Source organism: Ambystoma mexicanum, chromosome 5p (assembly GCF_040938575.1).
Source record: "Ambystoma mexicanum isolate Mex_15411 chromosome 5p, UKY_AmexF1_1, whole genome shotgun sequence".
NCBI classification, from domain to species: domain Eukaryota; kingdom Metazoa; phylum Chordata; class Amphibia; order Caudata; family Ambystomatidae; genus Ambystoma; species Ambystoma mexicanum.
This window is the reverse complement of record NC_090930.1, coordinates 127,229,304-128,382,736: the sequence shown is the minus strand read 5'-3', so window position 1 is coordinate 128,382,736 and position 1,153,433 is coordinate 127,229,304. Positions and strand designations below refer to the sequence as shown.

At 46.1% G+C, this 1,153,433-nt stretch overlaps 1 protein-coding gene and 1 long non-coding RNA gene across 2 annotated transcripts; one reads left to right on the top strand and one right to left on the bottom strand.

Moving 5' to 3' along the window:
* Positions 1-278,722: 278,722 nt before the first annotated feature.
* OPHN1 (oligophrenin 1) lies at positions 278,723-1,012,657 on the top strand. Its single transcript, XM_069612518.1, has 24 exons — positions 278,723-279,798; positions 508,167-508,262; positions 573,302-573,363; positions 627,320-627,391; positions 703,792-703,893; positions 706,593-706,703; positions 719,339-719,443; positions 720,083-720,212; positions 728,353-728,453; positions 736,527-736,618; positions 738,308-738,386; positions 768,009-768,042; positions 769,759-769,821; positions 781,890-781,964; positions 805,677-805,761; positions 835,214-835,272; positions 858,868-858,973; positions 880,057-880,216; positions 970,775-970,922; positions 988,000-988,305; positions 991,277-991,442; positions 995,301-995,351; positions 1,002,104-1,002,148; positions 1,005,460-1,012,657. Exons 1-23 carry the CDS (start codon positions 279,645-279,647, stop codon positions 1,002,138-1,002,140), a joined length of 2,394 nt encoding a protein of 797 aa, XP_069468619.1. The 5' UTR covers positions 278,723-279,644; the 3' UTR covers positions 1,002,141-1,002,148; positions 1,005,460-1,012,657.
* Positions 635,153-649,062, bottom strand: LOC138480778 (uncharacterized). The gene is made up of 3 exons (XR_011274128.1): positions 648,857-649,062; positions 640,916-640,982; positions 635,153-635,313 (listed from the first exon to the last, which is right to left on the bottom strand). It is a non-coding gene; the product is annotated as an uncharacterized lncRNA (long non-coding RNA).
* Positions 1,012,658-1,153,433: the final 140,776 nt, after the last annotated feature.

Sequence of the window (1,153,433 nt, the reverse complement as noted above, 5' to 3'; positions counted from 1 at the left end):
TTTGTTGTGTTGATACTACAAGAACCAAGAGACCTTGGGGAAGGCCAGCGTGAGGGGTCAAGGTGGTCATACAAGGATTAAGCAAAACCCCTTTTACACTCAAAAGTCTTTGAAATGTGGAGGAAAACTGCAAAGTGAATTGTGTCCATAGAATTGTGTGTAGCCTGTCTGGGGGCTTTAAGGAACGCCTGACTGGGGGCTGAGACCAAGCCTTAGGTAGAGGGAAGAACATACGAGGTCTAAAGAGACTGTTTTGAGACTGTGGCAAGTGTGAACATGACAGAGGGAGGCCAAAAGAAAGCTAGGGGAAGGGAACCCCACTTTCTGATGAGACAGGCAAATTATGAACTGTGTTAGGAAATCATAAACTTTGTTGGAATGGCTATGTTTTCCTGACATAGATGGACCTTCTGTTTCCTGTCAGGCTGTGCCACCTTATAAATACAGATTCCTGTTTGATCCAGTATTTCATATGTCCCATGCCACTTAGAGACAAGCTTGTTTTCCGAGGTAGGTCAGAGAACCAATACTTTTTGTCCTATGGAAAAAGATCTTAAGCTTACCTTTTTGTCATAGGAAGATTTTTGCTTGATTTGGGCCTTTTCCATATGAGTATAAACTAGATTGCAAACAAGTGTCATATGTTCTCGCAGTCTGGTAGCAATCTGCAAAAGGGGAATGGGTGCTTCTTCTCGTTCTTCACAGGTCTCCCGGAGCATGCCCAAGACATCTCTAGGTTCTCTACGATAGAGTAGCTCAAAAGGAGAGAATGCAGTAGGTGCTTGAGGGGTTTTTCTCACTGCAAACAGTGTGCAGGGTAGCATACGGTCCCAGTCCTTCCCATCCTTATCTATCAACTTTCTTAGGATCATTTTAAGCGTTTTATTGAATCTCTCTACCAAACCATCTGTTTGGGGATGATACACTGAAGCTCGTAAGGTAGTAATATGTAGTAGTTACTTGAATTTCCCCATGAGCTTGCTCATAAAATATGAGCCTTGATCCATTAGGATTTCCTGGAAAATATATAGGAGGTGCTTTAGAATTTGTTAAGTGGTGTTGTTCCGCATAGTGAATGCCTTGGGTATCTGGTTGTGTAATCTACAATTATGAGGATATATGTTACGCTCACCTGGCTCCCACAGAGGCGTCGATCTGGACTGGACTGCTGTGGTCTCCACCAATGTGACGCGTAGGGCCGAGATGACGGACTGGACTGGCCCACCTAGCTTCATTTGCTTGGCCCGTAGGAATATTCTTCTGATGATTTGAAAAGATGAGCTCTCCATCCTGCATTGAGCGCAAGGGCGCGTAGATAACCAGTTGTTTCACTGGCTCGAAGGAATTGGTGAGTTTCAGGACAATATTGACTCTGATATTCCCTGCAAGACGCCGTAAGTATGTAGTTCGTAAGAGTTCAAATGCCTGACTTTCACTCTTGTCCGATTCCTTGCAGGTTGCAGCTTGACCCTACTGAAGAGTTCCTCGTGGCAACCGGTAATGTTCTGGTAAGGATTTGTATTATTCAACACCGTTCGATAAAATAATGTTCATATGTAACCTGTTGCTTTCTGCCTTATTCAGGGGCTGAGAGAAAGTATGAAGTCTCGGGGAATAATGCCTCCGGCGGTAAAATCAGGTAAGTCTTTTGTGGTGAGGAGGGTTCCCCTTGTTAGTCCCTTGTTTCACCTTGCTGTCCTTTTGTTTCCCCTTAGGGGCCGGGGTACGGCTAGGATGCAATGGAAGCTGCGCCGACCCGTGAAGAAGAATATTACCCCCGGTGGTAAAATCAGGTAAGTCTATGGGGGGTATTCCTCTGTGTATTCCCTTGGCTCACCTTGCTGTTCTTGTCTTCTCCTTAGGTGCCGGAGTGCAGCGGGAACATGCAGGAGGAAGCGGTGAAATGTGAAGATGCTGCGAAGGCCGGTGAGTTCAGCGCGGCGCTGCAGCAGGCGAGGCGACGCGCATAAAATAACTTCTTTCTTCCAGCTCGAAGGCGCGATGGATCGGGAATTCAGGTAAGGATCAAAGGTATTGCCCTTGTTCTAACCTTTTCTCCTTCTTTCTCCCTTTTTCTAGGAGCTCCAAACTTGAAGCGGGCGTGGCAGAAGACTGGATGCAGACTTGCAGACACGGTGAGCATTACTCTGCTGGATGCAGGATAACACGAAGCATGTGCTGCTCTTCGGATGTGGTTTAAATAGCCTCCAAAGTAGTCCCAAGTAAGTATTCCTCCCCAGCCCCACCCGAGTAAAAAAAGAGTCCCTAGGTAAAATAGTCCCTTCCAAGCCTCATTTGGCTTGGAGCTCTTGCAGCATGGTCTGCATCAGGTAAGTTTGCAGCATGATCTGCATCAGGTAAGTTTTAATCTATGAGCCTGGCGACTATGGCGCCAAGACTGATTCTCCATATGAGCCTGGCGCCATAGGCACCAGGACTGCACCCAAATAGCCCCTTGCGGGGGTTGTTGGGCTTGCTTGGGGTAACTTGATGCCTGCTTCCGGGGTTGCTGGACTTGGTCTGGGTCCCCAGGGGTAGGCATCATGGCAATATATTTGTTGCCCAGTCTAAATGTTTCTTAAGGTCCAATGGTGTCCATCCCAATTCTTGAAAATGCACTTCTATGATTGGCAAAGGATTCAAAGGGGCAGGCAATGGGATGTAATTACTGGTTTTCTGACATATTTCACACGTCTGAATAAAGGTTTTTATATCAGCATGAATTCCTGGCCAGTAAATCTTCCTGCTGATGTGTGCCTGGGTTTTAGATGGTTCTAAGTGTCCCTCGGGCAGATGGGAATGCACAATCTCAAGCATGATATTTCTGTGGGTTTTGGGTATCACCAACTGGGTTTTACTTAAGCCTTCTGTGGATGTTTCTTTTCTATATAGCAATCCTTGATTTAAGAAGAAGAAAGATCCTCCCTTCTCTACATCCTCTCCTTCGGGAATTACATGTAAAAAAGCCTCAGCGAGAACTGGGTAATTTCTCTGGGCGAAGGCTAGGTCGGGATAGATGGTAGGCTCTTTGCCCTTTTTCTCTTCAGTGCTCGATGGTTCATCAGCTTCCCCCAAAGCCTAAGGTACCTCTCTCCGTTCTTTCTGGTTCACTTTCTCTAAAATGGAAAAATAAAGCTTTTTCAGGAATCCCTTGGTCAATATTGTATCCTCGATGTACTTCAAATGGGATCTCTACATGGTTCTGTAAGAGAACCTTTATGTCTCCCCGGAACCCAGAAGTCGGGTTCGGTGACGCCTGCTAGAACGTCTATACTGAACTTCCAGGCCAGGCCAGATTTTTGGGCCAATCTCATATAACGCGCCATGAAACATTTACGTATAGGAGCGTTATAAATGTCATATTATATCATATCATATCACCCAGGAGGGGGTATCAAAACGAATTGTGTGGGAATCATTCCTCTTTTCGCAGGAGGGATAATAGCCTCTTTCCTGCTACTTTTTTATTTTTATTTATTTGTGTTTCGTTTAGTAAAAATGTAAACCGTTACAAAAGTTTACATCTTTGTTTACTATTTATACAAAAAAGAAAAATTAATTTGCAAGTGACAGATTTCGAAACAACTATATAATCACAGTCTTTAATAATTCTTCTCACCTGTCTTATTTACAGTCTGGTTTATGCTTATTCATCCTCCCCTCATCCCTGCCGGGACCCAATTTTTCCAGTGATCTAGTTTAGAAGATTAAAGGCCCTCATTACTTCCACTACTGCCAACGTGAGGAGAATTTCATGTCCTGATATCACTCCATTCCACAGATGCTCTGACGTGATTCTTTCCACCTCCCTGACAAATCTTCCCACTTTGTCTTGCCTCATGGTCAAGGTCCCTTCACATTCAATTAGGAGGTGATAAAGAGTGTGTTTCAGAGGGGTGGCGCAGATTTGACAGAATGTAGCCGCTTTGGCGCTCTGATTTCATGTTGCTAAAATTTCACCTGTGGGCACTAGGTTCAGCCTGATCCTTAAGAAGCTGTTCCTTACCTTGTGGTCAGGGTATTTCACCAGGTATCTTGGAAGGTATCCTCATTTTCTATCTAATACCAGAAAGGTGTTCCTTGGGACAGAGTTCTGGACTTTCGATATTGTCTCGATCTAATCTAATAGTTCTAGATCTCTCTTCATCCTTAGAGGGTTGGTGATGAGTGTTTCTGGATCTACTGTCATTCTTGCCAGAATGGTCTCCACTTTTTCATTTAATCTTCTCAAAAGTCTGGATTTTGAATTGGTGATCATTTTATTGATGTACTCATATAGAGACTTTGGTCTAGGATTTGTGATTTCTCCATACAGTGAGACTAGCTTCCATTCTGCCAGACATTCTAATGATTTAAGCCCTAGTTCGAACCGCAGGTTCCACCGTGGGGTACTTGATGGTAAGTTCAGGGCCTCTTTCCAAATTCTGCCTTCGATTTTTGACCAATTTTGGTTCCATAGATATGGTTTGGCTACAAACCGTAAAGCAGGATGGGGACCACTTTCATTGTGTAGTACTTGATCATAGGCAAAATGGAGAATTTGCAGTATTTGTTGTTATTTTTTTTTTTTCATATGTGGAACAATTTCTGCATTTTGTTTAGTATGTCCAGCTCCAGTTTAGATGCTGTGGGATTTGCAAAGAGTTTATACCCCAGGTATGTTAGATCCTCCACCTGGGGAATACTGTCCATTCAATGGCCAGTTTTTTAATTTAATTTTCTTCTATGGGTGTTTAAAAAGCAGGATCTTTGATTTCCCAGGATTTATTACCCGCTCATTTTGGATGGCATATTCTCCTAATTTTGTCAAAAGTCTTTACAGCCCTATGGCCGTCTTGTCCGGTATTACAATGTCGTCCATTTAGGACAGCCAGAATATATTTCTCTGATTTAATTCTGGACAAGCCAAGGCCGACGACTCTAGAAAGTCTCCCAGGTCCGATAGAAATAGGTTAAAGATTGGGGGTGCTCATAGGCACCCCTGCCTTACTCCCCTTTTAACCTGAATTGTGTCTAAAAGATGGCCTTGTTTGTCTAGGCGGACCTATACCGTAGTACCGCTATGTAGCTCCATCAGCATTGACAACAAACTTTCTGGTATTCCTTTTGCCCTGAGTTTAGCCCAAAGTTTCACTCTGTCAATCTGGTCGAATGCCTTGGAAAAGTCTATCCATGCACCATGGACTGGAGCTCCTCCTTTTCCTGTGGCTGATTCGATTGCAAGGTTCGGAGTCAATCCATTTATTGATGCTGAGAGACCTCGCCTGAATCCTGTTTGGAAGCGAGACATAACCTCATCATGGTCCAGCCATACATTAAGATAATTCAGCAGATATTTTATGAAGATTTTGCTCTCGATATCCTTGAGGGCGATAGGACGATAATTCTCCGGCTTTGTCCTATCGCCCTCCATAAAGAACGGGGTGATTAGAGCAGTTTTCCATGACAGGAAGACTTTCTTTGTCCTCAATATCTCCTCGTATAGTTGTTTTAGAAGTTTGGACCAAAGCTGTACCTCATTCTTGAGGACTTGGTACGTAAGGCCATTGGGGCCCGCAGCTTTAGATGATGACGATTTTATTATTATTTCTGCAATTTCTTCCTCCTTAATCACCGGCTTTCACTCCGGGCTTCATGGTCTTTGTTCTTCTACACCTTTTGGCTTATAGAAGATCTCTGTGAGATGTTGTACCCAAATCTCTTCTGGCACCAGGTTGCCTAAAGAGCTATATGACTGTGAGTCTAGTTCGCCCATTACTGACCAAAATGTCTTGTGTTAGTTTCAGCCATGAGTTTTAGCATTAGCTCCCCGTCTTTTTGAAGTCGTGTAATTTTATGTTTTTTTGACGAATGCTTATATTTATTTTTTACTTCTTGAAACTTCTTTTTTATATGTTTCTTCATTTAGGTTTGCTGCTTTTGTCCTGCTTATATCTTTTCTTAGTTCCCACTTCTTTACTGCTACAGATATCAAAGCCTATTGATTCTTTCATGGCAAAAGAGGGGTTGGAGGCTCTATGTCTAAGCTTCTGGAATTGTAGGGTTCCTCAATTTGTTTCAATTTAGTCACATCCCACTACTGACACCATATGTAAGGAAGGAATGGTATCAAAGTAAGACAGACACAAGTGACCACAGTTCAGGGGTGTTTATTGAACTTTATCAAGGGTGTGATAAAAGTTTATCTAAACCTAAATCTAAGATGGGAGCAAGCTACGACCATCAAATAATAATAATGTATTCCTAGTGGAGTCTCATCAAAATAAAAGGGTCTATACTAAAAAAAACGATTGCCAATCCTTACCGCTAATTTACAAATAATGTGGGGAAATTTTCACAAAGAAGAAAGAAGTGTTAACAAAAAATGATAAGTCAGGATGTTCAGGCCACTGGCCTCCCTTCGCCACATTTTCAGCACCCAAGTCTCTTAGGTTATCAAAAGTCTCTTGATTCAGAGGGCCTGATGTATCTAACAAACGAAAGGTTCCTTTCCAAGTATTCAAGTGGGGCGATTCACTCTTCACTCTGGATCCCCCTCAGCTGGGCTCAGATCTCTTTTACACAATTAGTTTCCCTCAGCCGGGCTAAGACCAATTTCAGTTTGTATATCATTTCTCGAGTGACTCACGGTTCACCCCGGATCCCCCTCGGCCAGGCTCAATTCCCTTTTCAAAATGTATCTCCCTCCACCGGGCTCGGACCAATTGCAGTTTGTCTTAGCTATCGAAGACATTCAAATGTGCCCAGGGTTTAGCTTGACGCACCCATTGCAGGACCACTTCAATTTCACAGTTCAACAATGTTACTCTTTCAGTTGCATACCCAATAGAGACCTTCAAATGAGCACCCACGTGGCTCTGAACCACTCTGTGTATGGCATCTATTTTGGTTTCAAAAGTTCAGTCACTTCTTGGATATTCAGTTATATGTGCATGGCTCATCACATACGCCTTACACTCTGTTCTTTGCAGATTTATTCATACAATGTACCTGTTTGCAACCTTGGTTCTAACACAGACCAGTCTGCTATCAGTCTCCCGGACTCACTGACTTTGCTGACTTTACTGGAGCGGTTTTGTTGTAGAAGCCAAGGACAGTACCACGCCAATCGCTCCTCCCCACCTCAGCTATCGATGCGGGAGTGCCCTGGGTACCTTCGACACACAATCAAACTTTCTTCAGCTTTAATTCCCGGTCCTATGTTTCTTCTTCTTGAGGGCTCGAAGTTGTGTTTTTCTTCTTCGGAAAAGGCCAAGGGCAATCACCTCCTTTTAACCCTTTCTGGTCTTGCTGTCTTTCTCCTCATATTAAACAGTCATCTTGCAACTACTGCTTCCTGGTGTGTTGTGCCTTGCTCAGAGTGTGATTTTCGTGCTCCGCCTTTTATCCGTGTGGGGAAGTGTGATGAAAGTCAGGTGTGTGTAATTATCAGTAATTGCCTGGCTCTGCCTGACCCTTGTGTTGGGACATGTCAGGTATACGGCTCTGGTGTTAGTCTGTGGTCGCTCACAGTGAACTGCCTGTGAGAAAGTGTTTGTGACGGAAAAGGGGGGGGGTGCCAGTTGAATTCCTAGGTATCCTACCTGGTAGGATGGGGAAAAGGTGTTACAAGGAAAGGGATACAGCATCTCACCCTCTGGTGTCCCACTTCCACTCCCCGAGGACCCCTGATCCATGTGATCCTCCCGCACTGTTCCACCCCCAGGAACTGGATCCAAAAGTGATCCAAAAGTTATGGCTGTGTCCTGGCCACCTGGACGACAGATCCCCGGGGACTAGCGGGTGAGACATCTTCAGGTTTCTTACAGGACAGAAAGCATAGTTGGGGAGACCAAAGATGATGCTGGCACAGTTGTCCAGTTTAGAGAAGACAAGAGTGATAAAGGGTTTTAGCAGAATTGACCTAAAAACATTTGACCTAAACATTTGATCGAATTTCTTTGACCCTTTTTTCGGTCAAATTTAATTAAATATATATACGGAAGGGTTGCAGGGGGTCTCCCCCGTATTTTAGGTCCAATAAATGTGATCAAATGTGATTAGGTCAAATGTCTTATTTCAAATAGACCCAAACCGTGATAAAGCGAGTGCCAGGGGACCACTCTGGTGGTGATAGTGCGCAGTATAAATATTCTTTAACATTAACTTAAAGAGATGCTTGGCGATGTTGAAAGGAAGGAGGTGTCTGATTTTCCTAATATTTAGGAGGTTGAAGCGAGCTGCTGTTCCAGTTTTGGAGATGAGTAGAGAAGATATGAGAAGGGTCATAGAGGACACAGAGATTTCTAACTGAAGAACAGTAGGGGAGAGTGTCAAGTGGGAACTGGATAGGGAGAGGAAGAGATGAGAGAGAGGTTTTTGCAGGGAAGACGACCACCTCTGTTTTGGAAGAGCTTAACATCAGAGAGTGCAAAGCCATCCAATATTTATTGGAAGAGAGACAGTTGGAAATGTTGTTAGAGAGATCAGAGGAGAGTTCTGGAAAAGAAGATCTGTGTGTCATCCACAAAGAGTTTGTACGAGAACACAAAGGAGGAGATTAGTGCCCCAATGGCAGATGTGTAGAATGTAAAGAGGAACTGAACCAAGACACAGTTTGTGGAAAACCAACAGTTAGAGGAGTGAGTTGAAAAGTTATTTTGCTCCAGGAGACAGTGACTTGGTGAGGTGCAAGGTAGGATTCAATCCAGGCAAGGGCGTGATCATGAATCCCAAGAAGAAAGAGTATTTACGAAATCAGAGTGATCAACAGTGTCAAAGGCAGCAGACAGGTGAAGGAGAATTAGGATAGAGGATAGGTTGGGGTGCTTAGCAGAGGCGATGAAGTTGGACACATTCATGAGAGCAGTTTCCATGAGGTGACAAGAGTGGAAACATGCTTGTAAGGGGTCTTGAAGGTTGTACATGTCTAAGAAATAATAAGGTGATTGAACACAACCCTTTCAAACACTTTAGAGTAGTGTGGAAGGAGAGACAAAGGGCAAACGTTAGCCATTAGGTTTGGGTCAGCCCCTTGCTTTTTTAGGAGAGGGATGACCGTAACTGTTTTGGAAACAAGGAAAGCAAGCAGAGTCGAAGGACAAGATGAAGAGTACAGAAAGGTGAGAGGCCACTAAAGGGGCAATAGGCTTGACTAGCTGAGGAGCAAGAGGGTCTGATAGGGCGCACAAGGTTTTAGCCTTCATCAGTAGGGATAGTACTTCATCAGTATTAGTGTGACTAAAGTGGGAGAAAGAGGCAAAGGATGATGGTAGAGTAGGCAGAGTGTAGAATGTAGGAGGAGAGAGTTTGAGGAATGTCAGGAGCGAGAATTTCTGAAATCTTTGCAGCAAAGTATTCAACTACGTCATTAGCTGTGAGAGTGGAGTTGATAGTCATAGATTTAGGAGGAGTGAAGAGTGAGTTTAGGGTGCCCTGTAGCCGGTGAGGATAGTTGGAGTGAGAGAAAATGAGGGTTAGGTATAATTCCTTTTTTTTTTTTTTTTTTTCGGTTTATTACAAACCTTTAAAAAATATTTTACAAACAAACACACAATTCCCTTTTGGCTCTATCAAGAGTGTACTTGAGAGAGTTCAGGGCAGAGAGGTAGAGTTGCAGGTTGTAATGTGAGTGGGTATGCCTCCATTTGCGCAGCAGCCAACGCATGTCTGTGCGGGAGAGTGTATGAATGGGGTCACCCATGGTTGAGGATGCTGGGATTTAGGGGTTAAAGTAAGCAGTGGAAGTGAGAGGAGAAGGCAGTGTTGGTGGAAGAGGCATCGGTGTGAAGGATGTGAGTCAGAGCTGTAGGTCGGAGAGAAAGAGGGAAATGGCAAAAGGTTTACAATTCCATTTATTTATAGGTGAAGCAGGTGGTTTGGAAAGGTCAGAGGGAGGAAAGGAGATGGTGGTGGAAACAATTGATTGATCAGATATGGATGGTCTGAAAGTAGTATTAGTGGTTGAGAAGAGGTGAAGATGAATAGGAGATCCAAAAAGTTACCCCCGGTGTAGGCTATGGATAGCGTGGAGAGCATGGTCACTAAGAAAACACTGAATTTCAGATTTCTGAGAAGTGGTTGCAGAGGGAATGTTAAAGTCACCTTAAAGAATTAGGTGATGTTTAGTGCCAAGATCATCAAAGAATGGTCCAGTGGGACCAGGAGGGCAATAGATGAAGATGATGTAAATCGAGCAAGGCAGATCACAGTTGAGTTGGTGATTTCAAATGAGGTAGGAGAGGACGTGTCATTGGAGATTTGTGAGGCATTGAGGCTGGAAGAGAGCAGGTGTCCGACACCTCCACCGCTGCCAGTCATTCGAGGAGAGTAAATGAGTAGTAGTTTGGAGTCATGTAGGTCCGCCAGAGTGGCAGTGTCAGATGGAGAAATCCAGGTTTCAGTGATAGCAAGAAGGTCTAGGGGAGGAAAGTTGGAGCGAAAGCAGTCAGTGATAAAGGAGGTTTTGTTGCATACAGACTGAGCTTTCTGGAGTGCAATGTTCAGTTGAAGAGGAAAGGACCATTATAGAAGGACGAGAAGCAAGGTGGATAGGTGCTAGAGGAGGTATTGTTAGCTTGTCTGCTTTGTTTGTTGGAAGGAGGTGGAGGAGAGAGTTTCGAGTTGTGGGTTTTATAATAGGGATAGGCAAGAAGGAAGATTTATCGTGATTGGAGAAAGCATAGGGAGAGGTGAGTCGGAGGAGGCGCAGAAGTGAATGCATTATAGGCGAGAAGCACAGTGTGGAGAGACTTAAACTAATGAGGAAGCTAGGGGTACTCACAGGTGCATGTGTATGCAAGGACGTTTTGTGGCAACCTGTGGAAAAGAGGGACTAACAGGGAACACAGAATGAAATAGAGATGGATAAACTAGCAACCCTTAGCTATCTTCCCTTTGCTCTGGGTGCCCAGGCAAATGGATGCCCAAAGGACAGTGCTCATATACCCAAAGTAACCCAGATGTAACTTTGTCAGATGCCACTGGGCAGTCAAAAAGAACAGGGGAGGCCATCAAAAAGTCAGTAAGGCTAAAAAACAAAGCAAAAGGATTGGGGGTCTATAAGAACTATGGAGGAAAAGTTGCCAAAAGAGAAATCTTTCTTAACACTGAACATTAGAAAACGAGACGCGGCTGACAAATTCTCTGGCCTGTTTGTGTCCTTGTAAAAGTTAATTGTGCAATCATGATTCGAGCTAACTAGCACTCTGACCTGCCTGATTTGGGGTTAGTCTAGGACCACAGCATTGTCCTGCTAGAAAATCCTTCACTCAACTTGGCCTTCTTGCTCCAAAGACGTCGCCTGAGTGCTTTTCAATCTGGGAGCCCATCTTATAACCTGGGAAACTTCACCAGGGAATCACAAAATGTTACCCTGCAGAAGCCCTGCAGTGAGAGAATAACCATTGCAGCATGCTTCTCAGCTGTACAGCCAGTCTGCTCTCTGGAGATATACTCCTAGAAGAGGAAGGGTGCAGTTTAAAAAGAAAACATTGCATGGGGGTTCCTGTCATGGAAGTTGGTACTTCAAAAGTAAATTCTTGAATGACGAAGACAGACATGGAATAGTGGGCTGATTTACCGCTTGGTTGGGGCACAGTTTAGAGCAGAACAATAGGGTCTAGAATAGGGTCCGAAAACAGATTTTCCATGCTAGCGTTTTGGAAAGCCATGACTCTAATAATTACACTGAGGCAAGTTATTTTGCTTCTCTAAGTTTAATTGCCAGACAACAGCATCAAATATAAACAACGTCAATATCAGTATAGCGTAAATTGGTGGAAAATCTCTGGTTTACCACCAAACTCTTTTAGTGATACTGGCACTCGGACCCGTGGGATTAACATAGGATTACAAGTGGTGTTATGGCAGTGTAAATCCCCTTCTTTGGAGTCCTTAGGAGTACATGGGGATTGTTGGCAGATTTACCATGAGTGGTAATACATTATTACAAATCCGCAGAGATTTTGAGGTAAAGTGGAGGTTTCACCTCCAGCGTTTTGTTGGAAGTGAATCATCCACCTTACCTCCAAACTGGGAATTCACCAGTGTGGTACATATGCCAGTAATTCCTTTACTACCAAAAAAGGGGTAGTAAAGAAATAACTGCCACATTTTTACTGCACCACCGAACTTGTAATGAGTCCCAAAACATGTGCAAAGAATTTCATTAAACAACTACCCTTCACTTGTACACAAAGGAAAGGAGTAACACATATTAGATGAGTTTAACAACCAATCACTGTTGTGAGAGGTCCGTAATGTGAGGCTCACACCAGTTTAATTTTCTCAAGGTTTGACATTTTATTTTCAACACAAACAATATATAAAAGTAAACCTACTCTACAAGGGTATTCCTACCTACTCTATGATCTAAGGGAAAACCTCATAGCATACACAAAATGAACCCTCATGCTAAACAACAACACATTCAACGTAAAGCATAAAGAAAATAAATAAAAGATCACCACATAACCAATGTCTTGAATGACTTCTACTTGTTCTGGGCAGATTCCGCTCCCCTAGAAATCCCCAAAGACATTTTCTCCAAAGGAAAACTAAAGTCTTAAATCAATTCTTGAAAAGTTCCAAAGAAACAAAAAGTCATTCAAACAAAAAATCCACGTGTAACAGTTTCTTCCTCGTTGGATGAAAACCTTCCCTTTCAAAGTTCTGGGCTTAGAGCCCTTTGGATAGCACACATGCAGTGGATGGGATGCAGAATAACTCCAACACCAAATAATCAAACCAACTCAGGAAGATGGCAAAGTTTTCTGTTTTAATATCAATTGTCTAAAACAGGTAGTCACAACGGACATCAACTGACATTTGCTCGAGTCTCTCAGTACATGTTACAAAAAAATCACATCTTTATACTAGAAAATTTGTCATAAGTGACGTCATACTACGTGGCAAATAAGAAAAACCTATGAGGGGTTGTGATAGGATCAAGGGGAACACCTAAGTATGCTTCCATACTGGGTGAGGTTGTGATTGGATGTCTACTGTCAGGTGAACAACGTGTGCCTACCTCTACTACAAGTCAACACTTATTATAAAACACAGTATATTATTGGCTCTCAAACTATACGACCCTTCGTTATTTGGCCCTCTATAATTGGTTGGCATGCTTGTGCCACGGCTGGAACATTCGGTTCACTTAGCAGCACGTAAGCTCATACCCAGGTGCTAGGAGGTGGACATGACTTTACCTCCCCACCCAATTAGCCCAACGTCTCTCATCACCCATGCCTTTTGCCATGAAGATTGTCTTTGATCTTGGCCTTGCAGTGCATTCTTGTCTCTGGGAATATAAGAGTGTGTGAGCACACACTATCGTAGTTCTGGAAGTCCATGCCCAACTCTATTTTGATCCTTGACCTATTTGACAGGAGACCATGATTCAAACCAGTTTGCAGCATTTAAAAGTCTTAAATGTATAAAACTTGACACGCCTTGTGTTCTTTCTTTGCACCTTAACAAGGCGTAATTCAGCTTCTCACGTTTTACTACCGTTGAGAATAGTTAACCGACCTTGGCTTACTTCAACTTTGATACTAGGCAAGACAGCCTCACCACTCATGTCCACGATCTGAGCTAATTCTTTGCTGTGACACAGCTCGCAGCCTTTCCTTTCTATGGGTACGGGCTTACTAATTCATGACACCAAATGTCCAGCTTCTATACAATGGCGGCTCCCTCTGCAGTCAATTCACTACGTAAAGGCAGCTTCTAAGATCACTTAGTTTACTTGCGTTGCTGAATGTGTGCAGTTATTGAACAGATTGCATTTTCTGGAGTGCATCACACACGTGCAATCTTCTTTTCCCATAAGAAACTTCACTCGATTCTTAACTTCATAATCAGTTTCTATAGGGTCCATGCATATTCTTGCCAGACTTCTTAGTACGTCACTCTTGGCTTTCGTGATGTCACCAGCTCCTCTTTTGCTCTTTTACATATTCCTTCGGGGAGTTCTTCCCTCAGATTGTCGTCTCTTCAGGAATACATCTGGTATGGTTTTCTTAGTGGATACCTTCTTTCGAATATTCTCTGAGGTATGGTCACAACTGCTGGTGTCAACCATGGAACAATCTCAGGCTCAAAACATACCGGAAGTAGGGTGGAGGGACTTCCTGCAGAGGCATGCAGCTGCTCCTCTACAGTTACACAAAGAAAACTGCACCAATGGTAATCCTGTATAATGTTCAAAACAAAAGTACCTCTTACACTTTGACAACAACTTTACTTTTGTGACTTCTGCAGTGTTTTGAATACAATTTGTGAGGATGTTTCTCTTATGGGAGTTGCTCTCTCCGTGGCAACTTCCTCAGGCCAATGTTACTGCGAAAGCAGGCTTCTCTGCCTCACAGACTTCAACTTCATCAGAATGCAAATGTTCTGACAGAATTCTAGACAATAACAGTTCTACTTCTTCTGCTGAAACTTGATATTGTGGAAATGTGTTAGGCAACTTTAACAAGACTCTTCGACCTCTACAGGTTGGCAAGGCAGTCTTCGTTCCACTATTACAAGAAAGGGAAACCCCTTTGCCTCACCTCTAAGTCTTGTAGCTACCACAAAATGTGCCTTAGCTTCTAACTGCCATAGTTTCAGCGTCACAGTTTATTGATTTTGTATTTTTACAAACACCCAGCTCCCTTCCCCAGCTTTATGTGCACCTTGTTGTTTTCAGGGTTTACCTCAGACCTGCAATGCCACTCTCCCAGTCTTATATAAGTTTCTCACCCCTGTATCAGAGGATTCTGGGGTTGTATTAACTTCAACAACTTCAAGATAACGAGGTTCATTTCTTAATTGGGCTGGTTTCCCATTTGACTTATTCTACTTGTGAGTTCTACAACTTCTGCAACAATTAAATATTTTTTTAGAGTGTTACAAGAGTCAGGGTTCACTTCAAAATCAGATTAGGCATACACAATTCCTCTTTGATGGTAAACTCCAACTTGCTACTTGCGTCACACATCATTCTTCTTTGACAATGATCGGGAAACACAATACTTCGTACGCGGCCACTCTAAAGTGAAATATTCATGTAACTCTTTGGGAAAGTCTGCCACAACTGATTAATCCATTACCGCTACCATTACCCCTATTATTAGGAGACAAGTGATATCTCCGGTTAATGATTTCTAATGTAAAAATCTGTACAGAAACATTTTCTTCACACGTGAGCACTTTAGCTGTTGTAGAATAAGCACATGATTTTCCCTTTGTTCAACAAGACTTCTCACAACTACAAGCGACTTCACTCACTTTACCTTCTATGCAAGTGAGTTTCAGTCGGTTACAGTTACCAGCAAGGAGTTTTGGATGCTTTGGAGTGTGGCACTTCATTTATCGGCTCCAGAGTTACAGCGAAGGCGGGCTGCTTTCACTTCCCGACTTCTCTTTCTCTGCTACTGCTACCACATAAACTCTCAGGATCCACACCCGTCTTCAGCACTGGTGTCTCGGATCTGGCCTCGTTAATGGAGAGTCTTCCTTTCTTCAGCTTCCCTCATCTGCTTCTGCACACGGGCCTTGGGTAAAAATACAGGACTTCAGCTCTGCATTCACGGCAATTAGGCACACCTGGAAAGACTGCCAGCTTCTCCCAGTCTCTTCCAATGTAGCCACAGCGAAAAAGTGTTTGTGAGCACAAAGCTACTCAGAGCCTGCAGGTGAAATCTGCTCTTCCTTTGTTCCGGCGTCCCTTCTGTCATCACACTCCCTTGTGAACTGCCAGCCTCCTGCTCTGTTTATTTTTCTGCTACTGCTGCCGGCCTTCCAGGGTATCAGGTAATAGTCTCCCCACCAAAAATATCACCGTATTTATGGTCGCTTGGAACTGCCATAGGTGCCATTTTTGGGGGGGGGGGTAATTTTTGGGGTTTTTGGGAGCAGGGGTTGCGGGGGTGTCCCCCGCTCCTTTAAAAATAATGCAGGGTTTACAGGGGTGTCCCCCGCAGGTCTCATGCCTTAATATCACTGCAAAAATATGGTGATATTTTTGTATCGCAATATTTTTGCAGGGATATTAACACATGGAACCCCTTCAAGCTCCTGCACCAGCTTCTTACTTCTGTTCCTCCCTGCTGCAGCCTTTTATACCCCTCAAGTGGGTTAATTGGCTTCAGGTGCAGGCTCTCAGTCTTAATTGCCTGACCTTGCCACAGGCTGTTAGGCTAGCCTGCCCGTTCTCTACATCTGCATGCCTCTGTAGCCCTCTTCTTCGTCACAGTCCCTGCGGGATTCTGGGATATGTAGTCCCTTTCAGGGAAATTCGCTTGTTCTACTACTTTGATGGTTTTAACAACAGTTTTAGTGCCCATGATATTTTTTTAAAAGCAGGATTTTATGACTTAACCAAAATAATGATAGATGAAATAGGAAAGGCTTCATTTCTGTCATTCCTACTGGTATACCATTGATTTGAAAGTGGACACTTAGGGAGAATTAGAATGGTTCTGGGGATATGACAGCTTTAAATGTTTTAATCCTGGGTTTCGTTAGCTTATTTTTAATAATAGGCTGAAATTCATCAGAATGCGACAAGCTATAACCTGTCTCGGAATGACCTTAGAACTATCCATGGACACATACCAAGTCTCACCCTGCGAAATCTCCCCACTCCCCCCGGCAGTACACCACCCCCTAGATTGGGATCAGGAAGCGTATGTCCCCTAGCTTTATAGTCTTTCCAGTTGATTATTTGTGGGTCATGGCCTTGAAAATTGGGAATATTGGCTACCAATGGCGACCTTGGCTATTTAAAAAAAATCAGTAGTGTGGCAATACAATACCTGTCGGGCTCTGTAGGGCATCGTTGTAGTCATCATGTCCAGCCAGGCAATTTTCTTAACTGGATGTGGTGCATCAGAGAGAGTTCCTTTATTATTGACCAATGCTTATTTCAATGGTTGACTACAATGACACCGTAGAGGGCCTGACAGGCATTGTATTAGCACACTACTGATTTTTTTTAAATAACTAAGGTCGCCTTTGGCAGCCAATATTCCCACAAGAAAGATAGTATGCACCTACCTGAAGAAGGGAGAGCTTGAATTTCAAAACGCGTAGTAGAAGCAGGAGCACCATTTTTTTATTTTTATTTTTTTTATTGGATATTTGTCAGGCGCCTTTACAACAAATGGTGTATCAAGGCTTCACAAGACCAAAAGGGGGAGGAGGCAGGGGAGAAAGATAATAACAATGGTCATGCTAGGCCTTGTGACATTGGGATTGTGCAAGTGCAGAATTGTACAATACATTATTGTCCACATGAAGCAACACTCTTGCAAAGTATTTATTTTAGGAATGTGTTGGAGTGATCCAACGACCAACATGGAGTAAAGACAGAATATTTTTGATTGCACATATACAAGGCATCTATTTTTCAGAGATCATCGGTCAAATTTCTTTAAGGTGTTTTTGTTGTTTGAAAATGTAAAGGATTACATGTGAACAGAATCATTGGTATATATTTGACTTTTGTAACTTCGTTTAACTACACTTGTGCAAAATAAGCACCATATATATTCAGGATTGTATCTTGTTTAGCTACATTGGGATATTCCCACAGGGGTGCCCGGGTATTTCTGCGAACATTTTGAAGAACCATATGTTCTCAGTATTCTGTGTCCCTAAATCCGGGGACACTTACCTGGCGCACCTGAAATATTTTTTCAACCATAATTCAATCCTATTGAAGTACATAATAACCTGTAGTGCGTCCCTACATCCATTTCTCTATAACTGAAAAGGTACAGGCCTTCCTTAACAGCCTCATGCAGACAGGTGACCCGTTCTTCTTCACTAAACTTTATTTTCTGGACTTTGACTGAATTTTCACACTCGTCAATGCACTGTCCTGAGCTGGATGGCAATGGATTGTGTGAGAAACCTGTAGGTGTCTCCCTAACTAATCCCCAGGGATCTGTCATCCAGATGGCCAGGACACGGGCATCGCTATTGGATCCAGTTCCTGGGGGTGGATTAGTGAGGGAGGATCACCTGGAAGAGGGGTCCTCTGGGTGTGGGAGTGGGACACTGACGGGTGAGACGCGGTCCCTTCTTTCAACACCTTTTCCCCATCCTACCACATAGAACATTCAAAACCACTACCCCGACCAGCTTTTCCGACTCAAACAATTTTGCATGACGCACAAGAGAACGGACTAACACCAGAGCCGTTTACCTGACATATTCCAATACAAGGGTCGGACAATTGGCAAGAATCACACACACCTGACAAAAACACCTGACAGCCCTTTCCATTCCCCACAGGTATAAAAGGTCGAGCAAGACAGCACAGTACCAACAAGGCGGACCGCATGACAAGACAGCTATCCAGACCCAGCAGTTCAAGAGGAGGAAACAGACAGCGATTATTGACAAGGAGAGACACGACCTTGCCCTTTTTGATGCAGACCTGCGAAACCTCTGCAGGGGGAATCATAAGACTGAGGACAATAACCCAAGTGTGTTGCAGAAGATTTCAGCGATACATGCAGCGTATGGACACTGATAAGCCGGAGTGAGGGAGATTTCTGCTACCGTGGTACCGTGTTACGCTTCAGCAGGGACCTTCTGTTCCTTTACTTCATACGTCTTCCTTGCAGGGTAACAAGCACTCCTGGACTTCCCTATGGCACAGATACAGGTTGCCATGGAGCCTGTTTAGACAACAGAGAAGGCGGAGTCAGCTGATACGTCCCCTGCGTAGAATACGTGCAAGGAAGCCCCGCCCACCTGCAGTTTAAATCCGGCATCTCCCGGTTGCCCTTTGCTGCTAATTGTGGCGTTAGTCACGTATCAACTTTTGTTCCCATTCCTCTCCTTCCTCGGATTATCCTCCTCGGAGTTCTGCTGATTTCCTGGTTCTTTGATCCCTGCCTAAGCTACTCGAACTGTCTTCGTGTTTTCCATTGGCTTTGATTAGATCGATACTTTGCCGAATCGGACCCCTCTTGGACTGCAATTGCATTTTCCCTCGTCTGCTGTTGTGATCTGGTGCCCGACTTCGGAACGTTTCCGGATTGCCTCACACGCGACGGGTGCCTCTTTTCTTCTCAGAGTGCACTGCATCACGTGAATTCCTCAGAGATCCTACGGAGTTCTTCAAACTTACCTGAAAACGTGAGTACTGTTCAGTGCTGATGTTGAGTTCTTTTACAAATGTTAAATTCCACTTACCTTCTTGGGATAAGCATTCTGCCTCAATGTTACCTTGACTGCTTCAGTTATCCTTCATACCTGTACTGGGATTCTTGGGTCATTTACCTGAAGTTGTATTTCTGGTTCTGCTGGGACATTTCTACTACGTGCATTATTCTGAACGCTTTCCTGTGTATGCACCAACCTGTACCTATTGCGTCCCTCGTGCCGCCTGGGTATATTTTTCCATACTAACTTCCCTGTTTATTATTTTTTCCTTCTGTTGTACTCCTTTCAACTAGAACCTTTTGGCCCCTTGCAATCCCTTTCCTCAGGTCAGTCTTGTGATTTGTTGACTATAGTGGGGTCCTACTGGGCTGGGTTAATAACTCATGGTATTGGGATTTGTTTCTTTGTAGGTTCAGGATCCATACCGTATTCAGCACCATTCAAAACTTGCCCTAGGTATTCCAATTAGTGCGTTGTTGCTTTGTTTCATTACATTCCTTACCATATCGTTTCTAATCATTTCTGTAATTCCTTTACAGCATTGGTTTTGGCGGTACGCGTTTTCCCTGCTCTTTTGTGTGATTGACACCTCTGCCTGTTTATACCCGAACGGCAGGGAGGTACATCGTAAAGAAGAGTCCCTCTTTCAGAGGAAGCCTGAATCTTAGAATTCAGGGGAGCTGGAGTCTTGGAGGCTGAACACTAATCTACTCAGTATACCACTCCTTTCGTCGAGGTCATATTACCAATGCCCCAACCAGTACACGGTGTGGTGAGTAACATACTGGCCTTGACTCCAGCTACAAGGAAAGCCAAGCGGTTCATCACAGCCGGTGAGTCGAAGGGAGAACCGATAAGAACTGGGCTGTGGTGAATGAAAGTCGCAAAATGGAAACATGAGAGAAGTTCAAGAACTGTAAAATTGTAAAGGGGAGACCAGCTGCAGAAGGGGACCAGCAACACATGCCTGCTGCTCTGCGAAACTCTGGTCAAGCCCCATCTGGGCAAAACTACAGAAACCAGAAGGCTGTAGGTGAGCCGCCAAAATAGGTCAAAGTGGTCATACAGGAGGTCAAGCAAAATCCCTGTACAGTCGAAGCCTTTGCCCTAAGAACTATAAAGAGAGCAAGGGAAGTGAATCCTATAAAACTTGAAAGTAAATGTGATGGTGAAGTTGGCAAGAGTGAACCCGGAAGAGGGATGCTGTTGAGAAGGGGGCAAAGTTTAAAGTCCCAAGAAACAGTGTGTTGACAAGAGTGAACCCGGCCGAGGGATGTCCACTGGAACTGTTTAAAAAGACATTAAGATTTGTGAGTGAAAGGACCAGCCATAGTGTACCCGGAGGAGGGAGGCTGAAAGTAAAGAGGGGTCAGCTCAAGAAGAGTGGGACCCAGAGGTGAAGAATCCTCACCCTAAGTAAAACCATGAAACAAAATTTCATTTTGTTGAAGGAAATTCTGTTTTGGTATTTGAAAACATCAGGCCCGCAAAGGCAAGAGACTTTCAAGAGAAAAGAGACTTGGCCATCGACAACCCTGATAGCCGCAAGCAGAACTGTCATCTCATGCTGGGGAAGCTCGAGAGTGCTGTGCTCCAAGATCCTACCTTACACCATGCTCAAAACGTGTGAAAGGGAGACCCGGGCTACTGCATCCTGGCATATTATTTGTGAACAAGTCATTCTTTTCTTGAAAACTATCACACACCCTTTTTGTATCAGTTGTAAGGTTTGGCAATAGGTTTCTTAGTATAAGCCCTTTTTATTTGACACAACGCCACCAGGACTGCCTTATTTTCATTTGATGGTCGATGCTGGCTCCCATCTTAGATTTATGTTTAAAATAGGCGTTTTGCCAACCTGCATACAGTGTAATAAACACCCTTGAACTGTGATCACTTGTGTCTGTCTTTACTGTTTCCACAATGAGCACTTTACAATTGTAAATCCTTAAATGGTTCTGCAACGAAAGTTGTAATGATTTTTGTCGAAATCGCATTTCTCATGTTTTTGGAATACTGCTACTGTGTCATGACAGAAAACTAGAAAATTCTGACTGCAGTTGGTTAGCCACATTTTCAGTCGGTGGAGGTGGTATTCATGTTGGGCGGTCTTCTTCTAACGAAATCTATCCGGGTAGCCATGTTGGGCAGACTTCTTCTAGGGAAATGTATCCAACCCGGAATGATCTCTTAAATCCTAAACAACTGCCCTCATCTCTCTGAGCTCTTTAACCTCTTGCACCCTCTTCTGGGCTCCACTCTATCTCCTTCAAATCTGAAACTGTCCTACCACTTTTGGGGATACCCTTTGCTGATGCAACCATCCCAGCAAGCTATCGCCCAGTTTCCTTCCTACACCATTGCGCAAAGGTCTTTGAGCGGGTGGTCTTCTGCCAGGTCACTAAATACCTTGAGGATGATGGCCTTGGAAATTCACTTTACTCTGACTTCCATAGTAAAAACCCCGCAGAGACTGCACCCATGCATGTATCCAACTTTTTCTCTATAGATCGCCACTCCAAACTCTCTTCTATACACGTCCTTTTGGATCTCTCTGCCGCTTTCGACATTGTTGACCACCCGTCTCTTCTTCTCACTTCCAAATCTGGGCTCGCCCTCATTGTTTCCTATCTGGAAGGTCGATCCTTTAACATCTTGCAGAACTCTCAAACCTCAGATCCAACCCCTCTCCATGTTGGCAACCCCAAGGATCAGTGCCTGGACGCCTGCTCTTCCACCTCTTTGCTATGAAGGTTTATATCATCCTCTGGATTTCATTATAACCTTTTTTGCTGCTAACACTCAAAATCTTTTTCTCCTCTACCCCCTATACTCCCGCTATCCCATGATGGATTTCCAATTGTCTTAGTGCAAAGGGACGACCTGGCGGCACAGATGCAGGCTCTTAGTCAGGAAAGGGATACCTTAGGCCAGGAAGTCTGCCACTTAAAAAGGAAAATGGAAGAAAATCACCTGGCCCTCCAGGGACTGGGTGACCTCCAAAAAGAACAACAGAAGTTGTTAGAGCACACCAGGAGGGTGGAGGATGCTCTGGCAAGAAAGGAGCAGGCCAATAGGGACAGAGCTCAGAAGGTAACCCTCCTGCAGCAGAGACTGGCCCAGTACTCCAGGACCAATCAGGAGGCACAGAGAGAGAATGAGGCTCTCTGCCAGCACAATGATAGGCTCCAGCAACAGGTAGCGATGCAGGAGAGACTGATAGAGTCTAGTAAGGCCTTAACTGAGGAACTGAAAGTGCAGGCTTTTGTATTGCAACAGGGAGCAGGGGCGGATAGAGATGAGGTTCGCTGGGAAAGAGAAACTCCTGAGCAGAACCTCAGAAGCCCTAGTACCAGAGGCCTTCATCTCTCCCAGTCTCTGGACTCTGCCACCCCCATGTCCCCTCGCGCACATGGGCCTAGGGCCACGGGGATGGCAGACTACTATCCAGCTAAAAGTATGGGGCTCATAGGCCAGTACTTCCCAGGAATGGATGGGCGGGCATCCGGGTACGGGCACCAAAGCACAGTGCAAATTAGTGGGGAACCCCAGGAGAGTAGGCCCATTAAGGGCATCCTGAAAACCTCTGCCCAGTTAGGTCAGTGGGTGGGGGTACCCATCAAATCCTGGTAGCAAGGAGGGATCTCAAGACTCCTCTGAGCATCACAGGACACAGGAGACCAGGTCCCCACATTCTGCAAGCCATTCCCAGGCTCGCAGAATCCGGGAAAACCTGGAAGATCAGACGGGCACCTCTGGGAGCAGTGCTTCTGAGTCAGAGGATGAATGGACCAGGGTTACCCGAACCAAAAAGGCCAATAAGGCAAAAAGGGCCTTCCTTAAGGACCCATTGAAACAAATAAAGGCAATAAGGAGTGTCATCACGCCTTATCATAAGAACGCCAAGTATTCTGTTTGGGAACAGTTGGAGCTCTATGAGCAAATGATGGAGACTTTCCATTTGAAGGACAGCAGTAGCTGCATCCAGTACATCAAATGGACCTTCTCACCAGAATACTCCAGTTTCTTTGCAGGGCTGGAGGATCAAAACCATTGAAGGTGGTCCACATACAGGGCGGCCATCTTGAAACATTTTTCTGTGCACAGAAATCCTCAAGAGGCTCGCAAGGCAGCCTACAATTTGCAATGTGGGGAGGATCAGGCCCCACAAGAATTTGTGCAGGAGTTAAAGCGTGCTTTTGGACAGACTACAAAAAGGGTGCGCACAGACAGCAAAGAGTTTGTTAATACTTTTTTCCATGCCTTGCCCAAATACATCATGACCCAGCTAGTGAGAGATTTTCACGAGAAGAGGTCACTAGATTGGGTCATTGAACAGGCTACCCGGATCTATGAGGTGCAGAAGCCCATCGAAAATAAAAATAATGCGCAGAAAAACCCCAAAACCAACAGCACCCCTGCTGCTGCCAAGGTGGCAGAGGTAAAGGTCACCCCCGTTTTGGATTTGGAGATGGGGGGGCATAAAAACCTACCTGCACCTAATAATGCCAAGCCCAGAAGGCCCTCGGGCCAGTCACAGACAGGGAGTCGAGGAGGTAGTCCGACAAATGGGGTCCCTCGCTCCCCTGATTATGTAAATCCCCGCTAAAGGGGAAACCGACCAATCCTGGGTTATGTGTGAACTCCTCCAGCCCAAGGGGGGGATCCAGCCAAGCACCTGACCCGGGGAACTTCCCTCCTAACTTCCCCCAGGAGGGCAGAAATTCACCAAATCCTGGGCAGAACTTTTTCCCCAGGTATCCACCCAATTTCCAGCCCCAAAATCATCCATCCTTCTTTCCCCAATTCCCTGAGCCCAGACAACCTAATCCGGGAGAGGGGAGGCCAAGGGTGGAGGGGTACCCAAATCTTCCCAACCAGGGGTACTACAAGAGAAGGCATAGCTACCCTTCCCGGGATCAGCCCAGGGGAGAAAACAGAACCCCGTATCAACCTGAGCGGGTTTCCCAACTTGAGCGGCAGGTCCAAAATATGGCACGGGATCTGGGTCACATACTGAGGGCTCAACAGAACCCTCAGATGAGCATGCCACCGCAGAATGCCCCAAACTCTGGACCTGGTGCTCCAGAACAATGACGGAGGCAGCACCCCGATAACCCACCGGTTCCCAGGGAGGAGGCACAAGGGGGTGGGGGTTGTAAAGCTTTGGAGGAAGCTTCCTTCCCAACTTGTAAACAGCCCCTGGAAAACCAGGAACCGGAAACAAAATCTCCTGCCCCTGAAAGTCTGCCACCGAAGGAGCAGAGGGGGGGTAGGAGAAACAAAGGACCCAAACAGACCCACTTTGTGGAGGAGGTACAGGTTTCCAATTTGAGGGAGAGGGATCCCAAGAGGATCCTGGGGAAAGGATCTTCTCCTTCAGAGATGGGGGAACTCCTCCCAAGGAAAAATGGGTCCAAAGGGATGCCAATTCAGACTGGGGAGATGTGGAGACTTAGCTACCGCCGCCCATCATCTCATCCCAGAACCGACAATACCAAAATCCCCTAGTTCAAACCCATCCTGGTGACTGCCTCCAAAAAGGGGGGGGCGGCCCAGAACCGGAACCAGGGGAACCCACAATGGCTCTGATTTCCAGTTGCCAACTTTTTCTTTCAGATTCCCCAGGCTCTTCACAGAATTCTGCCCAAATCTCTTCGCTAGCAATGTCCAAAACCAGAAAGTTAGCCCACCAGTTGTCCAAAAATGTGCATTATCTATGCCCCCTTGAGGAGAAGGAGGGAAGATATAATGCCCCGGTACAAGTACAGGGGAAGGGTACAATTTTGGCACTGGTGGACACTGGATCCCAAGCTACCCTTCTGTCCAAAAGGGCCTTTGATGAACTAAATGCTGGAAGGGGGAGAATTACCGTATTCCTCTCACCTATCTTCCTGGATAACTGCAGAACTTTGACGGGAAGGAAATTCCTGTCGAGGGGACGGCAGATTTGGACATCAAAATTGGGCGACACAAGGTGAAACACCCGGTCATAGTAGTGACTCCAGAGGGCACACCTTCTTTACTAGGGAATGACCTCCTTAGAAGGTTGTCACCCCTAAAAGATTGCGTAAACAAGGTCCTCTGGACCCAGACTAGCCGACCAATAAAATTAAAACAGAGTGTCAACCATGTTAGTTTAAACAGCACCTGCCACATGGTTGAACAAAAATCTGACCAAGTAGAATTTCACTTCCAGAACAACCAAATTCCAGACGTGACAGTAATAGCAGTAGGACAACAGACTGGTGATGGGGGGTCCTCTCTATTTCTGAAAATCAACCTTCCTTCCAGTTTAAAAACAAAATTGAGGTGTGCCGGTGTGGTGAGGCGCTGGGTTAGAACTAAATTTGAGAAGACAAACTAAAGTCAATGAGACCCTTACAAACCAAATAAGATTGGGTTGCTGCACGAAAGAGGGACCATCAGTCACCTCATAAACTGCTAATAGATACAAACACTTGAAATTGTCACCTCTAAATGATTGCGCAGCCCTGAGCAAATGGTAAATGTCCTATTCAAATTGAGTGTGTAACTGGACAACAGATACAGTGAAACAAAGAGTCCAAAGCAAGTAGATTCTTCAGTCAAAATACGCTGTTGATCCCATGTACACGCATAGTGCAAAGGTAACAGACTATTGTGCCAAGGATCAAAATGCTCATCCCTCATGCGCCTCATGGTGGTAAAATGTATTGTTACATTGTCACCCGTGTGTGATATAAATGTTTTACCGTATGTTATTCAAACTGCGTTGGAAAACCCAAAGCCCTCCTGGGGGGGCAGATATATGGGCCAATTCTAAAGTAGTTGATTCTCCTCAAGAAAATAAGCGGCAAATAACTGAAAAATACATAAACAGAGAAGCCCAAGGCATGAGTTGCCTTGACAAGAGATCGACTTATGACTTGAATGGGTTGTCAAAAAAATCCAAATGCGTAAAAATAATGGACAGCAATACCTGAAGCAGTCTCTGTTACTGATACAGTGTGGTACATTCCCAGAACATGGGAGTTTGTTCAAACGTTGCAACTGCCAAGGAAAGACAATGCATCAAAACCCAATCCCACAGATGGGTCAAATAACATGAATATTTGTGAAAATCGTTCTAACAGTGAGATACTCTGAAAGTACTGTCAAGCCCATACCTGTGAGTTCAGGGGCTGGTTCCCCACTGTGGCCAAAGTCCAAACGCTTCACGAAATCAGTGTTGTGCAGTTCATTCCTTCCATGTGTTTAGAGAAAAGAACCTAAAAATGTGTCACATGACTCAGTCATGTGGTTAAATTTAGTGCATGGAATTGTGGTAATGGTAGTCCTTGTATTAAATAAGGCAAGCGCTTGCATTTTATATGTGCCCTAGAGAATGTCTACATCCGTTAGCACAACTAATAAATATTAAATAAAAGTCTAATGCATAATAAGCTGTAATGGCAGTGTGCATGCAAATAGAAATAATAAAAATGTTTTAATTGGAATAAAAAAAAATAAAAAAAAATTGAAAAAATCACAAATCTCTCGAATATTCAATGACAGCAGTGGAGGGATGAGCAATTAGGAACTGGCAGCGATTCCTGACGATCTGGGTTGTTTAAATTTGACTAAAAGTGAATACATAAAAACAAACAGGGAATAATGAAAATGCAGTTACTGCAAGTATAGGAAATGTGCACCAGCATTTATGTAAAGCATTACAAAAATACATTTAGTTCTGTGTCCGTGTTCAGACCAAGACTGGTACAACGAAGTTTGGCGATGGTGCGTGCCTCAAGCTGGCGTAAAAGTAATTGACGGTCCCCGCCTCTTGGGTGGGAATGCGCTTGAATGAGCCCAATGAACTTAAGATCTTTTACTGAATCCATTTGATGATTCTGTTACCAATGAAGTGCAAGAGGCAGCTTCGGATCTTGACTCTTCAGGTGTGCAAAATGTTCTCGAATGCGAACTCGCAGTTCTCTTATAGTAGAACCAACATATACTTTGCGGCATACGCATAAAATAGCATACACCACAAATTTCGATTTACAATTAATAAAATCAGAAATGTGAATTGACAAACCATGGTGGCAACTAAATGTATTTTGAATAAGAGCATATTGGCAAAAATTGCATAGACCACATTTGAAAAAACCAACAGGTTTGGGTGGAAGCCAAGCCAGAGGCTGTGCATGAGTAGGCTTTGGTTGTAAAAATGAAGGGCAGAGTTTGTTGCGCAATGTTTTATTACGAGTAAAGATGAGTTTGGGTGTAGCCGAGACATAAGGCAGAAGCTCTGGGTCAAGTCTCAACAAATGCCAATGTTTGCTTAACAGGCGATAAAGCATACAATGGTCTTCTGAATATTTCGTTATGAACTGTACATACTCCAGACTTGGTCTGGTAGATTCTGTATTCGTAACCAACGTCTGATCCTGAGTGAATGTGTTGATACGATTAAACCCTTGCTTAATGCATTGACTACTATATCCACGTTCATAGAACCTCCGCCTAATCATGTGACACTCATGTTGAAAAGCCATGTCAGTACTGCAATTACGTCTCGCACGATAAAATTCTCCAAATGGGATGTTAGAAATGACAGATTTTTTATGGCAGCTGGAGGCATGCAACATAGCATTAACTGCGGTGGGTTTCCGAAAGGTTTGAGTTTGTAGTTCACCATTCACAATGTTTATCTGTAGATCAAGGAATTCCATAGACTGAGAGCTCACATGTCCAGAAAATTCTATGCCAAAATTATTACGATTAAGATATTCAGAAAAACCAACAAAGGACGAAGACGTCCCATTCCAAATGACCAGGACGTCATCTATGTAGCGTCTCCATACTATGAGATTCTGTTTATATGGGTGGTCTGTGTATATGTGTTTGTCCTCAAAAAAAACCATAAATAAGTTAGCCAAAGAAGGGGCATATTTCGCACCCATGGCTACTCCTTTCGTCTGTAAATAATATTGATTGTTAAACAAAAACTGGTTATGTGCTAACGCGAAATGCAAGAAATCTTTGATCATGTAAACATGTTGACTGTGTGATGCTGAGTGGTTGCGAAAAGTGTAATCAATGGTTTGAAGAGCTAATCGATGCTGTATCGATGTGTACAATGCTTTAACATCAAACGTGGCTAGAAGATAATTGGGGCACCATTTTAACTGATGTAAAATCTCCAGTGTTTGAGTGGAATCTCGTAGGTAGGCTGGTAATGCTGGTACCATATCCTTGATTGCAGAATCAATGTACTGGGAAAGTCCCTCAGTGGCCCATCCTAAGCCACTCATAATAGGTCGTACCTGGGGTAATGTTGTGTATGCCTTATGAATTTTGGGCAGAAAATACATTGTAGGAATGACCGGATTAGGTCTGTAAAGGAAAGCCTTTTCCTCATCTGTCAATGTCCCACGTGAGTGCCAGTCATATAACAAAACTTTCAATTCAGATACCGTCTCTTTGGTAGGGTTGCCAGGTAACAATTGATAACATCCAGGAGTACTCAGATGTTCATTAGCCATAGTAATATAATCTGCAGTATTTAAAATGACAATATTACCACCTTTATCGGCTTCTTTAATGACAATGCTCGTATCCTCAGCAAGATTTTTGAGAGCAGTTTTTTCGGAAAGAGTGAGATTGCTCTTGGTTGACTGAAACTGGGAACGATCTATTTGTTTGTGTATATTGTGTGGATTGCAACTTGTTGATGGAAATACTTTTTAAGTCTAAGCTTGCGAATAAATTTGAATAAATCTTGCATTTCGCGTTAGCACATAACCAGTTTTTGTTTAACAATCAATATTATTTACAGACGAAAGGAGTAGCCATGGGTGCGAAATATGCCCCTTCTTTGGCTAACTTATTTATGGGTTTTTTTGAGGACAAACACATATACACAGACCACCCATATAAACAGAATCTCATAGTATGGAGACGCTACATAGATGACGTCCTGGTCATTTGGAATGGGACGTCTTCGTCCTTTGTTGGTTTTTCTGAATATCTTAATCGTAATAATTTTGGCATAGAATTTTCTGGACATGTGAGCTCTCAGTCTATGGAATTCCTTGATCTTCAGATAAACATTGTGAATGGTGAACTACAAACTCAAACCTTTCGGAAACCCACCGCAGTTAATGCTATGTTGCATGCCTCCAGCTGCCATAAAAAATCTGTCATTTCTAACATCCCATTTGGAGAATTTTATCGTGCGAGACGTAATTGCAGTACTGACATGGCTTTTCAACATGAGTGTCGCATGATTAGGCGGAGGTTCTATGAACGTGGATATAGTAGTCAATGCATTAAGCAAGGGTTTATTCGTATCAACACATTCACTCAGGATCAGACGTTGGTTACGAATACAGAATCTACCAGACCAAGTCTGGAGTATGTACAGTTCATAACGAAATATTCAGAAGACCATTGTATGCTTTATCACCTGTTAAGCAAACATTGGCATTTGTTGAGACTTGACCCAGAGCTTCTGCCTTATGTCTCGGCTACACCCAAACTCATCTTTACTCGTAATAAAACATTGCGCAACAAACTCTGCCCTTCATTTTTACAACCAAAGCCTACTCATGCACAGCCTCTGGCTTGGCTTCCACCCAAACCTGTTGGTTTTTTCAAATGTGGTCTATGCAATTTTTGCCAATATGCTCTTATTCAAAATACATTTAGTTGCCACCATGGTTTGTCAATTCACATTTCTGATTTTATTAATTGTAAATCGAAATTTGTGGTGTATGCTATTTTATGCGTATGCCGCAAAGTATATGTTGGTTCTACTATAAGAGAACTGCGAGTTCGCATTCGAGAACATTTTGCACACCTGAAGAGTCAAGATCCGAAGCTGCCTCTTGCACTTCATTGGCAACAGAATCATCAAATGGATTCAGTAAAAGATCTTAAGTTCATTGGGCTCATTCAAGCGCATTCCCACCCAAGAGGCGGGGACCGTCAATTACTTTTACGCCAGCTTGAGGCACGCACCATCGCCAAACTTCGTTGTACCAGTCTTGGTCTCAACACGGACACAGAACTAAATGTATTTTTGTAATGCTTTACATAAATGCTGGTGCACATTTCCTATACTTGCAGTAACTGCATTTTCATTATTCCCTGTTTGTTTTTAGGTATTCACTTTTAGTCAAATTTAAACAACCCAGATCGTCAGGAATCGCTGCCAGTTCCTAATTGCTCATCCGTCCACTGCTGTCATTGAATATTCGAGAGATTTGTGATTTTTTCAATTTTTTTTAATTTTTTTTTTTTATTCCAATTAAAATATTTTTATTATTTCTATTTGCATGCACACTGCCATTACAGCTTATTATGCATTAGACTTTTATTTAATATTTATTAGTTGTGCTAACGGATGTAGACATTCTCTAGGGCACATATAAAATGCAAGCGCTTGCCTTATTTAATACAAGGACTACCATTACCACAATTCCATGCACTAAATTTAACCACATGACTGAGTCATGTGACACATTTTTAGGTTCTTTTCTCTAAACACATGGAAGGAATGAACTGCACAACACTGATTTCGTGAAGCGTTTGGACTTTGGCCACAGTGGGGAACCAGCCCCTGAACTCACAGGTATGGGCTTGACAGTACTTTCAGAGTATCTCACTGTTAGAACGATTTTCACAAATATTCATGTTATTTGACCCATCTGTGGAATTGGGTTTTGATGCATTGTCTTTCCTTAGCAGTTGCAACGTTTGAACAAACTCCCATGTTCTGGGAATGTACCACACTGTATCAGTAACAGAGACTGCTTCAGGTATTGCTGTCCATTATTTTTACGCATTTGGATTTTTTTGACAACCCATTCAAGTCATAAGTCGATCTCTTGTCAAGGCAACTCATGCCTTGGGCTTCTCTGTTTATGTATTTTTCAGTTATTTGCCGCTTATTTTCTTGAGGAGAATCAACTACTTTAGAATTGGCCCATATATCTGCCCCCCCAGGAGGGCTTTGGGTTTTCCAACGCAGTTTGAATAACATACGGTAAAACATTTATTCATTCTAACATTTATATCACACACGGGTGACAATGTAACAATACATTTTACCACCATGAGGCGCATGAGGGATGAGCATTTTGATCCTTGGCACAATAGTCTGTTACCTTTGCACTATGCGTGTACATGGGACCAACAGCGTATTTTGACTGAAGAATCTACTTGCTTTGGACTCTTCCTTCCCGTTTAAGGTGGTATTCCACACTGGAAGGAAACACCCTGAAATTCTTTACTAATCCACGATCAGAAACTCCCACTCCGATAGTCCAGAAAGATGTGAAATCAGCTCAGAGCCTGGCTGATATTCAGCAAATTGGAGAGCAGTTGTTCATCCCTGTTCAGTTAAATGATGGGAAGGACTCTGTTCTCGCTTCAGTGTGTGTGAACAACGGTAAGAGCTTCATCAGCGAAGCCATGTTCCGCCAACTCCCAAAAGATCCAGCCATTCCCACATTCAAACTGCTAGACAAATGGGAAATGGACCTGGAAGCACCTAATTCCAAACATCTCCTGCCAAGCAGGTGTATGCTCAAAATCTCCATTGGCAACAAGAGCATAGTCCATAATTGTTGGGTCGTGCAAGACGTCACTGCCACCTTTTACTTAGGCAGTGACATTCTCAATCGCTTTGCCATTAGTTTGGACCTAATAAACTTCAAAGCTTGGTCCCGATTAGCGGATAATCCCATGGGCTTTGATGATCCAGAAAAAGCATTTAGGCCAGCTCAATTGCTACCTTATGCAGTTGAAATTCAGATCAAAAGAGGAAGTCACCATCCCAGAAAGGACCCAACAATTCTCCCTGCAAGTGAAGATTAAAAGAGGACAAAAATTGAAAAACCTTGATGCTTATATTTATCTAAATGCTTCTCTCCAACAGCAAGGGTTGGGGGTAAACCCAACACCATTAGTCAACATAGAACATGACACCATTCCAATAGAGGTGGATAACAGCGATTTACAGAGTATTACTCTAGCCGCAGGCACCATTATTGGAATGGCGGTTGATGACCGACATTTCTCCATTGATTTAGGAAATGGACTGTTGGGACCGATCCCCAAGGACTGTTTTGACAGTGACAGTGAGGACAATACAACACCAGACAGGATTTTCACCCGGCATGGGGGGAACTTCCTGGTCTACACTTCTTGCCCTTATGGTAAGGAAGATGTGACTTGTGACTTCAGAGGGGACGAGGTGATTTTCCAGGTCCATGAGGGCTGCCTTTCCCACCTGAAGCCTCCAGTCCAAATCAGCACTCTGACCAGGGACTTCTCCACCCAGCTGGAGGAGGCCGCTGAGATAGCAAAACCAGAAGTCTTTCCAGGCTTCAGGCAGATGGTGGAAGAGAGGGTCAGCCTGGCTGATGCCTGCGTGACTCTGGAACAGAAGCAAAAGTTGAAACAAGTTTTCTTGGATTTCCAAGATCTCTTTGCGGTAGACTCATATGACTGTGGTCGCACCGACATCCACACAACAACAATTCCCACGGACCCTGGCAGGACTCCAGTGTTTGTGAAGCAATATCGCTTGCCTCTCACATCCATGGAGTCCCTTACTGAAATAATTAAGAACCTTGAGTCCCGGGGAATAATCCGTCCAGTCCACAGCACTTACAATAATCCGGTGCTGGGAATATTGAAGCCAAACGGCCAGTGGAGACTCTGCGCCGACCTTAGGGAGCTCAACAAACTGGTCCATACTTCCTGATGGTCTCTGCCCTACATTGGACAAGGGCTGGCCCAGATTCAGGGGTCACAGGTATTCACAGCAATAGACCTGACCAATGGATACTGGACCGTGCCTGTCAGTAGGGAGGACCAATACAAACTGGCTTTTACCTTTGGGGGCCAGCAGTACACATGGACCCGGACTCCCTTCGGATACCTCAACTCCGGCAATTAATTCAACATTTTCCTACATAAGGCCATGCCCGACCTGGGTGCGAGGGGTAACCTGGCTTATGTAGATGATGTCCTCATCATAAGTTCATCTGTGGAAGAACACATAGCGGAGATCCGTTATGTTCTGACACAGTTGAGGGCCGCCGGAGCAAAACTTTCCTTTCAGAAAGCACAGTGGTGTAGAACCTGTGTTAATTTCTTGGGGCATGAGATTACTCCTCAGGGTCTCTGTCCCCAAGAAAAGAAAGTGGAAGCACTTCAGAAGCTGAAAGACCCCACAACTCTGCGGGAACTAAGGAGCGTCCTTGTACTGACTAATTACAGCAGAAAGTTCATTGAAGGCTTCGCAGAGATCACTAGACCCCTGATTCATCTCTTGAAGAGGGGGGGGGTCAAGTGGGAATGGGGTCCAGAACAATCCGAGGCAGTAAGACAACTCAAAAGAAGCCTCTCACAAGCGCCTTGCCTAGCTTACCCTGTCAGAAACAAGGAGTTCTTCCTGGAGACAGGGTTCTCTAATACGTGCTTGACGGCAGTATTATACCAAAAGCATGTCAAGGTCAATAAAGTAATCTCCTATGCGAGCAAAACTTTATGCTCTGTGGAGGAAAAATTCAACGATTGTAAGAAGGCACTCCTGGCAACGGTGTGGGCATTGAAGAATTACCGCCCGTTTATCCAGGGGGAACACATCATAGTGGAGACTCCACACCAGCCTCTGCAATATCTCCAAAGTGACAGAATCCGGGCCGGAAATGTGAGTAATTCCCGAATCACTTCCTGTGTTCTGTCAATGCAAGGCTTTCCTGTGGAGGTCACATATGGCCAAAACAAGAAGAGTCCCCTCGCACAAGGTCTGGCTGACTTGCATGATTGTGCCAGAGAAAACTCGAGGACGAAAGTCTAAAAATCAAGGACAACATGGAGGCATACCTTAATTCCCCACACAAAGTCTTTGAAGAAGACAAGTGTGAGGGAATGCCCACTGTCTATGTGGATGGATGCTCTTACCATGTTGACAACAACGGGGAGAAAGAACTGGTGGACGGCGTAGGGAATGCATGGGTGAAGGAGTTTCCAGAACCCTCCGCTGGTTACGAAATAAATTGGTCCCCGAAGTAGTCAGGTGGCAGAATTGATGGCTGTGCATCAGGCCATCCTCACTGCTGTCCAGCATCAACTCCACGAACTGGTCATAATCACAGATTCGGATTATCTACGGAACGGGTTCGTGGAGCACCTGGTCAACTGGAAAACCAGAGGCATGTTATGTGCTAATAACAAACCCTTGAAACATGGGAAGTTAATCCAAAATATTGATGATCTGGTCACATCGAATGGGATGACCATCTACTGGAAAAAGATCAAGGGTCATTCCAAAGTAGAGGGACCAGACAAAACTGGAAATGACTTAGCTGATCAGCTGGCCAAAACCGGGGCCATCCAAGGGGATCTAATAGAAATAGAGTCCCTATCGGGGGAAATCCAGGTCACTGCTATCACTAGGTCCCAGACAAATGCTCACAATGATCTTTCAACTGCACAATGGAGTAAGGAGACCCCTGATGATGATTTAATTACAGCTCAGAAGGGAGATCCAATTATTGGTAAGTTTTACCAACACCTTGAGGACCCTGAGAACATTCCCCTGACGGATACCGATTACATTGGGAAAGAGAACCTAAGAGTGTTGATGAAATGTCCAAAAATGTTCCGAATCCAAGACGGTTTGCTGGTAAGGAAATACAAAGCTGGTCACGATCAGTGGGTGGTTCCTATCTCATTCCGAAGCCTGATGTTAAGTCACGCCCATGATGCGGCCACCGCCGGTCATAGGGGGTTTCACACAACACTTAAAATCTTAAGAGAGGTTGCATACTGGCCACACATGGGCCAGGACCTCAACCAATATTTGAAGGGTTGTCTTGTGTGTGCACAATTTCAGCCAACATCCCTCACACACCGGGTGCCCCTCCAAAAGAGGGGAATGACACTGCCATGGTCAGATTTGCAAATTGACTTTTTGGGCCCTGTAATTCGCTCGTCTAGAGGAAACAAGTACATGTTGACCGTCATATGCTTGTTTACCAAGTGGGTTGAATGTCTCCCAGCCCCAAACTGCAAGGCAGAAACAGCAGCTGCCCTGATGATTAACCACATCTTTTCCCGTTTTGGTCTACCTCAAAGGATTGAGTCAGACAGAGGTAGCCACTTCACCAGTGAAGTAATGACAAAGATGTGGGAGATACTGGGGGTCAACAGGAAGCTACATATTGCTTACAGGCCAGCTTCTTCTGGAGCAGTAGAGAGATACAACTGAACCATTGTGAGCATCTTAAAAAGGTTTGTGGCAGATTCTGGGCCAAGTTGGGATATCCAACTACCTCTGGTCCTAATGGCCATCAGATCTACCCCTTCATCTGCAACTAAAATGTCACCATTTGAGTTGATGACCGGACGCAAGATGGTGCTTCTCCAGCATCTGCTCTACAGGACCCAAGAGCAGACACTAATAAATGCCTCCACAACTCATGAGTATGTGGAGAATTTAAGGAAACACCTTCAGCATGCTTTTGCCTATGCTCAGCGGAATCTAGAAAGATCAGCTGATAGCATGAAAACCCACTACGACCTGAAGACCACCAGGAAGGAATATACTGTGGGGGACCGGGTCTATCTATACAATTTCCAAAGGAACCAGGCCAAACAGCAAAAATGTTTGCCTACATGGAAGGGACCGTTTGAAATTATAGACAAAATCTCCCCTGTGGCCTACAAGATCCGCATCCCCAAAGGCGGTTTGGCAGAGGGGGAAGACAAGTGGGTCCATATAAATCAGTTAAAGTGTTGCCATCCCAGGCACACTCTGCAACAACTGGAGGAGTCCTCTGCAATACCAGAGGGGGCCGCTCCAGAGTAAGTCAGTTCAAACTCTAAAATATTCCACATATCAAAAATATAGTAACGTAATGCAAATGTTCCCTGTTATATATTGTTTTTAAAATCAGACTGCGAAATGCATTCGGATGTATAAAATGTACATGTTCGCCACACCATAAACTGCCATGGGTCTTCCCCATAGTGCCAAGGCCTTTTTGGTGATTTCAGTATTTCACCATGCAAAGCCTTCTAACATTTTCTCCTTCATTAAAAATGGTGGAAAAATGTCTAGGAATATGTATTGCCGCTTTTGCTTTATCATCCTAGGAGAAAGGAAACCATGGAGACTGACCATGGAGGACGATCGATGACCGGGAGCAGAGACCCGAGGGGCCCGGGGTACCGCCCAATCCTCCCATCAGGACCAGCAAGGAGAACTGATTGATCGACTGAAGGGAGGAAAAGATGCTGAACTGTGCCATCTATGGAATTGGAAGAAGAGGAGGCGAACATCCCAGATCTTGCGAGTTCCATCAGTGAAAGGACAGAATGGCCATCGCAAGAGGGGGGGGGCTTGTGGGATGTTTTTACCCATGCATCCAAGCCCTACCATAAAACTGTGCAGTACTGGCATGGAAAACATCATGATGGCCAGAACTCCCCAGAGAGTGCAGAGGGAAAACATGAAGAATAGGCTGCCACCCATTTTTGCCTATGTTGTGAGCACAGGAGGGCACTAACTAAAACCACCATTGGGCTACACACACAGTAGCCTGAAACCATTGGGAATCGCAATGCTGATTGCCAAAAAGCAACTCAGAACTGTGGGGAATTCCTTTTCTTAATCCCAAAAATGGTTGCAATACCGGTACTCACCACTATCAGAAAGCCGGTGTTTTAAAACCACCAGACTTTTGTGTAAAACTGAACAGAGGAACTCAAACCAGGCCAAGGAAAGACTTGCTAAGAGGTGGAAACAATGTAAAACTATATTCTGAAATGACTTGAAGGAAGTAATTATTTAATGTATATGTAAAAATTGTAAGTTTGATTTAAACTGGGAACTAAAGTGACATTTAGATGAATTCTGTCTGACAACTACCCCCGACAGGAGAAACCTGCCCAGCCACTCTTCCCAGGCCTAGCTGCATCCTGCTTCCCCACCAAAAGGAGTTCACACCTCTCTGATTAGATTAGGGGAGGGGCACTGCAGGAAACTGAACAACGGACTCAGGCAAATGTTATATTGGGGGGGGCCGTAAAGTGGCTTCCTCTTGGGAGAAGTGGGAGGAGAAGTGCCTGTGAGAGCCAGGTCAGCTTGGGGGAAGTGGATAAACCAGTTCTTCCACCATGTGATGTGGGAAGCCACACCCCTTTTTGACCAGGGCATAAGTTAAAAAGATAGATAACTCATAGTGCGGACTGGTCAAAATTATATAAGTAATATCATTATTCTTGTGATTTTTCTGTGCACGTTTTAAGAGGCGTTAGGACCCTGTGGTGTATTCTGGGGGGGTTGCTAGCGGAAAATAGGGTCTTACTCCAAATGTCTGCATGTTAAAAATCTGACACTTCATCAGTTAATGTCCATACTCCTTGCGCACATGTGTGTAATTCTTGGTAAATGTCCGATATTGGTAAACCAGTCAAAAAGCGCAAAATGTTGTCATTTTTGAATGCAAGCCCCCAGGAAGATCAGAGGCGGACAAGCATGGACCATAAGGAATATATAATGTGTACATGTAATTTCAACAAATTGTGTATCTGGGAAATATGTATTTGAATCAAATATAGATTTGTGGGCAAATTGACCAGGTGAGGATCCCCTGACCCATAAACAGACCTCATCATGATGACAATCCATTTCCTTCTCCCAATCATGGGAGAGGGGAGAATTGGGCCAATGACAAGTAGAGAGGGGCAGGCTCAGTTATGCCACACACACACCCACTTCCAAAACACATATAAAGAGACTGCTGGGACAGGTAGAGACATTCAATTACATTTTCTGCGGGACGCTCGGCCGGGAGACTCCAGACTTCACATCCATCAATCTTCAAAGACCAGAACTTTACTTCAGAACCTAAAGCGAGGGCCTAAACCCACAAACTGAGAACTCTTCTCAGCAGGCCTCAGCATCTTTAAAATCATCTGCAAACTATTCCGCGAGCTGTTTGAATTCTGTGCCAAGAACTTTTGCCAGAACCGCAGACCTGACCCAGACCGCTGTGAGCAGAACCAGAGATCCGGATCGCTGTGAGCAGAACCGGTGCCTGATTGACCCGCCGAGCAGACAGAACCGCCGCCGGACGTGTTGACCAGATCCGTGACGAGGCCTAGTTCAAATTTATATTGTGAGTACCTAGCAGAACTGGGCAAAACCAATCTCTTAGTTAAAATAATCTAATCCAAACTATTTTAACCTAAGTAGAACTGCCTCCTAGAAATCCTGTCATATGTCATTCTAAAGCTGCGAGCTGTCATCTGTCATTCTAAAGCTGCAAACTGTCACCTGTCATTTTGAGTTTTACTTTAAATCTGAAAATCTACCTACTCCCTATCCTTTTTCCGCAATCGCGATTTACGCACTCGCGAAATTTACCGCGATTTGCGATTTTGGCTCAATTTCTCCGCTTGTCAAAATAGCAGCTCCATTCTTTCCTTTGTTAAAAATCCATTTGCAACCTGGTAATAACTCATGGAGCATTGCTAAAGTGAGCCTGAACTAATACCAACAAGCATCTCTCACTCACCCTGAATCTCTAGAGGGAATTAAAATCAGTTAGCACATTTTCCCATCCATTGCCATCACATATAAAAGCATTTCGGGCCTGTGTTTCTGTCACGTTTGTCGTCTTCTTCTGAAGAGATGACAAGTTCTCCCCCTTCCCTCAACTCCTCACCTTCCTCTTTCTGCTTAATCCTTCTGTCCTTGTGTTGTGGAGGCTTCTCTTTTTTCTTGTGAAGATAAGGACGCCCTCGATAGGATGCCACCGTGCCACTAGATAGGGGCAGCGGGGGCACTCCTACCGAGAACGCCTCACAGGGGGAAAAAAGCCGGAAGGCACAAAAAACCCCTGAACGTGGAGGATCCCAGGAGGTGAGTAGCTGAAGATGGCGCGATCCGATGTGCAGGCACCGAATCGGGAAATAGGCGGATCCAAACGGTAGACCAGGATATGGCAAAAGGTGGTTTCAATGCGGAGATACTAAGGAAATCACAGGCAGTCCGGTAGGCAGGCAAAGGGTCTGGCAACAGTTCAAATAGGATATAGGGATATTCACAGGCAGTCCGGTAGGCAGGCAAAGGGTCTGGCAACAGTTCAAATAGGATATAGGGATATTCACAGGCAGTCCGGTAGGCAGGCAAAGGGTCTGGCAACAGTTCAAATAGGATATAGGGATAGAAAAGGGGAAAAAACAACAAGGCAAGAAGGAAAGGAAGGAAAAGAGGGAGAAAAAAGAGGCAGGACGAGGACGAGACCACGCACTGGGCAGGGTGGAGAATTTACTGCGAGGGAAGGCTGGCAAAGGATATGAAGAAGTCACGAATAATACACCGGGAGATGGAGCGGCAGCAACACAGGAAGGAACCCGGAAACGTTGCAACGCGTATGCGACCCGGAAGTGAGGACTTAAATACTTCCGGGTCAAGGACGCGTGCAACAACTAGAGCGGTAAAACGGATGACGAGTAGCGGAATGCTACGGCGGACAGAACCGCCAGCGATTCCACTTCCGCCAACCCTGCCGCGGCATGACAGTATGCCCCCTCCAATGGAGACCCCCCCCCGGTTTTCCCGGATGAGAGCGAAAGAACTTGCGGACCAACAGTGGAGCATGTACCTGAGAGGCTGGTTCCCAAGAGTTTTCCGACCAGTGATACCCCTTCCACCGTACAAGGTATTCCAACCTTCCCCGGCGGTACCGGGAGTCACAGATTTGGGCTACCTCGAATACCTCCTGGGTCGAAGTAGCAGGCAAGGGGGCTTTCTTCTTTTTGCGAGACCAGATGTCTGCAAGAAAAGGTTTGAGTTGTGAGGCATGAAACACCGGGTGGACTCTTTGAAGATTCTTGGGTAATTTTAGCCGAAAGGCCACCGGGTTGATGACTTGTGTGACTTCGTATGGACCCAGAAATTTAGGGGAGAGTTTGGAAGGGTGTGCCCATCGTGGTAGATATCTTGTGGACAACATGACTTGAGAACCTATTCCCCAGTCAGGCCCCGCTCTGCGATGTTTGTCGGCCTGGACCTTGTATCTCATTTGGGCCTTGCTAAGATTGTGTTTAGCCTGTAGGTGGACGTCTCTCAACACGGCGAGAGTGGAGTCGACTGTGGGCAGAGAGGTTGAGACATTAGAGACCGGTAGTATAGCTCGGGGATGGTAGCCATAGTTACAGAAAAAAGGGGTGAAACCGAGAGTAGACTGGAAAGAGTTATTGTAGGAGAACTCAGCCAGGGGTAGTAGAGAAACCCAGTTGTCCTGTTGAAGGTTCACATAACACCGTAGGTACTGTTCTAGTGTGGCATTTAAACGTTCCGTCTGTCCATTTGACTGAGGGTGGAAACCTGATGTTAGAGCTCTCTCTATGCTCAACCGGTTGCAGAGATGTCTCCAGAAACGAGAAGTGTACTGGCTACCTCGATCGGAGATGATCTTCTTTGGTATTCCATGGAGACGAAAAACGTCTTTGATGAGAGTCTCGGCCATGGTTGCTGCTGTTGGTACCCTTGGCAATGGGGAGAAGTGAGCCATCTTTGTGAAGTAATCGATCACTACCATGATACATGTGCTTCCTTCAGAAGGAGGTAAGTCCACGATGAAATCAGTAGATACCACTTCCCAGGGACTGTCGGGAACCGGAATTGGTCTCAGAAGGCCCAAGGGTTTCAGACGAGAACTCTTGCTGCGAAGACAGGTCACACAGGATTGTACGTAACTGGTCACGTCTTGGCGCATCCCTGGCCAATAAAAGTGCCTCTGTAGAAATTCTAATGTTCCCTTAATACCTCGATGACCTGCCAGCTTGGAGTCGTGACACCATCTTAACGCCATTCTCCGAAATTCCGAAGTAGGTAAGTATAATTTTCCTTTCACAAAGTATAGGCCTTCCTTGACTTCGTAGACGGGGTCTTGTGGGTGACACTCCGACTCAAAACCCCCCTTTGAAGCTTCTTTCACTTGTCTTAAGAAAGTGGATAGAACGCCTATCCTCCTCGTCAAGGGGAACATAAGATCTGGCGACCTGTCGGATTCATTCCCATAGTCTCCTCTGCGAGACAAGGCATCTGCGACTATATTCTGTGGTCCTGGGATGTAAGTAATGTTGAAATCGAACTGGGCAAAGAAGTGAGCCCAGCGGGCCTGTCTTGTGTTGTAGCACTCAAACTGTCGCAGAACTTGTAGATTTCTGTGATCTGTTCTGATGGAGAATGGGTGTTTACCTCCTTGTAGAAGATGACGCCACTCTAGACAGGCTGATTTCATGGCCAATAACTCACGCTCTATGACTGAGTAGTTCCTTTGGCTGTCATTCAATGTCTTGGAATAATAAGAGACTGGATGTTCCTCGCCTTGGTGTTCCTGCAAAAGAACTGCCCCCATAGCTGATGAAGATGCATCTGTCTCGATGATGAAAGGCCGGTCTTGGTCTGGCTGCAGAAGGATGGGGGCGGTACAGAAGGCTTCCTTGAGACTGTGGAAGCTATCCTCAGCTTCACTGGACCAAAGGAAAGGTTTGGAGCTCTTCTTAAGTAGTGTGGTGATAGGTACCATTCGGTGGGAAAAGTTGGATATAAATTTCCGGTAAAAGTTTGCCAGACCTAAAAACCTTTGTACCTCCTTGATGGATTTCGGTGAAGGCCATTCCAGAATGGCAGAAACTTTGCGGGGATCCATGGAGACACCCCGACTGGACAATATGAAACCCAAATATGGGATAGATGTTGCAGAAAATATACATTTGTCTATCTTGACTGAGAGGTGATTTTCTCTTAGTCTCTGGAAGACTTCTTTGACATGAGCCACATGTTCCTCAGGAGTTCTGGAATAAACCAGTATGTCATCGAGATAGACGATCGTGGTCTGACACAACAGGTCCGAAAAAAGCCGGTCCATAAAGCGCTGGAACACAGAGGGGGCGTTAACAAGTCCAAAAGGCATCACTTGGTATTCGTACAGCCCATAAGGGGTCCTAAAAGCAGTTTTCCATTCGTCCCCTTGGTGGATCCGAAGGAGATGGTATGCATTCCGAAGGTCCAGCTTTGTGAAGATCGTGGCGCCATGAACCGCTTGAATAATTTCGGTGATAAGTGGCATTGGGTATCTGTCTTTTATGGTCACCTTGTTTAGACCCCTGTATATTCTTGTAGATGGCGTGGAAGACAATGGATGAGTCTGGAGTCGTACACAATGTTAGTTTCTACAGTCTCGAACTTGGGTTCAGGTAGACATTCGGATCTACAATAGGTGCACTGAAAACTGAGTACGTTCTTCGCCCAGTCAATGTGAGGGTTGTGCTTTCGTAGCCAGCCTATCCCTAGTATGATAGGGAAATGGGCTGCTCGGATTATGTCAAACGAGATACTTTCGGTATGTTTTTGGATACATAATTGTAATTCCTCAGTGGTATGGGTGATCATGCCGGAAATCAGGGGTTCCCCATCCACTCCTTCAACCTTCTGATCCTCCTGTTTGGCCAGACGAGGTATACCCTTTTGCTTAGCCCACAAGGTATCTACGAAGTTGCCTGCAGCACCACAGTCTAATAAAGCCTGAGTTGGGACTTCGGTCCTGCCTATAGTAAGGGTTACTGACAGAACCATCAGCCTAGAATCCTCTAGTATACCAGACGAGGCTATAGACAGAGATGTATAAGGACTAGAAAAAGCCCCTCGGGAGTGCGTCCCCATACTCACCGAGGGCGCTCGTTTCCCGAACGCCTCGGAGGAACGTTAGGACAGTTCCGTAACAGATGGTAAGAGGCTCCACAATACATGCACATGTTGCCTTCCCGTCGTCTCTTCCGTTCTTCCGGGGTGAGTGGTGCACGAGCAGTACCGATTTGCATCGGTTCTTCCTTTCCCTGGCGTGAAGGTGGTTGAGAGAATGGTATCTGAGTCTCTAAGGGAGGGAGACTGTAGAGTTTGTTCTTTTTTCTTTCTGACCGTCGTTCAGTGAGTCGGAAATCGATCCGAAGAGCGGCCGTGATGAGATCTGAAAATGAGGCTGGACGGTCGATCCGGGCTAGTTCGTCCTTGAGATCCTCTCTCAACCCTCGACGGAAGATGGTATATTGGGCTTGTTCCTGCCAGCCAGCTTCGGCGGCTATCTGCTTGAACGTAGTGATGTAGGAGAGGAGATCGTTATTTCCCTGACGGACATCTAAGAGGTCCTCTGAGGCTAAAAAAGCACTTTCTGTGCGTAGGAATGTTTGTTGCAGCAGGGTCTTGAAGTCATTGTAATTCTGTAGCACGGGATCTGACTGATTTACCAAAGGGGTGGCCCACGCCAGGGCATTACCCGACATATGGGTAATCATGAATCCTACCTTGGTATGATCTGATGTGAAGGTCTGTGGACGGAAGGAAAAATGAAGGTTGCAGGCATCTAGGAACTCCTTGACTCGTTTTGGTGATCCATCGAATTTGCCCGAAACCAGAGGGTACGAAGGTAGGTCGGCAGGGGTTCGTTCCCGTTCATTCATTCTTAACTGTAACGCGGCGTTGGTGGTTTTTAGATTCTGGACCTCCATATTAAGGTTTTGGACTGCGGCTACTAGTTCCTGGACTTGCTGGGGGGTAGCCATCTCAGTTTCTTGTTGGCGTTGCAAACTGTCACGTTTGTCGTCTTCTTCTGAAGAGATGACAAGTTCTCCCCCTTCCCTCAACTCCTCACCTTCCTCTTTCTGCTTAATCCTTCTGTCCTTGTGTTGTGGAGGCTTCTCTTTTTTCTTGTGAAGATAAGGACGCCCTCGATAGGATGCCACCGTGCCACTAGATAGGGGCAGCGGGGGCACTCCTACCGAGAACGCCTCACAGGGGGAAAAAAGCCGGAAGGCACAAAAAACCCCTGAACGTGGAGGATCCCAGGAGGTGAGTAGCTGAAGATGGCGCGATCCGATGTGCAGGCACCGAATCGGGAAATAGGCGGATCCAAACGGTAGACCAGGATATGGCAAAAGGTGGTTTCAATGCGGAGATACTAAGGAAATCACAGGCAGTCCGGTAGGCAGGCAAAGGGTCTGGCAACAGTTCAAATAGGATATAGGGATATTCACAGGCAGTCCGGTAGGCAGGCAAAGGGTCTGGCAACAGTTCAAATAGGATATAGGGATATTCACAGGCAGTCCGGTAGGCAGGCAAAGGGTCTGGCAACAGTTCAAATAGGATATAGGGATAGAAAAGGGGAAAAAACAACAAGGCAAGAAGGAAAGGAAGGAAAAGAGGGAGAAAAAAGAGGCAGGACGAGGACGAGACCACGCACTGGGCAGGGTGGAGAATTTACTGCGAGGGAAGGCTGGCAAAGGATATGAAGAAGTCACGAATAATACACCGGGAGATGGAGCGGCAGCAACACAGGAAGGAACCCGGAAACGTTGCAACGCGTATGCGACCCGGAAGTGAGGACTTAAATACTTCCGGGTCAAGGACGCGTGCAACAACTAGAGCGGTAAAACGGATGACGAGTAGCGGAATGCTACGGCGGACAGAACCGCCAGCGATTCCACTTCCGCCAACCCTGCCGCGGCATGACAGTTTCAAACTTCTACCTGTTTCCTCTAAGCTTGCTGGCGGGAACTGAGTTCCGTATTGTATTTGATTGTATTCCTGAAGACTGTGTGTGTTACTTCCATCTCCTTGCATTGCATATAGGGGGGGTGAATTGCCACCAGGGGAAAAGTGAACATATTATCTCTTGTGAAACCATATCAGTTTATTTTCTGTACTACATTTATTCCACCTTGCATTTCCTTGAAACCATAAAGCATTTCAGCTACCTCATCCTCTATACTACTCCTAGGTAATCAAGTGTACCACTGTAACATTACCCATTGTGGATCCACATCATATGTCTAAGTGTACTATCAGATATTAATTTGTTATAAAAGTGTGACACATATATATTGTTTAATTTTTCAAATAAACCTTTTAATTTCCAAAACAAACCTACTTCTTGGCTCAGTGGGGTCAGGGGGATTCTAAGAGGGGGGTGTTATACAAGGGTTGTCATCCAGAGTACTGAACTGGACATAAAAATACATCAATAAGGGTTTTCCTCAGCATCCCAGACTAGGCATTGACTTAGCTGTAGTGTTGATTGAATATCGCTTACAAAAGATTACTCCTGGTGGGTCCTGGTCACTAGCCCCGTCATGTGTGGGCCCAAATAATTCTGCGATTAGTTGTTTCCAGGCCATAAAGGTTCCTGCTTCTTCCTCCCCCACAGCATTAATCGCCTCTTGCCATACCGCTGTTTCCACCTCTGTCCATTTTTGTAGATCTTTCCACCACGTTTCTATTCTTGGTCTGTGACATACTTTCCATCCCATTGCAATTTTCCTCTTTGCTAGTACATACACCAGATCTTTCAGTTTACTCACGTGCTTTAGCTTATGTGATCTAGGGAACCCTCCCAATAGGCAAGCCCATATTGCATCTACCTCTATTTTGATCCCTTTATCCTCCATCCTATGTGCTACTTCTCCCCAAAAGCATTATATTTCCGGGCATGACCAAAACATTTGTACCATTCCAGCATTTTCTTCATTACATTTGGGGCATGATTGTCGCCCTGCGTTTTTAAATTTAGCTATCCTTTGTGGCATCATATACACCCTGTGGGTGATATATAATTGTATCTGCTGTAGCCTGGCATTTCGCTACACTTTTTTGTTATATATCTGAGCGCGTTCCCACATCCCATCACTCATTGGGGCCCCCACTTCTTCTTCCCAGTCTTGCCTAAGTTGTACCACTTCCTTTCCCACCTTTCTCACTTTGGTCATCATCAGTTCATATATTCTTGATATTTCATGCCCCTCCTCTGCAATGTCTTATATTGTGTCTATTGTGTCTATGGCGGTATCCGGTTCACTAGATAATATTTCTTCAGGCCATGTCTCTTTGATCCGCTGCACCACCCTATTATATGTAATATACTGTCCTACATGTACCCCCGTTTCTTCCACCAGCCCCTCGAAATGCCATATAACTCCCAGAGTCACAATCCCCACAGGCTCCCAGTGCTTCCTAATCATTCATCTTAGTTGTTTTTCTTTTCCCGCCAGAGCTACCAATGGCACCTGCGGGGAACATGGGAACGGGTCATTCACCATCTTGCAAGCTCTCCGTCATATTTCCCACCCAAGTGCCATCATTCTTGGGCACCCGCCCATGTCCGATTTGGGCAACCACATCATCGCTCTAAGGAAAAATGGGGCACAATCCTGTTGGAACAACCTAGATTCTGAGGTCGGCTCCTCAGAAAGCCATTTTGCTACATACTGAAGTTGGCTTGCTATATAATAGATCTCATAATTTGGTAGTTTTATGCCCCCTTTCTCATGTGAGTTTTGCAGCTTCCAAAGGGCCATCCTGGTCCTTGTCCCTTGCCAGAGGAATTCCCTGCATATGCTGCTCAACTTAGCAAAAAATCACTTAGGTATCAAGTATGGGATATTCCCAAAGTAATGCAACAGTCTTGGTAGGACCACCATTTTAAGCATTGCCCCTCTGCCCATCATCGCCATGGGAAGTTTCACCCAAAATCTCATGCTATTTTCTATATTCCGTACGGCTTTCTCAGTATTGTGTTGGTGCTCTGCTTCACCCGTATGATATATGTCTATTCTGAGATATCGAAACGTGCTGACCTCCCATGGTATCTGGAGGATCGGTAATTGTTCTAGCGGGATGTCTTTATACCTCCCCAATGGAAACACACAGGACTTTTTGGGGTTCACTGCTATGCCCGAGAACCCAGCAAATCGGTCCAGCACTTCCAGGACATACTGTAGGTTTTCTTCCGGGTGGCACTTATACACCAACATGTCATCAGCATAGAAGGAAGTTAAATGCGGTTCTCCTTTAATGACGATGCCTATTGCGTCATATTGCTGCCTCAGATATATCACCAAAGGCTCTAAGGCCAGGATATACAACATGGGGGACCATGGGCATCCCTGTTTGGTGCCTCTACTAAGCTGCCACCTCTCTGATATAACTGCTCCTGTCTTCACTCTGGCCAGCGGTTCTCTTTCTAGCAATTTGGCCCATCTTAGATACCCCAGTCCTATTCCATAATTTGTCAAGGTATCAATCAACCATGGCCATTTGACCGAGTCGAATGCCTTTATTGCATCCAGCAACACAATCGCCATTTCACTTGTCTCTTCATTCGCATATTCAATGACTCGATGGAGTCACCTGAGATTGTTGGATATGTTCCTGTTAGGGACATAACCAGTTTGATCAGGATGTACTAATTTAGTAATGACTCTCTTTATTCTGTTTGCCAAGACCGCCGTCAGCATTTTGCTGTCCTGGTTCAACATCGACAAGGGTCTGTAGGAGCCGCACTCACCACCAGGCTTATTGGGTTTGGGGAGCGATATGATTATTCGACTTCGTATGCTTCGTTGAGCATTTCCAAGAGTGGTGGGAGTACCTCATTTTTATACATCTTATACAATTCACTGGGGAGTCCATCGGCCCCTGGGGTCTTACTAGTGGGTAGCTGCCTCACCACTTTTTCCAGTTCCTCTAGAGTGATTGGTGCGTCTAGCTCATCTCGTTCTTCAGGAATAATCTGCGCCAATCCTATATCCTCTAGAATTTCACTTATTCCCTTATTATCACTTTCCTCCACATCCCCATACAGGTGTGGTAATAGTTTACAAATTCTTGATTCACTTCCTCCTGAGTGTCTGCTATAATTCCATTTTCTTTCTCTATCGTCCTGATTACTGATCTGGGAGTCTCGCTTTTGTATAACCATGCCAGAACTCTCCCTGGTTTATCTTCCCCCGCATGCTGTCTCTCTATGTATTTTTTATAGTTTGGATTGCATATCCTTTCCCAGTATGCCGCGCATTTCTGTTGCAACCTAAGTATCACTCATTATCATCTTTGGTGCTACCTCCTTATTTCAATGCCTTTTCCAGCTCCCTTTCCGCTTCTTGTAGGTCCGCTACGATCCCTCCTTGTAGCCCTTTGGACTTGGCTATTGCTATCCCCCTCATCACTACTTTAAAGGTTTCCCAGAGAACACTTGCTGACTCCACACTACCTGTATTGGTCTCGAAATAGCTTATTATTTCCTCTCTCATGTTCTCCCTGAAAATGTTGTCCTTCAGCGCTTCCGCTCGGAGATGCCATGTCGGTATTTTTGCTCTCAGAGGTCGATACTGCCATGTCAATATCAGTGGTGAATGGTCCGATAGGACCCTCGCCTTGTATTCTATCCGTACTGTTTATGTTGTTAGCTCATGCGTGACAAACACATAGTCCAATCTGGTGTGTAGGTTGTAGGGGGCTGAATAATGCAAATATTGTCGATCTTGCGGATAGTGTATTCTCCATGCGTCCTCCAACCCGAAGTCCGTTATCAAGGACTGCAGTATCCTGGCTGCTGGGGTCGGTCTATCTCTTTTGGAGTCTGATCTATCTATCTTCGGGTCTATTACGCAATTAAAGTCTCCTCCCCAGATCACCGCCTCTCCCAGGCTCATGCTGAGTTTACTATATGGGGTTCTGAAATATGCCGCAGTATCCTGATTCGGGGCATAGGTGCTTATCACACATATCTCCTTGTTTTCCACCAATCCCTTTAATATTACCATCCTCCCATCTGCCTCCACTATAGAATGCAGTAGCTGAAACGGTACATGCGGTGCCACCCAGGTAATTACCCCTCTAGCATACGCCGAGTATGTTGCCCCACAACAGTCCCCCTCCACTTCTTCCGGACCACCTCCAATTTTTCTTGCGTCAGGTGAGTCTCTTGCAACAAGGCTATGTCTATTTTCTGTCTGCGCAAATACATCATAACCTTATTTCTTTTTAAATAACTATTGAGCCCTCTCACATTCCAGGTGACTACTTTAAGGTCTCCAATACCATTTCCGGGTCTCTCCTCTCCCTCCCCAAGTGCCCACCATTTCCATCAGGTCTCAGTTCTTCCCTTTGTGTGGGCTTGTTCCCCAATACAAACTTCTCCTAACTACTAACTCTACCCCAACTCCCCACCCTCTCCCACCCTCCTCCCTTCCCAACCCCATCACACTCCCCAGCTCTTCCCCAACTTCCCCTTGCCCTCCCTCCCTTGCCCCAACACACCCCGCCCCAACTGTTGCCCAGCTCCATCCCTGGATCTCAGGCACCCCCGCATCTAGCCCTTTCTGGCAATTGCCTTACTTGCGGCTCAGCAGGAAGATGTCGCCCTAGTGGCGGTCCTCCTAATCTAACTCTCGGGTGTAGGCTGTCTCCGTCTCTTGCTCCTTATTCGGAAATCAGGCTAATCACACTTTCCGCTATTCTTCTTGCATTACACATTCAATATTCCAGTCCAACATGTTCGAATGTCTCATATTACAGCGACCCATCACCCCACGTCGTTCATTTAACATTCATAGCTACTAGGCCACTTATCGTATTTCTCTCGGCCCTGCTCCTCGTCCTGCTCCGGACAGCCATGTGCGGCCAACTACGTTGCTGCGTCTTCCGGGGTATCAAAAAAGTGTGTTTTGTCTTTGTGGAGAACCTTCAGTTTTGCCGGGTACAGCAACATATATTTAAATCCAGCTGTGCGCATTTTTCTCTTGCTCACCACATAGCTATAGCGTTGTCTCTGAACTAGCATAGTGTAATCAGGATATGCGGTAATGGTGGCAGACGCTCTTTCTATCGTCCCTCCTTTCCTGAAGAACTCCAAGATCTTTTCCCTGTCTCTGTAATTCAGGATCTTCGCTATAATTGCTCTTGGAGGGGCTCCAGGTGGCGGATTCCTCATCAAAGCCCTGTGTGCGTGTTCAACCGCAAATCCTTGGGAGAGCTTATTTGCACCTGTCTCTTGTATGATCATGTTTTCCCAATAGTTTGTGGGGTCTTGGCCTTCTTCCCCTTCCGGCAGACCGACCACCCGTATATTATTGCGTCTCGCTCTTCCTTCTGCTTCCTCTGCTCGATTCTCTAGGTTGTTGTCCTTGCTAGTATCTGTGTTAATGTTCACAGCACTCTCCAGGCCACTGATCCTCTCCGCCAGTGCTCTTACATCTTGCCTCAATAGGTTGACCTCCACTCCAACCGCATCTATTTTTGTTTCTAGTGTAGTCCTTAATTCCCCCATGTGGCTTTCAGTTCCGTTATGGCTGTTAAAATAATTTGGTTTTCGCTTGATGTTGTCGCTCCTCCAGGTACAGTTGCCACACTTTGAGTTGGAGTGGTAGGCGACTGCTGCTGTTTCGCAAAAATATCCATTGTGGGCTGTTTGCTTTTGGCCTTGCCCCCTCTCACCGACATTTCTGTCTTATTATTAGCTCTCAGGGCTGGTGCACAAACCGTGATCCGGTCTATGTTCTTCTGCAGTCTTCCGCCTGGTTGAGGGTTTCACACAATGTGTCCCACCTCTATTTCCTTGTTGTCCACTGGGAGTCACTTCTCCGCTATGCCAGGCGCCTGCCTGCCTGCTCTCAGCGCTATTATTTACTTTAATAGCTCGAGGTCCCAATGCTGTTGCTATCAGTTTGCGGGTCACTTACCAGATCTTATCGTTGCGCTGTGTAGCGATGTCGGCACCTCTGCCTTCCGGCACTGCGATTGGGTTGGGCTACAGGAGCCTCTTTTGGAATCAGCTTTATGTAGATACTATGCACTCAGGCCCTGTAGCGTCCATGTGCAGCATCATGTTGTCCTAGCCACACGTTGTCTCAGCCCGCCCTTAATGGCGCATCCTTGCCTCCTGTGCAGTGCGCCTTTTCAACAGCCCAGTCACACCTTCATCCTGCTCTGGGCGCTGTACGCGGCTGTCCCTCTGTCTTTTAGGTCGTCTTGGTTTGATAAGGTATCTGCAATGGCCGCGTCAGCCTCCCCTCTGGGTCCCTGGCATCCGTGTCTAGAGGGGTTTCGGGGTGCGCAGCGCAGCTTGTATCCGTGCTTGTATTAACTTTGAGCATGCTCATGGCCGCAGGGTGCCCCTACCCAGTCGCCTCAACTCGGGCGCGCCAGGACAGTATTTGTAATGATTGTCTCATGTGCAGCGTATAAAAGTGTAGGCTCAAAAGGGCTTTTCAGTCTCTTGGAACCAGATAGTCCATCGCAAAACATTCAGTCCTGGGAGACACGTTGCCATCAGCAGAAATAGTTTCTACTTGCCTCATCCAGCCCTTCGGTGCACTCCAGTATCTTTCATGCAGTGTGTCTGATCTTTCTCGTGTCCATCCTGCTGCGCACTGCCATCATCTCCACTGTCTAGTTTGTTCCTCCCAGTGCAAGTTACATTCGTGGTGTGCACTCCATTCCACTTATGCGAGTCGGGATCTCTCAGGCTCTGGATGCCCACCGGTTCTCTGCAATATTCAGTCGCCGTTGCTCACTCGCTATCTTTAGCACCACCTTTGCCAATGCGCGGTGGAAGGATTGCAGCGTCCATTTCCATTGCTGCCTTTTCGTCGGCTGACTCTAATTATCAGCCTTCAGGTCAGATTTCAGCAGTGTTCCCCCTCTGGTTGTGCGCTCCGTCTGTAAGCTATATGCTTTTATTCACGCTCTTTCATTGTCGGCGGTCCCATGCGCTCCGTCTCTCTTTGTTACAATGTTTCCGGCACCGTGCTGTATGGCTTGTGTTGGCACCCGCTTGCAGTGTGTCGCAACAATGTGTCCGCTGCTCCACTGTGCACCGCTTTATTTATCCTTATTATGCTCTCGCCAGCTGCAACCTTCAGTCTCGCCGCCCAATCCATTCCGCTCGTGTCGTTTCAGTTCTGCAAGTCAGCTGTGTCAGGCAACGTCCTCAGCTCGCAGTTGTTCGTTCCAGCTGCGCTCCACTACCCCTTTGTTCTCGGCAGGGCGTCATTTTCTTTTTTGATCGGACTGCTTCTTCTGGTTTTCGCCATCTCAGTGCGCAGCTCTCACTGCTTTATTAATCCGAGGCTCAGTACCGCTGCATACCTGACATATTCATGTGGCTTCTCATGTGTTTACACAGCTCTCCATCGGTTCTGGATATTCTTTTTTTGTCGGATCACGGACGGATCAGTAGGAGCTCATGGAGATCACGTTCTAGCTCGCGGCCATTTAGCCACGCCCCCCCGTACAAGACTCCATTCTTAGTATAAGACTGTACCACCTGAATTCACAGAGCAGTCAGGCTTATTTTAGGAGGGGGAGAGGGCTGTAGAATCAGTACAGATAAAATTGTAATACAAATGGTCCAAAGAAACACTGAAACACTATGTTTTGTAAGAATAAATGGTTTATTTAAATACAAGTAAGCCAAGAAAAATCTTGTAGGAAATAACAGATCAAATAAAAACGTTATAACAAACACACCCCTATGCTTGCAGGTACACAGACCAAATCATATAATCTTATTTGGTCCACCTAACAGCAGTTCTAGGGAAGTCAAAGCAATAGTTACTTTTGGATTACTTACAGTTATACAGGGTAGTAGACCCTAGAAGTTCTACTGTGCCGCTCAGCAAATAATCACATATCAAGTCAACTGGGCAATATACTTTTCAGAATAGTGGAACACTTGTTCTAGGAACAATAAAAACCTATAACTCTGATTCAGGATAACAAAGTTAGATCTTGGGGTGTAATGTAAAATTTCACTTACTTTTCAGCCCGGTGAAACACAGTCAAGATCAGTAAGAACGTATTGCACTATTTTCAGATGGCTCAAGGCAGACCAAGGTTAGCTAAACCTATCAACATTTTTCAGGAATGGTATATAGCTATTCTAGGCAGGTAAAACATAATGTTGTAATATAGTTTTGCAGTTTGCTTTTTAGATCAGTTCAACACAGATTAAGGCAAGTAATAACTATTTAGCTTGTTGGAGGATGGCACACAGCAAACACAAGGTAAGTAAAACCTATACACTTTTCGAAATGAGCTATAAGCAACTTAGAGGTAAATATAACATACACCAGATTTATTCTGGACAGGTTAACAGCTAGTCAGAGGAAGCAAATCCCAATTGGGACACTCATACATTTATCCTAACAGGAATAATAAAGTGAAACCAGCATCATTACTTTTGGGAAGAGGGGAACCAAACAAGTGAGTAAGTTAACCTTCTATCTACTTTCTGTTTGAAGGGCGAGACCATTTTCTGAGGGGATTATGACTTTGAGAATGCTTATTTAAGAAGGCACACATCTTATTCAAGGTAAGTAAATCCTGTATATACTTTTCAGAATGGCAGAACACATCTAAGGTAAGTAATACGTTTTTGTAACTATTCACTCTGAGAGTTACAAGTTACCAACTAACTCTTTTACAAGTAAGTACACTTTTCAACACTTTATCTAGCCATTTCCAATTCTAGTACATAAGTTCTCTCAGAGGCAGAAGAAGGACCCTAGAGGTCTTGGAGCCAGCAGTAGGCAGGGTGAGATAGGGCTCAGTTGCAGGCAAAGTCAGAGTTCCTGAGGAAGGCTGGGCAAACAAGTAAGTAGTACACTTTGAAAGTTAGTGTCCATATACTTTAAAGAAGGCACCCTAGGAGGATTCCAGCAGTGGGCCTGGGTGAACTGGACGAGAGACTTCCCAATCAAAGTAGCACCCCAAGGATACACAGGAATCAAAAGAGACTGAAGTTAAGTAAATACCCCACGCAACACAGTACCGCAGCACAGAAGAAGTGTTGCAGCAGGAAGACTTCAGGATATAAAGCCAAGCACTGGTCGATGTATTCCTTTGTCTAGAAGATGGAAGACAGGACTTTGGAAGGACCTTTGCAGCAGGGATCCTGAAAGTAGGCTCCAGGCAAGATTTCCCTTGTGGCTGGATGTGGCGCCTTCTTCAGGAACACAGAAGACTACAGAATATCGATGATCGGATTCTCATTGTTTGCAAAGTCCAGCACTCTGATGAGAGTACTTTTTGGTCTCAATACATGTCTCTGGAGGTTCAGCAGGATACCCACAAAGTTTCAGTAATATTCGGAATTCGGAAGACCATGCACCGCACAATGGCTCGAGGTCCTAGGATATTGGGGTATTGCAACCCCACAAGGTAGCAGCAAGACGTGAGATTGCTCAAAATGCAGGTATGAAATGATATGATATGATAGTTTATTTATATAGCTCCTATACACAATGTGTTTCAAAACGCTTCAAGGCAAGGGAGGGAACAAGGGAAAATACAATGACATTCTTACAGGTCATGAACAGTAAGGATGTGAAATTAACTATCGTACTCGGCCTGACGACATTTCAGATAGTGCAAGAGCTAAGACAAGATAAGGAAGGGAGGGGGAAGAGTGGGAAGGAAATGGAAACAGCCTGAAGACATTTCTGGTAGAGCTGGAGAAAAACAAAAGTTGAGGGAGAGGGGTGCAGAAAGGGAGGGGAGGAACAAAACAAGTGACTATCGCACTAGGCCAGATAACATTTCAGACAGTGCTGAAGGAGGCGGGGGGGAAGGAGTGAAAAAAACACGAAAAGGGGGAGAGGAGACAGACCAGGTTGGTATCATACTAGATCCAGGGACAATTCTGATAGAGTAAGTGCATAGAAGAAAGTAAGGGGAGGAGGGGAGGAGATAGGAAAAGGGAGAAAGGGACAGGAGGAGAGAACAGAGAGTAAGCAGTCAAAAAGAGTGGAGAAGCAAGAGGGGAGAGTGGATACAATTGCAGAAGTCAGTAGTAACACATAATGTTGCAAGCCAGGACACAAGATGAAGATGGGAACAGCATGATTCAGGGCCACCATGAGTACAAGATGCAAAGGAAGTCCAGCATGAGAGTTGAGAAAGGATGACGCACTGTGAATCAATGAAGTCCATAAAGGTCAAATCCAACATTAGCCACAAGACGGTAATGCTCTTCTGGAATCTAGTAGGTCTCTCCAGGTTCTAGGTCGGGGTCTTCCGTTTCAGGACCCCCAGGTCAATTGGAAAGAAGCAGGCTCCGGTCACACAGCAGGCTCTCCGGTCACTGGAAATCTTCTCAGCCATGTTTTCTTCTTCATCCTCTTTGGTTTTGGTTCCAGTGGTTGACTTGTCAGTAGCTTCCAGGTTCGGAATATTTATAAAGAACTACAGCACATTCTCTTCATTCTATCCCCACATTGTACAGAAAGGAGCGGTCTGGCTGTCCAAACCAGGCAGCCAGCACCCCACTGGGAGTTGCTCCCTTTCAGGCAAGGTGGAAGACAAAGGACTGCAGAGTTTTTGACTCTTCCCTTGCTTCCTGCCTTTCCAGACACTCTGGAGCCTGGGACCATCACCGTCTTGTGGCCAATGCTGGATTTGACTTTTATGAACTTCATTGAGCTTCAGTGTGTCACCCTTTCTCAACTCTCATCCCGCCGAAGATAAAGTGAACACAAAGGATGTTCCCACCCTGGATATCAGGGGAAGGAACAAGAAAGGACAAGGAACTGTGAAATGGCAATAAAAAGACAGGGGCCATTTTGGTAAAATGAGCACCCATGGGTGCCTTTACCGGGGCTGTGGAAACAGTTGCGGTAAAGGTGCACCAAATTAATATAAAGGTTCACTGCTACCAGCCATTAAAGGTATGTTTGTCCTTGTAACATACATGTTACAGTTAAAAGGTAAAAAGGGGATACCCAGTAATCCCCAAACCTCCCAGCACTCCACATAAGGTGGGTGGGTTCCTGTCTCACCTAATAAAATGTAAAAGAGATCCAAAGATCATTTCTACCCATGGAAACTGTAGTTCTCACAAGGTTAGCCGGAGAAAGTAAAAAAGGGGAGCCCCAAGGACATCCCAGCAACAATAGGCAGTATGTGCCAAAAGTTGTCAAAGAGGATCTAATTACAAATACACTATAGAGAGTCTAAACATGACACCCATAATGAGTAAAAGACTCTGTGAGTGTGGAAAAAGCTTCCCACTAACTGAGGTATTGCTATGAAAATCTTACCTAACACCCGCGATCCTTTCGATACCCCACATTGAGATATTTCCTATTTTGCACCCTTTTCTTCCTTTCCTTCCCTGAGCGGGGAGGGGAGAGGTTTTGGACTTGTCATTTTGTTTTTCCTGCTCCTGCTCTTCCTACTGGAGTCTGTTTCGGTTTTCCTTTTCACGTTTCTCATGGTTCCCTATTGATTGTCAGGTGTGGTGAGCTGTTGTGTCCAGCTCCTGTTTGAATGCCTATTCTGTAAGCACTATTTCTACTTGTCCTTTGTCAGGAGTCGTATGCATTAAGTTATCCTCCCTTTGTTGTTACAGCCTTTCATGCTAGCTGTTTGATCAGCAGGGTTTGTGGGCTTCACTGTCATTTCAGGTGGTATATCTTGTCCATGTGACTATTGTCTTTAGGTTACCTTACAACATTACATAATACCATAAAGGGTGTTAGTTCACAGAGGCGGTCATTGCTTACCCTCTTTGCATTGGCATAATGCTGACAGCACCTGTAGCAGCAATTGTGGGTAAGTAGCTTGCTGACTTTCTTTGTGATCGTAAGGAGATTTGAAGCACTTACCCCACATATATTTGTATTCTTATCATTTTCTACTTGAACATCCTGTGTTTTAGTGTACATGTATCTTGGTTCCTGAGTGGATGTTGTTTGACACAAAGATATTCACTGTGTGATCTTGTGCACATTTCCCTTGCCTTTCCCATTGCCTTTGTCCTCTCATGACATTACCCCTATCGTCTAGGCTGATCCTAATCTTGGGTAGCCTAAAGGCTGTAGCCTTGTCTTTCTATCTCCTTCAGGAACTTCCTAAACTCGGGTAGCTTGATTGTCTTGTTGTCCCCTTCCTCTTGTGACAGTATTCCAGTTCTTAACCTCACTCTCTCCTGGCATTCCTCTCTAAATGTGCCAGTAGTCTCATCCAAGCCCTCCTCCACCTGCTGCACATTCCTCTCTGGTTTCTTGTTACTTTTTCACCTCCTGTGACCTTACCTAAACACCTTTCACTGCAAAATGACTTTCCTGGGTTTATATAGCCCTCCATTTCCTGTCTTGAAACGTCCTTAAATCTCCATTAGGTACTCAGACCAGCTTTTTCCCTGGGGCAATCCCAGGGATGTCATTAAGGGGTCACCAGAGGTTTTTTTGTAATGCAGACTCCTGGGCTGTGGCCAGCACCATGTGGCTCTTTACTTCTGGAGTGGCTGGCTTTCTAATTCAGGCCCCTTAAAAAAAATTAAAAAACTGAACAGGGCTGCCATAGGTCTAACACTTTCATCAATGACCATAAATAGCAAAGAATAGGAATACCAAATAATGTGTTTTTCTGGAATTCTATACAATAATTGCTAGACTCTTTAAAGGTTTATTTAAGGCACACTTCAGGGGGTGGGTCACTGGTTTTGTCTGTTCTTAAACACCTCAACTCAGCCTTTCATCCTTCTGAGGTTGATAAATGATAAATGAGTACAAACACAGGTTGGGTTATATTGGGTGTATATTTTTTCTATATTTAAGTGCTATATAATAACACATCATTATCATTTGGCCATGGATGTCTGCTTGCATTCACAGTAATCGGGTAATATGGTGTGCAAGAGGACAAGATATCCACTGACCCCATGGCCCATAGGTCAGTGCTCACCCTCTAGTACTTGTAAGACAAGATAGCTGCACCACGTGAGGGATGGGGGTGCAGTATTCACTTACTCCAACACGACTCAATAATGAGGACTCAGTAGTTTGGCAAAGGGAAGTCCGTTTAATGACAAGTACATCAAACAGGGAAGCAGTTGGGAATCAGCATTGTTGCGACCACCTGTCTCGCTCCGACTTCCTCGAACTTCAGTTGAACAGGAACCTTTATGCATAAAATACGACATCATTGACGTCTAATTCTACATAAAACTCGACGTGCAATATAATTGGTTAGGAAAGGTAACTTAATTATAGGTGCTCTATCTGCATATGATAATAGAGCATGCAGACTGGATAATTCTTATCGGGTGGGCGTCTACGCCCCTCCCTCTACATCACACGTGATAGACGTCACTGCAAATACGACGTCTCATTGGTTCTAAGATATATAGGACCCCATCAGAGTCCCCCGTGAGCTGTCCTATTTCATATATAAGTTTGGCCCGCTGTATACTTGCTGATTTCCCCCATTTCCAGGGTTGACTCCCCCTCCGGAGCTTGTGCCCTGCGACATTTGCGGTGGTGCCTGCTGGGATTGTCCTTGCGGTACGTTCCCCATGTGCGAGGGTTGAACCACTTGCTGCTTACCTTCGTGTGAGCCTGACACCTCCTGCTGGACTGTGTGATTTTGGGCACTGCCCTGGTATGGGGTGGCAGGCTGATTCACCATGCATGTTCCAATTCTTTGGCCATTTTGCCACATGCCTTGGCTTCCGCACATGCGCGCCACATGTCCTGTCATTCCACACAGCCAACACACTGGCGGTTGTCAGGCCATCTGTCCATCTGGCGTAGCTGGACTGCCCATCTGCAAGTTCTGAAAGCTGCCGTGATTATTCTGAAAGCCTCCCTGGTTACCTCGAAACCCACCCCGATTACTCTGCCATCCTCATCCTCCAAAACCTCTTCCCCTCGGGTAAAATCCTGCGCTACCCTGATTATTCAGCGATGGGTTAGTCGCTTGCTGTGCGCGCGGTTCAGCTGGGCTTGTTAGAATGGCTCCCTCGAGAGCATACTTTGAGAGTTTCTTTTGCACCAGCTTCGCCTCCTCACCTTTATGAGTTGCCTCCTTTTTCCGATTCTTTTCTTGCAACAATCTGCAGTAAAGTGCAATTGTCAACTGTATTTCAGCCAATGGTTTGGCTTCTATTCCTAACAATTGTCACGATTCCTGCCCCCTGCCCCTGGCATATCAGGCTCGAGCCAGGTCACGGCCACCTAGTCAGCCCCTAAGGGCCTCTCCATCTCCCCAGACACCTACTTGGACTCAGACTTGGCGCCTTTGGCACCAAGCTCAGACACAGTCCTGAGATCCACTTAGTATTGGACTTGCAATGTATTATGGGGCAATGGATGCCCCCATGTAATTCAGTTCCTTTAACTGGATGAGCGGTCTAGTCTTTCGGGTGTGCCTCAGCCCAGGGATACCTGGGATACCTACAGACTATTTAAATCACACCCGGCCTGAGAAACATGCTTTGCGTTTCTTTGCACCTGCAGCGTGACACTCACCGTGCTCGGATCTCCTGGAGATCACTTCTTTCCTCAGCGCCAGCGCACCTGCAACAATAAGAACTTTGTTGCCAATACTCACTTTGAAGAGCATCCAACTTCTGTCCAGCTCTTCCCAGTCTTGTGGATTCCTACGGCAGAGTCATCTCCATCTCGGCACGCCGCGCCCTACCAAAGGGGAGAAGAATAGAAGAAAAGACGTTAGTAAGCATTTTGCAATACTTAGCTCCCTCGAATTTGCAAATAGATTTTAATCCTTACCTGAACTCCCATCGATCAGACAACTTCTGCTCCGGAGCATCCCGCCGATCTGAAAAAGGGGAAAAGACACATCAGGTTAGCGCCGCACATCGCGCTTTCTCACTGCAGCTCATCTCCTCAGCTCGCTTCCATGCTGGGTTACTGCGGCACCTAAAAGGACACGGAAAAGACGAACATTGGTTAGTGCTGAGGAAGCCAATAAGCATCACGCTCTGCATTCCTACTTACTTCAGCAGCGCATCACCATCCTCAAGACCTTCATCACCTAAGGAAAGAAAGACACAGTATTAAAGGGACTGGAGCCATCAGAACTTTTGCAAGACTCATTCCAATTACCGGTCGGGCTGACGCCGCAGCAAGCCCCGTCCGTCGGGCCCGTGCCAGTGAAGCAACTAGGCACCCTCCAGCCCGCATCACCCAACGCACCCCTGCATCGAAGGCAGGACGGAGAGTGCCCCACATCAAAAAACAAGGTGAGGAGAGGTCCGGGGGAAGGTTGGGACCCAGGGAAGAAAAGGGGGGCCAGACAAGCAAGACCTATAGGGAATTGACCTCTGATAATACTGTGTTTCAGGCCCAGTGCTTGGTTGAGCAAGTCCAGGGAAGGGTTCGAAGTAGTTGGAAGTCCGGACCGGCTGAGTGGCGTCCCCGTGGATATCAGGTGAGCGTTACACCAATTTCTTGAGCTGTTTTTGCACTGGCTCGGGCAACCCTTGGCATAATATGTGGTAGAATACAGGGATAGATTTCGTCCATGACTCATGCGTTTCGAGCACCCATGCGTCTTGAAAATTCTGGATATAAATCAACGGATCCTCTGACTCTTTCATTTTCCGAGCCATTATAGCCCCCATATCAGAAGTGTCTGGATATAGCGTTTGCATCGCTTTCCACACTGCTGCTCTACAATTATTGAATGGCGCTCCATCATGGGAGGTGTTAATTAGGGTTACCCTAGGGTAGCCTGCCTGTTTCCATACATCATCTGCTCTTTCACCAAGTATGGCAATTAGGAGGCCCTTAATGTCCCCTATGGCTAAGGTGACTCCCCCCGTCATTTTCTCTAACTCATGTATCTATTTCCCGGCTCCCGATGTCAGCATTGGAAGCTTATTTTTTAAGTTCTCCCGGTCCATGTGTGGCAAGGGAATACATTGTGGTCTTGCTCCACCCTTTTCAAGCAGCGGGAATTGGAATGTGCAGTCTTCCTTTTCATTCCCCATAGCTCTCCGGTCTATCGCTGGGGTGGCATTTCCACCTTTCCGTCTCCCCGGAAATGCCCTTAATCTATCTGCATAGGCAGGTGCTGACGCCCCCCTCTGACCGTGTGGTGTTCCTTCATGTCGGCCGGACTCGCTAGCGTCTGACCATCGTATCCCTCGGTCCCCTGGGAGCCGTTTTCCGCACCCTCTCCCTTCCTCATGTGCTGCATCCTCCATTTCCCCACCAGAGTCAGATTCTGAATACTCCCAGTTCACACAACTCCTTACATCTTCTTCGTCCTGCCCAATCTCCAGTCTGTCTAAGGACAGTCCCCTGTTCCCACTACTTCGGGTGGAATCCTCTGTGTCATATAGCTGAGTGCTCTCCAGGCACTCATCTTCCCTTCCCCCATGGGATCTCTGTTCTAGCCCCATCTCACCGTATATCTTATCAATCGTTTTCCCGAGGCTTCTGGTGTCGAAGTCATCCTCAATATTTGTCCCACTCGTACCTGGTACCGAGTCATTTGCAGGAAAGAATTCTTCTTTGTCCTCCCACTCTACAACAGGATTGGGTTTTTGACTTCCCGCTCCAAATGTTCCAGATCCCATGCCCTCTGTCTGCGCTTACGTTCTGCTTCCTCATTTATTTCTTTGCGCTTCTTCGCTTCTTCTCTAGCCTTATCTATTTCCCTCATCGTTTCGTCTCTATGTTCCTTTGCCCTTCTAATTTCCTCATCTTCTCTTCTCTTCACTTTCTTCTCACGTACCCTTTGCTATTCTTCTAACCTTTGCTTATTCTGTATGCACTGGTCGTGGGCTGCCTTCTGTTTGCGATCGAGCTGTTTCTCTTGCTCTTCGCGATATAGTTGTTCTCGCTTTAGCCTATCCTTCCCTCTTGTCCTTTCACCCCTCATTTCCTTTTCCTTTCTCTCTCTCTCCTTGGCGTCTCATCAGAACTCTCTCTTGGCTTTTCATCATCACTTCCTTTTCCATCTAGTTTCAGCAATATCTGCCCTCCCATCCATTCGTCTTTTGCGAATGTTATCTCATCAGTTTTAACTTTATTTTCCTTTCGTTTCCTTCCCTCTCTCTCCCTAACGAGAGATGCACAACTCTGTGCCTGATCCTTTCCTTCGTCATTGTGTCTCTCCTTGTCCCTCGGGACTGCGGAGGCAATATTAGTTTCCTTGTCCTTTTCTTTATTGTCGTTGCTACTATACGTAGGCGACTCATGTGCAGGGTTGCTATACCCCGTGGCTGCCTTTAGTTCTCTTAGCGGGTAGAGCCCCTCTGTCTTAGTACCCTCGATGGCTGGCTCAGGCGGGGCCGGTGGCGCCGTAGCCGTCTCACCCCCCTCCGTGCATATGCTTAATATCCAGTCTGCAGGAGGCTCTTCCTCCTTCGTCTGCTCAAACATTTTCCATAGTTCTAGAACAGCAAGACGTTTCTCTAGCTTCTTGCCTTTATATGTGGCATGTAGATAAGTCGTCATGTGCTGTAAGACGGCTTATGATAGGGACCCATTCTGTGGCCAAGGCATAAACATCTTGTGGGCGGTACCCTTAACCCCCTCTGTGCTATACTTTTTTAATTTAGGTGCATGCTTAGGTAGTTGCTTGCATAGATGCGCAAGTGGGGTGACCTCCACCATTTCAAATCTGTTACCAATAATGTTTATGCAGTTTGTTATCCTTCTACTAGTACGAGCAAGCACCAGATATGCAGCTTCAATCCAATCTTTTCCCGCCAAAATGTATACTATCAATTAACTTAAAACCATCAATTCATTGGTGATTCCCTCTTCTTCACTGAATCGCGTAAAATAAAATTTCATCTCACACAATCAACAATACAGTTCTCTTACATTCAGCATACAACAGAACACATAGGACAGGCACTTGACAGACTAGACGGACACCAGCTGGTCATACATATACCTGCCTTCTAATCAATACCCTGTCATGGAGTTTAAACAAACTCCTTTAATGTGTCTTTAAACTTCCTCATAGTCTAATTGTCCCTTATTATATGGGCTCTGAGTTCACGTTTCTTCTGACCGCTGTATTAAAGCGCAGGAACAAGGCGAATCCTTACGTTTTTCTCTCGGGTGCCCCGCCCCCGGTAACCTTATGTTTTTCTCTCGGGTGCCCACCGGTAACCTTACGGTTTTCTCTCGGGTGCCCCCCCAGTACCTTTACGTATTTCTCTCGGGTGCCCCCCGGTAACTTTACGTTTTTCTATCGGGTGCCCCCGGGTATCTTTATGTTTTTTTCTCAGGTGCCTCCCCCGGTATCTTTACGTTTTTCTCTCTTATACTCGAGTTATTAACCCCTTATATATATACTGTCTTCTCTACTTCTGACTATTTTATTTTTTTCTCCGCCACCCTCCGTTACCTTTCCCTTGCTTGTTCTAGTGCCTACAAGACATTTGCCAAAGTAACGAGTTTGTTGTTTTACTCACCGATCACATCTTTTCCTCTCTGGAGCTTCGGAATGACCGCCCCTTCGTCTTCAGCCTCTTGCGGTTTTTCGTCCGATTGGCTGCCTGTGGGAATGAGAAGGTTATGCTTGGAAAGGCGGGTTCCTTCAGACCACTGCAGATTTTTATGGACTTACTCTATCATTGTCCACGGGAAGCTTCTCAGCCTACTCAGCCGGAATGGTGAAAGGACTTGTGATATTGCCAAAGCACTAGAATTACTTCGTGCCGTCGGTCTATAGGTGTCTTATAACTATATTAATCAATAATCCATAATCGATGGCCGAAACCATCCTCACGCTACCAAGTGTACAAGAGGACAAGATATCCACTGACGGGCCCATAGGTCAGTGCTCACCCTCTAGTACTTGTAAGACAAGATAGCTGCACCACGTGAGGGATGGGGGTGCAGGATTCACTTACTCCAACACGACTCAATAATGAGGACAAAGGGAAGTCTGTTTAATGACAAGTACATCAAACAGGGAAGCAGTTGGGAATCAGCATCGTTGTGACCACCTGTCTCGCTCTGACTTCCACGAACTTCAGTTGAACAGCAATCTTTATGCATAAAATACGTCATCATTGATGTCTAATTCTACAAAAAACTCGACATGCAATATAATTGGTTAGGAAAGGTAACTTAAGTATAGGTGCTATATCTGTATATGATAATAGAGCATGCAGAGTGGATAATTCTTATCGGGTGGGCGTCTACGCCCCTCCCTCTACATCACACGTGATAGACATCACTACAAATACGGCGTCTCATTGGTTCAATGATATATAGGACCCTAGATAACTTGGTTCATTTTGATTGGGCAGGTTACACCCCTAGACATAAATCTCTACTTTTAGTTAGCAGCATGCAGAATGGACACCCAGGTGCCTGGTGCCCCAAGTTTCACGCTGCCTCCCTTCCGTCAATCAGTATCTTGGGCTATGTGTCAATTAGTTGGCTGGGTATGGCTTCGAAACTGTAGCCTCTTATCAGGAAACGTTATGGCATCCTCGGGTTCTGGGTGACATCAGGCGGTGGTACCTCTTCGCGCCTGGTTGATCACGTGTTAGTTCACCATGAATCTGCTTCAGTTTCCAGCTTTTAGTGTATTCAATTCTGTTTCGGCCTCGCCACCTGCATGGGCCCCCCTTATCTTGACCTTCATGGGGCAGGCTGGTATGCTCTGAAGTTTGAGTCTTGTTAGCTGACGCTCTCCTCCCTTTCTCTGGATGACCTTGATTTCCTAGGCATGAGCCGCTCTTTGTTGAGTTTCGAGTCCACTCCTTCTCTTGACTCTGGCTGGGTTTATGAGACTTGGCCTGTTAGGCCTCTGGCAGCCTGGGGACTTTTCTGCTTTACAAAATGGAGTCGCACTTGTATAGCGTGCCTTATTGAGGTAGATATAGTTGGCACTTGCCTCTCTATTCCTCTACTAAGCATTGCAAGCAGTATCGTTTTCTTAGCTTCTTGCGGTCCAAGCCTATTTACACACGTATAACTGGTTGATTGCTTCCATCTTGTCTCATAACGTTTCCTTACGTTTTAACATCGTCTCTTTCCTGTGTCCATTACATTTATTTCCATAGCTACTCGCACTAGCGTGCTATCTTCGATAGCTGTTTTCGTTAATTCGCGAGTCTGTCCAGGCCCTTGTGTCATTTCCACTGGTCTTCCATTAAGGCTCTTTGGGTCTCTTCATGGACCGTTTGTAGGTACTCTTCATTTTGTCTCAGCGGCTGGTACAGCTGTGCAATAGGGTATTGTGCTGCCCAGGGCTGTCTGGTTATGGGCGCTTCAACAGGTATGGATCTTCTGATGTACACTGGGCAGAGTCCCAGTGCAGCTCTTTGTTGGTTCATCTGCTCCTCATACGTCACATACCTTGGTGAGTACTCTCCTGATACCTCGAAACGAGGGCAGGGGTGCAGGCCATGTCTGGGACCTTCTCTACAATGGGTCTATACACACTGATCCTAACGATACATATGGCGATCCTTTCTTTTATGAAATGTACATCACATTATAGTGATATCGTAACCATATTTTTCGTAGTGTACTTAGGAACAATGCTATGTGATGCCACTTCCTGTTTTGTCAAGGGGTGAAAGTTCATGTTCCATCGCTTCCCGGGATTTCACTTCAGGGTAGGGTCAAATTACATCACTTCCTGTGATGTCTTCAGAGGTCAAGAGTCATGTGATGTCACTTCCGCTACCCCTGGCATTTTGGTGAAATGACACCCTTGGACAATCCTGATGTTGTCTGTTTTCAACTCCTTCCATTTCCTCCGCTTATGGGCTAGAATTCTTAACAGAGGCCTTCATAGGGGATTTTAACCACATCCCCTTTCTAGCGGCCATTTCCTTCCAGCCTTCCGTTTGGTCGCTGGCATTTTTTATCCTCTGTTCTATTCCTGAATTGAGTCAATTATCACAAAGGTTTTGGGGGGTTTTCATTGGTCCCCCGAGAGCTGTACACCTTCCTCCTGGTTCCAATACTGCCATTGCTTGCCCATGCACTACATTAGTGATTTCCCTTTTCCGCTTCAAACTCCTGATGACTCCACTTCACATTGTTTCAGTATTGCACCAACACTGAACGTTTCCAAGAAGTACCAGTGTAGGAGTGCATGTAGTTCTTCTAAGAGTCACTTGGTGGCAGTGTTGCTTTAATATACCGAGTTGAGAAGGTAAAGTTTGAGGGATGAGGTGATTTGTATTTATTTATATTTATTTGAATAACAGGGAAGTCAATTTCGAGCAGAAATAACTTACAGTAACACATTTGCAGATAGCAAAGGCATTCTCCAGAAGACTGACCGTAAAATAGAACAAAGATAAGAACACCTGGTGTGCAGGTTGATGAGAGTGTGAGCAAAGTGGGACATAAATCAGGGAAAACACAAATACCGTTGGACGAGGAAGACAAGTGTGGCACACTAAAGAGGAGTACTGTGCAAATACATTCTGTCAATTGTTGCACCCCACTATCTGGGAGCTGCCCATACAGCGAACCTTTCCTGACCGCACCAACCACAAGCAACATAGAGACTTTCATATCAGCACACAGGTAACAAGTGCATCCGCCCTGCGTCCATCAGAAGCAGAGGTTTCTGCACCTGCCTTCCCACTATCTGTGATGAAGCCTGTGGAGTCCTTGCAGAATCCCTGCCTAAAGTCTCCTCCCAGGTGGCCAGGTGAACAACGCCACTGGCTGATACTCAAGCTGGGGGTGGAACTAGAATGGTGGATCACCTGGGAGGAGAAGGCCCCCAAGGGAATAGGAAGGCTTGACTAGGAAAGATGCAGGAGGTTGAGATAACCGTGATGCCAGAATACCTAATGGCTTTGTGTCAGAGTAGGGCTCTCCTTCCCAAAGGTATCCAACCCGTTAGTAATGAAAACCCTTATGGTCCACACAAGAATAGAACGTGTAAGGATCAGAACATCAACCCCATCACTTCTGAGAGATGTAATATCCCCTTTGGTTTGAGTTGTGAAATTAAGAACCCACCATTAATATCTTTAAAACCTGTATCTAGAAATGAGTCTTATAAACAGAGTGAGTTTGGTATAGTTAAAACCGAAACCTGTAAGGAAATGAAGGATAAAAACATTGGGAACTGCAAGTTCCATAATGCCATAGATACTGGGATGAGGAAGTGGGGCTCAGAGGCACAGAACTGCAATATGCAGTCTAGTGTTCCTGACAGCCTACACATGAATTGGAATGTTGCTATTTAAATCCTCCCCTCCACAGATGCAGGTAAGGAAGAGTAGCAGTGGTAGTCGTAGAAGTTATCAGCGGATGTGTTTGCAGCAGGGGCAGAGCGTCGTTGGACGCCGGGACCACCGCCATATCTGTAGTGGCTGATGGTGCTGAGAGAGTCGTGAGAAGGCAGAGCACGGAATTGCAGAGGTTGCACAGTAGGAAGCAGTGCTGTTGCAGGTACTCCATGGGAGGGAAGCGTACTCCATGCTGTGTGCCTGACTCTGGTGGCTGGTTAGAAGAGTAATGTGAGCTCCCGTTCAAGAATGCGCAAATCACGGGACTACAACCGGAGCTGTCGGAAGCTCTGAATCTGATGAGAAGAAATGGCAGCAGAACACAGGGATGCGCTGGGAGAGACCGGTAAATTGGCCTTTGACAGGTGAACCCAAGCGCTCTGTAGTGAACTGCTGACCGTTTATAGAGTTTTTCAATATCAAACTAATGAAAGAAGGTGTTTTTGGCACAATCCAAAGCCACATGTGAATGGGGAAACTAGAAGAGAATGTTTATAACTATCACTACGATATTTAAGAAAGGCTTTGTCTACCATTGCCCAAGAAAAGAGTGGGCAATGGTAAACCAAAATTGCCAGCATTGCCTAAGCCAAAGAAAGGTTATTGGAAGTAAAAGGGGAAACAGAGAGAAACCTGAATGAAAGACATTATCGACAATTACCTGCTGTGATCGTGGAAACCCAAAGGTGGTAGGAAAGTGGCCGTCCTTGTGGAGAGTGGCAAGGGGGAGAGGAACATAACATGTGCATTACATGTGGACAACCAGTCAGTGGAACAAACAGCATCAATGGGTGTTATATCCTTATGGAAGAAGTTGGGAATTGTACTCTTATTGAAAGTCAAAGACTTTATTGATGTTTGAAGCGAACCACACAGCAGAGTACTTGTAGTACTGTTAGGAGATCTATCCTGGCAGGCAAGGGAATGCTAGTGGTAGTCCAGGAAGAAGACATTGAAGTACTGCATTGTGGTGAAAGGTTGTGGTGGAATGAAAGTGGCAAGGCCACTAATGTGTTTGACGAACAGTGATAAAAACCATCCTGACAAAAACATTGGGCCTCATTATGAGTCAGCTGGTAAAAAAATCACAATTACCAGCATGCCAGTGTTACTGTAGTAGCACCGGCATGGCAGTTATACACCAAGCCTGCCGATCGGCCCCACACGGGCACCCTCAGTGCCGTTATTACCGTAACCGGAAATAACGTGATCGCCAGAACATGAAATGGACTGCCGGCCATTAACAAAACACAATCCATTGCAATCCTCTGTGCACAGGAGTGACAGCCACAACCCGAGCACAGAATATTTACCGGAGATATGTCTGCCAGGGTACCTGCCACAGAGAGGCGTGAGTCACGGTTCAGCTAGGTTGAACTGAACATGCTGGCTGACGCCTTAGTTGAGCATGTCGATGAAGTCTTCAAGAGCGACCTACGAAGGCAGGCACAAGTGTGCAAGAAGGCAATCTGGGAGGAGGTGGCCCGGAAGGTCATGGCAGTTGGGACAACACCCCGAACAGTCTGGTCCTGCCACAAAAGTAGGGACGATCTACGTCTCAGGGTGCGAAACCTCCATGGGCACAGGAAGCGGCCCTGCATCTCCCATCCACCTGCAACCATGGGAGGAGACATGCAGTAGCATAATGGATATTGAGTGAGTTGGTGGAGCGGAGGCTGGAGCTTTGACATCAGCGGAGGCTGGTGATTACCCGTAAGCCCAATGTCAGATGATACACCTTGTACCCTGTAACCAATAGAGTATTCAAAAGTGTCGATCATGTTGTGCCCAACGCCAGCACAGCCCTGCTGTCTCCCCCATAGACCTTGCACCCAAATCACATTCATACTACACACCACTCACATATAGACCATCACCCTGTACCGCCATCATAAGATGTCACCGCTGTGCTTGCACATGCACAAAGTTATGTCAGTATCAAGCACCTCCACCACCAGCAAATGACGTGCCTCACACACCAATGATACATGTGTTCCACTTGTCCCATCCACCACGGCCCATCCTGCAAAATCATCACCAACGCACTGCCATAGGCAGCAGTCACATGTGCAACACATCCATGTCACAACCAGCCACAACACCATATCATACAGCGTGTGTGGTACACCCATAACACCCTACCAGGTAAACACCAGTACAACACGCAACAGCCAACGCACACATCATGTTGGCACACGACACATGCACCCACACAGCATCCCTGACAAAGACATGTGTGCCCCATGCCATGGCCACCACCATATCCATAACACAGCATTGTTACCAGAAAGTACTAGCATTTATGTATGCGTCATCAATCCACACCCATCACTAATGCCCTGCCTTTTTTTTACCCACCTCAAGAACCTCATCTGGCAATGAGGCTGAACAGCCGAGTACATCCCGGCCACAAGGCCATGCTGCCGATGGACTGCCACTACGTCCACCGTCCACACAGGATCACAACGGCATCCTCCGGCAGACGTGAAAGGGCAACAACATCTGCCACATCTGCCACCCACCAGCCACCCCCCAACTAGGAGGCACTTGCACCCCAGCCTCCCTCAACCAGGAGGCACCTGCACTCCAGCCACCCCTCAACCAGGAGGCACATGCCCCCCAGCTGTCCCCAAACCAGGAGGCACCTGTGCCCCTGCCACCCCCCAACCAGAAGGCAACTGCACCACTACAGCAGGGACATCCACAAGGAGGCCCAGATGATAACCCTGGGAGGATGGTGGAGCAGAAAGCATGTAATCAGGGCACAGTTGCGAGGAGGCCATGGCCTTTAGTCACGTGGGCCCAATGAGCCGCCAAACCCTCCCCACTATGCAGTGTCATGGACATTGAAGGGTGTCTGTTGAGAATGGAACAAAGGCAGGAATCCCTGACTACCCTCGTCCATCAGCAGCTGCATGAGGCCCAACTCATGCGTGAGAATCTACAGGCCAGCTCGAGCGCATGGGCACTGGGCAGATCCTGCAGATGTCACGCTGCATGAGGGAGGGCAATAGTGTGATGTCCACCATTGCGGAGACAATTTCCATGTTGGTCTGGGCCTTAGTGGACCAAAGTCACCTGGCCATCCCACCGGCTCCCTCCACCAGCTCGACCACAAGTAGTTCTCTACAGGGACGCCCAAGGCATCACTCTGAGCAGTTGTCTCGGCATGCAGGAAGCCGCACCCCAGTACCCAAAAATAAGGGCCGTAAATAGACATTGCAACATGGCTGCCCTGTCTGGGTACTCTGCATATGTATACAGTTGTGCAGGACATGACATGCACATGGACACTTTGACGGTGACGGTGGATAGATTGAGAGTGGGAAGGGAAAGTTGGGGAGGGATAGGGATGTGGGGATAGTTGGAGGTGGGGGTGGGGAGGGCAACTTGGGGAGAGGTGGGGTTGTGGGGATAGTTGGGGGTGGGGTTGGGAGGGAAAGTTGCAGAGGGGTGGGGGTGTGGGTATAGTTGTGGGTGGGTGTGGGGAGGGAAAGTTGGGGAGGGGTAGGGGTGTGGGGATAGTTGGGACTGGACATTGGTTGTTTTGGTCTCAAAAAATTCGAGACCTTTCAACTTGATTACATACAAAGTTAAAATAGTACATTAACAAGATTACATTCATTTGCATAAAATAAATAAAACATGGCTCATCATCATTTTTCTTTTAAACAGAACTTATAACAGATAAAGCAATCATCATTTTGACACTGCAAAATTTTGTATGTTCAATTGATGCAAATAGTTTACAATAGCATACCTTACAGCCTTTCTTTTGGTATGAAATAATAAGTCCCATAGATCGTGTAGGGCTAAGACCTGCTGGTCCAAGAATAAAGGCTTGAAGTGAACACAACAAATTGATAACAGTTTATCGCACTCTGAACATAGATGTTTAAGGGTTTCTGTCTGATGTTTACAGAACCGACAATGCTGAGCTACATCACCACTGCTGCGTCTGTCAACACATCGTTTGTTAACCACAGATTTAGCCTAAATCTCATAAAGCCATTTCGCTGACTAGGGCTAGGGGACTTCACCATATAATCAGCTACAACATTATAACGCTTCAGTTCAAATGGATGAGCCTCAAAGTTCTTGTAGTTAGTACACGCAAGACGTGTGTGAATCTAGTCTGCTTCCCAGATTTTTGTTTTCGCTTTGTTTGGATTTTCCATTAGCAAGGTGTAATCTGTCTGGGCTTTTTCTAAAATGGGCGCCATGCTTTTGGAAAAGTATCCATTGAACTCCTTAGGTATTTCGAGATGGTGTTAATAATCCCTGTTGTAGATTGATTCATTAAGCATTTGCGGTACAGTGCACACATTTTCCATTTATAGATAGCATAGACTGAAATCAGGCCTAACTCATGTCTTAGAAGTGGTAAAGGTTGTGAATTTGGCAGATTTAGAACCTGCCTCCAGAATTGACCTTCCCTAAGGGCCCAATAGGAGTACGACATTATTCTCTGGGTCTCCGCACCATAGAGAATAACAGGCACCAATTTTAGCTTAAAGTAGGTAAGGATTGGTAACAAGGAAAATTTGCAGTATCTCGCCTTGATGATACGAGCTTGCGAAATGGACATTTGAAGCTTGTGAAGCCCTTGCTTGGTGTACTGGTCAGGAGTACACTGATTACAATTCAGCATGCCTAAATACACATAAGCAATAGTTACAGTGATCTTACAGTTTTGGAGTGGCCAATGTAACTGGGCAAGACTTTGTCTCCTAGTGCCAAATTGAATGATATTTGTCTTTGCAATATTGATGGTTATGCCGTTTGTTTTAGTATATACGTCCAGGGCACCTAGTAAGTGTCTCAAACCTTTAGGGGTATGAGACATTAGTACCATGTCGTCGGCATATAGTAACCACTGTATCTGAGCCCCCATAATTTTCGGAGAGTCAGATATCAGGTTAGCAAAGGTTTGACTAATATCGGAGATAAAGAAATTAAATAAGGCTGAAGCTAGCAAGCAACCCTGCTTTAGGCCTCTGGCGGTTGGAATCGGAGATGTTAATAATCCGCCATTGGTTAATCTGACTTGGATTGAGGTGTCAGTGTGCAATTGAATTATCCATTTTAGTATACACCATGGGCAATTAGCATCAACCAATTTCTTATATAAAAGCTCTCTTGGAACAGCATCAAATGCCATTTGGAAATCAATAAAGGCGAGATACAGGGGCTGTTTCCGTTGATACGCTCTCTGAATGAGACTTGATAAGATAATAATATTAACTCCAGTGCCTTTCCCTTGTAAGAACCCTGTTTGAAAAGGATCTCGAAGGTTTTTGTCCTGTAACCAGGTATTGAATTTTTTTAACAGCAATCTGGCAAATAGTTTACCCGGGCAATCTAATAGCGCTATCGGCCTATACAACCTCGTATTTTCACGATTACCTTTTTTAAAGATCGGAACAATGATAGATTTCTTCCAAGTCTCCGGGATAGAGCCAGACTTAAATACTTGATTAAAGATACGATGGAGAATATCTGCCCATTCATCTTTATGCATTTTTAACATAGCATTATCGAGGCCGTCAGGACCTATTGTGCGGGAAGTACTAAGTTTTGTAATACAGAGTTTAATGTCATCAATATCAATTGGAAATGCTTCCGGTGCTGTGATCGAACGGTGACACAATTGCATATCAGGGAAAGGAGTTCGATATAGTTTTTGAAAATAAAGTTGCCATGTCTCAGATGTTATCGAGTTTATCTGGGCAGTGATTTGATGGCATATCAGAGGTGTGATTAAGTAGAGCCCATATACCAGCCGTAGACTTTGACACAAGTTGCTTCAGCATAGATGCTCCCTCTTGTTCATAAAGCTTGGCCCTTCTTGTTCTGAACCATTTTTTATATCTCTGCTTTGCTGCTCTAATATTCTCAGCAGTATCAATTTTATTTAACTGCCTTAATTGCCGAATTTCATATCTTAAGTCAGCTTTTTTATATTTTATTTCTGCATCATGTGCATGAGTATGTCGTTGTTTAATCAATCCATTACCATTAGTAACTCGTGTAAATATCTGCATGGCAGCTGTGTAATCTTTACCCATGGGACCATGACTCGGATACATGTGTCTCAAATCATCGTCTAGTCTTCTCAATTTGTCTCTATCCCAGGACAATCGATTTCTCCCATTATTCACCACAACATCTGTTACATTTGTGTTCATCCACATTTGAGTTTGACCAATCTGCAATGACAATTTTAGTTTGTGACGATCACTTAAATCTGTCTGAATGATTTCCAATTTTTGAACATAGTTAAAACCTTTTGCACTAATATAAATATAATCTATTATGGCATGCTGTGCGCCCCTTTGCCAGGTAGCCTGAGCGGGGCAATCTCCATTCTCTTTTCCGTTTAACATCTGGAAGTTGCGCTCTGCCATAATTGAGGACCATAACATTTCATCTCCCGTTAATGTGATGTCCCCCTCTCTCATAAGGTGCAGATTCAGATCACCTAGTATTACAATATACATGAATCCATCATCCAGGGCTAAGGCATCTAATATTCCCACAAATTGACTAAAAATATCCTCTGATTTGAATGTATTGTTGCACCAATATATGTTGACAATTGCTATTTTTTGGTACCTATTAGAGAGTTTTGCCACTTGAAATGATGGAGATGGAGATTTGCAAGCGATCAACTCATACTCACAATTCTTTTTCACCGCTATTATTAGCCCACCTTTAGGTCTTCCAAAGGCCCCCTTTTCTGCTGGTGTAAATAATACGGAATGTGAGTTCCAAATCGGTGGCAGCAAGAGCCAGGTTTCCTGAAGGGCAACAATATTGATATCAGCCAGGTCCCCACTAGTTGTGAGATTGAGGTGGTTGTGCCCACGGGTGTTCCAGGAGACCATACTCAAGATTCTTATATCTGGGCATAGTTATGTAGGCCTATTGTAATCCGCTAACTCTTGGTGTGTGGCATTATTGCTAGCCGACGTGAAAATTCGAGACATATGGCCCTGTAATGTCGTTGGCCCAGGCCGGGATTCTTGTGTTATGCTAAACCCTAAATCAAACAAGACCATTCTAGCCTGCCAGAGAGTCTCCGCCACCAACGATCTAATGTATAATCGAGCTACGGACAGATCGGTATGATTTATAAACTCGATCTGATCAAAGTTCGCTGACGAGATAGCGGACAGCACTGGAATTTCTGCACAGATATTGAGAATACTCGATCGATTTAAATCATAGGACTTGAATGGGGAATCTCGGCATTTGATAATAAACCGATGATGTAATTGCCCTTGTTTTGTCTTGGTCTGAGCAGATCGTTCTTTTATCTGCACTACTGTTCTTACTGGGGATCGGGTCCGCCTTTCTTGGTAATCTGCAGTGGCCGGTTGAGGCCCCTTAAGTAAGGGCTTAAGTAAAGGGTACTCTTTTTCCGCCATTACATGTTGGTTGGACTCATTTGACTGCCGGACATAGGCTTCAATGGACGCTTTAATTTCATCTCTTATCTCTTGACGAGAAACTGGGGTCAGCGTAGGTGTTAAGACTGGAGGGATTGACAGCAGTGGTTGTATCTGCTTCGCCTTAGAGTTAGCAATGGTGTTCTGTGCCATATAAGTCTCAACTGGGTCTCTAACTTCATCCTGCAATCTATTTGCGGGACAATCACCTTTTTTAAGTGCATCATCGGGGACTGAACTCTGAACTCCATGGGCAGGCACTTGGGGGCCTTGTAAAGTATTAAACTGTGGTAATTGTAAACTAACTTGGCCGCCCAAACTCAGTGGTTGATGACTATCACCATGTTCGTGGTTTGCCATCTCAGGGAGCTTGTTTGGTAGGAGCTTTAGATGTGAATCAATGGATTTCTGAATTTGTGTTTGTATCGCAAGCAAAATGGGTGTGTTTTGGGCAATGGCAGTCTGATTCGGAGACTTGGCTAGGGGTATTGCAGCAGCTAAGAGAGGACAACGATGAGGGGATTTCTGGGGCTCTCAGCTGAGAGACCAGTTGTTCGTTGCTGCGTCCTACCATCTGCACTAAATCATCTAGTGGTTTATGCGGCACTATCGCCGCAACCATTGGAACTGCCTCTAGAGCCTACGGATCAGGATCAGATGTAGCAACTTGCACCTGGTCCATGGATGAGTCCACTAGGCTTTTCCGTTTTTGCCCCTTTCCTGGTTTTGGTGTAAAATTTTTGGATCTGATTAATTGCACTTTCCTCTTTTTATGTGGTTGTGAATTATTGGATTTGGCAAGTGGCAAACTAAATACCTCAAATACATTTTTTGGCACCAAAGTATGTGAAATCTGACATATCTTGAGATTTACGGCAGTCGCGGGAACGGCTGCACAAGCCGGGCCAGCTAGCACCTTTCCGGAAACAGTAACTGCATTCCCTAATATCTTAGAAGTGTTGACAGCAGAGTTTGCTTCCACCATAGTAGTAACATCTTGATTCACAAGCATACAAGACATGTTGGATTGTGCACATGACTGTAATGCAATAGGGGTGATAGGACTAATTTCAGGTGTTTGCGTGAATGCTGTCTGTGTAATTTTAGGACCCAATGGTTCACAAGTTTGAGGAGATGGTTTATATTGGAACTTGAATTTTGAGTACAAAGAGAGCAGTTGTTCAATACACACAGTTTGCTTAGTAACTTTTAAATCCAATCCTTCGTATAATTTAGCCACTGCTAACAAAGCTGTGTTCATAGCAGCTAATGTGTTGTTGAAGGCAGGGGCCTCTGGAAAAGAACATCTCTCCTTATACACTGGATTTAAAAAGAAGTCGGACACACGAGCACCCTGATCAAAGCGTGGTTGCCTAGGAGTGGGCGCTATAAATGAGACGGACTCATCAATGGATTCTATTGGGGGGTTTATGTCCTTTATATGGGAGGCTGTTGGCTCTGCTGTAGGTATTTCCTTGTGTGGTAGCACAGGTGACAAGATCTCATTGCTTGTGCATTGTTGACTTTTACTCTCTGATTCAAGCTGAATTAGATCACCTGTGTTTGAACAAATGTATAACACTTCATTAGAAAGTTCATCTGTTCGGTTGGTAAGATTCATAAATTCAATGTCCTCCTCCTCAATTTCTCCAATCATCGTCAGATGAGCATGGGCTTGTCTCAATTTTTGTTGGGCCAGAACAGAACATTGAATAGGATGTGGCATGGCATCCCCTTGTAAGAGTGCTACCGAAGGCCGTAAATCTCCTGCGAGACAGGCCGCTATTATTGTGGTGTCCGTAGGGGTACCATGCAAGTTCCCTCATTATTTACAGCATCAGAAGCGACTGTGTGATTAAGGTCAGAGAGCATAGGGGCAGGTGGTTGTGATACCGTGCAAGTTTCCACAGAGATGGAATCAATTTGGGTTGTGGGGAGCAATTGTGCATTATTACCCTCAACCTCAGATAGTGTTCTTTCACTTGGGCATAATTGAATATCATCAGAGACCGAGCGTGAACGCTGGGTGGAAATCCGACCAACACTCGGTAGTAGAGTCGTAAGCCGGGTTTGGTGACACACTTTTTTCAATGCATTATCATGTCCCAAAACACTCAATTTTGCTCAGGTCTCTATGATAGGTGGCATACTGGTGGTCAGGGTATAAGGCATCATTAAATATTCCTCTGTTGTGATTAGGAATAGATCAACAATGAGAATACACCTCAATATATAAATACCTCAAAACCCGACGACCCGCGAACAGCAAACAGTACTTGTAGTACTTGCCGGGTGCGCGTGCGGGTGCGCTATCACGTGTAATTATGTAGCAGCTAGGCGAGGCGTGCTCGCTGGGAGGTGGAGCCAAGTTGTAGCAAGATCTTTGAATGGATATAGAAAGAAAAAGAAAAAAAAAGAAAACAAGGTCGTATTACTAAACAACTAACAATGGAAGCTTGGTTTTACACAAACTCTGTGACCACTAGACGGTCTGCACAGCGTGCACAACGTGTGCACTAGATGGATGTGCACAACGTGCACAGAAACAGTCACTTTTTTTATTTCTTGCAGTCCAGGCGAAGCAAATGTTGCTGGATAAGACGTCCTCCGGGTGGACGCACAGCAGCGTGGTAGAAATGCTTCGCAGCAGAGAAAAAAAACGCTTCACAGTGAAATCGCTTCTGACGAGCGAAGAGTCGTCCAATTCTGTGTCCTCATGCGCGCAGACTGCCGGCACAGCAAACAGTACTTGTAGTACTTGCCGGGTGCGCGCGCGGTTGCGCTATCACGTGTAATTATGTAGCAGCTAGACGAGGCATGCTCGCTGGGAGGTGGAGCCAAGTTGTGGCAAGACCTTTTTTTATTTCTTGCAGTCCAGGTGAAGCAAGTGTTGCTGGATAAGACGTCCTCCAGGTGGACGCACAGCAGCGTGGTAGAAATGCTTCGCAGCAGAGAAAAAAAAACGCTTCACAGTGAAATCGCTTCTGACGAGTGAAGAGTCGTCCAATTCTGTGTCCTCATTGATCTTTCAGTGTGAGTGCATTTATTCATGTACAGTGCCCATTGCGCCAGACGTCCGGAGCTGTGTGTGTGACAGGTGATCAGAAGAGTGGTGTATGAGGTCTTCACGTGCAACACTTCAATCCATGCCATTGCAGCGTTATGCAATTACCAGCTCATCGACAGTGAACTACTCAGCCTCGGGTATAAATATTCTGTTTTCCAAGAGATCAACATGAGGCAGTGGAGAGCCATACATGGAAGTAGATCCACACAGCCTACCAGAAGGGACTTCCAGTTGTTTCTGCCCTCCCCTACTACGTCTCCCAGCAAGAAAGGGTTATATCCCATGCCCGCACCCCTAGTGAAGCTTCTGTGCCCACTGTGGAATCTTTTCTGGCTCAAGCAGCTGGACGAGAGGCCCCAGCCTGGACCAGCCCTGCCGAAAATCTCTGGGTTGCATACTTTTTACTTTGAATGCGGGCCGTTGTGCAATGTGGAATAAGTCCAGACGGATCTGCCAGTCTCCTTCATGAATTAATTCCCATCAAAGGATGCCGTCTGCTCCTAGCTTGCTTCTGAAATAGGCAGCCAAGGGAGCTAGGTTTCACTTCTCGATCGCATGCTTCTGTGCCTCTTTAAAGGGATGGTGCAGCTCCTGTTCCCCAAGAGGCATAGGAACCCTAAGCCCAGATCATCAAAATATCTAGATTCATGGATGTGCCATCAGAGTTTGCTACTTAGAACATCTACAGGCATAGCTGTGTCATCAGAATACTGGTGGATTTTGATGTTGAATTTGGCAATGAGTAACCCCAGTGGCTCCATGTTGGAATTCAAGAGGATGGATAGAGAATAGAGCCCTGTGGGAAGCCGCAGGTCATCGGACATTGTTGGGATCTTCCGGAGCTCATTTTAATGCACTATTGTCTGTTAGTTAAATAGGAGTCAAACCTTCTAAGGATTGTGGCATGCAATCCCATGTGGGAGGACAGGGTGTTGAGTGGCACTTTTGTGGTTGACCATGCCAAATACAGTAGAGATGTCGAACAGAACCAGGAGGTATGGGTCACCTTTGTTCTTGATGTGGAGTGCCTTGGAAATTACCAGGTTGCTATGTCAGTGCTGCATCTTGGTGGGAAGACCGACTGCTGTTCTTGAAGCTTGACAGTCTTCTGGAAGATCTTGCCAGTGAAGGGTTAACGGTTGATGGGTTGGTTGTTTAGTAGTTTGGTGAGTTGTCTGCGTCAAGTGTGGACATTTTGGTGGAGTATGATCTGGCGAGTTTTTAGTGCATTGAGAAAGATGCCTTGCATGAGAGGATCATTGATAGTGTGGAGGGGAGAAGTGAGAGCTTTTTCTGTGACGTTCTTTTGGTTGAGACTGGGATGACATCGTCCTCATCCTCATATAAAGTGGCCTTGAGTGAAGTGAGCATGTTTGCAAGTTCTTCCAACATTAGGGACTTGAATTCCTGGGACACCACGTGGTGGTATGGCAGGTTGTCAATGGTGGGTAGAGTAACTTTGGATCGTGTTGATAAGGTCTGCAAAGAACATGTTGATTGCATTGCATTGTTCTATTAATTTGGATTCTGTTGGCACTGATGCAGTATTTTATCGGCCTTAGAGAGGGCTCTGCTCTTGTTGGAGGCTTCTGTTATATAGTGCTGTGTAGGGATTATCTTTGAGGTGATGAGGGCGCTGCAGGATTAGCTGAGGTTTTTTAATGTAGTGAGATCTTCTTGTAGTTGTGTTTTTCTCCAGATCTTTTCTGGTTTGCAGGTAGATGGCTCTGGTACTGTCAGGGAGTTCTTATGCATACCATGGTGTGGATGGCTTGGTTTTGTTGGTTAAAAATTTCAATGGTGTCATGGAGAAAATCGATATTCTTTCAGTATTCAGTCTGGAGCATCTGACCTTCAACCTCGTGATTTGAAGGGGGGACCTTTATGAAGAATATTAGCATGGACCCAAAGCACAGTGGAGTTTAATTCCAACATAAAAACAGATTGGATCATTATGTAAGTGGAGCAGGAGTTTAAAACTAAATTAAGTGAACCAAGAAGAGGTTTGCGGACGCAAGAATGATTTGAAGCGCGGGTGAAGAGCACAATGCACGAAACACATGTTGGGACAAGAGTGTGGCTTGCAATGAGCTTTGGACGAAGGGCGAAGAGTTTAATACATGTATGGAAATGTGTTTGATTGTGTAAATTCTTGATAGGTTGGCACAGACACAACACCCAAGATATTTGGGGTCATTACGCACATGGAGGTCCGGAAATAAGGGTGCCGGTAGCAACGTACCGACACCCTTTCCAGACTGCTGTACTACAACTGTGCATGCCGGCGCCGTTGCGTGAGGCACGTCTGACCTGCCGGGCGCATTGGCTCTAGTAGGCACAGTTGTCACAGACGCACCGGCACCATTGGGACTCCACCAGAATGGGGACTAACATTTTCCGGTGCCTGACATCCCGGTCCGCTGGGCATTGTAATGTCCCGGTGACACCAGGATATCAGGTGCCAGAAACGTATTTACAGGCCGGCGGGTTACCGCCAGACTTGTAATGATCCCCATTGTCTTGTGTTGCATTACTTTGGTTTTTTGAGTTAAGTAGAAAAGTGGCTCAATCTTGGGGTGTTTATGACATCATAGATTACAATTAGCCAAGCACATGAGGCTCTGTATTTTCTTCTGTGACATACTGCAGTTGCATTCTTTTGACTCCTCTTTTCATCCAACTGTATTTTTCTCCTACAAAGACAGCCTCTGTAAACCACAAACCCCACTACTGCAGAACTGCTTTCTGGATCCAGTTATTAATCTCCTACCAGAGTCTTCTTTTTGGGAGGGCAAAAGGGCCATGTGCCCTGAGCCCGACCTTTGATGGGGCTCTCACATTGCTGCCTGATTGAAAGAAGTCAGTGCCCAATTTTAGAAAACATAAATACCACCTGATGATATTGTTTAATTTGCTGCTAATGCTCTGGGTTTGCTGTCTGGCTGTTGTTGACAAGAGTGTTCTGATCTAATCAATTCGTCCTATGATGCATTCTGTGTTCACTGTAGTAGCTACAATGTGTGCATTCAGTATAGCACAAGTGCAGTAACCAAAGTTGAAATACATATTAATACACTTGAATGTTACTACAGTTTAGAAGATAGCTCAGTAGGAGAAGCAGGAGGCTCTAGCTTCCCTGTGCTTGCCTCTAAACTATGGAACTCACTACCACTCGAGTTTAGATCCGAACCGTCCTTTCATAGATTTAGACACAGTGCCAAAACATGGTTACTGTCCAAAGAAATGTAAATTACCCATCTCTACCTTATTAGCACGCCTTCAGCCTGCAACCCATGTAAATTTGTACATTTGTAAATCGGCCTGTGCATTACCTGTAACTGTTTGATAATGCTCTAAACTCTCTGTATTGTCCACCAACGAACCATGTTGTATTATATCTGTATACCTGTAACTGCTTGATAATACGCTAAACCTCTTGTACTGTCTTCCTTAAGACCATTCTGTATCATACTGTTATGTTGTATTCATCTCAAGCGCCTGGATTCCCTAGGGCCAGGCGGCGCTACACAAATAATAAACTAAACTAAACTCAATGCAGAGATCAGCGTTTGTAGACCGGATCCAGCACCTAATTCCTTCTTGGCCGCCTCAGCATTTCCTTTTTGATTTTGATGAAACCGAGGGTGTGCACAAAACAGTGGACCTGCAACAGGTAGTGCTATATATCAGAATTATCATAGCATAAGTATGTGCAGGTATAGAGCTTGGTTCATCCAAATGGCTGTTGTAAATCTGATGCAATGAAGATTATAATGTTAGTCGGAGGAGTTTTTTAGGTCGCTAAATTCAAGACTATGGAACCAGCACTGAAGATCATATCCTAGCTTTGCCATCGGATGATACATAGATTCTGGGCAAACCATCTTATCTCTCTCTCTATCAGTGTGCTGTCTTATGTGAAAAGATTTGCTTTCTCACATGCTAGTTGCATTGCTTAGCCGGTGTCTCCTCTTCCTAGTTGAGTGATAGGGGTTGAAAATACACGAGACAGGCCAAGTGTCAAAGTCCTCTGGAGCACTTACATTCAGTTCTGCTTATTTGTCACAAAAATAGTTTGCTTTGTGTACAATTTCAGATGTTCTTCTACACATCATGAATAACAATCCACAAGCCTGTCTGCTGGGTGTATTGATAGAACATATTTGACTGTCTCCTCACAGTCAATGTCAAGGTTATGCAATGTTTTCCAAAGGAGGCCCAGAATAACCCCAAAATGGGGTCGGCAGTGAGATAGCCGCGACATGTTCCTCATCTCAAGTCATGCAAGTGTCCACAGCATGCTGCGCAACAGGGGCAGAGGACAGTTTGCTACCGTCCACCACACGCACGGCTTAGAACAACTCTTCTGGACTGCTGGAATGGAATGTGAATTAGAAAAGTCCAACTCCATGTAGTTCCTGGAAGCCCCAGAGCGCAGAACCCAGAAAGGCTCCTGGGCGGGCGTCAACGAGGAATCATATAAGGAAGGGCTCGTCCACGGGGTTCCCCCTCAGAATGGAAGTGACTATTTCCTGACCTTTGTGGTGGTTCCTCACATAGTGTCCACCTTTGCCATCGCATGAGCGTAGGTTTGCTTTGCCACATCTGTCTTTCTCTTCCTTGGAGTGCCACCAATCTGCATCGGTTCCAGAGAGGACTGGGAACAGGAAGTTTCATTGACTTCAGTGTGTAGAGAGGGGCAGCTTCTGCTGAACATGCAGCCTAGTCTTTGGGCCCAGTCACAGCTGATTGAATTGAGCCACATATGCCATTAAATCTATATTGCCCTTTAGTAATTCAACCAGATCTAGGTCCGTTGCTTGGCTCTTGGACTGGATCTTGGACTGGATTTCAAACACTCTGTCCGTTTCTGTTGTTAAGGCATCAAAATTATGCAATATCACATTGTTTCCTCAAGAAGAGGGTTTGCCCAGGCAGCAGGTACACCACCCAAACATGAGTGCACAAAAGTAGTCTTTAATATGGCATAGGAGAGCGATGCAGGCCGACACAAAACTCTAGCTTGCAATGGTTGCAGAACTTCTGATAGAATTTCGGATCCCCAAAAAAGCTTTTAGGTGGTACCAAAGGACACGTAACTGTGGTCACTACCTGTAGGATAGGATGGGCGGAGGATGCCCCCAATGCTTGAGCTGCCCCTAATGATTCTACTTCATGGGGTGGGCATGGGCCTGGATGTTAATTGTGAGTGAGTGGCTGACATACCGCTGCAGCGGGTAACTATGGCCTGAATCAGAGTCAGCCCTCACATCCATCTATCCAGGTGGAGAAAGAGGCTCTACATAATGTCAGGCTTGGATGAGCCCATGAGGATTGCCCCACAAATCTCCCTGCCCAGTGACAAGACCAAACAAAACGTGAACTATCAGCCCGGCCCAGGGTGAAGCCAGGAGGCTTCCCTAGATTCATTTCTCCAACCACCTCATACCCGCGGGCCGTGGCTTGGCTCCGCCCCCTCCCCATGGAGTACTGCAGCAGGTCATGTGATGGATCATGTGACCCTATATAGGAAGTTCTGCTAGGGCGTGTCTATCCCTGGACATCATAATCAAAGGATGCCTTTGTAAGAGCCTGACTATCCTGTTTGCGACTGGAACGATTTTTTCTTGTTTTTTACGGTGACCATTAGCCAGGAGACTCCCTCCTTAATTATGTTGCCGTCTACTAAATCCCCCCAACAGCCTCTTCTTGGCCAGGACTTGCTTACCCTTAAGAACTTGGCTTGGTTTCCCCACATTGGCCAATCATTGTACACAACATCTTATCAGTTCTTTATAGCTGTTACTGTTTTTTTCTTTCCTAGTCATGCCTGCTTTTATTCCAGTTCACTGGAGTTCTCGCCTCCCTATCCGTAATTCGTACAGCTATCGGCATTTTTTCCCATCTCTCATCTATTTTTCTTCACCAAGCCCCCCTCTTGCTATTGGCCTTCTTGACGTACACTCTATCTGTAATAAGATTAACCTCCTCCTTGATACATTTTTCTCTCTTAATTCGCCATTCTTACGTCTCACAGAGATCTGGATCTCTATTATTGACACTATTACCTCTGCCTCCCTGACCACATGCTCATCAAGTTTCACCCGTCCCCTTGTCTTGTTGGTACGGGTGCGGGGCTGGTGTACCCTATAACTCTTTCTTTTCTATTGCTTCTCCCTCAGTCTCTCTTCCTCTATTCCCCTCTTTCGAATACCATTTTATTTCCTTTTCAAAACCCATGCTTTGCCATTTCTAATTCTTTATCGCGGTCTGGCACTCTCTCATCTTTCTGTTCGCACTTAGACTCTCTACTTTCTGCCCTTCTCCTTCTTCCCTCTACTCTTTTTCTCTGTGCTGATTTTAACCTTCATCTCTCCACTATGCATTCTTCTTCTCCTTTTCTTGCCCTCATGGACTCCTATAATCTTTTTCAATACCCGACTCCTCCATCACACTCCTCTGGTTCTCTTGATCTTATCTTTTTCCTCCGTTCCCTCGTCTTCTCCAGTTTCTTTCCATCCTTTTACTCTTTCAGATCACCTTCTTCTTTCCTTTTCATATACTACTTTTATACCCCTGCCTGTCTTACCTCTAAGCAAACTTTTCTTCGTCTGAATCTTTGTTCATTCAACACTTCTATTTTTTACCCTACTCTTCTCTTCCCTCTCTGGCATCTTTTTCTACCCTCCCTGTTGATACAGCGCTTTCTACATTAAGTACACAGCTCTTTCTTCTTCAGGGGATGTACACTATCCATTATGCTCTTTCTGACCTTTGGCTAAAAATCCCCAACCGTGGTTAACACCATATCTCTGTTCAGTGCGCTTTGCGGTGAGCTGAACGAGTGTGGAAGAAAAGCTGCTCTCCTTCAGATCTCTTTGCTCCGTCTTGTATTCATACCTCCCATGACTCTGCTCTTTCTGCTGCTAAAAGACGGTATTTTTCCAACCTTATGGTCTCATATTCTCATCATCCTCGTTGTCTTTTCAAACTTCTTAACTTCGTTCTCTTTCTCCCCTCTCCCAAACCTGCCCTCTCCACTTCACTTCCCCCTCTGATTCTGCTAACTTTTTCGTTTCTAAGGTTGCACTTTTACGTCCTTCCTCTTCATCAACGGTTCAGACTCCTCCAACTATTGTTTCTCAGTCATCTTTTTCCTGATTCGTGTCTATATCTGCACGTGGAACTGCCCGCCATCTTGCACGTGCTCATCCTGCTGCTTCTCTTCCAGATCCCATTCCATCGATTCTCATCACTTAATGTTTACCTTGTTTACAAGCATATCTAACCTTATTAGTTAATCACTCTCTCTCCTCTGACACTTTACCCTTCAGCACGATTCTTCCACTTCTTAAAAACTCTGTTTGGACACCTCTTTACTCTCTAAGCATCGTCCTCTCTCTCTCTCCCTGCCCTACCTAAAACAAAAATCTTGGAACGGGTGGTCTAGACTCATGTCTCCTCTTATCTCGACAATGACTCTCTCCTCCCAACTTCCCAATCTGGTTTTCGCCCCTTCCATTCTATGGAAACAGCCCTTCTGTCCATCTCAAATTCTTTGCTTTGCGCTAGGCACGCTCAGCTCTCTTCTTTTATTCTTCTTGATCTTTCAGTGGCCTTTGATACTGTGGATCGCTGTACTTTACTTTCGACTCTACACTGTCTAGGTTTTTCTGGCTCCGCTCACTGTTGGTTTCAGTACTGTCTCTCTGATCGCTCCTTTTCTGTTTTCTGGGATGGATCTATGTCCCCCTCAATTCCACTTGCCCATGGTGTTCTGCAGGACTGTGTCTTAGGTCCTCTCCTTTTTTCTTCATATACTGTTCGTCTCTCTGCTATTGTCTCCTCTTTTGACATGTCTGCACACTTTTATGCAGACGACTCCCAGCTAGTCATCTCTGCCTCCTCCTTTTCTGATTCCTTACACTATGTTATAACTGATTGTTTACTTGCCATCTAAGCATGGATGCATGCTCATTTTCTTCATTTGAATGCCGCTAAAATTGAATTTCTCTTTTTCCCAGCCTCCTGTCTCCCCTCCCCCCCACACATGTTGTCCCCCTTCTATCAGCTTCCCATATGGTTTTCTTCCTTTCTCTTCTTCTGCTTGTATCATAGGCTTTCTTTTTGCTGCCGATTTCAACTTTTTAATATTAGGAAAGCTCGTCCCTTCCTCACATTTCATGCTACCAAACTACTGATCACTTCCCTTGTCTTGTCTCATCTTGATTATTGTCGATGTCTTCTTTTGGTCCTCTTACCTCCCATCTGGCTCCTTTGTGCTCCATATAAAGTTTTGTTGTCTGTACCCTCTGCTCTATTCCCCATCACTCTTCCATTTACTCTGCCATTCATTCTCTCCATTGGCTAGACTTTGAAGTTCATCTTGGATTTTGTTTCCTCTGCATTACTTTTAAATGTGTCCATGGGCTTGCCCTGGGTTATCTTTGCTCTCTATCTATATCCCATCTTGTCCTCTCTACTCTGAATCTCAATTTCTCCTTTCTGTTCCTAAACCCACGAGCTCCCAGTCCTGTTTCTGCTTCTTTGATCTGCTGGCCCCCCAAGCTCTGGAACACTCTCCCGCTACATATTCGGTCTATCTCTTCTTATTGTCTTTTCCACACTACCCTCAAATCCCATCATCTTGACTCTATGCCTTAATTCACTTCCTTTTGGCTTAATTTCTGTTTGATGCATTGATTGTTTATACCATATATGCAGCGCTTTGGCGAAAGTGCCTTATACATAAAAAATACAAATACAAGCGTGGGCGAGAAACGACATATGCTCATATTCTCCTCCCACCAACCTTGGTCCAGAAACCAGGCAACTCACTGTAAGGAACTCAAGGTGGCACTCATAGGACAGACACAAGTGATCCCAGTTCAAGGGTGTTTATTGAACATTATCAGGGTGTGCAAAATACCTATCTAACCCTAAATCTACGATGGGAGCAAGCTATGAACATCAAATAATAAGAATACAGTCTTAGTGGAGTCTAGTCCACTAAAAAGGGCCTATACTAAAAGGAAACTATTGCCAAACCTCACTGCTACGTTACAAAAGAGTGTGGGATAATGTTCACAAGAAAAGAAAGAAGTGTTCTCACAATGATAAGTCAGGATGGTATAGCTGGAGTCTCCTTTCCCCATGTTTTAGCACGGGACAAGGCAGGCACCGCACAATCCTGGGCCTCTCCGCACGAGTTTCACAATTTGTTTCCAAAATATCAGGGCCTTCTGTGGCCAAGTCTCTTTTACACAAAGGGCCTCATTACACGGTAGACGGTAAGGGTTTACAGGTACTGGTAATTTACCGGTACCGGTAAACCCTTACCGCCTTAGTACGAGGTCCCTTTGCGGGTTGGAGAATTTAACACCTGCTTTTTGCAGGCGTTAAAAACCAACCCGCAAAGGGACCAGGGAGCTAATTACGGCACCGCAATTTGCGGTGCCGTATTTAGCACCTTCCCCATTCCCATTATGCTCTATAGGGCAAAAATGGGAATGGGGAAGGGCAATGGGGGAAGGGGGAATTACCGCCCCAACAACCTTGGAATAGGGCGGTAATTCCCCTTTCCACCAATGCGGTGCCGGGATTTTACCGACTGTATTTTACTAATAGCACCTTGGTCCACCGCCGTCCGTGTAATGAGGCCCAAAGTCTCATGCCTCAGAGGACCTGATGTGCCATAAACAAAACAAAAAAGGTTCCTTCCAATAATCTTCACGGTGGGTGATTTCTCTTCACCTTCGGACACCCTCAACTGGGCTCCGATCCGTCTTGCAACGTTGACTTCCCTCATTCTTGGTTCACTACGGCCTTTCATTCAAACGTAACATTCAAGAATCTCAATGTCTTTCCATAACAACTACTCACTGGGGACATCCCTCAGTCAGGTTCACGCTTGTCATCACAATGTTCACGGGTGTATCACTGTTCACCCTAATTTGCAGGCATCCTCAGCTGGGTTCACTTTTGCCAATATCAAAGTTCACTTTGCTTTATCACAATACGGGATTTAGGTCTCTTAGCTTTTCCCTGGGCATCCCTCTGTCAGGTTCACATAGACATTCTAACACAGTTCATGATTTTCTAACACAGTTCATGATTTTCTCATCTCATTAGAAAGCGAGGTTCCCTTCTGCTAGATTTCTTTCGGCATCCCTCTCTCGGGTTCACACTTGCCACAGTTCACGAGACAGTTCTTTTAGACCCTTAGGTTCTTCCCTTTACCTAAGGCCGGGTCTCTACCCCCAGTTAGGCTTTTCTTAAAGCCCCCAGCCAGGCTTCACATAGTTCTAGTAATACATAAGGTTCCCCTCTGTCATGCTCAAACCTTTCTCAGTGGCTCTATTGCCTTGGCTTCCCTCTGTCGGCCTCGAGCTGCTTGGGCTTCCACTGTTTGTTGGGTCAGAGACATTCGAGTGTTACGCTCATCTGATCTCTGTGGGGACGTTGGGGCATAGTTGGAGCCCTCCCTGGACTTGGCTCCCTTGGATCCGGGTTTACCCCCAGCTGCTGGAGTGTGGACTGCTCTGGTCGCTGGCAATGCCCTTGGGAGAAGGTAAGAGGCAGTGAAAATGCTGCAGCTGAATTGCGATCCTCCTCGAACCCCTCATGCCAGAATGAGAGGAGCATGCGTTTTCCCATAAACTCTCACCTGTTGTTTTGTAAAGATGAGCTCTCTGTCCTGCTTCGCTTCAGCAGGGACGCTGTAGATATACCTAGTTGCTTCACTGGTCCGTGTACGTGATGGCCCAGAATGGCTGCAACCAATCCATTTTGGAGGTAAGTGTTCGTAACAATGATTATTGTCCGTATGCTTCTGCAATGTCTTTCCCACTGATTCTTGTCCGTAATTCTTATAATGTCTTTCCTTTTCCCAATAGATGTGAAGATGGCCACACTGCGTCGCGGTGTAGGAAGCGAGCCCACATGGTGCCAAAAGGGGAATGGAGCGGCCCCACTAGAAGGTACATAGGGTTTCAAGGTGGTACGCAATGCCTAGGTATTGCGCGGCCAAGCGTTAAATGTTTATGCAGTTTCTAACCTTGTGCATTCCTTTTCTCTTGCAGGAATAGCCTGGCGTCGGATGATGGAGAGCGGTTGTCCGAGAACCTGTCAGCGGCTGATAGATGGAAGATCTGTAAGGAAGCTGAACGAGAAGAATACTCCCGGGTCAGTGCGCTCGGACAGGTTAGGATGAGACGAGCTGCAGGCGATGGATTTGCAGACACATTTAAGATGCGTGCTGCAGATGCTGAGTTGAAGATAGCTGCGCTTTGAGTGATGGTGTGGCGGATTTAGGTAAGATGCGCGTCACAGAGGTTGAGTTGAAGCAGCTGTGCTGTGAGCGATGGTATGGCTGGATTCAGGTAAGATGCGCGGCATAGATGTAGAGTTGAAGTATCTGCGCTGAGAGCGATGGTATGGCTGGATTCAGGTAAGACGCGCGCTGAAGATGCAAGCTGGAATCAGGTAGGTGCACGCTGAAGATGATATCCAAGACCTGATGAGAGGCTTGCTGAGCTGGAAACAGGTAAGAGCCTCGGACGGCGGTAAGCGTTATGCTGCACACAGCAGACTAACGCAAAGGCTCTACATGTGGGTGGGGCTCGCTTAAATAGCCTGGCCCCAGCCTCTCCCCTTTAGCTCCGCCTTGTGGCCCCACCTCACCACTCCCATAGACTTCTGCACATGCCTTCCAATGCTTTCCAATTGCCACACCCGGCCTGGGTGCACATGCTTTGGACACAAAGTGTGCAGAGCTCACTTTCTTATGAGCCTGGCACCAAAGGTGCCAGGACAGGGTCCATTTGGACCCTTTGGAGGATGAAAGTGATGGCCCTTGATTAGTGGGCATGACATTGAGTGGGCGAGGAGATTTATGGGAACCCCAGCCTGACCATTCTGGCCATTATTCTGCTCTCATCATTCCTTTTGTACTCTTTCCTCAGCTCAGCTCGAGCTGTACTGGTATTCACATTTGCCCAATGCCTCTTGGGAATTGTAGTTGCTTTATATTTAATCAGGGTTTCCCTTTCTCACACTTGAGTACCCCTTCTGCTTCACTCCCCCGATCCAGCCACCCACACGCTTACTGAGTTTCTTCATCCGCTGTGAGACTTACTCGGCTAGCGTGGTGCTGGTGGGTAGCTCCCTGGGGTCTAGGCGGAAGAGTTCTGGTAGGTGGTCAGGGTCTCACCACCTGCCCCTCCTGCACCTGGACTTCCTTTCACATGTCCAGGGGAAGCAAGCTTTGCAGTAAACACGGCCAGCAGGCTGCAGTTTGCCTTCCTTAGCCCTAGGGAGGTAAGGCTCCTTAGCTGGGCTGTAGCCGCACACAGGTACCGGCTCAGCCCCTCACCCTTCCTCCTCCTCTGGGCACTCTCCACTGCTTCCTATGCTCCCTTGTGCTCCTTGGTGTGCTTGGGTCTGTGGTAGCCTTGCAGCCTCCCTCCTCTGCTCCCAAGAGCAACTGACCTTTCCTCGCCAGCAGCTTCGCTTTATACACCTGTGTGATATTAATGGGTAGCAGGTGTGTGATTAGGTTTGGGTCGGCCTGACCCTGCCTGCCTTCATTAAGGGGACAGCCTGCTGTCAGAATGCTGTAGTCTGTCGTCTGTGTCTTAGTGGGTTTTTCCACGGGTAATCTTCACTACTCGAGAACGCCTTCTTCGCAGATTTATGAGAAAATGGGGGGGGGTGATGTTATGTGTTGAAAAATACCCCAAAAAGACAGAGGGGTTGTGTGGTTGTGGATAATGGGTGAGAGGGGGATACCGTGTCTCGCCTAGGGTATTCCCATGAGAATGACCACAGACTCCCCTACCGCGGTGAACCCCCCGCACTGGTCCACCCCCATGGTCTGGATCCAAAGGCGATGGCACTGACTCCCTGGTATGAGTCCAGAAGAGGCAAATCCAAATCGAAAGGTAACAACCAAGTCCTCAGAGTAGACAGTCCCCGGAAGGAAAGAAGGATCAAGTCAAAATCACAGTGGCGTTGAGTCAGAAAGTGACTAGTTGGGGTGCTGAGTTCCAGTATAGAAAAGAGGGGCCTGTGAAATGGGAAGACAGGAACCAAAACATTTCCAGTAATCAATGTTAGGTAGGCTTTGTGTGGAAAACCTAGGTACAGGGCTAGATTAGAAGAGAATGAAGCCCTAGGAGGATGGGGCCAGGACAACTGTCGGCACAGTGTGGGATGATGGAGGAAGGAGTCTGACAAAGGAGTGGCATGACATGAACCCTCCATTATTAAACAACAAGGAAAAAAGGCCTCATGTTCCCTATTCTAAAGGGTATTCCCTACCTTACTAAGGAAAACTCGGGTGCTCGTCGTCAGGGTGGTTGTCCAAATGAAAATGCCCTGTTCTCTGTCCAAATCTACCTAACTCTAGCACTACCACTGTATACACAAACAACATAAAGAACACCAGGATAATTATTCTCTTGTGCTGGTTTGGTGATTGTGTTCAAAGAGTCTTAACAAAGAGTTCTTGTTCCACAAGGATATAGAATACCAGTAGGATGACTCCCTCCTCCTGGTCCAATGGTTAAATGTCTTGACAATATATTTGGCGACCGTTGTCCTGGTTTCTGAATCAACTTCTTATCAAGCCTTGTACTTCTTTACAGGCTTCTGAGTTAACAAACTGTGGGATATAACTCGGAGAATGCCTCCCCTCTCCTGGTTCACTTGACTTTGGATGACAATATATTTTAACAGTTATTAGTACCCAGTTAGAGTCAAGCAGAATGCAACATGCATTCTGATTGGCTCTAGCCGGGTCCTTACCCGGCCGAGAATCCTTTGATTCTCGGCTGGGATTCCAGCTGCCTTGTCCTCAGCTGGGGGCGTGGCAGCCCCTCAGCCATTGAGGAGGCTCGAAGCGGGGCCAGCAGCAGTTATGTCTGTACTGTGGGAGGTCAGGTAATTTCCTTAAAGAGTGCCCTGTGAAGCCGCCGAGGAGGACGGTAGGGGCCACGGACAAGGAAGATATCATCAATGAATCGGAAAACTCCCCAACCAGGCAAGTTTAGGGGTCCACTTGTCGAGCGAAGAAAGTGAACTACAGACCTCCGATTTTGCACTGTGGTCTTGATCAATCACCAACAACCATCTCGGATGCATGCAGTAAAAGCGTACATTGACAGTGGAGCCGTTGGGAATTACATCGACCAGGATCTTGTGGCAAGGATGGGGCTTCCGTTACACCCTAAATCAACCACCGACACTGTTACCACTGTCGACGGCACAGAAATAGCTTCTGGTCCAGTATCCCAATGCACTGTAGCTTTAACCCTTCTGTGCCAGGATGGACACCAAGAATCTATCGTTTTCGACCTCATTAAGGCACCACATTCCCGGATGATTTCGGGAATGCCATGGTTGGTAGCTCACAATCCTCGAATCGATTGGTGAGCAAAAGAATTGGCCTTTCCCGAGGCTTGCGCCCACACATGTTATCGCCAAGAGAAACAACCAATAGACACCAGAACCTCCACGCTTGCGACTGTGGCAATCGGCACCCTACCAAGTGAATACCAGGACTTTCAAGATGTCTTTCAGAAAGAACAGGCTAATACCGTGCCACCGCATAGACCATACGATTGCCAAATCGACCTGATACCCGGCGCAAAAATCCCTTGTGGGCGAATCTACGCACTCATAGAACCAGAAACCCAGCACCTGAAGGCCTATCTTGACCAATACCTGGCCAACGGGTTCATCCGTCCCTCGAAGTCTCCACCAGCCAGTCCTCTATTCTTCGTACCAAAAAAGGATTGGGACTTGAGAACGTGCATCGACTATCGCGCACTGAACCAGATTACCCTAAAAAACTGCTATCCCCTGCCACTGATCCCTGAATTGCTTGATCAAGTCAAAGATGCCCAAATTGACACAAAACTAGATCTGAGGGGGGCATACCACCTTGTTCGCGTAAAACATGGGGATGAATGGAAAACCGCTTTTCGCACCAAATACGGCTTGTACGAATATCAAGTAATGCCCTTTGGCCTTTGCAACGCGCCTGCAGCATTTCAATACTTCATGAACGATGTCCTACGGGAATTGATTGATATCTGTGCTCTAGTGTACATCGACAATATTCTAGTATATTCCGCATCAAAGCAGGACCACGTTAAACACGTCTGATCCGTATAGGAGAAACTCCGTCAACATCAGCTCTACTCTAAGCTCGAAAAGTGCTCATTCCATGTCTCCGAGGTGGAATTCCTGGGGTTTATTCTCAGCCCGAATGGAATCCAAATTGATGTACACAAGTTAGATGCTATCCTGAACTGGCCATCCCCAAATTCATTCAAGGGGATTCAAAGTATGCTGGGTTTTGCAAACTTCTACCGCCGGTTCATCCCAGGATTTTCACAAATCGTGCATCCCATCACGTCATTGCTAAGGAAAAGCAACAAAACGTTCCAGTGGACAACAGAAGCCGAAGAAGCTTTCCAGGAACTCAAAGCAAGGTTCACATCTGCCCCAATCTTACGCCACCCTCACCCTGATCTCCCATACCTGGTGGAAACAGACGCCTCAAGCATGGCTATGGGAGCCGTCCTCTCACAAAAGGACCCAGAAACGGGCCAGTTACACCCTGTTGCCTTCTGGTCGCGTAAATTCTCACCCCTTGAACTCAATTACGCTATCACAGACAAAGAACTCCTGGCCATTAAGTCAGCCTTTAAGGCATGGCGGCACTACCTCTTGGGCGCCAGACACACAATCACCGTAATAATTGACCACCGGAACCTCCAGCACCTAAAAACGGGAAAGGCCCAATCCTCACGACAACTACGTTGGGCTCTTTTTTTTGCTGAATATGACTACGTGATTACATTTCGACCAGGAGTGAAAAACGGGAAGGCCGATGCCCTTTCCCGTATGGGGGTGGAAGAGCAAGGGTATCAGACCCCTGACCCAATAGCAATCATCCCGAGTGACAAGCTCCTAGGAATCACAGCAACCATAACTCAGAAAGAATTACATGAAGAAATCCAAAACCTGATGAGTCCGGAGCAATTACAAGCGTGGAGTGCACAAGGAGAAAATTACATGATAAAAGATCAGTTGCCCTTCTTCAGGAATTGTTTATTCTTACCAAACCAAGAACTACGAGAACAAGTCATGTCCGGTTATCATGATTCCTTGATCGAGGGCCACCCCGGAATCGCTAAAACCCTAGCCAAGGTAACACTAAATTATTGGTGGCCCACAAGGCGTAAAGACATTATCCAATTCATCCTATCTTGTGGAGTGTGTTCTCAAAACAAGTCATCCAAGCAGAAACCGGCTGGGCTATTACAACCATTGAAAATCCTACCAGAACCCTGGCACACGTTGTCCTTCGATTTTCTTATTGATTTACCACCCAGTCAAGGGTTTAACACTATTCTTGCGGTCGTGGACCTATTTTCAAAAATGGCACATTTCATTCCTCTTAAGGGGCTCCCAAATGCTTCCACTCTGGCAAAGGTATTTTTGAAGGCATCGTACAGCTCCATGGGTTTCCTTCAGTTTTAGTCTCAGACCGAGGTACTCAATTCGTATCTAACTTCTGGAGAAAATGCTGCTCTATAGACCAGATCGACATCCAGCTATCCACCAGTCACCATCCACAAACGGATGGTCAAACTGAGAGGACAAATCAGACGCCCGAGCAATATCTGCGTTGCATGTTACACCAAGCTGAAGGAAGCTGGTTTGACCTATTATGGATAGTTGAATATGCTTATAATAATTCCCTACACACCAGCACTGGGCAGACACCCTTTTATACCATGTATGGCAGGCACCCACGTACTTCTGAGTTGGACGTTCGTACAACCCTGGAAATGCCAGCAGTCAAAACCTTGCAGACAACCATTTCTCAAACCTTGAAAAGGGCAGCTGAACACCTACTTCAAGCTAAGAATTGGCAAAAGAAGTTTGCTGATCAACACCGAGCAAAGGCCCCCAACTACCAAGTGGGAGACAAAGTCTGGCTGGTGTCTAAACACGTGTCCATTAAAGGAACCCGAACTTTCCTTACAAGATACCTGGGTCCATTCACCGTCACCTCCGTGATAAATCCTGTGGCGGTCAGACTAGCTTTGCCGTCAAACATGCAGATTCATCCTGTGTTCCACGTGTCTCTCCTTAAACCTTTTCAACCTGGGACCCGGGTAGCAACGCCACCGCAGCCAGTAGTAGTCGCCGGGGAGCCAGAATTCGAAGTCAAGGACATCCTGAATTCAAAGTACGTCAGATCCAAATTATACTACTTAGTAGACTGGAAGGGGTATGGTCCACAAGACAGGATATGGGAGCTTTGTGAGTACATCCATGCACCTCGCTTGCTAAGACGATTTAATCAAAACCATCCAAACAAACCAGGACCAGACAGAAGAGCCACCTTGAGAGAGGCCTTGGGGGGAGTGCTGTCATGATTCCTGCCCCTCATGTCCCCAGCCCTCCAAGATGTCAGGCTGGAGCCAGGCCACGATCACCTACATGGCCCTCAAAGGCCTCTCCATCCCTCCAAAGACCCACTTGGAGTCAGACTTGGCGCTTGTCGCACCTGACTCACTCACTCCCATAGGATAACATTGGGGATTGGACTTGTAGTGCATTGATGGGGACAAGATGGATGCCCCCACATATTTCGGTTCCCAGAACTGCATGTGCAGTCTAGTCTTTTGGGTGTGGTTCAGCCCAGAAACACCTGGGATACCCAGAGACTATTTAAGTCACGCCCAGGCTGAGCAACATGCTTTGTGTTTTCTGCACCTGCAGCGTGACACTCACCGTGTTCGGATCGGTCTCCAGTAGGCCTGCATCTTTCTTCTGCGCTCAGCTCCTGCAAGAACAAGAACACTGTTAGGGACAGCCTTACCTTGCGGCGCTTCTGTCCATCATTCATCGCTTCTTCTGTTCTGCGGGCATCTTCGGCAGTGTCATTCCCATCCCGGCACGCCGCTTCCTAAGGAAAAGGGAAAAGAACAGAAAAAGGCATTAGTAAGCATTCAGCAAATCTTCGCTTATTTTTAAAGACTGTACAAGCTTCAAACGCTTACCTGAATCCCAGCCGCTCTGGGGGAACTCTGTCTCTGGAACTTCTCACCCATCTGCAAGAGGAAAAAGACACTCCAGGTTAGCGTGGAAACATCTAGAGGCGCCACATACCGCGCTTACTCACCGGCTTTCTTCTTCATAACCGGCATCCACGCTGAAAACGTTGCAGCACCTAAAAGACACAGAAAAATAACTCAGTTCAATACAAATACGAAAGGGTCACATTGCGCATCGCGCTCTCACTCACCTTCAGTGCTACTCATCTCAGCAGCACGTCGCCATCCCCGGACGCCGGCCATCATCTAAGGAAGGAAAGGAACGAAGCTAGCGAACTGTTCAAAAGACTCATTATTCTTACCTGTCAGACTCTTGCCAGTGAAGTAACTAGGCAGCAATGAGCCCGCATCAATCAACGCACCCCTGCACTGAAAGCAGGATGGAGAGCACACTTTCCAAGAAAACAAGGTGAGCTGTGGATCAAAGGGAAGGGTTGGACCTCGGGGAAGAAGGGGCTCAAGCACATAGAGACAATAGGGAGTTAAACTCTACCAATCCTGTGTTTCAAGCCCAGTCTCCAGCCGAGTCGACTCCAGTGAAGGGTTCGAGGTCGTAAGAGGTCAGAACAGGCTGAGTGACATCCCCGTGGATACCAGGAGAGCGTTACAATCACACATTGCTGGGCCCCATATCCAGGATCAACTCATGACTCTTTGGTCCTACGGAACTCCACGCTACCACGCTATATGGAGCGACATGCTGGACGACGTGCCTGGCTGCTTGGTGGGTTGCTTGACTGGGCCATGGCAGTGCATCGGGGTTGTGAGGTGGGTGCCTGCATACTCCACCTGGGTGGAAATGTTGACACCAGTGCACGATGTGCACCTCACCGAACACTGTGCCCTAGAGCCAGTGAAACGGCACCAGACTACCAAATCCCACAGTGATGAAGTAAGGCCGACACTTAACACTACATGACTAACAGGTGACCAGGCCACATCCCACAATACATGCACCACTCATCGGCGGCCCTCACACACCGTAAGGGCATCTAGCACCATGCACTGTGTCGCTGACTCCTGCATATCACCACAATGGAGAGTCATCCCTGGGAGTGCATTGAACTGAGCCTAACAGGGATACCACAGCGTGGTATGAATATGCTACTGACAACAGCCAACACTCCCTACTACCAAATCTCAGAGAACACAACACATCAATGATTTCACTCCAACACTGCTGCATGCATATACGATGCACGTGCAACAAGATGTGAGTGCATACCATAACCCATCCTGCGGATGCTACCCACTCCATCATCCCATTGCACAGGACACATAGCGGTGTCAGAAATGGGGCCAATGCATCCAGAGACATGTGTGTATGGGCAGAAAATACCCACTGCCATGTATGACTAGTACAGTTGTCCGCCATGAATGTACAAACACTTACCTTCATTCCCCTCTCATGCAGGTGATGGTGGCTATCCCTTGAAGACCCCTGTCCGAAACCCACCTAACAGGCACGAGGAGGACTACAATCGTTCCCATACCCGTACACGTGTGGTGATTGAGCAGACCTTTGGCCTGTTGAAGGCACGATTTCGTTGCCTCAGCCGGTCGGGTGGGGCACTTATCTACAGCCATGAGAAGGTGGCCAAGATCACCATGGCATGTGTAATGCTGCACAGTATGTACATCCATCGGAACGTACCCCTGCCCCCTGACATGGAGCTGCTACCACCTGATGATGATGAAGGGGAGAAGGAGGAAGAAGTGGCAGGACAGCATCACAGTGCCGATGCACAGGAGGGACGTGCCGTGCGGCAATCATTGATTGGACAATATTTCTGACACACAAGTCAGCAGAGGGTGTGAGGATGTCAGGATATCGGGCACTGGGTGTGGGGATACATGTACACTATGCACTGTGAAACATTAAATGACACATGCGCAATGATAAATGTCCACTCTGTTGTTTTTTTGATGAACAACCGGTGTATTGAATTAGTAGGTTCAAACGTGAAAAACAAACCCTCCACCACCCTGCCCCCTCCCCCCGCAACTCCCAAACACACCCTCACTACCCTCCCCCTACCCCACAACTCCCAAACACACCTCCACTCCCCTCCGTCTCCCCCCACAACAACCACACACCAGTGCCATAAGGACCACATAGGCCACATGTGTATGCCAGCATTGTCACTGTGCGCTCCCAGAGCCAGGGGGAGCCATGCCCTGGCGGTGCAATGCACGTTGTGAGCGGCGGAGCGGGCTGGTGTGGGTGGAGGAGCATTGAAACGGTGTGTCCTCCTGCTGGGGCTGTCGTGCAGGAAATGCCTCTACATACTGTCAAGTTTAGCTGATTCCATGTGGTTTGACACTCAGATTTCTGTGTCAATTTCTTGGACCAAATGCTGTACATGGTAAGAGCTTTGTAGAGCTTTCAAGGCAGTGACTGGACAATGTTTATTTCCTGAAATAGTGCATGGTATGGTGACATTGCGCATGCATGCACATGCAACTCCTGCTCGGAGATGTTCTCCACAAGCAATAACGGTTTTCTTAACTACAATAGTATCCTCCACGTGTGAAACAGGGGAATGGCTTGTGGCCACGCCCTGTACCATCTGACAGTTTCAGAGCTAAAGAATAACCCATTTCAAAAGGCCAGAGATTCTCCCAGAGGCTGAAGTCCTGCCCATGATACAATGTTGCCAGTTTGCAGTTTTCTGGCAGCCTTTCCACTTGCGAATGATGCAGACTGTCACAGATGATGTCAAGAATACACAAACTCTCAAAGATGGTTGAAGGGTTTTTATTAAATATGTTTGAATAGGGTCTCACTAAGCACCATACCGCTCTCTCTCGTCTCCCATAGGCTTTTCATACTCTGGCCTAGACGTCCCTAAAACCAAGGAGGTTACTCGAGATCGGTAACCCTTAAAGCGTACAATCAGGCTGACTATTGGTGAGGGCCTAAAGGCAACCACCTATTCTCTCTTACTCCCACCAGGATATTCTATGTGGATCCTAACCATGGGCCCCACAAGAAGGATGGTCTTTTGAAGAGGTGCCCTCCAGGCACACAGGTTTCAGTCGGTCTTTTCCTCTGACACTGTAGCTGTGACAGTTATGAAGGACTGACTTGTGAGTAAGCCCGAAATGTATGGAAGACAACAAGCAGAGAGTGGCAGATCAGGGCCCAGAAAGCCTCCTCCGGGATCTGTACTGTCGGCATTCAAAACCAACAATCTTTTTCCAGTGTGTTGTGGACCGGTATAGTCATAAAGAGCTGCCAAAAGAATAATCCCAAAAAGCCCTGTTTCTATGTGTGTCCATTGTGCAAGGTAAACACGAAATTGTCCTTGTGTCCATTGTGATCTGCAAAACGAATTTCCCTTTGCATTTTTTCCTCACATTGCATCTGTCATCCCAATCCAAAACCTATTTTTCCATTGTGTGCTGACTAATATACTCCAAAGCCCTGCCTGTCCTTTTGGTGTAACAGAAAAACGAATTTCCCATTTCTTTCTATGCTTTCCCATTGTAACTGTGCTAGTTAATTTAAAACCGATTTTCCCATTCTGTTCTGACCATAATCCTAAAACCCTGTGTGTTATTGTCAGGCGCCGGAAAACGGATTTCCCCTTTCTTTCTCTCCTTTACCTTTACAGCTGTGCTAAGTAATTTAAAAAACGATTTCCCACTGGGCTCTGCAAACAAATTTTCCCCTTACCTTTTTGTCTCCCATATTATTTCTGTGAGCTTGACCATAAATCCGATTTTCCCAGTGTGTTCCCACTCCCTGCCACTGCCTTCCATTCAAAAGAGTTCTGCCTAATTGATGTTTGGAGGGTTGAGGGTTGCTGGGAGAACGCTTAACAAATCTGCTATCACTATGTATTGAACAGTTTTTTTCTTGCTGACATTGGGGGGTGATGTATAGGAAGCTATTGTCACTGCATAGTATAGTGTTATCTCTGTTTGGATACTTTACCAAAGTCATTTTGTTCTTGTGTTGTCACAACATTGGTGGCTGATGTAATCTGTTTGTTCTAATTTGACTTAAATAAATTAATTAATAAATATCTTATTATAAACACAGGACAGGTTCCTAGTCCATTGTGGCACAGGTATTTTTTGGGGTTGTGTGAGAGACGGGTTGGAGGCCTTACCAAAAAGGACCTGAATGATATAAATAAAAGCGTTTTTATTGCGCGCCACATTCATTGTAGGGGAATGAGATCCCTGACTTGCGTGTGACCGTATAATAAATCGTGTCAACTCCCATCTCCTCTGTACTTCCTTCTAGCTGATGCCTGTCAGCTTCCCAGCACCCCCTGAGAAATGATACGATGACCCCTAGAAACAAGGAGGAGTAGAAGCCATGAAACTTGTATTTTACATCAACTACCAGCTGCCAGAATCTGCCATTTCCTACTATTCTCTTAATTTACTTCCTGGCCACAAGAGTGTCTAGACCCCTCTTCCCCTCACCACCACCTATACAGGATCAGCCTGAAAATTAGGTTTAGATGATTTCCCTTACGTTGTTACTTAGAAAATCATGACACAGACCTCGGAAATTGTCTGTAAGGTATTTGGGCACCTGAAAAAGGGCCCTCTGCAAGTCCACCACCAACCTCTCTCTCCTGTCCCCTCCCCCACTTCTCTCTACCTCCTTGGCTCGATTTCACAGTTTTATATTATTAAAACTTTGTTCCCATTAGACTTATTAATTTCTCAGACCAATTCTGTTGACACTGAGTGCTTATGACACTACGGGGCTCATTCCACATTTCCCGTTATCCTGGCGAAGAATTCACCAGGGTATCAGCAAACCGAATTACCAGTACCGTCACTTGGTCCGGCAGAATTACTGCCAGATTGCAAGTGGTGGTAAGGGTTGTAAATCCCCATGCCATGGAGTCCCATTGGACTCCATGGTGGGATTTGCCTGTATTACCGGCACTGGTAATACCGGTGCCGGTAATACAGGCTATTTTTGCCTTACCTCTAGCCCTTGGCTCTTTACGTCATACTCAACCCAATCCAGAGGGCTTTCAACCTTGAATCATGAGTCCCTCAAGTTTACATTGAAGGGGACTCAGACTGACCCAGAGGGATGGTATCTGCTGGTACAGGGTGTGTTTCAGAGGGTTGAAGCCTTGCTTGTTAATACGTATGGTCCAAACACAGATTCCCATGATTTTTATAAGAACGTTGCAAATATTATTGATTCATATCCATTAACTCCTGTCGTCTGGGGGGGGCATGAACTACATACTAGATCAATGGATGGATCAGACCGTGACGGCCCCTAGGCTGCCATCCAGAGCTGCTCGCAGTTTGCAAAGTCTTATAGAGAGCCGTGAACTGCAGGATATTTGGAGAGTCCTGCACCCACAAGACCGGCAGTACACATTCTACTCATTAGTGTACAACATGTCTCACCATATTGACCTAGTGTTGATCTCACGACAATTGGTGGATAAAGTACAACAGGTGAATACTCTCCCCTGTACATTCTCACACCCCTCCCCCATTACTAGGCAGATCAAAAAGGGCAGGGGACTCCCAGCCAGGCAGCGTTGAGTTCAAATCTGAGGCACTGCAGGGCACAGTGTTTCGATCAGATATAGAAGACAATATCTGGACCTACTTTACCCATAACACTCCGGAGACCACATCACATGGCATGGCAGGCATTTAAAGCGTATTTTAGAGGAATGGCTATCTCAAATGAATTTGGGATTCTCAAGGCCATCCGACTTGATCTGGAGGTTTGTGTACTCCAGCTCAAAGACTTGGAAAATGCTTATGCCGCCAAGCCGGACCCAGCGGTTATGACAGAAATTAGCACTAAACATGGCTCTGGACCCATTTGCAAAGAGAAACCAAGTACTTCACAAAACCGTAAACTGCAAGGCGCAATGGGGAAGGAGATCGCCCAGGGAGGACATCGTCCCCCACAAGTTGATGGGATACTGGATGAGCAGGGACAGTATAAGTACTCAACCGGTAAATCCTGTTGGGCACTTTTACGAACCTCTTTATCGGGTCAGCCCACTTCAGGGGGAGCGAGCTATTCATTCCCTGTTGGAAGGCATACCAATGTCCAGGTTGTCGGCAAGCGCTAGCAAACAGATCAATACACCATTCACCATTCACCATTGAAGATGTTATGGGAGCAATCAGAGATCTTCCCAGAGGTAAGGCCCTGGGCCAAGAAGGGCTGACCACCGAATACTATGTAGCATACTGGACAATACTAGCCCCCCACCTCCTGCGAGTGTGGGAAGAGGCATTGGCTAATTCAGTCCTCCTTCAGTGACTCCGCGAGGCCACCATCACAATCCTCCTCAAGCCAGATACACCCGCCAATGACTGTGGGTCATACAGACCACTATCATTAATTAACGTAGACACCAAAATATTTGCTAAAATTATTGCAAACAGACTATTCCCCCTGATGCCACATCTGAAGCATAGTGACCAGGTGGGATTAATCCTGGTGTGATCTACTGCACTTAATGTCCGGCAGCTATACAATACCATGTCCCGCCTGGCTCGGGAGGCCTTTGCCATCCCTGTCGCTTTTGACATGCAGAAGGGCTTTGATATGGTCTTGTGGGAGTACCTGTTTGTAATCATAGATAAACTACACAAAGTCCGAAATATTTCCCCTGACAGATACCGTGACAAGGCCACGTGGAATACACCCTTTGAAGTGGGCGCCTGACAGCTTCAAATATTTGGGGGTTCAGATAACCAGGGACAAGGGGTCACTTCTTTCTCTAAACTGCAAGGCTCACGAGACCTATGTCTCTGACAAATTACTGAGATGGTGGAATGGTCCACTCTTAATGGCTGGCAAGCTGGCGTTGGTGAAAAGGATTATCTTGCCTAAACTGTTATGTCTGTTCACCAATGTACCCGTATGGCCGGGCAAGGACTTCTTTCGCAAGTTTCATGGTTCCCTGTTGCAGTTTCTATGGCATGTGGGTGCAGTTAGAAAAAAGCGTTTGGACTTGACACTACCATATGATATCAACTATTGCAAAAATGGGCATAGGAGCAAGAGGTTGAGATCTCTGATGAACAGTGGGGCAAAATTGTGTTCTTTGATCAAAATTGTATCACTAAACACTGGATTCAAACTAATTTGGTACAAAATATTGAATAGATTGCACTACACCCCAAGTAAACTTAAAACAATCTACCCAGATTCGAATGGTAAGTGCCCCCAATGCAAGGTTGCTGTGGAACTGCCATAAGATATATCAGTTTCGGAAACATGATAGATACGCTATCTGAAATTGTCAAACGCACTGTGCCAAATTCCCCCATGAGTGTTCTGTTTGGGCTTTGGTGGATGTTCCGGAGCAGAGGGTTAGATCCTTTCTCAACATTGGGTGCCTTATTGTTAAACGTTGTATACTGAAGTAGTGTAAAAATGTGAGTCCTACATTGGGTAAGGACTGGATGTCTGATCTAATCTGGGCTGATGACCTCTTTGTAAGCTGATCTGGGAGTGTCCTGGAAACCTCGCTATTGGTTTGTTTTACACAATGGAATTTCCACACAGTTTCTTGTTTTGTGAGTTTATTACGTGGGCTCCTGGTCCCAATGGTGGTCAGCCTGGTGGACTCCCAGATCATACTACAAAGCAGCTGTGGGCCTCACCTCAACCCAATCCTGTGACCTTGCACCTAAGAAAAGGACACCCCAACAAATAAACAGAGCTTAGCAAGGACGGTTCCAGACCTAGGGCCCAACACAGAATTCCTCTTTGTAAGCTCCCTGCATGGTACGTCCAAGCCCAAAGATATTTGGTGTGAATATCGCATTTGCCTGGCATGACAGCAAACAAACTAAAAAGTGCCACTGTGTTGTCTGCATGCTGGGCCTCTGGGCTGAATTATGTATCTGACCAAATCTGCTTTTCAATGTGATTGGTGCATGCTCAAATTATTGTAAACCATCTACGAAGCTGACCCCTGACTTGTGTCCCAATGAATGTAAAATCTGCTGTTGTATAACTGTTCAATTGTGTCTGCCAAGCAAAAATAAAGTTTAAGACAAGAGAAAAGACAACCTTTTACTTAAAGCTTCCTTTCCTACAAGAAGAGTATGCGAGCTTGGCCCAGCACCTCAGCAGAAGTGTTTTTCTACCAGATCAAGAACAAATAAAACTTAGGACATACCCATGCAATGTTAAGAGATGGTAACTATGCCAACACATGTGCACTAAATCTACTGTAACATCCACACAGAACTAAACATTACATATACAAGGGGTACACAACTGAAAATCATCCAATGTTTTATAGCTCTCCATGCAATGAATGGCCACAAGGAATGTATGTAGATGAGCTTTGTCGGGAACTACTTGAAAAAATGAACCTACAGTGATATACAATCTTAAACCAAAGAAGAGAAATGCCTGTGGGTCCCTACTTCACACAGGACATGCACACACTGCAGGACCTGTCGATGATGGTATTGAAAGGTTTTTCCCGAATACCACATACTTAAGAATGTTGCAGTTCAACTACTTGTAGATCTGCAACCTAAAAAAAGAATCTTGAACATAGATATATGATTTACGAAACACTCTGGGCCACTTTGAGACAGGGACTATTAAGGCAACCACATCGACAGTGCCAGAAGACTACATGCCAGCACTACCTCTCACCAATAGCCGTAGGACACTCGGTTCAGAACACCTAATGAGAGAGGAAACAGTAATGTATTTTATATTTGGAATTTCATGGGATTTTATTTCTGAACCCCATGACACAGTACTGTGGAGATTTGGGTGCTCTAAAACCATGCTTTCTACTTTCTACTTCACTTCCCTTCCGGATCCAGTCCAGGTTTGGGCAGACAGTATGCGTCTTTATTCAAAAGACTATGCTTGCAAGCATGCCTTGCCCACTGTTTCCTCTTCACCCTTGCAGGACAAGGTTGGGTGGAGGATACGGTACACCTGTGGCTGTGTTACGCTCACCTGGTCTCCACAGGGACGCCAAACAGAACTGGACGGTCCGATGTTGAATGGCTCCATGTGCCCCCTCTTTTGCACCTCGAAGCAGGTTTGCCTACAAATGTTTAACAAATGTTACCTAACCGTAAGGAGGACTGACTCCCACCTCCCGTAGCCTCCTAGTGCACCCCTCTGTTATGTTTCACCTTAATGTTATGAATGGCGGACTCTCCATCCTGCGACTGTATGCAGGGGTGCGTAGCAGTTCAAGGATCTAGTTACTTCACTGATTCCGAAGAGTTCCAGACAACTGTGACTCAAATGGGTAAGTCTTTATACCAATGATATGGCTTGCTTTAGAGTTCAAGTTGTCAATGTTCACTCTTGTGCCTTTTCTTTGCAGGTTTCCCTTTGGTACACAAATGAAGCAGTGCCCCTCATGTCCCCAGCCCTCCAAGATGTCAGGCTGGAGCCAGACCACAATCACCTACATGGCCCTCAAGGGCCTCTCCATCCCTCCAAAGACCCACTTGGAGTCAGACTTGGCGCTTGTGGCACCAGACTCACTCACTCCCATAGGATAACATTGGGGATTGGACTTGCAGTGCATTGATGGGGACAAGATGGATGCCCCCACATATTTCAGTTCCCAGACTGCATGTGCAGTCTAGTCTTTTGGGTGTGGTTCAGCCCAGAGACACCTGGGATACCCAGAGACTATTTAAGCCACGCCCAGGCTGAGAAACATGCTTTGCGTTTTCTGCACCTGCAGCGTGACACTCACCGTGTTTGGATCGGTCTCCAGTAGGCCTGCATCTTTCTTCTGCGCTCAGCTCCTGCAAGACCAAGAACACTGTTAGGAACAGCCTTCTGCCCATCATTTCATCACTCCTTCTGTTCTGTGGGCATCTTCGGCGGTGTCTTTCCCATCCTGGCACGACGCTTCATAAGGAAAAGGGAATAGAACAGAAAAAAGGCATTAGTAAGCTTTCTGCAAATCTTCGCTTATTTTTAAATACTGTTCGAGCTTCAAACGCTTACCAGAATCCCAGCCACTCTGGGGTAACTCTGTCTCCGGAACTTCTCATCCATCTGCAAGAGGGGAAAGGCACTCCAGGTTAGCCTGGAAACATCTAGAGGTGCCGCATACCACGCTTACTCAGAACATTTTTTCTTCATAACTGGCATCCACGCTGAAAACGTCGCAGCACCTAAAAGACACAGAAAAAGAACTCAGTTCAATACAAATACGCATCGCGCTCTCACTCACCTTCAGCGCTACTCATCTCAGCAGCACGCCGCCATCCCCGGACGCCGGCCATCATCTAACGAAGGAAAGGAACGAAGTTAGAGAACTGTTCAAAAGACTCATTATACTTACCTGTCAGACTCTTGCCAGTGAAGTAACTAGGCAGACACGAGCCCGCATCAATCAACGCGCCCCTGCGCTGAAAGCAGGACAGAGAGCACACTATCCAAGAAAACAAGGTTAGCTGTGGATTAAAAAAGGAATGGTTGGATCCCGGGAAAGAAGGGGTTCAAACACACAGAGACAATAGGGAGTTAAACTCTACCAATCCTGTGTTCAGGCGCAGTCTCCAGTTGAATAGCCTCCAGGGAAGGGTTTGAGGTCGTAAGAGGTCAGAAAAGGCTTAGTGACGTCCCCGTGGATACCAGATGAGCGTTACAAGCGGACTCCTCCCCAGAAATGTTTAGCTGAATTCCAAGGTAAGTTTCCACGGCAGCGTTATGCGATAATGTCTTAACATACAGTATTGTTCTTCTGCGCAACTAACCTGCAGTTCTTTTTCTGTTCAGCAGGTGCGGTACCTCCCGGCGGAGATCCCGTGATGATGTCTTGAGGGACTGCAAGGAAATGCAGCCTTCAGGTGAGTAGTAGCGCTGCATACGTTTAAATGTATTTAATGAGGCCCTTCCCCATTGCGCAGTTAACCTGATGTTTTCTTGTGTTCAACAGGTGTGGCAGCTCCAGAGCGATGATCGAGTGTTGGTGCTTCGATGGATCACAAAGGTGAGCAGCCATCTGGTAAGTATCAGCATTGCACAGTGTTGCAAGGTCTTTAGCGTGGTCTGCGCGGCTAACCTGATGCAGAAGTGGAGACTCCCGAGCGATCGAGATGGAGCATCAGGTAAGAGTCTTGTTCAGGTTCTCTTCTCTCTTCTTTCCTTACAGGTAGCTCGAGTGAGTCTGAACAGGCGTGGCTGAAGACTGGCCTGAAGTTAGCAGACACGGTGAGCGTTACGCTGCAGGAGTTCCGAATAACGCGAAGCGTGTTCTGTTCTGAGGGCGTGGTTTAAATAGCTTCCCAGAAGTAGTTCCCAGGCAAAGAAGTCCCTCCACCAACAGCCTATCAAATAGTCCCTAGGTAAAGAAGTCCCTTCAGCCTGCCTCAGACTGGTCTGCACGTGGTTCTCTTACCTGGTAACCTGCCTTGCCTGAGAGGGCAGTATGAGCCTGGCGCCAACGGAGCCAGGACTGAGTCCAGGAAGCCCTTAGGCAATCCTTTGGGGCCTTAAAGGTCACCATGGGTGCCAGTACCCTGGGCAGCTGGTCTGCTGCTGATGTCTGGGGGCAAGCACCATGACAGGCTGGCAGGTGATAGCAAACGCCACACCAGAGACATGTGATTTTTAGCCAGCTTTCTCAGTTTGCTTCAGTCTATTGCTGGTCATTGTTGCAGTGTTCCCATTTGTGGCCTGTTCCTTGTTCCTGGTTCTTTATTTAGTTTCTAGTTCGAAGGTTCTTGTTCCAGCAACCTTGGATTTCTAATGTTTTTCTGCATCCTGGCTTGCCTTTCTGGCTTCATCTGTTTTACAATCAGCACTTTCCAGTACTTTCCCTTTTCTGTGCAGCCCAGTTTGTCTGTGGTCTGTATTTCTTTGACCTTGCTCTGTTTCCCAGTTAAATATGATCCTTTATACACTCCTCATTGAGAGAATTTCCCTTTCAAAGCCTGGGTGGAACGGGGTAGATTTTGGGCTGGTAATTTTTGTTTTCCCTGCTCCTGTTCCCCGACTTGCTCCTGAGGCCTGTACTGGTTTTCCCTTACACTTTTCTCTTGCTACCTTTATTATTGTTAGGTGTCGTGAGCTGTTGTGTACAGCTCTTGTGTGAATGCCTGTGTTTTTCTTAATGCTTTAAGCACTATTCCTGCTTGTCCCTTGCCTGGAGTCTTATGCATTAAGTGGCCCCCTCTTTGTTGTTATAGCATTTCTGGGTCCCTGTTTGATCAGCAGTGTTTATGGGCTTCGCTGACATTCCAGGTCAGTGTTTCTCGTCCGTGTAAATATCATCTTTAAGTTACCTTATATAAAACCATCAATGGCGTCAGTTCACAGACCTTGTCATAGCTTGCCTTGTCATAGCTTGCTCTATATGCGTTGAGACGAGTCAGAGGGTCTTGTCCCTCTTATCCCCAGAAGAAACTCCAACCCTGTGCCTAAACCAAGGACATTTTTTCTGGTTCCCTCAACAAACCTTAAACCTAATTCGGAAATACCATATGGGCACATGTACCTCTGTGACTTAAATCCAATCACCAGTACTGTCAAGAAGAAACCCCAGATAGATGAAAAAAGACCAGAGCGACCAAAACAACACTTTAACCCTTTTCTATGCCTAACCATAATACTCAGTATTTGAGTACTTTTTTTGTGTGTCACAAGATGTTCTACAATAAAGCAGAAGAAGGGCTGCGGAGGGTTGTTCGTGGTTAGAGGAGCAGTAGACAGAGCAGCAGAGGCAGGGAAGAGGGGGGAGGCGAAGGAGTGGGAGGAGAACGAGTAGCGCAAAATGATATAAAAAGGGGAACTTTGAAGGCCCCTGCGGTGCATAAGAAAACATGCACTAAGCAATGATCGCAGGACAGAAATGCCAATCAGGTGATGAGCTCAGAATGGGGGGGTGGACGCTGCTACAAGCCGAAGCGAGGAGCTGTCCTTCGGTTTACAGTCTTGGCAGAGATAAGACTGGCCGGTGTCGTTGGGAAAGGCGAGCACTGGTTACCTGTGGTCCCCCGAGACCAATATGCAAGTGCAGGATGGGTCCATAGAATAGAAAAGAAAACAACACAGGAACTCGCTGGGTCGAATTATTACAAAGGAGGGAACCTTGCTTACATTCGCGAAGAAGGAATAGCTGCCCGAAGCCTCCAACGAAGCCCAGAGAACAGGCGTTTTCTCAAATGGTGCAAGCAGCGACGGGACGCATAAGGTGAGGGGAATAATCCCTCGTAGCGAACATTCCGTCATGCAGCTGGCAAATGACCCAGGTCGCAGCGCTGAAATGAAGGTATGGTAAGGGGGAGGTAAGAGGAACTCTGGTGTTAAGAAAAGAGAGCAAAGACTGACCCCCCACCCAAACCATAAAGGGACAAGAAGAAGAAATAAGTGACTATGTAAACCATAATTTCATGTGGTTTTTCATGTGAAGAGCCCAGGTGTCATGTGTTATATAGTGTTTGGGCCCCTCTCGCTTCACAGGGGGGGCGTGTAGTAGACTGAGGAAGTTTTGTAAATATTCCTGTCAAGCGCAGCGGCTTGTGGGCAGGTCGGAAGTTGATATATCGTAACGAGTAAGGCGTGAGAAGGGAGAGCTCCTGAGAGATCCAGCGAAAGCGGTCCGGCTCTCGCCTGCTGGAAGGAATGCCTTTCCTCGTCCTGGCCGCCCTACCTTTCTCTCCCCAATCCTGGGTTGAGAGTTTGTGCCTGGCTGGAAGCGAGGGATCAAGGTCGGGAAGAGGTGCCATTCTTTTGGGCTGCTCTGCCAGAACAGGGTCTGGGTGCTGTCCCCGGGTCAAGTCAGGGGTGTGATCTGCCCCAGAGGTACTAGATGAGCAGTGAGCGAGAGAACGAACAAATATTGAACTCTGTAGAAATTATACACACCCGCAAGCCACCACACACGCGGCCCGTGCAATGTGTACATTTGCCTTTCCTGACCGAGTGGAGGAGAACGATAGAACGAACAAATATTGAACTGTGTAAAAAATATACACACTCACGAGCCACACACCGTGGCCTGTGCATTGTGTACATTTTCCTTTCCTGTCAGAGTGGGTAGGGGAACAATAGAGTGAACAAATATTGAACTGTGTAAAATGATATGCACTTGCCAGCCATACACAAGCGGCCAGTGCCTTGTGTACATTTTCCTTTCCTGTCAGAGTGAGGGTGAAGAAGAGAACAAACAAATATTTAACTGTTTAAAATTAAATGCACTTGTCGGAAACGCTGACGGGGCCAGTGCCTTGTGTACATTTTCCTTTCCTGTCAGAATGAGGGGGAACAAAAGAGCAAACAAATATTGAACTGTGTAAAATTATACGCACTCGCCAATCATGCACACGCGGCTAATGCTTTGTGTATATTTTCCTCTCCTATCAGAGTGAGGCGGGGCAGTCACCCGCCCTTTATTTCCCCCTATCATGGGGTATTGTTAAGGTATTCACGCTCATGGGGAGAAGAGTGGAGAGCTAGGCTATGTAAACTTGTAAGCCAGGAGAGGGCAGGACACTGCAAGTTTCAATGGTTATCAAGCCATTATTTATTAACCAGAGTGTATTAGAGCCCCTCATGTAAATGTACGCTATTTGCCCCCTGGAAGATCATTGTGGGTCACAATGATCACAGTGCGATGAGGTGTGGATATCCCATTCTCAGAGCTCCTACAGGTTGCAACACACGCCACTTTTCAGATATCTATGGGAGTAACACCTTACAACTTACACTTACACTTATTATGTGATGCCAACAATATGGAAAATGAGGTTACACCTCACAGGCTGATATACCAAGTGGATAGTTAGTAAAGGAAGAAGCAGACACCGATGTGTTTGTGGGTAACCCTTGCTCTTCCTCGTCCCAGTGAATGGCCTAAATTAATAAAAAACGAGATACCAACTGGCAAAAAGGGTAAAGATGAGGGGAATACCCTAAAACCCAGTGAGAAAGAAAAGTCCAAGGAAGGGGATTGTCCCCTTGGCAAATGAACAAGTAGTTGCAAGCTACTAACGTTATAAGAGGACAGACTTGGGGACGTGGATTGTCCCGCCTAGCATTCCGACACACTGTTAAGAGGAGGAATGCTACTTCCTCTTATAGAAGCCAAGGCCAATCAATAGGCAAATATTACTTTGAGTTGGTGCATTATGGAACGTTACACAATCTTAGTGGAGGAAGGCTGCAGGAAACCAGCCAAGCACAATTTATTTTCCCCTTTTGTAGTAGATTTTCAAGGATTACCATGTTTACCAAAAATAACTTTCTGTTTTCTCTCCCCCGGACATTTTGGACAACCCTCTTACCCTTACCCTTTACTTACATGTGGGCGGCACACCTCCTTTTGTGCTGCCATCACCTGCATCCCTTTGTGATGCCAGTTCCCTTCACTTGTGTGGATGGGTACCGGCGCCGCAGGGTACTCCTTTTCTTTTTTTCTTCTTCTTAACTTTATTCCAATGGGTGAGGGGTACACCTCTGTAACCCCAGCTGACATTAATGTGAACAAGGTTGCGGGGAACACCCCTGCAGCCCCTGCTGCCCTCGTTCACTGTAATGCCTCTGAATCGGGGACTTGTTTGAAATTTTCGGCCTTACGTAATTTTCATACAGCTGACATTCGGTCAATTCTCTCATTCGGTTTTTTCTACAGATCTGGATTTTCAAGAATAGAGTGTGAGGGTCAGTTGAGGGTGTTTACACAGGACAGTGGACATTATAATGTTGGACATCCTGGCAAAGACTGGTCCATTAAGTAGCTTTGTTGTGGCAGGGAAACCCCTCATAGAGTTAGGGATATTGAGGCCATTTTCCCAGCCGTTTTATTATTTAAATAAAAGCACCATTGGCGAAATCCCTACCTGTGTCAGTGGGCCTCATTATGAGTGTGGCGGTCTGGAAAGAAAGGTGCTGGTAAGTTTCCACTCCGAGTCTGCCTGCCGGAACCGCTGCGCCTGACAGATCTGACCCTGGCGGGCTCAGCGACCCAGTAGCAGACTCATCACGGAAGCACTGGCACTTGTCCACCGGTACTTGTAATGTCCCGGTGGCAACAGGAAGCTAGGTGCCAGAAACAGTGTTACAAGTCCGCGGCAACCCGGCGGTCGCACCAGCTGGTTACCGCCGACCTCGTAATGAGGTCCAGTGTCTTCTTACTCCGACCCCTCACAGGTAGTTTAGTGCTGACAGTACCTGCAAGAGCAATTGTGGATGAGGAGCTTGCTGACTTTCCTTGTATTCTTAAGGAGCTTGTTGTTGAGTGCATCTTGTTTGGTATCTATCTATACCCTGTGTGATCTTGTGCACAATTCTTTTGGCATTTCAACTGTCGTTCATCTCCTTATGACAGCCAGTAAGCATACATAACCGAAGGTTACTCTCTATATGACACTGACACTCATGGATGCTGCAAAAATCATCTGGGAGAGAGAGAATTGGTGAAGCAGAGACAGCAGAGAGAGGTCAGTGGTCAAAGTGAGAGCAGATGCAGAGTCGGTCCAAGAGATAAAGCGGAACAAAGGCGTGGGGTAAAATCAAGCAATTCTCCACCTCAGAACCCACATGCCACAAATGGAAAAATGGCAGATAAAACCAAGAGACAGAGAACAAGATCGCAAGTCCAGGGGGCAGAGGAATGGCGATCCCAAAGAATCTGATCCGGAGGCATCAGCATCCCAAACTGAAAAGGCAAATAGTTGTTGCATGCTGGAAACTGAAGTTCACATTCTTTGTATCTCAAAAGGAGAGGTTGTGGGCCTTAAAGCAAGGACAGAGAAAGAATATTGCATTGTGGGAACTGCAGTCAATGTCTCCAACCACAATACTACTGATGAAAACATTGCGATGCAATTTTGCATTGTAGGATTTGCAGCCCTCTTTACCAATACCTCTGAAGGAGAGGTTGAGAAAGAAAAGTTGCAGTATGGGAATTAAAGTCAGTGGGCCTCATTACACGGATGGCGGTAACCAATGGTTGCCACCGGTATTTTACCGAGTCCGCCTTGGTGAATGGGGGAATTACCGCCCCATTCCAAGGTTGGCGGGGCGGTAATTCCCCATTCACCAAGGCCCTTCCCCATTCCCATTTGAGCCCCCATAGGGCTCAATGGGAACGGGGAAGGAGCAAATAACGGTACCGCTATTAGCGGTACCGTTATTTGCCCTTAAGTCCCTCAGAGGGTCCCTTCCTTAACGTGTGGTCTGGCCACACGTTAAGGACAGAACCCGCTGAGGGACCTCGTAGTATGGCGCTAAGGGATTACCGGCACCGGTGCCCTTACCGGTGCCGGTAATCCCTTAGCGCCATCCATGTAATGAGGCCTAGTATGTTCGGCGGTATTGTGGGAATTGAAGTTCACATTCGCCACACATCTGAAAGAGAGTTTGTGAAAAACAATTGTATTATGGGAATTAAAGTCCATGTTCCCAGTAACTGAAAGTGAGCTTGCAGAAACTCTCTTGTATGGTGGGAATTGAAGCCTACGTTTTCCAGGATCTCTGAAGTAGAGGTTGTGAACCATGACGTGAGGAGAGTGGAAGACTGTTCCATTGTGGGACCTGGAGCCCGGATTTCCTATATCTCTGAAGGAGAGGTTGTGTACTGTGATGAATTCAGGGAGTTGGTCACCTCTCCCCAAGGGGGAACCAGCCACTTTGGGACTAGGGAGGTGGGACACTATAGTTAAACCCCCTAGGTGACAGGGTAAGTGGGATCTCTCTGGAGGTGACTCCCCCTTCGGGGAAAGGGATACCTCAGAGTTACTGAAGTCACCACCACCTTTCCTCTGAGAATGACACTTAGGAGAGTGCAAAATTCCCCAGCAGGTGAGCAACCTGTGACGTCAGTTGCAGCAATCTGAGCTGCCCTGGTGTTTCAGCTGGGACTCTCTGGTTCTCCCTGAACTTGAGTCTCACAGTTCTTACTCCTTCAGGGAGACTTTGGGATTTTCTCTTTCCTTCTCACTCCCCACCCTCAGGTGTTCTCAGTCTCTCCCCACTCTGGAGTTTGTATCCGTCTTGCAATCCACTCCGGGGTGTTCTTAGTCCCTTCATGCTCTGGGACCTTTTCCTGGCTAACTCTCCTTATATGCAGCTTGCTTCTGCTTTCTGCTTTCTAGGTTCTTTTCCCTCTTTCTCCCAACTCTGGAGTGCCTTCCTCTGGCCTTGCCGCATGCCTCTCATTCCACGGATGCCACTGCGTACCTGTATCTGGCAAGCAGTGCTTCCTGGGAGGGCTATATAGGCCCCCCGTCTTGCCGTGGAGCCACTTACATGACTCCTCAACTGGACTTTGCAGCAGTGGATGTCTCCTCCTTCTTGCTCCTTACTCGCTGATATACTCCGTCCTGTACCAGGATACACAACTGTTTGGTTTTGATATAAAAAGTACAAAGCTACAACATACTTTTGAAGGCCTCCTTTCACTAATGTTTCCAATATTTTGATGGATAGGGAAGGTAAGAAATAGGTCAAAAAGTCTTCAGTCCAGAAGGGTCTAGATTAGGCTTCTTAGAAAGTGGTACAGCCATATCTTTTTTTCAGGTCTAGGGGCACTCCACATGAATGTAATGAACTGTTAAGTAATCTGGTCACATAGGATGTGATAGCATTCTGGATTGCTTTAAGCATTTTGGTAGGACAGATATTGAGAAGAGACCCAGAAGTTTTCAAAATTGAAATGATTTTATGGGTTACAGGGAAAGAGTTAGTTCACACTCTGCCTGGACATCAATGTACTGTTCTTTGAAATCATTGGCCAATGAATCGTGTTAGAGTTGTGTTTGAATAATCAAATTGGTCACTAATTTAGTAATGGCTAGTCTTTGGAAATTTCTAAAAATGTCTTTTGGGATGTTTGAAGCAGAGTACATTATGGAAACAAGCTGCATATAAGGGGAGTGAGCCAGGAAAAGGTCCCAGAGCATGAAGGGACTAAGAACACCCCAGAGAGCAAGACGGATACAAACTTCAGAGTGGGGAGAGCCTGAGAACACCTGTGGGGAGTGAGAAGGAAACAGAAAATACCAAAGTCTCCCTTAAGGGGTAAGAACTGTGAGACTCACAAGTTCAGGGAGAACCAGAGAGTCCCATCTGAAATGCCAGGGCAGCACAGCACTCCAGCTGTACATGAACTAAACGTTTTGGACTGTGAACAAAGACATGGACCTATTGTATAGATACACAAGGGTGGGAGTCAGAAGCCAGCAGCTCTCATGGACAAAGCTTAAACGTATGTCTTGGGTGTTATATATTATCTTTTGAGCATTAGGGAGAGTAGATTACAATAAGATGTCTGGACAGAGAACTTCATTTATGTTTGACCATCTTCACAGACTGACAAGCACCCCTTGTTACATTCATTTATATACAGTAGGGCCCAGTATCAAAGATTCAGGGAAAAATTTGGTCTTTTGAATCAAAAGAGGAAATCAACCTTTTGAAAGGCATGCCTGCATGTCCGTCTCCTGATTGCGACACTGTGCATCAAGCAAGGAACGTGAGCATCAGTTGCTTTGTAGGGATTGAAAATCAGAGTCCCAACACCTTTAAAGGCGAGGCGATCTGCCTAAAATACTGGGTAGAAAGGAGCTATTGGCACGTGAGATGAGAAGTCTCAAGTCAAGATCATCGGAAGAAACAGACAGTGATACCAAACACCTGCTTCTGGGGGAAGTGAATATAGTTATGAAAAGAGACAGACAGAAAGAAGACAGTATGAAGACTGGCCTGAGACCAGTCCAAAGTAACACCCCAAGACCACAGCCCTCACCCACCTACATAATTTACCCAATCACTGCATAGGGAAACTAAGTCAAAGATTGGAAACTATGTTAAACTATCTACACTGCTGTAATTATGATTTGCAAACGTCAGACTCATGGGGAGTTTTCAGGATTGTGTTATGGACGTGAACAGGCTCATTCTCATACCCATCTCCCATTTACTGGCTTTTAACATTTCTCCCTACCCTCCACTTCTGGTTACCTTTCCTGAATCCGGCTGCAGCAATTGCAGGGGTCTGGCGGTTGGTGGAAACTATGTAGTACATGATGCAAAAACATCTGGATTTAATATCAGTGGTTTTCCAGTAATTCTAATGCAGGGGCATTTAGACAGATGTTAATCGCCAAGGGTTTGGGCACTGTGCGCATGATTTAGAAGTTCAATCACCCCTACCAGGATGTTACTCCCCAGCCCCCCTCCATTGGTGTTCCTGTGACTTCCAAAAGTTGTGCTGAAAGCATTTAACAATACAGTTGCTAATGCAATTAACGAAGTAGACCTATGAAAAAAGACTTATTTTCCTTCTCAACACAAATTGATATGCGCCTCATGTAATCTTCCGCCCAGACCGCCTCTTTTCATTTTGAATATTGCTGCATTTTGATACTTGCCGGGTTGCTAGCGTGTTACGAAATGCTCAAATCAAGGAAATGTAATCAATAGTTCTCTGAAGCACTGTTAAAAAATGTGCATATTGGTACACAAATCCTAGCACATCAGGTAGAGTAATTACAATGGTATTAGCATAATTGACCTAATAACATTTCACCTAAAACATTTGATCGCATTTTTGTTTACCTTTTTTTCTGTCAAGTTTAATTAAATATATAGATGGGGTGGGTAAGGGTATAGATTAGCTTGAGGGGAAGTGGTGGGGGGCTTGCAGTGGTCTCACCGCATTTTAGACCAAAAAAAGTCACAAAAATTGATCAAATGTGATTAGGTCAAATGTTTTAGGTCAAATCGACCCAAACCATTATAACACTTATAAGGAAGGAATTCTCCCCTGCTGAATCATATAGATATAAACTAGCCCCAAAAACACCCCAAAACCTGCATTTCTATGAAAAAATGTATTCTGCTTCAAACACCCCAAAAGACATGTTTAGAAATGTCCAAAGAGTAGCTATTGCTAAATTAGTAACCAAATTGATTATTCCATCAGACCTCTAACACGATTCTTTGGCCAATGATTTCAAAGAACAGTACATTGATGTCCAGGCAGAGTGTGAACTCACTCTTTCCCCGCCTGCACATAGCGCATCTCCACTTTTCCCGCCACTCCTCTCCCCGGATTGTCGTCTTTTCCACACATGGAGATATGCATAGAATAGTTTTTCTGTACAGTCCACTTGTTTGTAGAAATCCCACCCATCTTCCTTATTCTTCACCCCAGATCTCACTCCCTTAAGGAGCTAGTGAAAGGCCTGGTCATCTAGCAAGTTTGCGTCCATTCTTTGTACTCCCTCCATGTAATTTCTCGAGCTTCATAATTTGCTGCCATTATGTCAATAGTGGTGACAGCGCACTGGATAAAAACAACTGAATAGAAAAAAAAAAGTAGATGTTGGCAAGATTGATAAAATCACCCAACGTATGGATTAGATTAAGGACAGGTTGGAGGGGGTAGAAAACAACCAAACCTCCATAGATACTATGGAAATACAACTCGAACCCAGAATCACAGATCTAGAACAGCGGGAAGAGGAATACAGGCTAAAGATGGATGATTTAGAAAACCGGGAGAGGCGGAACAATTTACGTTTTTTTAGGATCCCGGAGCAGGATGGGGAGACTGAGGAGAGCCTTAAGGCAACACTTCATGATATTATCAAAATCTTGGCGGCAGATGATGAGATTGACGAACCGAGAACCGAACGGATCCACAGAGCAGGTGGCCCACCCGGAGGCCCGAGATCGGTCCTGGCTCATTTCCATAGATACCAGGACAAAGCAAAGATTCTCGAGAAGGCAAGGCGCAGAGGCGTGATCACCCTCAACGGTGCCCAGGTCACCATATATCAAGACCTGTCTGCCATGATATTGGCGCTGAGAAGGATGTGTGGCCCCCTGACGAAATGGTTGAAGGAACGAGATACCAGATACCGGTGGGGATACCCCTTCTTGCTCTCTTTTGAACACGAAGGCACGAGAATCAGACTACGGTCGGAGAGGGAAAAAAAGGCCTGCATAGCCAAACTTGTTGATCTTTCGTGAACGAGGGGAAGAAGGAAATAACCTGAGAAACGAAGGGAGAGAATGGAAACTCCAAGTACTTAAGAGGCAGAGAGTCAAAGGGTCGAGAACATTTCGGAGAGGTAGCAGCTCCCGGAGGGGGACAAGTGAACTGGAGTACCGGCGACTACGTTGACACTGAGTATGTTCGAGACACGGGCCGGTTTCGGCCCAACAAAAAAGTTATACTCGATGGTTGTAAATTGTGGTTGATGGGGGGTTGGGGAGGGCTCAGACCTATGTTGTGTTCATTGATAATTAAAGGACCGCGCGACGATGGTCCCTACTGGTGGTTCGGGGCTAGTTCAGTGAATCTAACTGGACTTGCTCGGACGCCGACACTTGGGGGGAGGGGGTGCGTGGGAAGGAGAGGGGGGATATGCAAGACAAGGGGGAAGGTGGACCTGTTATAGAACTTTTACTCGCTGCTGAGATGGGACAAACACTAATATTGGTTGAGGGCTCTAAACACAAGGTATGGCAATGCATTGTTGTGAATATTGTACTGTTATATACTGATGGCCACCTCTGATGGTAACACACGAGGCCCCTTGAAAGTCGGGACACTTAATGTCAAAGGCCTTAACTCACCAACTAAGAGGTCGTTAGTGCTACGGGAATTTCGAATGGCTAATATTGATATCCTACTCTTACAGGAAACAAAATATATGAAGGGGGAGGAGAGGTCAATTCTGGGGAAACGTTCCGGCATAGAGTTTTGGGGCTCGGGCGCACTGCGTAAAGGGGGAGTGGGAATCCTTATCAGAAAGGGACTTGATTTTCTTATCTCCAAGACCTGGTCAGATGCAGAAGGGCGGGCCTTGCTAGTTGTGGGGACTATTGGAAAGGTGGAAGTAACGATTGCCACAATCTACTCCCCCAATGTAGGACAGCTCCGATTCCTCTCTAAAACTGTCCCCAAAATAATGTTGGAGGCCACCGGCCACCTTATACTAGGCAGAGACTTCAACTTGTGGGCGGATCACGACCTGGACCGGAAAGCAGGGCGCCCTGGAGTTGAAGCTCCTGTGAGAGGGGAACATAGTGACTTTGTAAACATGATGCAGGTATATGCGCTGGTAGACACATGGAGCGCGATGCATCCTGATGAAAGAGGGTATACATTTTACTCACCTCCACACAATACTTTTACCCGAATAGACTACATCTACCTTTCGCGAGATCTGAACGACACCGCCACACATTAGTGGATTACTCCAATAACATGGTCTGACAATGACATGGTCACAGTTGATATACAATGGGAACATCTGCCAATTAAGAGTGGGAAGTGGAGATGTAACGAGGCCCTGTGGAGAGACCCTGTTTTCAAAGAAGAACTCGAAACAGAGATCAAAGAATACTTCAATGCCAACGATACTGGGGAGGTCTCTAAACAGAGTGTGTGGGAGGCGGCCAAGGCAACCTGGAGGGGGATCCTGATACGGGAAGGGGCTCGGAAGAAAAGGGAGAGAGCCCTTATCGAGAATAAGCTCCGGAGTGAAATATGCCAACTTGATAGAGAAGCTAGGTTGGGGGACACCATTGACCCCGAAAAGATCCAAGAGGCTAGGAAAAAACGGGAAGAACTCCGCCACCTAGAACATGGCCGGATAGCACATAAACTACATTTATTGAAGCAGAAATTCTATGAGAAGGGAGATAAGGCAGATGCGCTGCTAGCGGCTAGACTCAGGATCCAACGGGCATAACGTAGGGTGAAAGAGATCACGGATCCAACCCCTGACCAAGCGCAACACACATCCTCCATCCCAGAACTGTTTGCAAACTTCTATGAGTCCCTATACACTTCAGAAGTAGATCCACACTCACAGGAGATAGACGATTACTTCACCAGCATTGCCCTCCCAAAAGTTGCAAGCGCTGACTCGGCCCATCTAGAATCCCCCATAACTGAGGACGAAATACACGAGGCGATCAAACGACTTACACAGGGCAAGTCCCCTGGTGAAGATGGTTTCACTGCTGGCTTCTACAAAACATTTTGTGCCCTCCTAACTCCATTCCTGACCACCCTATTTAACAATATCCTTGACACGGGAACTGTCCCGGACTCCTTCGACCGAGCACTCATATCAGACATTCCCAAGGAAGGCAGAGACCCCATGTGTTGCGGATCATACCGCCCCATATCCTTGCTCAATCTTGATGCCAAAATGTACACACGAGTCCTGGCAGCCAGGTTAGAGGTCCACATGCCCCATCTTGTCCACCCCGACCAGGTAGGGTTCATAATTGGACGACAAGGCGCAGACACCAAGAGAAAGACTCTCCATTTGATCGAGGCTTCCCAAACCATGTGCAATGATCCCGCTTTACTCTCCGTCAGCGCAGAAAAAGCCTTCGACGGAGTGGAATGGGATTTCCTTGCCGCAGTCCTCCATGCCGTGGGTATAGGACCGAAATTTAGAAGGGGGATAAAAGCAGTTTACACCGCTCCAAAAGCCTCGGTGTCTGTTAACGGGGGGTACTCGAGATGGTTCAAGCTGAAACGCGGCACCAGGCAGGGATGCCACCTATCGGACATCCTCTTCGCCCTCTCCGTGGAGCCCTTGGCCCAAAAATTACGACAGGATACTGAAGTAGCAGGCATGCGTCTGGGGGAAGAAGAATTTAAAGTAGCTCTGTATGCCGATGACCTATTTCTTTATGTGACGAACCCCACCACATCCATTCCCAGAGCGTTGTACCTCCTGAACGAATACGGGCAAGTATCTGGGTTCAAGGTCAACAAATCTAAGTCCACACTTTTCCCCCTCATTGGAAGCAAACCCTGAAAAATACCAGTCCCTGGGCCTTATGATTGAACATGAAAAAATTAAGTACTTAGGAATACAGGTCACAAGGTCGCTAAAAGATTTATATGAAGCCAATTTCCCAGCGCTTCTCCAAAAATTTCACGCAGACCTCGCCAGATGGGACAACCTAACCATATCCTGGTTGGGGCGTTTAAACACGATAAAAATGTCCTGTCTCCCGAGATTCCTATAGCCCTTTCAAATGCTCCCCATTCAGATGCCACGCCAATTCCTTACCGAAGTCAAGAAGGCGATTCTGAAATTTCTATGGCAAGGGAAAAAGCCCAGGATTGCTTACTCCAACTTGACATTACCGACAAACAAGGGTGGAGTGGGCCTCCCAGACATCCAAAAATATTACGAGGCAGCTTAATTGCGAATCCTTATTCCCCATCTCCGTAACCAAAAATTGCCCCAGTGGATCTCTATGGACAATCATTATCTGTCCCCAGCAACAATCTCTGAATGGCTGTGGTCCCCTAGATGGAGAGTACTGAGGAGATCTAAGGCACACCCGATGTTCGCAACCATATGGGACATATGGCTGTAGGGGGGAGATATGGGGAGAATTACCACATGGCCATCACCATTAAGTCACTTCTGGTCACCGGGCATTAACGACAAGATCCCTAATGTGGAGAGGTTTAAAGATTGGTATGAGGCAGGCCTGGAGAGGGTGGGACAGCTCCTAAGGAAGGACTCCTTCATCACACTTCCTGAACTAGAAGAGGCACTCGGAATAGGTACACTGTCGGCATTCCACTTTCTGCAGATTAAGGGAGTTCTGGCAAAACCAGAATGGAAGGATAAGCTGAGCAGGGAACTTACCCCGTTTGAAATCATACTCGACTCCAGGACAGAAACAAAAGGGTTGATATCTGTTTTGTATAAAACACTAATGGAAGCTGGAAAGGGCTCAACAGAACCGCTTAGGCTAAAATGGTAAAGGGACAAGGGCGAGGATATCGACCCAGAGACATGGGATAAGATATGTAGGATTGCGCCCAAAGCCTCGATCTCATGCCAATATAAATTACACTCGATTACACTGCTGAATAGGTGGCAATATAACCCGTGCAGGCTCTCTAAGATGTATCAGTCGTCTAGTCCAATGTGTTGGTGGGGATGTGGGTCCACAGCGGATTACTGGCACATGTGGTGGGGTTGTCCTCAGATCAAAATTTACTGGAACGAGGTGTTAGGTTGGATTAGGGATCTAGACGGGATCCAGCGAACAGCAGACCCCTACCTGATCTTATTTGGTCTCGAGAAAATCGAGGATGAATTTAGAAGGGTCACAGACATAGCTGCACCACTCTTACTAGCTGCAAGGGCTGTATTGACCACAAAATGGAAATCCCCAGTTACCCCCATAGAAAAAGAATGGGTTAAATAAGTTTTTACACACGTCTTTGACCAACTCTAGATGGCACAGTGAGGAATTCTGGGAGACGGAGTCTCATGTATAGAGAACTCGATATATAGGAAGAACGGATGGTGGATCAATGTGAATTCAATGCGACACCATCAACAATGAGGAATTCATCAACCTATTGAAAAGGTAATTGTGTTGATAAATACACGTCATACCTTATGCTAAATTTGATATGCACCATTAAATTGCCTAGACAAATAATGATAAATCTGGGTATTCTATCCACAGCGATTGACTAATCCAGACGCACAAGCCACGCGCGCAAAATTCGTTATATTTGAACTCCTCCAACACTGAAAAGAAATTGACAGTACAGGATTAGTGGGACAGCTATTTGGTTATACGTATGTCATAGAAGAAAAAATGCAGTGGCAGACATGGTTTTAAACTAGTTTTATTGTTTCTGCCCATAGGTAGAAGTGGCTATGCACAAGGCCCAGTGCAGACTGCCTGTTTGACTTGAACACCAACGTTTGTTAGCGTCCTGAAGACATGGCTGACAACACACTGACATCAGAAATTCACCTGCTCCGGTGGTGTCTCATCCCTAGAAACATGATTAAAGTGTAGACGCATCATGATACATAGGAATGAATTCATGATTATCTAAATTACCTATGTTACTAACATCACATATCTTGATAACATTTGTTGGCAGATTGAGGTCATTGATTGTGGCTGACATGTTTATTTATATGCAATTTCTCTGTATTTTTGGTATAGTGCCTTCAAAGAAACGCTGATAAGCTCAAAATCCGCCTTGAAGTGGCCTTTTTATCATATTTTGCACAATGCACATGTTTTTATACTGCTGTATATTCATTAAAGAAAAATGATATTTGAACAAATGTGGACATACAAATATTGAATTGAATGAAGTGGTCTCTCATTCATTAAGTAGCTGCCTCACAACTGTTGTGTTGGAAGGTGGGTAGCTATGGGTGAAACGCTTTTACTGATATTGATTCTATTAAAGAAAAGGAGGCGAGCATTATGCTTTACTTCTTTAATTACTGCTCTCACAGCAATTCAACTCAAACACATTTTTCTTTTTTTGTATCACACTCCTTGTCCAATCAGGGCTGACCCCTGTCCATAATGGGGACCCTAGCAGACTCCCAAATCCTCTTTCTTTGGTTGGCGACCAACAAGTAAATTAACTGCAACAATCAACTTGAACCAACATAAGTGAAACTGCAATAGCTCCACCTCGCCGAACTCCTGGCGTAGAAGTGATGTCGCTGAACTTTCACCCACAATCTCCATCCTGTCTACAGTCTGTACTCATGTCTGCTTCTGATCTTCCCCTGAAAGTATTGGGAGACGTGATCATAAGGGTGGGTCTCTACTCAACACAATATCATATACAGTTCATGCGATAGTCATGACCCACGAGGGTGGGATATAATGCTTGCATCCTTGTCTTTAATCAAGACTGCCTGAGCTGTAAGCCTGGACAATCTTCATTCTATGGCAAGGCGGAGGCGAGCATTATGCTTGTTCAAATTCATTAATCTATTAGCTATGTGTCAGATGGGCTTAAAATAGAAGTTCTTAAAAGTACGTTCATTAGACCAGTCGGCTGATTTCATAATGTCCTGCAAAGACACGCATGCTGCAAATGCGCTGGATGCCATTGCGCCCCTCGCTGAATGTGCGTCAAACTGTGACAAATCTACTCCAGTCCAATGCATAACTTCTCTAACCTACCTTGCTATAGTGGCTGTAGCAACTGCGTGGAAAGGTTAGTAACTGTGTCACTCCTCTAGGCCTCAAAGCCGCTGTAGCTGCTTTATAGTCTTTGATGCACTGCGCCACACATAGCTTAGCATTATCTGGAAAATATGGATAAGAAATAACAGAGGAGTCGGACTATGTTCTATTCGAAATGCTGAAGGCTACTCCATCCGGGTAGAAAATCCTCCTGTGTATTTCTAGTGCTTTTACATCTGAAACTCTTCTACACGCTTTGAGACATAAGAGCATGGCTAGCTTCCCTGATAATTGGCAATGCAAAAGATCCCTATTGTCCGGCCAGGACATAAATAACTGAAAAACTGAGCGTACATCCCATAGAACTGAGTACTTGGGGCTGGTGGCTTCTTTATCTTCACTCCTTTCAGAAGCCGAATCATGGTGGGGTGCTCTCCTATCGGATGCCCTTCCACCTTGTCATGGCCTGCTGATATTGCAGACCTGTAAACCCCCAAGGTACTGTAGGCGCAGCCCTCATTGAATCTCTGCTCTAAGAAATTCAGCATGTGTACTAAAGGGGCTGAAATGGGACCAGCACCGATGGTTGCACAGTACGACGACCATCGATCCCAAGCGGCACCATAGCTCCTAATGGTGGAATGCGCCCATGAGCTCCTAATACAGTCTGCAGCGAGCTGCAAAATGCCTGGCAACTCCCAACGTTGCCCGAAACCCTGCATGCCAGCAACGTCTGTGTGCCCTCCGCTATGAGCGGGTGGAACTGCCCGTCGGTAATCTTCCAGAGGTCCGCTCTGTGAGGAATCACTCTTGGAAAATCCGTAGAAAGTTCCATCTCTACTGGAAACTACGGCAGTGACTTCCACATCGGCACTACGAGCACTAGATCCACTTGCTCTCTCTTCACTTTCGCTAACACTCTCGTCAGCATGATAAACGCATAATGGACTCCTCCCGACCACTGTTGGAGGAAAGCATCTGTCGCTGCTGCTTCCGGGTCTATCCTCCAGCTGTAGCACTTGGGCAACTGGGAATTGAGCCTGGTGGCGAACAAGTCCAGATCTAATGAACCCCATAGATGCTGGAGACTGTTGATGATGGACGGGAGTGTCCTCCAATCATTGGAATCTACCAGATATCGTGAATTCCAGTCCGCTACAACGTTCTGAGCCCCTGGTAAATATTCTACTGAAACTGATATGTGCTGGTGCAAGCAATGATGCCAGAAATCTTTTGGTAACCCCGCCAGCATTCTGGAGGAGGTTCTGCACAGTTTGTTTATATACCGGACTGCTGAAATGTTGTCCATCTTGAGTAGGACACATCAGTTGGCTCGGTCTCTGGTAAATGCCCTTACTAAAAGCTCCAAACAGATTATGTGGAGCTTAAGCTGCTCTTGTGACCATTTTCCACCCGTCTGTAGGTCTCTGCAGTGGGCTCCCCAACCTGCTCTGCTGGTGTCTGATTCTACTACTAAATCTGGGGTATCTCCGAAAATCGCTCTGCCGTTCCAGGCTTCAATGTTGTGCAACCACCAATGAAGTTCTGTCCCGGCTTCTTGGTCTAGAGACACTAGCTAATGATAGCCGAGCCCCACTCTGAGGTGTCTGATTTTCAGCCTTTGGAGGACCCTGTAGTGTGTGGGATGTATTTACCCATGCATCCGAGCCCTACCTCAAAACTGTGCAGTACTGACATGAAAACATCATGATGGCCAGAGCTTCCCAGAAAATGCACAGGGAAATGCAGGAAGGATAGGCTGCCACCCATTTTTGCCGATGTTATGGGCACAGAAGGACACTGCCTAAAACCACCATTGGACTACCCGCACAGTAGTCTGAAACCATTGGGAATGGCAATGCTGATTGCCAAATGCAACTAGAATTGTGGGGAATTCATTCTTCAATCCCAAAAATGGGTGCAGTACCAGTACTCACCACTATCCAAAAGCCGGCAATTTAAAACAACACCAGATTTTACTTTTTTGTAGAAAACTGAATAAATGAACCCAAAACATGCCAAAGAAAGACTTACTGAGAGGTGGATACAATGTAAAGTGATATTCTGAAGTGACTTGAAGGTTTATAACAAGACTGGCTGAGCTGTGGATTGCAGCAGTTTAAGTTGCACTGGATTAAAGACACTAAAATCGAAAATGTTTAGATTAAATGAGTGACCTATGTTGGTGTCACATGCCTTTATAACTGTTGAAATGCCATAGTTTTGCACTTAGAATCAGCATTCTAGCTGCATATGTAAAAATGTTTAGTTTTATTTGAATGCAGGAACTGGGGAACAAAAAGTGACATTTTATCTGAAACCTGGCTTAAGGAACTGAATTCTGCCTGGCAACTACCCCCATCAGGAGTGAAACTTGAGTCACAGCTGTGTTCCCAGGCCTAGCTGCCCTTTTCCTGCTCACACTAAGGATATGCCATCTATCTGATAATTGAATTACCTGTGCTCTGCAGGAAAGTGAACAAAGCCCTGTCCTGGCTCAGGCAAAGGTTTTATTGGCAGGAGTCGTAAATGGTCGTAAAAAGTGGCTTCCTCCTGAGGAAAGGGGAGGAGCACTGCCTGTGAGAGCAAGCTGGCTTGGCAGAACTGGATAAACCAGTATTTCTACCTTGTGCTGGGAGGAAACCACACCCCTTTGGAGCCAGAACATAACTTTAAAAAGATGGATCATTCATAGAGCGGACATGTGAACATTTTATAAATGACACCATAACTCTTGTGATTTTTCTGCCCACATTTTAAGAGGTTTTTCGACCCGGTGGCATGTTCAGGGGGGTGTTAGCGGAAAAGTGGATATTACTCTAAATGTATGCATGTTAAAAGTCTGAAACTTCATCAGTTAATGTCCATACTCCCTGCGCACATGTATGTAAAGTTGGGTCAATGTCAGAAATTGAAAAATCAGTTAAAAAGTCAATTATGTGCCATTTCTGAATGCAAGCTCTTAGAAACAGCAGATTTGGACAGAGACATGGCTAAATTCAGCCACACCATGTATATGTAATTTCAAGCAACTGTGTAACTGTGAAATATGTCTTTTATTATCAAATATAGAATGTGTGCAATCTGACAGAGGAGTGTCCTATCTGCAAGCCATAAAATGACATCCCTCTGACCCAATCAAATGATAAATGGAAGTTTGACCAATTAGAAGCTGAGAGAGAGGTAGGGTCAGTGATGCTAGAACACACCCACATTCTAAACACATAAAAGCAGACAGACAGGACAGATAGGGACCTTCAATTCCATTTGCTGCAACGCGCTCTGCCGGACCATACAACATCCAGAGATCCAGACTTCAAATTCATCAAACCTCCAGAAAGCCAAACTAGAGACTTCAATCTATCCAGAAGCAGAGTAGAGCTGACCTGTTAGCAGAACCAGAGAGAAAGCAGTGCTGTACCCAGAGAGACCCAGACCAGCAGAGAGAGCTGACCCAGATCACTGTGAAGTGCAGAGGCCAGACCAGACCAGACCAGAGTCCAGTTTAAAACCCTGACCAGATCCGTGACGAGGCCCATTTCACTCAAGAATATAGTGTGAGTACCTAGAAAACTGTGCAGAACCAATCTCCTAGTTAAAATAATATAATTCAATCCTATTTTAATCTAAGTGGAACTGTCTCCTAACTGTCACCTGTCATTTGCATAGCTGTCACTTGTCATTTCCTAGTTGCAAGCTGCACTTGTCTTTTTGAACTTTAAAATTTCAAATCTGAAAAACGACCTTCACTAAATCGCTCATATCTCCGCGACCGTTTGTGCTAGAGACTTGCAGTAACTTTCATTTGGAAGATGAGATCCTAGGCTTTCCTAGGACCCCAAAGCGATAGAGATAGTCCTTGTGGTTCCTCTGTAATAGCGCTCGGCGCATCCGCGAATTTTGCCGCGATTTGCAAATTTCTTCATGTTTAAAAACTGCTGCTGCTTGCCTTCCATTTGCCAGAAATTCGTTTAACCTGCTAATCATTCCTGAATCATTGCAAGAGTGAGCCTGAGCTAATATTAACTAGATACCACTCACCCTGAACCTCTGAAAGGGAATTAAAAGCATTTCCAGCATATTTCTCATCCATTGCTAGCACATATCAAAGCATTTTGCCTGTGTTTTCAAAACTCCTATCTGTTTTCTGTAGTGTAAGCTTGCTGGGGTGAACTGATTTACATTGATTGCATTTCTGAGAACTGTGTGTTTTCCTTCCATTTCCTTGCCTTGCATCAAGGGGGGGAGGGGATTGCCAGAGAAAAGTGATTACATTGTTTGGTTGAAATCATATTGAGTATTTTCTGTACTGCATTCGTTGAATATTGCATCCACCTGAGCTTACATAAAGCATCCTCTACCACATTATACTTTTGTTCCTATTTACCAGTGTGCTACCTTATCCATTTCATGTCAACTCATTAGTGATTATAAGAAGTGTGCTAGTGCCAGATTCTCCGTTGTTGATCTTTATCATATCAGATTAAGTGTGCTATTCAATTATTAATTTATTATAAAGTGTGATATATATATATTTTAAATTATCAAATAAACCTTTTAAACTTACAAAACAGAACTACTTCTTGGCTCAGTGGGGTCAGGGGGATTCCAAGAGAGGGGTGTTATATAGGGGTAGTCATCCAGAACGCATGAACTGGACATAAAGATATATCAATAAGGGTTTTCATTCAGTATTATAGACTAGGCGTTGACTTAGCTGTAGTGTTGAATTGAATCCTCTTACAAATTGGGGGCTCGAGCCGAGACGTTGGGTTAGAATACCACTTGTGCAGCTTAATACAGTGTGCTAACTGACGGGATACATACATCCAGTCGGATCACCACGCTGCATTACGCTGTAAAGCATTCCTCAAAAGGGACACTCCAAGAAAAGTTCTGTTCTGCAAAAATAAAATACAAACTTCTGTAAGTCAGGACAGAGACCAATCTCTAGAATGACGACCTTAGTAGACATGAAAATAGCCAGAGAGCACCTCTTGCATAAGCTATTTGTGAGAGGTGAATGGACCGAACAGGGCCAGGATGCGTGGTTGCAGGCCATCACACAACAGGTCACTGAAACAGGGTCAGATATATATAGAGATCAGGGTCCCTTACATGTGGCCCTGAGTGAGCTATATATGGCTCCTAAAGCCAAAGAGGAACACAATAAGATTGCCAGGATAGCAGCATACCTGTACCTATATATGGGAGACATGCAGGATAGATGTGCTGAAAGCCAAAATCTGGCAAATAGGCAACAGATGGTGTTAGAGAAGGCCCAATCTGACCTGGTCTCTTCTGAGCAGAGGCTGCAGAGGAGCCAGGAGTCAGAAGATGATAGTAGGCAGCACATCATTAAAATAAAGAAGGATATGGATGTACTGCAACAGGAAAAGGTAGAACAGGATACTAGATTTCTGGCCCTGCAGAAGGAGCACCAAGACAGTTTGGACTCCTTACTGCAGAGCCAGAAAAAAGCTGGAGCAACAATTAGACTTTAACAGGGCATGCACGGAGCAGGTAGCCACCCTGCAAAGTCATCTAGATAGAGTGAAGGTAGAGAGCAACAAGCTGATCTTGAAAGACCTGGATACCCAGGCAGAGTTTGATGAGGAGCGCCAAAAAGCTGGTGCCCTTCAACGGCAAAGGGACGACCTGGCGGCACAAATGCAGACTCTTAGTCAGGAAAGAGACGCCATAGGCCAGGAAGTCTGCCACTTAAAAAAGGAAATTGAAGAAAATCACCTGGCCCTCCAGGGGCTGGGTGATCTCCAAAAAGAAAACCAGAACTTGGTAGAGCACACCAGAAGGGTGGAAGATGCTCTAGCAAGAAAGGAGCAGGCCAATAGGGACATTGCCCAGGAGGTAAACCTCCTGCAGCAAAGACTGGCCCAGTTCTCCAGGACCAACCAGGAAGCACAGAGGGAGAATGAGGCCCTCTGTCAACACAATGATAGGCTCCAGAAACAGGTAGCAATGCAGGAGAAACTGATAGAGTCGAGTAAGGCCTTAACAGAGGAACTGAAGGCACAAATGCAGGCTCTTGCATTGCAACAGGGAGCAGGGGCGGATAGAGATGAGGTTCGCTGGGAAATGGAAACTCAGGAGCATAACCTCAGGAGCCCTAGTACCAGAGGCCCTCATACCTCTCAGTCCCTGGACTCTGCCACCCCCATGTCCCCTGGTGCACATGAGCACAGGGCCACAGGGATGGCAGATTACTATCCAGCTAAAAGTATGGGGCTCATAGGCCAGTACCACTCAGGAATGGAGGGGTGGGCATCCGGGTATGGGCACCCAAGTACAGTACAGTTCAGTGGGGAACCCCAGGAGAGTAGGCCCATTAAGGGCATCCTGAAAACCTCTGCCCAGTTAGGTCAGTGGAGGGGGTACCCATCAAATCCTGGCAGCAAGGAGGAATCTGAAGACTCCTCTGAACTGCGCAGGACACAGGAGACCAGGTCCCCACATTCTGCCAGCCATTCCCAGGCTCGCAGAATCCGGGAAAACCTGGAAGATCAGACGGGAACCTCTGGGAGCAGTGCCTCTGAGTCCGAGGATGAATGGACAAGGGTTACCCGAACCAAAAAGGCCAATAAGGCAAAAAGGGCCTTGCTTAAGGACCCCTTAAAGCAGATTAAGGCGATCAGGAGCGTCATCACGCCTTACCATAAGAACGCTAAGTATTCTGTTTGGGAGCACTTAGAGTTGTTTGAACAAATGATGGAGACTTTCCATTTGAAGGACAGCCAAAGCTGTATTCAATATGTAAAGTGGACATTCTCCCCGGAATACTCCAGTTTCTTTGCGGGGCTGGAGGATCAAAATCATTTAAGATGGTCCACATATAAGGCGGCCATCCTGAAACATTTTTCTGTTCACAGAAATCCTCAAGAGGCTCGCAAGGCAGCCTACAATTTGCAATGTGGGGAGGATCAGGCCCCACAAGAATTTGTGCAGGAGTTAAAGCGTGCTTTTGCACAGACCACAAGAAGGGTGCGCACAGATAGTAGAGAGTTCATAAATACGTTTTTCCATGCCTTGCCCAAATACATCATGACCCAGCTCGTGAGGGATTTTCACGAGAAAAGATCCCTAGATTGGGTCATTGAACAGGCTACCCGGATCTATGAGGTGCAGAAACCGATAGATAGCAAAAGTAATGCCCAGAAAAACCCCAAAGCCAACAGCACCCCTGCTGCTGCCAAGGTGGCAGAGGTAAAGGTCACCCCCGTTTTAGATTTGGAGATGGGGGGGCCTAAAAACCTACCTGCACCTAATAATGCTAGGCCCAGAAGGTCCTCGGGCCAGTCACAGACAGGGAGCCAGGGAGGCAGCCCCACAAATGGGGTCCCTCGCTCTCCTGATTATGTAAGTCCCCGTTACAAGGGAAACAGACCCATCCTGGGTTATGTGTGGACTCCTCCAGCCCAAGGGGGGGGATCCAGCCAAGCACCTAACCCAGGGAACTTCCCTCCTAACTTCCCACCGGAGGGCAGAAACTCTCCAAATCCTGGGCAGAACTTTTTCCCCAGGTATCCACCCAACTTTCAGCCCCAAAACCATCCATCCTTCTTTCCCCAATTCCCTGAGCCCAGACCACTGAATTCGCAAGAGGGGAGGCCAATGGTGGAGGGGTACCCAAATCTTCCCAACCCGGGGTATTACCAGAGGAGGGATAGCTACCCTTCCCGGGATCAGCCCAGGGGAGAAAACAGGGCCCCGTATCAGCCTGAGCGGGTTTCCCAGTTAGAGCGCCAGGTTCAAAACATGGCGCGGGATATGGGTCATATACTGAGGGCGCAGCAGAACCCTCAGATCAGCATGCCGGCGCAGAACGCACCCAACTCTGGACCTGGTGCTCCAGAACAATGACGGGGGCAGCACCCCGATAACTCACCGGTTCCCAGGGAGGAGGCACAAAGGGAAGGGGGGTGTAAAGCCTTGGAGGAAGCTTCCTTCCTCACTTGTAAACAGCCCCTGGAAACCCAGGAACCGGAAACAAAATCTCTTGCCCCTGAAAGTCTGCCTCCTAAGGAGCAGAGGGGGGGTAGGAGAAACAAAAGACCCAAACAGACTCAGTTTGAGGAGGAGGTACAGATCTTCCAATTTGAGGGAGAGGGATCCTCAGAGGATCCTGAGAAAAGGATCTTCTCCTTCAGAGAGGGGGGAACTCCTCCCAAAGAAAAATGGGTCCCTAGGAATGCAAATCCAGACTGGGGAGATGTGGAGACTGAGCTACCGCCGCCCACCATCTCATCCCAGAACCAACAGCAAGAAAATCCCCGGGTTCAAACCCATACTGGGGACTGCCTCCAAAAAGGGGGGGGCGGCCCAGAACTGGAACCAGGGGAACCCACAATGGCTCTGATCTCCAGTTGCCAACTTTTTCTTTCAGATTCCCAAGGCTCTCCCCAGAATTCTGCCCAAAATTCTTCTCTCGCGATGTCCAAAACCAGAAAATTAGCCCACCAGTTGTCCAAAAATGTACATTATCTGTGCCCCCTTGAGGAGAAGGAGGGAAGATATTATGCCCCGGTACAAGTACAGGGGCAGGGTACAATCTCGGCACTGGTGGACACTGGATCTCAAGCTACCCTTCTGTCCAGAAGGGCCTTTGACGAACTGAATGCAGGAAGGGGAGAGAATTACCAAATTCCTCTCACCTCTCTTCCGGGACAACTACAGAACTTTGACGGGAAGGAAATTCCCGTTGAGGGGACTGCAGACTTGGACATTAAAATTGGGCGACATAAGTTGAAACACCCGGTCATAGTTGTGACCCCAGAGGGCACCCCTTGTTTACTGGGGAATGACCTCCTGAGAAGGTTGTCACCCCTAATAGATTGTGTAAACAAGGTCCTCTGGACCCAGACTAGTCGACCAATAAAATTAAAACAGAGTGTCAACCATGTTAGTTTAAACGGCACATGCCACATGGTTGAACAAAAATCTGACCAAGTAGAATTTCACTTCCAGAACAACCAAATTCCAGACGTGACAGTCATAGCAGTAGGACAACAGACTGGTGATGGGGGGTCCTCTCTATTTCTGAAAATCAACCTTCCTTCCAGTCTAAAGTGGTATTCCACGCTGGAAGGAAACACTTTGAAACTCTATACCAATCCACAATCTGAAACTCCCACTCCTCTAGTCCAGAAAGATGTGAAATCAGCTCAGAGCCTGGCTGATATTCAGCAAATTGGAGAGCAGTTGTTCATCCCTGTTCAGTTAAATGATGGGAAGGACTCTGTTCTCGCTCGAGTGTGTGTGAACAACGGTAAGAGCTTCATCAGCGAAGCCATGTTTCGCCAACTCCCAAAAGATCCAGCCATTCCCACCTTCAAACTGATAGACAAATGGGAAATGGACCTGGAAGCACCTAATTCCAAACATCTCCTGCCAAGCAGGTGTATGCTCAAAATCTCCATTGGCAACAAGAGCATAGTCCACAATTGTTGGGTCGTGCGAGACGTCCCTGCCGCCTTTTACTTAGGCAGTGACATTCTCAATCGCTTTGCCATTAGTTTGGACCTAATAAAAAGCATTTAGGTCAGCTCAATTGCTACCTTATGCAGTTGAAATTCAGGTTAAAGAGGAAGTCACCATCCCAGAAAGGACCCGACAATTCTCCCTGGAAGTGAAAGTTAAAAGGGGACAAGAGTTGAAAAACCCTGATGCTTACATACATCTAAATGCTTCTTTCCAACAGCAAGGGTTGGGGGTAAACCCAACTCCATTAGTCAACATAGAACATGACACCATTCTAATAGAGGTGGATAACAGCGACTTAAAGAGTATTACTCTAGCTGCAGGCACCATTATTGGAATGGCGGTTGATGACCGACATTTCTCCATTGATCTTGTAAATGAACTGTTAGGACCAATCCCCAAGGACTGTGTTGACAGTGACAGTGAGGACAATACAACACCAGACAGGATTTTCACCCGGCATGGGGGGAACTTCCTGGTGTACACTTCCTGCCCCTATGGTAAGGAAGATGTGACGTGTGACTTCAGGAGGGATGAGGTGATTTTCCAGGTACATGAGGGCTGCCTTTCCCACCTGAAGCCTCCGGTCCAAATCAGCACTCTGACCAGGGACTTCTCCACCCAGCTGGAGGAGGCTGCGGAAATAGCCAAACCAGAAGTCTTTCCAGGCTTCAGGCAGATGGTGGAAGAGAGAGTCAACCTAGCTGATGCCTGTGTGACTCTGGAACAAAAGCAAAAGTTGAAACAAGTTTTCTTGGATTTCCAAGATCTCTTTGCGGTAGACTCATATGACTGTGGTCGCACTGACATCCACACAACGACAATCCCCACGGACCCTGGCATGACTCCTGTGTTTGTGAAGCAATATCGCTTGCCTCTCGCATCAATGGAGTCCCTTACTGAAATAATTAAGAACCTTGAGTCTCGGGGAATAATCCGTCCAGTCCACAGCACCTTCAATAATCCGGTGCTGGGAATATTGAAGCCAAACGGCCAGTGGAGACTCTGCGCCGACCTCAGGGAGCTCAACAAACGGGTCCATACTTCCCGATGGCCTCTGCCCTACATTGACCAAGGGCTGGCCCAGATTCAGGGGTCACAGGTATTCACTGCAATAGACCTGACCAATGGATACTGGACCGTGCCTGTCAGTAGGGAGGACCAATACAAACTGGCTTTTACCTTTGGGGGCCAGCAGTACACATGGACCCGGACTCCCTTCGGATACCTCAACTCCGGCAATGAATTCAACATTTTCCTACATAAGGCCATGCCCGACCTGGGTGCGAGGGGTAACCTGGCTTATGTAGATGATGTCCTCATCAAAAGTTCATCTGTGGAGGAACACATAGCGGAGATCCGTTATGTTCTGACACAGTTGAGGGCCGCCGGAGCAAAACTTTCCTTTCAGAAAGCACAGTGGTGTAGAACCCGTGTTAATTTCTTGGGGCATGAGATTACTCCTCAGGGTCTCTGTCCCCAGGAAAAGAAAGTGGAAGCACTTCAGAAACTGAAAGACCCCACAACTCTGCGGGAACTAAGGAGCCTCCTTGGACTGACTAATTACAGCAGAAAGTTCATTGAGGGCTACGCAGAGATTACCAGACCCCTGATTCATCTCCTGAAGGGGGGGGTCAAGTGGGAATGGGGTCCAGAACAAGCCGAGGCGGTAAAACAACTCAAAAGAAGCCTCTCACAAGCGCCTTGCCTAGCTTACCCTGTCAGAAACAAGGAGTTCTTCCTGGAGACGGGGTTCTCTGATACGTGCTTGACGGCAGTATTATACCAAAAGCATGACAAGGTCAATAAAGTAATCTCCTATGCGAGCAAAACTTTATCCTCTGTGGAGGAAAAATTCAACGATTGTGAGAAGGCACTCCTGGCAACGGTGTGGGCATTGAAGAATTACCGCCCGTTTATCCAGGGGGAACACATCATAGTGGAGACTCCACACCAGCCTCTGCAATATCTCCAAAGTGACAGAATCCGGGCCGGAAATGTGAGTAATTCCCGAATTACTTCCTGGATTCTGTCAATGCAAGGCTTTCCTGTGGAGGTCAGATATGGCCAAAACAAGAAGAGTCCCCTCGCGCAAGGTCTGGCTGACTTGCATGATTGTGCCAGAGAAAACTGTCTCGAGGACGAAAGTCTGAAAATCAAGGACAACATGGAGGCATACCTTAATTCCCCACACAAAGTCTTTGAAGAGGACAAGTGTGAGGGAATGCCCACTGTCTATGTGGATGGATGCTCTTACCATGTTGACAACAACGGGGAGAAAGAACTGGTGGCCGGCGTAGGGAATGCATGGGTGAATGAGTCCCCAGAACCCTCCGCTGGATACAAAATTGGTCCCCGAAGTAGTCAGGTGGCAGAATTGATGGCTGTGCATCAGGCCATCCTCACTGCTGTCCAGCATCAACTCCACGAACTGGTCATAATCACAGATTCGGATTATGTACGGAACGGGTTCGTGGAGCACCTGGTTAATTGGAAAACCAGAGGCATGTTATGTGCTAACAACAAACCCTTGAAACATGGGAAGTTGATCCAAAACATTGATGATCTGGTCACATCGAATGGGATGACCATCTATTGGAAAAAGATCAAGGGTCATTCCAAAGTAGAGGGACCAGACAAAACTGGAAATGACTTAGCTGATCAGCTGGCCAAAACCGGGGCCATCCAAGGGGATCTAATTGAGATTGAGTCCCTGTTGGGGGAAATCCAGGTCACTGCTATCACTAGGTCCCAGACAAATGCTCACAACGACCTTTCAATTGTACAATGGAGTAAGGAGACCCCTGATGCTGATTTGATTACCGCTCAGAAGGGGGATCCAATTATTGGTAAATTTTACGAGCACCTTGAGGACCCTGAGAACTTTCCCCTGACGGATACCGATTACATTGGGAAAGAGGACCTAAGAGTGTTGATGAAATGTCCAAAAATGTTCCGGATTCAAGACGGTTTGCTGGTAAGGAAATCCAAAGCTGGCCACGATCAGTGGGTGGTTCCTACCTCATTCCGAACCCTGATGTTAAGTCACGCCCATGATGCGGCCACCGCCGGTCATAGGGGGTTTCACACAACATTGGAAATCTTAAGAGAGGTTGCATACTGGCCACACATTGGGCAGGACCTCGACCAATACTTGAAGGGGTGTCTTGTGTGTGCACAATTTCAGCCATCATCCCTCACGCACCGCGCGCCTCTCCAAAAGAGGGGAATGGCACTGCCATGGTCAGATTTACAAATCGACTTTGTAGGCCCTGTGATTCGCTCGGCTAGGGGGAATAAGTACATGTTGACCGTGACATGCTTGTTTACCAAGTGGGTGGAATGTCTCCCAGCCCCAAATTGCAAGGCAGAAACGGCAGCTGCCTGGATGATTAACCACATCTTTTCCCGTTTTGGTCTACCTCAAAGGATTGAGTCAGACAGGGGTAGCCACTTCACCAGTGAAGTAATGACAAAGATGTGGGAGATACTGGGGGTCAAAAGGAAGTTGCATATTGCTTATCGGCCAGCTTCTTCTGGGGCAGTAGAGAGATATAACCGGACAATTGTGAGCATATTAAAGAAGTTTGTGGCAGATTCTGGGCCAAGTTGGGATATCCGATTACCTCTGGTCCTAATGGCCATCAGATCTACCCCTTCATCTGCAACCAAAATGTCACCATTTGAGTTGATGACTGGGCGCAAGATGGTGCTTCCTCAGCATTTGCTCTACAGGACCCAAGAGCAGACACTGATAAATGCCTCCACAACTCATGAGTATGTGGAGAATTTAAGGAAACACCTTCAACATGCTTTTGCTTATGCTCAGCGGAATCTAGAAAGATCAGCTGATAGCATGAAGACCCACTATGACCTGAAAACTTCCAGGAAGGAATATCAGGTGGGAGACCGGGTCTATCTATACAACTTCCAAAGGAACCAGGCCAAGCAGCGCAAATTTTTGCCTACATGGAAGGGACCCTTTGAGATCGTCGATAAGATCTCCCCTGTGGCCTACAAAATCCACATCCCCAAAGGTCCTTTGGCAGCGGGGGAAGACAAGTGGGTCCACATAAACCAGTTGAAATGTTGCCACCCCAGGCACACTCTGCAACAACTGGAGGAATCCTCTGGAATCCTAGCGGGTACTATATCAGACTAATTCAGTTCCAATCATAAAACATACCACATCTAGTCTCTAAAATATTGTGATTTGCATGAAACTGTCTCTTAGTTATACTGTTTGTTTTTTCAAAATAAGAATGTAATGTTTCGTGATGATGAAATGCATATGCTGCCCCACTATCTCAACGGTGATGGAAAAACGTCTATGAATAGGTATTGCCGCTCTTCCTTTGTCGTCCTAGGAGAAAGAAAACCTTGAGACGGGCCAAGGAGGACGATCCGGAGACCGGGAGCTGAGACGCAACGGGCTCGGGGTACCGCCCAATATTCCCATCAGGACCGGCGAGGAGAACCGATCGATCCGACCGGATGGAGGAAAAGATGCTGAACTGTGCCATCTATTGGAAGAAGATGAGGAAACATCCCAGATCTTGCGAGTCCCATCAGTGAAACCGAATGGCCATCGCAAGAGGGGGGCTTGTGGGATGTATTTACCCATGCATCCGAGCCCTACCTCAAAACTGTGCAGTACTGACATGAAAACATCATGATGGCCAGAGCTTCCCAGAAAATGCACAGGGAAATGCAGGAAGGATAGGCTGCCACCCATTTTTGCCAATGTTATGGGCACAGAAGGACACTGCCTAAAACCACCATTGGACTACCCGCACAGTAGTCTGAAACCATTGGGAATGGCAATGCTGATTGCCAAATGCAACTAGAATTGTGGGGAATTCATTCTTCAATCCCAAAAATGGGTGCAGTACCAGTACTCACCACTATCCAAAAGCCGGCAATTTAAAACAACACCAGATTTTACTTTTTTGTAGAAAACTGAATAAATGAACCCAAACATGCCAAAGAAAGACTTACTGAGAGGTGGATACAATGTAAAGTGATATTCTGAAGTGACTTGAAGGTTTATAACAAGACTGGCTGAGCTGTGGATTGCAGCAGTTTAAGTTGCACTGGATTAAAGACACTAAAATCGAAAATGTTTAGATTAAATGAGTGACCTATGTTGGTGTCACATGCCTTTATAACTGTTGAAATGCCATAGTTTTGCACTTAGAATCAGCATTCTAGCTGCATATGTAAAAATGTTTAGTTTTATTTGAATGCAGGAACTGGGGAACAAAAAGTGACATTTTATCTGAAACCTGGCTTAAGGAACTGAATTCTGCCTGGCAACTACCCCCATCAGGAGTGAAACTTGAGTCACAGCTGTGTTCCCAGGCCTAGCTGCCCTTTTGCTGCTCACACTAAGGATATGCCATCTATCTGATAATTGAATTACCTGTGCTCTGCAGGAAAGTGAACAAAGCCCTGTCCTGGCTCAGGCAAAGGTTTTATTGGCAGGAGTCGTAAATGGTCGTAAAAAGTGGCTTCCTCCTGAGGAAAGGGGAGGAGCACTGCCTGTGAGAGCAAGCTGGCTTGGCAGAACTGGATAAACCAGTATTTCTACCTTGTGCTGGGAGGAAACCACACCCCTTTGGAGCCAGAACATAACTTTAAAAAGATGGATCATTCATAGAGCGGACATGTGAAAATTTTATAAATGACACCATAACTCTTGTGATTTTTCTGCCCACATTTTAAGAGGTTTTTCGACCCGGTGGCATGTTCAGGGGGATGTTAGCGGAAAAGTGGATATTACTCTAAATGTATGCATGTTAAAAGTCTGAAACTTCATCAGTTAATGTCCATACTCCCTGCGCACATGTATGTAAAGTTGGGTCAATGTCAGAAATTGAAAAATCAGTTAAAAAGTCAATTATGTGCCATTTCTGAATGCAAGCTCTTAGAAACAGCAGATTTGGACAGAGACATGGCTAAATTCAGCCACACCATGTATATGTAATTTCAAGCAACTGTGTAACTATGAAATATGTCTTTTATTATCAAATATAGAATGTGTGCAATCTGACAGAGGAGTGTCCTATCTGCAAGCCATAAAATGACATCCCTCTGACTCACAGTTCATTCCCCAATCAAATGATAAATGGAAGTTTGACCAATTAGAAGCTGAGAGAGAGGTAGGGTCAGTGATGCTAGAACACACCCACATTCTAAACACATAAAAGCAGACAGACAGGACAGATAGGGACCTTCAATTCCATTTGCTGCAACGCGCTCTGCCGGACCATACAACATCCAGAGATCCAGACTTCAAATTCATCAAACCTCCAGAAAGCCAAACTAGAGACTTCAATCTATCCAGAAGCAGAGTAGAGCTGACCTGTTAGCAGAACCAGAGAGAAAGCAGTGCTGTACCCAGAGAGACCCAGACCAGCAGAGAGAGCTGACCCAGATCACTGTGAAGTGCAGAGGCCAGACCAGACCAGACCAGAGTCCAGTTTAAAACCCTGACCAGATCCGTGACGAGGCCCATTTCACTCAAGAATATAGTGTGAGTACCTAGAAAACTGTGCAGAACCAATCTCCTAGTTAAAATAATATAATTCAATCCTATTTTAATCTAAGTGGAACTGTCTCCTAACTGTCACCTGTCATTTGCATAGCTGTCACTTGTCATTTCCTAGTTGCAAGCTGCACTTGTCTTTTTGAACTTTAAAATTTCAAATCTGAAAAACAACCTTCACTAAATCGCTCATATCTCCGCGACCGTTTGTGCTAGAGACTTGCAGTAACTTTCATTTGGAAGATGAGATCCTAGGCTTTGCTAGGACCCCAAAACGATAGAGATAGTCCTTGTGGTTCCTCTGTAATAGCGCTCGGCGCATCCGCGAATTTTGCCGCGATTTGCAAATTTCTTCATGTTTAAAAACTGCTGCTGCTTGCCTTCCATTTGCCAGAAATTCGTTTAACCTGCTAATCATTCCTGAATCATTGCAAGAGTGAGCCTGAGCTAATATTAACTAGATACCACTCACCCTGAACCTCTGAAAGGGAATTAAAAGCATTTCCAGCATATTTCTCATCCATTGCTAGCACATATCAAAGCATTTTGCCTGTGTTTTCAAAACTCCTATCTGTTTTCTGTAGTGTAAGCTTGCTGGGGTGAACTGATTTACATTGATTGCATTTCTGAGAACTGTGTGTTTTCCTTCCATTTCCTTGCCTTGCATCAAGGGGGGGAGGGGATTGCCAGAGAAAAGTGATTACATTGTTTGGTTGAAATCATATTGAGTATTTTCTGTACTGCATTCGTTGAATATTGCATCCACCTGAGCTTACATAAAGCATCCTCTACCACATTATACTTTTGTTCCTATTTACCAGTGTGCTACCTTATCCATTTCATGTCAACTCATTAGTGATTATAAGAAGTGTGCTAGTGCCAGATTCTCCGTTGTTGATCTTTATCATATCAGATTAAGTGTGCTATTCAATTATTAATTTATTATAAAGTGTGATATATATATATTTTAAATTATCAAATAAACCTTTTAAACTTACAAAACAGAACTACTTCTTGGCTCAGTGGGGTCAGGGGGATTCCAAGAGAGGGGTGTTATATAGGGGTAGTCATCCAGAACGCATGAACTGGACATAAAGATATATCAATAAGGGTTTTCATTCAGTATTATAGACTAGGCGTTGACTTAGCTGTAGTGTTGAATTGAATCCTCTTACAAATGTAAGGGGCCTGGAAAGATTGACTGAATCGAGGCTGCTAGGAGACCCACTATGCGAGCCAGATTGCGAAGGGAAATAACCTTCTCCGCTATCACTGACCTCAGTTCTTTCCGGATTGCCCGCACTTTCTGTGCTGGTAACTCCAGTACTGCTTTCTTGGTGTCTATCACGAAGCCTAGGAATTCTATTTTCTGGGCGGGGTGGAGAACTGACTTCTCGGAAATTGATGATGAAGCCGAGGGACGTTACTAGGGTGCATACCCAATCTGCTTGACTCTGCAGCTGAGCTGCGCTCTGGCCCAGAATCAGTATGTTGTCCAGATATATTATAATCCTTATCCCTCACACGTGGATAGCAGCTGCCACGGGGCGCATGAGCGTGGTGAAGGCCCACAGGGCGGATGCTAGCCCGAATGGGAGACAGGTGAACCTCCATAGTTCGGCCCCCCACTGGAATCAAAGATATCTCTGATGCTGTTCTGCAATCGGTATTGTTAGGTAGGCGTCCTTGAGATCCAACCGGACGAACCAGTCTCCTGACCTGAGAAGATCTCGAAGGAGATGAATCCCCTCCATCTTGAAGTGCCTGTACACTACCCATTCGTTCAGACTCTTCAAATTTATGACAGGCCTAACATTCTCTCCTCTGTGTACTAGAAACGTGTTGCTCATAAAGCCTGGCTCCTCCCATGTCTCTTTTTCTATAGCCCCTTTGGCAGCTAGGACGCCTAACTCGCTAAAGAGCTGTGCTCTTTCGCTCTGAGATTTGAACATCGGGGTCAGCGCTCATGTCTGTGAGGGAGTACCTACGAACTCTAGGCGCATACCTGACACTGCCTGCAACACCCATGCATCGCTGGATAATTTGCGCCATGCTTGTAAAACCTCGGCTGTCCTGCCCCCTACTGAGCAGGGAAACATCATAGTACTCACTGTTCGATGCACCCTGTTGCCTGTAGGCTCCTCTCCCCCTTCTGTTTCTTGGGAAATGGCTTCTCGCTGGGAAGAAGTTCTCTTGTTGTTGTGTTTCCCAGTACTGAGACCTCAGGCCCTGGGGTCTTCTATTAGAGGTGAAGCGACCGGACGTTCGACCACTCTGGCGTTCCGGTTCCGGAAAAAACACGTCTGGGGAAAATTCTCCTGATGGAGCTTTGAGCCTTCTCCAGGGTAGAATACATTCCAACGAACTGGTTCATCTCTTTGGCGAAAGCATCTCCAAATAGCATGCCCTTCGCTCCCCCTCCTGCTTCATAAGATGAGAGGTCGCTTAGCTAACTGTCTATCTTTAACAGGACTCCGCGCCTCCTCTCGGAAGAGAGCGCACAGTTCGCATTCCCTAGTAAACAGACTGCGCGTTGTGCCCAGTTGGCTAGTATCTGGGGATCCACCGGAGTGCCTGTGTCTATGGCCCTCTCAGCTAAATCCATCATTTTTGTGAAGGGCCCGGATAGGACCAACAGCTTATCCTGGCAACCTCGCCATGCTCTGTCCACCCCTTTTCTCACATCCTTGGAGGATTTCGTTACAAAGGTGACCATCTTAGGGTCGAGGTCTGGGGTGTCAGCTACTTTGCCTGGTAACTCCGGCCTGGGGCATTCCGCTCGCATCTTAGATCTTATCTCTCAGTCGAGAGGTTTTCTGATGTGGAGAGTCATATACTGGGTGACTCTGGTTGACGGCACCCAGTCCGCTGACCTAGGATTCTGTTACGCTCACCTGGTATCCACGGGGACACCACCCAGCCCTGGTTGGATGATTTGCACTCTAGAAACCCTCTCCCGGTCCCTTGGTAAGGCCTCTTGTTAAAGATGGGTCTGCAATATAGGAGAGCTGGATTCACTACCAGATTGTCTTTATGTTTTCCCACCTCCCTTGGCCTCAACTGCTTCCTCCCCCTTGGGCCATCTCCTCACTTTAATATCGGAGAAGGTGGATTCTCTGTCCTGATCCTTGTGGCAGGGGTGCGTAGATGTGGGGGGCAAGCAGCGACCAAGTTACTTCACTGGTGCAAGCCCCCTGTGGGAATCCAGGCCTGCTGCGACTCCGTAGGTTTACTGCTTTACAGTCTTTATATGCAGTTCTTATGTTCCTCTTAGTTGGAATAATAATGTCTTGCTTTTTTCCTTTTAGGTATGGAAAGGTATTTTGGTGTTGTCATGCAGTTTGAAGATGAGCATGGGCCGGTAGGCAAAAGCGCGGCATGCGCAATGCTGTCCGGTGAGTAATGCGCGATGTGCGGCACTGTTTCGCCTTTTATATTGCTAACCTGTGTCTTTTCTCTCCTTGCAGGTTGCAATGTTCCTCGCCGAGCGCCGTAATGTTCCAGCAATGATACTGACCAGGAGATGACTACCCAGGTAAGAATTGTGTGGCTTTCTTCATTCGGGAGGAAACGTGAGTAAACGCTTACTAATGCTGTCTTTCTTTCTCCTCTTTCCAGGTTATGGTATTCCAGGATGCATGCGGTGTCGGATGATGAGGTTCGTACCTTCAGGTGAGTGGAACTGAATTCAGTGATGGTTTGAAGACAGGATACTGTTCCAGGTAAGTTTCGTAATGTTCTTTGTCCCTCTGCAGGTCCTTGGTTTCAGGTAAACTGGCATCAAAGAACTGGACATGGTGAGCATTACGCTGCCCACAGCAGAATAACGCAAAGCATGTTCGGCTGTTTGGGTGCGGTTTAAATAGTCTCAGATAAAGTAGTCCAGGTAAAATAGTCCCAGGCCTGCCACACCCAAAGTAGTCCAGGTAAAGTAGTCCCAGGCCTGCCACACCCATAAGACTAGACCGCATAGCTCAGTTCCTTGTAACTGAGCTATGTGTGTGCCTCCATGTTGGCTAAACCCCCCCAAGTTAAATAGTCCCAAGTAAATAGTCCCATTCTAATGTTGGTCTTCATGATGGTTATGAGCCTGGCGCCAAAGGTGCCAGGACTGACTCCAAGAGAGTCTTGGATGAGGTTTTAAGGCCTTTGACCTGGCCCTCACTGGAAGGCTGACTTGCCAGTGAGGGCCAGGGGCAAGGGTCATGACTGATGCCTTATTGCCTCTGGATCGAACATGTCTCCCAGGGGTTCCTCCTCTGGGTGCTGATCTTGTGGCTCGGGTTGGCGAGGGATAATTTCCTCTACTCCGCTCTCGTCATCTGGTGTGTACCCGGCATCCTCTTTATCCCCTGGACTGTACACCCCTGGGGTAGGGGGTCGAGGGGCTGGCACTGTTGCCCTTTTCAGAAAAGCTTCTTTTAGCCTACTCACTGGTTCAACCGGCTCCTGAGGTATTAAGCCTACCTCTTCTGGTCATTAGTGTTGTCTATACTCTGTATAGACTTTAAGTGAACATATATATAATATATATATATATTTTTTATTTTTATTTTATTTGCCCAGGTATTTTACTGCCCACACGACTTCCACTACAGCAATGTTCAGAGGAAGAGTTCTGCCGGAGGTCTGCTCTGTGCTGACAGGGCTTTGTAATCTTCCACGTTCTGATCGTGCAGCGCAGCACCTCTCTCTCATTTATTTCCTGAGAAGAGTGGTTCCGCGCGGCGCACGGTGGCTGCTAGGTCGAGCCTGTCCGCCCCAGGGTCCCCCAGGGATCCCGCTGGGTCCTAAAGGCCCGCGGGAGGGCCGCTTGACTAGCGCCCATGTTCAACGGACTGAGAAGGCAGGGCCGGGGGCCCTGTGAGAGCGCGTTCGCTCAAGGCTCCGGCCCCGGCTCCTCTAACTTTATTTAAATGAAAAGAAAGGGACCGCAGGGTTGCGGCGGTGACGAAGGGAGAGAGAGATGCTCCTCCACTGAAGTAAGGGTGACACTTAATGGGCAGACTTATTATAAGTTTATTGATAGATATTTAATCTTATTTATAAAGTTATATATAACATAAAGGGGACATGAACTGCCAGCATCTCTTCTCTCCTGCTCTTTTCCAACTGCCACTGTCCGTATTCCATTGTGGAATCCGTCCTCGCTCATTCCTGTCTCACGGGCAGTCCTCTCGAGCTGAGCATGCTTCACGTGCTATGCACAGCACACTTAGGATATTACATCCACCGAAAATAATACGACGTGGGACGAATATCAATGTGCGTACCTAACTGGGAAACTCCTCGTACGCTTGCACTCGTATTTCTTAAATACAAATATAGATAGAACGCTAAAGCGTGCTGCGCTTCACACTAATTAACCATAGGAACAATCTATTCACACATTACTCCATAATATAATGAAGAGGGTACTTAGCTCAGGGAGCAGCAACAAAGAAAGCGAATTTGGGAGTCTGCTAGAGTCCCCCTTATGGACAGGGGTCAGCCCTGATTGGACAAGGGGTGTGATACAGGACTACATAAACGCAGAGGATTGTGGACATTGGTAGTTCAGAGGCCTTTTTCTGTTATTTTCAAACTATGCTACCCCTACGTTTGTTGTAAGCTTCCAGGGAAACTGGAAGGAACAAAAGAGTGTTACCAAGTTCAAAAAAATAAAAAAAATATGTGTTTGAGTTGAATTGCTGTGGGAGCAGTAATTAAAGAAGTAAAGCATAATGCTCGCCTCTGTCTTGCCATAGAAGGACACGTGAGTGGACAGAGCCCTGGTCTAGAATTATCTCATTAGTTTTAGCTGATATGATCTTAGAGCAACCTTTGGCTCTCTAGATGTGTTGGACTAAGTTTCCTATCAGCTCTAGCCAGCCTAATCAGTGGTGAGAGATCATGGGAGTCGCAGTCCAAAACATCTGGAGAGCCACAGGATGTAGACCCCTGTCCTAGAGTATGTAGGGATAGGGATAAGACTTGGGTTATCAAAAGGAACCCTACTTGCCTATTAAAGACCAGGAAAAAACGTTCACCCTTAGCTTATCTGCCTACCACTGCTTTCATTAATGACATGATATGACATGATAGGTTATTTATAACGCGCTTAATACCCAGAGGTTTCTAAGAGCGGACCCGAGGATCGAACCTGTGTTGCTCAGCGTCATCTTGCTTCCGAGGCGAGCACGTTGCCGCTGAGATTTCCTCCCAAAACAATGACTCAAGGCATGAAGAGAAGATAACGAATGACCTTATGAAACTTTGTACTACACCTTGTAAACAAGCTGTCATTGAATCATAGCTCTCATGATCATTGCCACTGTATTTCCAAGATTCCTTTAATCACTGAAGTCCCTGAAACAGTAATGAACTAGAGATATAGTTTGGTTTCCATCCCACGACTTCCAATCCACAAACAGCTTTCCCGCCCACTCCCTAGGAAGACAAGTGGAGTAGGCCCCTGTCATACATTTACTCTCATTAAACAACGCTTTTCATCAAAGTCTGAAATTTTACGATATATCCTGTCACTGTTTAGAGCAAAATTTGAATGAAAAATATATAAAGCAAAAGGAAATGTGTTTCTGTAAACCAGCAAATACTGTGGCCATAGTGACCAGACCCTAGTCTGCTGGAGGAAAGAGAATGCAGAAGGAGAAGGTAATAGGAATGGAAAGAGTGAAATAAGTGCTACAAACACAGGAAGGAGGGTGTAGCGGGGAAACAATGCTTTGTGATTGCATGCGTGTGGACCACTCTTCTTTGTGGTGCTCTCCCTTTAGCTGACTCCTGCTTCCACACATATGGAACCTTTGACCCAGCAACTCTCCATTCACCGCACAGCTCCTTGTTATATCACAGAACCAAGGAACATCCCAGACCTTTTAACTGTTTTTTGGTTACCTATAGCCCCATTGTAGCCCAACTCAGTACGTACACCTGCTCCTTCGCAGCCAACCTTATCAACTTCCATTTCTGCTCACGCTCGGGTATGATATGATATGATATGGCATTTATAACGTGCCTATACACAAGTGTTTCAAGGCGTGCGAAAGAGGATACTCTACCTCTTGGGCAGAATCCTTCCTTCACTGCCTACCCTTGCCTATTTCTTCTACCCTCCATCATGCACCTTGACTTTGCTCCATTCCACCTTGAACTCACTCTTCTCCTACCCTTCTCTTGTAGCCTCCAGCCACAACTCTGTCTAACTTCTACCTCACTCTACTGTCTCCCTATCTCTCTTTTCTCCTCCTTCACCGGCTCCCCTCAAATCAGATGCTCCCCTTTTTCCAGGATCTACAACCTCATTTATCTCCCTTGCCTACCTCACAACACCTGCTCTTCTCTCCCACCTCCTATCAAACTTTCATTTTGCCTCTGGAATGCACAATGCCTCTGTAACACGTCTTCTTACATTGCTGACCACTTCACCTCATATCATCCAAACTTTCGCATCTTGCAATCACAGAAACCTAGATCTCTCTTTGTGACCCTGCTACTCTAGCAGCTCCCCAAACGGAATCTGCTAACTATCATACTCTACCCAAACTGTTGGGAAGGGCAGCATGTGTGGTTCCTTATCAATAAGTCCTTCAATGCTGCCCCTCTACACTCATCTGATATCAAACTTCCTCTTTTGAACATGCCAATGTTCAACTCCTCTATCTTCACACTGTTCTGACTCTTGATCGACCCCCTCGTCCTCACAACTCCTTCCCTGATCTGAACATTCTCCTTGTTTCTTTTCACACTGACATTCCCTTTGTCATGATGGGGACAGGCACTCCACAACCTTAAACTCAACTCCCCCCTACCTGACCACTGCCTCTACTTTCTCAACAACCAGCCTACCCACGCCATTGAGAACTCTCTTGACCTTGTCTTTCTCTCTACTTCGATCTCCTCTTCTGACCAGCAGGAATGTCTTGCCCTTTATCTTGATGATGTGCTGACCTCTGCCCTGTCACTCATCCCCATTTATGTCTCTTCACTGACCATACCTATTCTGACTTTCACTATGCACTTTGACATCCTTTGGCCAACACTATCCTGCATGCACATAAACACCTTCTCATCCCCATGGTCAACCATGGATACTTCTAAGATCCAAATCTTCAAAACAAACATATGGCGCAGCATAAATGACCTGACCCCTATTCTACTCCTACTCTACAAAAACTCCCTTGCTGCCCTCATCTCTGAACTGGACTCTGCTAAATCCTCCTACTTCACAAACATAATGCACTCATCCCTGCAAACTTTCATGTACCCTCTGGGTTTTGTTTACACCTCCAAGGCAATTACGCATTACTGCAATGCTGAATTACAGACCTGCACGTATCTATCTGAGCTCTTTAACCTCTCTCACTCTATCTCTGCTGGATTTGTCCCTGCCTTCTTCAAATCTGCAGCTGTCTTAGTCCTTTTGAAGAAAGCCTACGCTGACCCAATTGTCCCGGCAACCTATCACCCAATTTATCTACTTTCTCGTTTATTCAAAGGTCCTTGAGTGAGTGGTATTCAACCGTATGAATAAGAATCTTGATGATAATTGCCTTGGATATCTACTTCAATATGGCTTCCATAGTAAACACTGAAACTGCACTCATGCATGTTTCAACCTTTCTCTTTGCTGCTCACCACTTGAAACTCCCTTCCGTTCTCATCTTTCTGGACTGCTCTGCTGCTTTCAACACTGTTTCCAGGACCATGAGTTTGGCAATTCTGTACAGCCTGGATCGACTCCTACCTACCAGGTCACCTACCAGGTCACTCCTTTGAAATCTTCTGGATTTTGTAAACATCTGTCACTCCCTCCCTTTTGCTGTCACCCATGGATCAGACCTTGGACATCTGCTCTCCAACCTCTGTACCTCTGCATTAGGAGGACTTATTTTGTTCTTTGGAATTCACTATCACCTCGCTGCTGCCACTCAAATCCTTGCCTCTTTTCCCTCCTTTAGTTCAGCCATCTTGGAATTGATAACCAACTGACTCACTACAATCAGTCATGGCCTGGCTCTCAGCTTCCGCATGCTGACCTCTTCAAAAATGCAAGTCATAATTCCCTCGGCTTCCAATGCCATCTCTACCTTATCCTCTCCTATCTCCTTCCCATCTGGCCTGCTTGCTTCCTTGTCAAAGGCTAGCAACCTTGTAGTACTCTGTGATAGTGACCTCCGACTGAAACAATTCATCACTGCCTCTGCTGCTCATATTAAACATCTCAATATTTGGAAAATGAGTCAATTTCTTACTACTCTATGAAAACTCTAATCTCCACCCTAGTACTCAGCAAATTCAAAAAATGTTCAAGCTTTGTCCTTTGCCTTTCTCTCTACTCGTGTCTCCCTCTAGACAAACTGTGCTTCCCACAATCTCTACAGCCTCCCCAGATAATCCCCACTTTTCGCTTCCGGCACAATGTGGTTTGGCTCTCCAGGCACCACCCTTTTTCAAGTTCCTTCTCCTAGTCTTCAAAGCTGTCAATGAACTTGCACCTAAGTACCTGCTGATTTAATCTCTTTCTATTCACCATGTGCTTATCATTTACACTCAACCTCATTGTCCCATAGCCGTGTGCCTCCTTTTGCTTCCTCTCTTTCTCCCTACTCACCCCACTCTACTGGAACCTGCTACCCATTACAATCAAAGCCAGCCCAACTCAACTATGGATCTCTTCGAAGCTCTGCTTAAACTTCAATTACATGGAAAAGAGGGAGTTTCCCCCTACTTTTCCCTCACCCTCCATACCAAACCCCACCACTCCCTCCTGTGTTGCCTAATAATGTAATGTTGTATATTTGTACGGTACAGTTCTCCTCTTTACTTTGAAGCACTTCCCCTTACTTTCCGTTGTGAGTCACTTGCTTCCCTAGTCTATACCCCACACTGTTCACACGCTCCTAAACTGGCTCACCACTTGTTCTCATCATTTTGCTGTTGTACACGAACCCGTCTGGGGATTGCCTCTTCCACCCGTAAATGTGTATTGTAAGTACTTTTTTAGTGAAATTGACACCCCTATTCTTTAACAAATATAAATAAATACAAATACTGGAAGGTGGACCATTGCTCTGCAAAAGGGGAAAGGAGGATATGTCCTAAGTTGTTGTGATAATTGGGTTGTGTTTCTATGGCAGATTTGAAGCATTATAAGTTAGTGAGTAACCTAATGTTGAATGCAAGAGGGGCTTATGAGTGTAAGTGTGAGAGTGTGAGCATTTTCTGGCTGATCTGCCTGGGCAAACTCCTAAATGTTAATATTGTGACTGCCAAACATGAGCCAAGAGTTGCATAGTCAAGGATAGACTGTGGGTAAATGTGAATGTTGTTTGTAAATGAAGATAAGTAAATGGATCGGTCCAACTAGTAAGATTATATTGTGTAAATTTCACTTTTTTTGACCAATGCATTATTTTTAAATATTACATTTTATGAACACAGCATTTGATTAGAACCAAATCAGTTTTGAATAATGCAATAGACCAGAGCACCATTTAATTGAGCATAATTATTTTTCACACAATTTTATCTGGGACACAACCCACATAACCATTGTCTGTTTATATCCACCCAACAAAAATGTCATTGTAGTAGAGGATTTCAATGCGCAAATTCCACCGATTTGTGCGGGAGATAATGGTAGTTCGTTTTTTGAGAACTCATTTTAGATTTCGGTCCAACGGGAACAAACATGACTTCTTCGTTTAGATCAGGTATTCCCTAATCTTTTGGGATGTGCCAGGGTAGAACTGCAGGGTATATTGCAATGAATTTCACTAGATTAAATCCTGTTAGGAAGCGATTGTCATTCAAGAATAGAAAATGAACAATTGTCTCTTTAGTCATTAATAACTTTCAAATTCCCATATTGAGAAAGTTTATACAAACAACAAATGTTTTGGTGTACAATAGCAACAACCAGCAGCATGTGCATGGCTACATTTGTACCTATGTGGCCAATATGAAAATGTAATAAAATAGATTGTTAAAGAATTTAGGACAAAAATAGGTTGCCAAGGTAGAGAGGTGGTTGCATCGATGTGATGAACTGTTATTATTGTTTTTTATAATCCGTTATTTTTCTAAATTGAGAGTTTTATTCGAAAAGTTGATGAATTGTTGTGTCGTGATAATTTGTATTATATTATGTTGTAAGTATTGGAGACAAATAAAAGCTTATATGATGATGAGAGCATCTTAGTAACTGAGCCATGCTGGTTTGAAAAGCAATTACTATTTGTTTCAACTATTTCTCAAAGTTTCAAGATTGGCCTTTAGATTTTCAAATGAGGAGGGCAGGAAGGCAAAAAACGAAATCAGAGATGCCAAAATAAAGTTCCATCAGGCAGAACAATGAACATATTAAATCTCATTCTGGCACGCCCTTCCTAAGTTTTGAGTATGAGCAATCAATTGCCTGAAGGGGCGATCAAGGAGGCATCTTGGGTTCATTTTACAATTTCCCCATCAAATGCCACTATTTTACTGCAGGAAGTAGTAAGCCATGGACAGTACCTTCTCCAGCTGCATAGAAAAGGATGTGAAGGTTATTTCTGATCTCAATCATTCACCTGTACCTGGCAAAGCGAGGAGCGAGTTTCCACTGGGCTGAAAGTTAATCCCCAGATGGGGGTTACCAGTGTTGCCGGTATTTCTGAGAGCTTGCAGAATTCTTGATTCATGGAAAGGTTGAATTCGGAATAGATGCTAAAAGGGCTTAGAAGTAGACCCTGTGCATTACAGGATGATTGCCCTGCCTGATCTGGATGGAAAGGGTCTTGCAAACATAATTATGAAGGAACCTAAAAGCTGTTTATAGTATTACGGATTAAATGCATGGGTCCCACTGGGGTTATAAAAAGGCTACGCCACTATATGCAGCAGGTATAATTTGGAACCATTAATTGATAAATATTCAGAACCATAAGAAATGGTTCGGCTGCTTCATACATTTCTTTCACTGTGTTTGAGAGCATCGATCGCGCTCTCTTATGGAAAAATATGGTTCTTTGTGGAATTCCGATGAATCTGTTGAACTTTATCATTGCGCTCTATTAGAGGCTTTGTTACACATTTAATGGAATACTTTTCATCAGATGCAGACAGAAATAGTAGTGCCACCCTGCTTTTTAAACTTTACATCATGGAGCTCTCAATGTGTTCGGGCAGGCTAGACATGTATCTCTCTAAACTAGAAAACCTGATTTATACAGATGGCACACAGATGGCACTCAATGAGCTATTGTGAGGAAACTGGGGACGCCCTCACTTCTTTTATCTGTAAGGAACTCATGGTGGCAACAGTAAAGACAGACACACGTGATCAGAGTGCAAGGGTGTTTGTTAAACTGTATGCAGGTTGGAAAAACGCCTAATCTAAACCTAAGATGGGAGTAAGCGAAAATAAGGCAGTCCTAGTGGCGTTGTGTCAAATAAAAAAGGCCCTATACTAAGAAACCTATTGCCAAATCTTACAACTGATACGAAAAGGGTGTGTGATAGTTTTCAAGAAAAGAAAGACTTGTTCACAAATAATAGGTCAGGATGCAGTAGCCCGGGTCTCCCTTCCCCACGTTTTGAGCACGGTGTAAGGTAGGATCTTGGAGCACAGCACTCTCGAGCTTCCCCAGCACGAGATGACAGTTCCGCTTGCAGCTATCTGGGTCGTTTTCAAATACCAAATCAAAAGTTCCTTCAACAAAATGAAAGTTTGTTTTTCTGGTTTTGCTTAGGGTGAGTATTATTCACCCATGGGTCCCCCTCTTCTGGCCGCTGACCCCTCTTTACTTTCAGCCTCCCTCCTGCGGGTTCACTATAGCTTTTCCTTCTTTCATAAATCTTAATGGGCCTTATTACGAGTCCAGCGGTAGCCGCGCCGCTAAAAATGGTATGGCTGCTGCCGGAGTAATTTTCTTTCCGGCACCCCGCAATGGGCAATTACCGGGGCATTACAGCCCCGGCAGACCAGGTAATTGCCCATCGCTGGGCGCTTGAAAAAATGACTCCCCATTCTCATTTGAGTCCCATTGGACTCAATGGGAATGGGGAGGACGGTAGCACCGGCACCTTTTAGAATGGTGCCGGTGCTACCGTTAAGGTCTGCGGACGGGTGCCGTTTCTCCCCGCCAGGTCAGACCTCGTGGGCAGGACGACACCTGTCCGCAGAACTCGTAGTTTTCCGATCTGGAAGCAACGGTACCGGCAAGCTTACCGTTACCGTTGTTTCCAGACCGGCAAGCTTGTAATTACCCCCAATGTCCTTTTAAACAGTTCGAGTGGACATCCCTTGGCTGGGTTCACCTTTGTCAACACACTGTTTCTTGGGAGTTTAGACTTTGGGCCTTCTTTGTTAGCATCCCTCTTCCGGGTTCACTCTTGCCAACTTCACATTCACTTTGCTTTCAATGATTGCGGGATTCACTTGCCTTGCTTTCTCACAAGGCGGGATTCACTTCCCTTACTTTCTCTACAGTTCTTAGGTCAAAGGCTTTCGACTGTACAGGGATTTTGCTTGACCTCCTATATGAGCACTTTGACCTAACTTGGTGGCTGTCCTCCAGCCTTCTGGTATCTGAAGTTTCACTCACACTGTGTCGACCAGAGTCTCTTGAGTTAGCACCCATGTGGTGCCGGTTCCCTCTGCAGCTGGTCTCCCCTTAACACTTTTACAGTTCTTTGAACTTGGTTACACTTGCCACTTTATGACTTTCATTCACCACAGCCCGGCTCTCATCGGCTCTGCCCTCGACTCACCGGCTGTGATGAACCACTTGGCTTTCCTCGTAACTGGAGTCAAGGCCGGTACCACGGTAGCAGGAGTTTCCCTCGCTCCCGCTTATCAGCGTCACCACACTCGGTGTACCATCGACATCTGTTGCAGCACACTTGGGCTATTGTCCTCAGTGTTACGATTCCCTCTGTGGAGGTTTCGCGGGTCTGCGTCGAAAAGGGCAATGTCGTGTCTCTCCTTGTCAGCCTTTCTCCTCCTCTTGAACTGCCGGGCCTGGATCGTTGTCTCGCGGTGCGGTCTTGTTCGTACTGTGTTCCTTTACTCCACCTTTTATCCCTGTAGGGAAGGGAAAGGGCCCTCAGGTGTGTGTGATTCTGATCAAATGCCTGTCCTTGCCTGACTCTTGTGTTGGGATATGTCAGGTAAAGGGCTCTGGTGTTAGTCGGTTCTCTTGCATGTTGTGTGAAAGTGTTTGTGTCGGAAAAGGGGGGGCAGTGTTTTTTAAATATCCTACGTGGTAGGATGGGGAAGAGGTGTTGAAGAAAGGGGGACACCGCATCTCACCCATCGATGTCCCACTCGCACTCCCCGAGGACCCCCCATCCAGGTGATCCTCCCTCACTGGTCCACCCCCAGGAACTGGATCCAATAACGATGGCCGTGTCAGCCTGGATGACAGATCCTCAGTGACTAGCTAGGGAGACAGCTTCGTTTTTTTTCCACATACCCCTGTATCCTCTTTTCGGATGGTGTTTTGCTTCTCATTAGTGCACAGTAATCTTTTTTTCCCAGCACACAATGAAAAGAGAAACGTTACATGCTAAAAGTCGATAATCCATATAACACACTTAGCTAAATTGTAAAATGGCTCTTTATGGCTGTTTATTCACAAATCAGCATACATAAAAGAATAAATGCAGTAAGAAGAATGCATGAATGTTTAAAAATACTTAATCGTTGCATCAGCAGCCAGAAAACTCCTCATCTTGCCAGAACTGCACTGAAAAGCCCCGAAACAGGCAGGGAGGGAGATTTCAGCTTAACGGGCATAGAAAGCAGTGCATACACTCTTTCTCCAAAGCTTTTCTCTGTCTGCCTAATCTGGTGCTCTCTGTTTTAAACCTCCTACAAATGCAAGATGACGTTTTCCAGAAAGTTCTGACTCTCAAAATCTACATGTTGCCAATTCCCATGGATCCTCGGCCAAAATGACCCATGGCAACCTCAAGAGGTAATCTCTTCCCTTTCTCATGAAGGTGCAAAAAACAGCATACATTTCCTTCGGCTCTACACCGTTATCGGACACCAGCTGGCATCTTTATTCAAAACAGTCATTGAAGCAATGCAGACTAACATAGGCGAGATAAACGGTATGCATTCTTTCCACCGAAAAAAACATCCATAGACTCCTTTTCCATCAAAATGTATTGATTGAAATACCTTTCCATCAAAATGAATATTCATTGCATTTTTTTCATTGAATTTTGATGGATCAATAATGAACAATAAACAAAACGGGGGTTTGGGGGGTTGAGGGGGGCCCAAAAGCATTTCAATAAATAATGAATAAACAAAATGTGGTTTTGGGGATTTGGGGGTGGGGAACCCCCAATTAAAAAAAGGGGGTAGGGACTCTCTCAATTAAAATAAACACCACACAAGTTAGAGGGAGCTGTCCAGTGCTGAAATACATTGTAACTGTATTGAATTGATTTCAGCACTGGACAGCTCCCTCTGACCTGTGTAGTATTAGTGACTGTGAACTTTTATTTCATTGGGGGGTTGGAGGGGCTACCCCCCCGACCCCCAATAAAAGAATAAAATAAAAGTGTCAAGTTCACTCGCTGACACTACACAAGTTAGGAGGGAGCTGTCCAGTGCTGGATTAGATTGGTACTTTTTGTACTCGACTTCAGTCCTGGACAACTCGCTGTAACGTTATGTTTCAGCGACTTTCCTTGCAAAAAATGTAAAGTGAATGTATAACAAAACCCTATTCGATGAAAGGGTGCCCATACATAAACACTTTAAACTTTATGTATGGCAAGTCGATGAAACATCTTTTGATAAAAAAGATTCGATGGAACAAATCCCGATAGAAAAAATTCAATGGAAAGACATGTAACCGGGAAAAACATGTTTTTCTAGTGATTCAGAGTTCACATTAAAATGCAGCTTTCACTGAGGCCTGAAGAAAATGTGCAGATTTCACTGAGGCTTGAGGATAATGTCCATTGTGACTCTAAGCGCACCCAGAATGCATTTCACATAGACGCCATGTTTTTTTTAGTCAAAAGCATCATAACTCAAAAGCATTACAGGTGGCCAGGTAAAGGCCATTGCTTTTGGATCCAAACCCTGGGACTGGATATGCGAGGGAGGATCACCTGGGTGGAGGAGACTTGGGGAGTGGGGAGCGGACGTCCTTAGGTGAGAGATGGTATCCCACATTTCCCTTTTGTAATGAATCCTCTATTCCTTAAACCTTTGTAGGCTATTGTCAACCCTTTCCCTTTTCTTCCTCCCAAACTGTCACCCAGAAACACTAATGTAATACTGGAACGAGGAAGGGACCAACTAGGAAGGCACATCCTCTGTTTGTTAAGGCAAACACATCAGCCTTATTTTGGTAATACAAACAAATATCAGCCTCAGCTGTGTACTGGGACGAGGAGGACAGCACAAGGCAGAATTACTGTTCTAATGGTGAACGGTCTAGTTTTTCCTGGACTCATTTTGATGGCGGGAGCTTTAAAAACTGACATCCATTTAGAAATGGAGTCAGCTGTGAAGGCAGTGAAGCGGACTGCCACATGCAGACAGTCCTCTCCAGACCGGTGGTGTGGCATGCGGGATGCTCAAGAGCCTTTCATGATTGCAGAGTTTATGCAGCAGGAAGCAAAGCAAGAGAATGCTGGAAGCTGGTAATATACCACAGGAGGGAGACCGACCCGACTGAGTAAAGCGGTCAGAGGAAGACGGAGCTGCAGGTAGAGCAACGCTGGGTGACCAGAGCCACGAGAAGCTTCCGGGAGAAAGAGCAAGGTACGGCATGGGAAGGAGAAGCCCTGTGGTAGTCGATGACCTCGCTGAATAGCCGTATGATCCAACCGGTGAGTGACACCAGAAGGGGGGACACTGGCGGGCCAGCACATATGACAATCTGGCAACAAACATTGTTTGTACAATGAACTGAACGCTGAATTATTACTTTTTAATATCGAATGAAGTGAAAAGTAAAGCAAGTACTTTTGAATATCGAATGAAGTGAAAAGCAAATACAAACACTTATGAATGTGAACAGAAAGGATGCAAGTTTTGAGCATTCTTGAACACTGAGCAGAGTGAAAATAAAATTCGGATCTGCGGGATTCAAAGAACTGAGTACTCTATGAGCAAACAAGTATTGGTAAAAGCTAAGGGCATTCAAGAAACTGTGTATTATATGAGAAACCAAGCATTGGCAGCAGCCAGGAGAGTGCATGAAAGTGTTACCAAGGCATGGTGGCCAAACAAGTCACGCACAGTGTCAGAAAAGTGAGACAGAGATGAATGAAGAAAACCTCAACTTCTTAGGTGTTTTGAAGTCAAGGGACTGAACTGTCTATATGAACTGGTGAAAAGTGACAATCTCCTGAAAGCTGGGAAGCGTCCCAGGGAGAAGTGTTGTTTATATGAACAGGTGAAAAGTGGCAATCTCCTAAAAGCTGAGCAGTGTGCCAGGCAATTGTCTGGTTTAAAATCTGGAAGATTTTAACTCTTGGGGAAGCGAACCCCTGTGTCTTTTGAACTATTTTGAACTTGGGAAAGGTGAAGCTGATTACAAGTCACTAGCTAGGATAAGCTCTGAACTTTACTTTGGACACTTTTTGTTTTGATGCTGACATCCCTACACAGTGTATACAATTAGATGTGAGGGCAAGTACAGGTGTTGGACACAGACAGACATTTAACTTTGACTTCCTGACACAGACCATCCTTAGTTTATTTAGCTAGGGAAATCCCACCTTATTATAGGGCCTCTTAGGCCTTATCCAACCCTGCATCTTAAGTTGATAAAACATTGTGGATCAAACTTGAACCTGTTGTCTGTGTCTGCTTCATGATGCCTTCACACTATGAATGTTGTCTTGTCATATTGCTTGTTTAATGATCTTATAATTGATTGTGAAAATAAATGTGGTCGTTGGTAACAATCTACTTGTAGTTCCAAATGGTGGATGGGTAAAATACAATTAGAAAAGTCTAGTCCTAGTTTTGGTTTTGGCATATTTAAGAGAGAGAGTAAAGGGGTTCCCAAAAGTTGATTTTGTGGTTGGCATGACAACTGGATATGCTGTGGCATGATCTGCCTACCACTAAAGGTTATTTCTTTTTCAATTACCCCAATATAATCCAATAGTGGCTTGTTTAACTAATTTCTCCCAATAAGGGGTTCTGTACCATGTTCTGTGACTGTGTCACTTTCAAAGCTGGAATGGCTCGAGGTCTTCCTTTTCAAAGCCAGAGACGGTTGGGCTGTATATGGGCTATTTTCCTGGCCCCATTGGGCTACATCTAGGTTTTCCTTTCTTGATACAGTGACTATACAAGCATAACTCTTTTGAGAGGTGCAGTACCACTGGCAACATACAGATGTGTTCATGAGGACATCTATATGTTGCCAGTGGTACTGAACTTCCCCATCCTCAATGTGATTTCCTATGAGGACATCTGTATGTTGCCAGTGGTACTGCACCTCTCCATTATAATCAGTCTGGAATGTAGTTCATTGGAGAGGTGCAGTACCACTTAGAAATATTGTATCCTGCTCACAACCTGTTTCCATTTCTATTTCATGTTTCTCTGGTTCCTGTTTATTTTATTTTATTTTTTGGAGAGGAGTAGTGCCACTGTTGCTTCTTTACCCCCCCCCCCTCCTGCCCCCTTGCACTGTCACTCCTTCCCCCTTGTGCGGTCCCTCCTCTCCCCTTGTGCTGTCCCTCCTCCCTTGCCACATCCTTCCTCCCCACCCCCTGGGCTGGTGCTGCTTCCACCGCCATGATGAGTAGTATAGGTTGCGTGACACAAGCCGGGTGACAAGTAGTTTGCCTTCACAGAAGTAGGAGGGTTGCTGAATACCCAGACAGGGTTGCACAAGTAGTATAGGGATGAGCAGGTAGGGAGATGTTGCAGCATACACGGACAGAGAATAATGCATGGTAGCATTCCAAAAGACACAAAGAGCACTAACATGGTGGAGACAGAACCAAAGTACTGCCATTGCTCAGACCAAACCTTGCAAGGCCCACAATTCTGAAATACTGCATCCAGGCATAAAAACGCTTAACACAAAATTCTAGGCCTCACGATGTTCAGAGAGTAGCCCAAGCACCAAGGTCAGTGTGCCAAGAGGAGGTTTGCTTCGAAGCTGAAACTGCACCAGATAATGTTTCCCAGGGCATACAGCTTGCAATTATCACAGTTAATTAGGTTCAATTGGTAGCAGTGAGGAATAGAATATCAGGTGCCCCAGTTTTTGAAGGAAGCATGGATCACGCCCCTTCTCAAAAAGAGCAACCTTGACCCCTTCCAGGCTGGGAAGTATAATCCCATCATGAACGTCCCTTTTTTGCTTAAAGTGCTGGATCGAGCGGCTTTTCTACAATTTAAGAGCTACATTGAGAGAAATAATATTCTTGTTCCTCGTCAGTCAGAGCCAGACATGGCACTGAGATTGCCCTTATCAATTTAAAATCGAATCTCTCACTTATCGTGGATAATGGCCATCCTGCCCTCCTAATGCTACTGGACCGCTCGGCAGCCTTTGACCTTGTGGATCATTCCCTATTGGTCACCAGGCTGCGAGAGGTAGCGGGCTGCTGCGGGGCTGCCATTCAGTGAGTTACATCCTTCCTGGGATCCCGCAAAGCTAGAGTCACGGTGGATGGTGCAGGATCCACTCCAGAGGCCATCTGTATCCTGTATTTCACTGACTCTCTTTAACATTTATATCCTGCCTTTCCTTACGCTTCTCGATGGCCTGGGGTTCAATATGCTAATTACGCGGATGATACCCAGGTTGTTCTGAAACTCTCAGGTATTTACGCGCAAGACACGGCAGCCACCCACGTGGTCTATGGCACCATCCAGGCTTGGCCGTGGACAAAGATAACACGGAGCTTGGTGCCTCAGGGCCTTGGCTGAGAAAGCTACCCGCAGACTTCCAAAGCTACAACATCGCTGGCTCCACCATCCCATGGCAAAAAGTGTAAAGACCCTTGGGGGTCATGTTCGGTGCTGAACTTACCATGAAACCTCAGGTTGCCCTTCTCCGGGCATCCTGTGACTACATCAATGAACTCCTCGTCCACATTCTGTTATTTTTGTCACCCGGGAACATGTCCCTTCTTGCTTCAGCATTGGTTAACTCAAGCTGGATTATTGTAACAGCTTGTTCCTGGGCACCCCACACGCAAACTTTACAGCACTACAGATGATCCAGAATGCGGCAGTCTGGGCAACTAAGGGTCTTGCCAGACGAGTGCAGATAACCAACGTGAGGAGGGAGCTCCACTGGCTCACAGTGCCACATTGTGTTACTCACAAGGCCTTAATGCTGTGTCACAAATGTCTTAATCTCCAGGCCCCCTCCTATTTCATTGAGTACACTAAGGTCTACCAACCTTGCCGCACACTCAGGTCCTCTGACCAGGCAAGCCTCCAACAACCAAAATTCAAACTTAAAGGCTTTGGTGCCACCACATTCAATGTTCAGGCACCCCTGGCCTGGAACGGCCTTCCTCCAGATCTGAGAAAGATCGTATCCTTGGCAGACTTCAAGAAAAGGATCAAGACCCACCTCTATAACCTTGCACCATAATTAAACTAAGCCTCCCCCTTTCATTTCCTGACTCTTGTTGTTAGTCTGTGTTTTTTTATTCTGTGTTTTTTTATGTGTGCCCTGAGACCTACGGGTGTGTGGCGCGATACAAATATTAAAATAAATAAAAAAATAAGTAGTTACTGTGCTTATTGATCCCATAATGAATGAACACACAAAGCCCCAAATTGCAGCCATAAAAAAGCACGCACACACATTAGGATAGAAGAAAATCCAACAAATAGATGAAATGAGCTCTGAACAGTGGTCCTTTACCATGTGCCCGAAACAATGGCCATTTATTCCAGGCCCATTTAGCTGGTGCACCTGCCACTTCTTTAGCACATCAAGACACAGAGATGACATGCCGCTTCCTTAGCACATTCAGACACAGAGATGACATGCCAAGGCCACAAACAGACTGGCAGATAAGGCCTTAGGCCTGGGAACAAGAAGAGAGTAACTTCTTTAAACTGGATCATAGCGGTTCTGCATTCTCTCTTTCCCCACCACGTAACTTGGCACTGCATAAAAGTGCTTGAGGCCAAATGAGAAAATAGCAGACCAATCAAACACTGTTTTTCTTATCGACTAGTGTAGTGGAGTAGCATGTTAGATCGAAATGTATAATTCATAGAAGGATGACACTAGGAGGAGTTATTATTGGTGGAAGAACCAATAGTAAAAGGTTCACCTATAGATAACTATTGGTTCTATATTCCACTAAACAATCAAGTAAGAGAGCAGACGTTTTTATGATATGATGATTACTAAGACATCAGTTATGACGTACATTTGGCTTAAAATCGTGCTGTTCCTAATGCCACTTCTTTCTCTTTATTGGTGTATGTGTGCCTATCTTAACATTTGGAGGCACTGATGCGATACCCAGTGTCTGGCGGAGGGTCAAGGATTGCTCACCAAGTCTCCCTTGGACAGCAGAGACCACCTGCATGGAGTGGTTCAAGTGCACACTTAAGAGGAGGTTAGCAGGAGCCCAGTTCCTGCAAGTCCTGCCGGTGACGCAGGAGGCACGCTAGGAGCAGAGGGAGGACCAGGCAGATAGAAGAGACTCAATGCCAATGGACCTCTGGGATCTTAGAATGTGAGTATATCGGTGCAAGAACAAACCTGCAGAACAGGGTAAAGTTTTTTGTCAGTTTTGTTGAAGTTGAAAAATAGAGTATTGAAGCATGAGAGAAAAAGAGATACTTCGACAACAGTTGGGAAAGGCTGTCCAGTAGGGTGTAAAAATCCCAGCCTCCTTTGTGGCCGATAAAAGAGATTAAAGACGAGATTACCTGTATAAAGGGAAGACAGCTGTGTAGAATAGATTTTATTTGATGTTGGTTGTTGTTGATATTGTTTTAGTATATAATAGGACGGTAGAAATGTTTTGTGTGTTGGTAGAGTAGTAGTTAGGATTGTCTGCAGATGAGTATGGAATAGGTTGAGATTGTGTATTGTTGTTGTAGTTTGGGGAGGAAATTGTGTTGAAATTGTAAAGAATTGTGAGGGAGGGGCGTGAGAAAAGGGAAGTGAATGGTGAGAGTGTGTTTAAATAGCAATTGTTGAATTTCATTGGTAAGTTGAGTTTCTCTATTATAATGGCAGACACCCCCATTGCTCATTTGTGTAAGTCGCTTCCCCAGTATAAGGAAAATATCCTTAGATATCAGGTACAATGGGTCAAAGACACGGCTGTCTAAATGGCCCAGCCATGACCTGTCAATGTGCTAAAAGCACATTAGCAACATCAATAGAAGATGATACAAGGCGAATTATAGAAGCACATTTAAAGGAAGTGAAAGACGTGTTGAAAAAGGTGAAAAGCATAAAGGGAAGGTAACAAGGAACACCAGTCACACCAGACAAAGGGGTGGAAGGACAGCTAGTATTCAAAATAGGCAAACAGAGAACTGACAATGACAACATGAAGGCCTTGGAAAGAGATGAGGAGGAGAGAAGGAGAAAAGAGTAAAGGAGGGAGGCTAATGTGAGCATTAATAGAAGTCTGACAAAGAGAAGGAGAAGAGAGCATGAGGGAGGTTGTTGACAGCTTCAGCAGAAACATATTGGAGGAGATAGACAGATGAGTGTATGTGAGGGAAAGTCTCGGAGGTGTCAGAAATTAAATGCCAGAAGAGGTAGAGCAAGAGGAAGATGAAGGGGAGGAAGAGGATGCATAAGTGACACAAGCTCCTCAAACAAGTGCGCCCAAAGCACCAGATTATCCACTAATAGATCTGCGGGATGATGAGCTATTACAGAGCTGGGGCACATCACTCCTGGAGCGCCTCCCAATAAATTCAGGAAAGAAAACACCATATGAAAATAGGTTAAGGAATTTGCCAGGTCGTCGAACAAGCCGCATGGCGCTAATGTCAAAAGGGATGAAAAGTGCTGACGCAACCCAGGGATGCCGCAGTTACCCTTGTTTCAAAAGGGGAGGGTGCTGGCTCAATATATACTGTGGCCTTGAACCATCAAAAACAAGTTGATGGATAACTTACCATTGTTGACCAGAGGGGCAGGAATGTAGATTTATAGGCTGGAAGAAAGGATGGCGGATATGATACTGGTGGTAGGGGATGTGAAGAGTTTACTTGCTTTGATATTGGGAGAACAATCAGATGATATATGTAAAAGGGCAGGTTATCCCAATGCGACAGCACAAAATAACACACATGACGGTTTGCCTTTTAACAATTGCAGAATGGATGTATGGAGGGCATTGAGGATGCAATACCCAGACATGTCAGACATGAGTACAATTATGACACGCAAAATGGGGCTAGAGGAGGATCCAGTGGCATATATACAAGAGATACAAGAGAAGTGGTGAAACAAGAAACAAGGGAGGGTTGGGATAAAAATACAGCTGTGTTTTATCACATTTTATGCCAGGGTCTTCCTGAAGAAGTGCAGAAAAAGCTCAAGAAAATTGTAGGGATTGAGATGAAATAATGGCCCGAGATAAAGATGAATATTGTCCATTAGTTCCCAGCGTGGGTCAACCAGAATGAAAAAAACATTCTGATTGGCCCTCGCTGGGGCTTTACCCGGCCGGGAATCCCTCGGCCGGGATTCCACTCCTTTGTTCCCAGCTGGGGGGCATGGCAGCCCCTCACAGCCAATGAGGAGGCTCGAAGCGGGGCCATTCCCGCTCCGAGCCTCCCCACGGCTGCAGGCTGCCATCGTCCCCCGCCGGGGATTAAGGTATGTTTTTCTTTTCCTCCCCACTCCCTTGCACACAATCCCCTTCCCGCCCTCCCAACCCCACTTACCTTCATATTTCTCCTTTTCGGGAGCGGACGCGCTGGAAACAGTTCTGTTCCCAGCGCGTCCGCTCCCGAAGGCCACCATGGAAAGGGAAAATTGACTCAGTTTTCCCTTTCCCGGCGGCCATTTCCTTTCCGCAGCGTTTCAGAACAGAAAAGAATGCTATTAGTACCCCGGTCTTGTGGGCCGGATTACTAATAGCAATATGCCCCTCACCGCAGGGGCATTACCGAGGCAGGTAATGCCCCCGTGGCTCTGGGCATATTGCTTAATTGTCAAATGAAATAAGAAACGGAAAGGAGCAAGGTAGAAGACAGGGAAAGAGAGGAAGCTAAGTTGGTGCAAAAGAAATTGCAAAGTTAGCGGTAGAGGGAGCAATGATAACGAACGTTGGCAAGAAAATTATAAGCAGGAACATCAACAGCAGGGGGTGAAGGAAGAGGAGAAAGTAACTATTACACCAGGGGGAGGGTGTAGGCACCAAGGGGAAGAGCGTACGGTTTTGGAGGTGGATATGGAGGAGGTTTTGGTGGGACAGGACCATGATTTAGAGGTTTTAGAGCACAGTGTTGGACGTGTGGGAAGATTGGGCATTATACATAGGTGTGTAGGAGCGGAGGGCAATGAACGGAGGATGGCAGCAACCCAGCCCAAGAGTGGAGTCTGTATTTCCCCTGCAATATTCTGCATGGACACAGCAAGAGCAGAACATATTTCAATATATGCGACTGCAGCCATTCCCACAACATAATGCGCAGCCACAGATGCAATCATAGGTGAAGCTGAAGATGCACCATACACCACTGCAGCAGACGCCCCAGCCACAGCCATCACTGTATCCACTACAAATGCAGTCACAACAGTCCGGACAGTGGGACAGGAACATATTTCCACAAACTCCAGTACCCAAGACAGGGGGCGCGTCAGTGTTGGGAGGGAACCCTTTTACTGGAACTGGGATGAGCATATGCCGCCAATAGGACAGCCCACAGAGAAGTTTGATGTGTCCAGTGCTATCAGTAACTCCCGACCCAGAAGAGGAAACTTGGGAGGGGTGACAATAGGGGAAAGGACATTTTCTTTTTTGGTTGACACCTGGAGAAACAAGATCTTGTTTCATGGAAGGAGGGTGTTGTGATGAATCCTGCAGAGTCATCCCCAAACCCCAGCGTAAAGTCTCCTCCCATGTGGCCACGAGAAGGCAGCTGGTACCTGATCCTAACGCTGGCAGTTGTATCAGGGGGAGGATCACATGGGAGGAGACGGCTATCAAAGGGATGTTGTGACTCCGCTAGAAGAGACGCGGTATTCATCTTCTGAGGATGAACGTCAAATAATTTATAAATATCTAATAGTGTGTTATCAATGTACAAGTCCCTCCCATATAACTACTCAAAGAACCTGTCATGGGAAATCATCTAGACAGAGTAGTCTGTATGCTTCAGTGGTTCAAGAACTAAAAATGAAACCTTTGAATTCCTCACTATAATGTTAAAACACAAATCCTTTTCACAACCTCTCCTGTTTTTAATAATTCTTAGTACCTAAAACATTCTAAACTAACTAAAAGTAAAACTGGACAAACTAATATCACACCATCTAATATGAACTTTGCTAACCATAATGCATATGGTACTGGGACGAGGAAGAAGGGCACAGAGGCAATGAAGGTTTAAATCACTACTTGTCAAAAAGTGCAGTCTAGTTGTTATAGACCTAGGCATCTGAGCAGGGTATTTAAATCCCAAAATGAGGCATAGGTGAAGAGAGAGCAGGGAGGAGATGAAGCCGACGTTGAATACTGTGCAGGAGGCATACCTAATGAAGCTGAAGTAATATGTGGTTCCAGAGCAGCCACGGAAAGAAGAACGCCAGGAGAACCTGCACGAAGAGTGAAGGCCCAGAGTACACGCAGTGGGAAGCAGCGTGTCAAGAAGATGCCCAGCAGGTTGCAGAGTACGGGCAGACGGAAGCGGCATTTCAAGAAGAGGCCCAGCAGATTGCAGAGTCTGCACAGCTGAAAGCAGCATGTCAAGAGGAGGACCAGCTGAAGAGGAGACGTGCTTCAAGTTCAGCATACGGTTTGTCGGTGAGAAAGAGGCAGAAGAAGATAAACAGAGTTGTTAGAGCTCCTGGAGACCAACACGCAACTCACCAAAGGTACGCGGTTGCAGGAGTGAAGACGGATGGGAGACCGAAGACCTGTTGCAACACCTGACCGTGAGACGGAGCTGCAGAATACAAACGGTGAGTTGGCTAACTGTCAATGCTGACCCCGGGGCATCCTGTAAAATAAAGTAATTAAAGATTAATGATTTGTAATACAAAACGGTTAACGAAGGAAAGCAGAAATTGCTGAATTTTGAATATCGAACGCAATTGCCATAATTCTGTTGATTTTGTAAGGAGAGGAACGTTTTGGAACCGGCAAGCCAGCACTGCGAGCGGAGGAAAGAACAACGCTCTTGCTGGCCTTCGTGTGCCCGGGCGCTTCCTGGAGGAGGCGGGGCTTGGCCCGATCACGTGATCTATCACGTGACTCCAGAGAACGAGAAGAGGCCGAAGCATCCACCCTTGCGGCGTTAAGCCCAGTAGAGTAAAGCCCTTAGGCTGTTGTGCGGCTGTTCGGCGAGTGAGCGGCGTAGTGGGAAGCAAAAGGCTCAACATGGACTCTACATCACACATGAACGTGGGCGATACGGTAAGCATTCAAGTACCTAACACCCGCAGTCGTACGAAACTGCCCGGCACCGGGGGCTCTATGGGGGAAAAAAGTGAGGCACCGAGTGGCGCACATGTCCAAGGCAGGCTATGTTTTCTGCCCCCAGTTGCGCCCATCTGCCCCACTGACAGTATGATCCACAAAAACAAAGCCGCTGCCTCCCTGATCCCCCCTCACCCACCCCTCCCTTTTCCACCCCCCCGGTAAACTCCTTACCTATCCTGGACAAATTTCAGTTCTCACCTTTATGCAGTTCCTCTATTAGCCACGACGGGTCGCAGTCTGCTGCATGCGACGATGCTGATGGAGATGTGCTCGCGCATGGGATGATATCATGATAGCAGACTCAGGCAAAGTATGTGGAGCAGAGAAAAGTATAGGAGTGCGACTGCAAGATGGGGAGTCACTGCTTGGGAAGGGGGGTGTCGGTGAGGGAAGTAGCCAGGAGTGAAGGCTTCTGTCTACCACAGCAAGAAGCCTCTTTCACCACAAGGAAAAAAATTAATAAAGCTAAAGCACCAAAAACATTTATACCAAGCATTCTATATGAGAGCATTGAAGCAGCAGCATATGTGGATGGCATGGAAAGCCCCCAAGCCACAAAAATAAAACTACCAGCAGCAAAACAAAATGGATACAAAGTGTGTGAGAAGGACAAGTCAAATCTATCATCCCCCCAGAACAAAGAACCAATGGGTTTTCCAGAAAAGAGCCTCGCACAGTGTAACACCCAAAAATCATCTAATGTCGAGGCACATGAAAAAATAAATGCAAGAACAAATTTAATTAATGGGACAGGTGGCCCTATAAAACAAGTTCCTATGCGGAAACCCAAACCGCGTGCCTCATCCCTTTCAGGAATAAAAACCATAAAATGGCACTTTAAAAAGAAAGACTTACTTGCTCATCAAAAAGATCATACTTTGGGAACCAGGGTCATGAACTCCAAACAGCAGCAAACTGAAATGGAAATGTCAGATCATGACCTTATTCTAGCATCGGGCCAATGTGAGCAAATAATGTCTCAGGACGAACAGCCCAAAATGGAAAAAAGCGGTTCTACTAATATACTTAATGGCAAAATGATCACAGAGACCGAAGGAAGTAAAAACGTGACCACAAAAAATGCAGCTTTTAAACAACAGAAAAAAGCTGATAAATTGGAGGAAGCCCAAAGGACATCTATAAATGAACCTATTAACTCCTCAACTCCGCAGACAGTACGAACAAAAAGGCAATATGGAGAGGTGGAAGGAAATAAATCTACTGCGTTTATGGACCAGAAAAAAAGAAAAAAAAAAGTGCCATGAGTGTAGAAGAGGTAGTGCATAAAAAAATCACTACAGAACTGCAAGACGATGTCTTTCTTCCATCACAAATGACCAATGAAGATGTACCCCAAGAAATAAGTAGTAGCACGATTTCAGCCACACAGCAGGATGACAAAGATATCGTGCTAAGCCCCAATAGTGTGGAAAGAAAAGGATCTTGGAAGAGAACAAGTTCCATCACAAAACCCATGGCCATCGATAGACATCTGCGCAAACATGCAAGCTGCTGTAGGGTCAATGATGACGATAGCTCTTGCACCATATTTAAAGCTATATGAGGCACTACATAAAAATTGTAAGGATCAAGCATACGTACTGGCTCAAATCGAAACCAAATTAACAAAGGTGGAAAAACAGCTTGAGGCAGATAAAGAAAGAAAGATACAAGAAAAAGAGTCAGAAAAAGACATAATTAAAACCTTAAATGACCTAATTGAAGAGGCTTGGCAAGATAAGAGATCCTTTTTGCACTGTTTCAGTGACACCATAAAGCTACTTAAATCAGAGAGCCAAAAAAATCACATCCAATCTGAGAACAAAAGTACCCTAACAGAAAAATTGGACACAACCCCAAGGTCGAGTGAGGAACAAAAAAGGGTAAATGTGACGGACTTGCGGAGTAGAAAAATGAAATAGCAAGCTCTTCTGTGATGGATCAAATGGATAGTCGAAATTTGCCAATAGGCAATCGAAGAACTGAAAGAAACTTGGAAGATGCCTTGAACAATGGCCAAATGGTACAGACCTCACAACATAATGATGGCCAAAACCAGTGTAATGGTATCTATCCATTATTCTCCATCGAAAATATAAAAGAATTAAAACGACCAGACAAGGCCAACAAATCAAATGACGAGTCAGGAAAACAATACAAAAGACAGAAAGAAGTCGTAGAAAAATTAGACAAAAAGTCTAAAAATATGCCAAACCAAAAGAAATTGACTTATGAAGGAACACAGCAGTTCATCAGAAATCTAAAGCCTATAGGACAAGAGACACTGAATCCTACTCAACAAGTGCAAATAATGAAAAAAAAGGAAGATCCACCACAAACAAAAAACCAAGATCGAGAATATATCAAAGATGTGGAACTAGAGAGTACTTTAGAAAGTTCCTTAAATGAGTCAAATAGGCAAGAATCTTTATTACTCCTATCAGTATACCAGAATGAAAGCTCGCAAGAGTCAATGGAGGACAGTGAAGTGCCTGGAAATAAAGAAAACAAATCACTGGTAAATCTAGAAGGCCCGGCCTCGCCCTTTCAAACTCTGCATGAAAAAAGAATGCAAATTGAGAAGAAAAAGGATCAGGAAAAAAAGCAACAACATTTGCTTAGCGCCATGATTGAACAATCTAGCAAAGGACGGGTAAGAAAGAGCACAAATGAAAATAAGAGCTCAGGACTGAAAAGCTCCTACAATCACGATGAGACAAAAGATAGAAGGAGCGATAAGAACAAACTAGAGCCCTTCAACAACCAAACCCATTTATACAAACTAAGAATAGAGAGAGTCTTAAGAGCAAAGGATGGCTTGATCTTAAATAGATCAAATCTAATGAAACTCCTGCATAACGTCCCACAACTGAGAGTTATTGAACCGAAAGATATAAAAATTGTAGAATTCCTGAATGAAAAACATTTGGACAGAATATGCATACATTTAAAATCAAAGGCGGTCATGAACTCAATATGGCAAGCAGCAGACGACCTTCGAGTACTGGGCTTTGATGTCAAAACAGAAAATCAACAACAGAGTGAAAAAGATTAAAGAAAGAACATACTAAAGAAAAAAAACTCAGAAGAGCCAAAACAGGACCACGGAGACCAAAGTGAAGATGAAGTGGACTATAGACCAATACGGTTCTCTCCAACAGTACTACGGGGCCCAAATGCTCTTCGGATGAAAATCAAAGGAAATGAGATATTGAATCTGGCCTCCGAATCGAATATTGAGCATGCCATTGAAACAAAAATTGATACAGAAAGCTCATGGGGATGGCTAGCAGAAACACTGGTTACAAAAACAAAAGAAACAAAAAAATAGATCGATGGCCAGGATTCCCGAAGAAAAATAAAATTCGCCTCCTGGAACACAAGAGGTTTTTATCATTTGGTTGAAAAAATTAACAACAAAATCTTGACCGCAGACATTAGTTGTATTCAAGAGTGTTGGCTACAAGAAAAACCATACTTACATGGAGCGACCTGCTACCTGAACAAAGCTCTCAAAGGAAAAAAAGGTAGACCTTCTGCAGGCCTCTTAACCATTATAAAGAACACGTACAATGGAAAAGTAATCCGTACGATTCAACCATCCTCTCAGATACAAATAATAATTCTGCAACAAGAAGCAGAAAGAAAAGGCAACCCAAATGAAAGAGAGAAAACAAATACTCTGATTATCTTTAACATGTATTGGAATGTCAAGGCCAAAGATGGACAAACTTTTCTGGACACGCTTACCAACTATCTAGATCAACTGAGATCAGAATACGACAACCCGGCACTAATTCTGTGTGGTGACCTTAACATCACCTGTGACAAAAATAAAAACAACCAGGCAAATAGGACGAGTCATAATCGACAAAAACAATCGAGAACAAGAAAATGGCAAATGGAAATGAAGAACCGTGACATTTTACAAGTGAATGGTAATGTTCAAGGAGATTTAGTAGGACAATCCACATGGGCATCGTACAATTCAAACGCAACTCTGGACTACTTCTTTGTAGATCGAGAAACTTTTGGCACTATAATATCTCTAAATATTCTACCAACAAAAAGTAATGATCATAAAATTCTAATACTCACTTGCTTAGAGATAAATATCGCTAATGAAATTGATCCGGAACAAAAGAACATTTGGCCAACTGAAGTTGATATAAATGAGGGTCGGAACAGACTGAGAATAACAACGAAAGTGATTCCTTTGCTAACCAAATCGATAAATAAATGGGAATCTACAACAGGAAAAGACGTTGAGTATGAAACTTATTTTACCATTTTCAGAGTGGCCACGCAACTAAAAGAAGAAACACAAAAAACAGGGTGCACCATTTTAATGCCGAAGTAGCGGGAAAAAAACAACAGTTAGCACGAGAATTAAGAGCCCTGAAAAAACAGAATATTGCATGTGATGATATGGCAATAAAGAGTAAGGCCCTGAAAAAAGGGCATCGAAATTGGGTCAAATCCCATAGGGCGATACTGTTTCAAAAGGACTCTGAACAGATGCTTATGGCAACACGAAACAAAAATGCAATATACCTATGGTCCTTGCTAAATCAAAAAGGAAATCGACAAGGTGAAGAACAACCCATACATGAAAGCAAATGGGAACAATACTTCGAAGCAAAGTACAACTGTGAGCTTACAAATGATTTATCCCCCCAAGTAACCGACAAGGAAAATGGCGGGGATATCAAATTTACGCAAAGCGAAATCCTAGCATTGATCATCAAAGCAAGCAGATCCAGAGCCCCAGGGCCAGATGGCCTGACAAATGAAATACTAAAGCAAGCACCGATGGTATGGGCAAACATGTGCTTTGTACTCTTCACACGAATAATACAATCAATGCAGATTCCAGAATCTTGGACAACGTCAATCACTATTCCGATACACAAAAAAGGAGACAGAGCATGTCCAGAGAATTATCGTCCAATATCTCTTTTGGACGTCATAGGCAAACTCTTTGCCGGCATACTACTAAAAAGATTAAAGGAATGGATTCAAACTTCTGATAATTTCGATCATAGACAAGCAGGCTTCGTAGAAAATGTAGACTGTAGTCTAAATCTCCTCATTCTAAATTTATTAAAAGCAAAGACCATCCAAGAAAACCAAAAACTCTTTATTGCTTCCATAGATATGGCGGCTGCTTTTGACAGTGTGGATCGACAAACTCTATGGGCCAAAATGACAGACAAAGGCTGCCCGAGAGACCTGATAGAAGCCATCAAAATTCTCCACACAAACACATCTATGCGTGTTAGATTGGATCGAAAGGGAAATCTAACAAAGGCAATCGTAACAAAGTTTGGGCTCAAACAAGGATGCCCACTAGCGTCCATACTCTACAACTTCTATATCCTGGATGTTAAAGACTGTCTGGAACCACCAAGAGCTTGTTCTCCTAAAGTAGGAGAAACAAAAATATATCATCTACTATATGCAGATGACCTCATAGTGTTGGACAAAACCCCAATTGGGCTACAGAGGAAACTGGAAGCCTTAAACATTCATTTGAAAGAAATCAAACAAAAAATTAATCCAGAAAAATCAGTCATAATGATAATCGCAAAACCAGGTCCTACTACCAAGAAAGTTTTCAAATGGCACATAGAGAATGAAGCAATAAAAATAGTGAAAGACACAAAATACCTGGGAGCAATCGTGAGCGCAAATTGTAGTGAGCAACCCTGGATTGATCATCTACAGAGAAAAATGGATCAACTAACATTAATATTAAAATATTAATATTAAAAAGAAAGTTCTGCAAATTTTCCATTCGCCCGATTGTAGAATTTTACAACGCTGAAGTAATCCCTAGCGTAACATACGCGGGAGAAACGGCCTTGAGGATCCCGTGGGAAACGTGGGACAAACTTGAAGCCAGAATCTGGCATAAATTGCTGAAAATCCCTATATGTGTACCAAAAAGTATTATACGGCACGAGCTGGGATTGTATTCTATGCAAGCTCGAATAGTCTGGAAAACATTGGCCACCTATAGAAAAATCTCAATAGAAGATTGTCCAAAACAGTATCAAATACTAAAGAAGGAAGGAGGAGGAATTTCCTTTTGGCCTTTGGACGAATGGAAACTAAAATGCAAGGAACTATTGCAAAACATGAACGTATCAATGAGTGCCCTATGTCAACATCCGAAGAGAGTAAAGTTTCTCCTGCTATCAATTGATTGGGCAGAAACAGAACGTGTGAGAGTGAATTCGAGTCATCATACCTTGTCTAAAAAGATAACTAGATGCCCACAGATACTGCCAGGATATCTACAAAAAAGCGCCAATCAGAAGCATAGAGACCTAATAATGCGCTTCCGTTTGAACATCCTAAGAACAAGGACAAACCTGGTCAGATATGGCCAGGCAAAAGAAAAGCTTTGTAGATTATGCAAACAAGAAGATGAAACGACTCGACACCTAATCATGTTTTGCCAAGAGCTCACAACCGAAAGGGGATGCCTATTACAACCAATACTGTCTCTAGCATGCGATCTAGATTCTGACCTATGGTGGTTAGCCCTATACAACAATCCAAATAGCAAAACTACTAAAACCTTAGGGATTTTTCTTGAATCAATGCTAAAGAGACTTGAAATGGTGCAAAAACATAATAGACCAAATTTGGTTAACACACAGCCAAACCTGGATCAAATCTGATGCAGAACTAAGAAAGAAACAAAACAATAGGTTTGGCTTGTGTATGTGGAAAAATGTGTTTATAAGCAAAAGTTTGTATTTTTTTACGCTGAAAGCTTGAAATAAAAAAAAAAATATCGAACAATTAATGAAAGAAAGCTGAAATCATATGATTTTGAATACCAAATGCTTAATGAAAGAAAGCAGAAACCTCCTAATTGTAAATACCAAACATTAAAAGAAATAAAGAAGTAAAGCAGAAGTGGCAGAGTTCCCTTATAGAGGATTACAAGTGGGGAAAGCTTACAATCATCATTACCAACAACCAAGAGGCTGTGTGAAAAATACAATAAACTAACAAAGGCATAAATCCCCTTTCAAGAGACAGATGTTGGAGAAAGCTAATATCCCACATTGGCGACTGACAAGAGACTGTGAAACCATACAGAGGCGACAAGGGCGCAACTCTCCCTTTTTGGGATACCAACTGGGGGAAACTTGTAACCGAAACTGCCAACAGTCCAAAGTGTTGTCAGGTAGCATTTAAGAGACACTAAAAATTACTCTTCTATAATAAGTTGTCCGTTTGGGGAAAACAGGAACACACATTACCAAGAGTCAAGAGATTCTAAGAAAAGGCAGTTATTGTTCAACCCTCCTGCCAAGAGAGACTGGTGTGGAGAATCTTGGAATCAATATTGCCACCAAACTGAATGTAGATGTAGGGGTTTCCTTCCTGTCAGATGATTATACCAGGAAAGAGATAATAATAGTTAGCCCTGGTAGGCGAGTATACCAAGAAAAAAGACAAAGGTTCAATTAAATATACTTGTGGTAAAAAGGTGTTGTGGAAAGACCTTTGTTGAAGCAAATAATTATTGAGAGTATCTTTTGTTTGGTGATCTGTGCTATCCTGACAACAGTAGTTTATTTAAAGGTGTGCCAAAAAAAAGGCTTGTGCTATCCTGACCAAAGTGGTTAATTTGAAGAAGGTGAAATAAGTCAATACATTTTGAAAATAACAATTACTTTGGTTTTGATCTTGTGCTATGGAAAAAGGACATTTACCTTTGAAAGAAGGATAACACTGTGGAAAACATCAGTTGTTTTGAACTGTGAACAAACATTTGTGACAAAGACATTTGCTGTGTCCTAGGGAGAAACACAGTGGTTGGAAAATACCTTTTGTGTTACCCTGAACAGAACTTTGTGAAACGGTACTGTGCTCAAAGTGTTCCTGAATTGATCCAGAGGATGGGAGTCCAACCCTGGTCACAAAGAATGGTTTCAAGAATATTTACGTTTGAATTGAGAAATTGTTTTGTTGAACTAAAGTTAGCCATATTTTCCTTATATAATATTGCTGTGTATATTAGTGTGAGGGTCAGAGATGTTTTGGACATTAGGTCATTTTTCTTCAGTTTGCTAGGCAGGGACCTGCTTATCATGTTAGGAAAAGATAGGCATTTATCCAACCCCTTTTCATTTAATAAATGCCACATTTTGAGAAAACGTTACCTCTGTGTCCGCCTCGCCTTTTTGACACCTCACAGTGTTCACTGTCACAAATAACGATGGATGCACAAGGGTTCTCTGGGGCTAAAACAAAGGTTCCATTTACGGAAGATCTACATGCAACTATGGGAGACGATACGATGGCTGCGCCATTGCTGTATTCTCAAAAGACACCAGTTAACATATTGTTAAGAGACTTGTTGAGCAAGTTAAACATGACAATTTTATTTACAGAGGAATGTATAATGTCATGACCTATAGCACCTCTGCAAGCACCAGTGCCCTTTTGCACAAGAATATGAAGAGCAATGGGCCCCAACTCCAGGAGCCTTTCTTTCTGAGAACGCTACCTGCAAGAATATAATAATAAATAAAGGCCGCGAGCTCAGGTGAAAAGGCAGCAATAGATCAGGAACCAGAAGTTGCTATAGAGAAGAGAAAAGCAAGGACATGCATTATGGTAGCCTTCTGAATGCAAGCCCTGAGGGTAGTCTACTTTTTCTGCCTCCCCTTGTTACACTCTTACTTGGTTTGATGAAGAATTCCTACCAGTTGCAGAGTCCAGGGGTCAGAGATACTCGTCTGATGTGAATGCCAACAAGCTCAAAAGTCCACAGAGGAACAAGCAGGGACTTGACCTGAACGCCACGAGGACGGCAGCTAAGGGAGAGGAAACCCAATGCAGGAAATTAAGAAATAAACTCTGGAGGTTCCAAGGGCCAAAGTAATCCAGCTGCCAAAAATAGCAAAGTTCCACAAAGTCTATGCGCAATCCAGTAGAACAAAAACAAATCAGAATCCAGATGAAACAGGTGTTCCAAAATGTCACAACAAGTAGGGAAATCTGCAAGGCAATCCAGTGAAGAGTACAGGTAATCAAAACAGGGAGTCAAGAAATGCAAAAACACCAAGCCAAAAACAAAGAGCCAAATCATTACAAAGTACACAGAGCCAAGTTCATATGAACACGTAGAGGCAGGAGAATCCAACAGGAATCACAGCATTACTCACTGCAGGCAGAAAACAAAGTTGAGGAGAACCTTCCTGGAAACGCCAGATGTTCAAAAAGGAGAAGAATCCTCATGACGTGGCATGTCGTAGAAACGTCCCTGTCATGTGACGTGGAACATGGCCTGCAGGGAATTGGAGTTTTCATCATGGGGATGGCATTGACGCGCAAGGAAGCGTGACACCGGCAAGACACAAAACAGGGGCACCTCAGCGATGACAGGCCTGGGCTGCCCGATGTACCAGGTGCCATGGCAACCCCCACCTGCAGTGGGACAGTACGGCCAACCGGGAAGAGCTTGGTGAACCTGTAATGCATTTTAAAATGTAATTACTTTAAGTCCAATATTGAGTCAAGATGAAAGGCATTCTGAGAACACTAGTGAACATTAGATTCCAGGCTTAAAGAGAAGCCTATTTCTGAGCACAAATGTGAGTTTTCTGGAGCATTGGAAAGGCAACTTGTTTATGTGTTCAGAAAAAGCTTGGTTTGCATTCTTTCAACAGCTGAGAGCAAGGTCTGTTGGCTTCTCATGAGAAATCAGAGATTATTTACAAATTCAGTGGAGTCGGGTAGCTGCAATGGCTGCGCAGCTGTGGGGTTCTACTGACGGTAAACATCTCTGGAAAAATACTGGATCACATTTTGAGGGAAAGACATCACACAGACAGAGAAAGAGCAAGTCACTTTGAATTTCGGCTTGGCTGATGTAAGCAGACATGCTAAGTCAGCTTGTTTCCGTTGGCGACGGACTGTTTTCCAACCTGGGGGTGCCAGAGAAAGCGATTTGACAGAGATGATGTGTTTTAAAACAATGCTAATGGTGATGTATTAAAATTTCTGCTTTTCTTTCTTTCTGTATTTTGATAAGAGATAGAGAAGAGGGCCTGATAAGTGCCCACTTTACAATTTACACACAGTGTTGATGAATTCCTGTGTTCCAATAAGCACCATGCCTTCCTGCATTGATGAACCCCTTAATTGCAAAAGATATCTACAGTGCTAAGATTGGGGAGGTGTCATGACCATAGCCCCTGGCCCTGGCATTCGGGGCCTCTGGGTCACATCACAGTGTCCCTGCATGGCCCCAAGGGCCCAATCATGCCCCCAAAGACTCTCTTGGAGTCAGTCCTGGCGCCTTTGGCTCCAGGCTCATATAGCAGGACGAGGGGCTGAAGCCTTCAATGGCAATAGTACAACATGGATGCCCCCACATGGTTCAGTTCCAGAACTGAACCATGCTGTCTAGCTCTTTGGGTGTGGTCAGGCCTGAAGGCACCTATGATACCTGCAGACTATGTAAGACATGCCTGAGCTGCAGAACACGCTTCGCGTTACTCTGCACTCGCAGCGTGACGTTCACCACGGTCTGTTCTCTGCATTACGGGCCTGCACCTGTGAGAAGAAGAAGAAGAAGATCATTATTCATCCTTACCTGCTAGTACTCCAGCTCCTGTTGTTCACTCCAGTGTCCTGAACCTCCAGCATCCCGGCGGACGCTCTCTCCTGGAAACCACAACCTCGGGAAGAAAGAAATAGAAAGACAGCATTAGTAAGCGTTCGCATATCACATTTAAACAACAATTCGGAAGCACGCTGTTGGTTTATACTCATTCCGGCCTTCCATCAACCTGCTGCATACTTACTCGACGGCGATTCGGACAACATTCACCCATCGCTCTTCATCCTCTCGGCAGCTTACCATCCGGAACATCACGGCGACCTGTAAAGAAGAATAACACAGGTTAGCACATCACAAAAGCGCACATAGCACCGCGCTCCGCCCATTCACTTACCATCTCAAGCACAGCCCCAGCCAGCTCAGCGACTTCACCATTCCGCCCGCACCTAAGGGGGATGAAAAGACATTAACAGGGGCAATTACAAGTATGGACAAACTAACAAAACCATAGACTTACCTGAAGAACTGAGTCGCAGCAGGTCTGGACTCACGGGCCCGCGCCAGTGAAGCAACTCGGCAGCGAAGCGCCCCAGCCACAACGCACCCCTGCACAGAACTGCACGACGGAGAGAGCACCATATCGAAATCCAAGGTGAGGAAGGCTCTAAGGGGATCGTTGGGTTCACGAGGGAGGTGGGCCCAGAGAGGAAGAGATTGTGGGCAAAAACTAGATCCTCAGCAGAACGAGAACCCAAGGGTGGTGGATCCAGGTCGGAAGCAGTCCAACCAGATCTGGTGGCATCCCTGTGGATACAAGTTGAGCGTTACAGAACGCGAAGCCCCAAAACTATATTCCATCCGGGCGTCCAGTATGCAAACCTCGGAAACTGACCAGTTAGCCCAGGTGCTGGGGCAGTTACGCGCTGAGGTGTATTCAGTCAGACAAGAGACCAATGCCTTGCGGAGAGAACTAATAGTGGCCAAAGAACGCACTGATAATCTAAGTAGACAACTCCTTCAATCGCAGGCCGGACAAGCTCCATTGCCTGGGACCATTCCATCGATGCCAGCACAACCAATTAACTCGGTGCAGATCACCCTTCCTGGAGCAGTTCCTTTAGCCCCACCAGAGGGTTTCACGGGGGACCCAGGAAGTATGCAACTTTTATGAGTCAGTGTCGCCTCCATTTTCTTTGCAGGCCTGGGGCGTTTCCTAATGATCAGTCACGAATGGCCTTTGTGCTGTTTTATCTGAGTGGTAGTGCTGCAGATTGGTCTGTATTTTTTGTTAGCCGGGATGACCCACTGCTACGCGATTTTGGGGGTTTCCAGCAGGAGATTGAAAAGCTCTTCGCCCACCGTTCTTATGGACAGGCTTTAGACAATGAACTCTTGTCCCTCCGTCAAGGAAACCAAGACCTATTGACATATATAGCGACCTTCAACAGGCTTGTGGTCGAAGCATAGTGGCTGGAAGACAAAAGGACTACGCTATTCCACCAGGGCTTAAGGGGGGAGCTAACGGATGTTCTTTCCCAAGTAGTGGACCCACCCAATGACTGTGCCGAGTTTATCAACCTGGTGGTTCAACTTGATCATAGGTTGCAAGATCGAAGAACCGATCGAAGCAGACCGGATGTACGCTCCATGTTCATGCGCTCCAGGGACCATGTTCAGCAAGGGATGTACAGTTCCCTGGAACCAATGCAACTAGGAGGGGTAAGACCACCTTTTACCAAAGCTGAAAGGGACAAGAGGAGGGAAAAGCAGTTATGCTTATACTGTGGAAAAGCAGGTCATTTCCTCAAGGTATGCCCAGTAAATACACCAAGAAGGACTGTAGGAGCCACGGATAAGGAGAAACTAATTGAGGAGTCGGAATACCACCAAGCCCGGCAAAGTAGGGGTCCATTTGTCGAGCGAAGAAACTTAACTACAGACCTCCCATTTTGCGTTGCCTGTGATCCTAATCAGCCACCAACAGCTGTCAAGGATGCATTTGGTAGAAGCATACATCGACAGCGGAGCCGTGGGGAATTACATGGACCAGGATCTTGCAGCAAAGATGGGGCTCCCACTCTGCCCTAAGTCAACCACCGAGACTGTAACCACCGTAGACGGTACTGAAATCGCCTCTGGCCCATTATCTGAATGTACCACTGTTCTAACCCTCTTATGTCAGGACGGCCACCGGGAATCAATCACTTTTGATCTCATCAAGGCACCCCATTCCGGCTGATCCTAGGAATGCCATGGCTGGTCGCACACAATCCACGAATCAACTGGTGTACAAGAGAATTGGCTTTTTCCGAAGACTGTACATGAACTTACTATTATAATGGAAGGAAGTCTACGAACACAGGCTTGTCTGTCCAGGAAGGGGCGGCAAGTGCCTTAGGTGTGGTTGGTACCCTACCAAGCCAATATCAGGACTTTCAAGACGTGTTTCAAAAGGGACAAGCTAACACATTGCCACCGCACAGACCCTACGATTGCCAGATCGACCTGGTACCTGCTGCACAAATCCCTTGTGGTCGAATCTGTGCACTTACAGAACCAGAGAATCAACATTTGAAGACCTACCTAGAACAATATCTGGGCAACGGTTTCATTCGCCCCTCGAAGTCACCTGCAGCGTCTCCCCTATTCTTCGTGTCGAAGAAGGAAGGAGATTTGAGGACTTGCATTGACTATCGCGCACTGAACCAAGTCACTATTAAAAATCGTTACCCCTTGCCCCTTATCCCGGAATTGTTAGACCAATTCAAAGATGCCCAAATCTGCACGAAATTGGACCTTAGAGGGGCATACCATCTTGTTTGAATTAAAAAGGGGGACGAATGGAAAACCGCGTTTCGTACCAAATATGGCTTATATGAATACCAAGTGATGCCATTTGGCAAAAAAAGGGGGGAATCAAGGCCCCAACCCCTGGGAAAAGACGGGGGTTGGGGCCTTGATCCCCCCTTTTTTTGCTCTGCACGTAACTGCAACATCATTTAAATCTTTACCAATATTCTGGCGCATGGCTCTATAAGTTGGTAGAAAAGCCCCAAAACTTTTTTTCAGTGTGATGCCATTTGGCCTTTGCAATGCCCCCGCCACATTTCAGTATTTCATGAACGATGTCTTAAGAGAGCTGATTGACGTCTGTGCTCTCGTCTATATAGACGATATCCTAGTATATTCGACCTCAAAGCAGGACCATGTCAAGCATGTTCGTTCCATCCTTACCAAGCTTCGCCAACATCACCTTTATACCAAACTTGAAAAATGTTATTTTCACGTTACCGAGGTAGAGTTCCTTGGGTTCATCCTGACTCCAAAGGGAATCCGAATGTATGTGCACAAGGTTGATGCCATTGAAAATTGGCCAGCCCCAAATTCATTCAAAGGAGTCCAGAGCATGTTGGGCTTTGCAAACTTTTTCTTACGCTCACCTGGCTCCTACAGGGGCGTTGATCTGAACTGGACAGCTGCGGTCTCCCCCAATGTGACGCGTAGTGCCGAGATGACAGACTGAACTGGCCCACCTAGCTTCGTTTGCTTGGCCCGTAGGAGTATTCTTCTGCAAATGGAGAAAGGGAATTAACCACCCGTGGAGTTGAGTGTAAACCCCCCCACCCCCGCTGTTCTCCCCACTGATCACCTTTAATGTCCCCACTTATAGTCTCACCTGATGGTTTGGAAAGATTAGCTCTCCATCCTGCATTGAGCGCAAGGGCGCGTAGATAACCAGTTGCTTCACTGGTTCGAAGGAATTGGTGAGTTCCAGAACAATATTGACTCTGAGATTTCCGGCGAGACGCCGTACGTATTTAGTTCGAAAGAGTTCAAATTTCTGACTTTCACTCTTGTCCGATTCCTTGCAGGTTGCAGCTTGACCCTAGCGAAGAGTTCCTCGTGGCAACCGGTAACATTCAGGTAAGGATTTGTATTATCCAACACAGTTCGATAAAATAATGTCAGTATGTAACCTGTTGCTTTCTCCCTTATTCAGGTGCTGAGAGAAATTATGAAGTCTCGGGGAATAATGCCTCCTGCGGTAAAATTAGGTAAGTCTTTTGTGGTGAGAAGGATTCCCCTTGTTTGTCCCTTTGTTTCACCTTGCTGTCCTTTTTTTCCCCTTAGGGGTCGGGGTGCGGCGAAGATGCGGTGGAGGCTGCGCCGACCCGTGAAGAGGAATAGTACCCCCGGCGGCAAAATCAGGTAAGTCTGTCGGGGTAACTATTATTGCCTCTGTTTATTCCCTTGTCTCACCTTGCTGTTCTTGTGTTCCCCTTAGGTGCCGGAGTGCGGCGGGAACATGCAGAAGGATGCGGTGGATGGTGAAGATGCTGCGAAGGCCGGTGAGTTCAGCGCTGTAGCAGGCGAGGCGACGCGCATAAAATAACTTCTTTCTTCCAGCTCGAAGGCACGGTGGATCGGGAATTCAGGTAAGGATTAAAGGTATTGCTCTTGTTCTAACCTTTTCTCCTTCTTTCTCCCTCTTTCTAGGAGCTCCAGACTCCAGGCGGGAGTGGCAGAAGACTGGATGCAGACTTGCAGGCTTGGTGAGCGTTACGCTGCTGGATGCAGAATAACGCGAAGCGTGTGCTGCTCTTCAGGCATGGTTTAAATAGCCTCCAAAGTAGTCCCAGGTAAGTATTCCTCCTCGACCCAACCCGAGTAAAAAATAGTGCCTAGGTAAAGTAGTCCCTTCCAAGCCTCTTTTGGCTTTGAGCTCTTGCAGCATGGTCTGCATCAGGTAAGTTTGCAGCACGGTCTGCATCAGGTAAGTTTTAATCTATGAGCCTGGCGCCTATGGCGCCAGGACGGACTCTCCATATGAGCCTGGTGCCATAGATGCCAGGACTGCACCCAAATAGCCCCTAGCAGGGGTTGTTGGGCCTGCTTGGAATAACTTGATGCCTGCTTCCGGGGTTGCTGGACTTGATCTGGATCCCCGGGGGTAGGCATCATGACACTTTTACCGCTGATTCGTCCCAGGATTCTCTCAAATAGTACATCCAATCACGTCTTTATTGAGGAAGTGCAATAAGAAATTCCAGTGGACAGAAGAGGCTGAAAAGGCTTTTCAGGAACTCAAGGTGAGATTCACTTCCGCTCCAATCTTACGACACCCTCGCCCAGATCTTCCATATGTGGTAGAAACAGATACCTCCAGTATGGCTATGGGTGCTGTTCTATCGCAAAGAGACCCACTGTCATGATCCACCGTCCCTGGAAACTATGGTGGAAATGGAAGAAGGGCTACTGAGTGGAAACTAATGCAGCGCTCTAGTTGTTTACGGCGCATCACGTACATACACACGTCATGCCTAAGCGACGATGCGTTGCAACCCTCCTTCTTTGGGTATACACGCTTGTTCTCCGTCCACTGTTTCTGGTGGTTCTGTGTCCCCTAGTTTTCCCGCTGCCTTCCCGCCTCCCTTGCTTTGCCTTCTCTGTGCCTCCTTCTTTCTTTCTCCTAGCGGTTCGTTCTGATCAATCGTCCGCCGTTCTGCCCCTCCTCTGTGCTCCTCTTTCCTTCAGAGTGTTCTTCAGCTCCGAGTTTTCTCCCTTACACTTTCCTTGTGTTTCTACTACGCATCCGTCAGCCCACATTTGCGTCTTGTTCTTCCACCAGTGTAATCTGTGTATTGGAGTTCTGGCAGGGTCGCTGCCTTAGAAGAATCCTCTGCAGCACCTTCTGGAAAGACTGGATATGCCTTTTCGTCCCACGAAGTCTACTGCATTCAAGAAACCGCAGTTTAACACCGTCCCAGGGTTTTTCAGCCTTGCTTTTCCCTGGTTGTGGGGCGGTCCCCCTGGAGGGCCCCACTGCCGGGCCGGCTGCTATTAGGCAGGGTGGCCTCCGGCGGGGCTCTTCCTAAGACTTCCTAAGACTCGTCCAAAAAAGCCAGAGCACGCCTGGAGAAGCCGGAGGGAGATATCTTCAGAAGACTCAGCTGAGGAATCACAGACAGGTGAGGAGGAAGGGGAGTCTGGGTCAGAAGAATTGTTTACCCCACATTCCTGATACCCACACACTAGCCAGTTGCATCCAGTAGCCTTTTGGTCGCGTAAGTTTTCACCACCCGAACTCAATTATGCCATCACGGACAAAGAGCTTCTGGCCATAAAATCAGCCTTCAAGGCTTGGGGACATTATCTGCTATGCGCTAGGCACACTATCACCGTGATAACGGACCATCGAAATCTACAATACTTAAAGAGTGCGAAGGCTCAATCCTCAAAACCACTACGCTGGGCCCTCTTCTTTGCGGAGTATGACTACGTAATCACGTTTTGAGCCGGGGTCAGAAATGGCAAAGCTGATGCCCTTTCGCGCATGTGTACAGATGAACTGGTATACACGACCCCTGAACCTGTGGCCATCATCCCGAGCGACAAACTCCTAGGCATTACAACCACCATGACTCAAGACAAATTGCTACAAGGAATCTGACTTATGAGAATGGGATTCGCGGGGAGCACACTATGTAGTCAAGGACCAACTACTATACTTCAGGAACCGTCTATTCTTGCCCAGGAAAGAGCTTCAGGAACAGGTCATCTCAGGATACCATGACTCCCTCATGGAAGGCCACTCTGGAATTGCCAAAACTCTCGCCAAGTTGAAACGGAGCTACTGGTGGCCCACGTGGCGCAAGGACATTATTCAGTTCATCATCTCTTGCGGTATTTGTGCACAGAATAAGTAATTGAAACAGAAACCAGCTGGGCTCCTCAGACCATTGGACATTCCGCCAGCTCCATGGCATACCTTATCTCTTGACTTATCACCGACCTACCTTCTAGTCAAGGATACAATACCATCCTCGTGGTCATAGACTTGTTCTCTAAAATGGCCCACTTCTTGCTGTTTAAAGGTCTCCCAAATGCATCCAGTACAAGTAAAAGTCCATGGGTTCCTGTCAGTACTGATCTCGGATTGAGTTACCCAATTTGTATCCAACCTTTGGAGAAAATGTTGTTCAATGGCCCAAATCGACATTAGACTATCCAGTAGCCACCATCCCAAAACAGATGGCCAAACGGAAAGAACGAATCAGACACTCAAACAGTACTTGCGCTGTATGCTCCATCAAGTGGAAGGGGATTGGAAAGACTTATTGTGGATTGCCGAGTATGCCTATCATAATTCCCAACACAGCCGTACTGGACAGACTCCATTTTATACTATGTACGGCAGACACCCACGCACGTCCGAACTGGACGCCCCTACAACTCTGGAAATGCAGGCCGTCAAAACCTTACACGCCATGATCTATCAGGCCTTCACAAGAGCCATAGAGCATTTACGTCAAGCCAAGGTTCACCAGAAGAAATACGCAGACCTGCATCATGAAAAGGCCCCCAACAACCAAGTCGGAGACAGAGTGTGGCTTGCATCTAAGCATGTGCCTCTAAAAGGGACCCGAACATTCCGCACACGATACCTAGGACCCTTTAGCATTGAATCCATCATAAACCCAGCTGCAGTTAAACTGGCCCTGGCAACCAACATGCATATTCACCCTGTGTTCCATGTATCCCTCTTAAAACCAGTTCACCCTGGAACACGGGTAACCACACCGCCCAAACCTGTAATGGTCAATGGAGAACATGAATTTGAAGTCAAGGACATCCTGGACTCAAAGTACGTCCGAGCAAAACTATACTACCTAGTAGACTGGAAGGGATATGGTCCATAGGACAGAACATGGGAACCCAGCGAATTGTCACAGGCAGAGGAATCCTCCCACTGTATCTCCTCACCTGTGGTTTCCGACGCTCTGGCTGGGGGCTCGACCTTCTTCTTCCTTCTTGTTCCTGTAGAATCGTCCTCCTTTTTCTTAGTTCTCCTCTCTCCTTTCTTGTCGTGTAGATAGGGATGGGCCCCCCCAGAAGCCACTGTGACAGCCAAGGAACCCGATCACAGGGGTATCCGGAGGAGCCAGCCCCCTAACAGGGAAAAAGCCAAAATAGGCAGCAAAAACCCCTGTTCTGCTGTCTTGATGGATGCCGTACCGCAGGTAGCAGAAATGAAGGTAAGTGGAGGCAGTGGAAACTAGCAGAGATTTGGTTCAGAACTGAGTTTGTAAGGGAACTGCAATATACCAGGAGATATCAGGGAAAATAAAGGGAGAAACAATGGATAATATAGGATGCCGGGAATAGGCGAATAGGACCTAAAGAGATGTTCGTGTAAAGCAGACGGACTGCTGGGCAGGCAGGGGAATAGCGGGGAATAGGCATACACGAGAGCAAAGAAAGTAAGAAGGAGCGGGAAAGAAGGAGAGAGAGAGATAGAGAGAGCACAAAGGGAAGAAATGACTATAGAAAGCTAGGAAATAATCCAGGTAAGTGCTGAAGAAATTCGGCTTCAGAACAGCTTGTGGCAAGGAGCCGACATGGGTAAAGCCTTGGATACAAAGTAGCCTACCCGAAGGCAGGACGGAAGAACCGCGGGTCGGCTCTGGAAAGAAAAAGGTACACTAAAGGCAGAGCCGGCTGCGGTCAAAGCAAAGGAACAAAAGAGGACAGACAGGTTCCCGAGAGGCAAGGGTACCAGGCGGGATAAACACAGGCAGAGGCACGGGGGGTACCGGAGCGAAAGCACACGAAAGCGGGACAACAACTCAAGCGTCGGTAACTTAGAAGTTGCAACGCTACAAGTAGGGGGCGTGGCTATCATTTATACGGCCGGTCCTCGGACATCTAGTCCGTCAACGAGAGGTTGACTGTGTTCTACTGCCGACCCGCCATTTTGCCCACAGTTTCCAGGGTCGCGTTGTGACAGTATACCCCCTCTTTATCTGGGTCCCACCAGGTTTACCCGGATGGAGTCGGTGGAATTGGCAGAGCAGTCTTGGTGCATGTAAATGACTCTTGGGTTCCCAAGTTCGTTCGGCTGGGGAATACCCCTTCCAGTGGACTAGGTATTGTAGAGTTCCCCGTCTATACCGGGAATCGATCAGTCTTTCTACCTCGTATTCTTCAGTCTCAGGGTCCTTGGCTATGGAAAGACGAGGAATTGGGCGTCCTTGAGGGTCGGGCTGATACGCTTTCAGAAGAGACGAATGAAAGACCGGGTGGATCCTCTTGTACCTGGGAGGCAACTGTAGGCGGAAGGCTACCGGATTGACTTTAGAGGAGATTGGAAAGGGGCATATATACTTGGGAGAAAATGTTCCAGGATGGATCCACCTTGGTAAGTACTTGGTCGATAGCCAAACTAGTGTGCCTATTTCCCATCGGGGGTTTGGTTGTCTCTTCTGATCAGCATACATCTTATACCTCTTCTTACTGGCCTCAAGGTCCCGCTGCGCTTCTCTGTGTATCCGTCTCAGATCTTCTAGATGTTGGTCTAAAGTGGGCATCGTGGTGGTAGAGATTCCAAACAGAGGCACATGACGAGGGTGGAAACCATAGGTATAATAGAAGGGACTGAACCCAGTAGCTGAATGGGTGGCATTGTTGTAGGTGAATTCGGCCAGCGGCAGAAAGTGTGTCCATTTCTCTTGTTCCTGATTACAAAAGCAAAGGATGTATTGCTCTATGGTAGCCATGAAACGTTCAGTCTGTCCGTTGCTTTTTGGGTGGTATCCAGAAGAAAGTGCCCGTCTGATACCGAGCTGTCTGCACAGGGTATTCCAAAACCTAGATGTAAATTGGGATCCTCTATCCGACAAGATGGTATGGGGTAGACCATTTAGGCAGACCACATCTTTCAAAAACACAGAAGTGGCTTCAGGTGCTCTTGGTACGCCCGGAAGTGGGGAGAAATGTGCCATCTTACTAAGAGAATCTACCATAACCATTATGGCCGTACATCCTTGGGACTGTGGGAGATCAACTATAAAGTCGGTGGAAATATGCTCCCAAGATTGCGAGGGTATTGGTTCCTCCTGGAGTAGACCTACTGGCTGTTGAGTAGAAGGCTTGTTCATGGCACATATGGGACATGTCTTCACATAATTCTTGGTGTCCCTAATCATTGTCGGCCACCAGAAATGTCTGGTAAGTAGGTCTAACGTAGTCCTTTGCCCCTTATGACCAGCAGAAGGAAGATCGTGGCACCATGACATGGCTTGTGTCTGAAGAGGTTTGGATGGAAGATACAGCAAGCCCTTGTGAAAATACAAATCCCCTCGTCTCTCTAAACCTTGCTCTTGGTCTAGGGTTGCCGGTAGACGATGGGTGGAGGCCTTCACTTCCTTAAGGAAGGAGTAAACCGCTCCCAGGATCTTCTTTCCGGCCAATATTTCTTCAGCACCTTGGGGTTGCTCTATGTCATCTGCCAAACTTCTGTATAATGCGTCAGCCAGGGTATTCTCCTTCCCAGGCAAGCATGTTATAACAAAATCATACTGTGAGAAGAAGTATGGCCAACGGGCATGGTGGGAATTCTGACATTCCATCTGCTGTAGGACCTTAAGATTTCTGTGATCGGTCCGAACCAGAAAGGGATGCATAGCTCCATGTAATAAGTGCCTCCATTCCATGCATGCTTGACGGATAGTGAGTAATTCCCTTTCAATCACCGAATAATTGCGTTCACAGGAAGTTAGGGTCCGTGAATAGTAGGCCACAGGATGCTCCTTGCCGTCTTCCCCCTTCTGTAGCAAAGCTGCCCCTATGGCTCCGCCAGAAGCATCTGTTTCTATTACAAATGGCAGGGATTGATTAGGTTGGACCAGTATAGGAGCCGTGGTGAAAACTGTCTTGAGATATTGGAAAGCTTCTTCGGCTCTTTCGTCCCTCTCAAACTTTCTTCCCTTTTTGAGGAGGTTGGTTATAGGTAAGACAATGTCTGAAAACCCCGGAATAAACCGGCGGTAGAAATTGGATAGGCCTAGGAATCTCTGCACATCCTTAGGGGACTTAGGAGTGGGCCACTGTAACACAGCCTTAACCTTATCTCGATCCATTTGGATCCCACCCTTTGAGAGTATGAATCCCAGATAAGATACAGACGAGACCTCAAAGGTACATTCTCCGGTTTGAGCAGGAGTTGATTGTTCCTTAGCCTTTGCAAAACTTCTGTAACATGTCGTCGATGTTCCATTAAGGAGGAGGAGAAGACCAAAATGTCATCGAGATATACCACTACCGAAGAAAACAATAGGTCGGAGAACACCTTGTCCACAAAGCGTTGGAAGACAGCAGGAGCGTTCACCAAGCCAAAGGGCATTACTTGATTCTCATAGTGCCCCAGTGGTGTTCTAAACGCTGTCTTCCATTCGTCTCCGCTTCTGATTCTGAGCAGATGATAAGCCCCCCTTAAATCAAGCTTAGTGAACACACTTGACCCTTGTACAGCCTCAAGCAAGTCCTTGATCAGGGGCATGGGGTAGCGGTCCCTCACCGTCACACTTTTTAGGGCCCGATAGTCGATTCAAGGACGCAACTCTGTGGTTCCTTTCTTCGTTATGAAAAACATGGAGGCCCCTGCAGACGACCGAGACTCCTGAATGAGTCCATTCTGCAGGTTGGCATCTAGATATTCCTTGAGAGCCCTTCTTTCAGGTAGAGACATAGGGTACATGCGACCGAATGGTACCGATGCACCTGGTACCAATTCAATCGCGCAGTCCTCTGGGCGATGGGGTGGTAAGGCACGAGGAAGTTGATCTTAAAAGATATCTGCGAACTGTTGATAAAATGGAGGAATAGATTGTATAACTTTAGTGGGCATGGAGACTGCAGTTCCCTCGCCGGTCTCAGGAGTGAGTTGTTGCAGGCAGTGTAGATTACAGTATTCAGAGTGAAAACAGATTGTGTTGGCTTTCCAATCTATACTAGGATTATGCCTTCGGAGCCAAGGCATACCCAAGATAATCGGGAAATGGGCTGCCCGAATGACATCAAAGGTGATCTGCTCCCGATGTTGAAACAGAATTAATTCAGCGGCACAGGATTCCTGAAATATAGGTCCAGAAACTAATGGCGATCCATCAACCCCTTCCACCGGAAGAGGGGTGCTTTTATTACATAAAGGATTATGTTGTTTGTGGGCCCACTGTACATCTAGGAAGTTGCCTGCTGCTCCACAATCTAGCATCGCCAACACTTCCACGGTGGGCAAAGCTTGGAAGGTCAATTTGACTGAAAAAAACATAAGTCTGTTATCTACAGTGTCCTTTTCTAACTGGGTAAGATTGCAGGGATCCACTATTTCTTCCCGGGGACTTTCCCTGCTCAAGACCGGGAGGTTGCATTTTCCGAACACCTGGGTGGAACTTCGGAACAGTTGCGTAGCAGATGTTTAGAAGAACCGCAGTACATACAAAGCCCTTGCTCCTTGCGTCTCTTGCATTCTTCCGGTGACAACGGCCTTCTTGCTGCTCCGATCTGCATCGGTTCATCCGTCGAGACTCGAGTGGGTTGTGGAGCTGGTGAGGGTCCAATCGGAGGAGGAAGAAACCGGTTTCTTCTCCTTTTCTGTCTTCGTTCTGACAGTCGGTATTCTATTTGAAGAGTGAGAGTAACTAACTCGTGAAAAGAGACCGGGCGGGCTACCCGTGCCAACTCATCCTTAATGTCATCATGTAACCCCCTGCGGAACAGAGTTTGTTGTGCAGAATCGGGCCAGCCTACGTCGACTGCCAACTTCGTGAAGGTGGCGGCATAAGTTTGTACGTCTTGGTTCCCTTGGCAAAGGTCAAGAAGAGCCTCGTAAGATGAATACTTAACTTCGGGGCGATCAAATCGGGCCTTAAACCGTTGAGTGAAAAGAGTGTAATCATTATTTACTGGATCTGCCATGGTAATAAGGGGAGTGGCCCACGCTAGGGCATTTCCCACCAAATTGGACACAAGAAACCCAACCTTGGCTCTATCCAATTCGTAAGTCTTGGGTCTGAACGCAAAATACACCATACAGGCATCCATGAATTCTTTGAGAGTCTATGGTATTCCATTATACTTCGCGAAAGGGAAAGCGAGAGGAAGAAGGTCGCCTTGACTGTCATCTCATGCGGTAGCCTGTTGTCTTAAGGCCAGGTTCTCTGCACGAAGAGTCTGAACATCCACTTGGAGTCCCTGAAGAGCTATAACAATCTCCTGATACTGTTCCAGTGAAGCCATGTCGGTTTTTCTGGCGTTGCAAGCTGTCACAGGCAGAGGAATCCTCCCACTGTATCTCCTCACCTGTGATTTCCGACGCTCTGGCTGGGGGCTGGACCTTCTTCTTCCTTCTTGTTCCTGTAGAATCGTCCTCCTTTTTCTTAGTTCTCCTCTCTCCTTTCTTGTCGTGTAGATAGGGACGGGCCCCCCCAGAAATCACGGTGACTGTCAAGGAACCCGGTCACAGGGGTATCCGGAGGAGCCAGCCCCCTAATAGGGAAAAAGCTGAAATCGGCAGCAAAAAACCCTGTTCCGCTGTCTTGATGGATGCCGTACTGCAGGTAGCAGAAATGAAGGTAAGTGGAGGCAGTGGAAACTAGCAGAGATTTGGTTCAGAACTGAGTTTGTAAGGGAACTGCAAAATACCAGGAGATATCAGGGAAAATAAAGGGAGAAACAATGGATAATATGGGATGCCGGGAATAGGTGAATAGGACCTAAAGAGATGTTTGTGTAAAGCATAAGGACTGCTGGGCAGGCAGGGGAATTACGGGGAATAGGCATACACGAGAGAAAAGAAAGTAAGAAGGAGCGGGAAAGAAGGAGGGAGAGAAAGAGAGAGAGGAAGAGAGAGAGAGAGAGAGAGAGAGCACAAAGGGAAGAAATGACTATAGAAAACTAGGAAAGAATCCAGGCAAGTGCTGAAGAAATTCGGCTTCAGACCGGCTTGTGGCAAGGAGCCGACACGGGTAAAACCTTGGATATAAAGTAGCCTCCCCGAAGGCAGGACGGAAGAACCGCGGGTCGGCTCTGGAAAGAAAAAGGTACACTAAAGGCACAGCCGGCTGCGGTCAAATCAAATGAACAAAAGAGGACAGACAGGTTCCCGAGAGGCAAGGGTACCAGGCGGGATAAACACAGGCAGAGGCACGGGGGGGTACCGGGGCGAAGGCACACGAAACCGGGACAACAACTCGAGTGTCGGTAACTTAGAAGTTGCAGCGCTACGAGTAGGGGGCGTGGCTATCATTTATACGCCCGGTCCTCGGACATCTAGTCCGTCAACGAGAGGTTGACGGTGTTCTACTGCCGACCCTCCATCTTGCCCACAGTTTCCAGGGTCGCGTCATGACACAAATACATCCATGCACCACGTTTGATATGATGTTTCCATCGTGATTACCCCACCAAGCCAGGACCAGACAGAAGAACCATCCTGAGAGGGGCGTTGGGGGGAGTGCTGTCATGACCATAGCCCCTGGCCCTGGCATTCGGGCCTCTGGGTCACATCACAGTGTCCCTGCATGGCCCCAAGGGCCCAATCATGCCCCCAAAGACTCTATTGTGGTCAGTCCTGGTGCCTTTGGCGCCAGATTCATATAGCAGAAATAGGGGCTGGAGCCTTCAATGACAATAGTACAACATGGATTCCCCCACATGGTTCAGTTCCAGAACTGAACCATGCGGTCTAGCTCTTTGGGTGTGGTCAGGCCTGAAGGCACCTGGGATACCTGCAGACTATATAAGCCACGCCCGAGCTGCAGAACATGCTTTGCGTTGCTCTGTACTCGCAGCGTGACGTTCACCACGGTCTGTTCTCTGCATTACGGGCCTGCACCTGTGAGAAGAAGAAGAAGAAGATCATTATTCATCCTTACCTGCTAGTACTCCAGCTCCTGTTGTTCACTCCAGTGTCCTGAACCTCCAGCATCCCGGCAGACGCTCTCTCCTGGAAACCACAACCTGGGGAAGAAAGAAATAGAAAGACAGCATTAGTAAGCGTTCGCATTTCAAATTTAAACAACAATTCGGAAGCATGCGGAACTCGCTGTTGGCTTATACTCATTCCGGCCTTCCATCAACCTGCCGCATACTTACTCGACGGCGATTCAGACAACATCCACCCATCGTTCTGCATCCTCTCGGCAGCTTACCATCCGGAATATCACGGCGACCTGTAAGAAGAATAACCCAGGTTAGCACATCACAAAAGCACACATAGCGCCGCGCTCCGCGCATTCACTTACCATCTCAAGCACAGCCTCACCATTCCTCCCGCACCTAAGGGAGATGAAAAGACATTAACAGGGGCAATTACAAGTACGGACAAACTAACAAAACAATAGACTTACCTGAAGAACTTAGTCGCAGCAGGTCTGGACTCACTGGCCCACCCCAGTGAAGCAACTCGGCGGTGAAGCGCCCCAGCCGCGATGCACCCCTGCCCAGAACTGCAGGACGAAGAGCGCACCATATCGAAATCCAAGGTGAGGAACGCTCTAAGGGGATTGTTGGGTTCATGAGGGAGGTGGGCCCAGAGAGGAAGAGATTGTGGGCTAAATAAAAACTCCTGTATTCCAGATTAGATAATCGGCAGAACAAGAACCCAGGGGAGGTGGATCCAGGTCGGAAGCTGTCAAACCAGATCGAGTGGCATCCCTGTGGATACCAGGTGAGCGTTACAGGAGGGCAAAACAATTGTCATCACGATCAGTTGCCTTAAACTGTTAATTGCTTGGCAATTTTGTAATATGTAGTGTGCGCCATGGAACACAAGACTGCATTGGTGTGTGCTCTGATGTGTAAAATGGTTTGTTTTGATTTCTTTTTGCTTAGCTTTGTAAGTGTAAGCCTTTGCTGTATGCACTGACCAATGCAGTGCGCAACTGTTTCATTATTTTTTTTAAGTGACTGCAGTGATTTATTCACAGTACTTGAATTAGTGCATAGTTTTGTGGTACTATGCATTCTTTATTCTGGAAACATGATAAAAGTTTACCTGCTGGTAGGGACTGACTCTTATGAGTTACTCATTCCTAGCTGGAATTGTGCTGTGTATGATGCTTTAGTTAGAGAATTTGCATGTAGCTCTGGTTTATGTGAGCAATGGGGAGAATGTCATGCTAGTGCACAGCCTGATGATGTGATTGACTGTTTACAAAAAGTCCCAGTGAATAAAGGGGGTGATTCTGCTTCTGTGGGCAGGAGAAGTTGGATTGTGCTTAAAGCTTATCGTAAGATACGTCAAAGATCTATGCACTTAGAAAAGGAAGGAAAGCGCTTAGAAAAAGAATTGGCAACAGAAAGAAAGGCTTCTTTAATTTAACAGTTGCAGTTAAAAATGTGGAGTGACAAGGCTTCTAAATTTCTACAAATTGCAGAAAATGCGAAGATTAGAGTAGCTCAATTCAGATATAGGAAGCACAGTAAATAGATAAACCCAAGGTAGCAGCTGCTATTTCAACAGCTGATATAAACTGGGAAATGGATTGTTGGGATGCAAATATATGGCATTGATCTTCGAGTAGTACATCTTCTGACCCTGAAATGAAGACAGAACCTGCAATGAAACAAGATGGGGAGAAAGTTACTGTGAACTCGGTGACGGGACACAGAGCTGGGCCTCATCTGCATAATCCAGCGGGTTGGGGGCAATGTAGATTTAACCACACTTGAGGATTTCACTGAGCATGAAGTGGGTGAAATAATTAATAGATTGAAGCAGAAGTCTGGTGAGCCGTTATTGGCTTGGATGCTGAGGTTATATGATGGGGCAGGCAGTTTTATTAGTGGACTCTACTGACTCACCACGCTTTTTACCTTTGTCAAATGATACTAATGTTCAGGAAGTGCTGTAAGCTAGTCCAGGCCCAGATGCGAATGGGCAGGCCTGGTGTTATTATTGCACCTTGCAGCTCAGGGTTGTAATAGAAAGTACCTAATTACCACTGATTGGCCCCCTCAGGAGAAGAGATGGTGTACTTTGAAAGAGGTGATTGAAAAGATTAGGGAACATGCTATGAAGGAGGTGGTTCATGTTGATGAGCCAGGACACATGGGTGTAGTGCCACTATTGGTATCACCAAGAAATATTTATTTATTTTTATTTATTTATTTGCATTTATAAAGCGCACAAAACTGCCCTGGGGCATCGTGGCGCTGTTACAGCAGACTTAGTCTTGAACACAAACATAGGAATATGTTTACAGATGTAAACCGAGTTACAGAGTACGTTTCACATTAGTAATAAACATTGAGCTTAGGGGTTATGCTATGCTGTGGTTACAATGCAAGCATGAATGTGCATGTGGAGGACTTTAGCGGAATAAGAGGGTTTTGAGGTTTTTACGGAAGGTGTGGTATGATTTTTCGTTCCTTAGTGAGGTAGGTAAGGAGTTCCAGTTTTTAGGTGCGAGGTGTTGGAAGCTGGTTCCTCCCGCCCTGGATCTTTGAAACGTAGGGACATCAATCATGTTGGTGCGGTGAGCTCTGGTGGGTCTGATGGAGGCTTTCGGTGTGATTCTTTCTGCGAGATAGGGTGGGGCATCCAGGGAGAGGCATCTATGTGTGATGGTCATGGCTTTGAAAAGTATGCGTTCCTTCACGGGTATCAGAACTGAGAAGAGTGTCATCATGCCTTTGCAAGTAGGGATGACTGGAAACCCCAGTGATGAAGTGATGGATGCTATACAGAAATTGTCAGATCTGGAGAAATGGGACAAAACTGAAGACAATCCCTGTGAGAGGAGGGGCACAGTGAGAGGAGAACAGAGGACAGGAGACAAGATAGCAGAGATGCCTGATTGTCTAGAAAGGACATGTTTTGGCGCTATTGAAAGATGTTGTGCCACAGGAAGAAATAGATGGGATTGAAACCAAGGAGATGTATGAACTTTATTAGAAGAGAGGGCTTGCTGGGAAGGAACCCTACAAGCAAGTCAAGAGACAAGTGATTTCTGAGCAGAAGGGAGACACTTCACCTTCTGCGCCTCTGCAGGAGGAGCAGGGAGAAAGATCTATGGTAACTCCTTCCCAGTACCAGACAACATATGCTGAGGTGAGAGAAATAGTGAGTGCAATGTTGAAGGCTGAGTCTGGGTACACTCATGCAAAGTCTGAATAGGATCATGGCCAAGTCCAGGTGGTGTCAGCACATAGAAAAATTGACAGGTGACCTCATGTTGATGTAAATATATTTTGGAAGCCTGGAAAGACACAAGAGGTCAGAGCTTTGATTGACATCGGGCGGAGACCTCATTGATTCAAGATTTAAATGTTGACATTTTACCATTACTGGACTGGGTGGAAAAAAGACACCTGCAGTACAGGCAGGAGTTGAAATGAAGATTGGCAATTTGGAAAACAGAAATATGAAGTATTGATTGTCCAGATACCGGAATACATTATTGGACTTGACATTATGGAAGGGTTGACTTTAGGGTCAGGAGGTTAAACATATCAATTTGAGTAGATGCATTACTTTGTACACTAGTAATTGTAGTCAAATTGAAGATCCCTCCAGTGCAAGTGCCATTGGCCATGAAGCGTGTGTCAATGAAACAATACCTCATTCCCAGGGGGCACAAGGATATTTCAGACACCATCAAAGAATATATAGAGGCAGGTGTGTTAACCAGTCTCTACTGCTTGGAACAACCCAATCTGGCCTCTTAAAATGGGGAAGGGGAGCTGGAGTATGTCTGTGGACTATAGAGAGTTAAACAAACACACACCCCTTTAATTCCTGCAGCAGCAGATACTGTTACCTTGATTGAGAATATACAGATGTTTGAGCGAACCTGATACGCTGTGCTAGATTTGGCAAATGCATTTTTCATAGTGCCAATTGCCGAAGTGTGCCATGTGCAGTTCTCATTTTCTTGGGGTGGGCATTAGTACACCTTCACAAGATTGCCTCTGGGGTACTTGCATAGTCCCCCCCCCCTCTGTCACCAGCTGGTGGCAGAACACTTAAGCAAGATAGCATGCAAGCCTGTCATCCAACTCACACATTACATTGATTACATTTTGGTTCATGGAAAGGATGAGTGCAGTGTGTAAAATTAATTAGAAGCAATCATAGAGGAATTGAGAAAGGAAGGCTGGGAAATTAACCCCAACAAGATGCAAGGGCGTAGACTGTGATATTTTTGGGAATTATATGACATAATGGCCATCTAGAGATAGTGCCAAAAGAAAAGCAAAATATACTTGAATGTGCTACTCCAATGAACAGGAAACAAGCTCAACAATTCATAGGGCTGTTTGGGTTTTGGATATAGCACATACCACATTTAGGGCAAATCTTGGCCCCACTTTACAAAGTGACATGAAAGAGCGGCATAGAGCCTTTGCGTTCGCAAAGGACACTGTGCAAGATGTGCTTGATTTGTGTCCTTTGAAACCAGGAGGAGTGAAATGTCTCTGTACTGCAAAATTATGCCAACTGGAGTCTGTGGCAGAAGCAAGAAAATAAGCGAGTCAATTTGGGATTTTGGAGTCGCAAATTGCTTGAAGCAGGTGATCAGTACACTCCATTTGAGAAGCAATTGCTAGCAGGTTATAGGGCTCTGATTGATACAGAACAATTAACTGTAGGTCAAGATTTACTGATTAGACCTGAGATCCCAATTATGCAGTGGGTAGTGAGTGCTCCTAAAAGTCACAGGATAAGACACGCCAAATACGCCAGCATAATCAAATGGAAATGGTACATTCAAGACAGAGCCAAATCAGGAAAGGGTGGAATTGCAAAACTACATGAACAAGTGACGAATATACCAACCATAGGTTATATACCACAGGAAGTGACTGAAGCACAGGAATATCCAGTGAAATGGGGAGTACATTGTGGCGATTTGACAGTGGAACAGACAGAGCATGCCTGGTTTACTGGTTTACTGATGGCTCTGCTCGCAATGTAGGGACTGAGCATTTATTGAAATCAGTGTAATATAATCCCAAGACAAAAATGATTTTAACAACGTCAGCGAAAGGGAAGAGCTGTCAGTTTTCAGAACTCTATGCAGTCTATCAAGTTTTGAAACAAGAGACACCTGGTCAATGTCATTTATACATGGTCCGTGGCAAATGGGCTAGCTATGTGGCTGCCAACATGGCAAAGGTATGCATGGAAAATGCATTCAAAAGAATTGTGGGGAAAGGAACTGTGGCAGGATATCTGGGAAATACTAGCGCAAAATGAAGTAACAGTGTACCAGGTGGAAGCACACGGTACTACTGACTCATTAGAACATTGTTTTTATTCTGTTGCAGATTAACACATTAAGATTTCATCTGTAGATGCAGAGGCTCAGGAGAAGGATTTGGAGGGTCTGGCCAAGTGGGTTCACCAGAAATGTGGCCATCTTGGAGAAAAAGCTACTCACTGGTGAGAACAGGTTTATGGGATTAACATCCCTTTAGGGGTAGTGAAAACAGTTATTTTGCAATGTGCGGTGTGTCAACATCAACAACATAGACCCATCCCTCAAACTGTCCAGGGAACTTTGTGAAGAGGTAAATTACTAAGTCAAACCTGCCAGATCGATTATATAGGCCCTGTGCCCATCAGTAAAGGCTGCCAATATGCATGTACTATTGTACATTATTTTTCGGGATATCTGATGGTGTTGCCATGCAAGCGGGTCAAACAATTGAACACCATTAAATTGCTGGACCAGATTACATTACATTATGGTGTGCCCTTGCAAATCCAGAGTGACAATGGCAAACATTTCAAAGGCAAACTTATTCAGGAGCATTGTCAAGTGACAAATATGGAATGGTTCTGCCATGTCCCTTACAATCCCCAAGGAGCAGCCTTCATTGAGAGAATGAATGGACTGCTAAAGGAGCAGTTGCTTAAGTCATGGAATGGGAGCCTAGTAGGCGGTCTGAGCGAATTTTTGACGCACTTAAGATTTTGAATAATCATTCTGTGGCAGAGTGTGCATCTCCTATAAAACGCCTTTTCACACCTAACGTACAGATGCAACCTCAGTTAGCTACATAAATACTGATTTACTGGGAACTGACACCAGGTGCTTCAGCTCCATATCGAGCAACTCCAGAATCTGCAGGAGTAGATTTGCATGCTCAGAAAGAAATCAGACTGGAACCCAGAGATAGAGAGGTAATTGAGAAAGGGATTGGAGTACAAACTCCCTCAGAGCATATGGGATTAATTGCCCCGAGATCTGGATTGGCATTGAAAGGCATTCAAGTGTTGGGAGGCCTGATAGATGCTGACTTTCAAGGGGAGATTAAAGTTATTTTGATCAACAGTGGAGATCAGATATTGCCTATCCATGTAAGAGGCAGGATAGCCCATTTGATTGTTATGCCTATCAAACTTTCCATGATCAAAAAGGGAGAGCCCCAACAGCATTAACTAGTCGGGGGACAGTGGTTTTGGTTCATCAAAACACATGGTACTGGGTTCAAAAGTATGGGTGGAGAAGCCTAGTGGTCCACCTGTACCTGCAGATGTAATTGCATCTGGCAGAGACCAAATAGTCTTAGTGTTGGAACCTGGACAGACAAAGTGGAGTTATGTTCCTGCTGATAAATGTTATTTGAGATAATAATTATCAACATTGCTATGCCTGTTTCTGGTTTGCCTTAAAGATTCTGTACTGGATGTGCCTGGCTGGTGTAATTGTAATTGGAAGTGGTCTCCATTTGGAAGACCTAGACCGAACAATGGAAAAACCAATTCAAAATGCCACCTTTGTGCAGAGGGGCCATGTGACAGTGTCGCAAATGGAGCATAAGTCACTTGATGCCAACGTCAAAACAAAAGCCCCAGCAGGCATGAAGAAACGGAACCGCAAAGACATATATATGCATCAATTAAAATTTGCTCAAACTCAAAAAATCTGGAAATATCTGGCCAAAGAAATCTTTGATCCATCATACTTTTGTTTATTGGATGCTCATACTGGAATGGACTTATTGACAACATGTCTGGTAGCAGTCACAACGCCTGCTCCAGTATTAAGACAAATCTTTCAAGTACTTCACAAAGATTCTTCAGTTGAGGACAACAATGTTCGTCTTACTTTTTCGGTCTACAGATATTTTCAATCTTGCCAGGAGACAAACGATAAATGGAAAAACATGACCAAACTCTACACCTACAGCATTGTCAATGGAGACATTTGTTTCAACATGACTTGTCAGCCATGGGAGGGTGGCAAGTGCCAACAACTAACATTGAACAAAGTAATTAATCAAATTGAGCTTCAAAAGAGATTATGTGCGCGTGCCCCAAGCACATGCACCAGCGTCAACAATAACATGACATGTAATCATACAATTGCAGCGGCCAGTCACATGAGCCATGTTAAACTACCAATAGGGTTGTTATTCTCCTGTGGAAATGTTACTTTCACTTACATACCTGCTAACATTTCTGCAGGTCCATGTGCTATTACACGTTTAGCACTAACCATGTTTCTTTTGCAGCCAGCATTATCTAGAGTCAAAAGATCCATGCTTTAATCTATAGGGCTACATGCAGATTGTGATTCCAATGTGAAGTTATTATCAGAGGCTGACGTTCTTGCCCTGGCCTATTCTTTGGTGGGAGTTGAAGGATTCGCTGCTGGAGGCTACAAAGCCCTAATTAAATTAGCATGTTTAGAAGTGAAAGGATTAAATCATACATCTCAAGCTTTAGAAGAATTGCTTTTAGATAGCAAAGTTATGAGAAAAGCAGTGTTACAAAATAGAGCTACTATTGATTATTTACTATTAAAGCATCCTTTAGGGTGCAATGCATTTGAAAGGATGTGCTGTTTTAATCTAAACGACCATTCCCAGTCTGTGCAAAACCATATCAACAAATTGAAGGAGTTGACAAAGAAGGTTACTGTTTATCATTCGGGAAATTGGTGGGAATGGATTCCAAATATTGGTGAAACCCTACGTTATGCCCTTCCTTGCATTTTTGTTATTTTTGTTTCATTGTGTTGTTGTGGACAATGCATTTCAAGCTTAGCTATAATGCCTCATAGATTTAAAAAACCTAATTTAATGCCATTAAGCTATGGAAATCAAATGTCCAAGGGTAGCATGTAATGCATTTAAAAATGTATTAGCTTTGATTCCAATATAGAATCAAGATGAGAGGCAATCTGGGAACACCAGTGAACATTAGATTTAAGGCTTGAAGAGAAGTCCATTTCTGAGCACAATGTGTGTTTGCTCGAGCCATGGAAAGACAGCCTGTTAATGTGTTCAGACAAATCTGTGTTGCATTCTTTCAGCAGCTGAGAGCAAGGTCTGTCAGCTTCTCATGAGAAATCAGAGATTATTTACAAATTCAGTGGAGTCTGGTAGCTGCAACGGCTGCACAACTGTGGGGTTGTACTGATGGTAAACATCTCTGGAAAAATACTGGATTACGCTTTGAGGGAAAGACATCACACAGACAGAGAAAGAGCAAATCACTTTGAATTTCGGCTTGGCTGATGTAAGCAGACATGCCCCATCAGCCTGTTCCCGTTGGCGAGTGACTCTCTTCCAACCTGGGGGTGCCACTGAAGCAATTTGGCAGAGATGTGTTTTTAAAAAATGCTAATGGTGATGTATTACAATTTCTGCTTTTCTCTCTTTCTGTATATTGATAAGAGATAGTGAAGAGGGCTGGATAAGTGCCCATTTTACAATTTACACAGAGTGTCGATGAATTCTTGTGTTCCAATAAGCACCTTGTCTTCCTGCATTGGGGAACCCCCTAATTGCAAAAGATATCTAAAGTGCTAAGATTGGGGAGGGAAAAACAGAGTCCTAACAGATAATATGTTCAACACCAGGCATGTATTATGCAAATGCAAGAGAGTTCCTACCAGCATTCCACGGATGGAAAGCATTACGAGGGATGCCATTAAATTCAGAACTATTCCTTTACGAGGTACAGGTGTTGCTAGGATGGCTTCCGCACATACATGATAAATTGTTACGATTACCTAGAGAGGTTTTTGGATAATCACCAACCCGAGGGGGAAATATTGGAAATACGTCCGAAAAGCAACTTCGATCCTCAGATTCAGAATTCCATCCTCAACCTCTTTGAGAAAAAAGTTATCACAGATTTGAAACGGATTAACTATCAAATATCCACCCCCATCAATGTGAAGAAGTGCCAATTAGATCATGTGGAAGCATTGGCAAAGGATGAATCCCTAACAATAAAACCAGCTGATAAAGGCGGAACCATTGTTGTCATGGACACTGAGGACTACACAAAAAAGTGTTTGTTATTACTTAATGAAGCTGGTACCTACACCAAACTCAGTGGTGACCCAATCATGAGAATAAAAGTGCTGATTGAAGACATTATTGAGGAAGCCTTGGAGAATGAATGGATTAGCTATAAAACAAGTGAATTTTTAATTAACCATCATCCCATCACACCGGTATTGCCTAAAATCCATAAAAATCAAGATGACCCCCCATTAAGACCTATTGTGGCTGGTACAGACAGTATCTTTGACCCACTATCCATCTATATAGATCGGTTACTTCAACCACTCATACAGAACATCCCTACATATCTTAAGGATACAACGGATTTCCTAAATTGTATTCAAGAAGTCAGAGCACTGAGTTCGGATTGCATACTATTCAGTAGGGATGTGTGTAGTTTGTACACCTCCATCCCACACGAGGAGGGCATTCAAGCAGTAGAATGGCTGCTATTAAACTCACAGGCTCCAAGGGGTGACCCACAGCTGATTGTAAAACTCCTAAGCTTAATACTGAACAACAATTATTTCAGATTCCGAGGGAACTTCTATCTTCAAGTCACGGGAACATCTATGGGGTCAGCAATGGCCCCTGTGTATGCGAACACTTTCATGTATAGATTTGAGCACAGGTATGTCTTGGAAAATGACGATTGGTCAAGCAGAATATTAGTATGGAAGCGCTACATCGATGATGTCTTTGGAATTTGGTGTGGCACCCAGGATGAACTGACTACTTTCTTCAACTTCTTAAACTCAGTACATCGGAGCATCAAATTCACGATGGAGGTAGGTACTCCATCCCTACATTTCCTAGATGTCAGCCTGGAGATCAAGAATAATGTAATCGCCACTAACGTTTACCACAAACCGACGGACGTCAATAACTTATTGCACTTCTCGAGTTTTCATCCGAAGTCAATGCTAAGCAGTTTACCATACAGCCAAATTCTTAGATTGAAGAGAATTGTCTCTGACCCAGCGGGGCTGGATGTGGAATGCACTAAGCTATTGGACAAATTTGAAAAGAGGGGATACCCACAACCTATTTTGGAAGAAGCAAAGGAGAGATCCTCTAACATAAGTAAGGAACAACTTCTCACGCCTAAAATTAAAAACAAGGATACTCCACTACTTTACATCTCTAAATACTCCCGTCAAAGCTTTCAAGTCGGTAGAGCAATTAAGAAACATTGGAGCATTCTACATAATGATCCACTACTGGAAAGGCTATTCCCCAAATACAGAATGATGGCCTTTAAAAGAGGCCAGAACCTGAGGGATAAACTTGTGAGAGCTGAAAAACCTCCCAAAGACAGACAAATGCTTCTACAAACAAGGAACAAAGGCACATTCCCATGCTTGAGGTGTTCCCATTGTAACAACGTGATCAAGGGTGAAAGCATATCACATCCCCTTACAGGCAAGAGATTCTGTCACGGCTCGCTCCCTTCGCTCCCATTCCCGCCACTTGGGGGCATGTTTTGGGGTTTATTCCCTACTGGACATTTCCTCCGAACCTTATGCTACAGTGTCCTGATGAATTGGGAGCGCTAAAACCTTATTTCCCAAATTACTTCCCTTCCGGATCCATTCCAGGTTTTTGGCAGCCAGCATGCTACTGCTGCTTTAATCAAATGACTATGCTTCCCAGAATGCCTGGCTCACTGCTTCACCTCCTCCCTTGCAGGACAAGGCTGGGTGGAGGATAGGCAACACCTGTGGCTGCAGGTGCAGCAGGCGGCACGCCTGAGGGGTGTGCTCGTTAAGCAGCTTTAAAAGCCTCAGTTTGCTTCAGTCCAGCGCTGGTCATTGTTGCTGTGTTCCTTTTGTGACTGGTCCCTTGTTCCTTGTTCCTAGCTTTTGTGCCTAGTACCTAGTTCTTGTTCCTAGCTTTTGTGCCTAGTACCTAGTTCCTGTTCATTGTTCCTAGCGTTTGTGCCTAGTACCTAGTTCCTGTTCATTGTTCCTAGCGTTTGTGCCTAGTACCTAGTTCCTGTTCCATTCCTAGCGTTTGTGCTGAGTTCCTAGTTCCTGTTCCTTGTTCCTAGCTTTTGTGCCCAGTGCCCAGTTCCTGTTTCTTGTTCCTCTGCCCTGGATTTCGGATTCTTGTGCTTAATTGATTTCTGCTCACTGGATTTCCCTTTCTGTCTTCCTCTGTCTGCAGGCAGCCTGTCTCTGTGCTTTACCCTTTGATGCTGCCCAATTCGCCTGTGTTTTCTGTTTCTTTGTTGCTGTCCTTTGCTACTGAAAAACCTGATGCTTTAGTCTTTCCCTTTATAGATTTAGCTTCCTGCCTCAAGGTTTCCTTTTGTGATATCATTTTCCCTGCTCCTGATCCTTACTTTCTATTGGGATCCATTCCATGTTTTCCATCTCACTTCTGCATTCATTTCCCATGGATTATTAGGTGTGGGTGTTATTGTAACTAGTCCCAGTGTAAATGCCCTTTTGTTTCCTCACTATTTTATATCACTATTTCTACTCGCCCCTTGACTAGGGTCTTATGTATTTAGTTTCCTCCACCCATTGCTGTTATAGCCTTCAGGGTTCCTGTTTCATCAACTGGGTTCGTGAGTTTACTGACATTCAAGTGGTCTTTCCGGTCCTCGTGAGTACAGTTTCTAAGTTCCTTATTCTGTATCATCCAGAGTGTCAGCTCACAGATCCTGTCCTTGCTTGCCCTCTACGTGGGTTTAGCGCTGTCAGTATCTGTAATAGCATAGTGGGTAAGGAGTTTGCCGACTTTCCTTTCAGTCATAAGGAGGTTCTAAGTGCTTACCCCACATTTCTTTTCATATATAGGTATTATTGTTTCTCCTGGGTTTTAGTATACACAAGTCTTGGGTTTTGTATGCACATATTTAGATTCAAAGTTGTACACTGTGAGATTCCGTGCACATTGCCTTCTTCCTTTCTTAACAGATTCAAACTCACAGACTTCGCGACCTGTATGTCGATAGGAGTTATCTACACAATCAAAAGCCCTTGTGGCAAACTGTACGTGGGCCAGACCACAAGAGCGGTGAAGGAGAGAATAACCGAGCATAAATGCAACATCAGGTGCAAAAATACAAAATCCCCATTGGCAAGACATTTTATGGAACATCATCACACGGTGGCCCAGATCAAGTTTCAAGTTCTGGAGGTCGTCAAGAAGCCACATAGAGGGGGAGACTACCAATCCATCCTCTCCCGCAGGGAGAAGTTTTGGATGCACCAGCTAGACACACTCAACCCACAAGCGCTCAATGAGGAGTTTTCCTTGAGGTGCTTTATCTGAACTTGACCTGACTCCATGTTCTCCTATAGAACACACTGTAGCATTTTAAGATATCCTCTTTCACTCTCCCCTCTGGTCTATACTGTGTGTGAATAAAGACATTTTACTCTGTTCACACTCCTAAATTCTTTTCTGTCTTTTTAACTGTTTCGACTGAATTTAATAATAATGGAATCCACTCCAATAGACATATTGAGTGTCATTACTGTCATCCACAGTGGAACAATTGTTAAAACCATATGAGTCCGGGACATGTCGACCGGCCCACTGTTTATTAACTTATGTCCTATAATGCGTTATTTCTTTCTTTTAACGCATTGATAGGGAGTTGGTATTCATGTTGCTCCATTGGAGGCGTTTCCACTGTTACACCAGTGCACTTTATACTTTAGCATATGTATAACATATCCTGTATTTAGGTACATTACCATACACTAGGGCTCCCACTTGGGAGGTTCCCCGCTGTGGCCATAGTATTCAGCACGTATATTCATTTAACTTGTATTGGCAGTGATAATTTATCTGGGGTCCTTTGACAACTAACATAATTATAATTTCCTCTGCATCCATGAGACTCATCCCTAACACACTGTTTAGTCTTCCAATGTGGATTATTGCTTGTTGTCATCCAACAGCAGGCACTTTTCTGTTGTGCAATACACTTTCCATAATGGTGCTCATATAAACACCAGCATTACAGCTCTGGTGCACATGAAAAGCTCACTTAGTCCTTTTTTATCTTTCCCACACACACACTCGGTCCTGGATGGGCTGTTGTCTGTGTAGATTGTTGCCAGGGAGACGCTGAGACCCACCACAGCCCACACGAGCATCTCATCTCCCTGATCCGGAGGCGCTCGTATTCGAGTTACATTTAGCAGCAGAAGCGGCTTTTGCCTTCACACGCGATCGTGTAGCTTCATTGAAACTACTTGGCAGAGGTAAATACAACACAATATCAATGGCGCCTTACCTATTATAAACCACGATCCATCAGATCCCCCCTTTCCACTGGGGAGCATTCTGAATTTTTTGCTTCCTTCATTTTTACAGCAGAGCACTTTAGACTCTGGTTCCCGAGGACATTTTGGGACATATGAATATCTCCGGGCCAGCAGTGCATCCGCACGTGTAACTCCCGTTTTAACTTGCAGCTTGTAAGGTAAGCGAGAGCTTTACATATGACTTCCATTGATTTCTCACGCCCATTTCATGCTTATGGACCTAATTCATCTCTACTCATCTCTATTCATAAGGGACTGTTGTCCCTTTATTTCTTTGTTTTTAGTGTATTCCCTGAATAAACTTTCAATATATTTTTCTGACCATTTACATGTGTAACTAATATCCAAACTCTTAGAACCGCTTCATTTATGTCTCATGTATAGGCATCTTGCACGCTTCAGACAAGGGTTTTCTCCACCAGCTGGTGGGTAGAACTGAGAGACACGAGTTCACCAAACTTTGAGGGTTTTCTTATGCCTCACCTCTACTATACTTAAGGTATGCCGCCACTCTACTTTTTTGGCACACACTCCCTGGAGATGTTTCTCACAGATGGGCAATCACTATTATTCCTTTGATTATCTTCTGATGTAAAATATGGATTTGTTCCTGGTGCACTGGCCACAGTTGGGACCCCTTATTGGGGAGTAACGATTATGAATACCTCAGACAGTTACAGTTGAACTGTTCTAGTTAAGATATACCTCTACATGTAAATTCGATGTGGGATTAACAAGGTCCACTATGTTTAGCATTTTACATGCGAATACTATGTTTGTTGAAACGTTTTTTTTCATATTTGTTTAGGTTTTGCAGTCCAAATCCAATAGGCTCAAGAAGAAGGGATGAATATCCCGAAACGCGTCAGCCACGAATTGTATAAATGGACTATCATTATTTACTGTTCTCATGTTTTTTTGTAGATAGTCATTTTGGCTTTTTCACTTCAAGTCTGTATGGTGAATTTACTGTGACATTAATTAAACCCCCCCCGCCCCTGTTTTTGGGTTTTTTACGAAATCACTGAGTGTTCAGTCTTACTACTAACTTAATCAGAACATTATTAATTAACTACAACAAATGCATTTAAAATTGCTGAACCATCATTTGATGGACTTATGATAGAGTGCAGGGGACGGGAGGGCTCCTAACTTTGGATCCTCGTCTTTTGTTTCTACTTAGAGGTTTTTATTAGAGCAGAAGCACCCACAGATGTGGAAGAAGGGAAAATCATAATGATACATTTAGAAGCAACTGTGGTGCGATAGTACATATTGTTACACAGGACAGACAAGGAAGGTGTTAGCTGGCATACAGCCATAGCACTGGACTCAGCACAACGGGTGAATGACATGACGGATGATGACCTATTTGAAGACAGTGTTACAGATGACAAAGTGATTTTCAAACTTTCTATTTCATACCAATGGCTAATACAGTACAGAGAAATACCTCAGATAATACTGTTGGCTAGAGAGGTACCTCCTTCTTGCAACAAGATCTGGCAAAAGTATCAAGTTTACTATCATTATTATTATTGTTGTGGTACTTATTGATAGCGGACCTAGCTCCGAGAAGCAACATAGAACTTTACAGAGATAGACATTACAGATACATAACAGAGTGCTTTACAGAGGTATACAACAATACAGATGCATAATGGAGCACTCTTCAGAGGTACCAACAGAACAGATATACAGCGTGGGGTAGGATACAGAGGGGCACAGAGGAGGGGTACATCTGTATCGGGTTGTGGGGCGGAGAAGGGCAGGCACCATCTAGTCAGTCAGGTGGCGCGAGGGCAACGTGACGGCCTAGGTGTTGAGGAGGAGAGATTCCTTGAAGAGATGGGTCTTGAGTTCTTTGTTGAATTGTAGGAGCCTGGGGACAAGTCTGATGTGGACGGGGAAGAGGTTCCATAGTCTTGGGGTGTAGGCAGCGAAGGCTTGTTTTCTGGTCCTTTCCTTTTTGCATCAGGGAATTTCAAGTCTGCACATGTCCTGGCTCTGGTGGTGCGCTGTCCACCAGAGAGACTGAGTTTCTCTGCGAGGCAGCTGGGTGACTTAAGGGTGACTGCCTTATAGATGATGCAGCAAGACTTGAAGGTGATTTGTGCATGCATGGGAGTCAATGAAGGTCCATGAGGGCTGGGGTGATGTGTTCGTACTTGCGTAGACCCTTGATGAGGCATGTGGCCACATGTAGGACACTTCTCCGGAGCACACGGGAGGACGACGGGAGTCCTTTGAGGAGTGCATTGCCCCCTCCAGGTGGGATAGGGCCAGTGCTTGAACGGTGGATCTAAAGCTGTCTGGTGGGAGGAAGGGCTTGACTTTCCGCAGGAGGGAGAGCTGATACCAAGCTGTCTGAGTTTTCTTAGCTATGTGTATCTTAAAGGAGAGGTGTTTGTCGATGTGGAGCCTGACAGACTTGGCACAGGAGGTGAGCTTGGGTGTGGAGCCCTCAGAGTTCATGGCTGATAGCCAGGTCTGTATGTCTGGGTGTTCAGTGTTTTTGGTGAGGAGTAGGAATTTGGTCTTGGAGGGGTTGAGCTCCAAGTATACACTGGACATCCAAGACTGGATAGGCAGGTTTTGAGCCTATGGATGTCCTTGATGGAGTAGATCTTGAGGTATAGCTGTGTGTCATTGGTGTATTTTTGGATTCTGTGTGTGGCTTGGAGGGCTCCCAGCAGCTCCACATGTAGATTGAAGATCACTGGGAAGAGGATGGAACGCTGCGGGTCTCCACAAGTGATGGGTAGCATTGGCGATCTAGAGGAGTGCATCTGAACAAACTGCTGGCAGTTGGCGATGTAGGACTTGGACCAGTGTAGGACAAGGTTCCTGATCCCCATGTGCCAATGTAGGGTGTCCGTAAGCACCTGTTGGTCTACTGTGTCGAAAACAGCCAAGAGGCTGAGTACAACCAGTAGGCAGTGGTGGCCGTCGTCAAGGATGTTGAGTGTGTCATCGACCACCTGTATGGTTGCTGTCTCCATGCTGCATCTGGGTCTGGGACCGTGAAACTCAAGAGATGGCATACGGAACAGAGTCAACGCTGCGAGAGCGGCGAGGACAGTCAGCAAGTAAAGTCAGAACCACTAGGAGAAAGGGAGAGAAACAAGAAAAATAGGGACGTGCAAAAGGGGCGCAGAAAGGATCGACAGGCAAGGAAAAAATGAACAAGAGGCACAATCCGGGACCGAAGGCAGAAAGGAACGCCTTCGGAACGAGAGGACAGAGGGCAAGAGAAATACAAAGTCAAGCGAGGGAAAACAAGGTTGGGGCCGGAACCCCAAGGCTAAAGGGGTTCAAAGCGTAGCACGAAACAAAGAAAGCTGGAACTCCAAAACAAAGATCCTGCAAGCGTGTTTCTGAGTGATTACAGATACAATGCAGGGATCGAATGGCTCCGCCCACCCATACAGAGGCGGCGGCCATACTGGGCGAAGACTAGACCGCAGCAAGAGAACTGCATATTACGTGTGTCTCCAACGCTGCCATAGCTTCCAGGACCAATGCATGACACATGGCCCCCCTGTCAGATGAAGAGGAGCCAGAAGAAGAAGAGGGTGAGAGTGTGAGCTGACCAGCAACCTGACACGTGACATCACCCTATTGAACAATGTATTTTTTGAGAGCAACAGAACATTTTGCCTTAACATCTCAACATGTGCGAAGGAAGAGATATTTGGAGAAAATGGACTCCATCAGAATCATGAGCAGCGCTTTTTTCTTTTCCTTTTACTTTGCCTACACAATGGCAGTACACATGTTTGGTTATAATAGTATTAATGTAGCTGTTAACATGAGCAAAGAAATTACACGAGTTAGGAGAGATGTGAATAATGATGAATTACTCCTGAGACGACATTTTGAAGGTTATGCTAAAACCGATAACCTTTGGTACAGGCATATGACCAAGGTGGGAAGGGAGACATCAGATGAAAACTGTTTCGTATGCTCACTCCTTCAATACACCTTAAGTGTCTCCAGGTCGTTTGTGGCTGGGGAAATACCAGTAACTAGGACACATTGATTAACTCACATTGCATTATGCAAAACAAGGGGAAGGCTTCCTTAAAATGGGTGACAAAAGCAGAATCCCTTTATGAAGATACTCTATAAAAGAAAAGACAATAACTGACATCAACTGCCTTATCCTTGCGAGAGCATTAATTGTCTCTAGGCTCGACTATTTTAATGCCCTCTACATTGGAGCCAATAAATCCATCACCCATCGAATTCAAATTTTACAAAATAAGGTCCTGGCTCTCCACCCAAAATAAAATCCATTTAAAAGTAGCATCCCTTATTCACAGGAACAATGCAGCACCGAGCTATCTCACAAACAAACGTACAAAAAGAAACTATACACACCCAGCCAGAACCTCAAATGCCAACAGCCTCATCATACCAAGATTTAGGCTAACTAAGGCGGGGGAAGTAGCTTCCAGGTTGGAGCGGCCCAACTATGGAACTCTCTGCCCCACCCTTTATGCAAGAAGCAGCCCTTTCCGAAATTTAGGTCCAACTATATTAATCTTCTGAGGTCTGCTAATGATTAGCCCACTAGTGCCTACTCATCCCCACGAGACCCTTGTATATTCGCATCATTGTCCTGCTTACCTTTGCTCTTATGGACCTCCTCACTCTGCCCATCTGGCCGGTGAGCTAATATCCATCCAGTACCTGTACATTTACTGTCCTCACTGTACCCTGTACTCATCATGCCTGTTTGTAAACTGCTTTTGCTGTCTACCTCTAATATACTGTATTTTGTATCCTTTATTCTGTATGTAACCCTTAACCCTACCCTGTAACTTAAGCTTCACATTTTTCTGTACTGCTGCGCCCGGCTACCTTCGGGCTTGGTGTGCATTATAAGTGAATAAAACAAACAAACAATAGTGGACAAGGTGATGAAACACATTGTCAGGACCAGAAAGAGGTGAAGTAACAGTAGCTAACCATCCATTATTGAAATGTACTGACAATCAAGGGAAAGAGATACCCTTTTGCTGGGACATACACCAGTTACACATAGCAGAAGTGTTTACCTCTCAGGGTTTGGTAGAAGGGATAATGAGATGTGGAGCAAACATGCTTATAGGATTTCATGGAGACCTGTAGAAAATGCTAAAAGGATTTGTCTAGAAGAATGGAAACACTATGCTAAACTGTTAACCTGGGAGGAGGAAGAAGAAGGGCCAGTACACATTACAAGGATTTAAAATGAATTGCTGTGTTTCAGAAATAATGACAGTGCAGTTGGGGAACAATATAGGATGCAAAAGCATCATGGATAATCCAGGCATTAAAGCAGGCACAGCAGTACCTGTGGTCCACATGGCTTACATGCAGCTCCCACCAAATTGGGGAAGGACGTGCTCACTAGCAGTGTTACATGTACCGGCACTAGTGGTGCCTCAAAGTGATGTGGTGCAAAGTGGAGACTACCCTATGGTAAAAAGAGGACAAAACACTATAACGCACAAAAAGAAAGAATTACTTTTCTACAGCATTCAATGGTGCACTTGATGTTATCCCATCTGAACACAGGCTGTTTACCAAAGCACTGATGTTCTTTGTGTCTCTTCTTGCCCCTGGCTTGCAAATGACAGCAAATGCCAAATGGTTGCAGATAACAAGATGGGAGTTATTGCAGGTTAGAATTGCCACTGAAATAGTGCTCAATGCCATAAAGGAAGAGCTGAGAGCTATCAGATTGATGACTCTCCAAAACTGGAATGTCCTCGGCCTCATCACTGCCATGAAGGGTGGCGTATGTGCAGAAATTACCTCAAACTGTTACACATTCATACCAGCACACGATAAGCAGAATGGGCGCTTAACAGAAAAAATAACTTCCCTACAAAATGTGCATACAAACATGTGCTAGGAAACTGGTGAAGTTGAAGATGAGGACTTGTTTGTGGCTTTGTTCTCATGGGTAACTGCCTGACTAGGTAACACGATCAAAATATCAATAACAGTTCTGGTATTGGTACTAACAGGTCTCTGCATCCTGCAAATCATATTAGCACAGTGTAGGAAAATGGGGAAAAGGGTTGTAGAGCAGCACCTGATGACAGTGATATTGCGTAAAGATAACTTGTCACACAGTCACACTCAAACAGATTAACCAAATCAAATGTGACCCATCAACAGACCTACTGGACCCTCTGATACCAGGTTCAACCCCGCTTCTGACCCTGGGAACTATACTAAGCACTGAGTCGACTATGAAGGAGATGTGGATTGCTGCTTTATGGCAATTGGGGCAGAGGGGTACACAGAACAAGGAGGTAGCTTGGAGGTGTGTGCAAAATATGGATACCTAAGTATGAGTATAACAGGGTGAAGGAGAATGGAGTTGTGGTCAATAAATTGAACAGAGGGGGGAGTGTGATAATGGAGATAAGACTTGCACCAGGTCTGGCCATGCCCTCACCCGTTACCAAGCATGAACGAAGATATAAGCTGAGAACCGGTCTATAAACAGTCAGTAAAACACTAAGGGTCATGCAAACCACCATGAAGAGTAGAATAGGATGTTTGACACAAGCTGGGCGACAAGCAGTTTGCATTCACATAAGTAGGACGGTTGCAAAATACCCAGATGGGGTTACACAAGTAGTATAGAGATGAGCAGGTGGAGAGAGGATGCTATTACGCTCACTTGGTCTCTGCAGAGGCGTTGGGGCACAGTTGCAGCCCACCATGATCTTAAATCACCCCCTTCAGGCCTCTCCCCCAGTAGAAAAGCTGTGAGCGGTGGTACGTGGTGATACTGCTCCTGCATGGAGATAAGAGTGTGTGAGTGCGCCAATCTGTGATTGTTGTACCTCTCGAACCCTTCACCCCAAAGTACGCTTTCTGTGAGCAAACGCCGGCCCATAAAGCTCACCTGTGAATTCTGGAAGATAAGCTCTCCGTCCTGCTACTTCTGGCAGGGGCGCGTCAAATGGGTTCTAGTTCCTTCACTGATCCCTGATGAGGATTAGTCTAGTCCAGCTGCGACTATGCTTCTCCTTATGATTGGTAAGTCTTTCTTGAGCTCTTGTGATGCTGTTCGTTCTCTTTAATGTCTGTATATGTTGTTCCTATTTATTCCTGCAATAATGTCTCTCTTCTGTTTTCTTCCCTTAGATGGAAATGCAGCCTCAATGCAGCTGTGAGACGCGGCTGGATGGAAGATGGATGCAACCGCAATGCTTGACAGCAGGTAAGTGATGGTTTAAGGAAAATCGTAAAAAGTATGGCGAAGCGCAACCTTAAACTTTCTGTTTTTTCGATGTCTAACCTTGTCTTCTGTTTTTCCTTGCAGGCGCTGCTGTCGACGATGGAGCGTGTCGTGCTGCGGTGCCAAGATGAAGATTTCGGAGTTCCAGAAAGTGTAAAGATGAATACTTGGTTCGCCGAAGAGATGTAGAGGTAAGAACAGCTTCCCCCAGTTGGTAAGTATGCTGGCAGGAAGCAGGATGTCCAGGAAGCAGGATCTTCAAAGGTAAGTCCGACCTCAGGCGACGGTGAGCTTTACGCTGCTTGCAAGTGCAGAATAACGCAAAGCGTCTGTCTTGAGGATCGGGGCAGCTTATATAGCTGAGATCATGGGCATGCCCATTAGGGTGGGTTTACCAGCCACACCCTGCCACTCCTAGAGGGTGAGCACGTGCGAAGGCAATCCATTATCAGCCACACCCAAGAATGCACTTGGGGCTGCTTAATGGATGGAATGTTCAAGGTTAATGCATCTGAAGTGCTATGTCCATAATAAAAGTCTTTTGGTGTTAAATGGATGTTCTTGTTTACTTTTGTTCATGAGCCTGGCGCCTTTGTCCACCCAGGACTCCTGTGCATGCGACCCCTGCATGGCTGTGCCCCTGACTTCATGACCATGAAAGATGCAGCATACATGGGCAGGGAATAATGCATGGCAGCATTCAAAAGACACAAAAAACATTAACATGGCGGAGAAAGAACCAAAGTACCGCCATTGCCCAGACCAAATCCTGCAAGGCCCACAATTATGCAATACTGCATCCAGACATAAAATTGCTTAACACAAAATTCTAGGCCTCATGATGTTCAGACAGTAGCCCAAGCACCAAGGTCAGTGTGCCGAGAGGAGTTCTACTTAGAAGCTGAAACCGCACCAGATAACATTTCCCTGGGTACACAGTTTGCAATTATCAAAGTTACTTAGTTCAGTTGGTAGCAGTGAGAAATAGACATATCCTTAAATATCAGGTGCACGTGGCTACTGTGCCAATTGATCACATAGCGAACAAATACACAGCGTTCCAAATGGCTGCCGAAAGAAAGCACACACACATTATCTAATAAACAGATGAAATTGAGCTCTGAACAGTGGTCCTCTACCACATGACTGAATCAATGGACATTTATCCCAGGCCCTATTAGATGGTGCGCCTGCCACTTCCTTAGCACATCCAGACACAGAACAAACATGTCAAAGCCACAAACAGACTGACAGATAAGACTTAGGGCTGGCAGTGAGAAGGGAGTAACTTCTTTAAACTGGATCATATCGGTTCGCCCATCTCTCCTTCCCACCACGTAACTTGGCACTGCATAAAAGTGCTCGAGTCCAGATGAGCAAATAGACGACCAATCAAACCCTGTTCTTCTTATCGACTAGTGTAGTAGAGTGCCAACCAATAGCAAGTTAGAACGAAATGTATCATTTGTAGAAGGATGAACCTAGGAACAGTTATTATTCGTAGAAGACCCAATAGTAAAAGGTTCACCTATCGATAACTATATGTTCTATATTCCACTAACCAATCAAGAGAGCAGAGGTTTTTATGATTATTACTAACTATGACATCAGCTATGACATACATGTGGCTTACAACCTTGTTGTTCCTGACGCCATTTTGAGATTGTCCTTTGTACGCTCTCCCAGTGGCCATTTGTATTGGAATAAAGCTGGGTTTTGTCATGCACCTGGTTTTACTCCGTCATTGAGTTTGTTCCCTTTACGGGTATATTTGCGTCTATCTTAACAGGTGTATGCTTGAATGCAGATAATGATAATGCGCACGCCACACCTCATCTGCCAAATACCTTCCGGAAGCTTGCCACTCTCTGTGACACCTTTAGGCACACTAAGCATTCACACACAGACAAACCCAGTGCTGGAGTTGGGCTGGATTTCCCTGGATCGAAAAAATGGCAAAGGTCGATTTTTCCAGATACCGGATCCTAGGAAAGGAAAGGTCCATGCCAAGCCACCATAAAACACTTACACTGCAGTGATCAGCTGTCTGTAGTGCTCAGGCACGAACTACCAAGCTCAGAAGAGCTTCCCACCATTATTGTTTTGTTTTATTTTGCATTAACCAAAATAAAATGTGATTAACGTGAGTGGCTGCAGAGACAGCAGTGAGTAGTAATTGGGACTGACAATGCACTGATGCATGCCCCGCTACAAGGTGTGACTATTGGGTGATTAGAAATAGGCGGACATGCATAAAGCTGCATGCTATGTGGAACAATTACTACAAATTGGTGATTGCATGATGCCTTTTCGTTCACTGGGTTTCCTTTAGTTTTGACTGATTTGTTTCTTCATACATTTGTTTCAGCGCGCAAAGCCCATGGGCATCTAGGCGCTAGTTGCAGATGAGTGAACAAAAGTCAGCGGGGGAAGGGGAAGATTGTCAATTATACAGCAAGGTTTCGATGTGCCTTCTGAACATGTTGTACGATGGTTCCGATCTCAGGTGTGATGGCAGCTTGTTCCACAAGGAAGGTGCTTGGACAGAGAAGCTTGCCCTCCCAGCCCCCCCGCTTTGACTCATTTGTATCTGGGCGTGATGAGGCGGTGACTGTAGGCTGCTCTGGTAGGTCTTAGAAAGGCATGTCTTTTTAGGCAGTCCACCAGGTAGCCAGGCGTGTCGTTAGCAAGGCAGCGGTTGGTGAGGGACAAGAGCTCGAAGGTAATTTTGTCTTTGACTGGGAACCAACGGGCTGACCTTCTAGCCGCTGTGATATGGTCCCTTCTACTAATGTCCAAGGTGGCTCTGAGAGCATTGTTCTGGGTGGTTTGGAGTTTGTGATGTTTTTCTCAGAGGTGCTGTGAAGCAGGGAGTTGTAGTAGTCAAGTTTTGAGCCGACCAGGGCTCGTGCAACTTCCAGGCGGTTGCTGATGGTGAGGAATGCTTATTGCCGGCTTCGCCGTCAGGTGGTGGGGCTCCATTATTATTGACTGGATGGTACAGAAAGAAAATCAGAAGAGATGTTTTGAGGCTCACATTATTTTGCATGCTGGTAATTGTCCACACAGGATGGGGATAATTTAGTTAAAATACTCTTTGCGCAACATATTATTACAATGGTTTACTATGTGATTTGTGCTCATTTGAAGTCATTCTTATAAACGTAGTGTTAGCCCTTTTTTTTCCCCCAACACTTTTTACAAAGCCAATAACTTGCCTGCCATAGGTGTCCCAGAATCGTTTTACCATTTACAGCACTGGGTACAGCAGCTAATAGGAAATTAGGTCGCCTCAGACTCTGAGACACAAGGGGGACATATCATCAGGCCAATCACATGACAGGTGCCCCTTCTGGCAGCTGTCAGGTGATTCACAAATGTTGCTGCCATATCTTAACCTAGCTTCCGTGACCACAGCTTCCTAGCTTTGGCTGATACTACCCAGAAGGCTATGCGGCGGCACCAAGAAAAGCAGGCATGAGGCACAAAGCATAATTCCCCAATATGTCTGGTCAAAACACATTAAGCCCCGCCCTGATGCTTTCACACCGGGCTCAAAAGCACAATGACTTGCATCTAGTGCAGTGCCTGTGTCTTGTAGGGGAGTGCCTTTTTTGTACAGAGCGAGTCACGTGTGTTTCTGGCCCTTTAAACCCTTGCTGGAATGTTGGGGTGGGAGGCGGTTGCTCTGTGGCCGAGGCGGAAGCAAGCTGCAGTGGTCCTGCTAAGGAGTGCCTACCAGCAAACACTGACGGGAACGCCAGAACCGGAACAGAAAGGTAGGCGATACATCGGAGGTACTGCCAGCCTTTATACTCAGAAGGCAGGATTTGGTCAGGGATTAAAGAAACACCCTCCGGCCTATGCGTAGTTCTGGACCATCCGCGGCAAACTGAGTGGGCCCGACAGCGGCCTTTCGGAAAAATGGTCGCAAATGCTTTGCACTTTGCATGAAGTGGCCCATCTTGTCAGGCACTTCTGGCGTTGCCGTATTAGACTGCTGCGTGCCTTCCTGAAAGTAATTACAAGGGATAGCTTCATGGACTTGTTGTACAGTCCTGAAAGAGTACGCAAATGTGATTCATTGATGTGAACCATGTGTCCCATTAATGGCCCTTGCTGTGCAGCAGCAACCTGTTTCTATGCAGGGCGGACTGGGCACCAAAAGTGGCCCTGGAAAATGTTTCCAAAGTGGACCATATTTCGTTGAACGAGCGAGCACAGCGCATGAGCCCAACCCTTCTATGAGGGAATTGGGAGTATTCCCCAAGAAAATGTTGAATACAATTAGTCTAAATGAGTGGATTTAAATCATGTTTTAAACATGTAAGGATTAAAAAGTGATGTTTTAAATAAGTTCATGATCTCTCAAAGTAGATCTTCAATGATAGAGGGGCCTGGGATGTTACACATTGTGCAGATTACAAAAGTGAATTCATCCAGTTTAAAGGTGCCGGACAACATGCATCCCTAATCCATTTCATCCTATTCCTGTGCTGGGAAGGGCACACAGATAAAAGGCATTCTTAAACAAGCATTGGCAATTCTAATAGTTTTGGCTTTTGTGTAGGTATGGGAAAGGCATTTGCCAGGTGCTGCCATAGTGGTATTAACTGGATTATAGCAGCTGCAAAGTGGTGAGAGTAGCTGGGCATATAATAGCAATGCCTTTAAATGCTACACAAGTTTAAACTGTTGGCTTTGCCAATGCTTGATTTTAACATGACTTCATTGAAGGGCAGGCGTAGGGCTTATAAATCGAGTGGCTAAAAGCAGACCTGGTTGACATTTCTGTTACACCAGTAGCACTTTTATAGTTCCAATTAAGTAATTAACTCACAGAAGACTGATCTGAGAAAACACTGGCAGGCACTTTGAACACAAAGTTTGATGGGAAGGCTTGAAAAAGCTAACTCAAAGAAATCTCAGGAGGACACATTTTGGAGATGGGCAGAAAGTGGATGGAAATGGCCATAGGGATTAGCATGGGCAGTCAATGGGTCAGTAAATAACCTGAGCTGAACACAAACAACCCTCACTCCTGCTTACCTGCCCCTCTGAGCAGAACACAAACAACCCTCACTCCTACTTACCTGCCCCTCTGAGCAGAACACAAACAACCCTCACTCCTAATGACCTACCCTTCTGAGCAGAACACAAACAACTCTAACTCCTACTTACCTACCCTTCTGAGCAGAACACAAACAACTCTCACTCCTACTTACCTACCCTTCTGAGCAGAACACAAATTACCCTCACTCCTACTTACCTGCCCTTCTGAGCAGAACACAAACAACTCTCACTCCTACTTACCTACCCTTCTGAGCAGAACACAAACTACCCTCACTCCTACTTACCTGCCCTTCTGAGCTGAACACAAACAACCCTCACTCCTACTTACCTGCCCTGGCACAGTCAGCAGCATGGGAGTATCCAGCATTGCGAGAGTTGGGGGCAGGGGGCGAACCACGAAAAAAGTCCTGTTATCCCCCCAACCCCAAAATGCAGAGCGCACGTTTCCATACGGTATCATTCAACTTTTTGGTAACATTAGTGGGAGGTGGCATTTTAACACATAAATAAAATAAAACTGCACATTATTACAGATGCAGGAAACTCATCTAATCTATTAGAGGTCTGTCCAGGCGCGCTGGGGTAAAATACATGCAAACCTCCTAATTTGCATCATCCGTCTTTGATACTTGGAGTCACCATGGGAGTGACTTTAGAATAAGCTGCCAAAACTAATTCAAGTGGCAAATAACGTTGTGGTGCAAAATACCTAAATGTCACTATTATATGTGCAGCAACTCTAGTGTCATTCAGCTTTTTTAATAATACTATAATATATTAACATAAACTATGAAGTGAATCACTTATGGAGCTGCAGATAAGACGCAGTGCGATTAAATGATCTGCCCAGGATCACACACTTTGGTGAAACCGGGATGTGGACAGTTTAAGCAACTGAGCACATCTTCCCAGGTTTAGATGATATAGATCTTTATTAAGGTTTTGCTTTGCATTACATGTGCTTAAATACTACTTTATTTATACCATAGCCTTGGAAGCAAAGCACATTACATAAGAAACTAGACTTTCATAGTAAACTAACTATGCACTATTTACATTGTCATAGAAATATGTTGAGCAATAAGAGTATGGCTTTAATTGTATCCTCCCCATCCTGCATGCAAAGTCACAATAGCATCATGTAGATTAATAACCCCCCCCGACCCCCACACCCCTTGGGTTTTAAAGTCACAGTCAATAGTTCATGACGCCTGCAGCATTACCCTCACACTTCTGATCCCTCCCTCCCATGCACATTTCTAAAGGGGGAAAAGTCCCTGCTAATGGCTCTGGTAGTGGTTAGCAAGTGCCCCTCTCCACCTCACGTCCACTTAGGAACATGTCCCCCTCACCCCCAACCCACAGCAGCGTCGTCTCGACGTCCTTATTAACATGTTTGTTGTTCATTTATGGGGAAGAAACCCAGATCATGTTAGCTCTACGTGCACAAATACACTCCACCTGTGTTGTAGTTGCTTTGCCGACCGTGCAATACTTCAAACATATATTGTTTTATCACATGCGCTGGTTTTGTGGTGGTATTTTTAATTCAAGGTGACACAAAAGCGCCTCCTCACAGAACACACAATCTCCCTGGTCATTAATGGCAAGCCCACGGAGGGATCAAATGTGCAGCATTCTAGGTCCGAACATGCGAAGTAGGCGCAGGTCACACGGTTATAGCTCCCAGACGCCCGCCTCTGTTCGCCTTCTCGCAGATGAGTGGGGCTGGGCAGGTAGCAGAGCCCTGCACTTCCAGGGCCTCATCATTCTGGCCAGGGGTGCAGCAGGAAGGATGGCCCCCTGTGGGGGTCCCCCATCCACACAATCTCGGCTGACAGGGCTGGGGGAACGTTCTAAAAGCACCTTCCCCCAAAAGTAAGGCATTGCCCGAAACACCTGTAAAATGCGGCATACTCACTGGATCGGGGGACCCGCATCAGCGCTACAGGGCTTCAGGCAGCTGTGCTGGGGGTCGCCGTGACATCAGAGAGGTACCCTGCACTTCCTCCCCTTCACCCCCTTTCCTGTGGACCCGAGCACTCACTCCAGGCTGTGTTCTCTCACTTTTTCGCCTCTCTCTCACCACCCCACCGACCCTTCATTCTGTGCCCACCCACACCCCACTCTGCATCCCCTCTCGCCCCTTTCTGTGCCCACTCACGCAATCCTCACTGCCTCTCCCCCTCACCTCTCGAGGGCTCCAGAATCCCTCCTTCCACCTCCCTGTACCCGGAAGCTGGATCTCTCTCCTAGAGCATGTCATTAGCTTAAACCAACAGCCCTAGCCAATGGGACAGGGGCTGGGGGAGGACTGCCAGCCATTTCAGGGCTGAGCCCCCCCACCCCCAACCCCCTTGCCCTGGCTGGTGAGTGCAGTGCCTGCATAGATGGATCATGTCATGAATTGATTATGTATCCTTCCCCCAAGAAAAAAGGCCCTATGTCTGCGAGGCCTACCGGGGAAAGTCCCGGTGGGCCAGTCCAGGCCTGTTTCTATGGAAAGGCCTCAAACCAAAATGAGCTACTCCTGCCTGTACCATCTTGTGTTAGGTTACTCTGCTATCATTTTTGTTTCTCTGACCTGGGCGCTGCCACTGCTAAGGCTGGCTCTGCATCGCCTGCATAGTTTTCTTACTGTGCTGTGGCGCACTGTGCCTCCACCAGGGATAACCAGATCTTAATGTGAGGTGAAACAGAAAAGGGCAAAGGGGAGAATATGGCTGAAGGTGGAGTAGGTTTAGCCAAACACACTTGGAAAGATAGGAAAGGGTTAAGGAGGCTTAGTTATGTTAATTAAGACATGTTTATTCTGCACCATATCACCACCATAGTGAACTCAAAGCACTAAAGGTTGTCTGGAAGTTAGCATATGGAACAGGTTACCTGTAACTATTGCTCTCCAGCATGGGGTCTGGCATGACTCACATGCTCATGAATATTCCCCATCGTCAGGCCGGGAATCCTCGGTAAAAGATAAAACTGTTTCACTTTCACTTATAAACTGTCTTTCTCCTATAAACCAATCACTGAGCTCTGGGTCATACTGCCCCCAGCCAATGACTGCTCTCTCCCTAAGCCCCTCCTTTGGCAGCCATCTTCATATTTGGTAGCACTTAAAGTGACAGTATGACCAAGAAAAGCCGGAGAGGAGTAGGCGGGAGGGTTCGCATGTGAATCCATGCCAGACCCATGCTGGAGAACAAGTTACAGGTAAGTAACTTTTTCCTTCTCCAGTATGGGGTCTGGCATGGAGTCACATGCTCATGAATAAAGAATACATAGCAGTGCAACATTACACAACCATGGGAGGTGGCAAGGCTCAACAGAAGCAAATACTCTTACTTCCGGAACAGGCTCACCTTCAATCAAACAAGTTGCGTAGCACTGCTTGGCCCGACCAAGGACTCCTCTCTGGAATCCCTGTTGACGCAGTAGAATCTTGTGAAAGTGTGCATGGACCTCCACTTAGCAGCCCTGCAGATGTCCAGCAGGGGCCCACCAGAGAGGAACGCTGTAGTTGCAGCGATCGCTGTGGTGGAATGGGCCCTCGGACGGCCGGGCAGCAGTCGGTTTGTCAACCGGTGACAGTGTGTGATGCAGCCAGAGAGCCACCTGGAGATGAAAGCCTTGGACAAGACTTCCCATGGTACACAGAACCAAAGTTCACGAACGGTTGAGATGTCTTCCGGAAACTCTTTGTGCGTGCGACATAGAACTTCAGCGCACAAGCCACATCCAGCGAGTGCAAAGACCTTTCAGCCGGTGAGGAAGGTTTTGGAAAAAACACAGACAACACCAAAAGCGTGTTGAGATGGAATTCTGACTGAACTTTTGGCATGAAGGAGGGGTGCATCTGCAGCACCACCCTTGTGTCGTGGAAAGTTAGATAAGGATGTTTGCAAGAAAGGGCTGGCACCTCACCTACCCTCCTGGCAGAGGTGATAGCCATGAGAAAAGCTGTCTTCCATGAAAGGAATTTGAGAGGGGCCTAATGCATAGGTCGAAGGGAGCCCCCATGAGCCTCGTCAGTACCATGTTGAGTTCCCATGCCGGGGCAGAGGTCTTCACCGGCGGAACGCTCGAAACAGTCCTTTTGTCAGAATCTGAGGAGTTTGATTCTCTTCTCACCTGCTTAGATTTGGTAGACTTCTTCTTCACAGGTGGCTTCTCTTTTATTTAGAGCGGGGTTCGTGGAGATAAGGGCGTCCTCCCCTGATGTCACCCTGCTGGTAGAACCAACCAGGCTAGCACCGAGGGCAACTACCCATATAAGGCAGACCGGAGAAGCGTCCGGGAAGTCCACGCAGTCTTGATTCCGGGGAAGGATATCCAGGAGAGGTAGATCAAGGAGTCCAGGAAGTAACAATAGTAAGCGCAACAGGCGAATGGCACCACCACTGCCGTCAGGGAGATGGCTGAACGATAGAGTCCAGCGGTTCAAAAACCAGTAGCTAGCAGTTCAGGAGCGAGGAAGTAGCAAAAGGTGAGAAGCAAGAAGCGGCAACGTAGAACGAGCCGAGGAACAGAGGTAAACTGTGCAACCCAGGGGCTACGCAATCTATAAGGCAAGAAGGGAACACAAGTATGCGCTGAGCACGGCAACCACACCAAGCGTTGGGACGCACTGAACACATGTCTCAACGGCGCTTAAATGATGACGATGTCAACAAAGCCGACTGCTAGAGCGCGCATGTTTTTTCTGTGCAGCAGCTGCCATGTTTGAAGTAGAAATGGACGCCGCCAATCGCCTACAAATCCTCCCTGCTGAAAGGTATGGACGGCCACGTTGAATCATGACAGCATGCCCCCTCCGAAACCCAACTCCACCGGGCTTGCCCGGATGTATCTGGTGAAATCGATGAACCAATCGGGGTGCATGTATATTGTCTTTGGGTTCCCAGGTTCGCTCGCTAGGAGGATATCCTTTCCATCCAACTAGGTACTGCAGACATCCTCTTCGGTATCTTAAATCACATATCCTCGACACTTCGTATTCAAGCTGGTTGTCCTTGAGAACTGGAGGAGGTCTTATTTGGTGTCTTGTAGATGGGTGTTATGGTTTCAACATGGAAGTGTGGAAGACTGGATGTATTCTCTTCCAGGACTTGAGTAGTCGCAGTCGAAAGGTCACAGGATTGATGATCTTGATGATGGAGAACTGGCCATAAAAACTTGGTGACAATTTGTTTGGCCTTAGGTGTCCGGGTAGATATCAAGCTGATAACCACACCTTGTCCCCAAGAGCATATGCGGTTGAAGGCCGACGTTTGGTGTCTGCGAATCTCTTGATGTCTGTCCTGGCCTTTAGTAAATGTTCCTTGACGTTGTTGTGCACAGTTGTCAGATCCGTTATCCAAGCATCAACAGAGGGAACCAGAGAAGGATGAGGCACAACTGTGGAAAGGACAGATGGATTATATCCTAGATTGCAAAAAACGGACTTGTTTTTGTTGTTGAATTTCCGAATTCTTATAGGCAAATTCAACCACTGGTAGAAGGACCGACTGGTCATCCTGGACCTGGGAGGAGAAACACTGAAGATGTTGTTCTAGTGTTTGAGTCACCCTTTCTGTTATTGCATTGGTCTGGGGATGATAACCAGACGACAGGGCTCTATGGATTCCCAGCAGACGGCATAAATGTTCCCAGTATCTGGAGGTATAATTGAGGACCTCGATCAGATATGATCTTAGAGGGTAGACCATGCAGTTTCAAGATTTCCTTAACAACAGTTTTTTCAAGGGCGTGAAATGGGCCATATGTGAAAAAAGATCAACTGTGACCATGATAGCAGTGTGACCCTGGGAAGGCGGAAGATCCACAATGAAATCGGTGGCTATTGCTTCCCATGGATGAGAAGGGAGATCCGGTTGTAGAAGAAGGCCTGCTGGTTTTTGTTTGTCGTACTTGTTTTGCTTGCAGATAGCACATGTTCCGATATAGGATTTTACGTCCTGATGCATCCTTGGCCACCAGAATTGTCGTTGAAGGGTCCGTAATGTGGACTTAATGCCATGATGCCCGGAAAAGTAGGAGTCATGACAAAGACATCAAATCTTTTCTCAGAGATTCGATGTTGGAATCAACAAGGTAGTTTTCTTGAAGATCAGACCATCCTTAGGTGTCAGTGTCCATGGGTTATTGCTAGCGTATTGTTTCCATAGGTCTGAAGGTTGGGTGTCGGATCGGATCTCTTCTAGAAGTGTTCCCGCCTGGGCGATGAATATTGTATCAGGAAACATCCTGGGAAGAGGCAATGGTTCATCAGGGATGTAATCCTGACGCCTGGATAGGGCATTTGCGAGTGTATTAGTTGTCCTTTGATTGTATGATATCTGGAATTGGAATTGAGCAAAAAGGTAGGCCCAATGGGCTTGTCAACTGTTTCTACATTCCAGGGACTGCAGTACTTGTAAGTTCATGTGATCGGTTTGCACCTGGACAGGGAATCTAGCCCCTAGAAGGAGATGCCGCCAATCAGTGAAAGCCTGACGGATAGCTAGCAGCTCTTTTTCCAAGACCGACTAGTGTGTCTCACTAATGCTTAATGTCCTGGAGAGGTATGCGATAGGGTGTTCCAGATTATCATCCTGTTCTTGTTTCACTACCGCCCCTATGGCCTAATCTGAGGCATCTGTCTCGACCAGGAAGGGCTTAGTGACGTCTGGTTGTCGTAACACTGGTTCTTCTGCGAATCTTTTCTTTAGGTCCTTGAAGGCTTTCTCTTGAGCTGAGGTCCATACGTAGGGCACATCTGTCTTTAGTAAGGCTATGATTGGCTGGACTAGCAAGGAGACATTTGGTATACATTTCCTGTAAAAGTTTGCCAATCCCAGGAATAACTATTTGTTTCACTGACAAAGGAGTGGGCCATGAAGTAATGGCTGTAACCTTGGAAGGGTCCATTGTGATGCCTTGTGAGTTTATAATGAATCCCAGATATCTCACTGTGGTTACATGGAAAATGCATTTCTCAGGTTTAGCCAGTAAATGATGTTCCCGTAACCACTGCAAAACCAAGGTCACATGTTCCTGATGCAACGCCGTGTCCTTAGAGTATACCAGGATGTCATCCAGGTAGACAATGACGAATAGGAACATCATATTATAAAATACCCTGTCCATAAATCGTTGAAAGACCGCAGGGGTATTGGACAATTCAAAAGGCATGTCCAGATATTCGCAATGTCCAAAGGGAGTCCGGAACGCGGTCTTCCATTCATCGCCATTTCTTATGCGGATGAGATGGTAGGCTCCTCGTAGATCCAATTTGGTAAACATCACGGCACCCCTTAGCGCTTCCAGTATAACTGAGATAAGAGGTAGAGGGTTTCGATCATTTCTGGTGCATTGGTTAAGACCTCTGTAGTCCAAGCATGGACAGAGTTCCTTAGTTTGCTTCTTCAGCACAAAAAAACAAGGAAGCTCCAGCCGGAGACTTAGAAGGACGGATGGTTCCATTAGCCAGGTTGGTATCTAGATATTATCGAAGGGCTCTCTTCTCTGGTTCCGATAGTACGAACATCCATCTAAAAAGGTATTACTGTATCCTTATCTGTGTCGATAGCACAGTCTTCAGGTCTATTGGGGGGCAAGGATTGCACGATGGCTGTAGAAAAAACATCAGAGAAGGACTGATAAGCCTCAGGAACCTGGTTGATGTTACAAACCGTTATTTGCTGTTTCATGGGTTGAACAGTCTTGGTTTCCATTTTCTGCTAAGCTGATCCGGAAAGACAACGTGCTAGGCAATATTCCGATCCCAGGAATAGAGAGCATGCTGCCCAATTGATGGTTGTAACCAGGGCATTCCCAGAAGCACTGGATAATGAGCAGCTCTTATAATGTCAAAACACGCTCTTTCCTGATGATTTTTGATGGATAGCAGGAGTTCTGTTGTTTGTTGAGTAATGGGCCTTGATGACAAGGGACGACCGTCAATTCCTTCCACGGTCTGCATCAGTTCCTTGGACTCTCTAGGGATCCGATGTTGGGTAGCCCACTGTTCATCCAGAAACATGCCCATGGCTCCGCAGTCCACCAAGGTCAAAACGGGATGAGTTTCTCCTGAGGCAGGGGCCAACGTCACTTGAAGGATAACCAGGGAGGAACCTTGAGCCGCCCCCAGAGATGCAGAAAAAAAGGAACGATCATTGTTCTACCGAAGCTGGGCTCCATTCAGGATCGGGAGCTGGCGTTTCCAGACCGTCTTGGTGGGGCTATAAGGCAGTTCCTAACCAGATTTTCGTCAGAGGCGCAATACATGCTTAGTCCACTGTTGATTCTCTGAGTTCTTTCCTCAGGAGTCAGGGGTTCTCTCGGTGCTCCCAACTACATTGGTTCTGCTTCTGTCTGTGCTGCTGAGGGAGCTTCCCTGGGGCTGGGTTATACTGGCAAGAGTCTTGACTGAGGTACAAGACTCTGTCTTTTCTCAGCCTTTCTCTCCTGAAGAAGGAAGTCTATCTGTAAGGACAGATCCAGAAGAGCCAGGAAGGATCCGGGACGGGCCACTCTGGATAATTCATCCTTCACCTCATCATTGAGTCCTTTTCTAAACAGAGTAAAGCAAGCCTCGGGTGACCAGTCCGCTTCCTTTGCCAGTTGCTTAAAGCGGGCCACATAGGTCAACATATCTTGATTGCCTTGTTGGAATTCAAGTAACTTCTCTTTGGCCGGAAAAACCTGCTCTGGGCGGTCAAACATGGCCCATGCTAGAGCCTTTCCAGCCAGATGTGATACTATGAAGCCAACCTTGGCCCTGTTTGTCGAAAAATATTATGGCTTCAATGTGAAGTGTCCCATACACAAATCCAGGAAGGAACGTAATGCCTTTGGGGCTCCATCATATCTCTCCACTATGCCTCTTGTAGAAGCACTTTCCTGAAATGCTGAATCTCTGGATAATACAAGTTGTCATAAGGCGGAGTTCTCAGCCTTGAGATTCTGAACTTCTGTTCATAGTTCTTGAATGCCTTGCAACAAATCCTGGAGTGTGGATCCATCTTAGCAGGTCTGTCAATCTGTTGTCGTCTCAAACTGTCAGAATCTGAGGAGTTTGATTCTCTTCTCACCTGCTTAGATTTGGTAGGCTTCTTCTTCGCAGGGGTCTTCTCTTTCTTTTTTGTAGACCGGGGTTCGTGGAGATAAGGGCGAACCTCCCCTGACACTACCCTGCTGGTAGAACCAACCAGGCTAGCACTGAGGGCAACTACCCATATAAGGCAGACCAGAGAAGCGTCCGGGAAGTTCATGTGATCTTGATTCCAGGGAAGGATATCCAGGAGAGGTAAATCCAGGAGTCCAGGAAGCAACAAAAGTAATTGGAACAGGCGAATGGCACCGTCGCTGCCATCAGGGAGATGGCTCAATGATAGAGTCCAACGGTTCAAGAGAGAACCAGTAGCTAGCAGTTCAGGAGCGAGGAAGTAGCAAAAGTGGAGAAGCAAGAAGCAGCAACGTAGAATGAGCCGAGGAGCAGAGGTAAACAGCGCAACCCAGAGGCAAGGCTATCTGGAAGGCAAGAAGGGAACACAAGTATGCGCTGGGCACGGCAACAACACTGAGTGTTGAGACGCACTGAACACATGTCTCAACAGCGCTTAAATGATGATGATGTCAACAAAGCCGACTGCTAGAGTGCGCTTGTTTCTTCTGTGCAGCGGCTGCCATGTTTGAAGTAGAAATGGACACCGTCAATCGCTGACGAATCCTCCAGGCTGAAAGGAATGGACAGCCACATTGAATCATGACACCTTTGAGGAACTACTTGACTAGACGGTGTAAAGACTGAAGGGGGGTGTCTGCACTCTTGCTCTCTGTATGGCAGAGGAGAGGCACAGAGGACAGAGGACCCCAGCCAAGATTCTTTATTATGGTAGCAATGGACGAGCAATCAAGTCCTAGCTTCTCAGCAGGTGATGCAGGCTGGTTAAGTACAGTGTGGTCCCCAAGCACCCACAAAGGAATGTCCGCACACTGTATTGGTTAAAAGACAGTCTTTATATAATTAAGGTTCAAGGTTATATGCACAATCACAATAACTCACTTTGTGCTCAGCTAATCTATAATGGAAAATATATACAGTTCTAAGTGGTAACACAATTATTTATTTATTTATTTCAATTCTTAGTAACGCGCCAAATTTCACAGAGGTCTCACGGCGCACATAAAACAAACGAGACAGTAACATGAAAAGAGATTGAAACGCAGAAGTCTGAAAAGAGACCGTTGAGCGAGGACTAAGGAGTGTTGAAGAGATGGGTCTTGAGATTTTTTTTAAATAGATCAGTGAGGAGGAGCTCTTAAGGTGAAGGGGAAGAGTGTTCCAGAGAGCAGGGGCTGCGACACTGAAGATGGTTTTGCCAAATTTGACTGTGCGAAAGCGCGGCTAGCTGAGCATGGCTTCCTCAGTGGACCTGAGTGAGCGACCAGGGACATAGCGATGAATGTACTGGGTCAGATAGATGGGTGCAGAGTCAATCATACATTTGAATGTGAGAGTGAGAATCTTAAAGGATACCCTATGCTTGATGGGCAACCAGTACAGTTTTTTCCTGGCTTCAGTGATAGAAGAATGCCTAGGTAAACCGAGCACTTCGGACTGCGCTATTTTGGGTTGTCTGGAGAGTGGCGATATTAACTGCAGAGCGCATGCAAGGAGACTATTGCATTAGTCTAACCTAGAATTAACAAGGGCAGATGCAAGAAGGGACATATCTTTTTTTTTTATCAGATTTCATTAAAGTGCAACAACTGTACTCTGGTTAAATGTCACACAAATCAATGAATAGAGGTAACCAACAATAGACATAGCAGGAAAGCAGTTGGTTATAACAATTGGCAGAATACTGGCCCCTACTACTAGACACAGTTCTGTGTGGAGACCTCCCCCACCCCACCTGGGCAACCTGTAAAATAAAGATATACCACAAGCCCAGTCCATATATTGTTCAATTAGTCTTACTTCCTTCTAAAGTGTTTCTACCACCCCAATGTACCTGGAATAGCAGCGTTCTTCGAGGAGACGACGATGGATCCTTCTTGGGTGACTCCCTTTAAAGCAGGAGCCACAGATCGTCGATGGGCCTTGAAGAAGGTGAACTTGGCGTTGATGATCTTCTATGAAAAGTTCAATGGCGTCGAGGCAGCAGCTTCGGTCTGGCGGTGCAAGGATAAGGTGTGCGGGGCACCTCGATGTTGATAGTTCAGGACCGCAAAGAGTTTGGGAAGAACTTTGGCCCAGCAAGAGCATCGAGTCGTCCGGCATCTCTATGGTCTTTGGGTGGCGAGAAACCCACCGGCGGATGCTCCTTGGCGTATTGGGACCAGTACCCAGCCATTCAACACTACACACTGCATTCATACCAGTTTCAGGCAGGGCTGTCTCAGTCATTGTATTTCATACCAGAAACCAGACATCCACAACAAGAAGTGCATATTGATCGCACACTCCATTCACCCAGGTCCCACCCACAGGGTGTACCCACAGCATACATCACTGGGCAGGCTCCAGCCAGTCTGGCCTGGACCTCACCACAATACCATATATGGAACTTCCACCCAACAGCCAGTCAGGGGGAAGGGACAGAGTCAGGGCTTCCCAGGACTTTGGGAAAACAAGGTAACAAGCAATAGAAAGCAAGAGGCCACAGGGGCCATCTTGTTTCCTATCAGGAATCAACTGATTCCAATGGCAGGGCCTGGGTATCCCCAAAATGGAGGATACTCAAAGCACCTGTCAATTTCAGCATGGAGCTGCCACCAGCCCATACCCTGCTCTGTGGGCCACACACAGGTGCCCAAAAATATACACTAGGGGCACAGGGTTGTACCCCCACCCATGGGTGCCATAAGGGTATCCCATGGGTCTGTACACCAAATGAAAAATAGCAAGTGCTGCACTGCCAGGAGTCCCACATGGACTCCTGGGCAGAAAACAATGCAGAACACAAACGAAAAAGGACTACAGGACAAGGACAGGGGAGGCCCTGTCCCTCCAATGCATCTCCAGCATCACAGATGGTGGGACCAAAGACAAGACTGTCCTGGAGACCTGGTGTAGCGGGAGATAGCCGCCCAATGCTCATTGATAAAGGCATGCGCCAGCCCTGCCTTGGCCAAGGACAACAAGTACGGAAGAATCTGCAGAGCAGAGACCCTCAGAGGGTTGATCGTCTGAGTCCGGCACCGCATTGCGAAACGTTTCCACTTGTGCCCGTAGCACTTCAGGGTCGACGACGCTCTGGCCCTGCAAGGACCTCCCTGCAGTATGCCAGCAGCTCTTACCCTCCAAACTCTAAGGCTTCAGGAGCCAAGCCTTTAGGTTCAGCAATCCTGGGTTGTGATGTAGGATTGCGCCTCTTTCTCTGGCTAGCAGATCTGTGACCACTGGCAGCTTGACCGGGCGCCACGCTGACCTGATGAGAAGATCTGGGTACCAAATCTGCCTCGGCCATGCCGAGGTGACCAGGATCATACTGCATCGGCACTGTTTGAGTTGATTGATGACTCGCAGTAGGAGAGGCAACAGGGGGGAACAGGCCTTCCCACAGGAAGGAAAACACGTCCCCATGCGCCTCGGCTGGAGGAACCTGATTGCGAATCTCTGGTGTTGTTGACTCACGCCAGGTGAAAAGGAATGAGGAACATCTCTTGGGCGATGGCCTCGGTGCCACAAGTCCTGCGCCTCTTTGGAGAGCACCGGGGATCTGGTACCCCCTTGCTTCCTGATGCAGAACATTGTGGTGGTATTGTCAGTGAAGACCTTCACCACCGTGCCCTTGAGGGATGGAAGGAACTACATGAGGGCCCAGAACACTGACCGCAGATCCAGTGGAGATTCCTCTCCTCTGGTAGCCACAGGCCTCTGGCGTGGAGACATCCGGTGTCAACTCCTCAGCCCTCCAGGGAAGCATCCGTGGTGACCATCTCCTGGTATGGGGGGCTCTGGAAATCTGTGCCCCTGGCGTTGTGTCAGGATTGTAATCTTGTTGGATGTCCGCAGAAGCTGCTGAACCCCCATGGTCCCCCAGAAATGTAACCCTCTAAACTGATAGGAGTACAGCTAAGCTGGGTACACTTCCGATGGAAAAGGGGAAATGGGACAAAATAGCAAAATACCAGGTCTTGAATCTTGATCTCACAACCTGTAAGGATGAGAGAAAAAATAACATACCTTTGTAACAACCCTTACTTATTACCTTTGAGATTTCTCTACATCCATAAATAATATATTAAAAAAACACACCTGGCTCTCCTTTACTGATTGCCCAGAGGATATATTTACATATTGATTGGTGAACTGTATGAAGAAGCTTTGAGTTTTGTGTTCCCATGAACTGTCCTGAAAGGTCTGTATAGTTCAGTCCTTCACTGAAGCTCCTGTGTAAACTGTATTCCCAAAACCAAAACAATCTCCTTATACTTTGCGGAATGCTTGCCCTCCTTTAAATGCCTAGAAGATCCAGGTTCCCTTAAAAAGACATCTTCTGATGCGTGAGACTTGTGTCACTTCTATTCCAACTGCTCCGAACACTTTGCTAAAGAATGCGTAGACTATGGATTTACTCCTGATCCCCGGAGTCTCCGTGCACGCGCGCTAAGTCAAGGTAGTAGTGTTAGATATTTTAAACACGCACGCGCGCAAAGAGTCTTGCCTCTGAAATGTTGTACTTGCGCATGCGTTTTTCTGAAAAGGCTACCCTTCCCGAAGAACCCGCTCTGAAATGTAGAAATAGTTTGCGCTACCGTTGAGAGTTTGAAAATCACATCCCCTCGATCTGCCTTCCCCGATCCCACGGCGCGCGCGAACCACGAGCCCTAACAACCATCAACAGTTGCGCAGTTGATGGAAAATTTCTACGCTCATACACAGTGTTGAGTTTCTCCTCTAAAGACGAGAACTCTAATAAATTACGTTGGCGGCCGCCTGTACACTCGAAACGGAAAGTCTCAATCTCCCCCCAAAGGCCCTCCAGCTACGAGCCTGCTCGGTTGCTTAGCAACGGGGTATGAAACAACGCTGAGGAACAGTTTTCGTTTACGGTACAAGGCTTTGCAGCATTTAACAAGGTCGCTTTACATGTTAGGGTACTTCAATAAACTTCAGTCGGATCTTCCAAACAAACTAAATGAATAATTAACTGGTTTAAAACTACTTGCGAGCTCACTTAACTTGTTTTTCTTGGATGAGCTCTGGATCATGTTCCTTTACTCCTGGCTCTTCCCTGTACCTCCTAATGTCCAGAATTGACTGGAAGGCCCAGTCTCAAAACAAATTAACAGGGGCTCTTGACATAGGACCTTTCTGCTGGGCTGCTGACAGTGAAAGGCAGTTTAGAATGTTCATTGTCTGCCTTTCAATCACTCCTAGCCAATTAGGAAGCTTGCTGAGAGCCTCCATCTTGGCAAGGGAAGCTCTCCACACTCTGTATAACAAAGTTATGGCCAAACTAATCACATAAGTAACCACTCACTCCTGCACACACCCTTCATCCTGGGAAACAGAACCAGACACATTGTTGGAGCGCACGCCCCACCACCTTATTGCTCGACAGAACGCCTCGTCGAGAACAATCTTGTCTGCGAAGCTTCCAGACACCAGGATCCACCGAGCGTCCATGAATTCCTGAAGCGGTCAAATCCGCAACCTGCAGAGTTGGATCAGGTAAATGTACGACGATATGCCGAGCAGCGACATTATGGTCTGCACTGTGGTGGTCTTCAGTGCCAACAGCCGTTGCACCTTGCCCAGCATGGCCGCTATCCTCTCTTCCTAGGGGGCTGCCAGGCAGGAGACTGTGTTGAGCCTGGACCCCAGGAATAGCACGTTCTGCAATGGTATCAGGCAGGATTTTGGATAGTTAACGGAGGACCCCACATCCGTCAGCAGCCAGACTGTCCTTCCGTGTGTTTGATGGCTTCTTCCCTGGAATTGGCGCAAGCCAGTTACTGAGGTATGGGTACACATGTATCCCTTGTAGCCGCAGATGGGCCGCCACTGGCACCAGGCACTTCGTGCACACCCTGGCTGCTGACTTCAGTCCGAAGGGAAAGGCGTAGACTGGTAATGCCTTCCCTGTACCACAAAGCGCAGGAACTTCCGATGCCTCACGTGAATGGGGACGTGGAAGTATGCGTCCTCCAGATCCAACGACGACAATAAGTCTCCATCCTCCAATTGGCCGAGCACGTGCTGCAATGTGACCATCCCGAATTTTTTGGGACCTTAGGGATTTGTTGAGGGGCAGCAGGTCTAGAAGGGGCCTCCAGCCTCCGGTCTTCTTCTTTACCAAGAAGTATCTGGAGTAGACTACGGAGCCCTGGAGTTGCTTTGGAACAAGTTCTATCACCCCCTTTTTTAGCATGGCCCGTACTTCCTGCAGGAGCTGAGGGATATGCTGCTCCAACCGGGCCACCGCTGGTATCTGCGGACACTTCAGCTGGAACTCTAGAGTGTGTCTGTGGGTGAGAGCTTCCAGCACCCATCGGTCAATAGTGATCTTTTCCTACTCGCTGACGAAGCCCCCCAGCCGGCCTCCCACCGGGCTGAAAGCATGGGGGCCCGATGTCCTGGCTGGTTCAATCCTGCTTCGGGGCCTGCCTGCCACCTTGGGAGCGATGGCGTCGGCCACCTCCACCGAAAGCCATGGAGCGGCCCCTGTAGGCCTCACGGGTCATGGACCGGGAGGGTTGACGGTATGAGGCGGACCCTCTGCTGAAACCCTTTGACGATCTGCCAGATTTTCCGCCTTAGACACAAAAGGATGGATGGTGCTGCTGAAGAGGACCAGGGCACGGGCCGTCTCCATGTCTGTCTTAATAGCCTGCAACGATTCGTCGATGGCTTTCCCAAAGAGGTTTTCCCCATTGAAGGGCATGTCCAGTACCCTCGTCTGGACATCTTGCCGGACGTTGGTGGCCTTCAACCAGCCACGATGACGGAGGCAGACACGTTCCCCATCTGTCGGAACTCCGAGTCTGCATTGATCTATGCCCAGCGTTATGCAATGACAACACGAAATACCGCCAGTGTCTACTAGGACCATATTTCTCCTTGGGAGGTTACTCAAATGGCAACGACAAATGGCAGGGCACAACAGTGACGTGCCTGGCAGATGGACTATTCGAGTGTAGTGGAGAAGTAATATCCCAAATAGAGACTATGGGCCTCATTACGAGGTTGGTGGTAGTCATGGCGCTAGTTGCGCCATGACTACCACCAATAATGGTACCGTGTCTGGTTTGGTGAGATGGGGACTTACTGGTCCAGTCCGACCTTGGCAGGACCGGTACGTCCCCATTCACCAAACCATTCCCCATTCCCATTTGAGCCCCCATAGGGCTGAATGGGAATGCAGAAGGTGCTAATAACGGTACTGCAAATTGCGGTACCGTTATTGGCTCTGATTTCCCTTAACGGGTCCCGTCCATAACGCCTGGTCAGACCAGACATTAAAGGAGGAACCCGCTAAGGGAACTCGTAGTAGGGCGATAAGGGATTACCGGCATCGGTCTCCTTACCGGTGCCCAGCATCCCTTACCGCCCTACTTGTAATGAGGCCCTATGTGTGTGCAAATATGGTCACAACACATCACAAGGCTGACACGGATTAAAACACTGCAACCCAGTGCGAATACGTAGAGCCATAGACTCAATGAAGGAACAGTTCCTGGTGGCACAAACACACAGTGCAACCACACTCTTGTGATCCCTGATATCACGAAAGGTACGGCAGCAGTGATGGATTACTACTGGGTTTGGTGCCGACAAGCAAGCACCTCCTACCATCTTGGAAGGGCAAGTGTTCACTGGCCACCCTGCACTCAGTGCTACTAGTAATCCTGGAAAAACCCGTGACTGGAGAAGAAATGCCTGTTGAGGTGCCAATAGCCACTCTAGCACCTAAAGAAGTAGAAAGAAGCTTGCAGATCACACAAGAATTTGGTATGCTGCCAGAAAAAGGACTATTTCAACGGTGGGGAAGAAAGAAGAGATCAAACTGTCTCAAAAGACTCTTCCATACTGCTCATTTTAGCTCAGCAGAGGCTTTCTTTTCCATCTTTTTTGGCTCCTGGGGTACAAGCAACTGCTGCACTTTTATACCCCCGGAGGATGCTGAGAATGGGTCACTATCCAACGTCATCAAGGCGGTGCACAATCTAGGTGTTCAAATGAGGAAAGAAGGTGGAGTTCAGAACACAGATTGGCTATCGCTTGCCTTTGATTGGGTCTTGTCATGGCTGGGGGCACCAGTAAAACTACTGGTGCATGTGACCGTGTTCTTCTTGGCTCTCTTCTTCACATGCCAATTGGGTCTCTGCTGATGTGTTCATAAAGTCCCTAATAGTGCAAGGATGATGTCATCAATTGTGGGATCTAAAACACCTTGCCATACAATAAACAGTAAAACTCAAACTTATATTTTTGGGGTTGTAGATATGTCGGGTGGGGATGTGTTTGTTACTGTAGAAATAACGACGGGGGGAATGTTGGGAAGGAGCTAGTCCTTTTCTTAATTTTCAAACTTCCGAATCACTTTAGAATTAGGCAAGACTTCTGTTAACTGTTTTCTAAGCAGTACAAGAGTCCAGGGGGGAGGAGGGTCACTAAATGAAGATAGTTAGTATTTAGATATAAGGTTCAAATTACCATTAGCTGGATACACTTATGAATGTTATTTTATGTAGTTTTAAAATCTCAAAGCACGGTAAACAGTAGAATCATCTGTGCCAAATAGAATGCAGCCTGTACTACAAAATAGACTACAGGCATTGTGTGAGGCCTAGCTCCATCAGAGAGCACAAGGTAACTCAGCAGCTGTTCCCTGTCCATCAAAAGCCAACGGAGACTAAAAGATTCAATGCACAAAATACAGAGTACTATGAAAACAAGGTTTTATAGGAGAATTACTGGACCAGATATATTATAAGAATATTGAGTGAAGTGTTAAGAGTATGGTGGGAAGGTGTGTTTATATATAAATGTTTATAATATAGAAAATGATGGCAAACATGGGCTACAATGTATTCTTGCCCATGCAGCAGTGTGCTAAGTAGGTTTGTCCTAAATGGGAACCCTGGCCATGCAATAAGGGAGACTGCAGCATCTCTTTAAGGAAGAAGAACAGTTTTGGATGAGCTATGCCGGTATCCAGTGACCAAGTCAAACAGTATATAAGGCCCCTGCTTGTCATTAGTCTGCAGGAGCCAGCCACAGAAGACAGAATGCTGGTCGTGGGGGCAGAGTCCTCTGCCCCCCCACCCATCCTCATCTTTGTACAGATTGCAGTTTATCCTTGCAGGATAGACTCTTGGCCTTAATTCCCTAGAGGGGTGCATTCATTCTGGTGTGAGTGTGATTAGGGGTACAGCAGTATATTAAGGGGTACTCCTGTAAGTTGGGCTACCTTTCACCATTATCGCCTGAGCCACCATCTTGACCAGACTGGACTACTGTAAAACGCTACTATGTGAAGCCTCAATCGCCACCTTTAAGAAATGCCAGATCATTTAAAATGATGATGTCTGGATTGTTAAAAACATTCCCAGAAGAATCCACTTTTCAGACCACAGAAGAAAACTCCACTAGTTACCCATCGAGGAACGTGTCCACTTTAAAGTAAGCATCATGGTTCACCGTTGCCTTTACGGCTCACCTCTGGAATATCTCAAACCACTGGTACCTCTGTACCAGCCATCCAGAAGTCTTCACTCTTCCACCCAAGGTCTAATTCATGGCCCAAAAGCTAAATGTACAAAGGCCCTAGGCATATCTTTTCCTGTCAAATCAACCTCCTTTTGAAACACATTACCCCCTTCACTCAGACTCGAACCTGATTTAAAAACATTCAGGAAATCACTGAAATCTTTCCTGTTCAAGTGAACTTCGCCCCTACCCAGTTCGTTTTTTAGGCCTCTTTGTCCCATCTCTTTCTGTTCCATCTATCTGTGTCACTGCTCGTGTCCTGATGCTTGCGGGCTGTCGGCGCATTACAAATAGATACATAAAAATAAATAAAATAAATGAGTACATCATCGGTCAGGCTCCAAACCAAGGCTTAATCTTTATAGTTGACCTTGCACCCTGTTCGCTGCTATGGGACATTTAAGGGAGTATAGGCACACCATTATTTTTGTCTGGCGCTTAATGAATAGCCCTTGTTTTCCACTTCTGAATCTCGTGTGAGGAGACCACGATTTTTTCAATATGAACCTTTTTACTGCTATTGGATTTAATTAAGCTGGTTGTCACTGCTCCACTTGGCTTCTGGAGACTTGCTCACTCCACCGTACATATGCTTTTCACATCTTTGATTGTCCAATACATGGCACAGGCAAATGTTTTCTTCTTTGCTTAAATATGTTTTACGAACATAGCCTATCGAGTGGACTCCCTTTGTGCTTTGCAATTATTTCTTGACGTGGCATCCTTCATCCCAGGCCGATAGACTCCTCTTTGTTCCTCACACAAAGCTGTTTTTCCAGCATCTCCTGACTCAGCAAGCCCTGGTCCGTCTCTGAGGTAGGTTGATTGTTTTTAACACAAGTCCAACATCCATCTTTTCCTCATGGCCGCCTTAGCCACATTATGTTTTCTTCTGCAACAAGCTTCTATATGTCTCAACTACCTTGCGCTTCTGCGTATATACATTAACTTCATCTCTCCACACGTATCTCTTTGGTGCATATGATTTCTTTGTACTTGATTACATGTTTCTGGTTATAGGTAATATTACCGAAAACAAAGGACCGAAAAACAAAAGTATCGAATCAAAAGGATCGAAAGTCAAAGGTCCGACATCAGGTAAAAATCATGTAAAAAGGTCATTTGTTCGAAACAAAAGGATCCAAGATTAAAAAACATATTGAATGAAAATTCAATCGAGAAAGGGTTAAAAGACTAGATCTAAACGAAAAGTAAAGAACCTTGTGTAGAAAGCATATGCACAGGTGACGGTTGGAAACAAACTGTCAGTGCTTGAGGGAAGGTGACAAGGAGACACCAGCTGACACAAAAGAAAGAGACGATAACGTATTTCCTGACTAAAATAACCAGGTAAGTAAAACAAATAAAATTGATGAAATATTTATAAAAGTAGCACGTTACAGTCAGCAACCAATAATTAACGATAAAAATGGCTGTTACAGATACGTATTGATACAGAAATGGAGTACATAAAATCACAAATGGGAGGTTCGCAGCTATTGTTTGAAGGATATATCTACAGTAGCGAATCAACACGTAAAGAAACCAGTTACTGGAAGTGTACGGAATATCAAAAATTACAGTGTACGGGAAGAGCAATAACTGAAAATGAAAATATAAGATGTACAGGGGAGCATAATCATATTCCTGACACTACAACTTTATTAATTAAAATATCGATAAGTGAACTTAAAAAAAATGTGGAGGAAAATAAAAATGAAGTGACCAGCTCGCTAGTAACCAAAGCATATGAAAAAATGCACTGCATGTTGCCGTGCAAATGCCAAACACTAAGCTGATGAAAAGAAATGTAAATAGACAGAAACAGCAAAAGGAAAACCTGCCAGTGGCACCACAAACATATTTAAACATAAATGTGCCGGAAATTTTACAAAAAACGGACAAAGGTGAACAGTTTCTGTGGAAAACATTGGATATAAAAAATGAGAAAATGTTGATTTTTGCTACTTTGACAAATTTATCGCACCTAGGGGATTCAACAATATGGCATGGAGATGCAACTTTCAAATCATGTCCAGCACCATTTCATCAATTTTATAGTCTTCACGGAACAATCAATGGAACAGATATACCTTTAATTAATGTTTTAATGCCAGGTAAAACAGAGGAACTGTATAGATATGTATATACAATAATCAAGGAATCATTGCCAGACAAATCACCAAAGACAATAATCATGGATTTTGAACAAGGAAAAATGAAGACTTTTGAAAAAACATACCAGGACACTCACATACAAGGCTGTTTTTTTCATTTCGGACAATCATTGTGGAAATAAATACAGAAAATAGGGCTGAGAACAAAATACATAGAGGACAGTGAATTTCAACATCAAATCAAGAAATTATATGCTTTGGCATTTGTGCTAGAGGACAGTGTAATAACATATTATGAGACATTGATTTCAACACAGTACTTCACCGATCTAGAGGAGGAATTATCTGATTTAATGGACTATTTAGAAAAAACATGGATTGACCAGCGAACACGACAAGGCACAAGAAGAAGAGCAAAATACCAAATTAAAATATGGAATTGCCACAAATCAGTAAAAGAAAACTGGCCAAGAACAAACAACATCCAAGAAGGATGGCATAGCAAAATGAACAAAGAATTCAATATAAACAATCCAAATTTATGGCACTTCATCAATCACCCTAAAACAGAACAAACCAAACAAGAAATAAAAATAGCACAATCAATTTCAATGGAAAACACCCCATAACACAAAAAATACAGAGATTACGAGGAAAGAATAAACACCATATTAAACAGTTTTGAAACAATAGAAGCAATGCAATACTTAGAAGCAATTGCGGACTACTTAAAATGTTAGAATAAATGAAGATAAACTCACCCAAAACCGCCATATCTGTAGTCCAAACGATGTCACCAAAAACAGGAAACAGATAAAACACACATGCGAAGGAGGTACAAAAGATAATCCAAGTGGAAATTCCATAAAAAGGTACAAAAAAACACCAATCCATGGGAAAAAAACCATACGAAAATAAACGAAAATCCAATTCCGAACTCTGTGGGAAAGTAAAAAAACATCAATCCCAGGGGAAAAAACCATACGACCATTAAATCCAGGAAGAAAGGCTCCGATCCAAAACAGCAATCCGAAGTAGAAATAATCCAAGCAGGAAAAAAAAATCCCAAAAAACGTTTCCATTGGGGAAAAAAAAGCAAATCCATTTAAATAAGGGAGCGCGTACGAAAAGCGACCGGACCAGGAACAAAGAACTCATAAAATGGCTACCACGTAACCTTATGTAACTTATGATGTCACACTTTAAACGCTAAAGAATACATAAACAAAACTTTGAAATACTAAAAGTAAACCAACATCGCCATCTACTGTTAAAAAAGTAATACATGTTTCACAAAGTTTAAAAACGTTCAACATATTTATTTAACAAATGTTCAATTTCACTATATTTATATATTTAAAAAATGCAAAAATAATATTTACATGACTTTCAATATTTGTAATATGTTACGAAATATACAAAATATATTATACTGTATTTAAGAATGCATTGAAAACAATAAACACACCATAATAAACTCATATTGAAACAAAATACAGAGTAATTCATCACTTTTATTACATGTTATGCTCGAAATCAATCTAAAATGTTTCTCAAAAATTACTATTCGACCCTATTTTATTTCGAACAAATGCACTCTCACCTTTGGCAGTCGATCCTTTTGATTTCGGTACTTTAACTGGACACCCATGTTTCTCTTATTTCTCCAATTATCCCTTCATTCTTTAAGTATTTTCATTTTGTTTTAGTGCTTCTTCGTATCCTTTTTCATGACATCACTCTGTCTTCATCAGATTTCATGTATAGCTCTTCGATGTCCGATGGTGTGTGCAGACATCCTTCCACCCTTTCAGTGTGAGGGCACATTCGATATGGTTGTCTGAGTGCATACTGTCTCTCATACACTTGATGCGGTATTAGGATGATACCTGGTGTCCCACATAGGGCTCACCTCCTACTGTTCCAACATGATGGAGATGAGGGGGCCGGAGCTAGTGATGACATATCCACCTGCTCCTCTACACTAACATTACTGTAATGAGCATGCTGACCATGTTTCACATTTGACTCCCAATGCACTTATGGTTCCTTTGAGCAACTCCACTTGTGTCAATACACTTAATGTTCATTTAAGCAACTCCACTTGTGTCCGTACACTTAATGTTCATTAAAGCGACTCCAATTGTGTTCACTCTTGTCTGTTTTCTGTAGCGCTTCAAGCTGTGAAAACAAACAAACAAAACTATATAATATTTCTCTCATACTCGAGTTACTCCACACAAACATTAGCCAAGCTTGGAAGCACTAATCTGATGCTTCCTGGCCCGCAGATGAGTCCAGAGGCTCACGTCGGTGTGGTGTTGATCTGTGTGCCTCTGCAGATTCACCACCGTAGCCTGTTTCCCGTTACCAGGAAGAATCACCTTCCTGACTCACCATCGTACCCGGCTTCACATTAAATCACTGCCCGGATTACTGCATCTTTCCTGCAAACGTGAGTTACATGTGCCATGGTGCTAATCGCGAGCACCTGTGACTGGGTGCTGCCTGCTTTTGACCAGCGCCTGCCTTCACGCATGCCCAAACCCACCCCAAGCCTCTGGGAATTGTAGTCCGCGTTGAAGTTGTAGCCTCTCTTTACTCCATACAACTCCGACGCGGGCATGTTGACAGGTTGCATAAAACAATGACATTCATGTACACATATATAAACTTCAGTATTCTCCCCTGTGGGAACGTAGGGTTGTGGGTTTTTTATCATGTGCATGCAGTCTGAATGCACACTTTACTGGGTTTTATCTAAATTTGCAAGGTTGGGTTAGGGAAGCAATGTTATCTATTTAAAATGCACAGGGTATTGGTTCACCTATTCAGAATAGGAAAATGGTTTAATGATTTCCTAATACAAGGATGAATACCCCTCCCACTTCGCTTTGCAAATCGTGTTCCATGAGTGCAAGGCCCTTCCCTACTGTACAATGTCGAGAGAGAGGAGGATATATTTTATATTAACATGAATTTCTTTGGAAATTGAATTATTTTACCTAAACTCCCTTTCATTTCCTCATTTACTTTTTATATACCCAAGGTCTTATCTTATCTCATCTTGACAATATTTGTAAAGCCCATCGGTCGCCTGAAGGCATCATGGCGCTATAAACCGCAGAAGTGTACAAAGAGACCAGGTGGAGCAGAAGGCTAGAAAAGAAAAGTCTTCAGGGCCCGCCGAAAGGGAAGATAGGCCTCTGTGGCACGTAGGCAGAGAGGGAGAGAATTCCTTGCACTTGCCGCAGCCACTGAGAAAGCACGGCCTCCAACCCAAGGGAGTATGATGCTAGGAGGCTGAATAGCTTTAGAGGATTAGGAATGTAGCGATCTACGGGGAACGTATGGGTAAATCTTTGCTTTAAGGTTTTCTGCCCCTGTTTTATAGAAGGCTCTGTGAACAAAGCACAGAGACTTGAACCTAACGTGCTGCCCAACTGGGAGCCAGTCGAGCTAATGGAGAAGCAGGGTAATATGGGCACTGTACGGGGCAAGGCAGTGCTCTTTCTTCTGTATTCTGCAGCATCTGCATACGGTGGAGCAGATATTGCAGAAGAGCCAGATACAGCACGTTACAGTAATCAATAGCACTGATTACCAGAGACGATACCACAGGAGCATGACATTTTCATGGGATATAAGGAAGAACCATCCGTAGGGTCGTCAGCTTGAAATGTCCCTTTTGACGGTATCCGGTCATTGCATTGACAACCAAAGCATCGACAGCCAAACCATCTAAAAAAAGCATCTAAAAATAGCATCTCATGCATTTTTTTTTAGATGGTAAAGGGTTTAGTTTAATAAAAATGGGTTTTCAAGATTAAAACACAGGGATTTGGGAGGAGCATTAAAAAAATGGAAAAAATGCATTAGATGCTTTTTTTTTAGATGTATGGCATTAGATGCTTTGGCTGTCGATGGAATGTCTATAAACCCTTTTGACAGGTAGATGACACCTGTTTGGCTACAAACAGAGATGCTGTGATCTTAACGCCTAAATCATTCACTGATGAGGCGGTTAGAGGAAAAGGGCCTAGGCTGTCAGGTCAGCACTCCGGGGTCCAGAACATAGAGGGGATAGCAGTGCCAACCACCAGCACCTCTGTTTTCTCACTATTCAATTTGAGCCAGTTCCTGGCCATCCAGTCGCCCACTGCCTTCAGGCACCTCCTCAGCCGACCAGCCATCTGTGGCTGAGCTAGATCAGGTTGCACAATAATTTGCATATTTTCGGCGTAGGAGTAGCACAGCAAGCTGTGCGCGTGGATTATGCCAAGAAGTGGTTGAATATAAACATTGAACAGGGTGGGAGATAGTGAGGAGCCCTGAGGAACTCTGCACAACAGGCTGGGATTGAAAGGGTGGCAGAGACACGGATTGTGAGTGTCCTGCCAGAAAGGAGGAGAACCAGGCCAAGACTTGACCATAGAGGCCCGCGGAGGAGTGACTGGAGATCAGGGTGGAGTGGTCTATGGTGTCAAATCTGCTGACAGATCCAAATGTATCAGGGCACCCACCCCCCCTAGTCCACCAGCCGCGCCAGATCATCAACTACTGATACCAAGATCGATTCAGTGCCTGGGCCAGGGCAAACGCCCGATTGAAAAGGATCAAAAACAGCTGAAGATACCAAGAAGGCACTGAGTAGTGGTGAGACCAAGGATTCAAGTAATTTCATTAAAAAGAGAGGCAGAGAGATAGGGTGGAAGTTAGAAAGGACCAATGGGTCCAGACCTGGATTTTTAAGCAGGGGAATTATAAGGGCATGTTTAAGACCGCCAGGGATAACCCCTTAGGAAAATGAATCATTAACAGCCCTAACCAACCACGGAACAATTGCATTCGAGACATTTTTTAGAATTGAGGGTGGAATGGGGTTGCAGGGTGATGCCGATTTTAGACTTTTTACAGCAGCCAGAACATCCTGGTCAGTAAAGACTGGAAAGGAGGAACAGTGAGCTGTAGCTGTGTCCTGATTGAAGTGTGGACAAGGTGATAGCTCAGGCCGGGCAGCCTGAGGGCATATTATAAAAATTGCATTAGGAATGGCAGCTATCTTATCATCAAAAAAGGGATAAGGAGTCGCATAATTCCTGTGAGGAAGGAGTGGTGGACTGGGATTTGGATTGTGCCATTAGAGATTGAACTGCCTCAAATAGTGCTTTGGGTTGATTAATGGTCTATTCAATCTTGTCAGTGAAAAATAATTGTTTAGCTGCTGTAATTGCTCCTTCATGTTTAACAGTGACAGGACAATAGAGGACTCTGTCAGATGGCAAATAGGCATTTCTCAATTTTCTTTCAGCCTGTCTATGGCAAAGTTTAAGATGTTTAAGTTCATCTGTGAACTAGGTCGCAAATGATCAATCACTTCTATATTTGGACTATGCAGATGGCCACCATTTCACAGTCCAAAATGTTAGACTATACCTGTGAATATTGTAGGATTCAATTAAACTCTCATTTACAAAATGCAATTTTGTTTTCACTGGGAAGTGCTCTCTGTTTTACACACTACAGAGAATGTTTTTTTATTCTTATTTAAATGTAATCTCCCAAAGCTTTTAGTGCAAGGTAAGTATGATATAACTCACACTAGCAAACTACAATACATTATTCCCATTCTGTTTTATCAATTTATCAGACCCTGTCCTGTGCACAGAAAATGTTATATTTCTACATGCAGTTAAAACTCACTTGGCTTTATTGAGAAAACACTCTTGCATTTCACATAAAAATAGCAGAAATGTGAAAAGAGCCATAGTGGAAATCACCCCCCCCCCCAATCCCTCCCACTCGAGGGATTTAGCAGGGAAATGACTCTAGGGGACTAATTGAATTTGGTGAATCTTTATTCTCTTTTTGAAATATTTTTTCAGGCATTCGAATAGCCCCCCTTTTGTTTTTCAAAGAACTCCCAGTCAGCATCTCCCTCTTGAAAAGCAAGTCTGTTCCAGGTAATATTTTCCTCATGGGTAGGGCCCAATACTCCAGTTAACGTTCAGGTTCGGCACCCATCCATTTGCAACAGGTGGTGTCACTTTTGTATAGCTTTTGATTTCAGAGTCAGTTCCCTATTCCCTGTATAATCCTGCTTTTCATCAGGGTGATATTCCCAAACTTTGTCTTGATCATGTCACACTTTTTGATTTGTCAAGTCTTTACATTGGTTTACCCAAGAGTCAGACACTCCCATAGAATACACACATCCAGTCTTCATTGGATGTTCATATGTCTGAACATGAAAAATGTAGTCGGCTGATTTGCTATTCATACTTTTTAATGCAAAATTATATTGTCTTTCATATTTTATCATAGCAACATGAGAGTGATGAAACATGGATTTATGTAATCAACCTTCCCATTAGCACTTCAGGATATGAGGACATAATTACATGCCAAATTTTCAAATAAAGTTATCAATATGAATAATGTTATCAATTATTAAAAACCATAGTAAATTCTAGTAGAGGGGAATCTCATGGTCACAATGCACCCTCCTCCTTGATCATACTTCACATCATTGCTAGTTATCTTAAAGATGTTTTTAGTGCTTCAAACAATTCTACATTTATATTATGCCCTCAATATGAAATGTGGACATTGGACTTCGTTCTCAACACTATAACTCATGTGAGCAACTATATGTATTGTGTTAGGTCGGTGATTGATTTGAGTAATATGACAGGTCTCCTTTGTTTCCTTCTATTAGGACAACCATTTGGCTGACTTTATGGGGGGGTAGGGTTGAAGTGTGACATGCCAAGCGCAATGATTTGGCTTTGAAATCTGAGAGTGAGGAGAATAGGGCTATAATCACATGGCCAGTTCAGATTCCAATATCTGAAAACACCATGGATTTCAACGTGCTGGAATTTAAAATGTATTTTTATTTACTATTTAAAAATACCAGCTTGAAATGAACTCCCAAGTGAGTGGGCTTCTCATTATTCAGAGGACTGCCCTGGGTTGAAACTCTGGTCAGCTATTTTGTTAAGCTCACTACAGAGCTGAGAAGTTAACAAGTGTCAGCAAAGCCAAAGCAAAACACCATATTTTGCCATATAAATTTAAGACATGCTTTACCTAAAGTACATTGTTGCAGCACAGGAAAACGTTATATAAAGTAATGGTTCATTTGGCTTGTCTCCATGTGTAGTAGAGAGTCTGCATAAGCGTGGCATTCAAAACAAAGGCAATATCTTATACAATTACAATTTATCACTTTAAAATTCATATTTCTGTAGCACAGGTCATGTTCTCTTGCTTACATAGGCACATTTCTTACACAGGTGGGCCCTTTTCACAATTTTCATATGCAATTCCATGATTTGTAGGGACTGAGCTTTCAGCATTTACTGCTGTTGATTCAAAGTTGTTCAAAACCCAGTGTTTGGGCCAGGTCACACAAGTGTTCCTGGTATATAACTTTCTTCCATTGTGGTGTACTATCTCACAAGGGAGCAGATAACTACTGCCATCCAATAAGCACACCCCTGTCTTGGTAATTGGTGAGAAGCACACATTGTGAATGAAGCAATGCATTATTCCGGCGCCTCTCCACTTTAAATTTGAGACAGTCACCATGGGCCTCATTATACGTTAGGCGGTAAGGATTTACCGGTACCGGTAAGGGCACCGGTACCAGTAAACCCTTACCGCCTTACTACGAGTTCCCTTTGCGGGACCCGACCGTAATGGCTGGTTTTGCCAGCCGTTAAAGTAGGGTGCCGCAAAGGGACCTTGGAGCTAATTACGGTAGCGCAATTTGCGGTACCGTAATTAGCGCCTTCCCCATTCCCATTATGCCCTATGGGGGCAAACATGGGAATGGGGAAGTGCCTTGGTGAATGGGGAATTACCGCCCCCGCTCACCTTGGAGTAGGGCGGTAATTACGCCATCCACCAAGGCAGACACGGTAAAATACCGGCGGCAACCATGGCACTAATAGCGCCATGGTTACCGCCTACCGTGTAATGAGGCCCCATGTCTCTTAATTTATTCTACAGAATCAAAAGGAGATACATTAATCAATCTGACTAGATGCATATGCAAGTAGGTCCCTCACCCCTTCTGAGTACTCATAAATGGAGGTGAAGGGTATAACCATACTCTGGGGCTGCCAGAACGTTCACCTGTGTCTATATGGTCAGACATCCGTTAAGGACTCAGTTGGTCAACCGGTTTCAGCGGGTTAAGTTTATTTATGACCGCTTTCTTCAGGACCCCTTATTCTGAATTGAAACAAAGTATTGCTGGAGATTTTATCAGAAGGGCAAAATGTGTTCAATCTATTTCACCATTTAAATTGCGAGGCTGCTTTTCTTCACTCTCTATTTGTTGCTACCGTCTGATTTGAACTGGTGAGCAACTGAGCAACCCACATTGCTGGTCTTCTGAAATTGCCTGGTTTTTGACCGGGATCATCTACTCCTTTTTTAAGGTCTCTTTGCAGTAATTATATTTTCCTCAGCTGCTGAAAATATTTTACCCTACTGATAATAATCTCCAGCAATACCTCGTTTCAATTGAGAATAAGGGGTTGACCAACTGAATGCAGGGTTTATACCTTGAACTCTTTAGACATCTATATGATAAGTGGATGCCAAAACAAGAATTAATATTTTTAGCATGTCACAGATACATCTGTGTTTTAATAGACACATAAGGGGGACTAATAAAATTATACTTTACCTTCCCCAGTGGCATTAGCCTTGATGTTATGAAGGCTTTTTAAGCTTGTTGTGCCTAGGTATCTCTACAGATAGACAGACTATAGTTAATTTGAACTGATACACAAGAGATTTAAAAGTTAGATTGAGAGATTAGGGATAACCTCTCCTCTATCCCTTTACCTAGATAAGCGGCACACCAGTGCTACGTAGAGAGAGACAAAGTACCATAGGGATAGTTAGTTCTTTCCACATAGTTGCATTCTTGTTACATCCGGCACTTTCGATTTCGACAGTGAGCTTGAGGCAACTTAATAAAGTAACCAGTGAAATTAAAGAACTTCCATCCTCTTGTGTGTTAAAATGTGTTAGATTCCCAGTGGCCTTGCACTCGTAGTGTAGCCGAGGAAATCCTCAAGGTAATACAATTCTTGGGCGATATAAACCATACACACCAAGAAAGGTATTAACCAGAAGATGGAGATCAGAAGATGCCGTGGATCGTCAGGATGATTGCAGAGTACCCCAAAACAGTTGGAAACCAGGCGATGAATCCTCCTTGGATGATCGTAGAGTACCCCAAAACAGATGGTAACAAGGCAGTTCGAGGAGATATCTGGAGAATAGAATACAGTTTCCACCACTTATAACACAACTATTATCCTAGGTTACAATATGCAAAGACAGTCTAATCTGCGCCAGTGAAACAACCGACTAGGTTTAAATCAGGTCAAGGAAATGACAATCTATCCATTTAGAATAACAGAGGTAATGCAAGTTTTGAAATCAGGATAGCATATAAGGCAGAATCCACAAATAATAGAATACGTGACTTACCAGTAGATTGACAGGTGACACCAAGTACCTCTGGTACCCAAGGAAAATCCTGCCCCGGCGAGCAAGAACACCTAATACTGAAGTGGCAAGTCTCTAGTCCCCGATAGCCACCGGACCCGATGGCCCGAGGACGCCTACTTCTGAGGTGGCCAGTCTCTAGTCCACAATAGCCACCGGACACAACGGCACGCGGACGCCTAAAAAAGGTAAGTGCCCCTGGGACCAGAGGATGGAAGAAGTCCAAATGAAGTGTGGAATGGCAGGGAAGGATTCTTTACCCAGAAGAGTACTGATCCAGAGGTAGTAGATTCTTGATCCAGGCGTGCCGTAGAAACACCAGAAGGACGGAATCATACAACGTGGGCAAGGATTGTCTCAGAAGTGTAGTAAGAAAAAACAGATAGAAACATGGGCAGAATCATGGAAGGGTTGAGGAGCAGATGCAGGAGACGGGCAAAGAAAAGGAAAATTAGTTCTGATTCCAAAACGCCAAAACAGACAAGGTACTGGCAAGGGCTAATCCAAAGAACAGACAGAGGTCAGCAACTAACGAGCAATAACTGGAGCCTTGGACGTAGACAATAGCGAATCCAAAATGCGTAGCCAAGAGTCCGCCGACAAACAAGGGAGAACCAGACCAGGAGTAGCACAGCAAAATCCTTGGGACGAAAGCAAAGGTCAAAATCACCGTAGTCAACAAAATGAGCGAAGCGTACCATAAACTCAATCAGGAGCACCGCGGCACTGTTTCTGTGAGCCTTAAGAAAGCTGAATCACGTGACCCTGCGCGCCGTCGCACGTGACCGGAAGGCTGAAAACGCCATCCCAGTCGCCATGGCAACCTGCACCGCTCCGCGAAACGTGTCCCGGAGAACATGAAGAACCGCCTGGCCAGAAATGGCGAGGAGCGCCGGAAGGCAGACCGCGCCGGAGACACCCTTGAGGAGCCGCTGGGAAAGCAGCGCGGAAGGTAAGCAAAAGCGCCATCTTTTTTCTTAACAATTCCCTTCCTCAAAAAACGCACCATCCTCCGAGCGGCCCAGAATTGTGCCACCAACTTAGGAGCATGTACATTAGTTGCAGGTTCCCAAGTCCGGTCCTCTTGACCATAACCCTTCCAATCAATGAGGTATTGCCTCTGACCCCTTGATACCCTGGAGTCCAGAACCCGGTGGACTTCATACTCGACTGTGCCTTGAACCATAAACGGGGACGGGCGCACTGGCAGACGAGTAGCAGGAGGGCAAGGCTTCAGCAAGGAAACATGGAACACTGGATGGATCTTCCACCGAACCGGTAACTGTAGACAGACCACTACTGGGTTCAAAACCTCCGTCACCGGATGAGGGCCCACAAAGGGAGGTAGGAGGGCACTACGACCTGGTATTCATAAATGCTTGGTAGAGAGCCAGGCCTGAGAACCTACTTGATAAACCGGCGAAGGAGAGCGATGCTTATCCGCATTCACCTTAGCCAGGGACTGAGCGTCCTCCAAATGGCTCTTGATGTCATCGCATAGCTTGACTAGATCACGGACACAAACATAAGCAGCAGGAACAGCAGTAGGAGAAATCGGTGATAGCGGAAGGGAACGCGGATGAAAACCATACAGGGCAAAGAACGGAGACGCCTTGGTAGAGGTATGCAAAGGATTATTATAGGCGAATTCCGCCATCCCCAATACAGAAAGCCAAGTATCCTGATGCTGCAACGTGAGACATCGCAAGTATTGTTCCATCGTGGAATTTAACCGCTCAGTTTGGCCATCCGTCTGTGGATGGTAAGAAGAGGAATACCGGTCGTCCACACCCAAGGCGGTAGTAATAGCTCTCCAGAACCTGGAGGTGAATTGGGACCCCCTGTCCGATATAATAACAGTGGCCAAACCGAAAGAACGAAAAAATGTTCTGCAAAAAGAGATCCACCAATACCGGAGCTGAGGGTAGTCCCTTACAAGGTACAAAGCGAGCCATCTTCGTAAAATAGTCAATGATGATCCACAGGGTATCATAGCCTTCCACTGGTGGCAAATCAACTACAAAATCCATAGACACCATAGTCCAAGGAGCATCAGGGATCGGAAGCGGCTGAAGTAAACCCACCGGTTTACAACGAGACCCTTTCACCTGAGCGCAGACAGAGCAAGATAAGACATAGGAGCGGGCAGTCTTGTACAGAGACGGACACCAACACCACCTGGCAAGGAGATCGAGAGTCTTCTGTATACCCAGATGGGCAGCCACTCGAGAATCATGACACCATCGTAAGGCCTGCTCCCGGGTCAGATCATTGGGCAAATAGACTTGTCCTTGAACGTAAGGGAGTCCATGTACCAGATCCATGTTGTACTCGGCGATTTCTGAAGGATCTGAATGAATCCACTGTAGTAGTCGGGTTCTTAACGAAGGCTGTAATACACAACCACAGGCTACCTGAGTAGATAGCACAAAGCAATTTTCACGCGCAGGCACAGGGTCGGAGGCATGTATACGGGAAAGAGCATCTGCATTCGAGATTTGTGAACTGAGGCGGTAGGTAATAGTAAAGTGTTAGGCTGAAAAGAACTCATTCCAACGGGCGTGTCTATCCGTATTACACTTTACAGAACGTAGAGCCACCAAGTTTCTATGATCCGTATAAACTTGCACCGGTGCACTGGTACCCAACAAATGATGATGCCAAACGAGAAAAGCATTGCGTACTGCCAGGAGCTCCTTCTCTGTGACTGTGTAATTTCTTTCGTAGGAAGTAAGCTTCCAAGAATGAAAGGCTACTGGATGAAGGACGCCTGAGTCGCGACACGCTTGAGATAGAATAGCCCCCACAGCAACGTCTGAGGCATCCACCTCATCCACAAAGGGTAAGGAGGAATCAGGGTGTTGCAGCACGGGAGCAGTCGTGAAGGCCTTCTTTAATGAATCAAATGCCTTTTGTGCTTCAGGATTCCAGAGAAAACGCGTCTTGACGCTCGTTAAGGCTGTCAATGGGGCCACGATGGTAGAGAAAGAATGTATGAAACGCTAGTAAAAGTTGGAAAAGCCTAGAAACGATTGTAATGACTTTAAATTGGTCGGTACAGGCCAAGCTAAAACCGCCTCTATCTTAGAATTGCTCATACGTATTCCTCGGTTGCTAATACTGTACCCCAGAAATTCCACTGACGTAACATGAAACACACACTTTTCCAACTTCGCGTACAATCGATTGTCCCTTATACGTTGCAGAACAGATGATACGTGCCGTACATGTTCTTTGAGATCCGGGGAGTATATCAGGATATCGTCCAAATAAACAACCACATAAACGTTCAGTCATTAATAAAGCGTTGGAAGGTGGCTGGGGCGTTACAAAGACTGAAGGGCATTACGCAATACTCATAAAGGCCATACCGTGTTTTAAACGCTGTTTTCCACTTGTCACCTTCACGGATTCTGACGAGATTGTACGCCCCCCGTAAATCGAGCTTGGTAAAGAGCCCTGAGGATCCCAACTGATCAAGAAGAACTGATATAAGCGGTAATGGATATTGATTCCTTATTGTAATGGCATTCAAACCTTGATAATCTATGCAAGGCCTCTGATCGCCTTCCTTCTTGGGTACAAAGAACATTGGTGAGACAGCGGGCGACTTCGAGGGCCGAATAAAACCGGATGCTAATGACTTTTCGATATAGTCCTTCAACAATTTGTCTTCCTTAAGGGTCGATGAATAGACTCTCCCAACGGGTATCTTTGCCCCCGGTATGAGATCAATGGGGCAGTCATAGGGTCTATGGGGGGGTAACACCTCAGCACCCTTGGGATCAAACACATCTCGATATTCAGCATATTCTGGTGTTAAAGAGATGGTGGAGACAGCGCCCACAATGGAGGTTGACATCAACAATAAACATGAGGGACCAACAGAAACTGAGGTAGAGGATAAACAAGATTCCACACAATGAACTGAACTGAAGCCTACCTCCCCCGAATGCCAGTCAATATAGGGGTTATGAAGGGTTAACCAGGGTAAACCCAAGATAACCCGAAACTGCGGGGCAGCAATCACATCAAAGAATATGGATTCCATATGTCCACTACCAGTGGTCATTGTTAAGGAAACGGTTCTCTCGGTAACTAGCCCAGACAAGAGTGTGGTGCCGTCAACTGCGTTGACCATTTCAGGTTTGTCCTTGGGGAGTAAGGGTATTCCCAACGTACGAGAATATTGAATATCTATATAGTTCCTCGTAGCCCCAGAATCAATGACCGCCTTCACCGACCAGGAAGAGGCACCCGGAATCTCTAGTTGTACAAGAACAGAAAACACCATGGAAATAACAGGGTCATGGGTCTGCGAGATCGGCAATACGACCCCTCTATTGCCGGGCTTTCAAGATTCCCTGTTTCTTGGGCTTCCACGGGCAAAGCCGTAGGATATGATCTGGAGCCCCACAGTAGAAACAGATTCTCTTTTCTGCGTCTCTCACGTTCTTCCGGCGTCAACGGCCCTCTAATTGCACCAATATGCATAGGCTTGGGAGTGTTTTTCGGACTTCACAGAGACCGGTACAGGAACTTAGTTCCTACGTTCTCCCTTCCGTTCCGAGCGTCTTGCATCAATTTGAAGCACCAGATCCAAAAGGTCAGGGAAGGCTGTGGGCAAGACGGGAACAGTGGCTAATACGTCCTTTAAAGCATCCGATAGACCCTTATAGAACAAGGATGATTTCTTTTCCTCGGGCCAGTTAGTTTCAGCCGTAAGCTGATTGAATTTGGCTAAATACGAAAACAGAGAAGAATCACCCTGTTTAAGATTCAGTAGTTCTAAATCAGTAGCCTGTGACTTGTATCGGGTGTCAAAAACTCGGCTCATGGCTGTTAGTAAGGCATCACAGTCATATAACATGTGACTGCCCTCCTCCAGTAACGGGTTAGCCCAGGCAACCGCAGTGCCCCCAAAATGTGATAGGACAAAAGCGGCCTTGGTAGTGGAGTCAGGGAACGAGTTCGGGCGACACAAAAAATGCAGTCTGCATTGATTGACAAATGTCCTGAAAATCCTGCGATCGCCATTCTGACTACCAGATGAGGGGCCTGGGGCAGATGGGCCAGACGCCTGAGACAAACTTGGGGTTGTAGCAGGAATGGCCGCTTGGAGTTCATCCATGCGACGCTGCGTGGCGCTATGGGCGGCAGCCATATCAGTTCGCAGATCTGCCACCAACTGCATAATACCGGCTAAATTCTCACTGATCTCCATTGTAATGAAAAAAGGCTCCTGATTATGTTAGATTCCCAGTGGCCTTGCACTCGTAGTGTAGCCGAGGAAATCCTCAAGGTAATACAATTCTTGGGCGATATAAACCATACACACCAAGAAAGGTATTAACCAGAAGATGGAGATCAGAAGATGCCGTTGATCGTCAGGATGATCGCAGAGTACCCCAAAACAGTTGGAAACCAGGCGATGAATCCTTGGGACGAAAGCAAAGGTCAAAATCACTGTAGTCAACAAAATGAGCGAAGCATACCATAAGCTCAATCAGGAGCACCGCGACACTGTTTCTGTGAGCCTTAAGAAGGCTGAATCACGTGACCCTGCGCGCCGTCGCAAGTGACTGGAAGGCTGAAAACGCCATCCCAGTCGCCATGGCAACCTGCAGCGCTCCGCGAAACGGGTCCCAGATAACTCGAAGAACCGCCTGGCAAGAAATGGCGAGGAGCGCCGGAAGGCAGACCGCGCCGGAGACACCCTCGAGGAGCCGCTGGGAAAGCAGCGCGGAAGGTATGCAAAAGCGCCATCTTTTTTCGTAACAAAATGCTTGGAGGTATACATGGATTTTGAAGGTCCCATATGCCCGTTGTGTGTTTCATTACTACCTCAGATCAGCCTTCCTTGTCTCCTAAAGTCTTTCCCCATGTTAGTGGGTCTCAAGCCTTGCCACTGAAGAGAATCTTACGATACAATCTATATCAAGAGACTCAGCCACCTCATCGTGAGAATACAGGATTATGTTGGAACTAATGTTCTGTACAGGGCATGGAGCCACATAAATGCCAACCCTACCGACTTAGACGTGAGACTCTGGATTTTCCTGTAAATAATGTTGCTATTTTTTACTGTCTTCCGCCTAAAATATCCCTAACCCCAATGCAATTTATTGCGGAAATGTCATGCTCCCGATTTTCGTGATAAAATCTTCCTCCCAAGTGTTGTAAAGTTTGGCATGTATGCAGCCATGCCCCTTTAGATGGGTGCTGTTTGGCCCGCTATTCTACACGCGTCACAGACATGCCTACTCTGTTCACAGAGAATACATGCCAACATTTTTCAGCACCTGGGAGAGAGATTTGTCAGTGAAAGCGGGAGAATTGAATTTTCTGAATGGATTGCATTGGGGTTAGAATTATTTTAGAAAGGAGAAAGTAAAATATAGCAACCTTTTAAATAGAAAAATGGTCAGTCTTCTGCCTAAACTGGGAGTGTTGGCATGTATGACAGAGCTCAATAAATGGGAAATCTCTATGCACATGCTGCAGTCTGTGAGCTTGCCTCCTCTGTTTTGTGCTCTGCAGGCCAGATAGTAATATGCCTGACCCTAATGCAAAACACAACAGCCCTCAACACACTTATTACAAAGCAGTGCTTCCACTAAGATGGCCTTGCCAATACATAATGTCTATGTAGCCTCTATATCGGTAATTCTATGTCAACGGCAGAAGCTCTTATTTTGCTTTGATAAGATAGCTCAGCGGGTTGAGTGCTCGCTGCTGCGATCTGAGTGTGATCTGCATGTTCGAATCACGGCAATGCCAACTCAGCCTTTCATCCTTCCGAGGTCGATAAATTAGTACCAATTTCGGTGGGGTGATATTGTATGTAACTATGTGCTCTGTAAAGCACTTTGGATTAAGGCGCTATATAAATAACACATCATTATCACATAGCTCTCAACTCACACACTTTTGGCGGGTGTCACCCGCCTTTTAAAGGGCTGACTCACCCGCCAAGCCTCCTGCACGCCCATGCATTCCAATGGGCGTCTCACCCGCCAAAAACAAAATTGGGTGGTTTCACCCGCCTTTGCAACACAAATGGTTGAGAGCTATGTTATCATTAATCCTCTGAGAGCATCATCATACTTCCCCTCTTTTTTTTAACAGAATCATGACTTTCCTAAACATTAATATGGAAAATCTGTATTAGGCACAAAAATAAACACATGGCACCACATTTAATAATGAAATACAATAATAAATACAAATTTACAATGCATGCTGTTGCTTTTCAGTCATTAGAAAGTGATTCAATTCCAAACATGATGACGCTATCAGGATCCCTGTTAGCTACAATGATGATTCGATTAAGGTCAAGGTTCTTTATTATAACTCTGTGATTAGAAATATTAAATACCAAGATGGCCGCCACTTTTACATACAACCTATGTGTATTTTAAGTCCGTATTTGTAGTCCTTCTTTGGTATCCACTAGCTCTCTTTGTCCTCCTAGCCCCCACCTCACTCTGTCGTCCGCACAGACTATGCTGCTGCTGCTGCTGCGTTGTCTGTGTCTTTATCTTCCTCGGTTTCGGAGCCTACATGGAGGCGGGCCATTTGAACTCAACGTACCAATCAGCGTAACGCCACGTGAAAGGGGCGGAACCGGAAGTAGTCCACACTGGAAGAGAAAATGAACGAGGAACAAAACACGGTGGACCCCTTAAAAGTGAAACTGAATATTGAATTGAAATTACAAAACGAGGGGAATTACATGGGGCCTTTCGGTTCTTTTATACATATCTGGGACACTCCCCCGCGTGATCTCTAGTGCATTTAAGAGGAGGGAATTATTGATGTACAGCTCAATAGAATTCTCGTTATTAAAACGGTGGCAGCAAGGAGGTGCACGTTTGTATTTAGAACGCGGACAAAGTAGGAATCGCCAAAAAAAGATAACAGTGCGCATTAGTTTAAACAAAAAAAGGGAATCTAAACTTTTCCATTCAAAGGGGCGGGTGAGAGTCTCTTGAAGTTAATGGAAAGAGAAGGAGCTTGGTGGGTGAATGCACTATTTCCCTGGCGGCTGACACCCGCCAAAAGTGAGGCAGTTGAGAGCTATGAGAACGTCAAAGAGGAGTAAATAGTACCTGGAATGAGTAGGAACGCTCTTGGTACATGGAAATAAAATGAATGGAGCAAGTAACGAAGTCACAGTAGGAGGAGTAAAAGCAGGGGTGAAAAGACGTGGAGGCAATGACAATGATACCATAAGCAAAAAGGAAAGGGCATAAAATAGGCAAGAGGAAGCAGGGTGTGAGTGGCCAAAAGAACTGGTGAGTCACCAATGAAAAATGCCCTACAATCGCAACACTCTTCATTACGAATTTCTACATAGTGTGTGCGAAGAGTACCCGGAGGCACATTTTTGGTGAAAAGTGTGGCAAATGGTGGCAGTTTCATGTCCTCTTTGGGGTTCGGCACTAGCCAGATGATCCGGTTTTATGGCAGTGGCCTGTTGCCCAACGAGCCAAACCAGCACATCTAGATAACTAGGGAACTATAGAAATTTAAAATGACCAAATACCAATTGGGCTGTGCAGAATAAGTGGGTTCGTTGTTAGGTGACTTCTATTTCTACAGTGGCCATTTCGTCGGTCGTGCAACCGCTAAACAATGATTCTAATTCTAGCTATCCCACTTAAAGGATAGTTCCGGGACTTTTTTTTTATTGTCCCTACGGGTCGGCCATGTGTTTGTAAGCATAAATCGGTAGATCGTAGGAAACTTTCCTATGGACCTTACCCGACTTTTCGCCCATTATCGCACTCGAAATCAGCCTCCATTTTGTGATAATCCTATCATTCCGCCGCATCGACCTGGCTCACCTGCCTTTGCGGCACTAAATCAAATCCCCCGCCCCTGAAACAGACTTTATCAAAACATTCATATTCCCCGCCTCTATCCGTGACGTGACTGAGCTGCGTAGGCAAACGCGCCCAGGCGTCTTCTACGCGACTCCACACAGACCCCGGAAATCAACACAGATCAGCTCACAATACAGCGCACCACAATTCGGAATATGAAACTGTACTTTGAAATCAAACCGCAAGATTGTAAATGTGGTAAAGTACATTTATTTGACATCAAATGTTTAGAGAATATTCAGCGATTTGCATTTTTATTTGCTCATGTTCCAAAAAGTTCGTATTGAGGAACGCGATGGTCCTTTGCTGTACACAGGGTCTTAGAGCATCTCACAATACAGCACCACAATTCGGAATGTGAAACCGTGGTTTAAAAGCAAACGGCAAGATTGTACATTTGGCAAAGTACGTTTATTGGACATCAAATGTTTAGAGAATATTCAGCGATTTGCATTTTTCTTTGCTCTCGATCCAAATTAGTTCGTCTTGAGGGAAGCGATGTTCGTGTGCAGTACTTAGGGTGTTGGTTTACGATAAAAATAAGCTCTTCTGTCGCACTGATAATCGCATGGCTGTTCCAACAACGAGGCACTAGGCCACCACAACGGTAGGTATGTTGCATCTAACCGTTAGTACCGCGTAAGGGCATACTTGTACTTGGCGATCGTCCCATAAAATGGTCAGGGTGGTAACGTTGTTCACGCGGAGAAGCAACTGGCGGCTGTAGAAGCCGTCCGCCGGTGTCTGGTACTCGTGACACAGACAGTAGTGAATGATGTACCTAAAAACATAAAAAATGAAATTAGTCTCACCATCAGATCCTTATTAAAATTATTCATTTCATAGCGAGGACAGCGCTACTGGGTGTACACAAGTGTTTAAAGGCGTGGCGAGGCATGGAGGGGGGGGGAGTGGAGTACAAGGTAAGTAGCATAAAATAATAAATAAATAGGGCCAGCTGGTGGCAAGTGCAAGGTAAGTGCAGAACAAGTGCTGGGAAGGGGGGGCTGTAGGATACTGAGACAGTCCCCCAGTGCAGGGGTTGACAGGGAGGCAGTGCAGGTGGAGAGTGGAAGGGCCCAGGACCGAGGTCGCAGACAGTGGACCAGTTGTAGCAGGGGAGAGGGAGAGAGAAAGCAGAAGCAAAGAGGAAGGTTTTGAGGTGCTTCAGTAAAAGCAGATGTTTCTCCTCCAGATAGTGCGCGGTAGAAAACACTATGCCACATAGAACGAACAAGTACAACTGAACCCGTCTTTAAAGCCACTGTATAGTAATGAAATTGCGGTATAAACTCATCAAAAGTTACTTACATTATATTTGCATTTTCCATTGTGTCTCTGTGTAGGGCAGACCCGAAACACCACTCCTTCTTTGCCGACGTTACTTCTTCTAATGAACGTGGCTCATCGTTTCGTTTCTGAAATTTTATTCATTATCTTTTCTTAGTCTTTCAGGATGGTCCCGGCCTGTCAAGGTCAAATCACAATAGAACCTTATATTGGGTCGTGGGCCGTTCCGCCACCCGAGCAAAACATCAAAGCAGCTGACCTTCACTTTGAGCGAGCACACATTTCTAGTTAGCTCCAGTTAGTGTAAGGGCATCTTGTCTGCGTGCCTTTTTTTTTATTGTCCCTATGGGTCGGCCATGTGTTTGTAATACGGAAACATTCTATAATTTTTGTAAAAATGATTTATATTACTGTTTGGTTTAATTGCAATGGGCCTGCAACATGAGGAGACTCGAGAGAACAGACAATCGAATTACAATCATTTAAACCGTGATGTGTATTTCTCAATGAGCTCTGCTTTAGGTGGACATGGAACAGAGGCAATGTTGGGTGGCAATGCAGTTGTCCCCTGCATAGGTTCGTTCACCACTCCATGTATGTGCCTATCGAGGACATCTACGATAAGTCTCTCAATAAACTCATATTGCATATCCTCAAACACTGGTTTGATCACCCATTTTTTACTTCTTTTAGTGAAGGCCTTATTGTAGCGAAGCGTCCCTAAAGTTCCGGTCGTCCTACTTTGTTGACGGCCAACATTATGGTTATGTGCCAAGACCGCTAGAAGAGTCCGATTTATCATGCCTTCCATGCCAAAATGCAATCTTTTGGGCCTGTACTTTAGGCACATATTGTGGAACACCTCCAAATCTCCTGTGTGGCAGAATTCCGTGAGTCCCCTCAAATCTCTTGTTATAGTTTTATCAAATACAATCTTTTCAATGGCCTTGTGAGTGGGTGATGAAGGAATCAACCACTTCTTCTTCCGTGCCTCCTCTGTGGACAAATGGCCATGTTCACATTTGTGGAAATGCTCATTTGTCGACCATCGATGTACGTTGCTACAGTGCAACATTACTGACCGCCATTTTTCCAGTAGAATTTCCAACGACCCTTCACATGTTTTTGAGCTCCACCAAAGATGGTTGCTGATTGACTTGGACCACTGTGAAATACCTTGCATATCTTTTTTTTTTCCTGCAGCCGACAATTTTTTATTGATTGATTTTGCAAGATGCCAAACGTCAAATTGGTGATTTATATTTTTGTACTGTTCTCTCATTGTCTTGGCAATTGAAACGTGTCTGTCCGTGGCTATCAGGTCGATCACCATTCCCCGCGATTGTAGTTCTTGCAATGATGCTACAAAGCCAACTTTCTCCATGGCCACTGAGGATGTACTTTGTGACACCTGCACGACCACCGAACTCACAATTTTCTTACTTTCCATGTCCTGAAAGTGGTAGGTGCAGTACTTGGCTGAAAATCCTGGACTGTCGCATTGTCCATCACCGGCTAGCCTGAAGCGTTTGCCCGCGAATGTACTTTCCATTGACATTTTTTCCATTCTCCAAGCTTCGCTGATGGCTGGAAATAGATAATCGGTTTGGTATTTGTAGAACTGACTTTTCGCAATGAAATGGATTCCCACAAACTGAAAGAAATACTGTAACTTTTTAAAACTTGAACCACTAAAAAGTGCGGCCGCTGCACAAAGTAGATTGCCTGCTGGCAGTTGCCCCAGCATGGGTTGTGCAGACCATGCGAACGGATGATATTGTGTACAGGTGGCATGTATTTTAAGGTTAGTGCCTCGAATTGCACGAGTCACATTAATCAATGGCTCCCCACATACTTCCCCACCAACCCAATGCCCACATTTCATCATCATAATAATATCCATCAAACAGCTATCGAATACAATGAATTTGGCCTCTTTCCTTATACTGTCACTCTGCATCCCAGCTGGTTCGGCCTGTAACGTTGAGGACATGTCACTCGCATGAAAGGTACAATCTCTGATATCGTCTTCCGCTATGCTGAGTGATATTGATGGTGTTTCATTGTCGTCCACTTCATTCTCTTCCATTGCAACATCTGTTCCTTGTCCGGAGATGGGAGAAAAAAACAATGTCTTCAACTTTCGCGTGCTCTTATTTTTTGCGGGTGTGGATTCTGTGAATTGATCTACGACTGCATCCAAACTACCAGGAGGACATTCACTATCAATGGCTGGTGGTGGTATAGCTCCGTTGTCAATCACTTCATATTCTTCCCATTGGCACGATGCATCTCCAGTCTCAAGTCCCTGCCAAAAGGTTTGACAAGCAACATCTCTCGTTCGCTTCACTGTCTGTGTAGATCTAGTTCTTACACCCACTCGCAACTAGATGACAGATTAGAAAAGGGATGTTCAGTTTAAACACAACTTACAGTATTGAACTATTGACAGTGAAAGACAACATAATATAGTGAACAGGACACTAACCTTCTTTTGCTTTCTTTTCTTTGAAACTTTCTTTCCTCGAACTTCAACATCTGGACGCTGTTGCTCCGACTCGTGTGTGCATGTCTCCACTTCCTCTCGCGCTGCAACGACTATACTTTCATGATAAGCACATCCATCACTCACTGAGGCTCCATCGACTCGCTGAAACATAGAACTTTCATTAGTATGTATAATAATATTGAAAACACAAAATGTACTTGGGGACCAATACCCATACGTACATCTCAATAGCAAAACACGAATGAACGCATTGTGTAGAACATTCAAACGACAATAGTTCACGCATTGTTGATCTAGTTAGATTGAACTGTCAAGATCCATACCTCGGGCTCCGCATAGACTTCCATTGATGATATTATTGAAGATGACGCTTCAGCAACTCCCTGAAACACAGTAATTGCATTAGTATGGTTTTCTATTTTGTTTAAAAGAACATAAACTTTCTGCAGGCGTCAACGGCTCATCTAAATAGACCTGCACAAATGATCAGTTGTCTAAAATAAATAATGGATATCCAAATATGATTCGATTTGCTCCATCGTTGGAAGTGTCACCACCCAGAGATCTGCATCAACTACTAGGGGTGATGTTCTTGTTGAAGAAGCTCCGTCAGCTCCCTGAAACATAGTACTTGCGTTAATAAAGAAGGAAGTATAGCGGATGTAATCACGTCATTTGATCTCGCATGATTGATCTGTCAGTATCCATACCTCGAAATGCATAAGAACATCAAGGGACGCTGTAACTGCGGTGCACACTTCTGCAAGCTGTTGCGCCGACCCGTAACTGCATGCTCCCCCTTCCTCTTGGACTAATGCTCCATCGACTCCCTGAAACATAGGACTTTCATTAGTAATGAACACAATATTGAAAAAAGAAGACACATAGGAGGGCGACGACAGAAGGACATACCAATGGCTAAAAACGAAAGAAACATTGTGTGTAACAATCACGCTACAAGAATGCAAGATCTGATGATCTCCATCGATGGAACTGTCCGGAAACGTACCTCGAGCATCTGAGTGACATCTACGGTTGTCGTCAATGCGTTGGACTCCTCAGCATCTCCCTGAAAGACAGTACTTGCATTATTTTGGATAACAATAATTATAACTGAAAACAAAGACTAGAGGACGAGTACTGTGGTGTACCATTAGGTAAAATAATTACACGATCAATTAAAACTATTGATTTACATGCCTAAAACAAGTCAGTGTCAGAATAGCTAAGTAAGATTACCCGATAGGCGCTTGAAGTGGCTGATGACTGCAATAACGACACGGATGGAGAATCTTCAGCCTTCATATTGAGTGGATACATAAATGGGGAAATTATTGTTAGCTAATGCTACACACTACCGCAATGCCGAGAGATAAATACGTAAACTTGACTCACCAGTGGAGGGATGTGGACGAATAGAGTGGGAATAGCGGTTGAGAGCAATTTTCGCCTCGCTCGCGGTGTTTTCGTCCTTATTAGCAATGATGTGGAGTACATGTCTGGGCTAAAGTGCCTGCTGCAGATGCGGTATCGATCACCCCTCTTGTCCGCAAAGACTTCTAGGACTCTACTTTCTATCTCAGAGGCTGGATATCCGCAAAATCGGACCCATTCTCTTATCTGATCTATTGTCTTAGGGAAAACATGCATTATAGTACCTTCAGATTTGTTATGGGTCTTCGAAGGGCAACCGCCAATGGAACAGGCAGGCATTATGGAAAGTTCTGAAAAGTAAAGATCAACAATTCTCTATGAATACCAATGTGTTAAAACATTAAATGACACATAAAAGGTTCAATGCAAGGTCCGTTTTGGTTCTTGGAACTATACATGTTATTCACATGCGGATAAGTATTTCAATAACTTTCAAAAAATAGAAAAAGTAATTTGACTAAACTCAGAACATGTGACTAGTTCCTTGCATGTACTGTCGTGAACGAAAAGAAAACATGGATGCAATTTGATGACTACTAGCAAATAGATATAAATTAAAAAATTGGACGCAAAATGATTATGGTACATGGACTTACCTTGACGAACAAACAGTTAGATGCAGGGATCAGAGTAGTTTCTTGTCGTAGAACAGGGAGCAGTTCACAGGTTGCAAACTGACGAGTTTGCTCAAAGTGGTCACGGAAGTTCACAGAGACGAAGAGCAGATAACCAGCACCTTCACGGGTTGACTAGCAAAGCGCAAAGAAGTTCTCATTAGAAATATGAAGTGGGTTATAAAGAATTCGAAACAGGGGTGTGTTTGTGAATGAATGACGTGTATATGTCGTGGCATTATGCGGTCTGCAGGGGGCCGTCCAGCGTGAGGGGGGATGCTTGGCAGGAGACACGGGGTCTGGAGGTAGACATGGGAACAACAACCCATGCTCTATAGACCACTTTGAAGTGTACATGGTCTTTGGCACCTCTTGGCCTTTATCGCTCCCTGACAGCTCCACTTGCCAGCACAAGTACCCCGGTGCGAACTGCCTTTGATAGGGCGGGGGGTGGATCGGGGCGGTGGTCGTGCAGACAAGACACAGGAAGACTCGTGAATGGAGACACACTTATGTGGATTGCAGGGGGCCGTCCAGCGTGAGGGGGGATGCTTGGCAGGAGACACGGGGTCTGGAGGTAGACATGGGAACAACAACCCATGCTCTATAGACCACTTTGAAGTGTACATGGTCTTTGGCACCTCTTGGCCTTTATCGCTCCCTGACAGCTCCACTTGCCAGCACAAGTACCCCGGTGCGAACTGCCTTTGATAGGGCGGGGGGTGGATCGGGGCGGTGGTCGTGCAGACAAGACACAGGAAGACTCGTGAATGGAGACACACTTATGTGGATTGCAGGGGGCCGTCCAGCGTGAGGGGGGATGCTTGGCAGGAGACACGGGGTCTGGAGGTAGACATGGGAACAACAACCCATGCTCTATAGACCACTTTGAAGTGTACATGGTCTTTGGCACCTCTTGGCCTTTATCGCTCCCTGACAGCTCCACTTGCCAGCACAAGTACCCCGGTGCGAACTGCCTTTGATAGGGCGGGGGGTGGATCGGGGCGGTGGTCGTGCAGACAAGACCCGTTTGCCGCAGGGCCTCACCAAGGAGAGGCCATCTAACTGAATGTAAGAGGATGGCTGCAGGATCTACTACATGGAATGCAGGGGGGTGAGTTTATAAATACCTCACCCTCCCAGGAGAATATACACTAGATTCATTTAAAAAATCAAAACAACCATTGTTAAAATATATGTTGGGCTTTATTTTAGATTTTAATTAAACATAAATAATAAACATTACACATTGTAAAGTTGAGGTTGCAGCACATCGAGGGAAAATCCGCGGTATTGTCCACTGTCACTGGGGAAATGTTGTCTAATGGCAAGTACCGCACAGGCAGGTATTACTCTCCGAACGCGGTGTCCGAGCCTCCCGTGAAGCCACCAAGTGAAGCAACGATAGGCCACCAGCCTGTACCACCTGTGAAAAAAAAAAGATGCAAACTGTATTAAACTGACCAAACTTTCTTATCAATGTCGATTCAGGTAACACATGTCATTTTTCTTAGAAAAAAATTATATCTAGAAAATGCACTATATGGAACAAATTTACATGCGTTCGAATGATATGTAAATGTAATTTTATATGTGGGAGACGACCATGAAATAGTGGTGGCATCACTGACATCACAAACAGAGTATACTTACTCGTTACTCGGATTACGCGGACGAACAGTGCCGCGAAGTTCGTGCATAAGCACCATCATCATCCTCAACACGGTCCGTGAGAGGCAGGCTTCCCTGAACTCTGGCAGCTCGGTGATGCATTGCGGACTTTGCTCGCCTTCCTGCAGACTTTGCTCGCTTTCCGAAATGTAGGCCAAGCACCCGGAATTTTCACGGCAGCAGCAGTTCTCCTCCTCAGTTGGCATTAGCTCGCACCGATTGCACGTGCACCAGGTGGAGACGCCGTCCATGCGACATGGTCCAGGCTCTTCATCCGTTGACTGGTCCTCCCAACTGCCGTCCGAATCCCCATCGTTTTCGCGTGCTTGACTTTCCAGTAGTTCTTCCTCGGTGTACTCGGGCTCGTACATATACGGCATTATTGTGGCCATTGTGCGGTAAAGATAGTAAAATAATTTACAGAGATGGTACAGGTGTTCACACGGGCTACAAGCGGCGAAGGTAGCTGACCAGAGCACTGAAACGAGTCACAGAATACTCAAAGTAACACAGAGAGAGGAATGGAATCGAAAATCTGCTGCTGTGTGTTGTGAAACGGTCTGTTTATACTTATTGGGGAAAGAGGCGTCCTGCCATTTCCATGGCAACACGTCAATAGCTGAGGCGCAGCGATTGTTGACACGAGACGTGCTTGAAATGGGCAGTACGCGTCTGCTGATGTCAGGCTCAGGGGCGGGGGATTTGATTTAGTGCCGCAAAGGCAGGTGAGCCAGGTCGATGCGGCGGAATGATAGGATTATCACAAAATGGAGGCTGATTTCGAGTGCGATAATGGGCGAAAAGTCGGGTAAGGTCCATAGGAAAGTTTCCTACGATCTACCGATTTATGCTTACAAACACATGGCCGACCCGTAGGGACAATAAAAAAAAGTCCCGGAACTATCCTTTAACAACCATTGACCCTGTGATTTATGTTTGACCTCCTTGTACTTTAATACCACCAGAATCTGTGTATCATGTTATTGGCGTCCCCTCTCTTCATATGAACTCATTAGGATGATAGCAATGTCACAGCTGTCCCCCACAGTTTAAATCCAGCTTCTATGAACATCAGTACATTTGTCAGTAACAAGTAAAAGGTGGCAGCAGCATCCATTACAGCACAAAGGCTGCCAGAACAATGCTGTGTCACCTACTAACAGCAGAAGGTTGCCTTTGCAAAATCAAAGCACGAACACATAGAGCCTTACACGTGGGATGAAAAACAAACATGCCAACCAGTACTTTGATAATATTAATAATGAAGGTGATGGCATTGCTCACTGGGTTAACTTGTCTATCAAAGAGATGTCAGGCACTTTAATATAAGTACATTTTCTATTAACACTACATGTGTCATAGCTCTCAACCATTTGTGCTGCAAAGGCGGGTGAAATCACCCGATTTTGTTTTTGGCGGGTGAGAGGCCGATTGGAATGAATGGGCGTGCATGAGGCTTGGCGGGTGATTCAGCCCTTTACAAGGCGGATGACACCCGCCAAAAGCGTGTGAGTTGAGAGCTATGCATGTGTTCCTTACACCTTAAAAACACAAAGTATGCCTTCTACCAGACAAAGTAAAGTAGTTTACATCCAGGAAATATATAGCACTAAGCATGGTGAAACAAGTATTATAACCCTTGCAATGCTCAATTAGTGTTCTCAGTGGAAAATCTGTGGGCTATAAGAACCATTGGCACCCTTGGTAGGGGTACCAGCCAATCAGGAGTCTAGGAACGCAGGCCGATATTGCCGATCTAGCCTGCGTTCCAAGCGGCCTCATTGTTGGTTCTCCGCCCACCATCTTCCCCCCCACTGCCTGTCCCCTTTTAAACAAATCTCCCCTCCATTTACCTTGTCACTGCAGCGGTCGAGAATTCCGTCACCGCAGCTGCTGCTTCCACTCCCCTCTGCTGTGTGATGCTGCCATGGAAATGGAAGAGGGCACTGTACGAAGCGCCGCCTTCCCAATCCATGGCGGCCATCTTTGGCCAGTGTTTTTCTTCTGTGAACGGGCGACCCATTCATGAAAAGAAAATACCTGTAATTAGTCTTGTTCCAGCCCATTGAACGGGTGGTAATGGTGTTAAGTACCCGTTCAACAGGCTATACTGGGGATAACGTCCCAGGGCCCTCCTTAAAGACCTTCGCAACTCGGCCCTGGCTGTTACTTCACGGAGACCGGTACAGGAACTTGGTTCCCTTGGGACGGGTACTTAATGCCATAGTATAGCACTTTGAATGGGACTTATAGCCTGCATATTGTTTAGAATACTACATTCCAATACTACCAGCGGTGCAGGTGTACGGCTGCCCATTCCACTGATCGCTCATGCTGATTTTGGTTCTAAATCCCCCTGGGCAGTCGCATGGAATTGTCTAAAAGATTAATAACTTATATATTTATACTTCTAAGAGCAACAAAGGTTATATATAATAGCTTTATAGACCGTCGGCATTACCAGAAATTATGGGCTTGTAAATTTTGTTAAATATGCCTGCTATGTTCAGGCCTTTATCTCGGTCTTCAGGACTCTCAGGTTGGGTCTGTAAAGCTAATTGGCAGCAGGTGTGGCAGCCAACTGGATTGCTCCAAACTGGGATCAGTCTAACAATCTTAGTCTGGGTTCGGAGCAGGCTGTGTGATGCTAACACCAAAATGCCATTTTCTCTACCTCTATTCGCTGCTTCCCATCCGCTTCCTGGCTACAGTTTTCTGTAACTACTTACCTATGGTTTTACACCTCTGCTGTGCCACTTGTCACCAGACCCCGAGTTGCCATAGTAATGGAAATGAGGCTCCACACAGAGCCCTGCCTTACATTTTCATGGTGGCCATATTGAGTGAGTATTGTTTGACGCAATGGGTTGCATGCTCGCATCAACCAGTTATATTGCCCAAATACATTGGTGTCGGCATCCCACTTAGAAACCTGGGGAACAAATAGCAATAATACCCCTTCTGTGATCTTCAACCCCCAGTGATGGCAAAGCCCTAGCGTTAAGGCTCTTGACTCACTCTGTGTATAACATGGGCCCGGGCCATTACCAGCGGGTGAAGTCCTCTGGAGGGGGTACTATTACTTAATTATAACTAAGGCTTCTGGTTTTATGGTATTTATGTTTCTGCCATTTCCGTCTGTATTTATCCATGTTTATTTTTGGCCTTTTTTTCTGTATTTATCCATATTTATTTTTGGTCATATAAAAAGATAATTCGCAACCAGTATTTTTCTGCATTTATTCTAATAACAAAATGCATTTATTAAAATACATATGCAGTCATATGGGAAAGAAATGTTAGTTCCATTTTTTCCATATCAACAAACGGTTGTTCCTGTGACTGCTGCTGCCTTAAAATGTATGCTGTCAGCAAATTCGAAGAGCTTTAATGCTATTTTTATGCAACTTGTACACTCTCCGTGCTCCCAATCTGCAATATGATTGGCCTGCAATGTACGAGTGACATCATAGAGAACCAGACACAAAAACCTGTTTTTCATTTTTTTTCCATTTTTATAAATAAATGCAGACAGAAAGCATATTGATTTCCGTCTGTATTTATATGTAAAAATCAGTAAAAACGGAAAACTGGAAGCCTTAATTATAACTAAGGCTCTGTGTTTTCCATTTGTACTGAATGTTACACAGAAATACAGACTGAAATCAATCTATATTTACATATAAAAGTGGACAAAAACAGAAAAGCAGGTTCTCTCTTCATGAATCCCGAAGCTATCAGTCATGCAATGCAAGCCAATCATTTTGCAATCTGGCAGCTTGTAAAGTGTAAAACCATTAAGTGATATCCCATTTGATGCTGTGGACATTTTTGTCATGAAGTGTCCCATGTCAGCAGCATTGACAGGAGTTGCCATTTAAAAAAAAATAAGAATACAGTGGATTTGATGTGCATGCAAGAACCCAGCTCAATTTAATTCCCGTATGGTTGTAGGTGTGCATATTTTTTTTTAAAAATACACATTTTTTTCATTTGAAATGTGGAAAACTACTTTTTAAAACAAAATGAACAATAAGTGGGGATAAATACAGACAAAATTAACAAAAATATATATATTGAAAAATAATGACGGAAACCGTGCAAACAAAAATACCATAAAACTGGGAGCCTTAATTATAACACTGGAATGTTGGCTGGCCATTGCGACCAGTGGGTCATCAGAGGCCCTTAACTGGTTAAAAGGCCTGCTGTTGCTTTCTCAACATTCCACGTCAATGCTCAGTGTCTCCCTTAGCCAACATTCTACATGGACATGTGCACACTTTCAAACTGTTTTCTTAAGCAATAATCGCCCGTTCCAGTGGTGGAACGCGTGATAACGGCCCGTGACCCCCGAGTTAAAGGCCCAAGTGTAGCGAGTTTCAAATCCAGAAAACTGGGGTGCTAAGAGCAAAGTATTTTCTTTCAATTAACGGGACGCTGCATTCAAAGAAAATACTTTGACAAGATGTCCGCCACATAGCTGGGAGGCTAAGCTCCATACGGAGCCCCTCTTCCATGTCCATGGCGGCCAGCAGCAGGGAGACTACGCGAAGCCGCATCGCCGCCGCAGTAAGCAGGTTAAGTGGGGCTGAGGGAAATTTGTAAGAAAGGGAAGGTGGGGGGGAGATGGCAGGATCGAGGGAAGCAGCAGTCAGGTTGTTTGGAATGCAAGGTTGGATCATGAAATGTAGCTGGTGAACCATGCACCTCGGGTGCTCATTTTGGTTTTAACCTGTTTTTGTGACTTTGCCTTATAATGGCATTAAAGCTCCAAGGGTGGCGTGCTACAAGTGTTCTTGTCCTGTATGCTTATTAGGCGCCCTTTGCCTCAGGCCCATAACTCGAGTTGAGTTGGTCTGATAACACCTGATACATCCTGCCTACCCTGAGACTTCTTCAATTCCTTAAACCACTGGACCAACCCTTTGTGTCACCTAGATAATGAAGATTACCCCTGCTAGCTGCGCAGGGAGTATTCATTCTATTAAAGACTAAGGAGGCGAGCATTATGCTTCATCTTCATTTATTTCTACTCTTCAGCAGTTCAACACAACATATATAAAACCATGAAAAGTGTAGAACAGAACTTTTCTCTTTTCAAAACTACAATATCCATGAGTCTCTGTAGTCCATGTCCTTTCCACCAGTCACAACCCACTTCCTGTGCTTGGGCTCCTCCTCTGCTTTTACTCGCTCTGACAGTCACTCATGTTCTTTAACAGATCCTCGCCAACGGTGCAGAGGGTCTTCTGAACTTTAAACTCAACTGCCGGTGCTCTCCCGGCCTCTTGATACCTTCAGCTACGACACTGCCTTCAGCTGTTCTTCTGATCTTCCCCTATGAAAACATAATAAGAGATCTTAGGGTGGTGTGTATGTAATGTCCTCACTCATATAATGCATCCACATTTATATACATTACAGTACTCGGGTGGGAATTTAATGCTCGCCTCCTTAGTCTTTAATAGAATTAATACTCCCTGCGCAGCTAGCAGGGATAATCTTCATTCTATGACAAGACTGGAGGCGAGCATTATGCTTGTTCAAAGCTTCCCCAACACCGCACCAGCCAAACCCTCTGCTGGCGTAAAGTAAAACTCTTTAAAAGTACGATCGCTTGACCAATCTGCTGCTAGCATTATTTCCCTCAAAGGCACTCCCGCTCTTGCGGCTGACCATGCCATTGCTCCTCTCACTGAATGAGCTCCATACGTGTCCACATTCACACCTGCTGCCTGCATGACCTCTTTGACCCATTTAGCTATGGTAGCCGATGCCACTGCATGGTAAGGCTTCATGCGCGCTATTAATAACTGAGTAGTATTTACTGCTCTATTCTCTGCTGTTCTATTCTCGTATTCTTTAATACACCGTGCAACGCACCATTTCGAATATTTCGGAAAATACGGATAATGCACTGTGGAGGTGCCTGTCTTGGTCCTCCTGGCTATGGAGAATGTGACTCCCTCCGGACCGAAGGGCCGTCTGTTAATTTCTAGCGCTCTAACGTCTGACACTCGTTTGCATGAAATCAGACATAATAGCATAGCTAGTTTACCTAATAGCTGTTTAAGAGAAAGGTATTTATCTGAGGGCCAATCTGATAATAATCGCAATACCGTCATCACGTCCCATGTTGTACTATATTTGGGCCCTGGCGGCACTCTGAATCTCGCACCTCTAATGAGCCTCACTACCGCGGGATGCTCCCCTGCCGGTACCCCTTCTATTGGCATATGCCCTGCTGAAATGGCTGATCTGTACACTTCTATTGTCCGGAAAGCTTTCCCGTTCTGCAATAAGTGCGCCAGGAAATTCAGTATTTCCACTACAGGTGCTGAAACTGGATGAACACTTCTGTTCTTGCACCAGCTTGTCCTCTTTGCCCAAGCTGCGTCGTAGCTCCTCCTAGTGGATGGAGCCCAGGACTCCGCGATAAGCTGAGCAGCCTGCGCCAAAATTCCTGGCAGCGCCCAGCGTCTCCTGATATCCTGCACGCGACTAGCGGGAGTGTCCCTCTCACTCTCAGAGGATGACACGACCCAACTGGGTCCGTGAGCAGTCGCTCTCCTTCGGGGAGGACTCTGAGAACGTCCGCTACTAGTTCCATTAGTGTTGGAAACCACACTTGTGACTTCCACAAAGGTTCTACTAATACCAGTTCCGCTTTCTCCCTCCGACACTTCGCTAGCGCTCTGCTCAACATCGCGAAGGGAGGGAAAGCGTAATGCGGACCTCCTGCCCATTCCTGCAGGAAAGCATCCGTTCCTTGCGCTCCCGGGTCCAGCCTCCAGCTGAAATAGAGGCTCGTCTGTGTGTTGAGCCGAGAGGCGAAGAGGTCCATATGTAACGGTCCCCATCTCCTGTCCAGCTTCTGAAACACTGCTGGATCCAGCTTCCAATCACTGGAGTCTGTCAGGTAACGAGAGTTCCAGTCTGCTACCACATTCAGCGAGCCTGGTAGGTACTCTGCAGTCACTGACGTTTCTGTCCGTAGGCAAAAGTGCCAGAAGTCCTTCGCTAGCTCTGCTAGCATCTTGGACCTTGTACCGCCTAGGTGGTTTATGTACCTTACTGCTGATATGTTGTCCATCTTCAGCAGTACACACAATTTCACCCTTCCTCTTGTGAAGGCTTTGATCGCGAATGATCCTGCCAGGAGCTCTAGACAGTTTAGGTGGAGGCAGAGCTCCTCTTTGCTCCACTTGCCTCCGGTCTGTAGGGTCCCACATCTGGCTCCCCAGCCCAAGCCAGATCTGATAATAGAATCGGATGCTAGCTGGAATCCGATTCTATTATCAGATCTGGCTTGTCTCTGAATATGGCTCGCCCATTCCAAGCTTCCATATTCTTTAACCACCACTCTAGTTCTGTAATGGAGTCCTGATCTAGAGGCACCTATTGGTGATACTCCAGACCCTGTTGTAGATATTTTATCTTCAACCTCTGTAAAGCCCGGTAGTGCAGGGGCCCTGGGAATATGGCCTGAATAGATGCTGCTAACAGCCCAACTATCCTCGCTAATGTCCTGAGGGATATTCGTTGTTTCTCTAAACAAAACCTGATCTCCCTCTTTATATCTTTGAGCTTTCGAGCTGGCAGCTCCAGAGTCGCTTTCTTTGTGTCTAGTACAAACCCCAAAAAGTCTAATCTCTGTGCTGGAATGGTATCTGACTTCTCTGTGTTCACCAGAAATCCTAGTGAGACTAGAAGTTTGTGTAGCCATCTCGTTTGGTATACTAACACCTCTCGATCTTCTGCCAGGAGTAAGAGGTCGTCCAGATAGATGATCAGTCTGACGCCCTTCTCTCTGATTGCCGCCGCTACTGGCTTCATCAGCTTCGGTGAATGCCCAGGGTGCTGAAGCAAGCCCGAATGGCATTGTCTTGATTTGCCAGAATTGTCCTTGCCAGCTGAAAGCTAGGTATGGTCTGTACTCTCTGAGGACCGGGACTGTGAGGTAGGCGTCCTTCAGATCTAAACGCGTTAGACAGTCTCCTTCTCTTAGAGAGTCCCTGAGCTGATGTATGCCCTCCATTTTGAAGTGGCGGTATACTATCCATCCCTTCAGCTCTTTGAGATTTATGATTGGACGCACCTTTTCCTTCCTGTGCACTAGGAACATATTGCTCACAAATGTGGGGGCCGTCTCGAATCTCTATAATGCCTGTTTGCGGGCAAGCTGCGCTATCTCGCTGTCTAAGCATGCTTGTTCCGCTTGAGCTAGCCTCTGACTCTGTGGTCTGCTCCGCTGAACTGGGCTCTCTATGAAATCTAGCTGCAGCCCTCTGACGGTCTGCAATATCCAGGAATCGCTTGAAAGTGTGCGCCAATTCTCTAAAAACATGCGCGTCCTCCCAGGATACTGAATCGCTCTCACCTGGTGTCAATCCTTGACCTCGTCCTGATCCCCTAGATCTGCGGCCTCTCGGGAATCTCCCTCTGGATGGAAAGAATGTATCCTGGCTCTTGTTCTCCCAGTATTGCACTCTGGGGTTCTGAGGTCTTCTGCCTCCTTGACTGCAACCGGGAATATTTTCCGAATCGATGCCTGAGCCTTTTCGAGGGAAGCGTATGTCCCGACAAACCAGCCCATCTCCTTCCCAAAGGTCTCTCCGAACAGGAGGCCCTGGGCTCCTTCTCCCGCTTCATATGAGGAGAGGTCGCTAAGTTTCAAATCTATCTTGAGCAAAAGGCCCTTCCTCCTCTCTGAAGCGATGGCACAATTGGCGTTCCCAAGAAGACATACTGCTCTCTGGGCCCATCCCGCGAGAGCTTCGGGGTCCACTTCTTCTCCTGTGTCCCTAGCTCTCTCTGCGAGGTCCATGATTTTCATGAGAGGGCCTGCCAAATCTAAAACCTTTTCCTGGCAACTTTTCCAGGGGGTCTTTATTGGTTTTTGACACGAAGGTCAGCATCTTCGGATCGAGCTCTGGGGCTTCCGCTACTTTCCCTGGGAGATATGGACGCGGGCATTCTGCTCGCAGTCGTTGTCTCACCTCCTTGTCCAAAGGCTTGCGTAGTCTTGCTGTCATATACTGTGCCACTCAGGGGGGATGGCTGCCATTCGGTGGACCTCGGGTTCCGGATGCTCAACGGGTCAAACATATCATCCTGAGGTTCCAGAAGGTGCTTCTCCTTCCGTGCTCTCTTGCCCCCACTGGGTTTCGCCCAGTCTTCTTCCTCGACCTCTTCGTCTTCCTGCGAAGTCTGATCCTCTTCCGAGCCGGGGTCATCTCCTGTATTTTCATCCCCTGGAGAGGGGGTCATGAGGTTCGGCACCGCCTGCCGTTGCAGATAAGCTTCCTTCAGCTTAGCAAACGCGTCAGGCACCTCTGGGGCCCTATTTGCTGCCCCTTCCAAAGCGCCCTAGGGGTCATCCGAGGCTTTCCTCTTGAGGGCTGTTTTACTCCCCTTGAGTTCCCCTTTTAAGGGCTCTGTGGGCGTGCGCTTCCAGTCATTGGTGCTGCTACTAGGCTGAGAAAACATAACCTCCAGTGTCTCCAGCCTCTCATGTAGGGGCCTGACGCCCTCTGCCACTGCATCAACCAGAGAGCTCCCCAGCACTTGCTTAAAGCTGGAAGCAAGGTCCTGCGACTGCTCCTCCTCGCTCCACTCGAACTCTGACATTTTCTGAAGTGCTGTGTGCCTAATATACCTGAGACAGGTCTCTTAGCACGGCCACTGCTCCTGATTGATAAATCAGAGTCAGTAAAAGTCCTTTTCACTTCTTAACTCTGTTCTCTTTTTTTTTCTTTTTTTCAGTGGCTGCACCTATATCCTTAGCTCTGAGGCTCTAGTAAGCCTTTGTCTGTAAGGCGCCAATCTTCTGTTGAGTAACAGTATAGGGATCTGCAGTGTCTTAGCTCAGCAGCTCTCTCCACGTGGACCTGCAGTCTCTTAATATGCTCTCCTGGAGCAACGGCGCTCACGATCGTAAAATCGCTGGTATCAGGGCCTTGATCAAGCCAATGTAAGCTATTCGCTCTTCCGAGCGCTCTGCTGCTGGTGTGTAAGGAAAACTCTCACGTCGCACAAATGCGGCGTCCGGATGCACGCATAATGCGCCTAACTCCTCCCACCCGCGGGTGGGGGCTAACGCTTCGGAGCGTAGGGCCTACACAATGCTCGCGGTAGCTCTGCCCACCCGCGGGCGGGGGCTGCCTGCTCGTGAGCTCTTCGGCTGCGCTCCGAGCCTCGCGGGTGCTGGTTCCGCCTCCCCAAGGGTGAGGCTGGCTCGCGGATGCCAGCGCGGCCGGCGCTGCGTGTCTTCGCGAGGCTGACTAAACCCCTGGAGTGCCTGTCTTACGACACGGGTCCGTCAGCCTCGCGAACGAAATCTCTGCCTCACGAAAACTTTGCGGAATCTACTCCGACGCGTAGCTACGATAAAACACTCAATCTCACAAGAGCACGCGTCTGTGTTACTAGACTACGCGCCTATAACACTCTGGATAAATTATTACAGAAATTATTATATTTATTTTTTTTAATTTTTTTTATATGCTACATAAACAAATCTTCTCTTTCACACACATACTGTGCTAGGCATAATCTTAATCTTCCACTCAAACCCAGTCACTCCAACCTTGACATGCGGAGAGGGAAGAAATGGTACTTATCTGCTTGAAGAGCAGTAAATGAAGAGGAGGAGCCCAAGCACAGGAAGTGGGTTGTGACTGGTGGAAAGGCATGGACTACAGAGACTCATGGATATTGTAGTTTTGAAAAGAGAAAAGTTCTGTTCTACACTTTTCATGGTTTTATATATGTTTTGTTGAACTGCTGAAGAGTAGAAATAAATGAAGATGAAGCATAATACTCGCCTCCAGTCTTGTCATAGAATGGCACCAAAACTCAGCTAATGAGACATATAATAACATCAGGTTTTTATATAGTGCTTCATGTCGGCGTCCTCACTCTTCTAAGCATTAAAACATTAGCTATTATTTCCTAATTTAATGGCACTCAATTTATCGATCTCGGAAGAATGAAAAGCTGCATTGGCCATGCAAAGGATCCAAACTGGCGAAGTGTAGGCTTGTTCCACGCTAGAGACGCTCTCTGAACCCATGTCTTGTCCTCAGTTTCATTGGCAAAAATCCTGTTAACCTTTGGGGAGAGGAGGTAATACAATTCCACAACATTACAATTTTAAGTCATACCTTTTTTGGAAGTCATAGTACTTTGATGCCTAACATGTTGGGAGGAAATTACTTCCATGACAAAAAAGAATAAAAGTTAATAGTGCATAACAAGACAGATGGGGTACGTGTGCCTGCTGTTTTTCAAATGTGAGCACAAACAGAAGAAAAAGTGACAATTTAGTTTGTAAACGTCCCAATCTGGTAACAGGGAGTGAAGGAAGCTACTCCAGGGGATGTTCAAGGAAAATACAAATAGCCTTAGGGTGTTAAAAAATAAACAAATAACGTTTGTGCAACGCCACAAAGTTATATTTCAAAGACAGTCTTTGAAATCCTCTTTTTAGAGGTTTTTGCCTTTCCTCAATAAAAATGGGCAAAGTGGCTCTACTGCAGCTCTTTCCTCTCAATCACACATGCACTCTTCCTCTTAACGTTCTGTGAGGAATTTGACCATCCGCACAATGGGTGTGCGCTCGCTTGGGCTTTTTTTAAAATTTTAAATGAAATTTAAATATGGTAGATCAACCTCCATGAAATGTAGGGGGCTAATCCGTACACATACGCGTAGACCTGTGTACTCAGGGTGGACACAGCATGCAGGCGCAGTCCGCCTGCTTTTCATATTTAGTTGGGATCTGAAATGTGTAGTATATGTTGCATCTCTAGATGGGGAAGGCCAAACCTTCCCCCTGCCATGGCCAGCCTTATTAACTAACAAAGGCACCATGGATCCACAATGTATTTTTGTTGAGCCCTGTAGATAGTGGCAGTATTCGCATAATAATGAGAATTTAATTCAAACACGCCCATATGGGGCCTAGCTGCAGAGGCTAACAAAGGAGACAGGAACCCTAACACCCTTTCATATACAACTGTGTCAACCTGATGCCAGCTCCCTCCCTCAGTATCGATGACAGTGAAATGTCACGTCCGGGACTGCGTGTTTACAGTAGTCATCCCTGCAGGGAGACTTCATTCAGAAGGTACAAGTATGTGGTTTGACGGAGCCAGAAAGTCTGGTCTCGCTGCACCTTCATGCAAGACCTGCCGCTTGAATCAGGAACCAAACAGAGCGTCGTTAACCAGAGAGACCCTTTGATCCACAATAGACAGGAAGATTGGTGGGACTTAGTATGACATGTTTTCACCACTTTACCTTTTCTGTTGCAAAGCACTCTCGTTATAACTGCACGCATACAAGATATTGTTGGTGGAGACCCAGAATTGGTTCATTACGGTAGGCTTAGCCTACACCAATCCCTGTTGTCAAATTGGTTTTAAAAGAGTACCAAACCCCTCTTTTGGCAGATGATCTGAAGGCTTCACCAGAAGCAGAAGGAAAAACTCATAATTGGACCCTGCCTGAAGGTACAGTCTGCCTTACGTCTTCTGCCAGTGAAGGAAGGCCAGGAACTCCAAGAGGGAAGCAAGATCCCACCCCTAAAAGTCTCTCAGAGAACAGAGGGAGATACCGAATCCAGAGGACCCTCCAGAAGCTCCAGGCCCGGACCTAGACAACAAACAGCATGCCTTGCTAGGCTCTGCAGCAAACTTCCCAGCTGGGAAGTGCCAAAGAGTCTCTGAACCAAACCAAGAACAAGGCAGCTGCCTGCAGCACTCTCCTCAGCTTTGGGCTGTCCGCCTTATTGGACGAAACAAGCCCTCTCAAGACGCTAGGAGTCGTGCATCGACAAGCATCTACCAACGTTCGCCTTAAAGGAAATATTTTTCGAGCCAGTCAAGCCCCTTCAGCTCCAACCAACTGAACTGCTTACTGTTGTTACTCTGCAGTCGCCAAAGCTGTCCGAGATGCCTCGACCAGTGCTTCAGAACAGCCACTCATCACTGAGACAACGATTCCAGACCCTGAGCCGCTGTGCAGGCCAGCCTGCAGCCGTCCGTCCAGCTTTGCTACTGCCTGCCGCCTGATACCCGCAGCTGTCTCCTGTGTTGAACTCTTGTCACAGAAGCTGCAAAGCGTCCTGGAACTGACTCGACTCAGTTGAGCACCAAGAACTCCTACAACATAAGGTACATTGTGGTTCTGTCCCCCTGGTCCTTTTCCAAAGGCCCCTAGTGACATTTTAGGACCCTTTGCTCCCTTTGTATTGAAACCAAGTATCGTTGAACTATTGCGATTAATTAGTATACCATCTACCCTTCTGTCAGTATCCAGAGTGCATCTCTTTTCCTTCTTTGAAACTGTCGGTCCTCTGCATTCCTTTACAGGGTGGGTTGTATATTGTAGTGTGCTAGAACTGTCTGTTGTGATAATAATAAAGTCAATATTTGTATACACCCTTGACTGGACAGTCCCTTTTATCAATGGGTAATTGTTTTTTGACTGTGTTGCAATTAACCAACAATCCACTACCTTTTGGAGATAAGCCTGCAGTTTCGTCCACGTTATCAAAATTGGACAAGGAGATTTATAATTTGCTTGTGCTTCCAATCTGCTCGGATCCTAATTCATGGTTTAGGAACTGATATGCATCCCTGGACCACTGCTGCCCCGGAAGTTGATTCGTCACACTCTCTGAAGCATCTTTCTTGCATGTGGCTCATTGGAGCACACCAATGAAAAGTGTAGGTACATATCTAAAAAGTGCATTTACAAGAGACACCCGAAAAAGCATACACATTTTTCCAACACAGGGAGTCTTGCAATAAAATCACGTGACTCCCTGGAAACTCTTAACATCCATGATAAAACCAGAAATCTCAGTATAAAATCTTAAATACAGTGACCAAATGACTCAATTGACAGGCTTCCTTTCCATTGCCGGGCTGGGCTTTTACATTTACAAATGTTGTTCCAGGGGCTTAAGACATATTTGATCAGCTGATATTAACCAAGACCACAACCCCCAGAAGGCATTGCTTTGCTTAGTAAAAGTCAGGACTGGAGTTTTAGCGTCCTACTGACATGGAGTCATCTGGCTACTGTCTTTAATCATATGAATGACAATAAACCACGGCAAGTTATTGGGCGAGATAGAGAGTGGCAGGGGATTGCTTTATCAAATATCATAAACTTCCGAGGTGTTCTCAAGCATGACATGTTAAATCCCATAGCTAAATAAACACAGCAGTTTCCTCTGCCTGTGACGTTCTCCGTGTGAGAACTGACAGCCGCCGTGCCCTGCAAAGTTCCTGGAAGGCGCCCGCGAGGAGCACTGCGGCCAGTGCACTGTCTCTTTAAGCCTGGGTGAAGTGGGAGGGGAAGGCGGTGCCTGTGCCCCTGGCTCCGCTCACTGCCCAGCACTGCACTCTCTGGATGCGTGGAGCACTCAGAGACACCCTGCACAGCCCGCAGAGGAGGAGTGCACTCCAGGGGGCATGCTGTGGAGAGCAGGGAAGCCCCCGATCATCCAGATGGGCAGGAGAGCAGGGCGGTGATGTGCAGGGGGAAGGGGACCCGCAGCAGCTGCCATTGATGCTGGGCACACTGAGTGAGGGGGAGGCACGGGACTCTGATTGAGGCAGGAGGGTTGATGGTGCACACGGTCCGGATCCGACCCAGGCAGGCTGGGTAGTGCGCAGAGGTCCGATCCAGGCAGGCCTGGGGGTGCACGGAGCTCTGACCCAGGCGGGACCCTCGGGTCGGCTTCAGGCCGGCGGATGGTCCATTGTGCTCTCCGCCTCCAGTGTCTGACACCGATGACAGGCTGCGGGAGGATGTCAGTGGGGAGCAGGGAGCACCGCGAGGCCGCGCCCCCACGCACGCCAGCATTTGGGAACAGCCAAGAGGCGCAGCTCGCAGCATAAAGGACACCCTTCATTTCCCATTGATTTCACTGGAGTGAGGGATGCTGGAGGACTGCAGAATTGTGGGCTAAAGAGGGGCATTCGAATGGTTGATCTCACCAAGATTTTAACGCAACAGAGGCATGCCACAGATTCCTGCTTGCGCTCTGTTGCTACACTTACAGCGCCAAGAGGCGATTGAGCTTGAATTGGGCGCTGTAGCTCCATACATTTTGAAGTGATATTTAAATAAGGCCAGTACATTGTATACTCTCGGGGTTTCAGCGCTATCTCATCTTTTTTTTTTACCGGGGTGGAAGAGGTTGTGGGGAAGACTCCCAGGCTTTTGGATTCTGACCGCCTGATTTTTGGATTGTGTTTTCAAGCGCCATGGGGCACCCGCCGCTGGAGTTCAGCGACTGCTACCCCGACAGCCCGGACTTCAGGGAGCGGCTGAAGTGCTACGAGCAGGAGCTGGATCGCACCAACAAGTTCATCAAGGATGTCATCAAAGACGGGAATACGCTGATCAGCGCCATCAAAGGTAAGCCTTCGTCCCTCTCTCGACCCGGGGTGGCCTTAATTGCCAGAGATGCGGCACGAGTAAGGGGTAGCACGCTGTCCCTTGTCAGCCATTCATTGGCATTCTTGTTACATCGGGCACTTTCGATTTTCCCATGTATACGCGTAGAACTGCAAGTACCAGAATGCAAAGGGTAAACCAGGACTTTACGATCTACTGGCATTTGACATTCACCAGTGGGGTCCCTGAGGCATACTGTATTAATGTAATTGTATATTGGGGATGAGACCGCCCACACAGCCATATAGTTTGCACATTAACATTCTATTTGCCATAGGGGAGTGTAGGCACCAGTGCCTGCCTGCCTAGTCTATACCAGGCAATATTGTTTTAAAGGTGGGCTGTGCTGCTTACATGCAGGAGGCCCGATGATCTGTCAGTGGGGTCCTGTGAAGCTCTAGAGACAAATGCCCCCTCAATCAGACGCTGCGGGTTTCTGCTTATCACCTTCTTCAAGCCGATCATTTAAAATGGCGGCAATTTACATGCAATGACCCATTTAAGAGATCATTGTTTTGGAAAATACTTTCTTAACCTTTCCGTGTTGGGAACTACAAAGGGTAATTTTTATTTTGTAAACACACACAAAACACCCGTTTGGCCCCCTCCAGGACAATTGCATTTATCACACATAACTATTTAAAACGATCTGCCTTATTTACACACCAAAAGCGTTTTTTTTGTAGAAGGTAACATTTTCCTCACATTATATATAGATTTTGTCAAACATTGAAACACAAACTGCTAACATTTTCACGCATTACCCTTTGTTATGAGTCTTTAAGTGTTGAAAGCACATTTTCAAAATCCACAGGAAATGTTTTGTCTTCTGCTGAATTGCATTCTGGTATTTGTAGTCTTCATTGAAGGTGTGTGGGGATGAGGGGGTATAATACCGCAACTGCGCATTTTTTGCCTAGCATATTTATTTATTTGTGTGAGTACTATGGTATGTGTACTTTTCAAGTCATCTTCATAAAATAGAGTATTGTTGAAAGCTAAACCTGGGGGTGAGGAGGGGAAAGTATGAGTGCCAGTGGGGATGTGGCAAGAGAGGTTGCATTCCTGGAGACTGGAGGGTTTATTTTCCCTTGTTCTGGCCCTGTGCTGACTTTCAGGACACACAAGTCGAGGGTACATGTGGGCGGACAACGTCTGCCCACTTTTTTCAGAGGGCAGATGCAACCCCCGTTGGGTGTTTTTTGAGGCTGGCATTCAAACCAAAAGTTTGCTTTCTCAAGTGTTCGGCTACTAGGATTTCACCCCAGGTTGTCATGTTCCTGGTGCAGATGCTTAGCCACAAGACTACATGCATGTGTCACCAAAGCACACGTCTCTTATTCAGGTTTTGGTTTCCAGGGAATATTAATCATAAATTGTTGGGTTTAAAAGGTGAGCACCTTTTTATGCTTCGCCAGCGTATCTGTTATAAAATCTCCTCTCTTGTGTTTTTTTTTCCAGTGTCTATTATTGTTTTTGAAAAGCCAATGCTTATTTGTCTTATGCACTTTCTTCAAAGGGGAAAGGTCAATTGAACTAAATTTACATATTTGACTTTAAGATATTTTCACTTATTGCAAGTATATTCATGAGGGCAAGCTTTTGATTTTCGCTACAGGGCAGAAATTGCCACACTGAGGGATGCGAGGGACCTTTCACAGGTCGAAACATTACATTTTGCAGCAGGTTTAGGGAAAAAGTCATATAATTTGCAAGAAGGTCTAAACAAAGAACATCTCAGCAACAGTCGCCTAAACTGCTGAGTTGTCTTTGAAGCATTCTACTATAGGATCTCTTGCTTTCCTCTGCTACTCCTGTGCCTGCAAAACAGATTTGGTCTGCCCACACCCCCAATCAAGATTCAGGGGGTCCATTGAGGAAGTTCCCTTCCATTCTGAAGTGAGCAACACTTGATAATTTTGCAGGATGCATGCTATCAGTCAGCAAGCCTGAACCCTGCAGGATCGGAGACAGAAACCCCGCCACCGCCAGTGATTTAGATGAGCACAGCAAGGAGAACGGGCGCTGATGCACCCTCGGCCACCATGTACTCAGCACCTAGGCGTACATTATTGAGCACCCCCATTTTTTAGGACTTCAACCCGGTTAATTTTGTTAACATTTGGAGACCTGCAAAATTGCTCACTCTCACTGCCTCAAGAAATCCTAGGTAAATGGGCTGTATCATACTATAAGGCCACCCAGCCGTAAACACGACCTGCCCCAGGCCAATCCCTACTCTGACATGACATCCTTGGGACGTGCGTGGAGTTTATTTCTTGTGACAGTCAAATTAATCCTTAGCTGTAGCTTCTGGACTTAAAGCTTTTTGCTAGTTTGGACAATATGGCCAAATATATACACAATCAAAAACAATTGCAAAACTTCACTTCGCAAAACACTATCACCATATTTTCGCAATACCTTCCACAGTCAGATAGTGTTTTCAATGGAAAGGTTTCAATAAGGCCTTTTTGACAACCATATTTCTACCAATTACACCTGCAAAGAGATGCGTTCAAGTGCGTGAGTTGCAGAATGGTCTCAAATCCTGGCTCTCCACTTAACCAAAGTGTGTGCCACCGGGCAAATACGTGTATGTCACTACGCTTGGTCTGCCAAAATTAGAAGTCTATACAGAGCATTCCACCCACACTGTATGATGCTTCAAAATATCCTCACTCCTGCTATTGCCACGTCAGTAATTCTTAACCGTGACAATTTATATACTGTACTTCACAGTTTGCCTCCTGCTTTAATCATGGCAACATGCTTTTAATGTAACTTCCCATGATATCTCTGCGTATTAAAGATTAATTCTGTAATCTAATTTTCTGTAATCACGTATGTCACCATTTATGCAAATGAGGGGTGGGGGCAATGCTCCAGATAAGATTTTGAAGTGTGAGTATTTTACTTCAATTTTTTTAAAGTTGGGAGTAAAAGGATTTTTTGGGGAGTAAAAGGGGCTTTTCCTGGACCCGATTCTGTCAAAGGGTCTCAAGCTATATCACGTTGAGAATATAGAAGTTAGCTGGTCAGACCACTTCATGGTATTTTTTTACTGTGATATTTGACCTTCAGCTAGGTAGATTTAAAAAAAGCCTTTGAACCCAGAACTACGTCGCCAAAAAAAAGACCTTGATCTTATTTCAGACGAACTTCTGAGTAATAGTTTAATACCATCAGATGATAATACGTGTGTAGCTTTATATACAAAACAGATGCAACAACCTCAGGCTAACCGCGATAAGATAGCTCCACTTAAAAAAATTCACACCAACATGTAAAAAGAACAATTGCTGGCTTAATGAAAAGTTGAAAGGGCTTAAAGGGCAATATCGGAAGGCCGAAAAGAAATGGCTCCGAGCTAGAAACCAAGTCAACCATGCTGCGGCTAAGGCTGCTTTAGACAATATAAGGAGGATGTACTGCTATCCAAGGCTCTATGTCTCCAGAAAGAGATTGATGTTGCTAACAATCGCCCAGAGCCCTATTCTCAGCTATTAGACATTTTTCACTCCCTATTTCTTCACAAGTTGGTCTTCCGCCATCTCAAAAGATGGTAAATGCTTTAAATATATTTTTCACAGAAAGAAATTAACCTAATTCGGAAAAGGTTTTGGAGTCCATATAACGACACTATCCACAGAAGCTCCCACCAAGACCATAACCCAATATTATCAAGAGCCGGTACACAAATTTACTTTCTCTCCAGTTACTGCTGAGAGCATTGAAGTATTGATCAATCGGCTAAAACCTACTTTGCACAATTATGTCCCAATCCCAGCGTATCTGGCCAAGAAGCGCGCCCATGAGCTTAGTAAACCTATTCAGCATCTAGTAAATACTTCACTGGCACAGGGCTATGTTCCAGCTGAATTAAAAAAATCGAATTTAACCCCACTCTTAAAGAAGCCCTCTCTTGATCAGAATGTTTTAGCTAATAATCGGCCCATTGCGGGACTCTTGTGGCCTGCAAAAATCTTGGAGAAGGTGGTCACCTCCCAATTACAATCCTTTTTGGAGGAAAACAACATTCTAGATTGTTATCAATCCGGATTTAGAGCGGGCTACCGGACTGAGACCGCCTTGCTTACTGTCTGGGATGACGTCTTAGAAACTGCGCACAAAGGTGACATCCTCATGCTGGTCATGCTTGATTCGTCGGCAGCCTTTGATACGGTGGACTTTGGCATACTTCAAACCATACTCTCTTCCTTGGCACAGACGTCGGACTTAGCTGGCCAATGGTTTACATCTTTCTTGCCAATCGTGTACAACAGGTTAAGGCAGGCTCATATTAGTCGGATGCCTCCCTATTAGCTTTGGAGTTCCGCAGGGCTCGTCCCAGTCCCCAATATTGTTCAATTTATACAAATGTCCACTACTTAACATATTTGTTCAATTCAACCTGTGTTATCAATCCTACGCGGATGACACACAAATAAATGTAAGATTAACACAGCCGGTGGAAGCAATTGAGCGTATATTAAAATTTGCCGAGAAAATAAAAATCTGGATGCAGGACAACAAACTGCAACTAAACCCCTCCAAAACGGAGATTATTGTTTTTGGTCCCAAAAAAAACCAGAGCAATGTGTTGGACTTAATATCCTGGCCAACCTTGTTCGGACTGTCGGCAGACTACACTCAGACAGTAAAGAATCTTGGTCTTATCTGGCAATCTAGCATGAGTTGCAATCTACAGGTAAACCAAATAATTAAGACTTGCTATTACCAGATGCAGGTTCTCAAACCATTACTTGCACTCATTTAGGAGAAGGACGTTTCTCTGGTGGTGGGTTCTCTTACAAACACCAAACTGAACTACTGTAATGCTTTGTTGGTTGGGTTACATGAACACCAACTCCAACGGCTTCAGGCTACACAGAATTCCGCAGTGCGACTGACTTTCTCACTGTCTCGGAAAAATGTTATATCAGGTTTTCGGAGGAGCACTCACTGGCTCCCAGTGCAGGAGCAAATACAGTTTAAATTGCTATGCCTGGTTTTTAAATGTATTCATGGTCTCGCCCCTGCCTATCTAACATCCAAAATCATAAACTATAAACCTTCCGGAGCACTGCGCTCGATGGACAGATGTCTGCTGGTAGTCCCCATCCCCTCCCGAACGACTACTTGGGGTGATAGACGATGTTCCGTTGCAGGCCCTCCAGCCTGGAATTCTCTGCTGATGCACCTTCAGCAAATAAATTCTCTAACCATCTTCCGTAAACATTTGAAAACCTATCTGTTTGCGTAGTGTTCAGATGGATTGGCATTGTTTAGGGTATCAGCACTATATCAATCATCTGCGCCTACATGCTGTTTGCTGCCAGGTTCTCTTTGAGATATGCACACTATAAATGCAAAAAATAAATAAATAATTAAAGTCAATTTCCCAATGGGAGTATTGTAAATGCGAATAAACATGTTTTAAATGGAACTGGTTTTTATAGTAATGATTCCTTTGCACCTAGTTATTCATACACTTTAAAAAAAGATACATGCTTACTTCTTCCCATCGGGCAGTAAAAAAAGTAGTTTCTTCCTGTGGTACCACGTGTACTACTGGTCCAACACATCCATGGCGTTGTGTGGTTGAACGCAGGAGCACTAGGTCATATGTGTCTGTTCCCTATTTATTCTTTGGAGTATTCCTACTCCCTAAATTTATTTTCTGGGAGTATTTGACTATTTGTAGGGAGTACAATTAGCCAATACACCCCTTATCTGCAGGTCTGGGGGCCCATAAATCATTTACCACCCAAGGACCCGCAAATCCTATGGACGGCCCTTTTTGTAGTGGATCCAGTTCGTGTGGGGTGCCTAGCGATCGAGATATGCATTAGACTTAAGATATTGAAAGGAGCACACAATGGGACATGTAAGGGGGGGGGGGGCATACATGTAGACATCGAAATCAATAAAGACTATTCTGCACGAATTAAAACAGATTTATCGAATTTCCTAACATGATTCACGATTTAACTGGAAATGCCTTCGAAGCGCAGCACTGCTCACCCTAGCGTGCCAGACTGTTGATTTTCATTCGGGGGTGCATATTGTCATGTACAGGGTATATTGTCTTTATTTAAGCAAAGTTACCCAACCTATAAAGAGGACATTAGAAATGAATGACAGCAGTGAGCGCCCTGGTCGCAGGTGGCCAAAATGCCAACATAGGCTGCCAGCTGATGTGTGCTTGGGACCAGAAGGCCCTCGGAACCCCCCTGCCTGGGTAACTCGCAGGGAGGTTCTCCAGGCTATATCGCCAGACAGGGACCTCTGTGTTTTGCTTCAGAAAGATGAAACTAAAGTGTGCAGCAATGTTCTGCACAGCTCTTGCATGCAGAGAAGGTCTTTGCTGGTGTCCTTTTTGTCCTCGCCTGATTGGAAGCAGGTTCTTGCATTCCATTGTGAGTTGTCTGACTATATAATCTGGGACGTATACGAATTGACCGCAGGAGAATTGATCTAATTTAAAAGGTCAATTAGGACATATATGCGGGGGAAACCCCCTGCAACTCCACCCAATCCCCTTATATTATTTATTATCCCAAACCCACCACAAACAAATATAATAATAATAATAATAATAATAATATATATTACTAAAATAAAGGCAAAGGTCAGTTGTGAGAAGGTCAATTTGGACCACTACTATTGGGTCAATTAGGACAAAAGGTCAATTGTAAAAGGTCAATTTGGGGAATACCATAATGTGCACTTTTGACGAGTTCCCTTATGCTCTGTTCTTCAGATGAGCGGAGCGTACATGTGGAAAACTGCTTATTCCTGAATCTTCTTTTTATCTGTTTGAAATTTGAAAATGACAAATTCATTAAAAAAAAAGGTATCTCTCTTAAGTTGTAGGGCATATGTAGGAATGTCAGTGTGTGCCTGCTTTGATGTGAACAGCCCTTCAGTGATATCAGGAATCTGGTTATGTTATGTTATCTTGCATTTGTGTAGTGCCCCCCCTGTTGTGTTGTCCCAGTGTGCCACCTTGTCTCTGACCCAGGTCACACACGGGGCTCAAGCCTAGTGCCTCACCATATACCACACCAGATTTGTAACTGGTACCCGGGCATATCTGCGATATGACCACTGAAAGGATATCCACTGCTTAAGGTCCCACTGCAGCCCCCTGCTGACCCTGCCTACTAACTACTCAGGTTCCGCATGCAAGCTACACCCAAGCCACACGCAAGCCAACCAAGCCAATGGCACTAGCTTCGTAATATAGCAGCCAGCAATCGGTCGAACACTACACCTCTACAGCCAGCTTACAAACCCCAGCCCCAGCCAATGCACCCTAGCATCATTGGAACAGACTCATACTCCTACACTTCAATGTTCCTCACTCCAACCACCTAGATATTCGCCTACTTGCAGGGTTCAGGGTTCATCCGGTAGCCCACCTTAACATGAAGGCCAAGCAAGTTTTCATTCCCTCCCCACTAATCAAACCCAGTGATTCTCTTTCAGGTCCGCCAGAGCGCCTAGAGACCATGCGGATAGCAGCAGTGCGCTGTGTAAATTCTAGTAACCTAACATTAGAATTGGTGTCTATTGTGAATTTATCATGCTCTCAGGGAGGTCAACGTATCCTTGTTATGGGACACTTCCTGACCTGCAACATTTAACATGTCTTGATGTCGCAGGGCCTATTATGGATGACTTTTCCCTGTTGGTGAGCGACAGATATGATATCAGTGAGCCTTTCTCTGACCTCAGTTACTCTATCTGAAGCCACTGTGCCAATGGGACATCAGTGGTCGCCTTTGGCCTGCTGGTGAGCATCCGCAGTGACATATTTGAAGTCAGTGTGGCGATGGAACGTCAGTGGTCGCAATGCCCATCTTCTTACTGACTTTCCGTTCCACATTCCAGATATCATAGACCTGTTTAACATTCTATCACAGTGTTCTACAATCACTATCTATAAGACTATTATATCAGCATATAATAACACAAGTAAATTGATACTTACAATATAGCAGGTTCACATTATATCTGCTCAATTAGACGAGCCGGCCTTCCACTTATCCTACAAGGCTGACTCCTTGGAACTAAATCATGTAACTCAGAACTTACAACACCTTCTGACTCCACCAACCCAGAGCTTTCGGGAACAGCAACAGACCCTACAGAAATGTCATCGGAGAAAGGAAAATCCATTCTTTCAGGCTAATCTGCTACATGTTCATCTTCTTCCAAACCATCTTGAAACAGCCTCCTAAAAAATGAAGCATTCTTTATCTCACAGTCCTCTTCCACAGCTGTCATGATGGGACCTTTTAATCCTCTTTATTCTCAACGGCAACGGCCTGTACTTCGAGTCCAGTTTTCTATGCTGCCATTGTTGCACCAGAACAGACTCTCCCACCTTCAATATACTTTCACTTGACCTCCTCTTGATATCAGTCCACCCTTTAATCATTTTCCTTTTCACTTTATCCCTTTCCCTGATCACTGCATCCTCCACAGGCGTGTAGTCCTCCATCTGTGGAAGCCTGGTTCGGGGTTTATATCGACTCATCATCTCAGACGGTGAATATCCGTCTCATGAGTATTACGATAGCTTCGCAACATCTGAGATATTGCCTGAGGCATTGACATATTATCCACAACCGCTTTCTGTCGAGTTCTCTTTATCGTGTTCATAAACCTCTCAACCATGCCATTGGCTTGTGGCCACAGTGGTGTGATCTTTTGGTGTTTAAAACCCAGGTGTACAGCGATAAACTTGTGTCCCTGAAATGGTGGCCCATATCAGTTTTAACCACATTTGGGACACCCCACTCACTGAATAACTCCTCCAGAACTACTGCTACATGATGGAAAACAGTAGATGCCACATGCTTAACCAACGGAAATCTGGAGTACTCATCCACAGCTACCAGCAGATATCCTCCTTCTTCAAGCGGGCCAAAGATGTCAATAGCCACTCTATTCCATGACCCGTCAGGTAAGGGCACTACCTGAAGAGGTTCAGAGTTTTTTCCAGACGCAGTCACTTGACAAGCAATACAGTGTTGTAATGTGTCCTCAACAATGACATCCATGTAAGGAAACCACACTTGGTTCCAAAGAATCTTTTTGGTATTTGCAACTCCACAATGTCCTTCATGCGCCAGCCTATTTCCTCTCAGTAGTACTCCTTGGTCAGTTGCCGACAATTCACTGCTCACTCTGGCTATTCCTTCCAGATCTCTTCTATCCACCCCGTCTTCCATAACTTGAGTTTTACTCCAACACTTCCATCTCCCAGCTTTGGTAATCTGAACTGCCACTTGAATTGTGGGATCCTCTTTACATTTTTCCATAAATATCTCCTTTGTGACTGCCGATGGTAATGCATTAAGTGACAAATATGACAGATATTCTTCTGCCTCCACTTGCATTTTATTCTCAGACACCTCTTTTGGATGCCTAGACAAATAATCAGCCGGATTTGCTTCCTTTCTCGGCTTGTGAACGATGTTGTAATCATACTCCTGCAAACAAATTCCCCATCTTTCAATCCGCTGAGGCATCTTAACTCTGGGGTTCCCAAATAGAGAAAGGAGAGCCTGGTGATCTGTAATCAAAGTGAAAGGACTTCCAATCACAAAATGATTAAACTTTTCACACGCCCATACTGCTGCCAAACTTTCTCTCTCAGCTTGTGAATATGCCTGTTTGGTGGGACTCGGAGCTCTACTTGCATAAGCCACAATCTGCCGGATATTATCTTTTCCTGGTTCCGTTTGTGCTAGAATAGCCCCCAGGCCCACCGGGCTTGCATCCACCATCACTTCAGACTCCCATCTTGGATTAAAATATTCCAGCTGCTGGTCACTAGCTAGTTCCTTTTTTTTATCAACTCAAAACTTTCTTTGCAATCTTCATTCCACAGAAACGTCACATCTCTCTTCAACAACTGTCTCAAAGCATCAGTCATTGTTGCATAATTGGGCAAATACCTTGCACAGTAGCAAGTCCTTCCTAAAAATGACCTCACCTCTTTTGGAGGATCCAGCCTTAGAATTAGATACACTTTCTCTGGGTCTGCTTTGATCCCAATTTCTGAGAGTATATGTCTGAAAAATCTTAAACTACTCTTGTTCACCTCACACTTTTGACCATTCTATATCAACCCATTATCCTGAAGTTTCCTACACTCCTGCTCCAGTGCCTCATCATGCTGACTCTGATTTACACCATATATCAGTATTTCATCACTATAACTAAATGCATGCTTTACCTGCGCAATAACTCTTCTTATCATCTCTTGGAATATCTCAGCTGCAGAAGAAATTCCAAAACTCAGTCTTTTGTACCTAAACAATCCCTCATGCATCACAAAAGTGGTTATGGGTCTTGAATCCAGATCAATTACTAGCTGATGATATCCTTGATTCAGATCCAATTTCGTGAATCTGGTGGCTTGATTCAAACGAATTATCATGTCCTCAATACTAGGTCCTCGATGCCACTCCCTCTATATTGCTGTATTAGGATTTCTCATATCCACACATAAACGAAGATGACCATCTGCTTTAGGTACCACTACCAACGGAGATACCCATGGCATAGGTCCACCAACAACACTCTCAATAATGTCATTGTCAATTAGTTGCTGTAACTCCTGAGACACTTTGGCCTGCAGATGAAAACCAATTTGCCAGGGATGCTGAGGAACAGGACAAACTGATGGATCAATATGCAAATGTATTACACTATCCTTCAGTTTTCCAACACCCCGAAGTAACTGTGGAAACTTCTCTTTTATCTTTTCCAGATCCAATGTCCCTCCTGCAAGGGCACACACATTGTGATGCTGCAAGGAACCCCCTTGTATCTTTTCCAACTGTTTATACTTAACATCAGTGAGCTGTAATTCTGTGGCAGTTTTGCAGCTAATGAGACATCTACCTACTGCTGGAGTACTTATAATATGCTTGTAACTGGCACACAACGTCCATCATGAATCAAATCACATAGAAATTGTCCTTTTGATAATAGTGGTTGTTTAGCACCCCATTGAAATATTTGTGCTCTTGATGGTGCTAAAGGATATAATGCCGATATCCCTTCATATATCCTTTCTCTCATTACATTTACTGTTGCACCATTGTCCCCTAGAAACGGTATATCTTGTCCACCTAGGTTTACAGTTACTTTTATAGCCACTTGTCATCTCCATTGTCATATATCAGTCTTACTTATTCTTTACTATATCTATCATACTCCTGATATTTGTTCACATACTCTTCATCTACTGGCGGGTTCTCATAGGGATCCCCAATCTGTATTTCTTCCTGATCCCGACTCTGGCATGATTTCACAGCCTGATCTTGTTCCAGACCCCTATGCTCAGACATTTCTAATTGTAGATTATCCATTGCTCTCACAAAGCCAGTTGTTGAGACACTCCTGCCAGTCCACTCGACCTTGTCACCTCTTTCTCTGGAAATGGTCTTACATTTAAACTTCTTTGACTATCCTACCTCCGGTTTGAAACCATTTGTGTGCTAGATCTATAGATCAGTGCCATCTCTCTTTCTCGGCACATTGTCTGAAACGATTTTACGGTCCACATCGTAGACACAATTGACCTATCGCTGGACACTGACTTTTGTGCGGGAATTCAAACCCACATCTGTAGCATTGTCTTTCCAATGGACTCCTCCTAAAATTGTTCCAACCTTCCTGGCGAGGTGCTGCTCCAGATGACACATTAGAATATCTCCTTTCCCACTGTATATTTTGTCCTATAGCACCAATGGTGTCCAGTTTCTTTGGATTTTCTATGTTCGCCGCTTGCATATCAACTCTCTCATAGACTCTTGCTAATTCTAGTACTTCTTTTAACAGAAGCGTTTTTTTTAACAGATGTTTCCTAAACTGAGATGATACTCATCCTTCAATTATTCTTAATGTTATCGCTTCATTATGATTGTAATTTGCAAAGTCACAATAGACTGCCTTTCGTTGCAATCTTAATGCATATTGTGCGATGGACTCATTCAGACCTTGTGTGCATTGGTTGAATATATATCTCTCATAATCCTTGTTTGGTGGAATTACCAGTCTACTACTGATGGCTGTTACCAGCAGTTGATATGTAATCTTTTCCTCTGGAGGTATTGTTTTGATAACATAGTTCAGCTCTTTACCAACTAAATTTATAAATATATCCACCTTATTTACTGCATTTTGATTTCCAACTGCTCTTAAGAATTGCTGAAAAATCATCTAGCCACTCTTGCCATCTTTGACCTTGATCTTCTTGAGGTTCTAGACTAAAAGGGTTTGGATGCCTTAAATAACGGACTGGATTCATGGGTAATGATATCCCAGACGCAATTTGATTTTAATTTGTGCTTGAGTCTGCATTTGCATTGTCAGAAGACATTTTATTAAATGTTCCACCGATATTTGATTATCTGTTCTTTGACTTTATCTGATCAATACTTAGTTTTTTTTGTTTTACTGTTATTGTATTTGTTTATTGTTTTGCACTTATTCAGTATCCAGTGTGTATTTGCAGGTTTATCTATTTCTTTGTTGTGTTTTCCTAGACAATTTCAAATTTGTGTTAGTGCTTCACCCGTGTATTGTACTTTTCCTTTCATTTTCTTTTATTTTCTAATGCTGCACAAATACTTCACCTTCACTTTACATGAACCTTCGATGTTTCACTTTGCTTTGTTTACTTTGACTTTCTTACTTTGTTAGCATTATTCTTATCTGTTTACCTTTCATATATCAGTAATTGTATTCATGACAAGCGACAACTTTATTACTTTCTCTCTGTTACGTTTGTCAAGTTCACCGTTCTGCTAGTGCTCTGTTTCCACGTTTACTTTATTTTGTTTGCCTCTGTTGTCCTTGCAGGATACTTCGTATCGTTCATTTCAGCTTGTTTCCTTAGCAACTTGTAAACATGCCCAAAGATGGCGGCACGTTATTTCATGTCTTTAGGTCCTTTATTCTAGCGCTCCTCTGACATCGTTCTGTATGCCAGCTGTTCGCACTCCATATGCCTCGCTCAGCCCCTCTCGCGCTCTCGGCCCATTACAGCCAGGTGTTTACTTTTTTTTAAAAAAAACACTGCTTCTCATTTGTTTCTTCGCAGGTTACTATTTGCTTGTTTGTGCCTTTATCACTGCCAAATGTCCTTCACACTTTGCCTATTTATGTTATTATGGCCGCGTCATGCGCATCTTACCGTTTGCCGTCCACTTTCCACACCAACACTGTTCAACTTGATCAGCTTTCCGTTCTGTCTTTCATGTCCTTTCCATCCAATCATTCCTTTTGAACGTAGCCCTGTTTCCTTTCATCACCAATTGTTATGTCTCTATTTACTGTACAATTAATACACAGGAGTCTGCTGCATGTGAACCGTATTGTTTAATGCTCATCTTCTTACTGATGTTCCATTCCACATTCCAGATCTTAGACCCGTTTAAAATTCTTTCACAGTGTTCTACCATCACTATCTATAAAACTATCATATCACCATATAATAAACAATAAGTCCTTCAATGCCATTGGTTGCCCTATTTGAAGCCACTGTGCCAATGGGACGTCAGTGGTCACCTTTGTCCTGCTTGTGAGCATCCCAGGGACATCCGAGCCCTTCTGTATATGTATATGTGTTTGATTATAACGGGCTTATAGCCCGCAGGCATCAGGGCGCGGGAGTGTCTGGGGTAATTCAGTGTGCATAATATTATATGCTGTAGAGGGCGGTCTGCGGAAAGATAATGATTATCATTGGAAGAGGTGGGTTTTCAACGATTTTCTGAAACTCCGGTAGTTCTCTTCTAGTCGTAGAGTTAGTGGCAATTCGTTCCAGCATTTTGCTGCCTTCACTGGGAAAGATTTCCCCCGCCCTTGCACACGTTTAGCTCTAGGAATATTCAGATAAGCCTTATCCTCTAATCTAAGGTGTCTTTGAGGCAGGTACAAAGAAAATTGCTTCTTAAAATATCTCGGGGCTTCTCCATACAGACATCTGTGAACTATGGTCATCGCCTTAAAGTGTACTCTCTCTTCCACTCTTAGCCAGTGAAGGGATCTTCTCCCCATAGTCACATGCTCCCTTTTTTTGATTCTCTTGATAGCTCGAACTGCGTCATTTTCCATGACCTGACACTTTTGTATATCCCTCTTCGTGGCACCTATCAGTAAGGCGTTACCGTAGTCAAGGCGTGACAGAATGACCGCTCTTGCTATAGTTGCTTCATTCGCTTCATTAATAAATGGCCTTATGGCTCTCATGAGACTCATGTAGCAGGCATGGTTTTTCTGCAGGTAGTTAATCTGAGCCTCGGATCCTACTGGTGCTTCCACAACCATCCCTAGGGTTTTTACGTGGGGCACCACTGGGATTTTAGCCTGTTTGATAGTAAAGATCTGGTATTCTGTCCCTAACTTGGATCTGGCCTGTTGCGTCCCAAAAATCATCCGTTCGGTTTTCGCATTATTAAGACACATCCAATGACGTTGCATCCAAATGTCAATAATGCAATAAACCTCTGATATTTTTGCGCTGTCGATGCTGTATTCTCCCTTGAGTTCAAAAATGAGCTGCGTGTCATCGGCGTAGTTAGTAAAGAACATGCCGATTTGTTCCAGGAGCTCACATAGACTTCTCATATATAAATTAAATTGCAGCACTGACAGGCTAGCACCCTGGGGGACACCAAACAAGATAGGGGCAGCCTCAGAGAATGTGTCACCCCAGTGGATCTTAGCACTCCTGTCTTTCAAAAATGATGCTAACCACTCCAACGCCTTAGGCGTGCAACCAACTGTTTTAGCAAGTGCTTCCTGCAGGAGTTGGTGATCTACCAAGTCGAAAACCACGCTGAGATCCAACAGCATAAGGATACAAGTGCTGCCCTTGTCTATCAGGTCTAACATGTAGGTCTGAAGATGGAGCATAGCTGATTCTGTGCTGTGGGAGGCTCGAAGGCCTGATTGCTGTTCATGCAGTAGGTTCCAGTCTTCTACATGCTTTTGTAGTTGGTCGTGGCAATTTTATCTAGGACCTTCAGGATAAAATTTGAATTCTTTATGGGCCTCAGATTACTGGGGTCCTTCGGATCCAGCCCTGTTTTTTTCACTAATGGGGTAATAGTCACCTTCTTAATTTCCTTTGGTACTACCCCCTCCCTAAATGAGGCATTAACTATCTTTGTCAGTACTGGAACAAAAATGTCTTTATTGTCCAGTATGATTTTTGATGGCAGAATATTCTCTGAGCAGGAGGTGGGTTTCAGTTTAGCCAACTCTCTACATAGCTCCTCCTCGGATATAGGGAGGAAGCTGAAATTCTCTCTTTCTTCCTGGTTACTTATTTCTTCTGGAAACATAAGGGGCTCTCCTTCTCTTCTGGCTGTAATGATGTTATTTTGAGCTTTAGAGATCTTGGCAGCGAAAGCTTCTTGTACCCTATCACATTCTTCCCTAGTGGGAGTATGTGGAGGGGAGAGTGATTTCGGCTTTTTAATCCCTTTAAGTATTTCAAAGATTTTACTGGATGTGTTGGTCGCTGCCTCTATTTCTTTGTTGTCATGATTCTTCTTTGCTTCCCCGATACCTTTCCTATACCTGTATCGGCCTTTTTCCAATCATCTTTGTTTGCTAAAGTGGGATTTTGGCGCCATGATCTTTCTTTGGCCCTCTTCTCCTGTTTTACTTTATTTAGTTCTTGGCTACACCAAATCTGGTGATTACTATTTTTTTCTCACCAGTTTGTGTTTAAGTGGGGCTTTCTCCTCTACCAGTTCTTGCATGTGTTTATTATAAGTTATTCATTGCTGTTTCCAGCATTGTGGCCTCCTTGTCCCCTTTTATTCCCTCTCCACCTATTCATGTCACAATCTACCAAGGTGGATGTTTTATTAGATATAAGTTGAGAGGCTTGAGATGTAATTTCATTCTCATAATCACTAATTAAGGAAGGTGGTGTGTATATAACAATAATGTTTAAACTATCGTTTGGGGTATATTTGAGTTTTAGTTGAATGGTTTCACAGCCTGTGCATTCAAAATTGGCTCTGAAGAGGTTCAATGTTTTGCGAGCTATAACGGCAACACCTCCTCCCATTCCAGTCTCTCTGTTTGTGTTATACATGATGTACCCTTCGGGAACCACAGCTTCGCATACTGGGCCTATATGATCTTTTAACCATGTTTCTGATAAACATAAAATGTCTAGAGCTTCCTCCTTTATCAGATCATTTACATTATGTGCGTGTTTGTTCAATATTCGTGTGTTAAGTAGTCCCACTTGAGACTCTTCAACTAGTCAAGGCGATCTGTTTTCTTTTCACTGCCTTCCTGTTCTGTTTGTCTAGAAGGGTTGTTGTTCAGTGCTTGGTTCCTCTTTCTTGTAAAGCTACTAGAGGATGCAACCTTCATTTCTTCTCCCTTGCTTTCTCTAGATTCCACTGTGATATTTGCCCTATAGCAAGGTTCATGGCTCTCGATATGTTTTGAATTGCAACTCCCATTAACCCTGCAAACAGTCAGTGGTGAGGGATCATGGGAATCCAGAGCAGGGAATCGGCCGGAACAAGACGGAGCGGCACGCCAGCAAAAAATGTCTTGCCAGAGCATCGCTGCGTCCTTTAGACCGAGGGGCCAGCAAATGACTCAACCAGGGGCCCGCACATGTCTCTCCCACCTCCTGCGGCTGTATCAATATAAGACATATTTTGCATTTAAAATTGTGCACATTATGATGTTGCCGTAATGTTCTTTCCTTTTTATGCACATTGCGAGGATTGCGTTTGCTGAAGAGATACAGTGTTGCGCAACCTGACCGGGCTCCGCCCCTCCAAAGAGGTGACAGTTCCCCCCAATAGTTGTTTCCATTTCCAGCCCTGTGGGAATTGTGCTCCAAAACATCTGGTGTGCAACAAGTTGAAGGCTCTGCCTTATTGGGGCGCATCTGAGCAGTATAATTCAGTGCTTCTGGTTGCCTTCGGGTGGCATATGATACTAGGCAAAGGTCTGCAACCTTTGGCTCTCCAGATGATTTGGACTACAGCTCCCATCAGCCCCAGCCTGCATAGCCAATGGTGAGAGATCATGGCAGTAGTAGTCCAAAACATCTGGAAAGCCAACGTTGCCTGGTATTCGCTAACTTCTGGCAGTCGCCACATTGTCATTTCCTTCTGTGGTCATGGAAAAGGTAGCAGTGAGGCAGCTTCAAAGACCCTTGCATGGATGGGCTTCAGTGCCTCTCCCCATACACAGTCATCAAGGTTTGGCTCAGAGACACGGCTCAGAGATTGCTCGATAGAGCGTTTGGACCTCCAGCCTGGTAGCTGGTGAACAAGTGTCGTGGGGTGATATGGACATGTGTTAGCCTTTTTGTGCCAGTAAATCGCCAGGCGTGGGTCTTTTAGAGCGTGCAATCGCTGCTGGTCAGCCTCAAGGAGTTAAGCCAACAAACAAAACCAATGACGGCGACAAAATAGAAAGTTTGTTGGGGGAACACAAATGTCTTGATTGTTGTCCAATATAGCGTTTGCTGCCACCTCCAAGTGACTTCGGTTTGCATTGAGCAGTAAAAAAAAGCCATATTTTTTTTTTATTTTTTTTTTTAAAGTGGTTTGGTTCAGAGACAATTCTAGGCCAAGGTAAGACCTGATTGCTGATTGGGATACTGTGGTCCAGCAGCGCTAGCTTGCCCATACAAGGAGCTCATCTTGCCCTTTCTGGTGGAAAGGCTTGAAATAAATGCCACTTTGTCTTGGATGGCAAAATCCTTGACCAGCCCTGAATTCCTCCTTCTCTTCCAGATACAGCCCGAAGAGTTTGGCTTGGCCCTGTGCTTCCGCTTGACTACGTTTGCTCGTAGGTTCCTACTAAGTCCTCCAATTCACAAATGCTTGTTTACATTTAAACTGCCAGCTCGATCAACCTATACCAGTGCAGAAGCCTGTGTACACGCGCCAAAGTGCAGGTTTACATTAACACAGTAGGACCACTATATATCCCAAGGCAACAGCTCCCTCTAACGGTGACAACAGGTGAATCTATGCGAATTGGAATTGTCTCTATATATCCTAAAGCAACAGCTCCCTCTAGCTGTGACAACAGGCAAAGCTATGCAAATTGGCATTGTCTCTATATATCCTAAGGCAACAGTACCCTCTAGAGGGGACAGCAGGCAAAGCTATGCAAATTGGCATTGTCTCTATATATCCCAAGGCAACAGCTCCCTCTAGCAGTGACAACAGGCGAAGCTACTGCATCGGACAAACATACATCTGGCCTTATTATTATATTGTTAGATTAGATGATCTTCGTTCGGAGGTATTCTCAACCCTACACAGAGAACTCTGAAATATAACTAAGAGTCTCCACCGGGGCTAAAGTATTTTATCCCATAGTCCGCTGGCTGCGGCTCAGCTGCAGTAAGACGGGCTTATCCCTTTTGATCTGAAATGGAGGCCCTTTTTCATTGGCACGTACCCTCGACATACGTTCATGATTCTCCGTGCTGCCTATGACTTTAAAAACCTAGAGTTCTCTAGGGATGCTACTTTAAACGTTGCATGCCGGGCACTTAGAGAAGAAACTTTGTGCACCAGACCAGTGCAAAAATGTATTGGAATAATATGTATTTGCACTAGTGCAGCTTTTTGCACAGGTGTGAAGAGTGCACTGCGCTGGCAAACATTTTATGCAATGGGGGACCCGGACACGTATTTCAGAAAATTGCCCGGGTCAAATCACAGAAATGGGTGTAATGCTGTTTTGTATCTATGTAAAAATTGCATCAGTGCAAATGTATATAATTTAATTAATCTTTTATAACGCACTCAATTCTGGGGACCAGTCTCTAAAGCGCGGGACCAGGATTCAAACCTGTGTTGCTCTGCGTCGTGAAGCGCGTTGCCCCTGAGCTATCCTACCTGCCCATGTACGTTGTGCACTGGTGCGAAAACGACTTTCTCTAATGGGGGGCCGTCTAGCTGGTCTCCAACACTAATAGATGACTAGAAGTATTGGGCGCACCATACGCCAAGCTCCTTGTCCATGCTCACTTTCTCTCTCTGTTTCACTCTATGTTTCTGTCTCCCTCTGTGAGCGGGAGCTGCGTTGTCAGTTCCCGTTTGCTAGAGCCCTCCCAGCCGTTGCAGATAGCAAGATGACCAGAGGAAAACCACAAACATCTTCAGGGGGAGAGGGGGTGCTGTGCCTTTTTTAAATGGTTAAAAGTATAATCGGAGCAGCAGCGACAGAACCATCCACGGAGGAGTAGCCCGGCCTGGTATTTGTAGACGGACATTGTCATTGCGCATGTCCTGTAGGAATGTCACCTTTACACTGAGGGTGCATTACTGATGCAGGCGGATTTGAACAGCGCATGAAAAGGCTCTATAGCGCTCTTGAGGTTCTGAGTGACCTTAGGGGGCCAACCAGTGCTTATAACAGTAGCCCATGTGCACTCATTCAGTGAGCCTCCGGATTTGCATGCACGGATAGCATGACTGTGCCATCTGTCAATCCCTTGAAGTCTGGAGGCCACCTACTTCTCATTTCCTGAGATCATTTTCTCTCCGGCTTGAGGGGACCCTACCCTCTTTTAGAAGAGGTAGGACTGGGTGCCCATGCCCAGTCCCCATGGTGCAGACTTTCTTACAGAATCATATATGGTATGAGTTCTTTTGCAATATGACCTCAATCTGCCCCTTTCCATTATGATGCCAGCAATATGCAAAATGCCCCAGTCATGTTCTGCAAAATGGGCGAGGTGTCCCACAGACAAATGTCCAGAAGCTGCTCCCCCTCGGTATGCCAGTGGGCATCGGTGATGTCATGAGCACTGTGCAAGCGCATGCGTGTGCATAGAACAGAATGGATCACGTGCGAGCGCACTGTGCACGTTGTTTGGCAGGGATCCCGAGATCGGCTAGAGTTCTGATGCCGGATCTCGGATCCGGCAAGAGCCGGCCCATCAGCCAGCGCAGCTTATCTTTATATATTTTTCTGCCTCTAGGCCACGAAAAGGGGTGCTTGTGATTACAAAGCGTACACGTGTGCCCCTGGTCCCATACCCTGGCTGCTGGAAACTTGGGTTCTAGCGACTGCATTCGGGAATGCACCAGTGACCTTTGGCCTGCCCTGTTGCCTCTGTGAGGCCGTTGCTAGGGGTTGTCAGGAGACTTTCCCTAGCAGGGTCACATGGTACCCCTAATGGTTTTCGGCATGGATCATTTAGGAAGGTCAGTCGGATTAACCGAACTCGCCCTCAGAGTCAGGATTACCTGTATCATTTTATTTTAAAAAAATATATAAAAAGGCTCCGGCTCCACCACCCTTCCACGCCCTGACACGCCCTTGCTGGCGGCATCTTGTGAATTCTGAGCCTTTCATCGGGACGGGTTTGCCCTTGTCGTCATATATTCAGAATTGCCACTAATTCGTGGTCAGACTCTCTGGGGGTCTAGCAGGGATGTAATTTTACCAAAATTCCTGGGGGTAGCCAGGGAGACTTCAGGGGTCGCATGTGCGACCCCTGGCGACCCGTAATTGACGTCCCTGGGGTCTTGGTAGGACACGGTAAGATGTTGCAGTCACAGCAGTGAGCAGCAATGCAACCATTGGCAGCGCTGGTCTATGTCTTGGGGAAACATGCGCTACCAGGAAGTGCATTCAGCACGAGGCTGGGGCGCAGGGCCTCTCGGAATTTTCACTATATTTACTACACGTGGCCCAGCGTCGGTAGCTTGCGAGACCAATGTAACATGGCATCGCATAAACCATCTTCAGTCCAACAGGAGACTAGAGAGGACATGCTGCATATAGGAAGAAATGGGGACCGATTGCCCTGGGCTGTGTATTATATGCCATGTCATCAATCCAACTCTAAATGGCCTCCTGTTTTCTCAGTGCCCTGCCTTAGAAAAGTATTCATGTCAACACACTCCACCCACTTCCCTTTTTCTCCTCTGCCTTCTGGGATTTGTAGTCTTGGGTTTTTTATGAAACCGAGAAAAACTACACGTCCCAGAATGCAAACAAAAAAAGCAGGACTGCATGACCATATTCCAAATGACCTCGGACGGGTTGGCCTGTATGGCAAACACTTCAGCACATGCACACATACTAAACGGGGAGGGGGATTAGGCAGTCTGGGGGTAAGCGTGTTCTTTCTGGTTCTGTGCCACACCCCTCATTTTAGTGTAATCGCGTGTCTGCCTTGCCATCTGCCGCTCTGCAGTTCAATAGGTGGGCGGGGTTCCCAATAGCCGTTCCGCTCTCCAGCGCCCCAGGGGCGCTGGGAAATGGCTCTACCACAAAGCAGTCTCGTCGCTCAACTCCAAACCCTGCTCCGGGTTCCATCTGCCATCTCCAAAATAACAGCATTTCACTCCACCTAATGTAAGAAAACTAATATTTCACAGCCATGTTGCTCTAGGAGGGCATTGCTCCAAGCGCCTAGATTCCCCCCGGGTTATGTGCGCTATACAAATGACAACTACATAAATAAATAGATGTTAAAAAGGTGGCGACAACTTCTATTGGACAACACCATCTGCTGGTTATCTGCTATCGTTGGACTGTTCTTTGGACAGAAGTGAATTGACTTGAAGTGGTTTCTGCCATTAAGAGGCGGCAAAGAGCAATGCCATTGTACACATCATGTGTAAAAGCGATGCAAACAGTACTCGTAATAAACGCTCTTCTGAGAGCCCTCTGTCTGGCTACCACTTCTGGACACAGACCCCGCAGGTTTGTGAGGGTAATTGGGGCACTCAGCAGATGGGTGGGAGGTGGGCTGCAGTGCACGTGCCCTTTCATTCTGATTGACTTCCACCGTGCACCCGGGGATAGGGGGGGGGGGGCTGTTTCATGCAACACTGACTCCAACCGTCCTCCAATATCTTCTCATTGAGGTAGCACATTGGGTTGCGTCCCTGCTGCAAATATCCGTGGGCACGCGGTTGATCCCCACTCTCCGCAGCTTTCCTCTTTTCAGGGTTGGTTTTATGGTGTCTGTCGGTTGTGACAGGTAGACATTCCCTGGCCCTTTCTGCCGGACAGAGGTAGTCCGGGATCCGGATAAGCAGCGTACGTGCCTGCTTTACTCCCTAAAAGCGAGCAAATGCGCCCAACAAAGTAAAATAGGGTGTAGGGGGTCCAGACGTGTCTGCTCCTTTAGGCCACCTGCGCTGCTGAGGTGGTGTGTTGCGACCGCACGAGCAGCACCTTCCATAAAGCAGAGCCCTCCTATAGTGCCGCGTGACTGGGAGAGTTCGTCTGTGATCTGGGCGCTACTTTTCATTTACGGAACGGCTGGCGATAAAGAACATTTGGATCACAGTTAAAATATACTTTTATTTGCCTAAAAGAGCACCAGGCAGGAAACAGAAGTACGTTTCTGCTTCGTCGCTCGTGGCTTCCCTAAATAGGGAGTAAAAGAGGCTCGGACTGGCCTATAGGGCAACAGGCCCATGGCCGAAAAACCCCACCAAATGCTGGTGTTAGCCAATTTTTTGGTCAAAGTGGGCCCCTTCTTTTGACAATGTGGGCCAGTCTGATGAGTTACTTCACCATGCGGCTAGTAGTTTTGACCAGTGCTGCTGAATAAATATTCTTTAAAATGTTGATTTTGCATCACATTTTAAGAACAAGCTCTCCCTTGGTTACTATTCAAACAGTGTGACAAAAAAAATGAATTGCCATATGTAACTGGGCCATTTTTTCCTTGGTGCCCAAGACAATTTTATGGCCCAGTCCGACCCTGGAGTAAAATACTATTACCTGACAGGCTTTCCTGTAGCCCTATATATAGTCCAATGCTAAACGACACACACGTCGCCCCTGGACCCCGTAGCAACCACCTGCCACTCATCAACTCGTGTTGTAACCATGGATGTATCCGCCGTGTTGGGATATTGTGTTGTAAAGGGTCTTAAGCGAGAATCACTCCTAGCCCAGGCCTGGGCTTGCTCCACGTCAGTAAATACGAGTCTGGCATTTGTCTGAGCCTTCTGTGATTGTGTAATCCTGCATTTGCAATCCGAAAGCAAAACCTCAAACATATTATACTAGGCCCTGATTACTGTAGAGCTGGTGTGTGTAACATTGTGGCTCCCCAGATGTTTTGGACTACATCTCCCATCAGCCTTCGCCTGCAGAGTCAATGCTTGTGGGATTATGGATGCCACAGTCAGAAACATCCGCGTTCTCTGCTGCTACTGCTGAACGTATGTCGTGGCTATTACCCAGCGACAGACGTTATTCCTTTTCAAAGGGCATTGATTTTGCAAATGTTTGCAGACCGGTTCCCCATACCTGCAAAACCCATAAAAGCCTGCAGGTGGTTCAGACTGATGGGTATTGATCCTCGGAGCTGCAATGACACATCTTTTAGTAGGAGCAGGGTTCGAATCTGCTGGGAGCTACTTTGCACCTGATGTTACCCTAGGTTAGCCTAAAACCAACTGTTACCCAGGAGCTACTTTTGGCTCCCACGGCCAACTGGTGCCTGAACATGCATATGTAGCATTACCCTTGAGTGTTTCTGAATGTAAAGAAGCTCTACATACAATATGGTGCGTGTTAACCACCCGTTCCAAGAGCTGGAATAGGTGGTAATGGCCGGGGCCCCAATTAAAGTCCCGAGCGAAGCGACCGCGTTTAATGAGGGCCTTAGGACATTATCACCTGTTCCACCCTTGGAACGTATAGTCAACGCTCTTAGCACCCATCCCATGGGTTGGGACGGGGCTAATTAAAAATGTTTGCGTTCCGTGAATGGGTCACCTCGCGGCATCCCGTTCCCGGAGTGAAAAGACTGGTCAAAGATGGCGGCCATGGAATGGGAAGGCAAGGCTCCATACGGAGCCCCTCTAACATTTCCATGGTGGCAAAACCGAAGCAGAGCGGAATGGCACAGCAGCGGCACTCGCTGCCGCCGCAATCAGGTAAGTGGGGAGGGAGGATTGGAAAAAAATGGAACTGAGATTGGGTGGAAGATGACTGGCGGGCAAACCAGCCATCAGGCGGCTTGGAACGCGGGCTGAGCTTGCCAGTTTCAGCCAGAGTTCCTGGCCACCTGATTGGCTCGCTCCCCCCGCAGGGTGCTAATGGGTCATGCATGACGGGCAAAAAGCTAAACTGTGCATCTCATGTGGAAGTTAGATTAGCGGTGCACTGACTATTCACTCCTGCTGCCCCAGTGGTAGCTCCTGCCTACTGGCTGATGTCTGACACCCAGGAGCTGGTTTTAACTCCTATTTAGCGCCTGCTCATCAAGTCTTATTTTGAACACTGTAGTAGTGTTATCACTCATGCCCCTTTTAATTTGAGAGATGCTAGTCCAGGCTTGGTTTTTTCTTTAGTATTCTGGGACATGTAGTCCTGGATTTATAATGGGAAGACCAGGAGTTGGAATCCAAAGGAAAACTAGGACTGGGCTACCATCTCCAGAATGGAATGGGGCATTTTGGAATGGATGGAGTCCTTCTGGAAAGTGTGCATATTTTCTGCATATGGTTAAGGGAGCACGTTATATGGCCCTCCATGTCAGAAGATCTGGGGATTGTTCAGCGGTCCTGGTGAGACGGTTTGGTATGGGTGTGGTATAGCTTGCCAGAAAACCGAACCACTGACTCTCCTTTTCTCATGAGTGTTGTGAGTAGCAACGGCCATCCTCCTCCCCCTCCCTCCAGACACGTATCTTGCGGACTGGCTCTCTGCTAGTAGCCAGCTTTCACCCCCAATTTACCAATTATCTCTCAAAAGGTGTTCACCCTCAAAATATTTCTCCCTGCAATGAGCCCTCCTTCCTCTTTGAAGATCAACATGGACACTCATGTTAGAAGCTGTGGGCAGATGATCACTCAAGCTGTTAGAATGATTCCTCTTTGAATCACCACTGCCTTTGTGTACCCCCTTCCCCCTGCCACAGTCCAATGAGCTGACAGAATGGCAAGAGGAGCTTAACAAACCCCACCCTCAATAAATAATGTCCTTAGTTGCGAAGGGGCCCCTTGCATGTGGGACAGAGCCAGCCAGTCCTGGCTGTATAATAACAATAATTTGCATTTATATAGCGCTATGAGCCCTCAGGCATCTGAGCGCTGCTTGTTATTACCCATGGTGTGTGGTGCTCATTTAGCGACCTCGGAAGGATGAAATGCTGAGTTTGGCACTGCCGGGAATCGAAACAGGCTCTGCACAGATGTCAAAGCGAGCATTCTACTTGCGGTGCTATCTGACTGGCTACAGCCAACAGCGCTTTGCATGCTGGGACTTGTATGCCCATGTGAAATCCAACACTGGCAGCCAAGAGAAAGTGCAGTGCTAAGGCTTAAAAGAAATCAGGCCTGCCTGAAGGTGCCACACATGGCATTGGGCAGCTTGGCATTCTTTATTCTTTTCATTCCTCCCTCGTGGCAGCTGTGGCGTGGTTGAGCTTGGATAGGCACTTGTTTGGGAGTGTTTTCTTCTGTCTATTAAAGGTAGGGTATGCAAGAATTCCCGGGTGGCTGCGAACCACTCCCTCTTCCCCAGGCGCCCTCTCTGCAGCGTATAGGGGCGGGGCCAGACAGGTTTCCTAGTTTCCGGAAGACCTCGTTCAGGCAACCGGAAATGCGCCTCCCTTTCATGAATGTCAGAGTTTCGCAGTTAGGTGATCCTAGCTACATTTCTGCTCCAAATATTAGAAACATGATCCAAGCTTGCATGGTGGCACTGGCCATTGCGGACTATGGATTTCTTAGGGAGTAGATGCGTGCACCCTAAAAGAAGACCAGGGCACCTGGGCTCCAATTTTCACCCACCTGTCTTGCCAGGCAATGGTAGCTGCAGCTAGCAGGCTGCCTACTGATGGATCTGGGGGCCGGCTGTGGAGCACCACGCCCCGTGCAAATCAACGGGGACGATTTTTCTGTCAAACACAGAACTCTTAAAGGGCGCAGAATTTCAACATTCTTGGCAGGTTTTGGAAACTAGTGGCAGGTTTTGAAACTTTGGGACATTTCCCACAGAGGTTCTCTCTGTGCCTGTGACCCTCTGCTCTGCCTGCACACCCAGGTAGAGTGCACGCCTGCAGATTCTAAAGGGAAGGGGGAATAACTGGAGCGAGCAGAGTCAGGCACCAGCAGCAGGTAGACTCTGCAACATTGGAAAGAAATAATTGTGCAAAGTTCAGTTTGAGGCAGCTTGTTGCATTTTGTGGAGCATTCAATTGAGAAAATGGGCCTCTTCAGTCATTTCTGCAGGCTTTCAAGTCCCCCCACCCCACAAATTGCATCTTTTGTTCCCTCTAAAACTTAAAAAAAATACTTCTGCAGGTTTTAACATTTTTCTGCAGGTTTGGCCAGCCCCTTTCTTTGTTTCTGAGGCCCTCCTCATTTATTGTGCCAACATCGCTCCAGTGATGGCTGTTACCTCATGCAGTGACCGTCATTCTCTGCATCATTTAGAGTTGCAGTTCTTTCCCTTTTGTGATTCCTGGCTCCAGTGGGGATAGGCGGAAATACTGCAGCAATACTTCCGGCTAGGTCATAACCTCCATTACACTCCGCTTACAACCTGGCAGATATTTTGAAAATGGGTAACAAAATCCATAATTCTGCTGAGTGGGAAAACATGCAGTATTAGGAAATGCCGCCTGTTTACTGTTACCGCGCAACTTGCAATTCTGCTGTAAGCATATGGTTATGATGTGAAAAAGGAAAGGCCCGGGCTGGACTAGTAGTGCCGTAGATTCATGTAGTCCTTCCAAATATGATACCACTTCCCAAAAGGCATGATTGAAGAAATCTGTCGCTCTCGAGCGAGTAGCCCTTTTTTGTAGCTGTTGATTATTAATATTACCACCATGTGTTTATGTCCCCGTGGTGCTGGCAGCAATATATTTGTTTCAACCGATGAGTTGCAGTGAGTGTATGACCTGTTCAAAACAAATACTCACCCAACATGGCTGCCATGTAACTGGCGGCCCCATGATATGATATGACATTTATAACGTGCCTATACACAAGTGTTGTCAAGGCGCGACGAGGCAAGGGAGGGGAACAAAAGGAGGACGGACAACGATCCTACTAGGCCAGGTGTCATTCAGATCATGCAAGTGCCTGGGAAGGGGGCTGGGACAGTGCTGTGCATGGGAAAGAAGAGAACAATAAATAAGTAGCGGCCAGCAAGTGGCAAGTGCATGGGTAAGTGTGGGCAACAGGTGTCAAGGGCTGGTATGGGGAGTGTAGGGGTACAGAAACAGTCCCCAAGTGTGGGGGTTGCCAGGTGTGCAGTGCAAGAGGACCTGGGCCTGAGATCTGAGGATGTCCAGGTAGCTAGTGCAGTTCTGGTTACAGCCAGGAGGTCAGCAGAGGAGAGGAGGAGGAAAAGCGGAAGCAAAGAGAAAGGTTTTGAGTTGCTTTCGGAACTGGAGATGGTTCTCAGGGAGGCTGTTCCAGAGAGAGGCACCAACCGAAGAAAGAGATCTAGCACCAACTCTTTGCTAGGAGAAGCGACTGACCCTGAGGGAGTTGGAGGCGGAAGAGCGAAGAGCTCGAGAAGGAAGATATTTAGGAAGAGCGAGTTGAAGGTATTGAGTCCCTAGGTCCCAGAAGGCCTCGTGAACGATGCAGAGGGTTTTGAACTTAATCCTCACAGCCACTGGGAGTCGGTGCAGAGATTTCAGTCCTGGAGAGATACGATCCGTGGGCTTGAGGCCAAGGACAAGTCTCGCAGTCCTGTTCTCGATAAGTTACAGAGGGTTGAGAGTAGAAGCAGGTCGAGCCCCAATTCTATTTTCATGTCAGCCTAGGTAGGAGGTGTTGAGGAGTGGTGCTGTGGCGCTGGAACATCAAACGTAAGCGGGGATCCGGGGTGGCGAGGAAGCAGCATGGACGCCGGGGAGAGGGAGGGAAGATGGCGGGTGGGTGCCAGAGGCAATGAGGTTGCTTGGAACACGTACTTGGCTCGGGAGATACAGCCCATGTTCTGAGCACCCTGACTGTCTGCCGCACCGGACCCGGGTGCTAATGGGTAGCGCAAGCAGTGCGGGGTGCAATAATTGGCATCACCATGCTCCCGGATTAAGCTGGAGTCTGTGCCAAATGTATAGAATTCTTTAGGCAATGGCAATATCTTACACTTCCTCTGTGCTACAGGAGTCACAAACTCGTAGCCAGCAGATCTGGGGCCCTCCATCAACCAATCTTTTGCTGTTGCTTTTTTTATTGCTGAAGTAAGTTTCTGCAATATTCGTGAAACCAAAGTGATGTTGCCAAACGTTAGAGAAGCAGAGACTCTGGCATGGGCTGGAAGCACCCCTTTCTGTGCAAATATTCAAAGAGTGCAAAGAGGCATCGGTCTCAGGGCAGAGAAATGCAAGTCCAGTCTATGTTGCTATGATGGTGAAGTTCAGTCTCATTACAAGCGTGGCAGCCAAGGCCCCGTCTGGTCTCTTTCCAAGGACCGTAGTATGACTGGGGCCCATTCACTTTACATGTAGGCCAGCCTGGAGGGGAAGCCCTCTTCCAGTGTCTTGGCAGTTTGGGCAAAATGGCAGAGAAGTCCAGCTTCTGCTGCTTTGCAGAAATGCAAGTAAATTGCAATTCCACTTCCTTTTTTATGTATGCAAAATCCGGGAAAGGAGCTCTGAGTAAGTTTCTATTTTAGGTAGAGCGCGTCCCCAGACACAACGTTGGCATGTGGGGACCCTTATGTGACCGAGGCTTCAGAATTGGGCTGTTGTCCATCTAAAATGGGAACTTACCCAGCATTCCTTTTCATGTTTTGCATATTTTGCGTTTTACCCTATGCTTCCTAGCGTTTGGCGTTCACCTGTCCAGGGTGCCCTATTGCTGTCTGGGCTAGCTACGTTCCTCTGATGAACTCTGAGACTATAATAGATCAAGAGCTGATTTTGCTTTAATCCAGGTTAGTTTTACTGTTATTGTATTGATGCAGAAGCTGCAGTTCTTTGCTTGGGCGGTTACATGACAGTTTATTATTCGCAATGAATAGTAGTTCACCAATCCAATGCTTCATGACCTCACTAGAGTGCAGACATGTGAGTGGGAAAAATAGGGTGTTCTTGTGTGAATTATGCATTTCACTCGGGATGTTCTCCATTTGAAATGGGAATGTATCCAGTGTCCCTTTCCTGGTTTCGCATAATTTGAGTCACCCGATTCATCCAAGCCTTTCGTTGCTAAGGGGTGGGGGAGCTGAGCGGGGCTATAGCCCCGGGTCTCTTGGTTTTAGCCCCGGAAAAAAGCTCAGGAGCTACAACCATAAGGCTAGCTAGCCCCCAGTCCCAACATTGGACTAGCCCTAGATCTTTTCCAGACCTAGCAACACCCCTGTTTACAAATATGGCAACATTGTAGATTGGCACCCACAAGAGTGCTGCCAGCTGATCGGGCAGCCGGGAAGGTGGGTTCAATCTGGCAATACACGCAAGGACTGAGATTAAGCTTGGATAATTAGCAGCTGAAAGCAACCCCCTGGGTATCCAGCATTAACCAGTGACCAGGAGCTACCACTGGAGAACCAGGAGCTAGTACGCAGCTTTGCATAGATCTAACTTCCACTTTAGATGCAAACATATAATTCTGTCCATTATCTACAACCCCATGTACTTTCATTGTTGTACAGCTGTGTCCTAATGCTTATGCACAGAGTTAAATCCACAGAGGTGGGCTTGCTCAGCATCACTTGGCCTGGGGAGCTAAAAGTAGCTCCTGGTAGCTGTTGGAGTTAAGCTAACAAGGCTCTTCTAGGCTAAAAGCAGGAGCTTAATGGCTCCCAGCTCCCTTCAATTTCGAAACCTGACAGCCCACAAGAAGCCGCTGGCATCTCTCCACCGGACAGTCCTGTTGTTTTGGTCCGTTTTCCCCTACAGGCTACCCTGCCTTGTTTCTGCCTATAGCCCCTTGAGAATTCTTTACAAATCACCTCAAGCTAGCGGCAGGTTACCAGCCTGGCAAGCCCTACGCCATCCATTAACGCTATCGCAATGCCAGTCCATTCTGCTGTTCACAAATGTGGAGACACAGCTTTCAGGTACTGTTGTTCACTGCTCTGGCAGCGTTGAAACTGATTTCAGAAACACATTTCAGCTTCAGCCCGGAACCAACCATAGGTTGCACGAGGGGGCAGTACCCCGCTAGCCCCGCCCCATTTTGACCAGCATATTAGAAGTAAACATCTATTACCTTGGAGTCGTTAACACGTGCTGAAGTTTATTCACTGATTGCAGTTATTTCCAGTGTTTCGAGCACATAGGGTCACCAGTGTCGCACCCGTAAAGCCTGACTGCCTTCATAAATTCATGTCTTCATTGAGCAACTCGGCGGCCATTTTGAAAGAGAAACGTTTTCTTTTTTTTTGCATTACATTCTGGGGCTGCAAAGGAATGAGGCCTAGTCACTAATGGTCAATCCTTAACTTTGTTGTACACCCCCCTGCTCTCTGTGTAACAAAGGACATTTTATGCTGTGCAAATAGAAAACCATACAAAAGAACCCTAAAAAATAAATTGATTTTACCGCATTCTTAAGAGTGTAAGGGTGCCAACTCCACCCGAAGAAAATAAGGAACAGGACATGATTCCAGCTTTTTTGATGCCCCTGTGCGAACCGTTGCCTGTAAATATTTAAACAGACCAGTTACTCAGTTTGTAGGACGGCAGGGGGACCCCGAGGCGGCTTTCTGAGTCAAAGTAGGCCATTTAATGCGTCTGAATGTGGTATTTTTAACCCACGCTATTGGCCTAATGTGCTTCAAATAGCACCCTATTATCCCATGTTTTCCCCAAAAGAAGCATCCCAGGTACGGTTCAACAAGTCGGCGGTGAAACGTTCTGAATCACAATTCATAAAAGCTGCCCACTTTAGTGTCCTGGACCATTTCATTTCCCAGTTTGACACGAGGCTCTGTTTGTGTACACATAGCAAAGCACAACATGCGCACTTCTGTGCACGATCGGCCATGTGGGACTCGCACACATCTCCTGGCACGCCGATTTACACACAAAAGCACGCCTGGTGTTTCTACACATTAAGTGGCAAGGACGAGTATGCTCGTCCTTTTTGCATAGACTTGCATAATAGCCTGGCACTTAGGGGATATAGCAGTACAGTGCAGTGCGAAAGTCCGATTGTGTAGAGACTGCACGCCTGGGCCTGCACGCATCCCCTACACCCATGCACGTTTTGGTTTGTGAATTAGCAGCACGCCGAGGCCTGTGCACTCTGATGCTTTATACACATCACTGTGGGTTTGGACATGCTGGAGTGTGCATAAACCAACAAACAGTCGTGTCAAGGCTACGTGTCTATTTGCGTGCATTCCAAGTCAGCACCAGAAATAGGTCGCCCCGAAGGGGGCGGCGGGGGGGGGGCATTGTTTTCACAACTGTCCAGCAGAGCTGGTGCCACGAAGGTCGACTGTCATGCTAACACGTGCCATACCAAGGGGGTGGTGGATCAAGGGGTCATGTAGACTGACTGAGGGGCTAAGTCTGGGCTCCTGCTAAATATAGGGTGGAAACCCGACTTCCTCCCCTCTAGTTTCCAGCACCATCATTCTGAGATGGGTGGAAATACTGGAGGGGAGATGTCCTGCTTTCAGCAGCAAAAGCTGCTAAAATCTCTCTTTATGGGGGACATATGTGCTCGCATGGCTCGAGCCTTTCTCAAAAGACTGCCACTTTTCTAATTCAAGAACGTTTTCTTAAACTTTCATTAAACTAGAAAAGTGGTGATGCTGTCTAGGTTCAAACATGGGGGAAAGTGTGCTGTGGAGTTTAACTGCCCCTCCCAGGGTCCCGCTAACGAACGCTTTTTTTGGCTGCTGCAGGAAGGGGGCTCTGGATTCTGAATACCGTCCTTGCCAGCCCCTTGCATGTGAGGTGGGTGCCATGCCGTAAATCACTGCGTTGCAGATGAGGCGGCCTTCGTTTATTTCCGCCACTCCCGTATTACATCAGAATACATGTCATCGTGGAAAAGTGCCTTTCAACTCAGACACGGCACTTTTCCATTGTAACCCGCACCTCTGAATTCAGGCCTGAGAAGCCAAGACGAGGAGCTAACGTTTAATGAGGAGCGCAGTGTTTTTCTGTTGCCAACACTCCTTCTGGAGCTCACTGCTAGACAGTCTGAGAATTCTCACTCCTTTTGGTTTCCCCTCAGTAACCTCTGGAAAACATCCTCATTTGCTGCTGTAGAAAGTGACATTCCCTCGCCTATAATTGGTAGTGCTGCATGCTAAATGTACGCCTTCTGGGTGGTGTCTCTGGGCCACGTTTGTGCAATATACATCTATACAATGAAATAAAGAAGAGGTATTTTGCTTTTTGCAAAAAAATAAGAAGCAGACTGAGTAAAGTTGGCTTAAAAGTATATCAATCAATAATAACTTTATGATATTTTAACTTTACTGTGATGTTAAAGGTTTGTTATAAACCAGTAAAATTAAATAAAAAAAATAAATAAAAAATAACTTTATTCAGCTGAGAGCCATCAAAGTTCACAATATAAAATACTACCTTGAAAATTCATAAGCTGTACGAAGTTTCCGAAAATCGCAACCAAATAAAAACAGATAATACCATTATGTAAAAACTGTGTGATACCAAGTACAAAAAAGGAAGAGGGGAAAAAAATACATGATCAACGCTAAATGGCTCTAATATTAGGTACAATAGTTCGTTTTTATGTATAGTGATAAGAGAAAACATTCCCCTATCGGCCAAAACATTAATGGCCTAATTCACAGAACCGTTTTATAATGGCAAAACCGCATTGCCAAATTACGAAATTCGGCCCAAAACATTTTGGTTGCAAAACACTCACGGGAAATTCTATTTCATTGCGTTGATTTCACAAATGCACTTCTCACTTTGGTTGCCATTCGTAAAAAAGACAGTAATGCCCAGACCATGTAGCTTGCATTAGCCATCAATAAATAAAAGAGCCGGGCGACACTGTGTGAAGGAGTTATGTCTTAAGACCGGAATAATAGTCTGTTTCCATAAACGTGACTATGCGGGGCAGAAGAAAATAAAATGGGATAGGTCTTCCAGCTCCGTATTACATGAAGGGCAACTTATGTCCACAGAGGTACCTTGCCACTTACCTATATTCGCCTTCAGCCACAGACTATCAAACTGTGCCCTGGTAATCAAGCAGCCATGAGATTGTCTGTGGCTGAAAAGGAGATAAGATTGCACAGAATCCATGCTACCAACTCTGGCGTGTCTCCTGTTTTCTGTAATTCTCAATTCATTTTATTCCCTCTTTTCCTTAATATAAGATTTAAAACTTGCCTTATAGGAATTTTTCTGAACATTGGATGATAAAGTGTAGGGTACTAAAAGTGCTTCAGCATTCATTTCAATCACCTTTGACTTAATATAACGCATCCAAGGGATCTTCTTTGACCCCTCTCTAAGAAGCACTTCCTTAATAGTACATTGCGTCAAGGCTGCCTTGGGGGTTGGCAAGATTCGCAGCCAATGCAGATGAGGGGCTAGACGCCAAGAAGACTGCACCCCCTTCCATATGGGCAGATATTTACCGGTTGAGGGAAAGGGTTATAAATAAGAAGAAATGTGGGGGTGTGGTTGCAGAAGGTAAAAGGTGGGTAAATCGACTCCAGTTTGAGGAAAGAGGGTGATTTGACGGGTGTCGCAGGCGTTGGTTTTTGAGCTTGTGCTCTCCATCACAATCACTTTCTTTTGAGGGGGAGGACGCCATACAATTCCATGCCTACAAATGTGCAAGTCATTGCTTGTTTTTGAAGGTCAAGATTCTTTTATGTTCAACATTTTGGGAGTTAATGAGTTCTTTGACCAAACATGGAAAGCAATAGTTGGGCAATAAGGCAGGTAATATGGCCCAGCCTTTTGTTTTTCAGGTCTGAAAACAAAATGGAGGGGGTGTGTAAAACTCTGTGTCTGCCCTCAGGATTGTGGAACGCCAGGAGACGTTCAAGGAATTCATAAAATACCCCCAGTATGTGCAAGAATACTTCTGGGACTCCACAACGGGAAGGCGTTTAGTAAACGCAGTGCATTCTATGGAAGCCTTTAACTTCCTGGCTCCTGTGTTTGGTTTCTTTTGGCTTTATAACATTACATTGGTACTGGTAAAAGGTGTGCCTGTTTGCAGATGGTATGAGGGCTCATACTCCATGAGGGAGGAGCAACATGTGTTTTCAAAATCTGGAAGTGTGCTATGCTGTCTATAGAAATATTGATCAGATGTATTTATTTAGAAGTTCAGCTTGGGCGACAAATGTGATGATATGACCCCTGAGATACCGTCCCACCCCACAATTCTGGGCAAGAAAAACACAGCGTGTTTCTCAAAACTCACATTTAAACAAAGGCGGTCTCCAGCTTTACCGAGTCAAGCAAATATGACCTCGTCTATGATTGCTTCTATCTAGGCAGCAGTTTACTTCAATGATAACATTGTCACTTTTTGGTCAGTGTGTACATATTTAAATGGAAACATTTCAAACTTATTCAGAACTCTTGATTTTCTCCTGTATGAAGCGAAGTATGGTGTCAGGGAAAACCGAGTGTACATACATTTATCAACATAAATATATTAAACCCGGTTCGCAAGTAGAAGTGTGACATGGTGAATGTATAGACTGTGTGCAAGGCATTTAAATATAGGCAAGAACCAATCCCATCTGTTTCATTTTGAATTAAATACTATAATGTTCTCGAAAGTGAAAGGCATTGATGGTAGAATTGAATGGAACAGTGATGCATACACTTGCGTCACTGGCCAGATATTGTGAAGAGGGAGTGAAAGTGAGAACCTATGTTATGCTATTCTGTGTTATAATTTGATTTATATAATTTACATAGCCCCTCTGCCTCTTTAAAGTGCAAGATTATATCTGTGTTTACAGCGCTTAGAAGGGAGAAGACTCTAGCATGAAATGCCATATAAGAACAAACATGCTTATTGTTATTATTTTAATCCATGTTTTTATGTAACTTGTGTGGAGAATCCAATGTGATTCCCACTAGACACCTGTCCTGGGATCCTCCTCATGTGGATAGGGAAAATCAGGTGCTCTCTGATCCTGACCCTGGGAGTGGTGTACTGTGGGAGGATCACATGGGGGGGAATCAGACTGGGAAGACTGGGAGGAGCCTCTTTTTAACTTTCCCCATACTCCCTCCCTTTTGATGGCCCTTTGCCAACCCAATTTCCTGAAAATGAACTACGTGTCCGAGAATCCCACAGGGACTGTGACCAAGAAGAGGGCAGAGGAGGCATGCAGTAGGGAAGGACAGGCAAGTAGGCCTAACAGGCCTTGCCAGGGTCAGGCAATTAGCATTAATGGCCTGCACCTGAAGTCAATTGCCCCACCTGAGAGGTCATGTATAGCTAAATCTGTTTCTCTTGTGAAGCTTGAATCTTGTAACACCCAGAACAAGTATTCTACAATTGTAGAAGTTGCGGAAGTAAAGAGAAGAGCAAGCATACCCAATGGAACTTTAAATGCTGGTTCCTGTTTCTACATTTCATTTGAAATTTTTGGGTTAAACAAAATAGATAGCAAGTGCAGTCATTTCAATGAATACAGTTTTCTATAGTGCACAGGTGCATCCTGCTATGTGGCTGAGACCCAGGGACATAACTGTAAAGAAATCCTAGGCGTTTGAATTCATCTTATGTTCCTCAATCGGTGTTCTGCAACCTGCTGAGTTCTTTTGGTGGCAAACAAACCAAAGGTCTGGTCCTTGTCTTTTACATGGGGTACATTTCCAACTTCCATGCATTTTTGTGCATGTCCTTCGCATCGACGAGGCAATAGTTGAACAAAGATACGAATGTAAAACGCGTATTTGAAGTATGAAATCGGGCCTTTTGCCCTCTTATATAGATTCCCAAATAATCACAGTTCTCGGCATGTCTTCAGCACTGATAAGCCAGTCTCTGAATTTAATTAAAAGGCCTTAGGAATGGTTGCAGTTCCTAAAATTCCCATTTTCTTTTCTTGAAAAAAATGTCTTGTGCATGTGCTACTGTTAACATTTCACAGAGGTATCCTTTTTGTCATGACGGTGAGCAAGATGTGTAGTCCAACAGGAGACATATTTTGTGATCGGCTTCTCTCGCTCGCTCTTTCAGAAAGGCTTTTCTCAGTTCACTTTATATTGTGCCATTTTCCTTGCTCCAGCGTTTCTTACGCTATGAGATGGCAAATAAAATTCATTGTAAATATTTGTAAAGTTGTGTGTTTATGATGCAGGAACCATGATAGAAGTGCAAGATGGTGGATGATGTGTTTGAGGGAAAGCGCGGGATCTCTTTGGTGATGGTCAACATGATGGGGGACCTTTAAAGTGACAGTAAAGGGCTGTAAAGAGGACAACGGGCATACATAGGTGCTTAGGGAACCTCTTGCAATTGGAGAAGATGACAGAGGATTTATCACTGTGCCCATTGTCTGCGAGACATCACAGGAAGTGTTGTGTACATCAAAGGAGACCTCATCTTCAGAAAGTTACCGTGGTTGAACACAGCCCAGTTCAGATAGGACATTTACAAATAAATCATTAATTGCTAGGCAGATAGAGGCTCATAGGAGTTTTCCATCAGATTCGACCTCCGCCCCATCCCCCCCCATTGGCACTGTGGAGTCATCCTTTGGTGGCATGTCTGTCAAGATACAGAACCTTGTAATGAAAATAAATAACTGCGAGATTTTTCTGGCGAAGAGCGACAATCTCCCAGTAAGAAGCACACTGGAAACCCTCTCAGAAAAGATGAGGGCACACCTGGCATCCTGGTGCAACCTGAATGGTGCCAGGAGAGACCTGAAGGGTGAGAGGCCCGCCACCACTCTAAGATGGCCTTCTTATTCCCCGAGATCCAGCATTTCCATTCTGTTTCCTCCTGGCGGTGGGGGAAGGTACTTGGCCCCCCACACTCAACAAAGCTTGTATAATAATGACAATATTTGTTTAAATAGGGGTTAGAGGGAAGGAGGTATGGGGTGATGTAATGCATGGTCAACAATGCTGCGGTTAAGATCCCTTTGCTGCAGGTAAGGGACCATATCGTTGGTGCAGGCCAATACCGAGGATTATTGACCAGCGATGAGGTTAAGTCTACAATTAACATATGAATGTACTAATACATTCACCGCTACCCTCCGCATTCTCTGTCCTTCGCCTTGTTCATTGTCTTTTGGGAGAGAACCTCAACTGTGGGCCTGTCCTGACAGTTCCGCACTGCATTGCGGGCAAGTTAAATAATGTTGATAACTAGAGGCCCCAAAACCAACAAGGATGCAGCGTAGAAGTAAAACAATCTTTTAAGAAAATGAGTATATTTGTTATGTTTTATTACTGGGTGCTGCTATAGCCTGGCTATTGCCGTTTACATCGCCTCATAATGTCTCGGGTCCTGTAAGTAGATAGAATGATAACTTATATGGCCCTTGTCATTTCATGTCATGCCAGCAATCGGACTCGGACTGGCTTATCGGGCAATCGGCCCAGGGCCGAACCAAAAAACGCAAAATGCTAGTGTGGGCCAGTTTTTTGGGTCATAGTGGGGCACTTTTTTGGCCAATGTGGGCCAGTTTGATGAGTCACTTTGCTAATAGTTTTGACCAGTGCTGCTGAACAAATATTCTTTAAAATGTACAATTTGCATCACATTTTATCAAAAACCTCCCCCATGGGTACTATTCAGACAGCGTCACAAAAGTAATGAATTCCCATTTGCTGTGGGCCACATTTTTATTGGTGCCCGAGGCCATTTTATGCCGCAGTTCGACCCTGTCGGCAGTCCTTTCCAGATAAACTCAATAGGAAAATAAAATCTCACCTTCCCTCCCAGAAAGGAAAGTAAGTGGCTCACAAGAGGGCGCCTGAAGTCGGATCAAGGATGGCGGAGAGGGAAGATTCTGGCGCCCTCCAATGATGTATAAAATCATTTTTATCCCTGGCAGAGAGTGCTCCAGTCTCGTGCAGTATACGCTATTGCTCTGCCCCCGGAATTCTGTCCCTCCCCCCTTCTTGGCCACGTGTCTGGTTCTAGCCTGCTGTTAATAATGCTCGTCCTTTGCAGTTCTGTTGCCTGTTTGAGTGGATACTCTATCTTGTGATGTTCTAATGCTCTTTGGCAGTGCATTATCATGGCTGCCTTGGCATCTATCAACAAATGGCAGGTACATGGTTTAGTGTTCTGTATCACCACCGCCTTTGGCTTTGGTAACCGCCATCTTCTCCGCAGTGACGTTTATCAGGTGTTCTTTCAGGGTTCTGTTTTAGGTGCAACCCGTCTGGGCATGTTTGACCTCTGTTATTGTCTGTCCTGCGAAAGAAAGGGTGTGATTCTGGGTGCCGCGGCCCCACAGCAGAGGTTGCTACTTGACTGGCTGTGCTCGGCAGGCTGGGCGTTCTTGTTGCCTGCGTGATTGTGCTGTGTGTGTGTTCTGTTTTCAAGTTCCCTCTGAATGGTGGTGTTCAGCAAGCAATTGCATCTCTTAATAAAAGAGGTAGACATTATGATATTACCGCACTTGCAAAGCCGGAAACTGGCTTGGCAGTTAGTAGGCCGGGGCAGAGTAGGTTAAGCTGGAGACCAGCTATGAGCTGTGGTTTTAGCCAGGACTTACTCTGCTTTCTTACTGAAAAGAAATCACTTTGATTCAAAGTAATACCCTTTGCTGTGCAGCATTGCAGAAATGACCACCTTCATTTCTGAGTGGAATCGGTGTCAACAATGTGAATAAAGCATTTAAAAAGGCAAATGTTTTGGCATTTGTCCAGGCATCTCAAAGGTATGTTCCAGGAACTCACCAAGCCTCGGCACCACAGCACCACTTTGGTGGTGATGTGTGCAGTATAAAAGCTTCCTAACCTGGCATATACTCGCTTCACTGGCCAGATATTGTGAAGCTGGGGGGAAAGTGAGAAAATGTGTTCACAGCTACCTTTTGTATATTTATTTATTTATTGTGCATTTGTAAGGCGCTTATGCATCAAGTAAATTGTGTTTCAGTGCACTTCCCCGCTTTGTTATTCGGTGTTATAATATGACTTCTGTCATTTTCATAGCCCCGTGTCCTCTTTAAATTGCACGATAATAACACCTGTTTTTATAGCGCTTCGAAGCGAGAAGAGCCTAGCATGAAGCGCTATAAAAGAACCAAAATTATTGTTATTATTTATTTCATATTTGTATGCAACTTGAAAGTGATTGTTGGGTAACTTAATTGGCCCAGAGTTGGGAGAGCATGGCATCTTGAGCTGCAGCGTTGATGCGTGCAGATCCTAACAAGCTGGGCTGTGTTTGAGAGTGAGTTTCTAGGTATTTTGGAGGCACGTTGTCTGTTGAGACCCGGCCGCGGCCCATTCGGGTTCATGAAACCTGCATGTCATCTTCTTTAAGGTTGTGGTCACAGTGGTTTAACCTGCAGTGTTTCCGTGCTATGGTTTGTGGAGGGATGTGGTGTGTATTCTGAAAGTAAGTCGGTGGTTAATGTGCGCGAGCCGGGGATGACACTGGATGCTCTCAGGTGACTGCTTCCATGTATCCGTTCCACCTTTTCATTATAACAAATGGCACTGCAACTGAGTAAGAGAATTGCAATTGCAAAAGGGTACACATCGGGCACTTTTATACCTTGCAAATGGCTGTTCTGATATGATAGGGTATTGATAACATGTTTAATACCCCGAGGTTTCTGAGCGCGGACCCGGGATCGAAACTGTGTTGCTCAGCTCGTATTGCTTCCAAGGCGAGCATGTTCCCCCTACGCTATTCCCCCGCTCCCGGGACTGACATAACGCTGCATTCAGAATCCCAGAGGAAATGAACCGAACATAGTAGAGCATCGATTGTGAGTAATTATCTGCGTGCTGATGATGTGCTTTCGATTTGTTGTGTGGTGGTTGTCAGTTGCTAGTGCCGTGTGCTAGTCCCGCCACACAGGATCGCCCGCCATGATCAATGCTAGAAAGGTCCACACTGCAGAGTCCATGCACCATGCAATCCATGCTCTGTGTGTCCGTTTGCAATGCAATAGCCCTGCAAAAGATTTTATTTTAAATATTGTTTTAAAGATAAAATAACACAAACAAAGCATTAACATTCATTGCGGCATCACACGCCTATAAATACAATATATGCATAAGTTCATCAAAGCTAACGTTTTTATAAGAAAGAGATCAGACTAGCAAAGGAAAGAAAAGAGAGCAGGAGGAGAAAGGGAGAGAAGAAGAGGGGGGTCATTAAATGCCCCCCAAATGTCATCATATCTGCGATGCTGCTCCTTTGCATGAAAGGAAATTCTCTCCTAGAAAGGAGTGACAAACTCCGCTGCCAACCACCCACACAGGGATTACTGTCACTCTGCCAGAATGTCAAGACCTGTTCCTTAGCAACCAAGAGAGCTCTGTGAGCCCAACAGAGTTTACCAATAGGGCAAGACTCTAGGAATAATCAATACCCGATCATGGAACGGTGACCAATAAGAGCATTCAATTATTGAAACCATACCAATTAGATAATGTTCAATTGTCAAATCTGTGACCCTAGGTCAGCTATGTGAGGGTAATGCGTGTTCATGGCAGCTAGTTCTCTCCACTTCAGCAAGTGAGCCAATGGGCTGGACGCTGTCCTCCTCCTTCAGGAGGTCTCCTGGGAAACCTGCTGCACAGGTTCCCTCACCTAGCAAAGACCAGCCCAGGGCGTTGCACGCCAGAGGGCTTTCTGAAGTCTGCAGGCTTGGGAAGGGACAGGAGTCTGAGAAGCTCGAGAGGGAAACGTGGAGTTCAGAAGAGTTCCACTCTCCTTTTTTGTTTGAGGGGGATCTTTCCTTCCTGTCCTCACCACTTCTTGCAGAGCAAGGTGTTTTGGATAAGCTGCATGAAGGCAAGGGTCGCTTGTTACAGCAACATGAGATTTGACCCCTTACAGCGGTGCAATCCCCTGTGACATTCTGCCTTTACAAGGAAGGGGCCTCCCACTCCTTCTTTGATTCATCTGTGATCTTTCTGGAAGACAGACATTATTCACTGGACCTTTCTTGGGTGTGCAGTCCATTCCAAAGTCCCCCAACGGTGAGGTGAAGATACAAGGCAATCCACAGCAGAGGGGAGCCCTGTCCTCTGAACCTCGCCAGGGAACAGTGGGAGTGACTGCTGGTTGGACCAAGTTCTGCTCCTCCATCAGCTGCACTGGAACCAGGCTCATTACATGAGTTGAACAATCCACTGTAGGTTCCAGCCACGCCCCATTGCAGACCAATAGGGCTTGCCTTGCCCTGGAGCTTCTGGAGTTGGACTCCTGCAACCAGAAGGCCCAAGAGCAACTGGAAACCTCTTTCTACTGCTTCAATCTGTGTTTGATCCGGGTTCATTGACCTTCCAGATGACGCAGGACCTGCAGCGCTGCTTTGGGCACTTTACAACGTTCAACTGTTAGAACCTTTGAACCGGCTTGATGCTGCATTGCATCAGTAGCGCACTTCGGCGTCTCGACTCAAAACACCAGCTCACTGCTACAGGAGCCTTCAACTTGCCACTACTTCACATCAAAAACGGCATCGAACTGCACAGAGCCCTGTCTCGAGCAGAATCGACGTCTGGATCCACACGACTTGCTGCATCTCCAACCTGATTCGACTGCGAGGATGGCACAGAGAAACACTGAGAGGCTCAGTTTGACGCTGCTGGACAACCTAAGGTACTGTTAACGTGCCGTATCCTCCTGGACCACGTTTGGACCATAGTGACTGATAAACCCCATTTTTGCAGCTTTTGCTGCAGAGACCTATCCTGTAAAGTGACATTACCCCCAACCGATTGCCTGATCATCCCATCTCAAATACCCAGAGTGTTATTCTCTACAAGTTCTGCAATTTCTGTGTTCTTTCCACATGGGTGAGTTTTTGTCGCCATTTTTCCAGGTAGGTATTTGCATTCCCGATTGTTTAATTATGATTACTTGTTTGCACAGTTTTTTTTTTATTTTGGAGTCTTTGTACTATTGCTGTTCGGGTTGCTACTGTTATCACTTCACGCCACTCCTGAGAGTATAGCCTGCCCTCGACCCACGTTGTCACAAAAGGCAAGGAGGTATACCCATCAGGCTCTGTCTGTTTTACTTTTATTATTAGAATCATTGATGGTTTTTTAGTAGTGCGGTTCTAATTAGGAGTTCAGCCACTACTCATCCTTCATCTCATCGCACTCATCTACACAGGTGGAAGTACTGGGACAACTAAAACTTTGTAAAACTAGGTGTGGTGCATTCATGCGTGTGGGGAATCGCCTGGCTTCCGTGGCATCTATATGGCATTTTTAGGGCACAATTGTGTTGTTTTCAGATTTGTTTCCGATCTCCCAAGTACCTTTGGGGAATTTTCAAGTTTATGTCATCAGTGACACCTGGTACTCCTGTTTTGTTTCACATTGATCTGGCGGGTTCTCTAAAGCAAAACAATGGGCCTCATTACAAGTTTGCCGGTCCAGCAGTAACGGCGCCCGTAAGCTACTGGTGCCGTTACTACCGGACCGGCAAACTACGAGTTCTGCTTGCGGGTGCCTTTGCGTAGCCAGGTCTGACCTGGCGGCTGTACCGGCACCCGCGAGCAGAGCATGTCTGATGCACCGGCACCATTCATGAATGGTGCCGGTGCATCAGTCTTCCCCATTCCCATTGAGTCCTATGGGGTTCAAATGGGAATGGCGGAATGGGGAAGAATATTTTCTGGCGCCCGGGAATCGGCGATTAATGACCCGGTAATTACCCATTCCTGGGCGCCGGCAAAAAAATGATACTGGCGGCAGCCATGACTGTATTACATGCACGGCTACCGCCAGCCTCATAATGAGGCCGGCGGCAGCCATGACTGTATTACAGGCACGGCTACCGCCAGCCTCATAATGAGGCCGGCGGCAGCCATGACTGTATTACAGGCACAGTAGCCTCATAATGAGGCCGGCGGCAGCCATGACTGTATTACAGGCACGGTAGCCTCATAATGAGGCCGGCGGCAGCCATGACTGTATTACAGGCACGGCTACCGCCAGCCTCATAATGAGGCCGGCGGCAGCCATGACTGTATTACAGGCACGGTAGCCTCATAATGAGGCCGGCGGCAGCCATGACTGTATTACAGGCACGGTAGCCTCATAATGAGGCCGGCGGCAGCAATGACTGTATTACAGGCACGGCTACCGCCAGCCTCATAATGAGGCCCAATGTCTTTTTTTCATTTTAATTAAAGTTTGAATCAACTTCTGGAAGTAGGGAGTGAAATATTCCCACTATCGTAACTTCTTATGAGGGACCCTGCAAAACAATGCATTGTAAGGGATTTAAATGCATCCAGCGGGGTAATGCTTGTGACTTAACTCAATGCAGTGACGTGGGATCCCAGAGGCATACCTCTCAACTTACATACACTCCCATGGGCCCCTCACCCGCCAAAACCGAAATCGGGTGTTTTCAGCAACCTTGGCGACACTAATGGCTGAGAGCTATGCTAAATGGTCTTTATGTGCATATATATTCCCATAGTGCCCAGCCATGGGGCATTGTATGTTTCTAAGCGCACCAAAAGCCCAACAATGTGGGATCCAGAATGTAGAGCGGGAGAGGCTTTCCCCACTAAATCAGTGTGAGCGGTAGGTTAATCGGGGTTCCCATCCGACGCCTATCTAGTTGACCACACTGCATGAACTCAACACACCATTCCAATTCTACATTTTTGCTTTCGGAGCACGCGGATAGGTGCCCGTTTTTAATTCCCTTGGGCATCGTGTCTGGCAGGCGGCCACTCGGGTTACTGGCGTTCCCGTCTCCTTTGAATCTTCAGAACACGAGCGTGTCTGCTGACAGGGCTTTGTGGTTAGAAAGTTGGCAGCTCACTGTTGTGTACGTAGTACACAGTATGCGCATGCGCGGCGTGCACGCCGCGCATGCGTAGTTGTTAATAAAGGCGGCGCCCGGCAGTTGGAGCCGGAGCGCCGGAACGAGCAGACGCCTCTGTGTCTGTTCCTGCGCGGCGTTGCTGCGCGCAGGGCATATACGCCATTGGGGCCCGTGTGACACCAGCGGCCCCCCGATCATCACACTGGCGACGAGGGTGAGCCACGGCCCACTCCCGTGCCCGGCTGCAACGCTGTGTTAAGCCCGCCGCGTCACGGACTAACGACGCACCGGCGGCCATTTTTTTTTTTCTCTCTTCTCTTCGATCCGCTCCCCGTCACGTGCGGCGACCGTGGTTGCGGCCCAACAGGGTGCTCGTGCGCCACTCGCCGACGGCGCTAGCAGAGAGAAAAAAAAAGGAATAAATAAATAAATAATTTTTGGAACACCCACAGTCTTGCTGGTGCAAGGCTGTGGCACACAAGAAGAAAGAAGAGGATTTCGCTCCCACCACTACCACAAGGCCACATCTACCACCTGTGAGTACCTAGCAAAAGAAAATGGGCGACGGCGCAGACGATGAGGGTGCTGCAGCCCCGATTCCCCGCAGAGCCCGCAGCTCCCTAGCCCCCATGCCAGAGTTTGATGCCACTGGACCCCCTTCCAAGCTAGGACCAAGGTGGCTGCTGTGGGTTAAAAGACTGGACATGTTCTTCAGGGCAGCAGGGGTTAACGACGATGATGAAAAGGTTGCGACCATGATCTATTCAGCAGGCGCAGAAGTCCACAAGATCTATGACTCCCTGACCATCCCCGTGGTCACCTATGACGCCGTCAAGCAGGCACTTAAACACCATTTCTTACCCATGGCCAATGTGGATTTCGACAGGTTCGTCATGGGCGCTGAGAAACAGTTAGACGATGAACCCCTGGACAAATTCTGCGCCCGCCTGAGACACCTGGCGACCTCGTGCAGATGGGCCGACGAAGAGGAGATGGTCCGCAACCAATTACTGCAGGGGTGCAGCTCCAGTAAACTTCGGAGGCAAGTGTTGAGGGAGCCTGGCCTAACCCTCCAGCAGATCCTGGACCTGGGCAGAGCACACGAACTAGCAGAGGCCAGAGGCGCGAAAATGGACGCTGCCTCACGACCAGGGCACAACGAAGACGCATTTGCAGTAGGACGGTCGGCTGCGAACAGGCCAAGGTGGGCGCCGAGAAAGCCCGACACCGCGTCCGCTCCTAGCACCGCCCCACCGTGCTCGAACTGTGGGTATGACCTCCCCCACAGCGGTGACTGCCCAGCCAAGTCAAGAACATGCGCCCGGTGCGGTATACCGGGTCACTTTGCCAGAACGTGCCGTGCGGCTGCCCCTGTCACAACGACGAGAGGACCGGAGAGAGTGGGGCGAAGCAGTTCCCGCAGAGTGAGAGGCATCTCCTCCATTGATCAAGGCCTGCAAGACCTAGATCTCGCAGAAGAAGAAGAGGAGGAAGAGGAAGAAGTCTTCTTCATCTCCAGCATCGCGAGATGTTCCAGCACAAAACGCCAACCCAAATGCACCGTCGACATCAAGGGCACTCCCACCCCCATCCTCATCGACACCGGGGCTTCAGTCTGCGTGCTGGCCACCAAACACTACGTAGCCCTGCCAGGCCCACCAGAACTGTCGACATCAACAGCGAGGATATATGCATTCGGTGGCGACGCCCCCTTACCCATCCAAGGTGCATTTATTGCCCCAGTATCGCATGGACAGAACTCCATCATGGCAAGATTCTTCGTCACCGACGTCAGCCCCCATTCGCTGCTAAGCTGTGCGGCGTCAGAAGCGCTCGACATCGTGCATTTCACATTTGGGGTATACCATGCAGATCTTAAGAGCATGCTACACAAGTTCGCGAGTCTCTTCAAGGGTATCGGCAAGCTGAACGCGGACCCCATTCGCTTGCACATCGACAAATCCGTAAGGCCGACAGCCCTCAAGCACCGCCGAATTCCATTTCACCTGAGGGCACAAGTGGAGGCGGAACTGAAACAGCTAATGGACCGAGACATCATCGAACGGGTAGAAGGGCCCACCCCGTGGGTTTCACCCATCGTAGTGGCCCCGAAGCCGAAGCAACCAGGGGCTGTACGCATCTGCGTAGACATGAGGCTACCCAATGCTGCCATCAAAAGAGAGCGCCACCTCACGCCCACCCTGGACGATATCGTTGGAGAACTCCAAGGCGCCAAGGTCTTCTCCAAACTAGACCTCAGATCCGGCTACCATCAACTGGAACTGCACCCCGAGTCGAGGTACATCACTACGTTCACAACGCACGAAGGATTGTACCAATACAAGAGACTCAACTTCGGGATCTCATCTGCGGCTGAGGTCTTCCAGAACGCAATAAGAGGAGCGTTATCCGGCCTGAGGGGCGTCATTAACATGTCCGACGACATTCTGGTCTTCGCCAAGTCAGAGAGCGAACACCTCAAAAGGCTGGAACGCACGTTTGAGAGACTCCAGGCGGTAGGTCTTACACTACACCAGGAAAAATGCGAATTCCTGAAGGATCGGCTGGAATTCTTTGGGTTCACCTTCCATGCGAACGGCATTTCACCTGACCCTGGCAAGGTAAAAGACATAAGAGATGCGCCTCCGCCCACATCTCCTGCAGAAGTTCGGAGCTTCCTGGGGATGGTCAATTACTGTGGCAGATTCATCAAAGACCTAGCCTCCCTATCAGAACCATTGAGAGCACTCACCAGGAATGACGTACCGTGGCAATGGACAGCGGCAGAACAAAGATCATTCAATGCCATCAAAGAGGCCCTGTCAGAGCAGGAGACGATGGCCTACTTCCACCCCAGCCGGGAATCAGAGATCGTGGTTGACGCCAGCCCCGTAGGTCTAGGGGCAGTCCTCATGCAGGCCGACGAACTAGGAGCGATGAGACCCATTGCCTACGCTAGCAAGGCCCTCACAGACACGGAAAGGCGCTACTCGCAAATCGAGAGAGAGGCCCTTGCCATCCTGTGGGGATGCAAACACTTCAGGATATATATCCTCGGCAAACCCGTCGTCGTGGTCACTGACCATAAACCCCTGATTCCCATCCTGTCAGGCACCTCCTCAAAGCCGCCTCCCCGGATCGAAAGATGGATGCTATCGCTCATCGAGTACAGCGTCAAGCTGGTGTACCGCCCGGGCACCCACAACCCCGCAGACTACCTGTCCCGCCACCCCGGCACGAGGGACGCCCAGAATCCGGTAGAGCTATCTGACGCGGCGGACGCTGTGCATCTCGTCGTCGAGTCAGCCCTGCCAGTGGCCCTGTCGAGGGAGAACATTGCAGATGACTCGAACTCTGACGAAGCTTTCTTGCGAGTGAAAAGAGCGGTTGCCACAGGGGAATGGCGAGACGTCCTCCTGAACAACGCCAGAAGACACCCAGAGACGCAGAGGGACCTGCAACTGTTGTGGAAGGCTCGACACGAGCTCTCAGTGTCCACGGACGGCCTACTGCTACGAGGTGACCAGATTGTGATCCCCAGATCCCTGGTCACAAGGGTTCTCCAGCTAGCCCACACAGGACATCAAGGCATGGCCAAGATGAAGGCGCGCCTGAGGCTGAAAGTCTGGTTCCCCGACCTGGAACACCGAGTGACCGAGTTCGTAAAGGCATGCATCCCTTGCCAAGCCGCGAGTCCGGCAGAAAAGAGCCCGCCCATCCAAGCCATGCCACGGAGCGACGTGCCGTGGGGTACTGTCCACGCAGACTTCGGCTCGACCGGCAGAGGCCTACACTTCGTAGTGGTAACAGACCAGTGGTCAAGGTACCCGGAGGTGGAGCTAGTAGAATCCACCGCCAGCGATCACACCATCCTGGCCATGGACAAAATCTTCGCCACCCACGGCTTCCCGCTCGAGATCTGTTCAGACAACGGCGCTCCATTCCAAGGGCAGCGTTTCGCCAGATACTGCGCAGAACGAGGCATCAAACACCGTAAAGTGACCCCACTGTGGCCAAGAGCCAATGGAGAGGTTGAACGGTTCATGCGGACCCTTAACAAAATCTTTCGCATCTCCGTCAATGGAGGGGAAGACCTGCGCCATAATCTGATCGAATTCCTCCGTGAGTACCGGTCCACCCCACATCAGTCCACCGGAATCGCGCCCGCCGAAGCACTATTCAAGCGCATACCCAGAGGGCTGATACCGGAAGCGGGAGAGCGACGCCCGGGGGTGATTGATGACACACGTGGCAGCGGACAGGGCCGCGAGGAACGAAAAGGAGACAGTGAGGCGGAGGCTGCCGGAAAAAGAAATAGCGGTAGGAGACACCGTCCTGGTCCGAAACAGGAGGCCAGAGGGGAAGCTCTCAATGACATATGAAACACACCCGATGGGTGTTACCCACGTCAAGGGATCCATGGTCACAGCGGCGAACGCGCGTGGGACAGTGACCAGAAACGTGTCCTTCTTCAAACGTATAGGACCAGTAACCTCTGAAGAAGAACTGGACCCTGGCCAAAGGCAGGCGGCAGAAGCACCACCAGAGGACGTCGACACGCCCGGAGACCCTGCGGAGCCAGAGAATGTCGAACGGGGACCGCCCAGGTACCCCCGCAGAGAGGGGCGCCGCCCTCCACAAAGGTTCCAAGACTTTATCATGGACTCAGCGACCTGAGCAACAAAAGTCTGTTAAGTATACAATGTTTGAGCCACGTTGGCCCCATGTTTGATGGTTTGTTGTTTGGGGGGGAAAAGGAGGGATGTTGTGTACGTAGTACACAGTATGCGCATGCGCGGCGTGCACGCCGCGCATGCGTAGTTGTTAATAAAGGCGGCGCCCGGCAGTTGGAGCCGGAGCGCCGGAACGAGCAGACGCCTCTGTGTCTGTTCCTGCGCGGCGTTGCTGCGCGCAGGGCATATACGCCATTGGGGCCCGTGTGACACCAGCGGCCCCCCGATCATCACACTCACCACCTTCCGTCTCCGCCGAGGTAAAAATAGTGCAGGTAGAAATGGAAGCAGACACAGTCCGCCTCTGTACACGGTTATGTTCACTTCCTGTATTTGTTCATCGATGTCTAGCTATACGAAAGAAGAGGGCCGAAGAAGGAGAAAACATTCAAAAAAAAGAAGAGGGCTAAATAATGTCCGTCACAGTTCAGGTATTCATTTCATTTGATCATCTGCAATCAAATGGCAGCTATAACCTCGAATACTGCACCAAAGGCCCCTCCAAAGCCCATTTCTGCACATATCCGAGCGATTATTACTAATAATAATAATGGGTACCAGGGCATGTAAGATACCGTCTCTGCCATGTTAAATCAGGAACTCCAAGATGGCGCTCGGCGTCTGAAGAACAGCTGTGTTCTTGTATGAGAGAGCAATGTGTTGTAATTATGAGAAATTCACAGAGTCATTAGTGATAAACTGGGTAAGTTAAGTCCAAGAAAAGGACCACGACAGCACCTGGCCTCAAAACAGCGCTCCAAGGTGAGAATAACCGCATTTTGGAGTTGCGCATGAGGCCATTCCAATTTAGAACACAGAGATGTCAACACACGCACAATGACTAGAATACAACATACAGTAGGCAAAGAATTATGATACAAAAATAGATAACAGAGAAAAGAAGACTGCAAAGAAGAAAACATACATGAAGGCAAAAATAAAAACACAGGTTACAATTAGTTTCAGACTAAGAATTTATGAGCTAAAGAGTACATTGGAAGAGTGGGAATATTTATAAACCCCCTAATCATTTAATTTGATGGGCCTTCTCCTAACACGGCCAGTAGAATCATCTCTGCTTTGCCTTCCACTGCCGCTGCACCATCCAACCACTCTCCGTATTTAAATGGTCAGTTCTTTGCCCCTCTTCTAATATGGTATTTTGGTCTCCATTCTCATCCGTCAAACCCACCAGGTTCTTCGCCTGATGCACAGCGGGCATACATATTCCTTCCTCCACCCCTGCCCTCTTAGTACCACGCAGTATCTCCATCCATCCCCGTACCTCTGTCAAACTCTACCCAATCTCCTTTGCACACTTCTGGACGCTTTACAATAGCTACACGGTCCATACTCCACTCCCTCCCATCACTTGTCCCTACATGTTTACTGCCCACCCTCACAACCTCAATGGGTGCAACAGACTGTGAACACCCATGAGTAATGCCAAACGGTTTCTGTACTCTAATGACGTCTTCCACCTTAACAGGACAATCACTTTTCCTCTTTTCAGAACTTCTTTGTCATCCCCCGCCAACCAATGAGGATATATCATTGACCTCATTCCCCTTCCCCTCATTTTCTTAAAGGCCGTTACACTCTTGCACATCTTTGCGTTCCATGCTGTTAGCATGCACCGTTTGTATCTTTTCCTTGATAATACCACGTGTGCCTTCCACAAGACCATTTGCCTTCAGATTCTAAACAGCTGTCCAGTGTTTTTCAATTCCATGAGACTCTAAATATCTCCTAATTTCTTGCGAAACAAGTTGCACCACGTTATGTGATATTATTATCCAAGGGTACCCCTCCTTCATAAATATGGTTTCCGGATAATCAATCACACGCATAGTAGTAATTTTTTTCTACACACTACTTCAAACCATCTAGAGGGATAATCCACCACAACAATAGCAAATGTATTTTCTTATAAAATACTCTTGGGACCCATGAAATCAATCGCTGGCTTCACCCATGCCTCATAACATCTTCAATGACTTGTTACTCATACTTCAAGGAATAAGGGACATTACCTCCTCATCCACCATGTCATCCACCATATCACGGACCACCAGAATTTCTCTCTCCGCCTTCGTTTTGTAAGGCTATTTTCCAAATGACCCCTATGAGCATGTCATTAGATCACTCTGTAATGAAGCTGGAGGAACTAGCCTTTCACCACTTGCCAATCCCATTCCAGAAGTGCTCAACTCCTCTCTCAATTTGTAATGGGGTGAATCCACCTTACCACCCAACCTCCAACCCCGTTCAGCAACTGTTATTGCCACCCTCATTTCTTTATCATTCCTCAACCCCTCCTAACCAGATTGTTTTGGAAAACACATTGTTCAGTTTCCTCCACTTGTGCGATCCATTCATCACAAACCTCATTCTCATGTGCCTCACTATCCACAGATGGATAATCCGCCAGTGGATTACAACAACCAGGAACGTATTCCACTACAAAATGATATGTCTTGAACGCGGCCAACCACCTTGAAATCCTCGGTGTAGCCAGACCTGAATATTTTGTGGGAAACAAGTGACACAATGGTTTGTGATTACTCCTTATCTTCTATGGAATGCCCCATACCTATGTCTGAAAATACCTAGATGCCCAATAACATGCTAGACTCTCCCTTTTCAATTGTGGAGTATCTCGCCCTCCGTATCAGTTAGAACCCCAGATGCAAATGCTGTTGGCACCTATACCACTCTCTGAAACGGACTCAGCACTGCCCCTAAAACACGAGCACATGCATCCACAGTAATAACCGTCTCTAATGCTGGATCAAATCTATATAATTCCGGCGCATTGGCCACCTCCTCCTTCATCTTTCTGAACACCCTTTCTTCCTACTGCCCCTCCCAACAAAATCTTTTTTCACCAACAGATCCCACAATACTGCACTTTGCATAATATTAACACGAACTTTGCATAATATTAACAAAGGCCCAAACATGATCTTGACTCATCCTTGTTCTCAGGCAATTTTACTTTGATAATTGCATCCACAGCCTATGGACGATCTCCAGACCCTCTTTAGTTGATACTTGGTGTACCTTAATTTGAGACTTTTCTTTCTTAACAGTCAAACCTGCCCTCTCTAATCTTCATAAAACTTTGTACACCATAGCATCATGTTCACTCTTAGTCCTCACCAAAATGTCATTCTGGAAACATTTTACCCCAGGGACATGACCCAACAAATCTTTTGATAAATGGCAGATGCCGACGCCAACCCAAAGGACATTCTTTTGAACTGGCACGCCCCCATGGGAGTGATAAATGCTGTCAATACCCCTGACATGGGATGTAACTCCACCTGATGGTAGGCAGACGAGAGGTACAGTGTACTATACTAACCTGCCTCCTCCATTGTTGTAAGCATTTGATATTTTCTTTGGGCAAAGGGTACCTATTGACCCAAATGTTCTGGGGCAAATCCCGTAAATCAACACATAATCGAATGCTACACACGGACGCTGTGTCAACACAATTGGGGATAACCACTCACTGATGTCTATTGGTTCAATTATGCCCTATTCGCATAATCCTAGTAATTCATTTCTCCTTTTTCTCCCACACACAACATAAGATTCCTTATCTTGTGCAGTATAGGCTGAGCTGATGACTAGATCTTATGGCAATATTCTCATAGTCTCCCTATTCCTTTACCAAAAACGCCTGCGTAAATCTCTCCGACATATTCGGGCCAGTAGTTCTCACTTGAGGTTTCTTCCATGGATGGAGCTCTAAGCGCAATTTGCCCTGATGTTTCCACCCCAGTAGACAATCTCCCTTCAATGCCACATACACCTGGATGTTTTTCATTCCATATGTAATTGTGCTCCATACAAAACCCAGGATATCAGTCTTCCCACCACCATGCGCACTAGGTCTTAGATCACTGTTGTGCAATGTATGTGTTTTTTTTTTGCCTGACCAGATCTCCTACATTTCCCCCTCATGGTGGGACACTCTTTCACCTTCATAGCATGCTTTTCAAACTCCCACTTCAGGCATTGTCATTCACAAGGCTCCTGTGATGACACTTAACCTCCTCCCCCAGATGTTCCCATCATATTACTCTTCTTCACCACCCATACCTTGGACTCTTCCTCCCCAACTATTTTTCACTCTGCACTTCCCTCAAGACTTGCACACTATCCTTGCTTTCTCTGAAATTCAATTCCTTCAAACATCTGCTTGTTAATTCCATTCCCTACCATGCAGTTCTTAACTCTGTGCATGAAAATTTTGCAATGTGTCTGGAGGAAGGACAGTTCCTGCTACGGGGAGACCGTTGCTTGTTCTCCTGTGGAGGGAAGCGAAACCCGGGGCCATAGTTAGTAGGGAGCCTCAGTTGCCTCTGTCATGGGGGCATGGCATTTCTGTGTTTGTAATATCGGATAGTGTTCGATGTGTATGGCCTGGCAGTCAATTGTGGGCCGGGAGTTCGGAACTGGTGAAGGGGTGCCCAGGGGACACCGAGAGTGGCAGTAATTTTGCATGTGGCAGCTCTGTAGCGTGGGAAACCACCTGCATGCTGTTGAGCTGAATGGCTGGGGCTGTGTAGGAAAACGCGGCCGTGGCAGCCATGTGTGGACCGAAGTTAGGGGACTGTAGGGCTGCCCTGAGGGAATGTCCCAAAGATGCTGCTGCACGTGCAAAGTCCTTACCTAATCGAGTTTCAAGTTTCTTCATCGATTTACCGTATAAACCACCCACATCACCTCTTTGCCCCATCCTCGTCTTCCCCCTCTTCCTGTACATCTGGGAGTTTCTTTATTATTCTAACCGCCTGCGCCCCCAAGCAACACATTAGAGTTGAACATTTTCATTCATCAGAAAAAATGTCCACTCTAGAAGCGGCACAATTTGTTGGGGAATAAATCCTTCCAAACTTCCCCGGGAACATGGGGCTACCCTGCGGTTGCTAGGAACGTCAGAGGTGGTTCCAGATTTTGCATGGTTATGAAGGTTATATTATATGCAAATACACCACACAAACTCTGCCAATATTAAACTTTGCACTCAATTGCATATGGTGACAAAACAGTCTATCACCATACCATCCTCAAGTTCTCTTCAGGCAGGAGTAACACTGCCATATGTAACACTGCGACTTGGTGTACTTTCCTGCCAGATTTGATCTTGAAAACTCCCGACAAAGTCTTGCCATACACTATGACGAATTGGTAGATGGTCCAAATGTTATAACATTTCCTAAACACGAACTTCCACCCTTCCACATGAATGCCTGGCTTCAATGTCGCCCGACATTGATCCACGCACGCAGCAGAAATGGCCTCCCAGCCTGATGCACACCCGACAGCCTTAGATCTGCTCGACGTGTCCCCAAAGTGGACAGTTATACAGCAGACCATTAAATAGCCAGCTTACCCCGGCACAATCACCTGCAGTGTGTGCCCCCCGACCAGATCAATCAGTAGTGCGCTCACTATTTAATCACATTGTCTCCCCCGACACCGCTCCCTTCCATAAATGTGGAATTTGAGCAATATTTCTGATCTCCGATGTCTCACCTAGGTCTCTGGAGTCCGATATCTCGCCTGGGGATCTGGATATGTTCCTGGACCACTGTCAGTGGGGATGCAGGTTCATTCCATCGTATTACTCTAAATCGGAAAGTGACCGAGCCCCTGAGGTGAGCTTCAGTACAGTAGCTACCTGAGCTATTCTTCAAGCTGGGTCCCATAATGGAATTAGAGATAGTAGACTCATTCTATGTCCCTATTTGTTCATAGACTTTGTAAGTTAAAAAGTTGTGAATGGACCAGCATTTAAACCTGCACTGGTGCGAGAAGGATCAAAAATAATGAGTTGAACAAGATGAAGTGGTATAGAATTATTTTAAAGATACATTTCAGTAATGAGACAGTTTACCTTTTTACTTTCATTTGCAGGGATGGCGGGATTTGAGAATTGTCTTGTGGTTCGAGAACGGCCTGTATTAGAGGTACCTTTTACGCACTTGGCTGTTTAACAATAAGACTGCCATAAGACTGTAGGAACATTTACAACAGAATTTTGTTTTGTCGTGTCACAGGACAATGTTGAAAGAATTCGATGGGGGTAATTAACATATGGCCTCGCCAGTGTTGTACAATGCTGTACCATTAGTGTCTCGAATTTGTGAGTAGTTGTTGAGACTGAAGCATTCTGCCTAATTACCTATCATGGAGATGCAGACGTTTCTTTTTCGAAATTGTAAGAACATCTGATATTTAATGATTGTTATTAGACTGAACTGAATCAATGAATAGACAAGATAAGCTACACTTGAAGATGCAATGTCTTGTCTACAAGGCAACCGAGGTCCTGAGGAAAGCGTTTGTTGTATGTATGCCGAAACGTCAATGTGACGTTGACCACCCTTTCACAGATTGAAGTTGATGTGTGGGTAGTTATTATGCAAAATGGATAGTTACATGTCTTTTGTTCTTGTTATTTATCGCAATCAATTAGTTGGGATGCACTTTTCATAGCACTGTCTTGATGTGTTTAAACATTTCACAGAGCTTTTACGTGTAACACCTTTGGGGACTCCTTTGCCCTTGTAGTATGTTGGATGTGGGCTCATTGTGATTTGTGCTTGGGCTACTTTGGTTATACGCAAATATGGCTAATTGACCCAGTGGCGCATCTTGTATGAGATTTAAGACAGGATGTTTTAATGTGTTTTTGGTTTCATGCCTCTCTAATTGAGTTTAATCCTATTTGTTTGAAATAAAAGTGAACTTTTATAATGAGTATGCTCACATGAATACCTCTTTACTATAGCTTTCTGCACCAAAGGCATCATGGGTGAATGTGTGGTCCCATCTTGGCAGCTTCTCTTCCCATGCATATCAAAATGCCTCATTAAAGAACTGTATCCTAGTGGGTATTGAACCCGTCTGAAGATGGCTGTCATTTTATGTACTTTCAAGATGGCTGCCAATTGCCATAGACTCTGGCTGACAGGCAAAACAAGGCACCGTTAATAAGCTCACCCTGCTATCTACTGAAACATTTTAGACTCCTCTTGGCCTCCAGTTCTTTCTTTGAAATGTAGAATGTGTTAGACATCTCTTGACGTCTTGTCCTGCACTGTCTTCAGAAAGAGAGTCGTACTTGGCACCGCTAATATCTTACCCTTCGGCAATAACCGAAGAGACTGGCTGGTGTCGGCTTATTTCTGGCGATTCTGCCAGATGGTCGAGGGCCGCAGCCAAACTTTTGAACATTGCTTTAAAAAAAGCAACTCTGGGAAATCTCAATTGTCAAAGGGCTACTGATCAGTCTGAGGACAGCAGTCTACAAACTGGTATTTGACCTTGACCTTCTCAAAAATGAAATTGAGAGCGGTTTCCCAAGTAGCCTCATAAGACCTATTCGCAAACAAAACGCAAAAATCTATTTTGTAACAATCTTTTACTGAATAAATACAAATAATAAAAAATAAATAAATAAGTTCACCCTGCTATTTACTGAAACATTTTAGACTCCTCTTGGCCTCCAGTTCTTTCTTTGAAATGTAGAATGTGCTTGCCGGTGCCAGATCTGAACTAGGATTTCATACTACAGTAGGATGTATGGCGATACAGATCCCTTGATCGTTATTATCTTGCATGTTATTGTTTGCCTATTACCACCCTGATCACTACACCTAGTCTTACATCGGGGTGTGGTAGCGTCTTTAGACTCCATCTTACCGGCTCCCCTAACCCCCCGCAAGAGCAGCGTTGATGCTCATCATGCATGACAACCATCCCGATTTCTCAATTGAAAATATTGCAAACCAATGGGAACATTAGTTTCTCCCGCTTTCCTTGACAACATCTCCCTCCTAGGTGCTTAGAATGTTGCCATGTATGACTTTGTCATCATAAAAGCTGGGGTCTGATTTACCTGTTTCTTAGTTTCTGCAGCTTTTCTCTACATTTTGCCGATGGATAACTCCAAGTAACCCCTGCCTACATCAGGGTTTGCGCTTGACACCATGCATGGCTTGAACGCATCTAATAAGAAAGCTGCATTTTGTATGGAGTACACCTTCCCAACCCTCCCACCCGCACTACTGCCACTACTCTCTGTTCTAGGCAGGGCCGACCGAGCCGGCCTTGGGGCAGGGCTTCCCGTGCAATCACCCGGGGCGCCATTAGCCCTCCGCCACGCCAGCTTTGGGGAGTCTTTCAAGGTCTCCCCTGAGCTGGCGTGGTGGGAGAATTGTTGTTTCACTGTCCGGGCGCTATTGCCGCTAAGGCCGGCACTGGTTCTAGGCAACCCCCTCCGTTGGAAGCGGCGTCAATCAGGCTGGACCCGGGCTAGACTCTGCATTGAAGGGAATCTCAGATCCTGCTCTGGGAGATGCTGGGAATACAGCACCAGACCCTAGGCAGCACTGTGCAGCTCACTGACTTTCCTACTCCTCTTACAGCCTTCATGAGTGCTTCCTAGTCCAGTTAACAAGGTCGCAGCACCACTTTCAGAGCACACCGCCAATCCCACTCGCACCTAGCGTCCAAAATGGAGAACATCTTCCAGGCTGTTGGGTACGCTGAGTTGTGTGTAGTCACACTTTCGGACACGTCTACAGTGCTTCAAAGTTATTCCAATGAAATCTGTGCGCTATACAAGGCAATGTTGAAATTGACAAAACATGCTTTCCCTTTTGAATGGAATGAGCAGCGGTTCTGAGCTCACATTCGAACTCTACTGCCCCCTCTCCTTCATGCCCATGTGGCATGGCTGAGACTTCTGCCTGCTGGCAGAGAAAAGACTGCTCCTTGACAGGCTGACATACTATTGCAGGGTGACTAATCTGCCAACCAGCTGCCAGTGTGTGAATCCTGTGGGAACACGGGCTGCCAGATGCAGCAACGGCATTATAGAGACAGGAGAAGTTAGACTACATCCATGATGACCTGATAACTCGAGTTTAGGAAAACTCTTTAATCCGGCTGGTTCTTCTGTGCATGCATCGATGAGGAGAAGATCCATGTGTCTTCGGAATTGAGCCATTCACCCTGATTAACCCCTCAAGTGCCAAGGACCAGTATCCCCGTCCTTTTTGCATAGACTTGCATAACAGCCTGGTAGTGAAGAGAGCAGAACCTGCGTGAATTCCTTGGGTGAAGGGGAGGGACATTCAAAAGAAGATGTTTAAGCTCCTGCCGAGCAATCGGACCCTCCCACCCCACCCTGGCCAAGTTAGGTGCACATTAAATGAGCGCACAGCACCCACCTGCAGATCCCATAGGCCGAAGCCACTTCCCTGCCACGTCTTAGGTCGGATGATTGCTGGGATAGGGTTGTGGGGAGTCTTCTCGTCATATCCCACCCATAATTCTGCCTTGTGAAGGATAGGGTGATCCATAAGCCACTTGAGGAAAGTTGCCCACATCTGACAGGACAGCCCTCCGATTCCAACCTCGCTTTTGTGTGCAGCCCAACTTTTGCACCTTCTCTTTTGATTGAGCACATGCTTGCAAACCTGGCACCCACATTTGGTCTACTTTGTGGGAGAAGTAGATCCCAAACGGGGCCCTCCATTCCCTTTTCTCAGCAGGGGAAGGGGGATAGAGCAATACTTGGTTTGGGTTTGCCACTTCCAGCTTCGGGTTCTGTGAACCCACCCAGGGGTTGGCAGTAGAAAGTCTGACCATCTGGAGTGTTGGGTCGAGATCTCCAGAGCTGTGCACGCTTGCTGTAGGACCCAGAATGCCACGTACCACTGCAGTGCTCGCTGTGGTGTGCCCACTGCTGCGGTTGGCATATCTAAACCATCATCTATAGTGCCCGCACTGCAGAGCTCTTCACTCCATCGTCTAAGGCTCACACTTTTGGGGTCACATTTGATGAAGAACTTTAACCAAACCGCTTCATCACTGCAACTTCAGCCTTGATCAACCTTCTCAAAACCAGTAAAGTTCACCCACACTCACCCACCACACCAGCAAAACTCTATAATCTCAACCCTGGTCCTTGCTAAACACAACTCCTCCTCCAACGGGTTCCAGTGCCTGCATCACTGCTCTCAACAAAATACTCAGTTTTGCCACGCGCACCATTGCCAATCTTCTTAGACTATCTGGTACCTCGGCATCCTGTAAACTAAGGAGATGCCTCCCCATTCAAGTGTTGACTTGCCTTCAAATCTATCTGTGGCCCAGCAGCTCTCATTCACACTACTTGGCTGATTACTTCTCCCAGTACTCTCTCAGGACTCAAATGGGGTGGGGGGACTCTGACGTCTGCAGTGGGGCGTGACATGGCACGCAGTGAAAGAAAGGTGCAGACTTCATTTTAGGGTAATCTTCCCAACTCAAGAAAGTGCACAGGACAAATACGCATTGCCAAGGTAACAGGTTTTCTTAAACATTGCTTGCTGAATAGAAAAGGTGCACACCCTTGGTCTTAAAAATGTGTAAGAAAACGTATCCTGTACAGCAAAGAGTCAATAGAGATTCTTGAGATCTAATGTCTCTGAACCGCAGCAACCTGGGTTCAAATCCCGGACACGGATCTCTTAATAAAGTGGAAGGAGCACTTTTTAAAATATTTTAAATTAATTGAAAACGCACAGGGACGATTGCGTCCACCCCCTGAAAAAAGAGGGTGGACGCAAATAACCCTCTTTACCACACGCCTCCCCCTTCCCCGCGCTGTCTCCTGCTTCCGCTCCTTTCTTCTTCTTGCTTCTCACCCATGGCAGGCTTTGTGCCCCTTGGCATCCAAGCAGTCCAATCGGTGAAAGTCTTTAAGACAAGCTTCAAGCTCTGACTGCTAGCCAGTGAAGGGGTATCATTCACTTGCTCCTCCGACCCTCCTCAAAATCATTGCCCACTCTGACCTGGTGCTAAACAGCATTCATTGTGTATTTGCGTAACCTGTGGCCTCTGATCCAACAGCCTGTTGAGCAGCCTTGAACTACTGAGTCAACTCGTCACCCAGCGCGGTGGCAATCGGCCATCCAGTCTATCCTCCCAGAAGGAGACCCTGACTTTACCAGCCAGATCTTGCCTTTCAACTTTGCCAACCTGGCATGTCCAAGTCTGATCAGACTGTGACCCAGCACTGCTTTCATCACCAGTACCTTGTGCCCAGATAGAACCACAGGTACGTTGCGGCTTTGAATAGCAAGGCAACAACCTAACATCTCTTTTTGGTTCAAGTCCTCTCTCGATGACTCTGCCATTTTCATTGTGTATTTTATTGTCTTCTCATTGCATTTATTCTGCATGAGAGATACGCCACTGATGATGGTTTTTCAAAGCTAAGTGCGAGCTGTTTCAGGCTGTTTCGGGATGTTTTACACTGTTTCAGGCTGCCAAATTAGAAGGGCTGCATTGAGAAAGCGGATTTGGCACTTTTGAAAAGGAACTCTTGCTAGATGGCTTCAGCTTTTCTGCTTTTCTGATGTTTTCTATTGATTTATGGCCAGGGGGTTTTATTGTTTAATTGGGGAGCCATGTTGGGCCTAATAAATTGTCCCCGAGGCTCTATCGGCTGTGACAATACCTCCAAAGGTGGGTTGGCCTGCACCCAGGGCAAGCAGCTGACGTGGTGCAGGAAATACTTGATTGTTTTAAGTGGGATGGACTGCTTGTGGTATGGAGGCCGGTATCCGCAGAAATAATGGAATGCCCCATTACCTACTGAGAAATGACCAACGTGACATTCTGCTTCACCCTGGAGCTCTCCGGAGCACGAACGCGGGAGCAGGTAAGTGGGACAGGATGTGGGACACAGTAGCAAGGAGGCAGGTGAGGAAGGAGGGGGGCGGAGGCGCAACGCAGTGGGAACAGATACTTGATGGGCCACCACCTGAAAATGGCATGCTAGCAGAGAGCGGCCTTGTGGGAAAACGGCTTTCTGATGGTGGCCTTTTGCAACGCCACTCTTCTGCCAGCACCATTTGGAAAGATTCGGGATGGACCCATGCCACACTCTGGAATGCTACTCATTCCTACTTGCTAACAGTTAATCGCTACTTGCTAACAGTTCATCGCTCCCTTCAGCATTCCTTCATTTTCACTGCTGTCCACTTGTGCTTCATTTAGACCCTTCTTATGTTCTCACTGCTCACCTTGTTCCCTGCCCCACTACTTTTTCCTTCCTTAGCTTTTCATTCCCTGTTCTGTTGCTCTGTCTCTGCTTTGCTCACTCTTCGATGGGCCACAATCTCACAGGTGTGCTACTGATTATATGGTATCATTCACTGCACTCCTAATCAATATCTGTCCCGCTACTCGATTTCCGCTCCGTTAGTCAATTTCTGGGCCACTACTTGATTTCTGTCCCGCCATTCGATTTCGGCGCCGCTACTCGCTATCTGAGACACTGCTCATTCTCTCTAATGCTATTACTTTTCTGCAGTGCAGTTCCTTCAATAAGGCGTGGCTCAGTCTCTGCAATGCCCCTTATTCTCTGTGGCAGTCCTTGTTTTCTTAGATGCACCAATGTGTGTTTTCTTCTCCCCCACTTGTTATCTGCTCCCAAATACTAGTACTTTTTCAGCTCCTTGTTGACTTTACTGATCCTCGTTCACTGCTCCACTACTTTTTCTTTCGACCGATACATGTGTTCCTGGTTGCAACTCGTTCTCTGAGTCGCTGCTTGTTCTTTACACAACAACTTGTTATTTTCTCCTTTATTTGTTCTTTGCTCTACTTTCTTTCACTGCTCTGCACTTGTTACTTTGACTCTGTTGTGGCTCTCTGCTCAGTTTTGTTCCTGCTACTTGTTTTCTACTCTGCCATTTCTTCTCTATTCCGCTACTTGTCTTCTGTTCCACTGCTCAGCCTCTGCTCTGCTAGTTGATCTCTAGTAGCACCAAGAAACATCTAATCGTGAAAATGCACTTTAGCAGTGCATTTAGCAGAAGGCAGAGTCCCGGTCGGCTCCCTAGAACCAGCTATGCCGGCTATGAGGTCAAGGTGTGACATCTAGGAGCGTGGGTGGGAGTTCACAGCAGGGATTCCAAAGAAGGCAGAGTCCTGGTAGGCTCCCTAGAAGCAGCTATGCCGGCTATGAGGTCAAGGGTGACATCTAGGAGTGTGGATGGGAGTTCATACTAGGGATTCCAAAGAAGGCTGAGTCCTGGTCGGCTCCCTAGAAGCAGCTATGCCGGCTATGAGGTCAGGGTGCGACATCTAGGAGCTTGGATGGGAGTTCACAGTAGGGATTCCAAAGAAGGCTGAGTCCTGGTAGGCTCCCTAGAAGCAGCTATGCATGCTATGAGGTCAAGGTGCGACATCTAGGAGCGTGGATGGGAGTTCACAGCAGGGATTCCAAAGAAGGCTGAGTCCTGGTAGGCTCCCTAGAAGCAGCTATGCATGCTATGAGGTCAGGGTGCGACATCTAGGAGCGTGGATGGGAGTTCACAGCAGGGATTCCAAAGAAGGCAGAGTCCTGGTAGGCTCCCTAGAAGCAGCTATGCCGGCTATGAGGTCAAGGTGCGACATCTAGGAGCGTGGATGGGAGTTCACAGCAGGGATTCCAAAGAAGGCTGAGTCCTGGTAGGCTCCCTAGAAGCAGCTATGCATGCTATGAGGTCAAGGTGCGACATCTAGGAGCGTGGATGGGAGTTCACAGCAGGGATTCCAAAGAAGGCAGAGTCTTGGTAGGCTCCCTAGAAGCAGCTATGCATGCTATGAGGTCAAGGTGCGACATCTAGGAGCGTGGATGGGAGTTCACAGCGGGGATTCCAAAGAAGGCTGAGTCCTGGTAGGCTCCCTAGAAGCAGCTATGCATGCTATGAGGTCAAGGTGCGACATCTAGGAGCGTGGATGGGAGTTCACAGCAGGGATTCCAAAGAAGACAGAATCCTGGTAGGCTCCCTAGAAGCAGCTATGCATGCTATGAGGTCAAGGTGCGACATCTAGGAGCGTGGATGGGAGTTCACAGCAGGGATTCCAAAGAAGGCAGAGTCCTGGTAGGCTCCCTAGAAGCAGCTATGCATGCTATGAGGTCAGGGTGTGATATCTAGGAGCGTGAATTACATTGGGTATCCAAGAGCAAAACATGGTAGGGTGCTAGTAGCATTGGGTGCGAGGGGGCGGAACCAAGATCGTGCCATCTATGCACACATGTTCTTACATACTACCACTTACATCTCTACATCCTCCATCTTGCGGTCTGTCCCCCGGCTCCACAGGGCCCATTGTGTATTGCATGGGCAGTATGTGTGTGATCCAGACAGAGGCCCAGTGTTCACGTTTATCCTGATGGGAAGATTGGAAGTGGGCCTGTGTGATTCAGAGCCCCCTGGCCTTCTGTCTGGGTCAAGCAGCTCCCTTTATCCTCAAGTGCCTTCTTGTTCTGGGCTGTTCTTTTATAAATAGCGGGGACCGGCCAGTTTACTTCTGCTTGGCCAGTGTAGACGCCAATATTTCAAAACTGATGGTCATTAAGTCAGAAAAGACAGCTTCTCAGCGAATTCCTTTAATTTCTTTCCACTTCCTGACACACCGAGACTCCTTTAACCTCCTCAGTTTGTGGCAAGTACACAGAGGGGACTCCAACCTGGAGGGTGAGGATTAGGAGTATGAAAAAAGTGAATGCAAAAATATTTAATGCTCCACGAAATCTCCAGGAGAAAGGCGTGACCTCCAGTGATCATGTAAACAAATAGGGCCGACCCCTCCCCCCCCCCAACGTAGATAATACCCACAGAATGTTAAAGGAATGTTTTACTCTAGACTGGCTTAATGCACGAAAAGTAATCGAGTCAAAAGTTAAAGTCTAACATGTAAAAGAAAAACACATACAAGAGACTGCCTCCCACCTCACCCAGACTCCTTTGCTCTCTTGTAGCATGTCACTTCCTGTGTACAGTGCACTGTGGCATCCCAGAAAAGTGTATGCTACAGAAACCCTCAGACTGGCCACACACACGCACAGACGACATCGATGACGATCCAAAATGGCTGCCTAACTTTCCAAACATTTGACTGCAGCTTTCTAAGAGAACTGCAGTTACCTGCTCAGGGTGTTAGATTTTCTTGAAGGCACTCTCCTTGGCAAGGCAGGGGGCCGTGTCTTATGCCTGGGGTAGGCGGCATGCGGTTCTCCAGTAGTTTTATTCTGCAACTGCCATCCACCCAACCAGTACAATCAACAATGAGGCACCGTGGGATATTTAGGCCAAACCTTCCGGCGAGGCACAGCTTCCCTGACCCTGTGGATTCCCGGAAGTGCAATTGCATGTACAGGGGCACGCAAGGATGTGGTTTTGCTATATACATCCCAGCGCAAAGGAGAGTCGCACACAGGGGACTTTGCTAGGGTGACCAAACGTCCTGGTTTTGCCGGGACTGTCCCGGTATTTGGTGCTCTGTCCCCCTTTCTCAAGATTATGTTTCCATTGGAAACTGCAGTGGTCCTGGTTTTTGGTAGTAGGTCTTCATAGCTGGCAGGCAGGGGTGCACGATCTCGCATAGAAGAAATGCTGTATTTTACAACTTAAGATGGTGTTAGTTTGTGATAAATTAATTATATTATGTGTTTCTTTGAACAGTAACACTTAAAACCCCTTCCCTTCCAAACGCTTGAAGTGTATGTAGAGCCTTGACAGCCAATTTCAAGACTTAGCCCTACATTTATGTTAGTTGCCCTGTCCTGGTTAGTTACTTTTTAAATCTGGTTACCCTAGACTTTGCTCCCATGCAGCAGCTGTTTCCTTTGGGATCCTGTTGACTGGTGTTTTCTGGCTTGAGTGTGCAATTGCATGAAGCTTATAGAATACCTTATCTAAGGGCATGAACGGCTCTTATCTAAGGGCATGAACGGCTCTTATCTAAGGGCATGAACGGCTCCGCCCTCGTCACGTAATGTTCTTATTTTATTTCAGATCTGTAGGGAAAAATGAGGCCCTCATCGAAGATGGGAGCACTGGCTGACAAACCCACTCCTGACTCGGTAATGTTTATTCAAGATGATCAATTAGAAACTATTGCAGTGCAGGCCCCAGGTCTGCCAGCGCCTGGTGCGAAATTTGTGCGCCCCAGCCCCGCCCACCACAAATGCAGAACACCAGGGGGCTCAGGCAAGCAACAGAATGGAGCCCCTTGCTGTTCTTGTAAAGTGTGTTCAACTCACGCCGTGATTGTTTAATAGGCACTGTTTAGTTTACATGACACTGAGCTGGAGGCAAGGCGCCCTATTCCATGGTGACGCCCTTGTGCGGCGTACCTGCCATGGTGGCACCCTTGTGCGGCCGCACCCTCTGAGCGTACCTTGAGCCGGTGCTGGAAAGTAGTCACGGACTTTTGCAAGCGCCTAACCATCCTCCCCTCGCTAGCCCACTCATCCGCCATCTTTTCTCCTCACACTAAACAAACACAGGCCATCCAAAGCACACACTACAGCCACTCGGCAGCGGGAACAGCACCCAGCTCTCACTTACACTGATAATCTCCATACCTCAGTCACCAGTCCAGTATATTGCAGCCAACCCTACACTCTTAACAATGCTGGAAATGGAAAAGAAATCTACTGGGGGACCGTCACCTCTTTGGATGGGCAGGGCTGTGGGAAGCAAGGGGTGTGGCAGCCGGTCAGGATCACAACACCTGGGGGCTCCATTTAGCGATGCACTCGAGCCCCAAATCTACTAGCTTAGAATGAGCACCTCGGGTTTGTATTATTCCTCTCACTCCTTGTGACTAACTCCGACCTCCCTCTTGCATAGGGGGTGCACTCGCATATGCCCATGGCTTTATCCAGACCACATAAGAAAATACAATAACACCATTCATTTGGAGGTAAACAGGACGCATTTTCTTACATACACTTGACAGAGACCCCACCTGATTGCTTCGTTTTTTCAAACAAGTTAAAATGACCTTGTCCCCAGCAGCCCCTCCTGACCTACTGCCTGTTTGAGCTGGTCTGGGATGAATTGAAAAGTCAAATGTCAAGCAGACAGTCGAAGACCCAAGCCTGGGATCCACCTTTCTCCCCAATGGGCAACCCGAGGGGCCAGCCGACCGCCCACACCTGCTTGCTGGCCTATTGAACGGGAGAGGGCCCCTCACCCACAGCCCGGGTAGCACAACATAGTTCAAAATTGGTCATGGTCCTAACATCTCCATATACATAGTGCAGGTTGCCGTCAACCGCGCCAACAATGTCCCAAATGCGACGACCAACTCAGAAACTGTAGAAGCAGACAGAACAAATATCCATAATGTCATACTTGCAAATTACTTCAAAATACTTATGACACACACACACACACACCAAGTACCAGCACGTGCATGGGCAAACATCCGATGGGCGCAATGAAGAAATAGGGAGAGGTACCAGGGCAGCCCCCTTTTTATAGAATGGCCACCGGTTCACAGGCAAAAAACCCGATCCCCCTTTCCTTGCCACGCCCGCTGGAAGCATTCCCCTGGGGAGATGCACGACCCCCTCCCCAATCACCAGCAGCCGCCATGGCCCTGGCAGAGGGCCCTAATGGCGCCTGCACCAAAAAACCCAAGAAACCGTGAAAATGTTAGACTGTGTGCCATACAAAACTCAATAACATAGCATAACACGGCATCAAAAAAACATGTCACTCATTCTCTTGTAGAGTCATTCTATGGATGGCCCACGCCATTTTGGTGACTGGCAGCAACAGAAGAGGAAATAATTGTTGGCTCTACTGAGGTCAATCTACTCTGCATGAAGAGGTTACTTTATTTGCCCAGGATCACACACTTAAACAGTAAAACTGGGATTTGAACCCAATCTACAGTTTAGGCATTTGAACACATAACCTTCAAGCTCAACTTGCTACAACAAATGATGTACATTTCGGATTTCAAAGCCTACACTAATACTGCCTGATAGAGCAGAGTGCTCAGGTTTCCCATGGCCATGCGTGAGAAGGCGACCCAGTTCTGTGTATGCTTGTAATTGTGAGATGTGTAGTTTTCCTAACTTTTGAATGGGATAGAAAATAATGCAGGTCCCAGAATCCAGAGGGGGAAAAGGACTGGATTGAGTCCCCTTCCAATATGTGAATCCTTAGTGAAACATGTTAAGCCAAAAGAATGTTGTTGCCGTTTTATTTTCTACATCCTGAAAGGAAAAACAGAAATCGCAGAATGCAAAGTAATGCAAGCCTGAAAGAAGCCTTCCTTTTACACAACTGTATTTTCTCACTTTAAGAATCGGTGAAACAAGTTTTGTAGCAAAGTAACTAGGAAAAAGATGACATTTTTTACAAACGTCCAGTTTGCATTTAACTATCCGTATGCAGCAATCCCATTGTTCCATGTTAAAGTAGTAGACTTAATGACTAACTTTTAAAAAGTAACCTTTCTTGGAAGTGCAACCGTTCTTGTAAACTATATGCTCACTTACTAGGCAAGCCAGCTGTTAGGAGTCTCTCAGATGGAATGCTGAACCCATCAGATAAGACATAAGACAAAGGTGTAATTGCAGGCCATTAATGCCACGATAAAGGGCAGGGCTGCGTGCCGGCCAGTCGGGGAGCTCTGTTCAGCTGCGAGATGTAATGGGCTTTGCTGCAAAGTCCTCAGGCCCACTTTAAGCAGGTATGGCAACTTGCACTCCCAAGGCAGGTCATCATCACCTGTCCCTGGTGAGGGGGTGGCACAAAGGGGGAACATTTTGCAGGGGAGGCTAGTGCGCCCCCCCCCCCCTCACCATCTCCCTAGCCCTACCGTAGCAACGCCACTGGCACCGGGTACACTTGGCGAGAGTCAATTAACATGGATTCCGTAGGGACCCTCTGCATTTATGCCAGCATCAAAATCCGGGGGTGGCGTGAATGTATACTTTTATGGCAGACTGAATGGGTGGGGATGGAGGAAATGTTAATTATGTTCCATGCCCCCTGCCAAAACAAAGAACATCCCTGCAGTGTTAAAAAAAAGTGTAAAACCATTTTCGCATTGGTTTTACCACGTTTTTATCGCTCCTTGGACTTGGAAAATGAGCCTCTGTCTCTGAGTTCTGGTGGTTTCTGTGCCGGGTGCATCTTGTGTACCAAGAAGCGTTGCACCATGGCATAAACCCGGCATGCAGTAGTAATGTCCGTCCAACCTTGTTTTTTTTTTTTGTCCTGGTCACGCCCTGCATTGAATGCTTCGGGCTCTGCGTGACTGATTCTGGCCCACGGAGACTAGGCGTGGTCACAGAACGGAACATCTGCTCAACTGTGGTCGGGTGATGCCAGCCAAGAATGGAATGTGCAACCGGACATTCCTGGCTTATCAGACATTCCTTCACCTGTAAAACTGAAGTAAGCACTCTGTTTCCCGCTTTTATACGGCCTGGTCTCCAGAGGCTTAGTCAGGAAGGTCTAACAAGCGGGGCCTGATGTTAATGTAGTTGGGTCCACTGCACCGACATTAAGCTGAGTGGGCATTTACAGATTTTGGTTGGGCCTTGCCTGCTCAGGACTTAACCCTGCCTACACCTCTGCTGGTCGCTGAGGATTCTGTGCATGATAAGTAACAATGTTACCTTATTGTCTTATAACACCGCTCTATGGTACCACCAATACCCATGTGTAAATGTAGCATGGTGTTGGCTTAAATTGCCCAAAACAGCATTGGGTTTGGACAATGTGTAGTCCTGGGCACCAAAAACAAGTGCCCCACATTTGGGATAATAATGTGTGACTTTTCACAACAAATGGCTTAATGAGTTCCGAGGCGTGTTCTCTTCAGGAACAAGAAATGGTCACGCTTTAGAGACCATTAGGCCAGTAGCATTGGTTACATTAACCCTGCACAGTGCGCCAAGTCAAGAGTCCGACATGGGCCCAGAATACTGGCCCATGCTGGCTTGTCGGGCCGCCCCATTTTGCATTGCGCTATTGTTCTTTGAGTCATTTCGTCCCTGCCCCCGAACGCACTTGGTGGAAAGAATATTGCATGGTAATTGCGTCCCAGGGTGCTTTGCTTAAATTACAAACCTAGTCCGCTACGCGCTCTAAGGGTAGCCTCCTGGAACATGTGGTGGCTTGGCCCAGCAGCCTAAGTTTGATGTCATCGGACATGCAGCAAAGCAGGTGTCGGGCCACATTAATGTAGAATATTTCTGTCCAAGAATAATTCCAACAAAAAAAAAAGCAACCCATTTAAAAAATGTGTATCCGGTTCATTGAGTTTTATGTAATTTTTACCGGGTCCAGTAGGATTTGTATTTCTGTCAATTTCTAGGTGATCTGAGGTCAATGTCTAGAATACGGCTAGGACCCCGATAACAGCTTTCTTAAACCTATCAACTTTTCAGATCACTCCTATTTTGTTCTAATGTGATTTTAAATAAATAAATAAATGGCACCTAAAACACGCGGCTCAAAAACCCTCGCCAACTTTGCTGGCCGGCTTCCTTTGTTGGCTCGATAAGGACACTTCCTCATCTCTGGGCGGGAAAGACCCATCCCTGGAAAGACCAATTTACAGAGGAGATTTCCCCGTCGATCCAAACGAAAAGTTCTGCAACAAAGGTGATGTTGTGTGGCAGGAAACCGGTCTGGTGCGGACAATTGTGGCAGTACACAAGGCGGCTTGTTTACGCCTGCCAAAAACCGATTGCAATGCTCTAAGAGTTGGGTGGGTGTGATGTCAGGCCAACCAGGCACGTTCCCTCTCCAGAGGTTGGTTGGCAAGGACTCGCTGGATCGCTGGATCGTGGTTCGGCCACAATGGCCCAAAAATAAAGCTGCTTCGAGGAGTCATCAAACCCTTTATATCTTCAGTTGAGGCCTCGATGGGTAACAACTTCTGTCATATCATCGTACGATATAATAAAAGGCCAGATGTATGTTTGTCTGATGTAGTCATGAGCAGTAGAGACTGCCCGCTTCACCTGTTGTCATCGCTAGAGATAGCTGTTGCCTTAGGAATAACATATTAACACTCTGAAAATGTCTCTCCTCACGCACTTTGGCCCATGTACACGGATTTACACACTAGGTAATCATAAAAAAATAAAATTGTTCTTTGCTGCTTTCCTGCTTCCAATCTTCTTCCGTTGGACTTTATTACGTCTTTCAGGCATCTTTTTGTCATTTTTTTTAACTCCTTTCTTAGAAGTCTGCATTCTCCCACTGGCACTCGTTGGAGAAACTCTTAAAGGAAAAAGGTACTGGACAATCATTTGTATTAACCAAAATGCATTTCACATTTTTGCAGAGTCCACAGCTGGAATTGGCTGCATTTGGATAACTAGATGCCATATGAACAGACCATGCATGCTTCTTTCTGACACGCAGCGTTCACTAGATTGCCTGAGTGGTCCTTGCTGGTTTGCGATGCTTCACCTGATGCTTGATTGCGCAATGCTTTATCGATCCAGACTGCCTCTGCACTTCTAGGCCATAGCAGTGGCAGTGATTTTCTTACAAATGCTACCTACATAGCATTTCCCCTGCTGCTGTAGAAGGTACCTAACCGGGGAGTCCAATATGGAGCAAATTAATTTGTGTTTCCACAAGTTTGAATATACTTATTGAATGACTATCAAGCTGCATACAATCTAATTTCTCTTCCTGCTCATAAGGTGCTTTGTCTAAATACTGTTTTGGAGCAAATGCATTTGTGTTTTGACGGGTTTTCCTTTCCTAAGCCCGTGCACTTTAAAGTGCTTTGAAGAGTTTCAGCTGCCCAGATCACCATTTCTCTCGCGCTTGAGTCCGTTTTGGAGCACATTCATGTCTGTTCCAGTCCCGATTTCTCCACGTTCTGTCTCAAGACCTCGGCTGGATGCCCATTGTCAGACCTGCCGGGTAATGCCGCCACCCGCAGAGCACCTAAGAGTGGCCCATGAACACAGGTATCCAAAAGAGGAATGCTCCAGCTCCTCGCACAAAGTGAACTATGGGAGACCCCCAAGGGTCCTCATTTGATGAACTATTTGTAAGCAAGAATAGGTATTAGGTAACAGAATGTTATGTAGGTCTCTTTTTCGTGGTCAACGAGGCCAAAAATAGAGAAAAATGTGCAATAATTGATCTTAGATAAAAGTGTAATAATTTGTATTGGAGGAAATTGTGAATGTATTTTTAGTGATGTTTTTATTGAGAATAAATAAATTGATATTTTTGATAAAAAATTGTTTGGAATTAGTATGTTGTGATATAATGAACTAAACAGCATGCATAAATGAGTCAGAAAAGGGTACAGGAGAAGCAAGGCACCCTTTAAGCATTAGTGTGGTTTACTCTAGATTCTTTGTGTTGAGGGTTGTCTTAAAGAGGTCCAGAAAAATATTCCCTCTAGTCTCTCAAAGTGTTATATATAGACCCCCAAGGGACGCCACAAGATAATCTTGGGTGGCCCATGGGGTCCTGCTCTTTATTCTTGGTACAAAACATGTATTAGAAACATCTTCTATTTACATACTATGGGCCAATTCAAGGAGCTTTCCATAAAGAATTCTATGCATAATGATTGTACAATAGTTCCTTATCTACCTCAGAAATGTGAAGGACCTAGTAACTGTTCGGGTTCAACCCAGCAGATATCCTAAATGCGTGCTGAACTCGCTGAAACCTGCAGCACTCCACGTTCCACCATTTATATCCAAAGTGAGTTAGTCCCTGAGCAGGTTGTATAACTTCCCTGTAGGAGCAGGGAGGGAGGACACCTCCACCTCAAGTAGCTGTATCTTGAGGCTGAAACTTAACCTGTAACCTTGTAAGAAATGCGCCCAGATGCCCGCGGGCAAGGGTGCGCAATATAAACAAATAAACATAAACATCCAGCACAGCAGGAGCCTGGTCCCCATAACACTACGATCAGGTTATGCCATCACCAGTAATGATAAAAGCTGTGACAAAGAACTACTGAGCAGCATCTCCCCCATGTACTGCTCGGCAAAGCCAGAGTCTTGCACTCCCGAAAAAGAAGGTGCTACTGAGCCTGAGCCCCGGTGCTCTGTCTTAATCATCCTGAGCAAACTGTGGTACGCTTCGGCATTTTATTTATTCATTTACCTTCGGGAGGAAAAATGCTCTTTTGATCACAAAAGAACATAGAGTAGATAAATCATATTTGATGGGAAGCAGTGAGCTTTCTACAATGGGGTGAGTTTGAGGGACATTCTGACCAGATTGTTGAGGGGAGTAAATGGAACCGTCATCCGGGACAATCCATAAGTGAACATACAAGTAAGGACAACAAACATTGACAGTTTTGTGCAGGTAGGCGGGATGGCCAGCTGTGCTCGGGATTTGACCATGATGGGTGAAGTGCTAGATGGAGGCAGAGGAAGTGAAGGGCAGAGGCAGGTTGGAGGCGAAGGAGAAATGTTAGCTGGAAGGCAGATGGGAGGTAGGTTAAAAGGGTAGCTCAAAGGCAAAGTAGTAGGCTTATTAGTTTGGTTTTGAATAAATCTTTGTGGACTGTTTCTGGGATGTCCGGGGAAGAGAATTCCATGCATGTGGAGCAAGAAGAGAGAAAGAGTGGTAGGGAGAGGAAGCACAGGGAGGGCGAGGAGCCTCTATGGTAGTCGAGGAGCGACAGCAGAGATTACGAGAAGGCTTGTAAATTTGAATAGAGGAAGACGGATACAGTGGCGCCTTACCGTGGATAGATTTGTGAACCAGGGGAAGACATTTAAATATTACCGTGTTTTGCATCGTCAGCCATTCAGCCTGGTGACAGTACGAGGAAGTAGGTGTTAAGTGAAGGAGTTTAAACAGAGTCTTGGGAGCAAAGTTAATGATCTTGTTGAGAGGACAGGAAGCCTAGAAGGGGAGACCAAAGAGGATGCTGGCACAGTAGCCCGGTTTAGAGAAGACAAGAGTGTTTAAGAGATGTTTGGCGGTGTTGAAAGGAAGGCGGTGTCTGATTTTACTAATAGGTAGGAGTTTGAGGCCAGCTGCTGTTCCAGTTTTGGAGATGAAAGTAGAGAAGGTGTGAGAAGCAGTGCTCCAGATAGGATTTTGGCATGAGAGTCTTTTACTACCAATTTTTAGAATTGGAGAGTATATCCAATTTCAAGAGAGTAAAAATTAGTTTCCTCCTAGAGTAAAAAAGTGTTTGACAACTATGTTATGTTTTCTAACAGTTTTAATTTTATGAACAAATTGGTGACAAAAAACGTGTCACTGCGTACTACCCAGCTTCCTCTTCATTATACTTGGAGACTCAAATTCTGTTAAGAGTTACTACAGATGTCAGCTAGTTACATCGGGTGATTCATAAATCAAGTCCCTCACTCTACCAGCATCACTTCTCTGCCTCTAGGGCCTACTGTTGTTGCCTGGCACTACCTGCTTGACAGCCACTCCATGTTTTTGTTCCATCTCTCCTTCACTTTGGTACTCTGTTTTCCCTGTCTCTTACCTTCTGATGTTCTGCCTCTCACCCTTAAGTGTTGCTATGCCACGTTTTGAGGTCTGTTGCTCTGTCACTCTGCCTCTCCCATCTCTGCATTCTATTGTTGCTTTTTCCCTCCTGTATCTCGCTGTCTCGGGTGATATAACTCCTCTTCTTCTCTCATGTCATTACTCTGGCTATATCTGTTTTTTCATTTTCTCGGTTGTGCTTGCTACTCCTTTTGATTATCTTTCTTGCGCTGCCTCTTATGTTATTGGTCTTCCTTTCTCTAGTCTGGATTTTCTATTTCCAGCTCTGACTGTCTGTTGATGATCTGTGTTTGCTTTTTTAACTGTCTCTAGATATCCCTTTTGCTCTGCTTCTATCCCTCGGCCCTATTGTGTGTTTATCTCTGTTTCCCGTCTCACTTTCTTTGTTGCTCTCTTGCGTAGCTCATTGGTCTCTCTCTTCCTGTTGCTCGAATTCCTGTTTTGGATTGTCTAATAACTGGCTTGTCAAATACTCTGAGCCCATTTGGACTATCCTACATGAGTTGGGACATTCATAATGATGCATTGAAATATGCTAGATTTATGGCAGTGGGACTCAGTAATCGGACATGGGAGAAGCAGAGGTTTTGAAAAGCGCAAGACTGAGTAGAAGGGATTGAAGTAAATGATAGTAGTGTCATCTTCTCACACTGTCCGCCAGTGTGCATCACACCAGCTCAGGAGGATGCTGGGAAGGATCTACATGAAAATAAATTTCTTACACTGAAGTTGAAAACTTGCATGCAAAACAACACATTTTCTGTATTTATAATGCGGAGGAAGACCCCTGCACACACCCCACCACCTCACATCCCCCTTACTTTATTAAATACCTCTACCCAACCCCCCCCCCCCCCAATCTATGTTTGGGGGAATTCATTGTTTTCCATGCAAGGTTTTTTACCTCACAGTAATGGAAGTCGGTTTTTTGTGATGATGATGTGGGAAAGAGTTCAGACACTGTTCTTGCTCAGTACTTTAGCTCTCTGCCGAAAATGCCAACAGGTGTTCGTGCTTTGTCTTTACAGAAGCTCCGTTAAAAATTTTGGGTACTGTCCCAAAACATAGTCCTGCTGAGAAATGTGGGCATGATGCAATCAGCCCAGTTGTGAATAATTGGCATTGTGCCATGACATGCTTATAGCAGCTCTGCTGATAAATGAGGCTACTTTGCCTGAATATATAGCAGTCCTGTTCAGAGGTACAAGTACAATCTGTGCCACTGAAAATCTATACAGCACTGCTTCTACCTGCATCCATTATACCCGCTTGTGGTGGGTGGGTGGATGGTCATAAAGGGAGTTAAAGTAAAGTTCAGCCATGTGCCCAGCTATTCCTTACTCTCCAAGAAATCAAAGTATGTACAGTGCCCTTTCATGCACACAAACTCATGCAATCTTAAGACAAAAAAAAACACATCTTCATATAGAACACCAAAAGCCCTTCCTTCTCACAAGTGCCAAACAACTGCTTGCTGGCAGGCTCTCCTAAATCTTCAAGACATCAAGAACCCGAAGCCATTAAATGCAATTGATGTGCTCCTATGATGAAAAGAAGACATAGTATGAAATGCTCCTGCTGCTGCAACTGCGCTGCCTCTATTAAAGCTGATTAAAACAGGGGAAATGAAGTGAAAATGCAGCCCTAGTTTAAGACAATTTTCATTTGACACAATACTACATGTGTCCTAAAGCAATATGAAAAGCATGTTCATGATTCAAAATGCTTTAATAACACTGTCTGGCAGAGAGACTCCCAGGACCCCCCTTGTTAAATCTGCATATTTAAGTAACTTTGGGTCTCACCCTAAGTTACTAGGGGAATCCAGACGTGGACCCCTTGCTCACTATTCTTAGAGAGGCACAGATCCACCCTACTGATGAGGTCCAACCAGACCGAAACACGTGTCTGGGGTTTCTGTTGGTACTCTTGTTCAGAGGAGAATTGCCTCGCATTTCGGTGCTGGACTGCCCCAGGGCAGGACAAAGACTGATATGTTTGGGATATTTCTTCTCTGTGAAAAGATAGTGAGCTAAAGACTCTGGGTAAGTCTCCCGTAACCAGGACTAATGTCTGGCAGAGAGACTCCCAGGACCCCCCTTGTTAAATCTGCATATTTAAGTAACTTTGGGTCTCACCCTAAGTTACTAGGGGAATCCAGACGTGGACCCCTTGCTCACTATTCTTAGAGAGGCACAGATCCACCCTACTGATGAGGTCCAACCAGACCGAAACACGTGTCTGGGGTTTCTGTTGGTACTCTTGTTCAGAGGAGAATTGCCTCGCATTTCGGTGCTGGACTGCCCCAGGGCAGGACAAAGACTGATATGTTTGGGATATTTCTTCTCTGTGAAAAGATAGTGAGCTAAAGACTCTGGGTAAGTCTCCCGTAACCAGGACTATTGTCTGGCAGAGAGACTCCCAGGACCCCCCTTGTTAAATCTGCATATTTAAGTAACTTTGGGTCTCACCCTAAGTTACTAGGGGAATCCAGACGTGGACCCCTTGCTCACTATTCTTAGAGAGGCACAGATCCACCCTACTGATGAGGTCCAACCAGACCGAAACACGTGTCTGGGGTTTCTGTTGGTACTCTTGTTCAGAGGAGAATTGCCTCGCATTTCGGTGCTGGACTGCCCCAGGGCAGGACAAAGACTGATATGTTTGGGATATTTCTTCTCTGTGAAAAGATAGTGAGCTAAAGACTCTGGGTAAGTCTCCCGTAACCAGGACTAATGTCTGGCAGAGAGACTCCCAGGACCCCCCTTGTTAAATCTGCATATTTAAGTAACTTTGGGTCTCACCCTAAGTTACTAGGGGAATCCAGACGTGGACCCCTTGCTCACTATTCTTAGAGAGGCACAGATCCACCCTACTGATGAGGTCCAACCAGACCGAAACACGTGTCTGGGGTTTCTGTTGGTACTCTTGTTCAGAGGAGAATTGCCTCGCATTTCGGTGCTGGACTGCCCCAGGGCAGGACAAAGACTGATATGTTTGGGATATTTCTTCTCTGTGAAAAGATAGTGAGCTAAAGACTCTGGGTAAGTCTCCCGTAACCAGGACTAATGTCTGGCAGAGAGACTCCCAGGACCCCCCTTGTTAAATCTGCATATTTAAGTAACTTTGGGTCTCACCCTAAGTTACTAGGGGAATCCAGACGTGGACCCCTTGCTCACTATTCTTAGAGAGGCACAGATCCACCCTACTGATGAGGTCCAACCAGACCGAAACACGTGTCTGGGGTTTCTGTTGGTACTCTTGTTCAGAGGAGAATTGCCTCGCATTTCGGTGCTGGACTGCCCCAGGGCAGGACAAAGACTGATATGTTTGGGATATTTCTTCTCTGTGAAAAGATAGTGAGCTAAAGACTCTGGGTAAGTCTCCCGTAACCAGGACTAATGTCTGGCAGAGAGACTCCCAGGACCCCCCTTGTTAAATCTGCATATTTAAGTAACTTTGGGTCTCACCCTAAGTTACTAGGGGAATCCAGACGTGGACCCCTTGCTCACTATTCTTAGAGAGGCACAGATCCACCCTACTGATGAGGTCCAACCAGACCGAAACACGTGTCTGGGGTTTCTGTTGGTACTCTTGTTCAGAGGAGAATTGCCTCGCATTTCGGTGCTGGACTGCCCCAGGGCAGGACAAAGACTGATATGTTTGGGATATTTCTTCTCTGTGAAAAGATAGTGAGCTAAAGACTCTGGGTAAGTCTCCCGTAACCAGGACTAATGTCTGGCAGAGAGACTCCCAGGACCCCCCTTGTTAAATCTTAATAACACTGTAACCTACAAAATGCAGGCAGTTGAACAAAGTGAATAAAACATAAATTCCCTTCTACATTACCCAGAAAGTATTATCTTGATAGAACTGTTAACAGAGCAGAGTGTTGAAAAAATAAACAGTTTAGAACCCATTCCAGTTGCCTCTTTCACAGAACTGTGTGGAATGCTAAAGTAAAGTGCTGCTACTGGCCAGGCTGTCACCAGTGAACTCCATGATTTATGGGGCTGCTGCCTTAAATGGCCTGCGTAAGTTGTACTCAAGAATTAAAAGGGACGTATTGAGAAGATGTCTGTGTGTTAAAAGATCTGATGCACAACTTATCTGGTCTGCTGGTGAGAAGGATCATAGATGACACCGAGGATTCTAGCTGAAGAAGAGATGAGGGAAAGTGGCAGGTGGGAACTGGATAGGAGAGGAAGAGATGAGAGAGAGCTTTTGGCAGGGAAGAAGAACACCTCTGCTTTGGTAGAGTTTAACATCGGAGAGTGCAAAGCCATCCAATATTCAATGGCAGAGAAACAGTTTGAAACTTTGATAGAGAGATCAGAGGAGAGTTTGGGAAAAGAGAAGACAACTTGGGTGTCGTCCACGAAGAGTTGGTATGAGAACCCAAAGGAGGAGATTAGTGCCCCAAGAGCAGAGATGTAGCTTGAAAGAAGAGTGGACCCAAGACAGAGCCTTCTGGAACATCAACAGTTAGAGGAATGGGTTGAGAGGTGGTGTTGCACCAGGAGAAGGATAATTGGCGAGGTGCAAGGTAGGATTCAATCCAGGCTGGGCTCGATCGTGAATCCCAAGAAAATGAGAGTATTAAGGAAATCTTAGCCATCAATAGTGTCAAAGGCAGCAGATCAGCAGACCGGTCAAGGAGAATTAGGATAGAGGATAGGTTGGGGTGCTTAGCAGAGGCAATGAAGTTGCACACATTCATGAGAGCAGATTCTGTGGAGTGACAGGAGCGGAAACCTGCTTGCAGGGGGTCTCGAAGGTTGTGGATGTCTAAGAAATTGCTAAGAAGTTTGAACACAACCCTTTTGAGCTCTTTGGAGTAGTAGTGTGGAAGGCAAGACACAGGGCAAAAATTAGCTGGTAGTTTCAGGTCAGCCCCTTGCTTTTTTAGGAGAGGGATGACTGGCTGATTTTGAAAACAGAAGGAAAGCAAGCCGAGTCAAAGTACAGGATGAAGAGTTCAGCGAGGTGAGAGGCCACTAAAGGGGCAATAGGCAGACTAGCTGAGGAGCAGGATGGTCTGATGGGACACAAGAGGGGTTAGCCTTCATCAGTAGAGATGGCGCTTTGTCAGTATTAGTGTGACTAAAGTGGGCGATAGAGAATGATGGTAGAGTAGGCAGAGTGTGAGAAAGATCAGGAGAGAGTCTCTAATTTTGGAAATGTTTGCAGCAATGTATTCAACTAGGCCATTAGCTCTGAGAGTGGAGTAGATGGTCATAGATTTAGGAGGAGAGAGGAGTGAGTTTAGGGTGCCCTGTAGCCGGCGTGGATGGTTGGAGTGAAAGACAATGAGGGTTAGGTAGAATTCCCTTTTCGCTCTATCAAGAGTGGACTTGAAAGAGTTCAGGGCAGAGAGGTAGAGTTGCAGGTCCACATGCAAGTGGGTACGCCTCCATTTGTGCAGCAGCTGATGCATGACTTTGCGGAGAGAGTGTATGAATGGGTAGACCCATGGCTGAGGATGCTGATACTTATGGGTGAAAGTAAGCAGTGGGAAGTGAGAGGAGAATGAGTCATATAGTAGGGATTGGAAGCTGGAGAAGGCAGTGTTGGTGGAAGAGGCATTGGGTGTGATGGATGAGAGTGAGAACTCTAGGTCGGAGAGGAAGTGGCAAATGGCAGAAGGTGTACATTTCCTTTTAGTAATAGGTGATGCAAGTGGTGAGGAAAGGTCAGAGGGTGGAATGTCGCTGGAAACAATTGATTGATCAGATATGGATGGTGTGACAGTAGTATTAGTGGCTGAGAGAGAGGTGGAGATGAATATGTATGTTTCGGTCAGCTGACTTAAACATCTTGTAAAGAATCTGTTTCCTGTTCAGCAAAGGCCTTGGAATTCCTGCAGCAGTCCGCCATATCACTCACCCTCTTAGCAAGCAGTGGTTTCAGAATCCCTAACTGATTGCATCTGCCTTGCTGTCTGGGACTTTTGAAATCCCACCATAAGGCTGTGAAGGGTCTGTCCTAAATCTTGCAGAGCAACTCTATGGGCCTTGGAGGCATCGCTGCAGGAGGGAGACTCAAACCTGCCCAGCAAGTCAATGACCTCCTCAAAACTAAAAATAAAAGGAGAGGTTCATCTTAAAACCATGGAAAGTATGCCTATTAGCGTAACTGTAGTATAGTTGAATTTAGAAAGTGTGCCTAATAGCGTCACTGTGGTATTGATGAACTTAGAAATTGTGCCTAAATGTACGCCCCCTGTCCTGCTCTCGTGCTTGATCACAGACGCTTTACTGATAACCACCATTTCAAACTACTGTGCTTACTCTTCCCCTATAGGCCATCATTCAACTAGAACACAGCTGTACTATGACACATTCGGTCTAGCTGTTCTCATAATTAACATGACCCCACGAACTCCACATCATCCTAATAAAACACAGCTAGCTGAGCACATTCCACCATGCGACAACCACACCAGCTGCACACATATCCGGTGCGCCCACGCACCATACCACACTCTCTCTCTCTCTACTGACTGAACTGCAGTTCCCGAGGGCGTTCAACCTACCAGCGCTTTGAGATCATACCAATGATATATAAGGCGCTATATGAAGTAACATAACATAACATAACATTAAAAGAGGCTGCGGGGAGCTCTCAACCCAGATGCTTTTCCAGATGTTTGGGTGTGAGAATAACCCCCTCACCACAGAAACGTTTGGAAAAAAAAAAAAGCCTCACCTTTCGTTTGTTGTGCCAACTCCGCTGCCAGCCACCCCTGCATCTCCAATGAAAGTGGTGACTGGCAGGGGGTCGGTGACTCAATGAAAAGGTGAGGCTTTTTTTGTAAAGCCTGAAGCTCTTGTGCAAGAGTTTCAGAAAACGCCTATACTTTTCGATTGTGTCGCCGACCCCTTGCCAGATCCCCCTTTCGTTAAAGATGCAGGAATCATCACCCTGCACCCAAGGTGACAGTGTGGTGATCCCCCCCCATCTCTAGTGAAGGGGTGCCTGGAAGGGGGTCAGCGCCACAATTAAAAGCGAAGGCAACACTTACCTGACCTGAATCCTGGCAGTTAGGTTTCGGCCCCGGCCCTTTTGGTAAATCGAGCCAGGGCTCTTATGGCAGCGTGGCCTAACGGGCAGCATTCAGGTGCGTGAAGCGTTAATTGAGGCACCTATTCCCTGCAAGGCCACGCCCCCTGAGGGCCCCAACTTGAGTGCAGGTGACTTAAGGAACAGTTCTAGGGCATTAAATGGCTCTAGTAGGGCTCTTCCGCTTCATAAAAATCAAATGGAAAAAGAAAAAACGTTCCACGGAAACCGATATGGTCTTGGAGGCCAGATCTTCCCAGAGCATTGCAAAACAGCCATTACATTGTAAGTGAAACATAGAATTTGGCTACCACCGCTCAGACCAATTTCAGACGAAATCTGTCATTTGAACTAGTTATCATCATTTATGCAACCTCTAATATATTTCAATTTCCCGATAGTTTCGTCTAAAACGTTCAAAAGCTGCGAACTTAGAAGGTGACAGATCGGTGCACTATAATAGAAATGGTAAGGGTCTTAACCTCTTATTCGCAGGGTGCCCTCATAAAGGCAAAAGGTGCGGCTCCTGTTGTGGAGTACCTCGGTTACCAGAAAAGAAGGGGGGGGGGTGGTGTATGAACCGAGAAGTGGGCAAGTGCCAAAGTTATGTTCTGGCAGATGCAGTATATCGGGGTAGGAACGTAGCTACCCGCATCGATGAGTGCCTCTATTTAAGGCTAAAACATTGAAAGTTATGTTGATAGGACGAAGTCTTCATTGCCGGACTAAAGCCTTTTCCAGTGGCAAGGGCGGGCATAAGGGAGGGCGGCTCGCTCAGTCATGAGAGGGATATCAGAGGGACCGAGAAAGGGCCGGAAATTTGAGAGAGCGGTTATTACCAGGAAACAAAAATACCGTAGGGTGTCATTTCACCCTTAACACGGAATCAAAGTTGGATGGACCCAAGCAGGCAACTTGTGAAGTTCCGCATACTGCAATACATTCCGGCTTCAGACACAGCACCTGGCAGGCGGAACCTTCATTGCGTAAAATGGAGGCTTATTGCACAAGAATACTCGTGCTCGAGCCTTTTAAAAATCCAGACCTACAACAAATAGGTGTATTTTTCCATGAAATGTTCTGTGTTTCAGGGTGTGGTGTATGTTTCAACGTTGATTGGACCTTAACGGGATTGCATTAGGTTGTGACTGCTCAGGCTGCAGGAGGATTTGAGAGAGCTTTTCCTATGCAATGTCCTCCTTCACAGAAAGGGCACACCTGGCAATTCACACAACGCCATGCGTGAGTTTTCTTTCTTTCTTTCTTTCTTTCTTTCTTTCTTTCTTTCTTTCTTTCTTTCTTTCTTTCTTTCTTTCTTTCTTTCTTTCTTTCTTTCTTTCTTTCTCCTCTTTACTTCTATCCTTTCTCTCTCCTCTTTACTTCTATCCTTTCTCTCTCCTCTCTTTCTGTGCAAGGGTTGTGGGCATTTGCTGGAGCCATCCTAGCCGTTGCTGACAACAGCAGGACCAGAGGAAAACTAAAAATATCTTAAAGGGGCTGGTGTGATTGTTTTATGGTTGAACGGTGAATGCAAGCAGCATTGTCCTTGGGCGCATTGTCCAATTGGGGGTGATGAGGGTGCCAGGGAATGACACTACAGGTGGTGCTGGGGTTCAAACAGATCTAGTTAGAGACCAGATGATCAGACGTAAGGGTCTACAACAGTGTTTATTTTCTATTGTTTGCTAATTGTTAGTGATTGAGCATGTTGTAACAAATGCATGCGTGCAGCAATACTGCTAACCAATTAGTAGCCTGCATTCAAAATTGAACATTGTTTTGGTGTTCACAGAAGAAATGATCCTTCGTTTTTAAATTGTGCAGTGTTTGTTTCTGGTTATCTCTTCCAGTGTACATTGTAGTCCTAATAAGAAGATTACACATGTCTTACTGAGGAAAGCATGTATTCAGAGCTATATGCTTGAATCACTGAGTACATAATGCACATTGGGCTTGGTGCCTCACAACACTCCCACTAACATCAAAGTGTTGGTAACTATCACCCCATGTATACACATTCGGACAGCAACAGGGTTTGGATGTGAGGGTAAAATGGCTGAATATGTCACTCCATTGGGATTCACAACAACGTTCCTCTACCATGTGAGCATCTGACAGAGACTTAGAAGAGGGGGGGACTGCGTCTCTGGGTAAAGATGTCTGTGTGTGCATATAGTGCTCTGCAGAAGGCCCGTCCCAATGGACAATTATTCTTACAGGAATATATGCATAGAATGGGAAAAGTAAAACTGCAAGTTCCAGAAGGCTGCTGGCTCAGCAACCAGAACACATGACATTGGGACTTTTAGGAGCCCTTTGAAAGTGAGCCTTTAAGGAAACTTTCAGTTGGAGTCTAATTGAGGAACTCATTTTAGTGTTTAGCTCCTGGTGCGGCAAACTATTTTGGTAGGAATAGTAGTAGATGGGGAAACATGTATGAATACGCTTCTGCCTTGGGCATGTCATTCCCTCCTTCTGTCTTTGTCTGGGATTGTGATTTGCTGAAAGATTAACCTTCTGTGTGTGCCTTAGTTACTATTGATTGCCCCTGCTGTCAGTAAAATGGAAAAAATCCCAGATGTCCAAATGCCCACGTTTCAAGTTAATATTTGTGGAGAAAACAAGGTGTTTTGACCAGATATTCTTGGAACATTAACAACAGTATGCAGGGCTATCCTGTATCACAATGGATGTGCAAGCTGCAGCGTTCTAGATGGTTTGAACTACGACTCCCAGAATCCCTTAGCATTGACTATGCTGATAGGGGTTGCAGTCCAAAACATCTGGCAAACCCAAGGCTGCAGAGCCCTGCTGAATTATCAGGTGCCTAATGATAAAGGGAAACCTAGCAAGTAACCGACAGATGGATATAATATGATATGGCATTTATAACGTGCCTATACGAAAGTGACTCAAGGCGCGACGAGACAAGGGTGAGGGAACAGAGGGAAGACAGAGAACGATCTTACTAGGCCAGGTGACATCGAGATCACGCAAGTGTGGCGGGTGGGAGGGAATTTTAGTTGAGTTTGCCTAACGTGGGGCTCGAACACACAACCCTGAAATTAAGTCTCGTGCTCTACCGACTGAGCTAGCTGGGATGTTTGGGATTACATTGTGCATGGAGGGGACAAGACACGCAAGGGAACTGTAACTGTACAGTGCCTGGCTAGTGGAGCTCATGGAGTGGCAGCGATGTCACATGACAAGGAAGGTGCTCCTTCTAGGCTTTGGAAGTGTAGGACCGGTTCAGCTCTTAAGGATGAGCCTGGTAGTGGTATTTTGAAGTGGGGGCCAGGACACAAAGGGACAATGAGCGCATGGGAGCAGATGCACAGGGTTGTCGGCTAAGAGAGACAGGAGAGACAATCAGAAGGATGCTAGAGTAGAGCGTAGCCAGGGATAGTGTCTGCCAGGTAACAAGGCGGGGGTAAGCCCATGGATAGATTTGAAGACCAGCAGTACTTTTTTGTTGGTTTGGAGTGTGGGTGTCTGTTCTCTTTAACGATTGATATCACGTGAACTCGTGTGAAGCTTCTTGCTGTCCTTTGGTCACGGCATGAGTTTTATTGGTGCATTTGAGGGCTGAATCCGACAGCCAAAAGCTGCTGAGTTTGACATGGCTCGCAAAGAAATGTTACAGTATGAAATAGACGCACCAAAGCTGACAGATTCCCAAATCGATAGAAAAGGTCGAAGCAATTGTTGTTATGATGATGTACAGGATGCCAGGTCGACCACTTGCCTTGCCTGTCCCCCACCTTTGGAGACAAATGCCTTTCTGCTCTTAACACAGATCGCCTAGAAAACCGGCTCCTATGCATGCAGCGCTCCGGGTACTTCTGGTCTGCATGCATCAACGCAACAACAGCCAAGCTTTCTTGCGTTCCTCGCTCTCTTGCCAGGAACCTCATCCACACCCTTCACTTTTAGATCCGCCAGAGCGCCTGGAGGCCATGCAAATGGCAGTGGAGTGCAGTACAAATCACGATGAATATGACAGAACACATAGACACTTCAAAGCACCTAACATGTGGACTACTCTGGAGAAAGATGTTTATCTTCTGTAATTCTTGCTACAGCACACGCAGGCCCTCAAGTACCGCACGGGTGAGTTACACTTCTGAAAAGCGAGGGTAGGCAGTGAAAGGCCCTGCCTCGGTTACCATTCCCCCAGAGAGCATGGTCTGATTTACACCAGACGGGGGCATAATATGCTACTGTCGCTGAGGTCTTCAACCTATGGCTCTCCAGATCTTTTGGACTACAACTCCCATCTTCCCAAACCAGCATAGTCCGTGGTGCATGATCATGGGAGTTTGTGTCCAAAACCTCTGCAGAGCGACAGGCTGCATGCAGATCCCTGGCTAGCTGGGCAAGCCTCTGAGCTCTAAGACCACTCTGGTGGTAACTGGTCCCCTACAAAAGCTGATCAGCAACTGGAGTGCAATGCAACCCACTATCAGACCACACTGCGCGTGAGTTCATCCTTGTAGAGGTGCTGTTGGCATGGCAACATGATGGCAATAATGTATTTGCTGGCCCAAGCTGTTATGACAACCTATGTCTGTTCATCTAGTGGTTCGCCTCTGGTGCTACCCACCCACACATGGTGGGTGAAGACTCTCCTAGCTTTGCATCCTCCACTCAGGCCCTTCCTTGACTTCCTCCAGCTGCCCGCTCCCCCTTCCTTCCTCCCCTACCTACCTTCTTACCTCCTACGCAGCCCTCAAGCTCCCTCCCTTCTTCGCTGCAGTGCAGGAAGCCTGGCTTCTTTAATGATTACCTGTGCTTTAAATAGTGCTGTCCCCGTGTTGACATGTCTCTGAGTCACGCAGCACTGTGATGCCTGCACGCCGCCTCACGCTGGGTGGAAGGGCATACATGTGCTGCATGGAGTTGCAGCAACGCTCGCTGTGCAGCAATAGGAGGATACGATCGGAACGAACTGAAGGGAAAATGGATACCTGTGTCAATATCTGTCGAGTAAGCTGCCATTTCAGAGAGGGGGGAGGTTTGGGGATCGGATGTATGAACATCCATTATTCTGTGCTGGAGTCGAGGGGATGTTTTGGTCCATGCTTCCTACTGCAGAGGCACGCAATCTTTTAGCTCTGCAGATGTTTTGGACTACAACTACCATGATCCCTCACTGTTGACTATGCTGGGTAGGCTGATAGAAGCAGCAATTCTAGACATCTGGAGGGTTGCAGACCCTGTTCTCCATTAAAAGGGTTTTCCAGGGAGAGATTATTAAAGGCCCATTGTCCTGAACTATGATGTCCTGTACTGGAATACACGTTTTAGACCTTCTTAGGGTCAGAAAAGGCAACAGAAGGCCCCCCGACATAAGAGCTTGTTCTGCAAGACTTATGTAAAAAATTTAAGCCAGAGTATTTTGCTCCCTCTTTTTTAAGCTGGGATTCAAACTTTTTCAGTTAGTCATCAATCAATAGCTTTTCGATTTGGTGTATTTTTCAGGCCACTGAAATATATTCTAAGTCTAACTGTATGGTTTTGTCATCCCTGATTCTTTGCACGATTTTCATGCAAATTTAATGATTACGTACGCCTTCAGATCAGACTGTAACATTAACACAGCTCCTTCTTGTGGTGCTGCTCTGCTGGTACCACACTAGTCCCGGGTCTGCAACCTGCGGCTCTCCAGATGTTTCGGACTACAACTCCCATGATACCTTCCCATTGACTATGCTGACTAGTATTTATGGGAGTTGTAGTCCATAACATATGGAGGACCAAAGGTTGCAGATCCCTGCACTAGCCAAGAATATTCATCAACCTGTGGAGGTAAAAGTCGTGGGCATGCGTGTTTACTGCCTATTTTTGGTCGGGTGTATTTTACTCCGTTTTGATTGGCCGCCCCACCTACAACCGGTCGGTCTGCTACTTTCCTTGCATAAGCCTAGGTGTTTTTAAACTGAGATAACTGTAATATATTTGTTGTATAAGTTGTGATTGTCAATCGAATTTTCACATCACAAATTAGACATGAATTCATTTCTTCATGTGAATAGTTACATGGCACCAGTGAACAAGACCGTCGAACAAACAGCCAATGTGTAGTTTAGTGATTAACTGGAAAGTGCCAGCATATTTAATAATTTCCCCAAAAATTCATCTGAATTCAAATATCCCTAGTGAATACATACTAGCAAACGTTTGCAGTGGCTGAAACGGCGATGGAGTCCAAACTGTCTGAAACTTGCCGCCTCAGCATTACTTATGTTGGGGTAATTGCTGTTTGTGCCGAAGCAAAACACGAGGTTCATGTCATTGGTGCAAAATAAATTGAAGGCTCGCAGAAGGGGAGGCGTGCAGTGTTTTTAGTTTCTTTCCCTTACTCATTGTTTTCTTGGATAGCACTGACTCACGTTTTCAGGACTGGCTGTAAGGAGATTTGCGTTCTCAGCAACTCATTTGTACTCGCAACTGACTGCTATCCATCAGAAGACTTCAGCTGCATAACGTCTTCCGATTCGATGTGTGCTTCCACAAGAAAACATTCCGGAAAAAGTGATGGGTGAGGCAAGTCTATGAGCCTCATTCTGGTTTTACCGTTATCGCGCCGGCAATTCCTGCGGGATACCGGCAAAACTGCACTACCGATTCTGCCGCCTGATATCCCGGCACTACCGGGATATTGCGAGCGGCGGAGACGTCAGTAAATTTCCATTCCATTCAGCCTCCTAGCACTCCATGACGGGATTGCCAAAATTACAGGTCTGGAAAAAACACTGGTGCCGGAATGACCGGCATTTTATCCGCACCGTTGAATTTATAATGAGCCCCTTAGTCTATTGGTCTGTGTGTGTGTTTTAAAAATACTTACTGAGTGTGTTGGACCTATTAAAAATTATAGAGATTTTTTGTTTGAATAGATGACTTATTAAAACAAATACACAAACATGCTTTAAAGTTTCAAAAATGTCCTAGATGGGCCTAATATAATAATTATTTTTACAATCCCTAAAATGTGTAATGGTATCTCTCTGTCTCTGTCTCTGTCTCTGTCTCTGTCTCTGTCTCTCTCTCTCTCTCTCTCTCTCTCTCTCTCTCTCTCTCTCTCTCACACACACTCTCTACCCCCATGCCGCAAACAATAAACATAGTAAAAAGACTTCTGTCACGTGTAAGCTGCCCATCGCTTGCCTCAGGGACAGGTGTTGGGCTTCTCTAACAGAAGGACTTGAGATTGAGAAAATGAGCGCCAGGACCAATTTCCTGTTGCCTGCAAGATGTTCTCCTGTATACTGGCCCATGCTGCATTAAAATGCTCCGCCTAGCATCCTTCGCAAGTCTGTTAGTTCCTAATCTCTTTTCACCCGTTGCATCTCTGCCGCCTGAAATCCTTCTCTCTTCATAGGCACTCCATATTCTCTATCCTCCCTTTCGTCCATACCGTGCTGCCCATCTTGCCTCTCTTCCCACTTAATGCCATGCCAGTTGCCTCCTGCACCTTTCTCCTCCATTGTGAAGCTGATTTGGATCAGGTGTGTCACTCATGTGTTTTCAATGTGGCTCCACTCAACATTAGGTGCACATTCATGGCAAATATTTGGAGGATTTGTGACCTATTGTACTTTTGAAACCCTCCCGGTGAAAATGAATGAGCATTCATGACCTATTGTATAACATTTGCGAGCAAGGAGTAACCTGAAGAAATTAGTTTCTTTGAAATATTATTGCTAATTCTGTTGCTATGTTTCCCTCCTTTACAATAGGGTCACCATGATATAATCAGAACCGAAATGACAGAGGGAGAAATAACCGAAAATTATTATTTTTTAAAAATAACTTTCATTTTTTCCTTGTGCGGTCATTTCATACATCCCGTTCCACCCCACCCCCTTACATACCTTCTAGCGGCACACAGCGAGGGGTGCGGCCGCCGCCTCGCTATCCCTCTGCGATGCCGGTTCCTTTCGCGCACCTGGAAGGGATCCGGCGCGGCAGGATCTTTTCCTTTTTTTTTGTAACTTTACTTGTCCCCCGCAACCCACAAAGTCCCGAAATGTCTATCGAGGGGAGCATGCGACACCCCTGCAACTCCCACTCGCCTTGATCGACATTTTTGGCATTCAGGTTTTTTTGTCAATGCCATTTTCTTCTTCTGTTCGTTTTTTTTCCCCAACAATTTTTAAGGAAACCTTTATAATATACTAATTTGGTGTTTTCTACTAATGTTGTAAACGCCCCCTGATGGAGGGAGCCCACTCCCGAAACACATTTGTTTTTTTTTAAGCTTGGAAATACAGAAATTAAAAGAATAGAATGTTCACGGAATTTAGGACTACGAGTTATTAATCAATATGTGGTTACAAATAATTGAATTGAAAATCAGCTCTACTCAGAACATAGTCCTATATATCAAAATGCATTTTTTTGAAATGCTGCTAATCTCTAGGGGACGGGAGTCTCCGTTGATTTGGAGACCAATTTTGTTGGACCTTAGTAGGAAGCTTAGTTTTAATTTCCATCTGTGCTTCCCTCTTTTCGGCTTCCTAATAGTTTCCGAAGCCCAGTGTTGCTTGTCTTGTTTGCCCTGGAAGCTCGTCAGAAAGGCTGATAGAAAGAGACTGTGAAATGATGAGGAATTGTAATTCCTAATCATCACGTGAGACTTGAGCACAATTTCCAGTTAACATTCACTCTTGGCTCAAACCCCGCGCGGGGCATGCGGAGCCGCTGGACATTGGTGCGGAAACTCTGTGGAACGGAGAGTCATGTGGATACGTTTTAGCACAAATTATCTTTATCTTTAAGATCAATCGTTTCACAGTCCGGTGCGCCCACAACATCCTCCCCCCTGCCCCTGGGGACTATTTTAGAATGGAAATTACTTATTACCTGCACACCTGGACAAACTCAACAACCCTTGTACAAACTCTAATGATCCTCGCCCTTCGTAGTGCATGGGGGATGTATGTGGCCACTACTCCCCCCACAAGCAGCCCGCCTCGGAAATACCCTTAATTTGGAGATTCTCAGCTTTGGACTAGCCTTTCTTTTCCCACATTCTTTAAAATGGGTGCTTGTTTTGTGCAACACTGGCTGTTACATTTCAACTGGGCCCACACACACACAAACGCACAGACTCCGATTTCACGTCGTTCTCATTTATTCTCTCAATCTCTTACTGACTTTCCTCGTGCCCACCAACCTCCTCCCATCCCTCCCCTTTCCCTCTCCCCAGTCTCTTGTTTCGCCTCCCTAAAAGGGGACGATGCTCTATTCCTTGTAACACCCCTTATTATTTATCACGGGAGTCCGTGGCCTACATCTGTTCAATGAGACGAGGGGGTTTGCGGCCCCTGGCTGTGGGTTGGTCATCGGCCTCCTCATCAGGTGCCTTCGACGGAGGGTGCTCAGCTGGCTCTGTCTGAGTTTCTTCTTCCCCCTGCTTCCTCTTCCGCCACGGGCGCCTCACCTGTATGATTTTCTTGGAACAGCTTGCGGAAGAATGATGCGTTCCTTGTTATCTCCCCAAAATCTCCCGAGGCTGTGATCATCGGTCCTTTCACTACAGTGACAACGAGGGGCTCGGGTCTATATCTGGAGTCCGTTTTCCGTTGCTGCGTCTGTGTGGTGCGCTTGTGGAATGTTGGACCACTCAGCATGTGGTGCTGGGCCTATTGGCCATTTTCTCCCTAAACTGGCAGCTTACCGTGACCACCCCACAGGGGCTGCTTCCTTCCCGATGCACGTTGGCGTCTTCACTCCTCCGCACAGTTGTTTCCTTCCACGTCGGTGGCCTGGTCCAGCAGTCTCCTCCTCCCGACCGTTGTGTGGCTGTCTTGCTCGTCCTCTTCACGGCTGCGCGGCCCTCCTTACCGCACTGTTGAACTGTTTCTCCCTTCACAGCCGTGTAGCGCTCCCTGCTGCAGGCTGATGTGCTGTAGTCCGTCTTCACGTGTCGGATGGGCCACCTCCACTGGCCGCATGCTGGGTTCACTTTTCCGCATTCCCTTCTCCTCGGGACGACGGCGCGGGTCGAATGCTCATCACCAGTTACTTATCAACCGGGCCCACACACACAAAAATGCACAGACTGCGATTTCACGTCTGTCTCATTTATTCTCTCAATCTCTTACTGACTTTCCTCGTGCCCTCCACCTCCTCCCACCATTCCCCTTTCCCTCCCCTAGTCTGTCGTCTCGCCTCCCTTAAAGGGGACGGTGCTCTATTCCCCGTAACGCTGGTCATTTCGGCATAACCCTACAGCCCCCTTGCCCTGCGGCAGGCTTCCTCCCCCTCACATTACCTTCAGGGCCATCAGTCTTTTAACGTTTGCGGTCCACGCTCCGCACGTAAGCCTGAAGCGTGACACACACTGCATTGGCCTATGCGCAACACTACTCTTGTGCGTCGCAATGTCTCAGCACCTGTACCTCCCAACTTGTTGAGAACGCATGAATTATGAAGGGCAATCTTTTGGCGTTAATGGGAGGCATTTGGTTTGGGGCAAAGGTACATCCCCAAAAGGGGTGAAGTGTGAGGGAATGCCTCTCCTGTACTAATATACTCATATAATATGCTAAATATTCTGATTGAAGGCCCACGGAATTGGACCCAATTCCTCCAACAGTTGTTTCTGTGAATAAATGAGCAGGCTGTCGCACACGGATGACATCACTGCACCCGCCATCCTCTGCCTGTGGTCTTATTCTCATTGTGTAACTCTGCCCCGATGTTGTTGATTGCATTTTTAGAGTAGAATGTTAGCAAAACCTCCTAATTCACCCCCTTTTTTGAGGTGTCGCCTTCCTTGGAGTCATTGTCCCTCTCAAAGTAAATGTAATAGCTAATCTAAAGTTTAGTGGGCAAATCTTTGAGCAAATATTCATCACCCTCCAAGAATTGTTCACCCCATTGACAATTTGTCAATTTTATTTATTTATTGTGCATTTGTAAGCCGCTTATACAGCAAGTAATTTGTTCTTCAAAGTGCCTGTAGGGCAACGCGGAGGGGAACATGGGATTGAAAGAAAAACAGTTAAAATACTGAAAGGATAAAGACGGACCTACTAGGCCCTGTGAGCATTTAGAACGTGCAAGTGCAGAGAGAGGAGAGGAGAGGGGAAGAGGGAGTGGGGGTAAGTCCTAGGAGTGCCTGTTCTCATGAGTGAGCAGCAGATGTAAGTGCCCAGTAGGGACTGGGGTTGTTTTTCCATGGCGGAATGGTCCGCGACGGAAATGACCGCATGAGAAATGTACGATATACATAAATGTTCGAACATTTCTCATGAAGGAATCCATTGTAAAACCACCCCAAAACCTAACCCCTGCCCACACCCCCACACCACTACTTACCTTTCACTTCGAAGCGATGTGTCCCTGCAACACTGGTTCCCTTTCACTTCTGTGATCGGGAACCGGCGCTGCAAGGTCCTTTTTTTTTTTCTTTTTAAAAATGTGTCTGGCAGCTTCGGGGGTGTCCCCCGCACCCTCCGATCACTATACTGTATATTATGGTGAGCAGGGTGTTGCGGGGGACGCCTCTGCATCGCCCGCACCCTTTTATTTTATTCAGGTGAGCTGTGGGGTGTCCCACAGCTTTTAAAACATGTATTTTTTGTTTTGAGTCCGGTCAGCTATGGTATGTATACCAAAATATACATACCACAAAAGATTTGAACATTTTGTAGCTAGAACTTTTGGTGGTATGTATTTTAGGTCTTTTGGCGGGGTAGATAAATTGTATTCGGTCATTTTCGGCCGATTCCGCCCAGTAGAGGAAGTGCTAGGGAGAGGTCAGCTGCCAATAAATAGGTAAGTACAGGCCTACATTGGCATAGGCCAGTGGGTGCCAAGGCAAGTGCTGGGAGCGGGCAGAGGCTGAGGTGATTTGTTGTGGGAGGCCGGGGCCCAGAAGGACACTTAAGGGCCCTGGTCAACAATCTCAGCAAGTGTGGGATGAGCAGAGGAGGGAGGAAGGTAAGGAGGAGGTGGAAAGGAAAGTCTTAAGGAGCGCCCCGAAATTTGAGGAGCTCCGCCTCAAGATGATCTGGAAGGGGAAGGCTGTTCCATAAGAGGCAGCCAGCTGACGAAAGAGATCGGCCCTCCAGCCCTCTGTTTAGCGAAACGCTTGACACACAGAGTGATGGTACCAGAGGAACGTAAAGATCTAGAAGGAGAGTATTTAGTGAGAACCAGTTGTTGATAGCGTGGTCCCTGGCCCAAGCCAGCCTTGTGGATGATGCAGAGGGATTTGAAATTGATCCTTACAGCACCCGGTTACCGTGGAGAGTTTTTAGGGCTGGAGAGATGTGGTCCCTGGGCTTAAGGCCAAGGATAAATCTTGCTGCCCTATTCTGGATGATCTGTCGGGGTTGTAGAGAGGAGGAGGGTAGATTCAGGAAAAGGCTATTGCAGTAGTGAAGCCCACAGAGAACCAGAGCTCTGGAGACATTGAGCTTTTGGGGAAAGCAAGAAAAGGGCGAATTCCTTTGAGAAAGAAGAATTGAAAGTGGGACTTCTTGGCAAGGTCCTGAATTATGTGAGGAAGGAAGGAAAGAGAGTTGTCGAAGATGACACCAAGGTTTCTGGCTTAGGATGAAGGAGATGGGGAGAGCCCATAGAGAATGGCCAGAGCGAGGGGAAGAAAGAGGGAGCAGGAGTCCCAATAGCACGGATCTCAGTCTTGCAGGCATTAAGGCAGAGATTGTTGGAAGTGCAGAAAAAAATGTGTGACTTCGCCCTCCCGTAAGACTCTAAAATTTAAGAGATATGATCTCGGGGAGATTACTCCATCAGTACACTTTCATCACCCTCTCAAAAGTGTTTATCTCCATTGATGTCAATGGGGCTACACTTCACAAAAAATCTCACATTACCCTCCTGGGAGACTCGTGTTTTAGAGGACTGATTTAGTCATAATAATGTTTTTTAAATTTGATTTTTGTTGTATAAAATACCTTACACAAAATATAAAATACTAACATAGACCTACACTGGAAAAATATATACATTTCATCAACTTCATCTATATACATTCTTATTTTATTACATAATTGTTATACATTTCATTTATATTAGCAATGTCAACCTTCAAACACCTCATTGGAGCAATGTCTTATTAAAACCTATCTGGGAATGTATTCAGCAGAAATAACTACCGGTAATCCATCTAGCAGAACGACCAACCCAAGCACTAATAGCACTTATGCCCGTGCTTGCTAATCCCTGGATAGAACTATATTGAGGACCGTCTAGCACTTTTTCTTTGCTAATCCCAACTGTCTGGGAAGGTATTTAGCAGAACTACCTATCGGGGAACCCATCTAGCAGAACTACCAACCAAGGACATCTCTAGCATCTATACAGTAATGACACGAGTTGGGACAGATCTGCTTGTCACTACCCGTCGTTCTTCACCAAAGCAGTTTGACCCAACAAGATACAAGGAGGACCTTAGCCTAACAGAAACCCAAATGGAGATACCACCCCCTCGACATGAACTGGAAGCACAACAGAAACGGGGCCCCCCTGAAAAGCACAAAGATACTCAAACACACCATTATGCTAACTCTTTCTTCTGCACCAACATACAATAGAATGCAGCTATAACCCTTGATTAATTCGGCCTCGCTGCACACTTAATCTCATTCAAAATTCCAGCGCCGACTGAATGCAGATACCCAAGTCCATCGGCCTTGCTCACATTCTACTGATCTAACACAACCACCGCACCACACATAGCATTAGTATGCAGCTACACACCACTTATTCCACAATGGCTGCACACATCCCAAGTGCACCCAAGCATGTTTTACTACATTACTCTCTTCACTGACCTGGACTGCGGTCCCCAAGAGCATTCAAGCCACAGCGCTTTGGAACCATACCAGTGGTAAAAGCCGCTATACAAATGCCCAATAACATGACACAAAAGCAAAGCTACTTTCTCAATTAAGTGCATTGTGCATCAGTCTAATAAGGAGGTGTTCGCCCTGATCTACAACATGTTGAAGTTCAGCAAATATTTTCATCAAGCGTCTTACCAATGCCAACAAAAGAACTAAATGAGTATGCGTCATTAGTCTCGTCCACAAGCCCTTAGATTTGACTGCTGATGTGGAATGTAGAAAGGGTCCCAGTAATGCATGCCATAGAGATGGTTTCAGAACATTCCAAAACATGATATGCTCTACTGAATCCGACTTACAGAGTCGACACTTTTGAAGTTCTTGTGGTATTCCAAGTCTTGGTCCAATTACCTTCAATGTGGGCAAACAATTTACTCGAAAGCTAAATTACCAGTCTCGATAAGTCTGTGAGGGGAACTTGCGAAGATCTAATTTCTTTCATCGGAATGTGGAAAATTCCTCTGTTTCTGTATAATTTCAGTCCATCAAGATCGTTCATATCTGTTATCCTGTCCCAGTGTTTAATTTGATTTTTAATGACCCACCGAGAGACTGTGGGCATCATTACGAAGTTGGAGGTAGCCATCCCGATAATAAGGGCATGGCTACCCCCAAACTCGGTTCCGGGTCCTGCAAAAGGGGAATTACCGGACCATTCCGACTTTGGAGGGCCCGGTAATTTCCCTTTCGCGGGACCCGGAGCCGTTATGTCCCCATTCCCATTGAGCCCCAGTAGGGCTCAATGGGAATGGGGAGGATGGTAGCAGTGGTACCGTTCATAACCCGCGGCAGAACTTGTAATGTGACGGCCCGGTATGAACGGAGCCGTTGCCTTACCGGCACTGTTCATTCCATGGCCGCCATAGTTGTAATGAGGCCCAGTGTCTTTTATCTCCATCATTCTCATGAAACCAACACTTCAATTTTTGAACTTAAAAAAAAAATTGATTCAATTCACTCTTTAGCATTTCGCCCAGATAGGAGCCCCACGCTAGGTTTTCCCATGTTTTTGACCTCCAGATAAAAAAATATAATTTTCTTCACATCGAGTCCACCAGGATTGTAAGGCAAGTTCTAATTCACTTATGGGTACTAAATTTGACAGACCAAAAACTTGCTTCAAAATTTTACTTTCCAGAGAGTCTAAATATTTCTGACTCGGCTCTATTCCGTATAACACCATGGGTGAAAACTTGAAACGAAAAAAAAGTCTGAGTGGAACCAGAGAGAAGGCACATAATCTGTTTTATCGCCTATATTAGAGTTGTGCAAGATCTGACCTTCTCCTCCGTTTTATTTTTGTGTCTTACTAACACTTTTTGTGAGGAAATAACCAGACCCAAGTAGTTCAGCGATTCTACCTCTACAACTTTAGTCTTGTTTATTGCCCACACATAACTCTTCCTATTTCTTCATCCACTCATTGTCATTGTGTAGGATTTGGCTGGGTTTATTATCTACTTATTATCACATAGGTACGACTTAACGCCATTCAGGGTTTGCTGCAAACCCGACAGTGTATAGTCTTAACAAAAATCGTCAGCATACGCAATACCATTCATTCGTCGATCCATACGTTTTGGTGGTTACCCACCCACAACCACTGCCCACATCCCACAAACCAGGCATATATAGATTAAACGGGCGGTTCTCTGCCCACTGTGTGAGATCTTTTAATACCAGTGTAGCTAAAATGTTCGATGATGTGTCTAGTAATTCAATAGGACGATCGCTTGCAGGTTCTTCTCTTTTATACCTTTTTAACAATGAGAACCATAATGGCCTGATTCCAGGACATTGGACAAGCACCTAAGGAAATTACCTGTATAAATAATATATATAAAATCTCAGCCCACAACCCTGTTATTTTTCAACCGACCATTTATCATGCCATCTGGGCTTCAGGCTCTTGATTTTTTGTATTTTTCTATTATCTATTATATTCACAATGTCGAGTCTATCAAACTGAAATTACCATTGAGGCATTTTACTATTATTTACAGGAGTGACCAGAGTGTGGCTTTCCTTATCTTTAAACTTTGCTAGAAAGTAGCCAACCCATGCCCCTTCCGCTACACAGGAAGACTGCTGTTTTAACTGTGCATTGTTTTTCTGGTTTAATCTCCACCATATTGATCTAGCGTCCATGTTTAACATTGTCTCGAGTCGATCTTGATTCTCGACCGTCTATTTCTGGATCTTACGGTGCCTCAAACAGTTTTTAACATTTCTGCTGTATCTGACGTTTTGCAGCTTTTTTTCCCCTTCCAATCCAGTTGATTTGATTTCAAAGTAATTCTAATTGTGAGGATAATCTCACTCTATTTTTGTCAAATGACTTGATCAAACTGATTACCTTTCTTATCGACAAAGGCCTTTTTTTCGCAGCCTGAATGAGAGTTATTAGACGTTTTTAACATTGATAGTATTATGGAAAACTCCCTTCACTAATTGGATCCCACCATTTACATAAGGGACCCTGTAGTATTTCATGCACGCATTATTCGGTACTTTCTTCATGTTTATTTTTACTGCATTGGTTTCCATGTTTACGGCGTCCCTGCCTGCTCGTCCTTGATAGAATGTTGTGGTTTGAAAGGGATTCGGAGTGAGGGCTGGATGAGAGGAAGGAGAGCTGAGAGGTGTGCGGCAGAGCAGGGCGCCGGTCGTATGTAATAATTACAATAAACGTTTATCTACATTTCGGCTTCACGAGCATACTTCATTTTGGCGACGAGGATGCCGGCGTCCTGAGGATCCACGGTGCTACGGAGAGAAGTAGAGCAGTGCTCCGAGCCGTCGCACCTACTGTTTCGGCTTGTGCGGATACATCATTAACTCGGGCTGTCCAGAGAGAGAGCAGACGCTCCGAGCTAACGTTGTGACACACGTTGGCTTGTGCAGTAATTTCACTCTACATCAAAGAGGAGTGAGGGAAGGAAGGAAAGCAGAGCGGATGCTCCGAGCCAATGCTTGGAGCCACGTTGGTTCGTGCTGAGTGTTTCCTTCCTCATTTCTACCCTCCTGATTGGCTACAGGGTTGGGGAAACAGCTGTCTGTCACTGTACTTCAGTACCTCGGAAAAGAGGACCCGCGAGTCACATGACTTTGGAATCAGGCTGAATGAGGAGTACACAACAATCTCCTCATCCTCCTCGCAGTACATTTCGGCACGACGAGATGAGGAGTACATATCTATCTCCTCATCCTCCTCACAGTACTTTACTGTGATACACTTACTTAATTGTGTTATTTTTTCCAAGAGCGGAGGAAAGAAAAGAAAGGAGAAGTAGCATTTAATAGCAACTCAAATACTTTGAAATTTGAACAATAACTTATACTTTTATCTGAAACGGCTACAACTCTGTGAATGATGCAAGGTATTAGTATCCAGCCTCCAGCGAGCTTTCTCCCATCACCTGGACAGCCAGCTGTAAGTTGGGCAGAATGGAAGGAATTCTGGCTAAATTGTATCCAGACAGTTGACCAGGAAGGTCTTACATCTCAAAAAACAAATTGTTGCTACTTCATGCATTGGGCCTAGAAGGACAAAGAAAATACAGAGAGCTACCTGAACTGTCAGTAGATGAGAGTGGAGATGCTGACGAACATGAAAAAACCATCAGACAATTAGACAAATATTACACCCCAGAAACAAACGTTGCAATAAACAGGTATAACTTCTATGCCAGAACTCAAAAGGAACATGAGTCTATCGAAGATTATGTGTCAGCCTTGAGAACTTTGTCTCGCACTTGTCATTTTGGCAATGGCGTGACGTTAGATGAACTAATAACGGACCAAATCATCATACATGCCAAGGATAGTTTGGTTCAGGACAGACTTTGGATGGTAGGGAATCTGTCCCTGCCAGAGACCATTGCCAAACGTGTTGAGCACAGTCAATTATGCTCCAAAGAAATGAAAAGCAAAAAACAAGAAGCCGTCATGAATTTACAGCTGCAACATGACAAGTCTTCATTAGATTCTGGAGAACAAAGCATGGTTAGCACACTGAGAACTAAGGATTGCGTAGAACCTAAACCTAGAAACAATAGAAATAAAGGATTTGAGAACAAAGGGCAACCTTTCAGAGGGAGAAATTGGGCAAAGAATGATCTGAGTACCATGAATACGCAATCCAGAGATGGGGACAGGTGTTACAATTGCGGAAGGTTTGGACATTTTGCATACGCCAAACATTGTCCAGCGATAGGACAGAAGTGTGGGAACTGTGGGGTGAAAGGACATTTCGCTGTCGCTTGCAGAAGGAAGAAGAGGATTTCGACCATACAGGAAGAGAACGATGAATCAGACGAAAGAGTATTCACAATACGTGCACCTCCTGGAGGAGAATTCAAGTGCCCAAGTTGTGTCATAACAGTTGATAATTGGAAACTCAAAGTGAAAGTGGACAGCTGCTCACCATGGTCGATTTATCACGAAGAAAACCTGGAAGAATCTGGTGACTTGCGGCATGAGGAGCAAACTGAATACACCTGACATAGTTAATCCTGGTGGATTCGAAGGATCAAAGATCAAGTTGATCGGTTGGTTTTCTTGTATAGTGGAGTTCAAAGACAGGCGCGCAGAAATAAAAATGTATGTGGCGGAGAAAGGAGTCAACATCATTGGTTGGAGAGACCAAGCTGGTTTGAGGATCAGGTTAGATCCATGTGAGGAAGAAAAAGTTCTAGTTGTAAATTCTAGCGGGGATCAGAGAGAAAAACACTCTGAAGATGACAAACAACGGAAGAAACTAGGTTTGTTGAAAAAATGTTCACATAGGATTCGCCTGAAGGAGGGATCAGTACCTGTCAGACATGTTAAGTCCAGACCTATACCTTTTGCCATAGCAGATAAAGTTGAACAAGAACTGGTGAGGCTGGAAGCAGGAGTGATAGAAAAGATTGAATCGTCAGAGTGGGCAAGCCCCATCGTTGTCGTGATGAAGAAAAATGGAAAAATCAGAATTTGTGTAGATCTTCGAGACGTGAACAAGAACGTTATAGTTGATATTTTTCCACTTCCTATAATTTCGGAAATGCTGAATCGCATGGGAAACGCGGATGTGTTTTCTACTCTGGACCTTTCAAGCGCATACCATCAGATATCTCTGACGGAAGATTGTAGAGACATCACAGCATTTGTCACACCTCATGGGTTATACAGATACAAACGTATGCAGTTTGGGTTAGCATCTGCGCGGCAGTATTTCAAAGGGTGATGGCACATGTGTTGAAAGGGCTAAAAGGAATCTTTGTCTATCAAGACGATATTATTGTGTTTGGCAAAGGTTGAGAAGAACATGACTTGAGATTGAAGGATGTGTTATTGAAATTAGAGAGCGTGGGTTTGAAGATTGAAAAGAGCAAATGCAAGTTTGGTATGGATGAAGTTGAGTATTTGGGACACACAGTGAATGGCAAGGGGTATAAACCCAAAGGTGATGCTATGAAGGCCATCAGGGAATCCCCAAGTCCCAATAATAAGGACGAACTAAGATCATTCCTGGGTCTATGCGAGTATTAACCTAAATTTGTTAATAAATTTGCAAATGTAACTGAGCCATTAAGGAAATTGTTAAAAAAAGAAGCCAAATTTGAGTGGAGTAAAGAATGTGATGAAGCAGTGAGTTGCATCAAGAGAGAAATATGCAGTTCCACAGAATTGGGTGGATATGTCTTTGGCAGATTGACCATGGTTACAGTAGATGCCAGTGGCAATGGGCTAGGAGCAGTGTTGTCCCAGATTGATGAAGATGGCAGAGAAAAAACCATCAACTATGCTTCTAGAGCAATTTCTCAGACAGAAAGCAGATATTCTGTAATTGAAAAGGAGCTATTAGCTGTTACCTGGGCAGTGAATTATTTCAGAAAGTACTTATGGGGCTGCAAGTTTATCATCCAAACTGATCATAAACCACACATAGAAGTACTGACTGTTAAGGGAATGTGCAAGGCGTCACCTAGGTTGGCTAGACTAAGTATCAAGGTACAGGACTATCACTTTGTGACAAGGTATGTACCAGGTAGGAGAAATATTGTTGCTGATTACCTATCACGATTACCGTTAAGTAATGTAGATTCTGATTTTGAGTGTAATGAAGACATAGTGGCAGTTGTTTATGAAGTTACATCTAAGGAAATGTGGCTGGATGAAATAAGTAAGGATGTAACGTTACAAAAAATCGCCGATTTTACGATGTTGGGTTGGCCAGAAAAGAGATGGATTGATGGAGAATGTCTGAAATTTTGGGAAGTGAGGAACGAACTTTCCATGGAAGGAGGTTTTTTGTTGAGAGGAAACAAGTTGATACCCCCCAAGTCATTGTATGAGGAACTCATAGGAAAAGCTCACCAAGGGCATCCTGGGATCACGGGAACAAAAAAAAATGTTAGATCTGTATATTGGTGGCCAGGGATGGATCTGTTAATTGAGAGATTTGTCAGGAATTGTTGGCCTTGCCAAAACAGTGATAAGAGCTGCAAAAGTTTTAAATCAGAACCTCTTGTCATAAATAAGGAACAAGCTCCCTGGATGAAGTTAGGTATTGACATTGTGGGACCATATGCAAGGTTAATAGGAGAGAAAAAGTTTTTGATTGTCATGATTGACTATTATTCAGGTTGGGTAGAATTGAAAGCAGTCAGGAAGGTTGACTCTGGAGGAGTAATCAAGTTCCTGAAAGAAGTTTTCGGTAGAGAAGGCTTTCCAAAAACCATTATTAGTGATAATGGTGTTCAATTTAAGAGCAAAGAAACTAGAGAGTTTGCCATGGCATCCGGTATTATTTGGAAGTATTCTGCATTATATCATCCCCAAACTAATGGTTTAGTTGAGAGATGTAATAGGGTAATTGTGGAAACTGTAGAGTTGGCTGTGAGAAACAACATACCTGTGGAGGAAGCACTAAAGGAAAAATTGTGGAGTATAAGAACGTCAGTCAAGAGAGATTTAAATGTTTCTCCCTTTGAATTGATGAGGGGTAGAGCTCCCAACACGTTACTGTGTCCAGAGTGGGTTAATAGCAGGAAAACAACAGAATTCAGAGAGGTGAGAAGTTGGAAACGCCCCGAAGGTATGAATAGGAGTTCTTCAGGACGTAATCACAGAATTGGAATTGCACCAGGTGATATGGTGAGGATAAAGTTGGGTCAAAGTGTCAGAAAGGGTGATTCTAAATATAGCAGACCAGTCAGAGTTGTTCAAGTGTTTGCAAATGCAGTGAAAGTCAGCGGTGGATCGGTATGGAACATGGACAGAGTGAGCAGATGGAATTGGGATTTAGAGCATTATGGAAATGGTCACGCTGGACATGTTAGAGGATGTGACTTACGTTTGAGGAATAATGAAGATTGTCATAGTAGTGGTGAGGAGAATGTGAGCGTGCAGTCTGATGTTAGATCTCAAGTAGTGGAGGAAGATGGGCATTGGAGAGAGAAGGATGATTCTAGTGCTGTGGGGCAAGAATGTGTCATTAATAATCAAGTAAGCAATCCTGGGGAAGGTGAGGTATTCCAGAGGGATGATGATGACACGGTTGTCGAAAGCAGTAATGTTGGTAATGATAGTGACAATCATTCAGATTCCGAGATGGGTGTCACATCCAGTGACAAAATACTTCGCACTTCAAGAGAGAAAAGATTACCATTTTGGTCTAGAGATTACATCATGGGGAAGTAGTCTGCTAAACTTTTGACTATGGTGGATTTATTGTTAAATGTCAAGTTTTTTTCAGTGTTCATTACTTGTTCTATTCTTACTATGGATTTCATGAATATTACACAGTAGTTAATCGTTTATCTTTGTTTTTGTCATTTCGTTTTTTTTTTTTTTTTTTAAAAAGGGGGAGATGATGTAGTATTTCATGCACGCATTATTCGGTACTTTCTTCATGTTTATTTTTACTGCATTGGTTTCCATGTTTACAGCGTCCCAGCCTGCTCGTCCTTGGTAGAATGTTGTGGTTTGAAAGGGATTCGGAGTGAGGGTTGGATGAGATGAAGGAGAGCTGAGAGGTGTGCGGCAGAGCAGGGCGCCGGTCGTATGTAATAATTACAATAAACGTTTATCTACATTTCGGCTTCACGAGCATACTTCAGACCTTTTACCGTATCCACATTTGTACTGAATTGGGCTGCTCTATTCTTGGAAGCATTCAGGACTACGTGCAACCTTTCCTCGCCACACACAGAAATAAAAAATGATGCCACCAACATTGCGTGATCGCTCTTGCAAGTTTTCACTACTTCGAAATGTATGATATCACCGCGTTGAACGTTTGCCAAATAAATGTACTCAATCACTGAAGTCGAAGAGAGTCTGAACCATGTGGGGTCAGGAGAAACACCTGAATTAAATACAGAGTTAATTTGACAAAAGCCCCACCTGGCCAGGAATCTCGCCCAAACTTCACCATACTTCACTTTCTCACTACATGTTCTTCCTGCTTATGTTTCTGTATTCTATAATCCTCTTTTATGAAAAAGGCACAACGACTCTCCTTTATATGACTGCGTGGTGGTTTTTAAAATTAAACCAATCAAGGACGTTTCTAGGTGCCTGAATTGACATAATACTATTTTACTCTTTATGTGATGCAGTGACAACAAGCCTGTCTTTCTGCATTTTCTGCCTGCCTTGCTTTGATGGTTCCCTGTCACCATGGGAGCGTGTTGCCATGGTAGCCTAACATCATCTGCAGGAACGACGGTTTGGAAATAAGTGGTGTTTTGGAGGCTGAAAGGGAGAATAATGCAAATACCTTTTACCTGTAGCGATTAGGTAGGCTCGGCTCTGCCCCCCCTCAGTGCTAACGTTATTCACAAGTTACATAAACAGTAAAGACCAGGTGTGGACTGGCCTATAGGGAACGCTGGACATTTCCCGGTGGGCCTCTGCCCCCTAGGCCTCTTTTGTGTGGTATTTCCAAAATGTTTCATAGGAAAAGCATTGCGCTTGTTGAAATGTGTAATATGGGGCCATTTTGACAATTATTTCCATGGCCTCTTTTGGTTCTCAGTAATTATTTCCAGGGCCTCTTTTTCTTCCCAGTCCACCCCTGGTAAAGACCACCGACCTGTGCCCAGCAAGACAACAAGCCAACTGCCCTTCGCCAAAGAATAACATTCCACATCAGGTGCTGGATACTCCATTTTATACCCCAAGGTTCTAATCCCTTCCTGAGCACTTACATCACAACATATATAAAGGAGAAACATTTATCTAACGTTCAGAAAATATTCTTCTCAATGTTCTTCCGGTGGAGTGATATCCGTTCCATTCACGTCACCCAATAAGCGACACCCATGTGGTCTTGTCCAATCCATTCGCAGTGGGCAGAATGATGTGTGGTGCCCTTTCCGTCCTGGCACTTCTGGCGGAAACCACGGTTTTCTGGCGATCACGCAAATAACAACTATTGTAGAATTTCTATTCGAAAGTTGTACATGTTGAAACACCAGAGATGTGCCCTGCTTTGAAATGCTATGATTTCGTAGGTTTGGTGGGCTATGCTATGTTACGTTATGCTACGCCATGCTGCTGCGTCCTGTTATGCAATGTTGGTCAGTTAGGATTTCTTCCCAAAAGCACCTTTGCCAGAAATGTTACATGAAATTGTGCTATTCGATGTAAACCTCTTTCATTTGCTTTTAGGAGGGTGACCCTCCCCCCACACTCATGTAGGACTTCCACTGCCTCCTTCACCGCGTCAATATACCTATCGGGTCCTATCACATGCTTTTTGTTTTTTAATTCTCCCTTCCCAATTGTTGTTCTTGTCAACGCATGTTTTGGGGGATTTCTTTAACGGAATGCGCTAATTTTCTTTTGTTTAATGTGTTTTTTCTGCCATTGGCCATTGTCTTTATTTTCTTTCGCTTTCTCTTTCTCTCTCGCTTTCTCGCTCTCATCACTGATGTGTTAGTAGAAGGACCAATAGGTCGGAGAACTCTAGAAATGGTGTCACTTACTGACGACCATCAGCAATGCATCTATGATAGTTTCGTATGATTGTTGAAATGCTTCTGCCACATTGGGATCAATAGCTGGAATAAGATAGACCTACACTTTTCAATGCAACATAGTGACAGATGAGAGACAGCCTTATCATGCTGAAACTAGATCACTGTAAGGGAGACAATTCTGTCTAAAATCTCGAAATACACTCAACAGGAGTGCCTGTTTATCCAGACAACAATGCTAATAACCAACCCTATTTAAACGACTAAAACCTCACCCCTCTTCACCCACCTCTCAAACCCTAACTAAACACAACCACACCTCCTTAAACTGCTGCAACCCGCACGCACTTCACCACATCGCAACAAACAGACCACACAGACCTTCACACAACAGAACACGACAGACTCCGACCGGATACCACACCAAAAAGCTCGGCGAACTGTGTTAACCGAACTAAAGCTGTCAACAGCACATCAGAGCTCCCTTGCTCCTCTCCAAACTTTGTCCTACTAACGTGCCCTAACCTATCCCCCTTTCTTTCTGATCCGCCAGAGAGCTAGGGGACCACTCCGGTGGTGATAGTGCGCGGTACAAATATCCTTTAACATTAACATGATCAGAACTCTTACTGTTTTCACATGTCTGTGCAGCATATACTAGCTGAAATGATCAAGCCTAGTGACAGATCACCTAATGTTCGTTAAAGACCGCAATGATTTGCCAAAGCACGGGTAGTCTTGCAAGCAAGAGACGCAGAGCAACACAGGTTCAAGTCCCGCGTCCATGCTTAGAAACCTCTTCGGTATTAAGTGTGTTGTAAAAAAAAAAAAATAATAATAATAATAATAATGGGCTGAGTGACGTTTTCAGGGCGTGCATGATGCCATCAAAGAAGATTTATCCGAATTAATGTCAAGTAGAATGCACTATGCAATAACCTAGGTGGTGAGAGAAAAGATACATGAACTGCTGACTGTACGCTCAAATAATTGATTTGGTCGGTGATATAATTTCTGATTTTATTTTATGTGATGTCATAATGTGTAAAGCACAGCATATCCGCTATACCCTCTGGTGTAATGCGTTCACTAAACGTGCAATTGGAGATGTTTGATGGGGCATTGTGTGATGCTGGGGGGCGATACCTTCTTGAGAGGGTGAGGGGGGGGGTCAGGTTCACTAGGCACGGCCAAGCCTGCATTGTATGCTGTGAAAGGCAGACTTTTGTTACACTATTACCATTCTAGTGGAGGTCCTAATAATAAACACAATTGTTGTTGGCAATGATGACTGTAACCTGTTGTTGCTGTTTTTTTTGCGCTGAATATTACAGACGCTAATATTACCCAATTTAATATTATTCAGGCTATTAGTCTGGGAGTATTCGAACTGCGTGCTGAAGTTGGATCCCGGCATCGTGTACATAGGCCACTAAGCTATTATGTGGCCTATTCATGTTTGTTATGTTATGTTAAAGGTTCTGTGCACGTGCACTTTCGCCACTTGAGTGGTCTTTTGGCGCTCTGGCGGATCTGCTGTGGGGGAGGGCGCTGGGGGTTTGTTATTGAGGTTGAGAGCAGGGATATCGATTCACCAAAATACCAGGGGTAGCAGAAGTGACATCACACACACCTGATGACATTTCAGGAAGTGATGTCACATGACCGTTGACCTGGATCACATCCGTTTACCCGTGGTGACTTTACCGGAAGTGGCTTGCGGGCGTAAAAAAAAAGTACATGAATGTACAATTTTTAAAATCCCAAATAGGTACTAAAGCAGACAAGAATATTTTAGATACCAACCACATTTTACCAAGGGAGTGGCCTTCATATTCCGTGGATGGTGTCATGATATCATAGGGTTAGTTCCAATAGAATCAAGATAGGCCTAGGCACTGCCACAGATATGCCACTTCAGCATTGTATGGGCGCTACTTCCCTACCATGGCAGGTATTGCTACATGACAGGTATTGCCATTATAAGTAGAGCCCCTACATTGCCAGTTGCTGCGATATTACACGATCCAAAAATCCAATAGATGCAAGTCACCAACAATACACAGGAACATTAATGCTTTGATTCATGATAACGATTTGTAATTTATATAGCGCTTTCACCAAAGCACTATACATAGCACATATTTAAATACAATTATCTTTTCAAACCAAGTTGGTACTCATTTATCAACCTCAGAAGAATTAAAAGTTCAGTTGGCCGTGTCTGGATTTGAAACGGCATAAATCGCAGCAGCAAAAGCTCAACCCGCTCAGCTATTTTACCGCTTTACTATTGAAAATACAATGCCACTATAAGAAAACATGTGAAAACTGACTGCACAACATAGGCTAGACACGTAATAACACTTATCATGTTTGCTGTATCCTTGATGATGCACAGTAAAGAATGCCATTCTGCAGATAGACATACCTAGATGAGTCGCACCAAAATGCTAATCTAACTACGTAATGGTACTTCTCATGCTAACTTTATCATAGATGCCCAGAAAAATATTCCATGCCAGTAAAGAAAGGCTAGACTGGCTGCACCAAAATGCAGGTAATTACACTTATCATGATTGTTTTATCAGAGATGTCCAGTACAAAATGTCAAGCCACAGTAAGAAATTGCTAGACTAGTTGCACCAAAGTGCACATCTAGCCATGTTATAACAGTTATGATACTTCATTATATATGGCCAGAAAATATGCCATGGCACAGTAAGAAAAGGCTATACTGGCTGCACACAAATTCCATACTGGACAGGTAATAAGACTTGTCATACTTACTTTACTATAGATGCCCATTAGAAAGGTCATGCCACAGTAGGAAATGACCAGACTGGCTGCACCATAATGCCAGTCTAGCCACAAATATAAATATATATATACATATGCCTGCTTTATCATTGATTTACCTCTATGTAATAGCAAACCACTTTCCTCCCCCACCCTTCCCACATGTCCCCTCCTTCCCTCGCACTCTCCTCCTCCAAACCCAAAAATCAACTCCTCGGCCCAGTCTTACCTCAACGACCATCTTCCTTATCCCAGTATTTATGTATGAGGCAAAGTGCTGCACAGGCAAGTACTGGGACGAGGAAGAGAGGAACTAGGAATCCACGAAGTCTAAACGTTAAAGAGCAAATCTAGAATTTCAGTTGAACAAATCCGAATGTTCAGCCTGAAAGTTGGGGTGAAAATACAAACTTCTCATCTGAAATTCCAGATTCTTATCCTAAAAAGGCATTAAAAAGAATACTCAACTCCCCTCCTCCACCCAGAACTGCTAAGCACTATTAAGAATTCTGCAGAATTCTGGGGGAGCAGAAGGAGCAGCCATGCTATTGTTACATTTAGAAATCGTGCAAATGACCCCATGCAGCACGTTTCGTAGGAGGGCCTAGTTTAACTTCACCATTCAGGTTCATGGAAAAAGATCAAAATGTCATATCGTCGTGTTTCACGCTCCTGTTTTTCCTAAATAAAAATGGCGTCATCGTGGAATGGTGTCTGTTTCAGGCTGCGATTAGCTGTGGAACCTTGATTGCAGTGCACCGAATAAGCATTTCCGTTTTGTGTGGAAATGCTATGCAACAAAAAAGTTGAACAATTCTGAAACTGAAGGCAGTAAGTGCCGAGCAACCATGAAAAGTCACAGAACTCTGCGCGGCAGCCAAGAGGCAGCTGTGGAGCCTCTGTTCCGTTTTTTAAAATTTATTTTTTGTCCCGTTTTTTCTCTCTCATTGTTTACATTGCTATGGGGGTCGCAGCCGAGACATGGGGGTCGCGGGCTGTGGCCACAGGGGTTGCGGCCACGACCCCCGGTGACCCCCACATGGCTGTGAGGGAGGAGAGCAAGATAGCTTGGATGTGCTGTTGGCAGCTTCAGTTCGGAGAAACCGGTCACTGAGCGGTGGTGCGTTTTCAGTCGGTACCACTCATGTGGTGTTCAGGTCTGGTTGTGTATGCTTTGGTTCCATGTTGGGTAAAGAACCACTTGTGTGTGTCCTTTGTTGCTGAATAAAGAGTGTTTTAGCTGTGTTTAGTTTTCCTGAGTGTGGGCACAATTATGCATAGTATAGCTTACAGAACGAGTGCTCTTCAGCCAGCAGGTGAATTCTATGTGTCATTGTGAGTAACATTTACTCCCTTAAAAACACATTGGCTGCTTCATCCACTAATATACCAACCAATCAGGTTGTTCAGATTGCAGGCTGAATCTCCCCATCCAACCCCACGTTACCTGCAGGTTTAAAAGCTGCTTGCAACGGCCCCACCATTTTCCTACCTGCAACCTTCCCTCCTCTGGCCCGAAAGCCCCCTCCAATAATTTCCTGCTTTGCTGCTTACTAACCTTTTTTTTTTTCCGGGCCGTCTCACTGCTCCTCAGTTACTCCGAATGGAGCCTTGGCTTCCATTTCAATGATGGGTATGGCACTGGCCCTTTAAGGGCGCGCACGCGACGGGGTGACGTTCACTCCGTCGCGTGCTCTGCATAAAGAGGGCGTTCCCCGGTGGCGTCAGAACCACCGTGGAGCCCACACGAACAACATCTCTGCCTCTGTGTCTTTGTGTCATGGGGGGTGGGGGTCTCACAGAAGGCGGTGTCGGAACACCGCTAACCGTGGCGACGAAGACCGGAACACTCAAACTAGTCGCAGCGAGAGCACAACCTGTTTGTTTAACCAAATACATTGCTATCAGCATCATGGTTATTAAACCTAGCGGGAGGCTGGAGTGGCTGGCAACGGCAGTATGACCATCCCAGCATTAAGGCACTCCCTTCGCTTGGGCCTAAAACTTGGGGTCTGGTCTGTTGCTGGCCAATCCAGCCTGCCACCGCAGATATTATTGGTATGTTACGACCTGGTGAGAAGGAGCAAGCCAATTAGAATGTCAGTGACACAGGCTGAAGCTGACGGTACAAACCCGCATCACATCCTGCACCTAATCACATTTTACCCCGAGCCTGCCATGCTTCCCCGCCCAAGTGACCCACTCCAATACCTCCTCCAATGTGCCGCGACTACTGCCTTCCCTCTGTGAATCATTTTCATCCCTCCCCCAAATCCACACCCACTCCTTGGCCCACTCTTCCCAGTCCTTCCCCGACACTGCCACCTCGGTTATGGAAATGGAGGGCAGACTCTAGCTTGAGCCCATTTCCATTTCCATAAGCCTATGATTAGACACGCACTGCAGGTCCTTTTTTCAAATGTGTTCGAAACAATTAAACTTGGCACCTCCAGACTCGGCTTCGGTGTGCTAGTAGCAATAGTACCTAGTTGTGTCTATATTTTGGGCTCTAGGTTGTTACCACCCGACCTAGTCTGCCACTGACTGTGGGTATTATTGGTTAAATGATGTTATAAAACATTATACAGCACCTACTACCACAGTTATTCCACTTTCGTGGCACTGTGAATAGCAGGTGTTTACATTACCCAATTAAATGGCATTAACTGTATCAACTTCGAATGGTATGGGTAATAATATCCCTATATATATGGTCGCCATATATAATGTCGCCAGGAAAAGGTTGTAGCAACATTATATAGGTGACCATATATATAGGGGGGACAGGGTTTGCAGGGGTGCCCCCCGCATGTTCCATGTAAAAATGTCCCCTCAAAAAACAGCAATTTTTCGGAATTTTTTTTTTGCATGGTGATTTTTTGGAGGGGACATTATTACATGGAACCGTTTGAATGCATAAAAAACGGATTAATCCCTGCAGGGATGCAAAACTCTGATCTGCAATTCAAACGCAGATCCCTACAGCAAGCCCTTAACTCGGTGAGTTACCTGACAAATTAATACTTTGGGTGATTGCTCCCTCTCCTTCCTTCAGAGGGCTAGAGTTCCAAGTCTAAACATGTTTTTGGTTTTTTTTTGCCACGTAATTTACTGATCTCTTTGCCAAAGGCACTGGCATAGGTAATTTGCACTGGCGCAGCTATCTAAAGAGCAGCCTATCAAATGTATTCTATGCAACATCCGGTCTGACCGACCTTATGGGCAGGCAAGTCTAGAACTTCCGGCAGACAGTTTATCAACATGTACACATGCAGCAGTGACGAGGAGAAGCCAGGGGCGAGGCAGGGCATGCAAGTATCGGGACACGGGGGGTTGGTTTAGGAAGGGCGGGGGAAGGGGGAGGGGGTATGAGCTGGCATTGCGAGCACGCCCGTACCGCGGGAATGTTCCACTCGCAACATTCAAGGAAGAAATGTTTAGTGCACCGAAATGGTTATATTCTCTTTTTATTGGTACAGAGTTTTGTGCGAGTTTAACTGCGCGCAAAGGAGTCTCTGCACCTTCCATCCGCAGTCCGGGTGTTATGTGTCATAGTGAGTAACTGCAGCTCCCTGGAAAACGGGTTGTTTGCTATAATTATAGTATGGTGTGTGTTTTTATGGACCTCTTCTCTTGCTGCTGTTCAGTGGGTCTGTGAATAACAAGAGTTGCTATAGACCAACTGAATAGTATTCCGTTTATGGGTCTCTGAAGGAAACACACCTGAAAACATTCGAACCTCTCACCTGGAGGATGACTGCACACCTCAGCAGCGTGACCTTTTCTCACTGAGTTGTCTCAACAGCTGTCTGACCTCTGACATCTCTCTTTTTAGAGGTGAAAAAAGCTGCATACATGAGTTCCATTATCAATGCCCAAAAGATCACTGGAGCACCTACACAGGAAATTTAACACCAATGAATCGGCACAGGAATTCACTAAAGCCAACAAAAAAAACGCCATAATCTAGCACAAAGCCAATGCCCTTAACACACGCATAACCAATTCCAACTCAGACAGGAAAGAACTTTTCGCCATTCTCAGAGGGCTTGAAAACCCTTGCCAAGTGACAGCACCCCATAACTCCTGCAAATCTTGGTGCACTACAATACAAAAGGCGTTAGCTTCCAAAATTACTCTTCTACAGAACAAAATTGACAGCAAAAAAACACTCCTCGCAGGAAAAACACTACCCAACATAACAGCTAGCTCTCCCATGTTGACCATTTGCAGTCCATTCCAATTTACCCCAGTCACCAACAAAGACGTACTTCATACTATCACGAAACTCAAAGCTTCCAACTGCAAAGAAGACCAATTCCCTTCCCATCTAGTCAAGCTCTGCGCCCACACACTATCCCCTATCATCAAAGAATTTCTTAACGCGTCCTTTAGCTCAAATACAGTTCCCACTAGTATCAAAAAAGCCTGGGTGACTCCCCTCCTTAAAAAAAAACAACCCTGGACCCCTCAATCCCCACCAACTACAGCCCCATAACTACTGTTCCATTTCTACTGAAAATCATTAATAAAATTGCTTACTCACAAATTCAAAATCACTTAGAACAGCACCAACTACTAGGTGACCGTCGGTCAGGATTTCGCCCTAACCATAGCACTGAAACAGCCCTACTTGACCTAAAGATCCAAATGGATGCTTCGAGAGAGTCAGGCAAACTCTGCCTACTCATGCTCCTTGACCTCTCTGCAGCTTTTGACCTAGTTGACCATGACAAACTCTGCACCTCCCTAAACAACAACTTCAACTTATCCAATAATGCCACAGAGTGGATCAAATCTTTCCTCGCCGATAGGACCTCAAGAGTTGCCATTGGAAAAGAATCAGCAGACCCAATACCAGTTCCGCTAGGTGTCCCTCAAGGCTCTTGCCTGTCCCCGACATTATATAACGCCTACACCAAACTGCTATTTGCAGCATTGGACGCTATGGGTGTCATCTACACCAACTTCGCTGATGACACCCAGATCCTTATACCACTAACAGGTAACCATGAGCAAGATTCCCTGATCATCAATGAAATATATGCAATCATCCAAAACTGGATGGCTAACAGCCTCTGTCTTAACGATGACAAAACAGAGTTACTCATACTAGGCTCATCGTCCAAACTCGCCAACCTTAAACCTATATACTCTTCATTCACCATTGACGGCACCACAATCCCAGTGCTCAAACGAGTAAAGATCCTAGGGGTATACCTCGATGCGACAGTCACTATGACTAAGGAAGTAAACACCCTAGCCTCCTCCATCTCCTACACAGCCAATCTCATTTCTCTCAGTCGCAAATTCCTAACGCCAGAAAATTGCATCATGCTTGCTAGATCGCTTATACTATCAAAGCTCGACTATTGCAACATCCTCTTCCTAGGCACGTCCATCACCAGTCTATCCAAACTCCAGCTTATGCAGAACAAAGCCCTTCGAGCTGCACTAGGCTTAAAAAAAAAAGAAAATGACCACATATATAACATCAGGAGACAAAACCACTGGCTTCCCATCAAAGCTAGAATTCATTTCAAAAACCTTTGCATCTCGCATAAATGTATCACCATTAAAGCCCTTAAATACCTTCTCAACACACTCTCCAAAAACACCACACCAGACTGCTAAGATCTAACAACAGCGAAAACCTCGAAATCCCCCGCTACAAAAGAGAAAAAGCAGGCATTGGAATACCCTACCTATCAACATCAAGAGAGAACAATCGTTCCCACTATTCAAAAAACTACTTAAAACATGGTTATTCAACCAATATTAAGTTGAGCCCTAGCACCACGCTCTCCATCTAATCTCATTCCCACACTGTAGATAGATAAATGTATCCAAATTGGAGACAATCAGTGCTGTAATGTGTCACGTTTAATGTATTGCTCCTCTAATGTGTTGCTCTAATGACTTGACTAATTATGTACTGATCATGAATGTAACTACGCCGTGATACCTCAGGGTCTGGGCATACAGCAAATGTAATAAATAAAATAAATAAACTAGGATTTTCCTGAGTGTGTAATTTTGTTTTGAATGCTTTGCATACTTTAATGGTGTGCGTTCACTGTTCAGTGAGAGGGTGAGTTAAACAGATAATTCATCATAAACTTGACATAGCTGCCAAGGGGCCCTTGTCATATATGAACCATCATGAGTTGGATAGCTGCCAAGTGGCCCCTTGTCCTATATGACACATCATGGGCCTTATAGCTGCCAAGTGGCCTCATGTCATATATGACATATCATGAGTCTTATAGCTGCCTGCCAAGTGGCCTCTAGTCATATGACACACCATGAGCCTTATAGCTGCCAAAGGGGCCCTTGTCATATGTGACCCATCATGAGTTGGATAGCTGCCAAGTGGCCCCTTGTCCTATATGACACATCATGGGCCTTATAGCTGCCAAGTGGCCTCATGTCATATATGACATATCATGAGTCTTATAGCTGCCTGCCAAGTGGCCTCTAGTCATATGACACACCATGAGCCTTATAGCTGCCAAAGGGGCCCTTGTCATATGTGACCCATCATGAGTTGGATAGCTGCCAAGTGGCCACTAGTCATGTATTACACACCGTGAGTCTCATGACTTGTCGCATTGCATGTTGGGACTGTTGCAGGCCAATGCCTGGGAAGCGAAGATCTAACTGCTGACATGCAGAATCCACAGTTTAAGGACATGTGACCACTTTGCAGTTTCCCTATGCCTCAACTTCCTTTCTGTTGGTTTTTCTTTCTCTTTGTGGCGAAGAAAGTTGCAAGCGTTTGATTTTGTGTTGCTGAGAGTTTGAGTTGAGGTTGTATGAGCGCTGTCCAACCATCGCTTACATTGCATTTGCTGATGTATAAATAGTTAATTTTGAGGCATCGATTTCTGTGTCATATATGACCCATCATGAGTTGGAAATCTGCCAAGTGCCCCCTTGTCATATGTGACCCATCATGAGTTGGATAGCTGCCAAGTGGCCCCTTGTCATATATGCCACATCATGAGTCTTATAGCTGCCAAGTGGCCCCATGTCATATATGCCACATCATGAGCCTTATAGCTGCCAAGTGGCCCCATGTCATATATGCCACATCATGAGCCTTATAGCTGCCAAGTGGCCCCATGTCATATATGCCACATCATGAGCCTTATAGCTGCCAAGTGGCCCCATCCCATCATGAGTGAGCCTTATAGTTGCCAAGTGGCCCCATGTCATATATGCCACATAATGAGCCTTATAGCTGCCAAGTGGCCCCATGTCATATATGCCACATCATGAGCCTTATAGCTGCCAAGTGGCCCCATGTCATATATGCCACATCATGAGTCTTATAGCTGCCAAGTGGCCCCATGTTATATATGCCACATCATGAGTCTTATAGCTGCCAAGTGGCCCCATGTCATATATGCCACATCATGAGTCTTATAGCTGCCAAGTGGCCCCATGTTATATATGCCACATCATGAGTCTTATAGCTGCCAAGTGGCCCCATGTCATATATGCCACATCATGAGTCTTATAGCTGCTAAGTGGCCCCATCCCATCATGAGTGAGCCTTCTAGCTGCCAAGTGGGCCCTTGTCATATATGCCACATCATGAGTCTTATAGCTGCCAAGTGGCCCCATGTTATATATGACACACCATGAGCCTTATAGCTGCCAAGTGGCCCCATCCCATCATGAGTGAGTCTTATAGCTGCCAAGTGGCCCCTTGTCATATATGCCACATCATGAGTCTTATAGCTGCCAAGTGGCCCCTTGTCATATATGCCACATCATGAGTCTTATAGCTGCCAAGTGGCCCCATGTTATATATGATACACCATGAGCCTTATAGCTGCCAAGTAGCACCCTGTCATATATGACCCATCATGTGTTGGATAGCTGCCAAGCAGTGCCCTGTCATATAAGACCTATCATGAGTATAGATGCCAAGTGGGCCCTAGGCATATATGACCCATCATGAGCCTTATAGCTGCCAAGTGGCCCCTTGTCATATATGAAACATCATGAGCCTCATAGCTGCCAAGTGGGCCCCATGAGCCTTATAGCTGCCAAGTGGCCCCTTGTCATATATGACCCATCATGTGTTTGATAGCTGCCAAGTGGCCCCATGTCATATATGCCACATCATGAGCCTTATAGCTGCCAAGTGGCCCCTTGTCATATATGACCCATCATGAGCCTTATAGCTGCCAAGTGGACCCATGTCATATATGACACATCATGAGCCTTATAGCTGCCAAGTGGGCCCTTGTCATATATGATCCACCATGAGCCTTATAGCTGCCAAGTGGGCCCTTTTCATATATGATCCATCATGAGCCTTATAGCTGCCAAGTGGGCCCTCAGGACTCAGGGTGGTGTCAAGATATCCACAATGGGTTTTTATCTAAAATTACCCCCCACAAGGAAAATATTAAAAACTCCCTTAACCACAAGGATCCTGTGCTTTGGGCCCACGCCACCAATTTGCCCACCAACAACCTAGACAATATTCCTCAGTTTTCCTTCTCTCATTACTCGGCGAAACAAGTGGTCAAGGTGATACAGGATCTTAAAACCACATCCTGCCCAGGTGACGACTGTCCAACTAGTATCTTTAAAGAATCACTAGATCTCCTCATCCCCTGGCTCACCAAGCTGATCAACCTATCCTTTGAGGGCACGGTTCCATTTGCCTTGAAATCAGCATGGATAACCCTGTTATTGAACAAAGATAACCTAGATCCAACAAATAAAGACAGCTATCGACCCATCACTAATGTACATTTTATTCGGAAGGTCCTTGATAAGCTTGCACATATCCAACTCCAAGCTCATGTTGAAGAGCATAACATGTTGGGCACTCGTCAATCGGGTTATAGGGCTCGTCATGGCACAGAGACTGCCATGCTTGACCTTAAGTCCACCTTGGCAAGCATAGCAGATAAAAACCAATCTGCTGTTGATGCTATTAGACCTCTCCGAAGCCTTTGATCTTGTTGATCAAACACTTCTAGTGACAAGGCTTGGAGAGGTCGCAAACCTTTCCACTTTGGCATCGAAATGGATTGCCTCCTTCTTAGCACCACCATCCCTCAAACTTGCGGTGTTCTGGAAGGCTCTTGCATGTTGCTGCTACTTTTTAACTTGTATATACGGCCACTGCTAGATCTACTGAACAGCTTGGGTGTCCAATTTACGAACTACGCAGGTGACACTCAGGTTGTTATTCAGCCCACGCATCCGATAATTAAGAAGAAGAAGAAGCTTAGTGGCCAATACAAGAATAACACAGCTTCCCTTAACAACATCTACAGTGCCATCCAGAACTGGATGGCCTGTAATTCTTTGGCTCTCAATAACAAAAAAAAGAGCTCATGATTGTCTCCACCAAGAATACTCGGAGCAAGTTAACACCAGACTACTCCAACTTTTTAATTGCAGATCATGTCATAACAGTCTCAACAACAGCGAAAACGCTAGGCGTTATTCTGGATGACACTCTCAATGAAGTCTCATGTGTCCAATATCCGGTCGAGCTGTGGACTCATTAATAAACGTATACAATACATCCAACCTTTTATAACAAATGACAACTGCGCTCCGCTGTCCACAGCGCTGATAAATTCCAGGCTGGACTACTGTAATAGCCTGCTGACCTGCACTACTGCTGCCAACATACAAGCACTCCAAGTCTCACAAAACAATGCTGTGCACACCATTTACAAACTATCGCGTCGCACACGCATCTCTACATTCAGAAAAACTCTACACTGGCTTCCCATAAAACAAAGAATATCACACAAAGCGCTCACTCTGGCGCATAAATGTGTCTCTCTCTGAAGCCCTGTATATCTATCAGAGCGTATTAAGATCAAGCCAAACAATAGGAATCTTCGTTCTACCACGGCTATGGTACTTATTCAGCCGAGATTCAAACTGGCCCGGTTCAGTGGCACTAGCTTTGACACTCGGGATCCTACTCTCTGGAATTCGCTCCCGGCGGCTATACGTAAAATGTCGAACTACCCTCTCTTTAAAAAGGCCATAGAACCTTTCAACCTTAGCCCAGAATAACCAGCCTAAATTTCTGCTCTTCTATTCTCCGGCCTGCTCTTATGTTTGTGCGTCCTGCCGCTGTTTTATGTGCACCCTGAGGCCTGCGAGCATGTGGTGCATTATAAAAATTAAAATAAATAAATGGCACATCATGAGTTGGATAGCTGCCAAGTGGCCCCTTGTCCTATATGACACATCATGGGCCTTATAGCTGCCAAGTGGCCTCATGTCATATATGACATATCATGAGTCTTATAGCTGCCTGCCAAGTGGCCTCTAGTCATATGACACACCATGAGCCTTATAGCTGCCAAAGGGGCCCTTGTCATATGTGACCCATCATGAGTTGGATAGCTGCCAAGTGGCCCCTTGTCCTATATGACACATCATGGGCCTTATAGCTGCCAAGTGGCCTCATGTCATATATGACATATCATGAGTCTTATAGCTGCCTGCCAAGTGGCCTCTAGTCATATGACACACCATGAGCCTTATAGCTGCCAAAGGGGCCCTTGTCATATGTGACCCATCATGAGTTGGATAGCTGCCAAGTGGCCCCTTGTCCTATGACACATCATGCGCCTTATAGCTGCCAAGTGGCCACTAGTCATGTATTACACACCGTGAGTCTCTCATGACTTGTCGCATTGCATGTTGGGACTGTTGCAGGCCAATGCCTGGGAAGCGAAGATCTAACTGCTGACATGCAGAATCCACAGTTTAAGGACATGTGACCACTTTGCTGTTTCCCTATGCCTCAACTTCCTTTCTGTTGGATTTTCTTTCTCTTTGTGGTGAAGAAAGTTGCAAGCGTTTGATTTTGTGTTGCTGAGAGTTTGAGTTGAGGTTGTATGAGCGCTGTCCAACCATCGCTTACATTGCATTTGCTGATGTATAAATAGTTAATTTTGAGGCATCGATTTCTGTAGCAAACAGAATTCTGAAATTGTGTTATCTTGTGAAAAATATAAATTCGGAGCTGAATTTCAGTTTCATCAACAATACAGCGTGTAGTATTGGACTCAAAACCTATGATGCATACAAGAGATGGCCACTTTTGGCACAATTCATGAACTGTGTCCAGTGATGCCAACTCAAAGGTCAGTTGTGTTCTGCTCTTACTCTGGACCGAATTTTGTTTTCTGCATCTGAATTTCAGATTGCACTGTTGCCAAATGTATTTTCTAGGCACCGTACCCAGGTTTCCTCCCACAGATTAGGAGGGATGTGGTGACCATGTGCGAACTTTCACCATCCTATAACACGCATACCGCCCCCACAAACTCCACCACCACGCGCAATCCAAACCCCCAAACCACCACACCTGCTATTGTTCAGAGCAGTGCACTGAAGTTCAAGTTTCAACTTCTTGCTAATATTTTATATTTTAAACTAAACTATTCCGGAAAGGTTCTTTTATAAAATAAAAGTATAGCCCACTTCGACCACTGCTCTCACCTGATACTGTCAGTCTCCAAAACGCCTCACCCAGTTGTGCACTATGCCAAGTAGGTCAGGGCAAGCCCCTGCTGGTCTGTGAAATCTCTCGAGAAATTGCCACAGCAGTTTTCAGAAATTCTATTTTTGAAGATTTTTCACAGCAGATCTAAATTCTTTTTCAAATGCGTATGGAGTTCAAGTTGGATTGAGGGGCCGGGGGTGGGGCCTGGAGGGGTAACGTAAACATTCACACCATGCCATGCAAATGATGAAAATTACACGGCAGGGACCAGTGTATGCAAAAGTGCAAAGGTAACGGGTCACCTCTGGATTTTTACAGGGACTTCCAATATGAGCACCTTCTAAGGAAGGCATGGTATCAAACTGTGAAGACAGACACAAGTCATTACAGTTAGTTCAAGGGTGTTTATTGAACTTCAATGGGTTGGTTAAATGCCTATCTAATTCTAAATCTAAAGATGGGAGCAAGCGTCGACCATCAAAAAATAATTACCCAGTCCTAGTGGCGTCTCTGTCAAAAAAAAAGGGCCTATACTAATAAACCTATTGCCAATCCTTACTTCTAAATACAAATGGTGTGGGACAACAATGTATGCAAGAACAAAAGTGTTCAAGAAATGATATGTCAGGATAGTTGAGCAGTTGGCTTCCCTTCCCCACGTTTTCAGCACGGGACAAGGCGGCACATTTGAGCTTCGCACACACTCTGGCTTCTCTGCCACGAGGATACAGTTCAAAGCACAGGTATCGGGGGCCTTCTCTGCCAAAGTCTCTTTACCATTCAATATCTTTATTGCAGAGGGCCTGTCGTAACAAACAAGCACTAAAGTTCCTTTCTTTCCAGGTGTTTCACTGTTCACCATGGGTCTCTCTCCTTCAGGTTCAGACCCCTGGTAGCACAATATTCACAATTGGTCTCCCTCAATCAGGCATGGACCACGGATCTCCCTCATTCGAGCATGGACCCCTTAACACATTGTTCTCAATTGGTCTCCCTCGTTCGGGCTCGGACCGTGTACAAAAATTGAAGACTTTCGATTGTGCATTTTCATCTTATACTTTTCCTTTTTATCACTTTTAGCTGGACACCTTACAGAGACCTTTGTTTGAGCACACTTGCGGTGCTGAACCACTCTTGTCTCAGGTGTCGTATCTTTCTTCTCTTAGCACAAACATCCATCAGCAATTCAGTTTTCCTTGTGTCTTTCATCACACGCGTTACAAATCTTCCTTCTTGTGGTCTTTATACAAAGTTGCCGCTTGCAACCTTGACTTCAACACAGACCTGTTTTACATCATTCTCCCCAACTCACTGGCTGTGTTAATCTTACTGGAGCTGCTTTAATCTTGGAGCCAAGGACGGTAACACAGTGGCTTCTGCTCCTCCCTGACTCCATCAGCCATGCAGGAGGGCCCCGGGTATCTCTGACACACAATGCAGGATTCTTCAGTCTTGTTTCCTGGCCTTACACCTTTCAAACCAAAGGACTTTGGAAAGTAATGGTTTTCCACCAGAAAGGACAAGGGTATCACCCTTCTTGGTTTGCTGTCTTTTTCCCCTTGTTGAGCTGCCATCTCGAAAACACTGTTCCTTCGAGTGCTTTGCCTCGCTCAGAGTGTGCTCTCATGCTCTGCCTTTTATCCGTGTGGAGAAATAAGGTGTGAGTGGTTACCATTAATTGCTTGTCCTTGTCCGACCATAGTAGTGAGACATGTCAGGTACAATGCTCGGGTGTGAGTCTATTTTCTCCCAGAGCAGGCTGTCTGTGTGAAGATGTTTGTGTAGGAAAAGGGGTGGGGGCTGTAGAGTTCCTAAATATCCTACCGGGTAGGATGGGGTAAAGGTGTTACAGGGAAGGGGATACCGTGTCTCTCCATTAGGAGTCCCACTCCTGCAAGACCACTCACCCAGGTGATCCTCCCTCACTGGTCCTCCCCAGGGTCAGGATCCAAAGTCGATGGCCATGCCCTGGCCACCTGGCAGAGAGATTCGCGGGGACTAGCGGGCGAGAGACCTTCTGGTTCCTCACAACCTATACCATTTAAAATCATTCACGAGTGTTAATCAAACATCACACAATATTTGCAGTACATGTAAGTTTAGAAGGTTTGCTAAACAGTGGTTAAATCAGCCCTCTGGGTAAATGTTATGTTATGTTAATGATATTTATAGAGCGCATAGCTGCCCAAAGGCCGGGACAGTATAATGCTAACCGGGAAAGCGAACTTTAGAATAGCAAAGTTTTCAGTTTCCGCCGGAAGACAAGGTGATCGACCATCCTCCATAAATCAAGAGGGAGTTCATTCCAGGCCTTTGCTGCCACGACAGAGAAGGCGCGACCACCAGTGTGGTGAAACTGAGGGATGGCTATCAAGAGGGCGGAGAAGGAGCAAACGGTGCAAGCCAGGATATATTGCACACATTTTGCTTGCAAATACTTTGCCCCGATACCGTAGAAGGCATGATGAACCATACACATGGATTCAAACATAATCCGGGCTGCCACGGGAGCCAATGAAGTTGTCTCAACAAAGGGGACATTTGTGCGCCAAATGGTGGGGGAAGAACAGATCTTGCTGCAGCGTCCTGGAGAAGTTGCAGCCGCCTGAGTAAATACAGGGGCTGACCTAAGTAGAGCGAGTTACAATAATCAACTCCACTCAGGTTCAAGGCAGCCACCACAGGCGCTTGGGAAGTAGTAGGGATGTAGGGAAGGACCTTCCCTAGAACCCGAAGTTCGAAATGGCCGGTCTTACAGACTGCAGCTACCTGCTCGTCCATGGTCAAGGAGGCAGAGATTTTTATCCCCAGGTTTCTTACAGACAGAACCGGGGTGGGAAGGGGACCCAGGGAGGTGGGACAAAAATCATTGATCCAAACCAGATGTGGGGAGGTAGTACCCACAACCAGGACCTCGGTTTTACTGGCATTGAGCTTGAGCCAGTTAGAGGTCATCCAACCTCCCAGCTCCTCTAGACACTTCCTTAGATGGACAGCTGTGTCTGCCTGGGATAGATACAGACGTACCAGGATCTGGGTGTCGTCCTTATAGGAATAAAAACGAAACCCATGGGACTGAAGAAGAACCATCAGAAGTCTGATGTAGACATTAAACAGAATAGGGGATAGTGCAGAGCCCTGAGGGACCCCACATACGATAGGCACAAGAGCTGAGCGAAAAGGGGGAAGCGATACCGATTGGGACTGGTCCGCCAAAAAGGCAGAGAACCAGTTGAGCACTTGGCCAGTCAAACTGGCAGCTGATAGTCGTGAGATCAGGGTAGCGTGGTCGGCCGTGTCGAACGCCACTGATACGTCTAATAGCAGCATGGCTCTGACACCACCCTGATCAGTCAAACACGTAAGGTCATCCAATACCGAGTTCAAGACGGACTCCGTGCCTCTTCCAGGGCGAAAGCCAGATTGAAACTCGTCAAAGTACTGAGAAGACTCAAGAAAATTGGATAGGAGAGGTGATACCAGAGCTTCCAAGACCTTCATGAGAAACGGCAAGAGAGAAATAGGACGGTAGTTGGGGAGTATCTCAAGGTCTGATGAAGGTTTCTTGAGCAGAGGAATGACCAGGGCATGTTTGGGAGAGGGAGGAATCACTCCAGTGGAGAAGGAGAGATTAACTGCAGAGGTGATATGGGCGATCAAGTTGCCACAGGTTTCCTTCATGAGACCCAAAGGTAAGGGATCCGCAGGAGATTTTAGGAGGTGAATAGCTCGAAGAAGATCAGTGTGAAGAAATAGGAAAAGTGGACCAAGAAGCAGTGGCAGGGGGGGTGGGAGTTCAACAGATATCCTATTGGGAGTCTGGGCCCTCGCCTCCTCTTTTATGGTATCTCTAATAGCCGATATTTTATCCACAAAGAAGGAGGAAAGTGAGTCACATAATGTTTGGGAGGGCGGCTCGATGTTGGGGTCGAAAGAAATTGCACTAATTCAAATAGTGCCTTAGGCTTGTTAAGTGCTTGCTCCACCGTATGACTGAAGTAGGCTTTCTTAGCATTAGTGATGGCTATATGGTATGTGTTAAGGGTGTTACGGAAGCACATTTTTGCTTCACATGAATATGTGGCACGCTATTTCCTCTCGGTTTGTCTACATTGGAGATTGAGGGCACAGAGTTACGTGGTAAACCCAGGTTCCGAGGGGCGGCCTCTTTGGTTCGATAATTTCATAGGCACCAATAAGTCCGCTCTGGCAGTACATGCCTCTTCTAAAATGAACAAGGAGCAATTTTCAGCTTGTTCACAGTGATGTAACAAAGAGAGAACAAGCTCATGATTGCTGACCCCCCAACCCCCGCCAGCTACGTTTTGAAGGTAGCTGGTTTGGGACAAGGAGTGGGAGGAGTCTTATTAATACATGAGAAGGGAACAAGAAAATTATTTGACCACGCCACAGAGCTGTGGGGGAGGGGGGTGATATTAATAAGGCTGACGGGGCTAAAGATTAGGTCTAAGACATTTCCGTGAACATGAGTGGGCTGGGTAACTCTCTGAGGGAGGCCAAGGTCTGACATAGTGGCCATGAAATGATTCACTTGTCTTGTCGCAGAAGAGGTCAGGGGCAAGTTAAAATCGCCAACAACTATCAACTTAGGGTATAATCTGAGCAGTTCAAGCACCAGAGCAGGGAACCCAGTACAGAAACCACTGTCAGTGCCAGGTGGCCGGTATACCAGCAAAACAGAAAGAGTATCATTAGGGAATACTCTAATATGCAATAGAAGGCACTCCATTTTAAGAGAGCGATTAGGAGTAGTGCATACCACCTTGTATTTGGATGTATAGATCAAGGCCACACCACCGCCAGGATGGGAGGACACATGGTCTAGATGAGCTACAGTATAGTTAAAGGGTAAAGTTTGAACAAGGGCCGGATCGGAAGAGTCTCTCAGCCAAGTTTCGGTAATAAACGGGAGCTCAAAACCACTAGAGGATAGGAGATCATGGCAGTCCATGGAGTGTCCAATCAGTGACTGCACGTTCAGTAGGCCGCAATTTGCTTAATAATGACAGGGGTAGCAAGTGACATAGCAAATCCCATAGGCAGTCTGGCCTCCACATGTGCCAATGAGAGTAGCTTGGAGCGCTCCCAAATACATAGAGGCAAACTTACAGAATGGCATCCCTCCGGCACTTTCCGCGCACAGACGGCATACCTGTCTGTTTTGTTGCCTTAAATTATAGAATTGGCACCCCACTTCTTCATCCACCACCCTTCAAAAATATGAAGTAACTGGGATAGGTAGGGTCTGTCCCTGCACTGCATGCAGTGTTGGTGTTATCAGACGAGAGGCATCAGCAGTGCATGCCACAACGAGGATCTGCAATGCTATGTTATCTGATATGTACTGGGCCTATGCAATTATAAAAAAGCATTGGCAAAGCCAACTATTTGGGCTTTTGTGTATGCATGGGAAAGTTACTTGCCAGGCACTGCCGTAGTGGTATTAACTGGTATTGATGGTAGCAGGTGCAAAATGGTGCGAGTTCCTGGGCATCTAATGGTAGTGCCTGGCAAATGCCTAATACATATTGTGACAAATCCCTGGGTATCGTGACTGCTTCCATGGGGGAATCCCCTTCCCATGAGGCCAGGGAGGTAAGGCTGCTACCCGATAATCCCTATGGGGGTGGTACTCAGCATCAGGATCTCATGGGAAGGAAAACCCCCTGTGAGACCAGTGATTACTATTTTGGGAGAACATAGTATTCACCCAACACACCTCTCTTTCACCCCCTCTTTCTCCATCCCTCCCCTCCTGTCCCATGTGCTTCTGTAAATCTAAAGAAGTACGGAAAACTGAGACGAGGAAGATTAGGGAGGAGTTAATGATCAACTGTCAGCAACCACTGACACAAAGATGTGCAGAGCAATGACCATGATTGACTTGCACCTATCACCCGTCCCTTAATGAAGCCTATCGTCTGTTACTCTGTTACAAGACCCCATGACTCAGCTGCTCTTTTCTTAGATGCTCTGGGTGGCTGCCTGGGGCTAGAAGCTCTTCATTATGTAAAGCTGGTAATTCTAAATGTTTGGTATAACGATCTTGAAGAAGTCGACTGTAAACATCCTTTTGATATTATGCAGATTCACGACTTACATCTTTTATCCAACTTACCCACACACACCGGTGGCCACTGCCTGGACACCGTGATCTACCGAGGTGTAAGTTTAGGTGAACCTGAAATAATTCCTGGGAGTTGGTCAGACCATTCCATAGTACGCTTTTTTATTTTGAGTCCCCATCTTTCTCAGTTACAAATTACATCTATCAGCGAGCAATTGCTTCACCGAAAGAAAGATCTTGACCTTATTTCCAGTACTGATCTTCTGCAGGACCTACCTTACGTGCAATCCACTACTGAGTGCACCGAATGTTACTCTAAAGTCATGTCACATTTACAATTTTATTGTAATCGTATTGCTCCCCTTAAAAACATTTTTTTTAAACCGAGGAATAACAATCCGTGGTACAGTGACGATTTGAAAGGCCTAAAGCAACAGACTCAGCTGATCGACAGGTGGCACGATCAGCCTTTGAGACATATAAAAGGGAGATTATATTTGTAAAATCCTCCTCTTTGCAAAAACAAACTGATCTTTCTAAAAACAGACCCAAAGCACTGTTCCTCGCCGTAAAAAAACGTTTCCAATCCTGACTGCATTAATGCAAGCTTGCCAACTTCATCCAAAATGGCCAATGAGTTTAATCCTTTTTTTTGGGAAAAAATTAAAACCATTAGAGACAGCATTGATACCCAATTTATTGACTCTGGTTTTATACCAGTAAAAAGGGTCAACTGAATTTGTAAACGTCATGCTCTAAATTTACGTTCATCCCTTTTTGGAACTGAGGAAATTGTTGATCTACTGGGGCAGCTTAAGCCCACCAATCTGGGATATGATCCAATCCGACCCTGTTTGGCCAAGCAGCATGCTACTGCACTTGGTGCAGCTATACACACAGTGGTAAATGCTTCACTGTCACAAGGCTGTGTTTCCCTGGACCCAAAGAAATCCTACCACAAACCGCTGCTAAAAAACAACACTGAACGATAAAACTTTAACTACTGCTCAATAGCCGGTCTCCCGTGGCCTTCTAAAATCTTAGAAAAGATGTTGACTAGTCAATTACAGTGCTATGTGGAAGAACATAGGATTCTTGATCCTTTCAGTCGGGATTCAGACGGGGCCATGGCACTGAAATGGCCTTGTGACATTCTGGGACATTCTGATGGGGGACATCGACGAGGGGGATGCAAGTATGCCGGTCATGCTGGACCTGTAGGCGGCCTTACGCACAGTCGACTTTGAGATCTCATTTCCAGGCTGTCTTCGGTGGCGCAGGTATCAGACGAAACTTTTAAATGTTTTGTGTTCTTCCTGACTAACTGCACCCAGCAAGTGCAAATGGGGGCTTGCCTCTCCAACGCTCTACCTGTGGAATGCGGGGTGCATCAAGGATCTCTGCTGTCGTTTAACATTTATATCCGTACATTGTTGAATATTTTTTCTGAATTTGGTCTTTCTTATCACTCATGTCCTGAGGACACCCAAATCTATGTACGACTTAAGCAACCGTGGGAGGCACTAGATCGAGTTCTGTCCTGTGCCAACAAAATTAAAAACTGGATGTTGGAAAACAAACTTCAGTTAAATCCATCAAAGACAGAGGTCATTGTTCTCAGCCCTAAGAGAAAGGTAATAACTAATGTCCAATGCATTCCGTGCCCTTGCTGTTTGGTGTTTGTAAAGAAAAGCTCTGCATCATCATGTAAGACTGACACAAATGAAACACAGTTCAAGGGTGTTCATTGAATCTTAAAGGGGTGGTTAAACGCCGATCGAAAGCTAAATCTAAGGATGGGAGCAAGCTAGAACCATCATATAATCGTAACGCAGTCCTAGTCAAGTCTGTAAAAATAAAAGGGCCTATGCTTGTAAACCTGAAAATACAAAATGGTGTGGGACAGTAGTGTATGCAAAAAAGGGAAAATGTTCACGAAACAATATGTCAGGACAGTTGGGCAGTTGGCCTCCCTACCCCACGCTTTCAGCATGGACCAAGGCAGCACGCTGGAGCCTCGTGCACACTCTGGCTTCCTCGGCACGAGGACACGGTTCAATGGTTCAGCTGGTCTCACACCACTCTGGCAAAGTCTTCAAGAAACAAAAATGATTCTCAAAAGAAATGTCTCTTGTCAAAAAACAGTGTACCCCTGCCTTGAAACAACGTTCACTTTGCTTGTCAAACACAGACTTTCTTTGTCAGAATACTGTCTTCCTCCGCCTTGAAACAGAAGTTCACTTTAATTGTCAAAACACACAGCATTCTCTTCTTTCCCCGTGACTGCAGGTACTTATTCTTTTTGTTACTCATACAGTTCAGTATTTCAGTATCAGAACCTTCTGTGCCAAAGTTCTTTTGCCATTCAAAGTCTAATACTGCCGATTGTCTGATGTTCTCAAACAAAACAAAAGTTCCTTTCCTTTGTCAAGATTCTCACATTCATAAGTTCATGATTGGTCTCCCTCCTTCGTGATCGGACCACAGGTCCCCCTCGTCCGGGATCAGACCCCTTTTCTACATTGTTCACAATTTGGTCCGGGTTCGCACAGTGGATCCCCTTCTTCCGTGCTCAAATCCCTTTTGACACCAGATTCGAAGACTTTTGACTGTGCACATGATTTTGCTTGACCCGTCGCAGGACCACTTTGATTTACCATTCTTTACAACTCTTTAACTTTCACTTTTTCCACTTCCCCGCTGGATACCTTAGAGACCTTTGATTGGGCATGCACGCGGTGCCGGACCACTCTGTCTCACAGCTTTGCTCTTTTGGACTACAAGTTCCAGGATGCACATTCAAGGTTTTGTTCCCACTTCGCCAGTTACTGGCACTTTTGGGATTTACACAAAGTTCTTGACACAACAGGTTATCTGGCCTTAGCTTCCCTCGAGTCACACGGTCTCCATCTTTTACCCTCAGTGATCAGGTGTTAGCAGGTCCTCAATGGGGTTTCCCTTGAGGGCAGGGTCCCAGCACCTGCCCGTCAACTACCTGGGTTTATGGAACTCATCCAGGCAGTGAGTACTGATTTTAACACTACCAGAAAAGTGTAGCTGGAGTTTTGGTTTCCTGGGGCACGGCTCCTCTGCCACACTGAAGCCCCCTGTGTACTCGCAGGCTTCAGTGTCCTGGCAGTCCATTCCCTCTTCTGGCTTCCCAAGGTTCTCCCAGCAGCTGCCTTCTCCTTCTGGTCTTCACGGTTCCTTCAGCCTCCCCAGATCGCTCAAGGGTGTCTCAATGCTCCACATTTTATACTGACAGGGAGTGTTAATTGGAGTCAGGCGTGGATGGTTGAAAAGGGAGACCTGCCTCTGCCTTTCCTTGTTAATGAGACAAGATGGAGACTTCCCATAGGAATCCATGGTACATTGGTTCCTATGGGCGATCTTCATAGCTTGATTCCTCTTCTTCGTCCCAGTGGTTTTGACAGAGGCAATGGGGAGGAAGTATGGGAGTTGTAGTTTTCCCTAATGATGGAGGGGAACTTCCGTAAGTGTTTGTCAGGGTGAAGGGGGGGCAGATGTGTGGTTGTTGGTGAATGGGCTTTAGATGATAATGTCCCATATTGGCTGTGGTGATATTGGATAGGGATATTTTTCTTCTCCTACGCCTCCCTTTAATGTTAGTACCTGTTGGAATTGGGGAGGGGGCAACAGGAGAGCATTCATAACAACCTATAAAGGTGGAAGTGTTGGGCAGGGGTCTAACAGAAATGGGGGAATACCGCGTCTCTCCCGAGGGCATTCCTCCAACTGTCCCCAAGGACCCCTTTCTCAGGTGATCCTCCAGCACTGGTTCGCCCCCAGGGTCTGGTTCCAAAGGCGATGGCCCTGCCCTGGCCACCTGAAAAAACAATCCCTGGGGTCCATAAGTGAGAAAGCCCTCGGGTTTCTCACATGTTCCTACCAAATTTTCAGATACAGTAAAAAACCTGTGTTGTATGTGGCAGTCGAGTATGGATTGCAATACTCGGGTTTGCCAGATGGTTAAATTTGTATATTATCAACTCTGACTCATAAAGCCTGTTTAATCAATCATCGCTGAAAAATACTTACTAGTTCAAAACTAGACTACTGCAACGCCCTTCTTATGGGTGCCCAAAATGTCACATTAAGAGACTGCAGGTTGCTCCGAGTTCTGCCATTAGGCTGATCTTCTCGCTGCCTAGAAAAGCAACTGTTTCGCAATACCAGAAGAGCCTTCATTGGCACTCTGTACAGCAGAGAATTCTGTTCAAAGTCTCATGCTGGTCTTTAAATGCATCGATGGTCTTGCACCAGTTTACGTGACCACAAAATTTCAAACGTACTGCCTGCAATGACGACTTCGATCCATGTACCAGCACCTTTTAACAGTTCCACTTGGGGAGGCAGGCGGTTCTCCTCCTTTGGACCTCCATCCTGGAACTCATTTCCGCTGCAACTTCGACGGATTGGTCCATCGCTTATCTTTAGGAAGCAGTTAAAAACATATCTCTTTATGTAAAGTGTTCCCATCACTCTGTAAGCTCATGAGATAGCCTTGTGCAGTTCAATGAATTGGTATTTCTACATAGGTGTCTAGATGCACTCTGTGCTTGGTCCCTACGAGGGTATTCACCTTACAAATGCATAAATCAAATCGCAACTGCTCTGCAGAACCAACACGAGCGGTCTAGTCACAAGAGACCTTATTCAAATTCCCCAAGCATGAAAAAGGAAGGACACACAAGGAGAGATCCTCCCAGGAGGAGCAACGGGCCAGGAAGTCATCCGGCTTGGCAAGGGAGAAGACTGATGCCCGGGACACGGACATTGTGCCCGTGAAGTCTCGAAGCCGCATACAACCGGCAGGCGGGAGAGAAGGTTGAAGCAGCAGAGGCCAGGTGGAAGCAAGCCCCGATCCAATTCCTTGTTGTGGAGCCGCAGCAGAAGAAGCTGAGCCCGCGAGAGAGGGCACAGGTACCCGAAAGGAGCTGCTGGAGCAGTCTGTGTGTTGAGGGAGAGAGCAGTCATGGAGAGAGCCTCCAACTGCCTGGCTCGTACCGCTGGGAACCGCCTCAGAAAGCGAAGAGCCGAGGAGAGAGGGAGAGGGGGAGAGAGGGAGAGAGAGAGGGAGGGAGAGAGAGAGGGAGAGAGAGAGAGAGGGAGAGAGAGAGAGAGAGAGAGAGAGAGAGAGACAGACAGACACACCCTGGGAGACCGAACAGAGTTACTAGAACACTGTTTGTTTGTTCCAAGAAAACCCAGCAGTGAACCTGGGTTGTTGGGGAAGGTCAGAACGCCACTGGAAGCCTGAAAGGCATGGGCTGGGGCCATACCTAAACAGAGAGACTATATTGAGTAAAATAAGCCACAATAATACTGCAGGGTACTGAACCAGGTGTACCAGAAAGAGGCAGCAGCCCAGTTCCTCTTCTTTGTTGCAGTGCCTGGTAGAGAAATGAACCAGGTCGGCCAACCGGGGTCTGGGACCCAGAGCAGATTGGAGGAGCAGTACAACCACTCTTCTTCGTGCAAGTACCTGGTAGAGGAGTGAACCAGGTCCACCACCCGGGGTCTGAGACCCACACATAAACAGTGCAAGCCTGAGAAAGCCCAGGGGAAGGGAGACATTCCCCCTCCAGTTAAAGTTGAACTTTTTTTCATTTGTGGAACTTTGAACCCCACAACGGTTCATTGTCAGGAGGGAGTCATTCCTCTGGACCAAGAAGACACACCATTTATTTAGTTTATTTAAGAATGTAAGAGACAGGGTTAGGTTTTGACAGGGCGGTGGACTCTTTAGTTGTTTCAGATATCCTGATAAGATCATTAGTACTTTTGTTGAGGCAGGGAATCCCCTCTTAGAGTTAGGGTGAAATAGGGTTTTCGTTTAATTTTTCTTACTTAATAAACGTTTTGCCAACCACCATGCCACCAGTGTCAAAGTCCTTTTTCCTCACTCTTACAATATACAGAAGACAAAACTGCTGGCTTTTGCCATTGCTTGCTTTTAATAGGACTTCAGTGAAGGACACACAAAGTGCTTATAAATCGAGTGGAAGAAGGGAGACCTGCTTAAAACATTTTTATGATACCAGAAGCGGGTTTCCAACTCCAGTTAAGTCCTTAACTCTCAGAAAACTGCTTTGAAAAAACACTGGCAGGCACTTTGATTGCAAAGTTTGAAGTTAAGGCTTGATTAAAGCAAGCTCAATAACCATGGGATTAGCATGTCTGTGGGCAAATAAACAAAGATCGCCTTCAAGCTATGTGTCCCTCCTCATATGCTATGTCTTCCTACTGGTACCCACATTTAAAAACAAATGTTTTATGTATGCTAACTACTTGGTGCAAAGAAAGCATATTTTACAGCAAAAATACCTAGGTTTTTAAAATGAAAACTAATTTTCCCGTCACTAAAAACGACCCCAGTTGACAACGAGAACTACTTTTTTTTTTTAACCCTTGAAAGATCATTGTAAACCCAACCTCCGCAGGAGGGAGCAAATTACTCCCACCTCCGAATCCCATCAGGATACACATTTTTAATTGTAATAGGTTATTTTATAACGTGCTTAATACCCAGAGGTTTCTAAGCGTGGACCCGGGGATCGAACCTGTTGCTCTGCGTCGTCTTGCTTCCAAGGCGAGCGTGTTGCCCCCTAGCTATCCTCCCAGCCCCTAAACCATATAGGGATGTAAAATGGTGCATTTGCTTTGGAGATTTCTATGTTACTGTTACTGTACTGCCCCTTGCAGAGCAGTATTGTATGCATATAGCAATCCAATTCTCTTTGCTGCATTACACACGACTTCTTGCATCATCAAATGTTACACAACACACGGAGAGTCATAAGTGTATTTCCCCTTTTCAGAAAGTACTTCCAGCGAGTATTGATTACTGCAAAAGCAGCAGAAACGCGTTTCCAGCATAACAAACCCCAGAAAATAATCCTATTTTGTAGTCGGGGGAAGTGGTGTGCGCCTATGCTCCTAGCAGAAGCTTGCGGCTGCATCTCTCTGCAGCCCTGCACTGTGTCTTGGAGACACTGAATTGTTGGACCTCCCTCCTGGCACGCCCACCAACTGCACAGATAATTCTCCATTGTTTGCCGACAAATGGTTGCAGTTCTGCAAAACGTGGCACTAGCCGTGCAAAGGGTATTTATAATAGGAGTGGGTGCTAACTACGCGAGGGGGGGGAAGTGTAGAGCTGAAGATTACATGGCTGAAGCAGACGGGGTGAACAAATATTATAATTGCATTTTTATGTAGCGCTTCATGTTGGATTCGTCCCCCATCTAAGCACTGTAGCAAAGCTATTCTCACAGTTTCACTGGACTCAGTTCAAATACCTCGGAAGAAGGCTTTGGTTCAAGCTTCTGACCGCAGGATGCCCTCAGTTCTATAAAACGAGCACTCCACGTTATGAGCTATCTTACCTGTGTACTTCGTGAATAGGGGAACATATGGGCCTGGCACCCTTTTTTGCAGGCAATATCAATTTTTGGTTTTGGCACATTGGCGGTGCTAGCGCCACCCACTGCCCAAAACATTGGTACTGTAAAAACGAAAGGGGAAAGGGGAGTTTGGTACCAGTCTATGGCGTTGGCATGGCAACTTGCCGACGCTTGGCGATGAAATGAGCAAACGAAGACCATTTACAAAATAGATGAGTATGTTATTAATGAATTAATTCTGTGTTTTTGGCACATCCTGCTGGGTCACTAGGCCAGAAAATGCTGTTGCTTTGAGAAGTGAAAGGGCTAGGGGAGGGGGAACTAAACTAGGGTACAATGAAGACCCCACACCCTCCAGTCCCCAGGCTGGTTGCTCCACGGGGCCACCCTCCCACCCCAGGCATAGAAGAGCAGCAGAGGAGTACTTTGCTTGTCTGTAGATTTGTAAGTGTGCGTATAATGTAACAACATGACTCACCACCTCACCCTCCCCCCCCCTTCAAAACCACTGTGTAACTAATGACATTTACTAGTTAACAAGATTATGGTCTCTTAATCTCGGTAGGTATCCGTGGCGTTGATTGTAAATCCTAGCGGCGCCTATCCTGACGTGAGCTCCTGCACTCTTGTGCCCTGTAAGCAGATAACTTTACTCGCCTGAGTCACGGTGGTGGGGCTACAGTTAAAGGGTCGAATAACGGCCTAAGACCCGGGTCGTAGGTCACACGTGTACTAGCGAGAAGCTTCTATGCTTGACAATAGGTCCTGCTTCTGATGACTTCTGGCTTGGAGGAAGGATGCCCAATGAATTAATCATGAATTGGTTGTCTTCTTGGGCTTGTGTAACGCGTTTCCTAGCACACAGAAGCACTTTTGCAGCACTGTATGAAGAGAGTTTGGATGATCATGGCAGCGCTGGATTGAGTCACATATGGCTTTAACAAAGGGCCGCATCAGCCTCACTCTCTGGTTTAGGAAGAAGGGGGCGGAGGGTCTCGTTCATATCGATGGAGACCCCAAGAGAAAGGCCCGAGTATCCAGAATAGCGACGCCTACATTAATACTATTCCGCACTGTTATGAAAGATGTGATCACACTTGCTGCTATACCGTTCCACCACGTGGCTCCTTAGTGGTAAATGGAAAGCTTAGTGTTTTATCTATTTTTACTGGTTTTCTCGCTACTTTTTGTATTAATCTGGAAATGCTTCTTATCTGTGCATTCACGTTAATCTGATTGTTCCCTTTTATTGTGTTGCACTGAATGCGGGCATTTAAATCGCTCATTGCACCGACACCAACCCTACCAGTGACGTCATAAAATGCAGGAAACCAACAACCACCCTCCTTAGAGGGGGCAGTTTCCCATCTAAACAGCTCTTTTTTTGTGGTTCTAGCTAATTTCTATACTACCACCCACCCCATGGCAATTCTCTCTACCCTCACCGCCCCCCGTCTGCCCCCAGTGACCCCCGACCCATTGCATGTGGTGGTATGGTTGTGTTTGGGCTACTTTTGGCTACATTTATACATTCTCCCAAGGCTGTTTTCCTATTGATGTTTTCTGCCCACAACCAACTACCACCACTCGCCCACCCACCCTACCCCCACTCTCTCTACCCCCACACACGCACACACCCACACACACACCCTACCCCTCAAACACACCCACCCAACCCCCATCTCTCACACTACCCCACCCTCTCACCCGATCCTTGATACCCCCACTCACTCTACCCCCACTTTCTCTACACACACACACACACACACACACTGTACCCCCTCTACCCACACACCCTACCCCCACTCTCTCACACTACCCCTACCCTATCACCCTACCCCAACCCTTGATACCCCCACCCACTCTACCCCCACTCTCTCTACCCCCACCCACCCTATGTCCACTTTCTCTACCCCACTCTCTCTACAACCCCCACTCTCCACAACCCTCTCTCCCTCTACAGGTCCCACTCTCTGTACCCCCACCCTAATGCCACTTTGTACCCCCCACCCACCCTACCCACCTTAGTCCCACTCACCCCCGCTACTATCTCTCTACCCTATTTGCCCACCCACCATTATCCCACCTCTATTGCCGCACCCACCATTACCCCTCTCCCCTCTCATCATGCTCTCCCGCTCTTGCTTTATTTCTTACCCGCTCTCACCCTTTATCACTCATATTTTCTTTTGCTCATGATCAGTGGCTTCCTCCCTTGCTCGGTTCCCCTTCTCGTTCTATTGCACACCTGCATCCTTTATTGCATCCTCCTTTGAACTTTGCACTCTCCTCCTTGCACCCTGGTGCCTATAAAAGCATAATTCCAAAGAACAATAAATGCCAAACTATTGGCATTGCCAATGCTTGCTAAACTTTTACTATCATCATTTATATTAATTAACGCAATGTTACATTACTATCATTCTGTAGCTGTGACATCACACACAGCCAACTATATCGTCATTCGCAAGTAGAGAAGTCAGTGTATGCTTGTAGCGTAGTTGCCAACCTGACCCATTCCAATCTGTAGGTGCTTATCCAGTCCTGTTTCTTTCTCTGCAGTTTGGGACTTGCAGTAATGTTGGCACTTATGTTGTTGGCAGGCAGCAAACCTTACGGGATTGATGATGGTCAAGAGGACACAAGCAACTTGTGGAGCGTAGAAAAAAGCACTCCACGTTTGATTAGTCGCCATTCCCATCCTCTATTGCTTGTCATCAAGGACTGCCCCCGCCCCTGGACTGAAGGTCCAATCGGAAGGTAAGGATATGTGATTGAGGGTCGGCACGCCCACTTGGACTTGACGCAACGTCTGTGCTATGAACAGCACGAAGCAGCAGGCTGACTGCTGTATGCAAGCCTTGGACCAAGGACCCCAATAATATCCTGAAAATATCTTTGATGGGGCAGGAGCCTAGAAAAATGATAAAGGCATTTCTACTTTTGAGCAGCCATTAGATGCCTTGATTTTAGGACAACTTTGCAGGGTTAAGAAGGGCGGTCTTTTCCTTTTGGCGTGGTATTTAGTCTAGGAGTTAATGCCCTTGAGGGCTTTACTCTTAGAGTAGAGGATGTGCCCCTGCAGGCCATGTCCTTTCCCCTGGGTTTCACGTCAGCCAGTCCTCTCTTGCTGTTGCTGATCGAGTAGAGAATTGATCAATTTCTGGTCATTTCACAGCTAGAAGATTACAACAAGTCAGATACCATATCACCTTTACACAATATTAAACATTTTGCTTCATTATATGTAAATTATGTTGCATATGGAATTAATTGCCCTCTAGCCTTTGCCGCAAGGATCTCGCAAATGAATTCTGCTACCATATGGAGCCGGGAACATGTATAAGCGAACTGAACTACAAGGTGACTTGGAATATCCCTTGGTTACAGGGTGGGGTACTGTATTCCTTATAGTAGGTGGTCGCAACATCACCCCTTTAATACTTGGTCTCCAGCTTGCTCGAATGCAACGGATCTTCCAGTTTTCTATACATACCCATGTAGAATCGGTTTGATTCCAAAAAACACTAATGTGCCGCTTGTAATGTCTTAAACATTTTAAGCAGTTTGATAGAATATGTTTAAGAAATGGTTAGTGGTTTAGAGTCTTGCTCTCCTGTGTTTATTGCCAGCAGTGCACAAAATAAATATACTACCAGAAAACTACCCTTAGCAATTCATTGCTGTACATTTTTCCCAAAGGTTATTTTAGAAGACGGGAATCTGAAAAAGGAATTGCAGCATTAAGCGTTGCAGTGGCGGCTGAAACGTTGTTCTTTTCTGGCTCAAGCAGCAGGCATAGCGGCGTCACTCACAGCTGTAATAAGTTATTACAGTTGTAGTAGTGATGTCTCTTTACAGGGTAGTTGTGATGTTATACCACACTGTAATTAGGAAATGATTTACAGGCTTTTATATGGTATTGCAGGCAGCCATGCATTATAATGTTACCATCTTTCTTCCCTCTGGCTGCGGGAGCAGATACTTCAAGTATCCTACACTCAATCGTTGCTTGTTCTCCCTCCAGTGCTCTGCCTCCTCGTCAAGAGATGAGAATTCTCCTTGGTTGGGTTGCACTTCCGCCATCCACCACAAACCTCAAAGCCAAATCACAGTCCGATCATGCGCTACGATCGGCAACACGTGTGCCAACTTTTTTCTCACAGTTTCTTCTGCCTGTAACTGTGCAACCCCGAGGGGAGATGTGGGCACTGGCTAGGATGTGGGTTAAGCTATCTTTGAAATTCTGCTCTCTGGATAACCACCTCCGACTCGCCCATGCATTGTGAAGCTGTCGGCTGGATTTAGCTGGGCACCTCCCTTTTGGCTTCATATTGGCTTCTTCTAGAGAGATTGGGGGCTGGGTTCATCCCCCGTCACCTCTTCTTTTTAATATCTATGTTCGTCCCCTGCTTAATATCTTCAGCCAATTTAACCTACAGTATCGCTCCTATGCAGACGATACCCAGAGGAGCGACTAGTAAAGTGCACTGAAAAAATCCACTGCTGGATGCTAGAAAATAAACTCAAACTGGACCCCTCAAAAACGGAGGTTATCATTCTAGGCCCAAAAACGAAATTGTCCAATGTTACATCTGGGATCCCCTACCCTGTTCTGTTTGGACTGCCTACCAGATACACCCAGTCTGTAAAAGAATCTGGGCTGTATATGGGAGGCTAGCTTAAGTTGTCCTCTACACGTGAATGAAATTATAAAGTCCATGTATTTCCAACTTAAGCTTCTAAAACCTTTGCTGCCCCTCATTTCTGTAAAAGATTGTGCCACAGTGGTAGGCGTCCTTACCAACTCGAAGTTGGACTATTTTAATGCCTTACTATCTGGCATCCCAAAATATCAAGTTCAACGTCTACAGGTGGCCCAGAACTCGGCTGTATGTACGATTAATTCTTTACCATGGAAAGCCTCTATCTCAGAGTTTCTAAGAAGTCTTCTACATTGGCTGCCGGTACAGCAGCGGATAGAGTTCAAGATTGTATGGGCCTCATTACGGGTCCGGTGGTAACCCTGGCAGTGCTACCAGCAAGTTGCCACCAGACCCGTAAAAATGACTGATGTCTGACTTCCCAGTGCCACCGGGCTATTACAAGTCCGGCGGCCGGAATTCAGGTGCCGTTAATTTTGTTAATCCCCATTCCCATAGAGCCCCAGAGGACTCAATAGGACTGGGGACACGGAAGCACCGGCACCATTGTTAACGGTGCCGGTGCTTCAGTGACGGCTTTGCCTACCGTGACCACTGTGCCTGGCAGGGTCAGACCTGTTGGGCACAGCGGATCCGGCAGGCAAACCCGTAGTTTGCCGGTCCAGAAACAAGGGTGCCAGTGAGCTTACCGGCACCCTTATTTCCGGACCGGCAAACTCTGCGTGAGGCCCTATGTCTTGTTTTTAAATGATTTCATGGGTTGGCCCCCGTTTTCCGTACCTGAAAGATTCTACCCTACCATTACAACCCGTTCCTTAGGATTTAAAGGACAGGGACTATTAGTAATTCCTTCCTCTAGAACAGAGGTCGCCAAACAGTCGATCGCGGGCGACTAGTAGCTCACCTGAGCCTTTTCAGTCGCCCGCGCTGAAGATACCGAAAAATAAACATTTTCCTAAATTATATTATTTAATGGTGCGTGTTCAGGATCCGAACCCTTGCGGGCAGAGAGCTTTGCTGCTGTGCCATTTGGAGCTGCTTGTAAATCCACTGACAGATGTCAGTATCACGTTCTGCTTCTGCAGGCCGCCTGTAGTACCACAGTTGGCCTTGTGCGCCCCCACGACACTGTCTTGCTTAAGCAAGCTGCTCTTGTTTGCCAGAGATGTTGGAGGGGCTGGGGCAGGATCAGGATCATTGGGACCTTGTAATGAAAATATCACAGTAGCACTGCCGCTCGCCTGGAAATGTTCAAAATAATATTTATAAAATGGTGCAATTTCCTTCATGTGGCTTCTTTCCAAATTCCACACTCTACATTTCCAATTTAAACCACTTCCATGACACAGGTACACCCACTTTTAGTACATTAAGCGATCCATAGACACGCTGTAGAGTACAAGCCTACCAGGGTAGCTCAGCAGGTTGACAGACCGATGCTGAGATGTTATATATTCAAAACTACAGGTTGTTAATCGTATGACTTTTTGCAATGCCTTATAAAGAACAAAATACTATACAATGTGTTTGCCAGGGTATGGGTTGGGCTGGTTGCTTGCTTATATTCAGGGCTGAGGTGGGGAATATTTCTGCCCCTGTAGTGAAAATCAAAAGTTGGCACCCATGAACCCACAGTTTAATTTCCTAAAAACTGCTGTCAGCATGACAGAAGCATTTATTTGTGATTAACCAGTTTGACAAGCATATAACATCTTCATAAATATAACTTGTGCTAAAACACAGAGGGGCACACAAATAATGATAATGATGTGTTATTTATATAGCACCTTAATCCAAAGCGCTTTACAGAGCACATATTTACATGCAATATCGCCCAACCAAAATTGGTACTCATTTATCGACCTCAGAAGGATGAAAGGCTGAGTTGGCCTTGCCGGGATTCGAACCTGCAACCTGCAGATCACGCTCAGATCGCAGCAGCAGCGAGTGCTCAACCCGCTGAGCTATCTTACCGGCAAATAGCGGAGTATGTGTGGTGTCTGACAAAAATAAAATGTCAAAGAAAACTTGTGAACGCAGGCAGCATTTTTCAATTGGGAAATAACTTTTTGTTTTTATTTAAATTTTTTTGGAAGTGTGAAATCCACTTTTGGAAAACAATAGTGTGCCTAGCATGTAGAAAGCCTGCATAAAATGCAAAGAAAGGGGCACAAAAATTACAAGATATTTGTGTGGTAGTCCAACAAATATCTGTCTTTTTGAGACAGCTACTAATAAATAATAATGCAACAAAGACGTTTTTGAAGTTCTTAATATATTTGTGAAGGCATATGTTAGTCCATCTGTTTATAGAGGGAAAATAATCGAGCCAAAAAAATATTGGTAAAAATTCTGAGGTTTATAAATATCCCCACCCCGATATCGCCCGCTAGTAGCTCCCCGCTGTTGGCCTCTGCTACAAGTAGCTTTAGCTAACGTAAAGGTTGGAGACCCCTGCTCTAGAACATCTACATGGGGAGATCGACCGTTCTCTTTTTTGGGCCCCCGTATTTGGAACTCTCTCCCGGAATGTTTGCGTGAATCTCAATCTCTATCCAGCTTTCGAAATCTGTCAAAAACCTATTTGTTTAAATGAAAAATTCCTAGTTATATTAAAGAAAGCTGTTTAAGTCCTTGCTAAATCAGAAAATGACATCTGCGTCCAGATGCAGTTTTGCCAGGTTCCTTTGGGATATGCGAATTATAAATACAGATATCAAATCAGGGTGGGTGGGGCTAGAGGTAGTGGGGCTTGGTGGGGCAGAGGGAGAGAGTTGGGGTGGGACAGGAGGGAGTGGTGAATGGGTAGGGGCCGATGGAGTTGGGTTAGGGAGTCTGGGGGAGTGTGTGTGGTGTACAGAGTGTGGCTGGGTGGGATGGAGAGTGGGCGTAGGGTGGATGGGTGGGGGTAGAAGGAGTGGGGGGGTATGGTAATTGGGGATAGAGAGTGGGTGCTTGTAGAAATAGGGTGGGTATTGTGTTGAAACAGAGGGTTTCGTCACTTCTCCCTAGAGGGGAGCCTTTCCTTGTGAGGCTAGGGAGGTGAGCCCGTTAGGCAACATTCCCCCCCTGGGGCGGCGGCAAGAGGGACCCCACCGGGAGAGACTCCTCTTTTGGGAATGGAATAACGACTCCCATTCCGTCAAACTCACAACAATCCTTTCTTGTGAACCACCAATAACCTCAGAGAAGTCCATCGGAGCACTCCACTTTTTGCTATTGTAATATTAGCCCGAACATTCCTCTTGAAGAAATGTCTGCTCTAATCACTGTGACAAAGAAGAGGGATGAGCGGGTAATACAGATTGTACCGTGGGCTACAGTTAACCAAACTGTGATGAAGAAGCCTAGATGAGTAAGAGAGAATACTCACCAAAGAGAGAGAAAGGACTTTAATGTTACGCCTGGGAGGACCCAGAACTTAGATAGAAAAATGAAAGAAGGACATAAAATGGGGAGTGAAGCCTGGGAAGTTCGAACCTGGGATCTGCTGAGAACCAAAATATCCTTGATCGGGTGGGCCTGGCCAGTAGGCGTACCAAAGATGATGGGGAAAACAGGTCCGTACTGTGCAGGGGAAGAGAACCCCAAGAAAAGGAGAGCAGACTTAGCAGTGGCGTGACCCGGACAAAAAAAGGCCTGTTCAGTCCAGAAACAGTGCTGAGACCGCTGCAGCCGTGGCTACACAAGGCCACACCGAAGAACCACAAAGAGTCTGTGTTTCCGCAGGAACCGTTCCGATGCCGAGAGATTAGGTGATGGTAGCCCGTGAACAAGAAGGTAACGGGAGAGGTGGGAAACCCCAAAAGGGATACCGGGAGGAGGGACACACTCAGCCTACCCGTACTAGTGACACAAAAGTGTTTATAAGAGTGAGAATAACTTCGAGAATCAGTCTACTCATCACATTGAGGGGCCAAGTGTTATTAAGAACCAGAATAACCCTAAAGAGAGACATAGTGAAACCTGACTCATTAAGTACTACAAGACCGAAACTTGAGCAACTAAACTCCTACAGTGGTTGGGAATATCTGATTCAGTCCAAAGCGAAAGTCAGTTCATGAGAGCAAGAGATTTGTGTAAAAAAGGTTGTTCATGAGGAAATAAGGAAGTAAAGGTATACAGAGAATCTCAATCAAGAGAAGGGACATTTGGGTTTCTCCAAAGTGCTGGGGAGGAAAAAGGAACCTTGCAGAGACACTTCAAGAAGACTCAGTCAAAAGGGGTGAATACCCAAATACAGCGAGGAGGAAAAGTTCATCTCAACAAGGAAACAGGACGCCAGGAACGTAGACAAGTCCCAGAGAAGAACTAAAGGAATTTATTCAAGAAATAGCCAAGAACTATTTGAAACTAACTTATTAGGACTGACCAGCCTATCCAGTAGAAGGGAGTCATTCTCCTGGACCTTTTGTTGTTTTTCCGTGATGATCGGGCCAGAAGCGATTAGCTTTGAGACGGAGGACAGACTGTTTACCTTTTCTGGATTTCACTGCCGAGAAGCACATGAGGGATAGGTAGGCAATTCTCTTCTTATTTCCAAAAACCACTTGTTAGATCTGACAAAAACGAGTCTGTCTCCTTCTTCTCGACTACCAAAGCATGTAGATAGAGTGAAGGATTGGTGGGGGTAGAGGGAGCATGGGTAGGTGGGGGTAGAGAGAGCGGGGGTAGCGTGGGGGTAGAGATAATGGAGGTATGGTGGGTTGGGTGTCGGTAGAGAGAGTGGACAGGGATGGGTGGGTGGGGGTAGAGAGAGTGGGGTGGATGGGTGCTGGTTGGGATCAGATACAGAAATAACCAGGCAGCTTCAAGAGAACTCTTTGAAAGTAGCTCAAAATAGTCCATACAAAACCCAACCAGCACATTTAATGGGGATGGGTGGGGGTAGAGAGACTGGGCGTGGGAGTAGAGAGAGTTTGCATGGAGTGGGTGGGGATAGAGGGACAGCCCAGCGAGGATTAAATAAAACCGATCTGCAGTCGAAAGTTGCCCAATTATACTTAAAATGGCACACTATCACAATCTCACAAATCACTGTAAGGCAATGGAAAGCCTGGCACCTGACTTGCTTCTTAGAAAGCTCTGGTTTGGAGACAATATTACTAGGGAACTCCTCATTGGGTATTACGGCAGAGGAGTTTGGAAAAAGGCATTTTACCGAGTTGACATTTTCATGCCATGGCATTGCCGGTTTCTATGCCTACCAGATATTCTCAGTTCAGAACTATCCTTCCCTTTCTCTTCTGTAACAATGGTTTTGGAAATTTTGTGGCTCAAGCGCCACAATAATTCACCGACACCAACATACAATCCTCCGACAAGTAATCTTGTGTTTAGTCACTGCTCTGGTAGTTTGTTTGAAAAAAGATATTTTGGGGTTCTAGATCACACTGCATTGTGGGCAAGAGGCTTCAGAGAGCCGAGCGTAGGGCGGTGACTTGAGAAAGTGGATGGCGGGTTGGGCCGCAGGCAGACAGAAAAGCAGACGGAAACCAACCGCAGCTTAACCAAGGGTCACCTTCGTTCATACTGGTTACAATATTTACGTGGTAGAATTTGTAAACAAAACGAAAATAAATAAGAGAATCTTGACATAGTGCCAAGAAAACGTTCTCCAGTGTTGCCCTTACAATATGTGATTGGGTGAATGACGGGTGACGACATCCTTGTAGTGATCATGGATTTCATTCTATTGGGGCTCATTTCATAGTTTTGTGGATTGAGAGCCAGGTTGTCTCCCGCCAGTATTTTGCTGGACTTGCATTGGCTTGTTGGCTCTTCCTAAGGTCTTTGTTAGGGTTTAAGGAGTGGGCCTTGCTGTATAATTAGGTCCTTTGCTCTACAGTGCCCTGTGGGGGATGCAGGGCACGGTCAAAGGCGTACTCGGTTCAGCTGATGGCCACTGGAGATATTCTGGGGTCAGGGAGATGTGGGCCAGTCTTTTAATGCTCACTGCCAACCTGTCTTCTCGCTTCTATACGAGCTGTAGTTGATCTTTTTTGGGGGTGCCCAAGACAATCCAGATGGAATAGGACCTAGAGATCTGAGCAGATCAATCTTGTGGCGGAACTCAAAAAGTGTTAGGATGTTTTCTTAATAGGTAGAGTTGGATTTTTTAGACCTGTGGGAAACAGGTGAGTGTTGAATCGAACACAGAGGTTGCATCGCTGGTTAGTGGGGCCCGGTGGAGTACTGGTTGTCAAGAGTGAGCATTCAAAATAGGGGGGGGGCTCCGTTCTATCACCATTGAGGCATGAACAGCTCTGTGTCTTCTATTCTTGGATCCGGTCTCTATAGGATCTGATGGCTTTACAGTGAGCTCTCTTAGGATTGAATCGGATCCTGATCTGTACCTCGTCTCAATGGATTGTGCTGGTCTAGAAGATGTATCTAGGAGGGTGGCTAACGGCTTGATGTAGGCTGTGAAGAGCCAAGGGGGGAATGTGGATGATCCCTGGGGGGGAAACACAGGGTGGAGCGGTTTGTGCTGAATGAAAGTGGGCTACCATGACATGGTAGGCCCCGTCTTTGAGGAAGGAGTGGAACCAAGTCTCCTGGTGGCGGTGTCATGGTCGTAGCCACAGAAGGATGACGGCAGTTCAGTCATTTTCACCAGTGACTTAATAGAATGCCCTGTAATGGGGAAGAGGGTTGATTCTGTTCCTCTTCTACTCCAGAAGCCTGATTGGCAGTGACGGAGAAGTGCGGCTGCTTCAGCAGCGGATTGGGTTTGGTGCAACAACTCTTTCCTAGATCTTGGCTTCGAAGGGTAGGTTTCACTTCAGTGACAATTGGAGAGTACCATGTGATCTGCTTTTTGCTTTTTAGTGTTGGCTATTAGGGTGTGCCAAAGTGCCACTTATATGCCAACACGATTGTATTTGAGAAGAGATAGGAGGAAGATGGGATTTGTTCTCAACCCACCCATTCACTGCTCATGGCCATGTTAATCCCTACAGCCGTTCCCACCCAGTACCTTACCCGCCCCACCATAACCACACCTTCCTGGGATCTCTTTGAGCTAGCGCTATCACAGTACCATCAAACGTTGCTCTGTATGGGTCCATCTAGTTTTATTTCTAAGCAGTCCTCTGAATTAGTGGCTTAGTTGCCACTGTAAATGTGCTACAGGTGTAACAAAAATGTCTTAACCAAGTGGGCCTTTAGCCACTTGATTTTGCATCTGTTTCCCAGCAACCTCAGAGCTGCCAGGGCCCACCCTGCCATTTTACCTCCCCTCCAGCCCCCCGCCCCTGCTGTCTAACTTCTCTCCCAGATCCACCTCAACCCCTCCCTCCCTCCCACTTATCTGAAGAGGTTGTGGCACCATGGCACTGCTCCTCTCGTCCGACGGCCGACATTAAAATGGAAGAGTGGCTCCGGCTCGAACCTCGATTATATTTCCATGGCGGCCATGTTAGATTAGTATAGTTTTGGAAGAAATGGCTGCGCGCTCATCTCAACTAATTTTTCCAAAGAAATAAATGCATATTAACACCGAACGTAAACCCAGGGTGTTAATACCCATAATGATGAGTTATGTGGGCTGTACCGGGGCGGTAACATTCCGGGGCAGCGAGCTGTTACCGCACAGCCCTGATAACTCATCAGTATGGCTAAATTAATTCCTTGTGTAAAAGACTGAGTAATACCCCATTTTTTAGCAATATGCTTTGCAAATTGAGCATTTTCAATAATATTTGTTGAGTAATGCTGGTCAAAACGACTAGTTGCAAAATGAAGTAACTTTGGTCCGCTTTGGCCTAAAAAACTGTCCACACTAACATGATGGGCCTTCACTTTGGGCATTGCCCTATGGCTATATAGGCCAGGCCAGGCCTGTGGCATGCGCTTCTGCTAGATTTCTATTAAACCCTCTGTTTATTAATGTATTTCTGGTTTGTGTTCTTGTTTGTTTTGGGTGCTATGCCCAGTGCTCGAGTGGAAATATGGCAGAATAGTTCTGGGTGTGGTGAGTACATTCCTGGTTCAGGGTCGGGGGAATGATACATGAGTTTGCAAAGGTCCCTGGTGAAATAGACCACAATACAGGCACAGAGTTGCTATCCTCATGGCTGATATTTTGGGAGAATACTATGGCCAGTCTGTGTCCCCCATTGTGGTTATTTCTTCCACCCGTTGAGCGAATACTAGATTGCTCATGCTAGTCGGGTCTGGGCGGGTAGGTTGTGCATGTCATCTATCCACTCCTTGAGAGTTACTGGTACCAAAACGTAATGGGATTGCGATCGAACGTGGGTATTTAGGTGGGGTAGTCGTCTAGAAGGAATCGTCCAAAATGCCGGAAAGAAAAGTCAGAACGGGAGATTTGGCTGAATTTCGGCCGTTCGAAAAGTCGGCCCAGCCGAAAAAGTCAGACCAAATCCCCAATTCGGTGGCAAGGGCTGTGAGGTCCTGTACAAAGTTAGAAAAAAGGAAAAAACTCTGCGGCGCTGGTTCCCGATCAGTAAAATGGAACGGGCATCGCAAGGACACTGTGAGTCGGCTGCACACAGCAATGTGTGCTGCCGCAAGGTAATTAGTGGGGGTGGGGGGGAAGTTGTGGGTGTGCGTGGGTTTGAAGCCTGTGGCTGCAATGTTCAGGGGAGAAAAGACAGAACATTTACAGAAAAATAACTTTCAGTCTTTTCTCCCGCGAACATTTCAGCCACAGGCTTCCAATCCGTCTAGAAGGCTTTTATTGTATCTTGGTGGGTGGTAAGCGATATGGAAGTAGGTAAGACTTGATGTAAAGATTTTCGAAAGAAAAGTAGGTGTGAGACACAATGCCTGTGCAGTGTAGGCTTTGGGCAGCGATAAAGGTTTTCCTTGATCAATTTCAGCGAATATGTTGTAACCAGGGGAAGGTTGGTATCCAAGGAGTTGGTGAGGTGGTCTGTGAAGCATGTCTCGGTTAGGCCAAGGAGGGCTATGCCTGTGGTTTGAAGGAGAAATTGAATGTTAGAAGCCTTTTTGAGGTAAGGTTGACCGAGTGTTGGTTGGTCTTAACTTCCCATCATTGGGTTTATGTGTATTTTGCTGCAAATAAAGGGAAGACTAAGTTCATGCCGTTGGACTTTTTTAGAGGCATTCTCATGGCGCTGTCATCTGTGAGGCGGTGCGTGTGTAGTTGGTGGCGTACAGTGAGGTGGTGTGTGTGTAGTGGGTGGCGTATAAAGGTTGGTCCATTGGTTACGGGATGATTGGGGAACTTGCTATGGGGATTCGAAAATGCGGTCATTGCACAATGGGTGCGTCATCGGTGGTAGGTGGTGTCTTGATGGCTGCTATGGTGAGGGGGTGGGCTGTGCTTGGTGGGGGGCATAGCGTACAGCTGGTAAGGGTATATGAAGCATCGATTGTGGCGCACATTTGGAGATGCTGATAGCGGCTTTACCCGAGCCGGAGAATTTCTTCGAAGCGCACAGGGGCTTCCACCTATATGCGTGTGTGGTATTTGCAAGTGGTAGAATCTCGTGAGTAGTGTGTGCTAACGAGGTCAATTCTTGTAGAATTGTAGATTGATTGTCTGTTATCCTCTTCCCAGTATTATTTTTTTAAATTCCTTTATTTTTAACATTTCTAAAGCTCACACACAGCCCAAAGGCATCGTGGAGCTATTACAAGCAGTCTTATCTGGGTACAGAAAAAGAAGCAATGGAGAGGAAGCAGGGGAGAACTTAGGAGACAGCCTGACTGGGGTTATTATTGCAGATTTAGCCACCTAAAAGCAGGTGATTTGGGTGATTGCATAGGAGTTGATTGCATAATAATTGTTAGAATTCTGCAATTGGGTGTCTGGGGGGGATGTGAAATATATTCACATAATTGTGGTGGTTGATTAATTCGGGGCATTGCTTGAAGAGACGAAGTAGATCGGGGTTTGCTTGTTTTGCTCCTGATTTGATTGCTCATAAATACTGGTTGCAAGGCGTCCTAAGAATGCATCCCAGTCCCTTAGGTTGTAAGAAGGCCGAGGGGGACATAAGAGGATGGAGAAGGGGGTTATAGTGGCTATTTTTAATGTATGGAGCTAAGGACTATTGTCTGCAAGGTGGGTCCACAAGGGACAGGGTACATGTTTGGTCCTGTTAGATGTCGGATGTTACCGGGGTTATTGTACTCTGGTGACTCTATAGGGCTAGGATTCTGCATTTTTCTATAGCACCACTAACCCGTAGGCCACAGGTTGGTCTATGGTGCAGGGGGAAGGCAGCAGCTCTGGCCTTATGATTGCAGACTGCAGGGGGGGGGAGAGAGGGTTCAGGTATATTGTAGCAGAACAAGGGCGGGCGTGGCAAACAGGAGAGGCCCTTAGCCAACTGCCTTTTGCTGGGCGGCACAGTTGTGGCTGCCCTGGTTTGGTTATTTATTTTTGCTTTAGGGGCAAGAGTTCCAGTGACACGATTGGACCTGTGCCTATTGGCCCCTTCCCTCCTCCAGGCTGAGGATGCTGGGCGCACTTTGGGCCGCTGATGGTAATTTGTGCATGGCTCCCATGGCTCGTCGTCTGGGCCACAGGTCTCCCCTGTTGCTAAATTGGGTCTTTAATGAATGTAGGTCTCATGAATAATTGTTTTCTTTTGGGGTGAATACAGGTGTTCAATCCTTTCACATATGTCATTTCCAATCTGGTACTTCCTTCCTCCATGAGCTGAATGAAGATGCTGGGAGCACTTTAGGCCATTAATGGCTGCGGGCCCAGGGCTGGGCCGGGTGGGTCTTCCTCGCTGCAGATCTTGCTCGCCACAATCTTGGGCCACTGTTGTCACGCTTCTCAAATTGCACCACGTATTTGAGGATGACCTTTAAGATCATGCACCATATTCTCCTTGGTAAATCGCAAGACGTTCTGCACCCGCTATGTAGCGCAAACCTAGCTTGAGAGTAATGGAGTGCTCTACTAGAGTTCAAGGAACAGGAGGGCTGTTTACAATGGGTCTGGAGTGGTGGTAGAACTGGAGACAGAGTTACCTTGGTTCTCAAGGTGTTTAGTGTTGATTTGTGTAGTTTTCAACTGGAGGCGTGTTTTCAACTCAAGGCGTACAGTGCATGAAGTGCTCAACAATTCATGGTATTCCCATCTTCGCGTGATAGCTTATTGGTGTCTGCTTCCTCCTAGGCTGTCACCCATCTGATATCCTAAACGCTCTAAATTATCCCTCACTTCATGCCAATCACTCACCCCACAAACATACAAAGCAAAACACAGGCAATACACATCACTCCGCTCTTCCACACTTGCTTTGAGGGCCGCGGACTCCACTTGTTCACCAGGTAAAACCAAATACCTCCATTTGAACTGACCATTTAATGTAAAGCTGGAGACTTAAGTAGCATAGACAGAACTAGTAGAGCAGCGAAAGCTGTACTCATGGTCTGTAGGATAGGCTAATATTCCCCCCAGCTTAAGCGAGGGACCTACAATTACGTAATCATCAGGACTGGAAACAGTCAAAGGAACAGGAAAACCCACACACTGTTAGGAGCTAAAATGCCTCTGCACAAATGCACCGAATTAGAACGACAAATTCAGAGTCCTCTTTATGGAGGGTAAAAGGGGCACTTCTCCCGGGCCCCCACCTTGGAGGAGGGGGCACAAAGCTGCCTGAGCTAAAGAAGTCAGTCCCATTGTTCACCAAACTTAAATAGTACACATCAGGACATATAAGGTGTGCTGCTTAGGCTCTTAAATGATTGCCTGTCTGTTGTTGTCAAGTATATTCTGCTCTGATCAATTCATCCTGTAATGCTTTGTGTTCACTTTGAAAAACATAGATTTTTAATTCCCTACGGCACAACTCCTCTAGCATTTTCACCTTTCTGGGGTGATTATATTGATCATGTGCAAAAGCCAAAGTTGAAATGCTTATTGATATATTGGAGTGTTGTGATGGTTTAGAAGATTGCTCAGCATGTTACACGTTCGTTGCAGAGATCTGCCTTTATATGCAAGATCACAATACCAAATTCCAGCAAGGCCGACTCAGCCATCCCATGCCTGAAGTTGATTAAACCTGCACGTATATGTACTTTGTTTTGTAGCACAACAGTTGCTATTATCAGCAGTGTCCCTGCAACAGATAGTGGTTGCTAAAAAAATCAAACAATCACCAGTGTATTGAAGACCTAGAAATTGGTTTGTTCTGATCGGTAGTTGTAAGACCTAGGCAGCACCTCCAAAAATGAGCATAAAGTGTTAATCCGGGGAGGGAATTAGGTATCCAAATTCAATACTCTGGAATCAAAGTGCCAGCAGACAAGGCTAGTTTGTCGAGTGATCCTGGACAATATGCATTTGACCAGTGATACTGGACAAATCATATCATTGACATTACTGTGCTGTCTTCTGTGTAAAGGTTTGACTTTTCACCTGCTGGTGGCATTGTTTAGCCCATCACCCAATCTTTCCTTATATGTTGGCCATTTGAGTGTAAGGGGTTCTAGACGGAAGCAAACAGACCAGATCTTCCATAACCCTGGCCAGCATATTCTAAGGTCTGTTCATTTAACACAAAATCTGGAAACTTTTTGTACAATTCAGAGTGTTTCTTTTGCACATTTATAAATAACACATTTCTCAAGCCTTTGTTTTTTTTTTTTTTATGTAAAATACAATTGCGAAATACAGAGAAAATCAATTAGTATGCTGGCACTTATTTGTTTCCCTTAATGATGGAAACAATTAAGTTAGAATCTTTCCCATTTTTCATAATACTCTCTATATTTTGTTTTTAAGAATGATAATGCTGTGTTATGTCATTTGTGTACTTTCCTATAAAATGGCATTATTTTAGTTCATGGTAAGAACTAGAAAAGAGGCAGTAAAGTGCATACATCGTAGAGTAGGTGAAAATCCCAACTTTCCCTCTTAACCAATGTGTTATACTGTGTAACTCAGTTAAACTTGTCACCCTTCAGAGTGATTTAGTTCTCGAGATATGATCTTAAACAATCCTGACTTATGGGTTCCCTGGCTATAGTGTTGCTTCTTCCATAATAATAGTGAGCATTGATGTATTGCACATCACAGCCACTTGTACCTTTGCCCGCTAATGGCAACCCTACTTGAAAATCAAGTCCCTTTCTAATCTCAATCTGTCTGGCTACAGACGCCTTACTGGTAGTTTCTAATCTTCGACTATCTATGGTATGTGTAGCTTTCGCTTTGCTTCCTATTGGTCTCCTGTATCCATGCTTGAGCACCTTTGCATTCTGTGAGGCATCTAATCTGAGTCATCTGTCTAAGGACCCACCTTGAGTGACGGTTGACAGTTGTCAAGACGTGGTGTGTTTGTGGAATTGTAGGTAGCAACACGTTTTCGATGCAGAAGGAGGTACTAAATAAACTGAAGACTTGACCTCCCACAGCCACACCAAACAGGTTCTGGCACTCTGGGAGACAGTACATTCACGTCATCTGACGCTGAAAACGTTTAGCCCCTGACATTGTTCTTAGTTTGACGGATTCTGCACGCCCATCGGTTGCCCTTTAAACACACTGACAAGGTGAAATAGCTTTTCTATTAGTCAGAGCAAAGTGTAAATTGTAGCTTGTCTAGAAAAAAAGTTCCAGTAAAGCTGTATCTGAGCAAACACAGCAGACTTATTCAAATATGATAAATGGTGAATCGGCAACCTTTTAGCTCCCCTGATGTTTGGGACTACAACGCCCATGATCCCTGACCAGTAGTGAATTGTAAGTGATCCTGGGAGTTGTAGTCCAAACAAATCAGAATAGCGAGGTAGGGACATTTAAAGAGAAAAGTTGGGGGGGGAGGGGGTCTATGGAATACGAAAGCAAATTAGAAATTGTCTCCCATATAATTCATTAAAATCACCTCACATCTTATCATAATCTCCCATATTTCCACTGTTTAGGAATTACTTTTTCCCCTGTTGAAAGAATTGATAGCCAGTGCAATCAACCCTCAACAGAGTGTTCAGTATTAAAATTCCGGTGTGTTTCAATATTTTTAGCCAGTATTAGAGCTCTATAAACCCATCTTAATTTATCGCAGAAATAGTCCTAACACACAAACAACTGACGTACGTGGAAAGGAAATATCTAATATTAGGGTAATGTGCTGGAGGGCATCTTCCCAATTGCTCTTAACCTTATAATATGTCCATAGCATATGTAAGGTCGTCCCGCTCTGTTTTTTACAGGACCAACACATATTGGCGGGTTCTAACGTACCCACATCCTTCATGGGGTCCGGTATAAGTAATTGATAGTCCTCTGACGGGTGTAACACAAGTTAAGATCTACTTTGTAACAGTTACAACATCTACAGATTTGTTTCCACTCAATGTCTGTCATAGTTTGGTTTGAATCAGCTTCCCAGGCCCCTTCCTCCTCTCAAAATGGGATTCCACCGTGCCAGCTCTAGTCAACTGTAATCGCGCTGGAGGACTATGCATTGTTGCATTTAGCGGTGCAAATAAGGTTATAAATGATCTCTAAGCAGCTGATAGAGTTGTATCTCATCAGAATGTAATTTGCATTTGAACTTGAGGAAATCAAAGTGTAGTAAATTATGTCCATTACAAACTTTTTTCTACATTTTTCTTTTTTCACTATTTTTCTATATTCCAGCTCTTTGCCATCACCTCCAGCAAATCATACCATTATTATGAATGCTATTTTAGATTCAGGAAAACCTGTGTAGCCCGTCGCCCCGCAGGGCCAGCTAGTGCGGCCCCATGCTTGCCCTCTGAGGGAACACCTCGAAAAAAAGCTGCAGACACCAGGGAAATAAAGGTTTTATTAAATGTGTAGTGTGCGTTTTATTTATGTCTTTGATGTGTTTGTGCTTGGAATAGGAAAGAACTCCTCTGCCTAAGAATGGGCTAGGCAGGGGAGAGAGAAATAAATAACAGAGGAATTTGAAAAGGGGGACAGTTGGGACAGTTAAAGAAGAGGGAGGGAGGGAGAGGGAGAGAGAGACACTTACCTGGGGGGTCACTGCCTCGAGCGACGACCCCCACCCACCCCCAGAGCCTTAATCCATCCAATAGTGCCGGGTGGCGAATGGGGGAGCCCCCCCAGAGACTGTTAGCAGGGGGGCTGATCTGCTATGCTTGGCTGACCCTGGCCATGGTGCTTGTCGGCCTGGCCGGGGGCAGACTGGGCAGGCCCAGAGACATTTCTGGTCCAGGCAGCATTGCAGCGACTGCCTGGGCCCATAAAGAACAGCCCAGCCAGGACCAAGTGTGGGGTACGGCCCGACCATGCCCCCAAAGACCAGCCTCGAGGGCCTGTTAACATTGAAGTCCTGTCTGGCTGCGTATAGAAGGTGCAGCCCAGGAGGTGAAGTGAGGGAGAGCTGTAAAGCTCCCTGTGGCCAACCCGGGAGTCCCAGCCTGCTCCGTTGAGCGGCCCGGGTGACGAAAGCCTGGACCTCCCAGTGGAGCAGCCCGGGTGAAGGCGAGCAGCATTGCAGAGGGGGCAGGCCAAAGATCAGATGGCCGCGGCCCACAGCAGTGAGCATGGCTGCATCCCCACAGCAACAGGGATCGTTTCTATTGTTTTACATTGAAGCTCCTGTGCTGTGGCCAGTACCATGTGGCACTTTGTTTCTGGAGTGGCTGGAATTTATGTTGAGGCCTCTTAAAAAAGAAGACAGGGGGTTCCACAAGTGTAACACTTTGAGCAGTGACCCTGAATAAGAAAGGATAGGAATAACAACAAATCTGCCTTTCTGGAATTCTATACAGTAATTGCTAGACTCATTAAAGGGGTGAAAGGTTATGATATATCACTTCCCATGATGTCACTTCGGGGTGGGGTCAAATGGCATCACTTCCTCTGATAGTGTTCGGAAAGATTTCGTAATTGTAGGGAATTTTCCTTCCATGTGGCAACCCCTAAACTTTTTGCTATTGTTTTTAACCTTGTTCTTGACTTTGCCAGAGAAGTGCAGCCTTCTGCCGCACTCCTCTGGGCTTTCGCTCCTTTCTTACGGGGAAACTGACATGCCCTTAAGACAGTCAGTACCGGGGAACGTGGTTTCCCGTAGTTTCTTTTATCGTGTCGCAGCTTTAGTGCAACACGACACAAGAGGGCACTGTAAGCTAAGTTACAGCTCTCTTGGGTCTCTAGCCTTCTACAGGCCCTAGATACTCTTTTAGGATGGTATTTGATCGGTGCAAGTCATTCAGGGACTCGAATGGTGGCAGCGATCGTTTGGTTTATTTTGAGCTCCTTTTGGCGTTCTGAGCACGTTTTTGCACTGAACCCAAAATGGTGGCCTGGCTCCCTTAATGGCCAGGCCGCGAGGCTCCTTTGTCTTGTCCACTGACCGTCTTGCTCCCTTCACCTTCCCCAGGTCCGGCGACCCGGGGCCTTCCTTATTTGGGCATGTACTTTCCCGCGAAACGTGGTTGCTTTCGCGGGCTTCTACATGTCGTTTGTGTGCCTCCAGGGTGTGGGCTGGGATGTCTGGTCCCAATACACATCCTGGGTGCCAGAGAGTCTAGGGTGGTGTGAATGCCTGGGACCACCGTGGTCCGTGATTGGTCCACGTATGGTATGTGTTTTGATGAGCGGATCTCCCATTGGCTCCCCTCCGTTTTGGCGCGAAGGGAACCGTGGATAAGAGGGGGCTGGAAACACCACTACCATGTCGATCTCCTGAGTTCTCACGAACGAAGGAATACAGGAGCCAAGTATCCTGCAACTACAAGGCTGGACCGAGGAATCGCTGGTGACCCGCTGAAGGAATCCTCCTTTGCACTGCTGTCGTCCGGAGAGCCCCTGTCCTCCTTTGATCGAACCAGAAGGCCTGTACTGGTGCTTCGACCTTTGGAATAGCAGGAACAGCTATTCCCGGCATCTTCAACCATCTCCTGCCAAGTAAGCCTTCGGAAGCGTCTCTGGGCCATCCAGTTGACTGACCAGCTTACCAAGGAGGTCGGCTCTGCAACCGCCGCCAGGTTGTGTTGTATTGCGAGTCCTTGTCCCTCTCCCACGCTTCGTACGCTTGGCGTCCCCAGGTCTGAAGGGAGGAGGGTTCATTTGGCTCGAATACACACGGCCGCTCCGTTGTCCTGTGCGGCAACAAAACTGTGCCGGTTTCGTCGATTGGGACGTCTTTTTGCTCTACACGACTACAAAGCGTTCCCTGCTCTTCTGAACCTGCCAGCTGCTGAAACTATCGTGGAGAAGCCTGGGTCTGCTTGCTTCGGGGACCGGTGAGTAGTATATCTAGGATCTGGTCGCCCTCCTGCAGTATCCCATTGCTTTTCTCTGCTGTGTAAAAACAGCACCCTTTTGCCGCGCTCGCGCTCTGCTTCTGCCCGCTGTGGAGGCTGCGCTTGAGTTGCGGATCCTGTTCTCCTTCTGCTGTGCACTAACCCGAACTGCCTGACTTCCTCCGAAGAGCTTCCCCTTTTGCCCGTTGGCACCGGCGTGGCAGGTACTTTGAGCACAAGGCTCCACTCTTCGCAGGGCTCGGACTGCCATCTAGTTAGGTGCCTATGAAGGCGAACTGAGTCGAAAGCATTATCGCACTGCCTGTTTTCCTTCCCTGGCAGGTGGACTACATATTTCGTGCTTTAAACGCTTGCGACTGTGTATTTGTATATATATTGTGTTGATATGGTATGTGTTGGTTTAATATTGTGATATTGTGATTTTCTCGCTACGGTCATTATTTTAAAGGCCTTAAAATAAATGTGTATCTATTTTTGATATAACAACTGTTTGGAGTAGTTTGTTAGCGCTCTTGCTTTGTGTGCTCATTGCGGGCTTTCAGTCACCCTCACCCCTCTTGAGACCTAGTCTTGACCGCCGCGATCGCTACCTTGATTGGTCTGGCTTGTCCAGAGGTTACCCTGTTCCAAGTAATTAGGTTGGCCTTCTGAACTTCTGCGCCACCAGGACAGAGTTCAGAAATCCGTCTTAACAGATATCATCAGAGGTCAAGGGTCATGTGACGTCACATGCGGTACCCCTGGCATTTTGGTGAAATGACATCCCTGGGAGTGGGATGTAAAGATGAAGGGGTAGAGGGAAGGTAATCTAGAATGAGTGTGATAGGTTGGGGACCTGCCTGAGGCTGCCCAGAAAGATGGGATCACCCACAGAGGCCAGCCTCTGGCCTCACACTAAATGTGGCTGGTGTATGAGGTTAGGAAGGGGATTGGTTGTGGCTGACTCACCCGTAGGGTCCGTGAGACCCCTCCAAGGAAGGGTGAGCTAATATGGTGATGCGAGCCAGAGAGAAAGAAATACAGGGGCTACACGTGCATCCTGCCAGACTTCTGGATATGGTCGCACTGCCCTCAGATAGCAATGCCAGGCTTCAAATACCACAATGTTATTGTTCATTTCGTTTCCTTTTCTGTGTTTAGTACAAAGATTGACAGGTCATCTGCATGTTGTTTCAGAAAGGCTAAATAAAATATGAACATTTTCATAGACCTCACCAGTCTTAGAAATGAGTGGTGTAACTGCCACTTTTACTTACTAATAACAGGCAAATATTCCCAGCAAAATAAAATGGCTAGTAAAAAGTAATCCAAACAAAAACGGGACATTTACATAAAGGAACCCGCCCTCTACTTGCACCAACACAGCTCCACGGATATATATTGAAGTGACTGGTACCAATTTAGCAGTGTCGCAGGAAGGCACTATAACAAAATCATTGCCTCATCAGAAGTGTAATTTTGAGGACTCATTTGTATGAGTTACTAAGTCTAAAGAATTACAGAAAGATATCTGTTTTAGTTAGTTTTATTCACCTAAAAAATACTCCCATTGGAGATGGGAATTACTGTTTTCCTCCCCAAAAAATACCATTTTTACTCTTAGCTGTTAAAAAGAGAGTAAAATACTCCCACTTCAAAATCCTATCTGAAGCCCTGGACCTCATATTCAATATAAACAATATTTGTTCTCAATAATTTTCCTTATCGATTGGCATTCCAACCTTTTTCCCCTGGTATAAGAGTACGCAAAATTCACGTGCAGGACCTCCTTGGGCTATTTTTTCATTGGATCACTGTGCTGGTTTTCACAGGCCTAGCGTTTTATCCAGGGGTTTATCTTACTTCCATCTTAAGTCAACTGTGCCTTTTTTCTGTTTTCTTTCCTAGACTACATGTACCGAATCGTAAAAGGACACTGAATAAGTTGATTTTATTGGGGTGTTGATACATTTTTATCTGGAAAGGAAGAGGCATTTAAGAACTTCCAATCAACTTTCTGTACGTTTCAGGTATAATGGCATAGTTGAACAATTCACTATCTTTATAATTGAATGTGTTTTCCAATAGTGGTGATAGTGTATTGCACTGGTGGTAATGGTAATTATCACTGGTGGTATTCCTAGCAGAAGGCCTTTTCGCTGGACATGCCAGTACACAAGCATGCAAAGAGAAGACGTGCTGATCTTGCACTGTAACTACATGATGCTGTATGGGTGATTTTTACCTGTACAGGAAGGAAAGAGTGGTCTTACGATCAGAAAAGGGATCAAAGTGATTTAGGGAGGAAATTCAATTCTTACAAAGATATTAGGTTAGAGTTATTGTTTATCCTCGTTTGTTATTTACTAAACTGGAACAAGAAAAGTTTCTTTTGAGAGACGCAGTTATGGACTTGTTTTTAAATTTGTGATTTATTTTAGTGTTATATGTATTGTTTTATTTTTTATCATTATGATTATATGATTTTATGAATCTTTTCTTTTTGTTTTATAAGAATGTTAAAGGTTTAATGTTCACTTTTTAACCATAAAGAAATAACATTAAAAAAATAAAAAGAATAACAAATTAGATTAGATGATAATTTAGATGGCCATTCTTCATAACCACATAGACCTACAAATAGCTGGGTAGGCATTTGACTAGTGGCGGCACCAGGTTAACCCCAATGTCATTCTGTGGATTGTCTTGTGACTGTCTTAGTGAATCACTTAAATTGTGGTTACAACCAACATTACAGGACTTGAGAAAGATCGAGAAGCGCATTTCCATAAATTAAAGCGATGTCTGGGTTAACCCATGATAAAAACATAAAATGGCGGCACGTATTGTGCTCCCTCAGCTGAGTGTTTATAGTCCGATTTGTTTTGTATATTGAAATGGCGGACACACGCATGGGCTAAACATTTGCATTGATATGAAAGTGAACCTCATGCCCGTATTTGCCACACATTGATTGAAAACGTTGTCAAAGATCACGATAATGAAAACACAGATTACAGGTGTCGGTTGCCACTCAAACACCAAACATCGTAACCAAAGAACACCACAATCCAATGGTCCATTCAAAATTGGTCAGAAAGGGCAAACCGACTTGTTAGAGGAAAGTAGCTGGTAATTTACTGTCGCAAAACACACACCCACCTTAGAAAATTATCATGTAGTAAGTAGGATATAAGTATAAACGAAAGCAAGAGGTCTAGTCTGTGTTTAGTCTTTTTGTGGCATAGTGGTTGCCTCTTGTCTTAATGATGCAGACGCACCCTTTATGAGGAATGCTTGTGAAGTCAATGTTATTTGACATTTGCTTCATTTTGTGGTCCACACCTTGCTTTGCATTGTTCAGGCTCAGGAGACAATCACGTTATACTCTGGCTCCTTGTTTTGCTTCACGTGGCAGCCGCTCCCTTCTCCCACCTGCCGGTAACCCCAACACGCTTTCTTAGAACCACACAACGTTACCCGCCAAGGCCTCAAGCTCTCACGCAATGTCATACCCATCACATCACCATCCCAAAAATCGTCCACAAGTTCGTTTTCCTATTACTTGTAGCGAGCACCCTCCTTCATTCTTAAAATCTGTTTCTGTCCCATAAAACCATGGCCTTCCTTGGTTACTTCCTCCCACCTCTAGAATGCCTTTAGAGGACTACAGTATCAGGCACACCTCAAAATATATAAACCCACTAAAGCATTTGAACACCATAGCTCCCTGGTTAATCCAGATCACACCTATTAAGGACCCTGCTCACTTTGCCGGACCCCTATGTGCTATTGTTGACTTTCTTTAACAAGCCTCTGATTTTGCCCATTTAAGGATCGAAGGTCCGCACTGATCTTTGCTGCTAACACCTTTTGACTTGCCTCAGGATTTCCCAGTGTGATTGAGCCACAACAAACTGAAAGGAAAGACGCTAAATATTACCTTGTATGCATATATATAAGTCAAGGAAAAATGTTTAGTTGAAGTGAGTTAAGGCGAGTAAACTTAACGCAACAAATCCCTTGTAATTCAGCGCATTGAGAAACTCAAGACCGATTTAACTTGGTGCGTTCCTGTTGATATCCCCCATAATGCTATTTTGTATGGCATTGTGAATTCCTTCTCTTATAATATATATGTGCTCTTTTGGCTTTGCAATGGGAACAGGCCGAGTTAAGCCGGTCCTGAGTTTCCCAATGAGCTAAATTTTAAGGGTTTTGTTGTGTTAAGTTTACTCAATTTAACTGCACTGCCACTAACATTTTTGTTTTAGTTTTAAGGGTTTTGTTATGCCATCGTTTTTTTTTTTTTCATGCCCACTGTATATTGATCAGCACCACTGTGTGGCGGCCATGCCCACTGTATATTTTTTTGCTGCCACTGGACATGGCGTTTGTATATCTTAAAACACTAATTTGCCACTAAACATGATCATAGGTCATGGCGTGCGGCAATGCTCACTGTATTTTATAAATCACTCCCTGCTCAGTAGCCATGCCCTTCGGCCATTGCCAGTGGCCACGGCCTTCGGCTGTGCCCACTCTTAATTATTTTTATCTCTACGGCCTTTGGCTGTTCCTACTTTCTATTTCCTTTAACACTAACAGGCCACTGGCATGGCATTCGATCATGGAGAGTGGCCACGACCCCGGCCATGCCCACATTATATTTTACAACACTACCAGGCCTTCAGCCATTTAAAATGCTACTAAGTCACTGGTCATGGGCTTTGGCCATGGCCAGTGATTTTTCACCACCAACGTTACTGTAGTGGTATAACTTTATTTTGTACATATAACCGCGTGTACATACAATGAACTACAGATACCCTCGGTTATTTGTTGTCATTATACTGCGCTTATCAGGAAAAGAAAAATTCTTCCCTGTCCTCCCACGCCCTCATCAAGTGCCCCCCTCATGTGTGCCAGCTCCCTACACTCCCCTGATGGCGTCCTCGCCTCCCCTAGCCCCTCCCAATCCACCCACTAGTTGTTTCTGTGCCACAGTTTCAGTTGAAATGTCGAGTAGCCACGGTTATACTCCCGGTTATTCCCTAGCGTGTGTGAAAAACGTTTGAGCCTTGTGTTACAAACGTGGTCACTAGCACCCATTCAACACCCACATTTGTCCTCTTGCATCCCCCGCCACCTCTAGCGTGATGGCATTTGCATGTTTATTTTACTGCAAATGGCTTTTTTCTGCATTTTATTTTCTGATACCCTGGGGTCTAACCTGGGGTATAACTGCGGCTATCACTTGCATCGAGAAAAAAGAAATGGTGGCTGTATCATTGATAAATACCATAAACACCCAGAGGTTTATGGTCGTTGCATCGAATTCCTTGCATCGACATGCATTTGCATCACATTTTTTTCCATCTAAAAAATTTGTATCAAATGCAAAAAATAACCCTTTACCCCCCAAAAATATACACTCAATGGACATTTTTTAGATGGAAAAATGTCGATGGAATGGCATTTGATGGAATGGCATTTGATGGAATGACCAGATACCACACCCAGATACTCAATGCATCCGGGAAGATATTGCTATTTATTTTTGATAAGGGGCACCCCCTTCTCTGTCAAATAATACAAAAAGTGCTGGATGGAATAACCCCAAACCACATTAGGATCATCAGTCAATGCTTCCTGCCCAAGTTGCTTCAAACTTTGTCTAAATCTGTCCAGCGGATATGGCTGTGCGGTCAAGCAAAAATTGACCTTTTTTTATGGGAACATGATGTGGACTAGGGCAACAGTGCCTTTTTGTGTTTTCTTAATAACTTTTTTATTTTTGAAGAATCTTTCCAAAACCTTGCGGTCTCTGGCGGGGCCAGACGTACATAATTGTCTGCAACATTTCGGCCAAATCCATCAAAAGCTATTAATGATTCATTTTTTTTTATTTCCTATATCATTCGAGAAACCTTAACTATAGGGCGGCGACCGCCACTCTATAATATATTACTCATACATGCTACCTTTGCTTGCCGCCAATCTTCGGCTAGACGCAATGCTTCCGACTCCCTATTGATCACGTCTTTCGTAGCCAGTTCTATACCCATCTTACTAGAAGGCTCAATCCTGACCCTTGTTGGAACTTGTTTGGCTAATTCTTGTCCAGATGTCGAGAGAGAGGCATATGTCAGCCACATTTAATAATGCTGCTTGGGTTACAGCTGAGGGAGATCCCTGAATGCAGGCCATCATTTAGCCTTATGACTAGCTGCAACCCACTATACTGGCAGTTAAATGCCCAGGGACTTTCCCTAGACAAAACGAAAGGCATTGACTATGTTTGCAGCCAAGCAACTTCCAAAATGCCGTTTTCAAGCATTTACTAACCCTTACCCAGGCAGGTATGTTGCTTTAAAAATGTGAATTAGCTAAACAAAATGGTTCTATGTCATATTTTCACAAAAAGACTGATTTGTTTTCATCCAATTTTAGGCGGCCTGCAAAAAGCAAAAACATGACATACCTGTGCCACCCCTCCCCCACCCTCTCGGGCATGATGTGCTAGAAATCAGGGGATTTCACCCCCGAACCTCCCTTCCTCCGTTCCCGCTGCTTCCCTCCTCAAACAAGAATTCCACTCGCCCAAAAAAACACACAACACGCACACAGACACGCACACACTTACGTTTCTCCCCCGACGGCTCTTGCCAGTCCTGGTGAGCCTGCGCGCCCTCGTGTGCGGGATGGGCGTGACAATTTGATTTAGAAAGGCTGCTCTGTGCGGTCACAGAGCGGTCTTTCTAAATCGATCTTTTTTTGTTTTGTTTTTTCAAAAAAGGTCTTTTGACCTAATACCAAAAAAATTGCAAATATTGTCTAAGGAGTTTACACAATGCTTAGAGAATACATGAACTGCTTATCACTAAATGCTTATCACTGCTTTGGAACTGTGCATTCCAACAGCTCTATAGGTGTTTGAGACATGTTAAGCGAGCATTACTTTTTTGTCTAGGGAACCTAAAGGCCCAAGGCAAGCAAGACCTATTTGCACCCCAAGCGCATACTATTTGGATAATGGGTTTAACCTCTGCCCTGTGGACAAGATATTGCTGGGTGGGTGTTTATAATGGAATGGCCAGTACATGTGGGCAGTACTGACAACATAATTGCCCGTTAACTCTTCCTTCTGACTTTTAAGTTTGGTTGCAGTCAAATTAGAGCCGGTGTTGGCTTCACCCAAGGGCAATAACGCTACATTCTTTACTTCCGCCCTCCTGGGTTAGGTTGTGGCACGGGTCAGAGGTGCCAGTTATACTGGTTCCTGCCTTCGAACTCCTCTTTGTAGGAGAGGCAGCCTTCCTTTTGACACCCAGACTTGACCATTTGGTGTGTCATTTCTTCTCAAGATTTCCTTTCTGATCAATGCATTTAAATTGGGTCTATGGGGGGGTGGGGGAGTACCTTGGGACCTAAAAATGAGGATGGGTGGAATGTTTGTGTACCAGGCGACCCATGATTTCCCAGACTAATGCGGCAACGCTAGCAAGAGTCAAAGTAGATGCTGAAATGGATTATTGCTGTAGTCTCTGACTGGCATCGGCAAAACTGAGATAAACCGGCTCCAGGTAATCCAGAATGGGGCCGTGAGGGGGGTCACGGGCTTAGCAAGACGTGAGCATGTCACGCCAGCCAGATGAACTTTGCATTGGCTCCACGTGGAGGCGAGAATTCGTCATCGTCTCCTCTTGATTACTTTTAAGAGCCTTCTGGGTACTATGCCCCGCTATCTGAACTAACTTGCCACCTTCAAGACCACCTCCCGATCCCTCAGATCCAAACGAGAGGAAAATACTAATGATTCCAAGAAGCAAATCCAAAAGGGCGGAAAAAGGAGCTTTTGCCATAGCGGCACCAGCGGCTTGGAACAGCATGTCGTTGGATCCTAGGCTGGAAACAAAACTAGAGCCTTTCAAGAAAAAGTTAAACACCTGGTTGTTTGACTCAACTCCCCGGCTTGTTGCCCCTTCTACTCTCTGGGTGCCCCTTGTTCATGTTGCATGTGCCTGTCCTGTCTGTGCCATCATGCCTATGGGTCCATAGCTGCTCATTATAAGTTCAATCAAGTAAAGCAAAGCTGCTGGGTGGTGGCTAATAGAATCGTAGACCACCCTGCAGACCCATCTTGATGAAATCCTTCATTTGGTCCATAGGAGTGAGAACAAGTGGATTTTCATTTGACTACAAGACCTAGTATTCCAGGATCTGTAATTTCACAGAACCCCTTTACCGCCCCAAATTCAAATCCTCAAGTGAACACACATCAGATACAAAAACCTGCCCAGACTTGCCCATTACACTCATAGCGCATCCTTCAGCGGCCGTGTACCAGGGCTGCAGCAAGACCAAACCTGCGGACAATTTCATGATCTTTACAATGTAACCTCGGGAGCATTTACCGTCAGATCAGACACAGCTACTGGGAAATACAACTATATGAACAAGTTAATTTCAATTCGAGGAAATAAAAAAACAACATAAAATGGAAATTCTGAATAAAAGCTGACAGATACATTAAATGAATGCATAGACCCCCCCCCCCCATTTTCAAGATTTATCATACAACAGTGACAACAAACTCACTTTTTAACAGTAAAACCCAGACAACTTTAAAAAAACATCTTGCTTTACTAGAGTACGCTTAAATAAACAAGCATTGGCAACGCCAACAGTTTGGGCTTTTGTGTAGGCATGGGAAAGGCACTTGCCTGGTCACTGCCGCAGTTGTATTAACTGGCCATTGATGGTAGCAGGTGCAAAATGGTGTGAGCCTGGGCATCTAATAGCAATGCCTGGCAAATGCCTAATTACTTATACATAAGTCAAAACTGTTGCCTTTGCCAATGCTTGTTTTTAACAGTGCTTCAATGAAGGACATGCATAGTGCTAATAAATAAAGTGGCTGAAGGTACACCTGTTTAAGTCATTTCTCTTACACTCCTAGCACATTTAATTAAGTCATTAACTCTCAGAACACTGCTTTGAAAAAACACAGGCAGCCACTTTGAATGCAAAGTTTGATGGTAAGGCTTGATTAAACGAGCTCAAAGAGTTCCCATGAGGAGTTGTTTTAGGCAGGGAGGATGCCGACATTGGGTTTTGGGGGGAGGCATGGCCACAGGGATTAGCCTTGCCAGGGGCAGTCAATGGGAGGGGAAATAACCAAACAACACGTTCTTGCTTTGTGTCCCTCATTTGCCAGTTTTCCCTATCTGTACACAAATGCAATAGTTTTGGATTATAGATGGCGCTGGCACCTAATAGCCCATTATAATAATTATCACAGTTTACAATGTTTTGAATGCCCAACCCTCCTGAAGGTCACAGAGTCGCGGGAAAAAGAAACGTTTTCTTCGCGGTCCAAGGCTCTATAGGAGGAGGGTACACACAACAACCACCTTCCCAAATTAAGATATATGTATATGCCATAAGGCAGAATTTGACCACATTTTTAGGTGCACTCAAAGAGTTACACATACAACAACCCCCCACCCCCCTCTTATATGCCTTCTCTTGAATCTCCAATGCAGAGATTACAAATGGTCACAGATAGAGTCCTTTTGGAATTGGAGGCTGCTTTATTACTTCTGCTACAGACCACCAATGTACAGCTGACGTCCACTGACACCTGGTCGAACTTACCAGGGAAGTAGGGTGTTCAATACTGGGCTCTGTGGGTACAATGTGATAGTCGCCCACAATTATCCACTAACGAGTATGCACTTTGCTAAATAATTGCAAAGTATGGAATTTCTCCTTTAGTCTACTCCACATCCATCTGTTCAGTACTGGAGCTGTGTGTTGAAAAAAAGACCACCACCAGGTTCTAGTCCCCCCAAAAAAGTACATAGAGCCGGGCTTAAAATTGGGTCTGAGAAAAGAATCTTTGTGCTCAGCATCAATGGAAATCGCACAGGGGTCTGCAACCTGTTGCTCTCCAGATCTTTAAGATTGTGACTCCCATGATCTTTCCCCACTGACTATGCTGGCTACAGCTGATGGGACTTGTAGTCCAAAGCATCTGGAGAGCGAGAGTTTGCATACCCCCAATAAGGTCTTCTAAAAAGAATCCTTGAACCGAGCATCAGTGGCTATCATTTCAGGTCTCATGTATGGCCCGTATTATCATTTTTCCTTCAGAATGTGCAGGATTCCTCCAAAGATGAACTCTTAGAAGCTGTTGGCCAGGGTTTGTGTCTGTGGCCCCAACACTCCGTGCCGGGACTCGTATGCTTGCATTTGAACCGCTTCTGGACAAACTTATGGATATGTGCCAGTGTTCTATACCAAAAAATCACCAACAACTGTAAATCGGACATTCTACCTTTATTATCTTACCTGGAAATCATTTTACCTATCAGCCAATGGTTCTGAATTGAGGTTATTAATGAGCACATGTTTGAATTTTCTCAATTAGAGATTGAAATGTCCTTGTTAAACCTTTTTTGCTTAACGAAAGCGGTTGCTTTTGGGTATGAAACCTGTATGGATCTTCGGTGGTCAAGACTGAGTACCAGGTACCCTGGATGAAGTGGAGGATAAGTCTTTTACACTTCTTGTAGGGTTTTTTTCATTCAATACCTGTGATCTAACTATGGTCAAAGGCTGTGTGGTGTCTGCGTTTAAGATCATCGGGGGCTGTTCAAGACCATGTGATCTCACTTAAAACCCAGACCGGTATTCACTGGTGTTCCCGGTGCCGACGAGGGGAAAGGGAGTGCCAGGTAAGTGAGGTGTGGGTGGGGGGGGTTTGGATATGTGGAAAAGGGCAGTGATTCCCGGCCCGGCAGGGAAGATAGTGACCTCCCGCTTCCAAGCCGGCTCAGAGCAGGGGCATTACCATGAGTCAGGGGCTTGCTGAGCTTCAATGCTTACCCAACATCCCTTTATGGATGTCACTCGGGACGAGGTATTCATTTCAGAGTACATGTGTTAGATGAGTAGTCTGAGTAGTCTGTGAGTAGCCAATGCCAGACGCAATTCTATGGGCTGAAAGTAGCCATTATACAGCTCCACTCCTGCAGGCACCCGACTACTCCAAACCTTACCTTGTGCAAATTGATGTCTCAACGACAGGAATAAGGGCAGTCCTATCACAGCTTGATGAGAAATGCAGGAATATCTCATCATCTTCATCAATTGCCAGATAAACGGTAGAGGGCTCCGTTGGGTAGCTGTTGAAAATGAGTGCTATGTCATAGTTTGGTTGTCGGAGTGTTTTGGAACCTACCATTCGAAGGGATTGTGTCCTCCGACGTATTCCACATCTTAGATATATCCTTCCAGCTCTGCTGGCCTCGGAAAATTTTTTCTCCAGAGGGCGCTGCGCGCCGACGTCCCTCGAGTCGATGACCCTCGACAGCCGCCGTATCGACGCTCGACGTCATCCTGCCTATAAAGGCCGCGCGCAGCGTCCGTTGCTCAGTTCCGTTTTTCCGCGCTACTCGGTGCCTCGGAATACCGTTGCTCAGTTCTTAGTAATATTTACTTCAAGTTATTCGAATCGTACTCGATGGCTTCCTCGTCGGAACCGACAACCCCTCGATCCGGCTTCAAAAAATGTCGAGATTGTGGGAAAAAGATGTCGTTGACCGATCCTCACAGAAATTGTCTGTGGTGCTTGGGAGCCGAACACCATTGTTCGGAGTGCGAGGACTGTATGTCCATGACAGCTAAGGCCCTGAAGGAGCGTAGGGGGAAGCTGGAGAAAGGTAAGACTTTTAAAGCTTCTTCTTCTTCGACGAAGTCGAGACATTCGTCTCCTCGTCACCACTCACGCTCCAGGTCTCGGAGTGGGTCTCATCACTCCTCGAGATCCAAACACTCGAAGAGGAGACGTCGAAGATCCCCTTCTCCGTCTTACTCTTCCTCTGTTTCGCCAAAAAGAATCCCTTGCCCCACGAAACATAGTTCCCGGGCTGATTGGGAGGAATTCAGAAAAAACATGATGAGCGTCTTCGAGAAAGCGGCCTCGACCCCCTCGAAGACTGCCGAGAGCGATGCTCTGGTCGAAAGACCCGAAGGTCAAAAACGCCGCGAGTCGCAGTACCCGGCGAAAGAAACCTCTCGAGTGCGTCTCGAACCCTCGAGTAGGACCATGACCTCCAAACCTTCCTCGAAGGTTCCGTCGACGAAGGTTCCGTCGACTTCGAGGTCTTCGACGCCGTTGTCGAAGGGACCTTCGACATACAGGTCTGTCGACTCGACGCCGGCCTCGACACCGGCGTCGACGCCGAGAAAAGTCACGATGACCACACATCCAGTGACGATTCCCAGGCCCTCGACGTCGATGGCGTCGATATTGTCGAGTAAAATTCCAATTCTGTCGAGGTCCTCGAGGCCTCCACCTCTGTTTTCGACGCCACGCTCGAAGCCTTCGACGTCGACGACATCGACGTTTTCGAGGCCAATAATGACAAGTTCAGCACCCTCTGCCTTGGAAATGGGATTTACTCCCTTTATTAATTCAGAACAATTGAGAACTATATCCTCAATTTTAGAAGAGGGTGATCTGTCAGAACAAGATGAGTTACAGGGACCTGTAACCCCAGTTAGAGAGGAATTTTCCTCTGAAGAGTGCAGATTAAAGGATCTTCATGATTCTTTACATGAGGCAAGTGGCTTAGACACTTCCCCTGAGGTGGATTTTGCTAAACCAGACCCGGGGGAGCATGCTGAAACCCCCTACAGAGCCTTAATGGCCAGAATTACAGAGTTCATGGGGTGGTCTACACCTTCACAATCTTTCCAGCAAGATGACCTCATGGATATTCTTGACAAAGGCCCACAAGAGGATCCAGTGGTGCCCTTTCATAAAGCTCTTCAGAGAAAGATCATGACAAACTGGGAAACCCCAGATGTAATACCAGCAGTAAATAAAAAACTGTCTGCAAAGTACAGAGTATCTTCCACAGACCCAGAGTTCTTGTCTAAACATCCATCCCCAGAAAGTCTGGTGGTACAAGCAGCATCCTCTACCGACGTCAAGACGGCTTATCCTACTGTCCCACAGGACAGGGACGATAAAAAATATGATGCTATGGCTAAGAAAGTCTTTTCAGCATGTAGCATGGCGTTAAAGTCTGTTAATGCTACTTGCACCCTTGCTAGGTTCAGCCATACACTTTGGGAGTGTGCTTCTACAGCGGCTGACTGCATCCCGGAGGGAGAAGAAAGGGATGCGTTCCTGAATATTATACAGGACGGTAAAGACGCTATGTGCGAATCCCTCCAGACGGGCATTGATTCGGCTGACAGTATCAGCAGAGCAATGGCGGCAAGTACATCAATCAGGCGGTTCGCTTGGTTGAGAAAGTCGGGTTTTGCCCCAGATGTGCAAGCCAGGCTCTTGAACATGCCATTTGATGGCTCTTCTTTGTTCGGGAAAAAGGCGGATGACAGTTTAGAGAAACTGCAAACTTCAAAAGCAGCAGCAAAATCCCTAGGAGCTGCAATCCGTCAGACTCCTTTTCGTCCCACAGGAACCTCTGCGAGGGGCAAGTCCTTTCGCTTCTACTCCTCATTCGGAAGAGGTAGAGGACGACCGGCTCAAAGGGGTCAAAGAAGAACTACCCGAGGTGGACGGGGTAGATATTCTAAAGCCGCAGCAACAGCAGGTGCCTCTTTACCATCGGCATCTGCATCAGCCGCCCCAAAACCACTCTGAGGGCTTCCCTCACAGGACACCTGTAGGAGGCAGGTTGACTCAACATCTGGCGGAATGGCAGGCTATCACGTCAGATGCTTGGGCATTGGAAACAGTTGCCCAAGGTTACTGCCTACCTTTCCTACGTATACCTCAGAGTCATCCACTGGGGATCAGCTCTCAGAAAGCTCCAGATCCGCTCCTCTTGCAGGAAATTATAGACCTGCTAGAGAAAGGTGCCATAGAACCGGTACCTGTAGCGGAGAGGAACAAGGGCTGGTACTCCCCTTACTTTCTCGTTCCAAAGAAAGACGGAGGACTGAGACCCATCTTGGACTTGCGAGAATTGAACAAATTCCTCAGGAAAGACAAATTCAAGATGGTCACTCTTTCTCAGATCCTCCAGGCCCTTCAGTTTCAGGACTGGTTGGTATCTCTGGACCTTCAGGACGCTTATTTCCATGTGCCTATCCATCTCAAACACAGGAAATACCTGAGGTTCGCAATTGGCAACTCTCACTATCAATTTCGAGTACTGCCTTTTGGGCTGACCTCCGCCCCGAGGGTCTTCACCAAGTTAATGTCGGTAGTGGCGGCAAGTCTAAGGAGGGAAGGGATTCACGTCTACCCCTACCTGGACGATTGGCTGATCAGGGCTGTTTCTCCGGAGCAAGCTCAGATCCAGCTAAATCACGTATGCTACTTCCTTCACAAGCTGGGCTTCTCCCTCAATTTAAAGAAGTCTCAAATGATACCATCGCAGAGACTCCAGTTCATAGGAGCGATCCTGGATACTTCCCTGGGAAAAGCCTCGCCACCAGAGGTGAGGGCTCAAGATATTCTACAGATGGTTACCAAGTTCCAACTTGCCCAACGTCTCCCAGCTTTCGACTTTTTGAGGTTGCTAGGCCTCATGGCATCCTGCATTTTCCTTGTGCCAGAGGCTCGCCTGAGAATGAGATCCCTCCAGTGGGCACTGAGGACTCAGTGGTCACAATTCTCAGGGAGAATGACAGATCTTCTTCAGGTTCCCGGCAGGGTGGCTCGAGACCTTCAGTGGTGGGCCTGTCAGGAGAACATTCTGAAAGGAGAACAGTTTTGGCAACCCTGGCCGGAGATAACAGTAGTCACGGATGCCTCACTCACGGGGTGGGGAGCCCACGCCAACGACTTGACCATCAGCGGTCGTTGGTCTCCATCGGAGTCCAGACTACACATCAACCTGGTAGAGCTGAGAGCCATCAAACTTGCGTTGAAGGCTTTCCTGCCAGTTGTACAAGGGAAGAACGTCCTGATAATGACGGACAACACGGTGGCCATGCATTACCTCAACAAAAGAGGAGGCGTAGGATCACTACCCCTGTGCAGAGAGGCGATGCAGCTCTGGTTTTGGGCAATCCAAGAAGGAATCTCTCTATCGGCAGTTCACCTAGCCGGAGAGAAGAACTTGACAGCGGACGCTCTGAGCAGGCAGAACACAGTCTCTCACGAGTGGGAGCTAGCTCAGGAAGTCCTTCAAGAGATCTTCGCCCTTTGGGGAACCCCTCAGGTAGATCTGTTCACCACCAGCCTAAACAGGAAATGCGACCTGTTCTGCTCAAGGGAATTTCCTCCGAGAGGAGCTCTGGGAGACGCGTTCATAGTGGACTGGGAGTTTCCGCTTCTGTACGCGTTCCCACCGGTCCCTGTCATTCCTCAAATGATCAGGAGGTTGAGAAGATTCCGGCGAACCATGATCCTAATTGCCCCGGATTGGGCCAGGAGAACGTGGTACCTGGACCTTCTAGACTTGTCCATCTGCCCTCCATTTCGACTTCCTCTCAGAGAGAACCTACTCTCACAGAAGGGAGGTCAGGTTCTCCATCCAGACATCAAAACCCTCAACCTTCACGCTTGGCTTCTGAACGGCTGAGGTACAAGGATTGGGACCTCCCTGATGATGTTATGGAGGTGTTGCTTTCGGCAAGGAGACCAGCAACAAAGTCTTTATACCGCTGCCGTTGGAACAGATTTTGCAGCTGGTGTAGAGAACAGAATATCGACCCATTTTCATGTGGTACACCAATGGTTTTGTCCTTCCTACTATATTTGGCAAATTCAGGCCTTCAAGTTGGCACCATTAAGGGCTATCTCGCAGCGCTATCTATCTTTAAGCGTACTGCCGAGGAACCATCCTATTTCAAATTACCCTTGGTAATACAGTTTCTAAAGGGGTTAACCAATGTTTATCCCCCAAGACCATTCCAAGTTCCCCTATGGGATTTAAACTTAGTATTAACTTTCCTGATGGGGACACCTTTCGAACCTCTCCATTCTTGTTCGTTAAGATTCCTTACCCTTAAGACTGTTTTATTAATAACACTTACATCTGCTAGAAGGGTGAGCGAATTACAAGCTCTTTCTTGTAAACCCCCTCATACAATCTTTCACAAAGACAAAGTTGTCCTGCAAGTGAAGCCTAATTTCCTCCCAAAAGTAGTCTCTGAATTCCATATCTCTCAGAAGATTATCCTACCATCTTTCTATCCTCCTCCTCACCCGGGGAAAGAGGAAGAGAGGTTACACAGACTAGACCCTAGGAGGGTTTTAAGTTTTTACATTAGTAGACTAGCCAGGATAAGACAGGCAGACCAGCTGTTTGTAGGCTACGCAGGTCACAAGCTGGGGTTACCTATAACTAAGCAGACTATTTCCAGATGGATCATTCTAGCCATTCTGGAATGTTATAAATTGGCAGGGAAAGAGCCCCCTCAAAACCTTAGGGCTCATTCGACCAGAGGTATTGCAGCTTCATCGGCCCTCAAAAGAGGCGTGCCGATTAAAGACATATGTGCGGCCGCTACATGGTCGTCTGTCCATACCTTTACACGTTTTTACAATCTGGATTCCTCCTCTAGTCAAGAGACTAGGTTTGGAAGGGCTGTACTGCATTCTATTCACCAATAGAAGACAGCGTGAAGTCAGTACTCCCTCCTCCGAATATAGAATACTGCTATGCGAGCCTATCTAAGATGAGGAATACGTCGGAGGACACAATCCCTTCGAAGAACAAGTTACTTCTTACCTTGTAACGTTCTTTCGACGGGATGTTCCTCCGACGTATTCCTCATCGACCCTCCCATCCATCCCCGCAGTTTTACTTCCCTTGTTGTTGCAGCTTACGCTCCTTCAGGGTGATTAGTCTAGTCCAAACAGTAATACTGTGGGCTACAAAACGGAACTGAGCAACGGACGCTGCGCGCGGCCTTTATAGGCAGGATGACGTCGAGCGTCGATACGGCGGCTGTCGAGGGTCATCGACTCGAGGGACGTCGACGCGCAGCGCCCTCTGGAGAACATTTTTTCGGAGGCCAGCAGAGCTGGAAGGATATATCTAAGATGAGGAATACGTCGGAGGAACATCCCGTCGAAAGAACGTTACAAGGTAAGAAGTAACTTGTTCTTCTTGAAGTACCATTACAATCCAAAGTAATAACAAACCCTTAAGGTGGCTGATTAAAAGGGAAAACCCAAAATTGCTCAGGTGGTCCATCAACCCGCATGGGCTTGACTTAACCATTGAGTACATGCTTGAGTTGCGGCATGAGAATACCAATGGGCTTTCAAGAACGTAAAACCGATTAGAAAAGGGGGAAGTGGAATCCCTTGAGGGATTATTCCCTGTAATTAATCTGGATGTGGGGGGGACATATTCTGTAATTTTCCATTTTGACTTAATGGTAAACAACTTATTTTTGACTGAATGCATAGAGCATAGCAATTAACTCAAGTGCCGTGTGGCCACAGCCATCACTCAACAGGAAGAAATGGTCAGATCAAATTAAAAAACTCTGTAGTCAAACATATAACAATGGACCTAAATGGGGTCATAAAACAGTTACAACTAGTGCAACATAAATAGTGTTGTTGCACTAGTTGTAACTGTTTTACAGCAAGAAGTATAAGCCAGGCTGTGACTTCCTGCAGTGTGTGCACCAGCTGTGCTGACAGATTTATTTTCTTAGAAAGTGGTGTTTGCCAGGCCTTCAAGCTCTGTTAACGTTTTAAGGCGATCCGGGCTTGCTTCGTAAATTGGCCACACAACGAATGGTCCCGGCGCGGAATCGCGTGATCTCCTGCATTGAATCAGCTTCATGCTAGGCTGTAAGAGCAGAGCAGCTGGTCCATGTGAAGGGGCAATGAGATTAAGACATGAAGAGTTGGCAGCCACTCCACTTCGAGCAGACATTTAGAATCTCTTATTTCTGTCCCTCCCTTTTGATGCGTCATTGGACCGTGCAAAATCTGTGTTGGCGCATGCTCTCCCTGCTCTGTCTTTCCTCACATCTTGTGCTGTGATGTCATATCGTTTGCCTTCTTTTTATTTTGAAAGGCCGGACTTCACAATATCCACAAATAAATTTGGAAACAAGCTCTTGAGTTCCGAAGACTATGGCCCTCATTACAGTTTTGGCAGTATCCCGCCGGTAATTCCGGCGGGGTACCGAAAAAACTGCCTTATCGTTTCTGCCGCCCAATGTCCCGCTATTAGTGGGATATTACGGGTACGCAGATGGCGGTAAGTTCCCATTCCATGGACGGGATTGCCTGATTTATCGGTACCTATGATTTTGGCAATTATTTGCTGGTGGAGACATGGAATACCGGTGGGTCAGGCCTGCTGGTAGATCACTGCCCCACTGGCAAGCTTGTGTTTCCCTGGTCTGGAGAAAATGCTGGTGCCGGAATTACAGGCCTTTCTTCTGACATATTTTCCAGACCGGGGAACTCATAACGAACCCATAAATGGATTTTGTGCTGGTGCCATATTTGAAGATCTCATACTGACCGAATGATAAATCTTTGCCAGTAGTTTCCTGTACATTTTTAGGCTTAAAGTAATGAGCCCTCCCCGGGCTTTTGTTGCCTCTCCCCTTCCCCCTGCTCCTTTCCACTTCATCACAACGTCCCAATGCCCAAGCCTTGCAACCGCGGGGTCCTCATGACCGCAAGCTCAGTCTTTACCTACGCTGAAAGTGGCCCCGCGATCCACGTGCTGAACCTTCACATGATATAGCTCTGCCTTACCTGTCACTTCACCAAAAACGTGGATTCCCACCTTATTCTCCGCCGGCCAAACTATTGATCATTATGTTACTCCTCTGTTTCTTAACTTGGGGCGAATCCTCTGTTCCTTAATTTAGGGCGGCGACTCTATGCCTTAATTTAGGGTGACTCCACTGTTCCTTAACCTAAAAGTTGGAAGCCTCTCGCCTCCTCATTGTCCACACACATGCATGCCATCATGTCTTACTCACCAAGAGTAAATGATCACTCGCCAATGGCTTGCCGTGAGTGCATATTCTGAGGCCTACTTCACAGGTACAACACCATGGAAGCCATTGCTGATGGCGGTTCCGTCCCCCCACCCCCCATGTCAGTGCAAATAGACAGCCGGGCAGGGTCAACGGGGCAGATTCCCATCTGATACACAACGTTTTATCATACTGTCCTATTCTGTTTGGCCTGCATCTGATATGGGAATTATAAGCAAAAGTACCTGCTACAATATGCTGGATAAAGTGCACTTGTATACTTAACGTGGTCTTCTTAAGCCTATTAAATCAATAGAGTCTTTGCAATAGTTAGGGGCCTGATCTAGTCCTCACTCGTACGGCTAGAAATGTGATCTGGGATACAGTCGCAATCATCTTGTTTTTTAGGCTATGGGTGGGTCCATGCTTAAGTGACAAGGAAGGAGGGTATGTATGGAGGCTGGTATATTGTCTCAACCCGTGGACAGGGCTATCATTTTATGAGAGGAGAAAGATGGCAGGCTGCATGTGTGAGACTCTGATTTCTCCTGTCTCACCACATTTACAGGGACATGCCTAACCCTCCTAGTTCCTTATAGGTATTTTCTTTGTCCCGGTACCAAAGTGGTGAAAATGGGTAATCTTCTTCATTCCTAGTTGCATCTTCTTCGTCTCAGTAATATCAAATGTTATATGTGTAGATTTGAGGGGAACTGGCTTACAATAGCCTACAAAGGTTTGGGAAGGGTTAGGGTGGCTGTCAGTCGGGAAAGGGGGATACCATGTCTCGCTCAAGGGCACCCCACTCCCAATCCTCAAATATCCTTCACCTTGATCCTCTCTTGCTTCTCCACCCCCTGGGCCAGGATCCAAGAGCAGTGGCCTTTCCCTGCCCACCAGCACAGAGGATCCAAGGGGAGTAGGAGTCAAAATACCCTCAGATTTCTCACATCTGTCACCCCATGTCCACAGCAGGCCTTCTCCTTGCTTAGAGTTAGCAGGCTGCAGACCGGGTTAGGGGCAAATGATCACAATAAGAGCAATGCATGTCATCTCCTTAGACTTCAGCAAAGCATGTGAGGCCATTCTGCAACTAAAGACTTGTATGCACATTGAACAGGATGGGGAAGGGAGCCACGTTAGGTAACTGGTTTAGGCATTGGCTGAATAGTGCATCAAGAGTAGTCCATTCTGATTAAATTGTGGGGAGTGCAATGGAGGCCACAGCTGTAGGGTTGTTATTCGAGTGCACTTTAACGCATTCTTAAGTGTCATGTATTGGAGATGGTTGGTACGGCATACGACACAGAGATCTGTTGTAGGATTTATACAACCGAGGGAGTGAGAAAGCCCAGCAAACCTATTGCAGCCCAGTCAAACCTACTGCCTGTTTCCTTCACGGCAGACACAAACGAACAGTGCCGTTGTGAGAGGAATGAATGTGTGCGCCAATGTGTCTGTATTTATTTGCATGGAATGCTGGTGAATATTGGACCGGACCAGTAAGACAGCAGAATGGCTGTCATGAATTGCAATCAAATGTACGTTGCTTATCGTTGGTTGCAAAGGTAAACCATTTCCCCCCAGTCTATTGAAACTGCATTAATAACTAATAACATACTACTGCACGCGGCTAGACGTTCTACAAAAGAGAGCTTGGGTGGCATCCAGCTGCAGTGCACCTGTAAACACCAGAGCCCAGGGGATTTGCCAGGTCTGGAAAAGATCTGGGACTGAGCTAATGTTGGGATTCAGGGCGAGTTAGCCTTTTCACTGTAGTTCCTGAGCTTCTATCCTGGGCTACAACCAAAAGACTAGGCGCTATAGCCCCCTCAGCCCCCCACTAGCAACGCCTCCGCATAAGCCCAATAGTCTCCCTGAACCTAAACGAATTTCTTATTGGTTGTCTTACAAAGATCTTATCTTTACAAAATACTACTTAAAATGTATGACTTCATAAACATTCAAAACGAAACTGTGTGTCCTGTAGGTTTTTATATAGTTCTTGGTATTGTTCCCAAAATCCAATTAATTACTCGCAAGTTATTTCAACCTACTTATAAGAATCTTCCAAAGTAGTTTTCTTTGGGAAATCATGGCCAGAGCAGTAAGACTGCCCTAGAAGACCCCTAGGCTTCCTGATTGCTGCCTTCTAATGACTCAGCAGAGCGGGACCTTTCTGACCACGTCGTCTTTGGTTTCATTTCTGGCACCAAAGATGTTCAGCTCCAGGGACCTTTCATCCATCTTGGCTCACAGGTCGCGACTCAGGGTAGTGTTGCGCTGAGGAACGCCAGGTTTCCAGGCCCTGCGTGTTGGGGCTACAGTCTAAAATGGCTGCCGCGCCCAGGGCGCGAGACGAGCAGGCATGAAGCTCAACTTGGACAGTGCTGTGCGGGTCAAGCTTTTGTTAGATCTGGGGAAAAGTTCTGGGAGATCTGATGAGAAACTGCTTTGCAGATGTTCAGTGTTCCCCTCTCCTAGAACGAGCACATCTGCTGCTTAAATGAAAAGCTTTATTTTGGAGGGTTACACATTTCTGGCTTGGTCCCATCCTGCTAATTTTGCTGTTCACGTGGCCTTATGCCAAAGCTCTGCTCTTGGTGTTTATGATCCAGCGAGGAGGGAAAACTCTGCAATTGCTTTTGGCCCCGCTTGCTTGGGACTGCCGAGCTGGAAGGACTGTTTACACTGAAACATCAAGTAAACCAGCTCCAAATGTGGAGGGCCTTTTTGTACTGAATTAGAGCAGCGCTCTCCTTGGCCAGCGGCCCACGGCTTTCTATGCTCCACGTACTGCCATGATCTGTGCAGCTGTGGCCTCCACTGAGCCTCTCACCACGCAGCTGGCTTCGAATGAACCTCACTGGGGGGGGGTATCTATTAACACTGATACTGGAGTGTGGTGTACAGCGTGCAGAATGCCTTGCGACTGGTTAGGCCACACTACGGTTAGCAAACGCATCAGACATCAACATATATATTTTAAAAAACTGCAAATCCACTCCAAAAGAGGCAGTCCAGCTAAGACACATCCACTGCAACCGCAGACATGTTTCGGCCTCATTGGGCATCATCAGGGTGGTGCAGCTTGAGACTCTAGACACAGCATTACTGTATCGTCCCTGTAAATGCAATGAACTTGTAGTGTATTCAAATGATAATTTTTATTAATGTCCTACTCTTTTGAGCAAGCAACCTGTCTCCCAAAACATTTATATACAGGAGAATGTTTTTTTGACCAGACTCGGATCACCAAACTCTTATGTCGCTATTTCATCTTGCCAATGGCATGGCCCACCCAGTCGATATCATTCATGGTACTTCATCCGTACCTGTCTCAGAAATTAATCGTGACTGCTGTTACCTATGCATTAAGATCTTGCTACAATCCTCCATGAGTACTATTTTATCATATAACTTCCGAAAGTCTTTCAAAATCGACTGCACAGTAAAGGCTTGACATGCCGTTGTTCAAACTGATCGATGTGATCCAGCAACTTCTTGAAGGGATTATATGTCCTAGAGCATATACTTTCTTAAGCTTCATTCATAATTGGCTATTTATAACACGCTTAATACCCAGAGGTTTCTAAGTGCCAAACTGGGGATCGAACCTGTTACTCCGCGTCGTCTTGCGTTGCCCCTGAGCTATCCTCCCGGCACTCCTGGTTTGTTAACTCTGTGATCCACTTGATCCCTGGGCAGCATGTCTTCAGCTTGCATTGATTGTTTAGCGATCAGATTTGACCCCAGTCGGTCAACTTTGACGTATTCTGACACCTCCTGTTGAAAAGCTATCTTGTATAACGAAGTAACGAAGAACTGGTGCAGGATAATTTTTTCCAGCTCCTGTCACTTTTGCACATGTATTTTGTGAATGGATTTCGTGACGCGAATCTGTGATGCTCCTTTTACGTCATATCTACTTAAGCCATCACCTTGCCTCTTGTTTCATTACCTGGGCCGGAAATTCCAAATTCTCACACATATGCGGTAGAATCTCAGGGTTAGCTTCTTTCAATATGTAGCAACCCTTTGCATCTGGGTTTGCCAATGCGACATCTGCAGGGGTATTACACGCTGCCAATTACTCCTTTTTGTGTCTTTCTTTTGCCTGTGTTTCAGCCATAGGTGTTTCCATCATTGAACAGGCTGTAGATAGGAATTCCTCCATCTAACCTCACCTAATTGATTTTAAAAGGTGTCGCGTAGGGCCATGGCCAGGGTGGTACGAATTCCATCCGGAGTGCTTTAAGGTAACTTCTGACTCTCTCTTTACTAGTTGCTTTTCAGAGATATGATTTCACGAGATGAATATTTCAGTAACCAACTTAATTCCTAATTATAAGTAATAAAATTAGAAGTTCATATTGCCAACAAGACTGGCAATTATACTCTGATACTAATTATTAACCTGTAATTAGTCGGTTTAATAGAAGTTGGCTAACCCTATAAACAGTATAACAAATTAAGAGAGAGTGAACCATCACAGAAAGTGGTTACTACCATGATGAATGTTCAAGCACGCAAGGTGATAGGCACAGAAACGTGTTGGGACAAGTAGCACAGAGTGAGAGCCATTAAGGAGCGCTAGACTGAGCCAGGGGGACTGCTTTATAAAATCTGATGCTTCTTACAGTCAAGATCATATATTGATGTCTCGAATAGTTCATGTGATGGTTTTGTGTTTTTCTGAATTCACTATTAAAAAGTAAAAAAATATATATATTTTCAATTTATTCGTATAGTAATTTAATAAATGTTTGGTATCTTGTCAGTGTTCATAATATGAATCTTAATATCCGGTCAGATAGCACAGTAAGCTAAGCGCTCGTTCTGACATCTGTGCGCAGCCTGCTGATGCAGGTTCGAATCCCAGCAGGGCCAACTCAGCCTTTCATCCTTTCGAGGTCGATGAATTGAGTACCACGCCGTGGGATAATATCAACTGTTATTTCGGTGCTTAGATACCTGTGGGTTTGTAGCGCTATATAAAACTAGATGATATTATTCTATCAATGTACCCAATGTGCATAATCTGCTGGGGTAGAGATCTTGATAAGTGCCACTTTAAGCAATGGTGGGCACAAAGGCAGGCTATGCACTCCAAGAGAGGGAAGATTTGAGTGGCATGTCCTATTTTAGATTGTCATATATTTCTCTCTCATAAGATTCCGGGACACACAGAAGTACTGTTTAGCATTCCTGGCTGAGGAAAATGCCATCACCAAGCGATCCGAGGTCTCTGAGCCATACTCCCTCCTTATAGTCCTCAGACAATGAATGCTAACAATCATTTGCAAATCCAGAAACTGAGAACAGGATGGATTTCAACATCATTTCAACCTTTCTTACTTTCCCAGATCTAGCCAAAGGTATGAACTTCAATTTGTAAGCATGAGAATGATTGTGGTTTTAACCCCTTAAGTGCCAATGATGAGTATGCTCGTCCTTTTTGCATAGACTTGCATAATAGCCTGGCAGTTCAGTTAAATGTCTGGTGAAGTTGTTGTATGCTGGGTGTGGAAGATCCTTAACTGTTGCTGTGCATTGGCTGCTGAACATATGCACATTTGGGTCACAACCTGCAAATGGGAGTTGCCAAACTTCCTTTCTTACATAAAACGTTATCTTTTGCAATCCTGTAAACTGCGATTAACCACAAATTGTTGGGCTGTAGACATCAAACTAGTTCATGCAGCAAAGGCCTACGTTCACCTATAAAACGGGAACTACAGAATTTAAAACAAAATAAAGTGTTCAACATGTTTAAAATAAACACGTGGACCCATAGGCATGAAATGTATCTTAACATGCAGTGGAAATGCTAACAGATTTAGATTTTATTTTGTTTATAAGCAAACACATTCTGGTATTTCTACATTTTTAACAGTACTGCTTTTATTTAAAAAGGTTTTCTATAAATCATCCAAATAACATTACTAACTTGTTACTGGTTGTATTAACCTTTTTTACAAGACAAAATAACAGCGTGTTTCCAATAGTCCTTAACTTTTCTATTTAAGCAATAAGCCACGAGCAAGTGGTGGCGGGGGCATTACCATTTCAGGTAACGCCTGAGGGCCCATAGATACATCCCCGAGCAAAGCTGCCGTGTATCTTTGGGCCCCGGTGCATTACCCAAAGTGTTAAGGACCCCCCCTGCATGGTGTCTATTGTTAGTAACCTGGCCTGTAAGGCCGGGGTACTAGGAGCAATTATTTTCTGTTCCGAAAAGCTCCAGTGTTTTGGAACAGAAACAAAAATGTTCAGAAAATGGCTGCCGGGGAAGGGAAAACAGAGTCTGTTTTCCCTTTCATGGCAGCCATTCAAAATGAATGAAAAAAAGGTAAACAAACAAAATGGCCACCACGGAAAGGGAGAAGGGACTACAAGAAGTCTCCCTTTCCATGGTGGCCATTCAAAAAATAGGGAAAATGGCCTTTCCATGATGGCCTGTCGTGGTCTGCTCCCGAAACGGACCAGAAAGAAGGTAAGTGGGGTTGGGAGGGCAGGGAGGTGATTATTTGGATTGGGGCGGGTGGTGCATTGAGGGAAAACACTTACCTCGATCCCCGGCAGGGGAAGATGGCAGCCTCTGGCCGTGAGGTGGCTTGGAGCAGGGTTTACCCCGTTCTGAACCTCCACATTGGCTGAGTGGCTACCAACACTCCCACCTCCCTATCCCCCACCGGTGACAGGAAGGAACGTAATGGGGAGAGGGATTCCCGGTTGGGTAACACCCTGGCGCGGGCCAATGAGATTGGATGTTACAATCACATTGTCTTTCGCCGGGTACTAATTAAAAAAAGAAAATTATGCAATCACCTTCTCCTACTGATTACTGCCCATTACCTTAACAACAGGCAGGCACTGTTACCTTTACCAATACATATTATGTACAGGTTAATTAATACAAGTGAGTCATCAGTAGTAGACGGCGAAGTGAATTCTATGAAATTCACTATATTTCACATTGAAATAAGTGTTCCTATTACTTTGGATCCCTTCCAGATGACCCAACATCATATTAGATCACTTTGGGTCCATTTGGAGTACTTTAGGTTTTACTTATTGCGCTGCATCAGTCGGTAATTAGGAAGTAACCTGTCTGTGGTGCAGTGCAAGGTAAACTCTGCGCAGTTCTGCTCTATTCCCAGCCTGACAGACATGGGAACACGTCATGCCTCACAGATGACACAGGGGCCTCGTGTGTTTTTTTATCCCCCCCTGTTTTGTAGAGCGCTGTAGGCCATCGTGCAGTCACCCCAGCTAGCTGATGCAAGAAAAGCAAGCCTTCGTGACAGTGAATCCAACAGAATGTGTGGCCCTAGTTAGCCATCCAGTACTCTTCAGTCTCAAGATGGCGTCAAGGCAGGAAGACCAGCTCACCTTTTGAAATCGTTTCAAGCCTCGATATTGGGAACGGAGGCCATTTCATAATATGGGCCCATGTACTATACTACCAAAAAGTGGACGCCATGTTTGAGTAGTTTCAATGTTGATTGATGAATGTGCCTTTACCAAATGGCGGTTCCTTCTCTGTCTTAAAAATGTCATTTCATTCTTACATTGAAAGTGTCAAAATGTTACTTTAAATGTGAAAAAAAACAAGTACATCAATTTAGAGCTATGTGTTGCAATACAACTCGCTGGAAGGCACACTGGCTTTTTCTAACCCTGGGAGCAGCTTGATAGCTGTGAATAACTCACCCTTCAGGCAGAGGCTCTTGCAGGCAGGCACGTCTATTTACAACTCGCATTAATGTGACAAGGATTTAGATGAAAAGAAGGCTGTGTCACTGTTAATGATAGTTCTGTACACGCATCCCTCTCGCAAACGTTGGAGAAAAGCGCCACATCTGTACTATTTATATCGTCGTTTTTCTCTCATACAGGTGGCTAACGTAACCTTTATGAGCCGAACCGAAAACGGGGCAGCAACCCTTCTACCTCTGATTTGATTTTGAGTAAGTCACATGGAGACTGTGTTTGAGGGGTAAGGAGTTCCGAGCTGCATTCAGAATTTAGAACAGGTGCTCCTTTCGTTCGTCATTCGATTGCGCAGGCGCTACAGGAAACCTTACCATTCTGGTTCTACTGGACTTGTCTGATCCAGGAAACGGCTCTTTCTGGGGAGGCGGGAATCTTTTGGCCACGGGGAGGATTGGTAGCACATTCTTCTAAAGATGTCCTTGCAACTGAGCCCACAGTCTAAAATTGAGGAAATGTGTTTACAATAAAGCCACGTTAACTCGTGGCCTTCCTCGAGGGTCCCTGCTGCGCAGGTTCTCTACTGCCATGGTCTGCTATGTGGATGAAAGGGCTCAGGAACTTTTGGCAACCTCAGGAAATGGCAGGGTCTCCAGTGGGCAGTCGCCTCGCGATTAATGGCAGGAGCACAGTTGTGATGGCTCCCTGTGCCCTTCAGCCTGGGAGAGCCTTAATGAACCCCCAAATGGCTCCAGGGATGCCCTTTGTAATACCTCAGAAGGAGAAAGACATGGGTTGTGTCATGCCAAAGTGACACTAAAAGTGTATGTTTCAGCATTGCTTAATAGGGGACACAAACACAATAATTTAAGGGGATTGCGTATCTGCCTACCCTGAAAAATAGGTATTCATCACTTTGCAGCGGCTGATGCCATTATGAACTGTTGCAACAGCTTACAAGTTAAGTGGATGAGAAGCATCCCAATGATGCAGACATTGTAATCTGGTAAAGTAATGTCAGTAGTTAATGCAGGCATCAACCACTGACTGACTATTAACTGAAACTTGAGTTAGGGAGTGTTTGCCTACATAGTCTCCCTATTGGCTGTAGGATCATTTTTGAAGTTGGCAGCTTCCAACATATTTGCCATTGTGATGTTTATTCTAAAACCTGACAGGATAAACATGGGTTCTATTATTTGTGGACCATGTCTCCTTGGAATCATGGTTTGGCATCCTTGCCGAAGTTAATCCCCCACACCAAATAGGAGGAGAGCTTATTTTTCAATGTGTGATACTTTAGAAAGTCCCCCAATGAGTGCTGCAGATAAGATTTTGAAATGGAAGTATTACACTCCCTATTTTTTAAAGTTGTGAGTAAAAGGATTTTTATGGGAGTAAAAGTGTAAGTCCAATTCCCAAAGGGAGTATTTTATAAGTGAGTACAAATATGTTTTAACTGGAAGACCTGAAGTTTTTGTAATAAATATCTTTTTGTACATAGTTACGCAAGCACAGGGCTTTAAGTGGGCTGGAGCCTGGCCACGGCAGGCTCGATATCTCGTTTTGAGGCGGAGCCCTGCCAGGGCCCATTAATCTGCCCTGGCAGCCCCGGCCACTACACGAAGAGGCTTTTTTTCTAAAGCCTGAATCTCTCGCTCGTGAGTGAGTTTCAGAAAAAAATGCCATAATGGTGGCGCCGACACCTGCGAGGCATCCCTTCATGCAAGAGATGCCTGTGGGCCGGCGCCACAATTATGGAGATAAACTTGAGTCCGCTGGAAGCAGAGGCCTTTTTTTTTCAAAATACAGGATTTTGCAAAAAAGGGCCTCTGCTTCCAGCGGCCTCACCTTCTCAGCCTTAATGGTGGCGCTGCCCGTCCCAAGCTGGTGAGAGGCAGCACCACCATCAAGGCTGAAAAGACGAGGGCTGTCCCCTGCCAGGTAAGCCTACAGAAAATAAATGCAGAGATCAGCACCCTCTCCCCATGATCTCTACAAAAGGCAGCCTGGCAGAGGTGTCAGTAGCCCATTGAGCCGGGGCTCGTCAAGGTGGTGTGGCCTAACGGGCCAGCAGGCGAATCCCCGCCATTAGGCCACGCCCCTTTGAGCCCCGGCTCTTTTTGTAGTGCACTGCACAAGTACATTGAAAGATACATGTTTACTTCTTTTGATCACGCAGTAATAGTACCAGTTGTCTTCCTGTGATGCTAAGTGCACTGCTGGTCCAAACATACCCATGGAGCTGTGTGAGTGAAAGCAGGGGCACAAGGTCATGTCTGTCTCCTTTTCTTTGTTGGGGTTATTTTTACTCCCTATTTTCTGGAGGGCAGTATTTGCCTCTTTTTAGGGAGTAAAAGTGCCCGATACTCCCCTGATCTGTAGGACTGCCTTCAACAGTAGATCTGCCAAGCGAGTCATTGTCTTTGGTCCAAATATAAAAAAAGAGATATAGTTATTATGAAATGTTTGCAGCTGAGTCACCGACGCCTAACGATCTCACCACAACGGAAACGTGAGCTGTAGAGGTTCTAGGATCTTGTCTGATTGAGCATGATTCTTAAGGCAGGAGCCTGGTGTTCGCTGTCATTTCATAATAGAAGTAGAAAGGGGGTTGCTATGTGGCACTGCATTTAATAAATGCGCAGGGAGCAGGCCGGGGTGGCCTTTTTATGTGTGTATGTTCTTTAACAGAAACCTGCTGTACCCCGGATCACACGATGCAGAGATAATTTGCCACCAGCTGCTCCATGAACCTGTGGTCCAGCACCAACTGGGAGAGGACTGTGGGAAGGCGAAGATCTCTATGCACCAGGCGTGGCAGTTCTAAGCGGCGACACAGAAATATAACGAATTGCACTGAAAAGAGCTAGCACATGGGAGTTTCCATATTTAGTGCTAATTCCATTGTTACTGTTAGCATATAGCTAGGTCCAGTAGTCCATATCTTAGGTCCTAATTCACAAGGATGGACTTTGGACCACATTACATGCCCACAGTACCGCAGAGTTGCACCCTCCATATTAGACTGTAGCCGCAGAACCTTAAACTGGAGCAAATCTGGAGATGTCTGGAGCGTCTTTGAGATGTTTTTGCCCCAAAGGAAATCTCTGTAAATTGAACGCTTTATTTAACCCATCCTTGCTGCTCTAGCCACAGCACTTGTATTATTCGCTCTTTCAGCGTGAAAGCTATTAGCAAAGTACTTTTAAAGTTTCTTTACATGCTAGCTGTAGTCCCCGTTTCCTGGCCCTAACCCAAGCCATGCAGCATCCATTGCTGAGGTAGGTCAGGCTCAGTTCCTATGGAAATCACTCCCCTGCCCTGCTGGTTAGGGAGGGGCGCTGCACCTTCTAAATAAAATTGCTGATAACAGGAGATGGGCTGTAAACTGAGTTCTTAAATCGCTAAGGGACACAGATACCAGAGTGAATTCTATAGGGATTCCAACGGGGGAACCCCCTCTTTATTTAATCAAATCACTTATACCTTTCATACCTTTTCCCTAGGATTCCCCTGGCATGAACTGCAACTGAATGGGGACCTACTACGCCAGCTCACCTTTCCTTGGAGGGGTCTCTAGTACCCTTAGGGTGAGGCTGGTGCAACAGACCTCCTACCTAACCTCAGGTACCACCCACCAAGAGTATGAGGCCAGAGGGTAGCCTCTGTGGGTGGTCCCATCTTGCTAGGTGGCCTCTGTCATGCCGCCACACTATCTCGCCCCCTCATGCCAGAGTACCTCCCCTCTACCCCCTATTTTAAATAATGGGCATCAATATATATTGTCCTACCCCTGCTTTACTTTTACCACTGCTTAACATACCCCTTAAAACATACCCCAACTCTACACTTACCCTTACGTAGCAATGACCCTTCTTAACAGTACTTAAACACATACATACATATAACTACACATACATATGTATATTGACTTACAACAAATATACTACATGAAACGCCCTTCACAGTACCTTGCTTGATGTCTGTCGCTGGTGGCTCTAGTTCTGTGCTGGCTGGTGCAGGGCTGAAGTCAAGGCTGGATGTTGACTTGCTGGTTCTGCTGATCCTGGTGGCAAGGCTGGATGGTGGATGGCACTGGCCTGTCGCCTACAGGTGATGGCTGGGGCCTGGCCCCTCTTCATTTCTTCAGGGTGGCCCTACCCTTCACATAGGGCCACCTACACTCACCACCCAGCCCAAATTCTAAAGACATCACGAGCAGCAGCCTGCGCAAGTGGAGGGCCCCCTTCACTCACTGCCACTCCCCGCAGCTCTGCTTGATCTTCAGGTTGGGCCCCATTGGCTGGGGGTTCCACCCACCCTCACCATTGCACCGTCTGCATTTTCCTTATTTTCGGGGTTGGCCAGATTGTCTGGGTGGCCCATCCGACATCACCGCTGCGCCAGTGGTGTCATTTTGACTTCAGGCATTGTCCCTGTTGTCATGGGGATGTCACCATGTTCACCCCGCGGCCATTGTAGTTTGGAATGGGGGATTACGCTGACATCACCCTCCATGGCCTTCTTGGGGCTTTCCCCCCTCTGCCTTGCGTCACAAGACACAGGGAGCGGGCCGCTACCTTCACCCGGGCTGCTCCACTGGGCGAGCCAGGCCACTCAATGGAATAGCCCGGGGCTCCCTCCTTGGTCGGCAAGACTTTGCCGGTATTCGCTATTCACCTCCAGTACATCACATAGCTGACGCCACCCAGGAGGACTTCAATGAAGGGCCCGCCTCACTGGCCACGATGCGGGCCATCAAGGGCACGGCCGGGCAGCCTGGTCTCAGCCCCCCCGCCACACGTGGCCTACGTCAGGCTGTCCTTTATGGGTTTATGACGCACCTGGCACGCAATCTGGGCCACGAATATCACTGGGCATATACAGTATGGTCCCTGGTAGTGTGGGTAGATAGCCAAGTTGGGTATCTGTTTTTAGATGCAACATTTTTAGGCATAGGGTGTTTGCTAGGCAGGGTTAACATGCAAATCTGGGGACAGGAAGGAATAGTTTTGTGTTTCCTCAAGAACACACTAAGGTTTCCAGCATGTTTTTTTAGCCGTCTTTTAGAATTTGCGATTGAGGAGAAAGTTGAAGTTAATGCAATTTATGCTAAATATCTGTGGATCTCTAGTAAGATATTGAACTCTCCTTGGTAGGTGTGATTTGGCACCTAGTGCTCGTGTTATTGCGCCATGTGGCAGAGATGTGTAGTGGAGGGATCATAGCAGGCACTTATAGGCAGAGAAGTGTAACCGGGCACCCAATATACTTATTATATACCTTTACTGAATTCTTGACCCACCTCTTAACTGTCTCCAGCCCCGCTAACCTGGGTCCAAGATCACCCCGGTGAGCCCCGCTGTGAAGTGGGGAAGGAAGGAAAAGATTATGGCACGATTTACCCCAGGATTTTTTGACTGTTTTGCAAAAAAAAGCGGAAATTCGCAAGACACGAACACATAACAGAACCTAAGCAGCTGCGTATCTAAACCTTAAAAACAGAAATAAAAAAAGAGTCCTTGTAAATCGTTCAAATGTTTTAAAAAATGTATTTAGAAATGTATATACCAAGTCCACACAGTGCACTGTATAAACAGATATCTGAAAATACCTTGCTTTGGCCAGGGCTGTCTCATGGTCCTTGCTGCTGCTCTTTCATGATGTTCTTGGTCTTGACACTCTCTTGAGATGGTTCTGGCAAGCAGTTCTGATTTACAGGCAGTAGACGACAGCGGAAACAGCGTGTGGGGGCCCCCAAAGTGTATACTTGGACTGTGCTATGTGTGCATGGTGCAGCCCAGCAATCAGATGACGCGCGGCCAGTAATTAGAAGTGCCAGGGGCCGGCAGTGATTGTGGGCCAACTGGGGGATGGCAGTGCTCATGGACGATCCCCTGCTTGTCAAGGGTGTGCCCCAGTGCAGGCCCGGGCAGTGACAGTGAGGGGTTTTTCTGTTGTATCAACGGCGCTCCGTTCGTACCTGCAACAAAGTTTTTCTTAAATTAGCGTAAGTACCTGCAACAAAGTTTTTCTTAAATTAGCGTAAAGGATACTGTTGTAATAGAGCTCTGGCCTGTGCTCTGTGGCCACGGATCCAGATTCTGTTGTCAGTTGGTGGGGCTCGGTGGTGGTACGGCCACAGGGTGCGCAGCTTGAATAAAGCTTGTTGCTTTACCCCTTACCCGTGTCACTGCCATTACTTCACTGGCGACGAGGACTAGGTACGCTCCTGGGTGCGGCAGGGTTTTGGGACCTGACAGTGGTGATGTGGGTTGCCCGTTGAGGATTCGGGTACCTCCGGCTAGAATGAGAGTATGTCTGGAAGAGTGTGACGTATCGGTTTTAGTTTGGGGTTTTGTTCATTAAGCATATCCTTTTAGATGTTCAGTGGTGTTCCAAATTGTTTGGTACACTGTGGAAATCTGGGTTCAGGTAGAATGACTCTGACATCATGGTATGGATGAGTGACTTCTTTATTATGTTTCCAAGCATAACATCCAGTTTCTAGAGTCATATTAATCAGATAGTAGATTCCAGTTCACATAGGCAAGCACCGGCATCCTCTCTCTCAGGCTTACATCTTCAACTCCCCTCCAGAGAACACCAGTCATACACAAACATTCCATCCAGTAACATTCCAATGTCACTCATAACACTCACTCCAGATTCCACTAGGATGCAGGAGAAGACAGATCCTTACATATCTCCCCTCCTTAGAGATATCAAAAACACGATCAGCTAACTCAGCATGACAGCTATATAAAACACCCACACACACAGACACCTACACGTTTAATGCACATGCATCATCTCACCAAACAAAGACATTCTGCTAACAACTTCCCAACACCAATGAACGTCCTCACAGCCGTGGGACACACTTTAAAACAATGCCCCTTCCCCTTTCTGCTAAGTGAAGAAGAGGCACCTCCGACTACTGAAATACCATAACTAAACTTTCCACACATAGAGGCACCCAGACCTCTCATACAAATCCTAACTCCAACATCCCACAATAGAACACACACTTAACTCCCTTACACCCTGCAATCACAAGACCCAGGTGTGCCTAAACACACACCACTTCCAACCAGGCTGAGTATATCTAATACTCGGGTAACTACTTCACAAACTCAGTGACCCCACTACCCCTCATTTGCCCGTGTTGAAAGTTCTCTTCACACAAAAACCTAACTCCGGGAGTACTACACTACATACATACCACTAGTGTATCACATATCACTAGAATCACTCACGTTATACTCATTACCTAATCTTCACATATAATGTTCCTAACATTGCACTTAATAACAACATTGTACACACTACTTTAAAACTCTTAAAACTCTAGCATGTATAAACCGATCCACCTGAAAAATTAAAATATTAGTCAAGTCATAGCATTTGAATTTAAAACATCAGTGTTTTCCACTCTCAACTAAAATGTCCATCCTGGAAAAGAAAATTATTAGTGCAGCAAACACGTGTCATATCAACTTGAGCCAGGTATCTCTACCATCCTGGTCAATCAACACTGTAATTCACTTTTGAGACCATCTGTGTGGAAAACAATTTGTTATACACGCCAATGACCTAGAATCATCATTTTGCTAAATACCGATTGAAAGCACAGCGGCTACTACATGCACTCTACCTTCACTCCATTTACTCCAATTCATTCACACAGAAATGACCAATTAATCAACAAGCCTCACATGACTATGACATATAAGTCAACAACTAAAATTGACCGCTTAAACCAAAATCATCAAAAGCAAAACTCAATTTTCTTCTTTTACTGTTCCTCGTGGCAGCATCTTTTAAAGTCAAAAGTACCTCTGGGGATTCTTGTATAACGCAGTTCCCAAAACAATAAGCACACAGTTCTCCAAACCATAGGCAAAGACACTGCCCCTCTGCTATCCGGCAAGAGACACCATGCCCCTCCTAGGCACATCACAAACTCCAAGCTCTCTTCAAGTCCAGTCAAAGCTCACAGGTGATGAACCACGAATTCACAATGCCAGCAGAAGGTAGCAAACCCACTTGCACAGGCTCCCAGCCCCACAAGACGCTACTGTTGTGGGCTCCAACTCATTATGGTGTTGCTGCAAATGGGCTCCGAGCCCCTTTATAAGCCCAGTCACAGGCTCCAAACCCCTCCAAGCGCTGGAATGGCCATCAGGACCCTCCTCTGCTCCAGGCGCCTTGCACATGAGCCACAAGTTTCTTCAGCTTCTTCATCCAACTTCTCTGTCACTTCTAGGTGCAGCTTGGGTTCCCAACCTCTTCTAATACTGCTGCCCTGGGCTCCAAGCCCCCAGCTGCGCAGCATGGCTTCCCATATTTCCAGGCGTAACTTAGACCCCAGGCCTCTTCACTTGCTACTGCCCTGGGCTCCAAGCCCTCCATGCCGCAGCTTGGTTTTCCAAACCCCTTAAAACTGTTTCTGGGCCCTCAGCCCTGCCAACGTCTCTTGACTTTCTCTGTGCTTGACCTGTCCAACTGTTGACAGGCCAGCTGGCATCTGGCCCTGGCACAACTCCTTATTGCCTTCGCCTGTGCCCTTGGCGCTAGGCCCTTCTGCGCCTACTGCATTTAGCGCTCGCCTTACCTGAGAGAGAGGGTCTTCCTTGGTTTGGGGGGCAGTGCTTGTCTCTTCTTCTGTGCTGTCCCCCCAGCACAGCCAGCATCCTCGTCGCCAATGTGGAAATCTGGGTTCAGGTAGAATGACTCTGACATCATGGTATGGATGAGTGACTTCTTTATTATGTTTCCAAGCATAACATCCAGTTTCTAGAGTCATATTAATCAGATAGTAGATTCCAGTTCACATAGGCAAGCACCGGCATCCTCTCTCTCAGGCTTACATCTTCAACTCCCCCTCAGAGAACACCAGTCATACACAAACATTCCATCCAGTAACATTCCAATGTCACTCATAACACTCACTCCAGATTCCACTAGGATGCAGGAGAAGACAGATCCTTACATACACACTGTTATTTTTCTCTGCCACGTTGTTTCTTGTGTATTTCCTGTCTTTCTGTTGACAGTTGTTTGCATTGTGGTGATCATTAAGGGGTTGGGGGACGTATTGTAATGGAACTCCGGCCTGTGTTCTGTGGCCAGGGTTCCAGATTCTGTTGTCAGTTGGTGGGGCTCGGTGGTGGTGCGGCCACGGGGTTCGCAGCTTGAATAACGCTTGTTGCTTTACCCCTCCTTACCTGTGTCACCGCCATTACTTCACATCCCTTGCGTGATCATGCGCGATGGTGCTTTACTCTAATTTTCTCTCGTTTTAAAGAACGCAGCACGGCTTCTCAGGCCAGGCTATATCTTTTTAATTATTATTTATTCATCCGACGCACGGGGTTTACAAATGTATTAAAACCATATATAGAGTTTGTATAGACTACTTGCTGACTCGGGCTTACCGTTTCATAGCGCTACAAATAACAGGTGTTACTGTTGTCCAGCTTAATGGGAATTGGCTACCCTCAAGGTCACAGGTTTTACTCCTGATGCAGAGGCCTGTGGTTTGAATGACTCTGCCCCAGCCCTGATTTACGCTAAGTGGCACAGTCCATGGTGTTTCTCAGCATGGTCCACTCGGGTATTCTTCTAATTTGCCAGCAGGCCAGTTTGCCCCTGGGTGGGGAACCAGAAACCGAATTTGAAGTGGGAGCACTGGGCTGTCAAACAGTGGTCTTCTGTGTACAACATTTTGTGAGGGAAGCCTGCACAAGGCTACTAGTGTTTGCACCAGGGCCCGGCTGCTGCACAGATTCGATGCAGGCTATGGGACTGGCCCCACCAACTTCGCTCACCACACTGGAAAACAAACCTGAAAGTCCCGCGCCTTCCCCCACAGGAGACAGAGCAAAGGCTGGGTAAACATCAGGTGTAGACGAGAGTCTGCATGCGGCTGTGCACGCGCAGAAGTGTCAACACCCTTCGAATCGTTCAGTCCAACCCTCTGAAATGTGTAATGACCCATGCCTGGGGTCACTGCTCTACTGCCTCTAGCGTGGAATGTTCCAGAACACATCTTCACTGTGTGCTGCGCGTCGTAATCTGGGCCCCTCGGGCCACCATGGTGTTCGCAGCGGCCTGACAGAGCTCTGCCCGGGCCTTCCTCTCCAGCTAAAAGAATGGCCGTATTGTCGCCGCTGTAAAGTCATCGTTTTTAGGATGTATAATTTTTGACAGCAGGGAGCAGGACCCAACGGAAGCCTTTTTTCCACTGATGCCTTTAGGAAATTCCGCAGTATGAGTTTCCAATAATATCTTTGTACTGTTAGCAGCGGGAGCTCACATCAGCATTTCAGTTGTTAGTTGGGGCTATTAGGTGCGCATAAGACGAAACTATGGCATTAAAGGCAGGAAGAAATGGCATATGTTATCTTGGATTTGTAAAGTGCTTACTTTGGCATCGAAGTGCTTTACCTGTCAGAGGCAAAGGAGGAGTATGATGGAAAATTCAGTAGTGGTAGGGAGAGGCAAAGTAAGGTAGATCGTTGGGATGAGGGCAGTGGCGTAAAACAACTTTTGCCCCCCACCCCCTGCTGCGAGCCATGCTGACGCCCAAACTCGGCAACAAATCACAGGTCACGCCACACTCTGGGCCAGACTAGATTACCACTCTTGTGCAATACGCAGGAACGGGCTGCTGCTGCAGGGGTATGCCACACACTGCACTAGGAGAAAGCTATAAATATGTGTTTAAGCATTATATAGCAAACTTTCTGAGGAAAAATTTCCTAAATCGCCAGATCGCTTGCAATTGTTTTGTATGGTAACACCAATCCAAAAATCCAATACATGCAAGTCACCAACAGTGCGCAAGAACATTAATGCTTTAATTAATATAATGCTTTGCTATTAAAAATGCCATGCCACAATGGCAACATGTCCAACTGGCTGCACAATGTGGACCAGTCTAGACACGTAATAACATATTGCAGTAAAGCATGCTAGGCCACATTTAGACATACCTAGATTGGTTGCACCAAAATGCCAGTCGAAGCAATAACATGTCTCATGGTTATTTTATCACAGATGCCCAGAAAAATATACAATGCCGCAGTAAGAAACGGCTAGACAGGCAGAACCCAAATGCCAGTCTAGCCAGGTAATCACACTTAGCAAAACTGTTTTTTCAGAGATGCCCGGTTAAAAAAAATGTCAAGCCAAACTAAGAAATGACAAGACTGACTGCACCAAAATGCCTCTCTAGCCACTTATACCACATATGCCTGCTTAGCCTAGACACGGATGCCCATTACAATTTATTGCACAAGTTCTGTCCCCCCCCACACATCTCCTGCCCCCCCCCAACCTCCCAAAATAAGCTTTTCAGCCCAGAATTACCTCCACATCCCTTTTCCTTGTCCCAGTGCTTACGTATGAGGCTCCTTGCCTCCTAGGTAAGTACTGCGATAAGGCAGAGTGGGACTAAGAGTAATGAAGATTACAGGTAACTAAGCCAGACATTAACTCCATGTTCCTCAACCTCGTCCCAGTACTTGTGTATGAGACAAAAGGCTTCATAAACAAGTACTGGGACAAGACGAGGAATAAGTAACCAAGGGATTAAACACAAGTAGTAGTGCAACACCATTGAGCTGACTGGGCTTCAGCCCCCCCCCACCCTGCTTTGAAATATTGGGCTATGTTGAATCGACCTTGCTGACCTACAGAGCCATTGCCGAACAGAACAGGACACAGATGTTAAACGGCACCTGGGTTTCGCTGTTAACAAAGGCCCGGCTATTACTAACGTAAAGCATTTCACTGTTAGTACCTGTATTCAAATGCATAATTCTTTAGGCAATTGAAATCCTGGTGTGTGTTTAGTACTTGCATGCCAGGGAAGTGATTTGAGGGGTAGAAAGGGGACAGGATACTGCTTATTCTCACAACAGTCCATAAGTGGGAGCTTTCAGACTTAAAGAGAGTTAAGTGCTTGTAACATTGAAGCTGCACTAGAATAGTCTGATTGGAATGCATAAAGAAGTTCGATGCCCCCACACAAATAGGTTTGGCCCTCCGCCACCGCCCGTGAAGTTAGAACCTCTCCCAACATTTGAAGGGATAGCACCCGCTCTCACCCAAAATGTAGGTTTTGTTCTGCCCCTGAAAAAAAAAAAACACACACACACACACACACTCTCTCTCTCTCTCTCTCTGTCTTTCTCTCTTTCTCTCTTTCTATCTCTTTTTCTCTCTTTTTCTCTCTTTTTGAAGTCACTCCAAATTCCCAAAGAAATTATTCCGTTAAAAACCGAACCATAATGTTAATAATTCCTTTATGTAGGCAGAGTGACTTCACAAAGAAACAATTTCTTTTTTAAGTCATAGAGTCCCCCCACCACATGACATGGAGCCCTCCAGCCTAGAGGCTTCCATGTCATGGGGCGGGGGAGCCCTCGGACTTCAACAAGAAATCGCTTCATTATCTGCCTACATGGAAATTGGAAAGACTGTTGTTGCTTCTGTTTTCGACTCACCCAATAGTGACATTTCTCCAATCTCTTTAGCTTCAGGTAATACTGAATCTTGCCTGAACTTCACAGTCAAAGAGCAGCGGCACACCCCTTTTGTTTGTGATGACATACACAAAAGAACGAGGAACTTGGAGGGAGAGAGAGACAGAGAGAGAGATAGAGAGAGAGAGAGAGAATCCTATGCAAGCCTATGGTGGGAGGACGTCCTGCTAGATCGCAAAGCAAGCAAATCGTTAACCAGACGCCAGAAGGCTGTCGTCCACACCGGCCAAGAAGCCATAGTCAAGATTGAGATCGAGACAGCAAAGCAACTGTCTCAACTGGTAGCACGACCACACGGAAGCCAGGGTGGGCCTGGGGTCCGTTAACTGACGCTGAGATCAGACCACAGCAGAGAGATCCCTTGCTCGTCATCGATTGGCAAGAGCCGCATGTTTTTCGCTGAGGCACCAGAGACCAATCCTGCGTGGATTCAAAATCAACATAGTCTGCACATCTCGTGAAGCGTGTCTTCGCATCGTGAAGATCTTTCTCAAAAAAGGTAAGGCCCTTAGTTGAGAGATTCGCTGAGGCGAGTTGAACCGTTCTGAGAGCATGCTGTGCATGCGGAAAAACAGAACTCTGGCAACGGGCACAGTGGGTACTATTTATTCTGTCATGGACATCATGTTCGGACTTGGGAATGTTAACTGTCGAGGGGCATCAGAACGATGCCGCACAGCACCCTCTGCTGTTGAAAAATTGCAGAGACTGCAGGCAGGGTATCGGTATAGCTAAGATGAGAAATCTGTGGGAGGAACTTTCAGTAGAAAGAACATTGCTAGGGGTACGTAATTTGTTCTTCTTGGGTTGCGGACTGAGGGGGCTTTTATTTGGTTTCTTTCTTGGTGAAGATGTTCACACTTAATGTAAGTCTATGAAGCAGAGTGTTATACCTAAAGAGAGAGACACATCTCAACACAGCAGTCCATCAAGCTAGAGGAGTGTCTGTTATCTCAGTATGTGGAGTTAAATTAGTTTTCTTACACACTGTAAGTAAGGCATGGCATCAACAGTAAAACGGACACAAGTGACCACGTTCAAGCGTGTTTATTGAACTTGAATTGAGTTTGAAAAACACTTTTCTAATCCTAAATCTAGAGATGTGTGCAAGCTACGACCATCAAATAATAACGCATTCCTAGTGGTATCGTGTCAAAATAAAAGGGATTATACTAATAGACCTATTGGCAATCCTTACCTCTAAATACAAATAGTGTGGGAAACCGTGTTCTGCAAAAGAAAGGTGTTCATGAAATGATATGTTAGGATATTCAAGTTGTTGGCTTCGCTTCCCCACGCTTTCGGCATGGGACAAGGTGGCCCTCTCAAGCTAAGCACAGTCTCTGGCTTCTTTAGCACAAGGGTGCAGTTCAGAACTTCAACATCATGGCCTCCTGTGTCAAAGTCTCTTTGCCATTCAAAGTCTCTTCTTGCAGAGGGCCCGATGAAACAAACAAACAAAGTTCCTTTCCTTTGAGTATTTCACAAGTACGCAGTTTTCCTAGGTGATTTTCTATTCACCTTGGATCCCCCTCTGCCGGGCTCATATCCCCTTTAACACAATGTTCTCAGGATTTTCACGTATCCAATTTCTTGGGTGATTCACTGTTCACCCTATCCCCATCCGCCGGGAACAGATCCACTTTGACACAACATCTTCAATCAGTCTCCCCCTGCTGTGCTCGGACAAATGTATCTACTTTAACACAAACTTGTTTTAACACTAAGCTTTCATTTGATCTCTCTCTGCTGGGCTCGGACAAACTTCATCTATTTTGCAATAAAATGTCTCGACTGTATCAACATCGAAGACTTTTGATTGTGCACAGGATTTTGCTTGACCAACCGCAGGACCATTTGGATTCACAATTCTTTGCCTCTTTCACTTTTGCTACCTCTCAGCTGCATACCTTATAAAGGCCTTCAAATGAGCACACACGCGGTGCCGGACCACTCTGTCAAAGGTATTGTAACTTGGTTTCAAAGTTCAATCACTCATCAGCAGTTCAACTTTACTTGCATTGGTGATCACACACGTTTCATACAATTTTCGTGCCAGCGCTTGCCATACAATGTGGCCACTTGCAACCTTGGCTTCAACACAGACCGGTCTTGTATCGGTTTCCCCAACTCCCCGGCTCTGTTGATTTCACTGACGCTGCTTTGTTTTTGGAGCCAAGGACAGTACCACGGCAGCTGCCGATTCTCTCCGCCTTGGTTATCGACACGGGGTGCCCCGGGTACCTCTGACACACAATGCTGGATTCCTCAGCCTGGTTTCCTGGTCTTATGCTTTCTATTCCTGAGGCTTCATGAAAGTAACAGTTCCTTGTCAAAAAGGTCAAGGGAACTTCCCTCCTTGCAATCCTCTTCTGTTTTGCTGTCTTTCTCCTCTTGTTAAATTGCCGTCTTGGAACTGCTGTTTCCTCGTGTGGTTTGCCTTGCTCAGAGTGTGCTCTCATGCTCTGCTTTTTATCTATATGGGGAAGTTTAATGGAAGTCAAGTGTGTGTAATGGGCCGTAATTGCCTGACCTTGCCTGATCATTGTATTGGGACACTTCAGGTATACGGCTTGGGTATTAGTCTGTTTTCTCTCATAGCAGGCTGTCTGTGAGAAAGTGTTCATGTTGTAAAAGGGGAGGGAGTTGAGTTCTTAAATATCCTACCTGGTAGGAAGGGGTAAAGGTGTTACAGGGAAGGGGATACCGCGTCTCACCATCCGGTGCCCCACTCCCGCTCCTCCCGCATTGATACACCCCCAGTAACTGGATCCAAAAGCGATGGCCGTGTCCTGACCACCTCGATGAGAGATCCCCAGGGACTAGTGAGTGAGACACCTTCTGGTTTCTCACAACCCCCATTGATTTATTTTTTAGGTGCTAAAAACCAAGCTGTTGTCACCTTATAGGATTGTAGTTACTGGTTGTGTGCAAGCAGTTGGATAGCCTTATTTCAGTATGGCGGGTCCCGAGCCTCCTTACACCACTTGTAGTTTTTTCTATGGGGCTTTGGGTTATTTATAGAGTATTTTATGTTTGATAGCAAGCACAGTTTTCTCCAACGGGAGCTTGTTCTTCATGAAATTTAGGGTTTGTGTAGGATTTTTCAAAGCTGTGTTCTGAAATTGTGTAAACTGGCTGTTTTCTGATTATGTAAAACTGGACGCTTTCTGGAAATTCCATATTGCAAGTTTATTGGGAAGCTACAACCATGAGCTTACTGGTATGTCAAAGAGGGAGATAACTGCAAATGTAAAACTGGTAGCCTGTTTGGAATGTCACATACACAAGAAGGTAGGCACGCCCATAAACCCTCATTCCATGGGCTTAATTAATATATGTAAGACAACGGCAATGGGGTGGAAAGAATGTAAGATTTAACCAAATATGTTTTGTTTCATATTTACTATATATATAAATATATATTAAAAAATGAAATAAAACATATTTGGTTAAATCTTACCTTCATTCCACCCCCATGCTGTTGTCTAGAGTAATTGGAATGGGCAGTATACTCGGAATGCCACCCTGGGAGCTTAATGGGAATGTCTAACTGGGAGGTGCCTGGACTGTGGTGATTACTGAGAATTCGCTGAAAATGTCAAATAAGCATCTGACTGGGAATGTCACAATTACTGGGAATCTCAAACCGGCATCTAATTCGCAATGTGAAACTAGATGTTTACTGGGAGGTTAAACTGGAGTGTACTGGGAAAGTAAATTAGGGAGTTAATGGCAAAGTGTGACATGCCCCTTCACCAAGCTTACTACAGGTGCAGTTGATGTGGCACTCTCTTGCCACCACCCTGCACTGCTGGGAACACAGTAGCTTAAATATGCCTGTTCGGCTAAAATAGCACAGGGCGAGTGTGAACTAAGTTCTGGGGGACAAATAGCAATGCCCTGATTCGAATGCACCTTTCTGACTCGCGTTCAGATTAGCAATAGTCGCATAGTGTGGGAACTCGAAAATCACATCCCTAAGGCTCAGAGCAAAGAAATAAAAAATGTACATTGACATGTACAGATTTTTAATAAAAACCAATAGGGCTACGGTTGCTCACATAATAGGTCAGCTGGGAGGCAGACTGGTGGACCTGATCAACTTTAGAGCTCTTCTCTTATCTATGCAGAGAGCTGAACCTATGCACAAAATGGTTTCCATTAAACTTCTCACCAGGTATGCATAGGTGAGTGCGTTCAAGTCGGCCATCTTGGAGCATGCAAAAAACATAACGAAGGCAGTTAGAAACGTCAAGTTTATGGGCAAGTTGAATGACATAGTGGGTGAAAGGAAAAACTGAAGTGAGCTGTATAAGTGTGAGCTGTGAGGCTGTATGGAATCCTATGATGCCTGTGGAACCTGGTGTACTGGGAGGTCCTATAATGACAGTTGGGACACTTTGAGAGAGATGGAAGAACCTGAAGGGTGCTTACAGACTACTCTCCTACTTCTATGCTATACCTGTAACTAAGAGATAATAGACGAGCATTTATTTTGTACTAATCCTGGTCTGGAGTGGTTCCTGATTCATCAATGACTTAGCTTACGACCTGGGATACTTCTGAAACCTGCCAAATATGGGTGGGCTGTCTTTACGTCAGGGATCTGGGATGAGGAAAAGGGACCTCAAACGACTTCTGTTAGAGAAGGAGCTTTGCAGTGATCGCAACAGCGTTTAACGTTGTGACCAGAGGATAGAAAAACGATATGCCTTGGAGGACAAAGGTGGACAGGGGGATAAAACTCTCAAGATCCTTAGGTCATGGAAGAGGCGCTTCTCCTTTTCCCCAAAAAATATTGTGTAATATCTGGGAACCCCTGCACAGCCAGCTTGCACGCAGGAACAACACTGAGCCAGGTACGTACACCCCGGAAATGTACTTTATCACTTGGATCTCTGGTAGGAAGGTTACAGGAGAGCGATAGGGTTAGGCATCCTTCTGCTACAGGTTCCCATCCCCCAGTTCGTCACCAACCGTCATCCTCAGAATCCCCCTCACACAACAGTCTACATTGCCTCTGGCATTCTTAAGGTAGCTGGCCCACACAGACAACTAGGAATCATTCACTCCGCACACAACCATGCCAGACACCGCACATTGCTGTGTTGCATTAACTCATGGACCAGAATTTTAATTTGAAGAGTATCTACAGTTATTTAGGCAGAGACCATGCGCCAGTAGTGGTGAATTTATGTTCTCGTAGTGTGACTAGAAGGCCAAAGTACCTCGGTTGAAACCTGAGAGTGTGTGCATTCCCGCAAGTGAAAATCGTGAATTCATGAGGGTGGCCCATGTGGTGTCTTGTGCGTTAAACATATAGTCAATGTTAAGTTACTTGATACACTGTTTTACCCAAATAGGATTTAAAATTACTGAAAATGATCTCCCGTCCAAATGACTGACACGCTTCCGTGCCTGAACCCTACTCTCATTCTTCTTCTCCACATTGTAATTTTCATCGCTGAGCTAGTTGATGCCAAAACGATTTTTTTTTTTTTTTTTAAAAAAAACACGAATGCATGGTCGTGTGTTGGGTGCTGATTTGCTATGTTGTTCAGTCGTGCACTAACACACACATTAAACACACCCTCCGCTCTAAAAAAGGAATCGCAACACAAACTCATCCACACAGACCTTAAAATTCCCCTTACATGACACTTGATTCCTTTGAGAAGTAGCAAACTGACCATACCGACACCACCGGGCATATCACACTGCGACACACACACAGCACCACACTACAGTTAACACACAGACACTTGCCTTCAGCAGAGCACGTTTTTTTCTATCTGTCCTCCATCGCTACCTTACTGATCCACTAATTTATTATATATAATGACAAGAATCCCCCCAAGTGGCGCTCGTTTTAGGAACACACTTGTGGACACTAACATGACACAGAACACGGTTCCTCTGATCTGCCTGGCATCACCAGTTTAGCAAAATCAAACTTGAGATCCTACTTTTATCCCAATCCCAGGATTAATTCCCAAAACTCCCCTCATACAGGACTCCAAGCATTAAAGATGGCATCCAAATTTCCGAGGTGACCCTATATATGACACATTAACATAGCTGGACTGATCCCTACGGTGCACAACTTTTCACGCTCACTCAGAATAAATCCACAAATATGACCTCATTTTAGGACCAGTGACGCAGACACCGCCTTAGAAATGCTTCTAGACTCGCTCCCTTCCCACTGCTAAATTCCCAAACTAAGCTTGCAAGTAGATTTATTGCAATTATCAAAGGTTGATGGGAGCGAGGTGGATACTTACATTTTAATGTGTGCACTATTTCTTGCTACTATTGAATCTGAAATGGCGATTCTCGAAGATCTTGGGGGATCTTTGTCAGTTACACGTTTTTATGTCCCTGGGTGAAGAGAGATTGAAGTTGGTAGCGACATAATCCATGTTTTTAATTAGGGATCTTTAGAAACTGGTCACTTGGGTTCTCTCTCTCTCTCTCTCTCTCTCTCTCTCTCTCTCTCTCTCTCTCTCTCTCTCTCTTTTTCTCCTTTTCTCCTTCTCTCCTTTTCTCTCTTTCTCTCTCTCTCGTTTTTGCACTCTCGTCTTCTCGCTCTTTTCCTTTCTCTCTCGTTTTTGCACTCTCGTCTTCTCGCTCTCTTCCTCTCTCGTTTTTGCACTCTCGTCTTCTCGCTCTCTTCCTCTCTCTTTCTTTCTTTCTCTTTCTCTCTTTCTCTCTTTCTCTCTTTCTCTCTTTCTCTCACTCTCTCCCCCTCTCTCACTCTCTTTCTTTCTTTCTTTCTTTCTTTCTTTCTTTCTTTCTTTCTTTCTTTCTTTCTTTCTTTCTTTCTTTCTTTCTTTCTTTCTTTCTTTCTTTCTTTCTTTCTTTCTTTCTTTCTTTCTCTGTCCCTCTCTCCCTCTCTTTTTCTCTTTTTCTCTCTCGTTTTTGCACTCTCATCTTCTCGCTCTCTTCCTCTCATCTGTGCCTCTGGCTAATGCCTGCCTCTCTCATATCTCTCGCTCGCCTCCTTTGTTTTTTCTCTTCTCTCTGTCCCCACTTTTCCCCGGTCTAGCTTTTCCTTCCTCTTTCTTATTATTCTGCTCGTCCATTTATGCCCTGTTCTTTGGGGACAATCGTCTATTTACAAGTTCTTTCACTATCGCTCATGCGTTTTCCCTTTACATTTGTGTAACATTTTTACAGTAGTGTTCCTTTCTAAAAAGGCATGTAAAGTCCTCTGCTACCTTACTGATGGGGTGCTACTGGGTCTGAATTGGTGTTACACAGTCATGACCGAGTTGGCCTCATCAATTGCTTAGAATTGATCACTATGTCTTCAAGTATGAGGCCATATATGGTAGGTTGGGGACATATAGATCCAGGTCGTTGCCGTTTCATTGTTAGATTATACGAACTTGGGTGCCACGTCACTTCTCTCTCTTAAATCAGCCATTCGTCGAACAGATATAATGCATATTGGGCCAATTCCTGTGAAACTCTCTTCTGTGTCCAATGAACACAGCCTTCCAGATGTCTTAAGAAGCCGCATTTTCTAAAATCTAATTTCTTAACCACATTGGAAATGGAAACACGCTTTGTGAAAAAGGCGCGTGCTCTGCTTTCAGGGAGAACAGCAGGGAAAGCCTTTTCATAGCATCCCATCGATCTGCCACAGAACGCTCTCCTCTGTGCAGTTCTGTATGTGCATTGATTCATACAAGCAAAAGGCGGTAGGGCCTCTTGCCCACTGAGCAGAAGGCTGTAGGCGCCTTGCCCAGTAAGTAGAAGGCGGTAGGCGCCTTGCCCAGTAAGCAGAAGGCGGTAGGCGCCTTGCCCAGTAAGTAGAAGGCGGTAGGCCGTCATTCGTAATAAGCACACGGTGACGGGGCACCTTGCCGAATGATTCACCATCTTAGGATCTCTTCTGCGAGTACTGATCACCTTAAGTCATGACTCACGCCCACCTAACCGTGACATACAACTTGGCTGCCTCTCTGCGGTGAGCTGAAATTCAGCGTTATTCCTGGATCTTACTGCCAGAAGACCGACTCTTGGATAAACCATCTGCCGATACTTGCATAGAGGGCTGTAGGAGGAGTTTGAGAACATTAGGTCATCAAGAGGGCTGTAGCCCATGCCTGAGAAAAACTCCTCCTAAGCGCCATCGAATCATTGTTCAGGAATTTTGGATCAGGCTGCTGGCCTTACCAAAGTCAAATACTACATTATTTAACTTGTCTTTTTATAGTATTTGAAGACTATAGCTCGTCTTTTTTAGTGTTACATAGTATTCGTTTTAAGCAGCATACTATATGAAGACTATTCAACGTGCTGAATACTAGTCGATTACTAATAGAATACTAAACAAATGCTTGTTTCTAGTCTTTTAGTCTTCACTTAGTTTTGAATACTACATAACCACTATTGACCACTACTGAGAAGACACATCTCCAATGCTGCTCGTTCTTGTTGTTTCCATCTTTTCACTTTAGAAAAAGCTTGTCCTTTTCTTTCATTTCGTGCAACTAAACTTATTTCCTCCCCGATTCTTTTTTCTTGTCTCGACTACTCTTCTGTCCTTTTTTCGTTGGCCTGCCTGCCGGTTCACTTATACCTCTTTGATCGGTATGTCATTCTGCGATTTGTGTTGTCTTGAGTCTTTCTCCCAGACACTCTATGCCAAATTTCCATACCTCTTGCTTTCTTGTGAGTATCATATTTATCTTTTCCTTTGCATTGTTTTTAACTGCCTTTACGGCTTGGCTCCTCCCTGTCTCTCTTCGCGTGTATCTCTGTACAGACCCATGTGTCCTCCACGTTCACACTCTCGTTTCCTTCTCTAAACCACCTAGTGCTTAGTTCTGTGTTCGCTCCTTTGCTCCTCCTGCACCTGAATGCTGTAATTGTCTACCACTATCCCTTAGATCTGCCCCTTCCTAAGACGCCTGCCTTCCGTCTTCAACTCAGTGTCTTTCCTGGGCGTTAAGTGCTTTATAAATTCACTAAACAAACAGAAGCATGAGTGCTTTGGAAGGGTTAAAAGGACTAGGGATAATTGGAAAGGGGGATCCAAAATGCATCGTGCTGGTTCATCGCATCCCGCCCGATGAAAGTTGTGATTGTGGTGAATTCTTCGACTCACAATCCTTTATTGTGAGGGGATGGAGCCACTGGGACTGGGATGGTCCGGCCGCTGCCTGATGTGCCTTCCAGAAGGTGGGTGGAGAGGGATTTGATGGGTTTCTAACCCACTTTAACATGCAGGATCCCATTTTCAACTTGCATATGTAAGCAAAGTCCCATCGAACCCTGCTCCTGGTAGGGACAGACAGAGGCTGTGTAACTCTCCTCCTCTGACTGCTGAAAAGTATTCCCAGAAAATATGTAGAGAAATCGAGAGACCAGTATGTCCCAGTCGAGGCTAGCCCCGTTGGCTGATGGCCCCACCCGCATTCACTGCTGTACCCGAATCGTGCTTAACAATCTTTGGTGCGGCCCCATTAGCATGGGTGCCACCCCCATCACTGTACGGCCCGTGCCGCCATATTTAGTTCAGACGGTGTCCCTGATGTCATAGGAATGCTGCTGTGATCGCCGCCGCACCCACGGCCATTTTCAGGTCAGGTGGCGTTCCCATAGAATCAGGGGATGCTGCCTTGGATCCTGACCGCACCCACAGCCTTGGTGGAGCTTTGGGTCCGCCCCCTCTGCAATGCATTGCAAAACACAGGGGGCTGACTTCTGTCTTCACCTGGGTTGTTCCACCGAATATTCCACTGGGGGGCCAGTGGCTTCTTTCATCCGTGCCACTCAATGGTGCAGCCCAGGACTTTCTCCTCCCCTCCACACAGGTTGGCCGGAGAGTCCATCCCAGGATTTAGTCTTCTCCGCTGTTCACCTCCAAGGCTGCACCTGGCATACGCAGCACTAGAGGACTTTTTTGAATCCTCACCCCGCTGGCCACAAAGAGGGCTATGAGGGGCACAGCTGGGCAGTCTGGTCTGGGCCACACACATGGCCCAGGCCGGGCAGTTCTTCATTGGCCCAGGCAGCACCTAGCAAGCTGCCTGGGATATGAATACCTCTGGGCCCATCTGGTCTGGCCCCTGGGCGGACCTACGGGTGCTCAGGTTCTAGCTTGGCCCCCTGGTTTAGTCTCTACTGGGCAGGGGGTGGAGGGACTCCCCACGTGCAGCTCGCACAATTTTGAGGATTTACACCCTGGGGCACCACTGGAGGCAGGGACCACTCCAGGTAAGTCTTTTTCTTTCTCGGTCTTCTCTCTTCCAACTGTCTTTATTCAACTGTCCATTGTTTAAATCCTCTTGGATTCTTCTCTCTGCCCTGCCCTTTCCAGGGGGAGTTCTATTCCCTTGTTATTTTCTTTGTCTTTCTTTAATGAACGTTACATCCAGCCCACTAATGGTTCAATCCAGGCCCGTGCGCGCACACACACGCACGCACACACACACACACACACACACACCCACACCCACACCCACACCCACACCCACACCCACACCCACACCCACACACCCACACCCATAAATAAAACACACACTATACCTTTATAAAAATGCTTTTATTCCCTGGTGTCTCGGTCTTTATTTCTAGGTGTTATCACCTTAGGGGAAAGGCATGTAGCCCTTACTAGCCGGGCCCCACGGGGCCATTGTCTACAGGGGTGGTGGTGGAGGGAGACAGAGGGCCTCATTACGAGCACGCCTGTCCAGTAACAACAGTGCCGGTAAACCTACCGGCACCGTTGTTACCGGACCAGCACATTCTGAGTCTGCGGGCGGGTGCCATCCCGCCTGACCGGTCTGATCTGGCGTGCGGGACGGCACCCGCCCGCAGTCTTTCCCGGAAGCACCGGCACCAGTATTAATGTGCTGGTGCTTCCGTCATCCCCATTCCCATTGAATCCTGTGGGACTCATATCCAGCGCATGACTTCCAGGAACACCGGGGTCATAATCCCCCGGTGTTTCTGTGGTGCCAGGTGCCGGATAAATTCACGAGTCTGGCGACAGCCTACCGGTTTTCCCGCCGGATTCGTAATGAGGCCCAGAGTGTGTTTGTGACATTTAAGCTGTAGTTTCTCAAACCGTTTCACAGAGCACGTTTGTTGCATCTTTTGCAAGAAAGCAATGCGTATTTTGCGGCACACGCGTGCTCATCGGCTGCTGAGACAGACCGGGCCCATCTAGACTGCCCAATTCTCTGCCTGCTCCAAGAGCTGGTCAGTGTTCCTTCCTGGTAACAGGGTCTCGCCGAGGTTCAGAAGAAGATGGCATAATTGCAGCCATAGACCAGGGCCCCAAAGCAGCTCGTGCCCGGTGAAGACATTTACAAAAGCTGTTGGGAAATGACAGGTGTTTTGGTTTAAGAATGAATTCATGAACGAGTGGCATTTCATTGCGCTGCTGAACAAAATGAATTGGCTCAAGACATAGCTCTCAGCCATTTATGTCGCAAAGGCGGGTGAAAACACCCGATTTTATTTTTGGCGGGTGAGAGGACCATTGAAACGAATGGCCGTGCAGGAGGCTTGGCGGGTAAGTCCGCTGTTTACAAGGCGGGTAACACCCGCCAAAAGCGTGTGTGTTGAGAGCTATGATCAAGGTGCTTCCTAGTTTGAAGGAGGCGGCGTACTCCAAAAAGGATGGTTTTAATATTTTGTGAAGCCCAGTAAACTACCCTTGGTTTGGATTTGGGAGGAGTTTGCATGCCACAGCAGGGAAAAATACCGCGACATGGACGTTTTTTGAGACAGCTGGGTTATTTAGGGACGCATTCAGGGCTTGTGTTGGGTCCCTCAGGATTTTGCAAACTCAGCTTCTGGCGGCTCCCAAAACTCCACCGGCCTTGTGGGTGATCCTTGATGCAAGTGAAGAATGCGGCGTGTGCGCCACGACTGCTCAAAGGCAGCTAAAAACGGCCAGGCCCCTCTCCTGAAGCAGGAAGGAATTCAGTTCTGCCACCAGCTGATGAGGGGGTGATAGGCCAACCCCGACCCCCCACTTCCTGACGGGGGAGACCACAGGAAGGTGATGGGGCAGGAAGTGGCCAGGCAGGCGAGTCTGTAGAATGTGGATAGACAAGACTAGGCTCGACAGTAGGGCCCACATGTGCGTTGTTACCGTTCCAGAGAAATGCGCATGCAAGCGGCTGAAAGGTGTTTATGATGAAATGCAATCACTCTGAGTCAAACAGACAGGTTGTGCTTCTTTTCTCCAGACTGCCAGTTTCTAGTGCAAGGCAATAATTTGCATCCACCTCAGGAGCACCAGAAGGGGGCGCCAACCGCCATTAGAATACTCGGGGATTGACCAATTGTTATGCTAATTATAGGAGGGGCGTGTTACTAGCAACAGGTTTGGAAAACCTTTTCTTCTCAGAGGGCGGACGCACCTTTCAATGAAAACAGACGTTGGTAGCCCTAGTGGTCGATTCGATACCAAGGGCAGACAGAATCCGGAAAGTTCCAAATATTAACGTGTATTGGACCAGTCTGAAAGGCTCGCATCTCCGAAATATATCTCCAGGGAGCCTCTGGCTTTTGGAGCGGATAGAGGCGCATTAAAAATGCACTCATTCAACCATTCACTCATACAGTTACTTAAGGGGTTCTGGCACTGGACTCCCTGTAGGAGAAGATAACAGGAAATGGTTATCCATTCAAGTGGTTACATGGACAGGGCTTGGCTCATGGCAAAAACAGTATCGGGACTCTGTGCTGAGCTGAGCCTGGGGCAGGGAGGGGCTCTGGGTTAGGATTCAGGTGGGGCTGAGCACTGACAAGGCCTTAGGCTGGACTCTGGGCTGAGCTGAGCCTGGGGCAGGGAGGGGCTCTGGGTTAGGATTCAGGTGGGGCTGAGCACTGACAAGGCCTTAGGCTGGACTCTGGGCTGAGCTGAGCCTGGGGCAGGGAGGGGCTCTGGGTTAGGATTCAGGTGGGGCTGAGCACTGACAAGGCCTTAGGCGGGATCCTGTGCTGAGCTGAGCCTGGGGCAGGGAGAGGCTCTGGGTTAGGATTCAGGTGGGGCTGAGCACTGACAAGGCCTTAGGCTGGACTCTGGGCTGAACTGAAGGGTGGGTTTATTTATTTAATAGTTTTTTTTTTATAACACGCCTAATACCGTACTCGAGTTTGGTTTCTAAGCACAGATCCGGGTTTCGAACCTCTGTTGGTCTGCGTGGTCTGCGTGGTCTTGCTTCCAAGACCAGCGCGTTAGCTACAGCGTCACGATAGGCTCTGCCCCAGGATGAGTTCTGGGCGGACTTTTGAGCAAGGCTGGATTACATGATGGGGCTCTGAATTGGCCTTGGCTCTTAGGCATGCATTGTATTAGGAAAATGCTTGGCTGCTGAATGAGCAGGGCTGTGAATAATCTGAGCTTCTGGGTCGGCCTGTGTTCCAGGATCTAGTCTGAACTGGGTTCCTGGGCTGGGCTGAGCGTCTGCCGGGATCCAGGTCCCTACCCTAGACTAGGGTCTGGGCTGAGCTCTGGGTGTAGCTTTGAGCCAGGCTAGGTTCCATGACTGCTCTAAATAGGGTTGGGTTATTCTTATGGTATTTGAACGCCGACCGAGAAGCAACATAGCGCTTTACAGATGAGTACAAAAATACAGATGCCTAACGGAACGCTTTTCAGAGGTAACAGAGCAGATATACAGCAGGGGGGGGGTAGGATACAGAGGGACACAGAGGGGTACAGCTGTACCAGGTGCCAGGGAGGAGAGGTGCGGACGGTGTCTAGCAAGTCAGGTGGCGCGATAGGCGATGTGATGGCCTAGATGTTGAGGAGGAGAGACTCCTTGAAGAAGTGGGTCTTGAGTTCTTTTCTGATTTGTATGATATGATCTGATATGATAGGTTATTCATAACGCGCTTAATACCCACAGGTTTCTAAGCGCGGACCCGGGGATCGAACCCGTGTTGCTCCGTGTCGTCTTGCTTTCAAGACGGGAACGTTGTCGCTGAACTATCTTCCCGAGTAGGAGTGTGGGGGCGAGTCAGATACTGACGGGGAGGAGGTTCCATAGTCTTTGGGCGTAGGCAGAGAAGGCTTGTTTTCTGGTCCTTCTTTTTTGTAGTGGCGGATTTCAAGACTGCACGTGTACTGGCTTCTGGTGGTGCGTGTCCGCCGGAGATGCTGAGTTTTTTCTGCAAGGTAGCCTGGTGACTGCACAGGCTTTGGTTTGGACATGCATGGCATGAGGGAGAGGTTGGGCAGCAGACAGGCTGTGCTGTGAAAAGGCTGTGCTTTCGGGTAAGCTCAGTTGTGCACAGGACTCTGCTCTCTGCTTTGGCTTTGAGCTGGTTGGGACTCCGGGTATGGCTGTGCACAATGAAATCTTTATGGGAGGGCAAAAGGGGCACTTGCCCCGGGCCCCCCACCTTGGTTGTGGTGGGGGCGCCCAGAAGGCTGCCTGACTTTAAGAAGCCAGTTCCCATTGTTTATCAAACTTAAAAAGCATGCCAGGATATTTTGTCATTTTATGACGTGCTGCTGTGGCTCTAACCCTGTTGACAAGTGCGTTCTGCATTGATCCATTCATCCTGTAACGTTATCTGTTTTCATAGTGTGTGTGTTCACTATGACACAACTCTTTCAGCGGGGGATTATATTGCTCATTTAGAATAGCCAATGTTGAAATGCATTTTGATATATTTGAGTGCGTTGATGGTTAAGAAGATAGCTCAGTGTGTAAAGCACTCATTGCAAAGATCTGTGTTCATATACAAGATTGCAATACTAAATTCCAGCAAGGCTGACCCAGCCTTTCCTAGGTCTGAAGTTGATAAACCTGCATGCATATGTTCCTTGTTTTGTAGCCGTGCATTTGCTATTATCAGCAACGCACCTGCACCAGATAGAGGTTGCTATAAAGACTAGCATAGCTTCAGTATGGTGATGGCCTAGACATTGGTCCGTTCAGAGGGTTATTTTAAAACCTAGGCAGCGACCTCCGATGATGAGCACAAAGTGATATTCCGTCCAAGAGGTGATTAGATATCCAAATTCAAGACTGTGAAACCACAGCGTTCATGCATGTATCCTGGCTCTGCCAGCAGACGATACAGTGATGCTGGACAAATCATCTGACATCACGGACATTAGTGTACTATCTTCTGTGAAAAGGTTTGACTTCTCACTTGAGGGTGGCATTATGTAGCCCGTTGCTGGATTTTTATTTTTAAGTAGGCCATGTGAGTGGAAGGGGCTCTACACAGAAGAAAGCGGACCACATATCACAGGTGTGCTCATTTGACTCCTAGGTTTTTCTGCACGTTTATAAATAACAAATTCATGTGCCTGTGTTTTGGACACATTTGAAGCTTTAAAATCAAAAGGGAAAGCCATATGAAATCTTTTAAGATTACACCAATTAAAATGCTGGTACTATATGCTGCCCTTGACGGTAGAGGCAATGAAACTAGAATCCTTTTCACGTAGCATAATACGCCTCTATAACATTTTGTTTTTAAAAATGGTCATGTTGGGTTATGTCATTTTTCTACTTTCCAAGTTCTACAACATGGTATTATGTTAGTTCATTGTAAGTGCTAGAAAAGAAAGTGGTAATGTGCAGAAATTGCAAAGTGGGCACACACCTAAGCTTCACCTCTTAACCAATGTGTGATCCTGGTTATCTAATTTAATCTTTTATTGCCTAACCTGTCAAAATTGCCAGCCCCGAAACCCTTTATAATGATTTTGTTCTCAGGGTATGATCATCAAAAAAGCTTCACTCCTGGTTTCACTGGCTACAGTGTCGCTTCCTCTCTAATAATGGCGAGCGTTGATATATTGCACACCACAGCCACTTGTTTCTTTGCTCTTGAATGGCAACATTACTTAAAAACCATGTACCTCTTTGAAATCCCAGTCTGTCGGGATACGTGCACCTTCCAAGTAGCTCCTAATCTTCATCTACTATCTATGCTATGGTATGTGTAGCTTTCTCCTTGCTTCCAATTGGGCTCCTGTACCCACCCTTGAGCACTTTTGCTTTCTGTGAGGCCGCTAATCTGAGACCTTTGTATATTCTGGATTATTTGCACCTTTTTCCATACGATCCGTGCCCTGCATTTACCTTCCCTGTGGCTGCTCCTGATGAAAGGTGTCCTGTGCCTATGGTAGAACAAAAGTACCTTCACCATGACTGCTAATATTAGCCTTGAAATGCTATTTGTTTATCTCACTGATTACGGCAAAAAAGAGGATGCAGGGATCATGACCAGATATTCTGGATCCCTTTATTTCTTTGTTCGGTGGAGAGGGGAAACCCCAAAGCCGTCCGTGCCTTGGGCCCCATGGCTGTGCAGGGATGAGTTTTGGGTTTCGGTGGGGCTCCCTGCTATCATGATATCAGGGTTGTATCTGGCAAGGTTGCATTTAGGCTTATTGTATCCGGCATAGAGGGTTAGTTCTGAGATGGGGTAAGCTTTGGGCAAAGATGGTATCCGTTCCCGGGTGAGCTCCTGGTGGCACTGGAGGTCGAAGCCAGCTTCTCAGTACATCTGATGTCTCAGCTGGTTTCCTGGCTATGCTTAGGACATGGCTGATGTATGGACTAGGCTAGACTGCAGATAGAGGTGGTCGTTGTGTATGGCCTGGGCTTTGGGTACAACGATGCAGTAAGAGTAACCTCGGAGTCGCAGCGAGGCGGATAATGCTCAGTGGAGACCTTTTAAAGAAAATCTGACCAGTCCGAAAGCTTTTCAGTTATGTCTTGAGGAGCTTGTCTTCATTAAACCTGAATCTTGCTTAGCCACAGGCCTATGCCATGCCCTGGCCCCCTACAGAGTAGCGCTTAGCTTTGACGAACAAGTATTTTCTCATTACTTTGATGGTGCAGTAACTGTACTCCAGATAAGATTTGGAAGTGGGAGTATTTTACTCCCTATTTTTTAATAAATTTGGGAGTAAAATGATTTTTTAAGGGAGCAAAAATGTAAGTCCAATTCCCAAAGGGAGTATTGTTTAAAAGCGTGTAAAAATGTTTTAACTTAAAAATGGAAATGTTTTTGTAAGAATTATTTCTTTGTACCTCGTTATTCATGCACATTAAGATACACGTTTACTTCTTTTGATCACACAGTTATAAAAGTAGTTTCTTCCTGTGGTAGTACGTGCACTACTGGTAAAAACATATCCATAGATTTGCGTGAGTTGAAACAGGCGCACAAGCTTCCATGTGTCTATTTCCTATTTTTTGTTGCCAGTATTTTGACTCCCTATTTCTGGGAGTATTTGCCTATTTTCAGAGAGTAAAAGTGCCGATACACCCCTTATCTGTAGGGCTGGCTGTATCTATGAGCAGAAGAAGAGAGCGCTAAGCTGTCTGTTCAATGCATGTGGTTGGCAGTGTCAGACGTGGGACCTTCTGGGAGGAGGGTCCTTCTCTCCGATTCCTGCTGTTTTTGATATGCTGCAGTCCCTCGTGCTTTTCAGCAGCCGTTCATGTAGTCTCCTGAATGCCCCGTAGGACAGCCCGCCTCCAGCTGTCCCAGGGGTTTTCCACTCTTCTGACCCATTTTATCACTCGGGTACCATTTCAAAAAGCTGCTTGAAGGGTAGTTTTATGTCCAGTGCTATAATTGGGATGCAAAATTGAGGCGGCTCCAACAAGGGACGTGGTCCAAGTAGTAGGTGTACCTTTTTAATGTGTTACCTGCTCCAAATAATACATCATGTGACCCTGCAAACATTTATTTTGGTTCCCTCGGCATGGTCTCGGGTGGTCTTGATTGTATCCAGTTTGCATATTATAAATACATCTCTGGCTCGGTTAGTGAATAAATCGTAGTTTCTGAATAAATCACTCACACAAGAAATAATTCAATCAGTGAGTAAATCTTCATTCTGTAAATAAATTACCCATGCGAAAGAGGAGGGGTACAAATAGCACCAATAAGGCGAAGTTGCTTTTTGCATAAAATTAAAGAGCATTTATTGGGAGCATAAGAAAGGTCAGATATTTTTCTGTCTGTGATCGAATTCAGGCATGAAACCCTTCAGAACATTTAATGCACACTAGGTTTAGTGCTCCTTTTATTTGTCACAACACTCGTCACAATAGTAAAATGTCTGTAACCAAGAACCACATATAGTAATTTAGACCACCTCCACATTTGGGAGTGAGGCGTGAGCCGAGAGCCTCTTATTTCTTTAAAAGCATTCTTTTCACAGTTTGTAAATTATCTAGTCAGTCCCTGAAATTCTCAACTAGTCTGTCTGATTCCCATGAAGCACGCTTTCAGACTCGTAAGCGGGCAAAGCAGAGAGGGCGTCGGCTCTGGAGCAGCTTTTTGGAAACTGCCAGGTTGCTGCCCCTGCTAGCCCCAGCCCACTTGAAGCTAGGATGATGTCATGAGCAAACGCGTATTCCTATCATTTATCATATGCCGCTTTGCTTCAGTAGAGTTCAGTACGTCTTTAAGGGAACATTTTCAGGGAAAGCTTGAGCAAGGGTTACTTTGGTGAGCATTGGATGATCGGCAAAACTAGAATTCTGTGATTTCTCGGTCTCTTCCTAGAAATGAACAAATGAGACTGAAAGAGAAGTTAGAACATGTTGAATTCACTTTTGTGTGATAGAAGTACAGTGATGTGATCAGAAAAGGTGTACATTTCACTTATCGCCCTAATGTCTAATAAGTCCTATTTTCATGCACATTTGTTTATTTTAGTTTCCTACTAAGCCTCCCATTTCTATGGAATGGCCTGGCCACTTTCTTTTCCCTCACACTTTCTTGCCTGCCATGCCATGGTGTCAGTAAATCCGATGCCCAAGTTACATCCATATGAAGATATTGACCGAATCTATGGTGTGCCAGACATATATGTTCATTATTCTGCCCGCTGCTGGTCCTGTGGAAGTTGTTCCTACTTGCGGCTGGGCATGTTGAGGATGGCCATAGCTGCTGGTGGGCAGGTGTAGGCTGGTGATGCTTTCTGCTGGGATTGTGGAGGCTGGCTTCAACTGTTAGTTGTTACATGGAGGCTAGGCATACAATTTGTTAGACATATGGAGGATAACTGTACCTGCTGCTACCCATGTGGATACTGGCCCTGCCTGCTGCTGAGCATGCACAGGCTGCTCCCGCCTTTTGCCATGGATCTGGATACCCGCCCTGCATGTTGCCGGGCATGTGGAGCTGTCTGTGCCTGCTGCTGTGCATGTGGATACTGGCCCTGCCTGCTGCTGAGCATGCGGAGGCTGCTCCTGCCTGCTGCTGCTCATGCGGATACTGGCCCCGCCTGCTGCTGAGCATGCAGAGCTTGCTCTTGCCTGCAGCTGTGCATGTGGATACCTGCCCTGCCTCTAGCTGGGCATGCACGGCTACTCCTGCCGCCTGCAGATGTGCATGTGGATACCTGCCCTGCATGTTGCTGGGAATGTGGAGGCTGCCCATGCTCGCTGCTGTGCACGAGGATACTGGCCCTGCCGGTCACAGGGCATGTGGAGACTAGCCATGTCTGCACCGGCCCTGCATTTCCCTGGGGAAGTGGAGGCTAGGCATGCCTTCTGCTATGCATGTGGATACCCGTCCTGCCTTATACTGTGCATGTGGATACTGGCCCTGCCTGCTACTGAGCATGCAGAGGCTGCGCCTGCCCGCTGCTGTGCATGTGGATACTGGCCCTGCCTGCTACTGAGCATGCAGAGGCTGCACCTGCCTGCTGCTGTGCATGTGGAAACTGGCCCTGCCTGCTGCTGAGCATGCAGAGGTTGCTCTTGCCTGCTGCTGCCCATGTGGATACTGGCCCTGCCTGCTGCTGGCCATGCACAGGCTGCTCCTGCCTTTTGCCATGGATGTGGATACCCGCCCTGCATGTTGCTTGGCATGTAGAGGCTGTCTGTGCCTGCTGCTGTGCATGTGGATACTGGCCCTGCCTGCTGCTGTGCATGCAGAGGCTGCTCCTGCCTGCTGCTGCTCATGTGCATACTGGCCCCGCCTGCTGCTGAGCATGCAGAGCTTGCTCTTGCCTGCAGCTGTGCATGTGGTTACTGCTCCTGCCTGCTGCTGTGCATGTGGATACTTGCCCTGCCTCTAGCTGGGCAAGCACGGCTACTCCTGCCGCCTGCAGCTGTGCATGTGGATACCTGCCCTGCATGTTGCTGGGAATGTGGAGGCTGTCCATGCTCGCTGCTGTGCACGAGGATACTGGCCCTGCCGGTCACAGGGCATGTGGAGACTAGCCATGTCTGCACCGGCCCTGCATTTCCCTGGGGAAGTGGAGGCTAGGCATGCCTTCTGCTATGCATGTGGATGTTAAGACGGATTTCTGAACTCTGTCCTGGTGGCGCAGAAGTTCAGAAGGCCAACCTAATTACTTGGAACAGGGTAACCACTGGACGAGCCAGACCAATCAAGGTAGCGATCGCGGCGGTCAAGACTAGGTCTCAAGAGGGGTGAGGGTGACTGAAAGCCTGCAATGAGCACACAAAGCAAGAGCGCTTACAAACTACTCCAAACAGTTGTTATATCAAAAATATATACACATTTATTTTAAGGCCTTTAAAATAATGACCGTAGCGAGAAAATCACAATATCACAATATTAAACCAACACATACCATATCAACACAATATATATACAAATACAACAGTCGCTAGCGTTGTAAGCACGAAATGTGTAGTCCACCTGAAAGGGAAGGAAAACAGGCAGTGCGATAATGCTTTAGACTCAGTTCGCCTTCAGAGGCACCTAACTAGATGGAAGTCCGAGCCCTGCGAAGAGTGGAGCCTTGTGCTCAAAGTACCTGCCACGCCGGTGCCAACGGGCAAAAGGAGAAGCTCTTCGGAGGAAGTCAGGCAGTTCGGGTTAGTGCACAACAGAAGAAGAACAGGTTCCGCGACTCAAGCGCAGCCTCCACAGCGAGCAGAAGCAGAGCGCGAGTACGGACAAAAGGGTGCTGTTTTTACACAGCGGGGAAAAGCAATGGGCTACTGCAGGAGGGCGACCAGATCCTAGCTAAACTACTCACCGGTCCCCGAAGCAAGCAGACCCAGGCTTCTCCACGTTAGTTTCAGCTGCTGGCAGGTTCAGAAGAGCAGGGAACGCCTCGTAGTCGTGTAGAGCAAAAAGACGTCCCAATCGACGAAACCAGCACAGTTTGTTGCCGCAGCAGGACAACGGAGCGGCCGTGTGTATTCGAGCCAAATGTACACTCCTCCCTTCAGACTTGGGAACGCCAAGTGTACGAAGCGTGGGAGAGTGACCAGGACTCGGACCACAACACAACCTGGCAGCAGTTACAGAGCAGGACTCCCTTGTAAGCTGGTCAGTCAACTGGATGGCCCAGAGACACTTCCGAAGGCTTACTTGGCAGGAGATGATGAAGTCGCCGGGAATAGCTGTTCCTGCTATTCCAAAGGTCGAAGCACCAGTACAGGCCTTCTGGTTCGATCAAAGGAGGAAAGGGTTTCACAGGACGACAGCAGTGCAAAGGAGGATTCCTTCAGCGGGTCACCAGCGATTCCTCGGTCCAGCCTCTTGGTTGCAGGATACTTGGCTCCTGTATTCCTTCGTTCGTGAGAACTCAGGAGATCGACATGGTAGTGGTGTTTCCAGCCCCCTCTTATCCACGGTTCCCTTCGCACCAAAACGGAGGGGAGCCAATGGGAGATCCGCTCATCAACACATATACCATACGTGGACCAATCACGGACCACGGTGGTCCCAGGCATTCACACCACCCTAGACTCTCTGGCACCCAGGATGTGTATTGGGACCAGACATCCCAGCCCACACCCTGGAGGCACACAATCGACATGTAGAAGCCCGCGAAAGCAACCACGTTTCGCGGGAAAGTACATGCCCAAATAAGGAAGGCCCCGGGTCGCTCGACCTGGGGAAGGTGAAGGGAGCAAGACGGTCAGTGGACAGGACAAAGGAGCCTCGTGGTCTGGCCATTTTGGGAGCCAGGTCACCATTTTGGGTTCAGTGCGAAAAACGTGCTCAGAACGCCAAAAGGAGCTCAAAATAAACAAAACGATCGCTGCCACCATTCCAGTCCCTGAATGACTTCCACCGATCAAAATACCATCCTAAAAGAGTATCTAGGGCCTGTAGAAGGCTAGAGACCCAAGAGAGCTGTAACTTAGCTTACAGTGCCCTCTTGTGTCATGTTGCACTAAAGCCGCAACATGATAAAAGAAACTACGGGAAACAGCGTTCCCCGGTACTGACTGTCTTAAGGGCATGTCAGTTTCCCCGTAAGAAAGGAGCGAAAGCCCAGAGGAGTGCGGCAGAAGGCTGCACTTCTCTGGCAAAGTCAAGAACAAGGTGAAAAACAACAGCAAAAAGTTTAGGGGTTGCCACATGGAAGGAAAATTACCTACAATTACGAAATCTTTCCTAACAGTGGATACCCGTCCTGCCTTATACTGTGCATGTGGATACTGGCCCTGCCTGCTACTGAGCATTCAGAGGCTGCGCCTGCCCGCTGCTGTGCATGTGGATACTGGCCCTGCCTGCTACTGAGCATGCAGAGGCTGCGCCTGCCCGCTGCTGTGCATGTGGATACTGGCCCTGCCAGTTGCTGGGCATGCAGAGGCTGCGCCTGCCCGTTGCTGTGCATGTGGATACTGGACCTGCCTGCTACTGAGCATGCAGAGGCTGCGCCTGCCCGCTGCTGTGCATGTGGATACTGGCCCTGCCTGCTACTGAGCATGCAGAGGCTGCGCCTGCCCGCTGCTGTGCATGTGGATACTGGCCCTGCCTGCTACTGAGCATGCAGAGGCTGCGCCTGCCCGCTGCTGTGCATGTGGATACTGGCCCTGCCTGCTACTGAGCATGCAGAGGCTGCGCCTGCCCGCTGCTGTGCATGTGGATACTGGCCCTGCCTGCTACTGAGCATGCAGAGGTTGCTCTTGCCTGCTGCTGCTCATGTGGATACAGGCCCAGCCTGCTGCAGATCATGCAGAGGTTGCTCTTGCCTGCTGCTGCTCATGTGGATACAGGCCCTGCCTGCTGCTGATCATGCAGAGGTTGCTCTTGCCTGCTGCTGCTCATGTGGATACAGGCCCCGCCTGCTGCTGAGCATGCAGAGCTTGCTCTTGCCTGCAGCTGTGCATGTGGATACCTGCCCTGCATGTTGCTGGGCATGTGGAGGCTGCCCATGCTCGCTGCTGTGCACGAGGATACTGGCCCTGCCGGTCACAGGGCATGTGGAGACTAGCCATGTCTGCACCGGCCCTGCATTTCCCTGGGGAAGTGGAGGCTAGGCATGCCTTCTGCTATGCATGTGGATACCCGTCCTGCCTTATACTGTGCATGTGGATACTGGCCCTGCCTGCTACTAAGCATGCAGAGGCTGCGCCTGCGCGCTGCTGTGCATGTGGATACTGGCCCTGCCTGCTACTGAGCATGCAGAGGTTGCGCCTGCCCGCTGCTGTGCATGTGGATACTGGCCCTGCCTGCTGCTGAGTATGCAGAGGTTGCTCTTGCCTGCTGCTGCCCATGTGGATACTGGCCCTGCCTGCTGCTGGCCATGCACAGGCTGCTCCTGCCTTTTGCCATGGATGTGGATACCCGCCCTGCATGTTGCTTGGCATGTAGAGGCTGTCTGTGCCTGCTGCTGTGCATGTGGATACCCGCCCTGCCTGCTGCTGTGCATGCAGAGGCTGCTCCTGCCCGCTGCTGTGCATGTGGATACTGGCCCCGCCTGCTGCGGATCATGCAGAGGTTGCTCTTGCCTGCTGCTGCTCATGTGGATACTGGCCCTGCCTGCTGCTGATCATGCAGAGGTTGTCCATGCCCGCTGCTGTGTGGCAAGAGGAGGTTGTTGGTTATGTGGATACTGGCCCTGCCTGCTACTGAGCATGCAGAGGCTGCGCCTGCCCGCTGCTGTGCATGTGGATACTGGCCCTGCCTGCTACTGAGCATGCAGAGGCTGCGCCTGCCCGCTGCTGCTCATGTGGATACAGGCCCTGCCTGCTGCGGATCATGCAGAGGTTGCTCTTGCCTGCTGCTGCTCATGTGGATACTGGCCCTGCCTGCTGCTGATCATGCAGAGGTTGTCCATGCCCGCTGCTGCTGCTCATGTGGATATTGGCCTTGCCAGTTGCTGGGCATGCAGAGGTTGTCCATGCCCGCTGCTGTGTGGCAAGAGGAGGTTGTTGGTTATGTGGAAACTGGCCCTGACTGCTACTGAGCATGCAGAGGTTGCTCTTGCCTGCTGCTGCTCATGTGGATACAGGCCCTGCCTGCTGCTGATCATGCAGAGGTTGCTCTTGCCTGCTGCTGCTCATGTGGATACAGGCCCTGCCTGCTGCTGCTCATGTGGATACTGGCCTTGCCAGTTGCTGGGCATGCAGAGGTTGTCCATGCCCGCTGCTGTGTGGGAGGAGGAGGTTGTTGGTTATGTGGATACAGGCCCTGCCTGCTGCTGATCATGCAGAGGCTGCTCCTGCTCATGTTGATACTGGACCTGCATGTTGCTGGGCATGTGGAAGCTGGCTGTGCCTGCTGCTTCACATGTAAATGCGGACCCTGCCTGTTGTGTGGCATGAGGAGGTGTTGGGTGTGGGGAGATTGGCCAGATGTGTTACTGGACATACGAAGGCTGGTGGTGCATTTTGCTGGCCCTGTTGATATGGGCCACCCCCGTTATTACGTGTGGGGGAATTGCCTGCTTTCTCGGTGGGCTGTCCAGTATGGCCACTCTCCCATACAAAGCCATCCTTGCATCTGCTCACTCTCTTACCCCTGGCATTGCCCCGTGTGGTTAAAGTACTTGATTTTGCAATCCTTGTGTAGAGACTCTCAACCCCTTCAGAAAATGTTGTTCAACTCCTACTATTTATGGCCCATTTTGATTTAAAATGTACAATTTGGTGCAGTTTGCCACTGTTTTCTTGGGATGAATTCCTCCCTTCCTTCCTAAAGTGCTTCTTAATTACATAGGCTTTTACAGTTGCATTGACCGAATGGCACATTTTGGGTAATTATTTCCCCAAACAGTTATTGTACGAGAAGGCCAAGCCCCCCATGCCTATCGTGCCCCCTCCACCCCTGCCACTGGCGCAATGCCCTTTAAACTGCATCATTTGGAATTATTGTGCCCATTCCTTCCTTGCCATCCGTGTGTGCCGAGTCCTCAAGCACCTCTATTACGAAATCTTTTCATGTGTTGGCAAATTTCCTATCCTACTGCCCTTCCATAAGCATTGTTTGCACGTGTCCTAATAACGTTTTAGACCACCGTAGTATTTTTTAGGAATGCCTCTATCGTTGAGACCGAGGACTTTTTTTGTTGCCTAGCATAAACAAAGCCGTTTCTGCAACCATGGTCTCCCTAGAACAGGAGGCCTGCAACCTTTGACTCTCCAGAAGCTTTGCACTACAATTCCCATAATCCTTAACCAGCATAGACAACAGCCAGAGGTCATGGCAAATGTTGTCTGAAACATATTGAGAGCCAAAGGCTGCAGACCCCTGCAAACAGCACCTCTCATTCAGTCACCATCCTCTAGAGGACTATTGTGTTTATTTGTGCTGTTTTGTATCGTGCCTTCTTGTTTTCTTCAAAGCACTGAAGGAGTAAGGAGAGGGGATACATAGGTAGGGGAGCCAGCAACGAGTAGGACGAGGAGGTGTTATTTACGCAGCATAATCCATCAGGATAGTAGCTCATTTCGCCCTTTAAGCCTTTTAAACTAGCTGTTCATTCGTTTTGGTATATGTGGTAAAGGTTACACGCAAAAGTAAATTTGTTTTAAATGCCTATCCAGTGAATAATGTCACGATATGTCTCAAAAACCAAGCAAACCCTATCAGACGGTTGGGCATTCTTGTGGGCGATGAGGCACTCATGCGCAAGCAGAACTAACATGGCTTCTTCTCACTAGAGGCCCATTTAATATTTCACAGGCAACGAATGATGAGGGCGCGCGCGTGGGAGCAGCACTCCCATCTTCCTAAAGCTCGTGGCGCCACCATGGGTACCTTTTGGAATCCCAGGCACCCAAATCACAGCCTTCACTAACCCTGTGCCGAGCTCTTGCGGGTCCAGCAGGTGGCAGCTCAGAAATAGAGCCACCCTCGGCCGCCTGCCGCAGGTGAAAGGTCAAATGAGTGAGGCATTTCTAAGAGGGGCCTGCTGGCATACTTGGCATGCTTTCTTTTGATGCCAGCCCCTCCTAATATGACTACAGGCTCACAAAATGACTGGGGCCGAACATGTTTGTGCATGGTTCCGTCTGGCACCGGCGGGTGCGGGTGTTACTACCCAGAAATGCGTTATAAGATACCTATTAGTACCTTATAAAAACTTGAGAGCAACCTGAAAGAAACTGGCATAAATACTAAACTTTATAAGTACACTATCAAAGATGACCTGTACTCCACAAGGGTTATGTGGACGGGCCCTTAATAATCTCATTTTCTATGATTTTGGATTCATTTGTCCAATAGGTTTTTGCTTTTTGGAAGGTATCTGGAAAGAGAAAGGCACAGAAATTACACAAAATTAAAATGTATCCGTGCGTTGCGGTGCCAATATCTCAGAAACGTTGCGTCCTAGGGCCTTGAGTTTTGTTCCTTGCATTGAGACGCTTAAAATGAGCATTATCCTTCTAAATTGATGTTTCACAGATTTCAGGCGACTGTCTCATGTGTGAAGGGGCTGAATTCCGGGGAAAGACTGGGTGTTCTAATGTCACGTAGCCAGTAATGTCCAAAGGGACCTAACAGATAACTATGCCAAATTTGGTGCAGATTGGAGGAACTGTGTGAAATTGTATACATAACAGTTTTCTGCTTTAAATATGTATAGAAGATATGTGAAATGAAAATAGTTATTGAATTCTTATACATTTTAAATAGGATTTATGACATTTTGAATTGTCACAGGTGGCACAGAAAAGCACTCTGTGTCTCAAGGACAGTTCAAGGGTTATTATTGAATTATTTTTGGGGTCATGTAGGCGTCCCTAACTCTTGCCTTGCCACAAAGCTCCTCCCTAACCCAGGCATCCGTAACCCTGGTTAGTGCTAGTGTGGGGTGTAATCAAAGGCTCCAAACCAATGGAACTGAAGGGCCACTGAAAACAAATGACTTGCCAGCCTTTATAACAAAACCTTCACCCTGGAAATGCAGACTGTGGCATTTGTACAATTAACACTAGGAAGTGCCATATGAGGAAGGCCTTCCTGTCATTAAAAAAGGAAAAGCAGAATTTTAATTCACAGTGGCAGAAGAAATGCAATGGCCCCTTTCACGTGTAAAGCAGGATTTTCAAACACAGACACCAGAATTACTTTGAATGGGCGTTTGCATTTTAAAGCAAGTCATGAGTAAAATGTACCCCTGCTAACATTAAGATGTCCAGTAAAATATATGGTGTGTGTTGACAAAAAGTAATGCATATTATGCTTCACATGCAAAATCCCAGCAAACATTTGAAAAGAAAAGCCCACTTTGTTTCCATGAAATGTCCCTGTAGACCCAAGACAGACCCTTTTTCTTGTTGTGGGGAAACTTTCACATAGGACTTCCCAGCTGAAAGCCTGGCTTGCATCCCAGCTGTTTTCAACGGCAATAAAATGTGGCCACTAAGGGTGTTGAAAATAAACTTCCCCTAGAGTTGGAGTCTCTGAAAGCTAATTTCTGTGCAGGGCAAATGGCCTAGCCGGTGCATGCCTGGAATGTAGGGGGGAGGTGTGAAAACACAGGCTGCAATCAAGCCGGAACTCTGAAAAAATACTGGAAAATGGAAGCTTTCCAGATTGAAATGGTGGTCCACCCTCAGACAAGAGGACAGGATGCCAGATGTCTGCAGCCGGAGATCTCTGTGTTGGCCAGTGCATCCCAGGTGTTATCAATCTGTAGCCTACACTTCAAACAACAAAGAGACTAATAAAATAAAACTCTGGCCACAGGCTGGCCCAGAGTTGCAAATGGCATGGAGACAAGAGTGCTACAATTAGCACAACATGAAGATTTGCTATTAATTCAAGAAGACGATAATCATTTAGGCATTTTTTCTCAGCAACCATAAATCGTACTGCCTTCATTTTCATGTCATGGTTTAGATAATTTCTAGGCGATTTTGTTGAAATATAATTCATCCACCTGCGACTTAGGGAATTGTAATGGCCAACTAAAAGGTGTTCCTGGCTGCGCTGAGCATGTCCTTGAATTTGAGAATTGACGTGCTGGTGGAGGGTAAAATTAGGAATGTGGGGAATAAATTGTATGCTCCTAACGATTATGCTTTTTGTAAACGCCCATGCAAAATGGTGCAGAGCCGCGTTTTATTTAATTTCCTATGATTAGCTAAATCAGAAAATATATAAATCATGGAAGTTACTAGTAATATCACAAAGTTTTGCCACATAAGTAATTTTTGCCAAAAAGCTGACATGGGAACAAAAGGGGATTTCAAATGGAAGTTGCCATATGTCTGGTCCAGACTCCTAAACCAATCCTTAGAGATAGGCTGGACTTGGGAAGTGAGAGAAGGGTAACTGTCCAATCCCTCTTGCGAGAACTCTTGCAGGGAACTGCCCAATATTGATATCTTGATGGTGTCATCACTGGCATATAAAGTGGATGCACTGTGAGAGAAAGGAGAGAGCTGGTGAAAATTACCATTTCACAGCCACAAGGAACCACCAAAGGAACATTGAAATTGCATCTGGGTGGGCCTGTCTATTGCTGGGGAAGTCTACAATTCTGACTGGGCCCTATGGTGAAGAGCTGGGGACTATGCTTGAGAGTAGAGTAACCAGACCGCTGCCCTGTCCTCCGAGAGGGTCCTGAAATGCAGCCGACTTTGCTGTACTTTAAAAGGAGGTTTTCATTGTAAGTAGAATTGACCCCTTTAATACCAAAAGGTGAGGGAATCTGCTGGCCTTAAATCCTTTCCCTTTATAGTGGCAGTGATCTAAGGGGGCAAAACTGTGTAGTAGATCTGTAGCCTATTTAACTAAGAATATTTATCAAATCAATTCCCCTTGGCAGAACACAACAGGGTGATTTTTTTGAAATTAACAAAGTTCATTCCCAGTGTGTGCTGAAAACTGTGGACTGTGATTTAATTGGGTAATCGTATGGGTTCAGCTTCCCCTCACGCAAGCCTTTAAGTGGAGGGGGGCTGAAAATCCGAAATTCCTAAATCCTCCCAATTTTTACTGTCCAACTTTCCCTAACACATAACTTTAAGTGAGGGGGGTCTGAAAAAAACCACTAAATCACACTGTGTTTATTTTAAAGCAAAGGTGTGGGTGAAATCATAATTGCAATATGCATTTGTACAAATCTGTAAACAAACTGTTAGCCTTTTAAGCGTGCAGGAAAATCGAAATTGCACAACAATATATACGCAAATTGCTTTTGTTCATTGACCACTGTTTATTATTTCTGAAGTGAAATCTGTATAAAGTAAATTATTGTGATTTTGTGTTTTTCACAACCAACTTTGTGATTTATTTGTAACTAGAAGTTTAATTATGAGCCACGAAGAAGGTGGCGTGTGCCGTTTTAGTGTGATCTCCATTATCTATCATTCAAATAAATACAAATATATTTCCTATACTCCGGCCGGGTGCTTGGCTTGATTTGGGCACAGGCGTGGTGGGGAGAGATATGTGTGACTCCATATGAGTCTTCTGTAAGGCAAGTGCTAAAAAACGTAAGCGAGTATTGTAGTGCTCCTTTATTGGTTGTGGGCAGGAACTCCCCAGGTTAAGGGCGGTCTTAATATAACACGACAAAATCGATTGTTGACCCCTCGTTGACTAAGTTCTGGCTTGGTCTAGTGATGTGTTCCCTAAAAGCCGGCTCACTGACTCCCTGAGTGACATCCTAACTTTCCCCACTCTCGTCACAGGCTTGTGCTCTAACTGGGAAGGGAGTCATGCTTTTCAATTGCTCTGCAAGTGTTACCTGGTTCCACTCAACTCATGACCACTGTCGCCTTGCCCTTCTACTCTTCCAGCCACCTCTCCTCTAAGTCCTTCCCAACAGCTTCATGTCTGTTTTACTCGTACTTTCTCCTGCCTCCACCCTTAATTGTTAACTTTTCTCCCTCTTCTTGTCCGACTACTTCTCCTCGTCTCTTCTACTACTGGACAACATTAACCGTATTGCATGGGCCATTATGGGATGAAGGATTTATAAATACTCAAAGGATCACTTGGCTAACAAAGGATGTAGGTGGGCTCTAATATGTGAAAGCTCCTGCTCCTTTCCGGCAGCCTGTACCATAGGGCATGCTGTGGCTGCCACACCACCTACTGCACCAGCGCTGGGCTGAACATGGCTGCCTCTCCTTGGTTGATCATTAAGTGTGAAATGTGCACCCTCTAGCTGTTTATTAGAACCGTGCAGTTGCTGTGTTCTGTGTAGTTGTGATGTCATTTCTCATGCGTTCTAGTTGCCATGGTTTTGGGATGTCTCTTTAGTTGCTTCAGGAGCTGCAGCTGGAGGGACTTAATACTGCTTAACTCTATTTTTGTGAAGACTCTTCTTTGTAAGAGGCCCTATAGCATGTTTTTTGTATGCCTACCCCTACAGTCACGGGCAAATGCCAACCCAACCACCCAACTCTACAGTCAAGGGCAAATGCCAACCCAACCACCCAACTCTACAGTCACGGGCAAAAGCCAACGCAACCACCCACCTCTTCTAAAGTCCTGTTGTCATCCACACTCCCGTGGCTTCCTGAGGAGACTTATTCGACCTGTGTGTTGCATGGCAAGGTTTCGGTAAGTGTGGCGAGGGGGACTTAATGGTCAAACAAAAATGTAATACGCAATTTGGATGCAGAATGAAAGTGCTTGCTTTGCATGAAATTCGACACAACCATGTTTCTAAAAGCAGAAGTGTTTCTCCCACTTCCTTGTTTGCTATTGTGAGGTGCCCAGCAGACCGCAGCGAAAGACAGATCTGGATCTGAAAAAGTATGTGCTCTTAACCTTTTTGAGCCCCCACCATACCCCTAGGGGCCAGGAGTGCAGGGACAAAAAACAAAAAAAGTAACCTTGGATTTGGACTTGTAAAATCGGCTCTGTGGCGAAGCTGGAGCTTTTCTTTAGGGAGAAAATATCTAGAATAGAAGTACAGTGTACTTTTCTTTTTTTGACAGAGTACATATATATATATATATATATATATATAATAACAATTTTAGGCAAATCACACATGCCACGGAACCACCCAGTAGCTATCAGTGTAAATGTGCCTCCAGTTCAGGGCAACATGAGCAAAGCATTGTGAGTATTCAATTTAGTCCTAATGGAAACCATTAGCTCCAGGAAAAGATCTCTGACTCTGAGGGCAGTGCCCACTCCCGCCCACTTAGACCACTGATGCTATCTTACAACGCATTAGAGGACATTAAAACCTTCACAGGACGCTTTTGTGAAGACCGCAGAGCATATGCCATTTTCATGCCTTGATCCACTTGTCAGAGGATTGTGCAGGAGCACCTGAAGGGTACTTTATGCCTAGAATGGAATTGCCATAACAAAATAATCTTGGACCCAAATGACCAGAAAGACTCAAAGAATATGACAAAATACTACTTTATTACCAGTTTAATAAAGTAGGGCAATCTGGCGAACAACGGTTCACAGCCCACACACTCACACTGGTAGTTTGGTTACACAAAGGATACCTCAAAGTGCTCAGGTTTGGGGATTGGTTAGGGGAACATATCTACTTATAGAGATATGGGATAGGGGAACATATAGAGTCTATAAGTGTTCATCATTTTGTTGGATGCTCATCCTCTGGTAAGCAAGCCTCGAACTTCCCTCTCGAGACGTATAATAAAACAGTATAACAGTAGTGGATTGGCGCATGCAACATTGTATGTTCTTCATTGCATAGGCCCTCATGATAGGTTGGCATCCTCTCCCAACGTTGGACACTCGGCTCACTAGCAGCACGTACGCAAAACGAAACCCCGCTGCAGAGAACTACGTCAGACTACTGCCCACTTGTCCAATTAATGCGTCATCTCTCTTATCGGCCAAACCTTCAGCCAAGGCCTTTTCTTTGTAATTGACCTTGCACACTGTTCTCCTCTGTGGTACCTTTTAAGGGAGTGTAGGTACACCACTTTCTTCATCTGGAGCTTAATGATTAGGCCTTGTTTTCGAGTTCTGAATCACTTTTGTGGAGACAATGATTTTGTCATTTTCAACCTTTTATTTAATGCTATTTAATTCAATTAAGCTCGGTGTCATTACTCCTCTTGGCCTCTGGAGACTTGGTTGCGCTACCCCACATATGATTTTCTGCATCATTTATTGTCAATACTTGGCACTTGCAAATGTTCTCTTATTTACTTAATCTAAGAGAAATGTGTCCTGTGTAGGTTGCTTATCCTCGTTAACTCCCCTTGGCTGTGTCACCCTTGATCTCTGGCCAGCAGATATTTTTTGTTCATGCATAAATGTGTATTTACTGCCTCTGTCAGCTCTGCAGCTCTGATCTCTTCCCTTCGAGCTCTTTGCTTACTATAATTAAGAGCCGGCGTCCATTTTTCCAACATGGCTGCTTCATTCACGTTGTTTTCAACTACAGCGAGCTCCTATATGGCTCATCTACCTTGCATATCTGCATACATACATTCACTACTCATCTGGTTACTTATCTTCTTTGTATATATGGTTTCTTCATACTTGTACGTATGTTTACTCTTGTTTCTTCAGTTACACCTTCATTCTTAAGTATTAGTATATCGTTTCAGTGCATCTCCTTCTTATGACATCTCTTTGCGACCGGTCCAATCTTCTTAACAACTCCTCGATATTTAGTGGTGCCTGCAAATCTCCTGCTACCACCTCAATATGAGGACACATTCGAAACGATTGTCTGAGTGCATAACGTCTCTCATACACTCAATGCGGTATTCGAATGATACCTGCTGTAATGCACAGTGTCTTCCTGTTATTCATCCAGGATGATGGATGTGAGGGGGCGGAGTCTATAAGTGACATACGGATCTGCTCCTCTACAGAATAGTCTTTTATGTTTTGGCTAGAGTGAGCAGTGACTCTTGCTTGCCGAGCCCCTTGGAACTGAGTTTCAGAATGTGGGGATAACTGGTGTGTCATGAATGCTTGATACCATTATGTAAAAACAATAGCATTATCCTGGGGTATCCAACAGGCGACCTTCTTGGAAAGGGCCCCAGTGTGTGCCCATGCTTGCAAGGCTTTTTTCTAAATGTTTAAATGGCAATGGGTGCACAGGCGCCCTCCTCACCCAGGAACAGAGACACAGACGCAGCTTATACACTCTCCGGTCCCCGCTCGTGCACTGCTTGCATGCTGATGCGGGGCCATCTTTATTAACTTTGCGCAGTGACGTAACCCGTCACTGTGCCTTAAAGGACACCACACTGTCCACGTAGCTTCAGGTCCTGGTGATTTCATGTGCATAGATTGCGCCTTTTATCCGAGGTCATGATTGGGTGCACTGCCAGCACATCATCAGTTCCATTACAATCCGTGCAATGGATTGTGCCACCATTGATAGCTTTACTGTCAAAGAAGCATACTGTACTGTTACATTTACTGCCAGTGCAGCAGGCTGTGCCCTCCCTTTACACTCTACTGTACCCTGACTGCTGTGCACTTTTATTGAAGTGCACTGTATCCTGTTATTCTGTGTGTTGTGTAACAGTTTGCGCAACGTACTGTACCTTCACTGTACCTTCACTGTTGGGTTTACTCTCACCACAGCAGCATACTGTACCCTACCTGTTATGTTTACCTGGTGCACGGCATCCTGATTGTTGTGTACTGTAAGTAGAGTACTATACTCTGTTCAGCTTACTCGCAGTGCAGCATACTGGCCCCTCACGTTTAGCTTTACTGTTAGTGCATTGCACTGCATTCTGTTACCTTTACTGCCAGCCTGGTGCACGGCATCCTGATTGTTGTGTACTGTAAGTAGAGTACTATACTTTGTTATGCTGATGTATGTCTCCCACAAATCTTATTTTGGTCATTTGATAGTCAGGGTGTTATTACATTTGGATAAAAGGAATTTCACCTTATATGGTCATCAAATTTGATAAAAGCTTTCAATAAAATTGTTGTGATGCCATTACCATATAGGGGCAAAAACATTCTTGCAACTGTTATATATAGTCTTGTACATTGTCACTGGCCTGGAGTGATTGCCATAGAATGTGATGTATGATGCAGCCAGGAGAATGTTGAGTGCATCAGTGTATGAATGTTCTGAGTGAGTCAGTTGGGGGCCTGAGCTGGAGTGAGTGGATGGCCGGTGGGTCTTCTCCTTCATGTGTACTGTACTACCTATCCCTGTCCTTGTCCTGTCATCCAGACTACTGTATATACCTGAGAGTAACTGGAACTGTATATACTGTACCAATAAAGTATACCTGGACCAACATCAGTCTCCACAGCTGGTCTGTGTGTCCCGTGTGACTAATAAGAGACTTTATTACAGCAACCCTGATAAATAAACGTGCATTGGGTTTAGAGCCAATTGCATATGTAAACATGTCATTGCCTCATGCCCTTTTTGATTGTGCATTTTGCTGTTGTTGCCATACTTGTAACAAATCACACCAAACATGTTTTGTTGTCTCCCAGGAGACATGGCATCTTCATGGGGTTCCACAGCAATGTATATACGTGTGAACAGCTTCCCTGGTGCCAGATGCTCATCTGCTGCAGGAGGGCTCTATCGTCTATGTAAATAAATGCTTTTTGAGAAAACTTACTTTGACTCCTGGAAGCCCCCCACTTCATATGCATATTCGCAGTGCAGTATACTGGCCCCTCACCTTTAGCTTTACTGTTAGGGCATTACACTGCCAGTCTAGGGCACTGTAACCTCACTGTTCTGTACTGTAAGCAGAGTACCATACTCTGTTATGCTTGCTTGCAGTGCAGTATACTGGCCCTCATTTAGCTTTACTGTTAGGACATTGCACTGCCAGTCTAGGGCACTGTAACCTCACTGTTCCGTACTGTAAGCAGAGTACCATACTCTGTTATGCTTGCTCGCAGTGCAGTATACTGGCCCTCATTTAGCTTTACTGTTAGGACATTGCACTGCCAGTCTAGGGCACTGTAACCTCACTGTTCTGTACTGTAAGCAGAGTACCATACTCTGTTATGCTTGCTCGCAGTGCAGTATACTGGCCCTCATTTAGCTTTACTGTTAGGACATTGCACTGCCAGTCTAGGGCACTGTAACCTCACTGTTCTGTACTGTAAGCAGAGTACCACACTCTGTTATGCTTGCTTGCAGTGCAGTATACTGGCCCTCATTTGGCTTTACAGTTAGGGCGTGGCACTGCAGTCTGTTGTCTTTGCTGCCAGTCTGCTGCACTGCACCCTGACTGTTTACTGGCAGCAGAGTACTATACTCTGTTATGCTTGCTCGCCGGGCAGTGTACTGTATCCTGGTGTGATCCCTTTTGCTTTCATTAATGGCTGACTGCAGATGCTGACTACACTGTATCACTAACCACTGACCTTGCTCCTTTCAGGTTATTCCAATGCAGTCCAGAAGTTTTCCCAAACCCTACAGAACTTCCAGTTCGATTTTATTGGGGACACTCTCACCGACGACGAGCTGAATATTGGTAAGAGCTTTGCATTAAGCGGTTTGGTTACCTTGTAGTTATCCGTAATTCTGCATTTCTCAACACGCCATATTCACGATGACCAGAGGCACATTGGCTTTGAGCAGGAAAGTCGATCACTGATTGGTCAGCCTTCATCTACCTCCCCCATGAAGGCGAATAACATTCTGATTACGCAACTGGTGTCACCAGGATGGCCTGTGCACATGGCTGCATCTCCATTCAAAACTCCATACCCAGCATGGCCACACCTGCGACTCATCAGGAACATACTGGTTTCATACATGTCTTCTTATTGGGTGGCTTAGTGCATCTAGAAGCCAGCGATTTGCATCTTTAAAGATGTCAGCCTCCACCTCTCTTATGAGGATGTATTCTAAACCCTCTGCATTGCACCATCTCTCTAAAATATTTAAGACTAATCCTTCATTTATTACCCTCAGACATCTTATTCACTGCTAGTGTGTCTGCAACACTCCTTACGTTGTTCCCAACACCGCTCTGCCTAGCCTTCCATAACTATCTCAACTATTTATACAGCAGGCAATGCTCGACTGTTTCTGGTGTTTCAGACTCTTCAAAGCCCTCTAATGCAGATCTACCCATTTTACATTTCCATCCCCGCAACCCTGCATACCCTACTCACAAACTATTGAAAATGGTGTTTCCTCTTCTTGAGATCTCAACGTTGACCTGAACCTTTCTCTGTGTTGCATACAGGTGTCCCCCTTTCATACTTTCATCCCATCTATTCAGCCACATTTCTCTCATGCTCCCATTCACTACCACCTGGATTTCAGACCACCTAAGGAAGAAGGAGAGGCAGTGTACCAAATGGAATTGATTGAGATTAGTCGAGGAAAGAAGGAACGTGAAGTGAAAGGGAGGATATCAGATGAGGAATAAATACAGGCAGCGTACAAGAGAGAATAGACTGCCATGAATAGAGGAATAAAGAGAGAATGATGAGGGAAAGGCGACCATGAGGAAAGGGAGAAAGAAAATACACCAGAGGAGGAATAAATAGAGGCAGCGTACCAGAGAGATTAGAGGCAATGGAATGAGATGAGTCGAAGAAGAAAGGACGATAGGGTAAAGGAAAACCATGAAGAAAGGAGAAAGAAAAGAGACCAGAGAGATGTAGATTGTTTCTAGGTTCATTGGCACTTGCGAGCGTGTTTTGTGAACCTCTACAACTGGCACTTACTCAGTGCATGCTTGTAGCTTGTGAAGTGGACTGCAAACCACCATAGTTCCCAAGGAGCAAAGCTGACCCAGGGCCTACAAGGTTACCATTTTGAAGTCTGTGTCAGATCCGGTAGTCAGCAAGGATGGCTCCTTGGACCGTCCCTCATAGGCATTGCTGTTGTTGTGAAAAGGGACTGGGTGTAACTTGGGAATGAACACTCAACGGTCCCTTCCAAGCTGCCAAATAAAATAGGTTAGTGGGATAGTGGTATTATCTCAAAATGTGTGTAGATGAGGGTACACGTACCTTAGAGGCATTGGAAAAGAACTATGAACCTGGGTGTTAGGTACAATTTCACTTACTGCTATTTTACCTCTATATTTGTTGACTCCCCAACCTTTTTGCTTTTGTTGCAGCCTCCTGTCCCGACTTTCTGCCAATAGAGCCCAGCCCGAGCTGCACTCCACTGGGCTTTCGCTGATCCTTATGGGGAAACTGACATTTCCTTCAGACAGTCAGTACTGGGAAACCTTGTTTCCCTTAGTCTTATGACTTTTTTGCCACTTTTGGCAACTGTATTTCATTGTCCGGTCCTGTAGGTTATTTTCCGCGGAAGCTGCTGAATCCCACAGTCCCCCAGTAAAGTGTGGTCAACAACTGAGCCAAGAAACAGCTGAAATCTCAACTTCATGGCGGGGAAAGGGGAAGAGGAGAAAATAAAAATAGAACACAGATTCCGGCCTTCAGATTAAGGCACCAATCTGCAGAAAATGAGATACAAGAAAACCGATTCAAATCAATCTAACTTTAAGCATCCCTCTAACCGCTAGAAAGTGTTACACCTGTTCTCCTTTGCAAGATGCTTAGAGGACTTGAAAATATTGAAAACGCTTTTCACTGCAAAGGTAACATTTCCAATATTTAACTCCTTGAAATGTCTTTTCAGAATGTTAACATAAATAAGTTGAATCACAGTTGAAAATCCTTAAATGAATCTTGAGGAAAGTCAATCAAACGTTTTGTTACCTGAACCTGTATCATATCCTTTAAGCTTACTACTGCGCTGAGGTAACTATATTTAGTTGATTCAAGTTCACAAGTTTCTGTATTTTATACAGTTACGGAGCATCTAGAACACACATAGGACGAGATTATCTCTTCCCACAAACAGTTTTCTCATGCGCACTGGAAATTCACTGTTCCTACAGAAATTTAAAGAAACGCTGCTTTCTTCTCCCTTCGTGCATGCGATCCAAGATCATAGGTTTATTCAAAGTGAGAACACTATTTTTTTACGGTCCTCACGCATGCGCGCCTTATTGGTTGTCTGAAAAAACAAGATCAGGCAATATGTGAAATGGGACGCTGTGGCTTCGAAGCCGCTCATGTGCACTTGCCTCAAAAAACTACTCAGATTCTGAATCCTCGGTTACGGTTCCTCCGAACAGACGGATTGGACTTCAAATCAGACGGGCCTGTTCGTCAGGCTTCGAAAAGCAATTACTTTCCTTTTTCAAATATAACGCGCACAATGAACTGCAGAAAGCGCATAATAGGAAAAGTTTAATTCAAAGACTTCACAGACAAAAACACTCCGGTCTCTTCAAGAACAGCATCGCATTCAAAGCGCTTAACCTAACATTCCTAAACTAAATACCTAAAAACTAAACTAAATATCTGGAATATCACTGTTATTTTAGAATGTTAACTTGGACATGAGTAGACTATTTACACCAATCAGCATCCAACCCCATCTCCACCATGATGGATTGGTAAGCTCTCACTCTGAAAATAGAATTGGTAAGGGCCAAACCAACTTGTGCCTATTTTTCCTAAATAACAATGGCATGCATTGTATTAACCTAATCTACTCCAGAAACTAGATAAACTAACTAATGATCTGACCCAGACCTGACAAGGTCCTTGCTTTTTCGGGCTCTAGACATCCACTAAGGATTTTTTGGTAACTGGACAGTGGACAATGTGCCTAGGAGTAGACTGGTGGCAGTGGAAGCCTTTTCATGTATTTTTATGAACTTTTACCGAGCCATGTCGTGCTTACCACGTTTGGCTCATGACTGTGGATAGTGTCCATCATGGCCGTGCCACAAGGTCTTTTGGCTTCTCCTTTTGGCTATTTTTGTCCGTCAGCCTTCTTCCTGATCTTTGTAACCCCGGGAGTCCTTATGAGGGCATGCATTCACCTGCAAAAGCCGCCGTGTTTCGCTTGTTTATGCATGTCACATGTGTAGGTACCCAGGAAGTGGGCTGGGACTATCTGGTCCCAATTCACGCTACTTGTACCAGAATGTCTGGTGTGCTCGAGGATATAAGAGCCACAGTGGTCCCAGATTGAACCACTCCTGTCGTGCATGAGTGGGGCAGATCTCCTCATTGGCCAACTAGGTGCAAGCACTCCCTGGACTTGTGGATATGAGGAGGGATCCTGAATGCAGACCGGCAGATCACTAGTAGGTCTGAATCGACCTATACACAGAGCCAAGTATCCAGAACAGTGAAGCAGACCCAAGCACTATCCGGAACTGCACAGAAGAAGGTTGGACCCTAAGCCCGCTGTTGTCCCGGTAAAGCGCTGCTTTGTACTCAATCTCCGAAGGCCTGTAAAGGTGTTTCAACCCCTTGGAGTGGTGGGACCAATCACACTCGACGTCTTCTTGTTGCCCTGCAAAACACCCTTCTCAGAAGTGTTCCTGTGCCCCCCAGTGAACTGACCAGCTCAAAACTTGGCACCTGCGAAGGAGTGTTGTCTTGTCAAGTTTTACCTCAAGCTTTGAAATATTCCTAGTTCACTGCAAAGCATCTTCTTGCCAAACTGCGTCATCCCAGCTGCTTTGGGCCGCGAGAGAGAAGCGTGCATCAGACCGTGAGACGTGGGTGCCCCAGCGTCAATGTGCGATAGCGGCGGTCATTGCTGGTGACTTTCCCGCCTTTTATCAATTGTCCTGAGACCAGCTGCATCGGTACTTTCTTTGTCCTGCAATCGAGACAAGAGATACAGCTCCATTTGGAAACTGGACCCACTTCTGCACCTGCATCGCCTGTGCACTTTTAAGATTCATCAAGGGTGGGATTTCGTACTCCAGGCAACCCTCTCCAGACCTGCCAAGTTTGGACCTGGAGTGAGCTAAGAGTGGTGAGTAACCATACCACTTACAGGTGGCCCCTAGTTCATCCACTGCATTTTTACGCACAAAGGATCCCTTGTGGTCCTTGCGTTGGCTTGGGTGGGCTCTGCTCCCTAAAGCCATTCCAAAGTTGGGAATAGCTTTTTTCTCCGCAGCAGATCCCCCCCCCGGACTCTTGGAACCTGTTTTCTACACTTCAGAATCCTCCTACTAACATTTCCACCCCCTTGTGTATTTACGCATGGCCAAGTGCTTTTAAGCGTACATCTGACATTGAACCACAAGGCTTCAATCTTAGTAGGGCTAGACTTCTAAAGTTAGGGTTATCCATCTTTGAAATTGGCCAATGTAATAAAGTTTGTCTGCTTTCCTTCTTTACAGGTTTTGGCGGGATTCCACACTTTACCGCATTGACCAAAAGTGACTGTACATATATTTGACACAGTGTGTGTTAAGCAATGATATTACTGTGTTTTCACTATTCACTTGTTTTTGTTTTGGGGCTAATAAATTGTATATTTTTATATACTACTCTCTAAAGGTAATTGTTTTCGTCCTACTGTGTGTGCTCATCCAAGACCTCAGATCACCCCCACTAGTCATGAGACTTGGCCTTGGCTGCTCTCCAAGCCACTTTGAATTGTCCTGGCTATCTTCACTGAAGTGTGGCCTCCTAAAAATCTGTTCACCAGAGCAGAGTTTACAAATTCATTCTAACAGGTGTGTCGTAGCCCACCGTTAAACCTGATCCCATAGAACAGACAACCTGAACGATGGTACATGGACACAACCAAAAAGGAAATGGCAAGCAATGGCGATGACCTATATTGCACAAGGATGTAGCTATGGAACACAGATGGAACAGTTCAGAGGAACACAGATCAGAATCCAGGGACACCAAGTCCACAATCCAGGGGTCCATAAGGGAATGTCAGTAAATATCCAGAAGGCTCCCAGGGACATCAGGGAGGTAGAACAGATGCGATGGAGGAGCACAGAGGCCGTAAGAACAGAGTAGTAGGCTTAAACTGAGAAAAGGAGGACTGTGCAAAGAGAGGGAAGGACAAATCCAAGATCAGAGAGAAGTGACTGGCAGTATCTAGGAATAGCAGACAGGCAGGCGTCACCGGGGCCAGAATCTACCAGAAGGATCAGTTCACGAACCGGTAGACAAGCGTGAGGTCTTGAAGCATATCACAGACTCAGTAGCAGGTAATTCAGTTTTTTGAGTGCTGCAGGCATGTACCAAGTCTAATAGCGAGCTTGGATCTGGTAACGGCTAAGTCGTCGGGCAAGCGCGTGGTCTTGGAGTGAGCAGAGCATGGTAACTTGGAAAATTGAATCCTAGGCGACAGGTGTCCATATGGTCAGTTGGGCCAGGGTCGAGTAGCCATCCGCATGACAGCACACGAGACACAGAAGTTGCTCACCAGTTTTAAGTTGACTAGTGGTGTCTGCTTTTCTTATTACCGTTAAATAGAAATGCCAATGCCAGAGAAACCGAACATTGGTGATGTCATGACACATTGCTGCTACATGCGGTCAATGCAGCACGCATGAGGAGCCAGGGGTTTTATAGCTCTGTTGGGACAGAGCTTGCAGAGCTGCAAAAGAACATGCTTGCACAGGCAGATGCCACCGACCGGGTATCAAACCTGACAGTCAGGCAGCCGATATGACAGGGCCACCTGGCTGCATGATGTGAAGATTGTGTTTCAGGGGCAACACCAGTGGGCCAGAGATGATCAACCAAAATCAACTTACAGTGGGGCCTTGGTCAGGTCTGATTATGAATGACCAACCATGAAGATCAGTCCATAAAGCATCAGAGAGGTGCATCTCTAAACACCTCATGAAAGTAAATACCCAAGGGCCTGTCTAAAAAAAATCAGAGTGATAATTACCAGGAGAAGATTTGAGGCAGAACACAACAGGTCAGTGGGAAGCAGGAGCTGGGAGAGGAACAAGATTGAGGAGGGACCACAGTGGTTTTATGAAAGTGGAGAAAATTGAGATAAGAACATGGGAGGGAGGGATAACGCGCTGAATTAGGAGGGACACAGCTGAGTGTATTTAGTGGTGAATGGAACATCTGAGGTTAAGATAGCTTGCTGATCTGAACACATGTATTGGAAAGAGAGGAGAATATGTACAGGAGGAGGAAAATAAAAAAGAAATGGGTGGTTGGGGGGTGGAGTAGCCTGTCAAGTTCTGCCTTGGTACTTCTGCGGGAGCTGCTGAACCCCAAAGACACACATGGGCATCATGCTTTCAGCTAACTGAAAACAGCTGAGCCCGGAACACCCTCGAGAGAAAGGGGAATTGGATGAAATATAATACTCAGATTCTGGACATTGAACTGAGTGGGTCTACCTTCCTCAATTCCCCTACCCTCCCAAGCCTCTACATGGAGGGTAGAGAGACAATACCTGATATTCCTCAGCAAAATGACCACAGCAAATGGTTTTAAATGTGAATCTTGGATTCACCAGCTACTCAGAGTGTATTCTCTACATGATCCTGGAATAGTTATCCAGGACTGTGGATTGAAATATAGGGTGGAAGGCCTTGTGAAACCATGTTTCAGTGATAAAAAGAATGACAAGATCCTGATTGCTGATGAGGGCATGAATTTGTGCAGTGTTATGGTGACTTGCCAGAAGCAGAAGATCAAGCCTAGATAGGTGATGCTGTTGCGAGTGTGTTCAGAGAATGAGGGATGGGCTAATCTAAGATCAAACCACTTGTTTCCAGAGAGGGATGTATTTTGCAGCTGCCGCTAGGGAGAAGCATTATTGAGAAATGTGCAACACCGAGCAAACGGGTGCTGCCCTTTTCTTACAGCTGTTCTCTGTTACTTTGCCGGGAATGTCCAATAAGGGCACAGAACTTTACCCTACAGGTTAAACGGAGGTACAGTGTTGCCGGTATCCAAAACCAGGAGGCATTATAAAATCCTAAAGGGACTTAACCCTCTCAAATGTAAACATTCAGAATTTGTTCTCACACAGTGTTACAGCACAGTAGGTTGTGCCTTGCCACTTTTCTCACAAATGGGCAAGACGGGCCGAGGGTCTGCCTCATGTCTCATTTCGTGGCATGCACGGTTCATGAAGTAAGGCTCAGAGCCAGCAAATGGAGGGTCCTCCAGTCCATCCCCAACCTACTGTGCATATCCAACCTGCCTTGCCCCAGAGACCTGGTGCCCTATTGTAAAGGACCTCAATGTCAGAACCAAACCAGAAATGGGGTAATCTTGCTCATAGAAAGAGGAAGCATTTAAAGGACCTGTCTGAACATCCGCAGGCCTATTCTGCATCTGTGGCGTATGGACAGTAACCCAAAACCCGCACCAGAGGAAACTGGCATAACCTGCGACAATACTTCTGTAAATATCTGGATATTCAGCAATCGCTTACTTCAAGGAGTACCATGCAGCCGCTCAGCATGCTGTGGACATGTACATCTTCAGACTGGATTGGCCAGTGGCAAAATCTGAATAGATCTGTTAGGCAGGATGGCATAGGGTTCCATCAGTGGTCTCAGGCATGATGGTGGGCAACAAGTACAATCCTCTGCAGAGTGAAATTCGAGCTTGGAGTCAATCCTTGTGCTAAGCCTCTAATGGGACACAGTTAACTATAGTATGGCGAAGCAAAGCGCCAGGTGAGGGACTGCACGGGTATAAAGAGAACCAGTGGTTTGTGCTGGGTGTGGGGGAAGTTGGATGGAAGAACATGGCAGAGGTTTCCCTTTGCAAATATGCAGGAGAACCAACAAACGAGTGGGGGCACAATTCAGAGGAACGGAGTGAGGAGAGAGCAGACCGAGTGGAGATAGGAGGTTGAAGGCGAGATCTTAAAACAGCAGGAGGAAGGGTGATAAAAGGAACAGATGTGGTTGGGAAAGAGTGGGCAGTTCAGAGAGAGGGGGAGAACAGAATAAGAAAGAAAGAAGGAAGGTAGAGTAGTTACTTCTACATTAAGATTTGGAGTAGGAGAGCACTAGTACAATAAGGCACCAAGATCTGGACGGAGGATAAGGAGGAGAGGCAAGAGAAGAGTGCAGAGAATGAAAGCATCTGGAGTGGAGGCAGGAGGTCAAGCGAGAAAAAGAGCTGGAAGGGCAAATGTATCCATTTGCTCAAACACGATTGGATGGGTCAGCACAAATAGCTATATTCACCACCCTAAATGACCCCCAAACGTATCCACAACCCTCTCCAGATCACTCCACTTGACCCGATCACGGTGCATGGTCAATTTAACTCTGTGTTACGCTTCTGTTCATTATCTCCTGCATGCAGGCATTGCGGGTTACAATGCTTATCGATTTGGAGAACCTGTCCCTGAACTTTGAGAAATCTGCTTATTCATGTGATCTCCAATACTAGACTATATTTGTCTAAAGAGGCCTAACTGGTTACATGTGTATTACTAGAACAACACCTTTTTTTACGCTTCTTATGTCTAATATCTGACAATTCCTTTCTTGTTTGGCGAATGTCAAGCTACCCCCACTCATCCTGTATTGTTCTTGAGGATTCTGTGCCACAGGACTAGATCGAGCCCCTGCTGTAGAAAATTGTTCAAAACCTCTTTTTTTAAAATTAAATTAAGACTTTATCAATTTCACCCAAACAGTTAAAGAAAAAGCTTAAAACAAAATGCAACCAACTCAACAGTTGGGGTACACAAGAGGTATACTCAAAGGAGGTGCTTCGTAGCAACTGGAGGAAGGCATGGGATATACGTTTTCAAAACCTTTATTGAATAGAAATGGGTTTGGAGTAGCTACAATGGGAGTAGCCTCGACCATCAAACTAAAATCGAAGGTAGTCCACAGTCTGTCAGTCAAAATAATAAAGCTGTCCGTGTCAAACCTATGAGTGCACTCACCTTCTTTAATACAATAATGTGTACGGGATTGGATCAAAGTAGAAGTGTAAGTCAAAGTTATATCAAGATGGCGCTGGAGCTGTTCCACAGCTCTTACAGAAGCTTGAGCTACTCAGGATTTCACAATGTTCCATAGACTTAAACAGTTCACCAACAGGATGTCGAAAAAACAATGGAGCCGTCCCCCCAGCTCTCTTCTCCAAGTTTCAGCCTCTTGGGTCAATCATAGTTCCATGTATTGGGACAGTTCGTATTCAAGTTTCTCAAAAAGTCTTTGTTCCTTTAGGTAAGAAGAGGCTTTCTTTCTCCACAGACTCAGTAGCCCTTCTTGTTACCTTTCTTCAGGAAGTTTCAAGATCACACTCTTCAGTTCCTTTCAATTGGTAATCACTTGTTCAACACAGGGGTTCCCTTCCCCAACCTTTGAATCGCTTGTAACAAATCCTCATATCATATCAGAGACTTTCGACAAACACAGCATTCTTCTGCCCTGTGCTGGACCACTCTGATACCTGTCTTACATTTCACTTGAGTCGTGCCCCTGTCACTCTGGTTCGTACCCCTGGCACTCTATTCCATTATGGGTCCCAGACCTCTGATTCTCAGATATGGGTCCCAGACACTCTTGTGCTTTTCATTTGGGTCCCAGACCCTCTTGTGCTTTTCATATCGGTCCCAGACCCTTAGGTTCGCTTTCTTTGCTTTCACAATATTAATCCCAGTTCATTTCCAGAGATAGACTCACTTGGGATTTTTAGCTTGCTTTTCCTTTCTTGCGCAGCTCCCCTTTTTAGGCTCTTTTTCACTTCTATTTCGAACTTCACACAGCTCCCCATCACTTTAGAAAGCTGCTTTCAAAGTCTTTTCTTCTTCCGGGGGTACTTGAACCCTCTTTAAACTACAGTTCCCATAAATACCTCTCTCTCTCTCTCTCTCTCTCTCTCCCTCTCTCTCTCTGTCTCTCTCTGTCTCTCTCTGTCTCTCTCTCTCTCTCTCTCTCTCTCTCTCTCTCTCTCTCTCAGACTATGGAACTTTACATTCAAGGGTTTTGCATAGCTTCCTTTCCTTTCTTGTTTTTAAGGACAACATGGTATTCCGCTGAGACGCATATTCCAAAGAGCAAGTGGCCAGCCGCTTGGCTAGTAGTCTGTGGCAAACCCTAACCCATAGAGCAAATAAAGTGTATGCATGCTCCTAGCTCTTCGCATTTAGCCTGAAATTAGAAGATTTGAATTAAACACTTTGATAAGGATGTCTAAAGATAGCCCCAAATGATATACAAAATTACAGTTGAAAGCTAATTCTTTGAAATAAATGGTTCAGGTTCGTGGTATTTTTGATTTGTGACTTTATTCAGTCCAAATGTATCATAAATTGAACAGCCAACACGTGTTTCAACTCTCCGTCTTTTTCAAGGCTGTATGCACACCAGTTAGTTCAAATGATTACCATATGGTTGTTTGAAAAGGAACATTTGTAGTAACCAAAAATGATTCTTTAGAAAAAGTGCATGGAGTGTATGCCAGTATAATAAAGGTTCAATGATACATACCAAAAACGGGATTCTCGGAGAACGGAGGGAAGACAAATGGACTTATGGCCTTATGAATGACTTTTCTCATGAATTACCAAACGAACATATGAATCCCAATCAATTGTCAAATTGATATTGTGGTACCTTTTCATACTGGTCGGTGCCCAAAAAGGAGACTAGAATCCAGTATATAGTGAGTGTCACAAAATCTCTTCAAATACTAAATAATAACAGTAGCAATGTTGCAAATTCTATATTGGTGCAGGGAGAAGGGTGGGTTCTGCACACACAAACCTTACTTGGTAGTGTCTAGCTAATATTGGTGGTCTTGTTAAACCAATATGTGTTGTTCACTGTAGAGTGGTTATTCACCATCCCAATGTGTAGTTATTGCATCTTGTTGCCATTGTGTTAAAATATCTAAAACCGATGCTCACCTATAGTTCTCAAATGGTGTAATCTGCAAATAATTGAGTAAGAAGTACATTTATGAGTAAAAGCTCAAATCAGTGCCAGTTAGATAATGGGCTCCCAAGGTTATACAAAGTCTGGTTATCCATAATAGGCAACCAAACACGTTTATTGTAAAGAATGTATGCTTTAGTCCTCGTATGTCACCTTCTCTATTAACAACAACCATATCTCTATTTCCGCCAAGTTAAAACCTTGGGGGTTATTTTCAAAGCTAGTCTCAGCTCAGAGGCTCACACTCAACATACGGTAAATAAAACTCCGTATCAGTTGAGACTGTTACATTTGATGACACTGTATGTTGTATCAGAATCTAATTGTGAAACCCTTGTGAGACCTATGATCATCCCCAGAATAGACTACTGTGGGGCCCTCCATCTTGGCGCTAACAAAGATAGTTCAGACACTCTTCAAGTCTTCCAAAATGATGCTGTCCGTTTGTTAAGAAACGTGAATAGGCGAGAGCCTATATTGAAGCATAGGAGAAGTCTCCACTGGCTCCCGGTGAAGGTCAGGATTCAGTTTAAGGCCCTAACCATTGTACATAAGTGTTGCTATGGACAAGTGCCCAGGTATCTGAAAAATGTTATTGAAGTACACTCTGCTAAAAGAGCCTCTTGACTTATTGAGAAGGCACGTTTGATTGTGCCACTGAGTAAACGTGTTAGAGGAGCTGGAAGATACTTTCCAGTGCAGGCCTTTATGGCTTCAAACAAACTTCTGAAGGACTTACTTGCAGAAACAAATCTGTTGACTTTTAGAAAACACTTGAACTCTTCTTTTTGAGTGATTTGTCTTTGTAATTTGACCCTATTTTCTGTATTAGTTTCTTCCTTTCTCTGTGCCCTAATGCCTGCGGGCTGGGTGTTAGTCTTAGTAGTGCACGGTGGTGGCGCGAGTTATGGTTGCTTAGCTTAGCATAACTGGTGAATTTCTGGGGTTTTTCCGTTTTACTTGTAACCATAACGTCTCTTTAACAAAGTTATTTCATTGAATTTCATGGGTTTTTACCAGTGCATGCTATTTTCCTACAACTTACTAATATCATACTTACCCAAAATAGCAATAGTTGTGTCCAATTTACAAAGTGTCACCTTAAAACTCTGCCATTTCCCACCTTCTAGAATTATTTTTAACACTTCTATACTCTTTTTGCAAACATTTCAACTACTTTTGCGTCCGTAGATGTTTACGAACATCTGACTTCATTGCGGACCTTCCGGACAGTGCCACATGACCATACGCTGGCGTGCGGAATGGTGACGTGTCCGAGAACCCGTCCACACTTCACAATAAGGTCTGTGCTTCGCGGGCAGTTTGGAACTACATTTTCTACTGGTCTAGGAAATTTCAACTTCAAAATTTCCATTGCACAGCTCCAACACCTATTCCTACTCATTATCAATTAACAATCTAGTACACAGTACATACTTTTAGCAAAACTGCTATTTATCTTAAAATGGCATCGGCTAATGCCATCCCTCCTCCCCAAGAGCCACCACCACTGCTGTAATCAAGGAGCATGAGAAACACTGCCCCCACCTTAGAAATAACACACACACACACGCAACATTTTCCCCTGTCCACCTACCCCTCCATATTAGTGTTTGTTGCCTCTTCCCTCATTTCTTTCGTTCTTAGCTCTCCTACCAAAAAAAAACAATACATCTAAAAACAACTAAATAAATGTTCCTTTAGGAACCACCTTTCACAGTTAAAAAAAATAGAGCTAAAAAAACTTATAGACTCCATCTACTTTATATTTCTCAGTAAAGTACATAGACTCAATAAGATTTTCTAACATTTCCATTTGCATTTTGTATTATGCTAATGGAAATATTGTGGCGTTCATCCTCCGTTCCTGGGACTGGAATGGTGGATACCGGCCCGGCAGCCCAAGTTATCAGCCCAAGCGAAGCAAGGGTGGATAACGAGGTCTCTGGACCATTATCCCCCCATTCCAGCCCCTGTAATGGGGGATGAAGGCTTTTAGTACCCTAGGTTCCCAAAGCGGGAATCTGAGGTGTTAACAAAAAAAAGGATCTTTCTTCCAACACCGGGACGCCTCCGGCATCTCGGTGTAGGAAGGAAAATCCTTTTCCAAGATGGCCACCATGGAAAGGGAAGGCAGGGTTCCATACAGGGCCCCTCTTGGCTTTCCATGGCAGCCTGCAGAAGGCAAAAAGAGAAATCTATGACCATATTACCACGAGCGCATGTTTCTTCCTTTTCAAATCTATCCCAATTTTGAATAACTTTACCACCAAGCCAGTCCCAGGTGGACATGGCCACTTTAACCACATGTTTTGTCCCTCGTGGTCATGGCCAGTAGCCAAATTGTCTGGATCATGACCTTATTCCATGACCCGCACAATCTGGCCACTGCACATGGCCACAGGGTACACCTCAGTCACCAAAGGTATATCACTATTTTTTGTACCTACATTATGACACTTGTCAAAAAATAAAACGCTGGCACATTTGGAAAACCATGCTTTCAGTTCCTTCTCAATGCTCCTTACACAAGTTTGCTGGAAATCCACCCATGTTTTATTTTTTCAAAAGTGTCAAATGTTTGCACATACAGTTGACATATAACCTAACCCCCACTTGACAAAATCCATTCAGACTTTACGAAAACATTTTTATCAAGATCTATAATCTTTTTGCAAAACTTTGTGTAGATTTGTCAAATGGCACCACATTTATAAGCCTTTATAATATTTTGCCCCCCCTCTAGTTCTGCCCCCTCTTGACAAAATCCCACCAAACTTTGCAAAAACATTTATATCTAGATCTATTATCAGTTTGCCAAATTAAGTGTAGACTTGTCAAATGGCACCTCATTTATAAGCCTTTACATTATTTTGGGACCCCCCTCTAATTTTGCCCCCTCCTGATAGAATCCTACCAAACTTTGCAAAAACATTCAGGATCAGGTTGGGAGTATATTTGCAACATTTGCTGCAGTTTCATTAAGTGGCGGCAAAGTTATAAGCCATCCAAGAACTGCTTTTCACCAATCCTGTAATGCAGATGTGTCTGCAAACTTAACAGGACTGTTTGCGAACATTCGAACTGTTTGCGACAAAAACCACCAATTCTTTTGTTTCTTGCAGCCATATTCCATCCAATTCTCATCGACCCTCACCTCCCCAGTGATTATTTGATAACTTTGACAAGTGCAATGTTGTGCTTTCTTATATGTTTTTATTGCGATGTCCATGGACACAGCCCGCGAGTCCAAGTTTGCGGGCGTTCCCAAAAATCTGACGCACCTCACGCTTAACTCCAACCAATCAGCAAACACGTTGTGTGTCCGCGGACATGAAGCAAGTCTATTAGCCAATCGGTGTCCTGTCCGCGCAGCGAACAGGGAAGTGTGTCCGCGGACATAGAGATCACACATTTTTAAGACCTATTTTTTGGTTGTTTAAAAAAAAAAAACACTGGACGGATTTTCACCAAATTTCCAAAAGCACGCTTTCTGGACCAAGCTGCTGCTCCTACCGCAAATTTGGTGAAAATCGGTCCAGCGGTTTGGGCTGTAGGCGCGACAGAAATGTGTTCTCCATTCAGTCGACGGGAAAAAAATAAATTTTGGGACCCCCCTATAACTTTGCCCGCCCTTGACCAAACCTCACCAAACTTTACAAAGTTTGGCGAGAATTCGTCCAGGGGGAGCAAAGTTATAAGCCACCCAAAAAGTGCTCTTCCTTTGGGTTTAGCAACTTAACCATAACTACAGGCCATGTAATATACATATACATCATCTAAGAATGTATCACCAAGAAATATATCTTCAACAAAGGTATGTAATGTACAACAATGGTTTGCCTTACAAACATTTAAACAACAGATTTGCTACTATAGACATAGGAACACATTCATTTCATGTCCTTTGTTTAAACCATCTGTTGTACACCTTAGGAGACAGATGCCTTTGGATTCCATCTGTCGAAGTTTAAGTGTTAGATCACCTCCACGTTTAGTACATTTGGCGTTCATTAAACCATTACATTTCAAATCCTTTCTATTGTTCATTTGGTGGCATTGCTGCCAGTGTAATGCCAATGGTCATTTCGGGCCTTGACTACTAAGGTTTGTAACGTGTTCCCGAATGCGTTTACAAAGCGTTCTGATGGTGCTCCCTATGTGCAGCTTATTACATATGCAGATAATGGTGTATAATGCATATGTTGTCTTGCAATTGATGAAGTCTTTAATAGAAATCTCTAAATCCTCTTTGTCTAGGAAACGGCCACTTTCTTTGTAAGCATGCTTGCACATACTGCAGGATCCACATTTGTGGAAGCCCCTTGTTGTTTTTAACCAGTCAGTGTCTAAAAAGGACGGACAAAGTTTGTTTCTCAAAGTTTGGGCTCTAGTGAATGCAAATTGTGGTAACATTAACATCTTAAATTCTGATGATGTGACCTTTCCTTTAACAAAACAAGCATTATATCCTTTTAAAACTCTAAACAGGTAATTGACGTTAAGAGTGAACTTGAACATAAGATTCAGAAAAAAAGAGGTAATTTGGACATTGTGGACTTCAAGTCCCACAATGCCCAAAGTACTGAGATGAAGAAGAGGGATTCAGAAGTACTGGACTGCAAGGCACAGTCTAATGGCTCTAGTGACCCACACCTGAGAGGGACTGTTGAGTATATAAGACCCCTTCAGGTGCAGGCCATGAGAAGAGGCAGCAGGCAGGGTAATTGCTGTGACTCCCTGTTGCAGTGGCAGCAGCAGCAGAGGGGAAGCAGAGATGCCGGGGCTGCTGCTATTTACAGAGCAGATGCTGGTTCTGAGAGGGTCTCTAACCCTAATGGCTTTGTATGCAGAGGTTGTGTGGCGGGACTCATTGTTGTGAAAAGCTTTCCCCTTGATGGCTTTGTATGCAGAGGCTGTGTGGTGGGAAGCATTGCAGTGAAAATCCACCCCACCCCCCGATGACGTGTGCTCCGGTGGCAGGCGAGCACCGGAGTGCTTTCGGAGTGAGGAATGCTCCATTGCCAGTCGGTGCAGGCCGTGGGAAGCTAGCCAGAGGAGTTTGCCGTGCAGGTGGCGGGAAATGAAGCCGAAGGCACTGTGCTAGTGGGGCGAGTGGACACGTATGCAGCAACCTGTGAGTTTGTCAAGAGTAGGTAACCCTGGTACGCTCCATAACCGCCCGCTGGCCACTAGTGTTTCTTTTGAATACCGAAATGATTTAAAGAAGTTGAAGTGGAGCGATAAGAAATTGTTGAGCAGACAGGAAGGGAACGGTTATAATTGTTTCCCTGAATCCAAACATTATTGCCAAAGCCAAGAAAGAGCAATATTAACGCAGGTTAGCAATAACCTGCATTGACAAATCCAAAAGAGGACAAAGTTGAAGCAAGATAATTATAACCTTTATTGCCAAAGTAAGAGGCAATAGTTGGGAAAGACCCCAACAGACATTGTCTGAATCAAAGAAGAGCATGTGTGCTAGAGAGCCATGGTCAACAAGTGCTTGATGTGAAAGTTGGAAAACAAGACTGGCAGGAGAGAAGCCATCCTGATAGGAAGCATTCAGGAGAAGAGAATCACAACCTACATTGCATGTGGCAATCACATCTGTGGTACAAATGGCACTGATGTGTATCATGTCTTCCCAGAAGAAGTCTTAACTTTTGATGACCTTATCAAATGGTTTGAAGCAAACTTTACCACAGAAGTATGTGTAGTAGTGTTAGGAGTTTCTTTGAGCTCTGGCAGGCGAGTGTAGAGGAGCAGTTAGACTCGTCATCCCTAGCTCCCGCCCACTCACCTCCATCATATTGGAACAGCAGAAGAGCCCTGTGTGGGACACTAGGTATTGTCCCAATAATGCATCAATTGTATGAGAGACGATATGCACTCAGACAACCGTATCGAATATGCCTCCCTCACTGAAAGGGTGGAAGGATGTCTGCACACACTAATGGACATCGAAAAGCTATAAGTGAAATCGGACAGGGGCAGACTGATGTCATGAAAGAAACGATACAAAGATGTACTAAAACAATATGCAATTACTTAACGTGTAAATATGTAACTGAAGTATTAAGAGAAACATGTAATTAAAGACAAAGAAATCATATGCACCAAAGAAATAAGTAAGGAGAGATGAAATGAATGTACATACGCAGAATTGCAAGGTAGCTGAGATATATAGAAGCTTGCTGCAGAAGGAAACATGACGTTGCTAAGATGGATGCCGTACTCGTGTGCAAACCAATCAAGCTACCTCAGGGACAGAGCAGGGATGCGGAGTCAGAAGGTGCTGGAAAAACAGCTTTGTGTGAGGAACACAGAGGAGCCTATTGGCCTAGGATCAAGGATGCCCCATCAAGGACTATTTGCGGGGCACAAAGGGAGTCAAGAGGATAAGCCATGCACATAAGACATATTTCTCTTAGATTAAGTAAATAAGAAAACATCTGCAAGCACCAAGTATTGGACAATCAAAGTTGTGAAAAGCCTATGCAAAATGGAGTGGGCAAGTCCCCAGAGGCCAAGAAGAATAATGACTCCCAGCATAATTAAATCAAATGGCAGTAAATAGAAGGTCAAAATGGACAAAACCGTGGCCTCCTCACATGTGATTCAGAAGTCAAAAACATGGGCTATTCACTAACCTCGAGACGAAGATGATGGTATACCCTTGAACGTCCCCGGACAGAGAACAAGCTGCAAGGTCAACTATAAAGAATGAGCCTTGGCTTAGGGCCTGACCGATGAGAGATAATGGACTAAATGGGGAAGTGGCTAGTAGTCTGACGTTGTTCCCTGCACCAGAGTTTCGTTTTGCTTAAGTGCTACTAACAAGCCGAAATTCCAAGGTTGGGAGAGAATGCCAACCAGTCAGAGCGTCTAAGTAGCAGCATGCTCTACAGTGTTGCAAAGGCCAACCTGCTGCTGTTATTCTTCTATAATCTGTATTACACGTATTTAGATGTGATTCAAGGCATGCCTACTAGATAAGGGGCTTCCAGTGATATTACTAATACTTATATTATATAAAGGTACATATATTTCCTTAACCACTCCATCCCTTCAATAGGTTTTACAGTTTGCCATGTAGGATGATGTCATAGCTGATGTACAATGAGGTATAAAACCTTTGTGTAATCAACATTGAAGTGTGAGTGTGCAGACTACAGTTTGTTGTTCTCCAGATTGCCCTACTTTATTTAAGCTGACAATAAAGTAGTACTTTGCCATATTCTTTGTGTCTGATTATTTGGGTCTGAGATCATTATTGGTATTTCCATCAGGCACATCAGACCCTGGTGCTAGAGCACACGAGTATACCAGAGCAGGGACTGATGGTGGTAGTCCTGGCAGGTTAGTGGACCAGGAAGAAATCCTTTAAGTACTGTGGTATGGTTTTTAAGAAGAAGTATCAAGACCACTAAAAAGCCTTTTGTGAACTGTTTTGAAATTATCCTGCCAAAAACCTTGTTGTTGACACTGTGTGGAATTATCCTGCCATAGCATTGCTATGGAGACAGATCAAATGTGGAAGTGGTCTTTTTTGATTCCTAGGAAAAAGTTGTTTTGACTCTTTGCTTTACGGGAAGAGACAAAGACTTGCTGTCTAGTTGAACTGTTGATTGAAAGCCAAGTGACAGTCTAAAGGAGCAAGAGGAACATTGTACACTGGAACTTGGTTGGAAAACAGAACTTTTCTATTCTAATTGGAAATCCTACTTTGAATCTGGGGACTGGGAATCCGATGCAGGTTGCAAGGACGTACAGTTGTTTGGTTTGTGGTAAACCTAACAGTTATTGCTGTTATATTTGAATTGCCATATATCTCCTTTATATGTTGAATGACAAGTGTGAGGGACACTTTCCTTTTATTACAGTGTTTCCTTTAGTTTATTTTGATAGGCAGGGAATCCTAGTTAGGTTAGGGTATAGTGAGGTGTTTATTCAACCTTTTTGAATTAATAAAATGGCATTGTGTGAAAACAGTTTACTCAGTTTTCCTCCTCACATTTCGGACCACTCACATGTTGCAAACCGTCACTACACCATACCCCGTAGGCCTCACATGTTGCAAACCGTCACTACACCATACCCCGTAGGCCCCCATCGCGATCCTAGGAGTGAAACGAGGGTTTCCGAAAACAGGCGAAAAAGGGTCAAGGCCATGCAGAATCTTCCACAATTTGAGCACCTTGTCCCAATATGCCAAATAGACCAGAGTATAGGGAAATGAGTTGCATCTGGCCCCTCTGAGTTTCACTAAGGTGCTGGAGTGTAGAAATGTGATGCTTAGTGGGTGATTCCTCGACAACCACCCAGAGGGCCCTGTCTGAATCTGCCTGCAAGGCTATAACACGCGAGACATTAGCCGCTATAACATAATGCTGAAGAACGGGTACATTTATTTGAACATAGGGCTTGTCTGCCAACACAGAGCCAACGATTGGACCAAACGAACCTCATAGTTTTCTTGTGCAAGACCTGGAGGGAAGAATGAGGTATTAGAACCAGAAGGGCCAGTGTGCAACAGCAAAGACTAGGAATGATCTTCATCTTTACAGCCGTAACCAGACCTATCCAAGAGATCTCCTGATTCTCCCAGGACAGTAAATCACCAGTGAAGGATTTAAAGAGGGCCAGAAAGTAGGCTTTATACAACCCTGAAAAAGACGTCATCAACTTAACGCCTAATGGTTGTCATTTTCCCACTGAAATGGGAACTGCTGCTAGATCCAGACCATATTGTCTGGGGGTTCTGAGATATTCAGTCCCCTGGACTTGTTGTAATTTATAGAAAAAACAGAAAAGCAGTTGAATAACCTAAATTCCGATCCCAGCGCCCTAAGTGTCGGCAACGTGTGTGACATAATTAACAAGACATCATCGGCATAGAGGGTTGTTTTGTGCTCAACAGAGCCCACAGGTATTCCACAAATAAGTGGGTTTGCCTGAGTGGGGACCACCAGGGATTCCATCACCAGGGAAAAGATCAAGGGATACAGTGGGCAGCCCTGTCCTCTCGTAATAAAGATACGATGCGAGAATTGCCCGTTGTTATGAATTCTAGTCCTGAAGGATTGATAAAAGGCCATTGGACGTCCCACAGAGGAAGGTCCAAAACTAAACGCCCACAAAATCAAAGAATAAACCTCCAATCAAACCGGCCTTGTTGGCCTCCACCATGTTGATAGCCCGTCTGGTTTGATTGTGCATGCTTCGTCCGATAATAAATCCAGTTTGATCCAGATTAATCAAAAAAGGCAGGGATTCCATTAGCCTGGTAGCAGGAAATTTGGAGTTTATCTTGGCGTCGTTATTAAGAAGAGAAATCGGATGATAAGAGCTGCACAATGTGGCATTCTCACCCAGTTCAAGAATCGGGTACTTTGCTTGAACCAAGGAAGGAATTAAACAAGACCGTTAACAGGGTCAGCAGCCGATATTTAAATGCTTTATAAACGAGAGGTCCATCTGGGGACCAGTGTACATATAGTGCGGGAGGATGCTCTAGGTATGGATGGCCTGTCACGACCCCTAGACCTGACAATCTTAGACCAGACCGAAGATGGAAGAGGGCAGCCCTTCGCTGGATCCTCATCTGGCACTGGCTTACAAGGAGAAGGGGTGGGTGAGGATGGATTCATAATAGCCCTGGCTTCTTGCATCGTCTAAACATTTCTGCACTTTCCGTTAGTGGTACAGATGACCGCACACAGGAATCCCCGATACTTCAGGCCCCTGCCTTACAACCACTGTGTGAAGTCGTGAACAGCCTTCCTCTTAGCCAGAATGGATGGAGCAAGGTCCTGCAAAAGGGTCTCCTTGGAGCCATGAAAATGTCCGGGGCCGCCCCAGATGCTGTCATGATAATTTCGTCAGTATGAAAATAATGCTCTCTTGTCAAGACATCCGGTGTCCACTTGTCACGGTGCTGCACCGAGGAATACACATGTGGGTGCAATCCAGTTCTATGTCATTGTAATCCGGCCATTGCAGGACTAAGGGATCTGACTGGTGACTAGCGCGGACTCAGACCCTCCCTCGCCAAGCTCTGCATGATCTGAACATCGGCAATAGCTTCTTGAATTTATCCTGGATGTGCATTAGTTTCAGCGCATCGCCACTCTTACAGCACTTGCAGTTGACAACTTAAGGCCGAAAAAGGAAATGGCCCACATGTCCGACACACCAAACATGCAACAGCATGACAGCAGGCCACCGGCAAACCTACAGGCCACGTGCGTGAAATATCCAAGCACCTCTGCCAATCCAGCCAAGCGAGACGCAGGACTTACCATATAGGAAGGCTCATTGGCCCGTAAATTTCCTTGGCCGGAATGAGCACCTGGCGACATACTGCAGTCCCAGAGCGCGAGGTTGGGTGCCTTCATGGATTGATGAACTTGTCCCAGGCAGTGGCTTCTATCTGCCCCTCAAGCGTGAAAAACCCTGGGCAGAAATGTTCACAGACCCAATTGATGCTGGGAGGAGATCAGACAGGGTAATGTGGCCTGCCATGCTGAGGCACCACCAACCCCTCAAACTGACACGCCACTTCCTACTGTGGAAGCGCTGGCTCCATTAACACCGGTGCCATTGCTTCAGTGTTCCCATTGCCAAGGTATGGGACTCCACTGGAATAGGAATTTACCATTCCGCCGCCACCCATAATATCCCAGTAGCACCGGGATATCCGGCTGCGGAAACGGTAAGGCGAAGTTGCTGGTAGGTACCGGCGGCCTACCGCCAACCTCGTAATGAGGCCCTCTATTTTTATAGGGCCTTGGTTACAAATTCTTATGTTTTGGTAGCCGCTCCCCCAATACTATTGTTGTTTGTGTTGCTTCTGCTCAATAGCTTACACCCCTCCTGAAGACTATAGCCTGCCTTCGGCCCACGTTACCAAAAGAGGTGAATTAAGTATACCTGTTGTGCTGCACCTGTTTCATCTTTATGATTGGGATTTCTGGTGGTTTAGTAGTAGTGAGGGGCTGAGTAGGCAGTCTAGAAACCACTCATACCTGTACTGCTGGAGTCCCATTGTATGGGACTCCACAGGAATGGGAACTTACCATTTCTCCGTCGCCCGTAATATCCCGGTAGTGGGATATCAGGCAGCCGAAATGCTACTGCTGTAGGGCAGTTGTCAATTCATCACAGTTATCCTGAAGTCATGGAAACAGGAGGCAGGTGAAAGCAGAGATGGGTTGTAGAGGAGGGTGACTGGCAAGTTCTTAATCAACAGAAATACGCTTTAAGCTTGGATCCTTTCTCCTTCCATCCTCTACACATGGCGATCTTTGACTTCCATTGGGTACAATTCCTCTAATTGCAGTGTGTGGTAAGAGTTACAAGAGCATGTTTTGATCCCAATTACGGTCTCATGGTGGGTGGCTACAAAGAGCGCAGCAAGGTGTGCGAGTTTGTGTGACACACAGATTTGGGGTGATAATAAGACGAGGTATCTTATCCGCTGACTGATGCTCCAGCACAGAGTCCATATTGTCCCCTTCTGGATGCTGACCTTCCTTTATATATGTTTGAATGGCAGACTTCAGCCAATTAGCACGTGAATGCGTTTGAGCAATTTGCATACCCACAGTGCATTGCTCAGTGGCTGTGAACTGGATGTGAGCTTGCAGGCATGGCTACTGGGTGGCGCTCTGGTATGTGAATGTGATCGGTTCCTATAGTTTAGCTTCTGTTTAATTCTAAGATTTTCAATGTTGGGTCCAACACTTATACTAATCTCACTTTGGTTGTAAATGCAGCACAGTAAAAATCTACCCGTTTATTTATCAACTCTGTAAATTAGAATTCAGTTTTACGTCAGGCACTTGGGATGCCACCGAGTTTCACCACAATGCAAAGAACAAAAAGTAAGAAACGCTCTCTGAGAAACGAGAGCGAAGGATCTTTCTTGTCTGGAAGAATGTGCGTTTGCCAAGGTGTGACATAACTCTGCACGGCTTGTTCTGGTTGCCTAGCAACACGCAGCATTGCCCGGCTGAGTCAGTGAGCCTTGCGTCATGTTCATCTGTTACTCTTTAGCTGAAAGTAAACTTGAGAGAGAGATCCCATGAGTGCTGCCGCTGACGTCTCATGTGCCTTTAAAAGAAACCTCTGCTCTAGACTCGAGCCCAGTTCTGTACGAATAGGCGAAGAGTTGGACTAAGAAGGCCTGGTAGCTACAGCCAGTTTCACATTTTGTTCTTTTAGCTACTTTTTTCGTGCCTAACCGGTCCGATAGTAACATAAGCACACCCATCATTATCTGCAAGCAACATGAGCTCGAATCCCTTCAGGGCTGACTCAGCCTTTTTGTGTTTGATGCATTTGCTGCCATTAGTATATAATAGCATGAAGCTGATTGGATGGCTCAAGCATAGCCCGCTAATCTTGGGGACATCACGATGCCCTGCGACGGTTCTATGTTGTTTCACCTCCACAGTTTCTACAGTGAATTCCTTGGTGGTGACAATTTCATCATTGCTGTTTAACCGTTGTCTTCTTTCTTCAATGGGGAAGCAACGCTATATCCCCTTTCTCCAGCCCCGACAACCCCCCGACTCCTTTTGCCACGCCCTCCTTAGCCCCTCCTCTATATATTTCTCTATAAATTATAGGGTGGCGATCACCACCCTATAGTTAAGGTGACAACTATGAGCCATAGGTAACCCGCAAATTCTATTGCTAATAACCTTTGACTTGCAGGACGGATTTGTATGATATTTTCCAAGCAAAAGGTTTGTCACGGGCCTCCCGAGACTGGACATTTTGGGAAGGATTTGTTAAAAAATTAATGGTTATAAAGAAAGCAACAAAAAGAGCTGTGTTCGCCCTACTCCCATTCATTTTCCCATAGAGAAAATGTCCACATTTGGTAAAGCCAAAGCTAAAAACTGCGCGATTCCCACGGCAATAACGCAAGACGCGCTTGGGAAAGAAATGCATCACACGAGCCAAAGATTGAAAGGGGATAATGAGAGAGTGCCAGGCAGGGGAAAAGCAACTGACTGGAGTGGGGCGACCATGGAGAGAGGAACGGGGCACTTGGTTAGTGAGGACTGGGAAGAGTTTTTGATTTTCAAGCGTTATCTGGGGGAATGCCGGTGGAATCCCGCGGGCATGGGTAGGTCCTTGTTGCTGCAATGTAGTTTGTTGCCTTTATCGGGGGAATATCAGGGGAATCCCGTGGGAATTGGAATAGAGTGGGGAAAAAGGAAATGATGCACCTATAGTAAAGCCAAAGACCATGGTTAGTGGGCCCCAAAGAAACCTATAGGTGAAACATGTACAGTTGTCAAGGCCGAACCTATTTGTGCAACATGCACAGTGGCCATGGCCAAAGGTCAGGCCTAGTTGGCCCCAAAGAAACCTGTTGGTGCCGGGTGGGCCCCAAACAAACAGATTAGTGCAACATGTACAGTGGCAATGGACACAGGCCATGGCTAGTGGGCCTCAAAGAAAAGTATTGGTGCAACAAATACAGTGGCCAAGGTCGAAGGCCATGGCTTGTGGGCTACAACAAAACAATAGTGTATCGAAACCCTTGAAATTCAGTGAAAGAACTTTAGTTAAGAAAGAGTTAAAGTGATCAAAACATAGCAAGAGAACCTTTGCAATTCAGTGAAAAAACCTTGGTTACGAGAGAGTTCTGGTTACTGATGACATCACTGGTGAGATACATGACATCATTGAGTAGATCAATAATTACATCATATATGAATTTACTCATGACATTAGTTAGAATATTTGGCTTTATGTGATATTAGTATTTTTTAAATATCGTTGAAAAAATAAAGAGTACTTGTATATTGTGCTCTGATTAAAATAATAGCACGTCTAAAAATATTGATCTTAAAACATCGGCTGAAATCATCGATGTGCTGGAAGCTGATAATTGCAAAATATTTATTTTTTAAGCTCTTGGGTGAATGGAACAAAGACATTTCATATACTGAAAAAACAGTAAAACAGAAAACCATGTCGAAATGGTTAACTGTCAGCTCACACGGGCGAGATAACAATCGCACCAATTAAGCCTGAGGCTGGTCTTCTATGTGAAGTCAGATTTACGACCAGGGGACGCCCGCACGAGACAGCTTTACAGGCTAATTTTCAAAAGGTAAGAAACCGTTTTTTTATATGAGGTGCTGATTTTCAGCTTGCGGAAATACAGCACGCAACATCGTGCTTTGAACAGTGAAGTAATTGACATTTCTTACAGATTTAATGATAGACGAAAATGGAATGGAATACATCCACTCTCAGAGGTAGGGAGCAGTTAGTTTACAAAGGGTATATATTTTAAAAAGAATGAGGGAAAGATGACGACAACATTGGAAATGTGCAGGATACTACACACATTATTTAGCATAATTAACCTTATTGTTTTAATGTTCGATTTTACATTGTCAGTGAAATTGTAATCCTGTGATAAAGTAATTGGATATCGCATCAGCTGCTCTTATTTATTCATTGGTTTTTCAGAAATGTTTTAACTGGTTTCTGAATATTTTTGTTGATCTCTTTGAGTATTTGTCTTAACAATTATAACAACATTACATGGAACCATACACTGATACAGAAGTGTGATTACAATACTTAATTGAAGGGAAAGTACCGGATTCAGCTAAATCTATTTGTAACATAATATAATAGGTAGATGTAGTAGTAAAAAAAAGAATAGATAGAATTAAAAACATGTTCAATAGTACGTTTTATGGAAATAGTCAATGTTAGCATTTCAATTTACAATTCTCCTTAACGTAATAACATAACATGAACACATCCTTTTCATTTAAAAAAAAATAATCGCATGCAAAAGAAAGGATGTTCCTTTGTGCATTGCGATAGTATAGCATTCAAAGTTTGGGTAATATACAAAAAGATATCAGTTACTTCTACTACATAATTACATGTATAGAAAAGAAATGCAGATTAGAAAGTACATATTTAATTATAGACATAGCAATTGTTTTTCTAATATTAGTTATTTCTTTTGAAAAAAAGATGAATATTCAAATATAACAGATTTTCTTCCAATCTACATGAATGCATATATAACATTATTCTTTGTAATAATGTCTGTCTGTACTTACAATTGGATACGGTATGTTATGTTTAAAGAGAAAAGGGCACACTAGAATATACTGTGTAATCGTGAAATGTGTTCATATATGGTATGTAGCAAAGCAGAGTTGTCATATTTCAAAATGTAATGTATCAAACCAGTGGTATCAGTAAAGTCATGTATAATGTAAATAGTGATGTCACCAGTGATGTCATACCTGTGGTCATGCGCTGCACAACAGGGGTGCAAAGTTAAGGTGGACTTGCTTCAAATGTGAGTGCTGAATTTCAATGGAATTTCAATGGAATTTTTGCGTTAAATCTGATCACCTCAACTCTCGCCGAACAAAGAAAAGTTTTTTCACTAAATATGTATAAATATATATATATAATAGTCAATGAAAAAACTTTGTTGATTATCATGTGCACAAATGAATTGTGTGCTTGAGGCCTGCTTATTTACCCATGTATGTTCACTATGAGGTCAAATCAAATTCTATGGAAAGTACTTGAAGACGATATAAGAAGGTTATTGAACATATATATTGCACCTATTCAATTAAAAAAATTCTCATTGTTAGTAAAAATAAAAACTTGCCTAGACCTGTCAGTGAACAAAAAAAAGTGCTCAGATATGTGATGTTATCAGTGACGTCATCAATGACATTTGTGAGGTCACCTTTCATGTACAGGGTGTTTGTCTTAGCAGTGCACGGTGGTGGGCCGAGTTAAGATTGCTTAGCTTACCAAAACTGGTGAATTTTTGGGGGGTTTGGGTTGTACTTGTAACTATAGCGACCCTTTTAACAACGTTTTTTCATTGAATTTCATAGCTTTTATTAGTGCAACTTAACTATAATGTCCCTGTAAACAAAGTTTTTTTCAGTGAATTTCATGGGTGTTTACCAGTGCAATTTGCTACAACTTACTAATGTCATACTTACCTCAATATAGCAACATTTTTTAGCAATTTATGAAGTTTCACCTTAAAACTCTGCCATTCCTCACCATATAGCATCATTATAACACTTCTATATACTTTTTGCAACTTTTTCCAATGTTTTTGTGTTCGCCGATGTTCGCGAACATCTGGCGTCATTGGTAACTTTTCGGACAGTGTCACGTGAACACGTGCTCATGAACAGTTCGGAACTGCATTTTCAGCTGATCTAGGAAGCTCAAAATGTAGCCTTGCACAGCTCCTACAACTATTCTTCCTCGTTATATATTAACAATCTAGCACACAGCACAGACCTGGAAGAATATTAGGAAAACTGCTTTTTATCTTAAAAATGGCATCAGCTATTGCCATCCCTCCTCCCTAAGAGCCACTACCACTTCCAGGAGTACCTACTCAACGAAAGAAGTGCAATACTTCAAAAGACAAACAAGAAGACCATGAAGATGACGTAGAATAAGTTCATGCCTACCTCCAACACACAGAGAGAATCATGGATGTGGCAGTTCTTTACCACTGTTGGAAATCTATGGGACTACCTCCCTGCAGCGCCACACCAAATCCAATCACTTCAATGCTCTCAGAAAAGCTGTTCCTTTCTTAGGAAGTAATAGGCTGTCTTCCTGTACCTCATCTTCCTCAACCAATGCTGTAACCACCCAGCCTACTTCTGTGGGACGCAAAATCCCACCAGCTCCTTGCAAGCAATAAAAGAGACTGTTGATCTATATCTTTCGAAAAAAACAGTACTCTGTATATACTGTAACGCACCACTCTGCAGGGGGGGACAATGTTGAAGTGTTTTTGAAGCAGTAATCAAGTAGCATGGGAATCACTGCCCCCTAACTTAGATTTAACACGCACACACACATCTTCCCCTGTCCTTCCACATGTGTGGTTGGTGCCTCTTCCCTCATTTCCCTCCCCACTTTACTTTCTGGCCTCCATTGCAAAAAAAAACATACAAAAAACATAAAAAAGGTACCTTTAGGAACTACCTTTCACAGTAAAAAAAATAGAACTAAAAAAATAAGCTTATAGACTCCATCTACTTTACATTTTTTCAATAAAGTAGTTAGATTCACTAAGATTCTCCAACATTCCCAGTAGCATTGTCTACTATGCACAATTGTATACTAGAAACAATAGAAAAGCACAGAAACACATTTCTGTCTGAAATTGCTCTCTCTAGTATTCAATGAACACCATAATCCATTGCTGTTTATAACTATCCACAGTTTCCACAGTCCCCTGTCTAGCCCAGGCCGTATTAGAAAACCCAGGTTGCACATGCCCACCATCACACAAAACAGCCCTTCTACTCTGTTTACTGTTATGTTTTGTAGCACTCCCTCATTGGTGGATATGGATGAATGGTTTAAAGCAGGCAATCACTTAAAAAAAACTCTACATATAGCATATCAACATGTTAAACTTCCACCCACCAACCTCCACTTAACAATGTTCTACAAACATTTTGCATCTACATTTCCCAATCATATACACAAATTGTAGATAGTGCTTCTATGAATGCACATATGCATTGTGCAGTGACAGAAGTGCATAAATAAAAGGGGCAGAACGGATGGACAAGTGCTAATGGGAGCCCAGCAGGGAAGTGCCAAAGGATCCCAAGGTGGGAGGCCACTAGCTAACTGCTGGGCAGAGGCTTCCCAAGGGTGGGGTACAACATAGCCATAACGTCTGTAACATCCCTTTAGAACTTTTTCTGTCAATTGAATAGGTGTTTCATAATGTTATATTACTGTGCATAAGGTATTAATAATTCCTCTTTTAACATATATAAAAGAACTATAAACTTCCTTTAACAAACATATGTTTTGCACCACATACTTATGTGAGTCGTTATCAGCAACGCATACCCCAATTGCCAAAATAGTAGATATTTGTCCTTGCTGAAGGCCCAGCCCTTTGCCCAAAGCAGAAAAGTTATATCATTATGTTTTGTACTAACATTTCGACAATTTCAAAAAAGTAAAAACACAGGACAGATTTCCAAAAGCATCCTTTCAGGTCCTTGCTGATACTCCTCGCACAACTTTGCTACAATCCCGTCAAGCACTCTGGGCTGCAGGCGCCAGCAGATTTTTTTTTTTCCTTTCAAACCTAGGGCTCCGGCCATGCCACATGCCCCAACAAGCACATCGGAGTACACATGTGTCCTTGATCAGGGCCAGGCCTATTGCCCAGGCACCAAAGTTTTATCACCATTTTTTGTACTTAAATTTTGTTCCTTTAGAAAAAATAAAACATAGGGCCGATTTGCAAAACCATGTGTACTAGATGGACCCCAGCCGGCCCTTAGGACTGGGGATTTGCAAACATCATTTTAAGATGAGCAGCAGAACCCTTGAGATGGATGGGGATGAAAATTCGTACTTTTGCACCAAATCATTAATGACAACTCAATAGTTTGGCAAAGGGGGTCCGTTTAATGACTAGTACAAAAAACAGGGAGTTCAATGAATATCAGCAATCGCACGATCTTCCTTCTCACTTCAACTCCAATTAATTTCAGAAAGACATAACATTTATACAAAAATTCATCATCACTGATGTGTAACCCTTGAAACTTAGCATGCAACTTGATTGGTTCTGAGAAGGTAACTTTAATATAGGTACTATATCTTTATATGGTAACAGGGAGAGAAGATTGGTTAGACACTGTTAGGTGGGGGAACTAAGCCCTTCCTTCAAAATGGCTACTGTAAACGTCACTAAAAGTACAACATCTCATTGGTTCTACTAACTATAGCACCCTAGATTACATGGTCCACTATGATTGAGTTGGCATCAACCCCACTTCTAATTTTCCACTTGCGCTTAGCAGCGTGCAGAAAGCCGGCCAGGTGCAGGGTGTTGATCTGCACCTAGCTTCCCTCCAATTACTGTTACAATCAATCTTCACCTCAGTTGTCATGTGTCAATTATTTCTTTGTGGTTGGCCTCGAGTCTGCTTCTTGGTCTGGGAAAGTTAAGGCGCCTGGGCATGGCACAGGTGAATGCGTAGGTGTGAAAGTTTCATCCCTTCCTGCTTGTCTAGTCACATGATTCCGACACCGTGAAATTGGCCTTTCCTTTATGCCATTTCGTACATTTTATTTAATTCTGCCAGTCATCTGCCATTTTTGGCTGATCTTGACCTTCTCTGAACAGGACACTCTTTTCTTCTTCTCTTAATTGTATCCACTGTTGGCCTATTTCAGACGATACTACCTTGGCTTCTTGGCATGGTTACCTTCGTCTGAGTTTCTCTCCATCTTTTAATTCTCGATTTGTTTGCTGCAAAACTCTCTTCTTGAGACCTTTAGCAACCTTTGGTTGATTCTGCTCTTGTGCGTTGTGGAAGTATACTTATATAAAGTGAGGTAGCTAGATGTACAGGTGGCGCTTGCCACAATCTATCTTACTACTAAGCATAAGCAAGCCTCACGATTTCTGTGCATCTTGCAGTTACTTTGCATATGTACACGTTTAAACAAACTGAATACCTTCATCGTGCTTATGGCACAAGTTTCTGACATCTTGACATCAATTTTTTCAGTTTAGGCCTAAGATGTCACTTGTCCATGGTGTTTCGTCTCAACATCATTCTCAGGTTGTTATATCTTCTATATGTGAGTCAGTCTGGGTTCTTATGGTGTCATCATTCGTCTTCCTTCAGTATCTTCTTCGCTTCTTTGGGTATTACATTCTGACGATTGTCATTCTGTCTCACTTGTCGATATGGTTTTCTCAATGGGGACGTTACTGTCTAGGTTTTCTTAGGTGTCGGTACTTCAATAGGTGCTGTTATTCTGATAGGTACTGGACACGGCCCAACTGCGGCTCTCGGCTGGTTTATTTGCTCATCATTCATCACATATTTTGGCTTGAATGTTCCTGGTATTTCAAAATGGGCGGCAGGAGTGTGAATCATGCTTGGCACCTTCTCTTCACTCCCCCCTCTGGGCGATTCATCGGCTACTCTCACTTCTTCCCTTGTATCCGCCTTTATTTCATCATCTGGATCCAGACATAGAGGTCTGAAGAAATGTCTCTTTGGGGTCCATATTTTTATGACTCCCTTCAAGCTTCCTGCCGTTCCTACGTGTTCATCTTTATTCCATGTCATTAGTTGACATTGTCCACTTGGATTGCAATAGATCCTTCTTCCCACATAATTTCTATGTTTCCTTGGATACCGAAACTTTGTTCCTTTTGGTGCATAAATGCTGTCTTTCACAAAGTCTCTGATTTCTTCATCAGTCAGGCCCTTGGGTTTCCAACTTGAGTCGACATCAATCATGATCTTCATTTCTATGGCCTTTTTTGCAGTTTTCTGGTACTGAGATATTATTATCTTGATAACACAGAATCCAAGCACTATCATCACTAGCAGGGCTAGTAGGAATTTGAATGCATCTGCCATCCATTGTGGAACCCATGAAAATAGTGATCCAAATCAGCTCTCATCATCACCTTCATCAACTTCATCTATCATCTGATTCTGTAGGTTTGCTAGCATACCTATGGCTTCTGTTAAAGTCCCATTTTCGTCATCGTGCAAAGGTATGAAGGTGCAACACGATTCTCCAATTGTTGCACAAACCCCTCCATCCATAGCTGTGATCATGTCAAGGACATATCTGTTCTAGAGAGTCATTAGTCGAATCGCCCTTAACTCTTCCTTGATTGCATTGAATCCTTTTTATGGTCATGTTGATGGTCTGCAGTAACTCCCATCTTGTTATCTGCAACCATTTAGTATTTGCTCCAACCTGAACTCTTGGCATCAAGATCAAGGTGAACACTGAAGAAGTCTGAATGAACAGTCTATGTTCATATGGGATAGCATCGAAAGCTTCTATGGACTTTGCATAGAAATAATTTTCCCTTTTTGTTCTCTTCATAAGCTCCATAGATCTCTTCTTTCTTAGGTGAGCATCTGCTTTTGGGAAACTGTCAATATCCAAATCCCTTTTTGGAATCACCAACTCCTGGACATGGACATTCACCAATGTGCATATACCTCCCCAATTCTTCGGCAATCTCATATATGCTTGGGATCCACATGCCCAATAATGATCCATGATCACTGCAGTACCATGTACCATTTTTGGAGCGTCAGACTTGACCACAATTGTGATTCTCTCCCATTTTTCTTGTGCCATTATTTCTGATACAGAATTTTGGGCTCTCCAATGGTATTATCTGCAAGGGTCCTCCTCTGTCCTCGACCCATGTCAAAAGTTTAGCAAGCTTTGACCATAATGGCTTGCATCCATTCTGTACTATGTCAATAGTAGCCTGGTAATGCCCAATCACTACCCATGCTCTGAAGATCAGTACTCCTTTCTCTATCCGTCTGGCGAGAGCACTGGTCCCCAAGTTTGCATTTGGCTTCTGTTCTTCCAACTCCGAGCATCTTCTGGAGTTTTTTTCCCTTGAATGTTCAGTCTTTGGTGTGTCTCTCTTCTGATCTCTGCTCCTTTGACTCCAGGCTTCTCATTTCTGATCACAATGTTCTTTGTTTTTCCATTGTTTCTTGTCTTTATGTCCTGGACATAATCGTCTTCATTTGGATCAGTTGCATCAGTTGCCCATTTGAGTGCAGCATCACTTACCTTGAACTGACCTCTGGTCTTGCACATTGCTGTATGTGAAAGACAGTGTGCTGTCTGCACATCTATTTCAACAGCTACAAAGATTTTTGACTTCCCCATGCTGTAGGGTAGGAGTGCACAAACAAAGCATTCTTCCTCGGATGTTGGTACCATGTTATTTCCCAAGTGTGCTGTGCTGTCCAGGTAGTCGTTTAGTTTGCTGTTGTCTTCTTGTGTGTTTCTTCTGATTCTTAAGGTTTTCCTGTAGTTTGCTATAATCACATCCATATAGCTTCTTCTTGCTGGAGGATATCTCAGGTATCTCCATCAATGGTCCAGGCATTTTCATCTGTACCATTTGAGTAGGAGAAAGTCTGGTAATTATTTTCTGTCCTCTTGCATCTTTTTTTGCTCTGGTTATGAATGTCCATATTGACTCTGCTACTGTTCCAGCTTGTGGCTGTTTTGCAGGATTCATGATTGACCCTTCCATCACTGGATCAGGTGTGCTTGTCAATGCTGTCTCTGTTCGTTTATTCTCCAACTCCTTTTGTCTCTTAAAAAAATTCAGCTTTCTCCATTCGTCCTTTGTCTTCACTTGGTGTGGAACTTCTCATCGTTGGTTGTCCAAACTTCTCCCATTCTTTGGCTGTGGTTCTGTGTTTATTGACACTAGACCAGGTGTTTACGCACTCATCGTTTGTGTGTGTGTGTTTTTCATTAACCCCCTCTCATGCTTGCTCTGCCGACCCGGTCTCCGGTGGTTCAATTTGTTTACCACAAGTGTGTGTGTGTGTGTGTGTGTGTGTGTTTGTTATTGCTCATCACATCCATCTCAAGTTAACTCATTCCTCTATCAGACCTTCTAGGGGCTGGAATGACTATGTAAGGTTTGGACACCTTCGTGGGTTTCATGCGTACATCATTAGGTGGGTGCACTGGAATCGGAACACTTTGTGCACCAATAATAAATGCAGTTCGAATAGTCAGTGAAAATAATACAATAATGAACACTATGCATAGATAAATGATTCCTCTGTAGGTTAATTTGCAGCACTTATTTCTGGGCCAATATGAGCGTCTCTCCTCCTGAGGGAGGACAAGATTACTATTTCGGTTGCCCATCTTGTTCATCTAAGGAAATAAGACTAACTCTTTAATACATCCTAGGTAGTGTTGTTATATCCGGGTTCTGCTGTTTCAGCTTGTAGGTTGCAGATACTGAAACGAATAATAGATTGTCTCTTGTCTCTGGAAACAGTTCTCTTTTCCGTATATGAAAATGTCAAATAAGGTAATGAGTTCAGCAAGTCTCCTAATTTGTGTGTTCAAAATAAACAAGCTCCCAGTCAATGCCTCTTATTTATTCTACTCCAGAAGACATTTCATTTAGTTGTCAGCATAGGCAGGAGTGAAGTCCTCTGGCAACACTTTCATGATATATCCCTCGATGGAAAGTTCACAATCTTCTCTGGTAATTCTGATGATGATTAGAAAGTTCAACCTGCATTACAATACCATGCAGGAGCATGCTTATCTGTGTAGAGTTTTCTGGGTCTCTGATGAAAGTGAGGACATTAACTCTGGCAGGTCTCCCCACAAGCTCTGGAAAGCCCTCAATTAGGCGAAATAACACATTGCTTGCTAGTCTGCTATCTTCTGGTGACAGGGACATTTGTCTTGTCTTCTCTGTACTCTGGAAGCAGAAAGAACTGCTGGGCAATCACAATGAGCATCCTTCTTATTGGCTTTTCGCTTTCAGGGTCCTGAAGAAATTTGGTGATATTAGTGAGCCTTCCCACTAACAACGGGTATGTCCTCAGTACTAACTCGAAATACATCAAAACGTCCTTAGTGATGCCACTACTGCATGACACCATAAGTGAGTCCAAATAAGGCTTCTGTGTTAAAAGTCAGGATACTGTATTCTCTTCCTATTTATGTGTCCTCGATCAAAATTTTGCATATCTTTTCTTATCAAGGCTTCAGTATGCCTCAAAGTTCAAAGTCAACAAACTATATTGTGGCTTATACGTGCAATTTTCTTCTTCACCCTGCAACTAGGATGCACACAGTGTCCATGTTTTTATGTCCTTATCCCCTTATTTTGCTCAGAGAAAATGTCAAAAATTAAGCCACAACTTTGCACAAAAGTTCTTTGCCTTTGTTTTGCTGGTCATGCGTCCTTCTTCCTCGTCATGGATCTCGTCTGGACATGCTGTGGTTCTTCCCCATTGTCTGTAGTCTCTACGCGTTGGGGTGAGGGCATAGGGTCTTCTCCGATGTATGGCTTGAAGTCACCCAAAAAGATCCAGGCTCTTCTTCCCTATAATTTGACTGCAGAGGTAGTGATGACCTCCACTCTGAAGGGACCGTTGAAGTTTGACTTGTCCCACTTTTTTCTTGTGTGGTTTCTCACCAGGAACGTGTCCCTAGGGAACAATTGTGGTACACGTAAACCCTGAACTTGGTCTGTTGTAGTATCTCCTTCTGTGTTTTGTGCTGCCCTGCACCCTTTTTGTCGTCGCTGCAGCTGTCCTGAAATTACAGCAAGACAAGATGTCATGCAATTAAAGTAATTTTACATTTCTGATCCTAACACGTGCCCTGTTGGCTGAGCATCACATCCAGCTCTATCTCGTGGTGTGAGTGGCGTGTGCATCCTCTGCCTGTCACGATTTCATGCAGCGTGAGATGGTGGTCAGAACCTGGCTGGTTTCTGAGCACATACAGTACCAGTGGAAGGCAGTGTAGCCATCCCTTCTTTAGAGTAAGCTTCAACTTGGCTATCCTTTCCTTTAACAAGCCGTTGAGCTTCTCGCATACCCCATTTCCTTGATGATGATAAGCCGAAGAAAACTTGTGCTTTATACCAAGCAACAAGCTGATCTGTTCAAATACTGCGTTAACAAAGTGAGGTCCATTGTCTGACTTCATGACCTCACAAATTCCCCATCTGGCAAATACATCCCTCACCAGAAATTTGGCTGCACAGGCAGAGTCTGGGTGTGTACATGGACCTGCTTCTATCCATCTAGAGAATGGATACACCACAACAATTAGGTACCTGTACCCGTTACATACTTGAATCATATCGACATAATCAACATGCAAGTGCTGAAAAGGTCCATTGGGCCTTGGAATGACTCCTCTAATTACTCGTAGTATATGCCCAGCCGTGAACTGTTGGCAGATTATACACTTCACCATAAAAAATGCAATGTGCTCTGCCAAGTTCGGTATGAACCAGTCTTCGGCAATTGTCGCTGCTAGATTCTCTTGTCATGTGTGCTGGATAGTGTAACTGTTCCAGTGCTATTTTCAATAAGGCTATAGGCATCAATGCTCTACCAGTGCCGGCTTGTCGCCACAAGCTCTCGGAGGGGTTTAAAGAACACCCTCGCCGCTTCCAGAGGTTTTTCTCTTCCTGTTGTGCCTCCCCCTGGAGCTCCATTAACTGGGTTTTCTGCATATTACTGTAACCTTCAAGTTCACTCTGTGCAACAATCATTTTCTCATGCACATCAGTTATTTCCACATTCATTTTTATTTTGTCTTTGGTCGGCACACGCTTGGCTTCCGTGTCTGCTGCTTGATTTCCTCGTGAGATAAAATCTGTCCCTTTCGTGTGGACGGTGCATTCCACGACCGCTATGCCCACTGGGAGTTGTAGTGCCTTAATCATCCTGTCCAATAAGGCTGCGTGCTGCACTGGCGTGCCATTCGCTTGGAGGTAACCCCCTCCTTTTCCAGCGCGCTACACCTGCGTGCACTGTCGATGTCACATAGGTGGAGTCACTGTACATCGGCACTTCCTGCTCTGCGTGATTCTCGAGTGCGAGTATCAACGCCAATAATTCTGCAGCTTGTGCTGAATAATGAGATGGTAATCGTGCACTAATGAGTACTCGAAATTCTCCATTTGCCGTGTGCTTCATCACAGCGGTGCCTGTATATCTTTGCCCATCATTTTGATCGATTCTCAAAGAACCGTCAACGAAGACGATTTCTCCTTCAGCCAATGCATTTACTTTCACTCTGGGGATCTCATCATAAAATTCTTCATAGTTCGCACAGTCATGTATTGGCTCTCCTTCAGTGACTGGCTCTGCTATAAATGGTTCTACGTTATTTCACCAAACGAAATTTCATCGTGGGACATTTCATCGCCAGAACACTCATCGCCAAAAACCCTGTTTTTTTTTTTATTTATGGGGGGTTTCCCCCCAAACCACCCCCACATTAATAATCATACCCCAAACCCTACAAAACACCCCCCAAATTTCTTTTTTAAAAAAAAGGTTTTTTGGCGATGAAATGTCCCACGATGAAATTTCGTTCGGCGAAATGCGTGTATACCCTATAAACATAGCTGGGTTCACTATTTTACATCAAATTATTTTAACCAATGGATTTGATATGATCATTTCATAAGCAGAAGCTCTGTGAGATGTCAATGTGCCTTTCGGTTTCTCTAGAATGGCAACTAACGCGTGCTTGACAAACAACCTCATTGAGCATCCCATCACAATGATTGTAGCTTTCTCTATGGCGAATGCTGTAGCAGCTAAACTTAGTTCGCAAAAGAAGTGACCTCTTGTCACTGGGTCCAAATTCCCACTGTAGTATCCCAGGGGCTTGTACCCCAACATGGTTCTCTGTGAGTATTACGGTCATGACACTGCCATTCGTGTGTGAAAACAGGTAGAATTCTTCTGCATAATTGGGAATCCCTAAAACTGGTGCGGTGCAAATGACCTTTTTTTGTTCGAAAACCACTTCTTCCATGGTTTTGGTCCACTCAATTTTTTCTTTCATCATCTGTGCTTTCCTTAGGGCTTGTAACAAGAGCTAGGTATAAGAGCTGTTTTCAAAGGCCCATGCCCTGACATAATTGCATAATCCTAAAAAAAACTCTGCATTAGTTTTATCGTGTGTGGCTTGGCTGTGTTTAATATGGCTTCAGCTCTTTCAGGGGTAACCCTTTTCCCCTTGTGTGAGATCAGCTGGCCTAGGTACAGCACTTCTTGTTGAAAATACTGTAACTTCTCTTTGTCAACTTTATATCCTTTCTCAGCCAATACAGTCAATAGCTGAATAGAATCGTGTCTGCACGTTTCTTCTGTCGTGCTGCAAATTAAGATGTCATCCACGTATTGCAAGACAACACTCTCTAATGCAGAGGTCTTCAAACTGTGGAGCGCGGGCGCATCCCAGGGGGGTGCCAGTGGCCAGCATGAAATGTAAAATAAATAAATAAATAAAAGATTCTATTTTTTTTCTTTTTTTTTAGATTGGAGGAAATGGGAAGGGGCAGCTCACATGGTCAGACTGGACCATAAAACGGGGTGCTGCGAAACTCCCTTCCTGAGATCTTTAGTAACCTTTGGTTGATTCTGCTCTTGTGCGTAGTGGAAGTAGACTTATATAAAGTGCTCTCTCGCGGTAGCTATATGTACAGGTGGCACTTACTGCAATCTATCTTACTACTAAGCATAAGCAAGCCTCACAATTTCTGTGCTAATTGCGGTTACTTTGCATATGTACACATTTAAACAAACTCAATATCTTCATCGTGCTTATGGCACAAGTTTCTGACATCTTGACATCAATTGTTTCAGTTTAGGCTTAGGATGTCACTTGTCCATGGTGTTCCATCTTGTTTGTCATCATTCTCAGGCCGTTATATCTTCTATATGTGAGTCAGTCCGGGTTCTTATGAAGTCATCTTTCGTCTTCCTTCAGTATCTTCTTAGCTTCTTCGGGTATTACATTCTTACGATCGTCATTCTGTCTCACTTGTCGATATAGTTTTCTCAATGTGTACCTTACAGTCCAGGTTTTCTTATGTGTCGGTACTTCAATAGGTGTTGTTATTCTGATAGGTACTGGACAGAGCCCAACTGCGGCTCTCTGCTGGTTTATTTGCTCATTATACGTCACATATTTCGGCGTGAATTTTCCTAGTACTTCAAAATGGGTGGCAGGAGTGCAGATCGTGCTTGGCACTTCCTCTTCACATACTTTGAGGTCCTTGCTGATGCTCCTTACAAATATTTGCTGCAATCCTGTCCAGCACTTCGGGTTGTAGCCACGAGCAGAAGTTATTTTCCCATTCAAACCTATACCGATTTCAAAAAATGTTAGCACATAGCCAGTCCCTGGTGCTCATGCCCACTTTAACCCCATTGCCGGTCCCTCGTGGCCATGGCCAGTAGCCAGATTGTCCGGGTCATAGCCACTGCCTATGGCCACAGGCTAAATCCCAGTCACCAAAGGTATATCACTATTTTAGGTACCTACATTATGACACTTTTCAAAAAATAAAACACAAACACCTTTGCAAAACCATGCTTTCAGGTCCTTGCCAATGCTCCTTGCACGAGTTTGCTGCAAATCCGTCCATGTTTTATTTTTTGAAAAGTCTCAAAATGTACATACATAAAATAGTCATATCCCTTAGCCCCCACTTGACAAAATCCCTTCAGACTTTGCACATACATTGAAGGTCCGGTCTATAATCATTCTGCAAACATGGTTAACAGTGTTGATAACAACAAGTTATCACAGTAGTCCTAGATGGTTGACTAACTACACATGTGAAAACAGAAAAATGCCATTTGTGATGTCATCTTTGATGTCATGGGTGTTAGTCTTCACAGTGCACGTTGTTCGCACGAGTTATGGTCGCTTAGCTTACCATAACTAGCGAATTTCTGAGGTTTTTCGGTTTTACTTGTAAATTTAATGTCCCTTTAACAAAGTTTATTCATTGAATATACATAAATATACACATATCATGTTGTGGCAATCAAATAGACACAATCAAGCAGCCCACTAGAAACATTGTGTAGGTGAAACCACTGAAGACCATGTGCCACAAGGGTTTGATACCCCAACTGGGCCGACTCAGCCTTTCATCTTTCCTGAGGTCAATACATTGAGTACCATGAGTGGAAAATAATGGCAACACCTGTTTTTTGTCAGTGCTTATCAACGGGAGGAATTTGATATGAAGTGCTGTATAAATAAGCACATTCTGCTTCTTATGAAAAGCGCTATATGATAACTGTTGATTCCGAGAATTGTTCACGCATCATATTTTAGTGGGAGAAAATCTGCCCGCTTTTCTTGGTGAGCCTTTGTGAAAACCTCAGGCTGTTTCTCAGCGGAATGCAAAGTTTACTCCTATAGTAGAAATTCCCTCACAAATGCAGAAGTGGGTGAAGCACATAGCTGAAAACTGTGGGCAGCCTGTTGACTTTGCCAGTGTGTATGAAGTGAGGGAGCCCGGGGCACGCCTTCGAATGCTCATTTTGTGGCTTACTTCTTTCTTTGGTTTTATGTCTTCATGGCCTAGAAATGTCATCACAATATTTTTTATCACATTTTTAACCGTTTTTTTTAAATTTTGCCTTTTGACTTAATGCTGGGGGAGAACCGGTAACTCCCCGTCCACCCTCACCCTATCCCCATATTGCCGTTACCAAGCACACCCACCCCGCCCCCTGCATTTTCCAGCAGAAATTTGGTAATAAAACAGCAGTAAATAAATCTGCTGTGAAAATTCCTCCGTAAAAAGAATGGATACCATTTGTTAAACATTGTTATCGGATTGTCTTGTTACATCTAGGCGTCCACACATGCTGTATGGCTTTATTATAATATGAATACAGGCCGTGTAGCTCCCGCCTTCTTGCTTCCGAGGCGAGCGCGCTGCCCCAGAGCTATCCTCTCTAACTTAGTTCTTGAGCTCATGCGGGTAAAATCCGTTTTGACCACCACGAGTTGCTGCAGACAGTGAAACTGAGGCCCTTGAAGCGCTGCTACAAGCACAGAAACAGCTGAGCCCGCTTTTGGTGCATGAGGGAAAATGCTGGTTGGAAGTAATTTGCATCGCCTTAGCACAGCTGTCTTTAACTGCTCTTACTTTGCGCCGATCTCTTCTCTTTTCTGCAAATTGAAGTTATGTTGAGAGTATTCTTTCTGTTCAGCATTTTTTTTTCCTTTTTTTTTTTGTCTTTTGCTGATATTGTTGTGTTTGAGTTTGTGCCTGCAGAGCAAAGTGAGCAACCAAATGAAGGTTGCTTATTATAAGTGGAGCCCTATAATGCGTGGCACCTTGAGCCAATCCTGGGGTTTCATTTTGGACTTTTATTAGAATTTTGAAAGAGTGAACGACTGCTCCAAAAAGCCCAAGTCTACGTTAATAGTTGGCAAACTATAGAATTCCTCCAAATTACTGCCGACCACATGTTTGCGTGTACAGAGAATATGTATGTGCTGCAGCAGAGTTTTCCTGTAGGGTCTGGATTGGATCCTGATCTAGGAAAGAAAGGGTTCTTTAGCTTATCTTGGCTCACATATTGGTAGCGGCGGACAAGCAGTGAATGCCAAGCTCACATAAGGAGAACCAGGCAGATCCGACGCAGGGTAACATCAGTACTGTCCCCTTTGATAGATGGACGGTTCACACAGGGTTTTAGCTAGAAGAGTGTATCTCTTCTTAAGGTAACCAAATTCAACATGTACAGTGTTGAGCAGTGTTAAAAAAGAACTCAAGTCTAGGGCAAACCATTTGTTTTCCACTAACTGTTAAGGCCAACCACTGGGTCATGGGGTTTCCTCTAAGTCGGTGTATATTGATGCACCATAGAGCAAATATGCAGTGTTTTGGGTGTCACTGGTGATGCTAGACTGCTCTCAGCTGAATTGCGATGCAGGGCTACCTCAGGATTCAGGCTAATAGCCAGACGATGACGGATTGGCTGAGTGGGATATTTCCTCGCCGTTCTATTTCCCACAGCCATCCTGTGACGTGAGAGACAGATGATGAAGTGTGGTTTTGGCTCCAGAACAGAATTTGTTTCGAAAGCAAAGTCCAACAATGAGGATGGCACCTTGTGGTCCGAGCCATTTTTGTTCCTTTGACAGAGATGTCAAACATTAATGTCCCTCGTAGGAAGGGCTGCAAACCTTCATTTAGGCTTGGAAACTGCAGGAGCCGTGTTCTGCGGCTCCAGATTGTCCATGGCTTCAGGGTCATATGGACAGGGTTCTTATTTAGGCCAAAAGAGCAGATACGGGCCATGGAATGCAGTTCCGTGCAGTTAAGCTTTGTTAGATAGTGCTCTGGTCTGGCGGAGTCAAGTGACTTTAGTGACAGTGAGCAGACAAGGAGGTACTCCACGGAGTGTGGGCACCATGATAGAGTGGCCCGATTCCGCTTAGGCAGCATCAAATCTCTGCCTCTGTTAGCTGCCAGAGCATATATTTTCTTGTAGTCTTTCCTCTTTGTCGTCGGATTCAGCTCACTGACTGGGTCGATTAAGGCTTCCGAAGTGTTCAAGGGAGTGTGGTGGGGTTGGCTCAATGGCTCTCATCTGGTGGCAGTGCCCTTTGATTAAACCCTTCTGGCCTGAGATTGTTAACATAGTTCAGGCAATCCTGGGGATAGCCCTAGCGTTGAACACCCTGGTGATCTTGTTGGGCGGCTTAGATGACCAAGAGATCTTCACACTGGCGGCTAAAGACTCTAAATTGGCGAAATGCGTGAAGACAGCCGCACAACTAGCTGTGGCCCAGAACTGGAAATAAAGAGGTGTTACTAATACACATGGGGTGGATGAAACTCTGGCACATTAGCGTCATGGAGAAGATCACTGTCACTCTCATAGATGCCTATGTCAAATACACTTCACTTTGTCTCATAAGTGAATGTAGAGGAACACCCCGGGGTGATTGAACACCAATGGAAATCCCTCTCCCTCTTCTAACAGACCTCTCTGGGTAGAAAACCTAGGATTCCCTCTGACCTCTATTATGCGTACATGATTATTGAGGACGATTTAACAGCTATCCCTTTTTAACATCTTGATTTAAGTCATTGTAGATGTAGATTCCTTCTTGTGTTCCGGCATTTCACTTTCCTTTACAATACCAACAAAAACAAATCAATAAAAACAAAATGGTCCCCTCAGAGGGCTTTAAGCAGAGCTTTGGTGCCCGGAGGGTCTTGCGAGGTTGCATGTTTCAGCACCGCTTTCTCACAACCACTCGTCTGGCCAGCTTACTCTTAAGATCTTTTGCCTCCACGCTTATGGGCAAATGAGGAGAGGCCAATGGTCCCAATCAATTGGTTACATTCATTCAAGCAGTTTGGTGGCCACCCAATCAGTGGGTGTTACCAACCAAACTCAAGTTTCACCGGTTCCTTCTCGACGAACTCCCCTTGGTGCTCTCAGCCTTGAAAGCCAGAAATCTCCCAACTGATGGCCTCAACCTGGAATCCAGAGATCTTCCCTCTGGTGCTCGCAGCCTTGAATCCAGACATCTCCCCACTGGTGCTCGCCACCTTGAATCCAGACCTTCCCCCACCGGTGCTCTCAGCCTTGAATACAAACATCTCCCCACTGATGGCCTCAGCCTGGAATCCAGACATCACCCCACTGGTGGCCTCAGCCCGGAATCCAGATATCGCCCCACTGTTGGCCTCAGCCTGGAATCCAGACATCACCCCACTGATGGCCTCAACCTGGAATCCAGATATCTCCCCACTGATGCCCTCAGCCTTGAATACAAACATCTCCCCACTGATGGCCTCAGCCTGGAATCCAGACATCACCCCACTGGTGGCCTCAGCCTGGAATACAGACATCACCCCACCAGTGGCCTCAGCCTTGAATACAGACATCTCCCCACTGATGGCCTCAACCTGGAATCCAGATATCTCCCCACTGATGGCCTCAGCCTTGAATACAAACATCTCCCCACTGATGGCCTCAGCCTGGAATCCAGACATCACCCCACTGGTGGCCTCAGCCTGGAATCCAGATATCTCCCCACTGATGCCCTCAGCCTTGAATACAAACCTCTCCCCACTGATGGCCTCAGCCTGGAATCCAGACATCACCCCACTGGTGGCCTCAGCCTGGAATACAGACATCACCCCACCAGTGGCCTCAGCCTTGAATACAGACATCTCCCCACTGATGGCCTCAACCTGGAATCCAGATATCTCCCCACTGATGGCCTCAGCCTTGAATACAAACATCTCCCCACTGATGGCCTCAGCCTGGAATCCAGACATCACCCCACTGGTGGCCTCAGCCTGGAATCCAGATATCTCCCCACTGTTGGCCTCAGCCTGGAATCCAGACATCACCACACCGGTGGCCTCAGCCTTGAATACAGATATCTCCCCACTGATGGCCTCAGCCTGGAATCCAGATATCTCCCCACTGATGGCCTCAGCCTGGAATCCAGATATCTCCCCACTGGTGCTCTCAGCCTCGAATCCAGATATCTCCCCGCTGGTGCTCGAATCCTTGAATCCAGATATCTCCCCACTGATGCTCTCAGCCTTGAATCCAGACATTCCATGAATGCAGGGTGAAATGATGTACGCTCACACCATGTATTGATAGCTTGATGTTTCATTGAGTGCAATGGATATCCCACCAGCTCTCTTGGAACACAACGAACAATGTCCCTGGAACATTCACCTAGGCATTTTTCCTTCTGCATTCCATGTTCCACCCTCCTTGCAGCTAAGTGGAAGGTGACACATGGAACACAGAACACAAAAGCAATTCCCCAATAAGATATTACACAGGTCTTATCTGGTTAGGCTCATAACATCCCCTGGATTTCCCAGGCTGACCGCTGCACCACCATATATGGCCCCATCTGTGCCGTATAGAGATACCTCCAGAGGGGTAAAGCCTGGCTGTAGCACTTCACACAGTTTTAGGCTCCTCTCCAGAGTAAAGCCAACCCCCTCCCTAAAATTGCCACCAATCAGGGGACCTACACAGTCAAATATGCGACATGGTGCAACCGTAGCCCTGAGGAAGTTAAGGCGCCTGCCTCAATATTTATGCCTTATAGAACTCAAACTGGTTATGGAAACTCAGTAATCCTTCATGGAGAAAGGAGAACCTAGGGCAGCCCGGAGCAGCAGTTGGGGCTTCCATACGCATATTTGGCTCAAGGTCTTCCCCCAAAACTATGATGGTATTTCAGCATGGACACGGAGCATGCCAGTACTTTTGTTTGCTATATCTGAAATGTTTGTCTAAACTTGAATTTGAATGTGTCAACATGTGTTTAAGATCATACCTGAAGGACCATCAAAGGACATATTGGGTTCCATGTTGTACCTGCTATCCATTAGGGCAACAGGTGGAGGACCTTTGTCCAGTTCTGCTGAGACTGTTAGAGAAAAGCACAGAGCACTTGCATCTTCAATGCCTCCTTGTGCCCACATTGCAACCATGAAGCTTCCCTTTGGCAGTGATAATGAAGCTACAGAATATGGCAAACAAGCTACGCTGGCACCAGTTGTGCTGCATGTAGCCTTCGGGCAAAGGATTGTGGAGCAGCGTGCTGCACTGCTGGTATTTACAGCATGCCCCCCAACACATGCAACCATCATTTCACCCTAGAGACAATCTACATTCTATTCATGGTACATTAAGTTTGATATGAGCGCCTATGAGCGCCAGCCACCTCTTGAGAGGATGCAAGCTACCCACCCCAGGACAATGATTTTAGCTCGATCATCCATGCCCTCAAGCCCACCAAGCTGGACACCAGAAATGCTCTATCATCCTGCCCAACTGAATCCATCTTTCATGGTACCACTTGCCCCCTTCACCAGCTTCTGCAGCCACTCCACCACCTTCCTTATCTCACTGCAGTGACCTCTGTTCTGCATATGTATTATCTTTGAAAAGACACAATTCCGCTCCAGGTCAATTCACCTCAATTGGCCCAACAGGAAGAAAGACTCCATATATCTCAAGGATTCAGCCAACTAGAAGCAAGGAATCCCTGCTTGAAGGATTCCCTCTCTTCATTACACACTCTTTCAGGTTACCCACTGTATATCTAAGCCATTATTGAACAAATGATATGCTACGCTCACTACTGTGTTGAAGTGCCTTGCGCGACAGCGCACACAACTCTTGAGAGCACAGTATGTTTTCCATGACTGTTTGTGACAATCTCCAAGGCCTTGCACGAGAAAGAGCAAAACCTTCCTGAGTTGAGTCCTCAGAATGGAAGTGACCTGTGGGCTGTTTGAGGGCCATGTAGAAGCTAGAAAACAGAGCACACTGAGGGGAGGTGGCAGCACTGAACCCTGGTCAGTGATAGACTCAGAAAGTGTGAGCCACAGCAATGGCACAGAGAGCCACACCTACCCCGGATGCTGTTCAGATGCAGTGCTGCCCGGAGACCTCCAGAGGTTGAGGTAGGATCCGGAGAACAACCATTGTGACGGCTCAAAGATGCGTAAAGGACCAGCGGTGAGAGGGATGTGTTTTAGGGGAGAAGTGAGAGTGAGAAGCTGGTGCAGGGAGAAGTGCGACATCGGAGAGAGGCCAAGCTGATAACAAAGCTGCGGAGCATGCAGGATGTCAAAGAGACCAGATGCCAGAGAGGAGGAGAAATGGTACGGCGATCAATGAGTCGAACGAATGACAGAGGCATAGCGAGGCTGGCCTCCACTAAGGCCCTCCCGCTAAATCGTCACGGACGCCAAAAGAAGAGGTATACTTTCTTCTTTCTTGCTGCCAGAGATATTCTGGCAGTGTGTTTTTGGGATGACGAGGCTTTTCCCTCATGACTCCAATGTAGCTGGTTGAAGTTTTAAGTTGTGTTTAGGTCTGCGTTACATCTCAATGCATTGGGGAAGCAGTAGTTCAGAAGTTCAATGTTGCAATTGGCCGCGGGTAGCGGTCAAATGGGTTTGTGGTTATACCCGCAAGTTTCCTGATCAGGGAGTTTTGTTTTTGGATTCAATTTGTCATAGAATTTTTTTTTCAAGTTTTAGAGGTGTTTGTCTAGTCATGATGCAGATCTGCTGTCCTTGTCCATAGTGGTGCACCCACTGAAATTCGTACTGTCTTGTTTTGGACTTAATGCTGCATTGTCGTTCGTGGCAGCCACTCCAGTCTGGAGAGGCGTAGGTCAAGGTGGGCCTGATAATTGCTTGCATGACTTTTACCTTGCTCTGTATTGGCTTAGATCTACTCTTCAAGAGTTGCTACAGTGCCACTAATTTGCCAGTATCCTTTTGCTGAATCTTTTGATATGGCTTGTTCCAGTTTAGTTTTACATCCATTGCTACTCTAAGGTGGGAGATGCTGCTTTCCCAGGTTTTTGCCTCTCCATTAAGGTGGATTGCTGGGTCTCCTTTCACCTCGTTTCTGGTAAATTGAGTTGCTGTAGTTTTACCTGAATTGAGAGCGAGTCTAGATGCCAGTCAGATAGCCTGTCAAGGGACGTCTGTATATTCTTTGCAACTTCCGTTTCGCTGAAGCACTGTATAATCACTGCTACATCGTCTGAATAAAGAGCAAGTTCTGTCTTTTTAACTTCTGCACGGCTTGTGAATTTATAGGCCCACCTGTGCCAGAAGGCTGTCCCCAGCCTAACTGGCTCCACCCCTTCCGTTTCCAGCCTCCTCTCGGGAGGAGTGGAGGCGGAAGGAATCTGAGGAACAGAGGGGCAGCCTATTATACCAGCTGCCCCTCTTTCGCCCCCTTTGGGGGCTGGTGCGGCTGCTGATTCCTGAGGAGCACAGACACAGAAGGCCATTCAGGAGGGGGAATGTCGTTGAAGTCCAAGTCCCTAGCGAAACTGAGAAGTAACCAAGAAGTCAAACACTCTGATCTCGGACACTGGGCAGAATAATTGCTAAAACATTTGAGAAAAGGTAGGAAAGGACAAGATTGTAAACTGGAAATTGAAGTGCAAGTTCCCCGATACTACTGGCAAAGAGACCTAACGGAGAATCATTGCACACTCGGAACTGAAGTCAATGTTCCTAAAGGTCTTTTTTTTATAGAGCCACAGAAAACAGTGCCCCGTGATCTAGACTAAGCTGAGAGTCCGAGACCACGTGAAAAACTTTGGTTGAATAAACTTTAAGGAGCTCTCGCATGTTTCCATGGTAATGCGTGAGACGGGCATCCAGTCCTGCTTTTGCTTGTAATTCTGTGACTTGTAGTTTTCCTAATTAAAAGAAAAAACTACACGTCCCAGAATTCTTTTTAGGAAAAAACAGGACTGGATGGTCTTCTTGTGTACGGCCACAGAACACTTGAAAGCTCTGAAAATTGAACTTTATCTTTGATCTGAGGTCACCATTTAAGGAACCACATGCCATTCACTATCCAAACGCAAAGCTCACCTGTGTAAGCCATCTCTGTAAGTAGCAAACAACATCTCCCCACATGGACTAATGCCAAGTCTGTGCTTAATCGCACTGTACGGCTGAATCTTACATGTTTCACCCTTCGCCAGGATATGAACTAAATGGTGTCATCTAAAATGTCTTGGTCCTTGTGCAACGACAGTTTCAGCAGGAATTTCCTTGGGCCTGGCACATTCCAAAGAATTTACGTTTAAGCCGTTTATATTTAACTTCACAGTATTCAAGGAATTATAGAGAAATAATTTACTGCTTGATGCCAAGAAGAGAAACATTACATTTTTGCATGAAGGCTGTTCTGCTTATTTCAATTAATTTGAATTAAGCAATAACCCCCATATAATGGGGCTTACTGGTCCATTAATTGCCCATCAACCCGTCAATAGCTAATGGTTAATCCCCCTCACTAACGTGAGAGGGGGTTTAGATTCTATTAAAGACAAGGAGGTGAGTATTATATGTTAAATCGTTACTTCTGACACCACAGCAGCAAAGAAAAAACTTTAACAAATAAATAGGTTTCTTCAACAGAAACTGAAAACAGTACTTAATGCAATCCAAGGGAAGAATCCCCAAACCAACATGGAGGCCAGGTAATGCCCTGCAGGTAACCAATAGGCAGAGACCCACCCCTATATAAGTTCTTTCCTCAAACATGAACTCCTCTTATGCAGCTGCATCACACCAGACGCCAACCCTGAAGATGAAATGTTGTCGCACTGAGACACGATCCATGACCAACTCTGAAGACGTCGTGCATCGCAGAATCGCAGGACGATGAAGGTATCTTCTTGACTGGAATCCCCTCACCCTGAAGCTGTATGCAAAACAAATGAACAATGGTGGGTGGTATAATACTTGCCTCCCTGTCTTTAATGGAATCTAAAGCCTCCTCTCACGTTAGTGAGGGGGATGAACCATTCTAGGTCAAGACGGGAGACTTCATATTATGCACGTTTAAAGCCCTTGCATCACATTAATTGCAACATGATCTGTTTGTGATAATAAAAAAAAAAATGAACGTGGACTCTCTGGACCAATCAGCTGCCTTAATAATTAGTTTGACTACCCCCCAGGAAAGCGGCTTTAGAGGCAATAGCCCCCCCTAACCGAATGGGGACTGAACGAAGAAGTGTCAACTCTTGCTTCCTTCATAAGCCATCTAACCCACTTGGCTAATGTGGCTGAGGACACAGGTTTGTTGGGTTTCCTATATGAAATGAGCAGCTCAAAGGTGTTAGGAGGCCGAAGCCCCTCTGTCTTGAACTCAAAACATTTTAAGCATTGTACCACACACTGTTTTGATTCTCAGGAAAAGCAGGGTACGAAATGGAGGAAAACAAACAGTTCTCCTTGAAACAAAGAAAGTAACCCCTTGCGGGGTGAACACCTTGTTATCAACATCTAATGTCCTTATATCTGAAACTAAGGCTTAACAACATGGCTAACTTGGAGAAAAATTGCTGCAAAGTCAATTTATCATTATGAGGCCAAGAGTGAAACAAATCCAACACCATATTAACATCCCATAAAACAGAATACTAGCCTTAGGTGGATCCTTGATGCGAAATGATTTGAGGGCTTTGCACAGCAAGACGTGCCTACCCACTGGTTCCCCTTTTACCAACACATGTCCAGCTGAAATGGCTGACCTGAACCCAGTGATAATTCTTTATGCTTTGCCGTCCTTAAAGAATTCCACTAGGAAATGAACTGCTTCCACTGGAGGGGCAGAAACAGAATCGAAGTGTTGAGCCACGTACCAGCTAACCCAGTGGTTCAATGGGAAAGAGTAACCTGATTTGGTAGAAGCTACATCAGAGTGCTTGATGATACAGATGGACTCCTGCAAAAGTCCCTGGAAGCACCAGGAAGAGCTGAAATCTTCCAAACCGTAAGTGAGAGATGCCCCTGAAGGGCCAGCTTGTGAGGGAGACCTGTTGGGTCCATTAGGAGCCGATGATGGAGACGGAGAAGATGAGGAATATCCACCGCCAACTCCAAAAGGGCTGGAAACCACACCTGAGAGGGCCAAAGAGGAGTCACCAACAACAGCGTCGCAGCCTGTGTGCGTACTTAAACTAGGACCCTTGCTTTCATGGCAAATGGGGGGGAAAGGCGTAGGAAAGGGGAACCAACCAATCCTGAAGGGGCGCATCGGTTGCTGACGCACTGGGATATGGTCTCCAACTGTAGAACCGGGGAACCTGACAGTTGAGTCTCAAGGCAAAGAGCTCCACTTGAATCGGACCCCAGAGGGACAAGACTTTGGCAAAAAGAGCTTTGTCCAACATCCAGTCACTTCTATCCTGGAGATGTCTGGAATTCCAGTCTGCTACTGCATTGTTGACCCCTGAAGATACTCTGCCTTCTATAAAATGTCCCTGCCTAGGCAAAAATGACAGAACTTGCTTGCCAAATCTGCTAGGGCCTTAGACCGAGTTCCCCCAGTTATTGTATCGAACTGCTGAAATATTGTCCATCCGAAGAAGGACACAGCAATCCCCCTGATCCTTGATAAGATTCTTGACTGCAAAGGAGCCTGCTACCCACTCCAGACAGTTGATATGCAACCTCTTCTCTAAACTCGACCACTTTCTACCCATGGACACCTGCCCTATCCTGTTGACCCAGCCTGCTCTGCTGGCATCTGGCTCCAGAATGACATCCGGAGTGGGCACAAAGATCGCTATGCCATTCCAGGCATCCATGTGCCTGAGCCATCAAAGGTGCTCCACCCTGGCCTCTGGAGACAGAACCACTAACTGAGAGTAAGATAGATTTCTCTAAAGATGCTTGCCCTTGAGGCATTGTAATGCCCTGTAATGGAGGGGAGCCGGAAAGATGGCTTGAATGGAGGCTGACAACATCCCCACTACCCTGGCTAGCTGTCTGAGGGAGACCTTCCCTTTCTTGAGGAGGAGGTGGATTTCCTTCTGTATTTTGGAGAGCCTGCAGTCTGGAAGGAGAAGGATGCACTGCCTGGAATCTATATTGAATCCCAGAAATTGGATACATTGCCAAGGCTGGAATATGGACTTCTTCACATTTATAACAAAGCCTAATGCTTGTAACAGAGAAGTTGTTAAACCCAGAGTCTGAAGTATCTGAAAATTCTGAGCTAGAAGGAGCATGTTGTTCAGGTAAATTATTATACAAATCCATTTGGACCTGAGGTGAGCCATCACTGGCTTCATTAGTTTGGTGAAGCACCAGGGGGCTGACGAGAGACCAAACGGAAGGGAGGCAAACTGCCAAGTGTGAGGCCCCCATTGGAACTGTAGAAACTCCTGATGAGGAGGAAAGACTGGGACTACCAAGTATGCATCCTTGAGGTCTATCTTGACCATCCAATCTGCCGGGAGAAGGGTGTGCGGACATGAATTCCCTCCATCTTGAAGTGTTGATACACTACAAATGAGTTGAGGGCCCGCACGTTTATGACTGGGCGAAAGCCCTCATCAGGCTTCGGGACCAGAAATATTGTGCTCAAGAATTGGGAGGCTGTGAAGGAGGCTGGAACTACAGCCCCCTTGAAAATGAGGTCCCAGACCTCTGCATCAATTAATTTCTGCTTGGCCTTATCTAACACGAGGGGAAGGGGAAAGGAGAACTGACGAGGGAGGAATAAAACTCTATTTGAAAACCCCTCACTGTTGGCAACACCCAGGGATCTGAAGTGAGTGCCTCCCACTGGAGAACAAACCTGGCCAACCTGTCCCCTCAACCCTTGAGGGAAGGAAAATTTAAAACCTGTGGCAGTACCTGGAGCTGTTCTTTCCCTACCGGCACCTCCGCCGGTACGTCCTCTCCAGTGGAACCCCTATGGGGGTAGAACTCAGTCTGGTCTCCCCAAGCAGAGGAGGAATTGTGTGCATCTCTGGATGCATACTGACGGGGACGGGTAGAGCCCTGTGGGAAATGGCCAGAGGAGCGGGCTCGAACTCTTCCGGCCCTGTCAAAAAAATGTGGGCCAAAGACTTTTTGGATGTTGATATGTGCCTTATTCAAAGCAGTGAAGGTATGTACATAAGCTGACAGGTCCTTGATAAATAAAATTACCCTGGGCCTTAGCACCCACTACTGTCATGCTTCACTCACCTGTTGGGCATGGTAGCAGGAAGCCATTTGCTTTTAGAACGGCAGCAAAACCATTTGAAGGGATTGTGTCCTCCAACGTATTCCTTATCTTTGTTAGATCATCTCCCAGCTTGCTGGCCTCAACAACATTTTTTCAGTAGAGGGCGCTGCACGTCGACGTCCTTCGAGCCGATGTCCCTCGACGGCCTCCGTATCGGCGCTGACGTCACCGCACGTATAAATAGACTTGCGCAGCGTCCGTTTCTCAGCTCCGTTTTTCCACGCTTCGTGGGGACTCGGAATATCGTTGCTCACTTCTTCAGTCAAATATATCAATATATTCCTTGTGAATAACGACTCGTACTTGATGGCTTCCTCACCCGAACCAATGACTCCACGGTCCGGCTTAAAAAAATGTCGAGACTGTGGAAAGAAAATGTCGTTGACGGATCCTCACAGGATCTGTTTGTGGTGCCTGGGAATCGAGCACCATTGTTCGGAGTGCGAGGACTGCATGTCCATGATGGCGAAAGCCTTGAAGGAGCGTAAGGGGAAGCTCGAGAGAGGTAAGGCAGTTAAAACTTCTTCGAAAGTTTCCTCGGTGGAGTCGAGACATTCGTCTCCTCGCCATCACAAAAGACATTCTCGTTCTAGGTCTCGAAGCAGTTCCCATCACTCTTCGAGATCTAAGCATTCAAAAAAGAGACGTCGAAGATCCCCTTCCTCGTCTTCGTCTTCTTCCGTTTCCCCAAAAAGGGTCTCCTGCCCCACAAAACAGCTCTCAGGCTGAGTGGGAGGAATTCAGGAAAAAGATGCTAAGCGTCTTTGAGAAAGCGGCCTCGACCCCCTCAAAGACTGCTTAGGGTGATACCCTGGGTGAAAAACCCGAAAAATCAAAAATCTACTAGTCGCAGTACCCGGTGAAAGAAGCCATTCGAGAGCGTCACAAACCCTCGAGTAAAGGCAAAGTTGCGTCTTCGACGCCGCCGTCGAAGATCCCTTTGACACATAGATCAGTGTCGTCGACACCGTTTTCGAAGGGTTATTCGACGTACAGGTCAGTCGAGTCGACGCCGTCTTCGACGTCGACGCCGAGAAAGGATAAACCCACGGCCACCTCACAGCCAGTGGCCATACCCAGAGCCTCGAGTATGAGAATGTCGTCGACAACCTCGAGTAGAATCCCGACACTCTCGAGTTCGAGGCCTCTACCACCTTTCTCGACGCCTTTTTTCGATGGCTTCGAAGCCTTTAACGTCCGCGTCGACGACATCAACATTTTCTCAGCCAATCATGACAAATTTGGCTCCTTCTGCTCTGGAAATGGGATTTATACCATTTTCAAGACCTGATCACTCCACGGTCTTATCTTCTATTTATGAAGAAGGGGAGGATTCGGATCAGGAAAGACCTTTTGAGTTGCAGGGATCTGCAACTCCTGCACCAGAGGAATTTACCTCTGAGGAAGGTAGGTTGAAAGACCTCCAAGAAACCCTACAGGAAGCAAGTGGGTTGGACACTTCCCCAGAAGTGGAATTTGCAACACCACACCCAGGGGAACATGCTGAAACCCCTTATAGAACCTTGATGGCAAGGATAATAGAGTTTATGGGATGGTCCACACCCTTACCTGCTTTTCAGCAAGACGACCTCATAGACATCTTGGTCAAAGGTCCACAGGAGGACATTACAAAGGAGAATATTGGCAAACTGGGAAACACCTGAGGTAATCCCGGCAGTTAACAAAAAATTATCAGCTAAATATCGGGTGTCTTCTGCTGACCCTGAATATTTATCCAAACACCCAACTCCGGAGAGTCTGGTTGTTCAGGCAGCTACTTCAGCAGGTAGTAAATTGGCTTACCCTACTGTTCCACAGGACAGGGATGATAAGAGATATGACTCTATGGCCAAAAAAGTATTTTCCGCATGTAGCATGGCGTTGAAATCCATCAATGCTACTTGTACGCACGCAAGGTTTAGCCACACACTTTGGGAGTGTGCTTCATCAGCGGCTGACTGCCTCCCAGAGGGAGAAGAAAGAGAAGCGTTTCTCAACATCATTAAGCATGGTAAGGAGGCAATGTGCGAATCCCTTCAGACTGGCATTGATTCTGCTGACAGTATCAGCAGCAGCAGGTGCCTCTTTACCCTCGGCATCTACATCAGCCGCCTCCAAACCGCTCTGAGACTCTCTTCACAAAACACCAGTAGGGGGCAGGTTATCTGACGGAATGGCAGGCTATTACGTCAGATGCTTGGGCATTGGAGACTGTTGCCCAAGGTTACTGCCTGCCTTTTCTACGCATCCCTCAGAGTCATCCACCGGGGAACAGCTTTCTGAAAGTTCCAGATCCGCTCCTCTTGCAGGAAATTGTAGACCTGCTAGAGAAAGGTGCCATTGAAGAGGTACCTGTAGCGGAGAGGAACAAGGGCTGGTACTCCCACTACTTTCTCATACCGAAGAAAGACGGAGGACTGAGACCTATCTTGGACTTACGAGAATTGAACAAGTTCATCAGGAAGGACAAGTTCAAGATGGTAACTCTCTCTAAGATCCTTCAGGCCCTCCAGCTCCAGGACTGGCTGGTATCTCTGGGCCTCCAGGATGCTTATTTCCATGTGCCAATCCATCTCAAACACAGGAAATACCTGCGATTCACAATTGGCGGCTCTCATTATCAATTTCGAGTTCTGCCATTTTGGCTGACCTCCGCTTTCACCAAGCTAATGTCGGTAGTGGCTGCAAGTCTAAGGAGGGAAGGGATCCACGTCTACCCCTACCTGGACGATTGGCTGATCAGAGCTGTATCTTCTGAACAAGCTCAGATCCAACTAGATAATTTTATTTTTTATTTTAAATTGTTTATTTAAGATTTTACTACAACATGGGAACATCAATCACAAAGCCAATACAAAGCAAAAGTGGCGAATCACAACACAAGAAGCATGTAGAAAAGAAAAAAAAAAAAACACATCCCTGCAAAATATCGATTCCATTTGCCAATATAGGGTTACATACAGTTATTCGCTAATATAGTTCTAGGAATGCATCCCACACCTTAGCATGCACCCGCAGTTTCCCCGAACGCTTATACATCCCCTTCTCAATATTTGCCAGCGAAATCATTTCTTATATACAGAATTAGGGCTACTCTGTAGCCACAGTGGTCTGCCCCGGGGGGGGGGGGTAACGTACCAGTGGGGGGCAAGGTCTATAATCTCAACAAAACAAAGGTACTGGTATGTTTAGGGGTTAGCCAGTGTGAAGTGTAAATGAATTAGAAATATTGCTCCTGGTCTAAACCCACATAACCTTAATGGTTATCAATTTGCATGCAAAAATACATATTAGAACACTCCTAGAGAATAAACAGATATTTACAGAGATTGATGTAAAAAAAGAAAAAAAAATTTAATATCATAAAAAATTAAGTACATATAGTAAAATCCAACGTGGAAAGACATGTGTAATCAAGAAAACGAACATTCATTTCCCATTTATCAATTGGGTATGAGAGCTTTGAAACAATCTAAGAAAATTGAAATTGGTACATCAAGGAAAGAACATAAATGAAAAGCAATTACAATATTGACAAAAAGCCAGTTATGTATCACTGGAATACTGGTTGAATCACAGAAAAACACAGAAGTACAAAGTAATGAGTACAATTAAACCTCTATTCAATGTAATAGAACATATTAAGAAATTGAGAGTGGTATTCATTAGTAATTAGAATCAATTCCCGAAGTTGAAGATATTATGTGACGGGATAGGGTCTGCCAACGCTACAGGGGGAATAAAAAAACATATAGGATGTAGGTGTTTAACCTAGATGGCATGTTCCCATCAATGGATCATGTCACGTGAGCAGAATGGTCCTGGTGGTCCACAAATGACGCTGTGAAGGACCTTGTTTTCCCCTCTGATAGAAGAAAGCGTTTCGGCGGAACAAAATTGGTGAAGAAATGTTTTATCATGTAAACAGAATCTACTCCGCCTTTATCAGGGCAATAATTAGCAGGACCCTGTATGGGTGGAAAAGGGGAGACAGAAAAAAACATTCGGTTCAAAAGAAACAAATAGGGGGAATGAGTCACCAGGAAGTGCATCTCTACAAAGTTTATAATGCATGCAAAAGTAGAAACTAATCAAGAAAGGCAGACATCGATCCTGGACGAGTCTGAGATGTATCTCATGGCCACATGCGTACAAAGCCCCTTGTAGAGAGGGAAGTCTCGGAAAAAGTTCCGATGAAACTCCCCCCCGAATTAGGGGCAGTGGGAGCAGATTGTGGCATTGGGTCCCCTTTGGAAGAGCAGTGCAGGAATCCCTGGTAGGTACCCGCCGGTCTGCAAACCAAGGTCCAAGACGGTGTGGTGGGGCAGGCTGGAGTGGTAAGGAATCGCTTACCTTGGATGGGTGGGAATGAACAGAGCCGTAGTGGGCTAAGTAGAGGTTGCTTGTAACTGAGGCAGGGGACCGGGAGGGTCTGCTGTACAATGCTAGTTGGTCCCTCGGTCGTCACTACTGGACGGGGCCCACAGGACCTGAGGATTGGAAGCAATGAATGAAAGCCAATTGGTAAAATGTGAGGAGCCGATAGAATATGCTGGAAAAGAGCTCATCAGTGCAAGGAAATTACCTGAGTAATGTCTTCTCAGGAAAAAAGTGAAGAAATGGAGTGGATGTCGCCAGGTGTTCGATCACTGGAGACGTCTGTGTCCACTTCGAATTGTTGGCGGGTGAAATACCCGTTTGGTATTTCGACACTGTTCCAAAGTGCGATACTGCCTAGGAAAATGACCTACAGAAAGGAGCAGACTTAGTTACTAGAAACATCTACAACAGTGTCGTATTTGATGACGGCCAAATGGCAAGCCCCTGAACTGGAAAAAAGGGGGGGGCGCATGCTGCTGTAAACTGATATCTGACATCTGCCCTGTACTAGTGGACCTGATAGTAGAACGTCAAGGAATTGCAAGAGGACTTGCCTGGGTAAGAGGATAACGACGTTCCTTGGACGTGGCTGGAGGCAGAATAGAACGTGCAGAGAGCCACAAAGTGTCTGCTACTTCTGAGGCTGCCGTATAAAGTGCGGATTGCGGCGAGCGGGAAAGCCAGGAGGGACCGTTTGTCCTGGCGACCGTGTTGAGCGTGTCTCCCAAGCGAGGTGAAAAACCCCTGCAACTCGTGCTGTATCCAGTCAGCCAATTATGCAACAAATATAGATGAAACTGAACCCCAATGAGCCTGTTGGGCCACAGGAAGACGGGATCCACGGGGACCCGTCATGCCTGGGGTGGAATGGGTGTTGGCCTCCTTAAGAGGTATTGCTTTTAGTATCGAAGAGGAAAGGGGGTTGGAATCAAGCCCCCGGGATGGTGTTGAAGCTCGGGGTCTTCAATAAGGAGTTTGTTCGTTGAGACCCTGTGCTAGTGTATCTAGGAAATTGTAGACCTGCTAGAGAAAGGTGCCATTGAAGAGGTACCTGTAGCGGAGAGGAACAAGGGCTGGTACTCCCACTACTTTCTCATACCGAAGAAAGACGGAGGACTGAGACCTATCTTGGACTTACGAGAATTGAACAAGTTCATCAGGAAGGACAAGTTCAAGATGGTAACTCTCTCTAAGATCCTTCAGGCCCTCCAGCTCCAGGACTGGCTGGTATCTCTGGGCCTCCAGGATGCTTATTTCCATGTGCCAATCCATCTCAAACACAGGAAATACCTGAGGTTCACAATTGGCGGCTCTCATTATCAATTTCGAGTTCTGCCATTTTGGCTGACCTCCGCTTTCACCAAGCTAATGTCGGTAGTGGCTGCAAGTCTAAGGAGGGAAGGGATCCACGTCTACCCCTTCCTGGACGATTGGCTGATCAGAGCTGTATCTTCTGAACAAGCTCAGATCCAACTAGATAATTTTATTTTTTATTTTAAATTGTTTATTTAAGATTTTACTACAACAAGGGAACATCAATCACAAAGCCAATACAAAGCAAAAGTGGCGAATCACAACTCAAGAAGCATGTAGAAAAGAAAAAAAAAACACATCCCTGCAAAATATCCATTCCATTTGCCAATATAGGGTTACATACAGTTATTCGCTTATATAGTTCTAGGAATGCATCCCACACCTTAGCATGCACCTGCAGTTTCCCCGAACGCTTATACATCCCCGTCTCAATATTTGCCAGCAAAATCATTTCATCAATCCAGCCATCTGCAGTTGGCGGAAACCGGGATTTCCAGCTTCTCAAGATTAGCTTCTTGGACACCGACGCTCCTCTGAACAAAATTTTTTCTTAGACATAGAAAGATCTTCAAACAACTCACCAGAGCCCAGAACCATCGTTTTAAAATCCAAATCAATGTTGCAGTCCAGGACCCGCAAACACACATTGCAAACCTCATTCCAAAAGCCCCGTACCCTGACACAATCCAGCTAGATTATGTCTGCCACTTCCTTCACAAACTGGGCTTCTCCCTCAATTTAAAGAAGTCACAGATGATACCATCACAGAGACTCCAGTTCATTGGAGCGGTCCTGGACACTTAGCTGGGAAAAGCCTTGCCACCAGAGGTGAGGGCTCAAGATATTCTGCAGATGGTCACCAAGTTTCAAAATGCCCAACGTCTCCCAGCCTTCGACATTTTGAGGTTGCTAGGCCTCATGGCATCCTGCATCTTCCTTGTGCCAGAGGCTCGCCTCTTCAGTGGGCACTGAGAACTCAGTGGTCGCAATTCTCAGGGAGAATGACAGACCTCCTTCAGATTCCGGACAAGGTGGCTCGAGACCTTCAGTGGTGGGCCTGCCAGAAAAACATCCTGAAGGGGGAACTGTTTTGGCAACCATGGCCGGAGATAACAGTAGTCACAGATGCCTCACTCACGGGGTGGAGAGCCCATACCAACGACTTCACCATCAGCGGTCGTTGGTCTCCATCGGAGTCCAGACTACATATCAACCTGTTAGAGCTGAGAGCAATCAGACTAGCGCTGAAAGCTTTTCTGCCATCTGTACAGGGGAAAAATGTCCTGATAATGACAGACAACACAGTGGCCATGCCAAGAGGAGGCGTAGGATCACTGCCACTGTGAAGAGAGGCAATGCAGCTCTGGTTTTGGGCAATTCAAGAAGGAATCACTCTATCGGCAGTCCACCTAGCCGGTGAGAAGAACTTGACGGCGGACGCTCTGAGCAGGCAGGGCACAGTCTCCCACGAGTGGGAACTAGCACTGGAAGTCCTTCAGGAGATCTTCGCCCTTTGAAGAGCCCCTCAAGTGGATCTGTTTGCCACCAGTAACAACAGAAAGTGTGATCTGTTTTGTTCAAGGGAATTGCCCCCGAGAGGAGCTCTAGGGGACGCGTTCGTAGTGGACTGGGAGTTTCCACTCCTGTACGCATTTCCACCAGTCCCTGTCATTCCTCAAATGATCAGGAGGTTGAGAAGATTCCAGAGAACCATGATCCTAATTGCCCCAGACTGGGCCAGGAGAACGTGGTACCTGGACCTTCTGGACATGTCCATCTGCCCTCCAATTCGTCTTCCACTCGAGGAGAATCATCTCTCATAGAAGGGAGGTCAGGTTCTCCATCCAGATATCAGAACCCTCAACCTTCACGCCTGGCTTCTGAAAGGTTGAGATACAAGGATTGGGACCTCCCTGATGACATCGGCAACAAAGTCTTTATACTGCTGCCGTTGGAACACGTTTTGCAGCTGGTGTAGAAAAGAGAATATCGACCCCTTTTCATGTGGTACACCAACAGTGTTATCCTTTCTACTCTACTTGGCAAATTCAGGCCTTCAAGTTGGCACTATCGATCTTCAAGCGCACTGCGGAGGATCCTTCGTATTTCAAATTACCCTTAGTAATACAATTTCTAAAGGGATTACCTAATGTCTACCCTCCAAGACCTTACCAGGTTCCTTTATGGGACTTAAATTTAGTCTTAAATTTCCTGATGGTACTCCTTTCGAACCACTCCACTCTTGTTCGCTAAGATTTCTCACCCTTAAAACTGGCTTATTAGTGGCTTTAACATCTGCTAGAAGGGTGAGCAAAATTACAAGCTCTATCTTGTAAACCCCCTCATACAATTTTTCATAAAGACAAGGTTGTCCTACAGGTGAAGCCTAATTTCCTTCCAAAGGTTGTTTCTGAATTCCACATCACTCAGAAAATGACTTTACCTTCATTCTATCCGCCTCCCCATCTGGGGAAAGAGGAAGAAAGGCTACATAGGCTGGACCCAAGGCGGGCTTTAAGCTTTTACATCAGCAGACTTGCTAGGATTAGGCAAGCAGACCAACTGTTTGTGGGTTACTCAGGGCACAAGTTGGGACTACCAATAACAAAACAAACCATTTCCAGATGGATTATTTTGGCCATCCTGGAATGTTACAATCTGGCAGGGAAAGAGCCTCCTCAAAATCTTAGGGCTCATTCAACCAGGGGTATCGCAGCCTCCTCGGCCCTCCAAAGAGGGGTTCCCGTTCGAGACATATGTGCGGCTGCCACATGGTCGTCCGCACATACCTTCACAAGATTTTACAACCTGGATTCCTCCTCTAGTCAAGAGACTAGGTTTGGCAAAGCCGTATTACATTCGGTTCATTCCTAAAAGGAAACATGGCGTTTTACTCCCACCTCCAATTGCACCCCACTGCTATGGCAGTCTATCAAAGATAAGGAATACGTCGGAGGACACAATCCCTTCGAAGAACCAGTTACTTCTTATCTTGTAACGTTCTTTCGATGGGATGTTCCTCCGACGTATTCCCTCCCATCCATCCCCGCAGTAATACTTCCCTTGTGGTTGCAGCTTACGCTCTTTCAAGGTCAATAACCAATTCACGTAAAACAACTGTTAACGTCAAAACGGAACTGAGCATCGGACGCTGCGCGAGTCTATTTATACATGTGGTGACGTCGGCGCCGATACGGAGGCCGTCGAGGGACATCGGCTCGAGGGACATCAACGCGCAGCTCCCTCTACTGAAAAAAAAATTCCGAGTTCAGCAAGCTTGGAGATGATCTATCGAAGATAAGGAATACATTGGAGGAACATCCCATCGAAAGAACGTTACAAGGTAAGAAGTAACTTGTTCTTCTATGCTAAACGATATTGAATCCTGGCATCTTAATCACATGCTTGTTCTGGGACACTGCAGTCACATGCTGTGGCACGTATTTAGGTCCTTTTCTCAGAAAGCTCGATGCTTCTGATTCAATTGTATTCCATGCGGGCTGTTCGTTTTCTCATGAACCGCGTTTCTTCTTTCCAAGCTTCCTTATTTCAAGAACGTATTTTCTGGCTCCGGGATATATCTGTTTCAGCATTTCACCAGACACTTCTTTGCAGACTTTTGGTGTTGTATGGAGATGTCCTGATATCGACGGCTTTAACCGCAGCTTTCCCAAGTACCGCTATTCCACGCAGAGGCTTCCTAGCTGGCCGCGTCTTCCCAGTCAGTCGCGTTATACCATGGAATTGTGTCAGCGGATTTCCGCCCCACGCGGTGGTCGTTCCATAGTCAGCAGCTGCAACCCCTAGGAGGGTCGCATTTCTACGCATTCTCCTGTTGTTTCAGATGGTACTGCCTACGACCATAAAGTAGAAAACTTTTGTGTTTCCAATACTTCCGGAGTTACGGGAGTACTATTGGTTATAGTTTATTTTTTCATGAACACTGTGTGAAAGTGTACTTCATCCCAGACGGGATTTGCATTCCTTTTAAAGGGTGACCTAGCATTACCAAGAGAGGATCATTTTAGGTTGGATTCATTTAGGGTGAACTACGTACTGCACACCAGTGATATTTCTACGCTCACCCTGATGGAGATACCAGGATTTTGTTTTGTTATGATCTGTGCATTGAACTAACAAACGCTATCCAGAAGTCCACCAACCTGGCTCTAGTTCGGCCCTCGTTCCGTTCGGGGTTTGCTTCCTACTAACTTTCCTTTCCTTGACGTTGTTTTGTGTTGGATTCCTCTGGAGCTGCGGTTCTTCTCAACTATCAAGTCATCTATCCTATAAGGTTAGTGCAGAAATGGTGGAGATTACGGGAGACCAAAGTGGAAGGTTCTAGTACTTACTGTGTTTTCTTGTACACAGATTGGAGACTGTGGTGCAGTTATTCATCCTTTCAATTGATTCCTCACTCTGGCTGTGTTATTACAACAGGCAGTGGGTGTGATCAATGGAAAGGATTCTTCCTTGAGGATTCGTCACTGAAGGTAGAGAAGAAAGAATCGGATCCTTCTTGTATCCTTTATGAAAACGCTACTTGTATCCTTTTATGGTATATTAAATCTAGTGAATTAAGGGCGGCATGTCAACTTCCCCTTCTGCCATACCCGCAATCATTTGGAGTCAAGGCACATAAGGAGAGAATTGCGCCAATCCTTAGAAATGACAGTGTTGGTATTGCCAAGCAGGCAAACAGCCCTCTGCATCCAGCCTCGGAGGGCTTGCACATCTACGGGGGAATTTGATAGCACAGCCTCTTCTGCCAACTCAAAAATCTACGTCAAGGGCACCCTTCTTGGGGTCTTTTGCCTTCTGAGATGGGAAGGAGACCATGGACTAGTTGATGTCCAGGGTAAGGGCTACCTGTCTGGGACCACTAGTCTGGGACACTCGGAACACAGCTTGTTCCTATCCTCTTTGGGTAATGGAGGTCTAACCCAATGGCTCAAAAAGGCAGAAACCGCCAGCGAGGGGTGCCACTCTGCTGACCTCGGATGTTGAATAAGGGACGGGTCGAAGAACAGAACCCTTACTAACGTTCAACAATGGCCCCTGGGATAGACCTACCGGGTCGCCCTTTTTCAAATGTCTTTTAGGAGGAGAGTCAGAATCCTCAGAAGACATGGGTGCCGAAGGGGCACTAACAGGAAGCTTCGAATGACTTGGCTAGGCGGGAGCTGATTGGGAATGAAGGGAATCCTCTTGGGCCATTTTATGCTTTTTACCCCTACCCGGGGGGGGGGGGACTTGGCTTGGAGAGCTAGACAGACTGAGTTGTCCTTTGAAGTGTTTAGATTTTTTGGAAGACTTACAGGGTACATGCACAGGCCCGAAGAACCCTCCTCAGACGGAGGGTGAAAGTCAGCGATCTTGTTTATGAGCCTATCAAAGGCTGAGGCCAGCGTGGAATCAATGTCCTGAAGGACAGAGTCTAGAGAAGTTTGAATCACTTGGGCCACAGAAGGCTGGATTGGAAGGCCTACCTCCCCTGATCTCTTAACAGTATCAACCCCCACCCTCTCACTTTTCTTAGAAGGTCTTACTTGGGTACTGGCATCGGCTGAAGAGGGACCGTCATACCCTTTTATCTGCCATGACAGAAAACCCCACAATTATGGGAGGGAAGGAAAACAAATACATGGCTTAAGCAGAAAAAACACAGTGTAACCCAACCCTGCAGGCACGGGCTTATAAAGGCAGTGAATAACACTACACACGCAGCACTTGGTGCTGACATAAACACTGAGCAGGCGTAACAGTACCAGCTGCTCACCCCAGCAGGGTGTACAATAGAGCTGCAAGCGAGGGAAATGCCTCGCAAAGATATGACCGGCAAAGCCTTTTAGCCGAGCAAGCATTGAGCCACGTGTGCAGCGTGGGCGGGCAGCTGACGTTGGGAGAGCTTCCCGAACTGAGGGATAGCCCAGCCCCCTATGTACAACAAGAGCAGACCCGCGCGCGTTGGGCCAGAAAACAGGAGGAGCCCTTGCCCAGAGGCGGAGTTCACACCGTGTGCGACCGCTGCTTCCGAAATAGATATAACACAGCTGTCGTACACAAAGAGGGATACAGTAATTTAATTCAAAATGTAAATGTGACAATTAGGGAAATAAGGAGGGGCTCCGACATCAAAGGGGAAACCCTAATAAGGGACCGCGTCGCCAGTAAAACACAATTAAGTTTGTGGAAAGGTGAACACACAGTGGTACAAAGTAACCAGCACTGACTAAAAAACCACTGACTCGCAGCAAAGTACACAACTAGTGGCAGCAAAGAAAGAGAGTTGATGTTTGAGGAAAGGACTTATATGGGGGTACTCAGCCTATTGGTAACCCGCAGGGCATGACTTGGTCTCCATGTTGGTATGGGGATTCTTCCCTTGGATTGCATTAAGTACTGATTTCTATTTCAGTTGAGGAAACCTATTTGTTAAAGTTTTTTCTTTGCTGCTGTGGTGTCGGAAGTAAAGATGTAATGCATAATATGAAGCCTCCTGTCTTGACATAGAATTGAACTGTGGGGCTTTTCCCTGGATTTTGGATGGACGATGGGCTTCACTCATCTTGTTTGCGCCTAATCTCCCATCTAAAAAAAGAAAAACAAGATGGCCGACACCATAGTAAATAGAAAAGGGAGCAAGTTGCTTTTCTATTTCTATTGGGGCGGCCCAGCACAGACGTGAAGGAGGTCCATTTTCATCATCTACGTCGTTTTGAGGTTCTTACAAATCGATGTCTTCCTTCGAGGTTTGTGATTCATAAATGTCATGAAATCAACAGGAACTTCGAGATTAGAGGGAAAGGGAAGTTCATAGACCCAAGCATGGGACCGTCCACCTGAAGGCACCCAAAGACACATAAAACCACACTTTCCGAGGAGCACGCCCCCTAGTACGCACAGACAATTGACAATATTGTAGATATTTGGGGAGCCTGTATTTGTTTATTTAACATCACCATCACTAAATTAATTAAATATAAAAAGGATAACTTCTGCATGTATTTAATAAAATGTATTTGATGTGTATGGTATGCTGTGTGCATTTACTTTTCTAGAATATTTTCTTATGGCTTGTTTGTGTTTTGTTTCTTATTCTAGCGGAATCCTTCAAGGAGTTTTCGGAACTGCTTTCAGAAGTTGAGATCGAAAGGATGATGATGGTAAGAGGTCGCGCCATGGCCAGCCATGCAGTGATGTATGATCGAAATGACTCATCAAGTAGAATAAACACTAAGAGCGGCATCACGTGATCATATTGGCATACTGCATGCTGTAACGGGAAGGGTCTCCATGATTTTGCGTACCCTTCTTCTATCACCCTTTAAGACATAATTTTGGACACGCGATAATACCGCATGCGGTAATCCTGCATGCATAATACTGCATGCGGTAATGCTTTTTATGTGGAGGAATTCACCTCGTGACACAGTAGCAGCTGGAAAATAAGAGTTTCAATACGGAAATGTGTTACTTGGTTGAGAGGTAAAACGTGCATGTATTACCACTACCGCCAAACTGGTAATGACCATCTCAGAGAGCCTTTTTCACTTTTTGGTTATTTTTAACGGAAATTCCCAGGTCAAAATGTAGATTGTGAGATTTGTCTGGGTAGAAAACAATTTATGTTGTAGGGTGATCATAGGTGTATTATTTGTTATTCTTTAAATTGTGTTTAGAAGTGTTATAGCACCGTGTGTGGTGGGATTTGTATCTCAGTTACCACTTGCCATAAGGAAGTTACACAATTCTGTAACTAAGCACACATATCGGTAAAACGAGTGTACTTTCAGGGGAAGTGGTTTGCGAGAGGTGCAGTTCTACGGGCACGCCATATCAAGGGTAACTAGTGTGAGAGGTGCATTCCTATAGCACGCCATGTCAGGGAGAAGTGGGGTGAGAGGTGCAGTTCTATAGACATGCCATATCAAGGGTAACTAGTGTGAGAGGTGCAGTTCTATAGCACGCCATGTCAGGGGTAAGTGGTGCGAGGTGCAGTTCTAAAGCACGCCATGTCAGGGGGGGGAAGTGGTGTGAGAGGTGCAGTTCTACGGGCACGCCATGTCAGGGGGGAGTGGTGTGAGAGGTGCAGTTCTACAGCACGCCATGTCAGGGGGAAGTGGTGTGAGAGGTGCGGCTCTATAGCACGCCATGTCAGGGGGGAGTGGTGTGAGAGGTGCGGTTCTATAGCACGCCATGTCAGGGGGAAATTGTGTGAGAGGTGTAGTTCTACAGCACACCATGTCAGGGGGGAGTGGTGTGAGAGGTGCGGTTCTATAGCATGCCATGTCAGGGGGAAGTGGTGTGAGAGGTGCAGTTCCATAGCATGCCATGTCAGGGGGAGTGGCGTGATAGGTGCAGTTCTACGGGCACGCCATGTCAGGGGGAGTGGTGTGAGAGGTGCGGTTCTATAGCACACTATGTCAGGGGGGAGTGGTGTGAGAGGTGCAGTTCTACAGCACGCCATGTCAGGGGGAAGTGGTGTGAGAGGTGTAGTTCTACATCACGCCATGTCAGGGGGAGTGGTGTGAGAGGTGCGGTTCTATAGCACGCCATGTCAGGGGGGAGTGGTGTGAGAGGTGCGGTTCTACAGCACGCCATGTCAGGTGGAGTGGTGTGAGAGGTGCGGTTCTACAGCATGCCATGTCAGGGGGAAGTGGTGTGAGAGGTGTAGTTCTACAGCACGCCATGTCAGGGGGAGTGGTGTGAGAGGTGCGGTTCTATAGCACGCCATGTCAGGGGGGAGTGGTGTGAGAGGTGCGGTTCTATAGCACGCCATGTCAGACCAAAAGCCCTGAGGTGCATCTCAGCAGCAATGTCCTTGAGTCTTTTAAATGGCCTCTACTTGGCCTCATAATTCTTAGAGCTCGAGAAGTGCACAGTCTTTCAAAGCCTTAAGTGTGAAGAGTAGAATTCACGTTTGTGCATCATTTTCCATAGACAAGTAACCGCCCCTCGCTGGCTGTAAAGAGCCCACCCCGATTGGTGGCAGTAGCGTCCTTTTCTGGTGTTGAGTACGGGTGGGCTGAATGGCCAAAATGCACTCCACTGAGAAATTCGAGGGAACATGTACCCGTCCATTTGCACCCACTTAGCCACATAGGCTGTTGGCCATTTTGGAGGCATTCCTGTCTGAAATGTTGCTTTGTTCCCAACATTTCATTTTTTGCCTGAAATGTCATGGCCAGAAAACAATATGTTAGCAATCAAACGAAATCTTCTAAATGTGTCAACTCGGGAAATATAAGACTAACAAGAGTAACAAGAGATAACAGGCGTATCTCTGTTTTATGGTCTAGCCTGTATATTACCTATATTAACTTAAACATCGGAGACCATAAAACCAGTGAATCTGTGCTAGGAGAGTTCAGGTGTGCAGTTGGTTAACAAAACTTCATTTCAAACCTATATCTAAAATGGAAAAGACCACATGTCCGTTTATCTCAACTGATGTGTGAGGAGAAAAAATTCAATTCTACTCACTAGGATGTAGTATACTCATAAATATTTATTATTCATATGTTAACATTATATCAAAACATATATAAAATTTATACAATTCTAAAATTCAACAATTCATCAAAAAGTACCTTGAGCAGTGCAAATCTAGAATTGGTTAATAAAAATATAACCTATCTGATTGGGTACCACGTGAAACATATCTCAAAATAAGAATAACTCGGGCATACTTCATTCAAACATTCTCATTTTCTCAGTTTTAATATATTCAAATTTAAACAATTATATCAAAAAAATATAAAATAAATGTCTAAAATTTAATCACAATTCATTATCATTCAGAATAGTGAAATATTAGCATATCAACAACTTTCTGAAATTTAAATCGTTACTACTGTTGTGATATGATTTGATTAACAATGATATACAAAACAAAATAGTTTTCCCCACCCAACATGTTTCTTTCTGTACTGTGATTATTATGCAGAAATTCATCAGGGGTTAAGTATATCCAGAGTATTCAAACCAGAGATATTTTTCTATGTAGACCGACGGACAACAACAAGAACTCTCCTGTGGGTAAAACACAAAAACACGTTCAATCAGGCTCTAATGCACTAGTGTACTGATTGAAATATGCTAACTTCATACTATTAATGAATAAAGTGCACATATATAGAGGGAAATAAAGCCTCTATAGTATCATCTTCTGAACAGAAGGGGTCACTATTACGAAACAGTAACGTGACTAGGAGACCAGCTCAATTGGTCAGATCCTAAAATACCACCACTATTGTGATCACCGCAAGACTTAACCAAACCACCGAGACTATACAGTTATGTTACACGCACCATAAGAGTAGTGTTAGTTTATTCTTAACTACTATTGTAACATACAATTGGGAAAATGAAGAAAGATCACTCTGTTATAACCATGTCACCCAAACGTGGCTCAATGTTAGCAAAAACACCTAGTGATAGGTAGTGAGGTAATGTGGTGTCATACTTCACCAAATATATAGGGAACTCACAGCTCAAAGTGAGATTCCAAATCCGTCAGATTTTCATTTCATTTTTCTGAGTATCAGTCAGTGGCAGTTTACTATTTTAATTAGAAATGGCTGCTATCAGCCCCCTTGTAATAGGGGGTATCAAATGTCCGATTGATTATGGACCGACTCTAAAGATAAGAAAAAGATAGACAGGGAATACCATAAAGGCCATTAGAGCTCCTTTAAAATATCAACTTAAGTATAAAAAGAGTATGCAACCAGATGTATTGTGAATGCACTCTATCCCGTTATCTAAGGCAGAGGTCGTTACAGGCACCTACCTGTCAGAGTCAGCAATCTGTACTGATAATCGTTATGTGGAGCGTCATTGTGACTTTACGGTATCGTGGACACACAGTAAGGTGTTTTCTCCTCCCATTGTATTCAACGGTATGGACCGAATCTGTATAGACAGTATTGAAAAAAAGCGTGAATTATGCTTTAGTTTCGGAAGTGCTAACTCCAAACTAAATTACAATTCGATTCCATTAAAAGCCGTGCTTGTAGCTGAGCACTATCAACGCTATCGGGATTACAAACACGTCTGACCCGAATTATTATCTCGGTCTCAGGGTATCATTCGTTATACACTGCCTGTTAGCTTACCTATATCGTGCATCCGTTGTGTACCTAGTCGGCGGTTCTGTGGATCGCCGGCGCCAGCAACATGACGGTACTCGGACTCTAAATACGCTCTATGGTCAAACGTATAGTCACGTGACCACGGCGTATCACGTCTGATTAAGTATCAGGGATCGTTAATAAATACTTAGTGATTTCTACGTTTTCAACATCTGTGTGAGGCTAACTTCATTATTCATCTTTGCAAACTGAACATTAATGAGCCCTATTGTAATGTTAGCGTCTCACAACAATAGCCGTCACTTAATTCATGTTTAATATAACACGGGCGCAGACGAACATTATTGTGAAGTCTCAATGTTCCAATAGCTCGCAGCTCATCGTGTAATAGCCGGTAGGTAACTTAACTAAATGTGCATAGAACTCATTTTCATATTATGAATAATCAGCTAATTCATTATTTCCAAAAGAAAGATTGAGACATACATTTAAATTGTATTTATTTAAATATTCCAGTTGATTAATTCATTAAGGCCAACTACATGGCTATTGCTCATATAGATGAGTTTAAGTTCTTCTCTGGACAATGTTTGTTTATCAGCACGGTTGTTATTAGTAATGGGAAGTTTCTTTAGCACAGTCCATTTCAGGTCATTGCAGTTATGATCACGCATCATAAAATGGCCTACCATAGGAGAAGTAAGATTCTTGGTCCTAATACAGCTTCTATGTTCATTGATGCAAATCTTAATTTTACGCTCTGTCTTAACAATATATAGTTTTGGGCATGGGCACCATATAGCGTATATTACATTTTGGGAATTGCAGTTCGAGAACATCTTTTGTTCCCATGGTCTTTGTAACCCAATGTCCACTTCTGTAGTTCGACTAGTGAACTGACAGCATACACAGGCCCCGCACAGTGCGTGTCCTTTGGGTTTAGGCATACCCCATTGTTGAGTAATGGTCATTTGGCCATTATCTCCAATACTGATGTCATTTCTACTGACCAGTTCTTTGATATTACGACCTCGTTTAACAGCACAACGGGGAACTGGGATAGGTATTTTTGCCTGTGCTAGTAGATGCCAGTGTTTTTTTATTATCTTAACCACCTGGTTAGATAAATGATTGAATGTACTAACAAAAACTAGATGGTTAGTATTGGAGACTGCCTTCGACCGATATTCTGAAAGGGCATCGCGATGGTTATTCAATGCCCTTTTAAAGGACAACTTTACAATTTTAGCTGGATAGCCTCGATGGATCAAGCTCTGGCTCAGACTATGGGCTTCAGACATAAATATTTCCTTGCTACTACTGTTCCGTTTGAGCCTAAGAAATTGACCAAATGGTAAGTTATCTCTCAATGCCTTAGGATGGAAGCTGTCATATCTTAATAATGAGTTCCGGTCTGTGGCCTTATGATATGGTTTTAAGATTAAACGTTGTGTAGACTGGTCCGAAATAATTGTCAGATCTAAAAAAGTCTATTGAATTCCTTTGATAGTTGATGGTAAATTTAAGGAAAGGATTAACACTATTTATCCAATGGAAAAAAGCTAAAAGGGTAACCTCATCTGCCAAATTAATAGCACGTCATCGATATATCTCTTCCATACCGTGATGTGTTGTTTATATATGTTGTTATCACTATAGATACTCATTTGTTCTACAAAGTCTACATATAGATTAGCCTGGGTGGGAGCTATGGAAGACCCCATAGCAGTCCCATGGACCTGTTGGAAAAAGAGTCCATCAAACTGAAAATTATTCTCTGTCAATGACAACATAGTACACTATAAAATAAACGAATTCGGCGTCATACCTGTAGTTCGTTTAGTATAAAGTAACTCCTCTATTACGCCGAGTGTTGCAGTTTGAGGAATTTTCGTATACAATGAGACAATATCTAGAGTCACCATGATATCTTCATTTGGATTGAAAGGGAAATTCTCAATTAAATTAATTACAGACATCGAGTCTTGAATGTAAGATGGCACTTCCTTTACACAACCCTTCAAAAAAGAGTCTGCAAATTTTGCCAAAGGTTCCAGAATAGAATTAGTTCCGGAAACAATGGGTCTCCCCAGGGGATTTGTCAATGTTTTGTGGACTTTCGGGAGAATATAAAACAAGGGAATGCTAGGATCACGTTTAACGAGAAAATCCGCTTCTTTACATGTGATCCACCCTATATCTCAGGCCTTCTCTACTTTGAGGGATATTAAACTCTTCAATCGAGTGGTGGGGTCAAGCGTGATAGGTTTATAGAAAGTAATATCTGCCAATTGTCGCAGACATTCATTCGCATAATCTTTACGATTCATGAGAACTATTGCTCCACCTTTATCTGCCCTTCGAATGACTATAGATTTATTATTTTTAAGTGATTCAAAGGCTTTCTTCTGGACAGCGGAACAATTTTGAAATGTATGCGGTGAGTGGGTCTTTTCTAGATTCACTATGTCAGCTAGCACCCTTCTTTCAAAAACTATAGATTCTAGGCTATGGTATGGCTCGTGATAGGAGGCGAGAAAGATGAAGGGTTATGTAGACCACTATTCATTTCTTCTACCTCAAACGGATTCTCATGAAAGAACTGTCTTAAATGAATTTTTCTAAACAGACCCTCAATTTCAACTCTTGAGTTAAACCGATCATATGAGACCGTAGGTACAAAACCGAACCCTTTTTCCAGGACCGACAATTCAACATCTGACGGTATATAATCCGACAGGTTGATTAGTAAGCTCTGCTGCTTTTTGTCACTGGTGGTTCGTAGTCCCAGTTCTGTAGGTCCTGATCTAAAAAACCTGCTGCTGATCCTCTTCCTCTCTGGAAGGGGCGGGAATTCTGTGGCCTACGTCTATTAGAATTACCACGGCCTCAAGCATTGCCTCGTCTTTGATATCTTCCTCCTGGTTGGTTAGTCTGAATGTCATCGTCTGAACTGTGTGAACTAAATGATGTATTTGTAAATCTTACGTTCTTTTTTTGCTGCTGTTGTTTATGTGCCCCATCGTAATGTTGATCGGGCACATACCCTTCCTGGGTATAGCGAAAAGCTTTTCATGAGAAAAATCAGCAATGTCTGTCTTTAAGCGCCTAATACGGTCGCGAACTGTAGATTCTTTAAAATCATTCATCTCTTTTATGATTTCGTCCAGTCTTTTGGTATATATTTCCAGGGGGACCAGTTTTTTAATAGCCTCTTCCAATTTCTTTAGTTCCTCCATTTGGTTTACTGACATTTCTTTCGCTGTATCTATTATCAGGATTAACCAGCCCCGTCCACATTTATTAGCAATATAGCTCCACCTTATAATGAAATCTTTATTGTCTAGGAATAGTCTTGGTTCATTCCGAACAACTAGACCCTGTGGTAGGACTCCGTTACGTAAATATTCCAACATTACAGTCCCATGTTGTTCGGTACGTATTGACCTCTTTCTTAGTTGGAATAATTCGTCCCAATTGCTAATATTCGTGAGAGGGGAACTATCCCTGTCTTGAGAAAAAAGTGAGGATTGGGCCAGTAAATCCGCTACGTATTTATCATCGTAACTGCGCGTTTTATCGGCAGCCATGTTTCAACCAATGTCAATCACACAAATCTAGTGTGATGATGTTGAATAGTGTGTGTTTTAGATAGTCTCAGAAAAGTGTGAAAAAAGTCAAGCAGTATCAACACAACAGTGGTGTCTGATAATCAAAGAAGACGATACTTTATCCCACGGACAACAGCTGTGCATAAAACTAAGACTAACAAGAGTAACGAGGGATAACAGGCGTATCTCTGTTTTATGGTCTAGCCTGTATATTACCTATATTAACTTAAACATCAGAGACCATAAAACCAGTGAATCTGTGCTAGGAGGGTTCAGGTGTGCAGTTGGTTAACAAAACTTCATTTCAAACCTATATCTAAAATGGAAAAGACCACATGTCCATTTATCTCAACTGATGTGTGAGGAGAAAAAATTCAATTCTACTCACTAGGACGTAGTATACTCATAAATATTTTTTATTCATATGTTAACATTATATCAAAACATATATAAAATTTATACAATTCTAAAATTCATCAAAAAGTACCTTGAGCAGTGCAAATCTAGAATTGGTTAATAAAAATAACTCGGGAAATATAACTGCTCTGCCACAAAGCGAAACTGGAGGTGAATCGCACTTTTTTTGTTTTGCTGGGGGTCATTTCGACTGCCCCTGGTAATGGGACTACCGGCTCACCTTTCCACAATGCCTAATTTGCTGTTTGGCTCAGAACGAAAGATTCCATATTGTTAAGGGGGCCTTGAAGGACCCCTCATCCGGCTGTGCCCCCTTCCAGCACCCAACTCTTCACACAGAAACCTGGCTGATGAAATAATTGGACACATAGAAGAAAAAGATAATAATATTATTATTATTCTTATTATTGTATTTATTGAGCGTGGACCTAGTTTTGAGAAGCAACATAGCGCTTTACAGAGGTATACGACAGTACAGATACATAACACAGCGCCTTCACTGAGGTAACAGAACAGTTATACAACGGGGCAGAGTGGTAGGACACAGAGTGGCACAGAGGAGGGGTACAGCGGTACCAAGAAGCGGGGCAGAGAGGGGTGGGCGGTGCCTAGCGAGTCATGTGCCGCAAGTGGCGACGTGATGGCCTAGGCGTTACAGTTTGTTTTTAAAAATGTTCTAAACCAGCACTAAAATTACCTATGTAGCTTTGAAGAAAATAGGTTTCTAAAAAAGGTGTGGTCATTGAATAAACTGCAAGCACTTTGCTATCGGTTGCCATGCATGATTTTTTGCATAGCGTATAGAAGTTCCACGAGCACTATTGGCTCAGTAGGGATATTTAATGCACCAGTGCACTGACATGATCCAGTATTGATCTGTAGCGCCCTGCTCCTGCCTTTCATCACTAGCAGAGCACCCCAGGGCTTGGCTTTTGCCACCGATCCTTTTCAATGCATCACTGACCCTGATCCTCGAAAATGAGGGGCTCATTAATAGTATGCAGGTGCAGGCACTAATTGGCGGTAATGGAATTACCGCCACTTTTCCCGCTCCGCCATTCTACGTGTTTGGCCCTGGAGTGGGGATTCCGCTCCAGCATCATGCTGGAGTTAAAGCCTCCCACTTTCCACTGAAAAATCAGTTAAACTACCGCTTGCGGAATTGCCGCAGCGGTAAATCCACTGAAATCCCCCATGGAGTACTATGGACTCGAAATAGGGATTAACACCGACACTTGTAATGCGGTGGTAAATCCTACAGACCAAGTGGCAGTAATGTTAATTCCATTGGGTGGCATTCCAGTGAAGGTGACGACGGAAATACAGAAAGAAAATGGAGGAGGCACCCCGATAACCGGGGCAGGGGCCTTCCTCCTTCCGCTCTCTCATCCCCCCTCCCCCTTCGGGGGCAGGGGAGAGGGCGGCAAGAGTGTCAAAAGAGCGCCAAGCGCAACAGGAAGCCCGCGAAGGGCAACAATGGAAAGGGGAGGGGCAAGGGCTTCATATGCAGCGGGCGCCCGTCAACCAGGAGAGGATTTCGTTTCGCATCCAGCCTCTTCGGCAGAGGACGTCGCACGCCGCAGCAAGATTTCGTTTTGTTCCTGGTCATGGTTCGTGTAGCTTGTTCGGGATGCGGTTTCCGTTCCAGGAGAAGTGCGCAGGACGGCCGGTTCCAGTGAAGGAGGGGAGGGCATTGCAGCGGAACCAGAATATGGTATGAAAGGCGAGCTGGACACATTCGTGGAGCAGAGCGGGCACAGCCTCCAGTGGCTCACGTGGTAAGTGCTTGGTACGCTGGAGACCGGCGTTCTAATCTAATGTTGGATCCCCCCGGGAATTGGTGTTTCCTTTCTTTGCGTGTGAGATTTTTTAATGGGGTTTATTAGTGTCATGGCGGCGGGATGCGGCGGCAGCTTGGTGTGGGGAAAGAACGGCTGGGCTCGCCTAATATGTACTACGCCTGTCGTGAGTGGGAAGGTTGTAATGTAGAGCCGCGCTGAGATTGCCAGGGTCGTGCAAAGTGTTTGGATACTGGGTTTGTTTTTTCGGTTCCGTGTCCGGTGTGATGAGCTTGGTGTTTTCCGAGGATACTGACGAGCTGGGGGCATGGTTTTTCCGAGAGCAGGACAGGCGTTCAGCGAAGCGACTACGGCCCCCGAGTTGTTGAGATGAAAAACGCTCTTAGGACGGCCACCAAAGGGTTCAAAAGAGTGGCGGGGGACACAAGTGGTCGCAAGGCGAGGGCGAAAGTTCGCCGGAGTGTAGTTTTTTGTCTCAGCTCAGCTAGGCGCATGGTTACACCATGGGAATGTACACTGTGTTGAAGGGGATGGAGCGCTGTTATTTTAAAGAAGATTTAATTTATTGCAAGCATGGTTAAGTGTCTAAGACACCGCGCAGCACCTTGTTTTATGGGTGCAATGGAATATAATACGCGGATTAGGTTTCGGCTATACATGCATTGAAGTACAATTGTAATAATCTCGTACCGGCGGCGAGTTTTGCTGGTTTGGTCGCAGCTAATGGTTTGGGCGGAGAGATTATGTGACAATTTCTGTTTTCTGTGGTCGGCTGCTTGGGGGTTTCTGTCCATTGACTGCATTGTGATCATTTCGGTGCATTTTAGGGCGTTTTTGTACCTGTGTAGCCATCGCCCGTCGCAAGATGTCTCTTTCCTACCCTATGGGCTTCTAAAGGGCGATTGTTGGGAATACAGCATGATGCTAAATGCGAGAAAGCTGCCACTGCCAGATATTTGTATGCCTGTATGAGGGTTTTAAGGCGGGGTTTTTTGACGGTAAATGCATGTTGCACATTTGGGTGTGTCGTGTGCCTTTTTAGCTCGTCCGACGGAATACGATTGGTATCTTACCTGGGGTGTTGATTGAAAGTACATCCTGATGCTAATTTTCAGTAAGCACGTGAAATTATATGCATAATGTGGCGGTGGTATTCTTGGCACCCTTCGGGAGTTATTGCAAAACACCATGACAGGAAGGAAACAAGAAGGCGGCGGGAAGATCAGACAAGGCTTGCGAAAGGCCACAGGGACACGAGCGGGGTCACAACACGAAGCGGTGCAGTAAACAGGGGCTGAAAGGAGAAATACTTCGTAGGAGGAGCAACTGGTTGTTGGCCTTATCAGAGTAACCTGTATGGCGGAGCTGGGGCGCGGAACACGCGCACACACAGCAGAATGGGCAGTAAGGTGCTGCAGGGGTACATTCATAGCACAAGGTTATGCAGGGGAGGAGGTTACGCAGGCCAGGGGAGAACAGGCCTATGGGAGATTCTGGGGAGTTCTCAGTGAGCCTCTGCACACTAGGCAGGGGAGGGCTGGCCTAGAGGGAACCCGGGAGATTTCCCGGCGGGCCTTTGCACACAGGGCCTCTTTTGTGTGTTTATTCCAAATGTGCTCATAAGAAAAGATTTAGGCTTGCTGAAAATGTGTCATATGGGGCCACTGTGAACAGTATTTCCAGGGCCTCTTGTGGTCCCCAGTAACGATAGCCAGGGCTTCTTTCAGTTCCCTGCCCGTCCCGGAATCGGGATGAGGTGCAGTTGAAAGGGGAAATGTGGGGATTAATGCGCACAACTATCCCCGGGGGAGGTTTTTGTGGCAGTCGTACGGTGTGGGACATATAGGGGCGTCGGTGGTTAGCCAGCCAAACAGGTGCCATTTGACGCAGTGCGGGCCTAAGTGCATTAAGGACGGATCAGAGAAAAAGGCATGCCCAACTCCGGCATTTGAATGACAGGACCTTTGGAATGGCCGCGCGCAGTGTTGAGGGACTACAGTGAGGGGTCGCGCAGTGGGAGCTCTGCTAGAGTAAAAAATGAAAGCCACATCCTGAGCGTTCGGGCACTGGGGTAGGGACGTTGTGCTGTAGGGGTGTTGCAGCGGTAAAAGGGCTTATGGTCCGCATGCAAGAGTTGGGATAGTGGATTTTGGGTGCCCAAGATTACTGCAAACAGAGTATGCTCGGTTTAGCCCAAACGAATTGGTGTTGCGATAGGCACGCGTCTAAGTGATGGAAGCAGGATGTGATTATACGATACCCCTGGGCAAATGGTTACCTGATGGTGTTATAGACTGTACACGTGTAAATTTCGCCACAGGCGGAGTGGCGTCGCTGTTAGAACTACCAGCAGGGAAAGAGTATCTAGGTGCAGTGCCGGTTCCGTGTATGATTGAGTAGGCCTTTGAAGGGTGGGCCTGGAACGGTGCTGCTGGCGGGTGTGGGTATATATAATGCGGACTCGAAGTGGTGTATGCACAAGGAATGAGGCGATATTGGCTTGGGGGAGCATGCAGTATTGGCGCTAACTATATATGTTCTAGACTCACGCTTTCCACAAAGCGAAGGAAACGCTAGCCACATAGGGCAGTTATATCGCACCGGTACGCAAGAGTTCACTACTTACATCGGTATAGGCAGCTGTGATGTGCATTTGGGACGACAAAGGGCTAGTTTTGCACTTATGATGGTTCGCTATGGGTCAATTGGCAATGCACAGAATGGTATAGGCTCAGTGTTCGCTGGTATGGTTGAGGGGACTGGGTTACTCACAGTGGCACCATTGGGATTGGCTGGACGGATGCAAGTGGGCAGTGGGTAAGAGCCCGGAGTCAACAGGGGGCGGCTCATGGGGGCACTCGTGCTTAGTATGGTTAAGGCACTGAATGGAAATAAGGCTTGGGTTGAGTTGGAGTAAATAGAGCACAGGAGCGAAAGCTAAGAGAGGCGGTGCTGCTTCCCTGAGGATAGCCCAGGGGGAGCAAGCTCGCCTTGGAAGCAAGATGACACAGAGCAACACTAGTTCGATCCCATGTCGGCGCTTGGAAACCTGGGGGTATTAAGCACATTATAAAGAACCTACTCTCATACCAACGTGCCAAATGTTATAAAGCAGGTTGGGAGAGGATGGGGGAACAGGCCAGCGAGGAAATAAGGGCACAGAGGTAGATGGTTACCCCTGTAGGCCATATCTGGGCAGATGCTAAGGTTCACGGTAAGGGACACATGTCTAAATTGGCCAGGGGGTGAAGGTGGCTGGGTCACTCAGGTCAGTGGCTGATTCACCGAGGTGGATGCACAAGAGGGCATACCCTACAAGGTAGTTTGTTCAGGTTTGGGGCATGGTGGGGTCCCTTATCACTGCATGGCCTGGTAGTTGCAAGGGCACTGATGCGGGGGAGATGGCTCAGGCTATCCATTGGGCTGCAGAAGTGGCCAGGAAGGATACTAATACACAGCGCAATTTATTGGGGCTTGTGCGAGGTGGTCAGTTAAGTTGAAACAATATAACACCAGTAGTAGGAGGCGAGCAAAAAAAAAAAAAAAAAAAAAAAAAAAAAGATAAGTTTCGATCCAGAATGCAAGTCAGTATGTACAGTAGCCTCAGGTATAGACTTTACTACTCGGGAGTCGGACCAGCGCCTCTTGGGAGCTTAAACGGCAGGGGCGTCTGGTGTGGCAACGTGGGCTCCGCTTCCTCGAACAAATGGCGTTCTCTCAGCCCAAAAACACCTGCAAGGGCAGGGGTATCAGACACGGAGGTTTGAGAGAGTCGTGTCTACGAAGGAGATGGTTGGACAAGGAAAGGAACAGAGTCAGACTAGCGCCCCTTGGGAGCCTGAAACAGCAGGGGCGTCTGGTGGTGGCAACGAGTGCACCGCTTCCTCGAACAAATGGCGCTCTCTTAGCCCAAAAACACCTGCAGGGGCAGGGTGGTATCAGGCACGGAGGGTTCTGAGAGTTGTGTCTACAAAGGAGATGGTTGGGCAAGGAACGGAGTCGGACCGGCACCTCTTGGGAGCCTAAAACGGCAGGGGCGTCTGGTGGGGGCAGCGAGGGCTCCGCTTCCTCGAGCAAATTGCGCTCTCAGTCCAAAACACCTGCAGGGGCAGGTGGGGTATCAGGCATGGAGGGTTGAGAGAGTGGTGTCTAAGAAGGAGATGGTTGGACTATGCAAGGAACGGAGTCGGGCCAGCGCCTCTTGGGAGCCTAAAACGGCAGGGGCGTCTGGTGGTGGCAACGAGGGCTCCGCTTCTCCGAACAAAGGGCGCTCTCTCAGCCCAGAAACACCTGCAAGGGCAGGGGGATAGCAGTCACAGAGGGTGAGAGAGTTGGGGCTACCAAGGGATGGTTGGAAGAAAGGTGAGGCAGTTGGCTTCAAAGCGGTGGTCGAACCATGAGCCGGTTGTGCGAGAGTAGGTCAAGGTATGACGGAAAAAATGGAGGGGGAGTAGGTCAAGGTATGACGGAAAAAATGGAGGGGACGGAGGTATCCCTAGATCAGACACAACCGGCAAAGGTGAAATCCCTGGTCAAAGGAGGATAGACGGAGTTGCACTGGGCAGCAAGGTGTACTCAGATCTGCTAGAACTACAAAATAGGAAAAGGGGGGAGCCACGGTGGGCGGTAACCCACCTTTGGCGTGGCGGTGTTGTGGCAACCAATGAGAAGAGAAAGACTCCGAATGAGCCATTGCTAAACTGGAAGGGGCTTCGCCCAGTCTGGACAGCGCCTCCTGGGAGCCTAAACGGCGGGGGCGTCTGGCGGTAGCAATTGGGGCTCAGCTTCCCCCCAACAAACGGCGCTCCCCCAGTCCGCAAATACCTGCAGGGGCAGGCGGTTCTCAGACTCGAAGGTCTTGGGGGAGTTGAGCCTGCAATGGTCATGGATAAAAAGGGGGGAAACAGGACAAGGAGCAGTCGCTACATCTTTGGAACTATTTTCAAGATCTGTTTGCTGTGGTTGTATTTATGTGAAAATAAATCTGCGGCCTTGTTACGCCAAACCAAAAGAAAATGTCTCATTCAGCACCTTACTAGAGGGGACAGGAAAGGGGCTGGCAAGAATGAGAAATGGGTGATACACATGGTCTAACTAATGGACAAATGCCCAGGTTATGAAGGTGACGACGGAAATACAGAAAGAAAATGGAGGAGGCACCCCGATAACCGGGGCAGGGGCCTTCCTCCTTCCGCTCTCTCGTCCCCCCTCCCCCCTCGGGGGCAGGGGAGAGGGCGGCAAGAGTGTCAAAAGAGCGCCAAGCGCAACAGGAAGCCCGCGAAGGGCAACAATGGAAAGGGGAGGGGCAAGGGCTTCATATGCAGCGGGCGCCCGGCACAGGAGCACTTGCAGCTCTTCCAGCAGCCGGGCGCCCGTCAACCAGGAGAGGATTTCGTTTTCCCACCCACCCACCCTACAGCTACGGCAGAGCCTGGACGTCGTTGTCGCAGGACGACAGTGCGGTGTTGTGGCGACCAATGAGAAGAGAAAGACTCCGAATGAGCCATTGCTAAACCGGAAGGGGCTTCGCCCAGTCTGGACAGCGCCTCCTGGGAGCCTAAACGGCGGGGGCGTCTGGCGGTAGCAATTGGGGCTCAGCTTCCCCTCAACAAATGGCGCTCCCCCAGTCCGCAAATACCTGCAGGGGCAGGCGGTTCTCAGACTCGAAGGTCTTGGGGGAGTTGAGCCTGCAATGGTCATGGATAAAAAGGGGGAAACAGGACAAGGAGCAGTCGCTACATCTTTGGAACTATTTTCAAGATCTGTTTGCTGTGGTTGTATTTATGTGAAAATAAATCTGCGGCCTTGTTACGCCAAACCAAAAGAAAATGTCTCATTCAGCACCTTACTAGAGGGGACAGGAAAGGGGCTGGCAAGAATGAGAAATGGGTGATACACATGGTCTAACTAATGGACAAATGCCCAGGTTATGGATTTACCACCAAAACTCGTAACGAGGCCCTGTGTTTTTTGGTGTTCATGTGTATACAGATGACAAGCCAATGTCATCTGAAATTACATGAAGACTCTGGTGGTCACCATTTGTACACTGCCCTCTGCCCCCAGATCCTTTGAATGGTGGCCACTCGTTATGTATCCTTAGGCACCTTGAAGACGGTGATCCTGCTATTGGGACTTGCTGACAGCAGCCATCTTTGTTGGGAGTTAGGAGCAAACACTCCTACGGCACAAGTGCATAATCTCGCGGCCATCTTCGATGAGAAAGTACCCCTCATTACACAGACAAAACACAGTCACAGAATCAGCCTTCTACCACCCGCGGCTGACAGGGTCCCTTTGGGTTCCCCAAACCATCCCTGGCATAGTCCTGTCTGGGCCTGACCACTGCAATGGGATCGATGCATTCTTACTGCAGAAATATAACACAGATCCCAGAACTACACAGCACAACTCCTCTTCTGACTGAGGTGATCAGAGCAAATGCTGGGAACCTGTCATTCAACACGTCCATGTAAAGCTCCCGTGTCTGACCTCAATGTGCGGCTCTCTAGTGCTCGAAGGCCAGCTGCCCGTAAACCCCTGGGCGTGCAAGGCAAAAAATACCCCTGCTAAGATGGAAGGTATTTCAATCATCGTGGGCCCCTCCACCTGCCTTTGCAAGCCGCCCTCAGCAGACCACGGTTTACTGATTGTCTTCTTCCATCCCTATCTTATTTGCCTCCTAGTGCTTCGAAGCTACTGTAAAGCGGAATGTAGCACTTCTTTTTTTTTTTAACTCTTTTTGAGATTTTTTTTCATGGTTACAGTTAAGTCACATTGTTTACACGTTAGAGTGCATCAAATGTGACATGAGAACGTCTAGTGAAAAAGAACAGAAAAAACCATCATAGCAAATATGCAACATGTAACAGTCGCCCCCGAAATCCCCGTCCGAAACCCCAACACATCGTGCTCAGGGCTTACATCACAGCAAGACGAGATGAAGTAAAATAAGGTAAAATACAATAGAATACAGTGACTTTGAGCAGTTCTCAGATCTAAGCAGGCTTTGTGCCAGTAGTGCGCCAAAGCGCTTGAAACTTGAGATACGCAAACAGAAACATGATACAGCCAAAGCCCCGGGCCCTGGGTAGGCCAAGACTCCTCATACAAAATGGATCTACCAGTTCCCAGAATCTCTCGCCCTTGTCGGTGGCATGGGTTGTAAGTCTCTTATAGGCCGCGAGTTCGAGCCTACGTGCATTGGAGAGTGCGGTTCGCCATTCCTCGAGGGGAGGTGAAGTTGCTGATTTCCAATGCGTAAGTAGCATTTTGCGTTCTGTGAACAGGATCAAGTGCATAACCTTGCATGTTAGCACGTCTGCCTGCCACTCCGTATCGTCTGGGAGCAAAAGCAATGTCTGCCCCCTCAATCTCGGAAAGTCGTTGGTGGATTTTGTGATCATGGGGCAGGACCACAGCATGTGCCCCATCGTCCCCACACCCATCCAGCACGTCCCCGATAGTTGGAGGCCCATTTTGTATAGTTTGACCCCCGGAGTGTAGGACACTCTATGGATGATGTTGAACTGTATCTCCCTATTCCTGAGACATACTGAGGCTTCCCAGTAGCTCTTTGATCAGACCCCAAAATGAGCACTGTGTTTATTTTGGTGTCTGAAGTCCATAGGACTTTTCCTCTGCCCCCTCCTACTCCTCTTCCTGTAAAGTAAACAGTCAAAATTTGTGTGTGCAGTGAGAGGAGGGGCTGCATCTGGGCTTGAAGGGCTTGGGCAGCGTCCCAACATGGGGTTAATGTGTGCTGTGGCCATTGTCACCAAGAGGTGCAAATGATGGCGGATTAGAAAGGGCCTGGGTGCAGAAATCTCTATGCTGTGTAAAACAAAGCTGGGGCTGTGATTATTCAGTCTCACTGTGTTTCTTTAGATTTATTTCAGCTAGCATTACTTTGCATGCTGGTAATTGTAGGCTTCGAATCAGAATGGGGGAATAAAGATACAGCTGTAATCGTTTTCTCATCACACGTGTGTGTGTGTGTGCATAGAAAAATAATCTGTGCGAGTTCCAGCTTGCAAGAAAAAAAGGTACATCTTGCTTTGCGTGTTTATGGTAAAACTGTGAATTATTTTTTATATTTTCAGATATTGAGTTCCCGGTTTTAAAGCTCTAGTACCAGTGGTCGAAGTGAGAGGGAGCGGTGCTCCTCTACTTTTTTAAATTAAGTTTTACAGCTCCTATACTATTATTTTAAAAAGAAACAGTTCCGGAACGGTTTCGTTTTAAAATAACAGTATAGGAAGAAGTTGAAACTTGCACATTTAGTGCAGTGCACTGAACATACCCTTAAACAGCAGGCAAACGTGTTTGAGGGCTTGTATTGTGTGTGGGAGGGGGCAGGGCAATGGGGTTTGTGAGGAGCGGGACAGGCTAGCAGGGAACATAGTTCCACTACTTCTTTTCTTACACTTCGACCACTGTCTAGTACCCAAACTGTATTAAAGCTTTGAATGGAATAAGGCATGATATGGAGGAGCCCACCTCTATGGATGTCCCAAAACAGGAATTCAGGCGATAACTGCAATTTTACATTAAGTAAACATGGAAAACTACTAGCTGCACTGCATTCTGGTGCTTGTCCACTTACATTTATAAAAAATAAACAGGAATGTCAAGTGACATGTCTATCAATACCAGCACTTAAAAAAAACATAATGTGAGATATTTTACGAAACGATAGTTGGAATTAAGTGGGAAATGTGAGCAGCGGTTATATATATATATATATATCTATATATCTATATATCTATATATCTATATATAGATATATTACATGGCCACGGTAGTGACCATGTAGTTATGGTTAAGTTGCTGTTTCCATAGGAAGAACACTTTTTGGGTGGCTTATAACTTCGCTCTCCCTGGACGGATCCTCACCAAACTTTGCAAAAAAAGTATTTGGGTCACTCTGAATTTTTTTTGCAAAGTTTGGTGAGGATTCGTCCAGGGGGGGCAAAGTTATAGGGGGGGTCCCAAAATGTTTTTTTTTCCCATAGACTGAATGGGAAAAAAATTTTGCTCGCACCTACAGCCCAAACTGCTGGACGGATTTCCACCAAATTTGGACCAGGAGCAGCGGCTTGGTCCCGAAAGCGTGCTTTTGCAAATTTGGTGAAAATCTGTCCAGTAGTTTTTTTTTTAAATGACCAAAAAGTAGGTAAAAAAAATTAGTGATATCTGTGTTCGGTTCGCGGACATACTTCCCTGTTTGCTCCACGGACAGTGTCCTGATTGGCCAATCGTCTTGCGTGATGTTTGCGGACATGCAACGTGTTCGCTGATTGGATGGCGTGGAGCGTGAAGCGCGTCAGATTTTTCGGTAGCGCCCGCTATCTTGTATTCGCGGACAGCGCGGTGAAACTTAGTTCAAAATGTGTATTTTGTAGAGTGTGTTGGTGTGTAGGAGTGTTTGGGGAGGGTGGGAGTGTATGAGATAGGATGAAAGTTGTGTTTTTTATGTGTTAGACGTTCTTTTTGTGTTCGATATGTTTGCGGACATCACGGGTGTTCTGAAATGTTCTAAATAAACTGACTGGGGGGTGTTCTAAGGACTCAATATGTGTCCGTTTTGTTCGCAAGCAAAGTGAAACTGTTCTAAGAACACTCGCGGTGTCCGGGGAGTGTTCGTAGGGGGTGTCCTGAGGACGCTGTCCGTATTGTTCTCTGTCAAGTTGAATGTGTTCTAAGAACACCCGCAGTGTCCTGAAATGTTCATAGGGGGTGTCCTGAGGATGCTGTCCGTATTGTTCTCTGTCAAGTTGAATGTGTCCTAAGAACACTCGCGGTGTCCGGGGAGTGTTCGTAGGGGGTGTCCTGAGGACGCTGTCCGTATTGTTCTCTGTCAAGTTGAATGTGTTCTAAGAACACCCGCAGTGTCCTGAAATGTTCATAGGGGGTGTCCTGAGGATGCTGTCCGTATTGTTCTCTGTCAAGTTGAATGTGTCCTAAGAACACCCGCGGTGCCCCGAAATGTTCGCAAATAAACAAAATGGGGGTGTTCTGAAGACGCTTCTAAGAACACTCGCGGTGTCCGGGGAGTGTTCGTAGGGGGTGTCCTGAGGACGCTGTCCGTATTGTTCTCTGTCAAGTTGAATGTGTCCTAAGAACACCCGCGGTGCCCCGAAATGTTCGCAAATAAACAAAATGGGGGTGTTCTGAAGACGCTTCTAAGAACACCCGCAGTGTCCTGAAATGTTCATAGGGGGTGTCCTGAGGATGCTGTCCGTATTGTTCTCTGTCAAGTTGAATGTGTCCTAAGAACACTCGCGGTGTCCGGGGAGTGTTCGTAGGGGGTGTCCTGAGGACGCTGTCCGTATTGTTCTCTGTCAAGTTGAATGTGTTCTAAGAACACCCGCAGTGTCCTGAAATGTTCATAGGGGGTGTCCTGAGGATGCTGTCCGTATTGTTCTCTGTCAAGTTGAATGTGTCCTAAGAACACCCGCGGTGCCCCGAAATGTTCGCAAATAAACAAAATGGGGGTGTTCTGAAGACGCTTCTAAGAACACTCGCGGTGTCCGGGGAGTGTTCGTAGGGGGTGTCCTGAGGACGCTGTCCGTATTGTTCTCTGTCAAGTTGAATGTGTCCTAAGAACACCCGCGGTGCCCCGAAATGTTCGCAAATAAACAAAATGGGGGTGTTCTGAAGACGCTTCTAAGAACACTCGCGGTGTCTGGGGAGTGTTCGTAGGGGGTGTCCTGAGGACGCTGTCCGTATTGTTCTCTGTCAAGTTGAATGTGTCCTAAGAACACTCGCGGTGTCCTGAAATGTTCGCAAATAAACAAAATGGGGGTGTTCTGAAGACGCTTCTAAGAACACTTGCGGTGTCCGGGGAGTGTTCGTAGGGGGTGTCCTGAGGACACTGTCCGTATTGTTCTCTGTCAAGTTGAATGTGTCCTAAGAACACTCACATTGTTCGCGGACATTAAAAGTTTCCCATAGATCATAGTTGAAATGTTTGACTCTATGGATGTGATATGCTGCGGTGGTTGTTGCCAGGGCATAGAGTCTTGGGTGCATGGCCATTTGGACATGCACCCAAGACTGTATGCCCTGGCAACAACCACCGCAGCATATCACATTCATATTTGCTTATAACTTTGGGTGAAAAACAAATGTATAAGGAACAAAGGTATTAGATACTATGGATGTGATATGCTGCTATGGTTGTCCTTATTATTGTATACTTACTGTTTGGTCTAGTAATGGGAGTCCATGTTTTTCTTCTTCATTTCTGTGATAAAAGAAAATAGCATGTTAGTATTAGTATTTTGTAATGACTTATTACATTGTATAAGCGATATACTTTTATTTTTTTTCGACCCTCATATTTAGTAGAGTACAAATCAGAGTACTGTGCAATTTGCTCAGTTTCTGTATTTGTTGCTAAAATCATTGGGTCTGTGGGAGAAAAAAAAATCCATGTTGGATTAAAAAAAAAAACCTTTTTCTGTTATGCTACAGTTTATTTGTTTTTGTTTTCAGTGTTCACTTGTTGTTTCTGGCTAATGCTTTATACTTTGCTTTGTTGTATTTGTTTTGGAGCAGTAACAGATTCTTCATTTGTTTTGATATAATAAAATTTTGGAGCAGTTAGATACCAATTGGCGTATTCTAACTGTCTATTTTTTTAATATATTTTAGTGGTTTTGATTTATCTATTTGGATATTGCTAAATTTTGGGACAGTTAGATACCAATTGGCGTATTCTAACTGTGTATTTTTTGGCCTAATTTAATGGTATTCATTTATCTGATTAGTTGTTGTAGAATCTTTGAGCTGTTAGATAGCTTTTGGAGTATTCTAACAGTTTTTATTATTTTAACACAAATTTATAATTTTGGGACAGTTAGATACCAATTGGCGTATTCTAACTGTGTATTTTTTGGTCTAATTTAGTGGTATTCATTTATCTGATTAGTTGTTGTAGAATCTTTGAGCAGTTATAGCTTTTGGAGTATTCTAACAGTTTATATTTTTTTTAACACAAATTTACTTAAAGGTTTAAATACAGTTTATTTATCAAATTTTGGTTTTAAGAACATCAAATAAGCGTTTGTAAGATTTGCTGGTAATCTCTGCTTTAGAGTAATGGTACTATCATTACATTCAAACCATCCACATTTCTTTTTTATATATGCAGTGTAGTGCCCTGAATTGGTTGTGGCTCCTCCGTGGTAGATTATACCTATTGTTGTGAAGGTTTTCTTACCAAGTGATATTTGACCATGTGTGAATCCAGTCAGCTTGCAGTTGTTTTTGGTACCATCTGCATTGTAACGTAGAAGCATTAGTATTACGTATTTACTATGTGTTTGTATTACTAACGTGGAGCGATTATCTGAATTGCAGGTAGAGCATAATCTACCATGGTTTGCATTTTGTACAAGTTGCTGAAATGGAATGGATTCACAATTTGGTAATGATATATATATGAAGCGTTCATTGGGAATTTCTTCTTGTGTCACATTGTTGCAGAGAGTGCATGTATGTTTCCACATGTATGAAATCTGAAAGATTTCATTTATAGGTATGTTTTTGTTTTCCAGTACTTGTAGTAAGTACATTAGAAATTCTTGTGGATCTTCCTGTGAGTTTATAGTGAATTTCACCATTCCAGCACAGTAGTCCAATTGTCGTCTAATTCCAAAAACACTATGGGGGTAATTCATAGAATGCAGCGCACAAGTGGCGCAGGCGGCTGGCGCACAGTGTGTGCGTGTACGAATCCATGCGCCAGCCGTGTGCGCTAAAATCCATTTCCGCGCACAGCGTATTCATGGATTCCAGCCACCAAAACCAGCTGTGGCGCACAGTGGCGCAGCGACCCTGCAGCAGCGCCAGTTACGCCCCCAAGAACGCCTCTCGCGCAGGAAAAAGCCATCAAAATACCCAATCCAGTGCAAAGGGCTGCGCTAACCCTGTACCAGCACGGCAAGCGGGCTACGTGTATCACTGGGGTGCGCGGGATGTACCTCACGCGATTGGCCCCGTGCGAGCAGGGTACGCGTATTTCAGGGGTGCGCGGGAAGTTCCACACGCGATTGCCGCAGGGTACGTGTATTTCAGGGGTGCGCGGGAAGTTCCACACGCGATTACAGCAGGGTACGTGTATTTCAGGGGTGCGCGGGAAGTTCCACACGCGATTGGCCCCATGCGAGCAGGGTACGTGTATTTCAGGGGGTGCGCTGGAAGTTCCACACGCGATTTCAGCAGGGTACGTGTATTTCAGGGGTGTGCGGGAAGTTCCACACGCGATTGGCCCCGTGCGAGCAGGGTATGCGTATTTCAGGGGTGCGCGGGAAGTTCCACACGCGATTCCAGCAGGGTACGTGTATTTCGGGGGTGCGCGGGAAGTTCCACACACGATTGGCCCCGTGCGAGCAGGGTACGCGTATTTCAGGGGTGCGCAGGAAGTTCCACACGCGATTCCAGCAGGGTATGTGTATTTCAGGGGTGCGCGGGAAGTTCCACACGCGATTTCAGCAGGGTACGCGTATTTCAGGGGTGCGGGGGAAGTTTCACACGTGATTGGCCCCGTGCGAGCAGGGTACGCCTATTTCAGGGGAGCGCGGGAAGTTCCACACGCGATTCCAGCAGAGTACGTGTATTTCAGGGGTGCGTGGGAAGTTCCACACGTGATTTCAGCAGGGTACGTGTATTTCGGGGTGCGGGGGAAGTTTCACACGCAACATCATCAGGGTACGTGTATTCCAGGGGTGCGTGGGAAGTTCCACGCGTGATTCCATCAGGGTACGTGTATTACAGGGGTGCGCGGGAAGTTCCACACGCGATTGGCCCCGTGCGAGCAGGGTACGCGTATTTCAGGGGTGGCTGGGAAGTTCCACACGCGATTCCAGCAGGGTACGTGTATTTCAGGGATGCGCGGGAAGTTCCACACACGATTTCAGCAGGGTACGTGTATTTCGGGGTGCGGGGGAAGTTTCACACGCAACATCAGGGTACGTGTATTCCAGGGGTGCGCAGGAAGTTCCACACGCGATTCCATCAGGGTACGTGTATTACAGGGGTGCGCGGGGAGCACCACACATGAATTGCATGTGTGGGTCCCCCCAGGTGTTCCCTCTACACCCTCCACGGCCCCTGCAGGTGGCTCACACCACAGGGGCCTACCCTGCACATGTCCTGCAGGCACCCCATCCACCATGGCCATGCCCCCCAGCCAACCCACATGTCAACTTGCACTACTGCCCACCAACGCATGTCCCCCTGCACCCCCAGCCACCAGGGGCACCCTCCACCAGGCCCCCACCCATGTCTCCCACCCCCCCACCCCCCAGCAGTGCAGGGGCACCCACCACCAGGCCCCCACCCATGTCCAACTCATGTTCTCCACCCCCCCACCCCCCAGCAGTGCACGGGCACCCTCCACCAGGCCCCCACCCATGTCTCCCCCCCCACCCCCCAGCACTGTGGGGCACCTGCCAGCAGGCCCCCACCCATGTCTCCCGCCCCCCCCCACCCCCCAGCAGTGCAGGGGCACCCTCCACCAGGCCCCCACCCATGTCTCCCCCCCACCCCCCAGCACTGTGGGGCACCTGCCAGCAGGCCCCCACCCATGTCCAACTCATGTTCCCCACCACCCCCACCCCCAGCACTGTGGGGCACCTGCCAGCAGGCCCCCACCCATGTCCAACTCATGTTCCCCACCCCCCAGCACTGTGGGGCACCTGCCAGCAGGCCCCCACCCATGTCCAACTCATGTTCCCCACCCCCCACCCCCCAGCACTGTGGGGCACCTGTCAGCAGGCCCCCACCCATGTCTCCCACCACCCCCACCGACCAGCCACCAGGGGCAGCCTCCACCAGGCCCCCACTCATGTCCCCTATTACCCCCACCCCCCAGCAGTGCAGGGTCAGCCTCCACCAGGCCCCCACCCATGTCTCCCACCCCCCCACCCCCCAGCACTGTGGGGCACCTGCCAGCAGGCCCCCACCCATGTCTCCCACCACCCCCACCCCCCAGCCACCAGGGGCAGCCTCCACCAGGCCCCCACTCATGTCCCCTATTACCCCCACCCCCCAGCAGTGCAGGGTCAGCCTCCACCAGGCCCCCACTCATGTCTCCCACCCCCCCACCCCCCCAGCAGTGCAGGGGCACCCTCCACCAGGCCCCCACCCATGTCTCCCACCCCCCCACCCCCCAGCACTGTGGGGCACCTGCCAGCAGGCCCTCACCCATGTCTACCACCCCCCCACCCCCCAGCAGTGCAGGGGAACCCTCCACCAGGCCCCCACCCATGTCTCCCACCACCTCCACCCCCCAGCCACCAGGGGCAGCCTCCACCAGGCCCCCACTCATGTCCCCTATTACCTCCACCCCCAGCAGTGCAGGGTCAGCCTCCACCAGGCCCCCACTCATGTCTCCCACCACCCCCACCCCCCGGCACTGTGGGGCACCTGCCAGCAGGCCCCCACCCATGTCTCTCACCCCCCCACCCCCCAGCAGTGCAGGGGCAGCCTCCACCAGGCCCCCACTCATGTCCCCTATTACCCCCACCCCCCAGCAGTGCAGGGTCAGCCTCCACCAGGCCCCCACTCATGTCTCCCACCACCCCCACCCCCCCAGCACTGTGGGGCACCTGCCAGCAGGCCCCCACCCATGTCTCCCACCCCCCCCCCCAGCAGTGCAGGGGCACCCACCACCAGGCCCCCACCCATGTCCAACTCATGTTCCCCACCACCCCCACCCCCCAGCACTGTGGGGCACCTGCCAGCAGGCCCCCACTCATGTCCAACTCATGTTCTCCACCCCTCCCACCCCCCAGCACTGTGGGGCACCCGCCAGCAGGCCCCAACCCATGTCCAACTCATGTTCCCCACCACCCCTACCCCCCAGCACTGTGGGGCACCTGCCAGCAGGCCCCCACCCATGTCCAACTCATGTTCCCCACCACCCCCACCCCCCAGCACTGTGGGGCACCTGCCAGCAGGCCCCCACCCATGTCCAACTCATGTTCCCCAGCCAACATGTCATCACAATCTAGATCCCTGGTGCCTATAGTCGGCCTCCAAATGCAAAACACCCACCCGAGTATTGCATCCACCCACTCATAATTGGCAATTACATGACAGAACACCAATTGCAAGTTCTGAAACAAACACATTTCCCTCACTTACACCCAATGGGTGTCAGTGAATCTCAAAACCCATATCATGATATGCATGAAACCAATGAGATGACACTACACATAGAAGTCTGATAAAAAAATATGTGTTAAAGGAAACATAAATAGAATCAAAAATAAAGAAACAGAAATGGGAATGTACAAAAATGAAAAGAAGCATGTCCATGAAAAAAAGCAAAACCAAAAATCAAAATCCAAAGTAATGGTGTCCAAAGTCACTGTCCAGAAAACAAAATCCAATGGGATATAAAATTGAAAGCCATTGCTCCATGGTTAAAATGTGAAAGAAAAATACAATCCAACAGTGAACTATGTACATACAAACAAGCCAGGGTCCATTATCCCAACAAAAGAAAGGAAACCTATCTAACTACACTAACTAATAAAATAAACTATATACAAAAATGTGGCCAATGTCCGAAAGGTCCAAAATAAATCCCCAAAAAAATGAAACCGAACACTACCTACATAACTATGTACAAGGGCAGCGGGCTAGTTTGACGGCTCACTTGTGGATGTCCCGGGCCAGGGCATCATCGAACTCCTGCTCAATGTCCCGGAGGCGGTCCTCCTCCATGGCCCCGAGGGTCCGCAGGGCCGTCGACGTGTCCACCTCCAAACCCCTGCGGATTGCCTCGAGGCACTCGGCCCGCCTCAGGGCCCTCCGCATGGAGTTCTCCGCCCTGACCATTGTGAGCCGTGCCTCTTCCGCCCGCTGCCGCTCTGCATCTATGGCGTGGCCCAACCGCTGTCACACGGAAGACACTCTCTGTCCTGGGTCCTCTTGCCCTCTGGCCGATGCCTGCCCCTCCGATGTTGAAGGCCCCGAGCCTTCATGGCTCCCACCACGTTGCTGCTGCTGCTGTGCCTCTGCCCGTGAACTGCCTCCTGCTGCCTGCACATCCTCCGCCTGCTGGGGTGCAGTCGTTGATGTGGCCACCCCTGCTGGACGTCCGACTCCCGACTGTGGCAGGGATGCCTCCTCCACCAGCCTGGCCGCACCGTCAGAGGCAGCTCCATAGGGCACCCAGGTGACTGATGGGTGGGAAGATGGCACGGAGGACGACTGGCGCGTAGGGGGTTCAGTTGAGGAGGGGGTCGTAGCAAGCCCCATCATACGGAGGAATCCGGCCTGGGTGACCTGTCCCAGCAGGCTGACGTGGTCAACGAGCCATTCGAGATGACGTGCAGTCTCCTCATGAAAAGACTGCAGGTCACCTCGCATGGCCCGTTGACGCAACGCCACACCACTCAGAACAGGCTCAACCCGGACCCGGATAGCCACGTCCGCAGGCAGAGGAAGGCCAATTGACGTGAGCTCATCCCCTGCCTGACAACGGGTCTGGACGTAGGCATCCCTGCTGGTGCAAGATGATGCAGGGACAGGATCAGGGACAGGATTGCACACAGGCACCTCCGCGGCGGCCTGTGCTGCCTCCTGTTCCTGGTCTGCACCACTAGCACCAGTGGGATCCCCACCTCCAGACCCCGTCTCTGTTGCTTGCACGGCCTCCTCCTCCACCAAACCCCCCACCAACCTGGATTACTCCGTGCCATCTTCCCCCGTAGGGCCCTGTCGGGTCCCAGCTGCCCCTTCTGCTGCCGAGGAGTCCAACTCCAACCTCCGCCTCTTGGACCTCCCCCCGGCAGCTGCGGCCTGGGACGCGGCACCAGACACCTCACTCCCCGACGAGATGACAACATGGGAGGGGAGCCGGGCCTTGCGTCTCCGGCTGGCGGTGGGATCCCCGCCGCTGTGCTCCACAGCACCTTCTCCACCCTCTTAATCAGTTGACGCTGCAGACAGGGAGAAATAAAACACAGGCATCAGGGCACTGTACAATGGACACATACACACATGACAGTTGTACATGAGTGGCATTGGCAAACCTCAGACATGTCATCACAATCCCCAACACACATGTCATTCCAACTCGCACACATGAGCCATACCACAGCCATATCGCAACTGCCAGCACCATCCATACACATACAACAGCATGAGCAGGCAAAGGTGAGCCAGACATCACATGCAACACAGGAAGTGCACCACACATGTACACACACCACCACACTTGCATGCATGTGTACACCTCTGCCAAGTGTCGCAGTGTTCAGATGGGCATCCATGTCACATCTGCCGATCAGGCTTCCACATACCGCCGTCACATGCATCCATGTTGCATCACTGTTGCACCCTTGTCAAATACACACAGATGCACATGTACACAGTGCTGATACATGCAGCTGAAAACAACATACATGCGTGACATCACGGACATGTCTACTTACATACACATTCATCCAAACATGCGTGCCCACACAACTGCATTTGGCATGCAAGCCTACACACACAAGCACCATCCATGTCTCACACATTCCAGCCCTCGCATGTGTTAGCCCCACGGCCCTGTACACCCCCACCCATACTCGACCCCATACAAACAGATGTGCAACCTGCACACTACTGAAAAATCACCACACGCACATCTCACAATCAGGATGCATGTACACTTACCGCTCGACTCCAGACGGGTCTGCCTCTCAAGGACCTGGACGTGGAGCGCTGGGGATATGCGTTCCAGGACCCTCATCTGTTCTTCCGACAAGTGGCCCTCATTTGGTGGTCCGACAGCTGGCCCCGGCGCCCCTCGGCATCCGCTGCCTTCAAGAGGCACCGGGCCTTGTTCAGGGTCCTGGACCTGAAGTCCTCCCAGCGCTTCTTGACATGTTGGAAGTCGCGGACTGCCACCCCCTCTGCATTGATGACAGTCATGATGTCAGTCCAGATCTGAGTCCGTCCTTGTCGGCGCGGGAACTTCCGAAGAGGGCATCGTACTGCCCCAGGACTTGCTCCACCAGGACACCAACTTCGGTGGCACTGAAGCTGGCGCCCCTCTTCTCTCTGGCCGGGGGTTGTCAGTGGTCTGAGATGGTGTTTGCCCCAACATGACAACCCCAGAGGCAGGACTGGGTGGGCAACTGGGTCCTGGGGCTTGGCTGTGGAGCGATGGAATCCCAGTCGGGAGTCTTCGGTTCCAGCAGGGGTGGTCACAGCAACAGCACCCCTGGCTGATGTGCAGGCAGCAAATGGCAGGGCACGTGGGCAGCAGGCAGTCAGGCAGCAGCAGATGGCAGGTGGAGCGTGCTCGGGGCTCTGGGGGCACGCATGTTTGGATGAATGTGTATGTAAGTAGACATGTCCGTGATGTCACGCATGTATGTTGTTTTCAGCTGCATGTATCAGCACTGTGTACATGTGCATGTGTGTGTATTTGACAAGGGTGCAACAGTGATGCAACATGGATGCATGTGACAGCGGTATGTGGAAGCCTGATCGGCAGATGTGACATGGATGCCCATCTGAACACTGCGACACTTGGCAGAGGTGTACACATGCATGCAAGTGTGGTGGTGTGTGTACATGTGTGGTGCACTTCCTGTGTTTCATGTGATGTCTGGCTCACCTTTGCCTGCTCATGCTGTTGTATGTGTATGGATGGTGCTGGCAGTTGCGATATTGCTGTGGTATGGCTCATGTGTGCGAGTTGGAATGACATGTGTGTTGGGGATTGTTATGACATGTCTGAGGTTTGCCAATGCCACTCATGTACAACTGTCATGTGTGTATGTGTCCATTGTACAGTGCCCTGATGCCTGTGTTTTATTTCTCCCTGTCTGCAGCGTCAACTGATGAAGAGGGCGGAGAAGGTGCTGTGGAGCACAGCGGCGGGGATCCCACCGCCAGCCGGAGACGCAAGGCCCGGCTCCCCTCCCATGTTGTCATCTCGTCGGGGAGTAAGGAGTCTGGTGCCGCGTCCCAGGCCGCAGCTGCCGGGGGGAGGTCCAAGAGGCGGAGGTTGGAGTTGGACTCCTCGGCAGCAGAAGGGGCAGCTGGGACCCCACAGGGCCCTACGGGGAAAGATGGCACGGAGTAATCCAGGTTGGTGGGGGGTTTGGTGGAGGAGGAGGCCGTGCAAGCAACAGAGACTGGGTCTGGAGGTGGGGATCCCACTGGTGCTAGTGGTGCAGTGCAGGACCAGGGACAGGAGGCAGCACAGGCCGCCGCGGAGGTGCCTGTGTGCAATCCTGTCCCTGATCCTGTCCCTGCATCATCTTGCACCAGCAGGGATGCCTACGTCCAGACCCGTTGTCAGGCAGGGGATGAGCTCACGTCAACTGGCCTTCTTCTGCCTGCGGACGTGGCTATCCAGGTCCGGGTTGAGCCTGTTCTGAGTGGTGTGGCGTTGCGTCAACGGGCCATGCGAGGTGACCTGCAGTCTTTTCATGAGGAGACTGCACGTCATCTCGAATGGCTCGTTGACCACGTCAGCCTGCTGGGACAGGTCACCCAGGCCGGATTCCTCCGTATGATGGGGCTTGCTACGACCCCCTCCTCAACTGAACCCCCTACGCGCCAGTCGTCCTCCGTGCCATCTTCCCACCCATCAGTCACCTGGGTGCCCTGTGGAGCTGCCTCTGACGGTGCGGCCAGGCTGGTGGAGGAGGCATCCCTGCCACAGTCGGGAGTCGGACGTCCAGCAGGGGTGGCCACATCAACGACTGCACCCCAGCAGGCGGAGGATGTGCAGGCAGCAGGAGGCAGTGCACGGGCAGAGGCACAGCAGCAGCAGCAACGTGGTGGGAGCCATGAAGGCTCGGGGCCTTCAACATCGGAGGGGCAGGCATCGGCCGCAGGGCAGGAAGACCCAGGACAGAGAGTGTCTTCCGTGTGCCAGCGGTTGGGCCACGCCATAGATGCGGAGCGGCAGCGGGCGGAAGAGGCACGGCTCACAATGGTCAGGGCGGAGAACTCCATGCGGAGGGCCCTGAGGCGGGCCGAGTGCCTCGAGGCAATCCGCAGGGGTTTGGAGGTGGACACGTCGACGGCCCTGCGGACCCTCGGGGCCATGGAGGAGGACCGCCTCCGGGACATTGAGCAGGAGTTCGATGATGCCCTGGCCCGGGACATCCACAAGTGAGCCGTCAAACTAGCCCGCTGCCCTTGTACATAGTTATGTAGGTAGTGTTAGGTTTCATTTTTTTTGGGATTTATTTTAGACCTTTCGGACATTGGCCACATTTTTGTATATAGTTTATTTTATTAGTTAGTGTAGTTAGATAGGTTTCCTTTCTTTTGTTGGGATAATGGACCCTGGCTTGTTTGTATGTACATAGTTCACTGTTGGATTGTATTTTTCTTTCACATTTTAACCATGGAGCAATGGCTTTCAATTTTATATCCCATTGGATTTTGTTTTCTGGACAGTGACTTTGGACACCATTACTTTGGATTTTGATTTTTGGTTTTGCTTTTTTTCATGGACATGCTTCTTTTCATTTTTGTACATTCCCATTTCTTTCTTTATTTTTGATTCTATTTATGTTTCCTTTAACACATATTTTTTTATCAGACTTCTATGTGTAGTGTCAACTCATTGGTTTCATGCATATCATGATATGGGTTTTGAGATTCACTGACACCCATTGGGTGTATGTGAGGGAAATGTGTTTGTTTCGGAACTTGCAATTGGTGTTCTGTCATGTAATTGCCAATTATGAGTGGGTGGATGCAATACTCGGGTGGGTGTTTTGCATTTGGAGGCCGACTATAGGCACCAGGGATCTAGATTGTGATGACATGTTGGCTGGGGAACATGAGTTGGACATGGGTGGGGGCCTGCTGGCAGTTGCCCCACAGTGCTGGGGGGTGGGGGTGGTGGGGAACATGAGTTGGACATGGGCGGGGGCCTGCTGGCAGGTGCCCCACAGTGCTGGGGGGTGGGGGTGGTGGGGAACATGAGTTGGACATGGGTGGGGGCCTGCTGGCGGGTGCCCCACAGTGCCGGGGGGTGGGGGTGGTGGGAGACATGAGTGGGGGGCCTGGTGGAGGCTGACCCTGCACTGCTGGGGGGTGGAGGTAATAGGGGACATGAGTGGGGGCCTGGTGGAGGCTGCCCCTGGTGGCTGGGGGGTGGAGGTGGTGGGAGACATGGGCGGGGGCCTGCTGGCAGGTGCCCCACAGTGCTGGGGGGTGGGATGGTGGGAGACATGGGTGGGGGCCTGGTGGAGGGTTCCCCTGCACTGCTGGGGGGTGGGGGGGGTGGTAGACATGGGTGAGGGCCTGCTGGCAGGTGCCCCACAGTGCCGGGGGGTGGGGGTGGTGGGAGACATGAGTGGGGGGCCTGGTGGAGGGTGCCCCTGCACTGCTGTGGGGTGGGGGGGTGGGGGGGTGGGAGACATGAGTGGGGGCCTGGTGGAGGCTGACCCTGCACTGCTGGGGGGTGGGGGTAATAGGGGACATGAGTGGGGGCCTGGTGGAGGCTGCCCCTGGTGGCTGGGGGGTGGGGGTGGTGGGAGACATGGGTGGGGGCCTGCTGGCAGGTGCCCCACAGTGCTGGGGGGTGGGGGGGGGGTGGGAGACATGGGTGGGGGCCTGGTGGAGGCTGACCCTGCACTGCTGGGGGGTGGGGGTAATAGGGGACATGAGTGGGGGCCTGGTGGAGGCTGCCCCTGGTGGCTGGGGGGTGGGGGTGGTGGGAGACATGGGTGGGGGCCTGCTGGCAGGTGCCCCACAGTGCTGGGGGGTGGGGGGGTGGGAGACATGGGTGGGGGCCTGCTGGCAGGTGCCCCACAGTGCTGGGGGGTGGGGGGTGGGGAACATGAGTTGAACATCGGTGGGGGCCTGGTGGCGGGTGCCCCTGCACTGCTGGGGGGTGGGGGTGGTGGGAGACATGAGTGGGGGCCTGGTGGAGGCTGACCCTGCACTGCCGGGGGGTGGGGGTAATAGGGGACATGAGTGGGGGCCTGGTGGAGGCTGCCCCTGGTTGCTGGGGGGTGGGGGTGGTGGGAGACATGGGTGGGGGCCTGCTGGCAGGTGCCCCACAGGGCTGGGGGGTGGGGGCGGTGGGAGACATGGGTGGGGGCCTGCTGGCAGGTTCCCCACAGTGCTGGGGGTTGGGGGGGTGGGAGACATGGGTGGGGGCCTGGTGGACGGTGCCCCTGGTGGCTGGGGGTGCAGGGGGGACATGCGTTGGTGGGCAGTAGTACAAGTTGACATGTGGGTTGGCTGGGGGGCATGGCCATGGTGGATGGGGTGCCCGCAGGACATGTGCAGGGTAGGCCCCTGTGGTGTGAGCCACCTGCAGGGGCCGTGGAGGGTGTAGAGGGAACACCTGGGAGGACCCACACGTGCAATTCACGTGTGGTGCTCCCCGCGCACCCCTGTAATACACGCACCCTGATGAGATCGCGTGTGGAACTTCCCGCGCACCCCTGTAATACACGTGACCTGATGGAATCGCGTGTGGAACTTCCTGCGCACCCCTGGAATACACGTACCCTGCTGATGTCGCGTGTGACACTTCCCCCGCACCCCTGTAATACACGTACCCTGATGGAATCACGTGTGAGACTTCCCGCGCACCCCGAAATCCACGTAGCCTGGACATTCGCATGTGGAACTTCCCGCGCACCCCTGTAATACACGTACCCTGATGGAATCGCGTGTGATACTTTCCGCGCACCCCTGATATGCACGTACCCCGCTCAATCGCGTGTGTAACGTCCCGCGCACCCCCGAAATACACGTACCCTGCTCAATCGCGTGTGTAACTTCCCGCGCACCCCCGAAATACACGTACCCTGCTCAATCACGTGTGTAACTTCCCGCGCACCCCCGAAATACACCAACCCCGCTCAATCGCGTGTGTAACTTCCCGCGCACCCCCGAAATACATGTGCCCCGCTCGCACAGGCCCAATTGCTGTATGTTGCCACTTTTGTAATGCGCAGGGACGCTACCGCCTGCCTTCGTGTGCCGGACGTGTTTCGGCTTGTGCGTGTCTTTGGCTGTGCGTGGCTTTGCCCTATTCGATTCCATGAATATGTGTGGTTCGAGTGCGTGTGGGCGTTCCATCTGCTTCCCTGCAGTACATCCCCAGTTACGCCTTTATTTTCGCGCGTTGTTCCCCATTCCGCGCGTTACGCCCCGTGTTCCGCCCACTTTCTGGTGTATGCGCCGAGGTTGTGCGCTTTCACTGTGCGCGTCGCGCATGCCTTTCGGGATGTTGCAGTGACGTGTGCGCCATGCACGGGTTTGGCGCACATCCCGAGGTAAACACGCGCAGGGACTTCCATGAATCGCACACGTGCGCCTGTTTTTTTGCGCTTGCGCTTGTGCCTGCTTGCGCCTGCTTGCACAAAGATTTTCGGCGCACGTTTGTTCCATGAATCGGCCCCTATATGTGTTGTCAGGATTGTTTGCTGCATTTCTGTGAAGTACTAACATTTGCAAACACAATGGGTCTGTACTGTGTAAGTAAATGTTGTCAACAATTGGTGGTAATTGAAATAGAATATTCATTGCTACATTTGCATAGCAACTTACACCAACTATATTTGAGAATTTAAATGGTCCAGGTAGTTCTGCATCTAACTGCTTTTTTGGGAGTTTGTCTTCCTTCTTTAAAGAAGTACCTGGTTTACTTTCTCTAATTGATTCTTTTTTGTTTGTGGTACTTGATGAAGTATTAGTTTCTTTTACTCTCTTTGGAGGATTTGCAGTGACGTCCTGTTGCATTTCTGTTTGATTTAGTTTTCTTTTACAACGTTTTAGTTTTTGTGGAACAGAATATGTGTTTAGATGGGGAGTGTATAGTGAGCGAAGTTTATTATATTCTAAAATGCAAGGAATATCAGCGTTTACTTTACTTGCATCAAAATTGATTAGAAATAGACCGTCAAGTGTACGTAAGCGTGATAGTGCTACGTAGCTCATGCCTTCTTTAAAGACTGTGTTACCAATATCTATCATTGCTTTGTCTAGGGTAAGACCTTGTGATTTATGAATCGTGACTGCGTATGCAAGAGTTAGAGAAAATTGTTCTCTGCGTACATACATATCTTTGAAGAGAAGGAATCTAGCTGTTGAGCGTCCTATCCGTTTTACTTCTGAAAGTTTGTCAAAGAGTATATTGACAAACTGAATTTTGTTGTCACGTGGGTATGTTTGAAAGCCAACAACTGTGCCCAGTGCTCCATTAATTAGTCCTTGGTCCACGTCAAGGTTGCGTTTAAGCATTACTCCGCAATTTAAGGATAATTTTAACATCTTTTCTAAGCCTGCTGTGTTTGAGATTGATTTTTCTAAATTATTTAGTCTTGTTGTGGCTTGGTCACATATGGGTAGTGTCATACCATGTACATCTAGTTTGTCTGTGGCGCTAATTTCCATTATTGGTTGCATTTCTTTACTTAACATTATTTCATTGAATTTGAGACAGCTTGCAAGAGTTGGCATTAAGGCCATACAATTGACATTTTTGCGGGCTAATTGTTCCATAACATCTGTAGCACATGCATTATCGCCATAGATTGCATTAATGTGCCGGGTTTTCAATGTTGCTTCTGCTTCTTTAGAAAGTATACCAACTCTCAAACTTTTTAAAATGTTGGCATAAGTTAGATCTGCAGATTGGCACATGTTTTCTGTTAATTCTCTGTATTGGAAATGTTGCCAAAGGTTGACATTTCCAATGCTGCCAACAGTTTTACGGCAGAGTTTGTGCCCTAATGTTTTAAAAATAGGTTCACCTTTTACTGGTGTTAATTGAAGCAGATCTCCAAAAACAATAATGTGTTTTCCTGCAAAGAGCTCTTCATAGTCTGTTTTGAGTACTTCTTGTAATCTGAGGTGAATCAAAGCTAACATCAGGTTGGAGACCATGCTCACTTCATCTATTAGTAGCATTTTCATTTGTTTCAATACTCTGCGTAATTCCATTGCAGCTTCTGCAGAAAGTTTGTAATAGTCTAATTTGTTCTGGTGTTCTACTGGTAATAGTAGTAATCGGTGTAATGTAACACCACCTATGTTGTAGGCAGCTAAACCTGTGGGGGCAGTGACAACAGCTGACAGTTTGTTGTTTGTCAATTGTTGAAGGAACTTACTAATGATTTTGATTAGGAATGTTTTGCCAGAACCAGCTTCACCACTGACGTACAGTAGTATAGTTTTATAATTATGGCAGGAACATTCTTTATTTTCATGTTTTACACCATGTGCAATTTGTTTTGTTACTTCTTGAAAAATGCTACTTTGCTCATTGTTTAGTTTTGATTGTAGTATAGTTAAGTCTTCCTTATCTTCATACTGACACATGGTGTTTTCTACTTCTATCATAGCTAATTCTGTCTCATTTGTTATTAGTGGTTCTCCCAGTGGTTCTTGGCTTCCTGTTACAGAAGGTTGACTACTGTCAGGAGTATCCTTATCTAGTTGGGCTTGGAGTTCTTCTTCATGTTGCTGTTCATTGTACAACATTGTTTTGTACTGTGTAAAGTTTACATCAGTTATAGTGCTTTCATTTGCTTTGAAAGCATCCTCATATGAGTCATAGTTATCTAGTATTTGTTCTTCTTTTCTCCATGGTTTGAAGAGTTGTAGCAGGGACATGTAATATACTTCTTTATGTTGCGGAGTCTTCAAAGACAATTTGCTATGATTAATTAAATTTGGTTTAGTGAGTTTAACTAAGCTGCCTTCACAGTATGTCACTCTATATTTACCTTTTTTTTCATCAGGTTTTATATTATTTTTGTATGTGTAGTTTTGGGCTATTTGGTATAGACACATGTTTTCCAAAGTATTACTTCTGTTTGGGTAGTATGTGTATTTTTCTAGATTTAGCTGGACCAAGACTTGGCCATACTATATTTTCAGATTTACCATACAATGAAGTACCAGTTAAACGATCAGCTGCTTCATAAGATCCACATTCTCTATGGGTGAGCATTTTTATGCCCAAGCTGTATAATTTCAGAGATACTGTTTTATCTGATGACGGGTCATTCCAGAGGTCTTGGAGCTCTGTCTTTTCTGCTTTAGTTAAGTATGCTGTGACATATCGTGCAACTGCAGTAGAATTGTCTGCAATGTACTGCACATCTATGTTTGCATTCCATAAGTGGGCAATGATTGCATTATAATCATTGATATATTTTTCTTTTTATGTAATATGTATTTTTAGGTGACTTACCTTTAACACTATGTCTAACTGAAGACATGAGGTTGTTTACTTGACCTGTATTTGTAACTGGTCTAGGGAAACCAAATCGGCATTTGGTGTAGTATTTGCCTTTGTTTTTGTATTTGCGACGACAATATTTTCCACATTTGTGTCTTTGAAATTGTAAAATTTGTGCATGAAGATCACTATTTGTGGCTTCTGATGGAATTTCACAAGTGACATATTTTTCAATAAACTGTAAAACAGTGGCATCGCTGTCTTGACCACATTTAGGAGCATCTTTAATCCATAAAAGCATGTGGATATGTGGTGCTCCTCTGGCTTGGTATTCTTTTCTCCAAAAGAAGTGTTGCACTTCTCCAAGGGGAGGAACAGTTTTATTACAAATAAAATGTAGCATAGCAATGAAGCGATGGTGAAAATATCTTGAAACATTAACAGGATCCAAAGAACAAAGTTCTCCAGGTGTTAGAATATCTATGTTTGTTTTGTTTTTATTTGATATGCGTAGGAAATCATGTAAATCTTCCCATGCATATTCTGCACAACTTAATGTAACAAACCAAGTGGGTGGGCCAAGGTTTCTGATCATACAACGTACATCTCCATGACGTTGAACCCAGTACTCTTTAGTACCACGCATATTTGCTAAAAGATTTGTAATATTTGATTGTAAACCTCATCCTTTTGTTGCACTTTCTCTAATGTGTAGCTGTCATATTTTGAAAGTGTGATCCTGATTTTAATGTGTGCAACTCCGTAACATAAAGTTGCTAGTTCACTTTCAAAGAGTAGGTGGAATATGTATTCCACATTTTGTCTAAATCTGGGATCTTCAGAATACATCCGTAATGAGCGGTATTCTGAAGCTGATATTTGAATAGGTCTATCATCATACCTTCCTCCTTTGCCAATAGGAAAGAGTAGAGGAAAAGCACGTGCTTCTATACTTTTGTCCCATATACTGATTGGCGATCCTTTTGTTTGATGCATTTGGTAAGTTTCCAGTACATCTTGTACGGTGTCATTACAGTGCAAAGGCTGAATTGTATAATGGTCTAAAGTATTTGATATTGTAGCAGGATCTAGTAGCTCAAATTGACCAGCTTCTTGTGTTTCTTGAATTATTTCAGTTGTATCTTTCAAGTTTTCTTCAATATTAATTTCTTTGTAATATTCATTATTCTCTTTAAGATATTGGAAGGCTTGTCTAACTTTATATAAATCTACCAGCTGTTGCCATATTTTTTTGTCTTTTGTAGGTACTCCATTTACTAATATAATTAAAGATTGCTGCATTGGACGTTGCACTCCTAGAGTATGCACATATTTTCTTTTAGATTTAATGGTAAATAAACTACTTTTCCACGAATGCCTTTTACCAATTCAGAGGGAGGTAATTTTGCTGTTTTTGGTTGAAGGCGTATTATTGCTTGAAATGGGTGTACTGTTTGAATTATGATGCTCTCATATACATTAAGTTGTTGTAGAGGTTTTGGTACTGGGTATAATTCCAAATTATTTGTGATAGAACGTGAAGGAGTTTGGTTGTTGTCAAGTTTTGTAGTGCAATAACTGCAAAGTATTAAGGGCTCAGTTATTTCATATTTGTTTTCTGCTACAAGGTAGAGAGCTAATTCAAACCATTTAGAATCTTCATTGTCTTCTATTTTGTATGAGAGGTCCACAGTTTTTGTGTTACTTTTATAAAACATTCTACGGCAACATACACATACATGGTTTGGTACTTCAGCTGATGTACTTTTAAATTTTAGTATTTCTTTTTTGTATGTGTTTAGCAAAAGGTTGCCATGTGTAGAATTGTTGCTTAATTGGTTTAAAGCTATTTCATTCTATAAATGGGTTTCACTTCCAAAATATTTGTTCTGGATATAGTGAATTTCTTCAAGTAGGTCTTTTGCTGTACCATGTAGAAGGATGTTATTTAACTTTGCTAGTGATAAAGCAGGACTTTTAGCATAGTACAGTTTATAGACTAGATTTCTTATAGTTGAATGATGTGTTGATATCCTTTTGATATCATGGAAAGTGGTTTTACAAGTAGGTCCTGTAATGCAGGACAATGAATGTCCTTGTAGTCCTGTGTACTTGCGCACTGGACAGGTATCTATATTTTGCAGTAATTTAATTTTGATTTTGTCTTTTCTTTTTACATATTTATTGAGGAATTGGCGTAAAGATTTGAAACATTGTTTGGGAATGTTACACATTGACGTGCATGGCCATTTGTACACTAGACGTTCTGATTCAGTTGAATGGAGGGGTAATTCTAAGTTTTCAGGGCATATTTTTGTAAGAAGTACTTCTTGTTCCATTATGGTATTATTCACTTTTTCATAACCTCGACCACTGCTATGTATGGCAATTGTATTTGTTTGCTTTTGTTTGTACGCTTCTTCATTAAAATATGGTTCTGTGCTTGTAGTGTGATTCCATTCACCTCCGCTGATAATTAAGAAGTTCTTTCTGTTGATATTTCGCTTATTGAGAAGTCTTTTTTGTAATTTAGTTATTAGTTTTGTTAGTGGTTTCATTTTGTTTAACAGTAAAATAAATAAATTTCTTTTGAGAAGAATTGCACTGTCCATCAATGCTTCTAAGATTAATTTCCTACGATGGGTTTTAAGCTTTGAACCTGATTTCTCTCCTGTTTTTATAAGATTTTGAAGGACTTTGTGACGGTATATTTTGGCTAAAATACTTTTCTTGGTATGCTTACTTTGCACTATATTAAAATTTGAAGAAGTAGTTTTATCTGTACTGAAAGCTGATTTTCTGTTAATTGTTTTTTGGTTTGTTTTACATTTTGATAGAGGAAGCGAAGTTGTACTTGAAACTTGTTCTGTTCTACTAAATGATTGTATTAGCTGTTTTGTTTCAACTTTTTTTTACAAATTCTGCTAGAGATGGATGCTTATGTTGGACACCTTTATTTTCATTTGCTCTACTTTTGCGTTGCTTTCTATGGACTTGACTTTTGGTAGGCATTCTTTAGGGTCTGTTGAAAAAAATAAAGAAGATATGGGTTGGGGTGTTCTGGAATGTATGTGTGCTGTGTGCATGAGTGTTTGAGTAAGATGATAAAGATGCATGTAATGGTGTGTGATTGTGCATTGGGAACTAAAACTAGTAGGGATAGGTATTCTTGAATTTATGTGTTACTAAACTGGGGTTCAGATGACAAAAAAAAGTAAGCTAGTGGTGTGGAAAAGTACAAATAGTAAATCTAATGTATACAATTAAAACAGTTGTTTGTTCTATAATATGAAAATTGTAGTGGTTCAGTTGGGTAATTTGTGTGTCCAAAAATAGAAATTTGTGGGCCATTCTGGCTGTAAATCGCTGTTTAAGACATGGAAATAATTGGACAAAATGGTACAAAATCTCTATTTTTAGAAACCGAAATAGCTCGTATTAATGTTATACTATATTTGATTAATAATACAAATATTATGGTGATATTTTACTTACTTTTTTTAAAAATTAACAGGTAACTTCTTAGTTTTTCTTTCTTCTTCGAATTCGGCTGCTTCTTTTCAGGAAACTGGTCTTCACTGCAATTGTAAAAGCTTCAAATTAGTAACTTTGTTTGTATATAGCACTGTCTTTAATTTAGATATTGATTTTTTTAATTGAAATCCTCAGTGCCTTCTGTAAAACCATTAAACTAATTTATTTACATAAGATACATTGCATCAGTTCAGTACATATGATATGTTCTTAATGAACAAATTGTATTGAATGACTAATTGTAGCAAAAAAAAAATATCTTTACCATGTCTTGTGAAATTTATAATATATTAGTGAATACCACTATTTCTGTAAGTAAACTGTTCTAGGTAATAGCGCCTCAATGTCATGTCTAATTTAAAGTAATTAAGTAAATAAATAAATAAAAATAAAAAATATACAATTGTATAAGTATTTTTATAAAGGTTTAAACAGATTGTGTTTGAATGCAATTTTGTTTGAATATATGTAGTCTATATATTTCATTTAAAAAATGTTAGTTTAACATGATTTGTGTGTGTATAAAGAAAGTAAATACTATAAAGGTTTATAAGTGATAGTTGATTTTAGGAAATTGAAAAAAGTACAGTAAATTCATTTTACAGATTTTACAAGGTAAAAGTCTGTTTGAAAATGTGTTCATCTACTATACAGAAAATATGCATACCTGAAGTTTGTGTTCATGCATATGGATATGCATGGAGCTGCAAGTAGAAATCTTGAAGACTTGTACAGTATTTCTGGTAGATGCTGCTTGCCAAATGATATGACACTTGTACTCAGAGAGATTCAGAGTACATTTGCAGTGCTGATCTATGATGATGCAGTTAGATGTAGAGGTCTTGAATGTGATTGGTGCATGGTCATGTGATTTTTGAGGTACATCCAATGAGGGAATGGCAGAGAGAGTGTAGTGGAAATGGTAGAAGGGCTGTTCATGTTACGATATGTCCGCGGACATGGCAGTAGTTTGCGGACATCGGGAGTTACATCCGGGGATTTTTGGGTTCAGAAGTCATGCAAATGAGAATAAGCACTGAAAGGGATTGGTCAGGAAAGTTTGGTGGGTGTGTTGTGCCAGGAGAGATTTTCTCAGATACTCTTTTTGCTGAGAGAACAAAAGATAGCTATGGCTGTGTGTTTCAGAAAACAGATTGTTTGGATTTTAGGAGATTCGTGGATACATTGGTTGAAGGTGCATGCAGAAAGCTGTGGAGTAGCTGTAGATCTTGGATTCCCACATGTGGAAGTACACTGGCATGGAGTACGTGGAATGAAGTGGTTGTACTTGCTACCTCTCTGTGCTACTTTGGAGACAGAGCAACATCCAGACATAATTGTAATTCATTGTGGAGGAAACCGTTTAGGACATGTGACTGGAATTTATTTGCAATTTGCTATGAAAGAAGGACTTAGGAAGGTTATGGACATGTTTCCTAATTCTCAAGTGATATTTTCACGGATTGCGCAGAGACAAATGTGGCTTCGTTCTTCTTCATTTGGTCCACAAATGGAAAAAGCAAGGCGCAATGTTAATAAGGCTGTTTGTGCCTTTCTAAGAGATTTTGGCATGTCTTCTTTTCACAATGAAAATATTATGTTTTGTAGTACATACATTTTTCGCAGAGATGGAGTCCATCTTACTTATGCTGGCAATCAGATTTTTCTGAGAAATGTACAAAATGCATTGCGACCTCCTTTGGAATTACAACGATTTTGAAGTAGATGTTAACATTTACAATTTTTGACTTACAAACACCACCCAAAGGCTCTTTTCAGAGCCACCACTTCTTTCCAGAGAAAATTACAATGTTTGTGATGGAGTAGCAACCCAATTTTTTTAATGTTCGCGAACTGTCCGCGGACTTCTAAAAAATACAAAGAGCCCTGCTTCATTTATTTTCACTTCTATTTTTTAACTGGGAAAGGCGGCTCTGAAAAGAGCCTTATTTTTTTTTGATTTTTGTAATTTTGTATTTTTTTTGGTTTTTCAGACACGACACACTAGGAGAGGAGGGTAAAGGAGGGTAAAGGGGGGACACCAACCACAGGGATAAGAAAGGGCGAGCTGAGAGAGGAAGATGTAGAGTGGGTTTTATTTGGGTAGTGAGCAGGTCTTCTCGTGCTCTGAGACGATAGTCTCAAAAGCACTCCGAAGTCGCTCCCCCCTGCAGAGTACTGTGTCACAGTACATACATACAACTGTGACCCTCGAAAGGTAAGGGTCATCAGCATTCTGTATGGCCTGTGAGGCAGCTTGAGGAAGACGCTGTCCCACAGAGGTGGTCCTTGTGGTGACAGGATCAGAAACAGAGGATGAAGTAGAGGAAATCAACCTGCTACGTTCTTCGCAAGGTACAACCCTGCGAATAGCCCCAGAGTGAAATGACCTCAGGTGTCGCTTCATAGTAGTGGTCCCAAAGCTGTACTTACCGTGCTTCCCGCGACTGAGTATCATTTTGCACTCATTGCAGGTAACACGGTTCGCACAAGCCTTAGGAACATTACCATGAATGGTAAATAACCGCCACACCCAAGACTCACGCCTAGTGCGGGTAGTAGGGTTTTCCTCTACCTCATTCTCATCATCCTCTTCTTCCTCCTCCGCATCCTCACTCCTGTTCCCCTCTTCAGGCCCTTGGGGAGGTGGTGGTGGTGGAGGGGGTGGGGGTGGTGCTGAAGCAGGTGCAGCACCAAGTGGCAGTTCAGCAGCCAAGGATGCCATCTCGATGATGGTGTAGTCTGCAGGTGGCAGCAAAAATCACTGTGTTCTGAAGAATAGCCAGAAACACAATGGGAATAAACTCTTGGGCGTGGTCTTATATAGGGGTGCTTGTGCGCGGTCCGCGGACATGCGCACTGTCCGTGGACAGATCGAACACAAAAAAAGGATCGGAAAGTTTCAAAAGGTATATAGAAACGCAAGATTGCTATGTGGGACTTGTGCCATGGTGAGATTTTATTGAAAAATATTATGGATTAACTGAAAATGTACTTTTAAATTGTTCGGGGACACGAACAGTGTCCGCATTTCAGGGCACACGATGAGCGTGGGCGCGGTCATATGATCCGTTTGCGAACTAGTCCGCAAAGGAAGCGCCTGTCCGCAGGACACCAAGTGCACGGAGATTGGTTAGCGCATGCGCATTGATGTCCTACGGACACTGTTCGGGTTCTGAAGTAATTAAAAGTGCGTCACACGTGAAACGAACATTTCAGGACACCGCGTGTGTTCTTAAAACAGTTTAAACTTGGTAGCGAACAGTAAGGACAGATATAGTGTTCTTCAGGACACGTGTAATTTTGTTTATGTATGAACATTTCAGGACACCAATTGTGTTCTTAGAACAGTTTCAATTGGGTAGCGAACACTACGAACAGGTATAGTGTTCTTCAGGACACCTCCATTTTCGTTTACGTACGAACCTTTCAGGACACTCACACTGTCCGCGGACACTTTTATTGTTTTTTTTAAAAAAAACGGAAACTATTCACAATACAATATAAAAATTAAACTTTATTTAACTTATAGTAATAATTTATGACAGAGAAGGTGAGGCAGAAACAGAAACAAAAACAGGAGAATTTGGGGTTTCAACATGATTGGTATTAGGTGAAGAAGGGATGGAAGTCTCATCAAAACGTTTTGGATTATGAAGAGGGTTTGGGGATAATTGACTGGGATATGGTGAGGAAGGACAAGTACATGTGGGGCAATGGTACGAGGTGTTTGGTTTGAAATGATTTTCTACAAAAGTTTTTAAATTATTAAAATTAGCCAACAATACATCCATTTTTTTCTTCTATATTGTGAAGACTGTTATCCATAACAGGGTTTTCTGAAGTTATTTCTATTTTGGTATGCTCTGTACAAAAAAATAATATATATGTTAAATGTATATAAAAAAAAATGGTTTATATTATAAAGTGTTTACCATTAGTTTCACTATCTTGTGACATTTCTTCATGTGGGAAATTGTCCTCTAGCCATTCCAGAGTACTAGACATTTCTGTGAAAAAAAAAAAGATAATATATTTTTTAATCTTATACAGAAAGTTTATAAATATATGAGTAAAATGAAGTACACTCACTATTTCTGGTAAGATAAGTCCTATGTATTCAGTGGGTCTGGTCTTGTTCTCAGTTCTGTTGTGTCTGTGAGGTAATTATGTTGGAAGCCAATTTATCTTTAAATGAATGGTTAGTGTGTTACATATATGGGTTACATTTCTTATGTATTACTATATATAATGTGTTTGTGTGCTGCTTTTTGAATTTGTGTAAAGTCGGCTGATGAGCAGAACTAAGTTCGGGGGGAACCCGTATCTTGGAAGAACTCTAAACATAAATTCCCATTGGACTTTAATCGAATGCTTTTTCCGCGTCTACAGTTAATATGGCATCATGTTTGTCCCTGACACCAGCTATTATATGTAGTAGTCTGCAGTTATTGTCACTGGAGTGGCTATCTTTTATGAAACCAGTTTGATCCTTGTGAATTACGTGGGGCAGGGAGCTTTCTATTCTTTGGGCTAGACACTTCGCCAAAATCTTAGCATCCAAATTAAGGAAATCGGTCTATATGAGCCGCATAGCTCGGGGTCCCTCCCGCCCTTATGAAAAATGATGATATTGGCCGCTAACGTGGATTTCGGGAGCCGTTCTTGGGTGAGCGCTTCTCGGAACATTGCTTCCAGTTTCGGGGCAACCTTCTCTACCACTTGTTTGTAAAAATCAATAGGTAATCCATCGGGGCCAGTTGCCTTACCATGGGATAATGCGAATATCGCTTGTGAGATTTCCGCTGCTGTAATGTGGTAATTTAGCGCATCTTATGTGCCTTCCGGAATTCTGTGTATGGGAACTGAATCGAGGAAGGCATCAATTGCCTGGGTGGAATAAGTGTCGGGCGGCGTGTACAGTTCCCAATAAAACTTGGCGAATCTGGCATTTATTTGCTCATCGCCTACTATTAATCTGTTGGCGTTATTCCTAAAAGCAGTGATCAATTGGGTGGCCTGTCGCTGTTTGTGTGCTCGAGCCATCATGTGGAGCGGTCTATCTTTCTGGTAATAATATTTCTGCGACCAACTTGTGAAAGATTTTTGGGCTCTATCTGTGGAGAGTGTTTTAATCTCATTTCTAAAATTCTGGAGCTGTGGTTGAAGTGACGATTGCCTGATTTTATGTTGTGCCTCCAACCCCTTAAGCTCCTCAGTTAGCCGGGTCAACTCTTCCCCCCATTCCTTACATTTATATGCCCACCGTGAAATACACTGCCCTCTGACAAAAGCCTCAAACGTGTCCCAGGACCCATATGGGGAAAATTCCTGATTTTCGTTTTTCTCCCAAAACTGCTTCATGTCATCCCTAATAAGTCAGGATATTGAAGGGAGCGAAGGTTCAGATGCCAGGCCGGGGGTTTACGGGGTGTATCTGGGATTGAAATGCGCATTGTCACCGGAATATGGTCCGAAATGGTGATCGGCTGAATATCACATTCTGGGACTAGATACGTCTGATTGGCTGGCATCAGCCTGTAGTCCAGTCTAGAATAGGATTCGTGGCGATGGGAGAAGGGTGTGAAATTGGTTTGGTCAGGGTGAAGTTGGCGCTATATGTCCACCAGGTGCAGGCCAACCATGAGTGCATGTAGAGCGGTTCTCTTCTTAGGGGTAGGGGTACAGTCGAGAGCTTTCCCGCAGTTTTCAACATCAGGATACAGAATTAGTTTTAGGCCCCCCCCCCTATTAGGGTAATATTTCGCATGTATTGGGCACATTTGGCGAGCGTGCATGTAAAGAAGGCGGGCAAATCTGAGGTGGGGGCATAGATGTTCAGCAGGGTAATTGGTTGTTGTTGCATCTGGCCTTGCATCAGCATGAATCGGCCCTCGCTATCACTGCAGACATGCTGGATTGCAAGTGGAATTCGCTTGTGTACTAGGATTGCGACCCCACGCTTTCCATGACTAGGTGAATGTGCTGCCGTGCAAACCCACCCCCGTGATCGTTTTTCGGATTCAGTTCTATTGATGTGCGTCTCCTGCATGAAAACAATATCCCGATGCAGATCTCTTATGTGGTTGAGCATGCGCCTACGTTTAACGGGGTGGCCCAGTCCCTGGATGTTAAAGGTTATGCAAGTTAGTTTCAACATCTCTCGTGTGAACATGGCACTGAGAACTAGAAACATCAGCTCTGCACTCTCTCATTCAAACAGTTTGACACTTAGCCCCGAGCACGTCCCCGTCCCACTAACAAAATCAACCAACTCATGGTTTCTTGACCCCCAAACCAACAACCATGGACCGAAACATAGGCCCAGACATAACCAAACACTAAAACATTGGGGAAGCCTGTCCATCGGCTTTTGCCCAATACAAGGCTTTAGAGCCATACACTGGGTCGGTGAGGGCAAGCGGGGGGTTTGCTGCTTCTTCCCATGTATACTCCTGAGGTCATCCCAGGGGGGGTGGCGGATGCGAGGGATGTCACCCTTATTGCAATAAAGGTGACCTCGAGAGGCGTGTACGGTGTTATCCTGGAGACCCAGGTGGAGAGAGACTTCATACCATTGTCTTAGATCAGACTTGTCGCTGCGGCTTACCATTTTTGGCTGCTGGTAGACCGTCTATTAAGGCATGAGTGGGTCGGTTCACTGCCCGATTCAGGGCCCAGTCTATTTCAGGATCTGCCAGAGCGTTTTCGCTGTTCTATTTCCCACCAGCGGGGCCCCCGGCCCGCTATGTGCCACCTCCCCTGGCCGGTGATCTCTCCTGTCTGTGCCGAGGGGGGTGTGTAGAACTGGCTTTCTCTGCCGACGCACTGTCGAAATCCACCGTAACGAGGTTCTTTTGCTGGAGGAAGCGCCAGGCGGCTTCAGGGTCTTCGAATGATTGCCAGTTTTCATCAATCTGAATGCACCATGTAGAGGGGAACTTATAAGATAGTGCCTATGATCAGTGCCCTTGAGTGCCTCAAAGATTGGGTTAAATCCTCTTCTCCTTCGCGTTGAAAATCCTAATTTTGGTACCATCTAGACGTATCGGGGAGGTGGCTCTGTATGCCTTTAGTATGGCCACTTTATGCTGAAGGTTTAATAGCCTCATCATTATAACTTTTGGGCGCTCCATAGATGCTGGCTTTGGGATTGGTGCGCGGTGTGCCCGCTCAATGATGTGGTCTTTTGCGTTGGGCATATGGAGTGAGTTCTATAGAAGGCCATAAAGAAATGATTCCATGTCCTGCCCCTCCATTTTTTCAGGGACTCCGGCCACGCGTAGGTTATTTCTGCGCGATCGATTTTCCTGGTCCTCCATTTTTCCTCTAAGCTTTTGGATTTTCCCGTATTACATCGTCTAGATCTGTCTTTGTGGAGGTTAGATTGTCCTCCAGGGCACTTATACGCTGTTTGTTTTCTGTTGTTCTCTCTGCTTGTGTTGCAAGGCGGTTTTGCACTTCTTGCAGATCGCGCTTGATTTCAAGCACTTCCGTATTTGTTTCCTGTGTGCGTTGACCTAGAAGTTTCATCTCTAAGAGAATGGCTTGCATTAAGTATGGACTTCCATGTCGGGCTTGTTCCTCCCTGACCGTCTAGGTAGCCCACCTGTCGACAGGGAGTCTGAGGTGTCCGTGATTTCAGCGGCACATGGTCCCTGTTTCATGCCCCCCGCTTAGCGTAAGTGGCCCGGTCTAAGTGGTTTCACTAGGTGCGTTGGCGCGGCGTGGGCCCTGCGCAGAGGGTGTGGCAGTCATGCTCTATAGGTCGGCTGCTAGTAGTGGCCTCCCCTGCCAAGGATCGCCGATCGTTGCGTGCGCATTGGTTAAGGCAAGGTCTAGATCAGAGTTCGTCGTCACCCTTCAGCATGCCAAACTGCCGAGATCCCTATGGCCAATCCACTTCTCTTGCGCCAGATGCTGTAATGGTGAGCCCCCTGATCACTAGACAATCTTTGGCCTTGATCCACCTTTTCCCTGTCCCGAAGCCCAGGGGGTCTTGCGGCTTAGCCTTGCCTGGCAGCCTGCCTGCTGTTATTCAGGGTGATTCTGGGTTCCTGCCGTGTTTCAGGTGATTCACTCTAACACTCAAGGAACTTCACAGGCTAAAGCTCCAAGCCTGGAACATCTTCAAATGTCCTGCATCTCCTAAAAAGCACTAATGACGTAATTTCTGTTATACCTATCTGAGAAATACACAATCATAGGAGGCTTTTGCAACACCAGGTGCCGGTGAACTGCCAGAGTAGAAGCCAAGGAGTGCAAGAAGACTAGAAAGCGATCCTTCTCTTGCTATGTCTACACGTTCTTGATCGTCATAACTATAAACAGCGTCTTGGCTCCCTTCCTCCTACTTTTTTGCAATGGACTGAGTTTCGTATCTTCAATGAACTCTATAGGAAGTGATGGCATGACGCTGACAATGATCCTCTCCTCATCCCTCTCTTTCATATACCACATACTTCACCCATGTCATGACAAGATGTCCCTGTTAAAATTAGACCTTTCTGCACACGTGCCAGCCAGGGAGATCAAATAAACTCCCCCAGGCTGTAGCGGGACTGCCCGGGCTACGTCTCCAAATTCCAGATCAGGCGGTAACCGCTGAATGGCCTCCAAACGCTGATGTATGGCTGTAATAGCGGCTTTCATATCATCCCTAAATGAGGTTCTAGCCTGGATCAGAGCAGCTACCGGGTCCCCAGCAACCTCCATCAGTTCAAGAGGGACAGGGAGGCTTCTAAGACTGTCACGACTAGATGTCCCAACTGAACCTTGACCTTTCTTCACATGGAGATCAATTCCACTCCCTAGCCAGCCAATGAGGCCAAAGGTAGAACAGGATCGGCAGCTGTAGAGGGAAAAGTAAAGCAGAATAGAAATCAATCCACTATTACTGTTTTACCTCGGTCAATCCACTCATCAGACAAAAGAGGTATCTGAAACGTGAATATGCAGGTTCAGAAGAAGTAAAGTCTTTGTAGCCCGGCGGCACGAAAATGCAATGTAAGACAGATGGGGTAAGTCTGATGGATGGGGGAGTCGGATAAGATCCAATCCAGTTTCAGGAAAAGCAGGAAAGTCAAATCGAGGCCAAAAGCAAAGTTCCAAGAAAGTTCCAGCCCATCAAAGTAGCAGGGTAATCCAAAAAGAGTTCTATGGATGTATAGTCCAAAGTCAAGGAAGCAAAAGGAATAGAAAAAACAATTTCACCAAAATCCAAGGGTAATCTACCGGGTAACCCAAAGGGTAATCCAAGAGTTAAAAAAACCAAGGTTCACAGATGCAGAGCAGGAATCATGGACAACGGAGCAAGCCACACGCCACAACAGCTGAGAAGTAATGAAAGGCTGTTTGCCGGCAACTTAAATCGCATGATGATCAATTTCTGGTCTGCAATGTACCTGTATCACATGGGGGGCGCTGTGATTATGTGACCACCTCCATCCTCCGTCGTGGACATGCCGGCCGATATCGCCGGGCCGTGTCGGCCAGCTGCCAAGGCAACCGTCAACCGCAGCAGAGTGTGTGAAAGCAGGGCGGCACCCCAGGAGCTATGGGAAAGTGACAGTGGGGCCGGGATGGAAAACCAGGTAAATGCGCAACAACCCATTATTTTTAAAGAGCTCTGCTGCTTTTTAGTTAGGTCATGCTATATAAAGCACCTACATGTGCATACATGCGAGTCCGATATTTCTAGCCTTCCTGTTTTGAAGTTAACAAGTTGCCACTGAATACACCTGTGACCTCTGCATACTGGGGACACTACAGTCCCTGCCCCTGATATCGCCCATTGGCCTGGCATAAACATTCCTCAGTAGAGGAGAGAGAACTGATCTCTGTGGGACCTCATACTAGATGTGGCTCACGTGTGAAAAGTAGGACCCCTTGCACACCTGCTGGTTACTTACGCTTCAAGAAAGAAGCGATCCATTGAAGAACAGTTCCCCCAAATCCTGCCTGGTTTGGAACAGCCAGCCATGATCGGTGGCGTCATAGACCAATGACCAGTCCAACATGTTCAATGCTATGGTCATCAGAAAATCATCGGGCACACAGGCTAGAGAAGGTACCGTTCACTTACCTGCTCTGAAGCCAGGGTGAGAAAGACCTATATAGAACGTTTCTTCTCAAATGTTTTTAGAGCTGTAGGAAACTGAGTTGACACCAGAATTGAGCACAATATTGTTTAAGAAAAAAAAGAAACAGGGTTGTGTTTGCATCCTGTAAAAGTTGTCTCATTTGTTCAATAAACCAACCATCTACTTTTTTTTATATAAAGAGCTGGTGTAAAAGACAGGTGTGAGTGCACCCCAAAATAGGGAGAGAAGGCAAGGCAAGGCATGTATCAGACTCTTGGCCATGTTTGCTGGCACTTTTGAGAGAACAGTTTATTGGGGTATTTCTGAAAATCCCTCAAATCCTGACTCGTCCGTAATCCGTCCTTTATATAAATGTCCCTTTTACACTGAGGACACTGGGGGGGGGGGGGCTAGCGGGAGCAAATCTACATTATCCTCACTTTGCAATGATCCAGGCTTCCGCCTCAGTGATGAACAGCACAGTCACACATTCCCCAGTCTCCTGAGCACAGTGCATAACCGGGAGTTGTGGGGTCACAGGAAGTTGGTATCTGATTCATGTTCCTGCTTTCAGTAGCTTCCTCTGTTTCGCCCTCCTCCCTCCGTGGTAGCGCCTTTCTTGCCTCTGCTAGCCCCCGTTGCCCGCGGCTTGCCCTTTGCCACGGGAACTCCTCCATCATTAGGAACGCAACCCCTCTTCAGGCCCAGACAGCCCTAGAAGGCTGAGGTAAAGCTGTTCCAACACTGGGGCTTTCAGCCTGTGCCAGGGATTAGCTGCTTCACTAGAGCGCTTTCTGTGTGTCCTCAGAGGCCCGGGCCATGGTGCAGCCTGCGCGCGCAGCTGCACAGTCGTTGCCGCCTCTTACAGCGACGGCCTCCTTTGTACATCTTCATTTTTCTGCTTTATCTTGATATTCCCCCCTTTCTCTTTCTGATTCTCTAACACTCATCATTTTTATTTATTCTCTTCCCACCTTTTTTTTCTTTTCCTTTTTATTTTTGTATCATTCTTGTCCATGTGAGATTTTGAAGTGTGAATATTGTACTCCTTTTTGTCGATGTTGTGAGTGGAATAATTATGTTAAGGAATAAAACATTCCCAATGGGGGCATTTGTAAGGCAGTCTGAATGTATATTTAAACCCTAAAACAGATTTAGTTTTGTAATCTGTGCTTGTACCTAGTAAACTTTAAAGGCCCCCTTCACATCAGGCATAAAACATTAGATCAAAAAAGGTAGCAGGCACCCCTCTCCAAAAAGAACATGGCATGATAACCTGGTCTGTGGTTTTTTCCCACTTTGAGAGTTTGCAGCCATCGCTTTTTGCTCACTGTACCTTTCACAGATGGGAAATTCCCATTTGCATATCAGTCTTTGTCCCGCCCACATGGGCAGTCCAGCACCGAAATGCTATGGCAATTCCTCTCTGAACAAGAGTTGCATCAGCAACCCCATACACGTGTTTCAGCCTTGTGCCTCATCAGTGAGGTGAAGCTGTGCCTCTCTGAGCACAGTGAGTCGGGAGTCCACGTCTGGTTCCCCCCAGGTAACCTAGGGTGACCAACCCCAAGTTCCTTGCAAATATTTCAAAAAAGGTAGCAGGCGCTCCTCTCCAGAAAGAACATGGCATGATAACCTGTTCTGAGATGAGAGTTTGCAGCACACGCTTTTTGCTCACTGCACCTTTCACAGATGGGAAATATCCATTTGCATATCAGTCTTTGTCCTGCCCACATGGGCAGTGCAGCACCGAAATACTATGGCAATTCCTCTCTGAACAAGAGTACCAACAGCAATCCCATACACGTGTTTCAGCCTTGTTGGGCCTCATCAGTGAGGTGAAGCTGTGCCTCTCTGAGCATCGTGAGCAGGGAGTCCACGTCTGGTTGCTTCGCTCTCTGCTACCACTGATCCAAACATATCCGTGGAGCTGTGTGGTGAAGCGGTGGAGGGGGCTGGCTTCTTGGTGCCCCCCCCTTTTTTCCTGTGGAGCATTTCTGTTTCCCATTTATCTTTGTTGGGTGCATTTGCCTGTTTTTAGGGAGTAAAGGTGGCTGGTATGGCAGTTTCCTGCAGGACTGCCTCTCTTGTGAAAATTCCAGTTGACCAACTGCAGACCTGGATCCAGTAGATTTTCTACCACACAAAAACAGTACTGGATGCAGTATTACGGTGTCACCCCATTATTGCGCTGCATAAAATCCCGCAGCCGAAAATGGCATATTTTATACTGTGCATTTTAACGCAATTATATGTGGGGGTGGGTGGGTTAGGGTAATTAATGATGTGAGGGGAGCAAGCGGGGGATGTAGGAGTCTCCCCCGCCTATAATTTCATTAAAAAATATGCAGGATCACAAAAATAATTTAGACATTTTTGGCTTCGGGATTTTATATTAGTACTTTTCACATAGATCCCAGTATTACTGCAGGCAGGAATAAGGCATGTCAACACAAACTCCTGTGGGATTCCTAAATTGGGAAGAGCTGAGCCACCATGGATTAGGGAGAAGGGAACTACATGTAGTCCCTTTTCCCTTTCCATGGTGGCCATTGCTGCGATTGAGCTGTGGCAGGAACACAGTGTTCCTGGCACCAGCGATGGAGCGCAAGGTAAGTGGGAGTTGGAAAACCTGCTCTGTACCTACAGACACCCTGTGCTTAATTTGTAAATAAATAAGTGCCAGGACCCAAATATTTTCTAGCACTCTTGTGACACTGTGGGTGGGCAGTTCCCCACCACTTCTACCACCGCCCATAGCTGCCCCCTACAGTGCCGACATATTTACAGTTACACTACAGCCCACTCCTGATCATTGTGGGTGATGGAGCACTGACTAGCACCAGTTCATAATTGAAGTGAGTTTGAGACAATATGTGCCGGGGCTCAAATATAAGTTCCAGGGCTCCCCCACATATTAAGCACTGCACAGCACTTCATTCCTATAAGTTCCATAACATAAGCCAACAAAATGTGCCCTCAAAAGCAATTTTTCATTATTCTGTATATTGGACTGGACAGTAGTTGTAAACAGTAATTCCACGTTTTACTTGCACATTTGTTTTCTATTTTGTATTTGACTTTTGTTCGATTTTATTAACCTTGCTGTTTTTTAGGTTACCTTTTCCTGTTCCAATGAACAAGAATAAAAAAACTCTGTGATATGGCCTGCCTGTGGAGACTTTTTTATGACGCACTGGCATTAACTCACTATTGCCTCAGTATGGGGCACTGGGCTAGTTTGTGGTCTTTTGAACCAGGTTCAACATACACTGGTGTGTCTAGGTGGGCAGAGGCGTGATTGTGTCCCTTCCTGTCCTACTATAGCGTCTGTCAACTTTGGCCCTTGTGATTTCGGACCATGTATGATTTTCATTTCTCTTCTTTCTGCAGCTACAAAATGCAGATAATTTATTGATCAAGCCACTGGAAAACTTCCGGAAGGATCAGATTGGGCTCACCAAGGTAAGCTTCAAAGCGCTGTATCCAGAAACAATGCTGAATTAACGACGACTCGTATAAGCGCTGTTACCACCTTGGAGCAGTGACATTCCAGGCAATGGTGTCTTTTGGGGCGACGAGCAACAAACAGTGAGGTGCCATATTGTCCTGTGTTTTTGACAAATAATGTAATGATCCCTTCATGTGTTTATTGGCATTCTTTGCATGAATAAATGTAATTAGGTGATCTTATATAGAGCCCTGCTACCATGTGCTGTGAAGGATTCCAATCGGGCGTCACACACCGGACCAGGAGCTTCGCCCTCAGCCTTGTCTGTAGCACGCAATTAGAATGCTTTTTCTTTAATTTCAACAAATTCAAATTGAGCCGATACCCGACCCGTCTCACACCCCCTTTTACAAATACCCCGGGTCACAATGGACCATGAACCAGGCCGGTGGGTGGTAACACAATATTTATTTATTTTAATTTCAAAGAAAATCACACAAATTTTATATGGGGTAGCCATCACCAATGGGGTGATAACAATGAAAACCACTGAAATATACTTGGGTAACCTTCTAAAAGAACATGTCCAAAGCACAAATGAATAGGAGAACTTTTTGAATTAGGATTGATAGCACCCAAGTTAAGGATTCCCCCTGCAATGTTTCCTCAGTCCACCATGACTCGAATTCTGAGTGGATAGAAATAAGCAGCAGGTAGTCGGGGATATGAGGCAGCAATCAAAATTGGACCTTCCCTCGCAAAATAAGAGGCAAAATGACACCCTTTGCAATGGCCTAAAATGACACTTGGATTTTAACAAATAATTAATTATATGTGTAAATAAATAATGATGTACATATGTCTTATCAGTCTCAGGGCTATCATATCACTAGTAACTATAGGGTAAGGTATCCCAAAAGGCACACAGTTCACAAAGCAGGTTGAAATTGAAAACACAATGCAGTTGTATCACACATGGAAAAGTTGCATTTTTTCTAGTTTGCCGTTTAAATGTCAAAAACTAAACGGTTGAAATACTCTGAATTGGAATGCGGTTTTTGGGGGTTGGGGGATAGATGCACATCACAGGGACAATATAGAAATGAAAGGGGGGCTATAGCTGAAGAACTGGATGAGATTTGCAAGGTAAAAGGAGGGTCGGTTTTGGTAAAATAAAGCCGTTAAAGGGAGGAAATCAGTTTAGAAAGAAAAAGGACAAGTTTTACTTAAACTAGATTATTCAGACTAAATTGTTAAAGAAAGACACGGTATGATCCCGGGTTAATTTGCAACTTAACCCTTTCACCCCACGTTCAGATCTATCTGGGAATTAATTTAAATTATTCCAAATATTGCTAAGGAGTTACAAGATGAGGTGAATGAAAGAATTGCGCTAACGCTAGAAAAACAAGTACAGGGTACACAGAGAATTAGAACAGTTTAGACAAATTATCAGGGTATGGATAGGATTACTTAGAAAATAGGGCAAAGATAAAGGGGTCAAGATGGGGTATGCTATGTGTTACTATGTGATGGCGAAATACTCACAATCTCACAATTGAGTTTGGAATTTGGGACAGCCAACCGGGTTCTGGGCTCAAAGAGTTCTGGTCACCGGATAGTGGGCTCTCCTGGCAAAAGACAGCCGGGCAAAGGACTGGTTTGTAGGGAGATTCTCCAGAATGGCTAATTTCCCTTATCTACAGAGTCCCTCCGCAGCTTTGCTGGATTTCTAGGATTTATTTTTTTCACCTGGTAAGAGTGAGCCTTTTTTCCCACTCTTACATGTGTTTTGCTGTGTGTTTAACATTGTTTTGTATTCATAGACTGTGGAGCTTCACCTACTCGTTAGGCATCATCTTTTTTACTCTGTTTCACACAGCACCTTTAGTGCAGTGACACAGGGTTGTCTTTTTCAGACTTCCCACCTTAAACTCCATTTTCTGGGACTGACTACTGTCTCCCAGAACATGTAAAGTTGCCGTTGACTTTATTAGTCTTTTTAAATCCACAGACCTTGTACAACCTATCTTACATAGAGTACTGGAAAGGGTTAATAGTTATCCCATTTTGTCTGTCTCTCATGGAACATTATTTTGTTCCCCTTTCTTTAAGATTTGGCTGGTGTCAGTGGTATCTACCATATTTTTCCTACCGCGGACTATGTAAATAGCCTTGGTACTGTTTTAGGCTAAGTTGGTAGCCTCAAACTTAAATCCGCTGAACCCCATTTACTTTTATTTGGTTCTGGCTGGGTTTATTCACCATTTCTTTTTGTAAAGGTCTTTCTCGTGTTTTACTCTGCGCGCCAAACCAGGTTTGGTTCCTTTGTTCGCCATCCTTTGGCGGGCTTCTGCACAGAAGCCCTCCTTAGGTGCCTGAGAGTCCGGGTTGAAAGGATGTGAGTGAGTGGTTTTCGGACCCCTGCACATGGTTCCCTTGACAACCCAAGTCACACTTTTGTTTGATTATCTAGGTGACTGTCCTGCTAGGACAAGACACCCTGCTGTGTGAATGACAGCCAGGCTGTGTGAATGGGGGAAAACTGCATAAAAAGCAGGTCTCTGGGACTTGGAAGGCAGAGTCGCCACTGGATTGTGAGAACCGAAGAGAAGCTGCAAGAAGAGGACCACTACCACGACTGAACCTCCCGGTGAAGCCCTGCTGCGGGTCAGAATCTCCAAACTTTGACGACAGAGAAGATCTGCAAGGAATCTTCTTCTCTTGAGCTGGTGGGACCAACCAGTTTGCCAACCACCAAGCAACGACTCCCTCCCCTGGTTGAATTTGTTGTGCACAGCTGCAGTGAACTGGATAGCCAGGATGACCGGACCCTGTTTGGGTTTTAAGGAGTGCACCTTTTATTTGTTGCTTTGCTCTGCTGCTGGTTTCTTCCCTGGGCAGTGCAGGACCCTCCAGTCTTCCTCCTTCGCGTCAGTCCGACAGTCGCTTCAGGAACCGAGAGCCTGCAGGATCTGCCAGGAACTTCTGCCTCAGCTACAGCATTCTTCTTCTAGTAAGGTACTGTTCAAACCAGTTGTTCGTTCCGTCAGACCGCGGTGAAAGTGTTTTAAATCGTTCACCAATCTGAGGGCTTGTCCTTCTCTACTCTTTTAAGTAACTTTTCTTCCGACCAACTTTGTTTCGAACTCTTGGCAAAGACTTAACCGCAAACTACTCTGAACTGTGTGATCATCTGGAAAGACTCTGAACCATTAACATTGGCCCAGGCCTATTGATTTGAATCCTCATTGTAGCAAGCCTTTTCTAGATTGCCCTGCCTACTTACTTGTTGGTGCTGCTTGATTTTGTATAACCTTTTCTTTCCCTCCCTTTTAAATTGCTGGAGTGCCATGTTGCTCACACTTCGTTTTGAGCCTAACTTGTCCAGAATTGATTGCGTGTTGTTTAGTATATTAAGAGTGTGATTTTTCTGCTGCTTTACTTAGTGAACTGTTTTACAAATGAATGTGTAAATAAATGTATATTCTTTTACTCATAAACCTTGAGTCCGTGTTTGTTTGAACCATAGCAATTGCTGTCCTTTGTGTAACTTCTGATACTGCTCACTTTACTCTTGAGATAAGTCTGGCTGCTCAGCCATCGCTACCACTTTACTGTGTAGTACAGGCTTGTACCAAAGGTGAATTTGTACTTATACTTGTAGTCTTAATTGTGTGTGGTGTTCCCAAAGGGTACTGCATATGATTCTGCCTAACACTGGTCACGGCACAGCAACGCCTCAGCTGGATGGAGCGGTTAAGCAGGGCAAGCAGGCAGCACTGGAGAATCCCAAAGCGGGCTCAGCCACCTTTCCCCTTCCTCCCTGAAGTTAGTGGGATTTTGTTATGGGGTTTTAGTACTGAAGGGTGGTTCTGCCTGGATAGGAAGGCCTGAGTCAACTATCCCTTTTCTCTGCAGTGGGGTCTGGAATCCTGCAGAGTGAAGGTGGAATATCTTGATACGCTGGCGCTGGAAAATTCAGAAGAGTGTCTAGAGTTCTGTCAGGCTCCCTTATGTATAAGACATGGTGGGGAAGGCTTAAGATAGGCACACCTCTAACAACTGAATTGGCCAGGGGTGATTTGTTACCGCTTTTCTGTTAGCTGGTTGGATTTTTAGAGACATGACATCAGCTTTATGATGTGGCTTTACATTGCCTAGGATCGTCCCACAGTTACTTTAGCTAAAATCCAGTTTTGACATGAATGGAACATTTTTACAGTTGTGGCATCTTAACAAATGTGGGCAGATTACATATTTTATGCAGAACATGGCAGTCCCACCCTCATGTCTGTAGGACTTTGTTTTGCCTGTCTAATAGTTTTTCGCGATTTTTAGTGATGAATATTTGACCTAAATTTCTATAACTATATACATGGATATAGATTATCATAAGGCATGTAAATATTGAATTTCACAGAGGTATCATGTACACTTTACCCAAAATGTCCAATTCTCTGCCATTTCTGGTCCCAATATGGCAGTGAAGGCTACCACGTCTTAAATTAAAAACCACAAAATTACATTTAAAATGTTAACTTTTTACATTTCTGTGAAGTCCTGTTGCAAAGATAAATCTTAAAAGTTTATTAATAAAATAGTCTTTAGAGCCAAAACGGTCAGCATTGTTCAGCATATAACGGCATAGTTCCAAGGCTGCTCTTGACTTGGCTTTGAAGCTCCCAGTAGAAGTCATGGGGACGTGTGATTTCCTATTTCATATGTCGGTGTCCCAGAATCTCTATTGTAAGATGCCTCAGCCCAGACAAAAGTCTGATGAGCCTGTGATATGCGGCCTTCTGGCCCATTCAAAGTTTTCCAAGGTAGCAATTAACATGTATTTGTCCTAGAATCTATTGTGGCTCCTTCTTTCGGGGGTAAGGCCACTTCTGTGGTCAGCCATATGTCCCTTGAGCCATGGCAGAAACCTGTTTGGCTAGTTTTCAGAAGGCAGTCCCACGTCTTTATTTCTTATTTTATTTTGTTTTAAATCGAAAGCAAGCCTGTTAATTAAAACATCCCATATATGTTCCCCCCCTTTACATTGCTAGGCCAAGACAGGACCTTCTTTCAATATTACACTTTTTTCCTTATTTACAAAAGCACATTTTAACACATGGTGAAGTCTGCTGGGCTGACCATTTCAAAGGGTTTTCTCTCTGAATTTCCCATATTGTTTTGCAGCCCTGGTCAGTTTCACTTATACAACAATCTGTTTAAGACACAGGTCCATTGAAATTGACATAGGCCCAGAGAGCCAGAGTATCTTTTGCTTCATTGATATTTGACATTTTGTAACTCAAAAGTCAAGTGTTTTCCAGTGCAACTGAAAATAAAGCTGCTTTGATTTCTCCAATTTGGCTGATACAGCCTGTCGTAGAGGGATAATGTTCTATTTTGCTGGAGCACAATCTGGATATGGGTGGGCATGGCAGGGCCTCATTGATGAAAGCAGTGTGAGGTTGAACAGATGAAAATTGCGTCAAGGCCCCATCATTATAAAGGCAAACTATTTCCTTTTCAAGGGGAATGTAGATCAAGCAGCAAGGCAGTGCTGCTTATCAATTTTCTTCTTGGTGCATGTAAGCAACACACTGGCACGCTTTCTCAGTGTGCCCCCTTGTTCCATCCTGCCAAATAGGTGCCTAGCAAGATGGCGCAGCCATCATTTTGTAGCTGTGAGGTGCGGTTTTGATGCGTGGCAATGGCGCTCCAAGGAGCCAGCTCAGCCATTTTGCTGTTAACTGCTGAAGTGCAGCTGGATGATGTGAGGAAGTGCTGCTGAGTGGGTAAATATATCCCACAGTGCCTTTGCCTCGATGAACGTTTATAACATAATTTAATATAAAAGACTCATTTATTTTGCACTTTACACTCAGATTTCTCTCAGCTCTGTGAATATTGCAGTTAGAAATATTGCCGCCTCGACTAGAATTCTACATTATATGAGGATTTGATGTGGTAGAACGTGGTATCACGCTTGTGTACAGGGACGGCGTCGGGGCCTTTCAACTTTCTTAATAAAAGGGGCCTCGAGCCATTATAGGTACCCCAGCAACTGCCCTCATGTTGCCAGTCAGCAGTCTTGTAACACAGCAATATGTTAATTTCTCTATTTTCGTTCTGGGGCTTAGAATGTGCCCTGTGCAGCACTCACATTAAAAGCTGCTTTTTCTCTTCCCACGGGATATACAGAAGTGTTATCACCTCATTGCCTTCTAACACTGGATGGAGCCAAGATACTGTTCTTATACTGCACATACCTATCATTCCATCTGATACATTTAGCCTTTTTAATCACCATTAATAAGTCACAGGGACTTACGCCCCCTTCATGGAAGTGATTGGTGGTAATTCCGATATTTAAGAAGGGGGACAAAAGTGACCCTTTGAATTACTGACTGATATTGACCATTAAGATAGGCTAGAACGGCATATGTTATGCCGGGAACAGCTAGTTTAATATAATAGACTGCATAAAACAGCTTTGAGTTAGTAGCTGAGAAAATGTGTGACCAAAATTGATCAGTGACAATATCCTTCAAATCAGCCACAATATTGTGACAATGTGACATGATGTAAAGTATCTTCACTTCTTTAAGCAACTGGGAGCCCTGTTAAGCCCTATTAGACCTGTAAAGCCATATTAAACCTTAAAGCAGGAAGTGATTCTGATTCCTGTAGGGACTTTCCTCTAATAAGCTGACTTGTATTTTGGTATCCTAGGAGACCGGGGGCGAGGAGGAGGAGCTGTAAACCTTTGGTCTCAGCTGGCATACTAAGGGGAGACAGGAGAGAACAGCTGAACGCCCACAGCTGATCGTGTGTCACGGCCGAGAAGGGGTGAAGTGAGTTGTTTGAGGAGAGTGAGAGGGAGAGCCGCTGTCATAGGAAGGCTACCCTCGGAAGCGGTATAACCCAACGTTGAAGATTGCTACGAAGTGAAGCGCCGGAGGCTCGAGCGGAAGACCCGCATGATGAGGCTCAGCTGATTAGCAGTAAGCCGTTGTTGTGAAGGGCAGAGCACCGCTGCACTACGAAGTGAAGCGCCGTAGGCTCGAGCAGAAGACCCGCATGACGAGGCCCAGCTGATTAGCGGTAAGCCGTTGTTGTGAAGGGCAGAGCACCGCTGCACTACGAAGTGAAGCGGCGGAGGCACGAGCGGAAGACCCGCATGACGAGGCCCAGCTGATTAGCGGTAAGCCGTTGTTGTGAAAGAAAGAGCAACGCTGCACTACGAAGTGAAGGGTGGCAGGACAAGGCGAATGTAGCCGCTGTCTGATGTTGAAAAGTAAGCACCGTTGCGCTATACATTAGTTAAAGCTGACATGTTATGAGTTATTTAGGGAGTGCTGTTGCGCTAGGGATACTTATTGAAGCGCTTTCAAGTTGCTGATGAAGCACAGCTGCACTGCGAACTATTTGGGAAGCACAGTTGCGCTATGAACTGGGTACGAAGCGCCGAGGCGCACGTTGAGAAATGCTGAATCCAGACAGCTAGAAGAGTGAAAAGAGCAAAGAGGGGGGCCATAACCTAAAGCAACGGAGAGAAGACCAGTTAATATAGAATAATCTTAACAAGAGCAGGAAGAAAACTAAAAGAAGCAAAAATCCTAAAACCAGTCTTTCTTGACGTTCAATTGTGATAAATGTTTGAAAAGTAACAAGAAGAAAGAGGGAGAATGGACAATAAAAATCAAACCCTAAAGAAGTGAAAGAGGTAAAGAGGGGCACAGAAAGTAATAACAAGAAAGGATAGAGATATCTGCAGAGACTGATGAAAACCTCGCCACAGATAAGAGGAAAAAAAGGTCACAACAGCGAAAAGACATTTAAGGAAGTATATGGACTCTTACCAGAACTTACCTATACTGGCCTCCGGTTCCGGGGACTGTAGAGAACTCAAGAGAAGACGTATCCTTTGCCAAGGTTCCTGAAAGGGAAAAATAGTTATATTAATAAAAGAATTGGATTCTCTTCGCAATCCAAACAACTTACTTAGTGGCTCAGAGTTTTATTCATGTGATATCTCAACTAATCTGCTACATTTTCCACATTTGAACGCCATGGAGGACCTTATTAAGACCCTAAGTGAAGGTCAACAGCTGTTACAACAAGCTTTGCAAATGCAGTCGCAACAAGCCCAAGCCGACAGATTAGCCTTTCAACAGGCTTTACAAATGCAACAGGCTCAATTACTCGAAATGTCTAATGTAAGGCACAATCCTCAGGTCCCTACCTCTGTGTTACAGAAGTACTCAGCCGGTGAAGATCCGGGTCACTTTTTCGTGAATTTCGAGAGAGTAGCTCGAAATGCACAATGGCCCGCCGAGAGATGGTGCCATTACATCGCACCATTGATGACCGGTGAAATGCAATGTGCATATCAAGCTGCAAACCCGGTGGGCGACACCAGCTATGGAGATATGAAGGTCGTGCTGGAACGGATGGGACACGATAAGGAAACCTATCGAGTCAAGTTTAGAGAAGTCAAACTGAAGGTGGAAGAAACCCTGAGACAGTTATTTTACCAAGTAAAAGAGATGACAGAGAAATGGCTACAGCCTGCTACGACCTCTTCTGCAGAGATAACGGAGAAGGTCATTCTAGAACAGTTCGTAGAGGCTCTCCCTGGGCCCGTACAGAGATGGGTCAAACAACATCCCAGCTTGACATTAACAGAGGCTGTAGAGGTAGCATCAGCTTACCAAAAAGCTGGACAAGGCAAGGTGTTGACCTATACATCAAGTTACAAGCCAAACCTTATGGTAAATAAGACGACAACTCAACTAAGGTGGCCCCACTCAATGTTGCGAAGAGCGGAAGGAGATAATATACGCTCCTGACCCAACAGCGAGGGTCCGATAAATTATCGCCAAAGTCCATCAATACTTAAGGGTCCTCAGTGTTTTGACTGTGGGGATTGGGGTCACCTCGTAAGATTTTGTCCGAAGAAACCAAAAGCAGAACCAATGGATGTTGGACTTCTTGATTCCCAAAAGGGAAATGAACTCCAGAACAGATAACTGGGAGAGCATCGCAATATCTATATACATGTGAAGCAGAGGTGGATGGAAAGCCCACCACAGCGTTGATCGACTCAGGAAGCCTTCATACCGCTGTGACCTCAGAGCTGGTAGGTGAAGATTATTGTTCTCCAGGGGAAATACCTATCTGGTGTGTCCATGCCTCATCGCGCCTTGAAACACTTGTGTATAGGCGCGTTACAAATACCATATCATATCATATCATATCATACCCATGGGGATATAAGAGTTTATCCCTCTAAGGAAATTCTAATTAAAATGGTCGGGGAGACAATGGGAGTGACGGCAGCAGTGTTACCCCGTTTACCTAAACCACTTCTAATTGGGTCGGATATACCAAAGTTCCCAGAATTAGTACACAAAATTGAGAAGAGCTGGTTAGAAACGGCCCCTTTCCATAGAGAGGAAATACCTAGCCCGTCTCTAAAAAGCAAAAAGAGCAGGAAGATCAAGCGGTTGATGAAGAGAGAGTGGAGAGTCAAGAATGTGTTCCCGGTAGCAGTTGATTGGAGGCTAGAGGATAATGGAGACAGCTTTAGGTCAGCACAAGAGCTAGATCCTTTGCTGCAAAATGCGCGGAAGTGTGCTCAAGAAGAATCAGCAGGACAGGGACCTTGCTTCATAAAGGAAAGTGGTTTATACTACAGATTAGATAAGTCCAGGAATGGAGAAGACCTGAAACAGTTGCTCATACCCCAGAAGTATTATAAGACTATACTGGAGGTCGCTCACCTTCAAGTTGGTGAAGGACACCTTTGAACGGAGAAAACAACTAAGAAGATTCTAGGTAGGTTCTATTGGCCAGAGGTATACCAACAGGTGGTTCGGTTATGTCTGTCATGTGAGGAGTGTCAGCTGAAGAACAGGGCCAATGTGAAGAAAGCACCACTTAAGCATATGCCCCTAGTTATGGAACCATTCAGCAGAATAGGAATCGACATGGTGGGACTTTGGAAGCAACCCGGAGGGGTCACAAGTACATTCTTGTGGTGGTGGACTATGCAACCAGATACCCCGAGGCGTTTCCCTTAAAAGCAACAAATACCCAACAGATCTGTGATGCATTAATACCTTTTATTGGGCGAGTGGGGATACCCAGGGAAATTGTCACCGACAGAGGAACAAATTTCATGTCTAAAGTACTCCAACAAGTCTGTGAGACACTACAAATAGACCATTTGAAAACAGCTGTGTACCACCCGCAGACTGATGGGTTGGTAGAACGTTACAATCAAACCATCAAACAAATGCTGAAGGAAGAAAACGACATCCTAGAGAATAAACATTGGGATAGAATTCTTCCCTGGATTCTAATGACACTTAGGAATACCCCCCAGTCATCAACTGGGTTTTCACCCTTCGAATTATTGTTCGGAAGACCCGTACATACTCTGTTAGACTTGTTGAAAGAAAGTTGGGAGGAGCAGCCAAATCGTGAAGTAACATTAACAGAGTACACTTCTCAGCTGCAAGAAAGGGTGGAAAAACTACAAAGTGTTGCCAGAGATAATCTCCTTCAAGCGCAAATAAGACAAGAAAAATACTACAATCAGAATGCGCAGTTACGTGCTTTCAAGAAAGGAGACCAAGTACTAGTTTTGGTACCTACGTCAGAAAACAAAATGTTAGCTACCTGGAAAGGTCCTTATGAAATTCAAGAGGTACTGGGACCGTTAACATATAGAGTGAAGCAGACGGACAGCTAAATTCCTTATCAGACGTATCATGTCAATTTACTTAAAAAATGGATATCCCCAGTCCAAGCAGTGGCCATGATATCTTTGAATGCGTCAACAGAAGAACATTTTCCACAATTAAAGGAGAAAGCAGGTTTAGAGGGTTTAAACATCAACCCAAACTTAACACCTGATCAAAAAATGGAGTTATCTAACTTAATACAAAGATTTTCTCACATATTCTCCTCCTTACCAGGGAAAACGAATTTAACTAGTCATTGTATAGTCACCAAACCTGGGTCCACTGTAAGACTACGACCATATCGAATACCTGAGTCTAAGATTAAAGCCTTCAACCAAGAAGTACAAGAAATGCTAGAGATGGGAATCATAGAACCGTCTCACAGCGACTGGTAGCGCCTGTAGTCTTGGTACCGAAGCCTGATGGGAGTGTGAGATTCTGCATGGACTTCCGGAAGTTAAATTAAATTTCCAAATTTGACGCATACCCAATGCCAACAATAGAAGACCTGTTAAATAGTCTAGGTAAGGCAAAGTTCCTGACCACCATTGACTTAACCAAGGGGTACTGGCAAATTCTGTTACTAGTCTCGGATAAGGAGAAGACGGCGTTTGCCACGCCCACTGGTTTATATCAATTCACCGTGCTTCCCTTTGGCTTACATGGAGCTCCTGCAACCTTTCAGCGACTGATGAATCATGTTATAAAAGGACATGAACAGTATGTCGGTGCTTATCTGGATGACATAATTTACAGTAACAGCTGGACTGAACATCTACAACATCTTGGAAAGATACTGGAAACAGTGCAACAGGTGGGATTACATATAAATCCCAAGAAAACTCATGTGGCCAGGTGTCATACGAAGTATTTGGGATATTATGTAGGCCAAGGGATCATCAGACCCCAGGAAGAGAAAATCAGAGCTATCAAACAGTTGAAATTCCCTGAGACACCAAAACAAGTACGAGCTTTCCTGGGATTTGTCGGTTATTAAAGAAGATTCATCCTACACTTCTCTACCCTGGCCACTCCAATCACAGATCTCTTAAAGAAGAGCTCGTCCACAAGAAAAATTTGGAAAACGACAGAAACACTGCAAGCCTTCAATACTTTAAAGGAAGCCCTCACGGAGAAAGCTGTGTTACACTGCCCGGACTTTAGTGCCCCATTTTTCCTTCATACGGACGCCTCAGGTACGGGCTTCTGGGCAGTACTTTTCCAGAACGAGGGAGAAAAAGAAAGGCCAGTACTGTTTATCAGTCGGAAGCTGTTACCTCACGAGCTAAGTTATCCAACCATCGAAAAGGAATGTTTGGCTGTAAAGTGGGCTATTGACGCTCTAAGATATTATCTGCTAGGCCGAGAATTTACATTAATAACCGACCATGCTCCATTAGTCTGGCTTGCTCGTAACAAAGATACTAATCAGAGAATACTCAGGTGGTTTCTTTTATCTCCAGCACTTCTCTTTTAGAACAATGCATAAACCTGGAAAGTTTCTGGCCCAAGCTGATTACCTGTCTAGAGCAGAAACCCTTCCCGAGTGTAAGGGCGTAGTAGGGGGGGGGTGACAATGTGACATGATGTAAAGTATCTTCACTGCTTTAAGCAACTGAGAGCCCTGTTAAGCCCTATTAGACCTGTAAAGCCATATTAAACCTTAAAGCAGGAAGTGATTCTGATTCCTGTAGGGACTTTCCTCTAATAAGCTGACTTGTATTTTGGTATCCTAGGAGACCGGGGGTGAGGAGGAGGAGCTGGAAACCAACGGTCTCAGCTGGGCGTACTAAGGGGAGACAGGAGAGAACAGCTGAACGCCCACAGCTGATCGTGTGTCACGGCCGAGAAGGGGTAAAGTGAGTTGTTTGAGGAGAGCGAGAGTGAGAGGGAGAGCCGCTGTCCTAGGAAGGCTACCCTCGGAAGCGGTATAACCCAACGTTGAAGATTGCTATGAAGTGAAGCGCCAGAGGCTCGAGCGGAAGACCCACATGACGAGGCCCAGCTGATTAGCGGTAAGCCGTTGTTGTGAAGGGCAGAGCACCGCTGCACTACGAAGTGAAGCGCCGGAGGCTCGAGCGGAAGACCCGCATGACGAGGCCCAGCTGATTAGCGGTAAGCCATTGTTGTAAAAGAAAGAGCAACGCTGCACTACGAAGTGAAGGGCGGCAGGACAAGGCGAATGTAGCCGCTGTCTGATGTTGAAAAGTAAGCGCTGTTGCGCTATACATTAGTTAAAGCTGACATGTTGAGTTATTTAGGGAGCGCTGTTGTGCTAGAGATACTTATTGAAGCGCTGTCACGCTATAAATTGCTGATGAAGCACAGCTGCACTGCAAACTATTTGGGAAGCGCCGTTGCGCTATGAACTGGGTACGAAGCGCCGAGGCGCACGTTGAGAAATGCTGAATCCAGACAGCTAGAAGAGTGAAAAGAGCAAAGAGGGGGGCCATAACCTAAAGCAACGGAGAGAAGACCAGTTAATATAGAATAGTCTTAACAAGGGCAAGAGGAAGACTAGAAGAAGCAAAAATCCTAAAACCACAGTCTTTTGTGACGTTCAATTGTGATAAATGTTTGAAAAGTAACAAGAGGAAAGAGGGAGAATGGACAATAAAAATCAAACCCTAAAGAAGTAAAAGAGGTGAAGAGGGGCACAGAAAGTAATAACAAGAAAAGATAGAGATATCCGCAGAGACTGATGAAAACCTTGCCACAGATAAGAGGAAAAAAAGGTCACAACAGTGAAAAGACATTTAAGGAAGTATATGGACTCTTACCAGAACTTACCTATACTGGCCTCCGGTTCCGGGAACTGTAGAGAACTCAAGAGAAGACGTATCCTTTGCCAAGGTTCCTGAAAGGGAAAAATAGTTATATTAATAAAAGAATTGGATTCTCTTCGCAATACAAACAACTTACTTAGTGGCTCAGAGTTTTATTCATGTGATATCTCAACTAATCTGCTACATTTCCCACACACAGCAATATGTTAATTTCTCTATTTTCGTTCTGGGGCTTAGAATGTGCCCTGTGCAGCACTCGCATTAAAAGCTGCTTTTTCTCTTCCCACGGGATATACAGAAGTGTTATCACCTCATTGCCTTCTAACACTGGATGGAGCTAAGATACTGTTCTTATACTGCGCATACCTCTCATTCCATCTGATACATTTAGCATTTTGAATTACCATTAATAAGTCACAGGGACTTGCGCCCCCTTACTGGAAGTGATTGGTGGTAATTCCGATATTTAAGAAGGGGGACAAAAGTGACCCTTTGAATTTCTGACTGATATTGACCTTTAGGATATGCTAGAACGGCATATGTTATGCCGGGAACAGCTAGTTTAATATAATAGACTGCATAAAACAGCTTTGAGTAGTTGCTGAGAAAATGTGTGACCAAAATTGATCAGTGACAATATCCTTCAAATCAGCCACAATATTGCTATAACCTTTCTGAAATATTTGAATTAACCATGGGCACATGGTAAGCAAATGTCGTGCCGATTCCACATTCTCTTTACATATTCGACAAAGTCGTTGATCATAAGAGATGTCAGTCCAATCACCTCGTCTTTCTATTGTGGGCAAATTTTTCCATTGCGTACCTTAAAGATATAATCAAATGGAATCCCCTTTGTAAACCCTGGCAATATATATCTACAGTATGTCATTTTCTTTGATAGATGCTCAATGTTGTTCATGCAATCACATTCGTCTGACTTTTTTTATTTGTTTGATTGCCAGACCACTATTTCCTGTGATTCTGCCGTAAAACCTATTTCTCCGTGAAAAGTATATATTTTTTTTTGTTTTAAGTTTTCTTTGGGAAAACTAAAGGAAAAAAGGAACCAGATGAAGGGGCAGAGAGGTTTTCTTTTTTTTTTATATGGTGGAGACTAACAACACACTGAACAAACACTAAAACAAAGGGGCACAGAAATGAGCAACAAAAACACACCAGAGACCAATAAACTAGAGAAAAACCAACACCTGACTTTTAGAAGTTCTCCAAGTACTTCCCAATCCACTGAAAACAGCCACCAAACACCGTCCAGGTTTGAGCCAGCTCTCTGTACTAGCCTTGTCCTCTCAGCCTAGCAAACCCCACAAAGGAACAGTTGGTCAAACTTCCTTTAGGAGAAGGCTCTGATTAGCTGAACAAACCCGATGAACGGGCGCTAGGCTGGTCTAGATATTGGAGACTCCCGGTTGGACGATAAATCGCCTTCCAGTGTGGAACGGTGCGCCATTAATTTCAGTGCGCCACACATATTTATGTGCCTCTTAGACAGGGGGGGCCCTTGACCAGTGCATGAAAACACATAGGCGCACATTGGCCCAAAATCTCCAGAGGTTACGGAATTGTATTGTAAGCCATTTTAGTTCTTAAGATATTTTATTTGAAAAAGAACTAAACATCTACAGAGTTGTCTGTCGGAATTACTCATGCTGTTTGGAAGCAATTATAGCTTCTTTTGAAAAAAATATGGCGCTTCATGCCGGGGCCCAGCCTCTAAGGGCGGGACCAGGCTTCGAACCCGTGGCATCCTACGTGTTGCCCTGCCCTTTAGCTATCCTCCGGGCCCATGACCTTTACTTCTGTTTTTCACGTTTCATCCTGGTTTGGTTCTAAATAATGCCTACTTTGTACTCCCCGTGTTTCGTGCGGTGCTCTGGTAAAGTGCTAGCCCGGTGAGTGCGTACAGCAGATGGGTTGGATTGGCACCCGGGAGTGTGCCCTCAGGAGTGTGCCCTCGGTTTCTGTCAGCTCGTTTTCAGCTTCATCTCCCAGCCCGACACGCAGGGCCTTGCTGGCTGGGGACCAGCATTCTAGGGAAGAGTTGCTGAACCCTGCTTCAAGCTTGGACCCGGTCCAAGACATCTGGTGTCCATTTGGGCTGGAAGGGAGGTGGTGTGAGACTGTCTGGGTTCAGAAGAAATAGAGGCCGAGTAAGCGGAGCCACGTGTCATGGTTCTGATAGTCGCACTTTAGGCCTCACTGGGCGGACGCTTCCAACAGTCACGATAAGCCAGAACTAGTCTCAGAATCGTGCTTGACCCGGAAGGGAACAGGGCGCAGTGAAACAAGCCCTGCTAAAGCCAACAGTCCCGGCGTGTGTCGTAGTGATACCTTCATGACTATTCTGTGATAGTGACTCGGACTATGTTTTGTATATGGCATTGCAGCGTTGTGTCCGAGAACACAGGTGTGGTGAACGGGCAATGTCCGTGATGTGCATTTGGTGAAGGTGGTTAGTGAAATTGACTGAAAGGGGGTCAAAGGTGCAAGTGATACTTGTTGGTGAAAGACTCGCCCATGGGAACTGGAGGACGCCGTGCAACATCGGTTCAATAACAGGGTCTTGCCAACTCAGCCCTTCACCCTCTGGATGTGGATACATTCAGTACCATGAGTAGTCTGTAATAATGACATCAATTATTACAGTGCTTGGAGGCAGATCTGCATGAAGCACTTTATAAATCACCAAATTACTAATGTACTAGTTGTTAGTGTACTATTTGGTAACCATGGGTAGTGCCCTTGCTATCATCAATGTGATATTTCTTTGATGAGCACGGGGTACTGCACTTGCTATCAGTTTGATATTTGTTTATTGGAGATTGTTATATCCGTGCAATATTGATTTGGTGTACACGTGCAGTGCACTTGTTAGCAATGTGATATTTCTCTTGTGTACCGGGGTCGTGCACTTGCTATCGGTGCCCTATTGATTTGCTGTGAAGGCGTAGTGCACTTGCTATGAGTGTGCAATTTCAGTGTTGTACCGGGGTCGTGCACTTGCTATCGGCGCCCTAATGATTTGCTGTGAAGGAGTAGTGCACTTGCTACGAGTGTGCAATTTCAGTGTTGTACCGGGGTTGTGCACCTGCTATCGGCACCCTATTGATTTGCTGTAAAGGCGTAGTGCATTTGCTATGAGTGTGCAATTTCAGTGTTGTACCGGTGTGGTGCACTTGCTGTCGGCGCCCTATTGATTTGCTGTGAAGGCGTAGTGCACTTGCTATGAGTGTGCAATTTCAATGTTGTACCGGGGTCGTGCACTTGCTATCGGCGCCCTATTGATTTGCTGTGAAGCCGTAGTGCATTTGCTATGAGTGTGCAATTTCAATGTTGTACCGGGGTCGTGCACTTGCTATCTGCGCCCTATTGATTTGCTGTGAAGGCGTAGTGCACTTGCTATGAGTGTGCAATTTCAATGTTGTACCGGGGTCGTGCATTTGCTGTCGGCGCCCTATTGATTTGCTGTGAAGGCGTAGTGCACTTGCTATGAGTGTGCAATTTCAGTGTTGTACCGGGGTCGTGCACTTGCTGTCGGCGCCCTATTGATTTGCTGTGAAGGCGTAGTGCACTTGCTATGAGTGTGCAATTTCAGTGTTGTACCGGGGTCGTGCACTTGCTATCGGCGCCCTATTGATTTGCTGTGAAGGCGTAGTGCACTTGCTATGAGTGTGCAATTTCAATGTTGTACCGGGGTCGTGCATTTGCTATCGGCGCCCTATTGATTTGCTGTGACGGCGTAGTGCACTTGCTATGAGTGTGCAATTTCAGTGTTGTACCGGGGTCGTGCACTTGCTGTCGGCGCCCTATTGATTTGCTGTGAAGGCGTAGTGCACTTGCTATGAGTGTGCAATTTCAGTGTTGTACCGGGGTCGTGCACTTGCTATCGGAGCCCTATTGATTTGCTGTGAAGGCGTAGTGCACTTGCTATGAGTGTGCAATTTCAATGTTGTACCGGGGTCGTGCATTTGCTATCGGCGCCCTATTGATTTGCTGTGAAGGCGTAGTGCACTTGCTATGAGTGTGCAATTTCAGTGTTGTACCGGGGTCGTGCACTTGCTGTCGGCGCCCTATTGATTTGCTGTGAAGGCGTAGTGCACTTGCTATGAGTGTGCAATTTCAGTGTTGTACCGGGGTCGTGCACTTGCTATCGGCGCCCTATTGATTTGCTGTGAAGGCGGGGTGCACTTGCTATGAGTGTGCAATTTCAATGTTGTACCGGGGTCGTGCACTTGCTATCGGTGTCCTGTTGTTTTGGTATAAAGGCGGGGTGCTCTTGCTATCACTGTGATATTAATTTGGTATAAAGGGTACTGCACTTGCCATTGGTGTACATTTTTCTTTGGTGTAACGTGCACTTGGCATTGGTGTGATAATTTTATGGTGTGGAGAAGTGGTGCACTTGCCCTCAGTTTTACTGTTTTGGGTGCAAATTAGTGCACTTGAGAAGTGTTAACACTGTGTACTTATTTGCATCTGGTTCATGAATCATGTACACACAGATAAAAAAACGGCAGAGTTCAATAAGTCAAACAATACCCTATGCATTATAAGCAACATTGTGTATTGTGCTAAAGTTTATGCTCTTGTATTCATCATCATAACCTAAGTGGTGCTGTAGTATTTGCACATTATAGTGCATTCGTTTTGATCATTTATTGCATTTGTTTTGATCTGAGTGATCATATGTGGCTTTATATGCTCGTGAACTTGAGTTGCCAACACGTGTTTCGACCTAACAGGTCTTCTTCAAGGCAGGTGATGAATACAGTCCATAAATCCAGAATCTTAAACATACAATGCTAGTATGTTAATTACCAATCAATTCATAACATTTAGGTGGTAAATATTCGACTTGCTACATACTCTCATCATCAAAAAATGGGCTTAGTACAAAATGGTAACACAATACTAGTTATTTACAATGTCAATAACAGTTTGTCATACATAAGTTTCATTAATGCACCTCTTATTCAGATTATAATAGGACGCAGCACAACGAATTGAAGTCCATGGTGTGGAACATATATAGGGAACTGCACTTGTTTCGTTTATGCACTCGAAAAGTGCAAGGAGGTAGTTCGCTTTCCAAGAATACCGTTTTTGGTGACCAGAAGGTCTCCCTAGAACTGTTCCATCAAAAGAAATGATTAATTTGCACAGTTAACATTCTCTCCCCAGTTGAGCAATTTACACCCTTCCCTATTCAGCTGCCACCAAATACAGATCAACATTTCCCGAAAATATGCTTAATATGATGGGGTTATGGGGGCAACGCTGACTTACAAGCGATAAAGAGGGAGGAATGGACCTCAGAAAAGACTATTCCATTGTATGTGTCAGGTGCTGCTGCTGACGTTGCGACTGATGTCTCTGCACTCCCTGTAGTGCTGCTCTAGCGCACTATATTTGCACACCGCGTGCAGCGAGTATGGTTACTCTTGCTGCTCTCAAAGTTACTGTATTACTGCTCTCACACTGTCTGTACACACATTACAGGTGGTACTGCTGTTATCACACTGTACAACCAGCGCCGTTAGTTCTGATGCTGTCACACTGTAAACCTCCTGTAGGTAGTATACCTGCTATCCCCAGGTGCAGGTAGCACTGCTGCTGTCACCCTGTCTGTATACCAGATGCAGGCAATGCTGCTACTGCCACTCTGTAAACCTCCTGTAGGTAGTATACCTACTCTCACCAGGTGCAGGTATCACTGTTGCTGTCGCCCTGTCTGTATACCAGATGCAGCCAATGCTGCTACTGTCACTCTGTAAACCTCCTGTAGGTAGTATACCTGCTATCCCCAGGTGCAGGTAGCACTGCTGCTGTCACCCTGTCTGTATACCAGATGCAGGCAATGCTGCCACTGTCACTCTGTAAACCTCCTGTAGGTAGTATACCTGCTATCACCAGGTGCAGGTAGCACTGCTGCTGTCACTCTGTCTGTATACCAGATGCAGGCAATGCTGCTACTGTCACACTGTAAACCCCTGCTGGCAATAGAACTACTCTCACCAGGTGCATGTATCACTGCTGCTGTCACCCTGTCTGTATACCAGATGCAGCCAATGCTGCTACTGTCACTCTGTAAACCTCCTGTAGGTAGTATAACTGCTCTCACCGGGTGCAGGTAGCACTGCTGCTGTCACTCTGTATTGCAGATGCAGGCAATGCTGCTACTGTCACACTGTAAACCTCCTGTAGGTAGTATACCTGCTATCACCAGGTGCAGGTAGCACTGCTGTTGTCACCCTGTCTGTATACCAGATGCAGGCAATGCTGCTACTGTCACACTGTAAACCCCCTGCTGGCAATAGAACTGCTCTCACCAGGTGCAGGTAGCACTGCTGCTGTCACTCTGTATTGCAGATGCAGGCAATGCTGCCACTGTCACTCTGTAAACCTCCTGTAGGTAGTATACCTGCTATCACCAGGTGCAAGTAGCACTGCTGCTGTCACCCTGTCTGTATACCAGATGCAGTCAATGCTGCCACTGTCACACTGTAAACCTCCTGTAGGTAGTATACCTGCTCTCACCAGATGCAGGTAGCACTGCTGCTGTCACCCTATCTGTATACCAGATGCAGTCAATGCTGCCACTGTCACACTGTAAACTTCCTGTAGGTAGTATAACTGCTGTCACCAGGTGCAGGTATCACTGTTGCTGTCGCCCTGTCTGTATACCAGATGCAGGCAATGCTGCCACTGTCACTCTGTAAACCTCCTGTAGGTAGTTTACCTGCCATCACCAGGTGCAGGTAGCACTGCTGCTGTCGCCCTGTCTGTATACCAGATGCAGGCAATGCTGCCACTGTCACTCTGTAAACCTCCTGTAGGTAGTATACCTGCTATCACCAGGTGCAGGTAGCACTGCTGCTGTCACTCTGTCTGTATACCAGATGCAGGCAATGCTGCTACTGTCACACTGTAAACCCCTGCTGGCAATAGAACTACTCTCACCAGGTGCATGTATCATTGCTGCTGTCACCCTGTCTGTATACCAGATGCAGCCAATGCTGCTACTGTCACTCTGTAAACCTCCTGTAGGTAGTATAACTGCTCTCACCGGGTGCAGGTAGCACTGCTGCTGTCACTCTGTATTGCAGATGCAGGCAATGCTGCTACTGTCACACTGTAAACCTCCTGTAGGAAGTATACCTGCTCTCACCAGGTGCAGGTAGCACTGCTGCTGTCGCCCTGTCTGTATACCAGATGCAGGCAATGCTGCCACTGTCACTCTGTAAACCTCCTGTAGGTAGTATACCTGCTATCACCAGGTGCAGGTAGCACTGCTGCTGTCGCCCTGTCTGTGTACCAAACACACTGTCCCACATTGGCATTTTGCGTTTTGGGTTCGGGCCTTGCCCTATAGGCCAGTCCGAGCCTGGGTGCAGGTAGTGCTGCTGCTTTTGCACGGTTTCGGTACGCCAGCTGCACAGGTGGACTGATTTGACGTGCAGCATGTGTGTGCAGAATGAGCTGGGTTAGCAAACGCACACAGACGCCTACTCCATGGAGTGTCGCTCGAGGTAGGTAGTCCTTTTGGCTGCCGGATCTATGTTGATGCCGAGGGAGGTGAGCTACTGCAGGCATGCACACTCTTCTCAAGTAGAATGATCCCATTACTCGGTCACTCGGGCCCAGCGAATGAACCTTCTACAAGAAAACCCATTCAAAAAAGTGCAAGCCTTTCCAAATTCCACCACAACATTGGAGAAAGGTGTAACTGGCGGGGGCGGGAAGAGGGAGGGGGGCCATTTAGGGGATCTCTCATAAACGTAAAGAAAAGGGGTCACAAAGAAATGGCAAAGTAAAAAAAAAACATTTTCGAAAATGGCCAAATTCGAAAGACATTGATAGATTCCGGGTGGAAAAAATGACGAATTCTAAGAAAGGATGAATTCTGGGTCTCTTCTAATGTTACCTAATTTGGACTTGCCTCGCGGCATCCCCGAGAGATGACGAGTGCACTTGCTCGCTCGCTCGCTCGCTCGCTCTCCGGCTGCTGCAGGGGGCTTGGCACCGCTCACACCAAGGATTCTGGGAGAGTGGAGTCAGGAGGGGGGCAGATGTGGCCTGCAGCGCGTGCTGGCATCCTGCAGCGATTCTCCCTGCTCACAGATGCTTTCTTCACTCAGTCACGTGACACACCGCTGGAGATGGGTAGGGAGGACGGAGGGTGGGGTGTGCGGGCCGCACAGTTCAGACAAAATCAAGGTCAGACCACATGCACCAACCACCACCTAATACAGTGTGTGAACAGTCTCCCAGGGCACAGCCAAGAAAGGGGCGTGGCACCCAGTGTGGACATGAGTCACAGTGCTGAGTGTACACCCGCACTTTCCCTTAGCTCATCACTTCAGAGCTGCAGCCTTCATACACGTGATTCAAGATTCTGGAATGGGAATCACCAAGCGTGCCTACAGCGTGGAGTCAGTCCGACAAAGCCTGCCCAGCTTATTCTAGGACTGGTGTTTTTTAAGCAATATGCACCGAGCGGCGGGGTCATTACTGTGTCGGGTAATGCCCCGGGGCCCATAGTTATAGGCCCGAGCGAAGCCTACTCATTGGCTGAGGAGCTGCTACGCCCCTGCCGGGGACAAAGGCGTGGAATCCTAAGGATTCCCGGCCAGGTAATACCTCGGCGAGGGCCAATCAGAATGGGTCTTTCATTCTGATTCTACCTCGCCGGGTACTAATTACTATTCTAAACTTCAGTCTTTGTTTGATTGTAGTCACGGTGCAAATTTGAGCAAACATCGCCGCCTTGGTCACATTATCACTGGATAACCCACAAGTGTACCACTATTCTCTCTCCGCAGTTCACTGTGTACTGCTTGCATTATTTAACTCCCTAAAAGTTTGTAACTTGGATGGCACACCGTGTGATCTTGCTCTCGCTCTGAATACATTAAACAGACTGGGTAAGGGTCCAGAGGAATCCAAAAAAAATGGTCTGGGTCCGACTATCCCCTTCATATCTTTACATTCTCTGCCAAAATTGAGAGCCATCACCTCAGTGAATGTTGTCAATGCCATCAAACATCTTGGACCCTCGCTGGCGGAAACCGGGGTTATAACCCTAATGTTTAACAAAGGTGTTGGGGATATCCCAATTTCTCCCCAGTCTGTCTCTCTATCAGACAATAGATGTATGTATTTCTTTATTAACGCTTATATAGGGCACAGCAGCCCTGAGGCATCGTGGTGCTGTTACATGTAGTCGTGACTGGTTACAGATTAAGGCATACTTAGTTGCATGGCATTGTGATACTGTTACAGGCATTTACATAAGACATTCCATAGACATGACAGTCTTAGTTACCTTGTAGCTCTTTACTATGAGCTTGACACATAGTAGGTTTTCAAGTGGATTCTGGAGACAATCCTGGAAACTCTGCAGAAGTCTTGTATAATTGGCTAGACCGGCTTCCTGGTGCTCACCAATTATGAAACCCTGTCTGTAGTAGATGGACCAGGTTTGGGTGAACTGGCACCTTCCTTTGCATCTGCACCAAGCCTGTGGCTTGGCGCCCCTTGTTTTAATGTGTGCATAAGCTGCAATAGTGTAAGAACCCGCTCCAGATGTTCCACGCTTTGGGCAAAGGTGTTTGCCCATGCTTCTATATACGCATGGTGCTGTATTGACTCACTGGACGCCCATTTCACTGTCTATACCAGCTGGGGCATAGTCTATACACTATGGGGCAAGTGGTCTGGCTCTGGATGCACCCGAATCCAATGTCATGAATCCGGCCTGCATAATGCATGCACATGGGGCGTTACTTGGCCAAACAGACTTCTCTAACTACCTCAGAATCCATAGGGTGGATCATGTAGTCTGCTAGTTCCTGGGTGCCGCTCAGGCCAACGGGGTAAATTTCAGGTTCTCAGCGAATGTGGTGGATAACCTGCCACATTGTACTCCATTAGAAAGTTGCGATGGCATTATGTAGAGCAGCCGTGTCTGCGAAGGCCCTTCTGATGAGGGATTATTCATTCTTCTTTCATGCACTAGGGTTTCTTGAGGTACCCCTAGGACTAAACAGTATCTTGAACTATCTGTACTCTTTCCCCACTGAAATCCTAGGAAATCACATACTCAGTGATGGAATGCCACTAGGACATTTTGTATAAAGAAAACACTATCGATCTTGAGGCTTTGTGGCTGGTTTGTGAAGCGGGAGTGTGTCCCTGTTAATACAAAAGTGACCAGAAGTCAGAAAATGTTAAAAACATGACCTTTTAGGTGAACATTGAATAATATTTGATAAAGGCCTATCTCAGTATTTCCCCTATAGCTTCAAAGGAATATCTATCCTGGCTGTGGCTATGACGGCTGAACATGTGAATATCTGTCCTGGCTGTGGCTATGATGGCTGAACACGTGAATATCTGTCCTGGCTGTGGCTATGACGGCTGAACACGTGAATATCTGTCCTGGCTGTGGCTATGACGGCTGAACACGTGAATATCTGTCCTGGCTGTGGCTATGACAGCTGAACACGTGAATATCTGTCCTGGCTGTGGCTATGATGGCTGAACACGTGAATCTGTCCTGGCTGTGGCTATGACGGCTGAACACGTGAATATATGTCCTGGCTGTGGCTATGATGGCTGAACAAGTGGAACAGTAAGGTTGTAGATAATGGACATCCTTCATGTGCTTAGAGACTGGCACCTTGTCTAATATGTTACATTTGTTGGATGGCCTTTTCTTTACCGCGCTTTACCAAGATTTACGAGGTGGATTTGAAAAATTAAACAGACCTCTATAAAAAAATACTATTGGAGGGAAAGGCACTGTAACAGTAATGCTTGTAATTTGAATAAGATTGTATATGTTCTATACATTTTAAGAATGTGTGTATGGTTTTTATAGGAGTTCTGACTAAAATAAACTATACAAAAAAAAAAGGAAAATTGGTTGAAACCCATAAAAGACCCATGTGAGACCAGAATACCGCTTGGGAGTCTTTTCCCCAAGTTTACGAGCCATCCAAAAGGGCCTTCAACTGAAATGTCTTTATCATTGCAACACATATTGCTGTGCTGCACTTCAGTAGCTTATGTGGTTACATTGGCCAGGTGCCTTTTAGCGCCCATTAAGGTCCAGTGCTGAATCTGTAATACTGATAGTATTCTGGGGAGAGTAGGCTGTTGGTATCTGTGCTTTTTCATTGACTACCAGAGTTGTAGTCCTTTTTACTGCAGTAGTAGTCAGATGGTTGAATACGTTTGCCATTCTGGTACCAATGTATTTTTCTAAATTCTGCTCCCTGACATTTTGCTTAGTGGCCTTTGTTTGAATAGACCCAAACCATGGCTACAATGACCACTTTGCTGATGTTGGGTAATCCGGAGTCTACAAAGGCACCCTTGGTTTGGGTTTAAGTCATTCACTGACTTAGGGTCTTTTAGATATGCCAGTCAACATCCTGGGTGGCAGTACTGGTATGTTTGAAGGTTTCCTTGGCCAGTCCAGACTGGCTTGTCTCCAAACCTTTGTGTGCTGTAAGGCGGGTGTTTGGCCAGGTGCTTAACTGCACCTGTGGCAATGTGCTTATAAAGGGGAGCCCCAGGGCATGACCTAGATCCTTTCCTGCCCCCCCCCCCCAATAAGACTGCTAATAAGATGCGCTGTTCCTGGTGATCCTGGTTGGTACGGCCATTCTGGGCAGGCCCTGGTCCTTTGACTCTACACCCCTGCATCTCTTTGCCGGCGGGACCCCTGCCTGAGCTTTTTGTTTGCTTCTTCCAGCCTTGTTGGCTTGTTTATCTGATCGCCCCCTCTGGCGCCCAAAGGTTGCAGCCCTGCTCTGCTGTGCTGGTCTGGAACTCGGGGGGCAGGGAGGTGTGGGGGCTGCTTGCTATTCCACCTCAGCTTATCGTGGGACGTCCTGGCTCACATCCAGCAGTTGCTTTCATCCTGAGACCATTGCTGCTGCCTGGCCTGACTCCCCTGAGCTGCCTAGGACCCTTAGCCGGTTCTCCAGAATCCTCCTGCTGCTGGCGCTGCACCGGTGTGGCCCTGCCTCGTCACTTCATCTTCTGGATCATATTGTCTGGGTCCCTGCTGTGCTATGCGTTGAAGCCACCCCAAAGACTGCTAGCAGACCTAATTCTGACACTACAAATCACATGTGCACACACCATTCCTGTGTTAATAATAATAATAACTTGCCTTCATAGCGCTTGTATCCAAAGCGCTTTACATAGAACATATGTACATTGGTATTACACCAGCAAAATTGGTACTCAGTTTATCGACTTTAGAAGGATGAAAGGCTGAGTCGAACTTGCTGGGATTTGAACCTGCGACCAGGAGACAAAACGTAGATTACAGCAACAAGCGCTCAACCCACTGAGCTATCTTTCAAGTTTTGTTTGGTTTACCTGTCAGCACCATACCTACTGGTCCCTAGCCCCATGCATCCCACCCCATGGTTGTTCCTACTCCTCCAGGGAGTCCTTTATGTTTCTCAGCCCTCACTGCAGAAACCATAATGCTCAAGCAGGAACCTTTGCTCACTCTGCTGCCAGCTCCCCTGGCCTCCTGGAACCTCAAACCTTGGGCTAGATCTCTCCTGTGGGATCCCTCGGACTCCCCAGCCTGTTTATTTCCTCTCTTACTCCACCAGTGGCTAAGTAATACTATCCTAGGTTCTACACATAACTGCAACAGGCATATTGATCCTGTCCCATTAATCCCTGTGGGAGAAAATGATTCACTTTTGCAGACTCCTTAGTGACTAAATCAGGTCCTCGCCGACGGGGCCCTTTGAGTTTTCTGTACAATTTGTGTAATTTGAAAAGTTACCATTGAATTTTGTCTTCTTTTTAAAAGAATTAATCATTGCATTTCACTTTTTAACATTACCTAAAATATCAGATTGAGGTTACAAGTTTCCTTTATGTTTTTGTAGACTGAATGGGACCTCCATAGTCCCAGTACTGTACTTACTTTAAATATTTACTCTATTGTTGCCCTTTTGGGCCTGATTAATACTTGTTTAACTCCTTGAACCTGTAAATTAGCTAGAACTTGCCTGTTAGAACTTGTCTATCATAGTAGATTTGGGAGGTAGTAAGGAACCTGCTGTTTTTATGTACTGACTGTGGTGTTTGTTCTGCAGTAGTACTTATTTCACAGTGTGCGTAACCTTTATGCAGTATATTATGTGTGGTGTATTTTATTGTGCGTGTGTCTATTGGCCTAATAGTAAATTTAAGTGGCTGGTCCAGTGACCAAGGGGCCACTTGTGTGATGGCTGGAGAGTCAGCTTGCAGTGTAGGCACCCAAGTGCCGAGAGGCCCACCAGCAATCCAGGCTCTATTCCCCTTGTAAGAGGATTCAATCCAACACTACAGCTAAGTCAATGCCTAGTCTGGGATACTGAATGGAAACCCTTATTGATATATCTTTATGTCCAGTTCATGAGTTCTGGATGACTCCCCCTATATAACACCCCTCTCTTAGAATCCCCCTGACCCCACTGAGCCAAGAAGTAGTTCTGTTTTGCAAGTTTAAAAGGTTTATTTGAGAACTTAAACAATATATATATCACACTTTATAATAAATTAATATCTGATAGTACACTTAGACATATGATGTTGATCAACAATGGGTATTCTGGCACTAGCACACTTCTTTAAAATCAATGAGGAGTTAGTATAGGATGGATAAAGTAGCAAAAATACTTTTATGATTTCAAGGGAAAAGCAATGAGGAATAAAATGCAGTACAGAAATACTTGATATGATTTTAGCAAAAGATAAGATAATCACTTTTTTTCTGGCAATTCACCCCCCCCCTCCCCTATGCAATGTAAGAAATCGAAGGAGATGGAAAGAGGAGCACACAGTTCTCAGGAATGCAATCAAATACAATACGAAATTCAGTTCCCCCCCAGCAAGCTTAGAGGAAACAGGTAGGAGTTTGAAACACAGGCCCAAAATGCTTTTTAAATGTGATGGCAATGGATGGGAAATGTGCCAACTGATTTTAATTCCCTCTAGAGATTGTAAAGAATATTTAATCCAGCACTACAGCCAAATCAATGCCTGGTCAGGGATGCTGAATGAAAAACCCTTATTGATATATCTTAATGTCCAGGTTCATACTCTGGATGACAACCCTCATATAACACCCCTCTCTCAGAATCCCCCTGACCCCACTGAGCCAAGAAGTAGTTCTGTTTTGCAAGTTTAGAAGGTTTATTTGAGAAGTAAAGCAATATATATCTATCACACTTTTATAGGAATTAATAATTAATATCACACTTAAAAATATGAGCAGTAGTGAACAATGAATAATGTTCTAATAGTAAACTGATTTGGTTACTCAGGAATAGTATAACAGATAAGGTAGCAAACTTAGGAATAGGAACTGACGAACAAGGTGGTAACGAATGCTTTATGTAAGATCAGATGGGTGCAAGATTCAATGGAAATGCAGTACAGAAAATACTCAATATGGTTTCAACAAAACAATGTAACCCCTTTTCTCTGGCAATCCACTCCCCCCCTTTATGTAATGTAAGGAAATGGGAGGAAAAGCACACAGTTCAGGTATACAATCGCAATGTAATTCAGTTCAGTTCCCCCCCAGCACTCTTAAAGAAAACAGATAGGAGTTTTGAAAACAAAACACAGGCCCAAATGCTTTAATATGGTATGCAAGGAAGAGAAAAGTAGGCTGAAAAAGGCTTTTAATTCCCTTTAGGAGTTCAGGTGAGTGGTATCTAGTTAATATGAGCTCAGGCTCACTCTAACAATGATTCAGGGATAGTTTTTATGAGGCAAACGATTTTTTTCAGAGGAAAGCAAAAGCAGCTATCTTGTTGCAAGTGGAGAAATTTTCAAATTGCGGCAAAATTCGCGAATGCGTGTTTCGCGATTGCGGCAAAACTATGAAGAATAGGAATGCGTTTCTGGGTTTGTTTAAAAGCTGAGATTCTAGGCTTTCAGAAGAAAGTTACTGCATGTCTCTAGGACAAACGGTCGCGGAGATATGAGCGATTTTGTGAAGGTTGTTTTTCGGATTTGCAACTTGAAAAGTTACTCAATTTGACAAGTGAAGCTTTGAAAATGACATGTGTCAGTTGTGCAGCTGCAGAATTAACAAATGACAGGGGTGCAGCTTGCAAAGGACAGTTCTACTTAGATTAAAATAGCTTGGATTAGATTTATTTTAAAACTAAGAGATTTGGTTTCGCACAATCTGATCTAATTACTCACAAAATATTTTAGAAGATCTGGGTCGCGCCACGGACGGTCTCGGCACACAGCGTCTGGTCTCTGGATCTGCTCTCTGTCCTGGACACCGGTTTTCTGGCCACGGACAGTCTTTCTGGGTCAGCACTGCACTCCTGTCCTGGGTTCTGCTAGGCACCGGTTCTCTGGGTCGGGTCCTGCCTTCTCTTTGGATATTTCTGTCACCGGGTTCTTGCAAAAGTTCTTGGCAAAATTCAGACGGCTCGCCCGGCGGTCTGAAGAGTTCAGTTGCAAAAAGATTTTGAGGCCTGCTGACAAATACTCTTGCTGGCAGTGGCCTTTTTGGTTAAGGTTCTGTAGTCTCTGTTTATCTTGGAGTCTAAGTGTTGGCTCTCTGAAGGTTGATGGCGGTAAGGTATGGAATTTTGGCAGAGCTTCCAGCTGCAAGTGGAAATTCAATCCCCATTTGGCTTGCACTATCTGCTTTTATCTGTTTAGAATGTGGGTGTGTGCTAGCATCACTGAGCCAGCCTCTCTCTCAGCTTCTAATTGGTCAAATTTCCATTTCTCACTTGATTGGGAAACTGAAGTGTGTGTCAGCGTGATGTCATTTTACAGCCTGCAGAAAGTCCACTCCTCCTGTCAACTTGCACACAAATCTAGATTTGAACAAAATACATATTTGCACAAGTATGCAGTGGTTTAAAATGACATACACACATGAGGCATTACTGATGTCAGCCCCTGTTCTGACTCTGGCGTTTCTAGGAGCTTGCATCCAGAAATGACAACATTTTGCGCGTTTTAGGCTGGTTCCCACTATCGGATTTTCTTCCAACTTCATACAAATGTACACAGCATGTCCATACTTATACCAATGAATTTTCATTTGTCTAGCTGAAACACAGTGTCTGTAATATTAATAATTAGCGGGGTTTTGTCCCAGAATATCCCACAATTTCGAGTTTGGGCTTGAATCGAAGGTACATTTTTTAAATGAAGGCTCTCAAAGTTATACATTCCTGTCATTTGATTACAAAGCGTTATCAGTGTTTCTGTAAAATATATATTTTGCTTTCAATTCAGTTCTCAGAGTGTTGGAGTCCGCCTCCAAGACTTGGGTGGGTCAGTCACATGTGTCTTCTGGCAGGCAGGGCTTTGTTGACAGGAAACAGTCAAAATCAACATATTCCTTTCAGAGGAAAGGGGCCATTGTGTGGTCTCTGGGAAGCTGAGATCAGGAGGCCAGGGAGCCACTTTGCATTTAATTAACAGAACCGTGTGATTTCCTGGCTTCTTGTGTTGAGTTCTGAAGTGTCAAGAGTTCTCAGGACAGGCAACCCCTTTGAACTTTTAATTAAATAAGACCCCTTTCTTTGCACTAGACAGTTTTGCAAGACAGCTCTCCTGTCAGAGTTTAGACCGCTAGCGCCACCCTCAGGATTTTGTGGTTACTGCATCCATCCTTGGGATTTGTTTTTTAGATTGATTCATTTCAGCAAGTGATATTACATGGAGTATATTGTCCATGTTCAGGACATGGCATTGGTGTGTTTCTGCAGTAAAGTAATTCTGTGCCCATGATTTTGCCATATTTGACATTCAAGAAAAATGAATTCCCAACAGTTAAGGGTTTGCTTTTGGCAATCAGCATTGCCACTCTGTGCTCACAACATAGGCAAAATGGGATTTTCCTGTGCATTTTCTGGGGAGCTCTGACCATCATGATGTTTTCAATGCCAGTAATGCACAGTTTTTGTGGTAGGGCTTGGATGCATGGATAAAAACATCCCACAAGCCCTCCTTCTTGCGGTGGCCATCTGATCCTTCACTGGTGGGACCCGCAAGATCTGGGATGTAGTTCTCATCTTCTTCCGGTAGATGGCCAGTTCAGCATCTCTTCCTTCATCCGGTGGATCGATCGGTCATCCTCGCCGGTCCTGATGGGAATATTGGGCGGTACCCCGGGCCCATTGGATCTTCGTTCCCGGTCCCTGGGTCATCCTCCTTGGTCATTCTCCATGGTTTCATCTCTCCTAGGATGATAAAGCAAAAGCGGCAATACCTACTCATAGACGTTTTTCCACCACTGTTGAGATAGTGGGGCAGCATATGCATTTCATCATAACAAAACATTACATTCTTATTTTGAAAAAAAAAAACAGTATACCTAAGAGACAGTTTCATGCAAATCACAATATTTTAGAGACTAGATGTGGTATGTTTTATGGTTGGAACAGAATTAGTCTGAGACGGTACCCGCTAGGATTCCAGAGGATTCCTCCAGTTGTTGCAGAGTGTGCCTGGGATGGCAACATTTCAACTGGTTTATGTGGACCCACTTGTCTTCCCCCGCTGCCAAAGGACCTTTGGGGATGTGGATTTTGTAGGCCACAGGGGAGATCTTGTCGATGATCTCAAAGGGTCCCTTCCATGTAGGCAAAAATTTGCGCTGCTTGGCCTGGTTCCTTTGGAAGTTGTATAGATAGACCCGGTCTCCCACCTGATATTCCTTCCTGGAAGTTTTCAGGTCATAATGGGTCTTCATGCTATCAGCTGATCTTTCTAGATTCCGCTGAGCGTAAGCAAAAGCATGTTGGAGGTGTTTCCTTAAATTCTCCACATACTCATGAGTAGTGGAGGCATTTATCAGTGTCTGCTCTTGGGTCCTATAGAGCAAATGCTGCGGAAGCACCATCTTGCGCCCAGTCATCAACTCAAATAGTGACATTTTGGTTGCAGATGAAGGGGTAGATCTGATGGCCATTAGGACCAGAGGTAATCGGATATCCCAACTTGGCCCAGAATCTGCCACAAACTTCTTTAAAATGCTCACAATGGTTCGGTTATATCTGTCTAGTGCCCCAGAAGAAGCTGGCCTATAAGCAATATGCAACTTCCTTTTGACCCCCAGTATCTCCCACATCTTTGTCATTACTTCACTGGTGAAGTGGCTACCCCTGTCTGACTCAATCCTTTGAGGTAGACCAAAACGGGAAAAGATGTGGTTAATCATCAGGGCAGCTGCGGTTTCTGCCTTGCAATTTGGGGCTGGGAGACATTCCACCCACTTGGTAAACAAGCATGTCACAGTCAACATGTACTTATTCCCCCTAGCAGAGCGAATCACGGGGCCTACAAAGTCGATTTGTAAATCTGACCATGGCAGTGTCATCCCCCTCTTTTGGAGAGGTGCACGGTGCGCGAGGGATGATGGCTGAAATTGTGCACACACAAGACGCCCCTTCAAGTATTGGTCGAGGTCCTGCCCCATGTGTGGCCAGTATGCAACCTCTCTTAAGATTTCCAGTGTTGTGTGAAACCCCCTGTGACCGGCAGTGGCCGCATCATGGGCGTGACTTAACATCAGGCTTCGGAATGAGGTAGAAACCACCCACTGATCGTGGCCAGCTTTGGATTTCCTTACCAACAAACCGTCTTGGATTCGGAACATTTTTGGACATTTCATCAACACTCTCAGGTCCTCTTTCCCATAGTAATCGGTATCTGTCAGGGGAAAGTTCTCAGGGTCCTCAATGTGTTGGTAAAACTTACCAATTATGGGATCCCCCTTCTGAGCTGTAATCAAATCAGCATCAGGGGTCTCCTTACTCCATTGTACAGTTGGAAGATCATTGTGAGCATTTGTCTGGGACCTAGTGATAGCAGTGACCTGGATTTCCCCCAACAGGGACTCAATCTCAATTCGATCCCCTTGGATGGCCCCGGTTTTGGCCAGCTGATCAGCTAAGTCATTTCCAGTTTTGTCTGGTCCCTCTACTTTGGAATGACCCTTGATCTTCTTCCAATAGATGGTCATCTCATTCGAGGTGACCAGATCATCAATGTTTTGGATCAACTTCCCATGTTTCAAGGGTTTGTTGTTGGCACATAACATGCCTCTGGTTTTCCAATTAACCAGGTGCTCCACGAACCCGTTCCGTACATAATCCGAATCTGTGATTATGACCAGTTCGTGGAGTTGATGCTGGACAGCAGTGAGGATGGCCTGATGCACAGCCATCAATTCTGCCACCTGACTACTTCGGGGACCAATTTTGTATCCAGCGGAGGGTTCTGGGGACTCATTCACCCATGCATTCCCTACGCCGGCCACCAGTTCTTTCTCCCCGTTGTTGTCAACATGGTAAGAGCATCCATCCACATAGACAGTGGGCATTCCCTCACACTTGTCCTCTTCAAAGACTTTGTGTGGGGAATTAAGGTATGCCTCCGTGTTGTCCTTTATTTTTAGACTTTCGTCCTCGAGGCAGTTTTCTCTGGCACAATCATGCAAGTCAGCCAGACCTTGCGCGAGGGGACTCTTCTTGTTTTGGCCATATCTGACCTCCACAGGAAAGCCTTGCATTGACAGAATCCAGGAAGTAATTCTGGAATTACTCACATTTCCAGCCCGGATTCTATCACTTTGGAGATATTGCAGAGGCTGGTGTGGAGTCTCCACTATGATGTGTTCCCCCTGGATAACCGGGCGGTAATTCTTCAATGCCCACACCGTTGCCAGGAGTGCCTTCTCACAATCGTTGAATTTTTCCTCCACAGAGGATAAAGTTTTGCTCGCATAGGAGATTACTTTATTGACCTTGTCATGCTTTTGGTATAATACTGCCGTCAAGCACGTATTAGAGAACCCCGTCTCCAGGAAGAACTCCTTGTTTCTGACAGGGTAAGCTAGGCAGGGCGCTTGTGAGAGGCTTCTTTTGAGTTGTCTTACTGCCTCGGGTTGTTCTGGACCCCATTCCCACTTGACCCCCCCCTTCAGGAGATGAATCAGGGGTCTGGTGATCTCTGCGTAGCCCTCAATGAACTTTCTGCTGTAATTAGTCAGTCCAAGGAGGCTCCTTAGTTCCCGCAGAGTTGTGGGGTCTTTCAGTTTCTGAAGTGCTTCCACTTTCTTTTCCTGGGGACAGAGACCCTGAGGAGTAATCTCATGCCCCAAGAAATTAACACGGGTTCTACACCACTGTGCTTTCTGAAAGGAAAGTTTTGCTCCGGCGGCCCTCAACTGCGTCAGAACATAACGGATCTCCGCTATGTGTTCCTCCACAGATGAACTTTTGATGAGGACATCATCTACATAAGCCAGGTTACCCCTCGCACCCAGGTCGGGCATGGCCTTATGTAGGAAAATGTTGAATTCATTGCCGGAGTTGAGGTATCCAAAGGGAGTCCGGGTCCATGTGTACTGCTGGCCCCCAAAGGTAAAAGCCAGTTTGTATTGGTCCTCCCTGCTGACAGGCACCGTCCAGTATCCATTGGTCAGGTCTATTGCAGTGAATACCTGTGACCCCTGAATCTGGGCCAGCCCTTGGTCAATGTAGGGAAGAGGCCATCGGGAAGTATGGACCCGTTTGTTGAGCTCCCTGAGGTCGGCGCAGAGTCTCCACTGGCCGTTTGGCTTCAATATTCCCAGCACCGGATTATTGAAGGTGCTGTGGACTGGACGGATTATTCCCCGGGACTCAAGGTTCTTAATTATTTCAGTAAGGGACTCCATTGATGCGAGAGGCAAGCAATATTGCTTCACAAACACAGGGGTCATGCCAGGGTCCGTGGGGATTGTTGTGGTGTGGATGTCGGTGCGACCACAGTCATATGAGTCTACCGCAAAGAGATCTTGGAAATCCAAGAAAACTTGTTTCAACTTTTGCTTCTGTTCCAGAGTCACACAGGCATCAGCTAGGTTGACTCTCTCTTCCACCATCTGCCTGAAGCCTGGAAAGACTTCTGGTTTGGCTATCTCCGCGGCCTCCTCCAGCTGGGTGGAGAAGTCCCTGGTCAGAGTGCTGATTTGGACCGGAGGCTTCAGGTGGGAAAGGCAGCCCTCATGGACCTGGAAAATCACCTCATCCCTCCTAAAGTCACAAGTCACATCTTCCTTACCATAGGGGCAGGAAGTGTACACCAGGAAGTTCCCCCCCCCATGCCGGGTAAAAATCCTGTCTGGTGTTGTATTGTCATCACTGTCACTGTCAAAGCAGTCCTTGGGGATTGGCCCTAACAGTTCATTACCTAAATCGATGGACAAATGTCGGTCATCAACCGCCATTCCAATAATGGTGCCTGCGGCTAGAGTACTACTCTTTAAGTCGCTGTTATCCACCTCTATTAGAATGGTGTCATGTTCTATGTTGACTAATGGAGTTGGGTTTACCCCCAACCCTTGCTGTTTTAGAGAAGCGTTTAGATGTATGTAAGCATCAGGGTTTTTCAAATGTTGTCCTCTTTTAACTTTCACTTCCAGGGAGAATTGTCGGGTCCTTTCTGGGATGGTGACTTCCTCTTTAATCTGAATTTCAACTGCATAAGGTAGCAATTGAGCTGACCTAAATGCTTTTTCTGGATCATCAAAGCCCATGGGATTATCCGCTAATCGGGACCAAGCTTTGAAGTTTATTAGGTCCAAACTAATGGCAAAGCGATTGAGAATGTCACTGCCTAAGTAAAAGGCGGCAGTGACGTCTCGCACGACCCAACAATTATGGACTATGCTCTTGTTGCCAATGGAGATTTTGAGCATACACCTGCTTGGCAGGAGATGTTTGGAATTGGGTGCTTCCAGGTCCATTTCCCATTTGTCTATCAGTTTGAATGTGGGAATGGCTGGATCTTTTGGGAGTTGGCGGACCATGGCTTCGCTGATGAAGCTCTTACCATTGTTCACACACACTCGAGCGAGAACAGAGTCCTTCCCATCATTTAATTGGACAGGGATGAACAACTGCTCTCCAATTTGCTGAATATCAGCCAGGCTCTGAGCTGATTTCACATCTTTCTGGACTATAGGAGTGGGAGTTTCTGATTGTGGATTAGTATAGAATTTAAGGGTGTTTCCTTCCAGTGTGGAATACCACCTTAAACTGGAAGGAAGGTTGATTTTCAGAAATAGAGAGGACCCCCCATCACCAGTCTGTTGTCCTACTGCTATTACTGTCACGTCTGGAATTTGGTTGTTCTGGAAGTGAAATTCTACTTGGTCAGATTTTTGTTCAACCATGTGGCAGGTGCCGTTTAAACTAACATGGTTGACACTCTGTTTTAATTTTATTGGTCGGCTAGTCTGGGTCCAGAGGACCTTGTTTACGCAATCTATTAGGGGTGACAACCTTCTCAGGAGGTCATTCCCTAGTAAACAAGGGGTGCCCTCTGGGGTCCCAACTATGACCGGGTGTTTCAACTTATGTCGCCCAATTTTTATGTCCAAATCTGCCGTCCCCTCAAAGGGAATTTCCTTCCCGTCGAAGTTCTGGAGTTGTCCAGGAAGAGAGGTGAGAGGAATACGATAATTCTCCCCCCTTCCTGCATTCAGTTCATCAAAGGCCCTTCTGGACAGAAGGGTAGCTTGCGATCCAGTGTCCACCAGCGCTGAGATTGTACCCTGCCCCTGTACTTGTACCGAGGCATAATATCTTCCCTCCTTCTCCTCAAGGGGGCACAGATAACGTACATTTTTGGACAACTGGTGGGCTAATTTTCTGGTTTTGGACATTGCAAGAGAAGAAATTTGGGCAGAATTCTGTGGAGAGCCTTGGGAATCTGAAAGAAAAATTTGGCAACTGGAGATCAGAGCCATTGTGGGTTCCCCTGGCTCCGGTTCTGGGCCGCCCCCCCCTTTTTGGAGGCAGTCACCAGGATGGGTTTGAACCAGGGGATTTTCTTGCTGTTGGTTCTGGGATGAGATGGTGGGCGGCGGTAGCTCAGTATCCTCCTTTTCCCCAGTCTGGATTTGCATCCCTAGAGACCCATTTTTCTTTGGGAGGAGTTGCCCCATCTCTGAAGGAGAAGATCCTTTTCCCAGGATCCTCTGAGGATCCCTCTCCCTCAAATTGGAAGATCTGTACCTCCTCCTCAAACTGAGTCTGTTTGGGTCTTTTGTTTCTCCTACCACCCCTCTGCTCCTTAGGATGCAGACTTTCAGGGGCAGGAGATTTTGTTTCCGGTTCCTGGGTTTCCAGGGGCTGTTTACAAGTGAGGAAGGAAGCTTCCTCCAAGGCTTTACACCCCCCTTCCCCTTGTGCCTCCTCCCTGGGAACCGGTGAGTTATCGGGGTGCTGCCCCCGTCATTGTTCTGGAGCACCAGGTCCAGAGTTGGGTGCGTTCTGCGCCGGCACGCCCATTTGAGGGTTCTGCTGAGCCCTCAGTATGTGACCCAGATCCCGCGCCATGTTTTGAACCTGGCGCTCTAACTGGGAAACCCGCTCAGGCTGATACGGGGCCCTGTATTCTCCCCTGGGCTGATCCCGGGAAGGGTAGCTGTCCCTCCTCTGGTAATACCCCGGGTTGGGAAGATTTGGGTACCCCTCCACCCTTGGCCTCCCCTCTCCCGGATTCAGTGGTCTTGGCTCAGGGAATTGGGGAAAGAAGGATGGATGGTTTTGGGGCTGAAAGTCGGGTGGATATCTGGGGAAAAAGTTCTGCCCAGGGTTTGGTAAATTTCTGCCCTCCTGTGGGAAGTTTGGAGGGAAGTTCCCTGGGTTCGGTGCTAGGTTGGATCCCCCCCCCTTGGGCTGGGGGAGTCCACACATAACCCAGGATTGGACTGTTACCTTTGTAGCGAGGACTTACATAGTCAGGAGAGCGAGGGACCCCATTGGGGGGACTACCTCTTTCACTCCCTGCCTGTGACTGTCCCGAGGGATTTCTGGGTTTAGGATTATTAGGTGCAGGTAGGTTTTTAGGCCCCCCCATTTCCAAATCCAAAACGGGGGTGACCTTTACCTCTGCCACCTTGGCAGCAGCAGGGGTGCTGTTGGCTTTGGGGTTTTTCTGGGCATTACTTTTGCTATCTACCGGTTTCTGCACCTCATAGATCCGGGTAGTCTGTTCAATGACCCAGTCTAAAGATCTTTTCTCGTGAAAATCCCTCACGAGCTGGGTCATTATGTATTTGGGCAAGGCATGAAAAAATGTATTAATGAATTCTCTACTGTCTGTGCGCACCCTTCTGGTGGTCTGCGCAAAAGCACGTTTCAGTTCTTGCACAAATTCTTGTGGGGCCTGATCCTCCCCACATTGCAAATTGTAGGCTGCCTTGCGAGCCTCTTGAGGATTTCTGTGAACAGAAAAATGTTTCAAGATGGCCGCCTTATAGGTGGACCATCTTAAATGATTTTGGTCCTCCAGCCCCGCAAAGAAAATGGAGTATTCCGGGGAGAAGGTCCACTTTACATATTGAATACAGCTTTGGCTGTCCTTCAAATGGAAAGTCTCCATCATTTGCTCAAACAACTCTAAGTGCTCCCAAACAGAATACTTAGCGTTCTTATGGTAAGGCGTGATGACGCTCCTGATTGCCTTAATCTGCTTTAAGGGGTCCTTAAGCAAGGCCCTTTTTGCCTTACTGGCCCTTTTGGTTCGGGTAACCCTGGTCCATTCATCTTCTGACTCAGAGGCACTGCTCCCAGAGGCTCCCGTTAGATCTTCCAGGTTTTCCCGGATTCTGCGAGCCTGGGAATGGCTGGCAGAATGTGGGGACCTGGTCTCCTGTTTCCTGTGGTGCTCAGAGGAGTCTTCAGATCCCTCCTTGCGGCCAGGATTTGCTGGGTACCCCCCCCACTGACCTAACTGGGCAGAGGTTTTCAGAATGCCCTTAATGGGCCTACTCTCCTGGGGTTCCCCACTAAATTGCACTGTGCTTGGGTGCCCATACCCGGATGCCCGCCCCTCCATACCTGGGTGGTACTGGCCTATGAGCCCCATACTTTTGTCTGGATAGTAATCTGCCATCCCTGTGGCCCGGTGCTCATGTGCGCCGGGGAACATGGGGGTGGCAGAGTCCAGGGACTGAGAGGTATGAGGGCCTCTGGTACTAGGGCTCCTGAGGTTATGCTCCGGAGTTTCCCTTTCCCAGCGAACCTCATCTCTATCCGCCCCTGCTCCCTGTTGCAATGCAAGAGCCTGCATTTGTGCCTTCAGTTCCTCAGTTAAGGCCTTACTAGACACTATCAGTCTCTCCTGCATCGCTACCTGTTGTTGGAGCCTATCATTGTGTTGACAGAGGGCCTCATTTTCCCTCTGTGCTTCCTGGTTGGTCCTGGAGAACTGGGCCAGTCTTTGCTGCAGGAGGTTTACCTCCTGAGTCCCATCCCTACTGGCCTGCTCCTTTCTTGCCAGAGCCTCTTCCACCCTTCTGGTGTGCTCTACCAAGTTCTGGTTTTCTTTTTGGAGGTCACCCAGCCCCTGGAGGGCCAGGTGATTTTCTTCAATTTCCTTTTTTAAGTGGCAGACTTCCTGGCCTAAAGTGTCTCTTTCCTGACTGAGAGCCTGCATCTGTGCTGCCAGGTCGTCCCTCTGCCTTTGGAAGGCACCAGCTTTCTGGCGCTCCTGATCAAACTCTGCCTGGGTATCCAGGTCTTTCAGAATCAGTTTATTGCTCTCTGCCTTCTCCCTATCTAGGTGGCTTTGCAGGGTGACTACCTGCTCAGCACATACCCTATTGAAGTCTAACTGTTGCTCCAGCTTTTTCTGGCTCTGCAGTAGGGAGTCCAAACCTTCTTGGTACTCCTTCTGCATGGCCAGAAATCTGGTATCCTGGTCGGCCTTTTCCTGTCGCAGGATGTCCATATCCTCTTTTATTTTAATGATGTACTGCCTACTATCATCTTCTGACTCCTGGCTCCTCTGCAGCCTCTGCTCAGAAGAGACCAGGTCAGATTGGACCTTCTCTAACGCCATCTGTTGCCTATTTGCCAGATTTTGGCTTTCAGCACATCTATCCTGCATGTCTCCCATATATAGGTACAGGTATGCCGCTATCCTAACAATCTTGTCGTGTTCATCTTTGGCCTTAGAGGCCATGTATAGTTCACTCAGGGCCACATGTAAGGGACCCTGATCTCTATATATATATCTGACCCTGTTTCAGTGACCTGTTGCGCGATTGCCTGCAACCACGCATCCTGGCCCTGTTCGGTCCATTCACCTCTCACAAATAGCTTATGTAAGAGGTGCTCTCTGGCTATTTTCATGTCCACGAGTGTCGTCATTCTGGAAATTTGATTTCCTTCCTGACTTACAAGAGTTAGTATTTTATTCTTGCAAAACAGACTGTTTCCTTGGAGCGTTCCTTTTGAGGAATGCTTCACAGCGTAATGCAGCGTGGTGATCCAACTGGATGTGTGTATCGCGTCAGTTAGCACACTATATTAAGCTACATAAAGAGATTGATCTAACCCAGAAATCCCGGACGAGCCCCCAATTTGTAAAGAATATTTAATCCAGCACTACAGCCAAGTCAATGCCTGGTCAGGGATGCTGAATGAAAAACCCTTATTGATATATCTTAATGTCCAGGTTCATACTCTGGATGACAACCCTCATATAACACCCCTCTCTCAGAATCCCCCTGACCCCACTGAGCCAAGAAGTAGTTCTGTTTTGCAAGTTTAGAAGGTTTATTTGAGAAGTAAAGCAATATATATCTATCACACTTTTATAGGAATTAATAATTAATATCACACTTAAAAATATGAGCAGTAGTGAACAATGAATAATGTTCTAATAGTAAACTGATTTGGTTACTCAGGAATAGTATAACAGATAAGGTAGCAAACTTAGGAATAGGAACTGACGAACAAGGTGGTAACGAATGCTTTATGTAAGATCAGATGGGTGCAAGATTCAATGGAAATGCAGTACAGAAAATACTCAATATGGTTTCAACAAAACAATGTAACCCCTTTTCTCTGGCAATCCACCCCCCCCCCCCCCTTTATGTAATGTAAGGAAATGGGAGGAAAAGCACACAGTTCAGGTATACAATCACAATGTAATTCAGTTCAGTTCCCCCCCAGCACTCTTAAAGAAAACAGATAGGAGTTTTGAAAACAAAACACAGGCCCAAATGCTTTAATATGGTATGCAAGGAAGAGAAAAGTAGGCTGAAAAAGGCTTTTAATTCCCTTTAGGAGTTCAGGTGAGTGGTATCTAGTTAATATGAGCTCAGGCTTACTCTAACAATGATTCAGGGATAGTTTTTATGAGGCAAACGATTTTTTTCAGAGGAAAGCAAAAGCAGCTATCTTTTTGCAAGTGGAGAAATTTTCAAATCGCGGCAAAATTCGCGAATGCGTGTTTCGTGATTGCGGCAAAACTATGAAGAATGCGGTTCTGGGTTCGTTTAAAAGCTGAGATTCTAAGCTTTCAGAAGAAAGTTACTGCATGTCTCTAGGACAAACGGTCGCGGAGATATGAGCGATTTTGTGAAGGTTGTTTTTCGGATTTGCAACTTGAAAAGTTACTCAATTTGACAAGTGAAGCTTTGAAAATGACATGTCAGTTGTGCAGCTGCAGAATTAACAAATGACAGGGGTGCAGCTTGCAAAGGACAGTTCTACTTAGATTAAAATAGCTTGGATTAGATTTATTTTAAAACTAAGAGATTTGGTTTCGCACAATCTGATCTAATTACTCACAAAATATTTTAGAAGATCTGGGTCGCGCCACGGACGGTCTCGGCACACAGCGTCTGGTCTCTGGAACTGCTCTCTGTCCTGGACACCGGTTTTCTGGCCACGGACAGTCTTTCTGGGTCAGCACTGCACTCCTGTCCTGGGTTCTGCTAGGCACCGGTTCTCTGGGTCGGGTCCTGCCTTCTCTTTGGATATTTCTGTCACCGGGTTCTTGCAAAAGTTCTTGGCAAAATTCAGACGGCTCGCCCGGCGGTCTGAAGAGTTCAGTTGCAAAAAGATTTTGAGGCCTGCTGACAAATACTCTTGCTGGCAGTGGCCTTTTTGGTTAAGGTTCTGTAGTCTGTTTATCTTGGAGTCTAAGTGTTGGCTCTCTGAAGGTTGATGGAGGTAAGGTATGGAATTTTGGCAGAGCTTCCAGCTGCAAGTGGAAATTCAATCCCCATTTGGCTTGCACTATCTGCTTTTATCTGTTTAGAATGTGGGTGTGTGCTAGCATCACTGAGCCAGCCCATCTCTCAGCTTCTAATTGGTCAAATTTCCATTTCTCACTTGATTGGGAAACTGAAGTGTGTGTCAGCGTGATGTCATTTTACAGCCTGCAGAAAGTCCACTCCTCCTGTCAACTTGCACACAAATCTAGATTTGAACAAAATACATATTTGCACAAGTATGCAGTGGTTTAAAATGACATACACACATGAGGCATTACTGATGTCAGTCCCTGTTCTGACTCTGGCGTTTCTAGGAGCTTGCATCCAGAAATGACAACATTTTGCGCGTTTTAGGCTGGTTCCCACTATCGGATTTTCTTCCAACTTCATACAAATGTACACAGCCTGTCCATACTTATACCAATGAATTTTCATTTCTCTAGCTGAAACACAGTGTCTGTAATATTAATAATTAGCAGGGTTTTGTCCCAGAATATCCCACAATTTCGAGTTTGGGCTTGAATCGAAGGTACATTTTTTAAATGAAGGCTCTCAAAGTTATACATTCCTGTCATTTGATTACAAAGAGTTATCAGTGTTTCTGTAAAACATATATTTTGCTTTCAATTCAGTTCTCAGAGTGTTGGAGTCCGCCTCCAAGACTTGGGTGGGTCAGTCACATGTGTCTTCTGGCAGGCAGGGCTTTGTTGACAGGAAACAGTCAAAATCAACATATTCCTTTCAGAGGAAAGGGGCCATTGTGTGGTCTCTGGGAAGCTGAGATCAGGAGGCCAGGGAGCCACTTTGCATTTAATTAACAGAACCCTGTGATTTCCTGGCTTCTTGTGTTGAGTTCTGAAGTGTCAAGAGTTCTCAGGACAGGCAACCCCTTTGAACTTTTAATTAAATAAGACCCCTTTCTTTGCACTAGACAGTTTTGCAAGACAGCTCTCCTGTCAGAGTTTAGACCGCTAGCGCCACCCTCAGGATTTTGTGGTTACTGCATCCATCCTTGGGATTTTTTTTTTAGATTGATTCATTTCAGCAAGTGATATTACATGGAGTATATTGTCCATGTTCAGGACATGGCATAGGTGTGTTTCTGCAGTACAGTAATTCTGTGCCCATGATTTTGCCATATTTGACATTCAAGAAAAATGAATTCCCAACAGTTATGGGTTTGCTTTTGGCAATCAGCATTGCCCCTCTGTGCTCACAACATAGGCAAAATGGGATTTTCCTGTGCATTTTCTGGGGAGCTCTGGCCATCATGATGTTTTCAATGCCAGTAATGCACAGTTTTTGTGGTAGGGCTTGGAGGCATGGATAAAAACATCCCACAAGATTCAGGGTGAGTGGGAGATTCGTGTTGGTATTAGTTCCGGCTCACTTTAGCAATGCTCTATGAGTTATTACCAACTTGTTGCAAACAGATTTTAACAAAAGAAAGAATGGAGCTGCTATTTTGACAAGTGGAGAAATTGAGCCAAAATCGCAAATCGCGGTAAATTTTGTGAGTGCGTAAATCGTGATTTCGAAAAAAGTATAAGGAGTAGGAGGTCGTTGGAAAGCCGAGATTCTAAGCTTTCAGAGGAAAGTTCAATTCCGTTCCTAGCCCAAACGGTTCCAGAGATACGGACAATTAAATAAAGGTAGTTTTTCAGATTTAAAGTAAACTCAAAATGATTGGTGACAGCTTGCAGCTGCAGAATTGACAGGTGACAGTCGTGCAGCTTTAAAAATGACAGATGACACGATTTCTAGAAGGCTGTTCTACTTAGGTTAAAATAGTTTGGATTAGATTATTTTAACTAAGAGATTGGTTCTGCTAGGTACTCGCAATATAAATTTGAAATAGGCCTCGCCACGGATCTGGTCAGGTTTTGGACTGGACACCGGTTCTGGTCTCGGCACTTCACAGTGATCTGGGTCAGCTCTCTAGTTCTGCTCACAACGGTCTGGGTCACTCTGGATCTCTGGTCTGGTCTCTGGCAATTGTTCTTGGCAAAAGAATTCGAACAACTCGCCCGGCTGTGGAAGAGTTTGCAAATGATTTCAAGGTTGCTGAGGCCTGCTGAGAAGAGTTCTCAGTTTGTGGGTTTAGGCCCTTGCTTTAAGTTCGGGAGTAAAGTTCTGGTCTTTGGAGATTGATGGATTTGAAGTCTGGATCTCTGGATGTTAAGTCGTCGGTCAGCATGCTCCGCAGCAAATGGAATTGAATCTCTCTACCTGTCCCAGCAGTCTCTTTTTATGTGTTTTGGAAAGTGGGTGTGTGCGTTGGTCATAACTAAACCTACCCCTCTCACTTATCATTGGCCAATTCCTCCTCTCTCCCTTGATTGGGCGAAGGAAATGTGAGTCAGAGTGATGATGTAGGTTTTATGGTCAGAGGAACCTCCCCTTGTCAGATTGCACACAAATCTATTCCTGACCCAAATACATATTTATGCACCATTTTTCTAATATTATAGGTCCAGTTAACATATTTTCTGTAGCACCAAACCATCCGATCCCTGTCTCTATACGATGTCGTGTCCACTGATGACAGAATTCTCCCCTTTTCATCCAGATAACGACCTCTAAACCTTTCCAGATTTTACACAAATGTGCACCAGGGATATGGGTTACAGATGATAAAGTGTCAGAATTTTAACATGCATACATTTGGAGTGAGACCCTATTTTCCGCTAGCAACCCCCCAGAATACACCACAGGATCCCAAAGCCTCTTAAAATGTTCACAGAAAAATCACAAAAATAATGATATTACTTCTATAATTCTGACAAGTCCGCACTATGAGTTATCTATCTTTTTAAAATTATGCTCTGGTCAAAAAGGGGTGTGGCTTCCCACATCACAGGGTGGAATAACTGGTTTATTCACTTCCCCCAAGCTCAGCTGCTAGCAGAGGCACTGCCCCTCCCAGTTTCCCCTAAGAGGAAGCCACTTTTACAACACCCCCAATATAACATTTGCCTGAGTCCAGGACAGGCCTTTGTTCAACTCCCTGTAGTCCCCAGCTGCCACGCCCCTTTCAATCAACAGGGCCATGTGACCTCAGGATGCAGCCAGGTCTGGCAGGGAACACAGCTGTTGATCCAGTTTCAACTCCTGTCGGGGGTAGTTGTCAGGCAGAATCCAGTTTCATTAAGCCAGGTTTCAGCTAAATGTCACTTTTTGTTCCCAGTTTAAATCACTTACAATTTTTACATATACATTAAATAATTACTTCCTTCAAGTCATTTCAGAATATAGTTTTACATTGTATCCACCTCTTAGCAAGTCTTTCCTTGGTCTGGTTTTGTTTCATTTGTTCAGTTTTACACAAAAGTCTGGTGGTTTTAAAACGCCAGCTTTCTGATAGTGGTGAGTACTGGTAATGCAACCATTTTGGGATTAGGAAAATGAATTCCCCACAGTTCTGGGTTGCTTTTGGCAATCAGCATTGCCATTCCCAATGGTTTCAGGCTACTGTGTGTGTAGCCCAATGGTGGTTAGGCAGTGCCCTCCTGTGCTGACAACATAGGCAAAAATGGGTGGCAGCCTATTCTTCATGTTTTCCCTGTGCACTCTCTGGGGAGTTCTGGCCATCATGATGTTTTCCATGCCAGTACTGCACAGTTTTATTGTAGGGCTTGGATGCATGGGTAAAAACATCCCACAAGCCCCCCCTCTTGCGATGGCCATTCTGTCCTTTCTCAGATGGAACTCGCAAGATCTTGGATGTTCTCCTCATCTTCTTCCGGTAAATGGCACAGTTAAGCATCTTTTCCCCCATCCAGTTGGATCGATCGGTTCTCCTCGCCGGTCCTGATGGGAATATTGGGCGGTACCCCGGGCCCCTCGGGTCTCTGCTCCCGGTCGTCCTCCTTGGTCAGTCTCCATGGTTTCATCTCTCCTAGGATGATAAAGCAAAGCGGCAATACACATTCCTAGACATTTTTCCACCACTATTAATGGTGTGGCGAACATATGCATTTTATGAATCAGAAGATATGAACATATACATTTTCTTTTTTAACTTAGGAGACAAGAACATATATATATATATACAAGGATCACAGAATTTTATATGCTATATGTGGAATATTTTAGGGTTGGAACTGAGTTACTCTGGAGCGGCCCCCTCTGGGATTCCAGTGGATTCCTCCAGTTGTTGCAGAGTGTGCCTGGGATGGCAACACTTTAGCTGATTTATATGTACCCACTTGTCTTCCTCCTCTGCCAAACCGCCTTTGGGGATGCAGATCTTGTAGGCCACAGGGGAGATTTTGTCTATAATTACAAACGGTCCCTTCCATGTAGGCAAGAATTTTCGCTGTTTGGCCCGGTTCCTTTGGAAATTGTATAGATAGACCCAATCACCCACCTTATTTTCCTTTCTGGTAGTTTTTAAATCATAGTGGGTCTTCATGCTCTCGGCTGTTCTTTCTAGATTCCGCTGAGCATAGGCAAAAGCATGCTGAAGGTGTTTCCTTAAATTCTCCACATACTCATGAGTTGTGGAGGCATTTATCGACGTTTGCTCTTGGGTTCGGTAGAGCAAATGCTGGGGAAGCACCATCTTTCGTCCAGTCATCAACTCAAATGGTGACATTTTAGTTGCAAAAGAAGGGGTAGATCTGATGGCCATTAGGACCAGAGGTAATCGGATATCCCAACTTGGCCCAGAATCTGCCACAAACTTTTTTAAGATGCTCACAATGGTTCGGTTGTATCGCTCTACTGCCCCAGAAGAAGCTGGCTGGTAAGCAATATGTAGCTTTCTTTTGACCCCCAGTATCTCCCACATCTTTGTCATTACTTCACTGGTGAAGTGGCTACCTCTGTCTGACTCAATCCTTTGAGGTAGACCGAAACGGGAAAAGATGTGGTTAATCATCAGGGCAGCTGCTGTTTCTGCCTTGCAATTTGGGGCCGGGAGACATTCCACCCACTGGGTAAACAAGCATGTAACGGTCAACATGTACTTGTTTCCTCTAGACGAGCGAATCACAGGGCCTACAAAGTCGATTTGCAAATCTGACCATGGCAGTGTCATCCCCCTCTTTTGGAGAGGCGCCCGTTGTGTGAGGGATGTTGGCTGAAATTGTGCACACACCAGACAACCCTTCAAATATTGGTTAAGGTCCTGGCCCATGTGTGGCCAGTATGCAACCGCTCTTAAGATTTCCAGTGTTGTGTGAAACCCCCTATGACTGGCGGTGGCCGCATCATGGGCGTGACTTAACATCATGCTTCGGAATGAGGTAGGAACCACCCACTGATCATGGCCAGCTTGGGATTTCCTTACCAACAAACCGTCTTGGATTCGGAACATTTTTGGACATTTCATCAACACTCTTAGGTCCTCTTTCCCAATGTAATCGGTATCCGTCAGGGGAAAGTTCTCAGGGTCCTCAAGGTGTTGGTAAAACTTACCAATAATTGGATCCCCCTTCTGAGCTGTAATTAAATCAGCATCAGGGGTCTCTTTACTCCATTGTGCAGTTGAAAGATCATTGTGAGCATTTGTCTGGGACCTGGTGATAGCGGTGACCTGGATTTCCCCCAACAGGGACTCTATTTCTATTAGATCCCCTTGGATGGCCCCGGTTTTGGCCAGCTGATCAGCTAAGTCATTTCCAGTTTTGTCTGGTCCCTCTACTTTGGAATGACCGTTGATCTTTTTCCAGTAGATGGTCATCCCATTCGAGGTGACCAGATCATCAATGTTTTGGATTAACTTCCCATGTTTCAGGGGTTTGTTATTAGCGCATAACATGCCTCTGGTTTTCCAGTTGACCAGGTGCTCCACGAACCCATTCCGTACATAATCCGAATCTGTGATTATGACCAGTTTGTGGAGTTGATGCTGGACAGCAGTGAGGATGGCCTGATGCACAGCCATCAATTCTGCCACCTGACTACTTCGGGGACCATTTTTGTATCCAGCGGAGGGTTCTGGGAACTCCTTCACCCATGCATTCCCTACGCCAGCCACCAGTTCTTTCTCCCCGTCGTTGTCAACATGGTAAGAGCATCCATCCACATAGACAGTGGGCATTCCCTCACACTTGTCTTCTTCAAAGACTTTGTGTGGGGAATTAAGGTATGCCTCCATGTTGTCCTTGATTTTTAGACTTTCGTCCTCGAGACAGTTTTCTCTGGCACAATCATGCAAGTCAGCCAGACCTTGCGCGAGGGGACTCTTCTTGTTTTGGCCATATCTGACCTCCACAGGAAAGCCTTGCATTGACAGAATCCAGGAAGTAATTCGGGAATTACTCACATTTCCGGTCCGGATTCTGTCACTTTGGAGATATTGCAGAGGCTGGTGTGGAGTCTCCACTATGATGTGTTCCCCCTGGATAAACGGGCGGTAATTCTTCAATGCCCACACCGTTGCCAGGAGTGCCTTCTCACAATCGTTGAATTTTTCCTCCACAGAGGATAAAGTTTTGCTCGCATAGGAGATTACTTTATTGACCTTGTCATGCTTTTGGTATAATACTGCCGTCAAGCACGTATTAGAGAACCCCGTCTCCAGGAAGAACTCCTTGTTTCTGACAGGGTAAGCTAGACAAGGCGCTTGTGAGAGGCTTCTTTTGAGTTTTCTTACCGCCTCGATTGTTCTGGACCCCATTCCCAGTTGACCCCCCCCTTCAGGAGATGAATCAGGGGTCTAGTGATCTCTGCGTAGCCCTCAATGAAATTTCTGCTGTAATTAGTCAGTCCAAGGAGGCTCCTTAATTCCCGCAGAGTTGTGGGATCCTTCAGTTTCTGGAGTGCTTCCACTTTCTTTTCTTGGGGACAGAGACCCTGAGGAGTAATCTCATGCCCCAAGAAATTAACACGGGTTCTACACCACTGTGCTTTCTGAAAGGAAAGTTTTGCTCCGGCGGCCCTCAACTGTGTCAGAACATAACGGATCTCCGCTATGTGTTCCTTCACAGATGAACTTTTGATGAGGACATCATCTACATAAGCCAGGTTACCCCTCGCACCCAGGTCGGGCATGGCCTTGTGTAGGAAAATATTGAATTCATTGCCGGAGTTGAGGTAGCCGAAGGGAGTCCGGGTCCATGTGTACTGCTGGCCCCCAAAGGTAAAAGCCAGTTTGTATTGGTCCTCCCTACTGACAGGCACGGTCCAGTATCCATTGGTCAGGTCTATTGGTGTGAATACCTGTGACCCCTGAATCTGGGCCAGCCCTTGGTCAATGTAGGGCAGAGGCCATCGGGAAGTATGGACCCGTTTGTTGAGCTCCCTAGGGTCGGCGCAGAGTCTCCACTGGCCGTTTGGCTTCAATATTCCCAGCACCGGATTATTGAAAGTGCTGTGGACTGGACGGATTAATCCCCGGGACTCTAGGTTCTTAATTATTTCAGTAAGGGACTCCATGGATGCGAGAGGCAAGCGATATTGCTTCACAAACACTGGAGTCATTCCAGGGTCCGTGGGAATTGTTGTGGTGTGGATGTCGGTGCGACCACAGTCATATGAGTCTACCGCAATGAGATCTTGGAAATCCAAGAAAACTTGTTTCAACTTTTGCTTCTGTTCCAGAGTCACACAGGCATCAGCTAGGTTAACTCTCTCTTCCACCATCTGCCTGAAGCCTGGAAAGACTTCTGGTTTGGCTATCTCAGCGGCCTCCTCCAGCTGGGTGGAGAAGTCCCTGGTCAGTGTGCTGATTTCGACTGGTGGCTTCAGGCGGGAAAGGCAGCCCTCATGGACCTGGAAAATCACCTCATCCCTCCTGAAGTCACAAGTCACATCTTCCTTACCATAAGGGCAAGAAGTGTACACCAGGAAGTTTCCCCCATGCCGGGTGAAAATCCTGTCTGGTGTTGTATTGTCCTCACTGTCACTGTCAAAACAGTCCTTGGGGATTGGTCCTAACAGTTCATTTCCTAAATCAATGGAGAAATGTCGGTCGTCAACCGCCATTCCAATAGTGGTGCCTGCGGCTAGAGTAATACTGTGTAAGTCACTGTTATCCACCTCTATTGGAATGGTGTCATGTTCTATGTTGACTAATGGTGTTGGGTTTACCCCTAACCCTTGCTGTTGGAAAGAAGCATTTAGATGAATATAAGCATCAGGGTTTTGCAATTTTTGTCCTCTTTTAACTTTTTCTTCCAGGCAGAATTGTCGGGTCCTTTCTGGGATGGTGACTTCCTCTTTAATCTGAATTTCAACTGCATAAGGTAGCAATTGAGCTGACCTAAATGCTTTTTCTGGATCATCAAAGCCCATGGGATTATCCGCTAATCGGGACCAAGCTTTGAAGTTTATTAGGTCCAAACTAATGGCAAAGCGATTGAGAATGTCACTGCCTAAGTAAAAGGCGGCAGTGACGTCTCGCACGACCCAACAATTATGGACTATGCTCTTGTTGCCAATGGAGAGTTTGAGCATACACCTGCTTGGCAGGAGATGTTTGGAATTAGGTGCTTCCAGGTCCATTTCCCATTTGTCTATCAGTTTGAATGTGGGAATGGCTGGATCTTTTGGGAGTTGGCGGAACATGGCTTCGCTGATGAAGCTCTTACCGTTGTTCACACACACTCGAGCGAGAACAGAGTCCTTCCCATCATTTAACTGGACAGGGATGAACAACTGCTCTCCAATTTGCTGAATATCAGCCAGGCTCTGAGCTGATTTCACATCTTTCTTGACTATAGGAGTGTGAGTTTCTGATTGTGGATTAGTAAAGAATTTCAGGGTGTTTCCTTCCAGTGTGGAATACCACCTTAAACTGGAAGGAAGGTTGATTTTCAGAAATAGAGAGGACCCCCCATCACCAGTCTGTTGTCCTACTGCTATTACTGTTACGTCTGGAATTTGGTTGTTCTGCAAGTGAAATTCTACTTGGTCAGATTTTTGTTCAACCATGTGGCAGGTGCCATTTAAACTAACATGGATGACACTCTGTTTTAATTTTATTGGTCGGCTAGTCTGGGTCCATAGGACCATGTTTACGCAATCTATTATGGGTGACAACCTTCTCAGGAGGTTATTCCCTAGTAAACAAGGGGTGCCCTCTGGAGTCACTACTATGACCGGGTGTTTCACCTTGTGTCGCCCAATTTTAATGTCCAAGTCTGCAGTCCCCTCAACGGGAATTTCCTTCCTGTCAAAGTTCTGTAGTTGTCCCGGAAGAGAGGTGAGAGGAATTCGGTAATTCTCCCCCCTTCCTGCATTTAGTTCCTCAAAGGCCCTTTTGAACAGAAGGGTAGCTTGGGATCCAGTGTCCACCAGTGCCAAAATTGTACCCTGCCCCTGTACTTGTACCGGGGCATAGTATCTTCCCTCCTTCTCCTCAAGGGGGCACAGATAATGCACATTTTTGGACAACTGGTGGGCTAACTTTCTGGTTTTGGACATTGCTAGCGAAGAGATTTGGGCAGAATTCTGTGGAGAGCCTTGGGAATCTGAAAGAAAAAGTTGGCAACTGGAGATCAGAGCCATTGTGGGTTCCCCTGGTTCTGGTTCTGGGCCGCCCACCCCCCTTTTTGGAGGCAGTCACCAGGGGATTTTGGTATTGTCGGTTCTGGGGTGAGATGATGGGCGGCGGTAGCTCAGTCTCCACATCTCCCCAGTCTGAATTGACATCCCTTGGGACCCATTTTTCCTTGGGAGGAGTTCCCACATCTTTGAAGGATAAGATCCTTTTCCCAGGATCTTCTGAGGATCCCTCTCCCTCAAATTGGAAGACCTGTACCTCCTCCACAAAGTGGGTCTGTTTGGGTCCTTTGTTTCTCCTACCTCCTCTCTGCTCCTTGGGTGGCAGACTTTCAGGGGTAGGAGATTTTGTTTTCGGTTCCTGGTTTTCCAGGGGCTGTTTACAAGTTGGGAAGGAAGCTTCCTCCAAGGCTTTACACCCCCCTTCCCCTTGTGCCTCCTCCCTGGGAACCGGTGGGTTATCGGGGTGCTGCCCCCTTCATTGTTCTGGAGCACCAGGTCCAGAGTTTGGGGCATTCTGCGGTGGCATGCTCATCTGAGGGTTCTGTTGAGCCCTCAGTATGTGACCCAGATCTCCTGCCATATTTTGGACCTGGCACTCGAGTTTTGAAACCCGCTCAGGCTGATACGGGGCTCTATTTTCTCCCCTGGGCTGATCCCAGGAAGGGTAGCTATCCCTTCTCTGGTAGTACCCCTGTTTGGGAATATTTTGGTACCCCTCCACCCTTGGCCTCCCCTCTCCCGAATTAGGTTGTCTGGGCTCAGGGAATTGGGGAAAGAAGGATGGATGATTTTGGGGCTGGAAATTGGGTGGATACCTGGGGAAAAAGTTCTGCCCAGGATTTGGAGAATTTCTGCCCTCCTGTGGGAAGTTGGGAGGGAAGTTCCCTGGGTTAGGTGCTTGGCTGTACCCCTTCCCCCTTGGGCTGGAGGAGTCCACACATAACCCAGGATTGGTCGGTTTCCCTTATAGCGGGGACTTACATAGTCAGGGGAGCGGGGGACCCCATTTGTGGGACTGCCTCCTCGACTCCCTGTCTGTGACTGGCCCGAGGGCCTTCTGGGCTATGAATTGTTTGGTGCAGGCAGGTTTTTAGGCCCCCCCATCTCCAAATCTAAAACGGGGGCAACCTTTTAGCTCTGCCACCAGGCGCGTTATTTTTATTTTCGATAGGCTTCTGCACCTCATAGCCTGTTCGATGACCCAGTCTAAAGATCTTTTCTCATGAAAATCTCTCACGAGCTGGGTCATTATGTATTTGGGTAAGGCATGGAAAAACATATTGATAAATTCTCTGCTATCCGTGCGCACCCTTCTGGTGGTCTGCGCAAAAGCACGCTTTAATTCTTGCACAAACTCTTGTGGGGCCTGATCCTCCCCACATTGCAAATTGTAGGCTGCCTTGCGAGCCTCTTGAGGATTTCTGTGAACAGAAAAATGTTTCAAGATGTCCGCCTTATAGGTGGACCATCTTAAATGATTTTGGTCCTCCAGCCCCGCAAAGAAACTGGAGTATCCTGGGGAGAATGTCCATTTGACGTACTGGATGCAGCTACTGCTGTCCTTCAAATGGAAAGTCTCCATCATTTGCTCATAGAGCTCCAAGTGTTCCCAAACGGAATACTTGGCGTTCTTATGATAAGGAGTGATGACACTCCTGATTGCCTTGATCTGCTTTAAGGGGTCCTTAAGCAAGGCCCTTTTTGCCTTATTGGCCTTTTGGTTCGGGTAACCCTGGTCCATTCATCCTCCGACTCAGAAGCACTGCTCCCAGAGGTGCCCGTCTGATGTTCCAGGTTTTCCCGGATTCTGCGAGCCTGGAAATGGCTGGCAGAATGTGGGGACCTGGTCTCCTGTGTCCTGCAATGCTCAGAGGAGTCTTCAGACCCCTCCTTGCTGCAAGGATTTGCTGGGTACCCCCCCCCACTGACCTAACTGGGCAGAGGTTTTCAGGATGCCCTTAATGGGCCTACTCTCCTGGGGTTCCCCACTAAATTGCACTGTGCTTGGGTGCCCATACCCGGATACCCGCCCATCTATTCCTGGGGGGTACTGGCCTATGAGCCCCATACTTCTAGCTGGATAGTAATCTGCCATCCCCGTGGCTCTGGGCTCATGTGCGCGAGGGGACATGGGGGTGGCAGAGTCCAGGGACTGGGAGAGATGAAGGCCTCTGGTACTAGGGCTCCTGAGGTTATGCTCAGGAGTTTCTCTTTGCCAGCGAACATCATCTCTATCCGCGCCTGCTTCCTGTTGCAATGCAAGAGCCTGCGCTTTCAGTTCCTCAGTTAAGGCCTTACTAGACTCTATCAGTCTCTCCTGCATGGCTACCTGTTGCTTGAGCCTATCATTGTGCTGACAGAGAGCCTCATTCGAAGGGATTGTGTCCTCCGACGTATTCCTCATCTTAGATATCTCCTTCCAGCTCTGCTGGCCTCGTAAAAAATTTTCTCTAGAGGGCGCTGCGCGTCGATGTCCTCCCAGTCGATGTCCCTCGACAGCCGCCGTGTCGACGTCGACGTCATCCTGCCTATAAAGGCCGCGCGCAGCGTCCGTTGCTCAGTTCCGTTTTTCCGCGCTTACTCAGTGCCTCGGAATACCGTTGCTCAGTTTTGTCAGGTTAAACCTATTTACCTCGAGTTATTCGATCCGTACTCGATGGCTTCTTCGTCGGAACCGACAATTCCTCGATCCGGCTTCAAAAAATGCTGAGATTGTGGGAAAAAGATGTCGCTGACTGACCCTCACAGAGTTTGTCTGTGGTGTTTGGGAGCTGAACACCATTGTTCGGAGTGCGAGGACTGTATGTCCATGACAGCTAAGGCCCTGAAGGAGCGTAGGGGGAAGATGGAGAAAGGTAAGACTTTTAAAGCTTCTTCTTCGTCGACGAAGTCGAGACATTCGTCTCCTTGTCACCATTCGCGCTCCAGGTCTTGGAGTGGGTCCCATCACTCCTCGAGATCGAAGCACTCGAAGAGGAGACGTCGAAGATCCCCTTCTCCGTCTTCCTCTTCCTCTGTTTCGCCAAAGAGAATCCCTTGCCCCACGAAACATAGTTCCCGGGCTGAATGGGAGGAATTCCGCAAAAATATGATGAGCGTCTTCGAGAAAGCGGCCTCGACCCCCTCGAAGACTGCCGAGAGCGATGCTCTGGTCGAAAGACCCGAAGGTCAAAAACGCCGCGAATCGCAGTACCTGGCGAAGGAAACCTCTCGAGCGCGTCTCAAACCCTCGAGTAGGACTATGACCTCCAAACCTTCCTCGAAGGTTCCGTCGACGCAGAGGTCGGTGTCGTCGACGCCGTTGTCGAAGGGACCTTCGACACACGGGTCTGGCGACTCGACGCCAGCTTCGACACCGGCGTCGACGCCAAGAAAAGTCACGGTTACGACACACCCAGTGACTATCCCCAGGTCCTCGATGACGATGGCTTCGAGATTGTCGAGCAGAATCCCAATTCTGTCGAGGTCATCGAGGCCTCCGCCTTTGTTTTTGACGCCACGCTCGAAGCCTTCGATGTCGGCGTCGACGACATCGACGTTTTCAAGGCCGATTATGACAAGTTTGGCACCCTCTGCCTTGGAAATGGGGTTTACACCCTTTATGAGTTCAGAACAATTGAGAACTATGTCCTCAATTATGGAAGAGGGTGAATTGTCTGAACAGGAAGACACATTTGAGTTGCAGGGACCTGTAACCCCAATTAGAGAGGAATTTTCCTCTGAAGAACGCAGGTTAAAGGATCTTCATGATTCCTTACATGAGGCAAGTGCGTTAGACACTTCCCCTGAGGTGGAGTTTGCTATGCCAGACCCGGGGGAGCATGCTGAAACCCCTTATAGAGCCTTAATGTCCAGGATCACAGAGTTTATGGGGTGGTCTGCACCTTCACAATCTTTCCAACAAGATGACCTCACGGATATTCTTGACAAAGGCCCACAGGAGGATCCTGTGGTGCCTTTTCATAAAGCTCTTCAGAGGAAGATTATGACAAACTGGGAAACCCCAGATGTCGTCCCGGCAGTAAATAAAAAACTGTCTACAAAATACAGGGTATCCTCTACAGACCCAGAGTTTTTGTCAAAGCACCCATCCCCAGAAAGTCTGGTGGTACAGGCAGCATCTTCTACCGATGTCAAGACGGCTTATCCTACCGTCCCACAGGACAGGGACGATAAAAAATATGATGCTATGGCAAAGAACGTTTTTTCAGCATGTAGCATGGCGTTAAAATCTGTTAATGCTACTTGCACCCTTGCTAGATTCAGCCATGCACTTTGGGAGTGTGCTTCTACAGCGGTTGACTGCATCCCGGAGGGAGAAGAAAGGGAGGCGTTCCTGAATATCATACAGGACGGTAAAGACGCTATGTGCGAATCCCTCCAGACGGGCATTGATTCGGCTGACAGTATCAGCAGAGCAATGGCGGCAAGTACAACAACCAGGAGATTCGCTTGGTTGAGAAAGTCTGGTTTTACCCCAGATGTGCAAGCCAGGCTCTTGAACATGCCATTCGATGGCTCTTCTTTGTTCGGGAAAAAGGCGGATGACAGTTTAGAGAAACTGCAAACTTCAAAAGCAGCAGCAAAATCCCTAGGCGCTGCAATCCGTCAGACACCTTTTCGTCCCACAGGAACCTCTCCGAGGGGCAAGTCCTTTCGCTTCTACTCCGCATTCGGAAGAGGTAGAGGACGACCGGCTCAAAGGGGACAAAGAAGAACCACCCGAGGTGGACGGAGTAGATATTCAAAAGCCGCAGCAACAGCAGGTGCCTCTTTACCATCGGCATCTGCATCAGCCGCCCCAAAACCACTCTGAGGACTTCCCTCACAGGACACCTGTAGGAGGCAGGTTGACTCAACATCTGGCGGTATGGCAGGCTATCACGTCAGATGCTTGGGCATTGGAAACAGTTGCCCAAGGTTACTGCCTGCCTTTCCTACGCATACCTCGGAGTCATCCACCGGGGATCAGCTCTCAGAAAGCTCCAGATCCGCTCCTCTTGCAGGAAATTATGGACCTGCTAGAGAAAGGTGCCATAGAACCGGTACCTGTAGCGGAGAGGAACAAGGGCTGGTACTCCCCTTACTTTCTCATTCCAAAGAAAGACGGAGGACTGAGACCCATCTTGGACTTGCGAAAATTGAACAAATTCCTCAGGAAAGACAAATTCAAGATGGTCACTCTTTCTCAGATCCTACAGGCACTTCAGTTCCAGGACTGGTTGGTATCTCTGGACCTTCAGGACGCTTATTTCCATGTGCCATCCATAGTGGCGGCAAGTCTAAGGAGGGAAGGGATTCACGTCTACCCCTACCTGGACGATTGGTTGATCAGGGCTGTTTCTTCGGAACAAGCTCAGATCCAGCTAAATCACGTGTGCCACTCCCTTCACAAACTGGGCTTCTCTCTCAATTTAAAGAAGTCACAAATGATACCATCGCAGAGACTCCAGTTCATAGGAGCGATCCTGGACACTTCCCTGGGAAAAGCCTCGCCACCAGAGGTGAGGGCTCAAGATATTCTACAGATGGTTACCAAGTTCCAAGATGCCCAACGTCTCCCAGCCTTCGACTTTTTGAGGTTGCTAGGCCTCATGGCATCCTGCATTTTCCTAGTGCCAGAGGCTCGCCTGAGAATGAGATCCCTCCAGTGGGCACTGAGGACTCAGTGGTCACAATTCTCAGGGAGAATGACAGATCTTCTTCAGGTTCCCGACAGGGTGGCTCGAGACCTTCAGTGGTGGGCCTGTCAGGAGAACATTCTGAAAGGAGAACATTTTTGGCAACCCTGGCTGGAGAGAACAGTAGTCACGGATGCCTCACTCACGGGGTGGGGAGCCCACGCCAGCGGTCGTTGGTCTCCATCGGAGTCCAGACTACATATCAACCTGTTAGAGCTGAGAGCCATCAGACTTGCGCTGAAGACGTTCCTGCCAGCTGTACAAGGGAAAAACGTCCTGATAATGACGGACAACATGGTGGCCATGCATTACCTCAACAAAAGAGGAGGCGTAGGATCACTACCCCTGTGCAGAGAGGCGATGCAGCTCTGGTTTTGGGCAATCCAAGAAGGAATCTCTCTATTGGCAGTTCACCTAGCCGGAGAGAAGAACTTGACAGCGGACGCTCTTAGCAGGCAGAGCACAGTCTCCCACGAGTGGGAGCTAGCTCAGGAAGTCCTTCAAGAGATCTTCGCCCTTTGGGGAACCCCTCAGGTGGATCTGTTCGCCACCAGCCTCAACAGGAAATGCGATCTGTTCTGCTCAAGGGAATTTCCCCCGAGAGGAGCTCTGGGAGACGCGTTCATAGTGGACTGGGAGTTTCCGCTTCTGTACGCGTTCCCACCGGTCCCTGTCATTCCTCAAATGATCAGGAGGTTGAGAAGATTCCGGAGAACCATGATCCTAATTGCCCCGGATTGGGCCAGGAGAACATGGTACCCGGACCTTCTAGACTTGTCCATCTGCCCTCCAATTCGACTTCCACTCAGAGAGAACCTACTCTCACAGAAGGGAGGTCAGGTTCTCCATCCAGACATCAAAACCCTCAACCTTCACGCTTGGCTTCTGAAAGGCTGAGGTACAAGGATTGGGACCTCCCTGATGATGTTATGGAGGTGTTGCTTTTGGCAAGGAGGCCAGCAACAAAGTCTTTATACCGCTGCCGTTGGAACACATTTTGCAGCTGGTGTAGAGAACAGAATATCGACCCTTTTTCAAGTGGTACACCAATGGTTTTGTCCTTCCTACTATATTTGGCAAATTCAGGCCTTCAAGTTGGCACCATTAAGGGCTATCTCGCAGCGCTATCCATCTTTAAGCGTACTGCGGAAGAACCATCCTATTTCAAATTACCCTTGGTAATACAGTTTCTAAAGGGGTTAACCAATGTTTATCCCCCAAGACCATTCCAAGCTCCTCTATGGGATTTAAACTTAGTACTAACTTTCCTGATGGGCACACCTTTCGAACCTCTCCATTCTTGTTCGTTAAGGTTCCTTACCCTTAAAACTGTTTTATTAATAGCACTTACATCTGCTAGAAGGGTGAGCGAATTACAAGCTCTTTCTTGTAAACCCCCTCACACAATATTTCACAAAGACAAAGTTGTCCTGCAAGTGAAGCCTAATTTCCTCCCAAAGGTGGTTTCTGAATTCCATATCACTCAGAAGATTACCCTACCATCTTTCTATCCTCCTCCTCACCCGGGGAAAGAGGAAGAGAGGTTACACAGGCTAGACCCTAGGAGGGCTTTAAGTTTTTACATCAGTAGACTAGCCAGGATAGGACAGGCAGACCAGCTGTTTGTAGGTTACGCAGGTCACAAGCTGGGGTTACCAATAACTAAGCAGACCATTTCCAGATGGATCATTCTAGCCATTCTGGAATGTTATAAACTGGCAGGGAAAGAGCCCCCTCAAAACCTTAGGGCTCATTCGACCAGAGGTATTGCAGCTTCATCGGCCCTCAAAAGAGGCGTGCCGGTTAAAGACATTTGTGCGGCCGCTACATGGTCGTCTGTCCATACCTTTACACGTTTTTACAATTTGGATTCCTCCTCCAGTCAAGAGACTAGGTTTGGAAGGGCTGTACTGCATTCTATTCATCAATAGAAGACAGCGTGAAGTCAGTACTCCCTCCTCCGATAATAGAATACTGCTATGGGAGCCTATCTAAGATCAGGAATACGTCGGAGGACACAATCCCTTCGAAGAACAAGTTACTTCTTACCTTGTAACGTTCTTTCGACGGGATGTTCCTCCGACGTATTCCTCATCGACCCTCCCATCCCCGCAGTTCTACTTCCCTTGTTGTTGCAGCTTACGCTCCTTCAGGGTGATTAGTTTAGTCCAGAAAGTATTATTGTGGGCTACAAAACGGAACTGAGCAACAGACGCTGCACGCGGCCTTTATAGGCAGGATGACGTCGACGTCGATACGGCGGCTGTCGAGGGACATCGACTCGGAGGACGTCGACGCGCAGCGCCCTCTAGAGAAAATTTTTTCCGAGGCCAGCAGATCTGGAATGAGATATCTAAGATGAGGAATACGTAGGAGGAACATCCCGTCGAAAGAACGTTACAAGGTAAGAAGTAACTTGTTCTTTTCTCTCTGTGCCTCCTGATTAGTCCTGGAGTACTGGGCCAGTCTCTGCTGCAGGAGGGTTACCTCCTCAGACCCATCCCTACTGGCCTGCTCCTTTCTTGCCAGAGCCTCCTCCACCCTCCTGGTGTGCTCTAACAAGTTCTGGTGTTCTTTTTGGAGGTCACCCAGTCCCTGGAGGGCCAGGTGATTTTCTTCCATTTTCCTTTTTAAGTGGCAGACTTCCTGGCCTAAGGTATCCCTTTCCTGACTAAGAGCCTGCATCTGTGCCGCCAGGTCGTCCCTTTGCCTTTGGAATGCACCAGCTTTCTGGCGCTCCTGGTCAAACTCTGCCTGGGTATCCAGGTCTTTCAAAATCAGTTTATTGCTCTCTGCCTTCTCCCTATCTAGGTGGCTTTGCAGGGTGACTATCTGCTCGGCACATGCCTTATTGAAGTCTAACTGTTGCTCCAGCTTTTTCTGGCTCTGCAGTAGGGACTCCAAACCTTCTTGGTACTCCTTCTGCAAGGCCAGAAATCTGGTATCCTGGTCTGCCTTTTCCTGTTGCAGCACATCCATATCCTCCTTTATTTTAGTGATGTACTGTCTGCTGTCCTTTTCTGACTCCTGGCTCCTGAGCAGCCTCTGCTCAGAAGAGTCCAGATCAGATCAGATTAACGCCTTCTCTGTTGCCTATTTGCCAGATCTCGGCCTTCAGCACATTTGTCCTGCATGGCTCCCATATATAGATACAAATATGCCGCTATCCTGGCAATCTTATTATGTTCATCTTTGGCTTTAGAAGCCATATATAGTTCACTCAGGGCCACATGTAGGGGACCCTGATCTCCCCATATATCTGACCCTGTTTCAGTGACCTGTTGCGCGATTGCCTGCAACCAGACCGTTTGGTCCTGATGAGTCCACTCACCTCTCACAAATAGCTTATGTAAGAAGTGCTCTCTGGCTATTTTGATGTCTACCAGTGTCGTCATTCTGGAATTTGAGTTCCTTCCTGACTTACAGAAGTTTGTATTTTATTTTTGCAAAACAGACCGTTTCCTTAGAGCATTCCTTTGAGGAGTGCTTTACAGCGTAACACAGCGTGGTGATCCGACCGGATGTATGTATCTTGTCAGTTAGCACACTGTATTAATCTGCACAAGTGATAGATCTAATCCGGAATCCCCGGCTACGAGCCCCCAATTTGTAAGAGGATTCAATCCAACACTACAGCTAAGTCGATGCCTAGTCTGGGATACTGAATGGAAACCCTTATTGATATATCTTTATGTTCAGTTCATGAGTTCTGGATGACTACCCCTATATAACACTCCTCTCGTAGAATCCCCCTGACCCCACTGAGCCAAGAAGTAGTTCTGTTTTGCAAGTTTAAAAGGTTTATTTGAGAACTTAAACAATATATATATATCACACTTTATAATAAATTAATATCTGATAGTACACTTAGACATATGATGTTGATCAACAATGGGTAATCTGGCACTAGCACACTTCTTTACAATCAATGAGGAGTTAGTATAGGATGGATAAAGTAGCAAAAATACTTTTATGATTTCAAGGGAAAAGCAATGAGGAATAAAATGCAGTACAGAAATACTTGATATGATTTTAGCAAAAGATAAGATAATCACTTTTTTTCTGGCAATTCACCCCCTCCCCTATGCAATGTAAGAAAATGGAAGGAGATGGAAAGAGGAGCACACAGTTCTCAGGAATGCAATCAAAAACAATACGAAATTCAGTTCCCCCCCCAGCAAGCTTAGAGGAAACAGGTAGGAGTTTGAAACACAGGCCCAAAATGCTTTTTAAATGTGATGGCAATGGATGGGAAAATGTGCCAACTGATTTTAATTCCCTCTAGAGATTCAGGGTGAGTGGGAGATGCGTGTTGGTATTAGTTCAGGCTCACTTTAGCAATGCTCTATGAGTTATTACCAAGTTGCAAACGGATTTTAACAAAAGAAAGAATGGAGCTGCTATTTTGAGAAGTGGAGAGAAATTGAGCCAAAATCACAAATCGTGGTAAATTTCGCGAGTGCGTAAATCGTGATTGCGGAAAAAGTATAAGGTTCTAGGTGCGTTGGAAAGCTGAGATTCTAAGCTTTCAGAGGAAAGTTCAATTCCGTTCCTAGCCCAAACGGTTCCAGAAATACGGACGATTAAATAAAGGTAGCTTTTCGGATTTAAAGTAAACTCAAAATGACAGATGACAGCTTGCAGCTGCAGAATTGACAGGTGACAGTCGTGCAGCTTTAAAAATGACAGATGACACGATTTCTAGGAGGCTGTTCTGCTTAGGTTAACATAATTTGGATTAGATTATTTTAACTAAGAGATTGGTTCTGCACAGTTCTGCTAGGTACTCACAATATAAATTTGAAATAGGCCTCGCCACAGATCTGGTCAGGTTTTGGACTGGACTCCGGTTCTGGTCTCTGCACTTCACAGTGATCTGGGTCAGCTCTCTCGTTCTGCTCACAGCGGTCTGGGTCACTCTGGATCTCTGGTCTGGTCTCTGGCAATTGTTCTTGGCAAAAGAATTCGAACAACTCGCCCGGCTGTGGAAGAGTTTGCAAATGATTTTAAGGTTGCTGAGGCCTGCTGAGAAGAGTTCTCAGTTTGTGGGTTTAGGCCCTTGCTTTAAGTTCTGAAGTAAAGTTCTGGTCTTTGGAGGTTGATGGATTTGAAGTCTGGATCTCTGGATGTGAAGTCGTCAGTCAGCATGCTCCGCAGCAAATGGAATTGAATCTCTCTACCTGTCCCAGCAGTCTCTTTTTATGTGTTTTGGAAAGTGGGTGTGTGCGTTGGTCATAACTAAACCTGCCCCTCTCACTTATCATTGGCCAATTCCTCCTCTCTCCCTTGATTGGGGGAAGGAAATGTGAGTCAGAGTGATGCTGTAGGTTTTATGGTCAGAGGAATCTCCCCTTGTCAGATTGCACACAAATCTATTTCTGACCCAAATACATATTTATCTATGCACCATTTTTCTAATATTATAGGTCCAGTTAACATATTTTCTGTAGCACCAAACCATCCGATCCCTGTCTCTGTACGATGTTGTGTCCACTGATGACAGAATTCTCCCCTTTTCATCCAGATAACAACCTCTAAACCTTTCCAGATTTTACACAAATGTGCACCAGGGATATGGGTTACAGATGATAAAGTGTCAGATTTTTAACATGCATACATTTGGAGTGAGACCCTATTTTCCGCTAGCAACCCCCCAGAATACACCACAAGGTCCCAACGCCTCTTAAAATGTTCACAGAAAAATCACAAAAATAATGATATTACTTATATAATTCTGACAAGTCCGCACTATGAGTTATCTATCTTTTTAAAATTATGCTCTGGTCAATAAGGGGTGTGGCTTCCCACATCACAGGGTGGAATAACTGGTTTATCCACTTCCCCCAAGCTCGGCTGCTAGCAGAGGCACTGCCCCTCCCAGTTTCCCCTAAGACGAAGCCACTTTTACGACGCCCCCAATATAACATTTGCCTGAGTCCAGGACAGGCCTTTGTTCAACTCCCTGTAGTCCCCAGCTGCCACTCCCCTTTCAATAAACAGGGCCATGTGACCTCAGGATGCAGCCAGGCCTGGCAGGGAACACAGCTGTTGATCCAGTTTCAACTCCTGTCGGGGGTAGTTGTCAGGCAGAATCCAGTTTCATTAAGCCAGGTTTCAACTAAATGTCACTTTTTGTTCCCAGTTTAAATCACTTACAATTTTTACATATACATTAAATAATTACTTCCTTCAAGTCATTTCAGAATATAGTTTTACATTGTATCCACCTCTTAGCAAGTCTTTCCTTGGTCTGGTTTTGTTTCATTTGTTCAGTTTTACACAAAAGTCTGGTGGTTTTAAAACGCCGGCTTTCTGATAGTGGTGAGTACTGGTAATGCAACCATTTATGGGATTAAGAAAATGAATTCCCCACAGTTCTGGGTTGGTTTTGACAATCAGCATTGCCATTCCCAATGGTTTCAGGCTACTGTGTGTGTAGCCCAATGGTGGTTAGGCAGTGCCTTCCTGTGCTGACAACATAGGCAAAAATGGGTGGAAGCCTATTCTTCATGTTTTCCCTGTGCACTCTCTGGGGAGTTCTGGCCATCATGATGTTTTCCATGCCAGTACTGCACAGTTCTATTGTAGGGCTTGGATGCATGGGTAAAAACATCCCACAAGCCTGCACAATCCATGTTCATCCTTCCATAATTGGTTAAATGCCTACCTCTTCGGGGGTGTAAACATAGTACTGGTTACTGAAACGCCTAGAGGTAATTTAATTGTCACGGGGACCACAGTTATGGGCAATACAATTACAATTAATAAGAGACACACCATCTGCTCTACCCATGCACTGCCCTGAAAATTGAGGAAACTAACAGGGCATTAAGCGTAGGGACAATCCTGAGTTCCCTGTGTTCCATTTCTGCCTCTGTGCCCAGGGGTGCCAGTTCCTCCAGCGTGCGCCTCTTCAGGCTCTACCCTCCTAGTTCTCCAGATTGTAAATTGACCCACCGTGCGTGTCATTCCCACTTTGGCCGTCTTCCTGTTGTCTCTGCTAACGTGAGGTGCCGCAGCTCTTAGCTCTGTTTGCGGGTGCCCAGGTTATGTCAACCCATGGGCTCAGCCTTCACTCTCCTTCCTTTATTTTCAATGCCTCCAGAGGTTTGAGCTGCACAACATGGGTGTTTTTAATGAAATTGTCCTCCTGGGCAGGCTGTACTGCCTTGTAATGGCCCGCCTAGCCCTATTATTTAATTTATTTATTTAATTGTTTTTTTATAACGCGCCTAATACCATACCCGAGTTCAGTTTCTAAGCGCAGATCCGGGAATCCGGGAATCGAACCTCTTGCTTCCAACACCAGCACGTTGCTTGCCCCTGTGCTATCCTCCGTTCATTATGTTGTGTTATGTTAACGTATCTTATATAGCGCACTACCACCCGAAGGTGTCTTTGCGCAGCAGTCTGGAAAACCCCAAGGGAGACAAAAAAGAAGATGTAAAAGAACAGCAATTGCAGAACTATTTTACTAACTGTTTGAGGTAGAGAAAAGTTTAGGAGTCTTTCAAAACTTCGAATGGTTTTTCAGCAACCTTAAAGTCAGGGGGACGGTGTCCCAGAAGGCAGAGCCACAACTGAGAAAGCGCTACCACCAACAGTTGCCTTCATAAACAGCAGAGCAAGGAGACGATGGTTGAAAGAGCGAAGTTCTGTAGCAGGTATAGAAGGAATAATGTTCTCATGAAGGTCAGCGAGACATGCCTATGTAAATCCACAGTTTGCCTGGCTTTGTTTGTGATCGGCAGTGGGTTTCAGTGGTACGGCCGAGGAGGGCGAAAAAGCTAAAGCGAGGAGAGAGATGGTGCTGCATTGGACAACGAGGGTGAGTGCAGAGGGAACACTACTATGAGTTAACGGAGATACAATCATACAAGTTCTGAGGAGCAGGACCATTGATAGCTTTGTAGACTAGAAGAAGAAACTGAAAGGGGAGTAAGGTCCATGGAGAGACAACCACCATGTTGCTGTAAGGTAGAAGTGGGGGGATATAGAGTAGATGCAGATTTGAGTTTTCATAGAGTAGTTAGTATGAAAATAACTTGTTTTTAGCTCTGACAAAATGTCTAGTATAATTCATCTGACTTCTTCAATGTGTATATTCCATTTTTAACCTGGATTTTAGGCTTTGTGCCAGTGTTTTAGACGGTGAAGGCTGCAGTGATGAGGCCATTGTCACAGCAGGGAAGGCACTCTCTGTAGACTCTGACACTGCCATTCTGGAGGAAGAGCACACACTCTTACACATTGTGTTAGTGCCACCCTGATCTGCAGTAACGCAAGAGACTGGATTAGATGCCAAGACCCCATTAACTCAAAGGAAAGGGAATGCTTTACTTGCAAAAAGCAAAGCTTCCGAATCGTGAAAACGGTTTTACTAAGTAGTGCACCAATTAAGAGTGTAACGCAGTCCTGCTTATTTTAATATTGAACCCCATATTCACCCTATGAAGAGCTCTGGCGTTGACTCCTTACGCAGCAGAGAGAAACCTATTGGCAAAGTGGTTTGCAACAGGTTTACAGACCCTTTTGCGTCTGTACTGCATTTGTTAATGCAACCCACAACCTTTGTGTTATGTGTTCATGGGCACCTCGTTTTTGTCTGGTCCTCTGCTTGACATTCATTGTTGACCATACTGAAGCTCCACTCCACACACAGACCCACCATCACAAAATCCCACTGAGAGACTAAGAATATTCACCTGCCTGTACACGTCTGAGCCACAGTGGCAGGCTCTATGAGGAGCCCCGTAACCCCAGTAGGGACACCTCTGTTGATCGAGTGCCTGCTGCTGACATCTGTATACGTTTCTAGCCATGGATCAAACATGTCATTCTTTGAGGTCCATAAAACAGTTGATAACAAATACCACTGAGTTGGTTGATAGTAGCACCCACTATTTAGGCACCAAGAGATAATATGATTTCCTATGTCCCATATATAAATGGGAATTGTCTTATTATTGGTCTTCTGATTATTATTATTATTATTATTATTATTATTATTATTATTATTATTATATATACAACTTTATTATAGCTATCGTTTGTTATTATTAATTGTGATTAATGTATCTATTAGGATTGCGCCACTTTACCACATACCTGGATCTATTGCATCTTGTTTTGAAGACCTGGCACAATTTCTAAGTCTTCTTATCAGTCTCCTTATGCTTTTGGCAGGTTATATAACATGTGTGCTAATTATTCAGAAAATGGAGGCAACGCCAAATGGAATGACTTAACATACACTTATGGCACCAACCAATCCTTCCACATTAAAGGGCTACCATCTTGCTCAAATATTCTCCAGCACTGTAGGGCTACATTATGAGGCCACCTGGCCAGTGACTTGCACAGATCATTTCGTTAGACTATTTCAGAGCCTGAGATGTACCCAACCCTACACACCCCCATGCTAAGGTTCTGGCCCACACACCAAGTATAGGAAAATATCTCCTGGTTTCTGACCAATTTAAAAAACTACTTAGCTGTCGACAGCCCCCAGATTCTAAAAACACTTTACTTAACACGTACGCTTGAAGTTCGACCTGCCTTAACAGTTAACGACATGTTGAATTTCTTACCCCTTTAGTTTCAAACGTTATGAATTTCTTTTAACATCTTGGAATATACGGGTCTCATTGAAAGAGGCTGTGATCACAGTGCACAGATGTCTTGAACAACTACGGACCCATTTTGGACCTAATATAACAATCAAAAGTTCACAAGTAAGTGGTCATGACCCAGCTTAAGACTTTTTGGGAGAACCACAATATTGTTGACACTTTACAACTTTTAATGCCCCAGCTTCAGGGCCTGTCATTACCCAGCCTCGTGGGTGCCACCTGTAACATCTTGTATCCTCCTTGCCCACTTTTCTGGCTCTCTCTTCCAGCCTCCTATCTCCTGCCTTCCCCCAAGCCCTAAGGACCCTGCTCCAGTCACCTCTCTCTAGCTCCTGCTCCACCGCCTTCTTCAATTCCTTCTCGGCACCTCCTTGGCCCATTCTGAATGCACCCTTGCACCCTTGCACCCTTCTTCTGGCTCCACCAAATACTGCCTCAGCCCTTAATTTGTATAGGGCTTTGCTTAGGACCCTCTTCCCATCCTTCATCTGGTGTAATGGGACTCCGGTGTGGTAGAGGGGAAGGGGATTGGCTGCTGGGCTCCATCTCTGGGGATTGCTTACAGCGCCAGCGTGGGACCTGGGAGTGGCTCATCCCTCCCCTTGGGTGGTAACACTGACACACCCTGGCCCTAACCTCAAGCCTTATTTTGGGTGTAGGGAACTCAGGGATACTGGTTTGGTACATGGCACTAGGGAGCTATAGTTTTCTTGGCCTGTGTGGGTTTCTGTTTTGTGCTGGACCACTGCTTCAAGAAACATGGCTGCCATATTGTCGTTATGTCACTATCACAGGCACCAGCTGATTACATCTGAGATAGCCTGGCCTAGCTCAGGTTCCCCTCTTTCTTTGGGTATTTTTGTGTGGTTTTTGCACCCGGTGCTAGGGGAGCCGAGAGTACAGTTGCTGCCGGCTCTGCGGCTCATTGATTATCTCAAAGGGGCCGGACTAACTGTGGTTACACTGCGACGTGGCCCTGGCATCCATACATGCTTCCATGGTGGGGATAGCCTTGGACCCAGCATCACATAATGTTTGGCAGAACCCGACCCGCTTGCTGAACCAATCATCCACCAACGTGATTAGACCGGGCACTACATCACATACCTCCTGCCCTTCCAGTAATCTCTTCACTGAAGAGGTTGGTGCGGTCCCCTCCCATTCTGTCTCTATCGGGAGGAGCGTTCCCCCTTCCTCTTCTGTTCTGATGTTTACTTGCACGGCTTCTAGCACCAACTCTACGTAGTCTTTGGTCTGCAAACTCCCAGATGTTTCAACATCCTGGTCTTTTCAATGTCTTTTCAAACATAGAGAACCATTAAGAAGCAGGAGATAATGCACACCCAGCCTTATCACAGACCTCTCTTTTTAGTTTCCCCAGAAGGGTCCCCCAAGCCTTCCTTAATTATACTGCATATGTTTTCTCTCATGTATAACCATATTTCAGATGGATCAGTGAACTAAGCTCTAGCCCAGAATGTATTTTTTAGCCTTCAAGTCCCTGCTCCACCTCAAGTATGGGGCCCTTGAAGGTCCCACGTAAAAAAATACTTACTTCTGCCATTTTTGTGTGCAACTCCTAGTCAACCTTCAGGGGCTCTGGACAATCTTCCCACGAGAGCTGTTGCTTGCCAGCTCTTCATAGCTTCCCAGGTTGGCAGGTGTCCAGGATGACTTGAAGTGGAGAAGCTGCGGATTCTCCACTGGATATGGGTCTCTGTCAGGACCCAGTTTACCTGCCCTGGGGAGGATGAAGATGGGCGCCCCACTAACCCCTTCAGAACTGTCAAGCCTCTGTATGAAACTACACTGTCGGATAGAGACCTCTGCGGGGAAAGGGGATTGGGATCAAATAATACACTTCCGGATTCTCTGCTCCCAGCTCAGTGATTCAGAATTCTTCTTCCTCAACTGCTGCCTCAGTCTTCTAAGATGGGAATATCAGGATCTACAACACACATAGGAACCCTTTAGGGCGATCATTTTGAAATGTTCTTAGTTTTAATAATATATTTAATCTCTCTCTCTAAGCACTTGGTTTCCTCCGCTGAACGCTTGAAGGCGAAGAAATTATTCACTCTCTGGCGATAGTCAAATGTTCTGAAATCATCTTCTTCCTGCTCCTTGTTGCTGAGAATACCTGTCCTCAACAATGTTTGCAGTGTTTTTATTTACAAACTACACTTTTCTTCTCAATTTACTGCCACTGTGCTGTCATTTCAATTCTTCAGTTTTTAGTCAATGCGCAACCCAAGCTTAAATTAAGTTATTCTTTGTGTTGTTCGTATGCTCCCCATGCATTACATTTTTATTTCTCCTGAAGGAGTCTCTGTGCGTGCGAGCGCTGAACTAGGTTGCTGCAAGCTGCCCACGACGCCTTCTGGTGGCTCACTACGACGCACTAGCGCATGAAGAGGTCCTCTCCTCTAAAAGTTTCGTGCAGTACCCAATACAATCCAAGGAAATGACTGACACCTTCCTCTACACCTTCCTCGCGTAGTGCGTTAAAAACTGTTTAAGGTTTTTCAGTTACTTTAAAAAACGTTCCGTTTTAATTTACACTTGCTGAACTTGTTTTGCATAAGGCTTAAGAAGAACTGTAATACAAGTGACGACTGACTTTTGTGCTTCCCATAAAAACTATATCTACAGCCCACAATTTCCGTGTGATGAACTCGAAATTTCACTTGGTCTGGTTTCCGATTCCCTTACTGGTGTCTGTCTCCACAACCCTGCGATTCAAACTTCCTTATTTTCAATGTTTTCCTCACGAGCTGTGAGCACATGCGAGCTCTCTTGGCATGATCTAGGATGAAAGGCAGTTTAGAATCGTCCTAAAGATTCCAAACTACCTCACACTATCCTTCCTCCAATCCTTTTCCAGAATTGTGTTCTCCATCTTGGCTTGGGAAGATTTCAGGTTCCTGGATTCACTCTATGTTAAGGAAATAGCTTCCAGCACCAATTCACAAGCACCCACACCACCTCTCTAAGTGCACCTAGACTCTCCTATGTGAGAAACATCTGCCCACTATATGACTGACTCTAGTCATTCTCCTAATGTGTTTTCCCTGCTGTGCCCTGACAGTCACAGGGCCTCGCCTCCCTAGCTGATGCTGGTGTCTGAAATTGATTTTTGGCTTCTGATGGCGGTTCAGAAGACCTTCTCCAGGAAGATCCTAAGTATGGGTTTCCCCATAGTGGAAGGCAGTTGTATATTGGCGTCACACGTTGGGGCATGGTGGCGGAGACCAGGCTTGTTGCTATCTTAGGTGTTGTCTCGCAGCACTTTTCTATGTGTAAAATTTGGTCACTCCATCTTTTACTTTTGCTCCCACTGTAGCCTCCATTCAGAGTGGTCTGGGTCTTCCATCACCCAAAGGTTTTTCCCAGTGTGTCCTGGGTGCCCTCTGCTGCAGTACATGCCGTTTAGCCAGGTCAGGGAAGGACTTGAATGGTGTATCCAGCACGTGGGCCGATGTTAGTGTACCTCGCCAGTTCTTTGCATGCAGCGCTTTTCCTGGCCTCGCGTGGTTTTCTTCCAGCTTCCGGTAACTGGGAGCTCTACTTTTTGCTTTCTGGGATTCACAGGGGTCTCAGATTTATTATATAAACCACAGATTCTCACAGATGCAGAGACCTCCCTTAAATGGATGTAGAGGGGTTTGTGCAAGTAGCTCAGGCGTAAGGCCACCAGGATTCCGGTGTGTTTGATGGAGACCATGCCACAGGTCTGAACTTCTGTGGTGGTGACAGGTCTCATGCATGCAAAAATGATGCCCAGAAAATGCGGTTGTCATATGTAAATTTGTTCCAATGCGAGGAAAATTGGTGGAGCAAAGCATTAATGATCTAATCACCAGTTTTAAAGGCAGCTTTGGAAGTGATCTAAATTGATCACTATGACAAAAGTGTCTAAAACAAAAACTGCCAGAAACATAGAATCAAGGCTCCACCAAGATCAGGCCCTGAATGGATCTAATTGGATCTCGGCGCCAAAGGCAATGCGTTCAGTAAAGCAGTGACTAAGAGCCGAACCTGAGACCAAGGCAGAGGGCAAGTAAGAAAGTAGCAATAGGATGTCTGGCTGATTCAAGGCATGGCGTCCAAGGAGGATAGCTCAGCGGCAACGTTTTCGCCTTGGAAGCAAGACGACACGAAGCAACACAGGTTCGATCCCCGGGTCCGGGCTTAGAAACCTCTGGGTATTTAAATGCGTTCTAAATACACAACTAAAACAAACAAAAAAAAATAAACAATTACGCAACCATTCCTGTAACAGCGCATTGATGCCCGCGGGCTGTGTGAGCGCTTTCAAAATGCAAAATATATGTGGTAAGATGGCTTGAGAATTGACTACCATACACTGATGTACACGTAGCCAGTGAAGGGACAAGGCTGGAGGGAGGTGGTGTCTGTATCCCAGCAGTACCTTAACAAATACAAATCCTGTTTTCTTGACTTGAGAGATTTGTGGAAGCAAAGAGAATGATTCATCCATGAACCTCCCAGATGTGCACAGGAGACACATGCGCCCAAGACTGGTGGCCAGATTTCTTGCAGCCAAGCCTTGGCTCTATCCATTTGGGCAGCGCACCGCTTACGTTCATGAGGCATTCAGGTATGAGTGTCAGTAGCTCATTGCGAGAAGGAGGCATAAGCATTTCTAGAGATCGGTTTCAATTTAAAGGAAACCGATGACTTACCCTCACATGTCAGGTGGCCAGCCTGTCCCTTCCCCGAGAAACTATCTATGACATTGTTGCAGAGTATTAGGATTAACATTGGCCCTTGCCCTCTGCCATTCTGGATTTCTGTTACCTGATTGGGTGGAGCTGGTCTCCCGAGGACTATGAGCCAGCTCTGTTCTCAGCGCTCTGTGCACCTTCCCAAGGTGATGAGAATGACTATGTGTTCCCAATGAAACTGTTAGTAGTACCACTTTTGCCTGTGGGCGTGCCCTCAGCATTGCAACGTTGTTAACGATTCCATGTTTCACTTCATGTCTTTGTTGCTGAGAACTATTCGTCTTCCCACCGCAGCTCGGCTGCATCACTTGGTTGAGGACCACGTAATCAAGCTCTCCTGGTCTGCAATTTATGAGGATTTATGACATTTTTCTACAGTTGGCCTCTTGTTGTTTTAGGTTTGGAATGTGCTGTTTGTCTCTGACTTTGGCTGCGAGCCGTGGCCTGCTGTTCTGTGCAGCCTGGTTCTGCTTTCCCATGTCCTGATTCTTGTGGCCTCATGTAATCCTCATTATACTTATACTATGATTTCTACTTATCTATACTATGCTATGTTTCCCATAGATTAGTAGTATTTGGTCCTTCCAGGCTCCTTACATGATCCTGTAGTTCCATATTTTAGCTTGCTCTGCATCTCTTAGTTTCCCTTGCGTACAGCGTTTCTGCACTTGGCTAATGAGAAAAATAACAAAAGCTTTTGACGGTATGTATATGTATCTGTCCTCTATCTACAGAACTCTGTAAGCATGTTCTTCGTGTGTGCACGAGTATGTTCGTGTCACTTCCTGCATGGCAGCAAGATTAATTCATGGGTAACGCGGCTATGTCGTTGTGTCACTAATGAGGTCAGTCAATTTTGGTTTTAGTCAACGTCGTCCATCGAGGCGTTTGGGTCCATGACCAGTGTTGAAGCACCTGTATCCATAAAAACATTGATTGTATAAGGTTTGAATGGCTGTCTAAGAGAATATCTGTCTACATATGTAGATGTCACAGGCCCTCCTTGGGACGGTATACAGTTCTTTTGCCGCAGGATTTTTCGTCGCAGGACTTTTCATGGCCGTTTTTTTATCGAAAAAAAAATCATCTTTTTTTTTTGGGGGGGGTTTAAAAATTAAATAAATATTTGTGGATGAAAGGGAATAATTAAAAAAAAATGGGGGGTTTATGGGGGTAACGACTCCAAAAAAAAAAAAAAAATGAGTTTGTTTCGATAAAAAAACAGCGATGAAAAGTCCTGTGACGAAAAAACCTGTGGCAAAATAACGTAGAACCCTGGGGACTGTCTGAATAGTGAGTTGCTTTGTGCATTTTTAACTCTTCGGGCTATCATGTTCCTGGGGGTGAGGAGGGGCATTCCAGGGATCCTCTCTTCAAGACGTATTAACAACAGCCACTGCATGCTGGAATTTACAATGCAAGTACCGAGAGCACACTGTGAAAGACATATCGACAAGATCCACTGCATGCTGGGATTTACAATGCAATTTTGTAAAGTGCATTATGAAAGATGTATTGACAACAGCCACTGCATGCTGGAATTTGCCAGTTTTTAAGGCACAGAGAAAAAGCCACATTGAAAGGACCCACTGCAAGCTGAGATTTGCCAGTTCTTAAAGCACAGTGACAAAGCCGCATTGAAAGGCTCGGAGGCGGAGTGGAATTTAGATTCTCTTGACCAGAGATACTGTAAGAACACATTGTTGCATGTTAGATCTGGGAGACAGAGCAACACAAGATGGGCCTTAGTGTTTACAATTCATAATGTACAAGAAGGAGAAAGACTTCACAAACATCTATTGACATGTTCTCAACCTTTCTATCACGTGAACAGTAAGAATTGTATTCTTTCAACTAAATCACAAGTTGAAACAGAAATCCTGGGACTAGTCGAGTCTAAACATAATCACAGTTCATCCTGTCTGTTAATCACAGATCCACACGTGTTTCATTGGTGGCCAAAAATCCTAATAAACTGGATGGACAGTCTTATCCAATTCTTGAATGTGCTGGTTTACTAAATATCCCGAATTTCTCTAACTGTTCCGACTTGTTCACAGTTAAATCATGTTATGTGCCTCCCGCTAAGGACCGGTCCACTTCATCCTCTGAATTAGGGTTTGTCTCCTCTACTGCGCCTTAAACAACGATCATGACTCCTCAATGACTCCTCAATGTTGTTCCGTGTGTGACAGCCTCAACTCCGTTCATTTGGTAACCCGGTAAGGTTCAACTCAAGGTGGGAAGGGCCGTGCAAGGCCACATGGTCTCTAATTGCGTGGACTCTCGGGTCATGACAATAGTCATGTGCCTCACACAGCAGAACTTCCACCTAATACATGAAGCCCCGTACACCTGAGATCGCGCCACATGTGCAAATCTACATCGAGCGGATGCCTCGACCAGTGGCGCAACGGCTATTGGGCAAATGAGGCTTCAACCCCCAACCCCACAATTGAGGGTTATGTTGTCTTGGCCTGGCTCACCCACAGGACCGTCGGCTGGCACGGATGATACACAGTGCCTGGGGCTGCACTGTTAAGAGACCTGGCACTTACTACGGTAAAACATTTCATTGTTAGCACCGGTTTTCGTATGCATACACTTTTAGGCAACTGGAATGGTGAGGGGGTTTCAGCAGGGAGTGTTTGGCAGGGTAAAAGGGGACAGGAGACCATTCATTCTCACCGCTGTCCTTAAGGGTCTGGTTTCTGAGGTGATGGAGAGAGTTAACTGCTTTTAACATTGAAGCCATACCAGAAGAGTCTCTTTAGAATGAGTAAAGAAGGTAGATGCCCCAGCACAAGTAAGTTTACTCCTCACCCAACAGTCTGTGTAGATAGCCCCTCTCCAATCATTCTTGGGATAGCCCCTCTGGCCCCCCATGTTTGTTTAGTTGCACTCCATGCTCGGGCCGGTTGACCATCAACTGCTGACAGACCGCATCTGGAGTGAGTGTCGAGTGCCGTGTCCTTGATATCATGGGTGTGTCAGCAGAAACGGAAAAGGTGTCACCTAGATTGTTTAAAATACTGCTCAACTTGAGCCCTAACAGATCGGGGTGCAAATGAGGTCGGTGGGGCGTTCAAGAGAACAAGTGTGCATGGAAACGAATGGGTTGGATGGAGAATGTCGACGTTTTAGGAGAAAATGGGTTTGGACAATTGCTCAGTTAAAATGTTCTTTCCACCTGAAATTTCTCCAGTGAAATACATAACTATTCTTTTCTAGTGAACCAGACTGACCTTTCGGTAGTTTTTGTGGATTTATTCGGAGGTTTAGTAAATCGCAATCCCAGGCGAGGGTAAACATGGTTTTCGTAGTGAATGTATGCCAAATGACTACAGCGATGAATAAAAATGATATCATATATAACATTATAGGTTCCCTTTTTTGCTAGCGACAAGTGAGGGTCGCCTTATATTAAAGGACATCACTTGCACACATTCTATGAATCAAATAAAACATTATTTTAAAAAAATCCTTTCAATAGGCATGCTATTAATACATAAACTTCACCCATGACAATTTATAATAGGACAACCTGCATGTCCAAAATACTGAAGAGTGTCAATGTGTAGTCTGGTGGCCTGGAATGCTCAAAAAGCAATGCCTGACGCGCTAGATGCCGCCTGCCCTTGTCCTCCCGCCACCCGGTACAGCTGTACCCCACCTCTGTGTCCCTCTGTATCCCCCCGCTGTATATCTGTTCTGCTGTATACCTCTGTAAGGCGCTCCGTTATGTATCTGTAGTGCTGTATACCTCTGTAAGGCGCTCCGTTATGCATCTGTAGTGCTGTATACCTCTTTAAGGCGCTCCGTTATGCATCTGTAGTGCTGTATACCTCTGTAAGGCGCTCCGTTATGCATCTGTAGTGCTGTATAGCTCTGTAAGGCGCTCCGTTATGCATCTGTATTGCTGTATAGCTCTGTAAGGCGCTCCGTTATGCATCTGTATTGCTGTATAGCTCTGTAAGGCGCTCCGTTATGCATCTGTAGTGCTGTATACCTCTGTAAGGCGCTCCGTTATGCATCTGTAGTGCTGTATAGCTCTGTAAGGCGCTCCGTTATGCATCTGTATTGCTGTATAGCTCTGTAAGGCGCTCCGTTATGCATCTGTATTGCTGTATAGCTCTGTAAGGCGCTCCGTTATGCATCTGTATTGCTGTATAGCTCTGTAAGGCGCTCCGTTATGCATCTGTATTGCTGTATAGCTCTGTAAGGCGCTCCGTTATGCATCTGTATTGCTGTATAGCTCTGTAAGGCGCTCCGTTATGCATCTGTAGTGCTGTATACCTCTGTAAGGCGCTCCGTTATGCATCTGTAGTGCTGTATAGCTCTGTAAGGCGCTCCGTTATGCATCTGTATTGCTGTATAGCTCTGTAAGGCGCTCCGTTATGCATCTGTATTGCTGTATAGCTCTGTAAGGCGCTCCGTTATGCATCTGTATTGCTGTATAGCTCTGTAAGGCGCTCCGTTATGCATCTGTATTGCTGTATAGCTCTGTAAGGCGCTCCGTTATGCATCTGTAGTGCTGTATACCTCTGTAAGGCGCTCCGTTATGCATCTGTAGTGCTGTATAGCTCTGTAAGGCGCTCCGTTATGCATCTGTATTGCTGTATAGCTCTGTAAGGCGCTCCGTTATGCATCTGTATTGCTGTATAGCTCTGTAAGGCGCTCCGTTATGCATCTGTATTGCTGTATAGCTCTGTAAGGCGCTCCGTTATGCATCTGTATTGCTGTATAGCTCTGTAAGGCGCTCCGTTATGCATCTGTAGTGCTGTATAGCTCTGTAAGGCGCTCTGTTGCTTCTCAGAGCTAGGTCCGCGCTCAATAAATACCATAATAAGAATAATAATTTGTGCCAAACCAATGACACTCTGGAGCAGTGTCCCCCTCAACTTGGAAAGAAAAATAGTGGACCACGAGAGGGGCCAGGGTTGGAAGAAACATAAACTTCCAAAAGCAGAAAGTCCACTAGTTTGGCAAACTGTAGGAGATACAGAGAAGAGAAATGTAAGGAATGTGCTGGTACAGAAAGGGAAGTCATTTCTGTAACACATTTGTGAAAGCACTTCAATTTGTCATATTATTGCAGTTTATTGGGGTAATGGGTTGGCAGCTGCACATTGTAGGTGATGTGTTCCTATAGTTTAAATATTTTGCACCATTTGTGAATTATTATTGTGTTACTGGAAGACACACGACCTACAAAACACCAAAAATACACGGTTTTAATTCAGCTTCCATTGTTCTTTTTCTACTAGGAAAGAAAGAAAAAGTTTGACAAGGACAGCGAAAAGTTTTACTCGATGTTGGATCGGCACCTGCATCTGTCGTCGAAGAAGAAAGAGGCGCACCTACAGGAAGTAGGTTGCTGGCTTTCCCGCCTCCTATTCTGTGTGTAGCCTTTTAATTTGGCAACAATGGTGCCTCCTCTGCTCACTTTTTCTGATATTTTTCAGGGACCCTAAAGTTACTCCACTGCAGGATGGAACACGCAGAGCAAGGGTAGAAAGAGATTGGCAACATAGGCGTGCGCCCATTTTCCTAGGCTCTGTACACATTTTGGTTTATGGGTAATGTAGTCCTGTGAAAGTAATTTCCCCTCACTTTTGCCTTAGTGAGGGATGTCTCTTCATTTGCCAGAATGTTGCATTGCATTTTTGGAGTTGTAGTATTGTTTTTCTTAATGGAGTCTCTTTCCTCCCACCTGTCTTGCATTTCATTGTTAGCAATTTGAGAAGTCATTAGGTCTTCTTACGGCATTGGCAGCGCAGGAAAATGTCGCGATAAATCAGGTCACTTTTTTTGCGGTTAAGGTTTTATTGTCATATCTACCACACCGCCAAATTTCAAGCCCTGAGGTAAAGTGAGGGAGTAGCGCACGCTTCCTACTTTCCCTATTTACCTTTACCTGTACACCCTCTCCCTGTTCACCCTCTCCCCTTTCCCTAATGTAACTAGCGCAAAGATACCTGAGGGTTCAGCACGCTGCGGCAAATGCAAAAAATAATTAAATAACTCTCCCCACTTTACCTCCAAATAATGAAAGAATTACTGGGGGCGGAATTGCTGCCCATGGCAATTCCTCCTAAATCTGCATGACTCCAAAGATTTGCATGAACACCGCCATTCTGCCCCTTGAAATCGGGCAGATTTTGCCTGATTACAAGCGCGAGTACGATAATCAAGTTCGGCAGGAATTCTACTGGAATTATCGCCAAACTTGTACTGAGATCCACTGTCTGTTATCACCAGGTTTTTTTTATAGGGTCTGCTTGTTGGCTTCTGGTGTTGGACGCGGCCACTAGGTAGTGTGGCTGTTGTGGGCAAGTAGAACACAGCGACTGAGTATATTACAGTTCATGGACTTAGTTTCAATTGTACTGCTTTACTACTCTCAAAGTCACCATCATACTCCTCAACAATCCGCTCACCCTTCTTCAATTTGCCTACTACCCTTTACATTCTGATGCCTTTGTCCTTAACATAAGACCATTCCAATACGCACAAGCAAAATGATAGGCTTATTTCAGTGCTTATTCTGGTAGTACCTTGAACCAGTAAAGCTTATCTAGGAAGAACAAAGGGGTCATAACAAGTTTGGCGGAGTGGTAAAAGTGCTGGTAAAAATGCTGGTGAATCCATTACAGGCACAGTTACTGCCCCACCAAACTCCAGGTTTGCCGGTGGGGTTACCTGATTTCCACCAGCAAGAAAATGCCAGAATTACGGCACCAGTGGTACCGGTGCCGGTATTTCAGGTAATTCCTCCCATTGAGTCCTATGAATTACTGGCATTGCCGCCACCTGTAATATCCCGGGAATTCCGCAATATCAGGCGGTGGGAACGCTAATTCCGTTGTGATGGCATTCTGCCGGATTTACAAGCGGGATAGCACCAAAACCGTAATGACCCCATGCGTTCCTCATTACTGTACGCACAGACTGCAGCGTAACACAAAATAAATGGGACCCCCCCCATGAAAATGTAGTGAGACTACCCTGCGATTCATGCCAATCATATATAGACCGTATGTTAATAAGCCCCCCTACACTGCAGTGGTGTCAATTATTAGCTTGCCACAGATCAGTGAGCGATGGCAGAGACAACAGCAAGGACGTGTTACAGTCCCCTGTGTAAGACTCCAGAGTCCTTGTTGATTGATCATTCTGTGCTTCCCTGTGCCGGGCTGTGTGCGGGAAGCCCATGTGTATGCTGTAGGTCAGCTGTTTCCCTAATTGAAAACTCCTTCCTCTTGTTGTTACTTTTCTTTGCATCATAACCTTCAAGAACGACAATTTAACATTTCCTGTGGCTACACGTGGCTCTTATGACATCAAATCCATCGAGTCTGGTGGGAGTCGGTTGCCAATGGGATGAGACCAGTGCCGGCTGTGTGGATAGCAGTGACAGTAGGCAGTGTTGGGGTCTGTACACGGAAGGGGAAGGCTGAAGAGTAAGGTGCTTGTAATAGAAGTGATATGGTGCTGTCTAAGCGCTTGCAGTCAGTAGTGGTGCCAGTCCAGCTAAAAAAGATGAAGCCAGTATAGCCATCCTGTTGTAATAAAAAGGTGTTTGTACCAGAACTGGAAGATAGGGGGGGGGATACTAGCATTAAAAGGAGGCGATTGTGGTTGCTTACACAATCTGAAGGAATGGTTGTACAAAGAGTGAGGAGGGAGTAGTGGTTTCTGTCTGTCATATATCCTCTTTGGTCGCTTTGGGTCAGCTCTACTGCTGCAGTGGCATCACCACGCTCCAAATGAGTGCACAGAAGAGCATGTTCCACATGCAGTGCTTTGTGCACACCTTCAATTAGGCAATGCACCATGGCAGTGACATCTGGGGATTGAAGGATCCATAAAAGCAACTGTTTGGTGGACTGCTTCGTCTCCAAGGTCCAGACAAATGGATGCCAAAGCTGAGCTTCTTCTGTTTTATTCTCTGATTTCTGTGACTGGGCGATAACTCCCTTGAAGTGCCCAGAAACAGACTTGCCTGAAACTAGAGAAGACCATGCTATAACCCGGTAATAGACTGTTTATGACATTTCCCTTATAGGCCGATATCCAGCTGGATAAAGAGCGGCAGAACTTCTACGAGTCCTCCATCGAGTATGTGTACCAGATCCAAGAGGTGCAGGAGAGCAAAAAGTTCAATATTGTGGAGCCGGTAAGTCTTGCGTGATGATTTCATGATTGCATCGGGACATTGAAGAAGGAATGCCCGTAGTTGTACCCTCAGCGCTGGTAACATGCATGCGGCATAAGCGCAGACAGTGATTTTCTTGGTTTCATTAGTTCAGTGCTTGAGCCAAATGATCGGCATGTCTATCACACCTCTAGGGGTGTACTCCATCACACATCGCAGCCTCACTGGTTTCAGACTGTCCATCATGCTCAATCAGTGAAATGTTATAAATTCAGCTGGCGCGTTGTGGTGGTCACATTGAAGTGTTCGTAATATCTGCAGAACCTCTCCAAATCAGTGGTGGGCAACTCCCACCAGTCCTAGTCAGTACAGTAAATGGTGCGCGGTGAGAGGCCAAAGCTTATCAGTTTTTCTAGGGTGGCCCAATTATTGACAAAGTTACAGGTTGAAATGTCATTGTGTCAAAATAGTTGGTGGGAGTGTAACTTTTGCTTAGTAAGATATTGGGGAGGGACCTTTGGAGCTTCGTGTCACCTCCTTTTTTGTCATTCCGCTGAGAGATGACCAACCATCCAATCTGCCTGCCACCCATTGTCTACTGCTAGGTATCGTAGATTCGGCTCATAACCACCCAAACTCACAAGCCTATCTTCCATAGTTAAGTTGTTTCTTGAGATCCAAGTCTCCATGTTCCATGAGCGTGGAGGTCCACGACTGGATGCGCCATCCTTATTACGGTCACAATACTGTAAAAGCATTGATATAATCACACGTTACAAATTCGTTATATCTATGCTATGCCGCTGTTGATGTAAGTGCATATTAAAGTGTCCTTGTATCTATAGTGTAAAATTGTTCACACACTCACAATTCCAAAGCTCCCATCCTCTGTAATGTACAACCATTGACTCAATCACATTTGATAGAATTGTATAATTATCAAACTTGCATTGTACAGTGTACTCCTATTTGTAGAGTAAAATCCTTTACTCAAGTGCTTATTACAGCAGTTTGCCTATATCTGTAATATACAGTCATCAGCCATACCTGTGTATGTATGCATACAAACCTTGACAATGCCCCCGTCGCTATTACGATGCATAGAATCATTGACCAGGGCAATGTGTCAATTGCTGTATATACAGGCCTTGACAGTTTTTTATGTTCCGTTGGGTACAGGATCACACGTCACTTCCTGTGAAAAGTCTGTAGTTCAGTGTTGGAAAGCTCCTTTGTAATGCTTGAGTGCTCCTGTGCACCATGGGCTTCTGTGAGAGTGGTTGGTTTCTTTCTAGAGTGGAGCTCAGGAGTTGACTGTTCTCATTATGAGGATGGCAGTGAGGTGGGAGCTGTTTTGGCCTTCGTGTCTAATTCACAGATGTCGCCCTTCAATATGTCTTTGAAAAGGCAGGACAGGATTGTCTTGTTTTAATGGAACAATGTTATTTTGATCTGGGTTTTGATTTCCGAGTGGGCATCTGGTAGGTTGATGGGGATACATAATGGCATTCTGGTCTGTCCATGTGACTGGGATGTGTAGGGAAGGCATGGTATCACAAGCATGGCACTGACACAGTTGGTACAATTTGTAAAACCTTTATTGAAATTGTCGGGGCTGGAAAATCTCCTACTTTGCCCTATAACTACGATGGAATAATTTCAACCATCAAATAATAAATAACGCAGTCCTAGTGGAGTCTGTCAAAACAAAATGGCCTATGCTAACAAAACCTAATGCCTGCCCTATCTCTTGTACAAACAAGTGGAAAAAGGAGAAATGTATGCAAAGGAAAAACCATTGTTCAGATGATAATGTGATTGAACCAGCTCTCCTCCCCACATTAGACCTCACAGAGTAAGGCAGTCCCTTTAGGCAGGATGACACACTCTGGTTCGGTTTGCAAAACAATAAACCGTTCCAAAACGTGGATCCTGGCCCACCTGGGCCATTAATGTTTCTTTTTCTGACTTCCAAAATGTTCACAAGATTCCCCTCTACCATACTCAGACCTATCACCATACAGTTCACATAGGTCCTCCTCTGTCGGGCTCATACCTCTCACAATAAAGTTCAACACAAACTTGTAAGGGGTCCCTTCCACAAGCTTCTTATACTTCAGGTATGCGCTTGGACCACTTTCAGATGTCGGAGACCTTCGAATGTGTGTGGCTTTCTTTACTGACCATGGCAGGACCACTTCGACTCAGAGTCGACATTTAAGTTTCACTCTTCCCTTCTCTGGGAATGAATCTTCTTTATTTCACTTTTGCTGTTCATTCGCTTCATCACTTTAAACAATGTACCTTTCATGGAGACTTTAGAGTGGGCTACTTCCTTTCACCGGACCACTCCATTACTTAGCATCGCTGATTTCACAGCTGTCCTTTACATCAAAGTTCATTCACAGGTCTGCCTTTCTTCGCATCTCATCGACATGTGTGCAGCCTTCCCTTGCGATATACTGTTGCTATTTCAAACGTTTACAGACAGCGGTCTCTCAGGTCGCTTGCCAACTCACCAGCTGTGTGCGTCTGTTTCTCGGTTTTGCGATCTCTACTTCACGAGTCAAGGTTAGTATCACAGGCTTGGCCTTGCATCCCCAACTCTGCCATTCACCCGGGAGGGTTACTTGCGTCCTTGAACCACAATACAGTCTTCGCTTGCAAGATCTGGCCTTCTCCACATGTCTTTTGCGCCCTGTTGGAGGCAACAACCTCCAATAGGGAACTCTTGGGGTTGTCAACCTGCAGATCTCGTCCCTTGGCCCATTGCTGTGCTCCAGTAGGTTTGCCTTCATCCCGTAAGCCCTGCTCGTACACGTGTTCCACCTTGCTCGTACAGAGTGTGTTCTTGGGCTCTGCCCTTTATTTGTGTGAGGAGAGCTAATTGGTATCAAGTGTATGCGCTTAGAGTCAAGTGCCTGACTTTGCCTGCCTGATTAGCGGGACATGTCCAGTGCGATGTGTGAAAGCTAATGTTACTCTGTCATCCTCCTCCTCGGCACAGTGTTTGTGTAAAAAAGGAGGTGGGCTGGGACCTCGAAGAATCGTAAAAAATAAGATGGGTTCGATAAACAAAAGAGGGGGGAATACCGCATCTCACCATCGGCTGCCTCACCCACGCTCCCCGAAGACCCCTCACTGAGGTTATCTACCCGCACAGGTCCACCCCAAGGCTCTGGATCCAAAGGCGATGGCCATCACCAGGGACTAGGGGGGTGAGAGACCCTCTGGTTTCCCACAGATGGAACAGAGAGTTCCTACCATAAACTGGAGCACTGTGTCCAGGCAGTCTCACTTTTCAAAGTATTTCATGGATGTCGATGATCTTCTTGGATGATGTAATTGTGTCATCCTCTAGCCAGAAGTTGAAGTCCCATCAGCTATGGTGATCCTAGGAGGAAAGGGGTTCTGGTAAGAAGGAAAGCCCATGTTTCAGCTAGGAGAAGTGTCTGAGAAGCTACTTGGTTAGGCCAAGTGGGGGACAAGACACCCCTTTTTGTTTCCGGAAGCTGATGGGTGGCAAGGCAATGAATGTGCTCTTGTTTTGGATTGCTACCCTTGGGCTGGCAACCTGTGGATCTGTTAGCAGGGTGGAGTGAGTAGTTGAGGAAACAATGCTCTGAAAGAGGGTCTGAGGCATTGGTGAATCACGTCTCATCATGAAGAACAGGTCATGGCCTTTATACGGAAGCCCCATCAGCTAGATTCATATCTTGCAAGATTATGGACATCCTGGAGTGCAGACAAAGAAGGGCCATTGGCTCTGGAAGGGGCACTCAAAGATCAATACATTGAAGGGCTGAGAATTTAGCAGAAATGTGCAAAGGAAGTCAATTAAGGTATGAGCCATAAAAAAGAGCACAAAGTACATTATAAAGGTACAATATGGGCAAAGCACTACATATGTATATAGGAGACTTTGCATAGTGCTAAATTCTGTCCAGCCGTCGCTTCGGACCTCACTATGCTAAAAATGTAGAGAGAGCAGAATAAAAAGGAAGAGTGAGTAAAAAGCGAAAGTGGCACATGCAGGTGAGCTGAAGCAAGTCACTTCTTTGTTTCTAATGATGTTTCAAAAGGCCGTACCATCCTACTATGACGCCCTGCCATTGAAACACTCGTATTCCATTGGCTTGGCCTCACAGCAGAGGAATACAGCATTTCTATGCCCCCAGTACACTCTGGTGGTTTCCGGTAGTGTGGAGAGGAAAGGATTGATTGATTGATTTGAATTCTTGCGCACGCCCACCCGAAGGCATCCTCGGGAGGATAGCTCAGGGGCAATGCGCTTGCCTTGGAAACCTCTGGGTATTAAGCGCGTTATAAATAACCTATCATATCATATCATGGCGCCGGAGAGAGGAGGGGGAGCCCAGAGTAGAAGCAGCAGCCCATCACTCAGAATAGATATGTTTTGAGAGCTTTCCTAAAAGCCAGATGGTTTGGGATTTTTTTCATTAACACTGGGAGTTTATTCCACAACAGGACTGCGGCTATGGAGAAAGTGTGTCCCCCAACCCAGGCGTGACGCGACGGAAAGATGGAATACATAGCAAGTCACCAGTAGCTGATCGCAGAGTGCACTTAGGGGCATAGCGTACAAATTTGACGCAAAGATACTCCTCCCCCTGATCATGCAAGGCCTGGTGTACAATACACAGTGCCTTGAATTCAATGCGCTGAGCAACCAGGAGCCAATGTAGCCAGCACAGCACAGGGGAAATGTGAGCCCCATAAGGAGAACCTGTAGCCACATGGGCTGCAAAGTTTTGCAGACGCTAAACCGGCAAATCAGGCCCTTAGGCTGTGCCAGTAAAAGAGAATTACAGTAATCTACTCGGCTTAACACCATCGCTGCCACAACCGGTGGGCGCAAGGCAGATGGTATCAGATGGAGCAACTTTTTTAAGGTTTTTAGATGGAAGAAATCGGTCTAGCATACAGCCGATACCTGGGCATCCATGGACAAGATAGCGCACAGGAACACCCCTAAATCTTTTACTTTGACCGTGGATTACCCAAGGAGACAGGCCAGCAAGAGTCGATCCAAATAGATCAGGAGGAGAACCCACCACTAGTACCTCCAGTTTTGTTCCCATTCAATTTCAGCCAATTGAGGCCCATCCACTCCCCCACGGCCGTCCGTCACCGATGTAGACACAACGGCATAAGAATAGCACCTAATGCCAAGGGAGCGGATGCGAAACAAAAGTGCCCAGATATAAATATTGAAAGAATAGGGGACAGGGCGCAGCCCTGGGGCACACCACAACTAAGGTGACAGGGTAGAGAAAAAAGGATGTCGGGTACAATGGCAGAACTTCAAGAATTATTTCTTGGACCAGTTTGTCTATGCCTCTCATGTCTGCCTTCTCCACCCCTTTACTGCTGGTTCTGTGGAGAGTAGAAAATGTATACAGATGAGGCAATTCACAGCATAAAATTGAGGATTTGCCCCTGCTAATGCAGAATTAAATTTTGGATTTGCATCTGCTAATGCAGATTTCTATTTTTGGGATTTTCTGGACCCACTGTGTGGGTCACCTAAACTTTGGATTTGCACCTGCTAATGCAGAATTCTATTTTTGGGGTTCTCTCGGCACACTTTGTGGGTCACCTGAGCTTTGTGTTTTCTTTTTGCTGGCTTCTATGGGGTATTAGTTTGCTTTTGTGTGCATAGGGACTTTTACTGAAGTCCCCCTGTCACTGCAACACGTTTTATGATTTGAAGCGCTGCCCAAGTAGCCTATGTCTACCAGAGCCTGGGTGCTTTCCCATTCTGGCTCTAGGGTGATTCCATACTCATACAAATGTGTTGGGGGTAATAGCTAGTAGCAGCTGTATTTTAGTTTAGCATCAACAGGGATGTAGTTATTTTTGCCACCTTAGTAGCCCAAGCCACCAATATGGTAGTCCTTGTTGTACTAATGTATTCTTTTAAGTCCTACTTCTGGACTTTTCTTTTGTTTTGGGCCATCCCTTTGTCTGTTTGGGCCAAGAGGCAGAATTAACATTACTGTTCTCCTAACATTGGCTCTTATTGAGTGCAGCCTAGCAACCTCTAGAGCAGTTTAAACTGGGTGGTTACACTGGGTGTCTGCCCCAGACATTCCCAATACTCATTGTGTTTGGATGATTTAGGGCCAGTGTGATTGGCTGGCTGCAAATCCTTTTGTGTTGGCCTGGTGTGCGCCGCCAAGTGAATTTGTTTGTCTAGTGGAGTTCCTAACCTTTCCTCATGTATTGTTGGATTTCCAGGAAGATAGGCTGCTGCATGTGAGGACCTTGTTTGGCCAAATTGGTTGGACCTTGGTTGTCATAGACCCAGTTTCCTCTTAAGGATGCCGGAGTCGTTCCAGGACATTCCTTTGCCTTCTTCATGGTCCTCCTCTGTGCATTGACTGGCTGTTCTGTCTTAACACTGTTTCTGGGTGTTGCTGTGCAGCTTCCCTGCTAACTACTCCCAGACCAACCACTTTGAGCAGGGATGTCTCAAGATGGCACAAAACAATGCAGGGCTCAGCAGCATGGTCCGCTTGGAGTATGAGGAAGCTGGCGGCCATGCTGCAGTGTTGAATTAGGGATGCTGGAAGTATCAGCGGGTCTCCGGTGCAGAGACGGTGAAGCCTAGGCACTACACGAACTTTGTGATGCAGAGATGGTTGGGCATAGAGGTCAAAGGATTCTGGTGGTTCCCGTCTAACTGGGTTGGATGGCTTTGAGGAGGGCCAACTGAGCATTGTTGCAGTACAGGGTTGCAATGGGAGCCTGGGGTCACTTCCTCAGTTCTGTGGTTGCTGTGGAGTCCCAAACTAGGGATTCCAGTACAGGGTAAGTCCTTTGGCTGCACTCACACTCAAGGGAGCTTGGCTGACCCCTTCAGATTGTCCTTCAGATCCAATGAGCAGGGCACTGGTCCCAGTGCAGTCACCACTGCATGTTTTGGTACACTGATATGATGTGATGGGTTATTTTTAACGCGCTTAATACCCAGAGGTTTCTAAGCGCGGACCCAGGGATCGGACGTGTGTTATTCCGCATCGTCTAGCTTCCAAGGCGAGCACGTTGCCCCTGAGCTATCCTCCCGAGACACTGCACTGTTCCCGGGGGATCGGTAGTGGGGCAGTACTCTCCTCTGCCTTTGATGCCTTCTGTCTTCACCTGTATGGCAGAGGACTCTGTGATGGACTACAATCCCAACAGAGGTATTAAGGTTTCTTCTTCTTCCTTGTGTACAAAGATGAACGAAAGAATGTGCAGAGCCCCTCTCCTTTATAGGCATAATGCTACGAGGGATTGGCCAAAGCAAGCCTTCCGTAAGGGGTCCAATTTCTGTTTTTGTAATAAGTGCTCTTTGCCTCATGAGATGAAACCCAGGGTGACTTGCTTTTCCAGCATATGGGGTGGAAAAAAGTGAAGAGAACCCTTACAGAAAGCAAGATAGTGTGACTCTTCTCTAGGCCTACGCTTTCTCTCCAGCTGCGCTAGCCCACCCCCTTTCCATGACTGCTGGCTTGCAAAGCATTCCAGTGATCAGCACCCTGATGTGAGGCTGGCTTTGTCATGTCAGTGCTACCTCTTCAGCACTGTACACAGGAGACCTACTGGGGGACGTTTCTATGCAGTGGGGAAAGGTGTTTCGCTTCCTTCTGGAGAATCAAAGGAGGCAGCATCCTGGCCATTGTTCCACAAGGCAGCTGTGCAGATATTCAGGCCAGATGCTGATATACAACAGGCATATCGCATCTGAGACCTGCTCTGAGTTGACACTGGTTTGATATCAAATAGATGTGGCTTCATAATTGTGAGCTCTCACTTTGCCACAATCAGGCATGGGATATTGTTAGAGATTTACTTGCCACCAGACTGATTAAGGTAGACAATGATTATAATTTAGATCAGGTGCAGAAGTTAAAATGCCTCCCTCTGCCTGCAGCAACGTTGTATCTCAGCTGCTGTCAGGTATGCAGAGGGCTTCTTGAATCTGCTCTGTGCCACTGCATATCAGGCACTATCATGGAAGTAGACTGGTAACAGCAAGGCATCTGTGTACTACGATTTTGGCTTGGAGCAATTTTAGAGGAGGTCTGTTTAACAGAATTACCTGCATCATTTTACATAATTAAAAACATTGGTTTTCACGCCCATAGAGATGACAATCTGTCACACTGGGCGTCCTAATATGTTCCTTAGAATAATCTTCAGTGGTCTCCTGTGTCTGGTAGAAGTGTGGGTTTGCAGGCCGTCCTCCACTGTGTTGTCCATTGACTCCCATAAGGCTAAATCCTGTTTCATCCATCCTTCTCTGGCTGACTCCGGCTTGTGCAGCTTCAGCTCTTCAAGAGGGCCTCGTCTTGTGTTCCTTGGAGGTGCTTGCTTCTTTGGCAGCACTTGTGGAGTAGATCTGTCATTTTCCTACTTTGCCCTATAACTGCAGCTTGCCCATGGACTTAGAAACTGATTCACAGAAGGTTTTCCTATGTGATTGCGCCATTATAAAATGCTTCCCTGAATCAGGCCCTAAATCCTGTTATTTCCTATGGCATTTGAACCTTTGGAATTGTTTGCGGGGCTCTCCTGGGTTCATGGCTTTTACATGAAATACTAGATTTTAATCTGGTTCATTTGATTTATCTAGGACTTTAACATAATACATCAGTGCACTACCCTCCTGTCCATAGACATGTATTGGTTACTGCATCTTACTTTGGCTATCTTGTTTCATTATATTTCTAGGAGTGTAATGATTTCAGTTGGGTCTGGTGTTATTAGACTGGTTATGCTCTACTTTTTGTTGGACCTCTAGTCATGCTTCGCAATGTCTCCCCTTTCTCTCGCTCTGGGTACTACACATATGTATAGTATGTACCTGCTGGTGATTTGTTTGACTGTGTACTAGATGCTGTGAGGAATACTCTGTCGGTGCATGTATTATCATTGTGGATTCTGACCATCCATATGTAATGGCTTACTGATGTGTAGTGATCCCTTTCTCTCCACACCACTAGGCATTATAATGTCTAGAGCCCGCCAGCGGGTATACTCTGTACCTTTAGTTTTAGGAGTGGGAGGGTCTTTGTTAAGGCCCTTTTAGTGTTTATAGACCTGCGTGGTGCCCTTATAGTGAATGTAACTATGTAATAATGTGTTTCCGTATACCTGTGTAGTATTCTCTTTTGGGTTATCTATATGAGCCTATTCTACCTAGCTAGTCACAAGCCTTCTATGCTCCCCGGAGTGAAGCCAAGGTTGCTCTGCTGCGTCAACCAATAGAGAGAGTTTTGGACAATCTTTGGGGATTACCCAGACTTATCCTTAGAGTAGATGGCTTCACACCACTCACATGAGGGTTTTTAAAACTCTCAATATCAAGTGATTTGCTGTGGTGGGATAAACAGCAGATGGACTCCGGAAGGTTTTTTGATTGATTGATATTTTATTTCTATTGCGCTCGTACACAAGTGTTTCAGAGCACGACAAGGCAAGGGATGGGAACAGGGGAGAACAGAACAGCGATCTTACTAGGCCCAGTGACATTAAGAACACGCAAGTGCATGGGAGAGGGGGCAGGGGAAAAGTGCATGGAAGGGGGAGAGGTGGAAAGTGCGAAGCAGAGGAGAAACAGATAAATAACAATAAATAAATAATAAAGGCAACAAACAGTGGTAATGCAGCCAGCAGTTTGCAAGTGCTAGGTTTAAGGCAGCAGACAGGGTAGGTCTGATAAGTGCAGGAAGAAAAAGGGGGGGCTGTATGGGTACAGATACAGATCCCAGTGCAAGGCGTGGCCCCAGGCAGTGTGGGAGGGTGGCAGGATGAGCAGGTACCTGGGCCCAAAGGACAGAGGGTGGCCAGGTGCATGGTGCCAAGAGAGAACAGATCAGCAGGGGAGAGGGGGAGCGAAGGCAGTAGAAAAGAGAAAGGTCTTGAGGTGCTTCAGTAATGGGAGATGGTTCTCCTCAAGTTTTAGAGTGGCAGGGAGGCTGTTCCAGAGGGAGGCCCCAGCCGAAGACCGAGATCTACCCTCAGCTCGTTTCTTAGAAAAACGACTGACCCTGAGGGAGTTGGAGGTAGAGGAGCGAAGAGCTCGAGAGGTGAGGTATTTGCGGAGGGATAGCTGAAAGTATTTTGGACCCAGGCCCCAGAAAGCCTTGTGGACAATGCAGAGGGTTTTGAATTTAATCCTTGCATCCACTGGGAGCCAGTGGAGAGATTTCAGAGCTGGACAGATACGATCCCAGGGCTTGAGGCCAAGGACAAGTCTCGCAGTCCTGTTCTGGATTAGTTGCAGAGGGCGGAGAGTAGAGGCAGGTAGATTTAGAAAGAGGCCGTTACAATAGTCCAAGCTAGAGAGAACCAGAGCTTTGGATACCATGAGCTTCTGGGGGAAGGAGAGGAAAGGCAGAGTACCTCTGAGGAGGTGCAGTCGGAAATTTGACTTTTTAGAGACCTCAGAGATGTGGGCAGAGAAGGAAAGGGAGGAGTCAAAGATGACCCCGAGGTTCTTAGCCTCGCAGGTGGGGTTAGGAGGAGGGCAAAGGGAGGCCGGCCAGAGAGTGAGGGGAAAGGATGGTGAAGGTGTGCCGATGAGGAGGATCTCTGTCTTGCTGGCATTCAGACAAAGATCATTGGCGGCACACCAATCTTGAATGGCAGTTAGGCAATCAGAGATGAGAGAGGGAGAGGAGGTGGCAGAGGGCAGCCTGAAAATGAGTTGAGTGTTGTCAGCGTAGCACTGGAAATTTGAGCAGAAAATGCAATGCAGTGGGCAAGAGTTGCCAGGTATTGGTTGAAAAGCCAGGGCGAGAGGTTAGACCCCTGGGGAACACCACAGGTAGAGAGGAAGATAGATGAAAGGAAGGACCCAAGTTGGACCTGGGAGGGTCGATCTGAGAGGAAAGAGGTGCCTAAGAGACTTCCTATTTAGTGTTTCTTTATACAAATTGCTCATTTTATGCTTCCCTCCAATTAAGTTCTCGTATGTTTAAGCAATTCAACACTCTTTAAGACTGTTTCATGTACTTGAGTGTACATTTGGTGATGGATATGTTATCTTAGTGTTCTGTAGGTTACTGTGAAGAGAAATTGTTCTACATTCCTCCGGGTGGGTGGTTGCTGTGTCTACTAACTTTCCTTTTCTTTGTGTGGGCCTTCTGCCCTCCCCTGAGTGAAGCCAAGCCTGCTCTTCTACATGAGACTGGACACTCGCATATGGTTGCTCGCTTTTGCTTAGGATAGATGGCTTAAACACTGCTCGGCAGAGGGGCTTTGCAAATATTTTCCTAACAGCAGCTAGGACCAATGAGATACACTTCACCTCGGTTTTTCCGAATGTCGACAGGCAACTCGACCTTCGCTCTTGCTGTCTATCAGACGTCGCTTGGAACCCCTCGGAGGAATATATATACCTTTTGTTCATAGTTCCCCATCTACAATTCTATATATGCTGCCCTCCAGGTGAGTACCCGCTGAACTCTCTAGTGTCCTTCTGTTTTGAGTATTTGGTATGAATTCCTTTGATTTTGAGGGGCTGATCAAAAAGATCTAATTGGATCATGTCTTGAGACCCAAGACTCGAGATATAATGTGGCTTTGGTTCATATGTACCAAATGGATAAAATGCAGTATCTTGAATTAACAGGAGGGGCGGGGGGAGCGGCCAATCAGGTTCCTTGGATCGCAGTCTCGAACTACTGATCTAAGCCTTCATTTCATGGAACCTGTTGGCTGCTTCCCCCTAACCCCTGCAGCGCCATCTTCTTCCCACCCTCCCCTTCCTTCATTATTTAAGTAACCCCAATGCCCCTGCCCAGACCCACTTACCTGATTGTGGCAACGCCCACCGCAGCTTTGCTTTGTCTCCCTTTTCTGGCTGTCGTGCCAGGAGCCCCGCTTTCCAGCTCCATGGCGGCCATCTTATGTAAATATTTTCTTTACAATTACACCGCACTCAGCACCCTGGGTTATCAGATTGGCAACCCGGGGTTCTAATGGCTTTAACCACGCATTCCAAGGGCTGGAACGGGTGGTAATGTCCCTGGTACCTCATTAAACACACTTGCTATGCTCGGGCCTATAACTCGGGCCTCAGGCTGTTACCACCCGTTACCCGTCCAAAAGAATGTGAGACAGGAGTGGTTTGGCAGGCATCACGGAACTTGGAACTGGTGGCTAACGCTATATACAATCATGGACTTTTCAAGTAAACTTTATCTGCGTGTAGGTGTTGCCTTTTGTCACAACCATCTGTGGCCACTGGCCAAACATTCAGGGTGCTTTTGAAACCCGTGGCAGTTCCTTAGAAAGAAGTAAATGTCTGTTGTGACTATACGACATAGGATGAAGCAGATTACACAATACTAGATGCATGTGGAAAATTGATGTAATGGTACAGCAGTGTAGTTTCCACAATGATCTTGAGAAAAAACAAGACCTCTGTTAGAGTGTGAATGGTTCAATTTGTTCTTGTGTGTTGTATGCTTTTGCAAAGGTGATATCTTTTGAAACTTGTCAGGGTAGGGTACTTCAACTGGTCCGTTTTTTTTCCTGTATTCTTCCCTAGATCTTCCTGTATGCCACGTGTTGCTTATTCTTTTGCTGAGTTATGTTCTGGCCCCATGCCCTGTCTGCATTGTCTTCTCTTGTTCATGCAGGTGCTGGCCTTTCTTCACTGCCTCTTCACTTCCAATAACCTGACCTTTGAACTGACCCAGGATTTCCTGCCCTATAAACAGCAGCTTCAGCTGAGCCTGCAAAATGTGAGTTTATGTCTTCGGATACCAAAATCTTCTTTTATCATTGTATGTATTAAAGCATTTGTATAGCGCCCACCACCCTCATTGGGTCACTTGGCACTAGACTACGTAATGGAATTTGTATCCCTTTTCCATTACGCTTGGGCTATATCAGAATTCATTATTTACTACATCCTTCTCCTTGCCTGTGTTCTTATCGAAGTTATCGGTTTAACCCCATCAGATTGACCTAGCCATTGATGCCATTGATGATCATTCGTGCCATTTGATACAGGGTATTGGTATCCAGTGAACCTCTCGTCAACGAAAATACCACCAGGGGGCGTCATTTCCCCAAATATGCACCCTCTGTAAATTCAAACACTTTCCCCAAATATTCTAGGATTGGAGTTTATAATCGTGAATGACATAGCTCCTAGAGAATTTGGGGGGAAGTATTTTAGCGGGCAGGAAATTAAATTTGCCTCCCTGACGACATTGTTCAGGCGACATATTCACATGGTACCTGGGTACCAAGTTGATTTAGTTTGAAGCCGTGTGCTATGGTGATATTCTGTTTTAGTCCTGAATTGTAATTGCCCTCCTCCCTGAAGCGCTGCTCTCCGTTGCTCACTCTCACACAATATGCTACTGTCTTGGCAGACGAGGAACCATTTCACCAGCACTCGAGATGAGATGGAAGACCTGAAGAAGAGGATGAAGGAGGCCCCGCAGACTTGCAAGCTGCCCGGACAGACCACCATCGAGGGATACCTCTACTCTCAGGAGAAGTGTAATGACCTCTCTTCACTCATACACAAGGGCTAGCCTGGCAGGTGTTTTCATCTCGACACCGGTGGGTTGTACTCTGCCCATACTGGCGCAACGGGGGTCGGGCTTACTGTATTTAAGGTTGGTTCTATGTTCATTTATCGATGGTCATTTTTTTGATGTTTTTTTGCCGACTTTTCTTTCTTGAAAAAACTCATCACATTTATTTCTTTTTTCCTTAAGGAGGGTTTCCCCATCCCCCTCTGCCCTATTAATTTAGCACTATTCCCTACACCTCCATACCCTTCCCCACACGCCCTATATTTTTCGATGAGTTTTTTTGAGAAAAGAAATGTCTGCAAAAAACCTATCGGAAAAAATGACTGTCAGCAAATTAACATCGTACCAATAAGGTTGCTTCCCTGATGATATAATTAAGCAATATGACCCAAGCGGCGGGGGCATTACCGACTCAGGTAATGCCCCGGGACCTTGCTATTAGTACCCCGGCCCGCATTATGTGCGTGACCGGGGCACTAAAAGCATTTCTTTTCTGTCCCGAAAAGCCGCAGCGTTTCGGGACAAAAAAAAAAAAGACCAAGAAAATAGCCGCGGGGAAAGGGAAAACGGGAGTCTGTTTTCCCTTTCCATGGCGGCCATCGGGAGCGGAAGCAGAAGCTAAGTGGGGTTGGGAGGGCGGGAGGCAGGGGAAGGTTGGAAAACATTTTTTTTTTTTAAAACTTACCTGCGTCCCTGCTAGGGGACGATGGAAGCCTTCAGCCGTGTGTCTCCACACTGCTGAAGCCTGCTATCGTTCCCCAGCGGGTACGCAGCAGCAAAAAGGTAAGTGGGGCGGGGAGGGCAGGTAGGAGGGAGAGAGGGAGGGTAGGAACAAAAAAAGAAAAAGCTTACCCGAGTCCCTGGCGGGGGTGAAGGCAGCCTCTCAGCCGTGGGGAGGCTCCGTGAGGGGATGGCCCCGCTTCGAGCCTCATCATTGGCTGAGGGGCTGCCACGCCCCCCGCCGGGGACAAAGGCCGTGGAATCCTGACAGAGGGATTCCTGGCCTGGTAATGACTCGGCGAGGGCCAATCAGAATGGCTCTTGCATTCTGATTGCGCCCTCGCCGGGTACTGATTATAATTATAATTGTTCTTTTATATCGCACTTAATACCGTAGACAGTTTCTAAGCACGAGCCCCGGATTCGAACCTGTGTTGCTACGCGTTGCCTTGCTTTCAAGACAAACGCATTGCCCCTGAGCTATCCTCCATGGCATAGTTCGCACGCTGATGAGACTCCGATGTTGATGTCACTTTGAGATAGGGCCCAGGGATAGCGTCCGATCCCCAGCTGACATACATCATCAAAATGCACCCCTGACTAGCGAGAGACAGTTTCTGTGGAACTCAGTGTGGACACGGCCTCATTGGAGGACTGGAACTTTCTAAAGCAACTGGATTATTATGGTCACGGGGGAGTACGATGCTACCGTTGGGTTATTTATTGAGAGCGGGCCTGCCATTGAGAAGCAGCAGAAAGCTGTAGAACATTGGGTTACTACGCATTCAGGTAAGAGACACAGATTACAGGAGGGCTGTTAGAACAAGTGAGCAACAAGAGCATTCATTAGGATTGAGGTGGGCTCGAGGGTGTCAATGGTACCTTTTTAAAAGCTGTTCCACCTCTGTGCCGCTCCGGAAGTTGTAGCATGGTGCCCATGCATTCTTACCTGCAGTGGTTAGGGTTGGGTCTTTCTAGCTTATTACACACAGGGTTTGCCCCTGCTCATGCCCGCCATGTACTTATAATCACTAGTAATTTCGTATGCCTTGGAACAATTTGGCTCTTAGTGTCCTCTCTGCAAAGCTACAGCTGTGCTTGGGGAGGAGGCTCTAGCTAACGCATGCATAGTGAGTGAGAATTTTCTTCAAGTAGCTAGCACTCATCTTTCTTAATCTAGACTCTGACTGCTCATGCGTCGTTTTAAATTCCGGCCCGCCGCAACCAACTCTTTACAAGGCTTCGCGGCTTACGTATCAACGGTCACGTTCTCTGCGTCAGTGACTGCGTGCTGGGGGCGGAACTCCCGAGAGCGTGCGTACCCGCAGGACTCTGTGCGGCGGCGCAACCTTGTGTGGCGTTGTAGCAGTCGCGTCCACTTGAGCTGGGCTATTAGCTGAGGTTCATATACTTTCTATCCTGCTGGGATATCTGTCTTTGATATATGATGTCCCTTAATGGTGGCACCATTTAACATCTTGCTGTAAACTATGATGGTGATCCCTGAAATGAATCTATCATCGAGTTTGATCATTTTGTTACACAATTAGGAGTTTGATTATTATGCAAGAGCAACCCGCCAAAGTGCTAGACGGCAAAGATTTTAGTACTTGTTGGAGTTGGGCCCTGATGCAGTCCTGAATCCGTGATGCCTGCCGAACCACTCCTGTCTCACATTCTTTTGGACTCCACTGTGTTTCAAGCGCTTTATTGTGCTGTGCACAAGACAGTGGCAACGAGGTAAAATTGATGAATTGACAGATTGATGCCAAATGCTATTACGGTTCCTCCCTCTTAACTTCGGCCTGGGCGCACTTGTCGCACCGCCACTCACTTCCATGTCAGATTTAGTAACGGTACAAAAGCTAATACCAGACCGATATAGAGCTTCATGAGCCAGTTAGACAAGGCCTCTAACTGCAGGGTGTGCTACTCATACAGTAGCCCTGAGTGTATCTTATGAGTGGACCAGAATTCTAGTTTTGTAAGAAGTAAAGGCTTTCCACAGCTGATCAGTTTATCGCTTGTTTTCTTTGGACAATTCTGTGAGGCTCACTATATAATGAAGTGAACACAGGATGCACTTTGGAATTGCAACCATTTAGACACTCAACCCACTCACTGTGAAGGTCACAGACACCCACAAGGGGGGAGTATTCACAGTCTTGTGTGTCTAATGTCCAGCAAAGGTCTCAGAAGCTTTTCATCTTAGAAGGACAACTCTTGAAGTCCCTAATCCCCCCATAATGCAGAAGAACAGCCACCTCGCTATCAACATAGCACAACAAGTGTGCCGGCCAGGGGTGGACTGGCCTATAAGGTACTCTGGAGATTTCCCGGTAGGCCTCTGCACCCTGGCCAGGGGTGGACTGGCCTATAGGGTACTCTGGAGATTTCCCGGTAGGCCTCTGCACCCTGGCCAGGGGTGTACTGGCCTATAGGGTACTCTGGAGATTTCCCAGTAGGCCTCTGCACCTTGGTCAGGGATGGACTGGCCTATAGGGTACTCTGGAGATTTTCTGGTAGGCCTCTACACCCTGGCCAGGGGTGGACTGGCTTATAGGGTACTCTGGAGATTTCCCGGTAGGCCTCTGCACCCTGGGCCTCTTCTGTTTGGTAACCTATTTTATTTCCAAATTCTCATAGGAAAAGGCTTGGGCCTGCTGAAAATATTGTAATATGGGACCAGTTGGAAACTTATTTTCAGGACCTGTTTTGGTTCCCAGTCCACCCCTGGTGCCAGGAGATCTGGGGTTCACACCTCTTGGATGCAACTGGGTCCGATAGATTCACAATACAGGATACCGTGGACAAAATGATGTCCCAACCAATACGCCAGCCAATCAGTGAAGAGATGAGCTATGTAGGAGCAAATGGTAACAGAACAGAACCAAAAGATTGTTTTAATCATCACTTCTTCGGTGGGTTTATCTTTTTTTGTTGTCAAGATTCTTCCTGGAGATCCCAGGACCACCTTCCTATTCCAGTGGCAAGACTTGGAAGAAACGTTTTTGGGGGAAATTGACTTTCATTTTTCTACATGGAAAAGTGGGGCGGAATTAAAGACGGTTTGTGAAATATTTCTTTTTTGGGGAGACAGTGTGCATGGGATCCCTAAAACGTCCTCACTTGATCCTTAACAAGAAGCAGTATTTTGTGATCACCTCGCCTCATGAAGTTCCTCTGGTCTATGCGTGTAGCATATGTGCTCCTATGGAACTTCAGCAGTGTTCCTTACGGTCATTATCCCATAGAACACAGAATTCCAAGATTCAGCATAGTACCTTATCCCCATCCATCACGCATGCTCAGTGCCCCGAGTGGAACTTACCCCCTATCTATCTCGCATGCTCAATGCCCCGAGCTGAACTTACTCCATCCATCTTGCATGCTCAATACCCTGAGGGAACTTACCTCCATCCATCACGCATGCTCAATGCCCCGAGCTGAACTTACTCCATCCATCTTGTATGCTCAATACCCTGAGGGAACTTACCTCCATCCATCACGCATGCTCAATGCCCCGAGCGGAACTTACCCCCATCCATCTCGCATGCTCAATGCCCCAAGCGGAACTTACCCCCATCCATCTCGCATGCTCAATGCCCCGAGCTGAACTTGTGCCCATCCATCTCGAATGCTCAAAGCCCCGTGCAGAACTTACCCCCATCCATCTTGCATGCTCAATACCCTGAGGGAACTTACTTCCATATATCTCGCATGCTCAATGCCCCGAGCTGAACTTGCGCCCATCCATCTCGAATGCTCAATGCCCCGTGCAGAACTTACCCCCATCCATCTCGCATGCTCAATGCCCCGAGTGGAACTTACCCCATCCATCTTGCATGCTCAATGCCAGAGCTGAACTTACCCCCCACCCATCACGTATGCTCAATTCCCCCGAGCTGAACTTACCCCCATCCATCTTGGATGCTCAATGCCACGAGCTGAACCTACCCCCATCCATCACGCATGCTCAATGCCCCGAGCTGAACTTACCCCCATCCATCTCGCATGATCAATACCCCAAGCAGAACTTACCTCCATCCATTTCGCATGCTCAATGCCCCGACGGAAGTTAACTCCATCCATCTTGCATGCTCAATGCCGGAGCTGAACTTACCCCCCACCCATCACGTATGCTCAATTCCCCCGAGCTGAACTTACCCCCATCCATCTTGGATGCTCAATGCCACGAGCTGAACCTACCCCCATCCATCACGCATGCTCAATGCCCCGAGCTGAACTTACCCCCATCCATCTCGCATGATCAATACCCCGAGCTGAACTTACCCCCATCCATCTTGGATGCTCAATGCCACGAGCTGAACCTACCCCCATCCATCACGCATGCTCAATGCCCCGAGCTGAACTTACCCCCATCCATCTCGCATGATCAATACCCCGAGCTGAACTTACCCCCATCCATCTCGCATGCTCAATGCCCCAAGCTGAACTTACCCCCATCCATCACGCATGCTCAATGCCCCGAGCTGAACTTACCCCCATCCATCTCGCATGATCAATGCCCCGAGCTGAACTTACCCCCATCCATCACGCATGCTCAATGCCCGAGCTGAATTTACCCAATCCATCTGGCATGCTCAATGCCCTGAGGGAACTTATCTTCATCCATCTCGCATGCTCAATGCCGCAAACTGAACCTACCCCCAACCATCTCGCATGCTCAATGCCGCAAACTGAACCTACCCACATCCATCTCGCATGCTCAATGCCGCAAACTGAACCTACCCCCATCCATCACGCATGCTCAATGCCCTGACCTGAACTTACCCCATCCATCACGCATGCTCAATGCCCCAAGCGGAACTTACCCCCATCCATCTCGCATGCTCAATGCCCCGAGCTGAACTTGCGCCCATCCATCACGTATGATCAATGCCCCGAGCTGAACTTACCCCCATCCATCTCGCATGCTCAATGCCCCGAGCTGAACTTGCGCCCATCCATCTCGCATGCTCAATGCCCTGACCTGAACTTACCCCATCCATCACGCATGCTCAATGTCCCAAGCGGAACTTACCCCCATCCATCTCGCATGCTCAATGCCCCGAGCTGAACTTGCGCCCATCCATCACGTATGATCAATGCCCCGAGCTGAATCTACCCCATCCATCTCGCATGCTCAATGCCGCGAGCTGAACCTACCCTCATCCATCACGCATGCTCAATACCCTGAGGGAACTTACCCCCATCCATCACGTATGATCAATGCCGCGAGCTGAACCTACCCTCATCCATCACGCATGCTCAATACCCTGAGGGAACTTACCCCCAACCATCTCGCATGCTCAATGCCGCGAGCGGAACTTCCCCTTGGGCAGCGGGAACACGCCCTGTGCATAGGACAGTAATCTGTCCGGGAAGCCTCCGCTCTCTAAAGAACAAATTAAGTAATTCATATTTCCTAGGCAATTTAAATATAGAAACTGTTCTACTGAGTGGAGAGTTATAAATACATGTGGATAATGAGTACCAACAGGAGTTTAGGAGTAATTACTGCTCTACATTATTCACGACGATCACAGCCCTCTCCCTGCCTCCGAGCCCTCACCGGTCAAACACCAGCTCAGCAGAAAGACATTCGTTTTCAATATCCTTCTTTAATGGGCCATCCTTACCAGTTGCCGACAAACCAGTTAGCCGCTCTGTTAAGGGTGGTAGAGGTTCTCTGTTTCCACAAGACCAGCCAATTTCCTGTTTGTTTGTGTGCAACATGTAGTCTTTCTTCCATATTACTACTTATTGTTTGCCGGACCGGCCTCACATAAAACAAAGCAGTATAGCTAAGAGTACCCTTGAATTAAGACTATAAGAACATGTACTAAAAGCCCAGTCTAGCTGGAATAAAGAGGGTTTCAGAAAGGAGACCATAAAAGGCCAGTCTAGCTGAAATAAAGAGGGTTTCAGGAAGGAGAGCATAAAAGGCCAGTCTAGCTGAAATAAAGAGGGTTTCAGGAAGGAGAGCATAAAAGGCCAGTCTAGCTGAAATAAAGAGGGTTTCAGAAAGGAGACCATAAACGCCCAGTCTAGCTGAAATAAAGAGGGTTTCAGAAAGGAGACCATAAAAGGCCAGTCTAGCTGAAATAAAGAGGGTTCAGAAAGGAGACCATAAAAGGCCAGCCTAGCTGAAATAAAGAGGGTTCAGAAAGGAGACCATAAAAGGCCAGCCTAGCTGAAATAAAGAAGGTTTCAGAAAGGAGACCCTAAAAGGCCAGTCTAGCTGAATCAAAGAGGGTTTCAGGAAGGAGACCATTATTGGTAGGTCTGCAGGACTTTAGCGGAAGGGGTGAAGGGAAAGGCTAGTCTAATTTTCCTTAGTTAGTCGTAGTTGTCCTGTTCTCACATCAGCAACGTGCATGTTTTGGTCTGAGACACGGTGCAATCATGGAGCCGCATTCCACTGCCGTGAATCACCACTCCACCCCCCCACCCCCCCACGGAATGCCATTCCCATTGGAGGTGGGAAGCGGTGATACATGGCAGGACTCTCTATGATGAGATGTACCTGTGTGCCACTATACTGCTTGCATCTGGCAGCCTAAGTTTGCCAGAGCTGCCCCGCTCAAACCAAGCCCACGCCGACCTACTCAAGTCTCCCTCATCTAACAGTGATCTGACCCAGCTGCCAGCCGCCCTCACCGCCTGCCTAAGTCCACTTCATCCTGCTTAAGCACACTTCCTTTGGCAGTAGCTCTCATCGCTTTTGTGTTGGACACTGCAACGTGTCAGATGGCAACCCCATCCTTCGAGTACCCCTAGATATCATGTTATCATGGGAGATTGAGAAGCTGTGTACCCCTCTGGAGGCTACAGTTATTTTTCACATCTGCAACAGAGGTCACCAGGTCCAAGGGTCCACGACCCACATCAGATTAGTGGGATTTTAGTCCGATGTTGATGTGATTAATCTGTGAACCGAGTAAATTCTGTAGGGCTGTTGAGACTAGTTTATAGTGAGGCCGTACCCCAAAGCCTGAGGCCCGCCACACAATTTGTGAGGCTTGAAGTGTTTTCTAGTGACATCCGTCATAGCTTCAAATATAAAAATGTAGGTAAATTCTGAGCACTTTTCTTGGGAGGATAGCTCAGGGGCATGGCGCTCGCCTTGGAAGCAAGACGACACGGAGCAACACAGGTTTGATCCCCGGGTCCGCGTTTCGAAACCTCTGGGTATTAAGCATGATATAAATTCTACATTAATATTATAAATTCTACATGACTGACGCAGCTCTCCCCCGGTACCATACAGGCAGATCAGCTGCTCCTGGAATGTAACCCATCAACATTGCTTAGTAGTCCTGTGTCCCAGAGGAAGCAGAGAGTAATGTCCCACTGATTCCTGTGTTCTCTCACCCTAGGGGCTCTGGGGATGTCGTGGATGAAATACTACTGCAGGTATCAGAAGGAGGCCCGCACCTTAACTATGACCCCGCTGGAGCCGAAGCCCGGAGCCAAGCAGGTGAGGAACTGTGCAGTGTACACCTCGGTTTGTGTGTCTCTGAAGAAACGTGGAAACTCCCCCAGTCCTTAACACACGCATTGACATCACAGGAAGCATGAAATGGGGCTGAGGGGGGATTCAGGAGGAACCCTGCAAGGTCATAGAAAACATGTTACTTTCTGATGGAGAGAGTTGGCTTGACTTAACCATCCAATCAAATGACTTGATTTACGAATGTGACTTCCTTCCCCATGACTGTTGACTAAAGGGAAATTCCAACCACCAAGGTTATTTTTTTAAAACTTCCAGGGGTTTCTTTTTAAGCTCTGAGATTTCTGAAAACAGCTTAAATAATGCTTGGTGCTGCCATGCCTCACCTTAGTCCAACACTCATGACATTTTGCTGAGTGGCGAGGCTGGTTTGAGGCTGTGCAGGTTCAGACAAATTAACCAGGAGGCACTAGGCCACGGTGCTATGTCCAGTGCCTCTCTTGTAAATGTTTACATTCTGGAACTTGCCTGCCCTTGTTTCCCAGGTTTAACAACACATTGTTGTTTACTTCATCAACCTGCTCATCCGTTCCCTTTGAGGCTAAAATGTGGAGAACTGGCAAACAGGTTGAACGTTAGTAATGCCTGTTGCACAAAAAAGGGCATATTTTGTTAAGCATTTAATCTATTTTAAATTATATGGATCTATGTGAAAACTGCGAATCAAAAATATCGAATCCAAAAATTCATTTAGTTTCCCTAACATTTCCCCACAATTATATGCAGGGAGAGCACCCCTGCAGCCCTCCCCCATACTCTCCGAATATTTTGTATAATCCCACCTCCCCTGGCACATATTATTGCGGGATAATGTGCCCCTCGAACTTCTACATTTTCGGATTCGACATCTTGGTCCGCTCTGTAATTGGCTGACACCGATGATATGTAGTTCAGCGTTGCCCCGTGCAAGTCTCCTTTTGTATTTTTTATTTATATTTATTTGAAGAAGCGGAACACCAACAACCAGACATGACTTACACTGACATATTCCCAGATCTTATTTTACGTTATTGGGGTTCATACAGCGCACTGTTGCCACTTATATGGTCTTCAGGCGCTCATGTTGGCCTGAAATGGAAAGGGGTGACGCGGGTTTGGGGCAGCAGTGGGAATAGCTCAGGTGCTGTGTTCACCGGTTGATGAGGCAGGACCTGGGGCCGCTGGCATCTGCGTGCATGCGGTTTCCTGGTGGATTATGATTTGCCCCCCCCAGAGGCTTTCTGTTTCCAGATGGGAGACCTGGGGTTCTAGGAATGATCTATGTTTTGGGCTGGTTTACAAGGTGATTGGAGAGGTTTAGAGTTGTCACTATATTGGTGTGGGTTGAGGGTTTTGTTCCGCAGTTTGTGTTGGCGAGTTGGTGGGCATGTGTTGGGTGAAGGACCATGAAAACATGAGGCTACCCCTAGGTTATGTTCTTTGCTCATTGTTTGCGAGCGGGGTTAGTGTGATCTGATTGGATTTTCCACTGGTTTAGGTGAACCTTTTTTAGAGAGAGTTCATGTCCCAACGTTTCTGGCTTCTGGTCATGTTCCAAAGAATACTGGTTGATTGGTTTGAGTTCTAATGGGCTGTGCTTGAGTGGTCTGGACCAGTTCCATTTAAACATTCATGCTGGTTTGTACCTGTTGGTGAGTTTGTTGTTGCTGAGATTGTCTGGTTTGGTGGGTGTTGGGTTTGCCAATGGCAGTGAGAGTTTGCCATATTGTCTCAAGATGCCTATAATGATGGAGTTTGCATTTTGTGCAGGTCTGCTCCTTGCTGATTGTTTGTTCATGTTGTTAATTCTGCTAGGAGCTTTGTCGGGAGGGTGTCGGCTTATCTCACCAGGACCCTCTCTTGCAGAGTGCTGTCAGTATTCTTTATCCAGGCGTCTTTGGTGTGTACTCCAAAGCTTTTCAGTGGCTGTCATTTGTGTCTCTTGTAGATTTTCGTATTCCTTGAGCGTTTCCTGGGTCGTCTGGTGACGGCGGTGTAGGCAAGACTGTGACTGTATGGTTTGCTAGCCTGATCGGGTTTGCTGCGAGTCGGGTTTTTAGTTGGATCGTTACTTATTGGTTGGATGGGTGCTGGATCGTGCAGTGGTGGTTTATTTCAGAGATGGGGAGCCAGCGCCGGTCGAGTCTGGTTAGATCCAAATGCCTGGATCCGGCTCAGCTCGGGTGCGCTTGTGAAGGAACTGCCCAGCTCAAGTGGGGCAAAGCAGCACCTCGTGCTCCGTTACTTTCACAGAGTTAATTAAGGTGACACTGCCACCAAGTGACAGGTAAAAGAACTGCATGCAAACATCTACGTGCACAGAGTACTTTGTTTCTCCCTTGCCAGGAATTGCCTGTTGGTGCAAAACTAAATATGCAGTGGGAACATGTGCAAGCGTTCAAACTGCAGCCAGTTGGCCGGTGTATGCAGTCTTCATAAATCACGTGACCTACACGGGACATATTTCCTTTGGCTGCCACAATGGGGATCACTTAGAAGTACACGCTACACACAAGACAACACTGATCGTGTATTAAACTACAGTACTTGCTCCAGAGGTAATACAAATATTAATTATTTACAGAACACAGCCGCATCCCGCCTGGGGCATGCCCTTGCCACCTCCACACTTTTGCAATAAACACTGCTCGACTGCACCCACCGAAACACGCATCACCAGCTCCAATAGAATACAGCTTAGTCCCAGGCAAAATTCCGTCTAGCCATTCACATAACGTGACTCTTTGACTCTCCATCTACCTGACAATTTGTCATGTTACCCGGTCTCTCCCGAAACGTCCCTCCTGTTGGGGACCTAGCCACTCCTTGTGCACCTTCATGATGGCTACATATTCACACACACTTTAGAATCCCTTCTCTTCACCTTTCACATCTCTAGCTGCGGTCTTCGAAGGGCGTGCAACCCCACAATGCTTCGAGGCCATACTAATAGTAGTAGGCGCTATACAAGTGCCATGTAACATAACATGTGTAGACCACAGGCTGAAGTATCCCTTAACGTGGTCAATTCTCCCTCTGAGCTATGTTTCTCTCCTAGCACAAAAGTGAAATAGATGATGTACTGGGCAAGAGGGTGAAACCTTGGCATTTCCATTTTACTGTGTAAGGAACCTTCCAGGACCACTTATTTTGCTCTTTCCCAACCCTGGGGCTAGGGGCAGCGAACATTGGTATCTCCACCTACTACCCAGTTTGTGTATGAGGCTGTGGGGTGCCTCACAATCTTGGGTAAGGGGGATGCTTGTGTAGGCATGAGGATTCCCACCTGCCGCACAGTCCTTATAGTCCTTATAGTTTTGTCCTCAACTCCCACCATCCAGGATATGTTAGTGCTGTCTGTTGCACCCACTTGTGCCTGTAGAAAGACTCCAGAAGGCTCCCCTAGGTTTTAGCCCACTAGAAGCACAACCACCAGCGCCAGGTTTGTGTAAAACAATAGCAAGTAGCTGACCTTTACATACAGTGTTGTTGATGTGTGTCTGTCTTCGAAGGACAGAAGCAAAGCACAGGGGATTGCATGGGCTAACATTCATTTGCATTCTGAAACATGTAAAGGTCCATTCATGGTGGTGGAAATAAAGCTATATACGCACTTTTTGCTTTACATAAGATTTGATATATTTGTCGCATTGGTTTGTGTTGTGATTTGTATATTTTTGTCATCTTTGTGAACTGGAACATTATTTTATTTAAATGTATATTAACACATATTTATATCAGCTAAAGATTACAAGATGTGTGAGCAACTGCCTAAAGTGCAGTATGGAAGCACATGCCCTCTTAGAGGAAATACGTGATCCTGGACAACTAATTTAGTTTCATTGTGCCGTATCTTTTAGAATTGGAATGCCAGGTATAGGTTTCCTGTTATTGTACCAGGGAGGCAGCACATCAGGCATGTCTTTGCCTTGTGGGGGCAAGGGGCCGGATGTCCGATATTGAGTTTTCGCTGTAGGGTCCAGGAGGCAGCATGGCAGGTACAGGTTTGTGTTTGAGGGTGAGATGCAGATTGCAATATATGCATCATTTTCCGGCTTGTTCTGGGTCAGCTCTCATTTAGCTCTTAAAGCCAGGCCAGTCCCAATAGCTCATCTCTGGCTTGGCTCTACCATGAATTATTTGGCTCTCCCGCCTCTAGGTGATTTTGTGGTGGTTTGTTGTACTCTAGTTGTCTCCTGCTGGGTTGTGATGAGTTCTCCATCCCTTTGTATTTAAGAGCCAGGATTTTAATAGTTTTCTAAATGTTAAGTGGTCTTCTATTGTGCAGATTTGTTTTGAGGCAGAGTCTCAGTTTGGCTGTGAGGGTGGAGAAAGCTGTGCCTCTCCCTTGGATGTTCTTGTAGCGCCTGGGTTTGATTGCTAGATCTAAGGGCAGGAATTCCTCCATGCAGTGCTCTCTACCATTGAGGGTTGTTCATTGTCCTCTTCAGCTGTACCACGTGTTTAGAGACCACAAAACCGAGCTCTGCATTTCCTAATTATGAGGATTTATTCACTTTCTCTGCAGCTGTTTCCTTTGTCGTCTGGGGATTGGAATGTCTATTCATATCTGTGACCTTGGCTGCAGGCCTTGTCCGATGGCTTTTGCTCCCTGTGCAGCCCGAGAGAGCTTAGTTTGTCTCTTTCTCAGTGGTTTGAAGCCTACTGTAATTTTCCTAAAACCTTATAATGCAGTTTCTACATGGTCCATGTTCTGCTATGTTTTCCATAGGTTAGTCACCCTTGGCTCTGTCAGGTTCTATAGGTGCCCCTGCAGTTCCATTGAGTTATATGCGTTAAGCATGTGCAAGCGTGCTCAGGATCTCTTGTGCCTTGCTGTTTTGTGTTGCTGCATTTGGCTAATGACAAAATAATAAAAGCAATGACGGTATGTATATGCATCTGCCCTCTAACTATAGAGCTGTGCGCTCATGTTCTTCATGTATACAAGTGTGTGTTTCTGTGTTCGCAGTGCGGACTGCATGTGTGCTTCATGTCTAACGCTGCTATGTCGCGGTGTCTCTAATGGCATCGGTAACATTGCTTCTTGGTGCCTAGTTCCATATAGGTGTCTCTGACCATGGTCTTGGGCTCCTCTCCCACACATGGATAGATTCTTACCGCACTTGATCTGTATGGCTGACTGATAGGGTACCTCTCAATGTACTTGTCAATTATTTGTGCATTTGGGATTCGTCCGAAATAGAAAGGGTGGTTGCAAGCATTTCTGGCCTTTCGTCTTGTCATGAAATTGGTGGGGGGAGGTGTGGTCCCAGGATCCCTACTCCCTCTTGAAGCGGAGGCTTCTCAGAGCTGGGTGATGTGTTCCCTCCTGTCTAGCTTCAGTAGAACTCTTCTTGCCTCTGTATTTTGGGTGCATTCTCATTTCATGGTGAGTTAGTCTGGCATACCCAGATATAGACTGTGTGGTCGATTCTTGACCATGTTGGTGACATTACGGCTATGGCGAGGGTGCAGTGTAGAAGCTGCGCTATGGAATTATTCTTCTGATGAATGTGGGCGGTATAAGCATTTCTGTACTGTTTTGCTGACCTGTGGTTCTAGTGTGAGTTCATTGTCCAAGAGAAATCGAAGCGATGGCAGAGGCTCTCCCCTGGATGGGAACCTGTACAATAGCACAAAGATGACAAGTGTTGAGCCATTTTGAGGGTGTGGAACATAGATCAGGAACAAAACGAATAATACACATATAAAATACTGGTGACTTAAAAAGACAACATTATCTTGGGGAGGGGGGGGAAGTATTTTAAATTAAAGAAGAGTACGGACTGTGCAGTACAAATATAAAAAGCCACATTAACATGCAGTGCTTGGTTCAGGTAGTGAGGATGGGGGAGGGAGCAGAGGGAGTTGCTTCTCTTGCAGGTAAGTGGAGTTTAAGCCACAGTTGTGCTGGCTTTGTTTGTGATGGGCAGCAGTTTCCAACAGAGCGCCCTGTAGGGAGAAAGAGCAGAAGCATGAGGAGGCATCGGGCCTCGTGGGAGGATTAGGTTGAGTCCAAAGCATGAGCGTACGGAGCGAGATGCTGAGTAGGCAGATATACAGTTGAACGGGCGCTTGGGAGCTAGACCATGGTATCCTTCTTGACTAGTAGAAGGCACTTGAAAAGTGCCGAGCTGAGGGCTGCAACGGAAGATGTGTAAGCTAGGAGTAGGGTGGGGGTCAGTGGTTTGCAGCGTAGGTCACAGTACTCGTTTGCTTTGAGGGTCTGGGTCGGAGAGGTGATACAGGGCTGAGGACAAGGGACAGAAAGGTGTTAATGTGCAAGCAGGATAGTGTCACTGTAAGGGAGTTGTGGGTGCATGGTGAATGTCAGATAAAGCACTGTCAATATAAAAGGCATGCATAAGGGAGAGAGAGAAGTTAGCTCCTCACATCATTGAGTAAAGGGGCAATGTAAGGGGGCTTACATTACCTCGTTTTCATTGAAGGAGGAGGAGGAGAGAGTGGAGGGCCTGAGATTTGAACGTGCTGGATGGCGTGATCAAAGGGAGAGGAGTCAATGGAGGAGAGAGAAGTAAAGAGGACACGGTCATGAGAATTCCCACCAGAATGGGTAGGCTGGTCATGGTGGGAGCAGAGGGAGTTAAGTTCAAAGCAGGTGGCTGCTGAGGGCTTGGGAAGATTGAAGTCGCTCAGCCTATGATAATGTGGATGTTGTAATTGTAATTGGTTATTTATAATGCACTTAATACCCAGAGGTTTCTAAGCGCGGGCCGGGGATTGAACCGGTGTTGCTCTGTCATCTTGCTTCAGAGGCAAGCACGTTGCCCCTGAGCTATCCTTCCCGGGACATGTTGGTGTGATATGACTCAAGGAGAAGGTTCTGGTCAGGGAAGAAGGAATTGAGGGGGAAAAGGGGGTTGATAGAGGACCAGATAAGTGAGAGGAGTAGAAAGGAGGAGTTGAAAAGTGGCATATTCAAAAGAGGATGAGGTGATGTGAATGGGGCCGCAGGGCAGTGGTGTGGACCTTATTGATGAGGAACCCCACTCCACTCCCTTCCCCCAACAGGGAGAGTGAAAGAAGATAGTAGATGGTGTGGAGAGCCACGAGAGTAACAAAGATAGTAGTTGGTGTGGAGAGCCATGCGAGTACCAGTCTCATGAGGGGAGATCCAGGTTTCTGTGATAGCAAGAAGTGAAGGTTCAGGGTGATAAGTCAGTTGTCAGTAATATAGTAAGACTTGTTGCAGAGGCCAAGTGAATGAGTGATAGGTGGGAGAGAGTTGCACGTGTTGTGCCGTAGGCGAGAGGGATAGATGAGGTTGAAGATCCTGGTAGAGGGCGAGAGTCTTGTTTGAGGGGTGCAGGTAGAAGTGTGATGGGTGGGTAAGGTACAAGTTAATGCCAGCATCCATGCAGTGATACGTAGCTTTTTCTAATACATATTGAAAACACTTTTGATAATTCAAAAAAATAATGTATGCCCCATGGGATGCTGTGGGTGATCACTACCTTTCCTGGAAAAAAAAGACTTGAATAGAAAGAGGACTTTAAGTGGCTTGAATTCATATGTTTCATCATTGTAACCTTCTAGATTTACCAGTTTCTTTTTAGCCATCAGATAAAACTCCTTAGGTTAGATCCGGTTCATAGTGATCATTTCGAATTACATTATGTCGAAAGTCATAATGTCGAAAAAAAAGTCACAAAAAATCATTTTGAATGTCTATTTTTGTTTGTTTTTTGTTTGAAATGGGGGGGTTACCCCCCTCAACCCTCTTTTATTGTAATTTTATTTAGATTTACCCCTTTTTTTTTACTTGCGGAACCCAAAATAAACATGTAGATAAAAAAATAAAACATTCGAAAAAAAAATTTACACATTTTTTTTCGACATTATGACTTTTTCACTGCACACCGTTAGATCCCATTTTAGATAGATCACTTCTGTTTGCTCACTCTTTTCTGTTGTCTTAATAACCTGAATTAACAATATGTATGTCTTCATATTAGTAAGGATGTCATGCTTCTTGAAGTAGGCCACATAAAACCTTTCCTTATGCTAGACATGTAATTGTTCTTTTCTGCTTCTCAGGGGACATCCGATTTCACGCTGAAGTCTTGCATTCGGAGGAAGTCCGACTCCATTGATAAGCGGTTCTGTTTTGATATCGAGGTCAATGAAAAGTAGGTGTCTCTTACAGTTGTCACTTTCATGGGTCTGTCATGTCTGAGAACAAACGCTGCTAAAGGAAATGACCCCCCCCCCCCTTAGCCTAGTTATAGATGAGGGCTCTGGCTACATTTGCCTCTGCAGTCAGCTGCCATTCATTGTTGTCTAGAGGGGGAGAGGTTGCTGGGCTGCCTTGGATACATTGCATATGAGCCCCAGAATTGATGGTTTTGGAACGGTATAGTGACCTACCATATAGCATGTCTGCTGGTGGGTTAAGTATACTTCCACAGCTCCCAACATGCCACTAAATTGGCCTCTGGCAACCGTGCATTGCTTCCTCTTGACACAGCAACTGTTTATGTTCATGGAAACTGGCGCGGCCTGGCATGTCTGGCAGGCGCTTGCCAGTGTGTGTACTTGGATCTAGTAAAGAAATAGAAAACAGACTTTGCAGAAAGTAGAAGCAAAGTGTGACATGCAAAGCTGTATTGCAGGTCTGTGTGGATCTTGCATGGCACACAGAACATAGCATTTAAAGGAAAACATACCAGGCACGCTTTAGATTCTTCACAAGGGGTTATGTTTGGCGCCCCTCAGGGATCACCCCAGTTTGGGTGGTGCTGGATTACACTGTGACAGATCCAGTGAAGAATCCAGTGAGCAATTCACGCTGCAAAGGCTCCTTCTTTGGGCCCACGCCTGTCTCCTGCAAGCCTTGTTTCTTTATTCAACCTCATGGAGCTGCCCTTGTCATTGTAAATCTTGCAAATAAATGACTCGCTTTTCCTAATTAGGGTATCATAATTGTACAACGAAGGCAGATTGCTTGCACCATCCGAGGATCATGCATAAGGATTTACTTTGATTGAGTTACTTAGTTTGATGACTGTCCAGAAGGAGGATTCAATGCAGTGATCCATGAGCGGTACAGAACCTATCGACTCATCTACTTTCTTGAGGCAAATGCTATATATGTGTGGTTCACTCCATTCACTCCTCCGTCCCCTTTCTATTTCCACTCCTGTTTCACCCTCTTCCTGTGTGGGCCCTGTCTTTCTCTCGCTCATTCATGAAAAGATCTTCCAATGAGGAACAGGATATTAATGTTCCAAGACAAAGCGTAAACATTCCAGGAGGTATTGACCAACCCCAATGCTTCCTTGTTTGCTGCTAATGATCTCCCAACAGACCTCATCCGTGCCACCATAAGCATGATATCCTGTGTGAGGTCATAAGCAGTGCAATACAGTGAGGGGAACCAGTGTAAAGGTAGGTTGCTACCTTAACCATCAAACCTTTCGCATTTCTTCACTATTTACATCATAACAATAAAAAAGCATTCTACTGAAGTTTTTATATAGAATTTGTAGACGTTTTATTTTTTAAATGGTGCAGTTCCTGAGCTTGGATGAGGCCCTTAACCCTACCTTTTATAGCAGCGAATTATGTGTTCTCATTGTTCTGTTGCAACCTGCTCTTTCACTCATTTCCAGGAAAACACAGATAATCCCATGGAAAATTGGGGGAAGAAGGTGAAAGCCTATCCTCGGTTTTCATTTGATTTAAATGCTGTGACCCATCCTTGATATTTTTGTCCTTCCTGCGATGGATGTGGCTATATTGGGCACCATAGCATGGTTTGGCCATCATAGCACAGTCCTTAATCTTCTCCCACATTCCTTTTCTTCCCCCTTCTCCAGGCATGGGACCCTCACCTTGCAGGCTCTGTCAGAGGTCAACAGGAGGCTCTGGATGGAGGCTATGGATGGAAAAGAGCCAGTAAGTATATCAAGAGGTTCTAACTGGTTGTGATGGGGCTGTCCCCCTGTTAAGGTTCGCATTCACCTCAGTGTTACATCACATCAAAGTGTTGAAGCAGGTCGCTGTTGGTGGGGTGAGATTAATATACACACACTTCTCATGTATCTATTCACTACGGATTGAAGCAAGCATTCCCTCAGTGGGGCAATATATAAACCTCATGATCACTGGGACTAACATGTAGCACGCCTTCCCCCGAAGGTGGAAGAGTGGCCGATGCTGTGGTTCTGGAGGGTGTGCACTAGGGTGACCTAGAACACTATGCACTGCCTCGCCTCTTCTTCAACCCTCCTGCGTACGAGCCACATATTAACTGCTGTAGAGTTTTGGTCAGATCGATGTCCATTGTCATTTGCCTCGTTTAGGTAACGCCAAAGCTTTCTCTTGGTGTTTGATTGTAAATACGAGCCTCGGGTTCTGTGTGTGGATGAGGTGTTTATTCGAAGGCAGTGATGTTGGTATACACGCTTAGATGATTTGTGGTCTCGTCAAGGAGATGTACTTTAGTCGAGGAGATGGAGACGGTCCGGTCGAATGGAGGAGGTGTTGTCTGGTAGAGGAAGCGTCTTTCATTGGAGAAACATGGTTTAGTGAGGAGTTGAGGTCTAATGGAGGAGCTTTAGTGTAATGTGGTTTAGTGGAGGGTGTGTAAAATGGAAGATGCATATTCTGGAGGGTGCGTGTGTGTGTGTCTGTGAACAAGTAGAAGACATTTGGTCTGATGTAGGAGGTTTGATTTAGGCCTGTAAGTGTGGTCTGGAGTAAATGTAGTCTAGTAGAAGCTGTGCTTGGGATCAAGTAGGATATTTGTGGATTAGCTCTGAAATCACCGCCCCTGGTGTCAGACTGATATCTTGTCCCTTACTTTTTCAGGGAAAATTCAGAGAGACCAGTTAAGCCATCTCACAGCAATACATTGCCAAATTATAGGCATGATCAAGTTCCGGATCAGTGTTTCAGATTTATTCTAAACCTTCATGTCGCCACTCTTCGGTTTCACACAAATACTGCGTCATTCATCCATACCTGCATATTTAGGATGGGTCCCAATGATGGCCAGTCTGCATTTTGCAAGCATGGCCAAATGGTATCCAGTTCTGCGTAGGATCACTAAGCACCAAGAAATGTGAGCAAACCTCCCAGGTGTTTGATGCAAGAGGGGAAAGGCTGTGGTTATCTCAAAGGTTCTTGTTTATCCTGTCTGTTATTCCTGCAATATCAGGTTTGTCTTGTGCCCTTATTCCTAAAGTATTAAGTTAATGTCTTCTTTGCTCTGCAGTGTGTTTGTCTTCAGTCTGAGCTGTAATTGACGAGTGGGTATTAAGGCTGAGTCAAAGTGAGGGCGAGGCTACAATGTTCTTGGCATGGAGTCTGCAGGTCATTCTAAGAAGCTATGGCATTGTACATAAGGCCCACAGAAGAGTCCTGAGTAAGCACACCCAGGAGACGTGTCTAACCACTTCAGGGGTGATTGCTATGTTGCATGAATCGGTGCTGCCATCCTTTGGCATATTCTAGCTTCTAGGATCAGGTTTAACTTCTTTTTGGTGTCAAGATGAAGCTGCTTCCCTGAACATATCCACGTACTTTCTTTGCACCAAGACAGCCAGTGCAGTTCTGTACACCTATGTTTTTAAAGGCAGTAACCTGGAACATGAGAACCGTGAGCAGAGTGAGCGCACATCAAAAAGGTTTAGGTGAATAATTAATGTGGGGGGGCGTTGCAGGGGGTCTCCCCCCCGCCCACATACATTTGCGGCAACATCTTTCTGTAAAGAAAACTATTAGATGAAAAAGATTCTACTAGATCACATAGACCCGTTTCTTACTACTGTAGAAGCTCGATTTTCAAGCTCCAATGGGAATCCCATGGTGCCAGATGATCGAATATGCCGGATAAACACATGTGATACATGCATGTGCCAGAGAGCCCGAGAACATCGCTGAATCGTTGGCCAACAAAGCTTCCTGGTCTTTTTGTCGGTTTACCACCACCCTGCCATCTGAACACTCGCTTTGGTGGCTTGAGAAGTTATCTGCCCCTTTTCTTTTTTACCCGAACGTTCCACTGCTGGCAAAGCGATGTGCTGATTTCCGGAGCACCCTGGAAAATTGGGTGCTGGATAATAAAGCTTTTACTGTATTTTGTCAAAAGTGGTTTCTAAAGATGAGAACAATTCTTTCAAGTAACCATTCAAAATAATTAACTTGAAGGTATGCTCTTGGCTTAGTGTAATAATTTTGTAAAGATTTATTTGGACAATATTGTTGTGAACTGTGGTTTAGGCCGCAGATTTTTCTCTGAACACCTTTCGTTTTGTTACGTGATGCAGTTAAATACCATGGTTGCTTCAACTCCTTAATCACGAAGTGGGACAGCATCCCCTATCTGCCAGGGTAATTATGTTTGTGGCTGCAACGCTGTCATCGGGCAGCACCCGTGGAGTCTGTGGAGGAGGTGAAATATCCTCCATTAACACGCCATCACATTTCTTCCTTAACTTCATCGCGCGTTCCAGCTCTCAGGTCTCTCGCTCATATAAGAGCTGGCTCCGCCCCCTCCTCGCGGCATTGCAACCGTTTGTGCTTTGTTTCTCCTGGATCGCACAGTGCAAGTCCTCCTCTTTGCCCTGCGGCACATCCATGCTTTTCTCCCTCCGTTTGGCCCGCTGCACCAGTACGCTGCTCGCCTTGCTTGGCTCGCAGCTCGCTACTCTCTCCCTTTGTCCCGTGGCCCGTCGCTGCTCTCTCTCCCTGTCCTGCGGCTCCTCTGTGCGCTCTCTCTCTCTCTCTCTCTCTCTCTCCCTCTCTCTCTCTCCTTCTCTCTCTCTCTCTCTCTCTCTCTCTCTCTCTCTTTCTCACTCTATCTCTCACCTTCTCCTTCCCCTCCAGCTTCGTGCCTCCCTGCTCCCTCTCACTAGCTTTCCACCCTGCATTGGAGCCTTGCTTATGGCCCTTCTCTCTCACTACTGTTACCTACCTGGCTTCTCCAGTAAACAGTACCTGCAGTTCTCTCCTTCCTGGACCAGTTACTTCCTGCTTACTTTGCTGTTGCCCTCTTGGAGATTCTGAAATCCGTACCACCTACTCGGCTGAAGAAGGGTTTTCTGTTTCCTCAGGCTTTCTACCTTCACCCCTGGTGACTTCTCGGAGGTCGACCTCCTGCCTAGGCTGTGCTTCCAGCGGGCATACTGGCTACCTCCTGGGGTTGGCCATTTCTCTACAATGAAAGGAAGACTTCCAAGAAGAAGGGCTCTACCGTTCCATCCGACGAAGTGGTGTTTTCAGCTGAGGAAGAATCGGGGTGAGGAAGGGGTGCCACTTGAGGACAAACACTGCCGTCAAAGAATGAGCTCTGATTTGCGAGTAATGTATAGCTCAGGGGCTTGAGCGCTGGCCTGGAGACGCACAGGATCTAAAGCCAAGCAATGCAGACCTAGGCGTTCATCCTTTCCTTTGAGGATTCTGTGTTTCCAGGAAAAGATGCAACTCGACTCCTTTTCCTCCCCAACCTCTCTGACGCACTCCGTATTGTAGACCATAGAAGAAGACCAAGGTCAATAGTAAAGATGGAGGGTTCCATGGTGGCACCATTTCCAATGCTTGACCTGGTTTCCTAGAGCTTAATTCCCTCACCTCTGCCCTTCAGCATCTACATGCCGCCGGGGAGATCTGCAACACTCAATGGATGTCAACGTTTGCCAGTACATTGGCGATAATCAACGGTATCTCAAGATCGCACCCTGAAGAAGACCATTCACAGGTAGCCAACTGCATGCATTGCACTCAGACTAGGATCGCGTTGCATTGACGCCCAATAGAGCCTCAGTGCGTGTTCTGGATCATTCACACTCGCACAGCAAATGACAAATCTCCCTCAAAATCCTAGTCTCGAAGAAGGGTTGAGCTGTAAATCAGTTTCGACCAAGAGGAACCTGGGGATTTTAGAGTCCTCGCCTACCAAAACTGCACCAGGCTCCTTCATTCATCTCCGGAAAAACATAAACCCTCTGCTTTAACAAATGCCTGGTGTACAGAGTGAATTCTGTATCAAACCTCCCTGTTCTAACGGAGTACACCATCAAAGACCTTCAAGACTTCCCGATATCCCGACTCTCCGGTCCTGCAGCACTTACCCGCCACGATCCATGCCCTCGTGCTCTAGAAAGCTGTTCCAACTCAACTCCTCTCCACTCGACTCAAAGTATCCTGCCCAAGATAGAGCAGACTTATCAGGAATGTAAAGGGAGCTGCTATAGATGTGTCCAAGTAGATGACACCTTCCATCCCCTGTCGTCACACACAGGTACGCATCTGGATGATTCCTTGCCGACACCTGACCTATCCATGGGCAGATATCATGTGGAAGCTGTTGCAGGAAGGTGCTGAAATCCAAACAGTGCTGGTGCTCAAAAGAACACACATGCGGCAGCGTGTAGAGGTTCATATTGTGACGGTCACTTGTAGATTACAAGAATGGGATATCAAGTGCATTCATTGATCAGCCCATTCACAAGCCTACATGCCTTTTGAAATGGCACTTCACCTGGACTTGCATATCATGCTTGGATCTGTTTCTGTGTTTGCATGTTGTCCTAGGCACCAGTGAACTGCATCAGTATGAATTCCATCCCTTCACCTGCCGTTCCTTGAAGTAACACCCTGCTGCGGGTGTGAGGGTTCTTCCCACTCCCATTGGTAGGCTATTGGAAGCCAAAACAACATTGCAACTTGACATTGCCTGGTTGTGATCGCGCTGACCGCTTCAATTTACAAAACAGGATTTATTTATTTATTTATTTATTTATTTATGGTTTGCTTGTTACGCGCTTATACAGGAAACACATTCTGTTTCAAAGCGCCCACAGGCCAGCAGGTAGGGCACATTGGGATAGCAGTACAATTAAAAGCAAAAAAATAAAATATGGGGGAGGGGACGGCCGAACCTACTATGCCTTGTGAGTATTCTAAACCTGCAAGTGCAGCAGGAAGAGGGCAGTGGGGTAGGTGCTGAGGGGTCCATGCTCGAGGGTGAGCCACAGATGAAGTGCAGGGTATGGTAAGTGCTATGCAGCCTTGGGTGGAAAGTTTGAATCTCCATTGCGGAGGGTGTGCCGAGGCAAGTGCTGAGGGAAGACAGATTGGGTGTGAATGGTCAGAGCCCCCGAGGATGCATAAGGGTCCAAGACACCAATCGCAGCAGCTGTGAGATTAGCAGAGGGAGGAAGAAGGGAAGGAGGAGGGAAAGAAGAGTGTTGAGGTGCTTTCGGAACTTAAGAAGGTCCTGCCCAAGATGCAGAGGGAGGGGGAGGCAGTTCTAGTGAAAGGATCCAGCTGCGGAAAGCGAGCAGCCTCCTGCTCTCTGTTTAGTGAAATGCTTTACATACAGAGAGTTGGTGCCAGAGGAGCATAGAGGTCTAGAAGGAGAGTATTTGGTAAGAGAGAATTGCAGATAGAGTGGTCCCCGGACCCAGACAGCCTTGTGGATGATGCAGAGGGATTTGAATTTGATCCATGCAACAACCGGGAGCCAGTGGAGGATTTTTAGGGCAGGAGAGATGCAGTCCCTGGGCTTAAGGTCAAGGATAAGTCTTGCTGCTCTATTCTGGATTAGCTGAAGGGGTCGCTGAGTGGAAGAAGGTAGATTGAAGAGGAGGCTGTTGCAATAGTAAAGCCTAGAGAGAACCGGGGCTCAGGAAACATTGAGCTTCTGGGGGAAAGTGAGAACTGGGAGAATTCCTTTGAGAAGGAAGAGTTGGAACTGGAACTTCTTGGCAATGCCTTGCGTATGAGGGAGGAAGGATAGAGAAGAATCCAAGATGACTCCAAGATTTCTGGCTTCAGAAGAAGGAGCAGGATCAGGAAGGGGATCCAGATCAAGTCCAGCAACCCCGGAAGCAGGCATCAAGTTATTCCAAGCAAGCCCAACAACCCCTGCTATTGGCTATTTGGATGCAGTCCTGGCGTCTATGGCGCCAGGCTCATATGGCGAGTCAGTCCTGGTGCCATAGGCGCCAGGCTCATAGATTAAAACTTACCTGATGCAGATTATGCTGCAAACTTACCTGATGCAGACCATGCTGCAAGAGCTCCAAGCCAAAAGAGGCTTGGAAGGGACTACTTAACATAGGGACTATTTTTTCCTCGGGTGGGGTCGAGGAGGAATACTTACCTGGGACTACTTTGGAGGCTATTTAAACCACGCCCGAAGAGCAGCACATGCTTCACGTTATTCTGCATCCAGCAGCGTAACGCTCACCGTGCCTGCAAGTCTGCATCCAGTCTACAGCCACGCCCGCCTCGAGTCTGGAGCTCCTAGAAAGAGGGAGAAAGAAGGAGAGAAGGTTAGAACAAGAGCAATACCTTTTAATCCTTACCTGAATTACCGATCCACCGCGCCTTCGAGCTGGAAGAGAGAAGTTATTTTATGCGCATCGCCTCGCCTGCTGTAGCGCCGCGCTGAACTTACCGGCCTTCGCAGCATCTTCACTATCCACCGCATCCTTCTGCATGTTACCGCCGCACTCCGGCACCTAAGGGGAACACAAAAACAGCAAGGTGAGCCAAGGGAATAAACTGAGGCAATATTAGTTACCCCCCATAGACTTACCTGATTTTACCGCTGGGGGTACTATTCCTCTTCACGGGTCGGTGCAGCCTCCACTGCATCTTTGCCGCACCCCGGCCCCTAAGGGGAACAAAAGGACAGCAAGGTGAAACAAAGGCACAAACAAGGGGAATCCTTCTCACCACAATAGACTTACCTAATTTTACCGCCGGAGGCATTATTCCCCGAGACTTCATAATTTCTCTCAGCACCTGAATAAGGGAGAAAGCAACAGGTTACATACTGACATTATTTTATCGAACTGTGTTGGATAATACAAATCCTACCTGAATGTTACCGGTTGCCACGAGGAGCTCTTTGCTAGGCTCAAGCTGCAACCTGCAAGGAAACGGACAAGAGTGGAAGTCAGACATTTGAACTCTTAAGAACTATATACTTAAGGCGCCTCGCCTGAAATCTCAGAGTCAATATTGTTCTGGAACTCACCAATTCCTTCGAACCAGTGAAGCAACTGGTTATCTACGTGCACCTGCGCTCAATGCAGGATGGAGAGCTCATCTTTCCAAACCATCAGGTGAGACTATAAGAGGGGACATTAAAGGTGATCAGTGGGGAGAACAGCGGGGGTGGCGGTTAACACTCAACTCCACGGGTGGTTAATTTCCTTTCTCCATTTGCAGAAAAATACTCCTACGGGCCAAGCAAACGAAGCTAGGTGGGCCAGTCCAGTCTGTCATCTCGGCACTACGCGTCACATTGGTGGAGACTGCAGCTGTCCAGTTCAGATAGACGCCCCTGTGGGAGCCAGGTGAGCGTAACACAGGGGGAGAGCCCAAGGTGGGAGGCCAGAGAGAAGGGAAGGAGGAGGGAGCAGGGGTCCCAATGGGAAGGATCTCAGTTTTGCTGCCATTGAGGCAGAGATCATTGGAAGAGCACCAGGCCTGGATGGCACTCAGGCAGTCAGGGTTGAAGGAAGGTGTGAGTGAGTCCGCAGGAAGTCTGAGAAAGAGTTGAGTGTTGTCTGCATAACACTAGAAGTTGGGGGAGGAGGAGGAGATGAGGCGTGCCAGCTGAACAAGGTAGATGTTAAAGCACCAGGGGGAGAGTATAGAGCCCTGGGGGACACCACAGGTGGAGAAGGAAGTAGGAGAGGAAAAGGTGTCCAGGATGACATGTGAAGAGCCGTCTGTTAGGAAAGAGGTCAGCCATTACAGTGCCCTTTTCCGAGATACCAAGGTTATCGTGGAGCCTTTGGATGAGGATGGAATGGTTGACGGTGTCAAAGGCAGAAGAGAGATCAAGTAGAATGAGGACAGCTGGAGAGTTGGAGTCAAGGGATGCAAGCAGTTCTTTATGGGTTTCATAAGAGCAGTGCCTGTGCCTCTGGATGCTTGAAATCCAGATTGATGATCGTGGAGACCACCAACGAGTTCAGTGTGTGAGTTGAGTTGGGGCAAGGCCAGTTTCTCCAGCAGTTTCCCCAGGAATGGGGTGATTAAAATAGGGCGGTGGTTGGTGGACAGGTAGGGTCCGCTGAAGGCTTTTTCAATAGTGAACGCATAAGGCAGCACTTGAGAAAGGAGGGGAAAGAGCCAGTGGTTAAAGAGGGTTTGCAGAAATCAGTGAGTGCAGGGGCAAGAGAGCCAATGTTGTCCTTGAAGGTTCTGGAAGAAGCCTTCATAGAGCAGACAACTCTGGCAACTTCTTCAGGTGTGACAGGGGTGAAGAAGGTGGGGCAGTGGCCAAGGGAGGCAGGGGGGTGTGGGATGGGTTTGGTGGGTGAGTAACAAGGGTGTTCAGGATGTCCTGAGTTTTGGTGGCAAAGTGTGTGGCCAGTGCATTGCAGAGGGCTTGGGAGGGAAGAGGGGAGGATGAGACTGCAGAAGGGTTGGCTAGTTTCCTGCAGATTTTGATTTGGAAAGTTCAGCCCTGTTATTGGATGCACCTGATACCCATGCCTGAATGTGGGCCCTTTTCTTGGCACGGATGATGAGTCTGTATTGCATTTGGAGCATGTGGCAGGCCAGTTTGTCAGAGGGTGAGCCTGGGGTTTGCCTGAGGTTTGCCGCTTCTGTTCCGCTGCTCTGCACTTTATTTTCAGGGCGGCAAGTTTCAGTCATACCAGGTGTTACACTTCGAGGCAGGTTTCAGGTGGTCCCTCATGACTGGGGCAAGGATGTCAAGAGTATTGGCGATTGCTGAGTGGAGATTGCTGAGAGTAGCGTCTGTGGTGTAGTCTGAGGTAGGGGGGGAAGGGGGGATGAAGATAGAAGCAAAGAGAGCAGCTGACACTCGTTTCTTTGGGTGAATGTTCGAGCACAAGGTTGGCAGGGCTGTTGTGGGTGTAGTAGGAGGACCAAAGGGACCCAAGTGGGAGGAGAGGAGAGCACGGTCTGAGCAGGAGAGAGGGATGACCCTTCCCTACGACCCAAGGAGAACTTAAACCTGGGTGCACCAACAACAAAACAGACCATATACATTGCAGCGGGTATCGTGCTACAATGAGCCCAACGTTGACGTGGGCCGCGACGCGCACACCGATGAACCTGTGAGCTCATCGGGGGACATAATGGCTGGGGGCCCTTTGCCCACCTCCGCACGCCATCCTTCCAAATTCTGTGAACTGCAAACTGATTGATTGCTCCTTTCTGCCATACTAAAAGCAAAAGGGGGCACATTTAGAATCTTATATTTCTTTTTTCACATGTTCCAACTAAAAATGGGCAGCACTTTGATATCCCAAAGTCCTGGCCTACACTATAAAAATCGGCATAAATAAATAAATAATTCCATGGTAAAACCACATATTATTGAAAGATATTAGGACAATTCAGTGCGAACAGCGAGTTGTGCAATCAGCCATTAACATAATGATCCATGGCTTGTCTCGCAAACTACCAAACGACCTGATGTGTGGTTGAGTCGCCACAACATCCTAACCGTTCCATCCCTTCACATACGTTCACTCTATTCGACGCGTAGGTTTGAATATTCTCGAAGTAAATATACACCAGTTTTCCAGTCTCTCAATTGATTGTTACATTTCCATTTGTTTTTTTTTTTTTGGGCTACTACTAAATCCTGTGAGGTTTTTTTCTTTTTGGAAAGTCCCAAAATCTAAAGTGTTGTTTTCAAGATTACGCGAAACTGGTGCCCTGGACCGTGGCCTTTATTACTTGAGAGGAACGGCGCCCACGCTTGGCCAATTTTTCTTTCCACAGAACTGTTCAGCTCTGCATTGTTCCACTGGCTGAGATATCGCGTGTTCTTAAGAGTTCCTTTCCTGATACCCTAATCACTTCTCCTTGCTGCTGAGCAGTGTCCAGAGAGAGTTGCAGGTTTCCCCTGGCTATGCTTGCCAAGGGCATCTTGGCACACGATCCCAGTGATTGACCGTAAACGGGTTGATCCTTTGCCCAATCAATTCCTAAAAAAACAAGTGAATTGCTTGTTCCAAGAAGCACTTGGCTTCCTCTGCCACTGGTCTTTTATTTTTATTTTTTATCAACTGTGTTGACTTGTAATGTAATGTAATAACACTTATAAAGTGTGACACTACAGCCAGAAGGCATCTCACACTAGGGAGAGTCCACTCCGGATATCTACCGAGAATAGCCAGAAACTAAAAAAGGTAACTTTTTAGAGCTTTCCGGAATGCTAAATGATCATTAATGCTCCGTTAAAGAATTGGCAGTGATTTCCATTAACCAGATGCGAGAGTAGAAAAGGCACGACCGCCGACCCGTGTTCTTTGGAAGCGAGGGACCATCAGAGGTTTTTGAGGCTCGGAACATAGCCGACATGAGCGAGTGTACGGAGTGAGTTCATCTGCAGATACTCGACGCTCAACTGATGAACGGCTCGATGAGAGATGCAGAGTCTTAAACTCAATGCGACTGCGCACAGGAAGCCAATGCAATTGACAAAGAAGATCTTGGGAGTGGGACATTCGATCTACTCCAAGAGTCAGACTTGCACAGGTTCCTACTGTATCTCAGTCTCCTATCGTTGACCCAGACCATGGGATATAGGCAAAGAAAGCCAGTCCCGCACGACCGGGCACTCCAACTCCAGACCAGCCCCAGAGATTAAAGAAGCGACTGGAGCATTCATTTTTATGCCTGTTCAAATCTGGGAATCATTATTGTGAATACGACTGTTGCCCGCTGCAAAAGTGGAAGGAATCAGAGCCAAACATGCATGCATTTCCTCCGCACCCGTACATTCTGATCCAGAGCAGCATGTAAAATCTGCAGTGGAGTTCATATGTGGCGTTTACATGACACCGGGCATTGTACTGTGGGTAGTGCCCAGCGTTCCTGTACCAACAGGTGCTGGCGTAAAACGTACACATGAATAGGGCAACACGTCCTCCATTGTGGATCCCCACCATGCACATATGAGGACAGCTGATTTCATGTGTATTGCGTGTAGTGAGGCGTGGGAACCCGGGTAGATCCTGGAGTCCACCACAGTTCACTGCACACATTCAGTGAATTCTGGTGAAGATGGATCTGGAATAAGGAGCCTCCCTCCCCCATGGGGACACGCTGGTCATAAAGGCTATTGTTCATGTGATAGTGGTTAAAGAGGCACAGAAGCCTACAGTGCTTTACTGTTCACGAGGAGCTATGATACGGATCCGAGCAAGTGTATGGTGAGGTTTGCTGTGTTTGGATGGAACAATAATTTAGATGAGACATTATGTACCATTCACCCCTCCCATTCACTACTCTGTTGTGCACATTGGACCGTATCTATTAGACCTTTACTGAGGTCATGCAGATAGCCGAAGAAGGTGTAGCATACAGTGGCGTGGTGTTTACTGAGGCATTGGAGCCTGCACCAGAAGGCTTCATTGTATAGTGGCCTCTGACTGCTGGCCAAGCCGAAGTTCAGGGCCTCTAACAGGGACAGAGGTCACCTACCACCCAATAGTGCCCTCTGGTGCGGGCTCTAATGCTATAGCCTGATGGTGTCCGCGAATCCAAAGCGTTCACGGTAAGTCCGACAGTCCCTGCACACCCACCTCCCTGAATGGTAGGAGCTTGGGGGTCCAGGGATCTCCAAGTGTCATAGTATCATAATATGAGATCTAAAATGCCAATGTTCGGTTCCATGCAATAATGTCGCCCCAAAAATCTCACCATGCAAAAATATCGCCGAAAAATTGCCGTTTTTTGTGGTGACATTATTGCATGGAACATGCGGGGGACACCCCCGCAACCCCCCAAAAAATTGTTCTTTTTTTGTTTTTTTTGTTTACATTTTTTTTTTTTCTGGCCCCTGTCGCCATATATATGGTCACCCATATAATATCGCCGCAACCTTTTCCCAGCGATATTATTTACGGCGACCATATATATGGGGATAATATTACCTGATACCCAATGTTCGGGCTTTCATGAGACCGGTTTGACTTCCTCCTTTCTTGTCCATTGGGGAGGTCACTATTGTTCTGTGCACGCTTCCTCTTGCATAGCACATCTGAGCGCCAGTTACTGTCCACAGTACATCCCCCCGCCCCCCATTGCATCCATGTGTTGAGTCTGTCTGACGATTGGCCATTGTACATGTGCTATTATCGCACACTCATCTACCCTGTGAATGTCATGTACACCCTCCAATAGGCTGTTTCTCCCATTCATAACCTCTTGTGTGGTAGAAATAGGTTCCATTGTGCGTTCTAGCAACCTAGCCCCTGTATGCTGGCATGCTTGTATGAATGGGCTCCTCTGACCGAGTCAGAAAAGCAGACCTTTCATGGTATCATTGCAGCCTAGGATTACTGGCACATCACTTCATTTTTGCAGTGAACTGGATAGTTAATTTCCTGGATAAACCATTGTTGACTTTGGGGGTCATTTGGAGTAATCTGGTCTGGAAAACTCAATGGAATGGGAGGATACCACCCTTTCCGTGGAATGTGAGGACTCCATGGAATGTGATGTTACCACCCTTTCCGTGGAATGCAAGGACTTCATGGAATGGGAGGTTACCGCCCTTTCCATGGAATGGGAGGACTCCATGGAATGTGATGGTTACCACCCTTTCTATGGAATGGGAAGTTGGCCCCCTTTCCATGGAATGGGAAGACTCCATGGAATGGGAGCTTACCGCCCTTTCCATGGAATGTGAGGAGTCCATGGAATGGGAGGTTACCACCCTTTCCATGGAATGGGAAGTTACCGCCCTTTCCATGGAGTGGGAGGACTCCATGGAATTGGAGGTTACCACCCTTTCCGTGGAATGCAAGGACTCGATGGAATGGGAGGTTACCGCCCTTTCCATGGAATGGGAGGACTCCATGGAATGTGATGGTTACCACCCTTTCCATGGAATGGGAAGTTGCCGCCCTTTCCATGGAGTGGGAGGACTCCATGGAATGTGATGTTACCACCCTTTCCGTAGAATGGAAGGACTCCATGGAATGTGATGTTACCGCCCTTTCCATGGAATGTGAGGAGTCCATGGAATGGGAGGTTACCACCCTTTCCATGGAATGGGAAGTTACCGCCCTTTCCATGGAGTGGGAGGACTCCATGGAATGGGAGGTCACCACCCTTTCCGTGGAATGCAAGGACTCCATGGAATGGGAGCTTACCGCCCTTTCCATGGAATGTGAGGAGTCCATGGAATGGGAGGTTACCACCCTTTCCATGGAATGGGAAGTTACCGCCCTTTCCATGGAGTGGGAGGACTCCATGGAATGGGAGGTTACCACCCTTTCCGTGGAATGCAAGGACTCCATGGAATGGGAGGTTTCCGCCCTTTCCATGGAATGGGAGGACTCCATGGAATGTGATGGTTACCACCCTTTCCATGAAATGGGAAGTTGCCGCCCTTTCCATGGAGTGGGAAGACTCCATGGAATGTGATGTTACCACCCTTTCCGTAGAATGGAAGGACTCCATGGAATGTGATGTTACCGCCCTTTCCATGGAATGTGAGGAGTCCATGGAATGGGAGGTTACCACCCTTTCCATGGAATGGGAAGTTACCGCCCTTTCCATGGAGTGGGAGGACTCCATGGAATGGGAGGTTACCACCCTTTCCGTGGAATGCAAGGACTCCATGGAATGGGAGGTTACCACCCTTTCCATGGAATGGGAAGTTGCCGCCCTTTCCATGGACTGGGAGGACTCCATGGAATGGGAGGTTACCGCCCTTCCCGTAGAATGGGAAGACTCCATGGAATATGAGGTTACCGCCCTTTCCATGGAATGGGAGGACTCCATGGAATGTGATGGTTATCAACTTTTCCATGGAATGGGAAGTTACCGCCCTTTCCATGGAATGGGAAGACTCCATGCAATGGTAGCTTACCGCCCTTTCCATGGAATGTGAGGAGTCCATGGAATGGGAGGTTACCACCCTTTCCATGGAATGGGAAGTTACCGCCCTTTCCATGGAATGGGAAGACTCCATGGAATGGGAGCTTACCGCCCTTTCCATGGAATGGGAGGTTACCACCCTTTCCGTAGAATGGCAGAACTCCATGGAATGGGAGGTTACCGCCCTTTCCATGGAATGGGAAGACTCCATGGAATGGGAGGTTACCACCCTTTCCGTGAAATGGCAGGACTCCATGGAATGGGAGGTTACCACCCTTTCCGTGGAATGCAAGGACTCCATGGAATGGGAGTTTACCGCCCTTTCCATGGAATGGGAGGACTCCATGGAATGTGATGGTTACCACCCTTTCCATGGAATGGGAAGTTACCGCCCTTTCCATGGAGTGGGAGGACACCATGGAATGTGATGTCACCACCCTTTCCGTAGAATGGAAGGACTCCATGGAATGTGATGTTACCGCCCTTTCCATGGAATGTGAGTAGTCCATGGAATGGGAGGTTACCGCCCTTTCCGTAGAATGGGAGGACTCCATGGAATGGGAGGTTACCGCCCTTTACATGGAATGGGAAGTTACCGCCCTTTCCATGGAATGTGAGTAGTCCATGGAATGGGAGGTTACCGCCCTTTCCGTAGAATGGGAGGACTCCATGGAATGGGAGGTTACCGCCCTTTCCATGGAATGGGAAGTTACCGCCCTTTCCATGGAATGGGAAGACTCCATGGAATGGGAGCTTACCGCCCTTTCCATGGAGTGGGAGGACTCCATGGAATGTGATGTTACCACCCTTTCCGTAGAATGGAAGGACTCCATGGAATGTGATGTTACCGCCCTTTCCATGGAATGTGAGTAGTCCATGGAATGGGAGGTTACCGCCCTTTCCGTAGAATGGGAGGACTCCATGGAATGGGAGGTTACCGCCCTTTCCGTGAAATGGCAGGACTCCATGGAATGGGAGGTTACCACCCTTTCCGTGGAATGCAAGGACTCCATGGAATGGGAGGTTACCGCCCTTTCCATGGAATGGGAGGACTCCATGGAATGTGATGGTTACCACCCTTTCCATGGAATGGGAAGTTACCGCCCTTTCCATGGAGTGGGAGGACACCATGGAATGTGATGTTACCACCCTTTCCGTAGAATGGAAGGACTCCATGGAATGGGAGGTTACCGCCCTTTCCGTAGAATGGGAGGACTCCATGGAATGGGTGGTTACCGCCCTTTCCATGGAATGGGAGCTTACCGCCCTTTCCATGGAGTGGGAGGACTCCATGGAATGTGATGTTACCACCCTTTCCGTAGAATGGAAGGACTCCATGGAATATGATGTTACCGCCCTTTCCATGGAATGGGAGGAGTCCATGGAATGGGAGGTTACCGCCCTTTCCGTAGAATGGGAGGACTCCATGGAATGGGAGGTTACCGCCCTTTCCGTAGAATGGGAGGACTCCATGGAATGGGAGGTTACCGCCCTTTCCATGGAATGGGAAGTTACCGCCCTTTGCATGGAATTGGAGGACTCCATGGAATGGCAGATTACAGCCCTTTCTATGGAGTGGGAGGACTCCATGGAATGTGATGTTACCACCCTTTCCGTAGAATGGAAGGACTCCATGGAATGTGATGTTACCGCCCTTTCCATGGAATGTGAGTAGTCCATGGAATGGGAGGTTACCGCCCTTTCCGTAGAATGGGAGGACTCCATGGAATGGGAGGTTACCGCCCTTTCCATGGAATGTGAAGTTACCGCCCTTTCCATGGAATGGGAGGAGTCCATGGAATGGCAGATTACCGCCCTTTCTATGGAGTGGGAGGACTCCATGGAATGGGAGGTTACCGCCCTTTCTTGCTGCTTCTAATATCCCAGTAACACTGGGATATCAGGGATTGGAAACCATAAGGAGAATCTGCCGGTAACCCTCTGGTAGCACTGGCAGGGTACTGGCAGACTTCTAATGAGGGCCTGTGTTTTACTTTGCTTCCTAGGATTTCCGCATTAGGAAACCACCTTCCTTTGGCGGGGGTTTCCTGCTTCTAGACCACTACAGGAAGAAGGCGCTCCTTCTCGTGCTACATTTTGATATGAGATATGAAGTGTTTACGGATGTTTTTCTTTCAACCGCAGGCCAGAGACTCTTATCAACATATGATGGATGGATGGTTGGCTGTACTTGCTGCTTTTCCATTGAGCTTCCTCTGTTATGACCTGATGTTTCTCCTCGAGAGACTACACTTTTTACCATTTGTCCTGTTCAAGGTTGGACGTTTTGGAATCCGCAGCTTGATTGGTTGTAGTTGCAGAGAGGCTAACCTTGGCAATGCTGCATTTTGTGGTCATCCGTGCGAGTGGTGTGGATCACATTCTAGAATGTTCTTGTGCACGTTATTCTAGAATGTTCTTGTTCATGTCACACCTGGTTTCACATAAGTAGTTAACCCTCGGGGTGGGCGGGCATTATCCGTCAGGTAATGGCCCAGGGCCTGAGTTACATGCACATGGAAGCATGGGCCCCATAGCCATTACCTCACTGGTAAGACCCACCAACGAGGGGTTTGTAGCTATTAGCAGCCCAGCAGGCTTTCCATGGTGCTAATTGCTTGGTTTTTTAAAGTTGCAAAATGGTGCAGTGGCCGTTTTAAAAACCTAGCAAAACAAGTAGTCCCTTCTCGATTTCCATGACTGCCATTGCCTGGGGGAGGGACAGCAGCAATTGGTGACGGATGAGGCAGCCTCATGTAAGTGGGGTCAGGGCTGGGATAGAGCAGGAACGTGATGAGGGAACCTGGAAGGGGGCGTGGGCCAAGAGGAAATGCAGCAGGAGGAAAGATGGCGACCTCCTGAGGTAAAGCTCACCTTACGAGCTTCCTGATTGGCTGGGAGGTGCCTTTACGTCACCTTCCGGGTGCTAATGGTCAACAATGACCTAATGTTTACATGCTTAGTGAAGGGGTGGGTGGCTTATGCCATAGCACACGCTATTGAGATGGGGGAGATCCTCCAGAGAAGCCAAGCGACCTTCATAGAATTGTCTGTGTTCAACTTCCCTGCTAACTGTCCCAACACTGAAAAACGGGTTACTTTCTATTAGCTTTAATGGGATCAGCAAACAAAACCCTCTGACTCAACCTTCTTTGGAGACTTAACAGGTGGTGAGGAGTGGCGTTCGACTGTTATTTAAATGGACAAGTTTAACAACATGTAATGCTACGAAAGCCAATCCATATGCATGTCTGAGCCTTGCCTCTTGTCCATGTAACTAAGACATCTCCTTGAAACAGCGCCTCAATGCCTCTGGGCTGTAGCGCGCTTTCCAAATCCATAAATAAATAAATAAATAAATAAATGTTCTGTGAGGACAGATGGAAAGTTGAATGCAATAACATTCCCCCCATCTGTGCCATTTTTGTATTTGTTTTGAGGCAGGAAATCCGCTGGTTGTGTTTCCTCTCTCGGTGCAGGGAAACTGAAGGTTTCTCCACCCACATTAGGGTGTAGATGTGAGTGACGGGCATGGATCCCAGTAGTCTCGCCCTGCTTTTTAACATATGCCAAGAACGGGTCTATTGTAATGTAGGCCACCTTGTTTTGTCACGCTGGCTCCCGTTACACATTTTTGTGCACAACTGAAATGGAACTGAATCCTCTGTGTGATGTGCAGAGCTGCACACGGCTTCCATGCCCAACACTGTATCACACAGTGCATGACAGGAGTCCCTCATAAGGAGCCGGAAACCCAGAATTGGTCCCAGAAAGAAGAGCCGCCCCTCTTGCTCCAGAAATGCTGAGAACACCTTTGTGCAGTGTCAGCCTAAGGTCCTGCTAAACACTAACTCCCACACTGCCGAGCAGCGGGAGGACACTCGGGTGACGGATGTGGCTAAAACGCAGCTCTTCCCCTAATCCCCACATCCTCTTAGCCTACCACCCATGTGCTCCCCACCCTCCTTCACTCAGAATGACCAGCACGCATGGCACACCTTCACTGTGCAACCTACTGTAACCACACCTACATCTCCCTGTTGTTCCACCCCACTGCTATCTGACTAATCATGTTCAACTTATCTATACTTGACTTGTATGTGCCTCAACGCCTCCGGGTTGTATGTACGCGCTCCAGTTGAAATAAATAAATAAATAAATACATGCTGTACCTCTTCACCAAGGCCCTGGTGGCTTCAGCGTCCGCGCCAGTGATGAAGCTGGGGCCCACAGCACTTCTTGAAGCTGGCAGCGGTATCCCGTCTCAGCCCACAAGCGCGTGTATGGTAGCACACCCATGGACACAGCCCCTGTCCAGCGCACCGCATGGACATCAAAGCTGTGTCACCGGCTACCCAACCTCTAGCATTGGTTAAGCCAACACCTCCCTAGATTATGATATGGGTACCATTTGTTTATGTGAACCATCGCTCAGATCTTTAATGGGGGAGGGTGATTCTGTCCCATAAGGGTTGAGGGCAGTGGGCTCTGGTGAGATGGAGGAAAGTCCATCAGAAGTTCTACTTACAAGATGAGCATCTTATTGCATTGGCCTTGGACTTGAGGGGCTCCAGTGGCCTGGATAGTTCTCAGGAGATGACCTTCAGGAGAGCCTCAGCCTATGGGAAACCCCATGTAGCTTTTCAACAGATCATTTCCAAGGATGTAGAGAAGCATCATATGACTCCCTCGGGTCAGGGGTGTTTGTCCATATACCCTGCACCATAGAGCCTTCTGGTGGGGACCTCTAGTCAACTACTCTTCCCACATTGCCCTGGGATTGGGGGAGAAAGAAGCTTGATGCCATGGGACACATGTTTGTTTCTGGCAGCCTGGCATTGAGAGCTGAAAATGCCAGTAGTGCCTTGGCCAAGTACAGCCACACCCTGTTGCGTGTGAGCTCAAACGCTATGGATCACCGCTCCATGCAGAATCTGAAAGATGGGTTAACTTCTGCCATGGAGAATGGCAAGGATGGGGCACGACAAATTCTGCAGGCTGGTCTAGACGCATTCTTTGGGGCAGGCATTGGCAGATGAGAATTTCCGGATGTCCAAACAAAACTCCTTGATATGCCATCGGACAGCGCCAACATTGTGGGGCTAAAGCCAATTATGGCGCTAAAGAACTTCAAGGCACTAATGTCAGAGTGAAGTTCTTGCTGCCCAAAAGCCTTCTGCTAATAGTATCAGTTTGGTTTTACACCTCTTTTGCCCACTGTCATTGAGGCCAGGCAGCCTCCGGGAAACGGGCCCTGTAGCGTTTTCCTCTGTCGTGATAGTTGCAGTGGAGCCCGAGAGGCGGGGTTAGTGCTAACACCGTTCTTTAAATATTCCCTTGTTCAGAGCAACTTTTATATGGACTCTGGTGGGAGAGAGGGTATCCCTGTATTTCAAGGAGTGACAGCACATCGTCTCCTACACCTGTGTATAGGTTATATCACAGGGCTACACCGCCCTCCCACCCCCTTCCACCCAGCACCCACCGACACCCCTACTTCATGTCGTTCTCCTCTTCTTGGGTCTCTTCTGTTGAAGGAGATTTGGCAACTTTAGGAGAAAAGTGCCATAGAGCTGGGGCTTGCCTCAGAGAGAGAGGGGAATGGGTTGGCACTCTTTTTCTGTTTTTTTGCCAGAGGAGAACAGGGGCATGCACCCCATCATGGATCTGGGGCAGCTGAATTTGTTCCTGCACGAGAAAGATATGAAGATGGCCCCCCTTCCTTGGCCCACATTATGTAGGACTGGCTGGTGTCAGTGGACCTTCCGAGTGCCTACTTGTGCTTGCCAATCCACCCAAAGCCCAGAAATATGCTGAGGTTCGTGGCGAGGCTCACCCTTTACCATTTCTAGGTCCTGCCCGTAAGCCTCTCCTGGGCTCCAGGCAGAGGCGTTGCTAGGGGGGGGGCTGAGGGGGCTATATCCCCGGGTCTTTTGGTTGTAGCCCCGAATAGAAGCTCACGGACAAAAACCAAAAGGTTATAGCTGGCCCCGAAACCACACCAGTCCCGACATTAGCTTAGCCCCCGATCTTGTCCAGACCTAACAACACCCCTGGCTCCAGGATCGAGCTTGTCAGCCTTTCCTTGTTTGGCTGTGGTGGGAGCACATCCCAGGAGGGCTCCTTGAAGCTTGTACCCCAGATCTGGTGTCGGTCCGCTTGCACCACACCTGTCCTCTCCTGCACAGCTTGGGCTTATCTCAGAACTTCAAGAGGTCCCAGGGACCGTTCTAAACATATGTTTGGCTGAGCCTTCTCTCTCGCAGAGTGATGGGTGCTGATATTGTAGATGGCAGAAGTCTTCCAAACCCAGAATCAGGGTCTGGCGTCGGCCTTCTTGCATCTTCTGGGCCTCATGGCTTCCTGTATCTTCAAGGTGCCGCTGGCCTTGCCTTTGCGATCCCCTCCACCAGTTCTAATATGTTTCACAACATCACTCTGCGTTCTTTTTTTACATTATGTGCTATAATGCAAAAAAGAGCACAAAGTGCTATTGTCAAATGTGTACGAGTATAGACTTACAAGTCCCATAATGCGTAACATTGTTCCCTAAGAACTGGGCCAGGAGAAAGGTGATTCTGATTATGATGTTGGGGCCAGTTGGCAACTCTGTATGCTATAAAGAAAAAAACATTACAATTAACCTCTGTGGCATTCGCTCGGGCCTATAACTTAAGTTCTGGGCTGTTATCGGCCAATCCAGCCCGCTGCTGAGGATGGTATTGCTCATAGCACCTTGGGGCAGAGAACTGTGGTGTGCATGCGGATCACAGGAGAACGGGGCATGCATATGAAAATGGGGCTCCACCCCTGATTTCGTTACTGTGGTGCAGGAGGCTGTTCCCAGCATGGAACCGGGAGTGGAGAAGAACGAGTGAAAGGTAAGTGTAGCGAAGGGCGGGGGGCAATGCGTATTTGCACCGTGGAACAGGGACGTGATGGCAAGTAGGCAAGGTGCTGGCCGCAGGAACACAGGCTTGTTCTGCGAGATCCTGCCTATGATCTGGCCATCCTATTTGGCAGGAGCCTTCTGCCAGGGTGCTAATTAACTAAATATCTCAGATGAAGGCATTTTCACTATTACATGATCTAAAATTTCTGTGGTTTTAAAGTGTCCTCCTTAATGGATTATGGAATACCATATAGGCTTCAGTCTCATTACATTGAAGACATGATAAGCCACCGATACCAGAGAGATGTAGGATGATGTCTTATTAGCTGCTGGGAGTCCTAGTTGCTGGGAGGCACTTTTGGCTAGGATCCAGAGAGACAGCCAAGCAGTAAAGTATCGGATGTTATGACGAGGGGGTGGTATACGAATTGACCGAATGACAATTGACCTTCTGCACAATTGACTGAATTTAAAGGTCAATTAGTACATATATGTGGGGGGAAACCCCCTGCAACCCCCCACCCATTCCAAAACTCCCAGAAACCCCCCACCTAAACCCCTTGTATTATTTATAATACAAAACCAACCCAATATATATATTGGACATGGCATGGGCAAGCTCTGCCACAGGAAGCCCCAGGAGAAACTTGCCCGCCCCCCTGCAAAGGTTCTCATAGGATTAGAGTACTCAACATTGAGCTCCATTGTGTGCAAGGTGATCTTCACCCTCAGTAAAGACCCTCACCTTCGTCTCCGGCCCACTAATGTGAGCAGTGGTCACTGTAAGGAAGGCATGGTATTAAACGGTAAGAAAGACACATGTGATCACAGTTCAAGGGTGTTTATTGAACATCAATTGGGTTTGAAAAACGTATATCTAATCCTAAATCTTAAGATGGGAGCAAGCTACGACCATCAATAATAACGCAGTCCTAGTCGAGTCTGTCAAAATAAAAGGGCCTATACTAATAAACCTATTGCCAATCCTTACTTCTAAATACAGATGGTGTGGGAAACAATATTATGCAAAAGAAAAGTGTTCAAGAAACGATGTCAGGATATTCAAGCCGTTGGCTACCATTTTCCACGTTTTCAATATGGGACAAGGCGGCAAACTCGAGCTTAGCACACTCTCTGGCTTCTCTAGCACGAGGATGCAGTTCAAAACCTCAACATCATGGCCTTCTGTGGCAAGGTCTCTTTGCCATTCAAAGTCTCTCATTTCAGAGAGCCTGATGCAACATGACAAACTTTAAAGTTGGAGCGCCATACAAATAAAACAAAGAAACAACTTCTCGGATGATTCACTGTTCACCCTGGGTCCCCCTCACTGGGTTCAGACCCACTTAAACACACAACCTTCAACTGGTCGCCCTCTGCCGGTACTGGACCAGATTTATCTACTTTTCCAAACTTTCTCTACTTCATCAAAATCAAAGATTTTGGACTGTGCGCAGGAATTTTCTTGACACGTCGCAGGACCACTTTGATTTACAATTACGCGTTCTCCTCTTGATATAACCATTTTCTCATTTTCACTTTTGCCACTTCTCAGCTGGATACCTTAGAGAGACCTTCAATTGAGCACCCACGTGGTACTGGACCACTCTAGAAAAGATATTTTATCTTGCTTTTAAAGTTCAGTCACTCATCAGCAGTTGAACTTTACTTGCATCTCTTATCACACGCATTTTAACAATGTTCGTTTCAGCGCTCGCCATACAATGTTGCCCCTGGCTTCAACAGAGACTGGTCTTGTATCGGTCTCCGGAACTCACCGGCTATGTTGATTTCACTGACGCTGCTTTGTTCTCGGAGCCAAGGATGGTACCATGGCAGCTGGTGCTTCTCCCGCCTTGATTTTTGACGCGGGAGGGCCCCAGGTATCTCTGACACACAATGCAGGATTCTTCAGCCTAGTTTCCTGGTCTTATGCATTTTATTCTCTAGGTTTCTGGAAAGTAACAGTTCCTTGTCGAAAAGGTCAAGGGAACGTCCCTGCTTGTGATCCCCTTCTGTTTTGCCGTCTTTCTTCTCTCGTTCAGCTGCCGTCTCAAAACTGCTGTTTCCTCGTGTGCTTTGCCCCACTAAGAGGGTGCTCTCGTGCTCCACCTTTTATCTGTGTGGGGAAGCTTAATGAAAGGCAGGTGTGTGTGATGGTCAGTAATTGCCTGACCTCGACAGACCATTGTATTGGGGCACGTCAGGTATACTGCTCAGGTGTAAGTCTGTTTTCTCTTATAGCGGGCTGTCCGTGTGAAAATGTTCATGTTGTAAAAGGGGATGGGGGTAGAGTTCCTAAATATCCTACCTGGTAGGATAGGGTAAAGGAGTTATAGGGAAGGGGATACTATGTCTCACCATCCGGCGTCCCTTTCCAGTCAATCAAATATTGTAATCTACCTCTGCTCTTACGAGAATCTAAGATAGTTTTAACCTCAAACTCTTCACCCTCAGATTCTGCAATAATAGGTGAAGGATGTGGCAAGATACGAGTTCCATCAATCACAGGCTTGATCAAACTGACATGAAAAGAATTATGAATTTTCAATTCCCAGGGTAATTTAAGTTTGACAGCAACGGGATTTAAGATGTTCTCAATAGCGAATGGTCCAGCAAACCATGGGCTAAATGTGTTTCCCCCCCCCCTTCAATCTCAAATGCTTGGTGGCCAACCAACCAGATTTCCAACCTGATACTTAGGACCACCTCTCCTATGCTGGTCAGCAAACCGCTTCATGGTTTCCTTGCTTCCTTGTAAAGAATGTTGTGCTCTTTCTAAATTTTTCCTCATCAACAGAATTCTTCCTCCTACTTCAGGGCAAGAAACGTCTAAAGAGGATTCTGCTCTCAAGAACCGACGGTGATAACCCTTATTGCCAAAGAAGGGAGTCATCTGGGTGGAATCTTTGGTAACATTATTATAACTGAATTCTGCCAGCCAAACAAAATCAACCCAACTATGATTAGAATGCAGAAAACACCGCAAATATTTTTCTGGCTCCTGGTTAACCCTTTCAATGAGGACATTGGTCTGGGGATAATATGCTGAAGACAAACTTACTTCCATAGCTAACTCTTTACAGAAAGCCCTCCAAAATGTCAATACAAATTGAGGCCCCATATCAGAAATAATTTAAATTGGTAGACCATGCAATTTAACTACATTTTGCAGACAAATATTCAACAAGCTGGTTGCTGTGATCAACCCTTCATAGGAATCAAATGTTCTGCCTTAGTTAAATGATCCACCACCACCAAAATGGATGTACAACCCTGATCTTCAGGCAATTTCACAATATAATCTAAAGATATTGTATGACAAGGACATGGTGGACTGGCAAAGGGTTCAAATTATCTGCCGGTTTACTTTATTCTTCTTTGGCTTGTGCACACACCTCACAGGTTCTCATGAAATTCAGCACATTTGTTCTCTTACCTTCCCACCAAAAATGTTGTCAAATAAGTTCCAAGGGTTTTTGGTAACCAGGATGTCCTGCTAATCTTGTCTCATGACATTCTTTTAAGGCCACTTCTCCAATGCCAGCACTAGGGAAATAAAGACAAGCATCAACCTTCAGCAATCCGTCCTGAATACTTCTGATGGGATCTCCCCGAACTCATTTGTGCATTTGTTCCCTGGTCATCTGTTGTTTTACCATAAGTCGAAAGTTCAACTTCTCAGTTGATACTACAACAGCGAAATGTTCTGCCGCCAATAAGGGAGTCAAACGGTCTTCTTCATTCTTAAGACTCCCCGGAAACTGTTGTGAAAGTGCATCCGCTTTGCAATTTTTTCTTCCCGGCTTGAAGATGATAAGAAAGTCAAACTCTGAGAAAAACAGAGACCCTGGAAGTTGTTGTGGAGTCATTGTTTTGGCAGATTTAAAAAAAGAAAGCAAATTGCTGTGATCAGTGAGAACAGTCACTGTATGCCGTGCCCCTAAAAGGTAGTGCCTCCATTCTTGAAAAGTCTTTTTAATGGCTAATAGTTGTCGATTAGTTATGGTGCATTTCATCTCAGTGGGAGCCAACTTCTTAGAAAAATATGCTACAGGGTCCAATTGTCCAGTCATTTGCTGATGTCTTTGTGATAACACGCTCCAACTGCACCATTGGATGCATCCGCTTCCAAATAAATTGGTTGAGCAGGATCTGAATGAATTAAGATTGGACCTGCAGTATTTTTTTTATTTTTTTTTTAAATCCTGAAATGCCAATTCTGCTTGTTCCTACCACTTAATTTTCACTCCCTTCCGAAGTAAGTCTGTTATAGGTGACACCTTTAAAGAAAAATCCTTCATGAACCGCCGGTAAAAATGGGCAAATCCCAGAAAGCTCTGTACTTCCTTGACATATGTTGGAGACATACGAACATGCATCTGCAATCCCTGGGGTGATATCACAAACCCCAGAAATACAACCACATCCGTATGAAATTGGGACTTCTCCAATTTTGCAAAAAGGTTATTGTCTCGCAATTTCTGCAAAACTCTTTTCACATGCTCCAGATGCACCGTTTCATCTGGTGAATAAATTAAGATGTTGTCGATATATACAATAACAAACACATCCAAATATTCATGGAGGACCTCATTAATGAAGATTTGAAAAGCTGCCGGGGCGTTGCACAAACCAAAGGGCATGACCAAATATTCGAATAGTCCAAATTTAGTTTTAAAGGCAGTTTTCCACTCCTCTCCTTCCCGTACCCTTATGAGATGATAAGCCCCCTGCAGATCCAATTTGGTAAAGATAGTTGAGCCTTAAATGTGATCTAGATTAGCGGGAGAGGGTTCTTAATGGTAATATGGTTTAGGGTCCGATAGTCAAAACAAGTTCTCAATGTTTTATCTTTCTTAGGGACGAAGAAGAGTGGTGACGCTGCCGAAGACTGAGAAGGTCTAATAAAACCCTTAGCTAGATTTTCTTCTAGATACGTTTTCAAATGCTCATTTTCTTTTTTCTGTTAAAGCATAAATCCGACTATAGGGAATAGGTGCCCCAGCTTTCAAGTCTATTTTACAATTGTAAGATCAGCCTCACCTTCATCAAAAACGCTCCAATACTCCTCATAACACCTAGGCAACTGCCCTTTGGCTGCTCCAATACTAGCTTCCACTGTGCACCTTCAGCCAACTAGAATGCTTCACTGCCTTCTCCCCCATTGGTTTCCAACAACTACCCTCTGCATTTGCTCTCTCCCTCCAAAACAACGTAAAGAACAAAAATGTGAAACTAAACTGACCGTCCTCGTCTCCCAGTCTACTGACGGATTGTGTGAGGTGAGCCAGGGCACTCCCAAAATAAACAGTTGAGGTGCATCAATCGGTTCTAAAGCCAGTTCTTCCTCATGCCCACTTTCTGTTTCCAACCACAGAGGAATGGTCTGATGAGTAATTGGTCCTGAATAGAGTTGTGTACCATCAACTGCCCGAACCTGTTCCGGACAAGTCTTTAATCTCAACGGACTACCAAGTGACTTGGCCAAACCCCAATCCATGAAGTTTCCTGTGGCTCCAGAATCTAACATAGCTGGTCCCTTTCCCTTAATTTTTTCTTCCAAGAACAAGCATACATTTAAGGTGATGTGAGGAACTGCAGACTGCCCAGAATTTGCAACAAGTTGAGTGTTGGGAGTTGACAATGGTATCTTGCGGGCAAATCTGGGGCAGTCCTTAGGTAAATGACCTACTCTGCCACAATACATGCACAATCCTTCCCTGGCTCTCTTTTCTCTATCCTATTTAGTCAAAGGACCTATAGTTTTGGAATAAACCTCCTTATTCCCTAACGAAGGTCTAAACTCCCTACTCACCATGCCTCCTTTAGGTCTTTCAAGTCTAACATTCGGCTTAACTTAATGGAAAGCTCTCTTACGCTCGCCTCTGTGTTCACTCAGCCTGAAATCCAAGTGCATGACCAAAGTAATTAAATCCTCCAAGACGATGGTCTGTCTACAATGGTGGACAAAGCATCCTTGAGTTCTTCCTGCAGCCCTCTATAAAATAATGTTGCTCTCTTTACTTCAGGCCACTTAGTCTCAAGCACCAGTGACTTAAACTGTGTGGTGTAATTAACTCAATCCTTACTTCCATGTCGAGACTCAAGCAACTCAGAGCTCACCTCCTGAGACACTAGCTGCCTGTCACACAGTTCACTAAATTCCTTCATAAATCCTTCAAAATTTTCCAAAATGGGACTTTGCTGACTAACCAGTAAGACTGACCAAGCCGCTGCATCCCCAATAAGTATGACAGAATAAAGGCTGCCTTCGAAGTTCCTGTAGTGAACACCCTAGGACAACAAAGGAAATGTACTTGACACTGAGTAACAAACACAGAAAATTGTTCTGAATCACCCCCATAGCGTGCAGGAGCCGCCAGAGGGATGGGGAGGTGACATTCCCTTCTCCTAACCAACATTTTATTCTTGCTCCTAACCTCCTGCTCTTCCTCTTGAGTTAAATTCTGTGGTCCTAAATCCTCTGCCAAATCATCCGGTAACAGAGTTTCTTCTGCTTGCAAAACACAAATCTTTTCAGTAGACCTTCCACCTTCTGATTCATAAATTAATTTTCATTCCTAACTGCCTTTAACTCTTGCCTAATTTCTAACAAAACCTCCCCCAACAAGCTTAGAGAGAAACCTGCGGGGTCCATATCAGCTCGGACAGAAGATTCACTTTGGGCCTTTCATACTCACAGGTTCCTGCTTTGCCTTCTGTAGGAGCTGCTGAACCCCACAGCCCCTCTCCAGCTGTTCTGTGCCCCACTTTTGATTTACAGGGTCGTTCAGATCAGGTGGGGGGAAACGGGAATGGGACAAAATAACAACCGACACAGGAACTCTTGTCGCTTCTTATTCGATGCCCTGTATGGGAATCAAAGTAGTTAACACATTGTTGCACATTTATTTCAAAACTAACACCATCTATTCAACTAAGGAACTGAAAAATACCTGTGTCCTCCGCCACTAGCTTGGAGGAAATTAATATTTGTTTTTGTAATGTTTATTTTGCTCTTAAAAACCGGAATTTCTTAGGAAGATAGCTTTTCCTTTAATTGCACCTTCCAACCATTTGAGTGACTTGTATTGCCAAGAATATTGTTAAATTCAATTAAATTCCTTTTAAGTTTCAAGTGAGTTAGCCTTTGTTGCAAATTCAAGTGCTTAAAATTGTAGTTTCATATTACTTACAATCTACTGCTAGTTTTACTTCAAATTAGTATTGTATTGAAAGAGAAAAAAAGGAAATTAGTTAATTTACAAGCTTAAAACTACTACTACTACCACCTAAGATGCACATCTCTTACTACATTTCCCAGAGTTCAAACAAAATGGCCACCCGCACTTAGTTTGCGCATAAGGCGTCATCGGGATTACTCCGGCAAACAGCCTACTAGAGCGCACACACAAGTCATTTTATAGTTTTCTCCACACGCATGGTTTTACAGGTAATTGCTGCTCCTGTTTCTTAAATAGTTTTGCATATAATGAAGACTGCGCTTCCCCGTATGTGATCCAGAGTGAAGCTGTGAATAACCTGCGGCTCTCAAGTCACTTACAAAACTTCAACAAAGTGACCGGGGTAAACATTACGGCTCTCTGCCCATTGCGTAACACACAACCAAGGGAAAGAAATATATATAACGTGAAGGTGAAGTAAAGGGGATTCCTTCACTGAGCCAAATCGAAACTGTTCAAAAGGAATACTTTAACGTGAAACTCCAAATAGCATTGAATTGAATCTAATCTTCTCATGCGCATCGTGAAATGCCTAATACATTGAATGTTACTGTTTTCTTCATGTGCAGCGTTCACTGACAACTTTCACTGTTCTAAGCTTTCCAAGTTCAATAAAATAGCTGCAAGCTTGCCAACAAGCTGCGCTCCCACCAGATTTCAGTAGACAGCAGACAGCCTCATTCATGCTTCCTCTTCTGTCTTCTGTCTTCTTATGAAGGCCTAAAGGAGCAAAACTAAAACATGACTGACTTTCCTAAAAGAAATGATGAAAGGCAGTTTAGAATAGACTGCCAGTACAATCTGCCCTCAACATTCTAAATTAGATCACTGCTGAGGGAATCCACCATCTTGGCCTGGGTTTCAGACCAATCCACCATCTTGAATGTTCAACTCTGCTGATCTCTGAGGAAAGGCATTAAGGAAAAAAGATAACCATTTTGCATTGCACATAAAACCACAACCCTCCAACTTTTGTGCCCTGTTTACTCTGTGTATTATCCTAGTTCTTTGCCTAACTCTTCCCGCATGATCCTTGATGTCCCTGACACCCACTCCCCCGAGACCTCCTCACCCAGGTGATCCTCCCGCACTGGTCCATCCCCAGGAACTGGATCCAAAAGCGATGGACGTGTCCTGGCCACCTGGATGACAGATCCCCAGGAACTAGTGGGTGAGACACCTTCTGGTTTCTCACATCTCCTACCACACAATAAAGACCACTGTTGGGGGTTCTAACACTTCAGTAGCATGGGAAGATGAAACTAGATTAATATTCAGCGACATAGATCACTTAATCTTATTGAGTTGTGTGGCCCATCGCATCTGTCCTCACTTCTCATTTGAGTGCAAATGTTAATGTCCTATGATGTGACTAGCCAGTAGGCATCTCTGTTTTTTGAGGGCCCCTCCATTGATGTCACTACTGTAAGGAACCCATCAATTGTGATTGCACATGCAGAAAGGCTGAAGTGTGTGGCAGGCCATGCTGGCTGGAGAGCCTGCGTTACCACAATTTAATCTGGGTCTATTCTCTTCTAGATATACCACAGCCCCATCACGAAGCGAGAGGACAGTAAGTTATGTGTTTCATTGTGTCTCGATATGACCATCACTTGTGTTTTACTGTCTATGGCTGTGTCAACACTTGTTTATTCCTGCCCCTGTGTGTGTCCTTCATCTGTTTTTTGCTGTCTGTGAATGTGTTCCTCTTGTGAGTTTTATCTTTTATGGATGTATAAGTCACTTTTGTTTCACTGTCTGTGATTGTGTCCATCATTAGTGTTTTGCTACCATTGGATGTGTCCATGGTTTGCTTTTTACTTCTCATGGATAAGTGGCTTGTGTTTTGCTGTCTGTAGGCGTGTCCGTCGTAGGGCACTGTGTGTTTGGTGACTGTAGGCTTGTTGAAAGTGCCTTGGTGTGCATTAGTTCTGAATTCAACATGAAAGGTAGTCATTTAGTAGCAGTGTATGGCAGGAACACCAGCAAAAGAAACAGCTGATAGAAAACAGGAAAATGTTGGGAGAAAATAGAATGGATAAAGAGAAGCTGTAAACTACCTTTCTCTTTGCTTTTCTAAGGATTTCCTTGAAATCAAACGTGGTGCATTCCACGTATGCACAGCTGATGGAAATAGCTGGCAGTCGGTAGCCTGTACAGCAGGCCTCTGGATATGGGGGGTGTCTGGTTGGTGACAGCCAATGATGATACCAAGAAGATCAGGTTTGGCTGAAGGTATGAGGCTAGTGCTCAAAACTAGCCCAGAAATGTTAGTAGTTGTTTGACTCGACTCATTAAGGAAGGTGTCTGCAACCTTTTGCTCACCAGATGTTTTGGACTACAACTCCCATCAACCATAGCTCAGAAAGTCAATGGTGAGGCATTATGGAAGCGCTAGTCCTAAACATGGGCTGAGGGCATGATCATCCTCTGATGACATTGTGGTTGGCACATGTCTGACATGGGATTTCAGCTCCTGCAAGTTTGACATGGTGTACTGCTTTGTGTACAGGACTCCATTCAGACTATTAAAGATGCCACCTAAATGGCAGAAGTGCTCTCTACCAGACCACTTAAAGGAATAGTGTGCTCAAAAATGTTATTGTCTAAAAAGATGGCCCATAATCAAAAATATATATAAAAAATATTTTTAAACAAAGTCCCTATGTAAAGTTTTGAGCAAATGAAGCTCAAACTCAAAGTTTTGGAGCACTAGGAGGCATCCATTTCGTGAAATGGATGAGCCTCCTGTGCTGCCCTTTTGGCACTAATGAACCAAAGGCCAGCCAGCTGTAATAAACAAAACCTACCACTGGGTGGCTTTTGCTTCATTGGTGCCAGAGACCAGAGAATGCAGGCAGGAAAGCTGCATCTAGGTAAGTGCTTATTTCTTTTTTTAAATAAGCACTGCAAATATAAAAGCTGTGGTTTTCTTTCTAAGTTTTCCGAGCCCTTCATACAACGCGTTGCGCACAACATCCTGTTGTACGAAGGAAAATCCTTTGCAAAGATGGCCGCAATGGAAAGGGAAGGCTTTGTGAGCAGAGCAGAAGGTGCGGTTGCGGTGGCGAGTGCCGTCGCAACTGAATTAAGGTAAATTGGGGGTGGGAAGAATAAAAAAAAAAAAAAAAGAAAATGGCTGTAGAGTGGGGGGAAGATGGCGGCGGGGGATGCCGGAGGTTCAAGCCCGCGTTCCTAGCCACCTGATTGGCTGGCACCCCAAGCCAGGGTGCTAATAAAACTGCCTGACTGTCCAGCATTTAACTGTCTTTCTCTTTTCCTTGCGCAGTGGAGCTCAATGAAATCGGCTTCAAGTTTGTAAGGAAGTGCATCAATGCTGTGGAAACGAAAGGTGAGATGGCCGTCTGGTTCATGGTCTTTAGAGGCTCTTGTGTAATCTGCTAATGCCTGTCCTTACTATGGTGCTCTTTTTCTGAAAAGAAGGCATCAGCCTCTGCTTATTTGTGCCAGGCAGGGGAATGAACCAGAGTTGGTGCGTGCAAGGACACTGAGAGCAATGGCCTGGGCTGAATTCTCCGATCAGTGGCGTGTGAGAGTGGTAGCACACACACGGAACCAAGGAGCTGTATAGTGCATGACGCACACCAGAAATGATTGTATTACGGCACTCACACCACTTTCAGATGAGGAGTGTCTGAGTCACTGAGTTATGCAATACATTGAGCCTCTATGTGATCCCGCACACCCCACAGGCACATGCACCTCTTTCTACGGAGAGAGGCAGAGTGAAGGTTTGACGCATGCTTGGGACCTAAGCATTCCACACTGCTCGATGGAAGGAATGTCCTACATTTCGCTCATCGGTTAAAATTTTTCTTTTTTTAGAGCTTTTGTCGCGCTTAAGATAAACATTACAGAATAAACACACACGTGCAATCTTGCATACTGACATGCCGTAACGAAATAAGCATGAATTACAGAAGTTAGGGAGCGCCTCGGCTGTGAACGAACATGGCCCAAATACCCTGTTCTATGGAATTTGTTCCACTCAGGAGGGTCTACAACCACGTTTTAGGTTACTGCACCTTTAAAGAGAAGAAATATAAATGTGCACATCCGTCTGGTCCCAACCGCAAGGGCAGTCCAGCACCGAAATGCTAGGCAATTCTCCTCTGAACAAGAGTACAATCAGCAACCCCAGACACATGTTTCGGCCTTGTCAGGCCTCATCAGTGAGGTGAAGCTGAGCATGTATGTATATGACTGACCAAGACCCACCACTATATCATACAAACTGTCAAGTATGTTCCTCAATCAACCACTTGTAACAAACAAATAGAGCCGTTTCTTTAAGGCCATGCCTCATAGGGAACAGCCTGTGCCGACGTTGCCTACGGAAGATGAGCTCCATGACTAAATACTCTGCTCCTTAATCAGTAGAAACACTACCACATTACTACACAGGGCATGGACACATTCAATAGGGCGTGGAGAGTAGACAAACCGAGGGAAGGGAAAAAGGGTGGGGGGAAACGATTGGTAGAGTGAATTGTAAAGAGCGTTGAATCCTCCCAAGATCTCCTCATATGGCTCCTGAGATTCTCTTCCATTATATTTGATCTTTCTTCACCAATAACAGACACCTGCTTTCTAGCCAATCATTGCATGACGTTTTCTATGTAGTGTCCCGCATCTTTAATATTTCTTTGTTGGCTACAATAAGAGCCTGGTATATCCAGCGTACCGACCCATGGTTTTGGTCCAGCCACAGTGGGAAGATTATCCCCATTCCTTCCAAGACGCATATCCAGAAATTCATCACTGGATCACAAGTCCAAAACATATGCAGTTCCTTCACATGGCATTTTTTACAAGCCCAGCACTCATCTGGGGTGCTCAGTCTGCATCGGAACATTGTCACTGGCGCCGGTATTGCTGATGATTTTCTGCTGGGTGAGTCTACAATTCAGGTCGACCTTTTTGCGCTTTAAATGGGCACAAGTGTTCGACCAGCATCTCCTGTCAACACTAGAGCCCAGCTCCTCCCTCCAGCCATGCCTGTCTCCACCCTCACATACCTCACCCCTTACAGTTGAATTTATTAACCTCCGTAGTATAGATGCCAACAGATTATTGCATGCAGAGAAGTTCCCCAGAACCTATGAAAAAGGGCAGATATCTCAGAATATCTACCCCATTTGTTTATTCAGAGCTGATATTTAAGCAATAAGACCCAAGCCGATGGGGCATTACCGAGTCAGGTAATGCCCCGGGGCCCATAGTTATAGGCCTGAGTGAAGTGAGGGCCTTAATGAAGGCCCTGGGGCATTACCTGACTCGGTAATGGCCCTGCGGTGAGGGACTTATTGCTATTAATACCCCAGCCCGCAAGACCGGGGTACTAATAGCATTTTTTCTGTTCTGCAACGCTGCAGCATTTCGGAACAGAAAAAAAAAGTCAAAGAAAATGGCCGCCGGAGAAGGGAAACTGAGTCCGTTTTCCCTTTCCATGGCTCCCGAAAAAAGGAGAAATCGGAAGGTAAGTGGGGTTGGGAGGATGGGGAGGGGCTTGCTTGCAGGGGGCAGGGGAGGAAAATAAAAATACTTACCTGAATCCCCAGTGGTGGACAATGACAGCCTCCAGCTGTGTGGAGGCTCGAGCGGGGCTGGGCCCGTTTCGAGCCTCCTCATTGGCTGAGGGGCTGCCACGCCCCCCTGCCGGGAACAATGCCAAGGAATCCCGGCCGATGGATTCCCGGTCGGGTAATGCCCCGGCGAGGACAATCGGAATGTTTGTTACATTATGGTTGACCCTCGCCGGGTACTAATTAAGTTTCAAGAACTTAAGACAGCAGAAAGTTGCCAAACCATATGTCGCTCCTCTTATTGATATCGACTTTCCTACATCGAATTCAGTTTTTTATTGTGGATCTGAGGTCTTGGGTGACCCACAGTTTCACCCATGCCCCTTACCGCAATTTTGAATTCTGCAATTGGATGTGCCACGTGTGGTAAAGACACATTTTTGTTCATTGATAAGAGTGTTTGCTGTTTCACCAAAAAAATACAGAACGTTCCTCAACTCACCCTTGCTTCGTGACCCCTCTCTCTCGAAGCCGTTTGCTCAGGCATTTCAGCGATAGTGCCTCGAGATACCTCCTGATGTTCGTGTAGCAAATCCACCATCTTTTGGAGGATACACGTAGCAATGCCACTCCTATTTTTCCCATCGAGCGACACGTTCTTGAAGATCTTCTCAATGGACCAAGCCATTTCTGGGATCCGGCGACTGTGTTTGACTCAGAGGCCTAATAGCCCCATGAGCTCACTCCATCATGTGCAGTCGGCTTTACATGTATCTAAGGCCAGCCTGATGTTTCCCCCTAAGATTCCCTAGAGATCTTTATTCATGGGCCATTCTGCCCAATGAGAATGGCCATACAGTTCTAATCATCTCTGCTGAATTGCAAAATCTTCTGGCCAACTAGAATTCGCTGCTGGCCACATTTGGGGTGAGATGGATCGCGCCCCCATTTTCCCATTCCCCTCCAAGGTACAGAAGCAGAGGCTTCTTTTTATTTATTTTTTACTTTACCAAGGTCTACTTACGAGTAACAACTTTTTTCAGTGAAGATGCACCTAGCAAGTGAGTAGGGGGGGCGGAGGTGGATCGTGCTTGGCTTTGTGGGGTAGAGACTGCTCACCGCACAGTCTACTCTTGCGTCAAATATTCAGAGCCCGAGTCCAGCTATCAACTGAGTCTGCAGCAATCCTCCCTGCAATGCTGCCCTCCCTTGTATACCTTGTAAAGTACAGAGTCCTTTAGATATGAAAAATGTAGAAAAAGTATTTAAAAAATATGTACAGAGTCCATACAGTGCACTGTATTAAAACGCTACATATCAACAACCTTACTTCTGAGACAACCTATTCAGAGTAGTCTCAGGGTCTCTGCTGCTCGCCCTCAATGCTGAAGGCGAGCGTCCCCAACCAGCACGATCCTCCCCGCAATGAGAGACAATGATGTACTCTCCCAGAATGGGATTAAGGCCAAGACAAAGTGCGGGTGAGCTTAAATGGGAGTTTATCAGAATAGGGCATGCAAAGAACTCTGCAAACTCCGAGAGCGCTCTGTCTGACAATAGCAAAGACAGGCGTATATATTTACAAAAAACGTCATAAAACCCTACACACTATAGGGGGCACAAGTTCAATGGGATTGGGTGGCGACGACTAGCTATAGGTGCTGCTGCGATGTGGTTGGCCTTGGCTGGAGGACGTCACTGGTCAGCCTCGTGGGTTGGGCTGGGCCTGGTGGGTCAGCTGGGTCCATCTGGGCGGTGTTGTTGTGCCATTGTGGCCAGTGTCAGAGATGAATGTCTTTTCCTGACTTCTTTGCCCTGGGCCATGCACACCGCAGTCATTCAGTCATTTGCAATATTATTCTCTTTAGTAAATCTCCCAATAGGTTATGCTACAGGTTAATGCAACACAGGAGGAATGCACCTTGAGAGGGGTTAGATGGCGATTCATCAGTACATGGTTACCAGTGTCCTGTTGACCGGGTACCATAGGTCGTGGGGCTGGGTCTCAGGGCATGGGACAGACGGTACATGTCCTCCTGTCTTGTTAGAAGTCGTTATGAATGTGTTGCTGTAATGTTGCCATAATATTGGGTGTCCTAATTTTACAGGGGCCATTAACCTAAGGTGATCCGGTGGGTTGTGGGGTGTAAGAGAGGGCACCTCTGGAGTTGTGTATTCAGGCGGAGGTTTACTGCTGGGCTGTAAATAATGCAGGTGGCGGGCCGTGGCCTTGGGTGCTGCAGAGGGAACTACAAATCTTTGAAGCGGCTCCAGCCTAGTTGGGGGAGGTGGAGCAGCGCGGCGCGGGCCTCTGCTCTCTCGTCTGGCAGGCTTCGCAGGGAGGGAGGGGGAATGGCCTTGCATATATTCACAAAGGTATCTTCCTCGTGTGTTGCCGATTTTAGGTGAAAGCATCATAAACATTCGCATACTATACAATACTCATTGAATCATTCCAAAGCTTACATTTTAACTTTGCTAATGCCTCTCAAATATAGCCAGTCCGAGCACATTATTTGTACACTATGTTTTAACAACTACAGCATTTTGTTATATGCATATACATTTGCAGTAAGTGAGGTAGTAGCGAGGTTGGTGGAGCGCATAGAAAACGACTCGCCACCGTACGTGATGGTAGTGGCACATAAGGGGCTTGGACATACACACATGAAGGGTGCATTCTCGCGCGCCCTTTACATGAGCCCTCAATATGGTTGCATTTGTCTTTCTCTGCACTCTAGCAGCATTAGTTCGGTTATGGCGCGGGACCGTGGGCTGTAAACTTTTCAATGATACGCATAACAAATAATCCCCCGGGACGCTTTCACTATTTGTACAGGTTTTTTAGTCAAAGAGGTTTGTGGAGAAAATGCGTCCATTGCAGGTAGTTTTGTCATTAGTATTTGGGAACTTTTGCTTTTATCTGAGGGCCATTTTACAGTTCTCTTCCTACCCAGGCTCTGCTGGACGGGTCATGCTGGGAGCAGCGATACATTGCGGAAGGTGAAGTGTTACAGTGTTGATATCTTACACTAGCTCATGTCCGTCTTGTTTGTGGGAACGGGCTCACAGCGGATCTGCCAGGGAGCTGCGACCACAGGGATAATTGAAACTCTCCAAAGGTGGGGGTCGCGCTGCAGTGCGCCGAGCTCACACCATCGTTATTAGACAAAATGGTTTCTGAGGCCTAGCTAAATTCAATATGTGTGGGCAATGTCTTCAGCAGGTGAGCCATCCACCACCTGGGCCCTGGTGGTAAGGAGGGGACGCCTGATGAGCCATGGCCCTCAACGGGGGAGGGGATGTAGGCAAGGGGGGTCTTTTGGACCAATCCTCCCCTACAATGTTCTTTTCTCTTGCGCTCTTGTGTCATTGGTCTTGCAGGCAGGAGCAGACAACAGTAAACTGTGGCGGCACCAAGGTCTTTTATAGGGCTGGGCTGCTTGTCCAAGATGCAGCCCAGCAATCGGAAGCAATCAGAAGCTTTCGCAAACTTGGGCCACGCCTGCCAGGTGTGATCCAGGCCTTGGTGACCACCTGTCCAGTCAGGGGAGGGTGGCCCCTTAAATTCAGCTCAGGAGGGCTTAAGACCATTGGATGCATCCCTACTGTGGGGAGTGCCATTAAATTAATGTGCCTGTGCCCCGCAGTGTTTGATAACCACCTGGTGGGTGGTGCTCTTGGCACTCCCCTGTTTGTCACGGGAGTCCTTACAAGCAGCAGTGGTCTAAGGGCGCGGAGCGCCAGTCAACCCTCATGAAGGGTATTTTCCGTTGAGCCCACAGCACTCCGCTCGCGCCTCTTACGTTTTTATTTATCTTACAGAGTAAAGGGACCCTCACGTGGGCATGCACGAAGGTCCTTTACTCTAACCTTCTGTCCCCGGTGCGGTGCTCGCGCCTGGGATACAATTCCTTTTTTTTCTTCATTTCTGGCTACGCGGCACAGCTTCACGTGCCGGGGATCCTTTTCTTTTATCTCTCGCATGGGGGTTACATATATTTATGTGGATAGAATAACCAAAAATAAAATTAAAAAAGCCTTCCGCTCGGCATTTAAAGATGAAGATTCCTTCTTCAGGAGAAAACTAGCACACAATATATGATCTCCTAGCCAGCAGGATGGTCTCTTTCCATAATTCTTCTCAAACTGTTATCTGTAACTGCGACAGACTCTCAGTGAAGCATTCACGCGTTTCTTAATCTGTGGGGCACACACGTGACGTGACGGAAGAACCCGTATACAATGTTTGTTTGCATTCTGGAGTGTTTGAGGTATGATTGTGGCTCATGAAACATATGGGTATTACTGTGTCATTCAGATGAAATATAGCCAGGGTTAAACGTACACATGGCCTGTGCTGACAGTCCACTAACAACAGAAATCCCAGTATCACACGCAGTGCTTTATGTGGGATGAGAAATCTAAGGAGGGCCTTAACAAGGGGGCCGTAACCCAAGAGGTGGGCGTTGACTAAATAGCAGCGGGCGTGTATTCCCACAAAACAACAAATATACAGTAATTTACAGAAAATGATTGATGGGTTTCAGTGTCAGAATTTTTTTTACCTGTAATGTAGACCATTGTAGTTGATACATTTAGTAAACGGGGTGTGTGTGTGTGTGTGATGCATACATGTATAGTGAAAGTATGAAAGTCCATTGGAGCCAAGTCACACATTCCACAACGCCACCTAGTAGCCGTCGCTGAAAGTTCACCTCCAGTTCAGAGCCACAACAGCAAGGCATTGTGGGTATGCAAAATAGCCCAAATGCAAACCTTTTTCTCCAGGAAATTGTTTTTGTCTAAGAAGGCAGTGCTACTTTATACATGGCTTAATCAACCCAAGAAAGATATTTGCAAGGCTGTCAGGACAACTACATACCTGGTTTCACCCTTATTAGAGATCATCAGTTCAGCTCCCAGCTATTTCGCTGGCATATTACCCTTTCCATTGAAAATGTATCGTTGAAGCTTGCAGACCATCCTCTAGGAGTTGGTAAAACCGGACCATTCCACCTCCTTAATATGCATTTTTCTCTGGCTTTGTCACCTGCCTAAACCAGATCACCTCACACCCCACTCCAGGTTGTCCATAGCCCGCAGCATAGACATATCATATCTTTCTAAGACCTTCATGCGCATTATCTCCTGACCTGTATGACCACATCGCAGAGAGGCCAAATCCTCGCACCCTTGCGAAACATATGCCTCAAGGAACCACAAGCGTGGTCACAGTTCCAGCAGGAGTCGGGGCCTCAACGAACCACAAGCGTGGCCACAGTTCCAGCAGGAGTCAGTGCCTCAAGGAACCACAAGTGTGGCCACAATTGCATCAGGAGTCAGTGCCTCAAGGACCCACAAGGGTGGCCACAGTTCCAGCAGGAGTCAGTGCCTCAAGGAACCACAAGCGTGGCCACAGTTCCAGCAGGAGTCAGTGCCTCAAGGAACCACAAGCGTGGCCACAGTTCCAGCAGGAGTCAGTGCCTCAAGGAACCACAAGCGTGGCCACAATTGCATCAGAAGTCAGTGCCTCAAGGAGCCACAAGGGTGGCCACAATTCCAGCAGGAGTCAGTGCCTCAAGGACCCACAAGGGTGGCCACAATTCCAGCAGGATTCAGTGCCTCAAGGAACCACAAGCGTGGCCACAATTGCAGCAGGAGTCAGTGCCTCAAGGAACCACAAGCGTGATCACAGTTCCAGCAGGAGTCAGTGCCTCAAGGAACCACAAGCGTGGCCACAGTTCCAGCAGGAGTCGGTGCCTCAAGGAACCACAAGCGTGGCCACAGTTCCAGCAGGAGTCAGTGCCTCAAGGAACCACAAGGGTGGCCACAGTTCCAGCAGGATTCAGTGCCTCAAGGAACTACTATTGTGGCCACAATTCCAGCAGGAGTCAGTGCCTCAAGGAACTACTAGTGTGGCCACATTTTCAGCAGGAGTCAGTGCCTCAAGGAACCACAAGCGTGGCCACAGTTCCAGCAGGAGTCAGTGCCTCAAGGAACCACAAGCATGGCCACAGTTCCAGCTTGAGTCAGTGCCTCAAGGAACCACAAGCATGGCCACAGTTCCAGCAGGAGTCAGTGCCTCAAGGAACCACAAGCGTGGCCACAATACCAGCAGGATTCAGTGCCTCAAGAAACTACTAGTGTGGCCACATTTTCAGCAGGAGTCAGTGCCTCAAGGAACCACAAGCGTGGCCACAGTTCCAGCAGGAGTCAGTGCCTCAAGGAACCACAAGCATGGCCACAGTTCCAGCTTGAGTCAGTGCCTCAAGGAACCACAAGCATGGCCACAGTTCCAGCAGGAGTCAGTGCCTCAAGGAACCACAAGCGTGGCCACTGTTCCAGCAGGAGTCAGTGCCTCAAGGAACCACAAGCGTGGCCACTGTTCCAGCAGGAGTCAGGGCCTCAAGGAACCACAAGCGTGGCCACAGTTCCAGCAGGAGTCAGTGCCTCAAGGAACCACAAGCGTGGCCACAGTTCCAGCAGGAGTCAGTGCCTCAAGGAACCACAAGCGTGGCCACAATACCAGCAGGATTCAGTGCCTCAAGGAACCACTAGTGTGGCCACATTTTCAGCAGGAGTCAGTGCCTCAAGGAACCACAAGCGTGGCCACAGTTCCAGCAGGAGTCAGTGCCTCAAGGTACCACAAGCGTGGTCACAGTTCCAGCAGGAGTCAGTGCCTCAAGGAACCACAAGCGTGGCCACAGTTCCAGCAGGAGTCAGTGCCTCAAGGAACCACAAGCATGGCCACAATTCCAGCAGGAGTCAGGGCCTCAAGGAACCACAAGCGTGGCCACAGTTCCAGCAGGAGTCAGTGCCTCAAGGAACCACAAGCGTGGCCACTGTTCCAGCAGGAGTCAGTGCCTCAAGGAACCACAGGCGTGGCCACAATTCCAGCAGGTGTCAGTGCCTCAAGGAACCACAAGCGCTGCCACAATTCCGGCAGGAGTCAGTGCCCATCACACCCTTTATTAACAGTGTAAAGGGCGTCCAATACATCTGATGGAAACTGTTCACCACTGCAGCCTCGCAAGCCCGTACTCCACTTCCGACCCACAGATGTCATCCCTCTTGGGCTGTGACATCGCCCGAGCAGCAGCGTCTCCAGCAGCAGCGTCTCCAGGCACGCAGCCCTAGCGAGCCCCAGCACCGGCAAATCACCGTCAGCGGCACTCACAGTAACACTCACTGCCACCATCTTGCTTGATGTATTTACAGGGGCAGGTTTTTTCATACGTTTTTCTGGTGTTACTGCTAATTTCATTAAACCTTGCTATACACTGTGCACTTCTAGTGAATATTTACTATTAATGCGCAAAAAGCGATTTTTGGCCGGGCATGTTGCATAAGATAGTCCCAGTGAAATGCAGGCAATGAGTCACTTCTGAAAGCAAGTGGATGAGTTCTTCAGTGAGGACACAGGGAGGCCGTGCAGGGGTAGATAACTTCTTTACTAAGATACAAGTTTCCAGGATAAAGGTGTCCGGTAGGTACATTAGGGTCTTCGCGTATAGAAGGACATAGAGACCTCCGCCGGCACCCTCTCTGTCCAGCAGCCCACCTCCAAATGCCTCTCAAAGAACACTCGCACATTACCCCTTCCTCAACATTCCATAGGCAGGCACTCCACAAGCACCCCAAAGCACCCAAGCTCACAGCACAGGGAAAGGAGAAAAAGCAAGACATAACAGAGCACAAATGGGAAAGAGGGGGCGATGACAAGGAGTGAAAGCTTGTTCAAGAGTGGTCTTCTCCGTTCTTGATGTTTTTTATGGTCTTGAGATATGTGGCCTCGGGTACCCCCCAGCACGAAGCTTGGTAGCAGAAGAGACTCCACCCACAGTGAAAAGTGGGGTACGCATTTTAGAAACGGTGGGTTGCCACAGCGGGTCCTCAGAGAAGCTCTGTGGTGCTGAGTCGGTGGTGGATGGACCTTCTGGTGTCTGAGAGTAGTAGGGGCGCTTTAAAGTACGCCGAGGACAGTGGTGTGCCACCGCACTGGGAGGGGGGACTTCTCTAAGGGGGGGGGGGGGCTGGTAGGATTCAGTGCGCGTCATCAGTGGTAGCCTTACAAACATTCCTCGTAGGCTTCATTTAATGGTTGCAAGTCACTGCCAAGATCCAGTGGAATATATCATAGTCGGCGCAGAAGGAGCTCTTTTTTTAAATTATTTTTTTTACTCCACTTTGTGTTTTGTGTTTGTATTTTGAAAAGATTCTTGGCCACGGGTGACTTTCCATCACAGGAGAGATTTGTATTGTAAGTAGCCATTAACACCCCTGATATTTTGCTTGGGTGCTAATGTTGATTTAAAAAAACCTCCGGGTCAGACCTCACTGCCTGGTAACTTCCAGCTGCCCTCGGTAATAATCCTCGTTTTGCCCAGCTCATTAATTTGACTGGCAGGCTATTTCCGGCCTGTATGACCACCACCCCTGCCCCCCGCCCCTCCCTTCCCGAGGTGTTTATCAACAAGCATATTACCTGTAATGTTACCATCAAAACATAAACACACGATGGGCACTCCTGCTCCACTCAAAAAGCGGTGGAGTACACTGCCATCGAGTGGTATAATAAGGAATTGCAAGACACATTTTAAATTGAACTTTCCCACTGCTTTCTAACAATGAGAAGAGGAAATAAGACGTTAAATCTCTCCCAAATGCATCCTTGTGTTAATCGTATATTAAAAGCTGATGTAGCCGGTGGTCAGTCAAAAGGCCGAATCAATAATACCGAACGACAAAAATCTCGAAACAAAAATATCGAAAAAAAAAATATCGAATAATTTAATTATTTATTTATATGTGTTTTTGGGGGTCAGGTAAGTAAAAAAAAAAAAGGGTTAAAATAAAAAAAAAATAGAAAAAAAAGGGGTTTGGGGGGAACCCCCCCATTTCGAAAAAAAACGTCATAAAAAAAATTCGATATTTTTGTTTTCGACCTTTTTTTTCGATATTTTTGTTTTCGAGATTTTTGCGTTCGGTATTATCACTATAAACCGATGTAGCCCTCTGCAAACGCATGGATCAGGCAGGCATGCCATTGTCAATCTTGACTTTGCATAGTGGCAAACGCTTTCAAAAGTATGCAGGATGGCACCCCTCAACTGCACCCAAGCTATAGCTCGCACCATTCCGCAAAACACACAAAAACACTCTGTTCTCTTAGCCTTTTCCTGTAACTCAGCTTGTACCATGTAAGATGTACCGTCTCATGTAATTGTATGCCTTCTGTACAGGGACGCCATTTGGGGGTGGTCAGGGGTCGCAAGTGCGACCCCTGAGGTTTCCTTGCTACCCCTGGGGTCTTGCTACCCTTAAAAAAAAACATGTAAAAAAAATATTTTTCTTTTTAGTTTATTTTTTCATTGAAGCTCCTGGGTTGTGGCCGGTGACATGTGGCTCTTTGCTTCTGGAGTTGCTGGAATTTATTTTGAGGTCTCTTTAAAAAAAAAAAAAAAACAAAAAAAAAAAAAAAACAGGGGGTTCCATTAGTGTAACACTGAGCAGTGACCCTAAATCAGAAAGAATAGGAATAACAAATAATTTGTCTCTTTCTGGAATTCTATACAATAATTGCTAGACTCATTAAAGCAGTGAAATGTCATGTTCTATCGCTTCCCATGATGTCTCTTCGGGTTGGGGTCAAATGACATACTGACTGTGATGTCATCAGAGGTCAAGGGTCAGGTGATGTCACTTCCGCTACCCCTGGCATTTTGGTGAAATGACGTTCCTGCTTCTGTATGTATTCTGCCACTAAGCTCAATGTCTGTAACAGCGCCACAATGCCGCCGGGCTGCTGCGCGCTATATAAATACTAAATAATAAATAAATAAATAAAACCATGGTGCGTCTTTCTCCTCAGGTATCACTTCAGAGGGCGTCTACAGGACCGTTGGCAGCAACATTCAGGTGCAGAAGCTGCTCAATGCCTTCTTCGGTAAGAGAGTTGCACTTTCCTTCCGTAACATGCAAGCTGGCTAGCTCTGTGGGTTAGGCGCCGGCTGCTGAGATCTGTGTGAAAATTGCAATCTTTTGGCTTAACCCCCTTTCATTCTTCCCGTTTCGATGAAATGTGTCCAATTCAGCTGAATAATACTAACATCTGGCATTGAAAGCGTCAGAAAAGTAGAACATATGTGGCAGTAGGCGCTACATAAACCAAGGCATCAGTGTCATTAACATACTATGCTGGCTCGGAGGCCCCAGGTCCCGGGGGGCTGGGTGGATGCTGGGGTGACTCGGTTCCCAGGAGGGGCGTGCTCTGTCCAGGGAGGAAGCGATGGCTTTCTACGCATCTGTAGAGAACAGGATCTTCCGACCTCTGTGCTCGCAGGCACCACCATTGCTGTCAGGGGCCGAAGAGCTGCTTATGTGGATGCAGGGTCGGGGCTATTGCACTGTTGGTGGAGATGAGGGAGGGGTCTTGTGTTTCCAGCCTCAATGGTATATTTTTCAAAGTCCGCTGGCGGGAGTGATACGGTCTTGATAAGATTATTGGAATCTTTGATTGTGCTCATGTAGCCTTCCATTAATGGAAAAATACCGACACCTAGTGGTCAATCTTATGTTGCAGCTGCAGAAAAGATAATCGAAAAACTTTCAATGTTTTTTTTAAACTATAGCCCTGCAGCTTGATTTAGGTGGCAGAGGCAGCCACAAAAAAAGATCCAGCAGGCACGTGTTTGCTGCTGCATAAAAGGAAGTCCTAAAATGTCAGTCACTTACGAAAGAGACAGCGACAGCCGACAGGACACCCCTTAAAAAGGCAGCAAGTATGCCCAGAAGGGGAGCGGGGGGGGAGGGGGGGGGGTGCCACCTATGCCAACGAACGGCCACTGCTGACCCAGCTCACGTAAGGCAGGGAGATCAATTATGCAAGCTGGCATGCTCACTCATGCCACGGGATACTCACTCGCCCATGCCACTGGGAAGTTACGCCAGGTTGCCTCCCAACTGGACCAGTTCCTCTGCCTAATTTTCCTAAAGTGGAGTTTCAGGTTCGCAGGGGCGCAGTTAGGCTGGGCGGGGTCCAATAACCCTCACATATTTCGCAGGGCTACCAGGGGGCGCTCCTGGTATGACTGAGGGGGAATCTTATTTTTGTAGCAACCTACCTGATTTTTTCCACTGGACTCTCCAGGTATGCAGTGGAGCCACTCAGCTATGCCAGAGAACAGCCTAGACATGCCAACGTGCAGCTTAATGGCCACTGGAAAGTGCCATAACATGCCAGTGTGCTGCTCAATGATGCCAGCGGCTGCTCATTTTAGGAGATGGTTTAGTAAGTATGCCAGAGGGCCAGTACCTAATGCTGAGGCACCTGCCCCACCGGCCTTCCAGGCCTCTTACATTGGTCCTAGGTCAGTGCCTGTCCCCCTCTGCTGGATGGCTGGGCTAATCAGCGGAGGTTGGCATGTTGCTTAGTTAGCTGGTTGCTGGTAATGGTATAGTTTGATATAGCGGGTGACTATGTTGTTGACCATTTGTGTGAGGTCCGGGGTTGGTTCAATGAGAGTTGTCTCTTTTCCTTTGTGTTTCAGGTCTATTGCTTAGTTGGCCACTTAGTGGTAGGGCTGTAGTGTTGAGTGTTGTCCTGGTGTTTGGCGCACTGCTGGTCCGTGTTCCACTCATTTGCCATTTTGGTGTGTATAAGGGAGGACGATGTGTCGTAATGGCGTGGGTATGCCTGGCGCGTATGTATGCGTGAGGTCATCATGGTTTGAACGTAAACGTTCGGGGAAGGGACGGTTGTCGGCTGTAGTGAGCGGCGGTAGCTTCAGGGGTGTGGGGAGCGCAGTGTCTGTGTGTTCCTACTTATGTGCCATTTGTTACCCGGAGAGAATGTGAACCAAGGACATTAAACTTGTAATCTACTACCCTGGAGTCCGGTAGCAGATCCTTTCACTGTGCTGTTAGTTTACTGAGATACACAGTATCATGTCCTGGGAGAATTACCTGCTGCTCTGTGCCCTGGGCACCCTATTATGCCACCACACTTTCATCTGATTCAGACATTCAAATACAAATGCCAACCCGTATTCTACAAAGTGAAATAACATTTACTATAAAAAAAGGGAAAAATAAACTTTCCCAGCAAACGTTTGCTAAAATCACATCAAGCATAACATGACTAAAACACAACATAATTAATGAACACTTTGAATAATGTGAGCAAAGCAAGTAAAGACACACATAGCACACTTACGAGTGTAAACATCGCCATGTACACATCAATGATGATAAAAAGTGTGCATGTGTACCAGGGAACATGAATTGTACTTTACGCAGATAGCCGGCCTGAGACCAAAGGTCCACACCTAACAAGTCTGTGTATGTCAACCACAGAGGCCAACTAGACGCCGTACAGGTGCGAAAACAACAACAGTTATTCAACGCCACAAGTCCTCAGCGGTCCACAGAGCAACTGTTCAGTTTCGACTATGAGACTCTTCCTCAGTGCCTGTGTTCTCCTACTAGTCACCATTCAATGCTACAGAAATGTTCTCATGCTATCAGAAGGGCAGTGCGACCATGCAAGTGAAGGAGAGTAGTGAGAGTAGACCCTGACCCATGCAGCCAGCGGCTATGACAAGTGAAGGAGAGTAGTGAGAGTAGACCCTGACCCATGCAGCCAGCGGCTATGACAAGGGAAGGAGAGTAGTGAGAGTAGACACTGTGACCCATGCAGCCAGCGGCTATGACAAGTGAAGGAGATTGGTGCAAGTAGACACTGTGATACATGCAGCCAGCGGCTATGGCAAGAGAAGGAGAGTAGTGAGAGTAGACACTGTGACCCATGCAGCCAGCGGCAATGGTAAGTGAAGGAGAGTAGTGAGAGTAGACACTGACCCATGCAGCCAACGGCTATTACAAGTGAAGGAGATTGGTGCAAGTAGACACTGTGATACATGCAGCCAGCGGCTATGACAAGTGAAGGAGAGTAGTGAGCGTAGACACTGTGCCCCATGCAGCCAGCAGCTATGACAAGTGAAGGAGAGTAGTGAGAGTAGACACTGTGACCCATGGAGCCAGTGGCTATGTCAAGTGAAGGAGAGTAGTGAGAGTAGACACTGTGACCCATGCAGCCAGCGGCTATGACAATGGAAGGAGAGTAGTGAGAGTAGACACTGTGACCCATGCAGCCAGCGGCTATGACAAGTGAAGGAGAGTAGTGAGAGTAGACCCTGACCCATGCAGCCATCGGCTATGACAAGGGAAAGAGAGTAGTGAGAGTAGACACTGTGACCCATGCAGCCAGCGGCTATGACAAGTGAAGGAGAGTAGTGAGAGTAGACACTGTGCCCCATGCAGCCAGCGGCTATGGCAAGTGAAGGAGAGTAGTGAGAGTAGATACTGTGCCCCATGCAGCCAGCGGTTATGGCAAGTGAAGGAGAGTAGTGGGAGTAGACCCTGACCCATGCAGCCAGCGGCTAGGACAAGTGAAGGAGAGTAGGGAGAGTAGACACTGAGTAGTGAGAGGGGACACTGACTGACCCATAAAGCCTGCGACTATGACAAGTGAAGGAGAGTAGTGAGAGTAGACACTGTGATACATGCAGCCAGTGGCTATGACAAGTGAAGGAGAGTAGTGAGAGTAGACACTGTGCCCCATGCAGCCAGCGGCTATGGCAAGTGAAGGAGAGTAGTGAGAGTAGACACTGTGCCTCATGCAGCCAGCGGCTATTGCAAGTAAAGAAGAGTAGTGGGAGTAGACCCTGACCCATGCAGCCAGCGGCTAGGACAAGTGAAGGAGAGTAGGGAGAGTAGACACTGAGTAGTGAGAGGGGACACTGACTGACCCATAAAGCCTGCGACTATGACAAGTGAAGGAGAGTAGTGAGAGTAGACACTGTGACCCATGCAGCCAGCGGCTATGGCAAGAGAAGGAGAGTAGTGAGAGTAGACACTGTGACCCATGCAGCCAGCGGCTATGACAAGTGAAGGAGATTGGTGCAAGTAGACACTGTGATACATGCAGCCAGCGGCAATGGTAGTTGATGGAGAGTAGTGAGAGTAGACACTGACCCATGCAGCCAGCGGCTATGACAAGTGAAGGAGAGTAGTGAGCGTAGACACTGTGCCCCATGCAGCCAGCGGCTATGACAAGTGAAGGAGAGTAGTGAGAGTAGACACTGTGACCCATGGAGCCAGTGGCTATGTCAAGTGAAGGAGAGTAGTGAGCGTAGACACTGTGCCGCATGCAGCCAGCGGCTATGACAAGTGAAGGAGAGTAGTGAGAGTAGACACTGTGACCATGCGGCCAGTGGCTATGAGAGTAGACACTGTGACCCACAAGCGAAGGAGAGTAGTGAGAGGAGCCACCAATGTTTGATGATCCCTGGCAGGTGGGAGACTGGGAGACGCCCACTGGGGCATTACGAAATAGAGGGCTACCTGTAGAGCAACTGGAATGACTATTACTTCAGATGGGAGCGGGTACGGAGGCAAGTATCACGATCCTTCAGATGACGGGCCAGGGCGTTCATTCCATGCGTGGGACCTTCTACCTTAAGATGTAGAAAAAAGGAGCTCATGGAGAAGCAGGGTAAACTGGGGCAGGCTAGGGCTGGACCTCTTTAAGGAGGTTAGTCACTGCATCCACACAACAGCACCCTCGCTAGGACTGAGGCCACCTGGGCAAGAATTCTGTCCCCCTCGGATGCAGGGTAAAGGTGGGTAGGCTTGGGGAGGACTTCTTGAAGGTGGTTAGTTAGTCACTGCATTCACATCACAGCGCCCCCGCTAGGACTGGGTTTATTGTCATTTCATCTAAAACCATTGCATCCAATGCCATTCCATCGAAATGTTTCCATCTAAAAAATTTCCATGAAATGCATTTTTTAAAAATATTTTTTCCCCCATACCCCTCTTTTTTACCCTTTAAAATGCACCTGAACAAAAATTAACCCTTTACCCCCCCCCCCCGCAAGAACATGCATTAGATGGACATTTTTTAGATGGAAGCATTTCGATGGAATGGTATTAGATGGAATGGGTTTAGATGAATTCACTAGATACCCTAGGACTGAGGCCATCTGGGCAAGCGTTCTGTCCCCCTAGGATGCAGGGTAAAGGGGGGTAGCCTAGGGCTGGACTTCTTTAAGGTGGTTATTCACTCCATGCACACCACAGCACCCTTGCTAGGGCTGAGGCCATCCAGGGTGATCAATGTGTCCCCCTAGGATGCAGGGTAAAGGGGGGCAGGCTAGGGTTGTACCTCTTTAAGGTGATTAGTCACTGCATTCACACCACAGCACCCCCGCTAGGACTGAGGCTATCAGGGGCAAGCATTCTGTCCCCCTACGATGCAGGCTAATGGGGGGGAAGGCTAGGGCTGGACTTTTTTAAGGTGGTTATTCACTCCATGCACACCACAGCACCCTTGCTAGGGCTGAGGCCATCCAGGGTGATCAATCTGTCCCCCTAGGATGCAGGGTAAAGGGGGGCAGGCTAGGGTTGGACCTCTTTAAGGTGATTAGTCACTGCATTCACACCACAGCACCCCCGCTAGGCTGGAGCCATCTGGGGGCAAGCATTCTGTCCCCCTAGGATGCAGGGTCAAGGAGGGCAGGCTAGGGCTGGACTTCTTTTTGGGGGTTAGGATTAGTCACTGCATTCACACAACAGTGTCCCGCTAGGGCGGAGGCCCTGGGGCAAGCATTCTATCAGCAGGGTAAACGGGTGAGGCGGGGGTACAGCTAGGTCAGGGCTTGTTTAAGCAGGATAGTCACTACATTCACACCACATCACCCCCGCTCCGACTGCCGACATCCACAGCAAGCATTTGTCTCCCTGGGATCTTGACGATTCCACGACAAAACAGTCAGGAGTTGGCATGACCCCCTAATCTCTTTGACTGTGGCCACCATTTACAGGCCACCTGGCCAGGTCACCCCTTCCTCTCAGAGTGGGCTGACCTCTCATCTTCTCTCCTCGCCATGACCGCTCAACTCCTCCTCCTCCTCCTCGGAGACCTCAACATCCACCTGAATGCTTCTAATCCCGCCTCTGGGCCCTTATGCAACATTTGTGAATCTCTCTCCCTTTGCATTCTACCCCCTGGTTTGACACACTCTGCCGGACACACCGTGGATCTTCTCATCTCCTCGGACATCCCCCTCTCCAACCCTCTCACCACTCCTCTCTCTTGGACTGACCGCTTTCCGCTCTCCTCTCACCTGAAACTTCTTGCCCCTTAAGCAAAGCCTACCCCAGCACTGCCACCTTCTTTCTCGGTCGTTCGGCCCAAGGAGAGAGTTTCAGTGGATGCCTTTGCCTCTACATTTTCTGCTCCTCCTAATCCTGCGGCTGATTCACACCCTGACACAGCACTCTCTAACCTGCATCTTTCTGTCTCCAACCCTCTGGACATCCTTGCCGCTGTCATGAGAATCGGTGTGACGTCTACCTCCAAGTGCAACTCTTGGTACAACTCTGACCTCGCCACCATGAAACGCAAGTGCAGGGTGGCTGAGAGGAAGTGGAGGGCTTTTGGCGCATCCTTTGACAAACCTGCCGATCGCCTGCTCCAAGGGAAATTCAGACCCTCTGTCCTGTCCAAGAAGATTGTCCATATCCAAGCCCGCATCTCTGCGGCCTCTAACAACACAGCCAAACTCTTTAAAATCGGCAAGGAGCTGGCAAATGCTACTGTGGACTCCGCCTCTTCTGTTCCCTCCCAGGCCCTCTGTACAACTCTGGCCACTAATTTCACAACTAAAATTCAGGACATCCTGTCCTTGATTTCCTCTTCCTCTCCCTCTCTCCCTCTCTCTCTCTCAGGTCCCCTTTGGCTGACTCTCCTTCTCCTCTTCCTTTTTCCTCATCTCTGACAACACCTGATGATGTCTCTGGACAAGTCTAATCTAAGAAAGTGTCATCCAAACAGATGCTCCCCTGCTCTTCCAGAACCATCAAGGACCAAATTGCCAACCTCGCTCCAGCCTTGGCCGATTTCTGCAATCACTCAATCACCACTGGATCTTTCCCCTCTTCCCTCAAACACTCCCTTGTGCACCACCTCCTAAAAAAGATTTCTGCCAATCCTACATGTCTGGAAAACTATTGCTCTATCTGTATCACTCCTTTCCTGGGCAAACTCCTGGAAAAGCTGGCCATCTCCTAACTTACTCTCCACACTGAATTGGTTGGTTGTCTCCATGACCATCAGTCTGGCTTCAGAGCATCCAGAGGCACAAAAACTGCTCTCCTGAACTCATGTGAAGATCTGCTCTCTAATCACGACTCCAACTCTCCCTTTGCCCTCATCGTCCTTGACCTTTCTTCTGCTTTCGACACGGTCAATCACACCACCCTGATCAACCGACTGTGTGAACCTAGGCATCATGGATCAGGCCCTGGCGTGGCCTACCTCCTTCCTCCTGGACTGTTCCCCCAGGTCCAACTTTACTCCACCACCTCTCTCTCCACATGTGAGGTCCCCCAGGGCTCTATCTTCTCACCCTGGCTCTTCAATGTCTGTACAGTCCCTTTGGCCCACCTGATCACCACCTTCTCTTCTAACTCTGTGTTAGATGGATGATAATCAGCTCTCTTTCAGGCTTCCCTCTGCCTCTTCTCTTCCCTCGCTCATTCCTGACGGTATATTTGTGATTCAAGATTGGGGCACCTCCAACAATCTTTGCCTTAATGCCAGTAAGATGGAGATCCTTCTCATTGGGACCCCTGCTCCTACTTTCCCTCTCTCTCTCTAGCCGCCCTCCTCGGGCCCTCTGATCTTTGACTCCATTCTCTCTTTCTCTCCTCACCTCGTGGACCTTGCCAAAAAGGCCCACTTCCAGCTGCACCTCCTTAGAGTTATTCTACCTTTTCTCACCTTCCCTCAGAAGCTCACTGCCTCCAGAGCCCTGGTTCCCTCTAGACTGGACTACTGCAGCAGCCTCTTTCTCAATCTGCCTACCTCTACTCTTTGCCCCCTGTAACTAATCCAGAACAGGACTGCGAGACTTATCCTTAGCCTCAAGCCCAGGGACTGTATCTTTCCAGCCCTGAAATCTCTCCACTGGCTCCCGGTGGCTTCAAGGATTAAGTACAAGACCCTCTGCATCATCCACAATGCTTTCTGGGGCTGAGGCCCACACTACAACCAACTCTCTTTCGAAATACCTTCCTTCTAGTGCCCTTCCCTCAGCTACTTCCAAATCTCAGATTTTCAGATGCTTCTCCAGGCAGAGTGGTGGGTAGATTTCTCTTCTCTGCAGGTGCCTCCCTCTGGAACAGCCTACCTGCCCCTTTCAGACTTGAGCTGGACCACCTGAAGTTCCGGAAGCAGCTCAAGACCCTCCTCATCTCCTCTGCCTTCTCTCTCGCCCCTTGATAACTTACCTGTCTGCTGCTCCGACTGGTTGCTTGGTTCCCTCAGAGTCTTCCTGGGTACCACGTTCCTCCATGACCAGTCTTCCTTTGCACTGCCTACTGTCCTGCCGAGCACATAGGTGCTGTAACTGTAACCCCTACAGCCCTGCTGCTGCCTTGCACTTTCCCAGAGCCGTGCTGCCGTGGCTGCACTTACTCAGAACTAGACCAAATCAAAAGGAGGACTATTTTTAGGGTAATGCAACTGTGTATTGCCCAATCTCGTTTTCACACTAATAATAACACAGTTATATCGATTTGTAGAGAGTTTTTCAAAGAAAGGCCAATATGCCTAATTGCGCTTTCCGAATAGTCTCTTTTTGCACTTATGGTGTGCTAAAAGACACATGCTCTATCACCTTGGCTTTGGCATGTGTTAGCTGCACCCCAAATGAAGATAAACATTAATTTTATTAGGTTTTCTCTGGGTAGGCAGGTGCAGATACAAATTAGTTAAAATTGTGAAGAATTTTCTTCAGCGAAGGTCTCTCTTGAGGTAAGTCACTTCAGATAAAGAAAGGGTCCCTGGATACTTTTAACAGGGTAACCTCAAATGGAACGAACAAAAACTGTGCGGTACGTGTTCTGCACTAGATTAGAGTCGTTCTCCTAGCCGACCGGTTTCTGTGGTGCAAATAAGTGGGCCACATTCATCAGGGCTTGTACATGACATCTGGGTGTGTGCCTTTTGTCAGTCTCATAAAGCAGCAATGTCTGCATATCTTGACGTCCTCTCCCTGTCGGGGTAACATGAGGGAGGGAGGAGAGAGAGAGGGAAAGCAGCTGTAAATATCACATGCTGTCATTTCGAACTATTAGAAGACACTGCACTGGTGTGTCAGGAGGGGAAAAAAACAGGCTTACCCGCTCCGTGTGATCTGGTGGCTTAATCATGAACAGTGAGACGGCCCGATACCTGGGGGCCAAAGGACAATAATTAATGTCTTACTTGATACCTGAGTATTTCAGATTGGAAAGGTGACAGTACAAAGCGTTACTAATTATTTTAACCAAATTGAGTAAATCTTCTGTCTAACGCGACACGCGCTCGGCGTTGTCGCTACACGTTTAGCAAACATTTATCCAGGACATCCCGGGTGATCACTAGGGCCCGCGTGTCTGACAAAAGGGGGAGGGGGAGTGGCTAAACCAGGTAGGCTACAGGGGGCTTACCTCTGAGCAGAGTTCAGTCCGTATTACGAGCCGCGCGCGAGAGGGCTACATCTGCGCGGGCCGTGTTAGTACGCTATTTATGTTGCCATGGGGTAGCGCGTGGTCACGTGATCACGCGTGCCTGACTCTGGCATGGCCGTCCCATAGAGAGGAGGCGGCGGCCATCGTCAGGTCAGGCCCCGCAAGCCGCAAGTCCCCTGGAACTCAACATCAAGTGTTATGAGTGGAATGAATCCCCAATTTCCCATCATTGTTATCGATGCTAGTGCCTATATGTATCATCCTAGGCAGCCATTCACACATACAGCACTTATCACGAACACAATCAGGAACGCCAAGTCAGAGTGCATCAGAATCAAAAAACCTCCCCGCAACAGTCGGTCAGAATGAATGTTAACCAACTGGCAGTTTGGTTCATAAAGTAGCCAAGGTTTGTCAGCTGGTTGCTTCGTTCAATCCGTCTTTGTCTGTCTTGAGCCGGAATATCCAAAGTTGTTCACGTTTGAACAGTAGGTTCTGTAGGTTCCCACCTCCTGTCGGGAACCACCTCCATCAACATAGGGTGGCACTACCCGTGGATCCAGAAAACCCTGACGAATTGCAATAGTAGCAACGTGATTTACATGATCACATGCCCATGCGGCAAACGCTACATAGGCATGACAACACGTCCTATAAAAACACGCCTTGCAGAACATAGATCTTGCATCCGCACTAAGAAGATCACGGCACCCATGGTAGAACACATCCTAGCTGCTAAACACACCCCGGCAGATTTCACATGGACAATAATTGAAAAATTGCCCATCCCGACAAGAGGTGGGAACCTACAGAACGTACTGTTCAAACGTGAACAACTTTGGATATTCCGGCTCAAGACAGACAAAGACGGATTGAACGAAGCAACCAGCTGGCAAACCTTGGCTACTTTATGAACCAAACTGCCAGTAACATTCATTCTGACCGACTGTTGCGGGGAGGTTTTTTGATTCTGATGCACTCTGACTTGGCGTTCCTGATTGTGTTCGTGATAAGTGCTGTATGTGTGAATGGCTGCCTAGGATGATACATATAGGCACTAGCATCGATAACAATGATGGGAAATTGGGATTCATTCCACTCATAACACTTGATGTTGAGTTCCTGGGGACCCGCGGCTTGCGGGGCCTGACGATGGCCGCCGCCTCCTCTCTATGGGACGGCCATGCCAGAGTCAGGCACGCGTGATCACGTGACCACGCGCTACCCCATGGCAACATAAATAGCGTACTAACACGCGCAGATGTAGCCCTCTCGCGCGCGGCTCGTAATACGGACTGAACTCTGCTCAGAGGTAAGCCCCCTGTAGCCTACCTGGTTTAGCCACTCCCCCTCCCCCTTTTGTCAGACACGCGGGCCCTAGTGATCACCCGGGATGTCCTGGATAAATGTTTGCTAAACGTGTAGCGACAACGCCGAGCGCGTGTCGCGTTAGACAGAAGATTTACTCAATTTGGTTAAAATAATTAGTAACGCTTTGTACTGTCACCTTTCCGATCTTTCCGATCTGAAATACTCAGGTATCAAGTAAGACATTAATTATTGTCCTTTGGCCCCCAGGTATCGGGCCGTCTCACCGTTCATGATTAAGCCACCAGATCACACGGAGCGGGTAAGCCTGTTTTTTTCCCCTCCTGACACACCAGTGCAGTGTCTTCTAATAGTTCGAAATGACAGCATGTGATATTTACAGCTGCTTTCCCTCTCTCTCTCCTCCCTCCCTCTTGTTACCCCGACAGGGAGAGGACGTCAAGATATGCAGACATTGATGCTTTATGAGACTGACAAAAGGCACACACCCAGATGTCATGTACAAGCCCTGATGAATGTGGCCCACTTATTTGCACCACAGAAACCGGTCGGCTAGGAGAACGACTCTAATCTAGTGCAGAACACGTACCGCACAGTTTTTGTTCGTTCCATTTGAGGTTACCCTGTTAAAAGTATCCAGGGACCCTTTCTTTATCTGAAGTGACCTACCTCAAGAGAGACCTTCGCTGAAGAAAATTCTTCACAATTTTAACTAATTTGTATCTGCACCTGCCTACCCAGAGAAAACCTAATAAAATTAATGTTTATCTTCATTTGGGGGGCAGCTAACACATGCCAAAGCCAAGGTGATAGAGCATGTGTCTTTTAGCACACCATAAGTGCAAAAAGAGACTATTCGGAAAGCGCAATTAGGCATATTGGCCTTTCTTTGAAAAACTCTCTACAAATCGATATAACTGTGCACTTACTCAGAGCCATGCTGCCCCTATCCTCTCTCTTGCACTTCTCGTTGTTGCACTTGCAGCATCTGAATGACACAAGGCTTAGTAGGATCGCTTGTCTTGTTCTGCCTATATCTTCCCTCCCTTGTTTTGTGGCGCCTAGAAACACTTGTGTACAGGCTTGTTATAAATGCCATATCATATCATTGCCCTGGTACTACCCGTGAATCTCTCAGAACTGAGAAGGCCATCCACTTTGATCAATCGGGAGAAGCATGCCCCCATGTTGCAGGATTTGCACCATGTCCCATGCAGAGCAGGCATTCCATGCATCTTCTGTGTATCTGTGAAGCGCTGTCTCCTCTCCGTTCCTGGATCTTGTGCTAAGGGTCGCTTTACTTAGGCAATATGCCCCGAGATGCGGGTCATTACAGCATAAGTTAATGCCTCCCCGGCCCATAGTTACAGGCCTGAACGTAGCGAGAGCCATAACGAAGTCCCCAGGGGCCTTACCTATGCGGTAATGGCCCACAGTCAAGGGGCATATTGCCATTAGTACCCTGGCCCGTAACACCAGGGTATAATGTTTTTTTTCCCGGCTGCGAGACGTGTTGCGTTTCGCAGCCGGAATAAAAGTAAAACAAGTATAAGAAATTGCCGCCGCGGGCAGAAATACATAGTCGGTTTTCTCTTTCCACTGCGGCCATAGTAAACAAAGAAAATGGCCGCTATGGAAGGGGAGACAACTGCGCGTAGTCCCTTCTCCCTTTCCATGACGGCCATTCAAGTGCATTAAAAAAAAAAAACAAATAGAAAAAATGGCCACCATTGAACAGGGAGAAGGGACTACGTGGGACGCGCAGGGACATAATCGGGTTTACCGTGAGGTAAGGCTTGCAAATGCACCAATCAGTGCGTTTGTTTCCTTGAAAATAACCTGTGCCGGGTATAATTATGTTTCCTACATGCTGCTCTAACCTTGCCTTTTTCAACTTGTGTACATTCATTGGGAATATTGTGATGTAGTGTCTGTTGCGAAAGCACACTTTACAACGTTAAACATTTAACAAGTACATGTTGATTTATAATCTCAAAGTGTGTTGTCGGTTAACCACAAGGTTAATGAATTGAGACTTTGTTTAGGAGCAGATAGTCCAAAAACAACAACATGTTTTGACCCAAGGTTTTTTGGTAAGCTGCTTTTATTGTGATGTGCCTGTTATTTCTTGTGTGTTGCATGAGTGTGCCCTGTCATGTAGTTTGGGAATGAAAATATACTACAGTAAATGTTCCCGAAAAAAAACCTGCCATTTCAAATCGAAAATGTACACAAAAAAGAATTTGTCGACAATGTTTGAGGAATGTTGCTTGGAATTCGCCAGCGCTAGTTGTCTTCTGGGAAAGGTGGCGCGCTGCGTCATTTGTTGAGGCTCTACCTATCCAGGAAAGATCTGTCTGTGTACTACTGGCCGTGGGTGGAGCTACTGGCAATGCCAACTACAAATGGTTCCGAAGGGTGGCCATGCCAATAACCCACCTTCTCCAGCATTGGATCTTTCATGGATTCACATGCTTAGAATATTCCCCGTCATCAGACTGGGACCCCTCGGTACACATATATAGCCTTTTCCTATAGGAAAACTTTCGACACTTTTGTGTCCTATCTATGTCCTTTTAGGACCTGCCTACGCATGCTCCGTAGGCCGTCCCAGTATAAGAGGCCCGCCCCCGCGGTTCCCCTTCAGATTTCAACCGTCTCCAAAGTAGTGGGATCTCCTCGCGTTGTCTTACTATTTTGTACAAGGTTGCGTTACTGGAATTTGAGTACAGAAAATGTCCTCCGTGTCAGGAAAAGCGCTGTTCCGCCCATGCGCGACGTGCGGCTTGAAAAAAGTTTACGAGGGGGACGGACATATGGATTGTATATATTGCCTCCACCCTCATCATTCGGCGGATAACTGCGACATATGCAAAGGGTTTTCTCAAAAAACCCTCAAGGACCGCAGTCGACGACTGGTGGCATGGCTGAATGAGGGAGCGGGGGCATACCCCCCTTTGGAGGTAGGCTCCACACAATCGGCAAAAACATCACGCCGCGCTACCTCGTCGGAACCACAGGCGAAGAAATCTCGACCGACGGAAAAAGAGTCGTCTGGAAGCCACTCAACTAGAGACTCCTCGTCAAAGAAATCATCTTCATCAAAGGAAGGAAAATCCTCGTCGGGCGATCATCATAGATCGACCACGAGTCGAGAGTCGAGTAAAAGCAAGCAAAGTGTGGAAAAGGCGGGACCGCCAAAACCACCTGCTAAGTCACCGTCGTCGACGGCGGCCCAGTCATCGGCCTCCACCCTGCCACTTACGCAGGTGGCATCCACCGTCCCACCAACGACGACGTCGACGATGGCCTCGTCGACGGGTGTTCTACAGGAGGCCTGGAGGCCTGAAGTTTTTGATCCGACCCCCCCGGATACTTTACTACAAGAACAGGCTGTGTTGCTGTCCTCGGAGGACGAGAATGAGAGAATAGCTGGCCCAGCAGACCTAGGACTACGAGTGGCTGAAAAGCCGTCGACGAGGGGATCCGTTATACCGGTATCTGCCCCTCTTCTCAATCCTCAATCTGTTTTGTCGTTGGAAATTCTGTCCACGCTTCAATCGTTGTTACAGTCGTTGGACCAGAGACTACCTCAGGCAAACCTGCCGCAGTCACCCGTCGACGAGCCGGGCCCGTCCCGTCAACCGACGCACCTACGCACGAGGAAGGTGAGCTGCCAGATTCGGAGTCTGACAGGGGAGCCATGTCCGATATCTCATCATCCCCCTCCAGGGATCCGACCTGGGAGTCAGAGGTGGAGTTGGAAACCCCTAGAAGCCCAGCTCACCCGTCCCCTCCGGACAACATTGCGTCATTCCATTCTATGATGGAGAAGGCATGCAAAGAATTTGGTTTGTCCCAGGAAGAACAGAAAAAGGACTGTTTTTTGTTCGACCACATGGGTAAGAGAAGGAGGTCTGTGTTCTCGATACCAATACTAGACCATGTATGGAAGGAGGGGTTGCAGACAATGCGTCACCCGTTTTCAGAGCCAGCAGTGAAAGGGCGCCTGGAAAAAAAGTTTAAGGCTCCAGAGTCTACCCCCAAGTGTTTATCCTCCCAACCAACGCCAGACTCGGTGGTGTCGGCGGCAGCAGCGAGGAAGGTGAAGGCCCAGCACAAGTGCACGACTCCTCCGGAGAACGAAGCGAGACGCCAAGATGCCTTTGGCAAAAAAGTGCTATCCGTGGGAGCGACCACAGTAAAGGCCGCAAACTCTCTGGCAATTGTTGCCAGATACGATAGGGAGATGTGGCACAGGCTAGCTCCGTTGCTTGATCATCTTCCGGAAGAGCATAGGAAGGTAGCGATGTTACTCGTCCGAGAAGGTGAGGAAGCCTCAAATCACGCAATAAACATCGCGGTGGACCTCGCTGAGTCAGGCTTCAAGCAAGTCAATAATGGGGTCGTGTTACGTCGACAGTCATGGCTTAAGTGTACCTACTTCAGGCCAGAAGTACAATACAAAGTTTTAGATATGCCCTTTGAGGGAGACCTTCTTTTCGGCGAGAAGGTGGACGAAGCCCTAAAGGGAATGAAAGAGGACTCGGACAAGGCACGTTCATTGGGTGCCCTCCAGAGTGGCAGAAACTACAAGACTTTTCGTCCCTTTAGAGGGGCTTCAGGTAATTCAAGATTCTCTGCATCTGGAGACAGATCCTTTGGCAGATCAGCTTACCCCTCCCAGGTATACAGACGTGCCTCCCAGGTATACAGACGTGCCTCCCAAACGGCAAACCGTCGCCGGAACTTCCAGACTTCCAGAAAAAGACCATCATATCCGTCATCGTCGAGGGACAAGCAAAATAAAGATCAGCAGTGACATACAACACACCGTTCTGGGGGGAAGAGTTTCAGCATATGTCGACGAATGGGAAAGAATAACGACGGATCAATGGGTGCTGGATACTATAAGAAACGGACACTCTCTACAATTCAAACACAGCTCTCCGCAAATTCCACCTGCGTTCACCGCTCATTCCCATCTGAAGATACTGCAACAAGAGGTAACACTCATGTTAGCAAAGGGCGTGATAGAATTAGTCCCAACATCACAGAGAGGTCAAGGAGTCTACTCAAGATATTTCGTCGTAAAAAAGCCGAACGGCAAATGGCGTCCCATTCTAGACTTACGCGATCTCAACAAATCTTTGAAGAGCCTAAAATTCAAGATGCTCACTCTACAGGAAGTGATCCGCGCAGTTCAAGAGGGGGATTTTCTAGCGTCCCTGGATTTACAGGACGCGTATTTCCATATTCCAATGTGTCGGAAACACAGGAAATTCCTAAGATTTGTAATAGGGCGGACTCACTACCAATTCACGGTTCTTCCTTTTGGGCTCAAGACCTCCCCCAGAACGTTCACGAAATGCCTGGCTCCAGTAGCGGCCTGGCTAAGGAAGCAAGGCCACCACGTATACCCATACCTCGACGACTGGCTGGTAAGGGGATCCTCCCCAGCGTCGACCAACACAAGTTTACAAGCCACCATGCAGCTTCTACAACAGCTGGGATTCGCCATAAACTTCGAAAAATCCTCTCTGCAGCCATCGAGATCGCTGGTATTCCTGGGGGCACAGTTCGAGACCCAGTTAGGGCTAGTGAAACCTTCTCTCGACAGAACCTCAAGACTCAATCAACAAGCATGCCGACTACGGCGAAACACCAAGATCTCAGTGAGAAAATACGTTTCGGTCCTAGGGGCCATGGCATCCTGCATCCATCTGGTGGAAAACTGTCGCCTATTCATGAGGCCAGTCCAGGAATTCCTCGCGGACCGATGGACGCAGGCTCAAGGATCGTGGACAGACAAGATAACCATCGACGACGAAAAGCTGCTTCGGACCCTTCAGTGGTGGCATAGTTTCCACAATCTGAACAACGACGTACCCCTACAGGAGCCGGAGTTTCAGCGAACCATAGTCACGGATGCGTCCCTAACCGGATGGGGAGCTCACATGGGTGCTCTCCAAACGCAGGGTCGCTGGTCTCCAACGGAGTCACTCCTACACATAAACGTGTTAGAACTCAGAGCAGTTCGATGGGCCTTGAAGGCATTCCTACCACACATCAAGGGCTCGCGAGTACTAATACTGACCGACAATACAACGGCCATGTTTTATCTGAGGAAACAAGGAGGGACGCGATCAAGAACTCTTTCTATAGAAGCCCAGAAAACATGGCATTGGGCATTAAAGCACGAAATTTCCATCGTGGCTCATCACCTTCCAGGAGTGAGGAACTCCCAAGCAGACTCCCTCAGCAGAAGCATGGCCCAAATACACGAGTGGGAAATGGACACAGTTCACCTGATGAAAGTGTTCCATAAATGGGGTCACCCCCCTCTGGACGCCTTCGCGACCAAAGACAACAAGAAATGCGAGCAATTCGCAAGCAGATGGCCCCAAGAGGGTTCCATGGGGGAGGCATTCTCCTTCCCATGGACGGACATGTTCCTTTATGCTTTTCCCCCGTTCCCCCTCATACAGAGGACAATTCAGTGGATACGCAGATACAATTGCCGGGTAATTCTAGTGGCACCACACTGGCCGAGGCAACCGTGGTTCTTCGACCTGCTTCACCTGTCGCTGGAACATCCCATAGCGTTTCCGAGAGTCCCGAACCTACTATCTCGGGACAAAGGCACGGTGTGGCATCACGACCCGGACAGTCTCAACCTTACAGCCTGGCTCCTGACTTTTCGGAGTTCGGTGCTTTAAACGTTGCGGAGGATTGCCAAGAAATTCTGCAGGCGGCACGAGCCCCTTCTACAAATAAATCTTACTCCTATAAGTGGCGGAGGTTCTGTGAATGGTGTCGAGGACAACAAGGCCTACAACCGTTGTTGGTGACGCCGGAACAAGTTCTACCTTACCTGCTCCTCTTGGCGGAGAGGGGGTTATCCTTCACATCGATAAAGGTGCACCTGGCGGCCATCTCAAGGTTCATGAGGAAGAGGCAGTCGTCTCCTCTATTTAGCGACAGACTTGTGAAACACTTCATGAGGGGTTTATTTCGAATTTTTCCCCCGGTAAAACGTTTCCCCCCAACTTGGAGTCTCAACACAGTGTTGGCAGGCTTAATGAAACCGCCTTTTGAGCCTATGGCCACGTCCGACATAAAATTCATATCGTGGAAGTTGGCATTCTTGATTGCTATCACATCAGCTAGGAGAATCTCGGAACTGCAAGCGCTGGTCGTAGACCCGCCATACCTAAGATTCTTTAAGGACAAAGTGGTCCTGGCAACTAATCCTACGTTCGTCCCAAAAGTTCCGACAGTGTATCACAAACACTCGTCCATTGTTCTCCCTACTTTCTTCGCGACACCATCATCGACAGCAGAAAAAGCTCTTCATACCCTGGACGTTAAGAGGGCTCTGAAATTTTACCTACTTCGTGCACAGGAACTCAGGTCTACTCGACAACTGTTCATCGCATATGGTCCGTCGACGAGAGGAAAAGCAATCTCTAAACAGGGATTGGCTTGATGGGTCTCATCAACGATTGCATTTTGCCACTGCAAGGACATCCTAGAGCCCATTCTACAAGATCAATGTCCTCCTCAGCAGCTTTATGGGCAGGAATTCCGCTGACGGACATATGCCAGGCTGCGGCATGGTCAGTGCCCCACACGTTTACCCGCCACTACTGCCTTGCCAGGCAGCATGCGGACGAGGTGCAGATGGGAAGAGCTGTCCTGCGCCATCTGTTTCAGTAAGGTAAGCTCCACGCTGTGGAGAATCTGTTTTCTACCTTTTTGATGACAGTATACTTTATGTGGGTAAGGTTATATGAGTTAACTTATTCCTACTGTACATATGCATTGTGTAGTATGGTGAGGGTATATTACATTACGTTCTCACCGCCGTCTCAAGTGTTACTGCTATACAATCTATTCTAAGCATGTGAATCCATGAAAGATCCAATGCTGGAGAAGGGAATAGTTTCTTACCTGTAACTCCATTTCTCCAGCATTGGTATCTTTCATGGATTCACATGCGCCCACCAAACCTCCCCGGAATGCAATGTAGTTGATTGATAAGTTTAACCCTTCCTACTTTGGAGGGGCCGAAATCTGAAGGGGAACCGCGGGGGCGAGCCTCTTATACTGGGACGGCCTACGGAGCATGCGTAGGCGGGTCCTAAAAGGACGTAGATAGGACACAAAAGTGTCGAAAGTTTTCCTATAGGAAAAGGCTATATGTGTACCGAGGGGTCCCAGTCTGACGACGGGGAATATTCTAAGCATGTGAATCCATGAAAGAAACCAATGCTGGAGAAATGGAGTTACAGGCAAGAAACTATTCCCTTCACTCACTCACCCACCCACCCCCTAATAATGCAAGATTGCAGCTTAACGTAAAAACAAAATCACATGTCCTCCACCTAACCCCCTCTTTCTACACAGCAATCTACACCCTCTTTCTACACAGCAATCTACACAACAATCTGAGACTGAGACAAAAAGTATCTTCCTCTTATTTCATTAACATAATAAAATGTCCCCTAACACGGTCCCAAAAACTAGCACAAGCTGTTCACACACGGTCAGTATTTCTTTCCCCCCTAACCCCTCACTGATAGAGCCATACCACACTCCTCCGCACTCCAAACGGATACAGCTATGCCATTCCCCGCCTACGCCCCCTAGCCCCAAATGATACAGCCATGCTGTAACCCCCTCTACGTCCCATGACCCCTCACTGATACCGTCAAACCATACCCCACCTATGCCCCTAACCCCAACTGATAGAGCCATACCATACCCCGCCTATGCCCGCAAACCCCTCAATGATACAGCCATACCATACCCCGCCTATGCCCGCTAACCCCTCACTGATGGAGCCATACCATACTCCTCCTCACCCCTAACGGATACAGCTATACCATTCTCCGCCTATACCCCTTAAGCACCCACTGATACAGCCATACCATAACCCCCTCTACGGTCCATAACCCCTCACTGATAGAGCCATACCATACCCCGCCTACGCCCCCTAACCCTTTACTGATACAGCCATAGCATACCCCACACTACGCTCCCTAACCCCTCACTGATACAGCCATACCATACCCCACACTACGCCCCCAACTCCTCACTGATACAGCCATAGCATACCCCACACTACGCCCCCTAACCCCTCACTGATACAGCCATACCATACCCCACACTACGCCCCCTAACTCCTCACTGATACAGCCATACCATACCCCACACTACGCCCCCTAATCCCTCACTTATACACCCATACGATACCCCGCCTATGCCCCTAATCCTTTACTGATACAGCCATACCATACCCCGCCTATGCCCCTAACCCTTTACTGATACAGCCATACCCTACTCCGCCTACACCCCCTAGCCCCTCACTTATACAGCTGACATACCACGCCTATGCCCCTAACACCTCAGATACAGCCATAGCATACCCCGCCTACACCCTCGAACCCTTCACTGATACAGCCATACAATACCCCTCTCTACGCCCCTAACCCCTCACTGATGCAGCCATACCATACCCCCCTATATGCCCTCTAACCCTTCACTGATACAGCCATACTATACCCTGCCTATGCCCCAACCCCTCACTGATACAGCCATAGCATACATACCCCTCTCTACACCCTTAACCCCTCACTGATGCAGCCATACCATACCCCCCTATATGCCCTCTAACCCTTCACTGATACAGCCATACTATACCCTGCCTATGCCCCTAACCCCTCACTGATACAGCCATAGCATACATACCCCTCTCTACACCCTTAACCCCTCACTGATGCAGCCATACCATACCCCCCTATATGCCCTCTAACCCTTCACTGATACAGCCATACTATGCCCTGCCTATGCCCCTAACCCCTCACTGATACAGCCATAGCATACATACCCCTCTCTACACCCTTAACCCCTCATTGATACAGCCACACCATAACCCGCCTACGCCCCCCTAACCCCTCACTTATACAGCCATACCATACCCCACCTACGCCCCCTAACCCCTCACTGATACAGCCATACCATACCCCGCCTACGCCCCCAACCCCTCACTGATACAGCCATAGCGTACCCCGGCTACGCCCCTTAACCCTTCACTGATACAGCCATAGCATACCCCCCTCTACGCCCCCTAACCCCCCCTGATACGGGCATAGCATACCCCGGCTATGCCCCCTAACCCCCACTGATACAGCCATAGCATACCCCCCTCTACGCCCCCTAATCCCCCACTGATACAGCCATATCATACCCCACCTATGCCCCCTAACCCCTCACTGATACAGCCATAGCATACCCCGCCTACGCCCTCTAACCCCTCACTGATACATCCATATCATACCCCGCCTACGCCCTCTAACCCCTCACTGATACATCCATATCATACCCTGCCGATGCCCCTAACCCCTCACTGATACAACCATATCATACCCTGCCTACGCCCTCTAACCCTTCACTGATAAAGCCATAGCATACCCCCCTCTATGCCCCTAACCCCTCACTGATAAAGCCATAGCATACCCCCCTCTATGCCCCTAACCCCTCACTGATACAGCCATAGCATACCCCCCACTACACCCCGTAACCCCCTCACTTATACAGCCATAGCATACCCCGCCTACACCCCCTAACCCCTCACTTATACAGCCATATCATACCCCGCCTACCTGTCAGGTGATATCTCTCCGCCAGTAGGAAAGATAATTCTAGGTAAAGCAGTAAGGGGACCAAAATCAAACTCCATGCTGCAGGGAACTAAATCACGCTCTCGCCAGACACCAATGTCATTTTGCCCATCCCAGGCACCTAATGCCACAGCCTGCAACCTTGACACGTACAACACACGTCCCTTTAGGCATGGGTCTGCATCCTTAAACTACCAGCTCCTTTGGATTACCGCTCCCATCAGCCCTAGCCAGCATACTCAGTGGTGGGGGTGTGTGGGGGGCGGGGGGGTCATCGGGGCCATGGAACGGCTGCAGAGCAGAAGTTGCAAACCCCTGTTTTAGGGTATGTCTCTTGACTTCGCTTCCATTTCCCTTTGCTGTTCTAACCCTCTCTTTAGCACAGCGGTCTTCAAACTGGGAGGGGGGGGGGCGAAGGATGTCCAGTGGGGCCCCAAACTCTTTAAAAAGGGATTAAGATTACTGTTTTAATATAAAAAAAGGATTACAATGACTGCTTTTAAAGAGCCTGCTCCCTCCTCCCCCGTCCCCAGCATCCCTTGGGCCCCCTAGAGGTGCCCAACCCCTAGGTAGAGGAGGGCCCAGAAACAATATTTTGACTCTGGAGGAGGCGGGCTTGGTTTCAAAGTGTGAATAGCACAGCTCTGGCCCCACATCCCGAGCTGTGCTTATCGTGTGGGATACGTGGAGCTTTTAGGGGCACCCATGGGTGTGGGTGGGGGTGGGATTGGATGCGTGTGTGTGCTCTTGGTTATTTTTTTATAGTCGGGGCGAATAGACTACACATCAGGCATGCGTTCCCACTGCCCCCGTGTGGCAGAGATTAAACATCAGCCCTGAGGGGCGCTGTTCAATGTAGATTTTTGATGCACCAACTAATTCAAATTTTTTCAAGTGACTTTTTGCATGACCACGGTTTTGTGCGAGAAATACAAGAAATAACAAATGTGTGTTTTCTGTAGAACAAACCCACTGCTTTTGTGTGCCAGCGGTGTGGCAATGACGGATTGGTTTGGTTCTGGAGTAACACAGTTTTAACCAAACCTAACAAAGACATTTTTGATTGTGTTTGATCTGGGCTGTTTGCTGTTCCTAATTCACTAACATAAAACTGTATGATATCTATCAAGATGCCTTCAAGCCAATGGCGCTGCTTCACCTGGCACTGGTGAACATCTTGTGCCAGGAGGATACCTCAGGGCAAACGCGCTGGCTTTGGAAGCAGGGCGACGCGGAGTAACGCAGGTTCGATCCCCGGGTCCGCGCTTAGAAACCTCTGGGTATTATAAATAACCAATTAAGCGCGTTATAAATAACCAATTCTATAGCACAACAGAGTGCAGGATGCAATTGACGGGGTGCGTGTAGTAAACATGTGGAATAAAACATGGCTGTAAAGAATATTACTGAGCAAGCAAGGGAGGCAGGGCACAAGCCTACCAGTTCACATTGCGCATTGCAGACTGTGAAATGGCCGATAAAGATCTTCTGTTTGGGGCCCATAGTTTTTCTTTTTTCTTTTTTTTTTGTTGATCTTTTGTGTGAATTTGCCTTTTACACGTCGCTGTTGGGGGTGTACCTGGTCTGATCCTCAAAGCCCTGTCCATGTCAAGGGAAGTAGGTGCTCCTAAGGTGCAAGAAGAGCAAACCGCTGGAAAGGAAATTAACAGCGCTGTTCAAAAGGGAGCAGTCATGTAACAATCAACAGCCGTTGACTGAAAGTGAGGCATGAAAACTGACTGCACTTGGCCTAAAATGTCAGCCTGTCAAATCAACGCGGGCTCCTGATTATTTTATACTCTCTTTCTGTGTTTGAATGCTCACCATAAATTCCTTGTGTAAAGAGAGGGCATTATAACATGATAATGCACAGAGAATACTAAGTGGTGACCAATGTTGGATCCTTCGGATAGACCTTGCAGTGTTTCGCGACACACCTACAAAGCTTTTGATTGGGTCGTTTCTCTCTAAAACAACACCGCCCTCCAGGTGTGATTTCTGATTGGCCGCACACAATTGAGGCGCCTTTGAATCCTCTAATTATGATAATTTGCGTTTGTTCCTAGATCCCAAGTGCCCTGGTGACGTTGACTTACAAGACAGCGACTGGGACATGAAGACGATCACGAGTGCTTTGAAGTTCTACCTCAGGTAGGTTCTCCTTGGTTGTCGCCTGTGAATGCCGATCGAGAGGCACAGGATTGGCCTAGTTTGCTGGAGAAAGAATTGCTTGCTCATTCGATTTGTCCAATTCAAAAGTAAAATATAGTGCATCATCAAGACCTCTTACTAGATCTCATTGTTTCCCAGGGACACCATACCAGAGAGGAAAGCCGTCCAAGAGCCCATTGTCAGCTAATTTGTTTCAATATTTGTTTGTAGTTGAGGGTCCTGTTGGAAAGGAATTTCTCATCATGTATACACGTTTTTGCAGAATGACCTCTCCAGACAGCCAAATGGAATTCTTTTTTTTTTCAATTTTCCTTCTCTGGCACTTTCTGTTTTTCCCATTAAGTTATTTTTTGGTTACTGTCCTCTGTACATATGGATAGGTTGAACTAATGCTGGTGTCAAGCCAAACCTACACCCACCCCTGTTCTGTTTCCATATATATTTAAAAATGTTTCATTTTAGTACAGAGAATTAATTGTCCATGTCGTCCAATCATTGATGACTACTATCACCTCATTTATCAGTTTCCTGTTTATAACATACATTTTTAACTCTCGACCTGGTCATGCTTGGAGGTAATTTCTCAGCTTCAACACAATCCTTATTTCTCCAATCCCATCAGCTCCTATAGCATCCTTTGGTCTGGGGCGTATAAGGACGACGTTCTGAGCATCCCAGTACTGAGATATCTAGCGAGATGTCCCATTATCTGGTAAAAGGCTCCAGTCTCCAATCTAGGAATTGTTGCCAGGAATAATCAGTCTAGGGCTGTTAGACCAAAGGTTGATCAAGCTTCTGTCCAATTCATCTTAAACTGTCCCTTTGTGCATGCAAAGAATATAGGAAGAGAGAGAGAGAGAGGGGTGTTTGCAAAGCACCCAGAAGTCGTAACGATAGCAATACAACAGCAATTGTTAACAATATTTAGGTTTGTGTTTGCAATCAGTTAGTGCAGCAGCTGATAGTAGGTGGCACAGCTAGAGTGGCAGCTTTTGGATCTTTACTGATCCTCATACTCGATTGGAGAAATATACTGTCACGCCTCTTTAATCCAACCAGGGACATCAGATCTAGCTGTCCCTACCCACATGCCAAGTCAAGCTCAGCTATAAAAGTACGTAGATAGACTCCTTGGTCACAGGGTTTAGTGCTCAGAAACAATCTTAACTCGTTGATGTAGAGCACAAACAAACCAACCTCTTTTGGGGAAAGTGCCCTCTTTTGACAATCCTTTGGTACCTACCATGTTGTGTCATGATTTTGTTTTCCTTCTGCGAGATGGTTGCCAGGTGGTATGGTCAACAATTGTGTACAGTCATGGGTTTAACTGGATAAAGGCAAGTTTGTAGCTGTTTTCTGAAGAGGAAATGATCAGTTGTAGTTTATAGTGCTAACAACTGTTCCAGAGTGAGAAAACATGAGTATCAAATCTTCTGCCTCCTAACCTCACCTTTCCAAAAGCGACTGCTTCAAGGAGGCAGCAGGGTGTGAGCATAAGTTACGACTAGGGAAGATTGTTCCAGAAGGAGGAGACTCGAGTAACCAGTCTTCTGCCTCCCTGCATCCCTTTCCTGAAAGCAACTGGTTCAAGGAGATAGACTGTGAGTGTAGGTTTTGAACAGTATGAAAATGTTTACACTTCTAACCGAGGAACTTATCGCCAGGATCATCGAAGTCTCTGTGTACCACTCAGAGATCCTTAAGTACAGTACCCTTACGTACTGTCTGTAGAAGGTGACCAGCCAGGCTGCAGCATTTTGTAGCCTCTTTAAGTTACATGTTTGTATATTTTGTAAAACCTATGGTTTAACCCTAAGTCGCTTAGGGTAACCCAGATGTGGACCCCATCCTCACTGTCCTTAGAGAGGGTTGGCTTCACCTCACTGAGGGGGCAGAAGATGCATGAAACACATGTCTGGAGGTGCTGATGTGCACTTTTGCCAGAGGAGTATTGGCTAGCAGTTCGGTGTGTCAATTTGGCCAGGATCAGACTGATAGGCAAATTGATGTGCCTACTCTGTGAAGGGTGCAGTAAACTACAACCTCCTGAGTGAGTACCTTCCCCCCAGAACAGGCTGTTTGGCTATGCTCATTCTTTTTAGAATGCCTGCCACACTTTTATATACTTTTTGTGGAGATATACTGGAAGGCCTGGATTTTGTGCTTCGGGTATAGAAAAGCAATTATTGGCCCAAACAAGGACAAAGCACTTATACAACAGCAACCTGAGGTTCGAAAGACAGTTTTAAAATGAGAACTTCCAGTTTACACACCTTTGTGACTTTTAAATTGCATTGGCCCATGGATGCAGGCCAGGTATTTAAAGGCTTGTCAATAGCCAGGGAGGCTCAGGGGCAACGCGTTCAGCTCGGAAGCAAGACGATACAGAGCAACACAGGTTCAATCCCCGTGTCCACGCTTAGAAACCTCTGGGTACTAAACACGTTATAAATAACCAATTACAATTACAATATCAAGCGATACCATCATAACTTCTGCTATGGAGGCTTCCAGCCTTTGTTTATTGGCTGCCATTCAAGAATCAATGTTAATCATGTTAAGGGGGAAAGTTGTTTTTTTTTCACGGATAAGTGGGAAACCTCTGGAGCAACATCTGAGTATCATCAGCATAGTTGAGTGTAAACTATAATATTCTAGGTTTCATTGATGGAATGGTATTTATCAATTAAAAAATAAATGGGAAATTGCTGGTCACTTTGAAATGCTGCAGGAAATCCTTCTAAAGATGGAGCAGGATGAGGGAATTGTGGCTCTCTGTTTTCTGTCTCTCGAAAGCAACTCACTCCATGTAAATGTTGAGTTGGCCACTCCAAGCTCTTTCATCCTACTACTATTTCAATACGTCACTGCAGGTCACAACTCAACCACCATCTCAGTCAAAATGGAACAAACTAGATACTGAGTGTGGACCAGTAATCACAACCTTGGAGGTTATCTGAAATTGGCACTTTTTCGAATCTGATGCACTTAACATAGATTAGACCGCTTAGCTTCCCACTCAGCAAAAGTTATTAACTACTTTCAAGTGGCATTACTTCTGTGATAAAGAACATCTATAGTACATTTGTGGGGTGTTGCTTAAATGTTTGCTAATGTGGGCTCCATGAGCTAGCAAGATACTGTAATTTGAGCCTTTGACTATCAACTTATGAAAAGCCCCTCTGGAGGCCCAGTAGCCTCTAGATGAAAGGCAGTATTCAACGTCCTCTTCCTATTATAAGAGCAGCAGTGGAGACTGCATAATTAGGCAGACACAGGGAATCTGAAATGTACTCAGGATGGGGTATTTCCTTGGAGCACTAAACTAAAGCCCAATTAGATATACCAGGGGATTGCTCAGACCTATTGTAGATACAACGTTGGACAACCGCATGCATAAAGAAATAAACCTAAGTATTGTATAATTTCAGTATTCTATGTAGCACTAGTGTAAATAGTCATTTTTGGAGAAATGGTGGCTATGAGCCCCTAAACCTGAATGTCTTGCTCACCTAAAGACTAACCCAAGATATTCACCTGGTAGAGACTCGGAAGGTCCTTTCTCAACCTGAAATTTACAAAAGATACCCATGTGTTAACTTTCCACTTAGTCTAGCGGTTAGTCTTGAAAACCAGTTAATTAACCCTCTATTACAATGGCAAAGAGACCTAAGGACCGATTTACAAAGTCTGTGCTGTAGGAAGTTGGTGTTCCTTTCGCCCCATTTAATCCTGCTAATTATTTAATCGCGCCTCTTCCCCCCACTGTGATTTTTTTGCAAGTCTTTGTGATGTGATTGCCATTTTGGCTGATCAGGTCCCAGTCTGGTCTACAGTGTGGCATTGTTAATTAGGGTGGTGATCTCCCACAGAGAGCCTGCTGTATGGCATCTCTCTGGGGAGATGATGCTTTTGGTCACGGTGGTGTTGGATGTCTACATATCAGAAGGATAGAGTGCTCTCAGCACAAGGACAATGACTATGTTCCGAGGTCCACCTTCACATTCATGCAGCAAAAGTCTATGCCGTGCATGCCATTGCTTCCAGCTTTCTTTAGAAGGGTATTTCAGATGGAGGTCCACTGTAATGTACTCTGTATTACATGTACTTTGAGAAGATGCTTTCTCAGTAAGCCTCCTAGTGTGGGCCAGGGTATCCCCCTGACAGAATGTCCACAACTGCAACCCACCTGGCAGGAACTCTACGTCTGGACTTCTCACACGTGTCACCTTGGTTAAGCCATCTACAATTTACAGGGATGCTTCCCAGCGGTATATGCATGACTAGGAACTCCACATTTTCAATCAAGGCAAGGCTGCACGACGGAGTGCAGGCATAGGCAAATTACACTCCTCTCCACATTTCTGCTCATGGGGAAGATCCTGTGTCTGCATCCCCTACACCACCAGGCACCCACAGGGAAACCATTGGGGTGGCTGAAAATGGCCTCAGTAATGATGTTCCCGTGGGTGCAGCTTCATGCATTGAGATATGCGAGATCTCCAGGGGAACATTGCACAATGATGATGGTTTCATTTCCAGCAGAATCCTCTTGAATGTCTTCTCAGGTGGTCTTCCAGGAGTGTATCCATATGCCCCTAGTTAGTATTCAGGCATGGTGACCCACTACCCGTAAACAGGAAAATCAGTGCACACAGGAAGAAATGATGGAAAGTGAGTGAGATGTCGGTGACCATGGCAACCTCCATTTGCAGTGGACCGCTAGGACAAGCAACAGTTTCAGCAGTGTAGACCTGTTGCAACAGTTATTTGCAGTTCCACATTTGCCTAATTTTAGGCTTATTCTGAAGACAGTGCCAAATGTGTGCTTCATAAATATTGCACTTTCTAATCCCCATGCAAACAATCTTAGTATTTAGGAGTACATGCATGTATGTAAATCCAAACCTTTAACACATTTTAAAAGCAGCTTTTTGTGAAAAGTAGGTTGAATAGTTACTAAAAGATATGATGTCACACACATTTGGGTTAGGCATATGCCTGCAACCACCACACCTCCTTAATATGGTTATGGATGAAAGGCATCATTAAAAATGCAAGTTCCTATTATATTATATTATATTATAATAGGATTCCGGAACTGTCGGCACTATGGATGGCAGCTTAAGTGCTGATATCCTGCACCTGTGGAGATATAACTTCCTAATGATGGCTGAGACTCCCTGTTCCACTGAAACCACCCAACCTGCTAAGAGACAAAAGGAAAAAGGTGACAGTGGCAGAATAGATGACAAACTGCTTGAGTTGCTCACCCAAGTAACTGCAGACATTGCTGATATCAGGGCAAGAATGATAAGCGCTGAGGAAAAGTACCTGGGTCTACAGACTAAAGTTGTAGCTGTTGAGGATCACCTTACAACAATTGCTGAAAAACATTGCGGCTTGCTGATCAGTTGAGGCAGCTGGAGGTTCAAAATGAGAACATTTCTATCAAACTTTCAGAGCAGGAAAACGTTTCTCAGAGGAATAACGTGAGGATTGCTGGTTTTCCAGAAAATGTGGAGAGGGGCAACCCATTATGTTTTTAGAAAAAGCTCTGACCACCATGCTTAACTTGGATCCAAAGGCATCATTGGAAATAGAACGAGCGCATACATCTTTGGGCCAAAAACCAGCCATTGGCCAGAGACCCAAATATTTCATCATTACATTTCTAAGATTCCCCATCAGAGAAGTAATTCACAAGAAGGCTTGTGAAATTGGAGATCTGTTCTGGGGTGGAAACAAAATAATGATCTTTGCAGACTTAAGCAGAGATATTATGGAAAAAAGGAAATGTTTCAACACTGCAAAAGAGAAGGCAAGGATGAAGATACTCAAGTATCATATGGTGTGCCCTGCAATATTACAGATTGTGGTGGAAGGTCAAATTCATTCATTTAATGATTGTAAACATGTGGAAGCTTTAACTGATTTAGACCTGGAACCCATGGAAATCACCTTGACTTCCTCACAAAGGTCTGCACAGACAAAGAAGAAAAGATGAGCTTTTGTGAACTTTTCATTTTCTTATTTTTTAATGTTTCATGTTTAATATGGAAATATCTTTCAATTCGTTTGTTTTGTTATTTTTTATTATCCAGATTCTGTTAATTTAATGCTTCGGGCATTCTTTGAGTCTTTGTTGTGCTCCGAGGCTTTTGAAGAAAGGACCCATGCGTACGTGATTTGTACAGCTGTGCGTACGTGACTTAGCCAGTGCTTCGATCGTTCAGGCTGAGAAAGGCGGAAATGGCGGCTGGACCTGAGTAGCTCAGCGTTGCCTTCTATGTCGTTTGCGTGCAGCCTTCATGGTCTGCTTCAGTAATTTGGCGCTCTACTAAGGTGAATAGAGGGCAACGGTCAGTGCTGACTGTAAGGTGAGACTGACTCTGTTCTCTGTAATGATTATTCAGTCCGTGTGTATATGCCGGAGTGGTCTGTTGAGCACTGCATTCTCTGTACATTCTGCCCTAACGCTGTAACCATTATTTGAATTACCACTCTTGACATGTGCTGAACAGGTTGTAATTCTGTAAGTAGTTTGAAGTGGTGACTACAAGCACTTATCCCCCTGCATCTTTGTCTTCTGCTCTGACCTTTGTGATTACAAAAAGCCCTTTAACTCCTGCAACTCTTCTTACAGCCATTACCGGAAATAAAATAGCATTTGATATGAAAGTTGCAATACTGGTTGAACCTGCGTTCTTTTTGATCTTTGAGAACAGCAATTCAGTGAAAAAGGCTGGATAATGAATTGACGGGATGTTGTAAGAGACCAACTTCTGCCAATCACACAAACTTGATGAGGTTAAAATTCTCGGCTACGGTCTAGCAATGCAATGTCTCTATCCTGACCATGGTATCATATATGAATGTGGTGGGATTCACTCAGGTGCTTTACAGCTGGGTACGCATTCATATAATGATTTACAAGGGTCACACACCACTAGCACGCAAAAGCCAGAATCTTGTTTTCAATGTGAATGCCATCAGATCAATTTTTAGGCCTTCCACTCGCAACTCACTTCTCCCAATGTGACCATAATGTTACCACGTACCTGGAATTCGGCATGGCTGTAGTGATGAGCAAAGGCTTCTCTGGACTATGGACAGTACCTTCTGCACTAGGTAAGAAGGCAGGATCCACATACCTGCATAGGACAAAGTAACTTCCTCTGCCCTGGGCTATCACTGGCCAGTTAGAAGTGGATGAGAAAGTAAGGGGCTTCTATGTGGTAGGCCTGAGCTTCCTCAACACTGCCATTCACAACTCATGAAAAGGTTAGATTCCCCCTAGGGTTCTATTTTCTATTGGCGCAAGTTTTTTTTTTTCTATTTCATTTTTTACATTAAAAAAATCATTGTATTCTCCAAACAGTCCATTTATAGATGCGATCCTACATCACCAAAGTACGGGGTGCTTTTGAAGGAGGCAGATCATAAAGCTACCTGCAGGCAGTAGCAGGACAGAACGTTCGGGGGAGGCAGTCTGTCCATAGTATGAAGATTAATGTCTGGTTAACGTTCAGGTAGTTTTACAGTGGAACGTTAAGAAGAGGCGGTCCATCAAAAAGAACAAGTTACTTACCAACTGGTAACGTTCTTTTCGACTGGATGTTCCTCAAATGTATTCCTCATCTTAGATGTATTCCATCCAGCTTTAGCTGCTTCGGAAATGTTTTCTCGGAAGAGGTCGCCATGCGTCGATGTCATCGAGTCGAAGTCCCTCGAAGGCCTCCGTCGCCTGTTGGCCTCAGTTCCGTTTTTTACCAGTACGTGTTGCTTCGGAGACTCAGCGCGCCTCGAGTCGTTCTGTGATGCAGTTATTGTGAAGCGATATTTGAGATGTTGTCACGGGATGGCACTCTGTTAAGAGTGGCACAGGACACCCAGGAAGGGTTTGGGTAGTTGTGCCAGAGTAAGATGGACAGATAAGTACACGCACAGCTGAAAGTAAAAGAGAACAAAGAGTAGGCAAGTGTAGCAAGGGAATAAGGTACAGCAGATTGGATTCCCTCTTGGGGTGTATGCACATATAGGAAAAGAGTGTTCCACGGACCTTAGGAAAAACTCTAGCCTTCTGCACAGTTTGCTATAACAGAGGCCCACGCTGTTTGCTCATGGCTTGGAACAACAGCTATGGGTGTCTGTAATGCAGAAACGAGACAAGGGAAGGGGCAGAGGTTGCCTGACGGAAACCAACAGACAAGCTCTCTACAAAGGGGTCTACAAACAGTACAAGAGAAGACGCTAACAGACAAATCTAGGAAAAAGGAAGTCGATGAGCAAACTAGCAGAAGGAAATGAAGGGAAAGCCGTATAACAGGATTGGATAGGGATAAATAACAGAGGGTTGAAAACAAGGAAGAAGGCAAGGGAGCAGTAGTCAGGAAACAGGGGGACTGCAATAACTGAAAGTAAATAATGTAGGTAAACTGTTGTGGATAGCAGAGAACGGTAGGGTACAAGGTTGAGAGCTCAGAGGAGCAGGGAAGCAATGAGCTAGCCCAAAGGAGCAGGGCTATAAGGAAGAGAGCCCAGAGGGAAAGGGCTTAGGGCAGCGGAGTGAAGTAGGCTGCACGCTAGGAGCCCAGAAGGGCCGGGCAGCAAGGAGTGAGCCCAGAGGAGCAGGGCCGCTGACTGTAGAAGGCTGCAGAGGACTGTAGAGGGAAGGAGTGAGCCCTGGGGGGCAGGGCCGCTGACTGTAGAAGGATGCAGAGGACTGTAGAGGGATGCTAGGCTGAGAACCCAGCGGACAAAAGCTGTAGGTAGCAAGCAGCGGCGCGAGATCGGCTTCAAGGTAGGAAGCCCCAAGGACAAGGGCTGTTGGCAGCGGAGAGAAGCAGGCTGCGCGGCAAGGAGCCAGAAGGACTGGGCAGCAAGGAGTAAGCCCAGAGGAGCAGGGCCGCTAACTGTAGAAGGCTGCAAAGGACTGAAGAGGGCTGCTAGGCTGGAAGTCCAGCGGACAAATGCTGTAGATTGAAGGCAGCGGAGCGTGATCGGCTGCAAGGCAGGAGCCTGGAAGACAAGGGCAGAAGGTAGCAGCTGAGCGTGATCGGCTGCAAGGCAGGAGCCCGGAAGAGCAAAGGCGGAGGCTGGAAAGCAGCAGAGCGTGATCGGCTGCAATGCAGAGAGCCCGGCAGGGCACTGGATCCAAAGCAGGAGTAAGGAGGAACCACATACAAAGATCCGTAGCTCGAAGCAAAAAGGTGCTGGAAGGACTCTTAATGCAAGAGACTGAGCCCCTGCAGGCAGCAGCTTTTATACCGCCCTGCCCAGCACAGAGGCAGGCTAATTGGTTGCACCGGGATCAGCACACCTGCATACAATCTGCCTCCTCCCTCTCTGTTCCTGAGCTGGTGGAAGCAGAGCTGATCCCTAGGGCTTCTGGGGATTGTAGTTCCGATGATGACAAATAGGATTAGCCAGCAATAGATAGGTATAGCCAAGTGCATTGTGGTAAGTGTAGTTTGTTGGGAAAAATAGAAAAGCACCAAAGTCTCGCAAATGGGAAATCAGGTCCAAGAAGTGAATAGCGGTTGATCCAAGAGTTTTCCGCAGATAAATTAATAACAATTAGTCCATATTGATCGCCAATGTATGCGCCCATGGCGCAGGCATGACAGATGTCCTCGTCGTCGACCCTGACTACCCCACGTTCGGGATTCAAAAAGTGTAAATCCTGCGGTTCCAAAATGTCCATCACGGATCCGCACATAGCGTTTCTGTGGTGCCTCGGTGAAGGCCACGACATGGAGGCCTGTACGAAGTGTCAGGCAATGACGGGAAGGCCGTGTGAGAGAGGAAGGGAAAACCTACAGGTAGGTCAAAAACCTGACCGAAACGCCTCAAGCGTCGAGTCGAGGTCCCATGAGGAGAAATCTCCTCAACGCGAAAGGCAAAAGCATCGGTCTAGGTCCCGAAGTGGTTCACACCACTCTTCGTCTTTGACGAAAAAGTAAAAAAAAAAGACGCCACCAGCCCCCTTCCACCTCGTCCTTGTACCAATCTCCCAAGAGAATGAAATGCGCCACAAAACATTCTTCCTCCGAAGAATGGGAAGCATTTAGAATTAAAATGATGGAGGCTTTTGAAAAGGCTAAGCTTCGGTCCGCGCCTTCCTCGGAAGCCGGCCGGGAGCGTAACCATCCGACACTCGCGCGCCCTCGAGCCCGGGTGATCGAAGGAGAAAAGATCGGGAACCCTCCAGGACCCTGAGCGAAAAAGATCGGTCGAGTCGACCTCTTGAGGTCACCGACACACCTCGAAGGACAAACCTTCGAAGAGCGCCTCGACGCCCTCTAAGCCAGCTCCATCGATGACTACTATTTCGTCAGCGCCATCGACACCTTTGTCGGCGTCGACCCCGTAGTCCTCAGCACCAAATGTTTCAAAGGCTCCAATTCAGCCAAAAACGGTCAAAATGGCAGCAAAAGAAAAAGCTGCAAAGACTGTAAAGCCTTCAGTCTCTACTGCAACACTTCCTCCAGAAAAAATGTATAAACCTCTACCAAGGAAAGAATTTTTTTAATCCTTAACTTCTATTTTTGAAGAACAAGAGAGGTCTGAGGAGGAGGAGGGGGGAGGTTCCTTTTGGCCTAGAGTATGGCACCCCTAATGTCTCAGAATGTCTGATTTCTGAGGAAAGCAGAATGAGGGATCTGGTGGAAACCTTGCATAATGCAAGTGGAATTGACACTTCACCTGAGACAGATTTTGGCAGGCCAGAACCAGGGGAACATGCCAGTCCTTCATACAGGCAGCTGATGACAAAGGTGGTTGATTATTTAGTATGGGCTAAACCACCACCTCAGTTCATCCAAGATTATCTGACTGATATAGTGGATCATGGCCCCACCGAAGATCCAATTTTACCCTTCCATGTAGCTTTACAAAATAGGGTGGCCAAAAATTGGTAGACCCCGGACCCAATTCCTCCTGTGAATAAGTCCCACGCTTCAAAATACCGCCCTTCCAGTAGCAACCCCAGTTATCTGTCCAAACACCCTACTCCTGAGAGTCAGGTGGCCCAGGCAGCCACAGCTTCAAATAAGGTGGCGTACCCTTCCAGCCCTGCGGATAGGGACGACAAGCGTGTGGATGGTTGGGCATGCAAGGTATTTTCAGCTGGGAGTATGGCGTTAAAATCAGCCAACTCCACATGTGCCTTGGCAAAGTTTTCGTACACTCAGTGGGAGTGCATTGCAATGGCAGGGGAGCACATACAAGAAAGGAAAGTATTCATAGTCATCGTTGGAGATGGAAAGGAGGCCATGCAGGAATCCCTTGAATCTGGATTGGACACTGCAGATAGTGTTAGCAGGTCCATGGCCACTAGCACAGTGATGCGCAGATTTGCATGGTTGCGAAAGTCTGGTTTCACACCACGCGTGCAAAAACGTCTTTTGAACATGCCCTTTGATGGGTCTCACTTTTTTGACAATAAGGCTGAAGAGAGCCTTGAGAGGCTGCAGACCTCAAACGTGGCTGCCAAATCTTTAGGAGCTGCTAATGGGCAACCTCAGCCTTTTCGTGCATCAGGAAAATCTTGGAGGGGATGATACTATCGTTACTACTCCTCATATGGAAAGGTGAGGGGAATGGCCAGTCAAAGAGGCCAGAGAAAAACCCCTGGTGGTGGATGAGGAAAACGTGCAAAGCCAGCCCCAGCTGTAGCCTCTTAACCATCAGCAGCCGCAGCAACCGCCACAAAACCACTTTGAGGACTTGCATCACAAGACACCTGTGGGAGGCAGGCTGACCCAGCATCTGCAAGAATGGCGAGCCATTACTTCAGATGTTTGGGCTCTACAAATAATAGCCCAAGGTTACTGCCTCCCTTTTCTAACGCAACCTCAAAGCTGTCCACCAGGGAGACACTCTTAGAAGTTTCCAGACCCGCTCCTATAGCAGGAAGTCTTAACCCTGCTGGAGAAATGTGCTATAGAACCAGTACCTGTAGAGGAGAAGAACAAGGGATGGTACTCCCCATATTTTTTGATTCCCAAAAAGGACGGAGGACTGAGAGCCATCTTGGACTTAAGAGGCTTGAACAAGCTCCTAAGGAAGGACAAGTTCAAGATGGTCACTTTTTCTCAGATCCTTCAGGCCCTTGAGCTTCAGGATTGGTTGATGTCATTGAACCTCCAGGGTGCTTATTTTCATGTGCCAATCCATCTCAAGCACAGAAAATACCTGAGGTTCGTAGTTGGCAACTTGCACTATCAGTTTCGAGCCCCACCATTCGGGTTGACCTCCGCCCGACGGTCTTCACCAAGTTAATGGTAGTGGTGGCAGTGCACCTCAGGAGAGGGGGGATTCACGTCTACGCCTACCTGGATGATTGGTTGATCAGGGCGCGTTCTGCCGAGCAAGCACTGGATCATCTGAAAGTCACCTGCCGCTTCCTCCACAGACTGGGCTTCTCCCTCAATTTCAAGAAGTCCCAAATGACACCTTCCCAACAGCTCCAGTAAATAGGGGCTGCATTAGACACATCCTTGGGAAAGAGCTCGCCTCCCAAGTCGAGGGCTCAAGACATTCTTCAGATGGTTTCAAAATTCCAAAATGCCCAAAAAGTCCATGCCTATGACTACTTAAGGTTGCTTGGCCTCATGGCATCCTGCATTTTCCTAGTGCCAGAAGCACGCCTGAGAATGAGATCCCTTCAATGGGCTCTAAAGACTCAGTGGTCCCAATTCTCGGGTCAAATGACGGATCTTCTTCAGATTCCAAACAAGGTTCGGCAGGATCTTCTGTGGTGGACATGCACAGACAACATCCTAAAAGGAGAACATTTTTGGCAATCATGGCTGGAGATTACAGTAGGGACGGACGCCTCACTCATTGGGTGGGGGGCTCATGCCAACGATCTGTCAATCAGCGATCGTTGGTCTCCATCGGAGTCCAAACTACACATCAACATTTTAGAGCTGAGAGCAGTCAGACTAGCGCTGAAGGCTTTTCTACCATCTGTCAGGGGAAAACATGTCCTGATAATGAAGGACAACACAGTGGTCATGCATTACCTAAACAAAAGAGGAGGTGTAGGGTCACTACCTCTGTGCAGAGAGGCAATGTGGCTCTGGTATTGGGCAATTCAAGAAGGAATCTCCTTAGCAGCAGTTCATCTAGCTGTGGAGCAGAATATGACGGCGGACGCTCTGAGCAGGCAGAGTACAGTGCCCCACTAGTGGGAACTGGCTCAGGAAGTCCTTCAGGAGATCTTCACCCTTTGGGGAACCCCTCAAGTAGACTTGTTTCCGACCGGAATCAACCGGAAGTGCGAAAAGTATTGCTCAAGTGAATTTCCCCTGAGAGGAGCCCTAGGGAACTTCCCACTGCTATACGTGTTCCCTCCGATTCACGTCATTCCTCAAGTCATCAGGAGATTGAGATGATTTGGAAACCACATGATCTTAATTGCCCCAGACTGGGTCAGGAGAACGTGGTACCCGGACCTTCTAGACATGTCTATCTGCCCTCCATTACATCTTCCTCAGAGAGAGGACCTTCTCTCACAAATGGAGTGCCAGGTTCTCCATCCAGAGGACAGGACTCTCAACCTTCATGCTTGGTATCTGAAAGGCTGAGATACAAGGATTGGGACCTTCCAGATGACGACATGGAGGTGTTGCTTTCAGCAAGAAGGCCAGCAACAAAATCACTGTACCGTTGCCAATGGAAGAAGTTTTGCAACTGGTGCAGGGTAAAAAATGTTGATCCTTTTCTGTGTTCTATCCCAGAAGTGTTGTCTTTCCTCTTGTCCCTGGCACATAGAGGGCTCAATGTTGGGACCATTAAAAGTTATCTTGCAGTGCTTTCCATTTTCAAGCGCTCTTCAGAAGAATGTTCCTACTTTAAAATTCCTTTGCTAATACAATTCTTAAAGGGACTCACTGATGTGTTTCCTTCCTCTTCTTTCCAAGTCCCAGTTTGAGACCTGAATATGGTTCTAAAGTTTTTAATGTGTGCCCCTTTTGAACCCTTGCACACTTGTCCATTAAGATTAATTACGTTGAAAACTGTTTTCTTGGTTGCTTTAACATCTGCACGAAGATTGAGCAAATAGCAGGCACTATATTCTGGGCCACCCTATACTGTGTTCCACAGGGACAGAGTTGTATTGAGGGTTAAACCTTCATTCTTACCTAAAGTTGTGTCTGATTTCCATTTAAATCAGAAAATTATTCTGCCCACGTTGTATCCTCCACCTCATCCCAGTAAGGAGGCGGAAAGAGTGCACAGGCTGGACCCGAGAAGAGCTCTAGGTTTTTACATTTCTAGGCTCTCCAAGCTTAGAGTGGATAATCAACTTTTCATTGGCTACACCGGAAGGAAATTGGGTCAATCGGTGTTGAAACAAACCCTATCATGTTGGATTGTGCTTTGCATTTCAGAATGCTACAGATTGGCGGGCAAAGATCCACCGGAAGGCTTAAGGGCCCATTCTACCAGCTGCATTGCCTCTTCGACAGCCATTCAAAGAGGTGTTCCTATGAAATAAATTTGTGAAGTAGCAACTTGGTCATCGCTGCACACTTTTTCTAAATTCTATAGTCTGGATGCTTACCACTCTAAAGAGCTTGCTTTTGGTAAAGCAGTGTTATATTCAGCTGTATAATATTAAAAATCTCCTCCCTCCTCCAGAGAGCTTTCTACACTGCTTTGGGAGTCTATCTAAGATGAGGAATACGTTGGAGGACACAATCCATTCAAAGAACAAGTTACTTACCAACTGGTAACGTTCTTTCAATTGGATGTTCCTCCAACATATTCCTCATCACCCTCCCATCCTACCCCTCTGTAGATTTTCTGGTATTATTAACACTTCAACTCTCACAAGGCTGACACCTGGCTACCTACATTATCTATACAGCAGAGCAAGAGGGGAAAAACAGAGCTGAGGTACTTGTATACCCGATGACGTCACCCTCGACGGAGGCCTTCGAGGGACTTCGTCTTGACGACATCGACGCATGGCGCCCTCTGCCGAGAAAAACTTTGCGAAGCAGCTAAAGCTGGATGGAATACATCTAAGATGAGGAATACGTTGGAGGAACATCCAGTCGAAAGGACGTTACCAGTTGGTAAGTAAATTGTTCTTTTTGATGATACGGATTGACCGCCTCTTCTTAACGTTCCACTGTAAAACTACCTGAACGTTAACCAGACATTAATCTTCATACTATGGACAGACGGCCTCTCCCAAACGTTCTGTCCTGCTACTGCCTGCAGGTAGCTTAATGATCTGCCTCCTTCAAAAGCACCTCGTACTTTGGTGATGTAGGATCGCGCATATAAATGGACTGTTTAGATAATACGATGATTTTTTTTGATGTAGAAAATGATATCGAAAAAAAAACTGGCGGCAATAGAAAATAGAACCATAGGGGGAATCTAACCTTTTCACAAGTTGTGAATGGCAGTGTTGAGGAAGCTCAGGCCTACCGGCCTACCACACAGAAGCCCCTTACTTTCTCATCCACTTCTAACTGGCCAGTGATAGACCAGGGCAGAGGAAGTTACTCTGTCCTATGCAGGTATGTGGATCCTGCGTTCTTCCCTAGTGCAGAAGGTACTGTCCACAGTCCAGAGAAGCATTTGCTCATCACTACAGCCATGCCGAATTCCAGGTACGTGGTAACACTATGGTCACATTGGGAGAAGTGAGCTGCGAGTGGAAGGCCTAAAAATCAATCTGATGGCATTCACATTGAAAACAAGATTCTGGCTTTTACGGGCTAGTGGTGTGTGACCCTTGTAAAACATTATATGAATGCGTACCCAGCTGTAAAGCACCTGAGTGAATCCCACCACATTCATATATGATACCATGGTCAGGATAGAGACATTGCCTGGCTAGACCGTAGCCGAGAATGTTAACCTCATCAAGCTTGTGTGCTTGGCAGAAGTTGGTCTCTTACAACATCCCGTCAATTCATTATCCTGCCTTTTTCACTGAATTGCTGTTCTCAAAGATCAAAAAGAACGCAGGTGCAACCACTATTGCGATTTCCATATTGAATGCGATTTTATTTCCGGTAAAGGCTGTAAGAAGAGCGGCAGGAGTTAAAGGGATTTTTGAAATAACAAAAGCCAGGGCAGAAGACAAAGATGCAGGGGGATAAGTGCTTGTAGTCACTACTTCAAACTACTTACAGAACTACAACCTGTTCAGCACATGTCACGAGTGGGACATATTATAGAAATGTGAACCACCAGAGGTTTTACAAATTATGGGTGAAGCTAGTCTTTCATATACCAGCGGCGCCCCAGCTGAAAAGGAATTTTGAACCACTAAAACTGAAAGCTGAGGAGAATGAGGCTTATCTTGGAATTGGTATGTAAAGGAAAGAATACTGAGGTGGCTGCTTAAATAAAATACAAACTATTTTTCACAGTGAAACAAGGGGGTTCTGGGAATCTCTCTACCAGCACGAACACAGCTCAATGACCTGTTCTAGGGTGAATAACCCCTGGGCGAGACTCTACCAAGTCTTTGCTCACTGTCCCCTTCACAGAGAAGACATTTCCGTGCATATCAGTCTTTCAGTCTATCAGGGGCAGTCCAGCACCGAAATATTAGGCAATTCTCCTCTAAACAAGAGTACCAACAGCAACCCCATTGTCAGGAATGTCCGAAATCTCCTCTTCCTCCTGAGATGCCCCAGACTCCCTTTCCTCCCCTTCCTCCTCATCTCGAAGTCTCCGTCCGGCGTTGAGTTAGCTTTGGATTGTCCTTTGTTCGAGTGTTCACCCATTTTTTTTGAAGATAGGGACGACCAAGGTAGGACGCCACAGTGACACCCTTTGGGTGATCTGTGGCAACCCTCCTCTGTCGCTGGTCAATGGGGAAAAAGCCAGAGGCACAAAAAACCCCAGAAGAATAGGATCTTCAAACGCAGAGAAGTAGTAGACTCACTCCGGAGGCAGCGGCAGAGGGAGAGGAACTGGTGGACACGATCCAGAAATAGAACAAGTTCCAAGGAGAATCGGGTATGAGACCGGGTAATGGGAAAAGTTCCAGTACAGAATAGACAGAGGAGGGCTTGGCGAGGCAATCCACAAGACAGGCAGTGGTCGGTACACCGGGAGATCAACAGGAAGTAGTTCCGATACAGGATAACCAGATGAGGGCTGGGCGAGGCAATCCACAAGACAGGCAATGGTCGGTACACAGAGAGATAAGCAGAATAGGAACAGAGGAGGGCAAAAAGAAGAGGACCAAGAGAGGTAAGCAAAATACTGGAAGGAAGCAAGAATCAACAGAAAAGTATAGAGAAAAAAGCACTAGACTGGAGGGAGGAAGGATAAGAGACGGGAACGGAAAAGACAAGGGAGGAGGAGCCAAGAACGAGGGGGGAACCTGGCTCAAGGTACAGAGAGCAAAGAAAGGGAAAAAAGGGCGAAAAAGGAAAGAAAGGACAACGGCGGGAAAAAGGGAAACTCCACGAAAAAACAGCAGCGCTGGAATAACAGGACGAAACACTGTACGTTGCAATGCACCCGACCCCGGAAGTGAAAAGATTAAATACCGGTGTCGGGAACGCTGCAACAACAGCTAGACCTGCACAGCGCGTTTCCCAAAAAACGTGATGGAACCCTCTATGGCGGGCACAGCTTCCACTTCTTCCAAAGCCGCCAGGTTTCCTGAGGTGTGACAGTATGCCCCCTCCTAAGGTCCACCCCACCTAGATTATTTGGGTGTCTGAAATGGAACCTACGCAACAGGAGGGGAGTATTCAAATGTGATCTGGGTTCCCACGTGTCTTCAGACCTCGGGTATCCTTTCCAGTGGACTAGGTACTCTAAACGTCCCTTATGATATCGAGAGTCACATATTTGGGATACTTCATAGATGTATTCAGCGGGATCTGGAGGGACCGGAGTGTTATTCCTTCTTCGGGACCACTTATCTTCCATGAAGGCCTTCAATTGGGAGGTGTGAAACACCGGGTGTACACGACGTAATCGTGTAGGCAGTTGTAAGCGAAAGGCTACTGGGTTGACTACTTGTGTTATCTTGTATGGTCCAATAAATCTAGGCGACAGCTTAGATGGGCGTACCCAACGTGGTAAGAATTTAGTGGACAGAAGTTCTTTGGACCCGACTCCCCAATCGGGCACTGGTCTCCTGTGTTTATTAGCTTGGGATCTATTTCTCTCTTGAGCCTCTGAGTCCCAGCCTAGCCTTGTTATGAGCCTCTCGGATAGTCGCTAATGAAGCTTCCACAGAGGGCATGGAGGACTCAATGTTGGTCAAGGGAAGAAAGGTACGGGGATGATAGCCGGATGTACAAAAAAAAGGGCTAGTACCGAGGGCAGAGTGTGCAAGTGTTGTTATAGGAGAATTCGGCCGTCGGGAGTAATTGGACCCAATCATCCTGTTGTTGGTTGACAAAACACCGGAGATACTGCTCTAAGGTTCCATTTAGACGTTCAGTTTGTCCATTTGATTGTGGATGGAACCCAGAGGTCAAAGCCCTTTCAATACCTAATCTTTTGCATAAGGCAGACCAGAAATGAGGTGTACTGGCTACCCCGGTCTGAGATGATCTTAGTAAGCATACCGTGTAGCTTAAATATGTCTCTCAAGAAAACCTCAGCCATGCGAGATGCAGAAGATACACCAGGTAGAGGTGAAAAATGCGCCATTTTAGTGAATGAATCGATGACCACCATTATACAGGTACAACCCTGAGATTCTGGCAACTCTACGATGAAGTCGGTCGATACAGTGGTCCATGGGCCTGTAGGAATGGCACAGGATTCCAACAATCCTAGAATCTTTGTGTGGAATACTTGTTACGAAGACAGGTAACACAAGACTGAACATATTGTCTGGTCTCTTCCTTCATCTTTGGCCAAAAAAAATATCTTGATAAGAGTTCCTGGGTATTACGAATGCCACGATGACCCGCAAACTTGGTATCATGGCACCAGGATAATGCTGTCTTTCTTAACGACGGAGTTGGCAGATACAACTTGTCGTTGACCATATATAGCCCATCCTTGATTACATAATCTGTCTTGTTGCTATGTTTTTCTTCTTCAAATCTCCCTCCAGAATCGTCCTTGACCTGTTGTCCAATTCTCTGAGATCTTGCAAACATCAATTCTGTAGTAGCTTCTTGTTCAGACAGATAGTCGCTGTGTCGGGACAGGGCATAAGCCACTAAGTTTTGTTCACCCGGGATGTAAGTAATATTGAAATCAAATTGGGTGAAAAAATGAGCCCACCTTGCCTGCCTTCTGTTATAACATTCAAATTGACGCAAAACCTGCAAATTCTTATGATCTGTTCGGAGGGTAAAAGGGTGTTCTCCACCTTGGAGGAGGTGTCGCCACTCTGTGCAAGCTAATTTCATAGCCAGCAATTCCCTCTCTATCACAGAGTAGTTACGTTGACTGGGGTTCAGTGTTTTGGAATAATAAGACACCGGATGTTCCTTACCCTCATACTCTTGCAGTAATACTGCACCGATAGCGGCAGAAGAAGCGTCAGCTTCCACTATAAAGGGACGGAGCTGGTCAGGTTGCCTTAATATGGGAGCTGAACAGAAAGCTTGTTTGAGTTGTTGGAAACTCTCCTCGGCTTGAGGAGACCATTGGAAAGAGGAGGAAGATTTCTTAAGAAGCGAGGTCATCGGGAGTACCCATTGTGAGAAGTTTGGGATAAATTTCCGGTAGAAATTCGATAAACCAAGGAATCTCTGGATGTCTTTAACAGACTTAGGATACGGCCAGTCTAGAATAGAATTGACCTGAGGGTCCATAGCAATTCCCTCTGAGGAAAGAATGTATCCTAAATATGATATGGATGTCGCAGAAAACACACACTTTTCCAATTTGACTGAGAGATGGTTGTCTTTGAGTCTGCGAAAAACCTCCTTGACATGAGTGTTATGCTCAATTTGGGTGTGGGAAAAGACCAATATGTCATCGAGATAAATGATGACTGAGTGTCCCAGGAGATCTGAAAAAAGTCTGTCCATAAAACGTTGGAATATCGATGGAGCATTTACAAGACCGAAGGGCCTCACTTGATACTCATACAAACCAAAGGGGGTCCCAAATGCTGTTTTCCACTCATCTCCGGATTGTATACGAAGCACATGGTAAGCGTTGCGTAAGTCTGGTTTTGTAAACACAGTGGCCGACTGCACGGCATGAATGATTTCAGAGATGAGGGGCATAGGATATCTGTCCTTAATGGTTACTTTATTTAATCCTCTTTAATCTATACAGGGGCGTAGCTCTTGAGAATCCTTCTTGGGAATGAAGAATAAAGAGGCACCAGCAGGAGATTTGGATGGTCTGATCAAGTCATTGGCTAGGTTCTTGTCTAGGTAGTCTCTCAGATACTGCCTTTCTTGCATAGTCAAGGGATACATGCGACAAAATGGGACCAAGGCATCTGGGTGTAAATCAATACAGCAGTCTTCGGGTCTGTGGGGAGGGAGCTCCAAAGGGATTTTCTCTGTCACCACTTCAGTGTATCCTCTCAAATAGGATGGTAAACAATGTATGGTCTTAGATTCCACCCCACAGGAAGTTTGAACCGTAGAAAAGGTTGGTTTTGGCAAACAGCTTGCCTTACAGAAGGTTGAATGAAAACTTAACAGGTTTCTGGACCAGTCAATGGTGGGATTATGCCGGCGTAACCATCCAATGCCTAGAATCAATGGGAAGTGAGCAGCTCTGATGATATCAAAGGAAAGGCGTTCAGTATGCTGCATGATGCGCATGGTGAGAACTTCAGTAGAATGGGTAATAAGGCCGGAGCTCAAAGGCTCGCCATCTACTCTCTCCACCTTCTGGTCCTCGGTCTTGGCTATCCGAGTCAGTCCTTGGCTCTCTGCCCAATGGGTATCAATGAAATTTCCTGCGGCTCCACAATCCAGGAGGGCCTGAGTCTGTATAGAGGTCTGGCCACTCAAAAGGGTGTCATCACCATAAGTCGAGCATCGTCCGAACTCTCCAAAGTGGTGACTGAGAGGGTAACAAAGGGACTGGAATCCTTCCCACGGTAATACGTCCCTAAATTTACCGAGGGTGTGCGTTTCCCGAGCGTCTGGGAGGTACATCAGGACAGTCTCGAACAAAGTAAGTCGAAGATCCACAGTACATACATAGACTCCCTTCTCGCCGCCTCCTGCGTTCTTCAGCCGAGAGAGGGGAGCGGGTGATGCCGATCTGCATAGGTTCTTCTCGAGAGAGACGAGTAGAGGGAGGTGGTGCCGAAGGAGGAGGAACTGGAGGCATCGGAATTCCACTCTTTATCTTACGTCGCTCAGCTCGCCGTTCAGACAGCCGGAAATCAATCCGAAGTGTTGCAGTGATCAGGTCAGCAAAGGTTAAGGGGCGTTCGATACGTGCAAGTTCGTCTTTCAACTCTTCTCGCAGACCCCTACGAAGGATGGCATACTGCGCCTGTTCTTGCCAACCTGCTTCCGCTGCGATCTGTTTAAATGAGGTGATGTAGGACATTAAGTCAGAATGTCCTTGTCTGATGTCCAACAGATCCTCGGAGGCCAGATAGGTGCTCTCGGTTCGAAGGAAGGTTTGCTTCATCAAGGTCGTGAAAGCCTCATAATCCTGAAGCACAGGATCAGTTCTATTGACTAAAGGGGTGGCCCAAGCCAAGGTATTGCATGACATGTGGGTTATCATAAACCCAACCTTGGCATGACCAGAAGTAAAGGCCAGTGGACGAAATGAAAAATGCAAGTGACACGCATCCAAGAACTCCTTTAGTCTCTTGGGCGTTCCATCAAGCTTCCCAGAGACTAACGGTAGGGGAGGCAAGTCGGTAGTCGGTGGTTCCCGCTCTGCTATCCTCTGTTGTAGCGCTGCATTAGCGCCCTTAAGATTCTGGACTTCCAGGCTCAGGTTTTGGACTGCAGCTACTAGCTCCTGAACTTGCTGCGTAGTGGCCATGTCGAATTCTGGGCGTTGCAAACTGTCAGGAAGGTCCGAAATCTCCTCTTCCTCCTGATATGCCCCAGACTCCCTTTCCTCCCCTTCCTCCTCACCTCGAAGTCTCCGGCGTTGAGTTAGCTTTGGATTGTCCTTTGTTCGAGTCTTCACCCCTTTTTTTGAAGATAGGGACGACCAAGGTAGGACGCCACAGTGACAGCCTTTGGGTCATCTGTGGCAACCCTCCTCGGTCGCTGGTCAATGGGGAAAAAGCCAGAGGCACAAAAAACCCCAGAAGAATAGGATCTTCAAACGCAGAGAAGTAGTAGACTCACTCCGGAGGCAGCGGCAGAGGGAGAGGAACTGGTGGACACGATCCGGAAATGGAACAAGTTCCAAGGAGAATCGGGTATGAGACCGGGTAATGGGAAAAGTTCCAGTACAGAATAGACAGAAGAGGGCTTGGCGAGGCAATCCACAAGACAGGCAATGGTCGGTACACGGAGAGATAAGCAGAATAGGAACAGAGGAGGGCAAAAAGAAGAGGACCAAGAGAGATAAGCAAAATACTGGAAGGAAGCAAGAATCAACAGAAAAGTATAGAGAAAAAAGCACTAGACGGGAGGGAGGAAGGATAAGAGACGGGAACGGAACAGACAAGGGAGGAGGAGCCAAGAACTAGGGGGGAACCTGGCTCAAGGTACAGAGAGCAAAGAAAGGGAAAAAAGGGCGAAAAAGGAAAGAAAGGACAACGGCGGGAAAAACGGAAACTCCACGAAAAAACAGCAGCGCTGGAATAACAGGACGATACACTGTACGTTGCAACGCACCCGACCCCGGAAGTGAAAAGATTAAATACCGGTGTCGGGAACGCTGCAACAACAGCTAGACCTGCACAGCGTGTTTCCCAAAAAACGTGATGGAACCCGCTATGGCGGGCGCAGCTTCCACTTCTTCCAAAGCCGCCAGGTTCCCTGAGGCGTGACACCTATACACGTGTTTCAGCCTTGTTGGGCATCATCAGTGAGGTAAAGCTGTGCCTCTCTAAGAACAGTGAGCAAGGGGTCCACGTCTGGATCGCCCTGTTAACTTAGGGTGAAACACAAAGTTAATTAATGCAAAACAAGGGGGGGGTCTGGGAATCACTCAACCAGCACATACACAGCCCAATGACCTGTTCTTGGGTGAATAACCCCTGGGAGAGACTCTACCAAGTCTTTAGCTCACTGTCCCTTTCACAGAGAAGAACTTTCCCTGCATATCAGTCTTTGTCCTGCCCAGGGGCAGTCCAGCACCATAATACTAGGCAATTCTCCTCTGAACAAGAGTACCAACAGCAACCTTTCAGCCTTGTTGGGCATCATCAGTGAGGAGAAGCTGTGCCTCTCTAAGAACAGTGAGCAAAGGGTCAATGTCTGGATCGCCCTGTTAACTTAGGGTGAAACCCAAAGTTAATTAATGCAAAAAAAGGGGGGCGGGGTCTGGGAATCTCTGGTAGAGAGTTTCCCAGACCCCCCTCTGTTTTGCATACTAAGTAACTTTGGGTCTCACCCTAAGTTATCAGAGGAATCCAGACGTGGACTTCTAGCTCACTGCTCTTAGAAAGGCACAGCTTCACCTCACTGATGATGCCCAACTAGGCTGAAACATGTGTATGGGGTTTCTGTTGGTACTCTTGATCAGAGCAGAATTGCCTAGCATTCTGGTGCTGGACTGCCCCAGGGCAGGACAAAGACTGATATGCAGGGAAAGTTCTTCTCTGTGAAAAGAACAGTGAGCTAAAGACTTGGTTGAGACTTTCCCAGGGGCCATCCACCCAAGAACAAGTCAGTGAGCTGTGTTCTTGCTGGTAGAGTTTCCCAGACCCCCCTCTGTTTTGCATACCAAGTAACTTTGGGTCTCATCCTAAGTTACATGGGGAATCCAGACGTGGACCCCTTTCTCACTGCTCTTAGAGAGGCACTGCTTCACCTCACTGATGATGCCCAACTAGGCTGAAACATGTGTATGGGATTTCTGTTGGTACTCTTGATCAGAGGAGAATTGCCTAGCATTTTGGTGCTGGACTGCCCCAGGGCAGGACAAAGAATGATATGCAGGGACATTTCTTCTCTGTGAAAAGAACAGTGAGCAAAAGACTTGGTTGAGACTCTCCCAGGGGCCATCCACCCCCAAGGCAGTGGGCTTTGTTCATGCTGGTACAGTTTCCCAGACTCCCCTCTATTTTTCACAGTATCCTGAGTTGAATTGAAAGACTTATACCAGACATGTGTGGTGGCAACATGAAAGTTTATGGACAGTGACACAACTGACCAATCTGGTATACAATCCAGACTTCATGATGAAAACATACATGAACAGTGTTTGGGAAGGAAAGAATTAATATGTCATTTAGGGAGCTATGATTTATATGTAAGGTCGAGCTATGCTCAGGACTTCTTGCATACTAAAGTTAAAAGTTTGCAATATTTTAGATATTTTAGTGGAGTGCTTGGGTTGAGGTTAATAAATAGGGGCATGGGTGATGGGGTATTACTGAATAAAGATGGAGGTAGATAGTACTGAATTATGTAAATTCAATGTGCAAGATGGAGAAGCATATGGTTGGGTCATGGTAGAAAGAATGTGGAAAGGGGTTGTGGTATATGTGCACTGTGACTGTTTATTATGAGGGGAATGTTGATGTACAGCCTCCAGATGCAGATCTAGATTGACTTTTGTAATACTCTGAGGTTTCTAGGAAAACATAAGGATTGAATTATTTTAGGGTTCTATATCTGAGATGCAGCTAATCTCACTGTAGGTAATTAGAGGGAGGATAGTTCAAAGAATTGAGGTGCAATTCTCTGGGAGTATAGTTAGGAATACTGTTTATAATGTATTTAATAGGCTAATAGTTAGGTCCGTAGTTAGTCGTACTTTGATCAACAAATGCCTTTATTTATGTTGTTTTTGTTCTTGTTTTGTCTTTGTGTTTGTCTGTGTAGGAGGGATTGTATTATTTCACACCTTTTTCATTTATTATGATGGAGGGTCTACAGTGCGAATGGAAAGGAATGTCAAAATGTTGGAAAAGCACACATGACATCAATCAATATGTACTGAGGTTGTGCTGGGATGGGAGATCTATGTGGAAAGGAATTAATGATAGTAAGGAGTAGTAGTTTTGAATTGGTACTTTATCCATTGGCACCTGGAGTGTGAGAGGTCTGAATTGTCCAAAGAAAAGGAGGAAAGTGTTGTCTAAGCTATGGAGAGATAAGATAGATGTCATGTTTCTCCAAGGAACACTCTTGATGGAGGGATATGAAGATTTATTGACTAACTCAAAGTATATGAAAATACTGTTGAATTGTCACACATCAAAATCAAGAGGTATAGGGATTCTGTTTAGAAGGAGTTTGAATATGAGCGTGGATAGATTGAGTATGGACATGGAGGGTCGCACTATATTGGTTGATTTAAAATATGATTGAAAATTGTTCACAGTTGGTTCTGTATATGGTCCGTGTGTTAACAGTGGAACATTTTTTGAGTCTTTGGAAGCAATGTTGTGTGACATGAGAGGAGAATCTATTATCTTAGGTGGGGACATTAACTGTATTTTGGATTGTAAAGTAGATGGATCTTATGTGTGTAATTTTTCAGGACAAAAATCAAGCAGGGAATTTAATGACTTTTTGGATGTTTATGAACTTGTAGATACTTGGAGGAACCTTCATCCAAGGGATATAGATTTTTCTTTTTCCTCCCCGGTACATGATTCATACTCAAGACTGGATTATATTTTGGTTTCTGACATGTTGGTTGAATCAGTGGATGAGGCAAGCATGGAGGAACGTAATCTATCTGACCACTCTATTGTCGGAATTAAGTTGAACTTTAATGATGGAAGGCAAGAAAATACAGGTGGCGACTCAAACCCTTCATTCTGAAGGAGGAGTGTGCTTCCAAAGTGTTGAGTGATTCCATAGAATTATTTTATTGATAATAAAGATTCGTCACATGGTCTGGTGGTTTGGGATTCCTTTAAAGCTTTCATCAGAGGGGAGCTGATGAACTGGACTGCTAGGGCAAGGAAAAAAGGGGAGACAAAATTGATAGAGCTTGAGATGGACTTGGTTAAGCTGCAAAGGAAATATGCTTTGTCAAAAGATAATAAAGATAGAGCAGAATTGAACATGTAAAAGAAGCCCTGAAGCTTGAGGTTGAATCTCAACTGGAGAAAGGTATGTTATATATGAAGCAGAGTATTGGGAAGGAGGATGTCGAGGGGGTAAGCTACTGGCAAACAAATTGAAGGGAGTTTCAGAAAGGTCTCATGTACGTAAAATAGATAAAGGCACTGAGGGTGTAGCGGTAACGAGGAAAGAGATAGGTGAATGCTTTCGCTTGTTTTATGGAGACTTATACACTGATGAAGCAAATACAGGATCTAGAAGAGTTTTTTTTAAGAAGATTGATATTCCATCCTTACCCGAGGAGGGTACGAACTTCATTGACACACCAATTGTTTTATTAGCAATAAGTGAATTAAAAGATGGAAAATCCCCGGGTATGGATGGTTTGCCAGTCGAATTTTATAAATGTTTTGATGTACAGCTAGCACCAGAATTGTGTGAGTTATACAATCGATACTTAATGGAAGGGACTTTATGTCCGTCAATGAGAGAGGCTGTAGTTACTGTTATTCCAAAACCAGGGAAGGATGCGGCACATTGCTGCAATTATCGCCCTATATTGCTGCTAAACGTAGATATGAAGATTTTTACTAAGATTTTGGCAAATAGGCTAGATAAACATATAGGAGAGCTGATTGACAGATCACAGATGGGTTTTTTTAAGACATAGATACGGGTATGATGATATTAGAACTCTTTTTAGATATTTTGAGTATGCCAGATCCAAAAATTAGAGAAACCTTGTTAATTTTTTTAGATGCAGGGAAGGCTTTCGATAGAGTAAATTGGATGTTTCTGAATTACACTCTATTAAAGAGGGGATTTGGGCCACTTATTATCAATGCCATAGGGGCTCTGCAATCAGATATATCAGCCAGGGTCTGGGTAAATGGGGGGGGGTTAGTTCATATTCTTTTCTGTTATATAGGGGTACAAGACAGGGCTGTCCTTTATCTCCCTTCCTTTTTAATTTGCCACTGGAACCCCTGTTGGCCTATATCCGACAGAATATTAATATAAGAGGGTTATGTGTAGGAGGTGGTGAAGTTAAGGTCTTGGCATATGTGGATGATGATGTGGTAGTCTTGAATAACCCGGCAGAAGGTGGTCTTGTTTTGAAGAATAAGATTGAGGAAGTGGGGAGGTTGTCAGGTTATAAGATCAATTGGGGAAGTCGGTTGCTTTTCCAGTGAGAGTTACGCCCAATTATAATCGCTTGTTAGGTTGGGACTGTAAGTGGGAATGTGACTGTGTGAAGTAGCTGGGAATTTATTTGGTTCGGGAAATTAATAAACTTGTTGAATATAATGTGAATAAAATAATTGAGATTCTCCAGAAAGACATTAGGAAATGGCGTTGTACTATCTTAAGTATCTGGACAAAAGTGAATGCAATTAAAATGATGTTACTTCCGAAGGTATTATATCTTTTACAATCAATTCCTCTAAAGTTTACAAAGAAAGTCTTGGGGCGTGATGAGTCTTTCAAGATTTTCTGTGGGGTGTCGGAAAAAGAGCTATGATTCCATGATACATTATGATGCAAAAGGTTCAGGATGGTGGATTTGGTTATCCTATCCTAGGGAACTATTTTAAGGGGTTTCTTGTTAAAAAATGTTTTTATTTTTTCAAATGGTGATTTACATCTGATGCCTTGGTGGGTACAGATAGAAAAGAAAATGTTGGAACCACACCATGTAAAGAGGTTGTACTCCCTTGGGAAACTAACTCGACAAGCTATGAATCTAAAATCAATTGCTGTTACAAAAGATGCACTGGTTTCACTGATAACAGATAGTGGTCCAGATAGTGGTCAGGGGTTGCATATGTATAAAGATGCATCGCTATGACGTAATCCGGGATTACAGGTGAATTATAGGATGTTGAATTGGAGAAGTTGGAGTAATAGAGGTGTTCTGGTGATTGGTGATGTCTGGAATGATGATGAAGATATGGTTTCCTTTGAGAATCTGAGAAATAAATATGGGCTGAGTGGGAGGGAACTGGGAAGGTATAGATTCTTGAAGGAATTGATTTCTGAAAGGCAACAGATGTTAGACACACGGTTTGCGCAGAAACCAGATATTTGTGAGTTATTTTCAGCAATGCAGCAGTGTCTGGTATCATGAGCTTTATACTTTTGGCGAGTACTTGGTTGACCTTATGGGAGAAACTAAGAATGACATGGTCTGAAGAGTTGGGCAAGGGCATCTCGGTAAAGCAATGGGAACAAATCTAGAAGGTCCCGGTTAAGGCGAAAATTGTCTTAAACTTACATTACATTCACCAAAGAGTGTTGAGTAGAATTTATTGGACCCCTGTCCGTATGTATGGTTTAGGACTGGGTGAAAATGATTATTGCTGGGGTTGTCGGAAAGAAAAAGTAACTCTGTTGCACATGCTATGGAACTGTGATAGAGTGATGGACTACTGGGAGGATGCGCTGGAGAGAATTGACGCAATTTGGACCATCGATTTTCCACAAAGCCCTTTGTCTGTGATTCTACAATGTCCAAGATGCGGACAAAATATTGACTATGTAACAAGAAATTGGATTAACAGAAGCATACTGGTAGCGATTAAGCAGGTTTTAAAGGTGTGGAAAACCAGGAAAAAGCCTCTGGTTGAGGAATGGCTTTATGATACAAGTATTCTTTCAAAATACGAGAAATGTTCATTATGTAAGCAGCACAAAGAAGCAGTATATGAAGAACGTTGGGGACCTTTCAATGCATTTTATGGAAATTGATAAACGAACATTGGGGTGTGAGTTATGTATTTTTATTAAAAAAGAGGGGGAGGGCTAGGGACATGGGTGTTTATTTGTTGTCCTTAGTCTTGTCTTGTCTTGTTATGTTGTGTTAAATTGTGCTTTAGAGAATCTGAGTTTGGTTTTTAGGTGTTGAATTTTCTACTGTGATTTTATGATTATATTGTTTACATATAACTTTTTAATGTAACTGTATATAGTTCAAGCTCAGTATTTGGTTGTGACATGGTTTAATGATTTAATGAAAATTAGAAATAAAGAGTTTAAAAAAAATGCAAGTTCCAATAGCTTAAAAACTTTAAAAAGTGTTAACCCTTTTAGTTATGGTCTTTTACAGCAAAGCTGGCGAGTTTACATTCATTTTTGTGTAGTTACAGTAGTTGTTGTTGTTGAAAGATATTTCAGACAATTCAACCTGCCCTTTCACTAAAACAAAAAACATATTTTTATCAACCCAGCATCTCCAAAGCTTGACTATCTTATTGTGTATTCAAGTGAAACAATTACAAAAACTCCTACACAAACATATCTCTGTTTTTTTTTCTTTTTTTTTTCAGGAATCTTTCGGAACCCATCATGACCCACAAGCATCATCGAGAACTTGTGTTGGCTGCTAGTAAGATCAAATGTTCCATTTGTGTTTGTTTTTTTTTTTTTTTTTTTTTTTTACAAAAATGCTTCATGAAAGTTGTAAAGTTTACTGGTACATAATTTACAACTAGTGATACAATCAGGTTTTGATCTTAGCCAGTTTTAGATGCACCTCAAATGTGAACTTTGTTCTGAGAAGTTCCTAAAGTTAAAATGGAGTTGATAGCAAGCTGGTCTGGGTGTCAACCGTCAGTGCTCGGTCTCACATGCTCAATATTCTTGTTAAATGTCTCTCTCCCACTATTGGCTGTTTGTCAGATAAGCTTATTAGTGAGTGTTGTGAATGATCTTTTCCTGACTGTTGGAGCAGTAGTTTGTTGATGCCCAACACCCTCTGAGAACAGTCTCCTGTAGTAGAAGTGTGATGTCTAAGTTCTAGAAGAGTGTCTTCAGTCTCAAAAGGACTGTTAAGCATATCTCCTTTACATCAATGGTGTGCCTCACACAAGTAGAAATACAAATATTGTGCATTTGCATGGCAGAGTGAAAATGTGCAGGGCAAAAGACGGCGTACATGCGTGTACGCTGCCTTTTGACCGGCACATTTGCACTCTGCCATGAAGATGATTAAACCGCTCCCTGCTTTGCTCGCATGTAAGGCAGCATGTAAAATGAAACACTGTGCACATGATAGGCAGCGTTTAATTGTAATTGTAAATTCTGCCAGACATGTGAGTGTGGTAGACAGGTTTAATTGTAGAAGCTGCCTGCCTTGAGTGTATGGCATGCAGCGTTTGCAATGGATCCCTATGAAACCCACCTGCTTTATGCTGGCCCATAATCCCGGCACGCTCCATAGCGATCCTCAGCATTTGCACCACCATGAAATTGTCTCATCTACCATAAGTGTTCTGTCTCACAACGACAACAGTACTGTTTAGTACGTCTTCTCTCCCATTAGTGTTATGTGTCATCCTCACATTGGAGCTGCAAAGTGTGCCTTCTCTTCCTTCCACGCTATGCCTCACCGTTACAATAGAGATGTGAAACTACAACATTGGGGCTGAGGGTAAAATCAATAGATATTGTGCTGACATCCTGGGACACATGGCATTTTTCGGATTCGAGCAACATGTCTTCTTGCTCACTTAAAAGTTTGGTCACATCTTAGATCTCCACTTCACATATTAACAATATGGTGGCACTGCTTTTCATGGTTCAACCATACCACATCAGCTGTGACTCAGTTGGATAACACTCACACCCTCACAGGTACAATGATCGATCATATCCCTGTGCTCTAGCACATTGAAGCGTCTCATGTGCTAGATGGAATTACCAGTAACGATCTCTGACCCAAAGAAGCGGACAGATTCAAAGAAAATGGCATATTACTACTTTAATATTAGCATAAAATAAAGTATGGCAATCTGGCTAACAAAAAGCAGTAGTTCATGCACTCGCCACCAAATCTGAATATACAAAGGTTTTATACCTCGATATGCATCATCTATCATGTCATCCTACTTGGCAAACTGTAAAACATATTGAAGGGAGGGATTGGTTAAGGGAACATGTATACATATAAATATTATGTAAGTACTAACAATATTACCGGATGCCCCTTATCTGGTAGGCAGGCCTTAAACCACCTTTAAATACGTATAATACTTATTATAGCAGATGGCAGCGGGTTGTCCTATGCAATATTGTGTAGCATGTTGCTACATAGACCCTCTGATTGGTTGGCATGCTTGCCAACCTTGGACATTTGGCTCGTTGGCAACACATGAGCAAAACAAAACTCAGGTGCTGAGAGTAATGTCAGACTCCTCCCCACTTTCCCAATTATTCCATCATTTCTCATCGGTCCGGCCCTAAGCCAAGGCTTCTCCTTTGTATTTGGCCTCAAAGCCTGTTCTCTGTTCTGAGACATTCAAGGGTGTGTAGGTACACCATTATCTGCATTTGGGCTTAATGAATAGCCCTTGTTTTCGACTTCTGAATCACTTGTGATGAGACAACAAATTTGCCCATTTCGACCTTCTATTTATTGCTATTTGATTCAATTGAGCTGGGTGTCACTACCCTCCTTTGCCTCTGGAGACTTGCTCACTCCATCTTGCATAGGTTTTCCGCATCTTTAATTGACTAATACTTGGCTCTTGTAGATGTTTTCTACTTTGCTTAATCGAAGAGAAAAAAGGCTTAAGTGCATGGCTTGTCGGTTTGACTCCCCTTGTGCCTTGCAATTATACCTCGAAGTAGCATCCTTGATCCCCTGCCAATGGACTAATCTTTTTTTCTCACACAAAGCTGTTTATCCAGCATCTCCTGACTCTGCATCCCAGGTCTGTCTCTGAGGTAGCTTGATTGGTTTCAATACGAGTCCATCTTTCCATCTTTGCCGCCCTAGCCACGTTATGTTTTCCTCTGCAGCAAACTTATATATGTCTCGTCTACCTTGCGTTTCTGCGTATATACACTTATTAGTCAACAGGTTAATTTATCTTCTTTACATATATGATTTCTTTGTATTGTAGGGAAGGCATGGTATCAACAGTAAGACAGACACAGGTGACCACAGTTCAAGGTTTTTTATTGAACTTCAAAAAGGGTTGGAAAAACACCTATCTAAGCCTAACTCTATAGATGGGAGCAAGCTACGACCATCAAATAATAATAACACAGTCCTTGTGGTGTCTTGTCAAAATAAAAGGGCCTATAGTAATAAACCTATTGCCAATCCTTATCTATAAATACAAATAGTGTGGGAAACAGTGTTACGAAAAAGAAAGAATTGTTCCCAAAATTATATGTCCGGCTGTTGAGGCCGCTGGCCTCCCTTCCCCACTTTTTCAGCACAGGACAAGGTGGTACACTCAAGCTAACCACAGTCTTTGGCTTCTCTTGCATGAGGATACAGTTCAATCGTTCACATCAGGGCCTTCCGTGCCCAATTCTCTTTGCCTCTCAAAGTCTCTTCTTTCAGAGGGCCTGATGCGACAAACAAACAATAAGTTATTTCCCTCTTAGACTTTTTCAAGTACTCAGTTTCTCAGGCGATTCATTATTCACCTTAGATCCCCCTCAATCAGGATCAGATCCACTCGAATCCAATATTTGTAGGATTTCTACTTATCCAATTTCTTGGGTGTTTCACTGTTCACCCTGGAAAATTAGTCTCCCTCGGCCGGGCTCGGACCAATTAACTTTATAACACAAATTACTTTAACCAAAAGCTCTCCGCTGATCTCCCTCCGCTGGGCTTGGACCAACTTGATTCACTTTGTCATCAAACCTATTTACGTTATTAACATCAAAGACTTTCGACTGTGCACAGGATTTTACTTGACCCGTTGCAGGACCACTTCAGTTTAACAATTTTGCCACCTTTGAGTTGGATACCCCATTCCATCTTTCTTCGTCGAGGGGTGAGGGCAGGAGCCCCCCCAGCCCAGCAGAGGATCCAGGCTCCTAGCGAGCAACACGGACAGGGCCTGCCTGACCCTGTCCCCATACGGCGCCTGACTCGCCCATGCCGGGCGCGGCGCGAAACCGAGGCTGAGCCTCGATTACATCAGCTGGATCCGCCGGCAGGCGGATTCGCCGGCGGCCAGTCCGAAGGCCATACAAAGGCCTGTTCCTGCACCCCAGATCCCCCCCATTCCATCTTTCTTCGTCGAGGGGTGAGGGCAGGAGCCCCCCCAGCCCAGCAGAGGATCCAGGCTCCTAGCGAGCAACACGGACAGGGCCTGCCTGACCCTGTCCCCATACGGCGCCTGACTCGCCCATGCCGGGCGCGGCGCGGCGCGAAACCAAGGCTGAGCCTCGATTACATCAGCTGGATCCGCCGGCAGGCGGATTCGCCGGCGGCCAGTCCGAAGGCCATACAAAGGCCTGTTCCTGCGCCCCAGATCCCCCCATTCCATCTTTCTTCGTCGAGGGGTGAGGGCAGGAGCCCCCCCAGCCCAGCAGAGGATCCAGGCTCCTAGCGAGCAACACGGACAGGGCCTGCCTGACCCTGTCCCCATACGGCGCCTGACTCGCCCATGCCGGGCGCGGCGCGGCGCGAAACCGGGGCTGAGCCTCGATTACATCAGCTGGATCCGCCGGCAGGCGGATTCGCCGGCGGCCAGTCCGAAGGCCATACAAAGGCCTGTTCCTGCGCCTGTTACGCGCATGGAAGCGCGGCGTGGCCAACCCCCCTGCACATTTTTACTGTTCTCCAACCGATAGACTACCACTCGGACAATGAAAACGTACTGTAAGTACATGCCAGCACTGGAGAAACTACTGTATGTTTGTAATTTTAACCCCTTCTACTGAAATGTGCTCACGGTCTTTAATACTGGTCGCCTACAGACCACATTAGACTGCTGTATTGTGCCCTTTGGTCGCCTACAGACCACATTAGACTGCTGTATTGTGCCCTTTGGTCGCCTACAGACCACATTAGACTGCTGTATTGTGCCCTTTGGTCGCCTGCAGACCACATTAGACTGCTGTATTGTGCCCTTTGGTCGCCTACAGACCACATTAGACTGCTGTATTGTGCCCTTTGGTCGCCTGCAGACCACATTAGACTGCTGTATTGTGCCCAGGATCACCTACAGACTACATTAGACTGCCGTATTGTGCCCTTTGGTCGCATACAGACCACTTTGAGGAATTAGCGCTGTGCCTTATGGTTGCAGCTTGCCCCGACACTAATCCAATATGCAAACTTGGTTGCCCCTCATCATGTTCCCGTTCTGCATTCTCCCCAACCACACACCCTGCTTGGCCCACTACTACTGGCCCCATAATAACGGTCTCAGCAAGCCGGCATGCCCCCGGCATCACCCTATCCCATGTCCTACACCGTTCCTTCCCTCTACTCCCCCATTCCCAAACAGCGCAAGTCTTATTCCTAGGACCTATCTGAATACCATCAAGCATCATGCTATCAGCCCTGATCCAATCTCACATGTATTGCCCACAGCAGAGTCACCTCACCACAGCCATACCGAAAAATTCTCTAACCCCGTGACAGGTGTAGCAAGACACTTCCGATCAAGGTCTCGTACCTTCAACCACCCCAACCCAGTCAAATATGAACACACACCTCCCAAACAAATTAGGCCCAGAGTACCTCCCCCTCATCAAAACCATACTCCTAGCCAGAAACCCAACACTACTTCCAAACCAGCTCCGGACACCCCCAATAAATTACTATCCACCTTTAAAGGAGCGCTTATCAATGCCCGCTCCTTAGGGGCGCATGCTATAGAAGTTCACGACCTCATTATGGAATCACAGCTCGACATACTAGTAGTCACAGAGTCCTGGCTCCATCAAGCATCAGGTCCACTACTAACTCTGGCAATCCCATCCGACTACACCATATTCAGAACAGATAGGACCCACTCACAAGGAGGCGGTGTTGCTATTATAGCCAAGACTAAATTACAGCTTAGATCTTGTCCCATTGAAAGTATTGAAGGGTATGAAACATTACTCGTAAAATTTCCCATAAATGCCAAAACTACTATTAATTTAATAGTAATTTATAGAGCACCTAGCCCCAACAACCACCCAGAGACTGAAATTCCGTTGCTATTAGCTCCACTAATAAAACCTAGCTCGAAATACATCATCCTGGGCGACCTTAACCTAGGTTTCAATGACAGCCAAGATGCCAAAGCAGAATCACTGCACTCCGCCCTGAAGGACATGGGTTTCAGCCAACTAGTTAATGCACCCACACATATCAAAGGCAGGACTCTTGATTGGATTCTCTCCCTTAATACCCCCGTAACCATTGAGGTCATCTCCCCTCTTACTTGGACCGATCACCATAACATTGTATTTACAATCAATCCCTCCGAACCCACACAAAAGAAACCTAAAACTATGATTACCTATGAAACTAGAAACGCCCGCAAACTCACGCCAGAAAACTTCACGCCGCCTCTTTCAAAAATCCTAGCTTCTACCTCGATCACCAGTGACAACCCCTGTCTCCTAGCAGACATATATCACAACTGCCTCACTGCAACCATTAATGCTATAGCACCGCTCACCACCAAGGCAAAACGCTCAGACAAGCGATCTAGCTTCTGGTTCAATGATGATCTTATCGCCCTCAGAAGAACCAAACGTGCGTGTGAACATGCCTACAGAAAGCATCCTACTGCAGAGGCAGAAAAAGCATACCAAGAAATAAACAAAACCTATAAAACAGCTACTATTACCTACAAATCTAATGCGTATAATAATAGGATCAGCAATGCTACTTCAGATACCAAGGAATTATTTGCCATTCTAAAAGAATTGGAAAACCCCACTCCAGCCATTAACCCAACCATCCCCAGCAAGGAATGGTGCACCACTATACAAGACGCACTAACAGCCAAAATTGAACTACTCCAAATAAAATTCACATCCAAAAAACAATCACTAGCCAACAAACCTGCCCTCCTTAACCTAAATCGACCACATCAGGAATTCACCAGCGCCCCATTCCATTTCACACCAGTATCCCAAAATGTAGTGTTTGACACCATCGCCAAACTTAAAGCCTCCAACTGCAAAGGCGATTCTGTCCCCGCATCAGTAGTCAAATCCTGCGCTCACACCCTCACCCCCATTATCACCAACTTCGTCAACGCATCCTTCAATACTAACCTAGTACCAGCTAGCATTAAAGAAGCCTGGGTCACCCCTCTCCTGAAAAAACCTACCCTAGACCCCACTGTGCCCACTAATTACAGGCCAATAACAATTGTCCCATTTCTCCTCAAAATATTGGATAAATTAGCATACAACCAAGTCCAAACTCACCTCGAACAAAACCACCTCCTTGGCACGAGGCAATCAGGCTTCCGCCCCAACCATAGCACAGAAACGGCGCTCCTTGACTTAAAAATCCAGATGGATACCATCAGATACTCAGGGAAACTCTGCATCCTCCTCCTACTCGATCTCTCCGCAGCGTTTGATTTAGTAGACCATAATAAACTGTGCGCCACACTAGCGAATGACTTCAACTTCTTCACCGAAGCTACTACCTGGATCAAATCCTTTCTTGCTGACCGTACCTCCAGGGTCGCCATAGGTAAACAAGCCGCCAACCCCATCATAGTACCCATTGGTGTCCCCCAAGGTTCCTGTCTCTCACCAACATTATACAATGCATACACTAAACTCCTCTTCTCAGCGCTAGACGACATGGGTGTCATCTACACCAACTTTGCAGATGACACCCAGATCCTCATCCCTTTATCGGGAGACTACACTCAAGACACCGACACTATCAACAAAATATATGCCATAATCCAAAATTGGATGGCACTAAATAGCCTCTGTCTCAATGATGAGAAGACTGAGATTCTCATTGTGGGCTCCCAATCCAAAATAGAAGCCTTACATCCTGATTACTCATCCATCAACATTGATGGCACAAACATATCAGTACTCAAACAAGTGAAAACACTAGGTGTCTACCTTGATGCCAACCTCACCATGACCAAGCACATCAACGCCCTCTCTTCCTCTACATCCTACACCGCAAAACTTATTGCTCTCAGTCGCCAATTCTTGACACCCACCAATTGTATCACGCTGGCAAGAGCTTTAATCTTATCCAGGCTCGACTACTGCAACGTACTCTACCTGGGTACCTCAAAAGCCAATCTAAACAAACTACAGCTCATCCAAAATAAAGCCCTTCGGGCGGCCCTTGGAATAAGGAAGTCAGATCATATCTCAAATATTAGAAGAAACCATCACTGGCTCCCCATCAAAGCCAGGGTCACATTCAAAGCTCTGTGCATCACATTCAAATGCATCTACTCATGTGTCCCCATCTACCTCAACCACGCCATCACCAGAAAAGTATCTAAGAGGCCCCTCAGATCTAACAGTCAATTACTCCTAGCTATCCCCCGCTACAAGACAACCAAGGCAGGAGGCAGTAGTTTCCAATACCTCGCACCCACATATTGGAACACTCTTCCCCTCCCCATCAAAAATGAGCAAACATTCTCAGGTTTCAAGAAATCCCTGAAAACGTGGCTATTTAACCAAGACTAAAAAATCCCCCTCCATGCTTCAGGAAATGTCATTGTACTGAAACCCTGCATTTAATGTCTTCGTGTATGATTATTTTGTATTCACATGCACTGCGCCCGATTGGCAAAGTCCAAGAAATGTTTTAACCAAGCTGTCTGTAACATCGCCGTGGTACCCAAGGGTTTGGGCGAGTAATAAATGCAATAAATAAATAAAATAAATAAATAAATACCTTACAGAGATTTTTGAATAAGCACACAGGTGGTGCCAGACCACTCTGTCGAAGGTATCGTATCTTGGCTTCAAAGTTCAATCACTCATCTGTTGTTCAATTTTGCTCACTTTGATTACCACATATGCTTCATACACTGCTCGCTTCAGCTTTCACTATACAATGTTTCCGCTTGCAACCTTGGCTTCAACACAGACCGGTTTGGTATCTGTCTCCCAACTCACCGGCTGTGCTGTCTTCACTGGTGCTGCTTTGTTGTAGGAGTCCAGGGCAGTGCCAATAGGGGCAAGCAATTCTCCCTGCATTGACTATCAACGCGAGAGAGCCCTGGGTACCTCTGACACACACTGCAGGATTCTTCCGCCTTGATTCCTGGTCTTACGTTTCCTATTCTGGAAGGTTCATAACATTAACGGTCTCTCGTTGAAAAGGTCAAGGGCACGTCGCTCCTTGCAATCCTCTTCGCTCTTGCCATCTTTTGCCTTGTATTAAATTGCCAACTTGGAACTGCTGCTTCCTTGTGTGCTTTGCCTTGCTCAGAGTGTGCCCTTTTATCCATGTGGGGAAGTGTAATGGAAGTCAGGTGTGTGGAATGGTCAGTATTTGCCTGACCCTGCCTGACCATTGTATTGGGACATGTCAGGTAAACGGCTCAGGTGTTATTCCATTTTCTCTCACAGTGAGCTGTCTGTAAAAAAGTGTTTGTGTTGGGAAAGGTGGGGGGGGGGTTGGTTCCTAAGTACACTACCTGATAGGATTGGGTAAAGGTGTTACAGGGAAGGGATACTGTGTCTCGCCATCCGGCCTCCCACTACCTGAAGACCCCTCACTTAGGTTATTCTCCCGCACTGGTCCACCCCCAGGAACTGGATCCAAAAGTGATGGCCATGTCCAGGCCACCTGGATGACAGATCGCCAGGGACTAGCGGGTGAGACACCTTCAGGTTTCTCACAGCATCTTGATTACATGTGTCTCTTGTTACTTCAGTTACAACTTTATTGTTTCAGTATTTGCAAATCATTTCAATGCGTCTCAGTATCTTCCCTCCATGATGCCATTCTGCTCTTATCAGATTTCACTTATAGCTCTATGATGTCTAATGGTGTGGGCAGACATCCTTCCATCCCCTCAGTGCAAGGGTATATTTGATACTGTTGTCTGAGTGCATTTCATCTTTCATACACTCGATGCAGTATTGGGATTATACCTGTTGTCCAACATGGGGCTATTCTCCTGCTGTTCCAATAACAATCCGCTGCTGCCTTTACCACAAAAATCACAAAAGCAGTAAAACCCCACCTATCGCCAAGCAACCTCCTTAACATCTCTAGAGCTACAATTGGCTATCTGTGACTACTGTAACATCCTTCTCAAAGGCACTTCTGCTAATAACATCAACAAACTACAGATTGCACAAAACAGCGCCCTCAGAGCTGCCCTCTGCATCCCTAAGAGAGAGCACATCTCACAGGCAAGAAAGGATGCCAACTGGCTCCCTATCAAAGAACGCATAACATTCAAAGCCCTCACCATCACACACAAATGCCTCGCCCAGACCGCCTCAGCCTACCTAGTAGACAGAATACACCAGGCTCTGGCCCACAGACCCAAACATGACCAATACTCTCACCTGCTCTCTGTTCCAGCGTTCAACAGAGCTAAAGCTGGCGGCATCAGCTTTGAAGTACTAGCACCAATAGCCTGGAACGTGCTTCCCCTCAGCCTAAGAAGCGAATAATCTCTCAGTGTTCACAAAGCTGCTTAAAACAAAGCTATTTAACCAATACTTTCTACAAATGTACTGTCTCCACACTGTTCCACTGTAACCTCGGAACACCCTCTCAACACTGCCACTGAACATGTACTACTGTATCATTGCCATGTATTTTAAGTAAACCTTCTGTAACAGCGCCACAATGCCTCTGGGTCACTGGGCGCTTTATAAATTCAAAGAAATAAATAAATACATATGATGGAGGTGAGGGGGTGGGAGCTAGGAATGATGTGTCCATCTGCTCCTCTACATTCCCCCCTCTGGTCAAGTCCTCAACCACCTCCTCTTCTTCAATCTTCTTCATCTTCTCTTCATATCTAGGTGTCTTTGGTATCCATATTTTCATCACCCCCCTCAGGTCACCTGCATTCTTTATCTGTTCATCCACACTCCAGGTCATGTGGCAGAATTCCCCAGTTGGTTAACAGAATACCCAACGTTCTACATATTTCTTGTGATCCTTAGGGTAGTAGAACATTGTTCCTGGGGGTGCCATGGCCCTTTTCTTTATGTTGTCATGGGTAGTGTCTTCAGTATGTGATGTATGGTCTCCATTCACATCAATCATTATCTTCATCCCAGCAACTTTCTTGGTAGTTTTTTGGTATTGCCCTTAAAGGAACCTTATGAGGCAGAATTCTAGCAATACCAACACTAGTATTGCTCCAAGTAGTTTGAAGGCATTTGCCAGCCAAGTTCGAATCCACAAAAACAGAGACGAAAACCACTCCTCTCCTGCTGTCTCATCAACTTTATCCTCCATCTTCGTATGCAGTGTTGTCAATATAGTTATTGCTTCTGTGAAGGTTCCGTTTTCTCCATCATAGGAAGGTATGAATGTACAGCAGGATGGCCTGACCTTGGCACAAATGCCACCTTCCATTGCTGTAATTAGATCTAGGACACACCTGTTCTGGAGGGTCATAAGCCTAATGTTACACAGATCGTTTGCAGCAGCTCCCATGGTGATCTGCAGCCACTTGGCATTCACTGAAGTCCTGGTATAAATATAGATGTCATTATCATTGCCGTCTGGCTGAATAATTTATGCTAATCTGGTATGTTATTATAGGCCTCTATTGACTTTGATGAGAAAACATTTTCACTTTTCAATCGGTGGAGGTTAAGAAACCTTTTCCTTCTCTGGTGTTAATCCATTTTTGGAAATTGTTTAATATTGAGATCACTTTGAGGAATCACTAATGCAGGAACGTGTATGACCAAAAGGGAGCATACTACATTTTTATGCAGCTGCATGTAAGCTCTGGATCCACAGGCCAAATATTGATCCACCAGCACAGCAATACCTCCATTCCTGGTACTTCAAGCAACTGCTTACATCCTTTATTTTCTCCAACTAGAACCAGGCCTTCATTCTTGATGAATTGTCTAGTGGTGGTATAGATGCTGGTCCTGCTTCAATGTCAACCCATATTTTTTTAGCTTGGAGTACTTGGCCCATGACTCTAAACACATGTCATTTACTATTTGCACTATGCTTACTGGTTCCTTCTTCACTAAGTGTGCAGGGCAAGATAACATTCCTTCTTCCCATCCTGTATTGGTAGCACAACTCGTCCATACACAAATAGCTGAGGTCTCTATCAACATCATGGTACTCCTAATCTTTCCACTATATCTAAGCATTCCATCCTCTTCATGTCAACAACCTTTATTCCTTTATTCGTTCTTCAATCTGGGATGTATACATATGTGTTTTGCTTGTCTAACCTATTCCTTTCTCCATCCTTTGTGTTTTCACATAAGTATTTTCATATGGAAATGTTCCCCTTGATCGCCATTATAGGGTTGCCAATCTTCATTCAAATTGGCCTCAAGTTGTGCACACTGCTAGATGACTAAAGCACTTCTTATCATGTTCAGACATTTCTTTTTCACTAAATGTTATGGCTTCATACATGGCACAGGGGATGAGAAAACGCACGTAGCAGCTTTCATCTGACTTTCTCGCTCCCACCTCCTTCATGTGCTGGTACGATGGGTTATTCTTTAAGTTAGCTGAATTATCGACATATGTATTTTTGCCTTCATGATCTTCCCCAACATCTCTTTGCAGTCGAATTATTGGATTAGAAAAATTAGGGAAGATGCTGTTTGTGCTTTTGTTAGGGATCATTGTTTAATTGTACCCCACTCTATCTGCATTTGTAATCATTATGTATCTAAATGCCATAATAATGAGGAAGAAAATACAAATCATAAGACAAAATGAAATCACAATTACCATTCCACAAAAACTCAACATTCTTGATGGTAGTGAGTCTCTCATATTTTGGAACCTTCCCATTTTGTTTTAAATTAAATTTGTAATTGTTTTATCCTCCGTACTCACACATTTATATCAAGAACTGTAAAATAATTGGCACAATAATTCAGAAAATAATATGACTGTTTTTAGCATTGCCAAGAAACACTATAATGTCCACGTTATCTTATCAAATCTGGGTCGACTGTCCTATGTAGGTGAAAACAGCATACAAGAACATGTGCAATGTTATTATGATGGTTAGCGTAGACTTTTGGCTCTGGTGCATCAACAAATTGTTCCTGTTACCTTTCCAAACAAGTTCCAGGATAGCTGTAAATCCATTCATTCCTTATTTGATTGAAGACATTTTATTTCAAGTGTTTTTTATTATTCCATAAAGTTTTTCTTTGCTCTTGGTTGCTGTTCTTGTCTGCATGCGTAGAACTTCTTCTCGTGCTTCACTGTCAGTAGATGCAGGATGGCTCCAGGTTTCTCCCTTGTACGGTTTGATGTTGTGCACATGGAGCCAGGGTTGCCTTCCTTGTGGCTTGATAGCTGTGGGAGTAACTGCTTCCACCTCGTAGGGTCCCGCGAAGCGGGGTTTATTCCAAGTGAAGACACATTTCCGTATCAGCACCTGGTTCCTTGGATATAAGATGGGTTGTTTTAGGAGGCTTGTTCAGTTGACTGGCTTTCTTCTTCAATCCTCTTTGACCCCTCCCTCCGGTTCTTCATCTGTTAAGAAATAAAAGAGACACTAGCGGTCATAGTTGCGAAATAATCATGCATCTCCTCACCTAATGTCTTCGCTATAATGTGGGCATTAGTTTCTGCCCTAGTTGGAGGAGAAAGAGGTGTTCTCATTCGGTGTCCAGTCACAAAATCATGAGGAGTTAAGTGGCGATCTGAGCCAGGTTGATTGCGCAATGCATATAGCGCAAGGGCTAGGCATTGTTATCACCCCTTCTTTAACTGATTTTAATTTTAGCTATCCTCTCGTTAAGTAATCCATTTAAAAAGTTCACAAATTCCATTTGCCTATGGGTGATAGGCAGGAAAGAACTTGTGTTTTATCCCTAATAAAAGAGTGACACACAAGGAACTTGACGGCACATGTGGCATAAGTGTACATACATTGACCTGCCTTGATCCATCTAGAAAAGGGACACACCACGATCAACATGTACCTATATCCATTGCTTGTCTGCAACATATCCACAAAATCTATATGTAGATGCTGAAATGGGCCATTGGGTCTAAGGATTGCTGCTCTCACTGTTCGCAAAGTGTGCCCTGCAGTATATTTATAGCACACAAGGCAAGTCACAATAAAGTGTGCCACACGTTCTAACAAATTTGGTGAAAACTAAACTTGTGCAATTGTAGTAGCAAGACTCTCGAGTCATATGCGCGGGGTAGTGAAGCTGCTCCAACACTACCCTCAATATTGCTAGAGGCATCACTGGCTTTCCAGTGCTATCCTGATTGCCTCAGTGGGAGATAAAGAACAACCCTGTGTTCTCCATAAATCTTGATCCTCCTGTGAGGCTCGACCTTGTATTTCAATTTACTGAACAATAGATGACAGCATGTTAAACCCCTCCTTTACTGCATCGTCCTGTCATTTGCTTAACACTTCTAAGTTCGAAATCAGAAATATTTGAGAAATAAGCTGCATTTTTGGCTTCTAAGTCTGCGCCTTTGTTCCCGCGAGAAATCATGTCTGTTCTTTTAGTATGCTCTGCACACTTTTTGACCGTGATTGTCAATGGGAGTCTCAGCGCCTCAATAAGCTTATCCAATAGGGCCGCATGTTGCACTGGTGTGCTCTCTGCGTGGAAGAAGCCCCTCCTTTTCCAGCATGACAAAACTGCATGTACAGTTGACGTCACACAAGCAGTGTCAGAGTACACGTCACTTCCTCATCCTCATATCTTTGGAGTACAGCGATAAGCGCCACTAATTCTGCAGCCTTTGCTGAGCAATGCGAAGACATTATCATGCTTGTAACTACTTTGAATTCACCATCTCGGTTCAGCCTTACAACTGCTGATCCAGTATGCCTTTAGCCAGTTGTTTGATACATTTTTGAAGGACCATCAGTAAAGAGAACTCCCCCCCCCTCCAAGATTAACACAGGGAATGCCATCATAAAATTCAGCATACATTGTGCAGCCATGTACATAATAATCCTCCCCTATTGGTTCTGCTATGAATGTTGCTGTATTCACTATTCTGCACCTAACAGTTTTGATCGCAGGGTTCGAGATAATTACTTTGTACCCTGATGCTCTTTTGACTTTCTCTAGAATGGCAAAACATGCATGCTCAACCAACAATGTTACTGAACTCCCCATTGTAATACTTGAATCTTTTTCAATTTCAAATGCAGCAGCAGCTAAAGATCACAAGGGTAATGCCTATTCATAACTGGATCTGAAATCGCACTATAGTAAGCCCATGGTTTGTGTCCATGTCTGATGTTGTTTTCTGTGTGAGAACTGCTGTCATGACTTCTCCATTTGAATGAGAAAATAGGTTGCATTCCTCATGATAACCTGGAATTCCTAGCACAGACACTGTACTGACTGCCTTTTTTAATTCCTCAAATCCTTCAGTCTTTTCATCTGTCCGGGTATCTTACTTTTGTCAACCGGTGATTATTTAAGTGGTCGAATATATGTACTGTAATCAAAAACCCGGGCCCTACAATAGTTACATAGGCCTAAAAACTGTTGCATGTTTCTCACTGTTTCAGGTTCTAACATTTTCATAATTACTTCTGCTCTTTCAGGTTTCCCTTTTTTTTGCCCCTTTTGAGAGATGAACTGTCCTATGTACAGGACCTCTTCCTGACAATATTTTAACTTTTCTTTATCTACCTTGTATCCTTTCTCTGCTAATATGGTCATGAGTTGCACTGAGTCTTCCCTACACCTTTCCTCTGTCTCACTGCACACCAATATGTTATCTACATACTGAATTATTGCACTCTTGAGCTGTACATTGCCCATGTCCACCTGAAGGATCCTGTTAAAGTTTGAGAGGGACTCACAGTACCCCAGAGGCAAACAAGTATGTTTCAGGCGGATATTTCTATACAAAAATGAACTCAAATCTTGTGAGTCTTCATGAAGAGGAATTGAGATGAACGCGTTTTTTAAAAATGTATAACTGTAAAATATTTGGCCTATGATGGAACGTTGTATAATATTGTAGCAGGATTTGGAACTATTGGAAACTCTGCTTCAAAAAAATTGTTTACGGGGCACAGATCCTGAATAAATCCCCATGATCCCCCGCCCCCACAACCTCCCAAGTTGATTTCTGCACTGGATACACAGCCACGTTAAATGGGGACTCAGGTGGCGCCAATATTTCTTGCTTCATTAAAGCGGAATGGTCTTGACTATACCTTAATTTGCTTCTCAGGACATGGGATATTGCTTTGCTCATGGCAAAATTGCTCCTGGTTTAATCTTGATTTTAAATTCTCCTACTCTTTTAAATAGACCCACGGAATATGGACTGGTGGTCCAGGAAATATTTGGCACTTCCTCCAAATCTTCCTTGAAGAATGGCGGTTTCTTTTTTACCATAGCCATTCTCTGCGGTATTTCTCTGTTCTCTACTTTAATCCAATAGGTGAGACTTATGAAAAAAACTAATTCATCATCAGAATAATCATCCCTAAAAATCTCCTTGTCAAGTCTGTTAACCTATGTCCTTCACTGAGGGCTATCCGTGCTCTCCATCCTCTCCCCTCATCATCTGTTCCATGAACAACCAGACTTTCCTCTCTGACCACTGCTGCTTCTAACTCTAAAGGGATAACCTGTCCATCATCCATAGGTATTCCTGGTCTGAACAAAAACTCTTCAGGTATTCTCATTATTTTACCTTCCAACTTGGGTAACCACGATAATTAAACAGTCACGCCATACCCAAATACTTCTGGACTCCTTTAAATGCCTGTAACCTGTAAAAGCTCATATGAATTTGTTCACATTCATGTAATGTATCCCTGGAGTAGAGCACACTATTCCCTCATCAGTAAAAGATATTGCCATGTTAAGTTTTGTCATCAAGTCATGTCCTAATATGTTAACTGGTGTCTGCCAAGAATTATAATAATGGCATTGATAGGTTGTGTTCTCCTATAGAGATTGGTAATTTGTCTGTAAAAGGAACTCAATTCATCAACCCAGAGAATCTCTGTGCATTCATGGCAATGAAGGACATTGGGGTATTTTCCCTCACGGACACAGGAACGAGTTGCTCCAGTGTGTACAAGGAACGCAATTACTTGCCTCCTATCATTACCTGTAAGGTCCTGTCTTCGAAGTACCTCAGAAGCTGCTGAACCCCACAGACCCACAAGGTGTCTCGCTTTCAACCATTGTCAAATGGGACAAAATAACATACTCAGACAGTAACTCCTCCTTCTTTGGATAGATATCTGTATGGAAATGAAACACAAGATATTTTAGTCTGTCTAAGTTCACGTCCCACCATCTATCCCCTTGGAAGTGCAACAATACCTGAGAATCCTCTGCTAGTGCCAAGAGGAAATTTTTCTATGTGTATTTGCTTTTGAAGGTTTAATTGCTAACAGTTCAAAAGTCTCTCACCCTCCGTCTCCTCAAAAATCAGTTGAATTGTCTTTTGATTAGAACTAAGCAACTTACTCCAATCTTCTTCTATCACCAAAAGAAGATTATTCTTGTACATTCTTTCCTTTCTCTGACCTCCTTGCAGTCTAATTGACGTGCCGTTATGTTTGGCTTGACTAGTGTCCTAAAGCAGAACCCTTCTTACCATATAAAGCTTATTTTCTTGTAAGATACAACTAAGGAGATTCATAGTATTTGCTTTTTTCTGCGGTCTCAAAGATTTCTTGAATCTCCTATTTTTACAGTCCTTCTACCCATTTATTCACTTCTTTAAATTCAATTTATTACAATTACTGTGCCAAGAGAGAGCACGTAAGAAAGGACACATGTTCCTTTAAGTACCAAACCTTCAATAAACAGTTACTAACAGCTGTGCCATTAACGCGCCTCTGTCGCTAGCGCTCCTGTGTCACAAGTGCTTATATGGACGCTTAACGGCTGGAGAAGAAAAAAGAAACCACATACTGAAAAGTAAATAAATTAAATGCTGCTCCTTTAACTAGAATCCACACAAGCGGCAAACTAATGTCCTTTAACTACGGCCTCCGTGCGAGTGCGACAACTGAAATTAACTTGAAGGCAATAACTCACTGGCAAACGTTAACTTGTCACTCGTTCAACAATAAACAAATAAAGAGGGACTTACCTCCATCCATTAATACCTGCTAAGCAACTACAGGAGTCCGGAGGCACCCGCCCGGGGGAGCTGTGCAATACGGAATCGCAGAAAACGACGCACCGTCCTAGAAGAAAGTACACGTGAGGCACGTGTCGACAACAGAAACTGCGATCACGTGATTAGACTCCCAAAATAAAAAATGACTGGAAACTCACTAGAAATTAGCCGCTAAACTCTGCAACTAAGTAGTGAAGAAAATACTGAACACTAAAACACTAAGAACTTCCAAAAGTTTATGTGAGCTCTATTTAACATCTATTTAATTCTCTTATTGCTTATTTAACTAGCAACATTTATTTGGAAACAAGATGACTGCTTTCAATCTTCCTGCTTGATATTCTTATTTCTTCTTCTTTGAATCTTGACTCAAAATGACGAATTTAACAGACACCATAGCCCAAATACTCATAGAAACCAAAACAGGACCTGACTCTTTGATAGATCTCAATGAAAGGCAGTTGAGAATGTTCATGCTAGTCCATTGTCTAAAGTTTATCCAATCAGGCTTGGTAAATTCTCTGATCTCTGAAGTAACCATGTTAAGGCTCAAACAAACCAGCCTTAAAAGCAGGGAAACAGAAGAAAATGTATCTATGTGTAAAACACATGAAAACATATTACAAGCCCCTACTTCCCAGAAACTTGACATTACCTTGACCCTTTGTTCCTCTTAGTGGGTCCGGTGTCACTGATAGTACTGAACACATCAGGTCGCTCTGTGGGCTGTCTTACTGTGGATATTAATTCATCCCTGTACCTGTGAAAGGATTTCCTCCTACCACTGTCATACTCCATAATTAAGGTGTGGGTTTTTGCAGTATTCCTAAAGTCGTGTTTCATTGTGGTACCATGGCCTGTTACATCTGTGCTTGCTGAGTATGTATCTGTTGTGTTTGCATAGGCACCTTCTGTGGGTGCCCTTGTGGTGATTTCATTTGTGATGGAGCTTGCTGTGTTTGCTGTGGTTGCAGTGCACATGTCTGATTCTGCATGTGATCTTGGGTATAATACTGCTGTGGTTCTGTATTATATTGTGAAATATAGCCCATCCCAGCTACAAAACCATTATATTAAAAAAAGACAGTCACAAGGGCCTGCACCCTCATCGTTATACCCCAACTTGTATGGCTTTCATCCCTTTTCATATCATCAAGACCTAGTCTACTTAAAGACAGCGCTCTATGTTCATCTATTAATGCGTCACCTGACCTTCCTCCCGTTTCCCTCAATAAAGATCCTTCAACATTCTCTTGGGTTTTATTTCCATCTTTATCTCTCATTTGCCTATATAAATCCCCAATCCTCTTCCCTATGTTTTCTGCGTCATGCTTGTCAGCCCATGTCTGTATTCTCGGTATCCCTTGCAGCTCCCTGCAGGGCTGTTGTGACCATCTCTCTTCCTGAAATCGTTCTCTCTCTTCCATCGGCCGTATATTCCTATTAAATAGTTGATCTATCTCATCATCCTTCAATCCCCTACTTCTTTTCATCTCATCTTCCCTTCTCCTCATCTCTCATTTCTCTTCTTCCTCTTTCCTTCTTGGCAACCTACATACTGGCATTCTCTGTATTTCTATCTCCTCTCACTTCTTCGTTTCTAATCCCTTTTTCTTTCCTTGCCTCGTACCTACTTCGATCCTCCTTTTGCTTCTTTTTCCTACTCTTCCTTATATCCTCTCTCATGTTCTCTTTCTTTCTTTGCCTGCTATTCTTTCTTCTCTTTCTCAAACTCCACCAATGCCTTTGTCATCTAATTTGAGTAGTATCTCCCCTCCATTTGTTCTGTATTATCATTACTACCTTAGTCGTGGCCTGGTCTTTCACTTCCCTTTCCCTCTTTGCTTCTTCTTCTATCTCCATCTGTCTGTCCTTTCTCTCATCGCGTGTCAATATATATTTGCGTTCTCTGCTTTTACTCTTCTTCACATTATCCTCGCTAATATAAACGGGGGACTCATATGTCGGATTAACAAATACACGTGGCTGCTTTCAATTACTTTAAAGGATAAAATCCCTGTTCCTCAGTATCTGCTCTCTTGTTTTCAGAAGGGCAAAGATGAATTTTTTCAGGAGTGGAAAGAGAAACTGAAGGCGTTATATCCTCCTCTCTATGCTAATTAAACATCCACTTCTTCTCAGGTGGATCTTCTTTCTCACTCTGGTATATTTTCCATAACTCTAAAATGGCCATTCATTTCTGTAACTTCTTCCCCTTATATGTAGCATGTAAATATGTTGTCATATGTTGCAATACTGTTTTTGACAACAAACCCTCTTGTGACTGCGGCATGATTGTTTATTAGTCATGCCTCTGACCCACTCTGCGTGATACTGTCTTATCTTGGGTGTATATCTCTGCAGTGTCCTTTATAGGTGTAAAAGGACAGTGTCCCTCATGATGACAAGTCGATCTTGCCTGTCAATACTTACCACATTTTTTATTATTTTATTTATTTTATCAAGTGTACCATACTGATTAATTTGAACAGGCACCGTCAATCGCCGTGTGTTACCAAAAACATATTCTTTGACCACTTTAAAAATCTATGCAATGATGTTCTTTGTGTTCCTTTTTTTACTCCTTCTACCAATTTTTGCTGTCTCGTTTTATTATGAATGGTTTAAGAATCTCTTCTTTACTTAGTTATTATCCTCCTTTGATTTTTACCCTCCTGATAGACGTCAATCTCTTGATTTAAAAATCTGATGATGACCTTAATTTTTTACTTTCGGTTTATATCTCCTAATCTAGACACAATAAACGTTTTGCACTGACATATTTATAACCCCATACACAGGTGCACTTTTACATTTTCTGCTTAAGCCTTCTTTTACTATCTCTAGTAAATGTATCTTATCTCACTTTTTACCCCATTTTGCAGTTTGATACTCACTGTTGTTTTTGGACTTGCCCCAGGATTCCTTACTTGGAATGTTTTAGTGCGTACCCTTCCGCCCTTCTTGGAACCAGGAAATCAAGCTATCTATTTCTCTTCTTTCTAATCTCCAAAAATCTGTTACTTCTATACATGTATTCACAATACAGTTCCTCCCCCTATTTTTGCCACCTTCATCCGTGGTTCAGCTCGAGTCCCTCGGCATCGACTCTTCCCCAATCAACCAGTTTGCCTTCAGTCTGTTGGGCACCTGCGGGGACCGGACAGGAATTTCGTCAAAGGGGCACCTCCCAACCAATTCTTCTCACACATGTGTTTTTGCGCACCAATCTCCACAGGAAGCACCACGGTCTTCTGGCTTATGGCGCAAGCAATCAAGAGTCAGAGAGTGTAGATCTGGGCCTAGGTAGATAAGACCACAACCATCCGCAGTGCTATCGAGATGTGCTCTAGCACCTTGAAGCGTCTCATTTGTTAAATGGAATTACCAGTAATGATCTTGGCCTCAAATAAGCAGACAGGCTCAAAGAATATGGCAAAGTATTAGCCTAAAGTAAAGTAGGGCAGTCTGGCAAACAACATGCAGTAGTTCACGCAATCGCCACCAAATTTGATTATACAAAGGTTTTATACTTCGATATGCATCATCAATGACATCATCCTACATAAAACCTATTGAAGGGAGGGATTGGTTAAGGGAACATGCATACATAAATATATATTATGTAAGTACTAACAATATTACTGGATGACCCTTATCTGGTGGGCACGCCTTAAACCACCTCTAAATACATGTAATACTGATTATAGCATAAAAATGGCAGCGGGTTGGTCAATGCAACATTGTATAGCATGTTGTTACATAGTCCCTCTGATTGCTTGGCATGCTTTCCCAACCTTGGACTTACGGCTCGTAAACAGCACATAAGCAAAACGATACTCGGGTGCAGAGAGTAAAATCAGACTACTCCTCACTTTCCCAGTTACTCTATCATCTCTCATTGGTCCGTTCACAAGCAAATGTTTCTCCTTTGTAGTTGACCTCGAAGCCTGTTCTCTGTTCTGAGACATTCAAGGGAGTGTAGGCACACCATGATCTTCATTTGGGCTTAATGAATAGCCCTTGTTTTCGACTTCTCAATCACATGTGAGAAGACCACAAAATTGTCAATTTCAACGTTCTATTTACTGCTATTTGATTAAATTGAGCTGGGTGTCATTACCCTCCTTGGCCTCTGGAGACTAGTTCACTCCATCTTGCATAGGTTTTCTGCATCTTTAATTTTCTGATACAGATGTTTTCTTCTTTGCTCAATATAAGAGAAATATGTCTAACATACATGGCTTATCCTTTTGACTCCTGTTGCGCTGTGTGATTATTCCTTGAAGTAGCATTCTTGATCCCTTGCCAATGGTTTTCCTCACACAAAGCTGTTTTCCAGCATCTCCTGACTCTGCAGCCCTGGTCTGTCTCCGAGGTAGCTTGAATGGTTTCAATGCGAGTCCGGTGGCAATCTTTCGATCATGGCCGCTCTAGCCACGTTATGTTTTCCTATGCAGCAAGCTTCTATATGTCTAGTCTACCTTGCGTTTCTGCATATATACACTTAATAGTCAACAGGTTACTTTATCTTCTTTACATATATGATTTCTTCATATCTTGATTACATATTTCTCTTGTTACTTCAGTTACATCTTTATTCTTTGAGTATTTGCATATCGTTCAAGTGTGTCTCAGTATCTTTCCCACATGACGCCATTCTGCCCTTGTCAATTTCACTTATGCTCTATGATGTCTAATGGTGTGTGCAGATATTCTTCTATCCTCTCAGTGCGAGGGTACATTCGATACGGTTGTTTGAGTGCATATCATCTCTCATACACTCGATGCAGTATTCGGATGATACCTGGTATGCTACATAAGGCTTTGCTTCTGCTGTTTCATGGTGAGAGGTGAGCGGGTGGGAGCTAGGGACGACGACGTGTCCACCTGCTCCTTCTCACATCCAATCCTGCTGAGACTAATTAAGTCAGTCACACTGGTTGCCTTCCATTGTATTTTTCACCAAAACCAACTTTTGGCACAGTTTTCAGACAACCCATATTAACACCTTGTCCCATGTGATGAAACATCTCTCCATCCATCTTTGGGTAGCGTGGCATGAAATGAGTGGAAAAAAGCAACCATCTCCACAAACAAATGATTTCATGACAATCTTGCTAACTTGAACTGTATAGGTTATGTCTTGGATTTTAGATGACACAAATCTTGCAGGTGGGAGGACAAGCTTCAGTATAAGGTCCACATAAGGGTTTGCTGTACCAACCATATAATAGAGGCCCCCAATCCAACATCTAAGCTTTTCAAGTATGCTGGGACCTGTCAGACCTCCAGACCATTAAATAAAATACCCACAACGACTGTGTACAATTCTGCAAGGAATTCCTAGACCCCTTAATATAAAAAATATCCAAGATCTATGACACCATTTCCAATAGAACGAAAACATCACCTTTCACTTCCCCTGCTTTGCTCTGCACAACCATGTCTGTTTATATCCTTCACTGCAATAAGTGCAGACCACATGCTGGAGGTGCCATTCGAGATCAAGACATCCAGTCTACCAGTGTTGCCATTTATAGCTTCATGAAGAAGGCAGTAGTTCAGTACACATCTATGTGATCACACAGAGCTGGTGAATGTGTCCCACTTCTAAGACCCCAGAAACATGCCATAGTAACCGCTCGACACAAGGAACAGACCGGAGGTCTCGGAACTATTAACTGCTGGCCAATTTCTAATGCTCTAATCATGAGCCGCATACTAGATCGAGAGGTATTGTGTCGTTTTCATAATGTTATCATTTGTCCGTACTCCAACTGATGATGTGGCTGCAACGTTAAACCTTGTTCGCCTAGTAAAGGACATTGAGTCCACATTGTCTTATTTTCTGGTTTAGATCTTTATTTGAGGGCATTTAACAGATGCCTTGTAAGGTAGCTTGTCCACTGAGAAATCTTTTTTTCTGTTCCTTCTTAGAATCTGAGAACCTGGATTATCGTCTTGGAGCAATTCATTCTCTGGTATATAAAATACCAGAGAAGAACCGTGAGATGCTGGAGCTCCTCATAAGACATCTGGTGAGGTGAGTGAGTCTTTTTCTTAAATGCCATAACAAACCATCGAGTCGAAGGACTGCAGGCAGTAACAGACCATAATTTTTGAACTATGAGGATTGAAAAAATATGTTTGTTGGGACAAATTTGGGATATTAAATTAAATGACCATTTCTGGATTCAACAAAATGTTCCAAATGTTTGCATCTGGTTGGTTACAGCTGGTCTGCAGGCTACTTAAAGTCAAGATGAAAATGAAAAAACCTCAGAGGTCAGAAAAAGTAATTCAAACATTGACTGAAATAGACCAAACCCGCTGCTCGCTTATGAAAGATGTTTTTGGCTCTAGGCCCGGGAAGCGCATTATCAATGACACAGCTACAAACTTTAACTAAAAGGCTTTTTAATTGCTTCATGAGATGGGATGCCATTGACATATCCAGCAAACGCATCCACTCCTTTTCATGGGGAGATGCGAGCAGTGTTAGGCCGAGAAGGACAATATTGAGGTTGAGGGTTCTTGGCGACATGCCGCTATGTTATTCCATATTGAAATAAAGTGGTAGCTGGGTGCACTTTGATCAGGACGCAAGTTTGGACATATGCACATTCTCTATATGCAAAGAATGGGATAACATTAATAGAATTCCAGGAGAAAAAGGAACATACAGAGGTAAACTATGTTAATCAGAAGATGGAACGAGATCAGTCAATTACTGAGCTGAAGAAACTGTCGAAGACCAAAATACCAAATTTCAAAAAGCACATTTCCACACAATTATACGTTGCAGGGTATTGGGTAATATAAAATATAAGGGGAGTATCGGGTGTTGTGGGGGTTCTCCCCCCAGATATCATTGCTGGGCAATGTGTGGGGGAATAATATCAATATGTTCGTATTCACATTCTTTCTTTCCCAGTGATTGCATAGTTCCAATGGAACATGGGGCTGCCATAGACATTTGCTTTATAAGAATATCACCTTCAGAGGTAGGGCTCCTATATGAAGAGCTGACTGTCTTGTGTCTCTCCCCTCATGACAAAGACACTAGAAACAGGAACACATTGGACTCCCTAAACCGGACTTTTTTGGGGGCACTTCTCAAATATTGCCAGTGGAATATATCTGATAGCTCCTGAACAGCATCCCTAAATATAATAAAATGTGCAGTGCCATATGAATGCAAGAGCCCTGAAATTTGGAAAGTCAATGTTTGCAAAAATAGTGGGGTACACCAATCTGAGCAAGCAGGAGTAAAGAATGCAGTTGATTTAAAAAAAGAAATCCTAGACAATGAAACCGTTTTTGTGCATCAAACCTTATACTTGGCGGATGCAGGATGTAGAGTAACATTAGGACAAATCCATCATGGAGCTCAAAATGGGTAACGATGAAAGGATGTGGGCTTTTAAACTGCTCACATAATGCCATCAAGAGAAGGATGGGGCAGAGTATTTTCAAATGGATCCACAAGGTCTTTGTGGAAGAAAACAAAGAATCAAGGGAGGAGATAAACATCCTTTAAGTGTCATCATGGAAAACGCTGGTCGGTAGAACAACCCAACACTGTCATAGTGGCCAAGTGTCCTAAAATCTAGGCAGAACATTCAGTCTATTTTAATAAGGATCTCATAATAACATTGGTCCACATAGCGGCCACCTCTTAAGTGCACAGAAGCCTCTAAGATAATGTTGAACGCCTTCTTTAACATTGTTTTTTTTATTGTAAAAAAATCCCAAAGATCCTTCTGTGACCCTATTGGCTTCAGGTAATGGTGAACCTCGCCTGAGTGCCATAATCAAGGAAGGGGGACATACTTTCTTTGATTCTAATGATGCATATAAGATGCAAGTATGGTGGGAGGAGAGCAAGTGCTGCACAGAGGCAAATTACCTGTATCATCTATGTCCTGGTGGGGCGGGGCTACGTTGAGCCACGGAACCAGCACTGATGGGCAGAGCGAGAAACCCACTAGCTAGAGGCTGGACGGCAGGTACCTTGACCCAGCAAGAGGCTCCTGTCAAGGCGAGACAGATGACGGTAAGACAACGGTCTTCCCGGGTGGCGTGACCACTAATAAACAGTGGTGGGCCTGGCGAGACTTGAGAGGAACCCGAGCTCCCAGCCGACAATTGTCTTTACTGCCACGAGAGGTACTGACGGGGAAAGTGTAAGGTCCCCCCTTACCTTTCAGACTTCAGCTCCACCCATGCTCACAGTTCTGAGAGAATGTTCTCCCTGAGACTGCAGAATCTGTGAAAGCACAAACCCACCATTAGAATTTAACCTGCTACCCTTGAACTATGCCCTCTTCCTTTCCAAACCTCCCCTTACCTGGCTGCCTTTGCTTATTGCTTGAAGACTGATTGAAAGTGTCTACTGTCTCTCATAAGAAAACGCCCTTTTGGGAATCCAGACTGCCTTACTGCCTTCTTTTCATAAATTATTGTTTAACAACTAAATATGTGAGTACAATTGTTAGCTGCACCATTGCCACTACTGACAACGTGTTCTATGAGAAAATGCGTAATACTCGCCAATAGCCGACTGTACCCCCCCCAAGTGAACACGTCTATCACGCAGCAACGCATTGACTCATTCTAACCCACTGCTCTCCACTAAATGTCTTATGCCTTATGCTCCCAAGTACACTGTACCTGCCTATCATCCCTTGATTGGGACTAGCCCACTGCTCATTATTGAATGTGCCTCTTGGCCACTGCTCATTATTGAATGTGCCTCTTGCCTACTGCTCATTACTGAATGTGCCTCTTGGCCACTGCTCATTATTGAATATGCCTCTTGGCCATTGCTCATTATTGAATGTGCCTCTTGGCCACTGCTCATTTCTGAATGTGCCTCTTGCCTACTGTTCATTATTGAATGTGCCTCTTGCCCACTGCTCATTATTGAATGTGCCTCTTGCCTGCTGCTCATTATTGAATGTGCCTCTTGCCCGCTGCTCATAATTGAATGTGCCACATACCCACTGCTCATTATTGAATGTGCCACTTGCCTACTGCTCATTTCTGAATGTGCCTCTTTCCCATTGCTCATTATTGAATGTGCCTCTTGCCTACTGCTCATTTCTGAATGTGCCTCTTGCCCACTGCTCATTATTGAATGTGCTACTTGCCCACTGCTCATTATTGAATGTGCCTTCCGCTCCTAGTACATTGTATTTTCTGATCACGTCTTCATTTGGACTAGCCTACTGCTCATTTCTAAAAGAGCCTCCTGTTCCTAAGCGCATTGTACCGGCACAGCTGAACCTGGGACTGGTTGGCAGACCACAACTGCACCACCTCCATCCTTAAGAATGAACCAATTGCCTGGTCAGACTACCACGTCATTTCCTTCTCCATCCAAGGGAAGGTGCAGCCGAACACCATACCGGCGAGCCTCCCGCAAACCCTCTCCAGGAATAACTGCAACATCACGATGCACAGCTTTCGCCCTCTAATCCACAATATCTTGGCCCCAGCAAACTACACCAACTTAGATGTGGATCAACTTGCTGAACTCTATAACAAAACTCTTGAATCAGCAGTTGATATCATCGCCCCTATCAAACTTACCAAAGCCAAACAGGCAGCACACTTGAACAAATGGTTCACTCCGGAGCTTAAAATCCTCCGAAACACCAAACGGGCGGCAGAATCCATCTGGATAAAAAGGCCTAACATGGACAATAAAGCCCTATTCAGGGCTGCGTCCACAACTTACAAAACAGCCATCCCCTTGGCCAAAAAAGAGACTTATGACAATAGAATCGACAATGCCAAATCAAAAACAAAGGAGCTCTTCATTATCCTTAGGGAACTTTAGTCACCCTCCACACCTTTAGAAACCTGCGTGAAAGATGCAGATTGGTGTGAGAGAATCCAAAAAGGTTGGCAGACAAAATTACCATGGTACAATCTAGAATCGAACAAAAAAAGACCAGCTTAAGCGAACTCTACATCACTTTCTACCCCTAAAACTCCATCCTGCCCCCCCTTCTCTTTTGCCCCTGTCTCAACGAAAGAAGTAGAATGCATCATCACAGCCCTCAAGCCCTCCAGATGTCAAGGGGACTCCTGCCCAGCCTCCATCATTCAGGAAGACGCCAATGATCTTGCCCCATTCATAACAGCCCTTATCAACTCCTCCTTCAAAACAAGCTCAGTCCCTAGCAGCCTCAAGGAAACCAGGGTCATGCCTCTCCTAAAGAAAAAAAAACGTTGACCCCAACAACCCCACTAATTATAGGCCTATCACTACGGTCCTTTACATCCTTAAGATCCTAGACAGAGTGGCCTGCCTGCAAATCCAGAAACATCTGGAAGAGAACAACGTCCTGGGCCTCGGACAATCTGGCTTCAGGTCAAGACACGGAACCGAGACAGCCCTTCTGGACTTAAAAATCCAGATGGACGAGGCGAAGGACAGGGGTAACCTAGCCATTCTCTTGCTGCTCGACCTCTCGGCAGCCTTCAACCTCGTTGACCACCGGTTCATCACGGAACATCTGGCGGTGTCAGCTGCTTTCTCCAGTCAGGCAACCACATGGGTCCAATCCTTCCTTGCCAACCGAACCACCCAGATCTTCTCGAAGGGGGCTTCAGACCACCCCATCGAATCCTTTGTGGCGTCTCCCAAGGTATGTGCATCTCACCAACATTATACAATATCTTCACAAAGCTATTGTTCGACCGACTAGATAACCTGGGTGTCACCTACACAAATTATGCTGACGACACTCAGGTTCTCGTCACCCTCTCAGGATGCTACGAAGAGGACTCCACACAGATTAACAACCTCTACCTGGAGATCCCAGCCTGGATGGCAGAACACGGCTCATGCCTCAACGACGAGAAAACTGAGATTCTTCTCATAGGATCCCAACCACGGCTAAACAAATTGGACCCCCATTACGCTTCTATCAACATAGATGGTAACCTAATCACAGTGGCCAAAGAAATCAAAACCCTAGGGGTTTATTTGGACTCTACTCTCTCTCTCAAAAAACAAGTAAACGCCACAGCCTCCTCCACAGCCTACACAAACAAGATCATCAATGCCTGTAAGGCCTTCCTCTCGCCGTCTAGCTGCATTAACCTAGCCAGAGCGCTAGTACTCTCAAAAATAGATTACTGCAATACTCTCTTCCTTGGCACCTCAGAACGCAACTTGAACAAATTGCAGGTGCTACAGAATTACGCCCTCAGAGCAGCTCTGAGCATCCCACTGCGCTCTTACATCTCCAGCTTTAGACCTGATGACCACTGGCTCCCAGTACGAGACAGAATCACACTTAGATCACTCGTCATCGTCCACATGTGCCTCTCTAATGACGCCCCCAAGTACTTGGCAGATAAGTTTAGAAAGCACATCTCAGCCATACCAACGAGAACGCTGTACTCTCCTTGCCTTTCCATACCCAAATTCTACCTCAAAAAAGCAGGCGGCCCCAGCTTCCCGGTCCTAGCAGCCAAACTCTGGAACGCTATACCTGTGAAACTTAGAGCAGAACCATCCTTTAGGCCCTTCAGAGCCACAACCAAGTTCTGGCTCGCCAATAAGAACTCCTTCCATCCTTTGTCGCTTCACTGCATGCCCCTATGTTTGCCTTCTGACCACTATGTAACCCGGTCCGCTGCACTTATTGTCATTTTCATGTATGAATGTCTATAACGTGTTGTAACCTGCTCTAAGTCTCTGGCGCCCAGTTACCTCAGGGTTCGGCGTGCGGTACAAATAAAGAAACTAAACTAAACTAATTAGAGTATTGCCTTTAAACACTGTCCTGGCAAAACTCTATTTGTGCTTGAAATTAGGAAATAGTCTTTTTCTCTTGTAATTCACTGCATTACAAAACCATTTACTCTCGTCAAAAACTGCACAGCTGCACACCTTGTTGACTAAACCAAATGGCACCATGCTCTTGAACCCCTTGTCTCCATGATCCTGTGCTTAAATTTAACCTTCCTATGATCCACGCTTCCTGTGCTTGCATTCAAGTGTATCTTCACTGCGCACCCCACACTTCGTGCCCTTGCTAGGGACACATGCAGCGCTTCCCTACAATGATGTCAGGTGCACTGCCACAATGCCGAGTCCTTTACTTTAATACCAGCTCACGCTAGCAACTGCTTCTTTAGTTTTTACACCCTGCTGAAGATACGTTGGTTAATCTTTCACTCATCATAAGACACAGACGGTCCATCTTGATGATTCCATAATCTTAAAGAGCTAGAGTTAAGGAATTTAAACCAAAGAACATTAATTCTCCCACCTCCACACATACTCAGACACATCCTCAACACATTCGGCCTCATTACACGGTAGGCGGTAGCCATGGCGCTATTAGCGCCATGGCTACCCCCTTACCGCATTCCGGGTCCGTGTTCCCGGAATAGGGATTTACCGGGTCATTCTGACCTTGGAGGACCCATTAAGTCCCCATTCCGGGAACCATTCCCATTCGAGCCACCATAGGGCTCAATGGGAATGGGAATGGGGATGGAGCTAATAATGGGCCCGTTATTAGTGGGCCAGTTATTAGCTCTGAAGTCCCACAAATAGTCCCTTCCCTAACGCCTGGTAAAACCAGGCGTTAGGGAAGGGACCCGCTAAGGGACCTCGTAGTAGGGCGGTAAGGGATTACCAGCACCGGTGCCCTTAGCGGTGCCAGTAATCCCTTACTGCCTAGCGTGTAATGAGGCCCATTGTCATTCTGCCTTCTTGACTCAAGCACCCCACCTTGGTCACCATTCGCCTATTACTGGACAGTGGCCTGACATTTCTGGGCAGAGACCTGACAGAAAGAAACGGTACGGACCTGTGGAGGTGATCGAGATACATTACTGTGGGTTTTCAGGATCACAGAACCCGACGCAGGTACGAAACCCAGAGAAAATGTAGCTGGCATACCGCCCAATTGAACCAGAGAGCAAACAATACGAACATTGTACTGCAAGGCTGGAATAGCCGCCAATACTATGAACAGTCAAGAGAAGGTAACAGACACCCAGCCCCTGTAATCGATATAGAAAAGGGATACGAACAATGTATACAAGGCTGGAATAGTCGACAAAGTATGCCAAGTCAAGAGAATGAGAAAGGTACATAGCCTCACTAAATAAGAGTGGGGAAAAAATACAGAACTGTATATCAAAGTTGAAGTAACCGCCAAGTGTGTCAAGGAAGCACTGACAGAGGTCCCATGTTAAGACAGAATAAAGGGAGGCAAAATACTCTAGAACACGGACAGCACAGTGCACAAATCTATTCGGCTAGGCAAGAACCTTAAGATACATTGTATACTGAGAGGTAAGACTTTTAACCACAGAGCTAACAGCCTTTTGAGAAGTCCCAACGCCACGAAGATGGGTAAGAAAGAAGTGTATTTTCAAGTCGTTCTTGAGGTATTGGAACATTTGAAGATCAGAAACTTTCGTTGTCAGAGGGAGAGCGAAACCCTTACAGAATATAGTTGTTTTCCAGAAAGATTTGGTACTAAAATTGTGAAGACAATCTGTTAGAACTTTAAGACTTAGAACAAGTCAACTATAATTGGGCCAGGCAGAAGGCCATACCGGGGCTATTGAACAATCCTCCCTTTTCTTTTGAGCTAGGTATTTTTCTTAAAGTGCTAGTGCCAGTTAGCAACTTAGGATTCAGACCGAAGACCTTTTATCTGGACTTGAGCAGCACCCTTAGTTCTACTTTTGGTAGGTAGGGAACTTCCCTGATAGCATTAGTGTTAGGGTTTTTGGGTTTTATTTAAATAAACCACGTGAATCATGACCACATTTAGTCTGTGTCCTTCTTTTGGTTCACCACAGCAAGGATTGTCAACTTCTGGACTCCCCAATAGAAGAATTTGCATATGCGAGAACAAGGCCATGCCAGGGGTCGAAAGCCATCATCGGCAGCCTAGTATTGGGGCCAGGCCTTTGGGGCCGTGAGATCAAAAGTCTGATCCTGAGAAGAGGGGTGTAGTAGGCCTGGTGCAGGTGTTTGAAATGGAGAGGATAGTGTCTATAATTAAAGGACATGTCCTGGGCTGCTATTTTGGTCACTGCAGAATGGGTTAAGGCCAAATTGGGTGGAGTCCATTTTGCGTGAATTGCTTCACTGCCAAGATCGGGCTGTCTACAGGGGGATTCAGAAATGAAGAAAATGTATCAGCCAGTATAACACTGTGATTACTGGTGTTGCCAACAAAGTGGAATTCAATAGGTGCACACCAAGTTAAAGAACATATATTTCCTGATAAATGAATACTTGAGGATTCAGGGTGCTAGGGAGGAATACCTGGCACGGGACTTGTGCAGAACATGGACAAAGAAAAAGTGTCTAAGGCTAAAGACACTCCTGTCCCCTGCACACCATTAAAGCTGATACAAAATCAGTCAAATGTTTAAATAATTTTTACTTCAAAGTGATGAATATTTACAAAGGCAAACAAATTAACGAAATGAATTCAGACCAGAAACTTCTGGTTAACATTTACATCTCAAAAAGTCAAAGGAAATTCAAAAAGGCCATCATGGGACAAAGCAATATACAAATACAATCTTCTTGTAGTGAACTGAGAAGGAATATCCAAGCACAGTATTCTTGTGATGAACTGAAAGGCTCTAGGCTCTTCCCTCCCGAGCCCTTCGCTCATCCGCCTCCAACTCCCTCAGGGTCAGCCGCTTCTCGAAGCAACGAGCTGGGGGTAGATCTCTCTCCGCGGCAGGGGCCTCCCTCTGGAACAGCCTTCCTGCCTCCCTGAAACTTGAGGAGAACCATCTCCGGTTCCGGAAGCACCTCAAAACCTTCCTCTTTGCCTCTGCTTTCTCTCTCCCTCTCCCCTGCTGAACAGCTAATATTCTTCACTGAAACTGCACTGATTCTGCAACTGGACCACTCTTAACGGCCTCGGTCCTGGGCCCAGCCACTCTCCACTTGCACTGATGCCCTGGAACTCCTCTGCACTGCGGGACTGTCTCTGTATCCCTACAGCCCCCCCCCCCCTTTTCCAGCACTTGTTCTGCACTTACCTTGCACTTGCCACCAGCTGGCCCTATTTATTTATTACTTTACGCCACTTACCTTGTACTGCACTTCCCCCCCTCCCCTTGCACTTTTCCCCCTCACCCACCCCTGCACTTGCGCGATCTGAATGACACCTGGCCTAGTAGGATCGTTGTCTGTCTCCCCTTGTTTCTTCCCCTCCCTGCCTCGTCGCGCCTTGAAACACCTGTGTATAGGCGCGTTACAAATGCCATATCATATAATATCATACCCCCTTCTTCAGGGGCAAAATGATCTGTAATAATATACATTAGGAGATCATCAGTTTCAAAATTTCAATGTATCATTTACAACCAACAAGGAGAAAGTCTCAAAATGTTAAATAGAATAATACACGTTCTGAGCTGTACATAACCACCCGTACTAATTCTAATAATAGAGAATATACAAACAAAGTAGAAAGTTACATGTACATGTTGTAACTATTAAGCATGCAACAGGAGTGACTCCAAAAAGGAAAAAAAATACTTAGCACAAACCATAAATTCAATAATATGCAAAGACCAAGTGTACCTGATCAATAAAGGGAAAGAGGTCAGCAAAACTGTGTTCACAAGGGTCGTCTAACTCTCATAGGTTGAATCGATGTCCCTCAAGGGTATATAGCACGTGTGTTGGCAGATTAAATTGAGATGAATACACAGCTGGATAAACAAGATGTAAACAAAGTTCACTCTTTTTCTTTGTCCATTACTGGTGTTGCCCTCAGCTCCCAAAATTGGGAGTTAGTATGTAAATACCCCGGCGGCTATACGTTGTCCAGTCGTTGGTGCTGCATTGAAAAGAGTATCTGAGTCCCCAAATAATGGTGCCAGCAAAAAGGCGGTCCCATGTCAGACAAGTGGATTGTCTGTGTAACTCTCCACACTCCAAGTCACCTCACCAGGACCATACCTTCCCAGCGACCGTCCAGTGCCTGTTAGCTTCAGGTCGGGCAGCACCAGGTCATCAACATGCCTAAGCAGAGGCTGTTAACTTCACCTGCTGGGCTTCAGGGTGCACCAGTGCCTGCTCCAGCATACCTTCCGTTTCCCTGAATGCCGCCCCTTTTCAGTCGATCCCTGCGTGCTCATCTGCAACCAGGCTTTCCAGGCTTCTCTACTTTCCAGGGCGCTGCTACGTCACTCCCCTGCCAGGCTCGATGTCAGACCTCAATCAGGTGCACGGAGCGGAGCACAGGGACCGGTGGGTAGCCTGGAACAAGTCATTTTGGCGTGGCAAGTCCACCTCTGCTCCAGGGAGACCGTCCAGAGTCTGATGCCACTTCCCCAAGTCACATAGAACATGGTGCTCTGGCACCACCATGTAGCACCCCCGCCAGATCAGCCGAGAGCTCAGCATCGGGCCAGCCGCTCAGCTTGGGCCGAGTGGTGCTTCCCTGCCCAAGGGTTATCACAGGCTTGGCCAGCGCCATTGAAACCAGAGTCCAAGTCATCGCCAATGGGCATTCAGGGTAAATGTCCTCCATGAAGATCACTTGCGGTTGTAACGATTTTGATCTAGAGTAAAGGCCAGTTCCGGGGAGCGCCAAGGGATTGCAGCCATCCTGGTCATTGTGCAGTTGCACCACCAATGGTGGCAGCTGTTCACCTAGTTACAGAGGAATTTAGCAGTGGAGGACTAGCAAAGCGGCTAATGCAGTGGGAACTGATGGGACCGACTCCAGGATATAGACTCTTGTGAAGTTTCAAGCATCACCATTGGCCACCACGTGTAATCACTGCTTACAAAGGGGTGCGTTCCAGGGGATGGAAAGCCGATGCACTACTCCTGCGTGACCGAAGCCTGGTGGAGGCTGTCAACTGTGGTGTTGTAAGCCTGATATTGGTGGTGAAGAAGAAACCTATAGAAATGGATCGAGTGGAATAGTGTGTGTTTCCAGGATCCTTGCCATCATGGTTTATGATATGGCATTTATAACGCGCCTATATACAAGTGTTTCAAGGCGCGATGAGGCAAGGGAGGAGAAACAAAGGGAGGACAGAGACAGCGATCCTACTAGGCCAGGTGACATTGAGATTGTGCAAGTGCAGGCGAGGGGGGGAAGGGGAGAAGTGCGGGGGAAAGGGGAGGGGGCAGTGCAAATAGAGACAATAAATAATAAAGTGCGGCCAGCTGGTGGCAAGTGCAAGTGCAAGTTTCCAGAAAGGGAAATTATCTATTTTGCAGCTCGAGACCTACATCAATAAATAATGATGAATGGGAATTAATTGGATGTTGCCAAGACCTGTGACAGTATAAGCACAGAGGCAAGCTAAGAAGCCGATGAAGGGCTGGGCACAGACACTAGCTATGTAGCCTTAAAGTGCCTCTTGCAGCCATGCCCCAGATAAAGAGTGGGGAACAGAGACAAGCCAAATATCCTTAAGAGGCCTCCTGCAGCGATGCCCTAGATGAAGGGCTGGGCACAGAGACTAGCTACGTAGCCTTGAAGTGCCTCCTGGAGCGATGCCCTAGATGAAGGGCTGGGCAGAGACAAGCCAAGTATCCTTAAAGTGCCTCCTGGAGCGATGCCCTAGATGACAGGCTACGCACATAGACTAGCTATGTAGCCTTAAAGTGCCTCCTGGAGCGATGGCCTAGATGAAGGGCTAGGCACAGAGACTAGCTACATAGCCTTAAAGTGCCTTCTGGAGCGCTGGCCTAGATGAAGGGCTGGGCACAGAGACTAGCTACGTAGCCTTAAAGTGCCTCCTGGAGCCATGGCCTAGATGAAGGGCTAGGCACAGAGACTAGCTACGTAGCCTTAAAGTGCCTTCTGGAGCGATGGCCTAGATGAAGGACTGGGCACAGAGACTAGCTACGTAGCCTTAAAGTGCCTCCTGGAGCGATGGCCTAGATGAAGGGCTGGGCACAGAGACTAGCTACGTAGCCTTAAGGTGCCTCCTGGAGCGATGGCCTAGATGAAGGGTTAGGCACAGAGACTAGCTACGTAGCCTTAAAATGCCTCTTGGAGCCATGCCCCAGATAAAGAGCTGGATTATCACATATGAGAATTAGTGTATGGATTTGGATCTGGGCAGAGGGAAGTTCACTCTTCTCCCCAAAGAGTTCAGAGTGTACCTCCCTGTACCTCAAAACAAACAACACTGATATTTCAAAAGACACGGACAAAGTGGAAAAAGGGGAAGGAGTTTAACAAACTTGATGGTTCAGCAGGGAGCTGGCAAAAACAATTTTATCACTAGCAATGATAAAAGCACTAGCTAAACTAAAAACTCTAGCTCAGAGTAGCAGATCTAACTGAGGTTTACACTGGCGTTAAAACAGGTCCTGGACCATATTGTACAGCTTCCCATTGTCCATCTGGCCCCCACATTCATGTGGCACTGAGAACCTCTCATGCCTGTAAAATAAGGGGGTTCTAGGGGCAGAGGCGGATCCAGAGGCAACACTCAATTTGGCACATCTTATAGACCTCCTAAATTGCGTTGTTGGGATCCCTGGCAGTTGACACTTGGGTCCCCCTCCCCTGACATTTTGTCATTTCCAAAACAGAGCGGAAATATGAACAGTAAATCGTAGGCAAAATCACCTTTACTCTTCACCTTTCCAATCTGGTTTGGAAAAAGTGGAAATGCCGCCTGCAGATTAGACTATGTACAATAGCCAGAGGCTTCTTGACCAATAACCACAAGCCTGCATGTTGTATAATAATTGGGTAGCAACAGGCTTTCTTTATTCTTCTTTTGCAATAACAGGCATAGCTGGTAAATGAGTCCACAGAGTGTCCATGGTCTGCAGGTGTGAGGTAAGCAGTACCTGGGGCCTCAGGGATGCCCTCAGGCTCTATGGCAGTCTTTATGTCCTTTAATAGAGAGGAGCGCCGGGAGCCGACTGCTCCGTGTCACTGGTGCCTTATCCATGTTTGCCACTTTGTGTGGGAATCCGAGCTTTGCTGCGAGATCTCGTGAGAGTAGTCTTGCAACCTCTTTCCACACTTGCAATCTCTCTACACTGCACCCCACAAGCACCTCCTATCACATGGCTGCGTCCCTGTCGGCTCATCCTATCACATGGCTGCGTCCCTGCGAGCTCCTCCTATCACACGGCTGCATCCCTGCCTGCTCCTCCTATTACATGGCTGCGTCCCTGCCAGCTCATCCTATTACATGTCTGCGTCCCTGCCAGCTCCTCCTATTATATGGCTGCGTCCCTGCGAGCTCCTCCTATCAAACGGCTGCATCCCTGCCTGCTCCTCCTATTACATGGCTGCGTCCCTGCCAGCTCATCCTATTACATGTCTGCGTCCCTGCCAGCTCCTCCTATGATATGGCTGCGTCCCTGCCAGCTCCTCCTAATACATGGCTGCGTCCCTGCCAGCTCATCCTATTACATGGCTGCGTCTCTGCTAGCTCCTCCTATCACATGGCTGCATGCCTGTCAGCTCATCCTTTGCAGGAGCTACGTACATGGGTTGATGCATAATCTGCATAGCAATCCAAATGTGCCCTTAAGTTGTCCTTCCCCAATAAATTATTCTTCTCAAAGCGTACAAGCCTATTGGCTGGACTAAATCTACCAGAACCCATTGTGATAGCATGTGAATACACTGAGTGAAGTGTTGTTCTTCTTACTGGGTCCGAAAAGTGAGTTACATCCAGCCAAAGCCTTTGCCAGCCCATAGCCCATAGCACAGGCGCCTGCTGTTTTCTCCTGTTTTACAAACACCTGACAACAGTATTCGACACATTATCAGACAAAGAGTCTGACTGCAACAGTAAAACGGTGAGTAAGGGCTGGCTTTGCGTACTTTGCAGATCTGACTCGCCCTGAGTACTATCTTTACTACAAAGGTATTTTATATTTACCGTACAAGTATCATTACCCAGCGGTAATGATACGTGTACAGTAAATATAAAATACCTGTGTAAGCCCCTTTGCACAAATAAACACACTATATAAATGACTTGGTAGTAGAAGGCTACACTGTTCTCCACCTCAAGCTGTGCACTACACCCGCTTCCACTTCCTGTTGCTGAGATCCGCCATCTTGCTGCCTGCGGATGTGTACAGGAGGTACATGGGGAGAATTATTCACGTTGGGTTCCAGGACTATTTTTCTGTTGTCTTACCCCATTTCCTTTTCTTGCAGCGCTCAAAAGTTATTGCTACGCGGAGCGTTCGTGCTTCATTGAATGACGTAACAGATGTGTTACGCTGGTGAAAATGTTATTTGCCAGTCCCTATTTCCCCGTATGATGGCATCCTGTGATCCTTGTGATGGGGCTTCCCGTGCCTCGGGTCGCCCTGTACTAGCATCAAAGCATACGCACACAATAAGACTCGCACATGCACGTCTGATCGTTCCAGGGTCCCGGCGGCATCTGCCCCACGGACCGTCTTTATTCTGTACGCGCATGCGCGGCCATAACGAGGCTTGCGCATGCGCACTTGCATTACGGACGTAACATCCCTTTTTTTCTTTAAACAAAAGAAACAACAAATTACAACTGCAACATATTTACATGTCAACCATGAACGTTACCAACATTAACTTTCTGAATAGTGAATCATTGACCAAGGACAGTCACCTGTTCAGTCTCCTGAGTCTAGAACGTAGTCCTTCAGCCGAACAGGTATGGCACGGCCTTGTCGCGTCGGGTACTGCCGTTCCGCCTGCGAGCTGAGCGGTGGGGCCCCGACTGTCGGTGGTGGACCCACGGATGGGTCATCTTCTGGAACCTCGGCATCTTCCTCCTGCTGCGTAGACCTCGTCGGATCAGCGTCTGGTGGCCGGCTGTCAAATTTTTTGAAAAAGGACTGATTGCGGGTGATGGTTCCCCTTGCATTTGCCGCAGTAATCATAGATCCTTTGACATGGGTGACGACCCACGGTTGGGGTTCATATGGCAGTGACAGTTTTCCCTCTGGCCTGCGGTTGCGTACCAGTACCGAGTCTCCAACCGTTATCTCCTTTTCTTGCAGTCCTCTCCTTTCGTTCTCCTTGGCATTGTGGGCTTCTCGTTCCCTTCTCACCCGGTCATTGTCTGTGATCCCCGGCTCACGACCTTGCACTTCCGGGAGGAGTCCCCTCAGGCATCTCCCAAACAGAGCCTCGGCCGGACCCACACCTGTGGATTGATGTGGTGTCGACCTATATTCTCGAAGAAACTCAAATAGGGTCCTCTTTAGTTCCACCCCACTGTTGGCTGCTATGCGGAATACCTTATTAAGTGTCCTCATGAGCCTTTCGGCCTCTCCATTCGCCCTGGTCCACAGTGGCGATACCTTCCGATGTTGTATGCCCCTTTCTCTCAGATATTGTGCAAATTGGTTCCCAGTGAATGGCGGCCCATTGTCTGAGCAGAGGATTTCAGGGAGGCCATGCGTGGCAAACATCTTTTCCAACGCAAGGATCGTATGATCTGTGGCATGTGAGTCAACTAGTTCCACCTCCGGATACCTCGACCATTGGTCTACTGCCACTAAAAAGTACATGCCCCTTCCAGTTGACCCAAAGTCAGTGTGGACTGTGCCCCACGGCTTCTCGCTCCGTTCCATAGAATTGATCGGGGGTGCTCTTTCTATGGGGCTGGCAGCCTGGCACGACAAACATCCCTTCACATGCAGGTCAACTAGGGCCTCCCGATCTGGGAACCAAACTTTTGTGTGCAGCCTCGCCTTCGTCTTTGCCACTCCCTGATGTCCGGTGTGAGCCAGTTCCATGACTCGGGCTCGTAGCGACCGAGGTACAACTATCTGCCGACCTCTCAGTAGCAACCCATACTCTGAAGTGGAGAGTTCATCATGGATTTTCCATATTGCTTGAAGATCCCTCTGGGCTCTGTCCTCCCTCCTTGTGTTATTCTGCAGAATACTTCTCCAGTCGCCATTCTGAATTGCAGCTGTGATGATTTTAAACACCTCGTCGTCTGCCGACTCTTGTGCCATCTGATTTCTGTCCAACGCCACCGGCATGGCAACTGCCACAACATTGTGTATGAACTCTTTGCACTCTGCCACATCTCCCTGATCACCTTCCCTCTCCATAGTGGGATGACTGGACAAGTAGTCCGCCGCATTGTTCGTCCCTGGCCGGTACACCAATTTGACCCCGTATTCAATGAGGGCGAGCATCCACCGTTCTATCCTGGGAGGAGGTTTCGAGGATACACCCACTAGGATTGGAAGAAGCGGTTTGTTATCCGTGATGTTACCTGTTTCCCAAGAATGTACAACCTGAAATGTCTGCAGCCCCATAAGATGGCCAGGGCCTCTCTCTCTATCTGAGAGTAGCGACGTTCAGTCTCCGTGAGGGCCTTACTCGCATATGCGATCGGTAGCATTTCGCCTCTCGCATCCTTCTGCATCAGCACAGCTCCTAAACCCACCAGACTTGCATCTACAACCACCTCAGATTCAGCTGCGGGATCAAAATATGCCACTGTGTCCTGATCTGACAATGCCTTCTTGATCTCATCGAACGCATCTTGTTCTTTAGTACCCCAGACCCAAACAGCATCATTTTTCGTGAGGGCCCAGAGGGGTTCAGAGAGGGACGCCATCCCCTTGATGAAGCGGCTGCAGTAATTCACCATCCCCAGAAAACTGCGGACTTCTGTCGACGATTGGGGGGGTACAGCCTTGCGGATGTCTGACCTTTTCTGGATCCGGGGATACACCGTTGCCATGAAACACAAAGCCAAAAAACCCAATACGATCCCTGAAGAATTCACATTTCTCCCGATGTAAGGTGAGGCCAAGATCTTTCAGTCTCTGTAGAGTTGCTTGTAGACGCTTCAAATGCTCGGCATTTGTAGCGGCAAAGACCAAAATATCGTCGTTCATATTTATTACTCCCCTTAGACCTGCCAAAGCACCTCTAATGGCATTCTGAAACACCTCGCTGCTGAGGATATCGCGAAGCTGAGGCGCTTAAACTGGTACAGACCCTCGTGCGTTGTAAAAGTAGTACCTTGAGTCCGCATGCAACTCCAGCTGGTGATATCCCGCTCTTAAATGTAGTTTCGAGAATATCTTGGCACCCTGCAGTTCATTGATGATATCATCTATAGTGGGGGTTAAGTGGCGTTCTCTCTTAATAGCAGCATTGGGCAACCGCATGTCCACGCAGATGCAAACCTTGCCCGGTTGTTTGGGCTTATGTGCCACCACGATTGGCGAAACCCATGGAGTCGGCCCTTCTACCCTTTCAATGATATCCATACTGATCAGTGCTTTGAGTTCCTCCTCGACCTGGGACCGAAGATGGAACGGAATTCGTCGGTGTTTTAATGCCGTTGGGTGGATCGTTTCATCTATGTGCAGTCGCACTGGTTCTGCTTTCAGTCGGCCGATCCCGTGAAACGTACTCTCAAATCTCTCCAAAAGTGAGTCTATGTCCCCTTGGTAAACTGCACACACAAAGTGGACCAAATCTAATGCTTCCGAGGCCACACAACTCAACAGGGACCGCAGGCTCACATCTGTGATGAAAAACCTTGCCTTAATTGTCTTTCCTTCATGGGCTAGAGGAGCTTCGAACACCCCTTTGATTGGTAGGGGAGTGTCACCCCCGAACGGGAAGATCTTCGCCCTCGATTAGTCCAATGGAGGGAGGCCTGGGATGGCTTCATAGTGTTCGGTGGCCAACACACATACGGAGGCACCAGTGTCTATTAGTACCTGAGTAGGGACCCCTTGAATGTTAACAACACACATCGGTTGTCTGCGTTTCCTCGCCCCGGTAGCCAAGTTTGAGATGAAAAAGACCTCTTCATCCTCTTCCTCCTCCACTGCGATGTTGAGTCTTTGGACATCCTGTTCGACTGTAGCAACACTGCGTTGTTTTCTATATCTGCCGCTTAACCTCGCGGGTCCCCGCTGTGTGGCATCTGGGGCAGCAGCTCTGCACATTCTGGCATAGTGCCCTGGCGTGTTGCATCTACCGCAGGTCCTCGATTTGGCTGGACAGTCCACCGAATGCAGCAAATCGTATCCATAATACTGACAGATGACCGCATTGCCTTGTGGAGATGTAGGTTCCTGCCTCTTCTGGCTCCACCTCGACTTTGTCTGGGACTGTCTCCCAACAGCAAAAGCTTCCCCGAGCTTGCCTGGGTGTGCAGCAGCGTCCATCTTAGCCCCTCTACTCTCGGCAAGTTCGTATACCCTTCCGCTGTCCAAAATCTGCACCAGCGACATACCTGGCTCTCTCAAAACCTGCCTCCGCAGCTTCCCTGAGCTGCACCCTTGGATCAGTTGGTGGCGGACCATTAACTCAGCATCCGTCCATCTGCACGTGGTGGCTAGCTGTCTCAAACGTGCACAGAATTGATCTAATGACTCCTCATCGTGCTGCTTTTCTCCACACATGACAAACCTGTCAAAGTCCACGTTGGATAAGGGGATAAAATGATCCCTTAGTGCGGTTTTGACTGCATCATAGTTTACCACAGGTAAGTTGAGAGACTCATAAATGCGCAGTACCTCTGTGCCCGCCGAGTACAACATCGTCGCCACTTTGGCATCATCATCTGTTTCTCCGGTGGCGGCGAAAAACATGTCAAGTTTTTTTATCCAGAGGAGCCATCTCTGGCCCAATTTCGAGGGGGGACCTGAGGTGTCAAATTCTTGCATTGGTTGTAATGAGTCATGCTGCCTTCTCACCGTTCCAGAGGCCTCTCCGTCGCTGTCCATCATGTTCACAGGTCGCACAGGCACCTCAGACCGTGTTAGAGGCCGCAAACCTGGCTATATCCGTGTCCGATGTATCTGACTTGGTAGAAAGGGCTGCAACCGCCTTAAACACCATAAACAAAATGGCCGCCGTCACTCGTGTGAGGATCGTGACACACGTGAGATGAAATGCCCATAACAACACGTTTGTACATGCCGAGCGTTTCTCTCCCCGTATCCCATCCTCGTTGCCAGTGTGATGGGGCTTCCCGTGCCTCTGGCCGCCCTGTACTAGCATCAAAGCATACGCACACAATAAGACTCGCACACGCACGTCTGATCGTTCCAGGGTCCTGGCGGCATCTGCCCCACGGACCGTCTTTATTCTTTACGTTCATGCGCGGCCATAACGAGGCTCGCGCATGCGCACATGCATTACGGACGTAACATCCCTGGGCAGATGATCTCTGCAGGACTGTATTTTTCCCGAGCCGCCAAAGCCAAACGTGTGAATGCTTACAAGTGTGCTAGTACACGTACTACATATATAACGTACATGTTAAATTTAGGGTTCACTTGCTGAACAGTTATACAGCATGATGGTTTTTTTGACAAGCCAGAGTCTTCACATAGGCGCCTGTGACTCCCTCAATGGCTGCCCAGGGTGTTTACTCTGAGTTATAGTCATTGCATTTCCGCAAAGAGCATATCACTCTTCTGGATTCCAGTATCCTTGCATTGAAACAAAGCAAACAGTTTTGACTTTTACCTATCCATCAGACAGGAGCAGCTAAAATGGCGTGATTATCAGGGCCCATGATGGCAGAGCTAATACGTATACAAATGACCCAACTGTTGTTTTTAACAGGACTTCCGTGCAAGGAACAGATATCGATCAAGGGACTGAAGGCACACACGGTTTAGACGTTTTTTTTTTACACCCATCGTGCATTTCAGCTGCAATTAAGCCATTACCTCTCAGAAGACTGCTTAGAAATAACACTTGTTTGTCAACGTTTGATGTTACTGCTTGATAGAGCTAGCTCCGAGGGATCCCAGGAAGATGTGTATTTTTTGGGGTTAGGGGTAGTGTGTGGGAACGCCTATAGACTTGGCATGGCTATGGGTGGGTAAATAACCAAACACCACCTTCGAGCTGTGACTCCCTCCACACATCATCTTCCTCCTATTTCTACTCCAATGAAATACTTTTATCTTATAGCTGGTACTTAAGCACAACCTAAAAACTAAAACTAAAAAGGAAGTTTCTGTTTGAAGAATTATTAGAGAAAAATTCTGCAACAACACATACAATGATAAATGTGATTTTCAGCTGTTAATAATCAACAGATGAGATCGTCTACCGGGAATTTCTGTGCATTCAGCTACCTTGGCAAAAATGCATAGAAAAGCACGCAAAAGCACCGAGCTACTGAAAGACCTGGACATTCATTTGTACTTTTCACCTTTCTTGAATCCAGAAACTATGATTCCCAAAATGCACTGTGCTGCACTCCTGGAACCTATACAAAGCAAATATGTTCTTGCAGAGTTTTACAGAGCCATGTGTTTGCATCCTCATTGTCCTCATTGATATATGATATTATATTTATAGCACGCCTATACACGACTGCTTCAAGGCGCAACGAGATAAGGGGGAACGAGGGAGGAAAGACAACAATCTTACCAGGCTCAGTGGTATTACTCAAATTGATCTTTTACAATTGACCTTTTATCCTAATTGGCCTAATAACAGTGGTCCTAATTGACCTTCTGCACAATTGACCTTTACCTTTATTTTACTTCTTATATATATATATATATATATATATATGTGTGAGGTGGGTTTGGGGTAATAAATAATATAATGGGATTGGGCAGGTGGTTTTGGATTGAGTGGGGTGCTGCGGGGGGTTTCCCCTCTGCATATATGTCCTAATTGGCCTTCATTTCACAATCAATTGTGCAGAAGGTCAGTTCTCCCGTGATCAATTGGGAGAAGGTCAGTTAGTATACATCCGGCTAAGCTACATTGAGATTGCGCAAGTGCGAGGGAGAGGGAAGGGGAAAAGTGTCAGGGAAAGGGACAGAGGAGAAGTACGGAACATAGGATCAAGACATAGAAAAAAGAGTGTGGCCAACAGGTGGCAGTGCAAGTGTTAAGTGCAGACAGCAAGTGTTGGATAACCACAAGCAGGGCGACTGTAGGGATGCAGAAGTGGAAGTGGGCTTACCTGCAGTAGGCTATTAATATTGAAAAGAAACTCTGTGTGATGTTATTGCTTCATCTGTAAGGCGACCTCTTGGCTTTGCCTCTGCCTCTTCTTCCCGGCTTCTCTCCTATTCTCTTCCACGTGCTTCTTTTCCTTTCTTACAGTCTTTCCTCTCTGCTGATTCCTTTCTGTCTTCCTCTTCCACAGAGTGTGCGAGCACAGCCAAGAGAACCTGATGTCGCCGTCCAACATGGGCGTGATATTCGGACCAACCCTTCTGAGGGCTCAGGAGGACACGGTGGCGGCCATGATGAACATCAAGTTCCAAAACATTGTGGTGGAGATCCTCATTGAGCACTGTGCCAAGGTGAGACCGGCCAGAGGGGGCCAAGTCTGGCCTGTTGGGTTGTACCAAGTCTTCCCCTCTCCTAGGAAATAATGAAGACCATAGTGGAAGGTAGACTTGTAGATCAGGTGTTATCATTTGATAAGATGAATCGGTCAATCTGATGGGTTTGTGAGAAAATAGTGGATTCAACAAAACTGAACTACTGATCAGCTGGTAGGTTAGCTTTGTGAGATGTGTTGTGTGTCGCCCCTTTAACTGGGGCGTGTTGCCCCTTTAGGAATACGAGTCATGACTTGTCATGACTCGTGCCAATAAAAGGGTCCTCTGCATGCACGTGCGGGCACTGCTGCAGAGACTCAGGAAGCGGCAACTCTGTGTCATTTGTCTTTATGGAAGCATGCCTGCTGTGTGACCACGGCCTGTGTTCCAGCCCTGGCTTGTGTGCCCACAGTGCCGAGGCTGACGTCTGCTCTGTGGCCCCAGCACTGGTATTTGGCCTGGTGATCCAGACCCTTGAGGGTGCCCCCCTGCGGTCCGGCCCAATGTGTGATCGCAGCCTGTTGGCCTTGCCGGGTTATCCCGGTATCCTGTGTGTCCTGCTGCAGTGCCCCGTAAGAGGGACACCATAATAAGCCTAAGCACCCATTTTTCTGTACGCAACCTACCTTCACAAGTTCCAGTTCTATAAGAGTCATCTCAGCGTTTCATACTCCCGCCGCGGAGAAACCGAGTAGCGCATGAGTTGGCCAACATCACCATTTGACCCAGATACTATTGAATCTGGTCCGGGGTGTTAGTTGAAAGTAAAATTATCATGATGTTTTCTTATATGTATGACTATGCCTTTTGGTTGCTTTCTGTGTTGACGTCACTGTTGTCCATGGCGGGGTTGATAGAATTGGCAATACAGACCCACCGGGAAGTAGGAAGGAGCAGTAACACTTGCGTGGGCATGAATCACTGACTAGAACGAGGGCACCAAAGTGTGCCATGCAGGGCAACTTTCAATTACATTTATTTGTAGATTGTTGTTTTTTTTTTTTTTTACAGATTTCCAAATATTTAAGGTTGCCCATGTGTACGCTCGATAACTTTGGTTTACTTGTTTAAGGATGATGTCGTCACGGTGATATAGGAGCGGATAAATATGCAGTTCTGCTGCTAAACCTATAAGGTTTTAATCTCTCCATTGGTTTTCTGCTGTTTTCAGGGAACTGTAGGTTTCCTTTCCTACCACAGTTCAATCTTTCCCCTGGGGATAAAGTATGTCACTTTACGTAAGAAATGTTTTTATCTCAGTTCTGAAAGTTCTGGTGGAAAAGTGAGTTCCCTGCAGGAATGTCAACACGTGTGTTCCAGCTTATGAACACGTTGAATTCAAGGATGCAGCTCCACAGAGGTAGTTTCTGAGCAAAGGGGGTGTACTTGGGGAAGTTGGGCATAGCAGAAGGTTAAAGGGCTGCTGCTCAGTAGCGGTCTGCATGGGTAAGTTGGGCATAGTAGAAGGTTAAAGGGCTGCTGCACAGTAAGGGTCTACATGGATAAGTTAGACATAGGGTTGAAGGGCTGTTGTACAGGAGGGGTCTACTTGGGGAAATTGGGCATAGGGGAAGGGTGAAGGGCTGCTGTACAGTAGGTGTCTACATAGGTGTGTGGGGCACAGGTAAGGGTTGAATGTCTGTGGTACAGGAGGAGTGTACTTGGGGAAGTTGTTATATTTTATTGTTCATTTATAACTCGCTTAATACCAGCAAGTGGTTTCTAAGCGCGGGATCGGGAGTCGAACCTGCGTTTCGCTGGGTTGCCTTGCTTCCAAGGCAAGTGCGCTGCCCCATAGCTATCGTGAGGGGAAGGTTAAAGGGCTTCTGCACAGTGGGGGTCTGCATGGGTAAGTTGGGTATAGGGAAGGAAGGGTTGAAGGGCTGTTCTACAGGAGGGGTCTACTTGGGGAATTTGGGCATGGGGGAAGGTTGGAGGGCTGCTGTACAGTAGGGGTCTAACTGGGTATGTTGGGCACAGGGAAGTTCTGAAAGTTCTGGTGGAAAAGTGAGTTCCCTGCAGGAATGTCAACACGTGTGTTCCAGCTTATGAACACGTTGAATTCAAGGATGCAGCTCCACAGAGGTAGTTTCTGAGCAAAGGGGGTGTACTTGGGGAAGTTGGGCATAGCAGAAGGTTAAAGGGCTGCTGCTCAGTAGCGGTCTGCATGGGTAAGTTGGGCATAGTAGAAGGTTAAAGGGCTGCTGCACAGTAAGGGTCTACATGGATAAGTTAGACATAGGGTTGAAGGGCTGTTGTACAGGAGGGGTCTACTTGGGGAAATTGGGCATAGGGGAAGGGTGAAGGGCTGCTGTACAGTAGGTGTCTACATAGGTGTGTGGGGCACAGGTAAGGGTTGAATGTCTGTGGTACAGGAGGAGTGTACTTGGGGAAGTTGTTATATTTTATTGTTCATTTATAACTCGCTTAATACCAGCAAGTGGTTTCTAAGCGCGGGATCGGGAGTCGAACCTGCGTTTCGCTGGGTTGCCTTGCTTCCAAGGCAAGTGCGCTGCCCCATAGCTATCGTGAGGGGAAGGTTAAAGGGCTTCTGCACAGTGGGGGTCTGCATGGGTAAGTTGGGTATAGGGAAGGAAGGGTTGAAGGGCTGTTCTACAGGAGGGGTCTACTTGGGGAATTTGGGCATGGGGGAAGGTTGGAGGGCTGCTGTACAGTAGGGGTCTAACTGGGTATGTTGGGCACAGGGAAGGGTTCAATGGCTGTTGTACAGGAGGGGTGTACTTGTGGAACTTGGTCATAGGGAAAGGTTAAATGGCTGCTGCACAGTAGGGGTCTGTATGGCTTAGTTGGGCAGAGGCAATGGTTGAAGGGCTGTTGTGCAGGAGGGGGTCTACTTGGTAAAGATGGGCATAGGGGAAGGTGTACTGTAGGGGCCTACATGAGTAAGTTGGGCATAGGGAAGGGAGGGTTGAAGGGCTGTTGTACAGGTGGGGTCTACTTGGGGATGTTGGGCATAGGGGAAGGTGGCAGGGGTGTTGTATAGGAGGCGTCTACTTGGGGATGTTGGAATTGGGGAAGGTTAATGGGTTGCTGCTCAGTAGCGGTCTGCTTGGGTAAGTTGGGCATAGTTGAAGGTTAAAGGGCTGCTGCTTCATAAGGTGTGTGGAGCACAGGTAAGGGTTGAATGTCTGTTGTACATAAGGGGTGTCCTTGGGGAAGTTGTTATATTTTATTTATTTGATTGTTCATTTATAACGCGCTTAATACCAGCGAGTGGTTTCTAAGGGCAGGAGCGTTTCGCCGTGTTGCCTTGCTTTCAAGGTAAGTGCGCTGCCCCTGAGACATCCTGAGGTGAAGGTTAAAGGGCTGCTGCACAGTAGGGGTCTACTTGGGGAAGTTGGGCACAGGGAAGGGTTGAAGGGTTGCTGTACAAGATGGATCTACTTGGGGAAGTTGGGCATAGAGAAGGGTTGAAGGGCTGGTGTACAGGAGGGATCTACTTGGGGAAGTTGGGCATAGGGAAGGGTTGAAGGGCTGCTGTACATGAAGGTTCTACTTGGGGAAGTTGGTCATAGGGAAGGGTTGAAGGGCTGCTGTACAGGAGGGATCTACTTGGGGAAGTTGGGCGTAGGGAAGGGTTGAAGGGCTGCTGTATTGTAAGGGTTCTATGTGATACAGGATGAGATCAGAGCTTGCGAGCATGGCCAATAGATGTGACAGGGGCCTTTTCACTTCCATCTCACTACACCAGCCTGTATGGGAGGGGAGACTAATACATAGTGCACTTGCAAACACGCAGAGACCTCCAGACCATGTTCTGGATCTGACTCAGGTTGAAGGTGGACATAGGGTCATGGTGCAGTGAAATAATTGAGGTGTTGAAGAAAAGGAAGGATATTTGGTCCCAAATATTGACCATTTTAGATAATGTTGGAACATTTAAGGGCCAAAACGTTTGAAGGCCGGTTAAGGGTCAGTTCTTGTTCCAACTCGCCATTGGTTATCAGGGTCGCTCTGAAATTCTAAGCACATATATATTCCAAGGATCTGGCCCACCCCATTGCCCGGACGTTTTTGGCACATCATTTTTTGAAGGGGTCCTTCCCCTTCTCCAGCATGGAGTCTGGCATGGATTCACCTGCTCATGAATATTCCCCGTCATCAGACTGGGAATCCTCAGTAAAGAAAAAATCAGTATCAGTTTCGTTTCTGATCTGTCTTTCTTAGTAGTAACCAATCACTGGTCTCTGGGTCATACTGCCCCCAGCCAATCACTGCCCTCTCCCTAAGCCCCGCCCCTGGCAGCCATCCTCAGTTTTTACCACACGTTCAAGTGTTGGGAGTCCTCGTGCTATAGCTCTCGGGCTTTTACTGCGTTTTGCGCTTTTTCAAAGAGATTTATCTAATTTTTCAGTTTAATTGAGCCTCAAGCTCCACCGTTTCTACTTCCAATCAACGGGGACCCGTTTTGGATTTATCTACGCCCCTCAAGGGTGAAGTTTTCGTCGAGTAACGCTTCTTGGAGGATTCCAGAAGTTTCTGAGGCCTACCTCGTGGACGAGAAGAACATGGCCCAGGAGAAGGGAAGCTAGACTCCCGGCAAACTGTTGAGCATCTGCCCTGGATGCAACCTACAAAATGTATTCAAGGAGGACGAGCATTCGAAATGCCTTTACTGCCTCCACGAGGACAAAACGCACGTGCAGAAGGACTGTACGTTTTGCATGAATATGTCGGATCGGACTATGAGGGATCCCCGGACCCGTCTCTCCAACTTGCTGGAAGGCAAGAGCCCAGCAGGTGAGAAGAAGAAGTCCGAGCGGTCTTCTAAGTCCTGTGAGGGCGCCACGGCGACAGGGGCCCAACAGAAGGCAAAGCACCGCGGGCACCGGGCGCGCCGAACGGTTGGGCTCCTCGGCTGCCAGGCAGGGCGCACCTTCACCAATGCCATCAACTTTGAGCCAACGCTCTGGCTCGGGGAAGAGAAAATCCGAGAACCCGGCTAAGCTTCTGGAGAGGCCCCGGTCGATCTTGAAGGAACCGGCCAAGTGGGAGCGAGGCGGTGACCCTCCTCCTAAGGTGAAGGCATAAAGCGCGCCCAAGGTGGTGAAGGCCTTGATTCACCCGGCTAAGGCCTCTATCGAGGGAGTCGCTGCATCCCTGGTGAAGCATGTGGAGGCTATCCCAGTGGAGGCGACCTCGGGGCCCAAAGTTTCCCTGCCTCCGCAGAGGGAATCCTCTTTTAAGCCCATCGAGGAGACCCCCATGAAGACCCCGGTGGAAAAAGAGGGAGGGCTGGTGGCCGTTACGGACACAGACACAACCTGCGAGGAGGAACTGACCGAGAATTTGGAAGAGTCCCAGTCCCACGTGAGGAATCCCGAGGAGGGGGACGACGAGAGCGAGGGTGGCAACGACGACGAGGTTCCCGTGGAGGAACAACTGTCGTCCCGGCACGCCCGTCGCAACCCGAGCCTCAGGACAACTTGGCGGCCATTTTGACGGCAATCCAAGCCTTATGCACAGAGATAAGGACGAGACTGCCCCTACCCCCGACGGATGACCCAGCTGTACCGGGTCCGTCGGGAAGCCCTCCGAACAAGAGGAGGAGAATTCATCCAGTGCCCCTTCAGCCCTCACGGCCTTCTCAGCCTTTGTCGCCTTCCCAAATCCCAAGGGACGACACGGGAGCGAACATGGCCACGACGGGGACGGATGACGACGGCGGTGATGACGGGACTGGCCTCCCGTCTCCGATTCCTCGGGCGTCCCCGCCCGATGAGATTGGCTCCTTCCACGCCATGATTGCCAGGGCATCCAAGCTTTTTCAGCTCTGCCCTGAGGAGAAGAAGGAAGGCTTCCTCTACCAACGGGCGAGGCCAAGCGGAAGACGGTCCCCGCGGTGCAGTTGCTGGATGACATCTGGGACGAGGGACTTGCCCTCCTCATGAACTCGTCCACTACACCTGCCAAGAGGGACCGGTACGAGAAGAAGTACCGGGTCCCCAACGCCGCCCCGTTGTGCCTTCGGGTGCAGCCGACCCCGGATTCGGTTGTCTCAGCAGCGGCCATGAAGAAAGCGGGGGGGCATTGGCTTCATCCTCAACTACCCCACCGGACGGTGAGGGAAAGAAGCTGGATGACGTGGGACGTCAAGTCATCTCGTCGGCGGCGACGACAATTAAGGCGGCCAACGCCCTAACGATTGTGGCCCGCTACGACAGGGAATTGTGGTACAAGATCGCCCACCTGTTCGACTTCCTCCCGGATGACAAGAGGGCAGAGGCCTTGGCGATCCTACAGGAGGGTTAGGTGGAGTCAGACCATGCCATAACTGTGGCCACAGACATTGCTGACACCGGTTTCCGCCGGTTGGGCAACAGCGTTTGCCTTCGACGGAGGGGGTGGCTCAAGGCGACGTATTTCCGCCAGGACGTGCAAGCCAAGGTTTTGGACATGCCCTTTGACGGGAACAATCTGTTTGGAAAGACTGTGGATGAGTCGCTGTAGGCCATCAAGACCGACACGGAGACGGCTCGGGCCTTGGGAGTTCTGCAGCAACGGCAGCCGCCCTTTCGGAATTCCGGAGGCAAGGACTGTTCCGATCGTTCCCACCGGTGAAGGCTCCAGCCCCGGCGTGGGAGCTCAACGTGGTGCTGACCAGGCTCATGGGCCCACCATTCGAGCCCTCGCATTCGGCTCTGTTGAAGTTCCTGTCGTGGAAGACAGCGTTCCTTGTGGCCATCACCTCTCCACGACCCGTGGGAGAGATTCAGGCCCTTTCCTGCAAGTCTCCATACTTGACTTTCCACGAGACGAGGGTGGTGCTGAGGACCCAACCCCTCCTTCATGCCCAAGGTGCCGTTGGACTTCCATCTCAACGAGCCCTTGGTGTTACCAGTCTTTTTCCCGTCGCCTTTGTCGCCGGCCGAGAGGACTTTGCACTCGCTGGATGTAGCTAGAGCGCTGAAGTTCTACGTGGACCGAACGAAGAGTTTTCGGAAGACATCACAGCTGTTTGTGAGCTTTGGACCTGTGAACCAAGGGAAGGCTCTCTCGAAGGCTTCCATTTCCAGATGGCTCTCCAGCTGCATCATGCACTGTCATCGGTTGGCAAACCGACCGTTGCCCGGCCGTCAGAGCCCATCCGACCAGAGCGATCGCTGCTACCACGGCGTTCTTGTCTGGTTTGCCCCTGCTGGATATCTGCAGGGCTGCTACATGGAGGTCGACGCACACCTTCACGAGATTCTACTGCGTCGACCGGGATTCCAGGGAGGAGTCCAGAGTCGGCCAGGCGGTGCTGCGCAACGTGTTCGCTTAAGGTGAGCCTGGTGAGGAGGTAAGAGATGCTTAATGTTGAGTTTTATGTAATGCTTAATGTTGAGCCTTGCCACCTCCTGTGGTTGTGCATATGTGTGCTGCTATGTACTCTTATATTCATGAGCATGTGAATCAATGCCAGACCCCATGCTGGAGAAGGAACAAGTTACTTACCTGTAACTGTTGTTCTCCAGCATGGGTCTAGCAGGGATTCACATGCAAACCCTCCCTCCTACCCCTCTGCGGCTCTTCACCTGGTCATACTGCCACTTTACGTGCTACCAAATCTGAGGATGGCTGCCAGGGGCGGGGCTTAGGGAGAGGGCAGTCATTGGCTGGGGGCAGTATAACCCAGTGATTGGTTACTACTAAGACAGATCAGATACGAAACTGATACTGTTTTTTTCTTTACCGAGGATTCCCAGCCTGACGACAGGGAATATTCATGAGCATGTGAATCCATGCCAGACCCATGCTGGAGAACAACAGTTACAGGTAAGTAACTTTTTCCATACCCTCTGCCAAACCTACCCAACCACCCCTCTGCACCACCCCACTAATACAAAAGTATGTAATAAATGCTCACTAACCCAGCCCCTCCCCAAATTGTAATACTATTATTACGATATTTGTCGAGCACGGATCTCGCTTTGGGAAGCAAAGGAGTGCAAAAAACACCACAGAAAATATGGCAAACTGGCCTTTTCTACAAATGTGAATGGCGGATAGCACGGAGGATAACACTGGGGCAATGCACTGGGCTTGAAAGCAAGACCACACAGAGCAACAGAGGTTTGAATCCCGGATCCGCGTGTAGAAACCAATCTCAGCTATGGTATTAGACGCGTTATATAAAAAACTATTAAATAAATTAGATAAATAAATGTGCTGAAATGGCCCCAACGAGGTAGGCAGGTACCATATAAAATAGCCTGCTGATACATCAGGCCTCATGTGATCTCATAATTCTCTTGCCAGTAACCGTTTCTTCTTGTATGTTTCATTGTTAGAACCTTTATCTGTGATGGTTTGATAGCGCTTCTATTAAGCCCGGGTACAGCTGGGGGGATCTTGGTGCTGAGACTTTAAAGTACGACTAGTGGAAGGGAAAGCCCCAACACTACCTAAGGCAAAGTATTCCAGAGAGTGGGCGCCAGCACCGAGAAGGAGTGGCTCCCAAGAAGAAAAGCAGGGCTGGACTGGCCTATAGGGAACTCTGGAGATTTCCCTGTAGGCCTCTGCACCCTGTCCAGGGGTGGACCGGCCTATAGGGAACTCTGGAGATTTCCCTGTAGGCCTCTGCACCCTGGCCACGAGTGGACTGGCCTATAGGGAACTCTGGAGATTTCCCTGTAGGCCTCTGCACTCTGGGTCTCTTTTGTGTGGTATTTCCAAATGTTCCCATAGGAAAAGTGTTGGGCTTGTTGAAAATATGTAATATGGGGCCACTTTGAAAATTATTTCCTGGGCCTCTTTCGTTTCCCAGACCACCCCTGAAGAAGAGGAGCTGAGACTACGAGCAGGGGAGTCCGGCTTAAAGCTTGTCCAGAAGGACTGTGGTTTCTGTAGCATGGATAGCACTGGGGACCTTGGAGCAGCGCATATCCTTGGTTGACGCCAGAGGGAAGGCTAAGTTTGAGAAGATGAGCTCTGGTGAGGAGTCTGGCTGGTGGTTTTTGGTCTTAGGTGAATGCGTTTGACCTAGCCAGGATGGATGAGATAAAGGGAATTACGCTAATTCAGACAGGAGGAGAGAGCAGCTCAGACCGCCACTGAGCAGAAGCTCAGTGCAGCTGAGGTGCAAGGGACTGGTGTGTGTCATTGACGATAATTAACATAGGGGACTGAAACCTGACCGATCCATGCTGATTGGCCGTTAGGAGCTCTTGAAACCTGACCGATCCATGCTGATTGGCCGTTAGGAGCTCTTGAAACCTGACCGACCCATGCTGATTGGCCGGTAGGAAGAGCTCTACACTATGTGGCCAATGCCCACCAGTATAACCTTTCCCATGTCACGTTGAAGCCATTGGCCGCGCAACCACTCATCTACGGTCTCCATGCAACTCCTGCTTTCAGCATGGAAGGAACGGAGCTAGGTCTAGGGCTAGCCCACTGACTCCAATCTCTGCGGGAGATGAAGGGGGACATTATGGTGCTTGGACGCTGGCCTAAAAGTCTTGCATTTCCCAATTTTGTAATTCTCTTTTTAAAAATGGTGTTGTGGCTTAGTTATCCGAAAGGAATAGGCAGAATTAAAATCTGTAGTCCTGGGCCAAGTGTTTTGTCGAGTAGAAAACAGCTTTTCAGCAGTGTCTCCTTCCAGCACTTTCCCAGATGGTAAAATGATATGCTCTGAAAGGAGAAAAACACGTGGGTTTCCTGAGGACAGGTGTAAGCATAAGATGAATATGAAGCAGGCGCCATGTTCTGGTTAGTCATGCGCGCGCCCGGAAGAGCAGATGGTGGGAAAGAGCACAGGACACGAGTAGGGAGGGACTTGGAGGCTTTGGTCCAGCTTAGCAATGGTAGAGGCAAGGTTTTCTCAGGTGCCGTAGAGGTGGTGTCCCTGTCCTCATCAGTGTGTGCCAGGAGGACTCATGGCTGCCGCGCCCTCATTAGTGGGCCCCAGGAGGACACACGGCTTCCATGTCACATAGAGGCACACACAGGCGCATACTCCCTTGGTCAGGTGCATTTGTGGAGGCTGGTTTGAAGAGATATTTGTTATTTCGGTTTTTTAAATATACTGTCTGTGTTCTCCAAAAATGTAACTAGCCTTTCATGGCATATCAGTTAAATAGCCAGACTTATTGATTCTCTTTGGTAACCGTGAACCAGGACATGGACAAGGCAAGAAATGGGAGCCAAAAGAGACTTATAATTCTTGAGCAGGTCCAAGGGTATCTTTTATATTTTTGTCATGTATCCAGATATATGGTCCAACACAACTCTGCACTTAAAAAAATGCTAACCCCCCACCCACCCCACAAAAAACAGTTATTGCTGTAAAAAGGACCTGGAAGCTGCCCATGGCCATTCTTACTGTCCACCCATTGTATGCTTTACTGAGAGAAGAAGGCTTTATCTCTTCCTAGTTTTTTAAAAATATTTTTTTTTTGCATGCTTTGCTTTATTTAAGGAATAGAAAGGAATAGAACCCGAGGAGGGGGGCCTTACTGATCGGGTAATGCCCCCCAGGATGAGAGTTACAAGCCCGAGCAGAGCAAGGGCTTTAAATTAGCTCTGGGGTATTACCTAACTGGTAATGCTCCCCCCCTCTGAGAGTTCTATTGCTATTAGTACCCCGGCACATTGTATTAGGGTACTAATAACATTTTTACTCGATTTGACAAACAGTGTGTAAACATTTGTCAACTCGAGCAAAAGAAATGGCTGCCAGGGATCCGGGATAAGGGACAACGTGTAGTCCTTTCTCCATTTCCATGGTGGCCATTAAAAACATTTTAAAAAAAGAAAACAAACAAAATGGCCACCATGGATCGGGGTGAAGGGACTACACGTAGTCCCTTCTCCCTTTCCATGGCAGCCAGTCGAAGAAAAGGGAAGGATCTTTGCGAGTGTCCCTGAAAGACAGGTAAGTCTTAGTTGTGCTGGGAATGACCCAGCGAGGGCCAATCAGATTGTAACAAACTTTCTGATTGTCCCTCACAGGTAACAATTAACATTTTCAACGTATCCATAGCAGTACAGAAAGGCTTTTAATTCAAAATATAAAAAACAAATAGCAACAGAAACATCGGGGGAGAAGTGACCAGGCTCATTTTCCCTAACTATATATCCCAGTCTGGAACAGCTGACCCCAGTTGGTACACGGCAACAAAAGATGTAGAATCCACAGGAGAGAAATCTAGACCTGTCTTCAACAACCAGCCAAGGCAGCGCCCATCCCCACATCATCCGAAAGGACTATTGCATTACACCCATCCCCCTGCCCCAGGTATCAAGGCCCCATGTCACTTCAGAGCAATGGCAAGTGTTTTATTTTAAAAGAAGCGGCCTGAAAAGTGATTGCTCTCAATCTTTTGCAAAGTCTATAAAGGAGGACCACACCTCCATATAGTGCCGGCATTTCCCCAGCATAAGGGCTGAGATTTTCTCAATTGCCAGCAATTCACAGACCTTCACCAGTGAGCAATTGCCGGGCCCTTGGGGTCCTTTCACTGGCTAGTGACTGTCAGCCTGGCCGCTTGTAACAAATGAATAAACAAGGATGCCCACGATCCAGACATGGGGTATCCTGCCCGCCCCACTCCCAGGGTCTACATTGCCCAGAACCAATATTAATGGGTCCAGAGGAGGGACCATATAGTGATGTACTTAATTTGGAACAGAATCACCTTCTAGAAAGTTGCTACCACGGGGAGTCCCCACCACGTGTGGGCCAGATCTCCCTGCATATTGCAGCCCCTCGAACACAACGGGGGAAAGCCCAGGACCGATTTTGCGCAAATTATAAATGCGTTCTCCCTGATTGTGATGCATCTTGAGGACTGCTGTGCCCTCCTCCAAATGTGTTCCTGTGATGCTGGAAATGCCCTTTGGAGGGACAGGGCCTCCTAGTCCTTGTCCTACCAATTCTCTGTGTGTGTTTTCTGTATGTTTTCTGCCTCTGGGGTCCAGCCTGGATCTCTGACAGTGCAGCTCTTCGTGATTCCTTCTGGTGAACAACCATGGGATACGCTTATGGCACCCATGGGTGAGGTACACCAATGTACCCCATATGCGTTTTTGGGCACCTGTGTGTTACCCACAGAGCAGGGTATCGGCTGGTGGCAGCAACATGCTGATTGGGTAGTGGCTCTGAGTGTCCTCCATTTTTGCCATAGGAATCAATGGATTCCTGAACAAAGGCAAGATGGCCACTGTAGCCTCTTGGATTCTATTACCTCCACAGTCCCTGGGAACCCTGACTCTGTCCCTTCTCCTCTATTGGCTGTTGGGTGGAAGGACCATGTATGGCTTTGAGGCTGCCTCTGCCAGACTGACTGGAGCTTTCCCAGGGACTGTGTGTTGTGGTTACACCTTTGGGGTGTGACCTGTATGAATGGAGTGTGAAGTCAACTCACATTCTGTGTTGTGAGTGTCTGGTTTTGGGTGTGTGACACAATGCCTGGACCAGCCCTAACTGAAACTGGACTGAATGCAGTGTAGTGTTCTGAAAGTCTGGGTGCTTAATGCAATCTACATTCTGTGTTATGGATGTCCGGTTTGGGTGAATGACCTGAATGCGTGTGCGCCTGATTGGCTGCCTGCCTGCTCCAATGCACTTGTATATTATTGGCTGACTGAGCCTGGCTAAGCCTGAGTGAATGGGTAACAAATGTGTATAATTGGGGACCCCTCATTCACCAATTTGTTCAGAAGCTGAAGTCAAAGCTGAAGCAAGAAGCTGTTCCCTGGATCCGAGCTGGAGGAAGAAGTCTGCTGCTGCATTTCTTCAAGTACTCTGAAAGCTGCGGTGTTCTTCCAAGGACTGATCCAAGAGAGGATCTGGAGAGGCTACCTCTTCCCGAGCTACAAGGGACCATCGTGCAGCTGCTGCTCTTGGTCCGAAGTATCCTGGAAGTCAGTCCTGTGCGTCTGCTGTCCGGAGAAGGGGTCTTCATGAGTCCAGAAGAAGAGTGCTTGGACATCTTTATCCGTAGAAGTCCAGTTGTTTTGCCCAGGGTCCAGAGGAGTGTCTGTGACAGCTGGAAGCCAGATTGCTATGTATTGCTCAGAATTGGGGGTACCCTGGCATAGTGCTGCTTGACACAAGGAGCTGTAAAAGTTCCAGTTAAGTGAAGAATCCATCAAGTGACATCCTTGACACGACATCTGACCAGTTCTTCCCACCGTAGAAGATCCAGGGTTGCTTTGTGCAGAGGAACGTCCGCTGGTAGGTTTCCCACCACCAAAAACCAAAGAAGACCTCCCGAGGATCCAGCCTTGTCGAGGGTTCATAGTCCAGTCCCCTGGTCAAGTCCAGGTCACCAGAAACCATCCAGTGGTCTGTGCTGTGGCTGCAGCACTGAGGAACCAAAGGTCGGTTAACCGCAAAATCGTGAAAACCGAAATCTACTTCTGCCACTGCACCCGTCATCACCAAAAGGCATCCAAGGTCCACAAGGGTCTTATCTTCTTCAGCCACGTTTTTTCAGAGACCACAGCAGGTTTCACATTCGTGGGATATCCACAGCCATTGTAACGACCCGCCAACAGAGACTACCTCGAAAGACTGAAAGTGCTGCCTTTCTAACACTGCCTGGTTCCTCCTTTTCTCTTGGCTTTGAGACCTCCCAGCAACTCCTTCAAAAGGGGGCCCATTCTTGAGGGGGTCCTGTTGAGTAAAGCCAAGAAACTCCACCACTTCACCAGCCAAGACACCAAAGGTACTGTGACAAGAAAGAGCATCTTCAGGCCACAAGAATCATCCAGGGGTCCCAGATTTGTCTTGGATCCTGTTCTCCTGCAGCATCTCAGGTACTTTGGGGGTGGTGGAACCTTTTAAAAGGAAAAGCAGAGCATTATTGAACTTATTTGGACTGGGGGCGTAATATACAAGACACAATACAACTTAACTTTTCCCTTTCAGGTTCCCCAGGTGGGGGGATCCTAACACAGTGTACATTTTTGAGTCTAGTGAAGGTATACTGCCAATGTTCTGAAACAAACCTGCCTTTCTTTCTTGTTCTATGAAGTTACCCAGTGCTATGATTTTTAAACTGCCAGCTATGGATGCACTTTGAATTGAATCTAAAGTATATTGTGGAATCACATATAGTGTATATATTGTTTCCATTAGTAGAATAGAGTTGCCTGAGTACAAAGTGTATTATGTATGTGTATATATTTATGTGAACCTTATTTTATATCAAGAAGCTGTGTTATCACCTAACATAGTGTGTGGACATTACTTTGTGGGGTTTGAGGGCTCGCCTGCATCACCTCCCGAGGGCTTTAGCCTTCATGGCTCGTCCACAGCTACCATATGGAGAGCCTTGGCTGCTGTGCTCTGTTCCGCTACCCCACCCATATAAAAGGCAGAAGTACAGATACCCCCTCCCCTCCATCCACTTCCCAGTCCTTCTGTTCTATTGGTACTCCCAGTTCCTCACTCCATCTCTGCATACTATCGTCCTAGTTTTTTGAATGCATGTACATTTTGGATGGCCCATGCAGATCAAAGAGAGGTTTGGAATCTTGACATGATGGCTTTTGCAAGCACACCTTTTTAACAGCACAGTTTGAAGTTCCTGTTTTTAAATGAATATGTCAAATACAGAGATGAGAGCTTGAGGCGCACTGTGAATGTGCTTAGAGGCACTGGCGGTTGGCTATTGGCGCCTGACATGAAGGTGTGAAGATGCACTCTGAGTCTCTGCCAAGGAAGGAATACCCTTGCCATCTGATTGGTTGGTCGAGGGGTGTTAGTGGTTAACCTGCTGGAGCAGAAAGGCCTGTGTGGTATTGATAACTATCAATCTGAAAATCCATAAACATTGTTATGTTATGTGAATGTGATTTATACTGCACACCGCTGCCATTATCAGGATATGCATTTGAAATATAAATGAATGATAGGGGGGATAATCAATCACGCCATTTCTCAAAAGTCTTAGGGTTGGCATAAGGAACATTGTTTCTGGAGCACGTGATCAGTATCTGACCTTGATGATGGACCCTAACTGCAATTCTGCCTGTTAATAAGCAGTGATTGATGACAGATACAAGCAGCCAGTTTGGCTAGCAAAAGCTAAAGACATATTACTCTTAAAAGATCCCCCTAAAGTAACCCAGGTCTCTCCCTCCTATGGCCGTATCACTAATCTGGATAGAATAGTCATTATAGGGATGCTCTGGTGTACACGTCTATTTATATAAGTGGAGAAAAAAGTTGAGATGTATGTCTAAATAACGTTGAGGTCTATAAATGTTCAGAATTCCAGCATGGTTAACCTATAATTAAACGTTATTACCCCAAGTGGAACATTGGATTGCACTGGGCCAATCAGGAATCAGCTCCTCCTTTCAATACTCTCTGGTATGGTGCTCTTCCTCTCAGCTCAGAGGAATCTATTTCCAGCTCTGGGGCTTCCCTTCGCTGGCCCGCAGTTCCCTCACCATGCTCTGCCCTTATGCGCCCCTCACCCTCATTTCCGTGTCCTCATTCCCTCTCACTAGCGGCTGCGGAAGCCTTTCTCTTGCGACGTAGCGGTCCATCGAAAGTGTGAGTGGAGTGTCGCTTGAAAGCCGCAGACACTCTTTGTCCCCCCGCCCTCCACCATTTTGGATCTGTTGCTAGCACTCTGCTGTGACGCTGGAAATGCATCGGGGGGACAGGGTCTCCGTATCCTTGTCCTTTGCTGCGTTTTATCATGTGTTCTGTTGTGTTTTCCGTGCAGGAGTTCATGTGGGACTCATGGCGGTGCAGCTCTCTCTTTTGGTTTGGTGTACAGACCCATGGGATACCCTTAGGGCACCCATGGGTGGGGGTACAACCCTGTGACCCTAGTGTATGTTTTTGGGCACCTGTGTGTGACCCACAGAGCAGGGTATGGGCTGGTGGCAGCTCCGTGCCGAATTGACTGGTGCCCTGAGTGTCCTCCATTTTGGGATGCCCAGGCCCTGTTATTGGAATGGATAGATTCCTGATGGAGACAAGGTGGCCCCCGTGGCCTCTTGCTTTCAATCGCCTGTTACCTTGATCTTCCCAAAGTCCCGGGAAGCCCTGACTCTCCCTTCCCCCTGACTGGCTGTTGGGTGGAAGTTCCATGCATGGTAGTGTGGGGAAGTGTCGACCAGACTGGCTGGAGCCTTCCCAACGACTGTATGTTGTGGGTACACCTGTGGGTGGGACCTGGGTGAATGGAGTGTGTGATGAATCATCTACGCTTCTTGTTGTGGATGTCTGGTATCTGGTGTTTGACACAATGACTGAGACAGCCCTGCCCGAAACTGGTATGAATGCAGTGTGTAGTGTTGAATGGCGTGGCACTTGTCCAAATCCACATTCTATGTTGTGAGTGTCTGGATGGAGAAGAATGGCCTGAATGCACCGTGTGCCTGATTGGCTGACTGACTGCTGAATGCCCTTCGTAGTGATTGGCTGCTTTAAGTGTGACCCAGTAGAATGAATGGGAGATCAATAGTATATCTGGGGACATCTCACTGCTAGGAATCGTGTTCAGAAGTGTTCAGAAGCTGAAGTCCAAACTACGAAGAGTAACTGGAGTGAAACTGAAGCTTGACCTTGAAGCTCTGCTGGAAGAGAAGAATTGCTGTTGCTCTCCTTCATCAATCTAAAAGCTGCTGTGTCTCCAATGACTGGCCCAGAGAGGACCTGGTAAGGCACCCTCTTCCCGAGCTACGAGGGACCATTGTGCACCAGACAATTTTTGCCAAAGCTCCCTGGTAGACAGACCTACGAAAGGCTGACAACCGGAGACGGGGACTGCCGTGGAATCCCAAAGAGAAGCGCCTGGACTGTTGTCCGCCACTGTCGACGACCGCCGTCACCGACCAGAGCCGCGTGCTCCCGTTGCCTAAGAACTTTCGATCCACGGACAAGCTCGTCTGCACCGCCACCGTCTTATCCCCGCCAGAGAAGGCCAGGCCATCAACGCACCAAGGAGCATCTGCTGGTGGGTTTCCCGCCACCCAAACACTACAGCCGACGCCGACGACTCAACGCCCTTGCTGAGCTACAGTTCTTCAAACTCTTTGCAGTCCAGAACTATTGACATTGAGCTGCCCCGCAAGCCTCTTCCGGGCAGGACGTTTACGCTTCCCCGTCGACTGGCATCGCTAGGAAAGAAGCTGCCACTTCACCGCCATAGTTCACCCTGTTCTTTGCGGGATGTTCGACCCTTGACTCCTGCCTTAAAGGGAGGGCACTCAAGAAGGGCCGTCTATTCCCCGATGAGGAACGCTACAACGCCAGGTACTTTGGGGTTGTTCAACTATTGGGAAGACTCTTGTGAACAATATATGGACTGGGCTTGTGATATATCTTTATTCTACAGGTTGCCCATGTGGGGGGGGGGATCACCACACAGAACTGTGTCTAACTGTAGGGGCCAGTATTCTGCCAGTTGTTCTAACCAACTGCTTTTCTCTTATATCTATTGTTGGTTTCTTTTACGAACTGTGTGACACTTAACCGTACAGTTGATGCACTTTAAAGAGATTGAATAGTAATTGTAGTACCACGTAGGACTGTATAGATTTGCCATTATAGATAACCGAGTACAAAGTGAGTTATCGTGATATTTTACATGCCCTTGAATATTATATAAAGACTGTGTTTTAACCAATACAGTGTGCAGACATTCTTTTGTGGGAGCCTGGGGACTAAACTGTACTTAAGAACCAGCCCGCATCACCTCCTGAGAAGCTAGGCCTTGATTGCTCGACCACATACCAATAATAGAGAATCTTGGCTGGGGTCCTCTGTGCCTCTCCTTTGCCATATAGAGAGCAGGAGTACAGACACCCCCCTCGGTCCTGTACACTGGTGGCAGTGGTGGGATGCTTATGGTTTTAAAAATCAGTGTATAACCCTTCCACTTACAAAATATCTGCACTTTGTTAAATTGAAGTTTAGCTGTGTACAAGATAACTGAATTACAAGCAATGGAATCTATTGCAAATGGCAAATTGACTCGGATGAGCTTAGAAGCGCTCCAGGATGCTTGTGAAGCCAGGGAGTTAGACTTTGTGGACACGTCTAGGGCTGAGCTGATAGCTGCCCTGTTGGACTACCAGACTGATGGTGAAACTCTTGAAGGGGGGGATGCAACCAATGTTGACTCTGCCATGGGGGTTGTCGCTGAATCTGTTGCTGGGAATGCCACCATTCCTGCTTCCTCTGTTCCGACCCCCAGCAAGTCCTTGGAACTTGAGTTTTTAAGGATGAAATTGGCCTTTGAATATCGCAAGTTGGAAATAGATGCTGAGCTTAAGAAAGAGGAGCTGGCACAGCAAGTGGAGCTCAAGAATAGGGATCTCGAACTCAAAGATAAGGACCTTGAACTCCAGACCAAGGACATTGAATGTCAGCAAACCAGTTAGAGAAAGCTGGAGTGGAGACTTCAGCCAAACCAGTTGAGTGTCAGGTCCCCAGCAACCAAGTTCATGAAAGATTTGGTTGGTGTGTGTATGCAGAGGGTTCTGATATCCTCCAATGGATTGAAGCGTTTGAGATGGCTTGTGCAATTCATGATGTAGATAAAAGAGTGTTTGTTAAGCAGAGTGCACTCAGACTGGGTATGACTGTATTCTGAAACTGAGTGTGGAAGAAAGGGGTCAGTATGAGTGCATGAAGTCTGCTTTAATTGCCAAGTTTGGCAAGACACCCACCCAATACCTTAAAAGGTTCAGGGATTTTAAGAAATGAGAGAATGTGTCTTGGATTGATTGGGTGAGTGCTGCGCCCATGAACATGATGGGGTGGATTGATGGTTACAAAGTGAAAACGTTTGTTGAATTGTCCCACCTTTTTGTTTTTTGAGCATTTTACGGAAGCCTGTTCACCAGAGCTGCGTCAGTATGTTGCTGACCAGAACATTTTGGACCCCTTTAAGCTGGCTAGGTTGGCTGACAAGTGGGTTTCCCACCGGGTGTCCCCTAAGAAGTCCAGTGGGAAGGACAAGGATAAAGAAAAGGGGATCTCTCAGAAAGCTGAGGAGTCCCAGAAGCAATCACAGTCGGGTAAACCAAAACCTTCCTCTCCTAAGAACCAAAAACCTAGAGGGGAGAAGTCTGTTGTGGGTGGGAGTAAGAGTAGTGGTCTGTCTGCTGCAAAGCAGGGTCCCAGTGGTTCCAGTACCGTACCCTGCACTCCTGGCACTTGTTGGGATTGTGGGGTTCTAGATCACCGAAGGGGTGACCCCAAGTGTAAGGGTAAGGCACTTGGAGTCCAGGCTGTCAGCCTGACCTACTCCATACCTGAGGTGGAGGCCACTGTCCTCCCCTCCTCTACCGGGATCACATTCGGTACCCCGGTAGAGATTTCCTTAGTGTCCCTTGGGGCCTGGGACCAGTACGCAGAAGTACTGGCAACTATCCCACAGAAAACCCATAGGTTTTTGAGAAGTGTCCTCTTGAATGGCCAGCCTTCTACTGGTTTGAGACACACTGGGGCAAGCATGACAGTGGTGGACAGGACCCCGCTCAAGCCAGAGGACTATGTAGGTGCTCCTCTTAGAACCACCAGGTTAGCTGGTGGGCCTCCCAATTATCACCTGTAGCTTTAGTCAACATTACGATTGGAGACAAGACAGCGAAGCTTCCAGTCCTGGTTCAGGACAGCGTGCCTGCGAACATATTGTTAGGTAGCGATTTGGTGGAGTTGGGGATGATCACTGATGGTCTACCCATGGCTACTGTGGCAGTCACCTGATCGCAGGTCACGCAGGTCCTGATGCGAGCCCGGTATCCTCGCTGATGGGGAAACCTTAGGCACGAAGGAAATGGAAGAGTAAGAAGGCCACCTCTGTGAAGGGGACTCCTGCTTTTCCTGCTGTTCCGACAGCACCCATTGGGATCCATGCTCCGGATAGGCTGGGTCCAGTGGTGAACCCAGTCTCAATGCCTGTGGGAGAAGAGCCAGAAGACTTTCCTGTGGGAAAGGTACTTAACCCGGAGGACCACCCCGACCTTCAATGCTTGTTAGCTGTAGGGGGACCCTCCCGGGTGGACATCTGTAAGAGTCAGAGAGAGTGCCACTCTCTCAAGGGTCTGAGAAAACAGGCCCTGTCCCAGGCACAAGGCTAAGTGCCTAGGACATTCCGGATCTATTGGGAGGGCGAGCTCCTTGTTAGTGAGCCCACTAAGCCTGAACCTGGTGCCCTCAAGAGGTTGGTGGTACCCCAGGTTTACAGACCCTTCCTGCTGCAGTTGGTGAATGAGGTGCCCTTAGCTGGTTATCTTGGTACCAAGAAGACTAAGCAGAGGCTCTCTGCCCATTTCTACTGGCCCTGGATGGGAGTAGAAGTGGAGTCCTACTGCAGGACCTGCCCAACTTGTCAGTTGTCTGGCAAGACTGGAGGCAGTGTCATTGCCCCACTGTCATGATTCCTGCCCCTCATGTCCCCAGCCCGCAAATTCATCCTGTGTTCCACTTGTCTCTCCTTAAACCTGTTCAATCTGGGACCCGAGTAGCAACGCCACCGCAGCCAGTAGTAGTCGCCGGGGAGCCAGAATTCGAAGTCAAGGACATCCTAGATTCAAAGTACGTCAGATTCAAATTATACTATTTAGTAGACTGGAAGGGGTATGGTCCACAAGACAGTACATGGGAGCCTTGTGAGTACATCCATGCACCTCGCTTGCTTAGACGATTTCATCAAAATCATCCAACCAAACCAGGACTAGACAGAAGAGCCACCTTGAGAGGGGCCTTGGGGGGAAGGGGTGGGGGGGGCTGTCATGATTCCTGCCCCTCATGTCCCCAGCCCTCCAAGATGTCAGGCTGGAGCCAGGCCACGATCTCATACATGGCCCTCAAGGGCCTCTCCATCCCTCCAAAGACCCACTTGGAGTCAGACTTGGCACTTGTGGCACCAGACTCACTCACTCCCATAGGATAACATTGGGGATTGGACTTGTAGTGCATTGATGGGGACAAGATGGATGCCCCACATATTTCGGTTCCCAGAACTGCATGTGCGGTCTAGTCTTTTGGGTGTGTTTCAGCTTAGAGGCACCTGGGTTACCCAGAGACTATTTAAGCCACACCCAGGCTGAGAAACATGCTTTGCGTTTTCTGCACCTGCAGCGTGACACTCACCGTGTTCGGATCGGTCTCCAGTAGGCCTGCACCTTTCTTCTGTGCTCAGCTCCTGCAAGAACAATAACACTGTTAGGAACAGCCTTACCTTGCGGTGCTTCTGCCCATTAGTCATCGCTCCTTCTGTTCTGCGGGCATCTTCGGCGGTGTCATTCCCATCCCGGCACGCCGCTTCCTAAGGAAAAGGGAAAAGAACAGAAGAAAGGCATTAGTAAGCATTCTGCAAATCTTCGCTTATTTTTAAATACTGTACGAGCTTCAAACGCTTACCTGAATCCCAGCCGATCTGGGGGAACTCTGTCTCCGGAACTTCTCATCCATCTGCAAGAGGGAAAAGACACTCCAGGTTAGCGTGGAAACATCTAGAGGCGCCGCATACCATGCTTACCCACTGCATTTGTTCTTCATAACCTGCATCCACGCTGAAAAGTCGCGGCACCTGAAAGACACAGAAAAAGAACTCAGTTCAATGCAAATATGAAAGGGGTGCATCGCGCAACGTGCTCTCACTCACCTTCAGCGCTATTCATCTCAGCAGCACACCACCATCATCTAAGGAAGGAAAGGAACGAAGTTAGAGAACTGTTCAAAAGACTCATTATACTTACCTGTCGGACTCTTGCCAGTGAAGTAACTAGGCAGCAACAAGCCCGCATCAATCAACACGCCCCTGCGCTGAAGGCAGGACGGAGAGCGCACTATCCAAGAAAACAAGGTGAGCTGTGGATCAAAAGGAAGGGTTGGACCCCGGGGAAGAAAGGGTTCAAGCCCATAGAGACAATAGGGAGTTAAACTCTACCAATCCTGTGTTTCAGGCCCAGTCTCCAGTCGAATAGCCTCCAGGGAAGGGTTTGAGGTCGTAAGAGGTCAGAACAGGCTGAGTGATGTCCCCGTGGATGCCAGGTGAGCGTTACAGAAAGCAAGCCTCACATCAAAACCCACCTGGGCGTCATGGAAACATCAGAAACCGACCAGTTAGCCCACATGTTGGGGCAGCTACGTTCCGAATTACATGCAGCCAGGCAGGAGACCTATACCCTGAGGAGAGAGAGCTGATAGTAGCCAAAGAACGCACTGATGATTTAAGCCGGCAACTTCTCCAGTCACAAGCAGGGCATGCACCATTGCCGGGAAGTGTGCCCTCGATGCCAGCGCCATCAGCCAATCCCGTTCAGATAACCCTTCCTGGGGCAGGCCCCTTGGCCCCGCCCGAGCGATTTACGGGGGATTGCAAGAGGTTTGCAACGTTCATGAACCAGTGCCGCCTGCACTTCCTTTATAGGCCAGGGGCCTTTCCGAATGACCAATCACGGGTCGCTTTTGTGCTATCCTACCTGAGTGGTAGCGCCGCGGACTGGTCTGTACCCTTTGTGGCTCAAGACAATCCTTTGCTGCATGACTTCAGGGGCTTTCAGCAGGAGATGGAAAAGCTGTTTGCCCGTCGTACTCATGGGCAGGCATTAGACAACAAACTTCTGTCCCTACGCCAAGTGAATCAAGACCTATTAACATACAAAGCCACGTTCAATAGACTCGTAGTTGAAGCAGAATGGCCAGTGGAGAAGAGAACCACGTTATTTCATCGGGGTTGTGGGGGGAGCTCAAGGATGTTCTCGCACAAGTAGTGAACCCCCCGAAAGACTGCTCAGAATTCATTAACCTTGTTGTTCAACTGGATCATAGGTTGCAGGAACGAAGAACAGATCGAACCAGACCGGACCCTCGCCCTATGTATGTGCGTTCAAAGGTCAATACTGCCCGAACAACGGATGGTTCAGGAGAACCAATGCAAATCGGGGGGGTCAGATCCCCCTTGACTAAAGCGGAAAGGGATAAAAGGAGACAGCAGCAGTTATATCTGTACTGTGGAAGGTCAGGTTATTTCCTTAAAGAGTGCCCTGTGAAGCCACCGAGGAGGACGTTAGGGGCCAAGGACAAGGAAGATACCATCAAGGAATCGGAAAACTCCCCAGCCCGGCAAGTGTAGGGGTCCACTTGTCGACCGAAGAAAGTGAACTACAGACCTCCCATTTTGCACTATCTGTGGTCTTGATCAATCACCAACAACCATCTCGGATGCACACAGTAAGAGCGTAAATTGACACTGGAGCCGTTGGGAATTACATCGACCAGGATCTTGCGGCAAAGATGGGCCTTCCGTTACACCCTAAATCAACCACCGACACTGTTACCACAGTCGACGGCATGGAAATAGCTTCTGGTTCAGTATCCCAATGCACTACAGCTTTCACCCTTCTGTGCCAGGATGGACACCAAGAATCTATCGTTTTCGACCTCATTAAGGCACCACAGTTCCGGTTGATTTTGGGAATGCCATGGTTGGTAGCTCACAATCCTCGAATCGATTGGCGAGCAAAAGAATTGGCCTTTCCCGAGACTTGCGCCCACACATGTTATCGCCAAGAGAAACAACCAATAGACACCAGAACCTCCACGCTTGCGACTGTGGCAATCGGCACCCTACCAAGTGAATACCAGGACTTTCAAGATGTCTTTCAAAAAGAACAGGCTAATACCCTGCCACCACATAGACCATACAATTGCCAAATTGACCTGATACCCGGTGCACAAATCCCTTGTGGGCGAATTTACACACTCACGGAACCAGAAAACCAGCACCTGAAGGCCTATCTTGACCAATACCTGGCCAACGGGTTCATCCGTCCCTCAAAGTCTCCAGCAGCCAGTCCTCTATTTTTCGTACCGAAAAAGGAGGGGGACGTGAGAATGTGCATCGACTATCGCGCACTGAACCAGATTACCGTAAAAAATCGCTACCCCCTGCCACTGATCCATGAATTGCTTGATCAAGTCAAAGATGCCCAAATTTACACAAAACTAGACCGGAGGGGGGCATATCACCTTGTTCGCGTAAAACAGGGGGACGGATGGAAAACCGATTTTCGCACCAAATAAGGCTTGTACGAATATCAGGTAATGCCCTTTGGCCTTTGCAACGCGCCTGCTGATTTTAAATACTGCATGAACGATGTCCTACGGGAATTGATTGATGTCTGTGCTCTAGCGTACATCAACGATATCCTAGTATAGTCCGCATCAAAGCAGGACCACGTTAAACACGTCCGATCCGTGTTGGAGAAACTCTGTCAACTCCAGCTCTACGCCAAGCTCGAAAAGTGCTCATTCCACGTCTCTGAGGTGGAATTCCTGGGCTTTATTCTCAGCCCAAATGGAATCCGAATGGATGTATACAAGGTAGATGCTATCCTGAACTGGCCATCCCCAAATTCATTCAAGGGGGTGTTAAGGAGAATTCTCTGTTTAGGCCCAATTTCCTAACCTAGTGAGTACCCCAGCAGCTTTGCTGGATTTCTGGGGTTTCTTTTTTCTCCTGCCAAGAGTGAGACTCTTTTCCTCACACTATTGGGAATGATTTGAGGGGTTCCTTTGACTGTTAATGTGTTTTATGGGCTATGGGGTCTTTTACTCCTTAGGGTCTCATGTGTTTATACTATGTGTGTTACACAGCACCCTCAGTGCAGTGACACAGGGGTGTCATAGTGACACCCCACCATAGACTCCATACCCTGGGACTGACTACTGTCTCCCAGGGCATGTAAAGTCACCATTGGCTTTGCTAGTCCCAAATTAGGAACGGAAATCACTACAAACCATCATATTGTGGACGTACTGGTCGGGGCAATTCGATTGCCCCGGGGTCTGTTATTCGAGGGGGCACGTCTCCGTCCCCTCTGATCGAGTTTTGGCTGGTGGCAGTGGATACTACGTTTCATATTCGACCGCAAATATATATCTATGGGATTTTCCCATTGTTCGAGACTACCAACTTTAATTATTTAATTCCTAGAGCCTAGAACATATACCGCTGGGTTATTTATTTAATATTAATTCATTGGTTGGTATTTTTTGCCAGAACTCGATTCTAAAATGGCGTTTGTGTTCTCTTCTGTGACTCCAACCCAGGTTGAGCCCTTTGTTCCACTTTTTGGCGGGCTTCTCCACAGAAGCCCCCAAAAGTGGTGCCACTCTGTCTGGGTACCACAGGGGGTGTGGGAGGGGTTTTAGGCACCCTGGACTGAGTTGCCTTGGCAACTCAAGTCGCACTCTTGTGTGATTGGCCCAAGTTAGCATGTTTGATTGACAGCTAGGCTGAATAAATGGGGGTTTCTTGCATAAAAGCAGGGCTTTTGGGACTGGAACTTCAGAAGTCGCCACAGGACCTGAGAATCCGAAGAGGGAGAAACTGACCCGACCTGCAATGACGACACCACCGGTGGAGCCCTGCTGAACCGTCTCACCACTTCCCGACGACAGAGGAGATCTTCTTGCCGGAGAGTCTCTTCCCCTTGAGCTGGTAGGGACAACCAGTTCGCTTTCCTTTTCGCCTACCAGGACGTCTAGTGGTCGAATTGCCCATGCCAAGCAACCCGGCAACCGGATAGTCACTTACCACTGAACCGCGAAAGAAAGGACCGCTCCTTTGAATCGAGAAACTCTGCGGCTGGTTTCTTTCCTGGCAGCACAACGACCTCCTGCTTTTCTCCCCGACGAGAACCTCTCTTCTGCCGGACGAAGCACCGACTCGCAACCGCTGCCAGGAACAACTGCCCCCGCTGGAGTGTTCTCACCCTTTCAAGGTACTGTGTCCGCCTGGCCTCCCTTTCTATAGATTGCTACAAGGTGACAGTAAATCTTTAACCTTCTAGACTGGGCTGGCCTCTTGACCATCTAACTGGTCCCTTTCTTTTTGGTCCAACTTCTTTCTGAACCTTTTCGAGACTTTTGTGCACTTTTCAACCGTGTGACCTTGGACACGTTTCGTTCTGATCCCCTTAAAGTGGATCCGGCTTTCTGAACTTCACTGTTTGATTCTGCCTTCCTCTCTTGCTGTGTTCTTTTGAAAGTGTTGGGACCTGTTTCAATTTATGCTCTGCCTTTCTCTCCCTTTTAAACCAAATCATTAGAGTGCCATCTGCGTTAAGCGCTCACTGCTGTCTGAAAATAAGTGGTGCTTTACTTAAGACTTGTCTAATAATTTTTTTAAGGGAGTGTATATACGTTAGTGACTGTGTTTTTGAACTTGCTTGATATTAGTGCCATTGTGTTTTCATAGATGTGTTTTAAATAAATAACTATATATCTTTTACACCAAAGCTCTGGTCAGTTTTTGCTTGTTCTACTGTGTTTACCTGCCCTATTGTGTATGCTCTGTATACTGCCTAACTCTTCTTGAGAGAAGTCTGACTGCTCAGCCACAGCTACCAGGTAAATCTGGGTAGTGCAGACTGCTACCAATTGGTTACTGCTAACTCCTGTAGTCCTAAACTTTTTGCAGTGGTCCCTAAGGGAACTGCACAGGTTTCAGCCTAACAGGGGGTTCAAGGTATGCTGGGTTTTGCAAACTTCTACCGCCGGTTCATCCTAGGATTTTCGCAAATCGTGCATCCCATCACGCCATTACTAAGGAAAAGCAACAAAATGTTCCAGTGGACAACAGAAGCCGAGGAGGCTCAAAGCAAGATTCACATCTGCCCCAATCTTACGCCACCCTCGCTCTGATCTCCCATACCTGGTGGAACCGGACACCTCAAGCATGGCTATGGGAGCCGTCTCTCACAAAAGGACCCCGAAACGGGCCAGTTACACCCTGTTGCCTTCTGGTCGCGTAAATTCACACCCCCTGAACTCAATCGCAGACAAAGAACTCCTGGCCATTAAGTCAGAATTTAAGGCATGGCGGCACTACCTCTTGGGCGCCAGACACACAATCACCGTAATAACTGACCACTGGAACCTCCAGTACCTAAAAACGGCAAAGGCCCAATCCTCACGACAACTACGTTGGGTTCTTTTTTTTTGCTGAATATGACTACGTGATTACATTTCGACCATGGGTGAAAAACGGGAAGACCGATGCCCTTTCCCGTATGGGGGTCGAAGGGCAAAGGTATCGGACCCCTGACCCAATAGCAATCATCCCGAGTGACAAGCTCCTAGGAATCACAGCAACCGTAACTCAGAAAGAATTACATGAAGAAATCCAAAACCTGATGAGTCCGGAGGAATAACAAGCGTGGAGTGCACAAGGAGAACATTACATGATAAAAGATCAGTTGCCCTACTTCAGGAATCGTTTATTCTTACCAAACCAAGAACTACGAGAACAAGTCATGTCCGGTTATCATGATTCCTTGATCGAGGGCCACCCCGGAATCGCTAAAACCCTAGCCAAGGTAAAACGAAATTATTGGTGGCCCACGTGGCGTAAAGACATTATCCAATTCATCCTATCTTGTGGAGTGTGTGCTCAAAACAAGTCATCCAAGCAGAAACCGGCTGGGCTATTACAACCATTGGAAATCCCATCAGCACCCTGGCACACGTTGTCCCTCGATTTTTTTACTGACTTACCACCCAGTCAAGGGCTTAACACTATTCTTGTGGTCGTAAACCTATTTTCAAAAATGGCACATTTCATTCCTCTTAAGGGGCTCACAAATGCTTCCACTCTGGCAAAGGTATTTCTTGAAGGCATCGTACGCCTCCATGGGTTTCCTTCAGTTTTGGTCTCAGACTGAGGTACTCAATTCGTATCTAACTTCTGGAGAAAATGCTGCTCTATGGCCCAGATCAACATCCGGCTATCCACCAGTCACCATCCCCAAACGAATGGTCAAACTGAGAGGACAAATCAGACGCTCGAGCAGTATCTGCGTTCCATGTTACACCAAGCTGAAGGAAGCTGGTTTGACCTATTCTGGATAACTGAATATTCTTATAATAATTCCCTACACACCAGCACTGGGCAGACACCCTTTTATACCATGTATGGCAGGCGCCCACGTACTTCTGAGTTGGACGTTCCTACAACCCTGGAAATGCCAGCAGTCAAAACCTTGCACACAACCATTTCTCAAACCTTTAAAAGGGCAGCTGAACACCTACTTCAAGCTAAGAATCGCCAAAAGAAGTTTGCTGATCAACACCGAGCAAAGGCCCCCAACTACCAAGTGGGAGACAAAGTCTGGCTGGCATCTAAACGCATGTCCTTTAAAGGAGCCCGACCTTTCCGTCCAAGATACCTGGGTCCATTCACTGTCACCTCCATGATAAATCCTGTGGCGGTCAGACTAGCTTTGCCGTCAAACATGCAAATTCATCCTGTGTTCCACTTGTCTCTCCTTAAACCTGTTCAACCTGGGACCGGGGTAGCAACGCCACCACAGCCAGTAGTAGTCGCCGGGGAGCCAGAATTCGAAGTCAAGGACATCCTATATTCATAGTACGTCAGATCCAAATTATACTACTTAGTAGACTGGAAGGGGTATGGTCCACAAGACAGGACATGGGAGCCTTGTGAGTACATCCATGCACCTCGCTTGCTTAGACGATTTCATCAAAACCATCCAACCAATCCAGGACTAGACAGAAGAGCCACCTTGAGAGGGGCCTTGGGGGGGCTGCTCTCATGATTCATGCCCCTCATGTCCCCAGCCCTCCAAGATGTCAGGCTGGATCCAGGCGACGATCACCTACATGGCCCTCAAGGGCCTCTCCATCCCTCCAAAGACCCACTTGGAGTCAGACTTGGCGCTTGTGGCACCAGGCTCACTCACTCCCATAGGATAACATTGGGGATTGGACTTGTAGTGCATTGATGGGGACAAGATGGATGTCCCCACATATTTCGGTTCCCAGAACTGCATGTGCGGTCTAGTCTTTTGGGTGTGGTTCAGCCCAGAAGCACCCGGGATACCCAGAGACTATTTAAGCCACACCCAGGCTGAGAAACATGCTTTGTGTTTTCTGCACCTGCAGCGGGACACTCACTGTGTTCGGACCGGTCTCCAGTAGGCCTGCATCTTTCTTCTGCGTTCGCTCCTGCAAGAACAAGAACACTGTTAGGAACAGCCTTACCTTGCGGCGCTTCTGCCCATCAGTCATCGCTCCTTCTGTTCTGCCGGCATCTTCGGTGGTGTCATTCCCATCCCAGCACGCTGCTTCCTAAGGAAAAGGGAAAAAAACAGAAAAAAGGCATTAGTAAGCATTCTGCAAATCTTCGCTTATTTTTAAATACTGTACGAGCTTCAAACGCTTACCTGAATCTCAGCCGCTCTGGGGGAACTCTGTCTCCAGAACTTCTCATCCATCTGCAAGAGGGAAAAGACACTCCAAGAGGGAAACATCTAGAGGCGCTGCATACCGCGCTTACCCACCGCATTTGTTCTTCATAACCGGCATCCACGCTGAAAATGTTGCGGCACCTGAAAGACAAAGAAAAAGAACTCTGTTCAATGCAAATACGAAAGGGGTGCATCGTGCATCACGCTCTCACTCACCTTCAGCGCTACTCATCTCAACAGCACGCCGCCATCTCCGGACGCCAGACATCATCTAAGGAAGGAAAGGAACGAAGTTAGAGAACTGTTCAAAAGACTCATTATGCTTACCTGTCGGACTCTTGCCAGTGAAGTAACTAGGCAGCAACGAGCCTGCATCAATCAAGGCGACCCTGCGCTGAAGGCAGGACGGAGAGCACACTATCCAAGAAAACAAGGTGAGCTGTGGATCAAAGGGAAGGGTTGGACCCCGGGGAAGAAGGGGTTCAAGCACAGAGAGACAATAGGGAGTTAAACTCTACCAATCATGTGTTTCAGGCCCAGTTTCCAGCCGAATAGCCTCCAGGGAAGGGTTTGAGGGTGTAAGAGGTCAGACCAGGCTGAGTGACGTCCCCGTGGATACCAGGTGAGCGTTACACCTACTGCAGCCATTGCCAGTGGTTGGCACACCATTTGAGAGGGTGGGCATCAACATTGTCCGTCCCTTTGACCCTCCCACTTCAGGTGGACATCGGTTCATCCTGGTCATGGTCGATCATGCCTGAAGGTACCCTCAGGCTATTCCCCTTTGGACTGTAACTGCAAAGGTGGTTGCCAGGGCTCTCCTGGGCATTTTCACCCATGTTGGATTCCCCAAGGAGGTTGTCTCTGACAGAGGATCCAACTTCATGTCTAGTTACATGAAAACCATGTGGAAGTGTGGGGTACCCTACAAGTTCTCCACCTCTTACCATCACCAGACCAACAGTCTGGTTGAGAGATTTAATAAACCTCTCAAGGGCATGCTAGGTGCTTTGGAAGAGCCCCTAAGGAAGAAATGGGATCTCCTCCTGCCATGCCTGTTCGCTTACAGAGAGGTACCTCAAGAGGGTGATGGTTTCAGCCCCTTTGAGTTACTCTTTGGACATCCCGTGAGGGGGCCACTTGCCTTGATCAGAGAAGGTTTGGAGGCCACCCCTCCAGGTCCCGCCAAGCAAGTGGGGGACTATGTGCTAGGCCTCAGACAGAGGATGACACAGATGATGGGTCAGGCGACAGAAAATCTCAAAGCTAGCCAGGAATTGAATAAGCACTGGCATGACCTTAAAGCACCGCAAGTGGATTGGACCCCGGGACAGGAGGTCCTTCTGATGGAGCCTACCAAGCTTCGAGCTTTGGCAGATAAATGGACTGGACTCTTCAGGATAATGTCTAAGATGGGTGAAGTCAATTATCTGGTTGACATGGAAGTCTCTGGGGTATCCCCTGAAGTATTCCATGTTAACAGGCTCAAGCCTTTCCACAGGCGAGCATGTCTCTTGCTAGCTTCTGAGAGTGAGCTCCTTCCTGATTTGCTGAATAGCAACCCTCAGGATGGCTCAGTGGAGGGAGTGCATCTCTCTCCAGATCTGATGACAGAGCAGCAGAGGGCCTGCAGGGCTTTGCTCCGGCAGTATGTGTCTCTGTTCTCACTGACACCAGGCCTTACACTGTGGTGTCGGAATGAAATTGACACTACTGACAGTGTGCCTGTCAAAAGCAGGTGCTACTGTATGTCAGATACAGTTAAGGACCACATCCAGGTCACCAAGATGTTGGATCTGGGTGTTATTGAACCGTCAACCAGTCCCTGGTCCAGTCGAGTGGTCCTTGTCCCCAAGGCAAGTTCCCAGGCAGGTACCAAGGATTGGAGGTTCTGTGTGGAATACCGAGGAGTCAATGCCATCACCAAAACTGATGCGCACCCATTGCCCAGGGCTAATGAGCTCATGGACACCATAGGTGTTGCCAAATTTGTGAGCACCTTTGACCTTACCTCAGGCTATTGGCAAATAGCTCTGACGGACCATGCCAAGGAAAAGACAGCTTTCTCAACACCCGAGGGACTCTAGCAGTTTAAGGTCATGCCTTTTGGGTTGAAGAATGCCCTTGCCACCTTCCAGATATTGGTCAATCATGCACTCAGTGGGCTGGAGGCCTTTTGTGTGGACTATTTAGACGACATTGCTGTCTACAGTTCCACCTGGGAAGAGCATTTGACACATCTGGATAAGGTGTTGCAGGTCTTGAAAAGGGCTAACCTCACTATCAAGGCCACCAAGTGCCGGATAGCTCAGGGGAAAGTCACGTATCTTGGTCATGAGGTAGGCGGGGGTCAAATCCAACCTCTCCCCAATAAACTACAGGATGTACATGACTGGGAGACTCCTACTACGCAAACCCAGGTGAGAGCCTTTTTGGGCCTCACTGGGTATTATCGCAATTTCATGGCGGACTATGGGAACATAGCTGCACCTCTGACTTCACCCAAACAGCCTAGGAAGGTTAATTGGACGGAAGACTGTCAGAGGGCCTTTGATGGCTTGAAAGAAAGTCTGTGTAGGGCACCTGTGTTGTGTGCGCCTGATTACAGCAAGTCCTTCATCGTTCAAACTGATGCCTGCGACACCGGAATTGGAGCTGTCTTGTCCCAGTTAGATGACAAAGGAAGAGAACATCCAATCATATTCATCAGTAGACAACTTAAGTGTAGCGAACTTAGGTGGGCTACAGTTGAAAAGGAATGTTTTAGTATAGTTTGGAGCCTTAGGCATTTTAGACCCTACCTTACCGGGTCTACCTTCAAGGTCCAAACAGATCAAATACCCCTGAAGTGGCTTATGCAGATAAAGGGTGAAAACCCGAAGCTGCTCAGGTGGTACATTAACCTGCAAGGGCTAGACTTCACCATAGAGCATAGACCAGGGAAGAGTCACGATAATGCAGATGGCCTTTCCAGAAGGTATGTTGACCGTCTGGGTGAGGGTGTCTATCCCGTGGGAGATCAGGCACCCTAACTTCAGTCTGGGATGCTGGAAATGCATCGGAGGGACATGGCCTCCGTATCCTTTACTGTTTTTTATTGTGTGTTCTGTCGTGTTTTCCACGCAGGAGTTTGTGGGCCTCCTGGTGGTGCAGCTCTCTTTTGGCTTGGTGTACAGACCCATGGGATACACTTAGGGCATCCATGGGCGGGGGTATAACCCTGTGCCCCTAGTGTATGTTTTTGGGCAGCTGTGTGTGACCCATAGAACAGGGCATGGGCTGGTGGCAGCTCCGTGCTGAATTGGCTGGTGCCCTGAGCATCCTCCATTTTGGGATGCCCAGGCCCTGTCATTTGAATCAGTAGATTCCTGATAGAGACAAGATGGCCACTGTGGCCTCTTGCCTTCCATCGCCTGTTACCTTGATCTTCCCGAAGTCCCGGGAAGCCCTGACTCTTTCCCTTCCACGTGACTTGCTGTTGGATGGAAGTTCCATATATGGTAGTGTGGGGAAGTGCCGACCAGACAGGCTGGAACCTTCCCAAGGACCATATGTTGTGGGTACACCTGTGGGTGGGACCTGGGTGAATGGAGCGTGTAACGAATCTACACTTCTTGTTGTGGATGTCTGGTATCTGGTGTTTGACACAATGACTGAGATGGCTCTGCCCGAAACTGGTATGAATGCAGTGTGTAGTGTTGAATGGTGTGGTACTTGTCCGAATCCACATTCTATGTTGTGAGTGTCTAGATGGAGAATAATGGCCTGAATGCACTGTGTGCCTGATTGGCTGACTGACTGCTGAATGCCCTTCATAGTGATTGGCTGCTTAAGTGTGACCCAGCAGAATGAATGGGAGATCAACAGTATATCTGAGGACATCTCACTGCTAGGAATCGTGTTCAGAAGTGTTCAGAAGCTGAAGTCCAAACTACAAAGAGTAACTGGAGTGAAACTGAAGCTTGACCTTGAAGCCCTGCTTGAAGAGAAGAATTGCCGTTGCTCTCCTTCGTCAATCTGAAAGCTGCTGTGTCTCCAAGGACTGACCCAGAGAGTACCTGGTAAGGCGTCCTCTTCCTGAGCTACGAGGGACCATCGTGCACCAGCAGATCTTTGCCAAAGCTCCCTGGTAGACAGACCTATGAAAGGCGGACAACCGGAGACGGGGACTGCTGTGGAATCCCAAAGAGAAGCCCCCGGACGGTTGTCCGCCACCGTCGACGACTACCGTCGCCGAGCGAAGCCGCTGTGCTCCCGTTGCCTAAGAACTTTCGATCCACGGACACGCTCGTCCGCACCGCCGCCCGCGTTATTCCCGCTGGAGAAGGCCAGGCCGTCGACGCGCCAAGGAGCATCCGCTGGTGGGTTTCCCGCCACCCAAAGACAACAGAGATGCCGATGATTCGACGCCCTTGCTTGGCCACAGTTCTTCAAACTCTTTGCGGTCCAGAACTATCAACATTGAGGTGCCCCGCATGCCTCTTCCTGGCAGGACGTTTACGCTTCCCTGTTGACGAGCACTGCTGGGAAAGAAGCTGCCACTTCACCACCGTAGTTCACCCTGTTCTTCACCGGACGTTCGACGACCCGTGACTCCTGCCTTAAAGGGAGGGGCACTCAAGAAGGGCCGTCGATTCCCCGACGAGGAACGCTACAACGCCAGGTACTATGGGGTTGTTGAACTATTGGGAAGACTCTTGTGAACAATATATGCCCAGGTGTGGGGGGATCTCCACACAGAACTGTGTATAACGGTAGGGGCCAGTATTCTGCCAATTGTTCTAACCAACTGCTTTCCTCTTATATCTATTGTTTGTTTCCGTTACAAACTGATTGGTGTGGCATTTAACCGTACAGTTAATGCACTTTAAAGAGAACGAATAGTAATTGTGGTACCACGTAGAAATGTATAGATTTGCCATTATAGATAACAGAGTACAAAGTGAGTTATCATGATATTGTACATAATCTTGAATATTAATTATATAAAGACTGTGTTTTAACCAATACAGTTTGCGGACATTCCTTTGTGGGTGCTTGGGGACTACACTGTACTTAAGAACCAGCCTGTATCACCTCCTGAGAAGCTAGGCCTTGATTGCTCGACCACATACCAATAATAGAGAATTTTGACTGGGGTCCTCTGCCATATAGAGAGCAGGAGTACAGACACCACCCTCCAGTCCTTTACATCTACCCCGCAGCCGAGTGATATGAGCAACAATGCCTGGAGCTGTAGAGTAATATGGGTTCATATAAGTCTGTGCCCCCCCCCCCCTTATTCGCTGTCGCTTTGCTCAGATCCATAAATCGGGCTTTCAGGCTTCTAAGAACACTTATTGCCTGAAGTTCCATCCAACATTGCTTAATAAAACCAAAATTAGAAGAAAATGTAACATAAAATAAAAACAACATTGCTGAAAGCTTAACTCACCCTCTTTTTTCAATCGTTATTGTGTGAATCGATTTTATTCTGTTTAAAATATATATACTGAAGGCATATGTGTTGTGTCAAGGTCATTTAATATAAGGTGTGATTGTAGGTCTTGGTGTAGTTTAATATAAATATGAGTAGTATAATGTATTGTGGTCATTAGTTCTTTTCTTTTTGTTTGTGAGCATGAACTTCCTATGGAGAGTGCCCCTGAGCTCCAAATGTCCACACGCGATGTGTTTAGAATAAAGGTCTCTCATTACCTTTCCACCCTGAAGAGCTGGATCTATCATTCCCTTTGCACCCTGAGGACCTTGTAAGCGATATTCAATCAACACTACACAGCTAAGTCAATGCCTAGTCTGGGATGCTGAGGAAAACCCTTATTGATGTATTTTTATATTCAGTTCAGTACTCTGGATGACAACACTTGTATAACACCCCCCTCTTAGAATCCCCCTGACCCCACTGAGCCAAGAAGTAGGTTTGTTTTGCAAATTAAAAGGTTTATTTGGACAATTTAACAATATATATCTATCACACTTTTATAATATATTAATATCTGATAGTACACTGAGACATATGATGTGGATCCACAATGGGTAATGCTACAGTGGTACACTTGATTACTTAGGAGTAGTATAGAGGATGAGGTAGCTGAAAATGCTTTATGGTTTCAAGGAAATGCAATGAGGAATAAAATGCAGTACAGAAATACTTGATATGATTTTAGCAAAAGATAAGATAATCACTTTTTCTCTGGCAATCCACCCCCCTCCCCTATGCAATGTAAGAAATGGAAGGAGATGGAAAGAGGAGCACACAGTTCTCAGGAATGCAATCAAATACAATACGAAATTCAGTCCCCCCCCCAGTAAGCTTAGAGGAAACGGGTAGGAGTTTAAAACACAGGCCCAAAATGCTTTTTAAATGTGATGGCAATGGATGGGAAAATGTGCCAACTGATTTTAATTCCCTCTAGAGATTCAGGGTGAGTGGGAGATGTGTGTTGGTATGGTTCAGGCTCACTTTAGCAATGCTCTGAGTTATTACCAAGTTGCAAACGGATTTTAACAAAAGAAAGAATGGAGCTGCTATTTTGACAAGTGGAGAAATTGAGCCAAAATCGCAAATCGCGGTAAATTTCGTGAGTGCATAAATCGTGATTGGGGAAAAAGTATAAGGAGTAGGACGTCGGTTCTAGGTTCGTTGTAAAGCCTAGAATCACAGCTTTAAATGAAAGTTAAATCACGTTCCTAGCCCAAACGGTTCCAGAGATACGGGCGATTTAATAAAGGTAGATTTTCAGATTTAAAGTAAAACTCAAAATGACAGGTGACAGCTTGCAGCTGCAGAATTGACAGGTGACAGTTGTGCAGCTTTAAAAATGACAGATGACACAATTTCCCGGAGGCTGTTCTACTTAGGTTAAAATAGTTTGGATTAGATTATTTTAACTAAGAGATTGTGTCTGCACAGTTCTGCTAGGTACTCACAATATCAATTTGAAATAGGCCTCGTCACGGTCTGGTCAGGTTGGACGGGACTTCCGGCGGGTGGTTCTGAAGTCCCGGCTATCTGGGTCAGCTCTGCTCTCTGGGTCTGTCAAGCACCGGATCTGCTCACAACGGTCTGGTTTGTGGTTCTCTCGGGTTCCGGATACAGCACTGCTTTCTGGATACTGCTACAGGTTCTTGCAAAAATTCTTGGCAAAAATTCAAACAGCTCGCCCGGCTGTTGAATAGTTTGGTTGGTTTTGAGGCCTGCTGAAGAGGATTCAGCTGGTGGATTCAGGCCTCTCTGCTACAAATTCTGGAGTTCATTTCTGCTACAGGTTCCGGAGATTGATGGATTTGAAGTCTGGATCTCTGGATGTGAAGTCATCGGTCAGCATGCTCCGCAGCAAATGGCACAACCTGGAGCTCTCATTCCCTTTACACCCTCAGGAACTTGACCACTCATTGCCTTTTCACACTGAGGACTTGGATCTCTCATTCCCTTTGCACCCTCTGGAACTGGACCACTCATTGCCTTTTCACACTGAGGACTTGGACCTCTCGTTCCCTTTGCCCCTCGTGGACCTGGATCTCTCATTACCTTTCAACCCATCATTCCCTTTGCACCCTGAGGACCTGGACCTCTTCCCTTTGCCCCCTGTGGACCTGGATCTCTCATTACTTTTCCACCCTGAAGACCTGAATCTATCATTCCATTTGCACCCTGAGGACATGGACCTCTCATTCCCTTTGCACCCTGAGGACATTGTCCTCTAATTCCATTTGCACCCTGAGCACATGGGTCTTTCATTCCCTTTGCATCCTGAGGACCTGGATCTTTCATTCCCTTTGCATCCTGAGGACCTGGACTGGTCATTCCCTTTCCACACCGAGGACCTGGACCGCTCATTTCCTTTCCACACTGAGGACCTGGACCTCTCATTTCCTTTGCATCCTGAGGACCTGGACATGTCATTCCCTTTGCACCCTGAGGACCTGGACCTCTCATTCCCTTTGCACCCTGAAGACCTGCACCTCACCTTCCTCAAAATCTTCCCGCAACCTGTGTTGCTGAGAAAGACACAACTGTACACATCACCTCCCAAGCCACGGACACACTTTTGTGCAGTGCAGTTTTTCTCAACAGTTCTGCACAATGCAAAAATAAAGTATGGGGCATAGTTGACCCCATACAGAGTGGACCGAGAAACTATTATATTTTTTCTTTCAGTGAAAACGTGAATGCAGACCACCTACTAGCAGCGGAAGAACCGGATATGTACAACATCTGTACATTTATTTTAAATGATCTCTTCTTATCTTGCCTACCTCTCCTTTTAACCCTCCTCTCCCAGTCCTACTGGTTCTGGTGTTGGTGTGTTTTCCTCCACTTCCTCTTCTTCTTCGCTCATGCCTGACTGACTGCTATTCAGGCATGATGCGCTACTAATAATCTCTGCCTTAATGCCAGCAAGAGTAAGATCCATCCCATTGGGACCCCAGCTCCCTCCTTTCCGCCTGCTCTCTGGCCTCACTCCATGGGTCCCCTCCCCTCACTCTCCTGTGAGGCTACAAACCTTGGCATCATCTTCAACTCCCCTCTCTCCTTCTCTCCTCAAATCGTGGACTTTGCCAAGAAGGCCCACTTTCAGCTGCACGTCCTCAGAGGCATTCTCCCTTTCCTCACCTTCCCCCAGAAACTCAATGTCTCCAGCTCTCTGGTCGCTTCTAAGCTGTATTACTGCAACAGCCTCTTCCTCAATCTACACTCATACTCCCGCTTCCCCCTTCAACTGGGGACCTAGAAACACTTTCTGCCTCGAAACACTTGTGTTCAGGCGCGTTATAAATGCTTATCATATCCTATCATACTAATCCATAATAGGACCGCACGACTTATCCATGGCCTCAAGCCCAGAATCCACATCTCTCCAGCCCTAAAATCCCTCCACTGGCTGCAAGGATCAAGTTCAAGACACTCTGCATCATCCACAAGGCTTTGTGGGGCATGGGACCCGCTACATCCAACTCTCTCTTCCTAAATTCCTCCCTTCTAGAACGCTACAGTGTTCTAGCTCCAACTCTCTGCAGATCAGACAATTCTCCAAGCAGATAGTGGGGGGGGGTGGTGGTAGATCTCTCTCTTCGACAGGAGTCGCTCTCTGGAATAGCCTTCCTGCCCCTCTCAGGCTTGAGCCTGATCTCCTGAAGTTCTGGAAACCTCTGAAGAACTTCCTTTTCGCTTCTTCCTTCCCTCTCCCCCTACCCTGCTAATGCCCTCTTATTCACATTGACTCATTGCCTGGTCCCTTCTGAGTCCTACAGGGCACCCGGCCTTCCTCACCCAGTCTACCACCAGCACCCCGCTCTCCCTAACTGAACCCCCCCCTAACCTGCACCTGCCATCGCAGGCTTCTCCTGACTAGCATGGTGGGGTTTTCATCCCAACCGATTCATGTCCATTCCATGTCTTACTGTGAATGACAATGTTATCTAGATATGCCCGCAAAAAGTCAAGTAGGGTTGTAAGAAATGGTCCATCAACCTGGAAGGTCACTGGAGCTCTGTGAAGCCCAAAGGGAAGAACCTTAAAGTGAATTATTAACCGGCGATGGCGCAATCTGAATGAAAGAGCCATTCTGATTGGCCCTCGCCGAGTCGTTACCAGACCGGGAATCCCTCCGTCGGGTTTCCACGGCCTTTGTCCCCAGCGGGGGGCATGGCAGCCCCTCAGCCAATGAGGAGGCTCGAAGCAGGGCTATCCCCCCGCCGGGGGCAGAGGTAAGGCTTTTTTTTTTCCTTCCCTCCCTCCCACCTCCCTGCCCTCCCCACCCCACTTACCTTCTATGGGTCCCCGGCGGGGGATGATAAAAGCCTCCAGCCGTGTGAAGACTGGAGCAGAGCCATCCCCGCTCCGAGCCTCCACACAGCTGGAGACTTCCGTTGTCCCCTGCCGGGGACCCAGGTATGTTTTTTTTTTAATTTCCTTTCCCCTCCCTTCCGCCCTCCCAACCCCACTTACCTTCTTTTTTTTCGGGAGCGGACGCGGTGGAAACGGTTCTGTTTCCAGTGTGTCTGCTCCCGATGGCGCATGGCGGCCATTTTCTTTGACGACTTTTTTTTTTTTTTTAAACGCTGCAGCGTTTCGGGAAAAAAATAAAGCTTTTAGTGCCCCGGTCACTCAGTTTTTGCAGGCCGGGGTACTAATAGCTATATGCCCCTCGCGGCGGGGGCATTACCGACTCTGGTAATGCCCCGGGGCCTTTGTTAAGGCCCTTGCTTCGCTCGGGGCATTACCAGAGGCATATTGCGTAAATAATGCCTTTGGTGTGGAGAAGCTAATTTTCTCCTTATCTTCAGAGTCCAGAGGGACCTGCCAATAGCCCTTAGTCAGATCAGTCATGAAGATATACTTGGCGGTGTCCAGACGATCAATGGGGTTGTCAATTTTTGGCATCGGATAATTATCGAACTGGGACACCACATTCAACTTGTGTAAGTCGATAAAAAATAGCCACGATTGATCTGGCTTTGGCACAAGGACTATTGGTGACGACCATGGACTCTGGGAGGGCTCTTTGATATCGTCAGCCAGCATCTTCTCCACCTCCTGAATGATTACTTCCCTTTGGGCTTCCGGAATTTGGTATGGCCTTAGATTTATGACCTTGCCCAGGGGGGTGTGAATATGGTGAAACACACCTTTTACCCTCGGTAAATTGGATCAGGATATCCTGTTGTTGGATGGGGAGGTCTCTAGGGACTAGATTTAAACGATCTCCTTCTTTGGTTAACAAACTAGCCATTACCACAGATGTTGATGCTACAGGATCTTGTTTCCACCCCTTAGGGAGGTTAATGTGGTATACTTGAACTTTTAGCTGTCGGTCTGGTTGAGGGACCCGGTAGTTGCATGGTCTGGTCTGCTGTAAAATGTTAACATTTTGTTTTCCGCAGTGGGGAGCAGAACAGAGATATTTGCCCTACTGAGAAAAAACGAGGGGAGGCTTTTTATCGTAATAACCTTCCTGTTTTCCTTGGGCCGTGGTTAGATTGGAGTTCACCATATCCTGTACCCAGCTCTATGTGTACCTTAATACGTTGCACAGTTTGAGACAATGGTAACATCTTGCATTCCTCTGCGTTGGTACTTAGGGTGCTTTTCCACTGTATGGGCCCAAGGCCCCATTCATTGGTCAGTTCCACAAGTCTCTGAATCTGATTTTGCCCTTTTCCACACCCTTGGATTACTTTCCTGCCACGGTCTGTGTGGGCAGCTCACATTTGAAAATGCGTTTCTCTTCTTTTCAAGGTTTGGGGTATAATTTCCCCATGTAGGTCCAGACCCCTTTTCTATAGTTCTCTGGGCTCTGTAAACCCGCTCTCCAATACGGACATGGGCTGCTTGCCAGATGAAGTTCCCTCCACCTCTTGTTTGGGCCCCAGACCCAGTCACCTAGAAGCCTCAGGGCTTCTCGTGACTCACCCGACAGTGCATCGGCGTCCCAACCCTCTCCCATGGGCTTACTGGTGCTTGTTCTGTTTGCTTCACTTCTCTGACTCTGCTCGGGCACTTTCTCTTCTCTCGCGGATTTGCTCTGGCTTTCCTAGTAGGCAGACTGTTTTCCTTCAAGCAACCCAGCTCCCTCTGCCATCAGAAAGTGCAGCTTGCTTCTCCCCTCCTTGGTACAGCCTCTCCAGAGCTCTCCTGGGCTTGCCTGTCAGTGGTATACCATCACACTCCCCTCTGCCTCTTTGTCTCCTGCATCGTCGCCGGCTGCCGCCCTACCAGTCTCTGCTGAGAGCAAGATCTCCCGGTTCCATTCCCACTTGGCGTTTGAATGCACTTGAACCAATTGGGCGAACAAAACGACTAGACCGAGCACTCCGGTTCTCACAGGTGCTCTGCACAATTTGGTGCTTCTTCCTCATCTCTGTACGTTTATCCAGCCAAGGTTGAGCAGGTTTCTCTGATATTTTGTGAGTGGTTTTGACCTCTACTGGAGATATGTCACAAAAGTACATTGACGTACTTACTGGAGGTGTGAGAGAAGGGGTCAAAGTAAAGGTGGGAGGGTTGAAGGGATCCCTTCATGGTCACTTCAATCAATAGGGTCCCCTTCTCATGAGACCCTCCGGCCGAGCACCTCATGGGAAGGGGCTTCTCCATCTAAAGGAGCAAGGAAACCTCGTAATTCGTCATAACTGTCACGGCTCGCTCCCTTCGCTCCCGTTCCCGCCACTTGGGGGCATGTTTTGGGGTTTCTTCCCTATTGGACATTTCCTCCGAACCTTATGCTACAGTGTCCTGATGAATTGGGAGCGCTAAAACCTTATTTCCCAAATTACTTCCCTTCCGGATCCATTCCAGGTTTTTGGCAGCCAGCATGCTACTGCTACTTTAATCAAATGACTATGCTTCCCAGAATGCCTGGCTCACTGCCTCACCTCCTCCCTTGTAGGACAAGGCTGGGTGGAGGATAGGCAACACCTGTGGCTGCAGGTGCAGCAGGCGACACGCCTGAGGGGTGTGCTCGTTAAGCAGCTTTAAAAGCCTCAGTTTGCTTCAGTCCAGCGCTGGTCATTGTTGCAGCGTTCCTGTCTTGACTGGTCCCTTGTTCCTGGTTCCTAGTTTTTGTGCCCAGTTTCTAGTTAGTGTTTCTTGTTCCTTGTCCTGGAAATCCGTATTTGTATGCCTAATTGATTTCTGCCTTTTGGAAATCCCTTTCTCCCTTTCTCTGTCTGCAGGCAGCCTTTCTCTGAGCTTTCCTTTTGCTGTAGCCCAATTGCCTGTGTTCACTGTTTCCTAGAAATTGTCCTTTGCTACTGAAAGACTTGTTGCATTAATCTTTCCTTTACAGGTTTAGTTTCCTGCCTTTTCACCTTGGATGGGTGGGAAAGTTTCCCTTTTGATATCGTTTTCACTGCTCCTGATCCTTGCCTTCTATTGGGATCCATGCCATGTTTTCCTTTACACTTTTACATTTATTTCCTATTTTATTATTAGGTGTGGGAAGCTGTTGTAACTAGCTCCTGTGTGATTATCTTTTGTTTTCCACACTGTACTATTCCTTCTTGCCTCTTGACTTGGGTTTAGGTATTTAGTCATCCTCACTCTTTGCCTTTACTGCCTTCTGGGTTCTTGTTTGATTTACAGGGTTGTGGGTTAGTACTGACTTTTGAGTGGTCTTTCCGGTCCTCGTGAATACGGACATCCAAGTGGTCTTTCCGGTCTTCGTGAGTACTGGCATTCATGTGGTCATTCCGGTCCTTGTGAGTACTGTTTCCAAATTCTTTATTCAGTACCGTCTAGAGTGTCAGCTTACAGATTCTGTCCCTGCTTGCCCTCTACGTGGGCTTAGCGCTGTCAGTATCTGTAATAGCATAGTGGGTAAGGAGTTTGCCGACTTTCCTTTCAGTCATAAGGAGGATCTAAGTGCTTACCCTACATTCCTTTTCATATAGTGGTATACACGAGTCTTGGGTATTGAATGCACGTTGTTATATTCAAGGTTGTTTACTGTGTATTTTGTGCACATTTCCCCTGCCATATCCATCGCCTTCTTCCTTTCCTGACAGAATGACCAGCCGTTGTTCCTGTTTGAACATGGCCAGATTACGAAGGAAAGGCAGCAAGGCCTCTAACAAGCTTATACAGAAAGCTTCCCTTACAATTACCCGTGAAAATCGAATCTCTGCTCCTGACTTAACTGAACTCCTTGACACGAATGGGTATTTACGTGCAAAGTATTTTACCCACTGGGTGGCCCATCCTACATTGCCTGATCCTAGCTCTGTCTTTAATTTTGATCCAGAGTCTATGTCCGTACAAGCCTTAGCAGTGGAAAACACACTGCTAGAATTTATACACACAAGTACCTCTGTTATTGAACCCCATGACTCCGGTTGTGCTTTACCTCAGATTGAACAGTTTCATGATTCAAGCATGAAGAATGGAGGGGTTCCTTGCATATCTTCTGTTTTCTGCCCTCAGTCTACAGCTTACTCCTCTGCACAGGTTCTTACTGTGGTCTCTAATGCCAAGGGGTCTGATGCCAATAGTCTGCTTAAAAGAAACACAGACCACGTCGGTAAGAGAGAGTATAGATCACAAGACCTGCAAGCAGTAGATGACAATATACAATCAGTGCACTTCCAGATGGCTAGGGCAGGATCCAGCCCTGATGCCACCATGCCTTCCCCTGTGCCTACTGATAGGGATGTACAGTTAATGCGGGACATGCTAAAAGCTGAATTTGAGGAGTTAAAACAAGAATACATTTCCTTAAAAGAGGAGAATAAGATGTTAGTCTTTTCTGAATACACATCCAACTTTATCCGTTGATGAAGTGAATACTGTTCAGTCCCTGAGTGCGAAGACTTTAGTAAATCATGATACTTGTCAATATGTAAGATCTATTGGGAGTGAAAGTCTTTTTTCAAGCACAGCGCTTATTCAGGGCACAGGTTCTGACAACTGTCCTACCGTTTGTCAGGAATTGCTGTTAGCTGAAGATTCACAAGCCACTCCTTTACCTGAGGCTTCCTGTGTAGCAGTTTGTCATTACTCTGAGCTTGAACACATACATGCTTCTGATTTCCAAACACAATCCACAATGGTGGCATACACAGAATCAGTCACAACTGTAGGCTTAGGTTCTGCCCTTGATCTAGCTGCTGAGACTGAAGTAGACATTCAAGCTGATGTGGAAAACGATGCTACCTCTGTGTTCGCTCTTCCTTCTGCCAATTTCGGTCACTACGAGCAGTCAAAGACAGTGCAGAATTCATGTTTTGATGGACTCATTCCACAGATTACTGAACCAAAAACCCGGCAGGCGATCCCTGAACTGTTGATTGTTAATCAGCCACTTTCAGAAGCTAAGACAGAGGAATGGTCAATTGACGAAATCCTGATTAACAGAGACTTTACTATGGTGATTCCTCTGGTTGATTTTGACTTCTACAAAGGAAGAGACTCTGTGTCATCCACTAAGGAGAGGGACGGCAGGGGTACAGCTCAGACTTTGGTTACTGGTGCCAAGGGGTCAACTGCCTTAAAGGGGCTTTCCATTCCTGAACCACAAGTGTGTCTGTCGACTTCTGGGACTTCAGACTGTCCTCCTACTACCATTGACTCTTCAATAATCCTGTCCACAGCTCTGCAGTCATCGTTGGCACACGTATCTTCGATCAATAAAAAAGTGCTATGTCTGCCAGTCACCCAAGAGCCTTCACCATGTACGCAGTCAGAGCCAAAGACCTTGACAAGTTTGTCTTCAGCTAACAAGACGGCTCCAGCTTGCATGCCCTCAGCCTCAGAATTTCCTCTGGCATGTTTGTCTTCGGCTACAGTTACTCATCCAGCAGATTATCCTTCAGCCATGGAGCCTCCGGTAGTACATTCTAAGTGCATGTCTTCGGTCCCAGAGCCTACTGCTAGTTTGGCTTCAGTTCATGAGAGACCTGTATCCTGCTCAGCCTCGCTGCCAATATCGGAGGTGTACCTGTCTACACTGTCAGATCCTGCTGCATATTCTTCTGCTCCAGAGATTCCTCCTGAATCCCAACCATTTACTGATGAACGTCCATCTTGCCCTTCTAATGCTTCAGGGGGATCACCAGAAGGTCTGCCTTGTACACAAAACAATTCTCCCAACTACTTGACTGTAGCATCACCGCCTCCCGAATATGCAACATCTGAGCCTGAGACTTCTGCCAGCTCTCTCTTCAGAAACATCAAGCCGGCTCAAGACTCGGGAGGGCCTTACATGCGAGGCCGCTGGACTTGCCTGGAGTATTACGAGAGAGAAACGGATGCCATCCACCACGGCCCAGTCACCGAACGAGTAGCCGACCAGGATAGCGGGCTGGACGGTCCGCGTTTGGAGTCCGGTTTGGATCAACCGCTTGACAACCCTTTTGTTGCTGGATCCCACATGAGCCTGAGGGAAGGGACGGGCACGGCCCTCCAGCTGCAGCGCCAGTTGGGTGCTAGTAGCCAAAGGAGGGGAATGTCTGCTGCAGTTCAAGATGTGCCTGTTTTTGCTCCCGCTGCTAGTATGCCTGATGTTCCGAGTACTGTGTCTAACACTCCTATCAGTATGCCAAACGTTCCTGCGGTTGTATCCCACGTGCAACAAGGTGGCTACTTGACTGGCTACATGACTGTCAATGGGAGTGCCAGCCTCGTACAACCCATTGGATCTCCAGACCTCCAAGGCATGGAACTTATGCAGGCGAATCTTTGTCACTTTCAACCACAAACCTTTACCCAGATGGATGACAGAGTATCCGAACCTCTACCTCAGCCGCCACCTTCCTCTTCCGAACATAAACATTTCCTGAAACCTGCTGTTTCCTCACCTCCTGTGTGTCCACTCTCGGCAGTGAGGCTAACAGAACTTCTACCGTTGTCTAAGGCATGTAGCACCAGCCTGCCTCTCTCCTCAAAGATGTATGCATATCCTCTTCCAGTGACTAAGCTTCCTGGACCTTCCAACTCTGCTTCGGGTCCTGCAAGTCCTTCATGCCTTTCTTCGACCCATGAGTCTCTTCCTCACCGAAAACCCGCCTATGGCTCTTATAGACTGCGGCCTGATTCTATTCATTCCAGTCCTTCTGCTTCTGCCCGTGGGTCATCGTTTCCGTCAGTGCCACTTCTGAAGACAAAGCGCTCCTGTCATGGGAAGAAGATGTTTTGTTCGAGTAACGGCCGCCTGGAGTCGGCCGTGGGAGGGGGTATAGTGTCACGGCTCGCTCCCTTCGCTCCCGTTCCCGCCACTTGGGGGCATGTTTTGGGGTTTCTTCCCTACTGGACATTTCCTCCGAACCTTATGCTACAGTGTCCTGATGAATTGGGAGCGCTAAAACCTTATTTCCCAAATTACTTCCCTTCCGGATCCATTCCAGGTTTTTGGCAGCCAGCATGCTACTGCTACTTTAATCAAATGACTATGCTTCCCAGAATGCCTGGCTCACTGCCTCACCTCCTCCCTTGTAGGACAAGGCTGGGTGGAGGATAGGCAACACCTGTGGCTGCAGGTGCAGCAGGCGACACGCCTGAGGGGTGTGCTCGTTAAGCAGCTTTAAAAGCCTCAGTTTGCTTCAGTCCAGCGCTGGTCATTGTTGCAGCGTTCCTGTCTTGACTGGTCCCTTGTTCCTGGTTCCTAGTTTTTGTGCCCAGTTTCTAGTTAGTGTTTCTTGTTCCTTGTCCTGGAAATCCGTATTTGTATGCCTAATTGATTTCTGCCTTTTGGAAATCCCTTTCTCCCTTTCTCTGTCTGCAGGCAGCCTTTCTCTGAGCTTTCCTTTTGCTGTAGCCCAATTGCCTGTGTTCACTGTTTCCTAGAAATTGTCCTTTGCTACTGAAAGACTTGTTGCATTAATCTTTCCTTTACAGGTTTAGTTTCCTGCCTTTTCACCTTGGATGGGTGGGAAAGTTTCCCTTTTGATATCGTTTTCACTGCTCCTGATCCTTGCCTTCTATTGGGATCCATGCCATGTTTTCCTTTACACTTTTACATTTATTTCCTATTTTATTATTAGGTGTGGGAAGCTGTTGTAACTAGCTCCTGTGTGATTATCTTTTGTTTTCCACACTGTACTATTCCTTCTTGCCTCTTGACTTGGGTTTAGGTATTTAGTCATCCTCACTCTTTGCCTTTACTGCCTTCTGGGTTCTTGTTTGATTTACAGGGTTGTGGGTTAGTACTGACTTTTGAGTGGTCTTTCCGGTCCTCGTGAATACGGACATCCAAGTGGTCTTTCCGGTCTTCGTGAGTACTGGCATTCATGTGGTCATTCCGGTCCTTGTGAGTACTGTTTCCAAATTCTTTATTCAGTACCGTCTAGAGTGTCAGCTTACAGATTCTGTCCCTGCTTGCCCTCTACGTGGGCTTAGCGCTGTCAGTATCTATAATAGCATAGTGGGTAAGGAGTTTGCCGACTTTCCTTTCAGTCATAAGGAGGATCTAAGTGCTTACCCTACATTCCTTTTCATATAGTGGTATACACGAGTCTTGGGTATTGAATGCACGTTGTTATATTCAAGGTTGTTTACTGTGTATTTTGTGCACATTTCCCCTGCCATATCCATCGCCTTCTTCCTTTCCTGACAATAACCCAAGGAAAAAGACAAAATGTTCAAGTAAGTGGCACGCAAAGGAAAGGTGAACACTGGAATGCTGGCGTACAGTTCTTTTAGTCGTTATATGTGTTCACTTATACTTTTCCTCTTCCGGTACTCCAGCAGAATTTAAGAGCTTTTTTTTTTACAAAAAGTGGATTGGAAAACTCTATATACAATAAATATCCAGTTCCATGTTTTAATATCCCCGCAAAATTATCGCGACACAACAATATCGCCATATTTTTGCGGCCATATTGACCCATGGACCCTGCGGGGGGGACACCCCCACAACCCCTGCATTATTTTAAAATGTTCGGGGGACACCCCCGCCACCCCGGCTCCCACATTTGGTGGGGATATTTTGTAGGGATAGCAAATATCCTAAGCAGCTGCATAACTAAAAAATATCAAAGTCGTCCTTTAAATATTAAGAATATAGAAAAGTCTTTAAAAAATATGCAAAGTCCATACTGTGCACTGTACAAAACAAGATATATAAAACCATCTTACCTCTGAGACAACCTGGACTGGGCTGCTGCTCTATTGATGTTCTCTGGTCTTGGCACTGCTCTCTTAAGATGCTCAGGCAGGCAGCAGCAGCATTGTTTTGGAGCTCTTTTATATGGCTGGGCTGCTTGGCAGGATGCAGCCCAGCAATCAGAGGCGGTCTGCCAGGTGTGTCCCAGGGAGTCCAGGCGGGCCAGCAGACATGGGGGTGGCCGCTTCACTTACACACAGTCCAGGGAGGATAAAACCATTAGGTGCTTCCCTGCGGTGGGGAGCACCGGTTATTAGATGTGTGCCTGGGGTTGGCCGTGATTGATGGCCACCTGAGGGGTGGCAGTGCTCCCCGGCCTGTCAGGGGAGTGCTTACTGGCCCAGGCAGCGGCTGTCAACTGGGGCTGAGCGAAGCATCTCTCTAAAACCTCTTGAAGGGTATTCTGTTATGCCACAGTGCTCCGTTCGCACCTCCAATGTTTTTTTTCCTATTTCTATTTAGAGTAATGGATCGCTCGTGCAGTCACGCGTGAGGGTCCTTTACTCTAATTATTAGTTTTCTTCTTTTCGGATCCCTGCGCGGCTCTCGTGCTGGGGATCCAATTCTTTTTTTTCCTTTTTCCCGCCACACAGGGATTGCAGTGTGTTCGAATCGCAGCAGTAACGTGCTCTTTTATCTTCTACTCCCTAGATGTATATCCATTAACTGATGATGGTATTCAATGTTTTTTCTGTAATATTGCTTGTCCTTCTGATACAGTTCAGAAAACCTTTACTAAATCTCTAAACACATCCAAAATGTTCCTGGGTGATGGGCGTAGAAAACAGGTCCGTGAAAGCGTTCCTATTGATTGTCAGGATGCACTCGAGTTAGGCCTTGCATGGGGCTTGCGGTTTGTGGGCCCCTCGCTTTCAGCAGAGATACTTAGCAACTGGAGATGAGGTTTTTGGCCAGAAATAACAAGCTGCATGGGCGGTACTATTACAGAGTGGCAACGCTTCGTGGCAGATTTCACCATGAGTCTTTTAATGGGGGAAAGGGGAAGCCCTCCCGATCCCTCTATACCAATCTGCTTCTCACCTGCCCTTACCCACCCGCCAGACCCTTTACTAATCTACCCCCCCACGATGAAGCCTACCATGAAGTAACTTACCCCTCTGTGATGTATGCTGATGACACCACGGTATGCGGACAGGAGTGAGTGAAAATGGCAGCCATTGTAGTTCCTCAGTTACAGTTCCTCACCCTGAACCTTTACACTGAAATCACACTAGAACCCAAAGATCTTGGTTGGTTCACATATAAACATAACACACTGACATAGATTCGTCTGTGAGTGTTGTGATAATAATTCTCTATAAATCAGAGCGATAGCCCTGGATGCTTTTATTTCCAGTCAGCAATTGCGACCCTTCCAGCATGGGCTCATATAACTATCGTCCCGGGAGGATAGCTCAGGAGCAATGTGCTCGCCTTGGAAGCAAGAGGACACGGAGCAACGCAGGTTCGATCCCCCGGTCCGCGCTTCTCTGGGAATTAAGCCCGTTATAAAGAACCTATCATATCATCGTTATCGTCGCCAGCTTCATTGCCGGCCTTACTTTATATTGTAGTTAAGGAAAACTCCCCCCACAGCATCAAAGAGGGTGCTGGCCTAAATGATGTAGTGGGAGCCCTAGCAGAGCCCCGACTCGATTGCGGGTTTTGTGAGACTGCTGGGGCTCAACCCCAGTAAGCCCTGCCCCACTTAAAGCCCTGGCTATGGGAGAGTTTGACAGAATTCATTTATTGTAGCAAACTAATCTTGAATATCAGTTGCTACATAGAACAGCACGGCGAGTGGGGCCTGGTGTAGTGTGGCTGGTGTGTAACTGGAACATTACTAAACATGCCGTGCAGCTGCTTAACATATGTTCAGTAATTAAATATTTATATGATGAGTCCTAGGGACGGTCAAAGGGATTTCTCTACAATCACACCGTGTTTTGTCCACTAACAGCCGTGTTTAAACCCGGAGCTGTACGCTTCGTGTTTCTATGTATCTTTTTTTATTCAAGTTACTGTTGTAATGTCTTCAGCAAAATGTGCTGTTTAATATTTAAATACCGGGTAACGTTAATGGAAAGGGTGAAGTCAGTAGTAGTACTGCACGGTGTACAGTCAAAATGTCGAAAATAAAGGTCGAAAGACAAAAATGTGGAAAAAAAAAGGTTGAAAAAAAAGTCGAATTCCCTGTTTTTAAAAATTATATATTTATTTTGGTGTCCGGGAATAAAAAAAAATGGGTAACAAAAATAAAAAAATAAAAAACAGGGGTTGAGGAACCCCCCCATTTCGAATAAAAAACGAATTAAAAAAAATGCGACTTTTTTTTCGACATTTTTATTTCGACATTTTGACTTTCGACCTTTTTGTTTTCGATTTTTTCACTATGAACCGTACTGCACAGTGCCGCCAGGGGGCAGGAAATGATAACGTTACTTAAATGGACATCTAGAATGTCCGTGTTCTTGTTTTTAATTAAATCCAGCACTATCCTTTTGGCGTTTAATTTCCGTACAGATAAGGTTAACTTGGAGGTATTAAAAGAAGCGACTTGTCAGCTGGCAGGTGCTGTTGCAGTAATCAAAGAGCCGCCCTCCCTTTACATGCAAAGGATATTGTGCGGGTTACAATGGAAGCTGTGGGTTTCAGGCTTCAAAGCGTCTGGACTGGGACATGTGAGCTTGAGATGAAAGCCTTCCTGGTGGCACAGAATCATAGCACGTGCTCCTGTGCGTGGCACGAGAATTGTATCGTGAGGCTTCGGCGGGTGGCACGATCGAGAACCCTTGCATGATGCTCCGGTGGTTGACAGGAGGCACAGCATGGGACTCGCGGGGGTGGCACGGGTGCAGTAGCAATGGTTCATGTGGGTGGCATGCGAATCGTGGGTGACGTAGGAATGATAGAATGGGACTCCTGTGAATGTGGGGACGAGAGCCATAACAAGGGGTGGCTCATGTGGGTAGCATGGGTTATAGCACTGGGCAACTCTGGGGTCATGAGACTCATAGCACAGGGCTCCTTTTGGGGTGGCATGAGAATCATAATACGAGGCTCCGTCCGGTGGCATGAGAATCCTAGCATGGGGCACCAGCGAGTGTCATGAGAATCCTAGCATGGAGGTCCAGTGGGTGGCATGAGAATCCTAGTATGGAGGTCCAGTGGGTGGCATGAGAATCCTAGCATGGAGGTCCAGTGGGTGGCATGAGAATCCTAGCATGGGGCTCCATTGAGTGGCATGAGAGTCCTAGTATGGGGTCAGTTGGGTGGCATGAGAATCCTAGTATGGGGTCAGTTGGGTGGCATGAGAATCCTAGCATGGGGGTCCAGTGGGTGGCATGAGAATCCTAGTATGGAGGTCCAGTGGGTGGCATGAGAATCATTGCATGGGGCTCCAGTGGGTGGCATGGGAATCACAGCATGGGGCACCAGGGGGTGGCATGAGAATCCTAGTATGGGGCTCCGTTGGGTGGCATGAGAATCCTAGCATGCAGGTCCAGTGGGTGGCATGAGAATCCTAGTATGGGGGTCCGTTGGGTGGCATGAGAATCCTAGTAAGGGGCACCAGTGGGTGGCATGAGAAACCTAGCTTGGGGCTCCATTGGGTGGCATGAGAATCCTAGCTTGGGGCTCCGTTGGGTGGCATGAGAATGCTAGCATGGGGCACCAGCGGGTGGCATGAGAATCCTACTATGGGGGTCCGTTGGGTGGCATGAGAATCCTAGCTTGGGGCTCCACTGGGTGGCATGATGATAATCCTGGCATGGGGCTACAGTGGGTGGTGGCATGAGAATGCTAGCATGGAACTCCAGTGGGCGGCATGAGAATGTTGGCATGGGGCTCCAGTGGGTGGCATGAGAATCCTAGCATGGGGCTCCTCTGGGTGGCTTGATGATAATCCTGGCATGGGGCTACAGTGGGTGGCATGAGAGACCTAGCTTGGGGCTCCGTTGGGTGGCATGCGGGGGGGGGGGCTAACTCTTCAAATGCTGAGAGAGGGGCTAACTTCAGAGACTGTGGGGGAGGGGAACATTAATTGTGCGAGGGCATCTAACTTTTTTTTACACATTCTAAGAGGCTATCCTGGCGCAGCCTCAATGTTCAAGGCAGTTCACTCTCCCCATCACCTCTGAAACGAGATACATACGGACTGCCCTGAGAATGAGCTGTGCCCTGCCGTCCCCCTCCCCCCCCCCCCTTCCTTCCCGTCACTCCCCTGACATGGAATCATGACCCCATCTTGATTTCAATTGACTAAAAATGGATGCAAACAAATGCAGGTGCTTCCCCTAGATAGCTGCCAAACTCTGCTTATAGGCTCCCCAGAGCCCTTAGAGCAGAAACCTCCCTCTTTGCTTTCCGCAAAAATCTAAAAGCCGCTCTTTTCAACTAACCTCCTCCCCGCCGGGTCTTCACTGCACTGTATGTACTCATCTCTGTAAAAAATGTATGCAGTGCATGTCCTGTTATTAAGTTTCTCTCTGTAACAGGCGCCACGATGCCCTCGGGCTCTGGCGCGCCATACAAAATGAATAAATAAATACACTATGAGATGCTTTAAATTACGCCAATAATTGCCGGGCCTTTGTCAACAGTGCAGCTGTGGACAACGTTTATATCCTGTCCTGCCACAGCTCTGTAGGTCAGCCAGGTCAACGCAACATAACCCACATTTTCAGGTGGCTAAAGCCCAATTTGCCCAAGGGTCGTTGTGCCACTGGGCTCATGTGAGAGACATGATGCTCCAGCGGGTGGCATGAGAATCAGAGCTCAGGGCGGCATCCGATTCAGAATAGGGAACTCCTGTGGCTGTGTGGGATAGGAACCATAGCCTGGCAGACCTCTCAACCCGCTGAGTCTCCAAGGATAGCGACATCCAATGGGTTTCTTTTATGTGGTTGACAGCCCCTTTAAGTCCATGGAGGAGCCTGCCTTGAGGGTTACGTGAGTTTGGGGAGGGTGAGTGTCATGGTACAGAGATCCTGTGGGTGGCATGAGTCGTAGCATGAAGATCGTGTGGGTGGCATGAGTCATGGCATATAGCACCTGTGGGTGGTATGAGAGCCACGGTACATAGATCCAGTTGGTGGCATGAGAACCAAAGCATAGAGATCCAGTGGGTGGCATGAGAACCATAGCATGAAGAACGTGTGGGTGGCATGAGTCATAGCATATAGCACCCGTGGGTGGTATGAGAGCCACGGTACATAGATAGTGGGTGTTAGGAAAGTCATAGAATGTTGATCCCATGCGTGGCATGAGTGCCAGGGAATGGTGCTGCTGTGTGTGGAATGCATCTCATAGAATGGGGATTTTATGGGTGGCACGAGAGCCATAGAATGATATTGATGTTATGCTCGTCAAAGAATGGGGAACTTGGGAGGCACGCGAGAGGTAGAAGGGTGCTACTGGAGGTGGTATGAGAGTCATAGCATAGGAACTCCGTGGGTGGCACGAGAGCCATAGAAAGGCAGTGCTGCGGGTGGTATGAGAGCAGAGCTGGCAGGCAAATGTGATTAACGTAAGGTGCAGAGGAAGACACAAAGGTGTGTGACATCTGGCACAATGAAGGGGTAGCTGTGGGTGACATGCAGGGCATTGTACGTGTCAGCTGTCGCTGGCATACAGGACAGACCATAAGACCCCTCTCTATGACATAAAGTGCAGGGCATGGGACAACTGTAGGTGAGGGCTACACTATAGGTGACGTTGGCATATTGCAGGACTAAATCTGCAATATTGGCTAACATAGAGGCAGAACAGAGGACATCTGATTACCTGTAGAGGGGCAGCAAAGGGGCATCTGTGGCTGGCATATGGTGCAGAGTGGGGTCAGAGCTGGGCCTGCTGTTGTAAACATGGGGGGGTAGTGAAATGGGCCATTGTGGGTGATATTAAGGGCAAGTGATTGGGCCACGGGTGGACTGGCCACAAAAAGAGGCCCTGGAAATAACTCTCAAAGTGGCCCAAGATTACACATGTTAAGCAAGCCCAAGCTTTTCCTGTGAGAACCTTTGCAAATAATATATGCTACCACAGAAAAGAGGCCCAGGGTGCAGAGGCCTACTGGGAAATCTCTAGCGTTGCCTATAGACCAGTCCACTCCGGGATGGGGCCTGAATGGGAGCAGTAAAGAGTCCAGCTGTTGACATCACGAGGGGAACGCACATCTCTGATGCGGCACGTCGTAGAAGTGGCAATTAATAACCTTGCCACGCTCTAGGATTCTGCAAGACATTTAAAATATAGAACTATTGCTCTGGAGTTCCGCTCCTTGGCTACTGAGCTCAACTCCCGAAGAGGTCAACTGCAGGTCATTTTTATTTTTAAAGAAACAGGTACCGTTTAACATAGCCCTAGCAAGCATTCAGCCATGGGGCAGGAGCGTACTGGTTCATCCCCCGGCACCCGTGCCAGGCTGGCCACAAAGAGGCACTAAAGGCCAACCAGATCACCATATACTAACATGCTTTCTGTGCCATTAGTAAAAAAAGCCAGAGCTGGCGGTTCCAGCTTCCCATATCTCGCACCCACTCACTGGAACGCCCTACCTCCAATAATCCGAGGTGAGGCCTCCCTTTGCACCTTCCGCAAATCCATAAAAACCATCTTATTCACATAAGATTCCTCGCACCAGCTGAATACATCTCCTATGTTCCAGTGCATAAACTGTTTGTAATGACCAACTGTACCAACCAAAACAGCAGCTCTATGCCTGTTGAATACATAATGTACTGATGAATGCTTCTTTGCCTGTAACTAAGCTCTTGCAAGTAACAGTGCCTCAATGCCCATGGGTTACTTGCGCGCTATATAAATTTAAATAAATAAATAAATAAAGGGTTAAGCCAACAGAGGGAGGGGTAGAGTGACCCACATGCTCTTGTCATACTCCAAAGTCTCATAACTTTGGATGTGAATGGTACCCGTTCCCAAAAAGACCATCTCTCAGGTACATAGTTTTAGTTGTTTTTCTTACTGCTTGGGGGCAGGATTAGGGGAGAACTATGGAAAAAAAAAACAGTTTTTTGATTCTGGCACATTGTGGTAGCTCAGCCACTAAAATATTGCCAACACCATTGCTATAGCGAAGAAAGCAGTGCCAGAAAGCTGACTTTGTGGTTGGCATGACAACTCGAACTGTTGTGACATAGTCGGCCAATGAACTAAATGGTATTTCTGGTATTACGCCAATGTTATCCAATAGTGGCTTATTTAACAAGTTTTCTCCAAATCAAGAGTCCTGTAAAATGTTACCTTTCTCTGTCACTTTCAAAGCGGGGCCATAAGTGATCTTTCTTTTTGGAGTTGGGCTATATTTGGGCTACTTTCCTGGCCCCATTGGGCTACATGTAGGTTTCTCTTTTTGGATACTGTTACCATGCAAGACGTTATTTTTGGGAGAGGTGCAGTACCACTGGCAACATACAGAGGTCCTCATAAGAAATCTCATGAGGACATCTGTATGTTGCCAGCATGGCATGAGGATGTGAACCTCTGAGCTCCCGTCAGATCCGGACAAGGGACCATAATCCCCATGGTTGTGTCTTGATATATGGGATATTATCCCTCAGAGATATTGTGGACCTGCAGAAGAGGGTGGCGACCTAGCGCCGAAGAGAGCGAGCTCGAGAGATCATGAAGACAGCTCAGAGTGTGTTGCCTGGTTGCGTAGGATGACCAATATGACGTTGTACCTGTGAAGACGCGAGGAGGACGCTGCGGACTGAGGCCTGGGACTGAAGCAGCAGCTGGAAGTGAGGTGTCCATCCTGTGGGCACAGCCCTGCGCCATTAGAGGATTGAGGGTTGCCACAGAACGTGAGATAGTGACCCCCTTGGAAGGAGATATCAGACTAGTCCAATGTGGGCCAGGACAGTTGTGGAGGCACTACTAGGAGGGACTATTGAGGCAGCAGAATGCAGAAGTTGGGCACCGTAGACCCGAGTGCTGAATGTGCCGCTGGCTACCGGAGGAGAGGGAGCTGACATCCCCTGGAAAGGGGAGGCAGGGAGGAGTGGAAGCCCCTACCAGACCGAAAGGGAATGATGGACATAATTGTATGGAGTACTCATTGCTCGATTACAGAAAAGTATTCTGCTGCACATTGACTAGACATAATTTGGAGCTATTGAAGATATCACCATAAGAGGGAAGGTGTGTAAGAGGGCAAACGGTTGTTGGAAAGGAGGAGGCAGTAGTTGCATGGCTGCAAATATAGTGGATATGCTGCACACCTGAGGCATAGGGAAGGTGAAGGAAAGTCTCTATCCACTAGTGCTGGGACACATGTGCTGAGCCCAGGAGAGGTGCGAAGTGCACCGAGCCACATGTCGAACCCACAATCTCAGACCAGGGTGAAATAAACTATGATGGAAGCTTTTACCCAGCGCACTTTCACAAAGGCTGAAGAATCGTTACAGATATCGGGGACGCACCAAGGAACTAGACACCCTCTGGAAAGGGAAGGGAATGAGAAGATACTGGCGGCCATAGCGTCTCTTAGGACTTCGGTGGAACGCAAGATTGAGGGGGTGAAGATAGATGTGAGTACCAGGGAAAACAACTCAAAACATGCAGAGTGAGCTCTTAATTTTAAAATGGTCCCTAGTTACATTCAAGAGGGATTTTGTATCTTTAATCAAACCTTCCCGAGTGTGTAATTAGAATTCCACAGCACTAACTTCAGTGCTAGATATCAAATATATTTTAAAACAGAGTAATTTTGCAAGGATATCCCACTAGCACTCAAAGGATATCCAGTTACTTGGTCGACCGGTTTCAGTGACCCAGGTAATCTGTCATCTTTGTCAGGACCAGGATATAGGGCCTCATTCCGAGTATGGAGGTAATCATGGCGCTATTTGTACCGAGTCCGCCCTGGTTCAATGGGGGCTTACCGGTCCATTCCGACCTTGGAGGGACAGGTAAGTCCCCATTGAAAAAACCATTCCCATTTCAGCCCCCATAGGGCTCAATGGGAATGGGGAAGTAGCTAATAACGGTACCGCAAAATCCAGGCACCCATTGCAGGACCCGCTAAGGGACCTCGTAATAGGGCGCAAAGGGATTACCGGCACCGATGTCCTTAATGGTGCCCGGTATCCCTTTGCGCCCACCTCGGAATAAGGCCCATAGTCATGATTTCTTACGGGGTCAGTTAAAGAACGGTAATTGTTATTCACGTATTGGGATTCATGCCCATCCTGTGAGAAACACCTATGATACTTCATTGTAGTCGCACAAGGAACCCCCATTACTTGGACACAAGATATATTTTGATGGACAACAGGCTCTCTGAAATCGCAGGCACTTCTCGGTTGCTAAAGAGTCAGTGTTGCAGGCCAGGGCTGCAGGCCAGGGCTCTCGTCCTCCCTTCCTTCTTTGGCCTCCTTCCATGTACGGCTCATCTCAGCTTCTCCTTGTTAGATGTGAATATGCTCTGCCGGGATGTTCAGGCGTTATCGGAACACATAGCTGAGATTGGCCACACTACCAAAGAACTACAAACTACGATGCAAGACTTGGCTATGAAGGTGAAAATCCTGGAGCACATGGCGGAAGACACAGAGGGAAGAGCTAGACAGAAAACATTAGTATACTAAGCCAGCAGAGGGGGAGGAGGGTCGGGATCCCACTTACTACATGGAGACTCTACTGTTACAGGAAACTGACACATGGATTTATATGGAGAGGGCACACCGATCTCTTTCCAGGAAATTCCCACAGAGGGCACTTCCGAGACCACTGATGGCAAAAATAATGAACTTCAAAGACAGGGAAAGAATCCTGGCATTCTCCTGTGGTGGAGGGGTAATACGTAGGGCCTCGACTACTCTGGCTATCTCCCAGATTACATGATCCAGGTGCAGCGAAGAAGGAATATTTGTGTGCCCGACAAGGAACGGCTACCTCAGCATGGCCAGGAATATATGCTGGTGTATCCAGCTAAACTGAAGGCGATACACAGTGGCAAATCTAATGTTTTTGATAGCCCAGAAGACGTACACCTATGGATGGACATGACTAATGGCACCAATGAAGGTTAAACAGAAGGTCAATCACTGACCGAGGAGAGGAGGTAGCCAGCTATCGGTGGGAACCGGTGCAGTGGTCTGTCGATTGTCATGTCGATACATATGGAAGGTCCCTATATACATGGGGCGGAACGGGCTAAAAGAGCCGGCTGCCTGACAGACCAAATGAACACAATATTATGGATGCTATTTGTTTCTGTATACATGTTGGGTTAAACCACCCCCCAGGGGGCACATTCTTCATGTTGGTGTATCTGGGACTGGGTACCCCAACACCAACTGATGCTCACAGTTTGGGTAGGAAGGGGTAGGTGTGCAGGCTCGAATAGGGTACTATTGTGCTTGAGTTTTGTTCTTATGGTTTGGTTTTTGTTTCATACTTGCTTGCCTATTTGTGTTTACATGTACTCACAGGTCCTGGGGGTTGATGTTGAGGTCCATGCATCTATAGAACTGAGGAATTGCTGGGAAGAGCCATGCACAACGAGACTCTGCGCGGTAAAGGAGCACGACAGACTAGGTGGTGAGAGGCCCGGATGGGGAGGAGGTGAGGAGGGATTGCCACATGGCAAGTGACTTAAATGTGCTCACCTGGAATGTCAGGGGGCTGAACGGCTACTTTAAACACAATAGAATAGGATCCTACTTATGAAGGAAACGATTGGCGATAGCTATACTCCAGGAAACGCGTCTAACAGGCTGCTTTATTAGACAGGTGGGGAGGGACCGGGAATGACGCAACTTATTCCACATACGCTATATGGGTGATGGTATATGGATGGCTTGCCTCAGTGTCGTTCCAGCTCTTGGAAGTATGAACGGATCAATAAGACAGATTGGTAATAGTGCACGGTTATGTGGAGCACAGGAGAGTATGCGCTATTGGTACTTAGCCTCCTAAACAAGATGCATCCAGTTTTTTTAAAATCTTCGTGGAGACTGCTGTCTCCCAACTGAAATGCTATGTGGATATGGGGAGTTGACTTTAACTGAACACTGGACCCACCATTAGACCGGACGGATGATAAACATTTGTGTCCGTCAGCCAGAATTCTTGGCCAAATACTGCCTGACCTCGATATGGTTGAGATTTGGAGTTTACACAATGGAGTGACTAGAGCTTACTCATATTATTCTGCCCCATGTGCAATATATACATGCATTGATTATGTATTCACTAGGTGAGAACATGCCCATGAGTTCTTCAATGCAAATTATTTGGGCAGGCTCCTGTCCAACCACTAGCCATGACTCCTCACTTGGAGAGGGCGAAGCGGCCCGATCCTCATACAGATGTGGAGATTGAGGTCTGAGGCATTAGAAGATGAGGTATTCTAAGACCACATGGCAGATAAAATTGCTGAATTGTTTGAGATGAACGACGGGAGCGTGGAAGGTATAGATGTCTTATGGGAAGCCTTTAAATTAGTGATTTGGGGGGGAAACGATAGCCATGGCAGGAGGGTGTTAGGAAGTGTGATGAATCCAGAGGCATTGTCACTGCTTTGGATGGCTAAGCTCCGCTCATGAAGCCATGGTGGTGAGGCAGCTACCCGATGGTCCCCCTTGGGGTGGTACTCAGCGAGAGGACCTCATGGGATGGCGGACCCCGTTGAGTGCAGTGACCTAATAGGGAGAACACAGAAACCTTTTAATCCACTCACCCTTACTTCAACCCCTTTTCTGTACCCTCCACCAAGTACCACAGTGTACTGTTGCAATAACTCCCTAGTGGAGCCCACAGACGGAAAAGACATTGACACAGTATTCAATGATAGTACTGAGACGAGGATGATGGCGCTTTAGCCTTTGTGACAACGTGATTGGTCAGCTGTCATTCAAAGGCAGAGTGGGGAGAGAAGTCTGACGTCTTCATTCAAAGCTCAGTGCGTACCGAGCACTTTGCAAGGGCCGCACAGACACTCAGCAGGAAGAAGCCGACGACGTGTAGGAAAAAGGCAGACCCACAGGTAACAGACGAAGCGGGAAGCAGTCCGTGGGAGAAGAAACGTACCTGCCGGTTACCGAGGCTGCCGCACTGACATCCAAGCAATGGTAGAGTATGGGAGGGACAGCAGAAGGATCTGCTGAGCCCAAAGTGCTTCCATAACTTCTGGGAGGCCCACGAGCAACCAGAAAGTTGAGCCAAAGCCCTAAAGGTACAGGGGTGACTAGTCTAAAGGTTTGGGACACCCAGGGAGCACATGGGGCACAAAGTGGAGTGGAGGAAGAACAAATACCGGGGCTGAGAGTCCTAGAGGAGAGGGTCTGGGAGCCAACAAGCTGTGTAAAAATAAAAGAATGCAGAGGGAGTAGTCTTACACACTGAAGAGCTTCTGTAGGTGGACATGGGGGTATTAATAGACTGTCCTTATCTCCTTAAACTTGGGAAGAAAATATGGCATAGGACCCGTACTCCCACCTCCCCCCCAATATACTTCGGTTTCCCACCTCGAGATGCTCTGGGAGGCAGATATGGATTGTTAGTAGTCACTGGGAAAATATGGGAATAGAGGTGTGGGGTGATATGTTCCGCGAGGGAACACAATTTGGAATTTTCTGACATTACAGAGGAATACAGGGTACACACTAGGCAATTGCTGATGTATATAGGATTACAGACAGAAGCTCAATCCCGGTGACATTGTCTACGTGAGGAGTAGTAGACGGGACGCCGGTGCTAATATATGACATAACTGAAGGACGGCATGATGCGTCGCATCTATAGAGGGGGCTATTACAGAGTATAGGGAGAGGAGAACTTAAGGTGAAGGTAGCATAGGAGAAGGACGTTAGAGGAGGCAGAATGGTGGAATGCCTTGATGTATGTCAGAAAGATATCAAGTCATGCACAACATAAGCTTGTACAGTTATGTATACTGCCTAGAACATACATGGACCCACTCAGGATCTCCAGGTTGCCCCAGTTGCGACCCGTTTGACGCCCTAGATACACAGCAGATGAAGCTGACCCCTTACATATGTTCTGGCGTCATCTGGTCTCCCTAGTCCCAAGGACTGAAGGTGGAGTCATTTTCAGGTGCATGGTGTGATGTCACGTGCCAGGAAGAAGTCCGGTCACGTGTCAGGGGGCGGGAGCAGGAAAATAAAGGAACCACCGGAAACTGACGTCTTGGCGCGAGTCAGGGTGTATGCAGCCTACAGTGTGGTCGTGTCTTCTTTTCCGCGCCGCGCTGCCAGGCCCAAGCAGGCCTCCACCGGGAGAGAGTGCCCAACATCACACATGGGTTGTAGCCTGAAAGCTATTGGCCGTGCTGCATGCAGGAGAACCGTGCACTGTACTAATGATGCAGAACTCTACTCTAGGCCGTGCGCTCTGGTCTTGGCCGTTGCTGTGTCTGGCCGTGGTTTGCAGACGGTTCCTATCACCCCACCCAACCCCTCTAGGGACCAAGACCCTGACCTCAGAGGAGTCAGCAGAATATGTACAGTAAGGCCTGGCGGTGCGATAACGGGGACTGCATCGCCTACTCGCCCCGTCCTTGGCGGCAACAAACACGCGGCAGCCAACAGCAAAATATCACACATCAAACCCGCTGTCGCAAGCTTTAATTTATTTAAAAAAGAAAAAAAAAGTTGTTGTTGTTGTTGTGAGTGTGATACTCTGTAGCATACGCACCGCACGTGTACTGGACGCGTCACAGCAGTCGAATGCAATGGAAATTAAAGTTGGAATCTTCCTTGCTGCAGACGTCAAGGTGCACACCACGAGGGGGCTGCCTGCCTGCCCCCGCGGTTTCATAGCAACGCTCGTTCCACACACACATTTTGACAGATTGCCACCAGTGATGTTTTCCAGACCTACCCAGTTTGCACTAAAACGTTCTCCTTTGAAGTCCGGCGCTCCCGATAACCTACAGGAATAGGTGCCAGCAGAACCCCCAGAGAGCAGACAAGCAAGGTGCGCCCAGAAACACGCCGGCCTAGAGAGGGCCTTCAGCACCCTGTGTGGCACCGACAGTCACTCGGCGGTGGAGAGGGGCAGGGAGGCAAACTGCCCGTGCTTACACTGACTCGGAGTTACGGAGTCTGCAGTGGGAGGTGGTGGTAGTGAGAGTGTCGGGTACACAGCAGGGGACTACACAACCCACAGCGGAACTGCGGGTTGCACAGTATAGAGTGTGGGGGGGGGGGGGATCCCAGCTCTGCTGTGAGTGGGGCAACAACGCCTAAAGTTGGTTTAACAAAGCGAGAGTGAGAGAGTGTGTGTGTGTTTTTTTTTTTTTGGGGGGTGGGGGGGCGATGGGTCACAGAATACAGTTACACGACTATAGTGTGGACTGAGGTTATGTAGCCTAGTGGCAGGTGGCACAGCTCAGACCAGGAGGAGGGGGGGGGGGGGAGGAATGGAGGAGAGGGTTATGCAGCATGTCGAAAGGATCTGGGGGGAGGATGGTGGGCGGGGGGAGTGGTGGGGGGGTTACACAGCCTAGTGAGGAAGAAGGGTAATATACAACGCCCTATAGCAGAACTAGCAGTCTGGTGGTTTCATTGACACACATTTGAAAGTGCTATATTTGGTCAACCTATATGCATATTGAAACACTTGTGTATAAGCGTGTTATAAATATCATATCATATAGGAGGAGATTGGGAGTAGGATGGGAAAGGAAGGCAGGGCGGGGGGATGGGTTGTCTGGGGGTGGCTCATTAGAAAACAATGCAACAACAAAATGTAGCACTTTCAAAATTGTGTCAGTGAAACAACATAAAACCACCGGTGGTGGGGGGAATGATACCAGTCTAGAATGGGAGTTATAAAGCCTAGAGTGGGAGGGGGTAATACAGCACAGCAAAGGGTAGGAATGGGGGTCACAGGCTAGAGTGTGAGTTGGGGGGGTTACTCTGCCTAAAGTGGGGACGATGTATTACAGAACACCACATAGAAGGACTATTCTAATAGAGTGCCCACACTCAAATTTGTACAAATGACCACCACTATACTAGTCCTTATTATTTGGATATTAATCAATTATTCACTGTTTCTGACCAATATTTGTCATCAAATTATACTTACTTAAAAGAGCCAGAAGTTCTTTTTGAAAGGATATTCCTACTAGCCTGCTGTAAGCTTGACCACTTTCTCACTCACACCGTATTCAGAGAACAGCGACTTCTGACTTGCAAATTCATACTGGTTCTTCAGCATAAGTCACAAAATTGCTGTGAGAGAGGACACCCAAACATGGGTGTTGTCTGGGATTGACGGTAACTGATTGCCATCTGAAATTGCTGGCAATTCTGTTTCCGAAAGGGAGGTCTGCCAATCAGGCCCACCTTTCCTAAATGCTCATGCCGACATTATAGTGCAAACATGGACCTTTGCTGAGATAATTTACAGACACTGTCAGACCCCAGTCCTGCTGTGGCACTAGGCAGTTTCAAAGTCCACATGTGCATTTCTGACTGCTATTGAAATGCAAAGTTCCTGTAAACTGAGGTGGCCTTTTAATTTTCTTCACCTTTGATGCAAATTATAATAATTGAATGATATAGTCAGTCTGGTAGTGGGTAAATCTTTGAATATAAGCTATGCCTGGTTCTGGCAAGTTGAAAGCTAAGCACGTACAGTTATACAGCCACCTCAATTTGTATCACACCACTATCAGCTCTGTGAGCAGGGTCTAATTTTGGCAGGTGGGATTGATGTGTGTTGGTGTCTAGGCTGACTACGCAGTGGCTATGTTGAACAATAGCCTGGATGCTGCCCATTTGTTTCTCCAGCAGGAAGTGTGCACCTTTCCCTAGGGCATAACACTTGCTCCAGTAGGTTTTCTGGGATCGGTGCTCCAGAGGCTGCACTGACATAACAAAGCCAGCCTCACACCAGGGTGATAATCAATGGAGAAGCTTTGAAGCTCGCAGGCATGGGAAGGGCCATAGTTGGGGTAGCCATAGAGGTATGGTAGGACTGGAGAAGAGTTTTGCCATTTTGACATCGTTTAGGGCTTTTGCCCTTTTCCTAAATTTTCTGCAGGGCAAGGTACTCTAGGTGTGATGTCATAAGTAAAAAAGGCACTTTTCTAATAGATTCCTTGCTCAAAAATTGGTGTTAAAATAGGTAGTCATGAACTTAATTCTGGACTATCTACCATTGAATTTAATCATAACCGGTTATCGGTTAAATGGACCTCAAAGAGATGTCAAAAAGTTATAGAGACTATGCAGGATGACCAGTTACTGATACTGGGGACGATTGTAGACCAACAGGCCTGTGTGATTGCTGATATACTGAATCTAATAAGATTTGCTATACATGTGGCACATATTACTAGTACTCAGGAAACAAATGCTTGCTCAAACCATCGTTACCTTTATAATCAGAGGGTGGTAAACTTGCGTAAAGAGAAACGATACAAACTACGACAACTTGTCTTGTGTGCATATACAGAAAATTAGTATCGTATCTTGAAAGCACAGATCAATTTGACATATAGAACACAAGTAAAAAGCATGAGATATGAATTGATAAACACTGATAACCAGAATCTCTTAGTATTATTACTAAAGAACAAAACCAGACAGGTGTGGGGCACTTTGCAGACTTTGATTGGAAGGTCTGAAATCCTCGAAGAACCATCTATTGCCGCAACTACATGGGTTAGTTATATTAAAGCGAAGTATGCTATGCCACAAGGGTTCCAATCTTCCCTAGATATGAACTGGCCTGAGCCCAGAATCGGTGTCTGTAGTTGGACTAAAGAGGATATATGTATGGCAATTGTGAAATCAAATGGTTCAAGAGCAACTGGCCCTGACGGGATTCCACCATGCTTAATTAAACTTAATCCAGAGATGTGGGCATCGATTTTTAAGATTAAATTCGATGCTATTCATCTTTTAGGTGAAATTCCGAGGTCTTGGCGCTCCGCAATTATTATCCCAGTATACAAGAAGGGGCCTATGAATGAGCCAGCTAATTTTAGGCCCATCGCTCTAATGGACTCGTCTGCAAAAATTTTTACCAGTTTAATATTGCTATCCATTCAACATCATATTTGTACTAATAATCTCTTGTCTAAATTCCAAATTGGTTTTCGCCGCTATATGGGATGCCAATTAAATGCTACTGTCATTGCCCATGTGTATCAGTTGACTAGGTCATCTAGTTCGGGGCCGATCTATATGGCAGCACTTGATTTAAGTGCAGCATTTGATTCAGTCATTAGAGGGTTGTTATGGGCAAAGATGATTAAATATGGTTTTGCACCCCAATTGGTTGCTTTAATTGGCGCTTTATACAAACAAACGAATTATAGGATCCGATTAACAAAAGCTGGAGTCTTAACTGATTTGATCCCCACAGAAATAGGCCTTAAGCAAGGTTGCAATCTTGCGGCGGTATTGTTTAGTTTGTACTTATTGGACCTAGATGAAGAATGGAAAGAGGCTTGTATTTATCCGGTAAAAATGGGTAATCTATCACTGAATTGGGTGAGCTTTCCCGATGACTTATTGTTCTTCGATCGGACACCCTTCGGGCTTCAGACTAAATTGGCGTTATTCTATGAATTTGCTAATAAGCATAATTTACAGGTTAACCCTGATAAGTCTTATATCGTTGCCTTTACAGAGGGACGTAAAAGGGTGGCGATATTCACATGGTCTCTTAATGGGATTGCGATTCCCAAGTCATCTTCCATTCGTTATCTGGGTTATCAATTATCGAGTACATACTCACTGGCGGGCTGGAAAATGCTTATTGAGAACAAAATGCAATCACTAACGGCTCAGATGAAATTAATTCATAATAGATTAGGGAAATTTTCTATGCTCCCAATTCTTAAATTTTACCTACAGAAGGTTGAGCCGACTATTCTTTATGCCTTGGATATATGCCTCCACGATATTGAGGGGATACTTGATATAAGCCAAGGCAAAATGTGGAAGAAAGTATTAGGGTTGGCCATGTCAACACCAAATGGAATCATCTGTCATGAGCTAGGCCTACTGCCTTTATCTGTTAAATAGCATTGGAGAACCCTTGCGAATTTTGCTAAAATGTTATCACCCCCGAAAAACTCATTATATATTGACCTAGGGTTGATGATTATCCAAGGTTACCCACCTTTGATCCTGAAATTTAGGAATACAATGGAGGGGATACTTGCCTCTACCCTGATTACTCATGAGGATCTAATACTACGACGACCCTCGTGCAAAATAAAATATTGTCGCTACTATTGGTGTCTGTTAATAGACAAAATAAACACTTATAAATTGTACTCTGAATATGCGAAATTCCCCAAACAATGGGGTGATTGTCTGCGGTAACAAGGAATTTTTCCATGTAGTTTAGCACGGTCAATATATATGAGATTTCGGATGAATCTATTACCAACAAATGAAAAAATTATGAATTGGAAAAAGTACAAAGATAAGAGTGTGAATGGGCTGTGTCGATTCTGTAATAACAACAACACTATAGAATCACTTAAACATCTAACGGTATACTGTGAGTACTTTGAATCTAAGAGAAAAGTTATGTTTGGTGAGTACCTCTGTTCAGACTTCATCATAAGCAGGGAGAATCTTTGGCAAAGATGTATGTGGGGCAGGTCTCAAAGCCTTATTTTGAGTGTAACCAACTTCGTGATGGTGGTAGAAAGAAAATTACGTGAAAAGTTAGCACTTATTCCAAGGGATGAATTGGTGTATTTGACTAAATGATCACGAAAAGATGTATTATGTTGGTTATTTGATTGAGAATATGGGTTATCTTGTTTAGTGGGAAAAAAATGATTTATTGTAATTTTTATTTTTAGGCAACCGAATATTTGGTGACTATTAAGAGTATTTTAGCTATCAATGTAAAAATTAAAGTTTTATTTGTTAATTGGTCAAATAGTTTTTGAGGAATTCATGAAATGTGTATATGAATTGGTGAAGTTGTTGTTATGAAATTGAGATGTGGTTAGTTAATTGATTTGTTCTTGTTTTGTTTTGTTAATTGTGAATTTGTATGAATTTTTAACTGTAAAGGTTTATTTTTAACCATAAACAATAAAAAAAATAGATTCCTTTCTATCACAGATTCCTTATCTTTGATTTTTTTTTTTGTTTTTTTTTGGGTGTCTCCAAACTCTTTTTATTTATTTTCAAATTTGATTATTGGCATTTTCATTAGTATCCAACAAATTATGTGCAGTTATGCCTTACTCAAATAGCAATAGCAATGTGTTTAACTTAACATCAAGAATATACAAATACAAAACAACCATAACTGTCTCCATGTTCAGTTCGTATCATATAGCGTCATCTGCTACGGGGGAGGGTAGGAGCGAAGGGGAACCATCTGGTAACTTCAGAGGGGGAGGACATCCGGAAGGCCTCCATCATCTGCAGCTCTTCAACTTTAACTGGCTTTATAGTAAGCCACTAATGAGTATAGCTTGAGTTCTAATTCAGGGGGGCTTGTCATCCGAAGGGTGAAACATGTGTCTGGTAAGTTCCCTCCATGCTTCGAGTGTCATACTGGAGTCCTCTGTCGATCTGGCAACACAATCCTCCCATGCCATGGTCTCAGCTAGCACCCATCGTTCAGTCTCTTTGTACCATAGCTTGAACTGTGGGCCCGCAGGTTTCTTCCAAGCCATTGCGATAGTTCTTTTGGCCAGTATGCACGATATGTCCATGAGTCTTATCGCATGTTTGAGCTTGGCTGGTCTGGGGTAGGTTCCTAAGAGGCACTCATCGGGTGTTCAGTTATATTTGCTCAGGCCAGCTTTTTCACAGGTTTATTGTACTTTATCCCAGAGAGACCTTGTTTTGGGGCATTCCCATAGCATATGGATCAAAACCGCTTTTTCCCCCATTCACCAGTTGCAGGTTGATTGTGCCTGGTGATTGAACTTAGCTATTCGACACAGGGTCAGGTAAGTTCTATGCAGCATATTTAGCTGAATCTGTCTGAATCTATGATTCCTGGATACCTCTTTGGGGAATGTAAGAGCTCTGTTCCATTCCTCCTCAGTCTTATCTTTGATTTCTATCTCCCAGCACAGCTCATCTTCAGAAACCTTTCAGCCACCGGAGACAGCTACGCGGCTCCGCTTGACGCCTTTCCCCGCCCCACGCTGGGCATGACATTGGGGCCAGTATATATAGAGGTGCTGCGCTCCTTGACCTCAGTTCCTTTTTTTCCACACACAGTGCTCTCTTTAGAAACTATGCTCTTAAAACTTATTTGATTTTTTTCAAATTCTTCATTTCCTTTCTTTGTTATTCAACGCAATGCCATATCTGACAAAGACCTTGGGTTTCAAACCGTACATGGATTGCGTGCGTCAAATGTGCATTTCGAATCCACACTGCATTTGCCTTTACGGTCTTTGTGAAGGACACAACACGCAGGCCTGTGTGTCTTGCCAATCTGTGGGATAAATACAGTCCCTAGACACAACTGAACTGCCGCAGGAAACTTTGGGCCTAAAAGTGCAAATCTACTTTCTGATAATTGGAAAGCACATCATGGACTGGTAGATAAAATAAACTGCGAGAAGGAGTATAAGATGGGATGCAAGACATAGAAGCAGGCACCATGTAATGGCAATAAAAATGTATTTTAAAATCAACAGTTTTTGTTCATAAAGATTGACTTCAGCCTGTGCTGAACTCCCAAACTGTGCCCTTTGTCCTATTATCTGGAAATGGCTTTGAAACTGCAGCAGTGCCTGGGAAGAAATGAATTGGGGTTAGGTGCTAACCACTGTGTAAACAGAGAGACAGCCCTTAATGGGTTGAACTTTGGGAAATAGTTGGAATTGAAACCTCAATTCATGGTTTCTATCCCTGAGCTAATGACAAGTGCCAAGTTACAGGAGACTGCAACTTCAAAGGCGTTTGGGGGGCGCAGTTGTACCCCATGCTCAATTAAGATCAGGACAGATGGCCATTAGCCCTGGGAGAAAGAAATGTTAAATGCTTTTATGGCAGGTTTGGGTCAACAAAGGCCAGAAGCCAGGCCTACATACAGATCTTGGGAACAAAAATATGCCAGTTAATTGAAAGGAACAATATGCATGGCCTTATTTTTACATAGATGCTATGGGCAAATCATGATTGTTGATAATCTTCTGAACTATAATTTGCACACTAATGGTTCAAATATCATTAAAAAGCTTATTAGAAGACCCATCAGAGATATCTCTGCTGGAATTTTGACTGTGGGAACTGAAGTTGTAATCTGAATTGTGAGGATAGCTTCCCAGAAAATGTCACACAGCGGAGATTCAGGATGATGATAGCTTGATGAATTAGATACTTGTATATACAATCTTGTGATGTTGACTTTTCCAGTGTTTTAATAAATCATGGAAATCTGTCATTCAAACCTGCAACATTGTGCCGAAATGACACTTTTCTTGAAGGCCAGTGAGATTAGACCAAGCCGGAAACATATTGTTGTCAATTTTAAAGTCATAACTGCAATCTCAAAGGGATTCAGTCATAACTCTCAAGGGATGATGCCTAGTAACTAAAGGAGCCAATGATTGCAATGGGGGTGGACAATAGATATCTAACCAGAATAGTTAGTGAATCAGCTGGCACGCCCTAATTTAGATAATTTTGGGAGTGCTTAAAGATTTATCAGGAGACGCACAAATGGAAAAGGGGGAGCCAAAATCATCTGAGTCGGAACTGCTGAGAAAAATGGCTGGAGAAGCAACATTGCCTGGGAGGTGGATTAGACCAGACTAAAATCAGGAGGCAGCTTGAAGATTCAAGCAAAGGGATGGATTTTAGAGGTATCCATGACTGAACCTGGAGAGGCCATCTAACCAAGTCCCTATGCGGCCATGAGATGATTCAGGAGCACTGATGTCTTTTACTGAGCGCAACACCCAGAGATGTTCTATGTTAGTAACCTGTCCAACCAAACCAAGTCTTGTGGGGATTTGTTTGATTTAATATCTTCTCTTATTGATTGGGTGGTCAGACCAGGTAGAATCGTAGTATTTTTACTAAATAATAATTGAATTAACTTCCATATAGTCAATGAATAGGGTGATTTTGTTGAAATTCGAATTCAACATCACTACTTCCAGTGTGGATACAAATAAAGCCTGTTAAAGTAATTGGGTACCCCTATTTATTTTTGCCAACCCCAAAATTCCCTTAAGGGAGGGGTGCATACAAATCAACTGCTCCCCATTCCCCAGACCTTGCCTTAGAGCAGAGGAGTTTCCATAGTATACTTAGTATCTGGGTTTGTGTGGGGCAGAAACGTGTCTTGCCAAATTAAATAGAGTTGAGTTGCTGATTAAAAGCATGCCCTCTACAGAGAGTGAGTAATTGACTCCTGGTGGAAGAGAGGGTCTTCATTGCATGGTGGTGGAGGAGGCAGGGTTCCATAAACATATTAAAAGGGTTGTGTTTAAAAATCTGCTGTGCTCCAACACTGCTAGCATTGCCAAGTGTGCAGGGAGATTAAAATAAAGAGCACATGCCTGTGTGAAATTGCTTTTGTCAATAAAAAAGTGTTGCATGTTATTTAAATTAAACTTCATGTAAAGTGTATGGCAAGCGTATGATCCAGTCAGGTTTCAAGGTTCTACATGTTATAAAAAAAAAACATGCAAAGTATATTGTGAAGTTACATTGTTTTGTTATGTCCAGGGTGCTGCACAATTCTGTACATTAAGAGTATTTTGTGAAGTCACCCAGGTAACTGAAGTATTCTATAGACCTGTATTTCTATGCAACCAAGGTGGAAATAACCAAAGAAGGAAAAGTGTACATGTTATGAAGTTAAAGAGTCTGTGATTTGTATTATCCTTAACCAACTGGTGTTTCCAATTTGTGTAAAAAGTGAATTGTTAGGAAAGAAACACATTTGGGCAATGCAGGGAAGTGGCATGTTTTGTGATTTGTGCAAATATAAAAGTCCCCATTGTATTAATAATTATATATGTTTACACACTAGCCTGATTCTTGTCTTATCTATTTCACAGGGTTGAGGGATCTACGTGGTATGATTTCATAGACAGGGCTAGATTGAATTATAGAAAAATGGTATATTGGTGTGACGCTTTTGATTTTGGGGCGCCAAACTCCCTACATTAACTGTTGCCCTATAATTATACCTCACAAATCGATGTACCCAAATGCACTTCGAGAAGGAGAGGCAAACGGTTTACCCTTCTCCACAATGAGAGAGTTGATAAACGGACCTGATCAAGGTCGCCAGGTGTAGATCCATGGTACCGAAGACCTGTCCCCAGCCCATAAGGACATGAAGAAGAAGAAACACTGCAAAAGGTCAAGATCTCCTGGCGGTGCTTCAGTGCATCACTTTTCTTCATCATCGAGGAAGAGGAGCCAGCACTCCAAGGACATCACAGAGAAAGAGGCTCTGCAGTTACCTTTTCCCACCCGTTTCTCTACTCCTGAGTAATTCCGACTCCAGGGCCCTCTCCTGTGGTGCCAAAGCCGGTGTCGCGAGGGAATTTGCCCCACTCCCGAGGAGAGTATACATGCCCCATTTGAAGAATATTCATGATGAAGAGGGGGACCCAGTCCCTTTCGGGCTGTAGCTGGAGGATTTTTCTGGAGGACTTTTATAGGGGCCAAGGGTGCTTGATGGACCTTGTGGCCAACTTGCAGGAGGCAAGTGGCCTGGACATCTTGCCAGACATTGACATGCTCCCTGCTGCCACCCCAAGCAAGCAGCTGGCTGCTTTCCAATGCCTGATGATGAAGGTGGTCGACACCTTAGGGCTGTCCCCCCCTTCATGCCTGAAGGTGCAGTTCAAACTCATTGACACCCTGGATAAGGGTCTAAGGAAGGAGATGATATTGCCTTTCAATCAGGCAGTAGCTGGGCCAGTACTGGAACTATGGACCAAACCAGCATCAGTCCTCACAGGTGACCATGACATGGTAAAAGAAGCACGGGCCAGCTGCCTCGGTAGCCCATGTTCCTTTCTGCCCATGCTTCAGCTGAAAGTTTGGTGGTCCAGTCCACTATGGTGAAACTTAAGACCACTTCATTCCCATCCTTTCCCCCTGACATGGAGAGTAAGAGGCTGGACACATGGGGAAGGAAGATTTTGGAATCTTCGATCCTTGGCCTTCGAAGTATAAATGCCACATGTGCTCTGGCCTGTGGTCAGCCATGACTGAGGCGGCCCAACACATCCCTGAAGGGGAGATGCGTAAAGGCCTTGGCGTCTGATTAAGGATAGCAAGGGAGCCTCCTAACAGATACTGCAGTCTGGTCTGGATAATGCAAACTGTGTGGCAAGAATGATGACCGCAAGTACTACCTTGCGCAGATCGTCTTGGCTTAGGACATCTGATTTTGCTACTGATATCTAAGAGAACTTCTGAATATTCCAATATTCCCTTCAATGGCATTAACTTATTCAGCACCAAGGCCGGTGAGTCTTTGGGTAGGTTTCGGGCCTAAAAAAATAACTAAATAACTGCTAAATTCCTGGGACTGTCAGTCCAGCCACAGCAGCCGGCTAGCCTAGCGGGGAGGGGTTTTCACCACTTTTGCTCAAAGAGGTAGAGGCCAAGCCACATCGGATATGTAAGGGCAGTCTCATCCCTGCTGAGGTAGGGGCTGGGTTGAGCCCAGAGGAGGCACTTCCACGTCCACTGTGCCTTCTGAAGCCCCTGGTGCGAAGCTTCTCTGAAGTAGACTTCCGCCATCAGTCCCCCTCTGAGAGGCAGGATATCCCTGTTTGGGTAGGAAGGGAAAAATACCTTCCTATTTTCTGTTGCAGAAGAAGGACGTACTGAGACCTATCCTGGATGTGAGGCTTCTAATATTTTATTTGCACAAGGACAAGTGCAAAATGGTCACTCTATGCAAGATCCTCCAGGCCCTGGACTTGAACCACTGGCTAGTCTCCCTGGATATCAAAGACACTTACTTGCATGTTGCCATCCACAAGAAACCCAGGATGTTCCTGAGAGTGAAAGTAGGGAACTGTCACTACCAGTTCAAGGTCTTTCGGACTTTCCTTGGCACCCAGGGTTTTCACCGTGCTGCTAGCACTGGTGGCGGCTCACCTCAGAAGGGAATGTATTCATGTTTTTCCCTACTTGGATAACTGGCTCGTCCCAGCCCGCTCCCCAGTATTAGCTACAGCACACCTGTGACAGACTTGCACCTTGTTGCATAGCTTGGGATTCTCCCTGAACTTCAAGAAGTCTCAGCTTTTGCTGTCCCTGTCCCTCTGATTTATCGAAGCAGCTCTTGGACACTAGCCTGGGCCAGGGATTCCCACTCAGACAGTGTGGCGAACATCTACAAGATGGTCCACATTTTCCAGCCACAAGGAAAGGTTCCAGCCTTGGGTTTTCTGTGTTTTCTGGGTCGAATGACCTCCTGCATCCTTGTGGCGCCAGAGGCTCGATTGTGCATGAGTTTGCTGCAATGGCCTCTGATCTCACAGTGGTTACAGTTTCAGGGACGAGTATTGGGCCTTCTGGTTTTGGAGAGAGTGTCCAGAGACCTGAAATTGGGGTCAGCGAAGGACTACCTCTTGAAAGGTTAATTGTTTCGTCAACCGTGGCCACAAGGGACTCTAGTCTCTGTGTGCCCAAAGGGCTGTGTCGCTCACCCCCTAAACCTTACGGTGAGCAGATTGTAGTCCCCATCCCCAGAGCACACCCATCTGCTGGAACTGAGAGTGATCAGGCTGGCACTGGTTGCTTTCCACTCCTCTGTGAATGGCAGGTGGGTGTTGATCGGGAGCCATGCATAACCTTAACAAGCAGGGTGACGTGGGCGCCTTACCTCTGTGCAGAGAAGCAATGCAATTGTGGTTCTGTCCATGCCGTCAAGGAGAAAGTGCTTGTGGATGCACCGAGCAGATAGTTTTCAACCTTCTATGAGTGAGAGCTCTGCCACAGAGTTGTGGAGGAGACTTTCTCCTGTTGCGGTACTCCTTCAGTGGAACTTCTTGCTTCCAGTGTGAACAGGAAGTGCAAGTGGTTCTATTTCAGGGAGTTACCTTGTCAGAGAAATCTGGGGGACACCCTGACAGTTACATGGGCCTTCACACTGCTCTATGCGTTCCCGCCGATTCCTGTCACACCACTGGTTCTCAGGAGACTGCACCTGTTCAGGTCCACAATGATCTTGATCGCACTGGACTGGGCCCGGAGAACATGGTACTCGCAGGTGCCTTCACATGGCCATCTTCTCTCCCTTGCGTTTGTCCCACAGAGGACGGATCCCCTCAACCACTGATGGGGAGGGTCCTGCAACCAAACGTCTGCAGACTAAACTTTCATTGCTGGCTGCTGAACAGCTTGGGTGTAAAGAATGGTATCTATTGGAGGATGTTCTGGCTGTAATATTCTCTGCTAGTAGGCCTGCCACCAAGTCAGTCTATGCCTACAGATGGTGTTGTTTTTCAGCTTGGTGCTGGCAGAGGGGTCTTGATCCTTTTATTTGCTCTGCATACTCAGTGTTGGACTTTCTTCTGTCTTTGGCCCAGAAGGGTCTGCAGGTTGGTACAGTAAAGGGGTATATTGCAGCCATTTCTGTCCTTAACAAGTCCCAAGAGCAAAGCTCTTTTTCCACGATCCCCATTCAATTCCTATGAGGTCTTTCTAATATGTTCCTCCCGTGCTAGTTGTTATCCCAGCGTGGGATCTACATTTAGTGTTAACATTTTTAATTGGTGCTCCACTTGAGCCCCTTCATTCTTTTTCATTAAGATTGATCACACTTAAGGCAATTTTCCTGGTCGCTAGCACTTCCGCTAGACCGGTGAGTGAGCTCCAGACATTGTCAGTTGAACCTCCCTACTTGGTTTTCTCCAAGGGAAAGGTGACTGAGTGTTAAACCCTTCTTCCAAAGGTGGGCTCAGACTCCCATCTTTCTTTAAAAGATCAAATTGCCGGTCTTCTTTCCTCCATCTCAGACTTCCAAAGCGGAGAAGGGCTTCCTCATATGGATCCAGTAGGATCCCTCAAGTTCTGCGTCTCTCAGACAAGGGAGGCTAGAGTGGATGAGCAGCTTTCCTGTGGTTACGCTGGTGCCCAAGCTGGCAGAGCTGTGCCAGAACAGACCCTGTCTCAATAGACCATTCAATGCATCTTGGAATGCAATGCTCTGGCTGACAAAGAGATCCCTGAAAGTCTCAGGACTCACTCCACCAGAGGGCTGGCTGCCACCTCGGATCTACAATGTGGAGTCCCTGTTCTGGATATTTGTTAAGCGGCTATGTCAGCTTTTCTGCACATTTTATGCTAAGCATTACTGCTTGGATTCAATGCCTGGTCAGGATGCTTTTTTTGGCAGGGCTGTCCTTCAGAGTATTCTGGTTTTCTAATAGCCGTTCCGCCCACATGTTCCTCATCTCCCTCCTACCTGCCCCTAGTTTGGTGGTTAGCTAGTACCCCTTGCTTCTGCGGGCTGTTATCGTCCAAGTCTAATGTAAAAAGGGTGGAACTGAGCTCACAGGTCAAGGCGACTCATACATACTGGTGCCAACGTCATATCCGGCTGCGGCACATAGTGACGTCGGGTGAAGCTGACACTGAGCTCTGCTGTGCCCCCTGGTGGTGGAAAAGTTTCCAAAGATCAGCTGTGCATGGAGATGCATAACAATGATAAGAAATCTGTGGGAGGAATTTCCATAAAAAAAGATTACCAAGAAGTAAATCATTTGTTAGTTGCAACAGTAGAGATTATAACTCGTGAAGTATTCTTGATTTGGACCAATCCCCTTTGGCATGTAGACTTTAAAGGAGTGGGGCACTTCCCGATTATTTTAGTCATTGGACATCTGTTGGAAGTACTGGCTACTTTAAAGTCCTGTGCTATAGGGGTGAGGACAGAAGGCATGCAAAGGAGAGGAGAGCTCTGTTCTTTAACCATTCACAGGGAACAGTGGGGTGGCTGCTGTTGGACCAACGCCTCCACACTGGATGCACTGAAATCAGTCTTCTGTTCACTGGTGAGGAAGTATCCCCTGTAGGTGCAAGCCAAGCTCCCTAGAGTGGGAGTGCAAAACTGAAGGACATCACTTGTCTTGAAGCACCTGGATTGGGGCGCCCAGCAACCTCAAAACAAGGAGGTGGCCCTTGACTCTCCCTACATGTCTGCAACACTGCTACGTCTGTTTGGGCAACTTCAGTGCCATCCAAGCTGCTTCATGGGAACCACCTGAGGCATCCTTAACCTCGATGTCCAACTACCGCTACATCTCTGAGGACTCTGATAACGAAACTCTGCTGTCTCTGAAACCTGCTGAGTCTTCTAGCATCCCAAACCTGACACTGTTGCTGGTCACTAGCTTCTTTGAGTCCTTAGTCAATGCTGCTACAGTCCTCTGATGCCCTTTTGAGCCAGCCAAGCACACTATGCAGTAGGCAAGTCTCTGCTTCTCTGACCCTGGGGTCATTGAGTTTTCCAACACCACCAACCGGACTTCACCTGCCATTACCAGTCTCTTCGATCCATAAGCTAATGCTCCTGCCAAAACAGAACCTCATCATTGGAATCTTTCACCGCTGCTCCTTGACTGCGGCCCATTGCCGAAAGCACTCATATTCCAGGTTTGATGCTGAAAAGCTTTGGTCCATGCTTTTATGCACCCAAGACCCAGAAGTAAGGTATTGTGAAGTGGCACAGTACCAATGCAATGCAAGCTCCCTGGATGGGGAGAGCAGAACAGAAGGACTTATCTTATATCAAAGCTCCTGGATTGGGACTCCCAGCAACTGCATAACCAGAGAATATCTAAGAACCGCTACAACGCAAGTCTGGGCACTTTCATCCCCATCCAAGCTACTGCATGTGAACCGCCAGACTCCTCATTGACCTCAACGTCCAACCACCTACCTATCTCTGAGTACACTGACAGCGACCAAAGCCCTGCTGTCTTCGTATATGTGTAACCTACCTTCTAGGATTCCAAATTCAAAAACACTGCCTGCTCTCCAGCTTCTTCAAGCTCGCAGTCTATGCTGCAGCAGTGCCCCATCACCATGTTGAGCCAGCCGAGCCCTCCCTAGGCTGAAAGCAAGTCTCTGCTTCTCTGTACCAGGGGTCAATGAGTCGTCCAGTGCCGCCAACCGCACACCAGCTGACATTCCCATGGTCTTCTATCTGCAAGCTGTTGCCACTGCCGAAACGCACTGCTTCATTGAGCTCTGTAACCGCTGATGCACGACTTGACTGTGACCTGCCACTGAAACGCCCAGACGCCAGGTTCAATACTGAAAAGCCTGGCTCAACACTGTTGAGCACCCAACATTAGTATTTAACTGCAATGTAATTACATAGCCTTTAATATGATATTCCTTCACAAAAATAAAAATAAAAATATATAACAACATAGCTTGCAAATGATATGTATACAAAATATACAATCGCAAACCAGTTTATATTCCATGTATCTAATGTTTAACGTATGCACAGTCTCATATCATAGCCTAATCTGATTTATCACAACAATATCACATTCTAACATAACATTATCCTATACTAAACCATATCACATCCTAACGTTACATTATCCCGTATTAGTCAATGGCGCAAAAAAAAGAAAGACTTACCTCTGATTGGCTACATTCCGAGCCTTACTACATGGAAATCCTGAGTACGCAACAGCATGCCACTCGATCAGGTCCCTACAGCAGTTTCATTCTGGAATGGCCGCCATGGAACGGGAGAAGAGACTACGTGTATTCCCTTTTCTCTTTTCATGGCGGTCATTTTCTTTGTTTAATATGTCCACCACGAAAAGAGAAAATGGACTACGTTTTCTGTCCAGTAGCCCTTTTTGTTACTTTTTTTACATTTGTTTTGGCTGTGAAACGCAACGCGCCTCTCAGACTGGAAAAAAATAACATTAGTACCCTGGTCTAACGGACTGGGGTACTAATGGCTATATGCCCCTCGACTGCGGACCATTAGTGCATAAGGTTATGCCCCCTGGGCCTTCGTCAAGGCCCTCGCTACACTTGGGCCTGTAACTATGGACCCCAGGGGGCATTACCTTATGCTGTACTGGCCCACAGTCTCAGGGCATATTGCCTAATGAAGTCCCTTACATCACCTATATTCCCATTACAATTGTAGTAACTTGTGTATTTTTTCCAAATAGTACTTGGCTCTGAACAATACAGCAAGTGTTTAGTGCTTTAAATTTGTACGCTATGGCAGGGCCGACACATTATATTTTTTATTGGAAGACCCACCCAAGCACCAGTAACCTCCAATGAGGGAAGTGTATTACATCGTAATCACAGGTAATCTCGTTTAATAGTACTATGTGGAAATACACGCACATATTTATATGATCCCGTTGCTGTGTATATGGTATGTATTTCCTGGCATACGATTTAGTTACCAGGCCTATACGATTCTGTTCATCTCATAATATAGCATTATTTTTTAATTAAGGTGTTGTGAAGTGGTAGAGTATCGGTAGGTCTGCTTTTGTAACCATTGTGACTTGTAAGCCCCCCCTTCTCTGCCTTTTTCTTCGAAGTCATTCTTGAACATTGATAATGTGCCAGTGAAGAGCTGTACACCCCTCCTCATCTACCCAGAGTGGCTTGCTACAGCAGTCGCCATTTTCTGTGTTTTCCTTACTGCAGTGGGCTTTTTTGCTTGTGCTTTTAGCTAGTTGATAGCATTTTACTGTTTGCTTAAAAGTCTATAATTTTATAAAGCTTGATTGGACATGCTTTTATTTTGGAATCATTGTACTTAAGTTGTTTGGATTGCTACTGTCATCAGCTCACACCCTTCCTGTAGATCTAGTCTGCCCTTTGCATGCACCTACCACGAAGGTGGAAGAGGTATACCAGTTGTGCTTCATGATTGGGATCACTGCTTGTTTAATAGTAGTGTAGGGCTGGCTAGTTGGCTTAAGTGCTACTCATCCTTGTAGTCCTGCAGATGAGTAGTCATGTTGTCACAGTGACTTAGTCTCCATTGGAGCTGGGGATTGGTTTGCCGTGTATATACCTGCACATTTGCACACCCCTGTTAGTATCAACAGTTTGTGAAGGTTCATGTTTGTCATAGGGTAGGGGAAAGCCAAAAGAACAAAAGAACAGTCACATGATCTTTGTATTTTGGCAGTCTATGTTCATTCAAATACCACAAGCACATGTTCTCTAGGCCATGAAAATATAGATAGCATTTATACAAAGAGTTCGCGCAGGAGAATTTTTATAAAAATCTGCGCTGCATTGATTGCACATGGATGCACCACCTTATGCACTTGAGTTGCATCCAAGAAAAATAGGCCTAAAATTAGGCATATTGAGCACAGGATTTGAACTGTATTCGCAGAAAACAAGCAATGGCAGTGTTTGTCGAACTGGGGACCGTATGCCCCCTTGAGAGCGGGAGGGGCACTGGGTGGAGAGCAAGGTAAGGTTGAAGCAGAGGTTGGAAAATGGACGGGTTGGCACATCTCAAGAAAACGAGAAAGCGCCGAAGGCAGAGATCAGGTGGTCCTGCAAAAGGCCCAATAAGGCCAAGACGAGCCTGGTTGTAAATTGATGTCGAAGTAGAGGAGGGCTGAAGTGTTGGGAGAGACATAAAATGCACGTGGGAAAACAGAAAGACAAATTGAGTTCCAAGGTGGAAAGTGGGTATGCTGAAAGGCAAGAGGTAAGTGAATTGTCGGGTTATCATTCGGCTGGAAAAACCCTAATGCTTAGGTTTATAATATAGCATTAATATTCCAGCCCTTGGAACAGGGGGTCAACGCTGTTAGCACCCCGGGTTACCAAAGCGGTAACCTGTGGGGCTAAAGGAAAAAAAAAAGATTTTCAGTCATTCAACGGGACACTGCGCATGTCACATTGAATGAATTAAAATACTTAACCAAAAAGGCTGCCATGGTTATAGAAGGCGGGGCTCGTACGCACCCCTCGTGGATGACCATGGCGGCCAAAAAAAGGAAGCTGCTGGTGCGGCACCGTCACAAACAGGTAAGTTGGGATGGGGAGTGGAGTTGGAATTTTAAGAAGAAAAAAAAATAGATACTGGGGGTGAGGGGTGGTGGAGAGATGGTGGCCCATGGGAGGGGGAGGCCGCCTGCGGGTTCCTTGGAATGCAGGCTGATATTACAACTTTCAGCCCATGTTCCACAGAACCTGATTGGATGCGGCCCCCGCCCCAGCTGCTAATTAAACACTAATACTTCTATCACAGCTATAGCTGTTCACACACTGGCATTATATTTTGGTGTGGTTTTCCTCCACTATACACAATTCCTTAATATATACAGAATATTGAATTTGATCAGCATATCCCATAGTTAAGGATGATATCCGCCGCCGATCTTGACTTGGCCTGCCTTGATATTAAGGAGTTATTTAAAGTTTGCTGGTGAGAATCAACCCATCAAGTTTGTGCTGATGTCAGTTTTGGCAGAGCCTCTTTCAAGAATTTGCTAACAGGGGGTACACAAATTAAAGATAAAAATATTCTGAGCGAGGTACACACAGGCGAAGTCGTTTGATCCAGATTAGTTCTAAGGAACAACTAGAATATCACATCATTTTGCACCTTCTAGCACATTTGCAGGCTGCTAGATGCTGAAGTAGTACAGGGTAATGTCTTCCTGGAGCACAGGAGAAAGTTTAATAGTCATCGTGTCAGAGAGTATTTGACCAAGACAGGGCCAGCTGAAGCTGTGTCAGGGCTGATGGGGCCCATTTCAACATGATGATTTTGCACCCCCTGCCTACAGCTGGGAAAAACAGTCCAGGGCACCTTCTGGGTGCTTAAATTATATTGCATTAAAAATAATGCAGCAATGGGCTTGATAGTGGAAGATGATCACATTATCTGGGAACCATTTTAACTAAAGGGTTGAAAGGCCCTGACATCATCCCTGGAGCCAGCTAACCGTACTGCGGCACGATGACGAGCCAGTTTATGAACTTCTAGAAATCCTAATGAAAAGAAAGAGCTGCACCTCTTTTGATATTGAGGAGCAGTTGTGTAGGGAGTAAAGGGGTGTACCAAGTATTGGTCCATTTATATCCTGTGACTTGTATTGGGGTGAGGAGTATTGATGTTAGCAATGACCCCCACCTATGATGCCCAACTCTGCATCAAGATGCATGCTGTAGATTAAATTCAGAAATTTAGATTATCACATGCAATAGTCTGGGAGGTGCTATGTCCCCTTCTGATAACACAAGTGCACTCAGTGGCGGGTTCAATGTTGTTCCTGCTTTCATATGACCTAGGTTGGATTGGTATGTTGCTCGTGTTCTGGAAGAGGGAATCCTTGGTTCATTAGTGTCTTTAAGGGAGAACACCTTCCGGCTTCTTCTATCTGATTACGCACAAGAACTCCATAATTGTATATTTCAGACATGCTAAATATCCTGGTGGATATGTAATCGAGACACCATTACATTACACAGCTGGGTATGATATGGAGCAACCATACATTGTGTCGGTCACATCTGCATTCTTGTTAACTCACTGTACATACTTCTGTGATTTTTTGACACTACATGTCTACAGCATTGTAACCGTAGCTGTACCCCTGTTTATTTGTAACATGTAACCTAAGTTGAACAACCCTCTTTCTGCCTTTGCGCCCGAATACCCTTGGGTCTGGTGCACAATATAAATAAACAAACAAACAAGAACCTGACATCTGGAGAACATACTGTGATCTAAGGCCCGTTTGGTTTATGAAGAAGATTAACCCCAAAACACTGCACATCCTTATGTAATCCTACTATTCCTTTACTCCAAGCAGGTGTTAGACCGGACAACAGCATAGCCTCTGCATTGTACCTATACAAACCCCCCTACATCTTTCAATCAGGTCAGCAGACAGTGGACCTCATTGCGAGTCTGGCGGTAACCCTGCCGGTGCTTCCGCTGGTTTGTCGCTGGACTTGTAACATTTTACCAGCCCCTAGCTTCCCGGTGCCACCAGGACATTACAAGTCTCGGCGGACCGGAAAAATGTTAGTCCCATAGGACTCTCATAGGAATCCATGTGAATGGGTTCAAGGAAGCACCGGCTCCCTTGTTTCCAGATTGCCACACTCATAATCAGGCCCAGTGTCTTTCTGCCAATTTAGGTGCTTTGGCGATCCCCATCTTTCATTGATCTGAGCCCAATACAGTGCAAATTGACCACCGTCTGGTTCAGTAAACAATGATAAATAACCAGGTAACCGTACCGGGTTACCTTTTGTTGTGACTGAATGGGGACTCGGAAGCATCCATTACAACTCTGCCTACCGGGGCCAGACCTGCTGGGCGCAACATCCCCTGCAGACAGTCTTGTAGTGTGGCGGCCCAGAAATAGGGGTGCCGGTAAGCTTACAGACAACCTTTTGTCCGGGCTGCCACACTCGTAATGAGGCCCAATATATCTAAATGCGAGATATGGCTTACTAACATAATATGTGTAAACCCAAGATATGGCTGACTAACACAATATGCCTAATTGCGAGATATGGTTAACTTAAACAATATGCTTAAATGTGTGATGAGGTTACCATGCAACAGTGGGCTATATGCATCAGACTACAAGCTAATAGATAATAAGATTGGTGGGTTAGTTTAATGGGGTTCAGTAATGGCTGCCCGAACTACACTTACCTTATCAGTTGCTGCTGGTTGAAGGCTGCAGGCTTCACTGGCGAAGACTGGCAAACACAATCTGAAGCTACTATTGCAGGAGCTGCCCTTTCACTTGGGCCCCTAGCCGAGGGATGTCCAGGCAAAGGCTGCCCTGTGAGAGGAGCCTAAAGGGTCTTGTGGGCCCAATCAGAGGCTGCGGGATGAGATTGAAGGCAGGCACAAGGGTTGACCAGGAATCGGAAAAATACCGGCAGGGGAGCGTGAAAGAGCGTGAAGGCTTGATTTATGGCCAAGTTTTCCTTGAAAATGGGTTAGTTGTGCAAGAACCGCACTGCAGGCACGCAGGAAAAAAAAGTCATAATGATGACACACACATACACGCACACACACCTTACTATCCAGAGTCTAATAGTGGTTCAAGAAACGTATGCCTTAGTAGGCAACAGTGCTACCATCAAAATATGCCTTTGCACCTAAGGATCTTCAGACATGTGTCATGTACGTACTAACAGATAACAAATACAGGCTTTTTAAAAACATGAGTGCTTTTATTCTTGATCTGCCACGTGCTTTTCAATGATTTGTTTACTAAGAATATTTATTAAGCGTGGACCTGGCTAAGTGATTGTGGAGAATTTAGTGATAAAACAAAATGCAACAAGGAACAAATGCACAGGAGCCCAAGTGGCTGATGGAAGATCATTTGTCACCAACAAGGTCCAGATGTATGTGGTGTGGTTTGTGCTGTGAGAGCATTGAAACTTAATTCGATCGTGTGTGACACACGGTTGCAGGCATGCACATGTAAGTGCTGCACCAAAGAAGGCACACCTACAATACATGGGGTCTCATTACAAGGTTGGCAGTCCATAAACAGGGTGCCGTTAATTCCAATTACCGGCACAAATTCCAGACGGTCGTACTACTAGACAGAATGCCGTTAACAACGTTGACGGCAACAACACACACTGTGCGACCGTTGCTGACAGAACTGGCAAGGGAAACCGCACAAACCCTGATGAACTGTGCCAGAAACACCGGCACAGCACAGTAATAAGTCAGCATTGCAACAGGTGATTCCATGGAAACACTGGCACAGCGGAGCAGGCAGTAAGCAGGCCCTGATGGGGAGAAACAGCCCACAGGTGCACCCAATCGACCCAGCTGCACACAGTGAGCACTGTGACTGCTGGAAATGACCACACCCCACACACCTTCCAACACAACCATGCTGCCAATTGTAGCAGCAGTCATGGACCGGGAGGTGCTGCATGCATGGATGCAGCTCCATGAGCAGGAGGTGCGACAGTGGCAACAGGCAGAGGAGAAGGAGGAGGATGATGATGCAGAGGAACAATGGGTAGCAATTAGTACCCCGTAGGCGAGCAACCATACCTGGCACAAGGACCACAACCTGGTCCCCGACTGACAGGCAGATACACACACTGAACCGCCTGAACAGGGAGACCATCCTTGCTATAGTGGACCTCATCCATGATGAAATTCAGAGCGTCATTGGTATCCGGACTGCCATACCATGCCATTTCAACCAATGCCTGGCAACTCCCGCCCACTGCATTGCCATTTTCTGCTCATATTTCTAGTGCAACGCTGACGACACTCAACTAATTTTCAGGCTGCCCTCGGCCACCTCTCCCTCTCTCATCCCTGATTGCCTAACTGCCATTCAAGTTTGGTGGGCAACCAATGATCTTTGTCTGAATGCAAGCAAGAAGGAGATCATCCTCGTCGGCACACCTTCACCATCCTTTCCCCTCACTCTCTGGCCGGCCTCCCTTGGCCCTCCTCCTACCCCCACCTGCGAGGCAAAGAACCTCAGGGTCATCTTTGACTCCACACTTTCCTTCTCCGCCCACATCTCTGATGTCTCTAAAAGGTCAAACTTCTTACTGCACCTCTTCAGAGGTACTCTGCCTTTCCTCTCCTTCCCCCAGAAGCTCACTGTCTCCCAAGCTCTGGTTCTCTCTAGCTTGGACTATTGTAACAGCCACTTTCTAAATCTATCTGCATCTACTCTCCGCCCTCTGCAACTAATCCATAACAGGACTGCAAGACCTGTCCTTGGGCTCAAGCCCTGGGATTGTATCTCTGCAGCTCTGAAATCTCTCCATTGGCTCCCAGTGGATGCAAGGATTAAATTCAAAATCCTCTGCATTGTCCACATGGCTTTCTGGAGAAATACCTTCAGCTATCCCTCTGCAAATACCTCCCCTCTCGAGCTCTTCACTCCACTACCTCTAACTCCCTCAGGGTCAGTCATTTTTCAAAGAAACAAGCTGGGGGTAGATCTGTCTTCGGCTGGGGCCTCTCTCTGGAACAGCCTCTCCGCCACTCTAGAACTTGAGGAGAACCATCTCCGGTTCCGGTAGCACCTCAAGACTTTTCTCTTTGCTTCTGCCTTCACCCCCCTCTCCCTGATCTGTTCTCTCTTGGCACCATGCACCTGGCCACCCTCTGTCCTCCGGCCCCAGGTACCTGTTCACCCTGCCACCCTCCCACACTGCCTCCGGTCCACCCCTTGCACTGGAGTCTGTATCTGTACACATACAGTCCCCCCGTTTTTCTTCCTGCACTTATCAGACCTACCCTGTCAGCTGCCTTAAACCCAGCACTGCCCACTTGCTGGCTGCACTACCACTGTTTGTTGCCTTTATTATTTATTTATTTATTTTTATTCATCTGTTTCTCCTTGCTCCGCACTTTCTACTTCTTCCCCCTTCCATGCACCTTTCCCTTCCATGCACTTTTCCCCTCCCCCTATCCCATTCACTTGCACATTCTCAATGTCACTGGCCTAGTAAGATCATTGTCTTGTCTCCCCTGTTCCTCTCCCTTGCCTTGTTGCGTTCTGAAACACTTGTGTATGAGCGCGATAAGAATAAAATATCAATTCAATTCAATACCCCCCCTGTTGAAAGTGCTGTCTGAGCTGCATTTCTTCGCCACTGCACATTCCAGCCCATAGTCAGGGAGCTGCATGGATCTCCCACACCAGATTCTCAAAGGTGCTCATTCAGGTCCTGGATGTCCTCTTGCGTCATGTGTCCCAGCTCATTGCCCTACCCACAACACAGGCCCTGGCGAATGCCACCATGGTCCGTTTCCATGCCCTGGCTGGCATGCCCAATGTACTTGGGGCAGTGGATTGCACACACATTGAGCTAGTGGCTGGCCACGCCATAGAGGAGGCATATCAGAAAAAGAAAGCTACACCACTCAATGAATGTGCAGTTCATCTGTGATGTGTCCACAATGATCACAAACTGCTGCACACTTTTCCCAGAATCTACAATTGACTCCGTGTTCCAGCGCAATAGCCGCTGCCTGGGTACATGGAGCATTACAGCGGAAAGGGAGCTTGGCTATTGGGTGTGTCAAAGGATCAACACACACACACCACATTGCATGTGTACTGGGGAATGGAGGGGCTGTTCACTGTCATCAGTGCATGGGCCATAGGCAACATGTAAGTGTAAGGACACAACCTGCATGCAAGAGTGGGTGCCTACGGATAGCAAGTACCACATGAGTAAACGGAAGGACACACAGGCACAATCTGGTCACAGATGGATAGGTACATATCATACGCAACAGGTACCAGAATTCATTTCACCCATGTCACAAAGTACAGCATACCCACACCATGAGCCATCCACCACCACCAACACATCCATGTGAGTCCAATCCTACACATGTCCTGACCAGCAGTAACTGTCACAGGGTTCAGCAAGTTGATTGATGGCCCACAAGCGTACATACCCATATGCATGTTTCACAGATCCATATCCAGACATGCATGCAGTGCCCAGTCATCTCAATTGTCCTCCTTGTTTCCCTCCCATGTAGGTGATTCCAGCTACCCCTTAGTACCATGGCGGATGACCCCAGTCAGACATCCACAGAGCTACCAGGAAAATGTATACAACTGTGAGCACATCAGAACAAGGTGCACAATTGAGCAGACATTTGGACTGCTGAAGGCACAGTTCCATTGCCTTAGCCGCTCGGGTGGGGCACTGATGTGCAGGCCAGTGAAAGTGGGCAAGATAGTACTGGCCTCTGCCATGTTGCAATAAATGTGCATCAGGCATAACATTCCCCTGGTCCCAGTCATGGACATGCCTCCAGTGGATAAAGATGACGGCAGTGAAACAGATGCAGATGCAGACATGCAAAAACACCATCTCAGGGATGACAGAGCCAGGTGTGCAGTCCTCCATGAACTAATACAGAATTACTTTTGAGCACACAGCACCTGTACACAGCCCAGGCCATGTGATGCTGCACAAATATTAAATCACTCAACCACAAATAATGTATGTCCGGATGTAAATTCAAATGCAGATCCATTTGTATTGTTGTATATACAGAGAACAAGGAACGTGTGGCCCACCACTCCCTCCCCACCACTCCCTTCCCAACTCTCCCTCCCCCCAACCCCCTCCCCAACTGTCCCTCCCCATTTTTCCCTCCCCACAACCTCCTCCCCAACATACCAACCCCTCAGCACTCCCTAGTGAGCTGCTGTGTCACTGCACGTGTGTGCCTGGTTCATTTGCGTGGCTTTTTGCCACATGAGCCACCCTTCCGTGGCGAGTCTGACAGGCAGAATAACCGGTGCCTCAGGCTGCTCTGTTAGGAGCCAGCATCTTTGATGTCATGGGTGTTATTCTAAGCAGTGCACGGTGGTGGCGCGAGTTATGGTTGCGTTTTTTCACTGAATTTGATAGGTTTGTATTAGTGCAACTTAACCATAACGTCCCCTTAACAACGTTTTTTCAGTGAAGTTCATAGGTTTTTTATTAGTGCAACTTAACCATTACGTCTACGAACATCTGACTTCATTGCGGTCCTTCCGGACAGTGCCACATGACCATATGCTGGCGCGCAGCATGATGACATGTCCGAGAACCCGTCCGCACTTCACGATCAGATCTGTGCTTCATAGACAGTTTGGAACTGCATTTTCTACTGATCTAGGAACTTTCAACTTCAAAATTTCCCTTGCACAGCTCCAACACCTATTCCTACTCATCCATTAACAATCTAGTACACAGTACATACTTTTAGCAAAACTGCTATTTATCTTAAAATGGAATTATCTAATGTCATCCCTCCTCCCCAAGAGACACCACCACTGCTGTAATCAAGGAGCATGAGAAACACTGCCCCCTACCTTAGAAATAACACACTTGCAACATTTTTCCCTGTCCACCTGCCCCTCCATATTAGTGTTTGGTGCCTCTTCCCTCATTTCCCTCCCCACCTTTCGTTCTAAGCTCTCCTGACAAAAAATAAAAATGCATCCAAAAACAAAGAAATGTTCCTTTAGGAGCCACCTTTCACAGTTAAAAAAATAGAACAAAAAAAAAACGTATAGACTCCATCTACTTTATATTTCTCAGTGAAATACATAGACACAAAAAGATTTTCCAACATTTCCATTTGCATTTTGTGTTATGCTAATGGCAATATTGTGGCGTTTATCCTCTGTTCCAGGGATGGAATGGTGGATACCGGCCCGGCAGTCCACATTATCAGCCCAAGCAAAGCAAGGGTGGATAACGAGGTCACTGGACCATTATCCCCCAATTCCAGCCCATGGAATGGGGGGGGGATGAACGCCATTAGCACCCTAGGTTCCCAAAGCGGGAACCCAGGGTGCTAAAAAAAGGATTTATGAAGGAAAATCCTTTTCCAAGATGACCACCATGGAAAGGGAATGCAGGGTTCCATACAGAGCCCCTCTTTGCTTTCCATGGCAGCCTGCAGAAGGCAAAAAGAGAACTCTATGACCATATTACCACAAGCACATTTTTCTTCCTTTTCAAATCTATCCCAATTTCGAATAACTTTACCATAAAGCCAGTCCCAGGTGGACATGGCCACTTTAACCCCATGTTTTGTCCCTCGTGGTCATGGCCAGTAGCCAGATTATCCGGATCATGACCTTATTCCAAGACCCGCAAAATCTGGCCACTGCCCATGGCCACAGGCTACACCTCAGTCACCAAAGGTATATCACTATTTTTTGTACCTACATTATGACACTTGTCAGAAAATAAAACACGGGCACATTTGAAAAACCATGCTTTCAGGTCCTTCTCAATGCTCCTTGCAAAAGTTTGCTGGAAATCCACCCATGTTTTATTTTTTCAAAAGTGTCAAATGATGTACATGCAATCGTCATATAACCTAACCCCCACTTGACAAAATCCATTCAGACTTTACGAAAACCTTTATAACTAGATCTATAATCTTGTTGCAAACCTTTGTGTAGATTTGTCAAATGGCACCACATTTATAAGCCTTTACAATATTTTGGGACCCCCCTCTAATTCTGCCCCCTCTTGACAAAATCCCACCAAATGTCGCATAAACATGTATATCTAGATCTATTATCAGTTTGCCAAATTAAGTGTAGATTCGTCAAATGGCACCTCATTTATAAGCCTTGACATTATTTTGGGACCCCCCTCAAAACTCATTCGGGATCAGGTCAGGAATACAATTGCAAAATTACATGCAGTTCCATTAAGTGGCGCCAAAGTTATAAGCCATCCAAGTACTGCTTTTCACCAAACCAGTAATGCAGAGGTGTCCGCAAACTTTCACATTCCTGTTTGTAAACATCCAAACTGTTCGCGGACCAGTTTTTTTGCTTCTTGCAGCCATATTCCATCCCATCCTCATCACCCCTCACCTCCCCAGAGATTATTTCATAAGTTTGACAAGTGCAATGTTGTGTTTTAATATATTTTTAACGCGATGTCGGCGGACACCGGACGATGTGCGCGAACACCAAGATGGCAGGTGTTTCCAAAAATCTGACGCACCTCACGCTTCACACCAACCAATCAGCAAATATGTTGTGTGTCCACGGACATGACGCAAATCCATTAGCCAATCAGTGTCCTGTCCGCGGAGTGAACAGCGAAGTGTGTCCGCAGAGCGGACATAGATATCACACATTTTTTTGACTTACGTTTTGGTCATTTAAAAGAAAACTACTGGACAGATTTACACAAATTAACAAAAGCATGCTTTCGGGACCAAGCCGCCGCTCCTGCCGCAAATTTGGTAAAAATCCATCCAGCGGTTTGGGCTGTAGGCGTGAGCAAATTTTTTTTCCATTATGTCTATGGTAAAAAAAGAAATGTTGGGACCCCCTATAACTTTTCCCCCCCTGGACCAAACGTCACCCAACTTTGCAAAAACATTCAGAGTGGGCCATATACTTTCTTAGCAAAGTTTGGTGAGGATTCGGCCAGGGGGAGCAAAGTTATAAGCCTCACAAAAAGTGCTCTTCCTATGGGTTTAGCAACTTAACCATAACTACATGGTCGCTTCCGTATATATATATATATATATATATATATGCGTTGTCTCGGCGGGAGGATAGCTTAGGGGCAACATGCTCGCCTTGGAATGAAGACGACACGGAATAACACAGGTTCGATCCCCGGGTACGCGCTTAGAATCCTCTGGGTATTAAGCATCATATCATATAACATTAATGGCTGAACCCCTTGCCAGCGTCATCACTGAGTCACTCTGCAAAACCCTAAGTTCACAGTCCCTGTCTTCAGAGCTCACTTCGACCTCAATAGTCGACCAGGCAGCACCACCACCGGCTGCTCCAATGTTTAGACACATTTTATATACAAGGTATATTCACTTTATATCTAATCATCTCAACATCATATCGAAAAATGTTATAACTGTTTTATGCCCACTTGATATCAAATATACATTTTATATCAAATCAATATAATTGTTTATTTCATGTTTATATCAAATGCATATTCACTATACATCGAAAACCTATCAAAACCCCATACACTACTTACTATTACCCTACGACAGGGTTCTGTAATCCTGGGCTCTCTAGATGTTTTAAACTACAACTCCCAGGATCGGACTCCGTTCATTATGATGACTAGTGCTGATGCCATTTGTAGACCAAAACAACGGGAGAGACAGAGTTTGCACACTGCTGCCCTACTATATAACCAATATCTGTACAAACCATCCTCTGCTGTGTGCCCTGTTCAGAAATGGTCACTCATCTCTCATTGTTCTCTCCTTGCAGATCTTTGCCAGTGCACCAGAAGACAGCACTGCCCCTCCGGTTCCCCCTCCAAGAGTGACACCACGCACACACATTCCGATCACCATCTCCAAGCGCCCGGCCCGTGCAAGACCTGGCCTCCCCAGGTACTCTGTGGACGAGAATGAAGGTAGGTGAAGCCATTTCTAATGACCACAAGAGGCATCTTTCTGTAGAGTTCAAGAAACCCAAACCACCTTCCAGCCATTCCCAAGGCTACTGATGGTCCACCACAATGTCATATGAACCCAGAACAGGTGAGAAAGCTTGGTTTTTGAAAATCTCCCCAAAACATGCTTTTCAACTTTACTAGTCATTATTTCCAAATATTTTGCTTTTCGTAAGTATGGAACTTATCTGGATGCAAATGCCCCCACGCCGCCGGACTGTGTATTGTAGAGTTAGCCCTTTTAATAAGTTCTAAAGAGGCCTACATGCAGCAAAGGTTGGTTTGTCTTGGCTTTACCTGTTTGTTTTATACAACCAGACGATATTCATGTCACATTTCGTTTGTGATTTTTAAAGCCATGACTGAACCAGATTAAGGGTCATACTGTTGAAAGGTCACCTCTATTTATCTATTTTTGTGCATTAAGTCTACTTTTATTTCTATATTCTGCAGAGGGAGGTCATCATACATGGAAGAGGGCATTATATAATGCTTCTGACATTGCATATCATTGGGCCTCAATACTCATTCCAACCTTGGAGGACCCGATAATTCCTCATTGAAAAAACCCATCCCCATCCCCATTCCCATTTGAACCCCCATAGGGCTCAATGGGGAGAGAGCTAATAACGGGCTCGTTAATAACAGGCCCGGTATTAGCTCCCTGGTCCCCTTTCGGGACCCGCTAAGGGAACCTCGTAATAGGGCATCCCATAATGAACGGTACCGGTCCCGTACTGGCACCGTTCATTACGGGACAGCCAGGGTCGTAATGAGGCCCATTGTCTTTAAATCTCTTCACGACCTTGCTCCTCCTTACCTCTCCTCTCTTCTCTCATTCTACAGCCCCTCTCGCTCTCTTCGTTCTGCTGGTCTTTTCTTACTCTTGGTTCCCCCAGCCCCCTTGTGCCTCCTCTCGTTTCCGCTCTTTTCAGCTCCTTGCCACCTTACACTGGAACTCCTTACCTTTTACTATCCGCTCCTCCCTCACCTATTCCTCCTTCTGCTCCTCTTTGAAATCACTCCTTCTTCATTCCCCTCCCTGACTTCCTTCCCCTTCTCACCCTTCTCTCCCTCCCTCTAGTACCCTTATCTTCTAAATTCTCCTTCCTCCTACTCCTCACTCTACTCGCTACTTTCTCTCCCTCTTTCTACACACCCCCTTCCTCTCCTTTCCCCTTTCTCATGCAAATTGGTCTACATGCCACTTTTCTGGTTTGATTCATTTTTACTGTTATTGCTTCTACTGTTCCATGTTTATGTATTCTTGTTAACTGTAAAGCTCCTTGGATTAAGGCGCTATATAAAACAATAAATACAAATACAAATTATGAATCTGCAACTGGGCAACCCGGGTCATTGAGGACGCCCAATCTTTTGGACCGATAACGCAAAATTGAAAGCTTCTTAAATCCACATTGTGGGCAAATTGTGAAGTCATCATGAAGCAAGACACAGACAACAGATTCCGAATTCAAAACACTTTTATTAAATTAGAGGCAGGGGGCAAAGCCAGCAAGTAACAGCCCAAGTTAAACTCTCTGCCAAACCGCACCCCCCCTAAAAATAAAAAAATAAAGGCTCTTGTCTGAGCCGCCCTGCTGCCAGGGCCTTTGAAGATGCTGTTGCTGAGTGAGCGCAAGGGGCTCCCCCGCCGAGGAGCAGAAAGTGCCATATGCGGAGTGTGGGGGGAGGCTCTCTGGGATATTGGCAGCCAGACGCCTTACTCCCATCGGGTAGCGTTTGCTACCTGCTGCTTAACATCCTCAGCGGCCATGGGCCGCTCCTGCCATTGTGGACTATTTCCAGACCGGAGGATACTGCTGGTGACAGGAAAGGTCACTGCTCCCACTGTTTCAGACTCGGGAGAAGCATGCTCACGTGGGATCTGGGGTGAGCGTTTCTTCTGCCTCCACTGCTGGTGAGGTCCCTGGCAAGTAGCGTTAAACTGCATACGTTGATTTCTGGAAAATGCACAGCACAGTACTGGACTGGAGAACGCCCTGGGGCACCCAGAAAATACAGTTGTGGTGCTTTAGAAGCCCACCCCCCCGGCCCCGGCGCTGCATGGCGAAGGGCAATAAGTGGCAATCCTGCTTGCCTTTCTCCCAGAAGGAGGGCCTTAGCAGCGGGGGATAGAAGATGCTGTCTCCCTGGGACACCTTGGACAGGCCAGGTTATGCTGGCCGAGAAGAGGCCTGCTCAAAGCCTGCTGAAGGCACTCCAGTGTCAGAACTCAGCTTGATGCTGTCCGAGATGAGATCCGGTCTTGAGTACGTGAACACCAAGCGTGACAGAATGGCATACAAGGTCAATCGCATGCAGGAGCATATCCAGAAGGAGAGTGGCTGGATATCTGAGGCTGAACACAGAGTGAGGTTCCTGGAGGACACTAGCAGGGGAGTGATACAGGCGATCCGCACATTGCAGAGGGAAGTTACATCAATTAAGGAGAAAAACAAATATCTGGAGGCGACATCTCGCAGGAATAATATCCTGGTTGTGGGTATTCCAGAATCAGCGCCACAGCAGAACATGGAGGTTTTCATGGAAAAGTTCATCTGGGCGGTACTGCAGACACCCCGCACCCCCTTTGTCATCAAAAGGTTTGGTTGCGAAAGCACACCGGGTGTCACAACTGGTCTCTAGGCCAGGCCATATCCCCCAGCCCCCCAATAATAGCCCGATCGTCAAACTACAGGGACTTACAATATGCAATGTCAGACACGTCCAAACGTCCTACGTGCCAAATCGCCTGCGCCAGCGCCAGAAAGGCTTCATGCTGAAATGCCCGCTGCACCGAATCGGTCGTGCCAATCTGGCCCTCTGCGAAACGACAGCACCAAAACGGGGTGTACTGTTCAGATTTGCTAGCACATGTAACGAATTGGTGCAGTGGCTGGTTATTTTGTTTATATAAGGGCCTACCCCTGGAGGGAGATGAAGCGCGTGGGCCCTTTGTGTAGCAGAGTCCAGCGCCCCTGGATTGTTGCTCATGCCAATTTGTTTGTTTGGGTTGGGGAGGGGCTTGGGCTATTTCACTGCTAGTTGGGGTGGGCAGTGTGGGTGGGGGTGTGTGCATTGGGCACACCCTTTTCAATTGGGGGAGGGGTGGCAAGAGGGGGGCGTTAGGGGTTGTATTTTAAAAAATGATTCATGTCTTGTGGGTAAGCTTGTATTGTGGCAAGGCCCGGGAGTGTAACGTTGGTATTAAGGAGTACAGAGCCCGCACTAGACTGTTTGGTATATTTAGGTGTCTATGGCCAGTTGTAAGATAGTGAGCTGTAATGTACAAGGGCTAAACAATCCGCGCAAAGTTCGAAAGGTGGTCCAGTATTGTGAAACGCAGAAGGCGAAAGTGATTCTATTGCAGGAGACCCATCTGGTGGGTGGGACAAATTAGGGGGTAACCAGATCCTGGGGATCCTGCAAATATTACACCTCCTGTTATACATACTCAGCTGGTGTCATTATACTGATATACAAGTTGCTTTCGATTTTGTACCACAGAAACTGTAGTTTACCCAATGGAGAGGTTTGTGATTGTGTCAGGTAGCTGGGCGCACATGCCAATGATGTTTGTTAATATTTATGGCCCCAACGTGGAGGACCCCTCCTTTTTTGAGTCACTCCTATCGAGATGTTCTAAATACCTGCACACTAATATGGTGTGGGCTAGTGATCTCAAAGTCATCTTAGACCCAATAAGTGATAGATCTGCTGGCATTGCTCAACTGCGCTCTCAGGCAGCAGACCTGGTGCAGAGGTGAATGTCCGAACTGGAGTTGATGGATGTATGGCGGGTGCTCCATACCCAAAGTAGAGAGTATTTTTTCTACTCGTCAGTCCATAATACTTCCTTGTAGTTAGACCATATTTTGGCAAGCCCTCCCCTAGTACGCATGTCAATCGATTGCGCCCTTCTCCAGAGAACGCTGTCAGACCACTCGCCTATTCTTTGGTCCCTAGATGCAGGCTGTGATGGGGTCCCTATGCCGTTCTGGAGGTTTAAGGCCACATCCTGTCTGACATAGTGTTCTGGAGTGAAGTGCTTATCCTTGTCAACATGTATTTTCAAGAAAACATAGGTTCGGTATCCACGATGGGCTCCATGTGGGAAGCATTTAAGGTGACCCTGCGAGGGGGGATGTATGTCCTTGGAGATGGACGTTCTGAAGACGATACGAAGACAACTGATGGTAGCAGAATTGAAAATTAAGGGCCACAACAGTAAAGCTGGGGGGAGGGGAATGCACACTCCAGGGCCGGGCTTTGTGGTGCATTAGACTGCTTCAATACTCAGGCTGATTGTGAGGTTAAATATCTGGAATGCCTGGCAATGGCCTGTCGGTATGGAGAGGAGGGCAGGCCTGGCTGGCTGTTAGCAGCAATTATTCACCAGGAAGGGTGCACCACAGACATTTCAGCCGTGCGTGCTGCAGACGGCCGGGTAGTGGTAAAATCCAATGGCATATTGGATGCTTTTCGTGCATACTAAAAACACTTAGATGCGTCTAGGGGAACACTGTCTGGGTAAGACCATAGAGGTTTGTGAGGGAAGCATCCCTCCCCACGTTCGAGCAGGAGGCGGTTAAGACGTTAGCTACACCGCTTACCCAAAACAACATCTTAATGGCAATAAGAGCTTTGCCAGCCGCGAAAGTGCCAGGTACGGATGGCATAACGGCAGAATTTTATAAAGAACTGGGTTCGGAGGTGACTAAATAATTGTTATCCATGTGGGAGGAGGCGCTGGAGGTTGGGTAGCTCCCTTCCACTATGTAGAAGGCGGTCATGACTTTGATCCTAAAGCCTGAGAAAGATCGCTTGGACTGCGCTTTATACCGCCCAATTAATTTGGTAAACCTAGACACCAAAATCTTTGCCAAAGTGCTGGCAGACCGGCTGCTCCCGTTTGTTTCGACCCTTGTTCACACATATCAGTCTGGTTTCATCCCTGGGAGGTCGACCTCATTAAATCTTCATAGACTCTTTGCTATACTAGCTCAGATTGATGCTAATGTGCAGGCAGTGGCAGAACTGCTTGACATGGAGAAAGCATTCGGCTCTGTTGAATGGAGTTACCTATTTCAGGTATTGTGGCAGGTGGGCATCCCAGAATACTACTTGAAGGCGGTGTGCCTGCTACACACGGGGGCAAACACTCAGATAGGCCTGGGCGGCAAGCTATCCAGAGCTTCTGACATGGGCCACGGAACCAGACCGGGATGTCTCGCTGTCGCCACTGCTTTTCGCAATCACGATTGAGCTGTTGGTGATCCGCCTGCGAAGGTTTCACCTCAAGAGGGGACTGGCGATGGCTGGTGCTAGAGAATTACTGCCCTTGTATGTGGATGACACGATTCTGTACTTTAAGGACCCGGCAATTAACTCGCAGCCGTTGTCGGAGGAAGTAGCAGAGTTTGCTCGGTTCTCAGGGCTTAGAATAAACTGATCAAAGTCGATCCTGTTCCCTCTCAATGATTCCACTGTTTAGCTGCTTGATATTGGTGGTTATAGATGGGGACAGTCTTCAGTGTTGTACTTGGAGGTGCGGGTAAGTATAATGCACCTGTACACAAATGTTGTTCCAATGGGCAGAATAGAGTCTCTAGCAGCTCGGGAAGGTAGATGAGGCGATGCAGAACAAGTTCCCACTATTCAAGGACCTCCACTTGAAGGCAGAGGCAGTTTGAGAGTTTGGGATGGAGTCGCTATTTTGCAATAACAGTGGAAAGTAAAGGGGACCCTAGGGGCCACACATGTGTAAAAATGGGCCCTTGCGCTAGGGGCCACCGGTTGGGGTATTGGGTACTCACCAGTCCCCTACACAAGCGGATCCAAACTTCGGCAGGTCAGTCCACTTCGCTTGCAGGTTCGAATGCGTCAAAAAGGACGTCTCAGCACCTTTTAGTTCCTGAGATACAGCGATGATTCCCAAACGGGACAGTGGTGATTTCTCCGCTCCAGGTTGATGAATCGACCCAGTTTCACTGCAGCAAGCTTCATAGGCAAGAGGGTCACAAATGCAGCAGACTTGCAAAGGGCGTTGCCGTGGCAGGGCAACACGGTAACTGCGATTACTCTGGTCCTGGCGCACTCGTCTCACTTCAGACCTGGGAACGCCAAGTGTACGAAATTCAGTGTGAGGGTGCTGTGGACACAGAGCTAGCAGTATACCAAGTTTCAAAGGGCCTCCTTGAAAAGGCGGCGGGGACAGAGCAAAGCAACTGGGTAAGCTGATCAGTCCACTGGTTGGCCCAGGGACACATCCGAGAAAGCTTACTTGCAGGGTTTGATGAAGGTGCCGAGAATAGTTGGTCCCACTATTCCAATGGGTCGAAGCGTCTTCGCAGACCTTCTAGGACGACCAGATGCAGAGGGGTCCCACGGGACGACAGCAGGCTCAGGGTGCCAACCTTCCAGATGGTCACCAGCGGTTCCTTGACTCAGCTTCGTAGTTACAGGATACTTGGATCCTATCCTTTGTTCAGTGAGAACTCACGAGATAGACCTGGTATAGGTGTTTTTGGCCTCCTCTTATCCAAAGTTCCATTTGTGCCAAAACGAAGAGGACCCAATGGGAGATCTGCTCACAAACACGCACTCCATACGTGGACCAATCACAGACCACAGTGGTCCCAGTCATTCATGGCACTCCAGACTCTCTGGCACCCAGGATGTGTATTGGAACCACACGTTCCAGCCCACATCTTGACCAAATAAGGACTGACCTGGTTCGACTCAACCTGGGGAAGGTGAAGGGGCAAGATGGCCAAAGGACAGGACAAAGAACCTCGTGGCATGGCCGCTTTGGAGCCAGGCCACCTATTTGTGCCAAAACGCGGTAAGCGCGGATAACCTGGCAAGAAAGGGTTCAAAACATAAGATAAATGATAGCTGCCACCAGTCCTGTCCGTGACACATCTGCACAGTTCATTAAAAGTCCAGCGACAGTTTCTAGGGCCTTAGGAAAATGACTCTAGACCCAAGTGTGCTGTATGGGAATATACATTGCACACTTGTTACATGTTGCACAAAAAACTGCAACATGAGGAAAGGACTAAGAGAAACAAAGTCTCCCAGTACTGACTGTCTTAAGGGCATGTCAGTTTCCCCATAAAAAAGTGAGCGAAAGCCCAGAGGAGTGCAGCTGAAGGCTGTGCTTCTCTGGCAAAGTCTGTCAATGCTGTCTAAACAGCAGAAAAAAGTTTGGGGGTTGACACATGGAGGGAAAATTACAAACAATTATGAAATCTTTCCTAACACCAGCCTCTAACAGTTTTTGGCAACTCCCCTGTGGTCTCTATGGTGGTAATTCACTCCCTCTCTGTTTATGCTTCTTATTTCTTTTGTATTCATGTAATGCTGGGTGGTTTGAGGCGTGAATCTTTTAATAAATATTTATTTATTTATTTTAAATTGACTTGCACTTCAAAGGAAAGCCAGCCAAGGGTAAGAAGAGCAGAAGAGATAGAATCACGTTGAGTCGACAGAAATGTACACAAACAGAAGCGTTGAAAACAGATTTGAAAGCGGCGAATCAAGAAAGTGGAATACCAAAAAGCGTAGTAGAACAGTAGAATAAATGTGAAAGAATTAGAGGATATCAGTACATTAGTTGCATCAAAAGCCAAGAAAGAACAAACCTTTTGAATGTTAAATAGATGATAGCGACAGGCACGTGAAGAGACTGAGATATCATATATAAAGTATAGAAAAGAATCGAAGTAAAGTCACAGATTACAGGCAGTAGATGAGATAGGAAGCAGAGAGGGGTGAAATGATATAGAAGTAGGAGGTAGAGGTGGGGGGCTGGAGCTAGAAGGGAAGAAGAGTACTTCAGTCTTAACAGTATTGAGTGTGAGATAGTGGGAGGACATCCACGATTTAATAGCCAGTAAGCAAGAGAATAGTTGGTTGTGTATGTCAGCTGAGAAAGAAGAAAACGACAGAAAAAGCTGAGTATCGTCAACGTAGAAATGATGTGATAGAGCATAGGACAAAATAACTTTAGCTAATTGCGAAGTATAGATGGAGAAGGGGAAGGGGCCAAGAACTGACTCTTGCGGGACACCATGGGCAAGAGAAAAGGAGTTGGAGGTTGTCCCTCCTTATGAGACAGATAATGTCTGTTGAGACAGATAGGACCTAAACCAGGAAAGAACAGAACGAGATAAACCAAAAGATGAAAGGGAAGCAAGTAAGAGTTAGTGATTGACGGTATCAAATACAGCAAAAAGGTCTAATAAAATGAGAAAAGTGTAGCCTTCCGTGAGCAGGGAATTTAAGACTGACACAAGAGCTGTTTAAGTTCAGTGCATGGAGCAGAAACCTGATTGAAACAGAGGGAGAATAGCATTATTAGACAGGAAAGAGGAGACTTGGCAATAGACAAGGCGCTTAAGTAATTTAGAAAGCTAAGGTAGAACAGAGATAGGATGAAAGTTTGATGGAATAAAGGTGTCAGCAGAAGGCTTTTTTAGAATTGGAATGATAGTGGCATGTTTAAAAGTGGGAAAAGTGGCGGTTAAGAGACAAATATTAAAGGAAGGTACCAGATAGAAATTAAGAGACGGTTAAACTTTAGAAATAAGAACACACAGGATGGTATCAGTTAGTGCAGCAGTAGGGCGAGCTTCAGTCAACAGAAGAGGGATGTCTTTGTTGGTAATAGGAGTGAAGTACGAAATAGAGGAAACAGAGGGCAAAATTAGAGAAAAGAGAGCCGTTTGTGTGGAGGAAGAATCAATTGCAAGGCTAAGAGAGGCCAGCTTGGAGGAGACAAACGAGAAGTCAGACGATGATAGAGAAGAATTAACTTTGTGATCAGGATTAGGATGGCAATAAAGAGTTTGAAAGAGACATGTTGGTTGGAATTACTGTGCATGAAGGAGATCAGAAAAGTAGGATTGTTTAGCGGAAAGAAGGCAATCATTATATAAGATATGATATGAAGAATAAGATTTATAGTCACCCTCAGTTTTAGAGCAAGGCCAGCGTCTTTCAAGGCGATGCAGAACGTGTCGCATGGACTTGCGATGAACAGAGAGTCAAGGCAGTGAGGGTTTACGAGATGGATGAAAAACAGAGGCATGACAGAGAGTATGGAGATATGAGGAAAGTGAAGAGAAGAGAACAAAGGCTGCCTTGTGGGTTGATATGGTAGAGAAGACTGAGAGAGTAGGTAAAGCAGAGACACAAGAAAAAACAAAAAGTGGGGTGTTGAAACTTTGCAGATTGCGCCGATAAAAAAAGAGAAGGGGGATGGAAAAGGAGCAGGTAATACTGCAGGTATGGGGAAAATTGAAGCAGAAAGAAGATGGTGATAATAGAAGTAAATATGGAGTGATAAAACATGGGAAACGGATAGAGAGGGGAAAATAAAAATCAGATCAAGACAGGACCCAGAGGTATGTGAAGAAGGTGTGGAAAGAAGAGAGGAAATAAGAATCAAGAATAGCAAGAAATGGGAGCGAAGAGTGAACAGAAGAAAGATGAAGATTCAAATCTCCTAGAAGTACAGGAGTAGTAGTAGATGGAAGAATAGGCAAAAAGGAGATTCTTGACGTCTTCACAGGATGAACTAACTGGCCCAGGGGCGCGATAAATAACTAAGAATGACATAGGGTAAGGCTTAGAAAAGTTAGTGCATGAGAATTCAAAAGAGGGGAATCAAGAAAGGGAAAGAGAGGAAGAAGCAATTACATAATTAGCATGAAATGATATTCCAGTGCCTCAATCGCAGGAAGAGGGACGCGGTGTGTGACAGAAAGAGGTCTTAGAGGTAGTCGGAGAAGCAGTAATAGTAGTATTGAAGAAATCCATGTCGCAGTGATGCATAGAAAGTTTAAATTTAGTTTCAGGAATAAGACAAGTACTGAAGAGAACTTACTACAAGGGGATCTGGCATTTCATAGGCCGAAAATCAACAAGAAGCGGATTGGCAGAACAAGGATGATAGATAAGATTTGAGTGCCAACGGTGCCATGTTCTTTTGCCGAAATTCTTCGAAGACTTTACTTTGACATTTTTCTTTTTTTTTTCGATCCCCCTTTATGACCACCCCTACTCCAACCCCCTACCTACCCCCTTTTTACCACTTAACCCACCACTATATATAAAATTCTGAAGTAATTCGAAGTAATGCCATCAAAGTAAATTACTTTGAAGTAATTTTGTGCGTTTAAACAATGGGATACAGTGCCAACAGTTAGCGATGTGGACTGATAGTCTGCAAACAAATACACCTGGATGTTAACCCCTTGCATCTATGTCTAGCCCGAACTTGGCCAAGAACAGTTTGTTTAATGCACATATCTCATGTTGACTCCCTCATATACTCTCAAGCGGCCAAACCTTTTGAATAAATAATTCTTCCGACAATAGCCTCATCTAGCACTGCATGCAGGAGATCACGGTGACACAGCCCAAGAAGCCGCACCCACTGTTTGTGCCAAGAAGGCACCCATGCCTGAGTTTCAGGTGCCGGTTTATGAACTAGTTACCCTACACTGGCCTTGCAGACATAAAGAGTGCCGTGCCAACTAAGCAAGAACGCCATACACTAAATCCATACAGCTAACATTGGGCCAAATTCACAATGAATTTGGCATCTTGGAGAAACACATATTCATGGAGATTACTTAGTTGAAAATGCCCAAGTCACATTAGTCACAATGTTGACCTGCACAATGTGGACGTGCTGGGTGGTCGTTGCAGCCTTGCTCAGTCCAGCCAATGAATAGCTGTCTGGGCGTCCAATTGCCTTGATGGACACGTGGGAGGGCATGTGACTTCCAGGCAGCATAAGGCCGCAGCATCCCATGCTGCTGGGAGAACATTGCTGGGAGAGCCATCATGCTAAATTGTAAAAACAAGTAGAATAGAAAGGGATCATGATGTATTTTGTAAAATAGCAGCTCATGCCTCTGCTGTCTCAAGCTCCTAGCACTGCACAGAACTAGCAACAAGCACCCTTCTGTGCAGTTTGTCCTGCTTCTGTTCTGAACAGGTTCTCGCCTGGGCGTCTGCTCGCATTTGTAAATGGATTATGTTATCAATAACGGAAGGCACTCAGAAATCTGAAAACAGAACCCCCCCGACCCTCTCCTGACTCCTGAACATCTATCTGAACAGTTATCCGCTTGCACCTATGGAAAATGTGTCTGTGAATCACATCTGTAATCTTGCCTAGGATAGAGGGAAGCCAACTATTGTGTTATTTTAGGGGTCTTTAATGTCATGGCCTTGGAGGGACCATGGGCATCCAGCACCTTCGCTCACAGAGGATTTCTGGAACAGTATCTCCAATGCGGTGTTATCCTCACTTCCTAGAGAATAATGTACCCCTTTGCAACGCTGGGGCCACTGCCTCAGGAGTTTCTTCAGGATCATGAGATGGTCTTCAAGCCACAGCGGAAAAAACAGAATGACTTCAAAATTCCCTTTTTATATCTAGGCATGGAGCTAGTTCTCTATTCCTAAGCTCCTCCCAAAAAATGTTTCTTCTTTGTCGAGCTTGAAAAAGAGGCGCCCTACAGTGTTTATCTGCTGAAGCCCTCTGCTACACCACTGCCACATCGGCCCTGCATTGCTCTTCACTTTGCCTATGTGGTTCACCTTTGTTTGACCTTTTTTGCTTGCTGTGCCGTATTCCTCAGTGTCTGACAAGGATTCAATTCCTCCTCTGTTCCCCTAAGTCCCGCAAACAGGGTTTACACCATACACCCTTTATGCTCCTTGGTGACCATCAGCCTAGCCAGTGTGCAGTCTGCTTTGTGGCAGATTTGATCAATTTCATGGAGAACAGCACAGTTATAGTCAAGGATGATCTTACCGGCCAGACCTTTGAAAATCTCCAGGGGCAGTATGCTATATGTGAGGCTGAATATGAATTTATATGGTCATGACTTGCCTGCCAGAGATTTCTAGAGCAAGACCAGCTGGTGCCAATGCAACTGGGAGTTCTGAAATCTTTAATGAATCAACATCTGTAGAGTTTGCCCAAGAAGAATCCTGCAAAACCTGGGTACCACTGCTGGTTTGCGTGATTGCCAAAACGTCTTAGTGCATGCAACCGTATGATTGATGTTTGGGGTTGCTGCATTTAACTGCTTCCCATATGGAGAATCTGGACCCAAAGACAGAGTGCTGAACCCTGCACAGATGAAATCAAAGATTCTGTCCTCTGCTAGGTGAACCAGACTTCCTGCTAATAGAGGGAGACCAGCACTGGTTGTCACTCTCCTTGTGACAGGTATGTACCAGTCGGGACACATAACTCAACTGTTGTATCTTTTTGACTCTTACTACTGGGAGAGAAGACCCAAGAATCAAAAATGTTTTACTGGCAGCGGCAGAGACTATCTTTACTCAGAATTAACGAGTTTAAGAGCTCTCATGAGTGCCTGTGCTGTTAGGATTGCCTTACTACTTTCTCTGTAATGCTGGTGCCTGCTTGCACCTCAACTTGTGCCACACCAGTTAGCCAGGATTGTGCCTACCCCAAATGCAACTCAGAAAGAGGGGTCTCCTGTGGTACCTCTAGTGCTACAACACTGAATCATCTTGTCTGCATCTGAGCCCAAATGAATGGGACCCGTCCAATTGTTACCATAGGCATGCCTGACCATCTTGATGGATCAAATAGTGGCAATCCAGTGGAACTAGCCACGCCAGCATGCTCAGGTTACCCCATTCAGGTACACAAAGCAGTTTTAAATCACAAGGGGGAAGAGTAGGTTGTGAGCTGGGAGGGAGTGCAAGAAATTGTAATTCACCTCCAAAGGGCCCTTCACTCATACAGATAGGAGCGGATAGGCTGACTGATTCCACGCCACAAGCAGGTCCAGTTTGTAGCAGGCAGAAAGAGGACCACTCAAGGGGAGGGCAAGCCAACCCCCAAGCCCAATATCTGGTCTGCGAGCCATTCCAACAAGGTAATCCCTAAACTATGTCCATCACTCCTGAACATAAAGGGCCCTTCTACATACAAGAGGGAGGGAGCCTGGAATGCAGAGACAGGAAGTGTGGTTCTTAAAGCTGCAGTCCAGCAGCCACTAGAGATCCATGCAGGCCCAGGAAAACTTTAATTTCCAAGTCCCCCATGCAAACCCTACACACCTGGGTTTCCTTACATCAGACCGAGGCTGAAAGGCAGAGTCAATACTCTACTATGGCTGGGATGTTTGGATGCGAGGAAGAGGAAGTCATTTGGAGGTGACTAGAGAGAAGAACAGAATGGTGAAGGAGCTGGAGACAGGAGGGCAGGAGGAGAGAACCAGGTGGCCATGGTAAGGAGGAGTAAAAAAAGGCTCGAGAAAGAAAGACCCAGGGGGTAGGTGTTAAAGAAGGCTACTTTTGGCCAGTAGGAGAAAAAGGTGGTGTTTCGCTGATGGAGGATACCCACAACAATGAAGAAGAGGGAGTTGTCCAAAGGGGTGAAAAAGGTGCATTTGGCAGGTGATGAAGAGGGCGATATCTAAGGGAGAAAAACAAAGAAGGTGATGTTACCAAGGGTTTGTTGGTTGGACCTGATTTGGCTGGCAGAATTCTGTTATAATGACTCAGAGAAGGATTCAACTTCTGTCCCTCCTTCCTTTTGCAGTCAGGGTGATCATCCTTGGTTCCTCACAGAGGTACTGACAATGGAAACCCTGGTTCTAAATGTGAAAGGGAGACTTCAGGTCATGACAGAAAATTACAAAGAGGCCTTACACTAGAGAAAGAAGAATTATAAGATGCTTTATGTCCAGACCTGAAGTATGGGGTTGGTGAGTCAGTATGGATTTCCACTAAGCACTTTAAATTAAAAGTGAAAAATAAGTTTAGCACTTGTTTATTGGTCCTTGTTGTGGTGGGGGAAGTGTTGAGGCCAGCAATGGTCAGATTAAGATTACCTACCAGTTTGACGGTTTATCAGATGTCCATGTTAGTTTGTTGAAGCTGTTCCTGGAGGGAATTCGTCTGGGGACGGCTCTCCTCCACTGTGCACTGAAAGACCTCAGAAGGAATATAAGGTGCAAGGGATTCTAGACTGGGGGTAAAAGGGAAAATTGCAGGATCCAATAGATTGAAGATGTTGCGGTCTGAGGATATTCATTCTCCCCACTTCATATCTACAATCGAAACAACCCTCCTTTGATGTAGGACCATACAGGTGCCAGGACTGTCTGGTCCTCCTGCCATTTGGGTACAATTAGAAGAATAGGGGTAGTATATAGGGTGGAAGGCTGCTGCATCTTTGGGTGTTATAGGAGGTTTTAGGGGAATATGTTAGGTAAGTGGTTGTTGGGTAGCTGTATGAATGAGTGTGTTGGAGTCAGTGTTTATACATCTTTTTTCCTTCCTTAACAATGCCTATTCAAGATAGAGGGGAAGAATCCAAGTACTGATTCAACACTCCAGTGAGGTGAGATGGAACCTTGGTAGAGATTCTAGACTGCATTTCATCCCAAATATTGAATAAGTAGGCCCTTATTTTCTGTGGGTCCTTGGAGGGCCTAATATCTTGAAATCATTTAGAGGAAGAATACTTGAGTTCCACATGGGACAAGTTCGAGTAGAACGAGTGGGAACATTCAATATTTCTGGCAGATGTCGTTAAAGTTATGAGGATGTCATTGAATTCAATTTACAGAGAAACCGTGAAACTCAGCATCTCTGGAGGCTAACGATCCACCAGAAGTAAGGATGTGTGCAGACTTGAACTCCGCCAGTGCAGGAAGGAAAGAAACAGAAAACAGGCATTCTCTGTCTATGCCCCAAACTATGGAATCTCTACCCCATCAACATCTGACTCACCCCTCGCTTCTACAGTTCAGGAAAGAGCACAAGACCATCCCCTTTAAAGGAATGGCTCCTCCCTAACACCTAGGGTACATGCACTGTTCACTCCCCCCACCATACCTGAAATTGGGTCATCTGATCCCCACTCTTTCCTCCCGTGGTAACTTGTAGATCCATGGCTGCGAATTGCCCTTGCTCCCCTATTGTTAGATACCCTCTCATTTATTGCATTACTCCCTAACCTTGTTCTTTCCCAATTGATTGTAAAGCGCTCTGTTGCTACCCAAAGCTAGGTCTGCCCTCAATAAATGCCCTAATAATGATAATAATAATACAGATCAATATAGTTCATGGCAAGAGGTTAAGACTTAAAAGTACTTCCACATTTACTGTGCGCTAGGAGTATATATTTTAGCAGAAATGACCATTAAAGCCTCACGCTCACCTGTTGCATGGTTTTCACCAAACGAGTGCTTGGTTCTCAGGGACAGTGTGAGGCAGTGAATTGCACAATGATGTAGAGAAAGCTTGCACAGCAACAAAGGGTGTGGCCCCCATCCTTTCCATCTTCTTGCATGGAGGGATCTGAGTGCGTGTGACAGCTCTGAGAAGCTTGTGATGTGGCAGCGCGCAAGGCCACTGTCGGTTTGATCTTTAGAGGAAAGGACTTTCATACGTGCAAGTTTGTTTAAACGCGTTGCTACACTACTGGATCTTAATGCACGAGATGTTGTTTGGACACATTGCTATGCAACCAGAGTATTCAGGTGCAGTTTTATTGCAGTCAGAGCGTGATCTCATCGAAATCATCTTGCTCACAGACCGCTAGATGAGGGAGCAATGTCAAGGGAAAAGGCAACTGCATACAACACCTACTGTGTAAATAAAATCCAACTTTTAAAACGCTATAGATACTTAATGTTTTGCCTGAGACCAGGATTATTTCAAAGAGCCATTTTGAGAGTACAAGTAACTGCAAGATAACAATTGTAAAGAGAGGTGTTCCCTCTCTTCAGTAGCCACTAGGCAATTAGAAGAGGCAATCAGGAAGGTGGGGCAACATGGGGGCTGGAAATGCAGCAGGGTAAGGCAGAGGAAAGAGGAGTGGACTAATAAGGGGTTTGTGTGCCTTTCAGATCCATTTTTTATTGTGTCCAAATCCCATTTCCCTTCTGTGGGTCCCCAAATGAAACTGTAGGTCCTCTGGCCCTCTGCGTCTCTCCTGACTTCCTCTGTCATTCCTGATTGCTTGTCCGTCATCCAGTCTTGGTGTACCATCCATGATCTATGTCTCAATGCGAGCAAGACTGAGATTCTTCCTATAGGGACACATGTTCCCTCCTTTCTCCCCTCACTCTGGACTCCCTTGATGGGCTCTCCACCCTCTCTTTCCTCTGAAACCAGAAACCTTGGAGTTATCTTCAACTATTTATTTCCTCCCATCTAGGACCTTGCCAAGAAGGCCCATTTCCAACTCTACCGCCTCAGGGGAACCCTCCGTTTCCTCACTTTTTTTTCCAGAAGCTTAATTTCTCCAGAGATCTGGCACTCTCCAGGCTGGACAATTGTAACAGCACCTTTTCTTAATCTACCTTCTTCCTCTCTCCACCCTGTCCTGCTAATCCAGAATAGGGCTGCAAGTCTTATCCTTGGCCTCAAGCCCAGGGACTGCATCTCTCCAGCCCTAAAATCTCTCCACTGACTCCCGGTTCCTGCAAGGATCACATTCAAATCCCTCTGCATCATCCATAAGGCTGTCTTGTGCCGATGACCATGCTATCTGCAACTCGCTCTCACCAAATAGTCTCCTTCAAGAGCCCTCAGATCCTCCAGCTCCAACTCTCTGCTTGTCAAGCACTTCTCTAAGCAGAGAGCGGGTGGCCGTTCAGTAACTTCAGCGCACCTCTTCAACTGGCTACTCACAACAGAGCATGAATTCAAGTTAAGCATTCCCCACAGGTGACGGTCATTCCTGTATTTTGGGAATATGTAGCATGACTGGTTACCCTTATGGATGTGAAAGCTTCATGAATAATTATAAATAAGATTTTGAAAGGACATGCTTAAGTCATAGCCCTGTAGTAGACTCTTCCAACTTTTGCATATATCAAACACATTTCAGTCTAATGGCCAGGACTATATCTACTAACTTATATTTTGATATTAATATTACTATTATTGTACTTGATGATGATTATTTCACTTTTATTTCTAATATCCCTGCATATTTTGTCTTTCATGCTCCCAGATCCAAACGATGCTGTCTTCAGTCCAACTGTTAATGGCAGTGCATTCAATAACGGAGAAGCCCCCTTGCCACTACAACGCACAAAGCTTTTAGCGAATGCATACAGGGGGGGAGATGGCTCTGACCACCGGTCACCGTCATACTCCGAGGTAGAGGTGGGGAAGCTGGGGTTGAAACTGCAGGATGGAGCAACCAAGTTACCAGCTAAGACTGCAAACGGGGAGTTGGTGTCCCCTGGAGTTCCCAGGACCTCTGCCGTGCAGCCAAGGAGGCTGAACACTCGGCCTGCGGCACCCAACAAAGAAAGTAAGTCAATGTTAATGAGGTTTGTACCACGCACTGTTGCCTCATTGTGCCCTGGCAGATCTGCAATGGAAGGATGGTTGCAGAGTTTGTTAGTGGGATTGAGAAGGAGAGGCGCAAAAGAGCTTTCATGTGCTATTGGCAGCTTCAGTTGGTTCGTTTTCGGTTGGGAGCTATCATGTGGTGTTGAGGTTGTGTATGGTTTGTTTTCATGTCGAGTGTTGTGAATTGCATGTGGTATGTGGTGCGGTAGAGTTATGGTTGTGTTTAGTTCAGAGTTTGAGCGTGCGTATGCAGAAAGCTGAGTTTTTAGTATGGGTTAGTTAGTGGCAATACATTGCCTACACCCAATATTCCGTCTAAATGCGATACATTTCCCACCCACAACCATTCTCTGAATGTAGCAACAAGCTGAATCCCACCCAAACCTATCCAAGAGCGCGTCACTGGGCAAACAGACAGCCTGTACAATTTGGGTCAGATGTGAAACAGGTAAACTTACTCTGCAGGGCCAGTTGCTAGATGTGGGCACCTTACATAATTAGGCCAGGTGCCAACTGTGGCCACCTTATACAGTTAGGTGAAATGTCAACTGTTGCAACTAAACACAGTTAGGCTAATTGCAACTGTTATGCCTAATAGAGTTACGTTTCAGAGTCTAAGGAAAAGTTACATACATTGTGATCATGGTCTATGTTAAAGAAGCTGGGGTGAGGGGGTCCTTAATTGAAAAGGGTCTCAATAAATTGAGAAGGGAAATCTCTCTAAATAGTCCAGAAGGGTTCCCAGTTTAGTGGAATTCACAGACATTTGTTTGCATATCCTCTAGTTCGAATTAGAGGCTTTAGTCACAAGCAAATCCGCCTCCCACAATGTATCCTTTACCGCGTATGGATTAACTTTGAATGAAGAAAGAGGCACTACCAGATCGTTCAATAGAGGGATGCACTTGCTCTCTAATTCCTTTAGATGTGCGCAAGAGTTGTAAGGCAGACATGTATTGAGCACTTCAAACATAGAATTGGCCTGGTTCCTTATAGATGGAAAACGGAGGAGAGACTGCACAGAAAGACACACACTCGCCAGGCGGCCCAGCAGCCAAGAAAGCTAGAAAACAGATGCAATACAAACTATTTGAGCACCCAAAAATGGGGTGAAATGTTGTTAAAATCAGACCAGAATTCGAATGACCTAAAAGCACAGAAATGCAATGCAAAATGGAGTTGAAGAGTTGTTAGAAACACACCAGGATTCAGATTACCCAAAAGTACAGAAATTAAATGCAAAATGGGGGTGAAGAGTTGTTAAAAACACACCAGGATTCGAATAAAAAGCACAGAAATGCATTAAGGAGAGGGTAATAGTAATCAAAGAGGTAGAATGGCATAGGCACACCTAGGTTCAACAGCTGTGCGAGTTAGTAAAAAGACATGACCATGTCCAGGACATGACTCAGTTATTCTTGGTGGAAGAACAACACGTTTGTGGGGGTAGCAGGCTGCATGCTGGGTGGCTGTTCCATGAGGCTGTGAGGTGGTGGAGCCGGAGGTGCTGCGGGGCCCTCCAAGGCCCAGACAGGCGCAAACAGGGGCCTAAGTGGTGGGCCTTTGGTAGGGGGCCGGCACAGCCTGGCGGTTTCCTGATTGGCTTTTTGTGGCCATCTGCTGACCAATAGCAGTCACTGCAGGGATGGCTGGTGGGACACTCTTAGAGGACAGATGGTGTTGGCCCCCTTAGAGGGGAGATTTGAACCGCAGAGTCGGAGCACCGCAACTGATGTGGGCAATCAGAATCATGGCTTCATCTTCAGAGTCAGCTTTGGTGTAAGGGTGACCCATAGGAGCCTCTGCAGAACAATGCTTGACCAAACCCTCAAAAGGGCATTACACTTGGATCTTGAGTCCTGGAAACTCAATGTGACGCCTTGGTATTTTATCATGTTCTGCTGTTGTGAAAAGATCTAGTTGAGGCATATGCACAACTCTTAGACCTGCTGAGCCACTTCCATTTGGAGAGATCTGCTTAGGGCTTCAGCCTGACAATTGGGCATTTCTGGCAAGAAATCTATGTTTATCAAGTTTCTATTGTAGTTTCTCTCCTAGTCTTGGGCCCTGTTGCCTAATTTCGTTCTTGCCTTTTAGTTTACCCAGGTTGGTTCTCCATCGGTACTTACCGCAAGCTTGCTAAAACCTCATCTGCTTTTTGATGGTCTAGGAAAGCATGAACTAGTACATCAGTCACTATTTACAATGTGGCAGGATAGACACTCTGGTATGTTAGGTGTCATTTTGGGATCAAATCCTTCACACTTTGGAAAAGTGTCCTAGTCTCATTAATAACCCCTGCTGTATTCTGCTTAAATATGATTGTTTGCTCATTGCTGCCTCAAAATATGTGATGTGTAGTAACATCCTTGTCTTCTTGAAAAGCATTTGGATGAGTGAGAGAGTGAGAGAAAGAGAGAGGTAGAGAGAAGGAAAAGAAGAGTGGAAGACAAATAGAGGAATCTACTCTGACTGGAGTTTAGCAGCATCAATAGAGGCGAGAAATGCAGGTTAATGTTGCAAATCAAAGTTTCGTAGAAGTCAAGATAAAGGTCTATGGCCTGCAGCCTTCCTAGTATACCCGCTTTACTGCCTGCATTTAGTCTCCAAGTCTGTCCTTCATTTTATATTATTTATTATTTCTTTCTTTCCTGTATTCCTTTCTGTATCCGTTTACTGATTTTTCTCCCATTGCACCTGCTGAAAGATGGCTCCATGTCTCTGTAACAATTTATGTGAAGAACCTAGAATGGTATGTAGGTCATTCTGTGTCAGGTTTGCTGGTGGGAAATGCTGCCGAGTCGCACTGCTGGGCGCAGTCGTCCGACTCGGTTCACCTGTGCGTGGATTTTCTGACCCTGTAACCACTGCTTTTCTTAGGTTTCTGTGCCTATTGACATATTGTGGAAATATTTTGTCTTTCATTGCAGGTGACTCTGACAGCATTCATAAGGCTCGGTCTCCAGGAGAAAGGCCAGTGATTGTGCGTCCTCCAGTCAGGCCCCCAGACCCTCCATGCAGAGCTACTGTGCCCACGAAGCCTGAGCAGAAAGCCACACCGCTGCCTGTAGGGCCTGAGAATATCCCTTCATCAGTGTGAGTACAGTAAAATGCCTTTCCTCATGTGCCAACATTGTCATTATTGAGCTTCCTTTTTGCCATTAAACTCTAACTGTGGCTTATGACAGCAGTAGTGTCGCAAATCCAGCGATTAGTGACAGTTTAATCCATTTGCAGAACAAAACTTAATTCTAATGGATTCATTCCTCCCACATATTTCACAGATAGTCCATCTCCAGTGCCAGCTATCTTCTGAGACATTGTCAACCGGTGCACCGGGGCTCTGCATTGGCTCCACAAAGCACTGTTGGGCACCCAAGTGCAGGGTGTGATATTTGGCCATGTATATCACAGAGCCACTGCACCCCATGACCTCAATTTCTTTTTTTCCACATGGTACACCTCTGGAATGCCACTGAAAATGTTTGCTAGTTCTACTGAAACGCACCTAATTTCCTCCTAATGCCTTGGGCACCTAGGAACAGGCCACGTTCTTCGAGATACTCTTCCAGGTATCATTCTTATTCTTCCTCCAGGAAGTGGTGTCATCGCTCCCACTCTAGAAATACCTCCAAAGATTCCCTACCTACTATGCAGGTACCAACTAAATCCTCTAGTCTCCAGAGGAGATAGAGTAGTGTAGGCATTAGATGCTTGACTTATTAACAAAGGCCCTGATGCATGCCACCCCAGAGCCTGTGGGGTCCTCATGACTCAACATGCTTAGTGACACTGGAAGTGGGTATCTGTTTGGACCGCAGCCACACACCTGGGGGCTCAGTTTGAGTTTAGACACTTCTCCTCCCTGTCACCATGCAGCTCTGCCTTTAGACATCCATGCCAAAGCTTCTATCATGTCCATGCTGATATACTCTGGAATATCTCAATGAGAGCGTTCCCTTTGTAGATGATGGAACTCTTTGAGGAAGGGGTGCCAACAGGAGGAAAGTGGCCTGAACAGCTCCCCTGAGCTTAGATAGTCTTTCAGTGCCTGTACAAGGCAGGCATCATGTTTCCTTTCAAAAGACGCTGTGCTTCCCTGCTCAACTAAGCCTCAGTTCCAGTATGACCTCACAGACGTTTTGAGAAAGAGATGACCATGAAGACCCTGTTGCCATTCACCCCAACCTTTGCTGGCCTCTGGGAAGCCAGCTTTAGGATCTGCGGTAGATTGTTTCCTTGACAATAAGCATCTTCCAGTGCCCTCAAATCCTGGATTTCTTTCCACTCCTCCATCACTGGAGAGCTTGTGGTTGCAGGCTAGAGACTACAGACCAGATTCTCAAAGCGCAAATGAAAGGTGTACTGAGAATGTGCTTGTTTCATTTGCGCTGCTTTCAGAAATGCTCAGGGAAGCTTATTCACAAAGGTGACCTGAGCATTTAAGGATGGGCTGGACAGTGGCGCAAAGATGCGCTGCCCATCTCCTTTGCATACTCCCAACAATAATGTATGACAGGCTCCCAGCAACCGAGCCCATTTCACTGAGACTGGCCGTTAAAGGGGCCACACAGTGAAATGCTTGAAAAAAAAAGCATTTCAATCCCTGTTTGAGGGATGAAAATGCAAGTGTGACAACAGTGGTTAAACCCACGGCTGTCAATATTGTCAAATGGAAATGCTAACTCCTTTATGTGTTCACTTCGATCCCTGTCATTCTGCTAGTTCTCAGGAGACTACAGATGTTTGGGAACATGCTGATTCTGTCCACTTCAGACTGGGCCTGGAGGATGTGGTATCTATAGTTTCTTTCTGGACATGTCCATCTGTCCTCCCTAGCACCTGCCGGGGAAGGTAGACCTGTCTCTTATACTCGGGAGTGGTTTTGCACGGGTGGGTCCTGAAACGGAGCATTGGCAGCCTGAACCTTCATGCTTGGCTGCTGAGAGGCTGTGGTATAAGGAGTGGGACTTGTTAGACAGCATCCTGGATGTGCTCCTGCCACCACATCTGTCTATGCCTGCAGGTGGCATAGGTTTTCGTCTTGGTGTAGGGCAAGAGTTCCACACCTTTTGATCTGTCCAATGTCCTCTTTTCTTGATTACCTGCTTGCCATGGCCAGTTTGGCCATGCAGGTTGGCATTATTAAGGGGTTTGTGGCCACCATTTTGCTCCTTAACCATTTTCATCATGCCAGTTTGTTATACCTGCATGGGATATTAATTTTGTTTGGACTTTTCTTATGTGAGCTCCATTTGAGCCAGAGCATTAATGATCTTTAGCACTTCTCACCCTTTATGTGATTGTCCTATTTGCCATCAATTCCTCTAGATTGGTGAGTAACTTCCAGGCTCTGTCTCTTAAAACTCCATATTTGGTGTCCTCCAAGGAGAATAGGACTTTGGGTGAGACTATCCTTCCTTCCTTCCTTCCCAGGTTTCTGTCAGAATTTCATCTCCCTCAAAAGATTTGTCTTCCTGTGTTTTTTCCTCCGACCTCAATCCTCTAAGTTTAATGATCGGCTCCATTGGCCAGACCCTGTGAGGGCTCTTGGCTAGTATCTTTCATGGACGAGGGATATCAGGAAAGATGACCAGCTGTACATGGGTTACACATGTTGCTGTGCAGGCACAGCTGTCGAACAGACACTGACCAGATGGATCATTCTATGCATCCCAGAATGTTACGATTTGCGGGAAGAATATGCTGGATGTAAGACTCATTCAACAGACACCTTGCTGCTTCCTCTGCCCTGAAGAGGGATGGGTCCCTGCTTTGAACATCTGTCAAATGGCTGCACATGTTTGCTAACCATTACCGCCCGGATTCTTTATCTGGACAGGATGCTTACATTGGCTGATTGGTACTCCTGAAAGTTTTGGTGTAGGTGGTGGTTTCCTCGATCTCCTCCCTCAAGGTTTCTGTACTGTTATGGGAGACCAAAATGAGGAAAATGTGGGTGGAAGGAATCAATTAGAAGAACAAATGACTTGCCTGGAGGAATGTTCTTTCTTCTGTATTACTCCCCCGCCCACAGATTCCTCATCACCCTCCCAACCTGCCCCTCTTGACGGGTAGCTCGTACACCTCATCTGTTCTGTTGTTCCTTGGCTGCTGAGTGCTAGGGATTAAGGCCAAACTGAGGTCATGGAGCCCCTACACTGGCCCGATGTCACGTTGGGCATGTGTGTGTGTGTGTTTGTGCAATGGCATGAGGCATACTTGAAACAGAGCCGTGCTCGTGGCTGAAAAGTTTTCCGAAGAAGGGTGGTGCTGGACATAGAATATCAAAGCTGAAAAATCTGTGAAAGGAATGACGAATCCATCATAAACAAGGCATGTAATGTTTTGTTTATGATAGTTAAAATCATTTTAAATTAGGATGTTCAGTGAAAAACAGAGCTTATTCGTTATGCTTGCAGCGTTTGTGATACAACAGTATTTTTCAACCCATTGGAAGGCTCTAGCAACAAGTTAGTAAAAACAAAACCTACCTGTGCTAGGAAAAAAACGAATCCCGTGAAAATGTGCATGATATAAGGAGTTTCCTCACCACAATATAACCAAGCAAATGTATGACTGCTAACTCTCCTGCACACTAGCAGAGGGCTACCAGCCATTAGTGTTCCTTTGGCATAATTCACTAAATTATGCCATTGCAGGTGAGGGGAAGAGGTCCATACATGCAAAATAAATACGCTTTTATTTTTATGTCTGAGATCTCCAATGAGACAGCCATTGAGTAGCAACATACTTGGTGGCCTAAAAGTCAGTAATCACACCCAAGTTTGGATTTTTCAATGGCTTTCTTGCCACCATCAAAGGGCTAAGGGCTTTTGTTCAGTTAAGTTGGAGGTTTAACATCTTGGCTTTGTGCACCTGTCCTTAATGGTCAATAATAGATTCATGTTCCTACTTCGGATTTCTGAAATTGTCTCCCATGTCTTTTTGCAGAGTGGCTTCCCGGACCAAGTTCTTTGAAAAAGCATCACGCCCACAGGGAAGGTAAGAGTTTCAAATGTTAATGACGATACCAATGGTTGACAATATGGATACAGTATGGACTTTGGTACATCTGTGTCATTTGACACAGAGCACTTCCATTTCTGCCCTGAAGTGATCTTTGCCCTATGAAATCCTTATGCTTTCTGCATAACCCACCACTAAAGACAAGAGGAGACCAAAGACTGATAACCCAAGGCTAATTTCTCAAAAGCATGCAGCTGCTGGCAATATGTACTTACACATATTTGTGCACAGGGCACCTTGGGTCACAATGAGCCAAGTTCCAAGAGGTTGAAAACATCTTCAAAAACAATTGAAATTAGTTGTTATGGCAATTTAGGTAGTTCTCGTGGTAACTTAAGCTGTGTAATGGTTTATTGAGAAGCCACCCTCAACACGGGGAGTTCCCTCCCCACTCAAGTGGTTATGCAACAAACTGTTTAACAGATTCTTTTCTTTAGCCCTATCTCAGACACATATCATGCACCTTAGATTCCTCTCCGCTGAGCTAACAATGAGCCAAGAACCAGGCCGTGTACAGGATATATATTGGTATTTATTTAAATAAAAGAAATAGGATTTAGCACGAAAATGTCAAACACCACTTTATCGGTGGCACAACACAATCCACTTCTCTCAGCATAAATAAATCACAAAAGTGAATTGAAAAGAACACAATCACAATTCTTCACTTGCTACAAATTTCACTTTACAAAATAAATTACACCAATCAATAACAAAAGTAATTCTCATGTTGAGCTGGGTGATTTTAATTTTCCTGCAGGCTTGAATGGCTAGCAGTTGGATTTCAAGATTGGTACCAATACATATGGCAATTATGATTTCGCCCACACTTTTGGTTTAAAATAAACACAGGGTGATTTAGCGGTTTCTTTTTCAGTCCCACCCCCCATTGCTTTGGTCTATGATGGGCAGTCAGACAGAAAAATTGGAATGATGTGGGGAATTTTGGATTTCAGACCCCCTTACTGAAAGTCCTGTGTTGGGGAAGCTGGATAAAAAGGTTGCATTCATTGAAGAACAAAGACACCCCTCTTCCTTAAAGAAGTCTGGCTCAGCTGGACAATGAGGATTACCCAATTATTGTATAGGCTATAGTTTTCAGCACACACTGGTAAGTGAGCTTTGTTAATTTTAAATTTGAACAAAATTCACCCCGTAGTGTTCTGCCAAATGGGGAATTAATTAATATATTTAGTTAAATAGGCTAAGGATCTACACGGTTTTGCCCCCCCACCCACTATAAAGGGAAAGGATTCAAGGCAAGCAGACTCCCTCACCTTTTGGTTTCCCAGGGCTCTGCTCTACTTACATAGAAAGCCTCTGTTTACAGTTCAGGAAAGCCAGCTGCATCTCAGGATACTCTGGAAAGATAGGGCAGGGCTCTGGTCACTCCACTCTCAAAGATGGCCGCCCGCTCTTCACCATAGGACCCAGTCAGCTTTGATGCCTTCCTAGAAATAGACAGCTCCACCCAGATGCACTCTCAGCAATCTCCTTTGGTGTCTCCTTATAGCGGTCAGATGGTAAGTTTCAGCAGCCTTCCTGATGGTCTGTCTCTTCTCTCTCTGTACTTGTGTCTCTGTGTTTTTTTTCTGTCTTTATCCTGTCCTAGCGCAGTCCCCCTTATATAGCAGTGAAAACACTAGCAATTTTACAATCTTGAGGAAGTACCCTGCAATAATTCCTGCCACTAGGATTGGACAGTTACCCTTCTCTCTCCTCCCAAACCCAGCCTCGAAGTCAGGATTGGTTTCGGGGTCTGGAGCAACATATGGCAATTCCCACTTGTAATATCCATTTGTTCCCCTTTCAACTTTGTGACAAAAACTAGTTATGTATCACAACTTCTTAATTTTACTAGCAACTGCCATAATAAATATATTTTCTGACTCCGCTAATCATGTAGAATTAGATAAGCTGACCACCAAGTCTGTACCATGTAGCACAGCCATGTGGCACCTTTTAGAAAGCACAACAGTTATGAATATGTAAGTTATTAAGCATATTCCTCATTTAATTTTCCACCTGGTCGCCAACTCTCACATTTGGATCATGTTCAGATCAGCCAGGCACCTATTTTAACTGGCCATTACAGTTCCCTGAGTCGCAGGTAGATACATTTTATATCCCCCAAATCACCTGGAAAATACATAACTAATGGTACATAGCTGAAATCCATCCTCCTTATGATGTCTGAGAAAAAGGTCTAAATGATATTAGTCCTTTTAAATTAATTGTGAATCTTCATGTGAGACAAATGGCCCTCCTCCTGCCTCCGGCCATTTGTTTACACTGGGTCAGCCTGTACCCAGAGTTTTTTTTTTTTATCAGTCTCCTTTGTGTTGGAAGCTTGCTCATTGAAGTGGGTGCCCCCATTTTCACATATATTAGTCACGCTTCAGCCAAGAGGAACTTTTCTGGTAGTCATTGCTTTCAGAGCCAGCAGGTCTGGAGAACACTGAATTTTGACACATTTAGCAGGACACTTTATTGCGGTTAGTCATTAGATGGGGGATGTGACATCCAGGCTGGGAGTGGGATATTTCCTTGTCAAGTTTTGCCCACAGCCAGCAAAAGTGTCTGACTTGGGCTGACATTTTTTCATGAAGACAAAGTGGGTCTTCAAATGTCACTGGAGTTTTGTAGGTGAAAAATAATATACATTGCTTTTTGTCAAACCTCGTATCCTGTTTTGTTTTCCTGACATTTTTCTGGGAGCAGTGATACTTTCTCACTTTTAAAACTGCTTTTATTTGCACACACCTGTGCAACCCTTTTTTTGGTCAATGTTTAAAAATCCTGTTTTCCATGTGAAGGGATCTTTGATTGCTCCTTTTTTGTAAATTAAAATTCTGCTTATCCATTGGTAGTGACAGGTAGGCCCCTTTCAACTGTGAGAAGCCTGAAAGTGTCTCTCCCGCTAGTCAACGGGGAGCTGTTATCCAGGTGGCCAGGACACGGCCATCGCTATTGGATCCAGTTCCTGGGGATGGACCAGTGCAGGAGGATAACTCTGGGAGTGGAAGTGGGACACCAAAGGTTGAGATGTGGTATCCCCTTCCTTGTGACACCTTTTCCCCATCCTACCTAGCAGGATACGTACAAACACCACCCACCCCTTTTCCAACACAAACATTTTCTCACAGCATGAATGACAACAGACCAATACCTGAGCTGTTTACCTGAGATGTACCAACACAAGGGTCCGGCAAAGTCAGGCAATTACTGACACCTGACTACCCTTTGCCTTCCCCATAGGGATAAAAGGCAGAGCACAAAAGCACACTCCGAGCAAGGCCGAATGTACGAGGAAGCAGCCATTCCAGAATGGCAGTTCAAACAGAGGAGAAAGGCGGCGAGTCCTGAAAGGACGTCAAGGAGGGAGTTGCCCATGCCCTTTTCAATCCAGACACGCAAAGCCTCTGATGAAAGCAACATAGGACCAGGAATTGCAGCTGGCAAATGGTTTGACGGATGTAGGTTATACATGGCACCCTCCCTCACAGATAGCCGGGGTGGGGAGACGTGGTTGCCATCGTGGTATCGTCCTTGATTCCAGCGACAAAGGAACTGCCAACAAGTTCAGCACAGCCGGTGAGTTGGAAGGAACTGATAGTAGACCGGACTGTGTTAGGCTCAAGGTTGCAGTGGCAACATTAAGAAGATAGACAGGAGGTATTTTGTGAACAAACTCGGTACCAGACAGAGTGGTCTGGTGCCAGGTGGGCACTCAGTCGAAGGTTTCTAGCTGGTACCTCTCTACTGAACAAAGAGACTGTATTCAACATTGTGAGTAAAGAAACTACAAGTACCAAGAGGCCGGATGGAAGGCTGGTTTAAGGTGTTAAGGTGGTCAAAGAAGGGTCGATCCAAATCCCTAGTACAATCGAAAGTCCTTAACACATGGCAGATGTTTTGTTATTGTGAAACTGGCATTTGCGCCCGGCTGAGGGCAATGCTATGTGTCCTGTGATTGTATGAAGTCCATGTTTGCTGTATGTTAGAGTGGCCAAGCGAGACGAGAACGCTCTTGGGAAGTCTATTTGAATTGACAAGCGCTCTGGTTGTTCTGAGGCCAACTGAGGGAGGCTGACGTCTGAGAGAAGGATCAGAGCCCGGCTGAGTGGGATCCAAGGGTGAAGGGTAATCACCTGACTTAAAGGTTAACCGAAGGAACTTTGGTTTTGTTGTTTTGGCGTATCAGGCCCTCTGAAGCAAGAGAGAAGAGACTTGGGCACAGAAGGCCCTAACACTGAGAAAAGGAACTGTAAGCTTGTGCCAGAGAAGCCCAGGAGTGTGCTGTGCTCAAGAGTCCTGCCTTGTCTTGTGCTAAAAACATGGGGGAAAGAGACTCCTGCCATAACATCCTGATTTATTATTTTGTAACATTATCTCACACTCTTTTGTAGCATAGCGGTAAGGATTGGCAATAGGATTTTTAGTATAGGCCCTTTTTATTTGACTAGACTCCACTTGGACTGTATTATTATTATTTGATGGTCGTAGCTTGCTCCCATCTTAGATTTAGGTTTCAATTAGGCGTTTATCTCACCCACTTTACAGTTTAATAAACACCCTTGAACTGTGATCACTTGTGTCTGTCTTACTTTGATGCCATGCCTTCCTTACACACATGGCTCTTTAATTGTACTTGAAAAACAAAAACAAAGGCCAGGCCGTTTATGTTTCAGTGCTTAAAATCTTGCTATTCATGTGAAAGGGACTTCTGTTTGGGGCCTTTAAATGCACCCCGCAGCTGCCCCTTCTTCAATTCCTTTTTTCTGCGCTACAAAGAGTGGAAATACCTAAATATCATTCAAACACATTCAGAGTGCTGAATATACATTTGTTTATTTGCTAAAAGATGGCATGGAGAGAGCGTCCAAGTTGCAAGATACCCACACTGAAGTGTGCCCCAAAGACTAGGATTAAAGCATAAACCTGGAACGTGAAAGCCATGAATGAACCAGACCTGAAGTGGTAATAAGATCACTATCCGTCTGTTTAATGATAAATAAAGGAGGAGTGAATTATTATGTGCATTCTTTATTCCAAATGGGACAGTAAAATGTACCTTAGTTGATGGAGGGTTTTCCTGCTTAGCAGATACACAGAGAACATTTCTCTTATTTACACCGTTGGAGAATAGGCCTTCGATCACATAAACATTGTCAGGACTGCTTTCCATGAATGATGCATGAGCCCTGAAACAATCTATTTACTTTTTTGTGTCATTTTTTGAGATGATTAGCCATGAGAACATATCCTAGTTTGGTTAACCTTCTTACAATGGTCACATTATTATAATAATTTTTTAAAGGCAAATGTCGAATGATGAACACAGCAGATCAGAGCTAGTTGCCAATCCAGAATCTTGCACATGGTTTACCCATTGAAGAGAGAGTGGTTGTTAAACCAGGCCAGACAGAGGGTGCTAAACTTGTGTGTGATCTGCAAACACATTTAGAAGAAAAGAAGCATTTTCCCCAACCACTAGATGGCAGGATATGCAAGGCATGTGTATCTATCGTTGAAGTCAAGGAACCATGAAACTTTGAAACAATAATGGGAGTAGCGCCTTACTTAGAAATAGAAATGAATGCAGCCAAACTACTGTTACAGATAAGTAACGTATTTCTCTTAGGTCACATTACAGTTCCCGTGGGATTGTCGTCGTAGATGGCTACTTATTCTGTTAGGTTCTCTGTAGTAGGTGCCATAGTCTATGCTGTTTTGAGGAATACCCTGATGCAGTGTAGACTGTGATTGAGGGTGTTGGATTGGTTGGTAAATGTGTTAGGAGTGGATATTTGATCTTGTTTTCTTGTGCATGGTATCAGTGTTGAACAGAGTTTGCCAACTGAATTGTAGGCTGCTTCGTTCAAGGAGTCGTTGAAGATGGTGATGAAGTGAAATACCTTTGGAACATGTCTGAAGGTTGGTTCATCAGTAGCAGCTCAAAGATATTGTGGAAGAGACTTCCAGCAGGGGGCCTGGATACAAATATGTACATTTTTGAGAGAAGGGGTAACCCGTTGAGGTCTGTACATGTGTTAGACCCTGCAGCAAGCCTGTGTTAAAGTCTAGAGCATTGTGTGGCCCAGCTTGAGAAAACATAGCATCCCTAGACAGCGAGGAGTGCCGCTAGGCCGATCCCGTGCAGAGGGTCCGGCTTCGAATGGGGCTCTTTTCAGTCAGGTACAACAGATTTTAATCGCATTGCCTCTGACCATAATAATCATGAATGCATGGGATAAAGAAATGATCAGCACTTTCTTAAAGAACCTCTGCAGTGTCCATATCTTGTGTGGGAGGTCCAGAGAACAGATGTAGGGAATAGCGGACTGTCTAGAAAAGGTTCGACTTATGGGCTGAAGAGGCGCTGTTCTCCAGGCTTATTCAGAGCATCATGATGCATTGGGTGTATTTCATTATTACAAAACATTATTAAAGGTGGAGCTAAGATGTTTCTAAGAATCTATTAATATAAAGTGAAAAACCACTCTCACTCCGCGCTTGGCCAATACAATTCGCGATACTAGTCCAAATATAAAGTATCTCAAAGTCTTCAACTGATTAGTTTTCCAGTTTATTGTCTGGTATTTGGTTAGCAGGAAGCTATTAAGTTTGCTATTTTGCTCATGGTGATGAAAGTCACTATTTCGTGTGCATCTTCTACATGACGATAAAAAAAGGCATGCGTTTACTGTTATGTTTCTTTTTTGCAGCTCCCCACAAGTTCGGCCTTTGTCCGAAGAAAGCTGAATCGCAAGGTACGGTCCTGGTCCCTGAGTTTATTACTTTACTTCAAGATGCTAATGTCAGTGCTTAATTTGTAAGAAAAGAAGTGCAAGGGCTCAAATATAATATAGCACGTTTGTGACATTGCGGGTGGGCAGATCCCCACCATTGCTGCCAACACCCACAGCTGCTCCCCACGGTGTCGACACATTAAATTACATCTCTCACTTGCTCATTGGGGTTGATGGCTGCTCTGGTTGTCATTACTTCATAATCAATCTGAGTCTGAGGCAATAATTGACGGGGCTCAGAAATAAGTGCCAGGGCCGAGCCCTGGCAAACACCCCCACAAATAAAGCAATGCTAATTGGTGTCTGAGAAGGGACTACCTGGAGATGTCCCATGTTTGTTTTGACAAAGAAAGATGCATTTTAATGCAACGGGGCATTTGAAACACTCTTATGTGGCATGGGGAAAGGCGAGTTCAGGGAAGAGATACAGCCACACAGCTAAATATCTACAGTGAAATCTAGAGCCTCTCTTTCTAATACAGGCCTCAGGAGGATAGCTCAGGGGCAACGTGCTCGCCTTGGAAGCAAGACGATGTGGAGCAACACAAGTTCGATCCCCGGGTCCGCACTTAGAAACCTCTGGGTATTAAGCTAGGTTGACCAGATAAAGAAATAAAAAACGGGACAGGTCATAGATATAGAAGTTGGACTAAAGTAAATACAAATAAAACTTAAGTCCCACTTCTATGTTGCTAGCCTGTTGCAGGGGCGGGGAGGGGGTGTGCTCACAGGCACACTCCTCTCATTGGAGGAGAGCGCCTGGGAGGGGAAGAGAGAGGAAATGGGGGCGTGAAAAGCATTTCATGCCCCCATTCGCGCAGGCAGCGTTGCACCGGGACCCGATTTCGGGATTTCGAAATCGGGTCCCGCCAAATCCCAGACAGCGTTAATAAAATCTAAAAACTCCCAGGACCCTGGGATGGAGGGTGATTTTTCCCGGACTGTCCCGGGAAAACCGGGACGTCTGGTCACCCTATATTAAGCGTGTTATAAATAGCCAATCATATCAAATCATCACCTGATCAAATTGTGCAGTCGTAGGCAAATCACCTTATCGTCCCTACTCTGTTCCTGTATCTTGATACATCCGGATGCTTGTCCTCCGTTTCATACTTGTGTTTCGCCAATGTGTCACTGAAAGGTTTGTGCAATTAATTTTAGTTCAGACATTGGGAGGTTACTATCTGGTATAATGGTCCTTTGTATAATTTATATTGAGAAACAATTATGATCATTAAGATTAACCCAAATATGTGCTCATTCCGTGAATACCTCGATTTGTACAACAAAAATAAAATTAAAATACAAAATATAACACAAAACAGTTCAAACAAAGAATTTAACTCTATGTAAATCACTGATTAGAAAAAACAACTGGCCAGATTTCAGTGGCAATGATATCTCTCTTGTTAGGACGGTTGGAATTGTGAAAATCCAGATTTTGGTTCCAGGCATCTCACAGGAGCACTTATTGGGATATCTGTGGAGGTAGCCTAAGGTTTTATTCTCCATTGGCCAATCTTCCATTGGGCACTAGAGTTGTGAGTTCACATACAGTTCTCACACCAGGCATGGGCTTGCCTTCCAGTCAATTAATAAGTCTCATGGGGCTTAAACCACCAAGTGTGGCATTTTTGGCTTATCCGTAGATCAAGCCAGCAAACCTTGCCCAGGAGACGCTCACAGAGTATCGCAGGCACCACCACCCTACTATGTTGCATGGCCCTGAAGGGATGGGCGACAGAGTTTGATTAGAAGGGCGCTTATGGGCTGGTGCTCAGTCCGCTTTTGCCTGACCCACTCAAGGCATTTGAGGCTGAAAATGCCCAACAAACTGAGCGTGGCTGCAAACTTGAGCTCTCCTGGCTTTCAGAAAGTAAATTATTTCCTGTGTGTACGTGAAGCAAGAAGAGGTCTGGCCCATGAAGGGACCACACTGTGCATTGTGAGTAACCACTGATCAAATTAAGGATCTGTTCAGTCTTTCTAATGCGACTCCCTGTAACTTGCATGGAGCCTTGTTTTCCCGGGAGACCAGCTAGTGCCTCGCTGTTTTAGATGATGTATATGGTTTTGTAAATTGCGTCTTTTAACGTTGGAAAACCAGCAGGGAAAAACAGAAAATTGGGAGCAGGTGGCTCTTTCATACCAAGCAGTTCCCCCAATCATCTGATGAAGGGTGGCTTTTGGAGGACACATGACAGAACAGACATGTTAGGTTTTCTTGCCTAGCAATCTAATGATATAAGTAAGATATGAAATAATGCCCTATGATACAGGTCTTTTGGCATGGAGTGAGCTCCACTATCAAAGATATCACTGGAGACCATATCCCAAAGGGCCCTGCCTTTTATCCTTCAGATAATGTCGGGCACAACACATGGTCTGAGGAGGGTCCTGATCGACACTCAATAAGAAAACTTCTACTCACAGCAAAGTTTCCACGCCTTGCTACCATTCCGCCATACAAATGCTCCAGAATGGATTTTTATGCAAATGCTGAAGATCCCTGTGGGGTCAGGCGGACCCCAGTAGGGATCTATAGTAAACGCTGCCTGACATGCTAAAATGGCAGGCAGCGTTTACAATTATAATAAAACCCTGTTGAACACTACTTACCATGCTTGCATGGTAAACAGTGTTCGCAATTGAAATTGAACCCTGTCTGGGTTCAATTGTAATTGCGAGCTCTGCTTGCCACACCTAATGTTTCCCCAAAGCCAAATTACACTTTTGACCAACATGAGCTCCTGTACGTTTTTTTTGTCTCCCAGACGTTTTCCACTCTCCCTTTACCAGCTCTACATAGACTGCTTTCCTTTCCACACCAATTTTGTTGGGTGTGTGCTGGGTTGGGGGGGGGGGGTACGTTTTGGATTGTATGATAAGAATTCGAGCTTTGTGGGAGACTGAACCACCACAATGTATCAGCTCTTGGCCTATTCCCTATGGATCCCATACTCCCAGAAAAAAGAGCTCATCCGAGCTGCACCCACCGACAACACATGTTTGGCATCTGCCTCTCCCACTGTCCCACTAATGGCCCTGTCCCTTTTTTCTTACATAGCCAGTAGCAGCGAGGCCGCTGATGATGGAAGAACACTTACATTACATTCTGCTACTGATGGTGGGAACAGCCAGGTTGATGGGGGATAGATTACAAATCAGAGGTTGAATGTTTTATGATCTATTTTATTGAACGTGTACCTCTCAATATAATACGGTCAAACAAAGGAAATATATGTTAAATATCGTTTTTTCCCCCTTTTCAGGTTTTGAAGTAACTGCTTCCTGGCGGGCTCCAGGAGAGATTACCTACTTCTTAAATGGATTGTTCCAGAGGGCCTTTGTTTACGCTTGATGCCTCCTTCTGGTCCCCATCATTCAGTCTGAATGAAAAAACTGTGAAGGCGTTGTGGGGAGAAAGCCAGTTATTCCTTTTAACTTCGTGGGAAACGTTTGGCATCCACCATTTGACCCCCTTGGTGGTGGCCATTTTGTTTGCCGACGAAAGGAGTGCAGACAGAAAGTGCTAAACTAGCTTTTGCGTGCCCTTTAACACATATGACATTACTTTCTTCTCCAAAGGATGAGCTAGGATTGTCAAAAAGATGGATGCTCCGTGCCTGGGCCCGGTCTGCTCACTCCAGAGCCCTGTGGATTGGAACCGAACACCACACCCATTTTGTTTGTGGTTTTATCTTGGCTATTGCAGAATTCGAAAGGGGCAGCCACTGGCTGGTGTGTGTCTGCATGAAGGCCAGAGGTTCTGATGGCGAACAGCCAGTGGGTAGGAGCTCCTCTGGTAGCACCCGGCAGAGTTGTCTCCCAAACACGATCTGCTGTCCTGATGTGGTCCATGGACCAGCTAGGCGCAGTAGAATTTGTTGCACTTTTGCCATTTGCATTGCATTTGATGCACACCTTGGGAGCCATTGCTGCATGTTTCAGTGTACCAAGGATGATAAAAAGTGAAAGCTTTTGGTGGAAAAGTAGGAAATGTACATTTACATTTGACATTAACTCCCCACTGAGGCTGGGGCCTGTACAACTGACCTTATGCTCACTTCAGACATTTCACTTCAAGAGCCTGCCTCATTCACAGTGCTTAAATGATGTTCCTGTTCTTGCTAGAAAACGGTTACTTCTATAATTTATATTTGTATTATTCCCACCTACCACTCTAAAGACATTTTTCATCATGTGCATTAAAGTACATTTGCCATGCTTCTTCAAAGAGCAGTACCGCACTAACACGCACACTCTGTACATGCACCTTTAATCACCACACTACATACATCTGTAATGTACGTATTCATACTTGATTGGCAGTAATTTGTCCATTTACACTATTACCTAGATAATGGCTGGTACTCACACTACTAAAATGCACCTTTTACACATTCTCCTCTTCTAGCTTCCACAAATACACAGCTCACTTTTGCTTCAGGCACAATTAACTTATAACCTTTATTTACAGCACCTTCTAAACATACAGGGAATAGACTGTCACGCATTACCCTTAAATATATACACCTCACTCACGCAAGTCATTTGTCTTCGGCACATACTTGTCGTCTTACATTTATTTTGTGCAGGTACACAGCTGACAAATCTTTCAGTACACATTTCCCTCTCTGCCCTTTAGCTTCTCTTATACAGACATGCACCTCACACTTTCATATCTTTCTTCTGTATACAGACATGCACCTCACACTTTCATTTCTTACTTCTGTAGGTAAGTCACACCTTCTTCAGAAGCCCACTTCACTCATTCAAGGTAAATTTTGTATCTATATACATTTCAACTTCTGCATACATTTTCATTCTACGGATGCTCATCACACGGTTTACTTTATCACACAGTTTACTTTGTGTGAAGAGATCTGCACTTCACTCATGATACTTGCTTTTACGGTCTTTGGACGCGTACCAGACTTATCACGCGGTTTACTTTATCACACGGTTTACTTTGTGTGCAGAGATCTGAACTTCACTTACTATACTTGCTTTTATGGCCTTTGGACGCGTACCAGACTTATCACGCGGTTTACTTTGTGTGCAGAGATCTGAACTTCACTCACGATACTTTTTTTATGGCCTTTGGACGCGTACCAGACTTATCACACAATTTACTTTGTGTGGAGAGATCTGCACTTCACTCACGATACTTGCTTTTATGGCCTTTGAACGTGTACCAGACTTATCACATGGTTTACTTTGTGTGCAGAGATCTGCACATCACTCACGATATTTGCTTTTATGGCCTTTGAACGTGTACCAGACTTATCACGCGGTTTACTTTGTGTGCAGAGATCTGAACTTCACTCACGATACTTTTTTTATGGCCTTTGGACGCGTACCAGACTTATCACACAATTTACTTTGTGTGGAGAGATCTGCACTTCACTCACGATACTTGCTTTTATGGCCTTTGAACGTGTACCAGACTTATCACATGGTTTACTTTGTGTGCAGAGATCTGCACATCACTCACGATATTTGCTTTTATGGCCTTTGAACGTGTACCAGACTTATCACGCGGTTTACTTTGTGTGCAGAGATCTGAACTTCACTCACGATACTTTTTTTATGGCCTTTGGACGCGTACCAGACTTATCACACAATTTACTTTGTGTGGAGAGATCTGCACTTCACTCACGATACTTGCTTTTATGGCCTTTGAACGTGTACCAGACTTATCACATGGTTTACTTTGTGTGCAGAGATCTGCACATCACTCACGATATTTGCTTTTATGGCCTTTGGACGCATACCAGACATCACACAGGTTACTTTGTGTGCAGAGATCTGCACTCCACTCACAATGCTTGCTTGTATGGCCTTTGGTCGTGTACCAGACTTACACTTCAAATTAGTTCCGGTGCATGCGCAGGCTCTCACATTGTATCTTCTTTGCCTGCAAGCATGCCACTCACTACTTAAATCATAAAGCTTCACACGTCACTTATTAGGTGTTTACTTCCACCACTTACACTACTGACAGTTACACCACTAACAGTTCTCTTCTTTGAACAAAACCATCTCACTCCCACTACGTTTGTTAATAATGTTGAAATTAACACCACTTCTTTATATACGACACGCATTATGACTACACTACTTTCATTTCTTTTTAGCAGATTATAACCCATACCTTACTTCTGTCTTCTACAAATACACAGCTCGCTTATGCCTTCCACTTTTATGTTGTGGAGATCTGCATTTCACGCATGACCCTTCTATTGACTCTTCCCCCATGCACGCTTCCTTCTGTGCACCGCTCAGTCCCTACTAACGTTTTTCTTCTGCATAGACAGTTACGTCAGTCACTCTTATTTGGTTAAAATGCACACTTCTCTCGCAAATCTTACGTTTGTTGTCTAAATATATACACACCTCTGCTGATTTCACTTTTCCTGTTATGGAAAATCCCCCACACACGGTTTGCTTTTATTCTGCATGTATCTGTGCACTCCACTTACATTGACCTGCCACTTACATGTGGAGTCTACGTTTACACCTTGTTCGCCGTCCTTGGACATTGCTAACTTTTATCTTCGTTGGTTGGCTTTTTTTTTCATTCATCATTCATTCAGCATCTATAGTCTAAGAAGTCACACCAAATGCACACTGCTTACATGTATTGCTTCCGACTGGGCCTCACTAACGCATTTTCAAAGTATGCTTCATGCCTGCAGGTCTAAAACTCTGCTCCAAGATAAACCACTTCACCTTCAGAGCAAAAACGTCATGCCTCAACTCTTCTAGCTCTCTATACACCCACTGCTTTAGCCCCAAAGCATCTTAAAAGCGATGTATTGGGATGACATGTCCTCTACAAGTCTTTTCTTTATTTTGCTTTGTCACACCACTTGCATTTTTTTTCTTGGGATAAACATCTTAGTCAAAATGCTTGTATAAATATTGTATTGGTACACACTGAGCTTACATCACTTACATGTATCTTCTACACACAAATGCACCCCTCATACAGTCTTCATCCCCTTCCTTCAATACCATGTTGGGGGCGGGGGGGAAGGGGAGTCTCCTTTGCTAATTCCCAAAAAGTGTCTTTTGACACTTCTGGTTATCAGTCCCCCCCTCACTCACACCTCTTTCAAAAACTATCCTCTGCTACTCTTTGCTTACTTTTCTAACATTGTCCATGCAGAGGCCCTCAGAACTGCTTTCTTTTATGTTTGCCTTCCATAGGCAGTCCCCATTGACTTCTTTGTGTGCCCTCAGGGAAGCCATGTCCTACCCGCCATTATGCTTACCTTCCAGAAGCAGTACTCGGACACATCCTTTTTTGTTTACATCCCTTATATAAGTATTTAAAGTCGTTCCTGAAGATACCAACTACTTCCACCGTTTAAGCTTACCTACCAGATATGGTTCCCTCTCACCCTCCTCCCATCTACATCCAGATACACTCCTTATCGACTCACCTAACACTTCCAACACTTAGCTTATGTACACTTCTTGATCGCCCCTCTTTACATATACTATTTACAGTCCTACTCCTGGCTAAGCCCTTCTTCAGACGCTGTAAAACATATATAATCTGCATACTTTAATTGTCTTCTACACCCTCTGGCAGGACACGCGACATACATACCTACGCTCCGCAGACACTCATCCTACACAACTTCTATAATTACATTTCAGAACCTCATTACCTTCTTAACTTTTGTTGCTTTATATTGCCACACTCCACTTTTGCCTGGCACAAAGCCGTCACTCACACTGCACCTCCAGTGCCAATGTACTGTATTAGGCACCGGAGCCAGACGTCTGACCGTGGCCTCCTCCAGACACATTCCTCACTAATGCCCTGTGCCTATTGTACTTTTACTTTCCAACACAGGTTTGCTTATTCCATTTCAAGCATTCTCCGTTAACATTCACCGGCCTCCTCCACCATTCACAGTTGTTGTAACCTGCAAGCAGTCCTCAATCACACTTGCATTCACACCTTGTAAATAAACATAATGTAGGACATATAACGTGCCAAGGTGGCATCTGAGGTGCCTTCAGGACATCTTTCTGCATGCAGGCCTCTTATAGTTCTTCAATCTGCCATCCTGGCGTAGCATTACATGTTCCACAAGAACAACAGTGGGGTTAACCAGATGTACTGGATCCTGTGTCAGCGCTGGTAACTGGGGAGACCTTGACCAATGAAAGGCCATTGTTAGAAGAGGCTCCATCTCTTATTCTGTTTCTCTTGCCCTTTATGAGAAGTGCTTTATCTAGGACATGGTGGACCTTTGTCTACGCTCTATTGCTAGAGCAATGCCCACAAGGTAGAGGTCACCAGGGCAATTTCTTTTGGCAGCCATTTTGGACTATGATGTCTCAGTGAGAATTGGAACCTTTCATGCAAACGATGGTAGAACATTGTTTTCTAATAGTTTCTTTAAATGTTATAACATGGTTTATTGAGGCATTTAATCTTAAGATTATGAATAGGGGGAGAACACTTTAAAATGGAAAGAGAAAATACAGGATACAAGGACATATTTTATCCACCTCCACATTCTGCCAAAAGACCTACCCAACCATTACTTGTGAAGGCCATGTGTGAACGTGTCAATGAAACGATTATAACAAGTATCGCTGAATGGTGTAGGTGGGGTCTGTGGGGGGTCAGGTGGTCAATATGCCTCTACGTATCCCAGTAGCTCCTGCGATCCACGTAAACCCTCTCCTTTCCAGCGGGCTCAACAGCATGGCACTTGCAGCCCCAAAGTACAACCATGGGAATCCAGTATTTCTCTTGAGCAAGAGCTGCATTGTTCTTGCCCCTAGCTGATATTTTTCCAAAACAAGAGACTTTAGTACAGTTTTCAACAAACCAATGCTGTAAGACTCGCAACACGTTGTATTGTCTTGATGGGCGATGGTGTCATCGGGATGCCATTGGAGAAGGCATGGACATATCCTGCTGGTCCTCATAGGTAGACAATGTTTATGTATTTTACAGTGTTTGTATTTTTTGGGCTGGAACATTATTTTGGGACCAAGAATCATACAAGCGAAAGTCTTGGTACAATATATAGACTTGGTCGGACTGTACTGTGGTAATCCCAGACATTTGATCACATTCCTTCTGCATGCCGCCGTAGCCGACTTGTGTTGTCTGCCTCTTACACCTCTTTAAACACTTTGTGGGTAGGTTGGTGCAAGTTTAATGGAAAATCCCAAAGGTGTATGAAGACCGGTTGTCTTTTCCGGAATATCGATATGCGGTGGCGCTGGGCGCCATAATTTGAGCCTTCCGTTACAAGGGATTGTGGCACAGAACACAAACGTACCAGAATCCTGCAGGGTATTTGGATGCTGAGTGTGGGTGCGTCTCCTGGCTCATCTATGGTCTTGCGACATCCACTGAATTTATACACATTTTAAATTTATTCTGCAAATAGAAGCTTGTTGTAGGCCATTTTGGAGCAGCAGCCAGGTTGCAATCCTTAGTTCAGACACACTTTGTATCCAGCTGCAGTGATTGGGTATGTGCCAGTGTTGGATAGGGACCTCCCTGTAAAGTTGTTGGTCTCTTTTGTGTTTTATGTCTTGTGTGTGCTGTCTGAATCCCAGCCTGTGCATCTGCTCCTGACTCCATATGAAGGATAGTTTCCAAAGGCCTGCCCGGTGCCCCGCCACTAAATTGCACGAGTTTGTGTTCCTCCCGCTCACGTCACTGGCCGCCAGTTAATGGACTGTCATTTGCCACATAGAGCATTTAAATCGCTCATTGCCACTTGGTAGCCCAGGAAATAGCCGTGATATTCGACCTGATTCACAAAAAGGAAGAGACTCTTGCACCCAGTAAAGATGCGTAATTTGCACATGAATAAAACCCGCAAAAGGAAATGGAAGTTCTGCTTTCTCATGTTTCAATGAGCCTTACTGATTCGGCCTCACAGCTACATAACAGATCAACCCCATACACACTCCTTGCAAGGTTCATGGCACTGCAAGGTGGGCTTCTGCTTCCTTTTTGTGAATCCGGCGCATTTTATTTTTATGTAATTTGCGCATCCCGTGCAAGTGTTGCTCTTCATTTTGTGAATCTGCCAGTGCATGTTTACGAGCAGAGCTGGCCAGTATTGTGCGCTTTTAAGGACCGATCTGGGGCACGAGCTGTCTTACGTTTCCTTATGTATTTATTCCAATGTTTTATTACCTAAAACTGTAAATAACATTACAATTAAAATTCACTATTGTGGATGAGCCAGTCTTCTTCTAGGAGTGGTAACAGCTGTGGCAGCCGCCCGGTATATATTTTATTTACCACTTCTATTTGGAATTTTAAGGCATCTTTTTAATGTATTGTATATAGCCCGTAAAATGACTTTGTTTTATTGTCATGTAAAGTAAAACGTCTTTTATTTGATGTACGTTTCTGAAAAGGTTTTGCCGAAACCATTAAATATAAACCAGAACATTGCAAAGTGAACTGTTTTTCAGGTGTCATTGCCTTTATTGTCATTGCACGAAGCTTTACTTCATTCAAAGCATCCATGTAGGCTCAAATATGTTAAGGAGGAGTTTAAGCACTGTGATTGGTTTTACGCTGTCATGTGACATACATTCAGCATACACAGAGAACCAATCGAAAGACAAGGCAATATTGGATTCTGTTAATCCTTTTGTAAGTCAGATGGCAAGGAAGGACATTTTATCAGAGCCTGTCCCACACAGTAGTATGTCAGTCTGTGCCACAGCCTGGGATCAGTGTTTGATGAAGGCCTCCCATAACGTGTTTATTATTCTATTTATTGCAGAGGGCAATGTGTTTCAACCAGGAACATGAACATAAGAAGACATTACAGAGATCTAAATAAAAAAATGTCCCGGAGACCGTTTACTAGGAATGAACACAGCCAAATAACCTGTTCTCTGGGAAGGTGCCCACTCGGTGGGGGAGGAAGGAGGATGGCGGCGAGGGTGGGAGGTGTGGTCTACAACCACATTGCTGTTGGTACTCTTGTTCAGAGGATGATTGCCTAATATTTCAGTGCTGGACTGCCCAAGTGGGTGGTACCAGACTGCTGTGCAAATAGATATGTCAAATGGATGGTGTCCTCCCACGTATTCTGCAACTCTGATATATTCCATCCAGGGTCAGGTGCTTTGGACCTTTTTTTATCAGCAGAGGGCACAGTGCATTGTCAAATCGATGCCCCTCGACAGCCTCCGTCCGCTCTCGATCATGACATCACAAACTATATGCGTAGCATGATCTGTGCCCTTTGGTTCAGTTCAATTTTTCCCGCTTCACAGTACACTTCGGACGGTTCTTTGACTTCATGTCAGCGGTTGTTCCATATGATGTCGACTCCAAAAACTGATTTCAAGAGGTGTGTGAATTGTGGGTTGAAGATGTCAATCACATACACACACCGTTCTTATTGATGCTGTGCCAAACAGCTTTCCCAAACCTCGCCTGATGCAGAGTCCAGGCAGTAATGTTTTGTGAAGGTATGAAGAGAGGACCAAATAGCAGCACTACAAATGTCCTGCACTGGAACCCCTCTTTGCAGAGCCAATGAAGTAGCCAAACCTCTGATCTAGCGTGCTTGTAAACTGTCACGTTCCTGTAATCCTTCACTGATTCATTTATTTTATTTTATTCTTGGGAGTGTTGTTGGTTGGGCCTTAACTCTTGTTATTCAGAGTGTTGGATCCTTCCCTGGCCAAGATGGAGGTCATGACATTGTGTCTTGATTGGTCAGCGGAAGGTTCTTGGTCAGCTGGTGAACATTCTCAACTGCCTTTCATTGTCATCAGCCCAGCTGTGAAGGTCAGTTTTCTGGAGCTCCTGTTTACTGAGCCTAGTTTTTTTCTTTTTAAATCAGAACTTTGAAGACGGTCTCTACTGGAGGACCTCTACAGCCCAAGCAAATATAATTATTGAACAAGTAGTGCAGCTGTGATTACAGGAGAAAGGTACATTTTTGTTTTCTAATCTTTTCCTACTGAACACTTGTGAAACAGTTTATTCAAACTAATTGATTTAAGTTTTTATAAGTGTATATTACTTGTTTGGAGACACGATAAACTTCTTTCCACGTTTGTATTACTGTTTCCACGTCGCAAGGCTCAAGCGTCAGTTATTTTTCGCTCTTTCCTATCAGCACAGACAGTTGGAGGAAGGACCTTAGTGGATCGTGTGCTCCGCTCGATCGTCAGGGAGACCAGGAGGCTTCAGGCCTTCCGATCGCGTGTGGTTTTTTTCTGGTCCTTTGGTGTACACAAGTCCTCTCTCCCAGCTGTCTTGGAGTGGGAGAGGTGTTAGCTAAGCCAAGCGCGGGCAGCGCTGTGAAAGAAATCATTGTCAGTCTAGCACGGAGAGCACAATGACTTCTTGGCCTTCAGGAGAACTTTTGACTAAATTCCTTTGGCGCGGGTAGCCCAGTGACAGGTGCTGAACATTGGACAAGTGTTGCGGCCAAATAACAGTTTATCTCAATGCACAAGCATTGAGTAATCGAAAGAGACCAGAGGGTAAGACCTGAAGGAAAGAAGCAGATTTAAAAGTGTATGAAACTGATTTTTAGGCTTTGGAATGTAGCTCTTCTGGAGAAGCAAAACAAACAGTTATGAAGTACAGTTCAATTTCGTTTCCTTTGAATATCAGTTCATGAGGTATATCTACTTAATTTGATGGGCTGTAATTCCTGTAAGCTTCAAAAGATGAAATTTCATGTACAGTGAGGTCAAGCTAATAGTAAACAGTGGAAAGAGGTAAGGTAGAGAGTGGGTGTATGAACTAACCAAGCATGTCTTTGTTCCCTCCTCCCCCTGCATATTTACATGAAAATAGAAGTTTGAAATCTGACTTTTTTTATCCACTTACCCTGAGGGGTGTTCTGGATTCTGATGTTTTAAAAAAAACTAGTTGAGTGTGTCACTTCTTTGTGTGTCTACAGGGTTCAGCAGCTTCCGCAAACGGTTCCTGACCTTGCCTGAAAGTAAACCCACAGGAACATCCTTACCCGCTAAATTGTAGCATTCAGGAATGCAAAGGATGGTCCAGCGTGATAAGGTTTGCTTGGTTTCAGCTAAACCCAACTTGTGACATGCATATCCCACAAACAGTTGGCCGTCTTGCCTAAGTTTCGCCATTCTTTTGATGTAGACCTTTAAGGCCCTCCTAGGATCAAGACAATGAGGCCTCTACTCCTCTTTGCAGGGGTACAGTGGTGGGTAAAAGGTAGGAAGCATTATCTTTTCACCAGACGAAATTCTGAAACGAGCTTCAGAAGAAATGAAGGGCATTCCCTCAACACAACCTTCTCCTTGTAAAAGGTTGTAAAAGGAGGATTACAAGACAGAGCTTGTCACTCACTAACTCTCCGAGCCGAAGATAATGGCTAAGAAGATTGTCTTGAGGGTTAACATCCTTAAGGGACATGAATGAAGGGGCTCAAATGCAGCACCCATGAGAAATTTTAGTACATGGTTCAGATCCTAGCCAAGAACCATGAACGAAACAGGAGGGAAAACGTTAGTAAATCTCTTCAAAATTGGATCACAATAGGAATCTTATAATATGATCACTGTTCGGGTGATCGATAGCGCTGCCAGGTAACCCCTTGCATTCGCAACCTGCAGCCGCTGATGGGCTAAATGTAGCAAAAAAGAGAGCTCCACAGGAAAAGGGGTCACCATTCTTGGCTCTGCACCAGCTGCAACACCTGTTCCAACGGCGGCGGTATAGAGACTTTGTTGATGGTCTTCTAGCCTAAAGCAGCACCCCCATTACATCTCTGGGAGATCCCAATGTTTGTACCTCAACCTTTAAGAAACCAGGTATGGAGGTTCAGAGTCCTGATCTCTGGGTGAAGAATGCAATATCTCTTGCGTGAGCAGGCCCTCTCTTTGGAAAAGGCAATTTGGAGGGCAGATGGACATTTCCAGAAGGTCCTCCTGACTCAATCCGGAGTAATGAGGATCATGGATTTCTCAGACTTGCTCAACCTCCTGATGATGTGAGGAATGTCTGGGACTGGAGGAAACACATACAGAAGTGGAAAGCCCCAGTCCACTACAAACGTGTCTCCTAGAGCTTCTCTCTGAGAAAATGCCCTGGAGCAGAACAGGTTATGATAAGGCATTTATAATGCGCCTATGCATAAGTGTTTAAAAGTTGCACTTCCTGTTGACACTGGACACAAACCGATCCACTTGAGGGGTTCCCCAATGGGTGAAGATCTCCTGAAGGACTTCCTGAGATTGCTCCCACTCATGGAAGACAGTGCTCTGCCTGCTCAGAGCGTCCACCGCTGTGTTCTTCTCTCAGGATAGGTCAGCAGCTGACAGAGAGATTCCTTCTTGCAGTGCCCAATAGCAGAGCTACATTTCCTCTCTGCAAAGTGGCAATGACACTACACCTCCACTTTTGTTGAGGTAATGCATGGCCACTGTGTTGTCCGTCATTATCAGGACTTTTTTTCCTCATACAGAAGGCAGAAAGGCCTTCACCGCTAGTCTGATTGCCCACAGCTCTAAAAGGTTTATGTGTAGTTTGGACTCCAATGGAGACCAATGACTGTTGATTGTCCGTAACTACCATTATCTCCAACCATGGTTACCAAAATGGTTTGCCTTTCAGGCCCACCACAGGAGATCCTGTGTGACCCTGTTCGGGACCTGAAGAAGGTCTGTCATTCTTCCAGCAACTGGGACCACTGGGACGTGAGGGCCCATTGAAGAAACCTCATTCTAAACCGGGTCTCTGGCACCAGAAAAGTGCAGGATGTCATTCGCTGAGCAACATCAGAAAATCAAAGACCGACAGACGCTGGACATTTTGAAACCTCATAACCCCCTGTCAAATGTGTTTAACCCTCAACTCGGGTGGCAAGGCTTTTCCTGAGGAAGCATCAAGGACAGCTCCAATGAACTGAAGCTTTTGAAAAGGTATCATATGGGACTTCTTGAAATTGAGGTAGAAGCTCAGTCCGTGGAGAGCATGGCAAGTGATGCTGAGATGTTCCTGGACCTGTTCGGCAGGGGGGTGAGGCCCTGATCAGCCAATCATCCAGGTAGGGGTAGATGGGAATCTCCTCACCTCAGATTTGCCGCCACTACCATCATTAACCTCGGTGAAAACCCTTGGGGCGAAGGTGAGCCTGAATGGCGGAACCCGGGACTGAAAATGAGAACTGCCAATGGCAAACCTCAGGTACTTCCTGTGCTTGTGATGGATTGGCACATAAAAAAGTAAGCATCCTAAAGGACCAATGATACCATCCAATACTGGAGGTGGCGGGCCTGGAGGATCTGAGAAAGAGTGACCATCTTGAACTTGTCCTTCCTGAGGAACTTGTTGAAGCATCTCAAGTCCAAGATGGCTCTTAATCCTCTGTCATTCTTGAGCATCAAAAAATAAGGGGAGTACCACCCCCGGTTCCTCTGCACCACAGGAAGTGGCTCTATAGCACCTTTCTTCAGCAGGATGGAGATCTGCTGCAGAAGGAGCGGATCTGGAACCTTGAGGGAGTGTCTCCCTGGTGGACAATCAGGAGGTCTTTTTAAGAAAGGGAGGCAGTAACACTGGCAGTAACACTAACATTTACAAGGCCCACGAATCGGAAGTAATGCTTGTCATTCTTCCAAATGTTGAGTCAGCCTGCCCACCACCACGGTCCGGTGGACCAAGGCCAGGTTTTGGTGTAGCTGTGGTGGCAGTTGAAGGCAAGGAGGTTGCAGCAGGTTGGGTGGTTTTACCACCTCAACTTCGTCCACTACGAGTAAATCACCTGTGGCCCCTTTGTGAACCCAGACCCCTGGGACTTCTGACTGATGAATAATATCGAAAGGACCGGGCCTCTCCAACCAAGAGGAGCAGAGTGTCTGCGCGGCTGTTGCCGAATCGCTGCTCCCCGTGATTTCAGTGCCGTCTTTGATGACTGCAGCTTTTCAAGCTCTCATCAGCTTTGCTGGCAAACAAATGGGCGCCATCAAAAGGCAGATTTAACAATCTTGCCTGTACATATAGTGAAAAAACAGACTTTCGCAACCATGCAAATCTGTGCGAAACAGTGGTGGCTGCCTGTCTGAAGTGACTGGCACATTGGGCCTCATTATGAGGTTGCTGGAAACCTCATGTTACCGTTACTGGGATTTCACAGATGGCGGCGGTACGGTAAATTCCCATTCCCATGTAGTCCGACAGGACTCCATGTGAGTGGAAACCCTAAAGCACTGGCACTGTTGTTGAAAATGCCGGTGCTTCAGTGAAAAACCTGCCGGTATGGGCCTGCACTCTCAGGTCAGGTCTGCCGGTAGTTCAGTGACCCTACCGGCAGACTCGCAGTGGCCCGGTCTGGAAAGGTGCCGGTAACGTGTTGCTGGCACCTTTATTTCTGGACCAGGTCACTTATAATGAGGCCCATTGTCTCCTTGCCATCCTTAATGTACTCCTACGTCCCGTCCCCTTTCCTCCATACTGTCTGGGCGTCCCTCGCTAGGGACGGGAGACGGAACCTTTTTCACCAGAACAAATCTTCAGCTTTAAATTTAGATGTGCCTTCCTGGGAGCACGTGCTGCCCTGACTCCGCCCACTGGTGCCACTCCTCAGTCCTCTTTTCTGTGTGGCCGGGAACGGACCGCTTTCACCAGCGCTCCTGGGTTAGGCTTCGGCCTTGTAATTCCACGCGCTGTTCCCCAGAAACTATCTTTGTCCTTTTGTCTTTTTGTCTTTTATTCAGCTACTCTGTCCTCTGGCGCAACGCTCCTCCCCGGCGCATGTCCGTGTCATTTGGCTTCAGCAGGTGTCCACACTCTTCCCTACATCCGACCCCCACACTCTTTGCCTCGGCTGCCTTTGCCCTGATCATGGCTGGGAATGTTGTTCCGCATGTGGCGCGCTTACACCGCGCACTCTTAAGAACAGGTTAGCTCGGTAGAGATAGATCTTCGGAAGGTCGCCTCCAGAGGACTTAAAGGACTAAGTCAGGCACAAGTTAAGACCCACAAGGGTGAATCCTTTCCCAGGAAACGCCAGAGGGGGAGGGACCGGTCAGGTCCTAGTACCAACACAGGTACCGAGGCTGATTCAGCTACCGGCCGCCAGGCCGAGGGGTCGCGAGATCCTACCTGTGATGCTGCTGAGGAACCACAAGGTTCTATTACCGGGTCTTCACCCGAGGGGCTACACCCTTCTACTGGACAAATGTCTGACGGGGTACTTGTACGCAGCACTACCAGCGGTAGGCCTCAACCTCCACCAGCGGTAGGCCTCAACCTCCACCGCCGGCACCCATGGCTGCTCTGCCGATGGTTCCAGCGAATCGGGCCCCTGTGCAGCCCCAGTGGCCCATACATGTTCCCATGGCCACGGCCCCTATCCTTCCCGCAGCCATGGCCGCACCGTATCAGCCTCCAATGCAGCCTCCGGCTCCGGTCAGCACACCTCAGCCCTCGGCGCCCAGTACTCGTCCAGCTTCACCTGACCAACAGGACACTTTGGTGTACACCGATGAGGAGGAGGATCCGGACACACCTTCGTCCGACAAGGCATTTCATGAACGGCTCGCAGGTGTGTCCACATACCTGGGGCTCCCTTAACCCGAGGTTGAACAACCTGGGGCAGGGTTTCTGATGGATGTTATTACTTTACCCCCCGCGGCTAGAACAGGGATTCTGATGAAAATGGACGTGGTGGCTCTGGCCAAGAAGGGATGGATTAAACCCCACTCAGCGCAGCCGACCAACAGGCGCATTGATGCCAAGTACAATCCATTGCAGGGGGATCCACTCTTGCTGTCGGCACACCCTCAGCCACACTCCTCAGTGATTGCCACGGCCTCACTCTATTCCAATCTGCAGTCTTCTGCTAGCTCAGCCTTGTCACTCCTAGGTAAGGAGGAGAAGATCTTCAAGACGTATGGAAGGAAGATGTATTCCAATACGTCTTTGCACCTGCGTCAGTCCAATGCGAATGCTATGCTCGCTGCTGTCAACCAAAGGCGTTGGCAGGAAATAGCCGACTTCCTCTGGTAGTGAGTCAAGCATGCTTCAAGGCGGGGCTGGCAGAAGCAAAGATTGTGGCGCAAGACATAATGGAGTCCACTGTGGCCCACATAGACACCTCAGGCCTCGCCATCTGCATAGCTATGAACATGCAGAGAACATCCTGGCTGTGGGCTACCAAGTTCAAAACGGACATCCAGGAACGCATATTGGACTTTCCATTCGAAGGTGGCAACCTTTTTCATTCCACCACCGATGAGGAATTGGATCAAAAGAAAAACAGCTCAGACTGCAAAATCCTCATCGATCCTCACAAAGTGCACGCCTAAGACCTAGAGCCAGAGGCATTAGTGTTCCGACAAGGTTTGGGCCTTCAGCGGGTTCCGAGGCATGCAGGAACGGAGGTCCAGACAGCCGGACCGGTCTCCAAGCCAGCACTGCCGCAAACAGCACAAGGCAGGGAATAAGTGGTTCATTCAGCCCCCCTCCTCAGCCCCTGCCTCAGAAGGAAAAAAGGCATGACTCGCCAATCCGGGCCCACGTGTTGCTGGCCCTGCACTCCGAATGCTCGTGCTCGAGGTCCGTGGACCCCTGGATCCTGTCAGTAGTGTCCACAGGTGAACACCTACCCATCCCTCCTTCCCCTCTCTCCTCCCCTCCGCTCCCACAGATTGGGACAGCAACTCTGTTCGCGGAAATTCGATTGCTCGTAGAGAGTCAGGCAGTGGAAGAGGCCCCAGCCTCCCAGCGGGGTCTGGGCTTCTATTCATGGATGTTTGCCATGCACAAAAAGAACCAGGTGGGAATTGTGTTGGACCTTTCCACCTTGAACCTTTCCCACCCTCTTCAAAAGTTCAAAAAGGCTACCCCAGTGCTTATAGCAGAGACATTGTGCAGGGGAGACTGGACATGCTCCCTCGACCTGAAGGATGCATACCTATACGTCCCTATCTGGCAGCCCCATCAGTCCTTTTTGAGATTCAGGATCATGGGCTTTCATTTCCAATACAAGGTTCTACACTTTGGCCTCAACTCGGCCTCCAGGGTCTTTACCAGACTTATGAATGTGGTGGTGGCCCTCCTCAGGGCCCAAGGTCACCACATCTATCCTTACCTAGACAACTGGCTCGTCAGGGCAGGCTCTGCGTCAGCGCACCGCCTCATCCCTCATGAATACTCTACATATGTTGGGATTTTCCATCAAACTCAAGAAGTCACAGCAGAAACTAGCGTTCCTTGGCCTTATCTTGGTTATGAACTCTGAGAGAGTTTTCCCCTCGGAGGACAAGATCACAGCCATCAAGAGAGCCACGGGGCATTGCCTCAGCAGGGCAGTGACCTCAGCATAGTGGTACCAACACCTCAGGGGCATTATGGCAGCATGCATCCTAGCTGTGCCACACACAAGGCTCAAGATGAGATGCTTGAAGCTGCACTTCGCTGGTAAGCATCCCACTTCAGCTCCACCAGGACCTAGTCTGGTGGAGCACGGACTACAACTTGGTATTTGGCAGACCTTTCCGGCATCCAGTACTGCAGGTTTCCATCACCACAGATTCATCCCTAGAGGGTTTGGTGGCCACCCTGGGCAGCCACAGTGTGCACGTGGTCTGGTCTCTTCAGGAACAGGAAGCTCACAACAACTGGCTTGAGTTGAGGGCCATCTGGCTCGCTCTCAAAGCCTTCCTCCCTACGGTCAGTGGCAAGTCTATCCTGATTCAAACGGACAACTCCACCAGCATGTATTACATCAACAAGCAGGATGGCACCAGGTCCCCTCCTCCCTGTGCCCTAGCGGTCAGTATCTGGGAATGGGCTCTGGAGAACAACATACACTTGGCAGCCATCCACCTCCCGGCGGAGTCCAACCTGGAAGCGGACAGGCTCAGTAGGCTGGATGTGGACAATTACGAATGGCAGTTGAACTAACTGGTCCTTCAGGAGATCTCAACATATGGGGTCAGCCTCAGGTGGATCTTTTTGCCACCTGGTCCAACAGGAGGTGCCACCAGTTCACGTCCTGGCAGGGACAGGGCCGGGCTCCCTGGGCAATGCGTTTCAGATACATTGGAAAAACATGAACACATTATGGATTTCCTCCCACTTCCCTGGTGCACAGGGTAATCTGCAAGATAAGGAAGTCCCGGTACATACGTATTAATCTGATAGCATCTTGATGGCCGGCGAGGCCATGGTTCTTGGAACTGCTCAGCTTTTCCAAGCGGCCTCTGATGCACCTTCTGCTGGCCCCAGCACACCTACTATCTCAGCAGGAGGGGTACGGTCATTCAACCCGCTCCCCAGAGGTTAGCCCTAGCAGCATAGTTCCTGAGCCGGTCATACTAAAGCATCTGTGCTCGTCATAGGCTAACCTAGACATCATACAGGGCGCTAGGAGCGAGGCTACTAGGAGCCAATACAAAACCAAGTGGACCAGGTGTTATCAGTGGGCGGAATCAAAGAAGGTTGACCCACTGATTTGCAGGTTGGACGACATGCTATCTTTCTCAGCACACCTTGCACATTCAGAGGTGCAAGTAGACACATGCCGCACCAGTCTGGCAGCCATCAGAGCCTATTGGAACTCCGAGGAGGTGTTTTTTTCATCCTCCAACCCGATAGTTACACGACACTTGGTGGGCCACACCAGGCTCTAGCCACCTATCAAGAAATCGCACCCGGTGTGGGACCTCAATGTAATTTCGGGCGCCTTGGCCCATTCACCATTTGAGCCAATGGCATCTGCGGGCATCAGGCTAGTCCCCATCAAGACAGCCCTTTTGGTAGGTCTTACCTCTTTGCGCAGGGTCAGTGAGATCCAGGCACTGGTGGCCTCAGAGCCCTATACTACTTTTCATAAGGACAAGGTGGTGCTTAGAACTCACCCCACATTCTTACCTAAGGTAGTCTCCTAGTTCCATCTGAATGAGGAGTTAGTACTACCTACTTTCTTTACGGACCCTAACGACGATCCCCAGAGGGTACTGCACTGCACTGTCGGGATGTCAGGCGTGCTCTGAAATTCTACCTGGACAGAACCAAGAGCTTCTGCAAATCAGAGGCTCTCTTTGTCACTTTCGGTGGGTCAAGGGCAGGTTATCAAGCTTCCAAGGCCCAGATAGAAAGATGGATGGTTGTGGCCATGAAAGAGGCCTTTGAGGGGCAGCACAAACCACTCCCGGCAAATCTGCATGCTCACGCTATCTGGGCCAAGGCCATGGCTTTCCATGGGCATGTTCGGTGGCAGGCCATCAGCAGGGCGGCTGCATGGGCCATGCCTTCGGCCTTCTGCAAGCACTACTGCTTGGATGCCATATCCAGATCAGACACAGCATTTGGTCAGGCAGTTTTAAGGAACTTGTTTTCTTAAGATGGTCACCTCTCCACCCTGGGACTTCATTCATAATCTCCAATACAGTAAGGAAGAATGGGGACCAGAAGTAGGAGTAATTATAAGGTACTCACCGTAGTGACTAACATACTCCTAGTCCATACTCCCCTTCCCTCCCTACGTCCCACCATCCTCCCCCTTAATAATATTGGTGTCATTAGGCAATGGTAATATTGTCGACGCATCAACGGGAACTATTGAATGCGCCGGTGGGCGGAGTCAAGGGAGCGCATGCTCCCAGAGCCGCACCCCCGTGCGCCCCTAAATTTAAAGGGGAAGACGTTTTTTAATGGTGAAAAAGGTTCTGTATCCCGTACCTAGCGATAACGCATTTCTTCACGCATTTCAGGCATGCAACTAGATCTTCAAGCTGCAAGGATCAAGCAGCATAAGTGAAAATTAATAACATATTAAAAAATGTGATGGTTCTGTTGGTCTTACTTATTCCTAGCGGTGTTATTGTGTTTGTATTTTGGAAAATTACCTGCATTGCTAGTGCTCAGGGACTTCATTTAGGGGTCGCCAGAGGTCGCATCTGCGACCTCTGAGGTCTTCCTTACGACCTCTGTGTTCTCCCTTGCGACCTCTAAAAAAAAAAAAAAAAACAACAAAAAAGATTATTATTTTTTTTAATGCAAGCTCCTGGGCTTCTGGAATGGCTGGCTTTCCTATCCAGGCCCCTTAAAAAAAAGAAGAAAAATAAGAACAGGAGTGCCTCAAGTCTAACACTTTCAGCACTGACACTAAATAAAAAAGAACAGGAATACCAAATAATGTGTCTTTCTGGAATTCTATACAATAATTGCTAGACTCATTCCTAGACTCATTATTTTAGGCACACTTCAGGGGTTAGTCACTGATGAAGTCTGTTGTTAAACACCTCAACTCAGCCTTTCATCCTTCTGAGGTTGATAAATGAGTAACAAAACAGGTTGGGTGATATTGGATTTATATTTTTTCTATATAAAACATTTAAGCGTAAGTGCTATATAATAACACATCATTATCATTTGGTCATGAATGTCTGCTTGCATTCACAGTAATTTGGTGATATGGGCCTATACTCGCTGATCTTAATGATACATATGGCGATCCATTCTTGTATGAAATGTGCATCACATTATAGTGATATCGTAACCATATTTCAAATGGATTGTGTCCTCCCACGTATTCCTCATCTTGTGATAATTCGTTTCGCCAGCTTCGCTGCTTTTTAAATATTTTTTTTGGCAGAGGGCACTGTGCTAGAGGTTGTGGCATCGAATGTCCCTTGACGGGCTCCGTGCCGTGTCGATGTCACTGATGGTATAAGTAGCTCGAGCCGTGCCTGTTGGCTTCAGTTCGGTTTTTCCTATTGCTTCGCTCTCGTGAACGGCGCGCTTCGAGATTTTCTGTCAAGAAAATGTCTTCTTCATCGACCGCTTCAACTCCCAAAACTGGGTTTAAGAAGTGTAACGACTGCGGGTCGAAGATGTCTATCACTGATCCTCACGGTAGCTGTCTTTGGTGTCTGGGTTCAGACCATCGAACCGGCGACTGTGGCTCCTGTCAGTCAATGACGGAGTAGGCCCTCCATGAGAGGAAAAGTAAGTTAGCGGTGGGGCGGGAGGCGTCGAAGGGCTCTTCGAAAGCCTTGTCTAAAAGACATAAGAAATTGTCCGATTCAAAGGAATCGGAACGTCCTAAAAAACATTCAAAGAGATCCCGATCTCGTAGCAGGTTGAGACGATCTTCTTTGTCTTCTTCTAAAAAGCTGAAAAGGAGTCATAGATCTCCATCATCATCGTCCGATTCATCTACAGAATTGGTTTGATGTCTGACTAGATCGGATTCCCCTTCAAAATGGGAAAGCTTTAGGAGAAAAATGATGCAGGTCTTTGAGAACGCTGCCTCGACCCCCTCAAAGAAACCTCAGAAAAGCCAGACCCCGGTTGCTCCATTGAACGACGCAGGGAAGTCGGGAACTACGACGGTAAAGCCTAGTAGTACCCATAAATCTTGAGTCGACAAATCGTCGAGAGATACTCGAGAATCAAGTGTTTCTCCGATCCCTCATAAAAAACAAAAGTTGTCGAAGTCGAGCGCAACTTCGTCGACGCCATTAGCGCTGACAGCTCTGATGACGAAGCCTATATTATCCTTGACGCCTTTGTCGAAGGCTTCGTCGAGTGCGTCGAAGGTTCCTTCGACCCCCTCGAAGAAAACACTGATTCCTTTGATGAAAAATCAGGCACAAGAGAGAAGGTTTACACCTTTACCAAAATCTGACTTCTTTAGGTCCATGTCTTCAATTTTTTAAGAATCTGGCTCAGATGATGAGGAGGTCACTCCTTTTGGAGTAAAATATGGCACTAGACAAGTTCCAGAGGAGCTGATAAATCCTGAGACAAAAATGAGAGACCTATCTGAAACTCTGCATTCTGCTAGTGGTGTGGCCACGTCCCCCGAATTGGAGTTTGCTGCGCCTGATCCTGCAGAACATGCAGACTCAGGGTATAGGAATTTGATGAGTAGGGTGATTAAATATATGGGTTGGGGTAGAGCCTCCCCAACGTTTGAACAAGACGATATGACGGACATTATAATCCGGGGACCCCAGAAAGACCCAGTTCTCCGTTTCCATAGGGCGCTCCAAAGGACAGTTGAAAAGAACTGGGAAAAACCTTATAGCATTGATGCAGTAGAAAGCAATCTCCCAAAGAATACCTGAGTAGACACACTACACCAAAAAAGTCTGGTTATTCAGGCCGTTACTACTTCCAGGCAGACAGCATACCCAACCATACCTCCGGACAGGGAGGACAAAAAGGTTGATGCCTGGGCTCGTAAAGTTTTTACTTCGGGTAGCATGGCCTTGAAATCGACCACCGTCACCTGTACCCTGGCCAGGTTCACAAATACCCTGTGGGAATGCATTTCGGCAGCGGCTGAACATATTCCGGAAGGCGAAGAAAGGGAAGGCTTCCTGAATATAGTCAATGACGGAAAGGAGGCAATGGGGGAATGCCTCCAGTGTGGACTGGATACCGCTGATAGTATTAGCAGATCCATGGCATTATGCACAGTGCTACGCAGATTTGCGTGGTTGAGGATGTCAGGGTTTGCACCAGATGTGCAGACCAGACTTCTCAACATGCCCTTTGATGGCTCGAGGCTGTTTGGTAGTAAGGCTGATGAGAGCCTAGAAAAACTACAGACCTCGAAAGCGGCAGCTAAATCTCTTAGTGCCTCCATGAGACAGCCTCAGAAGCCCTATTCGGGCTCATTTTCCTGGAGGGGTCGTCCTTTTCGATACTACTCCTCTGTTGGTAGAGGAAGAGGACAGGCTTTTCAAAGGGGCAAGAGGAATGTCACTCGTGGTGGACAAGCAAAGACTACAAAGCCATCTTCAGGAACGGCATCTATGCCCTCAGCCGCTCCTGCAGCCGCCTCCAAATCTCTCTGAGATCTTATCATACGAAACACCAATGGGAGGCAGAATCTCTCTGCATCTGAAAGAATGGCAGGGTATTACTTCAGATGCTTGGGCACTGGAAACAGTAGCTCAAGGTTACTGCCTTCCCTTCTTAAAAAGACCTCACAATCATCCACCGGGAGCCAGCTCTACCAAAACTCCAGACCCGCTCCTTTTGCAGGAAATTTTAACCCTGCTAGAGAAAGGTGCAATAGAAAATGTACCTGTAGCGGAGAGGAACAAAGGTTGGTACTCCCCTTATTTTCTCATCCCAAAGAAGGACGGAGGATTGAGACCCATCTTGGACTTAAGAAAATTGAAAAAGTTTCTCAGGAAGGACAAGTTCAAGATGGTAACCCTTTCTCAGATCCTTCAGGCTCTCCAGCTCCTGGTTGGTATCATTGGACCTTCAGGATACTTATTTTCATGTGCCAATCCATCCCAAGCACAGAAAATACCTGAGGTTCGAGTTGGTGATTTCACTATCAGTTTCGAGTTCTGCCATCCGGGCTGACCTCCGCCCGAGGGTTTTCACCAAACCGATGGCGGTAGTGGCAGCGAGTCTCAGGAGAGGGGGGATTCACGTCTACCCCTACCTGGCCGACTGGCTAATCAGAGCACGTTCTCCAGAACAAGCTCAGATACACCTGTCGACCACCTGCCACTTCCTCCACAACCTGGGCTTCTCCCTCAATTTCAAGAAGTCCCACATGATACCATCCCAACAACTACAGTTTATCGGAGCAGTCTTGGACACTTCCTCGGGCAAAGCCTCGCTGCCCAAGGTGAGAGCTCTCCACATCCAGCAGATGGTAACAAAATTCCAGAAAGCCCAGCATCTGCTGGCCTTCGATTTCCTGAGGTTGCTAGGACTCATGGCATCCTGCATTTTTCTGGTGCCAGAGGCCAAACTGAGAATGAGATCCCTCCAATGGGCCCTCAGAACTCAGTGGTCCCAATTCTCAGGGAATATGTCAGATCTTCTGCAAGTCCCGAGCGCAGTTGCTCAGGATCTATCATGGTGGGCTTGCAACGACAATATCCTCAAGGGAGAATCTTTTTGTCAACCATGGCCGGAGATAACAGTAGTGACAGACGCCTCACTCACGAGGTGGGGAGCTCACACCAACGATCTGACAATCAGCGGACGTTGGTCTCCATCGGAGTCCAAACTACACATCAACCTATTGGAGCTCAGGGCAATCAGACTAGCGCTGAAGGCCTTCCTGCCCTCCGTACAGAGAAAGAATGTCCTGATAATGATGGACAACACAGTGGCCATGTACTAACTCAACAAAAGAGGGGGCGTAGGATCACTTCCTCTGTGCAGAGAGGCAATGCAGCTCTGGTTCTGGGCAATACAAGAAGGAATCTCTCTGTCGGCAGTTCACCTACCCAGAGAGCAGAACACGGTGGAACTCTCTGAGCAGGCAGAGCACAGTCTCCCACAAGTGGGAGTTAGCTCAGGAAGTCCTTCTGGAGATCTTTGCCCTTTGGGGAACCCCTCAAGTGGATCTGTTCGCAACCACGGTAAACCAGAAGTGCGATCAGTATTGCTCAAGGGAATTTTCCCCCGAGATGAGCTCTAGGGGACGCATTCGTAGTGGATTGGGATTTTACCCTGCTGTACGCGTTTCCTCCAGTCCCCGTAATTCCTCAAGTAATCAGGAGGTTGAGAAAGTTCAGGAAAACCATGATCCTAATTGCCCCGGACTGGGCCAGGAGAACGTGGTACCCGGACCTTCTAGACATGTCCATCTGCCCTCCAGTACATCTTCCACAAAGAGGATCTTCTCTCTCAAGAGGAAGGTCGGGTTCTCCATCCAGAGGTCAACACACTCAACCTTCATGCATGGTTTCTGAGAGGTTGAGATACAAGGATTGGGATCTTCCAGATGACGTAATGGAGATTTTTCTTCTGGGCAGAAGGCCAGCAACAAAATCCTTGTACCGGTGGAATAAGTTCAGTAACTGGTGCAAAGATAGGGATGTGGACCCTTTTCAATGTAGCACACCAATGGTACTTTCCTTCCTATTACATCTAGCCAATCTGGGGCTCCAGATCAGAACAATCAAAGGATATCTTGCTGTGCTATTTTTAAGTGCTCCTCGGAAGAGGTTTCTTACTTTAAAATACCATTAATAATACAGTTCCTAAAAGGACTTACAAATGTATATCCCCCAATACCATTTCATGTTCCAATTTGGGATTTAAATTTAGTTCTTAAATTCCTAACATGTATACCATTTGAGCCTATGCATTCCTGTCCATTGAGGCTTTTAACACTAAAGACTGTCCTTCTTGTGGCATTAACATCACCCCGCAGAGTTAGTGAACTACAGGCTCTCTCATGTAAACCTCCATATTCCACATTTTACAAAGACAAAGTAGTTCTGAAAGTTAAACCATCTTTCTTACCGAAAGTAGTTTCCAACTTCCATTTGTCGCAGAAAATTGTTTTACCAACATTCTATCCTCCTCCTCATTTAGGAAAAGAAGAGGAGAGATTACAGAGGCTGGACCCCAACAGGGCCCTCAGCATTTACATTGAAAGAATGACAAAATTACGTCAAGACAACCAACTCTTTGTGGGCTACACAGGTTGTAAATTGGGTTTAGCGGTGACAAAACAAACCATATCCCGCTGGATTATTCTAGCTATACTGGAATGTTACAGATTAGCAGGAAAAGACCCACCGGGTGGGCTACATGCTCACTCCACAAGGGGAATGGCTACTTCTGCGGCTTTGAAGAGGGGAGTCCCTGCAAAAAGATTTGCTCGGCTGCAATGTGGGCATCAATGCATACTTTTATCAAGCATTACTGCTTAGATGCCTCCTCATCCAATGAGGGGCTATTTGCCAGAGTGGTACTTCACTCTGTACATGAAAACAAGAACTAGCACTCCCCCCTCCAAATTGGTCACTGCTATGGGAGTCTATCACAAGATGAGGAATACGTGGGAGGACACAATCCATTCGAAGAACAAGTTACTTACCAACTGTAACGTCCTTTCGACTGAATGTTCCTCCCACGTATTCCTCATCGACCCTCCCAACCTACCCCGTAGTACAGTTTGTTCTCTTACGATTTCCTCTCAAGATGGGCCTATCAGTCACAGCATACGCCTGGATGTTCCACGAGTATTTCCTCGAAAAAACAGAACTCAAGCCAACGGGCGCGGCTCGAGCTACTTATACCATCAGTGACGTTGACACGGTACGGAGCCCGTCGAGGGACATTCGATGCCACAACCTCGAGCACAGCACCCTCTGCCGAAATATTTTTTTGCCGATGCCGCGAAGCTGGCGAAACGAATTATCACAATATGAGGAACATTGTCGAAAGAACGTTATAGTTGGTAAGTAACTTGTTCTTTTCATAGTGTACAATGCTATTTGATTCCACTTCCTGTTTTGTGAACGGGTGAAAGGTCGTGTTCCATCGCTTCCTGCGATATCACTTCGGGGTGGGGTCAAATGACATCACTTCCTGTGATGTCATCAGGGGTCATGTGATGTCACTTCCACTACCCCTGGCATTTTGGTGAAATGACGTCCCTGCTAGTGCTACTGCTGTTCCCTCCACTAACATTCCCCCATGTAATGCCCACCTGGTTCCCACGGGGGCGCTGATCTAGTCTGGATTACTGCGGCCTCTTCTAGCGTGATGCGCAGGACCCGGAACACCGATTGGACAGGACCTACAAATCGTGCTTCCTTGGCCCGTAGGAATATCCTTCTGCAGATGAGAAAGGGGATTACCAGTCTGCAGAATGGTGTGCTAGCTCCCCCCTTCCCCCCTCCGTTCCTCTCTATTCCTCCAAACCCGGTTTGAGCTCACCTTATTGGTTTGGAAGGTTGAACTCTCCATCCTGCTTCTGGTGCAGGGGCGCGCGTTCGTCCAGTTACTTCACTGGTTTTCAGAATGGCGCTGGCAAAATCCACTTGACTTTCCTGAGCGATGCGCCGTAAGTATGAAAGTTCAAAATTCAAGTGAGGCCCCCTTTATGCTGTCTTTCTCACCTGTGATCTGTCCTTTATTTCAGGTGCAGAATGAAGGCGATGCGTCGAGGGGTTAACCTGCCGAGGTGAGTAGTAATGAGGGCGATCCCTCTAGATGTCCTTATCATTCCTCTGAAATGTCTCTAGTCCTTTCCCCATAGGGGCCGGGGTACGGTACCTGCCAACAGGGCGGCGCCGACCCGAAATGTGGAAGAAAAGCCGGTAAGTATTATGGCTGTTAATCAGGCTTTCCTTCTGTGTGTCCTTCTGCTCACCTTTTGTTTCTTCCTCTCTCCCCTAGGTGCAGAGATATAGCGTCCGATGCTGACAGCCGCGATGGAGCCGGGAGATGTCTCGAGGACAGGACAGGTGAGTGAAGCGTGGCGCTGCAGCGAGAAACGCGATGCTTTTAAATTGAAGTCTTCCTTCAGGGATGCTGGCGAGAAGATTCCGGATGCAGGTAAGAAGCTTGAAATAATCCTTGGTTTTCACCTTTCTCTTCTCTTCCTTCCTTGCAGGTCTTCCAGGTTCAAGACGGGCGTGGCTGTAGTCCAGGAGCAGGAGCAGACACAGTGAGCGTTAAGCTGCAGGAAGCAGAACAACGCGAAGCATGAGCTGCTGCCTGGGCGTGGCTTAAATAGCCTCCAAAGAAGTCCCAGGTATGTATCCTTCCCCAACTAGGTATGTATCCTTCCCTGGCCACGCCCGAGTGAAAAAATAGTCCCTATGAAAAAATAGTCCCTTTCAGGTCTCAGGGAGGCCTGAAGCGTGCAGCATGGTCTGCATCAGTTAAGTGCACAAAACACCTCCCTTTATGAGCCTGGCGCCTGTGGCGCCAGGACTGATGTCCAATATGAGCCTGGAGCCAAAGGCGCCAGGACTGAGTCCAAAAAGTCCCTATAAGGGGCCGCTGGGCTTTTACCCGAGGGCATGATGCCTGCTTCCGGGAGTGCTGGGCCTGGCCTGATGCTCCGGGGGTAGGCATCATGACACCCCAACCCAAGCAGGTGGACATGTCAGGTGGACAGGAGAACACTGCTGATGACAGCACCCCCCCACCCCCAGGCCCCTCCCAAGGTCGTTCCTTCTGGAGGTTTCGGTTTGTTTGGGAAATTCCGATGGAACCTTTTTACCAGCCGAGGTGCATGTACGTGATCACTGGGTTCCCAAGACCTTTCCTGAGGCCCGTATCCTTTCCAATCAATTGAATAGAAAAATTTTAAATTTTAAGATTTTGGAATCCGAGATGTTCTTTACTTCGAATTCTGGCTCTCCATCTATCAGGATTGGGTCTGGTGGCTTTATTAATCTGGTTCCTGGTTGTACTGGTTTCAAAAGTGACACATGAAAAACAGGGTGAATCCGCATCTTGGCTGGTAGATCGAGCTTGACTGCTACTGGGTTAATTATAGCTTTGATTGAGTAAGGGCCTAAATACCTTGGATTAAAAGTTCGAGGTCCCTTGAGCGATAAGTGTTTGGTAGCCAACCATACTTGATCCCCAATTTGGTACGGAGGCGCCTCCTTTCGATGTAGATCCGCATTCTTTTTGTATTTCTCTTTCGCATGTTGCAAATGTGCAGTTGCATCCTTGAAGGCTTGAGTTATCGTAGAATGCAAATGATCCACTGCGGGCATTTCAAGGCTCGAAGGTGAGTCCAAGTCTGAAGTACGAGGGTGATGTCCATATAGGGTAAAAAAGGGGCTTTGACCCGTTCCAGAGTGTATCGAGTTATTATAAGCATATTCAGCCACCCACAGAATATCCTTCCAATTACCCTCCGATTGGTGCAACATACATCGTAGAAATTGTTCAAGGGTCTGGTTCGTTCTCTCCGTCTGACCATCGGTCTGTGGGTGGTGGCTGGTCGAGAGTCTTACGTTGATTTGTGCCAGCTGACAACACTTTTTCCAAAAATGAGAAATAAACCGGCTTGCCCGATCGGAGACTAGTATGGACGGGAATCCATGCAAACGGATGATATTCTCGAGGAATTCCTTGGCAAGAACAAAGGCTGAAGGTAATCCTTTCAACGGAATAAAGTGGGCCATTTTGGAAAATAAATCCACCACGACCAGAATAGTATTGTAACCATTACAAGAGGGCAGGTCCGTGATAAAATCTAGTGACAGGGTGTGCCAAGGTGCTGGTGGAATGTCTAAGGGCTGAAGAAGACAGGCGGGTCTTGTCTTTTGACCTTTGTTTTGGGCACAAACTCCACAGGACATCACGAAAGATTTAATATCCTTTCGCCAGGAAGGCCACCAGAATTGTCGTCTAACCTTTTCCTCAGGATGACGGGAAATAACCAGTTCTTGCAATTCCTTTTCTGGCAAAAATAAGCGTCCTTGGAAGTAAGGTAAGCCATCCTTGACTGAAAAGTTAGACCCCTTTTTGATCCAATCCAGCAAGGCTGAAGAGTCCAGGACTTGTTTTACTCGTGCTTGAATGTCTTCAAGGGCTTGTAAAGTGGTTATTCCCAAAATTCTTTGTTCAGGAATTATCGGCACAGGTTCTGAGTTTGTGTCTATTTCTTCCATTCCAATTCGGGATAGAGCGTCCGCCTTACCATTCTTAGAACCGGGGCGGTAGGTGATTACAAAATAGAGCTCAGCAAAGAACAAAGCCCATCGGAGCTGTCGAGACGATTGGGCCTTGGCAGTTTTTAAATATTGTAAATTTCGGTGATCAGTGATGGTATGCCGGGCGCCGAGGAGATAATGCCGCCAAGCCTTAAAGGCAGACTTAATGGCTAATAGTTCCTTATCGGTAATCGCATAATTTATCTCCGGCGGTGAGAACTTTCTGGACCAAAATGCTACGGGGTGCAGTTGGTTGGTTTCAGGGTCTCTCTGAGACAGGACAGCTCCCATGGCTAAGCTGGATGCGTCGGTTTCGACTATATATGGGAGATCTGGACGCGGGTGCTTCAAAATAGGTGCGGACGTGAACTTAGCTTTCAACTCCTGAAAGGCCTGTTCGGCTTCCTCGGTCCATTCAAAACGTTTATTTTTTCGCAAGAGTGCAGTGATGGGTTGCACCACACGTGAAAACTCCGGGATAAACCTGCGATAAAAGTTGGCAAAACCAAGCATGCTTTGGACACCTTTCACTGCACTAGGTGATGGTCATTTGAGGATGGCATCCACTTTCCGTGAATCCATTCGGATCCCTTTAGGTGTCAGGATGAATCCGAGAAACTCAACCTCGGTGGTATGGAAAACACATTTTTCCAGCTTGGCAAACAGTTTGTGCTGGCGCAGTTTCTCTAGGACGGCCCTGACATGTTTTCTGTGATCAGATTCCGAAGAGGAGTACACAAGAATGTCATCGATATACACGATAACACAGACATCGATGAGTTCCCGAAGGACATCATTCATGAAGAATTGGAAGGCAGCAGGCGCGTTGCACAACCCGAAAGGCATCACCTGGTATTTGAATAGTCCATATTTTGTACGGAAGGCCGTTTTCCATTCGTCGCCTTCTTTTACTCGTACCAGATGATAAGCCCCCCGGAGATCTAACTTAGTGTATACGCAAGCGTCCTTCACCTGGTCAAGGAGTTCAGGGATCAGAGGCAGAGGGTAACGATTTTTAACAGTTATCTGGTTCAATGCGCGGTAATCGATACAAGTCCTAAGGTCGCCCTCTTTTTTAGGCACGAAGAGCAAAGCTGAAGATGCCGGGGACTTTGACGGGCGAATGAAACCATTGGCGAGGTATTGATCTAAATATTGTCTCAAATGCAGATTCTCAGGTTCAGTAAGGGCATAAATCCTGCTACAAGGGGGTTGTGCACCGGGCACCAGATCGATTTGGCAATCGTACGATCTGTGGGGAGGTAACGTGTTGGGCTGTTCCTTTTGGAAGACGTCCTGAAAGTCTTGGTACTCTGGAGGTAGTTGCACGGGGACAGAGGTTACTGATGCTAGATTAATCTTTGAATTTTCTGGGTAGCAGGTTTGTGCACAATCCGGGAAGCAGGTTTGTGCACAATTCTCTTCGCTCGCCAATCAATTCCAGGATTATGTGTCTCTAACCAAGGGACTCCGAGAATAAGCTGAAACTGTGGAGCCTTGATCACATCAAACACAACTGCCTCCCGATGGCCATCCGGACCTACAAGTGTCACCTCAGCTGTGGAATGTGTTACCGGTCCAGAGGCAATTTCGGTTCCATCTACAGTGGTGATGACATCTTTGCTGGTTTTAGGACGCAGAGGGAGGTTTATCCTAGAGACCAATTCTCGATCCACATAGTTTCCTATAGCCCCGCTATCGATGTATGCCTTTATAGCATGCAACCGTTTTGGCTGTTCCGGATCTATGAGGACCATTGGCACAATGAAATGTGAGGTCTGAGAATTAGTTTTCAAGCTCGGAAAGCGGACCCCTACGCTTGCCGGGCGTGGTCGTTTCCCGATACAGAGTTTCCATGGATTTTATCAGCGGCTCCTACCACCTTCTTGGGCGGCTTAACCGGGCAATCTCGTAGAAAGTGTCCTGAGGACCCACAATAAAGGCATAATTGCATCTGTTGTCTTCTTTCCCGTTCTTTTTGAGTTAGGGGTCCTTTAACTCCTCCGATTTGCATTGGCTCAGAGGCTTCAGCCCCCTTGAGGTTAGCGTGGGTCTTGGCCAACACCCGGGTTTCAAACTTGGACCAATCTGCTTTTCTGTTTTGCAGCCTGTGATCCAACTGGACCACTAAGTCTATATATTCAGTGCATTCTTGGGGCGGATTTACAACTTGTGCCAGGACATCTTTAAGTTCTCCGCGTAGACCTCGATAGAATAACGTGATTCTTTTATCCTCTGGCCAACCAGTTTCCACAATTAGTCTATTGAAGGTTGCAATATAGGATAGAAGGTCTTGATTGCCCTGTCGCAGAGATAGAAGTTCGTCATCCAGAGCCTGTCCCTGGGAATGTCGAGCAAATAACCTTTCCATGCTTGTTTGAAATCCTTGAAAATCACGAAGAATCGGGTCATATTGAGTTACCAGTGGGACTGACCAATCGGCAGCACAGCCGCTGAGATATGACAACACAAAGGCTACATTGGTCTGATCATTAGGGAAGGCCCCGGGTCTGCATAGGAAGTGCAAACGACACTGATTCATGAATACGGCGAATCGTTTGGGGTCCCCAGCAAAGCGTTCAGGTGGGGCCAGCGGCATGTTTGCAGGTAGATTAATCATCACAGGGTTACTGGAAACCACAGGAGTGGGGTTCCCCCCGGAACCGGGTAAAGGAGTTTGTCCAGCTTGACCTTGCAAAAGCTGTCTAGCCAGGTCATCAGTCCTTTCCCTTGTTACAATCACTTCTCTTCTGAGGGCATTAGTCTCTTGACGAGCGGCGTGTACCTCGGCCCGTAATTCCCCCAGTAGTTGGGCCAGTTGGTCAGTCTCAGAAGTTTCCATAGCGCCTGGGTGGGAATTTGTAGGGAGGCTTCGCGTTCTGTAACGCCCACCTGGTTCCCACGGGGGCGCTGATCTAGTCTGTATTACTGCGGCCTCTTCTAGCGTGATGCGCAGGACCCGGAACACAACGATTGGACAGGACCTCCAAATCGTGCTTCCTTGGCCCGTAGGAATATCCTTCTGCAGATGAGAAAGGGGATTACCAGTCTGCAGAATGGTGTGCTAGCTCACCCTTTCCCCCCTCCGTTCCTCTCTATTCCTCCAAACCCGGTTTAAGCTCACCTTATGGTTTGGAAGGTTGAACTCTCCATCCTGCTTCTGGTGCAGGGGCGCGCGTTCGTCCAGTTACTTCACTGGTTTTCAGAATGGCGCTGGCAAAATCCACTTGACTTTCCTGAGCGATGCGCCGTAAGTATGAAAGTTCAAAGTTCAAGTGAGGCCCCCTTTATGCTGTCTTTCTCACCTGTGATCTGTCCTTTATTTCAGGTGCAGAATGAAGGCGATGCGTCGAGGGGTTAACCTGCCGAGGTGAGTAGTAATGAGGGCGATCCCTCTAGATGTCCTTATCATTCCTCTGAAATGTCTCTAGTCCTTTCCCCATAGGGGCCGGGGTACGGTACCTGCCAACGGGGCGGCGCCGACCCGAAATGTGGAAGAAAAGCCGGTAAGTATTATGGCTGTTAATCAGGCTTTCCTTCTGTGTGTCCTTCTGCTCACCTTTTGTTTCTTCCTCTCTCCCCTAGGTGCAGAGATGTGGCGTCCGATGCTGACAGCCGCGATGGAGCCGGGAGATGTCTCGAGGACAGGACAGGTGAGTGAAGCGTGGCGCTGCAGCGAGCAACGCGATGCTTTTAAATTGAAGTCTTCCTTCAGGGATGCTGGCGAGAAGATTCCGGATGCAGGTAAGAAGCTTGAAATAATCCTTGGTTTTCACCTTTCTCTTCTCTTCCTTCCTTGCAGGTCTTCCAGGTTCAAGACGGGCGTGGCTGTAGTCCAGGAGCAGGAGCAGTCACGGTGAGCGTTAAGCTGCAGGAAGCAGAACAACGCGAAGCATGAGCTGCTGTCTGTGCGTGGCTTAAATAGCCTCCAAAGAAGTCCCATGTATGTATCCTTCCCCAACTAGGTATGTATCCTTCCCTGGCCACGCCCGAGTGAAAAAATAGTCCCTATGAAAAAATAGTCCCTTTCAGGTCTCAGGGAGGCCTGAAGCGTGCAGCATGGTCTGCATCAGGTAAGTGCACAAAACACCTCCCTTTATGAGCCTGGCGCCTATGGCGCCAGGACTGATGTCCAACATGAGCCTGGAGCCAAAGGCGCCAGGACTGAGTCCAAAAAGTCCCTATAAGGGGCCGCTGGGCTTTTACCCGAGGGCATGATGCCTGCTTCCGGGAGTGCTGGGCCTGGCCTGATGCTCCGGGGGTAGGCATCATGACACCCAAAACCCAAGCAGGTGAAACGACCATGTCAGGTGGACAGGAGAACACTGCTGATGAGGTAAGTGCAGTGTTGACACACACATGAAAGGGGTTGACATGCATCACACCGACACTGCTCGAGTGTCTAATAACATGTGGTACAAGCACATGACCAGAGTAGGTAAGGAAACCATGGGGAGAGCTGGTATGTCTGCTCCTTAATCCCAATGCCATGAGTGCCTCCAGAATGTTCATAGCAACTGAAATACCTGCAGCAAGAGCACAATGCTTAATGTACCTCTCGGTGGTTACTACTCGAGGAAGTTTCAAGGGGAATACAGTGAAATTGAGATGGATGTCCAGAGCAACATTCCCATGTGAGGACAATTACATAAAAACTTTAGACAAAATTAACAATTATTGGCAGCTAGATAAAGCTATACAGTACATAACTGATGAACCTGACAAAGAAGAAACAGACTATCACCCTGAAGGAACTACCATGTCTATGGACAAGAGTGAAGGAGACAGGAGGAGAGCCTGCTTGCTGGGAGAGACTGCAGATACTTTTGTATGGCCAAGTATACACAGGTGATGTATGGAAGGATGGAGTGGTCGGAAGCAAAGGACTGACACTAGCACAGTCGCCAGTGCACAAGGTACAGGAAGAAAATGACAAGTGCCTGAAGAAATGGGAGGCGAATGCAAAGCTACTGACATGGGTGGAAATGGAAGCTGGTCCGATGACTATAATGCCTCTGAAGACACCAACAATGTGTTATCAGAATAATGGTGAAGTTGAGGTTGGCGAGAATGTCGGATGCAGGAGCCTTGAAAAATACACAGCTATGAAGGCAGGAACAGCAGTACTGATGGATCATTACTGGACTTGCCGATCAAAGGCATACGAGAAGCTGCCACCTGACTGGGGAGGAGGTTGCTCGTTGGTACACATCAACATGCCTTTGTTGGTTGTGCCAAAGAAGGATGTGAAACTCGATGAGTTCTCGAAGATGGATAATAACAAAAGAAAGAAGAGATCGATCGAAGTAGTACCAACAACCAAGGGAGAGAAGGCAAGCTAGAATAAGTAGAGTAAAGAGAGGAGGAAATTACTTCTCAGAAGCATCAGAAACAGCGCTAGATGAAGTACCAGCAGAACACAGATGGTTCAGCAGGACACAGATATTCTTTTCATCACTAATACCATCCATACAGATGTACACAAACACAAAATGGTTACAAATTACCCCTTGGGAGCTGATGATGACTATCAACTCTACAGTGAATGGGTCCAACGCGATAAAAGAAGAGCTCTGAGCAGTAAGGTTGGTGGCACTCCACAATAGATACATTCTGGATCTGCTCACAGCTCTGGAAGGAGGAATTTGCGCAAAAAATTGGGAGTTCCTGTTGCACGTTCATACCTGCCAAGAACGAGGACAATGGTACACTGTCAGAAGCGGTACTACAGCTATTGCGAATGCACGCCAAAATGGAAGAAGAAGCGAGGGGGACTGGAAGGGACCAGAGCTGGGTAGGATACATTTGTTCATGGATGGTGTCATGGCTGTCAGACAGACTAAAGGTGATAATGTGTGCATCAATACTAGAAGAGACTTTATTGTGTGGTTTCAAAATCTGCATGGCCAGGTGCAATAAAATGGTGGAGGAAGCCATCGGAATGCAAGTACTGATGGATGTGAATATAGGAGGAGAAAAGGATGAGATTGTGGCAGAAAGAAACAAGATAAGGGAAAGAATTGCACAATGTGTGAACTGTTCCCACTTGAAGCAATGAAACTGAACAACCCATTTGATGCAAAATACTATGAAGGACAGTGGGTATGGTGTAACCCTGAAGGAGTGTGCGGTTATTTGAACTGGTCGTACTGCGGGCATCTTGGAGGAATAATGAAGATATGGCAACCAAGAGCAAAAAGACTGTCATATAAGGATGTGGTCGACAGGTCGACCAGAGGGGTTTGGGATCCTGCAGAATCTCATCCCTGCACTTATATGGGTGTTGGAGCATAACAAAGTACCAGGTGGGTGCTTGATATGATATGATGGATTATTTATATAGCACCTATACCCAATTGGGGTGGTTACAAGTTTGCCGGTCTGGTAGTAATGGTGCCGGTAAGCTATCATCACTGTTACTACCAGACCGGCAAACTACGAGTTGTGCTCCCAAGTGCCTTTCTGTCCACCAAGTCTGACCTGGCGGGCAGACCGGCACCCGCAAGCACAACTGGTTCCAGTGCATCCGGGCACCCCATTCCCACTGAACCCTATGGGGCTTGAATGGGAATGGGGAGCATGTTTTACCGGCACCCGCAAATTGGTAATTACCGGGTCTGGCGAGGCTGTAATGACCCGGTAATTGCCCATTCACAGGTGCCGGTAAAAAAATTATAAAGGCGGCAGCCGTGACGTTTTTACCAGCACGGCTACCGCCAGGGTCATAATGACCCCAAATGTGTTTCAAAGAGCTTCAAGACAAGGGAGGGAACAAGGGAAAATGTAATGACATTCTCATAGGCCATGAACAGTAAGGATGTGAAAATAATTATCGTACTTGGCCTGACGACATTTCAGATAGTGCAAGAGCTAAGACCTAGATAAGGAAGGCGGAGGAGAGTGGGAAGGAAATGGAAACAGGCGACTACTGTACTAGTCCCGACAGCATTTCTGGTAGAGTCGGAGAGAAACAAAAGGTGAGAGAGCGGGGTGCAGAAAGGGAGGGAAGGAACAAAACAAGTGACTATCGTACTAGGCCTGATGACATTTGAGACAGTGCTGGGGGTAACAAGTTAGGGGAGGGGGGAGGAGACAGGTGAGGTTTCTATCATACTAGGTCCAGGGACAATTCTGATATAGAAAGTGCATAGAAGAAAGTAAGGGGAGGAGGGCAGGTGATAGAGAAAGGGAGAGGAGGAGAGAACAGAGAGTAAGCAGTCAAAAAGAGTGGAGAAGCAAGAGGGGAGACTGAATACAATTGCAGAAGTCAGTAGTTACACATAATGTTGCAAGCCAGGATACAAGATGAAGAAGGGAACAGCATGATTCAGGGCCACCATGAGTACAAGATGCAAAGGAAGTCCAGCATGAGAGATGAGAATGTATCAGGACAGACTCCTGCAGAAGTAGGCTGGAGGAGAGGAGGATGAGCAGGGTAGAAGAATCGAGCAAAACAGGCAACACCTGTGTGTGAGAAGGGGTGGGCAGACAGAGGGAGTAAACACATGTTGGTGCATGCTTACCTGCTATCTGAGCAGGGGTTTGGGCCCTAGGTCCTCCTGGTCCAAACAGGAATTGCCCTTTTCTTTGACTGCCCTTTGCTTCAGATGTCCAGGTGAGAGATGCCCTTGATCTAAGAGTTAAGAGCAGAAGGAAGAGGAAGGGCTAAGAAGGTGGGTGGTGCACCTGCTCCCCATCTGCAAAGGAAAAGATTCTGGGGGGCTCCTTAAGTAGGGAAAAAGAGCGGCAACCTCGAAGGCACCAGGTGGGGGCGGGGGGCTTGCCAAGTGGGGGAAAACAGCGGCAACCATGAAGTCACCAGGTGGGCGGGGCTTAGGTCACATGACCTACATCCACTTGCACCTGTTCCCCATCTGCAAAGGAAAAGAGGCTGGAGGGCTCCTTAAGTAGGGAAAAAGAGCGGCAACCTGGAAGGCACCAGGTGGGGGGTGAGGGGGCTTGCTAAGTGGGGGAAAACAGCGGCAACCATGAAGTCACCAGGTGGGCGGGGCTTAGGTCACATGACCTACATCCACTTGCACCTGTTCCCCATCTGCAAAGGAAAAGAGGCTGGAGGTCTCCTTAAGTAGGGAAAACGAGCGGCAACCAGGGAGGGACCAGGTGGGCGGGTCTTGGTAAGTGGGGGGAAAAGAACAGCAACCAGGAAGGCACTAGGTGGGGGGCTTAAGCCAGGTGATCTAGAGCCACTTGCACCTGCTCCCGATCTGCAAAGGAAAAGAGGCTGGAGGGCTCTTTGAGTAAGGAAAAAGCGGCAACCAAGAAGGCACCAGGTGGGCAGTGTTAAGACGGATTTCTGAACTCTGTCCTGGAGGGGCAGAGGTTCAGAAGGCCAGCCTAGTTTCTTGAAACAAGGTAACCTTTGGAAATGCCAGACCAATCAGGGTAGCGATCGCGGCGGTCAAGACTAGGTCTCAAGAGGGGTGAGGGTGACTGAAAGCCCGCAATGAGCACACAAAGCAAGGACACTTACAAATTACTCCAAGCAGGTGTTATATTAAAAATATATACACATTTATTACAAGGCCTTTGTAACATTGACCGTAGCGAGAAATCACAATAAAACTCAAGTAAACCAACACATACCAAACCAATACAATATATATACAAATACAAACAAGTCTAACGAGTTAGACGCACGAAATGTGTAGACCACCTAGATGGGGAGGAAAACAGGCAGTGCGAATAATAATTAGACCCAGTCCGCCTTCAGAGGCACCTAACTAAAAGGAAGTCCAAGCCCTACGAAGAGTGGAGCTTTGTGCTCAAAAGTACCTGCACACGCTGGTGCCAACGGGCAAAACAGGGGAGTCTCTTCGAGGGAATCGGGCAGTTTAGTTCGGTGAACAAATGAAGATGAACAGAGCTCCACGACTCAAGCGCAGCCTCCACTGTGGGCAGAAGCAGAGCGCGAGTACGGAAAGGCGTGCTGTTAGACACAGGGGGGAAAAGCTATGGGCTCCTGCAGGAGGGTGACCAGTTCCTAGCGATGCTACTCACCGGTCCCCGACGCAAGCAGACCCAGGCTTCTCCGCGTCAGTTTCAGTGCTGGCAGGTTTAGATACGAGCAGGTGACGTCTCGGCGTTGTGTAGATTCTGCAGCAGCAGAAGTTGAGTTGAGGACGTCCCAAACGCAGTGAACCCGCACAGTTTGCTACCACAGCAGGGCAACGGAGCGGCCGTGTGTATTTCAGCCAAATGTACACTACTCACTTCAGACCTGGGAATGCCAAGTGTACGAATCGTGTGAGAGTGACAAGGACTCGTAATACAATACAACCTGACGGCGGTTACAGAGCAAGACTCCTGGGTAGGCTGGTCAGTCTGCTGGATGGCCGGAGACACTTCTGAAGGCTTACGTGCAGGAGATGGTGAAGATGTCGAGAATAGTTGTTCCCACTATTCCAAGGGTCGAAGTACCAGTACAGGCCTTCTCGTTCGATCAGAGGTAGACAGGGTTTCACCAAGCGATAGCAGTGCAGAGGACCAGACCTTCAGCGGGTGACCAGCGATTCCTCGGTTCAGCCTCGTGGTTGCAGGATACTTGGCTCCTGTATTCCTTTGTTCGTGAGAACTCAGGAGATCGACATGGTAGTGGTGTTTCCAGCCCCCTCTTATCCACGGTTCCCTTCGCGCCAAAACGGAGGGGACCCAATGGGAGATCTGCTCACAAAACACTCACACCATACGTGGACCTATCACGGACCACGGAGGTCCCAGGCATTCACACCACCCTAGACTCTCTGGCACCCAGGATGTGTATTGGGACCAGACATCCCAGCCCACATCCTGGAGGCACACACAAGGCCTGTAGAAGCCCGCGAAAGCATCTATGTTTCGCGGGAAAGTCCATGCCCAAATAAGGAAGGCCCCTGGTCGGCTCGACCGGGGGAAGGTGAAGGGGGCAAGACAGTCAGTGGACAGGACAACGAGCCTCGTGGTCTGGCCATTTTGGGAGCCAGGCCACCATTTTGGGCTAAGCGTGAGAAACGCGCTTAAACGCCAAAAGGAGCTCAAAAACACAAAGAAACGATCGCTGCCACCAATCCCGTCCGTGATTCACTTGCACCGTTCATTTACAATCCAAAGAGAGTATCTAGGGCCTGTAGAAGACTAGAGACCCAAGAGAGCAGTAACTTAGCTTACAGTGCCCTCTTGTGCCATGTTGCGCGAAAGCTGCAACATGATAAAAGAACTACGGAAAACAACGTTTCCCGGTACTGACTGTCTTAAGGGCATGTCAGTTTCCCTGTAAGAATGGAGCGAAAGCCCAGAGGAGTGCGGCAGAAAGCTGCACTTCTCTGGCAAAGTCTAGATCCTGGTGAAAACAGCAAAAACTTTAGGGGTTGCCACATGGAAGGAAAATTACCCACAATTAAGAAATCTTTCCTAACAGGCAGGACTTGCTAAGTGGGGAGAAAAGGGCGGCAACCATGAAGGCACAAGGTGAGCGGGGCTTAGGCCATGTGACCTAGATCCACCTGCACCTACTCCCCATCTGCAAAGGAAAAGTGGCTGGACGGCTCCTTAAGTAGGGAAAAAGAGCGGCAACCAGGAAGGCACCAGGTAGGCGGGGCTTGCTAAGTGGGGGGAAAAGAGTGGCAACCAGGAAGGCACCAGGTGGGCAGGGCTTAGGCCATGTGACCTAGATCCACTTGCACCTGCTCCCCATCTGCAAAGGAAAAGTGGCTGGAGGGCTCCTTAAGTAGGGGAAAATAGGGGCAACAGGAAGGCACCAGGAGTGCGGGTCTTGCAAAGTGGGGGAAAAGAACGGCAACCAAGAAGGCACCAGGTCTGTGGGGCTTGCTAATTGGGGGGAAAAGAGCGGCAACCACAAAGGCACCAGGTGGGCGGGGCTTAGGCCAGGTGACCTAGATCCACTTGCATCTGCACCCCATCTGCAAAGGAAAAGAGGCTGGAGGGCTCCTTAAGTAGCGAAAAAGAGCAGTAACCAGGAAGGCACCAGATAATAATGAAGAGGGATACAGGATCATGCCACCACCCCACCCTCCCACTAAATTCATGACAAGAAAGAAGGCTAGGAAACACTGAAATCATTCATTCTATTTCGGACAAATTCCTAACGGACCAATTATTGACAAATACGTTGAGAGGAACCCCATCAGCCAGCCATACAGGCCAAGTGTGCTATGGATCTATCCTTGTGTGGATGAAGAGCCACAGGCCATGGTCAGAGAGACCTATGTGGAAAGCCTGGACTAGAGCACCAAGAAGCCATGTTGCTGACATTTTTAGAGACACCACGACATAGCAGCCTTAGACATGAAGCAAATGCGCCATCCGCACGGCGGGACACAAGCACACACTCGAATACATGAAAAACATGTGCGCACAGTTCTTTAGTTAGAAGACAGATACATATACGTACGGTCATCGCTTTTATTATTTTTGCCATTAGCCAAATGCAGTAAGGCAGAAACCGCAAGGTGCAAGCGATCCTGAGCAAAGCTTGCAGATGCTTAAATGTGAGTGATCCTTTGGAACTGCAGGAGCACCTATGAGACCTGACAGAGCTAAGTGTGACTAACCTATGGAGAATATTGTATAGCATGGACACTGTAGAAACTGCATTGTAAGGGAAAAGTACAGTAGGCCTTTGAGCAAGAGACGAGCTGAGCTGATTCAGGCTGGACAGAGAGCAAGATGTGTGAGACAGGACCCGCAGCCAAGGTCAAGAGATACAGATGGCATTCCAATCCCCAGATGACAAAGGGACTAGCTGCAGAAAATGCGAATAAATCCTCATAATTCGGAGCTGCAGAGCTCAAATTTGTGATCTCTGAACACCTGACACGGCAAAAGGAGACAATGGACGGCGATTGGCAGTGGGAAAAGAGAGCTGATCTCAGGCAGCCCGATACAGACTGCAACAAGTATGCAACAAATGCACAAGTATTGCACCAGACAAGAGAATATTCTCATACGGCAAAGGTGGTAGACACAAGTTACAATACAGACACATCATTGGTCTCATCACCTTGAAGAGGTGCACAGTGAGCTGAGAATCTTTTGGGGTCCCAATCCTGTGGATGTCAGCTCTGGCCAATCACAGTTTAGGGCAATAGGGGTGGGTAGCCACGGGAAAGAACCAATGGTAAATCCAAAACACTGCAACAATGTTATAGTTAGTGAATTGGGGATGGAACAGGCCAGCCACCTGACACGTGAGGGACAGTAGAATAACACCTATACTGTCCTGTATAGGTTATAGACTACTCAAGACCCAATCATTTGGCCCGATATGTTTTCTGGAGAAGGGCCCAGGTTGTGATGAAGTGCTGACGCCATTTGGGAGTAAAACCGGCCAGCGAGCCGAGGAAGAGCGAGATGTGCATGAATAGTCTCTGTTCCTGTGCTGATCCCTGTTGGTTTTGCCTGTAATAAACCGCAGGTTGCACTTGCCCTTGACTGAGTCCTCCGTGAATCCTGGGCGAGGGTGTTGGGCCCTCCAAGTCCGCGAACTTCCAGTGTCCCTCTGGCATACCTGGGGGTTCCTCCCAACAATAAGGAGGGCCGGACTGCCACAGTTTGTGAACCTAGGACCTGAGTATTCTGCAGGGCTGACCTCACATCAGTAAAGCCCAGAGTGAATATCCTAGATACAGACTTAGCCATTTCTGATTCACATACATATATAACAAATACCTGAGGGACATGGTCTGTGCAAGGACTGTTTCAGACCTTAGAAAATTGACATTTTTCTATTCACAGCCACTAGCCAGAACGCTGCATCTGCTGCTTGTAGTGATAATCGAGGCCCTTGGCTTATGGAGCCCTGAAAGGTCTTCCAAGTACACTGCTGTCGGGTCAATGTGGTTCAACTCATTACATATGCAAATTAGAAGCTGCCTTTATTAACTTGAAAGCTTGAAACAGTGAAAAAAACAAGAAACTAGGCTGGTTATCACAAAAGTTAACACATTACAAAGACTGGTTGGCTGGTAGTGCTACTGACTCATGCATTTATTACAGTGGGCGCGCATGCTAATAATTAACTTAATATAGAAATTAACACTGTTGTAGACCCTGCATCTTGGTCCACTGGTACCTCAAAATGTCGGACAGAACCCCAGCACCACCTGCAGTACAGGTAACAGACGTACAATGGTTATTTCAGGAGTCTGGGAACGGGAATCCGCAACACCTCAAGGGTCCCTTGTGGCCACCTGGGACTGATTCACAAAGATGGTGAATGTAGTAACTCGGGAGCTGCCTTGAGCATCTCAGATTTGCACCTGCTGCCTTATACCCTTATTCTCAAAGCCTAAAACCTTGGGAAGTGGGGCTCGCCTTGATTCAGTGCCCCCTCATGAGAAAGATTGCACTCTCTGACATTGCTTCCAGCGGGACAGGCAGTATAACCAAAATGCCTAATTTAAGTGCTCACTAAGCCTTACCCCGGCAGGCAGCGGGCATAACAAATGCAGATTAGCAGTCAACAGTCAGTTTACTCAGTGCTTAGAGAATAAAGTTATTATTCTCTATTTTTATATTATTATATATTTATATAAATATATATAATTTTATATAATAATATATTATATAATAATATATAATACTATATTATATATAACTTTATATAATATATAAAGTTAGAGAATAAAGTTAAATAAAGCTTATTGAAGTAAAATGCTTCCCACTGCTTGTGAACTGTTATTTAAACATCCCAGCTGCTTGGTACGTGCTTGAGAAATATTAAGCAAGCATTTGTCTTTGTCTTGAGATGGAAAGGCAGAAGCTCTGTAATGGTTAACGAATCAATTGATCAGTGCATCGCTGGATAAACTAATTGATTAATTGTTTATTATCAGAATCCTAATATCCAGGAAGAGGCCTAAATTGGACTGACACCAAAGATTGAGTCTGTGCCTTGAGGAAGCACTGCAATGAAGGGGCAAGGTAAAACCTGCTGCATGTCCAAAGCCTTTGCAGACCAGAGAGTCTCAGGGCATGAGTGGTACAGACTTGGCAGCTGCACACTTTTAGCCAACCACAAAAATTGGCCAACGTGCAACAAGGCATTTATGGGCTGCGGCAGTTTGGGGCACTTTTCCGCCATTTCCAATAGGAAGAGTTAACAAACAATTGCAAACATGGACATGGAACGAGTGTAGGATAGTTTGGCAAGCTCAATCTCACCAGTAACCGCAGTGCCTTTCCCAACACAGTATGAGAAGGAAACATGCACATGGAATTGTCTGCCAACTCCAGGGAGGACCATCCTCTCCCTGTAATCAAACAGTAAAGGGGCATCTGCAGATTTTCTGGGAATGGGAATCCCCAACGCCTAAAGATTCCATCTTCGACACCTGGTCATGATTCAATTGAGCAACTCAGGAGGTGTCCTGAACATCTCAGATTTGCCTTTGTTGCCTCATACCCTATTCATCTTTAGGTCTAAAACTGGAGACAACCTGGAGCTTCTGCAGCATCTTTGAGCTGGACACATTGAAGTGCAATTCACAAAGGTTTGCTCAAGGGCATCTCAGAGGTGCTCCAGACAGGTTCCATGTTTAGTGTGGAGGTGGCAGGAGCAAAGCTAGGATTCATAGGGCATCTGCTGATGTTCTTCAGTGCAAACCTTTGTGATTTGGGACCTTGCTCGATTGAACTCCCTCTCACGAGGAAGCTTGCTCTATCTGACATTACTTTTTGCAGGATGCACACAGAGTATACTCATGGGGAAGGCTCATTGTTCTTCATGTGGATCATCTCTGTCGCGGTTGGTCTTGGTTTCAAGTTCTTGGGTTACTGAATCCTCTAACTCGACCTCAGTGTTTCCGCCGTTCCTGAGTTGTATTTTCGGGAACTGCCACTGTGAGCCTTCCACCTTTGGAACCTGACTGGTGGGTTATTCTTGATGCTTACCCTCAGGGATCCCCATGTCCTGTGGTTGTGGGTTTCCGTGGGTCCCCTTCTGTCGTGCTTTGCCATGGACTTCCATTGATTGATTGATATTTTATTTCTATCGCGCTCATACACAAGTGTTTCAGAGCGCGACAAGGCAAGGGAGGGGAACAGGGGAGAACAAAACACCGATCTTACTAGGCCCAGTGACATTGAGAACGCGCAAATGCATGGGAGAGGGGGAAGGGGAAAAGTGCATGGAAGGGGGGATAGGTGGAAAGTGCGAAGCAGAGGAAAAACAGATAAATAACAATAAATAAATAATAAAGGCAACAAACAGTGGTAATGCGGCCAGCAGTTTGCAAGTGCTGGGTTTAAGGCAGCAGACAGGGTAGGTCTGATAAGTGCAGGAAGGAAAAGATGATGATCCGCCTAACCTGATTGTTTGTCTTCGGTATGACTAGAAAGCTAAATGTGTTGCATGCTACCAAGTGGCAGGAGCATGAGATTAAGGGATGGGAAGAAAAGGGAGCCCTGGACAATTAAACATACTTGAATACATTAACAAGATCCCAAAATGCTGCCAAGAAAACAGAATATTCTGAAAACTCCAGTGCATAGTATCTCAAATGATAGAAAATAACCCCATACATTATTATCCAGTACATGGCAACAGCTAGCAAAGGATGCGAGCAGCTGACCATATCATGCCAACACCTGGTAAAGGGCTATACATCAGGCATGTCTATAAGCTTTGTGTAGGCTTGTTCACTGTGTGCAAGCATTTCGTACTACTGACTGAGGACTTGCATTTCCTTGCTCGCTACTGACTGTGATAAGGTCCTCTGGCTAACCTTAAGGGCCGATGGTGGGATCGCTAAGGGGCCAGATGCCGCCACAAGCTGCATGATGCTGTGCAAGAGGGTGATGTGAGGAGGGTCCCCTGGCTACCCGCACCATGCCACCTGCCAGAGGCTGAGGATCACGACTGTGTGCCCTTCCATGGTGCTGGCCCTTTAAGAAAGCAGGACCTGTACTATGATGGTATGATGCCCCTTCATTGTGGTAGGAAGCACCCTTAGATCCCACCATAACAGTGACACTATTGTACCCGCACTTAGACTGCGGGAGATCGCAGCACCGGCCCAAGCAGTACAGCTAGACTGGGTTGCCATGCATGATCTACACCTCATAATGCAAACAATGTAAAATACACATAGGGGGCTGCATGCATCGAATTGCATTAATATGTGCCCCGTTTAATTTCTGGAGACTTGGAAAATGACCCACTAAGGGTAGATTTGTTTCATAGAAATATAGTGCGGATGTGTTGCATCTGTTGACTTTATGCAGTGGTGGTCTGCACTGCGTGTGGCGGGTGGAGTCACGCCCTCGCCAGATGCTTCCAGAGAGCCATGGCAATGTCCTGCTGGCTGCTTAGTTCTTGCCCACGGTGTTTCCTCAGGATGATCTAACTTTACCTTTCTCTTGGATTGTTCTATTTTGATGAGGCATTCCGATGTGTCCACTGGTCAGGGGTGCATGCAGTAAATGGATTATCTTTTTTTTAAACATTGTTTTATGGTTAATACAGCATTAACCTTGAACAAAGAAAAATTAATAACATAAAAGAAGAGACGAGTTAAAACAAACGCACATACCTAACAAGACTATACCATTGGAATGTCATGTCTAAAAAACGTATAAATACTTTCAATAATATATTTAAAAAAAAGAACTTAGTAAATATCAAACTCGTACTTGAGAAGGAATAAAGAATAAACGTCAGACACAAGGTCATGACGTCGTGACTAAAAAAGGCATAGCACATTCAAGGCAGCCTATAAGATAAAAGCAATAAGAGGTCTAGTCAACCTCCTCGAGCACAATGCATAGACTTGTATAATAGCCTGCTATCAATGTGGAGTCTGCATGACCCGATAAACGGGAAGACCAGACAACGTCAGTCCCCCACCCACCCCCCGACTCAAACGAGGAGGAGAACTGTGTTTAAGTACTTCAGTCTGAGCTCACGTAATGCTGGACAGCCTACGAGTACATGTTTGGGTTTCCAGCTCCAGCCCAACCTTGCCAAAGCAGCAATCTGTCTGCTCAGCATGTGTGTGACCCGTTCCCATCATAACTTGACGTGTAGGAAGCCAATGCCAACGGGATCTCGAAAACATGCTACGAGTCCCCTGTACAAGACACAGTGCCAGATACCGGGCTAAGACCCCCAATTGCTTGAGATCGCCACTCAGATGTACAAGGGATGAGTAAGCGTGAATTCTCTCCGTGGTTCCTATCCAGCCTAACTCGAACAGAAGCTTCTTAACCCCCTGTGGATTTTCACTTAACTCACTCAATGAACTACTCACTTTTTATTTATAAAGAGCAAGAGTAAGCATACCCGTGACGTCACACAGGATTTATAAAACAAATGACGAACCCAAAATGGCGGCCACGGCACATCTTTGCATGAGGTACGCTTCGAATCGTTGGCTTTCCTTCCATAACAAGAAGGAAGGGAGTCTTGTAGCGGGACATCATTCTCGTAGTAATAACCATTTAAAAAGATATTATAGATGACACTTATGGGTTTTTTGAGCTGCTCAGCAGCACTCTTTTCGGATTTATAAACACCATGTAACCATGGCAACATTAATGGAACCACCAGGCTGCTGCCAGTGAATCATTCGTTTCCAATGCATTAACAGCCATTTTATTAAGGCAATTTGGTGTAAATATAAGAATGTAATAGGGACTTCAGAGATTATGATCACCATTTTGAGGGGTAATCAAAGGCTACGGTTTACCCAATGAGCAAATAAACCACAACAAATGCATAAACTTACATGTACCTAATGTTTAAGGGCCAAGGGCACTATCGCTTATTTCTACAGAACTACTCCTACTTGAAACTGCCCAAAAGCATTTAAACAGCAAGGTGAGCCTGCATGTTGAGCCTCCAGGCTAGACACAATTGCAACACCACTGTTTCATGCATGTTGCAACACCACTGTTTCATGCATGTCGCAACACCACTGTTTCATGCATGTCGCAACACTACTGTTTCATGCATGTCGCAACACCACTGTTTCATGCATGTCGCAACACCACTGTTTCATGCATGTCGCAACACCACTGTTTCATGCATGTTGCAACACCACTGTTTCATGCATGTCGCAACACCACTGTTTCATGCATGTCGCAACACAACTGTTTCATGCATGCTTTATGGTCAGATTATCTCTCAGATTCATTATGCACAAATAGGCACTGTCCCACTAAGAGAACATCTGTACACCGTAGCATACGTGCATGCACAAATATATTCTGGTGTCCAAGGACCTAACACCACTAACCACCTACAAATAGGTAGCAGTAAAATGTTCCCATTTGAGGACCGCAAGAGGCACCATGAGCCTAGCGATGTCAGAAACGCTAAATAACACGTTGGCTATCCCTGATTTTGTTTTTATTATTATTTTTTCAGCAATGTTATATGCAAAATTATGTATGTTAACTACCAGTACTTTTGTGGTTGATCTGATGATCATATTTATTAAGGAAGGTCACAAAAAACAGTTTTCTACCTTAGGTAGATTACATATGGTATTTGAGAAATGGGCGACTGTCAATGCAAAGAGCTGGCTACTCCTGACGCAAGCCAGGATTAAAAAACATATACAAGGAGTAATATATAGCTATCCCAAGGAGCGTGACATGACTACCCTGGCCACAAAATCCACTAGTGGCTTATTTCTAGACCATTGGTCTTTGACATCAGTGAAACCCCAATATCTATATGCTTTTCCTACCGCAGTAATTGTGAGACAGTATGTTATGTTTAAATGTAACCGTTGTGATAGAATGGAGATCCTGGGAGCTAAACTGGGAATTGAGCGAAATACAAGGTTTTGTAGATTATGTGGTCTGCTACAAATTGAAGCTGCCAAACATCTGTTATGTTATTGTGAGAGTCTTGTTTTACTTCGTGAAAAGTATCTTTTACGATATAAGAATTCCAGTCTCCTAGAAGATATTGAAATTACTTGAAAAAGACTGATGGAAGGAAACGATATAAACCTGTTACACCACATGATGACATTTTATGAACTAATTTTAACAATTTTAAAGGAGCTATCAGAGGGTATTTTTGTATGAAAATGTTTAATTTCTGTAGAATGTGTGATTTGTATTCTTAACCTGTATGTATATGTAAAGCTTTGTTTGGCTGTGAACATATTATAAATAAATAAATAAATAAATAAATAAATAGTAATTTTTTAAAATTACTTTCTCTTGTTTCCCAACACCTCACTCTTACCTTACAATCCTCCCCGTACCAACCCTCACATTTCTGTGCGCTAATCAGAACTGGTTGTGATTACGGATTTATTGGTTTTTCATTATTACTATCTTATCTTATTATTTCATTTGTGGTCAATATTTGTTAATGACTTTGTTCTTTAACTAGATATGACTTATGATTGATGTGGAATGTTATATTTCTGCTAACTTTCAACCATTTGTAATTTGTTATGATATAAGTAGCCCAAGTTTGAGAAAGGCCTTGAGGAGGCCGAAACACATGTCACTTATGTGCAATTTTGTGAATGGGCATTGTGCATAATAAAATGTCACACCTGAATCTAATCTCTGATTACGATTGGAATGCCTGCCACCCCTCTTTTGGGGCATGTTGTATCATAGGCTTGTATCCCGTTCACCCATTTCCTACTCCTTGATCGCAAGGATAGTTTTTAGATCTTCAAATAAGGAGCCTCCAACTGGGACAATAATTTTTCTCAATAGTGATAAAAGTGTTCAATGAGTGCGTGCTAATGTAGAGCTGATTCCCAGCTCATAGTGAATAGCATCTATAGGGACTTCCTTGGACACCCGCAGCACACACCGCCAAACCAGAGCGTGAAGCTTGCGTAGGAGACCCAGTAATGATGTTGCATAAATATCCATTCCATAGAAGATTTTGGGAGCCAGTTTTCCTTCATAATATTTTAGCACTGGTTTCAAGGTATACTTCCCATACTGACAATCAACCCTCACCTGTTGGTTTATTAATGGGCCCAGACGCCCTCTTACCCAGATTTCTAACTTAGTTCACCTGGGGGTTGCCTGAATGAAGAGCCCCAAATACACTAATGAGTCTGCTGTTACCAAATCCCGGCCTATATGCCAATTGTAATTAATTCTCTTCCTGCTCTAAGAGCGTTGGAGGATTTTAGTCTTTGAAGGGTTTATCTTTAATGCGTGGATATCCATGCAAGCTGAAAAAGCATCCAGCAGCCTTTGTGTTCCCACAAGTGTGCAATCGAAAATAAGAAAATCATCGGCATAGGGAGAGCCAATATGTCCTGAACTGATCGATTTCTGGGGAACCAAATCCAGCAGGTTTTAAATATTACCCTATGTCCGACAAATAGGTTAAACAGGCAGAGAGCCAAAACGCAACCCTGCCTGATGCCTCTACTCACAGTCACACAACGGGAAAATGCTCCAGCACACTTTAGACGAACCTGAATTTCCGACTGTGCATGCAACCAGCAAGCAATCTTAATAAACCTACCTCAACACCCCATCACTGTAGCTTGATCCACAGAAGTTGCCATCTGCAGCATCAAACGATGGGGTCAGGTCTATGGAAGTGATGTAAACAGTTTTATATTTTCCACCCCAGGCCAGATGTTGAATGATTTTAATGATTGTCCCGTACATTGCCCAAGTTTCAGCGAAATCCAATTTGCCAATTCGCCAATCTGCCAACAGCCAATGCCCACTCCTCTTGATGCGACAGCAAGATGGATGCAACCACCTTGATGTAAGCATCTAGAAGGGCAATCAGTGGATAATTCAAGGGGCCTGTTCTCAGTCCCCTCTTAAAGATCGGGACTAAATGCATACTAGACCAGGAGGCCGGCAATGGATCAATGTTCACCACACACTGAACTTAACACTGCTGCCCAAGCAATTGGGTCAGCTTTAAACAAGTAATTTGACAATCTATTGGGGCCGGGGCCCACGAGGATGTAATTCTCTTAATCACCTCCAAAATATTGGCCTGGTCAAAGGCTGCCGACTGCATCTGGTCAGTCCCCTCAGGTTGGAAAAACCTGCAGTTGTCCTTGCGTTGCTAGCATAGCCTGGAAAAATGAGAGAACTAGTCACTTTCTGCAACAACATTCATTTGTTTATTGTGTTGATGAAAGTCTACACTATTTATCAAACGCCAAAAGATGTATGCATTCTCATTCCCCAGGACGGTAAAGAGGGCTTCAGCATCCACCTGACTTCTCCCACCACAGCTCCATCTAAGCCAGTTCTGGTAAGTCTGGCGCAGTCGCCTCAGCACAACACCCACCATGTCCCAAGATAGATCCGATCTTTGTTTTAAACTTCTTAAATGGATCATCAGATCCTCCAACCCATGAAATCCTGCTTTCTTGTTGTTAGTCTTGATCCTAGAAAACTGGACCCACCTGACCAAAATGACCTTTCAGCTACCAGCCACACTACTTGGAATCATGCTATTTATCACCAAGCACAAGCATTACATTAATGTTCACTGGAGTCTAGAAGACTAAGGAACCTTCTCAGCCCTTTTGCTATTAATTCAATGCAAAGGAGACATCCAACAACAGCCTCCCATCTACCAAACAACCCAGTAGAATGTTCTCTGCACCAACCGAGAGGACACAGAGCATCCATTGCATACACTTCCTACTCATCATCGACTCCATATCCAAATAGAACACAGCTAGCTACGACTTGCTCATTGCGGATAACTCAGGTTTAATCTACATCATCGAAACATATCCAACAGACGACCACTCCCCAGTATGATGTCATTCCATTGGCTACACGTTTAAATTCTTCCACAGCACTGGAAAGCGAGGAGGACTCAGACACAAATATTCTATTGATGCAAATGTATCACCCTTGGACACATCCAGATTTAAAATCTCTCCTATTATATTACACCCTGTAACACACTTTTACAGTTACCGTACTCTTAATCTACAGACCACACTCCTACAATATGTCAGACACACAACTTTGCAGATCTGGCAGCTAAAGTCATGATGAACCGGCCAGTCTTCAATGGATAGACTTCAAGCATGTGTGGATGAGATTAAGTTTATATCCGATTCATAGTTAGGTGTTCGCAAGTTCATGGGTACAACCAAATAGAGCCTAAATCTGTCTCTCACTATCAATACATATTAGAGAATTATATCAGGGCTTCGTGGACCGGTCAATGACCTTTGACATGGGAAATAGGTCCCTGCTTTGGAATGTGCATGGAGGTTCTGGGTATTGATAGTGGGGTCTTAAGCATTGTTATGCAGCTTCACTCTAATACTGCAGCTTTTGATACTTTTGGGAAAAATGGAGATCACACGTCCATGATCACTGGAGGGTTTCTTCAGGCTATGTTATGGCCCTTTATTATTAAATGTTTACATCAATGGCATGGGAGCATATCTTTTAATTAACCATGTTGATGTTCCCTCCTTATATGGGTGGAAAACACGGTGTTTAGCATTCATGGATAATAGTCTTATTGGGCAGAATGCCAGAGGCTCTGCAAACTCTAGTTAATCCTTATGCTGATTTAATGAAGTCTAGAGGAATGAAAGTGAATATTTCTAACTTGTTTTTATGGTTTACATGATAAACGGGTTAAAGCACCTTTTACTTTGGGTAATGACAATTTAAAACGTGTAAAGTCATCTGACTAGGTTTTAAGTTTCATAAAAAAAACATTGGCTGGAACATGTGCCGAAATGAAAGCCATTATTGAAACAATGTAATGCAGGGTTAATGTGCTTCTATCCCAAATATGGTGGGGGCACAGTTTCTACAACCATTCAGGCCTCTCAGGCAAAGTCTGTGGGAACTGCACGCTCTCCCTGCCTTTTTAAGTTTTAGGATCTCTTGATTGTCTTTCCTTGTTTAATTTATGATATCAGGAACTGACTGTTTTATAGTATAAGACACATACAGGGTCACGGGTTTGGCAGTATTTACACCCAGCTCTGAGCTGGGGGTATATCCACTGCAAATTTGCCGCGGTAATACCGCTGATGGTAATCGCGCCAAAAATTCCCCATTGGGTCCAATGGGAATGGGGAATTCCCGAATCAGCCCAATGGGGAATGGGGAAGGACCGTTCAGCCAAACTCGTGATCCGGCGCTAATAGCGCCAGACAGGGTGGCAGCATCGCTTTTAGGATACCACCCAACTCATGATGAGGCCCATACTGTTCTAATTCCTTAAATTTTAACATGCAATTTTTTTTTAATTCCATTGTTGTATTGGTTGTTTATATTTTTGTATTTTATGATCCTTAATCTTATGGATTTTATGGATTTTACTATTGGTGTTTGTTATATGTTTTATGAACCTTGTTTGAAGAGTGATTGTTTGATTGATTTGTATACCACTGGCAACTCATTCCTTAAGGGTTCAATTTATGGCACAATTTGTGGAGAGGGAGGAAGGGAGACTTCAAGAGGACGTCGGGTGCAAGGCGGTAAGGATAAAACAGCGGTATGATAGGTTGAGGAGTCCAAGGAGAATGCATCTTGCAAAGGGGTGTATCAGGGGTCCTCTAGAACATGCAATTAATTAATAGTCCAAAAAGGAGCACACACCTGGCAAGAAGTATTGTTGTTTCTTACAGCTGGGCGAGCAGAAATCAAACAGCACAATGGAACAGAACCGGCTGATGAGAGCTGACAAACTGTCTCAAAGCAAACAGTGGTTGTATACTGTTAATAAAATGTTTGCCCAGTCAGATGCAGTTACACTTCAAGTTTTGCATCTTCTGGGTTCCCAAGAAGCTTACTATGTGGACTATGTGAGACAGGCATGGTGACAAGAGAGACACAGACTCAGAAAATAAGATTTCAACACCTTGATTTGAAACTTCAGGGTTGGTGTAATACCGAACTAATCCTAAATCTAAACACATGTTTCCCTGAAATGATGCTTCTAAGGGCCGTCAATGTCTGAAGTCCAAATAAAAAGTCTGCTGGGTCTAAACCTATGCATATCCTCACTTTGTGTTAGGGGGTCTTTTGTCAAAAATAAAAAGTTGTGGTTCAAAAGAAAAATAGGACCACCAGAATTGGTATCCAGAGGCTTTCCTACCAGGCTTGGCTTTAAGCTTATGAAAATGAGTTCCATCAATCAGGACTGATTGAAAGACCTTTGCCACAGGATCCTTGCAATAGATTGAAATGCCTTCAGTGTCTTTGAGTTCCTTGGGGTTCTCTTCCCCAAGCTTCAAATTGTTCAAGTTTCAAACACCACAAAAATAAATATATAACAGTTCTCCTTTTAAGCTTCTCTGGGTTGCTTTCCTGACGCTTCAATCCTTTCAACACTATAAAGCATACCAACTTGGCTGGGCCTCTTAGGGTTCCCTTCCCCAAGTACAGGCCTCTTCCAACTTTCAAAACAAAACAAAACGATGTCACAATTCCGTTTAAGTTTCTCAGGAGGCCCTTCCCCAGGCTTGGGCCCCTTTCAAATTTCAACACAGATTCAGCTGGTCAGGATATGCCTTCTCCTTATTTACAGCTTTTCTTACATACACTCTTCCCTTTAGCTAGAACCAGAGGCTTTCGAAAACGCCAGGGTTTTTGCTTTTCCTCAGCGCGACCGCTGTGATCCTTTGCCCCTCTCTTTATTTCTTACTAGCACTTTCCTTGTTACCTTTCATCTTCAGGTGTTTCTCGTGCACACTTGCATTGTCTTTTATTCTTTTCACTTTGTTGTGCACACTTGCACTGTTCTTGTATTCCTTTTACTTCGTTGTGCACACTTGCACTGTTCTTTTATTCCTTTAGCTTTGTTGTGCACACTTGTACTGTTCTTTTCCCCTCTATACTTCTTCTGTGCCCATTGCACATTCCTGCGTTATTGTGCGCCCTGCACCTGTTCCATTAACTTCTGTCTTTGGTTGTGCACACTTGCACTTCTCTTCCTTTGCTGTGTGCCCTGGCACCTTTAAACTATCACTTTATTTCTCCATGCTCGCACCTTTTCCTTACTTTCCTTTTCGGGCCGCTTGCCCTTTCTTGAATTTTTATATCACCCTTGCACTTTTGTTTTACTTTGCTTCTGTTTGTTTTAACTTTACATCTGGTTTGCTTGCCCTTGCTTACAAATCTATTTACTTTCTGTCATTTTTATTTCTGCGCCGCTTGCATGCACCGTTTTTTCTATTACTTTCTTTCAGTTGCTTTCTCTCTTTCTACTTTCTGCTCTTTGCTTTCCGCTTCGTACCGTTTTATCAATCTTGCTTTCCTCCCTTTCCCACTCCAGCCACCCGCACACGCCTGAGTTTCTCTCCCTGTCATGCAAAACTCACTGGGTAGCATAGCTCTGGCAAACGGTCTCTCCATGATGCTTTGGGCCGAACACAGGGTCTCACCACATGCCCCTCAGACACTCTTGGTCCCAGAACATGGCCCAAGGCAACAAGCATTTGCACGGACACTGCCAGCAGGGTCTCAGCAGGGTCTCATCTGCCTTGCTCCAGCTCGCAGGAGACACAGCTCTACAGTCATGCTGCAGCTCTCCTCTCACACCGTGATTCAAAACCCGCGCTTCAGCCTTACATAACAAATTGACCACAAGAGGCCACCCCAAGAAACTGTTAAAAAACACCTAAAAGAGGGCAAGATTCATGACCAGAGAATCGTTACTCTCACCAAAAAAAAAAGGATACCTCTGAAGAACGTTACAACATTTGGACCCAACACCACCAAACTTAAAGGCATGATAAGAAAATTTTGGCCCCTGGTTCAATTAAGTCTAACCAATGGACCGATACTGAGAAGGGCATTGACAAGATCCAAGAATCTCAAGGACATACTTTCCCATGCCAGAATGAGCAAAAGCAACATCAGATCTTCAATGTGGAATCTAAGAGAAATCTGCGGACATTATCCTTGCGGGAATTGCAATGCATGTAAATTGACTAGAAAAATGAACTCATTTATCATAGGGAGTAAGAAATGGCAATTACGTCACTTCTAGACCAATTCATAAAACAATTGGCGAGCACAGATGGTGTAAGAGGATTCAATTCAACACTACAGCTAAGTCAATGCCTAGTCTGGGATACTGAATGGAAACCCTTATTGATATATCTTTATGTCCAGTTCATGCGTTCTGGATGACTACCCCTATATAACACCCCTCTCTTGGAATCCCCCTGACCCCACTGAGCCAAGAAGTAGTTCTGTTTTGCAAGTTTAAAAGGTTTATTTGATAATTTAAACAATATATATATATATATCACGCTTTATAATAAATTAATAACTGAATATCACACTGAATCTGAGGAGTAATCAATAATGGATAGTCTGGCACTAGCACACTTGTGAATAGGAACAGAAGAATAAGGTGGTAGAGAATGCTTTATATAAGTTCAGATGGATGTAATGTTGAATGAAAATGCAATACAGAAAATACTCAATATGATTTCAACAAAACAATGTAATCACTTTTCTCTGGCAATCCCCTCCCCCCTTTATGCAATGCAAGGAAATGGAAGGAAAGCACACAGTTCTCAGAAATGCAATCAAATGTAATTCAGTTCACCCCAGCAAGCTTAGACTACAGAAGTTTGAAACACAGGCCCAAAATGCTTTTATATGTGCTGGCAATGAAGTGAAAAATATGCTAAAATGCTTTTAATTCCCTCTAGAGGTTCAGGGTGAGTGGTATCTAGTTAATATTAGTCCAGGCTCACTCTAGCAATGATTCAGGGATGGTTCTTAAGAGGCAAACAAATTTTTAGCAAGGAAAGCACGTGGAGAAATTTGCAAATCGCAGCAAAATTCACGAGTGCGTTTTTCGCGATTGCGGCAAAAGTGTATGAAAGTTAAACCAAGTTCCTAGCACAAACGGTTACGGAGTTATGAACGATTTTGTGAAGGTTGTTTTTCGGATTTTAAAAGTTCAAAGCGACAGGTTACAGCTTGCAGATAGAAAATGACAGGTGACAGCTTTTAGGCAGTTCTACTTAGATTAAAATAGATTGAATTATATTATTTTAACTAAGAGATTGGTTCTGCACAGTTCTGCTAGGTACTCACAATATATTTAGAAATAGAATGGGCCTCGCCACGGATCTGGTCAGGTTTTAGACTGGACTCTGGTCTGGTCTCGGCACTTCACAGTGATCTGGGTCAGCTCTCTGGTTCTGCTAACAGTGGTCTGGGTCAGCTCTGCTCTGCTGGTCTAGCCTCTCTGGATTCTGGAGATTGATGGATTTGAAGTCTGGATCTCTGGATGTTGTATGGTCCGGCAGCATGCTCCGCAGCAAATGGAATTGAATGTCTCTATCTGTCCTGACTGTCTGCTTTTATGTGTTTTGAAAATGGGTGGAAAGGCCAGCTTCCTAGGCCCTACCCCTCTCCACTTGTCATTGGCCACTTCCTCCTCTTCCCCTTGATTGGGGGAATGAAATGAAGTGTCATCATGATGAGGTCTGTTTATGATACAGAGAACCCACCCCTGTCAAATTACACACAATCTATATTTTGACCCAAAAGACATAATTGCACAGGTACACATTTGTTTAAAATTACATGCACCCATCACATATCACAGGAGGTATACCCTGTCCAAATCTGCTCTTCCTGGGAGCTTGCATTCAGAAATGGCAACATTTGCACTTTTTGGTCAGGTTACCAATATCAGATTCTTACTCAAATTCACCCAAATGTGTGCAAGGCATGCAGGCATTAATTGATGAAGTATCAGACTTTTAACATGCATACATTTTAAGTAATACCCTCTTAACTGCTAGCTTGCCCCCAGATCATGCCACCGGTTCTAAAAACCTCTTAAAATGTGGGCAGAAAAATCACAAGAATTATGATATCATTTAAATAATTATGACAAGTCCGTACTATGAGTTATTCATCTTTTTCTAAGACCATATTCTGGCTACAGGGGTGTGTCTTTTCAGGTCACATGGTACAGAAACCAGTCTTTCCACTTTCTTCAAGCTCAGCCTCTGTCTCCAGTTTCTCCCCCTCCCAGTTTCTGCCAAGCCAGCTTGCTCTCACATGCAGTGCTCCTCCCCTTTCCTTCCAGGAGGAAGCCACATTTACGGCCCCCATAATAAAACATTAACCTGGGCCCTGGAAGGCCCATTGTTCAAGAGGAAGCCATTTATGGCCACTTCAATAAACCCCCTGCCTGGGTCCTATGTTTAGTCTCTAGCAGTCCCTTGATAATCCAATCAGAGAAGTGTCGTATCCCTTTTGGTGGGAACAGCAAAAAGGCAGCTAGGCCTGGGAACACAGCAGTTGTGCAAGTCTCAACTCCTGTCGGGGGTAGCTGGTGGGCAGAATTCAGTTCCTTAAGCCAGGCCCCAGCTAATGTCACTTTTAGTTACCCAGTTTTCTGTATTCAAATAAAACTAACCATTTTTTACATATGCAGCTAAAATGCTGATTCTAAGTTTAAACTATGACATTTAAACAATTGCAACCTATGTGACACTCAAAAGTAGGTCACTCATTTCTTTTAAACATTTAGGTTTTTAGTGTCTTTCAGTCCAAATTTACTTAAACTGCTGAAATCCACAGCTCAGCCAGTCTTGTTATAAACCTTCAAGTCACTTCAGAATATAACTTTACATTGGACCCACCTCTCAGTAAGTCTTTCTTTGGCCTGCTTTGGGTTCATTTATTCAGTTTTACACAAAAAGAGAAAAAAGTCTGGTGTTGTTTTAAAACGCCGGCTTTCTGATAGTGGTGAGTACTGGTAATGCACTCATTTTTGGGATTTAAGAAAATGAATTCCCCACAATTCTAGGTTGCTTTTGGCAATCAGCATTGCCATTCCCAATGGTTTCAGGCTACTGTGTGGGTAGTCCAATGGTGGTTTTAGGCAGTGCCCTTCTGTGCCCATAACATCGGCAAAATGGGTAGCAGCCTATTCTTCATGCATTTCCCTGGGCATTTTCTGGGAATCTCTGGCCATCATGATGTTTTCCATGTCAGTACTGCACAGTTTTGAGGTAGGGCTTGGATGCGTGGATAAAAACATCCCACAAGCCCCCCTCTTGCGATGGCCATTCTGTTTCACTGATGGTACTCACAAGACCTGGGATGTTTCCTCATCTTCTTCCAATAGATGGCACAGTTCAGCACTTTTCCTCCATCCGGTCGAATCGATCGGTTCTCCTCGCCGGTCCTGATGGGAGTATTGGGCGGTACACTGGGCCCCTTGCGTCTCTGCTCCCGGTCTCCGGATCGTCCTCCTTGGCCCGTCTCCAGGTTTTCTTTCTCCTAGGACGACAAAGGAAGAGCGGCAATACCTATTCATGGACATTTCTCCCCCACCATTGATATAGTGGGGTGGCATATAAAATTATAGTCAAAACATATGAACATGCACATTTCTTTTTGCATTCAAAAACCAAAACACCCACATTGAGAAACTCAGAATTTGATAGGCGATATGTAGGATATTTTAAGTTAGAACTGAATTAATCTGAGACAGTACCCTCTAGGATTCCAGAGGATTCCTCCAGTTGTTGCAGAGTGTGCCTGGGATGGCAACACTTCAACTGGTTTATGTGGACCCACTTGTCTTCCCCCTCTGCCAAACCACCTTTGGGGATGCGGATCTTGTAGGCCACAGGGGAGATTTTGTCTATAATCTCAAAGGGTCCCTTCCATGTAGGCAAATTTTTCGCTGTTTGGCCTGGTTCCTTTGGAAATTGTATAGATAGACCCGGTCCCCCACCTGATATTCCTTCCTGGAAGTCTTCAGGTCATAGTGGGTCTTCATGCTATCAGCTGATCTTTCTAGATTCCGCTGAGCATAAGCAAAAGCATGTTAAAGGTGTTTCCTTAAATTCTCCACATACTCATGAGTTGTGGAGGCATTTATCAGTGTCTGCTCTTGGACATTGGTCCTATAGAGCAAATGCTGAGGAAGCACCATCTTGCGCCCAGTCATCAACTCAAATGGTGACATTTTGGTTGCAGATGAAGGGGTAGATCTGGTGGCCATTAGGACCAGAGGTAATCGGATATCCCAACTTGGCCCAGAATCTGCCACAAACTTTTTTAAGATGCTCACAATGGTTCGGTTATATCTCTCTACTGCCCCAGAAGAAGCTGGCCGGTAAGCAATATGCAACTTCCTTTTGACCCCCAGTATCTCCCACATCTTTGTCATTACTTCACTGGTGAAGTGGCTACCCCTGTCTGACTCAATCCTTTGAGGTAGACCGAAACGGGAAAAGATGTGGTTAATCATCAGGGCAGCTGCAGTTTCTGCCTTGCAATTTGGGGCTGGGAGACATTCCACCCACTTGGTAAACAAGCATGTCACAGTCAACAAGTACTTATTCCCCCTAGCAGAGCGAATCACGGGGCCTACAAAGTCGATTTGTAAATCTGACCATGGCAGTGTCATCCCCCTCTTTTGGAGATGCGCACGGTGCGTGAGGGATGATGGCTGAAATTGTGCACACACAAGACACCCCTTCAAGTATTGGTCGAGGTCCTGCCCCATGTGTGGCCAGTATGCAACCTCTCTTAAGATTTCCAATGTCGTGTGAAACCCCCTATGACCGGCGGTGGCCGCATCATGGGCGTGACTTAACATCAGGCTTCGGAATGAGGTAGGAACCACCCACTGATCGTGGCCAGGTTTGGATTTCCTTACCAGCAAACCTTCTTGGATCCGGAACATTTTTGGACATTTCATCAACACTCTTAGGTCCTCTTTCCCAATGTAATCGGTATCCGTCAGGGGAAAGTTCTCAGGGTCCTCAAGGTGCTGGTAAAATTTACCAATTATTGGATCCCCCTTCTGAGCTGTAATCAAATCAGCATCAGGGGTCTCCTTACTCCATTGTGCAATTGAAAGATCATCGTGAGCATTTGTCTGGGACCTAGTGATAGCAGTGACCTGGATTTCCCCCAACAGGGACTCAATCTCAATTAGATCCCCTTGGATGGCCCCGGTTTTGGCCAGCTGATCAGCTAAGTCGTTTCCAGTTTTGTCTGGTCCCTCTACTTTGGAATGACCCTTGATCTTTTTCCAATAGATGGTCATCTCATTTGAGGTGACCAGATCATCAATGTTTTGGATCAACTTCCCATGTTTCAAGGGTTTGTTGTTAGCCCATAACATGCCTCTGGCTTTCCAATTAACCAGGTGCTCCACGAACCCATTCCGTACATAATCCGAATCTGTGATTATGACCAGTTCGTGGAGTTGATGTTGGACAGCAGTGAGGATGGCCTGATGCACAGCCATCAATTCTGCCACCTGACTACTTCGGGGACCAATTTTGTATCCAGCGGAGGGTTCTGGGAACTCCTTCACCCATGCATTCCCTACGCCAGCCACCAGTTCTTTCTCCCCATCGTTGTCAACATGGTAAGAGCATCCATCCACATAGACAGTGGGCATTCCCTCACACTTGTCCTCTTCAAAGACTTTGTGGGGGGAATTAAGGTATGCCTCCATGTTGTCCTTTATTTTTAGACTTTCGTCCTCGAGACAGTTTTCTCTGGCACAATCATGCAAGTCAGCCAGACCTTGCGCGAGGGGACTCTTCTTGTTTTGGCCATATCTGACCTCCACAGGAAAGCCTTGCATTGACAGAATCCAGGAAGTAATTCGGGAATTACTCACATTTCCGGCCCGGATTCTGTCACTTTGGAGATATTGCAGAGGCTGGTGTGGAGTCTCCACTATGATGTGTTCCCCCTGGATAAACGGGCGGTAATTCTTCAATGCCCACACCGTTGCCAGGAGTGCCTTCTCACAATCGTTGAATTTTTCCTCCACAGAGGATAAAGTTTTGCTCGCATAGGAGATTACTTTATTGACCTTGTCATGCTTTTGGTATAATACTGCTGTCAAGCACGTATTAGAGAACCCCGTCTCCAGGAAGAACTCCTTGTTTCTGACAGGGTAAGCTAGGCAAGGCGCTTGTGAGAGGCTTCTTTTGAGTTGTTTTACTGCCTCGGCTTGTTCTGGACCCCATTCCCACTTGACCCCCCCCTTCAGTAGATGAATCAGGGGTCTGGTGATCTCTGCATAGCCCTCAATGAACTTTCTGCTATAATTAGTCAGTCCAAGGAGGCTCCTTAGTTCCCGCAGAGTTGTGGGGTCTTTCAGTTTCTGAAGTGCTTCCACTTTCTTTTCCTGGGGACAGAGACCCTGAGGAGTAATCTCTTGCCCCAAGAAATTAACACGGGTTCTACACCACTGTGCTTTCTGAAAGGAAAGTTTTGCTCCGGCGGCCCTCAACTGGGTCAGAACATAACGGATCTCCGCTATGTGTTCCTCCACAGATGAACTTTTGATGAGGACATCATCTACATAAGCCAGGTTACCCCTCGCACCCAGGTCGGGCATGGCCTTATGTAGGAAAATGTTGAATTCATTGCCGGATTTGAGGTATCCGAAGGGAGTCCGGGTCCATGTGTACTGCTGGCCCCCAAAGGTAAAAGCCAGCTTGTATTGGTCCTCCCTACTGACCGGCACGGTCCAGTATCCATTGGTCAGGTCTATTGCAGTGAATACCCGTGACCCCTGGATCTGGGCCAGCCCTTGGTCAATGTAGGGCAGAGGCCATCGGGAAGTATGGACCCGTTTGTTGAGCTCCCTGAGGTCGGCGCAGAGTCTCCACTGGCCGTTTGGCTTCAATATTCCCAGCACCGGATTATTGAAGGTGCTGTGGACTGGACGGATTATTCCCCGGGACTCAAGGTTCTTAATTATTTCAGTAAGGGACTCCATTGATGCGAGAGGCAAGCGATATTGCTTCACAAACACTGGAGTCATGCCAGGGTCCGTGGGGATTGTTGTTGTGTGGATGTCAGTGCGACCACAGTCATATGAGTCTACCGCAAAGAGATCTTGGAAATCCAAGAAAACTTGTTTCAACTTTGGCTTTTGTTCCAGAGTCACACAGGCATCAGCTAGGTTGACTCTCTCTTCCACCATCTGCCTGAAGCCTGGAAAGACTTCTGGTTTGGCTATTTCAGCGGCCTCCTCCAGCTGGGTGGAGAAGTCCCTGGTCAGAGTGCTGATTTGGACTGGGGGCTTCAGGTGGGAAAGGCAGCCCTCATGGACTTGGAAAATCACCTCATCCCTCCTGAAGTCACAAGTCACATCTTCCTTACCATAGGGGCAAGAAGTGTACACCAGGAAGTTCCCCCCATGCCGGGTAAAAATCCTGTCTGGTGTTGTATTGTCATCACTGTCACTGTCAAAGCAGTCCTTGGGGATTGGCCCTAACAGTTCATTACCTAAATCTATGGAAAAATGTCGGTCATCAACCGCCATTCCAATAATGGTGCCTGCGGCTAGAGTAATACTCTTTAAGTCGCTGTTATCCACCTCTATTGGAATGGTGTCATGTTCTATGTTGACTAATGGTGTTGGGTTTACCCCTAACCCTTGCTGTTGGAGAGAAGCATTTAGATGTATGTAAGCATCAGGGTTTTGCAGATATTGTCCTCTTTTAACTTTCACTTCCAGGGAGAATTGTCGGGTCCTTTCCGGGATGGTGACTTCCTCTTTGATCTGAATTTCAACTGCATAAGGTAGCAATTGAGCTGACCTAAATGCTTTTTCTGGATCATCAAAGCCCATGGGATTATCCGCTAATCGGGACCAAGCTTTGAAGTTTATGAGGTCCAAACTAATGGCAAAGCGATTGAGAATGTCACTGCCTAAGTAAAAGGCGGCAGGGACGTCTCGCACGACCCAACAATTGTGGACTATGCTCTTGTTGCCAATGGAGATTTTGAGCATACACCTGCTTGGCAGGAGATGTTTGGAATTAGGTGCTTCCAGATCCATTCCCCATTTGTCTATCAGTTTGAATGTGGGAATGGCTGGATCTTTTGGGAGTTGGCGAAACATGGCTTCGCTGATGAAGCTCTTACCGTTGTTCACACACACTCGAGCGAGAACAGAGTCCTTCCCATCATTTAACTGAACAGGGATGAACAACTGCTCTCCAATTTGCTGAATATCAGCCAGGCTCTGAGCTGATTTCACATCTTTCTGGACTATAGGAGTGGGAGTTTCTGATTGTGGATTAGTATAGAATCTCAGAAGGTTGATTTTCAGAAATAGAGAGGACCCTCCATCACCAGTCTGTTGTCCTACTGCTATTACTGTCACGTCTGGAATTTGGCTATTCTGGAAGTGAAATTCTACTTGGTCAGATTTTTGTTCAACCATGTGGCAGGTGCCGTTTAAACTAACATGGTTGACACTCTGTTTTAATTTTATTGGTCTGCTAGTCTGGGTCCAGAGGACCTTGTTTACACAATCTATTAGAGGTGACAACCTTCTCAGGAGGTCATTCCCTAGTAAACAAGGGGTGCCCTCTGGAGTCACTACTATGACTGGGTGTTTCAACTTGTGTCGCCCAATTTTAATGTCCACATCTGCCGTCCCCTCGACGGGAATTTCCTTCCCGTCAAAGTTCTGGAGTTGTCCAGGAAGTGAGGTGAGAGGAATTTGGTAATTCCCTCCCCTTCCTGCATTCAGTTCATCAAATGCCCTTCTGGACAGAAGGGTAGCTTGAGATCCCGTGTCCACCAGCGCTGAAATCGTACCCTGCCCCTGCACTTGGACCGGGGCATAGTATCTTCCCTCCTTCTCCTCAAGGGGGCACAGATAATGCACATTTTTGGACAACTGGTGGGCTAACTTTCTGGTTTTGGACATTGCTAGAGAAGAGATTTGGGCAGAATTCTGTGGAGAGCCTTGGGAATCTGAAAGAAAAAGTTGGCAACTGGAGATCAGAGCCATTGTGGGTTCCCCTGGCTCCGGTTCCGGGCCACCCCCCCCTTTTTGGAGGCAGTCACCAGGATGGGCTTGAACCAGGGGATTATCTTGCTGTTGGTTCTGGGATGAGATGGTGGGCGGCGGTAGCTCAGTCTCCACATCTCCCCAGTAGGGACCCATTTTTCTTTGGGAGGAGTTCCCCCCTCTCTGAAGGAGAAGATCCTTTTCCCAGGATCCTCTGAGGATCCCTCTCCCTCAAATTGGAAGATCTGTACCTCCTCCTCAAACTGAGTCTGTTTGGGTCTTTTGTTTCTCCTACCCCCCCTCTGCTCCTTAGGAGGCAGACTTTCAGGGGCAAGAGATTTTGTTTCCGGTTCCTGGTTTTCCAGGGGCTGTTTACAAGTTGGGAAGGAAGCTTCCTCCAAGGCTTGTGCCTCCTCCCTGGGAACCGGTGTGTTATCGGGGTGCTGCCCCCGTCATTGTTCTGGAGTACCAGGTCCAGAGTTTGGGGCATTCTGTGCCGGCATGCCCATCTGAGGGTTCTGCTGTGCCCTCAGTATTTGACCCAGATCCCGTGCCATATTTTGGACCTGGCGCTCTAACTGGGAAAACCGCTCAGGCTGATACGGGGCCCTGTTTTCTCCCCTGGGCTGATCCCGGGAAGGGTAGCTATCCCTTCTTTGGTAGTACGCCTGGTTGGGAAGATTTGGATACCCCTCCACCCTTGGCCTCCCCTCTCCCGGATTCGGTTGTCTGGGCTCAGGGAATTGGGAAAGAAGGGTGGAGGATTTTGGGGCTGGAAATTGGGTGGATACCTGGGGAAAAAGTTCTGCCCAGGATTTGGAGAATTTCTGCCCTCCGGTGGGAAGTTAGGAGGGAAGTTCCCTGGGTTAGGTGCTTGGCTGGACCCCCCCCCCTTGGGCTGGAGGAGTCCACACATAACCCAGGATGGGTCGACTTCCCTTGTAACGGGGACTTACATAGTCAGGAGAGCGAGGGACCCCATTTGTGGGACTACCTCCTTGACTCCCTGTTTGTGACCGGCCCGAGGACCTTCTGGGCCTAGCATTATTAGGTGCAGGTAGGTTTTTAGGCCCCCCCATCTCCAACTCTAAAACGGGGGTGACCTTTACCTCTGCCACCTTGGCAGCAGCAGGGGTGTTGTTGGCTTTGGGGTTTTTGGGCGCATTATTTTTATTTTCTATTGGCTTCTGCACCTCATAGATCCGGGTCGCCTGTTCAATGACCCAGTCTAAAGATCTTTTCTCGTGAAAATCCCTCACAAGCTGGGTCATTATGTATTTGGGCAAGGCATGGAAAAACGTATTAATAAATTCTCTGCTATCCGTGCGCACCCTTCTTGTGGTCTGTGCAAAAGCACGCTTTAACTCCTGCACAAACTCTTGTGGGGCCTGATCCTCCCCACATTGTGAATTGTAGGCTGCCTTGCGAGCCTCTTGAGGATTTCTATGAGTAGAAAAATGTTTCAAGATGGCCGCCTTATAGGCGGACCATCTTAAATGATTTTGGTCCTCCAGCCCCGCAAAGAAACTGGAGTATTCCGGGGAGAAGGTCCACTTTACATATTGAATACAGCTTTGGCTGTCCTTCAAATGGAAAGTCTCCATCATTTGCTCAAACAACTCTAAGTGCTCCCAAACAGAATACTTGGCGTTCTTATGATAAGGCGTGATGACGCTCCTGATTGCCTTAATCTGCTTTAAGGGGTCCTTAAGCAAGGCCCTTTTTGTCTTATTGGCCCTTTTGGTCCGGGTAACCCTGGTCCATTCATCTTCTGACTCAGAGGCACTGCTCCCAGAGGTTCCCGTCTGTTCTTCCAGGTTTTCCCGGATTCTGCGAGCCTGGGAATGGCTGGCAGAATGTGGGAACCTGGTCTCCTGTGTCCTGTACCGCTCAGAGGAGTCTTCAGATCCCTCCTTGCTGCCAGGATTTGATGGGTACCCCCCCCCCACTGGTCTAACTGGGCAGAGGTTTTCAGGATGCCCTTAATGGGCCTACTCTCCTGGGGTTCCCCATCAAATTGCACTGTGCTTGGGTGCCCATACCCGGATGCCCGCCCCTCCATTCCTGGGTGGTACTGGCCGATGAGCCCCATGCTTCTGGCTGGATAGTAATCTGCCATCCCTGTGGCCCTGTGCTCATGTGCGCCAGGGGACATGGGGGTGGCAGAGTCCAGGGACTGAGAGAGATACAGGCCTCTGGTACTAGGGCTCCTGGGGTTATGCTCAGGAGTTTCTCTTTCCCAGCGAACCTCATCTCTATCCGCCCCTGCTCCCTGTTGCAATGCAAGAGCCTGCGCCTTCAGTTCCTCAGTTAAGGCCTTACTAGACTCTATCAGTCTCTCCTGCATCGCTACCTGTTGTTGGAGTCTATCATTGTGCTGGCAGAGAGCCTCATTCTCTCTCTGTGTTTCCTGATTGGTCCTGGAGCACTGGGCCAGTCTTTGCTGCAGGAGGGTTACCTCCTGAGCTGTGTCCCTATTGGCCTGCTCCTTTCTTGCCAGAGCATCCTCCACCTTCCTGGTGTGCTCTAACAAGTTATGGTGTTCTTTTTGGAGGTCACCCAGTCCCTGGAGGGCCAGGTGATTTTCTTCCATTTTCCTTTTTAAGTGGCAGACTTCCTTGCCTAAGGTATCCCTTTCCTGACTAAGAGCCTGCATCTGTGCCGCCAGGTCGTCCCTTTGCCTTTGGAAGGCACCAGCTTTCTGGCGCTCCTGGTCAAACTCTGCCTGGGTATCCAGGTCTTTCAAAATCAGTTTATTGCTCTCTGCCTTCTCCCTATCTAGGTGGCTTTGCAGGGTGACTACCTGCTCAGCACATGCCCTATTGAAGTCTAACTGTTGCTCCAGCTTTTTCTGGCTCTGCAGTAGGGAGTCCAAACCTTCTTGGTACTCCTTCTGCAAGGCCAGAAATCTGGTATCCTGGTCAGCCTTTTCCTGTTGCAGGATGTCCATATCCCTCTTGATTTTAATGATGTGCTGTCTACTCTCATTTTCTGACTCCTGGCTCCCCTGCAGCCTCTGCTCAGAAGAGACCAGGTCAGATTGGACCTTCTCTAACGCCATCTGTCGCTTATTCGCCAGATCTTGGCTTTCAGTACATTTATCCTGCATGTCTCCCATATATAGGTACAGGTATGCCGCTATCCTAACCATCTTGTCTTGTTCATCCTTAGCTTTAGGAGCCATGTATAGTTCACTCAGGGCCACATGTAAGGGACCCTGATCTCTCCATATATCTGACCCTGTTTCCGTGACCTGTTGCGTGATGGCCTGCAACCAGACCATGCGGTCCTGGTGAGTCCACTCACCTCTCACAAATAACTTATGTAAGAAGTGCTCTCTGGCTATTTTCATGTCTACTAAGGTCGTCATTCTGGAATTTAAGTTCCTTCCTGACTTACAGAAGTTTGTATTTTATTTTTGCAAAACAGACCTTTTCCTCAGAGCGTTCCTTTGAGGAGTGCTTTACAGCGTAACACAGCGTGGTGATCCGACCGGATATGTGTATCTGGTCAGCTGGCACACTGTATTAATCTGCACAAGTGATAGATCTAACCCAAACGTCCCGGACGAGCCCCCAATTTGTAAGAGGATTCAATTCAACACTACAGCTAAGTCAATGCCTAGTCTGGGATACTGAATGGAAACCCTTATTGATATATCTTTATGTCCAGTTCATGCGTTCTGGATGACTACCCCTATATAACACCCCTCTCTTGGAATCCCCCTGACCCCACTGAGCCAAGAAGTAGTTCTGTTTTGCAAGTTTAAAAGGTTTATTTGATAATTTAAACAATATATATATATATATATCACGCTTTATAATAAATTAATAATTGAATATCACACTGAATCTGAGCAGTAATCAATAATGGATAGTCTGGCACTAGCACACTTGTGAATAGGAACAGAAGAATAAGGTGGTAGAGAATGCTTTATATAAGTTCAGATGGATGTAATGTTGAATGAAAATGCAATACAGAAAATACTCAATATGATTTCAACAAAACAATGTAATCACTTTTCTCTGGCAATCCCCTCCTCCCTTTATGCAATGCAAGGAAATGGAAGGGAAGCACACAGTTCTCAGAAATGCAATCAAATGTAATTCAGTTCACCCCAGCAAGCTTAGACTACAGAAGATTGAAACACAGGCCCAAAATGCTTTTATATGTGCTGGCAATGAAGTGAAAAATATGCTAAAATGCTTTTAATTCCCTCTAGAGGTTCAGGGTGAGTGGTATCTAGTTAATATTAGTCCAGGCTCACTCCAGCAATGATTCAGGGATGGTTCTTAAGAAGCAAACTAATTTTTAGCAAGGAAAGCAAGGAAACTGTTGTTTTCACACGTGGAGAAATTTGCAAATCGCAAAAGTGTATGGAATAGGAATACGGTTCTAGGTTCGTTAAAAAGCCAAGATTCTAAGCTTTCAGAGGAAAGTTAAACCAAGTTCCCAGCACAAACGGTTACGCAGTTATGAACGATTTTGTGAAGGTTGTTTTTCGGATTTTAAATTTTAAAAGTTCAAAGCGACAGGTTACAGCTTGCAGATAGAAAATGACAGGTGACAGCTTTTAGGCAGTTCTACTTAGATTAAAATAGATTGAATTATATTATTTTAACTAAGAGATTGGTTCTGCACAGTTCTGCTAGGTACTCACAATATATTTAGAAATAGAATGGGCCTCGCCACGGATCTGGTCAGGTTTTAGACTGGACTCTGGTCTGGTCTCGGCACTTCACAGTGATCTGGGTCAGCTCTCTGGTTCTGCTAACAGTGGTCTGGGTCAGCTCTGCTCTGCTGGTCTAGCCTCTCTGGATTCTGGAGATTGATGGATTTGAAGTCTGGATCTCTGGATGTTGTATGGTCCGGCAGCATGCTCCGCAGCAAATGGAATTGAATGTCTCTATCTGTCCTGACTGTCTGCTTTTATGTGTTTTGAAAATGGCTGGAAAGGCTAGCTTCCTAGGCCCTACCCCTCTCCACTTGTCATTGGCCACTTCCTCCTCTTCCCCTTGATTGGGGGAATGAAATGAAGTGTCATCATGATGAGGTCTGTTGTCATGATCTCTGCTTCCAAAAGGTCAGGGTTTTCCCAACTCCCTTGGAAGCAGATCCATAACCCAGGTTCCGAGTGCCAACCAGTCCCAATTGGGACCTTTTGGACCCAGTCCTGGCGCCAGTTGCACCAGGCTCATAAATATGCCCAGTCCCAGCGCTGGAAGCGCCGGGCTCATAATGCTTGGGTGGACTTACCTGCAGCAGACCATGCTGCTTACTTGCCTGCCAGTTGAGCCTCTGATCCTCTTCTGTTTGGAACTACTTTTCCTGTTGGGTGGGGCAGGAGCCACTCCCTAGATTCAGAACACTGGAACTCTTCTGGAAAGCAGGAACTCTTTTCTTACCTAGGCGTGGCTGTGGAAGGAGACACCTAAGCACTACAGGAGGCTATTTAAACCACACCCGATGGATGAATCTTGCTTTGCGTTATTCTGCATCCTCTGCAGCAGAACGCTCATCGTGTCTTCTGCATCTGATCCTGGGCCTAAGGAAAAAGGCTTACCATCCTGAATCCAGTCTTCAGCAACACCTATAAAGACAAGAAAGAACAGGTTAGCATTACGGTCTTCAGTGACAGCTCTTCACTTACCTGGTCCATCGGCTGTCACCAACGCCTCGCGCTGCATTCCGGCATCTGAAAGACAAAGGCTTACCTACTCTTCGTGCGCTCCGGAGGTCTTCACACTGCATTCCGGCATCTGAAAGACAAAAGCTTACCAACTCTTCGCACGCTCCGGAGGCCTTCGGCGCTGCATCCCGCATCTGAAAGACAAAACAAGGTGCATTTAAAGACATTGGGGAACTTTAATACTCACGTGCCATTACTCCTTTCCACATCTAACCCAGTGGGTATTCCGGCACCCTGCAGCCGCTCCGAACTTGTACCTGCAAAATAAAAAGACAGTTAGAGCGCATCGTGAAGCAGGCAACAAGCGCTTACTTACGTGCTTCCAGGCGCTTCTATTCATCACACGGGCTCCATCTTCAACTCACTTCAGCCCGTCATCCGCCATCGCCGGAACCCTGCAAAACAAGAAACATCATTACTAAAGACTTTAAAGACATTAGAATTACTCGAAACTTACCGTTCGTGCAGTAAACGACGGACAGCAGTCCTCTGAAGTCAAGAGGCCTGCTCCCCTTATCCAGTGAAGAAACTGGTTACAGCACCCTGCCCGAGGCAGATGGAGAGCACGGCGTTCACTTACCTAAGACATCTTACCCTTCGAGTCAGACATACAGTGCACAGAGGTCCAGCCCAAAGAGCCAGCCGTGTGTTACACATCACCTTTGAAGATACGGTATACGCCCAGTCAAGACCGGCGCCTCTACGGGAATCAGGTGAGCATTACAGAATGCAAAGCCTACCACAAAACTCCCGTCCAGGCGCTATGGAAACCTCGGATACCGACCAGCTAGCCCAGTTACTTGGGGAACTAAGGGCAGAAGTGCATGCAGCCCGTCAGGAAACGAACGCTCTAAGAAGGGAACTGATCATTTCCAAGGAGCGAACAGATGATCTCGCTAGACAATTGCTACAGTCACAAGCCGGACAGACCCCGTTACCCGCATCTGGGGGAAATCTTCCTTCTACATCCTCTATGAATCCAGTGCAGATCAACCTACCTGGGAATGTACCTCTGGCTCCGCCCGAACGATTTTCTGGTGACCCAAAGAGGTTTGCAGTATTTATCAATCAGTGCCGGTTGCATTTCTTATGCCGACCAGCAGCCTTTCCAACTGATCAAGCTAAAGTAGCTTTCGTGCTTTCGTACCTTAGTGGCAATGCGGCAGACTGGTCGATCCCTCTAGTAAATCAAGATGATCCGGTCCTCCATGATTTTCAAGCTTTTCAGCTCAGTATGGAAAAACTGTTCGCAAGACATTCACAGGGGCAGGCCTTGGACAATGAGCTTCTTTCGTTGCGACAAGGTAATCAAGACCTTTTGGCTTATATTGCGTCTTTCAACAGACTGATAGTGGAAACTCAATGGCCTGAGGACAAAAGGATTACGCTGTTTTATAGAGGTCTACGTGGAGAGCTCAAAGATGTGTTAGCCCAAGTAGTGAATCCCCCACAAGATTGTTCGGACTATATAGACTTAGTCGTTCAAATAGATCACAGACTGCAGAACAGGAAGGCCGATCGTTCCAAGTTTGATGCTCGAGTATTTTCCAAACCGCCAACTCCTTCCAAAGGAGTAGACTCCGGGGAACCCATGCAAATTAGGGGCCTGAAAGGTCCTCTAACACAAAAGGAGCGGGAAAGGAGAAAACAGTTGCAATTATGCCTCTATTGCGGAAACTCAGGGCACTTTCTTCGAGACTGTCCGGTGAAACTGCCAAGAAGGCAGTAGGAGCTGCAGTTACCAAAGTTACAAACTCTGAGCAGGGAAACGACCTCGCCCGACAAGAATAGAGGTCCTCTTGCCGAGCGTGAAAACCAGTTCCGTGACCTCGCATTTCGTGATACCTATGGTCCTCATTAGCCCTGATAATCCGGATCGATTACATGCAATTGAAGCTTACGTCGACAGCGGTGCCATCTGCAATTATGTGGATCATGAAATGGTTTTGAGGATGAATCTAACTCTTTGTCCCAAGGCTGTAAAGGACGTCATTACTACGGTGGATGGTACGGAGATAGCCTCCGGGCCAGTAACGCATACCACTCAAGAGGTGACGCTAGTAAGTCAAGATGGACACCATGAGAAGATCGTGTTCGATGTGATCAAGGCCCCTCAGTTTCAGATTATTCTAGGAATACCTTGGTTAGAGAAACACAATCCTCTGATCGATTGGCGAGCAAGAACGGTCCAGTTTCCAGAATGTGTCTCTACTTGTCACCCTCCACCTGGTGTTGCACTGGCAGCAATTTCTTCAGAGACTCCCCAGTTACCTCCCGAATACCTAGAATACCAAGATGTTTTCCGGAAGGATCAGGCTAACTTTCTACCTCCTCATAGGTCTTATGACTGCCAGATAGACCTGATACCTGGATCTACTCCTCCTTGTAGTAGAATTTATGCCCTCACCGAGCCTGAGAACCTTCACCTTTGACAATACCTGGATCAATACCTGGCAAATGGGTTTATTCGTCCTTCCAAGTCCCCTGCTTCTTCAGCTTTGTTCTTCGTTCCAAAAAAGGAAGGAGACCTTAGAACTTGTATAGATTATCGCTCCCTGAACCAGATCACCGTTAAGAATAGATATCCGTTACCTTTGATCCCTGAACTCCTGGACCAAGTCAGAAAAGCATGCATATATACAAAGCTGGATCTTAGAGGAGCTTACCACTTGGTACGAGTAAAAGAGGGCGATGAATGGAAGACGGCCTTCCGCACCAAGTATGGGCTATTTGAATATCAGGTCATGCCCTTCGGACTTTGCAATGCCCTGGCCGCCTTTCAATATTTTATGAACGATGTCCTCAGAGAGCTCATAGATGTGTGTGTTGTTGTTTACATTGACGACATCCTCGTTTATTCTTCATCGGAATCTGAACATCGGAAACACGTGAAAATAGTCCTTGAAAGATTGCGTCAACACAAACTTTTCGCTAAGTTGGAAAAATGTGTTTTCAACGTGACTGAAATTGAATTCTTGGGATTCATATTATCACCTGGCGGAGTGCGTATGGATTCAAAGAAGGTCGATGCAGTTCTCAAATGGCCATCACCATCCTCCGTAAAAGGTGTGCAAAGCATGTTAGGCTTCGCTAACTTTTACCGCAGGTTTATCCCCGAATTCTCTCGAATAGTCCAGCCCATCACTGCCTTGTTAAAGAAAAACAAACGGTTTGAATGGTCTACCGAGGCGGAACAAGCTTTCCAGGATTTGAAGACTAAATTGATCTCTGCACCAATCTTAAAACACCCTCGCCCCGAACTCCCCTACATCGTGGAAACTGATGCTTCAAGCCTTGCCATGGGGGCAGGTCTATCACAAAAGGACCCGGTAACCAATCAGTTGCATCCCGTGGCATTTTGGACCCGCAAATTCTCGCCTCCTGAAATCAATTACACGATTACTGACAAGGAACTTCTGGCTATCAAGTCTGCCTTTAAGGCTTGGCGGCATTATCTGCTGGGGGCCCGACACACCGTTACTGTGATTACGGATCACCGAAACCTGCAATATTTGAAAACCGCAAAAGCCCAATCCTCTAGACAACTCCGTTGGGCATTATTCTTTGCCGAGTTTGACTTCATAATTACCTATCGACCTGGTACAAAGAACGGTAAAGCTGATGCCCTTTCTCGGATGGGAGTGGAAGAACACTTGATCAACCCTAAATCTGTACCAATCATTCCCGAACAAAGAATTCTGGGTGTAATCGCCACAGAATCCATAGAGGAAGTTAAGGATAAAGCCAGGCAACTTGTAACTCCAGCAGACATACAGAATTGGCGTCTGCAGGGAAAGGACTTTGCAGTAAAGGACAACTTATTGTATTTCCAAGAACGATTATACCTACCCAGCACAGATTTACAGAAAAAAGTAATCTCTTGTTATCACGATTCTTTAATGGAAGGACATCCCGGTATGGCCAAGACCTCAGAAAAGATCAAGCGCTACTTCTGGTGGCCGTCTTGGAAAAAAGATATCAGAGACTTTATAATGTCCTGTGGAGTATGCGCCCAAAACAAGAGTCAAAAGGAAAGACCAGCAGGCCTCTTACGCCCTATTGACATCCCACCTCGCCCTTGGCATACGCTTTCTATGGACTTCATCACCGATCTACCTCCATGCTCCGGATACAATACGATTCTAGTAATCGTGGACTTATTCTCCAAGATGGCGCATTTCATTCCGCTCAAAGGCTTGCCAACAGCAGCAACTCTGGCCCGAGAATTTCTCGAAAACATCGTCCGACTGCACGGTTTTCCTTCGGTTCTAATTTCGGATCGAGGTAGTCAATTTATTTCTCATTTTTGGCGAAGTTGCTGTCGGTCGGCTCAAATTGATGTGAGACTATCGACCAGTCACCACCCTCAGACCGACGGACAAACCGAGAGGACCAATCAAACTACAGTATTTACGCTGCATGCTGCAACAAACTGAAAAAACTTGTAAAGACATCCTTTGGATAGCCGAATATGCCTACAATAACTCTGTCCATTCGGGAACTGGGAAAACCCTGTTTTTTCTTTTGTACGGCAGTCACCCTCGAACCTCGGAGTTGGATCCCCTCCAAGATCTTGAAACACCAGCAGTAGACTACCTGCATTCTACAATCACCCAAGCCTTTAAGGAAGCTGTTTCTCACCTTCAAAGGGCTAAAGAGCAATACAAGAAAGGAGCAGATCAACATCGGAAGGAAGCCCCTCAATATCAAGTAGGGGATCAAGTCTGGTTATCCACCAAATATCTACCTCTAAAAGGGCCACGCACATTCAACCCAAGATACCTTGGTCCCTATTCCATCACTACCATAGTAAACCCAGTAGCGGTCAAGTTGGACTTGCCCCCGCACATGAAGATACATCCGGTCTTCCACGTCTCTCTATTAAAACCCGTGCAACCTCAAACCCGACTAACTAAATCTCCAAAACCTATCCTAGTTGATGGAGAACTCGAGTTTGAAGTCAAAAGCATTCTGGACTCCAAGATCTCCAAATCTAAACTATTTTATCTAATTGACTGGAAAGGCTACGGCCCCCAAGAGAGATCCTGGGAACCTGCTGAATATGTCCACGCTCCTCGCCTAATCAAAAGATTTCACCGAACATTTCCTGACAAGCCAAAACCCCCGGAGAAGCCCGGTTTGGGAGGGGCCTTGAGGGGGGGTACTGTCATGATCTCTGCTTCCAAAAGGTCAGGGTTTTCCCAACTCCCTTGGAAGCAGATCCATAACCCAGGTTCCGAGTGCCAACCAGTCCCAATTGGGACCTTTTGGACCCAGTCCTGGCGCCAGTGGCACCAGGCTCATAAATATGCCCAGTCCCAGCGCTGGAAGCGCCGGGCTCATAATGCTTGGGTGGACTTACCTGCAGCAGACCATGCTGCTTACTTGCCTGCCAGTTGAGCCTCTGATCCTCTTCTGTTTGGAACTACTTTTCCTGTTGGGTGGGGCAGGAGCCACTCCCTAGATTCAGAACACTGGAACTCTTCTGGAAAGCAGGAACTCTTCTCTTACCTAGGCGTGGCTGTGGAAGGAGTCACCTAAGCACTACAGGAGGCTATTTAAACCACACCCGATGGATGAATCTTGCTTTGCGTTATTCTGCATCCTCTGCAGCAGAACGCTCATCGTGTCTTCTGCATCTGATCCTGGGCCTAAAGAAAAAGGCTTACCATCCTGAATCCAGTCTTCAGCAACACCTATAAAGACAAGAAAGAACAGGTTAGCATTACGGTCTTCAGTGACAGCTCTTCACTTACCTGGTCCATCGGCTGTCACCAACGCCTCGCGCTGCATTCCGGCATCTGAAAGACAAAGGCTTACCTACTCTTCGTGCGCTCCGGAGGTCTTCACACTGCATTCCGGCATCTGAAAGACAAAAGCTTACCAACTCTTCGCACGCTCCGGAGGCCTTCGGCGCTGCATCCCGCATCTGAAAGACAAAACAAGGTGCGTTTAAAGACATTGGGGAACTTTAATACTCACGTGCCATTACTCCTTTCCACATCTAACCCAGTGGGTATTCCGGCACCCTGCAGCCGCTCCGAACTTGTACCTGCAAAATAAAAAGACAGTTAGAGCGCATCGTGAAGCAGGCAACAAGCGCTTACTTACGTGCTTCCAGGCGCTTCTATTCATCACACGGACTCCATCTTCAACTCACTTCAGCCCATCATCCGCCATCGCCGGAACCCTGCAAAACAAGAAACATCATTACTAAAGACTTTAAAGACATTAGAATTACTCGAAACTTACTGTTCGTGCAGTAAACGACGGACAGCAGTCCTCTGAAGTCAAGAGGCCTGCTCCCCTTATCCAGTGAAGAAACTGGTTACAGCACCCTGCCCCGAGGCAGATGGAGAGCACGGCGTTCACTTACCTAAGACATCTTACCCTTCGAGTCAGACATACAGTGCACAGAGGTCCAGCCCAAAGAGCCAGCCGTGTGTTACACATCACCTTTGAAGATACGGTATACGCCCAGTCAAGACCGGCGCCTCTACGGGAATCAGGTGAGCGTTACATCTGTTTATGATACAGAGAACCCACCCCTGTCAAATTACACACAATCTATATTTTGACCCAAAAGACATAATTGCACAGGTACACATTTGTTTAAAATTACATGCACCCATCACATATCACAGGAGGTATACCCTGTCCAAATCTGCTCTTCCTGGGAGCTTGCGTTCAGAAATGGCAACATTTGCACTTTTTGGTCAGGTTACCGATATCAGATTCTTACTCAAATTTACCCAAATGTGTGCAAGGCATGCAGGCATTAATTGATGAAGTATCAGACTTTTAACATGCATACATTTTAAGTAATACCCTCTTAACTGCTAGCCTGCCCACAGATCATGCCACCGGTTCTAAAAACCTCTTAAAATGTGGGCAGAAAAATCACAAGAATTATGGTATCATTTAAATAATTATGACAAGTCCGTACTATGAGTTATTCATCTTTTTCTAAGACCATATTCTGGCTACAGGGGTGTGTCTTTTCAGGTCACATGGTACAGAAACCAGTATTTCCACTTTCTTCAAGCTCAGCCTCTGTCTCCAGTTTCTCCCCCTCCCAGTTTCTGCCAAGCCAGCTTGCTCTCACATGCAGTGCTCCTCCCCTTTCCTTCCAGGAGGAAGCCACATTTACGGCCCCCATAATAAAACATTTGCCTGGGCCCTGGAAGGCCCATTGTTCAAGAGGAAGCCATTTATGGCCACTTCAATAAACCCTCTGCCTGGGTCCTATGTTTATTCTCTAGCAGTCCCTTGATAATCCAATCAGAGAAGTGTCATATCCCTTTTGGTGGGAACAGCAAAAAGGCAGCTAGGCCTGGGAACACAGCAGTTGTGCAAGTCTCAACTCCTGTCGGGGGTAGCTGGTGGGCAGAATTCAGTTCCTTAAGCCAGGCCCCAGCTAATGTCACTTTTAGTTACCCAGTTTTCTGCATTCAAATAAAACTAACCATTTTTTACATATGCGGCTAAAATGCTGATTCTAAGTTTAAACTATGACATTTAAACAATTGCAACCTATGTGACACTCAAAAGTAGGTCACTCATTTCTTTTAAACATTTAGGTTTTTAGTGTCTTTCAGTCCAAATTTACTTAAACTGCTGAAATCCACAGCTCAGCCAGTCTTGTTATAAACCTTCAAGTCACTTCAGAATATAACTTTACATTGGATCCACCTCTCAGTAAGTCTTTCTTTGGCCTGCTTTGGGTTCATTTATTCAGTTTTACACAAAAAGAGAAAAAAGTCTGGTGTTGTTTTAAAACGCCGGCTTTCTGATAGTGGTGAGTACTGGTAATGCACTCATTTTTGGGATTTAAGAAAATGAATTCCCCACAATTCTAGGTTGCTTTTGGCAATCAGCATTGCCATTCCCAATGGTTTCAGGCTACTGTGTGGGTAGTCCAATGGTGGTTTTCGGCAGTGCCCTTCTGTGCCCATAACATCGGCAAAATGGGTGGCAGCCTATTCTTCATGCATTTCCCTGGGCATTTTCTGGGAATCTCTGGCCATCATGATGTTTTCCATGTCAGTACTGCACAGTTTTGAGGTAGGGCTTGGATGCGTGGATAAAAACATCCCACAATGGAGAATCCGGTGCAAAATTCACACCTTCTCGAATTCCAGCATGGACCACACAATTTTCTATGGAGGGTGGTGGAGAAAGTGCTCAATACCAGCAATATCACTAATTCATTGAACTTCAAAGAATCCTGGTGGATGTTCAAGCTTAAATCAATATCCACAGGACTCAATGAGGCACAACCATCGGGCGCTTACATCTAAATAGTGTGCCCAGCACCCATATCCACACAAGCCCTCCACTACAGGATGGCCCCCTCTACCAAACCAAATCGACTTAAACGCATGACCTTTGCACCCTGTATGCACACTAATGCCACATAACTACACTAGGCACCTCTATCCGGCCCCCTCATTTTCATTAGTGTGCCCAAGGCCAGTGTCGATACAGGATCCCCGCCACAGGGTAACCCCTTTCTCCACACCACCTAGTCTCTACTCTGCCAAGAGCCCGTGGGCCAAACAATGAAGCACACACCGGCTGCAGCATCGGCAGCCCACGGACCCAGCTAAACAGTAACTTGCGATTTAGCTTCTCCACACAAGCGCACTCACAGGCCTGCCACAGCTCCACTCGCGCTCGCCGGCGTTACAGGACACACGCCTCTCCATTCTCAGAGTGCTCTTCCCATTCTACCTCAAGGTAAGAGCTCGCCCATATCACAAGAGGAACCAGTCCTCCTCCGAGGTAGCCCACTGCTTACTTAACCTAGAGGGGCTACTCCTCTTTTCTATAATTTCAGGAACACGCCATTTCTTGCTCCCGAATATCGCGTTCAGCAGCACGTGCATCCATTTACTGCCGTACACAGAAGCAGGCTGACCGAATTACATCAGCTGCCATGGCCTGAAGGTAACTGTTTTGGACTTGGCTCCCTTTGTCCCTTTAACCTGATTTCCACACAAGTACATTACCCTGGACCCCTTTGCCATTAACACACACACAGGCACATTATTCTTCTATCTTCAGAGCCACACTACCAGTGTTCCCATGTGAGGATCTGAGAAAGCTCGATCCTAGTGATTTGTTTCCGACACTACCCCTATCAAGCCAGAAGACACCCACTCTGGGTGCAGCCCTTTTTAAGGTCAGTTAAGGACTGGAAATGTGAAAACTAGATATAATTTAATCTATTGTTTCTGTGTATACGCTTTCAGTACATCTATTCACAAAGTGCACTTTGAAGCACATTTTAAACAACTCTTTCTAATTTACCTCCCCCCGCACATATTTTAGGGGAGACCCCGCCTTGGCTCCAGAAGAAGGCTGTTATTTGCTCAAAGCCGAAACGTCTGTGGACCTTTGCACCACCGATGCCCCCGTGTTCCACTTTTTGAACTTTGAATGAGGATTCATTTTCCTGACGTCGACCTACTACAAGGGCACCCTTCAGCCTGGCTTTGGTAGACCTACCCAAGGTCTCTCACCTAGATAAGCAACAGCATACATGCTTATCTGGGTTGTTAAAATTGGATACAACATAGGATACCAACATGTATCAGAATGTGATATGTCTGTGTATTCCTTCTTATATATGCTATATGTTGCATTGGTTTGCACTGATTTGATTTTTGTATTAAGTGATGCACATTGTGGACTTCCCCTTTTGTACTTGCATTTTTTGTTGTCACCTCTGGTTTATACCATTTAGATTGTGCACCCTTGGAGAGGGTAATATCTACGCTAGCCCCCTGCAAAATAATTATGATTTAATTTTTATAACAAAACATTTATTTTCTTAAAGTACTCAAAATAATAAAAGGTACAGCAATATAAAAAGCTGAATAACACCAACTAAACTGAGTGCATGTCTGAATACTGTACGTTTGTCAATTACATGGCAGAAAGTAGTGTTTGCCTTTGATGTATTTTACACAGTTGAATCAATTTGCATTTAAATAATTGCAATTACTGACTATCACAGGCAGGACGCCCACTCAGTGTTAATCCATTTATAGCCCATAGTCCTGTCTCTGTATTGGGCCATCCCTCTTGTTATCCTCCCTCCTCGCACACTAGGCCAGCATTGCAGCACGCCCTCTGGGGTGAATGCTGTACTCTCTGGGAGATCCTGCTTAGTTTTTGGGGGGTGTAAAACAGTCTGTTGAACAATTTATATTGCATACATTGAAATCTAAAGTTAAGGGAGACCTGTTTAGTGTGTGTACACATGCGCTTCCATTGGGCATCAGACAAATCCACCCCCAGGTTGTCAGACCAACTATTGCTTGCCCTCAGGGTCGAGGGTGATTGTTTACTCGCATTTTATATAGTGTCGACAATGTTCTGCGGCTGCCACTAGAGTTGGCAATGTACACCAACTCTTCGGTTTCCAGGGGATCCAAAGGGTAGCATGGCCACAACGATTGTACAGCCGCACGCCTCCTGTAATATACCATAAGTCCTATCTCTGAGCCAGTATGCTCCTGTCACCATGTTAACGGAGTAATGAAATTCCCATTCTGGAACAGGTCAGCAAGCGCTCTGTAGCGAAGCCGCTCCCAGTGAGCCACAAGTGAAGCGTCCCAAGTGGGACCCAGACCAGGGAACCTCCACAGTGGAAGCCATTTATAATACGGATATAACGCAGCATTTGCAGATAAAACGTGACGCCAGGCTACCACAGTGGAGGAGACCGGATCGAACTGTCAGTCATCTTTGTATTTGCGGTCTATGACAAGCGTCTTGATGTTTGATCTGCCAGCTGCCAAGCACTCAAGTTTGACATGAGGTGGTTGTGGCTTTTCCTCCTACCAGTAAGAGGTGAAATGGGCCTGTGCAGCTATCTAGTATAGTTTGAGAATTTGTGCAGTGAAACCCCCCCTTGTCATATGGAGGAGTCATGTCTATAAATTTTGTATGGACAGCCCCCGAATGCCACAGGAATTGTGCACAGAGCCAATGGAGTTTGACGAAGAAAGGGTTTGCCAGGCCAGACCGGGACATTGGCAAATACGTATAAGATTTTGGGGACTCACACACATCTTTACTAGAGATAGTTTACCGGCCATCGTGAGTGGACGTGCCCTCCATCTGGTCAGTCTGCCCGCCACATAATCCTTCATCGCCCAATAGTTGTCTTTCAGGAAGGAGGATTTTGCACTGGTTACTTTCACTCCTAGGTATTTAATCCCATTGGGGGACCAGCAGAGGAGGTGCATGCCCTTCAACTGCTTAGTGCCATTAGACAGTGGGAAGATCTCTGATTTAGTATAATTTATAGTGAACCCGGAGAACCCCTCCTCCCCCAACTGTATTATGTCCCGGAGGATAAGATCATGATTTGTCTGAGGGTCTCTTACATACAGTCTAACATTGTCCTTGTATAGTGAAAAAAATCTCAGGTGGGCCTTTGAAGGCGAATCCCCCGATGTCCGTGACGGGCATGAATCATGTTCGCCATTGGTTTGATGACCCGGGCAAAGAGTATTGAGGAGAGTGGGCAGCCCTGTCATGTTCCCCGGCTTAGCCCTAAGGGTGTAGATTTATAAGAGTTAACCAAGACACTAGCTGTGGGACCCGTGTATAATAGCTTAATATAGCGAAGCACTTCCGGGCAGATTCCCATCGTTTTGAGCATCACCCATAGATATTCCCACAAGACAGTGTTGAATGCTTTCTGGGTGTCCAGTGTCACGGCCACCGGCTCTGCCGCTGGGTCAATTATTGCAACACATCAAGTAGGCATCTAATATTCAGGGACGGTGGCCTGCCTGGGAAAAAGCCCCCCCTGGTCACTGTGTACGATGTGGGGCATCAATGGGAGAAGTCTATTTGCGAGAACCTTGGTGAAAATGTTGGTATCCACATTCATGATTTGTCAGGTTTCAGGAGGATGGTTATAGTGGCATCAGCAGGGAAGTTGGCAGAATGGAGTCACAGAGCGCTTCCACCTATACCTCAAGAAGGCGGGGAGCAAGGAGAGTTGCATGTTCCTGGTAGAATTCAGACATGAGACCGTCCGGCCCAGGGGCTTTACCTTTAGGAAGATTAGTAACCACTGTAAGAATCTCTTCCATCAACAGGTGGAAGAGATTTCCTGGTTTTGGTGTTCAGACGCGATAAGGGTATCCCTTCGAGAAGGGAGCGTATGTCTTGTGCACCATGCTGTTGATCAGAAGTACATCACTATAGAAGTCAGAGAACACTTTGAGAATTCCCTGATCTGACCATTGAGGCTTTCTCAGTGCATTGTTAATGCAATCAGCATGGGTGCGCCCACCCTCTAACTTGGCTAATCTAGCTAGTGTTCTGCCCGGCCTCTCCCCATCCCCGTATTTCCTGGCTGCCTGTGGTCGCGAGAAATAGTGCACCTCCCTGAGGGCATGTGGCTCACATTTCTCCAGTTCGGAGCATATCTGTGCCATTGCCTGTGGGTTTGGGTGATTTGGAGTATTTCTGCTCCAGGGACTTGAGCTTCGCCTCAGAATGTTGGAGGTCACTCCTAATGGTTTTTAAGACCCCAGCTTCTCTAGAGATTGACATTCCATTGAAATAGACCTTAAAGGCTTCCCAATGAACACCAGCGGAGGTTAAGCCTGCCTCATTACAGGTGAGGTATGTCTCTATGTCAGACTGGATCTCCCCTTTGAATACTATGTCTCTGAGAGCTTTAGATTTGAAATGCCAGGCGCTGCCTGAATCAGGGGGCATGTCTGTTTTTATAGTCAATACCACTGGGGAGTGGTTGGAAAGGGTGCAGGGAGTATTACGATGTCCCCAACTCTGCCCATCAACGAGCCAGATGTCAGGTACATATCAATACGAGATGAACTGCCATGCACTGATGAGTAGAATGTGTATTGTCGCTCCTGTGGGTGTAGTAAACGCCATGTATCCCACAGTTCCAGGTATTCCATATGGGCCAGGAGTTGCTGAACTGCCCGTGACCTTGATCTGGGGGTCACACTAAACCTGTCCATAGTTTGATTGAGGAGTAGGTTCATGCCGCCCCACCCCCCAGGATGGGGACCCCGATCTACCCAGTGAGTATTGATGCTACTTCATCAAAGAATTCGCGAGAATCGATGTTGGGACCATAGGTGTAAACAAGTAGCAATTCGATTCCGGCAATGAAGCAGGGCAGGATAACATAGCACCCCCCAGGTTCCAAGTATTTCTTTTTTAAGGCGAGTTTCGCAGATTTGTGAATTAGTGCCATGACCCCCCCCTAGATTGGGTTGAGTATGAGGTGAAAAACCTGTTTGCCCACCATGTAAGTGCAATGCCTGTGGACGCCCCCTCCTTAGCATGTGTTTCCTGTAGGAGAAGAACCTTTGCCCTGTGCCTGTATGCATAAGCCATGATCTTACGTGATTTCATGAAGTTCCCCATCCCTCAAATGTTCCAGATCATCACTGTCAGCCCCATTTGTAGTAAATAATCATTGGTAATGGGTACCCCACAGACTTACCATTGCAAGTTCCGCCTTTACAACTTGGATCAGTTCCAACCATGTACTCCGCTGCGAAATCATTTCCTCACTTTTCTCCCCTACTCACCGACGCTGTGCAACTGGCACTTGAACATTTAAGGGAACCCGTTGATGGCACAGATCACCATCCCCACCCATCCAGCCTCACTGCCCACCCCAAACTAGCAGTGTAAACACCCTCACTTAACCCCCCACCCCCACAGCCTACCCCAACATGGCCACAACTTCCAAACATAACCCAACATTAGTCAAACAGCTGCTATGGGGCTAACTGCTGTGGCTGCGGCCCACACCACAACACCGTGGCAGGATCACGTTGCAGGACATACAAGTAGTTACGGTAGGTTACACATCAGATGCCATGTTCTCATCCAAGAAATAGGTATAACTGAAATATGGCTATAGCCAGCTCACTCAAACCGGCAGTTGATCATTCTCATTAGCTTCCTCATGGTCTGGGATCGGTATCTGAGCCTCTATAAACTTCACTGTCACGCCCGAAACTGTAAAGAAGTACAGTTTGCCACAGAACTGAAACCTCAGGCGAGCTGGGAACAGCATTGCATACTGGATGTCGCAGGCCTGCACCATTTTCTTGACTCTGATGAATTGGCGCCTCTCATGCTGGACAGAGAGCAAAAAGTCTGAAAAAATCTGTATTGTCTCGGAACCCAGGTGTAGTTGTTTTGTTGCCCTGGCGAGGCGTAGAAGGTGATCTGTGTCCCAGAAACTCAGGATTTTCACAAAGATGTGGTGAGGAAAGTCTCCTGGTTTTGGTTTGCGGGCGAGAACCCAGTGGGTGCCCTCCACCACAAAAAAAGGGGGAGAGCGCAGGTGCTTCGAGTAGATCTTTGAGAAGATTTTCCATTGCCTGCTCAATGCTTCCAGACAGTGCATCTTTGGGGACCCCCACAATACGAATATTGATCCCTCTAGAGCGTGATTCCAGGTCATCACACTTGGTTTTCACAACTTTCATTTCCTTTGCCAGAGTTGCCACTGTATTCTGAAGCCCCTGAATGGTGTCCTCTGTCGCACAAATTCTTGTCTCTGATTGTATGATGCGCACAGCCTCCTTAGCGAGCTGGGACCGCATGGATGCCATATTGGCCGTTATGTCATCAAGTTTTTCGTGGACCGCCGCAAACTCTTTAACCATGGCTTCCATCATATGAGTGAGGTCCGGAGTGGGAGTCATGATGGGTTGAATCTGGTCTGGATGGGAGCCAGTTGAGGGCGTGGGGCTTTCACCAGAGGAGACCTTAGAAAATGTATCCATGACCCCTGTCTTCTTTCCACCGCCTGCTTCTCTGGTCATGATGGATGGGGGGAGAAAGTATGGCGGTGGGTACTGGGATCACAGGCGGGGAGCCACCCCTATCAGTTACCCTTTTCCTGGCTCGTGTCAATGCCCACAACAGTTTGCAGAGCCCCTCAAGGTTGATAATGGTCTAGTCCATCTGCACTCCATCTAGGGGAGTCCAGGGTCTAGCAGAGACATATAGGGTCAGCAACCCGCTCAGATAAGTGGCCACAGGCGCAGGCAGTTGCCTGTGCCATTGTCCGTGAGCCCTTATCTCGACTTGTGTCAGTGACCACGACTGTGTGCAGACCTCCTCAAGACTGATAAGTGGCCCAGTCAATCTGTGCTGTATCTAGGGGAGTCGAGAGTCCAGCAGAGATATACAGTGCCAGCAACTTGCTCAGGTAAGTGGGCACAGACGAGTGCGAGTCCCACAGAGTTGTAATCGGACACATGGATGGGCCAGGGAGTCATGGGGTCATAGGCCAGGTCCCGGTGCCTAATGCTCCCTGATCTTCGTGGTTATGGACCTTTGGGGTATACAGTTCAATCGGTTCTTCAGGTCACCTATGCAGCGGCGATGGATGGGTCTGGGAAGTATTGCCTGCTACTCGGTGAGCCCAACAAAGTGTTGGCAGGGGTAGTCGGTGGGCCAGGACGTTGCAGGGTCCAGGATATGGGCCAGGGATGCCCGCTGTACAGTTCCCTTAAGGGCAGATGCAAGGTTATTAGAATGGCATTGTTGGGAGGCGCACAGTGCATCCAGGAGCCGCAGGCAGGATACACGCCACCATGGGGTCGACCACTCACCACCAACGCTGCCCGGGTTTGTAGATGTGTCGCCATCTCCCCGGACTCAGGCGCTGTTTCTGGGCATTGGTTCCTGCTGTTTTGCAGCAGTAAGAGCCCCCCCGCTGCTCCGTATGATGTCACGCTGGAGTAGTAGGTGCCCTCAGTTGCAAGGTGAGAGCCGCGTCGGGCAGCAAACCCTCTCAGGCATTCCTCCTTGCCTGGGCTGCAGTGGCTCCTACCCTGCTGCCGGAGAATCTCCCTTGGGCTGCAGCAGGTAGCCTGATCTGTAGTTTTTCCCGCCACTAGGACCGAGCGTCCCCCCCAGTCAAGGGTGCCAGTGCACAGATTTAGAATGCGAAACATTTAGTTAAACCGCCACAACTTTTGGTTTTTGGAATGGGCTGAAAGCAGAGCTCCAATCCTAGCAGCCATCATGTTGGCTGCTCAGCAGCGCCTTATCTCTATTGATCTTAGTTGCCTCTTCATCTTGGTATTTGTTGGAAATGTGGAAATGGGGAGGGTTAGATTGGAGATACCCCATAAAGGCTGAGGGAGAGTAGGTTGGGGTATTTTTGGGATTGGTGGAATACTATGTCTCACCCTTGGGTACCCTCCTGCCAATCCCTCGTAACCCTCCACTCAGGTGATCCTCCCACACTTGTCCACCCCCAGGGTTGGGAGGCAAAAGCGATGGCCTTTCACTGGCCACCTGAATGGAAGATCCCAAGGGAGTGGGTGGGAGAATACCATCAGGTTTCTCACAACTACGTCATACCTCTAAAGTAAGGCATACATTATTTAAACATGATTTGAGCAAACAGACCTATCCCCCATTCAGCCCATTTCCTCCCTGTGTGGTACCGCATTGCTTCCTGCTCCATCCCAATAAAAGTTTGCAATTAGTAATAACATAATTGTGCTGACCTCCAGAGCTTGATTCAACTGCCATTGGTCAGCACCGGAAAGGAAGGAACACGAGACACCCTGAATAGTGGGAAGGGGGACATTCACATGGCACCTTCAAGATAATAACTCTGCAAACACTATTGTGGATACTCTGAGGGCTTGTTACTTTCCAGGGATGCCAAAACTTACAGTCTGATTGGCTCTTCTTGGAGCAATCCTTGATTCCAAATCCTCGTTCCAATACCCGGCAGCGAAGGGGTGATTTTTCACCACCTTGGTGCCATGCAAGTGCCTTCTGTGTTAGGTCGAGTTCCCCAGCTCCCATGAAATGCTGAGGGACTGGCTCGCCAACCTTGATTATATTACAGGGCAGGGTTCTGTTCTCAGCAACTGCGGTCTGCTGGAGATGAGCAGCCTGGCCACGGCCGCGCTGCACAGGCCATGTGTTTAACGCTGGTCCATGATGTGAGGCCCACCTATGATGCCCCTGTCAAATGAGCCTACCAGTAGTTTACATGTCAGGTTTCCCTGTGTCTATGTTGTGGTATATATATATATATATTCAGTGAAAAAACTTTGTTAAAGGGACGTTACGGTTAAGTTGCGCTGCAAAAACCAATGAAATTCATTGAAAAAACTTTGTTAAAGGGACGTTATGGTTAAGTTGCGCTGCTAAAAACCTTTCAAATTCAGTGAAAAAACTTTGTTAAAGGGACGTTATGGTTCCAAGTAAAACCGAAAAACCCTTGAAATTCGCCAGTTATGGTAAGATAAGCAACCAAATATAGGTATATACAGGGAAAGTACAGTAATAAAAAAACATCAAAACTAACAGAAAGTGCTGATAAATCTATTGATAATTTTAATGCACAGAAAGGATTGCTGTCTTTCAAGGTTGTGTTTTCCCCTATGTATATGTTTCATATGATATGACTGGACCATAAGGGAATTATTGTAAGAACATACTTGAAGGATAAGTCTACGAATATAGTACATTTCAAATTTTTAGTTCCTGACTGTTACTGAAGAAAATCATGTGGCCTAGATATGTCAGGAAAGGAAAAAAGGGGGAGTCAGACATGTGATGTCATCAGTGAGGTCATCAATGACATTTGTGATGTCATCTTTGATGTCCTGGGTGTAAGGCTTAGCAGTGCACGGTGGTGGCGCGAGTTATGGTTGCTTAGCTTACCATAACTGGCGAATTTCAAGGGTTTTTCGGTTAACCATAACGTCCCTTTAGGTAGTGGTACTGTTATTTACCATTCATGGGATGGTCCTAAGGCTCGTGCGAACCGTGTTACCTGCAATGAGTGCAATATGATACTCAGTCGCGGGAAGCACGGTAAGTACAGCTTTGGGACCACTACTATGAAGCGACCCCTGAGGTCATTTCACTCTGGGGCTATTCGCAGGGTTGTACCTTGCGAAGAACGTAGCAGGTTGATTTCCTCTACTTCATCCTCTGTTTCTCATCCTGTCACCACAAGGACCACCTCTGTATCTACAGTTGTATGTATGTACAGTGACACAGTACTCTGCAGGGGGAGTGACTTCGTAGTGCTTTTGATACTATCGTCTCAGAGCACGAGAAGATCTGCTCACTACCCAAATAAAACCCACTCTACATCTTCCTCTCTCAGCTCGCCCTTTCTTATCCCTGTGGTTGGTGTCCCCCCTTTACGCTCCTTTCCCCTCCTCTCCTAGTGTGTCGTGTATAAAAAACCAAAAAAAATACAAAATAACAAAAATAAAAAAAAAATAAGGCTCTTTTCAGAGCCGCCTTTCACAGTTAGAAAATAGAAGTGAAAATAAATGAAGCAGGGCCCTTTGTATTTTTTAGAAGTCTGCGGACAGTTCGCAAACATTTAAAAAATTGGGTTGCTACCCTATCACACACATTGCAATTTTCTCTGGGAGGAAGTGGTGGCTCTGAAAAGAGCCTTTGGGAGGTGTTTGTAAGTCAAAAATTATAAATGCTTAACACCTACTTCAAAATGGATGTTGTAATTCCAAAAAAGGTCGCAATGCATTTTGTACATTTCTCAGAAAAATCTGATTGCCACCATAAGTAAGATGGACTCCATCTCTGTGAAAAATGTTTGTACTACGAAACAGAATATTTTCATTGTGAAAAGAAGACATGCCAAAATCTTTTAGAAAGGCACAAACAGCTTTATTAACATTGCGCCTTGCTTTTTCCATTTGTGGACCAAATGAAGAAGAACGAAGCCACATTTGTCTCTGCGCAATCCGTGAAAATATCACTTGAGAATTAGGAAACATGTCCATAACCTTCCCAAGTCCTTCTTTCATAGCAAATTGCAAAAAAAAATCCAGTCACATGTCCTTAACTGTTCCCTCCACAATGAATTACAATTATGTCTGGATGTTGTTCTGTCTCCAAAGTAGCACAGAGAGGTGGCAAGTCCAACCACTTCATTCCACGTACTCCATGCCAGTGTACTTCCACATGTGGGAATCCAAGATCTACAGCTACTCCACAGCTTTCTGCATGCACCTTCAACCAATATATCCATGAATCTCCCAAAATCCATACAATCTTTTTTCCTAAAACACACAGACATAGCTATCTGTTGTTCTCTCAGCAAAAACAGTATATGAAAAACTCTCTTCTGGCACAACACACCCACTAAACTTTGCTGACCAATCCCTTTCAGTACTCATTCTCATTTGCATGACTTCTGAACCCAAAAATCCCCGGGTGTAACTCCTGATGTCCGCGAACTACCACCATGTCCGCGGACATATCGTAACATGAACAGCCTTTCTACCATTTCCACTTCACTCCCTCTGCCATTCCCTCATTGAATGTAGCTAAGAAGTCACATGACCATGCACCAATCACATTCAAGACCTCTACATCTAACTGCATCATCATAGATCAGCACTGCAAATGTACTGTGAATCTCTCTGAGTACAAGTGTCATATCATTGGCAAGCACCATCTACCAGAAATACTGTACAAGTATCCAAGATTTCTACTTGCAGCGCCATGCATATCCATATGCATGAACACAAACTTCAGGTATGCATATTTTCTGTACAGTAGATTAACACATTTTCAAACAGACTTTTAGCTTGTGTAATCTGTAAAATGAATTTACTGTATTTTTTTCAATTTCCTAAAATCAACTATCACTTATAAACCTTTATACTATTTACTTTCTTTATACACACACACTCAAATCATGTTAAACTAACATTTTTTAAATGAAATATATAGACTACATATATTCAAACAAAATTGCATGCAAGCACAATCTATATTTAAATCTTTAAAAAAATACTTATACAATTTCATTTTTTTTGTTTTTATTTATTTATTTACTTAATTACTTTAATTTAGACATGACTTTGAGGTGCTATTGCCTAGGACAGCTTAGTTACAGAAATAGTGGTATTCACTGGTATATTATAAATTTCACAAGACATAGTAAGGATATTTTTTTTGCTACAGTTAGTCATTCAATACAATTTGTTAATTAAGAACATATCATATGTACTGAACTGATGCTATGTATCTTATGTAAATAAATTAGTTAATGGTTTTGAAGAAGGCGCTGAGGATTTCAATTAAAAAAATCAATATCTAAATTAAAAACAGCGCTATATACAAACAAAATTACTAATTTGAATCTTTTACAATTGCAGTGAAGACCAGTCTCCTGAAAAGAAGCAGCCGAATTTGAAGAACAAAGAAGAACTAAGAAGTAAGCTGTTAATTTAAGAAAAAAAGTAAGTAGAATATCACCATAATATTTGTATTATTACTCAAACATACTGTAAAGTTAATACAAGCTATTTCTGTGCCTAAAAATAAAGATTGTGTACCATTTTGTCCAAAAATCTCCATGTCTTAAACAGCGATTTACAGCCAGAATGGCCCACAAATTCCTATTTTTGGACACACAAATTACCCAACTGAACCGCTACAATTTTCATATTATAGAACAAACAACTGTTTTAATTGTATACATTAGATTTACTATTTGTACTTTTCCACACCACTAGCTTACTTTTTTTTTGTCATCTGAACCCCAGTTTAGTAACACATAAATTCAAGAATACCTATCCCTACTAGTGGTAAGTCCCAATGCACAACCACACACCATTACATACATCTTTATCATCTTACTCAAACACTCATGCACACAGCACACATACATTGCAGAACACCCCAACCCATACATTCTTTATTTTTTTCAACAGACCCTAAAGAATGCCTACCAAAAGTCAAGTCCATAGAAAGCAACGCAGAAGTAGAGCAAATGAAAATAAAACTGTCCAACATAAGCATCCATCTCTAGCAGAATTTGTAAAAAAAGTTGAAACAAAACAGCTAATACAGTCATTTAGTGAAACACAAGAAGTTTCAAGTACAAAAACTTTGCCTCCTCTATCAAAATGTAAAACAAACCAAAAAACAATTAACAGAAAATCAGCTATCACTACAGATAAAACTGCTTCTTTAAATTTTAATATAATGCAAAGTAAGCATACCAAGAAACATATTTTAGCCAAAATGTACCGTCGCAAAGTCCTTCAAAATCTTATAAAAACAGGAGAGAAATCAGATTCAATACTTAAAACCTATCGTAGGAAATTAATCTTAGAAGCGTTGGTGGACAGTGCAATTCTTCGCAAAAGAAAGTTATTTATTTTAGTGTTAAACAAAATGAAACCACTATCAAAACTAATAACTAAATTACAAAAAAGACTTTTCAATAAGCGAAATGTCAACAGAAAGAACTTCTTAAGTATCTGCGGAGGTGAATGGAATCACACTACGAGCACAGAACCATATTTTAATGAGGAAGCGTACAAACAAAAGCAAACAAATACAATTGCCATACATAGCAGTGGTCGAGGTTATGAAAAAGTGAATAATACCATAATGGAACAAGAAGTACTCCTTAAAAAATATGCCCTGAAAACTTAGAATTACCCCTACATTCAACTGAATCAGAATGTCTAGTGTATAAATGGCCATGCACATCAATGTGTAACATTCCCAAACAATGTTTCAAATCTTTACGCCAATTCCTCAATAAATATGTAAAAAGCAAAGACAAAATCAAAATTAAATGACTGCAAAATATGGATACCTGTCCAGTGCGCAAGTACACAGGACTACAAGGACATTCATTGGCCTGCATTACAGGACCTACTTGTAAAACCACTTTCCATGATATCAAAAGGATATCAACACATCATTCAACTATAAGAAATCTAGTCTATAAACTGTACTATGCTAAAAGTCCTGCTTTAGCACTAGCAAATTTAAATAACATCCTTCTACATGGTACAGCAAAAGACCTACTTGAAGAAATTGACTATATCCAAAAAAATATTTTGGAAGTGAAAGCCATTTACAGAATGAAATAGCTTTAAACCAATTAAGCAACAATTCTACACATGGCAACCTTTTGCTAAACACATACAAAAAAGAAATACTAAAATTTAAAAGTACATCAGCTGAAGTACTAAACCATGTATGTGTATGTTGCCGTAGAACTTTTTATAAAAGTAACACTAAAACTGTAGACCTATCATACAAAATAGAAGACAATGAAGATTCTAAATGGTTTGAATTAGCTCTCTACCTTGTAGCAGAAACCAAATACGAAATAACTGACCCCTTAATACTTTGCAGTTACTGCACTACAAAACTTGACAACAACCAAACTCCTTCACGTGCTATCACAAATAATTTGGAATTATACCCAGTACCAAAACCCCTACAACAACTTAATTTATATGAGAGCATCATAATTCAAACAGTACACCCATTTCAAGCAATAATACGCCTTCAACCAAAAACAGTAAAATTACCTCCCTCTGAATTGGTAAAAGGCATTTGTGGAAAAGTAGTTTATTTACTATTAGATCTAAAAGAAAATGTGCATACTCTAGCAGTGCAACGTCCAATGCAGCAATCTTTAATTATCTTAGTAAATGGAGTACTTACAAAAGACAAAAAATATGGCAACAGCTGTTAGATTTACATAAAGTTAGACAAGCCTTCCAATATCTTAAAGAGAATAATGAATATTACAAAGAAATTAATATTGAAGAAAACTTGAAAGATACAACTGAAATAATTCAAAAAACACAAGAAGCTGGTCAATTTGAGCTACTAGATCCTGCTACAATATCAAATACTTTAGACCATTATACAATTCATCCTTTGCACTCTAATGACACCATAGAAGATGTACTAGAAACGTACCAAATGCGTCAAACAAAAGGATCGCCAATCAGCATATGGGAAAAAAGTATAGAAGCACATGCTTTTTCTCTACTCTTTCCTACTGGCAAGGGAGGAAGGTATGATGATAGACTTATTCAAATATCAGCTTCAGAATACCGCTCATTACGGATGTATTCTGAAGATCCCAGATTTAGACAAAATGTGGAATACATATTCCACCTACTCTTTGAAAGTGAACTAGCAACTTTATGTTACAGAGTTGCACACATATTAAAATCAGGATCACACTTTCAAAATATGACAGCTACACAATTATTAGAAAAAGTGCAACAAAAGGTGAGGTTTTACAATCAAATATTACAAATCTTTTAGCAAATATGCATGGTACTAAAGAGTACTGTTTCGACGTCATGGAGATGTACGTTGTATGATCAGAAACCTTGGCCCACCCACTTGGTTTGTTACATTAAGTTGTGCAGAATATGAATGGGAAGATTTACATGATTTCTTTGTTCTTTGGATCCTGTTACTGTTTCAAGATATTTTCACCATCGCTTCATTGCTATGCTACATTTTATTTGTAAACTGTTCCTCCCCTTGGAGAAGTACAACACTTCTTTTGGAGAAAAGAATACCAAGCCAGAGGAGCACCACATATCCACATGCTTTTATGGATTAAAGATGCTCCTAAATTTGGTGATCTTCATGCACACATTTTACAATTTCAAAGACACAAATGTGGAAAATATTGTCATCGCAAATACAAACAAAGGGAAATACTACACCAAATGCCGATTTGGTTTCCCTAGACCAGTTACAAATACAGGTCAAGTAAACAACCTCATGTCTTCAGTTAGACATAGTGTTAAAGGTAAGTCACCTAAAAATACATATTACATAAAAAGAAAAGAAGAAGAAAAATATATCAATGATTATAATGCAATCATTGCCCACTTATGGAATGCAAACATATATGTGCAGTACATTGCAGACAATTCTACTGCAGTTGCACGATATGTCACAGCATACTTAACTAAAGCAGAAAAGACAGAGCTCCAAGACCTCTGGAATGCCCTGTCAAAAGATAAAACATTGTCTCAGAAATTATACAGCTTGGGCATAAAAATGCTCACCCATAGAAAATGTGGATCATATGAAGCAGCTGATCGTTTAACTGGTACTGCATTGTATGGTAAATCTGAAAATATAGTATGGCTAAGTCTTGGTCCAGCTAAATCTAGAAAAAGAGTTCTAAAATCATATGAAGATATAGAAACAATAGCCAAACGTGATCCCAACAGCCAAGACATTTTAAAAAACAATTTATTGGACACATACTACCCAGACAGAAGTAATACTTTGGAAAACGTGTCTATACCACATAGCCCAAAACTACACATACAAAAATAATATGAAACCTGATGAAAAAAAAGGTTAATATAGAGTGACAAACTGTGAAGGCAGCTTAGTTAAACTCACTAAACCAAATTTAATTAATCATATCAAATTGTCATTAAAGACTCCTCAACATAAAGAAGTATATTACATGTCCCTGCTACAACTCTTCAAACCATGGAGAAAAGAAAAACAAATACTAGATAACTATGACTCATATGAGGATGCTTTCAAAGCAAATGAAAGCACTATAACTGATGTAAACTTTACACAGTACAAAACAATGTTGCACAATGAACAGCAACACAAAGAAGAACTCCAAGCCCAACTAGATAAGGACACTCCTGACAGTAGTCAACCTTCTGTAACAGGAATCCAAGAACCACTGGGAGAACCACTAATAATAAATGAGGCAGAATTAGCTATGATAGAAGTAGAAAACACCATGTGTCAGTATGAAGATAAAGAAGACTTAACTATACTACAATCAAAACTAAACAATGAGCAACATAGCATTTTTCAAGAAGTAACCGAACAAATTGCACATGGTGTAAAACATGAAAATAAAGAATGTTCCTGCCATAATTATAAACCTATACTACTGTATGTCAGTGGTGAAGCTGGTTCTGGCAAAACATTCCTAATCAAAATCATTAGTAAGTTCCTTCAACAATTGACAAACAACAAACTGTCAGCTGTTGACACTGCCCCCACAGGTTTAGCTGCCTACAACATAGGTGGTGTTACATTACACCGATTACTACTATTACCAGTAGAACACCAGAACAAATTAGACTATTACAAACTTTCTGCAGAAGCTGCAATGGAAGTACGCAGAGTTTTGAAACAAATGAAAATGCTACTAATAGATTAAGTGAGCATAGTCTCCAACCTGATGTTAGCTTTGATTCACCTCAGATTACAAGAAGTACTCAAAACAGACTATGAAGAGCTCTTTGCAGGAAAACACATTATTGTTTTTGAAGATCTGCTTCAATTAACACCAGTAAAAGGTGAGCCTATTTTTAAAACATTAGGACACAAACTATGCCGTAAAACTGTTGGCAGCATTGGAAATGCCAACCTTTGGCAACATTTCCAATACAGAGAATTAACAGAAAACATGCAGCAATCTGCAGATCTCACGCATGCCAACATCTTAAAAAGTATCAGAGTTGGTATACTTTCTAAAGAAGCAGAAGCAATATTGAAAACCCGGCACATTAATGCACTTTATGGCGATAATGCATGTGCTACAGATGTTATGGAACAATTAGCCCACAAAAATGTCAATTGTATGGCCTTAATGCCAACTCTTGCAAGCTGTTTCAAATTCAATGAAATCATGCTAAGTAAAGAAATGCAACCAATCATGGAAATTAGCGCCACAGACAAACTAGATGTACATGGTATACTACCCATGTGTGACCAAGCCACAACAAGACTAAATAGTTTAGAAAAATCAATCTCAAACACAGCAGGCTTAGAAAAGATTTTAAAATTATCCTTAAATTGCACAGTAATGCTTAAACGTAACCTTGACGTGGACCAAGGACTAGTTAATGGAGCACTGGGTACAGTTGTTGGCTTTCAAACATACCCACGCGACAACAAAATTCAGTTTGTCAACATACTCTTTGACAAACTTTCAGAAGTAAAAAGGATAGGACGCTCAACAGCTAGATTCCTTCTCTTCAAAGATAGTTATGTACGCAGAGAACAATTTTCTCTAACTCTTGCATACGCAGTCACAATTCATAAATCACAAGGTCTTACCCTAGACAAAGCAATGATAGATATTGGTAACACAGTCTTTAAAGAAGGCATGAGCTACGTAGCAATATCACGTTTACGTACACTTGACGGTCTATTTCTAATCAACTTTGATCCAAGTAAAATAAACACTGATATTCCTTGCATTGTAGAATACAATAGACTTCGCTCACTATACACCACCCACCTAAACACATATTCTGTTCCACAAAAAGTAAAATGTTCTAAAAGAAAAATAAATCAAACAGAAATGCAACAGGATGTCACTGCAAATCCTCCAAAGAGAGTAAAAGAAACTAATACTTCATCAAGTACCACAAGCAAAAAAGAATCAATTAGGGAAAGTAAACCAGGTACTTCTTTAAAGAAGGAAGACAAACTCCAAAAAAAGCAGCTAGATACAGAACTACCTGGACCATTTAAATTCTCAAATATAGTTGGTTTAAGTTCCTACGCAAATGTAGCAATGAATATTCTATTTCAATTACCACCAATTGTTGACAACATTTACTTACACAGTACAGACACATTGTGTATGCAAATGTTAGTACTTCACAGAAATGCAGCAAACAATCCTGATAACACATATAGGGGCCGATTCTTGGAACAAACGTGCACCGAAAATCCTAGCGCAAGCAGGCGCAAGCAGGAGCAAGCGCAAAAAAACAGGCGCACGCTTGCGATTCATGGAAGTCCCTGCGCGTGTTTTTCTCGCGATGTGCGGCAAACCAGTGCATGGCGCACACGTCACTGCAACATCCCGAAAGGCGTGCGCGACGCGCACAGTGAAAGCGCACAACCTCGGCGCATACACCAGAAAGTGGGCGGAACACGGGGCATAACGCGCGGAATGGGGAACAACGCGCAAAAATAAGGGCGTAACTGGGGATGTACTGCAGGGAAGCAGACGGAACGCCCACACGCACTCGAACCACACGTATTCATGGAATCGAATAGGGCAAAGCCACGCACAGCCAAAGACACGCACAAGCCGAAACACGTCCGCCACACGAAGGCAGGCGGTAGCGTCCCTGCGCATTACAAAAGTGGCAATATACAGCAATTGGGCCTGTGCGAGCATGGCATGTGTATTTCGGAGTTGCGTGGGAAGTTACACACGCGATTGAGCGGGGTACGTGTATTTCGGGGGTGCGCTGGAAGTTACAGACGTGATTGAGCGGGGTACGTGTATTTCGGGGGTGCGCGGGATGTTACACACGCGCTTGAGCGGGGTACGTGTATTTCGGGGGTGTGCAGGAAGTTACACACGCGATTGAGCGGGGTACGTGTATTTCGGGGGTGCACGGGAAGTTACACACGCGATTGAGCGGGGTACGTGTATTTCGGGGTGCGTGGGAAGTTTCACACGCGATAGGCCTTGGGCCAGCGGGGTACCACTCACCATCTGCGTGTAGAAGAACGCATAGCCAGCACCCACCCGCTGTGAAGTAATAGCGTGTGAACCCCAACGCCTGGAAAACACACGCACCGCACCCCTCGGAAAGCACATACAGAGCAATGGAAATCCATGTGGGATCTCCAAGCCCTTCCAGGGCAACGCCCGTGCGCGATACGCCACAGACGCGCTTACGCGCGAAGGGCCTTTGGTCCAATGAAATCGCGTCTGCGTGCAGATGCGCTTACGCGCTAAGGGCCTTTCCTCGAATTACACGCTGATGTGCAGAATTTTCACGTGCCAAATCACTCCGTATCAAGCTGGCCACGCGTAAGCACACGGAAGACCACGCTCCTGCCCAGAAGGCCGAATCACTGCCCCCCATAGCCCCGAGCACGCTCCCACCTGCCATCTGCTGCTGCCTGACTGCCTGCTGCCCACGTGCCCTGCCATTTGCTGCCTGCACATCAGCCAGGGGTGCTGTTGCTGTGACCACCCCTGCTGGAACCGAAGACTCCCGACTGGGATTCCATCGCTCCACAGCCCAGCCCCAGGACCCAGTTGCCCACCCACTCCTGCCTCTGGGGTTGTCATGTCGGGCACTGCAACATCTGGCACCACTGACAACCCCCGGCCAGAGAGGCAGAGGGGCACCAGCTTCAGTGCCAGGGAAGTTGGTGTCCTAGTGGAGCAAGTCCTGGGGCAGTATGATGCCCTCTTCGGAAGTTCCCGCGCCGACAAGGAAGGACGGACTCGGATCTGGACTGACATTGTGACTGCCATCAACGCGGAGGGGGTGGCAGTCCGCGACTTACAACATGTCAAGAAGCGCTGGGAGGACTTCAGGTCCAGGACCCTCAACAAGGCCCGGCGCCTCTTGAAGGCAGCGGATGCTAAGGGGCACCGGGGCCACTTGTTGGAAGATCAGATGAGTGTCCTGGAACGCATATCCCCAGCGCTCCACGTCCAGGTCCTTGAGAAGCAGACCCGTCTGGAGTCGAGCGGTAAGTGTACATGCATCGTGATTGTGAGCTGTGCGTGTGGTGATGTTTCAGTATTGTGCAGGTTGCACATCTGTTTGTATGGGGTCGAGTATGGGTGGGGGTGTACAGGGCCGTGAGTCTAACACATGCAAGGGCTGTAATGTGTGAGACATGGATGGTGCTTGTGTGTGTAGGCTTGCATGCCAAATGCAGTTGTGTGGGCACACATGTTTGGATGAATGTGTATGTAAGTAGACATGTTCGTGATGTCACGCATGTATGTTGTTTTCAGCTGCATGTATCAGCACTGTGTACATGTGCATTTGTGTGTATTTGACAAGGGTGCAACAGTGATGCAACATGGATGCATGTGGCAGCAGGATGTGGAAGCCTGATTGGCAGATGTGACATGGATGCCCATCTGAACACTGCGACACTTGGCAGAGGTGTACACATGCATGCAAGTGTGGTGGTGTGTGTACATGTGTAGTGCACTTCCTGTGTTGCATGTGATGTCTGGCTCAGCTTTGCCTGCTCATGCTGTTGTATGTGTATGGATGGTGCTGGCAGTTGCAATATGGCTGTGGTATGGCTCATGTGTGCGAGTTGAAATGACATGTGTGTTGGGGATTGTGATGGCATGTCTGAGGTTTTCCAATGCCACTCATGTACAACTGTCATGTGTGTATGTGTCCATTGTACAGTGCCCTGATGCCTGTGTTTCATTTCTCCCTTCTGCAGCATCAACTGATGAAGAGGGTGGAGAAGGTGCTGTGGAGCACAACGGCGGGGATCCCACCGCCATCCGGAGACGCAAGGCCCGGCTCCCCTCCCATGTTGTGATCTCGTCGGGGAGTGAGGAGTCCGGTGCCACGTCCCAGGCCACAGCTGCCGGGGGGAGGTCCAAGAGGCGGAGGTTTGAGTTGGACTCCTCGGCAGCAGAAGGGGCGGCTGGGACCCCACAGGGCCCAACGGGGGAAGATGGCACGGAGTCATCCAGGTTGGTGGGGGGTTTGGTGGAGGAGGAGGCCGTGCAAGCAACAGAGACGGTGTCTGGAGGTGGGGATCCCACTGGTGCTAGTGGTGCAGTGCAGGACCAGGGACAGGAGGCAGCACAGGCCGCCGCGGAGGTGCCTGTGTGCAATCCTGTCCCTGATCCTGTCCCTGCATCATCTTGCACCAGCAGGGATGCCTACGTCCAGACCCGTTTTCAGGCAGGGGATGAGCTAACGACAACTGGCCTTCCTCTGCCTGCGGACGTGGCTATCCGGGTTGAGCCTGTCCTGACTGGTGTGGCGTTGCATCAACGGGCCATGCGAGGTGACCTGCAGTCTTTTCATGAGGAGACTGCACGTCATTTCGAATGGCTCGTTGACCGCGTCGGCCTACTGGGACAGGTCACCCAGGCCGGATTCCTCCGTTTGATGGGGCTTGCTCCGACCCCCTCCTCAACTGAACCCCCTATGCGCCAGTCGTCCTCCGTGCCATCTTCCCACCCATCAGTCACCTGGGTGCCCTGTGGAGCTGCCTCTGACGGTGCGGCCAGGCTGGTGGAGGAGGCATCCCTGCCACAGTCGGGAGTCGGACGTCAAGCAGGGGTGGCCACATCAACGACTGCACCCCAGCCGGCGGAGGATGTGCAGGCAGCAGGAGGCAGTGCACGGGCAGAGGCACAGCAGCAGCAGCAACGTGGTGGGAGCCTTGAAGGCTGAGGGCCTTCAACATCGGAGGGGCAGGCATCGGCCGGAGGGCAGGAGGACCCAGGACAGGGAGTGTCATCCGTGTGGCAGCGGTTGGGCCACGCCATAGATGCGGAGCGGCAGCGGGCGGAAGAGGCATGGCTCACAATGGTCAGGGCGGAGAACTCCTTGCGGAGGGCCCTGAGGCGGGCCGAGTGCCTCAAGGCAATCCGCAGGGGGTTGGAGGTGGACACGTCGACGGCCCTGCGGACCCTCGGGGCCATGGAGGAGGACCGCCTCTGGGACATTGAGCAGGAGTTTGATGATGCCCTGGCCCGGGACATCCAAAAGTGAGCCGTCAGACTAGCGTGCTGCCCTTGTACATAGTTATGTAGTTAGTGTTAGGTTTCCTTTGTTTTTGATTTTATTTTGGACCTTTTGGACAATGGGCCACATTTTTGTATATAGTTTTTTTTTATTAGTTAGTGTTGTTAAATAGGTTTCATTTCTTTTGTTGGGATAATGGACCCTGGCTTGTTCGTCTGTACATAGTTCACTGTTGGATTTTCTTTTTCTTTCACAATTTACCCATTGAGCAATGGCTTTCAATTATAATTTTCCATTGGATTTTCTTTTGTGGACTGTGACTTTGGACACCATTCCTTTGGATTATGATGTTTGGTTTTGCTTTTTTTCACGGACATGCTTCTTTTCATTTTTGTACATTCCCATTTCTGTTTCTTTATTTTTGATTCAATTTATGTTTCCTTTAATACATATTTTTTGATCGAACTTCAATGTGTAGTATCATCTCATTGGTTTCATGCATATCATGATATGGGTTTTGAGATTCACTGACACCCATTGGGTGTATGTGAGGGACATGTGTTTGTTTCCAAACTTGCAATTGGTGTTCTGTCATGTTATTTCCATTTCTGAGTGGGTGGATGCAATACTCGGGTGGGTGTTTTGCATTTGGAGGCTGACCATAGAGACCAGGGATCTAGATTGTGATGACATGTTGGCTGGGGAACATGAGTGGGGGCCTGGTGGAGGCTGCACCCGGCACTGCTGGGGGGTGGGGGAGCAGGGGAACATGAGTTGGACATGGGTGGGGGGCCTGCTGGCAGGTGCCCCACAGTGCTGGAGGGTGGGGGTGCAGGGGAACATGAGTTGGACATGGGTGGGGGCCTGCTGGCAGGTGCCCCACAGTGCTGGGGGGTGGGGGTGCAGGGGAACATGAGTTGGACATGGGTGGGGGCCTGCTGGCAGGTGCTCCACAGTGATGGGGGGTGGGGGTGCAGGGGAACATGAGTTGGACATGGGTGGGGGCCTGGTGGAGGCTGCCCCACAGTGCTGGGGGGTGGGGGTGATAGGGGACATGAGTGGGGGCCTGGTGGAGGCTGCCCCTGCACTGCTGGGCGGTGGGGGTGGTGGGAGACATGGGTGGGGGCCTCGTGGAGGCTGCTCCTGGTGGCTGGGGGGTGGGGGTGATAGGGGACATGAGTGGGGGCCTGGTGGAGGCTGCCCCTGCACTGCTGGGGGGTGGGGGTGGTGGGAGACATGGGTGGGGGTCTGGTGGAGGCTGCCCCTGGTGGCTGGGGGGTGGGGGTGGTGGGAGACATGGGTGGGGGCCCGGTGGAGGCTGCCCAAAGTGGCTGGGGGTGCAGGGGGACATGCGTTGGTGGGCAGTAGTGCAAGTTGACATGTGGGTTGGCTGGGGGGCATGGCCATGGTGGATGGGGTGCCTGCAGGACATGTGCAGGGTAGGCCCCTGTGGTGTGGGCCACCTGCAGGGGCCGTGGAGGGTGTAGAGGGAACACCTGGGAGGACTGACACGTGCAATTCACGTGTGGTGCTCCCCGCACACCCCTGTAATACGCGTACCCTGATGGAATCGCGTGTGATACTTTCCGCGCACCCCTGAAATACACGTACCCTGCTGATGTCGCGTGTGGAACTTCCCGCGCATCCCTGGAATACACGTACCCTGCTGATATTGCATGTGAAACTTCCCGCGCACCCCGAAATACACGTAGCCAGGACATTCGCGTGTGGAACTTCCCGCGCACCCCAAGATACACGTAGCCAGGACATTCGCGCGTGGAACTTCCCGCGCACCCCTGGAATACACGTAGCCAGGACATTCCCGTGTGGAACTTCCCGCGCACCCCAAGATACACGTAGCCAGGACATTCGCGTGTGGAACTTCCAGCACACCCCTGGAATACACGTACCCTGCTGATATCGCGTGTGACACTTCCCGCGCACCCCAAGATACACGTAGCCAGGACATTTGCGTGTGGAACTTCCCGTGCACCCCTGGAATACACGTACCCTGCTGATATCGCGTGTGAAACTTCCCGCGCACCCCAAGATACACGTAGCCAGGACATTCACGTGTGGAACTTCCTGCGCACCCCTGGAATACACGTAGCCAGGACATTTGCGTGTGGAACTTCCCGCGCACCCCAAGATACACGTAGCCAGGACATTCGCGTGTGGAACTTCCCGTGCACCCCTGGAATACCCGTACCCTGCTGATATTGCGTGTGAAACGTCCCGCGCACCCCGAAATACACGTAGCCAGGACATTCGCGTGTGGAACTTTCCGCGCACCCCAAGATACACGTAGCCAGGACATTCGCGTGTGGAACTTCCCGCGCACCCCTGGAATACACGTAGTCAGGACATTCGCGTGTGGAACTTCCAGCGCACCCCTGATATACACGTACCCTGCTGAATTTACGTGTGAAAATTCCCGCGCACCCCTGATGTACACGTACCCTGATGGAATCGCGTGTGGCACTTACTCTAAAGCAGAGATTACCAGCAAATCGTACAAACGCTTATTTGATGTTCTTAAAACCAAAATTTGATAACTAAACTGTATTTAAACCCTAAGTAAACTTGTGTCAAAAAAATATAAACTGTTAGAATACTCCAAAAGCTATCTAACTGCAAGATTCTACAACAACTAATCAGATAAATGAATACCACTAAATTAGACCAAAAAATACACAGTTAGAATACACCAATTGGTATCTAACTGTCCCAAAATTTAACAATATCCAAATAGATAAATCAATACCACTAAAATATATAACAAAAATAGACAGTTAGAATACGCCAATTGGTATCTAACTGCTCCAAAATTGTATAATATCCAAACAAATAAATAAAATGTTACTGCTCCAAAAAAATGCAACAAGCCAAAGTATAAAGCATTAGCCAGAAACAACAAGTGAACACTGAAAACAAACAAACAAATAAATTGTAGCATAACAGAACAAGGGTTTTTTTTTTAATCCAACATGGATTTTTGTTTCTCCCACAGACCCAATGATTTTAGCAACAAACACAGAAACTGAGCAAATTGCACAGTACTCTGATTTGTAATCTACTAAATATGAGGGTCCAAAAAAAAAAGTATGTTGATTATACAATGTAATAAGTCATTACAAAATACTAATACTAACATGCTATTTTCATTTATCACAGAAATTAACAAGAAATACATGTACTCCGGTTACTAGACCAAACAGTAAGTATACAATAATAAGGAGAACCATCCCAGCATATCACATCCATAGTATCTAATACCTTTATTCCTTATACATTTGTTTTTCACCCAAAGTTATAAGCAAATATAAATGTGATATGCTGTGGTGGTTGTGGCCAGGGCATAGAGTCTTGGGTGCATGGCCAAATGGCCATGCACCCAAGACTCTATGCCCTGGCCACAACCACCGCAGCATATCACATCCATAGAGTCAAACATTTCAACTATGGTCTATGGAAACTTTTAATGTCCGCGGACATTATGAGTGTTCTTAGAACACTTTCAACTTGCCAGCGAACAATACGGACAGTGTCCTCAGAACACCCCCATTTCGTTTATTTGCGAACATTTCAGGACACCGCGAGTGTTCTAAGAACACATTCAACTTGCCATCGAACAATACGAACAGCATCTTCAGGACACCCCCTACGAACATTTCAGAACAACGCAAGAGTTCTTAGAACACATTCAACTTGACAGAGAACGATACGGACAGCGTCCTCAGGACACCCCCATTTTGTTTATTTGCAAACATTTCAATACACTGCGAGTGTTCTTAGAAGACATTCAACTTGCCAGCCACAACCCCCATTCATATTTGCGAACATTTCAGGACACCGCGAGTGTTCTTAGAACACATTCAACTTGCCAACCACAACCACCCATTCATATTTGTGAACATTTCAGGACACAGCGAGTGTTCGACAACGTCTTCAGAACACCCCCATTTTGTGTATTTGCAAACATTTCAGGACACCGCGAGTGTTCTCAGAACACATTCAACTTGCCAGCAAACAATACGGAATATGCCTTCAGGACACCCCCTATGAACATTCCAGGACACCGCGAGTGTTCTTAGAAGCGTCTTCAGAACACCACCATCTTGTTTATTTGTGAACATTTCAGGACACCGCAAGTGTTCTTAGAACACATTCAACTTGACAGAGATCAATACGGACAGCGTCCTCAGGACACCCCCATTTTGTTTATTTGCGAACATTTCAGGACACCGCAAGTGTTCTTAGAACACATTCAACTTGCCAGCCACAACCCCCCATTCATATTTGCGAACATTTCAGGACACAGCGAGTGTTCGACAATGTCTTCAGAACACCCCCATTTTGTGTATTTGCGAACATTTCAGGATACCGCGAGTGTTCTTAGAACAAATTCAACTTGACAGAGAACAATACGGACAGCGTCCTCAGGACACCCCCTTTGAACATTCCCCGGACACTGCGAGTGTTCTTAGAAACGTCTTCAGAACACCCCCATTTTGTTTATTTGCGAACATTTCACTTTGTGTATTTGCGAACATTTCAGGACACCCCGAGTGTCCTTAGAACACATTCAACTTGACAGAGAACAATACGGACAGCGTCCTCAGGACACCCCCTATGAACATTCCCCGGACACCGCGAGTGTTCTTAGAAACGTCTTCAGAACACCCCCATTTTGTTTATTTGCGAACATTTCAGGACACCGCGAGTGTTCTTAGAACAAATTCAACGTGACAGAGTACAATACGGACAGCTTCCTCAGAACACCCCCATTTTGTTTATTTGCGGACATTTCAGGACACCGCGAGTGTTCTTAGAACAAATTCAACTTGACAGAGAACAATACGGACAGCGTCCTCAGGACACCCCCTACGAATATTCCTCGGACACCGCGAGTGTTCTTAGAAACGTCTTCAGAACACCCCCATTTTGTTTATTTGCGAACATTTCACTTTGTGTATTTGCGAACATTTGAGGACACCGCGAGTGTTCTTAGAACACATTCAACTTGACAGAGAACAATACGGACAGCGTCCTCAGGACACCCCCTTTGAACATTCCCCGGACACTGCAAGTGTTCTTAGAAACGTCTTCAGAACACCCCCATTTTGTTTATTTGCGAACATTTCAGGACACCGCAAGTGTTCTTAGAACACAATCAACGTGACAGAGTACAATACGGACAGCTTCCTCAGAACACCCCCATTTTGTTTATTTGCGGACATTTCAGGACACCGCGAGTGTTCTTAGAAGCGTCTTCAGAACACCACCATCTTGTTTATTTGCAAACATTTCAGGACACCACAAGTGTTCTTAGAACACATTCAACTTGACAGAGAACAATACGGACCGCGTCCTCAGGACACCCTCATTTTGTTTATTTGCAAACATTTCAGGACACCGCGTGTGTTCCTAGAGGCGTCTTCAGAACACCACCATCTTGTTTATTTGCGAACATTTCAGGACACCGCAAGTGTTCTTAGAACACATTCAACTTGCCAGCCACAACCCCCCATTCATATTTGCGAACATTTCAGGACACAGCGAGTGTTCGACAATGTCTTCAGAACACCCCCATTTTGTGTATTTGCGAACATTTCAGGACACCGCAAGTGTTCTTAGAACATATTCAACTTGACAGAGAACAATACGGACAGAGTCCTCAGGACACCCCCTACGAACATTCCCCAGACACCGTGAGTGTTCTTAGAAACGTCTACAGAACACCCCCATTTTGTTTATTTGCGAACATTTCAGGACACCGCGAGTGTTCTTAGAACACATTCAACGTGACCGAGAACAATACGGACAGCGTCCTCAGAACACCCCCATGTTGTTTATTTGAGAACATTTCAGGACACCGCAAGTGTTCTTAGAAGCGTCTTCAGAACACCACCATCTTGTTTATTTGCGAACATTTCAGGACACCGCGAGTGTTCTTAGAACCTATTCAACTTGACAGAGAACAATACGGACAGCGTCCTTAGGACACCCCCATTTTGTTTATTTGCGAACATTTCAGGACACCCCGAGTGTTCTTAGAACACATTCAACTTGACAGAGAACAATACGGACAGGGTCCGCAGGACACCCCCATTTTGTTTATTTGCAAACATTTCAGGACACCGCAAGTGTTCTTAGAACACATTCAACTTGCCAGCCACAACCCCCCCATTCAAATTGTGAACATTTCAGGACACAGCGAGTGTTCGACAACGTCTTCAGAAGACCCCCATTTTGTGTATTTGCGAACATTTCAGGACACCGCGAGTGTTCTTAGAACACATTCAACTTGACAACGAACAATACGGATAGCGTCCTCAGGACACCCCCATTTTGTTTATTTGCGAACATTTCAGGACACCGAGAGTGTTCTTAGAACACATTCAACTTGACAACGAACAATACGGATAGCGTCCTCAGGACACCCCCATTTTGTTTATTTGCGAACATTTCAGGACACCGTGAGTGTTCTTAGAACAGTTTCAGCTTGCTTGCGAACAAAACGGACACATATTGAGTCCTCAGAACACCCCCCATTCAGTTTATTTGGAACATTTCAGAACATCCGTGATGTCCGCAGACAAATCGAACACAAAAAGAACGTCTAACACATAAAAAAACATAAAAAAACACAACTTCCATCCTATCTCATACACTCCCACCCTCCCCAAACACTCCTACACCAACACACTCTACTAAATACAAATTTTGAACCAAGGTTCACCGCGCTGTCCGCGGACGTCCGCGAATCCAAGATGGCGGGCGCTACCGAAAATCTGACGCGCTTCACGCTCCACGCCGTCCAATCAGCGAACACCTTGCATGTCCGCGGACATCACGCAAGTCAATGGACCAATCAGGACACTGTCCGCGGACCGAATAGGGAAGTGTGTCCGCAAAGCGGACACAGATATCACTAATGTTTACCTACTTTTTGGTCATTTTTAAAAAAACTACTGGACGGATTTTCACCGAATTTGCAAAAGCACGCTTTTGGGACCAAGCTGCTGCTCCTGATCCAAATTTGGTGAAAATCCATCCAGCGGTTTGGGCTGTAGACGCGCGCAACATTTTTTTCCCATTCAGTCTGGGGAAAAAAAATGTGGGACCCCCCTATAACTTTGCCCCCCCCTGGACGAATCCTCACCATACTTTGCAAAAATATTCAGAGTGACCCAAATACATTTTATGCAAAGTTTGGTGAGGATTCGTCCAGGGAGAACGAAGTTATAAGCCGCCCAAAAAATGCTCTTCCTACGGAAACACCAACTTAACAATAACTACAAGGCCACTACCGTGGCCATGTAATATATATGTCCCTGCCTTGTTCCCCACTATGCATGGACCTTGGGGCTTACTACAGTTCCCTAGGGTCCCCGTTTATTTCCCTCTAGTGGGTGTCCCAACATCTCACTGTTATTCCCTAATTGGTAAGTGCGCCCCCCTGTCTGGCGCTGAATAAGCACCTTCATCACAGTCCCCCCCTTCGATTGATCTTTCAATCAACACTTCCTTCCCCATTATTTTCCCACTTTGTTCCTTGGGCATCCATAGACCTGTTACCCTCTCCAAATCCCCTCCTTCTTCTTCGTACCCTTCCAGTGTGTCTCCTATTATTAAACAATCCCACCCATCTGGAGAGCATGCTACCCAAAAAAGCATCAAAGTCTTCTGCATTTGGTGGGGGTTTCTGCAAAAACCACACTTACTCCATCCTCCCCCTGATTCACACTGGGCTGCTGTCTTTCTAGCAAAAACACAGGTGTGGGTAACCGGGCAGAAGAGCGCTCACAATAATGATTCCAAAAGACAAGCCAAATTAAGGTTTGCCTAGGACTGCTGCAATCCTGTGAGATAATAGGTCTCCTCAGACCTATGCATTAACAGACAAACAACATTTGAATCTCTGGATGTGCGCTGTCCAATTTTTTGTTTTAACAGAACAAACTCAAAAGTCAAGACATAAATGAATAGAATTCAAATATAGTTAGAGACATCTAGAAATGGTCCAAACACGGGAATTTTGTTCAGAAGCAATGGAGCCTTCATACCTTCTTATGAGGAAACTCGCAGAATTTAACATTGGTGTCATTGACCTTGAGGTTATTTTGAAGACATGCCATTTATGCAATGTGAATATCTAGTCCGGCACCAAAGAAGAGCCTAAGAAGAGCCAAAGAAAGTTGCAGCTACACATACAGCAAACTGAACACGGTTGGTCCACATGCCACTGAAGGATAAGGTCCCGCCTTGAGAAAGACCGAAGATGGTCGAAACACATATTGGCACAAATCAGGCCGTTACTGTGAACAAATAAACAGTCCAGTGTCTATTTCTAGATGTCTCTAACTATATTTGAATTCTATTAATTTATGTCTTGACTTTTGAGTTTGTGTAACGCTCACCTGGTATCCACGGGGACGTCACTCAGCCTTTTAAGACCTCTTACGACCTCGAACCCTTCCCTGGAGTCTACTCGACTGGAGACTGGGCCTGAAACACAGGATTGGTAGAGTTTAACTCCCTATTATCTCTGTGTGCTTGAACCCCTTCTTCCCCGGGGTCCAACCCTTCCCTTTGATCCACAGCTCACCTTGTTTTCTTGGAAAGTGTGCTCTCCGTCCTGCTTTCAGCACAGGGACGCGTTCATTGATGCGGGCTCGTTGCTACCTAGTTACTTCACTGGCAAGAGTCCGACAGGTAAGTATAATGAGTCTTTTGAACAGTTCTCCAACTTTGTTCCTTTCCTTCCTTAGATGATGGCCGGCGTCCGCAGATGGCGACGTGCTGCTGAGATGAGTAGCGCTGAAGGTGAGTGAGAGCGCGATGCGACCGTTTCGAATTTGTGTTGAACTGAGTTCTTTTTCTGTGTCTTTTAGGTGCTGCAATGTTTTTAGCGTGGATGCCGGTTATGAAGAAGAAATGCGGTGAATAAGCGCGGTACGCGGCGCCTCTAGATGTTTCCAAGCTAACCTGGCGTGTCTTTTCCCTCTTGCAGATGGATGAGAAGTTCCGGAGACAGAGTTCCCCCAAAGCGGCTGGGATTCAGGTAAGCGTTTGAAGCTCGTACAGTCTTTAAAAAATAAGCGAAGATTTGCTGAATGCTTACTAATGCCTTTTTTCAGTTCTTTTCCCTTTTCCTTAGGAAGCGGCGTGCGGGATGGGAATGAAACCGCCGAAGATGCCCGCAGAACAGAAGGAGCGATGAGTGATGGGCAGAAGTGCCGCAAGGTAAGGCTGTTCCTAACGGTGTTCTTGTTCTTGCAGGAGCTGAGCGCAGAAGAAAGATGCAGGCCTACTGGAGACCGATCCGAACACGGTGAGTGTCACGCTGCAGGTGCAGAAAACACAAAGCATGTTTCTCAGCCTGGGCGTGGCTTAAATAGTCTCTGGGTATCCCAGGTGTCTCTGGGCTGAACTACACCTAATAGACTAGACTGCACATGCAGTTCTGGGAACCGAAATATGTGAGGGCATCCATCTTGTCCCCATCAATGCACTACAAATCCAATCCCCAATGTTATCCTATGGGAGTGAGTGAGTCTGGTGCCACAAGCACCAAGTCTGACTCCAAGTGGGTGTGGCCTGGCTCCAGCCTGACATCTTGGAGGGCTGGGGACATGAGGGGCAGGAATCATGACAGTTTGTTCTGTTAAAACAAAAAATTAGACAGCGCACATCCAGTGATTCAAATGTTGTTTGTCTGCTGTCTTTCTAATTCGCTCTCTTCATTACCAATTTTATTAGCAGACATGATATACCATACTTTTCAACATTTACATTTCCTGATGATCCATGGGCTGACACAGAAGGCAACAAGCATCATGACCAGCACAGGGACAGTTATTTTGAACATAGTAACTAGCCACAGTGGCACCCAAGCAAATGATGAATCCAGCCAACTGTTTGAGATGGGATTATGGGTTTATTTTACCAACTTCTCATGTAGTTTGTGTATCCCCTCGACAACCTCTGTGAGAGTTCCATTGGTGGCATCATTGGCAGATATTGCTGTGCAACAGTTACTTCCAATCTTGTGGCAGACACCGTCCCCCATGGCAGTCATTAAGTCAAGAATGAATCTGTTCTGTAGTACCACCAGGCACAGGGTGCAGAGATATTCTCAGACTGTTTTCAGTCCTTTCTCTGTTGCATTTGCTAGCTGTAGAATCTCATAGCGGGTGATCTGCAGCCATTTAGCGTTGGTGGCTTCTTACACCGCAGGAAGTAGGACAGATGTCAAGAAAATGGATACTTTATCGAAGTGCTGTGGTATTGCGTCCCAACTCTGGGATGATTCGGCAGTGATGTAGTTGCTGTTCCTTTTTTTTCTCACCACTTGCTCTTGCTTGGCTCTCACCTCCTGCGGTCCTTCTTCCTTTTTCTTCTGCCAGGATGTGGAAAGTTTGTTAAAGGGTAACAGATCTGCCCGGGGCATGACTAATGCAGGGTTGTGGAGGGTCACAAGTGCACATACCCCTCCCCAGTCTGGTGCCAGCTGGGCATAGGCTTTGGACCCACAGGCACACCAAACACAAATCACGACTGTGGTCAATTTCTGCAGCACTGGGATGCTCATCGTCCTCTCATAGCCAGTGTTCATCCCCAGTACGGTTGTCCCTGCCACTCTGGAACATACAGAATGCTGTGTAAGTGGATTTTATGGATACTGGAGTGTGTTCCTCATCTATCCAAGTTAAGGCATGTACATTCATTTCCCATATTCCCCTGCATTCTTTATTTTCTTTACCACCCTATCTTCATATCCCACCAGCCCTTCTGTGTGACACTGCATTTTTCCCCGTTCCCACTTTCCACCGTGAAACACTGAACCCCCTATTTGCATAAAGTATCTAGTATGGCACCAGATAATATTGTGCCCTGTTGAGGTCTTACAATATATTCTCCTATGGGCAGTAGCCAATTGCTCCTTCCATTGTGCCCCTTATGTGTTGTACTCCAGTATCACATGTTTTATTGCCTTGTTGCTGGCCATGCTTTCGAGTTGTATATAATTATCTGCATATACCTTCCCCTATTTGTCTATCACTTGCACTTCCACTGTGTGCCCCTGGAACAGTCCCTGACTTCTACATAGACAAGTGTATCAGGCATACCCCTGTTTCTGCTGCTACGCTTTGTGGTAAACATTTTCTTGGCATCCCTGCAATGTGCAGGATTAGCGAGCACACATAACCACTGCCATTGGTGTTCTCTCGCCCCACCCTTTTCATTTCATTGTACCACACATTTTCAGATGTGTCTCCTACCTCCGCAGTGAAAGAATGTAACTTTTCAGTGCTTAATATACTTATTTTAGTGCGTGTCCCCTTTCCACTGTTGGCGGGCACACCTCTACTTTCTTTGCATAGTAGAAACCAGAAGAGAAAGAAAAGAGAAACAAGAAAAAGACAAAGCAATCCTAACCTCATATTTTTCATATTGTATTGATACCTTCTTCCATTCTGCCCACTTGTGTCCTGCATCCTTCTTTCTCTGTTGCCTTTCTGTAAAGTCTAATAGCTCTGAAGAAAGTCAATTATAATTCTGTTATACTTTCCATCAAGTTTCCTTTCACACTTGTCCTTCCGAGGTGCTGTTGTTGAACTTGCGGATGTCGGAGGATTGGATCCATGCTCTTCTTTCTTTTATCTTCAAAGCTGTGGGTGTTACGTCTACTACTTCGTAAAGGCCAGTCAACCTTAGCTCTTGCCACCTCCGTATGATGTTACAGACGTGTACTCTGTCCCCTGGGTAGAGAAATAGTGTTTCTGGAAACTGCTAGCTTCTGTGTGCACTTATCCCTTCTTCAGCATTGGTCAATCGACTTGTTTAGCATTGAAGCTGGCGGGAAATGCATTTCATGGCACTTGTCATTTCAGTTAAGTACGTTTGTAGCTCTTCCCCCAAAACCTGAACAGGAGGAGTAGGCTGTTAGTCCCCATAGGTGACTGCCAGAGACCGAAACCAAGTACTGGGGTTTGATTGTAGAGCTCGGGTTGGAGCCTCCTATCAGAGCCTCCTCTCTGTGAGGGAAAAATATCTTTTTAGTGATATGACCCTCAACTGATAAAACAGTGAAAAAGAACCGATCACTCAAAAGAGCGGGGAGATCACACCTCCACGAAACCAGCTGCAAAGGCGTTACAGGAAGAAGCAATGATGGATCCCAAAAAAGGAGGCGTCAGGAGCAAGAGCAAAGGTAAGGGGTACAGAGGTTTATCTATAAGAACAGAGATACCTCAAGGAACAAGCATCCCCTACCTTAACAGGAGCAGAGATATGCAGGCACAGAAATGTTGAAAACAGACTCGCAAAGTTAACAGAGGACAGGAGTATCATGCAACAAAGAAAACAGTGTACCTGCCGTGTGGAGTGGGCTGTACTAGCAGCAAGGGTAAGGCAAAGCAGTCCAAAAAGCATGTATAGGTCCTGGTACACTGGGGAGCTGCGTTCTGAGCAAAGGGAGAGACAGAGCAGTCCAGAAGACAAACAAAGGTCCTGGTACACGGGCGGGCTGCGTTACAAACAAAACGGAAAGCAAAGCAGTCCAGATGGCAATCAAAGGTCCTGTTACACGGGCGGGCTGTGTTAAAAGCAACACAGGCCACGCCCTGCTCCAAGTGGGTTCTGGTACTTTTGGATTTGCACTTCAGGATTTTTTACGGAGCCCTAGCGCCTGGCCCTACGAAGTGTGACATAGGTGCATGCTTTATCCTGCCAGTTATAATTTTGTGCAGAGTCAAGTGGCGATCTGCACCGGGTGAGTTGCGAAAGGCAAAAAGAGCCAATGGGAGGCCATGAAGCCAGTTTTTGCACAATGTTTTGTTAGCTTTGCTAGGTGTTCTTTAAGCAAGCCATGTAATCTCTCAACAATCCTGTTCAGTTGCAGCCGGTACACTGTGCATAGTCTGTGTTTTATTCCCAAGAGTTGTGCCATTTCCTTGAAGAGGTCATTGGCAAAATATGGCTCATTATCAGACCTTATCTCATCACATACCCCCATCTTGAAAACATCCCTCTTACTAGGAATTGTACAGCCAGCCTCGCATCATTTTTAGCACAGGGCCCGCCTCAAGTCAATGTGAAAATGGACAAACCACAAGTAGCATGTACCTGTAAGAGGCACATCCCTCTTGCATATCAACATAGTCGATATGCAAATGCCAGAAGGGCCCTTCCGGTCACAAATATATTCAATTAACAGTTTTTAAAGTATGGCCCAACAGAAACTGCTGACACACCACACAATTCCCTGTAAATTCACCCATTAGCTCATGTAATTTCTGTACATACCACTCTTCACCTTTCTTTGCTGCTATTTCTTCTCTTGATACATGGACAGGAAAATGCAGTTGTTCTGATGCAACACCTAACACTTTTTTGGGCATCACCGGCTTCCCCGTACTATTTTGCCTCCATATCAAATCTAGGGGTGATAATCTCTTTGTATTGTAAGGAAGGCATGGTATCCGAGATATTCCTTCCAGAGACCTTCGAATGAGCACCCACAGGTGCTGGACCACTCTGTCACAATGTATCTCTTATATTTTAGTTTCAAAGGATCACTTCCTTCCACCTTGAGCTTTCATCAGCATTCTCTATGCATCCACTTCAAGCACAGTTCAATTGATCAGGTTATTGCTGTTCACAGCCTTCGTTTGAAAGCCAACTGGTATCACAATGTTGCTTCCAATTCACCGGCTGCACTGAGCTGCTTAGTCAGCGTCTGTTTCTCTCGAGCCAAGGATACTTGGGGGGCCGCAGCTCCTCCCCGCTTTGTCTCACCATGCAGGAGGGCCTTGGCCAGTCTGTACCTCTAGGATGGCAATTCTTTGTCACCCCAACTGTTAACTGACTGTTCAGTTTCGACCAATCACAAGGGGACAGGGTCAAGGGCTTCTCCCTGCTTGTAGCCCCGACTTGACCTGTTCGTCTTCTGCCTTCGTCCAGTCGCCAGCTTGACAATCCTGCTCTGTTATGCCTCTCTCTTCGCCTTGTTCATAGTGTGCTCTCATGCTCCGCCTTTTATCCGTGTGGGAAAAGGTAACGGGATTCCAATGCGAGTCATTACAGGTAATTTCCTGATCCTGACTGACCCTGAGACTGGGACATGTTGCATGGAACGGTTGGGTGTGAGTCTTCCCCCAGAACGCTCAGAACGTGTGGTAGTGTTCATGTAGGAAAGGGGGGGGTAAGGTTCCCATATAGCTAATGGGATGGCAAGGGGTAATAGGAAAATAGGGAAGGGGATACTGCTGATCTCCATTGGGTCCCCCACCCCTAGTATCCAGGTGATCCTCCCGCACTGGTCCACCCTGGATCTGGATCCAATAATGATGTCTGTGCCCTGGCAACCTGGATGACAGATCCCAAGGGACTAGTCTGTGAGACACCCGCTGGTTTCTCACATTATCCATACATCTTTTTCCTCCTGTGGGTATTGCATTAAAGTTTTCCCCATTTCTCTCTCTTGTTCCTTCTTGCTCTCTGCCGCTAATTTTTGTATTCTTCCTGTCCTACCTGGATATAACCTCATACTTCCCTCAGGTAGAAAGGCTGCTTCTTTGGCTGCTCTGTCAGCCATTTTGTTCCCTAAAGATATTCGGTCCTGCTCACCTGTATGGGCGGCACACTTTATTATGGCCACCTCCACTGGCAATTTCAGTGCCTCAATCAGTTGTCCAAGCAACTCGGCATGTTGTACTGGGGACCCATCACTTCTCCCGAATCCCCTTTTCTCCCATCGTGCTAATCCCGAATGTATTGTGGATTTTATGTAAACTGAATCTGAGAATATGTTAGCTGCATTCCCTTCCGTCATATTTAATGCACTGATCATGGTCATTAACTCTGCTGCTTGTGCTGAATAATGTGATGGTAACCTCAGCTGGGATGCTATTGCATATTCCCCATTCTTGTAGCACACTATTGCTGCTCCAGTATGTCTCCCTCTGGTATTGGGGTCTATGCTTGATTACCCATCAATGGAGATCATGTCTGCCCTTCTGTTTCTTCTTCTTTTACCTGCATGTTCCCTTCTATTCTATACATGTGTGCTGCGCAGTCATGCACATAGTCATCTTCTTCCGCGGGTACTGCACTGCATGCCACAGGGTTTATCATACCACACCTCACTACCTCAATTGCTGGGGTGGTTAGTATAACCTCATACCCTAATGTACTTTGTGTCGTCAATGTGATCTTTGATTTCTCCAGAATGTTAAATAACGAGTGCTCCACGTACAGTACTACGGGGCAACCCATGGTAATTGTTGCTTTTTGATTGCAAATGCCGCAGCCGTAAGTGCTTGTTCACAGGGGAAATGTCCCTGCATAACTGGGTCTAGAACACCACTATGGTACGCCAGTGGTGTGTGTACCTGTGGCTTCTTTTGCGTGAGGACCGCCATCATCACTGAGCTGTCTGAGTGGGAGAACAAGTAAAACGTCTCTTTGTAGTTTGGTGTGGCCAGCACTGGTGCATGGGCCAATGCTTCTTTTAGTTCTGTGAAGTTCACATTTATTTCTGATGTCCACTTTATCTCCCTCTTCTCCTTCTGCACTTCCTTAAGGGCCTGCAGTGTGGGTTTTGTAAATGTTGAGTAGTCAAAACCCATGCCCTGCAGTAGTTGCATAGCCCTGGGAACTTTGGCATTTCCATTATTGTGTGTGGTTGTTCAGTCAAGCGGATTGCTTCTAGCCTCTCCTGTGTTATTTTGCACCCTTCAATGGATATTGTTTGTCCCAGGTACACAACCTCCTCCTGGCAGTATTGCATTTTTACCTTATCCACATTGTACCCCTTGTCTGCTAGTAGTGTTAGAAGGTGCACCGAATCACCCCTACACTCTTACTCTGTATCACTGCATACTAACAAATAGTCAACATATTGAATCACTGTGCTTGATATGTGTAAGTTGCTCAGATCCATTACTCTTTTGAAAATGCTAGGTGATTCACAATGCCCCTGGGGGAATCTAGTGTGTTTGAATCAGGTTCCCCAACACGCAAATGCTAATACATACCTTGAATCTGGGTGGAGTGGGATGGATAAGAATGCATTCTTCAAGTCAATGACTGAAGTATTTTGCCTTTGTTGGGATGTTGCATATTATTGTAGCATGGTTTGGTACCAGAGGACACTCTGCTTCCACTAAATCATTAAGAGGACATACATTTTATTTGTCTCTCCATGACCCACCCTTTGATTTCGTTATCGGATATATGGCTGTGTTGCATGGTGATGAGGATGTCTGTATGATGCCCTGCTGCGATAGTGCATGTAGAGTCGAATATATTCCCTCATCTGCTTCTATGGTCAGTAGGTATTGTTTTGCTCTGAGCAGTAGTGCCCCTTCTCTTAGCTTTATCTTCACCGCTCCCACTCCTTTCAGTACCCCTACATCATGTGGCCCTTTGTCCATAATCCTTCAGGAACCGTTTTCAGACCTCATCTGTGTGTTTGTTTCCCTTTTTTACCAGTTGTGTCAGCATCATCACTAGCTTCTCCACTACTTTGACTGGGCAAGGTATTTGTAACTGGAATACTATTTCTCCCTCTTCCTCCCCATCAGAGAACAGTTGTTCATACGTTACTCCTGTCACTGTCAATGTTGGATCGATGCATAACATGGTACGCCACTCCATGTTATTGTCTGTCCCACATAGGATCTCCATGCCTTTGCGTATCACTACCTCTACAAGCTGTAGCACTAGCGTGACTGCTTGTATGTCTTCCTTTTGGCACTGGGGTCTTAATAGGGATTCTGATGCCAATCAGAAAGACCTTCCACTGTATCCCTGGGATCCACCCCAGTACTATCCCTACTCATATAGGAACATGCTAGGGTACATGGGTTGACATTACAGTGTGCTCTGAGCATGCACGGCTAAAAGAAGTGCTGCCACTCATGTGTAATAGATGCCTGGCAATAAACACACCATCCCCTTTTCTGTGAATTATATTGTGGCATTCAATTTGTTGAGCAAGACTCTTCCTAGTATGTTAATAAGGGTGTATTTGGAATACAATATTGGTGCTACGATGTGCGGAGTCCCTATTGTGAGTGGTAAATCTTTTGTTACAGGAACAGTCACTACTGTCCCTGTAAAGCCCTGCATATCTATCACCTTATTTGACAATGGGAATCCCCTTTCTCTTATGAAAGATTTGGTGGCTCCTGTATCTATGAGGAATGAGAATTCTCTTGGTCCTATATTCACTGCTACCTCAGGTTCCTCGTCGGGGCCATCAGTTACTGCTAGGACTGTACACATTTGAGCTTTCTCTGGGCCTTCCTATTGTTGCAGGTTACTTTTTGGGAAAAGGAAAGGGTTACCTCTGACAATGCTAACCACGGTGTAGCGGTGTACCCCGTTTTGTCCCAATACCACTGTACTTCCTGCTGCCATTGCTGGTGTCTGTGTCACATTTGGAGGTGCTTTTCCACCATCCGTTGGCCCTAGTTGGACCTGCTGTGGCCCCTGTAGCTGGGGTGCATGTCGTTGCTGTAGCTTGGCCAGGGCTGAATCTGCTGCCACTTCAGCTCTCCGGTGACAAATCCTTGAAGTTGTGCCATTTTCATGGCTTGTGCCTGACCTTGTTGTCCCAATGGGCATGTGCATGCAAAGTGGCCCATGGTCCTGCATATAAAGCATGGTCTGATGACCCTGTATCCTTCCCCCTATATCCTTCTCCTCTTCCTCGTTGCAAGTACCCTCTCCCCATAGGAAAGTTCCCCTGTGCATGTAATACCCCTGCTGCAGTGCTCCCCATTGTGGCATATACTGTGGCTGCACATAACCCCCCTGCTGTGATGCATTCCTCATGGGAAACCCTCCCGGTTGGGCGCGCACCACTGCAGCAGCACCAGGCACGAGCATTGCCCCTTCCATTGTATATTGTGCCAATTTCTTTTGTACCAGTTTGTTTCTGCCTTCGTAACTTTTTCTGCTGCCTGCCTTTCACTCCCCTGCTTCCACTTACAGTAGTGTACTTTTATTGCCTGTATTTTTGGCCATCCCTTTGCTTCTATTCCCCCAATCTTGTCTAGTGACCAATATGTGGTAGAATAAGAGTATGCACTCGTCCTAGCTCCTTTGTGTTTCTTATGTCTGGAGGTCCTTCACCTGTTTCATATGGTTTATAGTGACATTTTTTAACGTCACATTTTCGAAATGCCATTTTTTCGACACCAAAATGCCGAAATAAAAGAATTTCAAATGTTTTCTTTTAATTTTATTTTTTAAATGGGGGGGGGCCCCCCAAACCCCTGTTTTTTTATCGACACTTTTTTTTTTAACAAAGCTAAAATATACATACAATTTAAAAAAAAAAAACATTCTGAATTTCCCCCCCCCAATTTTGTTTTGACAAAATGGCATTTCGAAAATGTGTTTTTGAAAATTTTACTTGATACCGTTTTATATATCCTGCAGGGTCCTTGTCTGCTTTCATCTTACATGCCGTCACTGTTCCTAAATCGTAACTATCTGGGTATATGCTTGTCAGAACCTCGCACACGTGTGCACTACAGTTGTTGAACGGAGGCCCATTGTGTGCGTTAGTGCTTGATTTCACTCCCCTGTTCCCTGCCTGCTCCCATATTTTTTCCCTATTATGGCTGCAAATAAACTTTTCATGACCCCTATGGCCAATGCCACCCCTGATATCTTTTTCTTGAGTGCCAGTGTCCATTTACAGGCCCCTGCTACAGGGGAGAGTAGACTGCATATAAAGTTGTCTCGATCCATAGTCTGCCATGTGCATCCACTTTCCCCTTTTGCAACAGCAGCATTTGCTTCGCCTTGGGCCCTATTCCCGTTCCCCCTTTGAGACCTGATCCCGCCCTTTTACCTTCTTTTTCCTACCATGAAAGCAGGTGGACCAATCCCTCTGTGCTCATCGCTGTCCTGCCGTCATCTTTGCTTTCACCATTCTATTACCCTTGTTGTGTGTCCATACATTGCACTCTTCATCGCTACAGTCTCCCCCTCTCCCCGTCTTCTGAGACCACACTACCCCAGTCTCCTCCTGCTGCCTCCTCCTCTCCCCTTCTTCCACATCGTCCAGTCTCAATTGTATTCTCCCTGACAACCATTCACCCTAACCCCCTTTATTTTTTCTCTGTACCTCCTCTTCTATTACCCTCTCTGCTTCGTTGAATAATGCAACCACCTGTTGTGTGTTTTTCTCAATGTCTGCTAAGTAGTTTCTCTCCCCCCCTTTGTATGCCTCATCCTGTTGTGTGTCCCTATCCTTCATTTTCTCTATCATTTCTTTTCCCTCCTCTGAGCCTTTCCACAGCAGGTTTGCATACCCTGTCGTAGGCTGTAATGTCAGATAAGCAGCATAGGGCGTAGGCAGAGAACTTGGTCCGTCCCCCTCCTTTGTCCCTTCTCCCTCCTCCCACCTTCATCACTTGTTCCCCTTTTTTTCCCTCATACTGCTTCCAAAGTCCCAAAATATTCTGCCTACTTGTTAACTTTGAGCCCTTGTATTTTGTTAATATGTATGAAAATTTCTATTATTTTGCTATTGAATGTTTCTTCCCTGGGCCACTCATGGAAGCACTGACCTGCAGTCTCCTGGACCACACTGTAAATTATACTTTAATGTTTTATCGCAATACTGGGACAATTTTTTACACATATGACCAAGGGGGCTTGTATGTCTTAATCTCCCAGACACCCCCTTCCACTCTTCTTGATATGCCCTTCTCCCTGTAAAAACCACTCTCCACCTTAATCGCTCACCTCTCCCTTATATCGCCCTTTCACTCTGGCCTTCTCCATAGGCCCACCCATGCACTCTCATCCAACACACTGGCCTGACCACACACCCCAGGTTAGTAAACAATGGCCCTCTCCACATGCTCACCTCCCTTATGTTAGTGAAGTGTAAGGAACTCATGGTGGCAACAGTAAAGACAGACACGTGATCACAGGTCAAGGGTGGTTATTAAACTGTACAATGGGAGAGATAAACGCCTAATCTAAACCTAAATCTAAGATGGGAGCAAGCTACAACCATCAAATAATAATAATACAGTCCTAGTGGTGTCTTAGTAAAAAAAGAAGGTCCTATACTCAAAAACCTGTTGCCAATCCTTACTGCTACGTCACAAAATAGTGTGGGATAATATTCACAAGAAAAAAGTGGTCAGTAAATGGTAAGTCAGGATGGTATAGCTGGGGTCTGCCTTCCCTACGTTTTTAGCACGGGACAAGGCAGGACTCTTGAGCACAGCACACCTCTGGGCTTCTGCAGCATGAGGTTACAGTTTGTTTACAAAATATCAGGGCCTTTTGCGGCCAAGTCTCTTTTACACAAAGTCTCTTGCCTCAGAGGACCTGACGTGCCATAACCAATAAAAACAAGTTCCTTCAATAAATCTTCATGGGGTGATTAATCTTCGCCTTAGGATCCCCATCTGCCGTGCTCCGATCCTGGGCCTCCCTCCGTCTGGTTCACTATAGCCTTTCATGCAGATTATCAGCAGCTTATAACATTCAAGAGACTAAATGTCTTTTTCACTGTGGACACAATGTTCATGGGTGCATTATTGGTCACCCCAATTTGCAGGCATCCCTCAGCCGGGTTCACATTTGCCCAAATACACAGTTCACAATCTCATCAGAAAGCGGGTTTCCCTTCCCCAAGCTTTCTCTTTGCAATAGGTCAGAGACTTTCGATTGTACAAAGGGTTTGACCTGACCCTTCTATGACCACTCTGACACCTCACGCCAACCTCTCCCAGGGCCTCCTGTTATTTATAGTTGTATCAAAAGCGGCCAGCCAGAGTCATTCGAATGAGCGCCTCCACGGCACCACATCAGTCTGCAGCTGGTCCTTCACTGTTTTTCTCAAAAGTTCAAACACACAAAGGTTCTTTGTTCACAAGTTCTTTTAAGGTTGCTGATTACAACCTTGGGCTCAACACAGTCCAGTTTGCCATCAGCTTTCTCTGACGCACTGGTTGTGCTGAACTAATTGGCGTTTTTTTCTCTATGGAGTTAAGGATGGTACCACGGTAGCAAACGCGTCTCCCGGCCTTGACTATCAGCGCAGGATGATCCTGTGCACCGTTGACATCTGTTACCTAACACGTCCGCTGTATCTCCCGGTCTTATAATTCCTTTCACAGAGGTTTCACGGGTCTGTGTTGGAAAGGGCGAGGGCACTTCCCTCCTCTCGTCCTTTCCGGTCTCGCCTCCTTTTTTCTCTGTTTGAACTGCCTGTCCGGAATATCTGCTTCCTCGTGTGTTCAGACCTGCTCAAAGTGTGCTCTCATGCTCTGCCTTTTATCACTGTGGGGAAGGGAAAGGGCTGTCAGGTGTGTGTAGTTGTTGTCATTTGCCTGACTCTGCCTGACCCTTGTGTTGCGACATGTCAAGTAAACGGCTCTGGTGTTAGTCCGTTGTTTGTCATGGTGGAAGAAAGTGTTTGTGTTAGGAAAGGGGGGGTTCTACATATCCTATGAGGTAGGAGGGGGAAAAGATGTCACAAGGAAGGGGATACCACGTCTCACCCTTTGGTGTCCCATGTCCACTCCCCACAAACCCAACCTCCAGGCGATCCTCCCCCAATGGGCAACCCCAGGAACTGGATCCAATAGAGATTGCCGTGTTCTGGCCACCTGGATGACAGATTTCCGAGGACTAGAGGGTGAGACACCTTCAGGTTTCTCACAGAAGGTAATGTAGCAAAAGGGAAATCCCTAAAAGGTGGGACCCAGGGCAGAAAATGGAGTGTAACATAAGGGGGGATTCCGCCAACATTCAGTTAGTCATACTTCTAGTTTTGTATGAATTTTTATTTTTAGAGTGTTTTGGAGTAATAAAATCGCCTAGAATTAGTCACCATTTGACTGCAGCCAGACCCTAATTAGGGCTTCTTTGAGGACAGTAATTATTTGAAAAAAATTACTTTTTTTCTTGTGTTACTACTTATTGAAATATGTAATTGTCTTTGTTCATAACCTTGTTAAATAATGTTTTGCACTGCTCTCCATTTGAACAACTATGTACTCAATTGTGGGGCTTGGACTTTGTTTGTCTAATATGTTGTCCATTGAGCATACAAGACTTAAGCTAAAATAGTCGCTACTGGTTTGTATTACATTAATGTCTTACAATTCCCACTGAAAAATAATGAAAAACAAGGAATAAAGCCAATGGCATAGCCAATTTAATAAGGCTATTCTCTCAATACATGAGATATAGTCTACTTCACTTTATCTGTAACATTGTTTACCTGATCTCAGACTGCGGATGGGTTTGAATGGCAATTTATTTATGCCAAATTTCAAACAAAACTAGAAGTATGACTAACTGAACATTGGCGGAATCCCCCCCTTCTCACAGAAGGTAGGTACCAAGTCACCTCTGCTCCTTCCACAATAATGCCAAGTACGCTGTTATATACAAGGTACCTGTTGATGTTGACCCTTTCACCTTGGTCAACACAGCAAAGACAAGACAAACAACACTTACTTCCATGCTCCACTCTATCCCTTCAAAACACAATAATTGAGGCAACTATACAATCAATACCCTCACTACCCACCCCTCTTGCTCTAAATGCACTGGTGCCCACACTTACACATCCACTATGGGTGCGGTGTACTAAAATCTATGACTCCTTCGGTTGATCGGCCTCCCACCTTGAGGTTGCGTCCTAAACACTATACAATTCGGTTCCTCCTCCCTCCGTGCATGCAACCACAATGCAGTGCTTTCTTGCACGGTGACACTCACTTGTCCTAGAGATCCTCCCGCACTGGTTCACTCCTCCCCCTGAGTGTGGGCGGCACTCTGGACCAGCCAGACCTTTCTGAACTCAGCATCTGCAGGGCCCCCTTGGTGTTACACGTGGATCAGGTCTGTAGTAGCTGGACCCACGACCCCAGGGAGTGCGGCTGGAATACACTCAGTTGACGGAGAAAACTGAATATCTCGCTGGGGCCTCCAAAAATGTATCAGTGGCCCTCTAGAGCATGCAATTAATAAGTTATCATTAGGAGTCCAAAAAGGAGCCCACACTGGGCAATAAGTAAAGCTGTTCATTACAGCTGGGCAAGCACAAATCAAATAGCACGGTGGAACAGAACTGGTTGATGAGAGCTGACAAACCGGCTCACGGCGAACAGTGCTTTTATACCATTAATACAATGTTTGCTCAGCTAGATACAGTTTTACTTCAAGCTTCGCATATTATCAGTTCCCAAGGAGCTTACTGGTTGGACCACATCATACCCCTATAGCAAGACATACATTAGTTAGACATGATTGGAACAAACAGACTTACCCCCTTTCAGCCCATTTCCTCCCACTGTGATGCCATATTGCTTCTTGTTCCACCCCACAAGCAGTTTGCAATCAGTAATGACATAATTGTGCTGACCTCGGGAGCTTTATTCATATGCCAATGGTCAGCACTGGAAAGGAAGGAACACCAGACATCCTGAACTGCTGGAAAGGGGGACATTCACACAGCACCTGTGAGATAATAACTCAGTAAACACTATTGTGGACACGTTGAGGGCTTGTTAGTTTCATTACCATTTGATTGACTCTTCTCAGAGTGCCTCTCGATTCCACATCCTCGTTCCCACACCCAACCGGCAAAGGGGTGATTTGACACCACCTTGCTGCCTTGCGAGGGCCTTCCGTGTTAGGCCGATTTCCCCAGCTCCCACTAAATGCTGTGGGACTGATCCGCTGAGCTTGCTTACAACACTGGGTGCTGTTCCCAGTATAAGGAACTCATGGTGGCAACAGTAAAGACAGACATAAGGGATCACAGTTCAAGGGTGTTTATTAAACTGTATGTAGGTTGGGAAAATGCCTAATCTAAACCTAAATCTAAGATGTGAGCAAGCGTTGACCATCAAATGAAAATAAGGCAGTCCTTGTGGCATTGTGCCAAATAAAAAGGGTTTATACTAAGAAACCTATTGCCAAACCTTACAACTGATACAAAAAAGGGTATAGGGTGGTTTTCAAGAAAAGAAAGAAGTGTTCACAAATAATATGTCAGGATGCAGTAGCTTGGATCTCCCTTCCCCATGTTTTAAGCACAGGATAAGATCGGATCTTGGAGCGCAGTACACACTCAAGCTTTCCCAGCACGAGTCGACAGTTTCATGTGCAGCTATCAGGACCGTCGATGGCCAAGTCTCGTTCCTCTTCAAAGTCTCTTGACTTCGAGGGTCTAACATAAATAACAAAACAAAAGTTCCTCCAAAGGGTGAAAAATCCTCACTCAAAGTAAAGTTTGTTTCCTAGTTTTACTTTGGGTGAGGAGTTTTCCCCCCTTGGTCACCCTCTTCCGGTATGCTGACTCCTCTTTACTTTCAGCCTTTCTTTTCCGGGTTCACTATGGCTTTTCCTTCGCTCACAAATCTTAAGGTCTTTTTTTAAACCGTTCAAGGGGACATCCCTGGGCCAGGTTCACTTTTGTCAACACACTGTTTCCAGGGACTTTAGACTTTGTCCCCTTCTCATCAGCATGCCTCTTCTGGGTTCACACTTGTCAACTTCACCTTCACATTCACTTTCAATGTTTGTGGGATTCACTTCCCTTGCTTTCTTTATAGTTCGTAGATCAAAGGCTTTCGACTGTGCAGGGATTTTACTTGACCTCCTGTATGACCACTTTGACCTATGTTGGCAGCTCTCCTACGGCCTTCTGGTTTCTGTAGTTTTACTCAGATGGGGATCGCCCAGAGTTTCTCGAAGTGGTGGTTCCCTTCTACAGCTGGTCTCCCCTTTACAATTTTACAGATCTTTGAACTTTCTCACTTTGCCACTTTGCGACTTTCATTCACCACAGCCCGGTTCTTATCGGCTCTCCCCTCGACTCAACGGCTCTGATGAACCGCTTGGATTTCCTTTTTACTGGAGTCAAGGCCGATACCATGGAAGCAGAAGTCTCCCTCGCTCTGGCTTATCGGCATTGATACGCTCTATGTGCCGTTGACATCTGCTGCAGCACACCTGGGATATTGTCCTCGGTCTTACGTTTCTCTCAGCGGAGGGTTTGCAGGGTTTTGTCAAAAAGGGAAAGGTTATATCTCTCCTCGTCAGCCTCTCGATATTTGCTGCCTTTCTCCTCCTTTTGAACTGCCAGGTCTGGATAGCTGTCTCGTCATGCGGTCTGCCTTGCTTGTACTGTGCTCTCTTTCTCCATCTTTTATCCCTCTGGGGAAGGGAAAGGGCCGTCGGGTGTGTGTGATTCTGATCAATTGCCTGACTTTGCCTTACCCTTGTATTGGGACATGTCAAGTAAACGGCTCTGGTGTTAGTCCGTTCACTGATGTGTCGTGCGAAAGTGTTGCTGTCGGAAAGAGGGGGGCAGTGGTTTTGAATGTCCTACGTGGTAGGATGGGGAAAATGTGTTTGGGAAGAAAGAAGGGGGATACTGCGTCTCAACCGTTGATGTCCCACTCACACTCCCTGAGGACTCCCCCCATCCAGGTGATCCTCCCTACTGATCCACCCCCAGGAACTGGAGTCAATAGCGATGGCTGTGTCCTGGCCCCCTTGGGGGCTTACTACAGTTCCCTGGGGTCCCCATGCTTTCCCTCCTAGTGGGTGTCCCAACATATCACTGTTATTCCGGAATTGGTAAGAGCAAGCCCCCCCCTCTGTCTGGCGCTGAATCAGCATCTTGAAGTGCGAATAAAGAAAGCAGGTCTGAGCCCAAAGCACAGAGTAAATAGAGTGTAAACCTTCGATAGTGAGAAAGGTTTTGGATGATGCTGTAATAATGGAGGATGGACGGACCTGGATCAAAGGTAGGATGCAAAGGAAGGTGAGGTGAGAGGTAATTCCTCATCTTCACAGGTGTGTGTGTGAGTTTATTTCATTGTTGTATTCCATTTGCTGGGGTGAGGTGCTATTTTGAGTGTGTGTTTGGGGAGGGGCAAGAAGTGTGTTATATGTATAGCCCTGTGTTATTCTGTGGTTGTTATGCCAGCTGAGTGCAGCTAAACCTGTATATTGTTGATCTGAGAGAGGGGTTCCATTCTGGAATGGACGTTGGTGATCGTATATCTTTATTGGGCATGAACAGTTGGCTGTTGGCTGGAGCTATGAGAGGATGTCCTTGATGGGGGTTTCATACCAATGGACCCATTCGAGCTGTAAACAATAAAGTATTGAGGAACCTACTTGCAGAGTTCCTCCCATCATTTCACACTCCAATAACAGCAGGTTGCTAGATGGTATAATGTCCACTTCAACAATAAGAGCAGAATGATGGAACACATTTGGAGGAAGAACTACCATGAGGGAGACACAGGCACGTGCTGGCACAGGTCCTGATCTATAGGGGAAGGGCAGTAAAGCCAAAACAATGACACTACGCACATCAGATATGATCTCTACTATGTACCCAGAGGGAAATGTTCAGAATTATCACATAATTCAAGAACCAATCAGCCTGTCCAAATCACAACAGCTATGTGACTCAATCTTCAACCATTTCAATTAAAAAAACCTGCAGATTCAAGAACATCGGGGCAAAACGAGTTCTTTGGAAAGATTTTATGGAATGGAAAGGGTATGTTTCTTTACCATACACAATAACTTGTACCTCTTCCCTCAATCGGACATACTTGAGTCACGGCATGTGCAATGAGTTATGAGGTGGCATTGGATCTGGTGATGATTGGTGGCCTTGGCAGATAAAAGGGTGTCCAAAAAGAATAGAAGTGTTCCGTTAATGCACCATGAAACAGAAGAAGCTACAGAGAATGGGAGACATATCTCTTCATGCTCTACATCCAAGTTTCATTCTCCCGAAAGGCACAGACATTGCCATTATAACCAAATGAGAATCTTTCTATTCTGTCATAGTTTGTGTTACATGCCTGACCTTCAGTCTGAATGGCGAACATGGCCGAAGAGTCTCCTTTTGGTCCTTCATGCCATTTCCGGTTATACATCAAGTTATAAATAAAATCAAGCCTTAGAGTGCCACAGTGATCATGGTGACCTCTTTCTGGACAAGGAGGACATAGTTACCTCTACTTTTCTCTCTGGCTTTCAACAGACCTCTTGCTCTGCTGATGGGACCCCGTCCTTTGGAATGTTCAATACTTCCATTACTTTGACAGGTATCCATCAGACGCCTTCAATTTATGACCTGGAAGTTGAATAGAAGGAACGGCTTCAGCTGGGAATTTCCTTAGGAGTTGCCTAGGAGCTACACAAATCTAGATGCTCCTCTACCTTAAGTGATTACAAACAACACTGGGCCTCTTCTCTGCTTGGTGATTCATGGAAGTGTATTTTCCTTTCACAGTCAACAAGCAGCAGATCCTGGACTTCATCTCTGATGGGTTTGTGATGAACTTTGCAGACTCCACTCTCACATTCAGATTTTCAAAACATTTCTGGATTCGGGTTCCTCAATGACAGAAATCGAGTATATAATGCTGCATCTGTTTCAATGTTTGAAGCGTCAAACCCTCCCCACCCCCCCAAGATGAAAATTCTGTCCTCGATCTCTTGGTGGTTTCAAACAGCTGCAACTACCTCCCTTTGAACAAAAAAGAGATGCTAATGCCATCACCTCTGCCAGGTGCATTGGTGAGCCTTCATAATATCAGAACCATATCTACCTTTCACACCAGAGAATGATGGCCTACATTTGTTCCAAAAATCCCAAAATCTGGTGTGAGTTTCATTTGAATCAGTTCCTTCTGCACCCTGAACTCAATACTCACGAAAACTGGTTGCATCAAAACTTGGATGTGGCCTGGGCCATACAAGGGTATAGAATCAGAACAGCTCCTTTTGTAACTCTGATTCAATCTCCATCACTCTTGGTGACCACACAAAAGGAAATAAGCCTGCATCTGCTACTTTGATTTGCTGGATAAGGACCACTATCTGAGCATCCTGGGACGTACGACCAGAGAAATGGCGCTTCCTAGGCTGAAGCATGTTGGGTGTCCTGACCCACGTTTGAGCTATCATGCTGCAACATTTGGTGCTGTGGGCTTCGAAAATCCAAGATGGCCAAAAAGCCCACATGTCCACCAGAATCCAGGAGAACCCCGCAGTTTGTGCGCACACCAAAATGGTTGCCTAACTTGCCACCCACCAGTGCGAGCATGATGGGCCAGGGTACCATGAGTGGAATGGGTGCCAAAGGTAAAACAGCAGCGCCTGTTAGCTCAAAAACGCTTTAAAATTACCTTTGGTTTCTCTGAATGCCAGCTCAAAATGCCTATTTTCAAACATTGCAACACATCCAAAAATCTCACTGAACACCAGCGGACATCTGGCAGAATGAAGTATGTGTGCATACAAAATCTGGGAAGATGAAGAGCCCAAAACAATGTTCATAACAAAACTGGCTGAGCTATGCATGTCAGCAGCCTAACTGAAACTGGATTAAAACCACCAAAATCGAAATGTTTAAATTAACTGAGTGACCTACTTTTGAGTGTCACATAGTTTGTAACTGTTAAAATGTCATAGTTTTGAACTTAGAATCAGCATTCTAGCTGCATATGTAAAAATTGTATTGACTTAAACTGGGGAACAAAAAAATGACATGTAGCTAAAAACTGGCTTAAAGAGATTCCAATTCTGCCTGACATCTACCCCCACAGGAGTTAAAACCTGCTCAGCCACTCTTCCCCTTGCCAAAAGGAGTTGTCACCTCTCTGATTAGATTAGGGGTGGAGCAGCTGGGGACTACAGGGAGTTGAGCAAAGGCCTGTCCTGGACTCAGGCAAATGTTATGTTGGGGGCGTCGTAAAAGTGGCTTCCTCTTGGCAGAAACGGGTAGGGGCAGCCCTCTCTGAGAACAGGCTGAGCTTAAAGAAAGTGGGCAAACTGGTTTCTCAACCATGTGACCTGGGAAGACACACCCCTGTTGGCCAGAATATGATTTTAAGAAAGATGTATAACTCATGGTGCGGACTTGTCAAAATTATCTAAATGATACCACAATTCTTGTGATTTTTCTGCCCACAATTTAAGAGGTTTTAGGACCCGGTGGTATATTCTGGGGGGTTACGAGCGGAAAAGAGGTTGTCACTCCAAATGTCTGCATGTTAAAAATCTGACACTTCATCAATTAATGTCCATATTCCTTGCGCACATGTGTGTAAACTTGGGTAAATGTCCGATATTGCAAAACTAGTTAAAAAGCGCAAAATGTTGTCATTTTTGAATGCAAGCCCCCAGGAAGATCAGAGGCGGACAAGCATGGACCATAAGGGATATATAATGTGCACATGTAATTTCAACAAATTGTATATCTGGGAAGGATGTATTTGAATCAAATATAGATTTGTGGGCAAACTGACCAGGAGAGGATCCTCTGACCCATAAAACCTACAGCATCACTCTGACTCACATTTCCTTCCCCCTAATCATGGGAAAGGGGAGAATTGGGCCAATGACAAGTAGAGAGGGGCAGGCTTAGCTAGGCCCAGGCACACACCCATTTTCAAAACACATAAAAAGAGACTGCTGGAACTTTTGCCAGGACCGGTGCAGAGATCCAGGAGCCGTGCAGAGACCGCTGTATCCGGACAGACCAGACCAGTGCCAGACCCGACCAGACCAGACCGTGCAGAACCGCAGACCCAGAGACCAGACCGCTAGCCTGATTGATCAGATCCGTGACGAGACCCAGTCCTTCCAAATATATTGTGAGTACAGCTAGGGAGGGGGCAAAACCAAATCTCTTAGTTTAAAATAATCTAATCCAAACTATTTTAATCTAACCAGAACTGCCTCCTAGAAGTTGTCACTTGTCATTTTGTAAAGCTGCACAACTGTCACCTGTCAATTCTGAAGCTGCAAGCTGCCACCTGTCATTTTGAGTTTACTTTAAATCCGAAAAACTACCTTTATTTAATCGTCCGTATCTCTGGAACCGTTTGGGCTAGGAACTTGGTTCAACTTTCCTCTAAAAGCTTAGAATCTCTTTTAATACTTTTTCCGCAATCATGATTCACACACTCGCGAATTTTACCGCGATTTGCGATTTGGTTAAAAATCCAACCATGTGTAACCATCAGCAGTCATTTCTTTCCTTGCTAAAAATGTGTTGGCCTCTTAATCACCATCTCTGAATCATTGCTAAAGTGAGCCTGAGCTCATCCCAAGTATCTCTCACTCACCCTGAACCTCCTAAAGGGAATTAAAAGCATTTTCAGCATATTTCTCACTTCATTGCCACCACATTCAAAGTACTTGGGCCTGTGTTTTAAAACTCATACCGGTTTTCTCTAAGCTTGCTGGGGTAGGAATTGAATTTCGTATGGTATTTGATTGCATTCCTGAGAACTGTGTGCTCCTCTTTCCATCTTCTCCCATTTCTTACATTGCATAGGGGAGGGGGGTGAATTGCCAGAGTGCCAATTGCAAGTGATTATCTTATCTTTTGCTAAAATCATATCAAGTATTTCTGTACTGCATTTTATTCCTCATTGCTTTTCCCTTGAAATCATAAAAGTATTTTTGCTGCCTTATCCATCCTACACCCACTCCTCATTGATTATAAAGAAGTGTGCTAGTGTCAGATTACCCATTGTTGATTAACATTATATTTATAAGGGCAATATCGATTATTAATTTATTATAAAAGCGTGATATTTTGTTTTATTTCTCAAATAAACCTTTTAAACTTGCAAAACAGAACTACTTCCTGGCTCAGTGGGGTCAGGGGGATTCGAAGAGAAGGGTGTTATATAGGTGTAGTCATCCAGAACTCATGAACTGGACATAAAGATATATCAATAAGGGTTTCCATTCAGTATCCCAGACTAGGCATTGACTTAGCTGTAGTGTTGAATTGAATCCTCTTACAAGCACCAGGGGTCTCCATACAGTACATATGCAATGCAGCTGCTCAGGAATTTGCAAGATATTATTGAATGATAATACAAGTTTCTCTGTCTTCTGAGTTTGGTTCCAGGATCCTTCATGCAAGTTCTTGATGAATTATACACGACTCAGCAATATTTCTGAATTCATTGTTTATACGGATTGCTATATGTTCACCTAGTAATAGATGAGGAATGGGCACGGGAGGTAATAACAGATTATGGGCCTTATTATGAGTCCAGCGGAAAGTGGAAAAAGTGGCGGAAATGGAATTACCATCAATTTTACCACTCTGCCGGATTATTCTTTCCAGAAAATTGGTGCTAATTCCTCCGGCAGAATTAGCCCTGGTGGCATTACCACCGGCAGAATTACCACAGAGATCTGGTGGAATTAGCTCCTGGACTGATTCCACCGGCGAAATTAGCGCCAGAAACAAAAATGGTATTTACGCTGTATTACAAGTGGCAATATAGCTGAAATTCTGGATCCGGGTTGAAAGGCAGTGACGGAAATGTTTGACGGAGAAAAGACCGAAGATTATTTTTCTGAAATAACCTTCAGTCTTTTCTCCACTGAACATTTCTGACTTGTCCCCCGCTCCCAACTTCACCCCCCCACATCCCCTCCCTCCTACTTACCTTGCAACAGCTGCCGACTCCCTGTGTCCCTGCGACTCCTGTTCCCTTTCACTTCTGTGATCGGGAACAGGTCCTTTCCATTTTAGTTTTTTTTTGGTTTCTTTTTGGGATCGGCTGTGGGGGACACCCCAGCAACCCCTGCTCACAATGTAGTGAGCAATGGTGCAGGGGACACCCCCACAGCACCCAGCACTGAATGCGTTATTTGGTCGAACTTATTGGCCATTCCGAATTTTCGAATGGCCGAAATTCAGCCAAATCACGCATTCAGACTTTTATTCTCTGTCCTTTTGAACGTTTCTGAAATTCCACTGCAAAACGGCAGTAATTCAGCTAAAAACACAGTGCAGTTACATCCACATAAAAGGCAGAGGTAAATGCATACAGGTGATGGAAATAAAGTCGCAGGTGCACCCAATCCACTCAAGAGGCGTACGTAAGGCCCACATCAGACCCAAGTCTGACCCAAACACACATCCAAAGAACATGCAGCCACAACCAGATGTGAACCATGGGATCCACAACCTGCCATGAACTAAGGGATCCACAACCTGCTACTATTCATTGAGGTACAGCAGCATGGACAGCCTCAGCAGGGAAGGAGGCAGGCACCACAACGGCGCAGTAGGCCTGTGCTGTGGAGGCCACCCATACCACATGTCCATCCCATCCCCTTAGACACCGATGGACAACCAATTAGTGGCACTCTATCACTTGGACCAGCAGAGCATCACAGACGTGCAGACCTTGATTGAGGCTGATCTCCAGAGCACCACCACCATCAGTGCTGCCATCCCCTCCCTGGTAAAGCTTGTGTCTGTCCTACACTTCCGTGCCACCGGCAGATTACAGCACACTGTTGGGACGCTGCATGGGACGCCTCCGACAACATTCTCAAAGGTGCTGGAGTAAGTCTTGGATGCACTCATGAGGCATGCCCACCAGCACATTTTATGCTCAGCACCCAAGCACAGGTGCACACAGCCAAAGCATGTTTCTACACCATTGCCAAGTTCCCCAATATCATATCATAGCGCCACTAGATTGCACACATGTGGCATTAGTGGCCCCCAGGCAGTGGAGCAGGCATACAGGGACAGGAAAAGGTTCCCACCATCAGCCATCGCTGCGCCAGATTCCCAGGTGCGACACATGATGCCATAACACTGAGGCACTGCACCCTACAAGCTTAATAATTGGTTGTTTTACAACTGTTCGAATTACAATTGACCTTTTCACAATTGACCGAATTGTGAAGGTCAATTGTAACATTTATGTGGGGGGGGAAACCCCCCACAACCCCCCACCCAACGCCAAACCCCCCAAAACCCATATATATATATATATATATATATATATATATATATATATATATATATATATATATATATATACGGTCAATTGTGACCCTTTAAATTCGGTCAATTGTTCATTCGAACAATTGTAAACAAACAATTTGGGTAATACCGAATAATTACATGAACACACACACAGAGGACAGCATATCTAGCTTGTCGGTAAATGGTTAATCTGACAATGACCTGGCACAGTGACACACATGAAGACTGGAATGAGATCAATTGTGAGCAAAGTACTAGGCCCATAATGCATCACCAAGAATACAATGAATAGGCCATAGCCCATGAACTGGTTACCACAGTCCACATACTGACCTCAGGTGACTCCACAGGCATCCTGCCATGCATGGAAGCAGGCACACATTTATTCACACAAAGCACGGCCCCATCTAATTCTGGAAGCCATTCCTTACCAATGCCTTGTCATGGGGCAGTACATGGCCTAGCACCATAGCCATAGTGTCAACTGCAGGATGAATGACGCTGCCTACACTGTGAAAGACTGCAAGTGCACTCTGGAGGTCAATGCCCGTCCACCCCAACTGAAGCAAGGTGCATCATCCACATGCACAGATGAGCACACATAGGTCACCAGCACAATAGGACATCATACTTGTACCTCACACATCTCCAGCGTCAGGCAAGATGCCCACTGGCTCCCTGTACGAGACAGAATTACCCTTAAATCACCCGCCATCATCCACAAATGCCTTTTTAATGACGCCCCCAAATACCTGGCAGAGAAGTTCAACAAACACATATCAACCAGACCAACCAGAACGTTGTATTCTCACTGCCTATTCATCCCCAAATTCTCACTAAAAAAAGCAGGCAGCTCCAGCTTACCCGTCCTAGCTGCCAAACAGTGGAACGCTATACCTATTAACCTTAGAGCAGAACCTTCCTTTTGGACCTTCAGAGCAAAAACCAAGTCCTGGCTCGCCAACAAGAACTCGCCCCTTGTCTGACATACTAACCATTGGCTCACCATTGTACTTTTTTCCTGTGTCTACCACTGGACCACCATGTAACCCGGTCATTTGCACTTACTGTTATTATCTTGTATGTCTATAATCTGCGTGTAACCTGCTCTAAGTCTCTGGCGCCTAGTTACCCCAGGGTTCGGCACGTGGTACCAGGGCCATCTTAAGCACTTTTGGGGCCCGAGACATGGACACCTTTGGGGCCCCCCTCCACCAGACCAAAGGAATTAAGGGATATAGAATATCCAGTGCACCCACCCTCACGTCACGATCACAACCCAGAGCTTGATATGCTGCCTTGCAGTGATCAAAATAGGCATGGATACTCCTTTTCAATCTCCTTAGCCTGTTCATTCTTGTAATCAAAATAATAAACAAGAAGCATTTAAAGGGCAACATTAGCAGCCTACGACGAGGGTACTTGGGCACTAGCATAGACAGGGCACTTTTTATCAATAGCAGCCACAAGGAAGGTACACCGGCCATAGTATATATGCAGGATACAGATCGTAGGAAAAAAAGTGCACTCAGATTAGCTGCCTCACAGAATGCAAAAAGTGCTCAAGCGTGGATACCGAGGACCAATCGGAAGCAAGGAGAAAGCTACACATAGCATACATAGTGGATGAAGCTTAGAAGCTACCAGGAATGTGTCCATATTCAGAAAGACTGAGATTAGAAGAGGGACATGGTTTTCAAGCAGTATTGCCATTGGAGAGCAAATAAAGACGTGGTTGTGGTGTGCAATATATCAATGCTCACTATTTTATAGAGGAAGCAACACTATAACTAGCAAGCGAAACTATGAGCGAGTCTTTTTTAACTAAATCACTTTGTAGGGCTGACAATTTTGAAAGGTTTAGGGACTTGCAATTTTGACAGATGGAGAAATACAAGATTAAATTAGAGACCCAGAATCACACATTGGTTAGGAGGTGAAGCTGGGATTCGCACCCACTCTGCAATTTCTGCACTTTACGACTTTCTTTTCTAGTTCTTACCCAAACTAAAATAATCCCATTTTCCAGAACTGACTTGGCAAATATACAAATCACATAACCCAAAATAAACATTTTTAGAAGCAAAATGTTATAGAAGCATGTTATGCAAAATGGGAATTATTCTAGCTTCAATGTCTTCATCATCAAGGGAAGTATATAAGTACCTGCATATTAACTGATGTGATGTTAAATGATTTCATACAGTCTCTCTTTTGTATTTTAAAGGTTTAAATACACATCAAATACAGGATTGTGCAATGATATTTAAAAACTTGCAGAAAAACATTGTGCAATTGTATTTAAAAATATGCAGAACAACCTTGGAATTGTACAAAAAAGCAAACCGTTTTGTTATCACATAAGCAGACCTTAAAATATGCTTGCCAGAAGCCTGCCATATCAAGTCTGCTCTCTTCTGTCTAGAACTCCTTCCACTGAAATGGCCTACATAATAGGAAAGATCAGGTATTTGGTAAACAATGCCACCAGTATGCGAGAAGGAAAACCTTTCGATAGAAGGCAGCACAGTAATGTCGGTGATATAAGATTTGTTTCGGATCACTGTATCGTCTGCTGGCAAAGCCAGGATCCAAGCATGAATGCTTTGGTTCCACAGTCTGGAATTTGGATAGATAAACACCTCTCTGGAACAACACTTTATTGTCATCATTGGAGGTGCCCGCGTAGGTTTTACAACTCCCCATCTGAACAAACTAATTTCTAGACTTTCACCATACTGACGCTATGTTAGTTTCTATAGCACCCGCTATCTTCTGCAGGTACATTGGTGATGAGAAAACCTGGAGTGCTAAAAAACAATGTACATATAGATGCAGGAGTAACAACTTCATACATTGGAAATGCTGAGTCGCTTTGTTGGAAACTTGGTATTGTAATCTTGCACATGAACGCAGATCTCTGCAGTGAGTGCCTAACACACTGTGCTATCCTCTGGCCAATGGGGGCACTCATATTTACCAATATCCATTTCAAATATGGCTATTGCACATGATCAATATAATCCCCACAGAAAAGTGAGAATGCTAGGTGTTGTACCACACAAACTTTGTATATACCACAGTGAACATAGCATTAGAGGATGAAAAGATCAGAGCTGAATGTACTTTTTAACAGCAGATTAGCACTAGGTTTAGAGCCTCTCAGCAGCACACCATAAAAATCCTGAGGTGTGATATTTAAATGTGATGACTAATGGGAACTGACTTTTATTTAATAAGCCAGCCTTCTGGGGGCCCCCTCCAAGGTAGAGGCCCGGGGCAAGTGCCACTCTTGCCCTCCCATAAAGACGTCTCTGCGCGGTACAAATAAAGAAACTAAACTAAACTAAAATAGACCGACAAACAGCCATGTCAAACACTGTACATCCTACTACTTGTATATGACTCAGGCTATCCGCAGTTACCCTGGTTGATGACATCTATGAGGAACTCAGTGAGGGTCCCTGCTAGACCGCAAGAGTTAGCATATAGTGTGGCACACAGGAGGACCAGAACATGCATTGAGCGCACATTCAGGCTGCCATAGGCAAGAATCAGGTGCATCATCGGACAGGTGGTGCACTCATGGACAGCCCTGTGAAAATTGTTAAAACCGTTCTGATATGCGCTATGTTGCACAACATGTGCATATGACGGATCATTCAAATGCCTCCAGATGAGGACTATTCCCCTTCCCCCCTGCGGATCTGATGACAAAGACATTGCAGGTGACAACATGGAACTGGAGGAGATACGTGGGGAGGTCAGGGAAGGATGCATTATCTGCCAGGACCTCATGGGAAACTATTTTGATTCCACACATATGCATCTTTCACGCTACTGTGATAATTCACTGAATGCACACGCATCCCTACCACTGAATAAACACTGTAAACATTGACTTAACTGAACAGTAATTTAATTTAAATTGAAACACCCTCACCCCCAATGCCATCACCCACCTCAAACTCTCATCCCCAACACCATCACACACCACACACCTTCATCCTCAAAGGCATCACCCACCCCACATTCTCATCCCCATTGACATCACCCACCCCACAACCTCATCCACATTACCATGAACCATCCCGCACCCCTGTGGTCTATGGTCTGTCCCATGTGAGAATCCTCTATCTAGTCCTTGTCGCCTTTTTGCGTGGGCATGGGAGCACGAGTCGTGCGGTGCTTCCAGTGCCTTGGTGGCATGCTGGCCACTGATCCCTCAACACATAATTCACAGCCTCACTGCCCTGGAGGTGTTGCATTGTCCTGTTTTCTGCCTGGTCCATGCTCTCTTGTGAGGTAGAGATTTGTTCTGCCAGCTCCCTCACCCTCTGACTGACAAGGGTGTTGCTGGTAGTTGACTCAACCGCACACCGGCACAGACGGTCAATGCAAGTGGCCACCCGCCTGGCAGCTCCCAGAATTGCATAACACATTGCCTCCGAATTACTCAATTGCTCCTGGGTGATAGAATACATTTCCACTTGCCATTGCTCAATCCTGTTGAGGAGCTCCCATATGGCATGCAATGTTGGGTTTGGCACTGGTTGGAGGCCCATTTCCTCATTGCCCGGCCTGCTTGCTCCCCATGGTCATCCATGTTATCAGAGTGGTCGTCAAGGAGGGCATGGTGAGATGACAAGGTGGAGGGGAGGACTGCATGGTTGAGATGCTGGCTATGGGCGAGGACTCTGGTGAGAACTGCCCTGCAGGGGAAGCACCAGGTTTGGAGTTGGTGGAGGCAGAACGTGGTTGCACAGTGACAGCGGGTGCAGTGGGCTTGGCCTGTGCCTGGATGTCGTCAGCACTTGGGCAGGTGTGTTGGCACCTGAGTTTCCAGCAGTGGGAGGGAGGTGCCACCGTTGTGTGTGGTGAAGCAACCTCAGTCATGGTCAGAGTGGGTGGTGCAATTGTGGCTGTTGTGTCAGTGCCCATGGAGGTGGCTGATACTGTGCCCTTGGACTGGGTTTTTTGTGGACATAGCCCATTCTGGTTGAAGCATGGCCTGTGGCCTTTTACAACTTGATGGTGCAGGTGTGCCAGAGGTACTAGCACCTTCCAAGGGGACATGGGTGCCTTTTGTCCCTGTTGGAAGACATGAAAGTGTGCATCAATACCTTGATGGACATGGGTACACTGTCTTATCATGTAGTTTTGTGTTTACCATGATGTCATAGGATGCTTGTGCTTCAGGTTGGCCTACTTCATATGGCTGACAGTATGGAGGTTTACTGCCTTGATTGATGTGTGTGCATATGGTTTGTGTGGGAGTTGTGCCTTGCTTGGACCATGGAGTCATGTGCATCACCGACATAAAGGGTCGCAAGGGGTGGTGATGATGTGCCATGTGATTGTGGGACCATCCTTGTTACATGTAGTTCCATGATAGTTGTGTCCTACATCATGCCTTCATCATCCTACTTGGTGTGTGCTTAATGGGGATCACGTCTTCCATGACTCATGATGTAATTGCTTGTGGTGTCACATAGACGGGTAATGCATTGTCGTGATTACTGTCATATGGATGCATGGACGTTTGTGTACGTGAACATGCTATTGGGGATGTTGTGCAATAGGCCCTTTATTCACTCATGTACTCACCAGGTTCTCCCTGGCTGCTGGCTCCAACCTCTTCCAAACCTTCGCCCTCCAGGGCTGCCATGTGGAGGATAGTGCTGACCGTCTCCTCCCACAGGGTCAGCTGCAACGGGTCAACTGTTCCTCAACCTCTGGCTGCTGTCTCCCAGCTGTGGATGGAAATAAGGGTGCAAACTCATGCCAGGAGGTTGTTCCACATCTTCCTCACATCCTTGCATTCCCGTGGGACATGAAATACAACCACCATCTTGCCCCTTATCTCTGCCCAGATGGCAGTCTTCTGCTGCAGGGTGGTCTTGCGGTGTCGTGACCCACACAACTTCTCTGAATGGGCCATCACCTGCCCCGTCGGACGTCAGCTCCTGGTCTGTGAATTTGGATTTTCTCATGAACATTTCTGGGACCTTCCCCTTGCCTTTAGATTTTTTAATGGACTGTGTTACTAAAGATGGCCGCCGCAGTACTTCCCGTTTCAGCCATGTTATTTCCGCAAAATGTGAGGCAGTAATGGTAATTCTTCTGATTTTCAATGGAATTTGCATAGTAGTTGTGTTTTTCAGTATGTAATTCCGCCAATTACTGTTACTGCCAATGGATGGTGCGCACGCCTGACTACTGATTCGGCAGGATAATTTCACCATACACAAAGGTGGTACTGCCATCTTTACCGCTGAATTCATAATGAGGCCCCAGGTATGTAATAATCATTAATCTTATTGCCACTGAGTCGTCCAAGATAATTCTGGACCGAACAGGGAAAGAAACAGAAGACAAACAGTTTGGCTTGAATCCCAATTCTCTTCCACCCCTGCTGAAGCTCTCCTGCGTGTTTGCATCTGGAAAGTGGCCTGAATGGGGTCAATAGCATTAGGAGAAGAGCAGCTACCTTGTTGAGATGGGTTGCTAAGCAACCAGATGCAAGCCTCTCTGGGGTTAACAAGGCGTGAGCTTAATGGGCATGGTGTGATCCGCTTTTGCCTGAGTATTCCCATCTCCACAGTATTCCAGAAAGGGTACGTGTAATTGCACACAACCCTTCACCATCGCATTTTTTTCTATTAAATTATTGACAATAATACAAATGTTGTTCTTCACAGATAGAAAATACTAGTTTGCATCATGCAAATCGTCCTTTTCCTTGACCAAATGGTGCAATGCTCTCACAAACACAGGAAACCCTGTTTGCTTTGATCACTTGCTTTTAAAAGGCACCCATGAATTGATTATTTACTTCAATCAGATTGTGCTTATTTTCAGTCTTTGCTGCAGTAGTGACATTAGCGTTACCATAAAAAAGATCTCAGAACAACACTGGGCTGAGTTACTCAAAAAGGCCAACTCCACCAATGGAGATTTCATCTTCATGTCTATCACAGTCAGATAGACAGATAGATGCACCCATTTTGGTTCAAAGTAAAACCGAAAAACCCCTGAAATTCGCCAGTTATGGTAGGCTAAGCGACCATAACTGCCCGCACCACTGTCCTCTGCTAACACTAACACCCAGGACATAAAAGATGGCATCACAAATGTCATTAATGACATCACTGATGACATCACATGTTATGGTAAGCTAAGCAACCATAACTCGCGCCACCACCGTGCACTGCTAAGACTAACACCAGGAAATCAAAGATGACATCACAAATGTCCATGACAGCAAAGAAAAAGCAACAGTATGTACCGTGACGCAGAACCTGTAAATAAACGTACAGCGATGTATAACGTGGTACTTTACATTTCAAAATGATACACTTGATTTTAAAAAGAAAACAGTTACATTTTAGAATTTGGTATGCGTTTCTGTTGAAGCACTCCATTTGTATGCACAGGTATTTCCAACACGGCGGCATCACCGTTGCTTTGCACCACCATAAATGATAATAAGTCGCTCCTTGTCGCTAGTTCAGCGTAGGGACAGAGCGGCCCTGGCCTGTCATCCTATAACATTATAATGGACAGGCACCCGGTCACAAGCAGTTGCATCTGGCGTGGAAAGAAGCCGTCACTCGGCATCTGAAAACCGTGGCACGCACAGTACGGCAAAATGTGGCTAAGCGGAAAATGCAAGAGAAAATCTTTGTCAATACCCAACCTTTAGGAAAAATTTCCAAAACAGACACAAAGATTGTGGAAAATACTACACAAATGTAAGTGGCCAAACATGACATTTTAAAGAAGTATTAGAGTTCACCATGGGGACATATAATAACACCCTACAAACGCAGATAAACAACACTCGCCGTAAGGGTTAAAAAAAGGACAACTACACAGTGACATGGTAATTCAGTTATGGATGCAGCATGAATGGACAAACAAGAAAAAATTACATGTCGTAATGTTACACAAGACCAAAAGAACGTGCAAACTGATACATAAAGCTATGTGAGCAAGCATAACATTTCAAAGAAAAAGAAATAACGTTCACCAACGGTGACTCTAGTCTTAGCTTGCAAACGCGAACAATGTACACTCTCTGGTATTGGAGGAAAATTACAACTCTGCAAAAATATAATACTTCAGTTACATTGTCACAATTAGTGTACAGTCGTCAACATTAAACTTACATCATCTTCACAGCCTCCATTATTTTTGGTAAAGTCACACAGCAAACTGGTTGCATCAAAGAATATTCGTGAACTGATATTTCATGTTCCTTACAAGCGTTTTTAAACTATAATCTTATCAAATAGTATTTTTTTTTCAAACTTTGATTCCTTGCATAGCTTTTAAAGTTTCACTTTCGCTCAAGGTCAAAAAACAATATCCCCTTATGAATTCACTTGAATGCGTGGGCCTACTGAGATTGCAACCAAAAAAGCAAATGAACTGACCTTCACTCAGAAGGCACATACATTTTAACTTTGCAGCAACATATGAAAATCCCCATCAAAGACTCCAGGTGGCCGCCTCAGATTTCAAAACATAGGACGCCAGTCTGACTTCAATATTAATCTGAAAACATTACAACACAGACGCGGGCCTTGCTCGCCGTACATTGAGCATCAACTTCCACTTTACCTTATGAATTTGGTGGCAGGAAACCTGCCCACAACCAACATGCACCCAAGACTGCAGGCCCTCCCCACAACCACCTGAGTGATGTGCGGTAGTACGGGTGTATCTAAAAGTGTGGTATGCTTCAGTGGTTGTGGCCAGAGGCTACACTCCTGGCTGTATGTCCCCAGATATTACAATGTATGGGTGTGCAGTGACTTATACCTCCAGTGACCAAGACTCTACAGACTCCCCACAACCATCTGATCGATAAGCAATACTACATGTGTATCAATTTTTGTGACATGCTGCGGTGGTAGTGGCCAGGGTGTACAGTCTTGGAAGTATGGCCTTCGGCCTACGGCCATGCATCCAAGACTCTACGCCCTGGCCACAACCACCGCAGCATGTCACACCCATGGCTCTACGCCCTGGCCACAACCACCGCAGCATGTCACACCCATGGCGGCGTACAAATGAATAGCACACTCATAGGGAAAAAATAATTTAATTACAGCATGTACTCAATTTCAATGTTCGCTAAGACCACGCGTGTCCTTAGAACAGTTTCAAGTTGCCTGCGCACAGCACAGACTGAAATACTACCCTTATGAGACCCCTAATTTTCTGTACTTACAAACATCCCAAACAAGGCGGGCATAGGGAATACATCATTAACACATACCGCCTGAACAAATACAGTTTTTCACCCATCTCTTACTGTCTGAACCTCCCCAAGCACTCTGACACAGCAAAATAGTTTTCGAAATAGCATGTTGCCGCTGGTGGCCGCTGCGCTGTCAGCGGATCCAAGATGTAGGGTGCATCCAAACAATCTGACGTTGAACACGTCTGACTGCAGCCAATCGGCAGAGACGTTGCGTCTCCGCGGTCATGACGGCAGCCCCGTAGTTTACCAGTAGCAAAACGCAGCATTCGCTTTTTTTTCTTATAAAGGAGCTGCGGATTTTCGCTCCGGCTTGCCCAAGGCTTAAACAAGTACTGTGATGCATCAGTTCCAGCGTGCAGGGACGGACTTGCCACATTTGTGGCCGGAGGCATCCTACCATCGGAGGGTGGAGGCGCAATCGACCGCAAGGGTAGGTCCAACACTGTTACCTTTGGTTATCTGTGTTTTTAATTGAAATAAGCTTCACTTAAATTGGGTCACCGTCTGAAGGATTGTTCTTTAAGCACTTTGGCTAGCTGAACATTTTTGCAAAGGAAGTGAGAATCTTTTCTCTGGTGAGACAGCAAGCCATTGTCAGCCATCATATAACACAGTATGTCAACGCAGAAGGACAGGGAGAACGCACGTAAAGAGCAAGCAGTGTTTTTATTTTGTGAGACACAAGCCTGTGTTGCTGCAGGCAGGCCGAACAATAAACCACCAGACACCCAGTGTAATGAGGAAGTGAGACTTCTCAGAGAGCTGGAAAAACTCCAGAAAAAGGAGATCAGTAAATGGTGGGAAGAATATTCGTTACAAAATTATATTGATGTGGGACGGATTCCAAGAGGCTTAAGAATACTAACTACACCAACTTTTGAGGAGCAGGACCCAGCCATGCTGGAGGAGTGGGGTGAATCAAGTAACAGATGTTCTGTCACATTCCTTAACATTTTGATTAAATATGCAAAGATTGATCGACTAAAAGCACTGACTAAAATAAATGAGATTGAAGAACAACTCAACAAGTCCAATCCAAGTGAAGAAGGCAAAACCATTCGAGTAAACATAGAAAAGGGACTGAAAACATTTGAGGAAGAGATAAACAGCATAAACAACGTAAATTTCTCCGCGACAAAGAGGACTATGAAAAGGGCAGAGTCCTCACATTTGCCAAAAGATTTGATACTTTACGGAGAACATTTCCAATAACATCAACATCTCAGGTTGAAAACGCAGCATCAAGTATACCATCTTCCTCAGATGTAGATTCCACGGAAAGTGAAAATGAACAGCCCCAAAGAAAATTACATTTTTTAGAAGAAATGAGACTCTTAGGGATGGATGGCAGGGGCGGAACGAACAAAAAGACAAGAGGACAAGGACAAGGAAAGTCAACAAAGTCGCGAGGCACAAGAAAACGAGGAGGAGCAACCGCTTCAGATACCGGAGCAATGGACAAAACAGACAGACAGACACGCTCTGGGACAAAGAATTGATGACGACCCAAAATACATCAACGGATATGTCAATTGTAAATTTAACATCACATACTTTCTCGTTAGAAGAACAACAGGTGCTTGGACATGGATTGAACTTTTGCCCTTCAACGTCATATAATTACGCTGAAACAAGAATAGATTTTGACAAATATATGCGTAAGATCCGCCTGAAGAAATTCTTCGCTGTCAATCGACCCAAAACCAAAGACAAGGAGCCCCGATAATAGAAGACATGAATGTTTTACGAGATGTTTTACGAGATCTCGTTCATCTAGAAACCGAGTGGCAAGACGATAAAGACATAAGCGACCCCCAGTGGGAACCTATGAACATAAGCACTGACTGGCCTAGCAAGAGCAATTTGAGACTTAAATCCCGATTTAATCCCATGTTCAACCCTGGTGGCAACATAGAGGCTTGTCAAGATCTGGTGATAACTGACCTCAAAAAGATAAGGAAAACTAAAACCAACATTTCTATAAATAACTTAACTCGACGAGAGCTATGGATCCTTTCAAGCATGAAAAAACTGGATGATTATATCATCAAACCCTCTGACAAAGGTGTCAGCATTGTCATTATGAACAGGTCTGATTACATTACTGAGGCCAATAGACAACTGAGGGATCAGAAATGTTATAAACTGCTGGACAAGGATCCATCATTAGAAATGAATAATCAACTTTTTGAGTGGCTGATGAAATGGAAGGAAAAAGGTCTTTTGGAAGAAGACATGTGTAAATATTTGCATCAAAGATTTCCAATGATGCCCACAATTTACTTCTTGCCAAAAGTTCATAAAAGCAAAACCAGACCTCCGGGGAGACCCATAGTGACTTTAGGTGGGGCACTATTCGAAAATGTGTCTAAACTAGTAGATGAAACATTGATAAAATTTGTCACAAGCTTGCTGTCATATTTACAAGACACAAAGGATTTCCTAAATAAAATTGACGGCATACCTTGGGAAAAGTCATATCTACTAGCCACATTAGATGTTGTCTCCCTGTATACTTCGATCAGACATACAGATGGATTAAAGTCCTGTGAGCATTTTTTAAACACCAGATCATTGAATTATCTCGAATATGGAAAGATGATTTTAGAAATGATCAATCTCTGCTTAACAAATAACAGCTTCTTATTTGACAATAAATTCTACACCCAATTGCAAGGTACAGCCATGGGGACTATGTTTGCTCCCTCATATGCAAATTTAATGATGGGATGGTGGGAAAAATCTGCAGTGTGGGTCCCCTCCAACAGTCACCTAACGGATAAGGTGGTCTTGTGGCTGCGTTACATAGATGACTTATTTGTAATATGGGACGGACCCGAAGACGAATGGTTGGAGTTTGTGAAGTTACTTAATACAAATGAATACAATCTCCAGTTCACCGAGAGCCACAGTAAGACCACCATTGTCTATTTGGACATACTTGTTAATGTGGACAACAACAGTTTGGTGACTGAATTGTATAGAAAACCAACTAGCTCCAACACACCCTTGCATGCTAAGAGCAACCACCCCACGTCATTAAAATGGAGCATTCCTTATGGTGAATTTATCCGCATTAGACGGAATTGCTCGCAATTGGAAACTTATGATAAGGAGTGTAGACTAATGGCACAAAGATTCCAGCAAAGAGGTTACCCAAAAAAAGTGTTGGAGAGAGCCTTTCATAAAGTACGGCAAAAGGATCGCAAGATTTTGCTAATGCCCAAGGTTCATACTGAAAATGAAACAGAAGAACAAGAGACACGTCTCATTTTGACATATAGCAAAGCCTCCAAGAACATTCGCCAAATAATACACAAACACTGGCATGTACTTAGGCAGGACGAGCATCTGGGACGTACCTTGGGGCCCAACATCAATATTACTTATAGGCGTTCAGCCTCTTTGAAAGATAATTTGGTATCGAGCTATATGAGCCCTAGAACAGCACCTGTGACTCTAAGCTGGTTAAGTACAAACCCAGAGGGTTTTCAAAGATGCACTAAATGTAAGGCTTGCAAATTTGCAAAAAATATCAAACAATACCAACATCCTGTTCTGAACAATAATGTGATCATAAAATCTAGAATCACTTGTGAAACAGAGTACGTTGTGTATGTCCTTACCTGCCCGTGCGATAAGTGGTATGTAGGGAGTTAAAACTTAGAATTTTGCAACATATCAGAGCAATCAAAAATGTTGATTCAACATACCCAATGGCCCTACATTTCCAAGAAAAGCATGGAGGAAAACTCGACGGTTTTGGATATTTTGGAATACATGCTATCCAAAAAACAGCAAGGGGGGGAAACTGAGAACTCCTCTTGCGACAAATGGAAACCAGATACATCTTGGACTATGAGACAAAGAAACCCCAGGGCCACAACCTAGATGAAGAATTATATACATTTCTAGGTATTTAATAGGGCTCAAGGGTAATCTAAGCAAAACATTGATCTACCTAAGACGATCCCAGACTGAGGCATGCTGAGCTGGGTTCCTGTTACCTCAAATACTATGCGTATTCAAGACTTTCCTCTTTGATGAAAATATATTGCTTTTTAATAATATATATTTTTTATAATATATTGCATTTGCAGGATTGCGTCAACCCACATGTAAGGTCCAGGAAAGGCGGAAGGCACTCCAGGAAACAGTCTTGCTTGCAATAGTCACAGCAAAACACTGAGGCAGGAAACCAGGTAATGTCAGCCAAAAATCAATACTTTAATTCATAAAATGTCCAGGACAGGAGAAACAAACACGAAAAACGACGTGTTTCGCAGTAACAGACCGCTTGTTCACGTTTAGGGCAACAGACACAATAGAAAGACTATTTATACAGTCATCAACTCTATGACTTCTGTGTAGAGAGTCGTGCACACTTTCTTTTTTGTCTCTTATAAAAGTTCGCCATCTTGGAATGGGTTAGAGCGTGTTAGAACTCATTAAGCTAAATAGCAACGAAAAACAAAACATGCTTATTCGGACATGCTTGGCTGACCCAGGGCAAACGATTATAGTTATCCAAAATCGCTTTATGTGGGGTAAGTTCTAGTAAAGATAAATAAATAATTTCATGCAGTATCTAAAATTAAGTGCATAGTGCACACATTCTATTAAATTCTTCGATTCAAGTGTACTTAATCAATCTGTATCTTGTCCGCGGAGCGAACAGGGAAGTGTGTCCGCGGAGCGGACACAGATATCACTAATTTTTGTGCTTTATGTTTTGGTCATTTTAAAATAAACTACTGGATGGATTTACAACAAATTAACAAAAGCACGCTTTCGGGACCAAGCTGCCGCTCCTGCTGCAAATTTGGTGAAAATCCGTCCAGCGGTTTGGGCTGTAGGCGTGCGCACATTTTTTTCCCATTATGTCTATGGGAAAAAAAGACGTTTTGGGACCCCCCCTATAACTTTCCCCCCCCTGGACCAAACCTCACCAAACTCTGGAAAAATATTCAGAGTGGCCCATATACTTTTGTTGCAAAGTTTGGGAGGATTCGTCCAGGGGGAGCGGAGTTATACGCCGCCCAAAAAGTGCTCTTCCTATGGAAACAGCAACTTAACCATAACTACACGGCCACTAACGTATATATACTTAAAATGCAAACAGCAAGGTCCATATAATTTTGGCAACCAGCACTCCCAGTTTGTGGATTTTCCAAGAAAGCTCTGTGGAACAAACAGCCAAAGAAAGAAATAAAAAACACCAAAACTAGTGAACACTGAGAAGGTGACTGACATTTTTTGCACGAGGTACTGCTATTTTGCTTTAGGCTAGTTGAGAGCTGAGTATGCACTTGACTTCTTTTTTTTAAACGCACATGTGAATGTTTAGTTTACCCTTTAGAAAGGTTGCTTTTAACATTAGCCTTATTTGATATAATTATTTAAAGGCTTATCATGATTTATAATTTTTTGTCAAAAATAAATAAAGTACAAAGTGCATATGGTAAGCGTCATGGGTATTACGGGCGTATTACAGACGTATTTGCCCTTATTGAAAATGAGAGAAATGATTCGAAACGAAGGTCCACCCACCTTCTCTTTCAGTTATCTGTTACTAACCTCCGCGCACAAGTAAACTAATTACAAACTGTCCGATTGCTCCCATCTGACATCTCTCTGAAGCAGGAAGCTGCTCATATGTGTTCAACCATTGATTCTGCTACTACCGTTAATTCAAACGGTCCTTTGACAGAATTGTATACTTTATCTAGCCTAATGGCCCTAAACAACACAGTCCAGAGTAAAATCTCCATCCAACAAGTCCTGTCCCTACCCCAAGCTGAGAGTGATGTAACATGTAAAAATACCCTGAAATGTCTACTTCTTAACACCCGCTCTCTGTTTAAACATGCGATAGAAGTCGCCTCTTGCATATCCTCAAATAATATAGGTCTGTGTGCTATTACAGAGACGTGGAACCACACTGCCTCTGGCCCCACCCTAGCCCTGGCTATACCTAAAGGATACAATTTTTTCTTCAAGATAGGTTAGTAGGGATTGGGAGTGGAGTGGCCCTTATTTGTAAAGGATCTCTTAACGTATGGAAAGCTGATATATATAATATAAAATATAAAATTGGCCTGCATGCAGAAAACACACTCAACATTATTCTTATCTATCGGCCTCCTAATCTCATGAAGGATTTTAGTAATAAGTTAGCTGATGTACTATTGACCTTCTTAAAACCATTATCTAAAGTCCTATTACTAGGCGACTTAAATTATTGGTTACGGGATAAGGCTGATCCACAAGCCAAACAATTAGACAGAGCTCTGTCAAATTTAGGTTTTTCTCAATTTATTGACTTGCCCACCCATGTGAAGGGACACTCCCTTGCCTGGCTGAGCTGTCTCAACACTACTTCAGCTAGCATGAACGGGAGTCCCTGCCCTTGGTCGGACCACTTTTTAAATTAATTTTGAGATGTTATCCGGCAAAGTCATCCACAACAGGAAACCTGCAACTAGTACTAAAATTGACACCTGTAGCCCTTGATCCTTGGATCACTACCCTGAACAGTCTGATTAAAGACGAGTCCGCGGTTGAAGATATCACTGCCACTTACCAAGATACTCTTCGAGAGGCAGTCAACACCCTCGCTCACACTTCAAACAAAAAAATTATTCATAGGGAACCTAAGACATGGTTCACTCATGACTTACAAGAATTAAAAAGCACTAAAACTGAGGCACTCCATATGTGGTAAAAATCTGCAGCAGAAGCTGATAAAGATTTATATAATAGACATGTTAGGATTTATTAAAAAAGCGGTGATCACTGCTAAAAGAGCTCACCTTGATGATCGGTTTGCTAAAGCACAGTCTAAACCCAAGGAGCTTTTTTAAAGTGTTTAAAGAGCTAGAAACAACTAAGAATACTATGCAGGACTCCATTATGAAAGATACCAAATGGTGCAATC

Coding starts and splice junctions, on each gene's coding strand:
- OPHN1 (XM_069612518.1), top strand. CDS start 279,645: ATGGGGCACCCGCCGCTGGAGTTCAGCGACTGCTACCCCGACAGCCCG. Junction 703,894..706,592: donor AAGAGGCGCACCTACAGGAA/GTAGGTTGCTGG, acceptor TTTCCCTTATAG/GCCGATATCCAGCTGGATAA. Junction 995,352..1,002,103: donor GCATCACGCCCACAGGGAAG/GTAAGAGTTTCA, acceptor TCTTTTTTGCAG/CTCCCCACAAGTTCGGCCTT.